The 1,153,433-nt window shown below is 44.8% G+C and overlaps 3 protein-coding genes and 1 pseudogene across 11 annotated transcripts in view; 3 read left to right on the top strand and 1 right to left on the bottom strand.

Moving 5' to 3' along the window:
* Positions 1–370,274, top strand: part of GPSM2 (G protein signaling modulator 2) — a 397,434-nt gene extending 27,160 nt beyond the window's left edge. Inside the window, exons 2-15 of one of the 2 annotated variants that reach the window (XM_069232396.1) lie at positions 156–449; positions 94,977–95,198; positions 121,724–121,859; positions 141,353–141,495; positions 158,883–159,006; positions 160,954–161,069; positions 180,612–180,767; positions 240,114–240,222; positions 266,804–266,933; positions 299,638–299,708; positions 311,189–311,371; positions 316,524–316,683; positions 339,585–339,802; positions 367,406–370,274. In XM_069232396.1, the coding sequence (XP_069088497.1) occupies positions 388–449; positions 94,977–95,198; positions 121,724–121,859; positions 141,353–141,495; positions 158,883–159,006; positions 160,954–161,069; positions 180,612–180,767; positions 240,114–240,222; positions 266,804–266,933; positions 299,638–299,708; positions 311,189–311,371; positions 316,524–316,683; positions 339,585–339,802; positions 367,406–367,573 (1,998 nt within the window). In that variant the 5' untranslated portion in view covers positions 156–387 and the 3' untranslated portion in view covers positions 367,574–370,274. The remainder of the gene's footprint in view (positions 1–155; positions 450–94,976; positions 95,199–121,723; positions 121,860–141,352; positions 141,496–158,882; positions 159,007–160,953; positions 161,070–180,611; positions 180,768–240,113; positions 240,223–266,803; positions 266,934–299,637; positions 299,709–311,188; positions 311,372–316,523; positions 316,684–339,584; positions 339,803–367,405) is intronic. The other variant, XM_069232397.1, reaches the window with a different exon arrangement.
* Positions 85,426–89,285, top strand: LOC138293798 (LIM and senescent cell antigen-like-containing domain protein 1; annotated as a pseudogene).
* A 60,662-nt stretch (positions 370,275–430,936) lies between the features above and the next one.
* On the bottom strand, positions 430,937–621,465 carry CLCC1 (chloride channel CLIC like 1). 7 transcript variants are annotated; one of them, XM_069232395.1, is made up of 12 exons: positions 600,025–600,177; positions 589,659–589,803; positions 579,080–579,190; positions 551,135–551,245; positions 541,161–541,382; positions 523,358–523,498; positions 507,914–508,007; positions 476,193–476,290; positions 475,955–476,101; positions 453,080–453,388; positions 436,480–436,548; positions 430,937–431,634 (listed from the first exon to the last, which is right to left on the bottom strand). In XM_069232395.1, exons 2-11 carry the CDS (start codon positions 589,797–589,799, stop codon positions 436,516–436,518), a joined length of 1,407 nt encoding a protein of 468 aa, XP_069088496.1. In that variant the 5' UTR covers positions 589,800–589,803; positions 600,025–600,177; the 3' UTR covers positions 430,937–431,634; positions 436,480–436,515. The 7 variants fall into 7 exon arrangements, with proteins under 7 accessions (XP_069088496.1, XP_069088491.1, XP_069088492.1 ...); XM_069232390.1 differs by lacking the exons at positions 436,480–436,548; positions 600,025–600,177 and adding an exon at positions 621,362–621,465; XM_069232391.1 differs by lacking the exons at positions 436,480–436,548; positions 600,025–600,177 and adding an exon at positions 621,358–621,443.
* On the top strand, positions 621,442–978,687 carry WDR47 (WD repeat domain 47). 2 transcript variants are annotated; one of them, XM_069232387.1, is made up of 16 exons: positions 621,442–621,691; positions 671,303–671,483; positions 716,695–716,861; positions 734,285–734,368; positions 746,044–746,128; positions 785,277–786,079; positions 788,598–788,727; positions 825,456–825,634; positions 838,358–838,624; positions 876,886–876,961; positions 923,991–924,148; positions 929,287–929,456; positions 941,858–942,028; positions 949,897–950,028; positions 972,562–972,780; positions 977,314–978,687. In XM_069232387.1, the coding sequence occupies exons 3-16, from the start codon at positions 716,704–716,706 to the stop codon at positions 977,454–977,456; spliced, it is 2,775 nt and encodes a 924-aa protein (XP_069088488.1). In that variant the 5' UTR covers positions 621,442–621,691; positions 671,303–671,483; positions 716,695–716,703; the 3' UTR covers positions 977,457–978,687. The 2 variants fall into 2 exon arrangements, with proteins under 2 accessions (XP_069088488.1, XP_069088489.1); XM_069232388.1 differs by lacking the exon at positions 671,303–671,483 and having other exon boundaries at positions 621,462–621,691.
* Positions 978,688–1,153,433: the final 174,746 nt, after the last annotated feature.

Below are 1,153,433 nucleotides of genomic sequence, written 5' to 3'. Positions count from 1 at the left end.
CACTCTGCCTCCTCTCTGTGTCCTCCCTCCCTCTCTTCCTGGTGAGGCGGCGCTATCAGCAGAACTGTCCCGGCTTGGCTTTCACAGCTTAAGTAAAGGTTGCTATGCACGTTGAAAACCAGACCTGAAGCCACGCATCTTGTGTTCCCTTACAGAACGGCCAGTGCAGGAGCTGCCGGGCGGCGCGCGGGACACTTCTGAGCCGTGCCTCACTGTGACCTTCTTTTCCTATTAAAGAAAGACGAGTGATGCCGCTGGGAGCTTAGGACGTATTAACTCGAGCTCACTAATAAACTAACTTGGACGATGTTGAGAACACAGTCCTCCGCGTTCGCTTCCATCTGATACGCACTTTTACTGTTTTTTGTGTGCTGATAATGCACTTCGATGGAGCAAAGTGATGTTTTAGTGAGCATGCGTGAAGACCATGGCTTTCACGTTCGCTACAGGTAAGATGCATTTTGCAGTTTGGCACTACTTTTTCTGCTGCTTGCATTACAATTGTGCTTAATGTGAGAACCAGCTTTTTTTTAAACATGCTGTTTGTGTGCATGGATGAGCAGATTGGGCTTGGAGTAGGGCATAGGGTCAGGATACGTCGTGTGTTTACAGGTATATATATACCAGTGCATTGTGTTAGGGATCCTGAAAATATTAATTATTTAGGTGGCAGAACAATGGCCCTTTTTTCCCCTTTCGTGTGGAGGTACAGGTGTGAAACGAAGGCTCCATATCGGATTTTGTTGCAGAGCCTTCTCGGTTTCTTATTAGTGACGTAAGTGAATGAATGGGTCCTGTTCTATAATTATCCTCTGCTTGCCATTGTGTGCGGCCCATGAGAGGCTGGCGCTCTAGGCTTTCGTTAAGTAGACCGCTCGAAGGTCATTCATTCGTTTGTTCCCTCTGTTATTTTAAGGGTCGAGTGTACATGAATTAACTTCTTGTTAAGCAGGGGTGCCTGGTTATATGTGCCTGGAATATTCAGTGCACAGAAGGCATCTTTGGTAGAAATGTTCGCATGGTATCCAGATCCAAAAAAACACTTCCTGCTCATTTGCAATGAACATCTCAAAAAACACGATCGGCCTATCTTTGTAGAGGCATACATGTTAATTGTTTTAAATACAGAACAGATAGTTGAGGTTTGTTAAATTGTAACTATATATATATATATATATATATATATATATATATATATATATATATATATATATATATATATAATATCTTTTTATTAGTCAATTACATTGTTGACTTCTGAATGGTAGTCTTGTGCGTCATATCTGATGGTGTACGTACTGACTGCAGAGTAGTAGACATTTTGAGGTTAGTTCATGTGCATGACCCCATCATGATCCACGTATGGGAATGATGAAACCAACTTGGCTGTTTAAAAAAAAAAAAAAACTTGCATGCCTTCGTGGGGAGGGAAGGGCATTTTTGCTTTCGTTTTGAAATTACTGCTGTGGAAGACCAGTGTACACAGGATATTGCTCTGGTATATTTTATTTTTTTCATTAAAGTCCAGTGGGCGAAAGATGGACTGCTACAGGGTAGAAAGTAGTGTGCTCTATAAACCAGAAAGCAATTCCTGGTTCTGCGAGGGGGGAGCGTGGGCTGTATCTCATAACTCGTTATCTGTTCATAGCGAGAGACACTTTAGGTCCATTGTTACTAAAGGATTGCAGTCAGTGCTCTGTTGCTGTTGAGCATCCATTGCTTGTTTGCCCCCCTTTTGCTAAGAAGGCGGAAGCCCTATGTATCGCTGATCTATGTATAGAGACTTAGATAGAGTACGGGTTCTGATTTGCACTGTACATAGTCTTTTTCTATATTATGTTTACAGCATTAGGGCTTCTTCCCCATTGGTAACAAATAATGTACATCTAAACCTGTAATTCTTTTTTTTTTTCCCCTTTCTTTTTTGACCTATTAGTAGTTTACCAAGATCTTAGAAGGAGCTTAAAGCCTGCCCTTTGCTTACCATTAATTGTCTTTAGGGGCACTGCGTTTCCTTGCTTCTTATTCAATGGCTTGCCTTGTCAAGCTTGTTTTTATTCCCCGTCCTAGAGCGTAGCTTGTTTACATTTGACCCTTTCACTGCCCAGTTTCAGGAGCCTACTTTTTTCCTTTTTGCTCCAGCACTCTAATAGAGTGCATGTGTTTTCCAGTTTTTTTTCCATTGATTGCTCCTCTCTCCCCCTCCCACTCCATGTTGTGCTCTTGCATCTGTCTTATTTCCTTCCCTTGCATTGTTCTCTCTCATCTGTGTGCTTCTTTTAATTCACTCCGCTTTCTGTGTTGCTCTCTGCCTGTGTGCTTCTGTGGTGTTCTGTCCCTCTTGTGCTTCTCCCCTGTTCTCCCACCTGCGTGTTCCCCTTCCTCCTCACAAGTGCTATCCCAACAGTTACTGTTCTTTTAAAAAAAAAATATTTTAAATTAGTTCTTCTGCACGAAAAAACTCTAGTTATTTTAATTTATCAATCCTAAAGACCTCCACCATGTTGGGTGAGTAAATTGAAAAACAAAAAATAATAATAATAAAGCAAATGGTGCCACATCATTCTGCTGGCACACGCATGCCGCCTGACTTGTGCATGTGTCAGTGGAATGATGCAACCTCCATTGTTCCCATTTGTAGGTCTCAGATAGACAATGCATGCGCTGTTACATGTCTCGAAGTGACATGTAATTTATACCTTGTGTGCTTCAACCCACTTAGGATTCCCGTTTGATGGCTCCATCGTCACTTTACTATTCCTTCTCCCCATTTGTCCCTGGCATGCATCTGTCATGTCTCTTCCTGTGTTTAGCCTTCCCTGAGAGCATGGACCAATTACTACTATCCATCCAGTGCTCCTATTTTAGGAACTACTTTTTTCTTTTTTTAAGAGCATTTTACATGAGCGCTTATGTTTGCTGTTGCCTCTTTCCATATTCTTCCCAGAGCCCCTTTTCTCTAAACAGGCCTAAAAATCTTATTCTCCTTCGCGTTCATGCTTATGGTGGCTGTGGGGCTTTGAGATGGCTTGCTTATGTCAACTGTTTTACTTTTCATTTTCAATTTCTATGGCATTAAAAGTCCAGTTAGGAATTTACAATGCTAATAGTCTAGCTCGAACAAACATGCAACCCATTGCATTGCAAATGCTTGTTTTCAACCCCCTTCCTGCCCCCCTTAAGAATCCTTCTAATTTCATTGTGCTCAGTCTTCTTTCTCATTTTCTCCTCTTAGTCGTGCAATTTTGTACCACCTTTTCAACCCTATGACTTGTAGTCTCCTTCCTGTCACCAAGTTTTTTTGTCAATCTTCCCTTTTCCATTATTTATCATTTTTCCTTTTTAACCTTCTCAGCAGTCTCCAGTTACTGGTCTCTTCTCTATCCTCTCCTGCTTCTGTTACAATCACCTTTTCGCTCTTCATACCCATTTGCGTATGGTGTCATTTTTAACACCTGCTTATTTTGCTAGTCTTTTTACCTCTGCTCCTTTTTTTTTTTTTTTTTTTTTTTTTTTTTTTCACACCTGCTTGTTTTATCTTTGTCTACTTTTCTTGGCTTCATCTATCAACTCTGTTGCCCTCATTGTCATTCATCACCACCCCCACTCACTGTCTCAGTCCCTTTTCATCTCCTACCATCACCCTGCTCCCTTTCCCTCCTTCACCTCCTTCCCTGTTCCCTTATTATTACCAGATCTTGCTCAAAAGGAAAGATGGGGATATATAAGTGCAATTTTCCTTACCCTCAAGTTCTTTGTTACAGAACAAAACCAAAGAGGTGTTTGGGACTGTTAAGAGCCCTGCAGGTGATTTCTGTCTGAACATAGGGAATTCATGCTGGAACATCTAGTTTTGGATTACATTATGAGCTCTTTGATCTCACATAATATGCTAGTGCTGTCCTAAGTGGGCTTTTTCTGATGATTATTTAGAAAGTTAAATTTGCAGATCACTGTACTGTGTAATAAATAAGGCGTAAGCTCTCTACCACCACCTTTGCCCAGCTAGGCTACCTTTCCAACAGTGTATTCAGTAGGATCTCCTCTTGTGTGTCTGTGCACTGGTCTCACAAGGTTTTCCAGTCCATCTCTCTGGTATTCGTCAGTGCTCTTTTGTTTTTGCACACTGTTCTTGTCCACCCTACCAGTCCTCTCAGCACTGTTGACTTTTGTCTAGCACTGTTGTTCACCTTATGTTGCCTTGCTGCCAGTATGGCTTGTTGATGCTTCTGTATATGTTGGATAATAATGTACAATCGCGTAAGTACATACACATCCCACCCTACGTTCTGTATTCCCACTCCTTTGCAGTTGTCTATGCATTCACACCAGTGCATTCACCAATCCCTATATATCCACCTCCCACGATTTCAGCCTTTTATCCATCCATCCTTTCACAGACACTTGTGCTTGTATTTATCCATTAACATAACATCCATGCATTCATACACCCAGTAATGAGTCTCTCCCATCCATCTGTCCAGCCAATCCATTCATCTTTGGTTGGCCTCTTGTCCATTCAGTCATCTAATCGCCTGGAATGCATCAACACCTGTGCACCCATCAACCTATACATACATACATATATATATGACTGTCTTTGTTTGACTCTGTGAATTATGTTTATGGTTTCCTCTGTTAAGGTAGTATCTTATACACTGCATATGACACAAAAGTGTAAAGCCATTACAACACAATTGCATGAACATAAATAAGATCTCCAAGTGTTTTTAACTCAACTGCATAGCAAGAGTTGCACGAGTTTTAATGCAGTCAAGGAAAATGGTCACCCTTATTTTGTTTATGTAGTAAAAAAAAAGCAAAATTGGGGTGCAGTAGACACTTATTACCTATAAACACCACTATCTCTGGTGCACTAAGGATAGCAATGGTCCTGTTTGCTTGCACTTGTTATATAATTTCCATTGACAAGTATTTATTGCTAAAGAGCTATTTATTTCACAGTACACTTTTTGGTCCATCAGAAGGCACTGCATAAAAGTAGTGTGCATAAAGCAGCCTTGAGTTTTAATATATGTTTAATTCTGCATGTGGAGCAAACAGGATTAGTCTGAAAGTTGGAGTAGGATCATCTTACCAGAAAGGGATTCATTTGATATCTTGTCTCATCATGAACTGAGAACTAGCACTGTTTATTTATAGGCGCCTTGCGTTTTAAGTCATACACCAGAATACAGCTCTCACCTAACCCTCTCCACCTCATTGCCATCATTCCAGAAAGAAAACCCAGTAGGTCACTAAGCCTGCTAGATGGAAGTCACTTGTCACATGTTGTAATCGTAATGGGTTGAGCAGAATGATATCTGCCATACTCGTTAAAAAGGAGTATTGCTCAGTTGAGTAAGCACATTTGTTTAGTTGCAACTAAGTGCAGAGCATTTAGGGTATGAACCATAATGCAGGTGTCACTCAGTGTCCTTGGTCCACGGCCATCGTGGTAGGTGAATCTACTTGTCGCACCTTAGAAACCCAGTAGGATGGGCAGCATTTTTTCCCGCCTTGGGTTGTTAAAGAGTAGGATCGAGTTGGGTAGTGGCAAAATCTGCTTAGATGCAGCCTTAGGAAGCAATCTTTTTTTCTATGTGAAAAACCCATTACAACTCATTGTCATTTGCATTAGTAAGTTAAGCGCTTGTTGATGAAGTCTGTGGGGAATTACACCTAACAGGTTAAAAATGTGGCTGGTCTGACACTTTGCCATCCTTCGGTGGATATAATTGATATGTGCTTAGTTGAGGCCTGTTATGCACAACACTATCAAATGGTAATATCGTGGTACCAAGAGCTGATTTAAAAAAAAAAAAAAAAAAGGCAATGGTAATAGGTTTAGCTTAAAAAATGAAAATGCTCCTTCAGTCATTGGTGAGTTTAGGGCCTCAACTCATACCTGTGCTCTTGCCACTCATCCTTGTCCTCAGACATCCATTTACTTTTCCATTGGCTCATTGCTGGATTCACTAACTCACCCATCGACAGTAAAACACACAAACTCAAAAACAAATGCAAGATCAGTTAAAAATAAAATGTAGAAAAAACGAAAATACTGCTACCTAAATGTGACTGGTACATGCATATATTAAAAAAAATAAGTAAAAAAAACTAAATCAAGGAGTGGACTGCTGTTGTGGAATATTATTGAGCAATAACCTCTCAGAGTTTCCCACATGGATGCCACCGTGTTTACCAGCAATGGCCCTGCCATTTTAGAATGGTTAAGCAAAGATATACTGTGCAACACGATTCCAAGATTGCTACTCCGATAAACATTGCACTTTGTGTCCCTCTTAAAATGGTATTGACCATGGTATTAAACACACAAAAGATATTGCAAAGAATGCTTAAATATTTTTCCAGGGTTGTTGGTCGGTTTAGAAGCATTGTCCGCGTTGGATGCACCTCACTGCAAGATTAAACGAGTGACAAGTGAGTGGCGTGTAGCACTGACTTGGGAAGTGATGGGCACTCTTCAGGAAGATAAAAATGATGAAAAAAAAACTAGGGAAGAATTTTAAGGGGGCCTTTTAAAAGGAGAACATTGAAAAGCGCACACATTAAAGCGAGGGCATCTTCAGGCAGATGTGCACTTATGAACAGTCAAAAAGACAAAACTTCTAGAGCAATAGAGCCAATGGCTGACTCATTTCCCCACACCCAATCTTCTACACCCAGGGTTTGTAAGAGGGAGTAACCAACGCTAAAACCCTTGTATTCTGTAGTAATCTGTGAGCTTCAAAGTAACAAAATATCTGTCTACCTGCTTCAACATAGTGTATTAACAATCTATCCTTAAAAGCCAAAGGCTTTAACAAATCCTTTCACATTAAATGAGTCAGTGCTACTACATTTGTTGTAACTCTCAGCATCTCACATAGCTTTTTATCAATGAACCAACCAGGCTTCTAGCCTTGGTTACTGATTGCTCACTATAACCAACTTGGGTCTACTCTAACTAGCATGAGCATTCCCAAATAGCAAAACAACCCGTGGAGGAGGCTTCATCTTTCCCAAACTAATGCCTGTAGTGAGGAAGATTTAAATGAGGACAGAGCCTAAGCTCCTTTCTCGGTACGGCTTCTTAAGTATTTATTTCTTTTATTACCCAATTTCTGGCAAGAGCTGCGCTATCAAACCAGACCTTACAAGTCATTAGTGTTATTGAAACGTTGGTTACTCCTAATGAAGTCAAAGTAATTGTAACATAACTTTAATGAAGTGCAGGGTCAAAAGTCTCTATTGCTCAGCAGATCACGACCTGTTCCACATTTCTTCATCCAGGCATAACTGGTAATTTTTCTTGTGCAGGATACCCATGTCGAAAGTTTCCAGGAAAGTGTTAAGCATTGTTGGGTGTTAAGGCTACACCCTAAAGTGAAAGTCCTTTTGACATGCGTGGCTAATGACTCCATTACCAGATCATGGCCCTGCTGACTGAGGCAGGTGATTATAGAAATGGAGTATGGGCCTTTTGACCGCAGACGCAGTGGAGCAATGTTAGAGTAAGAAAGAAGTGGTCAGATCAGAGGCTGAGAAACGGGGATTAAATAGTATGAGATTACCAGTAGAATGTAGTGGTAATTGTCACCGAGCTCTTCAGAGAGCAGTTTAGTCAATCTCATATCAGGGTATAAGGGGTATATCCGAAGGGGTATACCTGAAAGGGTGTGGGATGGATATAATGAGGGTACCCGTATTATGGGCAGATATTGCTGAATGGGCAGTGGATAATGGTGGGAGTGGTAGATCTGAAGCTTCGGAAGTCATTGAGGATTGGTTATAAATTGGTCCCAACAGTTCTATGGCGGACATAGTAGACATGAGTAATCGAAATGGGACAAATGGTCCGAATCTCGTTACTTGAGACGTTTGGGGGGAGGTATTGGATCTACACAAAAGTAATTGCACTTTTTAAAAATAGATGGCAAACACAGAACAGTCTCCAGTGCTGATACAGAAATTGCAGATGCCTAGATCTTGTTGGGAGTTAGTGTGAAGTAACAGGGAAAAAAAACTAAAAGAGAAATTCTAGAGGATAAAAGGCGCACCTGTATGCAAAGCACATGGTCATGTGGATAATTACGAACATATCATAATTACAGTTGTGAAGGTTGATAACCATGTGCACGGAGTTTAGCAAGGGTGTGGAATTTCTATAGACTGACGCCCAGGATATATTGTTTGGGGTCAGGGATAACCAATTTTCATGTTTATTTTGTCCTTTGGGCAAGTAGGCCCAACCCCTTGCAGCACAAACCCTATGCTGAAAGTTTGTAGTATCACATTATGAATCAAGGAAGGCTGTTGCCTACACTTGAGGCAATATTTGTGTCCATTTGTTTATGCTGTTTGAATTTGTATTTATGGTTCATTAATGCAAAGCCTTTATTGCTAGAGTGAGGTCTCTAAATACATGTAAGCTTGGACTGCAAAACACACAAAAACGTGTTCACACATTTCAAAGCTTAACAATGTGAGGCTGCATGTAATGCTCCTAACAGCTTTCTGATTAGATGAAAATATCTGCAGAAGCTTGAAAGCAAGAGTAATGATTCTTTGCTTTCAAAATAACATATTCACAAAAAAATGCAACAAGTAAAAATGTTTTGCTAAATTACTGTGTAATTTTAGGTACCATTTCTTTGAAGCATCATTCAGTAAGATGTTTTGATGCATTTTAGTATTTCCCCCAAAAATTGATAATGGAAAATCAGTGAAACCAGTTTCAACAAGATTATGGCAAACATGAAAATAAACCAGCATTGGCAAAGCCGGTAGGTCTGCATTGGTGGTCATACTTTTGGTTTTGTCAATGCATGTCTTATTTGACGTGGCTTTTGTAAAACGTTATTGTTGTGGGAGCTGCCGGGTTCTCAATATGGTAACAAGCTTTGGCAAAAAGCAAAAATATTTTTTGTTCTCAAAAAGCGCACATTGCCACAGAAGTTTCTGGCACTGAACAAAACTACTTTGTGTGCCGAACGTGTGAAAGTGCAAATTGCTATCGCTTGCAGTGAAGCCAGGCAATAGATGGATAGATAGAGTGAGAAAGAGAGAGAGAAGTTTTATAAAAACAAAAGGTCTTGTTTCACCCCAGACCTAGTTAGGTGCCCAATTGTTAAAGTCATGAAATGCACTCCTGGTATATGTCTTTGCATTATTGCAGATTTACATATTTTGTGAATTCACAAGAATTCACAGTAGACCAGGAAACCGTACTCTTAGAAAATAATTGTGAACTGTATTTTAGCACAAGCAAATATGCACAAGTAGATTTGCTCTTGTGAAAATATGTTGAGTGTTTACAAGTTCCCTATCCCTCCAACCACTTTTTTCCATACCCTGCAATAAGGTTTACTTCTGCCATTGACAGGAGTAAATATCCAAATTTTCCCAGTATGGGAAAAGATTAGAGAAGTTGGTGAAAATCCATAAAACATGCAAGTAAGTAGGTTAGCTCAGCCTCAAAAGGGCACTCCAGCCCTGGAACATTTGCTTACTGCTACCTCCAGCCCCAGTATGTAGATCTGCAGAAAGGTGGCAAAATAAGGAAATTGCTAGTATTCAAGCTCTTCTTTAGAATTAGCCCTGACATAATTAGCAGGGCTATTATCAAGGCTCTCATACATGCGATTGCTGCCATAATTTGTCACCGCTCTAAATGGCATTAAAAAGGACAAGTAGATTTTTTTACAGGACAAGTAGATTTAGAAGGAACATTTCGTATGCACAAGTTATTTGATTAAATTCCACACCTCCTGGTTTAGAGCAACTTCGTATGCTTTCAAAAATATTACTGTCATAGGACGTATTATAGTAATTGAGCATATTATTTTCATATAAAGAAATATCTTGTTCTTCAATGGATAGCACTGTTTGAACATTATTTTTAGTGTGAGTGATGCGTTTGCTTTTTCGGAACTTGAGGTTCTGCCCACAAGAGTACACTTTGACTGTCCTACCTTTTCATAGCACCTAAAAGTCCAAGCATAAAGAAAGAGGTATGTGGTAAATCTGTGAGTGGTGTTACGTTGACTCCACATGCACCATGACACCTTCAAGCATTGAATGATGCAGGTGCTATTTTGGATTGCTAAATAAAATAATTATGATTGTTTAGCGCGAAAGCAGGCAAAGGGATAAGCAGTGTATGAGGGAGAGAGCAACACTGGGATGGCTAAAGAAGCAGATGATGGAGTGTGGCAGTTGGGAAAGATCAAGGTACATGGTGGTCAAAGCACTTGAGCGAGCAGAACACAAGGGCAACAGCAATGTAAGGACAGGCAGTAGAAGCACATGAAGGACAGAACTACACAGGGCGCAAGGGAGGATTACACAAGAGAACATGGAGGACTTGGGTGCAGTTGGGTTGAGCACACAAGGCAGAGTGATGGAAAGTGCAAGCATGTTCGTGGAGTGCTTAATCAAAAAGGAAAATTAGTTCCCTAAAAGTTAGCACTGAAAGGATGCATTTCACCATATGAAGAGAATGGTAAAAAGGGTATGTTCGAGAGGAGGAACAAACGCAAGGTATACAAGCAAGCTACTGAGTAAGAAGCAAGCAAATTATAGTGACAATAAAGGCAACCATTGGTAAGCAGTAGGTGGGCTTTAAGCCCACTGAAAGATTATGGTACGTCCACAATAAGTAGGCTCGACCTAAAAAGGCTCGAAAAATGGCAAGGCTGCTCATGGTCGTAAAGCATGGGTGCTTATCTTCTGTCATAAGCCACAGCACAGTGTGAAAGGGAGGATAGTGACGAACAACAGGAGGTAAAAACAGCATTGTTTAGTGATGGTTCAAAAACCAAATTAAACCGGACAAAGAGCTTCAAATTTTGTCCTTTTCACCCCCTTACTCCTCAGCATTTACTATGGTTTTTCTTCCACTGTAGTAGATGTTCGTCTGTAGTTTGTGCTATTTTATTCTTTAAAACCTTGTTATAGCTAAGTCGTTGACCAATATAGGCAGATGCCATCTTCTCTGAGACAAGGCTCCCTAAAGTATTGAGATTTCAGCGCATATCCCAGCCTATATACAATTGTTGTCGCCCTACAACGTAATCTTATTTTTTCAATTAACATGTTCCGCACTATTCCCAGCCACAGCCCGGCAGACTGAATCGTAGAAGGGTGATGCCTTTGTCTAGTCTGTTACCAGGCCTATGTCACTCTGCTTCACTGGTTCCCCTGTGGTTCAGTAATCGTAACTGAAAACTGGGGACCGTAGCATCAGCTTTTTTTGTGATTTGAGCCACAAAACAATACACTCAAAAATAAAATGAGCATTATCCAAATAAATACATAAATGATGAAATATTTAATTTAATTCACAAACAAATATAATAAAATCCTCGTTTTTACATTTAATTGGAAGGTTGGAGCTTGTCTAAGTTCCATAAAGGCCACACATTGTTCATACTATATTCTGTTTGAGGCGCATACACTGCTCCCATGAACCAATCTGAGGATACTAACTTAATGTTTAGCCTCCAATTTCAAATTCTTTTCCATTTGGTGTATTCTTTAATTTTTAAAATTTTATATTCTACCTCTTGATGTATATACATTTTATTAATATGCTAATATTATTTAATTTTCTAAGCAGTCGTGATGACCCCCTGAGTATGCATTACGGTTCCGCAAGGTCCCCAGACTACAGGTTAAGAACCTGTGATCCACAGTAGTGTGGTTGTATATAAGGGTCCACCGTCGATGTCGTTGTTGTAACAAGGAGCAAAGAGACCAAAAAGGATAGGTGCCTGTAGCATCGGAATGTTCTTAAATCCTTTGATTTTTGGAATGCTGGTCGGGTTTACCATTGATAATAGGTGGCAAAAACATAATACACACAGTCATGTGAAGGAAATCAGGCTTTGGTAAACCTAAATAAATGATGAACTTTGCAACAATCCATAATTCATTTTTATAATTGACCCTTCATTTAAAAGCATCACTTGGCTTCAAAACTTTAAATCTACTGCTTGTTTACAGAAAATCTGCCCCCCCGCCCCCAGCAATTGTTTTATTGAGTAATACTGAAACCCTACTTCTTTTGAAAACTTTTATGTATGTCACATTTAAAAATAGTTTTTGAGTCTTCAGCATTTATTATCACAGAGCTTACTCGCAAGTAACCATGCTTCCCTGTTAGTATTACTTGTCAGCAAGCGCCCTCTCCTATTTCTTCCTTAAATAGAAGTGGTATCCTAGCATAAATCTCCCACTGTTGATATTAGCAGTTTAAGTATTGTGACTTCGATCAGTTTTGTAAAATTACATTTCATCTAACTGGTAATTGCATCCCACATCTCTAGCTTAATTGGTAAGTTTGCATTGTAGTCCTGTTTCAGAACTCTTGTCCATGTTACCTGGTCTACGAGGACACATAACTTCCTTTTTCAAATGGGGCAAGATTTATTACCTTTTCTCATATGATGTTGATGTTCTTGTTAACAAAACGCTAGCAAACGGCTTCATAGAGTTTTAGAACTCATCGTGCATTTTTTCTTCTCGACGTACTTGAGTCTGTGAATCTTGTCTTCTAAAGACCTGTATCTCTAGTTCAACAACTTTGTACTATCACATTTTTATTATGGAAATGTCTTCAATGCTGAGCTTTGATTTTGTGTAGAAGATGCAGGTTGTGCCAGAGAAAACTACTTGGCTGATACACAACAAATTTAGATATCTCCTGTTTTAAAGTGTTGTGAGTGAGATTCAGTGTCCTGTGTTGTCCAGTGTGGTATACAAGAGCTTTGCAACAAGTTGGACCTCATAGTTTGCACATTGTTTTATTTGTCATGTGAATGATCATTTCTAGATGCTTTTCCCTAATTTTGAGTTAATGTCCGTTAGTATGGCCCTTTTTCTTACTGTAGGTCATTGTCAGGACTACACTAAAGTTTGTTTTGTTGCTTGCACCCAAAAGGTCTCTTGTCCATCCTGTCTCATTTGCAAAACTTACATGCAGAAGACAAATGCCAGAGCAGTTTGCAACTCATTCTGTTTGAATGCAGACAGTGCGCCACCTGGAAGTACTCTTCAGAACTAAAAGTAGACGTTCCTTAAGACCTTTAGGTCCTCAGAGCAACCTCTGTTTTATCCGGTTTGGAGAAATGTTGAATGTTCATGTACGTCTCCTTGTTTTTGCCTTCAAGTAGGTCCTAGTTTAATATGCTATAGTTTAGTCTCCTGGGATGAGTTAGGGACAGGCTGGATAGTCTTCTTTCTGTCTCTTTAATGGAACAGAAATATGGATGCAGATGACACCGAGTTAATGTCCATAAGCTCAGGAATACCTTAATGTCGGATAACAGAACACAATCACTGATTTCTGTTACCTAAGTACTGTAATCATGAATGTTTCAGCAGCGCCATCTCTTTTGACTTTTTTTTAAAGGTTTTTCCTAGTTCTTTTGTCTGCGTCTTCTGTTTGTGGTATAAATGAACTTGTAGCCTAGTATCTAATATTATCTCCCTATATGGTGCAAAGGTGGCCCAGCTGAACCCATTATGTGGGTTACTTGTCCTGGCTGAATGCACGTTCCATGGGATTTCAATTAGTTTCAATAAAGATGAAGAGCTGAAGGATTGTCTCTCCCTACTTTGGAGCTCAAACGAGGGAGGGCTGGGGAGTGGGGTGGGAGCGAGCGAGTGAGAAAAGGAGGGGAAATACAGATGGAAGCAGTGTGTGTGTGTTTCTTCCTGCCCCCTGACTTTTCTCTGTTTTATTTCCACTCCCTCTAATAGGCCCACAAACTTGCATTTGCGCAAATAGACTGCAGAAATTTGGTTACTGCAAAACGAGAGGCTTTCTCTTCCTCTTCTGTTCATGGTATAAATTACGTTGCACCTTTAGCATTTCATTTTGGCTTTGCCTTCCTGGGGCTTGGGTTGGCTAGGTGGACCAACATTGAAGACAGCAAGTTTCGCCCTGGTCTATGGTTTCCTCACTCTTATGTTTGTTTTCTCTTTCTTGCTCTTCTTTGCTAAATGGAGTATTTGGTGTTGGCTCTTTCCTTTTTCTTTCCCTGGTCACTGTCTTCTGACTTTGTGTTGTAACTTTTTCTGTGTCAGCAGGTCCTCTTGTGCTCCTTGACTGTAAGTCTCTCCTTTTTTTTGTACCCCCTGTTTGTAATTAGGAGCTCCACTTTTTCTTAGATGGGCCAATCCTACTGCTGCCCCCTGTGCTTTTCTCTTCTGTACCTATCCTTTACTTCCCTTTCTTTCTGCTCTTTTTAATCTTTCTCTCTCATCTAGTTTATTTGCTCTCTCCTTTAAGAATTATTGTAGTTTTCTCCCACTTTTTACAAATCCAATCTTGACCTTTCAGGTCCTTTCAAATGTTGTCCTATATTCAGGACCACCAGAATTATATGGCAGGGGTGGGGCAAACTGTGCAGCAGGTTTGTATAAATTGTGCAGCAAAAAAGGCACATATTGCAGCACATTTTGTGATAGTATTACTTCATTATTTTGTGACATCTTTACGCTTGTTAACACTGTCCTGACATTGTTTGCACCTCATTAGTGCCAATCTAATACACAAATATAGCAATAAGCAACAAAAAAGTGACCAGTCAACCTTTTCAAAGGACTTTGCAGTGTGCGGCAGAACTTGTCACTGTGTTTTTAGTAACTTTTGAACTACAAACAATTTTGAGCTAGAAACCATTTTTTGTTATCATCTGCAGATTATGCATTGATGATGGAATATGTGGCAATCTGATATGATTTGTAAGTGGTTGTTCAGGAAAGCATCCATTTAGACTATATGTAATGAACGCCTAATATGTAAGCAGGATCCTTACCAAGATTGGTACATATGTAAACTGCAGGTCACCATCAATATGTACTATATTTCCACAGGAAACTAATGCAAATGAAATCACACCCCTCAAGGTAAGACGCTATTCTGACAGCTTTAATCGCCAAATGGCCATGCAGGTGGCAAACATTGCACTTTACAAATACCACCCAGCAACAGCAAATCAACTGTTCCTAGACATGGAACATGATTATGAATGTGAGAAAAATGTCTTGACTAAAAGCCTATAGCTCCTTGACAGCCCCACTTATTTTTCAAAAATTAACTTTAACAGATCTCTGTAAATCAACAAAGATGTTTGATGCAGGCCTAATTCGAATATATTTAAAATGTTTGAAAGTGTCCCACCATTGAAACAGTTCAACACTAGCAGTAATGTTAAATAAGCTGAATGATTTTTCTGGTGGCAATCTTTAAAGCATCCATGTATTCTTATGTATCAAACGCCATGATCGTAATTCATGATTGGGGCTCCAGTTTAGTGGTATTTATCTTTTTAACGTTTCCCTGGGTGATTATCCATATTTTTTGCTCTTTTTGTCTGTATTATATATTTATTTTATTTTATTGTGGAAAGAAATTAACCTGAAACCAAACTATTTCTTATGGGTTCTAGTGCACGGTGGTGGTACACCTGCAATTGTTGAAAGCTTCATAGGAAAACATGTATGTTTTTAAAACCTTCCTGTTCACCAGTCTATTCATCTTTTGACCTAATACTAACTCCATCAATGATCACTCAAAAGAAGGCCTATTTTCTGTGTTTTTCCCATATTAAAAAATAAATACAGATAAAGTGAGTGGCTTTCTGTCTTCATAAGTACACATGGAAAACCGGGAGTCTTGTTCCTAATGTACAGTATGACAGTAATGATTTAGAATCTACCCATGTGAAGTAAATGCATTTCTTCCTGCCGCGGTCCTGTATTGGAAGTGCAACAGTAATCCGTTCTAAGGAAAGTTACTAAATTGAGAATTTCCAAAGGAGTCACCTTTTGTATCACTCATCCCTCTGTTGTGCAATCATTGGCAAAGTCAAGAGGTCTGGCTGTTGCTAGCTAGTGATGACCTATTGGTCTGGCCAGTTTTTTGGTGTTTTGCCTCTGATGCCTCCATCCATGCATGAGTACGCACGAGCATCTTGTAACGGAGTTTGGGAAAAAAAAAAGGAGAAATAAAACTCCATTACACAATGCCTTTCATATGTGATTGTACACTCACTGTGGCCATTTTGGAAAAGTTTTTTTGCAGTGCTTGTGAAGCAAATCAACAAGCACTGGCCAAGCCAAAATACTACTGTATCGGTGCGAGGCATGGGGCAATTCCAGGAAGCAGTTGGGAGAGTCGGATTCTGCACTTAGGGAACGGGGGAAGCATAGAGTTTAAAAAAAAAAAAAGTGGTTACCATTTTAACTCCCTAAGTACAACTTTGCTAGCTGCTACAAAAAAAAACGCTGAATGGAATTACTCTACATTTGGCATGAAACTAAAACTTTACAAGGAGGTTTGCCTTTGCTTGCCTTTTTTTTCCCTTAAATCTGATCACAAGTTTTTGAGATATAAAAGTTACAAAAATGTGTTGCTGGGCTTCGAACTTTTTAATTCTAGAAATATATTAACAGTTGAAAAGCTGTTTTTAATTAAATACAACTTTTAGGCTCTTTGATAAATTTGCCTAACATTTCACAGATGCTTAGAATGTTTAGCTTCCTCTTGGTATTTTTAAATAGCTCTATCAAGTGAGGAGCACAACTAAAATGTGCATGGGAAAAAAAGTTAATTTGCTATTAACTGTTTGATCATTTGATGAATCCACATGAGAGTTGCCAGTCACAGTGAACGGGAATGGATTTGAATTTTAAAATTAACATTATGGGAAAAATCAGCGAAGAGCATGTAAGGCATGTCCGCAAAGAGGGGCCGCCTAGGGTTTTCCAGTTGTGGACAAGTTGAAAGGCGTGGATGAACTGGATCTTAAACTTGTTGACAACAGTGATGCTGTTTCACAGATCTATAGGAAACCTGTCCTGTTTAAATAGCTTCAGATTTGTTTTTTGTTTTTTTAGTTTTATGCAGATCCACCAAGGAGCATGGTTACATGGAAACAGGGAGTGTTCATTTGGAAATTACTGTGGCATACTGTGAGAAATCAATGCAAAGTTCATAAGGAATTTAAATATTTAGTTTGCAAATTTCATAAGGAATTTACATATTTAGTTTTCTTTTGGTATTCCCTGCAAGTTAAGTCCGGTGCAGGGAATCCACGTTTCATGTTCTTACATTTGGGATAGAGGTAAAAGGGTAAGACAGGTGCAAAAGCTTAGATTTGTTAATACCTTTGGCGCGATTTGATGTATTTGTATGACATTTGACATACCTGAATGTAGTTTTACTTGCAGACACCATGTGTTGCTGCTGGATTTGGCCACGTAAGAGGCTGGATGTGTAGAAATGTGGTTTGTCACATGTAACCAAAGAATGTATGCAGCTTTGGTTAGCTAGCAAGTGGGTTTGTGCGGAGACGGTCCAGTAGCCAGATAGGCAGTTATCCCCACTGTACACAATTCAAGAAACATGAAACGGAGACATTATCATTGACCACCATACTTACCACATATATCCCCACAACCATTGGTAAAACATTTTTACATTACCTAAAAGAAACAGTGAATACATGATTAACTTTATTTAAGGAAACTCGTGAAATTCACTACACTGTTAAAGTAAAAATATGGTTCTGAAATAAAATCGAGAAACTCTTATTGTCCCCAGCTGTGGTAGTTCTGCAAACCTTAGCTCGTGCAGCAGATGCAATATTTATGATGACAAGCTATTTAAAACCATAAATGAGATTGCTGCCCATCACATCTTTAAATGTCACACACACAAAGATCATACCATAGTTGTCATAATGTAAATGCTATGGTAACATATCATACCACTAGTGGGTTAAGTTATTTCATTTGTGAAGTCAAGAGTGAGGTCATGAGCATTGCATTTCGTTTGTGAATTATAGTTTGCAGGGTTAGGTGTAGGAGCTATGGTTTGCGATGCTAATCTTTACTGCTAAATTTCAGTGGTTTTAAAACATATCTATATATATATGTTCGATGGCATGTTTAGCTGCAGATACACATGCTGTGCACATCCCGCCATCTGGTGTTGGGCTCGGAGTGTTACAAGTTGTTTTTCTTCGAAGAAGTCTTTTCGAGTCACAAGACCGAGGGACTCCTCCCATTTCGACTCCATTGCGCATGGTCGTCGACTCCATCTTAGATTGGTTTTTTTTCCGGCATCGGGTTCGGACGTGTTCCTTTTCGCTCCGAGTTTCGGGTCGGAAAGTTAGTTAGAATCTCAGAAAAATCGTCAGTATTGTTTGCGTTCGGTATCGGGTTAGTTACAACAGATCGACACCGAATTAAGAAGAGCTCCGGTGGCCCTTTGTTTTTTTTTTCGATCCCCGTCGGGGCCTGGTCGGCCCGGCCACGTGTCTCTTCAAGGCTGATGGAACGGACCCCATTCCGCTTCTGTCCAAAATTCCATAACAAGTATCCATATACAGATCAACACCTGGTCTGTAACTTGTGTTTGTCACCAGAACACAAGGAGGATACTTGTGAGGCCTGTCGAGCGTTTCGGTCCAGGAAGACACTCCGGGACCGAAGAGCAAGAAGACTGCAAATGGCATCGGCGCCGACAGGACAAGGGCGTTTCGAGGAGGAGGAGGAAGAAACATTCTCCACCCAGGAATCGGATTCGGAGGAGATCGATCCCGAAGAAACGCCGAAAACCGTGAGTAAGACGTCGAAGCAGAGAACTCACGAGAAGACAACTAAAGCCCAGGGGACGCCACCGCCAACAGGCCGTGGCTTAACCCGAAAAATAGGTGACCGTCCATTGGCACCGAAAAAGGGCGAGCTGGTGTCGAAGTCATCCGACCCCGGTCGAGATACCGGCACACAGCAATCTCGGGCCCGAGATAGTGGCTCCGAGAAGATTCGGCATCGAGACAGCGGCACCGAAATGGGTCGGCATCGAGAGGGCATGACGCCGAAAGTAAAGAAGGTTTAGTCCGAGCCGAAAAAAGCATCCGAAAAGGTTTCGGTACCGAAACATCCGGCCTCGGAACCGAAAAGAAGTTCCTATTCAGAGGAACAAGGACTGTCCTCACAAATGAAGACACACAGATTTGAACAAGAATTAGAGACAATAGAGCCAGATCACACACAAAGGCGGCTCTTTATTCAAAAAGATACAGGGAAGATCAGCACTCTTCCTCCAATCAAAATGAAACGTAAACTTGCCTTCCAAGACAAGGACAAACAGCCACACGCAAAGGTGGCTAAACAAGTAACACCACCACCATCCCCACATCACTCTCCACAACCATCACCTGTAGCCACTCCACCAATGATGCAATCCCCAACTCATACGGGAATGAGTCAAGATGACCCTGACGCATGGGACCTTTATGACACACCAGTGTCAGATAATAGCCCTGAATGCTATCCAGCAAGACCATCGCCACCAGAGGATAGTACAGGCTACGCTCAAGTGGTATCGAGAGCTGCGGTATTTCACAATGTCCTAATATGATATGGTACACTGTTCCGAAATCAAGAGAAAAAGGAAAGAGAAAGAGTCCTGGTAATCAGGAGCAATAGTCCTCACACACCGTATTTGGTGTCATGCTTCATCATCGGACAGCTCCTCGTCAGACCGGCGCTGCAATGTCTGACGGGCACCCCCCGAGGGGGGGCTCTTTGCCGGAGATCTTTTTGAATATACTCGATGATGCCGCGGAGCCAAATATGGGTCCGAGAGAGGAGAAAATGTACATAGAAAGAATAATAAAATTGGCTCAGATCCCTCACTTAATAGTTTATTATTTGCTGTTGGGAAATGGTCAAGATTAAAAGGAAATCAAGGGAGTGAAACTAGAGACAATGCTCGGACACTCACACAGAAACAATCAAAATTCTTAGCAGGACGGAGAAGATCCAACACTCCTTAGTATGCGGTCGACATGTTTCGCGTCGTTATTGGTCCAACAGGATCCCGTGACGCTTCTTCAGGACCTACTAAATCATAGATTTTCTCCAAAAGAAAAAACCAAAACAAAATACCTACACTCCTGCTGACTAACGCTCACAGTCAGGGCGTCATCAGTCGCTTACTAGGACTAAACCGGACTGGTTTTCCTTTCCTATCAGTCGCCCATCTCCACTAAAGAATAGGCTCCCTGGGATCACGCTGGCCCATCGCCTGGTACACAATTTTTTTTCGTTGTTGCCGGCGTCTGCCGCATCACCTACCCGGGGGCCGCGTTCCCGAACATTCAGAACCCATTGAAGACGACTTGCTTTTTAATACACTGTCGTCTACACACAGTCAATATCAAAGTCTTCCGATGTTACCCGGAATGCTCAAACACTCCAAACAAGTGTTTGAGGAGCCTGTCAAAGGGAGAGCCATTACTCCAAGAGTAGATAAAAAATATAAACCGCCACCAACAGACCCAGTGTACTTCACACAACAGCTAACACCAGACTCTGTTGTAGTGGGAGCAGCGCGCAAAAGAGCCAACTCACATTCTTCAGGAGATGCACCACCTCCAGATAAAGAAAGTAGAAAATTCGATGCTGCAGGCAAAAGGGTGGCGGCACAGGCAGCAAACCAGTGGCGCTTTGCAAATTCGCAAGCTTTGTTAGCCAGATATGATAGGGCCCATTGGGATGAGATGCAACACTTTATTGAACATTTACCAAAAGATTTCCAAAAAAGAGCGCAGCAAGTGGTAGAAGAGGGACAGAGTATCTCTAATAATCAGATACGGTCAGCAATGGATGCTGCAGACACAGCTGCTAGAACTGTCAACACAGCAGTAACAATAAGGAGACATGCATGGCTGCGTACATCAGGATTTAAACCAGAGATACAGCAAGCTGTGCTGAATATGCCATTCAACGGACAGCAGTTGTTTGGGCCGGAGGTGGACACTGCGATAGAAAAACTTAAGAAAGACACTGAGACGGCCAAAGCCATGGGCGCACTCTACTCCCCGCAGAGCAGAGGCACATTTCGAAAGACACAATTTCGAGGGGGGTTTCGAGGGCAGACAACAGAAGCCACAACCTCACAAACAAAGCCCACTTACCAGAGCCAGTATCAGTGGGGAGGTTTTCAGGGACAATATAGAGGAGGACAGTTTCAAAAAAATAGAGGAAAGTTCCAAAGTCCCAAAACTCCTCCAAACAAACAGTGACTTCAAGGTCACAAATCCCCAACACATAACACCTGTGGGGAGGAGACTAACCAAGTTTTACACACATTGGGAGGCAATAACAACAGACACTTGGGTCTTAGCAATTATCCAGCATGGTTATTGCAAAGAATTTCTCAAATTTCCTCCAAACGTCCCACCGAAAACACACAGTATGTCAAAACAACATATAGATCTTCTAGGACTAGAAGTTCAGGCATTGCTACAGAAAGAAGCAATAGAATTAGTACCAAGACAACAATTAAACACAGGAGTTTACTCACTGTACTTTCTGATACCCAAAAAAGACAAGAGTCTCAGACCTATACTAGATCTCAGAACATTTAATACCTACATCAAATCAGACCACTTTCACATGGTTACTTTACAAGACGTAATCCCACTGCTCAAACAACAAGACTACATGACAACACTAGACTTAAAGGATGCATATTTCCATATACCAATACATCCTTCACACAGAAAGTACCTAAGGTTTGTATTCCAAGGGATACATTACCAATTCAAAGTGTTGCCATTCAGAATAACAACTGCGCCAAGAGTTTTTACAAAATGCCTGGCAGTAGTAGCTGCACATATCAGAAGGCAGCAAATACATGTGTTCCCGTACCTGGACGATTGGTTAATCAAAACCAACACGCTAAGACGGTGTTCACAACACACAAAATATGTCATAGAAATCCTACACAAACTAGGTTTCTCAATCAACTACGCAAAGTCACACCTTCTGCCGTGTCAAACACAGCAATACTTGGGAGCAACAATCAACACAGCAAAAGGGATTGCCACTCCAAGTCCACAAAGAGTTCAAACATTTCACAATTTAATACAGGCCATGTATCCAAAACAAAGGATACAAGTCAAAATAGTAATGAAACTACTAGGCATGATGTCTTCATGCATAGCCATTGTCCCAAATGCAAGGTTGCACATGCGGCCCTTACAACAGTGCCTAGCATCACAATGGTCACAAGCACAGGGTCAGCTTCTAGATCTGGTGTTGATAGACCGCCAAACATACATCTCGCTTCAATGGTGGAACAGTATAAATTTAAACCAAGGGCGGCCTTTCCAAGACCCAGTGCCACAATACGTGATAACGACAGATGCTTCCATGACAGGGTGGGGAGCACACCTCAATCAACACAGCGTCCAAGGACAATGGGACATACAGCAAAGACAGTTTCACATAAATCACTTAGAACTGTTAGCGGTATTTCTAGCGCTGAAAGCATTTCAACCCATAATAACCCACAAATACATTCTTGTCAAAACAGACAACATGACAACAATGTATTACCTAAACAAACAGGAAGGGACACACTCGACACAGTTGTGTCTCCTGACACAGAAAATATGGCATTGGGCGATTCACAACCACATTCGCCTAATAGCACATTTTATTCCAGGAATTCAGAATCAGTTAGCAGACAATCTCTCTCGGGATCACCAACAGATCCACAAATGGGAGATTCACCCCCAAATACTGAACACTTACTTCCAAATTTGGGGAACACCACAAATAGATCTATTTGCAACAAAGGAAAACTCAAAATGCCAAAACTTCGCATCCAGGTACCCACAACATCAGTCTCAGGGCAATGCGCTATGGATGAACTGGTCAGGGATATTTGCGTATGCTTTTCCCCCTCTCCCACTCCTTCCATATCTAGTAAACAAGTTGAATCAAAACAAACTCAAACTCATACTAATAGCACCAACATGGGCAAGACAACCTTGGTACACAACACTACTAGACCTTTCAGTAGTACCTCATGTCAAACTACCAAACAGACCAGATCTGTTAACACAACACAAACAACAAATCAGACATCCAAATCCAGCATCGCTAAATCTAGCAATTCGGCTCCTGAAATCCTAGAATTCGGACACTTAGACCTCACACAAGAATGTATGGAGGTCATAAGACAAGCTAGGAAGCCTACCACTAGACACTGCTATGCAAATAAGTGGAAAAGATTTGTTTATTACTGCCATAATAATCAAATTCAACCCTTACACGCATCTGCAAAAGATATAGTAGGATACTTACTACATTTGCAAAAGTCAAAACTAGCTTTCTCTTCCATAAAAATACATCTTACTGCAATTTCAGCTTACCTGCAAATTACGTACTCAACTTCATTATTTAGGATACCAGTCATAAAAGCATTTATGGAAGGCCTAAAGAGAATTATACCACCAAGAACACCACCAGTTCCTTCATGGAACCTTAACATTGTCTTAACACGATTCATGGGTCCGCCTTTCGAGCCCATGCACTCTTGTGAAATGCAATACTTAACGTGGAAAGTTGCATTTTTGATTGCCATCACATCTCTAAGAAGGGTGAGTGAAATTCAAGCATTTACCATACAAGAACCATTTATTCAAATACACAAGAATAAAATAGTTCTACGGACAAATCCAAAATTTTTACCAAAAGTTATCTCACCGTTCCACTTGAATCAAACAGTAGAATTACCAGTGTTCTTCCCACAGCCAGATTCTGTAGCTGAAAGAGCACTACATACATTAGACATTAAAAGAGCGCTAATGTACTACATTGACAGAACAAAACTAATTCGAAAAACAAAACAACTATTTATTGCCTTTCAAAAGCCTCATACAGGAAATCCAATTTCAAAACAAGGCATTGCTAGATGGATAGTTGTGTATTCAAACCTGCTATCTTAAAGCAAAGAGAGACCTGCCTATTACACCAAAGGCAAACTCAACCAGAAAGAAAGGTGCTACCATGGCCTTTCTAGGAAATATTCCAATGAACGAAATATGTAAGGCAGCAACATGATCTACGCCTCATACATTTACCAAACACTACTGTGTAGATGTGTTAACTTCACAACAAGCCACAGTAGGTCAAGCTGTACTACGAACATTGTTTCAAACAACTTCAACTTCTACAGGCTGAACCACCGCTTTTGGGGAGATAACTGCTTACTAGTCTATGGACAGCATGTGTATCTGCAGCTACACATGCCATCGAACGGAAAATGTCACTTACCCAGTGTACATCTGTTCGTGGCATTAGTCGCTGCAGATTCACATGCGCCCACCCGCCTCCCCGGGAGCCTGTAGCCGTTTAGAAGTTGATCTTGAACATTTGTAAATTTGTAAATATATTACTTTAAACTTAATTATGTACATACATATTCACTCCATTGCATGGGCACTATTACTACTCCTACCTCACCCTCTGCGGGGAAAACAATCTAAGATGGAGTCGACGCCCATGCGCAATGGAGTCGAAATGGGAGGAGTCCCTCGGTCTCGTGACTGGAAAAGACTTCTTCGAAGAAAAACAACTTGTAACACTCCGAGCCCAACACCAGATGGCGGGATGTGCACAGCATGTGAATCTGCAGCGACTAATGCCACGAACAGATGTACACTGGGTAAGTTACATTTTCCATATATATATATATACATATATTCCTTTTCTTGGAAGAGCAAAGACTGTAAAACCATTGGCATGTATTTGCACTCACATACCATGGCCTATTTTTCACATTTACTCATTCATCAGAATGGGTTTGTGCTTCTTGGCATTCGTGTACATCTAATAGCAGTGTGTATTTTTTCTGTCCAAAAAGGATGCTTAATTTCCAGAAAGCAACAGCCCTCCTTAGACGAACAAACGTCTAGATAATAGATCGTTCTGGAACTTGCTAAAAATGATCTGTTATTGGAAGCGTTTGGGGATTTCTGTTAATCACTAGATAGATTTTATTTTAACGTTTTTTTTTTTTTTTTTTTTTTTTAAATAATCTGTTGTGTTATTCCACATGTCAATTTCTGTAATCGCATCCTTCATTGTTGCTAGCTGTACAATTTTCAAAAGAAAATGGAAAGATTGTAATTTCCTGCCTGCGACTGTGCTATTAGAAAGATTTCTTACCTAGATTTTGAAAAAGGTGTTATGGAGCAAGAACATGGGAAAGGCAAAATTATCAGATTAGGCTAAACGTTTATGGTGAAAATAGGGAAAGAGTTTAAGAAATGCAGTCATTTTAAGAGAATTGTAGGATTTACAATTCCCGAAAAGAAAAACGAATTGCAGAACAATGTGAGCATGTTACTGCAGTACATTGCTATGGTGTCCCGCTCTGCCCCAGTTTAGTTTTGTAATTCTAGTTGCTTTGTGTTCTTTTGTGGCTGATGAATTAATTATTCAGTGGCTCAAGCTGGACTTGATACAACATCCTGTAGGATATTGTATGACTTTCCTGTAACTATTTAATGATTAGAAAAGATATCAAAAACAATCGACCTACTGGCCTGTAGTAAGATGTAATTGAGTAGTGTTTTTTTTCACAATTCTTTATAATTTAAAACCATGTCCACAGTATATTTTGTGTTATTGTTCAAAAAGTTTAATTTAGCATGGGGTTTATGGAAATATGTCCGAAGCCAAGCAAAATGTGCACTCTTCATATTGTATACAGTTTAGCAAGTACCTCATTTGGGAAGACTCCACTTTTAAAGAGATAAAATACACTTTTACCATTGGCATTGCTTGTTGCTGATACAGAAAGCATCGGCAAAAAGAAAACTTGCTGATGCTGAAAAATATTGCCAAACAAACCTATAAATGGCTTTCCTCAGGTGGAAAACCACTTCAGTTCATAATCTTTATTCGGCTATACCAAAAGTAAGCCATAAAAGTACATAATAGTATACAATAAACAGTGAGCTCATAAAAGTTGGAAATAAAAGAAATGTAAGCACTTAAAATACAACTGATACTTAAAACAAAATTTAGAGTACAATAAGTCTTTTCCTGACATGGCTAGCTTTTAGGGTAGTTTGCCACCCTGTAGCATACATTCGGGGAGTCTAAGGCTAACAGGAGTTTCAATGCTTCCTGATGAGTTCTTATATTAAGTGCACGGAAAAGTGGTTTAATATAGGTGACTCTAATGTGTTCATATAATTTACAGAATAGGACAAAGAGCAAGGTGCTTTGTTTGCTAACTGCATCACAGGAGCATCTGTCAGACTCTAAAGGGCAATGCGTGGTATCGGGAAATGCTACTAAGTGGTGAGCTATACTCAGTCGAAGTCTGGTTAACACGAACCTGTGCTGCATGTTAGTGACCACGGAAAGATAGCCAAATCTACTTACATCCAAAGAGAATGATAAGTAAAAACCAAAAATGGTTTTAATAGATTCAGTTAGCTTCCTTGGGTCCGCCTTAAATTTCATAAAAGTGTCCTTGATAGATTTGTTTGAAAATGACGGTACTTCCTCTGGATTAAGGTTTACAGATCTGTTAACAACAGATTTAAAGGAGGATTCAGTAAAAGCTATCCAAGGTATACACATGGCATTATCCAGTTTCATACAGTCTAGTATAGGATCTTTAATAAAACCAGTGGCTTCCTTAGACCATATACTATTCCAAAAAAGCAGGGGTCTCACCTGTAGAACATCGTCCAAATATTGTAAACCCATTTCTTGGTGCATAATCCAATTAGAGGCTGATGTGGGTAGACATAACATACGTTTTAGGTAGCAATTCGCCTCTAATTGTAGGGGAGCACTTTTGGTGTGGTCTCACAACCCGGCACCATACGCAGTCGTAGAGACGACTCTGGCCCTTTAATTATCCAACATGGTGCCTATGGGGCGACTCCCTAGTTTGCTAGCAAATCTGAATATAGCACCTGAGTTTCTTCTAACTTTGTTCCTACCCGAACAAACCATCTGGTCCCACTTACCGTTGCTAGAGAATAATATCCCAGATAGTTAAAGCAGTCAACTGCACTAATCTCCATATTCTGATGATACAACTACCTGTGGATTCCTCACCTTATGAATTCTCCCATGCGCCAGCAACAGACTCAAAATCTTCTTCCCACCTCTCCACATCGACGAGGACGTCACAGTTGCACGGCTCCACGCGACTCCGTCTGACGTCACCATGCCAATAAGAGGTCTTCACCGGCGTGCTGACATCAGTTCCCTTTTTTCCATGCCTTCGATGCTAACGGTTTTCTCCTGGTTCTCGCTACTGTTGGAGGTGTTCCATCATGTTACTAGTTGCAATCCGGTTTATAGTTAGTGTCTCCTCCTAGGAAGTCGGGATTTAAGCCATGTCGCGAGTGCGGGGGTCGCATGTCGGTTACTGACCCTCATTACGATTGTCTTTGGTGTCTAAGCTCTGAGCATGACGCCGAGGAGTGTTTCCTGCCAGAGCATGAATCCTAAGGCTCTGAAAGCCAAGGCAAAGAAGGGGCATAAGAGTCATCACAGGTCCTCTTCCCATACTTCGTCGAAGAGACACAAGAAACAACGTTGTCATGACTCTCAGCGTTGTTCGGCTCGGAGCCGTTCAAGATCAAGGTCTCAATCTCGGCGGCGCGACGTACGACGTGGGAGGTTAGTCCGACTGTGACTCCACAACCTCAGAGACCTCAGGCTTCTCTGGCGCTGTCGGTCTTCGAGGTAGTGGCACCTCCGGAGAGTCCTCGATTATCACCAGCTGCATCAGATGTCCAGCAAGCACAGGTGCAACATGGAGACGAGTGGTATCCTGCCTTCCCGGCTCTGGGAGTGGATCCGGCGGCATTTTTAAATGCCATGTTCTCGAAATTTAAGGCTATGGCCCCTGATGGTGAACCGGCTGGTCCCACGGGTCCATTAGCTTTTTCATTGGGCTCCCTGGCTCCCTTACAAGGTGGCACCGTTTATGCCCTTCTGTCCGGCTGAGGGTGCCGGTTCGGCACCGATGACGTCGCCTCAAGGTTCTGCGGTTCCGATGACATCACCTTCCAGGCCTATGGCGCCGATTTCATCGCCCCATCAGTCGACGCAGAAGATTGAGTCTCAAGTGTCCCTGGCGACATTGGGATCCGCTCCGGTGCCAGATTAGAATAATGGATTGAACCGAAGCCAACCTTCCTTTCCGATTCCGCGTCTTGCTGTTTTGAAGCTAGTGTCTTCGACGTCGGCCAATTCTATGTCGATGCCGAGGTTGGAGGCCAGACTGAGGTCGCATAGAAAGGCCTTGAGACTGTTAGAAGAGGAAGGGTACGACCGGCAGTTGCTTGAAGAGGGGGAGATTGTGGAGCCCTTGAGGGATTATCAAGGGCTGGATTCGGCCAGTGGGCTTGACACTTCCCCGGAATAGGACCTTTCTTCGCCAGTGGAGTTCACGGAGGAAGCAGCCTCCTTCCATACTATGATTAGGAACGTGGCAAATTTTTTGGATCTTCCGTTGCCTACTGCAGAGGTCAAAACAAACATTTTGATGGAGGTCCTTTACCCTTCTTCAACTTCGGCGGATCCATTGCTTCTGTTTAATGATGCTCTTACGGAGCCCATCTTAGAGCTTTGGAGGAAGCCTGTGTCCTCACCTGCTGTCAATAGGTCTGTGGCAAGGATGTACGGAGTGGCGCCTGGAGATCCGGGGTTCCTATCAAAACATCCGACCCAAGAGAGTCTTCTGTTGTTGCAGCAGGAGGTTCAGATCCTGTTGTCAAAAGGTGCGGTGGAGTTTGTTCCGGAGCAGGAAAGGGCTCAGTGTTGTTATTCAAGATACTTCCTGATCCCCAAGAAGGGACAGTCGTTTGAGGCCAATCTTAGAACTGAGGATTTTGAATTGGTTCCTCAAACAGGAAAAATTCAAGATGCTGACTCTGGCACAGGTACTTTTGGTGTTAAAGAAAGAAGACTGGATGGTGTCTGTCGACATGCAGGATACTTACTTTCATATCCCTATACTCAAGTCGCACAGGAAGTATCTCCGGTTTGTGGTGGAGTCGCAACTCTACCAGTTTGCGGTTCTTCCGTTTTGTCTTACTTCAGCACCTTGAGTCTTCACAAAGGTGATGGCAGTGGTGGCAGCAAGCCTCAGAAGGAAAGGGATATTGGTATTTCCTTACCTGGATGATTGGTTGATCAAAACCAAGTCTCCAGAGCTTGTGTTGAGTCACTTGCAGATGACAACTCCAGTTGTTGTTCAGTCTGGGTTTTACGATAAATGTACCCAAGTCTCACCTGGAGCCCTCTCAACGCCTCCTGTTCATAGGGGCAGAACTTGATACTACATTGAATCGGTCCTATCTTCCGCCTCCACGGATTCAGGTCATCCAGGCGTTGATTCCAGTGTTTCAAAACAGAGCGGTTGTTCCAGTCCTCAAAGTCTTAAGTCTGCTTGGTCTGTTCGCTTCTTGCATTCTGTTGGTCACTCATGCATGTTGGTACATGAGGCAGTGGTTTCAACACAAAGGGGATCTCCGCTGCAGTGGATCTACGATGGTGGTCTGTGGATGGCAACCTTTCCCAAGGAAGGCCGTTTTCACAGCCAACTCCGGTGGCCACGGTCATGACGGATGCTTCCACTCTAGGGTGGGGAGCTCATCTGGGGACCTGGAGATCAAGGGTCGTTGGTCTCCAGTGGACCAGACTTTTCATATCAATCTGTAGGAATTGTGGGCGACATGTCTGGCTCTCATGGTCTTCCTCCGTCCCTTCGGGGTCAGTCAGTTCAGGTCCTGACCGACAACACTACCGCGATGTGGTATATAAACAAGCAGGGAGGAGTAGGGTTGTATCATCTCTGCAGAGAAGCTCTGTGACTCTGGTCCTGGCTTTGGGATTTGCTTGGTAGCGAATCATCTGGCCGGGTGCTCAACGCACGTGCGGACACTCTGTCGTCATTTTTCGCCCGATCACGAGTGGCGTCTCCATCCGGATCTGGTTCTACACATCTCTCAGATGTGGGGTTTTCCAAGGATAGATCTGTTTGCCACTCGGGAAAACATGCACTGCCCGTCATTCTGCAGCTTCCAGCATCCAGTGCAAGGAGCTTTTGGGGATGCGTTTCAGATCTCTTGGAGCAACCAGTTGCTTTACGCATTTCCCCACCATACCCTTGATTCCTCAGGTTCTGAGGAAGATTTGCCAAGATCGGGCTCAGGTCATTTTAATAGCCCCGGATTGGCCAAGAAGGGTGTGCTACACGGACCTTCTCCAACTCTTGCTGTGCCCTCCGCTTCGTCTCCCTCTCAGAGGAGACCTCCTTTCGCAGTCGCAGGGGCAGGTTCGACACCCCCACCTCCAGAGCCTTCACCTTCATGCCTGGAGATTGAACAGGGCAACTTGAGTTCTTTTTCTCTCTCACCAGATGTAGTGGATGTTATTTTATCAGCCAGGTGACACTCTATTAGGACCGTTTATGCTGGCAGGCGGGCAAAATTCGTGGCTTAGTGTGGAGAAAAGCAAACTGATCCTTTGAGGGCCCGCCTCCGATATTTTATTATTTGCTTTAGATTTAGCAAAGAAGGGTTGTGCAGTGGCTACTGTTAAGGGTTATTTGGCTGCTCTGTCAGCCTTTCTTTGCCTCCCGGATCAGCCCTCCTTGTTTAAATCGCCTATTGTGATTAGGCTCTTGAAAGGTTTAGTTAATAGGTTTCCTCCCTCTCCTTTTCATGTGCCTCAGTGGGACCTGAATTTTGTTTTAACCTTTTTAATGGGGTCACCTTTCGAACCCTTACACTCTTGCCCGCTAAGGTTTCCGGTTCTTAAAACAGTTTTTCTCATTGCTATAAGCTCGGCTAGGCGGGTTGGTGAGCTTTAAGCTCTTTCAGTTAACCCCCCCCCCCTTTACCTTGTTCTTTCCGGATAAAGTGATGTTGAAAACCAGGGCGGCTTTCCTACCAAAAGTTGTCAATCCTTTTCATATAGGGCAGACCATTACCCTTCCATCTTTCTACCCTTCTCCTCACCCCTTGAAGGAGGAAGAGAGGCTTCACCGTTTGGACCCTAAAAGGGCTCTTAGTTATTATACTGAGAGGACGAAAGACTTTCACCTGGAGGACCAGCTGTTCGCTGGGTATATTGGACAGAGGAAGGGCAGAGCAGTCCATAAAAGAACAATCTCCATGTGGGTCATTCTTTGTATCAAGATTTGCTACTCGTTGGCAAAGAAAGTTCCCCGTGAGCGTATCAGGGCCCATTCCACCAGGGCTAAGTGCGCTATTTTTGCCCTGGCAAGAGGGGTCCCAGTGGTGGATATTTGCAAGACAGCAACTTGGGTGTCCCTCCACACCTTCACAAAACATTACTGCTTGTACTCGGAGGTTAGGAGGGATGGCCATTTTGCACGATCTGTATTGCAGGATTTCTTGGTGTAACCAGTCAGGCATCCACCTCCGAGGTCGGTACTGCTTTGGGACTCTATTCATAAGGTGAGGAATCCATAGGTAGTTGTATACATCAGAAGAACAAGTTACTTACCTTCGGTAACGCTTTTTCTGGTGGATGCAATAGCTACCTGTAGATTCCTCACAGTCCCACCCGCCGCCCCGTTGCCTGTCTGGTTACATTAAGATATGTGGTTTTATAGGTGTATATTCATTATTATGTTTTTCTGTGTTTATAAATGAAGGTTTTGATTATATTGCATCATGGTGGTTTTATGTATTTATTGGAGCTATGGTGAGGTCGGTTTTCACCTGTTCGCCTCAAAGGCATGTAAAAAATGGGTGAAAATGACGTCAGCCCGCCGGCGAAGGAGAATTCATAAGGTGAGTAATCCACAGGTAGCAATTGTATACACCAGAAAAAGCGTTACCGAAGGTAAGTAACTTGTTCTTCTGAATGTAAAAGCTTCTGCCTTTCTTTACCTTCTTGCCACAAGCCATAGTAAATGTTTTGGATTGATTGATGATCATATCCTTTAGATGATATTAACTGTTCAAATCCACACATTAACTTTTAGAACCCCATGGGTGTTCTGGAGATCAGGACAACATCGTCTGCATAAAGTAGGGCATGCACTAGGCGACCGGCCATGTACGGGGGATTGGCCTGTAAAACCCTGCAAATCTTTATCTGTACCCCACTAATGTATAGAGAAAACAGTAACAGGGCAAGAACACAATCTTGGCAGATACATCTAACTATCTTGAAAGGGTTGGTGCATTCTCTAAGTTGGCAGAATTGGACTTTCCATGTCAAATCGCTATACAGGTCAGCCAAGAAATTGATGATATACCTGGGGGTGCCTAGCTCAATTAGGGTGGACCATAAAAGAGCATGGTCAAAAGCACTACTGAGGTCTGCAAAGCATAAACATAGAGCACCTTTCTTTGCCTTCGTTTACTTTCCTATATTTAGGTCTAGGTTAACACATTCCTCTATGGTTCCTAGGCCTTTCCTAAAACCAAACTGAACCGGTGATAAGATGTTATTTTCTACGACCCAGTCATTTAATCTTTCCACTATTATTCTACTACATGTTTTCAAAGAGGATTCCAGCAGACAAATTGGTCTATAGTTTTTAGGGTTGGTCTTATCTCCCTTCTTATAAACTGGTATGATGATGGATGTGTGCCATTTCAGTGGGATATCGCTGGATAAGGCCAAGTTGAATATTCTAGTCAACATTGGTACCCAAAAAGAGATGTTATATTTAAAAACATCCAATGGAACACCATCTGGTCCTGGGGCCTTGCCTTCAGCTCCGGCTAGGATAGCAGAGTGAACCTCATCTGTAGTGATCTCTAAAAAGTTGGGTTGGCCCTGCTTGATCTGCCCGATTATATCTACCGACCCAGTCCCTTCCCTGAAGATCTGAGTAATGGGCCACCCATGTTGCGCAGTCTACACTGGATCCCAGATCTGATGGCATCCATTCTGCAAGAAAGGAGGCATTAATGGCTTCCCAAAACAGTTTGGTATTATTAGTCTCTGTCGCCAGGGCTAATTTGGACCATGCCTCTTCCCCTAGTTCCTGTTTCCTTCGTTCCTGTGTCATCTTATATTTTGTTCTAAGGGACTTAATTACTACCGGGTCTCTAGAGGATGATTGCAGGGCTAGTTTAAGATTTCCTCCTAGCTTTCGTGCAGGCCTGGTCGAACCACCCCATTTTATGCAGAGGTCGTCTGTTGTGGACTGTAGGTCAGCAGCACCTGTATATAGGCGGTAATAGTCCCAAAACATTTTAATAACATGGGGACCTCAATATCCTCCTGTAGACAATAACCAACTTCATGCTGGCAGCCATATATAACATCCCGCAGAATATCAGCAGGCACAATGTCCTCCCATTTCCGTCTCACCCATGTGGTTCTGTGTACTTCGATCTACTTCGGGGTAGTATAAAACACATCCCTTGACCCCCTGAAGGACGTAGGTAGAATAATCGGGTCATAATCAATAAGAAGTGTCAGCACAGTATAGGGTGTCACTGCTATTTAGTGCAAAGGATGACAGAATAATGTGGTCTATAACGGAGGTTGAGTTGGGGCCCCTCTGAGTTGGAATAATTTCGGCGGAAACACCGTGCTTGCGTCCCATAAGCGTTGGGTCATAAGTGGACAACATCAGATTAAGGGCTTCTCCATACTCATTGTGAGAAAAAAATCATCATATCCTGGCCCATAGGGGGTAGTAAATCCACAGGACCGAGGGGAGGTGCATGTGCATGGCTGGATATTAAAGTCCCCGGCTCAAATAATAATGGGATTGGAGCTGATGGTTTTTAGAAACGTGTTTAGGCTTTGGTTCAGGGCATGGACAACCCTGCATTGGGTGGTATCAAAGATGTTATTAGAGTAGTTAACTACAACCATATCTCCCTTATTCTTGTGTTTAAGCCACAAGAGTTGAAAGTGTGTGGTCTCCATAGAGATCGTTTTAACCACTACAGGGAGTTTATTAGAAATAAGCACCAGGAGCCCCCCTTGGGCCTCCCAGGTGGTGATGGTGTAGCTGGCAATGAGTGTAAGGTAAATCCATGCACATAGGTGGGGTACACCAGGTTTCTTGGATGCAAAGCAAATCTAGCTTACTGATTAATAATACCCACTTTTAGGTCACGGTTTTGTCACATAGGCCCTGCACATTCCATGTAGCAAGATAATGGCGCCCGATTGTGTTATTGACTCCATGATTCTTTCCTGCCGTAACTTACTGCAGTTGGAGCTACCTCAATTGGTTCCCCATCCCCATTGTATATTATATCCCTAATGTCCATCTCATCCTTGTCCTGCAGCACTAATGGTAGCCTATTAGGGATTGGATCCTTCTTATGGTTGGTTGTTTCCTTTACCCTTAGCCTCCTCCTCTCACAGACTACAGACCCCTCGTTTACGAGTCCGTCGTTATCTGACAATGAACTTAATATCTGATATTTATTGCTTAGTAGTAACGGGTGGTAGAGTGTGCATTATTTGTGAGATTGGGGCCTGGGTAAGTCAGTATAGACCGTGGCAGCATACCGGGCACGGATCTAAGTCCTGACTGGCCCGGTTGCAAATGGCTATAAAATACACCATGCGGGAACAGTTCCGGAGAGCTTCTATCTTGGGGGCGAAAAGAGGCCCTGCACAGGATATTCCTAACTATCCAGGGGTTTCTGAAATTAATAATTACACAATCACCCCCCCCCCTTTCATCTTTCCCTAGGGGGGGCCACCCATCCTACTCTCCGGGTTAGGATTATCTGGTGGCCATCATTCATTGAGAAAAGGTTGTTCTGCCCTAACCAATGCATAACCTTGTTCTTCAGGTCACCTTGTTGCTCAATCTCAGCCCTCAGAGGGGGGACTTTGGTCATGATAATTACATAGGGGCAGGACTCAGGGGGTAAATTAACAATAGGCAGTTCTTCTCTTGTATGTAGGTGGGCGGAGCTATTTTTCAGGGGGTTCGTGGAAAGGTAACCTGACGCTGCAGGTTTTGGTATCAATTGAGGGTCATCTGGAGCGGAACCCGGTGGTCTGTTCTTGGAGGCTATATTCCACGCACAAGGATGATCAGTGTTTTGGGTCACCCTTGGTTACCCAAGATGAGCTGTATTTCGGGCTTCCCTTACTTGCCCTTGTATAGAGGCCCCAAGGTTAGTGCTTGTTACAGTTCCGTGTAAATCTAATGTATCTGTGCCCTGTGAAGCATATGAGTGGCCTGGCACACTAGGAACAGTATTCTGTACCACAGGTTCTTATGGTTAGGGGACGGTGTTGGCAGAGGGAGGGAGGTTTCTAGCAGATCTCCAGAATTTTTCCCACCTCCTCCTCCAATTTATCCAGTTTACTAAGGATAAGTTTAAGCAGATTGTCAAGGAGTGTGAGATCTTTCCAGTCAGTAGGTACCATATTTTTGCCCATGATTGGGCCCAGGTGGCTATCAGTCCCCCTTCTGCATAGTTTCTTTTTTTTTTTTATAATGGGTGACTGACTTGGAGATGTGGGGTTATTACTTGTGGGGGTCATTGGCTGTATCAGGGAATCTCCATTCATCACAGCCACTGTGTCAGCTGAGGGGTGGATAACTGGTGCATATTCATGTGGTGCTAGAGTTCCCCTATCGCATCTTTCAATCCTGCTGTCCCCAGGGATAAGCCTCTTTCCGCGAGGTCAGTTTCTTTTGAGATGACCCCTACCGCTCTAACTAGGAAGGATTCAATTGTTGTGCTGCCAGGTTCTGTGTCTACCTTCTGCCCCTCCCCACCTTTCTCTTACCCATGATATGGTTATAGATTTACCACCTCGTTAAGTAGTCATATGCTATCTATGGCTTTGTTACCAAAATCATGAGATTGTGGTGTTAATTCTGGCCTAATTGCAGTTCAGTCCCTGTCACACTATATGCTAAATAATAGGAAAGTTTAAAATGTCAATGCGTATATATAAACATAAAACATAAGGAAAAACTTTAAAAAACCAAGAGAGTGGGCCGAGCCCAGCCTTTGTCGGCCACTGACTGGCCCGGGCACGCACCCAGGCGCGGTCTGCGCAGCAGAAGTGCGAGTCCCAATTATGGCGCCTTTGGCGCATCGCAGCGTTGTTGGCGGCCTCCTCACTCTGGTTGAGCTGGAAGGTGTGGTTCAGCCCAGCCTTTCTCCCCTGTGTCCAGGTGCAGAGTGATGAGACTCATAAGTCGCCGCACAGGTATGCACCAGGAAGCTAAGAACAGTAAATTAAAAAATAAAAAGTGCCCAGAACATTCCCGAGAAAGGAACAGCTCGGTAGCAAATTGCAGCTGTCAGGCTGTCTTAAAAGGCAAGCACTGGCAAAGCCAATGTGTCTCGGCATTACAAAAGCTATTGGCGTTGTTAATGTTTTTTTAGCCATATTGAATAGCAGTGGCATCGTAACATGTCTCTGATAATCCCTCCTCCACATGAAAGTATGAACTTGTTTACACTTTCTTTTATTTCAAATACTGTTTCCTTAAGTCGTAAAGGTAGCTCAGTGGGCTGACACAGTACTGCAAAGATGGGCCATAAACAACTCAGCGCTCTACAGGTTCCCAGATTCAGGTGTGTAGTACCTGAGTAACTACTTACAGCGCTAGATAAAATAATGTGCAATACCGCCCATTCAACAAAAGATGGCAAGCAATTTAGGAAAAATGTTAAAACCATTTATAACAATCGGAATACATACAGGGAGTGCAGAATTATTAGGCAAATGAGTATTTTGACCACATCATCCTCTTTATGCATGTTGTCTTACTCCAAGCTGTATAGGCTCGAAAGCCTACTACCAATTAAGCATATTAGGTGATGTGCATCTCTGTAATGAGAAGGGGTGTGGTCTAATGACATCAACACCCTATATCAGGTGTGCATAATTATTAGGCAACTTCCTTTCCTTTGGCAAAATGGGTCAAAAGAAGGACTTGACAGGCTCAGAAAAGTCAAAAATAGTAAGATATCTTGCAGAGGGATGCAGCACTCTTAAAATTGCAAAGCTTCTGAAGCGTGATCATCGAACAATCAAGCGTTTCATTCAAAATAGTCAACAGGGTCGCAAGAAGCGTGTGGAAAAACCAAGGCGCAAAATAACTGCCCATGAACTGAGAAAAGTCAAGCGTGCAGCTGCCACGATGCGACTTGCCACCAGTTTGGCCATATTTCAGAGCTGCAACATCACTGGAGTGCCCAAAAGCACAAGGTGTGCAATACTCAGAGACATGGCCAAGGTAAGAAAGGCTGAAAGACGACCACCACTGAACAAGACACACAAGCTGAAACGTCAAGACTGGGCCAAGAAATATCTCAAGACTGATTTTTCTAAGGTTTTATGGACTGATGAAATGAGAGTGAGTCTTGATGGGCCAGATGGATGGGCCCATGGCTGGATTGGTAAAGGGCAGAGAGCTCCAGTCCGACTCAGACGCCAGCAAGGTGGAGGTGGAGTACTGGTTTGGGCTGGTATCATCAAAGATGAGCTTGTGGGGCCTTTTCGGGTTGAGGATGGGGTCAAGCTCAACTCCCAGTCCTACTGCCAGTTCCTGGAAGACACCTTCTTCAAGCAGTGGTACAGGAAGAAGTCTGCATCCTTCAAGAAAAACATGATTTTCATGCAGGACAATGCTCCATCACACGCGTCCAAGTACTCCACAGCGTGGCTGGCAAGAAAGGGTATAAAAGAAGGAGATCTAATGACATGGCCTCCTTGTTCACCTGATCTGAACCCCATTGAGAACCTGTGGTCCATCATCAAATGTGAGATTTACAAGGAGGGAAAACAGTACACCTCTCTGAACAGTGTCTGGGAGGCTGTGGTTGCTGATGCACGCAATGTTGATGGTGAACAGATCAAAACACTGACAGAATCCATGGATGGCAGGCTTTTGAGTGTCCTTGCAAAGAAAGGTGGCTATATTGGTCACTGATTTGTTTTTGTTTTGTTTTTGAATGTCAGAAATGTATATTTGTGAATGTTGAGATGTTATATTGGTTTCACTGGTAATAATAAATAATTGAAATGGGTATATATTTGTTTTTTGTTAAGTTGCCTAATAATTACTGTATGCACAGTAATAGTCACCTGCACACACAGATATCCCCCTAACATAGCTAAAACTAAAAACAAACTAAAAACTACTTCCGAAAATATTCAGCTTTGATATTAATGAGTTTTTTGGGTTCATTGAGAACATGGTTGTTGTTCAATAATAAAATTAATCCTCAAAAATACAACTTGCCTAATAAATCTGCACTCCCTGTATACTGAGGAGGGAAAACCTGCGTTTAAGGGTTTGTTTTAGACATGTAAGTGGATAATTAAAATATTTAATTGAAACATAAAACGCAGAACACCCGTCTCAGAATGTAAAAGCTTTAACGTGTCAGAATTAAAGTGTGCGCCTTTTTATTCTAAAGCAGACTTGGTTTATACCAAAATCATGGGATTTCTGCAACGTATAAAAGACAAACTCAACCCAGGTGTTAATGTTTCTGCTGCTCTGAAACGAGTTTTGATGTTATTCTGCAGAACTCCAAAAGTGCGGTGCCAGTCGTCGCTGCCTCATGTTTCTAAAGAAGCAGACGGGGCTCCCTGTTCCAAATGATTAAAGGGGAACTTCCAGACCTGCTCCCTGTGATTTATGAGCAAGAAAACACGCACGTTTTTCCCCCACCATCACATGCACGGCCTGTAGTCTAGGCGATGGGAGGGCCACGCATAAAAACACCAATAGCAGCGTTTCCCACCCAACAGGACTGACAGGCCGCAAATACCAGAAATAAAAGATGAAAATATGTTTATACTGCCAGTTTCCATTGTGAATGAAAGAGACACGAAATTATCACGAGAGTACACGACGAATACGACTTGTAAGCCACAGTAGGGCTTATGGAGTTGAACGCTCGCCACGGAAATATGCAGCAACTCCTCCTCAGCCTCCCAAAGTCGTGAAATTGAGTGCAGGTCTATTGCCTAGTAGTAATACTAGTTATTTATAGAGCCGATAAACGGCAGAAGTGCAGTGTGAAGCACTATTGACAAAACATATTTATAAAAATAAGATTCCCTGGAGCACCGGGGCACAATTTGAAAAGTGAATTGCAAGAGTGAGTCTGAGGCAATCTTTCAGTTTCTCTTCTGCACTCTTTCAAACTTGTAAATGTTCTTCCACTGCAAACAGTAAAAGCTGAAATGTATAGCATCGGAGAATCCTTGGTTTGGGTATGAGAACGGGAACTTCTTCTGTATTAAGAATAAGCCCAGTGCCTCGCAACTTAATTGGAGGTGCATTTTTTATGCATTTTTAGGTAGCGTGGACGTTACCTGGAGGGGTCGGAGCGCTTTCCAATAGAGTGAACAACGGTGTCTGTAAAGATGCAACCTTTCCTTCCCGGTAAGCTGGAATGGGTGTCTTGTTGAAGAGGCGTGGCACGCACATTGTAAAGCAGCATGCTGGGCACTAGAAACAACAAAAGACTACCATGATGTCAGCAGGTTAGCCATCTGTGCAGGCCTGGCCACCTCCTCAAAAGGATCAGAGAAGATCCTGTACTCGGTTTGACAGAGCCATGTATTGTTTAACTGAGGGTTGAACTTAATAGCCACGGCCATCTGTTTACTCAAAGCATCAGTAAACATAATTAGCGGTGAAAAGTCTGCAAAGGAACAATGCATGAAAACCTGGTTTGATTGAAAATACCGTGTTCAATGCCCACAGATCATTGCTGATCATAGCACTCAAAGTGCATTAAAATAAGCATGGGTGATGCTGTGCTGAATGGGTGTGTGTGTGGGGGAGGAGAAGCAGGGGGAACCGGGGGGGGGGGGGGTCAACGATGTGGCTAAAATAAAACAAAAAAATAGTGTAAGCATTAAAAGAGCATTCTAGAGAGTGAAAGAAGGGAGAGGGGTTATGTGCAAAGAATATGAAATGTTAGAGGAGCAAAGAATTTCCGAGACAGGAGCCTGCAAACCCCGCGGCACCCAGTTGAGGCTACTCTCACGATATGCAGTACATGCATGAAGCTGTCCACCTCGTCCCGGGGTCTAGTGCGTGCGAGCAGCGGCACGGGCAGGATGCCGTACACCTTTGTTGCACACAAATATCTGCACTTTTACATGTTCCCATGCGAGGAAACCTGCTTTTAAGGGATTGTTTTAGACAAGTGTAAGTGAATAATTAAAATATCTGATTGGAACATAAGGCTCAGAATACCCCTCTCAGAATGTAAAAGACTTTAACGTGTCAGAATTAAAGGCACATGCCTTTTATTCTAAAGCTGACTTGGTTTACACCAAATCATGGGATTTCTGCAAAGTATAAAAGACAAACTCAGCCAGGGAGTAAATGTTTCTGCTGTTATCAAACGAGTTTTGTTGTTATTCTGCAGAACTCCTACTGTGAGAGAAGGGGTATGAGATCATCTCTTAAGGGAGAGTGACTGAATATGGGTTTCATTCACCTCCAGCTGTTAGTACACAATAAGCTTAACGGAGGTGGGGTGTCTGTGCTTCCTCATACGGCTGCGCAAGCAGGGTAGTGGGCAAAATCGATAGCACCTGAAAATCGCTCTTATGTCACTTTGAGGAGTGTAAGTGAAGCGAAAGCTGTCAACCAAGGCAGGGTGAGGGGGACAGCGATTCCTCTTATGGCAGCCCGGGCAGTAGTGAGTACAAACAGAAGCGCTCTTAACGGAAAAAAATAGTCCCAAAACTGCATTAAAATGGATGCTGCGTTGGTTTAAAAGTAGTTGGGCTGTGCGCTGGGGAACGCTAAACACTGGAAGAGGCTTGACCTATGCATTCCCTTCACAAATGGGGAAAACAAATAATGGAGTGGCGTGGTGCCTGTAAATGGGAAACCTATGGGCGGGCTGTAAGCTCAGATGTAGCTACAGCATGTCTCAGTTCGAGACAGCACATACGTGCCATCTAGAGCTGAGACCTAAAAAACAGTTAGGGGCTACAACTGAATGCTGTTGAGTGTGGAAGCAAAACAAGCAAGGACAGAAGTGCAGAGAGAAAGGGTGGTTGAAGCAAAGTAGGATGGGGAGGATGGAGGAACGAATGAGCCAGTGGGGTTTGGGTGGGGTTTTGGGGTCTACTTGGAGTCTTTTGGGGGTGGTGGGAGGGGGAGCACCACATGAAGTGAGGAGCAAGAAAACATATGTACTCCCATGACATGCTAAAAGAAAAAAGGGGTTCCCTGAGTGTAAGTGGTGGAACGATACACACCATTCAATTAAGAGGAAGCTGTTGAATAAGATGCAAACAAATCGGATTGACCAAAAAAGCCAACCACTGGTGAGCAGTGGGTTTACTCAGAGCCCACTAAGTATTGTTATTATACACTAGGTCTCTCATAACAGGCAGCTAAAAGCTACCAGCCCAGTCCAACTGGAACAAATAGAATATTGTGAATGGTGTCTAAAGTCTGTGCTTGGATGTTGAAAGTCCTTGTTCTGTCTTGGAGATGACAGTATTTTGTTTTGCTTGTGTAACTTTTCATTAACCTTATTCCAGGCGGTTGGTGTCTTGTGCAAGAGATTTTTTTTCCTGAAAGATTTAGAGAAAATAATTAATTGCAGGAGACTCAGGGTGTCGGCAAATTGGGCCTTTGTAATGTATGAGGAGTATTCTGAATAGCATCCTTTAGGATTAGAGAACATACCATTTATTAGTGAAGCAATTATTTGAAGCTATATATTTTTTTCATAACTATGTTTCAGGAGAGCAGGGCATACTGGTGTCATTTGTCACATTTGAAACATTGAAACTTTAATTTGTATGAGTATACTTCAGTAAGTACCCACATTCATTTTATTTTGCTTCTTTTCAATGATTTAAGTTTGTAATTTCAAATGTTAAATTTAAACAATAACATTAAGCAATGTTTTGGCTTTAGGTAGAGGGCTGTAACCATATTGTACTGAAATATTATATTTTGTATTTTGACTAAGGGTTGTCTTGATGTCTGTTAGAAGACGGAAACTGTTTCACTCATACTTAATAGATAGCTGGATGTCTCTGTAGAAAGTTTTGTGCTTTATGATGGGCATCTTGAAGATTGTTTATTCGTGGACTGGGATCCAGTGTGGGATCTTTTGAAGATTGTTTATTCGTGGACTGGGATCCAGTGTGGGAATCTTAGGACACAAGTGTCTTGGACTCTTCCCCTGGTTTTAGTGCTTGCTCTGGTTATGCTCACTTGAACATTTTATAGTCTGGCAATAGGATTATTTGTAAGTAGCACTTTTTTTGTAGATCTTTTTGCTCAGTTTATTTCACAGCTACTGTGTCAAGAAGCTCGGGCAAGAATGGTAGAATGTATTAAAATAGGCATGTTTAGTTGTGGTAGATTTTGTGGTGATCTCTTTGTCCTTATTATGCTGCTGTTTTTCTCACTTTGAGGAGTAATTGTTAATAGTTTCTAGTTATATTGGTGTTTGTGCCCATTAGTCATCCTCATGATTTTGGCCACCCAGAGATTGGTGGAGGGGAGGAAGGAACTATGGAGATCTGTGAACTGTGAGGTCTAGCTATAGAGAGTTGAATAATAAATGAATGCTCTCCCTGACTTGTTTCTTCTTAGGCCTTGCCTACTGACAACTTGTGTGGCTTTGGCTAACCCAATCAACGATAGCTTTTGTTGCAGCATAGTAACTCCCTGTGGTGTTGTAAGAAACTTTATTTCCTCAAGCGCAGTAGGCAGAGCCAAGGCATAGAGGTTCAGTCTAAGATAACTCTTCTTATGGTTGCCCCGCTCCTTCAGGGTAGCTTCTTTACCATCCTTTGAGTTGGATGGCTAGTATTCCTTCACTGCTCATATTAAGGAGGCTGCTTTTTTTTTAAGGTCGAAGCTTACCACACAGCCAAGCTGTCTGGTTTACAAAGACATTTTAGAGACATTCGGAACACTTCCTTAAGAATGCATACTGCCCTTTGCTTATCATTGGCTTTCTCTTTTTTTTTTCCACACAGTTGCTTGCTTTCTATTTGTTGGCTTTATTTTAGGATGTTCAGTAAGTCATTGTCCTTCCCATGGAGCATAGCCTGTTTACTGTGTTCTTCCACTAGTGCTTGCTTTTTGTAAACAGGCCTTTAAATTTGTTCTTGTCACTTTTGCTGTGCATTCAGAGACGGGGGTCAGATGTCTGGCTCTGTCTTCTGAAGGAAGTTAGTGGTTACTTTGTTTCTCTGACTTCAAAATGAATGGATTTGTGTGACAATCTTGCTAGGCATGTGCTGAATGAAGGCTATACTATCATGTTTTTTTCTAGCGCATAACACAGTTTAAATGTCTTTAAATGAACTGCGCAAATATTTCAGAATATATCAGATTTAGGAAAGCACTTTTTTAAATAATTCTGAAGTGTGGTGTATTTTAATACGAGCAAAACAAATCGGTACACTAGGTGATTACATTTCAGCACTTTGAGTGCTATATAATTTTATCAGTAAAGCTGTATGCTTGTGCAAATGTAATGATCAGTTTAATAGAAAATGAGTTGTCTGTAATGGCAAACCACACCCTATATTCCATGACATTTTACTTCCCTCTATGCTATTCCAGTCTGCTCCAGCAACACCACATCACTCTGCACCATTCCATTCTAAAATACTGTATTCCACGCCACTACGCCACTCTACACCCTTCCACATTACTTAACTCTGCTCCACTCTACGCTGATCTATTCCACTTAAAGCCCACCCTCATCTTTCCACTCTGCTCTGGTCCAGTCCACTTCGTGCCACTGTACTTCGCTCTGTGCCACTCTACTCAATGTGACTCCACTCTACAGCACACTACTCTACTCACCTCTGTGTTGCTCCACTCCACAACACTGTACTCTGCGCCACCGCATTCCACTCTACTCCATGCTACTCCACTCTATATTTCTCCACTCTACACCACTCTACTCTACTCCACCCCAAGCCACTCTACATCACTCTTCTCTACTCTACTCCACGCCTCTTCACGCCACTCTACACTCCACCTCACTCCACTTTGCTCTACTGTGCTCCTCTTTACACCACTCCACTCTACTCTGCCCTTCTCTATTCTGCTCCACTCTGCTGTACTCTGCTCCTCTTTACACCACTCTGTGCCACTCCAGTCTGCTCTACTCCACTGTACTTCACTCTCCTCTGTGCCACTAACGTTCACTAACGCTGAACAAAAGCCACTTAGCTGTACAACATGGCTAAAGCACATTTGCAAAGCCAAAAGCTCTTGCATAGGCGAGACCTATTGGCTTTGCCAATGCTTATTTCATTTGCTTTTAGCAGTTCATTGAATGCATTTGTTTTATTGCTCTCCTATCTTGTTATACCATCCCCTCAGATCCTGCACTGCATTATCAGTGTTGCTCATTTCTCCCCACAGCCAACCGGTCTGTTGCTTTCCCCCACCCATTCCATCTGTAAAAAAGCATTGGCAAAGCCAATAAGTCTGCATTAACAAGTCAAACCCTAAAAGCAAGACCTATTGCTTTGCTAGTGCTTGTCTTAACCCTGCCAGTGCCTTTCCCATCTCTGGTCTTGGAGGTCAGAAGCAAGAGAAAGAGAAAGAAGGTTAGCATGTACCTGTTTATTTTCCTTTGGTTCCATACCTTGGCCTTCCACTGAGTCCTACGCAACAAAGAAGTGTTGAGAAGTGTAGGGTGTGATAATGAGGTAGGCCTTTGATATGCCAGTTACAGGGTGTGTGACGTCACCCACTCGGTTATGTTGGTGAATTGCATTCACCGTAATCTCTACAGAGCAATGAAAGCTCAGGCCTGTTGCAGGACATTATTTCATATGAGTAGCGTTTGAGCAGTGCATACAGTATATATCAGTTAAGTACAGCATGCATTTTACAGAACCTTCTCCAGTCCGTACTCCGTCTCCAGTCATGCCTTCCTCCTTCACCGCCCCTTCTTCAACATCTCTCATCCCTTCGACCTTTCTTTTTTTATCATCCTACTTCACCTTTTTTAAGATTCTCGTATAAGTACATCCCTTTAGAACACCCCAGTTGTACTAAACATTCTGGGAAATTTGGTAAATGTTCATACTTCCACTAGGTACGCTACTACCATAGCCACCTCAGGACCATTTGTGTCCGATTTCATGCTTAATTCTTTTTGTCTTCAGTCTAAAAGAACCAACATCTTTTTGATGTACACTACAACGGCGATCTTTTTTTTTTTTTTTTTTATATTGTAGCCTCCTTTAGATCAATAATGTATGTAGGCTTGCTACCACACCTCTTGTACAGCTGGCAGATGTATCTAGAGTATTCAGTGGTTTCAGTCCTTGGATATAGACCACCTGTCTACTAAACCACCAAAACGGAAAGAGCATCTCAGCATCTGATTATAAACTTTATTGCACATCTACGTAGTACCTTTTTGTACAGAAATGTTGTGACTGTCAATCCTGCATCTTTAGTCAGAGATTGAGGATTTATGAAACTTTATGATCAAAAGTGAGGAAACAATGATGAAACGTTTAACAGTACTCCGGATTTACAACTATTTTGAATGTATTAGGGATGAGGCTTGTTGTGTTTTAGGTGGCAACCTGCAGAAGTAGGTTGAAGCACAGCCATGTACACTTGTGGGTAGTCGTGTGTATTTTGCAGGTAGTTTCCTGTGGTGTCCGGCCTATCAAGACACATAGTGATGGGGCAGTTTCCTGGCAGGCAGTTCACTACCGTTCAAATAGGATTGAACTGCAATTATCTTTCACATCTGGAATAAGTATTCCAATAAAGCTACGCATCTGCTCTCTCCACCCCCTCCCCAACCCCCCCACTGTCACACCTGGAAGAAGTATTCCAATAAAGCTACGCATCTGCTCTCTCCACCCCCCCTGCATTTTTCTTCAAAGGACTGCCATCGCCCCTCAAGAAATAAAAAAGGTTTCTTTTTAAATATTTAAATAAAGTTTTAGCGATGCTAACAAAGCCAATACCTCGCGCAGGCGTGACCTTTTGGGTTTGTCAATGCTGACTCCCCTTTTGTCTATAGTGCATATAGATTGCTTTTATTCTATGAAGAGGTTTCACTTCAGAACCTTCTGATGTTTTTTTTTTAAACAGCACAAATACATGTTGCTGGCGTTCTGCACATGTTTATTTTTATAGGATATAGTGTATGTTGACATGACTGTTTTATATTCCGCTGAAATGTCAAGTCTGTTACAAATTCAAGTTCCACAGAGTTTTAATGAAATTTACGTGTACATAATGCAGTTATAGAAAATGTATGTCCTTTTGTTTCGAACATTGTAAAGGGCGTCTGTCACAATAATTTTGAGATTAAAAAAAGAAGGATACCAGGGAGAATAGTGGTTGGTGTGGAGGGACATCACATCGATCTTCCCATTTTATGTTATCTTATTTTACATTGAAAGAATGTGAATGTGCCAAGCCAGTTTTGAACTAGAACATGCACTGAAGAGCATTCATACTGAAGATGGTATTTAGGTGACTTGAATTTAAAGTGTTGGAACTATTCTTGCTAAGGGTCCATGCATTGGACGCATCACATGCGCTTGGATTAGCTGTGGCGCGATCTGCCATAAAGATTTGGAGCCTACCGGTGGTTTTAGTTGTCGGATATAGTAGGTGTAAATATTAAGGGGGTGGGCTGTCTGGCTGGATGAAAGCCAGATTGTGATTTACCTAACAGGTTGGAGTGGCAGAAATGGATGGTTTTATTTTTTCGTTTTATTCTAAGTCCTTTTCCTATCTCGATTGGTCACTCCTTACACATATGCTACATTTAGATGTCAAGCTTCAGGCCTACTCTGAGAGCTCAATACCCCCTGCTGTCATCGGGCTGAAAATGAAACGACCACAAACTCACTGTAAGGGGTAAAAGGCCGCTTTAATAGAACAGGTCTGGCAATAAAAAACCTTGGCATTATAGCCTCACAAAACTACCCAAACCTCACTAATACAAAAACCATCAACTAACCCCTCCCCCTCCCTCTAAACTGACCCAACCGCCCCACCCTTTGTCCCATCCCCACCTTGCCCCAACCACCCCATTAAACATCTGTCCTGCAGTCACCTTGTCCAATTACCCTTGACCCTTGCAAAATCCCTACCCTCTCCTCTTTCTGAACTACCCCTTCCCCCCCCGAAAGGCCAAACAGCGCATTGCCAATAAATACACAATCCATGCCAAACCTGACTATCAGCGGCGATAACATGATAAAAAACGCCACCCACCCTCAAACTCTAACCCCACTAACTAATACTCTTAAACCATGAACCCTCATACCCCACAAAACCACCACATAGACCTGCCCTATCAAAACATAGCTACCATAAAACCAAACATGCCAAGAAAGAGGGAAAAAACCCCACCCAGTGGAAGATTCTTTACCAAAAAATGTTGGCCCAGCAAAAACTTAGGGAAATAGAATAAGCTAAAAAGGGGAGGGCGGGAGGGCACGAAGACCAAAACAGCCACTGGGTGTGACAATGGCCAAAGAGGCCGCCCACACCCAGCCCCTCTCCTTTATACCCCTCCCGACGTCACAACCCCAGTTCCCTCCCAAAACCAATCCCCAGTCGAGTCTGTGGAACGTTCCACCACAGCCCGATAAACCCGGGGGGAGACGGGCAAGCCCTGTGCTCCCCCCAAGTCCCCATCGGGCTGAAAATGAAACGACCACAAACTCACTGTAAGGGGTAAAAGGCCGCTTTAATAGAACAGGTCTGGCAATAAAAAACCTTGGCATTATAGCCTCACAAAACTACCCAAACCTCACTAATACAAAAACCATCAACTAACCCCTCCCCCTCCCTCTAAACTGACCCAACGCCCCACCCTTTGTCCCATCCCCACCTTGCCCCAACCACCCCATTAAACATCTGTCCTGCAGTCACCTTGTCCAATTACCCTTGACCCTTGCAAAATCCCTACCCTCTCCTATTTCTGAACTACCCCTTCCCCCCCCGAAAGGCCACACAGGGAAACCCGCAGGTGTTTTCCTGCCCCCCCCCCCCCCAAAAAAATATTATCTATCCCACAACCGTTCACCCAATAACTCAGCAATCGACAATCTCATGTCCAGTAAATAGTGCTCGTTACCCAAGAACGTTAAATGAACACCATCCTGGCGAAACATCTCTACGTCAGAAATTCCAATATCTTCGTGACACAAAACAGAAAACCCTTGAGCTTTACAAAAACCTTTCATCTCCCTGTTAATTTTACGCCGTTGCTTTTCTATACCCTTAAAAGAGTTAGCACCCCTCCAAACTCTTCTCGGCACCAAACACGTCCAAACTATATGCACACCCGCCCAACGTTCCTTAATCCGACAGAGATCCATCTTCATGGCCTTTATCAACCCGATACCTGACAAAGCTACTAAATCATTTTCCCCCAAGTGCAACACCAATAAATCCGGGCAAATACCCCTTTCCATTTTCTTGGCCAAAACATATAACAACTCTCCCCATCTCATTCCACTCTTACCTACCCAACTAACCCTTATTCTTGAACTATCTAAACCCAATTGCCTCCCAAAAGGTCTTGATGCTGCTTGCTTCTCCGCCCATCGTACAAATGAGTGTCCCACAATCCATACGACGCACACCTTGTCAGGACCCCCGACACAACCTACAAGAGAAAATATGTTCAGTGATGCATCTACCACCTGTAGACCAGAACTAAAAAAGAGACCAGAAAACATTGGACAGAAAAGCATAAAGTTAAGCAAAGCAAATAAGAGCATAGTCAGAAAAATAGAGAAATTCTAAATACTAGGCAAAGAACACTATTTAAAAGAACGCACGTACTTCTTAAAACAGCCCGATCTCCACCTACCCATTTGTTTTATCAAATGATCAGATTTACCTTGCTTCCGAGCTTCCGTGGCGGCCCCAATCCTAAATGAATGTGTCCCAAAATTAGAAGGATCCAACCCCAATCTCCTCAATGCCATCCTCAGCACCGCTAAAAGCTGAGAAGCTAATAAGCGAGTTCCGTCCTGATGAACGAATACATACCTGGAAAAATGAGACCCCGCTGCTGCAAAAGAAAACCAGCAGCGCACCGGACAATCATTAGAATAAACTGCCTTTAAAAACCCCTCCCCAGCTGGTCCATTTTTGAAAAAGGCAACCATATAGACACACCCCCATCACCTACCTGAACATTGCTATGAATAAGACCTTCTTTGCCCTTCACCCCTAGAAGCTCTGAGACACGAAAAGCCCCATGAAACAACCAAGACATACAAAGGGAAAATAAACCTACCTCCCAATCCGAAAAACATACTCTCCCCAAAACCCCCAACAAAGCCCTCAACATGCTAAGTGTGATCGGACGCCTACGATCGCACCTCACCCCCCCCTCCCTGGCCCATCCTGCTAAAATCCTCCTACACAACTCCCCGTCAACCGGGTCATAACCCCAAAAATACTTACCGTAAAAAGAAACACCCGATAACTTACCCGATATAGTAACTGCCGCCAACCCCTTCTCAATCTGCTGCATTACAAAATTCACTGCATCCTCCTGCCTATAAAAGAGATTGTCACTGCCTGTAGAACGCCTTACCGCACCTGAATCCAAAAATTCCAACCATGCTTGCCAATAAGCCCTCCTCGTTGACGGAGCTACAGACTGTTGGACCAGCTCTAAAATCCTCAATCTCCTAGGGCCCATAGCTCTGGAGGAATATCCGTCTTCAACTCATCCGCTCCCGGCGCCAGACCACGGAATCTCTGCCACTGAAATCGAGATAACGCATCCGCTATGTCATTTTTAACACCTGGCATATGACGAGCCTTGAATAAAATGTTGAACTTCAAACACTGCAGCAAAAACATCCTCAACAACTTAAGCACCTTCACATCCTTTGCATTTTGCTGATTCACCAAATGTACTACAGCCTGATTGTCAACATTAAAAACCACATTTTTGTTACACAGAAATCTGCCCCAAACTGCCAAAGCTACAACCAAAGGAAAAAACTCCAGAAATGCAATGCTGAACTTCGCCCGCTTCCAACTCGCAGGCCACGCCTCTGCCGACCAATGACCATCCCAAAAAAGTCCAAAACCATGCGCACCAGACGCATATGAAAATATCTGAATTTGCCAAAACCAATCGTCGTCATCAACTAGCATCGTCACACCATTGAAATCCTTCAAAAATTCAATCCACATTTTCAAATCCTCCTTTATACCTGCCCGCAGACGAATATGATGATGCGGCAAAAAGGCTCCCCTCATTGCGAAACCAAGCCTGCGGCAAAAGGCTCTGCCCACCCTTACCACTTTACAGGCAAAGTTTAAATGACCCAGCAACGATTGCGCCTGCCGCAATTCCAACTTGGGTCTTCGTATCGCATCCTCCAACAAAGCAATCAATTTTTCCACCTTATTCCGGGGCAACCTCACTTCCATTTTTTCCGAATCCAATTCGATGCCCAAAAAACTGAGACAAGTCGCAGGCCCCTCAGTTTTGTCTCTCGCCAAGGGTACACCCAACATTAACATCAAACTTTCAAAATCTTGAAGGGCTCTGCCGCAATCGCCAGAACCGGCGACACCCACAAATAAAAAATCATCCAAATAGTGGGTCACAAAGCCAGCACCTCTGAGAAACACAAAAACCCATTCTACAAATGAACTAAACATCTCGAACAGACTACATGACACCGAGCACCCCATAGGCAGCATCCTGTCAACGAAAATGGCATCATCAAATTGCATGCCTAACAATGAAAAATCATCCGGGTGCACCGGCAATAGCCTGAATGCTGACTCCACATCAGATTTCGCCATCTCCGCGCCCTTACCACACCTCCGAACCAATGCAATAGCATCATCTATGGAGGCATAGTGTACCACTGAATCTTCCCCTGCAATAAAATCATTAACCGAGGCCCCCGCAGGCCAGGACAAATGATGTATCAACCTAAACTCACCAGCCTGCTTCTTAGGGACCACCCCCAAAGGAGAAATCATCAGATTTGCCAAAGGCCAAGCTAAAAAGGGGCCCACAATCCTGCCCAATTCCACCTCCTTCTTCAATTTTGCTCTCACCACCTCAGGATGCTCCCTCGCTGACCTCAAATTATTGGCCCATCCTCTCAATCTCGGGCCCTGATAGCGCAACCTAAAACCTTCCAAAAAACCGCTAAACAAAACTTTGGCCTCTTCCTCAAGATTATAAAATTGTAGCCAATAAGCAACAGCTTCAAAATTAATAGGCGTAGGGCCCTTTTCCCGTAACTTGTTGTGAAGAACCTCTACCTCTGTCGACGCCTCTGGCCTGCGGCCCATGCCAGGTCCACTGCAAACCTCCCAGACACTGGAAAACTGGATGCTTTCCCCCACAATTGGAGCAAACATGCCTGAACTTGCACTGCTGTCTATTACAGGTGCCACTGTTGTAGGACCAGCATGCCCCATTCGCCTGAAACTGCCCTCGGTGCCCAAAACCCACCCCAAACTGGGTGGGACGCCCCTGAAAGGGCTTATACAGCACTGGTAAACCACTCGCCGTATGAGTTGTGGGCGCGTTCCTCGCCGACCTCAACCATTGCATCCACAATTCCTGATCAATTTCACCCCACATCTTAGAAGGGTCCATAGCCTTCCTTGCCCTAAACTCCTCATCATATCTAAACCAGCCAAAACCACCAAAGTCCATCTGAGCCCTACGAACAACATCCATATACTTCATCAAAGCTACGCAAGAATCCTGATGCTTCTCACAATATACGCTGGCATAAATCAGGAAAGCTGACGTCCAGTTCTCAATCGTGGTAGGAACTCTAGGTCTCCTAGCTAGTTCCCACTCCTCCTCTTTCGAACCTTCCTTTGCCTGAACCTCCCGATGAAGCAACTTAAAAACGTCAACGAATTCATCCTTCCAAATCTTTTCCTTCAAACTTGGAGTGAGATGCGCCCCCAAAGGCATCGACACTCCCATATATGGTAACCTTTTAGCCTTAATGCTGCCTCCAATGGCCTCCCCGCCCATGTGCTTAGACCCCGACTGTGCTCCCTCCCCCCCTTCCGCCTTATTTGATGACCCTTCAGACCCCCCACTTACCTCCAACTTACCGACCTCCATAACCACATTCGCTTGAACTGCAGCATCCACCTTATAACTTATGTCTTTCAAACCCTGCAAACACGATGCCCTTGAACCACCAGAAACCCCACGACCAAAACTCCCACCCTGCGTTACCCCAAAAACACCCAACCCATCCTCACCTCTGGGAAAACTGCTTGTCGACAATACATGAGACCGCTCTGGCACCTGGCCGCCCCGAACCGCACCAGGCGTCTCTCTCTGAATTCTATCAGACTGCTTATAAGGAACTTGAACGTCCAAATCTTCGTCATAATCAAGCAGATCGTCGCACCATTCATCCCAACCATCCCCAGCGCCCTGGCTAGTAGATGGCTGAGCGTCGCAAACTCTAGATGCATCCCTCGAAGTCGGGCGGACCGCTCCGGATCGCGCCCTCCCTTCTGCCCGGTGTGTTGAAGGCGCCCGGACCTTCACCGGTGTGCTCCGGTCACCAACCATCCGCCCAGATGGCCGATAAACCTCCTTCACCCCCTGCCCGCCCGAAGCAGGAGGCGTGTCACACCCAGAGGGTCCCTCACTCCAAACTGCCTGGGAAACATCTAGATGAACAATTGCCCTTTCCCCTGCACTAGACCCGGAGGTCTCACCAAAAACCTTTCCACTCAGTACATGCCCACTATCATCCACGAATTCTACCTGCTCTCCCAATCTAAAAACAGCCCTTTCAACCAAATGCCCTGACTGCACCTTACCTGTCCTTGGACTAAGCGACCTACTTAATACTCTGACTCATCCTGACTACCCCTTTCCTACCAGCACCAATGAACACATCCAAAACTTGACCCCCAGCACCTTCCGGACACCTCAATTCACCTTCTTCCTCATCCGATATAATAACAACCTCATCTTCCTCGATCACGACGGGTGCGGCCATCTTGTCGGCCGCTCCCCATTGCCTTTCCTCTAAATCAGGCTTATTCCTCCAATCAGAAACCGAGGGGGCGGCCATCTTGGGCGCGCCTCCCAAGGCTCTTTCCTCAAATGGAGTCCCTTTCCGTTCCCCGCCTGTTTCTAAAGGCGATAGAGCTCTCCGAGACCCCCGAGCCGATCGCACATGTGCGACAACAGCCCGCGCCCCCATGCGCCCAGCAACCCGCACCGCAACTACTGGAGCCGCCCCTGGGTCCCCAGCAGCCACGCGCCTCGACAGAGATGCACCTTGCCTACGGGGAAAGCGGCAACCGCCACGCCGCTTCCCCACAAAACCTTCAACCGGACCCTGAATTGGGGAAAACTGCACATCGTCGATCGGAGGTGAGCGCGCCACCTTCCTTCCCCTCTCACTTTTCGCCCTAAACTTTTTGAATGTTTTAACCGGCGAAGTGCACGCCGCAACAGCAGCTGACACACCCTCAGCCGATAGTCTTTTTGGCCTCTTAAGCCCAACCCATGCTTGCTCCAAAACTCCTTCCCTCAACAAATCTTCTCTACCCTCATCCCGTAAAACTTTAAGCGCCTGCACAACCTTATTAGGTTCCATGGTAACCAGACAACAATACCTAACACAAGCTCCTCCCAAAAACACCAAAAGCCCACCTCTAAATTCGACAAACTCACAAAATTAACTCCTGGCACGAAGACCAAAACGCCCACTGGGTGTGACAACGGCCAAAGAGGCCGCCCACACCCAGCCCCTCTCCTTTATACCCCTCCCGACGTCACAACCCCAGTTCCCTCCCAAAACCAATCCCCAGTCGAGTCTGTGTAACGTTCCACCACAGCCCGATAAACCCGGGGGGAGACGGGCAAGCCCTGTGCTCCCCCCAAGTCCCCATTCAGTTTAGGAAGGGGCTTAAGGCTCTTTGTTTTCAAGAAAACCCGCACCCAGGTTGTCCTACCACCACAAAGCTGGATGGCTGCTGACAAGACCACACATCACAGAAGTTTGTAGTTTTGCTCTGCTGTGCCTGTTTATGCCTGACATGGTTCCCCCATCTACTGCTGGTTAACCCATCTTCTACACTCATCCTGGAGACATTTATATATACCTTTCATCCACTTGTGATCTCATTTCTTCACATTACTTAAAGCTTGTATGGAATTCTAAAGGGCATGTAACGAGGGGAACCGTTCACAAGAATAATTTACATCCTGGAATGCAAGTAAATGCCCTTGTGACCTACAAACTCCAGATCAGGAAAAGGCCCACCTAAAGGGCGCTGCAGCTAATGAGGATATTTTATCTCTTTAGTGAAGGCGAATGCTTGTAACTATTGACCAGCCTAGCTTATGTGGTCAGTCTTTTGGAACCACTTTTGAAGGAAATACTGCATTATTTCCTAGATTTCCTAGTTTAGTTTCTTGACAGTGCGACTAGGAAATGTCATAAGAGAGGTTTGGATGTCCATCTGGATTTTAGTAGAACCACCAACACAATTTCCCATAGAAAATGTGTACAAATAGCTTTAAACGCTTACTTTCTTTGTGCACTAGATTGGCAGATTGATAAATGATGACATACTAAAGTAGTTTGTGCTATATGGTGCCTCAGTAATAAGTGCTTGTCTGTTGCTCTTTTACACACCCTTCACTGCAAGAGCTTGGATTTCCTTACAGTTCCTGTGTGTTTACCACACGGCTTCTTACTAACTAGAATCTTTCTCCCGCAGAAGGCCTTACTAAGTCATGAAAATCTAATTTTAGCATGCCCACATGATTACCAAAAGAATTGAATACCTTCGCATGCCCTGATGCGAAGGTTTACATATTTGAAATGGACTGTCAAAATATATCATCCAAGTTGAGGGGTGCCCCAGAAGTCCTAATCTCCGTCATAACGTATATAGTATATATAACACAATTGGTGCAAACGTACACTATATAATTTAGCCAAAGTTTTTGAAAAAGAAAATAAGTTGGATGCAGTCTACATGTTTTAAAAACCCAGGAGTAATGCTGGCAAAGCTCACTGTACAATGCATCTCAGAAAATGTCTAATGAAGGAAGGGAAATAAAACATAACATTATGTGGTATCCATTTATCCTGATCCCGTTATGAGGAAGAATTTGATTAATATTCAGCCAGTGGTTAATATCTTTATAATGTCTCTAACTTAATGAGCACTGCTGAGCAATGACGATCCTTCTTAAAATAAACCCTATAATGAAATCTAATAAAATCGTATAATGCAGGTGGCTCATGTAATTAATTATATTGCCAACATGTTCCTTCATTCTACTCAGCGTATATCTATTTAATAAGTGGGTCACCTAAAATTGTGTAGCTCAAAATTTTTAAGAGTTTGTACAATAACACTTTAACTGTGCTGAAACATGTAATTTGTTGACTGGGAACAGGACTTCATTTATGATGTACATCATAAAGTGTATAATGTAGATGCTCAGTTAATCATGCCCACGAGAGCTTCCAAGACAACAAGCATAAAATAGAAGCATTACTCTAACAACGCATTATGCTCATCATCCTTGCCCCTTTTATACCTGCTCATTCTGGCTCTTCTGTATGGCTAACAGGCGATGGCTGTACAGACACTGAGTGGTAGCAGAAGCCGCTGCAAGAAGGGTGCTCTCAGAGCCTGAAGATGTTCTTTTACACAGGACCATTATATGTAAGATGAGAGGACACCCTTAGAGAGGGTGTGACAAATTTGAGAGGACAAATTGTGTTGGGCGTTGATTGTATTATTTTGTCTTCTTACAAAGTGTTTAATAAATTGGAAAATAGCTCCTTTACCCCTGACTGGTGATGCAGTAGACTCAATTTTGAAACCCTAAAAGTAAGTGATCCATTCTGTAACAAGGATTTGTGTGTATAGTATTCCATATTATTGCTAAATAAAATCATTTTGATCTGGATCCTTATTTTCACAGAAGTCTGCTCACTAGAAAAATCAGTAACACAATAGTCTATAACATTTCCCAATATAAGCAATAAATCTGTTTCTATGCCCAGGGTGAGATTTCCCAATAGAGGATCAGAACAGTCCAGGTGAAGACCTCCAGAAAACAATATAATACATTTGACAGCTGTAGAAGTGGAAATGCGCTGATTGTGAACTGAAGAGTATGTTCCTTATTAAGTAGATTATCTTGATTGCTCCCTCAGCGTTGTAAAACCATAATTTTCAGTCTAAAAGGTCCTATGGTACACTCCGGAGCTCAGAAACTCCAAACGCAACTGCCACCAACTCGAGAAACAATGGTACGTGACTAAGGACCCTTGCAACAGAGCTGCCTACAAGGCAGCCCTCAACAACTACCACCACCACATCAAGGCAGCATAAAGAGTAGCGATCACTGCACTCATCAACACCCCAGCCAACCACACATAGTAACTTTTCAGAATCATCAAGGAATTCTCTAACCTTATAGTCACAGAGACAACCATCCACAGAACTCTGTTACACCCTGTCAGACTACTTCCACAGCAAAATCACCATCACATACAACAATTTCGACCCCCAACTCTCCACCTCCAGCCTAGACAATCTCTCTCAAGCAGCGTACACCCAGCCACATGTTAACATCGTGGACCCCAATTACCTCACAGACCAATGCGGCCATCATGTCATCCTTCCACTCCGGGGCACTTACCAGACCCTTATCCCCACCACCTTTTTAACCTTAGTGCCAATACTATTAGATCGGAACTAACCTGCTTCCTCAACTCCTCCATCTCCATGGCAACCTTCCCGGATGGATGGAAGCATGCAGAGGTCAGACCCCCCCCCCCCCCCCCCCGGAAACCCTCCGCTGACCCCAGTGACCGCAAAAGCTACAGACCGATCTACTTGCTCCTCTTCCCTGCCAAAGTGCACGAGAAAGCCAACAGCTCACCAACTACCTAGAACGAAACCACCTTGTCGACACCTCACAATTGGGATTCCGGGCCAACCACAGCACGGAGACTGCACTGATCCCTGCCACAGACATCATTGGGACTCTCCTCGACTGAGGAGAGTCGGCAGCTCTGGTCCTTCTGGACCTCTCTGCAGGGTTCGATACAGTCTCCCGCCACACTCTCAACAGACTCCACAACATAGGCATTCAACAAAATGCCCTTAAGTGTCTCGCCTCTTTCCTCTCAGGCCACACACAGAGCATCCGCCTTCCTCCCTACATCTAAGACCATCACCTACGGCGTACCCCAAGGATCCTCCCTCAGCCCAACTCTGTTCAATATCTGCATGACCCCCTCGCAGACATCATTAGATCCTATGGACTCAATATAGTCTCCTACACCGATGACACTCAACTAATCCTCTCACTCATGGAAGACCCCCACAAAGCCAACTTATGCAACGCCATGACCAACGTAGCAACATGGATGAAAAACAGCTGCCTCAAACTAAACACCGCCAAAACAAAGGTCCTGATTTTCAAGAAGAACACCTCTGATTGGGACCACAGTAGAACTTGGACCAACGCCCTCTCCATCAGACCACGCAAGAAACCTCGGCGTCACGCTCGACTGCCAGCCATCCATGAATTGACAAGTTAACTCACTTGCCTCCTTCTGCTTCTATAGCCTCCGTATGCTCCACCAAATCTTCAAATGGATCCCTACCAACACCAGAAACAGTCACGCACTAGCCTAATTACTAGCCGCCTCGACTATGGCAAAGTTCTCTCTCTATGCCGGAGTGTCTTCCCAGCTACTTAAAAGAATCCAGATTCTACAGAACACTGCAGCCAGACTCATCTTCAACCTCCCCAAGTGTGCAAGTATCGCCCCACACCTCAGGAACCTCCACTGGCTCCTCTTCCAGAAGAGATGCAAATTCAAAATCCTCACTCACATACAAGGCTCTCCACAACGGAAGTCCATCTGACATCAGCTGTTGACTGAGCTTCTACGTCCCAGCAAGACAACTTTAATCAGCCTTACTAAACCTCGCGCACACACCGCACATCCATCGCAGCCGCAGCGGACGCTGCTCCTTCTCCTACACAGCAACTAGGTCCTGGAACAGCCTCCACCTCAGAACAGCACACTCCCTGGTGGACTTCAGGAGGAGAATCAAGATGTGTTTTTTCAACTGATGCAAGGCACCCTCAGCGCCCAGATACTCTTACGGGTGATAGTGCTGTGCTTTACAATTGATGTGATTGTTTGATACAAATAAGGAAACATATATGTACTTTAACAGCGCCACAAAGAAGTTTACTTTAAAATTATTGTGCATTTGGGTCCAGTACTTTTTTTTTCTTTTTCAAAATTGTTTAAGATAATTGAACTTGGTGATGAGTTCAAAGCAACTTTGAAAATTTGATTGTTGATATACGAACTACGAATAATATTTACAATGTGATACATATTTGTGTGTGTGTGTATATATGTAGTGTGTGTGTGTGTGTATTTATATGTGTGTGTATATATATATATATATATATGTGTGTGTGTGTGTATATATATATATATATATATGTTGTATATATTGTGTTGTGTAAGTCATAAGAAATAACTGAAATAGTTTCTGCCCACCCAACCCCCTCTACTCACTGTCATGGAAGATTTGAAATTTTGTGACAATTTGGAGTGCAGGCTGACTCATATTTTATAGATTAGTTATCTTGGCAGTTATTGATGATTGAGTGAAGGGGTACACATGTACTAGACATTGGCGAACGACTCACACAGAATTAGATTCTCACTTTCACTAGAAATGCTTTCCTTAAACTAGACTGCAAAACCTTGTGTTTAAAATATATTTCTAAAGCTAATTATTGAAGATCGTAATCTTCAGTATTTGTCACATGCAGATGACCACATTTATTTACGTAAGTCACTGATAAAGTAGATCAGTGCCTTACCCTAACCTTCAGTCTTACGGCTGTGTGTTCTCAAGGTTCCTCAATGCCACTGGGCCAAAGACTGAAACACTTTTCTGCCTCAATCTCCTAGTTAAGTTGCAGTACACCCTACCTCCCTGATCTTCGAACACGAGTGTGCAGGTTATTTTTAGGTAGAGCGCAAGTGCTTTGACCTTTTGTAATCTATCTTTGGGCTTTTAACCACGCCCATCACTAACACTCGTGATACATCCTTTCTAATCATTGGTAAATGCTTTAATCTCTGTCCCTTGGTTTTGTTACTGCCTTGGAAACCGACCCTGTTACATGGATAATTGCATGATTGCAGAAATGTTTGACTGCAAGCAAACTTCTTTTTCCTTTTGTGTGTCTCATTTGCGCTTGTGCTCATTGCGCTTTGAATCTGCGCACTTATGTCAACTGTTTTACTTTTCATTTTCAATTCATGTCGCAAGAAAAGTCCATTTAGGAATTTACAACGCTAATCGCTCTAACTCAAGCAAACGCTAGACCCATTGCATTGCAAATGCTTGTTTTCTTCTCTAACTGAAACTTCCTTGACCTCTCTTGCAGTGGTGTAAGAGCAGAGACCTCTCTTGTTTAGGAATGTTCTGAGCCCTGTTACAAATATGTTGAGAGGATGAATTTTCCTAATCCAAAGATCCTTTAATTCCGATTTGAGGTTTCCATATGGAGTTTACCTCTCTTTCTTTAAGTACAGGCCCCTCCTGAAATTTTGGAGTAACACCCCACTGTTTACTTATGGCATTTCTAAGATTCCATGACTACGTCTATTATTTAAGTATATTTTTGTCAAGTAAACTTTTTGAAATGTTACTATACGGACGAATGCTGATGCACTGTTTTAAAACCTGATGGAAGTCGGTGTAACATTTTAAAACTAAATAGCAAGCCTGTATCTCCGTCAAACCTGTTAATATATCACCTGAAAGTGCTAGCTGATGTCTGTGGACTCCTCTGTGTATTAACCCTGATTCTAATTGGATGCGTCACATGACATGGGATCTACACGCCACAGTGTCAAGAATAAGATTAGCTAAGATTTTAAATATCACGTGTTTTAAATGTAAAACCTGCTGTTGGCAGTTGTACATTTTGAGAGCATGGGCTCTTTTGCCAAGGAATTTGATATATATTTATTTGTTTCTCGTTAAATACTAGGAAGTACATTTGCATTATTCCAAAGATTTCATCACTGAATTATCTAGACTTCGAGCCTGAGGACTTGTATTTTGTTAACAGTAAAGGCTTTATATGCCTCGTTTATATTCCACAACCGCTCTAGGAATGTGTAAATTGTTGACGGCGTCGAAGAATGCCTATCATGTCACTGTGCCTAAACTGTGAAATTTCTAAGACTTCTAGGTATGGAATACTTGAAATTTGTACACAGTCGTTTCCATATTTGAAACATTTTAAAACACGTCCCTTTAGGTTTCTCTAAATAGGACACTGCCTGCTTTGTGGAAGTGGAGTGTCTATGTGAACCAGTAGCCTTGCTGCGTGTTTCCTTCCTTTTTGTCTGTGGCAGATTTTGCACAAATAAACGGGAATAGTGTCTTAAGAAGGCATTTCAAGCTTTGCTTATTTTCTTCGATGTTGAATGCCTCAGTGGAGGTGTATTTGCACTAAATGTCCCTCCACTGCCATACCCTCTATTTGTTGTGAAAGGAATACGACTGATTGTTATCTTGGCAGAGTTGCTTTGTATTATTTCCCCCTTTTCTCTATGTTTTTTTTTTCATTGATTTAACCGTTAATGTGACACCATGGGTATTTCACAACAAAAAAACTACTCCTAGGTTTTGCAAAATTTTACTCTCTCATTGGAGGTCGTAAGCAATGTTTCATTGTTGCAGTCTTCTAATTACAGTCCAAAGCACTCTGTCTGTGATGTTATATCTCTACGGGCTTGTAACCCCACCCATCTCTTTGGTTGGTTTGTGATCTTGCCTTTTAAAATTAGCTTGATTTGATTAGTGAAAGGCTGGCATACGTCATGCCTTTTCCGGTGTTTAGCCCTCCTTGAGCACACCGGCCAACTACTGAAAACATACAAGGCTCCATGTTTTCACTATGGATCTGGTCTACTTTTTCTCTGTTTCATACGCAGCGTGATCTCGCTGGGCAGCAGTCGCGCGCTTTGCATGATATCGATCCTGTTACATAGATAGTTGCACTTTTTGCGGTTCACATGGATAATTGCACTTTTGCCGATATGTTTCACTGCAAGCGAACTTCTCTTCCCTTTTGTATGTTTCCTTTGTGCTGATGACTGCCGTCAGCTCGCTTATGTGAAACTGTTTATCTTTTCATTTTCAGTTTATCTGGCAAGAAAAGTCAGGTTAGGAGTTTACAACGCTAATAGCTCTAACTCAAGCAAATGCGAGAGCCATTGCATTGAAATGCTTGTTTCCTACTGAAGGGGCTTCACATATCAGTTATGAGAATTTCAGGTCAGATGTGGTGTGTAAGGATTGAATAGTAGTTTAGGTCCCGCCTAGACAGCACATGTGCTGTCTCTTCAAGGCATTACTATCATTGGTTCACTTCATTCTCACTTCCTTGCTATTTGTTGGTCAGAAGCACCAGGCTTCATGGACTCATTACTTGTGCCCCTCACTACATTTTCTTTTAGGAGCAACTTTTTTCTTTCTGTTTGAGCACTGCCTTATTTAGCTGACCCCTCTGTGTTGTGCACTTCTCCCCTCACCCCTATAGTGTCCCGCCTGCTCTCTTCTCTTGTTCTGGTGGTATCTCTGGTCCCTCTGCTGGATGTGATGCCATGAAGCCGTAAGACACCACCGTATGTGCTGAAGTCCGTTCCATTTTATTTGTCACATCCTTTAACTTGGAGCCGGGTTTCACATTGGTATTTTACTGATTTGATGGTGTTTCATGTAATTAATGTGGCAGTGTATTTTAGGATATGCGATCCCTTCTCCACCCTCTGAATTTTCAGACTTCCGGAGATTTTGCAGTTGCCTCAGGCAGATGTCAGTCTCTGATCCTTATGATGTCTTCATCCGGTGACTAGTGCGGCTCCCGTTACTTTAAGAAATGTCACTTGTGCACTCAAAGGGAGTTAAGGATAGGGAAGCCAAGCTCTTCATGCTCACTCCCGCAAACCATGGGATCATTCCCAATTCTGGTCCCCTTTATCAAGTAAGCAATCTAAAAGGGTATATTCTAAGCTCCCGTACTCTACTTAAAAATAAAAACCTCACAAGTAGCAACCATGCTGCCCTTGTGTTGCTGAGAAAGGTTCAAAAGCCGGGATAATGCTCCCTGATTTGTCTGTGTCTTTGCAGCGAATATATATTCTTGAAAGGTTTCACCTGCTTCAGATCTTTAATTCCGCTCTGTCTCCCTCAAGTGAACAGTTTTCTTCCATGCAGCATTCAGGAATTTCGACTGATCCTCTATCGGGAAGTCCTGCCTCTATGTCAGTATACCCCGTGTGAAGCAGTCCAAAGTCCACTTCATTACCATGGGAGACCTCAACCACTCTTTCAAAAACCTGGGAGGTTGTCCTGTGGACTTTGTCATTACCAGTGAAGTGTCCAATGCTTTTAGCACAGATTCTGGATTTGAAACCTTTTTTGCTTTTCAAAAGGCAAGTTTGCCACACGCAAGCAAGAAAGTTATAGCCACTTGGGAACAGCCCGCTTTACTAGCTCCTTTACTAGCTCCTTTGATACTTGACAAGTTACAGGTTATCTTCAGCCTAGATTCTGACACCATCCGGGATGTTTTGTACTGAGGATGAGGACAGTGAGGATGGCAATAATTTACCCCTTACCTACACTGTTGAAGGTCTTTACATAAATTTTTAGTTCGAGCCCAGACAGCACCTGCACTCTCTTTGAGACATTTTGTGTTTACTCTGTTTTCCATATGTTTGTTTTTTCAGTGTCCTTTAAAAGTCCTTGCTTCCAAGTGGTTAATCTTTCCTATTAGTACCTCCCTTTTTTTTTTTTGTATTGTTCACTTCTATGGAGCTGTCCTGCATTACTTGTACCCTTCCACTTGTGAACAGGAAGGGATCACACAAGGGTCAACGGTAGTCCTTGCATGAGGACTACTAATGACCGTGGGTTGATCCATTCCTGATGTGAGCAGTAGGCCCAGGCACAGAAGTGGGGGTAGTGTTTTTACTTTAAAACGCTGGGTGGTAGGAAGTTTGTGGATACCTGCACGTTAAAATTTATGTCACAGAAATGCAAGGGAAAAAAGTGTTTTTTATTCTTAGTTTCACCTTTCCAAGATATTTTGGGTAAGAAAACTTTGGGGAATCCATACCTCCCTGGACCTCCCCTGTGTGACAAGTTTTCTGAAATGTCTGTGCTTGGTAGGTTTCCTTAGATGGCCGCCGAGCCTGTGACCAAAAACGCAGGTGCAACCATACCCCCCCTTTACAAAACCAGGTTGTTGTGTGATTCTGCTCCATTGTCCTCACCCTCAGATGCTGTCTCAGTATCTGCTGTCTCAGTCTTTGATCCTGCCACAGAGCTGTTCTCCATAACCCGAATTAGGGCTTGAGCAGCAGTCATCGAAGGAGACTCCTTATCTGCTACTAGCAAATACCATCCTTCTAAAACACTATCCTATGTAGAAGGCAGGCATGTTATTCGAAAACTGTTTGGGGGTTGGGGTGTTGTGTGTGTGCAACAGTAAATAATGTTGGCCAACTTACCTAGTCTCCTTCCCTCGATCAACAGGTTCTCCAAAAACACTAAAAAAATAAATAAAAAAAAAGGTAGTCTTACTTCACCTTTCAACATACCCATTATCAGACCTTTAGTGCTAGTAGCTGGCTTCACTATTCCACTTGGCTATCCACACAAAATACAGATCTGTTCTTTGCCGCAGGCATAATAACCCTCTGCGCTACTTTGTTGTCAAAACTGCCATTTGACAAAAGTCTGATTTCTTTCCAGCAGGAACATAATCACAGAAGTTATCTTGACATTTTTATTGGTGCCTAAGTGTGTGTGTGTGTGTGTGTGTGTGTGTGTGTGTGTATATATATATATATATATATATATATATATATATATATATATATATATATATATATATATATACACAATATATATGCACATTCACAAATATATAGACATCTTGCTTTATATATTCAGGGAGATAGTCTCTCTCTCTCTCTCTCTCCCCCTCCCATATGCATATGTAAAGAGATATTGTTTGTGTGTGTTTTGTGGTTTCCCTCGGGGGGGCAGAGTTGGGGAAACGAGGTCTCCCTGAAACCTGGGGAGGCCATTTTGGGCCTGTTTTCCCCACCGGAGTTGAGAGCAGACTTACCTGCTTTCTCTGCTCCAGTGTGGAGAACAAATCTGACGTTGGCACGCCTTGCAGCACGATGATGTCACCGATTCAGTTGGAGACACAGAAGCTCTTCTGTGTGTCCCCAGGGCTTTTTGCTTTTTTAAGGCCCTCCCTGGTGACGTCCAGTGGTCGTGACCCACACCAGGGAGGGTGTGTGTGTGACGGCCATTGGCCGTCAAACTTGCTAAGAAGGTTAAAAGGGCATTCCAACTCTGGTGCTGTTAGTTACCGCTACTTCCAGCCCCAGTATGTAGACCTGGAAAAAGGTGGCAATATAAGGGAATTGCTAGTATTAAGTTACTACTATAATATGAGTCCTGGCATAATCAGAGAGGCTATAATTAGGGCTGCCAGTTTTCCATTTTTACAGATAAATACAGACAAATGTTCTTTCTTTTCCAGTCTGTATTTGTTTTTAAATACAGAAAATACTCTTCTTTGGATAATTTTCACTATTAACTGTTAGTCATGAGTGCCAGGTCTGTTGGTGTACAGATAAACAGGTAGGGAAGTTGAAAAAAGACAATAGATTTCCTAGCTAGGCTTAATTAAGGGCAGATGTACAGTTATTTATGATATTCTAGTATGCATGTATTTTCAGATAACGCTAGTGCATTGTATACCACTGAAACCTTTTAGACATTCAAACATGAGTATATGTTTATCAGTTAAAGGTGGAAAAATACCCATTGCAGCTTTATTTATACAGTAAACAAAAAAATAAAATGGATAAGTATAGGAAAAATGAGCAAAAAATAAATATTGATAATTCCAGAGGGAAAGTTTGAAAAAATGAATACCATAAAACCGGGAGCCCTAGGTATAATCGGAGCTCCTATATATAATGAAATTGCTGCAGTAATTTGTCGCCACACTATGTGGCACCAAAGGGACGGTGGATTTTTTTTTACAGAACAATTAGATTTATAAAGCAACATGGAAAAGTAGATATTTTATAAAATTCCACACCCTTGAAATGTAGTGCTGTATTGCTGTATGATCACACTAATGACATGTACTTTGAGGAAAACCAGATACTTATGTGTTAGGATATGTTTTATTAAAGCCAAGTCGGAACAGATATTGGATACCAGAAACCGTGACTGCTCTTAGACCTAAAAATAAGACTACAAGTTACTGTTTATTATAGTCCTGTTTTGTTGTCATTTGGAGGAGTTTTGCTTGTTTTGAGCTTCTTTTGGTAGGGCGCGTTGTTTGTTGCCTTCTTTTCCAGTGAAAGTATGGAATTGGATTTCAGACACAATTGATGCTTGCTTTGCTGTTTTAGCCAACAACCCTTTGGATTAAAAAAAGTTGGATGACCGCTTTTGTGCCAGGTTAGTAAACTTCCCGAGCTATCTGATAACAGAGACTCTGCCCAGCAAAGAAAGTCTGTGAAGTGTTCCACTGACTAGTGACTGACATACACCACAGTCTGCCCACAAATATGTGACTGCTTGGTTTGTATTTATTGGTTAAACTGCACATTTTCACACTTCTTTCAAAGGCGCGACACAACACTATATGCTAGCACTCTACTTCATACCACTCCATAACACTACATTACTCAACTTTTCAGTATGTAACTCAGTGCCCCTTTATACCAATAATTTTTAACCATAGTAAATGGCAACCACACTAATGTACAACATAGCTAAAACATATTGACAAAACCATCAGCGAGACCGATTGACTATGCCGATGCTTGTTAGAACACCAGCTCACTAAACACATTCACTGAATGTCTGCTGAATTGTCCTGCTTTAAGGAGATTGCATTTATTATCTTCATCTAAGACCAGATGTTTGCAAACCATTAGACCACCCACCCGGCCCCCACTTTATCCTTGTATTTATTTCCACTCTTTGATGAGGCTCTTCTGGGATGGTGCTCATGTCTTCGACAAACCATTATCTGCCACTGCGTGTAACAGTTTGGTTGTTGGATTCCATAGCCCACACCAGAGGACTTGATGTTCCTTCCTGATTGCCTTTTTGAGTGGGAGGTGGAAGACCTGCATGGGCCCTTGTATCATTTGTTCAGACAAAAGCGAGATGTGGCCAGACAGTTTGAGTGCCATTCTGGATATGGCCGACTTCATGGCTATGCCTATTTGCACCAGCATAGTCATCAGGTGGTATACTTGGATGGATTCAGCAGGGTTTTTCTAGTACATCCAAGCAAACTTTATTGTCTTTTTGGCGTGGCGGGTCTCTATGAAGGACCAATCTTTTCACCAGTGACAGTCTTGCAGCCAATAAGCAGTAGTTGTTTCCTTGGCTTGATGGTCTAGGACAGTGTCAAACAGGCATCGTCAGTAACTGCAACCCATATCTTCCTACTCCTCTTAATTAACAATAAGAGTCTTGTGAGGGAACTCATTTCTCATTGAGCAGCTGACCAATAAATTGTACCGCTAGGTCCTCCAGGTTGTGGGGAATCTATATGCCCTCCGGTTTCAAGACCTACCCAATCACATTTCTGTGGTTTGTTCATCAGTGCTACCCAATTTTGTCCAGTTCTTTTTGTGGTAATTTTTTACCCTCATGAGGAAAAGAATCCTTTAGCTGGTCCTCGAGGCACTACTCTTTGGTTCCTAAGAAGGACAGGTGACTTCATTGTATTATAGACCTACAGGCGCTGAAATGGTTCTTCTGCAAGCAGAAGTTAAAAATGTTCTTTCTTGCCCAGTTCTCCTGGCCTTAAAGGTCGAGGATTAGATGGTGGCCTTGTAATTGCAGGCTGCATATTTTATGTTCAAGCCATTCTGTTCCACTGATAGTATCTGTGATTTCCCTACATAGGAAGCTGATTCAGTATGTACTAGGTACTATGAATACTAGAACAGCTCTAACTGCAGTAATAGTCGAGGACAAGTTGCAGTACAGCCAACAAGTCCACAAACCGTAAATCCAGCTATGGTGAAAATGCCCCTTAAGCATGTCAGAATTGCCTTTTAGTTTGCTTGCAAGACCAACCATTTGGAAGCAGCCTATCCTCATACAACCCTCTCCTCACCCCCTCACTGACTGAATCTCCTGTTTCTCTGGGCTCTGGCTGAGGTGGTTACAATTTGAGGTACTGCTATAAGTTTAAAAAGCTGAAACTATATCAGCATTCTTATACCTTATACTTCTCTTTCCATTTTTTTCAGGACTCTGACAAAAGGACAGAGAGAAGGGGTCAACTGAGCTTCTTCGTGGTGCTACACTATGAGAGAGTAGAAATAACTTGCAACTAGATTTTCTTAGGTAGGATTATCGCAATACATTCCTTGTTTGCAGTCAAATGCTGTGATTATCTGGAGTCAAGGAGACTGTGTTCCCTGCGAAAGGCAAGAGCGTGTTCTACATCAAATATTCCAGGGCCCAGGTTCAATATCGGCTCTGAGTAGAAAGTGTGATACAGCAGTGTTAGAAATGGGGTCTCTAGTTGGCAGTCGGTTTGCACCCTGTCCAAGTAGGGACCCTCACTCAAGTCAGGATAAGGGAGAAACCCACTCAGATAACCCCTGCTCACCCCCTTGGTAGCTTGGCACGAGCAGTCAGGCTTATCTCAGAAGCAATGTGTAAAGCATTTGCACATAACACACAGTAATAAGTGAAAACACTACAAAAGGACACCACACCAGTTTAAAAAAAAATAGCCAATATTTTATCTATATAAATCAAGACCAAATATGATAAAAAATCCAACCTACAGGAATAAAAATATGAATGCTGCAAGATGTACTTAACAATACAGTTCCTTGAAGTCGATAACTCCACCTGGGGCTATCACGGCGTCGTGAACAACAAAACCAAAAGTTCAGGCTGGCCTCGGCGTCGCGGGCAAACTGCGGTGTCGGGAAGACCCACAAACAGTACCTTGGATTCGCAGGGCGTCGTGATCCTCGCGATGAGCTCCGGAGAGCGGCGTCGGTTCCGGAGTCGCTGCAGGAGTCGTCGGGCCCTTGAAGTCACGCACCTCGGGGATCGAACTCCGGGCTGATGAATTCAGGTGCGCTGGCGGGGATGGCGTCCGGGCTGCGGTGCGAAGTGGGAAGATGCGACGTGCGGTGCCCACAGGTCATGGTGCAGGCAGCGGCTGCATCGTTGCGGAAGCGCTGTCGTCTGTAGGCCCAAGCCAGCGGTGTCCACAGGCCATGGTGCAGGCAAGGATGCCTGGTGACGACACTGAAGCCGATGATGCTGGCGTCAGTGGACCTGGGGCTGCGACGGGACGGTGCTTCGTGCTCCTCACGAGCGGTGTCCACAGGCCACGGTGCAGGCAGCGGCACCGGTGTCAGCAGGAGCGGCGTCGTCTGGGATGCCCAGGCTGAGGTGTGAGCAGGTGACACCGGAGTGCAGGGCCCACAGGTCGCGGTGCGAGCAGCGGCTCGATGTAGTCATCCGATGACGGCGTTGGTGAGACCAGGGTCGCGGTGCGAAGCGGGGCAATGCGACTCTGTGCGGCGTCGGCAGGTCACGGTGCAGGCCAGCAGCGTTGTTGGCGGCGGCGCGGTGGTTTCTCCTCTTGGACAGCACAAAACACACCGTTCCCAGTGCTGCAGGTCGAGGAAACTGAAGTCTTTGGTGTCCCTGAGACTTCCAACAGGAGGCAAGCTCTACTCCAAGCCCTTGGAGAATTTTCTCAAGCAGGACACACAGCAAAGTTCACCCTTTGCACTCTTTTCAGGCAGAAGCAGCAACTGCAGGCAAGTCCAGCAAAGCAACACAGCAAAGGGACAGTACTCCTCCTTCAGCTCTTCTCCTGGGCAGAGGTTCCTCTTGATTCCTGAAAGATTCTAAAAGTCTGGGGTTTTGGGTCTGCTTCTTATACCCAGTTCTGCCTTTGAAGTTTGCAAACTTCAAAGCAAAGTCTCAAGTGTTTGCAAGATCCTTCCTTGTCCAGGCCAGGCCCCAGACACTCACCAGGGGGCGGAGATGGCATTGTGTGAGGGCAGACACAGTCCTTTCAGGTGAGAGTGACCACTCATCCCCTCCAGCACAGATGGCTATTCAAGATATGCAGGCTACACCCCAGCCCCCTTTGTGTCACTTTCTAGAGGAGAGGTGTGAACAGCCCAACTGTCAAACTGACCCAGACAGGGAATCCACAAACAGGCAGAGTCACAGAATGGATTAAGCAAGACAATGCCTACTTTCTAAAAGTGGCATTTTCAAACGCACAATCTTAAAATCAACTTTACTAAAAGATGTATTTTTAAATTGTGAGCTCAGAGACCCCAAATTCCACATGTCCATCCGCTCCCAAAGGGAATCCACACTTCAGATTTAAAGGTAGCCCCCATGTTAACCTATGAGAGGGACAGGCCTTGCAACAGTGAAAAATGAATTTAGCAATATTTCACTGTCAGGACATATAAAACACATTACTATATGTCCTACCTTAACCATACACTACACCCTGCCCTTGGGGCTACCTAAGGCCTACCTTAGGGGTATCTGACATGTAAAAAAAATGGAAGGTTTAGGCCTGGCAAGTGGGTACACTTGCCAAGTCGAAGTTACAGTCAAAACTGCACACACAGACACTGCAGTGCCAGGTCTGAGACATGATTACCTAGCTACTTGTGTGGGTGGCCCAACCAGTGTTGCAGGCCCACTAGTAGCATTTGATTTACAGGCCCTGGGCACCTCTAGTGCGCTTTACTAGGGACATACCAGTAAATCCAATATGCCAATTATGGATAAACCAATCCACAGTACAATTTATATGGGGAGCACTTGCACTTTAGCACTGATTAGCAGTGGTAAAGTGCGCTGAGACAATAAACCAGCAAAATCAGAGTCCAAAACCAGGAGGTCAGAAGGCAAAAAGACAGGGTAGACACGCCAAAAAGCTGCCAGGTCTAACAAGCAGCATCTCTGGTACGCTGAATCTTCTCTTGCAGAGTCTAGCTCAACAATCTGGTGGTCTGTCCTGAGAAGCTGTCAAGTGGCAGTCTGTATAAACTGCATCTTGTCAAGATGGAATTTGCAATATCACCTTAGGAATGTTTAATTTTATTCAATCAATAATTATCAAGACACTGATCTAAGAACCATTCCTTTAAACATATAGGGTAAAAGTATGACAATTCAGACTTCACTCTTTTGGCTATTATTCTTTGTTGACCTTGAAATTGGGCTAACAAGGCACCAGAATGATGTTGCCTCAGGTGTTTTGTTGATGTCTGTATCTAAATGAATCAGTATTTTCACAGTTACAGTTCGTGGAAGTTACACAGACATACGACATCTTTGTCAAAGGTAGACATGATGATTATACAAAAATACAGAAAAAGGATGCTTGGACTACCTAAAATGGAGTCAGGCCTTGTCTTTACGTCAATACAGCATGTAATTAAAGCAGTCTTTTGCCACATTTAGCTGAAAAATATAGCAAAATATTGGAAGATGATGCCTGGCCTCCAGTCTTTGTTAGGAAAGCACACTGGTGTGAGGAGATAAAAAGGGCAGCATTTTCTTCATTAGTACCTGAAGGTGTTGGGGAAATATGCACCAGTGAGTGGGAACTCAAGCAGGCCTAAGCATTATTATATATAAAACCAAGTGGGGTGGGATAAACATTCTGTTCCACGTGTTATTCCCTTACGCAGCAAACCACAAGCAGAAGCCAGAAGCAAATAGAAGTATAAGTTATTTTAGAACAGCTACAATATCCAGGTACCATAGCACCTTACCTTTCTCCTATGAACTCACCTCTGTTTTTCTCATCCAAACCGGATAAATTCACATACAAGAACGTATGTTGAACGTACGTTGTGCAGAATGCCCATTACACATATTTATGGCATAACTAGTTTTAAATGATACAAAGCAACCCTAGATATTTCCAATGCATTTTTCAGTTAAAATAGTGTGCCTAAAAGTAAGTATCTAACAGCTTTCAGTTTCAACAGAGAGCAATACTTGTTTAAATGTTTAGTTATGGGATGTAAAAATAGCCCTGGGTTTTTTTGAGCATGCATCATGGAGATTTTTCAACCAGATCCCAATATGAATCATTGTACCCCACCACTCCAAACGTTTTACCCATCGAGTCATATGATAGTGTTTTTTTTTTTTTTAACAGTCGGTTCTGCTGAATCTGCCGTAGGGACAAAATAAAAGTGCTCCACAGACAGGAATGGCAAATATCTTACAAGATCAGTTTCTGTTCAGCTGACTAAGCTGCTAAAGCTGCCTTACAAACTGTCAGAATAGTAGCTTTAAACACATTTTAAAGGAAGATCGACATGGATATACTAACAGCAATACAGGAAACCATAAAGGGGGAAACACCATCAGGTGGCTTTCCTCATAAGTACTCCTACACCCTTAGTTCATATCACACTCCAGTGGTACCTAGGGTGGGAGATAAAATAATTCCTAATAAATTGGCCAGATTAGATTCCATTAAAGAACCCCATGAGGGGTTGGTATCTGCCCATGCAGGGATAATGCCTTCGTAGCCATGCTAAAGCAACGCTATTGGTGGTTGTGTTTACATACAGAGACCAAACATGTTAGGCAGATTGCTCACCGTCTGCTCATCGCCTTGTTCAGAGTAGTTGTCTTTCTGGTTGTTGGTCTTGCTGATTAATATGGTCCCAAGTCAGGCCACAAGTCCTTTCCCAAGAGCTTGTACCTGAAATGGTGGGTGAAATGGCTCCATATCAGTGCCATTCTTCAAAAACGGATGATCTTTTAGCCCAGCGCAACTACCACTCTTTAGCCATGCTGAACCCTCGGGACAAGACTTGGCCTATAGTATTGTAGTCTCATGTTTGCAGTTGGCCAATAATAATGTAAGGTGGCTTCTTTGTTGAACATTCAACATGACACAGTTGATGACCTCTCGTACATAACGCCAGACATAGCATACCAGTTGGATCCCTCTCCACATTCAATTTTCTTTGTCGATTTTTGCATTGTCCTTTGAAACAGTTTATAATAGTATCTTATGATCAAAGTTGGTCAAATATAAGCTATGGACTCAATTGCTGAAATGTCAGCACAATTAATATATTCAAACAATTAGAATGTAGATTGAGTTTTTGCCGAGTTAATTAAAATCACTGGTCAGAGTGGGGTTAAGCAGCAATTCATACTAGTTTATTTTTCTACTTTTACTGCCCATGTAGACCCATTAGTGAGATTTAAAAATTACCATCCTCTCAGAATTGGCAAAACACCTATTCAAGTTCTCTTTTACACAGATGACCTGTTATTCATACCCAGCAGTATGTATGCAGAGAAACATCAACTCAGAAAATACTGTGCTAAAAATAAGTTAATTTTTAACTTCAGGCAAACTAAATGCATGTTTTTGGCAAATCATGAGCCCGTAATGGGATAATAAATAAAAGCCTGAAATTTTAAACAAATACACTAGGTATATAGATTTTTAAGGAGCTTCAATGGAAAATACGTAGCAGTTCTATTATCCAAGAAAAAAAGTTTATAACTCCGTAGACACTCCGCAGTACACTGGCCTTCAACCCCCGTAGCCTGTACCTTGACACCAGTACTATGGTCACTCTGCTTGGCTCTGATTCGGATGCAACTCCATATTTTTAAAACATTCCTCAAGACTATGAAGAGGTGATTAACTTACCACTTATTGTACGTAATCTGCATTGTACCCCGACCTGCTGAATACTGGTGGCTTAAGTAGCTCTCCAGAAACTGAGTTAGAATCCCAACCAGGGCCACTCACAAAAAAGGTGCTACTTGTGTAGTTGTGGGCTACAGTGCAACAGACAGCTCAGGGGTGTGGGATTCCTATAGCCCGATACCCAGGACATATTGTTTGGGGTCATTGACATCACTTTTATTTTGTCCTTGAGACAGGTATGCCTAATCCCCTGCAGCACAACCCCTTTGAATGCTATTTATAGTACCACATTACAGAGCAGGGAAAGGAATTGTCTGCAGTTGAAGTAATATTTGTGTCTTTGTGTTAAGGCTGTTTATACTTGTAGTTATGGTTCATTAATACGCAGCCTTTATTATTAGCGTGAGTGTTCTAAATAAATGTTGTAAGCTCCGACTGCAGTACTGACTGCGGTTTCAATGAAGAAGTAAAAAACATGCATGTTTGCAAAGGTTAAAACTATGAGGCTATGTATACTGCTCCTAAGAAGCTCTGTGATTAAATGCAGATATTTGCAGAAGCTTAAAAGCAAGATTGATGATTTTTCAATTTCAATATCAATTTCAATATAAAATGTTCACAAAAATGCAACTGGGAAAAAACGGTTTGCTAAACTACTGAGAAATGTTAGGTACCATTGGAAGCATCTTTTAGTAAAATGTGTTGATGCATGCTAGTATTTCCAAAAATATTCATAATCGAAAGTCAGTGTAACCAGTTTCAATAAGATTATGGGAAACATGTGGGAGCTGCTGGGCCCTCATCATTGCAACAAATGTTAGCAAAGACCAAAAATATTCTTTGGTCACAAAAAAGCACGCATAGCCACTGTAGTTCCTGGCACTGAACAAAACTACTTTGTTTACCCTGTGAAAGAGCAGATTGCATTCACTGTAATGTAATGTAATGTAACATGGATTTGTAGAGCGCAGGAGTTGTCACCCGTGAGGGTATCCAGGCGCGGAGTAGGAGAGGGTTCTGCAAGTAGGGTCAGTCACAGTGAAGCCTGTTGACAGATACATAGAGAGAGATAGAATGTTATATACAACTAAAGAGATTGCTACTATAATTTCTGTCTGCACTACATGGCACCATAGGAACAATTAGATTTTTATTTGAGGACAAGTACATTTATAAAGCAACCCGTCCCATGGACAAGTAGATATTTTATTGAACTCCACACCACTGCGTCTGTCTTGTGTAGAAACAAAATCAGAACTGTTTTCAGAAATTTTTAAAACAGGAGTGGTCTTATAAGAGTTATTGCTACCCTTCAGTAAGTCTCTTGCAAGCAGTTTAATAGCCAGTGGGCAAAACCATGTTTGAATCCCCAGTCATTTGACCTGTGGCAAAGCAATACAGACACGCCCCTGGTGACCCAGCCTTTTTGACCCTACTCTGGAAGTTTTGTAGTGCAAGCATCAACAAGTAAAGTGTTTCTGAATGCATCCCTTCCTCTCCACCAGATAGTGAACTATAGTATATTGATGCAATTGGTTACAGTGATGTTATGCAGTCTGGGTCTTAGTCTGTTACACATAATCACTTTAGAATGGCCAGCTGATGACAGTTTTCCAGAAGTCCTCAGGTCATCTTGTGACCAGAAAATTTAGGATGGACAGAATACTGCAAAATACCTTCTGAGAGCTGGCCATGACATTATGGATTATGTGGCCCGCATGTCGGTACCTATGTAGTGATGTGGAGTCAAACTTGGATGCGTGGAGCTGAATTTTCTGGGGGTGTCCAGTCGTTCTTGATGGACATGCCCTTGGATCTAGACTATTTGGGGAAAGGCCAACTCTACATTGGAAAGATTTAAGGATAGCAGTGTTACTGCCTGTGCCTTAGAATTGCTGCAGAGGCCTGCTGTTACCACCAACAATACAAGAAGTACCATATCGCCATCAAATCTTTCCCGGTTCCAGAAAATGTGGTAGTGTCCAAGGTTGTGCACACCATCTGGGTCAGCAGTCTACCACTACTTCTCCTGCTGCAGGGGTCCCAAGCCTCTATAATTTCCTCTTGCAGGATCATACTCAGTCAGTGAGTGGCAAGATTGGATTTTTCATACTCAGCTGGAAATCTGTCACCACTGATCAGTGGGTGCTGCAGATCATCCTAAGAGGTTATGCCCTGCTAGTTAATTTCACCGCCCTCCTCTGCCCTACCTGCCATGCACACTCAGACTTCGGCGAACCATACAGCCATCCTTTTACAGAAGGTCAAGGCATGCCTGCCAAAATTAGCCATTGAGACAGTACTGGAGTTTGAAAAGGGCTAGGGTGTAACTCATGCTACTTCCTGGTGCCCAAGAAGGATTGGGCAATTAGGCCTATTCTGGCTATCACGACACTGTATGACTGCCTACAAAAGGATAAATTGATATTGCTCACTCTGGCTCATGTTTTTTTTGCCTTAGATCCAGAGGCCTGAATGGTGTACTTGGATGCGCCCTTTCATGTGTCTGTCCTACTCTTTGGTCTCAATTCAGCCACTGATTGTTTATGAAGGGGATGACAGTGGCCGTTGCTGATTGGGAATACATGTATTTCTGTACCTCTATGGCTGCACTGTCAGTTAGAGACCACCTTCGGACAACGATAACCCTCTGTCATTCCTAGGGTTCCCTTTATAGAGGCCATCCTGGACTTGAGGGGTGTTCAAGGCCTTTCCACTTCACAGCTAGTCAGGACATTCAGGATATGATCTTGATGTTTCAGGCTCAATGCCGCGCCTTAGTGAGGATGATTCTGATGCTTCTTAAGTTTCCAGCCTTGTCTGCATCTGAGCGGTCTGTTGGACACCATCTCCGTCTTGGAGGAGATAACCCGGGACCTTCAGTGATGGCAGGTAGACCCAAGCCTATCTTGCAGCAGGCAGGTCTCCCTACTTTGAGAGCTTGCAGTAGTTACAGATGCACCGTCTCTGAGTTTGGGATGTCATTTGGCAGGAAGAGATCAGAGGCCTTTGAACTGGCCAGAGCTTCAGCTCCATATCAGCTTGCTGGAGCTTGTGACATCTGGCTGGGCCTGAAAGCCTTTCTATTCACCATCAGGGTGAAGCTAGTGTAAATCCTCACAGACAGCATGACCAAATGTAGTTTTGCAACTGGCAGGCCGGTGTGAGGTCCTGGATCCTATGCCAGGCAGTTTTGCTCCTGTTGAAGTGGTTAGATTAACAGTGGGTCTTTCCAGTGGCCAATGGTCTGGAAGGGATGTTGAATGCTAGAGCAAATGAGCTGAGCCAGCACTGGCTGGTGGACCACAAATGGCATGTTATCTGGGGGTAGCTCAAAACATCTTTGATCAGTGGCGCTTTTCCAGGCTGGATTCTTTCGCCACTGCAGGAAGCACACAGCTCGCCAAGAGGCTCCTGAGGGGATACATTTCAACTATAAGATAATTTATATTTGTAATTGCATATCTTCCTTCAAGGGTTTGAGTGTGGCACTTGATGTGAGAGTTATGATTTACATGTCGGGTTTATGAGTTCTGGATTGTGTTCCTAACCATAATTTGCCAAATTCTTTCTTTTCCTTTTTTTTATCTCAATTCTTTATTAATTTAAAAAAAGAAAAAGGTAACAAACAAACCGCATTTAGACATCATTACATATACTTGAGGTGTATAGATCATACAAAGGAGAAGAGAAAAAAGAAAATATACAACAATGATCGGAAATAAGTAAGAAAAATTAATGAAAAAATATTTCTACATATATAAAACATTGGGATAGTATCTGTCTTCCAGAATGTAAGATAATAATTTTTTTAGTGGTTTTTCGGTTTTAATTGTAACCCTAACTGAACATTTACAAAAAACTAAAATTTAATAAGAAACAGTTAACCTCACCATATGTTGGTCTAGCCTAAGGTAACCATGACTTCAATTTAACTTATATATATTTTCTTTTTTTAGTAAATATGTATATAAAACACATCCTGGCCAGTGCCCATACCTTTGTTCTAGAGGATTTTTTTTAATGAACAAGGGCATACCCTCACACCCACCACGAACCATTGTGAATGAGTATGTTTGCAGGTTAGTTGAGTGTGTTAAGAGTATGAGGGTTGACTGTTCTTTGTGTTCAACAGGTGGAAGATACTAAAGAACACTACCACAATTTGTGATTGCTGTTGCTACAAATTTACTTTACACTGTAAATGAAGAATTTAAATGAAAATGAGTGGATTTGACTTCTTATTGTTTGACGTAGCCAGTATCTGTAATTGGGTATAGGTGGATTTTCAACTTTCGTAAACATCCCGATTCATTTCAGTAAGAAGTAAGTTGTAGCAGTTGTAATCACAACTTTTGGTAGTGCTCTTTAATATCTTCTGAATCACTACAGAGGTGTGTGCTATTTATCACTATTACCCCATCAGATGCTAACCTTCATTTAGAGAGTATGCAAAAGTTTAAGGGCCCTTTTTTCTTTTCCGAGTGCGTGGACGGATGGCCTTTGTCCCCGTAAGGCTGTCCTAATGATAAATGGATGGACAGTAACTCTGGATGGTGATTTGATTTGTCCACACTGAAAACCTCGGAAATCTTTGGCAGGATTCACATGGTTTAGAATATTTACAACAATCTTGGGTGTCAACATTATTTTTAAGTAGCTCTGTATGTAATTATGCACTTCTTTGATAACAAGACTGTCTCCACTGTTCAGCCCTATTATTAGCTGATAATATTAATAGATTTCTACTTAGAATAAAGGAGAGGCTCAGTCAATATTTTGTGCGTTCAGCAAATTATTCTTGTTCTCAAGTCATTCGTGTTGATTGATTGCATTACCACGGAGGCCCCATGGGTCCTGTGTTTTATATGCTCTTTTTAGAAGATGCATAAGCAAATCAGTATAGCCTGTGCTTTCACCTGGCAAACACCAAGAACATTCAAGTTACCTGGAAACCTACCCGTTCGCGCTACTTATAGCTCTACTTCATATACGCAGTCAGACTCTGTCTGCCAAGGATACCTAGAAACCTTACACAAAGGCACCTGGAATACAAAAAGTTCTGCAATACTATGTATACCAGCTCCAGGTTTGTGGTATAGACATACAAGTTATGTAACATATTATAACAGTGTTTCCCAACCTGTGGTCCAGGAACCCCTGGAGGTCCACAAACCCTCCTCAGGGGTTCCGCGACTCCTTAGAAAATCAAATAATATTAACAGGTTATGTCCTCAGCTTTTAGTAATGACTCAGTGGGGGTCCCTGGATTCCAATATTGATTCACTGGGGGTCCCTGGGTTCCAGTAATATAAAGTAGGGATCCACAGAAGTCAGGAGGTTGGGAACCACTGTATTATAGCATTACTCAGACGGCCCAGAGTCAGCTATGCAGTTTTCAGGTACATTCAGCTTTTGTGAAACCACCTTAGAGTGGTTGTTTGGCCTCTTGAATATATAATTAGGAATAGTCTTAAGTTATTCCCTGAGCTTGCCAGCTTTGCTTTCAGACGTCATTGCAAGAAGTGAATTTTGAAAATAAGACATCAGGGAACTCGCATCTTAATGTATTCTGGGTATACAAAATCATGCATTAATGGGGTCGAGCATGTTCAAAATACCCAAAATGGGTTTAATTCAACTTTACTATGTTTACTGAAGAGAGCACAAGCACTTCAGCAATAGTTAGCAGTGGCACAGTACACACAGTCCCTTATTACAACCCTGGCGGTCGGTGATAAAGCGGCGGTAGTACCGCCAACAGGCCGGCGGTAAAATAAATGGAATTATGACCACGGCGGAAACCACCAACACAGACAGCCACTTTAACACACCGACCACCACGGCGGTAGCAACAAGCACCGCAGCGGTAACCGCCAACAGCCAGGCGGAAGACAGGGTTCCGTCCACTGTATTATGAGACACTAATCGTCACCTTTCTGGGGCGGTACCAACGCCATCAAAAGCACTGCGGAAACAGTACACAGAAGTGAAACAACTCACCTCTGGACAATCGGGGAACAACCATGACGCCATGGAGCCCGAACTACAGGTGTTAACCCATGCTGATCTACCTCCTCCTACACCAGGAATACCAAAGCCAGCAAAGACGACCACGGTGAGTACCGCCCCTAGCACACGGGAGGGGGGAGGAAAAAGAGAGTGCAACACCCCACCCCCAACGACATACACACAAACAGATGCAGTAACATTACATATACACCCTGTACCCCTCAGGAATAATGCAAGGACAAAAAAAAGTGAATGAAGTGATTGTAATAAGATAAAATAACAGTAATACGTCCTCAAAAATAAACACAGTATATACAAATTAGGGGACACTGCCCAGTCCATAATGTCCGTGGGCCACAGGGCCATATCACATAGGCCAAGGCCCCACTTGACTCCTGCCCTAATACGGAGAGAACACTATTGGGGCATCAGGCCGAAAAAACACAGGCACCTTAAGGGGAAGGGGGGCACCTCAGCCGGAAAATGGTACAACCCCACTGCTCCTGGAGGTGTCCTGGGGAATGCAAAGCCACAGTCTCTCATGTTTGGTGCTTTGCCCACTGCTTGGTCCTGGGGAGTGCAAGGCCACATTCTCTAGTGGGGGATTTGCCCACTGCTTGGTCCTGGGGAGTGCAAGGCCACAGTCTCTCACCTGGGTGGCTTCTTCCACTGGTTCTGGAGGGGACCTTGTGCCCAGTTTGCTTCATCCTGGCAAGGAGGGGGGTGAGTGGATGCCTTCTTCCGCTGGTTCTGGAGGGAGCTTTGTGCCCAGTATGCTTCATCGTGGCAAGGAGGGGGTGAGTGGATGCCTTCTTCCGCTGGTTCTGAAGTGAGCTTTGTGTCCAGTGTGCTTCATCCTGGCAAGGAGGGAGTGGGTGCCTTCTTCCACTGGTTCTGGAGGGGCTTTTGTGCCCAGTGTGCTTTATCCTGGCAAGGAGGGGGTGAGTGGATGGCTTGTTTCACTGGTTTTGGAGGGGGCTTTGTGCCCAGTGTGCTTTATCCTGGGAAGGAGGGGGTGAGTGGATGTCTTGTTCCACTGGTTCTGGAGGGAGCTTTGTGCCCAGTGATGCAGCACTTTGGGGGGGGGGAGGGAGAGGGAGAGAGGAGGAAGAGTGCAAGCTCACCTGGGGGTCAGACCCACGAGATTTGCAGTGGGCAGGATGCATGACACTCCAGGGAGGCAGGACTACAGTCCATCCGCTGTCGGCGACAGCTGCACACAGTGGTGGTAGTGCCGGTGCAGGTGGCGGTGCTGCCAGTGGTGGGTGGAGGCTCCAGCCCTTCCCCTGCAGCCTCGGACAGCTGAAGTGCCATGGTTGGTGTTGTGTGCTCAGATTCAGCTCCAGCACCAGGCCTCCTATCCTTCCTGCCTGCAGTGGCCGGCCCCTTGTCATTTCCCTTGCCAGCTGGTGGTCCCCTCTTGCACTTGCCAGCTGGTGGTGCCTCATCGCACTTGCCAGCTGGTGGTGCCTCATCGCACTTGCCAGCTGGTGGTGCCTCATCGCACTTGCCAGCTGGTGGTGCCTCATCGCACTTGCCAGCTGGTGGTGCCTCATCGCACTTGCCAGCTGGTGGTGCCTCCTCGCCCTTGGTAGCTGGTGGTGCCTCCTCACCCTTGGTAGCTGGTGGTGCCTCCTCGCCCTTGGTAGCTGGTGGTGCCTCCTTGCCCTTGGTAGCTGGGGGTGCCTTCTGGCCCTTGGTAGCTGGTGGTCCCTTCTTGCCCTTGGCAGCTGGTACAGGCACGCTTGCAGTGCTGACAGGTGTCTCCTTAAAGCCTCTCACACCTGCAGTAGTTGCCGAAACTACAGAGGCCGTGGACTTTGGGGGGACTTTTGGGGAGGCTGAGGTGCTGGCCTGGGTTCTGCCCACCCTGGCTCGAAGTGGAGGATGGGGGAGGGGGGGTGGGGGACAGGGAAGAGGTCAAGAGTGGAGAGGAAAAGCCTTTTAGGGACACTGGGGCGGGAAGAGGGTGAAGGTTTGGGAGTGGAGGAAGAGGGAGTGGTGGTTGGAGGTGCCTGCTGTGTTTGGATGCAGGTGCATGGACTGGATGCTGTTGTGAGGTGGGTGGCTGTTGGGTGTCTGAGTGCTTGTGTTTGTGTACTTTGGGAGGAGGGGGTACAGACACAGTGGGAGAGGACACAGGGGACGTGTGCATGGATGTGGGGGTGGTGACTGCCAGTGAGGGGTGTGTAGTGATAGGTGTGATGGTGATAGTGGATGAGGATGTAGTGCATGTAGGTGTGAGTGAACGGGCAACTGGGAGGAGGTGGACGAGGAGTAGGAGGGGGACACAGTGGAGGCAGCGGATGTTGGCATGTCTGATTCTGGATGGTGTTTGTGTGAGTGCCTGTGTGATGATGTGTGGTGCTTGTGTCTGAGCCACGTTTGTGTGTTGTCTTGGGTGCATGATGGTCTGAATGTGTGCTTGGGATAGGCTGGGGTTGAGGGTAATGGGACTGGGTAGAGGAAGTTGGAGGGGGGAGGCTAGAGACGGGGACAATGGCTGCCATCAGGGAGGAGGCCAGAGCCTGGGATGACCTCTGTTGGGCCGCCACGCCAGAGTGAATGCCCTCCAGGAATGCATTTGTTTGTTGCAAATGCCCTGCCAGCCCCTGGATGGCATTCACTATGGTTGACTGCCCAACATAGATGGATCGCAGGAGGTCAATAGACTCCTCACTCAGGGCAGCAGGGCTGACTGGGGCAGGGCCTGAGGTGCCTGGGGCGAAGGAGATGCCCACCCTCCTGGGTGAGCGGGCACGGGAAAAACGCTAAGGAGCTGCTGGGCGGGCGGTGCTGGTACAGGGGGTGGCAGCTGTTCCTGTAGTTGGTGTGGGCACAGACATGTCTGCCACCACCAGGGAGCTTCTACTGGAGGAGGTATCACTGTCAGAACTGTCCCCTCCAGACTCCGCCGTGGTGCTCCCCTCGCCCTCCGTCCCACTGGTGCCCTCACAGTCGGTGGATTCGGCCTCATGGGCCCTGTGGGATGCAGCTTCCTCCGTCGATGGTGCCACTGCTCCTCCGCCAGATAAGTGCGTTAGCATCAAGGACAGGCTGACAAAACAAAAAAGGGGGGGGGGGAGAGACAGAGAATGCACTTGGTCACTGCCAGCAACAACACCACTGTTGACGTACACAACACACAGGGAACTGCCCTATGCACTAGGCGACGCACTACCAGTCACAATGCTAGTCACCAGGCCATGGAGAATAACGCCAATAGCACCATACCTGAGACCCACAGAACCCTGCCTAGTAGTAGATGCCCACTAGCATGTTTGGGGGTGGAGTGCAACAGACCCTGCCCAGCATGGAACCTACCCTGCAATGTTCGACCTGGCCTAGGGGCACTCACAGGCCCACATCCCCTACACAGATAACACCCCAGCATGCGCAATTTGTAGAATTGGAAACTGTACTCACCCCCTTGTGACTGCTGTGATGCCCTCAAGCGCCCATACAACTCCGGATGGGCCACCACCAGTATGCGGCACATCGGGGGGGTCAGGGTTCTATGGGCACCCCTTCCTCGTTGGGAGGCCATCCCCAGCTGGGCCTCCTCTGTCTTCCTTGCCCAGCATCTCAGGTCCTCCCGCTGTTTGTGACAGTGGGTGCTCCGCCTGCCTTAGGCCCCCAGGGTCCGCACATCCTTGGCGATAGCACGCCATATACCCTTTTTCTCATGGGCGCTGACCTGCAGACAAATAAAATAGGAAAAAGGTATCAGTCATACCGTCCGGCCTATTACACCCATGGCCCACCATATCCCTCCCATCCCCTTACCCACATACTTTGACCACCATACATGCAGCACTCTGCCCAGGACCCCTCAACCAGCCCCCCCCCCCCCCCCTTACACGAGACCTTCACACACAGCACTCCATGCATTGTGCACACAGTGTACTCACCTGTTGGTCTGGAGGCCCATAAAGCAATCGGTACTGGGGTAGGACCCCATCCACCAGTCTCTCCACCTCCTCCGAAGTGAAGGCTCGGGCCCTTTCCCCAGAGACTCGAGCCATGGTCTCTTCCAGACACAGGTCACAGCAGCACTTGCAGTGTAGGTCCTCTCCTGTTGAAGGTCAGGTAGCAAGTGAGTGAACAGATAGAAAATGTACATCACCATTGGCTACTGGACCCTGTAGAGCCCAGTGATAACCAATGAGGAGTTGCACGGCGGTCCTCGACCGCCACACGCAAAGGCGCAGAACGTCAGCGAAATTACCTCATTTACACCTGGACAGGCGTCCGCCATCTCAGGGGTGCCATGGCAAATAACTGCGTCGCAGCAGACATAAAACACATTTAGGGACTACACGTAAGCATACTGTTTCTTTCACAACATGCAATGCATTTTACTCTGAGGATATGTTTGAAAATGACCAGCTGCTCACCGTTTTGCCCTCCGGATTACAACCGCTGAGGATGATTAGGAAATGGAGACATCCCCCTGTGTACAGGCCCCTGGTGGGCTTGGCAACAATGGAGGACAAGCACATTATCCTCACCTACGGGCTTGATAGGGCCACTATCCAAGAGATGTGTTCCCAATTGGAGCCAGACCTGATTTCAGCTATCCGTCAGCCCACTGGGATACCCCCTCTTTTGCAAGCCCTATAAGTGCTACATTTCTTCTCTAGTGGCTCCTTCCAAGTGACAGTGGCCATTGCAGCAGGGATGTCACAGCCAATGTTCTCAATAGTGCTGACCAGAGTGTTGTCTGCCCTGATGAAACACATGCGTAGCTACATCGTGTTCCCCCAGGTGGACGATCTGGCCACAGTGAAGGCTGACTTCTGTGCAATGGGACATATCCCCAACATCATTGGAGCAATTGATGGTACACATATTGACTTTGTACTCCCCCCCCCCCCCCCCCCACCCACCCAGATAAATGAACAGGTGTTCAGAAATCGAAAGAGCTTTCACTCCATGAATGTGCAGATAGTGCACAATGTGCATCTCCCATGTGAATGCAAAGTATCCTGGGTCTGTGCATGATGCTTTTATCCTGAGGAATAGCAGCATCCTATAGGTGATGGCTCAACTCCAGAGGCTCCGGGTGTGGCTAATAGGTGAGCCCATGGTTCACACCCAGTGTCTCTTGGTATATGGGTGTGGGATTGGCCCTAAGGGTGAGTTTGTGGCTAACAGGTATCCATCGATATTTGCAGGTGACTCTGGTTACCCCAACCTCTCATGGCTGCTAACCCCAGTGAACGTTACAATGAGGCACATGGGCGTACAAGAAGAATTATTGAGCGCACCTTTGGCCTCCTGAAGGCCAGGTTCAGGTGCCTCCATCTGACAGGTGGATCCCTGTGCTACTCACCAAAGAAGGTGTGCCAGATCATCGTGGCATGTTGCATGTTGCACAACCTTGCTTGAGATGCCAGGGGCCTTCTCTGCAGGAGGATGGGGCTGGAGATGGGCGTGTGGCAGCTGTAGAGCCTGTGGACAGTGACGAACAGGAGGCAGAGGATGAGGATGTGGATAGAACAACTATCATACAACAGTACTTCCAGTGACACACAGGTAAGACACTGTAACTTCACCTTCCATTGCAGTTTTGTGTAGTGATTTTTCTCTGGCAGGCTGCTGTTCCCACGACTATGGCCACTTACTCTACCCTTTGACATGTCTATTAACAGATCTTTTTGCCCTACTCTGGCTCCTGGTGTATCAACTGCAGCACATTACAGGTCATACCTATGTATACATAACTGTACAGTCTAATTGCAATGTCTACAGATTGTTAAACAAATACATCCTTAAATCATTTGACAAACTCCATACTTGTATTTTTCAAGAGGGTGTGTATTTCAGTGCTGAGAAGTAAATGGGGATGTGCAATGGACTGGGGGTGATGATGGAGGAAGGTCCAGGATAGAGTTCAGTCTATTTGTATCATAGGTGCATTGTCCAATGGGGCATAGGAAGGGGAGCAATGAAAGTTCAAGGTGGATAGGGTAACAGAGTGGGACACAAGGGTGACAATCAGGAGAGTCTTATTTCCTGGCGGGCGTCTTGGCAATGTTCTCTGGCTTCTGCCTGGATCGCAGGGACCGTTTGCGTGGTGGTTCTCCTTCTGCTGGGGGTGGGGTGCTGGTGGCCTGTTGTTCCTGTAGCGGGGCCTCCTGTCCACTAGCGTTGGCAGAGGTGGAAGGCTGTTCATCAGTGTGGCTAGTGTCAGGGGCCCGTTGGTGTACCACTGCGTTCCTCATGGTGTTGGCCATGTCAGCCAGCACCCCTGCAGTGGTGACCAGGGTGGTGTGGATGTCCTTCAGGTTCTCCCTTATCCCCAGTTATTGTTCCTCCATCAGCCGCTGGGTCTGCTGCAACTTGGCCAGTATCTGGCCCATCGTGTCCTGGGAATGGTGGTATGCTCCCAGAATGTTGGTGAGTGCCTTGTGGATGTTCCTGTTGTCCTGTGCCTCTGTCTCCTGAACCGTGTGCCCACTGCCACTGACCCTGTGCTGGTGTTTCCTGATGGGGGTGGGGGGGGGGAACTGTGGTGGTATGGGACTGTGGCTGGGTAACCGACTGTCCAGAGGTCCCTGATGGGCCAGGTTGGTCATCCTGATCCAGGCATGCAGAGCTGCTGTCATCACTGTGGGCCTCTTCTGTGGGGGGGGGGAGGGGGGCTGCATGTTGCTGGCACCTCCTCTCCGGTGACGTTGTGTGGGGGACCTGTGGGGATGTAAATGCAGTGTTATAGTTTCTGCGTGTGTCATCTTGTGCATGGGTATGTTGCCCTCTATGGTTGATATTGCCATGGCAGATTGGCCTTAGTGAGAGTTATTTGGTGGGCTAGGTGATTGTCTCTAGTGTGCATGCAGTGGTGATGGTTGTCCATTCAGGTCTGTGATGGGTGTCCATGTATTGATGGGGCATGCAGGGCTTGGCATTGGGATGAGTGGGTTGTGATGGTGGGGTGCATGTGAGGTGGTGGAGTTATGGTGGTGAGGGGTGGGGGTTTGTGATTGCATGCAAGTAGGGGGGTGAAAGTAGCAAAGAATTGACTTACCTGAGTCCAGTCCTCCTGCTACTCCTGCCAGGCCCTCAGGATGCAGCATTGTCAAGACTTGCTCCTCCCATGTTGTTAGTTGTGGAGTAGGAGGTGGGGGTCCACCACCAGTCCTCTGTACAGCTATCTGGTGTCTCTCAACCACAGAATGCACCTTTCCCCGTAGGTCGTTCTACCTTTTCCAGATGTCATCCCTTGTTCTTGGGTGTTGTCCCATGGCGTAGACCCTGTCCACGATTCTCCGCCATAGCTCCATCTTCCTAGCAGTAGATGTTTGCTGCACCTGTGATCCGAATAGCTATGGCTCTACCCGGATGATTTCCTCCACCATGACCCTTAGATCCTCCTCAGAGAACCTGGGGCTCGTTGTTGAGTGCCATGGGTGTGGTGTGTGTGGGGTAATGTTTTAGGATGTGTGCTGTGATGTGTGTCAATGGTGTATGGGTGATTGTGTTCTGTGGCTCTGGTTGTGTGGGTGCTCTTGGTGCCTCTCTCCCTCTCTCTCAGTTGTAAATTGGTGTGTGTGTGGTGTGTGTAGTTTGAATTGTGCAATGTTGTGTTGTTTTGTGTGTGTGCGTGTGTATTTTGAGCGAGGCGGTATGTACCGCCAATGGTTTACCGCGGTTGAATGTCCACCACGGCGATTCGTGGATGATAATGCTGTGGGCGTTGTTCTGTTGGTGTAAACTGTGTGGGTTTTGGTACCGCGATTTTATCACTGACCTTTGGGCTGGCGGACTTGTGTGTGTCTGTATAGTGACGTATTTCTATGTGTGTGTCATAATACAGGTAGCAGTATACCGCCGCGGTCGCTGTATGCTGGCGGCAGTAGCCATGGCAGTAAGCTTGATTTACCGCCAATTTCATAATGAAGGCCATAGTCCTAAAAGCCAACAGAAATGGTTTTAGAAAATAAAAGAATGAAGGCAAAAGGTTTGGGAATGACTGCAGAAAGGGTCAAGTCCAAAACCACCCAGTTGACATTTGAGAGAAGTTCTTCTCTTTCAGCAGTCCTCCAAATCACTCGGTAGTAGGGTTTGTTCATGTCGCTGCTGCACTAGTAGCCAGATGGGCCAATTTTATCAGAATGGCTTTCATAATTTATGCCTGAAAATCCTTGTTACATCCTGCATGACCTGACCTGCATCTGGTTCTGGTGGTCAGCATCCCTATTGTGCTTACCCTAAGACACTGGCTGGGAGGGTTGCTCCTCACTGACAGGTTTTTAAGATACTGCAACCAGCAAAATAGGCCCTCTGATTCCATCATCTGATAATCCTTCTTTCAGAGAATTCTTCACGTAAGTGTACTTTTTATGCAATAGAGGTCACTGTTATGATCAGCCAAAAGGCTGATAATTTGTTTTTATATTCAAAGTAGGTTGCAACTTACAAATGCAAAATTGAAGTCCTACTGAAATGCTTTTGTGAGTAAATATCAATACTGTGCTCCACTTAAATTAGAAATAATTGTCACCCCATTTCCGTTAGCTCAGCCTTCTGTAAGCTAGTCAAAATATTGCACAAGTGCTGCTTGACCGTTGCCATAATCCTCCATCTCATCAACTCTTTCCATCTTCACATAACACATGTATCTTGATTTTTCAACCTTCCATTGGGCTGTTTTTCTTTTTAGTGCCCCACCAGATTTGCCCTAGTTCTGAAATACAAGATTACAGATGTCCGCTCCACCTCATTCCCTGTGCTGCCTTCTGTGGAAGTCTTTACGTGTGGCGCAGGGATCCACCTGTGCCACAGTCACTATCACAAAAGAGGAAAAGGCATTGTGGTGGCGGCACATGGTAATATTGCACAAACCTACATGGTTCTACCATTGTGTATCTTTACCAAGGAACCATGCAGGACCAAGATCACCATTTTGTAGTTGCTGATGCTTTGCTTTGGCAGGATATGAAGGCCCAGTGTATGGTACCAGGGTAATTTGCCACAGTGTCTGTTATTATGTAGCTTACATCACAAATTATCTGAGCTTTCAGTGATTTGTTGCCCTCCTCCCCCTTACTCCCCCACAACCCTCCCCTCCCCCTTTTTTTTTAATAGGTCGAGCTTTCGAAACCTGTTGTATATACATACTTCTTTGTGGGCTTACAGCCTGCCCACTGCCTTCAATTTGTTGGTTTCAGTATCCTTTAAAAGTCCTTGGTTGCTAGTGGTCAGTCTTTGCTATTTGTCCCTCCTTTTTGTGGCTGTTCACTCCCAACGGAGAAGCACTTCATTACTGGTAGCTTTGCACTTGTCCTATTTTAGCATGTGGTCAGGGACTACTTTTATCTTTGTCTAAGAGCACTTGACAGGAGTGCTTATGTTTTTACTCTGTGTGTTTCTGCAAACAGGCTGTAATTCTTTTTCTTATAAGGCCGTATTTGCTATGGATTCAAAGACCAAAATCAAATGTCAGATGCTGTTTTCGAGTGCACGTCTTACATTTTCTTTTTTAAGTGAGAGGATTTCCCCTTCCCCAACCCTCCCACTTGTTTACATTTTCTGTGACAGTGCTAGGCTCCTTATTCTCTTGAATGTTCCTTTTATCAGTTCTGTTTGCATGGCTTTGATCGTAGTTTTAGGGCAACTCTTGTGTGCTTTCTCATACTTCTAAAGTATCCAGCTTTAAATTGTAGTCCTCTCTGTGTGTACAAATGGTGAAGACACAAGTTCCCTCAAAGGGTGAGTTGACTTCGTGGCCCGGTGAGGGATCTGCACTGGCTCTCAGAAGCAAGAAACTGAAGGCTGCAGTCTCATTTTTTCACCCACCTGTCTCAAGTGCTCCTAAGGTGGCAGCTTCAGTCCTGGCCCTAGCGGGGATGATGAATAGCAACATGGCAATGCTCTTGCCAGTTTATCTTTGGCCATGTCATTAAGTTAATGAACAACAGCTGTCATCCAGAATGTTTCTGCTGCAATCTCTGCAATCAGATGCTGTCTGACATAGGATTTGTGGAAAATACTGGCAGGCATCTTTGCCATTCTTGTCACAACCGAGAGAAAGCCAGGAGTTTGGGCAAATCTATTTGCCAGAAGTGCCATGTGATTATTGACAAGCAAGCTTGCATCTTTAAAAATTACCCACACCATGTGGATCACTTTATCTGTGCTACCTGTGAGAAATAACTTAAAGCAGATGCCCTAGAGCCGAAGGAAGGGTTGTACTATTTGCAGTGCCATGACAAGTGGAGCTTACAGACGGCCGATTGAAGGACATATGTTTAATGCAATAGGAAAACAGTGGCATGTGGAGAGCACTTTGTCTGCACCAGTTGGGAAAAGCTATTCCTGTGACACCGCCCTAATGAATGAAGAGGCTGCCTTGCAATGAAACCCATTAGCTTCACCTGTTTGGTAATGTTTGCTTTCACTGGAACTGTGACTGAAGGAAATGTGTCTGCATTGAACAGTAATTTTACGTTTGAACTGTTACTTGTGAACTGTTGCACTTGCTCCGCGTGCAGCATTGAGCCACCACGCCATAACATATCTGTGGAGTTTGATATGAAGCCAATATGCTAGAAGGGGTTGAGTGGGTGAGGGTGTGGCATATCGGCCAGAGCTGTTGACTTTGGAGCTGGGGAACCAAGTTAGAGTCTCAGCGTGGGCACAACATCCTGTGATTCTGGATAAATCACTTAATCTTCCTGTGCCTATCAAAAATTGTGTCCTGCTGTTATGTAACTTGTGCTCATGTAAAACGCTCCAGTACCTTTGGGTCAAGTTTGTGCTATATAAGACTGCAAAAAAACAAAGTGTTACAAGACGTTTCTGTTGGAGGTGAAGAAGCGGCTCAAGAAGCTGTCCGGCACATTGGGAAGGAAATAAATAGTGCTTCCGCCCTCGCCTCTGTGCTGGACGTTTGTTGTTTGATTGAAATGCGAACAGACCCTATTCGAAATGGTGCTATATGTGGTAAAGCGATAACCTCCACTTACGGTCCGAGCAGAAAATTGAGTTCTGTTGTATTGCATCGTTGCTACTACAAATTGCGTCATTTTGAAAACCTCTTTTCCTTTTGTACCTACACGGAAACGTGTACATACATATTTACTTTGTCATCCGTTATTCTATAAGCGGCAAGTTTAATATAATTGATTTAAGTAAATAGTATCACCCTTTGACTTTTCAATGGCTGGGGTGCCCTGTGTCATGTGACTCGGTCTGCTGGGATACCAATCTGTAAACACATCGAGCATAGGCAGCCAGCACTAATAGCAAAGACTGCCAAGAGGGAGAGAGGCCTCGGCTGCTGTACCCACCCAATTCAACTCCTCACATTTCTATTCCACAACACTTAATTCAACAACAAACCACATAACTCAACAACACAATTGCACAACACACCACACCATACCACATACATCCAATCAACACCACAGAATTCCACATCATGCCACAAAATTCAACAGCACACCACATGACTAAACACTACATACCACTTCACAGCACAAAATACCATTCCTCTCCATAACATACAGTCCCACTCCACATAATTCCAGCACACACAATACTACACACCGTGCTACACAAATATCCACCACACGATTCCAAAACAATTCCAATTCAACCCACATAATTCCATTCCTTATCACATACATATGCTCCACTCCATAATACAGGGGTAAAAGACATTGTCATTTACAATGCCAATAGCTCTAGCTCTTGTAAAAACGTGACCTATTGGCTTTGCCAATACTTGTTGTTTTAATGTATGTGCTGTGTGCCAGTTACCAGGCATGGCAAAACGTGTGTGCCTTTTAGGCCACCAATCACAATGGAGAAATGTGCAATATAATCACTGGCTTTCAGTTTTCCACTTTGATCCCATCTTGATGGCATTCAGATGTGCCACACTTTTGGCATAAATTCAGAATTTTAGCATTCCAGTTGCTCATTAGAGCACTGTAAGCTGCTGATCACCAGGGAGTTAAGTGGCAGTCTGCTGCTGGTGTTGAAAGTGCATAATTCAGTCAGCATGTCCCAATGTTTTAATGAAATAGAATAGAAAGATATTTGTTAACTCACAACATGTGCCAATTGTTCTTTCTACAGCACTAACCATAATGTCTATTACAAAATGAACTGCCTCGTTTTGTTCCCTTTTTAAGCTCAATGTTTTAAGTTTTACCAGTTTCATTCAATCAAGATGGCTTCAGGTGTGCCACACTTCTGTCATAAGTAAGACTGTTGTGCTCCAGTTGTTCTTTAGAACACTTGGGGAGTCTACAGTGGAGCACAGGAATCAACCGAAAGGCTGCCTCTGTTGGAAGTACATGTTTTACTGAGAATGTCTGACTTCATTGTCATATGGCTGAGAAAAATAGTGTGACTTTACAGAAAATATGCTCTCATTTTGGTTTCTGGAGCACCTTTCATAACCTCTATGTTAAAATCATGAAAAAACAAATTCTCTCAAACATGATTTATGAAATCTCAGCAGGGTAAAATCACCTTAGAACACATCACAATTCCTAAAATTAGTATGGTACCATCAGCAAATGATTTAAATTGTAACTAATATTTCTTGTTACCCTTTATACGTGCCCCTTTTTATGAACCTTGAAACCTGCTATTCACTACAATGCATTTCAGTGGGGTGCTCTCATGTATATTGGTCCCAAGATGGCTGCCATCCCTTTCTGGTGAAGTGCTGACAGCCAATCAGATCTCACCATGAGATATGCGCCTAGGTTCCGCCCAGATATACAAATTTGGTTTTCCTTTTAATATCTCAAAAACTACTGAATGGAATGACACCAGATATTAAAAAAATAAATTAAAAAAAGGGCGCTTTCTGGACGAAAAGCTACCTTTCTGCCAAATTTGGTGTAATTCCATCCAGTGATTTGGGCTGTAGTTGTGTCTAAAATCAATTTGAGGATTAACGTGGGAAACTCACTATTTTAAAACCACCCCCCACCCCTTTTTTTTTTTGTGTGTCTTGGCTCCCGCTTGATGGATCACCCAGAAACTTTCCATGCACAATAAGACCCTTGGCCACATCTTTTTTGTTGAAAATTTCGTGAAGATTTGTCAAGTGACTCCAAAAATATAGCCTAGTCAAAAAACTATTTTTCCTATGGAAGCTAGGTCCTAGCTATAACTTCCTACTTATGTATATGTATTTATATTTTTATATATATATATATATATATATATATATATATATATATATATATATATATATATATATATATACACACACACACACTTATACACACATACTTATTCACACATACACATACACATACACTTATACACATACACATACACTTATACACATATACATATACTTATACACATACTTATACGCACACACTTAATTAAAAGGCCTTTCAACCAGCTTTCTTCATTCATTGGTCTGTTGGTGTCATTCACATTCTGCCCACTACAGTATGTAGCATGGGCTGTGGGGGGAGGGGGGTTATTGGTCTGAATAACTTCACTTTGAGTGTCTGCATTTTGCTCTTTCACAAGGAGCACATCACTGCACAAGCTAGTTCCCTTTTGTGCTATTATTTTATGTATTACTTTGATGTTGCCTTTGTGTTTACCAAATGTATTGACTTTACCAAGTGTGAGCACAGGTCACATTCCACTCGTTATCATCTGCATTTTCCTGCCGTTGCCATTGTAAACGTCTTCTGAAGTGTCCTTTGTTTACAGTTTGACTGTGGGTATTTCACAGCATAACAGGCGACCTCCATTTGAAACTGTTCTGTTTTAAATTATGAAAGTTTCACTATTATACACGTGAATTTATACGTGGAGAGTTCCTCAGAACACGTTTATTCTGGACTCCGTTTCACAATGGTACTTTAATAACGTTTGCCCAGGAAAAAAAACAGCCTCTATCATATTTAATTTGCAGCATTTGTAACATTGTTTGTTATAACTTTTTTCCATTCTTCTTTCCTTCTTACATTTATCTTTGCTTTTTCCTTTCATTCCTTCTGTCCTTTGTTTTTCATTCCTTCTTTCCTGCTTACGTTCCATTTTTCTTTGTCTTTCTATCCTTCTCTTTTCTTTTATCCCTTCTTTCTTTTTACCATTCTTTCTTTTCTTCATTTTTGCCTGCCTTCTTTCTTTCCTTCCTTCCTTTTTCTTTTTTCCTTTGTTCTTTCTCAAAGGCAAGAGGCTGGCAGGCACTGGCACAACAATTGGCTTATTTATGTCTACGTTAGCCAAGACCTTTTGATTTTGCTAAAATTGTGTGTGGCATAGTTACTTGTAGGGGTTTTCAGCCACAATTTATCCATTTGCCTGTGGTTGTCTCATTCATATTGTTCTCCAACCCACTCGAGCATGCATCAAGGAGCAACACTTTACCCCTCTTCAGCATTGGCTGGCTTAACTAGGAGTAATGGCAAGATACCCTATCATAGGAAGCAGAACTACTCACAAAGTAGTTCACCTTGATGCCAGGCTGTACAGTGATAATGTGTGCTATGTTTTAGACCAAAAACCATTTTTGCCTTGGCTCAGTGTATTTTTTATAGATTGACAAACTCCTAGTAGCTTTTCAAAGAAGGTTTCGCATAAACCATGACAAAACGAAACGAGAATTGCCAAAGGGGAAGGAGGCAATGCCAGACCTGTTTATTTGGGTGTGTGATGTTGATGAACGTATGTGATATCCCACCAGTCTTTGCAACGGTGGATTGATATGACCAAGAGGATGATTAATATGAGGCCCTGCAGGTGTTCGGATTGCTGAACTTTCCTGAATCTTGTGTTCCATTAGTGGATGTAGCTCATGCATGAGGTCAAGTAATTCATCCTTCGAAAACTTTTGCCTGAAAACGATCTCCCTTTCTGCCCTCCCGTGCTCATTCTTAGCATCCTGCAGCTGTAGGCATCTTACCTCAGTGTATCAGTGTGGGGTATACCCATTGTGATTTAGCTGTCATGGGTTTTGGGATTTCTTCTACCCTTTTGTTTTCCAAGGCTCGGCTAGTGTTTTTTTTTTTTTTTTCCTTTACTTTCTACATGTTAAATTTATGAGTTTGGAAACCTTTCTTCGTTTTGTTCATAACCGTAGCAAATTGCATTGCAAATTCAGTTGTCGGTCACTATTGATTTTACAAATAGTTGGAGCACAGTCACTTACTATTAGTATTCGTCTGTTACGTTTCACACTTTCTGATGCTGTTGTGCATTGCTAATCCTTTCGCCTGGTTGCTGGTTGCTTTGCGACCAGTTGCAAAATTGCAGTACCGTTGTCAGTCAAGTCCAAAAAATGCGTTTGATTGTAAATTCGACAACAGAGGCCAAAAGCAGAAAAGTCTTATGGTTAAGTCTGTCATCACACCTTGGTCAATGTTTCAGTTACGACAAGATTAATTTGTCAAACGGATGTTTATTATTTTTTTGGGTGATCTTGTAACTTGTGCATCGTATATTTTATTTGTTGAAGTTTGGGGGCCTCCTTTTAGCGTTTATGGGGTTCATCTGTTCACTTATGAATGTTATAATTCTTAACTTGCTGGTTCATATTAAGTTTCTAGGCACAGATATTTTGAGTTGTTATTGCCTTTTATAAATATCTGACTTGTTTCTTAATTCGACGTTTGTTAAATTCATTTAGTAGAAATAAATGTTCTCTTGCTTCCTGACTTTCTCTCTTCCAGTGTTACCTTATTAAAGAACCCCAGTTAAATGACGTCTGAGCTAAGTGCGGTGTTATTGTATTATGTTTAATGAGAGATTCTTTTGACAGCCAAATCAAGAGGCAACGTTTTTCAGCTGTCAGATGACATTAGGGGCCTTTATCCTCAGATAGTTAATTGCATACGACCCTGGAGTCTATAAAGTATGAAGTTTTGTTTGTGTCCTTGTATGGCCTCCAAAATGTTCCCGTATTACTCTTCGAGTGTCCTCGGTTCCGTTTTATGTTGGAAAGTGGGCCCTCCCTTTTTCAGTTTAAACTCAGCCAACCTTTTGCTGTTTTGGATAACAATATAATATTTCAAAGCAAACCAAAACACATAATTTCACCTTCATAATTTTGCAGATTGACCAAAAAAGGCAACTCGTCGCCAGGTAGTCTACTCTTATTTGCTGTTCCCGCTGGCTTGTGATTGATGGGAGGGCGTGTATATAGCTCGGGTAAATGTTTGTTGTGGGCACTGGTATTTCACCTTCAGCAATCAATTTAATTGGCTATACCTAGTCAGCTTAAGTAATAGTTCTCTTCGTTTTCTTTCCTAGAATGGAAGCGTCATGCCTTGAGCTGGCGTTGGAAGGGGAAAGACTATGCAAGTCTGGTGACTGCCAAGCCGGAGTGTCTTTTTTTGAAGCTGCAGTTCAAGTTGGAACAGAAGACTTGAAAACTCTCAGTGCTATCTACAGCCAGCTGGGCAATGCCTATTTTTACTTACATGAGTATCAGAAAGCGCTGGAATACCATCACCATGACTTAACGCTGGCCAGGTAAGAATAGTTTTCCTTTCTTTACTTTTACAAATGCTAATAAAGACATTTCACTTGCATTTGCTGATCTTCTCTGGCATGTCGTACTATGATGACACAGATATTCTTCATGCTGTTGCGTTTCGGATCTTTCCAGCCCCATTGTGAGTAAATGTTAGTGCATGCCTCATACCTTGCACTAGAATTATGTATGGTCTGGTTTGTGCAGTGCCACTCAAGGTTGCTTCAATTTAGAGTTGGAAGGCTGGTGCCTAAAAGATCCTGAAAGAGTGCAAGACAGGATGAGCTTTAAATCTTGAACTCGGGATGTTCCTCTGTTTGCTCGGTTTGATAGGGAGCAAGTTCCAGAGTGCGGACCCTTGGGATGTGATTGACGATGCAAGGGATGAAAATCTTTCCTTTGATTTGTGATCTGAGGCTGCACATTGCCGTATTGCCGTGTATGTGTTGATGTGGGCAGATAGCTTTCTCGGTTGGCAAAGCAGAGTACTTTCAAGAGTATACTCTTTTTGATGCAAACCAATGTAGACTTTTGGTACAGATCAAGCAGTCACATCAGAGTATCCGTTAGCCTGCTTCCTTATGTAGTGTTTATAGATTTAGTGTATTTTAAGAGACGATTATGATGAGATTAACCTAAGTCCTGTTGCCAAAATGAATCCTTTTTATGGTACTAACCTTAATTTATGTATTCATGATGCGAGTAAAGAGGACTAGTGAGTTTATTAAACAAAAGGTGCTCATCGAGGGAAGGATTATTTATCCTTTAGTCCTCCACAGTCCTATCTGCCGTATGGCCTTTGTGTTTCTATCCACCTTACCAGCTTACATTGTGCTCCTCACAAATGCAAATTTGAAGGGTGTCAGATTGGTTGATCAGGACCTTTTAGACATTAACATTTATGCTGCTAGTGACACTTCATTTTATACAGTTCATACAAATCAAGTAGAACAGTGCATGTGGTAACCATAAACTTCAGATTATAGGGCATCAGTCCACGTATATCATCAAGAAATGTTGACATGGTTCCTAGCTAGCTCACAGTGCCCATCTGAATCCCTAAACACACCGGGATACCAGATGGGCTTTGCAACCTCAAACATGACTGCTCAGATGCCCAAGCATTTGTGGAAATAGATCTACCCTTTCATTGTCACTTATAGTACCTAAGATAAGACACAAGAAAGATGGGAAAATGTTGTTTAGAGCATTTATTGAAACAATCTTATTTTTGCATAAAAAAAACATAAGCAAGACAAAAAGCATGAATTGTTCAAATGGTGAAAAAGATACAGTTCAACCATGGTTATGTTATTGTGTTGGCACACTCCTATATGCTACTACCTATAGTGAAGAAGCCTAGTGGAAATACCCTCTGCCAGGTCTGTTGGGACAGCCCCCATCTCTCCCCCCTCCCATCACCCCTCCTCTCAAAATACCTTGGTAAAATATACCTGGAAGCCGGTCTGGAGTAGTGCAGGCGCGTTCCAGAATAATCCCAGCAGGCATGCTCTTCTGCTGAGTATGGCTTGGAGGCAGTTTTTATAATACAAGCTATGTTCATTCTACTCTGTCAGAAGGGCAGACTCAATGCCATGATATGTCTGGAATCGCAGAGCTGTCCCAGTGGACAATCCGAATACTTTTGGCATCGCGTTCTGTGGGCTCAGCCTTGGCCGGAGTGTACAAACAAGATGGCATCAACACTTACAAGAAACATGCAATATGTACAGTGATTTCTCAGTACATTATTGCATGAATGAAAAGCCGTGTAGAGGGTTACCCGCAAAAAGACAATGCTAAGGTAAAATGTGCATTTAAAATTGGAGGCTCTAAGCGGACCCTAACATGCTTTACCACATTCCTTTCCCTCACTGCATTTCTGACAGGCAGATATACGAGATTGAGGGTGGCATCTTTCACCAGGTTTGCAAAAGTAAATCCTATATGCTAAGTCTTCCATTTTCTGCTGAATTTAAATGCTTCATTTCAGAACCTGCTTGCTGACCACAATCGCAATAATTAACTGTATGTGCTGCTTTCTTCCAAAGAAACAAGTTAATTTCTTACCGTAATCTAACCTAGCCCAGCAAAATCTGCTGCTTCATGAAACATTTTCCAAAAGCCACTGTCCTTTGCAAAGATTATTTTACAAGGATTGCAAAGGATGACCACCCTGTAGATTTGCCAACTAAAATAACAACCGCTACAAGAAACAAGATCCAGATAAGACTTCACGGTTTTTACCTAGTTTGATGACATAACAATTCAGTTTGGTTGAAATCAAAGGATTGCTGGTAACCATAGTGCATGGCAAAAAGAATTATTAACACCCTTGACCCTCCCAGGATATTTACTTAATAAATTGATACGAGTTCAGAAATGAGCAAGCACAAATAATCTAGATAAATAGATAATGGTTTACTTAAAGAATACTGCTTGTGTGCAGATGAGCAATTAATGACAGCCCATATGGAACGTTAAAATAAAATGGATACAAAAGTATTTTAAAACATGATGCGAAACAGACAAAAGTGACTGCAAAACAGATAGAACAGTTTACAGTAACGCAAATAATAAAGCCCAAAAAACATTTTCAAATACGTGTCCAAGCCAACCAGGATTAGACAGTTTATTGCAGCCCAAAAATGCTGCAAGGACCTTTCTTCCAATCTTAAACAGAAGAAACCCCAACTCATCATGAGCGAACCACAGCTCTCCTTACTGCCTCCTGTGAAGCTCATTCATAAAAAGTAACATCTGATGAAAACCAGGTTAGGCACATTCGCTTCTGGATAGATCCTCATCAGTGGCAACTCAGTATGTCTACCTAGTCTTTACTCCCTTGTCTTGCAGTGCCCTGAAATGACTTAAATTATTACTGTAGCACAGTATAAATCTCTCCAAATAAATTATTTTAAGCAACGTTCACCTGAAACATAATGTTGCTTCATTTGTAAAGCTGCAGCACTTAGGACCCCCAAGTTTGTTGGACAGAATTAGCAAACTGATTGACAGTTGCTCCTACCCTGGTCTCACTTCCTCTCTCAGAGGATACTATTGCAATGATGTGCACAACTCCATTCAAACCTACTGCATCAAAGGGCATTAAAACACAGAGTCTCCACTGTTCATTATGCTGGCAACTTTTGGTGTATATATAATGTCAGTACTGCAGCATTGTTTTGTCTCCGGGTAATCTCTAAAGCTCTGAGTCAGCACAGCAGTGCTCCAAAACATGTTTTCTAATGAGAAGTAACAAACTGCTCGACTGGAGTCGTTTACCTTGTGCTCAATTGTTTCCAGGAAAAGCTGCAGACAATTAGTCATTAACCATGTTCTAAAATAGAATGCCATGCACCATTGTTTTTCCCTTCTGAAAAAAGCAGTAATCTGTTTGAGGCACCTGTGTGGTGCGTCATACACAGACCTGTTGCTGTTATAATCAGATGGATATATGACCATCAGTGAGTGTCAATATCGAGCTAAGCTGCACTTTGGCTGGCTGTATTTTATATGCATGCATTTTATAAATTGCTACAAGGTGCATTATTTTATATTGGTGTGAAAGTGGTACACTGCAGTTGACAGGTGTCCTCTAATACAAATTCAATCAGTCAGTCAATTTATAGAGTGCGCCTTGTCACCATGAGGGTGTCCAGGCATTGGCAGGGTGTAGTGTCTCAGCTGAAGAGCCAGGTTTTTGGTGTCCTATGGAACTCCTGTAGATTGGGGAGGTCCTCCAGTGCAGAAGGAAGCTGCTTAAGGCTTTGACTACGACGTAGCAGAAGGAGCACACCCCTGCTCTCCTGTGTTGTAGATGGGGGGGTATGAGCCAGCTCGAGGGATGAAAAGCAGAAGGGTCTGGAGGGTTTACAACATCTAAGGCAGTGGTTGATGTAGGCAGGTCCGGAGTTGTACAGGGCCTTGGAGGCGTGAATGAGGAGCTTGAACTGGCATCTCTTCCGAACTGAAAGCCAGTGGAGTTGAGGTGGGGATGATGTGGGTGCGACGCGGGAGATCCAAGATGAGTCTTGCTCCAGTGTTCTGGATGGCTTCTAGTCTTTGAACTAGGTGATCCTCGGTTCCCTTGTAGGGGGTGTTTCCGTAGTCCATGCACTGGTTTCTAGGTCTTGGGTGATAGTGTGTCTCAGGAGATGCCACTAGAAAATCTTACGTAACATGCACAGGGTGAAGAAGCAGGAGGATGATACTGTGTTAGCTTGAGACCTGATGGATAGTTTGCTGTCCAGGATGATACTGAGATTCCTGGAGTGCTCAGCTGGAGTTGGAGTGGGCCCCAGTTCTGTGTGCCACCAAGGGGTGTCCCAGTGGAAGTTGCAGTGGCCGAAGATCAAGTCTTCCGTCTTGTCTGTGTTGAACTTGAGCAAGTTATTCCTCATCCAGTTTACAACGCTGGTAATGCATTGATGAAAGTTGGTTCTGGCAGTGGAGTTTTCAGAGAGGGAGAGGATGAGTTGCGTGTTGTCTTCATTTCATATTTATAATGTTGAGTCCGTGAGATCTGACTAAGTTGGCAAGGTGAGACATGAAGATGTTGAAGAGGATGGGGCTGAGTTATGAGCCTTGAGTGACTCCATAGATGACAGGTTCGGGTTGGGAGGAGAAGGGTGGAAGGTGGACTTGCTGTGTCCTGGTAATCCATTAGAGGGTACCTCCTAAGAACCCTATGTCATGAAGTCTGGTGGTGAGCGTGTTGTCGTATTTGGACTTTTGCTCCCTAACAAGACTGCTGGTTTAGTGGAGAAAGCACTTTGATTTGTAGGCGACTGAGTAGCTATTGCTCCTTTGTCCAGGACCACACACCAACACTAAGGTTGTTTGTCCTCTTCCCTTTCTTTTCCCCTCTCCCCCTACTGCCTCATATCGGTGCTCTTTCTTCCCCAGTATGGCGGAAGGACTCTCCTTCAGTGATGAGGATCTGACAGCCATTCTGTCGGCCCCCTCACTTCTTGGTGATACCACCCTCTCCAAGAGTTTGTCCCAGTTGGGCGACTGGGATACACTAGTAGAACTAAAACGATCTCATGTCAAAACTATTCTCCACGGGGCCGTTCTGACTGAATACCTCCGGAGCAATACAGCACCAAACGGACTGTTGGTCACCAATGCCCCACGTATATTCCTTGAAGATCTAGAATTTAGAAAGGATTGGGCTCTGATAGCATGGAAGTGTACTAGAGATTGGCTCATCCTGATTATAAAAACAGCGACAAGGTTATCCGAGGCACTCCTAATTCAGATAAAAACGAGTGAGAATAACCTTAAATCAGGGATGAGCATTCTCTCCTTTAAAAAGAAACTAGAGGAGGTTAACAAAAATATGAACGAGCATAAGGAATATCTCACTCAGCGAAAGATTTCTAAATTCCAAAAAGATCTCGATCGGTTCTCCCACGAGAAGATATACCCTTATACCAAATCGGATTATGTAGCGAAAACTAACAACATATCCGACACCTCATCTGGTGGTAACACCAGTTCAGATAATGATAGTTCATCATCAGATAATTTGCGGCAACGTCGTGGACGACGTGGGCAACGCCGGGGAAGGTGGAATCACCCACCTATGTTACCCCCCTGCCCTCCATACCATAATCAACAATGGGGTTGGCCTTCCCAATATGGACTCCCACCTCAATACCAGGCGCCCTTTTTCCAACACCCTGCACAATGGTCTTTTCCTGAGCCACCGCAGCCTTTTTTAGACAGAGGCAACGGGAGGGGAAAAGGAAAAAGGAAAGAGGTACATTGGAGGCCAAGAGAGGACACCCCAGAGAATACTGCACAAAGGGAACCCCTCCCAGGGACAAGCAAAACACTGTAACGAGCCTGACGGATAATCAAACGGATAACATTATCAATCTGAGTAACCGGGTTCTGAGTGAAATTGAAACTAAGGCACTAAACAAGGGCTTAAACTTTGTGCCCACGCCCAAAATTGACTTATTTAAAACCCGAACAGAACTAGCGGGTTTGTTTCGAAAGATACGCTTGAAAACGTTCTTCTTGGAGAAACATTACGAGGCTTCAGACAAAAACACTGGCCTACGCCCAAAGTCCACCTTCTGCCCAACCACGGGACAGATGCCCCCCGAGGTCCTGGCTTTTGAGAAATCAGTATCCCTAAAAGTCAACGCACTTACTGGGACCACCAAAAAAAAAAAAAAAAAAAAAAAAAACATACCAGAATATGAGTACGGCCGAGCTTTCAGCTCTGAAAGGCCTGACATCTGACCCCATGATAATCATTAAACCAGCAGACAAAGGGGGAGCAACGGTAATTTCTCCACTTAAAATGTATAGAGATGAGTGCGAACGTCTGTTGGGTAACACCCACCATTATAAACGCTTATCTCGAGACCCCACACCTGATATTCAAGATGAAATTTCCTTTTTCGTGATGAAGGGCTTAGAGAACGACTGGATTACTCGACATGAGGCAGACTTCCTGATACAGGCTAACCCTAGGATTCCCTACTTTTATATTCTCCCTAAAATGCATAAAGGGAAAATTCCCCCACCAGGGAGACCTATTGTATCCGGGATCGGATCGGTTCTAGAACCCCTGTCTCAATTTGTGGATTTCTTCCTTCAGCCATTGGTCAGAAGAATTCCTACTTACCTAAAAGACACAACGGATGTGTTGGTCTTATTAGACTCTGTGGCTTTTGACACAACTAGAGAACTGTTGATCACCCTGGATGTAGAATCCCTATACACCAACATTCCCCAGGAGGCCACTCTGCAGGTCATTAGCGACCTTTTGGAAGCCAATAGAGGAGAGTCACGTACACCGCCTGACTTCATACTTGACTTGGCACATTTGGCTCTCACAAGGAACTACTTCAAGTTTGAGGATAACTTTTTCCTGCAAATACAGGGTACATCTATGGGTAGCACTTTCGCACCTAGCCTAGCATGTCTCTATGTTGATCACTTTGAGAGACAGGTAGTCAACCACGATGACAACCCGTTTTCCCAGCAGATTAAACTCTGGAAACGATATATAGATGACATTCTATTGGTCTGGACAGGAACTAGAGATGAGGCGATGAATTTTGTAAATTGGTTAAATACAGCTAACCCTTTCCTGAACTTCACCATGACCATAGGTGACAACCAACTAGCATTTCTTGACTTATCAATCTATGAAAGCAATGGGGCTCTAGCCACAGAGGTCTATTATAAACCCACAGATCGGAATAACCTGCTCCAATTCAAAAGCTTCCACCCAAGGTCCCTGAGGGAGAATCTCCCGGTTGGTCAATTCTTACGTCTACGACGGAATTGTTCCACCCTCACAAACTACCGCAAACACGCTGAGAAATTGGTTAGTAAGCTGCAAACCAAGGATTATCCCACACATCTGGTGAAGAGAGCATACAAAAGAGCGGGGAATAATAATAGGGACCAACTACTACAACCACGCACTAGGACGTCTGACACTGAACAAATTGTGTGTGTGACTACCTTCAATCCACTATCCAATAAGATTCAGAAAATCATCAATGATGAGTGGAAAATCCTTATATCTGGTGGTTTACCCTTTCAGCAGCCACTACATGCGTTTAAAAGAGCCACAAACATACGGGACATGGTTGTCCACACAAGACCCAAAGAAGAAAAAAACAATTCCCTGACGACACTAACCACACTATGGGGCCTCCCACCACCAAGAGGACACTACCCATGTGGCAACTGCAGTGTCTGCTGTTTCACCAAAAAGTCAACCACAATAGACCTAGACCTTAAGACTCCATGGGCTCAAAGATCCCTAACCAACTGTAACAGCAAAAACGTGATATATTTGATTAGATGCCCCTGTAACCTTAAATACGTGGGAATGACATCTAGAAAGGTCGCCACGAGAATCTGTGAACATAGGAGTACGATCCGTTGTAAACGAGAGGCTACTAAATTGACTAACCACTTCCTTCTGGAAAAACATTCGGCAGATGACTTACACTGGACGGTCATTGAGCAACTATCTCCATCGTCCTCCAATATGACACAGAGATTGCTCCAGACCGAACAACGTTGGGTCTGGAGATTACACACGGACACCAATGGTCTTAATGATGAGATCCCTTGGTTCACACTCAATAAATGATTTCTCTGACTAACTTATGAGTCCTCCCTTCCGTCTGCTTCTGCTCTATCTTTTTCTTCCCCTTCCCCCCCCCCCCCCCCCCCCCCCCCGGTTGCATTTCTTCTACAATATCCCTTCTCCCTCCTCCCTTTCTTTCGTTTCCCCCCCCTCTTTTTCTCCCCCCCCCTCTCCTTCCTTTTCTTTATCCTTTCCCTCGTTTTTCCTCGCTTTTTCTTTTTTCCCTTTTTTCCTTAGCCCTTTGGGCTACGGGACCGCTGGGAACTACATTTCCCAGCGTCCACTGTAAACGCGAGCCTTCCGCTGGTGGCGCTCGGGCCGGAATCTTCCGGCTCGGGCCCCACCCTTGCACTCGCCCGCATTCATGCCGGCGCCCCAGCACTGCTGGGGCGCCCGCGGGTGCGGCAAAGCACATCGCGCCATCAACCTAAAGAGGCCCGCCTTTGCAATCGATCACATTCATGCCGGCGCCCCGGCTTGGCCGGTGCGCCCGCCATTACGGCAATCATATCGAGGCTAGTAACGCAAGGAGGCCCGCGGCGGTGATTAACATTAATTGAACTCCAATTTACGCGCTAACAGGGCGCACCTGGAATTTCTTACAGCCATAAATAGACCGTTCTCCCTCAGCCACTTGTCACAAGCGGTCCAAGGAGAGGACGAAGTAGGCGCACGGCGAGCGTCCCTTTTGATGTAGTGAGTGGCATACCGGATCACAGGCAACACAGATAAGCCCTTATTGCTTTTAATCTTACTTTTTTTGTCTATAGTCACTTCGGTTTCTCTTAACCAGTATTTTTCTACCAGCAATAGTGGGTTCCTACTGGGAACTTGTTTTTCCCCCCTATTGCTCCCTCTGTATCTATTCTGCCTACTTCTGTTCTTCTCCTCACTTCGTCTTTATGTTCATCTCTATCCCTTAGTGTGTGACTATAAGGGGACACTCCCCCTCCTGGATACCAGAGGCTAGCTGCCTCTAAGAAAAGGGTAAGAACTATAATTCCCTGCAGTGATAGGACTGTCCACTTGTGTAGATATACCCACTCAGTCACTCCACGCATGTATTTTACCTTTTTTGAACATATGTGTTTCGTGCATGAATGCATCCCCTTGACACGTGTGTAGTTGGTTGGTTTTGCAGTGCTGTGTGCCACCAGAGTGCTAATTAATTGCTTTTCTCCCCATAGGCCGCCTCAAGGTAATTCCTTGGGTAATGTAGATCATTCTTTTTTCATTTTCTCACTCTTTGATTTCCCCATAGAGTATTTTCCTCCAACGTGAGACGTAGGGATCCTAGGCCCTGACGAATGCCCCGAGACCTTCATTGGCTCACTTTTGAGGGCAGAAACATGTTGGCTAGTAATTAGTTAGGTGACCCTGTGAGTCCTTGTCCTCACAGAGGTGTCCCAACCCCCCTTTTTAACTACACCAAACAGACACCACCATTAAATTTGTTGCTCTTCACAGGTGTCTGCTTAGGTGTTTTTAGTTTTTCAGTAGATTAGCTGGATCCCGATCTTTCCAGAAACAAGTTTATTTACGCACTCCCTCCTGTTCCTTTAACAGTGAGGTTGAGTCCGCCCAGGTGGCACTGTCCTACCTGGGTGGGTCTAGGTGGTCAAATGATGAAGCATGACACTATATAGTGTGTGAGACCACCTAGTCCGTAAAAGGAAATTCCCTTCTTCCCTCCCCTCGCTGTTCCACTCGGTAATTTCCAACTGACATTCCACTGACGTTACCCTTCCAAATAGGAATACATACAACCTAGGACTACGCTAATATCCGCGACGTCCGCTTCTAGAGAACCCCGTACTTTCGTGTGTACTTAGACTGAGTTATTCCTACAACAAGTCACAACTGTCAGCCCAACACTCAGAGCTCACAAGCAGTACGTCACCGAAACTCGGGCAGTAAAGGTGATTTCAGGCAGCCTTACACATGGACTCCAGATTGCGACTTCTCAGGGGAGTCGTGGTGGAACGAAAGTTACCCTTTTCTCTCGTTGGCAATAAGTCTCATACACACATAGATAATGAAGGAGATGCAGGAGAGTTTTCAATATATTTATTGAAAAGACTGCAATCTACGATAAAATGTATGTGCTTCAGTGATTAAGATAGTGAACAGTAATAAGAGCAGAATTATGAAAATGAGTTGTGAATATGAAAACCCCCACCGTTTTACAATAAACAGGAGATATGAAATTCCTAACCCAAAAAACCTAATCTCTACCCTAACGAGAGCTAGGTGTGATAAATCCTAATCTGCCAGTACCATGTCCATGAGAAGCACCCTCCAACCCTCGTTATCTTGAAATGAGGTCTCTATGTCAGACTATATGGAGACATATATTCTTGAGTTCTGCAGCAGGGTGACGTGCAGCATAGATGGCATCTGGAAGGAACCCCTCTGATGACCTTGTCTGTGTGAGGTGTATTTATACAGATCATGTAGGATCCCTGACCCAGTTATGCTCCTAAACAACTGATAGTGTGGTAGACTTGTGTTGGCAATGCATAAACAATTCCTAACAAGTGCGCATGATGTTCCTATCACACGTAAGTGAGAAAGGGACATGATGACAATACCTACGTATATCACCGATAGTGACGCTGATAATACTGAGTTCTCAGAATGGCACTGATAATGAAAATCAAAACATTTCTTATGAAATGTAAGCAGTGATAAAAGCCGAAAGAAATAATTAAATAGAACAGAGCATACTAAGTAGGTAAAAGCTCACTAGGTGACTGTGGCAACAGGCCTGCAAGCCAAAGGCTAAGCTGACTCCTGTGTCCCAGTGTGGAAATAAAATGGATTAAGTACTATGTGGTGGGAGACAGTGGCGAAGGCTGCAGAGAGATCGAGGAGGATGGGGGCAGCTGTCTCTTTTGTTGAGGAGGGCCTGGATGCCATCTGTTGCTGCGCTCAGGGCTGTCTTGGTGCTGTGGTTGCTGCAGAATTCAGATTGTGCATTGACAAGGGGTTGATTGTGTTCCAGATAGATGGTGAGTTCTCGGTTGATGGCTTTTTTTCAATGACTTTGGCTGGGAAAGGGAGCAAGGAGATGGATGTGTTTGTAGTTGCTGAGTTTGTTTGGGTCCTCTGACGGTTGGGTTGGGTCCTCTGATGGTTGCTTCAGCAGGGAGTTGATTTCTGTGTGTTTTCCGTCTTCTTGGAAGGTGGCAGTTTCCAGTGAGATGTTGAGTAGAGTGGAAAGTTTGAAGCTGGTCCTGGGTGCTCCTAGGTTGAAGATGTGGTGGGGGCATAGGTTGGATGGGGTTCCTGAATAGATGGATTTCATGATGGTGATGGTGTCCTGAATAGTGATGTGGGTCTAGGTAGTTAGCCTTGGGATTGTCATGTGTGTGGAGGTATCACCGTTAGAAAAGTCTTGAGTTGGGGGTTGAAGATTCTGTAGATTTTGGTGATTTTGTTGTGGAAGAAATCTGCATCGCTGTCGCATAGGTCCTCAGAGAGAGAGTCATGTTGCTTGCTGCTGTTGTGGGATTGGTGAAGCCCTTGACTATGCAGAAGAGTTCCTTACTGTTGTTGGAGTTAGCTTTGATGTGCGATGTCAAGGCTGTCTTTTTTTTTTTTTAGTTGAGTGCTGATTTGTGGGTGGTTCTGCCGGCTGGGTCTTGGTTGGTGTGCTACCTTCTCTTGCGGTGCTTGCAGTGGGGTTTGGCTGTCCTTAGATCCTCAGTGTACCAGCTAGCTTTCTCAGTGGACCTTTTGTGTTTCTTGTTCTTGATGCGGGTGATTGTCAGTGTAGTCTGTGATCCAGGTGTTGAAGCTTCTGACAACCTGGTTTACGTTGTTGTGGTGTTTGGTTGGGTTGAGGGTAAGCATGTTGGTTCATTTAGTGTCTGAGACCTTTCTCAAGCTGCGAAAAAAGAAAGGCATTGGGTTGCGTGGGGGGGGGGTGTTCATGGGAGTAGGGATGATGAAGTGGACTATTGAGTGGTCAGTCCATGTGAGTTTTGTGGTGTGGCTGTATTTGATGCAGTCGCTCAAGGTGACTATGGGGTTGACAGTGTGTTCTGCGATGTGTGTAGGGTGTGTATGGGTGTAGGGATGTGTGTATGAGTTGGGTGAAGCTGATGGTATTCAGGGTGCTGACAAGGTTGGTGGAGTTAGGGTCATTTATTTCATTGAGATAGAAGTTCAGGTCTCCCAGGAACATGTAGTCCTTCGAGACAATGGTGAGGGGGTGGCGGTGAAATTAGTGATGAGGTTGCAGAAGGTGATTTGAGGTCCCAGTGGACAGTATGCGAGGGTTCCCCTAATGGTGGATTTCTCGCCTGTTTGGATAGTGAAGTTGAGGTGTTCCATTGCTGAGGTGGTCTCGTCTGTGGCGGTGGTGCATTTGATGGAGTCACTGTGGATGACGGCGATTCCTCCGCTTGGCTTGTTGATGCTGTCACAGTGGGTGATTCTGTATCCTGCTGGCATGGCAGTGACAATGTCGGGGGCTGACACCGGGTTGAGCAAGATCTCTGTTAGGAAGACGATGTGTGGTGTGGTACTATCGATAAGGTCCCAGACCTCAGTGGCATGTTTCCTGAGTGGGCAAGTGTTGAGGAGGGTGCATGAGAGTTGGTGGTGGGTAGCTGTTGCACGTCAAGTGGACTGGGTATTGCTTTGAGGGTTGGGGACATGCGTGTTGTGGCAGCTGAAGTGGCAGTGGGTGCAGGTGAAATGTCCTACTATGGAGTGTGATGCAGCGCTGTGGCAGTGTTTGTGGCGACGCTCAGCGTTGAAGCCGCGTAGAGCGGTAGAAGTGTAGCTGTGGGTGTTGGTTGGACCAGAGTTTCTGGTGCTGGGCGGACAGGCACAGACTTTGCCTTAGGTAGGTCCTGGGCAGTCGGTGGGGCTGGTGGGACGGAGAGAGGGAGGAGGCTAGAGTGGAAGAAAGGTGCCGGAAAAGGGCAAAACGTGGCAGCAGCAAAAGTGGACTAAAAGGACCCAAAGAGGGCAGAAAAGAAGCAAAAATAGAGCTAAAACTGAGGGAATAAAGTGAGAACGAAGCAATATGGAAGAGACTGAAGGGGAGAGTTAGCGAAACAGACAGGGAACGGGTGTGGCAGAAGGAGTGGCAAAAAGGGTGGGAAAAAGAGCAGGAAGAGGCTTGAAGAGTGGCACAGAAGCAGGAAGAGGAATGTTTTAGAGGAGAGAGGGCCTGGAAGAATGCGGATCCTGGACCTAGTTGTGGGCCAACAGAGGTAGAGTCAGAGTTGGATCTGGGCACCTGCTCAGTGGGGCTGCCCTGGTCACAATGTAGCAGTATATGGATTATGCATCTAGAAGTTCTTTGGTGGATGCTTTGTTGACAGCCACTGAAGAACTTCGCTTCATTTTAGGCCAAAGTGGATCAGCAGCGATGATCATGCTTGACCTTAGTGCAGCTACAAGTACACTTGCCATTTTAATTCCGAGGCTGAAGGATGCTGGCATAATAGAGACTGCCATCAAATGGTTGGAATCCTTTTTGATAGATTGGAGTTTCAAGTGTGTGAGGACTCCTTTGCCTCTACTTCTCACACACTGTCATGTGTAGTCCCACAGGGTTTGTCACTCAGCCCCACATTGTTCAGTGTGTATGTACGCCCAATGGCATACATTGTTCACTCACATGAGTTGGCCTTAGTATCATATGCGGTTGACGCGCAGGTCATTTTGGCTATAACACCCAATACCACTCAAACTTTCTTCCAACTAAATACTTGTCTTTGGGAGGCTATAGATTGCATGCCCAATAACAGGTTAAAGCTCAATGGGGAGAAAACTGAGGTTCCAGTGCCATGCGGTAACAGTCCCAGGTGGCAGGAACTTTCATGGCTAGACTACCTGGACGATACCCCAAAGCCAGCCCAAGCAGTAAAAAGCCTGGGAGTCTGAATAGACAGCAAGCTTACACCGGAGACCTTGGTTAGCAAATTGGCAGGGGTATGCTTTGGCATGCTAAGATCTTTAAGAACATTCCTGCAGATGTTACCCTTCACCATAAGAAGAATAGTGGTACAGAGTCTTATAAACTCCTGCCTTGACTACAGAAACTCCCTTTATCTGGTAAGTCTGAAATACGTAATCAGGAGGCTTCAACTGATGCAAAATGCAGCTGCTAGAACTCTTCACAGAATTCCAAAATATCAGCCGGTCAGAGCAGGTCTTGCAGCTTTGCACTGGCTCCCTGTCCAAAAAAGAATTAATTTTAAAGTCCTCCGTATGGCACATCGGGCCATTCAAGGAAAGGTTCCCCTGGTCATCCGATCCCTGTTTGTACCCTTTGCTCTGGAAAGAGCCCTGCGCTGTAGTAACCAGAGACTGCTGGTGGTACCAAAGGTAAAAAAAGCAAAGAGTGGAGGTCACTCTCTTACTTTCCTCACCTCCAGGCTCTGGAATGCTCTTCCGATGTCCCTCAGAAAACAACCATCTGAAGTCAGCTTTAGGAAAATGTTAAAAAACATACCTTTTCTAATTGCATCACAGGGATTATTCTTTGTGGATTTCGGTAAGGGTCATATTGCATCTAGCGCTGGGAAGCCCAGTTTGGGTAGCCATGCACTATACAAGCACTTGAATTGAATTAGAAGTGCATAGCAGTTCATAAACCCCATCGTGACCTATTGCAAATTCCTGGACATTTTTTGTGAGCCCTCATGCTAAAAACCTACTGTAGCAATTATGGTCTGTTACAAAGCAGTTATTTCTGATGAAGCCATCTTCCCACAGATTTAACACCTGTGTGACCTCACTGGAGTAGTTTAGATCCTAGGTGGTGTCAGTTCTTGTGTTTCCATACCTTATCATTGCTGGTCTGGACAAATAGGCAGATAACATAGACCTGTCCAAGGTGTGCCACTTTTGTTCTTCAGACAGTGCATCGAAAAGCCTTGTGCTCTAAGTTTCTTCCTCAAGCTAAACCAAAATGTATTTCCCATGGTACTTCCAGGTAGTATCAAAAGAACTAGACTTAGTCATAAAATTCACTTCTGGCACCATCTCGCATTGGCTGGAAACGGTCACCTTCTTTCTATGCTGCTACTGGAGCACTCAATGGGAATTTGCAAAACGTAAGCAGTCAGCCTACTACACCACACGGAAAAGCTATTTTCCATTCTGATGAACAGTGGCTTGGGTGCCTCAGAACAGTTCCTGGATTCTACAGACACTGTGATTCGGTCCCTGGGCGCATGGCTATCACACTGAGCGTTGGAGGTTTTCTTCTGGTCTTTCAGATGTCTATGCAATCATCATGGAAATTCCCTTTGATGGCGAGTGGTTATTAGGAAAGGCTGATTCCATGTTACCCTTCAAAAAAGAGCAGCGCTTTGTTGAGCTCCTCTATTATGTGAGGTACATTTTTGCAGCTCACATCCACATATCAGCTAGTATCTCAGTTAGTTAAGTCATATATTTGGGTCTCACAGCACTCCGCCTTACGTTACTCATTGATCAGAAAACAGGTAAAAACTCATTTTTAATTCTTCCTACATCTCTATTTGAGGGATTATTTTACAATGCCCCTCTGTATTCCTTTCAAGGCCCGCCCACCCAAAGTATCTAATCCTTTCTAGTCCTAATTTTGGGGGCAAACAGAAATGGGGTGTAAGATAGGGGATTAATGGCGCTCGGGAAGCTAATTGGCCAAGTGTAGTCTCAGGGGTTACCTGCACAAGGGAAAACACCTATCCCTTACCGGTTCAAAAGAAACCCAACAAAGATTACCAAAATGTGAGGTCCCCCCCTTTTTTTTTCTTCTTTTTTTTTCCTTTTTATAATTTGTTATTTTTCAAAGTTATCTAGTTAACAGTCAACCAGGTCAACATTCAAGTGAGTAAAGTTCAAGTGAACGCAATCTTTAAATATTACGCCAGCCTTTACAAAGTCCAATCATATCAAAGATTTATTGGATCACATCTTCTGATTATCAACATCCTTCATGAAGATACACTGTCAGGTAGTCCTTCTCATCACGTTTTAATTTTCGGGCTTTTCTCTGTGTGATTTCTTCCTGATACTTAAGCAGTGTTTCTTCCAAGATCTTATAATTTTTATCAGTAGCTTCCTTAAGATTTAGGTTGGCAATTTCCTTTTCTAGAATCCCAATATCTCTTTGTAGCTGTGTCACTTTCCTCTCTGGGGGCAGCCCTCTCTTCTTAGACATAATTTTTTGGTTAACATGTTATTTTAGGGGTCTCTTGCACCCCTATTCCAAGCTGTCATTAAACCTAGAGACCGCAATATTTTGACATACTTACCTCTGTACACCCAGTGTACATAATTTCACAGTTTTCTCAGTAGAGACCCCTGAAGTCTGTGTAGGTGTTTACATTACTTTATTACAAAAAGTATTAAAATGCGAGCAAGATCAGAAAGTGTAGCTAAAAGTGCTGGTCTTGTTCCACTCACTAAGACACCCGTCATCTCTACTACTATCTATTCTTTCCGAGTATGTTCAAGTGAACCATGCCTTGTGTAGGATGTTTACTTTCCCCACTCAGATTCTTGCTGATCTCCCTTGGAACCTGAAGTTTCTTCCCATTTATCATCGTTCTGCTCATCTACGTCTGCTCTCCATCTCACGGTGTCTTGTCAGTTGCTTATTATTTTCTTATATAAACTGGAGCTATTATTTTTTCAAAGGAGGGGTTCAGGGATAATTATTTCCTCTATTAGGGAGTAACCATCGATGTCAGTGCATATGTGCCTCTAGTGCATGCCTAAGTTGCAAATATCTGTAGGGCACAGTCTCGGCCAAATTGTAGTTTCATGTTAGAGTATCAAAGGATATTGGTTCATTGTTATCCCATGTGTTTTCTAGTTTGCTGATTCCTCTTTAGTCCTATTTCTGAAATTCATGATGATTGCCACCCTTTCTTAGCTGGTCACTGTCCCTAAGCAGGGCTCTTTTTTTAAAACCTCCTCCAATCTCAGCCACCCACATTCTTTTTAGGACCACTTGCATGTGTGGAGGCGAAGATATGCTACTCCTACAAGGGGCTGCGGGATATCCCTGGTAACCCATTGGATGTCTGTTGATCCTTAAGAATGATTCATTTACTATATTAAAAACAAAGTGGCCTTATGCTTCTAAACTGTTTCTAAGAATTACTATTCACTGCTGTCACTGTTATTTTGCAGGGCTGTGTTACTTGAATTCCTTAGTTAATTGGCACAACTCAGTTCTATTTAACGGGGAGATACTGCTTTGGGACTTAGTCATAAATAAGGCGACGACTCTGCAACATGATATATCAATCCGAAGAAAAGTTAACTTTGTAATGATTTTTTGGGTGGATACATTATGCTCCCACACATTTCACAGTGCCCTTCCTTCCCTGACGAGGAATTGCCATGACAGATAAGATCCCAAGCTATATACACTTGTGTGCTGCTGCCGTTGTTGCTCTCCGTTCCTCTCATCATACCTTGATGATTCACAGGAAAAGGTACTTGGAACTGACACCACTGTTCCGGTTGGCATATTATATACTCTGATCTTGTGACATCTGCTGGACAGAGTTGTGACTGAACCTGCATTGTGCCACTGGCAGCGCTGAAGAGCTGTTACTGGGCAGAAGGTTCTTGTGAACCAGCACAGTATCACAAAGGAATTTAAGGAAACTGCCATAAGATATTATATCCACTGTAAATATTGTTACAGAAGGTGGGTTACTTTTTCTTTACAGTGGATAGTCATATAATAATTGGGAATCGTCTTTGACAGCCTGCCTTTTCTCTGTTTGGAGTCACAGAGCTAAGTTCTACATAGCCATTCTCCCTGGTTGCCCCATCTCTACGTTGCAAACTCTGCCTCCGTAAGAAAGTAGTTTCAATTGTGGCTCCTTTTTGCCAGAAAGACCATAAGTAGAGGGTATCACCATAAGGCTTTTGTCCTTGGGCTCATGTCCCAAGGCAGTGCCCTGGAAATAACCTGCCATCATATGCACTCTTATCTAAAACTCCTTCCCCAGCTTTGGCATTACACGTTCAGGGCCAGTGGAGGTCTAGCAATTCCATGAATGTACTAAACTTAAGCTTTTTGATGTGTAACACTTTTCAGATTTTTTAACCCTTTAGCAAAAGCAAATTATACTCATCTGTAATAGCATCTTTGCAGTTTCATGGCTGGTATAGCTTCACAGACAACTTACTTGACTGTCTTGGTCTACAAGCTTTAAACCAATCTTGTGCAAAAGTCATACAAATACTATCTTTCTTTTTGAGGTGGTTTTACGGAGCACTGTAATTGACAACCACCTTCCAACCTAGTAGCTCCCTTTGTATGCTTCCAGAAGGAGGACATAAAATGCAACATATTTCCCCAGGCCAGGGAAATTTTCTGCAGGTATTTTTGTTTCATTGACCTCTTTAAATTGAAGACAGTCTTCTAGTTTATTTGGTACAGGGTAAGAGAATGTTAGGTTTCAAGACAATACTACTGCCGTCCCTTGTCCTGATGCTTTCCTTGTTCCCAGGTTCATATGCAATGTCGCAGCAGGTCGAAGTCTTTCATTCGGCTGTACTGCACATATTTGGCACACTTCTAGCTCCCTCAGATGTGCCTTTGGCCCCCAAATACCCGCAGGGAACCTGTCTGGTTACAATTTGCATGTTCGCCCATGGCACAGTGTGGACCCTTGAACTCACTGAGTTTAGTGCGGACGTTGAGACCTGTAATGCTATCTGTATTTAACCACTGACTGCATCTTGAACACTGACTCCATTTTGTGCATAGCTTAGCTTCAGATGCCGTCACATCGGTGGCACACGTATTTTTTCCACAACGCTTATTTTCTACACTGAATGTGTTTGTGCTTCTTCTCACCAGCACTGACTTGCACTGTGCAGGAACATAACATAGGGGATATGGACAGTAGACGTGATAAGAGTCTCAGCTTGGGAATGTTTTCATTATGGAAAAGTACTGCTTCTCTGCTACTGGAATGCACATCGGAGCAGGGCTTGTTTCTTTGTGTGTTTTCGACACAGACTGAGTACAGCCAGCGCTTGAATTTCATAACCTATGCAAAGGGAAGGAAAGGTAACCAGAACCTTCCTGTTGGGTTTGTTTAAGGTATATAAGGTGGGGAGGTTTGGTGCTGAGGCAGAAGGAATTCATTTTGTGGGTGGACGCACTGCCCAGAAAAAAAGGCCCATTGGGGAAGCTGCTCCTATCTCAGCTGTCCAGGGTTCCACAGCTTAACCTTGGCTCCAGGATGATGATGATGTTGGATGATTCGATCCCCCATGGTGATGCATTTTTATTCTTAATTATGTAGCTTGGCTGTGCACACGTGTGTCTGTGTGTGTGTGTATTGTTATATGTGTGCGTGTGTTCACTGCATTCATCTCCAAAATAACCCTGCCTAAGCTCTTCCCTCCTCTACCACATCTAGCTCACCCCAAATCTCAGTCTTCTACCATGATCTCCCAAACAACCCTACTAAGTTCTCACTCATTTCTCACCTTTGACTCATCCAAAACCCCTCCTGCTACTATGATCTCCCTATCCCTTTCCACAGTCTCTTCCATCCTCTATCTCTGTTACTTATCCGAAGCCTCATCCTATTACTATAAACTCCCAATGAACACTTCTGGATTCTTCCCTCCTTTAGCCCTCCATTACTCTAGTTAATCCAATTAACAAATTCACAAATCCTCTGCTCAAATTAACCCATAATAATACTAATATTTCCCTATACTAATCCACTACTAATTCCTTTTGGAAAAACGCTTTGACGCCTCATCAGGGGTAGTAAGCGCTATATAAATACTATCACGATACAATACAGTTATTGATGCTTTGTACTTTTTTATGCCCATCATTGTTTAACTGCTGTAAGTATTCTAGCATTTACACATGATTTACTGCATTCAAGTTAAATGCTCATGTTTATATTTTTGTGTGCTTTCATTTGAAATCTGGGAAGTGCCTTCAAAAATTCATTAGTCAAACTAGGAGTGCCTCATTCCTTGGCATCGTTTTCCTCTTAGTTTGAAGCAAAGCAGAACAGGACCGTTGCAGAAATCTGCACCAGTTCCTTAAGTGTTGTTGGAGGATGTCCCTTAATTTATTTATGACAAATTTATTGACTTCAAACCGGCATCATCTTGCCCTCTACAGAGGCCACGTCCAGATGTTCCACAACCACTACTGAATACATCTAACTCGTACACAATTCCATTGCTGCACAGTCATGCACAAACATAACGTTCAACTTTTTGGCTTAGACCCTGACCAGAGCCAACCTTATGGAAATGACAAAAGTTGGGATGGGGAAGCGTAGTGCAGGCCCCTTCAGCTCTAACGGTGCAAGTGGGTCTCCAACAGTTCAGGGGGCCCTATGACCTTCGGGGGGAGGTGGTAGTCCCCATTAAGTCAAATGTGTATGAGATTTGTGTGACCCTCATCACATTCCGACAGACAGCTCATAATTTTTTTGTTACACCACTTACTATGAGGATAGCAATGGGTTCATGGACCTGCGGGATACCAGTGTGATGTATATTTCACCTGATACTGGGTTGCTTCCCCCACTGGGCCACCAACAGAGGAAAGCACTTTTTTACCACAATAGTCTGGAGGGTTGCTGAAGTTCTTCCCCCAGTGGAGGTAATAACAAACTTATTGACAAGAGTTCCTACTATCTGGCTAGGAACTAACTGAACCGCATTTGCCCTTTAACGAACCTCTAACTGACACACGTTTGGTAATTCGTGGTGAACCATATTCAGGATTCCCAGTCAACTGCCACTATACACCTGCTCTGGGAGTCCCAGTCTTTCCAACACCTGAAAGTCTGGTGGTACAGATGTACACCAGAGTGAGAGTGGAGCAAAACCTAATGCCTTTTCAACCAGACAGGGAATCATAATGAGTAGACCTGTTTGTAAAGTGTACGTACTCCTCAGCCAGGCTTGCCTTGAATTTGGTTAGCTTAAGCTTTTTGCTGGGTCGCTACACTCGCTCAGTTTGAGACATGGCGGACCCTAGCACCTTTCCGACCACTCCTCGACAAGGGTGTCAAAATGAGTAGGCTCATTTGGAAAGCATAGGTTCCTCTCATCTAGCCTCGCCTTGAGGTCGGTGAACATAAGATGTTTGCTAGGCCGCACACCCATATCCCTCTGGGACATGGTTGGTCAAATTTTACCTGAGGTCTCAAAGGACTTAGGTTTTTTTTTTCTTCCCTTTAGCCCACACCACTGAAGATGGGTGGGATTCAGCCAGATTTGTCATCCACTTGGGCCTGGATGCCACAGACTATGGGCGTAGATCTATGGGAACCAAGCCTAGATGTTGTCCACTTGTTTCTCAGTAAACATACATGCCTTGATGGACATGGGTTTTGATGGCTCCTAAATGTTCACGGGGATTGCAAGTGGTTTTGCGTTTCAATCATGTAGGCCCCACTGCCCACACAACATGTCGCCCAGTCATTTTGAGGTCTGGGCTGTTGGCCCAGTAGACAACCACTTGGGTACCAGAGGAAGTGCTCATCACTGTCTTCCGACCCTCCTGCTACAGCAGAAACTGCAGGCTCTTTTAACCAAAACAGCAATAGAGAGGATGCAGGCCTCTGAAGAAAGGACTGAGTGTTATTCCTGCTCTTTCCTTGTGCCAAAGAAGGGTGGAGGCCTTTGTTCTATACTAGATCTTTTCTGTGCAAGGACTGATTCAAAATGCTCACCCTGGCCCAGGTTTTTTTCTGGCCTGGATCCCGGGGGCTAGATAGTCTCATTGGACCTGCAGGATGCTGTACTTCACTTCTTTGCTCTGCAGGCTCACAGATGCTACCTGTGGGTGACAAGCACTTTCAATTTGCAGTGCTCCCTTTCGGGTTCACCAGTGCTCTTATGGTGTTCACAAAGGTGATAGCAGCGGTTGCGACCCATTTCAGAGGTTTGGGTACAGTCTTCCTCTACCTCAACTGCTGTCTGTAGATGTTGGGCTTGCCACAGTTTGATCATGGCCCATCTCCAGATAATGACAAATCTCTTGATGTCACTGGTGTTCTCAGCCAGGCTACCAAAGTGACACCTGTTTTTTTTTGTTGTTTTTTTTTGCAGGCGCTCTCCTCGATTGGAACCTTCATGAGTACTGTGCACTTTCGAGCCATTCCTTCGGATCATCAAGTCCAGGACATTCGGGCTATGATTCTGATGTTTCAGCCTATGTCTCATTGAGTATGTTCCTGAGGCTTCTTGACCTTCTGCCTTCCTGAATTCTGTTTGTCAGCCGTGCCAGATTGCACATGCAGCAGACACCTCTCCCTGCCCCACCCAAAGTTGACAGTGGTGACAGAAGCATCGCTCCTGATTTGGGGAGGTCATCTGGAAGAGTTGGAGATAAGATGCCTCTGATCTCCATTGGAGATCTGCCTTGACATCAGTTTGCTACAGTTGCAGACGATTCGCTTTGCTTTGAAGGCGTTCCGGCTGTCCTTTAAGTGGCAGCTGGTTCAGAATCCCAAAGGTAGTATTACTGCCATCTGATACTGCAACAAGCAGGTGGGTCCTCGTGAGAAGAGGCTAATCGACTCTGGAGCTGGCAGAATGTTTAAGGTATTTCCCTTGTCGTACATCATCTGGTGGATCGTTAAATGGTAGGGTGGAAGAACCCCTATGGTTCCACATCGCAGCTCATGAATGAAAACTGCATCTGGAGATCAAACAGGACATCTTGTGGCAATGGGGAGAACCCTGGCTTGATTTTATCAGCTCTGCCGACAGGTCCCAAGAAGACTCTTGGAGGTTCGTTTTGTCTAGAGTGGAATACTAGACTCCTGGATGCCTTCCTGCTTCTACTTTTCCTACTCGGAGTTCTGAAGAATATCGGGAATGACTGGGCCAAAATCATTCCAGTTTCTCTGAATTGGACCAGGAGTGTATGGTACCTAGAACTACCGGGCTTGAGCATCTGTCCTCCAATCAGGCTGTCACCCTGGGAGTACTTACTGTGGGAGCAGCAGGGCAGAGTCCTGCACCTGAGCCTACGCAACCTTCCCCTCCATGCAGTGATAGTTGATCCTATTTGATCTTCTTTCTGAGGTTGTTAGTCTTTTTGGCAGCCAGAGGTCCTTCAACAAAATTTGTGCATGCAGCATGCTTGGACAATTTTGTGGCTTGGTGCGGTACCCACCAGTTGGACCCATTGCAGGCAAAACAAATGGGTGTGATGGAGTTTGTTTTGTTTTTGGCCCAACAAGGTCTTTTGCACTGGTCACAGTAAACGTTTACCTGACGTCTGTTTTACGTTTTTCTGAACCAACCTTCCATATTCAAAACACCCTTTGTGGTGTGATTATTATCAAAGGTTTCAGTACGTGCTTTCACCTAAACCCTTGGTGATGCCACAATGGGACTTAAATCTGGTTCTCACATTTCTGATGTGTTCTTTTTTTGTACAAATGTCTAGTTATATATTGCGCCTACTCATTATAAACACAGTCTTCCTGCCTCCAGAAATCGCCTCAAGCCATGTGAGTGACTGTCAGACCCTTTCAGTCTATCTTTCTGTATCCTCTTTATTCAGACAATCCAGCTGCATTCCTGTCGAAGGTGGTGACACCTTTTCATGCTGGACTAGCCATCATACTGTTTTGCTTTGCTCTGCTTCATCCCTCGAAAGAGGAAGAGAGGCTCCATTGTTTAGACCCCAACAGATAACTCAGATTTTACATCGATTACACCGAAGAGCATTGGATTTGCAATCAACTGTTGGTGGGCAAAGCAGCACAGAAATGGGCAGTCTCTTGATGGATAGTCTTAGGATCTGCTATGCATTCGCTAAGAAGCAGCCTCCAGAAGGCCTCAGATTCCACTGCACCAGGGCCAAACCTGCTACGACTATGTTGGCACAAAGAGTGACTGGCCAGGATATTTGTTAGGTGACCTTGTGGGAATTCACAAAGGTTATGTGTCATTACTACATGGAAAAAAGCATGCATTCCTTTACCATGGATTTCTTTTTACCACTCATACGCCTTTACCATTCATTGAAAGTCTATTTAAGGTAAGTATTAATGTAAGTTTATTTTTATTATAACATGTTTTATATATATACATGTGTATATTTTATGTATATATATGTGTGTGTGTGTATGTATGTGTGTGTATATATATATATATATATATATATATATATTATAATTTTCGGGGGAGCCCCCCAAAAACCTCCTTTTTTTTAATTACTCTTACAGCCCAATGCCCCTACCCACTCCTAAAACACCCTTACCACCCAATACCTTTAACCACCCCTAAATTCTTAAAAATACCCTTACCACCAAATAGCGTTACCCACCCCTAAATCCTAAAAACACCCTTAGCACCCAATACCCCTACCCACCCCAAACCCTAAAAATACCCTTAGCCCCCAGTACCGCAACACACCCTGAACCCTAAAAATACCCTTACTACCCAATATACTTACCCACCCCTAAACCCTAAAAACACCTTTACCACCCAATACCGTTACCCACCCCTAAACCCTAAAACTACCCATACCACACTATACCCCTACCCATCCCAAAGCCCCTACCCAATTCTAGGCCTAAAACCCCTACCCAACGCTAAACCTAAACCTTTAACACACACACAAACATGTATACTTATCTTAAATGGGTGGTAAAGGCATTTGTGTTGTAAAACCCTGTGTGGTGTAGACATTGAGTGGTAAAATCCGCGTTGTATAGCCTGTTTCTCATTCACAAAGCACTACTGCCAGTCAGGTCCGTTGAGATGGGTAGCTTCTCACTCAGTCCTTCAGGACATTTTTGTCTGTGCCATTCCACATACCCACAACCTTTGGAGGTATTGCTTTTGTATCTTTTGGTGAGGAATATGCTGTTGGAAGTATCAATCAGAAGAACAAGTTACTTACATTTGGTAATGCTCTTTCTGGTGGATACTCTAGTCAGTGGTTCCCAACCTTTTGACTTCAGTGGACCCCTCCCCCCCACTGAGTCATTACTGGAGCCTGGGGACTCCCAATGAATCTTTATTGGAATCCGTGGACCTCCACCCCCACTGAGTCATTACTGAAAGGTGGGGACCTTATCTGTTAATATTATTTAATTTTCGAAGCAGTCGCGGACCCCCAGGGGTCCCCGGACCACAGGTTGGGAACCCCTGGTCTATATCACTGCAGGTTTCTCACCCCTCTCAGCTCTCATTTCTGTGGCAAGGTCTCTTCCATCTAAGAAGATCCCAAACTAGGAATCTGCGCACTGGTTCATTCAGTTTGCCAAAGGGCTCTGCATCTCAGGTCACCTGAAGAGTTTATTAATAAAATTGACTTCAGCGTGCATGGGTGGCAATAACATGCAGCTCTATTTGTCATTTCTGGAGCAGAATGCTGTTGTCATGGAGTTGCAAGGCACTGCTTGTGTGCAGAAGCACTGCTTTAAGGTTTTCCACATGCAGTCTGGCACCTTGTAAATTCTCAGGGTGTGGAATCTGGATTCGCTAGAGTATTCATCAGAAAGTTAAGTAGCTTTTTCTTTATAGTCCCACCTTTTGTTGTTTTCTTAATCTGTCTCATCTGTTTGAACTACAGCGAACATACTGTCCTTGTATGATAAATTATGTTTGAAATGCCCTGTTTCAATAAACAGGCGTTTTCTGTCAATCGTACCTTTACTTCTTGAACAACAGTCTGTGCTATATTGAGTACCTAAAATAAAAAAAATGCAGTAAACTGTATTTGCTTTTAGTTGTTCATTATTTGGTAAATCCATTGTAGGACACTGAGGCCCTCATTCTGATTCTGGCGGGCGGCGGAGGCCGCCCGCCAGAATTCAGCCCTCCATAATACCGCTCTGCGGTCAAAAGACCGCGGAGGGTATTATGAGTTTTTCCCTGGGCTGGCGGGTGGTCTCCAAAAGACCACCCGCCAGCCCAGGGAAAAACTCCCTTCCCACGAGGATGCCGGCTCGTAATCGAGCCGGCGGAGTGGGAAGGTGCGACGGGTGCTACTGCACCCGTCGCGTATTTCACTGTCTGCTGTGCAGACAGTGAAATACTAGCGGGGCCCTCTTACGGGGGGCCCTGCAGTGCCCATGCCATTGGCATGGGCACTGCAGGGGCCCCCAGGGGCCCCACGACAATCCTTACCGCCATCCTGTTCCTGGCGGGCGAGCCGCCAGGAACAGGATGGCGGTAAGGATTGTCAGAATCCCCTCTGCGGTGCAGCGAGCTGCGCCGCCTTGGAGGATTCTTAGGGGCAGTGGTCAGAATGCCCAAGGGAGCACCGCCGGCCCGCCAGTGTCATAATGAGGCCCTGAGAGTCTTAAGTCTTTTTCCTTTGTATTTAGAGTTCATTTTCTATTTTATGTTGAGAGACTCCTATAAAATTTAATTGTATGTTTGCTTATTTTACAGAACTATTGGAGACCGGCTAGGGGAAGCTAAGGCTAGTGGTAACTTGGGAAATACATTGAAGGTGCTTGGAAATTTTGATGAAGCAATTCTTTGTTGTCAAAAGCATCTTGAAATTTCCAGGGAGATCTCGGACAAGGTAAATTCAGTTATACTTACCCCATTTTTGGAGATAAACACATTTGTAAACAGTTAATAATCTAGGCAATAAATCTAAAAGCTTGTGGTACTCAAAAGAACATGAAAGTTTTCACGCTGCATGCAGTCTTGGAGAGGCTACGTAAACATATAAAAATATACAGCTTGCATACAACAACACATTGTTTTTCTAGTTTTTTTTTTTTCTTTTACACGATTGGAAAATTGTTACTCATCACTGCATAGAGACCAAATTCATACTGGAGGACAACACTATGTGCTGGATGAAGTATTGTTGCTGTGATGTTATGGTGCTATACTCTTCAGTGACAGACATTTCGTTGTGGTCATCATGCAAAATATGAGTATTTTTCGAAGGGAGCAAAACATTAAAGGTGTGAAAGGGCATCAGAAATTGTTGCCCCCTTAACTTGCTTATGTAACTCAATGCATTGTAATTATAGCAGCTGCTTTATGCATTTAATGCACCATATTTACACAGCAGTATCAGTGAGCTCCAGCTAAGGATTGTTTAATCAATTTTACATGATAAATGTATCCTAAAATGCATATCTTACAACCTTGCAACCAAGTCTATCTGCGTACACCACTGATCAAGGGCAGATCACGCTTCCTCTTTGTTCTTCACTTGAATGCCACATTCTAACCATGACGCTCTCTTTCCCTCCCTTGAAACAAGGATAAACTGTAAAGGCACATCTTTAAAACATGAAGACAACTTAACCTCCCACGCTGCTAGCACTGTTTGTAGCCCTTCATTGCTCAATCATCCCACTCCCCTCCCCCACATTCTCAACATTAAATCCCTTGGTGAACCGAAGTAAAACAGTGTATCACCTAATCTCAAAATGCTGATGATAACCAGATTGACTCTATTCAAGAGGTACCCCACCTTAAATAAATCAAAATGTGAATGACACAATTGCACATAAAATTGATCTGCAGAAAACTGATTCTAGCAAAGAAAGCTACTTTGTCTCTCTACTTTTAAGACCGTGCCAATGATCAGGAGCAAATTGTGCAACAAGATAAGGCAAATTGCGGGGATTGTCATTTTACACTTGTTAACACTGTCTAGGCATAGGTTGCACCACCTAATTAGTATCGGGTTTAGGGCCCAAATACAACAATGTGCAACAGTGTTGCTGTGTTGTTTTGTATATTTTCATTTGAGCTCAAAACAATTTTTTTTATTAAAAATCTGCAGATTATGCAGCAGATGATGGATTATGCGTCAATTTAGGCAAATCTATAATTATGTGACAAATGTCGTGGCTGCACAATCGCACAATTCTAGTGTCCCTGATCCCCAGGCAGCAGACTAGATATGGAGAACTTCAGTCACAGCAGAAGGTGTTGTACAGCTTTGAATTGGCTCCACATACCGACCCGAACATGACTGCATACTGCCTTCCCAAAATTTCCATTCTTTTATCTATTTACAAAACTATTATACAGTGTCATAGGGAATTATGCCCCTTCAAAAACTTCAGACTTCAAACCATGCCTAGACACAAGAAAGCAGATGCCAGCCATGGACCTGCGCACAATGCGGTTTTGGTGCTTGGGCTCTGGTCACAACTCTGTCGTACAACAAGTGTGTCCTTGTGTACCTTAAAGCAAAACTCTAGATCATCCGGTACAAGAAGAGGTCCCTTTCAAATAACAGGTTGCAGCCTAGGTTATGAGCTGTTCCTGAGAATGATCTACTTCCAGTTTGTAGTTTTTGGTTAAGTTGATGTCCAGTAGCAAACACGAAATGACAGACTAAACCTCATCCCCAGGCCACCACTCTATTTTGATTAAACTTGCACCTTTTCTTTTAAGCCAGACACTGAACTCCTTTGATACAGTTGTTTCAGAAAGCATGCCTCAGCTGGTCTCGTCACAACCCATCACAATCCGTCATGGATGTAGGAAGCTGGGCTGGTGTGTGGTTAGTACCTAAGGTACTTACACCTTATACCAGGTCCAGGTATTCCCTATTAATGTAGTGTAGTCAGTGTCTAGAAGCCAGGCTCTCTAGAGGTAGCTGTGGATGAGCAGCCAAGGCTCATCTAGGAGACATGCAAAGCTCATGCAATAGTCACACAGCATGTACACACATGAAAGAAAACAGTTAATGCTACAAAAATAAAGGTAATTTATTTTAGTCACACAATTACCAAAAACTACTAGATAGACAACACGCCAATAGGAGGTAAGTAACACACTAAATATGTACACTAGTGCAAGGAAATGCCTCCTTGGCATGGTTACCCCCTGACCTTTTGCCTTTGCTGATGCTATGTTTTGATTTGAAAGTGTGCTGAGGCCTGCTAACCAGGCCCCAGCACCAGTGTTCTTTCCCTAACCTGTACTTTTGTTTTCACAATTGGCACAACCTGGCATCCAGGTAAGTTCCTTGTAACTGGTACCCCTGGTACCAAGGGCCCTGATGCCAGGGTAGGTCTCTAAGGGCTGCAGCATATCTTATGCCACCCTGGGGGCCCCTCACTCAGCACAGACACACTGCTTGCCAGCTTGTGTGTGCTGGTGAGGACAAAACGAGTAAGTCGACATGGCACTCCCCTCAGGGTGCCATGCCAACCTAACACTGCCTATGCAGTATAGATAAGTCACCCCTCTAGCAGGCCTTACAGCCCTAAGGCAGGGTGCACTACACCAAACAAAGCCTGCACTGGGTGGAGATGCTCATCACCTCCCCCTTGCAGGAGCTGTAACACCTGGCGGTGAGCCTCAAAGGCTCACCCCCTTTGTTCCAGCACCACAGGGCATTCCAGCTAGTGGAGTTGCCCGCCCCCTCCGGCCACGGCCCCACTTTTGGCGGCAAGGCCGGAGGAGATAATGAGAAAAACAAGGAGGAGTCACTGACCAGTCAGAACAGCCCCTAAGGCAACCTGAGCTGAAGTGACTCTGACTTTTAGGAATCCTCCATCTTGCAGATGGAGGATCCCTCCAATAGGGATAGGAATGTGACCCCCTCCCCTTGGGAGGAGCCACAAAGAGGGTGTAGCCACCCTCAGGGCCAGTAGCCATTGGCTACTGCCCTCACTGACCTAAACACACCCCTAAATTCTGTATTTAGGGGCTCCCCTGAACCTAGGAACTCAGATTCCTGCAACCTAAGAAGAAGAGGACTGCTGAGCTGAAAAACCCTGCAGAGAAGACAGAGACACCAACTGCTTTGGCCCCAGCCCTACTGGCCTGTCTCCCCCCTTCGGAAGAAAACTGCTCCAGTGACGCTTTCTCCAGGACCAGCGACCTCTGAATCCTCAGAGGACTGCCCTGCTCTAAAAGGACCAAGAAACTCCCAAGAACAGCGGTCCTGTTCACCCGAGACTGCAACTTTGTTTCCAAAGAAGCAACTTAAAGACAACTGCATTTCCCGCCAGAAGCGTGAGACTTGCTACTCTGCACCCGACGCCCCCGGCTCGACTTGTGGAGGAACAACACTTCAGGGAGGACTCCCCGGCGACTCCGAGACTGTGGGTAACCAGATTTGTCCCCCATGAGTCCCCACAGCGACGCCTGCAGAGGGAATCCCGAGGCTCCCCCTGACTGTGACTGCCTGACTCCCAGATCCCGACACCTGGAAAAGACCCTGCACCCGCAGCCCCCAGGACCTGAAAGATCGGAACTCCAGTGCAGGAGTGACCCCCAGGAGGCCCTCTCCCTTGCCCAGGTGGTGGCTACCCCAAGTAGCCCTCCCCCCCCCTTGCCTGCCTGCATCGCTGAAGAGACCCCTTGGTCTCCCATTGATTATCATTGAAAACCCGACGTGTGTTTGCACACTGCACCTGGCCGCCCCAGTGCTGCTGAGGGTGTACTTTCTGTGCTGACTCTTGTCCCCCCCCCCCCCCGGTGCCCTACAAAACCCCCCTGGTCTGCCCTCCGAAGACGCGGGTACTTACCTGCTGGCAGACTGGAACCGGGGCACCCCCTTCTCCATTGAAGCCTAGGTGTTTTGGGCACCACTTTGAACTCTGCGCCTGACCGGCCCTGAGCTGCTGGTGTGGTAACTTTGGGGTTGCTCTGAACCCCCAACGGTGGGCTACCTTGGACCCAAACTTGAACCCCGTAGGTGGTTTACTTACCTGCAAGAACTAACAATTACTTCCCTCCCCTAGGAACTGTGAAAATTGCACTGTCTAGTTTTAAAATAGCTATATGTGTTTTATTTGAAAAGTATATATGCTATTGTGATTATTCAAAGTTCCTAAAGTACTTACCTGCAATACCTTTCATACAAAGTATTACATGTAGAATTTGAACCTGTGGTTCTTAAAATAAACTAAGAAAATATATTTTTCTATACAAAAACTTATTGGCCTGGAATTGTCTTTGTGTGTTCCTCATTTATTGCCTGTGTATATGTACAACAAATGCTTAACACTACTCCTTTGATAAGCCTACTGCTCGACCACACTACCACAAAATAGAGCATTAGTATTATCTCTTTTTGCCACTATCTTACCTCTAAGGGGAACCCTTGGACTCTGTGCATACTATTCCTTACTTTGAAATAGTGCATACAGAGCCAACTTCCTACATTGGTGGATCAGCGGTGGGGTACAAGAATTTGCATTTTCTGGACTACTTAGCCAATACCTGATCACACGACAAATTCCAAAAATTGTCATTAGAAATTGATTTTTGCAATTTGAACTATTTTTCTAAATTATTAAAAGTCCTGCTAGGGCCTTGTGTTAGTCCCTGTTAGCATTTATTTTAGAGTTTAAAAGTTTTGTGAAAGTTTGAATTAGATTCTAGAACTAGTTTTAGATTCTTAAAAAGTATTCCAACTTTTAGAAACATAATGTCTAGTGCAGAGATGAATGTGGAGGAACTCGACCTCACACCTTACCTCCATCTTAAGATGAGGGAGCTAAGGTCACTCTGCAACCTAAAGAAAATCACAATTGGCTCAAGACCCTACAAACAACAGCTCCAGGAGCTTTTGGCAGAGTTTGAAAAAGCCAACCCCTCTGGGGATGACAACCCAGAGGATGATGATAGTGAACTGGAGGAGAATTCCCCCCTTCCAGTCCTAATTAGGGAACCCAGGGACACTCAATCCCTGATTCCAAATGTGATAGTCAGAGATGCTGCTTCCCTCACAGGAGGGGCCAGCACCTCTGAAGTCACTGAGGATAGCCTCAGTGAAGAGGACCTCCTGCTAGCCAGGATGGCCAAAAGATTGGCTTTGGAAAGACAGATCCTAGCCACAGAAAGGGAAAGACAAGAGATGGGCCTAGGTCTCATCAATGGTGGCAGCAACATAAATAGGGTTAGAGATTCTCCTGACATGTTGAAAATCCCTAAAGGGATTGTAACTAAATATGAAAATGGTGATGACATCGCCAAATGGTTCACAGCTTTTGAGAGGGCTTGTGTAACCAGAAAAGTAAGCAAATCTTACTGGGGTGCTCTCCTTTGGGAAATGTTCACTGGAAAGTGTAGGGATAGACTCCTCACACTCTCTGGAAAAGATGCAGAATCTTATGACCTCATGAAGGGAACCCTGATTGAGGGCTTTGGATTCTCCACTGAGGAGTATAGGATTAGATTCAGGGGGGCTCAAAAATCCTCGAGCCAGACCTGGGTTGATTTTGTGGACTACTCAGTGAAAACACTGGATGGTTGGATTCAAGGCAGTGGTGTAAATGGTTATGATGGGCTGTACAATTTATTTGTGAAAGAACACCTGTTAAGTAATTGTTTCAATGATAAACTGCATCAGCGTCTGGTAGACCTAGGACCAATTTCTCCCCAAGAATTGGGAAAGAAGGCGGACCATTGGGTCAAGACTAGGGTGACCAAGACTTTCACAGGGGGTGACCAAAAGAAAGGGGTCACAAAACCTCCCCAGGGGAAAGGTATTGAGACGTCCAAAAACAAAAATAGTAAAGAGTCTTCTACAGGCCCCCAAAAACCTGCACAGGAGGGTTGTCCCAGAGCCTCTTCACAAAAGAAGTTTGGGTTCAAGGGTAAAAACTTGGATCCCAAAAAGGCCTGGTGTCGTAGCTGTAATCAACCTGGACACCAAACTGGAGACAAGGCCTGTCCCAAGAAAAGTACCACTTCTAACTCCACTCCAGCTAACACTGGAATGGCTAGTCTCCAAGTGGGATCAACAGTGTTCCCAGAGCAAATCAGGTGTCACACTGAAGCTACATTAGTCTCTGAGGGTGGGGTGGATTTAGCCACACTGGCTGCCTGGCCTCCTAACATGCAAAAATACAGGCAGCAGCTCTTAATCAATGGGACAAGTGTAGGAGGCCTGAGGGATACAGGTGCCAGTGTCACCATGGTGACAGAGAAACTGGTTTCCCCTGGTCAATACCTGGCTGGACAAACTTATCCAGTCACCAATGCTGACAATCAAACTAAAGTACATCCCATGGCTATGGTAACTTTAGAGTGGGGAGGGGGTCAATGGCCTGAAACAGGTGGTGGTCTCCTCAAATATCCTAGTAGACTGTTTGCTTGGAAATGACCTGGAGTCCTCAGCATGGGCTGAGGTAGAACTGAAAACCCATGCAGCCATGCTGGGTATCCCTGAAGTGGTGTGTGTCAAGACAAGGGCACAGTGCAAGGCTCAGGGTGAAAAAATAGAGCTGGAGTCTGGAAGAAGGGCCCAGCCTACCAAGAGGAAAGGAAAGACAACTGGGAAACCAGCTGCAACACAACAACAAAAAGAGAACCTCTCTTCTCAGGAAGAAGTTCTGCCCTCTGAGGGAACTGAGCCTATGGAGTTGGAACCTTATCAGGTTGAGCTCTTATGCCCAGGGGGACCCTCAGGGGAGCAGTTGTGTAAGGGGCAAAAAACCTGTCCCTCTCTTGAAGGCCTTAGGCAGCAAGCTGCTGAAGAGTCCAATGGCAAGAAAACTAGAATACATAGGGTCTATTGGGAAGATGGACTCCTGTAAACTGAGGCAAGAGATCCCAAACCTGGTGCCACTAGGAGAGTGGTAGTGCCTCAGGAGTTCAGAGAGTTCATACTGACCTTAGCCCATGATATTCCCCTTGCTGGGCATTTGGGACAAACCAAGACGTGGGAGAGACTAGTCAACCACTTCTACTGGCCCAACATGTCCCAGAAAGTCAAGGAGTTTTGTGTCTCCTGCACCACCTGTCAAGCCAGTGGTAAGACAGGTGGACATCCAAAGGCCCCCCTCATTCCACTTCCAGTGGTGGGGGTCCCCTATGAAAGAGTGGGTGTGGACATAGTGGGTCCACTTGAACCTCCCACAGCCTCAGGGAACATGTACATACTAGTAGTAGTGGATCATGCTACTAGATACCCTTAAGCTATTCCCCTTAGGTCGACTACTGCCCCTGCAGTAGCCAAGGCCCTCATTGGTATCTTTACCAGAGTGGGCTTCCCTAAGGAGGTGGTGTCTGACAGAGGTACCAATTTCATGTCAGCATACCTGAAACACATGTGGAATGAGTGTGGAGTGACTTATAAATTCACTACACCCTATCATCCACAAACTAATGGCCTTGTTGAGAGATTCAACAAGACATTAAAAGGCATGATCATGGGGCTCCCTGAAAAACTCAAAAGGAGATGGGATGTTCTCTTGCCATGTCTGCTTTTCGCTTACAGACAGGTGCCTCAGAAGGGAGTAGAGTTCTCACCCTTTGAACTTCTGTTTGGCCACCCTGTAAGGGGACCACTAGCTCTTGTGAAAGGAGGCTGGGAGAGACCTCTTCATGAGCCTAAACAAGACATAGTGGACTATGTACTTGGCCTACGTTCAAGGATGGCAGAGTACATGGAAAAGGCAAGTAAAAACCTCGGGGCCAGCCAACAGCTCCAGAAGTTTTGGTATGACCAAAAGGCTGAAATGGTTGAATTTCAACCAGGGCAGAAAGTCTGGGTTTTGGAGCCTGTGGCTCCCAGGGCACTTCAGGACAGATGGAGTGGCCCTTACCCAGTGCTAGAGAAGAAGAGTCAGGTCACCTCCTGGTGGACCTAGGCACTAGCAGGTGCCCCAAGAGGGTGATCCATGTGAACTGCCTAAAGCTCTTCCATGATAGGGCTGATGTGAATCTGTTTATGGTAACAGATGAGGACCAGGAAGCTGAGAGTGAACCTCTCCCTGATCTCCTCTCATCAAACCCTAAAGATGGCTCAGTAGATGGAGTGATCTACTCAGACACCCTCTCTAGCCAACAGCAATCTGACTGTAGGAAGGTCCTGCAACAGTTTGCTGAGCTCTTTTCCCTAACCCCTGGTCAGACACAGCTGTGTACCCATGATGTGGACACAGGAGACAGCATGCCTGTCAAAAACAAAATATTCAGACAGTCTGACCAAGTTAAGGAAAGCATCAAGGTGGAAGTCCACAAGATGCTGGAATTGGGAGTCATTGAGCACTCTGATAGCCCCTGGGCTAGCCCAGTGGTCTTAGTCCCCAAACCTCACACCAAAGATGGAAAGAGAGAGATGAGGTTTTGTGTGGACTACAGAGGACTTAATTCTGTTACCAAGACAGATGCCCATCCCATTCCAAGGGCTGCTGAACTGATTGACAAATTAGGTGCTGCCAAATTCTTAAGTACCTTTGACTTAACAGCAGGGTACTGGCAAATCAAAATGGCACCTGGAGCAAGAGAAAAGACCGCATTCTCCACACCTGATGGGCATTATCAGTTTACTGTTATTCCCTTTGGTTTAAAGAATGCCCCTGCCACCTTCCAAAGGTTGGTGAATCAAGTCCTTGCTGGCTTAGAGTCCTTTAGTGCAGCTTATCTTGACGATATTGCTGTCTTTAGCTCCAACTGGCAGGATCACCTGGTCCACCTGAAGAAGGTTTTGAAGGCTCTGCAATCAGCAGGCCTCTCTATCAAGGCATCCAAATGCCAGATAAGGCAGGGAACTGTGGTTTACTTGGGACACCTTGTAGGTGGAGGCCAAGTTCAGCCACTCCAGCCTAAGATCCAGACTATTCTGGACTGGGCAGCTCCAAAAACCCAGACTCAAGTCAGGGCATTCCTTTTCTTGACTGGGTATTACAGGAGGTTTGTGAAGGGATATGGATCCATAGTGACAGCCCTCACAGAACTTACCTCCAAGAAAATGCCCAAGAAGGTAAACTAGACTGTAGAATGCCAACAGGCCTTTGACACCCTGAAACAAGCAATGTGCACAGCACCAGTTCTAAAAGCTCCAGATTACTCCAAGCAGTTCATTGTGCAGACAGATGCCTCTGAACATGGGATAGGGGCAGTTTTGTCCCAAACAAATGATGATGGCCTTGACCAGCCTGTTGCTTTCATTAGCAGGAGTTTACTCCCCAGGGAGCAGCGTTGGAGTGCCATTGAGAGGGAGGCCTTTGCTGTGGTTTGGTCCCTGAAGAAGCTGAGACCATACCTCTTTGGTACTCACTTTGTAGTTCAAACTGACCACAGACCTCTCAGATGGCTGATGCAAATGAAAGGTGAAAATCCAAAACTGTTGAGGTGGTCCATCTCCCTACAGGGAATGGACTTTATAGTGGAACACAGACCTGGGACTGCCCATGCCAATGCAGATGGCCTTTCCAGGTTCTTCCACTTAGAAAATGAAGACTCTCTTGGGAAAGGTTAGTCTCATCCTCTTTCGTTTGTAGGGGGGTTGTGTAAGGAAATGCCTCCTTGGCATGGTTACCCCCTGACTTTTTGCCTTTGCTGATGCTATGTTTTGATTTGAAAGTGTGCTGAGGCCTGCTAACCAGGCCCCAGCACCAGTGTTCTTTCCCTAACCTGTACTTTTTTTTTCACAATTGGCACACCCTGGCATCCAGGTAAGTCCGTTGTAACTGGTACCCCTGCTACCAAGGGCCCTGATGCCAGGGTAGGTCTCTAAGGGCTGCAGCATATCTTATGCCACCCTGGGGACCCCTCACTCAGCACAGACACACTGCTTGCCAGCTTGTGTGTGCTGGTGAGGACAAAATGAGTAAGTCAACATGGCACTTCCCTCAGGGTGCCATGCCAACCTCACACTGCCTATGCAGTATAGATAAGTCACCCCTCTAGCAGGCCTTACAGCCCTAAGGCAGGGTGCACTATACCATAGGTGAGGGCACCAGTGCATGAGCACTGTGCCCCTACAGTGTCTAAGCAAAACCTTAGACACCGTAAGTGCAGGGTAGCCATAAGAGTACATGGTCTGGGAGTCTGTCAAACACGAACTCCACAGCACCATAATGGCTACACTGAAAACTGGGAAGTTTGGTATCAAACTTCTCAGCACAATAAATGGACACTGATGCCAGTGTACATTTTATTGTAACATACACCTCAGAGGGCACCTTAGAGGTGCCCCCTGAAACTTTAACCAACTACCCGTGTAGGCTGACTGGTTTTAGCAGCCTGCCACACTCGAGACATGTTGCTGGCCACATGGGGAGAGTGCCTTTGTCACTCTGTGGCTAGTAACAAAGCCTGCACTGGGTGGAGATGCTTATCACCTCCCCCTTGCAGGAGCTGTAACACCTGGCGGTGAGCCTCATAGGCTCACCCCCTTTGTTCCAGCACCACAGGGCATTCCAGCTAGTGGAGTTGCCCGCCCCCTCCGGCCACGGCCCCACTTTTGGCGGCAAGGCCGGAGGAGATAATGAGAAAAACAAGGAGGAGTCACTGACCAGTCAGGACAGCCCCTAAGGCAACCTGAGCTGAAGTGACTCTGACTTTTAGGAATCCCCCCAATAGGGATAGGAATGTGACCCCCTCCCCTTGGGATGAGGCACAAAGAGGGTGTAGCCACCCTCAGGGCTAGTAGCCGGTGGCTACTGCCCTCCCTGACCTAAACACACCCCTAAATTCTGTATTTAGGGGTTCCCCTGAACCTAGGAACTCAGATTCCTGCAATCTAAGAAGAAGAGGACTGCTGAGCTGAAAAACCCTGCAGAGAAGACGGAGACACCAACTGCTTTGGCCCCAGCCCTACCGGCCTGCCTCCCCCCTTCGGAAGAAAACTGCTCCAGCGACGCTTTCCCCAGGACCAGTGACCTCTGAATCCTCAGAGGACTGCCCTGCTCTAAAAGGACCAAGAATCTCCAGAGAACAGCGGCCCTGTTCACCCAACACTGCAACTTTGTTTCCAAAGAAGCAACTTAAAGACAACTGCATTTCCCGCCAGAAGCGTGAGACTTGCTACTCTGGACCCGACGCCCCCGGCTCGACTTGTGGAGAAACAACACTTCAGGGAGGACTCCCCGGTGACTCAGAGACTGTAAGTAACCAGATTTGTCCCCCCTGAGGCCCCACAGCGACGCCTGCAGAGGGAATCCCGAGGCTCCCCCTGACCGCGACTGCCTGACTCCCAGATCCCGACACCTGGAAAAGACCCTGCACCCGCATCCCCCAGGACCTGAAAGATCGGAACTCCAGTGCAGGATTGACCCCCAGGAGGCCCTCTCCCTTGCCCAGGTGGTGGCTACCCCGAGGAGCCCCCCCTTGCCTGCCTGCATCGCTGAAGAGACCCCTTGGTCTCCCATTGATTATCATTGAAAACCCGACGTGTGTTTGCACACTGCACCCAGCCGCCCCCGTGCTGCTGAGGGTGTACTTTCTGTGCTGACTCGTGTGTCTCTCTCACACACACCATCCCAAGTCCCAACCCCCCCCGGTGCCCTACAAAACCCCCCTGGTCTCCGAAGACGCGGGTACTTACCTGCTGGCAGACTGGAACCGGGGCACCCCCTTCTCCATTGAAGCCTAGGTGTTTTGGGCACCACTTTGAACTCTGCACCTGACCGGCCCTGAGCTGCTGGTGTGGTAACTTTGGGGTTGCTCTGAACCCCCAACGGTGGGCTACCTTGGACCCAAACTTGAACCCCGTAGGTGGTTTACTTACCTGCAAGAACTAACAATTACTTCCCTCCCCTAGGAACTGTGAAAATTGCACTGTCTAGTTTTAAAATAGCTATATGTGTTTTATTTGAAAAGTATATATGCTATTGTGATTATTCAAAGTTCCTAAAGTACTTACCTGCAGTACCTTTCATACAAAGTATTACATGTAGAATTTGAACCTGTGGTTCTTAAAATAAACTAAGAAAATATATTTTTCTATACAAAAACCTATTGACCTGGAATTGTCTCCGAGTGTGTGTTCCTCATTTATTGCCTGTGTGTATGTACAACAAATGCTTAACACTACTCCTTTGATAAGCCTACTGCTCGACCACACTACCACAAAATAGAGCATTAGTATTATCTCTTTTTGCCACTATCTTACCTCTAAGGGGATCCCTTGGACTCTGTGCATACTATTCCTTACTTTGAAATAGTGCATACAAAGCCAACGTCCTACAACTAGTAATCATAAACAGGCATAAATAGCAATAGAAAATGTGGTAATAGCAATAGACAATAGTGCCCCATGGGTAGCCCAAAACATATACTAAAAAAATTGAATGCTACTGCAGGACCCCAACTAGGTAAGTGGAATCTGTAGAAGGGAGGTAGGGGAACCCTAAATATAAGTACCTTAGTGCCCTCCAGCGACCAGGAAGAAAGGAGTAAGTCACACCACTTAAAGAACTAAAAAGAAGAATAATGCAACACCCAGACAAGACTGCAAGAAACCAGTGGTGGATTCCTGAAGAGGAAGAGCTGAAAAAGAAGGGGACCAACCCAGAATTCATAGGAGGGTTCCGCGGCTTGGCAGGAGCCACTACCCACACACCTGTGGTTGCAGGAGTTAGTCGACTGTAGGACAAAGACTGTCAGCAGTGCAGCCCTGGAGTCTGTGAAGAGTCATACTGCAAGAAACATACATCCCATACTAGGTCCAAGACGGATAGGATCTAAGACAAAATGATTCTAAATTTTCCCGCCTCCACAAAGATATTCAATGGGAAAAAGACCAGTGTAGGCCTGAAGCCCCAATTTTTATAAGGATAAGAAAGTGGCATGAATAGCGTTCTTCTACTTTCTTTCTTTCTACCTGTTTTATGTCACCCTTAAAGAGTAAAAGATTTACTCACCGAGTCAGGATGGTCAAGAACTCCTCCGATATTTGTACTAGAGTGGGAGGAAGATGGGGTGGAAATGAAATGAAAAGTCAGGCAAAGCCACTTTGAAAAATCTCTAACACCCAATTGTCAGGTGTAAGGAAACAAATGTTTAATTCTTTCTCCCACTGGTGGATCCAGTCGCAGTTCCAGTGGCCAGAAGTCAAAGTAGAGGTTGCAAAGGAGTTTTGCTGGAATATTCCAAGTCGAATCTGAGGACCCACCCAAGAGCGTGACCCTAAATAGCCATGGAAGGGCGATTGGGCACCTAGCCAGGTAACCACCTATCAGGAGGAGGCTCTGACATCCTCTCCGACCAGGCCACTCAGATGCTCCCAGAGGCCTTTCCCCACCTTGGATTCAAAATAGCAGAAACAAGGGACCCTCCGGAGGAGCTCCAGGCACCACCCCTGGGGTGGTGATGGACAGGAGAGTGATCACTCTCCTTTCCATTGTCCAGTTTCGCGCCAGAGAAGGCACTGGAGATCCCTGAACCGGTACAGACTGGTTTATGCAAGGAGGGCACCAAATGTGCCCTTCAAAGCATACCAGAGGCTACCCCTCCCAAGCCATGCAACACCTATTTCCAAAGGGAGAAGGTGTTACCGCCCCCTTCCAGAGGAAATCCTTTGTTCTGCCTTCCTGGGCTTGAGCTGGTCAAGCAGCAGGAGGGCAGAAATCTGTCTGAGTGGTCCTTTAAGGACCCCCTAGAGTGCATGGATTCATTCTTCCAATACTGGCAACATATTGGGGTATGATTCCGAGATGTTTGGTACCAAAGATGTATAGATTCGGAGTTACTTTATGTAGCTGGGCATAGGTAGTGACCTATGTCCAGTACAGACGTAAAATGGTATCCATGCACTCACGAAGTCCATGAAAATGGAGCTGGAGTTCGTGGGGGCACCTCTGCTCATGCAGGGGTGCCCTCACACACGGGTACTTGCACCCTGCCCTCTGGGCTGAGAGGGCCTACCATAGCGGTGACTTACAGTGACCTGGTGTGGTGCCCTGTAGTGAAAAGGGTGCATGCACACTTTCATGCAGGCTGCAATGGCAGGCCTGTAGACACTTTGCTTGGGCTCCCCATGGGTGGCATAATACATGCTGCAGCCCATGGGGGGGGACCCCTGGTACCCCAATGCCATGGGTACCATATACTAGGAACTTACAAGGGGCCACCAGTATGCCAAATGTTGGGTTTATGTGGTCCAAGCAACCATGTTCAAGGGGAGAGAGCATAGTCACTGGGATCCTGGTTAGCAAGATCCCATTGCACAGTCAAAACACACTGACAGGCAAATATGGGGGTAACCATGCCAGAAAGAGGGTACTTTCCTACAGTGCACGTCATTTCAGATAGCGGCTGCTGGGCCTCATGGTGTCTTGCATCCTGCTGGTAAAACATGCCAGATGGTATATGTGGGCTCTGCAGTAAGACCTGAAGTTCCATTGGGTGCAGAATCAGGGAAATCTCTCTGACATGATCCAGATCCCAGAGGCAACCGTGAAGGACCTGAAGTGGTGGTTAGCGAACTGCGAATGGGTCAAAGGCAGTCTTGTTTCCCTTCCCCAACCAGACCTCAAAGTAGTGACAGACGTGTCACTCCTGGGATGGGTTGGCCATCTGGGAGAGGTGAAGCTCAGAGGAGTCTGGTCTCCAGCGGAATCCAGACTCCACATAAGCATGTTGGAGCTCAGGGCAATCTGACTAGTGTTGAAAGCATTTCTTCTCTGTGACTAAGGTAACTTAGTGCAGGTGTTCACGGGCAACATCACTGCCATATGGTACTGCAACAAGCAGGGCGGAGTAGTCGTGGACCGTGCATCTCTGGACATGGCTGGAACAGCAGGACATAACTCTGGTGGTTCAACACCTGGCAGGTTTTCTGAATGCCAGGGTTGTCAAACTCTGTCGTCCATGCCTAGCGAGTGGCATCTCCATTCGGAGGTGGTGCAAGGTTTCTTTCAGCAGTTGGAAGAGCCTTGGTTAGATCTATTCGCCTCTGAAGAGAATGCGCAATGCCAGCAGTTTTGCACGTTGGAATTTCCAAGACGGCACTTGCTTGGCAATGCTTTTCATCGCAAGTGGCGCTCATGCCTACCGTACACCTTGCCGCCCTTGCCACTCCTGCCCAGAGTTTTCACGAAGATCTAGAACGACCGGGCCCAGGTAATCCTTGTGGCTCTGGACGTGGCATGGAGGATCTGGTATCCCAAGATTCTGGAAATGTGCCTTGATCCTCCGATCAAGCTGCCCCTTTGGGACAATCTTTTGTCACAGCAGCAGAGGAGGGTGCTCCACCTGAACCTGTCAACTCTGCTCTTTCATGCTTGGAGATTGCGCTGCAGCAGTTGACATTATCCGACCTTTCTCCCGAAGTCTGTAATGTTATCTTGGCAGTAAAGGCGTTCTCCACAAAAACAGTATATGCCTGCCGTTGGCAAAGATTTGTAAGATATTGTACAGAGAAGTCTATAGATCCTCTCTCTGCTTCTCTAGCTGATACTCTTCTCTTCATTCTTTCTCTTGCCCAGCAGGGTTCCTCTCGGAGGACACTGAATGGCTATCTCTCTGCTTTATCAGCCTTTCTGTGGCTGCCTGATCAACCCCTCTCTTGTCAAGTCCCCTATTGTAAATAGGTTTCTTAAAGGGCTTGCAAATATGTTTCCACCTACGCCCAATTCCATTCCTCAGTGGGATATCAGTATAGTTTCCACATACATCATGTACTTTCCTTTCAAGCCATTGCAGACTTGTCCTCCAGCTTCTCACCATCAAGACAGCCTTCTTAGTGGCAATAACATCTTCCCGGAGGGTGAGTGAGATACGGGCATTATCATCTCAGCTGACACATCTCACACTATTTCCAGAAAAGGTAGTGCTGCGAACCTGTGCCTCTTTTCTTTCTAAGGTGGTGACCCCATTCCACCTGGGTCAAACTGTCACCTTGCCCACCTTCTTTGCTCCCCCACATCCCTCTAAGGAAGAGGAGTGACTTCATTGGCTGGACTCAAAAAGAGTGTTGTCATTGTACTTTGACTGCACAAAAGAGTTCCGGGTGGACGACCAACTCTTTGTGGGGTATGTGGAAGCAAAGAAGGTACTGGCAGTACAGAAGAGTACCATTTCACGCTGGGTTGTTCTCTGTATTATCTGCTACGCCCTGGGTGGGAAGCAACCTCCCCAAGGCTTGCAGGCTCATTCCACCAGGGGAAAAGCTGTGACAATGACACTAGCAAGTGAAGTCCCAGTCCTGGACATCTGCCAGGCAGCAACGTGGGCATCCCTACACACACATTTGACAAACACCACTGCCTGGACAGTCTGGTCCAAAGGGACAGACATTTCACCTGTTAGGTCCTATAGGACTTTTTAGTCAGAAGCATTATCCGCAGCCCATTGCCAGGAGAATATGGCTTGGGTATCTAATCAGAGGTAAGGAATCTGCAGCTAGAAGTATCTATCAGATGAACAAGTTACTCACCTTCGGTAACACGTTATCTGGTAGAGACTCTAGATGGCTGCAGATTCCTTACGCCCACCCATGCCTCCCTGCTCTGCGGACTTATTACTAGGGTTATTGTGATCCCTTTTTCAGCGCCCTAGTTTTGCCATGCATTGCGCCAGTTCTTTTCATGGCTCTGCGCTTCTGGTGTGGAAAGTTATGATAAAAGTTACTTATGCCTTTATGTGGCGCTTATTTAGGTGGCCGCGACGTCGCTTCCAAAACCACGCGGAGCCGAATGGAGCCACCCAATAGTGCGCAAGAAGTATTGCTGAGCAAAAATTTCCAGATCCAGCCAGATGCCTGGGGAAATCAAAAGTATGGAATCTGCAGCTAGATAGTCTCTACCAGATAATGCATTACCAAGGTAAGTAACTTTGTCTTTCTTCCTAAAGCCTGACCCTTCAGTCCATAAATAAAGTTGGTTTACTGGACAAATGCACACATGTTCTGTCGGACACAGTTAGTGAGACCTTGCTGGTCATCCAGAAGATCTCCTTTTTCTGGCTCAGGCAATACATCATGGAAAACGATGCAGCAAAGTCCGTAATACTGTGTGGGCTCGGATGGTACTTATTGACTTGGCTGGGCTGTCATGCTTAGAAGGCACACACTGAAATGGTTGACCAGATTTTATGGCAATATGCAAGCATACATAACATGGGTGTCCTTCAATAAGTCTAAACTCTTTTGGGAAACTGCAGACTCAGTGAGAGGGAGATTTCAAGTCAGCCGAGCCACTGCATCCTCTTTGGGGTTACAGACATCAAAAAATCAATTTTCCCTTTAATTTAAGAAATGCAAAAGCTATTCCAGGGTGCTACCCCATCAGCATCGTCAGCCTTCCCAATCAGTGGTACAGTAGATAGTCAACCACAAGACAAGGCAGCTGGGTCTGCAGACCTCCAGTTCCTCTTCCCTTGCTGCCAAGCCAGTTCATTCTCTCCTCAGTGGCTCATGTCAGGCCAGTGGGAGAAAGGATTAAACATTTGGTTCCTTAGTCGCGATCCATTACACCTGGCAAATGGGTGTTAGAGATCATTCAAAGTGGCTTTGCCTGACTTTTCATTTAATTCCCACCCCATCTTCCTCCCACGCTAGTACGAATACGGTAGGAGCTCTTTAACATCCTGATTCAGTGAATAAATCGTTTACTCTTTAAGGGTGACATAAAACCGGTAGAACGAGAAAGCAGAAGAACGTTATTCATGCCACTTTCTTGTCCTGATAAAAACTGGGGCTTCAGGCCTACCCTGGTCCTTTTGCCATTGAATATCTTTGTGGAGGTGGGAAAATTTAGAATCATTCTGGCTTAAATCCTATCCGCCTTAGACCTAGGATGTGTGTTTCCTGCAGTACGGCTGGTGTTGCCTGCTGCTTAAGGTGGGTTAGGAATGTTTTAAATTTGTTGTGTTCCCTTTAGGCCATATCGGTATCCCAAAGATGTTCACTAAAGTGATGTCCATGATCACAGCCCTCCTTTGGAAGTTGGGAGAACACGTATTCCCATACCTCCTACGTCTGACTGGTGAGGGCGGGTTTAACACAGTCAATCATGGACCTCCTGTAGATGATAGACAAAGAAATCATTGGGTTTCACCATCACCGACCTGAAGTCCCACACAAGCCCAACACGGACAGTTCCATTCATTGGGCCAGTTCTGGACTTGTGGTGGTCAAAACCTTTTTGCCACATGCAGGGAGTCCAGACACTTAAGTTATGATCCTGATGTTTCAGGATCAGCCCTGAATCTTGGTGAGGATCGCTTTGAGGCCACTTGCCCTCATGCATCCCTCTCGTCCACACAGCCAGGTAGCACCTGCAACCCCTGCAATGGAACCTGAAATAAATCCCAGTGGGCTCAGCATTAGGCCTGACTTTCTTGACTCTATTGAGGCCTCAAGGGCATTGCTCTGGATCTGCAGTGCTGGCTATCACATGCAGCTCTTAACAGTGGGAGGCTGCTCTCCCATACTCACTCAGAGCTCACGTTAGGGACAGATTTGTTTTTGCTGGATGGTGGCTGGGGCACCAGGGTGAGATGGAGATCAGAGGACTCTGGTTTCTGGCAGAGAGCTGCCTTCGAATCTGCTGGAATTTCAGGTGATCTAGCTTTCCTGCTGTTCATCAAATGGAAACTAGTGCAGGTTCTCGCAGACAACCCTACTGCCAGGTAGTGCTGAGACAAGTAGGGTAGAGATTAGTCCTGGGTTATGTGCCTCTGGATGGAACAGAACATCTTGCGCTTGTAAATCACTTCTCATGGTTCTTAAATACTGGAATGGGGATGGTGGGGTGGAAGAGTGAGGGGAGGTTGGGTGTGCCTGTTCTTGATGACTGCCAAGCTGCAACATGGGACACTGGAAGGTCTGTGAGCCGGTTCCACCAAGGCCTGGGCTGCTACAACTGCATTGGCATAAGGATTACCCTTTCTTGATATCTGACAAAATGTAATATGGGTTTTGGTATATACATTCATGAAACACTTACTGCCTTGACAGCCAGGTCTGATGAGAAGACCCCTTTGCTCGCTCAGTACTGGAGAACATTTTGGTGCAAGTCCATTTCCCAGACCATCCACCCCTGGCGGTTACTGCTTTGGAATCCGTATTAAATCTTAGAACTTTGCAGTTAGATGTATCCATAAGAGCAACCAGTTATTTCCTTTCAGTAATGCACTTCCTAATCTCAGATTATTCACTGCCCTCCAGTCTCCCTGTTCCTTGAGTGGCCTCCGTAACATGTAAAAAGTTCCAAAGCTAGAGATTGGGACACTGTTGTCAATAGTTGTTCAGTGCTCTGCATCTAAGAATGGGAAAAAAGGAAAGAGACAAGAAACTGACGTTAATGTGCATGGGTGGTGGGTATATGCATCAGAAATCAATTTTGAGCTGAATAAATATTGAGTGGTTTAATAATGCTGCTTTGTTTGTTAATCTGTTTCCAGGTTGGAGAAGCACGAGCACTATATAATCTTGGAAATGTGTACCACTCTAAGGGAAAACATATTGGCTGTAATGGAAGTAATGACCCAGGGGAATTTCCAGAGGAAGTAAAGGATGCTTTGCAACAAGCTGCAGATTATTATGAGTAAGTTTAACTGTAAGGTGCACATAGAAGCCTTTATCTTATCCAAGGGCATGTTGCTTTTGGATACTTCCTCCCACCAGTCCATCATCTTGAAAATGCTCCGGACTCTGACTGGATCAGGAACCTCTTGTCTCACTTATAACTATCAGTGACTCTCTACATGGCGCTGACTAAGCTCTAACTGCGACTCTGCTTTTTCACCGGAAAAGAAGGCATTGAGCCACATAAGTTGTGTACAGATGTCAATTCACTTTTTTTCCAAACCCTTAATATGCCAATACAAAACTTTCTGTTCTTCCTGATCTAATGGTTTTCGTAACTTAGAGTTTACTGAATTTTTCCTGTCAATGATTTATTCCATGGCTTAAGGGGACCATGTTGCTACCAAAAACATCTGGCTTTTAGCCCTATCTAGTGTTGGAAACATACTTCTATTTTGGACCCTCACAGTAACTGTGCCTAGGACTAGAGCAAATGTCAGAAATGTGCCTTAATACCCCCCCAAAGCAATTAAAGAGGCTGATGTTTGCTTAGCAAAAGCTCACCAGGATGTTTCTGCCTGTTCCTTCTCGCCCCAATCAGTAAAGATGTCTCACAACCAGAAACATTATGAGGACAGATCTTCTTAATGCCAGCAGAAACCAAAAAACTAGAGGTCCTTATCCTCCGCCACGAAAATACCTCTTTCCAATGAGCATTCCTGAGGCTGGTGGCCCTTGTTCCCTGGCGTTAGAGTTGATTCTTCTGAGCTATTTACAGTTCTTGAAAAGTTGTAAGCAGAATTTTTTATCATTCTGCTTGAGTTGCAGAATTCAAGTAAGTGGTGCTTGACATTTCTAAGGCTGCTTCTCTGCTCTGTGGTTCTCTCCTGTAGCCAAGTTTTATTTGTGATATTTTACCTCTGCTCTATCTGGCAGCCCCTGTACCAGGTTCTGCACCCAAGAAGAAGCTTTTAAACAGTGACAATAGTTACAGCTGGAGACTCGTCTGCAGGATCCGTACTGAATTTGATGACAACGCTTTTGGGGCACTTCACAGACCCAACCTCCAATTGGGTGCCCCTGCAGGCCTGTTGAACTGAACAGAACTTAACCAGAGCTAGGTAAAAAGGGTTAGCATTCGATGCTCAACCATTTGCTTAACACCTCTCTTGATACAAAGGTTTGCCTGCATGGATGTCTTGTTCGGTTAAAATTATGATGCCCTTGATATGCCTGCCTTGGGTTTCCCACCAAGAAAAGATGAAAGCAGTGAGGCAGAGAACTTGCTGCCTACATGGTAAATGGTTACTCAATTGCTTGATAAACTCAAGTATGCAGGAAACTGATACTTTAAATGACATGACATGACATGGCATATCCTGCCGTCACTCCTCCTGATGGTATTATTTGTTTTTTCATTTGTTAACAAGAATTTGCAAAGTCAATAGGTCTCACCTATGCAAGAGCTATTGACTTTGACAATCTATTTTAGTCATTTAGTACAGCAGCACAGATGCTGTGCAGCATAGTTGAACGTTAGAAGAAAAAGCCTATGCTGGCCATGCCACAATTCTTTTTTTCTGGATGGAGAAGCTATGCAAGCAAGGCAGTGTGAGATGGGCGGAGCAAGCAACAACGCAAGAGTGACGGAGCGAGGAAAACAATGCAGTAGGCACAAGGCAATGAACAGAATGTGGGAGGGATGAGTCAACAAACACAGGGGAACAGGGAAGACAGCGTGAGATGGGAGGTGGTGGGGGAGGCTGAATATAAAAATGTAGGGGTGGAGCAAACAACACAGTGAGGAGAGGGCAGGGTCAACAGACAGCGAGAGGAGGGCAGGCTGGGCAAGCAGGACAAGAAACAGCAGAAGGAGGGAGGAAAAGGACAAGCACCACCAGGGATAGCGCAAGAAGGCCGAGAGGGGACAAGTAACATGCACACTTATAGAGTACTTCTACAATAAAAGTAACTCTGAAAGTGTGACCAGTTGAAAGACACTGAGCAAAAAAGCAGTATTGGGTCATGCTCCAGGTGAGGGTCAAAGCTGCATATGCTGACCAAAGACTAGCAAGCAAATGAGTGACAATAAAACCAACCAGTGGTAAGCAGTGGGCGGGCTCTAAGCCCCTTGTAAGTAAACGCAATGTCTCGCAAGCAACAGCGCAGGCACTGTATCAGGCAAGCCCTAAAAATCACTGGCAATAATATCTAAATAAGCTGAGCTGATTGCGACACATTGCCAGCTAGCTTGTTGAGATCAAAATCACCTGATAAACAAGATCTCCAATTTGCCTTTTGGTTATGCTGTACACGCTGACGATAGCTGACTTTTCTATTGGTTTGTTGCCATGCTGTGTAGCAGTGTGGCTGCTTTGCAGCACAGCTAAAAATAATAATAAAAAGGGCTATGATGCATCCAGCACTAATGCCCTTTAAAAAAATTGCACTGTCCCTCGTTTTGTCATAACACTTTTTTAAATTAGCTTTAGCTACAATTCAGATTGTTTGTGCTGCTCTACATCATGGCTACAAAATATTGCCGAAATGAATAGCTTTCGTAGGAGAGCCTTGTTGACTTTGCAAAACTGTCTAGGCAAAAGGTTCACCTCAATAGTACCAGTTTAACAACCAAATACTGAAATATACTCATCTGAAAGATGAACAGTCAACTTTTGAAGAGGGCGTTCTACCACACAGGAACACATGTTGCAGCATTTTTGTAACTTTTCATGAAAAAGTGCAGTACCTATCATTCTTCTACATGTGGTCCTGTACTCTCCAAAATACATGGGGTAGTGGAGCTGAGACCATGCACCGAAACAACATCATTGGGTTGACCTCTTTTCACACACTAAGTTTCCCTTTCTAAAGTCCTCAAGAAGAAAAGATGGCTCGGCGGCCATTTAAGGAAACCTACCAAATCCAGACATTTCTGATGGATACAACTACCTGTGGATTCCTCACCTCATGAATACTCCCATGGCGCCAGCATTCAACGGAAATCTTCTTACTAGTCTCTGCACGTCGACGAGGACGTCATTGTCTCGCACGCGACGCCGTCTGACGTCATACAGGCAATAAGAGGTCCTCGACGACGTGCGGACGTCAGTTCCCTTTTTTCCGTGCATTCGAAACGGTTATCTTCGAGGGAGCAACTGTTACTCTTGCGGTTACAGTGTATATCTTGCTGCGTACTCTTTCTCTGTGGAAATAATGTCGCAGAGAAAGTCTGGATTTAAGCCTTGTCGTGAGTGCGGAGGCAAGATGTCGGTGACGGATCCTCATTCCGATTGCCTTTGGTGTTTGAGCTCCGACCACGACGTCTCGACTTGTGATTCATGTCAGCACATGAATCCGAAGGCCCTTAAAGAACGTGAGGCGAAGCTGTTTATGGCCAAGTCAAAGGAGAAGCATCACAAGAAGTCTTCTCCAAGACATCGGCGTCATCGAGACTCCCGGCGCCGTAGAGAATCTCGGCGTCATTCAAGGGAGGCTCGTTCCAGGTCTCCGGATCGGCGCCGAAAGACATGGGAGGTCAGCCCCACGGTGACGCCGCATCCTTCGACGCCGTTGCCCTCTCCGGCGTCACCAACTTCGCCTGGACAGGCGTCGGTGATTGAGGTATTGGAGCCTCAAGTGTTTTCTCCGGCGCAGACGCCGAGGCCGGCGTCGGGGTCGCCTCCGAGACAGGCACCCCAGTATCCGGCTTTTCCCACCCCTGGAGCCGATAGTTCCGCATTCTTGAATGCGATGTATGCCATCTTCCAACAGATGGCTCCAGGGGGTGCTCCGGCTGGGCCTTTGGCCTTTTCTTGGGGTGATCCTGCGCCTCTTCGGCCGGCACCCTTTATGCCCTTTCTCCCGTTTGGGAACGTGGGCTCGGCGCCAGTGTCGGCGCCGGTGGCCGCTCCGGTGGCTTCGGAGGGATTGGCCCCAGGGATTTCCATCCCGTCGACGTCGAGATTTCGGCCTGTGACTCCGGTGGGTCCATCTGTTTCAGCTGCTCTTCAGTCGGCGCCGAAGTTACCCGTGGCGCCGGATGCGGCGTCGGTGGCTTCGGAAGATCGGCGCCGATCTCCGACTTCGGCGGAGGCATTGTCGACTCCGCGGATTGAGCAACGACTGCATTCAAGGAGGCGTGCTCTCCGGGTACTAGAAGAGCAGGAGTACCAACGAGCCCTAGAGGAAGGAGAGCTAGAGGACTCGGGTGATGGGCTGCGTGGACTGGAGTCGGCCAGTGGGCTGGACACTTCCCCTGAGTGGGACCTTTCGTCCCCGGGGGAATATACTGAGGAAGCTGCTTCCTTTCATACAGTGGTACGGAAGGCAGCTAGTTTTTTGGACCTGCCTTTGCCGGTGGTGGAGGCAAAACAAAACCTTTTGACGGAGGTGTTGCATCCGGCCTCAGCCGCGGCGGAGCCTCTGTTACCTTTTAATGACGCTCTGCTGGATCCGGTTTTAGAGGTGTGGAAGAGGCCGGCATCTTCCCCAGCAGTTCACAGAGCCGTGGCCAGGAGGTATCGGACGGCTCCAACTGATCCTGGTTTCCTATCTAGGCACCCTACGCCGGAGAGCTTGGTAGTGCAGGCCTCCTGTTCGTCCAAGTCAGCGCCTGGTTCTTTCCCGACGGTGCCTGGGGACAGAGACTCAAAAAAGCTAGAGGCACAGTCGAAGAAGATTTTTTCGTCCTGCAGTCTGGCGTTAAAAGCCACTAATGCGACCTGTATCCTGGGGAGGTATATTCATGCTCTGATGGATGACATCTCCTCTTCGTTTACAGAGCTTCCCCAGGGTCTTTTGGATCTTGTCTCTGATGCCCAGGCTGCTGCGACCCAAATTATCCAGACGGGACTGGATACCACCGACTCGGTAGCCAGAGCAATGGGCACAACTGTGGTGGAAAGGAGACAGGCCTGGCTCCGTAACTCGGGCTTTTCGGCAGATGTACAGTCCACATTGTTGGATCTCCCGTTTGATGGGGACAAACTGTTTGGGGCTAAGGCTGATTCGGCCTTGGAACGTTTTAAGGAGAGCAGGGCCACGGCTAAGTCGTTGGGACTCCAAGCTCCTTCTTCCACGGCCTCTTCCAGATTCTTCAGGAGGTTTTGTGGATTTGGGCGTGGCTCTTCCTCCTCTTCCTTTCGGGGAAGATATCAGCAACCTGCCTCTTCCCATCCCTATAGATCTTTTAGGGGGAGGGGTAGGGTCCGCACCAGGGGAGCCTCTCAGCAGCACTCTGCCTCTTCCTCATCCTCTGGCGGGGTGCAGCAGGGGAAGCAGCCTTAGGCTTCCACCATTTCCCACTCACTCCTCTCCTGTAGGGGGAAGATTACAGCATTTTCTCACCAAATGGGAGACTGTTACGTCGGACACTTGGGTTCTCAGTGTTGTGGGAAAAGGCTACACCCTTCCCTTTCGGGAGTTTCCGCCCCTCATCCCGCCCCGCCCTTCGTATTGTTCACAAGAACACCTCCTGTTGCTAGAACAGGAGGTAGAAGTCCTCCTTTTAAAGGGCGCGGTGGAGTTGGTCCCGGAGCAGGAAAGGGGTCAAGGAGTTTACTCAAGGTATTTCCTGATTCCCAAGAAGGATGGTCGTTTGAGACCAATTCTGGACCTGAGGATCTTGAATTGGTTCCTCAAGCAGGAAAAGTTCAAGATGCTGACCCTAGCACAGGTGCTTTTGGCGTTGAACATGGAAGACTGGATGGTGTCTGTCGACTTGCAGGATGCTTACTTTCATATCCCGATACTCAAGTCACACAGGAAGTATCTCCGGTTTGTGGTGGGATCGCAACACTACCAGTTTGCGGTCCTTCCGTTTGGTCTTACTTCAGCACCTCGAGTCTTCACGAAGGTGATGTCGGTGGTTGCGGCAGAGCTCAGAAGGAAGGGGATAGCAGTATTCCCTTACTTGGACGATTGGTTGATCAAAGCCAAGTCCCCGGAGCTTGTGTTGCGTCATCTGCAGTCAACAACCCAGTTGTTGTTCGACCTAGGCTTTTCGGTGAACGAGCCCAAATCTCACCTGGAGCCCTCTCAGCGCCTCCTGTTCATAGGGGCAGTACTGGATACAACATTGGGTCGGGCCTTTCCTCCGCCTCAGCGGATTCAAGATATTCAGGATTTGGTTCCAATGTTTCGAAATGGAGCGGTAGTTCCAGTCCTCAAGGTCCTTCGTCTGCTCGGTCTTTTTGCCTCCTGCATTCTGTTGGTCACGCATGCTCGCTGGCACATGAGGGCTCTTCAGTGGTGCCTCCGAAGGCAGTGGTCTCAACACAGAGGGGATCTAGAGGGTACTGTCAAGATCTCCAGAGATGCTGCTGTGGATTTGAAGTGGTGGATTGCAAGCAACAATCTTTCACAAGGAAAGCCGTTCCAGCAGTCGCCACCAGTGGCCACAGTCATAACGGATGCTTCCACTCTAGGGTGGGGAGCTCATCTGGGGGATCTGGAGATCAAAGGTCTTTGGTCTCCAGAGGAACAGATGTTTCACATCAATCTGTTAGAGTTACGGGCTGTACGTCTGGCTCTCAAGGCCTTCCTCCCTTCCCTTCGTGGTCAGTCGGTACAGGTCCTAACGGACAATACTACCACGATGTGGTACATAAACAAGCAGGGAGGAGTGGGGTCGTACCTTCTCTGCAGAGAAGCTCTTCGACTATGGTCCTGGGCAAAGGACCATCGGATTTGCTTGATAGCAAACCATCTGGCCGGAGTCTTGAACGTGCGTGCGGACAGTCTCAGTCGCCACTTCTCGGCAGACCACGAGTGGCGTCTCCATCCAGATCAAGTCCGTTTAATCTTCCAGAAGTGGGGGTTTCCTCGGGTAGATCTGTTCGCCACTCGAGAGAACGCGCATTGTCCGTTGTTCTGCAGCCTTCAGTATCCGATGCAGGAAGCGTTGGGGGACGCGTTTCAAATGACCTGGTGCGGCCAGTTGCTTTACGCGTTTCCTCCCATACCCTTGATTCCTCGAGTATTGAGGAAGATTCGCCAAGACCGGGCTCTAGTAATCTTAATAGCTCCGGATTGGCCAAGGAGGGTGTGGTACTCCGACCTTCTCCAACTCTCAACGTGCCCGCCGCTCCGTCTCCCTTTCAGGGCAGACCTCCTCTCACAGTCGCAGGGGCAGGTTCTACACCCCAACCTCCAGAGTCTGCACCTACATGCCTGGAGATTGAACGGGGCAACCTGAGTTCCTTCTCTCTCCCGCCTGAGGTAGTGGATGTTATATTAGCGGCCAGGCGACACTCCACTAAATCTATCTACGCTAATAGGTGGTCTAAATTTGTTGCGTGGTGTGGAGAGAGGCAGATTGATCCTTTACATGCTCATCTATCGGACGTTTTGTCTTTTGCTCTATCTCTGGCGCAGAAAGGTTGTGCAGTGGCTACCATTAAAGGTTATTTATCGGCCTTGTCAGCCTTCATATGTCTTCCAGACCAACCATCTTTATTTAAATCCCCTATTGTTATCAGATTCTTGAAAGGTCTTCTAAATCAATATCCTCCAAAGCCATTCGTTATGCCGCAATGGGATTTGTCCTTAGTCCTGACTTTCCTTATGGGGTCCCCTTTTGAACCTATGCATTCTTGCCCCTTGAGGTATTTGGTTTTAAAAACAGTCTTCCTGATAGCTATAACATCAGCAAGGAGAGTGAGTGAGTTGCAGGCCTTATCAGTAAAACCCCCTTATACAACTTTTTATGGGGATAAGGTGGTGTTGAGGACCAAGGCTGCTTTCCTCCCGAAGGTTGTTTCACCCTTCCATTTGGCTCAGGCAATTACTTTGTCCACGTTCTATCCTCCGCCTCATCCTTCCAAAGAGGAAGAAAGACTGCACCGTCTGGACCCAAAGAGAGCATTGAGCTTCTTTATCGATAGAACAAAGGATTTCAGGCTGGAGGATCAGCTGTTTATTGGATACGTGGGCAAGAGGAGAGGAAAGGCAGTCCACAAGAGAACACTATCCAGGTGGGTTGTTCTTTGCATTAAAATATGTTACTCTTTGGCAAAGAAGGATCCTCCTGAGGGCATTAGAGCTCATTCCACCAGAGCTAAGTCGGCCACTTCGGCCTTAGCCAGAGGTGTTCCTGTGGTCGACATCTGCAAGGCCGCAACTTGGTCGTCCCTTCACACTTTTGCAAAACATTACTGTTTAGATTCTGAGGTTAGAAGGGACGGCCATTTTGCACGGTCAGTGCTGCAGGATTTCTTGGTTTGACCATTTAGGCACCCACCGCCGGGCGTGGTACTGCTTTGGGACTCTATTCATGAGGTGAGGAATCCACAGGTAGTTGTATCCATCAGAAGAACGAGTTACTTACCTTCGGTAACGACTTTTCTGGTGGATACATTAGCTACCTGTGGATTCCTCACGGTCCCACCCGCCTCCCCGTTGCCTTTATGGTCTTGTCAAGTAATCCTTGAGTGCGCTCCTCTTGGTCTTTGAGGGTGCAATAGATGTATATATATAATATATATTTATATATATATAGGTATATGTGTATATATCTTTATGTATATACTTGGTGTGTGTATATATTTTAAAAGAGAGAGTTTTATATATATATATATATATATATATATATATGTACATAAAAAGATTTACAGTTATTCATACAATGTGGTGTATTTTTACAATATAATGGATGTTGCTTTGTTCTTTCATTGCATTGCCTGGTTGTTCTCATGCACGTAAAAAATGATTGGTACTGACGTCCGCACGTCGTCGAGGACCTCTTATTGCCTGTATGACGTCAGACGGCGTCGCGTGCGAGACAGTGACGTCCTCGTCGACGTGCAGAGACTAGTAAGAAGATTTCCGTTGAATGCTGGCGCCATGGGAGTATTCATGAGGTGAGGAATCCACAGGTAGCTAATGTATCCACCAGAAAAGTCGTTACCGAAGGTAAGTAACTCGTTCTTCTGGAAACTAGACATCCGGGCGAGTCCACAGAGGTATGACTTATGTGGATGCACCAAAGTTTTCTTACCCAGAATACACTGCAAAGCTGAAATGTTGAATAAAACCCTTTTTTTTCTTGTATTGCTGTCACACAAACTACAGGAATATGCTGGGATCCACGAAATTCCAACCACACAGGGTTTCCCCACCTGTCCTGATAAAAACACGCTACCCCACTTGAATGCCTGTACCTAGTGCCTGCGTCAGGAATGGATCAACCCAGGGTCAACCGTTGCCTTCATGTCGGGACCAACATTGACCATTGTGTGATCTATTCGTGACACAGGCACTAGGCCTACCCACACAAGTGAGTACCATTTTTATCGGGAGACTTGGGGGAATGCTGGGTAGAAGGACATTTGTGGCTCCTCTAAGAATCCAGAAATGTGAGGAAATGTAGTTTTTTTGCCAAATATTGAGGTTTGCAAAGGATTCTGGGTAACAGAACCTGGTGAGAGCGCCACAAGTTACCACATCCTGAGTTCTCCCTAGGTATCTAAATTAAAGAAATGCACAGGTTTGGTATGTTTCACTAGGTGCCGGCTGAGCTAGAGGCCAAAATCCACAGCTAGGCTAAAAAAAAAAATTAAATTCCCTGGTGCCTAGTGATTTCTGTCCCCCTTGGAGGCAGATCAGCCTAATTAAAATAGGTCGATCTGCCCCCAAGGTGGGCAGAAATGGCCAAAAATAAAATTGCCTCCCAGGGAACGACCCTTGCCCAAGGGGTCGCTCCCCATCTGTAAAAAAATAAATAAAAATAAAATAAATCCCTGGTGCCTAGTGGTTTCTTCCAGATTGGCCTAATTAAAACAGGCCGATCTGCCCTCAAAGGGGTCAGAAATGGCCTAAAATAAATTTCCCGGTGTCTAGTGGTACGCTCCCCACATGTTAAAAGAAAAAAAAAAGTACTCTGTGTCTAGTCAAGCATACCTCTTCCAATAAGCTATGGGGGTGGGGTCAGCGCCCTGATGTCATTAGACGTCACTTGGAGAAGGGGGAGTTCAGGGGAGGAAGGGGAAGCTATTCCCCTTCCATCCCTGGCCTGGGGGTTGAAGTGTGGTGGGGTGGTTGGAGGAGGCTTATGGGGGGAGCGCCTGGTGCAGGATGTAACGGTTACGTCCTCAACATCCGAGTGGTGCTGCCGAGGACGTAACCATTACGTCCAAGGCACCAAAGGCGTTAAGTAGCTTGGTGTAACTGTGAGAGAGGGCACATGTAGCGAGGGAAGAGTACAGTTAGAGAAATGATGATGGAGAGACTGACAAGGGGTCACCTGAAACTACACCAGGTCGAGGCAGCCCGGCACAAGGCTAGACCCGCAGTACTCATGCTCTTGGATTTCACCCCCACCGCACCCTGGAAGAAGCAGTGGCTTTTTGTCAAATATTTTTATATAATTGCACAGGGAGGCTGCTCGAGCTCTGGCTTTGCGCAAACAGATTTGTTGTGTCCCTAAAGATGACAAGGTGACGGAGTGAGATAACACTCGCTGCTAAAGTGCTGTGATCTCTGAGTGACAAGTTCGAAGAGGGCCAGGGCCAATTCAGCTTTCCATCCTTGCAAGGTCTCTAAATTGATTATCATTAACATCAGTAATATTAGCACCTGTGGTATAGAATGCTGAATTGCAATGTGAAGCGCTATAAAAAAGCTCATTATTAAGTTCTTTTGTCCGTTTTTGTTCTTTTATTGCACGTCGTGACATATTTTCTGTGAATACACTGGGTAGCAAAGGATGTTAGTAAACACATACAGAGCTTACTCTGCCTGAAAGAAACTGAGACGAAGTGACTGTGTACATCATTTGAACTGAGGAAGTAGGAGGCACTCCGACTTAAGCTAAAGTGCTGAAGAACTAAGAAGGATCGATTGTCAAAAAACTATCTTTAGGTTAGAAAATCACTGTGGTAGTCAACACCAATTTCTACCAAATGTTGGTACTAAAGGTCCTCCTTTTGCTGCAGTCACTGCATTACATTGAATTGACCTGCTCCTTGGTGGTGTTGAGATTGGATTACTTCCACAAAGTCCAAGTCAGTATCAGGGCTGACACACTGATGACTTGCAAAATGGTCAACTGGCTCCCAATGGCCTATCTGCACCATCTTTAAAGCAGGTGAATGCCATCGTCCAGACCGCTTACAGCACCTTCCTCCGTACCACGTACCCACATGAAAACCTTAGACCGAAAAGCAGAGATGGGGTCACCGCTGTAACACTGTGATTCTGGGCAAGTCACTCCTCTCTCAGGGTCTTTAAAAAAACATAAATAAATAAATCTGTCACCCGCGTGTTACATGATGTACAGCCTCGTAAATGGAGAATGGGCTCTGCATTCCTCTTTCTTATAAGTCACAAGCTCTCTGGAAGACGCAGCTTGATGTTTCACCTCTGTCTTTGAATGTACAGCAAATGTGACGAGATAACCAGATTTACAAGCCTGTTTACAGAAAGGGCACTCTGGGAAGGATACTGTAAATACAGCTTTGGCATGGGAGGGAGGAAGGGAACCTGGAGACATCTCAGCCAATAAATGAAAAGCAAGAAAATGTGAGTTAGAAAGCTAATGGCAAGCAGCGGACAGAGTGCACTCCCAGGTCAACATTCTGAAACTTCCCAATATGTATTTCGCATACCTAGAGAGCTGCGCTGTCTGGTAGGGTGCAATCTCATAAGATGTTTGAAATTGTAGAGCTTCCCTTGTCAGTAGCACAGGTCAAATCCAACTTGCTTACTTAAATTCTCCAGTTTGCAATGACTGTAAAAGAGATGCTGCTGCCCTTAACAAGGTCCTGATGGATAACCATTAGTTCAGCTTGGAACCAACACTTTTCAGTGCTGCTTACCTGCTGGTAAGGACTCATAAGCCTGCAACCCCCCCCCCCCCCCCCCCCCTCCTCCTCCCCCCCCCCCCCCCCCCCACTTTTATCTGGGTGTCAATATGTTTTGGACTGTAGTGCACTGGGATCCTTCTAGCCAGGACCCCAGTGCCAGGGCTAAACAACCCCCCCCCCCCCCTCCAAATTTTGTTTCTGGTAAACCTTTATATCCCACAATTGGCTAACTGGTTCACCTCAGATCTAAGGCTTGCCTTATATCCTGGTTACTGCACTTAGACACTGTAAGTCACCCCTCTGGTAGGCCCTTCAGCCCAAGGGCAGGGTGCATGTCCCTAAGTGTAAGGGTACCCTTGCATGAGCATACTACCCTCTACAAACCCCCAGACCCCTTTCCCTGAGCTTTGTAAGTGTGGGGAAACCATCTTAAGGTATCTAGTGGACACTGGTCAACACGAGTGGTCCAACAACATAATGGTTTCTCTGAACCTAGGTATGTTTGGTATCAAAGATGTTGGAATCATGCATTTACTCCGATTCCAGCACCAGTTGCATGATCCTCTGTACTCTTCGGGTTCTTTAGAGGATCTTCCAGTTCTGCCTGCGTAGCCTAATGGGGTCTGGCTGCCAGCCCACGCTGCTGTTAACCCAAGACACTGTTCTGCCCTCCTGCTGGTAAGCTTGGCTCAGGCAGAGGAAGGCAAAACAAAGGATTAGGTACAGATCTTACCACCTCCCGCTGTGTATTAGGTGTCCTCGGGATGGAGTGGCCTCTGAGTGCCACCAGACTACTTTGAAGGGCACCAGTTCAGGAACCCACAGTTTCCGCTCAGATGGGAAACTGCACGAAGGACAGGGGAGTGACCACCCTGTCAGGACAATGTAGGGATACTGTCTAATTTCGAAGATGATCGACTCCTCTTCCTCAACATTAACACTATGCTTTGACTTAGCCACAGGTCACTAGACCAGACCCCAGGGGAAAGGGGCAATAGGGATGAGAAAATGAAATGGGCAGTAGTTTTCTTCATGCAGGAACCAAGCTGGTTGGAGAAAGGATGACATCTTCCTTGGAATCGTCAAAGCATAAGTATACACTGAGGCAACTTTGCAGGTCTACGCAAAACAGTATTGCATATTAATGAATATTGTGAACTGAAATAACCAAAGCTGGCTTTTAATAATACCAATAATGTTTCTTAATAATGCTAACCAGTGGTGGATCAACACAGTGCAGCTAAAGATAGTAGTCCTAATTGTAGCCTGTATAATATTACCTCTGGGGAACTGATAGGCCAGAAACAACAAAAGTGAGCTGGTGTGTAGACTGATTAAACCGGGCAGAACCCTGCAATTCCAAAACGTTGCCAGGTGTCAAGCTATTCTGCTTAGTGTCCTAAACGTGAAGCTTCCCCTTTTGTTCCAGAATTTGTACCTCCTGATCTGATGTAGACCAATGTCGTACACAGCACTGCACCAGCGGCCACTGACTGGCAAACTGCTGTCAGAGAAAAACTTGCTGACCGACTCCCTGCACTCAGTTAGGGAATCCTGGCACCCATTAGGTGTCACAAGCAATATCAGGTCGCAGCCTTCCCCCAGGTTGGGATCTTGTTCAGCCAACATGAAGAGTCCATTGTTTTTGAATCATGCACTTCCCCCTTCTGGGGAAGCCTATCTGTTTTGGATTGAACTGAAGGAATTTCAGCTTTCTTTGGTGCTGGTAATGTTGAGAACTTCAGAAAAATAAGAGAGACATCCTCTTACTGTGCTAGATTGGTACTCAGAGTTGTTGGTACTCTGTATTTGTTTTCTGTTTTTTATTTTTCTGCATATCGGGAATAACCCCGTTTCACACAAGAAGAGAACCAAGTCATTGTAAACAAGGTGCTGGGGTGCTCTTGCCACTTGGTGCTTTTCTGAGAAAATGGGCCTGCTTTGGCCCAGCTTTTAGGCATGCTTAGGTTTTACCCTATCTTTGACCAAATTGTTTACATCTACATGCCTCTCCATTCACCATGTTCCTTCCTGACAAGTTTATTTTGAGGTTTATTATTTAGTCCTACCTCTAAAGAGCATGGAAAAGATTGGGGTACACATTTAGACGTAAGGCGGTCCCTGATATGGCTCTGTTATTGCATTTGGTGAAGAAGCTGGGTCATTGGCAGAGCTCCTCTGTAGGAAAGTGCCTCTTTTTGACATGGTTATCCCCCACTTTTTGCCTGGCACATGTGATTTTGACTGAAAGTGCACTGGATTCCTGCTAACCAGGTCCCCCGTGCCAGTGCTCCTTCCCAAAACTGCATAGTTTTTTCCTCAATTGGCAAAATCCTTTTGCACCCTCTAAGTCCCTAGTAAATGGTACCCCTATAACCTATGGCCTGGGGTACTAAGGAGGGTCCCTAAGGGCTGCAGCATGAATTGTGCCACGCTAAGGGACCCCTCACCAAGCATTTGACAGATTGCCATTGCAGGCTGCTTGTCTTGATCCAGAGAAAAGTGAAAACACGACATGGCACAGCCTGTGCGCCCTGTCCCCTAAAATTGCATGCGATATATGTAAGTCACCCCCTCTAGCGGGCCTTGCAGCCCTAAGCCGGGGTGCATTATATCACATGTGAGGGCATATTTGCATGAGCAATTATGCCCCTACTATGGCCTTCCCTATTCTCAGACACAGTAAGTGACCAGGGAAGCCATTTTAAATGCATGTGCTGGACACTGGTCAATACCAGTTCCCCAGCTACATGATAGCTTCACTGAAGATAGGGATGTCTGGTATCAAACATCTCGTATTGGTGAACCCGCACTGAAGCCAGTGTTTGATTTATCAATACATGCACCCATAGGGCACCTTAGAGGCGTCCTCTGAAACCCTACCAGCCTTTGTTCAGAATTGAACTCTGACTTGCAGCAGAAGGGGTGCATACTGTGTTATCAAGAGACCCGGTTTCTTACACTTTTGCCCAAGTAACCAAATTGTTCATATGCTCTCCTTGCCTGTTTACTAATGGTTGGAAAGGAGAAAGATGGAGACTCAGTACATAAGAAAGAAGGGGTGAATGGAAGTTGGACACCTTAAGAATCTTAAAATTCAGTATTGGAAAATTTATGTTCAAAGAACACTGTTCCCATCTGTGAGTCTGGAAGTGCTGTTCTTTAACCACATCCCTCTGACCCCGATTATGCTGCCCTAGTTCATTGCAGAGAATTGCTGTCCTGAAGCACCCTTAAAACTCCCAGGGCACTTTTTAGGAATTGGGTCTCTAGTTGGCAGAGGTATTATGCACCCTGTCCAAGTAGGAACCACAATCCTGGTCTGGGTAAGTCACAACAGAACCTAAATTATCCTGTGCTCACCCTCTGGCGGTTTGGCACAGAGCAGGCAGGCTTAACTTAGAAGGCAATGTGTAAAGTATTTGTGCAATAACTGGTACAGTAACACAGTGAAAAGATCCCAGAAAGTACTCCACACCAGTTTAGGAAAATAGACAATATTTATGTGAATACAATATGACCAAAATGACATAAATTCAATATGCATAAGTCATGATATCACTTTTTAAACGTTAAGATGAGTCTCAATTCTTAAGAACCAGTGGTTGTATCCTTCTAATACACAGACACTGGGATGCATAAGAAATAACGACTCCAAGGGCGGCAAAGGAGGAGATGTGTCGGAAAGTGAAGCGATGCGTTGCTTTTTTCAGGGCGGCGAAGGTGATGTGCGTTGTTTCTTTCCACGCAGCAAGGTGATGCGTCAATTCTTTCCATGCAGCAAGGTGATGCGTCAATTTCCTGGGGCACAGGCTTTGTTCCTCACTGCATTGCGGGGATATTTTTTCGAGCCCCGGGACAATGCGTGAAAAATCAAGAATGTGTTGTGAAGAGGCAACAGGCTCTGCATCGATCTGGCAGGCGATGCGGCAATTTTTCAGCCGCGAGGCAGGAGCTTTTTCGAATTTTGCAGACGTTGCATCGATTTTCCAGCACGCTGGAGTTTCTTCTCTTTGGTGATGTCTTTGATGGCCCTAAGACTTCAGAACAGGAGGCAAGCTGAGTCTAAGCCCTTGTAGAGCACTTTTGGGGGAAGGCAGAGTTTTTCCAGCAGGCTGCAGGGCAACAAGCAGTTCAACAGTCCTTCCTGCAAAACAGCAGTCCAGATGATTCCTTTGTGCAGCATGGCAGTCCCTCTGACAGAGTCCAGTTGTAGGTCCAGAAGTGTTTGATTATATGGGGGTCACATACCCAGTATATATACCCAAATGTGCCTTTGAAGTGGAGAAAAACTTCAACGAGTGGTTTTGAAGTGCACAGGTTCCTTTTCAAGCCAGCCCTGTCTACCAGAAGCCCTGTGGGAGATTATCAATCCTTTGTGTGAGGGCCGTCAACTGGCCTTTGAAGTGTGAGCCCCTGCATCCTTCCTGCCCAGGAAGACCCGTCAGTATGCAGACTGTCTGTAAGGCACAGACAGAAGTAAGTGCTGAGAAATGCCTACTTTCCAAAAGTGGCATTCCTAAAACATGAATGTAAAATCCAACTTCCATTCCAACCATACCAAACATGACAAGGCTACTCCTTTCAGATCAGAAATAACCACTTAAAACTATTTAAGGGACTTTTCAATGCTGGTCTATGAGAGGAGCAGGCGTTGACAATAGTGAAAAACGACTTTGAGAGTTTTTCACTACCAGGAAATGTAAAACTTACAAGTACATGCCCTGCCTTTTACTCACATAGCACCCTGCCCTGTGGGCCACCTAGAGCCAACCTTAGAGCTGACTTGTATGTAATAAAAGGGGAGTTTAATGCTTGGCAAGTAGTTTTAAATGCCAAGTCCAAGTGGCAGTGAAACTGCACACACAGGTCTTGCAATGGCAAGCCTAAGACATAGTTAAGGGGCTACTTATATGGATGGCACAATCAGTGATGCAGGCCCACCAGCTGCATTTAATTTACAGGCCCTCGGGACATGTAGTGCACTTTTCTAGGGACTTACAAGTAAATAAATATACCAGTTGGGTATGAGCCAATGTCTCCATGTTTTAGGGAGAGAGCACATGCACTTTAGCTCTGGTTAGCAGTGGGAAAGTGGCCAGAGTCCTAAGGCCAACAAAAATGAGGTCAGAAAAAGAGGAGGAGGAAGGCAAAACATTTGGGGTGACCCTTCAGAGAGGGCTATTTTCCAAAAGCTCTGTTGGCCCAGTGTAGCGGTTATGGTGCGTGTGACATGCTTGTACACTCCTCTAACTAGATTTTTATAGAAACTGGCCTTTATCTATAGTCCAGACTGCCTCTTCACTTCACTGGTACAGCATGAATGTTGGCTCTCCATTTGAAAGTAAGAAACAATGTTTTGGCTATCTTGTAATTTCAGATTACAAAATCTATAGATTAGTACTTTATTTCCTTAATGTTGCATATCGTACTGTAATTGTACTACATCATCAGATGTTCACAGATTGTCTTCAAGAGAAATTCTTAAGCTTCATGCTTGCTTACTACTAACTTTACTGGAAATATTGTGATGTTTGGTGTACAGTTTATAGTAAGCTTGATAGAATTGACACTGTCTAATTTGATTTTCTTTGTCATACAGGGAAAATTTGTCAATGGTAACAGATCTGGGTGATCGAGCAGCTCAGGGACGCGCTTATGGAAATTTGGGGAATACTCACTACCTTCTCGGAAACTTCAGAAAAGCAGTAATTTCCCATGAGCAGGTACATAATCGGGGAATAATGGCATTTCTTTGGAATAAAAGGACCTGGTCATTCTGTTTCCTTCCATTTCCATGAATTCAAGCATATTGATGTGTTTTTTGGCTAATTCAAAAATGTTGTAGAACTTTGTAGTAAAACGTGTTTTGTCATGTGGTAAATGTACTTGTCGTTCTATATTATATTTCACAAAGAAAATGAAGCTGTTCTTGTAAGCCTAAGTCCATCCAGTCACATATAGGAATAGTTACTACTTTGTAGAGGATACCAGAAAGTATCTAACAGGTAAAATAAATGCATTGGTTTCTAGCGAGTATATGCAACGCTCGGTCGCCCAGTTTTTCCAGTGTCTGCCCCACATCTTGATTACACTTTTTACTTACATCCCAAGTGAATCAGCAGTGCACCATTGCCCTTTTTTCAAGACTGTTAACATGTCACAATATGAACGTTATTGTAAATGGGAACTTTTCTTGAGCTACTGGTTGCCTCCAACTTTGCCATAATTGTACATCGAATACACGTTCCAGTGTAATAGCTTTGAAAAATGTGTAATTTATTTCTTTGACTTATAACTTAGATTTTCCAGTACTACGTTTGTTTCCTTTCTCTTTGAGGGTTGTTTTAGATGTTAGCCTTCTATTCAACACATGTTGTAACCAAGGGCGTTTTAACAAGCCTGAATCAATGAGATTCTGTGCAATTTGCCTATCACTGCGCAGTTAACAATTGCTTTGCCTCCAGTGAAGTTAAAAATACTACATACCCATATTTTCCCACAGACTGGAGCATCTTCACTCCCCAGCCTACCAGGATCACAAGAGTGCTCCTCTTCACAAGAATCTTGTTCTGAGGTGGTCTTCTGTGCATTGTTGGTTATTTGTATTGTTAATCCAAAGTCTCTAAGTAACTCAGTGGCTTGCCTATTTTCTAATACCTTTTACTTGAGTACCGCTGTGGCTGGTGAGCTCCTAAGCTTATCCTTCTATTATTGTATTGCTTCCAGTATGTCATAAAACCAGATAAGTAAATGGCAAGAGTCACGACTGGTTATCTAAAGAGTTATTTTTTTTTAATGAAACATGATAAAAGTTGCATTGTCTTCAGTTTTAGCAAAGCGTAAGGCAACAGACTTCCATCTAGGCATCCTGGATCTGAAACGACATCCCCGTGTACATCAGGACTGCCTTCAACCTACTCCAATGTAAGAAAGAGCTGAAGACATACCCCTCAATAAAGAGCATTAAATTACGAAGTAATAACATGCCACTTCTACTTTCAGAACAAGGCTTCCCTTGCAACCAGTCTTTGATAGTATCCTTATTTTTACCCTAACATCACTCCCCTCCATTTTGCATAGCTCCACACCTGTCAAAATAAACACATTTATTCTGACGAATAATAATGTTAAGCTTACTGAAGCTTTCTGGTATCCTAATGCTAGGGCTACTTCTGATGAGCCGGAAGGAAATGTCACATTTTTGTTATTTTAGTCAATGTTTTCAGACTTTGTATTTACTTCTTTTTTAATATAGAAGATACTTTTATTGTTTCAGTTGAAGAGCTGTTTGTTGAAAATTCTGACAACGAGCATATTAGGGAACTAAAATGAAGTACCTTTCATATTCTTAGAAATCTATTCAGAACTTTGGCGCTGTTCAAAGGGCCCACTAGTTGGTGGTTGTAAAGGAACAGCAGCATGATGAACATAGAGTCCATCTCAGGTGGTGACTATAGGGCTTGGGAACACAACACCTTACAGCACCTTGGGCCTCAATAATTTACTTGTTATGTATGGTTGGTGTGATTGAAAGGAGTTCAAGTTGTACTTTACTGTGCGGTTGAATAGTTTCTACCGTCATATAACCTTTAGACTAGATTTTATTTTTTTACTTGTATCAGTTTATGTTGTGTACAAGAAGATTGTTGTAATCATTTCTGTTGTTTCAGCGTCTCCTGATAGCCAAAGAATTTGGTGATCGAGCAGCTGAAAGAAGAGCGTACAGCAACCTTGGAAATGCCTTTATATTTCTTGGTGAATTTGAAATGGCTGCTGAGTACTACAAGTTAGTAATTTCTCTCTCTCATTATGATTTGGGTTACCTTTGTGAATATTATGTAACCTTTTAAAAAAACACTTTGACCACTTCTAGTAATGAACCGGAAACTGTTGTGAAAAAAATCTCTTCTCTTAGTCTCCCTAGATTTTTTTCTGTACATTTATGGGACTGCGTTTACTGGTATACCTTCACATTGGACATGGTCAAAACACCTTCCATCATCTGTGCCCTGAACATTAAATGTGGTAACTAATGGTTAATTGCAGATAACTTTTTTTCTAAAGCCAAAATTCAGTAGTGCAAAAAATTACACCACTGTCATGCACCTCCGATATGGACGGCAGTGCAGCATTCTAACCAGAGTGATTTTAAAACCAAAGATATAGGTCTGCCATTGTAGGCTTGGACAGCTGTTGCCATAAACTGCATACAGCTCATGTCAAGGTAAATAATTTTAACTTATTTAAAAACTTACTCAAATATTAATAAAGGTACCAATCAGTAGTGCCATGAGGCCACAGGGTCTGGGTACCTAGGGTGCCAAAGTGAACCATACCACCATGGAATTTATGCAGATATAGGATTAAAACGTGGTATGAACCGCAGAAAACAGAAACAGATTTTCCAGTATTTTACTTTATGATGGTGTGCTTCAAAATTAAAAGTGATTTTACCTTAAGTTGCCTTATGAAAGCAGTGGAAAGATCACCATTATAGTCTTAAAATATTTATCAAGAATATATTTTGTGACTGATCATATACTTCTGATAGAGAATTCTAATCACAGATCCCCTCACTTTGTGAATTTCCCCAGGCGCCAGAATGGTTCTGGAAATGTTTGTAGCAGTTCTCTCACACGTTGTAACGTTGTGCAGTTCCACGTCGGGCCTGTCCCACTCCTGATACGACGTTGGAGTCACTGTATCTGCGAGACAGTGACATCAGTTCCTTTCTTTCCAGGGATCTGGAGCTTATTGAATCCTATCAATCCTGACAGAGATTTTTCCCTAAAATGTTTGCTATTGGCTCCCGGTGATTGGTGAACGCTTCCTGCTTCTTCCCGAGTATAAAAATGGTAGATGAGGGATTTCTGGAGACCTTCTGCGTACAGCGTCACCCTACAGCAGAGGAGGACCCGCGCGGCCTCAGGGATCTGATTCCAAAATTGATTGAGGCCACTTGAACTTAACTTACTACAGTGAAGAAGAGGAAGGGGTTGCCCAGACACGGATTTATATGGGCATACGGACTGTAATATCATTAGACTGAGGTTGTCATGGTTATGTTCACTTTGACTCATGGTATGTGTAGTGTTCACAGTTCATTTTCTGTTTGAACTTTGAAAATGCTGTATAGTTCTCATGTGTGCAGAAAGTGTCACCACCTAAAATTATGAGGTTTAAACCTCATCATGTGTCAATGACGCCCACAGTGTCCGTTTATGGTTTCCTGGCCCCAAATAGGACTCTGTATGGTGTCCGTGCTGTGCAAAAATGAACAAGAAGTCCATCTGTGACTGGAAGGCTATTCACAGACGCCTAACACCTAATTTAACATAATTTTAGGGGACTTAGATTTATATGTAAAGGTTTCGAGTAATGATAATTTGATGTGGATAATGAGTCAACATTGCATGTGATAGCAGAAGTATTTAATTTTTAATTTTTAGTTCTTATTATAATTAAACTTAGGTCATAGTATGAAGGAAAAATATATATATATGTTCTTTTGCTGATTTCAGTTGGTAAATGTTTTGTAGTTGGGCACTGTTCGCTTTTCCTTTCCTCCTTTGCTTAGTTAACACTACGAGTCCCAGTTTGCATTGCTTGAGTACAAATGTATTTGGCTATAAATAGAATGGGAATGGAATCATGAACTGTTTGAACTTGACAAAGACCGTAATGGTCGAAACACGTTGTTCTCTTCTTTTTTCACAGTCAATAAATAATTGAATTACCATTCTGTGTGTGTGTGTGTGTGTGTGTGTGTGTGTGTGTGTATGTATATATATATATATATATATATATATATATATATATATATAGAACTTCATTAATTGGTCATCATCAGGACAAAAGTCATGCTTTTTAGGTAGCACCCTCAAAACACCAAATACTAAAGCTTTTTGTTTCCAATTCACAATCAATGATTCCCCATTGATTCCAAATATACTTATCTACAATAATCAATATTTTTGATATTTATCTGTTATTGGGAATTAACCTTGACACATCCGTCAACTGACAAGTTGGTGTCCGTCCTCTGTGCAGAAGCTGACAAAGGGATTGATTTTGTGATTCATACAACAATTCCTATGGATGTGTCAAGGTTAATTCCTACTTTTTTAAGTATATGGTTTGTCCCCCACCCATAGGGACCCATGGTATTTTATGCCTTTACTTAACTGTTTCTAAGTATTATTTTGTGTGTGTATATCTCCGTTAGAAGATATACCAAAGTTAATTTAGTACCTGTGTTTTAATAAATGATACATTATTTTTCTAACACTGGTGTGGTTCCTTCTGATGTATAAATCACTGACTGACCTATGTGGTTTTTGCCTGGGAGCTGTTGGTGGTTGCTTTACACCCTCCCCGATAAGTCTTAGGTGCTCCCCACAGCTACCCTTTGAGAGCTCTGGTTATCTTGAACCACTTACACTGTCACTAAGTGTTGCCTCGACTCAGTACAAAGTGCCTCACCTATAGGTGTACACATATACTGAGCCAGCCTCATACTTTGGCGGTTGGGATAACGACTTGCTTTACCACTTGATCATAAGTGAGTTTTCGCAGGAAGGCACTACTGACTTGGATGCATACTGTACTTTGTGAATTTTTAGACTGCGTTGTTAAGGGTCTAGCATAGCCCTTTTTGGAAAGTTTAGAACACTGGGGTAGTTGTAGATACACTTACACTACACTAGCACCATGTCTTCAGTTGATGAAGCTGAACAGACTCAGGAGTCTAGGTATAGTGGCCTTAAGTTCCAGGAACCTAGGACCCTAGTAAACCTCATCTCCTAGAGATGCTCATCCAGTATGACTTCCAGGATCCTGAAGGGCAGGTAGAGCAGGGGGGGTGGGGGGGAGACCCACCAGAGTTGGAGAATGGATTACCCAGTGCTTTAGGCTCTCACCCTGAACATGTCCAAGAGGACTCATAATAGATCCTTGAGGATACCTGTAGAGGGAGATTCTGATAATACGGGGGTCACACATGTAGGTCCACTTTTTCTCCCCGTGGGTTGATAAAAAGGGTTACCAAGAGGAATAGAGCCTCCTCATCTTCATCCTCACTTTCCTAAGCATCCTCCTTCTGAGTTCACCCATTCTAATAACTCAGGAGTTAGCTTTAGGGGGTACACCTTGCTCAGACTTGAGAAGGCAAAGCTCAAGCTGAAAAGGGGCAGCTGGCCCTAGAAAGGAAAGTCCTGGAGGTGGCTTGAGAAAGGAAGAATTCAGAGTTAGGACCCTTCCCTGTCGTGGCAGCACTAGGGACTCCAGTGTCAGGGAGGAACACTTTGACTCTAGGAATCTCAGCAGGATAAGTCCCCCTTTCAAATCTGGGGATGATATCCACAAGTGGGTAATTGCTCTGGGGAGGGTGTATAAAGTCCAAAAGGTCCGCCAGAGGCAGTGGACAGCTATCCTGTGGCTCTACTTTGCAGACAAAGGTAGAGGCAAACTTTTGGCAGTCAGGGAAGAGGGTGCAGACAACTATCAGGTTTTGAAAGAGGCACTAATTGATGGGTTTGGGCTTACTACTGGGGAATAAAGGATTACATTCAGAGAAACTCAGAAAGAGCCCTCTCAAGATTGGGTTGATTTTGTAGACTGTGTAGTTAAGGCTCTGGAAGGCTGGTTATTGGCAGTAATGTACATGACTATGAAGGGCTGTACAAGCTGATCATGAAATAGCACATCCTTAATAAATATGTCGCTGACAAACTGCACCAGTTCCTGGTGGACTCTGAGCTGACCTCTCCCCAAGAAGTGGGAAAGAAGGCAGACAAATGGGTCTGTACCAGGGTGAGTAAGAAAACTCATAGTGGGGATGACCAGAAGAAAGGATGGTGAGAAACCTAAAGATAAAAAGGAGTCTTCTTCAAGTCCACAAACTTCTTCTTCTGGGGGTGGGTCCTAATCCTCCCCTTCCTCTGGAACGAATCCTTTGTCCTTTGCATATAAAGCACAATGCCATAGGACATGTGATCCCAGTTGTCCTAAGAAAAGCACCAGCACTACTACTACTCCCCCTAGTGCCCCTAGCCATAGCACTAGTAGTAGTACCACAACCAAGGGTGTAACTGAGTGCACCTTGAGTACTGCAATGGACTCTGGCTTAGTCAGATAAACCACTGAGTGTCCTGGTATCAGAGGGTGCCACTTTGGCTGTCTTGCCTCCTAATATGAGCAAATACAGGCAGCACCCCCCTCATTAATGGTATTGTGGCTGAAGCCTAAAGTGGCACCAATGCAAGTGTCTCTATGGTGACTGAAAAACTGGTATCACCTGAAGAAATCCTCACCAGCGCAGACAACATAACTAAGTGCCACCCCATGGCAGTGGTTATTTTCAGGAGAGGGATTAACTGGCCCTAAAAAGTTGTAGTACCCTCATCCATTCCCGTAGAGAGTGTCTTATGAGCAATGATTTGGAAACTTCAGCATGGGCTGAAGTGGAGTTGCAAGCCCATGCAGCCATGCTTGGCATCGCTGAAAGTGTATTTGTGGCAATTAGAGCACCGTTCAAGATTCAGGAAGCAGGAGGAGCATTGGAGCCTGGAACAATGGCCCAGGCAGCTCCCAAGAAGAGAGGTAGTAAGGGTAAGAAGTTATCCTCCCCCAAGACTTCAAGTAAGGATCCGTCTCCTCAGGAACTGCCCTAGAGGAGCTCGGGCCTGACACAATAGAGTTTTTGGGAGCAGGGGAACTTTCCAGAGAGGGATTGAGTTTGGAGCAGAAATCCTGCTCCTCTCTTGAAAGCCTCGGGCAGCAGGTTGCTGCAGAAGAGGCAAGGGATGTCAGTGGATCCCATAGGATTTACTGACAAGATGGTCTCCTATATTCTGAGGGTAGAGACCCCAAGCCTGGTACTACCAGGAGATTGGTTGTTCCTCTGACATTTTGGCAGTTTCTATTGACTCTGGCACATGGCACACCCCTTCCAGGACATCATAGGCAAAGCAAGACTTGTGACAGACTTGTTCCACACTTTCACTGGCCTTACATGTCTGAAGACTCAAAGGGTTTTTGCCATTCCTGTGTCCCCTGCCAAGCCAGTGGCAAATCAGGTAGCACTAAAAAGGCACCCGCAATACCACTCCCAGTGGTAGGGGTTCCCTTTGAGAGAGTAGGGATTGACATTGTTGGTCCCTTAGACCCTCCTACAGCCTCTGGGAACATACTTATTCTGGTGGTGGTGGACCACACCACCAGGTACCCAGAAGCTATTCCCCTTAGGACCACTACTGCTCTTGCAGTCGCCAAGGTTCTCTTAGGAATCTTTTCTATGTTGGGTTTTCCTAAAGAGGTGGTGTCAGACAGAGGAGCAGACTCCCTGTCTGGCTACCTGAAAGCAATGTGGAAGGAGTGTACTATAACCTATAAATTCACCACCCCCTATCATCCACAAGGAAACAGGTTAGTTGAGAGATTCAGCAAAACCCTCAAAGGCATGATTGTGGAACTCTCTACTTACCTTTGATTTGCCTACAGAGAGGTTCCGGAGAATGGAGTGGGCTACGATCCATTTTATCTTCTGTTTGGGCATCCAGTTAGGGGTCCTCTTTGTCTTGTGAAGGAGGAATGGGAACACTCCAAGACAAGTGGAGTGGCCCCCATACAATTGTAGAGAAGAAAGGTGAGGTTACCTACTTGGTGGACCTGGGTACTCCAAGAAGCCACCATAGGGTGCTTCATGTGAACCACTTAAAGCCTTAATTTGACAGGGCTGACATGAGCTTGCTCATCGCCACTGATGCGGGACAGGATGAAGAGTGACTCTCTTCCTGATCTCCTCTCACACAACCCTGTTGATGGTTCAGTGGATGGAGTAGTCTTTGCTGACAGCCTCACTGGCCATCAACAAACTCATTGCAGACAGGTACTCTGTCAGTTCCCAGTACTCTTTTCTCTGACATCCAGTCAGACTATCTGGTGTGCCCATGATGTGGACACAGGTGACAGTCTACCTGTTAAGATTAAAATCTACAGGCGACCTGACCATGTTAGAGATTGCACCAGAGCAGAAGTCTCCAAGATGCTAGAGGTGGGGGTTATTAAGCCTTCAGACAGCCCTTGGGCAGTCCTATAGTCCTTGTACCCAAACTTCATTCCCAGGGTGGAAAGAAAGAAATGAGGTTCTGTGTAGGCTACAGAGGTCTCGGTGCAGTCACTAAGAGTGATGCCCATCCTTTTCCCAGGGCAGATGAACTTGTTGATACTGTAGCTTAAGCCAAGAATCTCCGCACATTTGACCAGATTATAGGTCCGGTTAACAGGTGCTGCTTAACCCAAAACTGCATTCTCATCACCCGGTGGGCACTTCGAGTTCACTGTGACGCCCTTTGGATTGATGAATGCACCTGCCACATTTTAGAGGTTGGTGAATCAAGTTCTGCAAGGCTAGGGAGACCTTAGTGCAATATATCTAGACGATATTTCTCTCTTTAGTTCCACCCCACAGGATCACCTGGTCCACCTCAAGAATGTACTTGAGGCCTTGAAAAAGGAAGGCCTCACTATCAAGGCCAGCAAGTGGCAGACAGGGCAGTGCAAAATTGTTTACTTGGGCTTCCTGGTAAGTGGAGGCCAGGTTCAACCTTTACATAGCAAAATCCAAACCTTTGTGGTTCGGGTTGCTCCTACTACTCAGACTCCAATTTACCTGCAAGAGATGTACTTTTCAGTGGAACATACACCTGGGAGTAACCATGCCAACTCAGATGGACTTTCCAGATATTTCCACTTAAACAGTGTAGACTCAACTGGGCAAGGTTATTCTTATCCTTTTTTGTTTGGGAGGGTGCTATGTAGGAAATAAGTGTACACATATACTGAGCCAGCCTCCTACACAGTTAGCAAAATCAAACTTGACAAAGGACATAAACTTAAATATTCTGCTGTCCTTGCTTGTTCACCCATTTCAAGACTGCTGCTTAGCATTGATCTCAAAATCTCTCTCTACTTGCTCTTGTGCCACCACATAAGGAAGGCAGTCGCCATAATACCGTGGGAGAATGATAGAGGCCCTTGTTTCTGTGCAGTCAAGATCTTGAATATTAGCGCTATTATAAATTGTTCAGAAGAGTAACTCCCAGCTTTTCATTTTATCCTACCTTTTACTTGACTCAGATGAAAGAGATTTTTGTTGCAAGAAGTCAGTCTCCTGCTGGCAAAGGTGCCTTTGAGGAGCTGCCATACTCTGAGAGAGGCGGTGAGTGCTATTTGTACTACTTCCTTGTTCTAAAGAAGAGCTGCATCAGGCCTATATTGGAACTCCAGCCGTTCAATGTCTTTCTGAAGAATGAAAATTGAAAATGCTTACTCTTGCCCACATCCTCTCTGCCCTGGATCTAAGGAACTGGTTGGTGTTCCTAGGGTTTCAGGATATGTTATCTGATAGAAACTTCTAGTTGCAGATTCCTTACCATCGAATTTTCCCCTAGACGTCTGACTGGATCCGGAGATTTTTTTCTTCGAGTAATACCCTTGCACGTCAGTAGGTGGTGTCAGTCGAATCCTCGGGGGTCGTTGGCGTCGTAGTCACCGTGATGATGTTGGGAGTAGTACATAGACGCCGCCTCAGCGCAGTGACGTCAGTTCTTTTCTTTCCGTGCCACACGCTGAGCCGGAGAGAGCTACCCTGGTCTCTTTTTTTTTTTTTTGTCCACGCTTCCTCTTCTGCGGGCGCATTCCCTTCGTACCCCCAGATAGGGAATCCAAAAGGCTGAAACAATTTGGGAAGAAGATGTTTTCTTCCTCAAGACTTGTGCCGCGGTCCATGAAACCTGCATGCCTTTTGGGCCGCCATACCCACTCTGTGGGATACGGTCAGGCAATTCTGCCGCAGATACCGGAGGAGGCCTATGCTATCGTCTCCCAAGCTGTCACTGATGGGGGATATGCGGCAAAGTTCACAATCAGATGTGGCGCCATGCCTGGTTGCATACATCTGTTTTTCTGGGGGATGTCCAACAGACTCTTATGCACATGCCCTTTGATGGCTCCCGTCTCTTTGGAGACAAGGTGGACTCGTCTTTGGAGAGGCTCAAGGACTCCCGAGGTCCCTCAGCCTTTCCACTGCCCTTTGCCATCAACAGGAAGGGGCTCCCTGCTGCGTCCTCATCCCAGCCACTATGCCACTCATGCTGTTCAGCCGCTGCATGGCTAGGGACACGGAATCCCACATGGGCGTGGGACAGGGAACCAGAGGTGTGCCCAGTCCACCCCTGCCCCCGCTGCAGCCTCCAAACCCTCCAGTTGTCCCCTCGCGCCAATCCAGTTGGCGGCAGGATTCACCATCACCTGTCCCACTGGGAATCCATCACTACGGACAGGTGGGTGTTGCAGATCGTTCGAAGGGGATACTTCCGCCCTTTCAAATCTGCCCCGCCAGCCAGGCCTCCATCAGTCAGTCCTTCAGGAGGACCATTTAACACTTCTCTGCCAGGAAGTTGGGGCTCTCTTGGCAAAGGGAGCCATGGGGAAGGTCCCTACGCCAGAAGTAGGTCGTGGTTGTTATTCGCGCTACTTTCTGGTGACCAAAAAGAACAAGGGCTTACGTCCTAACCTAGACCTTCGGGACCTCAATTACTTCCTCAAGAAGAAGAAATTCAAAATTCTGACCCTGGCTCAGGTCCTGTCTGCCTTGGGCCCAGGAGACTGGTTGGTAGCGTTGGACTTGCAGGACGCTCATTTCCACATTCCCATCCTGCCTGCCCACAGATGTTACCTACGATTCGTGCTAGATGACGAGCACTTTCAATTTACTGTGATCCCCTTCGGCCTTACCCGCGCCCCTTGAGTGTTCACGAAAGTGATGGCGGTGGTTGCAACCCATCTGCGCAGGGTAGGGCTTTGTCTTCCCCTACCTTGACGACTGGCTGTTGAAGACGGACTCGCCCTAGAAATTCTTCTTCCACCTTTAGATTACGGTGAACCTCTTGCACACGCTGGTGTACACACTTTACGTGCCAAAGTCACACCTGGCTCCCTTTCATCAGAGCTGTTCTGCACACAGTGGAGTTTCGGGCTTATCCTCCTGAAAAGTGAGTCCAAGCTATTCAGGCTATGATTCCGATCTTTCAGCCTCTCTCTTGGGTTTTGGTGAGACTGACTGAGGCTGCTGGGCATGATGGCCACCAGCATCCTGGTAGTGACACATGCCAGTTGGCAAATACGGGCTCTGCAGTGGGACTTGAAGTTCCAGTAGGCGCAGTATCGGGGAAATCTCTCTGACATGGTCCAGATCTCGGTGGGGATTGCAAAAGACCTGCAGTGGTGGCTTTCGAATCTGCATTGGGTCCAAGGCAGATCCCGCTCCCTTCCCCACCTAGATCTATCCATAGTGACAGATGCAGCACTTCTGGGATGGGGCAGCCACATGGGAGGGAAGGAGATCAGAGGCCTCTGGTCTCCAGCGGAGTCTCGGCTCCAAATCAGTTTTCTGGAGCTCTGGGCGATCAGGCTTGTGTTGAAAGCATTTCTTCCCTCTCTGAAAGGGAAAGTAGTGCAAGTGTTCACGGACAACACTACGGCCAAGTGGTACTGCAACACACAGGGCAAAGTAGAGTCCTGGACCCTTGTCAGGAGGCACTACGCCTCTGGACATGGCTGGAACATCAGGACATTACCCTGGTGGTTCAACATCTGACGGTCTCTCTGAACGCCAGAGCAGACGAACTCAGCCGTCGATGCATAGCCGATCACAAATGGCATCTCCATCCAGAGGTGGTGCAAGGTCTCGTTCAGCAATGGGGGGAGCCTTGGTTAGATCTGTTTGCCTCCTCGGAGAACTTGCAATGTCAGCTGTTTTGCGTGTGGGAGTTTTAAAGGTGCCACTTGCTCGGAGACTCTTTTCGTCTCGAGTGGAACTCTGGCCTCCTTTACGCCTTTCCGCCTATACCACTTCTGCCCTGAGTTCTCAAGAAGATCAGGAATGTCGAGGCCCAATTTATCTTGGTGGCTCTGGACTGGGCACGGAGAGTATGGTTTCCAGAGCTACTGAGCATGGCCACCGATCCTCCACTCAGACTGCCTCTTCAGGAGGATCTTCTGTCGCAGCAGCGGAGGACGGTTCTCCACCAAACCTGTCCACTCTCCGCCTTCATGCGTGGAGATTGAACGGCTGCAGTTGACAGCTTTTGACCTTCTACCCAAAGTCTGTGACGTTATGTTGGCAGCCAGGCATCCCTCTACCAAAACGGTATAAATTTGTGGCATGGTGTACCAACAAATCTGTTGACCCCCTCTCTGAGGTTCTTTTGTTCATCCTTTCTTTAGCCCAGCAGGGCTCTGCTTTGGGCACCCTTAAAGAGTATTTATCGGCTATTTCGGCCTTTCTTAGGTTACCTGATCAGCCCTCACTCTTTAAGTCTTCTATTGTCAATCGATTCCTTAAAGGTCTCGCCATTATTTCCTCCCACTCCATTTATCATGCCCCAGTGGGACCTCAATCTTGTCCTTACTTTCTTAATGTGTACTCCATTCTAGGTGATTTACAATTGACCTTTACGGATCCTCACTTTCAAGACTGTTTTTCTTATTGCCATCACTTCTGCTCGCAAAGTGAGTGAGCTTCAGACTCTTTCTTCAAATCCCCCATACTTGTCTGTGCAACCTGACAAAGTGGTTTTGCGCACCAAGGCTTCTTTCCTTTCCAAGGTTGTTACGCCTTTTCATGTAGGCCAGTCCATCACCTTGCCTACTTTTTACACACCACCACATCCTTCACGTGAAGAGAGACTCCACTTTCTGGATCCAAAAAGAGCACTGGCGTTCTGTCTAAATTGTACTAAAGATTTCCAGGTGGACGATCAACTCTTTGTTGGATATGTGGGTTTGAAGAAAGGGAAGACGGTGCAAAAACAAACCATCTCTCAACTTGTACTTCTTTGCATCAAGATGTGCAACCCTTTGGCCAAGAAGCAACCCCCTGAGGGATTGTGTGCTCATTCCACCAGAGCAAATGCTGCTTCCACTGCATTAATTCGCAGAGTTCCTGCCCTGGATATCTGCCAGGCAGCTACGTGGGCATCCCTGCACAAGTTTGCTAAACATTACTGCCTGGACAATCAGGACTGTCGGAACAGCTGCTTTGGTCGTTCGGTCCTACAGGACTTTCTAGTTTGAGCTTGGTTTGCAGCCCACCTCCTAGGATGACATTGCTTGGGTATCTATTCTAAGGTAGGGAATCTGCAACTAGAAGTCTCTTTCAGATGTACAAGTTACTTACCTTCGGTAACGATATATCTGGTAGAGATATTCTAGTTGCAGATTCCTTTCCGGCCCACCCATCGTCCCCGCTTGCGAACTGATTTCTAGGGACAGGGATGCCCCATTCATGACCTTTGATCTGGCGCACCAATCTCAGTGTTTTTCGTGGCTCTGCTCTTTGACGTGGAAAGTCGTTAAAAAAACTGACGTCACTGTGCTGAGGTGGCATCTATGTACTACTCCCGACGTCATCACGGCGACTACGACACCCGCGGAGTTGACTGACGTCACCTACAGACACGCAAGGGTATTGCTCAGAGAAAAAATCCTGAGGAAAATTCTAAGGTAAGGAATCTGCGACTAGAATAGGTCTCTACCAGATATTACTGATGGATACACCTACCTGTGGATTCCTCACCAAAAGAATTCTCCCCCTCACGCCAACCTCGACGGAAAATTCTTCTAGCTCTGCACGTCGACGATGATGTCACAATCGCCCGACTCCACGCGACGTCGTATGACGTCATCCAGGCAATAAGAAGCCCTCGTCGATGTGCAGACGTCAGTTCCCTTTTTTCTGTGCCCGAGTAACGGTTAATTCTTCGAGGCTCACAGGGAGCTACTGTTTCGGACGACGGTTACAATGTTGCAGCCAAGGAAATCCGGCTTTAAACCATGTAACCAGTGCGGGGGTCGGATGTCGGTTACCGATCCCCATGAGAATTGCCTCTGGTGCCTTAGCTCCGACCATGAGGTCGAGTCATGTGGCTCCTGCCAGCGCATGAACCCTAAGGCACTTAGAGAGGGAGGCAAAATTGTTCTTGGCTCGATCCAAGAAAAAGGAGAGACGTCATTGGAGGAAGTCTTCTTCGGGATCCTCGAGATCTCATCACCATCATGGTGACTCTCGACGCCGTCACGGATCTCGGTGCCGATCGAGCAAGGGACGGTATAGATCGAGATCGGCTTCTCCGTCAGCTCGGCGCAGTCCGACGTGGGAGGTTAGCCCGACCGTCACCCCTCCACCTCCTACGACCCCGACGTCACCCTGGTCGGTCTTTGAGGTTGAGCCTCCCCAGAGGCCAGAAGGTTCTCCTGGCCAGGAGTTACCTGGACCCTCTTCGGCGTCTATACCGGCGCCGGTGCAGCAACATTACCCGGCTTTCCCGGCTCCGGGAACGGATCCTGCAGCGTTCTTAAACACCATGTTTAAAATTTTTACTTCCATGGCGCCGGGTGGAAGTCCAGCAGGGCCGTCTGGCCCTTTGGCCTTTAATTTGGGTGTTCCGGCGTCTTATAAATCGACGCCCTTCACTCCGTTTTTATCTGCTGCACCTGAAACGGCACCGGCGCCGTTGGATACGCCTTGGATCCGATCCACAGTTAAGGTTCCTGTGGAGCCGGAGTGTCCGGTGTCGGACGGATCCGAGGTTCGGCGCCGACGAAGATCTTCGGCGTCGGCCGACACTTTATCGACGCCGGGTTTGGAGTCAAGGCTTCGATCCAGACGTCTGGCTCTGCGACTGTTGGAGGAGGAAGAGTATGCAAGGCAGCACCTGGAAGAGGGTGAAGTTTTGGAGCCCTCTGGTGACTTCCAGGGTCTGGATACAGCCAGTGGCTTAGAAACCTCCCCGGAGTGGGATCTAGCTTCCCCTGGAGAGATCACTGATGAAGCGGCATCATTCCACGCTGTTATTTGGAAGGCTGCAGACTTTTTAGACCTTCCCCTCCCTACTGCGGAAGTCAAGAGAAATCTGTTGACAGAGGTTTTGCACCCAGCTTCTGTGACTGCTGATCCTCTTTTGCCCTTTAATGAGGCGCTACTTGACCCCATTAAGGACATTTGGATGAAACCTGTGTCTACAACTGCTGTCAACAGGGCGGTGGCTCGTCGCTATCGGGCGGCACCAGGTGATCCGGTGTTTCTCTCCAGACAACCAACACCGGAGAGTTTGGTGGTACACGCCTCGTGTTCGTCTAGGTCCTCTCCTGGCTCGTTTCCCGGAACACCTGCGGACAGGGAATCAAAGAAGATGGACCATAGAGCTAAAAAGACCTTTTCATCTTGTAGTATGACCTTAAAGTCATCCAGTGCGACATGCATATTGGGACGTTACATCCATGCCCTTATGGAGGAAGCGAAGGACCACCCTAATTTGTCCCAGGAAATGTTGCAGCAACTAGCGGATGCTCAAGCGGCATCAACTCAGGTGATCCAGTCGGGATTGGACACTTCAGACTCTGTGGCTAGGGCTATGGGCTCGGCCATAGTTTCTAGGCGACAGTCTTGGCTACGTCATCTGGCTTCTCGTCTGACGTGCAGGCAACTCTTCTCGATCTACCCTTTGATGGCGAGAGGCTCTTTGGTACAAAGGCGGATGCTGCTCTGGAACGTTTTCAGGAGAGCAGAGCTACTGCGAGATCTTTGGGGCTTCAGTCTTCTGCCTCATCCTCCTTTAGAGGTTTTAGGAGGTTTTAAAGGATTTGGACGTGGCTCCTCCTTTCGTGGCAGATTTCAAGGACCACAACAGTCTGCTTCCACCCTGCCTTACAGATCTTTCAGGGGCAGAGTCCGTACAAGAGGAGCCACCTAGCAGCACTCTTCCTCTTCCTCGGGAGGGGTGCAGCAAGGAAAGCAGCCGTAATCCTCCTCCACTCCCTGTCCACTTGTCTCCGGTAGGGGGGAGACTTGCCCATTTTCTTCCGATGTGGGAGGTTATAACATCGGACTCCTGGGTCATCGATATTGTGAAGAAGGGGTACGCTCTTCCCTTTCGGGAATTCCCTCCTACCTTCCCTCCCCACCCATCCTTCTGTTCGGAAGACCATCTTCTCCTATTACAGCAGGCAGTATTGTCCCTATTAGCAAAAGGCGCAATAGAGTTGGTTCCCGAGCAGGAGAGGGGTCAGGGCTGTTATTCAAGATACTTCCTAATCCCCAAAAAGGATGGTCGGTTGAGACCGATTCTGGACTTGAGGGTTTTGAATTGGTTCCTCAAACAGGAAAAGTTCAAAATACTGACCCTTTCACAGGTTCTTTTGGCGATGAATGAAGGAGACTGGATGGTGTCGGTCGATTTGCAGGACACTTATTTTAATATTCTGATCCTCAAATCGCACAGGAAGTATCTCCGTTTTGTGGTAGGATCGCAGCATTATCAGTTTGCGGTCCTCCCGTTTGGTCTTACTTCAGCACCTCGAGTCTTCACAAAGGTGATGGCGGTGGTAGCGGCAGAGCTCAGAAGAAGGGGGATAGCTGTGTTTCCCTATCTGGACGATTGGTTGATCAAAGCCCAGACTCCAGAGCTCGTGCACTGTCATCTCCAGTCGACAACTCGGTTGTTGTACGACCTGGGTTTTTCAGTCAACGTACCCAAATCTCACCTGGAGCCCTCTCAACGCCTCCTGTTCATAGGGGCAGTATTGGACATGAAATTGAATCGGGCCTTTCCTCCGCCCCAGCGGGTCCAGGACATTCAGGCGTTGATTCCAATGTTTCAAAATGGAGCGGTAGTTCCAGTCCTCAAGGTCCTTCGTCTGCTCGGTCTGTTCGCTTCTTGTATACTGCTGGTCACTCGTGCACTCTGGCACATGAGGGCTCTCCAGTGGTGCGTCTGCAGGCAGTGGTTTCAACACAAAGGGGATCTCGACTAGTCGATCAAGATCTCCAGAGACACTGCAGTGGATCTTCAATGGTGGGCAGCGGTTGACAACCTGTTGCAAGGAAGGCCGTTCTCGTTGCCACCACCAGTGGCCACAGTAGTAACGGATGCCTCCACTCTAGGGTGGGGAGCTCATCTGGGGGACCTGGAGATCAAGGGCCTTTGGTCTCCGGTAGAACAGAGATTACACATCAATCTGTTAGAATTGCGGGCAGTACGTCTAGCTCTCAAGGCCCTCCTCCCTTCCATTCGCGGTCAGTCAATCCAGGTTCTAACGGACAACACTACTGCGATGTGGTATATAAACAAACAGGGAGGAGTGGGGTCGTATCTTCTCTGCAGAGAAGCTCTTCGACTCTGGTCCTGGCTTCAGGAACACAAGATCTATCTTGGTTGCATATTGTTTAGCCGGAGTCCTCAACGTGTGTGCGGATATTCTCAGTCGACGCAGCTCGGTCGACCACGAGTGGCGTCTTCATCCAGATCTGGTTCTGTATATCTTCCGGATGTGGGGATATCCACAAATAGATCTGTTTGCAACTCAAGAGAATGCGCAGTGCCCGCTATTTTGCAGCCTCCAGTATCCGGTGCAAGGAGCTTTGGGGGATGCGTTTCAGATGTCCTGGAAGGGTCGGTTGCTTTACGCGTTTCCCCCCCATACCCTTGATTCCTCGAGTTCTGAGGAAGATCCGCCAAGACCGAGCTCAGGTCATCTTAATAGCTCCGGATTGGCCAAGAAGGGTGTGGTATTCAGACCTTCTCCAACTCTCTTAGTGCCCACCGCTCCGTCTCCCTTGCAGGGTGGACCTCCTCTCGCAGTCGCAGGGGCAGATTCTACACCCCCACTTCCAGAGCCTGCACCTTCATGCCTGGAGATTGAACGGGGCAATCTGAGTTCCTTTTCTCTCCCACCAGAGGTGGTGGATGTTATTTTATCGGCCAGGCGACACTCCACCAAGTCAATCTATGCTAATCGTTGGGCTAGATTTGCATGCTGGTGTGGAGAGAACAGAATAGATCCCTTAAAGGCTTTTTTATCTGACATTTTGTCATTTGCACTTTACCTAGCACAGAAGGGTTGTGCGATTGCCACAGTCAAAGGTTATTTGTCTGCACTATCTGCTTTTCTGTGCCTTCCTGATCAGCCGTCCTTCTTTAAATCTCCTATTGTTTTAAGGTTCCTTAAGGGACTCACTAACAAATTTCCACCAACACCATTCGTTATGCCTTAGTGGGACCTTAACTTAGTCTTAGCGTTTCTAATGGGGTCCCCTTTTGAACCGATGCACTCTTGTTCTTTACGGTTCCTAGTATTCAAGACTGTTTTCCTGGTGGCCATAACATCTGCCAGAAGGGTTAGCGAGCTTCAGGCTCTCAGTGTAGAACCCCCATATCTTTCTTTCTTCAAGGACAAAGTGGTGTTAAGGACAAAGGCGGCTTTCCTACCGAAGGTTGTTACACCCTTTCACCTGGGGCAGTCGATTACTCTCTCTTCCTTTGACCCTCCACCTCACCCATCCAAGGAGGAAGTGAGGCTCCACCGACTGGATCCACGAAGAGCGCTGAGCTTCTACGTCGCCAGGACGAGAGAGTTCACACAAGATGATCAGCTCTTCGTTGGATACATGGGGAAGAGGAAAAGTAGAGCGGTCCACAAGAGAACGCTATCCAGGTGGGTCATTCTATGTATTAAGGTTTGCTATTCTTTGGCGAAGAAAGATCCACCTGTGGGGCTTCGTGCCCATTCCACCAGGGCCAAAGCAGCTTCATCGGCTTTGGCTAGAGGTGTTCCTGTGGCTGACATCTGCAGGGCAGCGACCTGGACGTCCCTCCATACTTTTGCCAAACATTACTGTTTGGATTCTGAGGTTAGGAGGGATGGCCAATTCGCTCGCTCGGTGCTGCAGGATTTCTTGGTTTGACCATTCGGGCACCCACCTCCGGAGGTAGTACTGCTTTGGGACTCTATTCTTTTGGTGAGGAATCCACAGGTAGGTGTATCCATCAGAAGAATAAGTTACTTACCTTCGGTAACGCTTTTTCTGGTGGATACAATAACTACCTGTGGATTCCTCACGGTCACACCTGCCTCCCCGTTGCCTGACTGGTCAAACCGAGAAGTCCTTGGGTGCGCATCCTTGGTCTTGTATATATGTATATAACTGATTCATGTATATAGTTGTTATAACTGTAGATACATTTCCTTTGCAAATTAAGATAGTTCAAAGAAGACATTTTTGGACTTGGTTTATATATACATTTATATTTCTCTCTTGTATTGAGCTTTCATTACTGTTATTTTTAATGTGTTTTATAATAAGTGTTCTATTTTCATTCATTCGAGATGAATATGTACTCTTTAGGTTTAACCTGTTCGCCTCTATGGCACGTAAAAAATGGTGATTACTGCCGTCTGCACGTCGACGAGGGCTTCTTATTGCCTGGATGACGTCATACGGCGTCGCATGGAGACGGGCAATTGTGACGTCATCGTCGACGTGCAGAGCTAGAAGACATTTCCGTCGAGGCTGGCACGAGGGGGAGAATTCTTTTGGTGAGGAATCCACAGGTAGTTATTGTATCCACCAGAAAAAGCGTTACCGAAGGTAAGTAACTTATTCATCGCTACCAAAGGTAAGTAACTTGTAATTTTCATATACTTGTTATGCATTCCCACAGATGTTACCTGTTGTCCGTGGTGAGGTCAGAATATTTCCAATTCACCATGCTGGCCTATGGCTTTAGCTCGGCCTTTCGGGTATTCTCAAGTGTGATGGTGGTGGTCGTAGCCCAACTTCAGAAGTTGGGGATACATGCATTTGTGAACCTCGACAATTGGCTACTCGAGGCTTGCTTGCCACAGTCTATTCCAGACCACTTCACAATAAAGGGGCTCTTGATCTATTTGGGGGTTTCCATCAGCAAGCCAACATGCCACCTGAGTCCCATGCAGAGATTTTCTTTCAAATAGGCTGTCCTCGACACAGTAGCGTTTAAGGCCTTTCCACCACCATGTGAATCTGGGACATTCAGGATATGATATTGACATTTTGGGCTCAGGCCTTGGTGTCTGCGAGGATGGTTCTGAGGATTCTTGGTTTACTGGTCTTGTGCTCCTCATCCTGTATGCCAGATGGCATGGTGCAACACAAGGTTTGCCTCCAACGCTTTCCACATCTCACAAGGAACTGTTTAAAATCCCATGTGTGGCAGACAAGTTCCAACTTGACCTGTGGCAGGCCACTCTTTTCCCACTCACACTTTATTGCTGTGACAGACTTGTCACTGCTGTGAATGTGTAGAGGAGGGCTCATCAGGGGGAGATTCAGATCAGTGGACTCCGATCTTTTTGGAGTGCCAGCTCTGCATCAGCCTTTTGAAGCTGTGTCATCTTTTTGGCCCTGAAAGCCTTACTACTGACCGTCCAGGGGAGTCTGGCACAGATGCTAACGGATAGCACAACTGCCATGTGATACTGCAACAAGAAGCGCAGTTGGGTACTTGATCCTGAGTCATGGATCTGTACTCCTCTGGAGGTGGCTGGGAGACCTTGCGGGGACCTTGAACCCTGGGTCAGATGAGCAGAGCAAATGTTGTCTGGTGGACCACAATTAACATCTCCATCCTATAGTGGCACAGGGTATCTTCAGTGTGTTTGGCGTGACCTGGCTAGAGCGGTTTGTCACTGTTGGACAGAAAGTGTTTAAAGTTTTTGAACACAGGATTCTGCATATCCATCAGACTGTGGCATCTCCGTCTGTGCACAAGTTCACGAAACACTGCTGCCTTAAAAGCCAGATCTCCGCAGTATGGTCATTTTGCCTACTCAGTCCTGCAAGATTTCCTCCAAGTCCACTTCTAGGACCCTCCAACTTTGTGAAATGCTAGTGTGGTATCTACTTCAGAAGAACAAGTTACTTTCTTTTGATAGCAGATTCCTTATAGCTCTCCTACCTCCCTGGTCGGAGGAGTGGACTCCAGTACATCAAGTGCTCCATGTCTGAGGGTGCAGAAGGAGATTAAGAAGTTGACTATAGCGTGCCTGGGTGGTGGTTATTTGTGGCACCATCCATTCTCTTCCTATAGGCAGTGTGAAGTCATTGCACAGCCCATATGGCTTCACCTACCAGCATGCTGTGACCATTGTTGGAAACATCTCCTGAACCATACTGGTGCCTCGGAATACTCTAAAGGTGACAGTCTGCGTTTGATAGCATATCCACCAGAAAGAGCTTTACAGAAGACTAGTAACTTACTCATTTTTCCATGTTGTAATAAAATATAATTTTGTGCGGTAGGTCATATTTCTGCTTCTGTGCCTCCAAATATATTAATTAGAATACCTTTCTAAACTCCAGAAAAATACAAATCGCATTTATGTAGATGTATAGGTCAACATACTTTGATACAAGCATAATTTGTTTTCTATTTTGTTATTCTCATAGGAAGACACTGCAGTTGGCTCGGCAACTTAAGGATCGAGCTGTTGAAGCTCAAAGTTGTTATAGCTTGGGGAACACTTACACACTGCTTCAAGACTATGAAAATGCTATTGAGTATCATTTAAAACATCTAATGATTGCACAGGAGCTCAAAGATAGGTAAGAGCAAATTCTGTTATATAAAATATTTTATTGCAGATACATTTTGGGGAAATTCTGTAAATAAACCTTTTCCGATAAGGTATCTAGTAGTTTGATGGCATGTGTGTTTGTAAATACACATGCTATGCATAGTCCAGCCATCTAGTGTTTTGTCTGGAGTGTTGCAAGTTGTTTTTTCTTCGAAGAAGTGTTTTGAGTCACAGGATCGAGTGACTCCCCCTCTCGGTGATGGTGCGCATGGGCGTTAACTGCTTTGTTAGATTGTTTTCTCTCGGCCATCGTGTTCGGACGTGTGTGTCTTCGCTCCGTCTTTCGTCCTGCTCCGGTCCCAGAATCTCCATTTCCATCTTCTGTTTTTTGACGGTATTGTATCTTCATCGCTCATTCCTATCTAAGCGCTAGTCTCGAATCGACTGTCTGAGCACCGCCCGTGCGCCCTCCAGGGCGTCCTCATCCATCTTGGACCTACCTCACCACACGGCACCGACCATTATGCTGAGCTGATGGAACGAACACCATTTCGATTCTGTCCACCATCTAGTGTGTAGCCTGTGCCTCTTCCCCGGTCACCAGGAATCTACCTTCGATGCCTTCAAATCTTTCCGGCCGAAGAATACACTTTAGGACACAGAGCTCATCGACTGGAGATGGAGCACAAGGCTCCAGATGACACCCTGGACATCTTTGGTGAAGAACACACCCAAGAGGGACCTGAAAAACAGGAAGAGGCCTTCTCGGTCCAGGACTCTGACTTGCAGTCTGACATCAAAAACCATGGGGTTAACACCTGCACAACCAGTGAGTACTGTGGCCCATCCTTCCCATCCCAAGACTATGAAAAAAAACCTTGTAGAGGTCGCTGAACCGCCACTGCCACCAGGCCCTGGCTGAATATGAAAATCAGTTTCAGCTGCCTTGCCCTCCGGCTCATCTCCAAAAACAGCCAAGACTAAGACATCTTTGATCTCCAGCACCTGGATCCGAGACATCGCTTACATCTTGGTCCAAACTTCAGCTGTTAGCCTACTGGCTACTGCCTCCCCCTTGGTACCCACGAAATTGCACCGACCGAAGACTTTGGTGCTGAAATCCACAGATCCGAAAATATTGGAGCAGAAAGACTCCAGTCAGTCTTTTGCTATTCCTTCTCCTGTGGGACCTATTCTGGAGACTATGGACATTTGTCAGCACTGCCTCCATATTCAGGAGGGTACAGGATGAATTATTGCTTCTCTACCTGTACTGTTTAAAGGGAAGCTGTCTTTACAAGAAGCATTGGACACTTCTGCACCTCGAAAGAAGACTAGCAGGGAAATGGCCACTAGCACACCTGATAATCCTTCTCCAGCTCTTCCTCCTCCTCATCCTCCTTCTCCACCCCCTTTTTCTCCTCCAGTTCTTCCCCTCCTTATTCAACTGCCCTGTCTACTGCTGGAGATAATACCCCTCAGGGATCCCCTTTATAAGTTGGGGAAGATTTTTGGTGGGACACAGCTGGACCGAGATCCATGGGATACTTGTGACCCTGGGCCCATCTTGTCCAATGATCCAGTCTTGTACCCCGCATGCCCCTCACCAGCAGAAGATAATACATCCTACCAGCAGGTAGTGGCAAGGGCAGCCCCTTTCCAAAATGGGGAGCTACACAGGGACCCTATCAAACAGGACTTCCTGTTCGATATACTTACATCTATCTACAGGAACATCCAGTTTCTCCCGATCCTCCCTGGCATGTTTCATCATGCTGACAACAATTTCAAGGAGCCTGTCCACTCTAAAGTTATCACCCATAGAGTAGACGAGATGTAAGCCTGCTACCTCAGATCCACTGTACATTAGATCACAGGTCCCTCCAGATTCCATAGTAGCCATCACTGCACAGAAACCTGCCAATAGCCAGGCCATAGGAGACTTTTCCCCTCCTGACAAGGAGAGTAAGAAAATAGATGCAGCTGGTAAAAGAGTGGCTGCACAGGCAGCTAACTGTTGCTGTATTGTCAATTCACAGGTGTTACTGGCTAGATATGACTGGGCTCATTGGGATGAAATGAAGGAGCTCCTCCAATTTCCCCCAGAGGAGCTCCGCAAGAGAGGGCAGCAAATTGTGGCAGAGGGGCAAACAATAACTAATAATGTAGATTTTCCTAGTCCCTTGATGGAAAGTCTTAATTTTATTAAAGACACGGAGGCGAGTATTATGCGTTTCTTTTTTTACTTTAATAAATAGCAGCAGTCAAGAAACGTACTACGATTCCCAGAAGGCACAAGAACAAGAGCCAATGGGAATAAAAACGTAGTCAGAATAGTATACACCAATCACAATGCACACAAGGGTATTATGACATCACTTGACTGCGAACAGCCCTCTTTTCTTGTGAGAGAAATCAGTTAGAATGAAACAATGCAAAAATAGCAAACACAGTAAGAATTGCCATGAGGAAAGATAACAATTCAGACTCCTAGGTAGCCAAGAAGGATCCTGTCGAGTAACTTCAGCGGGAAGACCAGCTTTGAACTGAGCCATAGAGGACTGAAGTGTGGAAATCCATGATGAAGACGAAATCTTAAGTGGAAGGTTGAGTGATGGCCAATGGCGCTAAAAAGGGTGGGAAAAGAAGAAATGAACAAGGTTAAGAAAAGTGGAGGGATAATACTCGCCTCCATGTCTTTAATAAAATTAAGACTTTCCGTCAAGGGACTAGGAAAATCTACATTTTATGAAAAGACCGGAGGCTCCTATTATGCAAGTTTAAAGCATATTAATCACATTCAATGAGACATTATGAACCGGTTTACAATAAAAAAACTTTGAAAACATTGTTGTTAGACCAATCTGCAGATTTAAGAATATCCTTTAATCGGGAGCCTGCCCAGAAATATTTGGAAGGCATAGCCCCTCTGGAAGAGTGAGCTCCAAACATAAAAGTGTCTATTCCCGCCAAAGACATAAGCCATTTAACCCACCGAGCCAGAGTAGCACCCGAAACATGATTATGGGGTTTTCTAAAAGAAATTAGAAGTTGGGAACTGGAAGGAGTTCTTAAATCTGCAGTCTTTAGTTCATACACTTTTAAACATTGTCCAACACATAGTTTTGGATGGTCAGGAAAGTATGGATAGAAAACTGAGGATAAATTAGTTTTGGTTAGACGAACCACAGTAAAAAAAAAACTCCAGAAGGTGTAAATTGACGATTGGAAACATCCAGTGCTTTAACATCTGAGATACGTTTGATAGAAACAAGGCACAATAACATTGTTAATTTTGCAGATAACATTTTTAGAGAAAGCATGATATTATTAGGCCATGACAAAAGAAATTTCAAGACAATGTTAACATCCCATAAATAAGTATACTTTGGCATTGGAGGATTAGAAAACTTTACTCCCTTTAGAAGCGGCAAATTAGAGGATTTTCACCAGCTGGTTTTCCATTAATGAAACAATGGTTTGAAGAAATAGCTGATCTGTATAAGTTGATGGTACAAAAAGACTTACCTTTGCTGGCTTCAGCCGCAAAAAAATTTACAATAAAAGTCACATCCGCTGAAAAGGAATCAATGTGTTTTGCCAAACACCAGCTGTGCCAAAAAGACCAGGCTGATTTATAAGCCTTCTTTGTGCCTGGGGCCCAAAACTGTGAGATGTATTGTGAAGCTTGTGCCGAAATGCTAGGGAAAGAATGGGATTGTCCGAGATTTTCCATGCAGAAAGAGTTAGTAAGTTGTCCAGAATGAGGGGATGGGGCCAGCCTAGAGGGTCTAGCAACAGTTTTGGGAAGGAAGGGATCAGAACAGGGAAATCTATTGACAGTTCTAATAGAGTTGGGAACCAAGTTTGTGATTGCCAAAAGGGGGTTATGAGTATTAAAGAGGCTTGTTGACGTCTGAGATGGGCCAGTACTCTGCTGATCATGAGTAAAGGGGGAAATGCGTAATTGAGGGAAAGCGACCAATCATGTAAGAAGGCATCGGATGCTAAGGCCAATGGATCTGGATGCCAACTGTAGAATTGGGGAAGCTGAGAATTGAGACGTGATGTAAAAAGGTCGATCACTAGAGGGCCCCAATTGCTCTGAATGTCTTGGAAGACTGAAGTGTGGAGTTTCCAATCACTTGAATCTCGAAGGTGGCGGGAATGCCAATCTGCCACCGAATTCAGAGATTCTGGAATATACTCTGCATGAACCGAAATGTGGTTTAAAAGGTAAAACTCCCAAAAGCCCTTGGCTAGTTCCGCCAGGGGTTTGGATTTTGTGCCCCCAAGATGATTGATATAGCGAACCGCAGAGATGTTGTCCATTCTGAGCAGGGTGGCACAGCAAACTCTGTTTTTTGCAAGGCTTCTGATTGCAAAGGATCTCTAAACAGTTGATATGCATTTTGGACTCCTGACGACCAGTACCTCCAGTCGAGATTGGTCCACATGGGGCCCCCAGCCGGACCGGCTTGCATCTGATTCTAATACTAGATCTGGGGCTGACGCAAAGATAGTCCTTCCGTTCCAAGCATCTAAATGGTCTATCCACCATTGAAGTTCTGTATGTGACTCGACGTCTAATGGGATGTTGTCTGAGTATGAGAGGCCTGTCCTTAAATGACACATTTTTAACCTCTGAAGCGCTCTGTAATGAAAGGGACCTGGGAATATCGCTTGAATAGAAGAGGAGAGGAGACTCACAATTCGTGCTAACGTTCTGAGAGAAATCTGAGCACTGCGTAAAATTTGCAGAATTTCTGACTTTATGGTCTTGATCTTTGCAGAAGGAAGCATAAGAGTGGCTGAAATTGAATTTATTTGGAACCCTAAGAATTCTATGGTTTGAGAAGGGATTAGAATGGCCCTTTCCCTGTTGATGAAACCTAGATTTGACAGAAGGGAACAAGTGAGGGATAGATGAGACAAGAGAGATTGTGGCGATTGGCTCATTATTAGAATGTCGTCGAGGTAAATGATGAGTCTGACACCTTGAGCCCTGAGAAGAGCTACTACCGGTTTCATGAGTTTGGTAAAACACCATGGAGCCGATGATAGACTGAAGGGTAGAGAGGTAAAATGAAAATACTGGTTTGACCACTGAAATTGGAGGAACTTTCTGAAATGAGGGTGGATTGGGACGGCTAGATATGCATCTTGAAGATCCAATCGAACCATCCAATCCTGTTGAAGGAGCATATCTCTGAGGTGGAGAATGGTTTCCATCTTGAAATGATGATAGACTACAAAGTGATTGAAACCCTTGAGGTTTATCAAAGGGCGCATCTTTTGGTTTTTCTTCTGAACTAAGAAAATGGAGCTGGTAAAACCTGATGGATCGGGAAGGGTAGGAGCAATGGCTTGTTTTTGCAAGAGGGATTGCACTTCTGAAGAAATAAGTAGTGCCATGTCTGAGGAAAAACATGGAAGAGGGGGTAGCTGTGTTTGAACAGGAATTGAATAGAGTTCTATGGAGTAACCTTGAACAGTGTTGAGAATCCAAGGGTCTGCCGTGATTTCCGACCATTCTGCTAGGAAAAAACTGAGACGCCCTCCTATGGGTATGGAAGGAAATATAAGACTTACTTGGTTGTGAAGAGGATCTTGAATTCCTGAAGCCTCGGGAGCAGAAACCTCTGCTTCTCTGAGGATAGAATTGCGGCCTATACTCCTAGAAGGACGCGTTGTGGTATCCTCTGGAACCTTGGTTGTGGTATGAACGGCCAGCAAAGCGGTCCCTTCCTCTGCCAGCCCTTGCAAAAACACGTTGGGAAAACATATTTTTCAGTGATTGCTGAGCTTTGTCCAATGATGTAAAAGTTGCCACGTATTTGCTTAAGTCTTTGATAAAAGACTCCCCAAACAGTGCACCATCAGTCTGAGTGTTAGGTTGTACAGTAGCCAAGTTGACCAACTTAGGATCAAGCTTCAAGAGCAAACCCTTTCATCTCTCATGAGTGAGCGTGGAATTTGCATTCCCCAGGAGGCAAAAGGTACGCTGGACCCATAGGGTAAGTTTTTCAGGGTCGATGAAGGAGCCGTCAATCCTGGCTGCCTCGGCGAGGTCGAAAATACAGGTGAGAGGACCCAGAACGTCAAGCAATTTGTCTTGACAAGAAGCCCACGCCTTATTCACTCCTTTGCGTGGATCCTTGCCCAATTTCGTAATTTTTTTTAACAGAGGTTGATCAATAGAGGGAGTAACAGAGAGATTACGGGAGAGAGAGGGGCGAGAACATTCTGATTTAAATTTAGCCCTGGTTTGTTTGTCGAAGGGGAAGTTAATTTTGGCAGAAACATATTGGGCAACATGGTCCGCAGGGACCCACTCAGTAGAGTTGGGATGAAGGATGTTAGAAGGGTCAAACATCGGGAAACCCTCAGGGTCTAGAAGGGGAATAGGATTGAAAACTTGGAGGGAGGATAACCTGGATTTCTTTGGTGGGGGTGGGGGAGTGGAGAATGTACTATTGTCTTCATTGTCCGAAACATTGGAATCTGAGTCCAAATCAGGAACATTGTCGTCCGTATCAGGGATGGACGAAATGATCAAGGGGGTAATAATATTTTTTTATTTAGTTTTGTGTTTTAAACTTGGTTTCCCAATGTCCAAGTTTTTATACTCCTTGGTGGGAGCCTTTTGAGGAACCGCGTCCTCTGCCACATGTGAGGAAACCTCACTTCTCTTTTGCGCCAATTTTATTTTTATTTTTGGGGATTTTTATTGGGGGAGAGGCGCGGACTGCATTCGCCCCGCAGCCTGGGCCGACATAGATCTAGAAATCATGTCCAAAAATGATAGTTCTAGGTTTTTGGAAACATTTTTACAGAGGAGGATACCGCCTGTTGAACAGAGGATTTAATGAAGGCAGTGAGCTCCTGCCTGATTTCCTCAACGTCATGCTGTGAAGGGGAATCATCTGTGTCCATAGTCAAAAAAGGAACAATAGTAGCTGGTTAATAAGGGGTTAAACAAAGTGGGAGCTGAGAAACAGCTGAAGCCCCGCCTATTGGCGTCGCCTGAAATATCAGGAAGTCGTATGGCACTCACTCGGAGGAGGAAGGGAGCAACGTGAAGAAACACAACAGGTAAAAAGGAGCGTTGTTTCAAAAGAAAAAGGCAAGCGCGATAAGCGGCAAGGTCGCAGAAGTTAAAACGAACCCATCGTTTCATCAGGCGCAGCGAAAGCAACTGCCACGTGAGGAAACGTTGGGCAGTTGAAAAACGAAGCGCGCGAGGCACCGCGCCCTGAGGGATATGCGGCAACCTGCTGACTGAGGAAAAAACCTGTGAGGAACTCGCAAAGGCAGCGCGCCTGCTATTATAAAGTGGAAATAACAAATAAGAAGTAAACATAATAAATTACAATATAAAATGTGTACACAAGTATAAAGGGTACTTAACTTGACTGCAAGAAGCAAGAAAAGAGGGCTGCTCGCAGACAAGTGAAGTCATAATACCCTTGTGTGCATTGTGATTGGTGTATACTGTTCTGACTATGTTTTTATTCCCATTGGCTCTTGTTCTCGTGCCTTCTGGGAATCGTGGTACGTTTCTTGACTGCTGCTATTTATTAAAGTAAGAAAAGAAACGCATAATAGGAGCCTCCGGTCTTGACATAAAATTCTATACCCTGTGCCCTAGACACCGCAGATTCAGCTGTACACACAGCATCAATACAAATGTTCTAATAAGACATGCATGGCTCCAATGCTCTGGTTTCAAACCAGAAGTACAGCAAGCCGTCCTTAACATGCCCTTTTATAAGGGGCATCTTTTGGGCCTCTCACCCCCCCCCCCCAAAAAAAAGTGGATACTGCCCTTGAGAAGCTGAAAAAACACACATTCACAGCTAATGCAATCAGTGCTCTACAGTCCCTCACAAAGGGGCACTTTTCGTCGTCCCACTTTCAGACGTGCTTACAAACTCACATCCTCCGAGGTGTCTACTTCCCAAACCAGACAGCCTCCACCCTCTATTCTAGGGGTTTATATAGGGGTCCTACAGAGGCAACAGCAAGGGCAGAGGTAAGAGCACCACCTCTGGAGGCTCTTCCTCCACTGCAAAGACTACGTTTGTCTTTTCCCCACTTGTAGGAAGCTGCCTCAGTTTATGGTGTACACCACCCTCTAATGAGTCCAAGCAACCCTTAATGATAGTGAATAGGTGCCCAGATAGCAAAAGCTCTCTAGGGGTAGCTGAGGCGAGCAGCTAAAGCTTATCCTGCAGGAATGTAAAGCAGTTGAAATATCATGGTGGTCGGTGACTCACTCACAATGAAGGACCACACAAGTGTTGCAAGAATAAAGGATTCTCTATTACAGCACTAACTTAGTTAAGCATTGGTATAGCTCCAGTGGAGATATTCACACACAATGTATACACAAGATAGCCAGCAGAAATAGCATAAAATATTAAAGGCTCTATTGGGGGGTGGAGAGGAGGGGTGGCAATCCATATACCGAGTAAGTGGAATGCAAAACAGTGAACCCAACCAAGGTAAGTGTGGTAATTAGCTAGGGGTAGATAAAAACACTGGAGTTAAGTGTGATAAATGTCCCCAGCGACCAGGCGCAGAGTGGTTACCTACCCAGTCGTCCCATAGACTAACACAGGGAAGTAGCATGGGGGAGAAGGAACTGTCAGTGAAGTCAGTGGAAGTCATGACCAGTCCAGCTTCAGTCACGACCCGTGGAACCCAGGGACGGATTCCAGACATGGAGGACATTAAAAGGAAGGGGATGGAATTCAGCACCCCTCTGAGGTGCATAGGTGATGCAGGTGGTGATGCCTCCCCTCCTAGAGATAAAGTTCCTGCAAGGCTGTGGAGGAAAAAGGCAAGCTGTGGTGTCCAGGAGCTGCATAAGATCCCAGGAGTCTCCTATGAGCTGTCCTTCGCCGGTCGCCGGATTGCAGGAGAGTCAGCGACCAGCCAGGTCACCAACAAGCACTGGAAAATGCAAGTAGGAGCTGAAGATATTTTGGCAAGGTTTTGGGGACCAGCAAGGTCCAGAACACTCTACCCTTGAGGGGGAGTCGGGCTGACCCTCAACACGCAGAAATGCCAGCAGAAGCTGTTTGAGTGGCCACGAGTGACCCACAGGTGATGGACACAGGGTGTCACAAGGAGGCCTCAGCAGCACATCAAAACAGAAGTCCCTCGTCGCAGGAGTTGCAGTACAGTGGTTGAGCTTCGAGGTAGAGTGCTGAAGGGGACTTCTTGGCACCTGAAGATCTCCTGGAGGAAGAGTCAACAAGCCTTAGCAAGAGCAACAGTTGCAGTGCACAGAGGTGGCAGGAGCAGGGGCCCAGTCTCCCAAGTTGGTCAGAAGACAAGCAGGACCTAGAGGAGGCCACAGAACCCACCACCTGTGATGCAGAGCCTTTCAATGTCAGTGGGACAACAGACCCCACCAGCCCGTCGACATTGTCTTGAGATGTTAGCGAATGCAGGGGAGTGATTCCTTCGTGCTTCCAGATGCAAACAGAATCCTTGTAATACTGGAGGATGCACAATTCATGGAGGATCCTGAGAAACAATGTTGCAATGGGAGCCTTCCCACCAGAAGCAGACTGGTTTCAGTTACAAAGCAGACCAGCAATGATTCCAGGTACCAGGAGCAGAAGATATCTTGCAGAGAGTTCCTTGTAGAGTCTTGCTTTATCAATCTGAGGACCCACCCTCAGGAAAGCCCTTAAGTAACCATAAAAGCGGGTTGGTCACTCTCTGGGGTGACCCACCTATCAGAGGGGGGGTCAGGGATGTCATCTGTCTGGCCTAACCAGTCAGATGCTCCCAGGGGCCTCTGCACATCTTATTTTCAAGATAGCAGAATCAAGTGGCCACCTGGCAGAGCCCGGTGCACCTCCCTAGGAGTAGTTTCGGCCAGATCTGGAATCGGGGTTGCCTGAACTGGTGCAAACCAGATTATGCAAGAAGGCCACCAAATGTTTCCTTCAAAGTAGTCTGGAGGTGCTAAGAGGCCACCCTTAAACTCCTAATACACAGGGGGAGGTGGTCACACCTCTCTCTTGCAGGAAATCCTTTGTTCTGCCTGCTGCCTGAACAGTGTCTGAGGTCTGCAGCAGCTTGGACTGACAGCCAGACCCCGTAAGGCTGCACAGGCAGAACTGGGGGATCCTCTGAGGAACCCCAGAGTACAGGGGATCATGCAGCTAGCACTGGAATTGGTGTAGTTGCATGATTCCAACATGTTTGATACCAAACATTCCTAGTTTCAGAGAAGCCATTATGTAGTGTGACCACTTCTGTTGACCAGTGTCCACTACATACCTTAAGATGGCTTCCCTGCACTTACAAAGCACAGGGAATGGAGTCTTGGGTTTGTAGTGGTACCAAGCTCATGCAAGGGTACCCTCACACTTAGGGACATGCACCCTGCCCTTGAGATGAAGGGCCTCCCAAAGTGGTGACTTATAGTGTCTAAGTGCAGTGACCACAAGCCTTATATCTGTGGTGAAAGGGTGCATGCACCATTTCACACAGGTCGTAATGGCAGGCCTACAGGCACAGTTTGCATGGGTTCCCATGGGTGGCACAATAGATGCTGCAGCCCAGGAGGACCCCCTGGTGTACCAATGCCCTGGGTACCTAAGTACCATATACTAGGGATTTACATGAGTGCACCAGTATGTCAATTGTGTGTGTAAAAAAGTTACCAAGCGACCAAATTTAGAGGAGCGGGCACATCCACTGGTGTCCTGGTTAGCAGAATCCCAGTGAATTACAGCCTAAACACACTGACATCAGGCAAAAAGTGGGGGTAACTATGCTTCCTACACCGCTCACTCACCTGTCGGGGGGTCAGCCTCAAGATTTTCTTTCTTAATAGAGCTAATCCTCACAAGTAACAGCAGCAGGTGACAGTCTGTTACATTTTAGTTATGTTAATTTTATCTTGCCCACACCAATATTTTACTTTCCATGCACTTGATTCTAGCGCGCACTGTATTTTAATCTCACAGATATTCTCTGTAATGCCGGTCTGTGTTTAGAAGGCGACATTTCTGAGATCTGCAAGTGACGTACTTTGGAGCGATTTGTACTCCTCTGCGGGTCTCAGTGGGTACCCCTCCATTCCTAAGCGGGATAACTGTGCCTTTTACGGCTGCCATTTCCTGTCCCCATTGGGGGCCTGTTTTCGGCCACCATTTTTTAGGTTGGCGGTCTAGCTGCTGACTCTCACAGCCATTTAAAGCTGGTATTGCGACAGACGCGCAGTGGGTGCGCCGAAGACGTGCACAAGGCAAGCCCGTCTGCGCCTGCCAGGACCCCTGCCTGTTCTAAACCAAACAGGATTGTGTGTGATGCAAAATTTCTTCAAGCCTGCAGGTCAACTGGACCAGTAAATAGAATGAATCCAGAGAATATTGTCTATGGTGCTTCACCACACAGAAATAGCCTGATATTCCCCCAAGCAGACTCACAAAGCAGCAGTGGATCAGCTCAGATCCATCAAACTTGTGTGGATACCTTGTGCCTGGCAAATTGCAGATCCCTAGTGGCACAACAGGAAGCACTTACCAATATAAACGTAGCAGGTGCCGCAGTCGAAGCTCAGCCTCTGGAAAGGACAAGCCACCCTAACTCTCGGGCTTGGCAAAGATAAAGCAAGGCTGTGCGCTCAGAGATCCCATAGCAAAAAAAGATCCAGAATCCTTCCTGGAGGTGAACTGATGATGTACTGGAGCGTAATCTGTATCTGACTGTGACGCGCGGTTTCTATCTTCCTCTCCTGGAGACACAGAGTAGAAGGTTCTCCCTTTATGAAGCACCTGTAAGCTCTGCCCGCTGAGCCACGCCCCGTCAACCCTCGAAGTAGGTAGGGGAATTCCCGCCTCTTGCCAGAATGATGGACAGCTTTCCAAGGCGACCCCACTGCGTTTGCCGCCGACTCGCGTGGTGCGTTGTTGATGCGCAGGGGCGCGAGGACATCTCCGCGGGGACGCACTAGTGGCAATGACATTGTCGGGGGCACACAAGGTTGCTGAAGATGTTTTGCCCCCGTGGCCCATCACGTACCCTAGTGTACAATGTGGACGCGGCAGATGCCGCGGTTGAAGCTCACCTTCTGGAAAGGACGGCCCACCCTGGCTCTTGGGCTTAGCAGGGATGGGGCGGGGCTGTGCGCTCAGAGATCCCATGGCAGAGGGGATCTGGAATCCTTCCTGGAGGTGAGCTGATGATGTGCTGGAGCGTGGTCTGTGTCTGACTGGGACGCGCGGTTTCTGTCTTCCTCTGCTGGAGACACAGAGTGGAGGGTTTCTCCCTTTGTGGAGCACCTGTGGGCTCCGCCCGCTGGGCCACGCCCCGTCCACCCTCGAGGTAGGTGGGGGAGTTCCCGCCCTTTTACCAGGATGATGGATGGACGACTAAGTATTTTTTACCCATGTTTCTAATTATGTATTGTATGTGCAGATGTGTGTGTATAGTCATGTGTGTGTGTGTGTATAAATATATATATATATGTGTATATGTTGTTTCTGTGCCTGGCATGTTTCTATGAATTTCTGCTCTCTTTTTATCACACTTATCTACTCATCGCTCTTATGTCATGTCTCTATCAAACTATCCTCCATTCTCACTCGGACTCATCCCAAATCCCTTCGACCACTTCCATCTCCTAAATATCTCTGCCTAAGCTCATCCCTCCACCCCCACATCTAACTCACCAAACCTCACTCTACCTCTGTGACCTTCCACACAACCCTACTAAATTCTCCTGCATTCATCTCACCCTGCTACTATGCTCTCCCTAACCCTTCCACATCCTCTTTCCCCTCCGCCCCCCTTTTATTCATCTCAAGCCTTTGGATTGAGCAAATGAAGGACAAACTCCCAATTAACACTTCTGGATTTCTTTCCTCCTCCACCCCTCCATTACTCCAGTCAATCTAACTAACAAACTCTCATATCCGCAACTCAAATTAACTCATAATAATACTAAAACTGTACTCCTTATTAAATTATACTAATCCATCACTAATTCTTGTTGGGTACCGGAGTAGCGTGCTACTCATCGAAAAGCGCTTCGACGCCTCGTCAGGGGTAGTAAGCGCTATATAAATACGATTACAATTACAAAATTACAATTACATGAACTAGATATCAATCTTCTTCTAAGTACCCAGAGACCGACTGTACTGTTTCTAAAAGAGACCAGGCTTCATGATGGCTTTGGCCAAGATGTGGCCATGGCTTTGCCTAGCAACTGTCTAATAACAAGACTGGATCGACCCTCTGGGAAAGGAGGGGGAATTGCCATCGTCGTCAGGGATACAATCAGGGTCTCCACCAGCCCCTTTCATCTCCCAGACTGTGAGAGTTTACTTTTTTTCATCTATCTTAACCCTCAGTGTACCTTCTCTGGAGTTTTAATATATTTCCCTCCTGTCCCAGTACAACAGTTTTTGGAAGCTGTTCCTGAGAGTCGCAGATTTAATCTGTACTAGACCCAATTTTACGATTCTTGGTGACTTTAACATTAATGCAGAAACTGCGAATACCGCCACGGCTAGAAGCCTAGTAGACGATATGAAAGCATTAGCGCTCACCCAACTGATCAGAGGCCCTAACCATTCTAAAGGACACACTATCGAAAAGGTTTTCAGTAATACACTCAATCTAACCGCTCTTCTCCCTGTCCCATTGGCTTGGACAGATCACATGATAATTTCATTAAAGCTTACCTCTAAAACATTTGTCAAGACCTCGCAAACTATACCTCTATCACATAGACGGTGGCAAATGTTAAATGTCAATGATTGGACTGGCATCCTAGATAAAACTAAACCACGTTTCACTGGCAATATAGCTGATACTTCAGAGGCTTTCAATAAATGGATTGTTAACAGCCTTGATGTCACGCTCCCATGTACATCAAGACAAGTCGGCTACTGCAAAAAAAAAAAGGGCTCCATGGTTTTCTACTCATCTGCAAGTATTAAAAAGAGACTGCAGATGTCTAGAAAGGAAATGGAGGAAATCTCACGATACCCTAATTAAAATAGAATATAGGGCAGCCATTAGAAGGTATCTTGGAGAAATTAAACTGCCACGTAGGGACTATTATGCAACAAAGTTAGAACAAACAACCAACTCTCCCCAAAAAATCTTCCGTATTTTTAAAAAAATTTATGTCCTCATGCTCAAACTGAAGACCTTGAAGCCTCTGTTAAACATAGTAACGAGATAGGCTCTTTCTTCTTAAAAAAAAAAAAAAGTATCGGATATTTACTCAGCCTTCCCCATACAATCAAATAGTTTCCAGGAGGAAAGTCATTCGGGTGTCCCAAACACGGCCTGTTTAGCACGGATCCCTCGCCTATCCATAGAAACAACTTTCAAATTATTGAGTACAATTAAATCCAGATCCCCTCTAGACCCTGCTCCTCCATCTATTTTAGTTCAAGGAGCAGCAAAGGTGGTTCCTATATTGACAGAACTCCTGAATCTGTCATTAACTTGCGATTCCCTCCCCCCACAGTGGAAGAACGCAATTATAAAGCCACTGCTTAAGAAACCAAATTTGGATCCTTCAGTGCTGAATAATTATAGACCAATTTCAATGCTGTCAACTATTGTCAAAATCCTGAAAAACATATCAACACCCATCTCTCGTCATACCTGGAGGACAACCTGATTCTCCATCCCTCTTGGATGGGTTTCAGATCCTCTCACAGTACAGAATCAGCCCTGGTAGGGGTGACAGAAGAGGTCAGGAAATGACTGGACCAAGGAGAGGCCTTGTCAGTCGTCCTCCTTTACCTAAGTGCAGCTTTCGACACCGTAGATCACAGTGTTCTACTCCTTAGATTGAGGAAAATTGGAATTACTGGACAGGCCCTCAAGTGGCTCACGGATTTCCTAGAAGCAAGATAATTTCAGTTTTTCGACTGATCCTGCTACGCAGGCAGTTGTAAAAGCCACTGGGGTGTGCCACGGGGCTCATCTCTTAGCCCTACGCTATTTAATATACACATGCTACCATTGGCAAAGATAGTGCAGTCCTTTGGCCTCTCGCTGGTCTCGTACGCAGATGACATCCAGCTGGTAGTCACATTCTCCACCTCACATGATGACATTGGCTCACATCTAGTCCCATGCTTGCAGGCAGTCTCCAGTTGGATGGCAGAGTGCAAGCCTAAACTGAATGGGGACAAAACAGAAGTCATGATTATGGGACACTACTCTCCTTTACCCCAAGTTACATCTATCCCGGACCAATCAGAAGATCTACCACCACCTAAGAGTTATATTAAGAACCTCGGTGTCTGGGTAGGCCCATGGCTTACTATGAACCATCAGGCAGTGAAAATATCTTCTACCTGTTTTGGGATATTCAGACTTCCAAGGAAAGTCTTTAAAGTTCTTCCTTTTATCTCCAAGAGGCTCATTGTGCAGGCATTAATTTCCTCACGCTTAGATTATGGAAATGCCCTGTTCTTAGGATCTCCTAACTATGTGAAAAAACATAAAAATACAGGTGATTCAGAACACGGCGGCTCGCCTTCTCTATAATGTGCCTAGACTGCAGTCAGCCATACCTGCCCTATCTGCTCTACATTGGCTCCTCATTGAACAACGAGTAAAGTTCAAGACCTTATGTTATATCCACAGAGCCCTTTACGCCAAAGGCCCTCCACTGTTGCGCACATTAGCTACTTTCTGTAAGCCTCCTAGACCTCTCAGGTCATTATACGCATTATTGGCAACAGTACCGCCAATAAAAAAAGCAAAATGGGGCGGAAGATCCTTGGCTTATCTAGGCGCCAAGCTGTGGAACCCCATTCAATTTTCTCTTCGTCAAGCTAGCCACGAACTGTCATTTTGTCAGCTATTAAAAACCTGGCTGTTCCAATATCTGCTTTATACGCCTAGTTGTGGGTGATTGCTGCTGCAAGAGCTGGGAGGCCTTAGGGTAGCCATGCGCGATAGAAATGCAATAACATAACCTAACACAATAGGTCAACATCACCATGGGCCAGTGCGTCCTCTCTATTATCCAATGTGATTGTTGTCTGGAGCTCATTACCACTCCTTCAAACATTCCCCTTTGCACTCACAGGCTATCCCACGAGCACTTCACCCTTCTCTAACAAGAGTTACAATCCCTTCTTCTTAAAGTGACCATCAAGTCTGTTCCCTTACAACACCAGGGATCAGGGGTGTACTCCCTATACTTCCTCATTCTCAAAAAAGACTGCTCGCTCAGGCCTATTCTGGACCTCAGACCATTAAACCAATACATTCTCTCAGGAAACTTTCACATGGTTGTTGTTCACGAGGTTATTTCACTTCTGCAACAAGCCGACTTTGACAGCTCTAAATCTAAAGGATGCCTTATTCATAGTCCCTTTCACCCTGCACACCGAAAGTACCTAAGGTTTGTGTTTGCAGGCAGGCTGTACCAGTTCAAAGTCTACCTTTTGGGGACAGGACAGCTCCCAGAGTCTTCACAAATTGCTTAGGGGTAGTTGCCACACACCTCAGACGACAGAACATACATGTGTTCCCTACCTAGACGACTGGCTCATCAAAGTTGGCACCCTACGACAGTACCAGCATTACAGTCAGTTGACAGTGGGCCTCCTTCACACTGAATTTCCCCAAATTCCAGCTCCAACCCCTTCAGATAGATACTCTGTCTGGGAGCTATTCTCAATGCAGATTTGGGGCTAGCATACCCCAACTGAGCTTGTATTCAGAGTTTTCAGTATCTTCTCTCCCAACGTCAGGAGAAACGCACAAACACAGTGCGGACAATTATGCGACTGTTAGGAATGAAAGCGTCCTTGTTCCCTATGCTAGAATCTACATGCGTCCCCTACAGCAGTATCTGTCTCGTCAGTGGTCTCACTCACAGGGTCACCTGGAAGATGCGGTGTTGTTAGACCGTCCTACTCACTGCTCTGCGATGGTGGAACACCACCAGCCTGTTAAAATGGCAGCCTTTTCTGGATTCTGTACTTCATGTCATTCTGACCATAGATGCATCACTGACTGGTTGGGGTGCTCACCTCCTAGACCTCAAAGTACAGGGCCGCTGGGATTTGTCATTAACCCTGCATATTAATTACCTCGAGCATCAAACAGTTTCTACCCCTGAAAGCATATCTTGATTACCTGTCTCACAATATTAGTCTGCATGGACAACAGGACAGCCATGTATTATCTACAGAATTGGGGTGGGGGTGATGGGTTGTCTCAATTGACAACAACTTTGCAGACCTGGTCAGCAGGATGCAGCAACAAGTCCACAAATGGGAACGTCATCCAGAAGACGTTCAAACATACTTCGCAAAATGGGGAACTCCTTAGATAGAGCCTTTTAGCACAGCAGAAAACGTAAAATGCCCAAGCTTCACTGTAGTATATATGTATATTCAATGTATTCTTATCTTTTCTGTATTTTATATTCTATGCAATATTTCTGTTGTATTTTATATTGTATTTGGTATGTTCTGTTATCCCCTCCTGCATTGGCTCTCTTGGGAGATCTGGAAAGGTTCTGTGGGACAGTTAGAGCCAGGGGAGCTGCATGCAGGTGTGGATGGAGTTTCTACTGCCCGCATCCTATCAAATAAAAGAAGATTTTCTTCAGCACAGAAACGTTTATTGTGTCTTACATGGTATGACGACACACTACATTCACCTTCAGGTATCTACACCACCTGTCCAATGGCAATACGCTATGGATGAATTGGTCAGGGATATTTGCTTATGGTTTTCCACCGCTCCCTATCATTCCAATTCTGTTCAGAGGATCAGGGAAACATGTTTTACCATGATCCTTGCAGCTCCCACTTGGGCATGTCAGCCATAGTTCACCATACTTCAGGACCTATCAGTACTGCCCAACAGGCCAGACCTTCTCATTCAAAATCAAGGACAAAGCAGACATCCAGACACCAGGTCACTCAACCTTTGCGATATGACTCCTGAAGTCAGAGTTTGTTTTGCAGCATGAATCCTTTTCTGGATTTCCACCTTTGGGTCTGGAATCATAAGTAGAAGCTCTGACGTTTTTACCAGCTATCCCAAAGAATCCAAAGTAATACAGGCATTGTTGAAGAAAATCGTCGAAAGAGAGACTGAGGAGACTGGGAGAGAAAGGGGGAACCTTTTATTGACACAATACCCTGGCGAGAGACCCCACCAGGTTTCTCCATGACGCCAGAGAATGAATATGGGTCATGGAGAACACCTCTTAAGTTTTGCCCGAACTGCCACCACAAATTAATACAGCGTGACCTGTACGGGGTCTGCAACCTTTGCCTGCCGAGGGACCACGAGGACTTTGAGGCCTGCGTCGCTTTTGTGATGAAGACTCTTAAGGCTCTCCAAAAACAGAGAGAAAAGCATCACACAGCAATGCTCAACAAAAAATCCTAACCATCCCAGAAGGACTTAGGCCTCTCCAGCAATGACTAGGAACAGGCCGGAGGCACGAAATCAATCCACGGGGATCAGGAATAGAAATCCTTGAGAGGGATTGTGAGAAAAAACATGCTGCGAAAAAAGGACCCCAAGAAAAAATCTGAGAAGGTAAGAAGACCGCCGAAACCCCCAGAGACCTGGTTCCCTGAAAAGAAGTCGCACAAGGAAGCCCGATGCCCAAGAAAATTATGACCGAGGGCCAGCCGTAAAACAAAGAAGCTCCTGGATACCAGCACAGGGAGATCAATGAAGGCAGAACGTCAAAACAGACAAAACCCACTCGAATTCTCGAAAGAGACCACAAGACATTTGGAGGAGGAACAGACTGCTCCGAAAAAGAGGGCATCCTCGATATAAGATGTTGAGAAGGCCTTGCAGGTGGAGAAGAAAAGATGAAGGCTGGAAGCTGAAATGGCGACACTTCTTCATCTCAAGAAGGAATTTGACGAAGCGCTGAAGGAATTCTGAATTTCAAGCAAGTCCTCCATGACTGCAGACATTGAAGAGGAAGAGACTGCCTTAGAAGCCCCTGCAACACCAGAACCACATGGGGAAGAGACTGAGGAAGATTTCTGTGACCTGGAGGAAAGGAAGCAATGGGTGTCTTTGAGGAAGAATGAAATTACATCAAAACAGAAAGGCCAGGGGAGGAGGTCCCTTCGTCCTCAGATGATGTCACTTTCGGCAATGGCCTCATCAAAAAAGCTGGTGAAACTTATGGCTTATCCTTGGTGGAGGAGAAAGGAGGCGCATACTTCCTCCTAGAAACACTTGGTAAGGGAAACCTGTATCTTCCTATGCTGCCTCGCATACTAGACCAGGGCAAGAAAGCTTTTAGTGAACCAGCCTCCAGTAAAGGTGTAACACCTAGAATAGAGAAGTAATACAAACCTTCTTCAAAGGATCCCAAATACATCCAAGGAACCACTGTGGCAGACTCCATCATTGTCACTATGGCCAGAAGGAGTACTCATGCCCATACCTTCAAATGACCACCTCCTGAGCAGTAAAGCAGAAGACTGGACATGGTGGGGAGAAAAATGGAAAGAGAAGCGGCAACACAATGGCGTATTGCCAATTCTAATGCCCTCCTCAACAGATATGGTCATCAACAATGGGAGGAGATAGAGAAGATAATGAAAAAACTCTCAGAAGAGACAAGGGGAAGAACTAAAGCAATTATTTAAAAGTGGAAAAATATTTCCAACACTTGTTTAAAATATGCATTGGACGCAGCTGATACTGCTAGCAGACAAATGTGTGTGGGCACAATCTTCAGAAGACATGCCTGGCTCAGGATCTGAGGCTTAAAACCTGAAGTCCAGGCCTCCGGTATTAATAAGCCTTTCACAGGAGAGGCCATATTCGGAAGTAGACAAGTCCTTGCAACAATCGAGAAGGACAACAAGATGGCAAATGCAGTGGGTGCTCTCCAATACAGGGGTAATTTCAGGAGCAGAAACGCACCCAGATGACCCTCAGGAAGAGGACCTTTCCCAAAAGGACAACAGCAACAAGGCCAAGGCACCAAACAGGCTGGCCAGCAATCTGGATACCAGCAATAGTAACACCTCACATAAGCTGCCTTTTCGTAGTAGAGGGCCAGAGGTCAAGCCCCCAGATGAGGAGGAGGAACCTCAAAGTGACTCAAACTCAGCCTCAGACGAACACACAAAAACAGTGGGAGGCAGAATAGCATATTACCCACAATAATGTACAAAGATAACAGCCGACAAGTGGTTTTTAAACATGATACACCACGGTTACTGCATCAAACTAACGAGTCCTCCAATACCAAGACACCAAAGGGGAAGAAGTATCAGGAAAAATAACTGGTAAAATTAAGAAAGGAGGTAAAAGAACTCCTACACAATCATGCAATAGAAAGAGTACCAAAAAAGGAGTTAAACTAGGGTCTATACTCCCCTTACTTTCTGGTGCCAAAACAGGACCTCACACGAAGACCAATCCTGGACCTCAGATTCACCAACAAATTCCTCTGCACACACAATTTCAAAATGACAACACTACAAGAGGTAACACCACTTGTACAAAAGGGGGACTACTTGGCAACCATTGGCTTAAAAGATGCTTACCTGCATATACCTTTAAACCAATCACACAAAAAGTACCTCAGTTATGCTCAAGAAGGTACACTAACAATTCATTCTCTTACCCTTCGGAATAAAGTCTGCACTAAAGGTCTTCCCAAAGTGTCTAGCTAAAGTCGCAGCCTTCCTAAGAAGAAAGGGAGTCCATGTCTACCCTTACCTCTACGATTGACTGTTGAAGGCCAAAACATAGGAAAAATGCTAAAAAGACATTCAAACTGTAATCCCAAACGTACAAGAACTGGGTTTTTCAATAAATCTCCACAAATTGTCACTGGAACCACAAATAGAAAAAACCTTCCTGGGAACAAGACTGGATCGAGGAAAGCAAGAGCACCCCTATCTCTGACAGTGAGGACAGTCCTGAAACTCATGGGCATGATGGCATCATGTATTCCTCTGATAAACCACCCGAGCCTTGAAACATGCACCCACTTCAATAATGGCAATGCAACAGACGGTCATGAGTCACTTGGAGTTGGGAAGAGCTAAGGGTTGTAACAGGAAAAATACGTGAGTAGGTACACTGGTGGGCATCGAAACCCATATCCATAGTTAGAACCTTCAAGGCCGCAACTCCATCTGTGACCATTACAATAGATGCTTTCCACAAGGGTAGGCCTGTAGTCAGTGGAACAGCACAGACACCGTAAAGCACATCAACATCTTGGAACTGAAGACAGTGCTGCTAGCCCTGAAAGCGTTCCAAACATAGATAATAGGGAAGACCGTACTATTCCAAACAGACAATACAACAACAGTGTTCTCTCTGAACATGCAAGGGGGCACAAAGTCATACACCCTTTGCAAGCTGGCCCAAGAGATAGGGAAATGGGCAATATAGCAAAGGATCAATGTATAGACAATCCATTTACCAGGGAAAGACAATACAGAGGCGGACAGACTGAGCAGACAGGAAAGCAGCTTGCACCAATGGAAACTAAAGCAAAAGAGCCTAGAAGGAATCTTCAGACTTTGGAGCACACCAAAAAATAGACATGTTTGTGACTGCAGAAAACAAAAAATGCCAACTCTTCACCTCCAGGTTTCAACACCACCAATCAGAAGAAAATGCCCTGTCACATTCATTCATCCGCCTCTCATCCATTGCACAATGTAGAGCCTTATGTTATGATCCACATGCTCCTCTGCCACCCCAACCCATCCACAGTAAACAGATGCAAAAACAAAATAAACAACATGCCACTCTTAACAACTACGCATCCCCTTCTCTATTACACAATAAGGTTACTTTACAAAAAGAACTACACTCATGTCACTCTCAGCCACCAAGTCCACACCAACATAGAGACCCAACAAAATGCCTCCTAAGCCTGCTGGACGACGAGCACTATGTAGAAAAACAGGACTATTGTGACCCTCAGACAGAAATCACAACTAACAACTTACTTGCTACAAGCTCAAAATATACTGCTTACCCTTCACCAAAACAAAATGACACTGCCACAAACACGCATTTTCTAAACTACCTGCTCACAAATGCTCAGTCGCCCCCAAAAAACAAGCACCACATCTTCGACCTGTTTACTGACACACAACCTGACTTACTATTCATAACTGAATTATGGTTGGGAGATGACATGGCCCCAGAGGAGGTGGACTAGCTTTTATATTCTAACAAGCAATAAATCTCATTAAAGCAGACAACATTTCTATTCAAGGTTGTGAGGCCCTCCTCAAAACATGCAACCCTACATAAACGTCCTCCTGTAACTATCTCCTCCTTTTCAGACCTCCATCTAACAATTCAACACTTTTCCATACACAGTCTCAAAACCTCATAATAATATACTCCCAACCTATGCATTCTTCCAAACCTAAACATTTGGTTTGACAAAATCCATATGACCCATCCAAAAGCTATCATCACTGGCCTAGTCACATTGTGAACCTACATCAGATTGTACACAATCCACACACATCGCTGGATACATCGTATATGTCATTATTGCAAACCCTGAACTAGTTACGCCCAGATGTCACAATTAATTGAAAACAGTTCCATTCTTTCAGACTACCAAACTGGATTCCTCCAAGAAAGAGGCACTGAATCGGCACTCATAGCAATCTGGAATGATCTTAAAAGCACAGTCGCCCACAGTGGAGTTGCTGCACTTCTTCTCTTGGACCTCTCCGCTGCCTTTGATACGGTTGACCATGACACCTTAATTTAAAGACTCCAGGAAGCCGGCATAAAAGGGACTGCTCTCGACTGGATTACATCCTACCTTCCAAACAGAACTAATAATATCTATTACCACCCCGCCCCTCTCATCCAAACTGTATCTCAAAAGAAGGGGTCCCCCAAGGATCAATCATCTCACCTTTGCTTTTCAACATCTACATGATATCATTACCAGAACTGATCAATGATCAATGATTTTCAATTCACATGCTCCAAATATGCAGATGACACCCAAATACTACTTAAATTGGAATTCTCCAAAGACATTGAAAGCTCACAAATCTATGTGGTGACTGGAAAAATTATGACCCACTGTGCGCCAGGCCTGACCATCTCAGACCACCTCCTCAATTATCAGAGGAAGAAATTAAAAACCTTAGAATTACCATGGACTCCAAGTTAACAATGGATGCCCAAGTGGACAAAATAACACCATCAAGCTTCATCACCTTGAAGACTGTGCAATGCGTCTTCCCCCACCTCGTATTTCCACACAAGGTGTGGGCTACTATCACTCTTGTACTACCCAAACTGGATTATGCCACTGGCCTCTACCATGGATCATCTCTATCTATTATGAAAAAACAACATATTCAGAACTCCGCTGCCAGGCGACTATTATATGTAAAGCCACAAGCCCACCTATCCCCTGCCTTGAGAGCACTACACTGGTTACCCGTTTCCAGAAGATCCTTACTTTCAAGCTGCTTTGTATCACCCACAGAGCTATACATGGAACAGGACCGCTTTTTATCAGAAACAAAATCACCAGATACATTCAACAAATAAACTTCCGCTCAAGATTGGCACCCCGCCTTAGAACCCTACCATACAAGAAACACTATAGGTGGTACATCCTTCTCCGTTCAAGCAGCCAAACTGTGGAATTCATTACTCACAAATATAAGATCCACAGATAACTATCTTGTCTTCTAAAGACTTACTCAAGAGTTGGCTCTTTCCATCATAACCGCCATATTCAAACAGCAATGGACTGCTTATGCCAGTGTTAATAAATATTTTTAATCTTATTATGTGTATATTCTAGATATGTATAGTTCTTTAGGAAATATGTATCGCTACTATGTCATAACAATAAATTACACACATACTCTTTAAACCTGTTTAACAAATGTATATTTACTCACGGTTAAATATGTATATGAGTGTGTATATATATGTATTCATGCATATGTGCGTGTGTGTATACATATATAGGTGTATGTCATTCTATGCTTAACGTGTTCATAGGTCATTGTACAGCTCCTAGATGACTTGTTATATTAGATACTTATGAATCCCTGCTTTCATTTTTATATCACACTGATCAAATGTTTTATTATTATCATAAGCATTTCACCATTCAAAAATTGAGGAAAGATAAATGTTAGAAAAGTACACTTATTAATTACCTTAAAATATTACAAATCTTGAAGTCTGTGTTTATACAATACTACTTTTCTTCTCATATTATACTCATTATGTTACTTGAACATATATTCCCTTACGTATCTATTACTGTAGTCCTTCTGTACTAGAGAAAAATAAAATAAAAATAAAATCTGTAAATAAAATTCAAATTATAAACCAGTAAGTTAAAGTTAAAAAAAATAATAATGAATAAATAAATTAAAAATATAAATGATTAAAAAATGTGTGTGTATATATATATATATATATATATATATATATTTATTTATATACATATAATTATAAATAAATAAAAATAATTTAAATGTAGTCTCTTGTAAACTTTAGTTTGTCTGCGCATCACCTATTACTATAAACTCCCAACTAACACTTCTGGATTCTTCCCTCCTCTATCCCTCCATTACTCTAATCAATCCAACGAACAAACTTGCATATCCTCTGCTCAAATTAACTCATACTATTACTAAGACTGTACTCCTATTTCCCTATTTCTCTATACTAATCTACCAATAATTCCTCTTGGGTTCCAGAGTGGCATGCTACTTGACGAAAAGCAATTCAACGCCTCGTCTCGGTTAGTAAGCGCTATATAAATACATTTGCAATTACAATTACATTCCCCACACACATTCACCAAGCATTATTGCGTGGATATACAAATGCACAAAGAAGCACAGGTGAGACAAAGTGTTACAGCACCTGTTTGCGAATTCGGCCTCATTCCACCCCATCCAACCCAAGGAAGGGGGTACCACTACATAATCAAATACATAGCATGTGAATCCAGAAAAGAATTCATGCTGCAAAACGAAATGGTTACTTACCAGTAGGAGTAGTTTTGCACTTGAAGAGTTTTCTGGATTCACATGCAACCCACCCACCTTCCCAGAAATGAGAACAATACAAACAAGTGGGAAGGAGATCATATTAAAAAAACGGAAAGAGAAAATCTTTATAACCGTTACAGGAGAAATAGCAATGTTTTGTATGCTACTACCAAACCAAACGTATTTACCCCATTTAAGCTACTGTTCAAGATATTGTTTATTTGCTCCATTGACAAAAAGCAAATTTCGATTACACTTCCATTCGCCTACATCTACAGAACAGGAAACATAGTTCCCTGTTCAGAATTCCACTCATTAAAGCTTTGATGGAAGACCTTGAAAGGATTATTCCTCCTAGGGTCACTCCTACACTACCAGGCTCATGGACACTCCTTTTAGGCCACTTCATTCATGCCCTCTTCAACACCTTTTTTGGATTTTGGCTTTCTTAGTTGCCATCACATCAGTCGGGCAGGTCACTGAGCTCTATGCCCTAGCCTTAGAAGAGCCTTTCTTCTAAATTCTTAGAGGCAAGATGGTCATTCGCACAAACCTGAAGTTCTTTCCTAAAATGGTTTCACAATTCCATATTAACTAATCCATTGAGCTACCAGTCTTCTTTCCGCAGACTGACTACTACCGAAGATTTTAGGAAATCTAAACAGCTATTTGTAGCTTTTTCACCACCTCACAAAGGCAGTCCAGTATCAGAAAATGGCACAGCTAGATGGATAGTTAAATGTATATGAACATCTGCTGTGCTAAAGCAAAGAAACATTTACCTGTTACCCCTAGAGCACAATTTACTGGGGGAAAAAGTGCCACTATGGCTTTTCTTGGAAACACCCCTAAAGCTGAAATTTGTAAGGCATTTACATGGCCTCCACCACATTCATTTACAAAGCATTACTGTGTGGATGTACTAGCACGTCAGCAAGCCAGCATAGGTCAAGCTGTGCTGCAAATACTTTTCCAGTGAACTGCAACTTGCACAAGATAGCCACCGCTTTTATGGAAGGACTGTTTTACAGTTTAGTGCAGAGCATGTGTATCTGCAGCCACACATGCCGTCAAACGGAAAATGTAACTGACCCAGTAAGCATCTTTTCGTGGCATGTAGTGCTGTAGATTCATATGTGCCCTTCCTCCTCCTCGGACGCCTGTGGCCATTCCAGTTCCATATAGTTGTACATATGAAGTTACATTTGCATGGACGTCTTTCTCTGCACTTCTCTGTTCTCCTTTTCTCACCCACCTGCGGGAAAACAATCTAACCAAGGAGTCAGTGCCCATGCACAGTATCACAGAGGAGTAGTCACTCAATAGCGTAACTCGAAACGCTTCATCGAAGAAAAACAACTTGCAGCACTCTGAACCCAATACTGAATGGCATGAGTATGCAGAGCATGTGAATCTACAGCACTTAATGCCACGAACAGATGCTTACTGGGTAAGTAGCATTTTTCTTACAAATCTTTTATCAAAGTTGCTTTATTTCAGATTTCAAAAATTCATATAACCAACTATATTACAATACAGTATGTTTAAAATACATTGATTTAATAATAAAAAATTAAAATATATATAATCTTCCCCAAGATTGCTTTGTACTCATTAGCTAACTACTAGATTTTGCAGAATTGTTTCCAACTGTCAAAATTGATAATTTACATCACAAAGAAGCTGTTCACTAAAATGCACTAATCCCATGAGGCCTTCTCACTTTAACTGTTCGTTAATATCGCTAAATAGTGGGAGTCCATCAGATCCTAATGACACCAGTGTCCTGTAGGACCCAAATAAATGAAGAGCAGATACCTGAAAGTGAAATGTGGCACAAGCCTATTCACATTTGTAGGAAAGTGCCCTCTTTCTCGGCATAGTTGCCCCCATTTTCTGCCGGTTGTCAGTGTGTTTGACTGTGTTAACTGGGATCCTGCTAACCAGGACCCCAGTGATTATGCTCTCTCCTCTAAATTTGGTTGCTACTAACCTTTTCTTCCCACAATTGGCATACTGGTGCCCCCCATGTAAGTGCCTAGTACATGGTGCCTAGGTACCCAGGGCATTGAGGATCCAGGGGATCCCTATGGGCTGCAGCAGTTATTCTGCCACCCATAGGGAGACCATGCAAAGTGTTCCGCAGGCCTGCCATTGAAGTTTGCGTGAACTGGGTGCACGCAACCGGTTCCCTACAGGTCACTCCACCATGTCACTGTAAGTCCCCCCCTATGGTAGGCCCTCTCAGGGCAGAGGGCAGTGTGCAGGTACCTGAGTGTGAGGGCACCCCTGCACTAGCAGCGGTGCCCCCATGAACTCCACCTCCATTTTACTGGACTTCGTGAGTGCGGGGATGCCATTTTAGGCTTTTACTGGACATAGGTCACTGGCTATGTACAGCTACATAAAGGTAACTCCGAACCTGGGAATATTTAGTATCAAACATGTTGGAATCATATCCCAGTACTGTTGCAAGCATTAGACTTAAGATCCCATGCACTCTGGGGTCTCCTTACAGGACTCCCAGCATTGCTACCACCAGTCTTTTCACAGGCAGTCCAAGCTTCTGCCACCCCTAAGACAGCTTTCTGCTCTCCTGCTGCTTGGTCTCATCAAGCCCAGGAAGGCAGAACAAAGGATTTCCTTTGGGAGAGGAGGTAACAACCTCTCCGTTTGGAAATAGGTGTGACTGACTTGGGAGCGGTAGCTTTGAAGGGCACATTTGGTGCCCTCCGTGCATAAACCAGTCCACACCGGTTGAGGGACCCCCAGTCCCTGCTCTGGTGCGAAACTGGGCAATGGAAAGGGGAGTGACCACTCCCCTGTCCAGCACCACCCCAGGGATGGTGCTCAGAGCTCCTCCAGAGGGTCCCTGGGTTCTGCCATCTTGATTCCAAGGTTGGCAGGGAACTCTGGGAGTATCTGGGTGGCCAGGCAGGGAACGTCAGAGGCAGCCTCTGATAGGTAAGTTACCTGGTTAGGTGACCAAGCCCCCTCTTTGGGCAACATAGGGTCTTCCTCTGGGGTGGGTCCTTAGATGTGGTTTGCAAGATTCCAGCAGGACTCCTCTGCAACCTCTGCTTCGACTTCTGTCCTCAAGCATCGCAACTGGACCCTCCAGGAACCTACAAGCTGCAGATCCACAAGGAAGGCTCTTTTGCAACATTGTATCCGAAACTCCTGCCAGCTTTGCAACATTTCCCCGGCTGTGCATCGTAAGAAGACTGCAACTATTCAGCCTGCACGAGAAGAAGGAATCTCCCTTGGGGTGAAGGCATCACTCCCCTGTAACTACAGGTGCCTGGCTGCATCAACTACTGGCTGCATGGCTCTCACCTCATCCTGAGGGGGTGGGTCCTGCATCACGGGTGGTGGTCCAGAGAGTCGCGCTTGGTCTTCTCTACCAACTGTCGCACTTTGGTGGTGGTAAGTACTTTCCACTCCACGCAAGACAGTACCCTCGTGCACTGCGTCCTTTGCAGCTGCCAAGACTTGTTGCTTCACTTCCAAGGGGAACTTCAGGCGATGTGTAGCTCCAGCCCCCAGCACTCCCTCCTGCAACTTCTGGACCTCTGCGTGGTCCTTCGGCGACGTGGGAGCAACGTCTGTGGTGCTGTGTGGGCTGCTTCAGCAACTTCTGTGTCCCTGTCCTGAGGGACACTTGTGGGTGCTGCCTCTGCTCCTGTCGGCCTTCTTCGACTTGGAGCGTCCCCTGTGACTCCCCCTCCTGGACCTTGCTGGTCCGCAGCACCCCTTTTCCTCCATCTGCGAGCTTGCCTTTGCCAAGGCTTGTTGGTGGAAAGCCTTCACCGACACCCATCTGCAATCCAGCTTCCATCGTGGGACACCTTTTGCACACAACAGGAACTCTTCTCCAGCTTCTGTGCTGCAGTGCTGACCAGTCTTCCTTCTTTGCTGACCAACTCCAAAAGGTACCTTTGGGTGGGTAGTATCACCTTCTCCCCTGGCCTCCACAGACATTTCTGGACTCGGTCCTCTCGCTCCACAGGTCTCCATCTTCAGTTTTGCACTGCTGGTTCCTTGCAGGCTGTTCTGGGTGTCTTCTTTTTCTTCTTTCAATCCTTTGGGGTGGTTTTTGAGAAACCCAGTGTTTTACTCCTGTATTCCTGGTCGCTGGGGTACTACATTACTGACCCGTGTGGTTTCATAGTACTCCCAGCTCCCCTCTACACAATTTACTTTCCTAGGTGGAGGCCCTGTGTTCGCATTTCGCATTCCACTTTCTTAGTATATGGTTTGGGCTCCCCCAGGGCTACTTTTGCATATTGCTATTTTACACAGTTTTCTAACCTTTTTATGCCTCTTACTGTTTTAGTGTGTGTATATGTCTATATCTATACATATATATATTCGATGGCATGTGTAGCTGCAGATACACATGTTGTGCATATACTTCTGCCATCTAGTGTTGGGCTTGGAGTGTTACAAGTTGTTTTTCTTCGAAGAAGTGTTTTCGAGTCACGGGATCGAGTGACTCCTTCTCTTCGGCTCCATTGCGCATGGGCATCGACTCCATGTTAGATTGTTTTCTTTCCGCCATTGGGTTCGGGCGTGTTTCCTTTTGCTCTGATAGTTTGATTCAGAAAACTTTGAAAAGGCTTCATCTTTCGTCAGTTTTGTATTGATCTCATTACATCTTCTATCGACACTTCGGTACCGTCGGAACAGACATCTCTACTCGCCGTTCGGGACGCGCGTGCCCAACTCGGGCCTGGTCAGGCTGACCACATGAAAGCCTCATGGATCGGACTCCATTCCGATTCTGTCCTCTGTGCCACACAAAATTCCTCTATACAGACCAACACCTCGTCTGTAATCTTTGCCTTTTCCCAGAGCATCGGGAAGAAAATTGCGAAACCTGCTGATCCTTCCGATCAAAAAAGACACTTCGAGACAGAAGAGCACGAAGGCTCGAGATGGCGTCAAAAAGCTCAGAACATCTTGATGTTGAAGAGGAAGAGATCATGCAGACCGCAGTCTCCTTTTGAGGATCCGACTCCGACCAGGAATCCGAGGAAGACAGACTGGTCACGGCAGGACAGCACATGAGTACACCTTCCCCTGTACCATCTAAAACCAAAATATAAATATAAGGCCTTGGGGACGCCACTGCCAGAAGGCCATGGTTCGACCCGAAAGAAGACACCCGGTGACCAAACCCCCAGTTCGGCACCGAAAAAGGCCACTCCTCCGAAGCCATCGGAGTCGACCAAAAGCTCCGTCTCAGACTCAATCAAACACCGCTCTTCCGAGTCGAAATTTCTGAAATCTCTTTCATAGCCGAGACCATCCACAACGCCATCTTTTTCGATACCGAAAAAGCAAGCTTCGGAGCCAAAAAGAGCAGGTTACACCAAGGACCATGGACTTTCTAAGACACTCAAATAAAGCTTTATGATCCAGATCCCATTCCCGATAATGACCCAGACTGCTATCCCTCTAAGCCTTTACCACCTGAGGATAGTACAGGGTACAATCAAGTACTAGCTAGGGCTGTAGCATACCATAGTGTCACCATGCACACTGAACCGTTGGAGGACGATGTTTTGTTTAATACACTATTCTCCACGCACACAACATACTAGTCACTCCCTATGCTCCCGGGCATGCTAAAACATGCTGATCAAATTTTTAACGAGCCTGTCAAAGCAAGAATAATAACTCCCAGGGTAGAGAAAAAATACAAGCCACCGGCCTCTGATCCTGTCCAGACTACCTCTAGACTCAGTAGTGGTAAGCGCTGCCAGGAAGAGGGCAAACTCACAGTCGTCAGGTGATGCACCCCCACCAGACAAAGAGAGTAGAAAGTTTTATGCTGCAGGGAAGAGAGTGGCATCACAGGCAGCCAACCAATGGAGAATAGCCAACTCACTTAGGCCTTGTTGTCTAGATACGACAGGGCCCATCGGGATGAGAAGAAAGATATAATTCAGCATCTCCCCAAGGAACACCAAAAGAGGGGCACAGCAGATAGTGGAGGAAGGGCAAGCTATCTCCAATAACCAAAGTAGGTCTGCCCTAGACTCAGCAGACACAGCTGGCAGGAGCGTCACCACTGCTGTAACAATCAGGAGGCATGCATGGCTCAGGTCCTCCGGGGTCAAACCGGAAATCCAACAAGCGGTGTTGAATATGCAGTTCAACAAAAAACACCTTTTCGGCCCAGAAGTGGACACTGCAATTGAAAAATTGCGTAAAGATTCAGAGACCGCAAAAGCGATGGGTGCACTATACACCACACAATACAGAGGATCCTTTCGGAAACCTCAGTTTAGAGGTGGATTTAGGGCACAAACTGCAGAGGCATCCACATCGCAGCCAAAACCAGCCTACCAACCTCAATAGCAATGAGGTGGTTTTTAAGAGCACATATAGAGGCCAGTACCCCAGAGGGAAAAATCAAACACCTAAACAAGCCTCAGAACACACTAAACAGTGACTTGTTTCATTCCCTTCCACTCCACACCTCCCCTGTGGGAGGAAGACTACAAAAGTTCTACACCAGTTGGCAAAACATTACCACAGACAATTGAGTATTATCAATTATCTGCAATGGTTATTACCTAGAATTGATACAAACTCCACCAAACATTCCACTAAAACCACACAAACTATCCACCGAACACATCAGTCTGTTATAGGAAGAAGTCAAATCTCTATTACTCAAACAAGCAATAGAACCAGTGCCACAAAATCAGGTAGGGACGGGAGTTTATTCCTTTTATTTCCTGATTCCCAAAAAGGATGGCACCCTAAGGCCAATATTAGATCTCAGGACCCTCAATCTTTACATCCTATCAGAACACTTTCACATGGTAACTCTTCAGGATGTTATCCCACTACTCCAAAAACACGATTTCATAGCAACATTTGATCTCAAGGATGCGTATTTTCATATACTCATCCATCCGGCGCACAGAAAATATCTCAAGTTTGTCATTCAAGGAAAGCACTATCAGTTTGAAGTGTTACCCTTCGGAATAACAACAGCTCCAAGGGTATTCACAAAGTGCCTAGCGGTAGTCGCAGCCTTTCTAAGAAGACAACAAATACCTGTCTTTCCATATCTAGACGATTGGCTAATAAAATCAAACAGTCATACGCAGTGTCAAAACCATGCGCATTACGTAATACAAACCCTGCACATGCTAGGGTTCTCAATAAATTACCAAAAGTCGCGACTACAACCTGCGCAGATACAACCGTATTTAGGGGCAATCCTAAATACTCAAGAAGTGCTAGCAAGTCCAAATACGCAGAGAATACAAACATTCCAAAATATAATTGCTCACATACAGACAGGTCAATGGTACACTGTCAGATTTGTCATGATAATGTTAGGGATGATGGCATCATGTATTGCCATTGTTCCACATGCAAGACTAAACATGCAGCCCTTACAACAGTGCCTTGCACAACGATGGTCACAGGCACAGGGTCAACTTCAAGATCTAGTGTTGATAGACTGCCAAACATACATGTCCCTTCAGTGGTGGAATTCCACAAATTTAAACAAAGGGTGGCCATTTCAAGATCCTGTGCCTCAGACCATAATTACAACAGATGCATCAATGATTGGCTGGGGTGCTCACCTCAACAATCACAACATCCAAGGACAATGGGATGCCCAACACAAACAGCTACATACTTACAGTTGCTAGCTGTCTTCCTAGCTCTCAAAGCTTTTCAGCCTCTTCTCACTCAGAAGAATGTCCTAATGGAAACAGACAACATGACCGCCATGTATTACCTAAACAAGCAGGGAGTGACACATTCGTCCCAACTCTCCCTCCTAGCTCAAAGATTTGGAAATGGGCAATACACAACTAATTGGCAGATGTTCTCAGCAGAAATCATCAACAAACACACGAGTGGGAGATTCACCCTCAAGTACTTCAAAAATACTTTCACCAATGAGGAACACCAAACATAGATCTGTTTGCCACAAGCGAAAATGCAAAATGCCAAAACATTGCACCCAGACACCCACATCCCCTATCCAAGGGCAATGCTCTATGGATCAATTGGTCAGGTATATTTGCTTACGCTTTTCCCCCTCTCCCACTCATTCCATTTGTAGTCAATAAATTGCGTCAAAACACACTCAATATGATACTCAAAGCACCAACGTGGGCACGTCAACTGTGGTACACAACATTGTTAGACCTGTGAGTAGTACCACACTCCAAGCTCCCAAACATACCAGGCCTGTTGACACAAAACAAAGGGCAGATCAGGCACCCAAATCCCAACACACTCAATCTGGTGATTTGGCTCCTGAGTTCATAGAATTTGGGTATTTACAGCTACCATCAGAATGTATTGAAGTGATTAAGCAAGCAAGAAAACCCACTACTAGGCAGTGCTATGCTAACAAATGGAAAAGATGTGTATATTACTGTGAATCTAAACAGGTTGCCCCTCTTACAGCATCAATACAAGATATTGTGTGCTACTTACTCAATTTACAAAAATCAAATTTAGCATTCTCTTCTATAAAAATACATCTTACTGCAATTTCTGCATATTTGCAAAATGTACAGCACAGCTCTTTATCTAGAGTTCCTGTTATCAAAGCCTTCATGGAAGGCTTAAAATGCATCATTCCACCCAGAACACCTCCAGTTCCTTCTTGGAATTGAAACATAGTGCATACAAGACTTATGTGCCCACCATTTGAACCTATGCACTCATGTCAAATGCAATTCTTAACATGGAAGGTTGCCTTCCTAGTCGCAATTACATCATTGCGAAGAGTCTGTGAAATTCAAGCTTTCACTATTGAAGAACCGTTCATACAAGTACACAAACATAAAGTTGTACTACAAACTAACCCTAAATTGCTACCAAAAGTGGTATCACCTTTTCATATAAATCAAACAGTAGAACTACCAGTCTTCTTCTCACCGCCAGATTCTGTGGCAGAAAGAGCTTTACATACATTAGTACATTAGTGCTCTTTTAATGTCTATATAGATAGAACAAACCATTTAGGAAAACTAAACAGCTGTCTGTAGCCTTTCAAAAACCTCATATTGGTAGCCCATTTCAAAACAAGGAATAGCAAGATGGATAGTAAGATGCATCCAAACACGTTACGTAAAAGCCAAAAGACAACTCTTAGTTACTCCTAAAGCACATTCCACAAGGAAAAAAGGTGCTACAATGGCCTTTTTGGGAAACCTACCAATGGCTGAAATATGTAAAGCAGCTACTTGGTCAACACCACTTACATTTACTAAACACTACTGTGTAGATGTTTTAGCAACACAGCAAGCCACAGTAGTTCAAGCTGTGCTCAGAATTTTTTTTGAAAGAACTTCAACTCCTACAGGCTAACCGCTGCTTTTTATGGGAGGACAAACTGCTTTGTAGTCTATGCACAGCATGTGTATCTGCAGCTACACATGCCATTGAACTAGCCCAGTGTACATCTGTTCGTGGCATGTTCCGGTGCAGATTCACACGCACCCTCCCACCTCCCCGGCAGCCTGTAGTCGTTTAAGTTAACAACATTTGTACATATATGTATGTGTGTATATAGATATATATATATATATATATCATTGTCACCTCCTGCTCTGTAAGGGGCCACAGACCCTGCAGGGCGGCCTGGGATACTGGGGCGAAGCATCCCACAGAAAATATCTCCCAAAAACGAAAAGCCCAGGCACCAGTCCATGTTAAAATCCAAGCATTTAATAGCAATTCTGAGCAGCAAGACAAAAAATCCTGACGCGTTTCGGCAACAGCATGCCTTGTTCACAGGTAAGTAAGAGCAGGTGTGAGTGAGCCAGTGCTTTTTAAATACAGTCATGTGACTTTAATAGCCAAACTCCAAGTCCCATAATGCACAATTCCATGAAATAACTTCCTGAACTGGAGTGCTTAATTTCCATATAGCTGCAATAGCGTCACAGGCACTTCAGTTCACCATACAAATGTTCTTGTGTGCATTAGGTATCCATTACTTGATAGTCCACTTGCTTTTACAGTTGCTGCCCAGCATGATAACAGCTATACAAGGAAAACATGAAAAGTAAGAGGAGAGGCACACTGTCTCCCTCCTATCCCTTGTTCACCTCCATCGCAATATATTTCTCGGATATATGCCTTGTTTGCATGAAGGTGAGCGGGTCGGGCCCCTTCCATAAAACTATCATTGTCACCTCCTGCTCCGTAAGGGGCCACAGACCCTGCAGGGCGGCCTGGGATACTGGGGCGAAGCATCCCACAGAAAATATCTCCCAAAAACTAAAAGCCCAGGCACCAGTCCATGTTAAAATCCAAGCATTTAATAGCAATTCTGAGCAGCAAGACAAAAAATCCTGACGCGTTTCGGCAACAGCATGCCTTGTTCACAGGTAAGTAAGAGCAGGTGTGAGTGAGCCAGTGCTTTTTAAATACACAGTCATGTGACTTCAATAGCCAAACTCCAACTCCCATAATGCACAATTCCATGAAATAACTTCCTGAACTGGAGCGCTTAATTTCCATATAGCTGCAATAGCGTCACAGGCACTTCAGTTCACCATACAAATGTTCTTGTGTGCATTAGGTATCCATTACTTGATAGTCCACTTGCTTTTACAGTTGCTGCCCAGCATGATAACAGCTATACAAGGAAAACATGAAAAGTAAGAGGAGAGGCACACTGTCTCCCTCCTATCCCTTGTTCACCTCCATCGCAATATATTTCTCGGATAAATGCCTTGTTTGCATGAAGGTGAGCGGGTCGGGCCCCTTCCATAAAACTATCATTGTCACCTCCTGCTCCGTAAGGGGCCACAGACCCTGCAGGGCGGCCTGGGATACTGGGGCGAAGCATCCCACAGAAAATATCTCCCAAAAACGAAAAGCCCAGGCACCAGTCCATGTTAAAATCCAAGCATTTAATAGCAATTCTGAGCAGCAAGACAAAAAATCCTGACGCGTTTCGGCAACAGCATGCCTTGTTCACAGGTAAGTAAGAGCAGGTGTGAGTGAGCCAGTGCTTTTTAAATACACAGTCATGTGACTTCAATAGCCAAACTCCAACTCCCATAATGCACAATTCCATGAAATAACTTCCTGAACTGGAGCGCTTAATTTCCATATAGCTGCAATAGCGTCACAGGCACTTCAGTTCACCATACAAATGTTCTTGTGTGCATTAGGTATCCATTACTTGATAGTCCACTTGCTTTTACAGTTGCTGCCCAGCATGATAACAGCTATACGGATAAATGCCTCAGTTCAGGAAGTTATTTCATGGAATTGTGCATTATGGGAATTGGAGTTTGGCTATTGAAGTCACATGACTGTATTTAAAAAGCACTGGCTCACTCACACCTGCTCTTACTTACCTGTGAACAAGGCATGCTGTTGCCAAAACGCGTCAGGATTTTTTGTCTTGCTGCTCAGAATTGCTATTAAATGCTTGGATTTTAACATGGACTGGTGCCTGGGCTTTTCGTTTTTGGGAGATATTTTCTGTGGGATGCTTCGCCCCAGTATCCCAGGCCGCCCTGCAGGGTCTGTGGCCCCTTACGGAGCAGGAGGTGACAATGATAGTTTTATGGAAGGGGCCCGACCCGCTCACCTTCATGCAAACAAGGCATTTATCCGAGAAATATATTGCGATGGAGGTGAACAAGGGATAGGAGGGAGACAGTGTGCCTCTCCTCTTACTTTTCATGTTTTCCTTGTATAGCTGTTATCATGCTGGGCAGCAACTGTAAAAGCAAGTGGACTATCAAGTAATGGATACCTAATGCACACAAGAACATTTGTATGGTGAACTGAAGTGCCTGTGACGCTATTGCAGCTATATGGAAATTAAGCGCTCCAGTTCAGGAAGTTATTTCATGGAATTGTGCATTATGGGAGTTGGAGTTTGGCTATTGAAGTCACATGACTGTGTATTTAAAAAGCACTGGCTCACTCACACCTGCTCTTACTTACCTGTGAACAAGGCATGCTGTTGCCAAAACGCGTCAGGATTTTTTGTCTTGCTGCTCAGAATTGCTATTAAATGCTTGGATTTTAACATGGACTGGTGCCTGGGCTTTTCGTTTTTGGGATATATATATATATATATATATATATATATATATATATATATATATATATATATATATATATATATATATATATATATATATATATATATATATATATGTATGTATGTATGTTCGATGGCATGTGTAGCTGCAGATACACATGCTGTACACATCCCGCCATCTGGTGTTGGGCTCGGAGTGTTACAAGTTGTTTTTCTTCGAAGAAGTCTTTTCGAGTCACGAGATCGAGGGACTCCTCCCATTTCGGCTCCATTGCGCATGGGCGTCGACTCCATCTTAGATTGTTTTTTTTCCGCCATCGGGTTCGGACGTGTTCCTTTTCGCTCCATGTTTCGGGTCGGAAAGTTAGTTAGAATCTCGGAAAAATCGTCTGTATTGTTTGCGTTCGGTATCGGGTTAGTTACAACAGATCGACACCGACTTTTGAAGAGCTCCGGTGGCCCTTCGGGGTTTTTTCGATTCTCCGTCGGGGCCTGGTCGGCCCGGCCACGTGTCTCTTCAAGGCTGATGGAACGGACCCCATTCCGCTTCTGCCCAAAATGTCATAACAAGTATCCGTATACAGATCAGCATCTGGCCTGTCGAGCGTTTCGGTCGAGGAAGACATTAAGAGACCAAAGAGCAAGAAGACTACAGATGGCGTCGGCGCCGACAGGACAAGGGCGTTTCAAGGAGGAAGAAGAAACCTTCTCCATCCAGGAATCAGACTCTGACGAGCTCGATGCCGAAGAAACGCCGAAAACCGTGAGTAAGACGTCGAAACATAAAACTCACGAGAAGACAACAAAAGCCCAGGGGACGCCACCGCCAACATGCAATGGCTTAACCCGAAAAATAGGTGACGATCATCGGCACCGAAAAAGGGCACGCTTGTGGCGAAGTCATCCGACTCCGGTCGAGATACCGCCACACAGCAATCTCGGGCCCGAGACAGCGGCTCCGAGCAGGTTCGGCACCGAGACACCACGACGCCGAAAACAAAGAAGGTTTCATCGGAGCCCAAAAAGGCGACCGAAAAGATTTCAATTCTGAAACATCCAGCCTCGGAACCGAAAACAGGTTCCTACACAGAGGAACAGGGATTGTCCTCCCAGATGCAAAAACATAAGTTCGGGGAAGAACTTGAATCAGTAGAGCCAGACTACACTCAAAAAAGGCTCCACATTCAAAAGGACACAGGGAAGATAAGCACTCTTCCCCCAATTAAGATGAAATGAAGACTTGCCTTTCAAGAAAAGGACAAGCAGCCACAGGCAAAGGTGGCAAGACAAACAACTCCACCACCATCAGTGCACACATCACCGGTAGCCACTCCACCACTGATGCAATCCCCGACTCATACTGCAATGAGTCAAGATGATCCTGACGCATGGGACCTGTATGATGCTCCTGTATCAGATAACAGCCCAGACTGTTATCCTGCGAGGCCGTCGCCACCTGAAGACAGTACATCCTACATGCAGGTGGTCTCAAGGGCAGCTGCTTTTCATAACGTCACCTTGCATGCAGAACCAATTGAGGATGACTTTTTTTTTAATACACTATCCTCCACTCATAGCCAATACCAAAGCTTACCTATGCTCCCTGGAATGCTAAAACATTCCAAACAAATATTTCAGGATCCTGTAAAAGGCAGAGCCATAACTCCAAGGGTGGAGAAGAAGTACAAGCCACCGCCAACAGACCCTGTTTATATTACGCAGCAATTAACACCAGACTCTGTGGTTGTCGGGGCAGCTCGCAAGAGAGCAAACTCTCATACCTCGGGAGACGCACCACCTCCAGACAAGGAGAGTCGCCATTTCGATGCTGCGGATAAAAGAGTTGCAGCACAAGCAGCAAACCAATGGCACATTGCCAACTCACAAGCACTTTTGGCAAGATACGATAGAGCTCATTGGGACGAAATGCAGCATTTCATAGAACACTTACCCAAAGAGTTCCAGAAAAGGGCTCAACAAGTGGTGGAAGAAGGACAAAGTATCTCCAATAATCAGATACGGTCAGCAATGGATGCAGCAGATACGGCTGCAAGGACAGTAAATACTGCAATAACGATAAGGAGACACGCATGGTTGCGTACGTCAGGATTCAAGCCGGAAATACAACAATCCGTGCTGAATATGCCCTTTAATGAACAGCAGTTGTTTGGGCCGGAAGTCGACACCGCTATTGAGAAACTCAAAAAAGATACTGATACGGCAAAAGCCATGGGCGCACTCTACTCCCCACAGAGCAGAGGCACATTTCGCAAAACACAATTTAGGGGAGGGTTTCGAGGTCAACCTCCAGAGGCCACAACCTCACAAGCAAGGCCCACTTATCAAAGCGAATATCAGCGGGGAAGTTTTCGGGGGCAATATAGAGGGGGACAATTCCAGAATAATAGAGGAAAGTTCCAAAGCCCCAAAACTCCACAAAACAAGCAGAGACTTCCAAGTCACACATCCCCAACACATAACACCTGTGGGGGGGAGACTAAGCAAATTTTACAAACATTGGGAGGAGATAACAACAGACACTTGGGTACTGGCAATTATCCAGCATGGTTATTGCATAGAACTTCTCAAATTCCCTCCAAACGTCCCACCGAAAACACACAATATGTCAAAACAACATATAGATCTTCTAGGACTAGAAGTTCAGGCATTGATACAGAAAGAAGCAATAGAATTAGTACCAAACCAACAGAAAGGAACAGGAGTTTACTCTCTGTACTTTCTCATACCCAAAAAAGACAAAACTCTAAGACCTATATTAGATCTCAGAACATTAAATACCTACATCAAATCAGATCACTTTCACATGGTGACATTACAGGACGTAATCCCACTGCTCAAACAAGACTACATGACAACACTAGACCTAAAGGATGCATATTTCCATATACCGATACATCCTTCACACAGAAAATACTTAAGGTTTGTATTCCAAGGGGTACATTACCAATTCAAGGTGTTACCATTCGAAATAACAACTGCGCCAAGAGTTTTTACAAAATGCCTGGCAGTCGTAGCTGCACATATCAGAAGGCAGCAAATACATGTGTTCCCGTACCTAACCGATTGGTTAATCAAAACCAACACGCTAGAACGGTGTTCACAACACACAAAATATGTCATAGAAACCCTCTACAAACTAGGTTTCACAATCAACTACACAAAGTCACACCTTCTGCCGTGTCAAACACAGCAATACTTAGGGGCGACAATCAACACAGCAAAAGGGATTGCCACTACAAGCCCACAAAGGGTTCAGGCATTTCACAATGTAATACAGGCCATGTATCCAAAACAAAAAATACAAGTCAAAATGGTGATGAAACTCCTAGACATGATGTCATCATGCATAGCCATTGTCCCAAACGCAAGGTTGCACATGCGGCCCTTATAACAGAGCCTAGCATGACAATGGTCACAGGCACAGGGTCAACTTCTAGATCTGATGTTGGTAGACCGCCAAACATACACCTCGCTTCAATGGTGGAACAGTATAAATTTAAATCAAGCGCGGCCTTTCCAAGACCCAGTGCCACAATATGTAATAACGACAGATGCCTCCATGATAGGGTGGGGAGCACACCTCAATCAACACAGCATCCAAGGACAATGGGACACTCAGCAAAAACAGTTTCACATAAATCACTTAGAACTATTGGCAGTATTTCTAGCGCTGAAAGCATTTCAACCCATAATAAGCCACAAACACATTCTTGTCAAAACAGACAACATGACAACGATGTATTACCTAAACAAACAGGGAGGGACACACTAAACACAGTTGTGTCTCCTGGCACAGAGAATATGGCATTGGGCGATTCACAACCACATTCGCCTAATAGCACAATTCATTCCAGGAATTCAGAATCAGTTAGCAGACAATCTCTCTCGGGATCACCAACAGATCCACGAATGGGAGATTCATCCCCAAATACTGAACACTTACTTCCAGAATTGGGGAACACCACAAATAGATCTATTTGCAACAAAGGAAAACGCAAAATGACGAAACTTCGCATCCAGGTACCCACAAGATCAGTCTCAGGGCAATGCGTTATGGATGAGTTGGTCAGGGATATTTGCTTACGCTTTTCCCCCTCTCCCACTCCTTCCATATCTGGTAAACAAGTTGAGTCAAAACAAACTCAGACTCATACTAATAGCGCCAACATGGGCAAGACAACCTTGGTACACAACACTACTAGACCTCTCAGTAGTGCCTCATGTCAAACTACCAAACAGACCAGATCTGTTAACGCAACACAAACAACAGATCAGACATCCAAATCCAGCATCGCTGAATCTAGCAATTTGGCTCCTGAAGTCCTAGAGTTCGGACACTTAGACCTTACACAGGAATGTATGGAGGTCATAAAACAAGCTAGGAAACCTACCACTAGACATTGCTATGCAAATAAGTGGAAAAGATTTGTTTATTACTGCCATAATAATCAAATTCAACCCTTACACGCATCTGCCAAAGACATCGTAAGATACTTACTACATTTGCAAAAGTCAAAGCTAGCTTTTTCTTCCATTAAGATACATCTTACCGCAATTTCAGCTTACCTGCAAATTACGCACTCAACTTCACTATTTAGGATACCAGTCATGAAAGCGTTTATGGAAGGCCTAAAGAGATTTATACCACCAAGAACACCACCATTTCCTTCATGGAACCTCAACATTGTCTTAACACGACTCATGGGTCCACCTTTTGAGCCCATGCACTCTTGTGAAATGCAATACTTAACATGGAGAGTTGCATTTTTAATTGCCATCACATCTCTAAGAAGAGTAAGTGAGATTCAAGCATTTACCATACAAGAACCATTTATTCAAATACACAAGCATAAAGTAGTTCTACGGACAAATCCTAAATGTTTACCAAAAGTCATATCACCGTTCCACTTGAATCAAACAGTAGAATTACCAGTGTTTTTCCCACAGCCAGATTCTGTAGCTGAAAGAGCACTACATACATTAGACATCAAAAGAGCGTTAATGTACTACATTGACAGAACAAACCTAATTCGAAAAACAAAACAATTATTTATTGCTTTCCAAAAACCTCATACAGGAAATCCAATTTCTAAACAAGGCATTGCTAGATGGATAGTTAAGTGCATTCAAACCTGTTATCTTAAAGCAAAAAGAGAACTGCCTATTACACCAAAGGCACACTCAACTAGAAAGAAAGGTGCTACCGTGGCCTTTCTAGGAAATATTCCAATGACCGAAATATGTAAGGCAGCTACATGGTCTACGCCTCATACATTTACCAAACACTACTGTGTAGATGTGTTAACGTCACAACAAGCCACAGTAGGTCAAGCAGTACTACGAACATTGTTTCAAACAACTTCAACTCCTACAGGCTGAACCACCGCTTTTGGGGAGATAACTGCTTACTAGTCTATGCACAGCATGTGTATCTGCAGCTACACATGCCATCGAACGGAAAATGTCACTTACCCAGTGTACATCTGTTTGTGGCATTAGTCGCTGCAGATTCACATGTGCCCACCCGCCTCCCCGGGAGCCTGTAGCCGTTTAGAAGTTGATCTTGAATATTTGTAAATATATTACTTTAAACTACATTATGTACATACGTATTCACTCCATTGCATGGGCACTATTACTAGCATACACAACTCCTACCTCACCCTCTGCGGGGAAAACAATCTAAGATGGAGTCGACGCCCATGCGCAATGGAGACGAAATGGGAGGAGTCCCTCGATCTCGTGACTCGAAAAGACTTCTTCGAAGAAAAACAACTTGTAACACTCCGAGCCCAACACCAGATGGCGGGATCTGCACAGCATGTGAATCTGCAGCGACTAATGCCATGAACAGATGTACACTGGGTAAGTGACATTTTCCATATATATACACACACACTTAACATTCCATTAGCATGGACATCTCTTTTCTTTATACTCTACCACTCCTACCTTACCCTCTGCGGGAAAACAATCTAACATGGAGTCGATGCCCAGGCGCAATGGAGCCGAAAAAGAGTCACTCGTTCCCGTGACTTGAAAACACTTCTTCGAAGAAAAACAAGTTGCAACACTCTGAGCCCAACACTATACGCACTCCCTCCTGTTCTTTTAACAGTGAGGTCGAGTCCGCCCAGGTGGCACTGTCCTACCTGGGTGGGGCTAGGTGGTCATATGATGAAGCATGACACTATATAGTGTGTGAGACCACCCAGTCCGTAAAGGAAATCCCCCTCACAGACCACACACCACTTTACAGCTCACCCACATTACACCTCTAGTCGAGGTACACGAGTGGTCTAGTGTCACAATTGATACACTACCGACCTACTTACGTTATAAGAACCCCGTACTCCCATTTGTGATTTAGTATTGTTTTCTGGGAGTCGAGTACGGCCTGTGTTCTTCTTCTTGCTCCCATTTACTCTCCCTTAGTGTAATGTGTTAGAAGTATATGCACAGCATGTGAATCTGCAGCGTCTCATGCCACGAACAGATGTACACTGGGCAAGTGACATTTTCCATATATATATATATATATATGTTCAATGGCATGTGTAGCTGCAGAAACACATGCTGTGGTGTGCTGTGCATATCCCGCCATCTAGTGTTGGGCTCGGAGTGTTACAAGTTGTTTTTCTTCGAAGAAGTCTTTTTTTCGAGTCGCGGGATTGAGTGACTCCTCCTCTCGGTGATATTGCACATGGGCATCGACTCCTTTGTTAGATTGTTTTCTTTCTGCCTTCGGGTTCGGACATGTTCCCTCTCGCTCCGGGACTTTCGATTCGGAAACCTTATATTCGCTTTATTATACCGTTGGTATTGTTTCAACCACATTTACATCTGCAATCGATCCAATAGTACCGTCGGGATCGAGAAACCACCCTTTCAGCACTTGTGCCCTTCTTAGGCCTGTTCAGGCTTACCACGCCATAGCCTGATGGATCGGACTCCATTCAGATTCTGTCCTCGATGCCATGCAAAAGTCCCTTATACTGACCAGCACGTGGTATGTAATCTTTGCCTTTCTCCTGAACATCAAGAAAAGGATTGTGAAGCTTGCCGTTCGTTTCGGTCGAACAAGACACTGCTTGACCGAAGAGCAAGAAGACTCAAGATGGCGTCGAAATAGACAGAGTCCACCAACACCTTAGAGGAGGAGCAGGCACAGACTGCTGTTTCGATTCAAGATTCCGACTCCAAACCAGGATCAGAAGACGACAGCCAACCGATCACAGTGGCTCAGCATGTGAGTACACCTGCTCCTTCACCCACTTCCAAAAAATCTAGCAAGGCCTTGGGTGTATCACTACTGGAAAGCCATGGTTCCACCCGAAAGAAAGTTGTCAGCGACCAGCTCTTGGGTTATGCGGCAAAAAAGGCTAAGTCACCCCATCATTTCAGTGCCAAAGTTGAGCAAAAGAATAAAAAGCTCCACCGCAGAGCCGACGCCTACAATCTTTGTATCCAAAATTACTGCGTCCAGGCTTCAGAGCCGAAACCTTGGCTACTATCTTTGGGACCGAAAAAGCTCAGAACCGCTTCGGAGCTGAAAATATCCTTCCGCGCAGAAGAGACAGGACTTTCAAGCCGTTTGAAACATATGCCCAAAACAGCCGGTGAACAATCCTCCTAGGGCATAAAAACATCAGAAAATCAAATAGAGGAATCTGATATCCAACAAATTTTGGAGGTTATGGACAGTAAGCAAAGAAGAATACATACCCACAAAGAGACTAGAAAGATTATTGCTTCTCCACCTTCACAGTCTGAAAGAAAGCTGGCATTCCAAGAGGCTCTTGATACTGCACCACCACCAGCCAAAACTTTTAAGCGAAAGGAGAAGCCATCACCTCTCCAGCTTTCTCCACCACACTCACCACAGCTTTATTTTTCTCCACCACTTACTACCCCACCACCACTACCGTCACCATCACACTCCCACACCTACTCACAGGAAGACACAGTGGACCCTTGGGACATTTATGACTCGGACCCTAAACCGTCAAATGATCCTGATCTTTATCCTACTAAACCATCACCACCAGAGGATAGTACAGGTTACTCCCCAGTCATATCTAGGGAAGCTGCATGCCATGCGGTCCAAATGCATGCAGAACCTTTGGAAGAGGATTTCCTTTTTAATGCATTATCCTTTACCCATAAAACACTACCAGTGCTTTCCAATGCTTCCTGGTATGCTGAGACAGGCAGACAACGTATTCAAAGAACCAGTCAAAGCTAGGGTTCTAACCCCAAGAATTGATAAAAAAAATAATATATAGGACTGCACCAACAGACCCAGTCCACATTACGCAACAACTGACACCGGATTCTGTTGTGGTCAGTACAGCCAGGAAACGAGCTATTAGTCAATTTTCGGGGGATACCCCACCTCCTGACAAGATAAGTAGGAAGTTTGATGCTGCAGGGATAAGGATAGCTCCACAAGCAGCCAACCAATGGCATAGTGCCAAGTCCCGATCCCTGTTGGCAAGATATGACAGGTCACATTGGGATGAAATGTAAGAATTCTTGCAGTACCTACCCATGGAACACCAAAAGAGCACGCAGCAAATTGTAGAAGAGGGACAGGCTATTCAAGTAACCATATTAGATCTGCCCTAGGTGCAGCTGACATTGCAGCTAGAAGTATTAATACTAGTGTTACAATCCGACGGCATGCATGGCTAAGGTCCTCAGGTTTTAAACCTGAAATACAGCAGACAGTGCTTAACTTGCCTTTTGATAAACAGCATCTCTTCGGACCAGAAGTAGATACTACTATTGAGTAACTCCGAAAGGATTCAGATACTGCAAAAGCCATGGGAGCCCTATATACCACACCTTTTTGGGGTTCCTTTTGGAAACAGCAGTTTAGGGGAAGTATTAAACCCCAAACTACAGAGACTTCCACCTCTCATCCAAAACAAACACCAGTATTATTCAAGAGGGTCATTTAGAGGCTCTTACAGAGGGCAAAACTTCAGAGCCAGAGGAAAGTTTACTGCCTCAAAGAGTGCAACCACATCCACAAAACAATGACTTCCCAAACATCCCACAATCCCACATGTCTCCAGTGGGAGGAAGACTGCAACAATTCCACTCTCACTGGCAAAACATCACCACTGATCCATGGGTACTCTCAATTATCTGCAATGTGTATTGCCTAGAACTCTCTCTACTCCACCAAATATTCCCCCTCGTTCTCACTGACTCTCTCCAGAACACACTGTTCTACTAAAACAAGAAGTACAATCTCTATTTCTAAAAGGGGCAATAGAAATTGTTCCCATCTCACAGCAAGGGACAGTAGTGTATTTGCTATACGTATAGCAAAAAAGGATGGCACTCTCAGACCCATTCTAGATCTCAGACCTCTAAATCTATATATCCTGTCAGAACATTTTCACATGGTCACTCTACAGGACGTAATTCCCCTACTACAAAAACACGATTGCATGACCGCGTTAGATCTCAAAGACGCCTACTTCCACATTCCCACACATCCAGCTCACCGCAAGTACTTAAGGTTCGTAATATCAGGCATCCATTACCAATTCAAAGTACTACCCTTCGGGACAACAGCTCCAAGGGTTTTCACAAAATGTCTAGCTGTAGTAGCAGCTCACCTCAGAAGACAACACATACATGTTTTACCTTATCTAGACGATTGGTTAATAAAAATCCAGCACTATTCTACACACATAGGGTTCACAATCAATTACGTGAAATCTCATCTTCAACCAGCACAGATTCATACTTATCTAGGTGCAATACTCAAACAGCATTAACCTACCCAAATCCACAGAGAATACAGGCTTTTCAATACCTCATATCACAAATACAGATCAATCAAACTTACACAGTAAGATTTATCATGCAACTATTGGGAATGATGGCATCATGTAAAGCAATAGTACTGCATACAAGACTAAACGTGAGACCACTGCAACAGTGTCTCTCACAACAATGGTCTCTAGTGTTGTTAGACCGCCAAACTTACAAATCTCTGCAATGGTGGAATCACAACAACTTAACAAAAGGGTGGTCCTTTCAAGACCCAGTGCCACAGACCATAATCACAACAGATGCATCAGTGACAGGTTGGGGAGCTCATCTCAACAACCTAACCATACAAGGGAAATGGGACTCAACACAATCAACTTACCACATAAACCACTTGGAATTATTAGCTGTGTTCTTGGCCATCAAGCATTTCAACCTCAGATCATACACAAGGCAGTCTTAATAAGAACAGACAATATGACAATGATGTATTATCTGAAAAAACAAGGGGGTACACATTCATCCCAATTGTCCCTTCGAGCTCAAACAATATGAAAATGGGCAGTTCACAATCAGATTCATTTACTAGCGGAATACATCCCAGGGTTACACAACCAACTAGCAGACCTTCTAAGCAGGACGCAGCAACAAATACACGAGTGGGAGATTCACCCACAGGTACTTCAGCATTCCTTTCAAATGTGGGGAACACCAGACATAGACCTTTTCGTAACAAGCAAAAACGCAAAATGCCAAAACTTTGTATCCAGACACCCACAAGCTCAGTCCAAGGGCAATGCTCTATGGATCAACTGCTCAGGGATATTTGCTTACGCTTTTCCCCCTCTCCCGTTAATTCCATTTCTTGTCAACAAAATGCGTCACACCTCTCTCACCATGATACTCATAGCTCCCACATGGGCACGCCAACACTGGTTCACAACACTCCTGGATCTGTCAGTAGTGCCCCATCACAAACTTCCAAACAGGCCAGATCAGTTAACTCAGAACAAAGGTCAAATCGGGCATCCCAATCTCAGTGTACTCAACTTAGCGATTTGGCTCCTGAAGTCATAGAGTTTGGATATTTACAGCTTCCATTAGAATGTATGGACGTTCTAAAACAAGCACGTAAACCAACAACCAGACAATGCTATGCAAATAAGTGGAAACTGTTTGTATACTACTGCCAACCAAAAAATATAGATCCACTTAAAGCATCAGTACAAGATATTGTGTGATTTTTGCCTTTTTTACAAAAGGCAAATCTAGCTTTTTCCTCTATTAAAATTAATCTAACAGCCATATCAGCATACCTACAAACCATACAACATACTTCTCTCTTTAGAGTTCCTGTCATAAAAGAATTTATGGAAGGACTTAAACGCATTATTCCACCCAGAACTTCACCAGTTCCTGCATGGAATCTTAATATTGTACTCACAGGACTAATGGGCCCACCATTAGAACCCATGCACTCCTGTGATATTCAATTTCTCACATGGAAGGTTGCTTTCTTAGTAGGAAATACTTCATTAAGAAGAGTAAGTGAAATTCAAGCATTTATTCTATAGGAACCGTTCTTCCAAGTAAGCAAACACAAAGTAGTACTTAGAACAAACCCAACATTTTTACCTAAAGTCGTTTCAGCTTTTCACATTAATCAGTCAGTAGTATTGGCAGTCTTCTTTCCACTGCCGGACTCTGCTGCTGAAAGAGCTCTACACACTCATGACCTTAAAAGAGCTCTAATGTACTATGTTGACAGAACAAAGGATTTTAGAAAAACTAATCAACTTTGTAGCTTTCCAACAACCACATAAAGGTAATCCCATTTCAAAAGAAAGATTAGCTGGATGGATTGTGAGATGTATTCAAACATGTTACCTTAAGGCAAAAAGGCAACTGTTAATAACTCCTTAAGCACATCCCACTAGGAAAAAGGGTGCCTCTATGGCATTCTTAGGGAATATACCAATGGCAGGCATATGCAAAGCTGTCACATGGTCCACACCATGTACATTCACAAAGCATAACTGTGTGGATGTTTTACCAAGGCAACAAGCCAGTGTTGGACAAGCAGTGCTAAAAACATTATTTCAGACCACTTTAACCCCTACAGGCTAACCACCGCTTAATTGGAAGGAGAACTGCTTTTTAGTCTATGCACAGCATGTGTATCTGCAGCTACACATGACATTGAACGAAAAATGTCACTTACCTAGTGTACATCTGTTCGTGGCATGTAGTGCTGCAGATTCACATGCGTCCTCCCTTCTCCCCGGGAGCCTGTAGTCATTGTAGTACTCATTTGTACATGCGCGTGTGTGTGTGTGTGTATATATATATATATATATAGAGAGAGATATAGATATATCTATCTATATCTATATATATATATATATATATATATATATATATATATATATATATATTTGCATGGACATCTTAATTACTTATTACATATCTATAGCTGTCCATACACAATCTTTCACTCCTTCCTACACCCTTCTGCAGGAAAACAATCTAACAAAGGAGTCAATGCCCATGCGCACTATCACTGAGAAAAGGAATCACTCGATCCTGTGACTCAAAAAAAGACTTCTTCAAAGAAAAACAACTTGTAATACTCCGAGCCCAACACTTACTATTAGACCAATCTTCCCTCGGGGGGGCTATCTCTAGACACCATACACCCACCCCAAATAAATGGGAACAAAGTTGGTCGGACCACTGCTGGGCAGTTGGGACAATTACCCCAGATCCACTTTTCCGGGGTGGGGGCAGCGCAGAAAGCCTGCTAGATGCCAGGGAATAAAAATAAATAGAGGGGTGGGAACTGCCAACTAGTATGGGCATGGTCATGCCCCTCCCACCCCAACTGAAGGTGGTAACAGTCTTTCAGCCTGCCCTGCAAACTAAAGGATCTTTTCCCAACAGCAAGCAAGAGGACATTTGATTATTTTGGTTTTTTATTTTACATTTGGGCCAAGGGAGCATAGCTAACTCTCAATACTGTCCCACTTGGAATGGTGAGTAGCTGCACTTTGCAACGCTGCCACCTACAAAAATCTACCAGACCTGCTACACACATCTGAAAACTAAACATCTGAGTGAGTCCAGGGTGGTGTGCTTCACATGCACCACACTCCATTTTTTTTTACCCACAATGCCCTGCAAACCTTCAACTTTGCTTGAGACATGTATTTTCCCTATTTTGTTTGTGATGAAACCTTCCAGAATCTGCAGGAAGCCACAAGATTCCTACCACCCAGCATAGTCCCATCTATACCAGTAAAAAATCACTTGTCAGCCTGTCACAGGCACTTGGCCCACCTACACAAACATTTTTATCGGGAGACTGAAGGAAACATTGGGTGGTAGGGACTTTGTGCCTATGCGGTGATCCCACACAGAAATGCAAGGAAAATGTGATTTTATTTATTTTTTGCTTATTTTGCTGAGGGGTCTGGGTACGAAAACACTGGGGGATCCACACCAGTCACACCTCCGTGAACTCCCTCAAGTGTCTAGTTTTCAGGAATGTCTGGGTTTGGTAGGTTTCCCTAGAGGGCTGCTGAGCCCTGGACCAAAAAACGCAGGTTGCCCCCCTTGCAAAAACAGGTAGTTTTGTAATAGATAATTCTCTTCATGTTGTGTTTTGGGGCATTTCCTGTTGCAGGCACTAGGCCTACCCACACAAGTGAGGTACCATTGTTATCGGGAGACTTTGGGGAATGCTGGGTGGAAGGAAATTTGTGGGTCCCTTCAGATTCAAGAACTTTGCAGCACCGAAATGTGAGGGAAAAGTGTTTTTTAGACAAATGTTGAGGTTTGCAAAGGGTTCTGGGTGCCATTCTGAATTCCCCTAGGTGTCTAGTTATAAAAATGCACAGGTTTGCTAGGTTTCCCTAGTTGCCGGCTGAGCTAAAGGCCAAAATCCACAGCTAGGAACTTTCCAAAACACACGTCAGATTTTTATGTAAAAATGTGATAGGTCCATGCTGCGTTTCCTGTTGTGGGCACTAGACTTATGCACACAAGTGAAGTACCATTTTTATCGGGAGACTTGGGGGAACACAGAATAGAAGAATTTTTTTTATTTCCCCTTGTCTTTCTCTATGTTGTGTTTCCTTCCAAATGTAAGACAGTGTGTTAAAAAAAAAAAAGGAAAGTAAAAAAGTCTATTTGAGTAATGCCTTGTAATTCACATGCTAATATGGGGAGCCCGGAATTTAGAGATGTGCAAATAACCACTGCTTCTCCACACCTTATCTTGTGCCCATTTTGGAAATATAAAGGTTTCCTTGATACCTATTTTCACTCTTTATATTTCACCAAATTAATTACTGTATAACTGGTATACTTTATTGACTCTGGGTACCTAGGGTTCTTTAGGAACCTACAAGCCCTATTTATCCTCTCAAGCAGAAGAGTCCAGCAGACGTAATGGTATATTGCTTTCAAACATCTGCCATAGCTGGAAATAGTTATAGAAGAAAACGTGGACAGAAATTGCCTTTTTTCACTTCAATTTCAATATATATATATTTTTTTATTTTAGCTCTTACTTTCTGTAGGAAAACCTTGAAGGATCTACACAAATGACCCCTTGCTGAATTCAGAATTGTCTACTTTTCAGAAATGTTTAGCTGTCCGGGATCCAGCTCTGGTTTCACACCTATTTATGTCACTAACTGGAAGGATGCTGAAAGCAAAAACAAAATAGTAAAAATGGGGTATGTCCCAGTAAAATGCCAAAATTGTGTTGAAAATGTGGTTTTCTTATTCAAGTCTGCCTGTTCTGAAAGCTGGGAAGGTGGTGATTCTAGCACCACAAACCCTTTGTTGATGCCATTTTCAGGAGAAAAAAACACATGCTTTCTTCTAAAGCACTTTTCCCCATATTTGTGAGAAAAAAATTAAATGTAGCTGTATTTTGGCTAATGTCTTGGTCCTCTCCATTGGAACCCACAAACTCTGGGTACCTTTGGAATCCCTAGGATGTTGGGGAAAAACAGTATTCAAATTTGGCATGGATAGCTCATGGGGACAAAAAGTAATGAGGGTCTAAGCGCGAACTACCCCAAATAGCCAAAAAAAGGCTTGGTACTTGAGGAAAAGGCCTGGCAGCGAAGCAGTTAAAACACACAATTGCCATGTAAACCTTTATTAGACATAAACTTGACATTAGACTGTAATGCTTAAAACACCAGAAAAATATTCTTTGTAAGAAACATGGTCATGTAACTATATTGTTAGCCCCGAAAGGGCACAACCCCATGAAAAAATCAGGTGCTAGTAATGCAGTGTAACTATATATTTAGCCAATAGAGGGTATAGTGCATTACACATTTTCAAGGCTAGCAGGTCTGTTGCAATGATCTTACAAACAAGGCCCTCAAAACGTAATTTCTCTCAGCTGTAAAACAAAAGCTCCAACCATGAGAGAGCTTAAAATGATAATGTATGGTGGTAGGACTTATTATTTGGTTTAACATATTGTGGGGGAACCAGAGATGATGTAGACAAAAAAGCAGGTTGTGCTGAACGTTTTGGTGGTGGTCTCATTGACCTGAGTTACAAGCAAAAATGTTTTGTCAAAGTAATGCCCTGCAAAGCATTATAGGGCAAGTTATTGTGTGCTATGAATATTTTAGTATGTTTATATGACTGTAATGCTTACAACAGCCCTTAGAGGACACCACATTGAAAATAGCATTTGTAAGAAACATGGTCATGTAACTATATAGTTAACCCCCTACAGGGCATAACCATACCAAAAGAAAATGACATTAAATATTGTAGTGTAACCATATATTTAGACGCTAGCGGTCATAGTGCATTATACATTTTAAGAGGTAGCAGGCCTTTAGCAATGATATTAAAAATAAGGCTCTTAAAACACAAATTACTCTCATCTGTAAAGCAAAAGTTCCAGCCATGAAAGCATTTAAAAAGACACTGAATGGTGGGAGGGGTTATTATTTTGGGGTCCCCACTTACTCAGTGTGGGGACCTGGAGATGATGTATACAGAAAGATCACGTTGTGCTGAACTTTTTTTGGGTCGTTCCATTGTCCTAGCACCACCACAGGCTGAGTTATAGGCAAACATGTTTTGTAGATTTAATGCCCTGTAAAACTTTATGGAGTGAGTTTCCGGAGTGCAGTGAATATTGTAGTATCAGCTTTCCCACTGTGCCTGGAGAGCCGCTTTCACTTTGAGGATTTCTGTTCTATGTAAAGCATTTAGGGGGTCATTATGAACACGGTGGGAAACCCCGCCGTGTTCATGCTGGCGGTCTTTTCATAGACCGCCAGCCCCCTTGAGATGTTTTGGAGATGCCGCTGTGCGGCAGGTGCAGCAACACCTGTTGCGCAGGTCACTGCCCGTAAATCAGGCAGTGACCTGCACAACGGGGCACTGCACGGGGGCCCCTGCACTGCCCATGCCAAGTGCATGGGCAGTGCAGGGACCCCCAGGGGGGCCCTGGAGCTCCCCTTCCGCCAGCCTTTCCCTGGCAGAGGAACCCAGCAGTGAAAAGCTGGAGGAACAAGGGTTCATTATCCGGAGGGCGGCCGGATATCCGCCATTGTCATGCTGCCTGTCGGCGGTAGCCTGGCAGTGGCAGAGGGACGTCTGTGGCAGCCCTCCTGTGTACATTATATGGCAGTTCAGACCGCCATGTTCATTATGAGGCCCTTAGACTCTGATTAGGTAACTGCGAATAATGTAACTATCGCTTCAGTAACACTGAAAATTCACTGTGTTGTACCTGTTCGCGCTGTGAGCGCCATAGCCGCCATGCAGCACGAAGGAGAGACAACAGAAAAAAAATTGTTTGCCCACGCTGATGTATATCGGTAATCGTGCAGTATTCCACATAACTGGGGTAGTCTGCAAGGCGTGATAAAAATAGCCTCAAGGCGGGTCAAAGGTAAAGCATTTACCAGTGACTTCAAGTGAGTTTTTAAAGGTAAGCCCACAATCGAGTGAAAGTGATGGGCGTGGTTAAAGACCCACAACACTTACAACAGGTCCAAGCACTTGCACATTCAACCTAAAAACGGGGAGGCCCAATGGGGAGAGTGTATCTAAATTTTACTTAACTAGGTTTGGAGTGATACATTTTGAGGCAGTCAGGTACCATGTTGCTTGGCAAGCAGAGTTTATGAAAGATAGTGCCCATATACATAGTTGGCTGCCTTAACAGTACCCGCTTAGTGCAAAGCATGCAGTGACCTTTTGGCCCTTAAAGCCTGGACCGAGAACCACATAACTGACAATTACCAACAATTTGCTTTCCAGAATATTGCTGTTTAATGACGTCTGTTTTGCATTTTGATACATCTTGAGATATCATTTACCAGTTGGCAACATTAAGTGGGTCATGAGTTGGCTATATTTGAAGTAGAGCTCTACAAAGAATTCTGTGTGGTGCTGTGAGGGCATCAACTTTTTAATCTGAATTCCAGTGGTGCAACACTGAACAGAGTGTTGTAAGTGGCAACAATCTCGTACAAATACTGATACCAGCCCAAAGTGATGGCAAGATCCATTAATACTTGGGTAATCACAAATATTCTTAAGAGCATAAGTAACTTTAATAATGCAAAAAGTAGAAACTATGAATATTAAAATACCCTGAAACCACATTTTTAGAAGGATTTCCAGCAAGGCTGCATCAAACTAACAGACTCTGGAGATCATCTTCATGCTTCAAATAAATGCTCAAAGACCTTGGGGAGGATGACAACCTATTGGTCTTGCCGTGCTCAAACAATGTTTACTAAGAGTAGCAAAATAATATTTCTGCGAGGCATAGGATTATTTAGAACCTGCTACAAACTCTAAGCAGCCATCTGCTATGGCTCTCCCTGACCCTAGCACTGCAATATCCTAATATGTAACGGGCTACAATAATATAACCACGGCTATCATCCTGGCAAAATCACTTACCTCAACGATGTTAGCTATTTTGTATGCAACACAACTGAAACAGTAATTTCATATAAGCATCTTAATGTATTTAATAAAATGAGAAAAAGTGAGCAGGGTGGAAATCTTCCACTTCTAATTGTATACACCTATGGTACACAAAACATTTACTTCCTATTTTCGTTGCTACCACTGTGTTTACATAAAACATTTGTCCTTTAAAACAGCCTCTGTGTTTCAATTACAGCCTGTGCTCTGTGCGGAATGTTTATTCTTGAGTGACCAGCTACGTGTCCATGCCTCTACACAAATTAAACAAAGCTATCTGTACAAATTGAACGTTATAACAGCACAAGGTTGTAACTTCAAACAAATTGAAAAGTTATATTTTTTTAAAAGTAAAAGCAATGGTTTGGCTAAGTTATAAGACATCAAGTTTCCTGCAAGTTGGGCCTTTCATTTATAGAAATTAACACAAAGAGCAAGTAAACGGTGCTTGTTTCGAATCGTGGTGCAAAGAGAGAAGGCAGCGTGCAGACTGTAGCAGTGAGAAGCGAGCATGTTTTCATTCATGCAAAGGGTTTGCTAGACGCTGATGTCAGCGCCTGCAGCAGCTCAGACCTGGGAGATGCAGCCGTAGTGAGTGGAAGAAGAATACAACTGGTGAATTAAAAGGAGGAATTCCCCTCCTCTCTCCCTGATAAAGATGATGAGAGAAATCTAAACCATATGCATGGTCACAAAACAGATCAGCCTTCTCGTAACAGGCACAAGCATCCGATGCTGTGCAGTTTTCTGCTAGGTGTCTCTGTTCTTCGAAGTATGACTGGGTTTCTCTACGTGAAGTAAATCGGCAGACCTTTCCTATTAATTGTATTTAACCTGCTAAATAACCACTCATGCGATTCATCATGTAAAGAACAATATCGACCCTGATTTGATTTTCCTGATCAATGCTGATAGACATTTACAAAAAAAATCTTCACACAATTAGTAAATATTGTGTTCAGAAACTCATTATAAGGGAGAGCACGTTTGTTTTTGTTCTTTCATAATTTACTGTAAAATGGCTTTGTCTGTAAAACATCAGTTACAAATAGACAGCTCAACCCCAACACCCTCCCCCGTATAACATTACAGCTTGGAAAAAAGCGTGTTCGCCTTGTGAGGAAGGCAGGGCTTTCTACAACTGCAGCAATATATAGTACTATGACTAGCCAAATGGGTCATAGCCCAGGAAACCTCAGACAAGAGAAACTAAACATTGGGCAAAGCACTCGCGTCAATACAGAAATCACGCTATCCAAGTAACGAAAAAGCACCTACATACCTAAAAACCAGGTAGAGCTATCGGTGTTGTAAATTCCTAACTGGACTTTTATGCCACATAAATTGAAAATGAAAAGTAAAATATTTGCGAGACGATGCAAAATGCCATGGCCGCCATGAGCGCGAAGGAGAGACACAAAAGGAAAAAGATGTTTGCTCGCATTCAAACTTATCAGCAGTCATGCAATTATCCCTGTAACAGGATCGGTGTCCAATGCGGTAACCAAACCGCTCCAAGGAAGGACAAACGGAAAGCATTTACCAATGATAAGGGATGTTTGAAAGGCAAGCCCATGAACAAGTGAAAGTAATGGGCATGTGGTATGCATGATTAAAAGCATACAACCCTTACAACAGTTCAAAGTGCTTGCACGCTCAACCTAAAAACACAGGCCCGAGTGACAGCGGGATCCACTTTTGCAAGTAAAGGCAGTACTATGTATTCATGGGTAATACTTGTCATTGACAATACCTGGAAAGGTAGCATATGGTGCTTAAAGTACTATATAAATCAATATAATTAACATTTGTTTAAATATTGTGCATTATATTTTGCACTGCATTCCACACTTTTTGAGAAATATTTAAACAGTAGCTCATATTGGTCTCCATGTAATGTTTAACTTTTTAATTCTGTAATTTACGTTAAAATTTGTCTCTGTTTTCAAAAACATTGGATTTATTTCATACTCGGTGTGTCAATCACCGCATGTCTTTACTGTATAGCTCATGCTCAACCTGGGTACAAGAATGGTCCTTGCCACAATAAAAACTTGAAAATTTGTTACAAGCTACTTTAATTAAGCTTTGACATCAACTTATATTTACTTTTTTTTTTTTTTCAACATTTTTAAACAGATGAAAAAAACCATGCTAAACAATTCAAATATTCAAGGCCAGACATATGGCTCTGCTGATGCTTGCATGTTTGTATATTTTTTTTAGTCATCTTTTTATGTTTAAGCTGCATTTATGTTTTTTTTTTTTTGCCTGGAAAATACCCTTATTGTTGTCATAAAATTATACAATTATATTTTTGTATTTTACAAATTTTTGGGAATCGTGTGGCTGCCAGGTTTAGCCAGAGACATAAGTGTGCAAAAAAAAAAATGCCCCAGCTTTCCAAAGCAAAACCTAATGGTTTCGACAATGCATGGCACCAGAAAATTGCAGTGACTGAGTTACAGTTTTGTGTACCAAATTATTTTTCAAGTCTTTAGTTCTTTGGATTGTCACAAATAGTGTGGTAACACTAGTACAATCCCTCACTTAAGGTCCATTTTCAGTTTTGCAGTACCTTTTGCATTGTTATATATATTGTACATATTGTATTTGTATAGCGCTTGCTACCCCTGACGAGGCGTTGAAGCGCAGTACAGTGAGTACCGCGCTACTCCGAGCCTTGTTAGTAGTCAGTCAATTGGTTATTGAGGTTAGTTTGCATGCTGTGTGGGGGCTTGTTTAATTTGATGTGATTATTAGAGCTGCTACATGAGTCACAATTACTAGCTGGAATTAATATTATTATAGTTTCAAAAGAGCTTTAAGGCAGATAGGCATAAGATTTTTAAAGTAACTTGTATACAGATGAGGGAGACAGAAGGTTGGTAGAAAGAAGCAAACGTCGTTTTAAAAAACATAAGTGATTGAAAGGTCAGTTTTTCATGCAGGAATTTAAAGGGTACAACAAGTTGAGAATGTTTGCATGCAATTTGTAGATGTAAACCTGTTGAAAGAAACAGTTTCATTTAAAGATACTTCTCACTGTAAAAAAATGGAAGCACAGTGTGACAAATAAAAGCATCTTTTTATTTACCTACTTCACCATATTAAGTACTATACTATAAAGTATTGGGAGTTGATGCAAATTATGTGCACCTTAAAAAATGTTATAAAGAATGTTTTTAAACATCCATCAACTTGAAAATATAACAAGGCAATTAATATAGACACATTGCAGTAACCATTAGTATATTCAGTGCCAGGTTGGTCATTCATTCAATGCATGGGTTGGAAGACGCCTGAAGAGCACCCCAAAAGAACAGATACCATATCCAGCTCAATTGATGTGTCTGTGGTCACCTGCTTCTTCCAGGATCCACCTTGCCTTGTAATGGAGCGCACCCGGCCCCTGTGAATTTCCTTTGCACGGTTGCAAAAGGATTTGTGACTTAGTGATTTTTCAGTGCCTTTGTGCTTCACGCCTTTTATATGCTACTTTCTTTCCTACAGTATCCTTCCATTTTCGGTCTTTTTCCCCAGCATGTGTTGTAAAATATTTTGATTGTGAAAAACAAATTCTAATAAATCATTGCAATCCAATAGTCCTTTTTTGTCATCCTTTCAATTCTAACTTGGTCATAGGTGGACTTTCCACTTCTACACATTGTAAGAAGCAATTGACGCTTCAGGGATATACCCTCTTTTATCTAGTTGACGATGCATTTAAGTATCCCATAATTTCCACTGTTCTTCATTTACATAGCGCCAGTGGACTTGATAATATTCCCAGAATTGGTGGGGAAGTGGATAGGCTGTAGAGGGTCACTCTGATCTTCTGAATTGTTTACATCTGTTATTTGCAAAATTCACTTGATAACCATTGTGTGAAGCATCATGTACAGCAACATGTCTCATTTTGATTTTTACTGTACTTCTTCCAAATCGTTGCAGTTTGAAAGAAGTGGTAAACTGTCCCAGATGCTTTGTCACAGACGACCTTTGGTGGCATACATTATGACGAATGTGATAATCTTTGTTTTTAGGATCGAATTTGCAAGTGTGTTAATACCATAGAGATGACACTGAAAGGAACTATCATATTAATGTTGAGTGATTCAAGCATGTTTTTAGGGTGAGTGTTTGTTTCTAACGTTGATTGTGGCTACTCTAAATACACAGGGATGAAAAGAATGTGCTCTTTCAAAGATTTTCTTTCTTCTAGATAATGTTCATAGGTCTAAAATAGATTGTCTTTGGGCCCGTCATCTTGAAAACGAACTTGCAAAATCTAACAAAAATGTATTAATTTATTTTATTTGTACCCCTGTCCTTTGTCTTCACAGTTCTCCCGAAGCGTAGTATTAGTCCTATTTATCAAATTACTTTTTATTGTGTTGTGCCAACGTCCACCATTTTGTTTTTTTAGAGCGAGTCTGATATTTTTTTTTTTTTTTTTTTTTAACAGGCTTGGTGAAGGCAGAGCATGTTGGAGTTTAGGAAATGCCTATACTGCGTTAGGAAACCACGATCAAGCAATGCACTTTGCAGAAAAGCACTTGGATATTTCAAGAGAGGTATGAGTTCAGTACCATAATTCAGTATGGCATTTTAAAGCACAATAAAGCTTTTATTGGTTATATGTTCTTACTGCATTTAGTTCTGGTGTGTAAAAGATAGGTTCTTTACATATTTTTTTTTCTTCTTTGACAGTTCATTTAAACTAGGGATATAACTATATTTAAACGCTCACAGAGACAAAACGTTTTCAGATAGTCACATTAGTAGCCTATGTTTATAAAATGTGACTTTTATGTAGATGTAACGATGCAGTTCCTACTGCCCTGTGGTGTTGATATTCACCTGAATGTTTCCAAGAGATTCTCACATCAGTAAGAACAAGAAAATTAAATTGATAGGGTTGATATCTGGGTGCACTGACGTCAGTTCCTTTCTTTCTGCAACTACATATGTGGATTCGGATCCCTGCTCTTTCTTTACTCCATGGTGAGCTTTTTATTAAACATTTTCCAGTGTGCCAAGTGACATGTCACCCTCTAAAACTACAGGGCATAAACTTGGTACGGACTGTCTGTGACTGATCCCCACCAGGTAGGCCTCTAGTACTTGGGTTCAACTCACAAATGTAAGGCCATTCACTACTGCGTCCAAATAAATCCAAAAGCCATTCAAGAATGTGAAGATCTATGTGGTAATGCATCACAACTCCTTTTCTAGGTCGAAATTGAGAGTTCAGACTAGCTCCTGTGTCTTTTTCTGAAGTCCTTCCTCCAGCAGAACCTCATCATAGTTGAAGTATTCTGGTAAGTCCAAGAAAAAACCTAAACGGTCTAGGGTGGACTCTAATTCTTCCTAACTTTCTCCTTCTCCATAGAAGGCAAAAGGGTGTCATCATGCCTCACAATTTCGCTCCCTTCCACTGAGGAGCCATTACCAACCTTAGTCTCAGCAGGCCGGACTCCATGCTGTGCACCTTAGGCATGCTTCCAGCTCTTTCTGGTGCTTTTTTTGGGCCCTAAAAGTCCGCGGAGGTCTCCAGTCTGGTCACCACTGGTAGATTCATACTCTGAGACGTCTGTGCCCCTTGAGCCTATATTGGGCTCTGCACCCGCAGTGCCAAAGTCTGCACAAGTCCCTTTGGCTTCATTATCAGTGCCAACAGAAGAAGACCCTATACTATTGGTCTTCAAAATTTTAAGTGCCCCCCTCCAAATGTTTTACGATTATTCTATTCAGTTGAAATTTTTTAAATATGTATACACCTGGTATCTTACTGTTTTAGAAATGCAATCAAATGCATAATGGCAAACATACTATTCTGGTCAGGCATGCCTTATTAACATGTAAAAGTATCCATAGTGTGATTTATTAGAAGTGAGGGTGAGAGTTTTGAAGAGTATTTGTGTTTTCTTCCCTTTTGACCCATACTCCCAGCTTGGATGTAAAGGACAAAACGTTAGTAACAACCCATTACAGAGCGGTTTACTGCTGCTCATGTTTTTTTTTAGCTTAAAGCAAAGCCCTGTTTTTAGACTAATGGTTCTTTTGTCCAGAGCCTGGTGCCCCCACCTGTGATCACTTGAGGCCCCCCTAGGGCCCTCCACACTTTGAAGACCCCTGCCCTATACTGATTAGTGTCTAAATCCGAGCCAAACTCATCTCGACTGAGGTCGCATCTGTTATCCACATTGATGTGCTCTGTCTCCATTCACTCTCATTCTTACAGAACAATACTCCAGCTACAAAGCTGTACTTGGTGCCCTACCAGCTTTTTGGTTCAGACTCTGATGAGAGTCTGCCACCATTTGCAGATGACAATGCTGATGATAGGAATGTGTTAACTCATAATACAATAGGGACTGTTTGTATATGGACTTGCTTCACTCCCTTCAGTGTCAGCACTGGAGGAGACAGTGAGTTAGACATCTAGCCCGATACTGGGTTGGTTCAACGTTTATCTCCACCACTTCATTACGGAGGTAAAAACTATTGTGCTGATGAAGGTCTTTCAGCCTGGCCTGGAACTGACTGAAAACTCTCCTGCCCGTCAGCAAGGCCCTGACTGACACACTATTGGGCACTTGGACGAAATCAAGCTCTGGTGTCATCTGACATGTCGCCCATCACCATAGACCAGCCTCAGACGAAACAAATTTCTCAACCCAGCATCCCAGTCCTGTGAGTTTGGTGGTGCCAGTGTTGTGAGGTTATTTTAGTGAGCTTTTATAGGCACGTTATTTTAGCCATAGGCCTGCAGCCTGTGCCCTTTAGTCTAGTAACAATTTATTTTATTTTCTGAGCAGAAGCTCTCCCTAGCAGTGATGTTTTATTTTCCTTTATCTCATACTCTTTTAGCACAGAAACTGTTTTCATTCCTTTTACTCAGACACTCTCGTTCTGTGTTTTGCTCAAGACTGTCTCCAGCATGTTGTCAGTACAAAGTGGAACACCGCAATCTTTGTCACTTCACGAGAAACATATGTGTCATTACGGCAGGCAGGTTTCTCAGAATACCATCTGTTTTATTATAAAACACCCCTCTGCCCCCTATACGTTAGCGGGAGAGTTCAGCCAGAAAAATAGACACTGCATGCTGTCGCTTCACTGCAGCTGTCTGCTGAGACTTGGTGTATTTCCATTTACATGAGAGAGTACTCTCAGTAGACTAACAGCCCTCTTCACTACTACCATATTCAGGTTTGGGAGAAGGCGTCTTCCTGGGCAACCTGAAGGGCAGATTCGGGCTAAAACCGCTGTGCTCTAGTAGTACCTTAGTGGCATAGGTAGGAATCCTAGAACTTAACACTCTGACTCTATGGTGGGACTTTTCTTGTGTTTCACTTTCCTTGTCAAACATTGGTATTATTATGTCTTATCATCCTAATCATTGCAGTACATGCTATTTTATGTAGAACGCAGTTGATTCAGTAAAACATACCGAACAAATTTCTACTTCAGTTTGTGTTTGCATGTGTGAGATGACTCTAACTCAGAGAAAAAGTGGATATCTGTTGCACCATAATTTCCATGAGAAATCAGAATGTCATGCACATGGCTGCCACAAATCACTGCCACTTTTCGGGTGCTGGTGAGGTACTATTAGCTGGCCAGAAGGGTTAGGCCGACAGATGTCACACGGTGTGGAATCATTCCTCGCAACATGGTGGTGCTGCCGCCCAAATCCAGCAGTCTCATTAGCATAATGAGAGCCAAACACCACACAGGCATCAACCAGTAGAGTAAACTCTAACCGTTTCCCACTATCCTTCCTGAAAGAGATTCCAAATATAGAAACGTTTAGCAAACAAACGTTTTCCTTGACAAGGCTTCCTTTTAGGTCAGTCTACAGCATTTGCTGCCTTGTACGCTACACCCCACGTACTATGTCACGTGGTCGGTGAGATCTTGATGTCATTCCCAGAAGATTTACAAGCTTTTTTGGACCAAGCCATTCAAGACTGCTGGTATGCGGCCAGGTTTTCTATCCACTTGGACCTTGACACCACAGAAGGGCTATGCAGATACCAATGGCTACTGTCTCTGAGAGTAGCTACACCCTTCCTGTGCCCTCTCCCTTTGGGGAAGGGGGGGGGACACATTCCTGACCCTATTGGCTAACATCCCTCAAAACAAGATGGAGGATCTGTCAGGAGGGATTCACCTCGGTGCTGGGCACTTTAGGCGAGATCCTTACTGGTGTTTGCTAATTTTCCTGCCGGACGTGCTGCCAAAATTGGGCCTAGTCCGGGGGGCGGGCATCTCTACTGGCTGGAGTACCCTGGGGCAGTGAAACCCGAGGTAGAAGCCTTTGAGGCTCACCGCCAAGTGTTGCAGTTCCTGCAGGAGGGAGGTGTGAAGTACCTTCACCCAGAGCAGGTTTTGTTCCTGACCCCTGGGAGCACAAAGGCTCTCACCCCCTGGGGTCAAAGACTTGTCTGTTAGTGGCAGGCTGGCACAGATCAGTCAGACCTACACTAGTGGGTTGGGTGAAATTCAAGGGACATCTCTAAGATGGCCTCTGTGTGCATTTTTCAGTAAATACAACACTGACATCAGTGTGGGTTTATTGTGCTGAGAAGTTTAATACCAAACTTCTCAGTGTGCAGTGAAGACATCATGGAGCTGTGGAGTTCGTAATGACAAACTCCCAGCCCAGGTACTCAATATGGCTACACTGCACTTACAATCTCTAAGAATGGACTTAGACACTGTAGGGGTATATTGCTCATGCAGTTATGTCCTCCCCTGTGGTATAGTGCACCCTGTCATAGGGCTTTAAGACCTGCTAAAGGGGTGACTTACCTATGCCACCGGCAGTGGTTTGTGGGCATGGCATCCTGAGAGGGATGCCATGTCGACTTTGACTTTTTCTCTTCACCATCACACACAATCTGCAATGGCAGTGTGCATGTGTTTGGCGAAGGGTCCCGTAGAGTGGCACAATACATGCTGCAGCCCTTCGGGACTCTCCCTGGCCACAAGGCCATTGGTGCCACTAGCACCTTTTACAAGGGGCTTAGCTGTATGCCGGGGTGTGCCAATTGTGGATACAATGGTACAGTTTAGGGAAATAATACATACAAGTGCTGGGGCCTGGTTAGTAGGATCCCAGCACACACTCAGTCAAGTTAGCATCAACATCCGGCAAAAAGTGTGTTCGTCAACCATGCCAAAAAGGGGCACTTCCCTATGCCACCTATCAGAGGGGGTCAGGGATGTCATCTACCTGGCCTAACCAGTCAGATGTTCCCAGGGGCCTCTGCACATCTTAATTTCAAGATGGCAGAATTAACCAGCCTTATGGGAGGGTCTGGACAGGGAGGTGGCCACCCCCTTTTCCTTCGTGTGGTTTTGTGCCAGAGTGGGAACTGGGGGTTCCTGAACTGGTGCAAACCGGATTACGCAAGAAGGGCACCAGATGTGACCTTCAAAGCAGTCTGGTGGCGTTTAGAGGCCACGCGACCCTAGCCCAGAGACATGGGACACATGTTGATTCCAACATGTTTGATACCAAACATGCCTAGAATCGGGGAAGCCATTTGTAGGTGGACCACTCGTGTTGACCAGTGTCCTCTACATACCTTAAGATGGCTTCCCCGTACTTACGAAGCCCAGAGAATGAAGTCTGGGGTTTGTAGTGGTACCCTGTTTATGCAGGAGTACCCTCACACTTGGGGACATGCACCCTGTTTTTAGGCTGAAGGGCCTACCAGATGGCTGTCTTACAGTGCCTAAGTGCAGTGACCACAATATAAGGCAAGCCTTATATCGGTGATGAAAGGGTGCTTGTACCATTCTACGCAGGTTGCAATGGCAGGCCTGCAGACACAGTTTTTATGGGCTCCCATGGGTGACAATATACATGCTGCAGCCCATGGGAGACCCCTGGTGTTCCAATGCCGTAGGTACCTAAGCACCATATATTAGGGACTTACATGGGTGCACCATTTTGCCAATTGTGGGGTGTAAAGTTTACCAGCAACCAAATTTAGAGGATAGAGCACAGGCCCTGGCTAGCAGAGTCCCAGTGGACTAAAGTGTAAACACACTGATACTGGGCAAAAATGGGGGTAACTATGTAAAAAAGATGCTACTTTCCTACACCACGGGTGGCCCTCATCAAGTACAGCAACTGCACCAAATCAAAGTAAAGTTGTGAGGTCCGACGTAAGTGCAGCCTGCCCAGTAGTATAAAGTCTGGAGAAAAAGGCATTAATTTACCACTGCACAGCCACTGTTCCCACATGTTCACTCTCCTGGTTATCTTCTAAATCAGCTATGTAGTCACTGGCCAAGGCTTGCACAGCAGATTGGATAAGGTCTTACTAGGTAGTGTGTGTCCCTCTGGGCCGCCTCCTCATATTTCCCCCATTGTGCTTTTAATCTCCACCAGTGTGCGAAGCAGCTATACATGTACCCTCTATTTTAGCAGTGTGTTGTGACCTCCACAGGCCAGTAAGGTGGTTGTCCGTCATTAGTAAGTGCAAACGTGCTGCCGCATTAGGGTGAGGGCTCCTAGACTCACTTGAGCGGTCAACCCGGGAATCTAGGACCACATTGAAGTCCCCTCCTACAGTATCGCTCTCGATTCCTATCTATACCTCTGCAAAGAAGCAGGTGTTATCCACATTTGGGTCATACACTGATATTAGTCTTAACGGCTGTTCATGCAGTGTTTCAGAGAGTAGCATATATCTGCCTAGATTGTCACCGAGGACCCGGGGCTCGCCCCGTGGTAGACCTTTGTGAATTAAGACCAATAAAAAAGGGCACACCAAATAGTTGAGGAAGAGCAACCTATTACCAATAACCAAATCAGATCATCCCTAGATTCTGCAGACACAGCATCTAGAACAATTAATACTGCTGTTACTGTACGGAGACTCGCATGGCTTAGGTCTTCAGGGTTTAAGTCAGAAATTCAACAGGCAGTCCTTAATATGCCGTTTAATCAAAAACAACTTTTTGGCCCTGAAGTAGACACGCCATTGAGAAAATGAAAAAAGACTCAGACACCGCCAAAGCCTTGGGTGCTTTGTATACGCCACAATATAGGGGATCCTTTCGGAAACCTCAATACAGAGGTGGATTTAGAACACCAAACACCTGAGGCATCCACCTCACAATCAAAGTCAACCTACCAACCTCAATACCCACAAGGTGGGTTTAAAGGTAATTACAGAGGCCAATACCTCAGAAGCAGGGGAAAATATCAATCAACAAAACAAGCCTCACAGTAAACAAAACAGTGACTTACTCCATCTCTTCCCAACTCACACCTCACCTGTGGGGGGAAGACTGCAAAGGTTCCACAACAATTGGCTACCCATTACAACAGACAACTGGGTATTACCTATTATCCGCAATGGTTATTGCATAGAATTGGCACAAATTCCCCCAAATATTCCACCAAAACCACACAATATCTCCACCCATCATATCTCAATGTTATAAGAAGAAGTAAAATCTCTGTTACGCAAACAAGCGATAGAGCTTGTGCCACAAGATCAAATAGGGACAGGGGTTTACTCACTGTACTTCCTTATTCCCAAAAAAGACGGAACCTTAAGACCAATATTAGATCTCAGAACTCTCAATCTTTACATCCTTTCAGAACACTTTCACATGGTAACACTACAGGATGTGGTCCCACTGCTACAGCAGCAATATTTCATGGCAACATTAGACCTCAGGATGCGTATTTTCACATACCCATCAATTCAGCGCACAGAAAATACCTCGGGTTTGTAATTCAGGGAAAACATTACCAGTTCAAAGTGTTACCCTTCGGGATAACAACAGCTCCCAGAGTATTTACAAAATGCCTGGCAGTAGTAGCTGCCTACCTAAGAAGACAACACATTCATGTCTTCCCATATCTCGACAATTGGCTAATAAAATCCAACAGTCCTACACAGTGTCAAAACCATACACATTATGTAATACAAACCCTACACACCCTAGGGTTCTCCATAAACTACCACAAATCCCACCTACAACCTGCACAAATTCAACAGTATTTAGGAGCCACACTAAATACACAAACAGCACTTGCAAGCCCAAGTCCACAAAGAGTACAAGCATTTCACAGTGTATTGGCACAAATTCAGCCAGGCCAACAGCACACTGTCAAATACATAATGAAACTTTTGGGCATGATGGCATCATGCATCGCCATTGTCCCACATGCAAGATTAAACATGCGGCCTTTACAACAGTGCCTTGCACAGCAATGGTCACAGGCACAGGGTCAACTTCACGATCTAGTGTTGATAGACCGCCAAACACGCATATCATTTCAGTGGTGGAATTCCACAAATCAAAGAGCTGCCTTTTCAAGACCCTGTGCCTCAGACCATACTTACAACAGATGCATCAATGATTGGATGGGGGGCACAACTCAACAATCACAACATTCAAGGACAATGGGACGCCAAACACAAACAATTTCCATAAATCAGCTAGAATTGCTAGCCGTATTCCTAGCACTCAGAGATTTTCAGCCTCTTCTCACTCACAAGAACATCCTTATCAAAACAGACAACATGACAACAATGTATTACCTATACAAACAAGGAGGGACCCATTCATCTCAACTGTCCCTCCTAGCCCCAAAGATTTGGCATTGGGCAATCCACAACAACATTCACCTGGTAGCACAATACATTCCAGGGATACACAACCAATTGGCAGATGTTCTCAGCCGAGATCATCAACAAACACACGAGTGGGAAATTAATCCCAAGTGCTTCAGACATACTTTCACCACTGGGGAACGCCAGATATAGACCTATTCGCCACCAGCGAAAATGCAAAATGCCGCAACTTCGCATCCAGGTACCCACATCCTCTATCCAAAGGCAATGCTCTATGGATGAATTGGTCAGGGATATTTGCTTACGCTTTCCCCCACCTCTCCCGCTCATTCCATTTCTAGTCAACAAACTGCGTCAAAACAAACTCAAACTCATACTTATAGCACCAACGTGGGCACGTCAACCCTGGTACACAACACTGTTAGATCTGTCAGTTGTACCACATATCGAACTCCCCAACAGACGAGATCTGTTAACACAAAACAAACAACTGATCAGGCATCCAGATCCCAAAATACTCAACCTAGCGATTTAGCTCCTAGAGTTTAGATATCTACAACTACCAACTGAATGTATGGAAGTAATTAAACAAGCAAGAAAGCCCACTACCAGGCAGTGTTATGCAAACAAATGGAAAAGGTTTGTCTATTACTGTCAATCTAAACAAATTACCCCTCTTTCAGCGTCAATACAAGACATTGTAAGTTTTTTGCTCCATTTACAAAAGGCAGATTTATCTTTTTCGTCCATTAAAATACATCTCACTGCAATTTCTGCATATTTGCAAAATATACAACACAGCTCTTTATTTAGAGTCCCTGTTATCAAAGCCTTCATGAAAGGATTAAAACATAGTGCTCACACGACTCATGGGTCCACCATTTGAACCTATGCACTCATGTCAGATTCAATACCTACATGGAAAGTTGCCTTCCTAGTTGCAATTACTTCATTAAGAAGAGTTAGTGAGATCCAAGCTTTCACTATTGAAGAACCGTTCATACAAGTACACAAACATAAAGTTGTACTTCAAACAAACCCAACATTTCTCCCAAAGGTTATATCACCGTTTCATATCAATCAAACAGTGGAACTACCAGTCTTCTTCCCACAGCCAGACTCTAGCAGAAAGAGCCCTGCATACATTAGATATTAAAAGAGCTCTAATGTATTACATAGATAGAACTAAATCATTTAGGAAAACCAAACAATTATTTGTGGCCTTGCAAAAAACACATTCTGGTAACCCTATTTCAAAGCAAGGGTTAGCTAGATGGATAGTAAAATGCATCCAGACATGTTACCTAAAAGCTAGAAGACAGCTATTAGTTACACCTAAAGCACATTCCACATGGAAAAAAAGGGGCTACAATGGCTTTCTTAGGAAACATACCAATGGCCGAAATTTGTAAAGCAGCCACTTGGTCAACACCGCATACATTTACCAAGCATTACTGTGTAGATGTGTTAGCAACACAGCAGGCCACAGTAGGACAGGCTGTACTAAGAACACTATTCCAAACACCTTCAACTCCTACAGGCTGACCACTGCTTATGGGAGATAAAACTGCTTTGTAATCTATGCATAGCATGTGTATCTTCAACTACACATGCCATCGAACGGAAAATATCACTTACCCAGTGTACATCTGTTCGTGGCATGTTCTGCTGCAGATTCACATGCACCCTCCCCGGGTGCCTGTAGCCGTTTAAGTTCAACATTCACTTGTACATATGTATGTATGTATGTATATATATATATATATATATATATGTTCGATGGCATGTGTAGCTGCAGATACACATGCTGTGCACATCCCGCCATCTGGTGTTGGGCTCGGAGTGTTACAAGTTGTTTTTCTTCGAAGAAGTCTTTTTTCGAGTCACGAGACCGAGGGACTCCTCCCATTTCAACTCCATTGCGCATGGGCGTCGACTCCATCTTAGATTGTTTTTTTTCCGCCATCGGGTTCGGACGTGTTCCTTTTCGCTCCGTGTTTCGGGTCGGAAAGTTAGTTAGAATCTCGGGAAAATCGTCGGTATTGTTTGCGTTCGGTATCGGGTTAGTTACAACAGATCGACACCGAATTAAGAAGAGCTCCGGTGGCCCTTCGGGGTTTTCTTCCATCCCCGTCGGGGCCTGGTCGGCCCGGCCACGTGTCTCTTAAAGGCTGATGGAACGGACCCCATTCCGCTTCTGTCCAAAATGCCATAACAAGTATCCATATACAGATCAACATCTGGTCTGTAACTTGTGTTCTGATGGATACAACTACCTGTGGATTCCTCACCTAATGAATACTCCCATGGCGCCAGCATTCGACGGAAATCTTCTTACTAGTCTCTGCACGTCGACGAGGACGTCACTCTAGCCCACGCGACGCCGTCTGACGTCATACAGGCAATAAGAGGTCCTCGACGACGTGCGGACGTCAGTTCCCTTTTTTCCGTGCATTCGAAACGGTTATCTTCGAGGGAGCAACTGTTACTTTTGCGGTTACAGTGTATATCTTGCTGCGTAGTCTTTCGCTGTGGTAATAATGTCGCAGAGAAAGTCTGGATTTAAGCCTTGTCGTGAGTGTGGAGGCAAGATGTCGGTGACGGATCCTCATTCCGATTGCCTTTGGTGTTTGAGCTCCGACCACGACGTCTCGACTTGTGATTCATGCCAGCACATGAATCCAAAGGCCCTCAAGGAACGTGAGGCGAAGCTGTTTATGGCAAAATCAAAGGAGAAACATCACAAGAAGTCTTCTTCCCCAAGACATCGGCGTCATCGAGACTCCCGGCGCCGTAGAGAATCTCGGCGTCATTCAAAGGAGACTCGTTCCAGGTCTTCGGATCGGCGCCGAAGGACATGGGAGATCAGTCCCACGGTTACGCCGCATCCTTCGACGCCGTTGCCCTCTCCGGCGTCTCCAACTTCACCTGGACAGGCGTCGGTGATTGAGGTATTGGAGCCTCAAGTGTTTTCTCCGGCGCAGATGCCGAGGCCGGCGTCGGGGTCGCCTCCGAGACAGGCACCTCAGTATCCGGCTTTTCCCACCCCTGGAGCCGATAGTTCCGCATTCTTGAATGCGATGTATGCCATCTTCCAACAGATGGCTCCAGGGGGTGCTCCGGCTGGGCCTTTGGCCTTTTCTTTGGGTGATCCTGCGCCTCTTCGGCCGGCACCCTTTATGCCCTTTCTCCCGTTTGGGAACGTGGGCTCGGCGCCAGTGTCGGCGCCGGTGGCCGCTCCGGTGGCTTCAGAAGGATTGGCCCCGGGGATTTCCATCCCGTCGACGTCGGGATTTCGGCCTGTGACTCCGGTGGGTCCATCTGCTTCAGCTGCTCTTTCGTCGGCGCCGAAGTTACCTGTGGCGCCGGATGCGGCGTCGGTGGCTTCTGAAGATCGGCGCCGATCTTCGACTTCGGCGGAGGCATTGTCGACTCCGCGTATTGAGCAACGACTTCATTCAAGGAGACGTGCTCTCCGTGTATTAGAAGAGCAGGAGTACCAACGAGCCCTAGAGGAAGGAGAGCTAGAGGACTCGGGTGATGGGCTGCGTGGACTGGAGTCGGCCAGTGGGCTGGACACTTCCCCTGAGTGGGACCTTTCGTCCCCGGGGGAATATACTGAGGAGGCTGCTTCCTTTCATGCAGTGGTACGGAAGGCAGCTAGTTTTTTGGACCTGCCTTTGCCGGTGGTGGAGGCAAAACAAAACCTTTTAACAGAGGTGCTACATCCGGCCTCAGCCGCGGCGGAGCCTCTGTTGCCATTTAATGACGCTCTGCTGGATCCGGTGTTAGAGGTGTGGAAGAGGCCGGCATCTTCCCCAGCAGTTCACAGAGCCGTGGCCAGGAGGTATCGGGCGGCTCCAACTGACCCTGGTTTCCTATCTAGGCACCCTACGCCGGAGAACTTGGTGGTGCAGGCCTCCTGTTCGCCCAAGTCAGCGCCTGGTTCTTTTCCGACGGTGCCTGGGGACAGAGATTCAAAGAAGCTAGAGGCGCAGTCGAAGAAGATTTTTTCGTCCTGCAGTCTGGCGTTAAAAGCCACCAATGCAACCTGTATCCTGGGGAGGTATATTCATGCTCTGGTGGATGACATTTCCTCTTCGTTTACAGAGCTTCCCCAGGGTCTTTTGGATCTTGTCTCAAATGCCCAGGCTGCTGCGACCCAAATTATCCAGACGGGACTGGATACCACCGACTCGGTAGCCAGGGCAATGGGCACAACTGTGGTGGCAAGGAGACAGGCCTGGCTCCGTAACTCGAGCTTTTCTGCAGATGTACAGTCCACATTGTTGGATCTCCCGTTTGATGGGGACAAACTGTTTGGAGCTAAGGCTGATTCGGCCTTGGAACGCTTTAAGGAAAGCAGGGCCACGGCTAAGTCGTTAGGGCTCCAAGCTCCTTCTTCCACGGCCTCTTCCAGATTCTTCAGGAGGTTTCGTGGATTTGGGCGTGGCTCTTCCTCCTCTTCCTTTCGGGGGAGATATCAGCAACCTGCTTCTTCCCATCCCTATAGATCTTTCAGGGGGAGAGGTAGGGTCCGCACCAGAGGAGCCTCTCAGCAGCACTCTGCCTCTTCCTCATCCTCTGGCGGGGTGCAGCAGGGGAAGCAGCCTTAGGCTTCCACCATTTCCCACTCACTCCTCTCCTGTAGGGGGAAGATTACAGCATTTTCTCACCAAATGGAAGACTGTTACATCGGACACTTGGGTTCTCAGTGTTGTGGGAAAAGGCTACACCCTTCCCTTTCGGGAGTTCCCGCCCCTCATCCCGCCCCGCCCTTCTTATTGTTCAGAAGAACACCTCCTGTTGCTAGAACAGGAGGTGCAAGTCCTCCTTTCAAAGGGCGCGGTGGAGTTGGTCCCGGAGCAGGAAAGGGGTCGAGGATGTTACTCAAGGTATTTCCTGATTCCCAAGAAGGATGGTCGTTTGAGACCAATTCTGGACCTGAGGATCTTGAATTGGTTCCTCAAGCAGGAAAAGTTCAAGATGCTGACCCTAGCACAGGTGCTTTTGGCGTTGAACATGGAAGACTGGATGGTGTCTGTCGACTTGCAGGATGCTTACTTTCATATCCCGATACTCAAGTCACACAGGAAGTATCTCCGGTTTGTGGTGGGATCGCAACACTATCAGTTTGCGGTCCTTCCGTTTGGTCTTACTTCAGCACCTCGAGTCTTCACGAAGGTGATGTCGGTGGTTGCGGCAGAACTCAGAAGGAAGGGGATAGCAGTATTCCCTTACTTGGACGACTGGTTGATCAAAGCCAAGTCCCCGGAGCATGTGTCGCATCATCTGCAGTCAACAACCCAGTTGTTGTTCGAACTGGGTTTTTCGGTGAACGAGCCCAAATCTCACCTAGAGCCCTCTCAGCGCCTCCTGTTCATAGGGGCAGTACTGGATACAACATTGGGTCGGGCCTTTCCTCCGCCTCAGCGGATTCAAGATATTCAGGATTTGGTTCCAATGTTTCAAAATGGAGCGGTAGTTCCAGTCCTCAAGGTCCTTCGTCTGCTCGGTCTTTTTGCCTCCTGCATTCTGTTGGTCACGCATGCTCGCTGGCACATGAGGGCTCTTCAGTGGTGCCTCCGAAGGCAGTGGTCTCAACACAAAGGGGATCTAGAGGGTACTGTCAAGATCTCCAGAGATGCTGCTGTGGATTTGAAGTGGTGGATTGCAAGCAACAATCTTTCACAAGGAAAGCCGTTCCAGCAGTCGCCACCAGTGGTCACAGTCATAACGGATGCTTCCACTCTAGGGTGGGGAGCTCATCTGGGGGATCTGGAGATCAAAGGTCTTTGGTCTCCAGAGGAACAGATGTTTCACATCAATCTGTTAGAGTTACGGGCTGTACGTCTGGCTCTCAAGGCCTTCCTCCCTTCCCTTCGTGGTCAGTCGGTACAGGTCCTAACGGACAATACTACCACGATGTGGTACATAAACAAGCAGGGAGAAGTGGGGTCGTACCTTCTCTGCAGAGAAGCTCTTCGACTATGGTCCTGGGCAAAGGACCATCAGATTTGCTTGATAGCAAACCATCTGGCCGGAGTTTTGAACGTGCGTGCGGACAGTCTCAGTCGCCACTTCTCGGCAGACCACGAGTGGCGTCTCCATCCAGATCAAGTCCGTTTAATCTTCCAGAGGTGGGGTGGGGGTTTCCTCGGGTAGATCTGTTCGCCACTCGAGAGAACTCGCATTGTCCGTTGTTCTGCAGCCTTCAGTATCCGATGCAGGGAGCGTTGGGGGACGCGTTTCAAATAACCTGGTGCGGCCAGTTGCTTTACGCGTTTCCTCCCATACCCTTGATTCCTCGAGTATTGAGGAAGATTCGCCAGGACCGGGCTCTAGTCATCCTAATAGCTCCGGATTGGCCAAGGAGGGTATGGTATTCCGACCTTCTCCAACTCTCAATGTGCCCGCCGCTCCGTCTCCCTTTCAGGGCAGACCTCCTCTCGCAGTCGCAGGGGCAGGTTCTACACCCCAACCTCCAGAGTCTGCACCTACATGCCTGGAGATTGAACGGGGCAACCTGAGTTCCTTCTCTCTCCCGCCTGAGGTAGTGGATGTTATATTAGCGGCCAGGCGACACTCCACTAAATCTATCTACGCTAATAGATGGTCTAAATTTGTTGCGTGGTGTGGAGAGAGGCAGATTGATCCTTTGCATGCTCATCTATCGGACGTTTTGTCTTTTGCTCTGTCTCTAGCGCAGAAAGGTTGTGCAGTGGCTACCATTAAGGGTTATTTATCGGCCTTGTCAGCCTTCATATGTCTTCCAGACCAACCATCTTTATTTAAATCCCCTATTGTTATCAGATTCTTGAAAGGTCTTCTAAATAAATATCCTCCAAAGCCATTCGTTATGCCGCAATGGGATTTGTCCTTGGTCCTGACTTTCCTTATGGGGTCCCCTTTTGAACCTATGCATTCTTGCCCCTTAAGGTATTTGGTTTTAAAAACAGTCTTCCTGATAGCTATAACATCAGCAAGGAGAGTGAGTGAGTTGCAGGCCTTATCAGTAAAGCCCCCTTATGCAACTTTTTATGGGGATAAGGTGGTGTTGAGGACCAAGGCTGCTTTCCTCCCGAAGGTTGTTTCACCCTTCCATTTGGCTCAGGCAATTACTTTGTCCACGTTCTATCCTCCGCCTCATCCTTCCAAAGAGGAAGAAAGACTGCACCGTCTGGACCCAAAGAGAGCGTTGAGCTTCTTTATTGATAGAACAAAGGATTTCAGGCTGGAGGATCAGCTGTTTATTGGATACGTGGGCAAGAGGAGAGGAAAGGCAGTCCACAAGAGAACACTATCCAGGTGGGTTGTTCTTTGCATTAAAATATGTTACTCCTTGGCAAAGAAGGATCCTCCTGAGGGCATTAGAGCTCATTCCACCAGAGCTAAGTCGGCCACTTCGGCCTTGGCCAGAGGTGTTCCTGTGGTCGACATCTGCAAGGCCGCAACTTGGTCGTCCCTTCACACTTTTGCAAAACATTACTGTTTGGATTCTGAGGTTAGAAGGGACGGCCATTTTGCACGGTCAGTGCTGCAGGATTTCTTGCTTTGACAATTTAGGCACCCACCGCCGGGCGTGGTACTGCTTTGGGACTCTATTCATTAGGTGAGGAATCCACAGGTAGTTGTATCCATCAGAAGAACGAGTTACTTACCTTCGGTAACGACTTTTCTGGTGGATACACTAGCTACCTGTGGATTCCTCACGGTCCCACCCGCCTCCCCGTTGCCTTTCTGGTCTTACCAAGTAATCCTTGAGTACGCTCCTCTTGGTCTTTGAGGGTGCAATAGATGTGTATATAATATATTTATATATATGTATATATGTATATATCTTTGTGTATATTCTTGATGTGTGTATATATTTTAAAAGAGAGAGTTATATATATATATATATATATATATATATATATATATATATATATATAAAAGATTTACAGTTATTCATGCAATGTTGTGTATTTTTACAATATAATGGGATGTTGCCTTGCTCTTTCATTGCATTGCCTGGTTGTTCTCATGCACGTAAAAAATGATTGGTACTGACGTCCGCACGTCGTCGAGGACCTCTTATTGCCTGTATGACGTCAGACGGCGTCGCGTGGGCTAGAGTGACGTCCTCGTCGACGTGCAGAGACTAGTAAGAAGATTTCCGTCGAATGCTGGCGCCATGGGAGTATTCATTAGGTGAGGAATCCACAGGTAGCTAGTGTATCCACCAGAAAAGTCGTTACCGAAGGTAAGTAACTCGTTCTTTGTCACCAGAACACAAGGAGGATACTTGTGAGGCCTGTCGAGCGTTTCGGTCCAGGAAGACACTCAGGGACCGAAGAGCAAGAACACTGCAAATGGCGTCGGCGCCGACAGGACAAGAGCGTTTCGAGGAGGAGGAAGAAACATTCTCCACCCAGGAGTCGGACTCTGAGGAGATCGTTCCCGAGAAAACACCGAAAACCGTGAGTAAGACGTCGAAACCAAGAACTCACGAGAAAAGCGCTAAAGCCCAGGGGACGCCACCGCCAACAGGCCATGGCTTAACCCGAAAAGTAGGTGATCGTTCATCGGCACCGCAAAAGGGCGAAGTCATCCGACTCCGGTCGAGATACTGGCACACAGTAATCTCGGACCCGAGATAGTGGCTCAGAGAAGATGCGGCACCGAGACAGCGGCACCGAAACGGGTCGGCACCGAGAGAGCACGACACCGAAAGTAAAAAAGGTTTTGTCGGAGCCGAAAAAAGCAGCCGAAAAGGTTTCGGTACCGAAATATCCGGCCTCGGAACCGAAAACAAGTTCCTACACTGAGGAACAAGGACTGTCCACACAAATGAAGACACATAGATTTGGACAGGAATTACAGGCAATAGAGCCAGATCACACACAAAGACGGCTCTTTATTAAAAAAGATACAGGGAAGATCAGCACTCTTCCTCCAGTTAAAATGAAACGCAAGCTTGCCTTCCAAGACAAAGACAAACAGCCACACGCAAAGGTGGCTAAACAAGTAACACCGCCACCATCCCCACATCACTCTCCGCAACCATCACCGGTAGCCACTCCACCAATGATGCAATCCCCAACTCATACAGGAATGAGTCAAGATGACCCTGACGCATGGGACCTTTATGACGCACCAGTGTCAGATAATAGTCCAGAATGCTATCCAGCTAAATCATCGCCACCAGAGGATAGTACAGGCTACGCACAGGTGGTGTCAAGAGCAGCTGCATTTCATAATGTCAGCCTTCATTCAGAGCCCATTGAAGACGACTTTCTTTTTAATACACTGTCGTCCACACACAGCCAATATCAGAGTCTTCCTATGCTACCCGGAATGCTAAAACACTCCAAACAAGTGTTTGAGGAGCCTGTTAAAGGGAGAGCCATTACTCCAAGAGTAGATAAAAAATATAAACCGCCACCAACAGACCCAGTGTACATTACACAACAGCTAACACCAGACTCTGTTGTAGTGGGAGCAGCGCGCAAAAGAGCCAACTCTCATACTTCAGGAGATGCACCACCTCCAGATAAAGAAAGTCGAAAATTCGATGCTGCAGGCAAAAGGGTGGCGACACAGGCAGCAAACCAGTGGCGTATTGCAAATTCGCAAGCTTTGCTAGCCAGATATGATAGGGCCCATTGGGATGAGATGCAACACTTTATTGAACATTTACCCAAGGAGTTCCAAAAAAGAGCGCAGCAAGTAGTAGAAGAAGGACAGGGTATCTCCAATAATCAGATACGGTCAGCAATGGATGCTGCAGACACAGCTGCTAGAACTGTCAACACAGCTGTAACAATAAGGAGACATGCATGGCTGCGTACATCAGGATTTAAGCCAGAGATACAGCAAGCTGTGCTGAATATGCCATTCAACGGACAGCAGTTGTTTGGGCCGGAGGTGGACACTGCAATCGAAAAACTTAAGAAAGACACTGACACGACCAAAGCCATGGGCGCACTCTACTCCCCACAGAGCAGAGGCACATTTCGAAAGACACAATTTCGAGGGGGGTTTCGAGGGCAAACCACAGAAGCCACAACCTCACAAACAAAGCCCACTTACCAGAGCCAGTATCAGCGGGGAGGATTTCGGGGACAATATAGAGGGGGACAATTTCAAAGGAATAGAGGAAAGTTCCAAAGTCCCAACACTCCTCCAAACAAGCAGTGACTTCAAGGTCACAAATCCCCAACACATAACACCTGTGGGGGGGAGACTAACCAAGTTTTACAAACATTGGGAGGAAATAACAACAGACACTTGGGTCTTAGCAATTATCCAGCATGGTTATTGCATGGAATTTCTCAAATTCCCTCCAAACATCCCACCGAAAACACACAATATGTCAAAACAACATATAGATCTTCTAGGACTAGAAGTTCAGGCATTGCTACAAAAAGAAGCAATAGAGTTAGTACCAAAACAACAAATAAACACAGGAGTTTACTCCCTGTACTTTCTGATACCCAAAAAAGACAAGAGTCTGAAACCTATACTAGATCTCAGAACATTAAATACCTACATCAAATCAGATCACTTTCACATGGTTACATTACAAGTCGTAATCCCACTGCTCAAACAACAAGACTACATGACAACACTAGACCTAAAGGATGCATATTTCCATATACCAATACATCCTTCACACAGAAAGTACCTAAGGTTTGTATTCCAAGGGATACATTACCAATTCAAAGTGTTGCCATTCGGAATAACAACTGCACTTTTACAAAATGCCTAGCAGTAGTAGCTGCACATATCAGAAGGCAGCAAATACATGTGTTCCCGTACCTAGACGATTGGTTAATCAAAACCAACACGCTAAGACGGTTTTCACAACACCCAAAATATGTCATAGAAATCCTCCACAAACTAGGTTTCTCAATCAATTACACAAAGTCACACCTTCTGCCGTGTCAAACACAGCAATACTTAGGAGCAACAATCAACACAGCAAAAGGGATTGCCACTCCAAGTCCACAAAGAGTTCACACATTTCACAATGTGATACAGACCATGTATCCAAATCAAAAGATACAAGTCAAACTGGTGATGAAACTACTAGGCATGATGTCTTCATGCATAGCCATTGTCCCAAACGCAAGGTTGCACATGCGGCCCTTACAACAGTGCCTAGCATCACAATGGTCACAAGCACAGGGTCAGCTTCTAGATCTGGTGTTGATAGACCGCCAAACATACATCTCGCTTCAATGGTGGAACAGTATACATTTAAACCAAGGGCGGCCTTTCCAAGACCCAGTGCCACAATACGTAATAACAACAGATGCTTCCATGATAGGGTGGGGAGCACACCTCAATCAACACAGCATCCAAGGACAATGGGACATACAGCAAAAACAGTTTCACATAAATCACTTAGAACTGTTAGTGGTATTTCTAGCGCTCAAAGCATTTCAACCCATAATAAGACACAAACACATTCTTGTCAAAACAGACAACATGACAACAATGTATTACCTAAACAAACAGGGAGGCACACACTCGACACAGTTGTGTCTCCTAACACAGAAAAAATGGCATTGGGCGATTCACAACCACATTCGCCTAATAGCACAATTTATTCCAGGAATTCAGAACCAGTTAGCAGACAATCTCTCTCGGGATCACCAACAGATCCACGAATGGGAGATTCACCCCCAAATACTAAACACTTACTTCCAAATGTGGGGAACACCACAAATAGATCTATTTGCAACAAAAGAAAACTCAAAATGCCAAAACTTCGCATCCAGGTACCCACAAGATCAGTCTCAGGGCAATGCGTTATGGATGAGCTGGTCAGGGATATTTGCTTACGCTTTTCCCCCTCTCCCACTCCTTCCATATCTAGTAAACAAATTGAGTCAAAACAAACTCAAACTCATACTAATAGCACCGACATGGGCAAGACAACCTTGGTACACAACACTACTAGACCTCTCAGTAGTACCTCATGTAAAACTACCAAACAGACCAGATCTGTTAACGCAACACAAACAACAGATCAGACATCCAAATCCAGCATCGCTGAATCTAGCAATTTGGCTCCTGAAATCCTAGAATTCGGACACTTAGACCTCACACAAGAATGTATGGACGTCATAAGACAAGCTAGGAAACCTACCACTAGACACTGCTATGCAAATAAGTGGAAAATATTTGTTTATTACTGCCATAATAATCAAATTCACCCCTTACACGCATCTGCCAAAGATATAGTAGGATACTTACTACAATTGCAAAAGTCAAAGCTAGCTTTCTCATCAATAAAGATACATCTGACCGCAATTTCAGCCTACCTGCAAATTACGCACTCAACTTCATTATTTAGGATACCAGTCATAAAAGCATTTATGGAAGGCCTAAAGAAAATTATACCACCACGAACACCACCAGTTCCTTCATGGAACCTCAACATTGTCTTAACACGACTCATGGGTCCACCTTTTGAGCCCATGCACTCTTGTGAAATGCAATATTTAACATGGAAAGTTGCATTTTTGATTGCCATCACATCTCTAAGAAGAGTGAGTGAAATTCAAGCATTTACCAAACAAGAACCATTTATTCAAATACACAAGCATAAAGTAGTTCTACGGACAAATCCAAACTTTTTACCAAAAGTGATCTCACCGTTCCACTTGAATCAAACAGTAGAATTACCAGTGTTCTTCCCACAGCCAGATTCTGTAGCTGAAAGAGCACTGCATACATTAGACATCAAAAGAGCACTAATGTACTACATTGACAGAACAAAACTAATTCGAAAAACAAAACAACTATTTATTGCTTTCCAAAAACCTCATACAAGGGAATCCAATTTCTAAACAAGGCATTGCTAGATTGATAGTTAAGTGTATTCAAACCTGCTATCTTAAAGCAAAGAGAGAGCTGCCTATTACACCAAAGGCACACTCATCCAGAAAAAAAGGTGCTACCATGGCCTTTCTAGGAAATATTCCAATGAACGAAATATGTAAGGCAGCAACATGGTCTACGCCTCATACATTTACCAAACACTACTGTGTAGATGTGTTAACGGCACAACAAGCCACAGTAGGTCAAGCTGTACTACGAACATTATTTCAAACAACTTCAACTCCTACAGGCTGAACCACCGCTTTTGGGGAGATAACTGCTTACTAGTCTATGCACAGCATGTGTATCTGCAGCTACCCATGCCATTGAACGGAAAATGTCACTTACCCAGTGTACATCTGTTCGTGGCATTAGTCGCTGCAGATTCACATGCGCCCACCCGCCTCCCCGGGAGCCTGTAGCCGTTTAGAAGTTGATCTTGAACATTTGTAAATTTGTAAATATATTACTTTAAACTTCATTATGTACATACGTATTCAGTCCATTGCATGGGCACTATTACTAGCATACACAACTCCTACCTCACCCTCTGCTGGGAAAACAATCTAAGATGGAGTCGACGCCCATGCGCAATGGAGTCGAAATGGGAGGAGTCCCTCGGTCTCGTGACTCGAAAAAAGACTTCTTCGAAGAAAAACAACTTGTAACACTCCGAGCCCAACACCAGATGGCGGGATGTGCACAGCATGTGAATCTGCAGAGACTAATGCCACGAACAGATGTACACTGGGTAAGTGACATTTTCCTTCCTTATATATATTCCATTTGAATGGACATCTCTTTTCTTTATACTCTATCACTCCTGCCTTACGCTCTGCGGGAAAACAATCTAACATGGAGTCGATGCCCATGTGCAATGGAGCCGAAGAGGAGGAGTCACTCGATCCCGTGACTCGAAAATACTTCTTCGAAGAAAAACAACTTGTAACACTCCGAGCCCAAAACTAGATGGCAGAATATGCATAGCATGTGAATCTGCAGCGGAACAGGCCACGAACAGATGTACACTGGTTAAGTGACATTTTCCATATATATATATATATATATATATATATATATATATATACAGCACCCTCTGACCCTATATTTATTAGGTCACAGATACATCATCCTGACTCTATAGTTGTTATCACAGAACGGATACGTTCTAATAGTCAATCAACAGGGGATGTTCCTCCTGTTGAGACGAGAGCAAAAAACTTGATGCAGGGGAAAAAGAGTTGCTGCACAAGCTCCTAATCATTAGCAGATTGCCAATTCACAGGCACCTCTAGCACAATATGATAGAGCTCAATGGGACACGATGGAAGGGCTTGCCAGTACCTTCCAGAAGAACATCGGAAAAGGGGACAGGAGATAGTTTCAGAAGGACAAGCCTCTCAAACAACACCATTAGGTGTGCTACTGACGCATCGGATACCGCAGCACGTGGTATTATAACCAGTGTTATTATAAGAAGGCATGCTTGGCTCAAATGCTCAGTCTTAAAGCCAGAAATACAGCATGCAGTTCTTAACATGCCTTTCAATTTAGAACTTTTGTTTGGCCCAGAGGTTAACACCACCATAGACAAGCTCAAAAAATATTGAGAAACAGCAAAAGCTAGGGGGGCCCTACTCACCACAAAGGGGTAATTTTCGCCTGCCACAATTTAGGAGGGGCTTCAAAACACCATCTAGTGAGCCTTCCACCTCCCAAACCAAACAAGAAACACACTTCTACAATAGAGGATAATAAATGCAGAGGTAAGCCATCCCTCTCTAGAGGTTCTGCCTCAAATACACAATAGTAACTGCTTCCACCAGCACACCCCTCTCCAGTAGGGGGTAGACTAACGCATTTGTATCCCCAATGGCCCAATATCACCACAGATCAGTGGGCTCTGTCAGTTATTCAACATGGTTACTGTCTAGAACTCCTGTACTCCAACTAATATTTCCCCTCGCACTCACAAACTTTCACACGACCATCTCATTCTTTTAAAAGTAGAGGTACAGTCCCTTCTTCTTAAAGAGGCTATAGAGCCAGTTACCCTGTCTCAGCAAGGGTTAAGAGTATATTCCCTATACTTCCTGGTACCAAAGAAAGATGGGTCGCTAAGACCAATTCTAGATCTCAGACCTCTCAACCTATACATGCTCTCAGAGCATTTCCATATAGTCTCTCTTCAAGGTGTTATTCCCCTATTACAGCGAGGCAACGTCATGACAGCTTTAGATCTCAAAGATGCCTACTTTCACATTCCCATTCATCCAGCACATCGCAGATACCTCAGATTTGTCATTGCTGTCAATTCAAGGTTTTTCCATTCGGTATAACAACCGCTCCCAGGGTGTTCACAAAAAAAATTCTAGCAGTAGTTGCAGCATTTCTCATAAGACAGCACATTCATGTCTTCCCCTGCTTGGATGACTGGCTCATCAAAGCCAATACCATCCAACAATGTCAGTCATACTCCGTACACAATAGACCTTCTACACACCCTGGGACTCACAATCAACTTTCTCAAATCCAATCTGCAACCTTCACAGATGCAGCCTTATCGGAGAGCATTTCTCAATGCTCACTCAGGTTTGGCATATCCAAGCCCAGGTCGGATTCAAGCTTTCCAAACTCTTCAGTCTCAATTACAGTAGAACCACACTTACACATTGAGAATAGTGATGCAGCTACTAGGGATGATGGCTTTCTGCATTGCCATTGTTCCTTATTACAGACTACACATGCGTCCCTTACAGCAGTGTCTATCTCGTTAGTAGTCTCAGTCACAGGGTCATCTCCAGGATCTAGTGTTGTTGGGCTGCCAGACTCACCACTCTCTGCAATGGTGGAATCCCACCAACCTTTCCAAGGGGAGCCTTGTCAATACCCTGTGCCTCAAATCACTCTCACTACTGATGCATCACAGATAGGTTGGGGAGCTCACCTCAAACCTCACAATACAAGGCAGATGGGATCCCATTCAACAAACTTCACATCAGCTACTTGGAGTTACAAGCAGTCTTTCTAGTCCTCAAAGCCTTTCTGCCACAACTCTCTCACAAAATGGTTTTAGTTCGTACAGACAACATGACTTCCAGGTATTATCTACAGAAAAGGGGGGGACACACTCACCTCAATTGCCCCTTCATGCTCGGACAATTTGGAAATGAGTAATTCACCATCATGTTCACTTATTGGCAGAATACCTTCCAAGAATGGACAACCAGTTTGCAGGCCACCTCAGCAGAATACAGCAAAAAGCCCACAAATGGGAACCTCACCCACAAGTACTTCACCAATACTTTTAAAGGTAGGGGACACCACAAATAGACCTATTCGCCACTGCAGAAAATTCAAAATGCCAAAACTTTGCATCCAGATATCCACACCCTCAATCCAAGGGCAATGCTCTGTGGATGAGTTGATCAGGGATATTTGCTTGCTCTTTTCCGCCTTTCCCACTCATTCCATCTCTAGTTCGTAAAATGAGACAAACATCACTCACTATGATCCTTGTAGCACTCTCATGGCCACGTCAATGTTGGTTGACAACTCTGTTGGATCGATCTATAGTTCCTCACGAGAAACTCCCCAAAAGAACAGACCAGACCTTCTCACTCAAAGGCAAGGTCAAATCGGATATCCAGAACCCAAAACACTCAATCTTGCAGTATGGCTCCTGAAGTCATAGAGTTTGGTTATTTGAATCTTCCCTCGATGTATAGACATTTTTAGAGAGGTATGTAAACCTACACCTAGACAGGGTTACGCTGCAAAAAGGAAACGTTTTGTCTGCTACTGTCAACCTAAACGCATTAACCTACTCAAAGCCTCAGTTCGAGACACTATTTGTTATCTCCTACTTTTGCAAAAAGCAAACCTGGCATATTCATCTATTAGACTTCATTTAGCGGCTGTAGCCACTTACCTCCAAAGTAGACAAAATACCTCTTTATTCAGGACTCTAGTTATCAAAGCCTTCATGGAAGGCCTCAAATGAGTCATTCCACCCGTGTATCCTCCAGTCTCATCATGGAACCTTAACGCTGTACTTACTAGACTCATGGGTCCACCTTCTGAGCATATGCACTCGTGTTCTTTGCACTTTCTTTAATGGAAGTAGCCTTTTTAGTAGCTATCATGTCCCTAAGACGTGAAAGTGAATTACAGGCTCTGAAGAACCATTCTTCCAGTTACACAAAGATAGGGTAGTTCTTAGGACAAAATAATTTCACATTAATCAAACAATTGAGTTACCTGTATTTTTCCCACAGCCAGACTCAGTTGCAGAGAGAGCTCTTCACACACTAGACCTTAAAAGGGATCTTATGTATTACATTGATAGGACTAAAAACTTTAGGAAATCTAAACGGCTTTTTGTAGCATTTTCCATGTCTCATGAAGGCAATCACATTTCAAAAAGTGGCAGATGGATAGTCAAGTATATTCAAACTTGCTATCTTAAAGTCAAAAGGCAGTTACCTAGTACTCCCAGAGCACATTTCACAAGAAACAAGCATTTGCAATGCAATGGGTCTCCCATTTGCTCGAATTAGAGCGGTTATCGTTGTAAATTCCTAACTGGACTTTTCTTGTCACATAATTGAAAATGAAAAGTAAAACAGTTGATATAAGCAAGCCAATTCAAATCGCCACGGCCGCCGTGAGCATGAACATGAAGGAGAGACAGTCAAACTTATTGGTAAAAGTGCAATTATCCATGTAACAGGGTCAATAGACAAGATGGTAACAAAACTGCCCTTAGGAGGGACAAACTTAAAGCATTTACCAATGATGACAAAGGATTTTTTACAGGCAAGCCGGTGAACGAGTGATAGTGATGGGCGTGTGTTAGATGTGGTTAAAAGCCCACAGATAGATTACAACAGGCCAGAGCACTTGCGCGCTTGACCTAGAAAGGGTTCTTCTATGGCTTTTTTAGGTAACATTCCAATATGAAACCTCTGTAAGGCTGCTACTTGGTCTACACTACATACACTTACTAAACACTATTGTGTAGATATTTTAGCACAGCAACAAGCTAATGTTGGCCAAGTAGTACTCAGGACACTTTTTCAAGCTACTCCAACTCCTACAAGCTAGCCACCGCTTACTTGGAGGGGACTCCTTTTCAGGCTATGCAAAGCATGTGTATCTACAGCCCCACATGCCATTGAATGGAAAATTTTACTTACCCAGTAGACATCTGTTCGCAGCATGTAGTTCTGTAGATTCACATGCGCACTCCCTCCTCCCCGGAAGCCTTTGGTCGTTGTAGTGGCATTATTATATAAATATTTTATCTAGGTATATGCACTGCATGGACATCTCTTTTCCTCACTTTCTATATATACTCCTTACCTCACCTGCCTGTGGGAAAACAATCTAACAAAAGATTCGATGTCCATGTGCAGTATCACCGAGAGGAGGAGTCACTCAATCTTGTGACTTGAAAAGATTCTTCAAACAAAATCAACTTGCAACACTCCGAGCAACACTAGATGGCGGACTTATGCAAAGCATGTGAATCTACAGCACTACATGCCACAAACAGATGTCTACTGGGTACGTATCATTTTCCTTACTTTTAACATTTCTATTTTACACGTTTACATGCATGTTTTAACTCAGATTACTGCTTGCTGAAATGTGTTCCCTTTCATAGGTTGGCGACCGGAGTGGAGAACTAACTGCACGACTTAATATTTCTGATCTTCACATGATGCTGGGTTTAAGTTACAGCACAAACAACTCTATGATATCAGAAAACCAAGATGTAGATTACAGTTTTAATGGTATGTACAGAATCAAGATGCATCCAACTACTATTAGTAGATTAACTAACTGTCAGTTAACCACTTAAGTGGTTTAATATTTACTTTGTTAAAACTGCCTTTTATTACACTTTGGTACCTTGAAACTTCTATCAATAACACATTACTGGAAATCCAGGAGCTTAATATGTCAAACTTTTTCCTCAGTGATGTATACGAAACCTGCAGTACCCTGTCAAAGTACTATAATCTCCAGACGTATCAAACAACCTTTTTTTTTTTTTTTAACATGCTCAGACCCAAACCCAAGAGGTTAAACATTTGTTTAAAAGCATACAGTTATCCTTTAATGTCTTTTAGTACTTAAATGGCATGTTATGCATTCACTCCACATACCCAATTCATAAATTAATGTTGAACATACAGAGTGGCCTATTACTGTTCTGCCATTAGATGCAGTTGAAAAACCCAGTAGCCAGAGGGCTGTGATGAGAATAGATGAGTTAATAGTTTTGCATAGAGGTGGGTCAAGATGAATCCGAGTGTGGGAGGGAAGGAATTTCAAAGGGTGCCAACTCTGACGGGGAAAAAAGCAGCCGCTCAGAAGTGATAAATAGAAATAAGAGATACTCAAGAGAACAAGGGAAGCCAATCTGAGAATGCGAGTGGGTACATCCTATACATGCGGCAAGAGTAAACTGTCAAAAAACAATGTGTTCTTGAATGAGTCATTTATTGAGTATGTTTGCTGGTATAAAAATTCAACAATAGTTTTCACATAGAAAACAAAAATAATATTAAGGCGTACCAACAATAATTTCTTTTACAAAGAAAACATTTTTACTTTTTGACAATAGTCATAGCTAAAAGCTAGATACATGATACATTACAAAAATTTGAAGTATTCAGTCAGAGTTCTTGGTACAGTTTATATCCAGAACAATACCGGCCCACACTGAGAAACCATTGACGTACTTATTCTGATCAGTGGGGGAACGGCAAATCTAACTAACCTTGCAATAAAAGTCTGCTTCCCATTCTCCGAAACGTACACATAGATGAGTGATATTCAGCTCATCGATGTTAGAGAGGATACACTGTTGACGTTTCGGTCTCTATCGGCAAATAAATCCATGAGACCATCATCAGGGCTCAGTCAAGTACACAGGCCAAACTGAACAGTCCCCTACCTCAGGGGACTAAATATCAAAACGTAAAATATAAATCAAGATACTAGGCAATATATTAATGGTACGCCAGGAAAAAGACAGGGACATGGCACACTTGCCCACAACGTGCCATAACGTGTATAACCAAAAACTCCACTACAAGTGACCCTGCATGCTACCCTAAGTGGGAAAAAAACAAAACCCTAATGGTACAACTGTACTGTAACTTTCTACACCAAGTATCCTAAAGGGTACCAAAATGTGTACACCAAGTGTAAATAAAAAGAAGTATCAGCTTACCAACAGCCTAACTCAAAACCTTTCTCTGAATCAAAATAAAATGAAAGTGAGAAAGGGGATCTGTATTACCGATTTGTCTTACATAGCTCAATTGCTAATTACTGCTTACTATGCTGTTTAAAGAAAATCACTTCCAAACCTCCAGAGGTGGGGTAATCTGAAAGGTACAGATAAACCTCAATGTCAAATTACTGCGAGCAGAAGCATAAAATAGCATCCAGTGTACGTCCCTAAAGGTTAAAGCTTACTTTGTTCAAGAATTAAACTTATTTCAAGAAGCAGTCACATCAAGTTGACCTGCCCGGTTCCTCATCCATGGTAGAAATGCTTGAGTCGCTGGGTGCATGAACGCTATATAAGAGTGCAACCACCGACAGACAACTCATGTCACATGACTAATCATGCAGTAGTGGACAACAATTTGACGGAGCAACTCGTAGCAGACATCCATATCATCTGATTGTTTTACAAAACCAAACCCCCTCATATGGAGAATATTTAGCATCATTGGTCAATACATTTTCTTTAACTTCATCAGCCTTTATTTGGAGAACAAAATAAACCAACAATATCAAATACGTCATATTTAGCCTCCATCTTGGAAAGGTTCTGTACACTACTCAAGGACCTATTATATAACTAATTCTCCATTGGGATTAATCACTTTATGACTAAAAGGCAGACTGACAATATACCACTTATTCTTCAATAAAATCGAACAAAACCTTGCAACATATGTAATACAAATATCAAACACAAAAGTAGGCCGTTCTTGTATAGCCTCTTCTCTAAGAAACAACCACTCACTATATCAGGTATGAATTATTATAAAACACCAAACATATATTGTCTCAATCTCGCCATACAAAGAGAAACAAACATTTGCCCAGTAATATTACAATGTCGATAAAGAATACCATTCATCCTGTTGGTTGAGTCCTTTCTTTACCACATTGGCATCCCAGATCTGTCTGTTTGATGCCATGTGTGGCTATGGATACACATGCCATGTGTGGCTATGGATACACGTGCTCTGCCTACTTTTTCATTGTGAGTAAGCGATCCACATCATGCTCTCTCCTAGAGCACTTAACCTCTAATACAAACCATCTGATCTCACTAGCTACATGTAACAGTGCTTTGTAATGCTCAAAAAGAGGGACATTAGTAACATTACATTGTATCCTAGATTAATGTTATTGAACGTTTCCGAACTTCCTGAGTGGTTTTGCCAATATATTGAAGCATATAGGTACATTCAATACAGTAAATACCTTTTTTGAGCCACAATTTGACAAATGTTTAAGTGCAAAGTCCTGCCATTTAACATGGATGATTTAATAACATTCATAGTAGGGTACGCTGTAAAATTGCCACATGGGAGGTGATCAGCCACAGGTTCTAGGCCCCACAACTGGATCAGTGTTGTGGGATTAGATTCTAAATAGGCTCTAACTAGTTTTTTTCTTAGATTTCACGCCCTCTAAAACAAAAACAATGTATTTTCTTTTTAAATGGCTCAAAGTCCAAGAGATGCAACTTCTTCAAAATGATCTCTTTTAATCCTGTTAGATTCTGTTCCAAAAGTAGTCACACCTTGTTAGACCCGACAGCCTTAGTCTGTGCTGGTCTTCCCCTGACTTTTTGCCTGCCTCCCTCAATCAATCAATCAATCGCATTTATAAAGCGCGCTACTCACCCATCAAGGGTCTCAAGGCGCTGGGGGGGGGGGGGGGATCAGTGCTCGAAGAGCCAGGTCTTGAGCTGCCTTCTGGAGAGGTGGTCAGGTATGGCGCGAAGGTGGCTGGGCAGAGTTCCAGGTCTTCGCTGCCAGGAAAGAGAAGGATCTTCCTCCAGCGGTGGCTTTGCGGATGCGGGGTACGGCTGCCAGGGCCTGTCCGGTGGAGCGCAGAGTGCGCGGAGGGGTGTAGAAGGAGACGCGGTTGTTGATGAGTTTGGGTCCAAGGTTGTGAAGGGCTTTGTGTGCGTGGGTGAGTAGTCGGAAGGTGATCCGCTTGTTGACGGGTAGCCAATGGAGTTTTTTCAGGTGTCCGGAGATGTGGTGGTGGTGAGGGATGTCCAGGATGAGTCTTGCGGCAGCGTTCTGGATCCGTTGGAGTTTCCTCTGCAGCTTGGTGGCGAAGCCGGCGTACAGGGTGTTCCCGTAGTCCAAGCGGCTGGTGACGAGGGCGTGGGTGACGGTTTTCCTGGTGTCGGTGGGGATCCAGCGGAAGATCTTGCGGAGCATGCGGAGGGTGTTGAAGCATGCCGAGATCACCGAGTTCACCTGTCTGGTCATGGTGAGGGAAGAGTCCAGGATGAAGCCAAGGTTGCGCGCGTGGTCGGTGGGTTGGGGAGTGCTGCCTAGGGCGGGGGGCCACCAGGAGTCGTCCCATGCGGTGGGAGTGGGGCCGAGGATGAGGACCTCCGTCTTGTCTGTGTTCAGTTTCAGACGGCTGTCTGTCATCCAGTTCGCCACTTCCTTCATTCCTTTATGTAGTTTGGTCCTGGCTGATGTGGGGTTGTTAGTGAGGGATAAGATGAGCTGGGTGTCGTCGGCGTATGATATAAGGTCGAGTCCGTGTTTGCGTGCGATGTTCGCCAGTGGGGTCATGTAGACGTTGAAGAGAGTGGGGCTGAGGGAGGATCCTTGAGGTACGCTGCAGATGATCTCCGTGGCTGTGGATCTGAAGGGGGGCAGGCGGACTCTCTGAGTCCTTCCGGAGAGGAAGGAGACGATCCATTCCAGGGCCTTGCCTCTGATGCCGGCGTTGCTGAGGCAGCGTATCAGGGTGCGGTGGCAGACAGTGTCGAAGGCTGCAGAGAGGTCCAGGAGTATGAGGGCCACGGTCCCTCCCTTGTCGGTCAGGGCTCTGATGTCGTCCGTGGCTGCGATGAGGGCGGTTTCGGTGCTGTGGTTGGCCCTGAAACCGAACTGTGTGGGGTCGAGGGAGTCGTTGGTTTCCAGGGCGTTGGTGAGTTGAGCGTTGACGATTTTCTCAATCACTTTGGCGGGGAACGGCAGGAGAGAGATGGGCCGGAAGTTCTTGAGTTCGGTGGGGTCTGCTGTAGGTTTCTTTAAGAGGGCGTTGAGCTCTGCGTGTTTCCAGCTTTCCGGGAAGGTGGCGGCGGTGAGGGAGGCGTTGACGTCTCGGAGGTGCGGTGCGATGATGTCGTCGGCCTTGTTGTAGATGTGGTGCGGGCAGGGGTCCGATGGGGATCCGGAGTGGATCGAGTTCATTACGCGGGTGGTCTCCTCAGTGGTGGTAGGGTTCCAGGTGAGGATGGTGGTGGTGTCGGTGGAGGGTTCCGGGGGGGGGGGGGCTCGTGTCGGCGGTCGGGAAGCTGTTGTATATGTCGGTGATCTTGTGGTGGAAGAAGGTTGCGAGGGAGTCGCAGAGGTCCTGTGAGGGAGGGATGGAGTTGTTTTCTGCTTCCGGGTTGGAGAGCTCTTTGACGATGCCAAATAGTTCCTTGCTGTTGTGGGCGTTGTTGTCAAGTCTGCTCCGGTAGGCTGTTTTTCGTGCGGCGCGGAGGTGTTGGTGGTGTTGGCGGGTGGCGTCCTTGAGAGCCGACATGTTCTCTTCGGTCTGGTTAAGGCGCCACGTCTTCTCGCGGGCGCGGCATTCTTTCTTGGAGTTCTTGAGGTCGGGGGTGAACCAGGAGTTTTTCTTGTGGTTGTTGGTGCTGGCTTGAGTCTTCAGGGGGGCCAGGAGGTTGGCGCAGTCGGAGATCCAGTTTGTGAGGTTGTTGGCGGCTACGTTGGGGTCGGTGGTGCTGGTGGGTTGGTTCTGGGAGAGGGTTGATGCGAGCTGTTCCGTGGTGATACGATTCCAGTGTCTTCTTGGTGGTTGCTGGGTGTGGTGGAGCACGGTGGTCTTCTTGAAGATGAAGTGGACGCAGCTGTGGTCCGACCAGGTGAGTTCGGTGGTGTGGCTGAGGGTGATGTGTTTGCTGGAGGAGAAGATGGAGTCGAGCGTGTGTCCGGCGTAGTGGGTGGGGGTGTTGACTAGCTGATTCAGTCCCAGGTTGGCGAGGTTATCCAGTAAGGCGGTGGTGTTGTTGTCGGTGAGGTTCTCCAGGTGAAAGTTGAGGTCTCCTAGGAGGATGTAGTCGGTGGATGAGAGTGCGTGAGGGTTGACGAAGTCTGCGATGTCTTCGCTGAACTTGGTGCGAGGTCCTGGTGGTCTGTACATGAGGGTGCCTCTGAGGGTGGTTTTGGGGTCGCTGTGGATCGTGAAGTGGAGGTGTTCGGCGTCGGGGAGTGAGTTGTCGGTGTCGGTCGAGATGCGGATGGAGTTTTTGTGTGCGATGGCGATGCCTCCTCCGATGCGGTTGGTGCGGTCTTTCCGGATGATTTTGTAGCCGTCGGGGATGGCTATGGCGATGTCGGGTGCCGAGGTGGGGTTCATCCAGGTCTAGGTGAGGAAGGCCATGTCCGGGTTCGTAGAGTTGATGAGGTTCCACAGTTCGATGGCGTGCCTGTGGATGGATCGGGTGTTGACCAGGATTTAGTGGAGGTTGTTTCCGGGGGAGTAGTTCTTGGCGGGAGCGGAGTGGGTCCGGAGGCAGGTGAGGCGGCAGTTGCTGCAGGTGAAGGGTCCGAGGGTACGTTTCGGGGTGGCGCGGTAGCAGCCCGGCGTGCGGCCGGGGTTGAGGTTGGCGAGGAAGGCGGAGTCGTAGGTCAGGCCGGGGGCCAGGGGTTCGGGCGCTGGGCACGGTCCAGGCGCAGACGGGCTTGCCTTAGGCGCGGCCTCGCAGCGGCCGCCATATAAGGGGTAGCCGGGGAGGCGGGGACAGCTGGGAGGCGGGAGGAGGGCGGGTAGGGGGGAAAAAGAGCGGGAAAAGCGGCGAAGGGCCTCGGGGAGGCGAGGAGGCCCAAAAAGCGGAAAAGTACCTAGAAGGGGTACAAAAAACCGGAAAAGCAAGAGAAGAATGACAAAAAGCGGTGGAAGGACGGAGGGGGACGGCGGGGGCACGCGGGGCAGCAGGCACTCAGGGATACAGAAGGCAAGGGGAGCGCGGTCACACGGGGAAAGCAGGCACTCTGGGATACAAAAAAGCAAAAGGGGACGCGATCACACACAGGGGAAAAGGCAGACACTCTGGGGGACAGTCAGCACAACAACAGAGCAGAGGGCAGGCACAGAGGATCTGGTGGCGCCGCGAGGGCAGGGGAGCGACCTACCCTGGGGTCAAGGGTCGCTACCACTGCCTCGCAGCGGCCGCCATATAAGGGGTAGCCGGGGAGGCGGGGACAGCTGGGAGGCGGGAGGAGGGCGGGTAGGGGGGAAAAAGAGCGGGAAAAGCGGCGAAGGGCCTCGGGGAGGCGAGGAGGCCCAAAAAAGCGGAAAAGTACCTAGAAGGGGTACAAAAAAACGGAAAAGCGAGAGAAGACCGACAAAAAGCGGCGGAAGGACGGAGGGGGACTGCGGGGGCACGAGGGGCAGCAGGCACTCAGGGATACAGAAGACAAGGGGAGTGCGGTCACACGGGGAAAGCAGGCACTCTGGGATACAAAAAAGCAAAAGGGGACGCGATCACACACAGGGGAAAAGGCAGACACTCTGGGGGACAGTCAGCACAACAACAGAGCAGAGGGCAGGCACAGAGGATCTGGTGGCGCCGCGAGGGCAGGGGAGCGACCTCCCTCCATTTTTCTGAACTCGTATTTGCTGGTTTGTAGGACTCTGTGCACTTTGCTATGCTGACCAGTGCTAAAATGCTTGTGCTTTCTCTTCTAAACATGGTAATATTGGATTCTACCCAATTGGCAGATTTAATTTACATATAAGTCCCTAGGCAAGTGCTCTATATGTGTCCAGGGCCTGTAAATTAAACACTACTATTGGGCCTGCAGCACTGGTTATGCCACCCACATAAGTAGTCCCTTAACCATATCGCAGGCCTGCCGTTACAAGGCCTGAGTGTACAGTTTACTGCAACATCGACTTGACATTTAAAACCCCTTTCCAAGCCTTAAACTCCCCTTTTCTTACATAGGTCACCCCTAAGGTAGGCCGTGGGTGACCCACAGGGCATGGTGCAGTCTATTGAAAAGACAGGACATGTACTTTTAAGTTTTACATGTCCTGGTACTGAAAAACTCCCAAAATCGTTTTTCTCTAATGCAAGGCCTACTACTCTCATATGCCAGCATTGGGAATTCCTTAGTATACATTTAAGCTATAATTCCTGAACAGAAATAGGTAACTACATAATGTTTCATTTCTTTGGAGTGGTAATGATAAATCATCCTTACTGTTAAAGTCAGATTTCACATTACTATTTTAGAAATATCACTTTTAGAAAGTGAATATTTCTCTGCTCTTTCTGGTCTGTGTGCCTTACAGACTGTCCCCAGTACACGTCTGGGCTAGGTGACAGTTATACTTTGTATAGTGTGCATTCCCTCCAGACAGCCACAAGCACAGGACACTCAACTGCATCTGCATTCATTTGCATACTCATGGGTCTTCCTGGGCAAGAAGGAAGGGGCGTGCTCACACACTTCAGAGGGTAGTGGCCTGACTCCACACAAAAGATTGATTACCAACACCCCCCACACCCTTCCTCACACACACACACACAACCCCCACTTCAAAGGCACTTTTGGGCATAAGTACTGCCTCTCTGACCCCTAAAATCAGACACTTTTGGATTTGGAACTAAACCTCTGTCAGAAGGACCTCTGTGCTGCTCAAAGGACTCAACTAGACTGCTTTTCTGAATGGACTGCTTTTCTGCCTTTTCCCTGCTGCTCCCTGACTCTGCTGGAAGGACTCTGCCTTCCCTCCAAAGTGATACCCAAAGGCCTGCTGGCTTGCTCCCTGTTCTCCTGTGGTCTCTGGGACATCAAAAACTGCCTGCAAATCTCCTGGTGCTGCTGGACTCTGCCTTCTGTGAGTATGGCCCTTTTGTGATGATCCAAGGTCTGGGCCACTAAAGTGGATTCTGTAGCGGATTTCTGCAAAAACCAACACATAGCCTCGAGTGCATGAGAAATTCTGCCTCATCGCTCCTTCAACGCAGAAGCTGTTCGACTACAGTAGATTCCCAGCCTGTGCAGTCTGACGACGACAACGCATCCCATTCACATCAGCAGAGTTTGATGCTGGCGCAGGGACCTGACTGCATGGAACATACTGACGCATCATGACGTCAGTGCTTTGCTCTATCCAAATTACTGCTTCAGCAGACGCTGCATGAGTTCTGTAGCTGGCGTACCCTCCATCGAGGTTGGCCTGAACTTTGGATTTGCACCGGTCCCTCTGGACCTCACATAACCTTTTGACTGCTTTAAAAATTCATGTCTTGATGTCTACTGGTTGGATATTTGTTGTTTTGGCCTTGTTTTAGTCAGTTAAATATTCTCTATTTCTCTAACCTGGTGTGGGGTCTTTGATGTGTTTTCACCTTGTTACTGTATGAGTTTTTCCACAAAATACCTTACACATTGCTGTCAAAGTTAAGCCTGCCCTGTGCCAGACTACCAGAGGGTGAGCATAGGATAATTTAGGTTGTTTTGTGACTTACCCAGACAAGCTTTGTAGTCCCTACTTGGACAGGGTGCATATCTTTGCAACTGGAGACCCAATTTTTAACACGTGCTAAATTGGACTCATTTTTTCTTTCTTTTTCTTTTAATAATAATTCTCTGTCATAGTACCATGCTCATTTCAACAATATCTTTACAAGACAATGTACGAAGCTGGCTATCTGTGTAGTGTACCAGTGTAGGGTTATACTATGCAGATTTTACAGATGTCCTTTATTGGTTGATAGAGGTTAACGTAATTAGCTTAAATGCTCCTTTTGGTGGTAGTGTGGGCGAGCAGTTTAGGCTTATCAGACGGTAGTGCTAAGCATTTGTTAAACACAGTCAGTATATGAGACACCCACTCAAGAAGGAAACTCAAGACCAGTTTTAGAAAAATATCAACACTTCTATATTATTTTTAGACTCCTTCAGAAATCTTCAGAATTTTGTAAGTACCATTCGAAATATTACGTTCAGTAAAGTAAGTTAATCACACAAATACTGTTTTACACTGTAATGCTTTTCAATGAAAAAAATAACATGTGCTGCATACAGGTACCTGCAGCAATATCGTGGGGGTCCAGTATAGGTCTTACGGTCATGGGCACGAGAAACACCAGGAATTCTGTTTTACTGCCCTGGGGTGTCCAGGTGCAGAGATGCTGGATGGGTCAGGTGCATTCCACACTACATGGTTGGCACGGAGGTGGAGCACCTACAAACAGGCTTCAGAGGGGGAATTGAGGACAAGTCCGTGAGCTTCTAACAGTAGGATCAGTTCATGGGGGCCCTGGGAGCACAGTGGATAGTTGTAGACCTGGGCCGGGGTACTGGGTGGAAAGGATTTTGATTGGCTGGTCCTGTGTGTCAAAAGTGCTCTTGGTGTTTGGTTAGACCTGCAGAGGGGGAAGAAAAACAGACAGTCGGGCCACTCTTGTAGCATCCTCATCGATTTAGACGTCCTGCGGTTGCAGGTCATCTTCTTGCTGTGGTGATGTCTGACCTTGACACAAACAAGCCTTGGTGCTTGCAACTGCTCAGGTACCCTGGCTATTGGTCAGGTGCCCTGGGTATTGGTGCAGGGCGACTCCGTATGGGCTTGGCGTCTCCAGACATCGTGGGGAGGCAGGTCTATTTTCCTGGTGCATGGTGACCTAGTGATGGCTGCTGCTGCTTAAGTGGACCCAGTGGTCAGCAGATCGGTGGACCGGACATTGCGGTTGGTGTCTTCAGGTTACAGGGAAGTGGCTCCCCCACTTCAATGAGAGGCTAGCTGGTTTACGAAGTCCTGACAGCCCCCAAGGCTTTTGGGTTATGAACAAATGTAGGATGAGTCTGGTCCGGATGATTGTCAGAACAGCAGCAGGTAGGCAGGGTTTGCCACCAAATGTCCAGGCTAGTCCTCAGTTCTCACGTTAGTTGGCTCTTCTTTGTCGTCCTCCTTTCTTCAATCAGATTAATCTGAGCTCCTGGCATCAGATGACCACCTAAATACTCAATTGAGTGGTGTTTAGGGGAGTGTAGTGTAGTAGCTAATGGGATAGTTACCCCTGGGGTGACTACACCCCCTATATGACTACTTCCCGTGGGGAGTGGGCATAACCCTTTCCCACAATTCCTAATTCTAACAAAAACAAGATTGTGGCACCCTTCCTTTGTGGAGCACATCAGGCAGCCCACCTTAGGGGATGTGACTATCCTAGTAGTGCAACACGCCTAATTGCATAGCTAATTTCCCTCCTGTCCTGGTGCCAAATGGGCCTCTGGTCAGTGGGTGGCATCTTCCAGGTCTAAGGTAAGCTTGGGGACACATATCAAAGGCGGCAGGAGTTTTGAATTCCCTGGCCTTGGTATGCAGATTCACGAGCCATCCTGCTGTAGGTGATAACCACTTCCTCTAGAGAAGGCATTGTTTATGGCCTCAGAATGTGTGCTCTCACCTCCAGGGGATCAGAAACATGTCTGTGCTGGCAGGCTGGTCGATACCAGTCAGCCAGCACAGTGGAGGACTAGTAGCGTATCAGGGGGCACCGCTAAGGTGCCCTCTGGGCAAATGTCATAATAAATCCACTACTAACATCAATATGGATTTAATAAGACAAGGTGTTTGATACCAGACACCATAGATTCGGTGAAGCCATTATGTAGCTCGGTAACTCATAATGACCAATGCCCAGTACATACCTTAAGATGGCTTCCTTGTTCACTTGCAATATCTAGTAATCAAACTAGACATCATAGGGGCGTATCCATTCATGCAACTATTCAAATAAAAAATGATGCATCCTGGCTTACAGCTCTAAGGCCTGCCGTAAGGCTGACTTACATATATTGTTTGCAGTGACTCCGGCATGGCACACAGTGAGTGTGCCATTTCGTGTTTTCCCTCATGGTTTGCACCATAACATACAGTCTGCAATGACAGGCTGCATGCAGTTTGTAAGAAGGGGCCCCTTAGGATAGCATAATACATGCCACAGCTATTGGGGGGGGGGTCCCTGTTTAAAACCCACGCCGTAGGTACCAGGGATACCATTTACTAGGGACTTACAGGTGTGCTAAAGTGTCTGCCACTTGTACACAATTAGACCTTTTAACTTGTTTTAGAGAAAAAACACTGACACTGGTGACCTGGTTAGCAAGAACCCAGAACACCTTCAGTCAAAAAACCTCAGTACCCATGGCAAAAAAGTGGGGTGACCATGTCAAAAGGGCACTTTTAAGAGACAATAGTGAGAGTAAACTGAGCATAGAGAATGAAATGTGTGATGAACTAAATTTAGGGCTTGGAATGAATGTTTTTTGGGGGGCATTTTTTGTCAATTGTTAGTTAGTGGAAGTTGGAGAGGGATAGAAATAGAGGAGTGGGAACTCTGACCATTGCAGTACATGTCCGTCAGTAGACTGTTATCATGGTCCAAATGTGAAGAAGTGACAGCTTGATGTATGACACACATGGCTTTGGATAGAATGTGTGATTAAAAAGGAAAAAACATGTTGAGGCCAATTCATATATTTTTTTAGGTTTGGACAAAAAGACAAGGACCTATGAAAAAGACTCTCCAAAATTTCAGATGGTAGAAGCAGGAGTGATGAGGTCCAAGAACTGGAAACTACCATGCTGATAACCAAATATTGAGGGAGCCACCTGTCACAAGCACCTTGGTCTTGTCAGGGTTCGGTTTCACAGTGTTTGAAATCATCCATACAATGACTTCGAACATGCAAGTTGAAAGTAAAATGACATCAGGCATACCTGAGGAATTAAGAGTTGGGTTATGTCTGCATACATGTAACACATGAAGATAAAGGTTTTAACTGAGGGTCGTTTATGCATTCAAAAGAGTGGGGCAGAGAGAGAAGTGCTGCAGAATACCAGATTTCAAAGCATACTGTTGTGAATTGTAGAGATAGAGAGATGTGAACTCGTTCAGACTGCAGCGATTTGATCCATTTTAGGACCAAATTTATAACACCCATTCTGCTGAGTCTGTGAATAAGCCTTGGCTGGTTGACACTTTCAAATTATGCAGAAATAGCAAGAAGGAAAAATTAAGTGGCATCATCATTACCTAACGCTTTTTGTAGTTCAGTTGCTACCACAATGCAGATTTTGGTACAGTAGGCTGGACGTAAGTCAGGTTGATCGGAATCAAGGATATGTACTGAGAGTTGATGTTTAGCTCACTTTTCAGTCATCTAGGTCTACAGTGGAAAATTATTCAAGAGCTGTTCACTTCTTCAAGATGAGAATGACAATAGAATGTTTGAGACGTGGGAGAACTGCTGGGGTAACTAAGTAGCAGTTACCATAATTGGAAACCAATGCAACAACTCTTAAAACTTTCCTATGGTGCACAGGTGGAGCAAAGGTCCAAAGAAGAGCCTTATTTGATGGAGCAAGGGTCTTGGTAACTTCTTGTATCAAAAGAGGCACAAGGTGAACAAGCGTGAGAGTGGTCTTGGCGATATTTTGATGAGGATTGAAAGAGAGCACAGGATGACAGTAAATGAAATCCTAATAAAATAGCGTGGTTGTAGGATTGAACAAATATATTGGATTTTTAGTCAGTCAGAACAATCTTTTTTTTGACTGTCATGCAGCCATAAAAGAGAAAATAAATAATTTGAATATATATAAAAACACTCAAGATATAATCATTATTATTCTAGTGAAATAATAAATTTTCGATGTACATAAGATGATTAAAACAGACATAAACTACGCAACCCTTCTTAACGTGCATGGTGCATCAGCTGGTGTCACTACAGTACACAATTGTGTAATAACTTAAGTATATTAAAAACAAAAACACAGATCGAGTGTATTGAGACTCTTGAGTGTACAGCTGCCCATAAAAAAAAAGCTCACATAGAAGCAAGTTTCAGCATCTTGAGCTGTAATGACTTTATGCAGTGTCAGTGCACAGGATTTGATAAAAGAGATTAAAAACATTTTTTTATATTTCTGATAAAAAAAAACAGAGAAGAAAATAAAAAAGAGCAGTGTCCGTTTAGAGAGCTTATTGCAGGGACAAACAAGTAAATCCAAGTTATTCTGGAAACCTAGTAGGAAACATAGTAAATATTTTATAGTATCAGCCCAAAAGAGAAACAATAAAGAACATCCTCACCTCCCCCTCTTGCCTTGCAGATAGTTACAGAGGGTGTTTCTAGGGTTCATGGACAAGTAGCTGGTGATAGATGACTTTAAAACCTCTGTGCTTAACCGTTTCTTTTGGGCACGAGTTAGCAGTCAATTTTGAACTTGATTCAACATTAGTAAATTCCTGTCGTACACAGTCGTTTCAAAATATATATATTTTTTTAATATGAATCCCCACCATGGGATACTTAGCCCTTTGTCACAAGCTAAGCAGTCTTTGATTAGGTTTCTTTTTTAGAGTGCCTCTTTATTTTCCCAGATGGAAAGCCATAATGGGGGCAAATTTGAATCCGATCACCCAAATAACTCAGCCATAGCTTGTTGTGACAGACAAAATGAGAGGTGGAAAGGGGGGACAGATATGAGTTCCAGACAGAAGCGATTTTCCTGAACCAGTATGGGTAAGGGATCACTAATGTCCCAAACTCCTGTGCCATATTTAGCAACCGAGGCTCATTGGGAAGAGTAAATTTGCATCATGAGAACAAATGCTCGGCCCCCTGGGGGAGATTGTAAACTGAAAATTGAACCAACAGCACTGGAAAGCTTTACCCTTTGATCAACTATATTTGGAGAGCATGAGTCAGTGGAACTAAAAATCATCCCTAGATATGAGAAGATAATAACGCTGAGTAAGCCGCTTGAACCTAACAGTATACTTGATAGGGATATGCTCTTTGGGCCAATGGCCATAGCAGATGATTGGGAGGAGTTGATTAGCAAATGGAGGGAGCTCATGTATTCCACAAACGAGGGAACCATTAATCGCAGGCGTCTAGGTGTGTAGGCCGTTTGTACTGCATCATCTGCATATAACAGAACTGGGAGTGGGGAGCCACAAATCGTAGGGAGGTCCAGAGTGCATGATGCTAGATGTGTGCCGAGTTTGTTGATATACAAGATGAACAACAGGCCCTAGTACACAACCCTGCACACCCTACGATCATTTTGAATTTCTTTGGAAAGTTCCCCATTTTGACCAAACCTCTCTCTGGCCTTGCTGTTAACATGCATAGAAGCCAGTAAGTGCACTCATGACTCCTCCACTCCCAATTCCAGTAGGATTTTCCAGAGCCTAGCCCGGTTCACACAGTTGAATGCCATGGAAAGAGCCATAAATGCGAAGCACGGAGAAGTGTGCTTCGCCACAGTGTATTTACCTAGTACCAGGTTGAGATTTAAGCATTGTTCCTGTGTTCCTAAGCATTTGTGGAAACCATATTAGCATGCATTCATCGTTTTGTTATCCTCAACCCACTCAATAATCCTATTATATAGGATCCTCCCAAGGATTTTAGCGGGGATATCAATGAGTGAGATTGGCCGGCAGCACTCAGAGGAAGGTCGGTCACCTTTTTTGAAGATCTGTAAAAAAGTGGATATTGCCTACGAATTTGGCAAGGATGTGTAACTTAAGCTGTTAAAGACATTGGTCAGTAGGGGCGCCCATATATCAATGTTAATTTTTATCAGGTTGATAGGGACACCATCTGGGCCTGGAGCCCTTCCCCCTGCACTCTGCTGTATAGCAGCAGAGACTTCATTTAAGGATACAATCCTGCTAAAGTATAAGCCAGTTACCATATTAATACTAGCAGCCTGGTTCCCTGTTGAATGTGCGCAAATGTACCTCCCATGCCTCACTACTTATGTGAGAACTAGTTGACGTCCCCTTGCCATTGGTCTCCCTCAAGGCCGAAACTGAGTTCCTGAACGACTTGCTATTGCTTGTGGTAGCTACATGCACCAGATTGTCCCACTGTCCAAGAATCATCTTCCCCCTTCTTCTTGTTGTTACTGTTTTGTACCTTTTCTGCAGACTGATCACCAGTGCTGGGTCCCATGGATGTGTAGTTAATGCCTTGCGCAAAGCTCGGTTGGCTACCAAACAGTCATGGTCAAACCATCCGGGGGATTGATAGGTGGGATATGATGGCTTTACTGGTTTGGAAAGGTACTTTTTAATGTTTAGGCAGAGATCTTCAAATAGGCTTACTATACTTCCTCTCCCATTTACGCCATCATCAGGTAAACATTCCAGAATTAGTACTAAATTACCCTGGAATATTTCAGCCACTGCTTGTGTGAAATTCGTGAGTTTCAGTATACTCTCAAAATACCTGTAAAGGCTTTCAAATTACTAAGTTCTGGTTGGATTTTAGGGGTAGCTCCGATGTCATTATCACACCAATTTCTATAGCATTATGATTGCCAAATTGCCTTGTTCGTCCTCTATGGCTTGGCTGCTGCTTCTGTCCGATTTTTAGTCAATTTTCCGAATACTTAAAGACATAGCTACATAAATGAATAGAAACACAGCGTTCAAGAGTGTTTGTGCACAGACAAATGAAAGCAATGACTAAGCAAGTTGAAATATATACAAGTGGTGAGGGCAATAATTATGCACTAGAGTCAGATACAATTATTGATAACAAAGTCCATATAATGCTTTTAGAGGCTTATTTCCTCTTCTCTGTTGTTCATGATGCTTCAACACTGGCTCTGTGGGTCAACATCAGGACGTGGTGAGAATTACTAAGCATCTTGAGAATATACTGAAATAAAACCTCATGGTACATATAGATAAAAGTCAAGCTGTATTGACAAGGGTGGCGCGGCCAGGTAAGGATTGAAATAGTAGCACCATAGGAACTATCCCATTCATGGGCAGTTATCAGCATTTCCCTAGATCCATATCAATGAAACAACCCTGTATTAGTCACAAGGAGACATGAACACACCTTCTTTGGGACTGCCAAAGCCCTTTCCTGCTCCACAGTGAGCGGTGACACTAGGTTATAATGTACTGACCTGAAGTAGATGCTCCACACACTGTGTCATGTGTAAATCGGCTGAGAGTTGCGACCTACCACAAGACGATAGATGCAACAAGCCTGTTCTGAAGAGGCTGCAATTCCAAACAGGTCCACGGCCTAGGCACCAGCCTTGTTTGAGCCAACATTCCAACTATGTGCTGGCACAATTGCACGTCCCAATAGTGTGACTAGAACAATGCTGAAACCCCAAAGGTCGATCCAGTTTTTTAAATGTACCTCATCCCTGGACAAGGAGGGTTCTGAGCTTTCGAGCACACGTAGCAGACAAAAGCAGAGCTAATGTAACAAGCAGAGTCAGAAGGGACTAAACCCCTCCCCAGTCCCTTCGCAACCCCAAATGAACTTTACAGTGAGTAATGAGATATCTAGCTGCAGATTCCTTACCTGTGAATTCTGCCCAGGCCTCAGACTGGATCCGGAAGGTTTTTCGTGAGCAGTGCCCTGTGCACTGGTAGGTGGCGTTGATTGTCTCCGCGTCTGTCGTGTGTGCTGTAAATGATGTTGTGGTTCTTATGTAGGCGCCATCCTGGCACTCCGGCACCATTGTTTTCTTTAGCTACACCTCATCATTTTTGTACTGTTTTTTTTTTTTTAGGCTTTTTTTTCAAATATTTTTTAGATTTACCTCTAGCTGTATTGAGGATGTGGTCATAGTGCAAAGTCATCGTCGTCCCACTCCAAGTTCTTTGGGCGATCAGGTAAGTCGAGGCACAAGGGAAAAAAAGTAAGAGGTCGAAGCAGTCTTCAACTTCTCATCTGTCGGCTGAAACAACAACAGACCATTAGAATTCTAGGCTTTAATCTTCAGAACCAGTGTCTGGGCCGACTCTGTGCCTCCCTGACTTTTTTCAGAAGCCAGAGTGACCCCTGCCCAAGTAAAAGAATTTTATGAGGCCATGCGCCTTGTTTTTGGGCAGTCTGACCCTGCCAGCATGCCTTCACACCCCACACGGCCTGAAGGGGGCCCCATCTGGTGCCGCACTGGCAAGTTCAGAACTGATGGGCCTTGAAGGATCCAGTCCTAGATCTGGCCTGGCTCCAGTAGTACCACCTCGACCTTCCCCAACGTTGGTCCTGCTGTTGACACTCCTGGCACTACCCCTTTTGTTATCCCTGACTTTGACACGGAGCCAGTTGGGCGTCACCCGACTCTGGCACCTATAGGAGCTTTGCCTGCTAGGTCAGATCCTGAGCCCTATTCCCTTGGGCTAGGCCTGGGAGGGGTCGCTGGACCCTTTCGAATACCAGCCTTCTGAGGGAGAAATGGACTGGTGTGAGGATCTGGGTGAAGTCAGTGAACTGGGCACTTATCCACATACTGGTATGCTTTCTCCCTCTACCATGGCTATGAAGGAGGGAGCTTCTTACGCTATGGTGGTGCCGAGGGCAGCTGAGGTTCCTTGACCTTCAGCTACCCTCAGCAGTCAGTACTAACATCTTGACAGACGTGCTAAAGCCGGGAGTCTCCACGTCCGAACCCCATACTCCTGTTTGATAATTTGGGTAGCAAGTTCAAACCCAGCACAGGGGCTCCTGTGAATAGGACCATTGCCTGCCGCCATCACCCTGCTCGCGGGGATCCAAGTTTGCTCACGAAACACCCTACCTGTGAAAGCTTGGCGGTCTAAGCCTCCATTTCCCAAGGCGCTTTCCCTACAGCTAGGGAATCCAAGAGGCTGGACTAATTTGGGAAGAAGAGGTTTTCTTATGCCAGCCTGGCATTGCGGTCCTTGAACATCGCATGCCTTTTGGACTGTTATTCCCACACTCTGTTGGACACAGTTGTGCAAGTGCTGCCCCAGGTCCCAGAGGAGGCCCAGACTGTACTCTCTCAGGCTGTTGCCAGTGAGAGAGGTGCAGCAAAGTTCACAATTTCTCTAGGGAGAAAGGTTTCCACAACAGTGGCCCTCAGGCACAATGCCTGGCTGAGAACGCCTGGCTTCTTGTCCAAGCTTCCCTTATGGACATGCCCTTCTTCGGCACCCGTCTCTTCGGAGACAAGGCATATTGGGCTCTCAAGCACTTTAAGGACTCTTGGGCTAAGGCCACCTGCCCCCTTCCCAAAATCTTCCTTTCAATCCTTTTATGGCTATTGAAGGGGCCTCCAGCAGCACCAGATTCTGCCCACCCACAGTGCTGCATATGTTGCCCAGCTTCTGAGTGGGCAAGTGTGTGATATCCACTGGCCTCATTTATTAGGTAGCCGGCAGTCTGGTCAGTCCAAAACACCCCTCCTTCCCGCCCTTCAGCAGCAGCCTCTAAACCCTCCTAGTCTGCCTCCGTACCACACTGACACCCAGTTTGTGGCAGGATTCACCATCACCTGCCCCTCTGGCAGTCCAGAACTTCTGACAGGTTAGTTTTGCAGATCGTCCGAAGGGACTACTCCCTCCCCTTCAAGACTACTACTCCCTCCATACCACCATCTCACGACCAAATGACAGAAAATCATCTGTCCCTTTCCCACTAGTGAGTCGCAACTCTCTTGGCCCAGCGAGCCACAGAGAGAAAGGGTTCCTGTACCAAAAGTAGACTGTGGTTGTTATTCCTGCTACTTTCTAGTCCCCAAAAATGACAAGAGTATTCACCCTATTTTAGACCTCCAAGCCCTCAATGTCTTCCTCATGAAGGAGAAGTTCAGAATGCTCTTATTGGCTCAGGTTTTGTCTTCCATGGATCCAGGAGACTTGATGTTAGAGTTGGACATGAAGGACGTTTACTGCCATATTCCCGTCCTGCCTGCATACAGACGTTGCCTGTGGTTGACAGTAGGCCACGAGCACTTTCAGTTCCCTGTACTGCACTTTGGCTTTCGCCCCTGTACTCCGCCTGGCTTTAGCCCCTTGGGTGTTCACCAAGGTGATGGCAGTTCATCTGCAGCGATCATGGGTGTCAGTTTTCCCCTATGTTGACGACTGGCTGTTGGAGGCGACCTCGCCCCAGGCTGTCTCCTCCCAAATCCAGGCTATGGCAAACCTCCTGCATCTGGGAGAGTTTGAGACCAGAGGACTTTAGTCTTTGGTGGAATCCAAACTCCACATCAGTCTGCTGGAGCCCTGGGCAGTCCGATAGGCATTGAAACCCTTTCTACCGTCCATCAAAGGAAGGCTCGTGTAGGAGTTCATGGACAACACCGCCACCATGTGGTATTGCAACAAGCAGGACGGGGTGGGCTTTGGACCCTTTGTCAAGAGGCTTTGCGCCTCTGGACATGGCTGGAACAACAGGGCATATCCCTGGTGGTTCAACACATGTCCTACTCTTTGGACACCAGATCAGACGAACTCCACCGCACATGCCTAGCGGATCACAAATGGCATCTCTATTTGGAGGTGGCATAAGGTCTCATTCAGCGGTGGGGAGAGCCTTGGTTAGATCTGTTCGCCTCTGTTGAGAACATGCATTATCAGCTGTTTTGTCGGCTGGAGGTTTCAAGGTGGCTCTCGCTCAGAGACGCTTCTCGTCTTGAGTGGAAACCTGAGCTTCCTGTACGCCTTTCCACCCATACCACTTGTGCCCAGAGTTCTCAGGAAGATTAGGAACGACTGGGCCCAAGTCAACCTTGTTACCCCGAACTGGGCAAGGATAGTCAGGCATCCTGAGTTACTGAGCATGTCCGCCAGTTGACAGCTTTTGACCTTCCTCCCAAAGTCTGTAACCTCATCTTGGCTGCCAGGCATCCCTCCACCAAGACGGTATATGCCTGCCGTTTGAAGAAATTTGTGGTATGTTGTGCAGAGAAATCTGTTGATCCCCCCCCCCCCCCCTTCTGCCCCCCCCCCCCCCCCCTTCTGCCCCCCCCCCCCCCCCCCCCCCCCTCTGAGATTTTACTCTTCATTCTTGGGCACTCTTAAGGGCTGTTTATCTGCCTTTTCTGCTTTCTTGGGGTTGCCTGATCTATCATCCTTGTTTAGGTCCCCTATTGTACAAATGTTCCTCAAGCGCCTTACTCACATGTTCCCACCCTCTCCATTCATCATGCCCCAGAGGGATCTTAATTTAGTCTGACTTTCTTGATGTGTGCTCACTACAGTGAGTGTCCAACCCCCTTCCTGGGTTACTCAAGGGCTCCCCTGAGGGTGGAACCCTAGATTAGTCTCTGGAACCATCTGAAGACTCTTTTGCAAGACACTACTGCACCCTAGAAACTGGACCCGCTGCTGGACTTCTCTGGGACCCAAGACAAGACTGCACCTAGTAGGAGAGCTCCTATTGCAACTTTGTCCCCATGCATTGCAAGCACTCTGCAACCTCCGTGGCCATGCATCTTCCAGAGTCACAAGGACTCTACCTATGCTTAGGAAAGCAAGAAGGAATATCCCTTGGAGTGAAGGAGTCACTCCCCTGCATCCACAGGCACTTCAGTGTTGACGACCGGATTGTGGATCCTGCTGTCTCACGGACTCTCCAAGGCTCTACAACAGAAGTGGTGGTTCTGTGGCCCTCCAAAGGTCTTCTTGGTATCTGAGAAGCCTGTGGTTCCTTGCTGGAGCTGCTGGCTGGAACCCCTGTCTGTTTGTCGTTGCCAAGGCTTGTTGACTCTTCAGTGCCAAGACATCCTAGTTCTAAGAAGCCCCAGCCTCCAGCACTACACAGGTCCAAGAACGATGTCCTCTCTGCAACTCCTGCGATGTGAGTGCCTCTTTGCTGTGCTGCTTAAGCCTCCCAGTGCCTGCTGCCAGAGAGTCCTGCTGGGGGCTGCAACGATTCCTGCTGGCTCTCCTGCTTGCTGAGGGCGTTCCCTGACTTACCTGCTTATCTAGGGTCTCCTGGACCTTGCTGGTCCCCAAACTTCTGCAGCACTCTGTACAGCGCTTTCTTACATTTGCCAAGGCTTATTGGTGGTTCTGCTGACCACTGACCCCTCTGCAATCTGACAAATGACGTGGGACAGCTCGAGGACGACTCCTGAGATCCTCCTGCATCGCCTAGACTCCACAGCTGCACTTCTTCGACCACTGTCCAACAAGAAAGCATCTCCAAGACGGGTGGGCATTGCCCTCTGACCACCTGTGCACCCCTTGGTGGTCCGGACTCTATTCCGTCTTTCCTTAGTTCCTCTTCTTCCGGAATCCATGCCTGGGTTCCACTGACCTGGTCCACGGGTCATGACAGCAGCTGGACAACCGAGGTCCCCCATTGGCTTCAACGGGTGGTTAGGACACAAAGTCACCCCTATGCACCTAGGCTCCCTTTGTAGGTATTCCGCTTCTCTGGGTATCCACAGGTGGGGGCACTCTTGAACCTCCCTTGTCCCAGTGGATTTCCTAAGGTCCCTCTGGGAAGGATCCTAAAACTTGAAAACTCCCACCGCGACTTCCCTACATTATCCTATGGACACTTACCCAGGGTTACAACTCTACACAACAGCTCTTTGCAATCCTAGCAAGTCACCTATGGTGGTTGAGTGATTCCCTAGTCCCAAGAGTCCTTGGGTGGTAGTTTGGGCTGGTAGTGATTTTCAAATTACATTTTTTAGTATATGGTTTGGCCCCCTACACCTCTCTTTAGGGGCCTATGTTATTTTTTGCTTTTACTTACCTGTTTCTGAGTATATTTTTGTATGTTCATATCTCTGTTTGGGAGCTATACCAAAGTTAGTTTAGTGTTTGTGTTATAATACCGCATGGCGTCGTCAGCGTCATTGGAGCTTTCTATGACGTCACGGTCTTCTATATAGGCACCACCCCAGCACGCGCACGTCAGTTCTTTTCTTTCCGTGCCGGTTAAGCGCAGATCCGGAAAGAGCAACCCTTTTTTTCCGACGGTTTTGTCGAAGCTTTTCAACTGTCTGAACGCTGTCTTTGAGGGAGACTGGATTCAAACAATGTGGTGCATGTCATCACACCATGTCAGTTACGGATCCACACCAGGTGTTTCTTTGGTGCCTGGAAAAGTACCACAATTCGAAGTAGTGTTCCGACTGTCAGGCCATGGGTCCGAAGGCCTTGAGAGAGAGATCTCTCAAACTTCTAGCGACCCGGCAGCCCGGTTAGCGAGACTCCGAGGAGGTCACGGTCCCGCTCTAGGAGGAGGCTGCGGCACCTCTCCAGGAGCCCCAAGTCCTCTTCCTCGCATTCGAGGTCTTCGGGGCATTCAGGTAAGAGGCACAAGAAGAAGAAGTCCACGGAAACTCGAGGTTCTGAGCGCAGTTCCGCGGAGCTGTCTTCAGGGCCAGCTCCGCGTCTTCCCCCTTTTCCGGGGACTGGAGCGACCCCCGCTCAAATTAAAGTATTTTATGAGGCTATGCTCCTTGTTTTTGAGTGGGCTGCATCCTCGGTGGGGCTTCGGACCCTGCAGGGTCAGCAGGGGCCCCATCGGATTTGACGTGGGCGGCTTTGGCGACGCCGATTCTGACTTCGACAGTGCCAATTAGACCCAGATCAGTGCCTGAGGCTTATTCAGAATAGCCAGGCACAGGAAAGGAATGGGAGGGGTCTGATGAACCTTTAGAGTATGGATTGGAGCACAAATAGGACTGGTATGAGGATCTAGGGGAAGCCAGTGGATGCTGGCATGCTCTCTCCTCCTGCCGTGGCTACGGAGGAGGGTGCATCTTATGCCATGGTGGTGTGTAAGGCAGCTGAGGTCTTGGACCTAGACTTACCTAATATAGGAAGTTGGCTCTGTATGTACTATTTCAAAGTAAGAAATAGCATGCACAGATTCCAAGGGTTCCCTTTCGAGGTAAGATAGTGGCAAAAAGAGATAATTCTAATACTCTATTTTGTGGTAGTGTGGTCGAGCAGTAGGCTTATCAGAGGGTAGTGTTAAGCATTTGTTGTACACACACAGGCAATAAATGGGGAACACACACTCAAAGACAATTCCAGGCCAATAGGTTTTTATACAGAAAAATATATTTTCTTAGTTTATTTTATTAACCACAGGTTCAAGATTTACAAACAATACTTTAAATGAAAGGTATTTCACTTAGGAACTTTAGGAACTTTGAATTAGCAAAATAGCATATACAGTTTTCACACAAATGACTAAGCTATTTTAAAACTGGACACAGTGCAATTTTCAACAGTTCCTGGGGGAGGTAAGTGTTTGTTAGTTTTGCATGTAAGTAAACCACCTACAGGGTTCAAAATTGGGTCCAAGGTACCCCCCATTGGGGGTTCAAGGCAACCCCAAAGTTACCACACCAGCAGCTCAGTGCCGGTCAGGGGCAGAGGTCAAAGTGGTGCCCAAAACACATAGGCTTCAATGGAGAAGGGGGTGCCCCGGTTCCAGTCTGCCAGCAGGTAGGTACCCGCGACTTCGGAGGACAGACCAGGGGGGTTTTGTAGGGCACCGGGGGGGACACAAGTCAGCACAAAGTATACCCTCAGCGGCACGGGGGTGGGCGGGTGCAGAGTGCAAATGGAGTTCAATGGGAGACCCGGGTGTCTCTTCAGCGAAGCAGGCAGGCAAGGGGGGGGGCTCCTCAGGGTAGCCACCACCTGGGCAAGGGAGAGGGCCACCTGGGGGTCGTTTCTGCACTGGAGGTCGGATCCTTCAGGTCCTGGGGGCTGCGGGTGCAGTGTCTTTACCAGGCGTCGGGTTCTTTGAAGCAGGCAGTCTCGGTCAGGGGAAGCCTCTGGATTCCCTCTGCAGGCGTCGCTGGGGGCTCAGGGGGGTCAACTCTGGCTACTCACGGGCTCGCAGTCGCCGGGGACTCCTCCCTGTAGTGTTGGTTCTCCACAAATCGAGCCGGGGGCGTCGGGTGCAGAGTACAAAGTCTCACGCTTCCGGCAGGAAACGTGTGTTCTTTAAAAGTTGCTTCTTTGTTGCAAATATGTTTTCTTCTTTGGAGCAGAGCCGCTGTCCTCTGGAGTTCTTGGTCCTTTTAGATGCAGGGTAGTCCTCTGAGGCTTCAGAGGTCGCTGGAACCTGTGGAACGCGTCGCTGTTGCAGTTTTTCTTGAAGTGGGGAGACAGGCCGGTAGAGCTGCGGCCAAAGCAGTTGGTGTCTCCGTCGTCTCTGCAGGGCTTTAAGGTCAGCAGTCCTTCTTCATCTTAGGTTGCAGGAATCTAGTTACCTAGGTTCTGGGAGCCCCTAAATGCTCGATTTAGGGGTGTGTTTAGGTCTGAGGGGTTAGTAGCCAATGGCTACTAGCCCTGAGGGTGGCTACACCCTCTTTGTGCCTCCTCCCTGAGTGGAGGGGGGCACATCCCTAATCCTATTGGGGGAATCCTCCATCTGCAAGATGGAGGATTTCTAAAAGTCAGAGTCACCTCAGCTCAGGACACCTTAAGGGCTGTCCTGACTGGCCAGTGACTCCTCCTTGTTTTTCTCATTATCTCCTCCGGCCTTGCCGCCAAAAGTGGGGCCGTGGCCGGAGGGGGCGGGCAACTCCACTAGCTGGAGTGCCCTGGGGTGCTGTAACAAAGGGGGTGAGCCTTTGAGGCTCACCGCCAGGTGTTACAGTGCCTGCAGGGGGAGGTGAGAAGCACCTCCACCCAGCACAGGCTTTGTTACTAGCCACAGAGTGACAAAGGCACTCTCCCCATGTGGCCAGCAACATGTCTGGTGTGTGGCAGGCTGCTAAAACTAGTCAGCCCACACTGGAAGTCGGGTATGGTTTAAGGGGGCATCTCTAAGATGTCCTCTGGGGTGTATTTTACAATAAAATGTACACTGGCATCAGTGTGCATTTATTGTGCTGAGAAGTTTGATACCAAACTTCCCAGTTTTCAGTGTAGCCATTATGGTGCTGTGGAGTTCGTGCATGACAGACTCCCAGACCATATACTCTTATGGCTACACTGCACTTACAATGTCTAAGGTTTTGCTTAAACACATTAGGGGCATAATGCTCATGCACCTATGCCCTCACCTATGGTATAGTGCACCCTGCCTTGGGGCTGTAAGGCCTTCTAGAGGGGTGACTTATCTATACCTATAGGCAGTGTGAGGTTGGCATGGCACCCTGAGGGGAGTGCCATGTCGACTTAGTCATTTTATCCCCACCAGCACACACAAGCTGGCAAGCAGTGTGTCTGTGCTGAGTGAGGGGTCTCCAGGGTGGCATAAGACATGCTGCAGCCCTTAGAGACCTTCCCTGGCATCAGGGCCCTTGGTACCAGGGGTACCAGTTACAAGGGACTTACCTGGATGCCAGGGTGTGCCAATTGTGGAAACAAAGGTACAGGTTAGGGAAAGAACACTGGTGCTGGTGCCTGGTTAGCAGGCCTCAGCACACTTTCAAATCATAACTTGGCATCAGCAAAGGCAAAAAGTCAGGGGGTAACCATCCCAAGGAGGCATTTCCTTACACCTACGGTGCCAGGACTGATCTCCTGACGGAGGTGCTTCAGCCGGGGGTTGCTACATCGGAGCAGATGTTACCCTTCAATGAGGCCCTCACAGATGTCCTTCTGGGAACACGGTCCAAACTCAGCACAGGGTCTCCTGTGAATATGACAATTGGCCGCTGCCATAGACCTGCTCCAAATTACCCTAGTTTTTTCACCCAACACCCCACCCCGGAGAGCTTGTTGGTCCAAGCCTCCACTTCCTGTGATGCCTTCTATTCCGCTCCTCCGGATGGGGAATCCAAGAGGCTGGACCAACTTGGAAAAAAAGGTGTTTTCTTCCTCGAGCCTGGCTTTGAGGTCAGTAAACACCTCTTGCCTATTGGGCCGTTTTTCCCATACTTTGTGGGGTACGGTGGCACAGGTGCTGCCCCAGGTCCCAGAGTGCGCACGGGACACTCCCACCCAGGCTGTCAAGGATGGTAGAGATGCAACCAAGTTTACTATTGGGTGTGGCTTGGACTCGCTGGGTAGGGCGATATCTTTGACAGTGGCCCTCCGTCGGCACGCCTGGCTCTGTTCTACTGGCTTTTGAGGGGATGCCTAGTCGAGTTTGGTGGATATGCCCTTTGATGGGTCTCGCCTTTTTGGTGAGAAGGCAGACTCTGTGCTTCAATCAATCAATTTATTTCTTAAGTGCACTACTCACCCTGTAGGGTCTCAAGGCGCTGAAGGGGTGGGGGTGTGGGGTAGTGGCCGGTTACTGCTCGAAAAGCCATTTTTTAGGTGCTTTCTGAAAGTTAGTAGGTCTTGGGTTTTACGTAGGTTGGTGGGGAGGGAGTTCCAGGTCTTGGCGGCGAGGTAGGAAAAGGATCAGCCGCCAGAGGTGGTGCGTTGGATGCGGGGGACTGTGGCGAGGGCGGCGGAGCGGAGCTGGCGAATGAGGTGTGTGGAAGTTTACTCATTTGTTGAGGTAGGCCGGTCCGGTGTCGTGGAGGGCCTTGTGAGCGTGGACGAGGACTTTGAAAATGATCCTTTTGTTGATGGGCAACCAGTGTAGGGATCTGAGGTGGGTGGATATGTGTTCGTGGCGAGGGAGGTTGAGGATGAGTCGTGTGGCTGCGTTCTGGATTCACTGGCATTTTCTTTGAAGTTTGGCTGTGGTCCCAGCGTAGAGGGCGTTGCCGTAGTCCAGTCTGCTGCTGATGAGGGCGTGGGTGACTGTTTTTCTTGTTTCTAGGGGTATCCATTTGAAAGTCTTGCATAGCATGCGAAGGGTGGTGAAGGAGGAGGATGATATGGCATTGATTTGCTGGGTCATGGAGAGGGATGAGTCCAGTATGATGCCAAGGTTGCGTGCGTGGGTGGTGGGTGCCGGGGGTGGCCCGAGGGTGGTTGGCCACCAGGAGTCGTTCCATGCTGTCTTGTTGGGGTCTGAAGATGATGATCTCTGTTTTGTTTGAGTTCAGTTTGAGGTGGCTTGTTGTCATCCATTTGGCGGTGTCGAGGAGTCCGGTGTGCAGGTTAGTCTTGGGTTCTTGGTGAGGTAGATGATGAGATGGGTGTCGTCAGCGTAAGAGATGATGGTGATGCCATGGGGGCAGAGGATATTGGCGAGAGGAGTCATGTAGATGTTGAAAAGGGTGGGGCTGAGGGAGGATCCTTGGGGGACCCCATAGATGATCTTGGTGGCTGTAGACCGGAAAGGAGGGAGGAAGGAGGTGAGCCAGGACAGGTTCTTGTGGCGGAATCCGGCATTGAACAGGCGTGCACGAAGGGTTTGGTGGCACACAGTATCAAAAGCTGCAGAGAGGTCTAGGAGGATGAGGGCGACGGTCTCGTCCTTGTCCACTCTGGTCCTGATGTCGTCTGTGCAGGCGATGAGGGCAGTCTCAGTACTGTGGTACTTGCGGAATCCAGTTTGGGAGGTGTTGAATATGTTGTTTTCTTCAAGGAAATGAGATAGTTGTGCGTTGACTATCTTCCCGGCGACCTTTGCAGGGAAGGGGAGAAGAGAAATGGGTCAGTAGTTTGTGAGGTCTTCTGGGTCTGCTTTGGGTTTTTTGAGGAGAGCGTTGACTTTGACGTGCTTCCAAATGTCTGGGGAAAAAATGAGAGGTTCAAGGATTCTGGAGCAATGGCCAGATCCTTTTTGTCGTTAGTCCCTTTCAAAGCTTTGGAAGGGGCGCAGGACCACGCAAGCCACAAGTTAGCCACCGGCTTCCCAGCATCCCATGCAAGGACGAGGTCGTGGTACCGTCAGACCCGGAGGGTCTAGCCAGAGGTCAGCCACCACACCACCCCACCTCCCTCTTCTGCAGTGCCCAGCCCTCCTAGTATGGTTCTGCAAGACCATGTTCGTCCAGTTGGAGGGAAGATTCAATTTCATCTCCCTCACTGGCAGTCCATCACATGGGACAAATAGGTCTTGCAGATCATACAGAATGGCTATTCCCTCCTCTTCCATTCTTTACCTCACTCTATTCCTCCGGTAAAAGAATGGCTGATGGGGGATCATTTGATTTTGCCCTGCGAGGAAGTTACGTCTCTCTTGGCAAAGGGAGCCATAGAAAGGGTCCTGATGTTAGAAGTAGGCAGTGGTTGTTATTCCCGCTACTTTCTGATTCCCAAAAATGACAAGGGCCATCACCCTATCCTGGATTTAAGAGACGTCAATCTCTTCCTCAGAAAGGAGAAATTCAAGATGCTTACTCTTGCTCAGGTCTTGTCTGCCCCCAGACCAAGACTGGATGGTAGCATTGGACTTGTTGGGTGCGTATTTTCACATCCCCATCCTGCCCGCCCACAGGCGTTACTTGCGGTTCAAGGTGGGCCACAAGTACTTTCAGTTTACCGTGCTCCCTTTCGGTCTCACCAGTGCCCCTCGGTGTTCACGAAGGTGATGGCGGTGGTGGCAGCTCATCTGTGCAGGTTAGGGATTTCAGTCTTCCCCTACCTGAACGATTGGCTGTTGGAGGCTCCGATGCCCCAGGCTCTCGTCACCCACCTTCAGACGATGGCAAACCTCTTGCACTGGCTGGGGTTCACCATAAATGTGCCAAAGTCACACCTGACTCCCTCTCAGAAGCTTACTTTCATCGGAGCTGTTCTGGACACAGTGCAGTATCGGGCCTATCCTGCCGAGCAGCGAGTCCAGGATATTCAGGTTATGATACAGATGTTTAAGCCTCTATCCTGGATTTCGGTGAGACCGACTCTGAGGCTGTTGGGACTCATGGCTTCCTGCATCCTATTGGTCAAGCATGCCAGATGGCATATGAGGGCTCTGCGGTGGGACCTGAAGTTCCAGTGTGCAAAGCATCAGGGAAATCTTACTGACGTGGTTCAGATCGCGGAGGGAACTGCAAAGGATCTGCAGTGGTGGTTAGTTAACTGCAATTGGGTCACGGGCAGACTCCTCTGCCTTCCCCATCCAGATCTCACACTAGTGATAGATGCATCACTTCTGTGATGCGAGTGGCCATTTGGGAGAGGTGGAGATCAGGGGTCTCTGGTCTCTGGCAGAATCCGGGCTCCATATCAACTTGTTGGAGCTTTGGGCGATCTGGCTAGCATTAAAGGCCTTTCTTCCTGTTGTGAAAGGAAAGGTAGTGCAGGTGTTCACAGACAACACTACCACAATGTGGTACTGCAACAAGCAGGGTGGTGTGGGCTCGTGGACCCTTTGTCAAGAGGCTCTACGTCTCTGGACATGGCTGGAACATCAGGGCATAACCCTGGTGGTTCAACACCTGGCAGGTTCTCTGAACACCAGAGCGGACTAACTCAGCTGGCGATGCTTGGCGGACCACGAATGGTGTCTCCATTCGGAGGTGGCGCAAGGACTCTTTCAGAAGTGGGGAGAGCCTTGGTTAGATCTGTTCGCCTCCGGAGAGAACGCGCAATGTCAGCAGTATTGCGTGCAGGAGTTTCCAAGGCAGCTATCGTTAGGCAACGCTTTTCGTCACCAGTGGAGATCACGCCATTCCGCCCATTCCACTTCTGCCCAGAGTTCTCAAGAAAAATCAAGAACGACCAGCCCAAGTAATCCTAGTGGCTCCAGTTGGGCACGAAGAGTCTGGTATCCAGAGCTTCTCAAAATAAGCAACAGTCCTCCAATCAGGTTCCCTCTTCGGAAGGATCTTCTGTCACAGCAGCAGGGGAAGGTTCTCCACCTGAACCTGTCAACTCTGCGGCTTCATGCGTGGAGATTGTACGGTGACAGTTGATGGTTTATGACCTCCCTCCAGGGGTCTGTGATGTCATTCTGGCACCCAGGCGTCCCTCTACTAAGTCGATTTACGCCTGTTGTTGGAAACGTTTTGTATCATATTGTACAGAGAGGTCTATTGATCCTTTCTTCTTCTCTTTCTAATATCCTTCTGTTCATTCTGTCACTAGCCCAACAGGGTTCCTCCTTAGGATCTCTTAAGGGCTATCTTTCTGCCTTATCAGCTTTCCTTCTTTTGCCTGATCAACAGTCTTTGTTTAAGTCTCCTATTGTACAGAGATTCTTAAAAGGGCTTGTACATACGTTTCCACTTACGCCTTTTGTTATGCCCCAGTGGGACCTTAATCTAGTACTTAGTTTTCTAATGTGTGCTCCTTCTGAGCCCTTACATTATTGTCCTCTCTGGCTGCTCACTATCAAAACAGCCTTCTTAGTGGCAATCACATCTGCCAGAAGAGTGACTGAGATGCAGGCTTTATCATCGAAACCGCCGTATCTCACAATATATCCTGATAAGGTAGTCCTCAGAACTTGTGCCTCTTTCCTCCCCAAGGTGGTGACCCCGTTCCATCTGGGTCAAAATATTACCCTGCCCACCCTCTTTGCTCCACCGCATCTCTCTAAAGAAGAGGAGCATCTCCATCGGCTGGACTCAAAAAGAGCGTTATTGTTCTACCTTGACCGCACAAAAGAGTTCCGGGTGGACGACCAGCTCTTTGTGGGGTACGTTAGTGCAAAAAAGGGGCCGGCAGTCCAGACACAAACCATTTCGCGCTGGGTCGTTCTCTGCATTAAAATGTGCTATGCTTTGGCTAAGAAGCAGCCTCCTGAGAGCTTGAGAGCTCACTCTACCAGAGGGAAAGCTGCTACCACTGAGTTAGCTTGAGACGTGCCGGTTCTGGACATCTGCCAGGAGGCAACGTGGGCTTCCTTTGCACATGTTTGTAAGACACTACTGCCTGGATAGCTAGGTTAGAAGAGAGGGGCATTTTGCTCACTCGGTCCTGCAGGACTTCTTTGTGTGAAGTATATCTTTGCAGCCCACCACTAGGAGTTATAGCTTGGATATCTATTCTAAGGTAAGGAGTCTGCAGCTAGAAGTCTCTATCAGATGAACAAGTTACATTCGGTAACAAATTATCTGGTAGAGACTCTATCTAGCTGCAGGTTCCTTACACCCACCCAAGCCTCCCCGCTCTGCGAATATATATTATTCAGATTTTTACCCTTTCTCCAGGGCATGACTTCTTGTTCAGACAATCAGAAAAGAAAAAAAAAGTGAAAAGTTGGTTCTTCCATGACTCTGCGCTTCTGGCGTGGGAAGTTGTGGAAAAGAACTGACGTCCACGCGCTGGGGTGGTGCCTATATAGAAGACTGTGATGTCACAGACGGCTTCAACAATGCCACGCAGATCCGAACGATGCCACCTGACTGCGCGCGCAGGGTACTGCTTAGCAGAAAAATTCCAGATTCAATGCTGACACCAGGGAATTCTTAGGTAAGGAATCTGGAGCTAGATAGAGTCTGTACCAGTTAATTAGTTACCAAAAGTAAGTAACTTGTTCTTTTGCACCTTGTGTTAGAAGTTTTTCTCAGTCAAGATACTGGCATCACAATTTCCAGGATTTGGCCAATGTGTTAATACTGTTGGATAACATGTCTCCACCTTCACGTGGTAAGCAAGTGTTTTCAAAAGCTGTAGAAACTTTAGGAGGCTAGAGGTGAAAAACAATGCAGCAGAGCATCTCTATTTACAAAATAAGATAATTGGCTTATGTTTCTCCCTCCAGTTTGCTCAGAAAAACGTAACCCCAGTTATAAGATCTTAGTGAGAGCAACAGAATAGGACAAATTGTTTTTGAAGCTGGCCTAATAAAAACATACATAGTGGGGTAAAGCATCTCTTCCACCTCCCACTTACAACGTCTGGCTCATGATGGAAGATATCAAAAACATAAAGATGTAGAAGGCAAAGGGTCAGTGCTAGAACATTTTGCGGTCTCTGAAAGTGCAAGGATTAAACTACTCCTACTTGTCATTCATCCATTGCTCAGGAGCGTAAATTGCATACCATCAGGAACAAATCATGTCACATGTTTAAACTGCAATGGGGTGTACAAGTGAACCTCAAACAGTTTCTTCAGAAGAAACACACTAGATAGAAATAAAACCAGCAAGACATTAAAATCCTTAAAAATTACTAAGAAAACTGCATGGCTAAGGGTCTTTTGACAAACTAAGAGAACCAGTCTGTGTACCCCTCCCTCTGAGCAGTGTTGTAAGCTCCCAACTTAAGGGGCAGTGACCACTGACCGGAGTGCATCACTTTAAAAAAAAAAAGAAACTTTGTAAAAATGTTTCACTAGCTCCCATATTGGTTCCTAGTAGAAACAAAAATGTAGATGTGTTGCAACAAGTTTAGGTGTATCACCTTTCCTAGTGACACACTTACAACTTTAATTCTATGAACACAGCAGTTCCTAGTAGAAACAAAAATGTAGATATGTTACAAGGTTAAGTGTTTCACTGTTTCCCAGTGATGCATTTGCAACTTAAATTCTATGAACACAGTGTGTGAATCATTGGCTTTTGGAAGCAGTAGCAAATGATCTACATTGGCATTCTAATTCTTTCTCTTTTGACACATTGTAAAGGGGCAATTGACTTGTTTTTTTAGTTTGCAGAAACTATTTTAGAGATGATGGGCATAATATATTTCCTGTATTTTTTCCCTTGAAGGTTCCAGGTCCAGGATAAGTCGGCGCCACAGCATGGAAAACTTGGAACTTGTGAAATTAACTCCAGAAAAGGTATGCCATTCCCTTCTTTATGTTTAAAAGTTCATGCTGTGATTATAGAAGGTGCTGGCATTTACATGTCTGGAATCTTTAACTGAAATACATTTTAGTAGGGTCACCAAGTTCTTTTGTTTTTTTATTTTTTAGGTCAAGCCTAGGCAGCGCTTACTCTGTCATTTAGCGACTTGTTGTAGATGGTTTGTGAGGTTCAGCTCCACCCAGTCATTGTGATTTGTGTATGCCAGTGTCCTTTAAATATCCTTGCTTGCTACTGGGTAATCTTACTCTTTGTCCCACCTTTTTTCTTTTATCTCCTCCCAGGAGATCAGATCAACTATTATCTACATACACTGCTCACCATTGTTCAGGGACTACTTTGATCTTTCATATGGAGCACTGGAGAGGAGTGCCTGTCGTTCAGATCTCTGCTGTAATCAGGGCTGTAAATCTTACCTGGTCACATTTGCTGTTCATTCAAATACTGAGATCGTATTGCTTGTAATTTCCTCCCTCCTCCCAGCGCTTAGATGTTTTTCAGACTCACTCAGTATTCACATAGATGCTTGCCATTTTAAAATTGCATGCTTATTCCAAAGGTAAAAACACAGATTTCGCTGTAAAAAGGTATTAACCCCTTAGCGGCCAGGCCTTTTCCCCCTTCTGTGCCAATCCTTTTTTTGGCTATTTGGGGTAGTTCACACTTAGGCCCTCATATCTTTTTGTCCACTTAGGCTATCTACGACAAATTTGCGTCCATTTTCCCAACATCTGCGGGATTCTAGAAGTACCCAGAGTTTGTGGGTTCCCCTGGAGGAGACCAAAAAATAAGCCAAAATACAGCTACATGTTGTTTTTTTAAAAAAAAATGGGGAGAAAGGGCTGCAGAAGAAAGCTTGTGTTTTTTCCCCTGAAAATGGCATCAACAAAGGGGTTGCAGTGTTACAATCTCCATCTTCCCAGCTTTCAGGAACAGGCAGACCTGAATCAGAAAACCACATTTTTCAACACAATTTTGGCATTTTACTAGGACATACCCCATTTTTACTATTATTTGTGCATTCAGTCTCCTTCCAGTTAGTGACAGAAATGGGTGTGAAACCAATGCTGGATCCCTGACAGCTAAACATTTCTGAAAAGTAGACACAATTTTGAATTCAGCTAGGGGTCATTTGTATTCCTTCAAGGTTTTCCTACAGAAAGTAATAGCTAAAATAAAAAAACACTGAAATTGAGGTGAAAAAAAGAGCCATTTCTTTCCACGTTTTCTTCTATAACTTTTTCCAGCTATGGCAGATTTTTTAAAGCAATATACTGTTACGTCTGCTGGACTCTTCCAGTTGCGGGGCTATATAGTGCTTGTAGGTTCATTAAGAACCCTAGGTACCCAGAGCCAATAAAGGAGCTGCATCTTACAATGGGTTTTCATTGTATACCTGGTATACAGCAATTCATTTGGTGAAATATAAAAAGTGAAAAATAGGTATCAAGGAAATCTTTGTATTTCCAAAATGGGCACAAGATAAGGTGTTGAGAAGCAGTGGTTATTTGCACATCGCTGAATTCGTGTTCCCCATACTAGCACATGAATTACAGGGCATTTCTCAAATCGACGTCTTTTTTACACACTGTCTTACATTTGGAGGAAAAAATGTAGAGAAACACAAGGGGCAATAATACTTGTTCTTTCATTCTGTTTCGTCCGCCCACCCCAAGTGTCCCGATAAAAATAGTACCTCACTTGTGTGGGTGGGCCTAATGCCCGCGACAGGAAACGCAACATGGACACATCACATTTAAACGTTCAAATCCGACTTGTTTTTTGGAAAGTGCCTAGCTGTGGATTTTGGCATCCAGATCCCAAACCTACCAAACCTGTGCACTTTTGAAAACCAGACAATTAGGGGAACCCAGGATGGTGTAACTTGTGGTGCTTTTACCAGGTTCTGTTACCCAGAATCCTTAGCAAACCTCAAAATTTGACAAAAAAATTAAGTTTTCCTGAGGGGAGCCACAAACTTCCTTCTACCCAGCATTCCCCCACATTTCCCGATAAGAAAATAATTATAGCTCACTTGTGTGAATAGGCCTAATGCCTGCGACAGAAAATGCCCCAAAACACTACGTGGACACATCAAAATGTTCAAATACAAAACTACCTGTTTTTGCGAATTTGGGGTCGGGGGTGTTTGATATGGGTGCACCTGCGTTTTTGGTCCTGGGCTCAGCAGCCATTGAGGGAAACCTACCAAACCCAGACATTTCTGAAAACTAGACACCTGAGGGAGTCTAGGAAGGTGTTACTTGCATGAATCCCCCAGTGTTTTCTTACCCAGAATTCTCAGCAAACCTCAAATTTAGCAACAAAAAGACATTTTCCCCACATTTTTGTGTGGGATCACCACACTGGCACAAATGTCCCACCACCCAAAGTTCCCCTCGGTTTCCTGATAAAAATGATACTTCACTTGTGTAGGTGGGCCAAGTGCCTGTGATCGAGAAGAGCCAAAAACATGTCGAAATTGAGGGGGAACCAAAGCGGGTCCAAAAGGGCAGTTTGAAAAAAACTTTTTAGGCTGACAAGTGGGGCAGAATTTTTATCGATATAGATGTGACAATGCTGGGTGGTAGGAATTTTGTGGATTCCTGCTGATTCCGGAAGGTTCCATCACAAAAGTGTGTGACAGTTAGAGGTTTGCAGGGCATTGTGGGTAAGAAAATGGTGCGGGTTGCATCTGAAGCACACCACCCTGGACTCGCCCAGATGTTTAATTTTCAGATGTGTCTAGGTCTCGTTGATTTTTCTACATGGCAGCGTCCCAAAGTCCAAAAAGTGCAGCCCTCACTATTCCAAGTGGGTCGATTTTGAGAGTTAGACAAGCTCTCATGGCCCAAATGTAAAATCAAAACTATCAAATGTCCTCTTGCTTGCCGTTGGGATAAGATATTTTAGTGTGCGGGGGAGAGCTGAAAGACTGTTGCCCCCTTCAGTTTGGGTGGGGGCATAACCATGCCCATAATGGTTGGTAGCCACCACCCCACTATTTTTTTTTAATTTTAATTCCCTTGCATCTAGTAGGCTTTCTTAAAAATAAATTCCCAGTGTCTAGTGGTTTCTGCTCCCCTGGGGGCAGATTGGCCTAATAAAAATAGGCCAATCTGCCCCCCTTGTCCTAAAAACAATTTGCCCCCCAGGTGAGAGACCCTTGCCTAAGGGGTCGCTCCCCACCCTGTCAAAAAAAGAAACTAAGTAAATAATCCCTGGCGTCTAGAGGTTTCTGACCTCCTTGGGGGCAGATGGGCCTAATTAAAATAGGCCAGGAGCCGGATGATCGGGTCTCGTCCTCAGCATCCGAGGGCGAGACCCGCTCATCCCAGGCACCCAAGGGGTTAATAAAGTATATATAAATAAAGAACCAAACTGAAAAATCTAAACATTTAATTGGTATTCTTAGCTTGATTCATTGGAGCAGCGCAAGTACAACAAACAGAAAATAACATAGACAATGGGTTACCTCAGTTAAAGTGCCAACGAAAAGAGAGCATACATTAGGAGCAAAGCAAGGATAAGTAGTATTCTAGATTGATATTTCTATATTTGATTGTGAATTAAATAAAACATTTCAATATTTGTGTGTTTGTTTGATGTATACTAGTTTCTATATATTTCTATATTGTTTTGAAGTTCAAATCGTGCAAACTGCTTAGGATGGTGGTCGCTGGTTTGCAATTATGACTCAATGGAGGAGTCCCAGAATTCCAGTCATGATTTTTTGGGCGTCCACAAAAGTCAAAATGTTAAGAATCCTTCAAACAGGGAGTTTTTAATTTCAAGTGATCAGAACCTACTGCAGGATACCAGGAAACCTAAACTGATCCCCTTGATGATTGGATAATGCCCAGGTCACGTCACCACCGGTGCACTAACAGGTGATAACGTACTAACAGGTGATAACATATTGCATATGAATGTGAATGGCACGTTGGACGCTGAGTGACCCCCACCCCCCCAGCACATCACAACACCAGATGTCTCTTATCTTTTAATGTGCAACTCCTCAACTTCCCAGTAAAGTGTAAGCCCCTTGTCACAGTGGCTCCACTTCAGGGAGGTGTTGGTCTCATTATTGCAGGAAACTCACCTGCAGAGGGCTGACCATTTGTGTTTAAAGGTATATTGTTTTCCAATGCAATTCCATTCCAGTGCTCATTTAAAAACTAAAGTGTAATTTTTCATTTGTCTGGTCTTACCTGCTACAGTGGAACCCTGGTGTTGTAATCCTGCAGGAAGAATAATGTGGATAAGAGACACTCTGGGGAACAATAATGTCAGACTAATTTCGATCTGATGCCCGAATTATAACAGAATGATTATTCTTAGAATTCTTCTTGATGGCCTAGTCATTGTCACATGGAGCTCTAAAAATGTTCAGTGACTTCAATTCCTCACTGGACCCCAAACAACTGCTCGCCTGGAGCTCACTATGACCTGCCTCCTGTGTTTGAAGGACTCAAGACCTCAACTTGGAAGGTGTTGAGAGGGACCAACACCAAGACCACTGCATCTACACCTATCTTTTATTACCCAAAAGTCCAATTCAAGGATTGATATTCTGATTAGCAGATCCCTCTTTCCCACAATTATATCAGCTGGCATGTGGACTGAGTCTATCAGATCACACCATCATCACAAGGAAGCTGAACTGGTGTAATCAGCCCACACACTCTACAGTGGTCGATCAATGAATTAGCATTTGTAGATACAACCCTAAGAAACTCGATCAAGGTAGCACTGAATAACCCGTTTCACAGAAAATGCCAATGGAGAGACTAAATTGGACATGGCCTGGGATGTAGCAAATGTGGTACTGAGAGGCAAGCTTATCTCCCACAAGGTCATTTTTGTTAGACTGGCCGAGGTAAGGGCGCAAGGTGTAGAGCAAAAGATAGCCACACCAGAAAAACAGCCTAAGAGTGATTGCTTTTAAAGGTCACAAGAAAAGCAAGAGGGGAAACTCAAAAGTGATCATCAGAAAATCAGACTGTTAGACCCTTTCCTGGCTTAGGTACGTTACTCCAATGTGACATCACACGTGACACAGCTGGCATGATGGACTCTTTCCTTATCCTCATACTGAAACCACAGACACACTGAATTCTGAATCTTACAGACCTAAAGCCATTCTTAGTAATAATGGAAAACGTTTTACAAAAACGCTAATGACCAGACTCAAGAGAGTTCCACCTGGCCTGATTTCTACGTTCCAGATGAGCTTCATCAAAAGTAGAACAACTTACAACAGTGTCAGTCTAGCAGTGACACTGATCAACGGTGGCAGAGTGCAGTAAATACAGATGGTCCTGTCCTGATTGGAGTTTCCTATTCAAGGTCCTAGGAAAAACAGACCTTTACCCACAAATGAAAATATATGTGCAAGTCTTTGAACTTTTGCCTCGCCCCCTCCCCCCCACCCCCCCTCCAAACCGATGGTAGATATCCTGCTCAACGATCTCTTTAGGTGGGGGAGAATAGAAAAACCTTAGTTTGGCTTGTATTAAACTGAACTTAATCCTGAGGCTTCTCCATGTGGGCCAGTACCCCCTCATACCTATTCTGTATTCAAAACCATTAAATAGAAGTTAAAAGCTTTCAAATGGAACACAAAATGCCCATGAGTAGCCTAAGAGGTTCCTTATGGCTTGTTAGGGAACAGAGCCTCGGCTTCCCAAATATTGAAAACAGTGTTATGGCTAGACCTTTATGGCCTGTCCTGAAATGGTCGAGCAATGGTCCAAGGATAATATGTGCAGAAGTAGGACAGAAATACTGTTCTGGAATATTCTTCAGTTACACTACCTTTTTCTGCCTTGGCTCCCACATAGGCACAGGTACATTATAACACCCACAATTAGAACCATTACCACATTAGTCTCCCACTGGAATCTGATGACCCATAGAGATGGGATAGCAACCCAGCTATCCCCTTTGCTATGAATTGCATCTCACCCAGGCTTTTCTCCTGGAGTGATAGATGCTTTCCCCAATGGAAGTGAGGCCATCTGCTAACACCCTTTATGTTTAGGGTACAGCCCATAGTTGTGAAACATGTTGCACCGCATTTGACTTGACCCCAAGAAACCACTTCAGATTAACTCAGTTACTCTTATCGGGCCAGCGAACCCACCATAAAAATCGGTGGCTCCGGAGTTTTCACAGAGATCAAAGACATTTTCAGCTGAGGTAAATTGACCTCATTATTACATAAGGCTCTGTTTGACCGTGTGACCCCGACACACGTCTAGATGAGAAGCAGAATAGGGCTTTCAAGCCTTGAAGATACATGGCAGTAATATGCACAAGGGCAATTGGGTTCTCTATCTGCTTCATTTATAAATGCATATAAGATCATGATTCTCTGGTAAAACACTCCAGTCTTGCTGAGTGCAATGCATGGTTAGGGAAATTGCTACTGGGGAAGGTTCTGACTGCTGAGTATGCTAGAACATATGTGGTGGACATGGCTGGTGGTGGCAGCATTTTGGAGGGAGACACATGAGATAACATGGAAATGGACTAAGCCGTAAGATAGTACAGAAATATTTGGGCAGCTGACCTGCTAGACCCAATGCCCTATCTCAGGGGCTTCACCAGTGGCAAGTGACAGTATCCCCTCTCATCTTCTAAGGTGAAATTGATCAGTCTTGTACTCCTAGCCTCAAGACTCACTGAAGCCTTGAAATGGAAAACCCAAGTAGCAGTTCCTACAGCAGGGGTGGAGTAAAATTTGGAACATTCACGTTCAGTTAATTAACCAATTAGCATTTGTAGAGCGCAGCACTTACACCCCTGGGGGTATCTGTGTGATGAGGTGCGGGGTCTCAGTCAAAAAGTCAGGTCTTTGCAGCTATGTAGGATAAGCAACACCCACAGCTGCAATGGATTGGGGGGGGGGTTGCGAAGGCAAGTGAGGCGCAGTGCAGGTGACGGGCGGGTTGGTGGAAGTTCAATAGGTGGTTGATGTAGGCCATGTAAAGCCTTGAAGGTGTATGTGAGGAACTTGAACTGGCATCTCTTCTAGATAGGGAGCAGTTGGAGGTTTCTGAGGTTGGGGATGATGTGGGCCTCTTTAGGGAGGTCCAAGATGAGTTTAGCTGCCGCATTCTGTGTGGTCTGGAGCCTATTAAGGAGTTGCGCAGAGATGCCGGCGTAGAGTGCGTTGCCGTAATCGAGGCAGTTGGTGACGAGGGCCTTGGGTGACTGTTTTCCTGGTGTTGACTGGGATCCATCTGAAGTCTGTGGAGCATGCGGACAGTGTGGAAGCAGGACTGTTGATTTGCTGCTTCATGGTCAGGTCGCTGTCATGGATAATTCTGCGGTTGTGTGTGTGATCTGGAGGCATGGGAGTGGGTCCGAATTCAGCTGGACACCGGCTGTGGGCACAGATGGATGCTTTACTCCTGAAATTCAGTACTTCTGTTTTGTCGGAGTTGAGTTTGGGGCGGTTTGCTTTAATCCAGTTGGCTACATTGGTAATGGTTTCGCAGAACATTGTTCTGGCCGTAGAGGAGTATCTGTGAGCGAGAGGATGAGCTGTGTATCGTCTGCGTAGGATATGATGTTTAGACCGTGGGATCTGATGATGTCAGCAAGGGCCGGGGTCATGTAGATGTTGAACAGTGTGGGGCTGAGGGATGATCCTTGGGGTACCATGCCTAATATGATGTTCTTGGGTTCAAAGGTGAAAGGAGGCAGCGGATGCTCTGAGAACGTACTGTCAGGAAGGAGGCGATCCATTTGGGGACGATTCCCTGTATTCCAATGTCATTGCATCTGTTGATGAGGGTGTGGTGGGAGGTGTTGTTGAATGCAGCTGAGAGGTCGAGAAAGATCATAGCGGTGGTCTTCCCACAATCGCAGAGTGTTCTGATGTCTGTGGCTTTGATGAGTGTGGTCTCAGAGCTGTGGTTGGCATGGAATCCTGATTCGGAGTTGTCAAGCGAGTTGTTTTGTTCCAAGTATTTGGTGAGCTGTTGGTTGATGGCCTTCTCAAGTACTTTGGCAGGGGAACAGAGAGATTCGTTAGTTTGCCGGTGTCGACGGATGGCTTCTGTAAGAGGAGCCTGATGTCTGCATCTTTCCATTTGTCCTGGAAGACTGCCTTGGTAATTGAGGTGTTGAGGATGCTGGTGAGTTCCGTGTTGATGTGCTTGGTTCCAAGTTTGAATAGGTGGTGGGGGCATGGGTCAGTGGGTGCTCCGGAGTGGACAGATGACATGATGGCTGAGGTGGATTGTGTGGTGAGCAGTGTTCATGTGGTGATCGTCCGGCTGGTGTGCACTGGTTGGGTCGTGGTCATGGGTTGGGGGTCGAAATTATTCAATATAGTGGCAATCTTGCTGTGAAAGTATTCTGAGAGAGTGTCGCAGAGTTCTTAGGAAGGGTAGATTGTGCATTGTGACTGCCGGGTTGGAGTAGTCTTTGACAATTTTGAATAGTTATTTCATGTGGTTGGCTACTGCGTTGATGCGGGTTGTGATGGCTGCTCTTTTGGCTTCTGTGATCTGCTGTTGGTAGTCGCTGAGTGTTGCTTTGTGGGCGGCTGTATCAGAAGGGTTCCTGGTGGATCACCATTGCTTTTGGAGTTGGTAGCAGCTGTGCTTGGTGGTTCTGAGCTCAGGGGTGTACCAGCTGGCTTTTTCTGAGGTTTTGTTGGTTCTGGCTGGCTTTGACGTGTCAACTCTGTCAGCGCCGTTGTTGATCCAGGTGGAAAAGTTCTGGACAGCTTGGTCTAGTTCTGATGAGGCCTTGGGTTGGGGGGTGCAGAGAGGCCTGAGTCCAGTGTGTCTGTTACCTTGCCCCACTTGTGGTGCTTGACGATGCCATGTTGTGCGCAGGTGATGGCAAAGTGAACGATGGTGTGGTTCGGAACACATTAATTCTGTGACCTGACTGAATTTGACTCTTTTACTGGAGGTGGTGGTTATGGAACATTTGTCAGCCCTGGTTATGGAGAGATTGAAAAAAATTGAAAAGGTGTTGGCCCCTGTTTATGCACATTTAGTTTGTGGAGCACACTACCAGTCGGTCTGGGAGCTTGTAACCTGGTACAGTCCTCAAAGCTGATTTATTTGCAACAGCAGGGGCATGAAACAGACACTTAATCAATGTTTGTGTATCCACATTGTTAATTCTTGAATTCAGCAAACGTGATGTTGCCCAGGCCCAATGTTACCTTATGATGGCCCCCTTCTTGGCAGTGACATGGCTTTCTTTTTCAAATGTTGTTGAGGAATTTTAAAAGCCTATTATTAGTACTGTGGATTGTGTTCGACTGTTACGTTGAACATGTTTCCTGCACTTCAAATAACCACATCCACAAAGTTGTTACTAAATGGTTTGTGGGTATATTCAAAACTAATTTCCAGTTTTGAGGAATTATTTTTTTAATAGCTTGGCTTGATGGCCATTGTTTCATTTTTTCTTCTCTCTTTTCCACTTTTATTGTGATTGCAACTACGAATTTGGCACAGACTTGCAAAATGTCCTAAAGGTAATGCTTTTATTTGCAGCTTCCCGTGATTGGCCCTCATGTAACACAGCTGTCTAAAGTGCATTACCAGGAGGTAGTCGACTTATCTCAACCTCTTTTAAAACAAAGCCTGTAGTTCTTGGGGCTATGCGAATATTCGTTTTGACCATCCACCTCTCACAGCAGGGACTACATAACGCCAAACTAGCAGTGGAGGGATGTGAGTAAATCTTGTTAGGATTAGTTTGTGTCACCATCAGCAGATTTTAAAAACAGGCTTGAGCTCCTGCCAGGAGAGAACCCATTTTGAGGCAAGATGAAAGGAGGAAGATGTTGCCTGTGAGCATAGTTGTTCCCTGTTCTGACTTGAACTTCTGCTTCCACCACTCCTCTCCATGACTGAACTATTCTTTGGCCCGCTGTTGCAAACAGAAGCACATACATTTTCTCAGAGGATAGCCTTGCCTATTATTATGCCAATATATTATTTACAGAAATTAGCTTAACTCTCTAGAGCTGGTTGTTTGTTACTTATGAGAGCTCAGAACAAATGTAGACTCTCCTCACCATAGCCTTGTATTCTTATTACCTAAAGTATTCAGAATGAGTGTTAGATTGTCAGTGAGACCCGTGGTGACTGTTTGCCTTAGGTCACCGGCATACAGCCCTGCATGTTAGAAAGGTGGTCTCAGTGTCATCTTTGCTTGACCACTGAATTTGTTGTTGTAGGCAGTTTAATTCTGGTGTGTCTGACAGCTCGCATCCTGTTGGAGCATTCTGATATCACCCATTTTCTCATCATACATAATAACTACCCAGAATGCATTTAAAACAGCCAAGGTTCTGCCAGATAACACTTGTTCAACACCTCACAGTCAGTCATGTTCACACTAGCATTAACAGCCACATTGGTGTTCACCTGCTACAAGTTATGATTGTCACACAGAGAGATTATATATGGTTCTGTATATCCACCAAAAATAATATAAAATATTTGGCACATGACAATCGCTAGATGAACTATATACTGAATAAACGTGTTTATCCCTGGTGACACTCTATTTTATTGTATTGCTAAATGTGTAAAATTATCCCTCAGAACAGATGTTTAGTTATTTATTATTTTATTTCATGGTATGCAATGAGACCCCGACTATGCCTTTTCTGTTGTGGGTCACTTCTTATTCTATTAATTTTATTGTAATTGTTTCAAAACATGTCATAGAATGTTGTACCCTCGCAAAAAATGTAAGTATGGATCTTAGGAGGTAATGCCTTGTGTGATTGCATCTAGTCACCTTTTTAAGAGAAGAACATTTTATGACACAAATTCCATATGTGTACATACTTGCATGTGGATGATGTTTGGTAAAGATCCGTTCATTTACTTGGAAAACAGCACTCTGTCTTATGAACTGACCTGGAGTGCACTGAGAAATAGTTGCAAAATGTTGTAATAAATAGATCTCACACTAGTTTGTTTTTGATAAGATAGGGTAGTACAATGCATTTTTACATAGCTGAACCAATTTCATATACTTAAACTTTTCAAATGGTTAATCGCGGAATACCAGTGGAAGACTGAGTCCTCAGATTTAATTCTTTCATTCATGCATACCTTTTTATAATTGTATAACTTTTATAATTATTTTAGTACATTACAAATTCTGATATGTAGAACTAAAATGCTCTACCATAAACTCCTCGTACACTCAACTGAGCTTATTCTAGTCAATAATTACTCTTCTATACTAAAGTGACCGCTGAGGATAATCATGGCATACCGTTTCCACTAATAGAATAAAAAAAACATTTTCTGTATTTTTTTAAATATATGTTCTATTTTTTTGTAACTGAGAAAGCATTTTTTTCAAGCTTTTTGCAAATGTATTGGTACTGTGTACTTTATCAAGAATATTCAAACAAGTTGATGTGTGATCCCACTATTTTTTTCTTTTTTATTAGGTTCACAATTGGAATAGTCAGATTCTAACTAAACAGAAAGCTCTGCTTGCCAAACCTTCGTCAAAGTTAATATTTGTAAATAGACTGAAGGGAAGAAAGTTCAAAAGTAGTTCTTCAACAAAAGTTTTGCAGGACACCAGTAATACTAATGACAATAGCAATAGAGCTCCAGGTTTACAAAAGGTGAGTATATAGTTTTATATTGTGTTGCATTTCATTATTGCTCTGTAGTTATGATTGAGACTGTGTTTCCAAAGAAAAGACATTTTTTGATTTGCCTATAATTTTGACCCCATGGATGGTTTTGCAAGAAACATAAAAATTAATCAACTCAGCTAAGTTTTGGTATAAAACGTTTATGAAGATCTGTCTGGCTGGGGGGGGCATGGCGATTGAATGAAAAGTGTATAATTTCCCATTTTAGTCCCGTAGGGCGTTTTGCTGAACGATAGAGCTAAACCACTGAATGGTTTTGCACCAAACTTGGTATGAATGTAGAACTTTAATCAGAAAGCGTGCTTTATTAGTTTGCTTTAAGCCTGTGTTGGGAAACAAAAAAAATGATTTTGCCAGCCTTGGTAAAACTTAAGGCTTGGAGCCAACTCACAAGTTTCACACTGATGAAAAATAAATAAAAGCTTGTTCAAGGGTTTTTATTGTCCTTTGGTGCCCCGCTGCCTTGTGGATGAAGGAAATATCCAGAATGAGTGTTGGTGAGCTTTTGAGCAGTGGTCTCCAGGACCCACATTTGCCAGGGAAGCCAATTTGACCACTTCATGCTCTAAATACGTAACGCTCCAGGGGGAGGGTTAGAGCCCCAGGATCCTTGCACTGCCCCCTATTCCTTGTGCCTGTCTTGGAGAGGAGGGAGGAGACAGCAATACAGTACCCGCTTGTAGTTGAATGCAGGTTGGCAGTAAAACAGCTCCTGGTTTCCGAGCCAGCCCCATTGAGGCTGAACGAGTCACGAGTGAGCCAGCAGTATTCCTCTGCAGCCCCCAACCAAGACTGCATTTGGGTGCCTTCTTAGAGCCGGGCACTTGTTATTTAAAAAGAAAAGGTGCCCAAGAGCGCAAAAAAAGAATAGCTGATGACCTCCTGGCACGTCTGTGACAATCGCGTGACTGGATCAGCTGCGGAGAGGCTCACCCCCAGAGGCATGGGGTGGGTTAAAAAAATGTGCAAACCCTGTTTAGTTGTGTCCCATTATCTGAAATACAGCTCCTGTGTGAGCTAAAACACTTCTGGCATTCTCAAAACACTAAGGTAACAACAGGTGTTTTGGGAATGCCAGAAGTGTAACTGTCACCACAGGAGCCGTATTTCAGAATTTCTTTGGCTACTTTAAGTCTCCTAGGAAATTATATTTATGATCTTTGGGGAACTTTTCTTCAGTTTCAAGTGTTTATAGAGCTTTGACTTTTATCCTTATGGTTCTAGAGTGGCAGGGTCCTTCTCGTTGAGGCCCAGGGGTTTTTGCAGTACGCGTAAGAGTAGAAAAAAAATACTTATGCACACATTTCAGATCCTCTGTTTTTTCCTCTGTAGAGGCTGCTGTCGTGGACACTTTTGTGAATCGTCAGGCATACAAAGTTGGCGTTTGGTTGGGCAGGAAGACCAGAAGCCCCTTCGATTCACATACGTCATACCATGGACACTCGCAGTCTGGTGCTGCTGACCCTCTCCTCTCTCCAGACTCAGCGGCTGGGCTTCTCCTTGGGAAGACAGCTCCTGCTGGTCAAGGTGCTCCCTTATCCGCTCGTGGCTGGCTGGCAGGCACACATCTAGGTCTTGAGCTAACCCACTGCTTCTCCAGCTAGGGTCCAGGCTTCCAGCAATGTGTAATCAATCACCTGTGGCAGACTGGCTATTGGTGATACCAGCCTTTGAGCAACTCTTCGAATAGTGTGCAGAGTACACCCACTTGGTCATTCAAGCAACTTGGAACTGGAACCAAGTGAGAAAGTTTGGTTCCCACTTCATACATGATTTCCAGATGGGGATGTAGATCCGCTCTCTACAATTGACAAACTAGTTTGGAATGCTTACTTTGTAAAACATTATCTACTTTCTGCTCTTAACTGATAGTGATGTTGCGGGCTCCAAATTGAAGTACCAATAACATGAGTGTAATAAGTGTGAAGCACTACACTGGTTGTCATCAGCCTTCCTGAATGGGCAAACCAAGGTGAGACAAAAGTCTAAGGCCCTGCCTAGAAACTTCGCTTATTCTTTTCAACTGAATCTTCTGGTTCAGCCCCACTGCCCACACAATTAGCCAGGTGACATTGTTCAGCAAGGACTAATCAGCAATCCTCTGCTAAATAGATCACATTGAAATTATAAAGGCAGTTCTGTCTCTGCCACTCCACACTTCACTGTCTAGTAAGGCTCCGGGTCAGGAATGCAGGCAGTACTTCTCCACTTTTCTGAGTAGGCTGTACAACAAACTCCACTTTGTTCCATGTCAGAAACAGACAACCCAGAATGCATCCTACTGGCTACAACATACTCACACTTGTAAACAACATGGAGTCCTGTTACCAGGCACAGAAACAACATGTACTTGACATACAAATGGGGATGCCAGTTATTGGCACCCACTGATTCTGTGTTGAATCGAGCATGCCAGTGCATGCTTTGCTGACAGTAAGTCAAGAGTTCCTCAGATCTATATAGTGGTGGAACTGCAAGTTTGGTGGGGCTGGACCACTGCTAGTTTACTGCATTCCTTCCGCTGTCCTAAACTCTTAATGGGGCTCTTAGTCTCTCCTGGATTCTCCCCTGGCCATCACCTGGAATGGTGGATTCTATAGAGAATAGAGAGATTAATCTGACCAGGCACTATAGCATCAGGAGATGTTAGACCCCACTCATATCTTGGACCGGACTGCAGACTTTGACTGTGTGTTGTCTTTCATCCGCAACTTGGGCAGTTCTTTGAAACATGAGTTTGAATCTCAAGGGTAGGCGTGGGGCTTTGCTCACTTAGCCTCCATTTGAAGTACAGCATTTGCCACCTTTGGTGAAACTGCTCACAGCCCCAATGGAGATCCTGCCGCCTTAGGTACAGATGTCTGGGCCCCAGGTCCAGACTCACATTCAAGTCCACCTGTCCATACATGCATCACCAGTTCAGTTTCAGCTGTCTGGCCAGGATCTGCTCCTGACCCAACTCGCCCATCAGGTGTGGGTTATACTACTGTGGATCGATCTTCTAAGGTAAGAGGTAATCCAGAGCCTTACACCACAAATACCATCCCTGAACAAGACATTGCCATTTAATATTGACCAAGCCTTTGGAAGTGCTGTGTGTTGAAACGGCAGTGAACCTTCTTAGGCCCCTAAAGTTGGCCATTTATGCTCTGATGGTTATAATAGCCCAGCTACTCAATCTTGTCTTGACCTTGGAGACCATGTTTTCAAACAGGCTTGGGATATATGAAAAAGCCATTCTTGAATGCAGCTTCAGAGTTTAAGGATGGTGCGATACTATGGTGGCACAAACAGTGACCCTTTATCTTCTACCTGTGCACCAATTGTGATTGTCTCTTTCTGAATTAGCATAAATACTCATTCTCACTAGGGGATGTGCTGATGGTGAACAAGATAAAAAGATTCTTGTATGACTTTCTTCGGACTTGAGGGAAGCCAAGGATGCTCATTCATTGTAATGGCCTCACCAAGTTCAGGTCCCAGAATTGATCCATGTACTTAAGACAGATCACATCTATCTCTACCAAAAGTGAGACTTGTCTATGGAGGGAAGGAGGGAGCTATACCTACCACTTCTACCATCGCTCAACTTTAGTACAAAGTTTCTGTGGAGCCAACCTTTACTAAATTAGATGTCTTTTCAGAAAATACAGACAACCTGATGAATGCTGTAAAGTCCAATGACAGGAAGAAATGGTGATTCTAATGGATTGAGTTTTATTGAAAGAAATCACTTCTGTACCTGCTCAGTGGAGGATGTTATGTCTTATTAATGTCATCTGGCTGAAGCAGTGGTGCATGTGGACACCTCATAGACTTAACTTGCAACAACTGGGACTCATTATTATAGATCTGGGGGAGCCGTTCTCTCATTGTGGCCACCTAAAGACATCTGACCAACCTAATGCACCTATTTGTTTCTTTGTACTTCAGTCTGATCCTGGGCAAACTTATTCATAAACCTTTTGAGCCACTGGCTTAGTATGACCTGATGCTTCTCGCATGAAAAAAATCTATCTTGGCAATAATAATATTGGTCAGGTATACAAGTGAGCTACAAGTGCAGTGCTCCTCACATCTATTCTAATCTAATTGGCAAGTATAAGGTAGCTAGATGACTCTGCTGTAGGGATTCCTTTTGACCCATTCTGCTGAGAATCACAATATACACTTGATGCTTTTACTCTTGATGATCCAGGGACTTGTGTTACACTGACAAAAAGTTTGTAACAGTTGGAGACATTAAGTCTATGTGGCTGCTAAGGCCACCGTTGCAAAGAAAGTATGTCCTATTTTCATCCATTGCTACACTCCGTATGGTGTCCAGTCTTCATCTGGTCTTTGGCTTAGGAGGTTTTGGTGGTGTGCTGTAGGCATTTACCTGACAGATATCTATGACTGCAGGCAGAAAGGGCTATCTCTTGTGTAGTGTGATGCTAAGCGTGTCCAGGATGTCGTAAATAATCTGGTTGCTGGGATCTAAGCTGCCCAGCGCTGCTTTCCCTGCTTCCCTATCTTATTATCATAGCTTTAGAATCTACCAACAAAGTTGCAAATTAGCAAAACTATTACTTTTAGTCTACTGTCTCTTTCCTATTATCCTCGACATCTGACGTCGACCAAACATTACCTGATTAGCTCCTGCTCTCACCTAGAGAGCTGACACACAAAGATCTGAATTAATATTTTGAAATAGTTTCTGTCCCCATTTCTAGGTCGCAGGATTCTGGTTAAGATGATAATGTGCAGGAGCCTGGAGGTAAAAGGCAAACAATCACCATTACTGTAACTTTGTTCATTGTGCCCATTGACCTTTCATAAAGAAAGAAGAGTGATATTAGCAAGTTGGAAAAGAGGTTAAAAATGTAAAAGGTCATAGCTTTTTTTTGAAGGACCAAGTCCAAACTAGAGAATTAAGGTAGCTGACGTAGCAGGGTAGAAATGTGAGCAGGCAAAAGTTCCCCTGACACAAATTGCTATTTTGTAATGTGAGCCTTTTCTTGTGTGCAGCTCCTTTGAAAGTTAGGGCGTAGGTTGTCTTATGTTGGAACAGAACGAATTCACAGCATTGATCGAGTATACGTAATGCAATTCAACCCTGTTTCTCATTTTCTTTCAGAAAGCAAGTGCTGATGCTATTGGTGATGAAGGGTTCTTTGACTTGCTTAGTCGTTTTCAGAGCAACAGAATGGATGATCAGAGATGCTGCTTTCAGAATAAGGACTCCCTAACAGAAGATGCCGCAATATCCTCCACACCAGCTAAAACAATGAGAAAATGTAATAATATAAACAAATGTAACTCATATTTGAACTATATCTTCTTAAATACTGTATCGGCAAGATTCAGGGTAAGGGAGAAAAGAGACCACTATGAGTGGAAGAGGAATTCTGAAAAGCAAGCTTCCTAGCTCCTATTTGACTTTCACTTGTGTTATTTTTGATTGCAGCTTTATTTCAACTTTGTTATTCTTGCTCTGACTTTCTACCAACTGATTTGGAATTTCCTGCACCACAGAAAAAAACAGACACGCCTCACCCTGCCCACAGCCCTAGATCATTCATGTGAGATTCCGCCCAATTTGTTTTTTTCCACCCATTGGCAGAACACAATGAAAAAGCTTTTCCTGAAATGTCAACTTTTTTGATCGCTCCTTTCTTGAATGGAATGGTTTTTTTTTATTCTGATTGAGAATGTCAGACCAAATGGTGATAATGAATCTTGCTTCTGTTCGTAAATGGTTAAAGACTGGTTACAAGCAGCAATTAAAGTGAATCCAGTTCCTTGAAGTAACCAAATCTTAAGAGGTCTGCAAGTTCTGCTTTTGGGGGTTTTCATCTGGTGGATTCTGTTATATTCTGAACCGGATACCAGTGTTGATCAGGGTGGGTGAGTTTGCAGTGGATGTCAGTGGATGGCCATTTTCTGAAGCAGATAGTCTGTGCTGATAAGGTTCCTTAAGTTTTAATCACGTTTTAATATAAAAAGGTTGTTTACCATATCCCTTCTATCAGCAAAGAAGAACAAGAGTGTTGTTTGGTAAGATGAAGCAGCCTACAGTAGATAATTGAATATTTTGCATTGGTTCACAATACTTCACAGAAAAAATAGGCCCTTCAAATAGAAGGGTCTACCTGTCCAATGAGGAGAATATACTTCATACCCTATACCTTCATGGTACCCACCTTACTCTAAGAGTACTGTTTTGTATGCCTGATGAGCGCATATATATATATGTTCGATGGCATGTGTAGCTGCAGATACACATGCTGTGCACATCCCGCCATCTGGTGTTGGGCTCGGAGTGTTACAAGTTGTTTTTCTTCGAAGAAGTCTTTTCGAGTCACGAGACCGAGGGACTCCTCCCATTTCGACTCCATTGCGCATGGGCGTCGACTCCATCTTAGATTGTTTTTTTTCCGTCATCGGGTTCGGACGTGTTCCTTTTCGCTCTGTGTTTCGGGTCAGAAAGTTAGTTAGAATCTCTGAAAAATCGTCGGTATTGTTTGCGTTCGGTATCGGGTTAGTCACAACAGATCGACACCGACTTTTGAAGCGCTCCGGTGGCCCTTCGGGGTTTTTTCGATCCCCCGTCGGGGCCTGGTCGGCCCGGCCACGTGTCTCTTCAAGACTGATGGAACGGACCCCATTCCGCTTCTGCCCAAAATGCCATAACAAGTATCCATATACAGATCAGAATCTGGTCTGTAACTTGTGTTTGTCGCCGGAACACAAGGAAGATACTTGTGAAGCCTGTCGAGCGTTTCGGTCCAGGAAGACTGCAAATGGTGTCGGCGCCGACAGGACAAGAGCGTTTCGAAGAGAAGGAAGAAACATTCTCCATCCAGGAATCGGACTCGGATGAGATCGATCCTGAGGAAATGCCGAAAACCGTGAGTAAGACATCGAAACACAAAGCTCACGAAAAAACCACTAAAGCCCAGGGGACGCCACCGCCAACAGGCCATGGCTTAACCCGAAAAAATAGGTGACCGATCATCGGCACCGAAAAAGGGCACGCTGGGGGCGAAGTCATCCGACTCCGGTCGAGATACCGCCACACAGCAATCTCGGGCTCGAGATAGTGGCTCCGAGCAAGTTCGGCACCGAGATAGCGGCACCGAAATGGGTCGACACCGAGAGACCACGACGCCGAAAGTAAAGAAGGTTTCGGCGGAACCGAAAAAACCAGCCAAAAAGGTTTCGATACCGAAACATCCGGCATCGGAACCGAAAACAAGTTCCTACACTGAGGAACAAGGACTGTCCACACAAATGAAGACACATAGATTTGGACAGGAATTAGAAACAATAGAGCCAGACTATACACAAAGAAGGCTCCATATCCAAAAAGAAACAGGGAAGATCAGTACTCTCCCTCCGATTAAAATAAAACGCAAGCTTGCCTTTCAAGAAAAAGACAAGCAGCCACAGGCAAAGGTGGCTAAACAAGTAACCCCGCCACCATCTCCACAATGCTCTCCGCAACCATCACCTGTAGCCACTCCACCAATGATGCAATCCCCAACGCATACAGGAATGAGTCAAGATGACCCTGACGCATGGGACCTTTATGACGCACCAGTGTCAGATAATAGTCCTGAATGTTATCCAGCTAGACCGTCGCCACCAGAGGATAGTACAGCCTACGCACAGGTGGTGTCGAGAGCAGCGGCATTTCATAATGTCAGCCTGCATGCTGAGCCCATTGAAGACGACTTTCTTTTTAACACACTGTCGTCCACACACAGCCACTATCAAACTCTTCCTATGCTACCCTGAATGCTAAAACACTCCAAACAAGTGTTTGAAGAGCCTGTAAAAGGAAGGGCCATTACTCCAAGAGTGGAGAAAAAATATAAACCGCCACCAACAGACCCCGTGTACATCACACAACAGCTAACACCGGACTCAGTTGTAGTAGGGGCAGCGCGCAAAAGAGCGAACTCACATACTTCAGGAGATGCACCACCTCCAGATAAAGAAAGTAGGAAATTCGACGCAGCAGGCAAAAGGGTGGCGGCACAGGCAGCAAACCAGTGGCGTATTGTCAATTCACAGGCTTTGTTGGCCAGACACGACAGGGCCCATTGGGACGAAATGCAACACTTTATAGAACATTTGCCCAAGGAGTTCCAAAAGAGAGCGCTGCAGGTCGTAGAAGAAGGACAGAGTATCTCCAACAATCAGATACGGTCAGCAATGGATGCTGCAGACACAGCTGCTAGAACTGTCAACACAGCAGTAACAATAAGGAGACATGCATGGCTGCGTACATCAGGATTTAAACCAGAAATACAGCAAGCTGTGCTGAATATGCCATTCAACGGACAGCAGTTGTTTGGGCCGGAGGTGGACACTGCGATCGAAAAACTTAAAAAAGACACTGACACGGCCAAAGCCATGGGCGCACTCTACTCCCCACAGGGCAGAGGCACATTTCGAAAAACACAGTTTAGAGGGGGGTTTCGAGGACAAAGCACAGAACCCACAACCTCACAAACAAGACCCTCTTACCAGAGCCAGTATCAGCGGGGAAGTTTTCGGGGACAATATAGAGGGGGACAATTCCAAAAGAATAGAGGAAAGTTCCAAAGTCCCAAAACTCTTCAAAACAAGCAGTGACTTCCAAGTCACACATCCCCAACACATAACATCTGTTGGGGGGAGACTGACCAAATTTTACAAACATTGGGAGGAAATAACAACAGACACTTGGGTCCTAGCAATTATCCAGCATGGTTATTGCATAGAATTTCTCAAATTCCCTCCAAACGTCCCACCGAAAACACACAATATGTCAAAACAACATATAGATCTCCTAGGAATAGAGGTTCAGGCATTGCTACTAAAAGAAGCAATAGAATTACTACCAAAACACCAGAAAGGAACAGGAATTTACTCTCTGTACTTTCTCATACCCAAAAAAGACAAAACTCTGAGACCTATATTAGATCTCCGAACATTAAATACCTACATCAAATCAGATCACTTTCACATGGTGACATTACAAGACGTAATCCCACTACTCAAACAACAAGACTACATGACAACACTAGACCTAAAGGATGCATATTTCCATATACCGATACATCCTTCACACAGAAAGTACTTAAGGTTTGTATTCCAAGGGATACATTACCAATTCAAAGTGTTGCCATTCGGAATAACAACTGCGCCAAGAGTTTTTACAAAGTGCCTCGCAGTCGTAGCTGCACATATCAGAAGGCAGCAAATACATGTGTTCCCGTACCTAGACGATTGGTTAATCAAAACCAACACGCTAGAAAAGTGTTCACAACACACAAAAAATGTCATAGAAACCCTCCACAAACTAGGTTTCTCAATCAACTACACAAAGTCACACCTTATACCGTGTCAAACACAGCAATACTTAGGGGCGACAATCAACACAGCAAAAGGGATTGCCACTCCAAGTCCACAAAGGGTTCAGGCATTTCACAATGTAATACAGGCCATGTATTCAAAACAAAAAATACAAGTCAAAATGGTGATGAAACTCCTAGGCATGATGTCCTCATGCATAGCCATTGTCCCAAATGCAAGGTTGCACATGCGACCCTTACAACAGTGCCTAGCATCACAGTGGTCACAGGCACAGGGTCAACTTCTAGATCTGGTGTTGGTAGACCGCCAAGCATACACCTCGCTTCAAAGGTGGAACAGTATAAATTTAAACAAAGTGCGGCCTTTCCAAGACCCAGTGCCACAATATGTAATAACGACAGACGCCTCCGTGATAGGGTGGGGAGCACACCTCAATCAATACAGCATCCAAGGACAATGGGACACTCACCAAAAACAGTTTCACATGAATCACTTAGAACTATTGGCAGTATTTCTAGCGCTCAAAGCATCTCAACCCATAATAAGCCACAAACACATTCTTGTCAAGACAGACAACATGACAACGATGTATTACCTAAACAAACAGGGAGGGACACACTCAACACAGTTGTGTCTCCTGGCACAGAGAATATGGCATTGGGCGATTCACAACCACATTCGTCTAATAGCTCAATTTATTCCAGGAATTCAGAATCAGTTAGCAGACAATCTCTCTCGGGATCACCAACAGATCCACGAATGGGAGATTCACCCCCAAATACTGAATACTTACTTCCAGAGTTGGGGAACACCACAAATAGATCTATTTGCAACAAAGGAAAACGCAAAATGCCAAAACTTCGCATCCAGGTACCCACAAGATCAGTCTCAGGGCAATGCGTTATGGATGAGCTGGTCAGGGATATTTGCTTACGCTTTTCCCCCTCTCCCATTCCTTCCATATCTAGTAAACAAGTTGAGTCAAAACAAACTCAAACTCATACTAATAGCGCCAACCTTGGTACACAACACTACTAGACCTCTCAGTAGTGCCTCATGTCAAACTACCAAACAGACCAGATCTGTTAACGCAACACAAACAACAGATCAGACACCCAAATCCAGCATCGCTGAATCTAGCAATCTGGCTCCTGAAGTCCTAGAGTTCGGACACTTATACCTTACACATGAATGTATGGAGGTCATAAAGCAAGCTAGGAAACCTACCACTAGACATTGCTATGCAAATAAGTGGAAAAGATTTGTTTATTACTGCCATAATAATCAAATTCAACCCTTACACGCATCTGCCAAAGACATCGTAGGATACTTACTACATTTGCAGAAGTCCAAGCTAGCTTTTTCTTCCATCAAGATACATCTTACAGCAATTTCAGCTTACCTGCAAATTACGCACTCACCTTCTCTATTTAGGATACCAGTCATAAAAGCATTTATGGAAGGTCTAAAGAGAATTATGCCACCAAGAACACCACCAGTTCCTTCATGGAACCTCAACATTGTCTTAACACGACTCATGGGTCCACCTTTTGAGCCCATGCACTCTTGTGAAATGCAATACTTAACATGGAAAGTTGCATTTTTAATTGCCACCACATCTTTAAGAAGAGTAAGTGAGATTCAAGCATTTACCATACAAGAACCATTTATTCAAATACACAAGCATAAAGTAGTTCTACGGACAAATCCTAAATTTTTACCAAAAGTCATATCACCGTTCCACTTAAATCAAACAGTAGAATTACCAGTGTTCTTCCCACAGCCAGGCTCTGTAGCTGAAAGAGCACTACATACATTAGACATCAAAAGAGCGTTAATGTACTACATTGACAGAACAAAACTAATTCGAAAAACAAAGCAACTATTTATTGCTTTCCAAAAACCTCATACAGGAAATCCAATTTCTAAACAAGGCATTGCTAGATGGATAGTGAAGTGCATTCAAACCTGTTATCTTAAAGCAAAAAGAGAACTGCCTATTACACCAATGGCACACTCAACTAGAAAGAAAGGTGCTACCATGGCCTTTCTAGGAAATATTCCAATGAACGAAATATGTAAGGCAGCTACATGGTCTACGCCTCATACATTTACCAAACACTACTGTGTAGATGTACTAACGGCACAACAAGCCACAGTAGGCCAAGCAGTACTACGAACATTGTTTCAAACAACTTCAACTCCTACAGGCTGAACCACCGCTTTTGGGGAGATAACGGCTTACTAGTCTATGCACAGCATGTGTATCTGCAGCTACCCATGCCATTGAACGGAAAATGTCACTTACCCAGTGTACATCTGTTCGTGGCATTAGTCGCTGCAGATTCACATGCGTCCACCCGCCTCCCCGGGAGCCTGTAGCCGTTTAGAAGTTGATCTTGAACATCTGTATATTTGTAAATATATTACTTTAAACTACATTATGTACATTACTCCATTGCATGGGCACTATTACTAGCATACACAACTCCTACCTCACCCTCTGCGGGAGAAAACAATCTAAGATGATGTCGACGCCCATGCGCAATGGAGTCGAAATGGGAGGAGTCCCTCGGTCTCGTGACTCGAAAAGACTTCTTCGAAGAAAAACAACTTGTAACACTCCGAGCCCAACACCAGATGGCGGGATGTGCACAGCATGTGAATCTGCAGCGACTAATGTCACGAACAGATGTACACTGGGTAAGTGACATTTTCCATATATATTATTTACTATTTACAGAGGATTTCCTAGCTTGTGGACTATTACACTTTCATTTGAGGGACAGAGTTGCTCCCTCTACAGATGGTGAGACCTTGTATTCATAAGATCGAGTATCCCTTACAGGGGACTTGTAATTAACAAATCCATAGGAGTGTCAGTATATTAATTAAGAAACAGGGTAGTTGTCAAGAATGTATTCTTCGTCTAATTGGTAATGCAAGCTTAGGGTACTTTATAAGGATTATACAGCACGAAAGGTGTGTTTCCTATGTCTTTCTTGAAATGTCAAACAAGGTAGCAGCTGTTCTACACTATTTGTTATGTACGTTCTACTCTCCCGATGATATGGTAGTATTAGTTTTCTATTTTTGGTAGATTTGATTAATTGGAAATCAGCTCACCTTGGGACCTTTAAGACTTCCTTTGGTTTGGTCTTAAAGGTTTTATATCATATAGCCATTATAGTTTGTTGGATTTTCTACAAGTTGATATAGACATTTGTATGTTCATGATGTTTGAACATTATTCTTCTTTTTTGTGGCTTAAGTCAGGCTATCATGTGTCTTCATTGAGAAGTGTCTCTGTACATTTTGCTCATTCTCTTGTGTAAAATAATACTTAAAGGGACTCTTAGGAGTTACTTTGTGCTTTTGTGTTTGCATTCAAAGATTTCTTTCTTTTAAAGGGTTTTACCTTCATGGGTATTGTCTCTTCGTTAAGAAGATATTTATATCTGTTGTGCATTTAGGTGTTAATGCCTCATCTGGGTACAATTTTTTTCGTCGTGACCTGACTTTACTTGTGGTAGGTTGGGTTCACAGTTCAATCAGTGTTGTCATAATACTGAATATACAGAATTATTTTTATTCAAGAATTGTGTAAATTGTTTACATTTCTTTGCCTAAGTAACAGCTTTTCTAGTTCATCTGTAGATGAGTCTCATTCAGTACAAGAAGTACAAGAGAAGAGTCACATGTTCACATTGGTTTCTGCGCTTAAAAAAAAAATATATATATATATTCATATGTTCGATGGCATGTGTAGCTGCAGATACACATGCTGTGCATTATCCTGGCATCTAGTGTTGGGCTCGGAGTGTTACAAGTTGTTTTTCTTCAAAGAAGTCTATTTCATTTGTTACTACATAGGTATTTGTGTATTATATGCCTATGTCAGGTATATATATGTGTGTGTGTGTGTGTATATATATATATATATATATATATAATGTCTTGAACATGTTTTATAATCTCTAGCTAATTTTCCTGGGGCAAAGTATATTTATATTCAAATGGTTGCTATTGTTGTCTTCATCTACTTGTTAAAGAGGGCAATGTATGTTTTTTTTTCTGCCAGAGATATTCTATCTGTGTCTCATAGTGTAGGTCGGGTATGATATACCTTTACATGGTAAGAGGTATTGGTCAATAGCATGCTTGCTGCTCTGTGTTCTAGCAGGGTAGTACATGCAATTTCGATATACATATAAGAAAATATATATTTAAATTCATTACCTCATTTGGTAATTCTGTCCTACTGTCTTGGATAGAGCTTTTTATTCATATTTTCTTAATTTTTAGGATATCATTGCTGTGGTTCTTTCCACAGTATCGATGAGGTATTTGTGTATGGGTTTGCATCCCTTTGGGGGAGCGAGTAGTTTAATATTCATCTGTTCGCGTTTAAAACTGATTGGTCATGTTAAGATGTTTTTTCCTTATTACATGTTTTTGAATGTTCATGACTATATGTACCTTCCACGGTAAGGCTCACCTACATTATTGTGCTGTTTGGTTTGCTCTAGGCCAGTTTTGTTCTCGAGAAAATATTTTAATGGTATTGATCATGAGTGGTACTATCTCCATGCTATTATCGCTTTTATGAACTTTTAGTACTGTGGTCCTTTCTTATAGGTGTTCTTATGAATGCATGGTCTATTCCTCTTGTGCAAGACAGACCAGTTTTCTTCTGGTTAGAAATTTTCAGTGTTGTTGGGTCACTTCTGACACACAATTGACATACTAACGGATGAGCTTATTCCCATGCTTTTTATTCCTTCTGGTTTTATTTACCTGTGGTTCATTCCACAGGTTTTGATGTCATAGAGTATATTGTTACTCCCCTAATTATTATGTTTGTCCAGTCTTTTTCCCTTGTTCTAGACCAGTTCTGTCTCAGTTCCCAGTCCCTCCGCCTGGTTACGATGCTGTGCATTGTCTCTATTAGATGAACAAGTTAATTAACTTCCATAACTCATTACCTGTTAGAAACAGGATCTAGCTGCAGATTCCTTAATGCCCTTCCAATCCTCCCCGCTTTGCAAACTGAGTCTTCTTTGGTCTCAGTGATTTCATTATGGAAATCAACACCTTGAATTAAGAATTTGGTGATTATTAGACACAAGGGTGTGTTTTATTCAAAGCACACTGTTTCGATAGGCAGTTTCTATGTGTGTCACCACGTTTTGAGTATGGAAAATATTAATGGAAGAAACTGTCGGTGCGTCAGCGAGGAGGTTGTATGGGAGAACGTTGACACAGAGTCGCATGATGCCCTCTACCAACCCGCAGACGTACTGTGGGGGGAAAGGTTTCCAGGTCCAGGCTTGCGCCTGAAGAAGATTATAAATTAAGGAATGTGCGGTTAGAACCTGTCCCTACCGGATAATGTGTAACTGAAGGTAAGTAGCTTTTTCTTCTGCACATGCAATGACAATCTGGAGCTCCACTACTAATTTTGGGAGATTTCCAACCACTTCCCAAACAATCTCACAGTGTGCTAAGGGGATAATGTCCCCACCAAATCCAACTGGTTTCAGCCATGCCAAAACTGCCACATGCCACAGGATGTAGTTGTTGGTCACGGATCTTCGCAAGATGTGTATTTAGTGTCTATGTTCATGACATGACTCTAAGTCCCTTGATAAGTGTGCCTTCATGCACTTGAAGGTGAGAAGAGGAGGTGAATGAGGAAAACAAGAAGTTGTGCGGCCTCTGCCTTGGTCCCTGCTCTCACTCCTAGCCACTGGCCCGAACTGTGTCCCAAGTCTGCTGTCATGACTATTCAGCATCACAGTCGAATTCCTCAGGTAAGTCAAAGTACAAATGCAGGAACAAGAAAGTGAAACTGTACTCAATCCCATCTCGCCTCTCTGACTCCTAAGACAAGGCACAAGGCTTCACAGTGTCAGACTGACTCACAGGTCTCCGACCACAGAACAGATTTCTCTGTTGGTCTCACTGCTCCCTTATTTTTCAGGGCTGTTGTCGACCTTGCAGCAAATTGATGCCTTCAAAGAGACCTTAAAGCACTTCTGGCTCCCTCCAGTGTGCCTTCTAGTACCATCGAGCCACAGGGTACTCTAGTCGGAATGCTGCTGGGGTTCTCTTTCAGGCTGGTTCCTTGTACTACTTACATGCGGTATACCAACGCCAGTACAGAATTCTACACCGGCCCTGAGATCCATGACAGTTCCTGCCACCCACACACCAATTCCAGAAGTTGATTCTGTGCCACTGCCATTATCGGACCCTGAACCGACATCAGCTCGAGGCCATCAATGTTGTGCCACAAAATTACAACAGTGAAACAAGTTGTCTTGCAGCTCAACTCTAACCCTGTGCCTCTGCCATTATGAAGCTACCAACAAGAGGCTCCATTATCCTTTTGGCTCGAACTCTGATCCTATGCCAGAGCACGGTGTACCCCAAAATTATGTTGATCATAATGGTGATGGCTTGCTTACCCCCTTGCTTTACTGATAATGCCTTATACTTTTATTTACAGAATGAAAGTGAGATTGATGCCTCTCCTGAGACAAGATCTCGATTTGCCACTTGGGCTACCAGTGGAAGAGAGTGCCTAATCTACAGTGATGTTTGGGAGGTCAGTGGACACTCTAGATTTATTGCTATCCTCCATTGAGACAGAATCAAATGCTGACAACAATTCTGCGTCCTGGGTCAGCAGCATCAGTGCCTTATTTCCTTTCAATGATGCCCTCAGAGATACTCTGATTGCTACTTGGTCGAAACCTTTTTCGTGCTCACCTGAATAGGCTGGTGGCCAGGTGTTATAGAACAGCCTGTGGTGACCCGTATTTTCACACCATGCACCCTACTCCAGAGAACCTTATTGTGCATGCCTAGACCCGTAATTTAAATATAAACTCTTTCTCAACCTCATCTCTGGATTAGGGAATCCTAGAGGACCAATGCTTTTTGCAAGTCATGTTTGCTTCCACCAGTGTAGTGCGACAGTCCATGAATTCAATTTGTCTTCTGGGCTGCTAAAGACATGCACTCTGGGAAATGGCCAGAGTGATTATGCCAATTGTCCCAGAATAACTTGGGGCTTCTTTGGCCCAGACGATACATAAAGGGCATGACACAGCCTATTATGTAATCTGCACAAACCTGGATATCAGAGATTGCTTAGGCAGGGCAGTCCGTACATGTATTGCCCTTCACAGCCAAGCGTAGATGAAACCCACTGGATTCTCTTGTGATGTTGTAGTAGTTTGGACTCTTGCTCTAGGCAAGAGTGCTGGTTTAAGTATGACAGTAATTATGTTTGTAGGCGACTATGCCTATCCTACAACAAGTCGCAGTGGTCGTCCTAACCCTTCCCGCTCACTAGCAGCACCTCACCAAAAACCCAGACAGTAAAAGGTGATTTGTGGCAGCCTTTACACGTGGACTCGAAAGTATGACATCTCAGGGAGTGTCGTCCTTAAACGGAGATTACCCCTTTCTCACAGATACATCATGTCTCATCCAAACACAGGCAATCACGAAGATGCAGTAGAGTTTCAGTGGTTTTTATTTAACACAACTGCAATCTGCAATAAGTTGCATGGGCTGCAATGATTAGGATAAGGAACAGTGCAAGAAACAGAATTGTAAAGACAAGAGTCATTATTACGAAGACCCCCCATCTTGCAATAACATGAAAAAACAAAGTGTTTAATATGTCCTAATACCCTATCATGATAGGCCTAACCTCCTACCTAAAGGAGAGATGGGTATGTTAAACCTAATCTGCCAATGCCATGTCCATGAGAGGAGCCCCCAACCCTCGTTACCTTGGAATGAGGTCGCTATCTCAGACTCCGCAGGGACATGAAGACTGAGTCAGCGTCAAGACGATGTGCAGCATCGATATCAGCGATGGTGGTGATGCCCTCTGGTCGGAATCCCTCTGATTATCTGTCTAAAGTGTGATGTGTTTATACAGATCTACTTGGACCCCTGACGTAGGTGTGTTCCCAAGCAATAGATAACAGGCATGTTTGGGGCTGCAATTAATATAAACAATTCCCTCGAAAGCATGGAGAGGGAAAGTCCCTAAGTGTGAACACCTACTGTTTGTTTGTCTTTGTCACTTGATCTTGACGCCTTAACGTGGTGGCCCTGATAATGCAAATCAGAACTAGTGGCCTAACTATAAACAAGGCAGCCATCTTAGAAGAAATAAATAATTAAATGGCTAAGACAGAGCCAGCTAAATAGGTTAAAAGTTACTAGGTGACGGGGGCACGAGTCTGCAAGCCAAAGGCTAAGCTAACTCCTGTTATCCCATTAAAACAAACTAGGATTCACTACAATGTACAGGCCCCTCTAAAGGACTTACCCTTTGATGGGTTCTGCCTCCTCAGAGAGAAGGCAGAGCTACAGTACGTCCGTTGGTGCTGTTCACCCTTCCCAAACTGTTTCTACGTCAGTTCTGGATGTGTTCATGTTATTAGAGACGACTGGCTTATAGACAGACACTGCCTTCCCAGGCAGTGATGCAGCAGTAGCCTCAGTCCTTTCACAGTCGTTGATGTGGGCATGGGTCTAGCAGGCAGTGTGCAGTCCATCAGGGGCACAATCATCTGGTTCCTCCTGCCCTGCTACAAAAGACAATTAACTGTTTTAGTGTGCCTTTAGTGGTGCACGCCAAATTGGTGTGGGGGTGGAGGATTCAACCTTTCCTCCCAGGTTGGTGATTTGTCTCATATGACAGATAAGTCTTACAAGTTCTTCAAAATGGCTATGTCCTACCTTTTCTCTCCTCCCTGCCCACTGTTCCTTCCATACCAGAATTAATTTCAGAATAGCATCTGTCGTCCTGTGCACCAGTTGCTCTCCTGGGGAACCATCAAGAAAAAGGACAGGGACCCAAGCCTGTCCTGAACCTTTGACCTCTAAATGCCTCTGTACAGAAAGGCAAATTCATAATGTCCATACTGGCTCAGAACCTGTCTGTTCTGCATCAAGGCAAGTGGATGAAGTCTTTGAATTCACAGAACACACACTTTCATACGCCCATTTTGCAGACCCACAGGCATTCTCTGCAGTTCTAGGTGGGCCAGGGGCATTTTTTGTTTCCTGTACTTCCCTTTAGCCACACCAGTTTCCCTTGGGTGTTATCAAAAAATTGTCGTGGTGGTCGCTGCCCACCTTAGGAGGCTGGGATTACCTTTATCCCCGTACCTTGACAACTGACTGCTGAAGGCCTGTTCCCTGCACTCTGATGTGAACAATTTCTGAACAACAAACAACTCATGACATTGTTGGAGTTCACTATAAACAACTTGAAGTCTCACCAGATTCTTTTGCAAAGGCTTCCATTAGCGCGATCCTGTACAAAGTGGAGTTCAGGGATTTTACTCCCCAGCAAGGACTCTGGGACGTTTGGGCTGTGATTCTGATATTTAAGGTTTAATCTTGGATCACTGTCAGACCAGCTTTGAGGCTTCTCATACATCCTCCTAGTCAACTTTTGCAGGTGGCACATGTATGCTGTGCAGCGGATATTGAAATTCCAGTGGACCCTTACCGACACCATCCAGGCCTCTGAGGAGACTGCTTGTGATTTGCAATTGGGACATTTTGAACAGTATTGGTTCAGTGGCAGGCCCCTTTGCCTTCCCCACCAAGTTGTGACAGTGGTGACGGATGTGTCACTTCTGGGTTTCATTGTTCATTTGGAAAGGTGGAGATCAGACGACTATGGTCTCTGGCGACTGGCCAGCTTCACATTAGTCTGCTGGAGCTGTGAGCCACTTGTCTGGCTCAGAAGGCTTTGCTGCTGTTTATCAAGGTTAGCTGGTGCAGGTCTTCACTGTCATACGGCATTGCAACAGCCAGGGCAGAATGAAGTCCTGGGTCCTATACGAGGAGGGTATTCATCTCTGGAGGTAGTTGGAGCACTAGACATTTGTTTGATTGCAAATAACCTAGCAGGGCACTGTCAGACATTTTGCACATTGTAGATATGCAACAACAATGTTTAGGAAACACATTCTGCATGGAATGAAACACAGGATTGCTATACATCTTCCCACCTCTTCATCTCCTCTCCCAAAATCTGAAGAATGTCTAGAACAACCAGGCCCAGGTTATCCTAGTTGCTCTTGATTGGACCAGGAGAAGTGGTACCTGGTGCATGAGCATTCACATCTGTCTTCTAATCGGGTGCCGCTTCAGCAAGAGGGCAGGGTCCTCCACTCAAATCTATAAACTATAAGTAGGGAGATTAAATGGCAGGCACTTTCATTGCAACCACCCTGTACCACCTTTATCTGATAGACTTCTAGTTGCAGATTCCTTACCTATGAATTTCCACAGGCGTCTGCTTGATCTGGAGAATTTTCTGAGCAGTACCCCTGCACACAGTTAGGTGGTGTTGATCAGCTCTGCGTTCGCCGTCACTGTTGTCTGCGCCGGAAATGTCCTTAAATAGGCACCACCCGACATGTGGTCAGTTCTTTTCTCTCCACACCAGATAGTGCTGATCCGAAGAGAGCTCCCCTTCAGTTACTTTTTGACTGCCTTTCTTTTCAAGACTTTTTGTCGAAGATTTTTTGAGTTTTCTGCTCCTTGTGCGTCAAGGATGTCATCAAGGAAGGCCGGGTTTAAGCCCTACGGGTCATGTCATCAGGCGATGTCTGACGGATCCCCACCTCATGTGTCTATGCCTGGAGTGTGACCACAACCTGAAGTTGTGCCCCAATTGTTGGACCATGCATCCAAAGGCTTTGAGGGAGCTGTCCTTGAAGCTGATGACGACCCGATGCACGACTCTGCGCAAGTGAAGAGGAAGGTTCTGGAAGAGGCCATGGAGTCCTCTATTGTGTTCATCCCACTCCAATGCCGTGGGTAAGTCGAAGCACAAGAAGAAGAGCAAGAAGTCAAAGCATTCTTTGACTTCTCATCCATCAGCTGACGAGAGTGCGTCAACGTTCTAATCCTCGTTCCGAGGAGCCTGTGCCAACTCCGCGCTCCCCGAGTTTCTGGGAGCCGGAGCAACCCCTTCCAAAGTGAGAGAGTTTTTTGAGGTAATAGGGCTCATTTTTGAGCAGCCTGACTCTGCTGGAGTGCTTTCGGGCCCTGCAGAGTCAGAAGGGGGCCCCTACATGTTCCGCACCTACGGATTTGGCCTCGGTGCCGGGTGGCAGCCATGGATTCCATCCTGGATTAGGACCCGGTGTATGTTGAACCACCCGAACTTCCCCGATGCCCCCGGCGCCATCCACGGGCGGCGCATTCCCCATCCTCATTGCAGACTCCGACAAGAGCTGGAGGAGTGTCGTATGACGATGACTCAGACGCCAGCAGGAGCCTTGCCCCCTGTGTTTGATCCTGAGCCCCTTATATATGGACTAGGTTGTGGCGAGGAATGAGAGAGGTCGCTGGACCCTTTTACAGTACAAGCTCGAAGACCCTGTGGACTGGCGTACAGACTTGGGTGAGGCCAGCAGACTGGATAGTCTCCAGATACTGGCATGCTTTCCCCTTCCACCATGGCTACGGAGGAGGGGACTTCCTACTCCTACTCAGTGATGGTGAGAAGTGCAGCGGAGGTCTTGGAGCCTCCACTTCACAAAGTGTGTTGCCTTCTGCACCCCTGGATAGTGAATCCAAAAGGTTGGATACACTTGACTAGCATTGTGGTCTGTGAACATCGCATGCCTTTTGGGCTGTTATTCCCACCTGAAAGTGCTGCCACAAGTCACAGAGTAGGCCTGGTCTGTATTCTGTATGGCAGCTGTAGATGGGAGAGATTCAGCAAAGTTCACTATCCGTTGTGAACTGGACATACCAACTCAGTGGGCAGAGCGGTTTCGTCGACAGTGGCCCCGAGGCCGCACACCTGGTTGATGACTTCTGGCTTTTCAGCTGATGTCCAGGCTTCTTTGATGGGCATGCCCCATAATGGCACCTATCTCTTTGGAGAAGAGGCAGACTCCGCACTTAAGCTCTTCAATGACTCTTGTGTTTCGGCCAGGACCTTGGGCCTCGCAACAGCCCCTCGTCCCCCCCAGTCTGCCCTTCGTGGCTATGGAAGGGGCCTCCAATCATATCCATTCCTGGCCAGCCACCGTGTCCAACCTCTGCGTGGGCCAAAGACGTGGGATACCTTGACCTTGTGGATCTGGAAGAAAGCCGTCTGGCCAGTCAACCCCCCTACTTCCCTCAGCAGCAGCCTCTAAGCCTTCCTAGTCTGACTGCCCACTGAGGATTAGACGGAGGCAGGATTCACCATCACCTGCTCCACTGGCAATCCATCACATCAGACAGGTGGGTTTTGCAGGTAGTCCGAAGGGGCTACTCCTTGCCTTTCGAGATTACCCCTCCATTCATGCCACCATCATACGATCAGATGACAAGGATGATGTTATCCCTTATCATCGAGGACGTTATGGCTCTCTTGGCCAAGGGAGTCATATAGAGGGTCCCTGCCAGAATTAGGTAGTGGTTGCTATTACTGCTACTTTCTGGTGCCCAAAAAGGACAAGGGTCTCCACCCTGTCCTAGACCTTTGATCCCTCAATCTCCTCCTCAAAATGCTCACTCTGCCTCAGGTTTTATCTGCCCTGGACCCAGGAGACTCTATGGTAGCATTGGACGTGCAGGATGCTTGTTTTCTTACTCCTGTCCTGCCTGCCCACAGATGTTACTTGTGGTTCAGGGTGGGGCATGAGCACTCTCAGTTCACTGTGCTCCTCTTTGACCTTACCAGCGCCCCTCAGGTTTTCACCAAGGTGATGGCAGTGGTGGCAGCTTATCTGCGTGGATCAGGGATTTCAGTCTTCCCCCATCTTGACGACTGGCTATCGAAGACAGACTCGCCCCAGGCTGTCGTCTCATATCTCAAGTCTACGGCGGACCTCCTGCATTTGCTGGGGTTCACTATAAATATGGCAAAGTCACACTTGATCCCTCTTAGACGCGTCCTTTTATCAGAGCTTCTGGGCACAGTGCAAATTCGGGCATATTCTCCTGAGTGCCAATTCAAGGATATTCAGGCTATGATACCGATGTTTCAGCCTCCATTCTGGATTTCTGTGAGAATGACTCTGAGACTGCTGGGACTCATAGGTTCCTGCATCCTGCTAGTGACACATGCCAGATGTCATAAACGGGCTCTGCAGAGGGACCTGAAGTTCCAGTGGGTGCAGCATCCGGGGTTAAGGAATCGCAGTTGGGTAATAGGCAGATCTCTCTCCCTTCCCCAACCAGATCAAACAATAGTGATAGATGAGTCACTCCTGGGATGGAACTTCCATCTGTGACAGGTGGAGACAGGTAGGCATCTGGTCTCCAGCAGAGTCCGGACTCCACATCAACCTGTTGCAGCTCTGTGCAAACAGGCTAGCATTGAAGGCATTTCTTCCCTCTGGCAAGGGGAACATGGTAAATGGACAACACCACTGCCATGTGGTACTGCAACAGCCTCTGGACGTGGTTGGAACAACAGGGCATATTCGTGGTGGTTCAGCATCTGGTGGGCTCACTGAACTCCAGAGCAGACAAACTCAGCCTAAAATGTCTAGCAGCTCATGAATGGCGTCTCCATCTGGAGGTGGTGCAAGGTCTCTCAGCAGTGGGTAGAGCCTCTGTTAGTTCTGTCCGCTTCTGCAGAGAACACGCAGTGTCAGCAGTTTTGCACGTTGGAGTTTCCAAGGCGGCAGTCGCTTGGAGGCGCTTTTTATCTCAAGTGGAACTCAGGCCTCCTTTGCCTTTCTGCCTGTATCACTTCTGCCCAGAGTTCTCAAGAAGAACAAGAGCGACCGGACCAAGTAATCCCTTGTGGCTCCAGACTGGGCACTGAGTCTAGTATCCCGACCTGCTGAGAATGTCCATTGATCCTCGGATTAGACTGCTCCTTCGGCGGGGATCTTCTGTTGCAGCAGGAGGGGAGGGTTCTACACCCGTACCTGTCCACTCTCCACCTTCTCGCATGGAGATTGAGCGGCAGCAGTTGACAGCTTTTTTCCACCCTAAGTCTGTAACGTTACCTTGCCAGCCAGGTGTCCCTCCACCAAAATGGTATATTTCTGTTGTTGGAAGAAATTTGTGGCATGGTGCACAGACAAGTCTGTTGACCCCATTTGTGTTCCTCTCTCTGAGGTTCTGTTGTTTATATTTTCTTTGGCCCATCAGGGCTCTGCTAATGGCACTCTTAAAGATGATTTCTCTGCACTTTTTGATTTTTTGAGGTTGCCTGATCAACCTTCTTTCTTTAAATCCCCTTATTTACTTAGGTTCATTAAAGGTCTTCCACATGTTTCCTCCATTACCATTCGTAATGCTCTAATGGGAGTTGAATTTGTTTGTTTTTTTACCTTTCTGATGTGCGCTCCTTTCAAGCCTTTCCACAATTGTCCTCTCCGGCTTCTCACACAAAAAAAGCCTTCCATGTGGCCATTACATCTGCTGCAGGTGCGGTCACCTAAGACGCCATACCTTTCCATCTACCCTGACAAAGTGGTGTTTCACACTGGGGTCTCTTTTTTTCTGCCAAAATTGGTTACACCGTTTCATGTAGGCCAATCCATAAATGTGCCTACTTTTTACACCACCACCCCATCCTCCTAGAGAGGAGGAGACACTCCACCACCTGGAAGCAAAAAGAGCATTTGCGTTCTACAATGATCATAAAAAAGAGTCCCGAGTGGATGATCAACTCTTATGGTGCGAAGAAAGGTCGGGCAGTGCAGAAGCAGACAATCTCCACATGGGTCATTCTATACATTAATATATGTTATGCACTGGCTTAAAAGCAACCCTCTGAGGGCTTGTGTGCTCATTCTACTCGAGCTACAGCTCTGACCACCGTGTTAGCATGCGGAGTTCCAGTCCTTGATATCTGTCAGGCGGCAGCGTGGGTATCTGTGCATACATTTACCAAACACTACTGCATGGACGGTCAGGTCCGTAAGGACGGGTACCTTGCCCTTTCGGTCCTGCAGGACTTTCTAGTGTGATCTTGGTTAGCAGACCCACCTCCAGGGATTGTATTGCTTGGTTATCTATTCAAAGGTAAGGGATCTGCAACTAGAAGTCTGTCAGATGAACAAGTTACTTACCTTTGGTATGCCTTATAATATATTCTAGTTGAAGATTCCTTACCAACCCACCCATTCTCCACGCCTTATGAACTGATTTCTAGGGAACAGAAACTCCTTTCAGGGCCTGAGTTTTGACGCACCAGTAGTCCGTCTTATTCATGGCTCTGCACTTCTGGTGTGGATAGTCATGAAAAGAAATTGACGTCAGTGCAGTGGGGTGGCACCTCTATAGGATCCACAATGCCCTTTCCGGCACTGAAGTCGCTCTTCTACAGAACTTTGCAGTTTAAACGTTCTAATTGTGCATTCTTTATAGTTCATTGTTCCCTTAAGAGCTTTCAGGCTTTAAAATTGACCCTGTTGTGGGCAAGCAATGCCAGTATCGGACCCCACCCCCTGAAATGAGAAGTCCGGATGCATGCATGCCAAATACATAAAGGAGCAGAAGGCCAATTGCTACATGGCTGAAGCCCAGGACTGGTGCCAGGAGAAGGTGTGTTACTCTGATTCTAGGTGTTATACTAGGTTATGCTCAGGGTGGCCTTCGACCAATAAGCCCTTCAGAAGGGTTGTCTTTAATGGAACAAAACTCCATGAAACCAAAGACTGATAAGCAGGAGAGTTCACTTGGTTAGAAAAATCCTATGCTCAGCCTTTAATAGGTGTGAAATGCCTCTTAGGAGCAAAAAATAGGGCCTAAATGAGCAGAGATGACTCCTCTGAATTCCAGACTATTCGGAGTGGGGACTATAGGCATCCGATAACACCATGCTTTCAAATACTGTTTGAAAGATCTGTTGAGCCACAGGCAACATTTGAAACACACTTGAAAGGGGAAGAACAGGATGTGGATCCCCTGTCTGGTTGTTGAAGGACCCTACTTTTGTCCTGCCAGACTTCTGTCTTGTGGTTTGTTGTGGCACAGTACCTGCTCCAAATTGGATTTTAGTGTCAGTTGTAGGAGGACACTGGGATTACCATAGCACAGTCCCCACTCATAACCCCAGCTTTCAGAGTCCGAGTTTAGTGTGGTTGAGTACTTTTGCAATCTTGAAAACGTCACAGCATTTCAACCTATTTGCAGTACAGAAAACAGGAACTACTGAAAAAGTAGGTTGCGTTGACAATGAGGTGGAGGCTGTGGCTCTTATGGATTTCCTGTAGCTGAGATAACATTTGTGTTCAAACAGGTATCCATGATGGAGAATTCAACTCAGAATTATGAAATTTGGTGTACTAAGGAAGTTGAGATTAGGAAACAAGTTCTCTGGTACCTAAGTCCACACTACAGCTTCAAGAAATGATCTCTAGCGTCAGAATGAATGCCCTCAAAGGCACTGTACCCTTTAAGGTTTATGCCCTACAAGTCCTGAAGTGATGTGTGGAAAAGTGATGGCAGCATATGCAGCTGCAAAGAGCGGCACCTGAAACTGCTAGCTGACCTACATATGACAAATAGGCAGAACAACAGCCCCGAAATGGAAAAGAATTAGGGGTGTTCCGATAATTTAGTGTCGATATGTAGATAGGCCAAACGGCTATGATCAAGTGGTATCATATACCATGAGTTTTGTGAAAGCCAATGCAACACATATTTAGCATAAAACTATCAAATGTAGCATGTAGATGTCACTTGGATGACGATATTCAATAAACATACAGATTGGATCTTTTACCCCATTGGCTAGGGAGTGTCCCTTGTTCCCACACCCACTAGGTGGTGACAGGCATAAATGTGGTACACCCAGGCACTCTCTTCAGAACACTTTCTTGGCCTGTTGCCTGCCACCTGAGTGGAGCCCCGGTGTGGCATGCCTTGGCTACATCTTTTGACTCTAGGTATGCTCAGTGCCTTGATTATTGCACACTAGTGTGTTGACCAAGAGGCCCCCTGCAAGATGTATTCTGCTGGCAGTGACACACCATTCTCCTGTACATCTTCCCACATATGCCTCTTCATCTTTGGTTTCCAACGAAGATCGAACTGCATCCTACTAGTTACACATTGGTCCTGCTGAGAATTTGCCCCCTGATTCAGTTACCTTTTTTGGAGGACCTCTGGTCTCGGAATTAGTGTAGGGTCCTGCACCCGAATAGCCACATTCTACCCCTCTATGCATACAGGGTGAACATATTGACTTAGCTGCTAAAGTAGCGTATGGTATTCTTGTGGCTAGACACTCATCTCCAAATCAACTTATTCTGGTCATGAAGCGAAGTTTCTAGCCTGATATCGAGACTGTCAAGTTCACCCTCTCCAAATCAAGCTATCAGATACTTTTTATTTGTTATATCTTTAACCCATTCAGGCTTTGTGGTAGGCAATTTCAAAGGTTATTCGTCAGCTCTTTCAGCCTGTCTGTATGTGCATGACCAAACTTCGTTGTTCAAGTCACTAGTTGTGATACCATTTTTAAGAGTGCACGTTTCCCTCATGCTTGTTTACCCCTGCATCCCTTATTATGCCTCAAATGAGCCATAATATGGTGCTCCCATTCTTAAAGTGGGTGACCTTTGAGCCGACACACAGTTGTTTTCTGAGATTGCTGACCGTTTGGACAGTATTTCTGTTTGTAGTTACTTTTTCATGCCATACCAGTGAGTTACGGGTGCTATCAGTGCAGCCTCCCTATCCCACCTTCTTGCCAGACAAATTAGTATTGCGAACTCCTGCTTCCTTTCTGTCAAAGATGGTGTTGCCCTTTCACTTTGTGCTCCCCTGTGAAGAGGAGATACTTCACTGTCTGGTCCCAAAAAACAGCTTAGCTTTTACAGCGCACACACAAATGAGCACCGGGTGGATGATCAACTTATTAGCTTTGCAGGTGGTAAGAAGGGGAAGGCTTCTAGAAGCGACCCCTGTTGAGATGGATATCCCTTTGTGTAAAAACATGCTATACCCTGGCCCAAATGTATCCTAGAGCCAAGGCTGTGAGGATGGCATTGGCAAAAAGTGTTCCTGTGGAACGTCTTCCAGGCTGCTGCACAAGGCGTACTTTACACATCTACGCTAGTCATTGCTGTCTCAGCAGTCAAGTCGTAGGCAGTGCCATTTCACCACTAGATCATACAGGGTTTTCTGGTGTAATTCCACACCTCAGCCCCTTCATCTTTTGGGATTTGTATGCTATGTTTAGGGAAGGTGGTAAATCTGGGCTTAAATGTACCCATCAGAAAAATAAGTAACTTACTGCGATAGCACACTTTGCTGTTGATACTGTGACTGCAGAGTCCTCAATGCTGCCACATTCTGCCGAGTTGACTTCTAGGGTTGTAAAAAGGTCACAAGTTATATTTGGCAGACTCATTTTTTTCAATCTGTCGCATCTTAATGTGTGTCTGAGGGTCTGGAGGAGTTCAAGGAAAAACTGAAGTCCGCTCGCAGGGGTGACTTCTATGTATAACCCTGTGCCATAGACTGTGCGAGTTCGCAATAGCTGTAGGATATTCAGAAGGTGGGGAATCTGGTTTAATGGTGTCTACTAGAAAGTCTTACTAAAGGTAAATAACGTGTTAATTATACTTGAGTAACTTTAACAATGATTGCTTGAGTTTTTAAAAACAATTGGAGATACCTGCAAGGAAATCCTTTCTTGATTTTTAACTCCTCTCTTTGGCACCTGATTCGTAATTTTTTCAAGTGTTGTTTAACCAACATTTTAATGTTTTCCTTCACTTTGTGAGTTATTTAATAAGAAAATATCTGAATATTACATTTAGTCATTGCATTCCATCTGAGTTGTTGCTTTTTTTCCTGCTACTTGCAGCTCATTCTGCATCTGTTGTTTCACCACACACGGATGAATTTTTGGATCTTCTTGCCAGCTCACAAAGCCGACGACTAGATGATCAGAGAGCCAGTTTTGGTAATTTACCAGGGCTACGCTTCAATCAGCCCAACAGCCAATCGGTGCTTGGTCATTTAATAGCGAGTGACAACAAGGAGCCAGATGATACTTTCTTTGATATGTTAATAAAATGTCAGGTATGTCTTATTTCTTGTTAAAAGCACTTTCCTTCAGTTTCACTGACGTTGTTAATGAATATCACATCTTGACAAGGAATTCAAAAATTAGGGAAATAATCATAACTACACACTTGCCGACCTGCCTGCCCTACTGTCAGCTACCTGTGTATATTTTTATGTGCAAATACATAGAAACATTAAAATATTGGAAACCTAGTACTAAGAAAAAGCTAATGATTGAAACCCATTTAAGTGTAAAAACAAATTAATAAAAAGACAGTTTGGTTGAAAATAATAGAAAACCCCTGATAAACAGTAAAAAGTGGTTTTATTTGTTTAAAAAATGTTCTAAAATGAAACAAATTTGTACTCTATAGCAAATTCCAGGTATATAACCTAGTTTTAGTAATAAAGTTGGGGAAAATGTGAAGGAGACTGAGTAGTGGCAAGCAAGGCATGGAAAAAAAGTAAGCGGAAGAATGAAGGTAACCAAACAGGACCCACAAATTAAAAGGTTATACAGGGGAGGCATAGACAAGGGGAAATATAAATTGATTGTAAAAAAAAAAAAAGTTGAAGGAGGGTGAGGCTGTGGATCAGCTGAAAAAAGGAGGAGCATGGAAGAGTGGGAAGATGAATGTAGGGGATAGAAAAAGCTTTTGTGAATGGGGATCTAGTCTTGCAATAGCAATTTAAAAAAACCTAAAATGTCACCAAGCGGCACGATGTAGGAGCGGTAGGAAGTGATGAGCACATGGATTTTTCGTTCCTTGAAGTTAAATCCAAACAAAAATCAATTTTTCTATATCAGTTGCATTTTTATATTGAAAAGCATGTAAGAGGAAATTATGGGGGGGGAAGCATTTTGTGAATTGGTTTTCACTAATTGGTAAAAGCCATTCTTCTGGAAAAAAATTATTAAACAGTTTAGGTTAAATAGTATCTCAGAACTGGTGTTCTGTGAAACATTTTCCCATGGAATCATGCATAACTTTTAAAGATACTTACATTGAATTTTCCAGCATTGTCACCAACACAAATCAAGACTTAAATTAAGTTCAGCATGCTGAGCACATTTCTCCCTCATCCAGTTTGCTAGAATCATGATTTATTGAGACACTTAGATGCTCCCTTGACACATCCTCGCAATCACACAAAGGTATAAACATATGTGCACAAAATATCTTTGGTGCCGGTTCTTCTATGCAGTGTGTACGTACTCGTAATGGCCCTGTCTGCTTTTGGTTTACCACTTCAGCCATTCTGTGTGTTTATAGAATAGCTTCATCTAAGTGACATTTACATGCTGCATTTGATAGTTTGATGATAAATGTGTTTCTTTGGCTTTCAAAAAACTCATGCTATATGATCCCACTTGATCATAACCAAAGATTCAAAGCTCTAATTAAAACGTATTTTGTTAGTTATTTACAGTTTGGCCTATCCATATATCAACGCTGAATCCTAAAGTATCGGAACACCCCTAATTGATTTCCATTTTGAGGCCGTTGTTATACCTGTTTGTGATATGCAGGTCAGCTAGCAGTTTCAGGTGCCGCTCTTTGCAGAGGCACATGCTGCCATCACTTTTCTACACATCCCTGCAGGACTTGTAGGACATAAACCATAAAGGATACAATACCTTTGAGGGTATTCATTCTTATGTCAGGGATCGTTTCTCGAAGCTGTGGTGTGGACTTAGGTATTGACCAAATTGTGTAATTCTGAGTTGAATTTCTCCATCATGGATGCCTGTTTGAATACAAATGTTATTTTAGCTACAGGAAAATCCAGAAGAGCCACAGCTTCAACCTCATTGTTTTCTAAAGCTACCTTTTAATTTTAACACCTCTCTTGCCTTCTAGGTATTTCTGCTATTAACACTAATCATAATATTAAGTTCGATGGCATCTGTCGCTGTAGATACACATGGTCTGCATAGCTCGCCATCTGGTGTTGGGTCGGAGTGTTACAAGTTGTTTTTCTTCGAAGAAGTGTTTTCGAGTCACTGGACCGAGTGGCTCCTCCTTCTGTGCTCATTGCGCATGGGCGTCGACTCCATCTTCGATTGTTTTCTTTCCGCCATCGGGTTCGGACGTGTTCCTGTCGCTCCGAGTTTCGGAACGGAGAGATAGCTGAAAACGGAAGATTTTCGACGGTATCGTTGCGATCCGGTTCGAGATAAACACAGACGACAACGCATTGAACATCGAAGCGCTTCGGTGCCCTTCGGGGTAGATTTCGGCACACCGTCGGGGCCTAGTCGGCCCGACCGCGTGGAGAACAACGCCGATGGAACGGACCCCGTTTCGAATCTGCCCTGAATGCCACAACAAATATCCCTATACGGACCAACACTCGGTCTGTAACCTGTGCCTGTCACCCGAGCACAGCGAAGAATCCTGTGAGGCCTGTCGGGCGTTCCGGTCCCGAAAAACTCTGCGCGACCGTCGAGCGAGAAGACTGCAGATGGTGTCCACACCAAAGGAGCATCGACAGTTCGAGACAGAAGAGGAACAGGAAGAATCCTTTTCCATCCAGGATTCAGACTCCGACGAACTCGACAATACAAAAACTGTGAGTAAGACGTCGAGATCAGAAATTAAAAAAGGCAAAAAGGCCCAGGGGACGCCACTGCCAACCGGCCATGGCTCCACCCAACTTCACGGTGACCAACAATCGGCACCGAAAAAGGCCCATTCAGTGTCGAGATCGTCCGACTCCGGTCGAGACACCGGCACGCAGCCTCCTCGGGACCGAGAGAGTGCTAAACAGAAGCATCGACACCGAGAGTTCGGTGTCGACACGGATCGACGCCGAGACAGTGGCGCCGAAGACCATAGAGGCCAAGATTTTTCGGAACAAAAGAAGAGGAAGGTTACCTCGGAGCCGAAAAAACAAACAACAGGGTTTTCGGAGCCGAAAAAAGCACCAACAGACCCAGTTTCAGGCTCCTATACTGAAGAACTTTCTATGTCTTCACAAATGAAAAGACACAGATTCGAACAGGAACTGCAATCCACTGAAGTGGATCACATGCAAAAGCGTATCTTTATGCAGCAGGGGACAGGGAAGATCAGTACCCTTCCACCTGTCAAAAGAAAGAGAACACTTCAGTTTGTAGCACGAGAGGCTCCTCAGCAACAAACAGCAAAGACTGTAACACCTCCTCCCTCGCCTCCACCTGTAACTCCGGCTTCGCCAACTTACACCCCGTCACATTCGCCAGCTCACACCGCCATGAGCCACGACGACCAAGATCATGACGCGTGGGACTTGTACGATGCACCAGTGTCTGATAACAGCCCAGACACATACCCAACTAGGCCATCACCACCTGAGGACAGCACAGCCTATTCACAAGTGGTGGCTAGAGCAGCTCAGTTCCATAATGTGGAACTACACTCTGAACAAGTAGAGGATGACTTTTTATTTAACACCCTCTCCTCCACCCACAGCTCCTACCAAAGCCTGCCTATGCTCCCAGGCATGCTACGCCATGCAAAAGAGATCTTCAAGGAGCCAGATAAAAGTAGGGCAGTAACGCCTAGAGTGGACAAAAAGTATAAGGCGCCTCCTACGGACCCTGTATTCATCACCTCTCAGCTGCCACCAGATTCTGTGGTGGTAGGGGCTGCCAGAAAACGGGCAAATTCACACACTTCTGGGGATGCACCTCCCCCAGATAAAGAAAGCAGAAAGTTCGATGCAGCCGGGAAGAGGGTCACTGTCCAGGCAGCAAACCAGTGGTGCATCGCAAACTCACAAGCGCTGCTAGCGCGATACGACAGAGCCCACTGGGATGAGATGCAGCATCTCATTGAACATCTCCCAAAAGATCTACAAAAAAGAGCAAAACAGGTTGTTGAAGAGGGTCAAAACATTTCCAACAATCAAATACGCTCCTCTATGGATGCAGCAGACACAGCCGCAAGGACCATTAATACGTCGGTTACCATCCGTAGGCACGCATGGCTCAGAACGTCTGGATTCAAGCCAGAAATTCAGCAGGCAGTACTTAACATGCCAGTAAACAAAAAACTTCTGTTCGGTCCTGAGGTCGACACAGCCATAGAAAAGCTCAAAAAGGACACTGACACTGCCAAGGCCATGGGCGCACTCTACTCCCCGCAGAGCAGAGGATCTTATACCACCTTCCGCAAAACACCTTTTAGAGGAGGGTTTCGGGGTCAGGCCACACAAGCCAGTACCTCACAGTCCGCACCGTCCACCTACCAGGGACAGTACAGGGGAGGTTTTCGGGGCCAGTATAGAGGAGGGCAATTCCCTAGGAATAGAGGAAGATTTCAAAGCCCCAAAACCACTACCAACAAGCAGTGAGTCACACGTCACTCACCCCCCCCCACACAACACCAGTGGGGGGAAGGATAGGTCAATATTACGAAGCATGGGAGGAAATAACTACAGACACATGGGTTCTAGCAATTATCCAACATGGTTATTGCATAGAATTCCTGCAATTCCCTCCAGACATACCACCAAAATCACAAAATTTATCAAAACACCATTCACAGCTTCTAGAGATAGAAGTTCAAGCACTACTGCAAAAAAATGCAATAGAATTAGTACCAAGTACACAAATAAACACAGGAGTTTATTCACTGTACTTCTTGATACCAAAAAAGGACAAAACACTGAGACCAATTCTAGACCTCAGAGTAGTAAACACATTCATCAAATCAGACCACTTTCACATGGTCACACTACAAGAAGTGTTACCATTGCTCAAAAAACACAACTACATGACAACCCTAGACCTCAAAGACGCATATTTCCATATACCAATACATCAATCACACAGAAAATATCTAAGGTTTGTATTCAAAGGAATACATTACCAATTCAAAGTATTGCCTTTCGGTTTAACAACCGCTCCAAGGGTATTCACAAAATGCCTAGCAGTAGTCGCTGCACACATCAGAAGGCAGCAAATACATGTATTCCCGTATCTAGACGACTGGCTAATCAAAACCAGTTCGCTCACACAATGCTCAAACCACACAAATCAAGTCATACAAACCCTCTACAAACTAGGGTTCACCGTCAACTTTGCAAAATCCAACGTTCAGCCAAGCAAAGTACAGCAATATCTAGGAGCCATAATAGACACAACAAAAGGAGTAGCAACGCCAACTCCACAAAGAATTCACAATTTCAACAGAGTCATTCAACACATGTCCCCAAATCAAACAATACAAGCAAGAACAATACTACAGCTCCTAGGCATGATGTCCTCATGCATAGCCATTGTCCCAAACGCAAGACTGCACATGAGGCCCTTACAACAGTGCCTAGCCTCACAGTGGTCTCAAGCACAGGGTCACCTTCTAGATCTGGTGTTAATAGACCGCCAAACTTACCTCTCGCTTCTATGGTGGAACAGTATAAATTTAAACAAAGGGCGGCCTTTCCAAGACCCAGTGCCACAGTACGTAATAACAACAGATGCTTCCATGACAGGGTGGGGAGCACATCTCAATCAACACACCATAAGAGGACAATGGAACATACATCAAACAAAACTGCATATAAATCATCTAGAATTATTAGCAGTTTTTCAAGCACTAAAAGCTTTCCAACCAATCATAACCCACAAATACATCCTTGTCAAAACAGACAACATGACAACGATGTATTATCTAAACAAACAAGGAGGAACACATTCAACGCAGTTAAGCTTATTAGCTCAAGACATATGGAAGTGGGCAATCCACCATCAAATTCGCCTCATAGCACAACTTATTCCAGGGATCCAGAATCAACTGGCAGACAATCTCTCTCGAGATCACCAGCAGGTCCACGAATGGGAAATCCACCCACAAATTCTGAACACCTACTTCACACTCTGGGGAACACCTCAAATAGACTTGTTTGCAGCAAAAGAGAACGCAAAATGCCAAAACTTCGCGTCCAGATACCCACACAAGCAATCCCAAGGCAATGCCCTATGGATGAACTGGTCAGGAATATTTGCTTACGCTTTTCCTCCTCTCCCTCTCCTCCCTTATCTAGTAAACAAATTGAGTCAAAACAAACTCAAACTCATTTTAATAGCACCAACGTGGGCAAGACAACCCTGGTACACAACACTGCTAGATCTTTCTGTAGTACCCCACATCAAACTGCCGAACAAACCAGATCTGTTAACGCAACACAACCAACAGATCAGACACCCAGATCCAGCATCGCTGAATCTATCAATCTGGCTCCTGAAATCCTAGAATTCGGACACTTACAACTTAGCCAAGAGTGTATGGAGGTCATAAAGCAGGCCAGAAGGCCATCCACTAGACACTGCTACGCAAGTAAGTGGAAAAGATTTGTTTGTTACTGCCATCATAATCAGATACAACCACTAGACGCAACTCCAAAACATATAGTAAATTACTTGCTCCATTTACAAAAAGCAAAGCTAGCCTTCTCTTCTATTAAAATACACCTTGCAGCAATATCTGCATACTTGCAGACTACCTATTCAACTTCCTTGTATAGGATACCAGTCATCAAAGCATTCATAGAAGGTCTTAAAAGAATTATACCACCAAGAACACCACTTGTTCCTTCATGGAACCTAAACGTGGTCCTAACAAGACTCATGGGCCCACCTTTCGAACCCATGCACTCTTGCGGAATACAATTCCTAACCTGGAAAGTTACCTTTCTCATCGCCATTACATCTCTGAGAAGAGTAAGTGAAATTCAAGCGTTCACAACACAGGAACCTTTTATACAAATACATAAAAATAAGGTCGTCCTACGACCTAATCCAAAATTTTTACCAAAAGTTATTTCACCGTTCCATCTAAATCAAACGGTAGAACTACCAGTTTTTTTCCCACAGCCAGATTCTGTGGCTGAAAGAGCACTACATACACTAGATGTCAAAAGAGCATTAATGTACTACATTGACAGAACAAAGAACATCAGAAAGACTAAACAGCTATTTATTGCATTCCAAAAACCTCATGCAGGTAACCCAATATCAAAACAAGGTATAGCCAGATGGATTGTTAAATGCATCCAAATCTGCTACCTTAAAGCAAAAAGACAACTGCCCATTACTCCCAGGGCACATTCAACAAGGAAAAAAGGTGCTTCAATGGCCTTTTTAGGAAACATCCCAATGCATGAAATATGTAAGGCAGCCACATGGTCTACGCCTCACACATTCACCAAACACTACTGTATAGATGTGCTATCCGCACAACAAGCTGCAGTAGGTCAAGCTGTATTAAGAACTCTATTTCAGACAACTTCTACTCCTACAGGCTAAACCACCGCTTATGGGGAAATAACTGCTTACTAGTCTGTGCAGACCATGTGTATCTACAGCGACAGATGCCATCGAACTGAAAATGTCACTTACCCAGTGTACATCTGTTCGTGGCATCAGTCGCTGAGATTCACATGGGCCCACCCACCTCCCCGGAAGCCTGTAGCAGTTCAGAAGTTACCTTCAATTTTGTACATTTGTATATATATTATTTAAACCTTTAATAGGTACATACTTACACATTTCATTGCGCGGGCACTATTACTATAGTACAACTCCTACCTCACCCTCTGCGGGGAAAACAATCGAAGATGGAGTCGACGCCCATGCGCAATGAGCACAGAAGGAGGAGCCACTCGGTCCAGTGACTCAAAAACACTTCTTCGAAGAAAAACAACTTGTAACACTCCGACCCAACACCAGATGGCGAGCTATGCAGACCATGTGAATCTCAGCGACTGATGCCACGAACAGATGTACACTTGGTAAGTGACATTTTCATTATTGAAGAATCCAAGACTCTCTGACTGTTAACCATTGGGGTATATAACATTAGCATATTTGCAGTATTTTTCATCAGATTGCTGGATATTGAGGAGAACAATGTTATATAGACACACAACTTCAAGAGATATGTCACTGAGGACTTCTGTGTATATTTGGACCTTAGCTTCTCTTAGAGGCCATTTGAGAAATGTCCTCTTATCTGCTGTCACTCAATAAGAAATAAACAAAATAAAGTTTTCTCCAAAGCCTGCAACACAGAAGACTTGCCCTAGAAGGAAAACTACTCTACTGTCTCTTAATCTTCAACAGCAAGAAAGTCGTGCCTTTCCCATTGATGCACCATTCATAAATTTCACTAGTGGGGGGCATTGCCACTTTTCAGACAGCAGAGGCAAATGATTTGTGAAACTTGAACATCCATTTTAAAATCCATCACTCCTGACCTTTGGTATTTGTTTTTAGAATTTATGTTCCTTTGGTGCATTTCAGCACAGGTTTGATTGAGCCCCCAATGCAAATTTCCTTAGATAAACCACAACAAAATAAGTAAGTCCCCTCCTTACAAAAAAGTTCTCCTGCAGGATTGGGCCTCTTGTTCATCAGGGCTGATTCTAAGTGGATTCTATCACGTTTCTAGTAAGGAAGCGATAACTAGCATCATTGCTTGTATTAAAGGGAGTCGAATTTAGACTCTGCTTGAGGGAGTAGCTGGTACAATTTTTATAGTTAAGAAGGCTGCATGTTACACTGTGCTCCTAAATAGATATGTTTCATCCCTGTATGGCACATGATGGGGATTTTGGTGTAACCTCCTCCAAATTTAAACTGACTTCATGTGGGTGCTGAATGAAGGCCTTACAGTATATAATCAGATCATAAGTGCAGTGGCAGACATCGCAAGTTTTGTTTGCATGCCACTATAGCCATATCATTTTAGTGTGCAAAAGATTATGGCAGTGGTCGAAAGCCTTTAAGCCTGATGTGATTTGGAAAATTATAAATCCTCATTTTTCAAGCAGCACTTTTTTTGAAACCCATGCATATGAAAGCCAAAGACTGGAAGAATAATCCTAAAAGCAGTGAGCCCATTGTAAAGGGGGTAGTCAGAATCTTATAAGTCATTTGCAAGGCTCTGCTGCTTCCATTTTGTTCAGTTGCCCTTTTTGTAGCGCTCTGCCCAGCACCATTACCACCATATATCTTTTCTTGGCCAGTTGAAGCCACTGAAAGGAAGAGGGACCAATCAGCCATTATCCTCTGAAGATTACATTCCTGCTGCAGTAGAAGAACCTGTTGCAAGAAAAAAAGGCATTGTCTTCCACCTGCATGATAAGTGTGAATTACAGTCTCATCAGAAAGCCTCTGAAAAACGCAAAATCTGGACATTGAATTTTCACGGTGAAGAGAGTCCCATTTTGGTGATGTGGGTACGTGCAGAATTTTGACCATGGGTTGCCACCACCCAGGGAAACCTTCCAATCCGAGACATTTAAGAAAACTGGACATATAGTGAACTCTAGGGTGGTGTGACGTGTATGAATCCCATAACATTTCCTTACCCAGAATATCCTGCAAACCTCAAACCTTGGCTAAAGGTCTTACTCTCATTTCTTTGAGGCAAAGTTCCGGGATCTGCTGGAATCCACAAAATTCCTACCACTCAGTGTTCGCACATGGTTCAAGATAAGAGTGGTGCCCTGTTAGTTTGTTTTAGCCTATCACCCACAGAAGGAAACTGTCAGAATTTTAAGCATGTGAAGTCTATATGGTGTCAATGAGGTCTTTACATTGTAACAGTTTTGGTCTGTCCCTGCGACGTGCTTTAAGCCCACTCACACATGAGATGCAGCATTTCCATTTTTATAATTGTGGGAATGCAGTGGTAAGACCTTGGCTGTTGGTGTAATTACTCAAGCTTTTTGCCCTATAAATATGGGAAAATAGTGTGTTCGATGGCATCTGTCGCTGTAGATACGCATGTTCTGCAATAGCTCGCCATCTGGTGTTGGGCCGGAGTGTTACAAGTTGTTTTTCTTCGAAGAAGTCTTTCGAGTCACGGGACCGAGTGACTCCTCCTTTTGTCTCCATTGCGCATGGGCGTCGACTCCATCTTCGATTGTTTTTTTTCCGCCATCGGGTTCGGACGTGTTCCTGTCGCTCCGAGTTTCGGAACGGAAAATTAGCTAATTTCGGAAGATTTTCGTCGGTATTGTTGCGTTCGGGATCGGCGTACTTAGATTCCACACCGCTTCGAAGATCGAAGAGCTCCGGTGCCCTTCGGGGTAGTTTTTCGATCCTCCGTCGGGGCCTGGTCGGCCCGACCTCGTGCTGAAGAACGCCGATGGAACGGACCCCGTTTCGTTTCTGCCCCAAATGCCACAATAAATACCCCTACACAGACCAACACTTGGTCTGCAACCTGTGCCTGTCACCTGAGCACAGCGAAGACACCTGCGAGGCCTGTCGTGCGTTCCGGTCCCGAAAAACACTCCGAGACCGTCGAGCCAGAAGACTTCAAATGGCGTCCGCACCGACAGCCCAACGGGAGTTCGAGGAACAGGAAGAAGAAGGTACCTTCTCGATCCAAGACTCAGACTCCGAAGGATTCGACGATACACAAACCGTGAGTAAGACGTCGAAAAACACACAGAGAAACATTTACAAGGCCCAGGGGACGCCACTGCCACCAGGCCATGGCTCGACCCATAAATTCGGTGACCGACCGTCGGCACCGAAAAAGGCCAAAACAGTGCCGAGATCGTCCGACTCCGGTCGAGACACCGGCACGCAGCCTTCTCGGGACCGAGAAAGTGCTGGAGACAAGCCTCGACACCGAGATACCGGTGTGGACACGGCTCGACGCCGAGACAGCGGCACCGAAACAGATCGACGCCGAGAGGTTTCGGCCCCGAAAAGGAAAAAAGTCACCTCGGAGCCGAAAAAACACGCAGACAAAGTTTCAACGCCGAAACAAACTGCAAGCGACCCAGCTTCACGCTCTTATACAGAAGAGCACTCGCTAACCTCCCAAATGCAAAAGCATAGGTTTGAGGAAGAGCTACAAGCAACTGATGTGGACCATACGCAAAAGCGTATCTTCATTCAGCAGGGGACAGGAAAAATAAGCACCCTTCCCCCCATTAGGAGAAAGAGAAGGTTGGAGTTCCAGACGGAACAAGCACCACAACCAAAAGTGGTTAAAAGAATTACACCACCACCCTCTCCTCCGCCCGTGATTAACGTTTCACCAGCACAAACTCCATCTCACTCCCCAGCTCACACCACCATGAGCCAGGGTGACCAAGATCAGGACGCATGGGACCTATACGACGCCCCAGTGTCAGATAACAGCCCGGAGGCCTACCCTACAAAGCCATCTCCACCAGAAGACAGCACCGCGTACTCTCAGGTGGTGGCTAGAGCAGCACAATTTCATAACGTAAGCCTCCACTCAGAACAGGTCGAGGATGATTTCTTGTTCAACACACTCTCCTCCACCCACAGCTCCTACCAAAGCCTGCCTATGCTCCCTGGTATGCTCCGGCACGCAAAAGACATATTTAAGGAGCCGGTCAAAAGTAGGGCAATCACACCACGGGTGGAAAAGAAGTATAAGCCGCCTCCTACGGACCCGGTTTTCATCACTACACAGCTGCCACCAGACTCTGTTGTTGTAGGAGCAGCTAGGAAAAGGGCCAACTCTCACACATCTGGAGATGCACCACCCCCAGATAAAGAAAGCCGCAAGTTCGATGCAGCTGGTAAAAGAGTCGCAGCACAAGCTGCAAACCAGTGGCGCATCGCGAACTCCCAGGCACTACTTGCGCGCTATGACAGAGCCCACTGGGACGAGATGCAACATCTCATTGAACATCTGCCCAAGGACTTCCAAAATAGGGCGAAACAAGTGGTTGAGGAGGGACAGACCATCTCCAACAACCAGATACGTTCCTCCATGGACGCTGCAGATACAGCTGCACGGACAATTAATACATCTGTAACTATCAGACGGCATGCATGGCTCCGAACGTCTGGATTTAAACCAGAGATTCAACAAGCAGTTCTCAATATGCCTTTTAATGAAAAAGAACTGTTCGGCCCAGAAGTGGACACAGCGATTGAGAAACTCAAAAAAGATACGGACACTGCCAAAGCCATGGGCGCACTCTACTCCCCGCAGAGCAGAGGGAATTACAACACATTCCGTAAAACGCCCTTTCGAGGGGGGTTTCGGGGTCAAAGCACACAAGCCAGCACCTCACAAGCAACACCGTCCACTTACCAGGGACAGTATAGAGGAGGTTTTCGGGGACAATATAGAGGAGGGCAATTCCCTAGAAATAGAGGGAGATTTCAAAGCCCCAAAACCCCTACTACTAAACAATGACTCACATGTCACTCACCCCCTCCACACAACACCAGTGGGGGGAAGAATAGGTCATTATTCCAAAGCATGGGAGGAAATCACTACAGACACTTGGGTTCTAGCAATTATCCAACATGGTTATTGCATAGAATTTCTACAATTCCCTCCAAACATACCACCAAAAGCACAAAATTTAACAACACACCATTCCAATCTCCTGGAGATAGAAGTGCAGGCACTATTGCAAAAGAATGCAATCGAATTAGTGCCAAACACACAAATAAACACAGGAGTTTACTCACTGTACTTTCTGATACCAAAGAAGGACAAAACGCTGAGACCAATCCTAGACCTCAGAGTAGTGAACACTTTCATCAAATCAGACCACTTCCACATGGTCACACTACAAGAAGTATTGCCATTGCTAAAACTACACGACTACATGGCAACTTTAGACCTCAAGGATGCTTATTTCCATATACCAATACACCCATCTCACAGGAAATACCTAAGGTTCGTATTCAAAGGAATACATTACCAATTCAAGGTACTTCCTTTCGGATTAACAACCGCACCAAGAGTCTTCACCAAATGTCTAGCGGTAGTCGCTGCACACATAAGAAGGCAGCAAATACATGTGTTCCCATATTTGGACGACTGGCTAATCAAGGCCCATTCGTTCATACAGTGCTCAAATCACACAAATCAGATCATACAAACCCTCTTCAAACTCGGGTTCACCGTCAATTTCACAAAATCCAAAATTCTGCCACGCAAGGTACAACAATACCTGGGAGCCATAATAGACACATCAAAGGGAGTAGCCACTCCAAGTCCACAAAGAATTCAAAATTTCAACACCATCATACAACGCATGTATCCAACACAAAAGATACAGGCAAAGATGGTATTACAACTCCTAGGCATGATGTCATCATGCATAGCCATTGTCCCAAACGCAAGACTGCACATGAGGCCCTTACAACAATGCCTAGCATCACAGTGGTCTCAAGCACAGGGTCACCTTCTAGATCTGGTGTTAATAGACCGCCAAACTTACCTCTCGCTTCTGTGGTGGAACAACATAAATTTAAACAAGGGGCGGCCTTTCCAAGACCCAGTGCCACAATACGTAATAACAACAGATGCTTCCATGACAGGGTGGGGAGCACACCTCAATCAACACAGCATACAAGGACAATGGAACGTACATCAAACAAAACTGCATATCAATCACCTAGAACTGCTAGCAGTTTTTCAAGCACTAAAAGCTTTCCAACCAATAATAGTTCACAAATACATTCTCGTCAAAACAGACAACATGACAACAATGTATTATCTAAACAAGCAGGGAGGGACGCACTCCACGCAGTTAAGCCTGCTAGCACAAAAAATTTGGCATTGGGCAATTCACAACCAAATTCGCCTAATTGCACAGTTTATACCAGGGATACAAAATCAACTCGCAGACAATCTCTCTCGAGATCACCAACAGGTCCACGAATGGGAAATTCACCCCCAAATTCTGAACACTTATTTCAAACTCTGGGGAACACCTCAGATAGACTTGTTTGCGACAAGGGAGAACGCAAAATGCCAAAACTTCGCATCCAGGTACCCACACAAACAATCCCAAGGCAATGCCCTATGGATGAACTGGTCAGGGATATTTGCTTACGCTTTTCCTCCTCTCCCTCTCCTTCCTTACCTGGTAAACAAACTCAGTCAAAGCAAACTCAAACTCATATTGATAGCACCAACTTGGGCAAGGCAACCCTGGTACACAACGCTGCTAGACCTATCAGTGGTACCCTGCATCAAATTGCCCAACAGGCCAGATCTGTTGACACAGCACAACCAAAAGATCAGACACCCAGATCCAGCATCGCTGAATCTAGCAATCTGGCTCCTGAAATCCTAGAATTCGGGCACTTACAACTTACCCAAGAATGTATGGAAGTCATAAAACAAGCAAGAAGGCCATCCACCAGGCACTACTATGCAAGTAAATGGAAGAGGTTTGTTTGCTACTGCCATATTAATCAAATACAACCATTACACACAACTCCAGAACATGTAGTGGGTTACTTGCTTCACTTACAAAAATCTAACCTAGCTTTCTCTTCCATTAAGATTCACCTTGCAGCAATATCTGCATACCTGCAGACTACCTATTCAACTTCCCTATATAGAATACCAGTCATTAAAGCATTCATGGAGGGCCTTAGGAGAATTATACCACCAAGAACACCACCTGTTCCTTCATGGAACCTAAATGTTGTCCTAACTAGACTTATGGGTCCACCTTTTGAACCCATGCACTCCTGCGACATACAGTTCCTAACCTGGAAGGTGGCATTTCTCATCGCCATTACTTCCCTGAGAAGAGTAAGCGAAATTCAGGCGTTTACAATACAGGAACCTTTTATACAACTACACAAAAATAAAGTCGTCCTAAGGACCAATCCTAAATTTTTGCCAAAGGTTATTTCACCGTTCCATCTAAATCAAACAGTGGAACTTCCAGTGTTCTTTCCACAGCCAGATACCGTAGCTGAAAGGGCACTACATACATTAGATGTCAAAAGAGCATTGATGTATTACATTGACAGAACAAAAAACATCAGAAAGACTAAACAACTCTTTATTGCATTTCAAAAACCTCACGCAGGAAACCCAATTTCAAAACAAGGTATAGCCAGATGGATAGTTAAATGCATCCAAATCTGCTACCTTAAAGCTAAACGACAGCTGCCCATTACACCAAGGGCACACTCAACCAGAAAGAAAGGTGCTACCATGGCCTTTCTAGGAAACATCCCAATGCAAGAAATATGTAAGGCAGCCACATGGTCTACGCCTCACACATTCACCAAGCACTACTGTGTAGACGTGTTATCCGCACAACAAGCCACAGTAGGTCAAGCCGTATTAAGGACATTATTTCAGACTACTTCCACTCCTACAGGCTGATCCACCGCTTTTGGGGAAATAACTGCTTACTAGTCTATGCAGAACATGCGTATCTACAGCGACAGATGCCATCGAACTGAAAATGTCACTTACCCAGTGTACATCTGTTCGTGGCATCAGTCGCAGTAGATTCGCATGTGCCCACCCGCCTCCCCGGGAGCCTGTAGCAGTTTGGAAGTTACCTTCAATTATTTCTATATGTATCATCTCAACCTTAAATAGGTGCATACTTAGTCACTCCATTGCATGGGCACTATTACTACAATTCAACTCCTACCTCACCCTCTGCGGGGAAAAACAATCGAAGATGGAGTCGACGCCCATGCGCAATGGAGACAAAAGGAGGAGTCACTCGGTCCCGTGACTCGAAAGACTTCTTCGAAGAAAAACAACTTGTAACACTCCGGCCCAACACCAGATGGCGAGCTATTGCAGAACATGCGAATCTACTGCGACTGATGCCACGAACAGATGTACACTGGGTAAGTGACATTTTCATTTTGACCAATACTTTAAGGTTTGCAGGGATGAGAAAAAAAGCATCTGGGGTTCATTCAAGCCACACTACCATGGATTCCCTAAAGTCTTTAGATTTTATTAATGCCCAAGGTTAGTATGGTTCAGTCTTGCCTGGAGCCCAAGTACTGCAGCCATTCTCTGGCAAGTCAGAGGAAATTGAGATTTCTTTGGGCGGAGTTTTGACATATAGACTAGCAGAGAGGAAGTAAACACCCCTATTGTAATTCCCAAATTTGCAGAAATAATGTTTTTTTAGCATGGGGTGAGTCTGCTGCCAAGATGGTCCAGTTTCCCACTTCATTACTTTTCCCTCATGGTTTTCAACCATCTGAGTGGTCAGATTGGGGTATTCTTGTTCTTTCTGCCCATTTCAATGGGGGCAGAAAGCCGCACCAGTTCTCAGTAGAAATGTGAGAAAAGGGTTGACGTGCTTGGTGTAACATCCTGGCACTGCAGTTCAGCACCTATCCTTGGGAGTAAGACAGTCGTTCTGCCTTGCGGAGAAGATAGTATCGTGGCAGTGGGATGTTGAAGTAGATTCTGCTGGTGTCTGGTTCTTGTTTTGGAGAGTACATTTGATTATCACCTATGGAGTCGGGAGGAACTGAATAGTTCGTGTTTTGGTGAGCATATCCGACTACCCATTTTGAAATCAGGACATTTAGTTCCTGGGTGGTAATTTGGTGATCAGTCGTTTTTTTGAGAATGTGTTTAGTGTAGTTATGAGGTTTGTAAATTTATGCTTTGTTCTTTAAGCTTTGTTATTGCCTGATTCTTGCTCAGATCAGTCTGGCCAGCTGGATTAGTCTGGTATTTAGAAATCTAATTGTCTTAAGATGGTATGTTTGTGTTCTTTGTTAGTTGGATGGGGGAGAGAGTTGTGTGTGATTGAAAGTTGTTGTGTTTGTTGTTGTTATATGTTCTTTGGTCATCAGTATAGTTAATCTTCGTTTTGAGTTTGTCTCATTGGTGTGGGGGTTTAGGATTTCTTTTTGCATGTTTTCATTTCTTTGTTTGCTTTCTTTAAACTAGGGATGGAACGTGGGGCCCTGCCACCCGGATCTAATATGAGGTCTTCGAACCTTAGGATCCTTATGGCTCTGTGGTGTTATCATTGGTCAAACCTGGGCTGAGGAACCATTGTGTAGGCTTCCACTAAGAATATCAACCCTAAATACTTCTTGAACAAACCGTCCTTGTTTAAGTCACCAGTTGTGATGCTTCTTAGTTGAGTTATGACACACATGTTTTGTACAAAACTATTTATGATGCTCCAGTGTGACCATAACATGGCCTTGACATTCCTTATGTGTATTCGTTTCAAGGCTACCCACAGCTGATCCTTAAGGTTGCTGATGCTGAAAACAGTGTTGCTTATCGCTATCATGTCAGCAGCTTGTTTAAGTGAGCTGCTTGTGCTGTTGGTACAACCGCCCTACTATATCTTCTTCCCTGACAAGTTGGTGTTGAGGACTCAGGAGTCTTTCCTCCCTAAGGTTATGATGCCCTTCGATGTACGCCAGTCTGTCACTTTGTCCTAATTATTCACTCCTCCTCAATAGAGGACAAAACTATATCGCCTTGAACTACAGAGGGCGTTGGGCTGTTACATCAACCAAATGAGAAATCATAGGCTAGATGATCAGTTCTTCATCGACTTCTCAGATGCTAAGAAGTATGGGGAAGTGCAAAAGAGGACCCTGTAAAGGTTTATAGTTCTCTGCATTACGATTTGGTACATGCTGAGCAACAAGTAGTCATAGAAGGACCTGAGAAGCCCATTCCACTAGAGCCAAGACCGCTACAATGGCATAGGCGCAAGGGATGCCTGTTTATGATATCTGCTCTAGGCTATGACATGGTCCTCTGTAAATATGTTCACCAAGCACTACTGCCTTGGCAACCAGGTTCAAAGAGCAGGTTGGTTTGGCAACTGTCCTGCAAGTCATTTTGGTCTGATTCCTCTCCTCTCACCTTCCACTTTTGGGAGGCACTGCTTTGATCTCTATTCTAAAGGTCAGGATTCTGCAGTTAGGTCTATCCATCAGAACAAGTTACTTTTAGTAACATCTTCCTGGTGCATACTCTATCTGATTGAATATTCCTTGCTGTTCTCCCATCTCCCCATTCTGTTGAGTGGCCTTTTTAATATGTAAAAAGGTCCGAAGCTAGAGGTCCACTCACTGCCTCCAGCAGTTCTGCTCTTCATGTCTGAAGGTGAAATGAGGGAAAGAGACAGGAAACTGTCATCATTATGCAGGGATGGCACTTATATGTTTCTTCAGTCCATTGATTTGTGGTGGTGCCAAGTCAGAATGGAGCTGCACAAAGCTACTTGCCAGCATGTGGGATCACTGCTTTTGAAGTTCTTCCGGTCCAATCTGACGCCAAGGGATATTCTAAAAGTGAGAAATCTTCAGTTAGACTACACCAGAAACAGCATTACAGAGGGTGAGCAAATTGTTCTTTAGTCACAGAAATGTGGGGGAGAGGGATGTGCATAACATATCTTTTTTTCTTCATTTATTTATTCATTTGGAAAAGCAATGCAAACATGCAGTCTGCACCAAACAGTAATATTCTAAGGAAACAAGAGTATACTAATAATCCAAACATGGTACAGAAAATGTCTCTTTGACCAGTAACCCAGTGCCAGGAGCCATGTTGTAAAGACCGATTGAAGGTAAGTGTAGAGGGGTGTTGCCAACGGATCTGGGGAGGGGGTGTCGAGGAGTGAGGGGGGCTCTCGGGATGGGCAGCAGGGAGGATGAGGGGTGACGGGGTCATAGGGATAGCCTCCCATTCAGAAGTTGGGGAGTGGCATATGGCACTATTTGGCGAGGTGGAGAGAGACGAGTAGGAATGGGGGAGGTGGAGGCTGTGTAGCTGGGACCACAGTTGTTCAGCAATCACTGATCGCCATGCAAGAAAGGCAGTCATATTAGAAGGAATGTGTCCGCCTTATCCTGCAGATTATAGATTTGTTTCTCATAGGAGGCACCTTTATGCATTTCTATGAGCAGTCCCTGTAGGTGGATGTTGCGAGGATAAGTGAGGTTGTCTGCTGTCAGTGCCGTATGGAGCAGCCTGCTTTCATGGTGAGAGGGGAAGTAGTCATTATGTCATGGAGCATAATCAGGGGGCGCAGCATCGGGGTTGGGGATCCTTATCGTCTCCCGGTGTGGACCTGTCTTCATCCCAGAAAGTGCCTCCAGTAGGGCAATCATGCAGGTTATGTCTCAGCTCAGTTGACCGCAACAACAGTAATTAGAGCCATGCGACATGCCTGTCGTTTCAAGTTTTGTCAGCGTCCAGTGCCATTCCTGTAACATTTTAAAAGGCATAATTTCATCCGTGCCTCTCTTGCCCCCCATTTCAAATTGTCCAGGAGGTCAGCTCAGTCCTCCACCTTATATTCCATCTGGAGTCTGTCCTGCAACATAGATTGCAATATTGCAACTCCTGGGAAGACTAGATGACCTGGGGTGGGTGCCTAGGCACCACGTACAAGACTGGTACTGTTGAATATATTTCCACTGCTGCTGGGGAAAGGGTGGAGGGGATAGTCTAAATTCTTCTCAGTGTCTCAAAGAATATGAGTGCCCCCTTTGCTATTACATGATACGGGGAGAAGGTTCCCACCTCGAACCAGGTGCCCCTCTTAAGCATTTTCCCTCCAGTGGGGATGCTGGAGTTGTGACAGATAAGTTCCTCAACGTGACGTATCTTCCCCCGTGTCGATCCACATATTGAGATCTGTGAATGGGTGCCATTTATGGAGGAGAATAGCGTCTCTGCATTAACGGGACACAGAGGTCCCCTTGTCTTGCAAGAGTGGGAGGCTGCTGTGGATAACCTTACCTACCCCCCTCATGTTGGATTTTCTCCAGCTTGGGATTCATGAGTTAGGTTTCCTGGAGCAAGGCTACGTGGGCATGTTTGGAGGTGAGGTATGTGAGCACTTTTTTGTGCTTTATAAAGTGTGTTGGTCTACTTACATTCCATGATAAGACATTCAGAGCCCCCATCGATGACGTCACAGTGCGTTGGGCCAAAAAGCAGTAGGGGTGAGTCTGTGTACTTTTGGCTGTCTGCCGCTAATCGGGCAGTCGGCGGGGGGAAGGAAGGGCAACCCCTCTGATAGAAGTGTATGTGTGCCCGAGGACACGTAGGCCTGGGCTCGTAAATGTTCCTGAGAGTCTTTGGTGGGGGCAGAGGTCGAAGGGGAGGGTGAGTGGGCAATTTGCCATGGGGTGATCAGGGTGGAGAAATTAATGAAGAAGAGCAAAGGCTGCCTAATTGGGTTGAACCCTGGAACCAAACAGAAACTTTAATCAGTGGGTCTGCAGAGCCCAGGTGGGTGGTGGGGCCCACAAAGGTGATGAGTAGGTTATTGTGTGGTCTGCGGTGGGAAGGGAGTCCATCCTGAGGGTCCCCCAAGCTAGAAGTAAAGAGATGGTGGAGGACTTTGGGGCTGATCCATAAGGGGTGGGACCAAGGTGGCAGATGGAGCAGGTCTAGATGAAAGCAGCGTGCACCCTAACCCCCTTAACAAGGAAGGATGAGATTGAGGTCTGGCAATGTAAAGGGGGTTCGGGCGCATGATCCCAATTAGGGGTGTGCTTAGTCAGCATATTTGTACAAGGAAAGCCCAAATAAATTTAAGAGAAGTGTCACAGCAATGTAGAATATTGTCTTGTCTAGGGGAGAGGGTAGAACCGTGAGGCACTCTTTGGGAAGAGTCACATGATGCCTTCAAGAAGGGTGTGGATGGCATACTCCTGATACTGACGGAATGATTCTACTCAAAGATGGGCTGTAAAGTGTTATACTATATGTGAAAGTTGATAGAAAATTTCACAGTTTCAAAGGCCACTGGAAGGTCTTGTAGCAACATTTTGGATGGCTTTGTCTGGGAAAGCGTCCCCAAAAGATTTCAGGACAGATTTTGTTCTATGCCCATTTTTAAAGTCACTTTTGTGGGTGTCTAACATCTATGCACTTGAGTTTGACTACTGTTTAGAGCATTGTCCAGGAAAAGGTAGATTCATATCTGTAGTTAGTTGGGCAATTTGGGTCTAACGAAGGCAAGTAAATGTTTTTTTGAAATTATAAAGTACATAGAAAGTTGTTAAGGATAAATTGAGAAGATCTTTTGAGTGTTTTCATATTGGAGGTATGCTTGTGACTGTTTTATGACATCCAGTCTTCTAGCCTAATTATTTATTTGAATAGACATGAGCACTAAAGTGGCAAATGAAAGAGGGTTATACAGAGGTCATAATACAGAAGAAAAAGCAGCTTTCTTATCTCAGTGTACCTTCTGGGGCAGGCGTCTGGAGGTCTCATCACTGGTTTGTGAAACTCTACTAAAATTCTGAATCTCTTTTTCTCTGGGATTGAGTATGCCAGAATTCAACTAGTATATAATGCATTTTATTCTAAAATTGACTTTGTGCCTCTGCCATGACCTCTGCAGTTAGTTGCATTGGGAAATGTAGCAAGAGTAGCACCATGTTCAATGGCATGTGTGACTTGATACACATGATTTGCATAAGTCCGCCATGTACTGTTGGGCTCGCAGTGTTGCAAGTTGTTTTTGTTCGAAGAATGTTTTCAAGTCATGAGATTGAGTGACTCCTCTTCTCGATGATACTGCGCATGGGCATTGAGTCCTTTGTTAGACTGTTTACTCTGCTGTCGGTTTCGGATGTATTTCCTTTCACTCCGGTATTCCTCGGCTCGGTCCAGCCCAGACTCTTCCCTTCAGTCCTTCAAAGACGGTATAGCATTTCGATCGCGTATTCAAAACCTAACTTACTCAAACCGATTTTTCTGTGTCGGGAGTCAGTTCACCACTCTTCAGGGCATCGACATCCTTATCGGGCCTACTCCTCCATGTGGCACCAGAATATGCAGGGCAGATGGAACGGACTCCATTTAGGTTCTGTCCTCAATGACATTCCAAATTCTCACACATCGATCAACACATGGTGTGTAACCTGTGCTTGTCCCCGGAGTATAAAGAAGACCACTGCGATGCGTGTCGGTCTTTTCACTCTAAAAAGACCTTCTGGGACCGAAGAACATGTCAGTTGGAGATGGCATCAAAAACACCGGATGACACTCCTGATATTTTCAGAGGGTAGTATGCACAGGAGAAGATCGGACATCAGGCAGCCCTCTTTGTTCAAGATTTCGAGTCAGACACCAAATTTAACAGCCGCTCACCTCAGCACAACATGTGAGTACACTAGCCCGACCTCCATACAAAGACTCTGGAAAAAACATCCAAACTGGTTTTCGGTCCACCACTGCCTTCAGGCCATGGTCAGATCCAAAAATGATATTCAAATGCCTGCCCTTCTGCTCGGCACTGAAAATTGCCAAGACCAAGATGTCTTCGGCATTGACGTCCGGCTCCACAGGATCCCACACAGTCTTGGGATGGAGTTGACTCTTCGATTCAAGGATTTCGTCTCAGAGAAAGAAGCCTTCTACATCAGCTTTGGAGCCGACATCTTCTGCTTGAGACAAGGCTTCCACTCTGAAAACTTCGGGACCGAGAATGCTGTCTTCAAAAGACTCCACTGTTACCTCTGAGGCAGCTTCACCAGTAGAGCCAATTCTGGAAGTAATGGATGTATGTCAGCGCCAGCTTCACATACAAAAGCGAACAGGGAAAATAATTGCTTCTCCCCCGTCCCAATCAAGAGGAGACTTACTTTTCAAGAGGCATTGGACACTGCTCCTCCTCCTAAAAAGGTCTCCAAGGACAAAGACAAGGCCCCAGTTCATCCTCAAACTTCTCCACCTCACTCTCCTATACTTCCTCTTACTCCTCTACCACTTCCACAATCTCCTACATCTATTATAGAGCCAAAGTTTTCTCCTGCAGGTTCACCCCGACCTCGCAGAGATTATTTGGGTAAACGTCCACAAGATTTAGACCAATGGGATTCACATGATTCAGATCCCATACTCCCTAATGATCCTGATTTTTACCCAGCACGCCCTTCACCTCCTGAAGATGCAACATCATACCAACAGGCTATTGTACGAGTAGCTGCACACCATAACATAAACATGCACACTGACCATATTGAAGAGGATTTCCTCTTTGATACACTGACTGCCACCCACAATGAAAGTCAGTTCCTGCCCATGTTGCCAAGTGTGCTTAGACACTGTTGCCAAATAGACATCTTTAAAGAACCTGTTAGGTCAAGAATTATTGCCCCAGGGGTCGATTTAAAAAAAAAAAAAAAAACAATACAAGCCAGCATACTCAGACCCAATATTTCTAAGATCACAGATACCTCGTGACTCTATAGTTGCTGATGCTGCACGGAAACGTGCTAATAGTTAATCGACAGGTGATGCTCCTTCTCCTGATAAGGAGAGCAAAAAACGTGATGCAGTGGGGAAAAGAGTGGCTGCACAAGCTGCTAATCATTAGAAGATTGGCAATTCGCAGGCACTTTTAGGAGCATATGATAGAGCCCACTGGGACGAGATGGATGATCTTCTCCAGTACCTCCCTGAGGAGCATTGGAAAAGAGGACAGGAGATAGCTTCAGGAGGGCAAGCCATCGCAAACAACTCCATTAGGTGTGCGCTAATGCAACGGATGTTGAGCACGTGGTATAAATACCAGTGTTACTGTAAGAAGGCATGCTTGGCTCAGATGCCCAAGCTTCAAGCCAGAAATACAGCAGGCAGTTCTTAACATGCCTTTCGATAGACAACACTTGTTTGACCCAGAGGTTGACACCACCATAGACAAGTTCAAAAAAGATTCTGAACCAGCAAAAGCTATGGGGGCCCTACTCACCACACCATATAGAGGTCAGTTTTGCAGGCCACAATTTAGGGGAGGCTTCAAAACATCATCTAGGGAGCCTTCCACCTCCCAAACCAAACAAGGAACACACTTCTACAATAGAGGTTCCTGCAGAAGTAAGGCTCTAGAGGTTCTGCTTCAAATACACGCCAGTGACTGCTTATTCCTTCCACCAGCACACACCTCTCCAGTAGGGGGAAGACTAAAGTAGTGCTACCCCCAGTGGTCCACTATCACCACAGATCAATGGGTTCTATCAATTATCCAATATGTCAAGAACTCATCTCCACTCCTCTAAATATTCCCCCCTTGCGCTTACAAACTTCCATCTTATTCTTGTAAAAAAGAGGTATAATCCCTTTTTCTCAAAGGGGCTATAGAGCCAGTTCCCCTATCTCAGCAGGGGTTAGGGGTATATTCCCTATACTTCCTTATATCAAAGAAAGGTGAGTCGCCAAGACCACTTCTAAATCTCAAACCTCTCAACCAATACATTCTCTCAGAGATGGTCGCTCTTCAAGATGTTATTCCCCTATGACACCAATGCGACTTCATGACAGCTTTAGATCTCAAAGATGCTTAGTTTTACATTCCCATTCATCCAGCACATTGCAAATACCTCATATTTGTCATTGCAGGAAATCACTATCATTATAAGGTTTTACCATTCGGGTTAACAACCACTCCCATGTTATTTACAAAATGTCTAGCAGTATTTGCCGCATTTCTCAGAAGATAGCACATTCCTGTCTTTCCCTAGTGGACGACTGGCTCATCAAAGCCAACACCATCCAACAATGTCAAATTCATACTCAGTACAAAATAGACCTTCTACACACCCTGGGATTCACAATCCACTTTCTCAAATCCCATCTGCAATCTTCACAGATGCAGCCTTATCTAGGAGCAGTTCTCAATGCTCACTTAGGGTTGGCATATCCAAGCCCAGCTCAGATTCAAGCTTTCCGAACTCTTCTGTCTCAATTACAGGCAAACCACACTTACACAGTGAGAATAAAGATGCAGCTACTAGGGATGATGGCTTCCTGCATTGCCATTGTTCCTCATGCCAGACTACACATGCGCCCCTTACAGCAGTGTCTGTCTTGTCAGTGGTCTCAGTCACAGGGTCATCTCCTGGATCTAGTGTTGTTGGACCGTCAGACTCGCCTCTCTCTGCAGTGGTGTAATCCCACCAACTTTTCCAAAGGGCGGCCCTTTCAGAACCCTGTGCCTCAAATCACTCTCACTACTGATGCATCACAAATAGGTTGGGGAGCTCACCTCAACAACCTCGCAATACAGGGCAGATGGGGTCTCATTCAACAAACTTCTCATATCAACTACTTGGAGTTTCAAGCAGTGTTTCTAGCATACAAAGCCTGCCACAACTCTCTCACAAAGTGGTCCTAGTTCGTACAGACAACATGACAGCCATGTATTATATGCAGAAACAGGGGGAGAGGGGGCATACTCATCTCAATTGTCCCTTCTTGCTCAGACAATTTGGAAATGGGTAATTCACTATCACATTCTCTTACTGGCAGAACACCTTCCAGGAATGGCCACGCAGTTTGCAGACCTCCTCAGCAGGATGCAGCAACAAGTCCACAAATGGGAACTTCACCAATAAGTACTTCAACACTTTCAAAGGTGGGGATCACCACACATAGACCTCTTCGTCACCTCAGAAAATTCAAAATGCCAAACCTTTGCATCCAGATACCCACACCCTCAGTCCAAGGGCAATGCACTATGGATGAATTGGTCAGGGATATTTGCTTATACTTTTCTGCCTCTACCACACATTCCATCTCTAGTTCGCAAAATGAGCACCCATCTTTGTAGCACCCACATGGGCACCTCAACCTTTGTTCACAACTCTGTTGGATCTGTCTGTAGTTCCTCACAAGAAACTCCTCCACGGGCTGGACCTTCTCACTCAAAGGCAAGGTCAAGTCAGACATCCAGACCCCAAAACACTCAATCTTGTGATATGGCTCCTGAAGTCATAGAGTTTGGTTATTTGAATCTCCCCTCAGAATGTATGGAAATTCTTAGAGAGGCACGTAAACCTACAAATAGACAGTGTTATGCTGCAAAATAGAAACTTTTTGTCTGCTACTGTCAACCTAAGCACAATAACCTATTTAGTCTCAGTTCAGAACATTGTTTATCTCTTACATTTACAATGCAAACGTGGCATACTAATCTATTAGACTTCATTTACCGGTTATAGCCGCTTAACTCCAGAATAGACAAAATATCTCTTTATTCAGGATTCCAGTCATCAAAGCCTTCATGGAAGGCCTCAAAAGAGTCATTCCACCAATCCCATCATGGAACCTTAATGTTGTACTTACTAGAATCATGAGTTTACCTTTTGAACCTGCGCACTCCTGTTCTTTGCAATTTCTTTCATGGAAAGTAGCCTTTTTAGTAGCTTTCACTTCTCTAAGACGTGTAAAGTGAAATAATGGCTTAAACGTTAGAAGAACCATTCTTCCAGTTAGACAAAGATAGGGTAGTTCTTAGGGCAAACCCTAAATTCCTTCCCAAAGTAGTTTCACCATTTCACATTAATCAAACAATTGAGTTACCTGCATTTTTCCCACAGCCAGACTCCGTTGCAGAGAGAGCTTTTCACACACTAGATGTTAAAATGGCTCTTACCTATTTTATTGCTAGGACTACAAATGCTAGGAAAATAGCCTTTTGTAGTATTTTCCATGCCTTATAAAAGCAATGCAATTAAAAAAAAAACAAAAAAAACAAAAACTGGCATAGGTAGATGGATAGATGTATTCAGACTTGCTATCTTAAAGCCAAAAGGCAGTTACCTAGTACTCCAGAGCACATTCCACAAGAAAAAAGGGTGCTTCTATGGCTTTTCTTTAGGTAACATTCTAATAGCAGACCTTTGTAAGGCTCCTACTTGGTCTACACCACATACATTTAGTAAAAACTATTGTGTAGACGTTTTAGCACGGCAACAAGCTAATGTTGGGCAAGTTGTGCCCAGGATTTTTTTTCTTCAAGCTATTCCAACTCCCACAGTCTATCCACCGCTTATTTAGAGGGGACTGCTTTACAGCCTATGCAAAGCATGTGTATCTACAGCCACACATGCCATTGAACGAAAAACTTTACTCAGTAGACATAGGTTTGTGGCATGTCGTGCTGTAGATTCACATGCGCCCTCCGCAGAAGCCTGTGGTCGTTGAAGTGGCATTATTATATAAATAGTGTACATACACTACATGGACATCTCTTTTCCTTACTGTCTTTTTATACTCCTTACCTCACCCGCCTCTAACAAAAGACTCAGTGCCAATGCACACTATCACCGAGAAGAGGAGTCACTCGATCGTGTGACTCAAAGATTCTTCTAACAAAAACAGCTTGCAACATTCCGAGCCCAACACTAAATGTGAATCAACAGCACTACACTCCACAAACTGGAGTCTACTGGGCAAGTAACATTTTCCTTCTCTGTAATTGTTTTCAGTGTGGCTATTCTATGTTTCGTTCTGTTGCATTTAGCATTCTCTTTTTGAAATGTACACATCTGCCTCTTGATCTTCTGCTTGTCGTCACAATAGTACTAAAACTACATTTCACAAGACACTGCTGTATACATTTTTTTTATTACTTACACTTCCCGTGTGTGTTGCTACATGTGAAGATTATCAAGGAGATCGAATGAGTTTCGCTTGAATTGAGAGCTCTCTAAGTTCTGTTCTTCATATGCGGTGCCACTTCAGCTTCTGTAAGTGTCAAAATCAAAAAATTTCCTATGGTTTAAGGAGAACCTGTTCATTGGTGATAGTGAACGTGTGCAAAAGGGAAATACACATTGTATATTGGTAGCTTTAAAAGCATTTATCTCGACCTGGATTTTGTCAATGATGGAAATAGTTGTTTTCATGAAATTTAAAATCAAAACTATATCCATAACATGGTAGGTATTTTCAGGAAACGTAGATTCTACATTATACCCAAAACATGGGAGGTATACATTTGTCTTTCTCCAGTTCTATGGTGAATATATTGTTTATTCTTGAGTTTAATATTATGCTTTAGCTCACAACCTTTACCATTTCTTTATTAAATCTTCAGGGTTCCAGATTAGATGATCAAAGATGTGCTCCTCCGTTACCAGCGACAAAAGGACCTACAGTACCAGATGAGGATTTTTTTAGCCTTATTTTACGGTCTCAAGCAAAGAGAATGGATGAACAGCGGGTCACTTTACCATCAAATATGAAGAGACCTAATTCAAGCTAGAAGTCTAAAAAAAAGACTGAAAAATATTGCCTTTTAGGACGTTGATCAAAGAAGAATCAGGGATACTTTTGTACTGTGTTTCCATTCATACTGATGTAGGAACCTGTTGTTTTGGTTTACTACAGAAAGAACTTCCAGTGCGACTTCTTATTGTGACAGAACTGCAGCACTATTAAGGCAGCTACATATACAGTGTAATTCGTTATTGTAAATATCAGGTTCATATTTGTAAAGTGTTGATAAATTAACATGATCATTCATTGAATTTGTGCAGGTACCATAAAAATAATATACTGTAGAGTGATTTGACTGCTGGTACGTGTTGATAGAACAAAACTAATCATATCACAAAAACATTTGTTTTTACGAAAAAGTGCAAATTAACAAACTACTCTTGCTGTGTTAATTCCTGCAACTGAAGTTAGTGTAAACTATCCTTGATTGTCATTTTTCTTAAATGTTGTCTCACTACTTGATTTTTTTTTAGATTTTTTTTTTTATACAGTCTACTGCAGGAACAGAGCAAATTCAGATTACACAGGCTACAATTTGTGGGAATCATGGTATACCATATTGGCCTCTGCAGGGCGGGCTGCAGGATGCTTCTTGATCAGGTTGCCTTTGTGTTCATGCTTCAGTTGCATGGTGTGCACATAATGGTAAAACAAAGTTGTACACAATTGTGACTCCGTTTTAATAGCACTCTAATTGCTAGTTTCCTAATAAGTGTGTTAAGATTTTAGAAGACATCCAAAAAAGAAACCTTAACATGATACCTACTCCTATGAGGTGCTAAAGATGCCACCTTCAGAATCACTCAACTTGTCCCGGGAATCACAGGGAAATTAAAAACTAAACGGTAGGGCCTTTTACAAGTTGTACCATAGCAGTCAATTCAACTACACTGACTTATAAACACAATGCATATTTATTTTGAACCATGCCTTCCTTGTGCAAGGTTACCAGTTTTTTTTATCCTAGGATCCCCTGGTAACTTTATTCAGTCAAAAATGTTGGTATTTATTGCACCTTTACTCCAAAAGGTTAATCAAATGAGTGCACCCTAGGGTGTTAAAGGCAACTTTCAAGAAGGGAGATGTCGCCTAATTTTTTCTTTAACATCCATTTTGGTCTACCATGGATTAGTCATGCCTTTATTCTTATTTTTACAGGCAACGTACTCATAATTTATCATAGAATACACCATTTTCTATTGGATATTGACAAACAGCAAGCCAGCATTAACAAAGAGGTGGTTTTTCATTTTCAGGGCCCTCAAATAATTTGCTTTTATCACAACCACCGGATCTGGAAGCACTTTCTTATAGCTCAATAAATCAGAAACCGGAAAGGAACCCTACATCACTTCATTTCTTCCTATAGCTTCCTCCTTCTGCTCCCTGCACACAAAGAAAATTCCAACCACAGGATTCTTGTTGAGTTCTGCCATCTTTGCTGCCCTTCAGAGCCAGGGCATGACCATGCCTTTTTCTTCAATCCTGTCTTCCCATCCTAATGTTTGGGGGGCAGGGTTCTCAAGAATAACCATATTTGCACATTGTTTTAGCTGAGCTTCCATGACCTGCCTGGTGGCAGTGTCGCTTCTAGTACAGTTTAGTAGATAGTTGGGTCAATCTTAAAGAAGTCTCTAAATCCAGTAGATGTGTATGTGGAGGATGATTTAACTATTATGTATCTACTACATCTAAGTGTACCTCTGCAAGACTCTGCTACTGTGTGGTATCTTATGACACTGGTTCAGAGTTTGCGCTGATGAGATTTGATGCCCTAATTTTTTTTGTTTCGAGTTCTCTCTTGTGCCTGATAGTTGATAGGTGGAGCACTCTTCCTTTCATTATTTTACAAAGAGACATGATATGTTCTTCCTTATGGTGATTCTCTAGTTCCATTGTTTTTGCCACGTATTTCTTTTCCCACCTTTGGAAAAGAGCAGAGGAACTCTTGCACACTCTGTGAAGAGCCACCAGGCAGGAAAATGCTTGTTGTCAATCTTCTAATTTGTCTCCTCTTTGGAAACTGTAAGCTTGTAAGGGCAGGAGGATGGTCTGAAACAGCAATAAATGCTCGGATCTCTAGGGACAGTCACCAGAAAGAATCCACACTCCGTCCACTAGTTCTGAAGACTTCCACAAAGCTGTTGCTACATCTTAAGTAGGCATGAGGGCTACCTGTGCATCTCCTCACACCATCTGCAAGTTCTTGTCCTAAAGTGTTTCACTTGGACAATATGCAAGATTTAGCCAACACAAACTCCGTGCTCTCTCTTCCTCTTTGGGCACTTTATAGTGTGTAGAACTGGGGACAATCACTATTCCCGATTTAACGGTTAGGAATGGAACGGAACATTTATCTTGTGACCCCGGACATATGATGTTACTTCAGTGGTAGCTCAAAAGCCATACAGTCTCAAATGGCTAGCATATATTCTTTTCATTGGAAACTAACTAGCATTTGTAAATGGCTAACAAATATCCCTTTCATTGTAAGCTACCTTGCATTTGTAAACCTTCTTTTTTTTCAATTGGTTTCTTATTATTAAACTATTATGGGACCGTACATATAAAATAGATTTACACTAGTTGCCTCTCATTCAGTGAATGAATAAAACTACAACCCTGTATTGTTTACCTTATCAAGCATGCCTACATCAAATCATTATTCCATTAAAAAAAGAAAAGTGCCTACTGTATTGTGATTCCTAGATTGAGATTTCTTTTTTTTTTTTTTTTTTTTTTTTGCTTTTTATTTTTCTGGCCATAGAATGTCCAGACAAATCGGCGGATTCATCAGTATAATAATAAGTTAGTGTAATGCCAGTGCCATGCCGTACATATTGTTGTTAATTTAGATTTTAAACATTTTATATGCATGTGCCCATGCATGAAAAGTCTTGTCTAATATACCACTGTGTAACAAACAAATTGTTGTTCAGCTTCATGAACATTTGGAACAGTTCAGTTGCAGTACGCCACTGGTGTGTAACTCTCCCAAACCTTCAGATAAAACTTGTCATGCAAGAGCAGTTTTAAACTGTCACCACTTTACAGGGAGTGCAGAATTATTAGGCAAATGAGTATTTTGACCACATCATCCTCTTTATGCATGTTGTCTTACTCCAAGCTGTATAGGCTCGAAAGCCTACTACCATTTAAGCATATTAGGTGATGTGCATCTCTGTAATGAGAAGGGGTGTGGTCTAATGACATCAACACCCTATATCAGGTGTGCATAATTATTAGGCAACTTCCTTTCCTTTGGCAAAATGGGTCAAAAGAAGGACTTGACAGGCTCAGAAAAGTCAAAAATAGTGAGATATCTTGCAGAGGGATGCAGCACTCTTAAAATTGCAAAGCTTCTGAAGCGTGATCATCGAACAATCAAGCGTTACATTCAAAATAGTCAACAGGGTCGCAAGAAGCGTGTGGAAAAACTAAGGCGCAAAATAACTGCCCATGAACTGAGAAAAGTCAAGCGTGCAGCTGCCACGATGCCACTTGCCACCAGTTTGGCCATATTTCAGAGCTGCAACATCACTGGAGTGCCCAAAAGCACAAGGTGTGCAATACTCAGAGACATGGCCAAGGTAAGAAAGGCTGAAAGACGACCACCACTGAACAAGACACACAAGCTGAAACGTCAAGACTGGGCCAAGAAATATCTCAAGACTGATTTTTCTAAGGTTTTACAGACTGATGAAATGAGAGTGAGTCTTGATGGGCTAGATGGATGGGCCCGTGGCTGGATTGGTAAAGGGCAGAGAGCTCCAGTCCGACTCAGACGCCAGCAAGGTGGAGGTGGAGTACTGGTTTGGGCTGGTATCATCAAAGATGAGCTTGTGGGGCCTTCTCGGGTTGAGGATGGAGTCAAGCTCAACTCCCAGTCCTACTGCCAGTTCCTGGAAGACACCTTCTTCAAGCAGTGGTACAGGAAGAAGTCTGCATCCTTCAAGAAAAACATGATTTTCATGCAGGACAATGCTCCATCACATGCGTCCAAGTACTCCACAGCGTGGCTGGCAAGAGAGGGTATAAAAGAAGGAAATCTAATGACATGGCCTCCTTGTTCACCTGATCTGAACCCCATTGAGAACCTGTGGTCCATCAACAAATGTGAGATTTACAAGGAGGGAAAACAGTACACCTCTCTGAACAGTGTCTGGGAGGCTGTGGTTGCTGCTGCACGCAATGTTGATGGTGAACAGATCAAAACACTGACAGAATCCATGGATGGCAGGCTTTTGAGTGTCCTTGCAAAGAAAGGTGGCTATATTGGTCACTGATTTGTTTTTGTTTTGTTTTTGAATGTCAGAAATGTATATTTGTGAATGTTGAGATGTTATATTGGTTTCACTGGTAATAATAAATAATTGAAATGGGTATATATTTTTTTTTTGTTAAGTTGCCTAATAATTATGCACAGTAATAGTCACCTGCACACACAGATCTCCCCCTAACATAGCTAAAACTAAAAACAAACTAAAAACTACTTCCAAAAATAATTCAGCTTTGATATTAATGAGTTTTTTGGGTTCATTGAGAACATGGTTGTTGTTCAATAATAAAATTAATCCTCAAAAATACAACTTGCCTAATAATTCTGCACTCCCTGTATATAGAAGTAGGTTATTGTTTAAAGTATTCAGTCATCACTCCATATTCTCCATAGTTAGAATCTTTTCTAATCTTATTAACATAAAAGCACTCTTATTAACATAAAAGCATTCTATGAAGAGCCAAAAATGCCTAAATGTTTACGTCTTAATTCAATAGTCAACATATTGTTGCTAATAGCATTGGTATCTCTCTCTGCTGCCAGATGGAACATCGAGAGCAGTAGAATATGGCTTATTGTGATTATCCTGAATTATAGAATCCTAGTTTTGTGAACATTGCTCTAGCTGTTAGCTGATGTATCTTTTTCAAGATTCCAGTATGTCACAAATGCCTCAGCCGTGTGTCTGGCTGTTGCATGCATAAAGGTGCTGGTTTAAGAACTTGGAAATGATCACGTAGTGTGATCAACTGCAATTTTTTTTTAAAACGTCAGCTTATAAATAAAACCAGAAAAGCTGTCAATCCATCCTCTTGCACAGTTAAGTTGAAAGTATTTTCACATACTTCCTTCAATAAGTCTGTTGTGGACTTACAACATTATGAAGAATGTGGATGTCTATTCTGCATATGGAATGGTGAGGGGAACCAACCTGGTCTGTCAGTGTGACAAAACCTTTTATGAAATAACTGTTGTGTTTGTTTCCTCTCATCATATTGGCTTCAGCCTCTGTCTAAAATCTGAAACTGGTGTTGATGGTACAAACAAAACCTTCCTGGAACCCATTGACAAATGCTTGTTGAAGCTGTTTGCCCAGAGTGTCTTTTTGAAATGCTTAAATTTGCTTTAAGCATTTGTAAAATACAGCACATGATTACTGATTGTCCCTTTATTATCTTCTGCGAAGATTAAATTATACTATGGCCAGTTCTGATTTTTCCCAAGACGGTCCCTGTGTTGGATATTAGTAAAGGTCAACCTGCTAGTTTACTACTCTGTGCCTCACATAATGCTTGGGAGTCAATGTCCTTCACAGTCTTGACACTGGGCAATTTTGGGTAAAGAGTATTGAACTACACATAATTTATAGACAATCTGTATTGCTTTTAGTAACGTTGTCATTTATGAATATATGTTTAGAAGGGTTGGCTTATGCATTCACATGGTCTTTAAAAGGCAAACATTTACCTGAGGGGAGCTGAAAGGCAATTATATTTTTCTGAAAACATTCACATTTTTCAAGGTTTCTTTGTGGGTTGCAGTGCCTATGTTTTGAAATAATGCTTCTCAATACATATTGAATCTACAGCTTGTTCCTTAGTTAGCAGGTCAGTTTTGCAAGGAGCTTTACTCGCAAGACTCTCTGCAGCCACTCATCCACTCTATCATTATGTTGAATTACTGTCAAGAGTAAGAACCTACATGCATCATTCCTCCATCAACTTCAAGAGTTTTATCTATTGCTATTGTGAGCTGTTCTTTATAAAATAAAGAACATCATCTAGAGAAGCATTTAGAGGGTTTACATTGTCCATCAAGGCTCCATGGCAACCCTGCACCTATTGATTATTGTAAAGGCCTTTGAAAGTGCACACATTATATGATGAGTTTATTTTCTTTAGATACACTGAAAGTGTCAGACTGTCCAGTTTAGAAGTAGTAGGTCCTGCTAGAGTAGATGTTCGGATGCCTGAGAAATGTTTGGTGAGGCTACAAGCTACACATGTGAATCAATTTGAAGAAGATGAACTAGTCTTATAAATAAAGGGAAAGTGGTGGAATGTGCAGAGACGTTGCCCCTACTGGTCAGGAGCAGAGCATCTCCCAAGGAAGTTTGTATTACCAAATGTCATTCTACTTAGTAGGTTGGACTCTAAAATCAACAAGTGAAGGGAGTGCAGCACGTTGCTAGGAGTTGCTGAGTGAGGCTTTACAAGCTTAAACCAACTTTTTTGCCAGATGGTGCTTCAAAAACCTCATCCATATTTCCACCAAGGTTGGTAGATGGATGAGTACCTACTCCAGTAGACCAAGGAATGTCTGAAACCACTATACTGAAGCATTTAGGGTGAAGAAAGGAATGTCAAGCTTCATGTAATTCTAAAAATTAAACTAAATCAATTTAAACATAAGTGGCATCTCTCGTTTAAGAAATATGTTTTTCATTGGTGCCTGTATCTCGAGCTGTTGACTTTCCAGGTCATTAGATAATCCTTTTTGTTATCATTAAAGCCCTCAGAACAATTGTCTGTGGGACTCTTCAAGACTCCACATGCCTCTAGCCACTGCGCCATTCTCAAAAATGGGACATTCAGAATGTGTTAATCTGTATACACCAGAAGGTGTATGCGAGTTAACAAAGGAAGTCATTAGCTTGCAAGTTTTTTCAGAATTTGACAAAGAAGAACAAAGAACATAGTACGTTTTACCTGCGTATTAAGGTGACCTTTTTGAAGAATGATGGTTCTCTTTTAGCACTATACATAATGAAAATATATTTTCAATAAGTCAGAATTGGCAGGAAGCTAAGTAAAATAGGTTAATTCTGGAATAATGACTAATTTGCAGTGTTTGAATGGTACTGTACTATTAATATAGTTAGGTGGCTATTTTTTAAACCAGTTTATGTAAATGCAGTGAAATTATTGTGCAAGACCTATGTATGTCATTTGTAAAGCTTGAATTTTCATATCCTTTTAAAGTATGACTTTATACAATGGGTGTTCATGGCTATTCGTTTAAACGAGCTTCTGCAGGAAAAAGCTGAGGATTAAACTTTGACTGAACACTACATTTTAGATGTGTTGTGTGTTCCTTTAAGTTATTTACCATAAACCCTTTCATTTTCATCCTTTCTTTTTCTTGAATGAAGCTACCTCCACTTTACAAACTTTTACCGTACTTGCTTATCCTGCAAGTATATTATTTGCATATATATTAGTGCTGTTTGCTGACAAAAGTATGCAGAATATAATAATACAGATGGTTTATCTAAACTGACTTGAAAATCGTAGTACGAGGACTAATTTAAATATCAGAAAAAGTTGCATGTATGCATGGTTCTTAGAAGCCTACTTTTCATAGCGTGTATGACTATAGATACATATCCTATGCATACTCCTGCCATTTAGTGTTGGGCTCTAACATTACAACCTATTTTTCTTTGAAGAAATTTTTAGTCACGTGGTGTGCTGTGACTCCTTCCTTAGTGTACAGTGCACAATTTTTTTTCTGAAAGCTGATTTGGATGTGTCAAGCCACGGATCAATCGATAATCAGTTTTTGTAAAGGGAAACTACTCACCCATGAGGGTTTCAAGGCACTAGTGGTGGACCTGTGCCTCATTCAAAGAGCCATGTTTTGAGGTTCTTCCTGAAGATGGTGAGAGATGGGCTTTGTCTGAGGTAAGTGGGCAGGTTGTTCCAGCTCTTGCAAGGTATGCGAAAGATCTTCCTCCGGTGGTGGTTTTCCGGATGGATGGGTGTAGGAAAGTACCATTTTGCCTGGCATGTTACCCCCATTTTTACTGTATATATGTTTGTTTTTGCCTGTGTCACTGGGATCCTGCTAGCCAGGACCCCAGTGCTCATAAAGTATGCCCTGTATGTGTTCCCTGTGTGGTGCCTAACTTTATCACTGTGGCTCTGCTAACCAGAACCTCAGTGTTTATGCTCTCTCTGCTTTTAAAATTGTCACTGCAGGCTAGTGACTAATTTTAACAATTGTGATTGGCACACTGGAACACCCTTATAATTCCCTAGTATATGGTACCTAGGTACCCAGGGTATTGGGGTTCCAGGAGATCCCTATGGGCTGCAGCATTTCTTTTGCCACCCATAGGGAGCTCAGACAATTCTTACACAGGACTGCCACTGCAACCTGAGTGAAGTAACGTCCACGTTATTTCACAGCCTTTTTACATTGCACTTAAGTAACTTAAAAGTCACCTATATGTCTAACCCTCACTCAGTGAAGGTTAGGTGCAAAGTTACTTAGTGTGAGGGCACCCTGGCACTAGCCAAGGTACCCCCACATTATTCAGGGCAATTCCCCCGGACTTTGTGAGTGAGGGGGACCATTGCACACATGCACTACATACTGTATAGGTCAATACCTAGGTGTAGCGTCACCATGGTAACTCCAAACATGGCCATGTAACATGTCTAGGATCATGGAATTGTCACCCCAATACCATTCTGGTATTGTGGGGACATTCCATGCATCCCCGGGTCTCCAGCATAGAGCCCGGGTACTGCCAAGCTAACTTTCCGGGGTTTTCTCTGCAGCTACCGCTGCTGCCAACCCTCAGACAGGTTTCTACCCCCCTGGGGCCTGGGCAGCCCAGTCTCAGGAAGGCAGAACAAAGGATTTCCTCTGAGAGAGGGTGTTACACCCTCTCCCTTTGGAAATAGATGTGAAGGGCCTGAGGGGAGTAGCCTCCCCTGGCCTCTGGAAATGCTTTGAAGGGCACAGATGGCACCCTCCTTGCATAACCCAGTCTACACTGGTTCAGGGATCCCCCAGCCCTGCTCTGGCACGAAACTGGACAAAGAAAGGGAAGTGACCCCTCCCCTGACCAGCACCTCCCAGGGGAGGTGCCCAGTGCTCCTCCAGTGTGTCCCAGACCTCTGCCATCTTGGATGCAGAGGTGTGAGGGCACAATGGACAACTCTGAGTGGCCAGTGCCAGCAGGTGACATCAGAGACCCCTCCTGATAGGTGCATACCTTTCTCTGTAGCCGATCCTCCTCTGTGGGCCATTTAGGGTCTCTCCTGTGGGTATCTCATCAGATAACGAATGCAATGCTCACCAGAGTTCCTCTGCACTTCCATCTTCGACTTCTGCCAAGGATCGACCGCTGACTTCTCCAGGACGCCTGCAAAACCGCAACAAAGTAGCAAGAAGACTACCAGCAACATTGTAGCGCCTCATCCTGCCGGCTTTCTTAACTGTTTCCTGGTGGTGCATGCTCTGAGGGCTGTCTGCCTTCACCCTGCACTGGAAGCCAAGAAGAAATCTCCTGTGGGTTGACGGAATCTTCCCCCTGCCAACGCAGGCACCAAACTTCTGCATCACCATTCCTCTGGGTCACCTCTCATCTTGACGAGCGTGGTCCCTGGAACATAGGAGCTGGATCCAAGTGTCCCCGACAGTCCAGTGGCCCTCCTGTCCAAATTTGGTGGAGGTAAGTCCTTTCCTCCCCACACCAGACAGTAATCCTGTGTACTGCGTGAACTGCCGCTGCTAGGGCTTCTGTGCACTTTTGCAAGGAATCCTTCTTGCACAGCCTAACCCCGGTCCCCAGCACTCTGTCCTGCATTGCTCAGCTCGCTGAGTTGACCTCCGGCTTTGTGGGACCCTCTTTTGTAGTGTTGAGACGACCGCTGTGCTCAGTTTTCTTGAGCCCGTGTTCAAGTACTTCTGCTGGTGCTGCCTTCTTGTGCGTGTGCTCTCTGTGTTGCTGAGGGCCCCCTCTGTCTCCTCTCCCAAGTGGCGACATCCTTGGTCCTTCCTGGGCCCGGGCAGCACCCTTTTTCTTCAACCGCGACCTTTGCAGCTAGCAAGGCTTGTTTGTGGTCTTTCTCCAAAGAAACAACTCTGCATCCTCCAGCACTCCGTGGGCCAGCTTCTGCACAAAGGGGAAGGTCCTAGCGCCTTTCGTTGTTGCAGAATCTTCAGCTTCTTCCATCCGGAGGCAGCCATTTTGCACCTTCATCCGGGGTTTAGTGGGTTCCTTCCCACTCTTGGACTTGGTCCCCTTCCTTTGCAGGTCCTGAGGTCCAGGAATCCGTCTTCAGTGCTTTGCAGTCTGTTGTGGTCTTTGCAGAATCCTCTATCACAAGCTTAGTGTTTGTCTGGGGAAGTAGTATCACTTTACTCCTACGTTTCAGGGTCTTGGGGTGGGGTATCTTGGACACCCAGCGACCCTCTACACACTACACTAGCCGAGGGGGGTCCATTTGTGGTTCACATTCCACTTTCAGAGTATATGGTTTGTGTTGCCTCTAGGCCTATTGCATCCTATTGTATTCTACAGTGTTTGCACTACTTTCTGACTGTTTTACTTACCTGATTTTGGTTTGTGTGTATATTTTGTGTATTTTACTTACCTCCTAAGGGAGTATATCCTCTGAGATACTTTTGGCACATTGTCACTAAAATAAAGTACCTTTATTTTTAGTAACCCTGAGTATTGTGTTTCTTGTGATATAGTACCTATGATATAAGTGGTATAGTAGGAGCTTTGCATGTTTCCTAGTTCAGCCTAAGCTGCTCTGCTATAGCTACCTCTATCTGCCTAAGCTGCTAGAACACTACTAATGAGGGATAACTGGACCTGCAGAAGGTGTAAGTACCATCCGGTGCCCACTATAAACCAGGCCAGCCTCCTACTTTGGTGGTGCAGCGGTCGGATAAGTACTTGTAACTGCTTTACCACTTTGTCATTGGTGCTTTTCAGAAGAAAAAACATATTCCAAATACTTAAAAATATACACAGTTAACCTAAACAGTCTAACTCTCTTTCTAAAAGCTTTCTACACAGTTTCTTAACATTTTTGAAAAGGTTTTTCTCTTTTCTTTAAAAGTTTCCAAACTTTTTTCTATCTATCCTAAACTCTTTCTTGCAACTATGTCTGTAGTAGAGGCCATCCCCAGGTTGTCCAGGCAACTTCTGGCAGTTTAAACTTTAAAAGTTTGAGGGGTCTCTGCACAGAAAGAAGTTTAAGTATTTGTAAGAACCCTACCAAAGATCTTCTCCTTAGCCTTCTCCTAGAAAGTGACCAGAACCAGTCTGGCCCATCCCAGGAACAGAAGGTAGAGGAGGAAGGTACCCAGGTAGAATCAGGGGAGGGCCCTGAGGACTCTTGGGAGGGTTCCTCCAAAGACCTGTCAGCCAACAGGCCACCTAGTGAAACTGGTAGTGGGAGGGGGTCACACATCAGTAGGGCACCTTTCACTACAAAAGGCCAGGTAACTAGGGTTCAGCCAATTCCCACATCACCTCTGTGTCAGAGCATTCCCAAGCCTCCCACCCTGAGGATCACACCCTAGACAGGGAACTCAGAAAGCTGAGGTTGGAAGAGGCCAAACTGAAGCTGAGACAGCAGCAGTTGGCCTTAGGCAGGGAGTTTCTAGATGTAGATAGGGAAAGACAGAATTTGGGGTTAGTTCCCCATGGTGGCAGCAGCAGTGTTCTTGATAGTCATCCTGTAACAGATTCAAGAAACCGGCACAAAATTGTCCCCCCTTACAAGGAGAGGGATGGCATAAACAAGTGGCTTGCTGCACTTGAGAGGGCCTGTATGGTACAGTTGGTCCCTCAGAGGCAGTGGGCTGCTATCTTGTGGTTATCTTTCATTGGCAAGGGTAGGGATAGGCTCCTTACTTTCGGAGAGAGTGATGCCAACAACTACAAAGTTTTGAAAGATGCACTCTTAGATGGATTCGGGTTAACCACTGAACAATACAGGATAAAGATCAGAGATACCAGAAAAGAGTCCTCTCAAGACTGGACAGAATTTGGAGACTGTTCAGTGAAAGCCTTGGTGGGATGGTTACATAGCAGTAAGGTGACTGACTATGAAAGCCTATATAATCTTATTTTGAGAGAGATTATTTTGAATAATTGTGTGTCTGACTTGTTACATCAGTACTTGGTATACTCAGATCTGACCTCTCCCCAAGAATTGGGAAAGAAGGCAGACAAATGGGTCAAAACAAGAGTGAGCAGAAAGGCTCATACAGGTGGTGACAAGGATGGCAAGAAGGATGGTAAGTCTTCTGACAAGGGTGGGGACAAAGATAAAAAGCTTTCTGAGTCTTCATCAGGCCCACAAAAATCCTCTGGGGGAGGTGGGTCCAAATCCTCTTCTAACAATCAAAAGAAGCCATAGTGTTATTTTTTTTAAAGTAAAGGCCATTGGGCAAGTGACTCCACTTGTCCAAAGAAAAACACCAAGGCTCCCACCGCCACAACTCCAACTGCGACCTCTAGTGCCCCCAGTAATGGTGGTGGTGGGAAGACTACTACAAATAGCCAATCAAAGGGTGTAGCTGGGCTCACCATTGGTAATGTAGTTGGGGGTGGTCTTGTTAGGGAGACCACAGAGGCTGTTTTAGTCTCTGATGGTGGTATTGACTTTGCCACCTTGCTTGCTTGTCCCCTTAATATGGGTAAATATAAGCAACTTCCCCTAATAAATGGTATTGAGGCTGAGGCCTACAGGGATACAGGAGCCGGTGTCACTATGGAGATTGAGAAACTGGTTCACCCTGATCAACACCTACTTGGTCAGCAGTACCAAGTGACTGATGCTCATAACAACACTCTTAGCCACCCAATGGCTGTTGTGAATCTCATATAACAGTTCAAAGGGGCTAAAGCCAATATCCTTCTGCGGTACTTCCTGGAAGGCAAAGAGAAGGCATCGTAAGAGGACGTCCCACTTACACCTCCTGGAGTCTGACAGACCCCCCAATCATACCTTTCAGGGTTCAGTTGAATCTCTCAACTAACCCGTTACTTTGGGGGTGGTAAGGAGTGGTGAATTTGTAGTTCACTCCACATGGCCTTTATGTATGCAGACATAAAGTTAGTACCCCAGTCAGATACCTCCTTGGGGAAACATATGCAGGTAAAGATCCCCATTAGTGCTTGGGCCACAATGGATGAAGTCACTGTCCTCAGAGGGATAGCTTCAAGGTACCAGGTGGCATGGTCCACCAAGACCAGGATGAAACTGTTGCCTAGGGCTGTCTTGGGGTCCAGAGGCCCCACTATGTCAATGCCCACCTGCTCAAAAGGGGTGCTCACAACAGAAAAGGGTTGGAGGGGGGCTTTACATTTCCCTCCACTTTTGCCACTCGCTTGGCAAGTCTGACAGGATCTGCAGAATGCATCTGAATGCTTTCTCACTTGAGGCTAATAGAAGTGGGTGACAAGCCTCTCAAAGGCCTTGCCCTGCCCCAAATGTCCTGCCAGAGGAAGCGCTGGGGTACCACCAGCACGCAGGCTGCCCCAGGCTCAGCAACCGTAGGCTCGCTATACAGGAGGTCATTCTCCCAGTAGATCAGGTGATCCTTGGGCTCAGTGCCAGCTGCCTGGTCTTTGGCTTTCTGGCTAAGACCCACGAGAATAGGGCACACCTTCTGCTCTGCACAGAACTCCTCCCTGGTTGGACCCCCTTCTTGCTACCTACGGGTCGGCTCACGCAGTTCTTCCAGTTCGGCCATTTGTTCCCCTGTAGGTGCAGGGGCATCCTCCTCGAGGTCAGCCTCCTCCCAGACCGTGGGAACCTCTGGAGTGGGTTTCCCGCGCCCCTTGTCCTTTCTGTTGGCAGTCACCTGGGCCACTGTTTCAGGCTCCAGGTCTGTCTGATCTGCCATGGACCGTGTGTTCACGCATGCCCACTCTGGCAACCCCAACATCCCCAAGTGCGACCTGAGCTCCACCTCCTCCCAGGCAGAAGTCTCCAGGTCGTTGCCTAGCCGATAGTCAACTGGCATGTTGTCCACTGCAACTACTTGGCGAAATACACCAGGGACTCTTCAGACTCTTCAGACACCAGGTGACACCGGACTGTGGTCACACTGGCTCCAGTATCTCAGAGATCCTCTACCCTTTGCCCATTGATGATCTCTCACTGCCTGTATTTCTTAGTGTTATCAGGCATTAGGTTTCTCTGGACCATCTCACCGTCCCCCAGTGAGACAAGGGTCATCTCTGTGGGATCCCCACACCCACCTGGGACCACCTCCTCCCCAAGCGCTACACTGGCCAACCCGTTTGGTCTGCCCACCACTGGGTGGCGGTGTCCACTTGGGACATTTGGGATCTCCCTTCATGTTACCCTCCTGGTCACTTGCAAAGTATTTATGGGTCCTTGCCTCTGAAGGCTTTCCTGAAGAGGCCAATGGTTTCTTCTCTCTTGGGGAATGGGATTTCTTACCGGGTTACTAGATTGGGGCCTTTTGGAAGACTCCTTTTGTTTACCCTTGCCGCCCCCACTCTGCTGCTGGGAACCCTGCCCACCCTTGGCAGAATCTCACCCATATACCTTTTTGTGGACTCTGGTACTCACCCAGCGGTCTGCCTCCATAGCAAGCTTCCTGGAGTCAGTCAGCTTACTATCAGTCACTGGTGCAGCTCTGCAAAAGACTAGACAAGTGCTCCCATGCAATTAAGTTGTACAGACCCTGAAAATCTGTCATATTACTGCCCTTCACCCAACTATCCAGTGCTCTGCAGAAGGAATCTACACATTCTAACCATGTCTGGGAATCAGTTTTCTTAGTCTGCCTAAACTGATCCCTGTACTTGTCAGGAGTAAGACCATACTGAGTGAGAAGGGTCTCCTTCATGTCAGCATAGGTGAGGTTGTACTCCCTACCCAAAGCTAGCAAAGTGTCTCCCCCCTCCTCTGTGAAGTCATTGCACAATCCTGCCTCCCCTCCCCCCAGTTCTTCTCAGGGACCCCGTTCATGTGGATGGATGCCTCATATCCCTGAAACCACCTCCTTATGTTGTCTCCCTTCTTGTATTCCCTCCTTACATTCTTAGGAATGTGCACAATTCTGTCTGACTGCACTGAGGTATTTTTACCATCATCCTGGCTGGACCTGCTCCTCACATCCAGCTCCTTTACTTAAAGCTCATGCTCCAAGAGCATTTTCTTCTCCATTTTTAACCCCTCCAACTCAATCTAGTGCCTCTTGGCTTCTCTCCTGTCCTCCAGCTCCTCTGGAGTTAGGCTCTTAGAACCACCACTGCTGCCTGACCCAGGGGGTTCCTCCTTCTTTAGCCGCTCCTGCACCCTCAGTACATCTTCTCCATGATTTGTGTCCTTGGACTCTCCATTTGGATCCTCAGAGTGCCCACTGGCAGTTCTGGCTGCTACCCAGCTCCTCCTTTTTGGTGAGACCTCTGACTTGGACTTTGAGGTTTTTACACACTGCCTTCAGTTCCTTCATGGTATAGGTTTCCAACCTATCCTCCTCAAAAAACAAATCCTGGGTTGCAACTGGAGATGCTCTTGAGTGAGACATGTTGTTGGAGTTCACTTGAACTCAAGATAAAAAATAGGTCAAAAAGAAAAAACATCAAAAATCTATATGTGGCACGTAGTGGTCTGCGATATGATAGTAGTGTACACCAATCACTGTAGGTGAAGTGCAAACGCAAGTCCTTTCCTCACCGCTGACACCCAGTGTTAGAAATGGGGTCTTTAGTTGGCAGTGGGTTTGCACCCTGTCCAAGTAGGGACCCTCATTCTAATCAAGATAAGGGAGATACCTGCTCAGATAACCCCTACTTACCCCCTTGGTAGCTTGGCATCAGAAGTCAGGCTTATCTCAGAAGCAATGTGTAAAGCATTTGCACATAACACAGTAATAAATGAAAACACTACAAAAGGACACCACACCAGTTTTAGAAAAATAGCCAATATTTATCCATATAAAACAAGACGAAATACGATACAAATCCAACATACAGTAATAAAAGTATGAATTCTGCAAGATTTACTAAAAAAATACAGTTCATTGAAGTCAATAGCTCCACCTGGGGCTATCTAGGCATAGTGATCAACAAAACCAACAGTTCAGGCCAGCCGCTGCATCGCGGGCCAGCTACGGTGTTGGGAAGACCCGCAAACAGTACCTTTGGAATTGCAGGGCTTTGAATTCTCGCAGTGAGCTCCGGAGAGCGGCATCGAGATGTCGGTTCCAGACTTGTCGGGCCCTTGAAGCCACACACAGTGCAGATCGAACTCCGGGCTGATGAAGTCAGGAGCGCTGGCATGGATGGCATTGAGGGCTGCCGTGTGAAGCGGGGCAATGCAGGGTGCAGTGCCCACAGCTCTTGGTGCAGGCCGAGGCTCGGTGACAGCATCCAGCGGTGACGGTGAGACCAGAGCTGCGGTGTGAAGTGGGCGGTGTCAACAGGTCCCGGTGCAGACACCAGTGTTGTCATTGCGGCAGCAATGTCGTCGGCAGGCCCAGGGCAGCGCGATGGGACGGTGCTTCGTGACCCTCATAGGTGGTGTCCACAGGCCAAGGTGCAGACAGATGCCTGGTGACGACACTGAAGTCTATGATGCTGGCGTCGGTGGACCGGGGCTGCGATGTGGGACATGACGTTGCTTTGTGTACCTCACGAGAGGTGTCCACAGGCCACGGTGCAGGCAGCAGCAGCATCTGGGATGCCCAGCCTGCGTTATGCAGTGCCGGAGTGTGGGGCGCACAGGTTGCGGTGAGAGCAGCGGCTCGGTGTAGTCATCTGATGATGGCATCTGTGAGACCAGGGTCGTGGTGTGAAGTGGGGCAGTGCGGCTCCGTGTGGCGTCAGCAGATCACAGTGCATGCCTGCAGTGTCTTTGGCGGCATCGCAGTGGTTTCTCCTCTCGAACAGCACAACACACACAGCTGCATGTCGAGGAACTGAAGTCTTTGGAGTCCCTGAGACTTCCAACAGGAGACAAGCTCTACCCCAAGCCCTTGGAGAACTCTCTCAAGCAGGGGACACAGCAAGTTCACCTTTGCACTCTTTTCAGGCAGAAGCAGTAACTGCAGGCCAGTCCAAAAAAGCAACACAGCAAAGGGACAGTACTCCTCTTCCAGTTCTTCAGCTCTTCTCCTGGGCATAGGTTCCTCTTGATTCCAGAAATATTCTAAAAGTCTGGCGTTTTGTGTCCTCTTCTTGTACCCCTTTCTGCCTATGAAGTTGGCAAACTTCAAATCAAAGTCTCAAGTGTTTGTAAGATCCTTCCTTGTCCAGGCCAGGCCCCAGTCACAAACCAGGGGGTTGGAGATTGCATTGTGTGAGGACAGGCACAGTCCTTTCGGGTGTGAGTGACCACTCCTCCCTCCACTCTCGCTCATGTGGCACGTCAGGATATGCAGGCTACATCCCAGCTCCCTTTGTGTCACTGTCTAGAGGAGAGGTGTGAACAGCCCAAATGTCAAGCTGACCTAGACGGGGAATCCACAAACCGGCAGAGTCACAGAATGGTTTAAGCAAGAAAATGTCTAATTTCTAAACGCAGCATTTTCAAAATCAATCCAAACACTAACTGCACTAAAAGATATATTTTTTAATTGTGAGTTCAGAGACCCTAAACTCCACATTTATATCTGTTCTCAAAGGGAAATATGCGCTTTAAAGTGATTTAAAGGCAGCCCCATGTTAACCTATGAGAGAGAGGCCTTGCAACAGTGAAACCCGAATTTGGCAGTGTTTCAAGGTTAGGAAATGTAAAACACACCATTACATGTCCTACCTTTTAAATACACTGCACCCTGCCCATGGTGCTACCAAGGGCCTACCATAGGGGTGCCTTACTTGGACAAAAAGGAAAGGTTTGGGCCTGGCAAGTGGCTAACCTTGCCAGGTCGAACTGGCAGTCTAAAACTGCACACACGGACACCGCAGTGGCAGGTCTGAGCCATGTTTACACGGCTACCTATGTGGGTGGCACAATCAATGCTGCATGCACACTAGTAGCATTTGATTTACAGGCCCTGGGCACCTCTGGTACACTTTACTAGGGATTTACCAGTAAATGAAATATACCAATCATTGTTAAACCAACCAATAGTACAATTTACCTAGGGAGCACTTGCACTTCAGCACTGATCAGAAGTGGTAAAGTGCTCAGAGACAATAAACCAGCAAAAACAGAATCCAGTAAACCATAAACACAGGAGGTCAGAAGGTAAAAAGACAGTGGAGACACACAAAAAGCTGCCAGGTCTAACAGCTATGAGTTTACTTGCTTTTGGTATTGCAATTCATTTTATGTTAATAGTGATTATACAATGCAGTGCTAGGAATACTTTATATGTGAGTTTTCTTGCTTTTGGTATTGCAACTCGTTTTATGTTGTAGTTTTACCATAGAAAACCTAATGTGAAAGTGCAGATCCATGAAAGAGACTTGCTGAACTTCCTAATTTATTTAGAGACATTCAGATTTCGTCACCTTTTGCACATATTAATCCGTGAGAAGAGAGAGCGGGCCAATTGCTGATATATCCGGTGAATGTGCTGTGATAACCAAATTAGACAAAATTAATGAGATCAGTGAATGCCTTTTTGAATGCTGCTCAATGAGACCAGTGCATATGTAGGAAAGTGCCACTGTTGGCATGGTTACTCCCCCACACACACTTTTTGCCTAGTGTTGATGCCAACTTTGAAAGTGTGCTGGGACCCTGATAACCAGGCCCCAGCACCAGTGTTCTTTCCCTAAAGCTGTACCTTTGTTTCCAAAGCCCTGGCACACAGTGAAGTCCCTTGTAAAAGGTACCCATGGTACCAAGGGCCCTGTGGCATGTATTATGCCACCCTAGGGGATCCCCTCACTCAGCCCATGCACAAAGTCGACATGGCACCCCTCTCAGGGTGCCATTCCCACAACCCACTACCTGTGGCATAGGTAAGTCACCCCTCTAGCAGGACTTACAACCTTAAGGCAGGGGGCCCTATACCACAGGTGAAGGCATAACTGCAAGAGCAATATGCCCCTACAGTGTCTAAGTCCATTCTTAGACATTGTAAGTGCAGTGTAGCCATATTGAGTATATGGTCTGGGAGCTTGTCATTACGAACTCCACAGCACCATAATGGCTTCACTGAATGCTGGGATGTTTGGTATCAAACTTCTCAGCACAATAAACCCACACTGATGCCAGTGTGGGGTTTATTAAAAAATACGCACAGAGGGCATCTTAGAGATGCCCCTTGTATATTAGCCCAACTGCTAGCGTAGGACTGACCGGTCTGTGCCAGCCTGCCACTTTCAGACAAGTTTCTGACCAGATGGAGTGAGTGCCTTTGTGCACTCTGTGATCAGAAACAAAGCCTGCCCTGGGTGGAGGTACTTCACCCCCCCCCTCCCCCCCCGCAGGACGAGGAGGTGTAACTCCACCATCTACACCACACTTGACTTGAGGGGGTGGGGGTGCCTATAATTTGATTTGTGTTTTAGAGGGTGATGAATGTAAGACAGCATTCCAGACCAAGTTTGGGCTCTTTGAATATACAGTGATGCCCTTTGGCCTGTGTAATGCCCCTGCTGCCTTCCATTTAAAAAAAAAAAAAAAAGAATTAGGTGTTACAAGAGTTCCTGGATGTCTGTGTAATAGTTTACATAGATGTCATTCTGATCTATTCATCTACCCCAGAGGAACATACAGGACATTTACAGGCAGTTCTTCAGAAAATACACGAACACCACTTATTTGCCAAATTAGAGAAATGTGTGTTTCAAGCCACAACAATAGAGTTTTTGGCATATGTCATATCTCCTGATGGGATTGCTCTGGTAAAAATAAGATGTAGGCCATTCTGAACTAGGAAGCTCCACAATCAAGTAAGGAAATTCTGCGCTTTTTTGGCTTTATGCACTTTATCCCACAATTTTCCACGGTAGTTTCACCAATCACATGCTTGCTGAAGAAAGGTGTTCCTTTTCTTTGGGATTCTTAACCTCTTCTGTGCCTTGGACGAGATGATCTCGTCCAAGGCTACAGTTCCCCTGTGCCTTGGACGAGATCATCTCGTCCATGGCACAAGGAAACTTGGGGGCGCGCTAGCGCGCCCCCCGTGCACCCCCCTCCCCTCCCCAAGTCGGGGATGGAAGGGGAAGACCTTCCCCCCCCGACCCCCACCACCCCCCCTGTGACGTCAGCGCGCGCGGTGATTAGTCACAGGGGCCTCCCTCGTTGAAAAAGAAATGCAAAAGCATTTCTCTTTCAATCACTTGGGAGGCCCGGAGGGGCTTCAAAGGGAAGGAAAAGTATTTCCTTCCCTTTGAAGTCTCTCCGAGGGTTTCAAAAGCCGGATTGCTTGCAATCCGGCTTTTGAAACCCCACTAGACACCAGGGATTTTTTTTTTGTTTACTAATCTTCACATAAGGGAGCGACCCCTTGGGCAAGGGTCGCTCCCATGGGGGGCATTTTTTTCAGGAAGGCCTTTGGGGGCAGAAACCTCTAGGCACCAGGGACCATTTTGTATTTTTTTTTATTTTTTTTTGTTTCATTTTTTTTTTTTTAGGTGGGGAGCGACCCCTTAGGCAAGGGTCGCTCCCCTTGGGGGAAAATTATATTTAGGCCATTTCTGCCCCCCTTGGGGGCAGATTGGCCTATTTTGATGAGGCCAATCTGCCCCCAAGGGGGACAGAAACCACTAGACACCAGGGAGCTTTTTCTTTGCGTGAATTTCACGCAAGGGGAGCGACCCCTTAGGCAAGGGTCGCTCCCTGGGGGGGCAAATTTATTTTAGGCCATTTCTGCCCCCCCTGGGGGCAGATGCCCCCAGGGGGGGGCAGAAACCTCTAGGCGCCAGGGCAATATTTTTTTTCTTTTTTTTTTTTTTTGTTTGTTTCTTTTTTTAGGGATGGGGAGCGACCCATCAGGCAAGGGTCGCTCCCGGTGGGGGGGGGAGGGGTGTTGGGGGGCAGAAACCTATAGGTGCCAGGGGAAATTTTTTGGTTTTTTTTTTTTTTTTTCTTTGTTTGTTTTTTTAGAGATGGGGAGCGACCCATCAGGCAAGAGTCGCTCCCCTGGGGGACAAATTGTATTTAGGCCATTTCTGCCCCCCTTGGGGGCAGATTGGCTGATTTTAGGTCAATCTGCCCCCAAGGGGGCAGAAACCACTAGGCACCGGGGATTTGTTTTTTGGCGCCAATGTCACGCAGGGGGAGCGACCCCGTAGGCAAGGTTCGCTCCCGGGGGGGGGGGGGGGGGGTTTGGGGGGCAAATTTATTTTAGGCCATTTCTGCCCCCCCTGGGGGCAGATCGGCCTGTTATTAGGCTGATCTGCCCCCAGGGGGGCAGAAACCTCTAGGCGCCAGGGGATTTTTTTTTTTTTTGTTTTGTTTTTTTAGAGATGGGGAGCGACCGATCAGGCAAGGGTCGCTCCCCTGGGGGGCAAATTGTATTTAGGCCATTTCCGCCCCCCTTGGGGGCAGATTGGCCGATTTTAGGTCAATCTGCCCCCAAGGGGGCAGAAACCGCTAGGCACCGGGGATTTGTTTTTTGGCGCCAATGTCACGCAGGGGGAGCGACCCCGTAGACAAGGGTCGCTCCCGGGGGGGGGTGGGGGTTGGGGGGGAGAAATTTATTTTAGGCCATTTCTGCCCCCCCCCCCGGGGGCAGATCGGCCTCTTATTAGGCCGATCTGCCCCCGGGGGGCGGGGCAGAAACCTCTAGGCGCCAGGGCAAATTTTGTTTTGTGTTTTTTGTTTGTTTGTTTTTTTAGAGATGGGGAGTGACCCATCAGGCAAGGGTCGCTCCCCAGGGGGGCAAATTTTATTTAGACCATTTCTGCCCCCCTGGGGGCAGATTGGCAGAGTTTAGGTCAATCTGCCCCCAAGGGGGCAGAAAACACTAGGCACCGGGGATTTGTTTTTAGGCGCCAATGTCACGCAGGGGGAGCGACCCCGTAGGCAAGGGTCGCTCCCGGCGGGGGAGGGTGGGGGTTGGGGGGGCAAATTTATTTTAGGGCATTTCTGCCCCCCCCCTGGGGCCGGCTGAGCTACAGGCCAAACACCACAGGTAGGCACCTTGCAAAAAACACCTCTGTTTTCTGTGAAAAAATATGTTGTGTCCACGTTGTGTTTTGGGCCATTTCCTTTTGTGGGCGCTAGGCCTACCCACAGAAGTGAGGTACCATTTTTATCGAGAGACTTAGGGGAACGCTGGGTGGAAGGAAATTTGTGGCTCCTCTCAGATTCCAGAACTTTCTGTCACCGAAATGAGAGGAAAAAGTATTTTTTGGGCCAAATTTTGATGTTTGCAAAGGATTCTGGGTAACATAACCTGGTCAGAGCCCCGCAAGTCACCCCATCTTGGATTCCCCTGGGTTTCTAGTTTTCAAAAATGCACTGGTTTGCTAGGTTTCCTCAGGTGCCGGCTGAACTACAGGCCAAAATCCACAGGTAGGCACTGCTTTTTATAAAAAAATGTGATGTGTCCACGTTGTGTTTTGGGCCCTTTCCTTTCGTGGGCGCTAGTCCTACCCACACAAGTGAGGTATCATTTTTATCGGGAGACTTGGGGAAACGCTGGGTGGAAGGAAATTTGTGGCTCCTCTCAGATTCCAGAACTTTTTGCCACAGAAATGTGAGTAACGTGTTTTTTTAGCCACATTTTGAGGTTTTCAAAGGATTCTGGGTAACAGAACCTGGTCCGAGCCCCGCAAGTCACCCCATCTTGGATTCCCCTAGGTCTCTAGTTTTCAGAAATGCACAGGTTTGGTAGGTTTCCCTAGGTGCCGGCTGAGCTAGAGGCCAAAATCTACAGGTAGGCACTTCGCAAAAAACACCTCTGTTTTCTTCCAAAAATGTGGATGTGTCCACGTTGCGCTTTGGGGCGTTTCCTGTCGCGGGCGGTAGGCCTACCCACACAAGTGAGGTATCATTTTTATCGGGAGACTTGGGGGAACGCTGGGTGGAAGGAAATTTGTGGCTCCTCTCAGATTCCAGAACTTTTTGCCACAGAAATGTGAGTAACATTTTAGCCAAATTTTGAGGTTTGCAAAGGATTCTGGGTAACAGAACCTGGTCCGAGCCCCGCAAGTCACCCCATCTTGGATTCCCCTAGGTCTCTAGTTTTCAGAAATGCACAGGTTTGGTAGGTTTCCCTAGGTGCCGGCTGAGCTAGAGGCCAAAATCTACAGGTAGGCACTTCACAAAAAACACCTCTGTTTTCTTCCAAAAATTTGGATGTGTCCACGTTGCGCTTTGGGGCGTTTCCTGTCGCGGGCGCTAGGCCTACCCACACAAGTGAGGTATCATTTTTATCGGGAGACTTGGGGGAACGCTGGGTGGAAGGAAATTTGTGGCTCCTCTCAGATTCCAGAACTTTCTGCCACAGAAATGTGAGGAACATGTGTATTTTTAGCCAAATTTTGAGGTTTGCAAAGGATTCTGGGTAACAGAACCTGGTCCGAGCCCCGCAAGTCACCCCATCTTGGATTCCCCTAGGTCTCTAGTTTTCAGAAATGCACAGGTTTGGTAGGTTTCCCTAGGTGGCGGCTGAGCTACAGGCCAAAATCTACAGGTAGTCACTTCGCAAAAAACACCTCTGTTTTCTTCCAAAAATTTGGATGTGTCCACGTTGCCTTTGGGGCGTTTCCTGTTGCGGGCACTTTGCCTACCCACACAAGTGAGGTATCATTTTTATCGGGAGACTTGGGGGAACGCTGGGTGGATGGAAATTTGTGGCTCCTCTCAGATTCCAGAACTTTCTGCCACAGAAATGTGAGGAACATATGTTTTTTTAGCCAAATTTTGAGGTTTGCAAAGGATTCTGGGTAACAGAACCTGGTCCGAGCCCCGCAAGTCACCCCATCTTGGATTCCCCTAGGTCTCTAGTTTTCAGAAATGCACAGGTTTGGTAGGCTTCCCTAGGTGCCGGCTGAGCTAGAGGCCAAAATCTACAGGTAGGCACTTCACAAAAAACACCTCTGTTTTCTTCCAAAAATTTGGATGTGTCCACGTTGCGCTTTGGGGCGTTTCCTGTCGCGGGCGCTAGGCCTACCCACACAAGTGAGGTATCTTTTTTATCGGGAGACTTGGGGGAACATAGATGAGCAAAACAAGTGTTATTGCCCCTTGTCTTTCTCTACATTTTTTCCTTCCAAATATAGGAGAGTCTGTAAAAAAGACATCTATTTGAGAAATGCCCTGTAATTCACATGCTAGTTTGGTCACCCCGGAATTCAGATATGTGCAAATAACCACTGCTCCTCAACACCTTATTTTGTGCCCTTTTTGGAAATACAAAGGTTTTCTTGATAGCAATTTTTTACTCTATATTTCAGCAAATGAATTGCTGTATACCCGGTATAGAATGAAAACGCACGTCAGGGTGCAGCTCATTTATTGGCTCTAGGTTCCTTGGGTTCTTGATGAACCTACAAGCCCTATATATCCCCGCAACCAGAGGAGTCCAGCAGACGTAACGGTATATTGCTTTCGATAATCTGACATTGCAGGGAAAAGTTACAGAGTAAAACGTAGACTAACATTTATGTTTTTTTCACCTCAATTTCAATATTTTTCTTTTTCAGTTGTTATTTTGTGTAGGAAACCCTTGTAGGATCTACACAAATGACCCCTTGCTGAATTCAGAATTTTGTCTACTTTTCAGAAATGTTTAGGTTTCTGGGATCCAGCATTGGTTTCATGCCCATTTCTGTCACTGACTGGAAGGAGGCTGAAAGCGCAAAAAATTGCAAAAATGGGGTATGTCCCAGTAAAATGCCAAAATTGTGTTGAAAAATTGGGTTTTCTGATTCAAGTCTGCCTGTTCCTGAAAGCTGAGAAGCTGCTGAGTTTAGCACCGCAAACCCTTTGTTGATGCCATTTTCAGGGGAAAAACCACAAGCCTTCTTCTGCAGCCACTTTTTCCAATTTTTTTGAAAAAAACGAAATTTTCACTGTATTTTGGCCAATTTCTTGGCCTCCTTCAAGGGAACCCACAAAGTCTGGGTACCTCTAGAATCCATAGGATGTTGGAAAAAAAGGACGCAAATTTGGCTTGGTTAGCTTATGTGGACAAAAAGTTATGAGGGCCTAAGCGCGAACTGCCCCAAATAGGCAAAAAAAGGCCTGGCACAGGAGGGGGAAAAGGCCTGGCAGCGAAGGGGTTAAGCTGCGAAAGCCTTTCACTCCTAAAAAAGGCCTTTACTGATGCCCCCATTCTCTATCACCCTGATCTGTCCCAGCCTTTTTTTATACAAGCTGACGCATCCCAGGTAGCGGTGGGTGGTGTTCTCTCCGAACGAGCTGCTGAGTCTGGGTATTTTCATTCGGTGGCATACTTCTATAAGAAGCTCCTACCAGCTGAACAAAATTACGCTGTGGCAGAGCGGGAGCTCTTAGCAATCAAGCTAGCTTTTCAAGAATGGCGCCATCACCTCTTGGGAGCCAGACACACTGTTACCATTTACACAGATCACCGCAACCTCCAATTTTTTCAAGCCTCAAAGGCTTTAACTCCACGACATCTCTGCTGGTTACTGTTTTTTTTTTTTTTAACAAATTTGATTTTGTTATCACATATAGACCAGGGAGTGCCCAACAAAAAGCAGACGCCCTTTCGAGATGGGGGTTCTCTTCAACTGACCAAAACAGCGAACACGCTAAACCTATCATTTCTCCTGACAAAATTGTAGCACTATGTTCTTCCCATGAGATTCTTACTCAAATACGCGCTGACACAAGTCTTACCATCCTGGAATCACTGAATACGAGGGAGTACCTTACCACTTAGACCAACTTTTTATTCCCACACAAGAACTACGTGATACTGTTTTACATTGGGGACATGATTCTGTTCTAGCTGGCCGTCTCGGGGAGAACAAGACCTTAAGCGTGTGCCAACTACATTTTGGGTGGCCTACCTTGCCACAAGATGTCAAAGATTACATCCAGAATTGCCCTACCTCCATTCAAGCTAAAACTCCACATACCCCTCAACAGGTCTTTTGCAACCTATGCCAAACCCACTAGCCCTATGGCATGCTATTAGCATGGATTTCATTATGGATCTCTCACTTTCAAATGGGCCCTCAGTCATCTGGGTAGTAGTAGACTACCTGACCAAAATGGGCCATTTCATACCCCTGAAAATTCTTCCTTCAGCCCGAGTACTCTGATGTGTTTATGCAACATATCATTCGATTACATGGTCTACCTTCCTCAATAGTATCTGACCGTTTCCCCAATTTGTTTCTCGTTTCTGGCACAGTTTCTGCTCCTCGTTAGGAATAGACATCTGTTTGTCTTCTGCCTATCACCCACAGGCAGACAGTCAGTCTATGCGTACCAACCAGTCACTAGAACAGATCCTGAGGTTTTTAATCTCCACTTGGTCCACAGAATGGGAAAAGGCCTTGCCTCTCGTGGAATTTGTGTATAATATTAGCATTCATGCTGCCACCGGCATATCACCCTTCTACTGCCTATTTGGTTTCCACCCACAAATGCTTCCAATAATAGACACGCGGGTAACAGTAAAAGTCCCCTCAGTACAGGAACATCATACTAAGATTTACAACATCCAGCTCATGTGAAACATCATCTAGAAAGTTACCAGGCACAAGTCAAAAAGCAAGCAAATAAACATAGAACCCCAGCTCCTACTTACGAACTAGGGGATCAGGTCTGGTTATCCACTAAGAACCTCCATTTGGCAGGATCTGTAAAACTCAATCCATGCTTTCTTGGTCCTGTCACCACTTCCAGGGTAATAAACCCTGTGGCTGTGCAACTTACACTACCTGATGACTTGAAAATACATCCAGTTTTCCTTCTCCACCCTTCTGCCTCTACCACAAGCCCACTACCATACCTGCCCCAAGTCAAGGTTCATGGCCACTGAGAGTTTGAAGTTGCAAAAGTCCTGGATTCTAAACGCATTCAGGGGGTTTTACATTATCTACTTGCCTGGAAAGGTTATGGGCCCGAGGACAATTAATGGGAACCTGCTTCTGCCATCTATGCTCCACGCCTGGTTCGCTTGTACTATCTCCATTATCCAAACAAATCTCGTCCCCTTTGGAGAGCTTTGGTGAGGGGGACTGTCAGGACCCAACAACTCTGCCTAATTTGTCAACATCCTCAGGGGTGTTGTTTTAATCATGTGCGTGTAGCACCACTGGGTTGCTTGTGACATAATTGTACTGACCGCATTTCAGGATAGATATTGCCAATGTTTGATAGGTACTTCATGTTACCAATGATTGTTTCACTATATAGTTGTTTTCACCAATGCTTGCTGAACACATGTGACTGTGTCAAGTCCTCGTGCTTCTAAATGTGTCAGATTCACTTGTTTATTGGTTGCCAGGCAACCGCCACACCCAAAGGTCTCCAGGGAGCAGCTGACTTCTGTTTTCAAAAGCATGAGTCATGCTGACTATAAATACTCTTGCTGAGCACATGACTCTGCTTGGCTTTTTTCCTATCTGGCAAGGAAAGCCCTCTGCATTCTGGAATTCCCTCCAGGTCCCATCCGCTGCCCTTTTGACTCTGCTGGCAGCAAGGAGCCTCAGCAGAGATCTTCTGGAAAGAACACATTTCTGTCAGTTAAGTGGAGCATGCTGTCTGGAATCTGCTTGTGTATAATTTTATTAAGGTTGCTTTGTTTTTTGGAGAAAGCTGAAAACAGACTGATTGCACTTTAGCCTTCTTGAGTCTTTGAAAGGCCTCTTCCAAGGACACAGACTTGATTTATGAGTGGGGCCCTGATGAGGGTTGAATAACAGATTTAGGCCCATATTTCGACTTTTTTTTAGCGCCGCATTTGCGCCGCTTTTTGACGCAAAATCAGCGCAATCTTAGAAAATACAATTGTATTTTGTAAGTCTGTGCCGATTTTGCGCCAAAAAGCGGTGCAAATGCGGCACTAAAAAAGTATAAATATGGGTCTTAGTGCGGGGGCCTTGACAACTTTTGTTTTGTAACTAAGAACTGTGACAGAACTTCACTATCCTCCACTTGTTTATTTTTTGAAAACCTAATGTGATAGTGCAGATCCATGAAAGAGACTTGCAGAACTTCCTAATTTGTTTAGAGACATTCAGATTTTGTCACCCTTTGCATATATTAATCTGTGAGACGAGAGACAGGGCCACATTGCTGATATTACCAGGTGAATGTGCTGTGTTAACCAAATTAGACGAATTAATGAGATCAGTGCATGCCTTTTTGAATTATGTTTAATGAGACCAGTGCATGCTTTATTGATTGTTGTGAAACAGTATCTTAATAGCACATAGCTTCACCAATAATTCATCACAGAAAGGCAGCTTCCAGGAGCTCCACTGACAGTCCTCCATAACCTGAAGAAGCACGCCCGGCTGGACCTGGTGAAATGGAGTGCAGTGTTTCTTTTTTTTTTTTTTTTTTTACAAATTCCTTTCCCTATTGGGGCACCTGCCGGGGATCCTGGTGCAATCAGCAGCACCAAGAGGTTCCTCAGGAGGTCGGTAGAACAGTCATCGCCCGTGCACTCTCCCCTATGACACATTTTCCACATTCTTATTAGTAGAAAGGGCATGTAGGGCCCTTAGCGCAAAACCTCCATGCGGCCTTTGACCAGCCCCACTATCGCAAAATTTCTTAATTTTCTGGACAGAGACATGATCCTTGGCTAGGCCCACATTGAGGGGGGCTTACGCCATGAAAACTCCAAAATGATAGTGTTTCCTGATTACAATTGGGAGATTCAAGGTCAGCATCAATGCCACATGTTTGACTCAGTAAAAAACGAACTGCATGCCCTGCAACTGAAATACAACTACCCGCCAAACTGAAGGTCCTGTAGGGCTGCCTTCTTTCAGACATCGGAAGAGGCATGGGCCTAGCTAGAGGAGCAGCGCAGGTTCCCACCGAGGACGGATGGGAGACCTAGTCAGCAGCTGCCTAGAGAACCAGGGCCTAACCAGAAGACCAGCCAGTAACAAAAATAGAGGAACAGCTGTAGACCTATGCCATCAAGAGGGTACACTCCCACACAGCAGAGAGTGACAAGAGATGAAGGGGGGACTGTCCTCAGACACGGAAGAGGGTAATAGACTTGCCCCAAAGAAGGCCAGTGGGCACACGCTGTCCAAAACTCCGTCAGGATCAGGTGCAGGTGAATCACCCTCGGATGTGGAAAGTCTACATTTTCTTTCTGTTGAAATTACGACACTAGAGACAGATAGGGCAGACCAGGGACAATAGTCTCAGTTCCATGGTCTGGATCCAGAACACTCAAACTCCTGAAGTGGCATTCATGTTAACAGAGGTCTAGACAGCAGTGGCACACGTTAATCCCCTGTTGTGTGAGAGCAAAGCTGAACTCTGCTTGTAGTCCCTTGTTTACATATATATAGCCCAGCTCTCGTTTCCTTTTCTTCTTTTGCCTCTTCTTTCTCCCTTTGCTTCTTCTCCTGGTTCTTTATGTGATTTAGTGCTCCATAATCTTGTATGTTCTTGGTGGTCGGACAACAGATTTCTCCTTATCAAACAAGTTACTTACCTTCGGTAACGATTTATCTGGTAGGGACATTCTAGTTGCAGATTCCTTACCTTAGAATTTCCCTAGGCGTCAGACTGGATCAGGGGATTTTTTTCTTCTAGCAGTACCCTTGCATGCTGTCAGGTGGCGCTGGTCGACTCCGCGTCAGTCATTGGTGTGGTGGTCGCCGTGATGACGTCGGGAACGAATATAGGCACTGCCTCGGCGCTCTGATGTCAGTTTCTTTTGACTACTTTCCACGTCAAAGTGCAGAACCATGAAGAACACTGAAATGGTGCGCCAGAGCTAAGGCCCTTAAAGTGGAATCCCTGTCCTTAGAAATCAGATCTCAAGCGGGGAGGATGGATGGGTCGGTAAGGAATCTGCAACTAGTATGTCTCTACCAGATCAATCATTACCAAAGGTAAGTAACTTGTTCATCTGATAGTCTTCTAGTTGCAGATTCCTTACCTTAGAATAGATACCGAAGCAATGCCATCCTCGGAGGTGGACTGCGAACCAAAATCATACTAAAACGTCCTAAAACCAAAATCATACTAAAACGTCTTGCAGGACTGAATGACCAAAGGCCTCTGCGGGCATGACTATCCAGGCAGTAATGTTTAGTAAACATGTGCAACGATGACCAAGTTGCTGCCAGGCAGATGTCCAGGACAGGAACTCTGCGTGCTAATGCTGTTGTAGCAGCAGTTGCTCTGGTTGAATGAGCACACAAACCCTCTGGAGGTTGCTTCTATCCCAAAGCGTAGCACATTTTGATGCAGAGAAGCACCCATTGTGAGATGGTACACTTCAGCAGTATTGTGTAGCCATTTTAGCTATAGTTTTATACTCGTTACTTTAGCAAACTAGGCCTGCTGCTGTGCACTTTACCCTAGATATGTTTTTATTCAGCTTTGTTGTATTATTTTAACATTAGCCACATTTGGGGTCTTGTTTTATTTTCTCTATCTAGCTGTTCTTCGCCTAGGTCATCACTACTTTCTTAAACAAGACATTTCTTACACTCTGTGCTTTTCTCAAGGCTGCAGTAAGATAGGTTGCCGGCGAAAGTGGTACGCTTTGTCTCCAATGTTCACAGAAACATGCACACTCTTACGTGGGGATCCTTTCTTGGAACATCAGCTGTTTTATTACAAAAACACTACTTTTGACCCCTGTACGTTAGCGGGAGATTCCAGCCAGATGACCACGACTGTATGCTGATTGCTTCGCTACAGCTGCTTACAGGCCTCTTGCTCAGGTATGAGGGATGATGTCTTCCCAGGGGGAACCTGAAGGGCAGAATTAGAGCCTAACAAGCTGTACTCTAACAAAGCCTAGGTAGGAACTATCTCTACAAACTCTAGTTGACAATATGGTAGCATTATTCTTGTGTTTTACTCTCCTTGTCACAATCTTAATCTTATTGTGTTTCATTGTCCTAGTTATTGAAATTCATGCTTTATTATCTAAGATGCAGTTACTTCAATAAAACCCTATTGAACTATACTCTGCCTCTGATCGTCCTTGCATATGTGAAACTAATGTAACTGAGAGAAACGGATGAGATCTGAGTGACCACAATTCCCCTGAGGAGTCATTTATGTTTTGTGCCCGGTTGCCCTTGTCATCTCTACTCTTGGGTAGAGATGAGGCACTGCTAGTTAGCCCAGATTAGGCCGGCTGGTGTCACATGGTGTGGGATCAGACTCAGTTCCCCGCAGTACAAGTGATTCTCTTTAGGATAGTGAGAACCTACGTGAAAGCACCGCCTTCCCTTTCTTTACAGCCACTTACCCAACAAAGAGTTGATCGTTCACCTGGAAAATCTTTAGTGCGATTCAGGCATAACGCCAACGCTCTGTTTGGATACAGACGGTGGAGTCTCTCCTCCTCATGAGAAGGATGTGGGGGTGCATAAAAAGTAGGCAGAGTGATGGACTGGCCTACAGGAAAAGGCCTGGCAACCTTGGGAAGGGCCTGCTTGTGCGTAGCACTAACTTGTCAAGATGAACATACAAGAATGGAAGAAAGAGCCTAAAGCTCACTCACTCTGCGAGCAAAAGTGATAGCCACCAGGAAGACAGTCTTAAGGGTAAGGAGCAGCAAGGGAAAATTACGTAACAGCTCAAAGGGAACACACATCAAATAAGTGAGGACAAGATTGAGATCCCACTGAGGCATGTTAAATGGAGTGGGAAGACACAAGTGGGTTAGACCTTTAAGAAATCTACCTACTATAGGGGATTTGAAAAGAGAAGGTTGATCTGGCAATCTAACAAAAGCCGAGATAGCTGATAAGTAGCCTTTGAGAGTGCCCAAGCAGAACCTTGACGGGCTAGTAAAAGAATGAATAAGAGAACCTCCGAAAGAGGGGCAGAGAGAGGATCAACTGACTTGTCCGTGCACCATGCCTCAAATTTGTGGCAACGACAGGCGTATACCGTTTTGGTGGAGGGACGCTTGGCTGCCAAGATAACATCGCAGACTTCGGTCAGAAGGTCAAAAGCCGTCAACTGCTGCTGTTCAATCTCCACGCCAGAAGGCAGAGACTGGACAGGTTTGGGTGAAGAACCATCCCCTGCTGCTGCGACAGAAGGTCCTCCCGAAGAGGCAGTCTGATTGGAGGATCAGTAGCCATGCTCAGTAGCTCTGGGTACCAAACTATTTGTGCCCAGTCAAGAGCCACAAGAATGACTTGGGCCCGGTCATTCTTGATCTTCGTGAGAACTCTGGGCAGAAGTGGGATGGCGTACAGGAGGCCTGAGCTCCACTTGAGATGAAAGGCGTTACCGAGCGAGAACTGCCTTGGAAACTCCAACGTGCAAAACTGCAGACATTGTGCATTCCTTGGGGAGCCAAACAGATCTAACCTATGCTCTCACCACTGTTGAAAGAGACCCTGCGCTACCTCCGGATGGAGGGGCTATTTGTGAACGATATGCATAGATGATTGAGTTTGTCTGCTCTGGCATTCAGAGAGCCCGCCAGATGTTGAACCAACAGGGAAATGCCCTGATGTTCCAGCCATGTCCAAAGGCGAAGAGCCTCTTGACAAACTGTCCACGGCCCTACTCCGCCCTGTTTGTTGCAGTACCACATGGCGGTGGTGTTGGTGAAAACCTGCACCACTTTCCCTTTGAGAGAGGGAAGGAATGCTTTCAATGAAAGTCGAATCGCTCGGAGTTCCAAGAGATTGATATGGAGCTCGGACTCCGTCAGACACCAGAGGCCTCTGATCTCCGCCTCTCCCATATGGCCACCTCGTCCAGAAGTGACGCATCTGTCATGACTGTGAGATCTGGTTGGGGAAGGGAGAGGGATCTGCAGTTGAACCAATCCTGATTCGAAAGCCACTGCTGATCTTTCACAGTCCCCTCTGAGGTCTGGACCATGTCAATGAGATTCCCCTGGTGCTGCGCCCACTGGAACTTCAGGTCCCACTACAGAACCCATATATGCCATCTTGCATTTGGTACTAATAGGATGCAGGAGTCCATGAGGCCCAGCAGCCTCAGAGTCATTCTCACTGAAACCCCGGATAGAGGATGAAACATCTGAATCATAGTCCGAATATTTCAGACTCGCTGATCGGGAGGATAGGCCAGAAACTGCGCTGTGTCCAGAACAGCTGAGATGAAAGGGAGCGTCTGAGAGGGAGGCAGGTGTGACTTCGGCATGTTTATAGTGAACCCCAGTAAATGCAGAAGTGTTGCCGTAGTCTGAAGGTGGGAGACAACTTTCAGGGGCGTGTCTGTCTTCAACAGCCAGTCGTTAAGGTAGGAAAAGACTGACGTTCCCGACCTGCGCAGATGAGCTGCGACCACCGCCATCACTTTTGTGAACACCCGAGGGACGTTGGTAAGGCCGAAGGGGAGCACGGTAAACTGAAAGTCCTCGTGACCTATCACGAATCGTAGTTAACACCTGCAGGGAGGCAAGACGGGGATATGAAAATAAGCATCTTGCAAGTCCAACGCCACCATCCAGTATCCTGGGTCCAAGGCAGAAAAGACCTGAGCCAAGTTGAGCATTTTGAACTTCTCCCTCCTGAGGAAGAGATTGAGGGTTCTGAGGTCGATGATAGGACGCAGGCCATTGTCCTTCTTGGGCACCAGAAAGTAGCAGGAATAGCAACTACAGCCTAATTCTGGCGCACAATGCAGTCGGGCACCCAGCAACCATGCTGCTCCCTCAAAGCCTACTTCTGGCGCAGGAACCCTCTCTATGGCCCCTTGTCCAAAAGAGCCATAACTTCCTTGCGGAGAAGCGCCAAATGATCCTCCGTTACCGGGCCAAATGATGGAGGCATGGCCAGAAGGGAAGTCTTGAAGTGGAGGGAGTAGCCCCTTCAGATGATCTGCAAAACCCACCTGTCCGTTGTGATGGATTCCCAGTAGGGCAGGTGATGGCTTATCCTGCCACCAACCAGTCTGAGGTGGGGGGGAATGGACTAGGAAGGTTTAGAGGCTGCAGCCAGGGTGGGGGTGGACTGCTGTGGGATTCCGCGTCCCCGGCCGCACAGGGGCTGTTCAGCATGCGTGGCCCAGTGGCTAGAGAGGCAACGCAGCAGGGAGACCCTTCCATGGCCATGAAAGGGGCGAAAGATGGACTGGTGGGGTTGAGGGGCAGTGGAAAGTCCAAGGGACTGGGCCGTAGCCCGGGCATCCTTGAATCTCTCCAGTGCTGAGTTTGCCTTATCTCCGAAGAGGTGAGCGCCATCAAAGGGCATGTCCACGAGGGTCTGTTGGACATCCCCCGAAAAACCAGAAGTTCTTAACCAGTCGTAATTCCACTGTCGATGCAACCGATCTGCCCAGAGAGTTAGTCGTGTCCAACCCACATTTTATGGTGAACTTGGCTGCATCTCTCCCATCTGCAACAGCCTGGGAGATGATCGCACGACCTTCCTCCAGGATCTGCGGCAGAACGTGTGTGACGTGTTCCACAAGGAGTTGGTATAACAGCCCAAAAGGCATGTGGTGTTCACCGACCGCAATGCCAAACTGGAGGAAGAAAACATCTGCTTCCCAAGATTATCCAGCCTTTTTGATTTCCTATCCAGGGGAGCGGAAGGGAATGTGCCAGATGATGAGATGGCTGGAATGACCAAGCTCTCATCAGGCGTGGGGTGTTGGGTCAGGAATGTAGGGTCATTCATGGTGGGCCGATGGCAGCAAGTGATTGTCCTATTCTCCGGAGTCCCTGTGCTGGGTCTAGACTAGGTGCCACATAGGACATCATTGAGGGCTTTGTTAAATGGAAGGAGAGATTCCGAAGCAGAGGCTCTGGGCTGAAGCACCTCTGTCAGGAGATTAGTCCTGACCGCAGCAGTATTGAGCTCAAGGACGAGGACCTCAGCCGCTCTACTGACCACCATGGAATAAGAAGCTCCCTCTAACGTAGCCACGGTAGGAGGAGACAGCATGCCAGTGTCTGGGGAGGTATCAAGACCGCTGGCGTTGCCCAATTCCTGAACCAAGTCCATAGTCTCATCTTGTTGGTATTCATAACAGTCCAGCCACACCTCCAATCCTTCCTCACATTTATGCCCAAAAACAAAAGGGTCTGAATACAACCTGGGGTGGCTAAGCCCCGTCGGAATCGTCATAGACATGCTCCATTCTATGTCGCCACGGATTAGGATCGGGTTGACGTCGGGAGCGTCAACAACTTCGCAGGGAAGGTCTCAGTGGTACGACTGGCACTGACGCGGATCCAGAGAAGCCTTCGGTGGCCAGAGCCGAAGCTGCTGGTGCAGAACCCGAAGGGCCCCCTTCCAAGCCCCCAGGCCCTGAAGATGCCGCAGAGGGGTCGGACTGCCCAAATATGAGGCCATGGGCTTATAAAATTCTTTTACTTGGCAGGGGTCGCTCCGGCTCCTGGAAATTCAGTGAGATGCTCTGCGGACCCGGAAACAGGGTCTGCGGATGGAGGCCTAGCACATCGACCCTCTTCCCGCGTTGTCATCTGAGCGATGGGGTGAAGTTGAAGAATGCCTAGCCTTCTTCGACTTCTTCTTACCCAAATGTCCGATGATTTGGAGAACGACAAGTGGTGATGACTCTGCAGCTGGTCTTGAGACCTTCCCCTCCAGCAAGACCAAGAACGATGCAGGGTCGGGTGCCGGGCCACCATGAACTTTAGGGGACCGCTCCCTCAAAGCCTTCGGGTGCATGGCCCGGCACTTAGAGCACGACTTCGGGTTGTGGTCACACTCCAGACACTACAAACAGATCCGATGAGGATCCATCACCAACATCATTTGGTGACAATCCTCACAAGGTTTAAACTCGGTCCTCGGAGACATCCTAGACGCACCAAAAGTCACCAAAAATGTTTACAAAAGTGTCAAGTCCGGTCAAAAAGTGACCAGAGTAGCTGCTCTCTGGATCAGCACATGGTGCGGAAAGAAAAGAACTGATGTCACCGTGCCGAGGCGGTGCCTATATTCGACCCCGACATCATCACGGCCACCACTATGCCAACAACGGACGCCGAGTCGACCGATACCGCTTGACGGCGCACAAGGGTACTGCTAGAAGAAAAAATCTGTGGATCTAGTCTGATGCCTGGGGAAATTCTAAGGTAAGGAATCTGCAACTAGAAGTCTCTATCAGATTTCTTGTGCACAGTCGTTATATATTGTTGTTGTTTGATGCACCAGGGAGATCGGAGGGGGTTGGCTATAGGGAGATGAGCTACACTGTTTTTACTTTTTTTTTGGACTTACAGTGGTGGTTTGTAGAGAGCATGTGCAGAAAGTGACACATAGGCTGAAGGAGGCAGTTGACAGCAGGCAGGACACTAATACAACTATACAATGGCTGAACATCCACTGACACCATCCATGGACTCACTGTATTGACATGGTACGTGAACGGGTTGGGAAATAAAATCAAACTTTGGTTGGTAATAACCCTTATGAAATGCTTATACCCTGACACTCATGTTGTTGGAGACACTGTAGGGTGCTGGGTTCTGGTTGCAGTACCCTCCCACTTTTTTTTTTTAGATGAAACTTCGACTGAAGTGCACTGGGATCCTGCTAATCAGGTCCCCAGTGCCAGTGTTCCTTCCCTAAAACAAAGACACCAGGTCACTTGATCCCCAAGTGACCAGGCCCTTCAGCCCCCTATAAGCCCCTAGTAAATGGTACACCTGGTACCTAGGTCATGGGTACTGAAAAGGGCCCCTCAGAGACTAAGCATAACTTGTGACACTTTGAGGGACCCAGCAACAACCTAATGGATACTGCCATAGCAGGCTGCGTGACAAGGTGCCCCCAAAATTGAAAACACGACATGGCACACAGCTTGTGTGCCATGTCTCCTAACACTGCATGCAATATATGTAAGTCGCCCTTCTAGCAGACCTTACAGCTTTAAGGCAGGGTGCATTATATTACATGTGAGGGCAAATATGCATGAGCAGATATGTCCCTGTTATGCCTCTGTCGCTTCTCATACATAGTAAGTGCACATGGAAGCCATTTTTAATGGATGTGCTGTTCCCTAGCTACATGATGGCTTCACTGAACTCTAGGATGTTTGGTATCAAACATCTCAGAATAATAAACCTTAACTTATTACAGTGATGGATTTATTAAGAAATGCACACAGAGGGCACCTTCAATGTGCCCCCTGAAAACCTACCAGCTAGTGTGTTGACTGACTGGTCCTGACCAGTTTAGCCACCACAGATGTGTTTCTGGCCCTCCAAGGTGAGACCTAGTACTTTTGAGGGCCTGAGACAAAAGCCTCTACTGGACGTAGGTGTTATTACCTTACCAAGGCAGGAAGGACATTCCAGAGCAGGGAGCTTCAAAGACCTAGGTGCCTTTGTAATGCAACCCAGTTCTCTCTAGATGGTAGAGATGACCGACCCCACTTTTGGTGGCAACAAAGGTGGGAAAATTAGGCAGATTCGGAGGTATACCTACTTCATGCCAGCCCCACACCTAATTTGGAGGAGTTGAAGTGGACAAGTACTTTTTAAATTCCTCCAACTAGGAATTAGGTTAGGGTTATGCCCACTTTCCAGTGAAGTTTTCATAGAAAGGGTGTAGTCACCCTAACGTTGAGTAGCCCGTTGGCTACCACAGGGCACACCCTGTAACCCCCCTAAATTGAGTATTTAGGTGGTACCCCTGAACCCTAGAACTCAGATCCTGACTACTTATGAAGCAAAGGACAAAGAAGAGTTGCCCCTTCAGAAGAGAAAAAGAAGAAGCAGCTGACTTGGAACCAGCCCCTCCATTCTGCCTGTTGACCTCAATGACTTTGCCTAAAAGACGACTCGTCCTGCAGCTGAGCCTCCAAGAAACACATAAGGACTTTAAAAAAGCACTCTGCAGCCACTGGAACAGCAAGGACCCGACACCCCCAAGTGACTTCTGCACCCGACGACCACAACCAGAGGTGAAGCCAACCAACTGTGCCAGCCCAGAGTCTAGAGTCCGAGTCCACTCAGGTTTCATCTCTACTGGACGCCCCCAAGTTGCCTGAAGCCTCTGCATGCTGGCACCCTCCTCTTCTGCAGCTTTGTGGTGAGAGGAAACCCGACACCAATCACAACCACTGCACCTGTCACCCCGGCCCCATCTGAGGTTGGTCACTCATGCCAACAACATCCCTCGGCTCCCTTGAACTTGAGTTTACACTGGGCCCACCCCTGCCGCACTCCCTGGCGACGCCTGCAGCCACAACACGCAGGTTCCTCTGAGCTTGAGTGCTCCCGAATGAGAGAACTCAATGCATAAAGAAACCCCTGCATCTGTCACCTCTGGGCACTGGAGCAGAGGACCAAAGATGCACCTAATTGCCGAGCACCCCAAGTCTACTACCTATCTGCTTGTTGTCCCTGAACGGCTTCCTAGCCAGGACCTCCAGCCTGTTTGTCACAATGTCCAACTCATAGAGAACCAGTGGGCACCCGATGCCTTACTGCACACCTCTGCACCCGGCCACCCCAGTGCTGCCCAGTATAACCGGTTGGGGTGGTTCTGAACAGTGCTCAGTACTTATGTTTTCTTCCTGAGCTCAATCTCGTAAGTCTTTGTTAACCCTGCTGAACATTGTTTTCCTCCATAGGATAACTCTGAAAGAACTCTGAAAAGTGTTGGTTTCTGAAACTGCAAAATATTTATGCTTAAAGTTCTACTTACCCGATTGCGAAGTTCTTGGCTTTGAAACATATATAAAAAGAATTGTTATTTTTCTAAATTGGTCTCAGATTTATTCTTTGAGTGTGTATCTCATTTATGGCCTCTGTGAGTACAACAAATGCTTAACACTACCCTCTGATAAGCTTAACTGCTCACCCACACTACCACAAAATAGAGCATTAGTCTTATCTACTGTTGCCTTAGCAAACCAATTGGGGATCCACTGGACTCCTTGCATGGTGTACTTCTTTTAGTGCACCATATAGAGATCCAGCTTCCTACCTAAGGGATAAGAGCAGCCTGGGAATTGGTATGATCAGGAGGTGTCTCCTGAGTGATCAAGGAGGGCTAGCTCCACACCGTTTCACAATTTATTGTTTAGCAGCCCATTTGCTGAATCATGCCAGGTATGTTGATTTGGCCAAATGTGCTATGGGCAAACGAAATGTATTTTGTTTAGATCCCAATATTCCACTGGACAAAATGCAAACAAAGATAAGGTATTGTATGCTTTTGGTCTATAGAACTATAAGCAGAAGCAACTCTTTCACTGGTCACAAATTCCTAATATTCAGAGAGTTTTGCACAAGTGCTGGGGTATCTTCCACAGTGGAGAAATGCAACTTGGGCAAAGTAGAGTACTGTATGGGTAATGGGGCATTGCTGCTCTGCTGGGAAGCATTTTTTCCTGACATTCTTGGGGCATAATGAGCTGGTATAATATCGGATGTGTCCATTTTAAAGAAATTTCAACCATTGCAAATTTAAACAGCTCGGGATGTAGTTGGGGCTCTTTCATTTTTATGTTTGAATCTGTTTTTTTTTCTTAGCATAGAAGAAATACATGAATTACGCAAGTGTATATTTAGGAAAAAAATCAGTTATTAAGCATGTTTTCGACCAATCTCAGTGGGAATTTGAAACTTATCACTTTATAGGTTCGACCTTCACTGATTTTAGCTTTGTCGATTGCTCTCAGTAAAATATAAAATAGTTATAATTTGTTAGGATGTGATGCATCAGTGTACCTGGAAAGTGGCAATTACTCTGATGGTGTCTTCAGGATTAGGTCCCACTATAGTCAGTGCTTGATTATTCCATGCAAGCTGATACGATTAATACAATGAAGAGAAGGCAACTGGAGCAATAAACAGCATCATTTTACACGGATTTCCACAAAAGGGAGCACATTTAAACTGTGATAATAGCTAACTATGATAACTTTTTGAGGATTCCAGCAGGGTTAGACCCTCAGTGGACTCCCATATTACAGTTACCTTTGGCAATGTAGTCCCCATCGTACATGAATGACGTTAGCGTATCATGATTGCCGGCAGAGGGGTGATCTTCCCATATAGAATACAGAAATTGTTGTAGATAGCATGGAGTGGTACTAATGGTTAAGTGATATTTTCATGTTCTAGGTGGTGTCCCAATATGAGGCTATAGGGTACTTGCAGAGGCCAAGAGTGCCTTCTCTGTTTAATGCTACACTTTCTGCCTGGGCCCACACAAGGAGGGGGTTAGTCCATGCAGATATTGTTGGGCACAGGGTCGGATGACTTTCATCTTTTAGTGATTAACCATTTTGCCGTTATGAAGCCCAAGCCCAAGTCCAGAAAGCAGGCAGTAGCGGTATTTTTTTGAATGTCTGTGGTACACCCCCAGTCGACATATTTTCCATTTGTACAGTCCCTGATGGTCAGTACAGTCAGTCAGGTGATGCGTGACCTCCTGCCAATAACCCTGTAGCAGTGGGCAGGTCCAGGACATGTGAAGCATATCCACATCCTACTGGAGGCAGAGAGGGCAGGCTGTGTCCGTTCTGTGGTAAAATAGATTTATTTTGGCAGGGAGAAGGCATGTGTGATATAGAATTTTGGTAATTTGAAACAAACATTTCATGGGATATACACTGGACTTTCTAATATGTGGTCCACTGTTTGTCCGTGGAAGTGCGGGTTGTCATATCCCCATTGGTGCCTGAGGGTCGTAAGTGGGAAGTCGGTGTGGCGCCAGACTGGACCTGAAAAAACATTTCAGCAGTTCCTCTGTGCATCAGCATAGGGCTGTGTGATTCCGTATCGATGTCGTCCACCAGATCTGACGTCGACTGAGTCCATATAATCACTACTATGATGCACTGATTTCAGTTTCTTCTTTTCCAGCGCTGCACTGTGGATCCGGAGAAGCGGTTCCTCTGGCCATTTTGGGCACCTTTTTCTGCAGTTTTCCGTTGGATAGAACTGTGTGTATCTCTTCTGGTTTCAAGCCTTGTGGGCCCTGTGCTCAACAGATGTCTATTTGTGGACTTTCTGTATGTGGTCCTTAGGCGCCCACCACGACACTGAAGATTGCAACACTTGTCAACATTTGAGGCCAAACGCATTGAGGGAGCAGTGCATGAAGCTCCTGGCGGTGCAGTTGTTGCACTCTTCCCAGGACTTCCAAAGGTGTCGGAGCCTTCTCCATCCAAGAACCGTCCGTGCCGAGTACTTCAGGAAGTCGTTCCAATGTGGCTCCATCAACATCTCAAGGTAAGCATCATTTGCGGTCGAAGTCGCGACATCCTCTGACTTTACTGCCTCCATGTGGCTCATCTCATTGTTCTGAGGACGAGTCCGTGCAGGAGTCTGCCCTGTGTCTCCTGGTTTTTCCTGGCGCCAGAGCGACTCTGGCTCACATGCTATACTATTGCACATCCCTGCATGCCATTTTTGGGCCTACCACTTCCCCTGGAGCGCCTTCGGTCCCCAAGGAAGTTGAGGGTGCCCTGACGGGATCTTCACCGGCAGGTTCGCCCTTGGTGCCTGTTGGGCCCAGACTATGTCTCCGGAGTCGATTCAGCGCTGGTGCACGGCCTCCGACTGGTTCCACCTCCCACGCCTGACTCTTATCTACCAGCTCCATTGTTGGTGTCATGTTCTGCCTTGCCGACTCCGGTGTTGGTGGTGCTGTTGACTTCGCTTGACGCTCCAACTGTCGTCTCTCTGAGGTTACCGACGCACCTTCTGATGTCAAGGTCTCGCCCTCATGACGTTGGTTGACCCCGATGCCGAGAGCAGTGCCAATAGAGTTGGTTATCTCCGATTCTTGTCGGATTTTTTCTGAAGCCCACCATCCAGTTCCACAATCGGAGGAGCATGTTTTGGATTATTGGCCTCCCCTTTCCGACACCGTTCCACATACACAATTGAATTGGTTATTTGACTTGGACAATGCTGGTGGCCTGGACTTCTCCCCGGCCTTTAGCCTCCTATCGTCCCCTGGATTGGCTACAGAGGCAAGTTCTGCTCTAGCAGATAAGTTACAGCATGTTATAGAGGTGTTGCACTTACACCTTCCTACTGTTCAATTGTCAACGGACCCTTTAATTGATGTCCTACATCCTGACCAGTTTTCTGTAGAGCCGGTCCTTTCTCACTGTGAGACTCTTTATGATATCCTCTTGGGAGTTTGGGCCCAGGCGGAGTCTGGCCCTCTGTAGAACACTCTATTTCACACAGGCCAGCCCATGATGTACTTGCTCACTTCTCCTATGTCTTGTGGGACTTGGTGGAGTGCAGTTTGCCTTCTCTCCCTGAGGAGGCTAGGAATATTCTGGGTCCCTTAGCATGGGATGGTCAGCAAGCTGCCAAGCTTAGTATCCGATGTGGTTTGGATACCACTGATTCTATTGAAATGGTTATAGCCTCTTCAGTGTCTTTGTGTCGGCAAGGGTGGTTGCACCCCTCCAATTTTTCAGAGCCTTTGCAGGCATCTTTATGTGACATGCCTTTTGATAGCACCTCACTTTTTGGAACGCATGCCGATTCAACTTTGTCGCTTTAGAGACGTTCATGGTGGCACACAGTCTTAATGCCTCCTGGTGGCACAGGGTCTCACTCTGTATTGGTTTCCTTCCTTTGCTCAGGGGCAGATTTTATTCCCCTGTTGCTTTTTTCTCCACCTCTAGGGGCAGAGTGCTTCCATGCTCCCAGTATGACACCCGGTGTGGTGTTCCTGCTCATTGCAGGTGCTTTTATCTATTTTGTTCAAGATGCCTAGCACCAAAGGTGGTGTTCCTGCGTCTGCAGGTGTCGTGTTCTTTTTCCAATTGTCGTGGACAGGTTCCATTATTTCTTGATTACCCTGTTTGGGTCTGACACCTCTTGAGGGGTTTTATGTTGTCTTACTATGGTCGTTTCACCTCAGAGATTTGCTCTTCACGGGATTCTTCCTCGTGTGATAGTCGTTTTCAGTTATCTGCTCTTCAGAGTAATTGGTGTAGGCTTTTAGACATCTTTTCATGTTTAGCTGTTCACTACAGGGAGCTTATTAGATGCTTCTTTTGGGAGGATTTATTATATAGTTCCTTATATATGTAAGGACTCTGCTAATCAGTTCAGTCTTCCCCCAATTTTTCGAGGGGCCCTTCCTATGTTTTTGGGATGTCCTTTCCCACTGGGTAGAAGGCTGTGATTCTGCTTTTAAATAGATGTTCTAGAGCCCGGAGTTTCTGGTACATCTTCGATTGTTTTCTAACATACAGAGGGCACTTTCTGTCACTCTTATAGGGCACTGGTTTCATTCCCTATTCTAATTTTCTCATAAACTGCCATAGCCTCTTTGTGCACTGCCCATGTTTTTTATCTGCCCATGTGACACAGTCTTTGTCTTCTTTATGGTCGTAGTAGTCCTTCTGACCTTTCTGTCTGATCCTGGATGCAGTTCATGTATCCCTTCTACATACATGCATATATATGTGTAGGGAGCTGTCTTTGTATATACTATATCAAAGTGAGATATAGTGTGCACAGAGTCCAGGGTTCCCCAGAGGCTAAAACAGATAATACTAAATCTCTCTTTTGTGGTAGTGTGGTCAAGCAGTTAGGCTTATCAGATGGTAGTGCAAAGTATTTGTTGTACACACACAAACAACAGAAGAAGCACACACTAAAATGATTAAACTCTAGAACATTGGTTTTCGTATGGCAAAAATATATTTTCTTAATTTATTTTTAGAACAAAAAGATTGAAGTTGCAGGCAAGTATTTCAATAGATTCATATTTCACACATGTATCAACAGTACTTTATTTGAAATTGATAAGTTATACAGTTTTTGAAATATTGGCAAAAATCTGTTTAAATACTTGACAGTGCAATTTTCAGAAACAGTTCCTGGGGAAAGAAAAGTTAGATAGTTTTACAAGTAAGTACAACACTTAAAGTTCCAGTCTCCGGGGGTTAGGAATTCCACAGGTTGGGTTTCAAGTTAACCCCAAACACCCACCACCAGCAACACGGGGCCGGACGCATGCAGAGGTCAAAGTGTAGGTAAAATTAACATAAGCTCCTATGGAGACTGGGGGCAATTGGTTTCAGATCTGCAGACAGGTAAATACCAGTGACTTTGGAGGGCAGACCTCGGGGTTTGGTGGGGCACAAGTAAGCACCAAACACACACCCTCAGCGGCACTGGGGCGGGCTGGGTGCAGGGTGCAAAAAATATGTTTCCAATGATTCTCTACGAGTGGACCCTGGGGGGGGGGCTGCAGGCAAGGTCCAGAGGGTCGTCTCGGGCAAACCACATTCTGGACAGGGAGGAGGATCGCCTGCTGAACGTTGCTGCACCAGAGGTTGATTTTTCTAAGGCCTGGGGGCTGCGGGTGCAGTGGGTCTTAAGGCGTCAGATATCTTTGTCCAGAGCTTTTGTGGTCAGGGGGTCCCTGGGATTCCCTCTGCAGGCGTCATTGTGGAGGGGTGGACAGGTCAACCCACGGTGGGCACTTTCTCGGAATGGCCTGGGGATCCTCTTTAGCTGGTTAGGCCACCTGGACACGGGCCGTGGGTGTCGGAAGCAGAGTGGTCAGGACTCACGCATTCGGAGTGAGGTTGGAGTCGATAGTTGTTGGTTTGTTCTTGGGCAGGGTCGCTGTCTGTAGGAAAGTACCATCTTGCCTGGCATGTTACCCCCATATTTCACTGTATATATATTGTTTTAGTCTATGTGTCTCTGGGACCCTGCCAGGCAGGGCCCCAATGCTCATAAGTATGTGCCCTGTAAGTGTTCTCTGTGTGATGCCTAACTGTCTCACTGAGGCTCTGCTAACCAGAACCTCAGTGGTTATGCTATCTCTGCTTTCCAAATTTGTCACTAACAGGCTAGTGACTAAATTTACCAATTCACATTGGCATACTGGTATACCCATATAATTCCCTAGTATATGGTACTGAGGTACCCAGGGTATTGGGGTTCCAGGAGATCCATATGGGCTGCAGCATTTCTTTTGCCACCCATAGGGAGCTCTGACAATTCATACACAGACCTGCCACTGCAGCCTGCGTGAAATAACGTCCACGTTATTTCACAGCCATTTACCACTGCACTTAAGTAACTTATAAGTCACCTATATGTCTAACCTTCACCTGATGAAGGTTGGGTGCAAAGTTACTTAGTGTGTGGGCACCCTGGCACTAGCCAAGGTGCCCCCACATCGTTCAGGTCAAATTCCACGGACTATGTGAGTGCGGGGACACCATTACACACGTGCACTGTACATAGTTCACTACCTATGTACAGCGTCACAATGGTAACTCCGAACATGGCCATGTAACATGTCTAAGATCATGGAATTGTCACCCCAATGCCATTCTGGCATTGGGGTGACAATTCCATGATCCCCCGGGTCTCTAGCACAGAACCCAGGTACTGCCAAACTGCCTTTCCGGGGTCTCCACTGCAGCTGCTGCTGCTGCTGCTGCTGCCGCCAACCCCTCAGATAGGTTTCTGCCCTTCTGGGGTCTAGGCAGCCCTGGCCCAGGAAGGCAGTACAAAGGACTTCCTCTGAGAGAGGGTTTAACACCCTCTCCCTTTGGAAATAAGTGTGAAGGCTGGGGAGGAATAGCCTCCCCCAGCCTCTGGAAATGCTTTGATGGGCACAGATGGTGACCAACTCTGCATAAGCCAGTCTACACCGGTTCAGGGATCCCCCAGCCCTGCTCTGGCGCGAAACTGGACAAAGGAAAGGGGAGTGACCACTCCCCTGACCTGCACCTCCCAGGGGAGGTGTCCAGAGCTCCTCCAGTTTGTCCCAGACCTGCCATCTTGGAAACAGAGGTGTCTGTGGCACACTGGACTGCTCTCAGTGGCCAGTGCCAGCAGGTGACGTCAGAGGCTCCTTCTGATAGGCTCTTACCTCTCTTGGTAGCGAAACCTCCTCCCTAGGTAGCCAAACCTCCTTTTCTGGCTATTTAGGGTCTCTGCTTTGGGGATCTCACCAGATAACGAATGCAAGAGCTCATCAGAGGTCCTCTGCATCTCCCTCTTCACCTTCTGCCGAAGGATCGACCGCTGACTGCTCAGGACGCCTGCAAAACCGCAACAAAGTAGCAAGACGACTACTAGCAACCTTGTATCGCTTCATCCTGCCGCCTTTCTCGACTCTTTCCAGGTGGTGCATGCTCTGGGGGTAGCCTGCCTCCTCTCTGCACCAGCAGCTCTGAAGAAATCTCCTGTGGGTCGACGGAATCTTCCCCCTGCAACTGCAGGCACCAAAAGACTTCATCACTGGTCCTCTGGGTCCCCTCTCAGCACGACGAGCGTGGTCCCTGGAACACAGGAGCTGGGTTCAAGTGTCTCCCACAGTCCAGTGGCCCTTCTGTCCAAATTTGGTGGAGGTAAGTCCTTGCCTCCCCACGCCAGACAGTAATCCTGTGTACTGCATGATCTGCAGCTGCTTGGGCTTCTGTGCACTTTTCCAAGACTTCCTTTGTGCACAGCCTAGCCTGGGTCCCCAGCACCCCGTCCTGCATTGCCCAACTCGCTGAGTTGGACTCAGACGTCATAGGACCACAGTCCAAGTTTGGTGGAGGTAAGTCCTTGCCTCCCCACACTAGACTGCATTGCTGGGTACCACGCGATTTGCAGCTGCTCCGGCTCCTGTGCACTCTTCCAGGATTTCCTTTGTGCACAGCCAAGCCTGGGTTCCCGACACTCTAACCTGCAGTGCACAACCTTCTGAGTTGTCCTCCGGCGTCGTGGGACTCCCTTTTGTGACTTCGCGTGGACTCCGGTTTACTCTTCTCCCAAGTGCCTGTTCAGGTACTTCTGCGGGTGCTGTCTGCTTCTATGAGGGCTCCCTGAGTTGGTGGGTGCCCCCTCTGTCTCCTCCTCCAAGTGGCGACATCCTGGTCCCTCCTGGGCCACAGCAGCACCCAAAAACCTCTACTGTGACCCTCGCAGCTAGCAAGGCTTGTTTGCGGTCTTTCTGCCTGAGAACACCTCTGCAAGCTTCATCGTGACGTGGGACATCCGTCTTCCAAAGGAGAAGACCCTAGCTCTCTTCTTTCTTGCAGAACTCCAAGCTTCTTCCATCCGGTGGCAGCTTCCTTGCACCCTCAGCTGGCATTTCCTTGGCTCCTGCCCACTATCCCTCCCTCTACAGATGATTCTCCTTCTGAGGAAGAAGAATTTCCTCCCTGTGCAGAACCTTCACCAGATGAGCTGGCAGCAGACACTGCTGAGCTTTTGGGTGGATGGGGGCCTGCCAGGGAGGAGCTGAGTGTGGCACAGCAAACCTGTCCCACATAAGAGGGTCTCAGACAGCAAGCTGTCAAGCAGCAAAATGGGGATGTCAGTGACTCACATAGAGTTTACTGGGAGGACAACCTCTTGTACACTGAGGAAAGGGACCCAAAACCTGGAACAGCCAGGAGATTGGTCATTCCCCTGCAGTACAGAGAGTTCCTCCTAACTCTTGCACATGACATTCCTTTGGCTGGGCATTTGGGCCAGATCAAAACATGGGAAAGGCTTGTCCCCCTGTTTCACTGACCTAGGATGTCAGAGGACACTAAAGATTTTTGTAAGTCTTGTATGACCTGCCAAGCCAGTGGCAAGACTGGTGGCACACCAAAGGCTCCCCTCATTCCACTACCTGTGGTTGGGGTCCCCTTTGAAAGGGTAGGGGTTGACATAGTTGGCCCCCTTGACCCTCTTACTGCTTCAGGCAATAGGTTTATCTTTGTGGTTGTGGACCATGCCACCAGATATCCTGAAGCTATTCCTCTAAGGACCACTACAGCTCCTGCAGTGGCAAAGGCCCTCCTGGGAATCTTTTCCAGGGTGGGTTCCCCTAAAGAGGTTGTATCAGACAGGGGTAGCAACTTTATGTCTGCCTACTTAAAAGCAATGTGGAAGGAATGTGGTGTAACCTACAAATTCACCACTCCTTATCATCCACAGACTAATGGACTGGTAGAGAGGTTTAATAAAACTCTCAAAGGTATGATAATGGGACTCCCTGAAAAACTCAGGAGGAGATGGGATGTCCTGTTACCTTGCCTCCTTTTTGCTTACAGGGAGGTACCCCAGAAAGGAGTGGGCTTCAGCCCCTTTGAACTCCTCTTTGGACACCCTGTAAGAGGTCCACTAACACTTGTGAAGGAGGGTTGGGAACAACCTTTAAAAGCTCCCAAACAGGACATAGTGGACTATGTACTTGGCCTAAGATCCAGAATGGCCGAGTACACGAAAAAGGCCAGTAAAAACCTTCAGGCCAGCCAAGAGCTCCAGAAGCAATGGCATGACAAGAAGGCTGTTCTGATCCAGTACAGAAGGTGTGGGTATTGGAGCCTGTGGCCCCAAGAGCACTCCAGGACAAATAGAGTGGACCCCATCTAATTGTTGAGAAAAAGGGTGAGGTTACCTATCTGGTAGACCTGGGCACTGCCAGGAGTCCCCTTAGGGTGATATATGTCAACCGCCTAAAACCCTACGATGACAGGGCTGATCTCACCCTGCTCATGGCAACAGATGCACCCTGCTCAGCAGGACGAGCGTGGTCCCTGGAACTCAGCAACTCTGTCCAAGTGACTCCCACAGTCCAGTGACTCTTCAGTCCAAGTTTGGTGGAGGTAAGTCCTTTCTTCCCCACGCTAGACTGCATTGCTGGGTACCGTGTGATTTGCAGCTGCTCCGGCTCCTGTGCACTCTTCCAGGATTTCCTTTGTGCACAGCCAAGCCTGGGTCCCCGACACTCTAACCTGCAGTGCACAACCTTCTGAGTTGTCCTCCGGCATCGTGGGACTCCCTTTTGTGACTTCGCGTGGACTCTGGTTCACTCTTCTCCCAAGTGCCTGTTCAGGTACTTCTGTGGGTGCTGCCTGCTTCTGTGAGGGATCCCTTAATTGCTGGGCGCCCCCTCTGTCTCCTCCTCCAAGTGGCGACATCCTGGTCCCTCCTGGGCCACAGCAGCGCCCAAAAACCTCCACTGCGACCCTTGCAGCTAGCAAGGCTTGTTTGCGGTCTTTCTGCGTGAGAACACCTCTGCAAGCTTCATTGCGACGTGGGACATCCGTCTTCCAAAGGAGAAGACCCTAGCTCTCTTCTTTCTTGCAGAACTCCAAGCTTCTTCCATCCGGTGGCAGCTTCCTTGCACTCTCAGGTGGCATTTCCTGGGCTCCTGCCCACTCTCGACACTGTCGCAACTATTGGACTTGGTCCCCTTGTCTTACAGGTACTCAGGTCCGGAAATCCACTGTTGTTGCACTGCTGGTGTTTGTTCTTCCTGCAGAATCCCCCTATCACGACTTATGTGCTCTCTGGGGGTAGTTGCACTTTACACCTACCTTTCAGGGTCTTGGGGTGGGCTATTTTTCTAACCCTCACTGTTTTCTTACAGTCCCAGCGACCCTCTACAAGCTCACATAGGTTTGGGGTCCATTCGTGGTTCGCATTGCACTTTTGGAGTATATGGTTTGTGTTGCCCCTATACCTATGTGCTCCTATTGCAATCTACTGTAATTTTACACTGCTTGCATTACTTTTCTTGCTATTACCTGCATAATTTTGGTTTGTGTACATATAGCTTGTGTATATATCTTATCCTCATACTGAGGGTACTCACTGAGATACTTTTGGCATATTGTCATAAAAATAAAGTACCTTTATTTTGAGTACTTCTGTGTATTGTGTTTTCTGATGATATTGTGCATATGACACCAGTGGTATAGTAGGAGCTTTACATGTCTCCTAGTTCAGCCTAAGCTGCTTTGCCATAGCTACCTTCTATCAGCCTAAGCTGCTAGAAACACCTCTTCTATACTAATAAGGGATAACTGGACCTGGCACAAGGTGTAAGTACCTCTCGTACCCACTACAAGCCAGGCCAGCCTCCTACACTGTCCACAGGACTTCTTGGTCCTTTTGGGTGCAGGGCAGCCCTCTGGACCTTGGCAGAGGCCACTGGTCCAACTGGATGCTTCGCTGTTCTTTTGCAGGTTCTTTGAAGAAGGAGACAGGCCTTTAGGGCTGGGGCCAAATCAATTGTAGTCTTCCTTCTTCTCTGCTGGGGGTTTCAGCTAAGCAGTCCTCCTCCTTCTTGTCAGGTCACCAGGAATCTGGTGTGCTGGGTTCAGGGTGGCCTTAAATCCTAGATTTAGGGGCGTATTAGGGGTCAGAGGACAGTCGGCACTGTCCTCTGACCCCTAATGGCTACTGTCCTTGAGGGTGGCTACACCCTCCTTGCGTGCACTCCTTTTGGGGGGGGGGGGGGGGGGACAAACCTAATCCTACTGGTCCCTGTCCTCCAAACCAAGATGGCGGATTCCGCAGGGAGGGGGTCACCTCAACTCTGGACACCCTAGGGGTGGTCCTGGCTGGGGTGGTCACTAATCCCTGTTTTCCCTAATTTTTCCTCCGGACTTGCTGCCAAAAGTGGGGCTTTGTCCAGGGGGCGGACAACTACACTAGCTGTAGGGCCCTGGGGCACTGTAATTCGAGGCTTGAGCCTTTGAGGCTCACTGCCAGGTGTTACAGTTCCTGTAGGGGGCAGGTGTGAAGCACCTCCACCCAGGACAGGCTTTGTTTTTGACCACAGATTGTACAAAGGCTCTCACCCCATGTGGTCGGAAACTTGTCTGAAAATGTCAGGCTGGGCCAGACTCGTCAGTCCTACACTAGCAGTTTGGCTAACATACAGGGGGCATCTCTAAGGTGCCCTCTGTGTGCATTTATAAATAAAAGTGGGGGTTTATTGTGCTAAGAAGTTTGATATCAAACTTCCTAGTATTCAGTGAAGTCATTATGGAGCTGTGGATTTCGTAATGACAAACTCGCAGACCATATACTCATTATGGCTACACTGCACTTACAATGTCTAAGAATGGACTTAGGCACTGTAGGGGCATATTGCTTATGCAGCTATGCCTTTGCCTGTGGTATAATGTATCCTGACTTAGGGCTGTAAGGCCTGCTAGAGGGATGTCAAACCTATGCCACAGGCAGTGGTCTGTGGGCATAGCTTCCTGAGAGGGGTGCCATGTCGACCTTGCCTTTTTCTCCCCACCAGCACACACAAGCTGTAAAGACAGTGTACATGTGCTAGGTGATGGGTCCCCTAGGGTGGCATAACACATGCTGCAGCCCTTGTGGAGCTTCCCTGGCCACAGAACCCTTGGTACCTTGGGTACCTTTTACAAGGGACTTAACTGTGTGCCAGGGTTGTGCCGATTGTGGAAACAAAAGTACTGATTTGGGGAAAGAACACTGGTGCTGGAGCCTGGTTAGCAGGGTCCCAGCACACTTTCAATCAAATTTGGCATCAACGCTATGCAAAAAGTGGGGTGTAACCATGCTAACAGTGGCACTTTCCTAATATATATACATACACATATACATACATACATACATATATATATATATACACACATATACATACATGCATAAATATATATATATATACACATATTGTGATATTGGTGAATTCCTTTACACCAACAACAGCCGCACCATAGCATCCAAGGGTCACATCATTCAATCCATGAATTGTACACCACCAACGGCTGCACCGTAACGTCCAAGGGTCACAACATTTAATCCATGAATTGAATATGCAGTGTTTCCCCAGAAAAAACATCAATGCGTTTCGCTGACCACCTTCCACCGGGATATATATATATTCACTTAAAAAATAAAATAAAATAAAAAAGGTTACAGGGGCATTATAGTTAGGCTCACATTTTAAATGTCCAAAACAATAGAAATTCACCAGTTATAGTTACAATTATCTAAAGTAATTATAACTTGTGCCCTAGGGTAACTAACTTGCGCCCCGCCATAGTTTTTTTTGTCAAGCTGTTTACTACACATATTACATTGATATTAACATCAAAGCTGTGATGAGTGTCATAATGTTTGGCGTAATTAGCAGTGCATGGCGAGGGTGCAAGTTCTAGTTATCTCAGGGCATGAGTTAAAGTTACTTGAGATAACTAACTATAATTGGTGAATTTCTATTGTTCCGTGCTTTTAAAAAGTGAGCCTAACTATAACGTCCCTGTAACCTTAGTTTTTTTTTTTTAAGTGAATTTCTATGGTTTCTTTTTAATTCTTCTTCTGGACTATAACGTCCCAATAACTTGTTTTTTCAGTGAATTTCTGTGGTTTTTTTTCATTTTTATTTTTATGTATAGTAATTTTCATTACTATACGTTAATCCAACTGCTGCTATGCATGGCCTTCAGCTGTGTGCGGCGATGGTTAGATACAGAGCTTGGCCAGGCACTGACATCAACCCCCTATAGGCACCCAACACTGCACACGCACCGCCTTCGCCTGCGTGTGGCAGATGGTGCCTGCAGCCAGACCCTGCGGCTAACCTCCTCACACCACCTAACGACACACTGCGCACAGCCCTTTGGCCTGTCTCTCTGGGTGTGAGAATAGGTGTAAGGGGGTGTATCTGGGGATGAATGTGGCTCTGACAGTCTCTGGGTATGAGTGTGCGTGCATCAGCAGTGTCTAGAAGCCAGGCTCTCTAGAGGTAGCTGTGGATGAGGCTTATCTAGGAGACATGCAAAGCTCATGCAATACCACTGTAGTCACACAGCACTTACACATATGAATGATAACACTCAGTTGTACAAAAATAAAGGTACTTTATTTCTAGCACAAATCAACACAAAATACTAGGCAGGTGACCCACACTTAAAAGGTAAGTAATACACTAAATATATACACTAGCAATCAGAAGCAGGCACAGAAAAGGGTTAGAAAACAGTAATAACCAATAATGACCCCCAGGGGGAGCACAAATCATATTTAAAAAAAATGGAATGTAAACAAAGTACCCCCACCTAGATAAGTAAGATGTGTAGAGGGGATCTGGTGGTACTAGAAAACCACAGAGGTAAATAACACAGTACCCCCCCCCCCCAGCCACCAGGAAAGCAGGAGTAAAACACTGGATTTTCCCCAAACCATCCAAAAGGAGAAAAAGAAGACACCCAGAGAAGACTGCAAAAAAAAAAAACAGCGGTGGATTCCTGAAGAAAGAAGACCTGTGGAGAGATGGGACCAAACCCAAGAGTCACAGTGGAGTCCAGGAGGAGTAGGAGGTACTACCCACCCAGCTGTGGATGCAGGAGTTGGTTGACGGTACTGAAGAACAGGTCCACACTGCAGTCCAGGAGCCAGCGAAGAGTTCCAGATGGATGCAGAAGATGTCCCACGCCAGAAGGAAGATTGCAGATGGATGTCGGTGCATGATTTCCACTAACAAGCCTTGGCAAGGGCATACTTGCCGTTAGTGGAAAGAGGTGCTGCTGGGGACCAGTAAGGCACAGGAGGACTCAACACAGGAGAGGGAGTCACTGGGGACCTTCAGCATCGCAGAGTCCACAGGAGCAGAGAAGCAAAGGCAGCACTCACAGGAGTCCCACAGGATGGGGACACAGGAGTCGATGAAAGACCCCAAGCAGCACTACAAAAGAGAATTCCCACGTGCAAAAAAAAAAGCACGCACGAGGCTGTCCTTTGCAGGATGGAGTGGTGGGGGCTGGAGAACACGTCGCCTGAAGAACCCTTGGAGGAGATGCAAACAAGCCGTTGCAGCTGCAAGAGATGCGGTGCACGGGGTGCTGTCCTGCGTGGGAAGGCAAAAGCTTACCTCCACCAAAATTGGACAGCTGGCAGAAAGAACTGAGAGGACTAATCCGGACCACCATCCATGATGCAGGATCCAAGCAGCTCAGAAGGAGAAGGGGATCCGCGCAGCCATCACTTGTTGTAGGTGCCTGTGGTTTCAGGAGAGTGACTCCTTCACTCCAAGGGAGATTCCTCCTTCTTCTTGTGCAGGCTGAAGAGTTGCAGTTTTCTGAGGATGCACAGTGAGGAAAGTGTTGCAAAGCTAGCAGGAGCCCTCGAAACAATGTTGCTGAAGAGTCCTTCCTTCTTGGAAGCAGCTTGTCGGGTCCTGGAGGTTCTAGTCGCAGTTCTGGAGGCGAGAAGTCAAAGTGCAGGTAGCAGAGGTGTCCTGCTGGAATCTTGCAAGATACATCTGAGGACTCACCCAAGAGAGAGACCCTAAATGGCTTTGAAAGAGGGATTGGACACCTAACCAGGTACGCACCTATCTGGAGGGCGCTCTGACATCACCTGCCTGGCCTGGCCACTCAGATGCTCCCAGAGTTCCCTGGCAACCTTGGAATCAAGATGGCAGAACCCATGGACCCTCTGGAGGAGCTCTGAGCACCACCCCAGGGGTGGTGATGGACAGGGGAGTGGTCACTCCAGTTTACATTGTCCAGTTTGGCGCCAGAGCAGGGACTGGGCGTCCCTGAACTGGTGTAGACTAGTTTGTGCATGGAGAGCACCAAATGTGCCCTTCAAAGCAAACCAGTGGCTGGGCTGGCTACCCCTCCCAAGCCAGTCACACCTATTTCCAAAGGGAGTGTGTGTTAAGTTTGTCTCCCAAAGGAAATCCTTTGTTCTGCCTTCCTGGCCTGATTAAATCAAGCAGCAAGAGGGCAGAAACCTGTCTAAGGGGTGGCAGCAGCTGGGCTGCCTGGAAAACCCTGTAAGCCTGGTGGTAGCAATGCTGCTGGTCCTCTAAGGAGTATTGTGGTATGATTCCGAAATGTTTGATACCAACATGCCCAGGTTCGGAGTTACCATTATGTAACTAGACATAGGTAGTGACCTATGTCCAGTACACACGTAGAATGGCGTCCCCGCACTCACAGAGTCCAGTAAAATGGATCTGGAGTTTGTGGGGGCACCTCGGTTAGTGCAGGGATACCCCTCACACACAGGTACCTGCACCCTGCCCTCTGGGCTGAGAGGGCCTACCTTAGGGTTGACATAGTGACCTGGTGTAGTGACCTGTAGTGAGAACGGGTGAACGCACCAGTTTCACACAGGCTGCAATGGCAGGCCTGCAGAACCCTTTGCCTGGGCTCTCTATGGGTGGCAGAATAACTGCTGCAGCCCATAGGGGTCCCCTGAAACCCCAATGCCCTGTGTACCTAGGTACCATATACTAGGGACTTACATGGCGGCCTAGTATGCAAACTGTGGGAAGAGAAAGTTACCAGCTACCAAATTTAGAGGGGAGAGCACAGTCACCGAGGTCCTGGTTAGCAGGATCCTAGTGAACACAGTCAAACACACTGACAAACCAATAAAAAGTGGGGGTAATCAAGCTAGAAAGAGGCTACCTTCCTTTATAAATCCACCCCCTCACCAACCAAACGGACAGTACAGCTAACCTTGGCCAGTTGAGACTTTATTGTCTAAGTGGTGATAAGTGGAGAGTAGCTCTGCAGTAGAGTGTTTACTCCCTTTATCAACCACTATGTGGTTTGTTTCCTATGGGGAAGTGAACCACCCTGTTTGGTTACTTATGCCTGAAGAACATTTAAACTGTGGGCCCTGTGATTCCCTATTTTTAAGGTGTGGTAAAAGTGATAGAGCAGGGCAGGATAACTATCTCTGGTGCTCTATGTTAGGACAGGGTTGCTGTCCTAAGGGTTGTAAAGCTAGACAGAGGTGCTGTCTTACGGCTAGAGCAGGACAAAATAGGAGCCCTAAAGGGGGACAGGTATGCTGTACTACCTGTGGTGCAGCAGGACAGGGTTGCTATCCTAAAGGCTCTACAGAAGGACAGGTTTGCTTTCCTGGGGTGTCAGGGGTGGGGCAGGGTTGCTGCACCATAGTTTCTCTGGGAGGGCAGGATAGATGCTCCAAGGTTTCTAAGACAGGGCAGATTTGCTTTTCTGTCTTAGGTTCCTGCAGGTTTCACTGCGATCTGGACCATGTAAGAGAGATTCCCCTGATGCTGCACCCACTGTAAATTCAAGTCCCAGTGCAGTGCCTGCCTATGCCATCTGGCATGTGTCATTAGCACGATGCAGGAGGCCATGATGCCCAGCAGCCTCAGTCATTCTCACCGAAATCCATGATCAAGGCTGAAACTTCAGTATCATAGCCTGAATACCTTGGACACGCTGGTCAGGAGGATAAGCCTGAAACTGCACTGTGTCCACAACAGCTCAGATTAAAGGAAGCATCTGAAAGGGAGTGAGGTGTGACTTTGGCACATTTATAGTGAACCCCAGCGAATGCAGGAAGTCTATAGTCTGAAGGTGGGAGATGACTGTTGAAGGTGAGCTCGCCCCAGACTGTCAGTTGTCGAGCTATGGGAAAACTGACACCACTAATCTCCGCAGATGAGCTGCAACCACCGCCATCACCTTACTGAACACCCAAGGGGCACTGGCAAGGCCACAGGGGAGCACAGTGAACTGAAAGCGCTCGTGGCTGATCATGAACCGCAAGTAACGTCTGTGGGTGAGCAGGCAGGATGGGACTATGAAAATACGCATCCTGCATGTTCAGCGCCACCATCCCGTCTCCTTGGTCTAGGGCAGACAAGACCTGAGCCAAAGTGAGCAGTCTGAATTTCTCCTTTTGAGAAAGAGAATGAGGGTTTGGAGGTCAAGGATACGATGAAGAACCTTGTTCTTTTTGGGTATCAAAAAGTAGCTGGAATAGCAACCACTGCCTACTTCTGATAGCAGAACCCTGTGTATGGCTCCCTTGGCCAAGAGAGCTGTAACTCTCGGAGCAAGAGTAGATGATCCTCTGCTAGTCGATCGGGTGTTGGAGGTACAGGGGTAGCGAGGATTCGAAGGGAAGGGAGTACCCCCTCCAAATGATCTGCAGGACACACCTGTCCGATGTTATGGACCCCAGTGATAGAGATGATGGCAGATTATTCCACCAACAGGATGCCCATGATCTTGTAGGGCCAGATTAGGAGGGCTTGGAGGCTGCAGCTGCCGGGAAAGTTGGTGTTGTGGCAGACTTCTGGCTACCTGACCCAGGGGGGGCAGTTTGCACTATGCTCTAACACATGCGTTCCTTGGGGAACCTGCGCAGGACGGTGGCTGGCATGGTGGAACACCACTACTGTAGCCATGAAAGGGGCAAAACGCAGACTGGGGGCGTGGAGACACTCAGAGACTGAAGGAATTGGCCATAGCCAGCAAGTCGTTATAGCACAGCGTTGAGTCTGCCTTTTCTCCGAAGAGACTCATACCATCAAAGGGCATGTCCATGAGGTTGACCTTGACATCCCCCCCTGAAAGGCCAGATGTTCTCAGCCAGGTGTAGAAGCACCACCATTGAGGAAACTGCTCTGCCCAGCCAGTCTGCAGTATCCAAACCACACTTAATGGTGAACATTGATGTGTCTCTCCCGTACTTGACTGCTTGGTAGAGGATGGCCTGGGCCGCCTCTGGGACCTGTGGCAGCACCCGTGCAACTATATTCCACAGAGCGTGGGAATAGCAGACCAATAAGCATGCAGTGCTCACTAACTGCAATGCCAGGCTGGTGGAAGAAAACATCTTGCCTAAAGTATCCAGCCTCTTGGATTCCCTGTCCGGAGTAGCGGCAAGGAATATGTGATGGAAGGTTACTGCTTGGACAACAAAGCTCTCAGGTGTGGGGTGTTGGGTAAGGAAAGATCGGTCCTTAGGTGCAGGGTGATGCCAGTGGGCAATTGTTGTGTTCACAAGAGCCCCTGTGCAGAGGTTGGACTAGCTTCCCATCAGGACATCAGTCAGTGCTTCATTAAATAAAAAGGAGCAGGGGTTTGGAGGAGTTAGCCCCTGGTTAAAGTACTTCAGTCAAGATATTCGTCTTGACTGCCACCGAGGGTAGTTCATGGTCCAGGACTCAGCCACCCTCTTCACCACCTCCGTAGCCATGGTAGGGGCAGAAAGCAAATTAGTAGCTGGAGAAGTATCCTTTCCATTGGCATCATCCAGTTCCTTACACCAGTCCATGGATTCCTGGCCTTCTAGCTGGTAATCTAAATGGTCCAGTGACCCCTCCAATTCTTCCCCAAGGTCTAGCTCTTCAGAATATATCTCAGGCGCCGACCTACGGCACGTGTGTCCCGTCGGCACTGGAACTGACATCGTTTAACTCCGTTCTGGCTCCATGTCGGCATTAGGAACCCAGAAAGTGTTGATGCCGCAGGCACCTGGAGCATTGGCGTCGGGACCAGCACCTGGGAAGGTTGCAGTGACACGACCGGATCTGTGATTGGATTCATTGAGGCCCATCAGAGCCAAGGGTGAACCCATTGCAGCTTGAGCTGCAAATAAAGAGGTCAGTGACTGATATGACTGTTTGTGGTTACCTTCCTGTTGTTGCTTGGAAATTCTTATGTACTTTATGTATTTTAAGCTTTTGTATGTACTTGTAAGATTGTGTATTTCTATCTGCAGTACATTTGCAGAAGATAAAATCACAAACCTTGCCTCTGGAACAGAAACACAATTTCCTCAGGCAAAAGGGTCTAATTTATAAACACATTGCTGAGACAAAATAACATCAAAGAGTCAACATAGGGAACAAAGGTCTATTAATAGTCCAGAAGGCTGGCACAGGTTTTTCAATGTAAAAAACACAGACAAGTGTGATAGAGAAAGCAAGGGAGATTCAAAATCTCTTCCAAATCTGTCTGTAGAAACCCCCAGTTTTCACATCCAAATAAAATATGCATCTAGCTTTGGGCCAGTGTCTTTCCAACCGAAGTAAGAATTTTCAACTAGACCAAGAATAACAGTTTCAGTGTACCCTGTGCTAGACTACGGTCTGTTACTGCCTCTGAAAGTGTGATAGGACTTGCATTTTATATATATATATATATATATATATATCACAGCAAAACACCGAATCTCATCATTACATATATAAAATAAGACATTGGATGCAGATTAAAAGAAGCATAAGCACTTAGCATTGCTTTATGTTTAAAGTACTTAAACCCAGTTTCTTGTCACTTAAACGGTCATCTGATGGAATTATCATTATTGTCAATCAAGTTCAACAGGATTTATACAAGAATGAAAATCAGACAAGGCCTAGCTGGATATTTCCAGCTAGGCAGAGAATAAAAAAAACAGTATACAAAGAAACGTTCCTATATCAGAAGAACAAAGCCATACCTGCCCATTTCTTGAGCGAATGATTACTCAAAGACGTCTTGGCCCTAGGGACCTTCAACAACTGACCAGAAGCATGTAAAAACTTCTAGTGGGAGAGAAAGCAGCCACGATTTCAGGTGTTTAAGGAAGCTAAGCAAGTCAGGCTTTTGATGTGTAATGGCATGGGATTCCATAGCTGACAGGTGAAAAAAACACACAGCTACAGCCGCCCCAGGAATCCTCCTTTATCCTGGGAACAAAGGCAAAATATGAGAAGGTCGATCTCAGTCTTCTCTCAGGGTGGTACCACTTGATTTTTTTCCTAAGGTAGTCAAGACCTACTCCATTCAAAGATTTAAGTGCCAGACAAAGGCCCATATTTATACTTTTTTAGCGCTGCATTTGTGCCACTTTTTGATGCAAAAACAGCGCAAACATACAAAATGCAATTGTATTTTGCAAGTTTGCACCGCTTTTACATCAAAAAATTACGCAAATGCGGCGCTAAAAAAGTATAGATATGGGCCAAAGTGCCTTAAAGGCAAAACTCTTCCTTACAGGAAGCCAATGAAGCTCCACCAAGGCGTTTGTCAACCACTTGACGACTTGTGTTTAGGAGGTTTAAGAAGGCAGGCAGCTGCATTCTGCAGCGTTTGGAGCTTTTTCAGCACACTGTGTGTAACGCCCATATAAAGGGTGTTGCAGTAATTGAGTCTTGATAAAAACCAGGGTGATGACTACTGTTTTTTTGCAGCTAGAAGGGAATGAATGGCAACAACTTCATCAAGGATCTTAACATAAAAAAACAGGATGAGGCCAATTTAATTATCTGCTCCTTAAAAGACAAATCAGAGTAAAAGACCACTCTGCGATTCCGTACCTTGGAAATAGGCTCAGGGAGAGAACAAGGAGTCCTGGGCCACCATCAGTTATACCAAAAACTGGTCTCTTTCCCAAAAATAAGAACCTCTCCTTTGTCTGAGTTTAACTTCAGACAATTAGCTGACATCCAGTTGACAATTGTACTCATACACTTGTTAACTATGTCAGCAACTTAATCCAGGTTGCTTGAAACAGAGACCCCAATCTGTGCATCATCAGTGTACGCAACTGTGGTGAACCCAAATGAGTGAATCAGCTTAGCCAAAGAGGCCACGTATATGTTAAAAATTGTAGGGCTGAGCAAAGCCCCCCGCAGTACGCCACAGGGAAGGGAAAAAGATCTAGAACTAAATTCACCCAGTGCTACCATCTGCTCCCTGTCCCTCAGAAGAGAGGAGATCATGCACAAAACCAGATATACCAATATCAGACAAACGATCTAACAGAACGACATGGCTTACTGTATCGAAAACTGAGGAAAGGTCCAAAAGAACCACCGCAGCTCTCCCTCTGCCATCTTTAATAGATCTGAACTCTTCTGAGATAGTTATCAATGCTATCTCCATAGCCTTCTTTAAAGCCATACTGTGCGTTGTGTAGGAGAGAGTTCACTTCTAAATTGTCTGATAGGCAGGTATTGAGAGGCTTTTCAAGTAACTTGGCTTCATATGGGAGCAGTGATATTGGGCAGAAATTCTTCTCCTCCATTGGGTCCAATGAAGGTTGCTTTTAGTAAAGGCAGCATGGAAGCTTTCTTCGATTCCAACCAACTGATAAATACATATTTTATAATAATAAACATGACATCTGTCTGGGGCACAAGCTTCAGGAAAATCCATTGTCAGCAGAAAAGTAAATAGTCATCCCTGCTGTATGCTGAGAGTCCGAGCGAACTATCTTTGTGTACAACAATAGCATTAAAATTCCAGTGAATATCTCTCTTCTCCAAGAAAGCACTCCTCATCAATACCAAATATGAAATAATCTAGAAATGGAGGAACGGGAACCACTAGCGTATCAGAAATCTTTAATAAAAATCCTAGATTGATAGTAAAATCAACCGTGGCCTCCCGTAGTGCTAGAGGGAGGGGTAACCAACTAGCACTGCAAGGACCTCAGTCGTAGCAAAAGATCCAGCAAGTTCCGCAGAAGCACCTCTCATCCAAATGCCAGAAAAGGGCACTGTCAAGTAGTTGGGAGGCGTGTGGGGAGGAAGGAGGAGGAGGATGTTAGGTGGCTGAGCCTACACAGCAGGTCAAGGCTACCATTTTGTTTAAAACAGCGTCCTGCAATCAGCAAGGAGCAATGCTCCTACATAAGTTGCACCCCTTTCACACTGACCCAAATTTCTAAATACTGTACCTGAAGGAGATCGGTGGAAAGGGGAGCAAATGTATGGGCACCCTGCATAGGAGGACTTTTGTCAACCATAGTACAGACCCAAAAAGATGGTTCTCGCAGAGGACATGGAAGTGGTACATAACCCAAATCATCACAGCACACCAAGAGGAGACCGAGGTCCAGGGTGTTACAGTAAGAACTCCAAGATTATGGCAGGCCTCACATATCAGCTTGATAACAAATAAGGAAATTGAACTAGTTTTTACATGTGAACAAAAGAGGTCTACAGAAGTATAACTTCTTCACAAATTAAGCAATTTATACACCAAAAAAAAAAAAAAGGAAACATCCAGTGCAGCCTGCCCAGGGGCAACAGAGAGGACTTCTGGGTGAAGGGCTGTGTATTTATGCCGCACAGCAAGAAAGGGGGGGGCAATTCGTTTATTAACTTTTAAGGATTAGCCTGGTCGCCTGTGTCTGGAAACCAATGACCCTTATACTGTAAGGACTATGACAAGAATACAAAGACGTGATAATGTGATAGAATTATAATAAACAACACTGATGACTGTAATAGACGTTTTAGTTGCAATGTGTAACAAACAGTTTGGGGACTAATTTTGCAGTCGAAGTCTAGAAACACATTTGCCTGAATATTTTAAAGGACATGCCACTGCATATTAATAAACACATGTTATTGGAATTTAATCTGAACTCTTTTATTAGCTTCAAATCTCCTTATCTGTTGCATGATTAAAAATACAAAGTTCAAGCAATGATTGTACAACGCCTTATGTTATGTGAACAGTGCAGTGTGCTAACCCTCTTCCAGGAACGGGATAGTGATTCATCCCACTAGGAATGCCATTTCCTGTAGTCTGACTAGGTAAATATTTCTACAATTTAAAATTAAACCTTATCAGGGAAAGTGAGTTGTTAGCAACTAAGCACAATTGTCTAGAAACAAAAAAATATACATTTATATTTTAAAAAAAGTAGTTTAGACATACAGGACAGAAACGTAATAGGGCACTAGCTCCAAAAGGTCAACCATGAGACCTTTTGGAATAATTGGGAGTAATAATTTGTGGTATTAAATTTTCCACAGATTACTACTATGTAAATTACCATGACCCAGTCCTTCTGAAAATTACAAAAATAAATGAAACAATACTGCACAAATTCACATCCTCAACGGACAACTACTCCTTTATATCTGGATTCTGCAGTCAGACATGGAGCTAAATGAATGAACTATGTGCAGAGGTGAACACAGTAAATGTAGTTTACAAATCTGTGACATACCCTTTCCCAAACATCTTATAACATACAAGCAGTGGCCCTCAACAGAAGGCAAAGGGTTAAAGGCATGCTGTAAGACAGTCTGACTAACCTGTTCCATACAGCAATGTGTACACTCCATGTGACGAACTGATGAGACTTGCAGATTGCTACACTAGTTATGCGTTATACCTCTTGAGGGGGCACTGAAGGAGTGGTTCCGAAATAGAATCTCAAGTGAGTATTAATTGCTTTTAGCAGGGGTGCCTTGGCAGCGCAAATCTATGGTTTAAAGCGTAACACAATGGTGTACAATAATCAGAACGAGTGTGCCACTTTTCAAAGACATTACTGTATAACAAGAGGTGCTGTGTTATTTATAGAAGATCCTTCAAATCAACCAAACTACCAATGTCATACAACTCTTTTATGGACATGGCATCTGTCAGTGCTAAAAGGAGGCTATAGGTTCAACAAAAGGGTGAAGCCTGATCGCTTAAGAATGTATTTATGAGGTGACCAATATTTTCTGTGCCCCAATACAGCCAAGCAATGAGCCACCAGGATTTTCACCTTTCTTTTCAAATACCTAAAAGCATTCCTGCTCAACATACACAATCCGAAGACCAGGAGAATGGACCCACTCAGCTCCATGATTGCCCAGAATATCTCCAAAAACATGGAAAAAATGCCAATAAAATAGGTCATCTGATTTTGGGAGTAAAAACTCAGAGTGAAATCAGAAGTTGATAATCATCTTTGTAAAACAACAGGATGTGTGGAAAGTACTAATGGCATGGCATAGTTTCCCTGGGTATGATGGGCATGGGCCACACGAGCTTCTGTTCTTAGTAGACTTTATTTTACATGTGATTGATGATATTCGACATGGAAGGAGTTGGTTCACGTCGGCAAACCTGTAGAGACTATCATAGTGCAACACATTTGAAAAATGCAGGACAAATGGTAATATGCCGCTTTATGCAAAGGCACTGTTCACGTTCTTTATTACAGACTTCAAAAACAGTAAAGTAGCACATGGACAAATGGTCATTTTCCACCATTCCTAGGCACCGTACACAAGACCAAGAAGAGAACTCCTGGAGCTCGCTATTCTGTGTGAAGCGTACAGTCCTGCATATCGGCAATCCAGTTGGATGTCTCCATTTCGTAAAAGGCACATCAGGCAGCAGTCTGAGTTCAGCATTACAACATACAAAAATGTCTTATGTGAGATGTTTTGGCTCCGAGCTGGCAGCACTGCTTATGGTTTCCACTGTAACCTTCCCTAAGATTTCTTTTTGGATATTGTGACAATTTTCTCCACTTTTTTTCGTCCCTTCTGAATCAATGTCTTTTTTTCTGCAATCATCAGATCTACAATTTGTCTCTTCTTTGATGGCATCACCTGATCCTGGCAATGCTGAGGGCGCACCTTTCGGTTCAGGTGTGTGTTTTTCTGCCACAGTATGCTCTCTGCCCTTCCCAGAGGCCTCGCCATCCTTATCTCCCTCTTTATGGGCATCACCTGGTGTGCACTGAAAAATGCAAAATATTAGATTTAATGTTAGACTTTATATGTAATGTCCCAAGTTATAAGCCACTGTTGAACGTTGGCACAAAAGTATCTCCAAAACGATGGTCAACTAAGCAAATATGTTAATTCTCACTTTTATCCTTTAAGTCAAAATATACTAGTGGTTTTACAAAAACAGTAAATAATACCTGGTTAGTTAGGAATTTGTGGGTAAAAGGCAAAGCTACAAAAGCTAGTTAATGTGAAAGCTCGGGTGCCTTCTTGCAAAATTGAAGCCTGCGATTACAAGATGGAAAATCACAAATGAATAAATTATTTAAACAGTTTATTTAATCTAATACACTTCTTTTGTTTGTTTACATTTTGTATTGAGTTTAACACTGGCTTTTTAGAAGTGGATGCGAGTTAATGAGTCTAATAGCTATACCCTATCATCCACACCATCTACTACTCAACGGTTTCCAGAGATGAGCTTAAGGTTCCCTGCGGTAACTCTGATTCTCCTTCAGGTATTACGGCAGCTGAAAGAAGTGATAGGGTTGCAAGAACCAACAGACAAATATGCCAACAGTTAAGGAGATAATTCAAGCATAAGAATGTACTAACCAGAAAGTAACTACTTTTGAAAATAAGCACTAATACCACAGCCAGGATAATAAATAGTTATAACCATCCACAAGCATTTGGGTATAGGATTTTACAACGATGGGCTCTGGGCCAGCTGACGTCTATACACATTTTGACAAAAATGAATTGTCTAAATGAGGAGCTTTAGGTGTATAGGACAAACCCTCATTAGACAGTGACTGGGAGAGCTGAGCAAAATTAGCTTTCCACCTGGGCATACTTGCCCACAAAAGTTTACCTGAGTGTGAGATGTTCATAGACGGTACTGACCAAATGGCAGTGTTCTGTACTGGTAGTGTAGGGTTCCAACCTTAAAACAGAGGTACTGCGTGTGTTCCTGGAGTACACCAACGTAAGGGTCTAGCAGATCCACTAAACTACGCCAGTGAATCTGCTGCCAGTACCCGAGCAAAACTGAACTTCTGAAGTGGTAGTAACTCTAGATATCTAAGGTATATATATGGATACTAGGATATGGGGAGCTGCCTGACCATCTGCAGAACTTCGTGGGTGGTCAACTGAGTCAGCGGTGTGGCCTAGCTTGTGCACACCCTTTTTTTCTGATCGCAGAGAGTAACCTGCAACAGTGGGAATATGAATTTGGTGACGGTAGTGGAACTAAAGCCTCCTCCCTCAGGAGTCGAGTGAGCCCTCCGGAGATGGAGCACAAGGATGACAGCTGTTATTTAGAGACATCAGTTTAGACGCTGCTTAGATCGACAGAGGATAGCTGTTTTCAATGAAGCATCTTCCCCATAACTGCTGACTGTTTTGTCAGAGGGCAATGCTCCTGTCACTGATGTGGAAAAAACTAATCAATTAACCATGAAAGACTAAAAGAACTGTATTAGATTGAAGAGGGACGATGGGAACAACAGGACCTATTTGATAACACTAATTTAACCATGACTGTATCCGTCTTGTACTTGCAAAGAACCTCATCCATCAAGATATTGAACAACTGACTAGCTACGGACTAACTTAATGATGAACGAGTGGAAGGGTCTTAGGTAAAGGACAAATCTGGCAGCCTTGACAGTATCATTCATTCATTCACTAGACACTTAGATGAAGTAGGTATCAAAATAAATACATGCAAAGCCTGGGTCCACAAAGACAGACCTATTCATATTTCCCATCGTACTGTGACATTTAATTGATTGTTCTATAAGCTGCTTCGACCTCAACTTGTTTTTGTCTCGTCACTCGTATGAACTGGGGCCCTGAAACACTTTTTAGGAGCTGACAAACCGACTGCAGAATCTGGACACAAGATAGGCTTGGACATTCTTCACTGGGATACACTATTCAAATGTCTCTTACTTGCTTTTTGTCACTCATGGCAGAACAAATACAGATGAAGTCGCACCAAAATATGCTATGGTATTTTAAGTTGAACAGTTTCCAGCGTTATCTTTTGCTTTCAAATGTCACAATTCTATCTCTTACTTGGCCAATGTGCACAACTGACCAGAGGTATTAGCAAATCAGTAAGGTTTCATCAATATCAACCTATAAGGGAAATCACTGGGGCAGCTGCCCATGCTACTTTGTGTAATTCTCAGGAACTATCCTTTGGAAGCTTTTTTCTTCTTTTTTTTATAGAAGTGGTGCTTATTTGGCTGGAGGTTCTTAGTTGTGTGTTTGCTTGAATTTTTTTTTTTTTACTGCTTGATAATTTGATCCAAGGAGTTGGAAACTAAAGAGGATCACGTCAAACATTAAGATGAATTTCACTTTTTGGTGACCATGGTTCTTTCAATCCCCTGCTCACTTATATGACCAATAGAAATACTCTTTCCTCACTCATCATTTGCGAGTGGGAGTGGGGGGGCATGATCACTAACCCACGTGCATGCATGTGGCATTGATTGTGCACACATTTCTATTTCAATAGTATAAGACAGCGACTTCTGGATTTCACCGGGAAATGAGGGATATGAGTCTGCATAGATACATGTATTGTTTTGCTGTAGCCAATTGAAAATGATAATACTATGGCTTGCTCAACACCCAGGATCATTTTGTACAGTATGCTACAATGTTCTAAGTCTTCAAACTTAAGAGGAAAAAAACGGTCATTATCATAGGCCACACTTTCTAATTTGTCAAAACCATGCCTTAATGAGAAAAACAACAAAGTGATGGATGGAATTAATCCCAACCACATGTAACTACTCGGTCGCATTTTATTCTACTATTCTTTAGCCCACCATGCTACCAGCTAAAGGCAAATCAGGCTTGTTCCTGCTCCAATAGAAGCAGTCCATCCGACCCATGAGGCCAGCCCCCTGCAAGTAGGAACACAAGCCTACTCTGGTCTAATCAGTATAGTGCAGCTGGATTCCTGTGGAACAGTGAGCAAGGGACCCACATCTGGGACACCCAACGGACTTTGGGAGCCTTACTGACAAAAAAAAAAGTAATGCATGCAATGCTTAAATTAATCTCAGTCACTAGTAATTAATCATTTTGCATCTGAGTTCATTGTTTTTTTTAACCACCATGTCACCTCAGACAGTAACCAGCCTTTTGTAAATCAGCCTTGGTCCTAACTACAACAGGAAGAGTGCAGCCTGAACTGCCACATCCTGAGCATGACTATCATCATGTGCAATAACACATGAAGGTACGGACTCTCATGGTAACAGCTTGCCAAATAGTTAACTAAAGTCACAATAAGGCAATAAACTGTGGTAAAATACTCACCTAAAGCTGCCTGCTTTGGTTTGGAGGATGTCAATGGTAATGACAAATATATTGAAATATACTCATGAAACATCTTGTAAAAGTGCTTCTGTATGACAGAGCAATACTAGATGGGTAGAAGCGCACTGAGAATAAGGTGAGAATAAGGTGATCAGATATATATTGTGCAAGTACAGAAGTGCTAGGAAGGAAGAAGTATCTGTATGGAGCAATCCAGAATTAGCATTGCAAAGAAACTCAAATCTGCTTCACCCATGTGGTAAAAGAAGAGCAAAAAGGTTGATGAATTACAGCAAATCTCAGTAGGAGACTGCTAGAAAGGTGTGCTTTGCAAAAGCAAACACATGCAGCAAAGAGTAAACAAGTCAGCCAAACAAGGAGACAGCAAAACTGTGATTCACTAGTGATGAAAACATAGTGATTTGTGAGATTTTAAGAGTGAAAAGGGAGAAATGGTATGACCAAGAAAAAGATGAATAGTATGCCTACAGCAAGGCTTTAATGTATCTCAGCAGCTGAATTATAGAAAAATATGAAAGTGGTGGTTAAATACCCATTTAATACAAAAAGATTGAGACTGGAACTACAAATAATTAAGGTGCATATGAAACGAGGCCAGAAGAGATAGCTGGGGACACTGGGTGAGCATAGGGAGAAATGAGCTGCTTCACTAAGACTAATGCATTACTATGTTGTGGCCAGCTGTGGCACCTGCTTCACAGACACTGAAGCAGAAAGGAGTCCAATAAATAAAGCCCTGAAAAACTCACCTTGTGGTGGACCTGTTCAGTGAAAAACTTATTAAAGCAAGGTTTGTGGAACATCTTGGAGCTTCAAGATTACATGATCAAATGCATGGTTCCAAAACAGGTACTTTACGGCAGACAAATCCAATAGATTTCTTTGACTATGTGGTTCAGAAAACAGATCAAGAAATAGATACAGCTCTTCTTTACCTGGATTTCAGGGTCATTTAATGCCGCCCAGCACAAGCGTCCAAAGAACCCTAAGTGGTCTCAATGTTGGTCCTTAAGTGGTGAATTGTAGATAACATGTGTTGGCAGACTCATTTCACCCCAAGGCCAATGGTTACCAGTGACGTTTTGGAATAAAGGCTCATCCTAACCAGTGTTTTTATATGTGGCATTGCAGAAGATAGGACGAATGACACAAAAATATGTAATGGTCTTGATATCACAAAGTTAGCAGAACAAAATCTGTATGGATTCAACAAAGTCTGAAAAGTGGTAAAAAAAAAAAAAAGTAACAAGGTTCAATTGCAAAGTCATGCTTGGGAGCTGGCAAAGTCCCTTGGTCCTAGAAGAGATGAGGAGACTGTTGGTGGACACTGAAAATTAGGACATTCAAATTATTTTAAGCAGAGACCTCAAAGTTACAAAACTGTGCCACAAGGTAGTTGCAAGAGTAAGGAGAATGCATATAGAACGGTCTGCCCAAGAGGGAAAAAAAAGGAAGTTGTGTTGTCAGGTTATAAAGCATTACGCCTTACCTAAAGGAAATAGATTTGAGATAGTCCAGAGAGGAGCTAGATAGATGGTGTATGGTCTGCATCTGAAACCTGTATAGCCAGACAAAGAGGGAAGATATAGTAGATATATATATTTTTTTTAAACTCAAGCTTATAAATCAAGTATATAATTGCTGAATGCCCGTCACCAATAGTATTAATGCACAAAAGATGGAACAGACTCCCAATTAAGGCTTTATATAGGTCATGCATTACAGCTAGATTCTTTGGAATGCTTCCTTCATTGATATTATTTTCCCCAGCTTGGAATGGGAGGACTCTCTGACTGCATCACCTAAGAATGAGATTCAAATACCTCAAAATTATTTTGCAAACATCTAAAAACAATTGTGTGCTAGAATTAAGAAACATCATAATAGATAAAACAAATTCAATAATAACTGAATTGCATTTAGATCGGTGAATTATGTAAATAAATGTTTGATTTTCGCATTTAAACTGCATTTGTTAGCATGGATTTAAAATGGCATTTCATGCATAGTTTAGATTTACATAATATGATCAGTTTTCATAGTTTATTCAATTTCTAGACCAAGGTTGCTGGGGCCGTTATACTTATGGAGCAAGGTTTAACAACATTAGAGTCAGGAATTTTCCCTAACAAATTTAATGAGTCAATTCAACCCATTCAGAAATAACTTGTCATTTTAACACAGCTATGTTTTGATACAAAACAGATCCTTGTGCTTTGGAAAATAGACAAGTACGTTAAGAAAGAGAGGACTATATATTTCACTGATTTAACATAAAACACTTAAAAACGAATTTATATTCCTAGTATAAAAACAGAATAAACAATATTTTCAATACTGTCCATGGCAAATCCTCTATATCCTCCAAGGTTGATTTACTTGTGGAAAAGACTTGTTATATGTAGCAGACCACCATTTTTTAGTTGCACAGTTCTTACAATAGGAGACACTCTTTAATCTGTCCACGCCAGCTATGTCTTACAACCTGTCCCTGGAACCACTCTGGATTATTCTGCATTACCACTGTGGTATTGCTTGAGGCAATCTCAGTTCTTCCAAAGAAACAGCCCTTTTGCACACTTATTTCAATGAAAGAATTAGCTGAGCTTCTCAGCAGGAGGCCATTTACGATCAATCATAAATTAAGATGATATTATACCATAAAACATAACTGTAATAGTGTTTCTCCAGCATGGGTATTCTTTCCAAATTGTAAAGTGTTTGAATCCTTCCTACCACTGGGGAGGACACCAAACTCTTAAGCAACACAGTCATATCAATGTGCTATGTAATACAGCATTTGATTATCCTCAGTCATTTCATTTGTTACTACTTATAATGCATCTCCTCACCAGGAGAAGCAAGGTGCCATCTAAGAAGCTGAAAAAGATATCCATGCTAGAGAACCGTGTAATATTTTAATTTCCAGCATGGCATCCTTTCAATGTGTCTGACTGGGAATTATCCAACCACTGTGACTAACCAATATGTTTACCCCCTATCATACACTGCCATAAGCATGGATTACTTCAACTACCACAAACTTCAAGACATACATTAATTAGATCTAGGAAGATACTTCTAACTTAATTTGCCATTCCTCTACTAAGAGCCCTAATGTAAATATCTAACAATTCCACCTCTAAGTGAAATTTATCCTTAATAACCTTATCCCATATAGCTCTCTGTAGCCTCTCCAGACCGCCGAAAAGCCAGTTTGTTGATAATGGAATTAAAAATCACTAAAAACAAGAGACAAAATCCAGAAAAGATAATGGAACAAAACAATCACAATGACAAGCTAGTACTCAAAAGTCTCTCTGTTCCATATAAAGCTGCTTTCAAAAATGCAAAAAAAAAAAAAAAAAAAAAAAAAAAACATTGCTCTGAGAAGCCACCTGAATATCAAAGGAACATCACAAATTCATTACATAATCTCAGATACCCAAAAGCAGCAACTCTTGCATCACCCACTCTTAATAATTATGTGATTCTTCATCACACCATTTTATTAAACAAATACAAAGATTCAGAAGACCACCCTGATTTGAAAAACCAAAGTGGAAAACCTAATCAAACTCGCCTCATCTAGCACTTCTCTACCCAGTCAAGAACTCAGGTTACTTTCCTTCAATCACCTTACTTTTATTAATTACTTAATCAACCTCAACACAACTTGTGGCACAACCTCTTTGCTAGCACACCCAAACCATATGCATAGTCTAAACAGCTATCCCAGCCAGACCAATCATCCACTACTCATTGGTGTTCTGAAGAGTATTTCAATGCAACCTGATGATGTCACATGTAAAATCTATAGTAAAAAGAAAAATAAAGTGGGGATAAGAGATGCTCAAAATTTTCAACCGATTTCCAATAGCCCAATCTTAACCAGAAGCACTAAAATATCTTTCTTCACTTAAATATCATCAATCGAAGGAAGCCATATTCCTATGGATTACTAAACTGCGTTCTGTCATTGTAATCACAAAGAAGCCACTTTGACTGTTTCTCAGGTGACATCAAAACTGCCATTAGTTCAAATGGAGTTGTTGAACGTCTCCTTTTAGATCTCTCCACTGTCTTTGATACTTTGCATTAGTCTACATTGCTAAACATACCTAACATCATAGTAATGTAGGGTACACTCCTTCAGTGGATAGCGTACTACCTTACACAAAAGATTCCTCATCACTTCACTTCTGGCCTTCTTTTCAGTGCAGTTTCCCTCTGTTGCCAATTCCCCCTAAGTTGAAACAATAGGCAACTCCTCTTTAACATGTACCTTAGCCTTCCTTCTCCCTAGTCTCATCGCATCCATCAATATTAATTGCTACAATTACACTGATGACGCACACATCACCCAAAAGCTTGCATTTGCAGCAGATCTCGATTCTTGTCGCATTGGCCATTGCCTCCAAGCTGTCAACCACTGAAGACTAACTAATCGCCTCAAGTTAAACTGAGATACTTTGATGCAGAAAGGGGACCAAGTAATACTTCATCATCTGGCTATGTGAAGTAGACCCACCCACAGACTACACAACGCAACAATCTGAGAATGATTTTGGTCACCAAACTCACTGTAGGAAATGAAAATGTTACTTATCCAGTAGACATCGGTTTGTGGCATGTAGTGCTGTAGATGCACATGCTTTGCATAAGTAAGCCAACTAGTATTGGGCTCGGAGTCTCACAAGATATATATATATTTTTTTAAAAGGTTTGAGTCATAGGATCAAGTGACTCCTCCTCCCGGTAATAGTGTTTTCCCGCAGGAGGTTGAAGTAAAGAGTGTATAAATGTATATGTAGTTATATATCAAATAAAATGAGATGTCAATACAATGTATATACATATTTACAATATATTTTACTACACCGGCCATAAGCTCCTGGGGAGGAGGGAGAGCGCATGTGAATCTACAGCACTACATGCCACAAACAGATGTCTACTAGGTAAGTAAACATTTTCCATTCAATGGTATGTGTAGCTGTAGATACACATGCTTTGCATATACTGTAAAGCAGTCCCCTCCCAAAATAAGCTGTGGTCAGCCTGGAGTAGTTTGAAATAGTGTTTTAAGTACTGCTTTTCCAACATTTGCTTGTTGGCGAGATAACACATTTACACAGTAGTGTTTAGTAAATGTGTGTGGTGTAGACCATGTGGCCGCTTTACGTAAGTCCGCTATTAGTATATTTCCTAGGAATGCCATTGAAGCTCGCTTTTTCCTAGTGGAATGTGCTTTAGGAGTTATTGATAACTGTCTTTTAGCTTTAAGATAGCAAGTTTAAATACACTTAACTATCCATCTGGCCAATCCATTTTTTTGAAATAGGATTACCTTTGTAAGGTTTTGAAAATGCCACAAAGAGTTGTTTGGATTTTCTGAAATCTTGTGTTCTGTCTATATAGTACATGATAGCTATTTTAACATCAGGGGTGTGAAGAGCTCTTTCAGCAACTGAATCTGGCTGTGGAAAGAAGACTGGCAATTCCATTGACTGATTGATATGAAAAGGTAGCATCACCTTTGGTAGGAACTTTGGATTTGTTCTATGAACTACTTTGTCTTAATGAATTTGAAAGAAAGGTTCTTGTAAAGTGAACAACTGATTTTCGCTAACTCTTCTTAAAGAAGTTATTGCTACTAAGAAAGTCACTTTCCATGATAGAAACTGTAGAGTACAAGAATGCATGGGTTCAAATGGTGGCCCCATAAGTCTTGTAAGTACAGTATTAAGATTCCATACAGGGGCTGGAGGAACTGTTGGTGGAATAACCCTTTTAAGACCTTCCATACAGGCTTTTATAACAGGAATCCTGAACAGGGAAATATGTTGTCTGTTTTGAAGGTAAGCAGCTATAGCTGCTAAATGTATCATAATAGATTCATATGCCAGGTTTGCTTTTTGTAAGTGTAGCAAATATCAAACAATATCTTGCACTGAAGCTTTAAGTGGATCAATATTTTTGGGTTGACAACAGTAGATAAAACATTACCATTTAGCTACGTAACATTGTCTAGTTGTTAGTTTGCGTGCTTCTTTAAGACTATCCATACATTCAGGTGGAAGGTGTAAGTAGCCAAACTCTCTGACTTCATAAGCCAAATCGCCAGGTTTAGTGTGCTGGGATTTAGATGTCTCATTTGTCCTTTCCTTTGAGTTAACAAATCTGGTCTGTTTGGCAGCGCGTGATGCGGTACTACAGACAGGTCCAATAGTGTTGTGTATCAATGTTGACATGCCCATGTGGGAGCTATGAGTATCACAGTGTGTGAGGTTTGCTTCATCCTTTTTTTTTTTTTTTAAATCAGAGATGGAATTAGTGGGAGAGGTGGAAAAGAGTAAGCAAATATCCCTGAGCAGTTCATCCATAGAGCATTGCCCTTGGATTGAGGGTGTGGATACTTGGATGCAAAGCTTAGGCATTTTGCATTTTCTTTTGTGACAAAAAGATCTATGTCTGGGGTCTCACACATTTGGAAGTATTGTTGGTCACTTGTGGGTGAATTTTCCATTTGTGGACTTGTTGCTGCATCCTGCCTAAGAGGTCCGCTAGCTGAATGTGTATCCCTGGAAGATACTCTGCCAGTAATTGAATGTGATTGTGAATTGCCCAGTTCCAAATTGTCTGTGCTAAAAGGGACAATTAAGATGAGTGCCCCCCGAGTTTGCAGATAATACACTGTGGTCATATTGTCTGTCCGTATAAACACTACTTTGTGTGTGATTTGTGTCAGAAAGGCTTTGAGTGCTAGGAATACAGCTAGTAATTCCAAGTAGTTTATGTGATAAGTCTGTTGAATTAAGTCCCATTCCCCCTGTATAGTGAGGTTGTTGTGATGAGCTCCCCAACATATCAGTGATGCACCTGTTGTAATTGTGGTCTGAGGGACTAGGTCCTGAAAGGGCCGCCCTTCTGATAGGTTGGTGTAATTCCACCACTGCAGAGAGCAGTGAGTCTATCGGTCCAACAACACTAGATCCTGAATTTGACCCTGTGTCCGAGACCATTTTTGGTAAAGACACTGCTGCAGTGGTCTCATGTGGAGTCTTGCACTGGGGACTGTGGCTATGCATGAAGCCATCATTCCTAATAGTTTTATCACTAGTTTTACTGTATAAGTGTGGTTGTATTGTAGTGAGATATAAGATTGTGGAATGTTTGGCTCCTTACTGGTTTTGGATATGCTAATTCTGATTGAGTGCTCGGAATTGCTACCAGATATGGTTGTATCTGTGATGGTTGCAGGTGAGATTTGTGGTAATTGATTGAGAATCCTAGATTATGAAGGATGTCTATGGCATATTGAGTATGTTGTTGACAAATTTGAATTGTACTGGCTTTTATGAGCCAGTTGTCTAGATATGGGAAGACATGTATGTGTTGTCTTCTGAGGAATGCTGCAACGACTGCAAAGTATTTGGTGAACACCCTTGATGCTGTTGTTACCACGTTTGGTAGCACTTTGAATTGGTAGTGCTTTCCTGCTATGACATATCTTAGATATTTTCGATGTGCTGGATGTATTAGAATGTGAACATAAGCATCCTTGAGGTCTAATGCGGTCATGTAATCTTGTGGTAGGGGAATGATGCCTTGTAGAGTGACCATATGAAAGTGTTCTGAAAGGATGTATAGATTGAAGGGTCTGAAATCTAAAATTGGTCTTAGAGTACCATCTTTCTTTGGTATGAGGAAGTATTGTGAATATACTCTGGATCCCTGTTGGGCTATAGGCACTATCTCAATGGCTCCTTTGAGTAGTAGTGATTTTACCTCCTGTTTTAATAAAGTGAGATGTTCCTGAGTAAGTCTGTGTGAACAAGGGGGAATGTTTGGTGGAATAGAGAGGAGTGCTAGGCAATAGCCCTGTTGGATAATTTATCAAACCCATAAATCTGTGGTGATGTTGTACCATTGTGAGTAAAGAATTGTCAGTTTTCCTCCCACAGGAGATCTATGCTGTGTGGGGATTTGTAAGAAGTCACTGTTTTACTGAGGTGGCGAAACCTCTGGGAGCGGTTGATTTATCTCTTCCGCTATAACCAGATCCTTTATAAGAGCTTCTGAATGAACCTCTGTTACAGAAGTGTGGCCCTTGTTTTTGTTGCAAGGTGGATGGTTCTGTGGTTGATGGTTTGAAACCACCCCTAAATTGTGGCCTACGGAAAGTGCTTCTAGGTGGTGTGGTATATAATGCACCTGTAGCTTTAGCTGTCTCACAGTCCTTTTTAAGCTTTATCTATTGGGGTATCAACCTCCTGCCCACATAGATGTTTATCGAAGGGTATGTTTAATACTTCTTGCTGTATCTCTGGCCTAAATCCTGAAGCTCTTAGCCACGCATCCCTCCTAATGATTATGGTGGTGTTCACTCCCCTTGCAGCTGTATCAGCTGCATCAGCAGCACATCTAATTGCATTATTAGAAATAGCCTGTCCTTCTGCCACTATTTGTTGCCCCTTTTTTGATGTTCTGGTGGAAGGTATTGTAACAAGTTTTCGATCTGGTCCCAAAGGGCCCTATCATACCTTACAAGGAGTGCTTGTGTATTTGCAATCCTCCAGTGGTTGGCAGCTTGAGTAGCAACTCTTTTACCTGCTGCATCAAATGTTCGACTTTCTTTGTCTAGAGCAGGAGCATTTTCTGTAGACCAGCTATTGGCTTGTTTTACTGCTGCACTTACCACTATAGAATCAGGTGGTAATTGTGCTTTAATAAAAAACTAGATCGAAGGGTGCAGGTTGATTTTTTTTTTTTTTTTTTTTTTTTAAATCAACCCTGGGTGTAATGATACTTGCTTTTACAGGCTCTTTAAAAATGTCTTCAGCATGTCTAAGCATGCCTGGAAGCATAGGGAGACATTGGTACTCTCTGTGAGTAGATATTAAAGTGTTAAACAAAAAATAATCCTCATAGGATGTGTATGTAACTGTACGTTATGATACGCAGCTGCCCTGGCTATAACTTGATTACAAGCAGTGGTATCTTCAGTGGGAGATGGCCTCGCTGGGTATAAGTCTGGGTCATTGGGGAGAATGGGATCTGTGTCATAAATATCCCATGGGTCTACATCTTCTTGAGGATCAGTTAAGTCATCCCTATGTGGTGATGTAGATTAGGTCTGTGGAGGTGGAGGCGTAGGTGAAGGTGGTGGTGGAAGAATGAGAATGTGGTGGTGAATATTGAGGTTGTTGCGTTGCCTTTTGTTTCTCCTTCTGTTTAAGGACTTTGAAAGGTGGAGGCCCAGCGTCTAAAGTCTCTTGAAAAGTCAGTTTTCTTTTTATTGTTGAGGAGAGGCTATGATCCTTCCTGTTTCATTGTGTACATTAATTTTTCACTGTTTAGCGTCCATAACCTCTAAAATAGGTTGTATCTCCAATGACTCCTCAATAGCTGGAGAATGATCACTACTGACATCTTTCGATTCTGAAGGTTTGGATACATAAGGCTCAGACTGAAAATTTCAGTTCCGGAAGTCCTGTTAATTTTTTGGGCTACGATGTGTGAAAGTCGGATTTTGAGCTTGGTACTGAAACAGAAGTGGCAGTCTGTGTAGCAAATGTAAAATGCACTTTGGTCTTTTGTTTCGGTGTTGAACCCGAGGGTTGGTCAACCAAAAGGTATTTTTCGGGTCTGACCATGGCCCGAAGGCAGTGGAGGACCGAAGACTGATGCAAGAGTCTTTTTAAATGTCTTTGTTTGATGTGACGGGGCTGGTTTACTTACGTACTGCGCGGGTAACGGCTACACGCTGTCTTACTTCTTCTTGCACATGTTCTTCTCCAAAGATGTTGGGTATGTGTTTTGATAACTTAACAAGCTCTTTGGTCCCAAAGAGTCTTTTTGGATCGAAACGATCTACAAGTGTTGCAGGTCCCTTCTCTGTGTTCTGGAGACAGGCACAGATTGCACACCAAATGCTGATCGGTGTAGGGAAATTTTGAGTGACATTGAGTACAGAAACGAAACTGAGTACGTTCCATCAGCCAAACACTGTTAGACTACAATGTGTCGAAGTAGGCCCAAAAAGGGCGAGGTCTCCCCTAAAACGACCCTGACGATTACAATCGGATTGAGTATAACAGTGGGAAATTGTAATCAAAACTATACCAATGTTTATAGAAAGTAGAAGTTCAGAAGATACCGAACTGCGATGTCCCGGAGAGAGATGAAACACATCCGAACCCGACGGTGGAAAGAAAACAAAGGTCTCGATGCCCATTAGCAGTATTACCGAGAGGAGGAGTCGCTCGATCCTGTGACTCAAAAACCTTCTTCAAAGAAAAACAACTGTTAACACTCCGAGCCCAACACTAGACGTGGAATTATGCAATGCATGTGTATCTACAGCTACACATACCCTTGAATATCAAGTTATCAAAGAAACATTCTATATCATACGGTAAGGTCACTTCACTGAATCTTCCCTTTAATAGTTTAGCCTCAGAGTATGGGCCACTACTGACTTAATGCTTTCCCTATCCTAACTATGCTAACAGACGTTTACTTCAGAATACCTGCTCAGAAGGTGAGAGAGAATCCAAAGCACAGCTCCAGACAACTGCTTAAGTTTCATATCCGTAACATTTTACCAGCCCACCAATGTCTTTCAGTGGCTGCCTACAGTTACACTAATCATCTTTAATGCGGTCTGCCATCCACTGTACTGGACACTTCCGCCTTCAAGATAAATGGCTTTTTTTATTCTACCAACCTAGGTTCCTACATTCTAGACTGACCCGCTACTTGACCTTCTCTTCCTTCAGAAAGTATTGCACTGGTGGAGGGTCTTTCTCAGTCCAGGTTGCCGAGCAATGTACCTCAAAACCTGCTTGAATTTGAATAACTGACAGCCTCCTTGAATCTTCGAAAGTCTTATAACCTATTTAAAATTCCAAACACATGAGAAACTATTAGTAACACAGTGGGTCATACTCAATTTCAAAACCATTGCTATACTTATATCTTCCAGAACCACCTCATGCATAATAACACCTACAAGTTCAATGCATGTTTTTGATACTCACAATCTACGCCCAAAGATTCATAATAAGAGGTTCCCACACTTCCAATCATGTTCAATCATGCTCACCAAAAGGGTGGCCTTGATGGCTGATAAGTGTGCAAAACGCTCCAGTAATTATCAGTGGTATGAAGCAACATACAAACTCTGCATATCAATACAACACAGTAAGCTCTTCTTTATCTGCCAATGGACAGGGAGTTGGAGGTGAAAGAGAGCCATTGCATCTGAAAAAGTTCAATCTAAAATCCCTTTTAACTTTTTTTTCCCCAGAAAGAAGCAGTACCTACAAAATGTATGCACATGTGCCCATTATGCAACAGTACAAAGGTTAGCAAAGGGACTCGCCTCTCAAAAAAGATTAGCTAGTATTCTTCTGAATCTTCAGCCTATTCTGGAGTGTATTACTACCTGGTCTGCAGGGGGTGCTTACTTTCCTTTGCCTCCCCACCTCTTCCTTCTTGTCTCCAGAGTCCTCTGGCATAAATAAAGTCAACACACAACCATACATCTATTCCAAAGCCAGGACTCATGACAATATAAACAATGCAAACACATCTTGTTTGCCTCTCCCCAACAGGTATGGGTGTCAGTGTAATTTACGCAAGGTCCTGTCTGAGGTCAAAAAACAGAAGTCTAAAGGTTTCACTTCTGTGGGCTACAACTGTGTTACAGAATCCCTTCTCAAACAGGAACTGGCAGTAGTTAGACAAAACACTGCTAGAGCTTAAAGAATTTAGATCCTTCCCAACACTCCTGACTAAGGCGGGGGCCTTTACACCACAGTACTGAACTTGCATTTGGCTGCTTACATAGTTTTGAAGCATCTGTGTTGTTTAATTAAGTGGACTAGTGCGCATGCTGCATCAATGCTTTTAATAAGACCACTTCAGAGGAAGCAAATGTTTCCATTTCTCCCAGAAATGCCTCTTTTGCAACTGCATGATTTTTCTTGTGCCACAAGTTGCACTTTTTTAAGACAGCGTGTCACATGCATATTCCAACACACCTGATTTCCTGGCATATCAAAGTCCTCCCTTTTCTACTGAAATGTTTGAAAGCCTCCCTTTTGTCCCAGTTGTCAATTGTTCAATTCCTTTTTATAATGCTTTTATTTCTTTTTTTCTTTTTTTTTTTTACAATCCAAAGACCTTTAACACAGTTAAAGTTAGCTTCCAGCCCTTTCCTCATTTGCCTTCTAATGACTTTTTTAAGGAATTTCACACGTTTCTCCCTGCTTTCTCCAATATGCCAGAGTGGGACCTCTGTTTGGTCTTAATGTTTGCTACCATCAAACCTTTACACCCCTGTACTTTGATGCTCCTAACCATCAAAAAAATGTATTTCTTATTGTCTTCACATTCTGTGTGTCGCTTCAACAAGCTTCCGGCTGGCTAGTCCAGCCTCTGTAAACATAAACCTTTCTTCCTGACGAGTTCTTAGGATTTGAGCTTCCTTTGGATGGAGAAGTGTGGCACAATGGTTAAAGCAGTAGACCCTGATGCAGAGATCTGGCCCGGGACCAGGGTTCAATTCCCACCTCGGCGGGTCTTGGGCTCAATTCCCTTGGACCAGATAATTCTCGCCTCAGCGCCTAATCTAATTAATGAGTCCCACTCTGTAACTCTGGGCAATAGCTTGCTTAATCTCCACAATGGCCCTGACAGTGCTTGGATGCCTGGCTTCACCCTGGGGGTTGCCCAGGAGTGGGTGCCTCACAGGGAAAAGCCAGGAAGGGTTCCACAGCGGTATGCGTACAGCGCCTTGAGACCCTAACGGGTGAGTAGTGCGCTATACAAGTGCAAAATTTACAAATTTTTATTTATTTCTTGCGAACATAGTGTCACTTTTCCACACTGGCTAGTCCACCCATGCCACATTATTTTGCCCTCTGCAGTGATCCAAAAAGGAGGAGTTAATGCACCAGATGAACGAATGGCATTTCCCTTATAGTTTATTTGATAGGATCTAAGCACACAGAACATTTAATCAACTCTTTGTTAGGCTCGCTGATGGGAAGAAAGCAAAGGCAGCCTAAAACACTTTTGCCTGCTTGGCCAATAAGGACCTCCTAGCGTAATTCCCTTCCTTAGACCCAGCTCCTTGGAGAGGGCATTGCTTTGCTACAGATTCAAAGGGGAAGGAGACTTTGGTTAAAAATATCTATCAGAAGAATAAGTTACTTACTTTGGTAACACTGTTTCTGATGGATACTCAGTAACTCTAACCATTGATTTCTCACTGCCTACACGTCTTCCCATTCAGAAAAAGTGGACTCTCAGTAATTTTAATAATAAGGTCCTAAGCTATTTTTTGCATTCTGCTGGTACGATCTTAATCTAATCAACCACGCTCCTTGTTTGAGGGCTTGAAAAGGAGCAAGAGACAACTGATGTCAGCATGCAGGAGTGGCAACTATATGGGATCCATGCTGTCATATCCGACGGTAGAAGTTATAATGGAGACTGATGGTGCCATCTACCAGAATGCAAGAGCAATTGAAAGAATTTCTGTAAAAAAAGAGTTACTGAATGTAATTTCTTCATCGAGCTTTCCTCCAACGTATGTGGAAACCATTCTTTCTCATAAAAGTTAAACAAGAAGAATTTAGTTCCAGTTTGGTGATCTCTAGTCTGGTGCACTTGACATATGCGGAGAGTAACAATTTGTTATTATTAGCAGAATAATGCCCATATCTCTGCACTCCCTAAATATATTTAGCTTCAAACTACTTAGGAGATGCTTGTTAATTTGCATTCATGATTTACTGTGTTTAGCTTTACATTTAAGATCCTTGTTCTGCAAGCTTTTTTTTGTTCACCTGAAATCCTTGGACGACAATTCTTTGGAAGATGCAGATGTCACAAAAGAAAAAGATTTAGAAAAACATACCCATATCAAATAACGTAAAGGACTGAAATTTCTGTAGTGGCCCAGTACTTCTGCAATACCAATTATACAAATCCAGTTCTTGAAAAAATTAAGATTACCACTGTGCACTGCAATTGAAGACAAAGCCCGTTTTACAATGTGCACGTTACTTTGTATAGGTCACCATTTTGAATCTTCACTGAGACAAAGGGCCTGATTTATAAAGGGCCTTTCTGCCAAATTGGCGATGGAGTGCCATTTCTGCCAGCCTGAAGGTTTGCCCGTCTGGTTTGAGTAAGGTGAACCTTTACTGTACACACGGCAGAGATTACTCCTTCTCCACCGCCTACACACACTCCCAATGGCCGGACGAAGTAAGGGCTGTCGGGGTTTAGCCATGTGTCTGCCCGCTGTATTTAGATCAGACAGACACATGGCCCTTTTTAACTGCCAGGCACCATCATGAAAAACATGGCCGTAAAGGGCAATACAAACTTTTAAATTACCCCAACGCCATGGGAGAATGCAGCCATGGTGAGGAGGTCACTGTTCTATTTACTTTTAAAAATAAAATCCTGCTTTGGGATTTAAAAAAAAATAAAATTAAATAGAAAAAACGTTTTAAGTTTGATGTACATCTCCATCATGTAGACGGGGCTGTCCATCAAACTTACAATGCAGATTTGTTGTTTAATCTGGGAACTTGAGGAGGATCCCTGAAAGGGATTTAGACACAGCGACTAATAATTATTTTCTCACTTGCACTTTGGAACAAGTTTTAACATAATAAGCCAATCATGCATCTGTAGTGTGAAGTAGTAAACCACCATCAACACCAACACAACCCAAACATTCTCTTGATGCATATGACAAATAACCAAAATGAATGCCAAACAGTCAAGAAAAGTCACATTTAGGGAACACCTATACCTGCACGGAGCTCAACACAATTCCCAATCACTGAATGTGCAACGGCCGGCATGGCCTGTCAGGTGCAACAACTACCTAGCCAGGTTACAAAGGTCTAAACAAATCCCTCAAAATATACTAATTCCTACAATATGAAACCTGTAGCTCGCCACGCTCAACATCCAGTGAGCATCAGGTATTCTCAAAAATATACTGATGTTAGACTTTAGTCAAATAATGTCCCTACACACTCATTTGGTCCCACATGCGGGTCTTACCGCAGTTACTATTTTGCATTCAGACAGCCAATTCACCTGTATTGGTACAGGACACCTCTGCCACAACAGCAGAGGATTATCCACCTCATATAGCCATCATCAATTGTTGCAGAGCTATCCAAACCCCTAGCACCACCATGCAGTCACCAGGAGCAAGACCAAAGCCACCTCAATGTGGAAAAATATCAACGGCTCCAATTCTACTGTATCTGTCCATTAATATGGAATTGGTGTCACAAACATTAGTTCTGCAATCACATTTCCAGTGCGTAAGAAATGTGAGTTTCAACCATCATGTCAGTAATATTTGAAGGGCTTAATATGCAAGAATGTTATGGTTTACTTGGTGTTCTTACTCAGAGGTGACACTGCAGGAAGTGGGATGGACCAGCCACCCCTAACTGGAGGCCAGAACGATGCCAGCTGCGGTGGGATCATGACTGCCTGACGTGTTCTAGATGGTCAAGTTAACGGTAGTCATTCAGAACATTCCTTAAAATCATTCTGATTCACTAACAGGATTGATTAAAATTAAAAAACAATAGCAGATTAAGCTTCCAAGACACAGACAAAGCAGCTGGGGAAAATCTGAGGTCTTCATCAAACCTGGAAGATCTATCCTAGAAAACCTAACTACTAACTATCCAACTCACTGGCCACCCGACCCTATTCAGCAAACCAAAGTTGTCAACTATACCAGCTAACAACTGTGGCTCAACAATGAACTGGCTAAACTTAAAAGTGTGACTTGTCAACCAGAAGAACAGTGGCTAAAAGCACTATTTGAAGAAAATAAAGCCCAGTGCAAGAAGCAATGGTGAGCTATCACAAAGTCATAAAGAAGCCATTGACCTACTTTATATAGTACCAACCTAAATAGCATTAATTATCACCATATTCAGGATTTCCCAAACTTGGATGACATGACAAATATATAACTTGAGCGAATCCACAAAAGGATACCATAACAAGAAAGAGAAAAAACACAAATCACAGAAGCCTAGAGACCATCACATTCAACAATGTTCCGTCTCCACATTTTGCTAGTACCACACCATATCTGCAGGCCCCCATCCAAACAGGTGCAAGGGAACAATCAATTTATACAAAGGTAATTTGGGTATCGAACACAAATGCACCTATCAGACCATGGGTATTGTTACAATAATACTGTACTCTTGAGGTGCAAGGATTAACAGGAGTCCATCACGACAACCCTGAATAGGAACCATTACAGACCATTCTCCTGAACAATTGTAGAGTAACTGATCAACACTATCAGAAACATATATTTCAAATATTATTAACAGTGTATCAATTCCATAAGAGAATACGTGAGCCCATGACACGATTTAGAATCTTCCTCTTTATTTTCTCAGCAGGAACTTCATCAACATTCTTTCTTTGCAGCGTTTTATCAAAGCATTTCGTTCATTATGACCCTCAGGCCTTTGATTATCATGCTTCAATTACTTTTCAGTTTTTTTGTTTTTTTTAAACAGTCCCTATATTAAAGAATCATAAATGTTCCTGCATTTCCCAGAGTGAATGATAACAATATCGCTGTCCAAACAAACTTTTCCAGTTGGATCAATCACGATAAATTCAGATTTTGTAATCATCCATGCCATGCACGCAATCAGCATTCAAGAGAAGAGGATATCAACACTAGCACTTAGGATCAAACCATAAACTTGACTGTTATTGCTACCTGGATGCCAACCTGAAAAGTACAAGCTTGATAACTATCAAGGTTCAGGGCCTTGAGAGAAACTAAAACTACATTATGTGAGATCCGAGAGGTGTTTCTCACCACACTAGACAAAGATCAGAAAATCATTCTAAATTCTACAACTTCCCTGAGGCATAAGGCACATTTGACAATACAATACTAAGGAAAAAGCTCCAGGAGTGGATAAGGATAACAGGTAAGGCTCTTAAAAGGATATAGACCTCCCCCCCCCAAAAAAAAAATCCCATTATCCAGGAGTGTCAGTGGAGTGCTACAACGGCTGTCTTTCTCACTCTTCATGTTCAACATATACAGGAGCCCCACAGACATTGAGCTTATAACACATTGAAGCACACGTCCAAGTGCACATCACTAATGCCCAACTCTAAGCAGATTTGGAGAAGAAGGATGTGAAAAAGTCTATAAATACCTCAAGCAAGCATATGCTGGATCCACAAAGGCTTTCTGTTCCTGAATTGAACCAAGACTAATATCCTATGCCTCAAACGGCAAGACAATATAAAATACAGTTAGAGAAAATACAGAACAGCAGTGCAACAGAAGGAATGCAAGTCAGAGAAAACACTGCTTGACTACATGCTGTGTCATACAATCCCTATAATCTCAATCGGAGAATGGTAACTGGAAAAACAGACATGCTTCCAAAGTCTAACTTTATCTGTAACAAACACAGACATAATGCACGTGTTGAGCAGAGACTGCTCACTTACACTACAGCCTAAACCTCACTTTTTAAGAAATGGGCCTTTGGTCTTGAGATACACAGTCAGTAATATAATGAGGACTGATTTAGATAAATAGGAACATTTTGTAAATAATGCACAGCCCGCTATGCACAAAAGGATTCCACAAAAGATCATGTCCATACTGTAGTTTTAGCTATATTTTTGCACAAATTGTTTTGTCCTTTAGCCTGTCTCATTCCACCTAAGGAATTAGCAATCTACGTAGGCAGTGGGTGGTATTACGTTATCAAAGATCAGCAAATTAGTTGGTTATTTTTTTAATGATTCCTCTCCGCCACGCAACCTGTGGTCACCTCTCCTCCAACAGTCTGTGGTACAATAAGTGGCCTTTCCTTTAAGGTAAAGGAACAGCACCTCACTTAAGTATCCCAACCTTCCTGGACTGTGTGTATTCACCCTGGATTCTTCCACAGCAAGCACAAATACTACCATCAAGGTAAGGGGCTGGTTGCTTGATGAAACAAAGGAGTTTCTTGCTTGCTTTTTCCACTTACCCAACTATTTTCGGCTGCTGTGATACGAGCTGGTTGCAGTACTTCAGGATTAATATTACTTGGTCTGTTTTGCAGATGACGGACTCTTGCTCTGAGAGCAGCTCCATCTTCCTCATCATATCTGTGATTGTATTGTCTCAGAAAACGATCTGCATCGCCGCGACCTCCATCCTGTATCTGGTTTTCTCGGGCATCTATTCTTGGTTCCCTTCTTCTTTCCTCTAACAGGAGTGGCTCTCTCTCCTGACCTTGTAAGCGTCGTATATGAGCAATCTGGATAACGGTTTTACCTGCACCATAGCAGAAACTCTGAAAACATACACATTTTCATTGAATATACATTATAAAGTGTTACAATTGTTAGATACTGCTGACATAATAAAAGATTTAGACATTCTGATAAATGAACGCACTGAATGGCAATGACACTCTTGCAACAGCCCATGCACCTTTGTCATATTTCCATCTGCCGTACTCATATTTACTGATGACATTTTAGCAAGCGTTATATAGAAATATGTGTGTAACAACAAGGATCATTGGAAAGAAAACAGGGTAATTAGCAATTGTAGAAAGGGAGCATGGTCAAAGTCAGCTATAAATAAAGTAAAACTGTATAAATTGAGGTCTCTCTCTGTTTTTCTCTCTAGCATAAAGAGAGATGAGATCAAGAGTGTACATGATGAATTCAAGAGGACCTATTAAAAATATGGAAGGCATAATAAAAAGCAAACTAACATGCTCATTACCTTAATCAAAATCAACAATCTACTCCACAGAAATAGTTTTACCCAAAGGGCTCTTACAATGAATCCAGGCTATGAGAAACATTGGCAGATGGAATGGCAAAGATTGCTTATATATTTGTGTTGTTAACCCTAGTTCAAATACTGAAAGCTGGTTTTCCCTAAAGAATGTTTCATAGCTTCTCCACCTCATAACCATAAATCAAGGAACACGCACAGGAGTGCACAGTAGTGCCCAATTCGTCCCCACAGTCAAAGACTCATGGTTCAGAAAGAATGGCGAGGTTATGTTTAGCACAAAAATAGCCATTAGTCATTGAGGGATATATGAAAGAAAATGTCCCACATTGACTCCTACAACTACCACAAGGAATACAGACCATCAAAGACAAGCCATGGGGCAGTAGCATTTTGAACAGACAACTCAATTGCTCCCAATTTAACCATCAGGTTCCTGCCTGTTGAATCATCATGGAAAGTATCTCACTTTAAGCCAAAAAAGTACCAACCATTCAGACATTCAAGTAATGACAACCAAAGTCTTAAACAGTGAAGCTGAGAGGTGCCAAAGAGACAAATTGTACTTCTTTTTTCTCGTATCAAAGTATTAGGGCTGTCCCATAGAATGCATCTGCTCCATAAGTAGTCCAAAAACAAAAGCATTGAGTAACAAAAATTGTCTTTGAATCTTGAAAATGTGATCTATTCTCTTCGAGGAACAACGAGTTGTGTGCGACATTATTTATATAGATGAAAAAGTTACTTACCTTTGGTAATGATCTTTCTGGTGGGTACTTATCTATCTGCATATTCCTTAGCTGTTGAATATCCCCAGACTTTCAATAGCTCTCAGTTACTAGTAGAGGATAGGTTCATGGGTCCATTATGGTGCCTGAAGAGATGTCCTGATGTCAGTGGAGCCGTATAGCGCCTACCTCAGTGCTCTGACTTTCAAGGCAGAGGTACGGTAGTGCAACAATCCAAATTGGAACCTTTCTGGATGTAGTCTATGATCATCCTTCAGAATATGGAGGCAGGTGGGATCGGTGAGAATTCTGTAAGTAGACAGAGTATCAGTAGAAAGATTGTTACTCAAGTTAAGCAACTTTTTCTTATGATGGTGACTTCTACCTGCAGATTCCTCACATACTGAACAGATTTCAAGGCGGTAATGTCCCCCAAATGGTGAGTCTGGGGAAAAGGTTAAATAAGGAAGTCCTGGAGGACTACACATGTTAAATGGCCATGCCTTCTCACCTGGGAACCCAACTAATTATGCTTAGCGAAAGTGTGAAAGAAAGCCCATGTTGCCAAATGGGGAATGTCAGGGATGGGAACCGGATGTTGAACATGTTGGTCTGGTGATATGAGCAGAATTACCTCCAGGACTTCCGTTTTGCGAAAGCCTAACACATCTTTATGTAGAGTTTATTAGCCAGCTGGACTTAGTCATCTTCTTAACTTTCTTGCTACTCTCATACCCCGCAAAGAGCTGGTCATCAGACCTGATCTTTTTAGTGCAGTCAATGTAAAAACTGACCGCTCTCCTGCGGTCCAGCCTTTGAGGTCTCTCCTCCTCCTTCCTGCATGAGGGGGAGAGCAGAAGGCATGAAGGGTAACAGACTGCCATGTATACAAAGGTTTTAAAGCATCAATTTGTCCTGGAAGAAGCAAGAAAAAGGAGGGCAACCGCTCAGTGCTTGCAACTCACCAACATGCCTTGCTGAGGTAATGGCCGGAAGAAAAGCGGTCTGACAGCTGTGAAGGGGCTCAAAGTGGTACACATCAAAAAGGTTAGAACAAGCTTTAAATCTCATTGGGGCATCACAGAAGGATTTGGAGGAAACATGAATAAGTCCCTTCAGAAATCTGATCATAATGAGAGACAAACAAGGATAGTTGTCTGGAAAGCAAAAAAAAGCTGACATGGTGGCAGTTTATCCATTGATGGTGCACATAGCACAGCCTTGCTAAGCCAGCGATCGAGCAAAACGAGGAACCTCAAACAACTGGTGCATCAAAGAATCAACACTGTGATGTGCACACCAGGCAACCAATCTGCTCCACATTCCAGAGGAAGATCACCTGGAGCCAGTCCAAGAAAATCTTCCTCTGAACTTGCGTAATCGAAGATGTGGGAGGAAACTAGCAGTGAATTGGAAAATTGCACTTCAACTGCGTCCCATTAGGCCCCCACAAAGGATACTGAAGAGCACAGAACCTTGGCAAATTCACCCCTCCTGGCTTGCCCTTCGTAGTCAGCTTGCTGCTCCTGCCATCCTCCCACCTGAATTAAGTTATTGTGGGCATCCCCCTGCCCTCTTCCTCCTGCCCGCCATGGTCTGTTGTGCCCCTGCCCCATGCCATCCTGTCTCCTGTGTTATATACCAAAAGTGATGGGTGGGATGTTTGAGTTAACCTCAGCCACTGGTAATTAACAGGTCTACATCCCAGTCCATCATTTTTTGCCCCCAAAGCTACCCTCCGATTAGACCGAGCCATATGCAAATCAGCCTTGATCCTGCTGTAACAAACAGTCCAGACCCAACTGCCAAGCCAGGTCCTTAGACCCAGTCATAAGCAAGTTAGCATTAATTATGCTGCAACAGAAAGAGTGCTGCCCAAACTCCCAAACCAGGTCCTCCCTGAACCGGAACACAAGCAATCCAAGGCTGGTTTTGCTTTAGTTTGGACTCATCAATTGGGTGCAGCTTTGTTCTAGGGGCACATTGGTCACACTTACAGCGTTGCACAGAAGTATACAAAAAATGACAGGTGGGAGGCCTGAATGAATCTGACACTGGTAATTACTTGGGACAGAGTCCCAGTTCATTGTCCTTTTGCCCACAATACCGCCTCAGATTAGACAAAGTTGTAAGCAAATCAGCCTTGAGCGAATAAAAAAGTTCCCAGAAGAGGTCATCTGAATTCATCTTGTAGCTCTAGGAATGATTTATTATACTCTCCTTGAAGGAGATCTCAAATATACACATTCACAATTTCACTCCCTTGCTAGACATTAATTACTTCTGTCGATTGGATGGCGTTGCCTGGTTAGCTTACAATGATGTTAAAACATGGCAGCAAACATTTTCTCACTATCCCACTGGTTTTGACCATATTTATGAGCACCAAGGTGGACGTCTGTTCTTTAATTATTTTGCTATCCATATTTTTAGACCACTATAAGTTAAGCAGCCTATGTGAAACTTGAAATTGGTAAATGCTTTACTAAAACTGAAATCCTAAAAGCAAAGGCGGCTCTCTCCGGCACAGCAGGAGATCCGATACCACAATATTCACTACACTGAGGAAATTTGGCCCATAATGCTTTGAGAGCATTCTTTTACAAAACATTATTGCTCATAACTCAGCCTGTGGTGGTTCTAGGACAATGGGACCACCACCAAACCGTTCACAACGTGCTCTTTCTCTCCACACCATATTTGGGTATCAGCACTAGGTTAGTGGGAACCTGTTAGACCTGGCAGCTCTTAGTGAGGTTTCCCTCTTAACTGTTTTGCTTCTGATCTCCTGTTTTTGGATCCTGTGTTGCAATTTGTTTTTGCTGGTTGTGATACTCTGGCACTTTACCACTGCTAACCAGTGCTAAAGTGCAAGTGCTTTCTGTCTAAATGATATTGGTAATTAGTTTTCCAAGATTGCCACATATGATTTCTGGTAAGTCTGTAGTAAAGCGCACTATGGGTGCAACGGCCTGTAAATCAAATGCTACTACTGGGCCTGCAACATGGATTGTGCCATCCACATGAGTAGCCATGAAACATGTCTCACGTCAGTCATTGAGGTGTCTGTGTGTTTAGTTTTGCACTGCAAATTCGATCAGGCAATTATACCCACTTGCCAGGCCCAAACCTTCCCTTTTACTACATGTAAGACACCCCTAAGGTAGGCCCTTAGGCAGGGTGCACTGTATGTTAAAGATAGGACATGTACTCTGGTGTTTTACATGTCCTGATAGTGAAATACTGCCAAATTTGTTTTTCACTATTGCAAGGCCTATATCTCCCATAGGTTAAAATGTGGATTGCCTTTAAATATCTTTTAAGTGCAGTTTCCCATTGGGAGCAGATTGAGATCTGGAGTTGGGGGTTTCTGTACTCACAATTTAAAAATACATCTTTTGGTGAAGTTGGTTTTAGATTGTCTGTTTGAAAATGGCACTTTTAGAAAGTGGGCATTTTCTTGCATAACCATTCTGTGCCTCTGTCTGGCTGCTGAACACATGTCTGGGTCAGACTGACAGTTGGGCTGTTTGTGAATTCACTCTAGACAGTGACACATAGGGAGCTGAGGTGTGTCCTGTATATACTGATGAGTTTTCCTGAACTGGAGTGGGAGGGAGAAGCAGACACCTGCACTTGAAAGGCCTGTGTCTGCTCTCACATAATACAGTCTCCAACCCCTTGGTGTGTGTCTGGGGCAGGGTAAGAAAGAAGCAGGGTCTTGTGCACTACAAATACTTTCCTTTGAAGTTTGCCTACTTCAAAGGCAGAAATTAGTATATGTAGTGGACCCAAAACTCCAGAATTTCAGATTACTTCTGGATCAAGAGGAACCTCTGCCAAGGAGAAAAGCTTGATAATTGAGCAGGACTTGTCACTCTGCCTGTTGCTTTGCTGTGTTGGCCTGCTGCTTCTGCTTGAAGAGGGAAAGGACTGGACTTTGCTTTCTGAAGTCCTGCTTGTAAATTTTCTCCAAGGGCTTAGACTGAGCTTGCCTCCTGTCCTGAAGTCTCAGGGACATCAAAGACTTCATTTGTCAGTGCCTGGGTCCTTCCGCTGAGAGTCCTGACCTGCTAAGTGGTGCCAAATCCAGTCCCTGGGCTTTTAGAAAATCCACACACTGCTGTGTGCGCATCAGAAAAATCAATGTTGCGCCTGTCCCACGGCTCTAAATTCAGTGCAGCACCTACCTCGCGGCTGGAGAATCGACGCAGCACCTGTTATCAACGCGGGTCCTTCGCACAGCGCATCAGAATTCTCCATGCAGCAACCCTGGGCATCATACTCTTCCACATCACCACACAGACCTGAGGTTGCTTGTCTGGAAATCAACGCATCCCTTCCCTGCGAGTTAACAATCGATGCACAGCCTCATTTGAGAGTAAGGAATCGACGCATTGCTTGCTTTTCTAATGCACACTCGCCCACGCAGCTTTAATTTTGATGCATTCCAGGTACTTTGTGCCAAAACAGCACATCCATTGATTTCTGTGGATTAAGACTTTTTTACTTTAAAAATTCATATCTTTGCTTGTGTATGTTGAATTTTTGTCGTTTTGGTCTTAGAGAAATATTGGCTATTTTTTTTTTTAACCCGGTGTGGAGTTCTTTTGTGGTGTTTTCACTGTGTTACTGTGTGTGTTTGTACAAATACTTTACACATTGACTCTGAGATAAGCCTGACTGCTTGTGCCAAGCTACCACAGAGGTGATCAGGGGTTATTTGAGTTGTGTATCTCCCTTACCCGGAGTAGAGTGAGGGTCCCTACTTGAACAGGGTGTAAACTGACTGCCAACTAGAGACCCCATTTCTAACAGGGCCCCAAAATAATAACCCTTCCCATCATTCAGTGTCTAGCATTTCTCAGGGATAGAACTTTTGTTTTACAGCTGAGAGTAGGTTATGTTTTAAGGGCCTTTGTCATAGTTTGGACTCTTGCTCTGGGCAAGACTGCTGCTTCAAGGATGACAGCACTTTGTTTGTAGGCGAATATGCCTATCCTACAACAAGTTGCAACCGTAGTCCCAACCCTTCGGGCTCACTAGCAGTACCTCACCAATAACCCGAACAGTTGAAGGAGATTTGTGGCTGCCTTTACGCATGGATTCAGAAGTATGACATCTCAGGGAGTGTCGTGGTTAAACAGAGATAACCCCTTTCTCACAGATACATCATGTCTCAACCAAACACAGGCAATAACAAAGATGCAGTAAATCGCATGATCACATGGGCTGCAATGATTAGGATAATGAACAGTGCAAGAGATAACACTGTAAAGACTAGAGTCATGATTATGCAATAGCATGGAAAGACAAAGGGTAAAATATGTCCTAGTACCCTAGCATAATAGGCCTAACCTTCTACCTAGAGGAGAGCTGGGTATGTTAAGTCTAATCTGCCAATGCCATGTCCCAGGAAGGTGCCCCCAACCCTCGTTATCTTGGAATGAGATCTCGAGCTCAGACTCCATAGGAACACGAAGTCCGGGTCAGCGTCAAGGCGACGTGCAGCATCGATAGCAGCAATAGTATCTGGTCGGAATCCCTCTGATTATCTGTCTAAAGTGTGATGTATTTATACAGATGTACTTGGACCCCTGATTTAGGTTGTTCCCAAACAATAGATAACACAGCATGCTTTGGACAGTAATTCCTAATGTGAACACCTACAGTTTGTTTGTCTTTGTTGCATGAGTTGACGCCTTAGCGCAGTGGCACAGATAACAAAAAGCTAAACAAAATGGCCTAACTATAAACAAGGCATAGTTGGAAGAATTAAATAAATACATGGGCTAAAACAGAGCAAGCTAAGTAGGTTAAAAGTCACTAGGTGACATGGGTACGAGTCTGCAAGCCAAAGGCTAAGCTAACTCCCGTTATCCTATTAAAACAAACTAGGATTCACTACACCTGCTTTGTAACTTCACTGCTATAGTCCTATTAATATGTGTAATAAATGTATTATGACCTCTAGGGGCTCAATATATGGTTGTACTGCATTACTTTCTGCCATTTATTTTGTGTGGTTATGTCCTCTGGGGGCTAATTATACAGTTACATGACCATGTTTCTTACACATGCTATTTTCATTGTGGGGTCTTCTAAGGGCTGTTCTAAGCATTAGTCATATCAACATATTAAAATATTTGTGGCACGAAAACTTGTCCCATAATGCTTTGCAGGGCATTACTTTTACAAAACATTTTTGCTCATAACTCACTCTGTGGTGATCCTAGGACAATGGGACCCCCTTCAAAACATTGACCACAATGTGCTCTTTCTGTCTACGCCATCTCTGAGTCCCCACACTATGTTAGTGGGAACTACAAAATAATAACCCTTACCACCATTCATTACCTTTTTAAGCTTTCTCATGGCTGGAACTTTTGTTTTGCAGCTGGAAGAAGTTATGTTTTATGGGCCTTGTGTGTTATATCATTGTACTAGTTATGCTAGCCTTGAAAATATGTAATGCACTATGCCCTCTAGGGGCTAAATACATAGTTATACTGCATTACTTTCTCCCATTCTTTTTTATGTGGTTGTGCTCTCTAAAGGAAGACTGCATGGTTGCATAACCATGTTTCTTCCAAATGCTATTTTTATTCTGGTGTTCTCTAGGGGCTGTTCTGAGCATTGCAGTCAACATACTAAAATATTTGTGGCACAAAAACTCACCCCATAATGCTTTGCAGGGCATCACTTTGACAAAACATTTTGCTCATAATTCAGCCTGTGGTTGTCCTAGGGCAATGGGACCACCTTCAAAACGTTCTGTCTACATCATCTCTGGGTCCCCGCACTTGGTTAGTGGGGACCCCAGAATAAATAACCCCTCCTCTCATTCACTGTTTTTAAAGCTTTCTCATGGATACAACTTTTGTTTTATAGCTGGGAAAAGTTTTGTTTTAAAGGGCTTGTTTGTAATATTGCAGTAGGCATGCTAGCCTTACAAATGCCCTCTAGGGGCTAAGTATATGGTTACACTGTTATCCCCTCTTGGGGCTAACAATATGGTTACATAACCATGTTTCTTATAAATGGTATATTTGTTATGCTGCTCTCTAGGGGCTGATTTGAGCATTACAGTCTTATTTCTAATAAAGGTTTATATGTTTTAATAATCTCTCTTTATTACAATTATGACCATAATTCAGGCAAACTTAACATCCTTATTACACTATGACTGTTTGAACACTCTTGATATGTTGGGTGACCCTTCTGGTTTATTTCTGTCATTACTCCTCAGTGGCTGTCTTGTGTCTTTGTTTGCGGACTTGTGTTAGCCAGCCAGCCATCAACTATGATGGTGGGGTGGTGAAAGTGGTATTCTATTAGAATTGGTATGGCAGATTTAAATTAAAATGCTAAATGGCAACATTTTCACTTTTTTTGCTGCAGATAGAGGAAGAAGGTAAATAGAAGTGCTTTGGTTATGTGCCGGGCCACTGGAATTATATGGCAGGAAAAGACGAAATTATGAAGCAGGGTTGTCCAAGTTATGTGGCAAGAGAAGTCCAGTTATGAATTTACAAAGCCAATAGCTCTAACTCAAGAAAATGCGGGACCTATTGCATTGCAAATGCTTGTTTGTGTGTGGAGTGAGCTTGTGGAGTTACAGGTAGCAATCGCTTCGCTTTTTGGTAGCAAGTATGAATATATTTTAAGGTCCATCTAGCAATTCCAGTGTTAGAGATAGGGAAACCCTTTTGTGGTTTTGAAAAAACATGAAAAAAGTAGCAATTTAAAATATGGTTTTGTTGTCTCTATGTAGTACATTAATGCTCCTTTAACAGAGGGTGTGTAGAGTTGTTTCTGCTACTATATCTGGTTTAGGAAAGAATATTTATAGATCAACTGTTTGATTTGCATGGAACACGAAAAACTACTCTAGGGTGGAATGTAGGGTCTTTTCTAAGTACTGATTTATCTGGATAGACTTGAAAGAAAGGTCCCCCTAGGGTGAGAGACTGAAGCTTCCTTGTTCTCCTAAGAGATGTGATAGCTACTAAGAATGCTACTTTCCATGTGAAGAACTATAAATCATAAGAATGTAGTAGTTTAAAAGGTAGACCCATGAGTCTGGTGAGAATAATACTGAGGTTCCAGACTGATGCTAGTGGGATGGAGCGTGGAATTACTCTTTTTAGTCTTTTCATAAATGCTTTGATTGCTGGAATTTTGAAAAGCAACATATGTTGTCTGTTTTGCATGTAGTATGCAGCACATGCTGCTAAGTGTACTCTTATGGAAGTATGTGCCAGGCCTACTTTGTGTAAATTAAATAGATAATGTATAAGGTCTTGCACTGTTGGAGAAAGTGGTTGGATTTGTTTGGCTAGGTAGTAATGGACAAACCTCTACCATTTGGCTGTGTAGCAGGTTCATGTGGTTGGCCTGCAAGCTTGTTTTAGAATGGTCATGGGCTCCTATGGTAGACTGAGGTATTCAAATTCTAAGACTTTAGGAGTGAGATCACTAGATCCAGCTGCTTGGGATTTGGATGTATGACATTTCCCTGCTCCTGAGTCAGAAGACATGGCCAACGTGGCAGTTTCCCGTGTGGCACAAACAATAGTTGTAGTAGGGTTGTGAACCATGCATGTCACGTTCATGTTGAGGATATTATGATTAGAGTGAGGGATGTCTGTGTAAGATTCTAAACCATGTAAGGAATGAGTGAGAGAGGGAGATTAGTATAAGCAGATATTCCTGACCAGCTGATCAACAGGGCATTGCCTTTGGATTGTGGGTGAGGAAACCTGGAGGTGAAGCTTTGGCATTTTGTGTTCTGTTGTGTTGCGAAGAGGTCTATCTCTGGGGTTGCACACTGCTGGAAATATGAGCAGTATTGTGTCACTCTTCCACTCGTGTACTTGCTGATGTATTCTGCTGAGCATATCTGCAAAGTCGTTGTCCATCCCGGAAGGTATTCTGCTAGGAGGTAGATTCAGTGATGTATGGCCCAGTGCCATATCTGCTCCGCTATGTGTCAGAGCTGTATGGAGTGTGTGCCTCCTTGTTTTTTAATGTAATACATTGCAGTAATGTTGTTGGTAAGGACTAGAACTACTTTGTGGTGAAGATGTGAGCTAACTGTATCACAAGAAGCTCTAGATGATTGGTGTGTAAGTGTTTCGGAGTTGGAGGCCACATACTGTGAGGTCCTTCATATGGGCCCCTAACCCAGTAGCGATGCATCTGTTGTAATGGTTATTTGCTGGACTGGGGGTTTGAAAGGCAGGCACTGGAATAGATTGTTGCTTTTCCACCACTGCAGAGAGCGATGGGTCACTGGCCCTACCAACACTAGATGTTGTAGATGCCCCTTCACTTGAGACAGCATTGAAGAGTGTGTATGTGCAGCCTTGCGAGTGGCATTAGGAAAAACAGGATGCTATCATTCCAAGAAAAATGATCACTGTTTTGACTGTAACTTGACAATGTTGGTGAGAAAGAGGCAACACTAAATGAAACATTTGAAACTCATGCAGGACTGGGATAAGCTTTTGCTGCAATAGAATCTAGAGTTGCACCGAAGAACGGCTGCATTTGTAACGGATGAAGGTGACATTTTGTTGTACTGAGTGTGAAACCTATTTGTGTAGAAGGTTGATTACATTTTGAGTGTCCTGCAGATGTTGTTTGCATGCACTCTTGATCAGCCAGTCATCTAGATATGGGAACACAAGTGTGCTCTCCCCCACCCATTCTGAAATGAGCTGCTACTACAGCAAGCCATTTTGTGAACACTCTTGGTACAGTAGTTACTCAGAATGGCAAAACCTTGAACTGGTAATGTTGGTCGCTTACTTGAACTTGGAGGTAGCAGCAATGGACTGGATGTATTGGAATGTGGAAGTAGGCGTCTTTAAGGTCAATGGCTGTCGTGAAATCTCCTTGCTGTAGCAATGGTATTACTACTTGGAATGCTACGATATGAAAATGATCTGACAGGGTGTAGTTGAGTGGCCAGAGGTCTAGTATAGGCCTAAAAGTTACATTCTGTTTTTGGAATGAGGAAGTATAGAGAGTACAGCCCAAGCCCTTGATGTTGTTTTGGGACCTGGTCTATGGCCCCTTTATGAAACAGAGCTTGGATCTCCTCTTGTAGAAGTGATGGGTGTTCAGTTGACATAGTTTGTGTATGTGGTGGAATAGTGGGTGGGGTAGCTGTGAATTCTAGACAGTACCCATCTTTTATGTTGAAACGGACCCACTGATAAGTGGTAATTTCTCCACAGTCTTTGTGGTAGTGCTCCAGCCGTCCCCCTACAGGTGTTAACCCGTTAAATGCGGGCGTCGGCCACTGGCCGACGCCCACACACCCTCCCTGGTGCGGGTCACGACCAGTGGCCGACACCAGGAAGGGCATTAATAAATCCTCGGGTGCGTCGCACCCGAGGATTTATTTTTTATTTTTTCCCCCCCCCGGGAGACACGGAAGCTACCGTGTCTCCCCCCGCCCCCCACCCGCCCCTTTGTGACGTCAGCGCGCCGCGAGGCGCGCTGACGTTGCAAAGGTGTTTTCCCCATGAAAGCAGGAAGCAGCCTTGCGGCCGCTTCCTGCTTTCATGGGGAAAACGGCCTTTTTCACGTTCGGGAAGGCCTCGTAAGAAAGGGGAGAGTCTCCCCTTTCTTACGAGGCCTTCCTGAAAGTGTTTCCTGGCCCCCGATCGCAGCACAGCTGCGATCGGGGGCCAGGAAACACTTTCAGGAAGGCCTCGTAAGAAAGGGGAGACACTCCCCTTTCTTACGAGGCCTTCCTGAAAGTGTTTCCTGGCCCCCGGTCGCAGCTGTGCTGCGATCGGGGGCCAGGAAACACTTTCAGGTTTCCTGGCTCCCCCGATCGCAGCACAGCTGCGATCGGGGGGGTCAGGAAACATTTTGAAAAGGCCTCGTAAGAAAGGGGAGACTCTCCCCTTTCTTACGAGGCCTTCTGAAACTGTTTCTGGCCCCCGATCGCAGCTGTGCTGCGATCGGGGGCCAGAAACAGTTTCAGAAGGCCTCGTAAGAAAGGGGAGAGTCTCCCCTTTCTTATGAGGCCTTCTGAAACGGTTTCCTGGCCCCCGATCGCAGCATAGCTGCGATCGGGGGCCAGGAAACCCCACTAGACACCAGGGATTTCACTTTTGGGGGGCAGCCCCCCCCCCGGAAAACGGGCCGCCCCCACCCGGATAATTTTCCTAAAAAAATAAAAAGGTAGGTGCCCCCTGGGGAGGGGGGGCGGCGCGATCGCGCCCCCCCCCCCCCCCCCCCCCCAGGGGATTTAAAAAAAAAAAAAAAAATGAAATGACAGGGGGTCGCCCGTGGGCAGGGTGACCCCCTGTGGGGGCAATTTTTTTTTTAGATGTTGTAGGGTTTCCCTGGGGGCCATTTTGGCGGGTCACGACCAGTGGCCGACACCAGGAAGGGCATTAATAAATCCTCGGGTGCGTCGCACCCGAGGATTTATTTTTTATTTTTTCCCCCCCCCCGGGAGACACGGAAGCTACCGTGTCTCCCCCCGCCCCCCACCCGCCCCTTTGTGACGTCAGCGCGCCGCGAGGCGCGCTGACGTTGCAAAGGTGTTTTCCCCATGAAAGCAGGAAGCAGCCTTGCGGCCGCTTCCTGCTTTCATGGGGAAAACGGCCTTTTTCACGTTCGGGAAGGCCTCGTAAGAAAGGGGAGAGTCTCCCCTTTCTTACGAGGCCTTCCTGAAAGTGTTTCCTGGCCCCCGATCGCAGCACAGCTGCGATCGGGGGGGTCAGGAAACATTTTGAAAAGGCCTCGTAAGAAAGGGGAGACTCTCCCCTTTCTTACGAGGCCTTCTGAAACTGTTTCTGGCCCCCGATCGCAGCTGTGCTGCGATCGGGGGCCAGAAACAGTTTCAGAAGGCCTCGTAAGAAAGGGGAGAGTCTCCCCTTTCTTATGAGGCCTTCTGAAACGGTTTCCTGGCCCCCGATCGCAGCATAGCTGCGATCGGGGGCCAGGAAACCCCACTAGACACCAGGGATTTCACTTTTGGGGGGCAGCCCCCCCCCGGAAAACGGGCCGCCCCCACCCGGATAATTTTCCTAAAAAAATAAAAAGGTAGGTGCCCCCTGGGGAGGGGGGGCGGCGCGATCGCGCCCCCCCCCCCCCCCCCAGGGGATTTTTTTTTTTTTTTTAAAAAAAATAAAATAAAAAATAAAATGAAATGACAGGGGGTCGCCCGTGGGCAGGGTGACCCCCTGTGGGGGCAATTTTTTTTTTAGATGTTGTAGGGTTTCCCTGGGGGCCATTTTGGCCCCCAAGGAAACCATACAACAACTAAAAAAAAATATATGTATATATCTATATATATATATCTATGTAGATAGATATATCTAGGTACATGGATATATCTATAGATATATCTATGTAGATATATATTTATATATATATATATATAGGTAGATCTGTATCAAAGAGATTTATAAAGCGCGCTACTCACCTGTGAGGGTCTCAAGGCGCTGGGGGGGGGACGGGGGGAGGGAAAGGGGCTAGGAGGTTCACTGTTCAAAAAGCCAGGTTTTGAGGCCCTTCCTGAAAAGAAGTAGGTTTTGGGTCTTGCGAATGTGGGTTGTGAGTGCGTTCCATGTTTTGGGTGCAATGTAGGAGAAGGATCTGCCCCGGTGGTGGTGTGTTTGATGCGGGGGTCAGAGGCGAGAGAGAGGTCAGCTGAACGGACGTTTCGTGTGGGGGTGTGGAAGGTGACTCTCGTTGAGGTAGGCAGGGCCTGTGTTGTGGAGTGATTTGTGTGTGAGGATGAGGATCTTGAAGGTGATCCTTTTGTCAATGGGGAGCCAGTGGAGGGATTTGAGGTGTGGAGAGATGTGTTCGTGTCGGTGGAGGTCGAGGATGAGTCGTGCTGCTGAGTTCTGGATGCGTATAGTTTGCACTTGAGTTTTAGAGTGGTGCCGGCGTAGAGGGCGTTTCTGTAATCAAGCCTGCTGCTGATGAGTGCGTGAGTGACAGTTTTTCTGGTCTCTGTGGAGATCCATTTGAATGTTTTTCAGTATACGGAGTTTGTTGAAGCATGAGGAGGTAAGAGCGTTGATTTGATGGGTCATAGAGAGGGAGGAGTCTAGGATGATGCTGAGGTTGCGTGCGTAGTTGGCGGGGGTGGGTGCAGGGCCTAGCGTGGTGGGCCACCATGGGGGGTCCCAGGTTTTTTTGGTGAGGGCCAAAGAGGATTATTTCGGTTTTGCTTGAGTTGAGTTTCAGGTGGTTGGCTGTCATATATACATCACTTTTGTCAATATGTGTGTGGTTTCCCTGGGGGGAAAAGGGTCCGACTTGTCTAGTGGCAGTTTTAGTGCCATAAAGAAGCGCAGAAGGTTTATATGCCTACTGCAAAGAGCACATCTGTATTTTATGTAAATAGCTGAGTACATTAGTAAAGTCTATGGAGAGATGAAGGGCACTTTTGCTGGGTGGTAATGAGGGAATCCGAGGAGAAGGGAGTGGGAGCACCAATAATGATTGTTGGACTGGGCGCAGGAGGTGCTAAAGACTGTGACGAATGGTATGTGACAAGGTGTTTTTTGAGTGTCTTGAAAGTACGTGCTGATTGAGGGAAGAAGCGCAGGTAAGGTGGCCTCTACTGTTGCACGTATCTCACACACACCATCGATTTTGTGACTGTCTACGTAGGCTAGTGTTTTAGAGCAACAGTTTAGCCAATAGCAGAAATGGCATCTTGATGGATGACTGCTGCCTGCACTCGGGTTATAGAGGACCGCTCTGACATAGGATCAGAGACTGAGACATCAGATACTGAGGCAGCATCTGAGGGATAGGACAATGGCGCAGACTCTGGGAGTGATTTTTCAGTCAGAGGAGTCCCATTCGAAAACTCCTCTTCCAGTACATTATGAGGGAGGTGATGAGGACAGTCCTGCTGTCCCTTCGCAAGCTGTTCGTGCAACTGGGTAATAGTGGGTTAGGCCAACCCAGAGAGCAGGTGAATGTGGCGGCAAGCAGAGAGAGAGTGCTCTCTTGGGAGCTCACCAATTTAGTTCAGCCCCAAATTCCACCACCCAAATCATATTGTGGAGACATCAAAATTGTCTATGGCAAAACAAACTGGTTTTGTAAGGCAGGCACCTGTGTTTTTGGTCCTGGATTCGGCGGCCATATAGAGAAACACTAAACCCAAACATTTCTGGAAACTAGACATTCGGGGGAGTCCACAGAGGTGTGACTTGTGTGGATTCCCCAAAGTTTTCTTACCCAGAATACCCTGCAAAGCTGAAATGTTGAGAAAAAACTCTATTTTTCTCGCATTTCTGTCACACAAACTACAGGAATATGCTGGGATCCACAACATTCCTACCACCCAGTGACTCCTCACCTGTCCTGATAAAAACACTACCCCACTTGAGTGCCTACACCTAGTGCCTGTGTCAGGAATGGATCACCCCAGGGTCAACAGCTGCCTCACGTAAGGACCAACATTGACCGTTGTGTGATCTATTCCTATCGCAGGCACCAGGCCTAACCACACAAGTGAGGTATCATATTTATCGGGAGACTTGGGGGAACGCTGGGTGGAAGGAAATTTGTGGCTCCCCTCAGATTCCAGAACTTTCTGTCACCGAAATGTGTGGAAAACGTGGTATTTTAGCCACATTTTGAGGTTTGCAAAGGATTCTGGGTAACAGAACCTGGTCCGAGCCCCACAAGTCACCTCATCTTGGATTCCCCTGGGTTTCTAGTTTACAAAAATGTGCTGGTTTGCTAGGTTTCCCCAGGTGCCGGCTGAGCTAGAGGCCAAAATCCACAGGTAGGCACTGTTTTCTATGAAAAAATGTGATGTGTCCACGTTCTGTTTTGGGGCATTTCCTGTCGCGGGCGCTAGGCCTACCCACACAAGTGAGGTATCATTTTTATCGGGAGACTTGGGGGAACGCCGGGTGGAAGGAAATTTGTGGCTCCTCTCAGATTCCAGAACTTTCTGTCACCGAAATGTGAGGAAAACTTGTTTTTTTAGCCACTTTTTGAGGTTTGCAAAGGATTGTGGGTAACAGAACCTGGTCCGAGCCCCGCGAGTCACCCCTCCTTGTATTGCCCTAGGTCTCTAGTTTTCAGAAATGCACAGGTTTGGTAGGTTTCCCTAGGTGCCGGCTGAGCTAGAGGCCAAAATCTACAGGTAGGCACTTCTCAAAAAACACCTCTGTTTTCTTCCAAAAATTTTGATGTGTCCACGTTGCGCTTTGGGGCGTTTCCTGTCGCGGGCGCTAGGCCTACCCACACAAGTGAGGTATCATTTTTATCGGGAGACTTGGGGGAACGCCGGGTGGAAGGAAATTTGTGGCTCCTCTCAGATTCCAGAACTTTCTGTCACCGAAATCTGAGGAAAACTTGTTTTTTTAGCCACTTTTTGAGGTTTGCAAAGGATTCTGGGTAACAGAACCTGGTCCGAGCCCCGCGAGTCACCCCTCCTTGTATTGCCCTAGGTCTCTAGTTTTCAGAAATGCACAGGTTTGGTAGGTTTCCCTAGGTGCCGGCTGAGCTAGAGGCCAAAATCTACAGGTAGGCACTTCTCAAAAAACACCTCTGTTTTCTTCCAAAAATTTTTATGTGTCCACGTTGCGCTTTGGGGCGTTTCCTGTCGCGGGCGCTAGGCCTACCCACACAAGTGAGGTATCATTTTTATCGGGAGACTTGGGGGAACGCCGGGTGGAAGGAAATTTGTGGCTCCTCTCAGATTCCAGAACTTTCTGTCACCGAAATGTGAGGAAAACTTGTTTTTTTAGCCACTTTTTGAGGTTTGCAAGGGATTCTGGGTAACAGAACCTGGTCCGAGCCCCGCAAGTCACCCCTCCTTGGATTCCCCTAGGTCTCTAGTTTTCAGAAATGCACAGGTTTGGTAGGTTTCCCTATGTGCCGGCTGAGCTAGAGGCCAAAATCTACAGGTAGGCACTTTGGAAAAAACAGCTGTGTTTTCTATAAAAAAAATAGGATGTGTCCATGTTGTGTTTTGGGGCATTTCCTGTCGCGGGCACTAGGCCTACCCACACAAGTGAGGTATCATTTTTATCGGGAGACTTGGGGGAACACAGAATAGCAAAACAAGTGTTATTGCCCCTTATCTTTCTCTACATTTTTTCCTTCCAAATATAAGAGAGTGTGTAAAAAAGACGTCTATTTGAGAAATGCCCTGCAATTCACATGCTAGTATGGGCACCTCGGAATTCAGCGATGTGCAAATAACCACTGCTCCTCAAAACCTTATCTTGATCCCATTTTGGAAATGCAAAGGTTTTCTTGATACCTCTTTTTCACTCTTCATATTTCAGCAAATGAATTGCTGTATACCCAGTATAGAATGAAAACCAACTGCAGGGTGCAGCTTATTTATTGGCTCTGGGTACCTAGGGTTCTTGATGAACCTACAAGCCCTTTATATCCCTGCAACCAGAAGAGTCCAGCAGACAAAACGGTATATTGCTTTCAGAAATCTGACATCGCAGGAAAAAGTTAGAGTAAAACATAAAGAAAAATGGCTGTTGTTTTCAGCTCAATTTCAATATTTTTTTATTTCAGCTGTTATTTTCTGTAGGAAAACCTTGTAGGATCTACACAAATGACCCCTTGCTGAATTCAGAATTTTGTCTAGTTTTCAGAAATGTTTAGCATTCCGGGATCCAGCATTGGTTTCACACCCATTCCTGTCACTAACTGGAAGGAGGCTGAAAGCACCAAATATAGTAGAAATGGGGTATGTCCCAGTAAAATGCCAAATTTGTGTTGAAAAATTCGGTTTTCTGATTCAAGTCTGCCCGTTCCTGAAAGGTGGGAAGATAGTGATTTCAGCACCAGAAACCCTTGGTTGGTGGCATTTTCAGGTAAAAAACCACAAGCCTTCTTCGGCAGCCCTTTTTTCCCATTTTTTTGGAAAAAACAAAATTTTCACTGTATTTTGGCTATTTTCTTGGTCTCCTCCAGGGGAAACCACCAACTCTGGGTACCATTAGAATCCCTAGGATGTTGGAAAAAAAGGACGCAAATTTGGCGTGGTTAGCTTATGTGGACAAAAAGTTATGAAGCCCTAAGCGCGAACTACCCCAAATAGCCAAAAAAGGGCTCAGCACTGGGGGGGAAAAGGCCCAGCAGCTAAGAGGTTAAGTGTCACTGCTTAGTGGGAGTTGTCCCTTTGGAGGTGGATCCACAACCCAGTCCTGCGTTGTTCTTCTATTGTGGCCTATAGTATGTCCCTCTGGTGTAGTGGGACTGATAGGAACCTTGCTGCTTCTGGGCAGTGTCTGTCTGTGGAGGTGCTTGTTTTTTTATGACCCTGTAGTATTCTCCATCAAAGGAACCCCTATGTTGGTAGGTTTGTAGTGCACCCATGGCCCTGGCGGTATCAGTGGCTTTCTTTATTTTTTCCAGCATCTCATCTACTTGTGGTCTGAACAAATGTTTAGCATTGAAAGGTAAGTTGAGTAGATGGACATCAGGTTAAAACCAGAGACTCTAAGCCACCATGTAGGGCGCCTGATGACGACACTGGTATTAACCTCCCTTGTAGTTATATCTGCTGTGTCTAGTGCACATTGGATGGTGGCATTAGAAACAAGCTTGCCCTCTTCCACTAGATCTGCCTCTCTTCGCTGGTAATGGTCTGGGAGATGCTGGAGTAGCTCCTGTATCTCATCCCATTGGGCTCTGTTGTATCTTGAGAGAAGGCCTACAGAATTTGCTATTCTGAGATGGTTGGCTGCTTGTGAGGTCACATGTTTTCTGTCGCATCATACTTTTTCTCTCCGTATCGGTGAGGGGAGCATCTCCAGTCCCTTACGAATTGGCTGTCTTCTGGCAGTACGTACCACCAAAGAATCCGGTCGAACATGGCCTTTGATGTATGGTGGATCAGAAGGGGAGGGCTTATATTTCTTGTTTACCCTTGGGGTTAGGACTCTGAATTTTACCAGCTGCTTGATTTCTACTGTGGGCTTAAGCATACCTATTATCATGTGCAACAACTGTACTTTTCGTTGAGACTTGCTTAATGTTTCCACTAAAAAAACATCCTCATCCGCCAGTGTATGCATATCTACTTTATGGTAGTGTGTAGCACTACTCATGACCCACGGTAGGTTGCTGTGTCATCTGGGGGTGAGGGTTTAGAAGGGTTTAAGGGATCAATGTCATTGAGGGAGTCTATGTTGTAATGTTCCCAGGCTTCATTGACATTCTCTGGATAGCGCTGTGGTTTAGGAAAGTACCGTATCTCATAGGGGTCAATGTAATCCCCTATAGATGATGGTGTGGGAGATGTCCGCAGTTGGTCATGAGAGGAGTGTTCAGGCAGGTGATGGTGGATAAACTAATGGTGTAGCTGGTGCTGGCAGCATGGGAATGATAGGTGGTGGAGGAGAAGGTAGAGGTATTGGTGTAGTAGCAGTCGAAGGAGGTGGAGACAGAGGAAACAGTATTGGGTGGTGCCTCTGTCTTTACGTTTCTTCTGAGGGGCTTTGGGTATTTCTGGCCCTATGATCTCCTCTTCAAAAGTCTTCCTCCCATTAGGGAGTGTGTCTGTTTGTAGGAGAGGTGTTTTTGCAACTACCCTTCCAGTGTCCGGATTGATGAACAAGGTTTTTGTTTGGCGTTGAGTTTTTCCTGCAACTTTGCAAGTATTGGCTCAACAGGTCAATGCTTCGGCTCAGATTGTGTTTTTGCTGTTTTCAGCGCTGAGGGTACTTTCGGTGTAGATGGTTTGGGTGTGGAGGGCATTTTCGGTGCTGATAGTTTCTAGAGCTGGAGAGTAGCCTTTGGCACCAAAGTTGCTTTCGGTTCAGAAGGTGTTATTTTCAGGTCGGATGCCTTGTGATGCTTTTCTGACGTCGAAGCTTGCAGTTTTGATGCTAGCAACGACGCTGGCTTTGACTTTGGTGTGGTAAGTCTCTTTGGCTTTTCAACACTTTTTGAGGCCTGCTTAGGCAGAGGGACGTGTGTCTGCTCCTTTGCCTGTTTTTGGATACCTCCATGGGCTGAGGGCAGGGGGATTCTGTGAGCCATTGTTGATGGTTTAGTGGACTCTGTACGGCTTTCGCCAGAGTACTCACGTGCTCTTGGGATCTTGATGGATTATGGTCGGAGTTTTCCCTGCAGCTGACATGTATTACAGGGAAGTCCCTAGGCACATCTTGTGCATTGGCGTCCTCGAAGTCCTCTTCTGGTTGCAGCTCGAGTGTCTGCTTGTCAAAGATATCAGGCACATCTTCTGCTTGGTGCACTTGCATGTCGGAAAGGGCCCAGTGGTGTTCCCTTCGCTGCTGAAGAGTGCTGGAAGGACAGGCAAACTTCACATCATGCCTCGTCATGTTCTGGGGACAAGCGGAGGTTACAGACAGTGTGTTGATCCTGCCAGCAGTACTTGGCATGGCACTTGGGGCAGAAACTGGAGGGAGTCTTTCCCATCACTCTGTCATTGAGGGAAAGAAGATGGCAGCAGAGTTAGAAGGCTAGGTTGAACTGGGTCTGGGCAGGTGGATCGAAGTATGTAAAGAAAACCAGTGGTTGGTTGTATCTTCTTTTAAAGGTTTATGAATTGGGCGCTTGTAAGGCCTCATGGCGGAAAATGAAGCATTGGTCCCAGAGCTCTGAGGTCGACGGCTGAACTCGATGGCGGAGAAAAACAATCTAATAAAGGAGCCAATGAACATGCGCAACACAGACTATAGGAGGAGTCACAATACCTCGTGACTGAAGAGACTTATTTGAAGAAAAACAAGTTGCAAACATCTGAGCTCAACACTAGATGGCAGGAGCATGCTAAGCACATGTATCTATGGTCAACATATGCTACGAATATGTAGTATCCTTGACTGAAAAATATTGGCCTCTGGGGAGTGCCGGTATGTTCAAGTTGTAAAAATAATTCATTTACATAAACGTGTTTTCTGCACGCATCAAGAATATCCCATGAAACACAAACCCCAAGTAGCACCACTTTAAAGAAATACCACGTTATATATGAGCTTTCACTTCCATGGTTAGCCTCAAAGTACAACTCCATACTGGAAGTAATCCGTCTTTTAGGTTCAAATATGTTTTTATTCAGGTAAGTTTACCAACCAAGCCAACTCCAACTTGTTCAAATCCACCACTACCCCTCCACAATCACCCTGATCTTTATTTTCTCCAAAGGCCTTAGTTCTTTCCAGTTAGTTTATTTGGGGATTTGTTGTTTTCTTGCTAGACTTTTATTTGTGTACTCAGTTAAGATGAGGTACGCTACATGTTTTGACATTACTGGTTAAGTTTTGAGTCCCTTAATATACGTAGTACTCTCAATCTTCTGGGGCAGTGCCATTCCATCTTGTGAAAAACCCTACTAACATTCCCCATTGTTTCCAAAACTCCTTTTCCCTACTGTCAGCTGTTCCTACCATTTTTTGCATCCCCAAAAGCCACCAACCCTTCCTCACCCACATGGTCTCAGATGGGATAGTTACTCTTCCTCGGTCTATTAGTATGACCTGCTTTGCCGCTAGTAGCATGCATGACCTAATTTTTCCTTTTCTATTATGTAGGGCGTGTGTTTCCCCAGAAAGGCTACTTAACAGAATAAACTCTGGGTAAGCTGCTATAAACGATCCTGAGACTTCCTCAATTGTTTGCATCACCTTCTGCCACACACTTCTTAGCTATGGGCAAGACCAAAGTACGTGTGTTTAACAGCCAATCCCACAACATCCCATCCAGCAATGTATTCCTCCTGAGTGTCCCAAAACTCCTAACCTTGCTAGGGTATAGTGTCATTGGTATAATATCTTCAACAATGTTTCCTTTCCCCGCACATAACCTTCAACATTGTTAGCTTTTGTCAGTATGGCCTTCCATTGGTCTACATCCAATGTTGTTTCGAGTTATTTTTCCAAAGTCTTCTGGACCTTACTGAACAGTCGATCGTCATCATATAGTCATTACTAATGAGGTGTTTTTCCTATAGGATCACATCCTTGTTGCTTCCATTTTATGAATGACTGCGGAACCCAATATTTATCCTGACAACATCAGAATCGTTCTGTTTCTTGTATGCCAAATTATACTTCTCTACTAAATACAGTGTCTCTATCTACCCATAATTAAAGGGCAGTTTATTCCATTTCAAAAAGGTTCTTTAATGTTTTTAAATAATAATGTATTAATGAACAGCAATGTATTCAATCCACATCTCTCTATATATAGACCTATATATGTAAAGACATACATATATACACACACACATATATTGAGACATATTTATAAAGGCATGTATTCATATATACACATTTATGCACACATACAGAGAAAGCGATTGTTCGATCGATCCCTTGAAGCAGATTTTCATTTACAAATCAGAGTAAATTCTCATAACAGTGTCTACTTACCAGCGCAATGAAAGCCATAACGATAAGTACAGGAACATGATAAATTAATGGTAGCTCCCGCAGAAGTTCTTTAATAAATTCACCAATACCTTGTCCCACATGCTTCAATGGCTCAGTCACAAAGTGCGTAAAGGTCAGAGCTAATGCCTACAAAATAAAAACATGATGCAGATTTAGTTAAAAGAAAAAGAAAAAAAGACAAAGGAACATGAAGGGTTGATGTATGCAAAGCACATGCCTTAGTTGGCGGAACCATCAAAGCAGGATTGACTAGGAGAGCTTTATAGTAGTCGTCACAGGGATCATTCTGGAAACTCCAAAGTCGTGTCATCCAACCTATAGATGAAGAAAGATAATACAAGAATTGGCCTTTTTATTAAAATATTTTCTGTATTATTCAGCAGAACAAAATAACGTAATAACAGTGAAACCCCACGGATGAAGCTTAAAAACAACTTGTTTCTTTACCCTTAAATAAAATTCTCAAGGAGCGAGTGGGCTTGATTCCCCCTGTAACTTCTCTGTTTGGACTGTGAGAACAGAGAGAAACAAGTAAACAGCCCTGTCCTTGAAAGACTCGAAATCCTTAGCCAGTGTAGGGATACTGGGGGCTGAATGTTATCCAGCCTTTGGCTGTAGCCATGCCAGTCTAGTTCTGTGCAAGTGCCACAAACATTGAGCATGTGAAGATGTTCTTCCCACTGAAGGCCAAAATAATACCTTTATCCTGAGCTTCCAGCTTTAAGTTCAAATACTTTAACCACACTTGGTGCAAGGAAAAACTACCTTTCATGATTCTGAACAGCAATGCCAATGCAATCCCTAGACATCATCATGTTCGGCAATATAGTCCCTCTGCCTAGAATGATCTTAAACATACAGTCACCTTGAACACTGCTAGGCTAAATGTGTCTCACACCTTTGCTTGTGATCCTCCTCCGTGTGCTGAGCATTCCAGAGCGCAATTGTGTGATGATGATGATGATGATGATGTGTGGTGTGTAAAGCCAATGGTAAAGAGTTGCAATGCAGGACTCCTCCTACCAGAAGGATAGAATGTCCCAGTAATTTATGATAAATGCTAAGTGTGGATTTTCTTGGACCTTTCCAGTTACTGCCATTGCATCAAAGATATGCCACTCTTATGGAAGACTTTCCTCTGGAAATTGTCTTGGACAACGAAGTGCAATTTACTTTTGCAAGAGATGAATGTGTTTTTGGGTGATGCTGGTATCAAGCACAATAGGAGACATTTTTATCATCCTCAAAGCAATGGCCATGTGGAGAGGATGAGTAGATTGGTCTATCAGTTCATCAGGGGTGGTGGGTTATGTGTGGAAGATGCTGCAAGAGCAGTGTTGTGGGCATATCACAACAAGCAGCACAGTGTCACTGGTGTTACACCTTTTATAGCTTTGAGGCATGTTCCCCAGGTGGTTAACCACGGTTAGGAATGCAGTGAGTGTGTTGCCGAAAGAAGAGTGTGCAAAGAACAAGTTAATTACCTTCGGTAACGATTTATCTGGTAGAGACATATTATAGTTGCAGATTACTTACCTATGAATTTCCCCCAGGCGTCAGACTGGATCCAGAGACTTTTCTTTGAGCAGTACCCTTGCACGCCATTAGGTGGCGTAGGTCGACTTTGCGTTTGTCGTTGGTGTTGTGATGATGTAGGGGGTCGAATATAGGCGCCGCCTCGGCACGGTGACGTCAGTTTCTTTTCACGACTTTCCACGCTAAAGCATGGAGCCATGAAGAACACTGAAGTGATGCGCCAGAACTAAGGCCCTAAGAGGGTAATCCCTGTCCCTAGAAATCAGTTTACAAGCAGAGAGGATGGGTGGGTCGTTAAGGAATCTGCAACTAGAATATGTCTCCACCAGATAAATAGTTACCAAAGGAGCCCACATTAGGTAAGTGGGGGCAAGTTTGAGGTCCCAATGAGGCATAATAAATGGAGTGGGAGGATACAGGTGAGTAAGACCTTTGAGGAATCTCACCCACAATAGGGGATTTAAAAAGAGAAGGTTGATCTGGCAATCTAAGAAAAGCTGGGATAGCCAATAAGTAGCCTTTAAGAGTGCCCAAGACAGAACCCAGATGGCCTAAGGAAACAATGAACAAAAGGACCTCAGAAAGAGGGGCAGAGAGAGGACCAACGGACTTGTCCGTGCACCATGCCATAAATATATGCCAACATATCATTTTGATGGAGGGACGCCTGGCTGCCAAGATAACATCGCAGACTTCGAGTGGAAGATCAAAAGCAGTCAACTGCTGCCGCTCAATCTCCCACTGCTCAATTTCCACGCAAGAAGGTGGACAGGTTCGGGAACTGTCCCCTGTTGCTGCAACAGAAGATCCTCACAAACAGGCTGTCTGATCAGAGGATCTGTGGTCATGCTCAATAGTTCTGAATACGATACTCTTCATGCCCAGTCCGGAGCGACAAGAATGACTTGGGCCCAGTCGTTCCTGATCTTCTTTAGCACTCTGGGAAGAAGTGGTATTGGCAGAAAGGCGTACAGGAGGCCTGGGCTCCACTTGAGACAAAAAGTGGCGCTGAGCAAGAACCGCCTCAGAAACTCCAATGGGCAAAACTGCTGACATTGCCCTTTCTATGTGGAGGCGAACAGATCTAACCAATGCTCTCCACACTGCTGAAAGAGGCTTTGCGCCACCTCCAAAAGGGGATGCTATTTGTGATCGACTACGCATCGACAGCTGAGTTAATCTGCTCTGGCATTCAGAGAGCCTGCCAGATGTTGAACTACCAGAGAAATGCCCTGATGTGCCAGCCATGTCTAGAGCCGCTGCGCCTCTTGACAAACTGCCAAGGACCCCAAACCGCCCTGTTTGTTGCAGTGCCACATGGCGGTGGTGTTGTTCATAAACACCTGCAACACTTTCCCTTTGATAGAGGGAAGGAATGCTTTCAACGCAAGTCTGATCGCCCGGAGCTCCAGCAGAGTGATGTGAAGTTCGGACTCAGCTGGAGACCAGAGACCTCTGATCTCTGCCTCTCCCATGTGGCCGCCCCATCCCAGAAGTGATGCATCTTTCACTATTGTAAGTTCTGGTTGAGGAAGGGAGAGGGATCTGCCTTTGACCCAATCCTGATTTGAAAGCCACAACCGCAGATCTTTTGCAGTCCTTGCTAAGATCTGGACCATGTCAGAGAGATTCCCCTAATGCTGCGCCCACTGGAACTTCAGATCCCACTGCAGAGCCTGCATATGCCATCTGGCATGTGTCACTAGCAGGAACGAGGAGACCATGAGGCCCAGCAGCATCAGAGTCATTCTCACCGAAACCCAGGATAGAGGCTGAAACATCGAATCATAGCCTGAATATCCTGGACTTGCTGATCGGGAGGATAGGCCCGAAACTGTGCTGTGTCCAGAACAGCTCTGATGAAAGGGAGTGTCTGAGAGGGGGTCAGGTGTGACTTCGGTATGTTTATAGTGAACCCCAGCATGTGCAGGAGGTTCGCCGTAGTCTGAAGGTGGGAGATGACTTTTGGAGCGTATCCGCCTTCAATAGCCAATCATCGAGGTAGGGGAAGACTGAAATCCCCAACTTGCACGGATCAGCTGCAATCACTGCCATCACTTTCGTGAACACCCAAGGGGTGCTGGTAAGGCTCCTGGTAAGAGGAACACAGTAAACTGAAAGTGCTCGTGACTTACCATGAATCGTAGCTAACACCTGTGGGCGGGCAAGACAGAAATATGAAAATAAGCATCTTGCAAATCCAACGCCACCATCCAGTCGCCTGGGTCCAAGGCAGAAAGAACCTGAGCCAAGGTGAGCATTTTGAACTTCTCCTTCCTGAGGAAGAGATTGAGGGTCCTGATGTCGAGGATAGGACATAAGCCCCTGTCCTTTTTGGGGACGAGAACATAGCAGGAATAACAATCACAGCCTACTTCTGGTGCAGGATCCCTCTCTAGGGCCCCGTTGGCCAAGAGAGCCACAACTTCCTCACGGAGAAGTGCCAAGTGATCCTCCGTCATTTGCCCAAAAGATGGAGACATGGCCGGAGGGTAAGTCTTGAAGGGGAGGGAGTAGCCTCTTCCGACGATCTGCAAAACCCACCTGTCCATCATGATGGATTCCCAGTGGGGCAGGTGATGGCATATCCTGCCGACAACTGGACGGAGGTGGGGGGATGGATCAGGAAGGTTTGGAGGCAGGAGTGAGGGTGGACTGGGCAGACCTCTGGTTCCCTGTCCCACAAGCCAGTGGGATTCCGCGTCCCCAGCCACGCAGTGGCTGAACGGCATGCATGGCACGGTGGCTGGGGAGGGACGTGGCAGGGAGCCACCCCGTGCCCACGAAATGGGCGAAAGGCAGACTGTTGTGGACGAGGGGCAATGGAAAGTCCAAGGGACCGAGCCGTAGCCCGGGAGTCCTTAAATCTCTCCAGCGCCAAGTCTGCCTTATATCCGAAGAGATGAGTGCCATCAAAAGGCATGTCCATGAGGGTCTGCTGGACATTCCCCGGAAAAACAGAAGTTCTCAACCTGGCGTGTCGTCGTAATCCCACGGTCCACGCAACCGATCTACCTAGAGAGTCGTGTCCAGCACACATCGAATGGTGAACTTGGACGCATCTCTCCCGTCGGCGAAAGCCTGGGAGACAATCGCATGGCCCGACTCCAGGATCAGCGGCAGAACTTGTGCAACCATGTCTGTCAGAAAGTGCCTTTTCTCTTGGCATGGTTACCCCATTTTCTGCCCGTTGTCAGTATGTTTGACTGTGTTCACTGGGTTCCTGCTAACCAGGACCCCATTAACTTTGCTTTTTCCTCCAAATAGTTTTTCTCCCCACATGTGGCATACTGGTACTCCCATGTAAGTCCCCAGTATATGGTACCTAGGTACCCAGGGCATTGGGGTCCCTATGGGCTACAGAAGTTATTCTGCCACCCATGCAAGGGGTTCTGCAAGCCTGCCATTGCAGTCTGTGTGAACTGGGTGTGCGCACCCGGTTTTACTACCGGTAACTCATCCCAGAGAGCAGGGTGCAGTACTTGTGTGTGAGGGCACCCCTGCACTAGCAGAGGTGCCCCCCCACCATGAACTCCCACCCAATTTTACTGGACTTCATGAATGCGGGACACCATTTTATATATGTACTGGACATAGGTCACTATCAATGTCTAGCTACACAATGGTAACTCCGAACCTGTGCATGTTTGGTATCAAACATGTTGGAATCATACCCCAATACTGTTGCAAGTATTGGAAGTATGATTCCATGCACTCTGGGGGCTCCTTAGAGGACCCCCAGCATTGCTTCCACCATTCTTATAGGGTTTTCTTGGGCAGCCCCAGCTGCTGCCACCCCTCAGTCAGGTTTCTGCCCTCCTGCTGCTTGAGAAACTCAAGCCCTGGAAAGCAGAACAAAGGATTTCCTTTGGGAGGGGGGTGTTACACCCTCTCCCTTTGGAAACAGCTTTTATATATATATATAGTGTATTTACGTGCCTTTATTTTTGAAGAACCAAGTGCTTCCTTTCTTGGGTGTAAGTACTGTGTGACTATAGTGGTATTGTGGTATTGTGGTATTGTGGTATTGAATGGGCTTCGCATGTCTCCTAGATAAGCCTTGGCTGCTCATCCACAGCTACCTCCAGAGAGCCTTGCTTCTAGACACTGCCTACACTTCACTGAGAGGGACTACCTGGACCTGGTATAAGGTGTAAGTACCATAGGTACCCACCACACACCAGGCCAGCTTCTTACAGTGTCCCACAAGGAGCGGGTATAGCGGCCCAAAAGGCATGCGGTGTTCACAGACTGCAATGCCAGACGCGAGGAAGAAAACATATTCTTCCCAAGATAGTCCAGTCTTTTTGATTCCCTATTCGGGGGAGTGGCTGGGAATGTGCCAGATGACGAATGACCAAGCTCTCAGGCTTGGGGTGTTCGGTCAGGATTTTAGGGTTGTTCGGAGCGGGTCGGTGGCGGCGAGTGATTGCCCTATTCACAGTAGCCCCTGTTGTGGGTTAGGACCAGAGTAGGCAGCTCAAGGACAAGGACCTCGGCTACCCTACTGACCACCATGGAGTAAGAAGCTCCCTCTGCTGCAGCCACGGTAGTAGAAGATAGCATGACAGTGTCTGGGGAAGTATCAAGACCACTGGCCTCGCCCAATTCCTGAGCCCAGTCCATGTTTGGGTCTTCTGGCTGGTATTCATAAGGGTCCAGCTACCGCTCCGACCCTTCCTCCCATTCGTACCCATAGAAAAAGGGTCTGAATCCAACCTAGGGCGGCTAGGCCTCATCGAAGTCGAGATGGGCATCGGTCAACGCCCTTCCAGCTCATCGAGGATCAGGGTCGGGTTGGCATCTATTGTGGGCCCAACCAAAATCGGGAGTGTTGACATCTTTGCGGGCGCTGGGGAAGGTCTCAGTGGTGCGACCGGCGCGGATCCGGACGCTGACTCGGAGGGACTCTGGGTAGCCAGAGCTGCCGGTGTGGAACCCAAAGGGCCCCCCCCTCCAAAGGTGCCGCAAGTGGGTTGGACTGCCCAAAAATGAGGCGCATGGCCTCATAAAATTCTTTTAGTTAGGCAGGGGTCACGCCGGCTCCCGGAAAGTCAGGTAGGTGCGAGCAGACTCAGAAGTAGGCTCCGCAGACAGAGACCTAGAGTGACATACTTCACACCCGCCGGTATTCTGAAATGGAACCCGAAGCAGAACCGGCAATGTTGGAACACAGGCACATTCTTGCACTTCCTCTGGGAGTGTCCAAGGTTGGTCCTGCACTTTGGAAAAGTACTAAGCGAGATTGATAGAGCCTTTGATACACAAATCCCACGCTTTGCTGCGTACACCCTTCTGGGCCTACCTAATCCCTTGACATACAACCTCTAATCCTTATGAGGCCGAAAAATGGCTCTAGCCTTAGGAATAGCACACCAAGCCATACTCTTCCTTTGGGGCACTGATAAATCTCTGGAATATACAACATGGTTACACAAATTATGGTTAATATTAGGCATGAGGAAGTTGACACTTGAACACCTACTGTGAATTATGGGCTCCATTTATAAGCATCCTCTCGGCTGAAATCAATGAGCTGACCTGTCCCAAATATCTTACATTGCTGCATCTAATTTTGGATCCTCTAAAAGTCACTGAGGCCAAGGGCTTACAACAGGGGTACAGGACATAAGGTTCATCGGGGGTATGAGAGTTACTATACCAGAACCACTGTGGTAACTACCACATATATCAACTACACAAAAGGGATGGGGGGTGGCACAGTTGCTGGGATTATGCTTTTCTGTCACACCATATTAACATGCTGCTGACCTACAGGTTGTAGGCGACTGAGCTGTGGAAAATGAATGTGACTTCCTGTTTATTCAAAACTAATACAAAGAACTGAATATGGTCATGGCAATGCTAGATCAGTACTGCTTAAAATGGTGCAGATAGGGGCATTCCAAACATATAGCCATACCCTGACACTCAAGATGTTGAAAATAAGGAATCTGTGACCAAGAGGCATGATACTAAGGCGATTGTAGGAAGCTGGCCATCTATGCAGTGTGTCAAATGTAGGAGTACGCTATGCAGCTAGTACAGGAAATGATTATTGGTTTACAGAGATTAAATTAATATCCCTTAATGCTCTCTTTTGTGGTAGTGTGGGCGAGCAGTTTAGGCTTACCAGAAGGTAGTGCTAAGCATTTGTTTATCACAGAGTTGATAAATGAGACACATACTGAAGAAGAAACACGAGACCAATTTAGAACAAAATGAAAATGTCACTTACCCAGTGTACATCTGTTCGTGGCATCAGTCGCTGAGATTCACATGGTATGCATTAGCTCGCCATCTGGTGTTGGGTCGGAGTGTTACAAGTTGTTTTTCTTCGAAGAAGTGTTTTCGAGTCACTGGACCGAGTGGCTCCTCCTTCTGTGCTCATTGCGCATGGGCGTCGACTCCATCTTCGATTGTTTTCCCCGCAGAGGGTGAGGTAGGAGTTGTACTATAGTAATAGTGCCCGCGCAATGAAGTGTGTAAGTATGTACCTATTAAAGGTTTAAATAATATATATACAAATGTACAAAATTGAAGGTAACTTCTGAACTGCTACAGGCTTCCGGGGAGGTGGGTGGGCCCATGTGAATCTCAGCGACTGATGCCACGAACAGATGTACACTGGGTAAGTGACATTTTCAGTTCGATGGCATCTGTCGCTGTAGATACACATGGTATGCATAGACTAGTAAGCAGTTATTTCCCCATAAGCGGTGGATTAGCCTGTAGGAGTAGAAGTTGTCTGAAATAGAGTTCTTAATACAGCTTGACCTACTGCGGCTTGTTGTGCGGATAGCACATCTATACAGTAGTGTTTGGTGAATGTGTGAGGCGTAGACCATGTGGCTGCCTTACATATTTCATGCATTGGGATGTTTCCTAAAAAGGCCATTGAAGCACCTTTTTTCCTGGTTGAATGTGCCCTGGGAGTAATGGGCAGTTGTCTTTTTGCTTTAAGGTAGCAGATTTGGATGCATTTAACAATCCATCTGGCTATACCTTGTTTTGATATTGGGTTACCTGCATGAGGTTTTTGGAATGCAATAAATAGCTGTTTAGTCTTTCTGATGATCTTTGTTCTGTCAATGTAGTACATTAATGCTCTTTTGACATCTAATGTATGTAGTGCTCTTTCAGCCACAGAATCTGGCTGTGGGAAAAAAACAGGTAGTTCTACCGTTTGATTTAGATGGAACGGTGAAATAACTTTTGGTAAAAATTTTGGATTAGGTCGTAGGACGACCTTATTTTTATGTATTTGTATAAAAGGTTCCTGTGTTGTGAACGCTTGAATTTCACTTACTCTTCTCAGAGATGTAATGGCGATGAGAAAGGCAACTTTCCAGGTTAGGAATTGTATTCCGCAAGAGTGCATGGGTTCGAAAGGTGGGCCCATGAGTCTTGTTAGGACCACGTTTAGGTTCCATGAAGGAACAGGTGGTGTTCTTGGTGGTATAATTCTTTTAAGACCTTCTATGAATGCTTTGATGACTGGTATCCTATACAAGGAAGTTGAATAGGTAGTCTGCAGGTATGCAGATATTGCTGCAAGGTGTATTTTAATAGAAGAGAAGGCTAGCCTTGCTTTTTGTAAATGGAGCAAGTAATTTATTATATGTTTTGGAGTTGCGTCTAGTGGTTGTATCTGATTATGATGGCAGTAACAAACAAATCTTTTCCACTTACTTGCGTAGCAGTGTCTAGTGGATGGCCTTCTGGCCTGCTTTATGACCTCCATACACTCTTGGCTAAGTTGTAAGTGTCCGAATTCTAGGATTTCAGGAGCCAGATTGCTAGATTCAGCGATGCTGGATCTGGGTGTCTGATCTGTTGGTTGTGTTGCGTTAACAGATCTGGTTTGTTGGGCAGTTTGATGTGGGGTACTACAGAAAGATCTAGCAGTGTTGTGTACCAGGGGGGTTGTCTTGCCCACGTTGGTGCTATTAAAATGAGTTTGAGTTTGTTTTGACTCAATTTGTTCACTAGATAAGGGAGGAGAGGGAGAGGAGGAAAAGCGTAAGCAAATATTCCTGACCAGTTCATCCATAGGGCATTGCCTTGGGCTTGCTTGTGTGGGTATCTGGACGCGAAGTTTTGGCATTTTGCGTTCTCTTTTGTTGCAAATAAGTCTATCTGAGGTGTTCCCCAGAGTGTGAAGTAGGTGTTCAGAATTTGTGGGTGGATTTCCCATTCGTGGACTTGTTGGTGATCTCGAGAGAGATTGTCTGCCAGTTGATTCTGGATCCCTGGAATAAACTGTGCTATGAGGCGAATTTGATGGTGGATTGCCCACTTCCATATGTTTTGAGCTAATAAGCTTAACTGCGTTGAATGTGTTCCTCCTTGTTTGTTTAGATAATACATCGTTGTCATGTTGTCTGTTTTGACAAGGATGTATTTGTGGGTTATGATTGGTTGGAAAGCTTTTAGTGCTTGAAAAACTGCTAATAATTCTAGATGATTTATATGCAGTTTTGTTTGATGTATGTTCCATTGTCCTCTTATGGTGTGTTGATTGAGATGTGCTCCCCACCCTGTCATGGAAGCATCTGTTGTTATTACGTACTGTGGCACTGGGTCTTGGAAAGGCCGCCCTTTGTTTAAATTTATACTGTTCCACCATAGAAGCGAGAGGTAAGTTTGGCGGTCTATTAACACCAGATCTAGAAGGTGACCCTGTGCTTGAGACCACTGTGAGGCTAGGCATTGTTGTAAGGGCCTCTTGTGCAGTCTTGCGTTTGGGACAATGGCTATGCATGAGGACATCATGCCTAGGAGCTGTAGTATTGTTCTTGCTTGTATTGTTTGATTTGGAGACATGTGTTGAATGACTCTGTTGAAATTGTGAATTCTTTGTGGAGTTGGCGTTGCTACTCCTTTTGTCGTGTCTATTCTGGCCCCTAGATATTGCTGTACTTTGCTTGGCTGAATGTTGGATTTTGCAAAGTTGACGGTGAACCCTAGTTTGTAGAGGGTTTGTATAACTTGATTTGTGTGGTTTGAGCATTGTGTGAGCGAACTGGTTTTGATTAGCCGGTCGTCTAGATACGGGAATACATGTATTTGCTGCCTTCTGATGTGTGCAGCGACTACTGCTAGGCATTTTGTGAATACCCTTGGAGCGGTTGTTAAACCGAAAGGCAATACTTTGAATTGGTAATGTATTCCTTTGAATACAAACCTTAGATATTTTCTGTGTGATTGATGTATTGGTATATGGAAATATGCGTCTTTGAGGTCTAGGGTTGTCATGTAGTTGTGTTTTTTGAGCAATGGTAACACTTCTTGTAGTGTGACCATGTGAAAGTGGTCTGATTTGATGAATGTGTTTACTACTCTGAGGTCCAGAATTGGTCTCAGTGTTTTGTCCTTTTTTGGTATCAAGAAGTACAGTGAATAAACTCCTGTGTTTATTTGTGTGCTTGGTACTAATTCTATTGCATTTTTTTGCAGTAATGCTTGAACTTCTATCTCTAGAAGCTGTGAATGGTGTTTTGATAAATTTTGTGATTTTGGTGGTATGTCTGGAGGGAATTGCAGGAATTCTATGCAATAACCATGTTGGATAATTGCTAGAACCCATGTGTCTGTAGTTATTTCCTCCCATGCTTCGTAATATTGACCTATCCTTCCCCCCACTGGTGTTGTGTGGGGGGGGTGAGTGACGTGTGAGTCACTGCTTGTTGGTAGTGGTTTTGGGGCTTTGAAATCTTCCTCTATTCCTAGGGAATTGCCCTCCTCTATACTGGCCCCGAAAGCCTCCCCTGTACTGTCCCTGGTAGGTGGACGGTGCGGACTGTGAGGTACTGGCTTGTGTGGCCTGACCCCGAAACCCTCCTCTAAAAGGTGTTTTGCGGAAGGTGGTATAAGATCCTCTGCTCTGCGGGGAGTAGAGTGCGCCCATGGCCTTGGCAGTGTCAGTGTCCTTTTTGAGCTTTTCTATGGCTGTGTCGACCTCCGGACCGAACAGCATTTTTTCGTTTACTGGCATGTTAAGTACTGCCTGCTGAATTTCTGGCTTGAATCCAGACGTTCTGAGCCATGCGTGCCTACGGATGGTAACCGACGTATTAATGGTCCTTGCGGCTGTGTCTGCTGCATCCATAGAGGAGCGTATTTGATTGTTGGAATTGTTTTGACCTTCTTCAACAACCTGTTTTGCTCTTTTTTGTAGATCTTTTGGGAGATGTTCAATGAGATGCTGCATCTCATCCCAGTGGGCTCTGTCGTATCGCGCTAGCAGCGCTTGTGAGTTTGCGATGCGCCACTGGTTTGCTGCCTGGACAGCGACCCTCTTCCCGGCTGCATCAAACTTTCTGCTTTCTTTATCTGGGGGAGGTGCATCCCCAGAAGTGTGTGAATTTGCCCGTTTTCTGGCAGCCCCTACCACCACAGAATCTGGTGGCAGCTGAGAGGTGATGAATACAGGGTCCGTAGGAGGCGCCTTATATTTTTTGTCCACTCTAGGCGTTACTGCCCTGCTTTTGACTGGCTCTTTGAAGATCTCCTTTGCATGGCGAAGCATGCCTGGGAGCATAGGCAGGCTCTGGTAGGAGCTGTGGGTGGAGGAGAGGGTGTTAAATAAAAAGTCATCCTCTACTTGTTCAGAGTGTAGTTCCACATTATGGAACTGAGCTGCTCTAGCCACCACTTGTGAATAGGCTGTGCTGTCCTCAGGTGGTGATGGCCTAGTTGGGTATGTGTCTGGGCTGTTATCAGACACTGGTGCATCGTACAAGTCCCACGCGTCTTGATCTTGGTCATCGTGGCTCATGGCGGTGTGAGCTGGCGAATGTGACGGGGTGTAAGTTGGTGAAGTCGGAGTTACAGGTGGAGGCGAGGGAGGAGGTGTTACCGTCTTTGCTGTTTGTTGCTGAGGAGCCTCTCGTGCTACAAACTGAAGTGTTCTCTTTCTTTTGACAGGTGGAAGGGTACTGATCTTCCCTGTCCCCTGCTGAATAAAGATACGCTTCTGCGTGTGATCCACTTCAGTGGATTGCAGTTCCTGTACGAATCTGTGTCTTTTCATTTGTGAAGACATAGAAAGTTCTTCAGTATAGGAGCCTGAAACTGAGTCTGTTGGTGCTTTTTTCGGCTCCGAAAACCCTGTTGTTTGTTTTTTCGGCTCCGAGGTAACCTTCCTCTTCTTTTGTGCCGAAAAATCTTGGCCTCTATGATCTTCGGCGCCACTGTCTCGGCGTCGATCCGTGTCGACACCGAACTCTCGGTGTCGATGCTTCTCTTTAGCACTCTCTCGGTCCCGAGGAGGCTGCGTGCCGGTGTCTCGACCGGAGTCGGACGATCTCGACACTGAATGGGCCTTTTTCGGTGCCGATTGTTGGTCACCGTGAATTTGGGTTGAGCCATGGCCGGTTGGCAGTGGCGTCCCCTGGGCCTTTTTGCCTTTTTTAATTTCTGATCTCGACGTCTTACTCACTGTTTTTGGATGGTCGAGTTCGTCGGAGTCTGAATCCTGGATGGAAAAGGATTCCTCCTGTTCCTCTTCTGTCTCGAACTGTCGATGCTCTTTTGGCGTGGACGCCATCTGCAGTCTTCTCGCTCGACGGTCGCGCAGAGTTTTTCGGGACCGGAACGCCCGACAGGCCTCACAGGATTCTTCGCTGTGCTCGGGTGACAGGCACAGGTTACAGACCGAGTGTTGGTCCGTATAAGGATATTTGTTGTGGCATTCAGGGCAGAATCGAAACGGGGTCCGTTCCATCGGCGTTGTTCTCCACGCGGTCGGGCCGACTAGGCCCCGACGGTGTGCCGAAATCTACCCCGAAGGGCACCGAAGCGCTTCGATGTTCAATGCGTTGTCGTATGTGTTTATCTCGAACCGGATCGCAACGATACCGTCGAAAATCTTCCGTTTTCAGCTATCTTTCCGTTCCGAAACTCGGAGCGACAGGAACACGTCCGAACCCGATGGCGGAAAGAAAACAATCGAAGATGGAGTCGACGCCCATGCGCAATGAGCACAGAAGGAGGAGCCACTCGGTCCAGTGACTCGAAAACACTTCTTCGAAGAAAAACAACTTGTAACACTCCGACCCAACACCAGATGGCGAGCTAATGCATACCATGTGTATCTACAGCGACAGATGCCATCGAACACATTGATTTTTATATTAATAATTAATACACCAAGATCAGGTAGGTACTTTTCGAATTAGAGAAATTTAAAAACGTAGAAAATACAGCTGTCAGATTTGTGGCATGAGCCTCGAACGTAGTAATGTTATCCAACGGGGAAAACACTGCACAGTCACTTGTAAACAACTTGCAGGATTGTTCTTCTGCAACTAGAGTAAGTAGGGACCAAGGTCCTTAGAATCCCCAGAAGATTCGGGTTACCTGTCCTGGGGTGTCCAGGTGCACCTAGCTGAGGTAGCCTCGGATGCTACGCGTTGAAGTCAATAGGAGCAGTACCTGTAAGAAAAGGATTGCAAGTGGGGACAGGGTACCAGTCCAGCAGAACCCACGGGGGGCTTGGTTCTTGAGGGTCTCAGCCCAACAGAGGCACCGTTGTTTCTCTTGAGCCTGGGCTGGGGAGCTCGGGTGCAGAGGTGTTAGAGGTTTTCAATTCTTGGGGTTGACCTGGTGAGGAGGGGGGGGAAGGGATGTGGATGAGTGGGGGGGAGAGAAACAAGACAGCAGGGCCACTCTTGTTGCTGGCCTTGGTGCTGCTGATGTTCCTCGTCTGTACTTTGTTCTTGGCGGTGGACACTAAACAAGACTAGATGCTTGCAACTGGTTAGGGTACGCCCAGTATTGATGCATGAAGGCTCCGATAGTCTCAGCGTCTCAAAGACAGGTTAGGTCGACGGGGGAACACTGAGATGCTCCCTCGGTGGACCCAATGGCCAGCAAAACAGAGAACTGGACAGTTGTGGTTGCCGCCTGCTGGTGCAGGGTAGCGGCTTCTCCCCATCAAGGAGGATACTGACAGGTTTGGGGGGTGGGGGGAAATAAGTGCTGGCAGTCCTCCAAGGCTCTAGGCAGATGCACAGCTGCAGGACGAGTCGGGTATTGTTAGGACAGAAGCAGGCAGGATGGGTTTTGCTCCAAGTCCACAGCTAGTCCACAGTTCTTGCATCTTCGATTGTTCTTTGTCCTGCTTCTTTTTGTAGTCAGGTGAATCAGAGTTCCTGGTGTCAGGGCCACCTAAATGCTCAATTTAGGGGCATTTAGGGGAGTGTAGGGTAGTAGTCAATGGGCTACTTACATTTGGGGTGACTACACCCACTATATGACCACTTCCGGTGTGGAGTGGGCATAACCTTGTACCAGAGTTCCTTGTTCCACCAAAAACAAGATGGTGGAACTCTTCCTCCCTGGAGCACTTCAGGCAGTCCACATTAGGGGGTGTTCAGCCTGTCAGTGCAACACGCCTACTTGCATGGCTAATTTCTCACCTGTCCTGGTGCCAAACAGGCCTCAGGGCAGGGGGTGACTTCTTCCAAGTCTTGGGGAAGCCGGGTCATATATCAAAAGCAGCAGGGACTTTGAAGTCCCAGACCTCTGTATGCAGGTTTACTAGCCATGTTGTTGGAGAAGGTGATAACACCTTCCTCTGGAGCAGACTGTTTCTGTCGCCAGAGAGCATGGGTTCCCACCTCCAAGGGGCCAAAAACTTGTCTGTGGTGGCAGGCTAACCGATACCAGTCAATCAGCACAATAGAGGACTAGTATGTTTTCGAGGAGTACATCTAAGGTGCCCTTTGGGTGCATGTTATAATAAATCCAATCCTGGCATCAGTATGGATTTATTAAGATTAGGTGTTTGATACCAAACAACTTAGGCTTCAGTGAAGCCATTATGTAGCTGGGTAGCTTGTAAGGAACTCTGCCCAGTACATACCTTAAGATGGCTTCACTGTTCACTTGTAATATCTAGTAATAGAATTAGACATCACAGGGGCATATCTGCTCATGAAGGTATGTCCTCACATAAATCTAATGCACCCTGCCTTAGGGCTTCAAGACCTGCTGTAGGGGTGACTTACATATATTAGAAGCAGTGACTTTGACATGGCACACAGTGAGTGTGCCATGCTATGTTTTCACTCATGGTTTGTACCACGACAAGCAGTCTGCAGTGGCAGTCTGCATGTAATTCGTATGGGGGTCCCTAAGGGTTGCATAATACATGCTGTAGCCCTTACGGACCCACTTTAGTACCCATGCCCTGGATACCAGGGCATGGATACCAGGAGTACCATTAACAACTCGGAGCCCCTTTTAGGATGACTGGAAGGGGCCATCTTCTTAAAGGCATTCAAAGTTTCAAGCACAATTCTACGTATCTTGTCTTCCTGCTCCTACTTCTTATGCTTTATCCTATGTTTGAAAGAAGGAGAATGACCAAAAGAGGTAAATGAAATGGATGACCTTTGGGAAACATGCCTCCTCATGGCTGAATGCTTGACCATCATGCACAGAACAGCAGTCCCCAAGGAAAATGCTCCAATAATAAAGAAACCGCTTACCTTGAAGCAGAAAATAAGAGAGAAGGGTGCTTCCCCGCGTGACGGAAATGAAAGGATGCACATGCGCAGACAGTCTTCCTCCCATGCGCATACGCAAAATCCTGCACATAACGCATGCGTCATGGAAGAGATATTCCCTCCATTCACACCGCCTAAGGGAGGGAGCAAATAAAACAGACGAATGGCCATGTCCCTGAACTCCTAGAAAGCAAGGAAGGATGCATCCTAAGGCCAAAACAGAAAGACGAACCACCAATCCTCCTTCCTCCTGTGAGATGCTCCATTGATGGAGGCTGCCACTTTTCAGGCCCAGGAAGGAGGTGAACAAATCATGTAGAAGCCCCAGCAGGGACCCCCCTGTACTTGTTTCAGTCACAGGAAACAAAAAACAGGAGGAGTCAGGAGTGCTAGCCCCCTTTATGGCACCCAGGTGGTGTAGGTGTGGCTAGCCTTCAAGGCTCCTCCTGTTCTTTGTTTCTATCATGAGGTGACATCACCTTATAGTGTAGGGACTGTGATGAGGACGAGATGGACTGAGAGTAATGAAGATTAGCAGTAGGTAACCATGGCAATAGTCCAAGTAACTGTAGATATGAAGTGGAAAGAAGTTTTAAATCATTTTAAATGCTGCAACTCAGGGGTCTCCAACCTTTTCTGTTGTAAGAGCTACTTATGTTCAATGAAAATGATATTGCACTACTAATATTATTAATGTGGTAATAGTAACCACGTGTGACCACCTTATGCAAAATTACCAGCAGTGATTAGCGCATCAGGTAAGATTGCCTTCAGTAATGTGAGTATGCCTTTATTAATTTGTAATGCATGAACAGGGTTAATGTAATAGCCATACATGCGGTGTTCATGGCACCAAGGTAATAATAGTTTAGAGTCCTAAACCGTTTTGATTTTTCACTGAGGTTGAAATATATTTTGGAAATCCATTCATTTTGCTTCAAACATCAGCTAAGCTTATTGTTTCTGAAAATACACACATTTTCGTCTTGAATGCTTTAACATTTTAGGATACAAATATTAACTCAACCAAGCCAAGCCAAAAGCCTCCAATTTAGTTTACTGGGCTGCTCACAGGAGAGCTACTTGAAGATGCCTGTTGTAACCATTTACAAAATTCAGCCTCCAAAAAGATAGTGGAGCCAATCTGCAGTGTCTTGCTTAGACACAACAAAATGTACCAACAGTATATCTGGAATAGTGGGCCACAACCCAGTGGAACCAGGTACTCTCTAATGCAGAGGTCTTCAAACTGGGGGGTGGGTCCCCTTAGGGGGGCCCCAAGTGATCCCAGGGGGGGCGCCAGACACTGGCCAAAAGAAGCATTATACAGATAACAGGCCTTTGTTATATTCAGAAGTGGGCTACTGCATTTTATAAAAGGTAACAATACTTAACTACAATGTTCAAATATGTCTAGACATATTTAAGCATTGTCATCTTTATAAAATAATTGTGAAACATTCTGAGGGGTGCCCCAATGATTTTTATTTTTCAACTGGGGGTGCGCGGCATTGAAAAGTTTGGAGACCACTGCTCTAATGTGAGAACCTGTGCACAACACTAACTTTGGAGTGCACCCAGCTCATCAAATTGACCAATAGTATTAGACTGTGAAATCTGAGAAGAAGAGATTAAAATCGACACTACTTAAAAGACATTTTAATTATTAGAAGAGGATTTCGATAGAATAAGATGTTGCCTTGAAAAAGTTCTCAGGAATAAAACAAGTTAACTGTTAGAATTTTATCCTTTGGATAGTTGAAATAATAAAGATGTATTCAATAAGAACAAAACATAAGTACTTCCCTTATGTCTTAATTTTGACCTCCACTTGTGAGAAAAAAAAAAACTTAGTGGTAGACTTCAAAAATTACTGAGGATATCTGAACATTAATACAATTACAATATCAGAGTACTTCTCTCACCTACTTCACGTTTTATCACTGCACTGAGAGGTACTTATTGAGAGTGATAGACTGTAAGCACGAACTCTGAAACATTTCCACCCCGGCCGCCCTGGCGACTTATTTTTACCTAAAATGTTGATGTTGTGTTTGTAACTCTTAGTGTTGAGGGTCGAGCGTGGGAGGCAGACAGTTGCTGCATGAAAGCTGTGCTTTTTGTAGGCTCTGGTTCCCATGTGCACCTCAAACTGTGCCAGAGCCATCTGGTTTGTGATTTTAGCGACTTGCCCACCTCGAGGAACATATATGCATAGAGTTCTTTTACAAACAGAGGTAAACTCTTTTCAAAAGCTACTGCTACCTACCACATAGGACTGGGTATTGAAAAATATTGGCTGGAGAAAGTTGATAGTCAGAGATGATCAACTTTTCACTCCTTGATGAGATACACTTGCAGAGTTCTTGTGCGACTATCAAACCAGGTACTGAAGTAACACCAACAAACATAATGAAAATGTCACTTACCCAGTGTACATCTGTTCGTGGCATCAGTCGCAGTAGATTTGCATGTTCTGCAATAGCTCGCCATCTGGTGTTGGGCCGGAGTGTTACAAGTTGTTTTTCTTCGAAGAAGTCTTTCGAGTCACGGGACCAAGTGACTCCTCCTTTTGTCTCCATTGCGCATGGGCGTCGACTCCATCTTCGATTGTTTTTCCCCGCAGAGGGTGAGGTAGGAGTTGAATTGTAGTAATAGTGCCCATGCAATGGAGTGACTAAGTATGCACCTATTTAAGGTTGAGATGATACATATATAAATAATTGAAGGTAACTTCCAAACTGCTACAGGCTCCCGGGGAGGCGGGTGGGCACATGCGAATCTACTGCGACTGATGCCACGAACAGATGTACACTGGGTAAGTGACATTTTCAGTTCGATGGCATCTGTCGCTGTAGATACGCATGTTCTGCATAGACTAGTAAGCAGTTATTTCCCCAAAAGCGGTGGATCAGCCTGTAGGAGTGGAAGTAGTCTGAAATAATGTTCTTAATACGGCTTGACCTACTGTGGCTTGTTGTGCGGATAACACGTCTACACAGTAGTGCTTGGTGAATGTGTGAGGCGTAGACCATGTGGCTGCCTTACATATTTCTTGCATTGGGATGTTTCCTAGAAAGGCCATGGTAGCACCTTTCTTTCTGGTTGAGTGTGCCCTTGGTGTAATGGGCAGCTGTCGTTTAGCTTTAAGGTAGCAGATTTGGATGCATTTAACTATCCATCTGGCTATACCTTGTTTTGAAATTGGGTTTCCTGCATGAGGTTTTTGAAATGCAATAAAGAGTTGTTTAGTCTTTCTGATGTTTTTTGTTCTGTCAATGTAATACATCAATGCTCTTTTGACATCTAATGTATGTAGTGCCCTTTCAGCTACGGTATCTGGCTGTGGAAAGAACACTGGAAGTTCCACTGTTTGATTTAGATGGAACGGTGAAATAACCTTTGGCAAAAATGTAGGATTGGTCCTTAGGACGACTATTTTTGTGTAGTTGTATAAAAGGTTCCTGTATTGTAAACGCCTGAATCTCGCTTACTCTTCTTAGGGAAGTAATGGCGATGAGAAATGCCACCTTCCAGGTTAGGAACTGTATGTCGCAGGAGTGCATGGGTTCAAAAGGTGGACCCATAAGTCTAGTTAGGACAACATTTAGGTTCCATGAAGGAACAGGTAGTGTTCTTGGTGGTATAATTCTCCTAAGGCCCTCCATGAATGCTTTAATGACTGGTATCTTATATAGGGAAGTTGAATAGGTAGTCTGCAGGTATGCAGATATTGCTGCAAGGTGTATTTTAATGGAAGAGAAAGCTAGGTTAGATTTTTGTAAGTGAAGCAAGTAACCCACTACATGTTCTGGAGTTGTGTGTAATGGTTGTATTTGATTAATATGGCAGTAGCAAACAAACCTCTTCCATTTACTTGCATAGCAGTGCCTGGTGGATGGCCTTCTGGCTTGTTTTATGACTTCCATACATTCTTGGGTAAGTTGTAAGTGCCCGAATTCTAGGATTTCAGGAGCCAGATTGCTAGATTCAGCTATGCTGGATCTGGGTGTCTGATCTTTTGGTTGTGCTGTGTCAACAGATCTGGCCTGTTGGGCAATTTGATGCAGGGTACCACTGATAGGTCTAGCAGCGTTGTGTACCAGGGTTGCCTTGCCCAAGTTGGTGCTATTAATATGAGTTTGAGTTTGCTTTGACTGAGTTTGTTTACCAGGTAAGGAAGGAGAGGGAGAGGAGGAAAAGCGTAAGCAAATATCCCTGACCAGTTCATCCATAGGGCATTGCCTTGGGATTGTTTGTGTGGGTATCTGGATGCGAAGTTTTGGCATTTTACGTTCTCCCTTGTCGCAAACAAGTCTATCTGAGGTGTTCCCCAGAGTTTGAAATAAGTGTTCAGAATTTGGGGGTGAATTTCCCATTCGTGGACCTGTTGGTGATCTCGAGAGAGATTGTCTGCGAGTTGATTTTGGATCCCTGGTATAAACTGTGCTATTCGGCGAATTTGGTTGTGAATTGCCCAATGCCAAATCTTTTGTGCTAGCAGGCTTAACTGCGTGGAGTGCGTCCCCCCCTGCTTGTTTAGATAATACATTGTTGTCATTTTTGACGAGAATGTATTTGTGAACTATTATTGGTTGGAAAGCTTTTAGTGCTTGAAAAACTGCTAGAAGTTCTAGGTGATTGATATGCAGTCTTGTTTGATGTACGTTCCATTGTCCTTGTATGCTGTGTTGATCGAGGTGTGCTCCCCACCCTGTCATGGAAGCATCTGTTGTTATTACGTATTGTGGCACTGGGTCTTGGAAAGGCCGCCCCTTGTTTAAATTTATGTTGTTCCACCACAGAAGCGAGAGGTAAGTTTGGCGGTCTATTAACACCAGATCTAGAAGGTGACCCTGTGCTTGAGACCACTGTGATGCTAGGCATTGTTGTAAGGGCCTCATGTGCAGTCTTGCGTTTGGGACAATGGCTATGCATGAAGACATCATGCCTAGGAGTTGTAATACCATCTTTGCTTGTATCTTTTGTGTTGGATACATGCGTTGTATGATGGTGTTGAAATTTAGAATTCTTTGTGGACTTGGAGTGGCTACTCCTTTTGATGTGTCTATTATGGCTCCTAGGTATTGTTGTACCTTGCGCGGCAGAATGTTGGATTTTGTAAAGTTGACGGTGAACCCGAGTTTGAAGAGGGTTTGTATGATCTGATTTGTGTGATTTGAGCACTGTATGAACGAATGGGCCTTGATAAGCCAGTCGTCCAAATATGGGAACACATGTATTTGCTGCCTTCTTATGTGTGCAGCGACTACCGCTAGACATTTGGTAAAGACTCTTGGTGCGGTTGTTAATCCGAAAGGCAGTACCTTGAATTGGTAATGTATTCCTTTGAATACAAACCTTAGGTATTTCCTGTGCGATGGGTGTATTGGTATATGGAAATAAGCATCCTTGAGGTCTAAAGTTGCCATGTAGTCGTGTAGTTTTAGCAATGGCAATACTTCTTGTAGTGTGACCATGTGGAAGTGGTCTGATTTGATGAAAGTGTTCACTACTCTGAGGTCTAGGATTGGTCTCAGTGTTTTGTCCTTCTTTGGTATCAGAAAGTACAGTGAGTAAACTCCTGTGTTTATTTGTGTGTTTGGCACTAATTCGATTGCATTCTTTTGCAATAGTGCCTGCACTTCTATCTCCAGGAGATTGGAATGGTGTGTTGTTAAATTTTGTGCTCTTGGTGGTATGTTTGGAGGGAATTGTAGAAATTCTATGCAATAACCATGTTGGATAATTGCTAGAACCCAAGTGTCTGTAGTGATTTCCTCCCATGCTTTGTAATAATGACCTATTCTTCCCCCCACTGGTGTTGTGTGGAGGGGGTGAGTGACATGTGAGTCACTGTTTAGTAGTAGTGGTTTTGGGGCTTTGAAATCTTCCTCTATTTCTAGGGAATTGCCCTCCTCTATATTGTCCCCGAAAACCTCCTCTATACTGTCCCTGGTAACTGGACGGTGTGGCTTGTGAGGTGCTGGCTTGTGTGCTTTGACCCCGAAACCCCCCTCGAAAGGGCGTTTTACGGAATGTGCTGTAATTCCCTCTGCTCTGCGGGGAGTAGAGTGCGCCCATGGCTTTGGCAGTGTCCGTATCTTTTTTGAGTTTCTCAATCGCTGTGTCCACTTCTTGACCGAACGGTTCTTTTTCATTAAAAGGCATATTGAGAACTGCTTGTTGAATCTCTGGTTTAAATCCAGACGTTCGGAGCCATGCATGCCTTCTGATAGTTACAGATGTATTAATTGTCCGTGCAGCTGTATCTGCAGCGTCCATGGAGGAGCGTATCTGGTTGTTGGAGATGGTCTGTCCCTCCTCAACCACTTGTTTTGCCCTATTTTGTAAGTCCTTGGGCAGATGTTCAATGAGATGTTGCATCTCGTCCCAGTGGGCTCTGTCATAGCGCGCAAGTAGTGCCTGGGAGTTCGCGATGCGCCACTGGTTTGCAGCTTGTGCTGCGACTCTTTTACCAGCTGCATCGAACTTGCGGCTTTCTTTATCTGGGGGTGGTGCATCTCCAGATGTGTGAGAGTTGGCCCTTTTCCTAGCTGCTCCTACAACGACAGAGTCTGGTGGCAGCTGTGTAGTGATGAAAGCCGGGTCTGTAGGAGGCGCCTTATACTTTTTTTCCACCCTTGGTGTGATTGCCCTACTTTTGACCGGCTCCTTAAAGATGTCTTTTGCGTGCCGGAGCATACCAGGGAGCATAGGCAGGCTTTGGTATGAGCTGTGGGTGGAGGAGAGTGTGTTGAATAAGAAATCATCCTCGACCTGTTCTGAGTGGAGGCTTACGTTGTGAAATTGTGCTGCTCAAGCCACCACTTGAGAATACGCGGTGCTGTCTTCTGGTGGAGATGGCTTTGTAGGGTATGCCTCCGGACTGTTATCTGACACTGGGGCGTCGTATAGGTCCCATGCGTCCTGATCTTGGTCCCCCTGGCTCATGGTGGTGTGAGCTGGGGAGTGTGATGGAGTTTGTGCTGGTGAGACGTTAATCACGGGCGGAGGAGAGGGTGGTGGGGTAACTCTTTTCACCACTTTTGGTTGTGGTGTCTGTTCCGTCTGGAACTCCAACCTTCTCTTTCTCCTAATGGGGGGAAGGGTGCTTATTTTTCCCGTCCCCTGCTGTATGAATATACGCTTTTGCGTATGGTCCACATCAGTTGCTTGTAGCTCTTCCTCAAACCTATGCTTTTGCATTTGGGAGGTTAGCGAGTGCTCTTCTGTATAAGAGCCTGAAGCTGGGTCGCTTGCAGTTTGTTTCGACATCGAAACCCTGTCTGCGTGTTTTTTCGGCTCCGAGGTGACTTTTTTCTTTTTCGGGGCCGAAACCTCTCGGCGTCGATCTGTTTCGGTGCCGCTGTCTCGGCGTCGAGACGTGTCCAAACCGGCATCTCGGTGTCGAGGCTTGTCTCCAGCACTTTCTCGGTCCCGAGAAGGCTGCGTGCCGGTGTCTCGACCGGAGTCGGACGATCTCGGCACTGTTTGGGCCTTTTTCGGTGCCGACGGTCGGTCACCGAATTTATGGGTCGAGCCATGGCCTGGTGGCAGTGGCGTCCCCTGGGCCTTGTAAATGTTCCTCTGAGTGGATTTCGACGTCTTACTCACGGTTTGTGTATCGTCGAATCCTTCGGAGTCTGAGTCTTGGATCGAGAAGGTACCTTCCTCTTCCTGTTCCTCGAACTCCCGTTGGGCTGTCGGTGCGGACGCCATCTGCAGTCTTCTGGCTCGACGGTCTCGGAGTGTTTTTCGGGACCGGAACGCACGACAGGCCTCGCAGGTGTCTTCGCTGTGCTCAGGTGACAGGCACAGGTTGCAGACCAAGTGTTGGTCTGTGTAGGGGTATTTATTGTGGCATTTGGGGCAGAAACGGAACGGGGTCCGTTCCATCGGCGTTCTTCAGCACGCGGTCGGGCCGACCAGGCCCCGACGGAGGATCGAAAAACTACCCCGAAGGGCACCGGAGCTCTTCGATCTTCGATGCGGTGTGGAATCTAAGTACGCCGATCCCGAACGCAACAATACCGACGAAAATCTTCCGAAATTAGCTAATCTTCCGTTCCGAAACTCGGAGCGACAGGAACACGTCCGAACCCGATGGCGGAAAAAAAACAATCGAAGATGGAGTCGACGCTCATGCGCAATGGAGACAAAAGGAGGAGTCACTCGGTCCCGTGACTCGAAAGACTTCTTCGAAGAAAAACAACTTGTAACACTCCGGCCCAACACCAGATGGCGAGCTATTGCAGAACATGCGTATCTACAGCGACAGATGCCATCGAACATAAGGTTACAAACCATGGTTACAAATCAAACAACTGGCCACACTTAAAAGCAGAGACTGCTGGGATATTCCAAACTAAATGAGTGGGAAGTACAATCAATTATATTTCAATATCTGGCATCCTCTCCTCTTCGCTCATCTTCCACTGATTTGGGGCCGATAGAAGGGGCCTCGCTCCACAGTGCAGCAGGATTGCACTTTGGCCATAATCAGGGTACATCTAAGGTCTTAGGTCTCTAAGGGCTGCAGCATGCCTTATGCCACCATGGGGACCCCTCACTCAGCACATGCACATGCACACTGCCCCACAGCTTGTATGTGCTGGTGGGGAGAAAATGACTAAGTCGACATGGCACTCCCCTCAGCGTGCCATGCTGTGATGCTATTAATTGTGTTTCACCAATGACTTTGTGTTTCACCACTGCGCATATTAGTTGCTCAATATTCACCAGTAGCACATTACATGTTGTGTTCAGTTTAGCTGCCTATTGTGTTTTTCCAAGCTGTGTTTTTCCACAAGATGGACCAAGCTGTTTTCTTCACACCAGACCTTAGCTGATAAGAGCACGTAGATTTTGTGTTTACCTCGCAATCTAGTCTGAGAGCGAGGGAAGTTGGGAGAATTGGCCACTCTCCGAGGTTCTTCGGTTCTCACACTGAGTTTGCTTTTAAGGATGACTCTGGGCTACAGCAGGGGTAGACTGAATCTGCTTGACTTCAGACAGGAAAGTAGACGTCAGTTGCCGGTCTCCCGTTTGGGTAGAAAATCTCTTTCTCGCAGTTGACCAGAGTCATCAACTTGCAGACCCCAGAAAGATGAAGCTGAGCTATAGACCCACGGTGATGAATTTTGACTTTTATGCTTTACTTTGAAGTTATGCTATAATATAATCACATATATTTGCTGTGTACATTGCAACTGAGAAGTACTTTGATATATTTTGCTTTCATTGCTGTGACTACTTTTGAACGTGTGCTTCCAATTTACTAATTTTGTCTCTCAAGAACCTTGCGGTGAAGAAATAATAACAATAAATGTCTTCTTTAAACTCAGAAGTGCATTCCAGAGAGGTTCTGTAAGCTCGGTTTTGAGATAAGAGCAGGAAAGCAGAACACATGCCCACCTCACACTGCCTGTGGCATAGGTAAGTAACCCCTCTAGCAGGCCTTACAGCCCTAAGGCAGGGTGCACTATCCCACAGGTGAGGGCATATGTGCATGAGCACTATGCCCATTCAGTGTCTAAGCAAAACCTTAGACATTGTAAGTGCAGGGTAGCCATAAAGAGTATATGGTCTGGGAATTTGTCTAAAATGAACTCAACAGTTCCATAATGGCTACACTGAAATCTGGGAAGTTTGATATCAAACTTCTCAGCACAATAAATGCGCACTTATGCCAGTGTGGAATTTATTGTAAAATGCACCCAGAGGGCATCTTAGAGATGCCCCCTGAACACCAGTCCAACTCCTAGTCCTAGGCTGACCAGTTTCTGCCAGCCTGCCACAACCAGACGAGTTTCTGGCCACATGGGGAAGAGTACCTTTGTCACTCTGTGGCCAGGAACAAAGCCTGTACTGGGTGGAGGTGCTTCTCACCTCCCCCTGCAGGAACTGCAACACCTGGCAGTGAGCCTCAAAGGCTCATGCCTTTTGTTACAGCACCCCAGCTAGTGGAGATGCCCTCCCCTCCGGCCACTGACCCCACTTTTGGCAGCAAGGCTGGAGAGGATAGTGAGAAAAACAAGGAGGAGTCACCCACCAGTCAGGACAGCCCCTAAGGTGTCCTGAGCTGAGGTGACCCCTGCCTTAAGAAATCCTCCATCGTGAGTTTGGAGGATCCCCCCAATAGGATTAGGGTCGTGCCCCCTTCCCCTCAGGGAGGAGGCACAAAGAGGGTGTAGCCACCCTCCAGGACATTAGCCATTGGCTATTGCCCTCCTGACCTAAACACACCCCTAAATCTAGTATTTAGGGGCGACCCAGAACCCAGGAAATCAGATTCCTGCAACCTACAACAAGAAGAAGGACTGCTGACCTGGAAGCCCTGCAGAGACGACAACTGACTTGGCCCCAGCCCTACCGGCCTGTCTCCAGACTCAAAGAACCTGCACAGCGACGCATCCAACAGGGACCAGCGACCTCGGAGGCCTCAGAGGACTGCCCTGAACCGAAGGACCAAGAAACTCCAGAGAACAGCGGCACTGTTCACAAACAGCAACAACTTTGCAACTTTTTAGCAACTTTTAAAGAACTCACTCTTCCCGCTGGAAGCGTGAGACTTCACCCTCTGCACCCGACGACGCCGGCTCGAGCTGCAGAGAACTAACACAGCAGAGAGTACTCCCAGGCGACTGCGACTATGTGAGTAACCTGAGACGACCCCCCTGCACCCCTACAGCGACGCATGCAGAGAGGATCCAGAGGTTCTCCCTGACCGCGACTGCCTGGAACAAAGAACCCGACGCCTGGACCAAGCACTGCACCCGCAGCCCCAGGACCAAAAGGAACCGAACTCCAGTGCAGGAGTGACCATCAGGCAACCCTCTATCTAGCCCAGTTGCCGGCTGTCCCGAGAAGACCCCTGTACCCTGCCTGCACTACACCGGCCCTGTGTTGCTGGTGCGGTGACTTAACCTATACTGTGTATGTTATTGCTCTAATTCAAAGTTCTTTACTTACCTGTGTTTAGTACCTTGCATTTTATGTATTTACTTCAAATCTTGAATCTTGTGGTTCTAAAATAAATTAAGAAAATATATTTTTCTATATAAAAACTATTGGCCTGGAGTTAAGTCTTTGAGTGTGTGGTTCTCATTTATTGCCTGTGTGTGTACAACAAATGTTTAACACTACCCTTTGATAAGCCTACTGCTCGACCACACTACCACAAAATAGAGCATTCGTATTATCTAATTTTGCCACTATCTAACCTCTATGGGGAACCCTTGGACTCTGTGCACACTATCTCTCACTTTGACATAGTATATACAGAGCCAACTTCCTACAACCCGGAAGACCAAGAGGCAAAACTCTAAAATTAAAGAATACTAGGTGCCTGGAGAAAGCTGTTTTAGGTCTATCTGATGTTCTCAAGGGTACTTTGTCAGATCCAGTGAAATGGTGTACGTAGCCCTTCTGGCTCTTTCTCCATAAGTTCATCAATGTAGGGCATCAGATATGCATCAAAACTGGATTCTTAGTTTAGTTGCCAGAAATCTGACAGGCCATCAGTTTTATGTAGCAGAACAATGAGTGAAGACCAATTGCTGTATGATACATATACAGTTTTACCATTATTTCCACTTTCTGTTTAATGTGGAGCCTCCACTATTTAGTAAGGTCTGTCTTGCACAGTTGTGCCTTCCTTTGTTTCTATATTGTGCTCAATCAAATAGACTTCCCCTGGTTATGTATAACACACCTGTCCAAACCTTATCAGATGTTGTAAAGTATTTTTTTGTTTGTTTGCGGATCAAGGGAATCATGCTTACTAATACTTCCCATGTGCCAGGAGTTTGTACTGGTGACATATCCTCATTGTCTTTTACTTCTGATGTTACAATATCAATTAAGCAGGGGGTTTTGGGTTCCTTCCATTTCTTTAACATGTGGACATGATATATTTCAATATCTGGCTTCTTGTCAGCTTGGGATATTTTGTTGGTAACTTTTCCCACCAGTTCTATGTCTTTAAAGGGTCCAGACCATAGTGGCAATAACTTGTTTTCTGAGTTTGGGACGAACGCCAATATTTTGTTATTCACTTGAAACCTTATTAACCATGTTACCTGGTTACATCGTTTTTTTTAGTGGCTTTGGGCTTTTTTAAGTTCTCAGCAGCTAACTGAAAAAGAGCAGGGAGGCAAACTCTCTAATAGATGGACAGTATAAGTACATTTGACTACGGATGTAGTATTCTCCAGCATTTTATCCCAGTCTTCTAGAAACTTATCCAAAAAGGATCTGGACTGTTAAGCCCAGTAACGCAAACTAAATAGAGCATAGAGAACCGAGGGTAACACCTTGTCCCAATTTTTCAGATCTGGACAGGCAGCTTTCTTAAGCATTTGTTTAAGAATCTGGTTGAACCACTCTATGAGGCCACTGGTCTGTATATGGTGTACACATATCTAACTGTTTGACTCCTAAAAGGCGGAACATCGTTTTAATCAATTGATCCTGGCTGCTATGATGCCACGTAAAAAGGCCCCAGAGTAGGCTCTGGCATAGACAACAACTACCAGTGTATATCTGAGTACTCTTCACAATGGTTCGACTAGCCTTACTGCATCCACATCTAGCAGCTGAAATGGGAGTCTGTATTATGGGTAGTGGTTTAGGGGAGCTCTTGGCACATGGCAAGGATTTTTCACTTGCCACTTTAGGCACATACTGCAGTATTTGACAATCTCTGCAAACACGCCAGGCCAAAAAACACACACACCGAAGGATTAACTGCTGGGTTTTCTCTGCACCTTGATGGATTACAGTCATACAGGTATAGCTAGCACCAGCACCACTGCCCAAAATGGCCAAAAAAACAAGAGTTGATTTTCATTGGGCTGATCTTTTTTCGCAATGATACTATATACTAAACCTTTTTGCCATTGAAAATAGGGCCCATTAGGTGGTGAAGTTAGATTATCTTCCTGCCTGACTCACGACATTGCATACTGAATGCTAGGATCAAAAATCTGCTCTCTCCAGAATTATAAAAGATTCTAAAGGTTCCAAGTTTTATTCCCTGGCTGCACGCCAGGGTTACTAAAACATGCCTCCCTTCTTTTCAAAGCAAGCACCTGTCTACAGCTTCTTGGGTAAGGATTTTCTAACCTTTCAGTTACTACAGAAGCTTCCAACCAGCATTTGTGCAAGGTATTAATGAAGAACATCTTTCTAAAGTTGTGAATGTCTGTTCCCAGTATTAGATGGGTGGGCAATTTAGGCACTATCTGTACTTATATTGGTATATCCTGTCATTGCTTAGTACAGATAACTAATATGGTGGGATGTGTGTAGCATAGGGCCACACTGTCCTCCTCTGGAGTGTTTGAACAGTATTCTGGAAGTAGTACAGTTTGCAAACACCCACCGTCCACTGGGCCGCCGAACATTGCCTCGAAAACGCTCACTTCACAGGTATAAGGGTTAGGACTTCTATCTGCACAATGAACCCCCACTATCACGGTCATTGTGGGTTCTGGTTGTTTTTATTCAGACACAATTGAGTGTTGTGTCCCCATTACCTGTTTTCATAACACTGGTGCCCTTGGGTGGAACTGCCCCCTTTGCTGTGACTCTTCTGAGGTCTTTTAGCTAGCTATTTAGAAAAGTTACCTTTTAACCCTTTTAGGCTGGATATTTTGTTCCATGTTGCTCCACCTCATAGATGTTGAGGGGTTCACTCTGTTTCAACTATACTCACTTTTTGATTTGATGAAGAAAGGACTACTACTTCAGTAATGGAGGGATTCAGATGCTTTGCTTCAGGGTTGGTAGTGACTGCATGTATTTTGTAGCAAATGTTCACATTGGTAGTTATGTTATGCAGATTTGTAGAGCGCACTTTCACCCAGGAGGGAAGCCATATGCTGAGCAAGTGTGAGTCAGGGCTTAGTAGGTCTAGCGGGCCTAGTCAGACTACTCAAAAAGCCAGGTCTTCTGCTTCTTGTGGAATTCAAGAGGTGAGGAGGAGGCTCTTGGTGTAACTGTAGGTCGTTCCATGCTTTAGGAGCGATGTAGGAAAAGGCTCGACCACCAGATTGAAAGGATTTATGAAAGTAGGAGTCTGGATGAGCAGAGGTCTTCAACCACGCATTGGCTTGGTCTTTAGTGTGCTTCACAGGGCTCCAGTTTGATGCTGCAAAATTGAGCTTGGTATGACATTTCATTGAATCCCAACTTCTCCAGGATCACATTTTTATGTATGCATATGGAGCATTACCATCTAGATTGGCTGCCTGATTTGTGGCCTGTATTTCACCAGTCAACAGAGGGGCAATATACTGTCCCCAGCATTCTGAAAACCAGGTCACATTTCAAGCAACTCTCTGAAACCATAAAACAATTGCTTCAATTCTTCAACCAGACAATGTTTCTATAGTACAAAACATGGAACATCTGGTTGTACACAAGATGATGAAATCACATCAGGGAGCCTCCTGAAGTCTCTCTTGAGCGGCTAACTGATGAGCATCTTGGAGCTGCATGGACTGCTGGAATTTCTTCCTCTCAATTTATGCTTGTGATGTACCATTCCAAACAAGAACCATACTTAAGAAAATCAGGCTTAGCCCTGATCCAGTAAGAGCAGTCAAAGTCTGCTTTGCCTGAAGACGAGCCTAAGCAACCCGAACTTGCAAGCCAGATTCCCTCTAAATTAAAAACGAGCAATCCCGGACTAGTTTCAGCCTTTTAGGCCTCACCTGTGAGGTGCAGCTTGATTACTGCAGTACACATGCAGTGGACCCACTTATGTCATAACCATTACACTAAGAGCATAGCACTGAGGAAAACAAGGTTATGGGTGGGGTGCTTGAATTAATCTAATAGTTACTCTGAGCTGCATTCTAGTTAATTGCTTTGTTTCCCACTGTGCTACTCCCGAGAAGAACCACTCTTTTGCAAATTATACTGGGTCCTGCTGAAATAGAACCAGTCCTGTCCAGTCCAAACTACTAGGTCAGGTCCCCTCTGAATGGGAAACAAGCACCCCTAAACCAGATTGTGCCTGCTGGACCATCACTAGGATACAGTTGATTCATGTGCACAGTGACCATGGGAATATGTACGGACAAAACTATTGCAATGATTAAGTTACTAGGAAAGAGTCCCAATTAATTACCAGCGGCTGAGATCAAATGCAGAATTCTCTCTATTGTTTTGTGTTTCAAAGTAGCAACTTTAGCATAATTTCACAAAGTAACACCCCTACAACACAAGCGTCACAACTTAGACTTAGTAATTTAGCGCAATCCATTTATTTGAGTTGAGACTAAAGTAAAGCAATTTACAGAGGATATACAGATTAAGTCAGTGCTACACAGAAGGTGTGTGCACACGGGTTGCCTACATTAACTTTCAGATTTGTAAAAGAATCTCTTACAATCCTTTTGCCAAGCAAATATCTAATTTAGAGGGCGGAGGTATTGCTAACTTTGACTGCTACTCAGGTTATAACACATTTTACTGTACCAGAGGTTTAATCAGTAAGGTCAATTTAGATTTTTTAGTGCAGCATAAATAGGGTACTTTTAAGGCATATAGTTATTTCAGAGCTTTGATATCTCGTTCACAGGTTTCCCATCACTGAGTGACCAAAAATAGTTGCTGATATTGAATGAGGATTTTGCAGAACAAATCTACTGTAATCTTGTTACTATGGGTTGTTACACACCTGAAACTAATATCCAATGGTAATGCAATGCAGTAACAAATGCTGCTGCAGAGCATCACAACTGGATTTAGCAACAATGACCAAATAAGGACAAACGCTGACAATGTAAAAGAGACCAATTATAACAAAAGTCAGTTTGTTAATATAACATTTCACTTTTAATTTAATGGGAAGAAATAAACTTAAACAGCTCACCTGTTAGACTATTAGCCCAGTCCACTTTCTCACTGCATTTGGTGTCAAACTTTTCCATTTTAGCAACGTCAGCTTGACGCTGAGCAAATTCTACCTACAAAACAATAGAAGAAAAAGCTCAAAAGTAGCTCTCAAATATTGGGCTATTAAAGTTATCAGTAACAGTGAATTTGAAAATCTCACAAAAAATGCTGCATTAGAAAAAGTTGCATAATTCACCAACATCTATAAATGAATCATTGGTATGGAATCTTTGAGCTGAACCAACACTGTTTCAAAAAGCAGCATCAGTTTCATTAATGAAATGCCAAAGGTACAACTGTGCCTGACACATGGATCTGCCAATCAGACAGTTTAAAGCCAAGGTGATATAACTTGGTAGCCTCTTTTTCCATCAAAACTAAGCTAGGGTACACTCCACTTCTTCTCAGCCGGTATGAAGCAGAACTTGAATTCACACACGGTAACATGAGATTTTGTCTTGCAACACCGAGCACTGCGATGAAATGCTCGCAGGTATCCGATTGTTAGGTAATGACTTGGAACACTACATTACAAAGAACAACCTAACCTCAACCCCCAAGATACTTGATATTTGATAGGAGAAGGAATGCAATTAACTATTTCAGGGTGACTTGAACTAGCTATTACGAAGGCATATTATTATTTGGGAGTTTCAATGTCTTCTTTGTTGACATGGAACTTACAATTAGAAATGCTAAGGTTGACAGAAGCACAGCACCTCATGCCTTACTGAAGCTACACAAACGAGTTTATGGACCTATGGTGAGTTTACTATTGAAACTGCTATCAGCGAAGGTGGCATCAATGCTCTTACATGGAATTAACGTTTCATGGAAAGGGGATTTTTAAAAAAAATGCAATGCTTTGTAATGGTTACCACTCTATTTTGGGACCAATAATGTGGGCACTGCACATATACAGGTTAGGCTTTGGTCTTATGCAGATATCTCTGCTTACAAATGGAACCTACTATACCTTGTTCTTTAGGACCAGAAGTACTAGAAATGAACATTTTAGATGTCCGATTTTTACTGCTCCAAAAATGGGAATTTACCTGAGCATGGGGTTAAAATAAGGATAGCTTTAGGTGAAGTCTGACACTGTTTTTTTTAGTGTAAGTGGAGTGATGTGGCTTATCGCTTGTGTACGTGTCATGGCTTGCTCTTCTCTCAGAGGATATTTAATACCTCTTTATAGATAGTGCATTGCTCACGCACACACCTAAATGGTGGTGAGGCTGTGTTTAGAGGTGGAATCTTGCAAGATCTCTGCTACGAGAAGCCAAGCTCATTCAGAAAGAGCTACCACGTTTAAAAAAATTGTGACTGAATCCAACATGGGCATTCCATTTACTGCTAGTGTTTTACATCTGTTTTTTTTAGGAACAGTGCTTTTAATGATAATAAATGGTCTTTGCTGGAGGAAACACACCAGCTCGATCTTTGTTAGAGGATATGAACATATTTGGTATTTATTTAAGAAGTAACATCCAATCAAAAAGGCATTTTCGGACATATTTAAACAACAACAGACAACTATTGGAAGGTTTTCATATAAAAGAACACTTGGTGGTGTAGTAAATCTGAACAGGATAAAAACTGCTTGATGCATAGATGTAGTCAAATGGTTTAGTACAAAGGTAACCAGAATAACTCTAGCAAAACATCCTAGTTTTAGTTTCATATTCTAGAGTTTGAACCCTGTATCAAGATCCTTTTTTAAAATTCCGTTTTTTTTTTTTTTAACAAATATCTATTCAGTCTACAATAATCAGGTTAGTTCATCTTCTACATTGCTCTATTCATGAGATTTTTGCCATTGGACATTTTTGTATAGCATCATTAAATAAAACGTAGTTATACAAAAACTACAATAATGGACGATTTCTGCTTCCAGTTTCTCTTCTGGATTCTGGAACTTTGTCTTCCTGAGTCATTGCATGTTTTATTTAATGTTATTATTTCACCAGGAAGCATGTAAGACAAAGAATAACATATGGTGCTCAGAAACCTTCGCACCCACGAGGTGCCACATAATCCCAAACCATAAGTAAGCTATGATCTCTATGTCGATATCCACGTAGCACAGTAGTTTCAGAAATTCTCCCCTCCCACAACCATCATACACCAATGGGATTCGCATCTTCCGGTAGAGATAGTAAATATGTCATTAAGGGAGCCCATGTGTCTTTAGGTCTTGATCACTGTGGCAGCTCCTCAGAATATAGTTCCAGTTCTGACCTGCAATACATCAAGTCTTTTAGCCAGTTTTGTTGGGAAGGTTTAATCCTGCTTCCACAGTGTAGCACCACCCTCTTTTCCACCAACAGTAATGCCACAGAGACAAACTTGCGATTAATAGGTTGTAGCTCACACTCTAGATCCCATAAACAGACAGCAGGGTCCAGCAGTGCAGGACATGTGAGCAGAGTCAGGCCAGGTGTATGAAGTCTGCCTCCCTCTCCCAACATTTTGCACATGTGGCATCATCGCGTATCTCAATTTTGTACAATTTAAGAGGGATGTGGTATGTTTGATGTAAGAATTTAAAGTGAAGGATGTGTAAATTACAATTGAAGGTGAGGGTGTTCAATTGCGCACAGCAGAAAATCCAGTTAGCCTCGGCCAGGGGACGGGGCATTCCAGCAGGCCATGGCCTTGTTCGTGGTCAATGGTTTGTCTCCCTGCGCTGCGGTATAAAGCCTAATAGTTAAATGACGATGTGTGGCGCTCTGAAGTAACACCTGTAGCGCATTAAGAGCTGGTGGCGCCTATGGAAATTCAGTATAGAGAGCTCTTATGGCCACCGGCAACCTGTAATATGTAAACATCACTATTGATGAGTGAGCTTGTGTGAGCGGGAGCTTGTCTAGGCATACAAAGCTATCATTTGGGTAGAGAGTCTCCATAGTCGTTAGACCTACTTGTGTAAGCAATCTAAGAGCCTTCTCCTCTCGTGTCACCAATATATCAGGGTGATGCGTACAGTGGGAACCTCCCTGCCAGCGTGCCCAAGCGCCTCCAAGCCACCGATGTAGCATGTATAGTATTAATCTCAGTGTGGGAGACGTGGCTACGTTGGGGATTAATAATAGCCGACAGTGGCACTGTGTATGCGTTGTCAGGTTCTATTGCTACGTGAGGAATGTACTCATGTGGCCTATACCAGTAGTGTGCAAAGTGCGCCTGCCTGCATAAGTAACATAAATAAAAATTCGGTGCATTAAAACCTCCCCGTCATACGGTAAAGTCAGTATGTCCCACTCAATATGGGGTTGTTTATCAACCCAGACCAGCAACAGCAGGAATGTGCACACTTTCTGAAACAAATATGCAGGGAGTACAATAGGTATATTAACAAACAAGGTTAGGCAGCACTAACATTATTAGTATTGTTAGCCTATCTGCTAGAGAGAGCAGTAATGTCTTCCATCTGTCGATCTGTTACTCTAATTTAGCTATAGCGTCACTGTAATTCAAATAAATTATGTGATTAGGGTTCCTATGGAGCCATATCTCGAGGTACTTGACAGGGTCAGTGACCCACTGCAATGGGAATGCAAGAGCACGCAACGTGGTATCAGTACTATGAACATTTACTCGTACCTGAACCAGCTGAGCATCTGATCCAGTGGAGGAAATGCTCAGGCACACCCATACGGCTATGATGGCGAACATTGAGTCTCAGTCGATCAAAATGAAGGCTTTAGCGGCATCCAATAAGACTGCAGCCGCCAGAATAGCTGGATCCAGGTAGTCCAGAGGTGCAAACAGAGTACACAAATTGTGGGCGGTGGACCTACTAGGCCCAAGCCCAGACTGGTTTGGTAAGACCAATCTAAGAAGCAAGGGCTGAAGCCATGGGGCCAATATTTTGCCAGACTTGTTGTATCTATGTTTAATAAGGCTAGTGGTCTAAAGGACTCGCACATTTCCGATTCCTTATCTGGTTTTAGCAGGGTCTCTATTAGTGCCAACATAAGGCGGGAAGCAAGATTAAATTGTGATAGGCCTCTTCGTACACAACATGCATATGCGGTGCCAGAATATTGCAGTATTTTTTTATAAAACTCCCATTAGTCCATTCAACTCAGGGGCCTTATTATTAGGGAGCGCATGTATAGCTTCCTTTACTTCGTCAATTGTGATGGGTTAAGTTAAATATTTTCTTTGCCCATGAGACAACCATGCGAATGCAACATCTTCCAGGTAAGCATGACTTTCAGCTGTAGAAGCGGCCTTGCGGCTACCATATAATTCTGCATAAAAATTCTTAAACGCAGCTGATATGGCAGGCGTGTCGTAAAGCACCTTTACATATGCAGTAGTAATTTTAATGATGTGCTCAGTTCCCATGGAAGACCGCAGTATACCAGCAAGGTGATGACCTGGGCACCCTCCCTACCCACATGCACATGTGACATGTCTCAGACAGGAACTGTGCCTCTTGTGAAGCAAGGTATTGATATTTCGACAAGTTGTCCCTGATAGCTGATTTTCGTATTCCCGCTCAAGTGAGTATAGTGTGGATTCAGTGATGTTTGATTTATTGCGTATGTCTCTCAGTACACTCACCTGGGCCCCCAAGCAAGCACCCGTTATCGTGACCTTGAAGGCCTCCCATAGTGTACCCTTTCCCTCAATAGTTCCAATATTGATTGCAAAGTATTCAGTGATCACCAACCTTATACTGTCTTTGAACACAGCATCCAGTAATGCGGGGGCCTGGAATGCCTTGAGAAAGGCAGGGAAGCACAGGCCGGCAGCGGAACCCCAGCAGAACTGGCGAATGATCCAAAATGGTCCTGGGAATGTGTTCAACCCTGTCCACCCACGGACAGCTATTCTCTCTGATCGGCCACTAGTCCAATCTGGACCATGTACTGAGGATATAGATGGGCCTTCCCTGTGCAGTCTGTTCCAGATGTGTGTTCAGATCTCCTCCCTTCCCCAAAATTAAAGTGAATGGGGATAAGACGTGTATTTGTCTCCATGTGCATGTAAAAAAAAAGTGAGGGTTGTCTATATTTGGGGCATATGTTTTCACTAATGTGATATGCGTACCATAGAGCATCCCTTGAGCAATTGCCAGCCTCCCTTGGTCACCTGTTACTGGGTGGGTAACTGTGAAGGGAATCCCTTGTTTCACTAGTATAAAAAACCCTCTAGCATATGTAGAGTAGGATGATGCTAGTCTCTAACCTGTCATCGAGATCCTATAATCGCCACCATCGCCCGTGCCAGATGAGTCTCCTATAAAAAGTGCGATCTGTATTTTATGGCGGTCTAAGAAGTTAAGGACTAGTCTGATTTTCGCAAGGATTGTTTATAACTGGAACATTCCAGGTCGCTAGGTTCACTCTACCTCCTCTTCTGGCCATCCCGAGATGTGAACTGTATTGTACCTTTGCATCATGTATAAGAATCTAATGTGTCGGTGTAACCATTTGGGATATCGTACATGCTTATCCATTGTGTTAACAAGCCAACAAACTATGCCACCTCCCCCCCACCACTTTAGCATACCTGCTAAAAACAATCCCTGTTTTCCCCACCAACAAACAACATGCTTCACACACAAAGACATTTTTTACTTACTCCGTAAGCAACTGTTCGTGGCATGTAGTGCTGTAGATTTACATACTCTGCATGCTCCTGCCATCCAGTGTTCGGTTCCGAGTGTTGCAAGTTGTTTTTCATCAAAGAAGCATTTTCGAGTCACAGGATCGAGTGACTCCTTGTTGGTGATACTGTGCATGGGCATCATCTCCTCTGTTAGACTGTTTTCCCGCAGGCGGGTGAGAAAAGGAGTGTAGAGGAAGTATAGAGAAAGATGTCCATGTAAATGTATCTATATATATATATATATATATATATATATATATATACACAACTATATACAAATATAAAGCAACTGAAATAGCCACAGGCGCTCGGGGAGGCTGCATGTGAATCTACAGCACTACATGCCACTAAACAGATGCTTACTGGGTAAGTAATATTTTTGTTCGATGGCATATGTGGCTGTAGATACACATGCTCTGTGTAGACTGTAAAGCAGTTCTTCCACAAAAGCGGTGGCTAGCCTGTGGGAGTTGCAGTTGATTCGAAAAGTGTGGATAAGTGTTCTCAGTACCGCTTGGTCTACACTGGCTTGCTGATGTGCAAATACATCTACACAATAATGTTTTGTAAATGTATGTGGTGTAGACTACGTAGCTGCTTTACAAAGGTCCGCTAAGGAAAGACATAGTGGCTCCCTTCTTCCTGGAAGAGTGTAGTTTACCCTAACAAGTCTGAAAACATTTAACTATCCACCTAGCTATGCTGCTTTTTGAAATAGGATTGCCTTTATGAGGTAATGAGAAAGCTATAAAAAGCTGTTTAGTCTTTCTAAACTCTTTTGTTGTATCACTGTAGAACATTAATGCACTTTTAACATTGATTAAGGAATTGAGAGATCGCCTTAAGAAGGAACTTCGTATGGTGAGGAGAGCCATCTTGTCTTTATGAACCTAAAAGAATGGTTCTTCTAAGGTTAGTGCCTGCAGCTCACTAACCTGCCTGAGAGATGTGATGGCAACTAAAAAGGTAACTCTGCATGACAGGTACTGAAAAGGGCATGACTGAAGTGGCACGGAAGGAGGACCCATAAACCAAGTAAGGACAATATTGAGGTTCCATGATGGTGCAGGGGACATTCTTGGTGAAATTACATTACATGAATGCTTTAATTACTGGAATCCTAAAGAGGGATTTGTATTGTCTGTTTTGCAAGTAAACAGCTATAGCTGTGAGATGTAATATAAATGGAAGTGTAAGCTAAAATGAGCTTTTTGTAAATGAAGCAGGTAACAGACAATGCCTAGGACAGTAGCTTTGATAGGATTAATATGTTTAGTTTGACAGTAGCAAACAAAGTGTTTCCACAACATGCTCTGGTAGTGGGTTTACAAGCTTCTCTAAGGATGTACGTGCACTCTGCAGGCAGATCTAGATAACAAAACTCTATGACCTCAGGAGCCATATCGAAAGGTTGAGAGATTTGGGGTCTGGGTGTCTGACCTGACCTTGGTTTTGAGTGAGAAGGTCTGGGCTGTTTGGAAAGCTTCTTGGGGGGGGGAGGGGGTGAAGGGGGGGGGGGGGTAAGCGAGGGGAGGGGGAGGCAGGGAGATCCAGTAGTTTGGTGAACCAAGGCTGGCGTGCCCATTTTGGAGCTAAAAGGATTATTTTGAGAGATGTTTGCCTGATCTGTCGAACTAGAAATGGAATGACATGGAAAGGGGGAAAAGCGTAGGCAAATATCCCTGACCAGTTCATCCATAGAGCATTGCCCTTAGATTGAGGTTGTGGGTACTGGGGCGAAGTTTATGTATTTTGTGTTTTCTGCTGTGGTCAAAAGATCTATCTGAGGTGTTCCCTACTTTGGGAAGTAGCTTTAAAGGACTTGTGGGTGGAGTTCCCATTAATGGACTTATTGCTGCATCCTGCTGAGCAGGTCTGCAAAGTCGTTGTCCATTCCTAGGAGATACTCTGCCACTATGTGAATGTGATGGTGGAGAGCCCATTTCCATATGGTCTGAGAGAGTTGTGACAAATGGAGTGACCTTGCCCCCCCCTCCCTGTTTCTGAAGGTAATACATTGCTGTCATATTGTCTGTGCGGACTAGGACAACCTTGTGAGAGATAAATAAATGCTTTCAGGGCTAGAAATACTGCCTGAAGCTCTAGGAAGTTTATGTGTAGTGATTGACGATCAGAACCCCAGTGGCCCTGCACTGAGATGTCCTGAAGGTGCGAGTGCCCCAGCCTGTGAGTGAGGCATCTGTTGTGAGAGTGATCTGAGGCACAGGGTCCAGAAAAGGCCACTCTTTAAAAGATTGATGGTGTTCCACCATTGCAGAAAGTGGTGATTATGGTGGTCTAACAACACTAGAGGACGCATGTGGAGTCTGACATGGGGAACGATGGAAATGCAGAAGGCCATCATCCCTAAGATGCGCATTAGGGTCCTGACCGTGTGTGAACAATTCTCTCGAAACTAGGGGAGGAGAGACAAAGATGTGAACACGTTCCTGAATTGATCGTGTTTTCCTGCAATCACGAATCTGAGGTATTTGTGGTGTGCAGGTCCATTGGAGCACACGATCTCAGGTAGTGGTATCACGTAGGTGTTGAACAGGGTTGAGCTGAGGGAGGAGCCCTGGGGGACTCCGCATATGCTGTTCTTAGGTTCTGAAGTAAAAAGGTGGGAGGCGGTCTCTCTGGGTGCATGCTGTGATGAAGGTATGGATCCATTTGAGGGCGTTGCTTCTTATCCCGATGTGGTGGTGTCTGGAAGTGAAGGTGTAGTGGGAGATGGTGTCAAATGCGGCAGAGATAAGGGCAGTCTTGGTGCTGTAGTTGGTGCGGAAGCCGCCATGGGAGGTGTCCAATTGGTTGTATTCTTCCAGGTGTCTGGTGAGCTGTTTCTTGATGTCTTTTTCCAGGATTTTGGCCGGCAATGGGAGCAGCAAGCTAGGTCGATAATTTTCGAGTTTGCTGAGGTCTGCATTTGTTTTTTTGTGGAGCAACTGGACTTCAGCTTGTTTCCAGGCTTCGGGAATGGTGGCTGTTCTAATGGATGTGTTGATGATGGGAGTGAGGATGTGGCTGATTTTTTTTTCTGGAACAGGTTGAAAATGTGATGGGGGCAAGGGTCTTTGGGTGAGCTGGATTGAGTTGATCTCATGAGGCCCACTGTTTCCTGAGTCGATAGAGGCTTCCAGTCCTTGATCAGGTGGCTAAGAGATCCTCCTTCCAGGGTGAGTAGATGATCAACGTTGGTGGGTTGGGGAGAAACAATTACTGTAGATTGTTGTGATTTTGTTGTCAAAGTTGCAGAGTTTCTGTGTCGGTTGGGCAGGAGAACTCTCGGACTATCTTAAGAAGTTTCTTAGGGCAGTTGGCACTTTCTTCGATGTGGTTGAGAAGGGTGATCTTCTTTGCTTCTTTGATGCGGAGATGGTATTTGTTCAGCGCTTCTTTGTAGGCTACACGGTCCGTTTGGTCTCTGCTGGTGCGCCACAGTCCTTTTAGTTGCTTGCAGTCTCTTTTGAATGTGAAGAGTTCAGGGGTGAACGATTTTGCTGGTTTTCTGGATCTTCTAGAGGTGGAGCTAGTGATGAGGGCCATTTTGTTGCTGCAGTTGAGGATCCACTCGGATAGACTGTTGGCGTCTTGTTCTATGTTGTCTGAAAGTGTGGGTGTGTTGGCGGGGAGGGTGCTGCTCCACTGAGTTTCTGTGATTTTCTTCCATCTGTTTGGGGGTTAGGGGTGGGGGTGGGGGGTTAGCGGTGAAGGAGCGAGTGCTCCGCTCTGTAGGCTATGGAAAAATGGTGGTTGTCGGTCTGAGGTGTGGGAGAACATGACTTTGTTGCTGATCGAGAAGATTGGGTCAAGGATGTGACCTGCTGTGTGGGTGGGACTGGTGACCAGTCCGAGTCCTATGTTGCTGAGGTTGTCCAGGAGGTTAGCTGAGTTGTGGTTGAGGTGATTGACCCGGTGGAAACTGAGATCGTCTAGAAATATGTAGTCCACTGAGTCGATGGCCAGTGGGGCAATGAAATCGGGGATGTCTTTGCGAAAGCCAGGATGGGGTACTGTGGGTGTGTATGTGAGGGTCCCCTGATGGTGGTTCTGGCGTTGATTCTGATGAGAAAGTTGATCAGTTCCATGAGGTGAGATGACTTTTAAAGTGGTGCATGAGAGGTTGTCCTGGTGCATGATGGTGATGCCTCCTCCATGCATGTTTTAGCGGTCTTTGTGAATCAGTTCGTAGCCTTCTGGGATGCACATGCGATGTCCGGGGCCGATAAGGGTGTAAGCCAGGTCTTGGTGATTAACATTAGATCCTGATTAAGAATGGTTAAGGTGTCCCATATTTCCATGGAGTGTTTGCAGAGGGATCGTGCACTGATTAGTAGACAGAGTAGTAGTTTCTCAGGATTGGTGGGCGCCGGTGATTTGCTGGTGTGGGTCCCTGTGAGCAAAGGGTCATTTCGTGTTCCTGGGGTAGGTTGTGCCGCAGTTCCTAGAAGAGCAGTTGGTGGTGGTCTTACCTCTACCTCTTGCGCTGTTACCTCTATAGGTGCCTCTATAAAATCCTTGTGAGCAGGACCTGGAAGGCTGTCTGGCCTGAGATGTGGAGGCCTCTGAGGTCGCTGGTTTGCAAACACCTCAAAACATGGGTGACAAAAAAAAGTCCCTCTTTGTGAGGGAGATAGTAAAACGCCCATAGCCTTTGCAGGATCTGAGTCTTTCTTCAGCTTCTCAAGGGTGGAGTCTCCTTGAGGGCCAAAAAGATGACTTCTTGACTTTTGATGTCTGACTAGATGTTGGAGTTGGAGTCCTGGGTGGAGAAGGCCTCCTCCTGGGCGTGCTCCTCCCAGAAGATGTCTAGGGTGTCTTCCGGAGTCTTGTACACCATCTCCAGTAGTCGAGCCCTCCAGTCCTGAAGCATCTTTTTCGACCGGAAGATCTGAAGGCGTGACAGGTGGTTTCTTGATGGTCTGGGTAGAGGCACAAGTTACACACCAGATGTTGATCGGTGTGGGGGAATTTGGAGTGGCACTGAGGGCAGAATCAAAACAGCGTTTGTTCCATCAGCACGGCATGCTAGTTAGTGCCATGCTGTGAGGTAGGCCCGAAAGGGCGAACACGCACTGGAGGGCGTTTGGTCGATTCCCAAATCGACGGAGTGAGACAATCGCAATAATAGAGGAGCGCAATTGGAGACAATACCATCAATTTAAGAAAAGACGGAAAAAAGATTTTGGAACTGGAACGAAGGGAGAACGGAGCGAAGAGACACGTCCAAATCCAAGGGCAGAGAGAAAAACAATCAAACAAAGGAGTCGAAGCCCATGCGCAGTATCACCAGGAAGGAGGAGTCACTCAATCCTGTGACTCGAAAATGTTTCTTCAAAGAAAACAACTCTGAACCCAACACTAGATGGCAAGAGCATGTGTATCTACAGCCACACGTGCCATCGCACACAGTATTCCTAATTGACACAGTTTGATAACAAACCCTTGGGGGGAGCTCCCTCGGTGTGCAGCGCCAGGAGTCCAGCTTCCTCCACATGGATGGAGGTGGCCAGACAGTTCTGATATGCAAACCATCGCACTAACCCCAGTCATGAGGGTAGTTGGATCGTGTCCCAATGCTGAGCTACGACGAAGCATCACCCCCACTGCTTAACTCTGAACACTGAAGAGAAATGAGCCGTCATGATTTATCTTCATCGGAGGAGCTGTACAGTCACTGTTTGCGTTTCAGTGGAGAAAGCGGCTTGAGACAGTCTTTGGCTGCCTTGGACATCAAATAAATTTTTCTATTTTTCCTTGTAGTCGATGCGATACAGCACTGCATACTTTGACAGATGCCTTTTGGAGCTTTTTTTATTTTATTTTTATATATAATCGGAAGGAATTCCCTCCTCGCCACTTGCACCAACTCCGTGAAGTCAGGGTAGGATGCGATCTGATTCCCTTGATAGTTGATGTCCTGCTTCTCCCCTGCCATACGGAGGACTGTGTCCCCATCTCTATAGCTGAATAGTTTTGCTATGATGGGGTGTGGTGGTGCCCTGTGTAGGGTGGGAGGTAGGGGGTGGGGAGAGGGTGCCATCAATGAGCTGTGCGCCCCTTCCATGATCAACATTGCAGACAGATTTTCCCAGCACAGCTTCTACCATAGTGCTTGAGCTTCCCAGTGTTGGTGAACCCTGGCACCCCTGTTAGGCGCAAGTTGTTTCTGTGCGAGCACGCTTCAAGATCTTCATTTTTGGCCTGGATAACCGCCATCACCTTTTCCATGCTTAGACATTTCGTATTAATGGTCTGCAGGTCATCCTCTAAATGTGAAATTCTCTGCTCGGCTGCTGTGATTCGATACTTGCTTATCTAATTTAGTGGACATATGATCCATGTGCCTATTCAACCAGTCTATTTTGCGGTCAATGGATTGCAGGCTCATCTGCATCTCCTGCAATGCAGCTTCCAATGATGATGATTCTCGAAAAGCAGCACCACACTCCTGCTCCATGGCGACATCTCGCCTCTGCTTATTAGAGTGGCAAGACTCGAAGTTGAAGGGTGATTGGGTTCTGTCAGCCTTCCCCATCTTTGAGCCAGTTCAGTGGACCCAGGATCAGGGCCTTCGACATGCTACATTGCCAGTCACGAACCAGTCCAGCACAGGTTCAATCCTGCACTAATAATTGTCTTCTCTCTCAGCCCTGACCCAGCAGCCACTCCACTATCTCTCACGTCAGACAGCAAGGGTAGGCCTGGATTGGATGCTATGCAAATGGTGTAGTAGCAAGACACTTGGGGCCATATGTACGAACACTTTTTCCCATAGACACAGAATGGGTAAAAACATTTGCTACATCTGGCCCTTGGTATCTCACTGCACGGCCACAACCAGTGCTGTGCTCTCATACCCCTGAAAATGTTCCCAAGATGTGTGTGCTGAGGGTGGCTGTGTTGCAACTTATCACTCAGTTGCTGCCAAACAGTGAACAGTGAGATCTCCCTCCGCTTCCACTCCCACACTCCTCTCAGAAGCCTACACTTCCCCAATGATCATATGAAGACTTCCTCTAGTTGTCAGCTCAAGTGACAATATGTCTCTCAGTGTGCCTGCACAGTGCTAGAAGGGAATATTGTGCCTACTGTTACTCCTACAAGCCAATGTCCATGCTCAGGGGTTCACACATCACCCCCCAACTCACAAAGTCTACATTAGCAACGCTATTACAGGTTCAGAAGGAGGCCCGCGGTGTATGTCTCACCATCTCAACTGCCAGTGTCACTCAGATTGTCAAGGCTGCACTCTTCCTGCATTATGTGTAGAATTTAGCTCTGCCACCTTCCTCCACGCAGGCCTCCATGCTGACCCAGCGGCCCGCGTGTATCTCCTACTCACTGCAGGCCCACGCGGACTGACCGGCTGCAGCTCCTTGCACTCCGACGATTTCCTCATTCAAGCCACCCTTCTGCGGCATCAGGGAAGATGGCATGCCCACCAGCTCCACCGCACGGGCTCACACTGCAGGCGGTGGGTTGTAAGTGGCAGAAGTGGGCGCAGGCCTTAACAGGCTGTAGAAGCAGTCGCCGCCACACTGCAGGCAGGCCCTTTCCTCCTCTCTCCCGCTGTCGCAGCAGACCACATTCCAGCAGGGCCTGATCGCACCACAGAGCAAGTCTATCTGCCGGGCCTCTGATGTGACCCGGCAGCAGCCGTCCCCACAAACTCAGGGTGCAGGGGTGCACTCAACACACTGATGGTCCCGAGCACCGGTCCCAGGGTCAAGCAGTAGCACCTCTTCCCGATCGGCTTTAGCCACGTTTCTCGCGGTCTGCGCGTTCAACAGCTGCGGGCCGCTTTCTCTTCCAGACGTGCTTGTAGGGAATCAATATCACGGTGCAAGGATCCTCCCACCCATCATCAGACATGATCCCATATGATTTTTACCCTATTTTATGAATAGGATAATGGGATAATAGGATAATTGCTCGAGTGTTATGTCCGGCTGGCAGAGCTGCATTTAGAGGCGCCCATCTTACCTTGGACTCTCTGGCAGAACCCCCTGTCCATTGGCATGTTTTTTTTTTAATAGTATAAAGATAAGCAGCTTGATGCTGCCCTGATCTGAGAATAAACCCAACAGTGTAGACAGAAACTCACAAAGAGTATTGTTTAACAGCTCGTACACAACTACAACAGTAGACGCCTAATGTTCATAAGGATTGCAATGCGATACAAGTATGTGGTTATAGAATCTTTGGCCACAGTATTGAGATTATTGTATTGTGGGCTCATCACTTAATATTTACAGCACTGATGACGAAATCTCTCAAAACATATGTTGACTGTTCTTCTACTTCCATTTAAGCTTTGGTATCCGTTAAGTTCATTAAACAAATTCAAGGATCCCAAACAAAATTGCATACAAGTGTAATTCGGAGACATTAATGAAATGTTAACAGTCTAATATATAAATGGAACTTTGAGCCCCCCTGCTCTCCGTGCAAATGTATTTCCCAACTTTCTACATATTACTACTAACATGAAAGGATGAGGAGATGGATGGATGAATGAATGTTGCAAAGAAAGGTAAATAAAAACCTAGAATATCAGAATAGTTTTTCCTTACTTGGTCTTCAGACTCTCTGGGAATATTCTCAGCCAGTCTAGAAGCAAAGAAGCCTCCTAAAACATCTTTGCAGCCAGACTTATGTCTGCACGTCTAGAGAGAATGCTTGCTAGAAGCATACACACCAGCCCATGTTGCTGACCTGCAAATGTGTGTGATGGAAATAATGTTGCCTCTTGTGATTTTTCAACATTCTGAAATGCAGGAACTACACACCTTACAATAGATGCAAAACATTCTAAATACCTAAGGAAATAAAACCATAAATTAAAAGAGATGTTCAGCAACTCTGAACGGTGTAGATATTTCCATTAAGAAAGTGAGAAATCTAGAAATATCAAGAGCCTAGGATAGAAGGCAAGAAGAGCAATTTCCCTGACATAGCTGAAACTGCTGTAAGACATTCAAAACAGGAGTAAGCCGTCCATAGGACAACTTTGTCTTTCTTGAAGGTCATGTGTGATTCTTTAGTCAAAGGAGCTTGAAGTTTAGAAAGAATAATTATCAGGTTCGTCTAGTTTTCTAAATTCTTAAGAGTATACAGTAATGTTGAGTGAACTGTATTTACGAATAATACACACACATTTGTCTTCATAAAAAAACACAAGCTCTGATATGACTTTCCCAAGGTATTTTTCATCTCTTCACTAACTATGGTTGATCTCACAAAAAAAGAGCCTAGAGATATATTTTGGTAAACATATCTCTTTAAAAGAGCTTATCTGGATGCAGTTTGAGAAAATAACCAATATAAGCAAAATAGCCAATATAAGCTTTATGCACAAATGAAGGCAACATTATGCAGAAAATGTTTTAAATCAGACCCCATTTTTCTTAACCGAATCAGAACACATGGGTTGGCAGTGATGTAGAAAATGAATATGCATTATCTGTCACTGTTTTTATCCAGCAGTGGACTTCAGTGACAGAAACAGGTGTAATATGAGAGGGAGTGGATTATTATAGAGATAACAAACGAATAATTGGTGGGTGATGCTGATGTGCTACCATAAAAGGTGTAGTGTAGCTCAAGAGCAACAGCATTATAATCACATATCAGTCATGTTCCTTCTTACTCAGACAGTGCCTACATTTCCATTTATCAACTGTAATTAGTGGGGACTGAAAAAAAAAGTCACATCACTATTGACTTCTGGAAATAACTCGAATTCACAGATTAAATCAGACATGTGGTGGTTGTCAAACATCTGATTTACCTTATATAAATACATCCAATTCCATCCGACACTGATGATGATGCTGATGATAAAAAGCCGCTTTAACTGAGTAAACCAGCTAATACGAGTAAACAGCTCCGTAGCAACAATAGACACAAGGCAAAGCAAGCAAAGGAGGATCTAAAAGTAAAAAAAACAAACGAGAAGCATCACACCTTAGTAAGGGACTGCAGCGTAGACTATGTTTTTAAAAAACAAGGATAACATAAGTGGATGTTTCACAAGTCAAAACATTAAACTATGTAACCAGAAGATCTCATTTGTAAGAAACAACGTAGCAAAAGGATTATAAATGACAGAAATGTAGTCACTTATTGTTTACCAATATGCCTGCAAATTTACGGTGCTCCAATTACCACCCAAGGCAATGGTGTAAGGCTGAACGAGCAAGGTATGTACATGTAATATAATAACATAATCAAGTAGTACACTTAAACACAGCATGTGATCACACCCAATGGGGATGGAGGCAAAGGGGTGAACAAAGAGCAGGCAATGCAGTCAAAAGTTGGCATCTGTGTAGTGAAGGGACTGTACGCTGTTATCTCGCCAATGTAAAGACACGGTATTGACGGCTAGGGAGCTTCAAGACATTAGAGAATGGCTAACATAGCATAGGTGAAATTAGTTCAATGAGGCAACTGGTCCAGAAAGCACAATAGGCTTTTGGAATGGGTTTAACAGTCCATCATGTCTTGCGATTTGCTGTCTCTACAGATTATTTTTACGTTTGTCTCCGCCACAGTCGACCATTCATCTAGGTCTTTCAGTTGTCCATCTACATTAGGGCCGTCTAGGCTCAACCACTTAAGGGCTATCCTTCATTTGGTCAATGGCAGCTTTAGTAACACTGCTCTTTTTCTCATTTTACTTTTTGTTTTTATTGTAGTTGTTCTCAGTACACATTATTTCAGGGACAATTGGAGTCTATAGTGATTATCAGTTTGAGACTGACTGCGAGCGTGAGGCGAGTAGGGGGCATGCTTAGGTCAGATGTAAAAATGTCATGTTTTACAGCCAAATTCAGGACACATGTTTCCCCCAGTCAGCTCTATTTATTGTCATGTCATGTAGGTTATGTTTGTGTGATGCAGTATATTGAACTGAAATAAATCGGAATCTAACATTATGAGTGGATCTGATTTTTTAAAGTGCATAGAAGCTTTGTCCCAAGCCTTGGGGATGAAGGCTATACCAAAGAATGTTTCCCAAATCTTTTTTGTTATTTTAATCACTGGGTGTTTCTTCTGTCAGTCACTTCCTGAGGACTCTGAATATTGCTGTAATGGCCTTTCAGTCTGCTGTTAGGTCTAATAAAGCACAGAGTGTGTTGTATGTTGTGTGTGTGTGTGTGTGTGTGTGTTGGGGGTGGGTGGAAAGGTAGACCATGCAGTCCTGTAGCTTTGAGAAATTGCACCTGGCTTACACTAAAGGACACATGGTGGGCTACCTCAAATGTAATCTTATCATGAGAAACAAGTAGCTCATTTAATTGCAGCCACCCACCATTCAAAGAAAAAGACCAACTGAGGCCTTACTGAAGTGAAGAAGTCCTCATTATGAAGCAAGTGGGAAATACACAGCTTTGCCAATGGGTAGCTTACATTGTTGCTTGCCAGTGTGAAATAAAGAGTACCGCAGTGTACTGTCCAACGAAGGCGAACAAAGAGTTGTCAAGCTCCTGTTCCCAGACTAGGACTACCTCCTAGTCAATGCAGGGGTTATTTAGGAACGAGCAGACTACTTTATTACAGTTGGGCAGCTAAGTAGTAAGACTCCACGTGTGATAGCAGCAGATCACCCCTTTGTGAGCTTTTGTTTCAGGTTCTAAGCAGTTCCTCTTAACCCTCCTCTAAATGAAGCAGCTCAATGCTGTCTAGGTCCTTGAATGTCGATCTGGGGAACAACAGGAGACAGTCCTAAAATAGGTAGAGAAAGCAAAGTAGGGTCACTGTTTTCACTGACGTCACTCGACCATATACTAAGGAAGTCAGCTATCTAGATTCCTGTAGGCTGTCCAGGTACAGGTCTTTATTTTATTTTCAAAGTGTGTAAAGTAGATTCTCAGAAATCGATGGTCTCTCACTGCAACTGCAACATTGGCAAGGTTCTTTGTGTTTTTGATTTGAGAGCACTCATAGGGAAAAGTATAAATTTGTCCCAATTAGCCTTCAGCCAAACTGGCTTAGTAACAACAGAAACAAGCGTGTTGTTGCTGCTGAGTCTTGCCTATACACAACTAGATCACCTGTATACAGAAAGACTATATGCACTGGATATATCTGGATGACCCCACCTGACAGCTCTTTTGTCGGTCAGCATGCTATTGGCTCAAAAGCTTGTGAAACAGAAGAAGGGATGGCAGGGATCCCTGAGAGGGGTCTTACTCAATGTTCAGCACTGAGCTACGGCTGTGTTAGTCCGTTGCTTTCTTGTAAAGCAAACAGATCCGGATTTAAAAAAAATACATCCCACCTCATCATGTTGACCATCTTCTGAGTGGCTGGAGAGACCATGGAGAACTTCTCCTCACCAGCCAATGTTTCTTCAATAAAATCAGCTGGGCATCTCAGATCAAAACCAGCCCTTCTATGCTCCATATACTAGCACCGGTCCATATGCACAAAGTTCAGCATTTCAGGCTATAACATGTTAACCAGGATTTGTCATAGATCCTTGTGTCCATGTCCAGAACCAACAAGGGGCTGCAGGTCTAAAGTTGCGGAGATATTCATATGGCTTAAGCACCATCACAATTTCTACCTACCGCAGGGCTGTGGCAATTTATCATTGCTTCCTCCGATACCTGCCAGTAGGGTGTCCCTATCCATTGATTAGAACTCGGCCACAATACTATAATCCCAGGTGATTTCCCTTATCTGGAGCAGCTGACGGCAGTCTCCTTGTGCTTCACAGGGCCATCACTCACCTCCAAAAACCTCAGAGATATATCCTTCCATTCTGGGATGCCACCTGATGAGCTGAAGCTCAGCTCCTTACATTAGACTAGCAAATTTAATTCCAGGGTAATTTGTCACAGAGACACCCACTCAAGTCCAAACTCTTCCAGGGTGGGGAAGAATGGTTTCACTGCTGGATCTTGGCTGCCTTGGCAACCCTGCTCTGGTCAGAAATGGATAACAGCCATGAACATACCTGGCCAATGAGGCAAGACTTTTATAATTCCCTGATTGACAGGCTAAGTCAATAAGAGGGTCTGCTACTTTTGAATTCTGGGACCCCCTCCAATCCTGAAGCATATTTCCTGCATATTCATTGCATAATCAGATCAGTGCATGAGTAGGGCCTGCTGCCCTCCCAGTGTTCTGGTACCTGTCTGACCTATCCCTCAAAGAGGAATTGTAATTAACTATAGATCATGAGGACTTGTGCATCACCCAGTGGAATGGGAAGGAGTGGTACTAGTAAAGGGAGTCCGAGCTAAACACAGATAAGAGCTAGAGCCTTTTCCAACCCATCAAGCTTGTACAAGGAGTAGGGATGGGCACAAGGAGAGCTGGAATCTCCAGCAGAACATACTAGCTCAGCTCACCCTAAACGCAATGTTACATAACAACGGGTAACCCAATAACCCCTGGGACCTGGGTACAATATATTACAAAAACTCTTGGTCCCACCAGGTGACTTCTCTATGTAAGACAAATAGACATGGCCTACCTCTCCTATATCTCAAAGTAAAATAAAGGGCTAGTAGACCCCTAAACTGTATAAGGCCCAGATCAAGGGGAGCCTGGTAGCAGTGGACTGTCAATATAGCACTCTGAGCTCAGAGCAAGTTATCAGAAACTGATAACAGAAAAGCAACAACATTCTGGCTTCAATTTCTGCTGATGGTCAAGCAGAGAATATCATATAGCAGATTAATCTTTGAGCACATCAAAGGCTATTTTAAAACCTTGTTATGGATACTCTGTCAGGGTGGCATAAGCATTACAATTGTAAACATAACACAGCCTGCAGGGACATGAGGGACATCAGCAACTGAATATAATAAAAAGGAATCACAAGTGTTCAGAGCACTTGGACCTCACTTGCAGCTCAGGGCTTTCGAAGCACTTGTTACAATGCTGTCTTTTGCAAGCCTTGAATTGGTTCAGGAAGCCTGGTGACCAACTCCATGACTCCAATGGGGGTCGGGTTCTTCAACCCACTCACTCTCTCACTCTGGCAATCAGTCATCTGAAGCTGAGCATGCCAGAGTGCCTTCCTTTATCATGGTTTTTCTCTAGTCAGGTCCATACTTGTTCTAGGAATGTGAACAACAATGTGTGTGACTGCCACTAATGATTTTCTTTGGTTTCACTGGAAACAAAAACATGCACAACAGTTAATTTACTGTTTCCTTGGTCATAGTTGTTATCATTGTTAGATGGTCCAACAACCTCCATAGATCTGCTTGTACCAGACTGAGGTCCATTGCCACAGTTTCAATTTGTATTTCAAAGGTAATGCTAGGACATATGGATACCAAGGGGGTTTCTAGGAAAGGAGAATGGAGCCATTGTTCCTGCTGTTCATGGAGTGTCTAGGTATGATTGTGAGAAGGGCTTAGTTTTTCACTCATATTATATGTACTTATTCACCTTATTTGACAGGGATGGTTTGTTTGTTTTGCCTTTTACTATTGTTGATGATAACTATTACAAAGGAGTCCCAAATACTGTTTGGGCCTCTGTATCTAAACAGTCTATCACCGAGATGCTGAAGGTGGTTCATCAATAGGAGCTACTGTCACAAGGGAAGTGGTAAGCTTTCTGTGACCTGAGCAACAGCTTGTCTAGGATGTGTACTATGAGATTTTGGATTGAGGTGGTACTCGATCAACTTAATAATACAATAACTTGCCAGGTCACAACACAGTTTCAATGAGGAAAACCTGTTCAGCTTTTGGAAATTACTGCAAAAGCAGTTGACTTTCCTCCAGAGAAATGGGTTAGGTAATTAAGCAGCACCAAAACAATAATAAGAAACATATCAACGAACCAATATTAACCAGTTTAGTAAAAAAAAAAAAAAAAGGGAAATATAATAAAAATTACAACATGACATAATGGTAAAAAACAGAGCAGGTCAAGGAGTTGGAGAAATAATGTTTTACATTCTTTAGTTTAAAAAAAAAAAAAAAAAAAGAAAATGCAAGGCAGTGATGTAAGATAACATGAACTGAGGCATGATTTTCAGGGAATGCGAGAAAAAGCAAGAGATCGGGAAAACCATATTGGTTTCATCCCTGCCAATTTTTTGTATTACTTTCACACAAATAACTATTTTGGTTCTCAAACTTTTGAAGCAGGTCAAGACAGGATAATGTAGCTGATGAGTGATCCACGAGAAACATAGTACAATGATGAAAGTGGGAGTAGCTTTGATAACAATGTCAAAAGCTTTCCCACCTTGTTGCTGTCTCTGTATAACAACTGTACTTCAGTAGCCTTGAACTTTGCTTAAAAAAAGCTCTATGTGGAACAACCTGGCAAGCCCTGGCCATCAAGCATGCATCTTTTCAGGGAATACTGGCACATTAGGCCAGTTCTCCAGCAGTCAAAAAATGCTTAAGCCCAAAGTTTTCTGAGGTACTGCGAAACGTCTTAGTCACTCCCAAGCCTCCCCAATAGCTGGTGGATTCACCTAGGATCCAGGCATCAATTAACCAGTAGAAAACAAATATCAGATTGCACTCAGTTAAAGAGTCCAGCAAATACTAAATCAGTTGAGTCCAAAATATAAAAAGGGAAGTCGTCTGGATAATAGAAAATAATCTTCTTCATTGAATTCCAGCCGTAAGAGCAATACAGCCAATGCGTTTAATTCCAATGAACTTCTTCAGGGTGTTAATCTTGTCTCTTTTTCTAGTTGATTAAGTCCATTCAAATATTAATTTGGGCAGTCACAATCCTACAATTTCATCCACACTATTCAAGTCACAGTAATCAAAGCAGATGTCAACACCCAGGTCTGTGTCAACATGCTGTGTGTCGGTATTCGCATCCTACAAGTTGTAGGTGACGTGTATACTACCCAGACAACATTCCTTTTTTATATATCTTGGACTAAATGGCTGGTGTCAAAATTGGACTCCTTAACTGAGTGGTATCTTTTTTTACATGTATTGATTCTCTATGTTTGGGCAGCAGTTTGTTGAGCAACTGGCACTGTTCAAGTTTGCACCAATATAAACGTGGTGTATTTTTCTGCCCATCTTCTTTTGCAAATTGTTTGGCAGATAACCAGTGGGAGTCTAGCTCACTCAATCTTTCCAGGCATAGCCCCTACAAAAGTCCAGTGCAGCTCACTCCTAACTCGTCAGCTGGCTCTTCTTCACAGAATCCCTTCTTCTATTAGCTTTCCTGATGCTCAAGGGTATCCCTCCAGCCTTGAATACAGGGAGAAGCAGATCAAGGGCTCGGTCCTCCTTCAACACAGAGTAGACATGCAATTGTCTCCTCCTAGGTCTTAAAGACTCTGCCAGTATCCAGCTGGGTTCTGAGGAACTGGTGGTGAGTTGATTTTTTATTTTAATCATACACAATGGCTATTGCTTGGTGATGACACCAGATGAACAAGTTACTTACCTTTGGTAACGTCTTAACCGGTAGAGACTATCCAGCCACAGATTCCTTGCCTTTGAGTATCCTGAGGCGTCAGACTGGATCCGGAAGTTTTGTAAGCAGTGCCTGTGTGCCGCAGGCGGTGGTACTTGGTTTCATGACATCTGCGCCGGAAGTGAAATGCGTGGCAACTACACAGGCGCCACCTCAGTGCACTGACATCAGTTATTTCGGTACTTTCCACGTCAGGAGCGTGGAGCCACAATGGAAAATGACCACTGGTGTGGAAAAGACTAAGGCCCTAAAAGGGGTTTCCCTCATACCTGAACCGGTAACAGAGTGGGGAGAATGGAAGGGCCAGTAAGGAATCTGCGGCTCCATAGAGTCTCTATCAGATAAAGCCTTACCAAAGGTAAGTAACTTGTTCATTTGATAGAAAATTCTAACTGCATATTCCTTACCTTTGAATAGTTAGCCAAGCAATACCTCCCTGGAGGTGGGTCTGCGAATCCGAAACCAAAAAATCCTGTAGGACCGAATAGGCGAAGTGTCCATCATGACAGATCAGACAGTCCAGGAAGTAATGTTTTGTGAACATGTGCAAGGATGCCCACGTTGCTGCCTGACAGATGTCCAGGAGAGAAATGCTGTATGCTAATGTAGTGGCTGCAGCCTTGGCTTTGGTGAAGTGAGCCTGCAAGCCTCAGATGGCTGTTTCTTGGGCAATGCATAGCTGATCTTAATGCACAAGACAATCCATCAGCATTCCCTTTCTTTGCTCCCACATAACCCACATAGAGTTGATTGTCCGCACGGAACTCCTTTGTGCCGTCAAAGTAGAACAAAAAAGCTATTTGTGGGTCCAGGAAGTGAAGTCTCTCCTCTTCTTTGGGGGAAAGAGGAGGAGCAAAGAAGGTAAGCAGGGTGATTTTCTCGCCTACATGTAAAGGAGTGAAAACCGTTGGCAGGAAGTCTGCAGGACCAGCTTGTTTGGGTAAAAGTTGGTATAAGGAGGGTGTGCCGAGACCACTTGGAGTTCACGGACCCTCCTGGCCCATGTAATGGCCGCTACAAAGGCAGATGGTCAACAGTCTAAGGCAACTTGTGTTGGGGCTCAAAGGGGCACACATGAGAATGGTAAGAAAAGGTAAGGAGCAGATTAAGGTCCCACTGAAGCATGATAAAGGGCTTAGGTAGAAACATATGTCAGAGGCCATTAAGGAGCCTAGCCACAACCAGTGGCTTAAAAAGAGAAGGTTGGTCAGGCAACCACAAAAACGTCAAGATGGCAGACAGGTAACCCTTAACTGTGCCCAAAGCAGTGCCCTGCTGGGCCAAATACACTGCAAAAAGAACTCCTGAGAGAGGTGCAGACAAGGGGTTGACATTGTGAGAGGCACACCATGATACAAACTTTTCCCAACAGCAAGAGTATATATACAGTCTTGGTGGAGGGGCGCCTGGCTGACAGAATTACATCACAGTCTTTGGGTGGAAGGTCTAAAGCTGTCAACTGTCAACTGTCAACACTTAATCTCCATGCATTTTAGGTGGAGGGCGCACAAGTTCCGTTGCAGGACCTTGCCCTGTTGCTGCGACGAAAGATCTTCCCGAAGAGGCAGAATGACTGCAGAACCGATGGTCATGCTCAACATCTCGGGATACCAGAATCTCTGTGCCCAATCCAAAGACACAAGAATGACTTGGAACCGGTCATGGAACTCTAGGAAGAAGTGATATTGGTGGAAAGGCGTAACGGAGGCTGGAGCTCCACTAGAGACGAAAAGTGTTTCTGTGCAAGAGTTGCCTTGGAAACTCCAATGCGCAGAACTGCAGAAACTGTGCATTCTCTGCAGTGGCGAACAGATCTAACCAAGGCTCTCCCCACTGCTGAAAGAGATCATGGACCACCTCTAGGTGGAGACATTACTCTGATCTGCTAGGCATCTTCAGCCAGGGGTTCAGCAGCCCTGGCGCTCAGAAAGCAAGCCAGGGGCTGAACCCCGAGGGAAATGCCCTGATGTACCAGCCATGTCCAGAGGCACACAGCCCTCTTGACACAGAGTCCACGACCCCGCCCTGTTTGCTGCAGTACCACATCATGGTGGCATTGTCCATGAACACCCGTATCAGCCTTCCCTTGACTGTTGGAAGAAAGGCTTTTAATGCCAATAAGATTGCCTGAAGTTTCAACAGGATTATGTGAAGCATGGAGTCCATCAGAGGCTAGAGTCCTCTGATCTTCACCTCTTCTAGGAGGCAACCCCAACACAGAAGTGACGCATCTGTCCTATAGTCATCTCTGGTTGGAGAAGGGAGAAAGGTCTGCCATTAATTCAATCGCAGTTCGTTAGCCACCACTGCAAGTCCTTTGCAGTCCCTCTGAGATCTGAACCATGTTGGATAGATTCCCCTGCTGCTATGCCCACTGAGCTGTAAGGTCCCACTGCAGAGCCTGCATATGCCAGCAGGCATGTGTCACCAGTAGGATGCAGGAGGCCATGAGGCCCAACAGCCTCAGGGTCAGTCTCACCGAAGTTTAGGATAGAGGCTGAAATATCAGTATCATAGCCTAAATATCCTGGGCTCGATGGTCTGGAGGCTAAGCCTGAAACTGCACTGTATGCAGAACAGCTCAGATGAAAGGGAGCATCTGAAAGGGAGTCAGATATGACTTCAGGATGTTGATAGTGAACCCCAGTGACTGCAGGAGGTTGGCCGCAGTCTGAAGTTGGGAGACTACTGCCTGGGGTGAGCTCGCCTTCAAAAAACGGCTGTTGAGATAGGGGAAGATTGAAATCCCTGACCTCAACAGATGAGCTGCATTCATAACCATCACCTTAGTGAACACCCGAAGGGTGCTGGGTAGGCCAAAGGAGAGCACAGTGAACTGAAAGTGCTTGTGGCCCACCATGAACCACAGATAGTGTCTATGCACCGGCAGAATAGGGATGTGGAAGTAAGTGTTCTACAAGTTCAAAGCTACCGTCCAGTTTCTTGGATATAAGGCAGACAAAACTTGGGCAAGTGTGAGCATTTGGAATTTCTCCTTCTTCAAGAAGAGGTTGAGAAGGCACAGATCTATGATAGGATGAAGCCCTCTGTCCTTCTTTGGCAACAGAAAGTAGCAGGAATAGAAACCAAGACCTATTTCTGCTGCTGGCACCCTTTCTATTGCTCCCTTGGCCAAGAAGGCCTGCACTTCTTGAAGAAGCAAAGAGAGATGGTCCTCTAATAGCAGAAGTAAGTGGCTGGAATTGGTGGAGGGGTGTCACAAAGGGAAGGGAGCATCCCCTTTGGACTATCTGTAGTACCCAATGGTCTGATGTTACTGACCGCCAGTGGGGGAGGTGATGGAATATCCTGCCTTCCACTAGGTGCCCATGATTGTCTGAGGGCAGACTAAAGAGGCTTGGAGGCAGTGGCTGTCGAGGGCTCGGTCGCTAGACCCAGACAGCTGTCTGCCTATACCACGTGGTCGCTAGGACCTGCACCCTTGGCCACGTTGACTGGGTGGGTATGGGCAAGGCTGGTGACCCCTTCCGAAGCCACAAAAGTGGCGGAAGGCAGATTGGGGTGGATAAGGGGCCATATATAAGCCCAAGGACCTGGCCATAGCTCTGCTATAGTTGAAGCGTACCAGCGTTGAATCCGAATCCAGACAGGCAAGAGCTGCTAAAGAGCATTGCCATGACAAAAGCCTGACTATCCCCTAAAAAAACAGATGTTCTCACTCAGGTGTGGCGCCACAAGACCACAGTAGATTTAATCGCAAGTCGGTCATGTCAAATTCACATCTGATGAAGAATTTTGCTGCATCTCTCCCATCGGCAACCACCTGAGAGATGAGGAGGCTTGGACCAGAAAGCTCTCCGGTGTAGGGTGCTGGGTAAGGAAACTGGGATCCCCAGGAGCTGCGCGATGAGAGAATGTAATCATCCTAGTCACCAGAGCCCCTGTGAAAGGTTTGGACCAGGCCACATGTAGGATGTCCATAAGAGCTTCATTAAATGGAACTAAGGGTTCGGAGTGGAAAACTCCAGGTTGAAGCACCTCTGTCAAAATGTTAGTTTTGAATGCCACTGACAGCAAGTTAAGGTCCAGGACCTCAGTGTCCTGCACACCACCATAGCAAAAGAGGCTCCCTCCTCCATTGCCACAATAGTAGGGGAAAACAGGCCGATGTCAGGTGAGGTGTCTAACCCACTAGCCTCACCCAGTTCCTTATATTAGTTGTCCTCCTCAACTGGTTCCTCTCCATAAGGGTCCATAGACCCCTCCCAAACATCTCCCTATCCAGGCCTATCCATTAAAGAAGTCACTGGCTCTGCTCTGGGGTGAATGTCCTTGGTCAGCGCCGGATGTGGCATCGCACAACGCCTTTCCAGCTCCATGTCGGAGTGGGGTAAGATGATGGGGATGGCACCGCCTAGAGGCATCAGCAGCACCAGGGGTGTCAGCACTGGAGTGGGCACATAGGTAGGTCTCTGTCTCACCAGTGGCTCAACGACATATTCACAGAGAAATCTTTGGGGCCTGTGTGGTACTGAGAACCAACCCGGTAGCATGGTTCCAGTAGGGACGCCTCCCGCGCCTGGCTGCCGAAAATGAGGCATACAGCCTCATAAAATTCCTTTAACTGGGTAAAGGGCGCTCCAGCGAAATAGGGGAAGTGGGGAGCGGACAAAGGTTCAGACTCCATCGACTCACGGCCTAGAGTGCTGACGCTCCATCGTTTCATCAGGTAACTTTGATGGACGTGGGAAAGACGAAGAATGACTGGACTTCTTTGACTTCTTATTTTTGTAGGACTTACCCGGACTGTCCCAATGACTTTAAGTGCAATGAGGAACGCCGAGACTGGGTCCACAAACATTTCAGGGACCTCCCACGTGAATGGGACCTCGAGTGTCAGAAAGTCAACCGACATCAGGCAGCAAGGGGGATCGAGGGTTCGCTCCCTCAGTACTTATAGATCCATGGAACGGCAGTCCTCACACGCCTTGGAGATGTGTCCACCACAAACACACTAAGAGGAGGGGGCTGTAACCAACATTTGCCTGTGATAGGCCCCACATGCATTGAAGCCAGTCGATTTCTTAGGTGACATCCTCACGGCAAGAGAAAAATTTCAGAAAACGAAAGGTCGACAAAAAGTCGAAAAAGGGCAGTCAAAAAGTGACTGAGGGGTAGCTCAATCCAGATCAGTGCTATCTGTTGAGGAAAGGAAAGTACTGGCGTTAGTGTGCTGAGGTGAAGCCTATATAGGTACCTCATGTCAATTTTGACACAGATGATGCAGCACAGAATGATGCCACCTACTGGCACAGACGGGTACTGCTCCAAAATCTTCCCGATCCAGTCACAGGTAATAAACCTGCAGCTAGAAGTCTCTATCAGATACAATACAACAGAATTCCCAGATGCCAGCCAGCCCACTTTTGTAGCCGTTTTTATTTGCATGCCTGCAAGCTACCATAGAAGTCTTTATTCAAAAGGTAAGGACAATTTTGAACAAAGTCTCCTAAGTTCCACTCAAAGCCAGCCCGATGCAGCTCCAACAATGCTAAACTCTCTTTGACTCTTCTGGAAACAGGTCCTTCCCTCCCAACTGAAAGCAGAAACATGAAGGTAGCCTACTTCAAAGGTCTTCCTCACACCAATCCATTTTTAGCGTAAACATGTGAGAAGGGCCTGCTTGGCCCTCTGTGATGCCATCTGAATTCCTGTACACCTCCAATTCTCACACTTTAGGCTCAGTTGCCAGTGATTATTGCTTCAATCACACAAAAGATGTTGGGGTGACTGTTTGCAAATAGACTAAGCACTGGCAATCACATTTCTAGATTGAGCAACTGTTCTTCCACATTGCACTCTCCCTGCATTGATTTGTAGCAGTGCACATTACATTCTTAATTGCTATTAACCCCTTCTGTGCCCATGACGTAATGGTTACGTCCTGAGGCACAGTGCTCGTGTGCCCAGGACGTAACCATTACGTCCTGGGCACAGAGCCCAGAGGGAGCGCTAGCGCTCCCTCTGTGGGGTTCCCCCTCCCTCCACCCCCCCAAGGCAGGGATGGAAGGGGAAGACCGACCCCCTCCACCCCCGTGACATCAGCGCACGATTGCGCGCTGATTGTCACAAGGCCTCCTCCCAGCGCGATCGGAAGAGAAATGCTTTGCATTAGGCCAATCTGCCCCCGGGGGGGGCAGAAACCTCTAGGCGCCAGGGCTAATATATTTTTTTTTGTTCGTTTTTTTAGAGATGGGGAGCGACCCATTAGGCAAGGGTCGCTCCCCTGGGGGGCAAATTGTATTTAGACCATTTCTGCCCCCCTTTGGAGCAAATCAGCCGATTTTAGGTCAATCTGCCCCCAAGGGGGGCAGAAACAACTAGGCACTGGGGATCTTTTTTTTTGCGCCAATGTCCTGCAGTGGGAGCGACCCCGTAGGCAAAGGTAGCTCCCCGGGGAGGTGGGGGGGGGGGGGGAAATGTATTTTAGGCCATTTCTGCCCCCCTTGGTGCCGGCTGAGCTAGAGGCCAAAATCCACAGGTAGGCACTTTGCAAAAAACAACTCTGTTTTCTGTGAAAAAATGTGATGTGTCCACTTTGTGTTTTGGGCCATACAAGTGAGGTACCATTTTTATCGGGAGACTTGGGGGAACGCTGGGTGGAAGGAAATTTGTGCCTCCTCTCAGATTCCAGAACTTTCTGTCACCGAAATGAGAGGAAAAAGTGTTTTTTTGGTCAAATTTTGAGGTTTGCAAAGGATTCTGGGTAACAGAACCTGGTCAGAGCCCCACAAGTCACCCCATCTTGGATTCCCCTAGGTGTCTAGTTTTCAAAAATGCGCTGGTGTGCTAGGTTTCCCCATGTGCCGGCTGAGCTAAAGGCCAAAAACCAGTGGTAGGCACTTTGCAAAAAACACCTCTGTTTTCTGTGAAAAAATGTGATGTGTCCACGTTGTGTTTTTAGCCATTTCCTTTCGTGGACGCTAGGCCTACCCACACAAGTGAGGTACCATTTTTATCAGGAGACTTGGGGGAACACAGAATAGCAAAACAAGTGTTATTGCCCCTTGTCTTTCTCTACATTTTTTCCATCCAAATGTAAGTCAGTGTGTAAAAAAGACGTCTATTTGAGAAATGCCCTGTAATTCACATGCTAGTATGGGCACCCCGGAATTCAGAGATGTGCAAATAACCACTGCTTCTCAACACCTTATCTTGTGGCCATTTTGGAAATACAAAGGTTTTCTTGATACCTATTTTTCACTTTTAATATTTCAGCAAATGAATTGCTGTATACCCGGTATAGAATAAAAACCCATTGCAAGGTGCAGCTCATTTATTGGCTCTGGGTACCTAGAGTTCTTGATGAACCTACAAGCCCTATATATCCCCGCAATCAGAAGAGTCCAGCTGAAGTAACGGTATATTGCTTTAAAAAATCTGACATCACAGGAAAAAGTTACAGAGTAAAACGTGGAGAAAAATGGCTGTTTTTTTACCTCAATTTCAATATTATTTTATTTCAGCTGTTATTTTCTGTAGGAAACACTTGTAGGATGTACACAAATGACCCCTTGCTGAATTAAGAATTTGGTCTACTTTCCAGAAACGTTTAGCATTCTGGGATCCAGCATTGGTTTCTCACACATTTTGGTCACTAACTGGAAGGAGGCTGAAAGCACAAAAAAATAGTAAAAATGGGGTATGTCCCAGTAAAATGTCAAAATTGTATTGAAAAATTGGGTTATCCAATTCAAGTCTGCCTGTTCCTGAAAGCTGGGAAGATGGTGATCTTGCCACCGCAAACCCTTTGTTGATGCCATTTTCAGGGAAAAAACCACGAGCTGCCTTCTGCAGCCCTTTTTCCCCATTTTTTTTTTTTTAAAAACAACGTTTTCACTGTATTTTGGCTAATTTCTTGGTCTCCTTCAGGGGAACCCACAAAGTCTGGGTACCTCTAGAATCCATAGGATGTTGGAAAAAAGGGACGCAAATTTGGCGAGGGTAGATATGTGAACAAAAAGTTATGAGGGCCTAAGCGCGAACTGCCCCAAACAGCCAAAAAAAGGCTCAGCACAGCAGGGGGAAAAGGCCTGGCAGCGAAGGGGTTAACCCAAGCAGAATTGCTTGAGCACAAAATACATGGAATTCTAAACAAGGCAAGGGCCCTGCATGGTGAACGTCAAAGTTCGGCTGTTCTGAAGCACTGTTGCCCTCCATGTCGCTCTGTTGCCTTTATGTCTAATGTTTGGTGGCTTACACTCTGTAAACTATAGATATCAACTAATCGGCGTGACCAGGAGATCAAACTCCTGAAGTTTTTCCTTAAACCTGCTATGAAAACCGGGAAGTGCTATTTTTCTAGAAACCCGCAGGCAGGAGAAATGGTTTGGGGGTTGCTTCTGTTTTCAATTGCCTCTTCACCCTGGTCTGCATAAATGGTCTTTGTGTGAGGTGATGCTCCACACAGCAAGGTATTCTCCAGCCTGGAGTAAACATAACAGCGACACAAACAGGTGTGAACTATCTGCACCTGGCTATGAGCAGCCACAATGACAGTGACCAGGAAGGAGAAAAGGGTGGTTTTATCTAAAAGGCCTTTCTCACTCTAAACAGACTTTAGCCCCCTTTACTCCCACCATTCACCAAGTGTCAGTGCTACAGAAAGACTATTTGACAATCCCTCCCAAGAAAAGAGCTTAATTTAATTTCTAAAGTATCCTTGTCTCCTTTGTCCTCACTTCACTGTCTATGTCTGACACCTCCAGCATCTTTCCTGATACACTTCCACCGTCTATGTAAAGCACATCACCCCCATATTGAGCACAGGAACAGGCCAGGGGCTTTCAAAATGGGTTGTGTCCTAGATCCACCTTCATTCTTTTCTAATGAATTATTATGTCAAAAATCATTTCATTCCATTTTTAAGTTCTGATTTATTGAATCGATGAGACTGGAGTATACAGTGGAACATTAATTATATCAGTTGGAAAGATTAATTTAGAGTCTACAATGAGAAACATTCATGGTAAAGTGCTACACTACAGCTCAACTCTCTAATATCCAGGACAATCAAGTGTTATGTGGCAGCTTGTGTGTTCTTCATAACTCACAAGCAATGAAGCCATGATGTGACAGTGTAACACCAGTCAAAATGTTTTAAAATGTAATTGCTCCAGTTTGGATGTATATTCAGTGCTGCTTCCACATAAAAACAGATAAAATATTAAAGGGGCTTGCACAAACGACTCCCTGCAAAACTAATGCTTTTTCAGAGATTGATCAAATTAAGAAATGTTCATCTTGTAAATGATAATACCCTAGAGGAATATAAGCTATTGGTCTACTTGACTGTGAAATGATACTTGTCAACCACTGTGAAAAATCAAGTAGAAATATGCAGACTCTTCTTGATGCATAGTACAGAAAGAGCTACAAAATGCACAAATGAAGAAAATACTATCCTAGATCCTCTTGGAATGTTCTGATCGGAATCATTAGCTGCTAAGTTGCATGGGGCAGCATTGTGATGGGTCTGTTGAGTAAATAGCATCTGTGACAAAATAAAATAGATTGTAGAAAATCTTTGAGGAACAAACGTTTCATCAGCACTACTATTTCTCTAGTAGTAGAACTAGCAGTGAAATAAAATATAGATAAAACACAAATAAAACAGTACTAAGTTAAATTTAACTCTGGGAAACTCCATGAAATGTTATAGTGACCTTTCCCTGATATGCTGGGAGCACGTATTTCTGAATGGGCGACTGTGGATGAGGTATGGAGATGATGAACTTGAGGATGATTTACATGCTTGGTCGGCTATGCTGTCTAAACTGAATGAGCAGCAGGGATTGGCAGTCTCTGGAGACATGTTGATTATGACATATTTGATTATGCCCTAATGCTGTTGAGGTGGGAGCAGAGCAAACTCTGCATCCACGGAGGCTCCTACACAGGCGTACATGGTTTATCTGTCATGCTCCTACTTTCCACTAAATGCAGAGACTTCGCATGAAAACGATGGGGGAGGGGTTTAGTTTGTTACATACTGGATTCAGGGACCTAAAAGGACTGTTAATTGATTTTTGCAACACTGTCTATCAGAAACAACTGTGTATGGTTCGTTTTATCCTAAAAAAAATGGTTTATGCTTACCTTAAATTCTGTGGGGAAGTTGTTCCCTTCATTTAATCAACCCTAAATTCACAGGGACTCTGAAAAATATGTATGTACTAACGATTCATAACTGGAAATATACATGTACCTATGCTCACAGAAACTGAGACATGTAAAGTGACATGATGCTATTGCAAGCTGTTCTATGCCGCGTACGGCTTATGTGATAACCTTGAAAACCAATAAAGTTTATTTGAATTTTTTTTTAAGAAAAATGCTGGGAGCCTGGATTAGCTGAACATGCCCAGCCCACAATACAAACCAGTGGTCAGTGCTAATCTGGACTAGATGCGATTCCTATGAACTTCCACCGAGAAAAAGATAAAAACTGCATTATGAGGATCAGCCGATCAGTTACGCATATGGACTTCAAGGACAGCTGACGTGCTGCCAATCTACAGCTCTTCTTCCAAACTTCAGAATTACATACAACAATTTACAGGTAGATACTGTAGCTAGCTACAGCTGAAAGTCAGTAGAAGTGATTGTCTTACACAAACAGAAGCTATTCCTTTTTCAAACAATGTGATGGCTTCATAGGTTTCAACACTGTATTTCATAAAACTACTTCTAAAAGATTACGAGACAAACACCCAAATGTGCCCTTCAACTCTGCAATTAGTTCTGTGTGGTGCTTGTCGTTATTTGTGGAGGCCAGGTAGGTACCAGAGGGAAAGCTTAAAAGATTTCAAACAATTGACTAAACAGACTCAAACTAAAGTACAAACAATATTTCATTTGAATGCAGCCTGCAGAAAATTCGCTGGTTTTGCCGGTGACTTTAAATGCAAAGACGTGTATGTGGGAAGTTATGAGATTTTAATATAATCTTGAAATGGTTGTTTCTGTAATAGTATGATTACACTTGGGTTAAATGTACTTCAAGGTAATTGCTATATATGCTGGTTGTGACAACTGTTACAGATGACAGTGATCAACACTCTTTAGTGAAAAAAACACCAAGACAGTTAAGCACTAGAGATGCTATCTGTTGGACAAATATTATATTATGGCCTTACCAAAAATAGACTGTATGGATCAATCCCAAAATAGTCCTCAAATCTCCACTTCCATGCGTCAATATCATGATGCTTAAAGTTAATGAGAACATCAGTAAGGGAGTCATCAAGGGCACCAGACTTCCATTCCTCTCCAGTGAGAAACTTGTGGATGTCAGACAATGTTTGCCGTGTTAGAATTATCTCAGCATCATAATGGACAGCATCGTTGGTCTCATCAGGCTAAATTAAAGCATTTAGTTAGCTGAAAATTGCAGACAGAGTTTTATCATTTGGTGACATGCAAAATATAACACTATTCTGTGTCCTTTTCTAACTCTATATTACTTTTAGATAAATTAGCACAATTTCTGGACTTATAACCTAGTGTTGACAAGGTAAATAATAAATACTAAACAAACAGTTCAAGAGATTAAACAGAACAATGACCCACTATAAAAAAAAACATACAAAAACATAAGCTTACTTACCTGTATCACTGGTTCTGTCTTCTAAGGAACGACATCTACCTCAAATAATTCATCCATTTCAGACAGGAATCCAAGAACAATTTTAAAACACCCCCTTTGAAACCAATCTGGTTTGCTCAAACACACCTGTGTTTTAGTATGCCTGCATTCCCCCAAAATGTGTTGGTTATGTCGGTCATCTTAGGTGTTTTCAATCTGGATAACCTTAAAGAAGTAGGAATTTAGCAAAGATATCCAGAATACATACCAAGAAAGCAACTTCCTTTTTTGATGCACTGATGTAACATAGATATGTGCTTTCAGAACAGTGTTGAAAGCAGTCCTGAAAACTGAAGGAATAACAAATAGACACTTATCAGGAAAGGTTTCTTATTGGTGATCATCCAACTGGAATTTCAGCCCTGGCCCTAGAGATCAGCAGTAATGCTAGATGAAAAGATGGACTTAACAGATACCTGTTTGAGACACCTTTTCAAGTAATTTAACTCTGAACATTTCGATACAGAGCAGTACTCCCATCCAAGCAGAAAAGGCATGAAATAACCGTGATGGGTGGTTGGCGAACAGAAAACAGGGCTCAACACCAAAAATGCTCAAGATTTATGGTTCGGGAACTACCCTTTCAAAAAGGTGACTTACAGTTCTCAAGATATGTGCCCTGCTGATGTATAATCTAAGGTCCATTTAGAATACTAAGAACACAAGGAACTCTTTTTAAGAGGGGAAGACAGCCACATAGACAACCTGCACAACAACTCTGAAGACAATCATAGGCAATGAGTGTAAGAGAGTATTTCCGTTGAATACAAACATGATGATGAAACTTCAAATCTTCCACCTAACACAATAACACCAATAAAGCTACCTTGCAGCAGAGACATGGTCATGTCTTTGACTGAGTCGGCAGAGTCACATATAACTATTAAACCGGTGCTGCCTCTACCAAACTGCAGACAGTTGGTAATTAAGGATGAGCTAGTATTCCTGTCTCAGATTGTCCCTACTCAGCAGGTAGGGATTTGGTGTGTATATGCGGACACTAAAATATATCCTATGGCCCAACTCACTGTGAAAAATCAGGGAGGTCAAGAAGGCATAGTAGTAGTTGGGGTACTCCACACTCTTCGCAAGGACCTCATACTGGGGACAGACAATCCATATTTCATGGACTTATTACGGACCAACTTCCAAGCCCCTGAGACGGGGAGCTATAAGGAGAAGCCAGACCATTCCGTCATGGAAAGGGGAACACTGCGTCCTCCCGCTAGAAAGTCTAAGAACGCTCTTCTTACCTCAAAACCAGGGGTACTCAACCGCAGCTTAAAGGTGGCTCAGATGAACAATGCTTCTCTACAAAATACTTGGCAAAATGCCAAACTCAGTGAGGGTAAAACCAATCGTCCCTATCCTCGGTTTATGTAATCAAGGGTCTTTTGCTAGTTCACAGAGAGTTAGGGATCAGGTCTTGTATTACACCCGCTCCCACCTTCTAGAAAGGCATAGTGGGCAAGAGAAAAGCAGTCAGACCACATTACAGTGCTTCTGTTGGCCTGGCATAATAGCCAAGACTAAACACTATTGTCAGGAATGAGAGCTCTGCCGGAGAAAGAACCCCTATCAGCCACCTAAGGTTCCCCTTAAACCAATGCCGATCACAGAGAAATCATTCAAGAGAGTAGACCTTATAGGTATGCACTGGTTCTAATAGACTACTCCACCAGGTATCCTACGGCTATTCCCTTATGAACAACCACCATAAAGGTAGTAGCTCAACATTTAACTGAAGTCTTCTCCGCATGGGGGTCTCCAGGGAGAACCTTACGGACAAAGGGACACCATTTTTTCTGGATTAATGAAACAGGTCTGTAAACAACGAGACATTAAACACCTTGCAACACCCGTTTACCATTCCCAAACCAACGGGCTTGTAGAGAGGTAGAAGGGTACCATTAAGCTGACCCTTAAGAAAATGGTAGGAACTTGGAACAATTATTGCCCCTCGTATTGTTTGCTCTTCGGGCCCAGGTCCAAAACAGTTTGGGGTTTTCTCCTTTTGAAATGCTCTTTGATGGGAAATCCTGCACACTCCTTGAGATAACAAAAGGGGCCTGGATGAAGGATACTGGGTAAGAGGCCGGGGACTTCTTAGAATATCCACCCAATTTAAGTCCGGCATTGGCAAATTGTGAGAATTGGCCTATATGAATCTGGAAAAAAGACAGAACTCTTCTACCATAGGGTTTAGAAATGGTTGGAATATTCCGTAGGGGACTGGGTGTTAATACTGTTACGCTCCTCTTCTTGAAAAAAAAAAAATCCCAAACTAATGACATGGCCCGTATAAAATAGTCCAGAAGAGTGGGAGGATGTCTTACGGAATCCAGACACTGATAGCAGGTTTATTATATAAACCTTCTATAAAAAAAAATAATGTCTAGGACCACCGACCCATGGAGTCCAACTCTGTGTTCCTACCGAGCCGCCCTGTAGTATGCTAAGGGACACATTTATCAGCTACTCCCTTTCAGGCAAAGAGAGGTCTCAATTATTACACACCCTGGAACTATTTTCCCATACATTTTCAGGCACATCAGGGAGCACTACACTTGCTGTACATTCCATACCCACTAGTGGTCATAAAGCGTCAGCCATAATGTGTCCCCCAAGCCCAAGGACAAGCATTCCAAGCCATGGTGGAGCAAATGTTGAGAATGGGAGTCACAGACCCGTACTATAGCAATTGGTGCTCCCCAATAGTGTTAGTGCGAAAACGAGACAAGAGTATTCGATTTTCCATTGACTTCAGGGTTGTCAACAAGGTGTCCGAATTGGATCCTGCTTAGGGTCCATGAACTCGTGGAGAAATATGGGGAGGCCCATTTCATCACAACCATAGACCTTACAAAAGGCTATTGGCAAGTTCCCCTAAACCCCAAAGACCAAGAAAAGACAGCATTTGCCACACCAGAAGGTCTATACCAATTGCATGTGCTGCCCTTTGGTCTCCACAAAGCCCCTTCCGTGTTTCAGAGGTTAATGAAGACTGTATTTAAAAAACCCACCAGGGGTATTCATCCACTTATTTAGAAAATACAGTGGTATACAATAAGGGAAGACCATCTACTCCATCTCCAGGCGATCTTCTCTGAACTACAAAAGGCTGGCTTGCATATCAATGCTAAGCAGTCCAAGTTTGCATGTGGCAAAGTGAAATACCTGGGGTTATCTACTATGGAAAGGTCTGTTTGAGCCACAGGCAGAGAAAGTCAGAGCTAATGCAGAAAACCCCTCCCCTAAAAACAAACAAGATGCCAGAGTCTGTAAGGGGTTACTGAGGTATTACAGAAGGTACATCCCACAGTACTCACACCTAGCTGCACCTCTGACAGATCTCCTCAGGAAACACTTCTCAGAACCGATTCAATGCCTCTAATGCCCTGAGTGCCTTCCAGCGTTTGAAAACTGATCTCACTACTAACCATGTTTTACAAACACCCAACTTTCAGAAGCCATTCATACTGCAGACCAATGCATCTGATGTCATTATCGGAACAGTGCTCTCTCAGAAGGATGAGCAGGGGGATGAGAGACCCATAGTGTACATCAGTAGAAGGTTCTTCCTCAGGGAGAAGGTGTACATGGTCACTGAAAAGGAGTGCGTGACAATCAATAGGGCCGTTGAGAAGCTCCACTATTACTTAATTACTCAGATGGCAGGGCCTTCATCCTCTATACTGACCATGCTCCTCTCATGTGGCTTAAGGGTAACAATCCCATGGTCCTGAGGCGGATCCTGTCCTTACAGCCATTTCCAGAAAAGGAAGGAGCTGGGCAATGCTGACTTCCTCTCCAGATATCCCCTTTTCACTGATTGGGAAGTTGTTAGGGAGGGGATGAGTCACAGGAATGAGGACATGCCTGGCATCTTGCTGTGATTCCCCCTGAAGCCTGAGAATCAAGGGCTCGACTTGTGGCAACAAACTACGTTGTAAACAGTCGTAAAACAAAGTGGGTGGCATCCGCACGTTCTTGCACAATTGCTTTTCCACTTCCCTCACGGACATATCAGTCCTCTGCAAAGGGTGACATGCTGGTGTTACAAAGACCTGAAAGAGATCATGAGTGACAAACTGACTGAAGGCTTCAAGCACTGGGACATTGGAGGTATTAGGTGTTGTTCACTAACTATCCTCACACAAATAGCTAGGTATTGGCAAGTATAGAGGCTGTCTCCAACTAAATGCAGGAGAACATAATATTTAACTGTCTTTTTTCCTCTTATACTGAAGAAACCAGCAGGTGCCATTTTTCAGGTGAAGAAGCAGGCAGAGGATCAGCCATTACCATAGTGTAGCTGACATATATGAAGACCTCTCATTGCCCGTACCTTAAATAAATCACCTCTGTAAAGAAGTGAAGAGCCTCCGGTGCCTCACTGCTCTAATACCTAGGGGCAATATAGCTATAAAGCTTACAGGCAGGTACTAGATCAAAATGACTGACAGTCACCCTGAACGAAGAAACGAAAATAAAAGATACTGCAAACTTATGCTGTCCAAATGCATTAGAAAAGTAGAAAGTTTGTCATCCTGTAATCTGAGGTATGTACTGATGTATGTGAATTAATGAAATACTAAAACCACATTAAAGGAAACCAAATAACGGAAAAACAATTTTAAGAAAAGACCAATCTTAAAAGGAATGCTAATAAAATGAAAATTAAAGAAACATTTTAAAATAAAGATACTTTTAAGGACAAAATACAAATTCTTTTAAACTTAGATGGCGTTTAAAGGTAGTGAGAGTTTGTGGGTTCAAGGACCAGTGATGTTTAGGGGTGATAAATGGTTTTTAGGGGTCAGGGATGGGTCAAATTCAGCATAGAAAGGGGTTTTTAGGGCTCAGCGGAGTGGAAGAGTGGTGAGGGTTTTTAGGGATCCTGAATGGGTGTTTAGTGGTGGCAAGGGCCCTCTAAAATTCATGGATGAGTGACATTAAGGGGTGGTGAGGGTCTTTTAGGATTCACGGACTGGCAGACTTTAGGGCTGATGAGGGTTTTTAAGGTTCATTAATGAGTAGAGGTTAGGGGTGGTGAAAGGTTTTTCAAGGTACTGGAATGTGTGGGAGTGGTAAGGGGTTTAAGGGAGGTGGAGTTTACGAGCAGAAAGTTTTAAGTGTTCAGGAATGAGCAGAATTTAGCTGTAGAAAATGTCTTCTAGACTTCAGGGTTCAGTGGAGTTCAGTTGTGGGGAGGAGTTTTTAGGGATCAGGGAAAGGTAGAGTTTAGGGGTGGTAAGGAGTTTTAAGGGTTTAGGGATGGGAGGAGTTTAAGGTGTAGAAAGATTTTTTTTTTAGGGTTCAGGAATGGATGGAGTTTGGGAGTAGAGAGGGGTTTGAAGGTTGTGGGATAGGTGTAGTAAAGGGGTCAGGGATAGGAGTAGTTAGTGGCTTAGGTTTTAGGAATAGGTGGCGTTTAGGGGTAAAAAAGGCCTTTTAGGAGGATTGGGGGTCAGGTGGAGGTAGGGGTCAGGGTTGGATGTAGTTTAGGTGTAATGAGTGTTTTTTATGGTTCAGAGATTGGTAGAGCTTTGCAGTTAGAAAGGGTTTTTATGGTTCAGGGATGGGTAGATTTTAGGAGTCAGGGATGGTGAGAGTTTTTTAGGGGGCAGGAATGGAAGGAATTCATGGGTTCTGAGGTTGGGGGGGGGGGGGGGGTGTCAGCAAATTAAAAGCATCTGAGGTAAATGTTCGACAATGTAAAAGATGAAAATCTGAAATAATGTCCCCCGAAGTAAAGCACTGAAATAAATATCTGCAACAAAAATATTTCTGTAAGGCCCGCAACCATTGCATCTACATCTTAAAAAATAAGCATGCTAAAGCCAATTTGACAAAAAAAAGATATTCCATGAATTGGTTTCTATGAAATGGTAAATGCATTCATCCTGCAAACGTTCATTAAATAGGTTATGTGAAATAATTTTTCAGTAATGGTATTCTATCAAATTGTTATTCTATAAAAAAAAAAAAAAAAAAAAAAAAAAAAAAACATACAATCCCCGTAAACCTCTCCTAGGTGTTGTAATGCTAAATAAAACGACTCTCATGAGCACCTTAGGTGATTTTTACTCTTTGTAAGTACTAATTCTAACCCTATCCTTGATTGAGCGCGTGTCAAATAGTGAAGACTAAAGAACTCATGAACGTGTCACAGTTTCCCCTCAAATGATCAGCAGCTATTTAATAATTACCAGGGGCACCAAACTCTCTGGCTGCACCACAGAGTAAAGCAGGATTTTTTAAGACCCAGGCTGGTATGGTTATAATGGTTATCCCTAAGGTGTACTAATTAAAACCTACCAATAGAGGATGCTAGATGCTTCAGAACAGAGGATCCTTTTGATGTTGACAATTATCACTAGAGATGATTTGGTGGCATCCAACGTTTTTTTATATGCACTGCTGCACAATGTCTGGATTTTTCATATTGTTTAACGAGTGCCTGGAGAACCTGAAACTTTCACAATCAAATTATTTGGAAACAGACCTCTAAAACTAATCATTTTGCCACATTTGTTTTCAACATTTCTACTGTTGGAGAACCCACCCCTCAACCCAATGAAGAAATGTTTGACTTGGTGCACTGCATGGCACACTCTAGCTCTGCATATCAGTTGGGGTATCCCCAGCCAATCTAAAGTAACTCCTATCCAGTGTAAATACCTGGTCTAATTTCAATGGAAAAAAGAAAATTATTTATTTTTATATATAACCCTCACCCACTCTAGTAGTGGCATGCTTCATCAATGGATCCAGACAAGATTGGCTTAACCATGTTCCAGGGAGCACTTCTGATATTGTTACTACTGGGGAGACTATAAAACAGAAATACCCCACACAGGCCAGGGTATTACTTTATTAGAGGTCTGTGTGGGTATGGGTTAAAATCAACTTGATGGTGGTCCACAGAATATAATGGTCCTATGACCCAACGCTATGCTGTCAACATAATAACTATAATGATGTGAACCTGCTCACGTCACTTGAAGTATTTGTGGAGGACAACACAAAATAGTAAGAAAAAGGCTTTTGGAACCTAAATCAAACATCAAGTGAGCCAAACTAACAATGAAACTTGCTGAAATATTTTTTTAAAGATGACATATAGGCAATGATATACAATAGACAGTAATTGAGAAAGGGGTAACAGTGTTGACGATGCCAATGATCTACAGTGGACAGTAATTGAGAAAGTGGACAAGGAAATCTGAAGTGATGTCCACTGTATAAAGAACAGGGTTTGATGTTCAAATTGACAACAGGTACCTATACATTAAATGATGAAGTGCCATGGAATGATCTATTTTATCAGATTGATCTAGACCTGGTATAGACTATGTGTGGATTTCCCCATAGATAAGATGCCCCTTGTACAAGATATCAGGGTGATTGTCATAATTGTAATCCATGTGAATAATGGGTAAAATTACTATGATAAATGCTCTTCTGGTGTATAAATATTACTCATGAGGAGCAAACACTGATATTACAATCCAGTCAGTATAAGATAGATGCGATGCAATAAAGACTTGAACTACATTTCCCCCAAAGACGTGCAAACACACACAGACCCCTCACTTCATTGATAACTTCTATGCTTAAATAATATACTACACTCTGACACATTACTCATAGCTAACCTATAACAATAAAAAATGGGCTATTGTGCTTCTCCGACACGTAGGATACCTGGGGGCTGGTGGCAGCTGAATCAACTATCGGATCCTATAAGATAAGATGGCTATCAAAGGCATAACTACAGACAAGGATCAGACAATACTCAACTTGGATTTCCTATCTCCCTTTGCCTCACACTGATCACATGCTGGATTCCCAGCGAGTTAAGCAGCCACCCATCCCTACCCCTTCCTATAGAGGCTAAACAGAGCGTAGGTGAAACAGAGAGAGCACAAGGGGTGTACAAGCTCGTGCAGACACACCTCATCTCCTTCGCGAAGTCCTGCTGGGTAGTAAGCACTCTTATCCCTAACAGATGGGTTTGCTAGTTATTATCAGAAATAGGCACTGATGCTTCCTAATTTGGTACTTACTCAATTCGCATACCAACGGCCTCCTTCAGTGGTTATATCCTAGACAACATTTTGAAAGAAATGATTTGGTTCAAAGGATCCACTTTCTGGACCTTCCACCTCAGATTAATTAAGCAGCAAATACTGTGCTTGCTAGGCTATGAACATACCCTATAATGACGCCTCCTAGTCCTAGATTTTCCAAGATTGTGACAAGGAAATCTAAATCCCTTTAAAAACAGGGACGTGTGAGGCCATGACGCCATTTGCTACTGCCACCACACTACCACCCCCTTTTTCCTATCTGTTTCCCTTTGTGGGGTTCTACAATTTGCTAGTTGTCACTTAATGTGTGTTATGTTATAACTGAGTGTGCCTCACCCTCACGTCTCACCATTCCATATTATTGATTGATGGCAATCCAGGAGATCTTTGCACTGCATCAAATCTTTTAAAGCTGTATCTGGGATGCTTTTTGTTTGCATACAATAGCTCTTAAAATTACTATACCATGACAGACCGCAACATGACACACTGATGTTGAATTTAACCGCCATCATGGCTGCCCGGAGCAATGTTCATCTCTGTGACTGTACTTACTACCTTCATCACCACCCCCCTAAACATCATTATTGATGGTATGCTACCTGGTATTATATGTATAACTATGTTTTGCTATGCCATGGTATTTCACACTGTCTGGCGTCCATTTTCACAATAGATAAGAACACCTTGGTACCCTCCTGCTTTCTGTTAAGGGTATACAGTACTTTCCCTTAATGTAAAGTACACAAAGTGGATTCTGCTCAATGTATTTTCTTTATCGTGGGACTTCTGCAGCCCCTTTCTTATTTTTTTTCCCATCTTTCTTTCCCACCTGAAGACTGTTGGTTTGATTTATCAGATCCAGGATTATTGGTTTCCTGGCTATTTCTTAAAGTTCTCCTGTATGTTACCCAAGTACGAATACCTTTCTCATTGAATGTCTACGTTCTGGAAATTCTCATTTGTTTTTGAGCTACGTACAATGAAAGAGGAAAAGAAGAGAATGGCTCTTTATCAGTGAGGTGCAGGCAGTGACACAACTGTCAGTCTTCTAGTATTTTAACCAATCATGTTTTAGTTATCGGTATTAAGCAGTACTGATGCAAGAGAATGCCAGCGTAAAGGCAGAAATTTGGCATATAATGAAAGAGTAAAATTGTTTGCACTTCTGTGGAAATTAAGAACCATGTTTACTTCTTCCAATATGTAGCAAGTTCTCAGTCTCAAAATTTCATTTAACAGGAAGCAGGAATGAAGCAAAACTGAAATGAACAGTGACAAGTGTAGCATTTCATGAATACTGTTCTATTGCAAGCCTTATTATGTCTGGTTTATTAACATTTCTCAGTATCAGTACTCTTGTACTTACAAGTCCAAGTCTCCCTGTTTCAATTAAAATCTTGTTCAAATACCGCTTAAAAATAGGGATACTGCTACTTTCATGTGATCTAGACTTCTCCTTTTTCTGAAAATAATCAACCTGGAACAGTAAAGCAAACATTTTACTGGTAATGAAAACACAAAAGCATACTTTCCCAACTACACAACAGTATCTGTACTCATACCCCACTTAAGCCCTAACATACCGTAACAGTACACTGAAGCCCCAAAATTACTAATAATAAATCAGTAGCAATCTGACTTTAACAAAAAGGGTGAAAGAGTTATGATCATCTTTGTTACCTAGTTAAAGGAATATAGGCATTGACATATTCTTTAAAGCACATGTATATTTATTTATGAGACAAATACTTGGTTGGTATAAAGAGATTTGCGGGCTGTTATGTATGTATGTACTGGGATGTCCATACCACTATCCCAGCAAGCAACAGTGCTTGAGAAGGCAGCAATATAAAGGATTAGGAACAATTCAGAATACAGTGTTGAAAAGACGGAGTGGAGGGCAAATAGGGTGAGGAGCCCAAAGTGTGCTTTTTCACTCGTTCATGGTGTATTCCTAGAAGAGGTGGGTTTTAGCTTAGGTGTAATGGCCGGAGATGCAGTCTCTTTTAGGCTTTTTATTTTTGCACTGCATTGATTTTTAGCCTTCCACTACTGTGTCTTGTTCTGATACAATGGCCTCCGACAGGGGTTTCAGCAGTGTTTAAGGCATTGTCACATGCAACAGAAGATGTGACAAAACCTGATCCAGAGCAAAGACTGGAGTTGGAGTCCGAGTAACTAAGCTGTAAAATGCCAGATCATAGATTATATATCACATCTGATGTCATGAAGATGTGATCCATGTTAAAAAGCACCGTCTTACTCAATGATAAGCGCATCCTAAATTTGTAAGATGGACGTTGATGACATTTTACTCGGGCAGTAAATCACTGTGCAGAAGATAAGGGGCCCAATTAAAAAAAAAAAAAACACAGGAAAGCCACGTATGACTTTGTTCCCTCGGAAAAAAATTTAAGCAAATTTCTAACTGCAGGATAAAACCCAGTCAATTGTGATCTGTGGTGAATTGGGCTGCATGGAGAAAGGGATACCTGAAAACTGGAATGGTGCTATTGTAGGTGAATACATGGCTTGAAACCTGAAATTAATATAAAATAGCTGAAGGCTGTGACAACTGCAGACACAACTTAAGGTGTGGGTAAACTATACCCAAAATGTTGACAGAAGTCCAATTACTCTTGAGAAAGAGGCACAGATCTGTCCAAAATGTGCTTAATAGAGGAAAAGGGAAAGAGAGGAATGGGGGGAGGGAAGAGGAGAGCAGGAAAGAGAAGAGGATGGTGCGGTTAAGACAGGAAGAAGAGAAGGGAAGCAGGGAGTGACAGGAGAAAGGCTGGATGGGAAGAAGGTAAGAGGAGAAGAAACAGAAGGAGAGGAAAGGGACAAAAGTAGGAGCAAGAGAGGTTAAGAGGAAGGAACTAGATATGAAATATGGCAGCTGAAGGAGAGGAATCGGGTAATGAGAGGTGAAAGAGTGCAGGTCAAAGGAGAAAGGTAGAAGAGTTAAGAATGGAGGAAATGGCTTGATGCAAGGAAGTAAAGATAAGAGGACACAAAGATGGGAGAAGAGGAAAATGGAGGGAGAAAAGATGTAAGAGCGGAAGGAAGAGGTGAGGAAACTGGAGAAAAACTGGAAAGAGGGACAAGAAAGGAAAGAGGGAATAAAAGGGTGTGCAGAGGTTCCCCAGTGCAAACAATAAGACTCAAACCACTCAGGTTCTCAGAACAAGAGTGAGCGCTTATGGACATGGAAGTGGCAAAGATAGAACAGAAAGGAGCCATCTGCAGGTTAGTAATACACACCAAGGGTATTGCAAGCAACAAGAAGGACAAAGGTTACAGAACAGTCAGACATTTGAGAGTTTAATGAGTGGCTGGTCAGTCTACCGCAGCTTCAAGATAGAGGGGCTCAATCTTTTAAGAGGTGTTCTTTTTCCAGGGGATTGGATAGTCAGGTAGAACCTTAAAGATGCCTCCCTGTCACTTCCTATTAGTCCTTCTCATGGGAGATTTGGTGTTACCATTGGCACTTCGGTGCGTCATCAAATTACTGCAACCAATGGTGGAGCATCAGAGTGAGAGACATCAGATTATTTATCTAGACAACGGTCTACCGATGGATCCAGGCCCTTCGCAACGACAGTGCAATATGAAAACAATTACTGCACTGCTCCAGGATCTGAGGTTTGTGACCAATCAGGAGACGTTAGCACTCGTCAAGTCAGTTCATGGCCTTTGTGGGTGTCGTGATGGACTCAGAGGCAGCCAATCTGACCCACACATCAAGAAAAGACAACTGACAGGCAGAATCTCTCAGACAACTGTCCAGGGACTTCTGCTGTTCTACACTTAGGCCATTTTTCTGTGTCCCCTCCATTACAGGGTACTACAGAGGCTGAAAACCATAGTAACTTGAAAGGAAGGTAACATTGTTAGATTTGGTCACATTCTCACTGGAGGCCAGGATGGAAATCCAGTGGTGGTTAGATCACATGGAAGCATGAAATGGCAGAGCAATTTCCAGATCTGCCCTGGATCTGGTTATCGAGTCAAGCTCTAGTTGCTGGGGTTGGGAGAAGGGAAGGAAGGCCAGGTGTGGACAAATTTTCAGAGGTGGAAGATGGACAGGAAAGAACTGATCTACACATCAACTGTCTGGAAATGCTAACAGGATCGTTTGTGACAAGAGAGATAGTATTTTTTGTGGAAAAAGCCATCACAGTACAGACTGACATAAAACTGTAGCACATCATTTTTCTTTTTGTTAAAGGACTACAGTAGGGATGTATGCAGGCTGTGTGGGGAGGCGGTAGCCTTATAAATATAAATATTTATCTGAATTATCAGTTGTCTAGATAGCCTTCGATTATTGAGTGCATCACGGTCCACATCAGAGTTGTTTTTTTTGTTTTTGTTTCCAGAAACATTTTCATTGATTTTAACAAACAGGTCCCAGGGGTGGTACACAGTATGCAACATATGGGTACAACAGACATCATCATTTACGACATGACAGTTGAAAAGTACAGCAATAATGCAGGAAACCATGGCATGACCACACTTGGCTACATACCAAGCTCGGGAGCACTCACCCTTGTGTGAGCTGTGTATTTCAGGGTTGCGTGAGCGTGTATCTCCATAAAAGGTCCATGGTCTAGCTGGGCAGGGTTGTAACTGTATACCTCCGACACCCAGCTCAATCCTTCTAAATGTTGTGTTTTTTCTGGAGGCACCCCTTTCCAGGTAAATTGGGCATTCCATTCCCATGCTATAATCCATAACATTAGTCCACATCTCTATTGGGGGGGGGGTTTAGCACTGTATCCTTCCAGGCATGCGCAATACCCCATTTAGCGATGATCAGACCCAGCCAGAGCAGCGCGCTTTGATATCCATTACCCTCTAAATCGTCTGTGACGTGCAAGAGGATAAGCTTGCAATCCCTGGGAATGTTACAGCCCAGCACTTCCTCCAAACGTCAGAGGACCCCATTCCAGAAGTGAGACAGTGTGGGTGAGAGATTTGTCAGCCTTAGGGTGGTCTTCCCCGAAGCTTTTTGCCTGTTTGCATCCCTCACATTTTTGTAGTAGCTTTTTGTTGCCATTTGGACTCTGAGCACTTTACCACTGCTGGCCAATGCTAAAGAGCATGTGCTTCTCCATTAAACATGGTAACACTGATGTATCCTCAACTGGCATATTTAATTGGCATACCAGATACCCAGGGCCTTTAAATTAAATGTTACTAGTGGGCCTGCAGCACTGGATGTGCCGCCCACTTAAGTAGCCCTTTAACTATGTCTCAGGCCTGCCCCTGCAGAGCTAGTGTATGCAGTTTCACTGCCACTTCCACTTGGCATTTAAAAATGCTTGCCAAGCCTTAAACTCCCCTTTTTACATATAAGTCACCCACAAGGTAGGCCTAGGTAGTCCATAGGGCAGGGTGATATGTAAGTAAAAGGCAGGACATGCACTTTTAGGTTTTACATGTCGAGTTAGTGAAAAACTCCCAAAGTCGTTTTCACTACTGTAAGGCCTACTCCTCTCATAGGCCAGTATTATGAATTCCTTAACATACTTTAGGTTGTAATTCCTGATCAGAAAGAAGTTGCTACATCATGTTTCATATCACTGGAATGTTAATGATAAATTCTCTTCACTGGTAAAGTTGGATTAAACATTACTATTTGAGAAATGCTACTTTTAGAAAGTGGACATTTCCCGGCCTCTTTCTGCTCTGTATGCCTTACAGCCTGTCTCCAATACACATCTGGGGTGGATGACAGCTACACTTTGTGCATTCAGTCTAGACAGCCACAAACACAGGAAGGTTAGGTGTCTGAGGACTCATCTACATTTATCTGCATTTTGATGGCTCTTCCTGGGCAGGAAGGGTGGAGGGGAGAGGACACAGCTGAATAAGGAATGCTTGTCCCTATACAAAGAGCTGTTTACCCCCTACTAATAGTCTGGATCCTGGGCTGAAAAGAAAGGACCTCTGTGCACTTCAAAGACCCTTCTTGGAGTCACCCCGACTTCAAAGGCACATTTGGATACAAGAATTGGGCCTCTGACCCTACCAAATCAGTATGCTTCTGGACCCGTAAAGAACTCTGCCAGGAGTAAGGACTGCTGTGCTACAAGGAGTGTCACGCTGCTGGACTGCTTTTCCAGAAGGACTGCACTCGGACTTGATGAGGTACCCTTTTGCCTGCTGATCTTTGCCGTGCTGAGGAAGGACTGGACCCCCCTCATCTGACCCAGAGTGACTCCAAATGCTTGTTTGCTTGCCTGCTGTTCTCGTGCAATCTCAGGGACATCAAACACTGGATCCAACTCTGCTGCAGCTGAACTCTGCCACCTGTGAGTCCTAGCCTTGCCTGAGCTGCCAATCAAGTCCTGGGCCTGAGAAATGGTTTTTGCAGCTGTGTCTGTGGAAGAATCGACGCATCCAGTCCGTTGTTGCGATCAATGCCCATCAACGCTGATGCAGTGCCGATTCAGTGACGGCGTAGGACCCGACTGAGATTTGACGATGGTGCACACTGTTCCAAGGACATCGCTCTGCAGCTTGACGATGATGCATCACCTGCATCAAGAAGAGCTCGACACCGAAGCAGGGCCCAACTGCGAGGCTCAATGCATCTACCCGACTGAGTGGATCGGAACCAACGCATCAAGGCTTCTCACTGACGCTTGCTCCATTCAAGGTACTTTTTCAGCGTGCTCTGCATGAGTTCTGTAGCCGGCCTGCCATCCATCCATTGCAGTCAGCCTGAACTTTGGATTGACCCCGGTCTAGCATGACCTCAAGTAACGGTTCAGTGCTTTTGACCTCAAACCACTATTTTTGGTTTATTCTTTAAAAAGTCATATCTTGAATTCTACTGATTGGATTTTTGTTGTTCTTTTCTTGTTTTACTCAGAAAAATATTCCCCGTTTCTGTAAACCTGTGTGGGGGCTTTTTGTGGTGTTTTCATGGTGTTACTGTGTTTGTGTGTTGCAGAAATACTTTGTATATTGCCTCTTTAGATAAGCCGGACTGCTCTGTGCCAAGCTAATAGACGGTAAGCACAGGTTGTCTTTAAGTGTGTAGCTTACCCTGACTAGAAGTAGTAGTTCCTGCATGAAAAGAGTGCGGGCTCTGACAACCAGAAAGCCCAGCTGTAACAGTGGGGCAGTGCCAAAATGTATGGGGTATGTCCCCTTGTGGATCGTCATACCGGAGACACTTACATGTGGCAATTAGTGAAATGGGGTGCAACATTGCTCTAATGAGATGTACGCGGTGAAGTAGCTTGAGCTGCAGCAGGCAAAATTAGGATGCGGTTACCGCCTCTCCTGGGGCTTCTACTGCTTCCCTCAGATCTTTGTCATCCATCAGTCCTAGTTCCCTTTCCCACACCTCCCCCACCCCCCTTTTGTAAATCTCAGTTTATGATCCTTGATATTTGTAAGGAGAATTATCGCTTTAAGATGGGAGTATTCAAGACATAACCTCGAATTGTTTAATCGACAGGAGAGCATGGCCGAGCTGGAGGTATTGTAAAAACTGTGCACGATGCACAACATATTCTACTTGTAGATTATGGAAAGATTTTAACAACCTGTTGTGCATCACATCCCCTAAGGTGGGTATGCCTATGGTGTCCCAGGCAGAGAAATCATGAAGGGCTGCAACTTGTGGGAGTCTAGTACCACACCACAGTGGAGTCCAAGTGTCTTTGTTCCCGCCCAACCCATGGATTTCATAGCCACACTCCATACCCCTAGGGCCACTCTTGTGGTAGAGGGCAGGGCCAGTAGAATGACTCCACCATAGGGCAGATGTGGAGGATTGCAGCAACCCACTGCCCATCCCTCTAACGCATATGCTGTATTGTCGAAGCCCTCAAACCATCACTCATTTACTATAAGTGTGCCAACCTCTACTACAGGAGATTATCAGGAGTAGCTATAATCCCTACCTCGAAGACCAGCTAAGAGCCTTTCCCGAAGCAATTCGAAGTGGACACCCATCCCAAAATAACGTTCTAATCAATGCATTTACCTTGATGAAAAGGCCAGCTCCACTAGGAAAGGGTGATTTGGTAGTTGTTACAAAAGACGCGGAAGGGAGACCATTTTAAAAATGGCAGAGCGCCACAGGAGGGATAAGGGAAAGTGGACCCGAATTTTACATCTTTTGCATGGCCTTCCAACCAGGACAAAATATTACGTTCATAGGACCATGGAATGTTATCTGTAATGTAGACTCCCAAGTATTTAAACCCCATGAGGAACAACTGTTACCCCTCTGCCCACGGCATGTGTAATCGACAGGGGGTAATGGGGTAAATCCATGTGTAATCGACAGGTGGTAATGGGGTAAATCGAGGACTTAGTGTTCATGTGTGGGCCAGAATATGAACTGAAGGATTTGGAGAGTCCGTGGTCCTGACATCTCTGGATCATCCAAGAACATCAGGATGTCATACAGCAAAATTCTATAGCTCGGCTTGAGGGACAATTGGTAGTGCGTCTACCTGCAACCATGCCGCCAGGGGGTCAATTGCTAGAGCAAACAGCAAGGGACACAGTGGGCAACCCTGGCGGGTACCACTTTCTGCAGAGTCAAAGGCCTTGCTAAAGTCAATCGACAGCAGGACCCCAAGTCCAGGGCAGCTCTTGCTCAGTTCAATGATATTGTGAACTCTTTTTAGATTATGCCGAATAGTGCGATGGGACATAAACCCAGACTGGCCTGCGTGGACCAGGTAGGTCATGACCCCGCGAGCCAGGTGGCCAACATCTTGGTCCAGATTTTTGCCTCTGGATTCAATAATGAATGCAGTGCTCGCAATGGGTGCCCTTCATACTCGGCTTCAGTATCACAACAATTTCAGCCGTTCTAAGATAGGTTGGCAGCTTGACTCCAGTTACATTCTTCCTGAAGGCCTCCAGCATCTAAGTACCCATCTGGGGCTGCACGGGAGCCAGCAAAACTCCGCCGAGAAGCAGTTAGGCCCTGACGCCTTGCCTGCCCTTAGCTTCGCTAGGGCCGCTTGCAGCTTGTTGCAGGGGACATCACTCTCCAGGGATTCAAGCTCTACGGGGGTAAACGAGGCATCAGCAGATCCAGCATGAATTGATGTAGGTCTGCTTGGGGACTCAAGGGGTCTGAGCTATACAGCTCTTGGTAATAAGATACGAAAGCCTGTGCTATGGGCTCACTACTAGTCGCCCACAAGCCATCCTTGGCTGTTAAGTAGGCCATCGGGGCACCAGTCTCCCTTGGAGTACACAGCCGGTGTAGAGTCTTACTGGCCATGATGCTACATTGGTAGATTCTGCTACGGGTGGCCATCCTGGCCTCCCTCGCCCCGTGTGAGTTCCTGCCGAAGCAATGTTTTCATGTGCAGCGAATCCCACAAGAGGGACTGCTCCATCGATGCAACTTAGCAGCCCTTGAAGTCGAGTACTCACTCCTAGAGGTCTTTAATCTTCCGCTGAGCTCGGTCTCTTTGGATTTTAGAGTAACTGATAATGTCTCCTTAGATGGTGGCCTTCTGGGCCCCCACCTTGTACTCTGGGATTTCACAGAACATTTTATTTCGGTGAAGAAGTGTTGGCACGCATGCCGACACCTCTCCCTAACTTCCTAATTTTGGAGGCTCCAATGATTCAGGCGCCAACCAGCTGATGCCTGAGGCGTGGCGCATGCCAAGTCTACCTCCACCGGTCAGTGATGAGAGGCTCAGCGCCAGCAGTTGTATGTCCAAGTCCCGATGACCCTCACAGTTTGACATGAGAAAATGGTCTAGCTGGGAGAAAGACCGGTGGGCTCCAGAGCAGAAGGTGTACCCCCTCTCCCCTGGGTGATGTGTTCTCCACAAAGCAATCAAAGTCAGGTTATGCAGAAAAGCGGAGAGAAGTGTTGAACTGTACCCAGTGCTTGAAGGGGTAAAGGAGAGGTCAACACTTGGGTCGCACATCCCATTACGATCTCTGCCTAGGAGCCATAGATCCTCTGGGAGCACCCAGTTTTCCCAAAAAGTCATTCACCTCATGTGCTCTTGGGAAATCCCAAGTGGTATACCTGGGCATAACCACTTTGAGCCAGAAAGGGACATCGATTGCCAAGGAGATGAGTCTTCTGCAGCATCAAGATATCAGCCTCCGTCTTTGCGGCCACCTTGAGTACCGCCCCGCTTGATTATGTCAAGCATGCTGTTAACACTCAACAAGAGGATTGAAAGTTTACTTTGGATTATGTGTTGCCTTGCCATGTTCTCAGGGGTATCACCCACTCTCTAACTGTATTAATGAACTGTGTTTAAGTGTCTCATGTGCCTGCCATGCATCCATGTGCACCACCATCAATTGGAAGAATCCAAAACAACACCCCCACCCCACCCAACCACAACTCCATCCCATACTTTGTGAACTGGAAGTACCTGTTGTGGCGCATCTAAGGATGTATCTCCCAGGTGTGCATACCCCCACCCAAACTAAAGCCGGCCCCAAGCTTGCCACTGAAAGAGGAAGGGAAAGAAGAAAAAAAGCATTGGCATAACCAATTATTTCCGTACTTGTTTTGGAACATAACCAGCTCCATGCCTGGACACAAGAGAGTGAGAGCACGAGAGACAGAGAGAAAGAGAGACTGTGTTGTGGGTCGGCTTGTGGAGAAACATGTGCATTTAGAGATATGTTCAAATACAGTACTCACACCCCAACCGGGCAAGTATCAATGGCTTCACTTAGATCATAACCCATAATCGACAAGCATCACTTAGGAAAAAGAGCAAAAAAGAACATTGTAAAAAAGGTTTCAGTGGTGAATTATCACTGGAATGAAGTACAAATCCATGTGAATGTAATGCCCACACCACACTGCCCATTCTCCAAAGCATGAGCTGTGCAATCTGATAAGATAGCTTAACAGGTTAATGTGCCGACATCAAACATGTGATATTACTTTGGCAATGATTTTTTCTGGTCATTGAAGCGTAATACGAAGGCGCAGAAATGACGAGGTGGCCTGCCCATGTGAAAAACCAATTCACACCAACAAACGTCTGAAATGGCGCCAAAGTTGTTAGAGAGTCAGTCTGCTACTTTCAAGGCCCAGTCTATGAGAAAAATCACACAATTTCGGATTTATACCCCATTAGCGATAAATGTATATCAAGTCGAGCCATGAGGTGCTTACAGAGACTGGCTTAATTAGTATGACGCTGCTGGTCAAGCTCCTGGTCGCATGTTTTGCCAACGTCATTATGCAAAGTAACTGCAATGAGCCCATTAAACAGATTTATAGAAGTATTATGCCATTGTTGTGAACACACTGATGATTTGTTTGTAATAAATGATTTGTACGGAGTACTGTTCCCACAGTGGATGTTTTTAAAAAGAAAATAATGCCTACGTGTAGCAAGCAGAAACAAGTGGACGGCCGCAGAAGACAGTAATCACAAAGAGCAACATGCACAAACAACATACTTCCAAAAAGCAAATAAGGCGCTCCCATACCTTCAAGTGAATGGCCGCAGACCCCAAAGAAAAACAATGACAACAAAAAGCGACAAGCCCAAACAACATACCACCACGGAGCAAAAAAAAAAAAAAAAAAAGTGTGTGCCAGAGAGGAAGGACACTGGCTAGTGTCCAATGAGAAGTGACCGGAAGGAGTACTTGGTTAACAGACAACCCGACGGCAAGTACGGCGAAGAAGACAACAGGAAGTGAAGCAGGACACCGTGCAGAAGGCATGCCGGCCAATCTGAAGCACGTAAATCAGAGTGATGTTAGACTAAGCTAACGGTAACTTCAGGTAAGTAAGGGGCAGGTCCTAAGCCCCTTTCTAGTTTTATTTCTTAATAGATTCTGCAAGCGTGCATGTACGTAAAACCTAAAAAAGGGGGAGGGGTCAAGGACAGTATGGGGGTGGTGATAGATGTGTGAGGGGGCGAGAAGGAGAGTGACAGGCTTGTCTGAGTTTTGCGAGCCTCCACGCAGCTGCATTAAATACTACAAAGGCCCTGCAACCTGCATCCACGTATCACAGAATGTCTGGCAGGGCCTGCGAGGGGTCATGAGTGACAATTTGTGCTGACGGTTCCTCCACCACTGTGGTAGAATAATCTCGTTGAGTGGGGCGCTCAGGACCCAGGGACCGGGGACCGGCCCTCCGCTCCCAGCTGCAAGGCAGCTTCCTCAATGCTGTGTACCATTCTCTAGGAGGTCCTCCACTGCCCCCGCCCATTCCTCTACTGTGGAGGACCTCCAGTGTGCAGCGCGGGGCGCTTCTCTATCCAGTCCCAGACTGCCTCAGGAGTGTGGAAAAAGAAAGTCATGCTGTGGAAGAGGACCTTCAGACAAGCTGGGAACAGAAGCATAGTTTTTGTTTTGCTTCTTGGAAGGATGTTCTTTGCTGCTGAACCTTCAGAGTATAGTTCAGGAAGATCATGCAGGGGAGGACTGATAGGTCAACGGACCTGCCTAGCGTGCCACCCGGACCTCAGTGTCTCTATCAGCATGATTAAGCACCTAACAGGCGAGGGTGTGTGCAACCGGGAGCTTATCGATCAGTGCTCTGTGCACCCACTCTACAATGAAGCAATTCGATGCATCTCTTGTGGGAACCCAGCTTAGCAATCAGTTGTGCATGAACATGGTGGGAGCGATCCCTTCAGCACCCTCCATTATGCCTATGATATGCAGACATTTACGCCTTGATCTTCCTTCCATGTCTTTGGTGCTGGTCTCCAGCTGTCTCACTAGGCGTTATGGAGGCAGTAGGTAATCTTCATGTGAATTGAGAGCATCTTCAGTTTTAGACAGCCTGCCCTCTACCTCAGCGAGCATATGAGTAGTATTCCATAGGTGTTGTCTGATCAGCCCCAGGTCAACCTTTAACTCCTGCATCTTGCCCTCAGGGGAGACTCCGATCTTGAAATGCATGCAATATGGATGATGTTTCTGGGCTTTTGTCTGTCAGGGGGCTGCCCCCAGCTGCTCTAGCCTCACTTCTGGAAGTGCTGTGCTTAGTGAATTTGTCAATCCTCTGTTGGTAGGTGGCGGCTGCTGACTTGTCCCTTGCATGGTACCGTCAAGGTGGGATCAGTCAAAGATTAGGTGCAGGAACCAGGGAGGCTCGTCATATGTGTCTCACTCCCCATGGCACAGAGGGGCGGCCACCACGCCAGTCCAGGGCTACATGGGTTACCTCTGATCAGCAAGGCTCTTGTTACCCTAATCTATTCACTTCCTAACACAAGAGGGGGAGGGTCAGTGTGCACTCTCAGGAGGTCCAAGCGAAGCAGCTGCCAGGGATCACGGTCTCTCCACCATCAGCACCAACTGTGGTAAAATAAAGGGGACCTCTGCAGCACTCTCACGTGAACGGGGTGAAGAATATAGTGAGGTCCTGACCGAGCAAGGTAGTGTCAGCGGGAAAGAGGCTCTTCTCCCACTCCGGTAGCAGCACCCCTTGGCGGCCCTCGGACTCGATCACTGCTGTCAATATAGGCTGCCAGGCGCGCAACACACTATGGATGATCTCCCTCTGACACATGGGGAGTGTAGGAAGCTGGCTCTGTAGCTACTATATCAAAAGGAGCTATAGTGTGCACAGAGTCCAGGGAGTCCCCAGAAGATTGGCAAAGGTAAAAACAGATAATATTAATGCTCTATTTGTAGTAGTGTGATCAAGCAGTTAGACTTATCAGAGCGTAGTGTTAAGCATTTGTTGTACACACACAAGCAATAGAACACACACACACACACTCAATGACCTAACTCCAGACCAATAATATTTTATATAGAAAAATATGTTTTGTTAATTTATCTATAGAACCACAAGATTCAGTTTGCAGGTAAGTACATAAAATGAAAGGTATTTTGCATGGATATAATCAGGACTTTGAATGGAATCATCAATGTATACAGTTTTCTTTAAAATGGCAAAAAAGCTATTTTAAAAGTAAAATTTTCAACAGTTCCTGGGGGAAGAAAAGATTGTACAGTTTTACAGGTAAGTATTCAACTTACAGTTCCTATCTCCGGGTTTTAGGTAATATGTCATTGGGGGTTCAAGTTAACCCCAAACACCCACCACCAGCAACTCGGGGCCGGTCGGGTGCAGAGGTCAAAGAGGAACCAAAGTAATGGGGGCTCCTTTGGAAACAGGGGGGTACTCGGAATGCGGTTAGCCAGCAGGTAAGTACCCGCAACTCAGAGGGCAGACCAGGGGGGGTTCAAGAGAGCACTGGACGGGCCTCAAGTAGGCACCAACACACACCCTTATCGGCACTAGGGCAGCCAGGTGCAGGGTGCAAATAGGGCGTTGGGTTTTCAATGCAACTCTATGAGGAGATCCCGGGGGTCACTCTGAGGCTGCAGACGAGGTCCAAGTGGGCTTCTTAGGCAAACCACCAGCTGGACAGGGAAGAGGGCCACCTGCTGGTCGATGCTGCACCGGAGGTCAGGTTCTGAGGGCTGCAGGTGCAGGGTGCCTTTTAGGCGTTGGATATCTTTGTCCGGAGCTCGCAGTCAGGGGGGGTTCTCTGGATACCTTCAGCAGGCGTTGTCGTGGAGGTTTGGAGGGGTCAACCCAGGGTGGGCTCTTGCTCCCAATCGCCTGGGGACCCTTTCTTGCTGGGTGGACTACCTGGACACGGGCCGTGGAGGTCGGGTGCACAGGGGTCAGCACTCTTTTAGACAGAGCCGCTGTCCTTGGGAGCTCTTGGTCCTTTTGGGTGCAGGGCAGTCCTCTGGACTTGGCACAGGTCGCTGGGCCCGCTGGACGCGTTGCTGGTCTTTTTGCAGGTTCTCTGAAGCAGGAGTCAAGCAGGTAGGACTGGGGCCGAAGCAGTGGTTGTCTTCCTTCTTCTCTGCTGGGGTTTTCAGCTTAGCAGTCCTTCTTCTTCTTGTAGGTCGCCAGGATTCTGGTGAGCTGGGTTCAGGGGGGCCCTTAAATCCTAGATTTAGGAGCGTGTTAGGGGTCAGATGGCAGTAACCAATGGCTACTGTCCCTGAGGGTGGCTACACCCTCCTTGTGCCCACTCCCTTTGGGGAGGGGGGGCACACTCCTATCCCTATTGGTCCCTGTCCTCCAAACCAAGATGGTGGATTCTGCAGGGAGGGGGGTCACTTCAGCTATGGACACCTTAGGGGTGGTCCTGGCTGGGGTGGTCACTCCTCCGTCTTTTCCCTAATTTTCCCACCAGACTTGCTGCCAAAAGTGGGACATTGTCTGGGGGGGGGAGGGCATCTCCAATAGCTGGAGTGCCCTGGGGCACTGTAATCCGAGGCTTGAGCCTTTGAGGCTCACTGCTAGGTGTTTCAGTTCCTGCAAGGGGAGGTGTGAAGCACCTCCACCCAGGACAGGCTTTGTTTCGGACCACAGAGTGCACAAAGGCACTCACTCCATGTGGTCAGAAATTCGTCTGAAGGTGGCAGGTTGGCACAGACTGGTCAGTCCTACACTAGCAGTTGGGCTAACATACAGAGGGCATCTCTATGATGCCCTCTGTGTGCATTTTTCAATAAATTCCAGACTGGCATCAGTGTGGGTTTATTGTGCTGAGAAGTTTGATACCAAACTTCCCAGTATTCAGTGAAGCCATTATGGTGCTGTGTAGTTCGTAATGAGAAACTCCAAGACCATATACTCAATATGGCTACACTGCACTTACAATGTCTAAGAATGGGTTTAGACACTGTAGGGGCATATTGCTCCTGCAGCTATGCCCTCACCTGTGGTATAGTGCACACTGCCTTAGGGCTGTAAGGTCTGCTAAAGAGGTGACTTACCTATACCACAGGCAGTGGTTTGTGGGGATGGGCCCCATGAGAGGGGTGTCATGTCGACCTTGTCTTTTCCTCCCCACCAGCACACACAAGCTGCCAGGCAGTATGCATGGACTGAGTGAGGGGTCCCCCAGGGTGGCATAATACACGCTGCAGCCCTTAGGGAGCTTTCCTGGTCACAGGACCCTTGGTCCCATGGGTACCTTTTATAAGGGACTGAACTGGGTGCCAGGGCTGTGCCAATTGTAGAAACAAAGGTACAGTTTTAGGGAAAGAACACTGGTGCGGGGGGGCTGGTTAGCATGGTCCCAGCACACTTGCAATCAAAGTTGGCATCAAAACTAGGCAAAAAGTGGGGGGTAACCATGCCAACAGTGGCAATTTCCTACAGGGAGCCCAAAAGAAAAGGGGGAGAAGATAAGGAAGAGGAAAAGAACGTATTTCACCTAGGATCATGACGTATCCTCAGCCGAGTCCAAGACTCAGGCGGGTCACTATCCCCCAGGGCTCACCCCCATAGCGGGGCCACTCGCTGGCATGCCGTGAACCTCTAAGTTTCTTGCTGTTTCTGGAGCCCCAGAGGAGGTAGACCCTCAATTCAAATGCAGGCGTTAAAGTACCCCTCTCTGTTGACTGGCAGTTAGGCCCAGTGATGTCTGACCTCGGCTGATCCAACTATTGGTCCTTCCCACGGTCCCCTCCCACTCGCCATAATGCCTCCTGTGGGTCGACAACAGCAGCATAGCAACAGGGGGAGGGAGGGTATATGAGCCAAAGGAGGGAGGCAGCGATCTCAATGCCACCTAATAGGGCCGAGTCCAGCACAGCTGCGGCCCCTTCCATTCTAGGCCAGCAGCCCAGAGCCCCCTGGCAGTCCTCAAAGTCCCCCGCAGAGCCCCTGGAACACACCAGTATCTTGGCCTGCCACGTCCGCAGGGCTCAGCAGTGACCGCAGATGGGGCTCAGCCCAGCATTGTAGGGCCCCAAAGGTTGTGACCAAGACCGTTGGCGCCCACCAAATATTAGCTTGGGGGGGCCGCAGACATAGGACCCGCTGAGCACACGCATGCAGCAAAGTTGCAGCTACATCACCATGTGGTCTTATAAGCTTTTCAGTGCTGCTGCTTCATTGGCGAGTCTCCCACACCCCTGTTAGTGACCTAGCATGGCTGGCCTTCTCCAGGTCATTCTCCGAGCACCACCTTGTGTATCTGTCTGGCCACACCAGGCCTCCTTAGACACTCATCTGCTGGACTCGTCTTCCTTCACACCCGGCATCAGTCCCTTGCAGCTTAGACTCATGCCGCGGGTGACATGCCCAGCTCCCGCAGGGCCAGTTGATCTTCTGTACAGGTGTTGCCGTGAGAGGGGGTCTGGTGCAGTCTCACCGGTTCAGTCCAGCGATCAGTTTGACTTATCAAGTCAATGTGGCAGTAAACTGCACACGTAGGCACTGCAGTGGCAGGCCTGAGACAAGTTTGAAAGGCTACTTCTGTGGGTGGGGCAACCTGTGCTGCAGGCCAACTAGTAGCATTTAATTTACAGACCCTGGGTATAGGGCATACAATTTTACATAGGACGTAGAGTGAAATTAAATAAGCCAAACAGGTGCAAACCAATTATACCAAGTTTTAGGAGAGAGCAAATGCACTTTGGCACAGATTAGAAGTAGTAAAGTGTCCAGAGCCTTTAAGCCAACAAAAAGAGGGTAGAAAACAAAAAACCACAGGAGGAGAAAAGCAAACCGTTTGTGGATAACCCTGCAGAAAGGGCAAATTCCAACACCAGACACAGGGCCTGATTTCAACTTTTGAGGAGGTGTTAATCCGTCCCAAAAGTGACGGTAAAGTGACGGATAGCCGTATTACAAGTCCATTATATCCTATGGAACTCGTAATACGGCTGGTGGTATATCCGTCACATTTGGGACGGATTAACACCTCCTCCAAAGTTGTAATCAGGCCCACACTTCTGATGCAAATCAAGAAAAGTACACTGTTCCAGTGAGGGAGAAAGTCAGTTACAATGGGAGGGTCCTATTTAGGAGCAAAAACCTCACACACCCAAACAGGTGTCATGCTTCATCATCGGAGTTGCTCCTCGTCAGACTGGCGCTGCAATGTCTGACGGGCTCCACCCCAGATGGGGGGGCTCTTTGCCGGAGTTCTTATCTGAGATGATGCCCAGACCCTTATTGTGTGTATAAAGAAAGGAGATCAAGAAAGAGGAATCTAAAATTGGCTCACTGAACCATAAAGGCAAATCTATTTAATCAGAATATATAGGTCAGAGGCCAAGGTTAAAACCAATCATAAGAGTGAAACCGAGTTAATGGTCAATCACTCTGGAGAGGGGTGGGGCATTTCCACGCCATCCCCTATTAAGGTCGACATGTTTCACGTCTAAAAGAGGCCCAAAAGGGTCCAGTGACGCTTCTTCAGGACCAAAAAATGAAAAAATTGACTAGATGGATCTCCTATTTACGTCAAGTACTAGCAAACTTATACCTGAAATTGTCAGGACAAACTGTATCCAGTCACTCACACTAATATGAAATTGCTCATCCTGTCTGTCGCCCTCTGAAATGAGATAAACATGATAAACATGATTAAGCAATAGTATGTAGTATTGACATAACTACCCATAATGACACATTCTTCAACATGGGTAAGGAAAGTGGTGATGTCAAACAGTGTGAGTGTAAAACAAGTGACCCCCACGAAAACGTGTATAAACATATTTAGAAAGGGCTTGCCGTCCCCATTGTGGAGCGGGCTACCTGGGACAGAGCGGACCAATGGTCAGGTCTGTATAACTCCTCTGGAGTGGGAGAGTAATGGTACAGAGAAATGTAATAAATAAGGATGTGTTAATATCGTGCGAGGAGAGTTAGAAAAAACACTCTGGGAGGCACAATGTTACAACATTATCTCAATGAAGTAAGAAAACATCCCTAACAAAACACATCACAGCAGTATCACCTCGTTAGTAGTAAAACGAAAATTATTAATATTCAAATCGTCGTTATAAATGCAATGATTTTCATATGGTTTATCCAATTAATAGAAGCCAATGGATAGTCATAATCGGTAAGGCTATGTCCAGAAAAATGAAATTTACAGAGACATGAAATCTGCGGCAAATGAGATGTTATCTCGTAACTTGATTTATCGTCAGTGAAAGGAAAAGAAAAGAGAAGGAAGATAGATCGCCGTATTGGTGATCAATGAAAAACTTAGTAGGTCGTACTTGACCCTCCTGCGATATTAAGCGCATACTCCACACACTGAGTGAGGGTACTGTTAAAGTCATGAAAGTGATGCTGCTATTCTTGAGGTGTCTGTGGAACCCCGTCGGGTCCCGGGCCGATGCTTCATTTGAAGCAAAATACCGCGTAAAAGGAGAAAGTAACAGTAACTTACTGATATTAGTACAGCCTGTCGGCGGGTCACCTACCCGGGTCCGCGTCTCCCGTACGAATGGAGGGACACGAAGGGACCCGGTAAAAGAGTGGTTCCATGCGGAAGTTGACCCCTTTCCTGAACCGGAACTACTCTCGTTACGACATTCGATCATGGACGTCATGAAAAGAAAAGAAGGACTACCAGATTGCGGGTCCAACATAGAAGGCATTGAAAAAGGGAGGACTCGTAATGGTGAAGTAGCCTTGAAAAATGAAAATAATGATGAAAAAGCAAAAAACAAAATAGAGGTAGTGTGGTTGTAATCTATGAATAGTCAAATTGGAAAGTTGCTAGCTATTGCTATGCCAGATGTCTCGAATTTCCGTCTAAAGAACATCGTGTCAAAAACATATTAGAAGTGCCTCAAGAGTATTATGTTGGGCAAGGGTGTTACGAAAAAATAGTCAGTCATGTACTGTGATATATAAAAACGGGGGGGCAAAAGGATATATAAGAGGATCATGATTCCAGTAAGTTCTACCGAACTAGACTTGACCAAGGTATATCATCGTTGAGTCCAGTTAGATGAGTGCGGAGTCTATACACCCATCGTTGTTCTAATTCAAAAAGGGCATTAGTATTGTTAGATGTGCTTGTCTGTAGTACGACCCACCACATGTCGTCTAGGCTATGTTTAGCCTCACAAAAGTGAATACTCAATTTCGTAGTGGCCCTCCCGCATCTAATGTTGCTGCGGTGCTCATTGATACGGAGTTTGACAATACGTGTGGTCATACCCACGTATTGTAACCCACAAGGGCAAGTAATCAAATATACGCAATTGCGTGTATTACAATTAGTGTGTTTTAGGAGATGCCAAGTGCCTATTGGTTCCAAGGTAAGGCACTTTAGTCGTTTTGTCAGAATGCACACGTTGCAATTACCGCATGGGTAGTGTCCAGCTACTGGAGGAATATCCCACAGAGATGTCGGTCTCTGAAGGCGAGGGGCAGGGGGTGGTCTGGTGTGGACAAGTATGTCTTTGATATTTGAAGTACGTTTGAATGCAAAACGAGGTCTGGGAAACTGCAAACCTCCGCTGCATAGAATAGACCACCTCTTGTTAACCACTTTCTTGATGGAATTGGAAAGGGAGGTAAAGGTGGACACACAAGTCAGTGTAGTGTCTGAGGCACGTGGAGTGTGAGTCAGTAGAGAGTCCCTGTTATAAAATTTGGCCCGCTTGAAGGCTGTCTTGACTACCTGAGTGGGATAATGACGGTTGTCAAGCTTCTCAGACAGGTCTCTGGCCTGTGCGACAAACGTCTCTAGATTGCTGCAATTACGTCGCAACCGAAGAAACTGGCCGTATGGTAAGTTGTCTCTTAGTGCTTGAGGATGAAAACTGTCATATAGTAAGAGGCTATTACGGTCAGTGGTTTTGCGGTAAGTGCTAGTGTGTAGCCTGCCATCCACTATTGTAATCAGAAGGTCCAGAAAAGGTATCTCGGTAACAGAGACCGAGGATGTGAAGTTCAAAAAAGGGTCCAGTGTATTGACCCAGGATGTAAATAAATCGACCTCTTCTAAGGTCCCTTGCCAGACTATCAAGATATCATCGATATATCTACGCCATAATTTGATGTCGTCAGAAAATGGATTACTGTCTGGTAATATGTATCGTGACTCAAAATCAAACATGTAAAGGCAAACCGTTTTTATAAGGTCACGTTTAAGTGTGGAGAGCCTGTCCCACTCTTCCTTTGATGGACCCTCCCATTGTAACGGACTTTCTCCCTCACTGGAACAGTGTACTTTTCTTGACTTGCATACCTTTAGGGAGGTTGTACACTGGACCAATATTCCTCCCAATCCCTCTGTTTATTAGTATACTAGCGCAACTGTTTAGTTGTGGGATCTTACAATTCACTAAACCCTTATGATGGATAATTTCCAGGGGCTTAGTTTTGACGACGACATAGTATCTGCAATTTTGCAGACCCCGTCAATTTTGGGGAATGATGGTGCTGGACCTTCTGGTCCATCAAAGGAAGAGTGGGACAGGCTCTCCACACTTAAACGTGACCTTATAAAAACGGTCCTACATGGGACTATAATGACCGAATATTTGAGAGCAAACAGCTCCTAATGGCCTTCTGGTATCAAACATACCCAGGATTTTCCTTCATGATCTTGCCTTTAGGAAAGACTGGGCCCAGGTCGCCTGGAAATGTACCAGGGACTGGTTGGTACTAATCATTAACACATCCAAACGATTAGCAGAATCTATCTTGATACAGATCAACCTTCTTGAGGGCACCTTAAAAACCTCTGTCTCTGTGACTGCTTTCAAATGTCGTTTATCTGAAATAAACGCTGAACTCAACGAGACGAAGGAATTTCTAACCCAACAGAAGATCACCAAATTACAAAAGGATATTTCTAAATTCAGTAGAGAAAAGGTATATCCTTATATCTCAGACGACTTTTCCGTCGAGACTCACTCTGTCTCCTCGGATGAATCTTCCTCCTCGGTGAAGAAACCCTGGAAATACAGCAATAGCTCCTCCTCCGACGGATGGAATACGGATGATGACGGAGCACATCCTTTCTATCACTATCCCCAATATCCTCCAGGACAACCACTAGGGTGGCAGCAACCCTTCCCCTTTTACCAACCTCACCCAATACCACCTTATTTGCCTTTTTTAGGCCGGGGCAGGGGAAGAGGCAGAAGGAGAGGAAGAGGCAGAAGGGTCCATTGGGCCCAGGAAGAACCACAAATGGTGACCCGCAGCCAAGGGAAGAATCCACCGAGCCGGACTTAGTGGTCAACCTCTCCTCTAGAGAACTTTCCTCTGTGGAGACACGGGTTTTGAATAGAGGGCTAGGCTTTGTACCCACCCCTATTGAAGACCCCTTCCGCCTACACTGTGAGATGGCTCAGTTCTTCAGAAAAATCAGATTACGGTGTTTCTTTGAAGGGGCACCTAAGACAGAGGAGCCGCAGGACTCTGGCTTAAAGAGACCTTCTAAATTCATGCCCCCTACTTCGGCCATCCCCTGTGAAGTACTCGCTTTTGAAAAAGCTGTACTTAGCGACATTTCTTCTCTACAACCAAAACAGAAGTTTGTTAACACTTCTAACATTAAAAATGTGCTCTTAAGACTCTGGCATCCGACATGAGCATTGTCATAAAACCTGCAGACAAAGGGGGAGCCATAGTCGTAATGAACTCCACTGACTATCGACAGGAGTGCCTCAGACTTCTCGGTGATTCCTCTCACTACGTACAGATTACTAACGATCCCACTGTGAGACTTCAAACTGAAATACGAGGAATGATAGAGGAAGCCCTTGGTAATACATGGATCACACGCAGAGAAGCGGAGTTCCTGGATACCGTGAATCCACGTATCCCGTATTTCTATTGTCTCCCTAAAGTCCATAAAGGCAAGACACCTCCTCCTGGCCGGCCCATTGTCTCCGGTATTGGCTCAATCCTAGAACCACTCTCTACTTTTTGCGATCATTTTTTGCAACCTATTGTACGATCATCTTCGACGTACTTACAAGACACGAAGGATGTTCTCAACTTGATTGAAAACATCAACTCCACTGTATATGTCCAAGCCTTAATTACAATGGACGTTGAGGCTCTATATACGAATATTCCACAAGATGCCACATTGCGGGTTGTTGAAACAGCTCTTTCTTTCAGTGAACACCCTCTCACAACTCCGGCCCATTTCATTATACACTGTGCATCCCTGGCTATGAAAGAGAATTTCTTTCAATTTGAGGATCTCCTATTCCATCAGATCCACGGGACTTCTATGGGTAGTACTTTCGCCCCCAGTCTCGCTTGCCTTTACATGTTTGATTTTGAGTCACGATACATATTACCAGACAGTAATCCATTTTCTGACAACATCAAATTATGGCGTAGATATATCGATGATATCTTGATAGTCTGGCAAGGGACCTTAGAAGAGGTCGATTTATTTACATCCTGGATCAATACACTGGACCCTTTTTTGAACTTCACATCCTCGGTCTCTGTTACCGATATACCTTTTCTGGACCTTCTGATTACAATAGTGGATGGCAGGCTACACACTAGCACTTACCGCAAAACCACTGACCGTAATAGCCTCTTACTATATGACAGTTTTCATCCTCAAGCACTAAGAGACAACTTACCATACGGCCAGTTTCTTCGGTTGCGACGTAATTGCAGCAATCTAGAGACGTTTGTCGCACAGGCCAGAGACCTGTCTGAGAAGCTTGACAACCGTCATTATCCCACTCAGGTAGTCAAGACAGCCTTCAAGCGGGCCAAATTTTATAACAGGGACTCTCTACTGACTCACACTCCACGTGCCTCAGACACTACACTGACTTGTGTGTCCACCTTTACCTCCCTTTCCAATTCCATCAAGAAAGTGGTTAACAAGAGGTGGTCTATTCTATGCAGCGGAGGTTTGCAGTTTCCCAGACCTCGTTTTGCATTCAAACGTACTTCAAATATCAAAGACATACTTGTCCACACCAGACCACCCCCTGCCCCTCGCCTTCAGAGACAGACATCTCTGTGGGATATTCCTCCAGTAGCTGGACACTACCCATGCGGTAATTGCAACGTGTGCATTCTGACAAAACGACTAAAGTGCCTTACCTTGGAACCAATAGGCACTTGGCATCTCCTAAAACACACTAATTGTAATACACGCAATTGCGTATATTTGATTACTTGCCCTTGTGGGTTACAATACGTGGGTATGACCACACGTATTGTCAAACTCCGTATCAATGAGCACCGCAGCAACATTAGATGCGGGAGAGCCACTACGAAATTGAGTATTCACTTTTGTGAGGCTAAACATAGCCCAGACGACATGTGGTGGGTCGTACTACAGACAAGCACATCTAACAATACTAATGCCCTTTTTGAATTAGAACAACGATGGGTGTATAGACTCCGCACTCATCTAACTGGACTCAACGATGATATACCTTGGTCAAGTCTAGTTCGGTAGAACTTACTGGAATCATGATCCTCTTATATATACTTTTGCCCCCCCGTTTTTATATATCACAGTACATGACTGACTATTTTTTCGTAACACCCTTGCCCAACATAATACTCTTGAGGCACTTCTAATATGTTTTTGACACGATGTTCTTTAGATGGAAATTCGAGACATCTGACATAGCAATAGCTAGCAACTTTCCAATTTGACTATTCATAGATTACAACCACACTACCTCTATTTTGTTTTTTGCTTTTTCATCATTATTTTCATTTTTCAAGGCTACATCACCATTACGAGTCCTCCCTTTTTCAATTCCTTCTATGTTGGACCCGCAATCTGGTAGTCCTTCTTTTCATGACGTCCATGATCGAACGTCGTAACGAGAGTAGTTCCGGTTCAGGAAAGGGGTCAACTTCCGCATGGAACCATTCTTTTACCGGGTCCCTTCGTGTCCCTCCATTCGTACGGGAGACGCGGACCCGGGTAGGTGACCCGCCAACAGGCTGTACTAATATCAGTAAGTTACTGTTACTTTCTCCTTTTACGCGGTATTTTGCTTCAAATGAAGCATCGGCCCGGGACCCGACGGGGTTCCACAGACACCTCAAGAATAGCAGCATCACTTTCATGACATTAACAGTACCCTCACTCAGTGTGTGGAGTATGCGCTTAATATCGCAGGAGGGTCAAGTACGACCTACTAAGTTTTTCATTGATCACCAATACGGCGATCTATCTTCCTTCTCTTTTCTTTTCCTTTCACTGACGATAAATCAAGTTACGAGATAACATCTCATTTGCCGCAGATTTCATGTCTCTGTAAATTTCATTTTTCTGGACATAGCCTTACCGATTATGACTATCCATTGGCTTCTATTAATTGGATAAACCATATGAAAATCATTGCATTTATAACGACGATTTGAATATTAATAATTTTCGTTTTACTACTAACGAGGTGATACTGCTGTGATGTGTTTTCTTAGGGATGTTTTCTTACTTCATTGAGATAATGTTGTAACATTGTGCCTCCCAGAGTGTTTTTTCTAACTCTCCTCGCACAATATTAACACATCCTTATTTATTACATTTCTCTGTACCATTACTCTCCCACTCCAGAGGAGATATACAGACCTGACCATTGGTCCGCTCTGTCCCAGGTAGCCCGCTCCACAATGGGGACGGCAAGCCCTTTCTAAATATGTTTATACACGTTTTCGTGGGGGTCACTTGTTTTACACTCACACTGTTTGACATCACCACTTTCCTTACCCATGTTGAAGAATGTGTCATTATGGGTAGTTATGTCAATACTACATACTATTGCTTAATCATGTTTATCATGTTTATCTCATTTCAGAGGGCGACAGACAGGATGAGCAATTTCATATTAGTGTGAGTGACTGGATACAGTTTGTCCTGACAATTTCAGGTATAAGTTTGCTAGTACTTGACGTAAATAGGAGATACATCTAGTCAATTTTTTCATTTTTTGGTCCTGAAGAAGCGTCACTGGACCCTTTTGGGCCTCTTTTAGACGCGAAACATGTCGACCTTAATAGGGGATGGCGTGGAAATTCCCCACCCCTCTCCAGAGTGATTGACCATTAACTCCGTTTCACTCTTATGATTAGTTTTAACCTTGGCCTCTGACCTATATATTCTGATTAAATAGATTTGCCTTTATGGTTCAGTGAGCCAATTTTAGATTCCTCTTTCTTGATCTCCTTTCTTTATACACACAATAAGGGTCTGGGCATCATCTCAGATAAGAACTCCGGCAAAGAGCCCCCCCATCTGGGGTGGAGCCCGTCAGACATTGCAGCGCCAGTCTGACGAGGAGCAACTCCGATGATGAAGCATGACACCTGTTTGGGTGTGTGAGGTTTTTGCTCCTAAATAGGACCCTCCCATTGTAACTGACTTTCTCCCTCACTGGAACAGTGTACTTTTCTTGACTTGCATACCTTTAGGGAGGTTGTACACTGGACCAATATTCCTCCCAATCCCTCTGTTTATTAGTTTACCACACTTCTGATGGCCTTGATACTTCAGCCTTCCATTCCCTCCTACTTCCTGTGTCATTCTTTTTCGGTGGAACTGGTTGCCCATAAAAAAAAAGAAAAAAAAAAGAGTGTTATCCTAAAGACTCTGTGCTTGACATTTATGGATATCCATGTCAACACACTTATTCACTAAGAGAGCAGATGTCACCTTATAACCCTTACAATTCATAGAATTCAAGTGAAAGGTGCATTCAGGCCAGTCATTTGTGCCTCTGGTGGAGGGACTTTGGTAGATTCTCTGTTCATGCACACTCTCCATGAAATACCGGCTGCTATTCCGTTAGGATGATTCCAGAATCTGTGACAAATTACTGTTCTGTATCAGTGTTTTGACTCGCTGGTGTGTTGCAGGTTCTGTTTTTAACAATTTCCTTAATGCCAAGAAGACCAAATCTGCAGTTGGTGCCACAAACATAAAAAACAATTAGTCAACAATCTAGGTGAGAGTGTCCCAGGGCAGACAGGGGTAGTGGACTCCCAACTGTAACTCCTGGAATCTTTTCCTACTGGTGTCGTGGGGACCTTATATTGCAAAAGGAACCAAGTACCCCACTTCAGCATTTGGGCTTTTATAGGTGGTCACCGAATCACACCTCTCATCACAGAGTGTCCATGCCACAAGTTCCTTTTGTTCCGGTTAAGGAAGTACCTGGCCTGGGCTGCTCCCACTGAAGTAGGGTCAAGGCTGATTTGCATAAGGATGGGTCCAAACTGAGGTGGCATGGTGGGCGAGAAACAATGGATTGGGATGCATCCCTGAGCAAGCAATAGTGGCTGAGATTAATTCAACCTTTCCATCCATCGCTTTGCTTTTTGATGCCCTAAGTGTGACGGGTATGCCCAGATGTGAGTCCCTTGCTCTCTGTACCAATGGAATCAGGCTATACCTGGCGAATGAGCCCATAACAAAGGCAAAGTTGGTCCTGGGTTGCTTGGATTCTGATTCAGGGAGGGCCTGGCCTCACAGTTCAGGCTGGGCTGTTCCCACTGGAGCGGGCCCAAGACTGATCTGCGTATGGCTGCATCCAATCTGAGGGAGCACAGTGGGTGAAAAACAATGGATTGGGATGCGGCCCGGGCAATCACCAGTGGCTGAGATTAATTCAACCAGTGATGATTTTTAAAATTTTATTGTTATATATTAGATCTAACTGTTTGCTTAATTTTTAAGAGAGATTAAATACATTTTATAGAAATTGTTCTGGTCACTATACCAACTGCTGTTTTTCCAATTTATTCATTGCTAATAAAGGCTGGCTTTTTGTACAAAACAATCTGTAAATAGATTAAATAAGGATTTTATTTACAATGCAAGGAACATTTTGAACAAGGTATAGTGTTGGCTGATAGAGGGCAATACTATTGTGAAATGAGCGTGCCATCTCCCTTCCTTAATGTTAGTTGTTGCTCATTTTGATTTTGCTTTGATTTTTAAATTCTTTTTGCAATTTAATTCCTCCATTTTAATAATGTTTTTTTTTATATTGGCTTATTGTTTTTTTTAATGTTTACATCTATGGCGTCCGATGTCTTATAATACTCAATTTTTCTGTTTTGTATTTTATCTCTAGTTTATGTTCTTCAAACTGTTTATTTTTTATTGTGGCACACAGAGATACAGTCCATAAAATAGTTATATGTAGATTCTCACAGATGAACGGACATGTCCATCCTAAATTTTTTCTAGTGATCCAACAAGATCAAAATACTATATAGAGCAGAGATAAAGGCTCTGACACACCCAGATACAACTGATTGCAATATGTTCCTTCCTCAGAGCCTCAGATTCTTACCTTTTCTGGACTTTAGGCCTTATTTAGAGTTTGGCGTATGGGATTCTCTGTCACAAATGGGACTGACTTTCTGTCTACTATATTACTCTATTGCTAGTGCAACAGGATATAATGCACTTGAAATACGGCAGAAGGGATATCCGTCATGCTTGTGATGCAGTATCCCAACCATCAAACTCTAAAGGTGTTTCAAATGGAGTAGAGGGCAAATTCTTTGTCAAATGTTTGAACACATGAATGATCTCTATGCATCTTAGCTAGTGATCCTCCACAGCTCTTGTTATGGCCAACTTTAGTTTATTTGACTGTATGCTATATGTCTGGTATTAAAATAGTATTTAAATGTGTGTGACTGAAAGACTGTGGGTGTGCGTATGGAAATAGGAGTGTGTGTGTGTGTATGTGTATGCTAATGGTCTTTGTGCCTGCGTGACTATCAGTGTGATTTACAATGTTTGATATGCTTATTTCATTTCTCTGTTTTGTTTCATGACTGTTTCTAAATATGATTTTTAGAATGGTTGTGTCTAAGTTATATTTTCCCTCACTGTGTATCTGTCTTGGTGTTTGTGGGTTTTTTGTATCTCTGTATGTGTGTGTCCATTGAACACATTGTGTCTCCATGCACATGTTACTCTAAGACTGAGCTACAGGCGTTGTGCCAATAGAGTACCGGGAGAGCATCTAACTTTGTCACTATAGTTTTGAGTTTGAGTGTGTAGGCGAGAGGTGTTGCAGACATAGCTATCACTATACGAGGCTCAGTGGGTCTCTGCACCTGGGTCATAAAGGGTCTGAGATAGTAATGATGTGCGAATGGTGTTTGTAACTGTGGCTCTGAATATAATGTAATTGTGCCTAAGCGCATGTGTATTTATTTAACTAGTGTACTCTGAATTTGTGTTTCTTTGTATGTCTCAGAGTCTACGTTTAAGCTCACACAAGTCTGAGACCACAGCACATACTTTATTTTGTCAGGGAAAATGCTAATTTGCCTTATCCTAAGGTTGCCTATAAACATGGATATATATGGACACCTGACTTTAAATATAGATAGAAGGGGCTTACAGTAAAAAAAAAAACAAAAAAAAACTAACAAAGAAAACAGGCCAATAATTGACTCTAAAGCATGTGGGAAGGGGTGTGTGTATGCATGTGTAACACCAGTATACCCGAGGTATACACATTTTTGTCCATTCCCAAAGGCAATTCTGCATCAGTTCAGTGGTAACAAAATAACAAAACCAAGACTTACCTCTTGAAGTAAAGCTGCATACTTCTTTTCACACTCCTTTTTTTCAATTTCACAAGCAATCTGTCTATCAATTTCAGATAACCTCTTCTTGGCCAATTCTCGATCATCTACCTTTTGCAAGAAGAATAACATTTTCCACATTTAAGCAGTGTAGTTTGGATTGATTCTTTAAGATCTAACAGGAGGACATACACTATGAAAAGTCTAAGCAGACTACATCGCCTGTGAAAATGTTAATAGCATTTGTTCATATATCATGTGAGGTTTCTTAAATGATAAGTTTAAGAAAGTACTTGGTGAATTATTATTTTAATCAAAGTAAAAGCCTGCCACATCAGTGAGCTTTGTTGTCCCTTCTAAAACTCAGAAGCCATTTATTTAATTGGGTTTTAGCAAAGAAAAGTGACCAGGAAACTCGCTATTCCTTAGATAGAAAATGGGTGGATGCAAGAAAAATTTGATATAAGTAGTCAAGAGATCCAAGAATACATCACACTATATAGAACAAATATGGATCCTAATCTGGTTATAAAATACATGAAAATAATTGGGTCTACGCTAGAGGTGGTTTAAGGGGGATCAGTTTAATTGGAACTTTACATGTGCACAATATTCAATTAAATCTCTGAAGTTAGGGATTTGGTTAAGAATGGTGTGTGACGGCGTGACTAACATCAGAAGCTCTTGTAAGGAGCTCCTGGCCAACTTGGCTTGATCCTGCTTAATCATGTGTGGTAGACCACCAAGAGGTTCGTTTATCAGCCCTGCTGACTGATCTGGAGCTGTGTCAATGCCACTGGCCCAGGTGGGATCTGTGACTACCTCTCCCGGCCAGATTTCCTGCCTGACAAGCAGTGCCCCTGGTGGTGTGGGCACATGGAAGGTCTGTGCAGCACAGGTGGCCTTGAGCTCGAGCATCAGGGAGAAGCCTGGTGCCACACATACATGACAAGACTGCTGGCTGCAGATCCTGTGGTGGGCAGTCGGAGTCCTGGCCCAACGGCCACCTGCAGAGGAGTTGGACCCATCAGCATTGCTGATACTGTCCACCTTATCGACCTGTTGACGATTTTCCGAGGTACCAGGTACGGAGGTGTGGGTGCGCAGGCTGAAACATGCCAGATACAAGAAAGAGGAGCGGGTCCTGCAGGTGGAGCAGTGAGGCTGCAGAGTGTGGTGGGCCCCCTGCAGGTCTGCGGGTGATGGGACTGGCAGGAGTGGAATGATCCCGATCTGCAGACGAGAGGTGAGTGGGATGTGGGAGGAGTCCCAGACCTGTAGGCCATGGCCTACCTGGGTCCTGGTTGTGGGCCTGATGTGCAGGGCATAGCGGACTCCGTGACTATTGGGTCTGGGAACTGTTTTGTGAGGAAGCAAAGCTATATCCCATGGGCACTAGCCCAAAGGTACTGAATTGGTGGAGTCCCGGCCTGGCTTCCTTGGGTGGAAATGGCAGGCAATATAAAGCAATTACCTAGGCACTGGATTAGCCGCTAAATTGAGACAGGCAGACCATGGTCCTGAGTGGGAGTTCTGAATTGTGAATGTTGTGGTCACTGGGTCCCTGCTAGTCACTGGATATACACCAGAGAAGTATAACATTGAGGCCCAACTACCTGTAGCGGACAGGCTCGCCTAGTTGATTTGCACCTGTAGGTGTGTGAGCTAGAGGCTCTGGCATCAGTGTGCCACAATGCTTTCATACTGTTCGAGGGAGGCCTGTAGCCAGAAGAAATGCTGGACTCTAGATTATTGTCTGGGTGTGAGGAGTCTGTTTGCAAGAAAAAGCACCTTAAAACCCACTAGGCAACACTATAATGAGTTATATGAGGATGTGGATGAACCCAACAAAATAATCCAGGGTTTCTCTGATTTCCAAAGAGAGCGCAGGGCACAGCTACAGAACAATTTCCAGAGCAGTAGGTCTGATGCGAGCTGTGCTGCAAGAACTCTGAACTGTTTGACCTCATAGCACAAATTCCTAATCACAGGTATTGAGACTGTATAATGTGTGGCTAGAGAGAGTGCACCTGCATTTGAGAATCATATCATTGCTATTTACCCAGATTAAGTCTGCAGGGTTTGAGTCTGATAAGAAATCATATATAGCAGTTAAGCAAAAGGTCCAGGCAATGAACCTGAAGTATATGCTCCTGTTCCCAGCTCAGCTACGACTGATGGCTCAGGGAAAGACATTTCTTTGATACCCCAGAAGATGTCTGGTCTTGGCTGGTGTTTGGGGACAAAGCTGGTCCCAGGTGGACTCACCATCTTCGAGATGGCTTTGGTGAGTGAATTATTGACAGAGTGGAGCTAGAGGCTGGAATCAATCCAGAAGCCAGTGCAACAGTGGTGACTGGACTCCCCACATGGAGGTGCAGGATGAAGGGACTTTGAGGCCAACAGATAGGTCCTCTTCAGGGAAAGCAGACACCCAGTGGGGGGTCATCACAGAGACTCCCTGGAGTTGCTCCGGAAATGAAGATCAAGGAAGAAGCAGCGGGTGCCACCCTAAATTGTAGTGTGGAGCCTGAACTGATCAGTTATAGGTGTTTTCAGGGAATGCAGATGCCTGCATATATGTGAAATGTTAGCCATTGGGGATAAGATTCATAAAATAAGAATTACATTCCAGAATGTTGTACAATATGATTTATGTCAATTATGGCCAGATGGGCAGGGGGAGATGAAAATACGGATAGACACTATATTGTGTATTGGATGGTAGACACACTGGTGGATTAGGATTCGCTGGGGAGCTCATTCTGGCTGACAGAATGCTACCCGCAATGCGCACAAAGTTGTTCAGAGTCCTACAGTTCTTTTTGGAATAGGATGGGATTTCATGTCAGGCCCATCAACAGCAAGAAGATGTTCAGGGCACACTGGGGCGAACATTGAGTTGAGGGATGCCCACAATGAGAGGTGTTGTGTTGTTGGGAAGTTAGATGTTTTCTATCACAAACAGAGGTCAGCTAGGGAAGTTCCCATATCACATGAGGAAAGACTAAGATACACAGATAGGCCGACAATGATTGTAAGAAGCACTACTTTGACCCGCTTAGAGGATGGCAGCTAGAAATAGTAAATGTATTTCCTGGTATTGTGGGGACTTAAAGCATTTCCTAAGAGATACAGGGTCACCCTTTCATGAAAAGACATGTTGTTCAAAAAGCCATGCTCCTGGAAACTAATTTGCTGAGGGAGGAGGTGTATTGTCTTGGTAAAAAAAAAAAAAAAACACAGGTGTGCCACATCTATGTCATGAGTTACTCCAACTTTGCATGGGTGGGGGTTGGGGTGGGGGTGGAGAAGTCCTGGCCTGGGGTCCCATTTAAATTGCAGGACCTTCCTTGCTCATGTCTGGGGCATTACTGGGCGCTACTTCCTGGATAAACAGGGGTACTTAAATAGCAGGGCTACAGAGTGAAAGGCCTATAAGGTGACTCTCAGAGAAGAAGGCATTTCACAAATACTTGGAGCGCAAAGGCACTTGGAGAGGAACTTGGTGGACACAGAAAGGGTACTGGCTAGCTTAGTTGTGAGGGCAGAAACAGATTCGGACTGCAAACAGCAGCTGTTAGAAACAAAAACACAGACGGGAGGTATCAGGATCCAGCCTGATAGATACACCTACTCACGACGCAGACACGGATCATTTAGGGAGAGGACAGACAGGTTGTCTTTTAGTATGGCTGTTAAAATGTGAAAAACCCCATGAGCATATACTTTCAATACAACAGAGTGAAGAGAGAAGGGTTATTTTAAGGGAGCAGATAAACAATATTTGTAAGGAATTCCTGGAAAGGGGAGGGGGACAGGGAGAGAAATCTGGCACTTCTCTGACAGATGAACAAGAGGTAAGTGCATTCATGGGTGGGATGAGGCAGGCAATCCTAATAGCAGCACAGCGAGAGGGGTAGGATGCCCCGATTGGAGTGCCTAAATTGAAAGAAGCTCTGGAGAAAATGGTATCTCAATGGACACATCTCAAGAAATGTTCATGCTTCTCCTAGATAAAATGTTGGGAGTTTTCAAAGAAGCCAAGGAGGTGGGTTGCTTATCACCCACAATGCAGGAAACAGTGCCCAAATAGTCCCGGTGCCCAAAAAGAGCAAAGATCACACTCCAGTACTGTCATACCGTCTGATGTCGCTAATAATTAGAGACACCAAGTTGCTGAGTAAGAACCTAGCCAATATGTTATTCAGCATCATTAGGTCCCTTACAAATGAAGACCAAACAAGGTTTATCCCAGGTAGAAGTACAATGCTTAATATCAGAAGACTGATGCATATTATGCAGGAGCCTGCGGACTCTGAGCAGGACTATGTGCTTGTTGCCCTGGACCTGGAACATGCGTTTGACTCAGTGAGCTGGACATATTTATGGGTAGTGTTAGAATGCATGGTGTTTGGTCCTAATTTCATTGGTTGGGGATCTTAGGAATCCAAGTAGTAATCCAGTTACATACTGTATCTCTCTATACCAAGGATGCATTATTATATGTAAGGGACTCAACCAATCAGAACCCCACACACACATACAGAACTGGAATTGTTTGGAAGGATATTAGGATAACAGACTAATCTATCCAAGTCAAGCCTCTTTACCCTAGGCCGGTTGGGGATCTCCCCGCCCCCCCCCCCCCCAAAGGTCCAACTGCCAGACTAGGTCTAAAGTGGAGAACAGAAGGATTCAGATATTTAGGAATCTAGGTCTCACAGGACCTAGGAGAACAAGAAGCTTGAAACATGAGCAGAGTGATGGTGGGGCTACAAAGTTCGGTTTTTGGTCCATTATGGGCAGGGCACTCTATACAATGTTCTGCTAGCCCTGGCTCCAGTTAACATTTGAAACATGAAAATATGCATATGGGTCCCAATTTCAGAAGAGCTGACTTGCAAAAAAGTACTAAGTTAAATGTTAAAATATATGTCTCATGCTAAGGAATGCCAGGGTAACATGGTACCTAATGAGCAAGTAAGTTAGTAATGACGATTTGGTTAATTAATTCAAAGGTTTGGATATGTAACGATCTTCTCATTTTAAACAGTAAACTATATGGAAAAACTAAACAGATATGCAATATGGGGGGTGTTTTTGTCTGAGCAATCAATATACAACAATGAGCTTCCTGACACAGAAATGGTACAATATAAGTGGCTCAAACATTCCATTAAGAAAGCATACAAGGATTATTTTCAATTGTTTAAAACATACAAGTAACTATATGCTGAACGAGCTACAATTGTGACTGTGATCAAACAAACTGTTCTCATTGTTTAGTGATGATCCAATAGGAGTGGAAAGCTGAGCTAGAGACTGGAAAAATTAAATCTGTCTCTAGATGTCCAAATCCTTCATAAAATATTTGAGATTGATTACAATCACTTTATGAAGGTGGTATTAGAGGTGCTAAATATTCAAGTTGGCCTAGGGGATAATAACTTGTGTTTGTATTGTTAAGTCAAGCATCACTTGTGAAGCATTTCAAGTGGAGTTGCATGCTTAACACAGATGCTTTTTGCAGATCGGGCATCATTTCTGGGCAGCAAATTAGTATTGCAATAACTAGGGATTTAACAACAGTCTCTCATTTGCATTCCGGTGTCAAAGCTTTTGAGCGGAGGTGTATTTTTATTGGCAAGAGTGAAATCCTTAACAACTGAAAATGTGTCACCAGATTATTTATTATTATTTATTAATTAAAGTGCATAATAGTTAATTATAACCTTTGCACCACCTATAATAAGGTTTAATTCACAGTACAGATGTCATAAGAAGCCATAAAATCACGTTAAACAAAACAAAAACAATACAATACCTAACACTAGATGAAATCCATAAAAACACAATCTTTTTACAGTGCAACATCCTTTCTGGGCATAGGTGTAAGACAGCCGAGCTTACCTATAACTATACAACCTTACCTCTAATATTGATTTGTGTAAAATATACTTGACCAATAACTTTGATTTAAAACCATATGCTATAAAGGGCAGCTACAACCTTATTGCCTTTAGCCCATGTGATTTTGTACATAACAGGTTAACATACTGCAAGGCCTCAGCCTCATACCGTACCCTCAATTGAGTTCGCCTTACTTTGGGCATCCAGTTTTATGAGACCTGACTTAAAAGTTGTATTAATCTAGCATTCAAAATAATGTCGGATGACTGCTTGCCTACACGTACATATCTTCCTCAGGTTAAAAGCATCCTTAAGATATTTTCTGCGATCTTGCTTTAAGCCTTGGCATATGCAGATCCAGTGTATAAGGTTCCCAACGCCACACCCACATAGAATACAAGGGGAACTTAAACCAGAGCGTTCCCAGGGGGCAGTAGCAGAACCTCCTGGGAGAACGCCAAATCAATATTTAATTAATAGATCTTTTTTTTTCTTTGACCATCCCGACTCCTGATACTGCTGGTATTTCATGGTTTTATACTTATTTATTATTACCTAGGAGTGAGATCTGCCAGCCAAAAGACCCTTATCCATAGCCAAAGACATTTTCTTCATAATACGATTAATATATTTTTTTAAAGTATCGAGAACTAGATTCTCATCCCACAGAGAATGGGGCCCCAAATCGTCTAAGGCTTGTTCTAGATAGACCTGGGATGGGGTGCTTGAATTCAAACTCATCCCCTGCCAGAGTACTTGACTTAGCCCATTTCCCTTTGCTTGTTGACCAGGTTTCCAGATTTTAATATAGGCACCCTGTCTTGCAATTAATTGATTCATACACCCAAATTCCTGCCTAATTTGATCCTGAGATGCATTAACTGGGGGATGAAAAATAACTCAAAAAAACTTTACCAATTATCCCATTCAGGGTAACTGCATCTCTCCCCCTCAAAGCTTCACTACCATAAGTGATACTAGGAACTAGTTTGGCAGTGGACAATAGCTAGGACGGTCTAGCGATCTTTGCAGGGTACGGTAAGCAAGAAACACCGCGTTCCCTTTTCACGTTAAATCGGTTTTCTGGGGAGTAACAGGCCTCATCTCACTGAATATTACCCCCAGGTATCTATAGAGTTTTACTTGTTTAGGTTCATGACCTTGAAGGTACCACTTATACGTTTTGTGTATTCTTTTACTTATTTGCATAGTTTTCGTTTTCTTCTAGTTTATTACCATTCCATTTTGTTTGGCAAATTCTGCTATTTTCACTATCAATCGCTGGTATGACTTAGAAGTATTACATCATCTGCCTAGAGCAAGTTTGAGATACATAGGTTCCCAATCTTTGGAGGGTGCGCATTTACCTCATTTAGCATAGTGGTCAGACTAGATACAAAAAGATTACAAAGATAGGGCACATGCACACACTTCTGTTTAAGACCGTGTTCGGTCATAATGTTTCTTGATAGTAATGAACCGTCCCCTACTTTCACCCTAATCCATGTGTCAGTATAGAACATCTGAATACCTTCTAATAGCTGAGCCATGCTACCCCACTGGGTTAATTTAGCCCAGAACTGGCTACACTGTCCTGAATCAAATTAAAATCCACAAAACATATGTACAGGGGTTGTTTTTTTTTTTTTATTGCATTAATCTATAATGGTGGTGAGAGATGAAATGTTTACCGCTGTTCCAGGCCCTTTAATAAAGACCGTCTGATTGACCAGAACAATGTTTTCATTTGCCCAGCTCTGGAGGTCCTCCAAAAGGGAACCAGCGGAGTATTTTGGATTCAGAGTCAGTTAAAGCGATAAGGCGGTAGCTCTCGGAGTTGGCACGATTTCCACCTTTAAAAATCAGGTGAATAAAACCACCCTTCCAGCATCTTGAAATAGCTTCAAGTTCCAGTGAATTATTAAAAACCGCAGCCAACTTCTCTGCCCAGAAGCCTGGGTTAGTTTTGTATAAGGCATTAGGGATCCCGTTTGGGCCCGGAGCCGCGGCCTGCCTACTCTTATTAATAAGTCTAGTACCCTGAGCAGCCGTAAACGTTAAATCATTTTCTTCTTTGAGCTTGGGGCAGGTGAAAGTGTCAACGGTTCCCTGGTCGTGAACCCCTATCGAACCCCCCTTGGCTAGACATCACTTCTTTACATTCTTTTGCTTGGTTGAAATATTGAGTTAAAACGTCATACCAAGAAGATTTGGAACTATCCGAGCTAGTCAGGATTGTAGGGGCTTTGTTTAAATCATTTACCATTTTCCAAAATGCCTGCAATTTGTTTTTTTGCTTAGAAATAAGGCCTTTGCCCAGAAGTCCTGCCTATTCCTTGCCTTGTCTTCCCACACCAGTTTCCTATGTGAGCTATCTGTATCTTTTAATTCTCTTTGGATACAAAGGTAAGTTGGGTTCTTCTTTGCAAGTCTTAGTAGCCTATTCCACTTTTTCCTCATAGCTGTTATTTTATCTCTATTACTTACTTTTCCCAATGCGTAATTCTGATGGGATTTATGAAGATTTTCAGAGAGAAAACCGATTGCAAATTCATCCAGGAAAGCTGACCATTGAAATATTAGGTCACCAACTGGAGCACCAACCGGTTCACAAATAAGTTGGTTTAGTAACGACGCTGAGTTATACCAATAACTTCAATTGAATCACCCCGCCATTGAAGTTTCTTATAATTAGTTGTGGTAATATTCCTGGGATGCGTAGCAGCGGGTTGAGGCTTTGGGTAACTATAATTAATTTCCATACTTTGCAGACCATGATCACTTAATTCTGTCCTAACAATGTGGTAACTAGGGTTAGGAGTGGCAAGGTGACCACTATATAGTCAAATGCGTAGCAAGTAGCTGCGGGGGGAATATCCTGTTGTTACCTCTCGTTCAGGAGTCTAACGCCTCCAGGTTCTTAACAAACAAAACCCCCTTATAGTCCTGGTGCACAATCTGTTCCTCTCTTTCGAAGGGTTGCAATAGTTTCATGTTAAAGTCCCCTGCAATGAAGAGCTCCGGAGCATCAGATTCTTGCAAACTTGTTAGAATTTCTTCAACCAGTTTGGAGGTCACTCCTGGAGTGGGAGTCAGGATGAATATAAACATTAATTATCAGGAGAGGTCTCCTTATCTTTTTATGCCAATTTAGCAATTTTATTATTAAAAGGTCTGCATTTTCCTCTTAATTGCATACAAGAGGCATTTAGCCCTACTGCAATAAAAGTTGCTAGGCCACCCTTCGTACGACCGAACTTTTTCACCTTATATGTTGGGGGAAACAAAACCTATATAGCCATCAATAGAAAATGGTTTAGTCTCCCAGGTATCCTGTAGTAACACAATCTAAAAGTCTTTTAATAAAGTTAGATCTTTTAATTGCTTATTAGCACTAATCCTGTTTATGTTCCAGGAACATATTTTAAGTGAGTTTTGACTATGTTTAGCCTTAGTAGATCTTAATGATGTGGGATATGGATGTCAGGGTCTCCTACTTTTGTGAAGAGCGGCTGAAAGCCTTCCTAAACTTAATTGCCCAGACTCCTGTCTGATATCCAGAGAATAACTTATTGGATGATAAATTGCTGGTGTAGAATTCCCAATTGCAGTTCTAAGAACTAAAAAGGGTTTTTAAGAGCCACTATTTCGTGTTAGTTTTGATGTCCTATTGTCAATTTCTAAGGGTTCTGGATAACCAATCTGCTGGGGGATTCTGAGCTCAAATCCCCATTTTAGAAAAGCACTTTTCTCATTGAAAACCCTATTGACAAACTGGGATGCAGCCCAGGTCACCACATTAAATTTGGACAACTGGTGCGAAAAAATGAACAAACATGCAGCAAAGTAGTAAACAGCATTTAAAATAAAATAAGGGTCACTTCTCAATTTTTCAAACGTGATTACCTTGTACATCCTGATGTTGGTCATGTTTTCTGGGGTGGTATTTTACTCTTTTTTTTATTTTATTTTTTACACTTACTGTCCAGTTATGTGTCCTAACCTTTCATGTTGTAAGTGTATTTTGTTCACATAGTCACTGGATGAAAAGTCAATAGTTATTACAGAATGTATTGTCTTGGTGCTATTTATGCATTAACAAAATATAAACATTCACTAAAAGGAAGATGCCCACACATTGTGACTCATTGTTGGAGTTGTGGAACTGCTTTTCACTCGAGTCTAAACACCACAAGTCCTGAAGAGCAGTGCATAGTAACTGCCATGCTCAACTATTTTAGATGCATCTCTCCCCCTCCCATTGACTTTCAGTTGCCACCCCTTTCTTTGGTGCTAAAATACAAATTAGGCACATATGTGTCTCATTGGAGGTACTTTCCAAGAATAAACCTGAAATGTGTTTATTTCTTCTGTGTAGAACATAAACAGGAAAGAACATCTTGCAGCATTTTAAGCCTCTAGTTCAGTGCCCAGGCGAAGGCCTGATTGAGAACCTTGACCTACTAGAGATATCCGAAAGGCATTTATGCCCCAGAAAAAACTACAACTAATATTTTTTTAGAAAGGTGGGCATCTAAATGGAAGCAAACACAGGTTTTAACAAAAAAAGGCCAATGTAGCCTTATTGAACTATTACAAACTACTGCAATGCTAGAAAACAATATTGAGAAACACAGAAAATAAAAAATTTGCAATACAAACATACCACTGTAGGCTTCATTTTTCCTGAGGCTGCATCATAATTAAGCATATCAGTAGGATCAATCCACTCATCATCCTGAGCCCTTGAATCTGTCAGCAGTAGCAGTACATTCAGCATCAAATTAATCCATATTGTACAATGCATATTTCTAAAAAAACAAACAGAAAAGCTCCTGTTAGTTGACAAAAGCTGCCTGACGTCTGAGACAGATCTAGACTACAGCAGGGTATTTTATACAATGGTTCTATTCCAGTTGACCACATTCAAATAGTTTTGGTTGATTGCATAGGACTGTTTTGATGACTTTAGTTCCCCCTGAAACTGGACCACTGTGTTGATGTGCTTTTTCTGCAAATGTGCTCCTATTGTTGAGTAGGTGTTTCATTTTAACAAGTGTATCTTTCTTTCTTTTTTTCAGCTTGATTGGTATTTGCTTATCCCAAAACTCCATACTCTGCTTTAGAACAATTGTTTGACAAGAATTTACAAAAGGGTACGCTATACACACATTAGTTGAAAAAAGGGATCTTTATTCCCAATTTACTCTAAAGGGAGTGAGGAATGTTCTAAACTGGTTGGAGAGTGGTGAGAGCATTAAAAGAACCAGGGCTTAGAATACCTTTCAGAGTAACCCATGAATACGTGTTTCCCGTGTGAAATTTCTGTATCTTTGCTGCTTTTCTGCACTATGGAAGAACTTGTAAAAAGAGAAATGAACACACAATCCTGCCATAAAGGACAACTGTCTTCTAAATTACTTTGCACTTAGGGGTTTCTCTCTTTTGCAGAAGAAAATGACAGGGGGACAACAGTGAATCAAATAAAACAATGTTTTGAAGCACAGTCTTAAATATGTTAGATGTGGAGCACTGTTGTAGATTTAACAAGGACTCAACTAACATACTCTACACTCCCAGGCAAGCCACAGCCCTATCTTGGTATGATTCACAAGCACAAATTTAGCTAATTCACCATTCATAATGGAATTGATGGTTCATTGAGAGTTCTTTCTGGGGCACGGGAGGGTTTACTCTAGACTGTGTTTTTCCATTATGCATTCTAGCCACCCAAGTACTAAAACCTGCTCTTTACATTTGCCCAGCCCTTTCAGTGCCCAGTTTAAAACTATTGCAAATTATTGTGAAGTTTGAATGAACACCAAATACCAAAAATAGGTGTGTTAGAAATCAGATCTCTGTGTGGCAGTGGTTTGCTTCCTTTGCGAGTAGGGACCCTCACTCTAGTCAAGGCAAGGGAGACACACAGCTAAGATAACCCCCGATCACCCTTTTGGTAGCCTGGCAATAGCAGTCAGGCTTATCTCAGAAGCAATGAGTAAAGTATTTGTGTGTGTGTGTGTGTGTGCGCACACACAGAAAACACCACAAAAGTACTACACCAATTTAGAAAAAAAGGCAATATTTAGCGGAGTAAAACAAGACCAAATTGACAAAAATCCAATATACACAAGCAAAGATACAATTTTTTAAAGAGTAAATCTCAGTAAAGCGCTTAGAAACACAATAGCTTAAACTGGGGCTATCACAATGCCCTGATGCAGTCCAACGCCACTCTCGAGGAAGTGCAAAGTGGTCATGAATTCAAATGGACCTGAGGTACAATACCTGTGGAAAACGATGAAACAAAGACGTTACACAGAGTCGGGAAGGTGAGGCGTTGCTGGAGTCGGTGCAGCATCGGTTCCTTACTGCTACTGGGGAGGTGAGGCATTGGTGCCTTACTGCCAGGCAGTGGAGGTGAGGCGTTGGTTCCTTACCGTTGCAGGGTAGGTGATACAGCGTCAGTGGCAAGGCGTCGGTTCCTTACGATCCGGCAGGGTCGATTGATCAGGTCAATACGTGAGGCGTCGACTTCACAGTGCCGTGGTCACACCACGGAGTCACAGGTGCTTCGCCAGAGTCAGGTGCCATGGAAGTCAGTGACACGGCATTCGGGACTCACGCTGTGGCTGGACTTCGAAGGAGCTGCAGCGGCATCAGATGTAGTCGTTGCACTCAGCTGGGACCACAGCTTTGGTGCAGGCAGCGGCACAGAGTCAGACAGCGGCGCTGGTTCCAAAGTAGCTCTGGTGTCGATGTACTTGGTTACACCAGAACTCACTCCCAAAGGCCAAGGAACTGGATTTGGCAACACCTGGTGGGTGAGGACTCTCAGCAAGAGAGTCCAGGTGCTGGCAGATGAAGTCTCTGATGTCCCTAAGACTTCTTAACTGGAGGCAAGCTCAGTCCAAGCCCTTAGAGTACTTTTGGAAGCAGGATGTAGAAAGCAAAGTCCAGTCCTTTCACTCCCAGGACAGAAGCAGCAGTTCAGCGCAGCAAAGCAACAAGCAGAGTGCCAGTCCCTCCTACAGCAGCCAGCTCTTCATCCTGGCCGAATGCCCTCAGTCCAGAGGGATTCTTAAGTTGTGGTCTCAGAGGTTCAATACTTATACTAATTTCTGCCTTAGAAGTAGGCAAACTTCAAAGGATAGTCTTTGTAGTGCACAAGACTCTACCTTGGCCCCAGACAGCTTTGCGTAAGGACAAACACAGTCCTATTCAGGTGTGCAAATGTCAACTCCTCTAACCACTCTAGCCCAAAAAGACTCATCAGGATATGCAGGTCACACACTTCAGCTCTCTTTGTGTGAATGTCTAGAGTGAATTCACAAACAGCCCAACTGTCTTCCTGACCCAGACGTGTATTCCAAAGCCAGGGAGAGGTACAGAATGTTTAAGCAAGAAAATGCCAAGTTTCTAAAAGTGGCATTTTCAAACTTACAATATAAAATACAACTTCACCAAAGGAGACCCCAAACTCCATAGCTCCATCTGCTCTTAATGGGAAATTACACTTGAAATAACTTTCAAGGCAATCCCCATGTTAACCTATGAGAGAGATAGGCCTTGTAACAGTGAAATGCTGCTAAATTCGGTTTTCACTATCAGGACATGTAAAACACACCAGTACATGCCCTACCTTTTAAATACACTACACCCTGCCCTTGGGGAATCCCTACCTTAGGGGTGACTTACAAGTAGTAAAAGGGAAGTTTTGGGCCTGGCAAGTGGGTGCACTTGACAGGTCAAAATGGCAGTTTAACACTGCACACACAGAGGCTGCAGTAGGAGGTCTGAGACATGTTTACTTGGCTACTCATGTGGGTGGCACAATCATCGCCGCAGGCCCACTAGCAGCATTTGATTTACAGGCCCTGCGCACACACAGTGCACTTTACTAGGAACTTTTTAGTAAATCAAAATAGGCCAATCATGGATAAACCTATCACCATTATACTTTAGACAGAGAGCATATGCACTTTAGCACTGGTCAGTAGTGGTAAAGTGCCCAGAGTCCTAAAGCCAACAAAAACCGGTCAGAACAAATAGGCAGAAGTTTGGGGCTAAGCCTGCAAATAGGGCGATATCTAACACAGCCCCCTTCCAGCCTAAAGCCAGGGTAGACCAATCAATATTTTGATGGACTTCCCTGCTTAGGGCGATAGAACATGGACCATGGCCCGCAGCAGCAGGGGCGTGCTCCAGTTCTACGCCTTCCTGAACCCAGTTGGATCGCTCTGCCATAATCTCAGGGGCCAGTAAGCTAACCATGGGCATCCTTCTCCTCACCTCTGGACTCTATCTGTGTAGCACCTAACCTTACTGCAGATGTATTGCAGTAGGCAGACAGTACCACAATGGCCAACATAGTAGTGTGGCTCATTCCAACCTCAAGGAGTGACTCCTGTCCCCAACTCAAAGGCAACTCTGTCCACAAGGACAACAACCTATACTGACAGCTGTCAGGGACAACAGCCAAGCCTCACGTCTTTCAGGGCTCTCTAGCCTCTGTGGTTCCCCACACTTTGTTCACTTTCCCTCCCATCATTTCAGGGGCAGTATCTTGAGACTGGCCCTCCAGACCAGGGTCTGTACCTTTAGGCGGAGCATTTACCTGGCAAGCCAGGACTTCCAGGGGAGTACAACCACCCCCTAAGCTCCAGGGAAACACATTCCTGATGTGCTATGTGAGAGTCTGACTGGTGAAGGTCTCCAGACCCCTGTCCATCTGACAGAGCATCAAGCCCTCTCATGCCAAAAGTGTCATCACAAGGGTCATTCCTGGGGTGCTGTGAACTCAGAGTGGGCAACCCCTGACCCACTGGGGACTGCCTCCCCCTTCTCACCCTCCATCTGGACTTCTGCACCATCCTCTCAGGAATGGTGCTATCAGGCACCAGAACTGGTGGGATGCTTGTGGCAGCCACCCCCCTCTCCCCAGAGTTCTCCTGACACTACGGGACTCCCGTGAGTGGATGGACTCCTGTACAGACCAGGTCCCCCAGCCTGTGACCTCTCTGAGAGCAGTCCAAGCAGCGGGGCTGAAGGTAGGGCACCTGGGGCTCTGCACACTCCCACCCCTTTTCCTACTCCTGGAAAAGACATGGGACCCCCACACTTTTTACACTGGGACCTGTCTGGGTCACTGCAACCCTACAACTCACTCTGAGGGAAAACCTGAGCCATTCTCCTTGGGATCACTCCCCAGTGCCATCTCAGACACTCACCCAGAGGTCTACCGCCAGTGCAAGCTCCCTCCGGTCAGAGAACTCCCACTCCACAAAGTGTTGACGTAGCTCTGGAAAACTGTGACTGGACATATGCTCTCCAGCAATCAAATTGCACAGCCCCTCATGTGCTAACTATACTACCCTTCACACAACCATCCAGTGCTTTGAAAAAGTACCGCACATCATCCCCTATCTGGTGAGACAGTATCTGACTGCCATTCAAACTCAACCTACCTGCCTCTGGGGTGGCTCCATACTCCCTAGCCAGGGCTTCCTCCATGGGAGTATATCTCTCCCTGTCACTCCCTTCTGCAGCAATAGTGTGTCCCTACCACCACCAGGAATATGACTCCCCATGCCAGTTCCCCCAATCCACCTCAGGGACCCCGCGCACCTCTGGAGCTACCTCATATGCCTGAGCCCACTGGTGCAACTCACCCCCCTCATTAGAAACCAAGTCTCTGGGTATGTGGAGCTTGTCTTCAGTACTGGACATGGTATGTTCGCTGCCCTCTCAGCTTCCAAGTCCAGCTCTCTCATTTTCAGCTCATGAGCTGAAGTAATTTCCTTTTCCTAGGCTAAGGCTATCTCCGCCTCAACCTTCCTCTCCTCTGCTACGGCTTTGTCAGCCTCAGCTCCTTTTTCCTCGGCATCTGGCTGAGCCAGATGCAGCTCCCTCTAAGCCTGTCTGTCCTTGAACTCTTCAGGAGACAGGGTGTAGGAAGAGACCTTATATCTTTTACACTTCCAGAGGGGTCTTCCCTTCAGAGTCCTCCCCAGAGTCATCCAATAGTGTTGCTACCCAGCATGCTTCCTCATAACTATACAGGGATGTCTCAAGATCCCACCTTGTGGATCTCCTCTTCACAGCCAGCCACCTCTTCTTGCAGAAAACTCATCTCTTTCATAGTATAGATTGTTTAGGTGCCAGGAGGTAAATGTTCATTCTGTCAAGGCTTTACAGGTGCAACAACCACACAGGATTCCAAGTTGATCAAGATGAAACAAGAGTTATTTTACAAAAATGACAATTTGAGAGAAAAAAGGAGAAACAGTATATTGGTACCTAATGGTCTGCGATATGGAAGTAGTGTACTTCTATAGTAGCGTGGAAGTTGGAATCATTCAAACTCCATCAAGCTGCTGTGTTCGTAGAGGTCTCTGATCCTTTTGTAGTTGGCTTTTTGCCAGGCAAGGAAGCCATTGAAAGCAGGGGGGGGGAGATCAGGCGGGGGAATGTAGCCTGCCAATGATGGGTGTATGTGGGGAGGGGTAGGTAGATAATCCTCTAGATTTAACTGTTCTGCATTAGTAGATCTGGTGACCAGAGAGGAAGGAGCACACAACCATTGTCAGTTATGTGTATGCCTTCTGTGGTTTGTTCCATGAAATAGTGTTTCTCTGATGCAGGTTGTTTCCATTCCACCATATATTGCAGTTGGGCTGGCAGATATTAATTAGATAAATTCAGAAGGCCAAGGCCTCCACCCGTGACCAAAACGTACGCTCGAGCCCGTGCTATGCGCGGTATCTTCCACAAAAGGCTACATCTGCTGTTGCAGTTTCTTGAGGAGATGCTGCAGGTGCCCCAGTCCGGCCCACCCAAGACAGTTCACCCATTTGCCAGCTGCGAAGGTCCCTCTGCAACCACCAGACCTAGCTGCAGGCATGTGTGTTGCTTTCACTAATGACCGAGCTGACAAAAATCTATGGAGTGCACTTCTTAGTTTAAAGAAGACATTTATTATTACTTCACCACGTGGTTCATGAGAGGGGAGATTAGTAGGTTGGAGGCACACGTTTAAAAATAGTCATAGCAATGAAAGGAAAATATATAAAAGTGATTCTCAACTGCAATGTACACAGAAAATACATGTGATTATATTATAGCATAACTGCCAAGCAAAGAATAAAGTCAAAATTCATCACCGTAGGGCCTACCTGGGAGGTCAGGCAGTTGATGTCCACTCCTGAGTGAAGTCTCAGAAAATTCCCCTAGCTCCTGCCCAGGGACACCTTTTATAAATTAAATAACCATGGGAAAAATCCTTCTAAAAGGCCTTCCCTCACAGATGTGAATATTCAAAAAATGCTGGCTAGTTCAGGTAAACCTTGACAGGAATGTGTTGAAAGCTGGCCACCATTTCGAGACACGCCTTTCAAGGTCAATCTGTTTTCTGCACTAAAAAAACCCACAAAATATGCGCTTCCTTATCATGCTATTGTGCTCGGCAAGCTTAGTTTACCATGTGGAAAAACACAGCTCATCTGCAATGTCTAATGCCATGACAAAGCCAATAGGCAGCTAAACTGAATACAGAATGTAATGTGGTACCAGTAAACATTGAACAACTAATATGCACAGTGGTGAAACACAAAGTCAGTGGTCAAACATACTTATTTTCACAACAGCATGGGACAGAACAGCTAAATCTAGAGGCTCTATCTACCCCTCCTTTCCCAGTGCCTCTTTGAGATCTTTATAGTAAGACTCTGCTGTTTTTCCTGGGGATGGGAGGATTTTAAAGCACAGGTTGTGTATCCAGAGGGGTGGCCAAATCAACGGGTAACAGGCCTCTAGTGCTGCTTTTGTTGCTGCCAGTATTGTGAGGTTCAGGATCTGAGATTTTTGCAGATTAATCTTGAATCCTGATATCCTCCTGAACGTCCTGGTCAACATGGCTGGGGGGGGGACCAGTACAGGTCCGAGAAGGGAGGAAATCGTCAGAATAGAGGGCAATCCTGTGCTTTTGGTTACCAAAAGTGATCCCCGATATCTCCCCACTCCACCAAACGTGCTCGGCCCAGAGCTCCATATATAGCTCAAACAGGAGAGGGGACACAGGACAGCCGTGTCTGGCGCCTCTGCTGATGCAAAAAGTGTGTGAGAGTATGCCAGTCAAGCAGACCAGGGCGGATTCGTGCGCATAACTGCTGTTGATCCACCGGTACAGGCAAGGGCCAAAGCACATACCTGATATGGCCACCAGCAGAAACCTCCAATGGACTCAGCCAAAGGCCTTCTTTCCATCAACAGAGAGGCAGAGGGCCAGGATTGTGAGCACATGAAGCCTTGTCTACGAGGTGCAGTATCTGCTTTGTGCGGTCGCTACAGTCCCTTTGGGGATAAGCTCTGTTTGATCTGAGTCCTCCAGCACCTGCAAGTATCTCTTAAGGCAACCCACCAGTAAAGTGAAGATTTTTGCATCTACATTAAGTATGTAGATGAGGTGATAAAAAGGCACAAAAGCTGGGTTCTTTATCCTGTTTCGTGAGGATTGTTATGATCACCTTGGACATGGTGGACGTTAGAGCTCCTAGGGCCAGAATCGGACAAAAGATTTTATAGAAAGCACGGGTGAAGCCATCATTCCCAGGGGCCTTCTGCGTATGTAGTTTGGCTACAGCTGAGGTGACCTCCTCAATCCAGCTGTCTGTCTCTAGGGCCTCCACCTCTCCCAGAGGGAGGAGAAGCAGTCCTGAGCCAGACACCAACTCCAGCTCATCCTGATCCACCTCATTGGCTCTGTACAACCTGGCATTAAATGTCCCAAAGGCGTGGGATATATCTTCGTCAGTCAGGTCCTCTGCTGCGTCGGGCATGACGATATGCAAGACCCTGTCTCATTTTCGCTTGACCCGCAGCTACATGCCAGAAAGCACTTTATTTTATTGCCGCCAGCACAGCCTTTTTGCTTGATTCCGAGTAGGGCATACTCCATCCTATTGTAGTCCAGCACTTTTAGCTGTTTCCAGGCTCCTGTCAGTTGTCGTCATAACAGGTGCACCCCTGAATCTTTTGGGCCTCTTCCAAAGCCTTTACTGGTGTCTCTAGGGTGAGGTGCTCATCGCTTCACTCTTTGTTGCAGCTAGCCACTATCACTATAAAGGGGCCCCGAACCACCACCTTGAGAGCGTCACATAGCAGAGGTAAGGGGGCATCCTCCATGTCATTGTGTTGGAGGCAGTGTTGTATTGTCTTCCAAATCACTGTCTGGGGCTCCTTCAAGTGCAGGAGATGGTTGCTGAGTCTTCAGGTATGGCTACTGCTCAGCTGATTGAGGGACTGCGAAAGTCAAGCGTACTGGCGAGTGGTCAGACACCGCAGAAACCCCAATCTCCGCCTTTGTCCTGGCCTGCAGGACTGCAGAAAGAAGTCAAACTGGGCACAGGTCTATCTGGATGCCGGGAAAGAGGAGTAATCTCTGGTCTGTGGGTGAATAGGACTACAGATGTCCAATTGCCGCAGATTTGCCAACCACTGATCTCCTATAGAGGAAAGGGTGCCAGATGGGTTTGTCCTCTGGTCCGATCTATCCATTTTGTCGTCAGATGCTATGTTAAAGTCCTCCCTCCCCCACCCCCCCCCCCCCTCAATAAAAGAAAATGCCCACTGGGAGAAGAGACCACCATGGATATGGTGGGAAGGAGGGTCCAGAAAGTGCAACTTAGCATCAGAATCTGAAGCAAGGGGTGCTACAAACAGTGGAATGGAGGTTTCAAGAACACCGCTCTCCCCGTGAGAGCAAACTGAATGAGTCTGAAATGGAGGGCAGAATCGAGCAATGTGCAGGTTTGAGGTGTGGTAGTCCCATTGCCCCAGCCCTCACAAGTGAGTTGTTGCCTAGAAGGGCCTTCCCTTCTTGTGTCGACTGTAGTTCACGGAGGTTTAGCCATCTTCTGTACCATTGCTGCATTGGGGACTAGTTCTCTTCTGAATTTGTCAAGGTGGGGTCTTGGGTCTGTAAATCTTACAGCAGGGACGTTCTCTAAGGGCAGTTTTCCTCCGATGTTGCCTTGTGGAAAGACTTTTTAGAAATACTTTTGGTTCAGCAACACTGGTGACACCCGGGGGCTGGATACTGGAGGGTGATCAGCTGACACCAGCTGTAGGCTGAGGAGGGTCTGGGTTCTATGACAAGGAGCGAAGAGAGTCTGTTTCCTGATTTCACTATAAAGTGAGCCAGAAGGGATGCCCCCATTTGTAACGAATGCCTTTGTTGTGAAGGTAGGATGTGACGGGGCGCAGCATGCATCGTTTGTTCAGGGTAGCCAGTGATAGGTCTTGGTACAGTCAGACCTTCACTCTATTGAATACAATATGTCCTGCCCCCCCACCCCCCTTGCCACCACCATGATAACTTATTTTTGTTGAAAATGGTGGCTGCAGGTTAGGATGCCTAAGGCGGGGCCTCCCTAGCCCACCATCCTTACATCATGATGGGTTCTGTTGAGTTTTACATCAACCTCTGCAAGGCTTGGGAGGAACTGTTGGAATAGTCGCTCCATATATCCCTTGATGTCAGCTCTCTCACCTCCTGGCGGCAACCCCGTGGATGCAAATATTGGAGCAGTGCATTCTGTTCTCTAGGTCCTCCAGGTGCAGCTGCAGGTCTGAGTTGCGTTTCCTGCGTTCCATCAGTTCCCAGCAGTGACCATCTAGCACATGCTCTCTGGCATCTCCTGCGTCCTCTAATGTGGACCCTAGCTGACCTAGCACTGCCATATCGTGCTCGATATGCGTGAGGTCCAATATCCCCCCTCCTGTTGCAGCATGCTGTGGTCTTTTCTGATTTGGGTGAAGAGACCCAACATGAATGTCCTAGTAGGGACAGGTATATGTGTGTGTGTATAGACACAGACACACACACACACACACCTACCTCCCCCCCCCCCCCCGCCCCCTCAGTGGGAGTGTAATCCTGATTTAAGAACGGAAACTTGTAGAATGGAAAGTTAAAATTTTAACTGTCTCATCTGCTCAACTCCACCGAAATAGTTCACGCGCGCGGTCCTTACCTGCCACTTGTCAACTGAGGATCTACAAAAACCCGATTATAGTTCCTTTCATTTTTGATCCAAAACGAATATCAAAGTGAAAGCACTGGCAGATGTCAGACAGCTAGTTGTAGTGAACGACAGGCCAAGTTACTCTCCAAGGGAGGGCGGGCTATACTACCCCAGGAGCTCTGCGATTGGCTAGAGAGAACTAAAATACCCGGACCCCTGAAACAGAACTGCTCCGCCCCTCTGCTGCGCCGGAAGCTCACTCGCCCCGGAACTGATCGATGAGCTAAAGTTAATGTTGTTGAGCTTTCAGTGTGCGCATGGAATCTTTGCAAACTACGGTCCGTTATTATCACTGTGCTAGAGACACTGACAGCGGCACACTGAGCGCCACCTTCAGGACACTGGTTATACGATAGATGCACCACAGGCGGCTTTGTGTAACATTTGTTACCTTGTGGGTATAAAATTATGCGCATGGTCTAAACGATTGCTTCTCCTCTTCACATAAAAAATGCTTCATAACGGATAACAGTGTCTGAGCCCAGCTTTAGCAAAAACAAACCAATGCATCAGCCTGCCTCAAGAAAGCGAGGACTTTTCAGCGTGTACCTGCCGCTTATGGAAAGTGAGTCGTTTATTTAAAACTCGGGTTTTCCCCATCAGGGCTGGAAAGTAGGGGGAACCCGACTTTGCCGGGTTCAAGCAGCTGTTTCTGGGCCGGATCCCAAGTGAAACATACTGTAATTGACCGGGTGTCATCTTCAGACACCAGGACATAATTATAACCTATGCACACACACAGGACCGGAAGAATAAACAAGTGGGTCCTCATCTGTAAATGCAGATGTCCACCCCTTAATTAAGACATCAGCCTGCTTCAAGCCTCAACAATTTGTTGCAGCTATGCAGCGCTGCGGGTGCACACATGCCCAATTTATGAATGCAGTGGCGGATGTATTGATCTCAACCCTCTGTTCTCTTGTAGAATAATAGCCCATTATACTGATTCTCCCATCCTCTTCTCAGTTATGTTTCTGTATTATAGAATGAGAAGGCGATGAGGAGATAATAATCGAGAACTATTTAGCACACATATCTGACAAGGTTTCAGACCGCGTAGGCGTGAAACCCTGCATTGTATGCGTTGGCATAATATGCTGCCAGAACAGTCTTCTCTGTGGTTGGGTACAGCCTCGGCTCAGGTGACCGGTCTCCTGGGATTCCGGAAATGGGATCTCATTGGCATCTCTACCTTGGGGTACCTGATAAAGGGACTGATCCTTGAATCGTACCAAAAACTACAGTACAATTTCAAAGGACATCATGGCAACTTCTATCGCAGCCCTCGCAAATTTTACTCGCTAAGACAAGTCATATTTTAATCAGTTCGATCTATTTTTAGGACTTACTCGCCCCTTCTGGCGAGCTGATGTAAAACAAGGGTTTTGCACAGCCAGAAAGTGAAGGAGGCCTTTAAATTTTGTTATTGTCAAATCTGCACCGAGTTCAGTCACAGAGGTCAAAAGTCAGCTTCCCCTAGAATTAATTTTCTTTCTCACTGCAGGCTTCCAGGATTTTGTCAGTTTTTTCCTAGCAAACAACATTTAAATAGCTGTCATTTGTACAAACATTTCAAAATATATTTCAGTAGTTGTGAAAGCCCATTGATTGTACTCCTGTGTGATGAAAAAAATATTTAAATAGGATGAAAACAGATCAGAACACTTTAATCGGTGATGTGCAAAGAATAAATATGGTTTCTGAAACCAGATTTGGTAATACATTATATAATTTTATCAGTAAAGATGCAAGTTAGTTGGAAGGATTTTAGACATTTCTTAGAACATTTTCTGTCTGTAAATGACAGTGTGACCACATCATGCTTTAGTAATATATTTATTAAAAGTGTGTGTTTAAACATAAACCCTCCTGCCCTGGTGGCAATGCTATTAGTAAACTAAGAGGCAAGTAGTGGATCATGTGTCACCTATATGTCAGCTAGATTCTTTTTATACATGGTGCAAACGTTTAGTCCATTTATTGAAACATAGAAGTTTTTTTGAACAGCAAAAATGCTGCACTCACATATTTGAAGGTACACTCGTGAGAATGAAGAAAAAAGTGAATCTGCAAACTAAAATATTTGCCTAGGAACACACAATTTGAGACCAGTTTACGGGTCAAGTACATTACAGTAATGGTTCCCAAAATACGCAGTATAACCTGACAGGAAGACTCACATATGGTCACTTGGCGTATCATGGCTCTTGAATCATTACTTTGGATGCACTATTTCCTATGTTGGTAAACTGTTTTGGACTCGCTTTTGAGAAATAATTGCTTCTACACATATATTGATGTACAGGGGAGCTACATAATGGATGTGAACATATGATAATGATCTTTTGACAATTTGCTGCCTTGAAAAATAAATCACCTGGTGTCGAAACATGTGTTGGCTGTTGAGTGTGAATAATTGAAACAAAGAATTGTATTGGGATATGAATGGGATTGACAATTCACAATAAAAGAAGATTTGAGTACAAGAAGCTCTGGTCTAAGACTCATATGAACTTATGATTGTCAGTTGTCTTGTTAAACTGAGTGCTGTGGTTGTATTGTTTATATTAAAGTTATGGTTGATAAGATTATTTAAGTTACTCTACCTGGAGGTTTAGTAACATTTTTATGATTTTGAGAGGCCTGTATCACTACCTACAACATAGGCACGCTTTAACTCCTCTTCATCTCAAGATTAATTGAAGTCCTAGAATTCAACCCCTTTGAGGCAAAGCTGCTTATGGGCACTCTGGCAGACCATGGAGAGACAAGTCTACCTCATGCCGATACAACATACGCCAGACTCAAACGACATTCTGCCGTTTGGGTTTAGCATTTGGGCCCTATCACAGATGACGAGCAGGCAGAAGCTACATTTACCCTGTGACATACAGCAATATCCTCCATACTCTGATTAGTGCAACTGAAATATCTCCCTTAGGTCTATTTTACTAGACATAGGCTGTGGAAAATGGGAGCGACTGACTCTCCCAGCTGCCTCAATTGCTCAGCAACTGGGGGTGATCAGTTAAATAAGGTCTGGAACTGCCGTAAAACAGTTTCATTCTGGAAATGGGTAACGTCTTGCATGAGATCAGTGCTGGGTTGGCCCATACCGTTTAGATGCAATCTAATTATCCTAAACGTAAACATGACAATCAATAAGACTAGAAGTAAATTGACATTGCTTTGGTTGGGGTTTATCATGGCAAAATAAAATATTTCTCAACAGTGGAAAAATGTTGGTGCCCCCCCCACCACCCCTTATGTAGAAAAGTGGGGAAGGGTAATTAGACTTTACCCAGGGAACGAACATACATTCATACAGGGGGAAACTGAATGGAGACTGTTGGGGGTGGACGGTAAGGGGGGGGGGTCAAATGTTGTGTGCCTTTGTGTTTCCTGTATTCATTTTGCTTTTTAATGAATGCAGTCTGTAATCTGTAAGAGAAACAGAATAAAAGTTGTAATTAAAAAATCATGCACTGTTTTAAATACGTTTGATCAGGAATTCCTTGAAGGGAGAAGTTGCCCAGGGCCCAATGGTGCATTTTGTGTACCACATTGCAGGGCAAACTTTTGATGAGCCTCCTTTTACATTGCATATTAAATCTCCTGCAAAGTGATATTGGATAAGCTGACATCTCTGGCACTTGAATAACATTAGTCCTGGCTGCCAACAGATGAAATCCACCATAGCCATGCTGAACCTTCGTGTGCGATGGGATGTTGGATTTGGCCGGACACTTGGGCTGCACAATAGTGGCTTATTTTCACTAGTACCTGCTGATGGCTCCCATGACGTTTGAAGGCATTGTCTTTTTTTCTTGATTTAGTGTTCAAATCACATTTTACATACATTGTTGGTAGACATGTCTTATGAGTGCCAAATGTTGTCGATCTGGACTTGCCAATTTTCTTCTGTGTAAACTGATGAATGAGAACATGAATGCTAACTCTAGCATACTGGAGGGCGCAAAGTCCTGTTTTTGTCTGTTGGTGATCTCATAATGCAAGTACTGTTTACTCGATCATTCATGCATTTGTTTTCCATCCTACGACAAAGTTACTCATTTTTCAGCCATATGTGCAATCAGTCATTTGTCTATCAAGCTCTGCATTCACTGGTACATACACACAGACTCACCAGTTAGTGAAAGAACACAAGACATTATAATAAAAAAAAACCAGACCTTTTGGCTTTACCAATGCTTTTTTGGGTCTGGCGTTAGCAAAGATCTTTTGATTTTGCTAATGTTATGTGAAATATGAAAATACGGCACAACAGCATAAAGCATCACACCACTACATGTGGTGAATGAGCAGTGCAGGCCACAAATCCGTGCTAAAGAGAGAGAGGTGAAGAGTTCACTTGAAAGTAGAAGGCATGGCTTACAAGGTTGTAATTAAAGGAAAACCCATGTGTGGTTAGCTTGAAAGAATTTATGACCTTAGCACACAGGCATGTATTCTGTTTGTCCTAGGTAAACAAGGTAGTGAATTATGTTAATGTTTAGAGTCATAGGGTCACAGGTGGCATGATGTTTTTCCATAACTAATGCATAACCATGTAGTGATTCATTATTTGGCATTTTGTAATTAAGTATTGTCTGACTGTATAAAAGAAGCTGCGTGTGAAGCAGCAAACTGAGACCGACTGTTTACCTGTATGGCCTTGCCCCTCTCCATGTTGCAATGATAAAGAGCCATTTTTTACATTGCACAGAGGAGTCTGTGTTTTTCTTAATTTATAAGTTACCCTGCAGTAATTGGTGAGCCAGCCCTGGAGTCCCTTTTGCCCTCATCTGACTGCTGACACTGGAATACCACCTATCCCTGCTGCATAGATCACTGCACATCTTTTGATGAGGTAAGCAGACACTGTGTTGTCTAAAGTTCTGCCTATTCAGGGAGGATGGGAAGGATCCAGGGATTGTCCTCTTTTAAAAGGTGAGGCCAAGGCAGACTAAGTTAAATGTTTTTTTAAAATATATTGTATGACATATCTCTGACAGTGGTAAACACAGATGTAGATAAGAGGTATAAAGATGCAAGAGACATAAGGGTATCACATGCAAGATTGTGTACATGTTGCACAATATCTGGAAAGGTGCTGCATAACCGGTTAATTTGTTATTCCCAATAGAAGGTTGGAAGTAGTCAATGTGGGTAAGTACAAATTTAGGGGTGCCAATATGTGTTCCAATGTTTGACACAGAGGGACAACTGAAAGGCTGAAGTCGTTAAACTTTACCTCCAAGTACAATCTGAACACTCAAATTACTATCCTGGACCTAATGTTCAGAAGTCATTCCATGGTCTGAAAGACGCGTGGTTTGAAAAGGTTATCCTCTCCAAGCGCGGATTGAAGTGACGGGTTGCCAGTTGTATTTACCATTTACAGTTAGAAAAAAAATGGGAATTCACTTTTAGAAATAGTTGAAGTGTTTTTAAAATGTTGGTGGTGAATGTGTATGTGGCTACAAAGTGATGTTGATGTGTAATGTTGTTACATAATTTTGCATGATGTTATTGTAAAGTATAATATATGCTTGACAAGACACAATTGAACTCTCTTCTTTATGAGGACTAGTATAAAGTTTTAAAGGAGGAGTAATATTTGAGCAGACAGATAGAAGTCAAATGCTGGAAGTGTTACAAGTATGGGATATTATAGAGACTCCCTTAGAGCACACGCAAAAAAGCCTTTCCAAACGATCAGAGAAAATTACAAAAATATAGTCAGGAGTGGTTTAAAACCAATTAGGAATATGCGTACCACTGGCCAAAAGTAGGGATATTTGATGATAAAATATTAGAGAACATTGTTAAGCATCTTAGAAGTATATATACAGGAACCAAAACTGCAGAAGCAAAAAACCACCTTAGCCTTACAACAAGTCTTTTGTGAGAAATCTAAGGACTACCCAAAACTTGATACCCCTAGTACTCCACCTGCTCCCCCACCCACATATGATCATATGAGTACTTTACCCAAGATGCCTGGCATTTATCCACTGACGCAGCTACAGGAATCCGCAGTGGGATTTGAGAAACCTGAAGTGTAGACCCCTTCACAATCCTCAATTGTAATTCCTAATGTCGCCCCATAGACTTCCAGACAAAAGCACATAAGCACTCCCAGATAGCAAGTTAGGGTGAGTGGCTCCCAGTTGTTAGGCCAACTAGAAGCACAGTTTACACTGCATTTAGATTCAGCCTCTCCTTAGGAGAATACAGATGAGGAGCAAGGTCCAAGAGACAGTGATGACCAGTCCCATGTTTCAGCAGCAACATCTTATTTGTTGCAGACAAGAGACACAACAGGAAAGGTAGTTAGAGAGCAAATGTCTACCCCACAGTGAAGAGATGCAGATGATGTTAGATGGAGTGACTATGTGGGCAGGGCTGATAGTATGTTGCGATAGCCAACGTCCCAAGAAAGAGCCCTCCGCTCAGTTTCTAAGTAGAATGAAGGAAAAATTGACCCAAGGCGTTGGTCAGGGGTGGTAAATGACAGGTAGGAATGCTGTGTCAATTTAAAACATAGTAAATAAAGGGTTACCCTCTGATGCACAGGCTAATCTTGATAACATTGGCATTGGAAGCTAAGCCCTGAACAGAGATACAGGCAGACATAATCCATTTTTGTGAGAAAAAGCAGGAAAAACAAAAACAAACAGGAAGTGACAATGCAGCATCCAAGTCAGTGCAGCAGAAGCTGGCAAAAAAGCAGTGGAAGGAGCTGTAGTAGCAGCCTTCACTCAGAAGACTGCTATGCCTGTGGGATCGGACCCAGGGACCACTCAACAACAGTACCCACAGTGACATGATAATGTAAGGGCACAGGGAAGTAATAGAGGACGACAAGGAGGAATAGGAAAAGGTAGGATAGGTCCTCAAAGGATGGATCTTGGACCTGCTTCTTCCCAACTTGTTTTTATATGTTACTGCAGTAATGTTGTCCATTTTAATAAAACTGAATTCCCCTTCAATTCTTTCCCGAAACTTTAGAGAGCAAACAAACCTGCTTGCATCTCCAAAAAATGTATATGCTCCTCTTTTTCTAATGCATTCCAAACTTCACCTGTCTCCTGGCCTGACCATGTGGTTACACATCCTGAATTGCTTGCATCTGTCTCCAGAACAAAATCTGGTTTTGTTCCAAAAATAGCCCATCCGCTCCAGGCTTCCAAATCTTCCTTCCACCATAACAACTCCTATCTCGCATTTTTGCTCAGCGACATGTCCCTGTACCACAAACCCTTCACCAGACCTAAAGTCTCTAAACGCGTAAGGGCACTGTAATGTAGTGGTCCCATAAATGCAGCTTGTATTGAAGAGGACAGAAGACCGATTACTGGAGCCAACTCTCTCAACTTCACTCCCTCCTTCTTTGACAGTAATTTTACCTCCTTTCTTATCTTTTTCACTTCCTTCTCCGGTAACTGTAATTGACTTACCACTGTGTCTAGCACAAACCCTAGAAACTCCAGCTTCAGCATTGGATTCAATATAGATTTGTCGGAATTTATCACAAAACCCAGATTATGTAACAACGGTTTCACCAAATTCAACTGTTCCTTCAAAACTCCTGCATCTTGATTCATTACCAATATATTGTTTCTGTAAACTATCATCCTGACTTCTCTCCCTCTTAGAAAATCTCCAGCTGGTCTAAGCACCTTTGTAAAACACCATATTGCTGCCAACAGTCTGAACGGGAAACAATGGAATTGATACAACTGCCCCTTCCATCTGAACTGCAAATATCTTTGGCTTTCCTTTGCTATAGGAATTGTGAAATAAGCATCCTTGAGATCCATCTTCATCATTCAATCCAAATCCTGAAGCATATCTCTCAGTAAATGTATCCCTTCCACTTTGAGGGATTTTTATCAGTTTGTAACATATCAACATTTCAAATGTATCATCGGTCTCCATCCTTTGTCTTTTCCTCCACTAGAAACAATGTACTTACAAACCTCTTCTCTTTGCTTCATTTTTTCTATAATTTGTAATATCTCCTCCTCACAAACTATTCTAGATCTTTTTGAAACACTAACTTGTTTCATTCTTTCAACTGGAATGGTTCTGTGCCAAACTTTATCTGATAACCTTCTATTGCCTATAACACCCCAAATGTTTTGTTATTTCATTTTACTGCTCTGAAAATGTTCAACTTTCCTCCCACTCTTGTTGGGATAGAAGCAGAACCAGTCCTCTACTCACCTTGATTTTGATTGGTATTCTGTTCTCTTCCTCTTTTAAAGAAACCTCTTCATCCTCCCCCTCTGGGGATAAAACTGGGACCCTCTTGGTTTCCTCTGTAAATTGCATACCCCTAGTATCCTGCATTCTGATATTGTAACCTATAGTTATTCTGGCTGGAAGGGTGCCCTTTTCTAACAGCCCTGCCATAAAAACTATTGCATGTAAACACTCTGGATAGGGTGCAATGTTCTATGCACAAACTTGTGAACGTTTGTACACTTTTATTGAAGGATTTCGCCATCCCATCTTTGAAAAGCATTCGCTTTGCCCCATCACTTGATTCCTTCTTAGCTAACTCATTTAATTTTGGATTTATGGGCATAAGCACAGTCCTGCGTCTTTCCATCAGAAGACCTACATTAACATTGCCCAAAAAACAAATGGCACTCTGACCACGTCCTCTTTATAAGTTAATTTCGGGATCCATACTCTTTAAAAAGGCATCATCTACGTAATTTAAAAACTTTACCAAAGGACCCTGGCATTGTTTAAGGGATTTCTCCAACCCCTACCTTGGGTCACTCCCTATCTTAAAGCTAAGTGATTACTTCAGGGTCTAGCTTTGGTGGCATTGTCACCTTCTCATCAAAGGCCAAGAGCATTCTGTCCTCATAATATTTCTTTCTTCCTTCCCCAAGGGTATTTGTAGTCTGGGCTTAATATAGTTAGAGACACGGTCTAAATGCCAGCAGTCCTTACCTCTGGGGTGTCTAATATGTTTAGGGTCAAATAACTTTTCCCCAAAGGGATCTACTACTGTAGAAAGCTCCTTATTTATATGAGTGTTCTTATATATTTCTCTCTAGGCCATCCTTATAATCCTCATGTAAGACTTCTGAAACTCCCATCTCACTTAAGGGATCAAAACCACGTTCCGTCTAAAACGGACCTTTCTGTGTGTCGTTTCGGAAACCAACTCTTACTAAGCCACTTTGAGCTCCTTTACTACTGAATGATTCTGCCACATGTTTCCTTTTCTTAATACATTTTCATCCCGGACCTCTATTTTGGTCCTCCTCAAATATTTTGGTCCTCCTCAAATAGAGAAGTATTCCTCCTTATCTACATTCTTAACTTCCCTCTATTTACTCAAAACTCTCAAAACTTGTTTCACCATCTCCTGGACAGCAAACTATACCTCCTTACATTTTTCTAATTGAGTCTTCTGGACTGGACTCACCAACAATTTTTTTTTTTTCAGTCAAACTGACTTGTATCCTGGATTTATGTAATTATTTTTTAAATCCCCTATTTTCTCTGGTAGTATATTATTTTTTCACTAGTAATTAAGCTCTTTCTTTCTCATGTGTTGCAGCAAACCATTCTCAGCAACGCGTACTGTTCCACCGTATCACGTTGCCAAGAACATAGTCGCCCAAGCCAATTTCCCATAAAAATAAGTCAACGTGATACAATGTGCCCAACAACTCTCAAAAATAAGTACACCCATTGACCCGCGGGTCTTACACGTACGTACTGCCTTGCAACAAGGCCAATCGCTTTGTAAAACAATATTCAGACGTAACTGATGTTCCAAGCCTCTGCAAACTTCCAAGATTATGGCTGCCTCTTCATCGACTGCATACAAGCCAACTTCTGGTCACGTGCAGACTCAACCACCCGAACCAACTCATGCCGATCACGCATGTTTGAAAGCACAATGTGGCCAAAGCACACTGCATGCTTATCGGTCATCTTTTGAATTTACACCCCAATATACGGCAAATCAGCCAGTATGTCTACATTACTTATTTATAACAAATAGAAAGTTTAACTCAACATTTGTTCTTATAAATACAACCTTATGATTTAAAGCAATTTTAGGTTTTACTGCAAGCTCTTGGAAGTATTTTGCAAAACAAAACATGTACAAATAAAAACTCATACCCATAAATTGGGTATAATATATAAACCAACCTTACTCCTAAACCATCTTATACAAAATTACAAGCAAATCTTTTAAATTAATCATAATACAAAAATAATAATACTTATCTGCTTAGAAGCAGCAAATAAAAGAGGAAAATATGGAGGATAAGGAATATTTGTGGGACAGAGTTTAAAGTTCATTGTGATGTTTTAAGTTTGTACTTTGGATGGTTTTAAGGTTGCCGCTTAGAGGAGCGAATAAAAGTTCATGCATGATGCAAGACTCCTGTCTTGCCATAAAATCCAGAGAGGTGTCAGTTTGAGTGTAGGAAAGTACCCTCTTTTTGACAGGGTTACCCCCACTTTTTGCCTACAGTCAGTGTGTTTTAATTTGTTCACTAGGATCCTGCTAACCAGGAACCCAGTGACTGTGCTCTCTCCTGCTACATTTGGTTGTTCCTCACTTACTACACCCCACAATTGGCATAATGGTGCCCCCATGTAAGTAATGCATATATGTACCTAGGTACCCAGGGTATTGGGGCCCCAGGGGTTCCCCATGGACCTCAGCATGTATTATGCCACCTATGGGAATTCATGCAAAATGTGTCTGCGGGCCTGCCAGGTCACTGTAAGTCACCCCTATGGCAGGCCCTACTAACCTAGAGGGCAGGATGCAAGTACCTGTGTGTGAGAGCACCCCTGCATGAGCAAAGGTGCTCCACGAACCCCAGCTCCACTTTCCTGGACTTCGTAAGTGCGGGGAAGCAAATTTACCCAAGTACTGGACATAAGTCACAGGTTTCTGCCCTCCTGCAGTTTGACCAGCTCAAAGCAAGGAAGGCAGAACAAAGGATTTCTTTGGGGAGTGGGAGACAACACCCTCTCCCTTTGGAAATAGAAGGTACATGGCCTGGTAGGGGTAGCCGGTATGCTTCGAAGGGCACATTTGGTGCCCTCCTTGCATAAACTGGTTTGCACCAGTCCAGGGACCCCGGTCTCTGGTCTGGCTTGAAACTGGACAATGGAAAGGGAAGTGACCGCTCCCTTGACCATCACCACCCCAGGGGTGGTGCCCAGAGCTTCTCCAGGTGGCCACTTGATTCTGCCATCTTGAATCCAGGATGGGCAGAGGCCATCTGTGTGGCCAGGTCAGGAAGGTAATGTCCCAGCCCCCTCCTGATAGGTGGTCACCCTGCTAGGTGCCCAATCCCCCTTCCTGGGCTATTTAGGGTCTCCCTCTTCAGTGGGTCCTCAGATTCGACTTGCAAGATTTCAGCAGAACTCCTAGGCATCTTTTACTTCATCTTCTGGCCACCAGTACTGCAACTGGACCCTCCAGGAACAGACAATCTGCAACTCCAGCGATGACTCTGCTTTGCAACATTGTTACTCCAGCTCCTTCCAGCAACTACAACATTTCCCTGGCTGTGCATCTTCTGAGGGCAATAAGTCTTCAGCCTGCACAAGAAGGAATCTCCCTTGGAGTGAAGGAGTCACTCCCCTGCATCCGCAGGCACCAACTCCAACGACAACCAACTGCGTGGATCTTCTCTCCTGCAAAACTGCATGGATCCTGCAACACTGGTGGTGGTCTGGAGTGGTCCCTTGGATCCTCTCTACCAGCTTTCCAATTTGGGAGACGGTAAGCCCTTGCCTCTCTTTGCAGAGCAGTACCCTGTGCACCTCAAATCTTGCAGCTACCAAGGCTTGTTGGCTCTGCTTCCAAGGGACTTCAGGCTCCGTGTAGCCCCGGCCTCCAGCACTCTTCCCTGCAAAGCACTGTCTCCTGCCTGCTGCTCCAGCAACGTGGGACTCTTGAGGAGTGTTGAGTGGGCCTCACTGCGGCTCAAGTGCCTGCGAGTTTCCTGTGGGGCTGCATCCGTATCTTCTGACTCTCCTTGCTGCCGAGGGTCACCTGGGACTCCCCTCCTTGGGTTGAGTCCCCCCAGACCTTCCTGATCCCCAGCAGCTCTGCAACATTTTTTTTTGCAACTCTTGTCTGAGACAAGGCTTGTTAGTGGTTCTTCCACACCACTGATTGCAACTCTTTTTCAGACGGGGGACATCGACTGCATTACTCCTGGAACTCTCCTTCTGAGCTGCATAGCAGACTCCTGGTCTCAATTGTCAACCTGGTCCTGCATCTCCAGAAGGGTGGGTAGTGGCTCCTGCCCCAGCTAGACACTCCAAGTGGATCTGGACCTAGTCCCCTTCATTTGCAGGTCCTCTTCTGTCAGGATCCATCTTCTGTTTCTTCCAGTCTTGCACAGTCCTTTTACAAAGTTTACCTGTGAGTTTGGGGGAAAAAAACAGGTACTTAACTCTTCTCTCCTGGTAGCTGGGGGCACTCTGGTACTTACCTTTTGGGGCTTCTGGTTCCTCCAGTTCCCCTTTACATATTCCACTTCCTTGGGTGGATGACTGACTCTCACATTCCACTTACTTAGTATATGGTTTGGTCTCCCCCTAGTGTCGCCATTTTTTTCTATTTCACGGACTTCTATTGCTTTCTATGCCACTTCCTGACTTCTAATGTGTATATAATAGTGTTTACTCACCTGCTAGTGGAGTATTGCCTATTCAGTATTTGTGTTACCATAATAAAGTACCTTTATTTTTGTAACAGTGTGGTTCTTTCATGTGTGTAAGTGTTGTGTGACTGTAGCGTCCCAGATAAGTCTTGGCTGCTCATCCACAGCTACCTCTAGAGAGCCCTGGCTTCCTAGAGACGGTCTACACCTCACTAATAGGGGATACCTGGACTTGGGATAAGGTGATAACACCATAGGTGCTTACCACACACCAGGCCAGCTTCCTACATTCGGGAGAATGCCGAAGAAGAAGATGAAGAAGACTGCTTGGAGGAGACCGACAATGAGAGGTCTGCTAACCAGTCACCATACCTCCCAAGACTGTGGGACACCGGACAGGCACTTGGCTCCTGCTGCGCTCGCCGGGGAACGTGGCTTAGTCAGGTGGGCACCTGTATATGAGAATGGAGATCTGCTAACAAGGGGGGAGCAGGGAGAAGTCTGTTTAAGGGTCGAGTTCTCTTATTCTTTTGAGTTTCTTTGTGCTTTTCTGTTTTTATTAGGCTTTCAGGGGTGAAAGAAACTCTCCGAGATGCGTTTTAGACAACATAGCCATATATTTGGGTTTTCTGAAGAGAGTAAAACGGGGAGAACAGACTTGTAAATGAGTAGAGCAAGACTTCTCCTGAAAGTAATCATTTGGCTTCCCTTGCTTTACTTATTGTGAGAATCGGTTTCAGTCGTGAATTAGGAACAGAGCGAGAAAAGATACCCTGACAGTTTTCCTTTTCCAAAGATCTCCAGTTAACCCCAAGAGGGAGAACAATGTGTTACGAAAGAAGAAGCAGAATTACTGAATGAGAACCACAAATTAAGAGAAGAAACATCTCAGATGGTATCTAGCACATTAATATATTCAGTGGCTCTCACTAAAGAAAAAGAACACAAGACAAACTAATTGGCATAACAAGTTATTTCCACAACCCAAGCTATCACATTCTCCTCTTCGATGTGCCTCATATAGGCCCATCTTCTTGATTAATGCAAAAGTAAAGATATTTGTGAAGCTCCCCACCAACAAGCTCTGCCCAATACTGTCCAAGGTGATCCATCTGGATGAATGTGGCTTTATGCCGGTACCGGGGTATATGTCATTGTAAACGCTGGAGTATATGTAGCTGTTGCTCGAAAGGGAGACCTTAAAAGACCCCCTTGCTCTCTTTCTGCTTGTCTTTGAACAAAACCATTGACTTGGTGGATTGGTCTTTCCTGTCCAGAGTATTGGAGAAAATGGTAATGGATCCTAGGCTACACAGATATGTTGAGCTATTATACCACAAACCCCAGGCACAAATGCTGATTAACAGAGTACTTTCAGACTCCTTTCATATCAGTAGGGGAACCAGACAATGGTGCCCACTTTCACTAATCCTTTTCAGCCTCGCAATCAAAACCATTGCCCTTCTGTTGCAATGAGATCTGGGTCGTGCTGGTCACATTGGCACAGAGAACCACATTGCCTTATATGCAAATTATATTATTTTCCCTCTTGCACCTACGGACCTCGGGATGTGGATTTATATGAAGAGGATTCAGGCCTCTGGGTCAACCACAGTAAGTCATTGTTGGTACCTCTCCATGGAGGAGACTGCCGCGCCATGGCACACTCCTTTCCCCATTCAACATAGAAGTTTCAAATACCTAGGGATCTAAATCTCCTGAGATCTGGGACTTAGTGGGTCCCTTAACCTAACTCCATTCATGAAGACTGCAAAAGCAGACCACCAATGGTGGTAGTCATTGCTCACGGTCGATTCTGCCCTGCTACATGTATGCTTTCCGAAACTTCCTTCTCGCTACTCCAAACAGTTAGTTTCTGGATGTGTTGTCAGTGATCAGCTCCTTCTTGTGGCCCAGTTTCCCTCCCTGCATAGCAAAGAAGAAATGTAGGAAGTCGGTTTATTTTGGTGGTATGGGCCTGGCAGATCCCCCAACTCTATTAGAAAGCAATACACCTACTAGTCATTAACGACTGGCTGACGGGAGAATGGGACAACCCAGCCGATCTCACTCCTGGGGACTGGATCAGCTGATAGGACACGTATATGCCAACCCACTCTCACACAGTCTCCCTGATATCACTAAGATGGTGTTCAAGTGTTGGCAAGCAACTCTACGAAGAACGGGCTAGGGGAAAACCCTGACACAGCAGTCCTTTTTGTGGCACAATCAGCCACTTGCACACACAGCACTACCCACTTGCTTCCTAGTGGCAGTAAAGTATGAACACTCTAACACGAGTGCTGGGATCTACCATTAACCTCTTGGCGAAACAGGCGCACTTGGAGTTCTCAATGAAGTTGAGGACAGCCGTGGGGTTTGATGGGTCTACCCAGATAAATGAAACAGTTAGAACGCATTACTGCACTGATGGTCGACGTGAATGGTTCCTACTGTCTTATTTTGTTAGTTGTGTGCGAAACCAATAAAATCACTTATATTAAAATAAAAAAAAATAATCAATGAAGAAGATTAATTCAGTTGGGTAGTTGGAGAGTACCTAAGCAGAAGTGCTCATGACTGACAAGAGTATGGTCAATCAGAATTGGTGGGAGAAAGGATTCAGAGGTTTTTCACCAACTGGGAGATAAACGTTTCAGATGATGGGTGCTGAGCATCATGAAAGACTATCGAATAGACTTCACCTCTTTTTTTCTCCAGATACGAGAATTATCCCTACTCCCATTCCAAGAAACATTTCAAAGCTTCACACGCTGCGTGAGGGGGATATTTCAATGTTAGGGAAAGGTGCCATCATTCAAGTACCTCCAACAGAACAAGGAAAAGAACATATTTGTAGTCTATTCCGGGTTGAAAAGACTTCAGGTGAGTTTTAGACAATGTTGGATTTAAATATAGTGAATAGTTGAGTTTCTACAATACCCTTCAAGGTGGAGACTTTGCAGAAGATCGTCATGGTGGCTATGCAACAGGTGTATCTAGTAATGTTGGATCTGCAAGACACCTATCTGCATATTCCAATTCATCAACACCACCAACAGTATTAGAGGGTTTCAGTGGGTCATCTCTTTCAGCTCAAAGTGCTTCTTTTTGTGTAACATCGGCTCCAGAGTATTCACCAAGGTCCTTGCTCCCCTAGTGGGATTACTCCACAAGGAAGAGATTCTTTTTCATCCATATCTTGTTGACTGGCTACTTCATTCTTCTTCGTACCAATGCCCTACACTTAACACCATCAGTCTCAGGCCCAAAGGGCAGCTCACATGTCACAGTAGAATGACCCACTACAATGCTATGTCAGCCCTAAGTCTGACACGTTCCCACCACAACACTGCTACTCACAGCTCCTGGATAGCGGTGGTCCCTGATGCATGACCCTTCTCTCTTTTTTAATGAGCAGAGTGTAGAAAACATACATTTCAGGCCGAATTCCTATTTGAATTCTATACATGAACAACAACATGATAAAGTGGAAGAAGCCTTACCAACAAAGTGCCTAGTGCAAACCAATACTAGACAACTGGAACTCATTCGGAACCTAGTCCATTTAAAAGTAGCAACAAGGCCTTAAAGTGCATAAGTAGATAGCTGCCGACCAGTTTGTGCAAAACAATTTCCCCTAAGTACCACATGATTCAAAAAAATCCATATAAAATAGCAGCAAAGGCTTAAAGTGCATAAGGAGCTAACAACCAAACAGATTGTGCAAAACAGTGTCCCTGACTACTGCATGATTCCAAAGATCAGTATACAGTTGAAAATATTGCTCCCAGCATGCTGTGAATCACATTAATTAAGAAACCTAAGGGAATCAAGAGGAAGAACTTCTCACCAATATCAACTAAGTTCTGTTAATATTTTAACTAAATTGGGAAACTGAATGTTAAAGTGCTTAAAAAAAAAAAGAGCAACACTGAACCTTGTGCTTAAACCCCTGTCCCCCAGCCCCCAGCACAGAAAAATTTAGCACATCCAGGAACTAGTCTGACTGCGTAACAATAGATGTTTAAAGTGCATACGTATGTAGCAGCAGAATTAATTGACCAAGGAAATTTCCCTGGATACAACCAAGATCCCAAAATCACTATGAGATTCATCATATCCCCCACAGAATAATATAAACCCAACTAACATAATAAATCGAGAGAAACAATTCCTCACATATCAACCATCCTTAATTCATAAAACTAATGTTAAAGAATAATTAATTCCGAATCATTCCTAAAATAAAATAAATAAATAAAAAATAAAAAACAAAAACACAACACACGTTGCATTAAATCTCCGAAGGGCCCCTACCTGTTTGGCATATGCCTCTTCCAAAGATCGAGTCCTAACCATTTTATTATGCCAGTGAAAATATAAGGGTGACCACATCAGTTTTCCAATTTTTGAGAATCAATGAACGTGCAACCGCAACTTCTATTGAAATAAAATATTGCTGACATTTACGTGGATGAGAGATCTCATGATGACTCAAATAGCGCCAGCATCAACGATGGAGAAACTGTTGTGGATAAAAATTGAGTGATTGCACGAAACACCCAAAATTGTTGAAGCATTGGGCACTCGTAAAAAAATATGGGCCCAGAACCCCTTCTCAGCTGCCTTGAATCCAAAGCATTGGTCCGGATTTGAGGGGTACATTCTATGCAATTGTTTGGGTGTATAATATGCTGTCCGTCTAGACAAAAATGACATTCTCTTAAAATTGGTGGTTTGAAGTGATCTACAACCTACCTCAAAAAGGCGCTGCCACTCTAATATTATATCTACAGTTAGTTGACTGATAGACTTTAGTCAAGAGATCAGGGAGTGCAGCCTCATTAGTCTGTTGAAGCAGTCATTGATACCAATTGCCCACTCCTCCCAGCTGTGTTTAATTGATATGGGATACCAAATAACAGATCTCTTCCTTTATTATTACATAATTATTTTCTAAGAAGCTGGAAATCTTGGTAAAACTAAACCATAGTGATATACTCTGATCAACAAATTGTTGAAGTAGTAATTCCAAAGAAATCAAATGCGGCCCATTATAAGAGTCCCCAAGTTTCACAAAACCTAGCCCTTGCCAAGCCTGAGCCACCTTTTTAGGATCGAGCCTGCGTCACATGCGCTTGCGCATGCGTTTCGCTAAGCGAGACGCTTTAGTAATTAAAAAGGGCTCGGAGCCCTGTCCATGTCACGTCAGTGTCTGTCATTGGCTTGTGGGCTTGCTTGATTTCATTAGTGGAAGGCATGCACATGTCATGCCTTTTCCGGTGGATAGCCCTCCTCAAGCGCATAGACAAAGTACAGAAAACATGCAAGGCTCGCTGTTTTCTGTCCGGCTCGTGTACTACTTTTTCTCTATTTTCCCAGCACGATCTCGCTTGGCAGAAGTCAAGCGCTTTACACAGTTAATTGCACTTTTTCGGGTTACGTACATAAATGCACTTTTGCCGATAGGTGAAAAGTCGGGTTAGGAGTTTACAACGCTATCAGCTCTAACACGAGCAAACGCGAGACCCGTTGCATTGCAAATGCTTGTTTAATACTACCAGCCCCCGGACTTCATAATCCAGCAACAGAGAGAGTATAAGAATGGCATTGCGGGATTTCCCAAGATTTGAAAAAGGACTGTAAATGTAAGGCAAGGGTCGACAAGGTCTTGTACCTCGTTTTCTTGGAGAGTTTGGCGGTTTGAAAAAACAGACAGGCAAGCGTACTTGACTTTCCACAGTCATACGATCTAATGAGAAATTGTCACTGACTGTGGTATCTGCTGTCAACCAAACTAAAAGATCTATTAAGGCAGTCTAGTAATATGTTCTAAAATGCAGCAAAGCCAGACCTTCCTACATTATATCTAGCTGCAAAGTAGACATTTTGACCCAAGGTTGTATTTTAGCCCAGATAAACATTCTAATAATGGTGTTGAGTTCTTTAAAATAGGTACTCAGGATTTTTAAGGGCAGATTAATGAAAAAGAACAAAAACAAGGAAAGAATAAACATTTTGATCAATGTTACTCTACCAACCAGGGAGAGAGGCAACAATGCCCAACTTTCCAGCAGCTCTCTCACTTTGGCAAGGGTTGCACCATAATGGAGTCAAAATAATTGCGTATAATCATTTGTAAAAAAATATATATATATCAAGATACCTGACGGGATGCTGTGGCACCACCCGCAAAATAGGTAAGAGCTCAGTGCGAGGTGAATTGAACCGTAAGAGTTCAGTCTTGGTCGGATTACCTTTATACCCACACACTCATAAAATTATCAATTTCCATCATGACATTCAAGATGTTGAAACTGTCGGCCCTCAAATATAAAATCATATGATCTGCAAATAACTTAACTTTTAGCATCCGCTGAATAGGTGGTGAAATGGCTTTATTATTCCGAATACTCGAGGCTATGGGTTCTATTTATAAAAAAAAAAAAGGTAAAAACAACTGGAGAAAGGGGGCAACTCTGACATGTGCCCGGTTAATCTTTTTTATCCACACCTCATAAGAATTAATAATAATCTTAGCCTCAGCCACCTGCTATAAAACTTCTAACCATGCCTATAATTAAAGGGGGGGGAAGCCGAATCTGTCCAACCTAAAAATGGGCTGACCAATTAACAAGGTGAAATGCCTTTTCTGCATCCATCATGAGAATAACTGCTTTTTCTTTGCTAGTTGAGAAATAGTCAATGGCTTGAATTAATAGATAAGTGTTAGCTGCCACTGTCCTTCCGGGCAAAAAGCCGTTCAGATCTGGGTGGATCACAAATCACGCACACAAAGCCAGCCTATCTTCCTAGATCTTCATAAGTAACTTGTAGTCTATGTTCAGTAGACTTGTGGAGCAATATGAATTACATCTTGTGGGGTCTTTACCTCGCTTGATAAAACTAACCAAAACGGATTATTTAAAACAGTGTTCCCAACCTTTTGATTTCTGTGGACCCCCACTTTATCACCATGGGAATCCATGGGAATCCGGGGGACCCCCCCCCCTCGAGTCATTACTGGAAGCTGGGGACCTAATTTGTCAATATTTTTTTTATTTTCTAGGCTCTTGCGGCCCCCCTTGAAAAGGCTTAGCGGCACCCAGGGGTCCCCGGACCACAGGTTGGGAACCACTGCTTTAAAATGTTTAGGAATTTTAGCTCCCTCTTTAATACTAATAAACAGAGCCAGGAGAAAAGAGGGGAGTTCAAATAAAAAGGTTTTACATACCTCTGTAGGGATCCCATCACTTTCACTCGCCTTGTCATTGGCCATACTCTTTAGGGCAGTAATAATATCTGGAGATGCTATTTTACTGCTTGGAATATCTTTTTGCATATCTGAATCTTGCGGAAGTTGCAGCATGGTAAAATATTTCTCTAAATCATCATACTCCTTAACCCGCTCTGCTTTTTCATAGATTGACTTATAATGATTAAAAAAGACCCTGGCTATTTTTGCACTTTCGGTACTCTTAATGCTCCTGTTATGGGATCTCTACTTCTATTAACCGTTTGTTTGTTTGTTTCTCTGAGGCTTAGTTGACCGAGCCAGAAATGTCCCTACCTGTTGGCTCTCCTCAGGGTTTCAGTGGATATGCTCTACCACCCGCGATCTCCTCTAAAAGAAAGACATCCCTAAGTTCTTGTTCTGCTCTTACTATCTCATCTTGGCGAGTCTGGCAATGTTTTAAAGGAGGGGAAATCCCAAACGATCCCAGTAAGTGGTTGCAGGCTACCTCTAACGCCGCCTAAAGCTCATGGATCCTCTCTGTCGTGATACGACCCATGATATTCACGTGTTTGCTTTACAGTGTATCTTAACGGGGTAAAAAAAAAAAAAAAAAAAAAAAAAAAAAAAAAAAAAAAGGCAGGTGTACCCGGTATCTCTAACTCAAGCATCTCATTCAAACTAGTAATTAACTAGGCATCAGCATTTTAAATAAGCTCAAGTGGTTTCCTATCAGAAGATGACCTGCATTCTCAGACCTCAATCAACGTGCCCACCATAGGGTCTTCTGCACACTCAGAACACTGCTCACTTGGTGGCATCACAGCCTGCTCTAAGGCCGGAACAACCCATTTCTGCATCTTGCTTTAATGCATAGAAGTTGCAGAGCTACAGACAATGCTTCTTACCCTTAGATGGTGTATTATGACTGCCAAACTGTCCCAGGTTCACTGTTGTGCTCACTGTCCTAAGCCAAATAGTGTTCCACACCACACCCCATCATCTGCTGGGCCCCAACGCAGCACGCCTCTGGAAACTCCTTGACTGCTGCTGGGTCCTCGCCCTACCAATGTCCTAAACTTAACACCACCATAGTCTCAGGGCCAAAGTCCAGCTGACAATGCCACAGCAGAGTGAACCACTGCAATGCGCTACCAGCCCTAAGCCTGGCACGTTCACACCACGACACTGCCACCCACGGCTCCTGGAGAGATGTTGGTCCTGATGCGTGACCCTTCTCAAGTGAACGGACACTGACCCGCTCAAGCGAAGGCCCCTTCGGTGCACCCACGCCAGTCTGTCCACACACCGCACTCTTTAAAGGCGGCTAAGCAAACTGCTCCGAAACTCAAGCTAAAACAGAAATACCTGCCCTTGTGAGGCTGGACCACTACTTCCGCAGCAGCAGAGAAATATTTTCCGGTACAACTTCAGGGCTTTCACTTCCGGTGCACCACGGCTTCGTCGTGGGTGTGTAGACGGGCCTTTTCTGGGCGGATTATGTGTTGTAACCAATCAGAGGGCTTACTGGGAAGTACAGCCACAAAGGTCCTCCTCATACCTCCCGTTGGACTGTCAATCTGTTTAAAACCTGCTTTCTGAGAGCCAGCTCTCACCTTCGCACAGCAACGCTGGTTAATAAAAGATCAGGCGCAGGGTAGAGGCGATCGGATGTTTAATATTCTCTGTTGGGAGACAGGAGGTAAGGTTCCCACTCTGGTCTCAAACGCGTCTTCACGAGGGTTGTGTGTCTGATAGGGTTAAAGGAGAAATCGGGAGATTGAAGAAGAGTGAGATGGGCCAGAATGATCCACCAGCGAGTGAGGGTGAAGAGACGTAGTGAAGGATCAAGAAAGAGATCCATAGGTTAACAGTCATCTGCCTAACTTGGAAATCACTTACACAGATTTGTGGGTGTGGTATTGGAGAGAGTGAGCTGAAACCTTTCGTGGAGGGTGAGTTATTTAGGGGCGAGGTGGTTACAAGATTCTGCGTTAACAGAGGGGTCAAATGCTGCGTTTTGTAGTACTCTCTTGCAGGTTAATATGCAAACAAGGTATATGTTTTGCGTAACTCATAATATATTCTAGTACTTGAGACCAAGCCAAAACGTGTGCATCCAGTTGAAACGTTAAATGACTTTACTGGGCATATCACCCTTTTGAAAAAACATTGTGCAACACTGTATTGTCGGTTTTTTCTTTTATTATAAGTTAGGAGGGTCGTCTACGTGCCGAATGATTGGTGGAATGTGTTTGCATGTTCAATATGATTAAGTGTTCCCCGTGCCAGCCTGCCCCCATGTAAAGGATAACTTGAGTACTGACTAAATATGTAAGAACATTGTTTTTTTCCCAATCCTTAAAACCCAAATTGAAGAGAGGGGTGTTTAGTCTCCGAAAATCCACACGATGGCAATCAGTAGAATATTAACCCGTATAAATATTATCATCTTATTATAACTTAACATTATTGAACCAATACTTTATTATCATTATTTTACACATGACGATTGGCAGCGGAAACTCCGTGTTGAACTGCTTTCATGAGGTCCCTAGATGCAGTCACAGCACAACACTATTGTGTACTCTAGAACACTGACAGTGAGCAAGAGGCAAATCTAAATCGGTGTCAAATTGCATTTCTAGAGTAAGGTAGGCAATATTGTTTCGTCTTTTATGGGCATTAATAGGCTTCCCCTGAGCCTGTATTCAATGCAACAGCCTTCCAATGTGTCCCAAATGTGGGATTTCAGGACTTTGTTGCAAACTAACAAGTTGTTTCTTATTCCACAACTGTAAATCTCATACATAAATGACCACTCCTCAGCTCATATATTTTTATTCTTAAAGTCAAATTCAGTTAAAAAATAAAAATCTGGTGATTGGACCTAAGACGAAACATTTCGTATTGGTGTCCCAAGGTACCAACATTAAGAACCTGTAATCAAGATTTTCCAAACACAGCTCTAAAAATATAGCGGTCGAGGTTGCTTAATCGAAAGCTGTGATACAAATCGCAGTAACGAGAATGCTGTCCCTGTGTCAGAGAGTGAAGATGTTTGCCTCTGAGTTTTTTAGGATTGGGAAACCAGTGTCCTGCAAAAGAGCTATGATTTTTGGCTACTGGGAAGAATAAGGTTATCAAAATCTAGTACTTATGAACGTACATTAATTTCAAAGCTTATTACTGATTTTTGCAATACATTTGTCATTGTTATCACATAATGGACTTTAGTATTATCAAGTTCAGTCTATTTCAAAGGATGTAGGGCGTTCAGAATTCTGTGTGGAGGTCAACTCCACTGCCGGTGTTATGTACATATGTGGCAAAGGTATCTAGTGCGTAGTATGTTTATTAAAAATGTTTATTTCTAGTGGATAACAATGAAGGGTCATTTTGTATTTGACTAGTTTTAGGACGTTTGCATTTATTTGTAAACTATTGTTTGCAATTTATACATCTTATAAGAACTTTATGAACTCAATGCTTTTCACTGTCTGTGGTAAACTAAACCTTTAGCATGAAGATGAATAAAATATAATGTGCTTGTAGGTTGTAAGTAGTTGAAACGTTACATGTGCTATTGACCTCCTTAAATACGTGGATGTAGGCATACATAGTAGTTGAAAATGTGTATTTGAAAGTTTAAAAATTGTAAAAGTAATGCGTGTAATTTATTGAATGAGAATGCTGTAATTGCTGGGTCTTAAGGAAAGTTGTCTCTGGGCCAATTAACATGTTTGCCAACAACAACTGACAAGAACCTCTGTAGACAGCGGAACAAAGCAACCTTGCTTCACTAGGCTCTCACCTAGCTTCCTCATTTCCACCACACAGCATAATAGAAGTGAAGGATTTCTATTATTGACTAGCTGAAGTCCTAGATAGACTGATGCTCCTCAAGTCGTCAGTTGACCCTGCCCATAGCCATTTGGATAAAAAAATGTATAGACTGAAAATAAAATTGTGGAACGTTGATGGAAGTCAAGACAAAACTGCTTCCAGAGTCGCAGCAGGATGTAGAAAAAGCCCACCAAGAAAGCAAAAATATTCTACTACCATTGGATCACCAAAGCAAAAATGGTTGTTGAAGTAACTGCATAGGATATTTTCAGAATTATGTAGCCTGGAATTCGCAGTTAAAATGATCCCTTGCATTCTGTGATGGTCTCACAGATGATTACATCAGAAAAGCTGAGTCTATGGAACACAACCCCAGAAGAAAAACATTTAACAGTTTTGCTAACCCGTACCATGAAGAGCAGACAAGAGGTCCAAATTATCCTAAAACAATTCTCCATTATACAGTTCAAGAAACTGCTCAAGTCAGGCAGCCAGACTGCCTTTTGCATTTGACCTTGCCCATCTCAAGCTTTCAAGGGCATGAATTCTGCCATCCCAGCATGTAACGTAAATCAACCCCTTAATATCAGACATCTTCCTGAATTTCACGAGACCTCACACAAGAACCCACTCGTAAAGAATAACCAGATTGATTTAGCCATCTGACAACTGATTTCCAATGTTCTTAAGACACTGATTGAACGATTTGCTCTTACTTAGATCTTCAGCTTCTTTTAAGATAACAACATCATTTCTGACCACCACTTGGCTTCACTGTGGCAGATGAACTGAATCCTGCCTAAACACCCCCTGAAAAGATCTGAAAACTACAGTGGACAGACACTGAATTGTTGTCTCACTATTAGAATGTTTCTCGTCCCTGCTTTTATGACAAATCAAGCATCATCTTACATCCTTCACACTCATCAGCTTCTTTCATCGTTAACTATCCTATCAGTACCATAATTTCTCCAGTTCTTATTAAGACGTAGCTAAGCCCACTACTGATCTTCTTTAAGAACTTCAACTTAACCTGCTACTACTGTGCAGTAACATTTCAGATTATCCTCAAGCTGGGATACAACTGACTTTGTTGCCTCTGGAATATTCGGTTGCTTTCAAGCCATGGACTGTTGGTTGCTAATCAATTTAAGCTTAACTCAGCTGAAGCGAAGAGTCTCACCTGAGAAAAATAAGAGTTCTACCAGCCCACAGCCATCCGACACAAGGAGCATGATAACCCTCTTTGGCAACATTAACTGAAGTTAGATACTAGAGCTGATCATGGACTTGTTGCTTATCTCTCAAGTGATAACTAGCCCCAGATGAAAAAAAGTCTATTGGCTTCTGGAACGCATTCCCGTTTTCAGTGATGGACAGAGTCTCACTAGCCAAGTTCGTGCGCCTGCCTAGCTGCCTGCAAATCCTACAGGGATATATATTTTCCATACCAAACCAATTTTGTTAAGAGTTCGACCATTTGTTACTGTCACTTTCACTAGTGTGGGCCCGGAAATGTAGTAGGGTTAGACTGACTATGCTGAAGTTGCCATTGAAGAAAGGGGTGCTGGAACTCCTGTATGTGGAGCTAAAGTATGTAGCTGGGAGAAACAGTTACTGCCAGGGTCACGTGAAAATATGCAGATCCCAAAACTCTTGATGATAGGAAGGTGTGTCCCGGAGTAATGAAGAATATACAAATGCACCCACCATTTGCGGCAGAGATACAGCTGGAGAGTATCCGCCCTTTCAGACAGGTGAGGTGGTGGATAACCTCGTATAATACATTTGTGGAAGCAGAAGAATATTTTGGTATAAGTTCAGGACTATTTTTGGATTATGTTTAAACATCAAAGGTGTGGGAGAAATTTGACGTGTTCCCTGGTGCCTTGGACTACCCAAGCTCTGGTGGCAATGTTAACATTGCCACAAGGGGAACGATTGCTGACTAAACTTTATAGGGCACTCTACCAACATAAGGGTGGTGATTCAGCTGAGGAAAAGGAAAGATGGATTAGAGACAGAAAGCAAACTTTACAAGAGAAAGAATCCGCAAAAGCGTGTTCATACATTATTAAGAGTATAGCTAGAAGTGCAAGATTTAAATTAATAAGCTTAACTAATGTGAGATGACCTACCTTACCACACTCAAGTAAGACCTATCCAGAAATGAGCTTCGAGTGCCCATGATGCAGTAAACTAGAACAGGCTTTAACCAGTTGAGGTGGAGCTGTTCACAGATACAGATCTACAGGACAGAGATGAAGATAAGCAGCCACTGGAAGTTTTCTTAAATTGGCACTTAAAGAATGCCTGCTAGGGCTAATACCAATTAAAGTAAAAAGGGCAAAATTGTAGGAAGCTGGTTCTTTATATGATATATTAAAAGTAGATGCATCATGGAAAGAGTCTAGGGGATACCTTACTAGTGGACAGGGGCTTGCTCTAGCAATCCCAAGGTGCTGTCTTAGGGGGTAGTGTGGTCGAGCAGCCTTAGGCTTGTTAGAGGGGAGTGTTAGACATCTGCAAATACACACAGTAAATAAATGAGACACACTACTCAAGAAGGAGATACACACCAATTTACAAAAATAACGTGTATCTTTATATATATTTTGGCACCCGAATCAATTTGTTCAGGTAAGTAGGTTTTGCAAGAAAAATCTGCAATGTTATCCTATGAAGGAAAAACGAAAATGGCAAAACAGGTACAGTACAGCGACTTACGAGGTCAGTCTCCTTGACTTTAGGTAAATATTGGGCAATGGTCATGACCACAGAAACAGGTCACACCAGGTGGCACTGGGGCGGCTGGGTGCAGTATGGAGTCAGGTGGCCAATGTTACGCATTAGGTATTGGTCTGGTTGAAAAGATGCTGCAGGTGAGGACTGGTGATCCAGTCGGGGGGGAACCAACAAGTGGGCTCCAATCTTTGGGATGTCCAGGATGAAGGGACACCTTGGGTCATCTTCTATACAGGCCAGCAGCGACAGGTGCAGAGGTGTCTTGAGGCGTCAGGTTTTCTGCACCGGAGCACTCATGGTTGAGGGGCCCTGCATGCAGGGGCTGCAGGTGACGTTAGAGGGTCCACAGTGGGCAAGTCCAAGGTGGGCTTAGTGTCTGCAGGGCTGGGAAACCACGTTGGCACTGTTGGTCTACTTCAACTCGGGCTGTGTGGCAAGGGTGCAGTGGTGCTTATGGTGTTGGGGTTTTGGCGGTCCAGAGTCCTCGCAGTTTGTCTTGAGTTGCCTGTTGATGCAGCGAAGCAGCTGAGCTGCTCCATGGGAGTTCCTGGGTCTTTGTTGAAGGCAGGCAGTCCTCCCAGGCTTTGGAGGCACAAGAGCTGCAAGATGAGACGACTTTGGTGCAATTCAGTGGGAGCAGCAGACAGGCCAGCAGAGCTTGGTCCAGGTCAGGTTCTTCATCCTTTGCTTTTGCAGCTCCTCAGGATCTTTCTTGATAGGTCAGTAGGAATCTGCTGTTCTTGTGTCAGGTGATCCCCCTAAATACTGCATTTAGGGGTGTTTCGAGGAATGTAGGGCAGTAGCCATTGGGCTACTTACCCCTGAGGTCACTACACCCACTATATGACCACTTCCTGTGGCAAGTGAGCATTACCCTGTACCAGAGTTCCTAAATCTGCCAACACCAAGTTTGCAGATTTCTAAAAGTTATGTCCATATCAGGCAGTGCACCTTATGGGAGGGTTTGATCTGAGGGGTAGACACACCTCCTTGTATACTAAATTTCCCACCTGTCCAGGTGCCAAATGGGCCCTGGGGCAGGGGGGTCGCTTAACTCTCCTTTGAGTGAAGCCAGATCTACATACCAAGGGTGGTGGGCTTTTTTGAAGCCCCCTTGCCTTGAATGCAGATCTGCAGGTCATACTGTTGTATGAGATGTGCAAGCACCTCTCTCAGAGCAGGCTTTTTCTGACTGCCCGAGAGCAAAGGCTCTCAATCTTGGGGGTAAGAATCGTGTCTGGTGGTGGCAAGCTGGCTAAAACTAGTCAGTCCACACATTGGCAGATGGTAGGTTTTCAAAGGGAACCTCTAATGTGCCCTCTGGATGTATGTATTAATAAATCAATCACTGACATCAGTGAGAGTTTATTAATACAAGATGCTTGATACCAGACATCTCTATTTTCAGAGAAGCCATCATGTAGCTGGGGAATTCGTAGTGACCAGTGTTCAGCACGTGTACTTAAAATGGCTTCCCTGTTCACTCACTGTGTCTAAGGATTGACATAGACATAGCAGGGGCATATCTGCTCATGCAGATATGTCCTCACAGGTCATATAATGCACCCTGCCTTGGGGCTGTAAGGCTTGCTGTAGGGGTGACTTACATATATTGTATAAAGTGTTAGAGGACATGGCACGCAGGCTGTGTGCCATGTCATGTTTTCACTTTTAGTTGCATCAAGACACGGAGCCTGCCGTGGCAGTCTTAATGTGCTAGGTGAGGGGACCCTGAGGGTGAAACAATACATGCCGCAGCCCTTAGGGACCCTCTTTGGTACCCATGCACTAGGTACCAGGGGTACCATTTACTAGGGACTTACAGGGGAGCCAAAGGTATGCTCAATTGGGGAACAGATGTACAGCTTTAGGGAAAGAGATCTGGCACTGACGACCTGGTTAGCAGGAACCCAGTGCACTTTCAGTCAAAATTGCATCAAATACCAGGCGGAAAATGGGGGGTGACAATGTCAAAAAGGGTTACTTTCCTACAAAAATGAGAAGCAGATTTGCAGCACTGGGTATAGTTTTGGCTGGGTGCAAAATAGCTATTCACTCCCTTTGCCAGAGAGTGCCGAGAATGCACACTTGGATTAGAGATGTGACTGAATGGGCAGTTGCTGAACATGCATTGACAAATATAAGAAAAAGAAGAGAAACTCTCTGAGAATCTGGCTGAGTGGACTGAAATGCTATGTGATCACATTAGTACCTTATTTTGTCATTTTTACACTGTCTGGGTATTGGTTGCACATTACTAGTATAAGTTTAACACCCAAATACAGCAATAAGCAACAGAAAAGTGACCAGTCAACCTTTGAAATTAGTTTTCCACTCCGTGGAAACACGTATTGCTTTATTTTTAGTAACTTTTGAACTGTTGGAACTAGAAACAATTCGTTTTTATTAAAATCTGCAGCTTATGCAGCAGATGATGGATTATGAGGCAAATCTATAATTATTTGAAAAGGGAAGCAACCGCACAATCGCATAATTCCATTAGCCCTGAGCATAGAGCAAAACAGCACAAATCGAAATGCAAGCTACCAAAGGGAAAGTGAGCTGGTTAGAGCTTCAAACAAAGCACGCATGAATGAAATAATTGGCACCTCGTGCTATATCTAGCAAACTCAATGGGAAAGATCAAATAATATGCTAAGCTTAAAATACTGTGTAAATGGAAGTAAAAGATACTCAGTTTAATGTCTGAGAAGGAACTGAAATATCCCCATGTGAGCAATGAGTATACTTTCTGGGATGCATGCTCCAGTGTTTCAATTGGCAAAGCCAACCGGTCTCACCTTTGTTAGTTTGTCTTTTGGCATTGTCAGTTCCTGTTGCTGATTCTGAACAACAATGCGAAACACAAAGATAAATGGCAAAGCCGGTAGGTCTGGGAATAATGTGATAATGTAAGGATACAGATTTGTGCATGTTTGTGACTGCATACTTAACAAAATTAAAGCGAAACCCTTTAGATATGGGGCGTACACACGTGCAGAAACAAGCAGCACATAGCCGGACCTGTAAATTAAGATCTACAGATGTATATATATATATGCACACAAAGACAACACAAAAATGGACACACGCAACAGAGGCACATACATGCACTACATATATTGTGCAGCCACAATGGGGGCAAAACAGTAATTAAAAGGGGAGAGAGGAAATAAGGAGAGAGCGGGTGGAGATGGAGGTGTATCAAGGAGAATATGTCTGATGAAAGCAGATGAAATATGGAAAAGAAACAAAAGGAAATAAGGCTTAAGGGAGGAAAAAATAAAGGGAGGGAAAAAGTAAGAGGAAAGGGAAAGACTGAAAAAATATCATATAGTTCAGATATAGTAAACCATGAAAAAACATGCATTTTCCTCCAGAGTATGAATACAGCTTTAGCTGAGTAAGCATAGATAAAGCCGAGACGGAATAAAAAACATAGTGCATTGCATTAATATTGCACTTCACACCACTAGCGAGGTGCTGAAGCAGACCAGAAGTTAGACTGAATGGGGACTGAGCAAAGTGCTCTGCAAAGAGACAGTTCGAAAAAAAGAGATAGAAAGAAAGCATACAGTGTTGTGTGGGTTGAACAATTTAGAGAACAGTGGGTTGTTGCACTTTCCTTGCCATTTAAAATATATTTACTAGCAAAAGAGTAAAGTGCCTCATATTAAATGTGTAGTTGTGCTTTTTTTATAGGTATTGTTCTGTTCCGGATTTTCTAACAGGGTGCACTATGCATTCCTTTTTTGAGAGCTTAATGTAATGCTGAAGGATAAAAGTCAGCGCAGATTTTGGCAGGCACGCGGATGGCTTTGAAGTGCAGGTACGTCTGCTTGCAGGCAGATGGTCTAGGGGGAGCACAAGGCGCTGACTGTGTCCAACAGCTGTTGCAACCAGTGCTTTAAATGGGCTGTTACTCTCAGGCGGAGAGTACTGCACTTCTTTAATTTGAGAGGGAGTACCCTTACTTCTAAGCAGAGATGTAGTACTTTTAATTTTGGGTATTCTGGTAGAAGGGACATGCACTTTTATATTTCCATTTCAAGCATTTGTTGCAGCATCTTAGAATGCCAGAATGTTTTCTCACTTCGTTCCAAAAATAAAAGGGCGAGTAGAATGTAACTAATGGAGACTGGATAGAACATTGGGGGAAAAAATATCCTGATTGTAATAACAAATAAATATGGACAAGAATGTCTTGAGTGTAAGAGCGCTCTGAAGAATACTGCACTTTGCTAGCAGTATACGCACTGCCGGGATAGAAGCCAAGATCCAGCCAAATGGGATGCTGAAGAGAGTTGAGTAATGACTGGGAAGCAAATAGGATCTAGTGAGACGTTCTGTCTGCAATGTAAATAATTATAGGAACAGCATTTCATACTGCACAGAACAGTAGTTATCACCCAGTCATATGCCATTCACTGTATTAACACTAGAAGGATGAACGGCTGAGTTGGCCCACATCCCTCTCTCCCCGAGGTAACCTCTCCAGAAACCACCTGTATATTAATTTTAGATGCCCAACTAGGAGAACTGCCTAATTCCTGTGACAAACCACAGCAGTTCTCAAACCGAGATTTGATTCAGTCTCCATCTGTCCCCAAAACCCCTTTTGACAGAAGGACCCCCTGATATTCACTCACAAGCCTCATCTGCCCTCCATTGAGTCTTATCCGGGAAAAGCTATTTTGACGCTGCTGTGGAAACAAGCAACAACATTTTATTTAAGTGTGTGCATGCCTCTTCGAGATAAACTCTATTTGCCCCCTGATTGTTTAAATGATCCTATGACCCGGAACAGGTATAGTCACTCACTGATGTGTGTTGCAGGCGTTTCATAATTACAACGGTCACACATTTGTTAAAACAAATAATTAAATTAGAACTGTTGGCACTTGTGTACAGAGCAAATGGTCTTTGCTGCAGCCATAGAGTTTTGAAAATTAAATAAAAGTCTCTGGTACCGGAGACAGTAGGGGCACATGGTAATGCCAAAGGGAAGGCACCCTGGCAGAGCTGCAGTGTCCGTGACACCCCTGCTCCACTGCGAGAGCAATCTGCATTGTGCCTGTAAACGCTCTCACTTTGAAGTCAGCCAAAAGCAAATTAAACACCACGCTCCATCGAAGACACTGCGTGACAGTTGACCTCTAGAATGCACAGTAAATGTGATGAGATAAGAACAATATTTACAGGCATGTTTACAGATAGAGAACATTTGGAAGAATGTATGTCAGAACAACGCATGCTGGAACCACGCATGCCTGAACTACACGGTCGGAACAACGACCGCGTTGTTACCATGAATGCATTAACAACGATTTTTCGGCATGCGACGCCCCCACCCCCCGCACCTCCCCCCTCGGCCTCCTACCCCCGCCCCTAAAATTACCGCGACCCCCCCCACCCCTGCCCCTAAAACCACCCCAACCCGCCCCTAAATTACCGCAACTCCCCACCGCCCCTAAAACCAACCCAACCCCCACACCTAAATTACCGCAACTCTCCACCCCAGCCCCTAAAACCACCCCAACCCGCCCCTAAAATTACCACGACCCCCCACTCGCCCCTAAAACCACCCCAACTCCCCTCCCCTAAAATTACCGCAACCCCACCACCCTCTAAATCCACCCCACCCCCCCACTCCTGTGCCTAAAGTACCATGACTCCCCACCCCGCCCCTAAAACCACCCCGCCCCTAAAACTTAAACTACATCCTACCCTAAAACCTAAACTACCCCCACCCCTAAAACCACTCCAACCCCTGCCCCTGCAACCACCCCAACCCCGCCCCTAAAACCTAAACTACCCCCCACTCCCACCCCCAAAAAGTAAAAATACCCCACCCCTAAAACTAAAAATACACCGACCCCCCCCCCCCGCCCCTAAAACAAAAAATGCCGACCCACCCCTAAACCTAAACCACCCTGGCCCCCCAAACCAAAAAACTAAAAATACCCAACCTCCCCACCCCGCCCCTAAAACGAAAAATGCCCGACCTCCCCTCCCCTAAACCTAAACCACCCCAACTCCCCACCCCCAAAAACTAAAAATACATCGATTTTCCCCAGCCCCAAAATCTAAAAAGCCCGTCCCTAAAACAGCCCCAGTCCCAGCCCCATTTACCTGATCACGTTATCCTCCGAAGCCGACTCACTTCTTCTGTGCCTTAACCATGCATGTGTGTGGTTCAGCACATGCGTGGTTGAAGCACTGAACAAGGAAGTCGTAGTTAACGAAGCGTTGTTCCGCTTTCGTTGTCCATGACTTCGTTGTTCAGGAGTTGTGGTTCAGGCTGCTCCTCCATTCGGAAGGATACTGTAAATAAGGTTTTAGCATGGGAGGGTGAAAGTGAGCCTGGAGACCCTAAGCCAGTAAAAGCAAGAAAACGTGAGTTACAAACCACGAAGCCAATGACAAACAATAGACAAAATGCATTCCCAGGTCACCTTCTGAAAATCCACGAGATATCTTTCCCATACTACACAGCTGTGCTATATGGTTGGCGGCGACCTGAAACGTATTTAAAAATAAAATAAATAAAGCCCCAACTCTGGAGGCCTAATGATTGCAGGCCTTCCTCCTCGCCAAACTCTTGTTATGCAGATGGTGTAGTTATGAAGAAAAGGGCTAAAGAACTTCCTCCATCATACATTTGCATACCTTGATATTATAATACACCTGAAATAAATACAGCCAAAACCAAAATAATGACTTTAGTAAAGGTAAGTTTTAAGTGAAGCATAGATACAGGTATCCCTGGGGCATATTGGGTCCTTGAGGTGTTAAGGATCGGTTTTACACAACCTGGTGAATGTCTTCTCCTAGACGCTTGGTTTCCTGAACTTAGATTTTTCAAGATTTAACAACAAAACTTCGGATCTGAAATCTTGATGGATACCACTGCTTGCGAAGTCGAATGATGGAGGCCTTTATAATCCAAAGATAGTACAGCGTTTTTAAAGTATGGCTTTGAATGTATGATTATGTTGGTTAGGGAAGCTTTAAATAGCTTTGTGAGACAGAAATTTGACCTGATGTTCATCAGCAGTCCCACTGAGCAAGCACTTCTTTGATATGAAATTGCATTTCATCACATAAATCCGAATGTTCTTTCATTAGAAATAACGAAGGGTCTTCTACTGCTTGGAGAATTCTGCAGTTGTCTTTGACTGTTAGGAACAAAGCAGATCTCCAGTAAGATACATAGGGTGTTGTAATATATAGCCTATGCTTGAAATAAAACAGCTGTGCTGTGAATAATGAAGGAAGCAAAGGAAATGTGTAAGGAGGACCTTGATTGCGAGCTGATATATTTATGTTGTATGAATTTTATCACAGTTTTGACAGTTAGCCAAGGCATTCTGAGATACCCAGGAGCACTGCCACGGGTAACGTATTGCAGAGAAATTGATGAAATAGCGCTCAAAAATATAGTTCTCTCATTTTTGTGGAAGCTTTACTAATTCTGTGCTTGGGGATAAACTACTTTCCTCATGAAAGTAATGGATGTTATGTAAGATTGAAGGCACAGTCTTTCTATTTTACTCATTTTGGATATAACTAGTGGTGCTCAGGGACATGGTAACATGTATAGATCTAAAATAATAGCAAGTCATGCTTTATTCCGCCAGTAGTAATAAGATTTGTTTTACAGGCTGAAAATAAATCCTAGTGTCTTGCGAAAATATTTGTGGGCATTTATCTTTATGATAGCTGATCTTAAGGCAGCAGCAGAGGGTTTGGAACAAGAAGGTTTTTTAAATACACAGCAGTTTATGGAAGGCTTTCCACTTGTGGCTCCTGGTTTCGACATTTCTTTGAGTTGTACTTGTCTTAACGTTGAAAAACGGATTAACTGAAGCATTGCATCAAATAATGTAGGTGCATTCACCTTTTTAACATTTTCACTTGAGCTGTTTTCATTGTGATTGACGTTAGAAGGCACTTCGGAGTGATGCTCTTACTGCCGAGTACATGTGTACAGGTGCTGAGGAAAAGGTAGAGACCCTCAAGCATGTTTGGCTGCCCATTTACTGCGTAGAATTTGGCCAATTGCCTTCTACAAGGGATGGGGTGAACTGCCCAAAGAGAAACTGTTCTAGCTCTATTAATGACTACCAGTCACCCAAAGTTGCCACATTCATTTCCTTTTCCTACAGCTGCAGGGGCATCTTTAAGTTGACTTTATGCAAGGAAGAATGCTTGGATGGGAAATTCGGAATGGTCACCGCCTATTAACGTATTGACCACTATGGAGCTTTCTGTTGTCTTTTTTTTGTTCTTGGTTTTCTAGATTGATGTCTTCTGTTTAAACAGGGGCTCTTCCCTCAGTCTCAGTGTGCACACCATTGCTCCACCTACCCTATCTTGATGGGCTTGAACTATATTTTTGGCGAATTTTAGATCTTTTAAATACCGAATTGATGCAAGGTCTGTTCAAACCACAGCTTGCTTGTACAATTCAAGGAGGGTCAATATAGCTCAGTCATCTTTGTACAGTGCTTTGTTGCTCTGTAGCTGTTTGTGCTATGTAAAGCCCTATTTGTGTGCCTTTATTACTGTGGGTTCGCTGCAAGCTATGTCTGTGTAGCTATTGGTCTGTACATTCAAACTTGTTATCCTGCTTTTCATTTATAGGACTAAAATCAGCAAATTTAAAGTGGTTAATAGTGTCTATCCTTTATTAAAATACAAGGATCTCCATGGTGATCCAATTGCTGCAGCCAGGTAAAACTCAGCCCCAAGAGCTGCAGAGCTGAAAATTGTACTGGTTATGGAGATCACCTATTGGACAGCTCTACTTGTTGTGTAAAACATAAATATATTTTGTCCCCACTGAGGAAAGAGCTGCATACTCTTTTTTTACATGGGAAGTAAAACAGGCTGAACTTTAAAACATTCTCCCTAAGATTACAAAGTAAGCATCAGTTTCCATAGCCTCAGGTATGACTCCTTTTCCAAACTCCTACCACATGTTTGTTTAGCATGATGAGGTTAGAACACCAGTCGAGTTTTCATAACAAACAAATGATTTTGCATGCCACCACATCCCTCTGTGCATGGACTACAGCGAGCACGAAATTAAAATGATGCGGAATAATATTTGAAATAAATTCAATCATAAAGCAGCCTTTCAGATTGGTTTATTTCCAAGTATAGCTGTCTGGAATTACATTCCTTTCAAACGGGTATTCTGTTGAAGAAGAAAAGTTAGTTTAATTTCATTTTTGTGTTGTTAAGTTCAAGTTGAGGCTTGAACAGTGTGCAGTGCGTTGCGTCAGACAGCAATTGAACGTCTGTGATGACAGTAAAAATAGGTCATTTGGCACAGGTTCTAAAATATGTGAAAAGCAAGGTCTGCAATCTGTAAACGAAGCTGCGAGTCTCTTTTTGAGTACAATGAAAAAAGCCCAAATGCTGCCAAAAGGTTGGGGTTTTTCCTGACTGCTCAAAAACATTGCTCGTGATCAGCTGGAACGAGGGGACAGTGCAGCCAGTCTGCAAACTTGTTTTGTTTCCCTAAATCTCTTCAGTGTTTTTCTTGTTACAATGCAGATTAGTTTGTGTAAACTTGGTGATAGATATAGGCTGGATATCGGATTAAATTCTTTAATCGCATGAAAAGGTTGAATTTACCAACAAGCGATCGCCACTACCCCCCCTACACACACACACACACACTCTGTATACACACACACTCTCTCTCTCTCTATATATATACATACACACTCTCTCTCTATCTCTCTCTATATACACACACTCTCTCTCTATCTCTCTCTATATACACACACACTCTCTCTCTATATACACACACACTCTCTCTCTATCTCTCTCTATATACACACACACACACACTGTTTCTATCTCTCTCTATATACACACACACCCACACTCTCTCTCTCTCTATATACACACACACACACTCTCTCTCTCTCTCTATATACACACACACACTCTCTCTCTCTCTCTATCTCTCTTTTTCTCTCTCTCTCTCTCTCTCTCCTCTGCACTCTTTACCACCTCATCGTTATGCTTGGTGCAGCAGCAACATGATGTAGTAGTGCAACAAGATTCACATTTAAACCGTGTTGTCCCTGTAATTAGCTCTACTTGTTTTTACAGTCTCTGATGTTGTTCCAAAGACAAAAGGTTCTGCTTAGTTTCTATGTTCTCTCTTTTCCTAAATGCAATCTCTGTCCTTAATAACCAGCCACAAAATGTGATTAAAGATAATTACTGCATTTTCTGCAGTTATGCCGTGGAAGTCCTGGATGTTTTATTGGGAGGTGTGGACAGGGTTGTCTGCTCCTCTGTTTTGGCTTGTAAACTGTATAGTTGATTGCCCAAGGCATCATTGGGACATACACATCCCATACTGATCTTAAATAATCCATGCACCCAATGGTAAGGGCATTAATACAGTTGTGAAGACAGTTTTCCATTCTTTATACAATTATACCAAAAACATACTTGGCGAACCAAGTCTCCTACATATTTTCTGCTTTATTTTCCTTGTTAACAGATAAGCTGGAAACAGCTTTCCTTGGTGACTGTGCTTTCCTAGGGGCCGTTGACAAAAGTTACAAATGCTTAGAAGTTGGTGCTATCACTGTTCAATTACCCTTTGGATAACATGGTGGGGGGATGCTAAATGGCGCTAACAGAGATGGCTGCTCAATACTGCTGCTCCTTAGACCAGAGCCACTATCCGTTTAAAGTATCCAATCATATGCTCCTTCGCACACTGAAACTATTATAAAGAGACCTGCTGTACAATGAGGAGTCCCGTGTGCCACATGGGAGCACAGTAGATGTGCTGTGTCAGTAAGCCGAGCTGGAGGAAGTAGTGCTGCTGGCAGCTCTTGGGTAACACATGGGCTATTTGAATGCATGGCCCATCCCTAACTCTTTTGAGGCCTGTTGAGCGGCTAGGGAATGCACCCACGCTACTGAAGCAATGAATCCCCTGTTGGCCTAAGACTGTTACTACTGGTGGATGCAGGGCCTGACATATCAGCAGAGGCATGCTAGGTTAACCGCACAGCAAGGTCCTTTTTTTCCTGGACGGCCACAGGCGCTCAAGTGGTGCTTTCTCTCGACAGTGACCGTTAGCTGCCTGGCAAGATAGTAATCTCAGATTGCTCATCGCGAGATCACACAGCGATTCGGTCCCATGATGAAGCACTGAATCTCTCTCAGTGGCTCCAAAACCGGCGATATGTTGATAAAGTGGACAAAAACGAATTTTTCAAAAATACATTTCATATTCACTACTGCACCTACTTTGACCACATCCAGGGTGTTGGATGGGGTTGTATTGATGAATTGCCACAAAGATCTAACTCTCCTTCTACTGGGAGTAAACAGAGGGGCTGCTTTATGGCAACACGCAGTGTGAGTGAGCCTTCATAGCATTATCATTTTTATAATAAATGCTGTGAAGCCATTTCTCTCACTATTAGGATCTGCCCTAGTGATTGATTATGCTTACTGCTGGCTGCTTGGCCTATTTGCACTAGCCATGCCCTGCTCGTGCCTTCTTGAAATATGTGTGTTGGGCTGATCCAGGCTGTGACTACTGAGAAGGATTAAACTTTGTCTGGTACAGCTGAAGCCATGCTGAGTTGCTATTGTTAATCCACTACATGGTAATCCCTAAATAAATCTATTGATGTGCCTGGTTTGGGTTTTTTTTCATATTGTGCAACAATATCTGTACCGGCTGACACCTCCCCACCCCCTTCCAACCCCTTTTTAGGTTTGAGCGCTCTGGTCCCTGTTGTAACCTCTCTGTGGGCTTTTAACCACGCCCATGTCACGCTCTTCAGTTTGGTTGGTTCGTGGGCTTGCCTTTTAACATTTGCTTGATTCCATTAGTGAAAGTCATGCATACGCCATGCCTTTTTCGGTGTTTAGCCCTCCTCAAGAGCACTGGTAAACTACTGAAAACATATAAAGCTACTTTTTAGGGTCAAGCCTGCGTTGCATGCGCTCGCGCATGCTTTTCGCAGCGAGACTCTTTTGTATTTAGAAAAGGGCTCGGAGCCCTGTCAACTTCACGTCAGTGTTTTTTATTGGTTCGTGGACTTCCCTAATAAAACTTGCTTGCTTTCATTTAGTCGAAGGCACGCATATGTCATGCCTTTGCCGGTGGCTAGCCCTCCTCGAGCGCAGCGACCAAGTACAGAAAACATGCGAGGCTCGCTGTTTTCCATCGGGCTCGTGGACTTTTTTCTCTAATTTACAAGCGCGATCTCGCTTGGCAGAAGTCGAGCGCTTTACATACTTAATTTCACTTTTTCGGGTTATGTACATAAATGCACTTTTGCCCGATAGGTGAAAAGTCTGGTTAAGAGTTTACAACGCGATCAGCTATAACATGAGCAAACGCGAGACCCGTTGCATTGTAAATGCTTGTTCTTTTTGTTTCCTTCGCAGCATGATCTTACTGGGCACTAATCGAGCACTTTGCATTTCATCGACCCTGTTACATGGATAATTGCACTTTTGGCGTTTACATGGATAATTGCACTTTTGCCGATACGTTTGACTGCAGTCGAACTTCTGTTTCCTTTTGTGTGTCTCCTTCATGCTCATGGCGGCCGTTGGCTCGCTTATGTGAAACTGTTTTACTTTTCATTTTCAGTTTATGTGGCAAGAAAAGTCTGGTTAGGAGTTTACAACACTAATAGCTCTAAGTTGAGCAGATGCGAGACCCATTGCATTGAAAATGCTTTTTACTTTTGTTCCCTTTGTGGGGTTTACCTCAGCATGGTCAGGCCAGGTTTTAAAAAGGCTAAGCTCGCCTTTGCCAGACCCAAATAAAGCACACGTTCACAAGAGAAAGATACAAAACTGAACTGAGTGGCTGAGGACGCTCTGAGAATAGAAACAAAAGACACAGTAGACACCAAGATTCTCCTTTTGGAAATGAGAGGCAGTTTGGTGACTACTGACTCCCTAACTAGGAGACTAGACCACATTGAGGACTGATCGATAAACGGCACACACAAGTTGACATGGCTGACAGGCACATCTCTGATATCAAAGACGACTTGGCAAAATCTAAGATCAAACAAATTTAATGAGATCTGACCAGTAAAAATAAAGCTCTGATTTTGATGAATAATGTAGACACAATAACTTACATATTTTTGTGATTCCCAAATCTATGAATGTGCTCCAAGTTGAAGTCTATGTAGAGAAACTGCTGGTAGACAGAGAGAACCTATCACAGGTCTTCGTAATTGAATGTCCTGTTAGGTCACTTGCCCAGAGGCCATCCCGGATGTGCCTCCCTGTCCGATTATTGCCTAATTGTTTAATTACAGAGCTTGTGATGAAAGATTGCATGTGACAAGAGGAAGATCATACAGCATGAGGGCAAATTAGGTACATTCTTTCCTGACTTCACACAGTCCAAAATGATAGGAGAAGATAAATGCATCCATGCTAAACAGAAGATGAGAAATCTGAACATACAAAGTGCTATGCTATACCTTCCTTAATTACACTTCATATGTAATGGCAAGATACATGTTTTCACAACACCAAAGGAAGCTAATGACTTAATTAACAAACTGAGTAGATCTAGTAACAAAAATGGGCAAACTCCCTCTGGGCAAACTCCCTCTGGGCTCCCTACAGCCCACCTTAATGATGTGAAATGGCTTTGCAATACTACTGAAGTTGTTGACTACAATTTTACTGTGCTGGTTACAGGTTAATAAGATGTGGCACTGACTGGTTTAGATGTCTTGCTAATGTTTTTTTGAAATGGTTACTGTCTATCTGATCATTCAGTCAGCTACCTATATATCTCTTCTAACCTAAAATATATTGTACACTGGTTACCTGCCCACCTTTTTAGGTGTGGCCTGCACTGCGCTCTGGGAAAATCTATTGTATAAAAAAAAAAAAAAAAAAAATCTTAAAGGGGCTCAGAACTCACTTATTACTTGCCTGTACTTAACATTGGCTATCTCCCACGTCACTTTGCGTACCATTGGCTGGTTCCCACATGGGTCTAGTTTCCTTGCTTCTGATTTCTGAGCGCTCCTCCAGGCTTCCTCCTCTGCTTCCACCTCATGGACTCGGAGTCTTCAGCCATGGCGTGGAGTTTCCGGTGGCCAGTGTTCTTCCACTGATCCTATTCTTCCCAAGGTACTTTTTGAAAACTTTAATAAATGTACTCTCTTTGAATGCATGTGTCTGTAGTCTGTCCGCCGAAGCCTGCTGTCTTTGCTTTCCCAACTTCCTTCTACGTCTGTGTAAAGAATGGAGGCCTAACACTAATATGCTTGGATCCCGCCAAAGCACATAGAACTTTTATTCAGGCAACCTGCTAAATGTTTTATTTTCTAGTTAATGTCACCAGGGCTGTGGTATTCCTTCAGCCATACGCCCAGGACATATTGTTTGGGGTCAAGGACAGCACATTTTCATGGTTCTTTTGCCCTTGGGACAGCTATGCCCAACCCCCTGCAGCACATAACCTTTGGCTGGTAGTTTACAGGGAAGGGAAGTGTCTGCAGGTGAGGTAATACTTGTGTATATATGTTCATGCTGCTCAAATATGTATTTATGGTTCATTAATGTAAAGCCTTTATTACTAGGGTGAACGCTGTAAATAAATGTTGTAAGCTCGAACTACACTAAGGACGGTGGTTCCAGTAAATAAATGTGTACACACGTTTGAAAAGATTGAGGCTCCAAGAATACCCTCTGATTAGATGCAAATGTTTGCAGGAGCCTGTAAGCAAGACCAATGATTGTAGGAAAGTACCATCTTGCCTGGCATGTTACCCCCATATTTCACTGTATATATGTTGTTTTAGTTGTATGTGTCACTGGGACCCTGCCAGCCAGGGCCCCAGTGCTCATAAGTGTGCCCTGTATGTGTTACCTGTGTTATGACTAACTGTCTCACTGAGGCTCTGCTATCCAGAACCTCAGTGGTTATGCTCTCTCATTTCTTTCCAAATTGTCACTAACAGGCTAGTGACCAATTTCACCAATTTACATTGGCATACTGGAACACCCTTATAATTCCCTAGTATATGGTACTGAGGTACCCAGGGTATTGGGGTTCCAGGAGACCCCTATGGGCTGCAGCACTTCTTGTGCCACCCATAGGGAGATCTGACAATTCTTACACAGGCCTTCCAGTGCAGCCTGAGTGAAATAACGTCCACGTTATTTCACAGCCATTTACCACTGCATTTAAGTAACTTATAAGTCACATATATGTCTAACCTTTACCTGGTAAAGGTTGGGTGCTATGTTACTTAGTGTGTGGGCACCCTGGCACTAGCCAAGGTGCTCCCACATTGTTCAGGGCAAATTCCCCGGACTTTGTGAGTGCGGGGACACCATTACACACGTGCACTATACATATGTCACGACATATGTATAGCGTCACAATGGTAACTCCGAACATGGCCATGTAAGATGTCTAGGATCATGGAATTGTCACCCCAATGCCATTCTGGCATTGGGGAGACAATTCCATGATCCCCCGAGTCTCTAGCTCAGACCCGGGTACTGCCAAAATACCTTTCCCGGGGTTTCACTGCAGCTGCTGCTGCTGCCAACCCCTCAGACAGGTTTCTGCCCTCCTGGGGTCCAGCCAGGTCTGGCCCAGGAAGGCAGAACAAAGGACTTCCTCAGAGAGAGGGTGTTACACCCTCTCCCTTTGGAAAAAGGTGTCAGGGCTGGGGAGGAGTAGCCTCCCCCAGCCTCTGGAAATGCTTTGATGGGCACAGATGGTGCCCATCTCTGCATAAGCCAGTCTGCACCGGTTCAGGGATCCCTCATCCCTGCTCTGGCGCGAAACTGGACAAAGGAAAGGGGAGTGACCACTCCCCTGACCTGCACCTCCCCTGGGAGGTGCCCAGATCTCCTCCAGTGTGCTCCAGACCTCTGTCATCTTGGAAACAGAGGTGCTGCTGGCACACTGGACTGCTCTGAGTGGCCAGTGCCAGCAGGTGACGTCAGAGACTCCTTCTGATAGGCTTCTTCAGGTGTTGCTAGCCTATCCTCTCTCCTAAGTAGCCAAACCTCCTTTTCTGGCTATTTAGGGTCTCTGCTTTGGGGAATTCCTTAGATAACGAATGCAAGAGCTCATCAGAGTTCCTCTGCATCTCTCTCTTCACCTTCTGCCAAGGAATCGACTGCTGACCGCACTGGAAGCCTGCAAAACTGCAACAAAGTAGCAAAGACGACTACTGCGACCTTGTAATGCTGATCCTGCCGCCTTCTCGACTGTTTTCCTGGTGGTGCATGCTGTGGGGGTAGTCTGCCTCCTCTCTGCACTAGGAGCTCCGAAGAAATCTCCCGTGGGTCGACGGAATCTTCCCCCTGCAACCGCAGGCACCAAAGAACTGCATCACCGGTCCTCTGGGTCTCCTCTCAGCACGACGAGCGAGGTCCCTTGAACTCAGCAACTCTGTCCAAGTGACTCCCCCAGTCCAGTGACTCTTCAGTCCAAGTTTGGTGGAGGTAAGTCCTTGCCTCCCCACGCTAGACTGCATTGCTGGGAACCGCGTGTTTTGCAGCTACTCCGGCTCCTGTGCACTCTTCCAGGATTTCCTTTGTGCACAGCCAAGCCTGGGTCCCCGGCACTCTAACCTGCATTGCACAACCTCCTGAGTTGTCCTCCGGCTTCGTGGGACCCTCTTGTGCAACTTCGGGTGAGCTCCGGTTCACTCCACTTCGTAGTGCCTGTTCCGGCACTTCTGCGGGTGCTGCTTGCTTCTGAGTGGGCTCTTGGTCTTGCTGGACGCCCCCTCTGTCTCCTCACGCAATTGGCGACATCCTGGTCCCTCCTGGGCCACAGCAGCATCCAAAAACCCTAACCGCGACCCTTGCAGCTAACAAGGCTTGTTTGCGGTCTTTCTGCATGGAAACACCTCTGCACGACTCTTCACGACGTGGGGCATCCATCCTCCAAAGGGGAAGTTTCTAGCCCTTGTCGTTCTTGCAGAATCCACAGCTTCTACCATCCGATGGCAGCTTCTTTGCACCCACAGCTGGCATTTCCTGGGCATCTGCCCACTCCCGACTTGATCGTGACCTTTGGACTTGGTCCCCTTGTTCCACAGGTACTCTCGTCTGGAAATCCATGGTTGTTGCATTGCTGGTGTTGGTTTTCCTGCAGAATTCCCCTATCACGACTTCTGTGCTCTTTGGGGAACTTAGGTGCACTTTGCACCCACTTTTCAGGGTCTTGGGGTGGGCTATTTTTCTAACCCTCACTGTTTTCTTACAGTCCCAGCGACCCACTACGAGGTCACATAGGTTTGGGGTCCATTCGTGGTTCGCATTCCACTTCTAGAGTATATGGTTTGTGTTGCCCCTATCCCTATGTGCCCTCATTGCATTCTATTGTGACTATACATTGTTTGCACTGTTTTCTATTGCTATTACTGCATATTTTGGTATTGTGTACATATATCTTGTGTATATTTGCTATCCTCATACTGAGGGTACTCACTGAGATACTTTTGGCATATTGTCATAAAAATAAAGTACCTTTATTTTTAGTATATCTGTGTATTGTGTTTTCTTATGATATTGTGCATATGACACTAGTGGTACTGTAGGAGCTTCACTCGTCTCCTAGTTCAGCCTAAGCTGCTCTGCTAAGCTACCTTTTCTATCAGCCTAAGCTGCTAGACACCCCTCTACACTAATAAGGGATACCTGGGCCTGGTGCAAGGTGTAAGTACCCCTTGGTACCCACTACAAGCCAGTCCAGCCTCCTACAATGATTCTTTGCTTTCAAAATAAAATGTTCAGAAAAATGCAACTAGGAAAAAAAAAAAGCGTTTTGCTTAATTACTGTGAAATTTCATGTACCATTTCTTTAAAGAATCATTTAGTAAAATGTGTTGTTCCATGCTAGTATTTTCCAAAAATATTCATAATGGAAGATCAGTGTAACCAGTTTCAACAAGATTATGGGAAACATGCAGCGGCCAAGCCAACTGATCTGACATTGGTGGTCAGTCTTTTGGTTTTGTCAATATATGTCTTGTTTTGAAATTACTTTTGGAAAATTTTATTGTGGGAGCTGCCTGGCCCTCACCATTGTAACAAACGTTGGCAAAAAGCTAAAATATTTTAGGTCTCAAAAAGCACACATTGCCTGGCACTGAATAAAACTATTTTGTGTGCCAATATACTCCTTGTGAAAGAGCAGATTGTTAGCACTCACAGTAAAGCCATCTGATAGGTGGATGAAGAGATATAAATCATTTTAATAAAAACAAAGGAGCATAGTTACAAGCCTCTTGCGCTGCCCTAGCATCATTTGTTTACACTCAGGTGGCCCCACCATGCGCCATAGTTACAAAATGACGCAATGCAATGATTGTGCCACTTTGTAACCCCTTGCACCACATTATGCTTGTACCAGGTATAATGTAAGCGGGGGGGGGGGTTCCCACGCAGGAAGGCCCAAAAAATGGCACAGTGAAATTTACAAGATTTCACTGTGCCATTTGTTCTGTCATTTTTAACTCCTGCTCAGGGCCGGTGTTAAACTGATGCCCTCGTAATAACCTGTGGGCCTCCATGCACTTTGCTGGACTAGTGCCATTATTTATGGCGCTAATCCAGCAAAGCACCACAATCGCATCATAAATTATGGCACTATTGTGCTAATGTGCACCATGGTGTGCTGCATAGTAAATACATTGCTACCATGTCAGCACTAGGGGGGCGCAGGACAACGCAAGAAAAATGGCGCATCAGAGCTGATGCGCCACTTTCTTGTAAATATGCTCCAAAAGGTCTTGATTAACACCATACCTAATTAAGGGCCCAATTCTTGAAGAAAATCACAAGAAAGCACCCATGGTATATGTCTTTGCATTAGTGCAGAATTCTGGCTTCGTGAATTCACAAGGATTTACAAAAGCAGACCAGGAAATCGTACTCCTAGAAAATATTTGTGAACTATATTTTAGCACGAGCGCATATGCATGTGTAGATTTGCTCATGCGAATATCTATTGAGCGTTTACAAGATCACTTTCTCTCCAACCACTTTTTTCCCAGCACTGAAAGAACTTCTACTTCGCCCTTGTCAGGAGTAAATTGCCAACCTTTCTCAGTATGGGAAAATAATAGAGATGAGCTGGTGAGAATCCTTAAAACTTGCAAGTTAGTAGGTTTGCACAGACTCAAAGGCATTCCAACACTGGAACTATTCCGTGATGTTTCCTCCACCCCACTCTATGTAGATCAGCAAAAAGGTGGCAAAATAAGGAAATTGCTAGTGTTCAAGCCCTACTATAGTATTAGCCCTAGCATAATCACAGAGGCAATTATCAGAGCTCTTATACAATGAGATTGCTGACATAATTTGCTGCCACACTAAGTGGCACCAAAGGGACAAATAGATATATATATTTTTTTTTACAGGAGAAGTAGATTTTTGAAGCATCCTGTCCCAGGGACAAGTAGATATTTTATTAAATTCCACATCCCCGTGTCACTAATTTAAAGATTGCACTACTGTAAATAGAAAAACGAGGTTATATCAACTATTGCTTATTTCCCATTAGATGACCTACGGAAAGTTCATAGGTCAAATATTGAGGAAATTCACCGCACACCTCTGTTCTTTTGGCAGTCCACCATGTTATTATGCACAAGAAACTGAACACGTAGGGCTTCAGCAGCAGTGCCAAGTTCCCTGAGGTGCTGAAACGCAGCAGAAGTGTTGCCAAGACTGTATTTCTTTACCAGGATACTGATAGACAGATAATTAGAAAAGTGGGAGCAGACGTGTAAAATGGTGTCTATCACATAGACGAGGGACTGACCGTGCGCAGCTCCCAGATGGCCCCTGGCCTGGCCTGGTTCTACATTTAGCATCATTAATACAAAGGCTTGTTCTTTCAGAATTTCTGTTATCAGTTTGTTTCCCTTAACGTAAATGGGCCTCAGATCTTAAAGTGGTTATTTCCTAACCATAAGGCTCTTGTGACATACAGTCTGAGAGGGCTTCTTACACTAGGACTGAAACCTGTTGTGGATTTTCCCGACTTTTTTTCCACCCGTGTGTGTGTGCGCCCAAACTCCCTTCTCCACCCCTGTCGTATTGCTTCCCTTTCTGCCCTACTCCCCTCCCCCCCTCCCCCTTCACTGTACATCACCCACCACGCCCCTGCTGGCCCTCCTGTCTGCTAAACATACATTTAAACCTGCCCTCCCCTTGTTTTAACCCACCACCCGTCCTCCCTGTCCCAGGAACGCATGAGCAAGATCGTAAAGCCAGAACCAGGGGAATCCAAGGCTGCTGTCTTCAACCAGCATAATTTATTCTAAGTTTTATCTAAGCCTAACTGTGCCTTAAAATGGATGGCACTGTAGTCCATCCTTTCATAAACATCTATTTCACCATGAACGCATGTCTTGTTAATGGTAAAAACCGTCAATGTGCACAAGTAAAGTTCTATCAAACAAGAAGCAACATTATTCATGAAGAAGTTCTAATTAGTAGCATGAATAGTAACAATATATTTTGAAGTTATGTAATATGAATGGCAAGCATTCATAAATTGGCAATTTCCCTAACATTGAAAGTGTGTACTATTCACAAATGCATACTCGATGCTCATCTTGGGTGAGGGAACATGTAGACTACAACATGCATAATTGAAAAACAGGTTGATTTCCGTATAAAAACATTGGTAAATTAAGCACTGGTGTAGGCATAACTGATGCATGTCATAATTTAGGATTATTTTTAAATTCAAGCATTTAGAGAGTATGGTCCTGATTATGACCTTGGCGGATGGGATACTCCGTCACAAACGTGACAAATATCCCACCCGCTGTTTTACAAGTTCTATAGGATATAATGGGACTTGTAATGTGGCGGACAGGATATCCGTCACACTTGTGACGGAGTATCCCATCCACAATGTCCTAACCAGGCCCTTAGTTCTTGCCTGTTACACTTGTGATGTTCATTTATAATTCTAGCAATTTAAATTCTTCAAGGACATTTAGGCCCCTGATTCTGAGGTGCAAAATAGTGACAGGACGGTAACCGTTATCATGCAGTAAATCTGCACCAGTGCAGTATAATTACAAGGAATTGGGCAATTACCACGTTGTCCGGATTTTTCAGTCATAAAATTACATGGAATTCGCTATTCTGTGAGGTTTTATGCATGTACTTACCACTTGCTCCGTGCAGGTAGTGAGTATATGTTTCTGCATAAGGCTGGGGTTGAGAGTGTTGGGAGTAAAGGAGGGACATAAAAAATGTAAGTTCTTTCACAAAAAAAAACAGGGAATTAGGCTTGGCTCCTGTGGCGGTCAACCAGGTTTGGGCTTTCCAGTCCATTCTGAATCAAGTGAAGCGGAATTCCACACAATACCTTGGATCCCCCTTTCTCAGAATCGGGGCCATAATTTCTGCTGACACTGATTTATGATGGTTCCATGTGTTATGGGTCCTTTGAATATAATAATTTTCAACCTTTAGTGCTTTGGATTACCCTCCCCTTTTCGGTTATTGGATGAATCGTGCATTTTAAGATGGTGGTGCTTCTGTGTTTACTTTATTATTTTGTGAACCTCTCAGTCATTATCCCTATTAAGAAGTGTAGGGAATTTGACACCTTATTGACTTAGTTGATATGGGAAGGGAGGGGCAGGACACCATCAAATTGTCTTGGCTAAACTGAGACATCCCACTGATCAGGATGGCCTTCGGGCACCAGACTTTCGAGCCTACAGTTATGCGGTTCAACTGCCATGGCTGCGTACTGGTTGGTTGTCCATCACCTTGGTGAGACGGGCTTCGCACCTACACAAATCAAATCTGGCACTGGGAATAGGACCATTTACTCTCCCTGAAGAGGGTCTGCGCGTCACTCACTGCTGCTCGAGTTTGGCAGTTACCTGTCTGCAACTGCCTGGGGTATACCAGCTCCACGTCTGCCCAGGCACCCGTAGTTCCAATGTTAGGCCTATCTGTGCGTGGGAATATCATCTCTACATTGGAGTTAAATTCGTAGGGGGCACTTTATGCCGACTACAGTGGGAGATTTGTCTGACGAGGGAACTTCAATGGACTTCCAGACCGTGTCATCGCAATCTGGCTTTCTGGGAGGTGAATGTCTTGCAAATGGACAGATCTGCAATGTAGTACAATGAGCTAAGCAGTCCCTGTGCACTTGGTCCCCTATAATGTTGCACTGCAAACACTCCACACGAAAGTACATGAGAAGAGGCTGATTACTTGGTTATATAGGGAGCTGCAGGAACATTTTGGTGTAACGCTACTGCCCTTTAAGCATGCTTGGAAAACAGAGGTACAATTAGCTTTTAATGATAGAGTGGCAAGCTGTGTTGACTTATCCTTCCAAGATCACACGTAATGCTGCTTCAAACGTATACAAGACAACATGGGCCCTATGGCCTATCTTACACCGTTGAAGCTACAGACGTTCTTCCTGTCTGCCCCTCAGATGCCACACTACACCAACACACCTGATGCATTTCTTTGGGGCTGCGTGAGGATGCTCCCCTTCTGCTCTGGGGGTTGAACTACACTGACTGAGATTACTGAAAGTTTGGTCACAGACAGCCCTGAGCTCTGTACTCCTGGGAATGTAACTCCAGCCTGAGATGGCTAAATTTAACACTAAAACTTTGGACCTAGCCCTTCTCCTCGCTAGGAGGGCTATCATCAGATGCTGGAGGTCTTTGGCGCATCACCTGCTAATGTCCTGCAAAACTGATTTACAGCACTGCACAGGTAGGAAACACTTTTCTGCGATGTGAAGAGAAGCATGGCCTCCATTGTACCCCGATTGTGGCCCTGCAGGACCTACTAGTGTAGGAGTACAAGGTCCTCTTCTCTAACAATTCCCCCTCCTTCCTTGAACTGCTACCCTTTTCAGTCACTGTCCCCTCTCAAGATAGTCTTTGCTGGTCCCACCACCAACACCTCCACCTCCTTTTCATGCTCTCCTGCATTAACCTACTCTCACAGTGTCGGCTGGTGTGAACTCATCATAGTTAGCCACTCACAAATGTTCCTGTACTTTTCTCTTATTCGGATCTACCTCCGATAAAGTTACTCTCATTCATTTTCAGACTCCCCACCCCCTTTCCACACCAATACTGTTGTTTTTGGTAGGAATGTACTGTATACATGCTGTTCTGGACACTTTCTAAAATGATTAACTGCTCATTTATGCCTAATTTCGGTTGAGAATGGTTTGTAATTTGGCAATCAACAAATCTATGTACCTGCACTGTGATAAAAATGTGTCAGCAGGGTTGAATTAAAGGAATACAAGTTGGTTAAAATGCATGCTACATGTCTAGCAACCCAGTACCATTTTTGATAGTGCATTAGTATTTCAGTTGAGGGGTACTTCCAGTAAAGAACATTTTTCAGTTTTTCGTATCTCCTAGTAATGATGAGCACTGATTTTGACTTGGAATTGTTTGCCATTGATACATCGCTGTCCAGTATTATCAAATGCCGCCTTCATTTTAGGATTTTTTTAAAATTATTTTAATCTCCTTCATTAAGAGAGAAGAAATCCAATGATGGCAAATGTAGGTTACCCCCAATCCAATAGTCTTAATGGGATACTTCTAAAGTAGGTTGGCTAGAAAGATACGGCACTCTTGTTAGATGCTCAGGTGACTGCCCAGAATTAAGTTCCTTGTGTTTTTATTTTCCAAATATGTAATTGGGTGGAAATGGTTATTGTAGGAAACAAGTAGGACAGTTCTGAATTACTAGTGATCATGAAATCTTGCTATTCTGCTTGTGATGTGAGAGTAGGTTTCTGAAGCTATTTACTTCTATTAGGAAATCCTCAGACTTTTATTGTTCTAGCCTTCAAAGATTAGCACATCTGCAATGACCTGAAGTAGAAAAGTACAACTACATTGTTGCACAAGGATGCCATCATAGGGGTTATGGGTAGTCCAAGACTTATGTTTGATGTTTCCCTGAGTTATGTGGGCCTTTTCCCTTCATGTAAAATATACATTATGTGTGTGGCGTGCTCTGGATGAATAGCTAAAATGACCAATTCTTATCTCCTCGTTCTAAAGTCCTTGGGTAGAAAGATCGTGTTATGATTATAGATCTAAGATAACCCTGCTGCCTTTGTTCCATTGTTCCTCATTTCTAAAATAATGTTCATGCGGCACAGCAGATCAGCCGTTCTCCCAGTTGGTTGCAAACGTTTCCCAAACTTAGTCCCATTAGCTAACCCAGGTGGCATGGACTGAGTTTACTAGGCAGTCTTTAGGGCAGTAGAGTGGATGCATGAGAATATGTTCAAAGCACTATATTTGATAAGTGCACAAACAATACCGTTTAGGTGAAGTAAAATAGGATCATAATACCACAAACACGCACTGTCCTTGCAAATCTGCTGCCTTTTGTAGGAACTGACAGTATATCCAGAACAATGGGAGAAAGAGACCGCTTCAGGAAAGGTCTTCTAGAAGTGATCACCTTCCTGCCAGCTTACGTTGCCATTAAAGCACCAGGTTACAAAAAATAAAGAAAAGAGTTGCTTGTAGTTTCTTTGCAGGTACAGATTTGTCCGAGTTAAAATCTTGTGAGATAAGTTGGGAGATCACACAGACTGCTGAGGCATTCTGAAGACAGGGCGCACAACTTCCTCAGGTGCTGGGGCTCTTTAACAGTCTCAGAGGGCACCAGAAGCCGGAGTATAGTTATTGAGTGTTGAGAAAAGTGGTGACTTGAGATTCTGTCTTTTCTTAGTTGCTCGATATGAGAATCGCAGAAAACTTCAAAAACAGAACATTGGTTTCTTTGTCTTCTCAGATGATGCCAAGCAACATGAGAAACGGGCATTTTTGCAACTATTCTCAGAGTCTCTGTTAGGCCTTCGCACACACGCATGTGAAATGGTTCAACCTGAGCAGACCGTGATACCTTCGTGCATGTGCTATTGAACCTGCCAGGGTAGGCTCCGTGCTACACACATGAATTCTCCCTGCAGAAGTAATGTGAGATTTATGCCGGGTCCTTAGCATAATCTGTGTCCAACCTACACTTTCTTAATAAATATGCAACATGTTTTGTTTTTTACTTCTGTCAGCCCAAACCACATCATGCTTGCTCCGAGAATCCTGCATTTGTCTCAGTCAGGGAAAGATCACAGTACACGGAACACAGTTCATTGTTCAGAAATCTTCCAGAGATGTTGTACTTCTTGAAGAGATCTCTCATAGATGTTTAGCCACCCACGCTTTTAAATGGACACGTTTTTGGAGGATCCTTCCAAATGCAAGCCTCTTCCACCTGGAAGTCACTTCCTTGCAGCGCCGATCCGATAATGCATGGTGCATCCTCGCTACTCTCACTGACTCCGGAGTTTGACAATTATTTTGATCATTCTTCAGTCCATATAGCTGAATGAAAGTTGATTTTATAAATTCAAATTGAGTTGCAGGATGGCTGCCTCTAAACAGTATTACAATTATGAATGTGATTGCATTGCTCCAGAAACGTAGGCCTATTTATATCTAAACCAGTTCTTAAATCTAGAGTAAAAAAAGTTGCCCTTTAAAGAAATGAGAGACTAAGATTTTCCTACGGTTTGATTTGTTTTTTCCTTCTTCTGCATGTGTGCATCAAGCCTCTGTCATGCTGGGATCAGAGATCATGAATACATTTCCAGCTTTGCTGTTACTCTGTGGTTTGTGACCATGATCGTTGAAGACTGTTTTTTTCCAGCTGAGAGAAGCGAAACAGACTCTGCCTTTTCTGGGGCGGTGTTGCTGTTGCCATGACTCGGCTCCAAGGACACAAACTTGGTTGTAACACTGCACCGCAGAGCCTCAGAGAATTGGACGAGATGTTTCAGTGCAGAGGCTAACAATACTAACCACAGAATCCTCACTACCTTGTCTGCAGTCTCTATTCTGTGAAATACTGAAGGAGCCCGCAGTTTTAGAAAGCGTTTGTAACCTAATAAACCGTTCGACTCCAGTCTCCTATTTTTGCCTTTAGTTCTGAAACTACCTTTGTCTCCTTTCTATTTTTCCGAGAGTGCTGCCCTTCCAAGGGGTTAAAGCAGCTTCCCAGGTCCAAGACCTGACACAGCAGTGCAGGGAACGGATTGCAGCAGAGTTCAGCATATAGCATTCTTCAAGTTGTATAATTGCTTTCTTTTTAGTTTGAGGAAACAACTTTTGAATTTCCATTACTTTATCTCACCGGCCTAAAGTTCCCTCGTTTGCTATAATTCTGAGCACATACCAAGTGCTACATTTAGTGATTGGACATTTGTATTTTATAACTAGATGAGCTCAGCAAAATCTCCTTAAAGACAAAATGTTTGCCCGTCTACATCATTAAGTTCAGCTTACATGACCTAACATCGAGTTTGCACTTTTAAATGGATTCACCCGCATGAAACGTTTGGTGTGAGCAAATTAACTGACCGAGGCAGGAAGTGGGTCAAAAGTTGTTCCAGGGCTGGAATGTCCTGTGAGTTTATGCATATCTACAAGTTACATATTTAAGAGTATTCACACGCTCCCCTTCAAGTGTTTCCGACTCTGTAAAAGGACTGAAACTTACTGCTGCGAAGGTCAGGAGTAAAATGTTTTTCAGGGCTCCTAGAGACTCAGCCTCCTCGCGCCCCAAAAATAATTGGGGTGTAGGAACAAGATTTTCTTCCATGGTGAAATATTTTTCCTCTGTAGAAAAAAAGAAATAAAAATCAGGTACGTTGCATTTGGAAATCTGGAACTGTTGTAGGATTCACGGCCTACTTCTGTAAATTAGGAATTGTTAAAAGCTGTAACTTTGCAACCATGCATGTCATAGACCTGCGGGGCAGGTTTCTGGCTTGCTTTATGACTGAGGCCCCTAGTTTATTTATATGTGGAGTCTAATTGTTTACATTGATTATCCTTTATTATTTTAAATATTCCACGCATCAAATATGTTTTATGGAATTATGCCTTGGAAACATGTTTTAATTTTGTTGTTAAACATTACATACTAAGCAAAATGTAGCATTCTTCCTTTGTTTCAAGTTTCAAGATTTGGGGTACATTGTGTGCGTCCAAAATAAAATGATCAATCTGTAGTCCATACTTTTGCTTGTATTTGTCTATGATAAAGGAGGATTCTGGGAGTATTACACACAGCCACAAACTGTCACCTTTGGTAATACTATGTACTAGTTTTCAAATGCAACCACAGCCAGAAAAACAAGCTGAGCTTACTGTATCCCCTTATAGCACACATCGTAACTGTGAAAACGTTACATTAATGAACCATATAGGCTTTGTTACTTACCTTAGAACAAACAGTCCTCTTTACGAGAACCCTACTTTGTCACTGTAAACTGGCAGACAAAGGATTTCCTCTGCAGCCAAAGGCCTGTGTGGGAGCGGTTGAACCTACTTGCCTAGTAGACAAATATGAAAACCAGGCTTCAGACGATGGGAGTGGCTGCTAAATAGCAGATAAAATACAAAATAGCAGATAAAACCATGTCATCTACTTATATTTTTCTTATTTTTTCCCCATTTGTTTTTATTTTAATATCTAGTTTCTTTGGGGAAACCATGAGCTAGCTAAACAAAAAAATCACCCCTTGCTGAATTCAGAATTGTGCCTAGTTTTCAGAAATGTAATGCCTGCCAGGTGCACAGATGGGGCGTCACAGATGTTTCCATCACCAACTATACGTAGGTTGAAACCACAACGCTTAGGAAAAATTAACTATCACATAGAAGAATACAAAAACTGGTTAATTTTTTTTTTTTTTGTTAATTTTTTTTAACAAGCTGAGACGTTTAGTTACCTTAGCATTTCAAACCTTACTTTTTCTTTCACAGCACTTATTTCCCTTTTTTAAAAAAAAAAGACCAAATGTTCTAGCAATATTCAGAGCCACTGGAAGTATGCAATTGTGGGGCCACATGTTTTTTTGCTTAGATGTGGTTTTGACACATCTGCCACATAATCCATCACCTACTACATAACTTGCAGATTTTAACAAAAAAGAAATGTTTCTAGTTTAAACGGTTCAAAACTCACTAAAAACGCAGCAACACCTGTTACTGCACAGTAAAAGACCCTTTACAAAGGTTGACTGGTCACCTTTCTGTTGCTTATGTCTATATTTGGGTGCTAAACTGATACTAATGATGTGCACCCTTTGCCCAGACAGTATTAACAAGTGTAACAAGCATTTGCAATGCAATTGGTCTCTTATTTGTTTGAGTTAGAGCTATTGGTGTTGTAAGTGAGTAACTGGAATTGTCTTGCCACATAAAGTGGTCAACCCTGCCACATAACTTGTTCCTCTCTGGCACATAACTCCAGTGGCCCTGGATATAACTAAAGCGCTTCCATTTACTGCAAAGAGTCTTGCCCGATGACCTTGAACATTTCTTAGTTTTTAGTACAGTTACTTTATTTGTAATGTGGGTGATGTGTGAGGGACTGTTACTGACATTTTCAGAGACATTTTGTTTGCTTCATGCAGCATCCTTAAAAAATGTTCTTTAAGACCAAAACATGACCTCACATAAGAGAAATCTGAAGATGTCACAGAGATTATTTGCAGTAATCTTAATGAGCTGCTGCTGTGTTACAAGTATTGAAAACACACATCCCTATCTCTGAATATTAGATGTAAACACAGTAAGAATTTGGTTGGATGTGCCTGTGCATTGTCAGCAACCTGGCCAAAGAGGGTCAGAAAGAGCTGGAACTAGATCATAAATTCAAATCTGTTACAAACAGGGGCCCCCAAACTACTTTTGATACGGGACCCCCAAAATCCTTAAAATGCCCCAGATAAGAACTAGGGCAAAAGTATGATACTTCTGGTTGCACAAGTAGGGAAGTGGATTGGGCTGCAGTTGTCACTAGCTGGGAGAGTATATTTTATGAAGAGGATTCTTCTCCTAAAAAGCTTTAGCTAAAGAGTTTACGACAGACGTGGAGCTTTACGTGGGGCAAAATTGAGCATGATGGCCGACATCTACTCGCTGCTGTTACTTAGAAGAAGTTGGAACTAGAGGGGCCGCTTTTAATCAAAGTGACAATCGCTAATCTGTGCAAACACACATTTTAATCCCATGCTTTCAGTGGCTGAAACATACTATTATATGGTAAACCGAGCGCACAAGAAGGGGCTTAAGGTATCCCTCTTGCTCTCCTTTTCCAGAAGCCCCCAGCACTATGGCGGACATGGGCTTTTCTCTCCGTCCTTCATTCCCTCCTCCTGCTCAACCTTAGCAGATAATATAAGGATTATTATGCTTTGTACAATTTATATACTAGAAGTTTTGAGGTGAGAAGGTATATTATTCCTTTGTTGTACTGCGCTGTATTACATGTGTTAAAAATTCTAATAAAGAGATTCAATATAACAAAAATGGAGAGCTTCAGGGACAGTGGGAAGAGAGGTATGTGGATTTGTAGGTGTAATAAGTGGGATAAAGCACATTACTTTGTGAAATGACCAACATTTTTGAAGTCTTCCCAAACAGAGAGAGGGAGAGCGTGTAGGCACATTTTTGCCTGTGTGTAAAACTTTGTGGTTAAATCCGACAGACACCGCACCATACCCGACTGAAAGCAGCTTTCAATGCCACAAAGCATGACAGGGTATACATTTTAAAGCAACTTCAGACTCTGCATCTATGTTAATTCTTGGTGCTGGATGATTTATGGCTTAAAACCTTCTCCAATATCACCATGGTTATTTTGCAGGAGCACCAATTATATTACACAAGTGCAGATTCATTTTTTAGGGGGACACAGAGAGATTACGTGAATTGCCTAGAATCACAGAATGGTGAACTGATGCCGATACTCGAACCTTGTTCTCCAGTTACAAAGGTAGCAGCTTTGGCACTGCACCATATTTGAGACATCTGTTGACAGAAAGCGTTATTTGCAGTGGGAACGCTTGGATAGCGGGGACCAAAAAAAGCAAGATTAAGTAAAAATGTAATCAGGAAAAACATAGTTACGTTAACACTTTTACACTTATAATATGCTGGCTGAAAAAAATCTGCAACAGTTGCTGGTCTGATGTGCATGAAGTAGGGAAAGGGTGAAGTACCACAGGCTGTCTCTAGGTGTCCCATGGGACCTCTTTTGGCCACATAAGGTACTGTACCCTTCAATCTAGAATTCCACACCCCCCCAATTACTTTCAAGCGCCGTGCGGAAAAATGAAGCGCAGCGGGCATTTTGTGGAAAGTTCTATGCTGTGCATTCAGTTTGTGAGGGAGAGGAGACGAGTAATATGCTGGCTGAAAATAACAATAAGTATGAGGTCGTGCTATATGTAACTTCACGTAGTGATGTAAAGAGTTCTTCCGATCGAGTTTGCACTTAATGCGTAGTCTGGTATTCTCACGTAAAGCGCTCAGACACTACAAAGAAACAGCGGCATGCCCAAAACAAGGAAGTGGCAGCAACAACATATGGCCACGCAGCGAGAAGCGGCAAGGCAAAAGAAAAAATAGTGCGCCACACTAAACTATATGGCCATCATGCAGTCATTCATGTAACAGGGTCAGTATGCAAGGCGGTAGCAAAGCAGCCTTAAGGCGGGACTAACGTCAAGCATTTACCTTCGAAATTAAGGGAATTTTGAAAGGCAGGCCAAGGAACAAATGAAAATGATGGGCGTGAGATAGGCATGGTTAAAGCCCACAGATGTAGATTAAAACATGTCTAGAGACAACACTTGTGCGCTGCCTAGGCTCAACATAAAATGATTTAGTGATTCTATCAGAAAATGTGCTGCATGACGCCACATCATTTGACTTTTGTTGCTGCATAATTTAGTCATCCCTGTCACATAATTTGGCCTTTTCCTGCTGCATAATTCCAGTGGCCCTGGTTATTTTTTAGTTTATTTGCCTTTTCCTTCTAGGGAAATCCACACATCCTGGGCACTTTTAGAATCATATGATTGTCATGGGAAAAAGAAGGCAAATTTGGCTTTGACAGCTTCTGCTGGAAAAAAAAAATATGAAGCCTTAATGTCGAAATACCCATAACATCAAAAAAGGGCCTAGTACTTGGGGTGAGAAAACCTCAGCAGGTTATGGTTTAAGGTGCCAAAACTGAATGTTTTTGTAGACAAATAAATGGGCACAAAATTGTACAGAAATGAATGGCTGGCAACCCAGAGAAGACTAGTTAAAATTTACTTTGAGGGTGCATGAAAAGGGCGCTCAGTATTTGTATTCTTACAAAGCTCTGCTGGTTGGAGGAGTATTGCTGGAAGACTGTTTGTTGCCAAGGTGGGGTTTCAGTCAACACAGATCTGGTAACTCACAGCCTTTTTGAAACAGTTGATGTCTCCTACGGCAACAGTAAATTAAAAGACAGTGAATGCAGAGCAATGTCTAGCAGGTACTACTGTCAATATTGAACTTAATGTGCACAATTGTTTTGTTTTGGTAAACATTCTATAATCTTTGGGTTCAGAAGCCAGTGCACTTTATCAGTTTTGATTTTAATATTCGTCTAATCTCAGTAACATCTTAAAAGCTTTTAAAAGGATCCTCTGTTGTTGATTAGGTTGTTTGCTACTTTCCAAAGCGGACTTCTTTTAGTTTCTTTTCTTTGCTTTACCTGATGTTTAACCCTTTTAGTGTGGGTGTCTGCCAATGGCTGACACACGCACTGCCTACCCAGTGCGTCTGTCTGCATTGGCCAACACTGGGGTGGCACAAAACGGCCTATCTGATGCGGAGCGCCAAAGGAATCACTATTATTTTTAAAACTCTTGCTGGTTCCCAAGCAGGGATCTACTAGATGAAAGTGATTTGGGGGAGGGAAGGATGGGCCCGTTGGGCAAGGGCTTGTGGTCCCCCTCCAACCCTTTACTATAGGGGTCTTCATGACCACTGTGGGGTAGAAAGACCACTAAACACCAGGGACATTTGAAAATAAAAAATGTTATTAGTAGGTGGTGGGGGCTGCCCATTACGGGCATGACCATGGCCCCACCCTTTAAAAACTATTATGACAGTCTTTCTGCCCCTCCCCTAGATGGCAGATGGAGGTGATTACCCAGGGGAGGGGGCAGAAAGCCCACTAGACCAGGATTTATTTTCTTCTTTTAAAAAAAAAATAGGGGTGAGGGCTGCCAACCATGCTCCACCCAAACAAGAGAGATATCCTTTCTGCCACCACATGGGGGGGCGATGGGGTAATTAACCCCAATCTTTTCCCCAAGGGGTAGGAGGGCACGTAACATAGATTCTAGGGCCTATGCTAGAAATTGGGTTTCTGGTTGGCTAGGCTAGGGTTTGCACCTAAGCCAGGCAGAACGCACCTCTCTAGTCAGGGCAAGTAAGTTACACACCAAAGGTAACTTGTGCTCACTCCCTTGCAGCTTGGAGCAGAGCAGTCAGGCTTATCCCCAGAGGCAATGTGTAAAGCATTTGGCCAACACACTCACGCCAGTGACAAAATAAATACACTACAAAAGAGACTCCACACAGGTTTTAAATTTTTTTTAATGAAGTATATTATGCATGAACAAGACCAACATGACATGGGTTATAACTGCTGCACATACAGGGCGAATACTGGGATAGTACTCTTTAGCCAAACTAGGTCAGATGAGAACGACATACATTAGACATCATCAGGGCATGAGATGCAGCAGTTAGGTTAGAGACATGTCACATACATCACCAAATATTACCAGTAATACAGAAATCACAAAATTTCACCATAAACATCAGCAACAGCAAGGCCCCCCTAGGAACAGAAACTCCTGCACCCCTTTTAGTGGGGTTATGGTAGTCTTTGGGAGCCTTGGTGGAATGGTTATATGTCCGCATAAAACGTGGACCGCAGGAACACCTGCGTGCCTACTACCAGTGATACAGTAATTTTAGGAGGTGGCTCTTCTCAAAGGCAACCTATCCCTACTTAGGGGCCTCTATTGAGGTATCTCCCATTCATGTCCCCTGAAGAAGAGAAGATGCCCACAGAGTGCGTCCTCTGAGGTAAGGGGGAGCAAAAAGGTGTTAATCACCCACGTGTTGGGGGGGGGGGAGTTCAGCTGCCTGCCAGATGTGCAGTGCAGCTGCCCAAAATCACAGTGTGGCCTCCTCTGGAAATGTGGGGTGTTCCTGAACCTGCAGCATGTTGGGGTCCTCTCTGGGGCCCCGTGGACTGCTACGGTGGGATGTAGTTGCACCTGGGTCTGCCTGCGGCGAGAAGGCCTTGCCGGGTCTCACAGTGTTAGGAGAATACTGAGATACAGCCACCAACAGATGTGTGCGCCGCTGATTTTGCTCCACTCCCCACCCAGCCATGTTACCTTGGCTGCGGCCGTGGGGATGGGGAGTCTCAGTCAGACTGAGCAACAGACATCAGCGGCTGCTGAGCTGTGAAGGAGGACTGATGACTCGAAGGCATGCTCCTCGTGCTGGGAGCAATACTTTTCCACTGGAACTTGTCCGAACAGCAGAGTGGCCCTAATGAACTCAAATGAAACGCTCTCCCTGCTCTGATGCGGCGCTCACCATGCGCTACAGTAATAAAGATGAAAGCGCTCCTCATGCACTAGGGAAGAACTTCTTCTGGGGGGGGGGGGGTGCCCACACGAACAAGGAGAAGGGGAGGCACCACCAGTCACTGGGGAGCACTGAGAGGGGAGGCACTAGGGATGCAATAAGCAGGCCAGCACAATAGACTTACTTGCAGGGTGGAAGTCTCTCTACGCAAGAGAGGGTACTGTCTTACTCTAGGTAATTGCACATTTTTAGTTTTATTTTAAACAGTTCTGCACTTAGTATCAGTCCTTCATTATTCAAATCCAAGGACCTTAGCTGGGATGGCATGCCAGCAAGACAAGCATTCACATCCTCTACTGTGGTCCTTGACAATTTGGGGGGCTGTGTCTCCATCTGTATTTGTGTGTCTCCTCTTCTTCTAACACAGTCTCTCTGGATCTCAAATCGTCAACAAACATTATGTCATCTGTTATGTCTCATACTCTCGTCCCTGCAGTGGTGAATATTACAGCTGACCATCTTCTCTGACACTGGTCTACTGCTTCTAATACACTAAATTAGCTTGTCACCCTTATGCACATCAATGAGAATACTAATACCTCTCCTACTTTAGCTTTGGGGTATTCTAATCTGAACAGAAATTTAGGGGGTATCTTTAAGCACTTGCCTGTCAATATTAGGTCAGTCATTATAAAATGTTCTATCCCTGCTTGAATAAGGGACTTTTTCAATGGGACCCCTCTTATTTGCATGTCCTGTTTCTTTGGTGCTGATCTGAGGCTCGTGCATTTTAATGGTACCCCGGGAGTACAACAAAGCATTGATCCATCTGGACAAAATGTTCTTGCCCAATAAATTTCCAGGGGCATATAACAATGATTCAGAAATTATTGTATCCCCAATTTGGACTGTAACATCACAGGTGTATGGTACTGTCTTTAGTTCACATGCGAACCCCTGTGCCGACATAGATTTATTTGAAAGTAGCAATCCTGGGTCTCTGATGCATGATTTTGTGGCCCCTGTGTCAATCAAAAACATATATTTTTACCCCAGTATGCATAGCTGTGCTGTTGGCTCCTTTTGGTAATTGGAGGTCCTAGATATAACTGGGCACATCAGGGTCTCAGGTCCCTACCCTCATTGTGTATCTAAACATGGATTGTCTTCTTTTAGGGTTGTTCCTCCCATCATTTGTCGGGGCATCACCTGGGGAAGGAGGAGGCAAGGTCTTCTGGGAAATTTGCTGGTAGCACATTGGTGTTTGCAGCTGTAATTGTGCTGGCACTTGCTGCACAAGTGGTTGCTGTTGACCTAAAGGAGCCTGAGGACCATAATAATAGGTGCCTTGTTGTGGTTGATATTGTTACTGCTTAATACTGTCTTGCTGGTACTTCCTAAAGTGACATTATTCTGTAAGGTGTCCTTATCTTCCCACAATAAAAACCTGTCATTTTTTTATCTCCTCTCATTTGGCCCCTACCTCTACCCATACCTTGTTGTTGTAACTGGGGACGCTGTGAGTACCACAGAGGCTGCATATAATGGTTGTGGTGTCACCATTGTAGTGACCGCAGCTTACATTATTTGAGTTACAATATTTGCTTCCTCTCCCCCCCTTTTTTTTTTCTATCTGCTTTTCTAACTTCTGAGCTGCCAGCTTAGCAACAATGTGTTCATACGTTTCTTTCTCCTTCTTCTCTTTCTTCTTTCTTTTTTACATAGTTCCCTCCATATATCAACGAAGTGCAGGCTACTCGTGACCTTGCAACGTTTGGCTGTCATATGTGGCTTAGTGCCCTGTTTTGGTGGGGTTCTATCTAAGGTGCCATAAAGGACACAATTAAAGTCCCCTGCACAGATGACAGGCATTCCCATGTAGGGTACTAATTCTTGTTGCAGTGTTTTAAAGAACTCTGCACCATATGAGTTGGAGGCATATACATTCAGGAGTCCGAGTTTGCGTCCATCAAATTCTCTGTATAAGACTATATAGCAGCCTTGTACGTCTGCTGTTAGGCTTTTTGATTGGAGAGGGACCCGGAGGCAACCCAGACAGAAACCCCCCCTAGCATAGGAGAAATAGGTCACCGAATACAACTGTCCTTGTCACTTTTTCTGTAGTTTTTGTGCTTCAGTATCCATCAAGTGTGTGTCCTGTAGGAGGGCAATGTGGGTACCTATTCGTCTAAGGTAGGTGTGCCCTCTATAATGCTTTACAAAGGAATTTAGCCCCCTTACATTCCATGTAACAATTCGCATTGGGTACCCATCCCCCATCCCTCCCCGGGTAAACACCCCCACAACTAGTATCTGCCCAATCTGTGTGTGCGCCCCGCTATCCACTCTAGAATCCAGAGGAGAGGAAGAGTGAATCACTGCGCCCACTGGATAGCAAGGAACTGTTCAAGATGGTGTGGTCAAAGCGCATGTAATTCTCAAAGGCCCCTTGCACAACCATCCAAACCACACACGCACTACACTGAAATATAGTAACTTACTACTGCAAAAGATCATAAACAGCAACAAGATACGGGGCGAGGCCAGCCGCGGCCAAAACAAGGGAGTGTGTGTGTTAGATCGCCCCTACCCCACGCATCGCGGCCATCCCAAGTCCCCGCCTCCCCCAGCACCAGTAGGCAGCGCAGTAAGAAAGAAGAGGGGAAGAATAGGAGGATGGAGAGCAGGAAGAAGGGGGTCAATATTCCCAAGCCTGGTAGGAGTCCAGTTCTAGTAGTCCATCTCAGTGTCTCTGTAATGGCTCTCAGGTATCTGCAATGTCCGAGTCTGGGGTCAGGCCGCCTTCACTGCGCTGCCATCCAGAGCGCGACGATGTCTCCGAAGTGATGGATTTCACTAAAAGTCTGGCCTCCTCACGTTCCTGTCTCTTCCGTTCTAGACTTAGGATGCCATCCGGGCGCTCCTTGATCCTGTCTCCTTGACTGGTGCTGTGGCGCCTGTTATTCCTGCGCGCTGTGGCCTGCGAGTTGCCTGCCCTCCAGTCGTCCCCACGGGTCCCTCTGGGTGGGGTTTCCAGGGGCCCCTCATCACTTCTCAGTTCCAACCAGTCCCAGACTGCTTCGGCTTCTGGTAAAAATGTGAGCGGCCCGCATGGAGGACCTTCAATTTGGCAGGGTATAGCAGCATATAAGTGTAGCCCAATTCCTTCAGTTTTTGTTTGACACCTATGTATGATTGCCTTTGGAGCTGTATCACTCTAGTGAAGTCAGGAAAGAATCATATAGTGCGATTAACTGTAATGTACTTGACCCGGAAACGGGTCTCAAATTGTGTGATCCTATGCAAATATTGTATTTTACAGTCAACTTTTTCTTCATTCTCACATATGAGTGCACCTTCAAATATTTAAGTTCAGCATTTCTGCTGTAAAATAAAGTCCTCTTTTGTTTGATTAAATACACTAAATATTTGCTCCATGTATAATACATCTAGCCTAGGGTACACATGATCCATGCATGACTTGCCCCTTAGTTTACTAATAGCTTTGCCATCAGGGCAGGAGTGTTTCTCAGTTTATGTTTAGGCATTCACTTTTAATAAATATATTACTAAAGCATGATGTGGTAGCGCAAATTTACAGACAGTAAATTTCCAAGAAATGTCCAAAAACCTTCCCACTAACTTGCAGCGCTACTGATAAAACTATATAGTGTATTAACAATATCTGTGGAAATTAGGTTTCAGAAAAAAATATTTATCATTTTCAACTCACCAAGTAAAGTGTTCAGATTATTTTTTTCATCCTACTAAATATTTTTTTTGTCACACAAGTAGAAAATATGGTCTTTCACAGCTACTGAAATATATTTTGAAATGATTGTTAAGTTCACTTAGTTATATAAATGTTGTGTTTTAATAAAGATCTGATACCCGCAGCCTTTCATTTCACACAGGTCAGAGAGTTCACCTTTCAAAATCCTGGAACTCTGCATTCACAAGGAAAAACATTTGCATTGCAAGAAGATAAACTGACTTTTGATCTCTGTCTCTAAACACAGAGCAAATGTGACAAGAATAAGATTTAAAGGCATCCTAATTGCTAATTCTCTTTCTGTCTGAACAGAACACCTGTTCTTTGTCCACTCCACAGAAAGGGCCAGTAGGTTCTAAAACTAGCTTGATCTCATAAAAAAAATGACTTGCCATAGCAAGTGGTGGAGTAGATTTTTCGAGCTCTGTATAATCTGGAGATGTGGCTAAATCTCTTGGGGGCAAAGGACCCCTCCTGGGGCCATGGAGTAAATCTTTCAGGGTGGTCTTCAGTATAATCTGCTAAATCATTAGTAGAGGTAAATACGTTAAATGAGGTCTGTCCCCCCAATATCACTATAATATCAGGTGTATAGAGTCCTGTTATAAATACAATATTATTAGGACCAAACTACTTTCTTCACCCTCCTCATAATCCTCACTGTCTTCTTCTTGGAAGGTAACATTTTCTTTCATCCTTATGCTACCTTTTAGGTGGGTGAGATCCCCACGAGTACCTTCCAACTTCAACTTATCCAATTCACTCTCTCCTTTTCTTTGGCAGTGTCCCTTTAATTACTCCACTCATTGTCCTGTGGCCCTCCCCGTTCTTCTATTTCTCTGTCTTCCAGTGACTCCACTACCTTATCAGATAAGGAACACACTTCATCTAGATGACTAACTGCTTAACTGCTCGTTCTATCTTCTTTACTTACCCTGCCTGTCTCTGGTCGATCTGCAAGCACTCTTTTGTCAGCCTCTAGATTGTGCCATTCCCTTCCAGTGAGTTTTCTTACGTGGGTGTTCTCCCACCCTTTTTAGGTGAGTTGTTCAACTCCTTTGTCAAAAGTTATAAGGGAGGTATTAAATACGGTCCTATCGAACTGACAATTCTCTCCATATCACTGTATATGGAGCTGGGAATCAAAGATCTTGCTAGAAGCTCCCATACATGGGTCCTAACTGTGTAGGTAGCGAGAGACCTTGTACCGAGGAATGCCTCGAGGTCCCACCTGTCTCATATATTTGTATGTTTGTGCGTTCCAACATCTGTGGTTGCGATTGAACATCTCCATTATCCAGCTCCAATGTAAATGTGGCAGTGACTTGACCAGTATATTTGTTAGGGCTTTCATCCTCTGTCTCGGTGTCTGACCCTTTTGTGTTGCAACCTACTGGTTCTTTAAACACCTTATCTGAACTATCAGGTTCATTTGTGTCTAATGCGGTATTTCATGTAGGTGGTGGGAAAGGTAGGGCTTCTCCCAGAGTGTGTAGGCCTGTCTTGGTTCTCTCTAACAAACATCTCATTCCTCTAAAGAGGTTCTTAATTTCCTTTGAATTTTCATATGGAGGCCGGGGGTACCGTGGGTGGCGGAGGCCAAGGAGTCCCAGGGGATTTTCCTTCCTGATCTGGTTTAAATCCCTGTCACATGTTCATTGAACCTATGCATTTCTTTAATCGTTTTCCCCTATATGCCCCATGAATATACGTCTGTAAGTGGCTGAGTACCACTGGGTCAAACGCTCCCTCCTATGGCCATGGGTGCAGATTGTTCTGGGTACCCTGATGCAATTCTTCAGTGTTTAATAATCCTGTCTGAAACTGAATGTTGCAAAGGTGAAGACATTTCTGATATTCACTTTGGAACTGTGCACATTAAACACAAAAAATATGTATTTGTACGTTAGTCAATTTAATAAACAGACGCAATATAACAATTTCTCATCAAAGTGTTTACAATATTGTCACCATCTTAGTGACACTTTGTTTCCACCTCACCAAAAATGGTGTGAATGTGAATTACTTCTTATCATTCAATTTGTGTAGACACTTGGACGTTCTTAATCAAAAGTAAACATGACCAGATTCAAAGTCCGCCTCACAACCTGTACCTTATTTACCTTCCAAGACTTCAAGAGTGAAGTGAAAACAAGGGCAACTGTAAGACTTCAGAGTCCGCCCTGGGCTCACTTATCTGTCTGAGCAGCGATTTCCCCCAACCCCTGCCAAGCCATGAAAGATTTTGCATAAATGCTGGTATCTGCTAAACCTGTATGCACGTTGGTCACCGGAGGTGGGTAATGGGGGTAGTCCACAGGGGTCTAGCAGGTCCATCCCCAAGCGGTCTCCTGGCTGACTCCGCCAGTGTAAACTCTGGACAATTTTCCTTCCTCTGCCCTTAGAAATGATCACAGCCTTCAGTCTTGTTCTCAGGATAGACTTTGTCACCTCTGGTAGACCCAGTGTGGTGCTGCATGCAAAGTCACGTAAAAGAGAGAGTCTCAGAGACCATCTGACTGCGTCCAATATTTCTACACTTCAACAACCCTTGGATACAATAGCTGATGCACACGTTTAAAGCCACAAGCACATCTGTTAGCCATGTGATTTCTTTTTCAGCCTCTGTCTTTCACACACATAAGTGATGCCCTTTGGATGTACGTCACCCACCCTACATTCCCTGCGACTGGGGGGTGTTTTGCTGACTCAAGATAACCCCATGTTTCTTAGAACTGTTGTGTTCTTTCTCTGCCTATCTATGTACTGCAACTCGGGCCATAGCACATTCTTTATGAGTTTGTTTTCTGCATGCGCTTTTAGTTGAATGACACAAAATGGAGTCTCTTCACAAGATGGAGTTAAGGTTCAGTTTCCTATCCACACAGGTGGAGGCAGAAACCCATTAGACACCAGAAATGTTTTTGTTTGTTTTAACAAATAGGGGTGGGCACTGTCCACCATGATCATGGCCATTCCCCCACCCCTACAAGAAGTCAGGCAGTCTTTCTGCCCCTATCTGGGTGTATTGGAGCAATTACCTCAATTTGACCCCTCTGCTTGAGGGGCAGAAAGCCTTCTGGAAATCAGTGACTACATTTATGTGTGGTGGGGAGCGTCCCCCCTGGGTGTGGGTGAATGCTCTCCCCCTCCTCGTGGCCTAATAGAATTTGTGCCCCCTATGAGGTGGCTAGGGGTATTCATCCCCAATCTGCAGAAAGCCCACTAAAAACCCGCCATTTAAAAAAGGGCCAAATCAAAAAGGAGGGTGCGGCTTACCCTGGCAACGAGCCATGCCCCCTCTCCAGAAGGGGCAATAGTGTTTTTCTGCCCCCTGGAGGCAGGAAGGAAGTTTATCCCAGTCTTGGAGATTGCATTCCCCCTGGGGAAAGGGTAGAAAGTCCCTTCACACCAGGGATTTTGCCTTGTGGCAACAGAAAGTGGTGCTGGCCACACCCCCCAAAAAAAGAAAAAAAACAAGCTTTTCGGGGAAGACAGGAGATTTGCCCCTGTGAGCCAGAAAGCTTTTATGACAGGAATATATTTTTTATTAACATAAAGAGGTGGTTCTGGCCCATCCTAACATGCGCAGTGCACTCACCCATAAAGCTTTAACAGTCCTTCTGCTCCCCTGCAGACTTTGAAATTCCATCCCAGGGGCAAACAAGAGGACATTTGATTCTTTATTTAAAAAAAAAAAAAATTAACATATGGGCAAGGAGAGAGTGTGGCTAACTCCCAGAATCGTTCCACTTTTAATAGTGAATGACTTCACTTGTTGGGCGTGGGTATGCTGCCACCTGGCAAAACGAATCGGATCCAGGCAGTTCTGGAAACTAGACATCCGAGGGAGTCCAGGGCGTTGTGTTTCGCATAGATCCCACAGCATTGTCTTACCCACAATGCCCTGCAACTGCAAACTTTGACTAAAAACGTACATTTTCCTCACATGTCTGTGAGGAAGATGTCTGGAATCTGCAGGCAGCCACAAATTTGTGTGGGTGGGCACAAGAGACCTTGACGCTAAAGACCCTAAAGCGCTATGTGTAAAGATAAATGATAGGAGTAGTTGGGGGATTTGAGGGCTGTGCTCGGCCGCCAACCCATGCAAATCTACGAACCATAGAAAGTTTTGAAAACTAGACAAACGGGATTCCAGGGTGGTGTGCTTTGCATTGATCCCACGAGGTTTTGTTACCGAAAATGCCCTGCAAACCTCAACCTGGCAGATATCCCATGCACCAAAATCTAAATCCCATGATTTCCTGTGAGGTTTAGGGCCTAATTACAAATCTGGCAGTCACTAAACTGCTAGACTCGTGGTGGTGGTCCGGATTGCCGCAGCTTTGGCGGTCCGGCCATCAAATTAAGAGTTTGGCACTCGGACCGCCAATAGACCGTCGTCTCCACCAGGATCAGTGATCACGATGGAATGACGGCGTTCATGGTTGTAATGAGCCGCAGCGGCCCTGAAGTCAGTGCTGCCGTGCTGATTACAACCTTGTTCTATGCAAGCTTTTTCATGGCCGTCCGACCACCATGAAAAGATAGCGGAGAACAAGTGCAGGGGGGCCACAGGGGTGGTCCCTGCACTTCCCATGTGCCTAGCACCCTTGAAATGCACACTGTCCGCTGTACAGACAGTGTGCATTTCAAGGGTGCTGGTGCGCCCTGCGAACAACAGCATTGCCACCGGCTCAGTTATGAACTGGGAACAATGCTGCTGCACCTTTCCCACTCGGCTGACAGTCAGCCCAGTGGGAAAGTTGTGATGGGGCTGGTGGGGAGGTCTCTTTTTGGGGAGTTTTGCAGACCAATGTTTCTGTCCGCCAAACTCCTAATGACTCCTCTCAGATTTTGGCAGATGTGATATCTGTCACTGTTGTGACAGAGTAAACCATCCACCAGTATCTAAATCAGGCCCTTCGTTTCTTTGGGAAAACCGTGAAGGATCTACACATATGACCCCTTGCTGACAGTAATATATATTTTTTGCTTGCTTTTCAGAAATCAGTAGCTTTTCTGAATCACCCCATGGGTTTCACAGTGGTTTCCACCACAAACTGGAAGTAGATTGAGAGCACAGAAAATAGGAAAATGGACGGTCTCTTTGAAAAATGCCAAAACTGTAGGAAAAAAAATAGTTATTTTATTCAGCTCTGCATTGTCCCTGAAGATGGTGGCTTTAGCGCAGCAAAACATTTGTTGGTGCCTTTTTGGGGGGGAAAAACAGAAATTTTTATCCAGAACACTTTTTTCCTATTTTTCCCAGAAAATCAAAATGTAGCTTTATTTTGCCTATTTTCTCTGTCCCCTCCGGGAAATGCTCAACTCTGGAATCCCAAGTTTTTGGGAACAAAAGGACCCAGATTTGGCATAGATACCTTATGTGGAAAAATAGGTATGAAGCCCTTAGCTCAAACTGACCCAAATAGCTTTAAAAAAAAGGCTTGGCACTGGGAGGGAGGGTGGAAGGGGTGGGGGAGAGGGCAACAATTATGGGGTTAAGTGCACATAGTGTACACAGTAAACCATTTCACAGGTAAATAAGGTAAGTGATCTCAGGTGAGGCCTATGGGTTGTCACAGTTTGCCATCACCCTTGGGACATTCCAACTCATGCGTTTTACTATGCAATCAGCAATTTAAACAAGAAGAGATAGGAAACTGATTTGGAAAATGAAGAAGATTGGAAATGGGAAGGGACAATGAAGGAGAGTCAAAAAGGATAGCAAACTGGGAAATGGAAATGTAAGTCAGTGTTGCAAGACATAGAGCAACTTTGGGAGATCTAGGTTCTTAAAAGTGAATTGTTTCGGCAGGACATGCCTCTGTTAGGGTCTTATGCACCTGCAATGCTCATACTGTTTTAGATTATCCATGGACTCCAAGCTTGTACTTGTCTGTGATTGTCTTCAGACTGGAACTGTGTGCTGCATTTCCGTCTTTTGTTAGCCATAGACAATGTGAGTGATTTCTGTTTCCAGTCCCATAGTGTTGCAATTTTCTCCAGCTACAATTCTTTTGTTATGAATATTTGGCCTCATTTCTTCAGCACGGTTCCCAATGTATTTTGGTGCCACTGTGCGTTTTCCAGGAGGTTCCCTTTTGTTTTTGTTTTTAAACCCTTTATTTCCAGGACAAAATAACACATGCATTCAGGTACATCAGCTGTGGTTTTTTTTTTTTTTTTTTTTTTGCATAATGGCTTCATCTTTCTGACAGTGGTGAGGATCATTACAACAAATAATTACGATGGTTAAACACTGTGGTGGGCCTGGTATTTTCGCAATTACTTAGTCACAGTTCGTAGCTTGCTCACAGCATTCAAAAGTGAGGGTCTAGTCTAGTCGCTACATTGTTCTGTTGTCCATAGTCTTTTGAGAATTTTCGAAGTTCATGAGATATTGCACATTTACTGTACTTTATTTTGTTCTCTGTGAATTACAAAATGTGTTCTCATGTAAATTGTTAGTATCCCATGTCTTGAGTGTAGCAGTCTACTTTGTCCTCCTTCTATATTTGTATTGTATTTATTCCTGACAGCAATCTCTCATTTTTTTAAAATACAGTGGCGAGGCTACATTCGTGGCCCTTTTTTGGATGGGGTTCACTTGCATCCTTAATACTGCACTTGTCTCCAAATGCATTATCACTGCACTCTGGATCTTTCACTGATGTTTTGTATGAGGTGTGATATGTAATTTCTGTGGTAATTAAGAGAATGTTCCAGATTTTACTGTTTCAGCTTAAGGCTTGAAGAGAATTTCCCCTTTCAACTTTTGTTGACATTTTTGCAGACCTCTTTAAGAGCCATTTGCCCTTTCCCAAACTCTAATGATTGTGTCCAGAGTCTAAAGGGACCTGTGTGTCGGGCAGATAAGTTTGTCCTGGCCTAAATCCACCATCCACTGGGCAGTTAATACTTGCTAAAGCAATCTGTCTTTCTTTTTGCGCTTCAGTCTCTTAGTTCTTGTCGATGACCTCTGGACCTGATTGGACCTTGTTGCTACTATTTCCTCTGCTTTGGTTTGAATCCACACCTCGTATTTCCCCAAGTATCCCATAGATTTCGAAGATGATCAAATACAAAGAAAATTCAGTGGATTACTGGATTTTTTCCACTTTGACTTCTTCCGATGAGTGCCACACGCTAATCATTGTGCAGTGTTGTCTGAGTATTTGTTCTAGTGCTGTATATATTAAATCCCAGAAGGTCGAATTTTGTGGAAATCCAAATCATTTGTTTCCATGTCTCCTTGGATTTTAGGCATCTAGCACAAATGTTTCTGATTGTAATGGTAATTTTATGTAATCTCTCAGGTGAGTAATATAATCGGTATAAAGGAATAAATCTCCTCACACCATGTCCTTTATGTTTTTTTCAGCTCTTGGCTACAGTTGTTAAACCTCAAAAAATGTCCTCACTCTTTTTCGGGGAGCCCAACTCTTTACCAAGGAACTGAGCTTCCATGTTCTGATGCCTTATGTCACGACCTGTGTGGTGATCACTGTTTTAACTGCAATCAACTTTAGGTGCCTACCCCCAGCGCCTTGAGACCTTCACAGGTGAGTAGCCACGCTCTACAAAAACTGATTGATTGAATTGTTAAACCAATTGTTAAACCACTATCAAACTATTAAACCGCATGCACTAGTTTTAGAGTTCTAGTAATAAGTAGGATAGAGGCTTCATTTCAGATGTTGCATCAGGTTCTCTTCTGCAGTAAGTATCGCACATATAATGATAGCCAGTTTATGCAAATCTGCATTCCCCTCAATTTTACAAGAAATGCTCATAGCTGCCAAAATGTAAAGGACTTTAAATAACAAAAGTTACAACGACCAACATTAAATTATTTGGGAAGGTATAAATAATCTTACAAACTAGTTTTTCGTTGCTAGTTCCAATAATCAGTATAGGTGCTGTATATTTTATAGTATCATCTAATTCTTCACTCTCTTCTCTCATTTTGTTTTCTTCCTTCTTGTTTCCTTCCATTAATACACTAAAATTAAGTGTATTACCTGCTTTTCTTTTTTTACTTTCTTTTCGTATCTTTTAATAGGTTTTAATTACTCTTAATTAATATTTCCCTTTAACTCATTCGTAACTAACCTGTAAGAGTGCCTCCGTGATCAAACCTAGTTTGATCCTGTCTTTATATGTATACTATTCATTTGAGATAGTAACTGCAATGAATATGTTAGCCAGAAAAAAGAGAAAATCCCAAAGCCAACACTGGAAGTTATTTAAACCCTCGAAGACTGAGAGCAAGAAATTGGACTTGTCATTTTTTTGCAGAAGAACTCTTTTTTTTTTATTTTTTTTTTACTCTGAACATTGTCTTCTGGGAGCTAATTAATTAGTTTAAATGTTTACTGTAATAAAATTCGAATCGTGTCGACTGCTTACCATTGTGGCTTTAAAGTTTGAGCTTCTTTGTGCTGGAGCATTTCTCATAGAGCTACAAAAAAGGTTCCCTGTTAACTTACATCAGTAAAATTTGCCACACCTAATTTTTGTTGTGGGCTAGTTTTGTGGCATCAGAACATTGCTCTGTCTATGCCATGTGGATGGTGAATTAAGACAAATGCTACCCCGTTGCCCCCACCTGAGTGGCTCATTTTGCATTCCTTTTGAATACAGGGCAGGTAAACGATGTGTAATTTCTCCAGATGGATCCAATAGTGAGGAATTGCATTTTAGATGATTTCTGTGAAATAGCCACATTACCTACCAGTCACGAGCAGGTGCCTTCATAGCTGTGTGGAACATATGGCTAACTTTGCCATGTAGAAGACCAACTTAGCGGGTTGGAAGGAGTCCTTTATGAACACAGCATAGTTTGTTACTCACCATAATAACATAAGTTATACCTTGTGAGCTACAGAACTTACTTTGTTGCACCACATTCCTAAATGCAAACGCACACCTTGTGAACTGTACCAGACGGTATTAGACCAGCTCAGTTTAATAACAGCTGAAGGCTGTGATCATGTAATTGTATTATCCGGTGACACTCAATTTAACCCGCTAAGAATCTTTGAGTTGGGATTAACTCGCTGTGAAGGGTGGGTGACCTAGGTGAAGAAACATTTCTGCAGCATTGCAGGTCTAATTTTTCATTTTTTATTTTTTTTATTTTTATTTTTTTATAAATCTGGCGACCTTATCCCGTCCAGTGCTGTCTTGAAGGTATTTATTAAGCCTAGGGGAGTAACATAACTTGCACATTCTCTGAACCTCCTGGAAAGTTGCCCGCGGTCTACCAAAACGTTCTGTATTTGCATTCTACTGTCAGATTGTGCATTATGTAAATACCATATAACAACTGTTCTGACCATTATTACTAGAACCGTCTAGTGTGATAAATGGAGGAAAAATAGGTTTGTATTAATATGTAATTTAAAAAAAGGGACTCTCTGGTAATGTGTGGCAAATAAGACTTTACACCAGAGGTGCAAACAAATATTCTCCTAATCAGAGTTTCACTAAGAGATGCATGATGTATGTTACGGAGTGAAATAACTGCAAAGACAGAACAGTATAGAAATGACACGCCTATATGATTAGTAAAAGGCATTTTTTGCCTATCCTCTACCTAAAAGTACCTTCTCCTGCTCTCCCCAAGTGACTCTGAGTTCCACCTTCAGTTTCTTGGGGGTGAAGGGCGGGGGGAGTTAACTTTTAGCACAAGTCCAAATTCATTGCTACCCACCATGTACCCTGTGGGGCATTTAGCATGCTATTAATCCTTCAACCACATTTGGTACGTTAACAACAGAAGTGTCATTTTTTGTTCGTTTTTTTTGGGTTATTAAACCATAATTACCCAGTAGTAATGGTCCCCCCTTCATGTGTTTGTGTGTTGTCATCTACTCGAAATAACAATTAGTAGCCAGTAAGGTTTGAATGTAATTAGATTTTATAGACCGCTTTTAATTAAGATGTGTTGAGGTGTCACTGTGAACGTTTTAAAATAAAATGGTGGCTGGTGGTGAATTGTTTACATGCATTTGATCCTATTATAGTCATTAGAGTTCCGTAGGTTCAAGGGCTTAGGACTCCTTCACCAGCAAGCATTTTACTGCACATTTAACCAGTCATATGCCTCAACCCTGTGTTGGTTGTAGGAATGGTTATCACTCATATGGGATAGACAGGGTAGCTATGTGCGGGTGATGTGAAGCAGTTGCATTTTTAACCTTTAAAGAAGGAAACATTTGGTACCGTTCTATTTTGCAAATGAAGAGGTTGGTGTTATGTTCAATTGCTTTAGATCATGCCCATTTCACTGAATTAGCGCAATCAGTTTATCCTGCTCAGACCTCATTCTGCCTCAACCATTATGACTAGGGCAGGATTGTTTGCTGAAGGAATGATGACTGAAACCATGAGGACACCAGGCACAGAGAGGGTTCAAAGCAACAGAAAGAACTTAATAGCGGTTCAGTATTCCAACTGTAGGATTCTAGTAGTCCAAACAAATTGTTTTTCAACAACTAAACGTGCATTCACACCAACAACTCATGAAGAGAGAAAGCGTATCTGCTTCAACTTTGTGGAAAAGTATTGCGTACACATGGAAGTAAACCTGTAATCGAGCCCATGTGGTTTAGGATGGCACCCCACACACAGGCATTGTAGAAGAAGGCAACAGTGGAAAATGACAAGGCATTGAAACTCTTTGAATAGTGGGAGACTGTTCGCTGTGAAAGGGTTTGAAGAGTGATCCATGATAGAACGGAGTAGATGTGATTCTGCGCAAAGAGTGAGAAAGGTAAGAGCTTGTAGGTGACCTAAATGATGCAGCCACACTGACCTGTCAGAAAATGATAGCATACTAGCAGGGCAATTGTTAAAGCACATCATATTAGTTGGTGCACTAAATGTTAAATGGATACCCACAATTTTCAGTGAACCACCAAAGAATCGCATAGCAGACATGAAGTGGGCAACAAGAAAAAGCAATTGCTCAGATTTACAAGGCACTTTTTCTAGATCTGTCATGTACAATCAGCTCCTAGGGAGTAATGCATGTTGGGTAAAGGCCAAATGCTGCTGGATCTGCATGGGGTGTTTGCTGGATTTCATTCCATGCCGTAGGAAGAGTACGCTGGGAATAGATTTCTAAAGTTTGCACTGCTCCTGGCTAAGTGTTGCATTAAACTTGTATGCAAATCTTCTCCAGGTCCTAGAATAAATAAATCCCGGATTTGTAAAGCACGACAAATCACCCATGAGAGTCTCAAGTTGCTGAATTGTAAGCATGGAGAGATGAGGTGATTTGCCCAGAATCACAGGATGTTGAGCCGAGACTCTAACCTGGCTCCCCTCAGCTTCGAAGTGGGCAGCACAGGCCGTTACGTGACATCCTCTCCATCAATGGATCCGTATGCTGCAGTACTGGATTGACATAGAAGATAAGGCACTGCAAATTATTTGCTATGGGGTCATTATAAGAGGAAGTTTACTCAGGGATGGAATGAAGTAGCATTGTCAGTCAACTGTGCAGCTGAACCAGGTGACACCCCAGTGGGTCAGTGGAAAAAGGCATGGACTGGCAACGAGGTAGAACTAGGAGAGAATGTAATAAGAGGGATTGGATCTATCCCAGAGTAAATAGACAAAGATACTGAGGGCATTTGCTGCTTTTTGCCTCTTCCCTCACCCCCTTCCTTTTCATCTCAGCTGATGGACAAGCCTCCCCCCACCTCAGCATCTAAAATGCTGAATTTTATTAGCACTTACATTATCGAATTTGTATTAGTATGCTCTACCTTTACTCTTAATAAATACACAAGTACCAGAAATGGTGCTAATAAAATGCCCATGTTAACAATGTTGTTTTATTAAGGGGTAACGAATTTTAGTGGCATCACAAGGTTGAGCTAGTAATGTCTCAAAACCAGTTAAATAGGCATAATTATGCCTTTGGTGTGTAAATACACCAATGTTTACCTTAAAATAAAGATGTAAAAGAAAGAGGTGAGCTGGTGATTGGAACGAGAGAATGTAGTCGACAGGTAACTGTATGTGCAAATTAGTAGAAAATTAAAAAAATAATGCCAAAAAGTGGAGAAAAGACAGAAGGGTGGTGGCAAAAGGTGGAGTAGTATTAGAATTTATTCAAACTGGAGAGAAGAAGATGACCGCACATAGTAGAGTGGATGGATTAGTCCACGCAGTGAATGACGACTGAAGTGACTGCATGAGAATGGGGCGGATGTGGCTAAATACAGGAGAAATAAACTGGATCTGGGCAATTAGTGATGGAAGCAGCAAGGTGAATGGAAGCGGTAGGTGGAATTAATCAGACTGTGCTCATTAGATCTCAGTCTGCTCAATATCCTGTGATTCTGGGCAAGTCACCTAATCTCCCAGTGCCTAAAAAACAGAAATGAATGTGTCCTTCCATGATGTAACTGGTGCTCATGTAAAGTGCTTCAATACCTTGGGGTCGACTTTGTGCTATATAAAATCACAAAAAAAAATAGATGAGAACACAAAGTGATTGCATGTCAGGTTAGGCAAAGATAATCTTTAATTCATCTTTTGATGATCAAAGAGGTCCTACACTGAGAACTTTTTTTCCCCTAACCAGCGCTCTCTGAATATTTACTTAGATAAGCAGCATATCTGAGTAGTTGATACTCTGCTTCCAACTAGAGGAGCTCACATTGCAAGTGCTGGTGCCTTGTATTACTCAGCGAATGCAGTAGCAGTAGCAGCAACAGCAGAAACAACGAAAAGAGATGTGACTAAGGCATAGGCAGCATGTTTCTTACAGACTGTATTTGAGTGCAACTGCAAGACAGAAATAGGGTGAAGAGAGGGACAGCTTTGTGGGGACGTTATAGAACAAGTATTTGCAATGCAGTAGGTCTCGCATTTGCGAGAGTTAGAGCTATTGGCAATGTAAATGCATACTTGGACTTTCCTTGTGACATAAACTGGTCAATCCTGTCATAATTTGGTCTTTTCCTGCCACATAATTCCACTGGCCCTGCATATAACTAAAGCACTTCCATTTACCTTCTTCCTCTATCTGCAGCAAAAATGCAAATGTTGCCATTTAGCATCCTAATTTAAACCTGCCATGCTAATTCCAATAGAATACCACTTTCACCACCCTACCATCAGAGGTGCTGGCTGGCTAACAAAGCCCCCCCTCCCCCAAAAAAGGCACAAGACAGCCACGGAGGAGTAACGAGAAAAATAAGAGAGAAATAAACTAGGAGGGTCACACAAACATATCAAGAGTGTTCAAACAGTCATAGTGTAATAAGGATGTTTGCTACAGTGGCCTGAATCATGGTCATAATTGCAATAAGGAGAGATTAATAAAACATATACAATCATCATGTAAACTCAACAAAATATCAGAAATAAACTTTTGGCATTAGACTGTTAGCTCAAAATAGCCCCTATAGGGCACCACAAAAAATAGCATTTGGAAGAAACATCGTCATGTCACCATACAGTCAACCCTTAGAGGGCATAACCACATGAAAACAGAATGGGAGAAAGTAATGCAATGTAACAATTTATGTAGCCCCTAGAGGGAATAGTGCCTTACACATTTTCAGGCCTACTAGAATATTACTGCAAACAAAGCCCTTAAAACACAAACTACACCCATCTGTAAAACAAAAGTTCCAACTATGAGAAAACTTAAAAGGACACTGAACGGTGGGAGGGTTTGTTATTTTGCCCCCATCCCCAACCTAGTGTGGGGACCCAGAGATGACCTAGACATACAGAGTGTGTCGTGCTGAACATTTTGATGGTGGTCCCATTGTGCTAAGATCACCAGGTCCCATTGTGCTAAGATCACCAGACGGCGAGTTAAGGGGAAAAATATTTAGTTAAAGGAATGCCCTGCAAAGCCTTATGGGACCAGTTTCCAAGTACAGTGAATATTGTAGTATCTTGACTGTAATGCTCAGAGCATTCCCTAGAGGGCGTAGTGCATTACACATTTTCAGGCCTACTAGAATAATATTACAAACAAGGCCATTAAAACGCAAACTACTCCCAGCTGTAAAACAGAAGTTCCAGCTGTGAGAGAGCTAAAAAAGACACTGAACAGTGGGAGGGATTATTATTTTGAGGTCCCCGCTAACCTAGTGTGGGGACCCAGAGATGACCTAGACCGAAAGGGTGCCTCTTGCCGAACGATTTGGTGGTAGTCCCATTGTCCTAGGACCACCACAGGCTAAGTTATGAGCAAAAATGTTTTGTAAAAGGAATGTCCTGCAAAGCATTATGGGGCCAGTTTCCCAACTGCAGTGAATATTGTGGTGTCCGCTTTCCCACTCTGCCAGGAAGCCCCTTTGAGGATTTCTGTGTGTTTTTCTACTATATTGGGGAGAGGAGGGAAGTGATATTGAAACGGCTGCAGTTTGTATATTTTTCAACTGCTAAACCTGGAAAGAATTTAGGAATGGAGCTGCAAATTCGGCAACAATGTGACGTAACTGGTGCTTATGCAGAGCGCTCCAATACCTCTGATCAAATTTGCACTTCAAACTGTCATGGCCGCCATGGAGCACAAATGGGAGAGACAAAAGAAACCTTTAAATGACTCTGATTTGGTAACAGTGTGACGTAACGGATACTCATGCAAAGCGCTGCAATACCTCTGATCTAGTTCGAGCTAAATGAAACTTCAAAGCACCATGGCCGCCCTGGAGTGCGAAGGAGAGAGACAAAAGAAACAAGCATTTACAATGCATCGGGTCTCACGTTTGCTCATGTTAGAGCTGATCGCGTTGTAAACTCCTAACCCGACTTTTCACCTATCGGGCAAAAGTGCATTTATGTACATAACCCGAAAAAGTGAAATCAAGTACGTAAAGCGCTCGACTTCTGCCAAGCGAGATCGGTCTCGTAAATTAGAGAAAAAAAAGTCCACGAGCCCGATGGAAAACGGCAAACCTCGCATGTTTTCTGTACTTGGTCGCTGCGCTGGAGGAGGGCTAGCTACCGGAAAAGGCATGCCATATGCGTGCCTTCGACTAATGAAAGCAAGCAGATTTTATTAGGGAAGCCCACCAGCCAATAAAAAACACTGACGTGAAGTTGACAGGGCTCCGGGCCCTTTTATAAATACAAAAGAGTCTCGCTGCGAAACGCATGCGCGAGCGCATGCAACGCAGGCTTGACCCTAAAAAGTAGTGCGCACACACTAAAGTATATAGCTGATTGTGCAGTAATTCATGTAACACGGTTAGTCTGCAAGGCGTAACAAAGCAGCCTCAAGATGCAACAAACATATATTTTTTTAAATCTGTTTATTAAGCATAACATTCACATACCGGTACATTGGCTGTTAATAATTTATCGAATTATTTGCTTACATATGTAACCTTGCACAGCCTCGTTGCATATTAACTGGTATGAAGGGGAGAGAACAGAAATCAAATTATAGACAAACATAAGATATTGCTAACAGAGCAGAAAAAAAAGAAACATACAGCTTAAATACTGTGCGACAACTACTTGCCGAATAACAATGCAGCTAAGCACGACTAATGTCATGATAATATTTGCTGCTTCAGACAGAGGTAAGGAGTGGTTAGAGGAAGGAATGCAGCTTATATATGTAAGTATGTGTAGAACGGGGGACAGAAGTGGGGCAAGGATTTATGTTTTGCAGTGTTCAACGGGATGCTGAGCAGAATTGGCATTGAACGAGCTGGGTTTGACCTGCGTAAAGTCTTGTACGCAGTGAAAACAGCCTGGTATGTTAGGTTAATACTTTGAGGATAATAATGAGAATGTCAGCATTGTCAATAAATGAGATTGAGGCAGTACAAGTATCCTGCTGACCGTATCCACCTGGCTGTAAGAGTTGTGTATGGTGCGCTATTCACGGGGGTGTAAGTCATCGCGTGCTTCTATTGCCACCACAAAGGTGTTCCAGACTTCGGGGCCCACCTCAATGAGACCTTTGTGTTGCAATAGGTTGAGTGTCTGCGCCTCAGCCTGTGAGCGACTATGTAAGTCACGTAGCCAAACCAAGTGGGATGGAACATGTGGAGCCTTCCAATGTGTTGCGATCAGACGTTTAAAGACCGCAAACGCTAAGTCTATGAATCTGTGTGTCTGTTTATCTCCCTTAGTACGGTGACGTATGCCTAATAAGCAGGATTCTGGTGTGGGGGATAATGCGAGGGATGAGATGTCTGCTGTGACGTCTGTGATTCGGTACCAGGCTGAGTTTATTGAGTGACAACTCCAAACCATGTGGTAAAAGTCGGCTGCCGGGATAGCACATCTTGGGCATGACGGAGTTGTGTTCGGGTAAATTCTTAGAATGCGGGCTGGGGATAAATAAGACTGGTGAATATAATTGAATTGGGTGTAGCGTAGGCGAGGATTTCGGGATATTGATTTGATCGTTGCAAGAGCTGCGGTCCAGGTTTTTTGTGGTAATGGTGTAGGAAGGACCATGTCCCAACGTGCCTTAGCATGCGGCAGGGTGGTACAGACTGCTGCTAATAGTATATTGTATATTTTGGTTATGGTTCCTTTTGCGCTACCTATTGTAAGGATAGTAGTGAGCAATGGGGACTCAGGAGGTTCGTCATTGCAGAGGCCCCAAATCTTGTTTAGTAGCCGTTTAATGGCGCTGTATGTCAAAAAGGCCCCCTTGTGCATCACCCCGGCAGACACCAGTTCCGTAAAGGGGTACAACGCGGAATTGGAGTATAGATCACCCACCTTCAGTGTATTTATGTCACGTGTATTATGATGTGTTGAAATAATTTGGGTGCCCGGTAATTGAAACAGCGGTAGCAAGGGTGAGTAAGGGGGGAAGGGGGTCCTGTCATGGACATATCTATGCCAACAAAAGCGAGCTGCCTCCATCAGTATGTGTTTCGAGGGTAGGGAATGAGGGGTAGATAACAATGTGAGCAGCAGCCCCTTTGGGGCCATACATGACTGCAGCATTACGCCCTCGGTGGAAGGGGCATCACGCAGCCATGCAGTCAGCCACGACAATTGAGCGGCCGCGTAGTATCTTTCGAGGTTAGGCATGCCCAGCCCACCCATTTCCTGCGGATGTTGTGTTATGGTCAACGCTACTCTGCGTCTATCTTTGCCCCAGAGTAGGTCGGTCAATATTGAATGTAATTTACTAAAGAAGGAGCGTGGCAGGCATATTGGAAGGGAAGAGAAATAATATAGGAACCTCGGGAGGATAAGCATCTTGGCAATTGCTACCCGGCCCATCGGGGATAAGGGGAGTGAGCTCCAGAATGGTATCGAGCTGCGAGTGGATCTCACTACTCTGTCAATGTTGCCCTCTTTTAGATCTATAACAGAGTGGTAAATCTGCACCCCGAGGTATTTAATGGTTGTATGTGACCACAGTGGTTTATACTGCGGTAGTGTTGTATGTGTGTCAGCCGGGATGGGGACAAGAGGGAAGATACTGGACTTGGACCAGTTGACGTGTAGACCAGAGGCGAGGGCAAAGGAGTCCAGCAATTTCAGCACCTCTGACATGGAGGTAGAATGATTACTCAGATAAATCAGGGAATCATCTGCATATAGAGATATGATATGATAGGTGTTAGATTCCGGGATGCCCCACATATGCGCGCAGCTATGTAGTTTGATCGCCAGTGGCTCCATGGCAATAGCAAACAGCAAGGGGGACAATGGGCAGCCTTGTCTGGTGCCTCTGCTTATGGAAAATGTTTCGGAGATAATGCGACCATTTTTTACCCGTGCTGTGGGCCTAGAGTACAGCGTTTTGATCCAGTTTATGAAGCCAGGTCCAAAACCGAACGCCCTGAGTGTGCAAAGAAGATAATTCCAGCTTAGTGTGTCAAACGCTTTTTCAATATCTAAGGAGAGAGCGACCGCTTCGGTGTTTGTGTTGTTGTGCATTATATGGAGCAGCCTCCTAATATTTAGGAAGGTGCTCCTACCAGGAATAAAGCCGGACTGGTCTTGATGTATCAGACTCGGTAGGTAGGGGAGGAGCCTATTCGCTAATATTTTCCCTAATAATTTGCAGTCTGTATTTAGGAGGGAGAGCGGTCTGTATGATTTAACATCCAGGGGGTCCCGACCAGCTTTTGGAAGGACCACTATTAAAGCTTTGCGCATAGAGTCTGGCAGTTGTAAATTATGGTACGCCTCATTAAACACTTCTACGAGCGGGGGCAGGAGATGACTCGCATGAGAGTTGAAGTATTCTACCGGGAGTCCATCCGATCCGGGGGTTTTACTGCGCGCCATTTGTGCCAGTGCTGAGCGCAGTTCTTCAATGGTAATGGGGCCATCCAGAATAGGGGTGTTATCGAGGATAAGTTGGTTTTGAGAGACAAGTTGTAATATATCAGTTAGGTGTGATTCCGGCGGAGGAGGAGGAGACGTGTAAAGTGTGCGGTAATATATGAAAAAGGCTTCATTGATGCCTGATTGAGTGTTAACGATATCGTCGGGGTTTAGGCGTATCGCGCCGATAGGCGTTGGCTGTGAGGGCTGTCGAGTCAGCCAGGCTAATAGTCTGCCGGATCTATCTCCTTCAGCGTGCTGTCTTGTCATATAATGTCTGTAGTCATGTTTGCCTAGCCTAGTATCTGCTTCGTTATGGGCAGCCCTGAGCGAGTTCAGTGTTGTTAGTATGGACTCGTCTCTGACAGCCACATTCTCTGCATTGCGGATTTTTACCTCTAGTGTTTGTAGCTCTTTAGTAAGTGCTTTTCTCACCCCCACCGTGGCTGCAAGGCAGTGTCCCCGTATCACCACTTTATGGGCATCCCACTCTATAGAGCGGGATGATGACGAGTTTTTATTTAGCAGGAAATAATCAGCTAATTTTTTAGCTATATCTGTTTGAAAGGGGGGGTCTAAAAGAGCTTCCGGCTGTAAACGCCACGTTGGTATGCGAGTGTGCATGTGACCCCAGGCTATTGTTACACATAAAGGATTATGATCTGATATAGTGCGAGCTAAGTATTCAGATCCGCACACTTTCTGAATTACTGCTGCGGATACAAAAACCATATCTATTCTGGTTTATAACTTGTGTACAGGGGAGTAATAAGAGTATTCCCGTTGGGTGGGATGGGCCGTCCTCCATACCTCCCTCAGGCCGTTATTTAAAGCCCAACTTGCTAGTGCTTGAGAGGCGCGATTGGAAGGGGCTGAGGTAAGCGGGGGGAACGAGCGATCTATTTGAGTGTCTAAGACACTGTTGAAGTCTCCTCCCCAAACGCATTCCAACGTAGGGTCGTTAAGGTTGCCGGTAGAAAGTGTAGGTAGGAAATCGCGCTGGTCTGCGTTTGGGGAGTACAGTGCAACTAGGGCTAAAGGGGACCCATCCAGTACGCCCTCAACTATCACGTGTCAACCATTTGAGTCACATTGTGTGCGAGATACGGTGAATGGGACCCCGGGGCGATCCAAATCGCTACCCCACGGGCAAATGATGAAGAAGTTGTGCCATGCAATTGCCCCTTCCATTTCGAGCGTGTGTTTTCTAGCGTAGTTTTAGAGAGATGTGTCTTTTGCAATAGAGCTATATGTATCTGATGTCTCTTGAGGAAGGCATAAACCCTTTGTCGCTTCCGTAGAGTTGCCATACCTCTAATATTCCATGTGAGCACCTTGTATTTTACTATGCTCTTATGAGTTTGAGTGGCCATGATATTTTTGTGGTTTTCGTGTATTCCAGGGAATGGGTGTCTGCTGACCGTGACACAAAGACATTGTGATATGCGCACGCTAAGATTGGGTAACTTGTACCTGCGATATTACGAGCTGTAATCCTGTTACTATGATAATTATGACATGTACGTTTGCGGCTGCATTTGAAATTAACTAGCATGTGACAGAACCAACGACTAAATAGAAAGGTGCACTCTAAAACAACACACAATAACAACTGAATTAAAAGGTAAAAATCAATTCCAGCAATTGCTGGCACGAGAGAATGGTCCATATGGAGTAGGGGGGTGTCAGGGAGCATTGGTGCAAAGTCTAGGGTTTACCCTGCCCTATTCGCTTGTGATGCAGAGTGTGCCGCCCAGGGGCACAACCGAGTCACGCGGCACAGCAGGGAGATGTCGACGGCGCCCAGAAGGAGGTGTAGTAGAATTGTGATGCTATCCTCACTTTGTAAGAACCAGTAGAACCCAACTGCTTAGCAAATATCGTCTGCTGTGCGTGGTGTGAGGGTAGGGCCACGTGTGGATTCCGCTGAGTCAGAGTTTGCATCTTGTTCCTGCTCAACGTCCGCTTGTGTAGAGGAGGCAGTTGGTGAAGCGTTAACAAATCTGGATGTGGCCCGCAGGAGTCGGGAGCGTTCAGTTTGCGCTTGTTCAGGCGAGGGCTTCGCGCCTTGTTTTTTGCGCTGTCTATGACCCGACGTGGAGGAGGGTCTATTGACTCCCAAAGCAGTTGTGCCTAACGGATCAGCTAGACCCTTGGCATGTAGCCAGGTCCAGGCGTCCTCCGGAGAAGTAAAGAAGAGTGTAGGGGTGTCATCTTGTACCCGGAGTCTGGCAGGGAACAACAACGCATACTTAATGTTGTGTTTACGGAGACACGCCTTAACATGGTAGAAAGAGTTGCGTTTCTTCTGTACTTCTGCTGTAAAATCTGGATAGGCTGTAATCACACCATCTTCGAAGCTTACCGGACCAGATTTGCGGAATAGCCGTAGGATAAGGTCTCTGTCACGGTAATTGAGGAGTCTTACTATAAGCGGACGTGGTTGTGAGCCAGGAGGGGGAGGCCTGGCGGGAATCCTGTGTGCCCTTTCGACAGAAAAAAACTTCGGGATGTTATCCTTCAGAATAATATCGGTAAGCCATTTCTCTATAAATAATTCAGCACTGAGGCCCTCGGCCCGCTCGGGAAATCCCACCATACGGATATTGTTGCGGCGGGATCTGCCTTCTGCATCTTCAGCTCTGCGTTTTAAAGAATCCACCTCTGTTGATAAGTGAGCTAGCTGCGATTGGAGATCTTTCACAGAGCGGGGGAGGGCCACAGCGTCTTTTTCAAGTTCCGATACCCTATCAGCTAGTGCGTGTTGGTCAGTGCGAAGTATGTTAAGATCTTCTGTTACCGAACCTATTTTGGCTTCTAGAGTAGTTTTAGTGTCTAGAATGGCTTGTAATATCTTTTCAAATTGTGATGTGTGTGATTGTAGGGTCAGTTCTAGCTTCTGAAGTGCCACTTGCGTGGTGGCGTAGGGTTCTGAGGAGGATGAGGTGGCGTGTTCCATCTTGCCCAGCGGTGCACGTGGGGTTTTTGGTTTGACCATTTGGCAAGTGCGAGAGCTCTTAGACGTTAGCGTGCTGAGAAAACGCGAAGCAGTGTGTACGACCAAGTCAAGTGTCTTGTCAGTTCAACCTGGACGTTGAGGAGGAGTAAGGCGAGGATCAAGCGAAACTGTAAATAGATAATAGCCTGGCACTTTTGCTATCGCTTGTGGATCTTAATAATTACAGTGCTGGTGTGAATTTGTAAGACTAGTGGGATAGGGAGCAGCCCGCTGTGCGGTATGATGGAAGTTGCAGCCGCACATGGTATCTTGTGTCTCAAGGGGGATGACTCATGCGTATACACCCTACAGCTCAATAACTGTCACCAATAAGCACTCCATTTATAAACGTCCAGGACCATTTTACGTTTTCCCCCCCGCCCAGATAGCTGACTTCTTGACACCTCGATCTCCTAGAGGTGGGGCACGGGCCAATACAGGACAAGGATCCGTACAGCAGGGGCTGTGATTGTGGCCCCCTGTGCTGGTGCAGCAATCCACATTAAACCAGTACGCTTAATTGGCCGCGATTAATGATCCAGCGCAGCCTGCGACGTTGGAGCCGGTTGATTTGGTTGATTTGTGAGATTATTCCCGCAGGCGACTCCATGCAGGGGGCAGGAATACCACAGGTCGATGCCACCACTCAACAACGCCCCAGAGTAAGTTTTCGGGGTGTGCGCCCTGATGTATTGCACTGCTGCGCGACGCTTCCTGCGCACCAATGGGCCTTTTATGGCAGAGTTAGGCGCTATTGTTTACAAAGGATGCAGTGGTAAAGATTATTGGCCGTCACTTGTTGGGCCTGTTGGTGCGCGGTTTACGTGGTCTAACCACTAGCCGGAGCGCGGGGCGCAATGTAGCTTTAGGCAAACGGGGGGGGCCAGGTCATAGACACCCACATCGGCCGCATACCTCGATGATTATGGTACGGAAAGGGCCCACCACGACAGGTCACGACCCGCGAGGGGCCACGTTGCAGTGAAGAGATTTCAGCCGGCGCCGCCCTTACAGGATGTCACTCACGGGCCGGCGTGCCATATCAGCGCACAGTTCTGGGTAGGGTTCTCAATGGTGTCCTCCATCCGTACGGCGCGACTCCCGGGCCTCACCGATAGGTGTGTCACTTGCGGCACGATCTCCGGGTCGGCCGCGGAGCGGCATATTGCCACAGATTAGCGGGGGAGCCACGGCACGGAGAGCCCCTTACACTGGGCGAGAAGCGGGTAAGCCTACCACGGCAAGGCTTATCCCGATAAAAATGGCGCTGTGTCGGAGGTGGCCTGGACGGCACCGCCCCTCCAGCGTGCTCGCGACTGGACGGCGCGCCTCACCGCCTCTCACCTGCGGGTAGAATCGATGTTGTTGCGCCACATCGGCGGTGCACAAACCCGTGTTCCAGGTACGGGTCCCGGGTGGCACTGTGCCTCGTCCGCCGCGAGCGTATTGTCCGTGCCACGAACTCGGCCTCAATCCAGCCGATTGTCAGCTATTCGTCGGCAGTGCAACTCCGGCTGCGGTCACCGATGCAGCCCCCGGGCAGCCCTCTTAACGGCGGTCGGACCCGCTCCAGGGGGGGCCCGGGCGCCTCTAACAGGATGTTTTTCCAGGCCAGGGATCAGAGCTGCAGTTTATGCTGCTGCTCCGGTCGCCATCTTGGCCACGCCCCCAAGATGCAACAAACATAAAGCATTTATCTAGGAAATCAAGAGATTTTGAAAGGCAGGCCCAGGAACGAATGAAAGTAATGGGCGTGAGATGGGTGTGATTAAAGCCCAGAGTAGATTGCAACATGTCGAGTAGAGCAGCGCTTGCATGCTGCTAGGCTTGACCTGAAAACATATGGGCAGCTAAGAGGTGTTGTAAATTACTTAATCTGCTCTAGGTTAATGTCCAGATTCTGCTTCGTAGCAAGGGCATAAACATTGAGATTTATGCCTATATTGAGAGTCCTCTTGACATCAATACCTTACGCAACACTTCTCTATGTGAGCAGTCTAAGAAAAGTCTTCACAACATTAGAAGACCTAGACGAGACCCAGGAACTCTCCAAACCCATCTCTATCCTGCAGACTCTCCCTTAAAGGGAGGAACCCGGTTCCTCGTGGACCAACAGGAAAGCAATCAAAGGGCCTTCTGAAGCAACTCTTCAGAAACTGCTGAGAAGGGAGTTTCAGTGTAGATGAGAGAGCAGAACACCAGAGTACCACCATCAGATAGATAGCACCCATATGACATCATAGGCTCCACTCCGGCTATGAGAAGAAAGTCCAGAAAATGTCCAAATATCTGCCCCAAATCAGATTGGGGCAGGTGTTCCCTTGATGTTGTTGTTTGCCTGTAATTGTATTCTCATGTGTGCAAGGCTGCCTGTACAGTGTGTGTTTCATGTGCCCCAAATGGTAATGGAATAATAAATGTGTATTTAGACCATACTTGGCCACATTCCATCCAGCCTTCACCTCAGTGGTCCTGTTGGCTTCATTAAGGTTCATCATGGATTTGACTGGGTTTTTCAATCCACATAATACTAGTGACACAACTAATGTAGCTGTTGCACTAATTCTTGAAAGGTGAGTTTCTAATGCTGTGAGAAAAGCACAGAAATTACACTGCATCTTACAAAATAATAGGGGAGAGAAGATTCATGTTGCAATCTGACTGAAACTGAACCCAGTGCTGGGACATTAATCTCCTTTATGTTTGAAAACGTCCCTCATCCTTTGACTCATGCCCTTCATTTGTGCCCAGTTCCATCCATCAGAAAATTCCTTTTATTTGGCATAAACCTTAAAAGTATAAAAACAATAAAAATTTACAATTACATATTACATTAACACGTGGCGTTCTTAGATAATTCTAATTCGTATTAACCAACTCTAGTTGCATAATTCATTTGATTAAAAATCAAGTTCTTACAGTTCCTGAAAGTGCAGCATGCCAACTTAAATTATCCCACATACAGTTCTAATTAGACTCTGGTCCTTGCGATCTTCTAAGTGCAGTTTCCCATTTTTTTATGCTCCACGTTTTATTTCTTGCCTTGTTATGCGTAGCGAGGTTATCTAGAATATCATCAACTAATTTCATTTTAGAATAAACAAGCTCTTCTTTTCTTTTACTTCCTCCATAATTCAAGTTCTTATAGGATCATCGAGTGCAACATGCCGGCCAATTAACCCCTATACAGCTCTAAAAGAGCTCCATCCTTACTTTATCATAAAGTGCTTTTTTTTTTTTTCTTCAATAAAAAGTGCTCCCCATATTATTTCTTAACTTCTCCTAGCGTAGAAAATTTCCTAAAAGCATCAACCAATATAATAGTAATCAATATAACATTTAAAACTCTACATTCTGCATTATAGTCTACCTTCTCTCAACTCCTATAAATCTGAATATTAAGTAATCTAAAAATAGGCCCACTGCACAAGTTACATTTAAAAATCTCATATCAATAAGTAGCCTAAGCGCTTGATCCCGATTTAGTAATATTATATTCCTTAAAAATGGGTTTTAAAAACTTCTTGCGCACTCCTAAAAACCATTGACAATCCACAAGTAAGTGTTGCATAGTATACCTCTGTTGTAAGCCACATTTACACAGACCCTGGCTATCCTTAAGGAATGTTTTTGCTTTGAGATCCATATATCCAGGGTTTAGCCCAATTCGGAACTGTCTTAATCTTGAATTAGGAAGAGCCTCTATATACGGGAAGTTTTCCAGATTCCTCCATCCAGCTATCATAGCCTGGGTTGATATTTTACTTTCTAAATACTTCAGGTCTAATTCTCTTGCTCTTTCCTTCACTATTATTCTTAAATTATACTTCGAGATTTGCGCACCATTGGTTATCAGATAAACCTAGGAGGGCGCAGATCTTCTTTAACCGTCCTCTCACTTGCGATGCCCAATGTAACTCACTTATTATAATTTCTTACTTACACAATCTTGCGATCTTACAGAACCCTTCATCTGTTATACTTAACCAAAACTTCAATGCGGCTCATAGGCCCAAATAAGTCCACGCCGTTATTCGATATTCTGCTCTTATAGCTTGTAACATACTAGAGGGGGCAATGAAAGCATGCGCTTTATGCAAATGCTTTCTTCTATTTCCCAATTTAGCTTCCCTGAGAAAGTTAAAACTTCCACCCAATATTGGAATTGAGGGCGAACCATAGCATTAAAAGCCGAGATAACCGGCTGAAGAGAAGGACCACCATATTTACTATTGAATTGTTTTCATCCTCAGACTGAAGATAAGGTTTTATTTTTTAAAGTTTCAGTATGTACTTTCCATCTTAAGTGTGAATCGAACCATATGCCTAAATATTTATACTCTTTTACCTTCTCTATTTTTTCCCCCCCAGAGTGTAATTAAATGCACTTTTCTCTTTCCCTATAGACATTATTTTCGTTTTCTCCATATTTACTATCAATTTGTTCCTTTGACAGTAGGTATGAAACATCTCTAACTTCCTTTGTAGCCCTAACTCTGTCATAACCATCAGGGGTGTGGAATTTATTAAAATATCTACTTGTCCAGGGGACAGGTTGCTTCTCAAATCTACTTGTCCTGTAAAAAGATCTACTTGTCCCTTTGGTGCCATGTAGTGTGGCGACAAATTATGGCAGCAATCTCATTATGTAAGAGCTCTGATAATAGCCTCTCTGATTATGCCAGGGCTACTACCATAGTAGGACTTGAATACTTGCAGTTTCAATCCCTACTGTAGCAATTTCCTTATTTTGCCACCTTTCTGCAGATCTACATACTGGGACTGGAGGAAGCAGTAAGCAATAGTTCCAGGGCTGGAATGCCTTTGAGTCTGCAAACCTACTAACCTGCATGTTATAAAGATTTTCACCAGCTTCTCTCTAATATTTTCCCATAATAAGAAAGGTTGGACATTTACTCCTGAAAATGGCAGAATTAGAACTTCTTCCAGGGTTGGGAAGAAAGTGGCTAGAGGGAAAATGAACTTGCAAATGATCAATAGATTTTCACATGAGCAAATCTACACATCGTATTTACCCATGCTAAAATACAGTTCACAAATATTTTATAGGGGTACGACATATACCATGGGTGCACTTTTGTGACTTTCTTTAAGAATTTGGGGCCACATGTAGGTAGGTTCAGATTTGCGACCCGCAAATTGTGAGTCGCAAATCTGAATGTAGGATGGTGTCCCTGACACCATCTGTGATTCGCAAGGGCTTCGCAAATGCCCACCTCATGAATAATCATGAGGTGGGTCACAATTTGTGACCCCCTTGCGAATGGCGGCCCTCACAGGGATGGTGGCCTGCTGGAGACAGCAGACCACCATGTCTGTGACTGCTTTTCAATAAAGCAGTTTTTTGTTTTATTTTTGTAATGCAGCCCGTTTTCCTTAAAAGAAAACGAGATGCATTACAAAAACGAAAGCAGAGCAGGCAGTGGTCCGCAGGAAAAAATCCTGGTCCTGCTCTGAAAAAATGTTTACAGTGACATTCACATGGGACCCCTTCCCTTTTGCGAAAGTGTTAGCACCCATTTGAAATGGGTGCAAACTGCGATTGGTTTGCGCCCGCGTTTGCGGTCTCAAAACAATCCTACATTGCTCTGCGAATCGCAATTAGGAAGGGAACACCCCTTCCTAATTGCGAGTCGCAAATCTGTTTTGCGATTCGGTAACCAGGTTACCGAATCGCAAAACTGGGTTTGTGCATTGCAATGTGCTTTTTGCACATCGCAAACAGCGAAAGTCTCTGTTTGAGACATGCAAAAAGCTACCTACATGTGGGTCTTGGTCCCTAATTAGGTCTGGTGTTAACAAAGACATTTTGTGTTTATTAAACTTCTATTTCTCTCTCTTTCGGCTGGCTTTACTGTGAGTGATCGCATTCTGCTCTTCCACAAGGAGCATATTGGCACACAAAGCAGTTTTGTTCAGTGTCAGTGACATAACGAAACTGGAGGGTGCCGCTTTGCAAAGAACATGGAGGAGCCCCCTCTCCAGACTCACTCAGGGCAGGTGCTGTGCTGAAGGGGCCCCCTGGAGGGCGGCTGCGGTGCCTTTGTTATGCCACTGGTGGCAGCGTGTGCTTTTAGAGTTCAAAAACTTTTTGGTTTTTGTTTTGCCAGTGTTTGTTACAATGTTGAGGGCCTGGTAGCTCCCACAACAATAAAGTGTTACAAATGCCATGTCAAAACAAGACACGCATTGATGAAACTAAAAGACTTATAAAAATATGTCAGATCAGTTGGCTTTGTCAGTGTTTGTTTATTTTCATGCTTCCCATAATCGTGTTGAAAATGGTTACACTGATTTTCCATTAGAAATATTTTTGAGAAAAACTAGCATGCATCAACACATTTTACTAAATGACACTTCATTTGCATCTAATCAGAGAGCATTCTGGGAGCATTATAATTAGCATTATAATTAGCCTCATAGCCTAAACTTTTCAAACATGTGTATACACGTTTTTTTTTTTTGTACTGGAACCAACGTCAGTAGTGAAGTGTGACCTTAAAACATTTATTTACAGCACTCACCCTAATAATGAAGTCTTTCAAATAATGAACCATAAATACAAGTTCGAACAGCACTATCTTTGGAAACACATTACCTCAACTGTAGAGAGTTCCACTCTCTATAAACAGGCAGCCAAAGGGTTTGTGCTGCAGAGGGTTGGGCCTACTTGTCCCAAGGACAAAGTAAACATAAAAACTTGTTGCCCTTGACCCCAAATAAGATGTGTCGGGCGATAGGAATTCCACATCCCTGTCCATTATCACTAAATCATCAGCGTATAGTAGGCAGGAAACATGCACACCATCCATTTTTGGGCTTAGCCCATTAACCTTCTGTAACAACCCTTGCAGATCTGACAAGAATAGTGAGAATAAAACTGGGGCTAACACACAACCTTGACGGAGACCATTCATTATAGGGATCCTTTCTAAAAGTTAGCCACTCATATCTAAAATTACTCGGGCCCAGTTTTGTGAATGCGGGCCCTGGAGAAGAAAAAGTATATCCAAATCAATTCCTAGCTGTTTCAACATATCCCATAGCAATTTCCTGTCTACCAAATCAAATTCAGCACGAAAATCGACAAAACTGAAAAATAGGCTTCTTCGCAATTCAACTGATTTTTTTGCTAAGGCCCACAGACTAAAGCAGTGGTCAATTGTCAAATGCCCTTCCTTGAAACCACCTTGCTCTGCTGGTATCAAACTTTTATCATCTGCCCATTTTTTGATTAACCACACCAATAGCTTTGTGAAAACCTTTTCCCCTACGTCTAATACACTTATCAGCCGATAGTTTTTTGGCTGAGTTGGGTCCTCCTTTTTATAAATCGGTCTTATCATGGCACCCTTCCAACTCTCTGGAAAACGGCCATAATCAAGAATTTTACAAAACATAACATAGAAGAATTTAGTCCACCAATCAATATTTTTTTTTTAGATTATTATTGCTGGGAGGTTGTCTGGGCCTGCTGCTTTAGTTAATTTCAAAGCTGCAATTGTATCTTTTGTTTTCTGCGGGACAAATGTTAATCTTATCTTCTCACCAAGCTTCCTAGCAATACCATAGCCCTCCTCATCCTCGTTACCTTTACATACAGATGACAGATATTTATACCAATCTTCTTCTCTGACCAAACACCGCATTGCTCCTACCCTTTTCCCCTCTCTTACCAACTGCCAAAAACCCCTATTATTCTGTGTTTTTATCACCTCCATCATTACATCCCAATTTTTATTAATGTTTTCTCGTTTCCTCTGTCTTATCAGCATCTTATAATCCTGTTTTGCTTGTCGAAGCTTCTCTTCTTTAGCAACAGAGGGTCTTTTCTTATAATCCCTTAGTAATCTTCGAATCATTTGCTTTCTACACCTACATTCCTGATTAAACCATACTTTACTATTATTCATCATATATGGTTCTCCCTTCCTCTTTCCCTCTCGAGATATTTTTAATTTGCTCTTAAGGCAATTGACCATTAACACAATACCCTTATTATAGCCTTTGAATATGTCATTTGGTTCTTCTTCCATATTAAGGATAGGATAGTTTACAAGCAACTTATTAAGTGCTTCTAGACTGCTATCTGTTAGTCGGGTCGTTACCCTACGGGGATACTCAACCAACGCTATCAGTGCCTTTTCTCTTTCTTTTTGAATTTTATCGGCTGAGCGTATTATTATTTGGAGCGGCCAATGATCACTGCCCTCTATATGCCCAACCTCAAAGTTTTGCACTTCTCCAAAGAACCAGGTGTTTACAAAAGCATAATCAATAGGGCATTCCTGATTACCTGTTCGAAAGGTCTTTTTGGCCGGGCAATTGTTCTTAATACGCCCATTTAGGCAAAACATGCCCAAGGATCCTAATGTTCTTGCTAAGGACAAATCATGAGCGGAGCATTCTACGTTTGGAAAGATACTTCTAGGGATTTGTGCTGCTACCAGTAGCTCCTTATATAAATTGTCACTGCCACTAGGATCAAGTTTATGATTAAAATCTCCCAACACTAAAATCAGAGGGTCAGCGTTACCAGTGCATAATAGTTCCAGATCTTCCTCGAACAGTCCACGCTGTGTATTATAATCAAACACATTCCACTGTTGTATATAAACGTTGAGTTTCAGAAGCTGTTTAGCGCCACCTATTACATTGTAGAGATCTACCTGGCCTGCCAATAACCATCGACATTTCGTTTTTATTTCTGTGAACGTATCCGCTATTCTGGTAGAGGCAAAGGTTATTAGTCCCCCTGATGCGCATCCTGACCCTTGCCGAGTAGCTCCCCTAAACAGCCCCTTGAAACCATCCACTGGTTCCGGATCATCGCACAGCCAGGTTTCTTGGAAACACATTACATCGTACTCTTCAAGCTCTCCTTTAAACCGCTCTTGTTTTAAATGTTTATTGTAACCTCCCAAATTCCAATATAAAACCAAATGGCTGTGCGCGGGGCTTAATTCCTAGTCCACATCACTCAACTCACCCCTACTATACTCATCCCGGGGATTTACAAAGGGTTTAAAACAATTCCTCTATTGTGTGTCGTTACATTCTGAGACTACAGTCACACTTAAAATACCATTGTTTCCATCCACACGCCTACTGCAATTTTTATTATAAAACAGGTGCCACGCAGGTATGCTCCCAAATCAAGTCCAATGTAATCTAAGGTCGCGCCTATCGTGTATCACGTCCTTTATTGCGTTTCCCTGCACTACTCTTATACCTTCCTTTATCAGCTCCGCCTCCGCTTGTAATACCAATCGCCTAATGTAGTCAGAGTAAAAGAGTGCTTTAGTCACCTCTTCCCTTTCCGGGCTTAATATAAATCCTATTTGTTTTATATCATCTGACTCGATCTTACATAGGCTTTGTGCCCAGTTGTTTGTAGAACTCTTTAGTGTAACAAACCAGTAACGGCTTCTGGCAACCGGAAGGGATGGGGCAGCGCGTGGGGGAGGTGGGGTTGGTGGAGGATAAATATCAATTAAATAAAAAAATAATAAAAAAAACACTTACCTCCTCCGTTGCTGCCGCTCCATCCTCTCTGCTCTCCTCCATTGCAGGCACAGGCTCCCAGCCGCCCAGCCAGGGCACTAACGGACAGACTGGGAGCCTGTTCAGGCTCTCTCCAGCCCGGCAACTGTGTTGCTGGGCTGGAGAGAGCCTACTGCGCATTTGTGTTTGGCCGACCTGAGACCGCCAGCCAAACACACATGAGCTCAGGGGGTTTACGCTTTTTCCCCCTAATGGAAGAGCTGCCCCTGTAACAGACCCTTTAAAATTTAAACAGCGAGCTTCAGATACCACTTCTTTGGAAGGTGTGGAAGTTAGAATAGGTATTACAAAATGAAATTTTTCCCGCTTATAGGGTTTATTGAAAAAAGATCAGGAAACGGTTCTTTTACCGTTCCGCAGAGCCAGACTTGTTTGCATTTAGCAGTACAAGGCAGAACACTCGCACTTTCTTGACAAAAAAATAAGCATGAACAACAATTGGCAAATCCAATAGGTTTGATGTTGACTGTAAGGCTTTTGGCATTGGCTGCATTTGTTTTGTTTTCCACTTTTGCCTTGTATTTAATCGGCATCTCTTATATTTGTTGAGTGCATTGTTTTCTGTGGCCAGTAGATATTTTTGTAGTGGCAGACGTACAATTTCTTGTTTAACATGCATTTTCCTCATTTGTCTTATTGTATCATTGATATTACTCACATTGCTGACTCATATTTTGAACGGCGAGCAACTTAAGTTAGATGATAGTGGATCTCACCTTGTAAAGGGTGCAGCTACACAGGTTTAATTATGGACAAAGGCAACAGGAAGGCTGCTGCTCAGGGATCGACTTTGTGATTAATTCTCATTGCATCCTTTTTAGGTCGAGCCTGCAGATAGTGCCCATGCACTGCCGCTTGACCACGATCTGCTGTATAAAAATAAGCGCCTCTCTCAAAACAAGCTTTTACTCATCCATTCTTTACCATTTGTTGGCATCATTATCACTCTTCTTTGAGGCCTTCTAATTCGGCAGCAAATGTGATGACACATCCTCCTCACTTTCTTGTCTTTGTGTGGAGCATGGGCCCTGTACGGATTGATTTAACTGAAGTAGTATCCGTCCGCTGCTCCCTCTGTGATTGAGGTGCTATTTTTTCTTTTTTTTGCGTTTTTCAAGTAGTGCGACCTCGACCCAACTAGAAGGAATTGGAGCGCTTTAAACAAGCACTAGTTACATTACACAAGTTCACATTCATATATTTTTAAGAGTGGGGAGATGAAGTGACTTCCTCAGAATCACAGGATGTTGAGGTGGCACTGAGACTCGAGCCTCGTTCCGAAGCTAGCATCTCTGCCTGTAGCGCCAAGTTCAGTTTGTGCGCTGGTTTTTGAGTGTGCACCTACTCTGCACAATTTGTATGTCTGCCCGGCTTTGTTGGCTTTTGTGTGCTAACTAAAATATCCACTTGTGTATGTCTCTTAATCCAGGGTAATTTGCTTATTATTGTGTTTACTTTTGTCATATTAAGCAGGAGAGCCACCACTGGAATGTAGACGTAATTTGATGAGATCCTGGCAGCATTATTGATGGGGTTGTTTAGGTCTTTTTTTTTTTTATGGCTTCCCGTATTAATGCTAGCAGCAGTCATGGCAAATTGGCTGTACTTCGTAGGTTGCAAGAAAATGAGGGAGCTTAAACATTGCACCATTACTACTCTTTTTGCCCTTGTTTTCTGTGTATGATTTGAAAACAATACTGTTACTGAGAAGCTAATGAAGGTGTCCAGCTGAAGTTCATTGTGATTGTTGCAGAGCATGGTAGGGCGAAAGAGTGGCATGCCTTCACTTTTCAAAGCTCGTTTTTCTCACATCAGTATTTTTTTTAGAGTCGAGCCTGCGTAGCATGCGCTTGCGCATGTGTATCGCTTGCGAGACTCTGTAGTAGTTAGAAAAGGGCTCGGAGCCCTGCCCATGTCACGTCAGTGTCTTTCATTGGTTCATGGGCTTGCCTTTTAAAATCTGCTTGCTTTCATTAGTGGAAGGCATGCATACGTCATGCCTTTTCCGGTGGTTAGCCCTCCTCGAGCGCAGCGACCAAGCACTGAAAACATACGAGGCTCACTGTTTTCCATCCGGTTTGTGGACTACTTTTTCTCTTTTTTCGCAGAGCAATCTCGCTTGTTTGGCAGCGCGCTCGCGCTCCTTTTTTTCCATTTAATGAGGCAAGAAAAGTCCGGTTGGGAGTTTACAACTGCTAATAGACCTAACTCGGAGAAATGCGAGACTTGTTGCATTGCAATGCTTATTTCATTCAGTCGTTCTTCTCTTGTTCTCTGATCTATGACGAGCCCTGCACCACCATTTGATATAGATTTGGTGATAAAGATGTACTTGGTTTTTCTGGAGCATCTGGCATGCTGTGAACATAAGATCTGCGTCAGGGGGTGTCAGAGTGACCATTTACATCAGTTGCAAAAGTGCATGAAACAAAATTATTCTAAGAGCCACATGGACGTTGTTCATGCTTTGGAACTTTGTGTATGTGGAAACATGGGAAAGTGGCCCATGGCAGTCCCTTAGTGCACTCTTTTCTTTCTCATCCATTTCAGGGTGTATTGTAAACAGCAGTGGATTTCAGAAAGTACTGTAAGTGCTGTTCCATACTGTTTAGCCTAACTTGTAAATATTAATGTTCAGTCATATCTGAGATGACCCAAGTACTGTAACCTCTGGTGATTGATCCTTTTGGGTTAGGCCCAAAGCGCTGATCCTGGATGGCCCTTTCTGCTTGTTTAATACAGTTTGGTTACACCTCATTTGGTGCTTTAAAATATTTGTCTAGAATACACATTTATTTTCTCCTATAATGGCCCGAAGCAGAAGTATAACATGTTAACCCAGGATCATTCGATTTTGTTACAAAAGGTACTTCAGGTCCTCCACTTGGAAAATTGTGTATATTGTTTACTCATGTTCTTAGGTCTTGCCTGCGACAGCGCATGTACTGTATGCACTCTCAAGAGATATTGTATTTAGAAATGGGTTTGCAGCCCCTCATCTCTTAACATTTGTTGGCTTCGTTGTCACTCTTATTTGCTGCCTTCTAATAGGCCAATGCGTACTGGCTTCACTTCCTATTCTTTCGGGTTGGAGCATGCAGCAAGTACTGATTGCTTCAACTTGTTTCTTATCCTTAAGTTGATCACACTGTGATTGATGTACTACTTTTACTTTTTTCCTTTCCTGTCCTTGTTGAACCTATTGCTATTTATAGTTATGTTTTACTGTGCCACACGCACTTTTAGGAAGCCCTTTTCTCCTTTGGAATGGATGGTTATTGTGATGTTATCTGCTTCCAAATGTATTTTCACTAAGACGTGGCATGACCACAATTGTCTTCTTTCTGTGATGGGATTTTTTGCCAAATGTCTTATTTTTTTCTTTATTCACGTATAGGAAGATTAACTGGTAGCCCAGACTCACAGGACTGTTGTGTCAAGACCTGAGAAGCATTGGCAAAGCCAAATGGTCTTGCCTTTGAGACTATTGGCTCTGCCATATCTTTTTGTTTGTGCCGACTTTGGCAATGGCTGGTAGCCATGCTGTATAGCAGTTTGACATCGCTCAGAGTAATAATAAGAAAGTCTATATGCATCCAGCACATAAAAACACATTAGCCCTAGCTGCGGCATAGCCCTTTCTTAAAGGAACTTTAGCCGCACTGCAAAGCATCGGCGCTGCTGTACATCATGGCTACAGAACATTGGCAGTACCATTAGACAGACTTGTTGGCGTTGGCAATGCTTTTTTAAATCTGATTTTAGAATGCTTTAGTTCTCAGCAGAGCTTTTTGATAGACATTGAAAGCAGGTTTCATGATGTGACAGGTGGCAAAATCACCCATCATTCTTATGGTGATGTCATTGGCTAATGCATCGATTTATTTATTTATTATTTTGTTTTTCTGTTGGCTTTTGTCCTTCCCATTTTTACATTGGTGGTTGAATGCGTCCCCTGTAAGCGAATGCAGGGGTTGTCTACGGTTCACTTCCTACTTCTCTGGTTTGCCTCCTCTCACACTCTGTTTTCACACTCCTTTGGCATCACTGCAGAGGTGTTCACAGCTGCTGCACTGCTGTGAAATTGTGGATCAGGCTGGAAACAGTTTGATCTAATATGTGATGTTTTGGTGGACTGCTTCGTGTTCATACATTGGAACAGAGGTTTCAGACGGCAGAGCTCCCAGCCTTTGTGGGCCAGCTTCCAAGACTGCTTCTTAATATGAGCACGGGAGAAGTGAACTGTTCAGTGCCCAAGGGTTAGGGGCAAGGGTCACTTCCTTGTTCTACTTGCTAATGCCCCCAGCATACCTCCCTGGCTCAACGACCATACAGGGAGTGCAGAATTATTAGGCAAGTAGTATTTTTGAGGATTAATTTTATTATTGAACAACAACCATGTTCTCAATGAACCCAAAAAACTCATTAATATCAAAGCTGAATATTTTTGGAAGTAGTTTGTAGTTTGTTTTTAGTTTTAGCTATGTTAGGGGGATATCTGTGTGTGCAGGTGACTATTACTGTGCATAATTATTAGGCAACTTAACAAAAAAAAATATATACCCATTTAAATTATTTATTATTACCAGTGAAACCAATATAACATCTCAACATTCACAAATATACATTTATGACATTCAAAAACAAAACAAAAACAAATCAGTGACCAATATAGCCACCTTTCTTTGCAAGGACACTCAAAAGCCTGCCATCCATGGATTCTGTCAGTGTTTTGATCTGTTCACCATCAACATTGCGTGCAGCAGCAACCACAGCCTCCCAGACACTGTTCAGAGAGGTGTACTGTTTTCCGTCCTTGTAAATCTCACATTTGATGATGGACCACAGGTTCTCAATGGGGTTCAGATCAGGTGAACAAGGAGGCCATGTCATTAGATTTCCTTCTTTTATACCCTTTCTTGCCAGCCACGCTGTGGAGTACTTGGACGCGTGTGATGGAGCATTGTCCTGCATGAAAATCATGTTTTTCTTGAAGGATGCAGACTTCTTCCTGTACCACTGCTTGAAGAAGGTGTCTTCCAGGAACTGGCAGTAGGACTGGGAGTTGAGCTTGACTCCATCCTCAACCCGAAAAGGCCCCACAAGCTCATCTTTGATGATACCAGCCCAAACCAGTACTCCACCTCCACCTTGCTGGCGTCTGAGTCGGACTGGAGCTCTCTGCCCTTTACCAATCCAGCCACGGGCCCATCCATCTGGCCCATCAAGACTCACTCTCATTTCATCAGTCCATAAAACCTTAGAAAAATCAGTCTTGAGATATTTCTTGGCCCAGTCTTGACGTTTCAGCTTGTGTGTCTTGTTCAGTGGTGGTCGTCTTTCAGCCTTTCTTACCTTGGCCGTGTCTCTGAGTATTGCACACCTTGTGCTTTTGGGCACTCCAGTGATGTTGCAGCTCTGAAATATGGCCAAACTGGTGGCAAGTGGCATCGTGGCAGCTGCACGCTTGACTTTTCTCAGTTCATGGGCAGTTATTTTGCGCCTTGGTTTTTCCACACGCTTCTTGCGACCCTGTTGACTATTTTGAATGAAACGCTTGATTGTTCGATGATCACGCTTCAGAAGCTTTGCAATTTTAAGAGTGCTGCATCCCTCTGCAAGATATCTCACTATTTTTTACTTTTCTGAGCCTGTCAAGTCCTTCTTTTGACCCATTTTGCCAAATGAAAGGAAGTTGCCTAATAATTATGCACACCTGATATAGGGTGTTGATGTCATTAGACCACACCCCTTCTCATTACAGAGATGCACATCACCTAATATGCTTAATTGGTAGTAGGCTTTCGAGCCTATACAGCTTGGAGTAAGACAACATGCATAAAGAGGATGATGTGGTCAAAATACTAATTTGCCTAATAATTCTGCACTCCCTGTATAGGAGGGAGAAAAGGGGAAGGGGGAGAGGGAGAGCTGTTACTTCGGTTTCTGTTTCGGTTTCTTCGCTTTCTGAACCTGGCCTTTTACCTGTTTAATGGTGGAGTCCCAGACAAACTTCAGCCCCCATTTTGAAGTACTCTCAATAGAGTGTCTCTGTAGTAATTACTTCGGAAGACAGTAACCGTGATTCTCAGTACACATCGTAGGTTAGGTATCCATGTAGCTAAAGTAAATTAATCTGTGTCCAAGGTCTGTGCACAAAAAACAACCTACAATTAGTTTTGAAAACTAAACTGACAGCACAGAGTGTAAAGAGTTCGAAGTTGGGGTTTCGTTGTGTTCTTTTAAAAATACCCATAGAAAAAGGACATCTTTTTTACCCCCTCCCCATTTCATTGCAAATCTTTTGTTCTGTGTTATTGTCTCTTTAAGAGGTGCAATAACTAGGTACCCCAAACTCCGTTTTTATGTACTTCCAGCTGAGGCATACTCTTTGCTATATGAACAGAATGCACCTTTCATCTACAATGTTTCATAGGAGATGCCGAGCTTTCTGATTTGTCCTTGGCTGTTGCTCCCGATACGTGGTGATGCAGTCAGTCTAAAACTTTCAAACAAGAAACACTTTCTTACATAATTTCAAAGAGCAGTGCTGTGGGTCAGTAAGTATTCCTTGAAACAAACACAGCTGAAAGTGAAATCGGCAAGAAGCAAAACATAGGAAAGTTTGAGTTTATGTTAAGTTGGACTAACAAGAGATGAGTTACATCATCAGAAACTTGAGGCTTGACCTTAAAGGTCATGGTCCCTCCACGCCACTCGGAGCTAGTAATAAGTAGCATATGACTCTCTGCAGTGTATTCACTGGAAAAGAAACAAAGGTTACAAGGACATTATAGTTAGGAAATAGCATTGAAAAACCTTCAAATTTCACTAAATAAACCAAAGTTACAGGAACGTTATAGTTAGATTCAGATTTTATACACACAAAACCATAGAAATTTTTCTTATCTCCAGAAACTATAACTCGTAAGCTAAGTTAACTATAACTCGAGCCCCCACCATGCACATTTTTCTCCTCATAATGTTATTGTAAATGTTGCAGTGGTATTATCAATGATATCATAAAGATATCATAAAGATGTAGTGCATGGCGAGGGCGCACGTTTTGTAAACTCTGCTTTCTTAGTATAACGTCCCTGTAACCTTTTTTTTTTTTTTTTTTTTTTTTTTTTTTTTTTATAGTAAATTTCTTGTTTTATAAAAAAAATGTAAGTATTACTTAATTACACTACGTTAATCCAGCTGTTGCTGCGCATGACCAAAGGCTGTGTGTGTAGAGGGGTTGGTCACAGGCCAGGCCCTGCAGCAAACTCTGGATCTGTGACTGGATGTGGTAGTGGTTTTGTGGGCCTGTGGGTGGGGGAGTAATTGTTTTAATTGGGATCATCTTGATCGGCGGATCATTCGGGTATTTAAACAGGGGTGGGGGGTAGCGGTTGGGGGTCTCACTGAGCATCAAGGAGCATCTACAGATCCTTGCACCCCTTAAAAACACGTTTTTGTGAAATTTATTGCCCGTGAGGGGTCACTCACAGACCTCTTCATCAGTCCCATGGATCAGGGTACTGCTTCCCTGAGCCTTTCTGTCAGTTTTAAGTTTTATCCCACCGGACCCCTCAAAGGGACCAAGTCCTTATACACAAAATGGCAGCTGCAGCATTTCTCTTGGGTTGCGGCCAGCCAATTACGGCATTGTTGATGGTATGCAGATCCGTAGATCTGCGTCTCTAGATATATATAAATCTTTTTTCTTTAATAACTCCCAAATTACTGAACAGATTGAGACTAAGATCTTTCTAGTTCTAGCTTTCTGACAAATTTGACAAATCTTGTGTAATTCTATCCATCTGTTTGGGCTGTAGTCATATATAAAATCCCTTTTGGAAATTGCAAAGGGGGTAAATACGTTTTGGGACCTCCCCTCCTCCCTTTTTGTTTCTTGACGAATCACCCCAAAACTTTCCAGGCAGCAGCTGAAGTGAAATGCTAACTGATTTTTAAAGTTCGTGAAGATTTGTCAAACGGCATTCAAGTTATAAGCAAAACAAGAAATTATTTTTCTATGAAACTACGGCTTAACAGTAACTACCTACGAGAGAGAGAGAGAGAAAGAAAGCAACGTATACGGACACTTTAAATGCTGGTGGCTGGATCTCAGTTTGAAAAATGTTCCTGAGATAGATAGGCAATAATTGTCTGCATTTAAAACCTTGCTTGAATTCCATTAGGCCAAGGTGGTTGTAGGGCTTACCCAACCTTTATTCCCAATGTAGACAGATTTCCTTCCAAATTAAGACATTTTACTTCCAATCATTTTTCTTCTCCCTTACTCTTGCTCAACTTGATGTTGTTTCTGTCTAAGCAGAACCCTAGTTCAGTGTTTGTATTTCAGTTGTCTGTAATTTCTAGTGGTAATTCTGCCAACTCAGCTATGGTGACGGCCCCCGTTGTCTGATGAACTGCATGCTATATGAGTCTCTGCTGTACTGCTCATGAAAGAAATGTTCAAGTCTGTGTCTGAACACACTGCACAAGATCTACAACAACTTTGCTGGCTTACTCAAGGTGAGTGTCTGTCTCAGACATATGCAAGGCAGCAATGAGGTCTGCTCCACATTCATTCTAAAGGTCTTAAACTCTGAGTGTTCCACCCAAAGTTGAGGCACAGTTCTAAGGAATGTAATTAAGTAGGCCTAAGCTGACAAATGCAGCTTTCTCCCTTTCTATCTTCTTTTCTGTGCAACCACCCGACAATGAGAAAGGGCAAGAGCGAATGTGTAAGACTGGGGTGATGAAGAAACTTTAATGGTGATTCTCTTACTACTAATCAGCTAAATGGGAAGGCAAAGCAGTATCTGTTTTTAGTTTGCACCATAAAGGTGTATCCAAACATTAACATGCTAGGTTTACCTGAAGTAATGAATGCCAATTCAAAGTGAAGTTCCCTTTGAAGCTGTTCATAATATTTGTCTTTTTCTAGCTTAGTGAATCATTCAGTACTCTGCTGCAAATCTTACTGAAGGATGGCAGTATTTATTCATCAGATATATAGCAGGGTTGATGGAAGACACTCTGAGAGGGCACATGAATGTAGGATGCATGGCTTGTTTTATGGGGCAAATCATGTGGAAAGTCTAGGTGCTCTCTCTTCTGAGTAGGCCAGACTAGGAATCTGGCAGGTGGAGGTCTACTTCTAAAGGCAAATAGTGTTTTTGTTTTAATTTTTTTGATTTTAACATTAAGGGTTAATGGATTGAGGGGCAAAAATACACATTACTTTTGCTGCAAGCAAGTAGAGCAAGGAATAGTTCTATGTGGGATGTTTAGCAGGGCTGCTTCTTCCTTCAGCACATTCTTCCTTCCGCACAAATCAAATTGAGGGTAAAATGTGTATTTTACAGTGCACTGTTCTTGAGAAATTTGAAGACAAGCCAAGGCTTTTCACTGCTGTTCAAGTAATAGCTTATGGAATTGAATAATGACCTGGTCTCCTGTCATTTTTCAAGTGTATGAAGCATCTGCGGTCACTTGCATGGCGAAGACGCAAGTGATAGTTACCTTAGGGCGCGAGTTATAGTTACTTGAAATAAGTCTAACTGCTGAATTTCTATGGTTTTGTACGAGTAATCTTGGAACCTAACTATAACGTACCTGTAACCTTTGTTTTTATTCAGTGACTTTCTATGTTTTTTTTATGTAAAGTAGTTTAAATTTCTATACGTTAATCCAACCACCACGTGCATGGCATTTGGCCATGCGCTGCACGGGTTGCCTGCAGGGCCTGGCCTGTGCCCAGGGCCTGCAGCTTATTACCACCCAAGTCAGTGGGGGTTGACCACAGGGCCTGTCTCTGGTTCTCTGAGTGGGTGCATGAGTGTCTGAGTGGGTGCATAAGTCTCTGAGTGCATGTATAAGTGAATAAAGTAGTGTATGAAAGTCTGTGAATGTTTTTTTTTTTTTTTTTTTTTTTTGCTCATTCGTGATTAATCAAGAATAATCTTGATTACATGTGAATATTGCGCATGGTGAAGAAAACACATTTTAAACCAATAATTTGACCCTCAAACACCTCTATATCACAGCCCTGTGGATGGGTACCTCCATCCTGTCCCCTTATGCTGCTTTTCATTTTGTTTTTCAGGCCTGGGGATAGTCTCCTGGGACCTTAAAATGGCAGCTGCAACTTTCTGTTCAGGTTGTGGCCAGCAAATTACAGTGCTTCTATTCTGATGCGCATTTGCAAATATTCGCGATTAATCGTGAATTATTCACAACCTCAGATACAGGGAGTGCAGAATTATTAGGCAAATGAGTATTTTGACCACATCATCCTCTTTATGCATGTTGTCTTACTCCAAGCTGTATAGGCTCGAAAGCCTACTACCAATTAAGCATATTAGGTGATGTGCATCTCTGTAATGAGAAGGGGTGTGGTCTAATGACATCAACACCCTATATCAGGTGTGCATAATTATTAGGCAACTTCCTTTCCTTTGGCAAAATGGGTCAAAAGAAGGACTTGACAGGCTCAGAAAAGTAAAAAATAGTGAGATATCTTGCAGAGGGATGCAGCACTCTTAAAATTGCAAAGCTTCTGAAGCGTGATCATCGAACAATCAAGCGTTTCATTCAAAATAGTCAACAGGGTCGCAAGAAGCGTGTGGAAAAACCAAGGCGCAAAATAACTGCCCATGAACTGAGAAAAGTCAAGCGTGCAGCTGCCACGATGCCACTTGCCACCAGTTTGGCCATATTTCAGAGCTGCAACATCACTGGAGTGCCCAAAAGCACAAGGTGTGCAATACTCAGAGACATGGCCAAGGTAAGAAAGGCTGAAAGACGACCACCACTGAACAAGACACACAAGCTGAAACGTCAAGACTGGGCCAAGAAATATCTCAAGACTGATTTTTCTAAGGTTTTATGGACTGATGAAATGAGAGTGAGTCTTGATGGGCCAGATGGATGGGCCCGTGGCTGGATTGGTAAAGGGCAGAGAGCTCCAGTCCGACTCAGACGCCAGCAAGGTGGAGGTGGAGTACTGGTTTGGGCTGGTATCATCAAAGATGAGCTTGTGGGGCCTTTCGGGTTGAGGATGGAGTCAAGCTCAACTCCCAGTCCTACTGCCAGTTCCTGGAAGACACCTTCTTCAAGCAGTGGTACAGGAAGAAGTCTGCATCCTTCAAGAAAAACATGATTTTCATGCAGGACAATGCTCCATCACACGCGTCCAAGTACTCCAGCGTGGCTGGCAAGAAAGGGTATAAAAGAAGGAAATCTAATGACATGGCCTCCTTGTTCACCTGATCTGAACCCCATTGAGAACCTGTGGTCCATCATCAAATGTGAGATTTACAAGGAGGGAAAACAGTACACCTCTCTGAACAGTGTCTGGGAGGCTGTGGTTGCTGCTGCACGCAATGTTGATGGTGAACAGATCAAAACACTGACAGAATCCATGGATGGCAGGCTTTTGAGTGTCCTTGCAAAGAAAGGTGGCTATATGGGTCACTGATTTGTTTTTGTTTTGTTTTTGAATGTCAGAAATGTATATTTGTGAATGTTGAGATGCTATATTGGTTTCACTGGTAATGATAAATAATTGAAATGGGTATATATATTTTTTTGTTAAGTTGCCTAATAATTATGCACAGTGATAGTCACCTGCACACACAGATATCCCCCTATCATAGCTAAAACTAAAAACAAACTACAAACTACTTCCAAAAATATTCAGTTTTGATATTAATGAGTTTTTTGGGTTCATTGAGAACATGGTTGTTGTTCAATAATAAAATTAATCCTCAAAAATACAACTTGCCTAATAATTCTGCACTCCCTGTATACAGATTTGGATTTTCTTTAATTTCTCGTAAACTTCTGAACAGATTTACACCAAAAAGCCAAAAGCACAATCTGCGGAACAAAATCTAACTTTCTGCCAATTTGATGCAATTCCGTCCAGCGGTTCGGGCTGTAGTTGTGGTGAAAACTTCTATGGGAATTAACAAGGGAAACACTTGTTTTTTTTTACTCACCCCCCCTCTGTTTTCTCTGCCCCTGCCTGATGGATCACCCCGAAACTTCCTATGCGCAACAAGAATCACCAGCACACTTTTCAAGAAGATACATCAAACGACACCAAAGATGTAAGCAAGTCAAAAAATGCTTTTTGTTAGAAAACATCATCCTAACTATAAGTATCTACTAGTGAAATATACATAAATATATATATATATATATATATGTGTGTGTGTCATTAAAGCTATCTTTGTAGATTTTGAGGTGTCTTAGTATGAGAGACAAATTAAGTGCCATGGCAAAGAAGAAGTGCATTCTTGAAGTAATGAAAAGTCCACAACATCAACAACATGTGGCCTCCAGTAACCTAATTAATCACAGAAATGTATGTTAAAAATGATTTGGAAATTTACCTTTTAAGCCATAAGTATGCTTTTCAGTAAAGGCTCTAAATATGTCTCAAAATAGCAATTTTAATTTTTAATAAATTAACTTATTTTAATATCAGCTTTTCGTTTTCTTTAAAAAAAACTCCAGAATAATACATGTTGTGTGCTGTGAAATCAGCCTCCTGACAGACGAGGTACCCATGTGGCATCATAGTTTCAGACTTCTGAATTGTTCTTTCCCCATGATGCCCCAGTTACACTCTCAAAGTTCCATAATTCTCCAGTTGGCACAGTTATATCACTTCCATAGGTTAATTTCCCAAATGTCTCCCTTAACAAGTTAGCAAAGTTACCTGTTTGTGTACATCTTTGCTGGCAGAGGAGCGCAAAACTACCCACTGACTGAACCTGTTATGAATTGCTGCTTACGGGTTGAGATCCTAGCATGGGTTAAGGAGTAGATAACTCTTTTTAGGGTCACAGCCAAATGTGTGCCTTGTCCACTGGTCATAAGAAACAAACAGTTGGTGGCTGGGATTATAGTGCACACACTCTGTGTTGTCCTTGAACTACAACAAACATTTCTCAGTTCCAAATAATATTGGGTGCCCAAAATCCAGGAGAGCTACCTCTTCTTCTGAAGCTGGAAAGTCCGCCAAAATACAGTAGTAGATTTCAAGCACTCCACAGTATTATCACGGTGTAGTACCAAAATGATTCCTCCATCAAAGAGTCTTCATTATACACACCTTGGCATACAGTTTCCCAGAAATCTTCAGAATAGGTTTTAACATTGAGGAGCATCCAGAAACAGAGCCAACGTGTTTCGTCTGCACAGACCGAGTAATTGCAAACTTCATCAGGGCTTTCAACAGAGTAACTAATATCCTGCCTTTCCCAGAAATTGAGTACAGAATAAATCATCACCTAAATTTACATAAGATGTGGTTAAGTATTTCATCTGTCATATTATCCTTTGTGTAAGTTCACCTGGGAGAGTGCTCCCAAAAATACATGAAGTACCACGTGTTAAGTGACGGCTTGTAGCCACTGGTCATTTTTCTAGTATGGAATGGGGGAGTGCTGAACAGTGATTGTGCAGGAAGACTACCCCATTCTTTATTTACAAGTTACCCAGGCACCACTCCACAAAAGGCTGGAAGGGTTCTGAAGGCTGCATGCAACAAAGTAGGCAGGAGAGGTCAGAGTCATGCACTAGGGCCAAAACCCAGGAGCCTTACAAGCCCATTCACCAATGAGAATCATCGTCCTTTAGGCTCACTGTACAATGGTAGGTGAGAATGTGCAGTTATGGGATATGAGGAGACCTGAGAAGCCTGGTCAGTGTAGTGAATCTTGACCAGACCAGTATTGTTTTAATGTTGTCTAGTTTATACAGCTTTTGCAGGTTTAAACCTATGAATTGCTTCGCATCCAAGCCCATGGAATGTTAATTTGATGCTCACAGACCCTGATTCTTTAATATTTTCTTGTGACTAACTGTTGTGGTACTCTTTGCTTATTCCTGAATTCTACTAGTAACTAAGGAGTAAGTGAGTCACACTTGAAATGTACTCCTGAAATTCAGCAGTAAGCCAGAAAACACCGCCAGAAGAAACGCACCCTTTCATAGCAAATCTGTGAAAAGGGCCAAGAATGTCCTTGTGTTTATGCTGTAGAGAGACCATTTGGCCTTCAGTAGTTAAGCCAGTGATAAGTGTTGTAAGGTCCCTTATGTTAGTGACATATTCTTGTCAATGCTTCTGCTATGAGGGTTGATCCGTGGGAGACAAAGTGGATTCAGAAACTTTGTCACAAAGAATTCCAGCAAAGGCACTCATTTGGTGGGGGGCGTGGCTTGGCCAATCAGCAAGATGTCCGCCACACTGTGAGGTTCTGCGCGGCAGGGGACCTACCTGCTGCATTTCTCCTGTTTTTGCAGCGCCTCGCCCTTCTTCCTCGTCTGTGCCGGTGGCAGGGACCTGCGGAGACTGTTGGCTCCGAGTCAGAGCTGGATTAGCGATGTGCGCTGTGCTTGCTGCCATAGCCCTGCTTGGAGGCGGGGCTTGTGTGCTTGAGTGAGGCTTCGCCTGCCTCACGGCTTGGTCTGCTGGGGCGGACGCCGCAGGGAGCGGCTTCTTTGGCTGTGCCTACTCCTTTCTGCCCCCGCGATTGGAGTCCTGGTCTGGGGGCTGCCCTCGCGTCTTGCGAGGTGAGTGCTGTGCTTTTTGCCCCTGCAGTGCCCTCTGGGCAGCCATATCCGGCCGCGGGCCACTGTGGGTGCACCGGCGGTCGCTGGGGGAGAGGGACCTCCTCTGCTGCTGGCGGCCCAATGCGCCACCGATTAGATTGTTTTTTGTGCCGGCAGGCCTGGGTTCTTAGTGGGGGCTTGCGGCGGGCCGGTCCAGCGTGCCGCCCTATATCTAGGAGGGGCCCTGTCAGCGGCTGGGACGGGCCGCGGGCCCCTGTGGATGTGTGGGCCTGCCTGGCCCCTTGAATAGGGGCCCTTTTTGGTACAATGGATTGCCAGCTTGGATTACTGATGCCCTTGGTAGAGAAGACCCTTACAAGCCTCCTTTGGTGCTGTCTGCATGGTGCGCAGTCTCCCTGTCGAAGATCCGCCTTCTCTTGTTTCTATTGAGACTCTATTCTTGACGGGCCTCGTAGATTATCGGCGGCGACTCCTTTTTTTGCGTGGCCCTGTGCTTGGTGGCCCTGCTGGGTTTGGGCCCCTCTGGCTGGTTTCTAAGTCAGCAATTGCCTGCGTGGCACTTTCTGCGGGCTTGGCTTTGACACTTGCCCCCCCCCCCGTCTTGTTACATGAGAGCTGCCGGGCGGTGGTCCCCTTGCGGGGCCTTTGTCTTCGGGGGGCCCGCTGCTGGCCAGATGTCTGCTGCTGCGATACGTGGGTGGGCGTGCGCCACCGGCCTGCCTGTCTGGGGGGAGCATGGGGAAGGCTGATTAGCAGCAAACTAAGTTAACTTTTGAGAGTGGGAGGATGAAAAGTGGCTCATCTAGCCAGATGGCTGACGATTTCCCGCATGTGGAGGAGCCACCTATGGCATCCATGAAGGCTATGTTTGTTGATCTTAAGCATAGTCTGGCTAGTGTTGATGCCAGGCTAGACCATCTTGTGGTCATGACACACGCTTTGAGCAGTTGGAGTCCCGCACCTCGAATCTGGAGGATGAACGTCGCGGAGATGATGAGAAGCTGTTGCACATGGAGCGTGTGTTGGAAATCATCAGGAGTAACAATTAGGACCTGGAAGCTTGATCTCACCGAAATAATGTCCGCATTCTAGGCCTCCCAGAGTTGACAGACGTGGGGCGTGTGGAAGACTTTGTTGAGACTGTGTTCTCTACATTGTTTCCTGGGGAGCTTTCCCGGATGTTGGTGGTGGAGAGGGCCCACAGATCTCTGGGGCCGCGGCCTCCGCGGGGGGCTCCGGCCCACCCCATTATTGTAAGGTTACTAAATTACAGAGACAGAGATACTGTATTACGCCTAGCTAGGATGCGCCGGCTGGTAGTATACAACAACGCGGAGTTGAATTTTTCCTGTGATTACACTCCTGGGGTGCAGGCTGCTCGCAAGGCCTTCTTGCCGGTTAAACGCGTCTTAAGCCAGACCAATGCAAAATATTCCCTCATTTACCCGGCTAAGCTGCGTGTCCGAAATAAGGGCACTTTGCATTTTCTTACGGACCCGAAACTGGCTGCGAAGTATGCTAAATCTGTCCCCAGAAGGAAGCAGTCGGACGCAGTCGGATGGCCTGCGTTCAGCTAAGGCCCATGTGACGCTGCCTGGAAACACGTAGCCTACACCTCAGTGGCTGATTTGCATGTGGGACGGGCTGCTTGCAATACTCCCCTTTATTGTTGACCCCCCTGCCCCCTTTGGACGGCCTCGTTGACCGGATGAGTCCACCTCGAATGTTCACCATCATGTTGTGGGACTTGTATTTGGGGATAGGTGTTTTTTTTAGCATGGACCCGGTTGGGGGGGTCTGCGTGGGTGGGGAGTTGGAATGTTCTGTGTTTGGTTTGTACCCTCTCTTTTCTTTCCTTTGCGCCTGTTCTCTTCCTTGAATGCCTTGGACGCTTTTTCTGTGACGTCAGGGGGAGCTACATAGTTGGTAGGACGACGTTATGGCGCAAGATAGTGTGACCCATGTGCGCTGCCTCATTTGGAATGTCCACGGGTTGAATGATGGGCGCAAGATGCGGTTGATATCTGCGTATGCTCAGCGACATGCAATAGATGTTTGCATGTTACAGGCGACCCATCTGGTAGATGCCACCAAGCATCGACTAAAGGCTGGTTGGATTGGTGAATGGCATGCTGTGATGTACTCGCGTTACGCGCATGGTGTGGCGATTTTGATTCGGAAGGGGCTGTAGTGGCACACTGAGAAGGTGCTTGTAGATCCTAATGGTCGTTATGTGATGCTGCGGGGAACATTGTTGGACAGGCCGTGCAGACTGGTATCGCTATATGGCCAAATTCTGATGACCCTGAATTCTTTGGAGAAGTGGGGAGATTAATTGATTCGCTGGGTCCTTGCTGTGGGGGGGCGATTTCAACGTGGTGCTGTATTATGAGGCGGATCGCGAGAGTCGGGCCAGACCGCAGCATGTGGCGGCTGCCCTGGTGCTGTCCCGGGTCATGGAGGATGGGGCCATGGTGGATTTATGGAGAGAAAAACATGGTACTGATAGGGAAGGCACTTGCGTTAATTATGTGCACGGCAGTTGGTCGTGTCTAGACCGCTGGCTTGGCACTAGAGATGTGACACTTTGGGTGCGCTTCATTGAGCATATTGCCCACACTCTGTCAGATCACTCTCCAGTCGTGATGGGATTGGCTGTACTGGGTGGCCCGGGTCGCTCCTTTATGTGGAAGCTGCCTCCTGGGGCGCTGAAAGATCAGGTATTTAGAGATGAGGTCCGTAACACTATTGTTCACTACTTTGCAGAGAACCGGGGGTCGGTGGCCTCTGCCGGTACAATGTGGGAGGCCTTTAAGGTGGTGATCCGGGGGGTTTGCCTTTCTAAACAGCATGGTCTGCTGAGGGCACTGCGTCGGGAGCTAGCAGAGTTGGAGGCCCAGATTTCTGATCTCGAAAGGCGCTTGATTTTGAACTGGTCGGCGGACCTGCTGGCAGCCTTGTGGGGGGAAGATGACAGTTTCAGGAGGCTACTCTTCGTCAGGTCTGTCTTTTGGGGAAAACTGAGACGGCAAGGAGATATGGCGAAGGGGATAGAGCTGGCTGTACCCTAGCTGCAATGCTTCGCAAGCCGTGGGCGAGTAACTATATTGTTGAGCTGACTGACTCGTATGGTGCGTGTCGTACTGGTACTGACGTGATCAAGAATATCCTATCTGTTTTCTACTCGTCCCTCTATGCTGAGCCCCCTGGGATGAACATGGCATCCATTGCTAACTATTTTGAAGATCTTAGTCTACTGTGGTTTGAGAGGGCGCACAGTCAATATTTAGATACCCCCTTTACGGTAGAGGATGTCGTTCAGGCAATCCGCAGTTTGCCTGGGGATAAAGCCCCTGGATTGGGCGGTCTGCCACCGGCCTTTTATAAGGAGTATGCTGATTGGCTTCCTTGAGGTGTACGCACAGGCTCTTGAGACTAGGATCCTTCCACCCTCACTGCGCGGAGCTCTTATTGTCCCTATTTTAAAACTTGGCAAGGACACGTGCTCTTGTGATCCCTGTAGGCCTCTTTTTGTTAATAAATATTGATAATAAGATCCTGGCTAAACTTATTGCGGCACATTTGCAGCCTTTGCTTCCCACTCTAGTACTGCCGGACCAGTCGGGTTTTGTACTGGGGCGATCTACCTTATATAACCTCTGGATGTATTTTGCAATCTCCCGTATGATTGACCCTGAAGAGTGTGCGGCGGTGGTGTTGCTGGATGCCGCTAAGGCCTTTGACTCTTTGGCATGGCAGTTTATGTTTGCATTGCTGGCTCGGGTGGGACTGAGCTCAAAATTCATACAGCTGATTCGCCTGCTATACACGCAGCCATCCGCGTGGCTGAGAGTTAATGGCACCATACCTAATCCTTTTTCGATAGCTAAAGGCACTCACTAGGGATGCCCACTCTCTCCGCTGCTCTTTGCTGTAGCGATAGAGCCGCTTGGGGCCTGCTTGCGCCAACATCATAATCACAGTGGCTTGGCCTTGCTTGACGAGATAATTGAATTCGGACGGATATCTGGGATCAATATTAATTGGTCCAAATCGGTAGTGATACCTTTATCTGTGGCTACAGTGCAGTTCACCTCTCGATACCCCCTCTGTTGGACGGAGGGGCCTGTGAGATACCTGGGTATATGGCTGAGCAGGGACACTGATATGCTCTGGTCAGCTAACTATGGTCGTGCTATTATGTGGTTGGAGGAGAAGATTGAGAGGTGGCGCTCTCTGCCGCTTTCGCTGGCCGGTCACATTGCTATAGCGAAGATGGTTGTCTTGCCCAGGTTCTTGTATCTCTTTATCAACATACCTCTGATTCTTACCTCTAGTTTTTTGAAACAGCTTCGATTTGCTCTTGTAACTTTGGCCTGGGCTGGTCGACACCCCAGAATATCCTGGGAAAAACTGACGCTTCCGTTTGAGCAGGGTCGGTTGACGGCCCCGGACCTGGCACTATACTACCATTGTGCTCAGCCTTACTTTGCACATTTTTGGATTCACCCTATCAGATATTTACCCCACTTGGCGCCTGAAAGTCATGCTGTGTGGCCGGATAGATTGCTATGGCTACGGAGGGCTAGGCCCAGAACGTGGAGGTTGACACAGTGGCGTGCACGGCCGGCGCATGGAGGGCGCTACTGTGACGCGCGGCTGTGGGAGAGGCCTTTGCCTCCCTTAATATCGGTTCTGGATGTGGGCGATCAACGGCTGTCAAAGGATGTTCGTATTTGTGAGTTCCTTCTTGAGGCTGGTTTGTCCACCTCAGGATCTTGGTTTCCGGAGGGGAGATTTATCTCCTTGGAGACCACGCTTGGCAGAGTACCCGATACTGCGCTGCACCGACTATATTTCCTTAGGCTTTGCGCTATGCTACATGCTCGCTATCCCTGCTTCCCTGCAGTGCCTGTGGAATGTGGGGCGCTGGAGCTCCTGTATCAGGCGCAATCCCCACATAAGCTTATCACTAGGTTATATGTCTGTATGAAGCGTGAGATGGAGGGACCAGAGGCTACAGCTAAAGCCCTATGGGAGATGGATATGGGGGAAATCATTTCTGATGAAGAGTGGCGATGCTGCTGTGTGCATATGCGAGCGCTGTCCCCTAACTACAGATTGTGCTTTATACTTTTCAATTTTTTCATCGCCTGTATTATACTCCTCGTAGGCTGAAGGATATGGGCCTTCGGGCTGAAGCGCATTGTGTGAGATGCCGGGCCCCTGATGCGGACTTCTTGCATCTGGAGTGGAGCTGCACGATGCTGAGCGTGTATTGGGCGGAGGTGTTGCGAGCGATTGAGGAGATGCCTGGGACCCGGCTGTCGCGCTCCCCTAAGCTTGCCCTTCTGGGATACGTCGAGGACCTCCCGGTTGCACATAGACACATGATAGAACTGCTACTGCTATTGGCTAAGCACAGAGTTGCGAGGTGTTGGGGGAGACGTCGATTCCCCACTGTGCTGAGTGGTTACGTGATGCCTCGTATTGCCAGGACCAGCTACAGATATACTGGGACCTCATGCCAGAGGGATCCCGACCGCAGGCAATTTGGGGCCCCCCTGTGCTCCTTTTTGGAGACCTGCTTATTGACCAACGTCCTGTCATTTGCACCCCAAGTGTTTGCGGTATCTTCATGCTCCCCTGATATTTCACTATATGTTGTTGTATTCATGTATGCGTCCGGGCGGCTGCGCTGTTCCTTTCCTCTCTTTGTTCCGTACTACTCTTTCCTCTCTGTTCCCTGTCAATTATATGTGCAGGTCGTTTTAGCTCACATGTAGTGCCTGCTCGGAGGTCCCATTGATGTGAATTGGATACTTCTGTGGTTAATAGAGACTATTTGCCTCTGTGCTGAATTCCACGTCTTTTGGGTACTGGACCTTACTGCTTCTTATGTTTGTATTGTACTTGTAGAGCACATCGATGACCTTATGGATTTGTATGTTTGTTGTTGTTCTCAATAAAGTTTAAAAAAAAAAAGCACTCATTTGGTCTCTTCATAGTATTAGATTTGTTCTGTAAATATAAGTCTCATTACCGTAGGAATGTGACCAGCAAAAAGTAAAATAGTATGCTCATGGCGCATATCAAGAAAACACTATGCAAGTCAAATTAATAGAGCATAATAAATAAAAAAATCATTAGATTGAGCAACAGCATTCTGTGCATGACAAGACCAAAGTTCTTTAAAATATGCTTCCATTAAAACTGTGCCCATAAATTAAGCGTTCTAAAAAGAGCTCAATTGTGCTGTGCTAAGGTATTCTCCTACAACACGAACTTTCTTAAAATTAGCTCATAGAGAGTGAGATTATGCTCTAAAATGTGCCCATGTCGTGTGCCTGTAAAGAAAATAAGTTAATTGCCAACAACTTTGTCTTCTCACATGGTTTTGAACAATACCAACAATTATCATATTTAAACAAACTGTGAGACATTTAATACATAACATTCTGTCAACATCAGAAATGGGAACCGAGATATTACATGAAAATGAAAACATTTAATTTTGCTTTCCCTCTGGGCACTTGTATCTAAAATACAAATACACTATGATTTTCTGTGTGAACATTCATTACATTCATGAAAGCTATCCACCAGAAATACAATTACAACTTCCTGTGCTTAATTTGTAAAAGAATGAGTGCTGGTGCATACGGCTCTGCTCAGAGATCTGTGGTCAGTGCAATTAAATGTGCCCAGTACAAAGTCTGCGTAGTTTTGAATCCACCTCAAACCTCTTTAACCAAATACCATACACTCTCTTCCCTCTTACCTCACTCTTACAGAATCCTGCTTTCTAAATTTTTTGACATTTTCTGTTTTTTCTAATCCTCTGTCTTCCTGCTTTTTTTGTTTTTCCTTATCTTATGTTCAGTAAATGTCTAATTCAGAAAAATACTTGCTGGTCCTCCAAAACCATTGTGGGTGCCCCCAAAAGGTTGCCATCTGCTCAAATTAAGCACTGACAATCTCAAAATATTTTGCATTCTTTGCACAATATTTTTCTGAACATGCTTCATGCTGAAGGAAAACATTACATAAATATAACAATATGAGCACATTTGCACTTCTGGCAAAATATGCTGCAGACTTTGTCCTGCTTGTTAGCTGTAGAAAGATAGACCAGCAAGCCAGGCATCTTTAAACAAATCCACAATATTTTCTATTTTAACAGAGAAAGAAACTCATGCACATTTTTTGTCATACCATTTTAATGTGTATGTTGTTAGCAGCTACAAAATGATGTCTTACATTTCTAATGTGTTAATTAGCTTTATCATTCTCTTTTTTTAATTTTTTTTAAGGCTTTCAACATGACGGCAGAAGAAACAATAAATGTTAAAGAGGTGGAGATAACTAAACTGATATTGGATTTCTTGAATTCAAAGAAACTTCACATCAGCATGCTGTCCCTGGAGAAGGAAAGTGGTGTGATAAATGGTCTCTTCTCAGATGATATGCTTTTCTTGAGGTATGACTTACTCATCTCTGAGTCAAAGTACTAAAGAGCTTCTCTTTTGTAAAAGAGGAGCATCAACTGACCAAAAACATAATCAACTATGTTTGCATAATCAGATGCTCCACCGTGTACTTTTGTGGGTACAGTAGTGACACGCTAGGCCTTTTCTGGAGGCCAACGAGACCAGTCAGGCTGAATAGAGCCCTGTTTTTTTCCCTATTAGTGCAATGTTGTGTTTTGATGTCAGCAAGTTAGCTGTATCCTCAAAAAGTATTCTGGATGTCTTTAAACTCTGAAATATCCACCACAGCATTGGCATATCACTTAAAGTGTGCTTTTGTTTTTGAAATATTTATAGACTATATTGGCAAATATTCAGGGAATATGAGATAGACTGGATTTTACATCTGTAGGCCTTCTTGTGAACTTTTTGAAGCCTGTTGGTGACTTTTTTGGGAAAACCCTTTAGGCTGTTTTATAGTAGGTATGCAATGACTATTGGTTTGGTGGGCCGAGCAGTGCAGCACGTTTGTAGGAAACGAAGAATGTTTGAATCATTGACAGTTAAAAGTGGCATGGTGACCACTGTCTGTGGGCACAAAAAGAAAAGTGTTAGCCAAGTAACCTTTAATTTTTGTAGTGTAGAAATTACTGAATGTTGCATTAGCTCTTGAAAAAATGTGAAATATCTAATTAGAGAAATATGCCATTTTTGTGTAAGTAAATCAGCTATTGGTCTGTGTTACTGGATACCTACTTGCTTGATTTAGTCTTTGTTTTTGAGACCATGCATTTTTCCTTACTTTTGTTTAACAGCACATTTTCTTCTGTTAAATAAGGTTCACTATGCCAATTAATGAGATCAGTGTTACACGAGGGGCGACATGAGAGCTGTAGAACGCTCTTTGAAAACACTTTCATCCTGACGGCTCCCAGTGTGAAGTCTAGCTCTGATCAAAGTAGTTTTCAAGCTTTTCTAAAGTGGAGATGGTTTGTTTTTTCATTTCTTTTGTCTTGAGTGTGTTCTAGAGAAATAAGCACTGCCCTTCTGTAAGTCACATTTGATCCAAACTATGATTGGTAGATTCTCAAAGTGTAAACACACTAATACTACTTTTTTCGTAAAGTGCTTAATGCCACAGTTTATGCCATTTCTAATGCTGCTGTCAAATAATTTTACTCATTTTATTTCTGCTCAGTTAATTAACCACAAAATAATAGAGACTGGGTTCACCCTACTTGAATTCACACTTGCAGCCTGTAGGCCGTTAATGATGACCGTAGCAACCCACCAAGATTCCTAGTAGGGGCCTAAGGGGTGTGTGGCATTTTCTGTACAGATCCCCAATTCCTGTTCCAAAATGTCCTTTGCATTGTCTTTTGGATTGTAATCAGACCTTTACAGGTAGCCAGTGGGGTGATTTTAGGGTTGTTTGTTATGTTTTTTTGTTTCTACAAATTTAGGCTCAGTCTAGTTGCCTAGTTTTGTAACATTTGATACCTGGACTTCCTTTCTGAGAAGCATCACAAATGGCTCTGCAGGTACTCATGAATGTTTTGAAGAATTTACATTTGGACATTTGTTTGAAACTGGCTCTTTATATGATATATCAAAATGTGATGTATCGGGCAAAGTGTTCAGGGGTTCCCTTACCAGTTGAGAGGGGCTTGCTCTAGCAATCCCAAGGTGCTCTTTTAGGGGGTAGTGTGGTTGAACAGCCTTAGGCTTATCAGAGAGGAGTGTTAGATATCTACTAGAGGCAAACAGTCCTTAAATGAGACACAAAACTTTGTAAGGAGATCTACACCAATTTACATAAACAATAAATATAGGAAGTTTGCTCTGTATATACTATTTCAAAGTAAGAAATAGTGTGCACAGAGTCCAAGGGTTTCCCTTAGAGGTAAGATAGTGGCAAAATTAGATAATACTAATGCTCTATTTGTGTAGTGTGGGGGAGCAGTAGGCTTATCAGAGGGTAGTGGTAAGCATTTGTTGTACACACAAAGGCAATAAATGAGGAACACACACTCAAAGACTTACTCCAGGCCAATAGGTTTTTATATTGAAAAATATATTTTCTTAGTTTATTTTAAGAACCACAGGTTCAAGATTTACAGTTAATACTTTAAATGTACGGTACTTCACTTAGATACTTTAGGAACTTTGAATGAAAGCAATATCACATACAGTCTTTGTAAAAATGGCAATAAGCTATTTTCAAAGTGGACACTGTGCAAAAATCAACAGTTCCTGGGGGAGGTAAGTAAAGGCTAGTTTTGAAGGTAAGTAAAACACTTACAAGTCTCAAGTTTGGGGCATAGGCAGCCCACCGTTGGGGGTTCAAGGCAACCCCAAATTTACCACACCAGCAGCTCAGGGCCGGTCAGGTGCAGAGGTCAATGAGGTGCCCAAAACACATAGGCACCTATGGGGAACAGGGGTGCTCCGGTTCCAGTCTGCCAGCAGGTAAGTACTTGCGTCCTCGGGGGGCAGACCAGGGGGGTTTCGTAGAGCACCAGGGGGGACACGAGAAGGCACACAAAGTACACCCTCCGCGGCACAGGGGCGGCCGGGTGCAGTGAGCAAAGCAGGCGTCTAGTTTTAGATTGAAAACAATGGAGGGACCCGGGGGTCACTCTAGCGTTGCAGGCAGGCACGGGGGGCTTCTCGGGACAGCCACCACCTGGGCTAAGCAGAGGGTCGCCTGGGGGACGCTCTTGCACTGAAGTTCGGTTCCTTCAGGTCCTGGGGGCTGCGGGTGCAGTGTTGGTTCCAGGCGTTGGGTCCCTTGTTACAGGCAGTCGCGGTCAGGGGGAGCCTCTGGATTCTCTTTACAGGCGTCGCTGTGGGGGCCCAGGGGGGTCGTATCTGGTTACTCACGGGCTCGCAGTCGCCGGGGAGTCCTCCCTGAGGTGTTGGTTTTCTGCAGGTCGAGCCGAGGACGTCGGGTGCAGAGTGTGAAGTCTCACGCTTCCGGTGGAAAACATAAGGGGGGTCATTCCGACCCTGGCGGTAAAACCCGCCAGGGCCGTGAACGACGGAAAGCACCGCCAACAGGCTGGCGGTGCTTTCCTGCCCATTCTGACCGCGGCGGTAAAGCCGCGGTCAGAAAAGGGGATCCGGAGGTTTCCCACCGGATTTCCCCTGGCTGGGCTGAACCTCCATGTAACAAAAGGGGTGAGACTTTGAGGCTCACCGCCAGGTGTTACAGTTCCTGCAGGGGAGGTGAGAAGCACCTCCACCCAGTACAGGCTTTGTTCCTGGCCACAGAGTGACAAAGGCACTCTCCCCATGTGGCAAGCAACATGTCTGGTGTGTGGCAGGCTGGCAGTAACTGGTCAGCCTACACTAGAAGTCGGGTATGTTCTCTTAGATGCCCTCTGGGTGTATTTTACAATAAATTGCACCCTGGCATCAGTGTGCATTTATTGTGCTGAGAAGTTTGATACCAAACTTCCCAGTTTTCAGTGTAGCCATTATGGAACTGTGGAGTTTGTGTTTGACAAACTCCCAGACCATATACTCTTTATGGCTACCCTGCACTTACAATGTCTAAGGTCTTGCTTAGACACTGTAGGGGCATAGTGCTCATGCACATATGCCCTCACCTGTGGTATAGTGCACCCTGCCTTAGGGCTGTAAGGCCTGCTAGAGGGGTGACTTACCTATGCCACAGACAGTGTGAGGTTGGCATGGCACTCTGATGGGAGTGCCATGTCGACTTAATCATTTTCTCCCCACCAGCACACACAAGCTGTGAGGCAGTGTGCCTGTGCTGAGTTAGGGGTCCCTAGGGTGGCATAAGACATGCTTCAGCCCTTAGAGACCTTCCCTGGCATCAGGGCCCTTGGTACCAGGGGTACCAATTACATGGGACTTACCCGAGTGCCAGGGTTGTGCCAGTTGTGGAGACAAAAGTACAGTTTAGGGAAAGAACACTGGTGTTGGGGCCTGGTTAGCAGGGTCCCAGCACACTTTCATATATATATATATATATATATATATATATATATATGTTCGATGGCATGTGTAGCTGCAGATACACATGCTGTGCACATCCCGCCATCTGGTGTTGGGCTCGGAGTGTTACAAGTTGTTTTTCTTCAAAGAAGTATTTTTTCGAGTCACGAGACCGAGGGACTCCTCCCATTTCGACTCCATTGCGCATGGGCGTCGACTCCATCTTAGATTGGTTTTTTTCCGCCATCGGGTTCGGACGTGTTCCTTTTCGCTCCGTGTTTCGGGTCGGAAAGTTAGTTAGAATCTCGAGAACAACAGACACTTGGGTCTTAGCAATTATCCAGCATGGTTATTGCATAGAATTTCTCAAATTCCCTCCAAACATCCCACCGAAAACACACAATATGTCAAAACAACATATAGATCTTCTAGGACTAGAAGTTCAGGCATTGCTACAAAAAGAAGCAATAGAGTTATTACCAAAACAACAAATAAACACAGGAGTTTACTCCCTGTACTTTCTGATACCCAAAAAAGACAAACGTCTGAGACCTATACTAGATCTCAGAACATTAAATACCTACATCAAATCAGATCACTTTCACATGGTTACATTACAAGACGTAATCCCACTGCTCAAACAACAAGACTACATGACAACACTAGACCTAAAGGATGCATATTTCCATATACCAATACATCCTTCACACAGAAAGTACCTAAGGTTTGTATTCCAAGGGATACATTACCAATTCAAAGTGTTGCCATTCGGAATAACAACTGCACCAAGAGTTTTTACAAAATGCCTAGCAGTAGTAGCTGCACATATCAGAAGGCAGCAAATACATGTGTTCCCGTACCTAGACGATTGGTTAATCAAAACCAACACGCTAAGACGGTGTTCACAACACACAAAATATGTCATAGAAATCCTCCACAAACTAGGTTTCTCAATCAACTACACAAAGTCACACCTTCTGCCGTGTCAAACACAGCAATACTTAGGAGCAACAATCAACACAGCAAAAGGGATTGCCACTCCAAGTCCACAAAGAGTTCACACATTTCACAATATGATACAGACCATGTATCCAAATCAAAGGATACAAGTCAAACTGGTGATGAAATTACTAGGCATGATGTCTTCATGCATAGCCATTGTCCCAAACGCAAGGTTGCACATGCGGCCCTTACAACAGTGCGTAGCATCACAATGGTCACAAGCACAGGGTCAGCTTCTAGATCTGGTGTTGATAGACCGCCAAACATACATCTCGCTTCAATGGTGGAACAGTATAAATTTAAACCAAGGGCGGCCTTTCCAAGACCCAGTGCCACAATACGTAATAACAACAGATGCTTCCATGATAGGGTGGGGAGCACACCTCAATCAACACAGTATCCAAGGACAATGGGACATACAGCAAAAACAGTTTTACATAAATCACTTAGAACTGTTAGCGGTATTTCTAGCGCTCAAAGCATTTCAACCCATAATAAGTCACAAACACATTCTTGTCAAAACAGACAACATGACAACAATGTATTACCTAAACAAACAGGGAGGCACACACTCGACACAGTTGTGTCTCCTAACACAGAAAATATGGCATTGGGCGATTCACAACCACATTCGCCTCATAGCACAATTTATTCCAGGAATTCAGAACCAGTTAGCAGACAATCTCTCTCGGGATCACCAACAGATCCACGAATGGGAGATTCACCCCCAAATACTAAACACTTACTTCCAAATGTGGGGAACACCACAAATAGATCTATTTGCAACAAAGGAAAACTCAAAATGCCAAAACTTTGCATCCAGGTACCCACAAGATCAGTCTCAGGGCAATGCGTTATGGATGAGCTGGTCAGGGATATTTGCTTACGCTTTTCCCCCTCTCCCACTCCTTCCATATCTAGTAAACAAATTGAGTCAAAACAAACTCAAACTCATACTAATAGCACCGACATGGGCAAGACAACCTTGGTACACAACACTACTAGACCTCTCAGTAGTACCTCATGTCTAACTACCAAACAGACCAGATCTGTTAACACAACACAACACAAATAACAGATCAGACATCCAAATCCAGCATCGCTGAATCTAGCAATTTGGCTCCTGAAATCCTAAAATTCGGACACTTAGACCTCACACAAGAATGTATGGAGGTCATAAGACAAGCTAGGAAACCTACCACTAGACACTGCTATGCAAATAAGTGGAAAAGATTTGTTTATTACTGCCATAATAATCAAATTCAACCCTTACACGCATCTGCCAAAGATATAGTAGGATACTTACTACAATTGCAAAAGTCAAAGCTAGCTTTCTCTTCAATAAAGATACATCTGACCGCAATTTCAGCCTACCTGCAAATTACGCACTCAACTTCATTATTTAGGATACCAGTCATAAAAGCATTTATGGAAGGTCTAAAGAGAATTATACCACCACGAACACCACCAGTTCCTTCATGGAACCTCAACATTGTCTTAACACGACTCATGGGTCCACCTTTTGAGCCCATGCACTCTTGTGAAATGCAATACTTAACATGGAAAGTTGCATTTTTGATTGCCATCACATCTCTAAGAAGAGTGAGTGAAATTCAAGCATTTACCATACAAGAACCATTTATTCAAATACACAAGCATAAAGTAGTTCTACGGACAAATCCAAAATTTTTACCAAAAGTGATCTCACCGTTCCACTTGAATCAAACGGTAGAATTACCAGTGTTCTTCCCACAGCCAGATTCTGTAGCTGAAAGAGCACTGCATACATTAGACATCAAAAGTGCGCTAATGTACTACATTGACAGAACAAAACTAATTCGAAAAACAAAACAACTATTTATTGCTTTCCAAAAACCTCATACAGGGAATCCAATTTCTAAACAAGGCATTGCTAGATGGATAGTTAAGTGTACTCAAACCTGCTATCTTAAAGCAAAGAGAGAGCTGCCTATTATACCAAAGGCACACTCAACCAGAAAAAAAGGGGCTACCATGGCCTTTCTAGGAAATATTCCAATGAACGAAATATGTAAGGCAGCAACATGGTCTACGCCTCATACATTTACCAAACACTACTGTGTAGATGTGTTAACTGCACAACAGGCCACAGTAGGTCAAGCTGTACTACGAACATTATTTCAAACAACTTCAACTCCTACAGGCTGAACCACCGCTTTTGGGGAGATAACTGCTTACTAGTCTATGCACAGCATGTGTATCTGCAGCTACACATGCCATCGAACGGAAAATGTCACTTACCCAGTGTACATCTGTTCGTGGCATTAGTCGCTGCAGATTCACATGCGCCCACCCGCCTCCCTGGGAGCCTGTAGCCGTTTGGAAGTTGATCTTGAACATTTGTAAATTTGTAAATATATTACTTTAAACTTCATTATGTACATACGTATTCACTCCATTGCATGGGCACTATCACTAGCATACACAACTCCTACCTCACCCTCTGCGGGGAAAACAATCTAAGATGGAGTCGACGCCCATGCGCAATGGAGTCGAAATGGGAGGAGTCCCTCGGTCTCGTGACTCGAAAAAAGACTTCTTCGAAGAAAAACAACTTGTAACACTCCGAGCCCAACACCAGATGGCGGGATGTACACAGCATGTGAATCTGCAGCGACTAATGCCACGAACAGATGTACACTGGGTAAGTGACATTTTCCATATATATATATATATATATATATATATATATATATATATATATATATATATATATATATTTAGGCACCAGAATCAATATGATCAGGTAAGTATGTTTTGCAGGAGACATACTTTCAGGTTTAAAAAGTCGACACCGAGCATTTTTCGGAACTTGCAATGTTATCCTATGGAGGAAAAACAAATATGTCACAAAAAGCAAGGATGGGGAGAGTTATACAGTCCAGTGCACCAACTCCCAAGACAATCCAAATCTACAAACCGAGGTGCAGTGTTCCGAAATTCAAGACTCTGCCTTAACAAAGCTATTGTTCCTTAAAAGCTAGTGCGTGTGGGGACTGAAGACTCCCACTTTAATCAGTAGAGCAGAGCCTTAAATTTCAGAACAGTGCACCTCAGTTTGTAGATCAGGAAAAACAAATACAGCATACAGGTGTGGTGTAGCCACTTATGGGACCAATCCCCTGGACTTAAGGTAAGTATGGGGCGTGGTACAAGGCCACACCAACAGGTCACTCCGGATGGCACTGGAGCAGCCGGATGTAGTACAGTGTCGGGTGCCCATTGTTAGTCTATTGGGTTTGGTCCGGTTACAAAGAGGCTGCTTGGTTGGACTGGGAGGCCAGTCGGGCTGAACCAACAAGTGCTCTCAGCTTTCACTATACTTGGGGATGAGGGAACATATTAGATCCCCTTATTCATGGGCCAGGGTTAACAAGTGCAGAGGTGTCTTGAAGTTCTGTGTTTTCACCTTTGAGAGCACTCATGGTTGAGGCAGCCTGCGAACAGAGGCTGCAGACGACATTCAGGAGTCCACAGTGGACAAGTCCAAGGTGGGCTTTGTCTGTGGAGGGATGGGGGGGGGGACACGCTGGCACTGTAGGCCCACTTCAGCTTGGGCAAGGCAGCACAGGTGCATTGATGCTTTCCGGTGTGGGGTTTTCGGTGGTCCGGAGTCCTCACGGTTCTCTTAGAGTGCCTGTAAGATGCAGGGAAGCAGTTCCAGTCTAAATCGACAGCTTGCAGGATGAGACAACTTTGGTGCAATTCGATGGAAGTAGTAGACATTCTGGCAGGCCTGGTTCCAAGTCAGGTGCTTCTTCCTCAGTCTTTGCTTTTGCTGCTCTTGAGTGTCCTTCTTCTTCGTAGGTCAGCAAGAACCTGATTTTTCTGGTGCCAGGGGCTCTGCTAAATACTGAATTTAGTTGTGTTAGGGGAGTGTAGGGTAGTAACCAATGGGCTACTTACCCATGGGGTCACTACTCCCCTATCTGAACACTTCCTGTGTGAAGTGGGTATAACCCTGTCCCAGAGTTCTAGTTCTGCCATCTCCACAGTGGCATACTTTTAAATGTTATGTCCACATCAGGCAGCTCACCTTAGGGGTGGAACTGACCTGAGGATGGACACGCTTCGGACTACTAATTTTCCCACCTGTCCAGGCGCAAAATGGGCCCTGGGGCAGGGGGGTGTCAGCATCTCCCATTTGAGGGAAGCCAGATCTGCATACCATAGGCCTCTTTGAAGAACCCTGCCTTGGAATGCAGTTTTGCAGGCCCTCCTGTTGGGAGGGTGTGTTAACACCCCTGCCAGAGCAGGCTTTGTTCCTGACTGCCTGAGAGCATAGGCTCTTACCCTTGGGGTCAGAAACCTGTCTGTTGGTGGCATGCTAGTTACAACTAGTGAGCCAGCACATGGGTAGATGGTAGGTTTTAAAGGGGGAGACCTCTAAAGTGCCCTTTGGGTGCATGTATTACTAAATCCATCACTGGAATCAGTGAGGGGTTGTTGTAGTTGGACTGTTGCTCTAGGCAAGACCGCTGATTTAAGGATGACCGCACTTTTGTTTGTAGGCGACTAGGCCAATCCTACAACAAGTTGCAAGTGTCAGCCCACCCCTCCTGGCTCACAAGCAGTAGTGCACCAAAAACTCAAATATTAATAGGTAATTTGTGGCAGCCTTTACGCATGGACTCAAGAGTGTGACATCTCAGAAGGGATTCATGGTTAAATGGAGAATACCCCTTTCTTACATGAGCAACAAGTCTCATTCACACACAGGCAATAAAGGAGAGATGCAGTAAAGTTTTCAATAGGTTTTATAACAAGACTGCAATCTACTGTAAAATGTATGAGCTGCAATGTTAAGGATAATGAACAATGCAAGAAGCAGAACTGTAAAAACAACCGTAATGAATATAAAGACCCCCGCTGTCTTGTAACAACATGAAATGTGAAATAAATGTGGAATAGGCCCTAATACCCTAGTATGATGGACTGAATCTCTAACCTAAAGAGAGCTAGGTGTGTTAAACCTAATCTGCCAGTACGATGTCCATGAGAAGAACACTGACACTGGGGACCTGGATAGCAGGAACCCAGTACACTTCAGTCAAATTTGTATCAAATACCAGGCAAACAGTGGGGGGGGGGCTACTGCAATAAAACCTAGTTTCCTACAACATTGGTTCCCTTACCCACTGTGCTTTTCTTTTAGAGAAGAAAATGGTTGAGGAGATCATTAACCTCATACTCTTTACATCTTTACATTTTTGAATTAGCTTCAAGTCCACTCCTTGTGGTCCAGACCAGGCAAGCAGCCTAGTTCGATTCCCTCACCAGTCAGAACTGATGTTCTTGTACTGAATTCATTATCACAAAAGTGTCTTCAAGGATTAAAAAGGGGGGGTCACATCATGTTGCAATAGGAGAATGTCCTCTTGATCTCACCCTGCTGTTGGATAGGTTGATAGGGGTTTTGCTAACTAATGTATGGAATTATAGTGTATTTTAAGGGAGTGTGCACGGCAGGATCTCTGGAGTAGCCTTCAGAAACACCTTTTACAAAGAGCATTGAGCATAACTTTTTTCCATTTGTTATGTGGGGCATTGGAGGACAGACTGGATGTACCCAAGTTAGTCCCTACATTTCTCATCTATTCTTACAGATGCTGAAAAATGATTACAAGTTCTAGTGTTCTTACATTACAGGGAGGTTGAGGAGTATCTGTGTTGCCAGCTGTTAATCATCCACTGATATATGGAGGGAGGGTAACAGTTGTTCTAGGCCAGTCTGTATGTTTTAGCGGCTAATTCCAGACTGATGATGGGTGTGTTTTTCCTTATTCTTAGAGCTGTTTGGCTACTTTGCTTTTCTTGAGTTGTTTTTGCATTAACCCCTTCTGTGCCCAGGACGTAATGGTTACGTCCTGAGGCACAGTGCTGCTGTGCCCAGGACATAACCATTACGTCCTGTGCACAGAGCCCAGAGGGAGCGCTAGCGCTGCCTCTGTGGGGTTCCCCCCCCCCCCCACCCCCCAAAGTCAGGGATGGAAGGGGAAGCCCTTCCCCTCCCACCCCGACCCCCCCCAACCCCCCCCCCCCCCTGTGACGTCAGCGCGCGCTGATTAGTCACAGGGTCACCCCCATCGCGCGGGAAGCATGTCTTTCCAGCGCGATTGAAAGAGAAATGCTTTTGCATTTCTCTTTCAATCCCATGGGGGAGGCCCGAGAGGCTTCAAAGGGAAGGAAATGTATTTCCTTCCCTTTGAAGTCTCTCAAAGGGTTTCAAAAGCCGGATTGCTTGCAATCCGGCTTTTGAAACCCCACTAGACACCAGGGATTTTTTTTTTTCTTTTCTGAAACTGTCAAAAGGGAGCGACCCCTTGGGCAAGGGTCGCTCCCAGGGGGGGCATTGTTTTGGGAAGGCCTTTTCTGCCCCCCCTGGGGGCAGAAACCTCTAGGCACCAGGGATTATTATTATTATTTTTTCTTTTTGTGATGTTTGCTTTTTTTTTTAGGTGGGGAGCCACCCCTTAGGCAAGGGTCGCTCCCCTAGGGGGCAATATATATTTAGGCCATTTCTGCCCCCCTTGGGGGCAGATTGGCCCCCAAGGGGGGCAGAAACCATTAGACACCAGGGAGTTTTTTTTTTGCGCGCAAATTTCAAGCAACAGGAGCGACCCCTTGGGCAAGGGTCGCTCCCAGGGGGGGCATTTTTTTGGGAAGGCCTTTTCTGCCCCCCCTTTTGAAACTGTCAAAAGGGAGCGACCCCTTAGGCAGGGGTCGCTCCCTGGGGGGGGAGGGGGAATTATTTTAGGCCATTTCTGCCCCCCTGGGGGGTAGATCAGCCTATTTTGATTAGGGGGGCAGAAGCCACTAGGCACCAGGGATTTTTTTGTTTTTTTGTTTTACAGATGGGGAGCGACCCCTTGGACAAGGGTCGCTCCCCTGGAGGGGCAAATTGTATTTAGGCCATTTCTGCCCGCTTTGGGGGCAGATCGGCCGATTTTAGGTCAATCTGCCCCCAAGGGGGGCAGAAACCACTAGGCACCAGGGATCTTTTTTTTGTGCCGTCACGCAAGGGGAGCGACCTTGTAGGCAAGGGTTGCTCCCCAGGGTGGGGGTGGGGTTGGGGGGGAATTTATTTTATGCCATCTCTGCCCCCTTGGGGGCAGATCGGCCTATTGGTATTAGGCCAATCTGCCCCCAGGGGGGGCAGAAACCTCTAAGCGCCAGGGCAAAAAAAGTTTGTGTTTTTTTGTTTGTTTGTTTTTTTAGAGATGGGGAGCGACCCATCAGGCAAGGGTCGCTCCCCTGGGGGGCAAATTGTATTTAGACCATTTCTGCCCCCCTTGGGGGCAGATTGGCCGATTTTAGGTCAATCTTCCCCCAAGGGGGCAGAAACCACTAGGCACCGGGGATTTGTTTTTTGGCGCCAATGTCACGCAGGGGGAGCGACCCCGTAGGCAAGGGTCGCTCCTGGGGGGGGGGCGTTGGGGATGCAAATTTATTTTAGGCCATTTCTGCCCCCTTGGGGGCAGATCGGCCTATTGGTATTAGGCCAATCTGCCCCCAGGGGGGGCAGAAACCTCTAGGCGCCAAGGCAAATTTTTTTTTTTGTGTTTTTTTTTTGTTTGTTTGTTTTTTTAGAGATGGGGAGCGACCATCGGCAAAGGGTCGCTCCCCTGGGGGGCAAATTGTATTTAGACTATTTCTGCCCCCCTTGGGGGCAGATTGGTTGATTTTAGGTCAATCTGCCCCCAAAGGGGCAGAAACCACTAGGTACCGGGGATTTGTTTTTTGGCGCCAATGTCACGCAGGGGGAGCGACCCCGTAGGCAAGGGTCGCTCCCGGGGGGGGGGGGGGGCAAGTTTATTTTAGGCCATTTCTGCCCCCCCCCTGAGCCTAATATTAGGCTAATCTGCCCCCGGGGGGGCAGAAACCTCTAGGCGCCAGGGCAATTTTTTTTGTGTGTTTTTTTTGTTGTTTGTTTGTTTTTTTAGCGATGGGGAGCGACCCATCAGGCAAGGGTCGCTCCCCTGGGGGGCAAATTGTATTTAGACCTTTTTCTGCCCCCCTTGGGGGCAGATTGGTCGATTTTAGGTCAATCTGCCCCCAAGGGGGCAGAAACCACTAGGCACCGGGGATTTGTTTTTTGGCGCCAATGTCACGCAGGGGGAGCGACCCCGTAGGCAAGGGTCGCTCCTGGGCAGGGGGGGTTGGGGGGTCAAATTTATTTTAGGGCATTTCTGCCCCCCCCCCCCCCCCGGGCCGGCTGAGCTAGAGGCCAAAATCCACAGTTAGGCACTTTGCAAAAAACATGTTGTGTCCATGTTGTGTTTTGGGCCATTTCCTTTCGTGGGCGCTAGGCCTACCCACACAAGTTATGTACCATTTTTATCGAGAGACTTATGGGAACGCTGGGTGGAAGGAAATTTGTGGCTCCTCTCAGATTCCAGAACTTTCTGTCACCGAAATGAGAGGAAAAAGTGTTTTTTGGCCACATTTTGATGTTTGCAAAGGATTCTGGGTAACAGAACCTGGTCAGAGCCCCGCAAGTCACCCCATCTTGGATTCCCCTAGGTCTCTAGTTTTCAAAAATGCGCTGGTTTGCTAGGTTTCCCCAGGTGCCGGCTGAGCTAGAGGCCAAAATCTACAGGTAGGCACTTTGCAAAAAACACCTCAGTTTTCTTTCAAAAATTTGGATGTGTCCACGTTGCGCTTTGGGGCGTTTCCTGTCGCGGGCGCTAGGCCTACCCACACAAGTGAGGTATCATTTTTATCGGGAGACTTGGGGGAACGCTGGGTAGAAGGAAATTTGTGGCTCCTCTCAGATTCCAGAACTTTCTGCCACAGAAATGTGAGGAACATGTGTTTTTTTTTTTAGCCAAATTTTGAGGTTTGCAAAGGATTCTGGGTAACAGAACCTGGTCCGAGCCACACAAGTCACCCCATCTTGGATTCCCCTAGGTCTCTAGTTTCCAGAAATGCACAGGTTTGGTAGGTTTCCCTAGGTGGCGGCTGAGCTACAGGCCAAAATCTACAGGTCGGCACTTTGCAAAAAACACCTCTGTTTTCTTTCAAAAAATTGGATGTGTCCACGTTGCGCTTTGGGGCGTTTCCTGTCGCGGGCGCTAGGCCTACCCACACAAGTGAGGTATCATTTTTATCGGGAGACTTGGGGGAACGCTGGGTGGAAGGAAATTTGTGGCTCCTCTCAGATTCCAGAACATTCTGCCACAGAAATGTGAGGAACGTGTTTTTTTAGCCAAATTTTGAGGTTTGCAAAGGATTCTGGGTAACAGAAACTGGTCCGAGCCACACAAGTCACCCCATCTTGGATTCCCCTAGGTCTCTAGTTTTCAGAAATGCACAGGTTTGGTAGGTTTCCCTAGGTGGCGGCTGAGCTACAGGCCAAAATCTACAGGTAGACACTTTGCAAAAAACACCTCTGTTTTCTTTCAAAAATTTGGATGTGTCCACGTTGCGCTTTGGGGCGTTTCCTGTCACGGGCGCTAAGCCTACCCACACAAGTGAGGTATCATTTGTATCGGGAGACGTGGGGGAACGCTGGGTGGAAGGAAAATTTGTGGCTCCTCTCAGATTCCAGAACTTTCTGCCACAGAAATGTGAGGAACATGTGTTTTTTTGTTAGCCAAATTTTGATGTTTGCAAAGGATTCTGGGTAACAGAACCTGGTCCGAGCCACACAAGTCACCCCATCTTGGATTCCCCTAGGTCTCTAGTTTTCAGAAATACACAGGTTTGGTAGGTTTCCCTAGGTGGCGGCTGAGCTACAGGCCAAAATCTACAGGTCGGCACTTTGCAAAAAACACCTCTGTTTTCTTTCAAAAAATTGGATGTGTCCACGTTGCGCTTTGGGGCGTTTCCTGTCGCGGGCGCTAGGCCTACCCACACAAGTGAGGTATCATTTTTATCGGGAGACTTGGGGGAACGCTGGGTGGAAAGAAATTTGTGGCTCCTCTCAGATTCCAGAACATTCTGCCACAGAAATGTGAGGAATGTGTGTTTTTTTAGCCAAATTTTGAGGTTTGCAAAGGATTCTGGGTAACAGAACCTGGTCCGAGCCACACAAGTCACCCTATCTTCGATCCCCCTAGGTCTCTAGTTTTCAGAAATGCACAGGTTTGGTAGGTTTCCCTAGGTGGCGGCTGAGCTACAGGCCAAAATGTACAGGTAGGAACTTTGCTAAAAACAGCTCTGTTTTCTGTGATGTGTCCACGTTGTGTTTTGGTGCATATCCTGTCGCGGGCGCTAGGCCTACCCACACAAGTGAGGTATCATTTTTATCAGGAGACTTGGGGGAACATAGAATAGCAAAACAAGTGTTATTGCCCCTTGTCTTTCTCTACATTTTTCCCTTCCAAATGTAAGACAGTGTGTAAAAAAGACGTCTATTTGAGAAATGCCCTGTAATTCACATGCTAGTATGGGCACCCCGGAATTCAGAGATGTGCAAATAACCACTGCTTCTCAACACCTTATCTTGTGCCCATTTTGGAAATACAAAGGTTTTCTTGATAGCTATTTTTTACTCTTTATATTTCAGCAAATTAATTGCTGTATACCCGGCATAGAATGAAAACCCACTGCAGGGTGCAGGTCATTTATTGGCTCTGGGTACCTAGAGTTCTTGATGAACCTACAAGCCCTATATATCCCCGCAACCAGAAGAGTCCAGCAGACGTAACGGTATATTGCTTTCGAAAATCTGACATTGCAGAAAAAAGTTACAGAGTAAAACGTAGAGAAAAATTGAGGTTTTTTTCACCTCAATTTCAATATTTTTCTTGTTCAGTTGTTATTTTCTGTAGGAAACCCTTGTAGGATCTACACAAATTACCCCTTGCTGAATTCAGAATTTTGTCTACTTTTCAGAAATGTTGCGGTTTCAGGGATCCAGCGTTGGTTTCATGCCCATTTCTGTCACTGACTGGAAGGAGGCTGAAAGCACAAAAAATCATAAAAATGGGGTATGTCCCAGTAAAATGCCAAAATTGTGTTGAAAAATTGGGTTTTCTGATTCAAGTCTGCCTGTTCCTTAAAGCTGGGAAGCTGGTGATTTTAGCACCGCAAACCCTTTGTTGATGCCCTTTTCAGAGAAAAAACCACAAGCCTTCTTCTGCAGCCCATTTTTTTGAAAAAAACGAAATTTTCACTGTTTTTTGGCTAATTTCTTGGCCTCCTTCTGGGGAACCCACAAAGTCTGGGTACCTCTAGAATCCCTAGGATGTTGGAAAAAAAGGACGCAAATTTGGCGTGGGTAGCTTATGTGAACAAAAAGTTATGAGGGCCTAAGCGCGAAGTGCTCCAAATAGCCAAAAAAAGGCTCGGCACAGGAGGGGGAAAAGGCCTGGCAGCGAAGGGGTTAAAGTATGCTCAGCACTGCACAGTAGTGATCGAGGATCATCAGCGTGTTAAACTCACTCAGGAACTCTTGGGAAAATGTGTTGGAGCTTTGTGGCTGCACTGTGAAAGCTGATGTGTAGAGATTTTAGGTAGTGCTGGAGCTTTATTCTGACCATATTTGTGTTGCACTGTGCTGGTCCTGGTTCTTCTGATCAGTTAGAGACTTTGATCTAATTTGCTAGCTTAATTAAATTGTTCAAATCCAGGTATCAGAAAAGTTAAAGAGGAATATATCGTGGCCAGCATGCATGTAATGAGATAGCTTGAAGCTGTTCTTTATGGCTGTACAGATTTTCTACGTGTATGTTTACTAATGACAGTAAGCTTTTGCTCTGCCATTGTGCAACAACCAGAGTGCATTTTAGGACTTCTAGGCCCGTTAATGCACAGTTCCTAATGGTTTATTTTGATTAGTTTGATGACTCGTATATTAGTAGACTGGTATGGCTTATTATGCTTTCCATTAATTTGTGGTGTCATCTCAGCAGTCCTTTGACAATTTTCTTGCGATGTGTAGCACAGTGCTTTTGTCCATCTCCTTATGTTTGATTCAAATTGTGTTAGTTCTTTTGTTTTACAATTGTGCAGTATATCAGAACAATATCTTTAATCCAATTTTACAGTACTTATTTTGTTTCATGAAAATTTTATACTGTATGTTTATTGGAGACCGATATAATCAAATAGATACCTGGCCAGAGGTAGTTTTCTTTCTTTGTCTTATTGCTATGTGCTTTGATCTCGCATGCATTAGTTCCCGAACACTGTGTTGCTTGAAGTAGTTAAACCTACCTTTGGAGACAGAGGCCTCTGTGCGCATTACTTACTGTGTAACTACCCCATTATTCTTAAGTATACTAAAGTATGTTGGAGAAGGACTTGACTACAGCTTGTCTGAGAACAACTCCCAGATCTTACAAAAGTAGCATCCCTCTCACAGGGTGTTAGCTTTTTCAGGGCGGGCTAATTAACTGACGAAACTACTGTTGAAAATTGTGACGCAAAAAAGGTTTTGTCAAATGTTATTAAAGATGAAAGTAATTCACTCTGTTACATTTAGGCAGCTTATCCTAGATGGACAGTGGGATGAAGTTCTTCAGTTTATTCAACCTCTGGAATGTATGGAAAAATTTGACAAGAAAAGGTAATCTTGAAACTTCAAATTGAAGAAGTGTATTTTTGGAGAATATATGTTATGCATTTGTCATGTAACTAATGCTTCTTAAGAGGCTACATGTAAGTGAAAACATTTTCATTTGTTGCTTGTTAGGGTATGTTTTGCCTTTTGAGCTATTGAGAACCTATGTAGCTAGTACAGCTGACTAAACTGTGTAACTCTTTTTTATATATTATAATTTACAAGAGTCCTGTGCCCCAGACATTTGTATTCCGCCCCTCTCATCCCTCCTGCTCTTAGACCTTTTTCTTTTTTTCAGTGCACTGTCTAGTCCCCTTTTCTAAATGCTCTTTAGTTATTACTTTTTTGAATTGTATACAAAGGTCAAGCTAACCAACCGAGAATAAAAATAAAAAATGAATTGACTGACCATGCACCGAAGGAAACTGGTAACTGACTTGAAAACCCCCTACAAATAACAGGGTTAAATTTATTTTTGTTTCTGATGATATATGAATGAAGGGATGCAACATGGCTGGTTTTTGCTTACTTTTTGGTGACACTTAGGCTATTACCCATTATCAAACTGCTGCAGAACTTCGCGTGCCTGTACCGCATGCATTCATGCTTGTGTGGCACGACCCTAGCCCTTCATGTTTACATGCCCTCTCCGGTTCCTTAATGTTTAAAAAAAGATGCAGTTTCTGACTGACAGGTGAGGGGGGTCAGTAACCGGAACGAGGCTGCAGACTAGGAGTGACAGAATTTCCCTAAAGGTACCTTGGTTGTACTGACACATCCTTGTTCTTTCCCATTCAGAATCTATGGGACACAAAGCTGCCCGGTTTATCTCTCTAACAGGAACTTGCCTGCAGAATGCCTCTAATTCCACAATTGCCTTGCTGGAGTATTCCCTGAAATGGACGGATGTTGTGCACTATGCAGAGTGTAGCAATTGGTGATGTATAATATATCCATATATGAATGGTGGACTGAACATCTGCTTGCCTACGATCAACAGCCCCAACAAATACTTGGTATATAGAATTCATTGAGCTCCATAAAAGCGCAATACATACTTCTTGTTTAGATTAAATTCTGACAGCACATTTGAGAATATGTAGGGTGAGCTGGGAGAACCCACAAAACCCTATTGAAAATTATAAAGTCCCATTAGTCCGAGGAATCTATGCCTTTCACAAGTCTCTTACCTTACAACCGTGGGCGACCTTCCAAGTGGTACACTTACAGCCATCGAGGGATTGATGGACAAGTTCACCCTACACAGATGCCACCTTTTGCTATATAAGTACATCCAACACACCATGCACAGACTATGGTCAGTTTCACACACTCCCCCAGAGGTGCACCCATTTATCCAAGCTTTATATACTGTGGAGCACAGGTGCAGACATATCTCTTGATTTTATAGAGCCCTTCTTCCCCTAGCCTCCCCTATGCAAACTCAGCTGAAGGACGAAAGAGAAGCAGAAGCGGGAAGTGCCTTCTACCATAAAGCGTGGGCCCTAGCACTTGAGATACCCCCCACATTTTCCCATAGGGGAAAGATAAGCTATAGAGACCTTATCTTTCCCCTGTGACCATTAAGAACTGCTTCTCACTAACTGCACATTCTTGCCGTCGATTCTCAGCCCAGTCTGCTGACTTCATGCTTTGGTCCTGCTCCCTCCTTAGACTATATTCAGCCTACATAATTAATAGTCCCTCGACCATCATGACCAAATCTACCCCACAGGACTGGCCCTCACCAGCACTTAGTATCTGTAAGTGGTCCAGCAAAGATTGTGCAGCTATTAAACTGCCTAATCTGACCCTCATTCTAGCAAAGCATGAGATCACCCCCCATTGGAAGTCGAAATACCTAACCTCCCTGGGGTTCTGGTACTAGGCCCTTCTCAAGTGGAATAGTGCGAAAAGCTCAGTGCAGAGAAGAGGCCAGGGGTCTCCACAAGCATCCCCTCGCAGTGAGATGGGACACGCTCTTAGATCACCTGTCAGCAGCGTTGGCTGAAAGCACTCATCCCCTCCCCCACAAGAGAGAAATGTCAGTATTCACATCATTTAATTGGATATTTTCTTTCATAGGTGTCCCCTTAATAGACTACTTATAGGCACTTACCAGCTCAGCAGCATTGTACCCTACTTATGCTAGTAACTCGCCTTCCCTTGTCATTTCCTTACACTTTATCTACGCCACTGGGAATCTTGTTTTCTGCTCTATACAGGCTTTTAGCCCACATTTCCCCTCGTACCGAATTTTTTCCTTCCTTTCTCCCCAAGCTTACTTTTACATTGTGAACTTTTAGTACAACAGAACAAATCACATCCTGTTCGTGTTCTAACAGGTGCTTAAGCCACAGTGTGGGACCACCTGTTACTTGTTACCTTAAAAATTGCTGTAACCATTGCGCACACCAGCATTGTGCTACCACATGTTCCCATTGCATTTAACGTTTACACTGCTCAATGCAAAATGTAATGTCTTAGAATTATAAAATTCAAATAAAGTTGTGTTAAATAAAATGGAACATTCAGAGGGCTCTGAAGTGCAAAGGGCTTTATGGTTGCATATGTGCCGACCAGTCTTATTTTCACTTTGAAGGCCATTTACCACAAAAGAAGTTTCAAGTTGCAGGGTGCCAATTTCTTCCTAGCCTAATATATCAGAATATTGAGAATCTGAGTGAGTCGGAGAGCATGTTGGAATGAGACACATGGGAGAACATATAGAATTATAAATGGCTAAGTGAATAATGGGAATGTTTTTATCCACTGTGTTCTGAGTGACAAAATAGACAACAAGAGTGAAGCTCAGTTTGTCTATGCTGTTACTCAGAACCCGCGGGGGCAAAACATCCCCGTAATTCACTGTTTAGCCAGCTACAGCTTTAGGTTATGTATATCTCCTAGTCATCTGCCTCTGCTTCAGCTGCTATGCAGGGAACAATAGGGGTAATATGTGAACAGTACATTCCTTGGTCTCCCCTACCCAGATGTAAAAATACCACCTAGCCTCCTACACCTATCACATTCTCTATTTACCCTCTTTCCCCAGCTCTCCTGCATGTACAATCCTATGCTGGTGTCCTTCCACTCACACATACCACCCTCTTTTCAACTTTCACTACCCCTGTTCAAAATATAATTCAAAATATACCTAGCTTCCTCCCGCCACCCTACCACACTCTGTGCCTTCCCTTCCCCTCCCTGCCACAGTTGACCTGTCCACTCACACAAGCTGAGAGCCCCTGCAGTTCTGACAGCTGCTGGTTAACGTGGCTTGGTTTTTCCAGTCAGCGTGGATCTGCAGAGACCTGTACTGTCAGTGGAACTAGGCAGAGTGCTGCCCACATTCTCAAACAGCCCCCTGGTCTGTGAAGACTAGAGAGGCAAAAGAAAGCTTGTTTCCGAAAACCCTGAGTAGAAGCAGGGACAGAGGGCAAGCAAGTGCTTCGTGTGACGCAACAGCAGTGGAAAATAAATGTTGTTGCCCAGTGCTGTTATATCATAGCAGTGACTAACTGGATTTTGATCCATTTATTCATATTAAACGGTGTCGGATAGTCAAAGATATGAAGTGCATTAAGTATGTCTCTTGATACATGGTCTGCCCCGGGGAAAGATTTTCCAAGCCTGTTGCTGTAGGTCTCAGTAGCTGCAAGGTAGATCTAGCAGGTATCTACCTGCACCCCTTTCTCAGGCAGGTGGCAGGTAGTCCAAAAAAGATATTACATTCCTCACATTGTATACTGAGAGTGTTCATATCTGATTTGCCACACATGGCACTGTTGGAGAGTTCCAGGGATATTCTTCCCACTCATACTCTGAAATGTCATTGGTTACTGCAAGCTGTAGATGGGGTAGGGAAAGAGAGATTCTTACCAGGAGGTTGGGAGTATGCCCTAGCATACCTAGGATAAAACAACAGGCGAATAGGTCAGGATGCTCTGTAACTGTTATTCTTGCAACTGGTTCCGGCGTTCCATCAGGGAGAGTTCAGTCACCCCGATGCAGGACGTTTGGAGGTCTAGAATCCTCTCAAACCCCTAGCCAGTTGGGGTCTTATTTGTCAAGAATTTACCAGGCATTAGCCAAGCTGGAATTGAGAATCGTCCCAACAACTGAATCCTTTGCAAGAAGCCAAAAAGGACTTGTTATTCCTGAGAACCCATAGGGCAAAGTGGACGCAACCATCTACTCGAACTTGAAATAGACCATTGTCTGGATATGAGTAATATTGGACCATCTACTGGTGCAAGGATATCGTCCTACCAATCACATCTCTGGAAAGACCTGATGCAACATTGAGATAAAATACCTTCCCCTGCAAAGTAGTTACCCCTTCGATCTGCCACCGGTTGCAAAGGAGAGAGAGTTTCAGCTTTTTCTCCTCATAGTGCAATATAACAAGAGATAACTGGGTACTTGATATTGTAAAGAATGAATGCAGATTCAGATTTTCTTCTTCTCTTCCCAGCATACTACCAATAGCGTTGACGCCTGCTCTCCTGGATCAGTTGGTGCAGTGGTTCTGAACCCCCATAAAAAAGAAAGTTTTAGAAGCTATTACAAGGCATTAGGGACCATGGGCCAGATGTAGCAAACACTTTGCGACTCGCAAACGGCAAAAATTGCCGTTTGCGAGTCGCAAATGCGTGTTTGCTATGTAGAAATGCATTTTGCAAGTAGGAACCGACTCGCAAAATGCATTTCCGAGTCGCAAATAGGAAGGGGTGTTCCCTTCCTATTTTGCGAGTCGCGGTGGTATGCAATTCGTACGCGGTCGCAAATGCAGTCGCAGTTACCATCCACTTGAAGTGGATGGTAACCCACTCGCAAACGGGAAGGGGTCCCTATGGGACCCCTTCCCCTTTGTGACTGGACCCAAAAATATTTTTTCAGGGCAGGCAGTGGTCCAAGGGACCACTACCTGACCTGAAAAAATCCGAAACTAAAGGTTTCGTTTTTTTTTTCTAAGTGCAGCTCGTTTTCCTTTAAGGAAAACGGGCTACACTTGGGAAAAAAAAACTGCTTTATTTAAAAGCAGTCACGGACATGGAGGTCTGCTGTTCCCAGCAGGCCTCCATCCCCGTGAGTGCCCAGAGTCACTGTGGGGGCGCAAATTGCGACCCACTTCATGAATATTAATGAGGTGGGTCTTTGCGACCCCATAGAGACTCGCAGAAGGTGTCTGAGACACCTTTCTGCATACCAAATTGCGACTTGCAATTTGCGAGTCGCAGGGACTCGCAAATTGCAAGTCGCAATTTGGTATATTGCTACATCTGGCCCCATATGTACAAAAATTAGGGATTGCGAATTCCTAATGTACAAAATGTTACAATAATTAAATAGTGTTAACTAGTGGGACGCAAATTGACCTACCTCATGAATTTTAATGAGGTAAGTTGCAGTTTGCTATCCATTAAGAATTTCAGCCGTCACTGAAATGGTGGTCTGCTAGGGTCAGTAGGCCACCATGTCTGTGATTTGCTTTTGTTAAAGCATTTCTTTTTATTTTAAATGCAGTACCTTTTCATCAAAGGAAAATGGAATGTGTTTCAAAAAAGAAAATTAAACATTCAAGTTTAATTTTGTAAGTGCAGGCTTACCACCTCCTAAGGGGGCGTGGGTAAAATGTGAATGTTTTGCAAACCTAATTCCGTGTCAGGACCCGGAGGCAAGGATTAGACTTTACTTTCTTCACTTTATTAAGCTAGCAGCCATAAACTTTAATAAACATTCCAAACTACATTCTCCATGGTACATTGGGAAAAACATAACAAACAGTTCATCCAGTCGGGACCGCAAATTCCCGTGCAGTGTTCCTTGGAGGCGCTCTACCCTCCTCTTTCTTCACTGCTCCAGCAGCCTGAGATAAGTGTTTTCATACTCTCTCTGTTTTTCATCTAAATCTGCTTGTTTAGGAATCAGTATCTTGCTTTTGACCTTAACGCACGGTGCTCAGTTGATTTGCTTAAGTTATTGTTGTGGATTGTGACTTTTCGTTTCAGCACACCCGCAGGAACGTTCCCACTCCTTCATGGCTGCTTTATATTGTTCAAAGCTCTGGGTGTGGCGTGATCTTCCGACCCCTAGGGGACCACGCATCGCTATAAATGTCCTCTGTTCATCCCACCCGCCATTCAGCCGGTGCGTCATTTCACCCGTTCTCCCTTGGCAGGTGAAGCTCATCGAGCCGCGTCTCCTTACTCGGGGGCTTTTTACTGATTTTAAAGAGCTGCCACCTGGAGAAAGACAGTTGCGTTGCGGGTAATATCAGCCTCGTGTGAGTCTTTACTCTGAGGCACATCCCAGGCAGTTGGTACGGTTCCCCATTAAAGGCAGTACTGCCCCTCAGCCTCTGTTGGCCCTGGAATCTCTGCGGAATTAATCATATTTACAGGGTTTTTCCCAAACAAGCAAATTCACCTAACCTCTTCACCGTATTTTGCTATATTTTTACTATACTTTACCAGTTATTTCTCATAGACCGCACCCTCCTGGCACCTACTATAGAGTATTTGGGGGGAGGTACATGGAGGAAGAGAATGTTACTTACCCACCTATTGATAATTTGTGCGACATTATGGATGTCTCCATTTTTAAGCCTGTGTCCCCTGTCGTGGCGCCCCTGGAGAAGAAAAAACTCCATCTTCAGGCTCAATGCAAGAAACCCCCTGAAGAGAGGGAAGATACTTCTGGGCTTCTGACCCACTTACCTCGGTGGCAGCCCTCGATGTCTGGTCGGGAGAATAAGTGTAAATGCGCAGTGGACTAGGGAGTTGACCTGGATGCCTTTGAGCACCTTAAAAAGGTGTTTATGGACTCTCATCAATTCCCAGTCAACCCCCAGATTCCTGGCACTTTGGGAGGGTCCCCGATTGCTTCTCCTACCCCAGACCTGAGGGACGGGGATGATTCCTCTAATGCCTCCGATGGGGACGGGGAGTCAGACAAACCCTGGCGTCCTTCCCCTGATCCTATGCCCGTTAACAGTGACTCATGTGCACAACTGAATCCTCTATATCTGACCTCTGACATGTTTGACTCAGAGGACCTACTACACCCACACTCCTCAGAATGGTCACTGGCACCTAAGGTGGCTGCATATATAGCTATTCGCTTACAGAAGCCTTTAGACGAGGTGGTCAGGAGTTGTTTAAGAGCGGAATGCCCTAGGCCTGCTCTGGAAGGCAAAGTAGCCCTTGTGCCTGAAATTGACCCTAAGATGACCACTTTTTTGGCAAGATTAGTACGCGATCCCAAAAAGGAACTAGATCGCTTATGCCAAGGCAAGCTTCTTGATGTGGCGGGCCCCTTGTCCAGGATATTGGGCATGGCAACCAGTTGTCTGATCGCACCTGATTCCTTATCCAGCTGAGTCCAAAGAGCTGTAATTTTTTGGGGAAAAGCAAGTTGTGCGATTTCCATAGAGTGACGCAGATCACTATTAATTAAAATAGACCCCAAGTTGGAGGGGACTCTAAACATCAGAGGCAGGGCCCGTGGCACAGGGCAGTCTCTTTGGAGATCCTTTCATTCGGGAACTGGGCAAGTTCATGAATATATTTAATTTGCTGGACAAAGCCTATTCTTCCATCTAGCGCATTTTCACCCTCTGTTTTTGCCGGACGTGGTACAGGATACTCGGACAGCTGCTCTTTTCACCGAGCCTCTGCCAAGGGCTCAGACTCTCACCGAGAACAGTGGCAGGACCCATCCAAAATTGGCAGTTTCTGTCCCATCAGATCCTACCCCAGAGGGAGGAGTGCATAGGGAAGAGGCAACAATTCCTAAAATAACCCCCCAGGTGAGTGTTTAGATCTCAGAGGGTCTCTGAATTGGGGGCAGGTTGGGGAGTTCTTTCACAATTGGCAACTGCTCACCTCAGATGCTTGGGTCCTTCAGACAATCACAGGCTTCCAAATAGAGTTTCACAGTTCTCCAACCCAGAATCTTTGCCTGAAACCCAGAAACCCATGTATTTTTCTTCTGTCATGCAAAGGTAATAGATGTCGACATTGGACAGCTTTTGGAGAAGGTTCTGACCTCTCTGCATCCTCAAGGTTTTCTCAGCATTGTGTTCCTAGTGGAGAAGGATGGGGGTCAGCGCCCGCTTATCAACCTCAGAGAGTTCAATGAGTGGTTGATTTACCGCAACTTCAAGGTGTAAGGTATTCACCTTCTCAGGGACTTGTTGCTGGTAAACAATTGGATGGCCCGTCTGCACCTCCCTCAAGGACGCCTATCTTACGGTGTCCATCTTCCCTTCTCACAGGCGGTTCCTACTATTTCAATGGAGATTAACAGATATTTGAGTTTGCCTCCCTTACTTTCGGTCTATTCTCCGCTCCATAGTGTTTTACTAAGGTGATGAACCCAGTAGTCGAACACTTGACAGCTCGGGCATCAGACTGATGTGATGGCCCATAGATCCATCACCACCTTTAGATCGGCCATTGTATTGGGTCCTATGCCAGTAGATGGACACCCAGTGGGATAACATCCTCTGGTTTGTAAGCTTCTGAGGGGAATTAGATAGCCAACTCCATTTCAGCCCTGTTATTTAAAGTTGTGGTATGTTAATATGGTCCTTTGCCTGTTCAAGTCATGGCCAATAACTTTCTGTCTAGGAAGCAGTTGTCTGTGAAGCTAGCAACTTTTTTAGGTTTGATATTCTGCAGCAGAGTTTCTGATGTGACAGCCCTGGTTTTAACAGGTAGATAATTCACCCTCGGAAGCAGTAACCTTCAACATTTCTAGAAGAACAAAATGTAATTCAAGGATAGTGTCATATCCTGCTTTTCTGGATGTTCCAAAATTTGGTGCAGATCGGACTCTTCAGGCAAATAAGTCTATGATGGAGGAAGTGTGCCCTCCAGGGGAAGGTCAATTGCTCATTGCTCTCACTAAACCTCATAAACCGGTATCTTCATATACCATTGCTAGGTGGATCCAATGGGCCATGCAGGAAGCAGAAATTGACACCTCCCAGTTTGGAGCTCATGCTGTCAGAGGGGCCAAGGCCTTTTCTTTAGGAGACCGATTAGTCCTCGGATTCCACCTTCAAAAGGTTTTATTTCAAGCCAGTTACATATCTGGCAGCTCTGGTGGTGGAAAAGGTTTAAACTAGTCTAGTCCCCGCCTCCGGATCCTGGCATAGAATGAACAATTTCCTAGCTATCGTAACAGAAAGTTTCAATTCTATTAAGAACTCTGAGGCGAGGACTAGTCCCACCCTTTTATGCCTGCGTACTAAACCCACTTGGTGTAATGCATCGTAGAATAAGGAAGTCATTTCTTGATGAATCTGCAGATTGACAGGATTAAAATGTTTAAACTCTGTTGTTTTAGATGTTCTTATACTCACTGTCTAATGTAGTAGTTACATTATGACTTAGTAAAGGTATTTTAGGAAATACCTCACACTACTCTGTTTTATCAGGGACGGATTCCACTAAACAGGAGTGACTTGGCGATAGATCAACTGTGTTCACAGGAAGAAAGAGAAGGGTAAAGCCTCTCCAAGGAACATTGTGCAGGCATTCGCGGTCCTTATTGGATGAACTGTTTGCTTTTCTCAATGTACCATGGAAAGTGTGGTTTGGAATGTTTATTAAAGTTTATGGCTGCTGGCTTAATAAAGTGAAGAAAGTAAAGCCTAATCGTCACCTCTTAGTTCTTAACAGAATTGAAACTTTCTGTTATGATAGCTAGGAAACGTTTCACTCTGTCACTAAACATTCATATATACTACTGCTCGGTATTTAGAAAGGACATCCGAAGCACGCTCCTACCAAGTACTGAATTGCTACCATATTACTGAATCACAATTTTCGCTTTTTATATGTTTACAAAATGTTTACAAAATCATTTTTGCATTGGGAAATTGTCGAATTCTGTGAATTGGGCCGTTTCCGACACCAAAAAATGCTTTGTACATATGGCCCCAAATGCTCAAATTCTTCTTCCTAGTTGACAACAAGCATTTGCAATGCAATAGGTCTCACATTTTCTTGAGTTAGAGATGACCTAGACAGAAAGAGCAGGTCATGCTGTGAGTCCTGGGCAAAAATGTTTTGTAAAAAGAATGCCCTGCAAACTGAATGCAGCAAATATTGTAGTATCTTGATTGTAATGCTCAGAACAGCCCCTAGAGAACAGTATATTAAAAATAGCATTTGTAAGAAACATGGTCATGTAACCATATAGTCGGTCTGTAGAGGGCAGAACAACATGAAAACAGAATGGCAAAAAGGAAAGCAGTCTAACCATACATGTAGCCCCTGGAGTGCTTAGTGCCTCAACATTTACAGGCCTACTACAATACTATTACAAACAAGGCCCATAAAACACACACTACTCCTGTAAAACAAAACTTCCAACCAGGAGACAGCTTAAAAAGACACTGAATGCTGGGAGAGGTTACTTTTTTGCCCCTCCCCCCCCCCCCCCCCCCCCCTCCCCCAACCTAGGATGGGGACCCAGAGATGACCTGGACAGAAAGAGTGTGTTGTTCTGAACATTTTTATTGCGGTCCCATGTCCTAGGACCACTACACAGTGAGTTATGGAATCAAATGTTTTGTAAAAGGAGTGCCCCGCAAAGCATTATGGGGTGATTTTCTGAGTGCAGGGAATATTGTAGTATCTTGATTGTAATGCTCAGAACTGCCCCTAGAGGACTCTGTAATAAAAGTAGCATTTCTAAGAAATATATGTAAGCATATAGTTACTCCTTAGAGGTCTTAGTGCATGACACATTTTCAGGCCGACTGCAGTACTATTACAAACAAGGCTCTTAAAATACAAACTGCTCTGAGCTGTAAAAGAAAAGTTCCAGCCATGAGAGAGCTTAAAAAGACACTGAATGGTGGGAGGGATTCTATTGTGCCCCCCCAACCTATGGTGGGGACCCAGAGATGTCCTAGTTGGAAAGAGTGTGTCGTGCCGAACAGTTTGAAGGTGGTCTCATTGTCGTAGGACCACCACAAGCTGAGTTATGGGAAAAAATGATTTGAAAAACATATGCCCCGCAAATCATTATGGGACAAGTTTTCTGACTGCAGTGAATATTGTAGTATCTGCTCTCCTGGGTAGATCCAAGGTCCTATCAAGAGAGGTTCAGTCGATGAGGGACTGGTCTCCGGCAAACAAACAGCACCACAGCGTCTAGGCCTGAAGAATTTTATTTTCTTTTTCCAAGGACGAGCTCCAGTGGGAAAGCTCTTTTGATAGAGTGGTCATTGGCATTAGTTAATTCCTATTTTCTTCTGATCACCTTAATTCCCAAATTGATTTCAAGTGGAGCCAGGCCAAGATGACAGTGATTCTGGTTACTTCATATTGTCCTTGGAGTAGGCCGGCTTCACCTGTCACTACACACAGGAAAAGAGTCTTCTTTGTGGGCCGGGTCTTCTCTCTGAGAGTACCTGGAATAAATCAATCTGCACCTACCCCATGACTGCATAAACATTGTAAGAAAGATTCAAAATACCTATGACTGAGGTCCAGGATTTCTGGTAAGTTACTTTTCCCTTTATCTGTTAGCATGCTTCGTATTTAGGAATTGGTTTTAGATTTCTGCTTGCAACATACTATCTAAAATGTAAGTTTGTATTGCATTTCTTCTGTAATTTGTGGCTTTTTTTAACATTCGTTTTACATTATTTCCATTAGGTTTCGATACATAATACTGAAACAGAAGTTTTTAGAAGCCTTATGTGTAAACAATGTAATGTCCTCAGTTGATGAGCCACAACACGTAAGATTATACATTTATATATTTTGCTAAATAGTTTTTCAATCTTGTGGCTGTTATATAACACAAACAGTTTGTGTGCAACATGTTTCGGGTAATCAAGAGTGTACAGGTGATTCAAATTTTTATGGTTACGCTTATCAGAGAGAAGTGTGAGACATCTGCAAATACACACACAGTCAATAAATGAGACACACAACTCAAGAAGGAGATCCACACCAATTTACAAAAATAAGTATTTTATTTTATATACGTTTAGGAACCAGAATCATTACAATCAGGTAAGTACATTCAGCAAGAAAAATACTTTCAGGTTTCAAAAGTCAGCAGTGCTTTTTTCAATAGCTGCATTGTTATCCTATGGAGAGAAAAACAAGTACTGCATTCAGGTATAGTACAGCGACTTACAAGACCAAGCTCCTGGACTTAAGGTGAGTATTGGGCAAGAGGTGTAGTACGGCATCAGTTCCCAAATGTTAGTCCATGGGGACCGGTCCATTTGAAAAGATGCTGCAGTTTAGAACTAGGGATCCAGTCGGGGGAACCAACAGGTGGGTTCAAACTTTCAGATGCTTGGGGACACCTCAGATCCTCTTCGCCACATGCCATTGGTGATGGATGCAGAGGTGTCTTTAGGCATCTGGATTTCTCCACCGGAGCCCTCGTGGTTGAGAGGGCCCACGGCCAGAGGCTGCAGGCAGCATCGGTGAGTCCATAGTGGGCAAGTCCAAGATGGACTTTGTCTCTTGAGGGCTGGGGGGGACCACTCTGGCACTGTTGGTCCACTTTAACTCAGGCTGTGCGCACAGGTGCAGTGGTGCTTTTAGGTGTCAGGTTTTTGGCAGTCCGGAGTCCTCACAGTTCTCTTGGCGTGCCTGCAAGATGCAGGGAAGCAGCTCTGCTGCTCCACAGGTGTTCCTGGGTCTTTGTTGAAGGTGGATTGTCCTTCTAGGCTTTTGAAGGCACAACAGCAGCAGGGCAAGACAACTTTGGCACAATTTGACAGGAACAGCAGGCAGGCTGGTAGGGATGGGTCCAGGTCAGGTGCTTCTTCCTCAGTCTTTGCTTTTGCAGCTCTTGTGTGCTCTTCTTCGCAGAACAGCAGGAATCAGATTTCCTAGTTCAAGGGAGTCCCCTAAAAAGTAAATTTAGGGGTGGTTCTGGGAACCATAGGCTGGTAGCCAATGGATTGCTTACCCCTGAGGAAACTATATACCCTATATGATTGCTTCCTGTGGGAAGTGGACATAACCCTGTCCCAGAATTCCTAAATCTGCCAACACCAAGATGGCAGATTTCTAAATGGTGTGTCCACATCAAGCAGCGCACCTTAGGGGCGGAATTAACCTGAGGGGTGGATACACCTCTCTGAATACTAAGTTTCTCGTCTGTCTAGGTGCCAAATGGGTCCCGGGGGCAGGGGGCTGGCATCTCTTCTTTAATTAAAACCAGATCTGCATACCAAGGGTGATTGGCTTCTTTGAAACCCCCTGCCTTGGAATGCAGACCCGCAGGTCATCCTGTTGGTTGGGATATGTAAACACCTCCCCCAGAGTAGGCTTTGGGTCATGTTTGGTGGTGGCAGGCTGGCTAACACTAGTCAGTCTGCACGTTGGCAGTTGGTAGGTGTTCAGGGGGCATCTCTAAGGTGCCCTCTGAGGGCATGTATTAATAAATCCATTGCTGGCATCCTTATTTTCTAAAAAGCCATCATGTAGCTGGAGAACTCATAGTGACCAGTGTCTAGTACATGTACTTAAAATGGCTTCCCTGTTCACTCACTGTCTCTAAGAATCGACAAAGACATAGCAGGGTCATATCTGCTCGTGCTGGTATGTCCTCAAATGTAATATAATGCACCCTGCCTTAGGGCTGTAAGGCCTGCTTTTAAAAGACGACTTACATATATCGCAGCCAGTGTTCGGAGACATGGCACACAGGCTGTGTGCCATGTCGTGTTTTCACTTTTAGCCGCACCAAGACATGCAGCCTGTAATGGCAGTCTGCATGTGCTAGGTGAGGTGTCCCTGAGGGTGGCAGAATACATGCTGCAGCCCTTGAGGACCCTCTTCAGTGCCCATGCGCTAGGTACCCGGGGAACCATTTACTAGGGACTTACCAGGGGGCCATTGGTATTGCAAATTAGGGAACAATTGCACAGTTTTAGGGAAAGAGATCTGGCACTGGGGACCTCGTTAGCAGCAACCCAGTGCACTTTCAGTCAAAATTGCATCAAATACAAGGCAAAACGTTGAGGTGACCGTGTTAAAAAGGGGCACTTTTCCACACCCAACAACTGATTCAATTTGTTAACATGAAGTGTGCCTTAAGTTTACTTCAGATCATAAACCAGTCTTACTAACAGTGCATCTACCTGGCATTATCAAAGAAGGGTGCCGCTATACCTTCCTGTGCTGACTCCTCTTCTACATTACCTATAGAACATGTATGACTGGTCAGTTGAGGGATTTTATAGTGGTTAATCAGGACTGTGCACCGCACCATGTTGTATGGGACACAATGAAGGCTTATGTCCGGGGGTGACTCTCTAGCTTCTCCTGGAAGCATTCAAGCATGAGAGAGATATAGCCTCTAAGCTTCGCTGCTGATTGTTGGAGGTAGAATTTCAGCATGCCCAAGCTGTCAGGAATAAAAATCTGGGTGAGCATTTAATCTATCTTGAGCTGGTGGATCTTCGATGCACACTGGACAGACACCTGTGGAAGAAGGTGGCAGTAAAGTACCACAATAATAAGGCTGCTCAATATAAATATGAGGAAAATATTGGGTGAGTATCAGCAACTGGATTGCCGAAACAAGGTACAGGAATGGTATTGAATGTGTTAAGGATAACAATGGCACATTGCGCTTTGGCACACAAGCTATTGGTAGGTAGTTAAGCAACTTTTATAAATATATCTATGGTCATACAGCACCAACTACACTGCCTTTGAATCATGAATATATACCCAGGGCCAGCCTGCCTCGTCTTGAGCAGCATCAGCTGTTACACTTGGAGGGAGATATTACTGTCCAAGAACTTGAGCTTGTGATCAAATCCCTACCCTCGGAAAGTTATCAGGGGAGGAGATTATTTCACTGGAGTCCTATAAAAATTAAGTGAAACACTACTCCTATTTATGAGTCTGTTGTAACACATTGATGGTGAGGGGGTGAAGCTCCAGATTCCTTGAATTCCTGCGTTGAGGGCATCATACCAGCCTACCTCCTTGAATAATTCAGATGCCAAAAGTTTTGCTAAAGTTCTTGCTGTCAGATTGACTCCTCTAGTCCAGTACATTGTCTCGCTGCAACAGCACAGCTTTGTGCCTGGTAGAGATACCACCAGTCATATGAATGCTGCTATTGCTGTGTTTGCTGTGGCTAGTACAACCGGCGGTAGGGTGGGTATGAAATTACTGGATGCAGAGAAGGCCTTTGATCGGGTCTCATGAGCTTTCTATTAGTAAGTTATGCCAGCAGTTGGCATCGGTCGTCAGTTTCATTGCCGGGTTAGTTCATTATACTAGAATCCTATAACTAGATTAATCCTCATTATAGCTCACCACCATTTTGTAATTATAGGGGCACACGCCAGGTTGTCCGTTATCTTCGTTATTGTTTGCCCTTTTTATTGAACCCTACCTGTTGCAGTATACTCATCTGGCTCCCTTGAAGCTATTGGTCAAATCTCAGCAGAGTCACGTAGGTTTGAGGCTGTTTCTGGTTACAAATTTAATTTCTTAAAAATTCTTGGAACCACTCCAGTAGCCACCTACCTTGGAGTTAAAATCTCTGTTAAAGAGGATCATGTTGATTTGAATCATGAGTCCTTTTTACTGCGAGTTAGCACCAAAATGAGGTCATGGAATCATCTTCCAATTAGTTTGATAGGTTGGTGTAACATTGTTAAGATGAACATCCTCCCCAAATGTCTTTATCTTTTCTGGTTGATTCCGCTGCAATTCCCAGGTTCATTTTTTTTAAGCTTCTTGAGGGGGCTGTCAGCAGCTTTATCTGGAGCTACAAGAGAGCTTGACGGCTTTCAACTTCCTGATTTTTAGATGTATTTCTGGGCTGCTTTCGGTCTACATATCCAGAACTTGCTCACGGCTCAGGACACTGATTCTCTCATACTATTAAATGGCTTTGGGATCTGATTTGAGGCTTTTTCTCAGCAGATTGTCCAATCTGAATTACTTCAAACACGTCCGTTACCATATTTGGGGGTAAATCTGTGTTAAGTATGCTGTGCCATCTATACATTCATTTATGTCATTGTGGGATAATCCTACCATTCCGCCCATATTTCACGACGCAGTAGTTAAGCACTGGTTCAAACTAGGCTTAAAAACTGTGGGTCAGCTCTGACACACACTTTTTCTGGTCTTCATACTTATAGTCTTCCACAACAATCCTTTTTTAAATATTTACAGATTCAGGACTATTTCTTTCGTAATCCGCTTTATTTAGCTGGTGGGTAGGGCTCAGAAGTCTTGAAGTGTTTTTACTACCGCTGGCAATTAGAACATTTTATAACATTATGTATACCTATAGGAAGGATGACCGCCCATGTGGCAAAGTGGAGCGGGAGGCTTGAAGAGACTATCTGATAGAACCATCTAGTCGCAGATTTCTTACCTTAGGATTTCCCCAGGTGTCAGTCTGGATCCGGAGACTTTTCTCAAGCACTACTCCTGTGTCGTTCGGTTCCACATCCGTCGTAGTCTGTGCCGAAAATGACATCGCCGGTCCTAGATAGGTGCCCCCTGATGCTCTGACGTCCATTCTTTTCTTTCCGCGCCAGCCAGCACTGATCTGAAGAAAGAGCTACCTCTCAGTCACTTTTTGACTGGTCTTTTTTTTACTTTTTGATGAAGAGTTTTGAGCGTAATACACTCCTGGTGCTTCAAGGATATCTTCACGCAAGACCGGATTCAAGCTGTGCAAGTCATGTCATCGGGCAATGTCCATGGTGGATTCGCGCCTTGTCTGCCTTTGGTGTTTAGAGTATGACCATGACTCGGAGATGTGCTCTGAGTGCTAGGCCACACATCCAAAGGCTTTGAGGAAGTGGTCCCTAAAGCTAATGGCAGCCAGGCGATCAACTCCGTGTAAGTCCCGATCTCGGTTGAGAGGAAGGTCTTGGGATCGGTCGTGGAGCCCCCCTTCATTGTCGTCGCACTTTAAGCCCTTGGGATGGTCAGGTAAGTTGAGGCACAAGAAAAAGTCAAAGAAGACCAAACATTCTTCGACTTCACCCCATCCGTCGGCCGATGAGACGAGGGAACGGGAGCGTTGTCGATGTAGGCCTCAGTCTGTGGAGCCTGTGTCTGGGCTGACTCAGCGCCTTCCTGAGTTTCCAGGAGCCGGAGTGACCCCTGCCCAACTCTGAGAGTTTTAGGAGGCCATGCACCTCATTTTTGGGCAGCCCTATTCTGCTGGAGCGCTAAGGGTCACACAGAGTCAGAAGGGGCCCCTTCAGTTCTGCGCCAACAGCGGTTTTGACCTTGGCTTTGAGGTACACCCAAGGATCCATTTCTGGACCCGGACCGGCATTGGTCGTTCCACCTCGACCTTCCTTGGTGCCAGTCTTGACACTGATGCTCCCGGCTTCACCCTTGTCCTCTGGTGGTGTTGAATCCATCCTCATTGCTGACACGGAGCCAGATGTGCATCGTACGATGCCAACTCCAGTGCGGACAGGGACCTTGCCCCTTATGTCTGATCCTGAGCCCTATTTCTATAGGCCAGGTTATGGTGAGTAGTGGGAGGGTTTGCTGCACCCTTTGGAGTACCAGCTCCAATACACCATGGACTGGCATACTGAGCTGAGTGAAGCCAGTGGTCTAGATACCTCACCAGATACTGGCATGCTTTCTCCCCCTACCATGGCTACGGAGGCGGAAGCTTGATATTCAATGGTGGTGCAGAGAGCAGCTGAGTTCCTGGACTTCAAGCTGCCTTCAGTGGCAGTCAGGACTAAGGGCCAAGTGTAGCACGCCGTTTGCATGGCGCAAACTGTGAAAAACGCAGTTTGCGCCATGCAAACGGTCTCCCGCGATGCTCATTCCCAAATTGGAATGCGACTCGCAAAGAAGGGGTGTTCCCTTCCTATTTGCGACTCGCATCGCAATTCAGAGTTGCTTTGTGACCGCGAATGCGGTCGCAAACCAACTCGCAGTTACCACCAGTGTCACACTGGTGGTAACTCATTCGCAAAAGGGAAGGGGTCCCCTTTGTGAATGTCGACAAAAATATTTTTGGACCACTGCCTACTCTGGAAAAAAAGGAAACCAAATGGTTTCATTTTTTTTTTTTTCATTTTGCAACTCGTTTTCCTTTAAGGAAAACGGGCTGCAAAATGAAAAAAAAAAACTGCTTTATTTAAAAAGCAGTCACAGACATGGAGGTCTGCTGACTACAGCAGGCCACCAACCCTGTGAGTGCAGGGACTTGCTATGGGGTCGCAAAATGCGACCCACCTCATGAATATTGAAGAGGTGGGTCTTTGCAACCCCATAGCGAGTCGCAGAAGATGTCTGAGACACCATTCTGCATCCGATTTTGCGACTTGCAAATTGCGAGTCGCTCAGACTCGCAATTTGCAAGTCGCAAAATCGGATTTTGCTACATCTGGCCCTAACCTCCTGACAGGTGCTCCAGCCTGGGGCTTCATCCTCTGAACCCCTGCTTCCCTTTAATGAAGCCTGTACAAATGTCCTGCTGGGTACCTGGTCCAAACCCAGCACGGGGGCTCCTGTGAACAGCACAATTGCCCACTGCCATTGCCCTGACCCGGGTGATCCAGGTTTCCTGATGAAACACCCCACCCCTGAGAGCTTGGGTATCCAAGCCTCTATTTCCTAGGGCACGTTTCCTTCCGCACCCCTGGATGGGGAATCCAAGAGGCTGGATACACGGGCAGAAGATGTTTCTGGCAATGTGGTCTGTGAACAATGCATGGCTTTTGGTGCGTTATTCCCACACGCTGTGGGATATAGTCACGCAAGTGCTGCCAAAGGTCCCGGAGGAGGCCCAGGCTGTACTTCCCCAAGCAATTGCTGATGGGAGAGACGCAGCAAAGTTCACGATCCCTTGTGGACTGGTCTGGCCAGTGCAAACCTCCCCACCTCCAAACCTTCCTAGTCTGAATCTTCCACACAAGGGGCCAGCCGGAGGGAAGCTCCACTTTCAATCCATCACATGAGACAGGTGTGTTTTGCAGATAGTCCAAAGGGGCTACTCCCTCCCCTTTGAGGCTACCCCTCCTTCCATGCCACCATCCTACGATCGAACGACAAAGGATCACTTGGCACTTCTCTGTGAGGAGGTTATGGATCTCTTGGCCAAGGGATCCATAGAGAGAGTCCCTGTGCCCAAAGTAGGTTGGGGTTGTTATTCCAACTACTTTCTGGTGCTCAAAAAGGATAAGGGCCTGCACCCTATCCTAGACCTTTGATCCCTCAATCTCTTCCTCAAAAAGGAGAAGTTCAAAATGCTCTCTCTGGCTCAGGTTCTATCTGCCCTGGACAGGAGACTGGAAGGGAGCGTTGGACTTGCAGAACACTTACTTCAACATTCCAGTCCTGCCTGCCCACAGATGTTACTTGCGGTTCACGGTAGGCCACAAGCACTTCTAGTTCACCATACTCCCCTTTGGCCTTACCAGTACCCCATGGGTGTTTACCAAGGTGATTACAGCGGTCGCAGCCCATCCAGCGCAGATCAGGGGTTTTAGTCTTTTCCCTATCTCAAAGACTGGCTGTTGAAGGCGGGCTCATCCAAGGCTATCTTCTCCCCCCTCCAGACGATGGCGGACGTCCTGCATTCGCTGGGGTTCACTATCAATGTGCAGAAGTCACATGTGACTCCCTCTCAGACGCTTCCATTCATCGGAGCTGTTTTGGACACAGTGCAGTTTTGGGCTTATCCTCCTGAGCAGAGAGTCCAGGATATTTGGGCTATGCTAACGATGTTTTAGCCTCTTTACTGAATTTCGTGAGCATGACTCTGAGGCTGCTTGGCCTCATGACCTCCTCCATCATGTTGGTGACGCATGCCAGATGGCATATGCAGGCTCTGCAGTGTGACCTGAAGTTCCAGTGGGCGCAGCATCAGGGTAATCTCTCCAATATGGTCTAGATCTCTGAAGGAACTACACAAGAAAATGAACTGCGATTGGGCCAGAGGCAGATCCCTCTCCCTTCCCCAACCAGATCTGACAGTCATGACAGATGCGTCACTCCAGGGATGGGTTAGCCGTCTTGGAGAGGCGGAGATCAGAGGCATCTGGTCTTCCGCAGAGTCCTGACTCCACATCAGCCAATTGGAGCTCCGGACGATCAGGCTAGCGTTTAAAGCATTTATTCACTCTATCAAGGGGAAGGTAGTGCAGGTGTTCACAGACAACACCACCGCTGTGTAGTACTGAAACAAGCAGGGCATCGTGGGGTCGTAGACCCTTTCTCAGGAGGCTCTGCTGCTCTGGATGTGGCTGGTACCACATCTGGTAGCTCTTTGAACATCAGACCGGACAAACTCAGCCATCAATGCTTAGTTGATCATGAATGGCGTCTCCGTCCTGAGGTGGCGCATGGTCTCTTTCAGCAGATGGGAGAGCCTTGATTAGATCTGTTCACATCTGCAAAGGACGCGCTATATCGGCAGTATTGCACATTGGAGTTTCCAAGGCAGCAATTGCTTGGCAACGCTTTTCGGCTCAAGTCGAACTCAGACCTGCTGTATGCCTTTCCACCCATACCACTTCTGCCCAGAGTTCTCAAGAAGATCAAGAACGACTGGGCCGGTGTAATCCTTGTGGCTCTGGACTGGGCACAAAGGATCTGGTATCCAGAGCTACTGAACATGGCTTTCGATCTTCTGATCAGTCTGCCCCTTCGGGAGGATCTTCTGTTTCAGTAGCACAGGAGGATTCTCCACCCTAACCTGTCCACTCTCGGCCTTCTTGTGTGGAGATTAAGCAGCCACAGTTGACAGCTTTTGACCTTCTGCCCAAAGTCTGTAATGTAATCTTGGCAGCCAGGCATCCCTCCACCAAAATGGTATACGCCTGTTGTAGGAAGAAAGTTGTGGCATGGTGCACAGACAAGTCTGTTGACCCTGTTTCTGCCCCTCGCTCTGAGGTTCTATTGTTTATACTTTCTTTGGCCCAGTAGGGCTCTGCTACGGGCATTCTCAAAATTTATTTGTCTGCAGCCTCTGCGTTTTTACGGTTGCCTAATCAACCTTCTTTATTTAAATCTACTTTAAATAGGTTCCTTAAAGGCTTTACTCGTACGTTTCTTCCGTCTCCATGCCTTCTGCCCCAATGGGACTTGAATTTGGTTTTGACGTTTCTGATGTGCACTCCTCTCGAGCCTCTCCACAATTTTCCTCTTACGTTTCTCACTTTTAAAAACAGCCTTCCATGTGGCCATCACATCTGCCTGCAGGGTGAATGAGCTGCAGGCATTGTCATCTAAGCTGCCCTACCTTTCCACCTATCCTGACAAAGTGATGTTTTGCACTCTGGCCTCCTTTTTGCCGAAAGTGATCACGCCCTTCCATCTAGGGCAATCCATCACCTTGCCTACTTCTTATGCACCCGTGCATCCTTCTAAGGAAGAGAAGAGAGTCCACCACCAGGACCCAAAAAGAGCATTGGCATTCTACCTTGATCGTACCAAAGAGTTCAGAGTAGGTGATCAAATTTTTGTTGGTGATGTGGGTGCTAAGAAAGGTCGGGCAGTGCAGAAGAGAACCATCTCCAGATGGGTCATAATCTGCATTAAAATGTGCTACACACTCCTAAGAAGCAACCCCCTGAGTGTTTGCGTACTCATTCTACCAGAGCTGAAGCTGCATCCACTGCATTAGCACACGGAGTTCCAGTCCTGGACATCTGTCAGACGGCAACGTGGGCATCTATGCAAACGTTTACCAAACACTACTGCCTGGACAGTCCGGTTCGAAGGGATGGTCACTTTGCCTGTTCGGTCCTGCAGGACTTTCTGCTGTGATCCTAGTTTGCGGACTCATCTCTGGGGATGGTATTGCATGAGTTTCTATTCAAAGAAAAGGAATCGACAACTAGATGTCTTTATCAGATGGACAAGTTACTTACCTTTGGTAACTCCTTGTCTGGTAGAGACAGTATCTGGATGCAGATTCCTTACTGACCCACCCATCCTTCCCTTTCTGCAAACTGATTTCTAGGGTCAGGGACTCCCAGTGTTGATGCACCAGTGGTCATTATTCTTCATGGCTCTGCGCTTCTGGTGTGGAAAGTCGTGAAAAGAATGGCATGTCAGAGTGCCAGAGTGGCACCTAAACAGGACCTGTGATGTCATTTTCGGCGCCGACAATGAAGGTCAACTAACGACACGCAGAGGTACTACTCGAGAAGAATCTCCAGCTCCAGACTGACACCTGGGGAATTTCTAAGATAAGAAATCTGCAAATAAACATTGTCTCTACCAGGTAAGGCGTTACCGAAGATACGTAACTTGCCCATCTCAGCAGATGAGATTGCTAATGCCTTTGACATGATCAACCACTTGTTTTTTTTAAGCTGGCCTCAAATCTCAGCCGTTCAAAAGCATATATGTTTTATTATGCACTGGAAAAAATCTGTAAATGGTCTGGGAATCATTCTAATAATAAGACCAGCTGTCCTAAGTGCAGCACGTTTAAAAAAAAATAATAATTTTACTAGAGTTTTGCATTGTAAAACATAGCCTTACTGTGAGTCCAATAAGCAAGTAAGCACAAAAACAGAGTATATAAAGAGATGCTTGGGCATAATGTACACATCTAGTGATACAAACAGTTGATTCCGCTGATATTGTTCATATGTTCGTTGGCTGCCACCGTTTAAAAGCTTTCTGAGCTGGAATTGCATCTTTCTTTTCATTTGGGGTAAGATATACACCTGTCTGCTAAAGATATTATATTGGCTCATAAACATGTTATAAACCCCAGAAATGTATCAACGATTGTCACTGTGCAGCTATCCATCAACAAAGCTTCTATTGATCCTAGATGTCCTTCCGTTTCTGACTGGTGGTTTATGTTCTGTCAGATTTTTGAACTTGAGCAGCTGTACTCAGACCTAAAGCTATTAAGGGCTATCTGCACCTTAAACATATTTGGGCCAGCTTTCTTGCTGATGTATGATTTTCTGTTTTCTTGCTCTTGATTGAAATGTTTCTGCTATGTTGCTCTACACTTTGTTTAGTATTACTGCATAGTATTATCTCATACTGACTTACTGCGAGCATGTGTAACTCAACTACGAAAAAAAAAAAAAATAAGAAGTAGTTTTTCATTTAGGTTAAGAAAATATAGATAGCTGGGCATAGCCAAGCGATTTGATTGACAGGCAGCAACTTGTTCTGCTCATAACTTTGGCACCATTTGACAAATCTTGAGTAAACTTTAAAAAAAAAAGTTGATCCAGCTCAGCCCCTTCCTGGAAAGTTTAGGGGATAATCTGTCATACAGGGGCCAAGAAAAAGAGCGGGTTCCAAAACGCAGTTTACTCATGCAATTTCCTTAGGGAATTTAAGATGGCACTACAGCCAAACTGGCTGAACGGAATTGAACCACATTTGTCAGAGAGTTAGATCTTTACCCAGAAAGCTTGCTATTTGTGATTTGGTGTAAACCTGTTCAGTAGCTTTTGAGGAATTAAGGTTTAAAATGTATAAATATCTGAATGGTTGGGTACACAAGGGTGTTGTGAGATTCCAGCGGGTGTGCAACTTAAAATAATGAAGCAATCTGACTGGTCACAAGAGCCTTTTTTTCCGTTGGGCATCTCACAGGACTAAGAGGCTCTCTTGAGTCCCGCAAAAGCACTCCCTCTGATTGGCTGGCTACAACACAAACAGAAATGTTGCTGCCGCCGTTACAGGACCCAGATACTCAGTCCCCGTGTCCTGAAATTTAAAAAATCATTTAGGTGTAAGGGGGCCAAGCAGGGATAGTCCTTGCAAAAGAGGTACATGAGGGCGGAGGGTCAAATCTGGAAAAAAAGTTTTTTAGAGCGCTGCCATCACTCGGGCATCTCTTGGTAGCCAGTGCAGCCCTCTGTGCTACAGAAAGAATCTCACAGGAGCTTAGGCGGATCTGGTGTCTCCTAAGAGACTCTTGCGAGAGTCACACAGGATCAAGAAAATATTTAAAAAGAAAAAAAGGACCATGCGCAGCAGGAGTTTAGCTTGTGGGGGTTGGGTGCAGGAGCTGGCCGCATGCCAGGCCTTATGACGAGCTCAATGCCATGCACTGCCAAAGGCATTGTGCGGCAGGGGTTGGCATAGTTACATGTAGTAATAAAATCTTTCATGTTGAAAGAAAAAAAAAAACTTGGACAAAAAACAAAGGTTAAAGTGATGTAATATTTATGTATGGTATAATATCTTTCTTTATATTCCCCAAAAAATTATTCGAGATACACTGAGAAAACCAGAGGTTAATGTGATATTAAAGTTAGGGAAAAATGTCAGTTAAATCATAACATTTTGAACTAAAACACTAATTGCACCAGCTATATTTAAATTAAGGAATATTAACTCTCACCGTCGACATGCACTGTTTATAACCTTACATATTACATCACTCATGAAATGTTCTATGATATAATTGATAATATCACTGATGACATTGAAATTACATCACTAATGACAACACTTCGCATGGCAGGGTTGCAAGTTATAGTTTCTTCAATTATCTGTAACGTGAATTTCAGTGGCTTTTTTGTTTAAAATATTACATTTTAACTAACATTTTCACTTACTACAATGTAAATTTATTTAACTTGTTTTTTTTCAGTGAATTGCTAAGATTTTTTTTTTATACCAATTAATGCTAACTATAACGTCACTTATATCATAGCCATATATCATCTTGGGTGACATAAGTTGCTGGCATTTTCTTGATTGTGTTTTCAAGTATTTTAGTAACTTTGTGACATTGAAAGTATACGTTATTCTTATGTTGTGAAGAATTTCAATGCAATTATAGCCTGCTCATTGGGGCTGCATTTGTGATAATGAGGATCATACAAATCAATGTGTGCATGTAATGGAGCAATGGAGCATACTTCTAGCCACACTAGTTGTTCTACTTTAACTAGCACCAACACTACCAATGTACTAACTTCTGGTGAAGGGGGGATCTGATATAGAGTGCTGTGATAGAGGAGAAAAGAAGGCCTTAACTTGAAAACTGAAGAAGCCGGACCTGGATGCAAAACCTAAGCGGCCATGTACATCCATTTGTTGGCTCCTACTCACTTTGGCAGACAGGAACTGATCTGCAAGCTGCAGGCATAATAAAAAAAAACACATAAAATAAATATGCCTCTGAGTGAGGACCTAAAAACATTTCTGATGGAACAGTTTGAATTTATTTCTGTACGCCTGGGGAAAATTGAGGCCAAATTCCAGCTGTGTTTCCGCCAGTGGGAGGGAATATCATAGGCAAGGCCGCTCCACCTAGGAATATTTTGAGGCATTCAGATAATACTGCTAAGCCAATTACTGACTCTATACAGGGTGGCACAGCTGCCAAGACAGCATGTGATCCAATGGTCCTGGGAGGTTTGAGGCAAATGAAAGTTTGCCACCTAATAAGGGGATTAGGTTGACACCCTTTCTTCAACTACAACCTGAGTGCACACCATATATTTGCAACTCGAGAATACCTTACACCCTACAGTTCCCACTTTTAATTCATTAGAGCCCTTGCCACCTTGGACGATTTGGATTGACGCCAACACAGTCGGATATTTATTAATGGGGTAAATGATAGGGAAATAGCACAACATCAGGATGAACGTGTGATTGGGGTGGAGTGTATTCAGTTTAGTAAAGCCAATTCTTCAATCAATAATAGGGCTAGTGAAAGTGGTATGTTAGGATCAGGAAATGATTTGAGGGACTATCAGAGTCGTATTGTTCAACCCTTTTTGCCTCTAGCTTCTAAGAAACTAAAAATTATCTCTTGGAACTTGGCAGGCATTAAGCCCATGTTAGATTGTGAGAGCCAGGTAAGCCTCATAGATGGTTTTGATGTTTGTATTTTTCAAGAGACATGGTTGACGGATCTGGTTTATTATAGTTTGTTGCTAGTAATGGTATTGAAGCAACCCCCTCTCCAAAGAGAAACAGCCTGCTGGAGGCCTTATTATATGGGTTAACAACTTACAGGGCACATTAAAAAGATTGGATGCTAACTCTAGACATACTGGAAGTTGAACTATATGAAGTGTGGAAGGTAAAGTCAGCGCTGGTGGTTAATGTCTATAATAGATTTGTTTCACAGCATCAGGAATCACCACCAATAACAGCTTTGGATGATCTACTGGATAGAACTAAGGCCCATAATCTTCTCTTGGTGGTAGGAGATTTTAATACTACCTAATAGCCATTCAGAGTTCATGGCTATGGCCAAAGAGGAAGATGATCAGGTGTGGGGCATCCCTGGATTGGGGGTTGCCAGTCCGGCTAGACAATCTAAGTTGCCTTGCAGGTCTCCCTGGTAACACTTAAGCATGGCATGCATGCTTGTAATGGACGTTCTAATTCAGATAGGCAGCTCAAGCACACATTTAAGAGGATGAATTGTTGCTAACAAATTGATTATATTTTATTAGACCCCCCTTCTTGGAAGTATGAGTGATATGGTCATTATTGATAAAACAGACAGTGACCATAACGTCTTGGTTGTAGAACTTGACTTGGATTATTTGCAGGCCATTTCTGGAGCTTCTTTGATGATAGCAACAGCCCACCCCATTGTCACCACCAACAATAGGAGTAGGGTTGAATGGCCCGCAATTGAGAGTAGTGTAGAGGTCATGGCTCGTATCTATGGGAAAGTGGTAATTGCTCTCACTGAGTTAAGGAATTGCGGAGTAGATATACACCATAATGTATCTACTTTTTGTTAACTGCTGGGAAACACCAAGCATTCTTTTTTTATCAAATACCAGAAGGTAAGGGGAAGGGCATTTATTTGGATAAAAATAAAAATGAATGGTATAATGACTGCTGCAAGGACACCAGAAAGGAAAAATGATGACAACATTGAAATCTGTGTGCAGAATATTGGTTCCCTATAAAAGAACATTTTATGCAAAAGCTAAAAGGATGGTCAGGAGGGATTGGGAAAATCCCCAGTGGAGGGAATTATTGCAAGTGGCTAATAAGAAGGAAGGCAAATTGTTTTGGCATTTTGTGACCAAAGGTACCTGGAGGCAGGTTATTGAAGACAACCGCTGGTATGGGAAAGGCACTTTACTTCCTTATATGCTGATCAAAATCAAGTGAGCAAGGGTATGATTGGGACTTTAGGCCAAGGTGCCTTCTGGACCCTGGGGATATCTGACTTAGAATAGGTTGCCTTCAGTCTTGAGGACACTCCTGGGCCCTTCTAACTCTACAGAGTGGTAAGACTCCAGTCCTAGATAAAATTCCAAGTGATTTGTACCTCTCTGAAAGAGTGTGTTAGTCTGAATAAATGCTTTAACACCATTCTGGAAGGCTCACAAATCCCAGATACATGGCTTGGAGCAGAAGTGGTTCCAGTACACAAAATGGGTGATAAATTCGATCCCGCCAATTACAGGCCTATAAGCCTTATGGATGTCACTCAAAAATAGTTCTGTAGACATGTGCTAGATAGGTTATCAGTCCAGATAGAAAAGAATAACATTCTTTTACCCCTTCAGGCAGGATTTAGAGAACATTCTGTCACTATAGATCAGTTGTTCAGATTCCTGTTTATAATATGGACATATGTTTTGATTAAAAGAGAGCATGTGTATGTGGTCTTTGTGGATCTACGGGCTGCCTTCGATCTTATCCCGGGATGGATATCGTGGGAGACATTGGATCAGTTGGGCGTCCCAAATTACCTTATGCAAGTTATCATAAGTCTGCACCATATGAATTATGCGCAAATCATATGAGGACAGAAACGGGGAGCTCACTGAACGTATCAAAGTGGACAGGGGAGTTAGGCAAGGGTGTGTATTGGCCCAACTCTTTTCACTGTGTATATTAATGGGCTAATAGAGTCCTTGGTTGGTTGTAATACAAGATAACTGGTAACCCAGTAGCATAGTTTCTGTTCGCTGATGATACCTTATTGGTATCAAGGACACCGGAGGGACTCCAGAATCTTTTAAATAGATTTTCTGATACATGCACTGACTTGGGATTAGTGATAAATATTAACAAAACAAGGTTTATGGTATTCAATCCCCATAGATCATTTAATGGTGAGGTAAGCTGGATGGTACGTAGCTAGAGCAAGTCAAAGAGTTTGATTATTTAGGGGTAAGGTTTGCTAATTTTTAGCATGGACTCCGCAGCTTGCCACAAATTAGCATTCTCTTCAACAAACTACTTTTTGCTTTATAAAGAAGATGGAAAACATGCAGTTTTAGATCAGTTAGTACCATTGTTGAAATGTACTGGGCAAAAGTGGTTAGCAGCGCTAACTGTGCTGAGCTTTGGAAGTGTTGGAAAGAGCTGAGAATAGCTTTATGAGGTCGGTTGTGGGTTTACCCCAGATTACACCCTTTACTCCCTTATGGCTGTATCTTGATTTGCCTTATATTGCCCATGTTGTAGCTTTGAGACCTTTGGCGTACTGAATGCGAGTCTGGGCTAACAAAACGCCACTCCTGCTGCAAGAGTCACTGACTGAAATCCTGGAGTTCAATCATAGTGATAGTATCCCTTGGTTGAGATATTTGAAATCGTTATTAAATACACTGGGTATGGGTAATTTGTGGACTAGTCCACTTAGCATCAGCAAAAAGTCTATGTTGTTTTTGAAAGAAAAGATATTGGCCCTAAGTATGTAATTCATGGTTGCCCAAGGCCAGCATGGGGAGTTTGACTGATAGATTTTTGGAAATTAAAGTTTTAATGCACTATGAGGATTTCATGAGTATGATTGATCTCTCCCACCCCCCAAGCGAAATCCTTGTATCTTAAATTTAGGTACAGTATCCTGCCACTTAACAGGTTCTGTATTGGCCGGAATAGGTCAAGTATTTACCCAGTGTGTCCACTTTGTCTTGTCACCGAAGAGCATTTTATATATTTTTCTGTCCCTATTCCACAGACATCAGGAGGGCTTAGTTGCTACTAATCTGCCGAGCCATTGATACTAAGTAGTTGAGGTTCACTATGCGGATCCTCAAAAGTGATACCAGAAGTTGGCTAGTTTTTGCCTTGTCTGGATACTTTATGAATGCTTGGAGAGTTAGATGCAGATTATGTCGGTCTGTTTGAAATGTGACTAAGCTCCACCAGGTGTATCTACTGATTGGTGTGTATTAACTGTGGATGCAATGTTTAAATGTAATCTTAATATCTGATTGTATTTGCTCTATATCTATTGATGATGAGTGTGATTCTATGTTTAGTGAATTACTATTTACATTTATATGTATATTGCTTTTATTTTGTTTGGGTTTTTATGGTTTTTTTTCTGAATCCGAATAAAGATTAAACACTCATTGCATTAGTAGTAGTAAACAATTCTGGTGACGCAATTGACAACATATGCAGAACTAGAATTTTAAAGTGTTTTGTTTGTTTATTTCATTTGTATCACGTGGAGAGGATAAATATATTTACAAAATGGCACCTTTTCAGCTTGACAAAAGCTGCTTGACAGACGAAACACATTCTGTCCGGAGGTGCCTAATACAATAAGTAGTTGACTCTTTTGGGCCTTGGAGTACTGTCTTTCTCTCTAAATAGGGGAGGTTTGGGTGGCATTTAAAAGGCGCTGGTGTCTTAACGTGCACCATCAGCATGCAGGGAGATATATATATATATATATATATATATATATATATATATATAGATAGATATATATATATATATATATATGAAAGAAAAGATGTCCTGATCTGCGTGTTACGGCGCACTTAATTCTCCGGTGGTGCTGGTTTGAGGCAGGACAACCATATTTTCAAAAAACAAGATTCTCTTTCTGTTTTAGCAAGAGAAAACCGCACTCTGTCGTTGTGCCAAAAATACCTTAACTTTTAATACATTAGTGAGATCATAAACAAACAAACAGGAATCCCCTGACGCGTTTCGGTCTCACCAGACCTTGTTCACAGGTGTTTCCTGTGTGCTAATTTCGGCGCTTAAAATAAAGTACTCCAAAGTAACAGAAAAAATACTCAAGTTACACCACTTATCAAGAGTTACTCCATAACATCACTAAATATATATACTTTAACAAAGAAAAATTAAACGTTTTTCTATATACATATTTACCAAATTGTAACAGTGTTTTGACTACAATCCAAGGTGTTTTTCACTGAGTTCCACATTGCATTCTGGTATATGTAGTTTATAGCATTTCATTAAATCAAATTATTTTTAAATATATGTCATAAAATCTTGTTTCAGCGACTAATGGAGACTTCAAAACAATTTCTGAGGTGTGTTAACAAAATATAGGGGCCCTCATTAGTTTTTAATTTATATTCACATTGGATTCATATTCATGTATTGCATGTTACCTACAATAGCACAATCCCCAAAGTTTCTTTTAAACAAGGCCCTCGCTAAATCCTGCACCTCTGATGGAAGAAAATTAATGTTTGGGTATTATTCCTTCAGTCAATTTATATTGATAGCACCAAAATTGTATGTCTATCTGACAAATGACAACGGGAAAGAAAGCATCTTATCAATTGGTGGAAATGACATAAAATAAATGAATGGCAACATCTTATGAGCTATGACAACTCTTATAGGTGTACAAATAACTCCTCATCCTGGTTTAAACCTAGCGGGGTGAGAGATCGGATATCAAGTATATGTCTGGATTCTAGTTGACGCAATTTCTTTTCTCTGTCACCACCGCGTTCTGAACAACAACAGCTGAGGTTCATAACAACATACTCACAGAGTGCTACACAAGTTCGTAAAATCTTGGAAAACCATTGGGCAATTTTACAAATGGACCCAATAGTGGGGGAAATCATGGGACAATACCCATTAATGACTTTCAGAAGAACAGCAAACTTAAGGGATAAATTAACACACAGCCATTTCCAAACTACAAAAGCAAACTGGTTACAGAAAACTGGCTTTTGGAAGTGCAGCAGCTGTAAGGCATGTAAAATTGGGGTGAATAAGAAAGAGTACTCAACAAATACTGGCATGGAGAGAGTGATACGTAAGCACTTGAACTGTAAAAGTCGATTCACAGTATATGTGATTGAATGTCCTTGTGGGTTGAAATATGTTGGCAGTACCATATGTGAGACTAAAAAGCGAATTTTAGAACATATTCGAGCAACTATCAATATAGATAGGAGCTATGCAACAGCGAGACATATGGAACAGAAATATGATAGCAAGTGGGAACTCATGACATTCTATGTAATTGATCAGGTACTAAAATCAGAACGTGGTGGTGACAGAGAAAATAAATTGCGTCAACTAGAATCCAGACATATACTTGATAACCGATCTCTCACCCCGCTAGGTTTAAACCAGGATGAGGAGTTATTTGTACATCTATAAGAGTTGTCATAGCTCATAAGATGTTGCCATTCATTTATTTTATGTCATTTCCACCAATTGATAAGATGCTTTCTTTCCCGTTGTCATTTGTCAGATAGACATACAATTTTGGTGCTATCAATATCAATTGACTGAAGGAATAATACCCAAACATTAATTTTCTTCCATCAGAGGTGCAGGATTTAGCGAGGGCCTTGTTTAAAAGAAACTTTGGGGATTGTGCTATTGTAGGTAACATGCAATACATGAATATGAATCCAATGTGAATATAAATTAAAAACTAATGAGGACCCCTATATTTTGTTAACACACCTCAGAAATTGTTTTGAAGTCTCCATTAGTCGCTGAAACAAGATTTTATGACATATATTTAAAAATAATTTGATTTAATGAAATGCTATAAACTACATATACCAGAATGCAATGTGGAACTCAGTGAAAAACACCTTGGATTGTAGTCAAAACACTGTTACAATTTGGTAAATATGTATATAGAAAAACGTTTAATTTTTCTTTGTTAAAGTATATATATTTAGTGATGTTATGGAGTAACTCTTGATAAGTGGTGTAACTTGAGTATTTTTTCAGTTACTTTGGAGTACTTTATTTTAAGCGCCGAAATTAGCACACAGGAAACACCCGTGAACAAGGTCTGGTGAGACCGAAACGCGTCAGGGGATTCCTGTTTGTTTGTTTATGATCTCACTAATGTATTAAAAGTTAAGGTATTTTTGGCACAACGACAGAGTGCGGTTTTCTCTTGCTAAAACAGAAAGAGAATCTTGTTTTTTGAAAAAAAAAAAATATATATATATATATATATATATATATATATATACACACATGTTCGATGGCATGTGTAGCTGCAGATACACATGCTGTGCATTATCCTGCCATCTAGTGTTGGGCTCGGAGTGTTACAAGTTGGTTTTCTTCAAAGAAGTCTTTTCGAGTCACAAGACCGAGGGACTCCTCCCTTCGGCTCCATTGCGCATGGGCGTCGACTCCATCTTAGATTGTTTTCTTTCCGCCATCGGGTTCGGATGTGTTCCTCTTCGAAAAAGACTGTACAAAGAGCTTCGGTGCCGAAACATGCAGCCTCGGAGCCGAAACCAGGCTCCTATACAGAAGAGCAAGGCCTTTCAAGTCAGTTGCAAGGGCACAGATTTGAACAAGAACTGGGTATGGGAGAGCCAGACCATACGCAGAAGAGGCTGCACATACAGAAGGACACGGGGAAAATCCATACTCTTCCTCCAATAAAAATCAAGCGAAAGTTAGCACTCCAAGAAACGGAAATGCAGCCAAAAGCGAAAGTGGCTAAAGACAAAACACCACCAAGGTTCTCGCCACAGCGATCTCCATTGCATTCGCCACACCTGTCCCCGGTAGCAACACCCCCAATGATGCAGTCGCCGACACACACAGGGATGACACAAGATGACCCGGATGCATGGGACTTGTATGATGCACCATGCGGCCCTTACAACAGTGCCTAGCAACACAATGGACACAAGCACAGGGTCAACTTCAAGATCTAGTGTTGCTAGACCGCCAGACACACTTCTCGCTTCAATGGTGGAATCCTATAAATTTAAACCAAGGGCGGCCATTCCAAGACCCAGTGCCTCAATACGTGATCACAACAGATGCTTCCATGATGGGGTGGGGAGTACACCTCAACCAGCACAGTATACAGGGACAATGGGATGTTCAGCAAAAACAACTGCACATAAATCATTTAGAACTGTTAGCAGTGTTTCTAGCATTGAAAGCATTTCAACCACTTATAGCCCACAAACACATTCTTGTCAAAACAGACAACATGTCAACAATGTATTACCTAAACAAACAAGGAGGGACACACTCATCACAACTGTGTCTCTGAGCACAAAAGATTTGGCATTGGGCTATTCACAATCACATTCGCCTAATAGCACAATACATCCCAGGGATTCAAAACCAGTTGGCCGACAATCTCAGTCGAGCTCACCAACAAACACACGAATGGGAAATTCATCCCCAGATACTACAAACTTACTTACTACGCTGGGGAACACCAGAAATAGACCTATTCGCAACAAAAGAAAACGCAAAATGCCAAGACTTCGCGTCCAGGTATCCACACCCTCAGTCCAAGGGCAATGCGTTATGGATGAGTTGGTCAGGGATATTTGCTTACGCTTTTCCCCCCTCCCCTTATCTGGTAAACAAATTGAGTCAAACCAGACTCAAACTAATACTAATAGCACCAACCTGAGCTCGCCAACCGTGGTACACAACACTACTGGACCTGTCAGTAGTCCCTCATATCAAACTACCAAATAGACCAGATCTGTTAACTCAACACAAACAACAGATCAGACACCCGAACCTAGCATCGCTCAATCTAGCAATCTGGCTCCTGAAGTCTTAGAATTTGGACATTTAGACCTTACAGAAGAATGTATGGAGGTCATTAAACAAGCTAGAAAACCTACTACAAGACATTGTTACGCAAACAAATGGGAAAGATTTGTTTATTACTGCCATAATAATCAAATTCAACCACTACATGCTTCCGCAAAAAACATTGTAAGCTACTTATTACACTTACAAAAAGCTAAACTAGCATTTTCTTCTATTAAAATACATCTCACAGCAATATCTGCCTATCTGCAGATTACACATTCAACATCACTTTTTAGAATCCCAGTCATCAAAGCATTTATGGAGGGTTTAAAAAGAATCATACCCCTGAGAACACCACCAGTCCCCTCGTGGAACCTCAATATTGTATTAACACGACTCATGGGACCACCATTTGAACCCATGCACTCTTGTGAGATGCAATACTTAACTTGGAAAGTAGCCTTCCTAATAGCTATCACATCTCTTAGAAGAGTAAGCGAAATACAAGCATTTACTATACAAGAACCCTTTATACAAATACATAAACATAAAGTGGTTCTCCGTACAAATCCCAAATTCTTACCAAAAGTTATATCACCGTTCCACCTAAACCAAACAGTGGAACTCCCAGTCTTTGTTTCACAACCAGACTCAATAGCCGAAAGAGCCTTACATACGTTAGACATTAAAAGAGCACTAATGTATTACATTGATAGAACAAAACAGTTTCGCAAAACAAAACAATTGTTTGTAGCTTTCCAAAAACCTCATGCAGGAAATCCAATATCCAAACAAGTCATTGCCAGATGGATAGTGAAATGTATTCAAACCTGCTATATCAAAGCAAAAAGAGATCTACCCATTACGCCAAAGGCGCACTCCACTAGGAAGAAAGGCGCCACAATGGCTTTTCTAGGAAATATACCTATGACAGAAATCTGTAAGGCAGCCACATGGTCTACGCCTCATACATTCACAAAACATTACTGTGTAGATGTGTTAACAACACAACAAGCCACAGTATGACAGGCTGTATTACGAACATTATTTCAGACAACTTCAACTCCTACAGGCTAAGCCACCACTTTTGGGGAGATTACTGCTTACTGGTCTATGCACAGCATGTGTATCTGCAGCTACACATGCCATCGAACTGAAAATGTCACTTACCCAGTGTACATCTATTCGTGGCATGAGACGCTGCAGATTCACATGCGCGCTCCCGCCTCCCCGGGAGCCTGTAGCCGTTATAAGTTTAATAAAACCTGTAAATTTGTAAATTTTTTAAATACTTACTAGTTTTATACATATTATGTACATACATACTTACTCCATTGCATGGGCACCTTTACTATGTACACAACTCCTACCTCACCCTCTGTGGGGAAAACAATCTAAGATGGAGTCGACGCCCATGCGCAATGGAGCCGAAAGGGAGGAGTCCCTCGGTCTTGTGACTCGAAAAGACTTCTTCGAAGAAAAACAACTTGTAACACTCCGAGCCCAACACTAGATGGCAGGATAATGCACAGCATGTGAATCTGCAGCGTCTCATGCCACGAACAGATGTACACTGGGTAAGTGACATTTTCCATATGTGTGTGTGTGTGTGTGTGTGTGTGCTATATATGCATGTGTGTGTGTGTATATATATATATATATATATATATATATATATATATATATATATATATATATATATATATATATATTTGTATGTATAAAAACTCCACTGCTCTTCAGTTTTGCCGTAACACATGCCGATGGCGGTGCACTTCCGGGGTAGGCCCCCGGAAATATCATGAACCACTCCGACTGCCAGAGCAGGTGCACTCCAAATAATGTATCCATCTCCTTTATTGGTGAATTGCAAACCCACTACACCCAACTCGTTTTGGTGTCACGTTACTTTGATCAAAGGTGATTTCTGAAATATCCTCAACGGCTTAAAATGAAACCTTCTTCGACATTGAAAACAGACAAGGTTTACCACCAGCATCAAAAAAAGACAACACAAATGCTACATATCAACAGAAGGGGCTTTTGTGGAGACCATTGTGGAAGTATAATTTATATGTAATGTGATTACTACACTGTTCATTCTATAAATTGAGTCAATTAAAATGCAATACTTTGTTGACTTATTGCATTTTTCCTCACCATAAAAAACAAATGTTATCAGTAAAATGTTACATATTTTCCACACTTTCCATTTTTAAATATTCTAAATGAAGGACCAATTGTATCCCTCCTAATCAGATTATTCTCCAATTTCTTGTATGAATTTTACTGATTTCTAACACCTTAATATACATATAGAAAAGGAGGGAAAATGAAATCTTAGCTCTTTTGCTCGGCGGTATTTTTGCTCATTTGTATAGGTAATATAAGGTTCCGTAATGATGGTCCAGTATAATTTCCACCATGACCCATTTTTTTATAATAAAACAACAAACACAACAATAATATAAAAAAAAGAAAACATTAAAATCTTGCCATACCGATGGAGGCGTCAAGATGGTAGTCACACTCTAAGAGTGCTACAGACCCCTCTGTCATCCGCCCTAAAAAACCCCTAGTATCCTGATCGGGAAACCCCGGTCATATCACAGGGGCAATCATGGGTCCCCCGTGATATGGCCGGGGGATTGTGACAAGTGCAGAGATCTAAGGGCTCAGTGATCGCAACAAAAAACCCCGGACGCGTGGTCGTGCCGACTAGGGGCTCCGGACGAGGCCAGAGAGTGGAGTGGGTCGCCTCGCACCTGCGGGCCCGGTTGTGAGCAGAGCTGCAGAGGTCCTGGGAAACCCTGTTAGAGGCAGCGGGCCAGAAGATCGAGCTTAAAACTGAGCCAACGGCAGTGGAGAGAAGAATCAGCGAAGCAACGGACCAAGCGGCGAGCCGCCTGAGCTGCAGCGAGTTGAGGGGTGGCTGAGGCCCTGGAGGACCGGAGAAACAGCTGGCAGGGCGGTTTGGGTGCATGAGGGTGTCCGGACAAAGCCCAACACTGCTGTAGGGACCCTCGCGTGGGGGACTCCAGTCGTGCGCGGGGCCTCCTGGACGACAGATGGGCCTGGTGGACGCTCCGGACCAGGCAGTGGGTCGGCCCGTGGTGGGTCTCTGCACAGAAGGTGGCTAGCGATGGGGGGACCTGAAACTTTGGCTCCTTCTGGCCCGCAATAGCTGGGGGCACAGCACGGGCCCGGGCAAAGCAGCCACTCCGTAGTGCACTTCAGATCCAGGCATTTTTCCCGAGGTAGTGGCGCAGGGGGCCCGAGCCCTGCTACAGCTGAATCCTCTGTGCCAGTGCATAGGGCCCGGACGAGGAGGACCGAGCCTCATCGAGCAGAGAGACTGCTGGGGCCTGGCGGCGGATCCCTGAGGACACTAAGGGGACTGGACCCGCGAGACCTACCCTTTAGACCTGACGAGCCAGGCTGGACTGAAGACTTGAGATCAGGGACAAACTGGGGTGGATGCCTGAGAAGAACTGCTCGAATGGAATAACCATGCCGCGCCGCTAAGGAAGCAAGAGCATGGGTCAGGTGCGGCCCGGGGTGCAGTTGCAAGTCATGCCCTCCACTCTGGGGCAGTGGGCAGGAAGCGCCTGCCGAGGCCCAACCACATTCTTGGCACAACCCGGAACCAGCGGAACGCATAAGCAGTGGGGACACCAGTATCCAAGGAGCCCTCAGCGAGGCAACGGACCAGGATAAGAGCAGTGAGTACATAACATGCCTCGCCTAGAGGGCCACCGGACGTTCCTCCACCCTCCCCGTGTCCACCAAGTATCACAGAGAGGCCCCTCGGGCTGGGCCGCTCCAGTGCCGGAGGCCCTGCACAGACAGCGCTGACACGCGGCTCTAGTCCTCTGGACATTAGTTGCTCTCTCCCACACCATGGGGATTGGATCGAGGGGACGTCATTAGCATGAGACCCCCTCACGTCTCACCATGGGGAAGGACAAACCCAAAAACCAGCCATCGGCCTCACAGCAACGTTTTGACCAATACGCCAATCAATTGACCCACCAGGGAAATGATGCCCAGACGCCGGGGACCCTTGCGGAGGAGGGGCTGGACCCCATCCTCCAAGCGATTCAGTCATCACAACAAGAGGTTGAGAGTACGATCGGAGAAGTGCGTGAGGATGTGGGCCTGCTCTGGCAAGACCTAAGGACAGCAGTACGCCGCATAAAAGAAGCAGAGGATCGCGTCTCAACCATTGACGACTTAAGTCCAAAGTGGCCCAACTGTTGACGTGCACCGGCAAACTCCACCACAGAGCCGAAGACGCAGAAAATTGCTCTTGACGCAATAATTTACGCTTTGTAGGATTCCCTGAGGATACGGAAAAGAACCAGACTGCCGAATTCCTGGAGTAGTGGAGTCGTACATGGATGCCGGAGCAAACGCTGTCCCCATGGTTCGCGATAGAACAGGTCCACTGATCGCTGGCACCCAGCCCCCCACCAGGAAGGCAAGGGAGGCCAATAATCACCAAATTTCTGCACTTCAAAGACCGCAACACCATCCTTAAAGGTGACCTCCGATGGGGAAAACCACAAAGTCCTAATATTTCCGGATTACACACAAGAGGTACAGACCAAATGGCGTTCATATGAAGTGTTCAAACAAAAAGATTTGTATATGCTGTTGTTCCCTGCATACCTCAAAGTCCTCTTAAGTGGAAAAACCTTTTTCTTTGACACACCAGAAGCCGCCTGGTATTGGCTTACTGAAGGACATCAGGTTGTTAGACGAGGTGCCAGTATTAATCTGCGGGGCTCCCTGACATCCAGACGCGATGAATCGCTGGGTCTGAGACGCAAGCGAGGGCGCACCCGTTCCTGCCGCAGGAAGCAGCGTGAGGAGACCCTGGTGTCTGAGTCTGACTCAGTGGGTCCTTTGGCTCCCCCTGAGCCGGCTATGACACCCATTCGGAGGAGGGGTGAAAAATAGCGACCCAAGCAACTGACTGCCTTAGTCAATCTCTCCCTCATATGAAGTATAAAGGTGACACTGCACCCCAGTGAGCCCTGGGAGAAAGAAAGAGAGACCTCACGATAAATAATGGGCCCGGGAAGGGGGCTTTATTGCAGAACTCTGACTATATGGAGGGGTTCACCACTCCACACCAACTACAGACACTCTGGTTATGGGGTTTCAGTTGTGTTTTTGGGCGACAGATGCTTCTGGGATGGAAGTATGGGGTGGGGGGGCTGTAGGGGGGGTTGGATGAAGTTTTAGTGGAAGAACTGCAGTTATGTTTCAGGCATGTTAACAACAATGTTTTTAATTTCAGGTGGTCACGTCATTCCCTGATTTACTCTCTGCCCATGGCTCCCCCTAATTTGGCTTTTTGCTTGTGAGCCCCCTCCTCTGAGGACCGAAATCCATACATAGATCTAAATGCCTTTCAACGCTACTCCCACATGCGCATGGGGACCCCTTAGGGCAGTCATATCCTTAAACGTAATGGACTCCTAGATAAGATCAAATGGTCGGCAGTGTTTGGCACTATCTGCTGCTTTGCCCCCTCTGTATTACTAATCCAAGAAACACATCTGCTGGGTTCACAATGCCCTATGCTACTGCGGGCGGATAAGACAGAGTATACCCTGCAGGCTTTACCAAAGGCTCTAGAGCATTAGCAATACTGCTACATCGCTCAACACCCATAGTGACTTCCATGATTAAACTAGACCCACAAGGTCAATAATATGTTGCGGTGGCAGGGATGCTAAATGGCCAACCCATTTATTTTCGGAGTGTGTATGCACCCCCTGGTACACTGGAATGTTTCCTAGAGACCCCCCAGGAGATTCTAGCTCAACTTCCCCCTGGACTGACCATCTTGGGGGGTAGGGTGGGGGGGCGACTTTAATGTTGTAATGTGCCCGGATACGGATGCCATTGGTGCACTGGAACGCCCAAGCCAAGCGGCTGTGTCTCTGGGCGGATGGTCTGAGCTTCTATGATGTGTAGTGGATCTGGCACCCCAGAGTGAGGCAATACACGCACACATCAGCGGCACATCGTGCACACTGAATAATAGACCTCCTTCTCATGCCAGCATCAGACGTTGGCCGAGTTGCAGGCGGGCAGATACTCCCTCATGGGATCTCTGATCACGCACCACTTCTGATGAAGATAGGCGAGCCAGCTGAGTCCCAGTGCCCCATGTGGTGGTTAAATGCTTGGTACCTGCAGGATGACGAATATGTCCAGGCATTGAAAAAAGAGCTTGACCACTACTTCCAGAATAATGTCAGCTCTGTACAATCGGCAGGTATGGTATGGGCCACATGCAAGCCTACCATCCGAGGTTACGCTCTGCATCCCCTCCGGGTGCGAGAGCGGGTGAAGCACCAGCGGGTGACGAGCCTTGAGGCCCAGGCACTATGCCTAGAGAGGTACATTTCCCCCGCTAACCATGCCACTACCACTAGACAACTAGGACTACTTAGGGAGGAAATCCGCCATCTCACCCTTGAATCGGCAAAATACATGTGGCGTGCCTTTACTGCCCGAATTTATGGATGGGGAGACAAGAACGGGAAACTGCTGCTCTGGGTGGCAACCCGGCCTCTGGCTGGTAGAATTGTCCCAGAAATTATAGACAACTCGCACACCTCCTGTACGACAGCCCAAGCGATCACCCGGAGTTTTGCGACCTATTACACACTGGCCGTATGCAGAGTGTCCACGGCCTCAATCAGAGTGAGAAACGCTGCTTCTGCGCGGTTTCCCTCCCTTGCCTTTCTGCCAGGGAAAAAGAGGACCTAGATGAACCCCTCACAGTACAGAAATTATTTCCTGTACTGTGAGGGGTTCATCTAGGTCCTCTTTTTCCCTAGCAGAAAGGCAAGGGAGGTAAACATTTCAACGCTGGCTCCCGGTAAGACTCCGAGACCAGACGGGTTCCCGGCAGAGCTTTACAGAAAGTGTGGAGACCACTTAGCTCCGCACCTATTGACCATGTATACTGAAGCTGAGCGAGCCGGAAAATTTCCCTTGGACCTCGACCAAGCTGCGATCGTCATAATCCCGAAGTTCCACCTGCCCTCCACGAAGTGCTCTGCCTACCATCCCATTTCCCTTTTAAACACTGAAATTAAAATACTCTGTATCATACTTGCTACCAGATTGAAAAGAGTACTACCCTCCCATGTCCACCCAGATCAATGTGGGTTCATGCCAACCAGAAGCACTCGCCACTGCCTTCGGCGGCTTCACACAGCGTTTGCTTGCCGTCACTCTCTACCCCCACAGTTGATGCTAGTACTCCTAGATTTCGAAAAAGCTTTCGATACTGTTGATTGGTCGTTTCTCTTTCAAGTGCTTGCAAAAACAGGGATTGGCCCTAGATATCAAAAGATGGTGCAGCTCCTCTCCTCCAACCCAACTGTCCGAGTACAGGTGAATGGAGTGATCTCAGATCCTTTCCCTATTTGCCGAGGAACCCTCCAGGGATGCCCCTTATCCTCACTCCTCTTCACACTAGTGATTGAACCGCTGGTGAAAATCATTTGAGAAGACCATTTACTTAACAGATAGGCTTGGCCCACCGGGCGAGAGGACCACATTGCCATGTACGCTGATGACATACATGACTATCTACCAGACCTAGCCAAGAGCGGGCCCAGGTGTCTGCAATTACTGACAATGTTCTCTGAAGCCTCTGGCCTAATGCTGAACCCTAATAAATCTGTACTGGTTCCGTTGCACCCGGCAAGAAATTGCTACGATTGGCAGGACAATACACCTACCGACGAAATAGCTTCCGGTCTCTGGGTATTACTGTTGCTTTATTGCCTGAGCTGGTATGGTCTCTTAACATCTCGCCGCTCACCCAGAAGGTGAAGGAAGACCTCCGGAGGTGGCAAACCCTACCCCTAAGTGTTCAAGGCAGAATTGCCCTATACAAAATGATGATACTGGCCTGCATCATTTACCTTCTGCAGAACTTTCCCTATCAGCTCCCCAAGCAGTGATTTGAGGATATGGAGGCCGTAGCGTGGCAATTTTCTGTAGTATAATTCTCGCTCACGACGGGCAGTACACAAATGCCAGCGGGGAGTTCACAAAGGAGGGCTCAGAATGTCTAACCTGTACCTTTGCTACTTAGCCACGCATCTGTTGGTAATTAATGATTGGTTGGGGGTGGGTGGTCAGACCCAGCATATCAACTCGAACTACTGACCACGGGCTTCCCGAAACTCATTGGATTACTGTATGGAGCCCCCGTCTAAAGAGATTCCCGAGGTGATGAAGATAGTACTTGTGGGGTGGTGGGAAGTACAACGAGAAACAGGGTGGTGGACACGCCTTACCCAGAAAACTCCACTGTGGCAGGGGCATGGCTTCGAGAGGTCTCCTCTCTGGAGGGGTTCCGCAACTGGGATACAATAGGTATCTCACTCCTGGGAGATATCTGGGCAGCACTAACATGCTCTCCTTTTAGGAAATGCAACAACGTTACCCATTCTCTAAGACCCAGTTCCATAAATATCTACAGCTCTGGCATGCTTGCACACTCCTATCCAAGCTGGCACGGTCCTCGCTGAGTTTAGTCCAGCAGAGGCAAAGATTTTGATGAGTGGCCTGGGTAGAGACGGAGTCTACCAAATATATCAAACTCTAGTCAAGAATACCATGAAGCCGTTCACAAGCCTTTGAGAGTGATGGGAGGGCTGGCTGGGGCAGATGGAGGAGGAGGAGGACTGGTGGGACGCCTTGATGGCCTGAGGAGTTTGGCCATTGCCTCCCGCCTTCGCTTAGTAGAGACGTACTACCTGCATGCTGCTTACCTACCCCCGATAAAATGCAAAGGCAGGTCTTCAGCCCCACTCTGCTTGGCCCCGTTGCTCACAGACTAATGCTGACTTATCACCTGGTGTGGACTTGCCCACGTATAAAGACCTACTGGCAGGCAGTGAACACCGAAATATCCGGAGTGTTGGGGAGTGAGTGGGAGACAGCCCTGTTGCCAATCCTACTGGGTTTTCTCGAGGGAGTGGGGAGCAGCCGGGCGGATCGTTTTTTCTGGGGTAGCATATCTGGTGGCCAAGCAAATTATAGCTGCCAGATAGAGATCGGAGACAGTGCCCACAATTGCCCAGTGGAGACGAGGATAGATTGGTGTGCCCAGCAGGAAAAGCTAGTCTATGAAATGAGGGGATGCCCAGCTAAATACCATAAAGTGTGGGGTAAATGGAGGGGAGTCCTGTGATATTCAATGACAATGTATAACCTCAAGTATGGCATTGACTGCTCAGTGTGAAGGTGTAGGAAGCTGGTTCTGTATATACTAAAACACAATGAGATATAGCGTGCACAGAGTCCAGGGGTTCCCCAGAGGCAATAATAGATAATACTGATGCTCTATTTGTGGTAGTGTGGTCGAGCAGTTAGGCTTATCAGAGGGCAGTGTTAAGCGTTTGTTGTACACACACAAGCAATAGAAAAAACAAACTCAAAGACTTAACTCCAGACCAATAGGTTTTTATATAGAAAAATATATTTTAGTTTATTTCTAGAACCACAAGGTTCAGTTTGCAGGTTAGTACATAAAATGTAGGGTACTTTGCATAGTAATACTTAGAACTTTGAATGAAATCAACAATGTATACAGTTTTTTGAATGGCAAAAAGCTATTTCAAAAGTAGACACAGTGCAATTTTCAACAGTTCCTGGGGGAAGAAAACATTGAACAGTGTAACAGGTAAGTACACAACTTACAGTTGTTATCTCTGGGTTTTAGGTAGTCTTTAGTTGGGGGTTCAATTTAACCCCAAACATCAACTACCAGCAACACAGGGCCGGTCGGGTGCAGAGGTCAAAGAGGAACCAAATTTAACTAATTAACCCTGGCTCTTATGGAGAAAGGGGGGCACTCTGATCTTTGTCAGCCAGCAGGTAAGTACCTGCGACTCGGAGGGCAGACCAGGGGCGTTTAGAAGAGCACTGGAGGGACTCCCAAGTAAGCACCAAACACACACCCTCAGCGGCACAGGGGTGGCCGGGTGCGTGGTGCAAACAGGACGTCGGGTTTTCAGTAAAGATCAGTGGGAGACCCCAAGGGTCACTCAGATGCTGCACAAGGTCTGGGGGAGGGGGGGTCTCTGGCACACCACTGGTCAGATAGGGCAGAGGACCGCCTGCTGGTTGATGCTGCACCGAGGGTCTCCAAGCCCTGGGGCTGTGGGTGCAGTGTGTCCTGTAGGCGTCTGAGATCTCTGTCCGGAGCTCCCAGTCATGGGGGGCCCTCTGGATTGTCTCTGCATGCGTCATCGTGGTGGCTTGGAGGGGTCAACCCAGGGTGGGCTGTTGCTCTCAATCGCCTGGGGCCCTTTCTTGCTGGGTGGACCACCTGGACGTGGGCCGTGGTGGTCGGGTGCACAGGGGAAGGACCCATGCATCCGGAGTGAGGTGGGAGTCCTTAGTAGGAGGTTTCTTTGGGACAGAGCCACTGTTCTCTGGAGTTCTTGGTCCTTTTAGGGGTGCAGGGCAGTCCTCTGAAGTTGGCAGAGGTCGCTGGGCCTGCTGGATGTGTCGCTGTTCTTTTTGCAGGTTCTCTGAAGCAGGAGACAGGCAGGTAGGGCTAGGGCCAAAGCAGTTGTTGTCTTCCTTCTTCTCTGCGGGGGTTTCAGCTCAGCAGTCCTTCTTCTTTGTAGGTCACCAGGAATCTGGTGAGCTGGGTTCAGGGAGGCCCTTAAATTCTACATTTAGGGGCGTGTTAGGGTCAGTTGGCAGTAGCCAATGGCTACTGTCCCTGAGGGTGGCTACACCCTCCTTGTGCCCACTCCTTTGGGGAGGCCTTTGAGGTTCACCGCCAGGTGTTACAGTTCCTGCAAGGGGAGGTGTGAAGCACCTCCACCCAGGACAGGCTTTGTTTCTGACGACAGAGTACACAAATGCACTCTCGCCCCATGTGGTCAGAAACTTGTCTGAAAGTGGCGTGCTGGCACAAACTGGTCAGTCTTACACTAGCAGTTGGGTTAACATACAGGGGGCATCTCTCAGATGTCCTCTGTGTGCATTTTTCAATAAATCCCACACTGGCATCAGGGTGGGCTTATTGTGCTGAGAAGTTTGATACCAAACTTCCCAGTATTAAGTGAAGCCATTATGTTGCTGTGGAGTTCGTAATGACAAACTCCCAGACCATATACTCAGTATGGCTACCCTGCACTTACAATGTCTAAGAATGGACTTAGACACTGTAGGGGCATATTGCTCATGCAGCTATGCCCTCACCTGTGGTATAGTGCACACTTTCTTAGGGCTATAAGGCCTGCTAGAGGGGTGACCAACCTATGCCACAGGCAGTGGTTTGTGGGCATGGCACCCTGAGAGGGGTTCCATGATGACTTAGCATTTTTCTCCCCACCAGCACACACAAGCTGCAAGGCAGTGTGCATGTGCTGAGTGAGGGGTCCCCAGGGTGGCGTAATACATGCTGCAGCCCTTAGAGACCTTCCCTGGCCACAGGGCCCTTGGTACCATGGGTACCTTTTACAAGGGACTTAACTGTGTGCCAGGGCTGTGCCAATTGTGGGAACAAAGGTACAGTTTTAGGGAAAGAACACTGGTGCTGGGGCCTGGTTAGTAGGGTCCTAGCACTCTTTCAATCAAAGTTGGCATCAACACTAGGCAAAAAGTGGGGGGGGGGGGGGGTAACCATGCCAACAGTGGCATTTTCCTACAGAAGGTCCATGGGGATACAATGTGTGAAGAGAATGTTATATCCATACGATGTCTGGTGTGACAACAGTAAGTACATGCCGAGATGTAAACGTGACCTGTTATCAGGTTGGTCTCCTAAAAATCAATAAAGATGTTTATAAAAAAAAATCTTGCCATACCAAACACCGTACAAAATGGCTAATAGAACCAGGATAACCGAGAAATAAATATCCTATAAAGGACTATGTATAAATATTTCCTAAATGAGTAAACATTTCCTCTTCCATATTCAGACCATTCAGAGCCTTACTGTCTAATTCTAATATATACCTTGAGTCCAACTGTCGGAGCCTGTGTACCCGGTTACCTCCTCTCCTTGACACCGGCAGTCTGTCCAAAGTAAAATAACACAATAAATTACTGTTATGCATCAACTCAAAATGATGTGCCACAGGGTACTGCTTGTTATTCTTACATATGGCACGCATATGTTCTAATATGTGTTTTTTCACAGGGAAAACTACTTCCCACGTAGTATTTTCCACATGGACAGACCAGGGCATATACATACAATAGTCAGACTGACAAATCAAATGTTTCTTAATAAATCTGAGAGTGTTATTTAAAGGAGAATTGTATTGTTTCACATTAAGGCTACATTTGCAAGCTACAAAGTTTCCACATATATAGAAACCTTTTATTCTTTTTCCTGTCTTGTTACATTTAGATGCAATATCATTTTTGCATAATTTATCTCTCAAGGATTTCCCTTTTCTAAAAGTAATATTGGGGTGATCCCCAACCACATCCAATAAAGTCTCCTCAATGCCAAGTATCTTCCAATGCTTTCTGAACACTTTTCGTACAGAATTTGCTCCATTGCTAAAAATTGTTATAAATCTTACAACTCCAAAATATTGTCTTTTTCTTGTAGATCCCAGAGCCAGCAGAACATGTCTGCTCATCTTTTGGACTCTTGTAAAGCATGCTTGAGAACCCTTTCTTTGTAGCCTCTCTCTCTAAACCTAGATAACATGGTTTTACTTTCCAATTCAAAGCCTCTTCTGAGTTACAATTCCTCCAGGCTCTCAAAAATTCTCCAAAAGGAATGCTATTGATTACTTTTCGAGAATGGCTACTTGTAGCATGCAGCAAGGTGTTCCCAGAAGTGGCCTTTCTATATAGTGTTAAAGTCAATTTACCTTCTTCAACCAACACTCTTATATCCAACAATTCCACACTAGTCTTACTCATTTTCCCTTCAAATCTCAGATTGTAACTATCCTTCAATTTCGATATAATGGAGAGTGCCTGTGCATCATCACACTTCTATATCACAAAAAGGCCATGGATATAACGTAACCAGAGTATAACATTCGTATTGAATCCATCGACACCTGCTGCTACCACTACCCCAAGATTAAAGATTGGCGTAGCTAGGAGCAAAACTGGTGCCCATTGCCATTCCTTGAATCTTTTTGTCCATCTAGTCATCAAAGGAGAAATAGTTATTTAGACAGACCTCAATCATAGACAATAATATTTCAGTATGAAAAAATAAAGAGAGCACGCGCTCTCAAATTGGCCACAGGCCTGCAAGCCGTCTGCATGATGAATGCTGGTATATAAGCTACACACATTCAGTGTAATCAACCAGTAGTCCTCTTCCCAGGAAATATCATATATTCTTTGTAGGAAATGCTTACTATCTTGTACATACGAGGGAAGTGTGGACACAAAGGGACATAAGGAGTAATCTTTTCTACTTCAAAGTATTCTCCAAAAGAGATCCATATTGAAGATACAATAAGCCTCCCAGGAGGAGAAGACTCATTTTTGTAATTTCAGCAACGTATACATGATAGGTAATCTCGGGTACTTGTTCAAGAGGAAAGTATATTACTTCCCATTCAAGAAGACAATTATCTCTCCAGTCACATAACATATCATAGTACTCTTGCTTAGAGGCATCTACATCCTCCTTAGACACTTTTACATAGCTATCTTTGTCACATAATTGCCTCATACCTTCTTTAAAATAGGCTTCTTTAGAGAGAATGACAAGATTACCCCCTTTATCTGATTGGTGGATGACAATATTGTCACTCTCCACCAAAGTTCTCATATGTGATCTTTCCTCCTTTGTGAGATTATCTATTTTCAAACTATTTTGTCTGTCCATTTTTCTAAAATTCCTTAATCACCACATTTTCAAATGTATTGATAGCAAAGGGGAGTGGGGATTAAATATTGAGTTTGGTCTGAAATGGTTGGGGCAGTTTCTCTCTAAATCAATACCACAAAAGTCTAAAATCAAATACTTTTCAATCACCCCTTTACATAATAAATTGTGTTATAAATTATATTAGTATAGATAGCGCTCACTACCTCTGACGAGGCTTCGAATCGCTTTGCAGCAAGGATCACGCTACTGGGGGAGCCAAATTAGTGGTCAGTCAACGGGTTATTGGGGTTAGGGTTAGTTTTGCATGCACATTCCAGGCATTCGGTGGTAATTGTCACCATAGGTATGTGATTGTTAGAGGGGGACTAGGTGAGACATAATTCTTAGCTGGAATTATTAGATATTGTTGTGGTTTCCAAAGAGTTTTAAGGCAGATAGGCATGAGATTTTTAGAGTGACTTGTACACAGAAGAGGGCGACAGAAAGAAGGTAGAAAAAAGCAGTTGGCGATTTAAAAAAACATAAGTGATGGAAGGGCGATTGTGGATGTAAACCTATTGAAAGAAACAGTTTCAAAGATGCTACTCATAGTAAAAAAACATTTGCAATGCAATGGGTCTCGCATTTGCTCGAGTTAGAGCTATTAGCATTGTAAACTCCTAACCAGACTTTTCATGCCACATAAATTGAAAATGAAAAGTAATACAGTTTCACATAAGCAAGCCGATTCAAACCGCCATGGCATCAGCATGAAGCAACACACAAAAGGAAAAAGAAGTTTGCTCGCAGTCAAACGTATCAGCAAAAGTGCAATTAGCTATGTAACAGGGGCGATGTCCAAGAAGGTAACTAAACTGCCCCAAAGAGAGACAAACGTAAGCATTTACCAACAAAAATAAAGGATTTTTGAAGGGCAAGCCCATGAACGAGTGAAAGTGGTGGGCGTGCAGTGGACGTGGTTAAAAGCCCATTTACATACCAACACTTCGAAAATGAAGCGCTTGCGCGCTGCTATGCTTGACCTACAAAGGAAACACAAGAGACCATATTTAATACTATGCTATATAAGGAATTGTTAGTTTATGCAAATTGTATGCATCATAAAAAGTATATTATGAAAAATGTTACACCCCACTAACTTAAAAATATTACAAGGCAATTAATATAGATACATTGCAGTAACCATTAGCATATTCGGTGCCATGTTTGTCACCCCTCTAATGTCTGGTTTGGAGGTACTGTCCCCTTCATCTGTCCCAAGAGCACCCCCATATCTAGCAGAATGGATGTGTCTGTGGTTACCTTCGCCTTCCAGCATCCACCTTGCCACCTTTACCATCAGCATCCAGTTCAGACAGGATAAATAATATATCAAAAGCCTTAATAGTCAGAATAGTCATTGGAATATCCAGCTGCAACTTTGATTTGTCCTCCCCTTTCAACTTAAACCATTTGTGAATTTTTAATTTCCTTACAAAAATGGAAAAGGTCAATCCTGCTCTGTACGTAATCAAAACTATTTACAGGACAGAAAGAGAATCAACGTTCTAACACGCTTATTTCCAGGGTGTGTAAGGGGACGTTCAGCTAAATTTACCACATTCTTCGCTCTTTTCATTGTCGTCCAGATTTCTGTGCCTTGTCTGCATTTCCATGGAGGATTCAGTGGCCTTTTCTCCTGCCACCTAATCTTGTTGTCTTCCATTTTCTCCTATGCCACAATTTCCTCCTCTTCCTCTTTCTCCCCGCCCCCTGTCCTTAATCCAAATCAACTGATTTCTCCATAGATTCAGTAGGTTCAGCTCCTCCCCAAAAAATCCCGGTTTGCTACTATTGTTATTACTGGCACCCTGGGCAATTGAGCCCAAGTCCGGCTCACTTTCACTCCTATCCTTTCCCAAACTCCTTCTTTCTGTAATGATGCCAGATTTTGCGAGGTTTTTAACTCTCTTTGTTAATACTCTGCCTGCTTGATAGTCCCTTTAATCTCGGGTGATTTTTATGTTTTGTTTTTTGTAATAATCTCTTCCTCATGTTTATTCACCTTTCTCATTATTTCTTCTGTTTTCTTCTCAAATTCCTCTTCATTGGTAACATTCATTATCTGTTTCTTTTAAAGATCTATCTCTGTAATTAGGCTATCACATTCCTGAATGAGTCTGTGAATATATTTAAAAAATTTTTTACCGATATTCGCAAATTCGGCACAACTTTACACAGGGGAGCTGATGATCGTATCAAATTCACGAAAATCGCCCATGAACAAAAAAAACTGTTTTTCAAAATATTATACACTTCAGGGGGCTGTCAAAGACCCCTATATTTCAGCCATGGGGGCAGGATACCTCTACCCGACCCCTTATTTTACTTATGATTTTAATTTTCAGCCCCGGGGACCGTTTCCCATTACCTAAAATGGCGGCCGCAACCTTCTGTGCAGTTTGCAGCCACCCAGTCACAGCATTCCTGTTGTCGTGCGCATTCACAAATTTGCAGTGTTAATTGCAAAAATGTTGTGAAGGAACCACGGCCCTAGATGTACACATTTCTTTTCCTTTAATATCTCAAAAACTACTGAACGGATTCACACGAAATAACAAACTCAATCTACGGAACAAAATCCAGTGGTTTGGGCTGAGTCGTGTTTAAAACTCCTATGGCAATTAACATGGGAAACACACTTTTTTTATTTCCCCCAACCCCGTCTCCTTTTTTGGGAAAATGTTGTTACGATTTGTCAAACGATGCTAAAGATACAGGCAAGTCATAAAACGTGTGTGTGACCAGAGCAGGTGCATTTTCACAGATGTGGAGTGACAAAAAAGAATTTCACTTAAAGCATTCAGAGATGAATCCCGGACGCTGAGGTATTCGAACAGAAACTGAAATTTATAGACAAAATCAACCCTGAATAACTATTTTTACTAGTATTTTATTCCATATCATGCTATATTGTGACCACCCAAAGACTGTTCATGAATTAAAATCTTGTTTTACAGTGCTACCTCTTATTTCAGAAATCATTATTATTTTTAAGCAGTAGCAAACCAGCTAACTGAATTAACCATTTCAATGATTCAGGTGTGAACCTTAATAATAGTACTCTTACATCTACCACAGCCTTTTACTTTATTGTGCATTAACATATTTGTCAGTTTTTCAGAGAGAATGGCAAGGGTAACTAGCATATACTGGTCTTGGTCTAGCACATAATTTTTATAGTCACCTAGGTTTTGAATTTTATAGCCAACTAACTGAATTAACTATCCATGTCGTATTTATTTCTTGTTTTTGTTTTTTTCAATTGCAGCTAGAAGTTACAATGCAAGAAACTGTGAAGTGCCTGCATGCTTTAGAAGAATATTGTCCCTCAAAAGAAGATTACAGTAAGCTGTGCTTACTCCTCACATTGCCTCGTCTAACCAGCCATGCAGAGTTCAAGGACTGGAACCCAAGTACTGCACGAGTAACTTGCTTTGAAGAATCATGTGTCATGGTCGCAGAGTTTATCCCTGCTGACAGGAAACTGAGCGAAGCCGGGTTTAAAGCAAGCAACAACCGTTTGTTCCAACTTGTAATGAAAGGGCTTCTCTACGAGTGTTGTGTGGAATTCTGTCAGAGCAAAGCAACTGGGGAGGAAATTACAGAGAGTGAAGTCCTTCTTGGCATAGATTTACTGTGTGGTAATGGTTGTGATGATTTGGACCTCAGTTTGTTATCGTGGCTTCAGAATCTACCATCCAGTGTGTTTGCTTGTGCTTTTGAGCAAAAGGTACTTAACATTCATGTTGATAAGCTAATGAAACCTACAAAACCAGCTTATGCAGATCTTTTGACTCCACTCATAAACAAGCTTTCTCCTTACCCCTCGTCCCCCATGAGACGGCCTCAGTCGGCTGATGCGTACATGTCCCGTTCGTTAAACCCTGCTCTAGATGGACTTTCATGTGGATTAAGTAGTCATGATAAAAGAAGCTCAGATATTGGAAGCAAGACTTCGCCAATGTCACACTCATTTGCTAATTTTCATTACCCTGGAGTACAAAGCCTTAGTCGGAGCTTCATGCTCGAAGCTTCAGACTGCCACAGTATTTATGAAGAGACCTCAGAACGGTAAGTGATATTTTTCTAATGTCAAAATATACATTCTTATGAAAATACCTAAGGTATCTTAATTACCTGCACACAAATTCAAATGATGTACTACTCCTCAAATCCACTCCACGTTAATCTGTTCTTGTTCTGACATCCTGTTGACCTAGGGTGGGGTTGAAGCAGGAACATGTTTCCCTTCATCATATTGATTTTAAAGGTGACCACCAATTAAATCTCTGCTTAGTGTAGGAGTGACCCCCAAGAGAAGATGCTGTATGTTATTGTTCTGTACTTCTTACATACTTACTCCTTACCTCTTACTCTATCCCCTACATTCAAGATTTTTTCACCTAGGCTTTCTTCTTTCTGTCTCTCTGAACCTCTCTGTGTCAGTCTCTCTCTCGTTGTCTGTCTCTGCATTTACCTTTATGTTGTGTGTACGTTTAATGGCTTGTCCAGAGCAACCTCTCAGAGGGCTTGAAGTGAGTTAGATTTAAGATTTTCCCACAGAAATACTCTTGATGTCCACTTACAGCTGTTGAGGACCGAAAGTCCTTTGTGGGAGTCTATGTTGGTGTTGAGTGTGGATATTTAGGAGCTATTTGGCAAGTTTTCTGAATGGATAGTCTGACCCGTTGACTCTCTTCTAAGGTGAAAATTAAGATCTGGTGTTAAATGCATGTAAGGGATTTCATAATCTCATAGAGTAATAGTCCTTCCTGGTTATTGTTTATCTCCATCAATTGATTTTTTTAACAATTGGGAGTCACTGATTACAATACTATTACAAACTGGGAACTGGAAGAACATTGACCAGATCGCTGATCTCATCCTGGAAAGACAGGTTTTGCCATAGTTTGCAGTAGATAAGCGTGAGGATGAAGGAGTTTTGGTTGTTACACTGTGATTAATTGTGTTTACGTGTAGTGTTAAAGGAGAAATCTACAGTGTCATTGATTTCCCCCACTCTGGACCGTGTGTTTTCAGTTTCTTGGGTAAAATATAATTTTGCCAGCTGCTACAATGAAAACATAAAATTATATTTTAGTTCTACTGTAGTAATTTGACATCACTAGTGTCTCCTTTTCTAACACTCTTTCCTTCTTTATTGAATACTTTGGGATCATTGGTATAGTCTGTAAAAATGATAGTTGTGGGCACTTTTCTTCGTTTAAGACATGGTGCGAGTCAAGGATGAATGGAATGTGTTTAGATTAAAATATGTAGATTAATTATTGGAAAATAACTCAACTTCAGGAACAGGCCCAAAAATCCCCTGGATATACCTTTCTGTGGGATGGTTATTAAAAAAGATGAAAACGCTTTCAGGTGTAAATTGAAAGAATATTTATGACAAACAAGTTAAGTCTCACAGGTAAGTTTACCTCCTCGTTCTTTCGTTTTCATTCTTCAAATCACTCATCTTCTTTAATTGCTGTCATTTTCTGGTGATTGGCCTAATTAGCACACCCTGTTTATTTGGTGCTCTTGTGGTTTGTATTTGTATAGTTACCGGGCAAGCTAAAGCAGTCCGTGTTGGCTTTGTGACTATAATCCTTATTCATTCTTCATTTATCACTTTAGGAAAGCAGATCCTGAAATTCTACTCGTACGTCTGTCCATTGTTTTGGAAATTTAAATCCTCTACAGGGAGTTAATGATTTCCATGACAAAATAATTCAAGGTGTGCAATACAGCAGAATCCTAGTGTCTTCCATTTTCAGACAGCCTTGTGTAAGGCTGAGCAGCCAATTGGATTTGTAAGTTGAAAGTGAAGGGGAGTGATTTATTGACATTGTTAAGCTGAAACACTTGCCAATCGGACATCGGGATCCCCATAACTGTAGTGTTATTTAAATATTACAATTAATTAACTCTTTGGATTCTTGTTTTCTTCTCAAATGACTGTTTTGCTTTTCTGACTTAGAGAAACTTCCAGGCAGGGATTCACTGGAGCATTGTTTGTTGGTGTGTGGTACTATGCTGCTTTACAAAATAGGCCTAGCCTGCAATGCCTAATGTGTCTTGAATTTCATTTGTGTTAGTCAAGGAGCAAACAAGTACGATTGTTGTTGCATTCAGCAGCCTAAAGGTCTAAAAATATATGTATTTATTTCCAGACATGTATTTTAGTGAAATTAAGTATGTGGAGATCACATTTAGACCACTTTTGCTGTTCTCGGTGTAGAGATGTGCCAGCGATTTTGAACATTAATTTAGTGTGTTTTAATCTCTGCAAATTAAGACAAAGGGGACAAGATGTTAGTTAGCAGTTGCTTCAAGCACTATACAACCTATCCTATTTGGATCTGATAATTCTGCCAATTAATTGGGATTAACAAAGTTCTAAATCACATATAATTGTCAATTTATATAATTAAGTGCTCAAATTGCCTAGCTTCATAAATGCTTTTGTACACCACAATACATATCAGTGCTTATTTTACTGTTTAAAAAAGTTGAATATTTAACTTGTTTTTAAATGTGGTAATAGACGTTTTACACAAATGTTGTTTTCTTTCTCTGGTACTGGAAGGAGTGATACACCAGTGGACAAAGAACACCCTGGCAGCAGTGAAACCCTGTGTCCGACCATAAGCCCTGAAAGTGGACCTGCATATGCTTCACAAAATCATCCTGAACAAGTCAAGCAAGAACGCAATGAGGTACCATTTGGCCTCATTTCTGCCAAAACATGCATAACAGTGGTCTGCTTTTATAATTCTTTAAGACAGTGCATGCACAGCAACTTTTGTGGGTTTTTAAATGTTCATCTTTTTTGCAAAACAGCAATATATGTGATCCTTGGATTAAAGAGCTCCATGTACCTTTAAAATTGGAGTCTCTCTGTTTAAGTCTACACACCTTCTGGAACATTTGCATATTTTCCCCTCTACCATGCCTTCATTTACCACGTATACTTTTCTTTTTTCAACTCTTCTGTCCATTACAGCTTTGTAAGCAATGTAGAAAGAAAGTATATAATTGTACAAAGGACTGATGAACTTGTCAGACATCGATCGAATCGTTTTAAAGGTGCTACTCCTCGAACCCTCCACCTTATTATCTTTTTTGCCTTCTGTTTTATGGCAGGTCATACAGATGATTGGTGAATCTGACACATTTCTTCAACACCAATGACCAATTCAGTATTCTCTCTCAAGCAGTGAGAAGCATGTATACATTGAATTGTGTTCTGCACTTTTTTGTTTTAGGAGAACTCGTTACACGTAGCAGACCCGCAGAATCAGGCTACTTCAAGACAATCCTGTGAAGTTTAAACTTGTATCCTACAAACTCAACTGAAAGTAGTACGAGTAGACAAACGTGGCATACAATTAAATCCATCTTTTTGTGAGGCAGGTTCTGCTCGCCCATGTTTTGGAGAGGGCTACAACACTGTGCTAAACGTCCCCCTGCTCCTAAGCAGGCACATATCCCTAGCTGGTAGCACGTGGCTTCATTGGTCAAATCGCTAATTTGTGCTTTTACCAGAATTTGCTCCCATTTAGGAGCTGGCTACATCAGCCGCTTGGCCTGACTCGCCTAACTACCTCCATGAGACCTTCCTTGCTCCATAGATTTGCTATTTTGTTCCAAACTGAATGAAAGGCAAGATTTGTTTAGAAGGTAATGCTCTCTTAAAAATCGTACTTTATGCCTAGTACAGCCTTTGCTCCTAGCACTGTCTGTTAAAGATTCATACTGCTCTCCCTTTCCAATGCCTTGCCTAGGCTCCTTTGACATTTGCAGTTTTTTTACCCAATTCGGACACTTCTTGCTGTTAGTTGTACCTCAGATCCACAGGTACAGATTGAACAAAGGTAGGGAAATAACCAGTTGTGAGCTCTATCACAGGCTGTGTAAGTTTGACCAAGATGACCAAAGATTCAATTTACATACCTTGTACTGCCAGAGAGAGTAGGTGCCTTTCCTTATTCTGTTTAGTCACATTGGACACCTGCTTGTTTAATCGGTATCTGGCTAGTGTTTCATTATATTATAATTTGATAATTGTGATTGTTAGGCTACTGGGGCCCATTTTATGCAGTACTTTCGGATGAAGTCTCATTCATTGAAACTGAAGGCTATATTTGTGTCCAAGATCGGAAGCTTGTAACCAACATATACATTCAAAGAACACTTGTGGATTAAACTGGGGTATCCTGGGAATTTCTTGGCCTTTTGCAAGCACTCTTTACTTATTTGATTTATAAAGCAACACGAGCTACAAAACTACTTAAAGAAAATGGAAATGTAAACCGCGCGCAATTGGGGTCAATGTCATATCACCCATAAATAGTCCACTACAGTAGGCTTTACAAGAATCTTCACTTGGTTGGCATGTAACATGTGTAGGAGTGGTAGGAGGAATTCCAGATAAATACCTAATCAGTTGGTTTAACACAAGGGCTGCTTCTGAATGGTTTCACCCAACTGGCACATGTCTGGAATCATTTGGTCCATTCTTTTACTTTTTCCCAGTTTTAGTTGTTATTGGTCAGACAGTTCTAGAATTAAATGGTAGCCTTTCCACGAGGCGGTGGTAGAAGCTTATTTAGTCCTTTCTGGCCGAGTGGTTCATAGCTCTTGCTGCAACTGGTTGAACCTATTGTCCCTCCCTCTGAAAGTGTGTATCTACATGAATGTGTGAATGAGAGTGTGTTTGCCTCTGATGCCTATACAAGAGAGGTGTTGTTTTTATGTTTGTAGTGAAGTCAGTGATTATTTATTTTAAACCTGAATGCTCAAGTCCATCAATCTGTTTTTCATATTTGTATTCTTTGCCACGGACCAAGTGAGGGCAGATCATATGTTTCCACTGGTCACTAGAGTCAGAAGCTTATTATGGATTTCTTATCTATGGGGGGAGCCTGCTCCACAGTTTTGAAATTGTACCCACGAATGTTGATTCCTAACTCATCACTGCCATGTATGACATCTACATGACTCTGAACAGAGGAGACACAGCAGCCTTCATCCTCCTGGACCTCTCTGCAGCATTTGACACAGTCTCCTACCCCATCCTCATCCAATGCATACACAACATTGGAATCCAAGGAAACACATTTGAATAGCTCTGCTTCTTCCTGACTGGAAGGACCCAGTCATCCAGCCTGGCACCGTAAACCTCGTTTGCCCACAGTCACAGCTGCTGAGTTCTGCAAGGATGCTCGCTGGGCCCCACCATTTTGAAAACATATGTGATACTTCTGGTTAGCATCATCCACTCTCACAACATCAACATCCTCTCCATTGCTGACAATAGGTAACTCATTTTCTCCCTCATGGACAAGACACCCAGTACCTTGATCAAGTTCAGCGCCTGCATGACTGAAATGGCCCACTGGATGAAGAGAGCCGTTTAAAGGTGAATATTGACAAGACCAAATTGAGATTTTTGAAAAGAGCACACCATAGTGGGACTCCACCTGGTGGCCAAGGGAGCAAGGACTAACACCCACCACCGACTCCAAGGACTTCAGGATAATCATTGATAGCAAACTCGACATGGCTGCCCAAGTCAATGCTGTCCCCACATCATGCTTCCATACCCTAAAGATGCTGAGGAAGATTTTCAAATGGCTCCGAATAAGTACCTGTAAAACCATCTCGCATGCCCTGGTCACAAGCAAGCTGGTCTATGAGAACACCCTCTATGCTGAAATCTACAAAAACTCACCAGAAGGCTGCAGACCATTTAGAACTCCGGGCCAGAATCTCTCTCAACATGAGAGCATTTTCCTCACGTATTGAATTCTGCAAGAAATTGAAGACTTGGCTTTTTCGAGTAGTCCCAGTAGGTCCTAGTTGAGGCTAGTCTCAAATCTGCTTAACATAACATAAGAACATGATTTATTGTATGCTGGGATTTCATACTGAGGTGAAGATTTTGTTGAGGCGGTCTGTGTTGATTTTTCTCAGAAGGAAAAGTGGTCCTATTCCATTTCATGAACAATGGGCAAAGCACAGAAGCCCTTGAAGGAAATTCTTCTTACAGCGTGGAGCTAAGTGGAAGAGCATGTAGCGTTGAGCGGATGGGATCCCTTGTTATCATGTGTTATTTTAAATTTGTTACACCTTCTGAAGCCAATAGTGTGAGCACAAAAGTATAGATTATTTAAATAGTTCAATAATGAGAGCCCTCCGGTGAAGGGTGATTTTTTTTTCTTTTTCTTTTCTTCTTCAGGGTTCTAGTGAGGGATATATGTCTTGGCTCTCATATGAATATGGGGCTTGGGGCACAGTTCTCTGTCCAAGTTTACTCCAAACATTTTTATTTTGGGTGCTGGAGAAGATGGGTTACCACATTCTGTGAATCACCAGTGATTTCTATCTTTTCAGTATCATCAGGAGGAATTTGTAGAGGAAAAGTAATAGATATGAGTTGGGCTTTGGATACAATTAGAGGGGCCAATGAGCCTGGGATAAGCCACTTTTAGATTTTTTGTTTGTTATTTTGATAATTTAAACCATGCACAACAAATCACAAAATAACCAGTCTTACGTGCATAATTTACATTTCTGACGGAGTTCTCCCCTTTAGAATATTCCCAGGCCGAGACTGGATCTAGAAGATCACAACCACATTGCTCCCCCATGCCGGTAGATGGTGCAGTGTGGTTCTGCACTGACTTCATTCCATCCAAGAAGTGACAATAGAGCCTCATACAAGCACCACCCAGTGCATCTATGTCTGCTCTTATCTTTCTGTACCTTTGTACTAGCATCCAGCGCTGGCTCCCAGATTTTTCCTCATTATTTGACAATTTTTTTCCTTACAAAATGTTTTTTCCCGGTGTGCAACAGAAATAAAAACTCCTAAAGATACAGGGTTTGTGCCTCTTAGGGACTGTTGTAAACAGATGTCTGACACAGATCCCCATGAGATGTGCCTCTGATGTTTGGGTGTGGTGCATGACTCAAGCCGTGCGAGGAGAGCTCGCTCGTCAATCTGAACGTGATTCAGGAACATGAAGTAAAGCTTCAAGTATGTTACTGAACGCTTAGCGAACTCTGGAAAACGCCCCACTCCTATTTGAAGTCGAGGGTGCGGACCCTTTACCACTACCGAAGTATTCCATTAACAGGCCCTCATCGTGAGCCAAGACTATTTGTAAGCCAAAGTAGAAGCACAAGAAGGGCAAGAGGGTTTTGTCCCAGTCCCACTACTCTAAGCTGGAAAGTTGTGAGGACGTTGGGGTGCCTAATGGTCTTCTTCCTGGTCCCACAACTCATTCTGATGCACCCCAAGTTTTCAGGTCCATTAGCGACATCTCAGCAGATTGAGACCTTTGAAGGCATGTTGCAATTTGATGGCACTTTTCAGGCTCCATCTGGCATGCATTCAGGTTCCAAGGATTAAAAGTGCCTTCAATTGGGTTATTGCCAGTGGGTCAGCCCTCACTGCCATCTGTGTCTCCTCAACTTGTGGTGAAGACGAATTCCAATCCAGCACAGGAATCCTAGCCGGTTGCTTTGATATGGATGCCAGCTCCGACGCCACAGGAAGACCCTGTTCCTCTAGTCCTGTTCAACTCTGAGCCAAACTCATCCCAGGCCTGACCAAGGTTGCGTCCCAAAGCTGTACTGACATTCCTGAACCCAGACCAATCCGACTCTGATAGAAGCATGCATTTGCCTCGGAGTTGCACTCCAACAGCTTTTTGGCTCACACTCTGCGCAAAACTAACCGACCTTTGAAGATGACGATGAAGGGGGTTATTTTCCCCAACACAATGATAATAACAATTTATACATGGACTTGGAGGCAAGTTGGTTGGACACTTCCATGCATACTGGATTGTGTTCTCCTCTGGACCATCAACAAAAGAGTGTCTGCTTTGCATGGTAATGAGGTGTACAACTCAGGTATTTCATTTACAATTGGCAACTGTGGAAGTCAAAACTAACATAGTGACAGAAGTATTATAACCTGGACAGCTTCATCCAAACCGTTACTTTCATTTAATGGAGCACCCCTTAGGGGAGTCTACTCTAACCCTTGTTCTTGCCCTCTAGTGAATGAGCAAGTCGGTAAATGGTGTGGGTCATTGCCAAATGACCTGAGTTCTTGGCATAGCACCCTACACCACATAGTTTGATGGTTAAGGCTTCCATCACTAGGATGAACTCCAGTTCCTTCCGCACAAGTCCCCAGACAGAGAGTAAAAACGAATCAAAGCATTTTGGAAGCCAACGCTTTCCTTGGCCCATTTAGCCCTCTAGTCCGCCAACGCCAGCTGGTTGCTGGGTCTGTATACCCAAACTTTATGGGAAATGGTTGGTGAGATCGTGCATGCTTGGTGAGATCTTGCCTGCAGTACATGGTTTTTGTGGTTCCATAAGAGTCCACCTCCCTGAGATTCACCTCATCATAAGAGAAATGAGGGGTTCAGCTTACCAACAGATCAGCAACGTGGAGGGACGGAAATGGAGGCAGTGTCCCACTAACCTTCCCGCTTCCACAGGGTTGGGGGCTGGGGAGCTACCCTTACTGGACTGGCTGAACTAACTTGATATTCGAGATCTCACCAGCAGCAGACCCCTACTTGTTCATGCATTTAGACCCAGTTCACACCATAAGTACCCTTTTTTAAATGTGTACAAGGACAAGTTATGCTTACAAAATTGGCTTTGATTTACTTAGAGCCTCCTTGAGGCTCTACTGGTGCACATGCCCACTAGTGATTGGCAAATTCCATAGTTTAAATACTGTCCTTGAAGCCCTCAGCGGTAAGCCAGGTGGATGCCCTGATGCAGAGTTGGGGATCACCTGGTGCCTTTTGTGGTACTATAGACAGAGGTCTGTTATGGGTAAACTCATCGAGCCTGACGTGGGTGGGTGGGGGGGAGGTAGGGATGTTTATGGGAGCATAGTTAAGATGGAACTTTAAGTCAGTTGACATAAATGCACAAGAATGCATTAATCAATGGTATGATGACATCTTGCGAATGCAGGTTATGGCTTTGAGCGAAGGGCCAGCTACAGATTGCAGATTCATGTAAATTGAGTAAGGTGATTACATGGAGCGTATAGGGCCTGAACAATCTCTGTGAGATTATGAAGGTTATAGCCAACCTTAATCGGTATAAGATAGATAATGCACTCATACAGGTGACTCAGTAAACAAATCACTCTTGTAGCTTTGCTATTGGTTGGGATTCACACAGGTTTTTTTTCATCTTTTTCTACTTTCTCTAGTGGGTGGGTTGGGATTTGCCATCTTGATAAAAAGAAGTGTACAGTTTAGACATCCCAACTCTGTAATAGATGCTGAGGTCTGATATTTAGCAGTGTAGGGAGCCCTAGGTGTCTCTCATGTTACTCTTATAGATACATATGGCCCGAACATTGACAACCCCACTTCTCTTCCAGGGGATCCTCATCAGTAGTCATAAGCACTGAATATTCCTGCCCATGCACAGGTACTCCAGAGCATATATCAAATATATTCGATGGCATGTGTAGCTGCAGATACACATGCTATGCATATTCTGCCATCTAGTGTTGGGCTCGGAGTGATACAAGTTGTTTTTCTTCGAAGAAGTATTTTCGAGTCACGGATCGAGTGACTCCTCCTCTTCAGCTCCATTGCGCATGGGTGTCGACTCCATCTTAGATTGTTTTTTTTCCGCCATCGGGTTCGGACGTGTTCCTTTTCGCTCCGTGTTTCGGGTCGGAAAGTTAGTTAGAATCTCGGAAAAATCGTCGGTATTGTTTGCGTTCGGTATCGGGTTAGTTACAACAGATCGACACCGAATTAAGAAGAGCTCCGGTGGCCCTTCGGGGTTTTTTCAATCCCCGTCGGGCCACGTGTCTCTTCAAGGCTGATGGAACGGACCCCATTCCGCTTCTGTCCAAAATGCCATAACAAGTATCCATATACAGATCAACACCTGGTCTGTAACTTGTGTTTGTCACCAGAACACAAGGAGGATACTTGTGAGGCCTGTCGAGCGTTTCGGTCCAGAAAGACACTCAGGGACCGAAGAGCAAGAAGACAGCAAATGGCATCGGCGCCGACAGGACCAGGGAGTTTCGAGGAGGAGGAAGAAACATTCTCCATCCAGGATTCGGACTCGGAGGAGATCGATCCCGAAGAAACGCCGAAAACCGTGAGTAAGACGTCGAAACAAAGAACTCACAAAAAGACTGCTAAAGCCCAGGGTACGCCACCACTAACAGGCCATGGCTTAACCCGAAAAATAGGTGACCGTCCATCGGCACCGAAAAAGGGCGAGCTGGTGTCGAAGTCATCCGACTCCGGTCGAGATACCGGCACACAGCAATCTCGGGCCTAAGAGAGTGGCTCCAAAAAGATTCGGCATCGAGACAGCGGCACCGAAATGGGTTGGCACCGGGAGGGCACTATGCCGAAAATAAAAAAGATTTAGTCGGAGCCGAAAAAAGCAGCCGAAAAGGTTTCGGTACCGAAACATCCGGCCTCCGAACCGAAAATAAGTTCCTATTCAGAGGAACAAGGACTGTCCTCACAAATGAAGACACACAGAATCCAACAGGAATTAGAGACAATAGAGCCAGATCACACGCAAAGGCGGCTCTTTATTCAAAAAGATACAGGGAAGATCAGCACTCTTCCTCCAATCAGAATGAAACGAAAACTTGCCTTCCAAGACAAGGACAAACAGCCACAAGCAAAAGTGGCTAAACAAGTAACACCACCACCATCCCCACATCACTCTCCACAACCATCACCGGTAGCCACTCCACCAATGATGCAATCCCCAACTCATACGGGGATGAGTCAAGATGACCCTGACGCATGGGACCTTTACGACGCACCAGTGTCAGATAATAGTCCTCAATGCTATCCAGTGAGACCGTCGCCACCAGAGGATAGTACAGGCTACGTTCAAGTGATATCAAGAGCAGCAGCATTTCACAATGTCAGCCTTCACTCAGAACCCATTGAAGACGACTTCCTTTTTAATACACTGTCGTCTACGCACAGTCAATATCAAAGTCTGCCGATGTTGCCCGGAATGCTAAAACACTCCAAACAAGTGTTTGAGGAGCCTGTCAAAGGGAGAGCCATTACTCCAAGAGTAGGTAAAAAATATTAACCGCCACCAACAGACCCAGTGTACATCACACAACAGCTATCACCAGACTCTTGTAGTTGGAGCAGCGCACAAAAGAGCCAACTCTCATACTTCAGGAGACGCGCCACCTCCAGATAAAGAGAGTAGAAAATTCGATGCGGCAGGCAAAAGGGTGGCGGCACAGGCAGCAAACCAGTGGCGTATTGCAAATTCGCAAGCTTTGTTAGCCAGATATGATAGGGCTTATTGGGATGAGATGCAACACCTTATTGAACATTTACCAAAGGAGTTCCAAAAAAGAGCGCAGCAAGTGTTAGAAGAGGGACAAAATATCTCCAATAATCAAATTCGATCAGCATTGGATGCTGCAGACACAGCTGCTAGAACTGTCAACACAGCAGTAACAATAAGGAGACATGTATGGCTGCGTACATCAGGATTTAAACCAGAGATACAGTAAGCTGTGCTGAATATGCCATTCAACGGACAGCAGTTGTTTGGGCCGGAGGTGGACACTGCAATAGAAAAACTTAAAAAAGACACTGACACGGCCAAAGCCATGAGCGCACTCTACTCCCCGCAGAGCAGAGGCACATTTCGAAAGACACAATTTCGAGGGGGGTTTCGAGGGCAGACCACAGAAGCCACAACCTCACAAACAAAGCCCACTTACCAAAGCCAGTATCAGCGGGGAGGTTTTCGGGGACAATATAGAGGAGGACAGTTTCAAAGAAACAGAGGAAAGTTCCAAAGTCCCAAAACTCCTCAAAACAAACAGTGACTTCAAGGTCACAAATCCCCAGCACATAACACCTGTGGGGGGGAGACTAACCAAGTTTTACACACATTGGGAGGAAATAACAACAGACACTTGGGTCTTAGCAATTATCCAGCATGGTTATTGCATAGAATTTCTCAAATTCCCTCCAAACGTCCCACCGAAAACACACAGTATGTCAAAACAACATATAGATCTTCTAGGACTAGAAGTTCAGGCATTGCTACAGAAAGAAGCAATAGAATTAGTACCAAAAGAACAATTAAACACAGGAGTTTACTCACTGTACTTTCTGATACCCAAAAAAGACAAGAGCCTGAGACCTATACTAGATCTCAGAACATTAAATACCTTCATCAAATCAGACCACTTTCACATGGTTACTCTACAAGATGTAATCCCACTGCTCAAACAACAAGACTACATGACAACACTAGACCTAAAGGATGCATATTTCCATATACCAATACATCCTTCACACAGAAAGTACCTAAGGTTTGTATTCCAAGGGATACATTACCAATTCAAAGTGTTGCCATTCGGAATAACAACTGCGCCAAGAGTTTTTACAAAATGCCTAGCAGTAGTAGCTGCACATATCAGAAGGCAGCAAATACATGTGTTCCCATACCTAGACGATTGGTTAATCAAAACCAATACGCTAAAACAGTGTTCAAAACACACAAAATATGTCATAGAAATCCTACACAAACTAGGTTTCTCAATCAACTACGCAAAGTCACACCTGCAGCCGTGTCAAACACAGCAATACTTAGGAGCAACAATCAACACAGCAAAAGGGATTGCTACTCCAAGTCCACAAAGAGTACAAACATTTTACAATGTAATACATGCCTTGTATCCAAAACAAAGAATACAAGTCAAAATGATAATGAAACTACTAGGCATGATGTCCTCATGCATAGCCATTGTCCCAAATGCAAGGTTACACATGCGGCCCTTACAACAGTGCCTAGCATCACAATGGTCACAAGCACAGGGTCAGCTTCTAGATCTGGTGTAGATAGACCGCCAAACATACATCTCGCTTCAATGGTGGAACAGTATAAATTTAAACCAAGGGCGGCCTTTCCAAGACCCAGTGCCACAATACGTGATAACAACAGATGCTTCCATGACAGGGTGGGGAGCACACCTCAATCATCACAGCATCCAAGGACAATGGGACAGACAGCAAAAACAGTTTCACATAAATCACCTAGAACTGTTAGCGGTATTTCTAGCGCTGAAAGCATTTCAACCCATCATAACCCACAAATACATTCTTGTCAAAACCGGCAACATGACAAAAATGTATTACCTAAACAAACAAGGAGGGACACACTCAACACAGTTGTGTCTCCTAACACAAAAAATATGGCATTGGGCGATTCACAACCACATTCGCCTAATAGCACAATTTATTCCAGGAATTCAGAATCAGTTAGCAGACAATCTCTCTCGGGATCACCAACAGATCCACGAATGGGAGATTCACCCCCAAATACTGAACACTTACTTCCAAATTTGGGGAACACCACAAATAGATCTATTTGCAACAAAGGAAAACTCGAAATGCCAAAACTTCGCATCCAGGTACCCACAACATCAGTCTCCGGGCAATGCGCTATGGATGAACTGGTCAGGGATATTTGCGTACGCTTTTCCCCCTCTCCCACTCCTTCCATATCTAGTAAACAAGTTGAGTCAAAACAAACTCATACTCATACTAATAGCACCAACATGGGCAAGGCAACCTTGGTACACAACACTACTAGACCTGTCAATAGTACCTCATGTCAAACTACCAAACAGACTAGATCTGTTAACACAACACAAACAACAGATCAGACATCCAAATCCAGCATCACTGAATCTAGCAATTTGGCTCCTGAAATCCTAGAATTCGGACACTTAGACCTCACACAAGAATGTATGGAGGTCATAAGACAGGCTAGGAAGCCTACCACTAGACACTGCTATGCAAATAAGTGGAAAAGATTTGTTTATTACTGCCATAATAATCAAATTCAACCCTTACACGCATCTACAAAAGATATAGTAGGATACTTACTACATTTGCAAAAATCAAAACTAGCTTTCCCTTCCATAAAAATACATCTTACTGCAATTTCAGCTTACCTGCAAATTACGCACTCAACTTCATTATTTAGGATACCAGTCATAAAAGCGTTTATGGAAGGCCTAAAGAGAATTATACCACCAAGAACACCACCAGTTCCTTCATGGAACCTCAACATTGTCTTAACACGACTCATGGGTCCACCTTTTGAGCCCATGCACTCTTGTGAAATGCAATACTTAACGTGGAAAGTTGCATTTTTAATTGCCATCACATCTCTTAGAAGAGTGAGTGAAATTCAAGCATTTACCATTCAAGAACCCTTTATTCAAATACACAAAAATAAAGTTGTTCTACGGACAAATCCTAAATTTTTACCAAAAGTAATCTCACCGTTCCACTTGAATCAAACGGTAGAATTATCAGTGTTCTTCCCACAGCCAGATTCGGTAGCTGAAAGAGCACTACATACATTAGACATCAAAAGAGCACTAATGTACTACATTGACAGAACAAAACTAATTCGAAAGACAAAACAACTATTTATTGCCTTTCAAAAACCTCATACAGGAAATCCAATTTCAAAACAAGGCATTGCTAGATGGATAGTTAAGTGCATTCAAACCTGCTATCTTAAAGCTAAAAGAGAACTGCCTATTACGCCAAAGGCACACTCAACCAGAAAGAAAGGTGCTACCATGGCCTTTCTAGGAAATATTCCAATGAACGAAATATGTAAAGCAGCAACATGGTCTACGCCTCATACATTTACCAAGCACTACTGTGTAGATGTGTTAACTGCTCAACAAGCAACAGTAGGTCAAGCTGTACTAAAAACATTATTTCAAACTACTTCAACTCCTACAGGCTGAACCACCGCTTTTGGGGAGATAACTGCTTACTAGTCTATGCACAGCATGTGTATCTGCAGCTACACATGCCATCGAACGGAAAATGTCACTTACCCAGTGTACATCTGTTCGTGGCATTAGTCGCTGCAGATTCACATGCGCCCACCCGCCTCCCCGGGAGCCTGTAGCCGTTTAGAAGTAGATCTTAAACATTTGTACATTTGTAAATATATTACTTTAAACTTCATTATGTACATACGCATTCACTCCATTGCATGGGCACTATTACTAGCATACACAACTCCTACCTCACCCTCTGCGGGGAAAACAATCTAAGATGGAGTCGACGCCCATGCGCAATGGAGTCGAAATGGGAGGAGTCCCTCGGTCTCGTGACTCGAAAAGACTTCTTCGAAGAAAAACAACTTGTAACACTCCGAGCCCAACACCAGATGGCGGGATGTGCACAGCATGTGAATCTGCAGCGACTAATGCCACGAACAGATGTACACTGGGTAAGTGACATTTTCCATATATTCCATTTGCATGGATATCTCTTTTCTTTATACTCGATCACTCCTACCTTACCCTCTGCGGGAAAACAATCTAACATGGAGTCGATGCCCATGCGCAATGGAGCTGAAGAGGAGGGGTCACTCGATCTTGTGACTCGAAAATACTTCTTCGAAGAAAAACAACTTGTAACACTCCAAGTCCAACACTAGATGGCAGAATATGCATTGCATGTGAATCTGCAGCAGAACATGCCACGAACAGATGTACACTGGGTAAGTGACATTTTCCATATATGTGTGTAAAGGATATCTTTATATAAATCTAAGCAGCCTGTAGTAAAGGCTAAAAATGCCTAAATTACATTAGATTTTCCTTTAATAAACCTTTTGCTAGACTCAAACATTTCTGTAAAACAGAAGAACAAGAGTGTAGGTTGCAAAACCACAGCTTTTATTAAAGCGAAAACTGCAAAGGATTCAAAAGGCATTATTAGCCATTAGGCTGCATTAAAAGCCTAAAAAGGAAATACTGGCACAATGCCTTTAAGACCTCCAGGACCTCCTGTATCCCATCATGCCCCAGAGGTGACTGTTGGGTGACCGTTAGGTCAGTTCTTTTTTCCGGCTCCTTGTGTGAGGATTCCAGAGCGTTAGCTCTTCAGTATTTTGACTTAATTAGTAAACAATACTACAAAGACCAGCAAAATTATCTTAATTTGACGTTTTTAAGTACCTAGTGTGCTTTAAACTACTTTTCTGACCAAGAAATATTTTTTCTCAAAATGTTGTCCTTTTTTTAACAAGTGCCCCTTGTGTGTTAGAAAGATGGCACAGTCTGACCCACACTCTTTCTGCATTGTCTGTTTACCTTCCTCACACCATCATAAAATGTGCTACCATTGAAACAAAATCTCTAAAATAACTTTCAAAGACAAAGAAAAGAGCAGACTTAACGCATTTCAGGAGAGAGGAAAGGTAGGACCTTAAAATTACCTTGGGGGGGTGGCGTGGGGTCAGGCGCTTCCTTTGAAGAGCCCTCCTCTCAGGAACACAGAGGAAAAAAAAAAAAAAAAACCTTGAGATAAGCCCTGTTCTACATCGCTGTCAACGGGTAGGGTATCAACAGCAAAGGACATCCCTATCTGGTTGGCGTCAGGATTGTTGTTGAGGGTGCCGGTGCATCCTCCGTCACCGTCAAATAGACCAGCGGTGGAGAAATCGCCGTCGATACATTCAACAAAAGCCCTGCCAACGCACAGACAGTCGACATTGAAGCACTATACATCAGTTTCAAGGAAGGTTCCATCGAGCCAGATGACATTGCACAAAAAGGCAACGTTGCAGCAAGTGTCACAACCACAAGGCTTAACATCGAGGCATCCGCCGATGCACCGGCAGTCAGTGTTGCCACAGGCTACAATAAACCCTGTTTCAACATCAAAAGACATTCAACATCAGGCACCGTCAACACACTCATCGACGTCAAGCGCTGTACGACGCCTCACAGAGAGATCTAGGGCGACGTCGCACTCAAGAATATCGATATCGAGGAGCTGACCTTTCTTCAGGTGTCAGAATTTTCCCTACAGTGAGCACAACATCACCAGGGTCAGAAAGATCTCTGGCTCGTTTATCATATCATCAACAAACCCTAGGATCTGGTTACTCTCAGACCTATTTGCCATCCAGGCGTATACCTACTTCGAGACATACTCCACTGTGTATGTTTTATCCTGAACCTGCAATTTCTCAGGTGCATAATTTACTGTGGTGAAGATCTAGAAGTCGGCAGAAACATAAGTCACTAACTAGGACACAACAAACGCAGAGAACAAGATCTAGGACACCACATACGAGTACACCATCAAGGACTCGCCGCTCTTATTGCTCCACATCTCACTGAGATAGACACAGATCTCCCTCCTGGTCCACCACTTCTCACTTATTAATGAGAGGTTACTCGCCAACATTATCTGACTCACCCCCAGTGAGGGTAGTGGACAACCTCTTTACTTTCAAAGATGTACTCCTCAGAGGGGCAGCCAAGCTGAATATTGACATTGCAACACCTGCCACTTCATCATCTGTAATTTTTTAAACGCTAATTTTTTAAACGCTCCACCACTGATCAGCTTCAGACCACATCTACCACTGGTTCCCGGTCTTTTGGTGCCTGCTTCTTATGTTTTCCTAACTCCAGCTTCTTTACAGGCTGCACCTTCATGTATTTTTAAAAAATTCAAAGCTCCTGACCAAGACCCTCTCTTCCTCCGGTCTGAACCTCCTCCAAACTCGGTGATATTAGCAGCTGCAAAAGGGACACATGCTGCGGCATCATCATTGACTGTAGGAAAAAATGGTGTGTAATACCTCTGCATCCTTTATGAAAGTTGCCAGTGCCTCTGCATTACTAAGGACGAGTGACAGATCATTGTGAGACTCCCTGTCCACATTTATGGAAAGGTTACCAAGGGAGGACAAAGAAGACTTTCAAGACGTTCTTGAAGAAGGCTATCTAGTTGCAAACCAGGTAATCGGTGCTGCTGCTGATGCCTCTGACCTCAAAGCTCATGGCTATTCTCATGGAATATGTGCAATATGCTTCTCTTGTCTCCAACTTACAGACCTGAAACCTGAGGCCCAACAAAGAATACTAAACCTACCTTTCACAGGAATGTCTCTTTTCGGCATACATGCTGATAAGGAAATGGCTAAGATGAAAGAGTTGGATACTCTCAGAGCGGTGGGCCTCGAGAAGTGTAAAGAATTCCAGCGCAAATTCAGACCTTATGATTGGTAATCTTACCAGCAGAGGGTTCAAACCCCTCACTGGGTACCGCATCAACATCACGCCCGATCACACTACCATCCCTGACCTCCAGGATGAGGAAAGGGAACTCCCCATCCTTCAGCATCTTCCTCCAAAGCGCAAACAAAGCAATGAGCTATTGCTTCCCTGTTCTCCGTTTCACGCTCCAGTACGGGGAAGTATTGTCAAATACCTAGATGAGTGACGCAAGATACCAAACGACAAATGGGCCTTTAACATTGTTCAAAATAGTTACTCACTCAGGTTCAAGTCCCTTCCTCCAGTTCTCCCACCAAAAGCAACATCCTGTCATCTACAAGTCTTATTGTAAAGCGAAGTAGACACACTGCTCCAAAAAGAAGTGATAGAAGAAGTTCCATTTCACAAAGGGGAACAGGAATATACTCACACTACTTTCTGATCCAGAAAAAAGGCCTGAATCCAGAGTTCAGACCAATTCTAGACTTACGGCTTCTGAACAAGGTCATCCGCAAGGAAAAATTCGAAATGCTTGCCCTCCAACAGATCTACCCCCAATTCCATCAGGGGGACTGGATGTGCTCCATGATCTTCAGGATGCCAACCTCCACATACCAGTCGCAAGAAAACATTGGAAGTTTCTGTTCTTCAGAATGGCATCCAAGCAGTACCAGTACAAAGTGTTGCCCTTTGGGCTCAAATCAGCACATCAAGCATTCTCGTCTAGCAAAACTTAAACGACTGGTTGATCAAGAGCGCCTCCCAAGCACTTATGCAAAAGCACTATCAGATCTGCCTCGAAACTCTACAAGATCTGCGTTTACAAGTCAACTTCAAAAAATCTTCACAAGTTCTGACTCAAAGACTACACTACCTGGGAGTGACTGGATACAAACCACTCAAAAGTGTATCCTTCAGAGGAGAGATTAATCTCAATCAACTTGAAATGTCGCTCTCTCCGCAGCACCCCTTGTCCATCGGCCAGACAAGTAGCGTCGCTGTTGAGGTTGATGGGCTCTTTCGTCCTTATTGTCCCCATTGCCAGATTGCAGATGAGACCGCTACAACAAGCTCTGAAAGATCAGTGGTCTCAGTATTCAAACCTATGGGACGACAGAGTGGTCATCACACCAGACAGTCACTCAAGTGGTGGATGCAGAGTCAGCACCTTCTAATATGGGTGCCTTTTCACCAGGAACTTCCCCCACAGACTCTTGTTATGGATGCTTCCATCCAGGGTTGGTGAACTTACATGGGTTCTCTGCAAGTTCAAGTCTTGTAGTCTGACAAGGAGCAGCTGTGTCACATAAACATGTTGGTGCTCAGGCAATCCATGTCACACTAAAGTCTTTTTCTCCATCCATTAACACAAACTCTCTTCTCATACAAACAGAAAACACGACCACAATGCATTATTTGAACAAACAGCGAGGAACTCGCTCACGTCCCCTGTCGCCTGAAGCACAAGCCATCTGTAAGTGGCTACCGGCCAGGGGCCTAACAATTTCTAACATTCACCTACCAGGGACACTAAACATCGAAGCAAACTGTCTTAAGTTCCACCTTCACAGAGGCTCGCGACTGGATTCTAAACAACTACGTCACTCAGAACATTTTTCAAGAATGGGATCAGCCTCAAATCGACCTGTTTGCAGACGAACCAAACAAAAAGTGGCCAGACTTCGTATCCAGGTTCTACCAACCGGGAACAAAGGGGAATGCCCTTTTGATAAGCTGTTCAGGGACTTTTCTGTGTGCGTTTCCTCTGATACTGACAGTCATGAGCAGACTATACAGAGCCAGGACCAGAATGATCCTGATAGCCCCGGATTGGCCCTGCCAGTGGTGGTACCTGGATCTTCTCCAACTAGCGGAAAGACCACACAGGAGTCTGCTGTTCAGACCAGATCTCCTCCACAAGTGCTTAGGAAAGATATTCCACCCCATCCTTCCATCGCGGAGCTTGACAGCATGGCTCCTGAATTCCTGAAGTATGGTCACTTAGGTCTCTCTCAGGCTTGAATGAACATTCTCAAGGAGTGGTAAAGACCATCGACTAGATGTTCTTATTAAATGGAAGAAGTTTTACATGTGGTGTATTCAGAATCATTACCATCTAGCAAAATCAGGTTTAAAGTTTTCTTCTATTAAGGTGCATCTTGCAGCAAATGATGCTTATGGAAAATTGCCTTCTCAGATGTCATTCTTTAAAATGCCTGTTAAAGAATTCCTAGAAGGTTTAAAGAAGGTGTTTTCTACCTGTAGGTTACCCCTCCTTGGAGTTGAATGTGGTACTTTCAAAACTCATGGGTCCACCTTTCGAACCCATACATAAGGCTTCCTTATAGCACTTCAACTGGAAGACTGCTTTTCTAGTGGCAATTACTTCGGCACACAGAGTCAGCAAAATGTAGTTTCTCTGTGCTGAACAGCCTTACACAGTTTTTCAGGTCAACAAGGTAGTGATGAGAACTCATCCCAGTTTTCTCCCCAAGGTAGTGTCTGATTTCCACATTAACCAGGCAATTTCAGTCCCTATGTTCTTTCCTAATCCGCCCACACCAGCAAAAATTGCATTACACTTTTTAGAACTCAAGAGAGTTCTAAAATTTTACCTGGACAAAACCAAACACATCGCCTGTTTGTAAACTGTGGCCCTATGAGGAAGAGCAGCGCCTCCTCTAAACAAGTTTCTTGCATTATGTTAACTTACAGTTAGCCAACAAACAATTGCCTTCTAGGCCAAAGGCCCACTCTACAAGGGGTAAGGCGGCAACAGCAGCTCTACTGAAGAATGTTCCCATCTCTGAAAGCTGCTACTTGGAGATCAGTACATATTTTCACAAGACGTTACTGTCTAGATTTAGATTCGAAGGCAGGCACCTACGTAGGGCAGGCCTCCTTAAGAAATATTTTTCGATAATAATGATATTTATTGATACTGCTTCTTCTTTCGCCCACAGGAGTATGGGATGGGCTTGCTATTCTCTTCAGTGTTTGACTATTGTTAAAGATCCCCTGGCAGAGAAGGATACATTACTTACCTGTAATCTTGGTTCTCTTCCTGGGGAATTCTCATCAAAGGCATAAGTAACGTGCCCTCTTCCCCAGATGAATCTTGTATGCAGCACTATATACATGTTTCTAGTTTGTTCTTCATGTCACCGTAAAAAAGTACTGACCTAACTTTCACCCAACAGTCACCTCTGGGCATGATGACAGGAGGTCCTGGAGGTCTTAAAGGCGTGGTGCCAGTATTTTCTTGTTATGATTTTAATTCTGCCTATTGGCTAATAATGCCTTTTGATTCCTTTGCAGTTTTCGTCTTTAATACAAGCTATGGTTTTGCACCCTTTACTCACTCTCTTCTGTTTTAATGTTTGAGTCTGGCAAGAGGTTTATTAAAGGAAAATCTAATCTAAGTTAGGCATTCTTAGACTTTTTTATAGGCTGCATAGATGTTTATAAATGTGTGCTTTACATATACATGTGTATATTATATGTATATATTTAATATATGCTTTGGGGTCCCCACCCATGGATGGAATATTTAGTGCTTATTACTTTAATAAGGATTCCCCTTGGAAGAGAACCAGGATTACAGGTAAATAACTTATCCTTTTTCACTGTAATGATGAGATGTGCGGAGCTCCCACTACACGCTATGGTTTGAGGCGGGGAATTCCACTTCACACTGTATCCCAATATGAATAGCGTGGAATCCGGAGGCAGACAAAGCCAGGCATGTGGATCTGTGATAACTATAATGCACCAATATGATTTAGTAGACGTATTACACATTAGGTATCCTACATCTAAGAAGTTTCACATTTCACGTACAGTGTATGGATTCATATCTAAAACAGACTACTGGCTGGGCACCAGGGACGTTTTGGGGTGGACTTCTCCCTTCACAAATCCCCCAGGACCCTCGCTGGTCACTCCCCCCTTAGCCCTAACATTACGCCTCCTCAAGGATATGCACTTTCATAAGTTATGTCAACTGCAGCCGACAACCTTAAGGGAGAACAGGGTAGGATTCAGGAAGGAAATACGGTCATATTTTTAAGGAAAACAGTTGTCAGTAGGTACAAAACACTACATTGTGCGAGGCATTCAACATATTTATGCAAAGGGAATGTATTGCCAAAGGACATGAAATCCTTAAGTCAATTTGTAGCAAGCTTAAATCAGCTAAAAAACTGACATGAGATCATTGGATCTTGAGCAGGGCCAGACATATGACAACAAATTCTTGCCAAATTAAACTTAATGAGCTCGGGGAGATAGCTCAAAGGTCAATCATATTTATGGGCAAATATACGAATACACAGGGGAGCCAATATGGGGAGAGCGAGTGGCTCAGCCAAACGGTGGTGTCTCCGATCTGCCCCGCATCAGCTGCAGCAAATGTTTTAGAAGTGGAGGCCAGTAAAGGCGAGTTCTACGTCAGCAAAGGTTTTCTGAAATTCTTTGCTGACCTATATGCAGCACAGACAGTTAAATGCCCCTGAATACCTAAATGGAGCTACTCCTACATAGCTGGGAGCCACTGTCCTCCCCCACCACCCTTGAGAATATAAAAGCTTTGAACAGGAACATGAGAAACGGCAGCGTCCCAGGTAGGGATGGATTAACCATTGAATTTTTTAGAGGATATGTAGGAGAGGTAGCCCCATTCCTGCAGGGGATGGGGGTGATGGGAGTGGGCGTAGGGGGAAGTGTGGTATGAAGAGGCGTTTGTGTGAGGTGTATTCGTCACTGTGTGAGACTATAGTCATAAATCCTGTTTATGCCTGCCAAATCCCCATGTGTCTGTGACTCTTACTGCCCATTATGCCTAATGTAGATAACAAGATTCTGGCAAAATGGTAGGAAACAGAAACCTCTAATTTCTGCTGTTTGCTAAGATTGGATCAGTCAGGATTTATTCCTGTTAGGATACTGCTAAGGCTTATGAGTCAATCAAGTGGCCATATTTACACTTGTTGATTGAGAGAATGGCATAGGGAGGGTCATGTCACAGTGTACTAAATTGCTTTATGCAGACCTGATGGTCAGAACTAAAGTTAACAATCAACTATCTCCTTACACTCCCTCCCCTCCACCCCCGCCCACCCAAACCCCATGGTAAATACTGGATGGAAGCTGGATGCAGCAGGACTGTGCTTTCTTGCAAGTTTAGTTTGCCCCTGGCAAACGTACTATGGGAATTTCACTACTCCCGTGAGATGAAATTTGGGACTCAGAATAATATTATTAATGTAAGTGGGTGATATTCTGCTACTGGCCAAAGTCCTGCAGCCCAACCTGAACCCCATAATTCGGCTAATATTTCACCTTACTTTTGGTAGGTGGTTGGGGCTACTAATAAATTGGTTTGAGTCAGTCATACTGCCCTTATCAAAAAAGATACCCCTCCACCCGTCCTAGAATTTCCAATAAAACGGCAAATAGTCCCAGTATGCTATTTAGAAATCCAGTACCACTGGGACATGGGCATTATTATTAGGAAAAACTACAGTAAATGCATCACAACTATTTTGTTTTCCCAATTTTATTTATGCAAAGTAAAACAACTTATACATGTTTGCGCAGTACAATAGTCTCACTTCATGAACCAAACATCTCGCCTGACCCTTCCATATATGAAACTAGTCTGTGTCAACTCTACCATTCGCGGACGTTTTTAGAATGCTACAATAGAGAACATATGGTCGCGCAATATAGTACTGATTGTACAATGGTCCATCGCAAGATGTGTAATATTTGAATGCAGTAGTAATGAGCAAGTCTATCCATATCAAGTACAGTGCATAGTATATTAAATTTTAACAATTCAACTGTGATACTGCAATGCATGTTACCGGATTCAAACATGGAGAGAGAACAGCTGTTGCATTCCAGTGGACCAGTCAACAATATTCAGACGGCTTAGGCTCTTAAATGGGCCAGCCGAACATAACCTTCGGCTATATAGGCAAATTGAACGAGGAGGAGAGGGAGAAGATCAGGCAAAAAAGGTCAGAGCCGACAAGAGAGGGGCATATTGTCTTCCAGTCCCACTGAGCCACACTTCAGCAACCGTCGTCTACCGCCCAAGCGGGCATGTTGATACTCGCACTTCGCTATTGGGGTTCATCTGCTGAGTTGTCCCACTGTTCCCCAACAGTCTCCCCATGCAGTCCTTCGATCATACCACACCAGACTTCCAGATCTCGCTTAGTGTGTTCATCCATATGTATCTTACTTAGGCGACTTTCCTCTGCAGTCGCCCACTCAATGAGGTCAGACAGCCAAGCATCATGTGTCCGAAGGGCCGTGTTTGCCCATCAGATTACAGTGCGCTTCTTAGCCAAAACAAGCCCCTGCTGTGTTAATCTGTATGGCATTTTGCGCCCTTATTTAGGAATGGGAAGGAGGCCCAGCAATCAATGGCTCATTGTTACCTTCAAGTTCACAGCCGTCACATCCCTCAGTGTCCGCACTATCTGGCACCAAAAAGGTAGAATGGAGTTACATGTCCACGTGACATATTCAAAATTGTCTGGGGTCGCGCCACAACAAGCACATCCATCAGGTTGTGACGGAAATAGTCTGTGAAGGCACTGCAGTGTCAGATATGCTCTGTGCAAATAGTAAAAGTGTGTCAGTTTAAATCTTGCATTGCTAGTCCCATCCCGTACTAATGAGGAGACCCTATTCCATTCTCCATCAGTAAGCGAAGGTTCGATGGCATATGTTGCTGCAGATACACATGTTTGGCACAGTCCGCTGCCTGGTGTTGGGCTCGGAGTATTACAAGTTGTTTTTCTTCGAAGAAGTCTTTTTGGTCACGGGACCGAAGGACTCCTCCCTCCTCGGCTCCATTGCGCATGGGCGTCGACTCCATCTTAGATTGTTTTTTTCCGCTGTCGGGTTCGGACGTATTCCTTTTCGCTCCGTGTTTCGGTTCGGAAAGTTAGTCAGAATCTCGGAAGAAAGCGTCGGTATTGTTCCGTTCGGTATCGGAATAGTTAGGTACATCGACACCGATCATCGGAAGACTTTGGGGTAGTTTCGATCCCCCATCGGGGCCTGGTCGGCCCGACCGCGTGCGACATCGAAGCCGATGGAACGGACCCCGTTTCGTTTCTGCCCAAAATGTCACAGTAAGTATCCTTATACAGATCAGCACTTGGTCTGTAACTTGTGCTTGTCCCCCGAGCACAAGGAGGATACCTGTGAAGCCTGTCGAGCCTTCCGGTCCAGAAAAACACTCCAGGACCGAAGAGCCAGGCGTCAACAAATGGCGTCCACGTCGACAAAACAACGTTTCGACGAGGAAGAGGAAACATTCTCGGTTCCGGAATCAGAATCCGGAGACTCCGACGTCGAACAACAGCAACAAACTGTGAGTAAGACGTCGAAAAGTAAATCCATCGACAAACCGAAAGCCCAGGGGACGCCACTGCCAACAGGCCATGGCTCGACCCATAAAACAGGCGACCCGTCGAAGGCGCCGAAAAAGGGCACGCCCATAGCGAAGACACCCGACTCCGGTCGAGGGACCGCCATGGAGCAACCTCGGAGCCGAGAAAGCGGCTCCGAGAGACAAAAACAAGATACCGGCACCGAAAAACATCGGCACCGAGAATCCATGCCGAAAGGAACAAAAATTCTGTCGGTGCCGAAACCGAAAAAAGATTCTCTCTCGGCGCCGAAAAATACCACACCTTCATCCTACTCAGAGGAACAAGGAATAAGTGGCCAAATGCACAGATTTGGACAAGAGCTCCAAAGTGTAGAATCGGACTACACACAAAAGAGACTGTACATCCAGCAAGACACAGGGAAGATATCAACCCTTCCCCCAATCATGAGGAAAAGAAGGATCGGACTTCCAAAGGATGACGCACAACCACAAGCCAAAGTGGTTAAAAAAGTCACGCCTCCGCCCTCTCCACCACAGGCATCGCCGGCACAAACACCGCCACAAATGCACTCACCAGCGCAAACTACCATAAGTCATGACGATCAGGATCAAGACGCTTGGGACATGTATGACACCCCAGTGCCGGACAATGATCCCGAGTCATACCCCACAAAGCCGTCACCGCTAGAGGACAGTACCTCATACTCGCAACTGGTGGCTAGGGCAGCAGAATTCCACAATGTCCAACTGCATTCCGATCCTATAGAGGATGATTTTTTATTTAACACCCTCTCGGCTACACACAGCCAATATCAATGTCTCCCAATGCTACCAGGGATGTTACGGCACGCAAAACAAATTTTTGAAGAGCCCGTAAAATCAAGAGCCATCACCCCAAGGGTGGATAAGAAATACAAACCACCACCCACAGACCCAGTGTTTATTACTTCGCAGTTACCACCTGACTCCGTGGTAGTAGGGGCAGCTCGCAAGAGAGCAAATTCACATACATCTGGCGACGCCCCACCTCCGGACAAAGAAAGCCGAAAATTTGATGCGGCAGGGAAAAGAGTAGCATCACAGGCAGCCAACCAGTGGCGCATCGCAAATTCACAAGCGCTGCTGGCCAGATATGACCGCGCACACTAGGACGAGATGCAACTTCTCGTAGACCATCTTCCCCAGGAATACCAAAAAAGGGCGCAGCAAATAGTGGAAGAGGGACAAACGATCTCAAACAATCAAATCCGCTCTTCACTAGACGCAGCCGATACTGCAGCAAGAACAGTCAACACTGCTGTCACCATAAGGAGACACGCTTGGCTACGCACTTCAGGCTTCAAACCTGAAATCCAGCAGGCTGTCCTTAATATGCCCTTCAACGAGAAACAACTTTTTGGCTCTGAAGTGGATACAGCCATTGAAAAACTTAAAAAGGACACAGACACGGCCAAGGCCATGGGCGCACTCTACTCCCCGCAGAGCAGAGGCTCTTTCAGAAAAACTCCATTTAGAGGGGGGTTTCGTGGCCAACCCACAGACACCACCAGCCAACAAACAAGAACCACACCATATCAGGGTTCCTTCCAAAGGGGAGGTTTCAGGGGATATCGGGGGGGTCAATTCCCAAGGAGTAGGGGAAGATTCCAGACTCCAAAAACACCTCCACCTAAACAGTGACTTTCAAGTCACGCAACCCCTTCACTCAACACCAGTGGGGGGAAGACTAAGCCAATTCTACCAATCTTGGCAACAGATTACAACAGACAATTGGGTATTAGCAATAATCCAACATGGCTATTGCATAGAATTCCACAACTTCCCACCAAACATCCCCCCCAAAACACGCAAAATGTCACCACAACATTTAGAACTTTTAGGACTAGAAGTTCAAGCACTACTGCAAAAGGATGCAATAGAGTTAGTACCAGTACAACAAAAAAACACAGGAGTTTACTCCCTGTACTTTCTAATTCCAAAAAAAGACAAAACATTAAGACCAATATTAGATCTCAGGACACTAAATACCTACATCATATCGGACCATTTTCACATGGTCACACTACAAGACATCATTCCACTGCTCAAACAGCAAGATTACATGACCACATTAGACCTAAAGGATGCGTACTTTCATATACCAATACACCCTTCTCACAGAAAGTACCTACGGTTCGTATTCAAAGGAATACATTACCAATTCAAGGTGTTGCCATTCGGAATAACAACTGCACCAAGAGTGTTCACAAAATGTCTAGCAGTAGTAGCAGCACACATCAGGAGACAACAGATACATGTGTTCCCTTACCTAGACGATTGGCTAATCAAGACCAACACAGTAAAAAAATGCGCAAACGACACCACATTTGTCATACAAACCCTTCACAAACTGGGGTTTTCCATCAACTATACAAAATCACACCTAGAACCGTGTCAAACACAACAATATCTAGGAGCAACCATCAACACATCAAAAGGAATTGCCACTCCAAGTCCACAAAGAGTGCAGGCATTCCACAAGGTAATAAGTGCTATGTTTCCAAACCAAAAGATACAAGCAAAATTTGTGCTAAAACTTCTAGGCATGATGTCATCATGCATAGCCATTGTCCCAAACGCAAGACTACACATGAGACCCTTACAACAGTGTCTAGCATCACAATGGTCACAGGCACAGGGTCAACTTCAAAATCTGGTGTTGGTAGACCGCCAAACATACCTCTCGCTTCTATGGTGGAACAGCAAAAATTTAAACAAAGGGCGGACATTTCAGGACCCAGTGCCTCAATACGTTATAACAACAGATGCTTCCATGACAGGGTGGGGAGCACACCTCAATCACCACAGCATTCAAGGACAATGGGATATACACGAAACAAAATTTCATATCAATTACCTAGAACTGTTAGCAGTATTTCTAGCGTTAAGAGCCTTCCAACCCATAATAACACACAAATACATTCTTGTCAAAACAGACAACATGACAACAATGTATTATTTAAACAAACAAGGAGGAACACACTCAACACAATTGTGCCTCCCAACACAAAAAATTTGGCAGTGGGCGATTCACAACAACATTCGCCTAATAGCACAATTTATTCCAGGAATACAAAACCAACTAGCAGACAACCTTTCGCGAGACCACCAACAAGTCCACGAATGGGAAATTCACCCCCAAGTTCTGAACAAGTACTTTCAAATTTGGGGAACACCCCAGATAGATTTGTTCGCAACAAAAGAAAACTCAAAATGCCAAAACTTCGCATCCAGGTACCCACACCGCGAATCACAAGGCAATGCTCTATGGATGAGTTGGTCAGGGATATTTGCGTACGCTTTTCCCCCTCTCCCTCTCCTTCCATATCTAGTAAACAAGTTGAGTCAAAACCAACTCAAACTCATACTGATAGCACCCACATGGGCAAGACAACCTTGGTATACAACTCTACTAGACCTTTCACTAGTACCGCATGTCAAACTACCCAACAGGCCAGATCTGTTAACACAACACAAACAACAGATCAGGCATCCAAACCCAGCATCATTGAATCTGGCAATTTGGCTCCTGAAATCCTAGAATTCGGACACTTAGACCTCACACAAGAATGCATGGAGGTCATAAAACAAGCTAGAAAACCTTCCACTAGACACTGCTATGCATCTAAGTGGAAAAGATTTGTTTACTACTGCCATTCCAATCAAATACAACCATTACATGCCTCTACTAAAGACATAGTAGGATACTTACTACATTTGCAAAAAGCAAATCTCGCTTTTTCATCTATAAAAATACACCTCGCAGCAATATCTGCTTACCTACAAACTACTCATTCATCGTCTCTATTTAGAATACCAGTTATTAAAGCATTCATGGAAGGGCTAAAAAGAATTATACCACCAAGAACACCACCAGTTCCTTCATGGAATCTTAACATCGTCTTAACAAGACTCAGGGGTCCACCTTTCGAACCCATGCATTCCTGTGAAATGCAATATCTAACCTGGAAGGTCGCATTTCTCATTGCAATCACATCCCTCAGAAGAGTAAGTGAAATACAGGCATTTACCATACAAGAACCATTTATTCAAATACACAACAATAAAATAGTTCTAAGAACAAATCCAAAATTTCTGCCAAAAGTAATCTCACCATTCCATTTAAATCAAACAGTAGAATTGCCAGTGTTCTTCCCACAACCAAATTCTGTGGCCGAAAGGGCACTACATACATTAGACATCAAAAGAGCACTAATGTATTACATTGACAGAACAAAGCTAATCAGGAAAACAAAACAACTGTTCATAGCTTTTCAAAAACCACACATAGGAAATCCAATCTCTAAACAAGGCATTGCTAGATGGATAGTCAGATGCATTCAAACATGCTATCTTAAAGCCAAAAGAGAATTGCCTATTACACCAAAGGCACACTCAACCAGAAAGAAAGGTGCTACAATGGCCTTTCTAGGAAACATTCCTATGAGCGAAATATGTAAGGCTGCAACCTGGTCTACGCCTCATACGTTTACTAAACACTACTGTGTAGACGTACTAAATGCACAACAAGCTACAGTGGGCCAAGCTGTACTAAGAACATTATTCCAAACTACTTCAACTCCTACAGGCTAAACCACTGCTTTTAGGGGAGGTAACTGCTTTATAGTCTATGCCAAACATGTGTATCTGCAGCAACATATGCCATCGAACTGAAAATGTCACTTACCCAGTGTACATCTGTTCGTGGCATTAGTCGCTGCAGATTCACATGTACCCTCCCACCTCCCCGGGAAGCCTGTAGCCGTTTAGAAGTAGATCATAAATCTTAAACATCTGAACATTTGTAAATAATTATTAGAAACTCTTAAAGTACATACATATTCACTCCATTGCATGGGCACTATTTATACCAAACAACTCCATCCTCACCCTCTGCGGGGAAAACAATCTAAGATGGAGTCGACGCCCATGCGCAATGGAGCCGAGGAGGGAGGAGTCCTTCGGTCCCGTGACCAAAAAGACTTCTTCGAAGAAAAACAACTTGTAATACTCCGAGCCCAACACCAGGCAGCGGACTGTGCCAAACATGTGAATCTGCAGCGACTAATGCCACGAACAGATGTACACTGGGTAAGTGACATTTTCATTCCCAGGTCCACCTCCCCCATAGCTCTTGTCCTGTTTATATTGATCTGTCTATCCCTTTTTAGGGCCTTGTAGGTGCTGGAGAGTAGACCCTGATTGCATCCTGAGTCTATAACAGACATCACAAGGTGGGATTCAGTGGGTTCCACAGGAAAGGAAGTCAAAATCTCCGGAGCGGCTAGCATACTGCAGGAATTATCCCTGGTCAATTCCGAAGAGAGACTCAGCCTCCCTCTGCGTGACAAATGTGCCATTTTGGGATAAATCTCCAGCATTATTACTTCCACCTGCTCGCCGTTTCAAGAAGTTTAGTCCATCAGTGACTAGCAAAAGGGCAAATCCACCAGAGGGAAGTAGATGCGCCTATGGTGCCCTCTGCAGCACCCGCATGACAGCCCGCCCCCACAACAACCGACACCTGCGATACTAGGAAGGGGGTATCCCGCGGAAGCCTAGAACTGCACATGAGCAGGCCTGGTAATCAAGATATAGATATAGAACCTTTTAGCAATTCTTTTCCCCGGTTGGGGGCATCACTGCACCACATGGCTGCATACTGCAGCGAGCCCGCCATGTAGTATAGGTGGAGGTCGGCTAGCCCCAATCCCCGTCAGCCAAATCTAACGTCAATACCTCGAGGCGAACTCTGCATCTCTTACCTGCCCAGACTAAGGACAGCAGCAGTTTATCTATCTGTCGAAGTAGAGAAGGGGTCAGCTCACAGAACAAGTTTTCCATAACATGCAGGCAACGCAGGAGTAAAACAATTTTACTGAGTGCAATTCTGCCCATTACCCACAGTGGGAGGGTAGTCCAAAATTGAACAGAGGCTCGTAGGCCATCCATTACTCTACCCATATTCAATTCATATTGGAGTTGAGGGGAGTGGGCTATCTGCATGCCCAAGTAATAAAAGGTCTCGGTCTCCCATGCCAAATCCACCTGGGGTAGCACCGCCGCCTCAACCTTCGTCAGCCATGAAGTGGGGTACAACACCATCTTCCAACGGTTTACATGGAGACCGGATATCCCTCCAAAGTCGTCCATCATTTGTAACAGAAGTGGAATCGATCATTCCGGGTTTGTAACATACACCAGGGCATCACTCGACGTGTGTTCTGGTCCCCACCCTTATGCCCCACCTTTGCAATCCTGCTCTCACATGTATGGCCAGGGGCTCCATAGCCAACGTGAACAGCAGCGGCGACAGTGGGCAGCCCTACCGTGTGCCCTGTTCAATATCTAAGGATTCTGACACGATCATCCCAGTTTGCACCCGTGGCGCTGTATACAGCAGACGCACACATGACAGGAATTTTAATCCAATGTCCATTCTACAAAGGACCTGCCACAGATAGTCCCAGGACAAGGTATCAAACGCCTTTTCTATGACGAGGGCCACCAGTGCGGCATGGGATGTAGAGTTGCGCATCTCTGGTATTATATGTGATAACCTCCTCAGATTCATATGGGTTCCCCTCCCCAGAATGAATCCACATTGATCATCCCGCACTAGATGGGTTACAACTCGCCATAGACAAGTTACCAGTACTTTTGCAAGTATTTTCACATCGACATTGAGCAATGACAATGGCCTATAGGAGCCAGGGTCCACCGGATCCTTCCTCGATTTCAGTATCATAACTGTCAATGATTCCCTCATGTGTGTTGGCAGCGAGCCTTCTGTGCGGGCCTCTCAGAATGTTTCCAATAAACGGGGAAGAACCGTTGCAGAATATGTACGGTAAAACTCAACTGGTATACCATCAGGGCCGTGCGTCTTACCATGCGTCATGGCCCCCAAGGCTTTCTGTAACTCCTCTAGCGGTACATCCCCCTCTAGCTCCTCAGTCTATGCCTCACAAGCTGAGGAATTTGGAGCCTGTCTAGATACCGGTGTATTTGCTGAAGCGTGAGGATGGCTGTCAAAGTGTATATGTGTTTCGTGTGATCCCTCAAGAGTAGATTCACACGTGCTTGCTCTAAATACCTTTCCCTGGACGTTCCATGGAGGGACAGGATTATTGGTAGAGGCCGTTCACGCTTAAGTAGCCAAGCTAGCATGCACCCGGAGCGGTCTCCCTCACAGTACAGCTGCTGTCTGAAGTCCCTACAGACATAACTATTCAGCCCATTCCAAATGGCCCCTATTCTTTTGTGCGCCTCATGACAGTTTGGCTCAGATACGTCTCCGCTGGCTACTCTGCACTGTAGAGCAGCCAGAACACCCTCCTGCTGCGCATGCTCCTGCTCCAGTTTTTTCCTAATACCATAGGATTTACCAAGGCTTTCACCTCTCATGATGACCTTTAGGGCCTCCCGTTCTATGCCACGGATCCGGGTCATAGACCAGTTCACGCTAAAATATCCATTTAGCACTGCCTGTATGTCTCCCTCATATTCAGGGTCCCCAAGTAGCTCAGGCCGCATTCGCCACAGGGGGTGCGTGTGTCTCGCATTCTAATAAAAAAGGGGCATGATCTGATAGGAATCTCTCCTGATAGGCAGCACGACGAACATCCAGCGTGCCGTCGTTTGCTAACAGAAATCTATCCAATTTGCTATACCCCCCATGTGTGGGGTGTAACAGGAATATACTTTGGAGGTGGGGTGTAGTTCCCTCCATATATCCACAAATTGCAGGCTATTCATGACTTCGCAAAGTTTGGCTGTCATATGAGGCTTAGTGCCCAGTTTCGGTGGGCTCCTATCTAAAGCGCCATCCAGGACACAATTAAAGTCCCCTGCCCAGATGACGTGCATTCCCATCTAGGGTACTAATTCTTGTTGCAATGTTTTAAAGAACTCCGCATCATCTGAGTTCGGGCGTATATATTCAGGATGCAGAGTTCGCGCCCATCAAATTCTCTGTGTAAGGATATATATAGTGGCCTTGTACGTCCTCTGTAAGGCTTTTTAATTGGAAGGAGACCCCAGGGGCAACCCAAACTAAAAAAAAAAAAAACTAGCATAGGAGGAATATGTTGCCGAAAACAACTGTCCCGCCACTTTTTCTGTAGTTTTTGTGCTTCACTATCCATCAAGTGTATCTCCTGCAGGAGGCGCAATGTGGGCACCTATTTGTCTAAGGTAGGTGTGCACTCTATAGCGCTTCACAAAATAATTCAGCCCCCTTACATTCCATGTAACAATTAGCATTAAGGTACTCATCCTGAGCTATGCCATCCAACAGTCACAGCTCCACCCCCCGACCACTCCACCCCACCTCGTCCGTGTCCGCCCCAACTGCTACTCCAATCCAGCGCACACTTGACAGTGTAACTCCATGTCCTCTCTTTCTCACAATGCATACAGTACACCAAGTGTATAAAACAGAATTCCAACCCCAACTCTGAACCACATTCAACACCCCCATCCTTCCCCAGGTAAACACCTCCCTCAACTTGTGCCTGACCAATCTGTGTGTTTGCCCCGCTAGCCACTCTAGAAACCAGAGGAGAGGGAGAGCGAATCACTGCTCCCACTTGATATGCAGAAACTGTTTAAGATGGTGGGGTCAACGCGCAAGTAGTTCTTCAAGCCCCTCAGGCAACCATCCAAAGCACGCGCACACTGTACCCAAATATAGTAACTTATCACTGCAAAAGATCATAAACAACAACAAGATATGTGCCACTTAGAAAAAGACAAGATAGAAAGGCGAGGCTTGCCGTGGTCAAAACAAGGATGCCTGTTTGTTAGATCACACCCACCCGAGCATTGTAGCCATCCTGAGTCTCCGTTTCCCCAGCACCGGTAGGCAGTACAGTAGGAAAGAGGGGGGGAGAGTAAGAGGGAGGAGAGAAGGAAGGAGTCAATATGTCAAAGCCTGGTATGAGTCCAGTTTCATTATTCCATCTCAGTGTCTTTGTGACGGCTTTCAGATATCTGCATTGACAGAGTCTGGGGTCAGGCCATCCTTACCGTGCGGCGATCTGAAGTGTGATGATGCCTCAAAGTGACGGATTTCACTAATAGTCTGGCCTCCTCACGCTCCTCTCTCTTCCGTTCCAGACTAAGGGTGCCATCCGGGCACACCGTTACCCTGTCTCCTTGGCTGGTGCGGCGGCGCCTGTTATTCCTGCGCGCAGTGGTCTGCGAGTCGCCTGCCCTCTGGTCCCCCCTGCGGCTCCCTGTGTGGGGTTTCCTGGGGGCCTTTCACCGCCTCTCAGTTCCAACCAGTCCCAGACTGCTTCAAGCGCCTGGAAAAAATGCGAGCGGCCCGCATGTAGGACCTTCAACTTGGCTGGGTATAGCAGCATATAGGTGTAGCCCAATTTCTTTCAATTTTTGTTTGACACCTATGTACGATTGTCTTTGGAGCTGTACCACTCTAGTGTAGTCAGGAAAGAAGCGTATATTGTGATTCTCGTAGGTAGGATCGCCATTTTTGCGCACTTCCTATAAGATAGTGTCTTGGTCCTTATAGTTGAGAATCTTGCCAATAATCATTCTAGGGGAAGCTCCCAGCGGCAGAGTGGGGGGGTAGGGCTCTCTGTGCCACGAACACCGGCAATAGGGGAGCAGCGGGCATCGTCTTTTTGATACAATCCTCTAGGAAGGCTCCGCGAAGCCCACTACTCGTAAGTTGCATCTTCTCGCCCTCACCTCTGCATCTTCAGCCCGCGCCTCCAGTTTGCACATTTTAGCTTCAAGGGTGGACACTGTGGCCTTAAGCATATCTATGTCCGTCTGCATGCAAGTCACTTGCTGCTCAGTGGCTACTGAACGTTCTGCCACTACCCTCAAATACGCTTTCAATAAGTTAACGTCTACCGCCATAGCAGCAATTTGCGCTTGCACAGCCTGACCGGATGCCTCGATGGCGGCCAGGATCTGTGCTCCAGTGGACTGACACTCTTCCCCCGCCCCCCCGTCCATGGGTCCAGATGAGTCTTCCTGCAGGCTCCGTCCTGCACTCTGACCTGTATATTGGTCCATCCTGGTTTGCTGTGCGCCTTTATTTGATCTGTCTTTGCCCATATTGCACAAGGTCCCCAGCACCGGCCTCTGCTGATCCCACTGGGCACTGATAGTTGCGATTCACTGTGTCGCAGCAGTTGAGGATGCAAATCCGCCTTAGCAGCACCAGACAGCGTGTCCTACGCAGCCAACTCCGGTGGTCCGGCCTCTGTCACCTCCCCAGGTGCTTTCCTGTTCAGTCAGCCAGCTTGACACTCAAATGGCCACCCACCAGTGCTTAGGCAGTGGAGGGGTGGGCGTGCTGGGGGGAATGAGATGGAAAGTGACCGTGTCCAATGCAATTGGCCCAATTATAGGGCCTCAGTCACCTCTCAGAGCCTCCAGCCTCTCCTCCTAGCTCAGCGGGATGCCTCACCAGACCATGGTAAGCGCCTCAGGGGCCAAAGTCTACAGAGGGCGCCCTACGCTTCTACAGATGTGCCACTCTCCGCACCTCTCTCTCCGCTGGGCCTCCTCTGCCCGCACGCTCAGTCGTCCACTAGGCCTCACCAGGTGGTCTTCCAGGCCAAGGCATCCACAGCCTGCGCAGTTACCCCGCGTTTGGGAAGGAAAGCAAAAAAACAAAGTGGGTCGTTCCCCCTTGCATCAGACTTCCCCCGCCAGGCTCCTCCAAACTAGGGTACTCAGGCCGGCTCCGGGGCCCTAAACAATGTCGATCCAGCCTGCAGCCACAGTCGCGGGCGCCATGTTGGAGTCAGGCACTCACCACGAGTGCGGCTCCGCTGCTTGTTTTCAGCATTTTTGCCGTCACATCACCTCAATCCCCTAATCCCCATCCACCGGACCAATAGGTCTGTGGGGCCTAGGGACTGCAGGATGGTGTAGGATGGATTTAGAAGTAAGGGCCGGTAGCACTTGCCTAGTGCGTCCGGTCGGCCATCTTGTTGGCCACGCCCCCATTAAATACATCACAACTATAACTTCCCTTATAGAGAGATAGATGAGACTGACAATAGTTGTGACAGTCAAGGTGGCATTAATGTGGATGGTGGTCCTGCCTAACCTTTTGTATTTTGCAGAATATCCAGATTCCACTAGCGAGGGCTAGATTAGATCCCTTGTGGTCAAGCTGGCATGGGCAGGTTGACAACCAAGAATAATGTGGTTTAAAATGCAGCTACCGTATGAGAAGTGGAAGGGGGGGGGGGGAGGTTGCTGCCTCCAAATTTTTATATTTATTATTTAATAGCCCAAGCACAATCGTGTATCAGTGGTTCCATAACACCAGGCAGCCCCTACATTTGTGATCTGGAGTTGGGTCTGGATGCTCCAGTCGCTACCAACCCAGCTCTGATGCTAAAAAAACAATTTAGCCCAGCAAAGAGGACACACAGTAAAATGCGCCATTTGGACATGGTCAAGACTGGTGACACTAAGATGAGGGAGGTGAATTCCTCAGTTCCCCTTGAAAAACAACTTACATCTGGATATCACTATGGAATGTGGGGGAGACCGGACAAACCAGACAAAGACACCCTAATACAGTAGGGAGACCTCCTTCCTAATGCAAAGTTCAACACCATGACAGAATACATGGATGGGGCAGAGTGCACATCCAAAGATATGCTCACATACCATAGACTAAAGCGCACAATGAAGAAGTTGTGAGATATTTTCCCCACTGAGCCAGCTGAATGGAAACTGCTCACTTTGCTCATTTCAGTCCCCCACTATGACAGGTTAATCTCTGCAGTGTGCACCACTATAATGAGGGAATTAGGGGTTGAACAACTTCAATCTAGAGTCACATGTACTTGGGAACTGGGCCACATTCTCACAGATACTCAATTGGCGTACTGCTTCCAAGAGTCAAAACAAATATCCGCCAATGGGAAGCATTGACTAATTCATTTCAAATTCACCCATAAAGTGTATTGTACACCAGTCAGTGTGGTGTCCACAAGCTTGAACTGCTGGCATTGTGATGGATCGAGTGTGGATTTTCCGCACCTGGCATGGAGTTGTTAAGTGGTTCAGTTTCTGGCTGAAAGTTATTGGGGCGATAGGAACAATTATCGAAGCGTGCCCAATGCCTAGACCTTTGTAGCTCTTCTGGATTATGTGAAATACTTTTCTAAAACATTTAGAAAAGTTGGAGCAATCATCCTGCTGATGGGCTAGTGTAGAGACGCCATGTCCTAGAGGAGAGGCAGGACTTTGCGATATGAGAAATGGTTTAAAGACTTAGCCATGTGCATTGAACATTCAGAACTGCATACATCAATGATTCAAATAGCATCTCGACCAAAAGATATTTGGAGCCCATTCCAGACATATCTGGCAGGGCAAATTGAACAATGATTTGCTCATCTTGTTGGGCTCAGCACACTGTAGAAGCTAGGGCCGGTGTTGTTTGCGTGGTCATATTGATGCCTCATGTATACATCACTGTAACACTAGATGTATATAGTTTATTACTGCAACTGGTATTACACAAGCCTAATTGTACTAATAACAAAGCACTGAACACAGCTCTGTAATGTTAATGTTGCCTTGTTCAACTCTGGAAATAAAAAGGAAAAAAATAGAATGCAGGAGGCAGTAGTCTTGAAAGTGTTGTTTACAATATGGGAGAGCACAAGATTCAAACACCATCTCGGTCTAGACGAAAGAGAAGAAATATGGAAAGTCATCCAATAACTCTCAATTCACCTTATTTGAGGGAGAATTAACTACTTCTGGCCTGTCCCTATTTGTGTGAAATAATTCTTGCCTATGCCAAATTGTCTTATACCAGCCATCAAAATATCCATATTGTCTGAAGAAAGGCCTAGAAGAGGAACTATTAGCTCCTAAGAAACTGTGTTTTTAAGTTGAGTCGTAAGTCAGGAGATATTGCCTTACCTTCTTCCGGAAGGCATTCCCCCTGCTGATGGTGCAGTTTCAAGAAACGTCGCTGGTGCATTCTGGCCTGAGTCCTGAGCATGATTGAGTTTTCTGTCCTTGAATTTCTTCAGTACTCTTGAAATGTGGGTATGTGGAATAATATAAAGCTAAAATGGAAAGGCACTCGCGGTTGTGCCCCAGCTGAATTCGGCAACATTCATCATTACAGGCTTTGTGAGGGCTACGAGCAGGTTAGAAGTGTTAGCTTACCAGCTCAGAACTTACATGCAAGATTTATGCCCCAGTGTGTGTTTGGACTGCTCGTCTGACACCTGACTTTTATGCTTCTCCATGTAAAGGTGAGTAAAGCACTTTTTGCACCTCAGCATATGGAAGTACCTTAGTAATGATAGTACGGAGACTGTAATTGCACTATTAGGGGCCGTATATCCCTTTAGCATTATCATTTTAATTTGGGGATTCTGTAGCCCTTATGTAACATAGACTTTCCTCTGCATAAAGGTGCATTTCCAGTCATCTGACATTGAACACTGAGGCAAATATAGATTATTTTGGCATGTTACTCTGCGTAATACTAGCTGTTCAATTTTTTTTATTCTAGTTTGATTCCGTATGGAAATTATTCTTGAGGTTTATTGTTTATTGAGGCCTCTTCTGATGATTAAAAGATGGCTACCGGTCTTTCATGTTATGTGTTGTAGTGTACCTGCCACCATTCTACTCTAAAAACTCCAAAGAAGCATGGATGCCAGCACAAGTGTGATTTATCCAGCGGATAGAATGTATTTAATGATGCATGCAATAATTTTCTTTCTTTTATTTAAGATAAAAACATGGTGCCTTTCAGTGTCTACTTATGATATTTATATGTTTGCTCAGGATTTTGTGTGAGCATTTAAGGTTCTTATTGCACTGTTTTCTAGCTTCGGGACTCAACTGAGCAGTTTGAAGAATACTTTAGACAAAAGATGCGGTACCAGCAGCACTTAGAGCAGAAAGAACAACAACGGCAACTGTACCAGCAAATGTTACTTGAAGGTGGTGTAAACCAAGAAGAAGGGCCAGAGCAACAACAGAATCTCACAGAAAAATTCCTCAACAGGTTTGCCCCTTTGGTTATTAAGCTGTTAAAAAAACAAAAACAAAAAAAACTGCATCTATTCAAACGGTGGCACATTGCAAAATCTCTAACAGTGACTACTAGTATTTATGTGCACTTTCAATTCCATCAGGTTATTCAAATGTTGAGGTTCACCACAACAGCCTTGAAGCAACGCATACTATTTCTGAGTTTTGTAGAAAGCAAAAGTGTGATACCTATGTCCATGAGTTTGCTGTTATCCAGTTGTTTTGAACAAAATATTTACATTTTCCAAAGAGGTACAATATATCCTCCAAAATACTAATTGCGAAATATGGAATCCATTAAGGTTAAGAGGGATTTTTGGGGAGATACATAACATATAATAAATTACAGTTCTCCTCCAGCAAATCTTCATTATTATGCATAAGCATAGAATAGTCTACCCCATTCCCCTGCCCAACAGACAGGATCCAGGAGCACTTTTAAAAATGCATCTTACTTTTTACCAGTTATTTAAATTGAAGCCAAATTGTAAAAAATAGAATATAACATGATAGATCTTCTACAGGCTGTATTGTTCAATTGTTTCATTCAAACAGCCAAATTCAAACAAAGTAGGCATTCTTATTGAAATAATGGCCCAAAAACTAAACTGTCCCACAAACCTTTTTTAAAGGAGAAATTAAAGAAGACAGGGATAATAGACAGGTAGGCTACAGCCCCAAAAGGCAGAAATATGAACATGTCTCTTTCAAAAAAGCCTATTTTTCTCGTAGGGGATTATCGTTATATTCATAAATACTGAAATAGTCCGGCTCATGTACGGGGAACCTGGAGCACCTTTTCACAATATATCTTCGTAAGAGCAGATGTTCGCCTTTCTTCGGGAAACCCTGCAGAGTCACTTGAGAGAAACTGATTATGCAGCCTATAGGAACAGGCTACAATGGCCCAGTTCTTAATCTTGAATTTAAAAAAGGGGCCAGGAGATTATATATGTATATAATTTGATGGTATTTCGGTAAAACAGCATAAATGTCTTTCGCAAAACCCTTTTAGGGTCGAGCCTGCAAAAGCATGCGCTAGCACGTGCATCTCGTTGCAAGGCACTGTTGTATAAAGTAAAGGGCTAGGATCCCGCCCATGCTTACCATTTGTGCGCTTCAGCGTCACTCTTCTTCACGGGCTCCTTAATTGGACAATGCAGGCAAAACGTCATATCCGGTCATTGCTGTGGCGCAGAGACCAAGCACAGACTGATTAAAGTTAATCTGTGCCCTTCCGCTGCTCCTGACCTGATTGTGGTGCTATCTACCTCCACCTGCTTTTCCCTGACTGCTGCTCTCTTCATAGCTATTTTTTTTATTTATTTTTTAGGCACGAGGAGATTTATTGATTTGTCCAGAATCACAGAATGTTGAAGCAATGCTGAGACTGGAACCCGATTTCTCAGTTTGGACATCGGCATCTTTGCCCTTAGTGCCACATCCTTTCCCACTCCCATCCACTCCTCCATTCAGGTTTTGTATAGTAACGGACAGGTCCATATTCTGTACCATTAATAAATAGCTATTGTTAAAGCATGCTCTGTTATAGTGAGGCACACTGTGCGCTTTGTATTTGTCTGGCTTCAGACTCCATGTTTACATTGATATCGCGGCCCACTTGGAACCAGAGTATCCTCGGTGTCCTGGAGTGCTTTTACAAAACCTACTCCCTTTCTGCCTTTATTGTGGGAACAGCCACATATTATAAACTGGATGTGCTTCAAAAACGGAATGTATTATTGTGTGTTGTTTGTGAAGAAGAGCCCCCTCCTTGCGCGCATCAGTGATGCCTCTTTCCCCTCCAGGAGTGAATCTAAACCCCCCCGTCCCTCTTAGATTCTTGTGCTGGATAGCAAGCCGTAATCAGCCCCTCGGTAGGGCTCAAATATCCTGTTAATGCAGCAAGATACCCAAGTCAAGACAGGGGACTGGGGTGCTTATCTGGCAGCTCTGGGTCCTATTCATTGCATTAAACAGAGCATCTGGCGGTGGGAGGAGGCTTGAAAAATGCAGCGCTCAATAATGTATCTAGCTCAGGTCTCTCACAGTGGCACAATGTGATCATGTCTTCATGAAATATTACATTTTGATGTATTATTTTTCATATGGTGCCTTTTTCTACAACACTAATGACCTATTTTGGGGCACTTGCCACTTTGGTGCACTATTAATGACACACTGTTGCTGTGAGGCCAACACTTCAGAAGGATGACAGGCTCCATCAACCTGTTGAGATGGGCAACAAACTTCTGCTTCCGGTGCACAAGTCCATCAAGCTATCTAATACACTGCTAGAACGGGGGACTGTTGGCTTTTGAGATATGAAAGGCATAATGTAGGAGCTTTTTTTTTTTAAAGGGGGCAGGGGCATTATGTAAGTGACCCTCTCATTGCAAAGACGTGGGATGTCACCTATGTAAATGACTGAGCCCTGGGTCAGAGAATGCAGTGCGAATCTCTTCGGAGCTCGCAACCAGGGCCTATGTGTTAGAGCAGGGCCGCTCACGCATGGACATGAGGTAACAGTTCCAGTACTGTCATCCTGCAGGCACTGACAACCTGCACCCTGAAATGTGTAAAGCGCAGTACATCTTATAGGAGAATATTTACTTATCTGAAAATGTAGTTTCTAGCTCTCTATATACTAGTTTTCAAGTATTGACAAAGCCAATAGGTCTCACCTATGTGAGATCTTTTGGCTTTGTCAATTATGTTTTAGCGATGTTCTCTAGCAGCCACATACTGCTATGAAGCTGTCGGCGCTTGCTGCGTCACAGCACTTTATTATCATTATTTTTTTAACTTTTAATCAGGCTGCACAGCAGCCACGCAGCTGTACAACATGGCTTAAAAACACTGAAAAGCCCACTAGTATACCTATTTGACTTTTCCGTGTTTTCTTTGCCATGTTGTACAGCTGTGTGGCTGCTGCGAAGCATATTTGAAAGTAACAAAAAAAGAAAAAAAGCACAACATTAACTTCAGTAATATTTGAGACCCTGCAACACAGATCAACATTGAAGCCTTTGCTATCATTAGTGCCAGGCCTATTAGAACCCGCTGTGGATCTGTTTTTAACACAAGCCAGCTCCATCCAGGCTTCAGAAAAAGTACTGCCCTCCGGAGCAGGAGCCTGCATTTCTACGGATGGGCCCATCACCGGACTCTATCATTGTAGTGACATCCAAAAAAACATCATGCCACTACTCCCACTTCCATAGTTCCTCCTCATAAGGAAGGTTGAAGGATTGACTCCCTGGGTTGCAAAGTTTGCAGCACCGCAGCAACCACAATAAAAGCAGCGAGTGCTACAGCCCTTTTAGGTAGGACTCCATGCAACAATTTATTGACCATCTCCCACTGGACAAACGAGAAGATTTCCAAGAAATCCCCAATGAGGGTTTACTGATCTCCATTGAAATCATTAGTGCTACAGCTGATTCCTCACTCTGTGCAGGACATGAATATAGCCATGGGCTTGCTCTCTGGAGGCATTATCTGCTCTGCCTTACCTCACTCAAACCAGAGGCTCAACAGGGAATTTTAAATCTCCCATTCTCTCTTACCACTCTATTCTGAAGTCACACCATTGACGAGATGGCAAGGATGAAGTCGGAAATGGAGACATTGAAAGCTGTTGGCCTAGAAAGATCCAGAGATCAACTAAAATCTTTCCATCCCTACCATAGATGGTACTATACCTGGAGGGTTAAAGCCCCTCAGCGTGGTTGCCAACAAAGTGGCACTCAACAGCAGCAGCAGTAATGCACCAAAGAAAACAGACCGGTGGTATATCCACCCAGCAGACTGCTCAAGGTGGGAAGGAACTATCCACATCCAAACCCTGAGTCGTTACTTCCCCCTCTACTGTTACCCACTCCTTGGAGGAAGCATATCATCTCATTTGGCAAAAAATAACAAAAGACACCTGGGTTCTGAATATTGTCTCAGGTTCACCAGTCCCTCCACCGTCCATCCCTTCGAAATTCTCCAGTTTTTAATTCCCACTGTCGTGGTTGGAAGTCACCGTCCTCTTCCAGAAACAAGCGGTGGAACCTGTTCCTTACCAGCAACGAGGGACAAGCATTTATTCCAGGTACTTTCTGGTGCAAAAAAAAAACAAGAACGACCCATTCTCGATCTCAGATCAGCCAACAAGTGGATTTGGCAAGAAAAGTTCTAGATGCTATCATTATACCAAATTTATCCCCAGTTACTCCAGGGTGATTGGCTTTGTTCCATTGACCTTCAAGACGCATGCTTTCATATTCCATTTGGCAGAAAGCATCGCAAGTCCTTGAGGTTTTTAGTGAGACACGACCACTACCAGTACAAAGTCCTTCCATTTGGTCTCAAGTCAGCACCCAGAACATTCTCAAAGTGCATGGCAGTAGTGGCTGTCCATCTGAGGAAGCTCAAACTATTTGTCTAGCTCACCCTAGACAACTGGCTGATCACGGTGTCAGTGTCTCAGGAAGCTCAGCTTCACTGCAATTGGACTTGCAGTCTCCTCCAAAGATTAGGCCTCCAGGTCAACCTCAGCAAGTCAACTTCTGCCTGAGTTCAAACCTCACACTACCTGGGAGCTTCCCCTGATACAGTTTATCGATCCTTCGGAAATGTTGCTCTCTCATGACAGCTTGTCATCCAACAGTGAGAACAATCTCCTCTCTCCTCTCTCCTGGGCTTGATGGCACCCTGAATCTTCCTCACACTGAATGCTCGCCTCCACATACGACCCCTCCAAGAATGTCTCGAGGACCAGTGGGACCAACTGACGGGCAATCGGGAGGACAGGATACTCCTGTCTCGTCATGCAAAGCTCTCCTTAAAATGGTGGTACTCCCTAAAGAACTTGCTTCGAGGGATGCCTTTTCATCAGGAGGTTCCTCCTCAAACAATAGTTACGGACACCTCACTGCTAGGATGTGGAGCTCACTGGACCATCTCCAGATCTAGGGCAAATGGTCAGAGAAAGTCAACATACCATATCAACCTCCTGGAGTTCGCGCAGTCCATCTGGTGCTAAAAGCGTTTCACCCGTTGTTCAGATCCAGCTCCCTGCTTGTCCAGACCGACAGTACATGGTGGTCGTATTATCTCAACAAGCATGGAATGGGCGAGGCCCAGGCCTTTATCTCACGAAGTCCAAGCAATATGCGAATGGTGCAGAGCGAGGAACCTAACAATCACCACAGATCACCTTCCATGTGTTCAAATTGCGCAGGCAGACTCTCTCAGCAGGATTTTGCAAGAAAACCATGAGTAGATCTTGCACAATGAAGTCGTGCACAACATATTTCATCTGTTGGGCACACCTGCCATCAACCTGTTTGCCACTGCAGAAAAAAAAATTGCCGAAGCTTCGTCTTAAGATGCTACCAACCAGGGAAGCGGGGGAAAGCTTTAGGGATCGACTGGTCCAACAAATTTCTTTACTCTTTTTTGCTGATTCCACCTGGTTCCATCAGTCCTCATCAAGCTGTCCACTTGATGATCCTAATAGCGCCGGAGTGGTCAATGGTGGTTCACTGGCCTCCTTCACTGGTCCGTCTGTCCATATCTCAAGCTGCCATGAAAACCAGACCTGCTAATGAAGTTTAGAGGCCAGATGGTACACCCTAATCTCTCCTTGAATTAAACGGCATGGCTCCTGAACTAGTGCAGTACGGACACTTGATTCTGCCGCAGGACTGCATGGACATCCTCAAAGTCTCAGAGGCCTTCCACGCATTCCACATATGCCTTCAAGGGGAAGAGATTCTGCATTTGGTGTTCCTCTAGAAACATAGCCCCCCCACATCTTGCCAGGATGATGTCATTTTTCCATACTTACTCCATCTGGCAAACTCTGGCTTGCAATTCTCTTCTGTAAAGGTTCACCTGGCAGCCCTTACTGCCTACAGAAAATGTCCTTCACAAACCTTTTTTTTTTTTAAATCCCCGTCATCAAGGATTTTCTAGAAGGTTTGAAAAAGGTTTTTCCTCCCATTAGGCGTCCTTTACCTCCCTGGGAGCTTAGCATTGTACTCTTTCATTTTATGCAGGATCCTTTTGAGCCTATTCACAAAGCCTCCCTGAAACACCCCTGTTAGAAGAAAGCTTTTCTTGTAGCAGTAACATCAGCTTGCAGGGTTAGCGAAATCCAAGTGCTTTGTTCTCATGAACCATACACAGTCTTCTATTGTAGCAAAGTCGTTATGAGAACTCACCTGAAATTCCTCTGTAAATTTATTTTGTACTTTTGTGTTAACCAAACCGTATGATCTCTTCATTCCCTGAAAGTGAGGAGAGTTTTGAAATTCTACCTAGACCGAACACGTGACATCCATAATTCGAACCACCTGTTTATTAACTATGGTCCGGTCCGTACGGGCTTGGCCTCTTCTAAACAGTCCATTTCCCGATGGATAGTTTCCTGCATCCTGTTATGTTATCAAAAGGCTACCAAGACACTAACAGCTAAACCTCAAGCACACTCCATTAGTGGTAAAGCGGCCTCAGCTGTGTTATGGAGAAATATCCCTATCCCAGATAATTGCAAAGCAGCCACTTGGAAATTTGTCCATACATTTACCAAGCATTACTGCCTGGATTCTGATGCCAGAGCAGACGCTCAAGTAGGACAGGCCTCCCTTAGGAATCTGTTTGCTGGAAATTACCTTCTCTGTCCTATCCACTGCATGGAGTAGCGAGGGGCTTGCTATTTTATTCAGTGCTTATGACCATAAATGGAAATCCCCGTACGAGAGAAGGAATGGTTTCTTACCTGTACCTACTTCATTATAGTCATAAGCAACCCTCCCTCCTCTTCGGTGGATCAGACAGAGTTCACCAGTACACTGATGTGTCAACACACACACATCGCCTCAAAAAGAACTGAGGCAACTGCCACCTGCTCAGCATGATGGGATACTGGTAGTCTCTGGCTTCTTAAAGGCACAATCTCTAGTTTCCCTCTTCTAATGGTCGCCTATGGGGCTACACTGCCCTAGAATACTTCATCTTTTTGTTGTATCAAAATGGGTTTGTGAAAGACATTGAAGCTGTTTTTACCAAAACACCATCGAATTATATACATATATAATCTCCTGGTCCCTTTTATAAATTCAAGATGAATAACTGGGCCTTTGTAGCCTGTTCTTATAGACTGCATAATAAATTTCTCTCTTAAGTGACTCCGCAGGCCTTCCCGAAGAAAGACGAATATCTGCACTAAGAAGATGTATTGTGAAAAAGTGCTCAAGAGTCCCGGCACATGAGCAGCACTATTCAGTGCTTAGGACTATCTATAATGGAAATTCCCCTATGAGAGAACTGGAGTTACAGGTAAGAAACCATTCCTTCGCCAGTATCTCATCAGGAACTGTCAGCGACAAGTAGCTCTGTTCTGGTTTTATGTTCAATAACAGGGATTTTGTATCACTGAGGTTGGCCTTTTAGACAGTTTTTGACTGCTAAAAACCTTTAAAAAAACAAAATATTTGCCATCATTCAAACATCCATTATGTTTTTCAATTAGCTAAAACTGTGTTCTAACTGAAAACCTGTTTCTTTGGCCACACAAATGCCTTAACTTGTTGTAAAGTGCCCTTTCTGTGGTAAAAGGCTTCCACTGACGCACATGACCTCTGCATCATGTGCCAGCCAGGTTTTCATCACACTGAAAAGTACAAGCATTCCCTGACATTTTTGAGGAGGACCATAATGGTAAGAAAAATAATTTAAATTCATGGGCAGGAAAAAAGAAAAATAGCCAAAAGAGACCTCTTCATAGTCTTCATATAGTGTTCTTGGTCAAGGATAGGTATGATGGCAAACTATTAATTGTTGAAACACAGTTCGATGTCATATAGATCCAGGAAGTTGAAATGAAAGATCGGATTAAACTTGATGCACAGTTGAAACTTCATTTTGAAGTCAGACACAACTCCTTTTGCATCTTTCTTTCCATTGGTTGAAGATTGAGTCTGGATTTATTTACATCCAGTTAGGCCAGTCATCCTGTGGTTGAACTCTCTAATTCACTGTCATTGTTTATTCTACCAACCACGCAAGCTGAGCAGTTTCTGGTTATACCAGCACTGCCTCTGCATACAACTCCTGCCTTCCACCGAACAGCCACCCAGGATGTTCATACAGTTACTCCTGGCATGTGCTGTATCCACAAAATATGTGTGCAGTTGGCAAATGGCTGGTTGCCTCATTTAACCAACTTATAAGTCCTTAGTATATGGTACAAGAAGTACCCAGGGCTAATAAGTTAAATGTCCCTACTGGACTGCAACACAAAATTGTGCCACCACTGCAGCCCAGTCAGGCAGCTTTGAACCTGCCAAATCAACATGGCAAAGTAAACCAGCTCTATACTTTCCTTTTAAATGTTAATAATCACCTCCAAGGAAGGCCTTGGTTGCCCACCAGACAGGTGCTTAGTGTTAAAAAGAAGGGCATATTCCTTTTGACTTTAACGTGCCCTGACAGTGAAAACCGAAATTTGCAGTTTTTACTGATAAAAGTCTGGTGGTCCCATTGTCTAACATGGCATTTCACTAGCTATTGTGCTAAGTGCCATGCTCCATTTAGGACCACCAAAGATATTACTCCAAGGTACCAAATTAAGTGTTACATTAAACCAGACACATTGCTGAGATTGTGTTTAAAGTAACGTTTTACTGAAAGGTGACTTTAGAAAGTCATCACTGTGTTGCCCAAACATCTGGTAGCCTCTCCTGTCTTTCTGCAGCAGTTGTCAACAAAGATAACTTGCTGCCCCCCTGCTAGGAAGTGTAAAGCGCTCTCAGGAACAGGGAACAAAGAGAAGTGCTGGATGACTGCCGGGCAGTGACCACAGATGGCTTGACTTTAAAGAGGCTGCCACCTCAGTGAAGCAAATGGCGACTACATCCTCTCCTACTCCTTCAGGTAGGCAGACTGACCTGCATCTCCACGAGAGGAGGAAGACCCACTACAGAACCAGTTTTACAGAAGGTATAGCTCATTATCCTGAGTACACCCAAGGGTTGCTCCCAGGGCTCCTCACAGGGAAAGAAGGCTTGCACCATCTTAGAATTGGGTAGAGAAGTGTATCCTTTTATTGTTTGCTGGCTAAACCCCCAGGAAGTGATGTAAAGTGGGAAAGGTTGCCTTATGAGAACTAATGTCCCCTTGGCTATTGAGTCCTCTCCTTCCACAAATGTGAAGATGCATAAAAGTGGCACCCCAGACCTCCAGTCTTCAGAACACTACTGCACTGCAAAAAAGACAGAAGATAAACTGCCCAGGTGCTCCCTGACCCACCAAAGAGAGGCTGCTCTAAAGACTGCACTACACCTGCTGGACCCGAGGGACTTGCGAAGAGGACTGTGCCTGTTGTACTCCCTTGTTGAAAAGAGCTCCACTTGTGTCAGGATGGAAGCCGAGACTGCAAAGGGCTGGGTGGCAAGCCTCCTGTTAAGCTTCAGGAGAACAAAAGCAAAAAAGACCTGCACTCCTCCAGAACCCAGATACACAGAATACCTGCCCTCTGCTGGACACCAAAGTGTCTATTGGTAGACGGAACATACCCCCTCATGCAGTGGCTCCAACTCTGTTGGACCTGTGACTGACTTCTCCAAAGAGAAAGACTTACTCACCTCTAAGGAACTAAGAAAGTTGTAACCGAGAGCAGAGTTGATCGGTGGCAACTGGATGTGCCTTGGACTCCCTAAGTGCATCATGGGAGGTTGAGTCCTGAGCCTGGAGACCACCCCACAAGTTTGTGGATTCCAGGGTTACTCCAGGAAAATTTACCGGCTCTCTTCTGTGTGTTCAGCATATCAGCATCCTCAGCATCTCTGGTAAATGGAAGCAACTCCAATCCTTTTTTAAAGTGTCAGAAATCACAAAAGACAGATGCCTGTTGCCTGTAGTGATAAACGGCAATTCCTCTAGGGTTAAGTTACCTTCACTGGCGATTCCTCCAAATAACATGTGCCGAGATGGACAGGCTACTACAGGAAGTCAATATCATCCTGCCCAAGCAAAGAGTTGAACACATCCCAAAAATAAGTGGAAATTATTCCACTTACACTGGTCCAGATAAAATGACCCTAGCAACAATTCATAATTATTCTGGTCTTGAAGAAAAGAAACAAATGGAAAGTAATATCTACAATGTGGGCGCCTCATCAGGTCTCCCCTCCCCTCAATTGATGGGACTGGATGTGCCGCATAGTCCTTCATGATGCTTATTTTGGCATCCTAGTATCTCAAACATTGGAAGTTTCTGAAGTTCTTGTAGTACAAAGTAATCCCTTTTGGTTTAAAGCCAACACTCAGGACCTTCTTGAAATGCTAATTAGTGGTGGGTGGCCTGTCTTAGGAGAATTAGAATATTTGTTTGTCTCCATGACCGGTTCATCAAAGCCATCACCTCTAAACCATTACCAGATACCAGTTGGCATTCTCCATCAATTGTGAGTTCATGTCACTCAAGTAAAATCCACATCCACCCCAGTAAAATCCATGTATTACCTGGGAGATGTATTAGAAGGCAAGGTTTTTTTTGTTTGAAGCAGAGACTTACACTTGTCCATCTAAAGTGTTAAGCACTTCTGAAGATGTCTCTGCTATCAACAAACTAAATCCCATTCCTCCAAGGTTCCATTGTTTCTTCATTTCCATAAACCTTGTGTGTGTCTACCTGTGAAACCTCTGCAGCAGTGTTTAGAAGACCAACAGTGTCAGTCTTTTGATGGTTGGGAAGCTGTTTTAAAGCAACTCTCCAATCATTTCCTTGGTGATGCCAAATAGAGAACCTGTTGAAGGACTTTGCCTTTCACCAGGATATTCCAACACACACCTGTCATGGGTGCCTGCTAATTGGGCTATGGAATTTGTATATTGGTTGCCTTCAAGTGAAAGGAACATGGTTTCAGAAGGAATCAACATACCACATAAATCTTCTACAATTGAGAGCTGTTCACCTTGCTATTAATCTTTTGTCTCAGAGTTGAAACCAAATTCCCTTTTGGTTCAAACAGACAACAACAACAATGTATTATCAAGCAAGGCGGTCCAGACTTATGTCTCAGAGGTAGGTGGAGCAGAAACTGCTATGGAGAAAGGTGGTATCACACATCGCTCCTCCGTTTACTGAATAAACTTGCTCGTTGAAGTATTGCATGCAAGTATTTATACATAACACCCTCCTCACCTCTATTCCATCCATCAGCTCCCTGTCTGCTTCTGATTTATTAGGATCTTCTCTTTTTCGTCTTATGTACATTTCATGATTAAATAATTACTTTTTTCTGGCATGCTAATTTGGTGGCATTGTTCTCCTGCCTGCCCTCTCTTTCAGATCTGCTAAGGTTTTAGCCCTATTCTTTAGGCCAGCCCCAATGCACGTTCCCTAGGTGCTTTCATTGAACTATCATTCACTTCATCTCACCAGAAATAGGGCCATTCCCAACAGCGTGCAGGTTTTTGCTACTATAGTTGCCAGGTTTGACAGCCGCATGGAAAATCTGCCTCAAGGTATGTAGTTTTTTGATGTTCTCGTCACTCTTCTAGTCAGAATAGCCTACTGCAATGGTTTCTCACTGCTGGTTATGGCTATACTGTGAGCTTTTGATTCCTCTCACTGCTTTGTCACTATTTTGGTTTCACATACAATGGTTTCATGATAGACTGACTAACATTAGGAGATGCCACAGTGTCTGTTTAAGAAAAATAAACTCTCTTCATTTTTTTCCATTGCTCTAACACTTTGTTGTTCCATGTCAGCTCCTAATTTTGTTTGATTGCCAGTGAAGCACTGTGCGCTTTTCAGGGTACCCTGGGTTTGAGGAAGAAAGTAGTGTTAAACCTCTGTTGATTACTTCATTAACACAAACTACTTACAAACTGCAGTTGTACACCGGGCTTTTTGCACTACCAGAAAGAAAAAGCAATTTACTTGTAGCCATGTTCTCTATACTGAGTACATCCTCATATACATAATGCACATCAGATTTCCCCATAGAGCTTTATATAAAAACACCACATTGAAGGAAGAACTGTATCTCTGCAGCCCGAACCTTTGCTCTGTACTCTATTATGCCTCTGCTCCCTTCTTTTCAACCACTAAGACTAACTCACTATTTTGGGAACTCTGCTCGTGTGAAAAGGAGTGAGTGGGCTTTCATGAGAATCTTCGCCACTGATTGTTATGCTCCAGAAAGGAAGATCTATCACTTCCATTGTTCACCTCACTCATTAGGGTTCTGTCGCGCCTAAGAGCTTATCCGCAGTCCTTTAAATAGAAATAACAAGTAGCCCACTTGCACTATCCCAGTTTTTTTTTCTAATCAGAAGAGATTGTTAAAGTATGGGCCACAGGAATGTTCTCTCAGTACCCTCCTCATCTAAATTAATAAGAGAAGGTAAGATGCAACCAGACTATGAAAGCCATGGTGATACTAATGTTTCAGAAATATATAGGCTATGCTCTATTGCTGTGCCTGAATATGTACCTTAATCTGGGGGTCAGGAGTAAACTTGGAAAAAAATCGCCCTCCCTAACATGTATGTCAATGATGTGATTCATATGTGAATATTTGCAATATTTTCAGTGTGTATTTTGTTGTATTTATTTAGACTTTGTATTATTATTGTATAATATGTCCAGCTAGTAAGACTTTACCTTTGATCTATATCTATTGTTTTGCAGATCTATTCAAAAGCTTGGTGAATTAAATGTAGGAATGGAGACTCTTGGAAACGAAGCTCAAGCTTTGGGCCCCCAGTGTAATGGAAGCCTGGTGAACTCTGTAAATGCTACCCCTGAAAACAGTGGCAGATCACCTCCTGATGCTGCCATTAAGCAGAAGCCTGCTGTTGGGGATGGTCAAGGCATTAACACAAGTACTCCTCGTAAACGCGAACCTGGCAACCAAATACCCTTTCCTGAAGAATCACCAGTCTATGTGCTTCCAGAGTAAGATCCCATTAACAATTATATTATTAACCTTCATCTAATAATCAATTGAGATCAATAGTTTTGTTATGCATGACATTACACCTTGAAAGCTAACAGACAGTCAGTACTTTTAGACTGTTGGAAATTATATCATTAAGCCATTCCTGCTGCCATTATGTGTTTACTGTGTGCTTACTTCCAACCAACAGGATTGCAGCTTAATTTAACGTGTTACAGGAAAGCAGTATCATTCTTCTTTAGAGAATAATTGTTATCACGGTATCGAACTATTGTAAAATTCACAAACCATATCTAGAAGCAGGACTAGAAGGCAAGTTCCATTTCAGTGTAGGATGAAATAAGTCATCCATTAATATCTAGCAGAGAAATATCAGTTTTTATTAAATCCTTTGCAGTACTTCACTGTAAAATAAATGGTTCATTGTCTTCTAAAACACATGGAGCGCCAGAGCAGGAGGGGAATAAAGTGTAGTAGAAAGGTGGTTCAAATCAGAATTGTCTACCAATTGCTGACTGTGCACCCTCTCTGAACACTATTCGCTTTCAGATCTTCCCGTACACCCTGTTCCTCGCCATAAGATTCAGCACTGTCTGCCAAAGTTTCCTCTCCACTAATGAACCAGGCTTTGGCCTCAAGGAAAACTGCTTGTGACTACTGCCCTCCATCTCTCTCACCGACACAGGTCACCCCCTCAAAAAACCCACACATATTTGTAAAATCTTCTAAATGTATAAAGTGTATACAAAATCTAACAGAATGTCATTGAGAAAGTCTGTGACTCGTTTAACCTTCTGTCAGTCTATCCTCTCTGAGGCCTTACTTATGGATGTTTCAGGTGCTTTAGGTGAGATGAGGTGCTGGGCTCAAAAGGCAGTGTTGCACTAAGAATCACAATTAAGAGTTCTTCCTGTTATCTACCTTCACCCTTTCTAACATAAAAATGGCTCTGTCCGCGGTGAGCAATATGGAAGATTAAACGTTACTGAATAGCAGGGGTACTGCCAAATGGAAGCATTTGAGGGTCACCCTTTGCTGTACAGAGGAGACCTGTCTACAGGGTGCAACACTATTGTCACCATTTGCAATATTGAGTTGGTCCTGCCTCTGGGGAGAAGTGTAGGGGTCAGCCCTTTTGATATAGAGATAGTCCTGCCTGAGAGTAGCACTGAATGATTCAGTACAGAAGGGGATCCTATTTGCAGAGAGTAATATAAAGGTTATCCATTGTGATAAATAAGCGGTGTCCCATGTGTGGCTGTGCAGACGTCACCCTTTATAGTATAGTTATGACCCTCCCTGTGCGAAGACATGTAGAGGTCACCCCTTCCAATGCAGAGATGATCCTGCCTGCAAGGAGGTCACCCCTTGATGTATAGAAGGGATCATGTCTGCAGAGAGAAGTGAAGCTATCGACCAGCATGTTTGTTACTCCAATTAGCTGAATATTGTTGCTATTTTACATCTATTTCAGGTACTTAGTGTCTGGCTATAAAAGACACATATTTATTTTGAAGTAACAAATGGTGTCTTTTTCTTGCCAGTTATTGCAGGCGAGTTGCACAAAGACAGAATGTGCGGTTGACCCTAGGCATTTATGTATAGAGTCATGGATGCAACATGCTTTGATGTGGTGTGCAAGTGTGTGAACATATGCATTTATTTAGATGTTAGTAAAACCACACTGGAGCAGATAAATAATTTACCTTGCAATTAGTGTATATCTGGGCAATCTTAGAGCCCTGTTGTGCCTTATTCCTTCCTAAACTGAGACATATTGTGCCTCAGAATGCACTGATGCACCTATATCTACTGATTTGCATCTTGATGCTCGACAAGAGGTACTAGTTTCCCCAATCTCACTGACCAGGAGTATGCGGCTTATCAGCCCTGCCAAGACAGGTGTGTCAGAATTTGACATGCGCGTACCAACCCGTTCAGTGGGGTGGGGCATTCCTGTTGGTTTGGTCATTTTGGCAGGTACAGCCTGACACATCCCAGCCCGAAGTTGAAACAACAAAGTTATTTTCCCATGATCGTTGTGGACCCTCCTAAGCAATGACCTCAAAGTTGATGGTGTGCCACCTAGAGAGCTAGCAGCAGTGTCATGGGGGAGACTGTCATCCCTGTCGCAAAGGAATGGTTGCAACAAATCTTAAAAACATAACTGTTATCTGAGTATGCCCACGCCAGGGTCCAAAGAGTCCCCTTCTTGGAAGAAATTTGTGGGCCAAATTTAGATGATATGGCCATGGAAGATAAGGACTCCTGGTGGATGACGACTCAGAGGCTGATCAGACCCTGTCTCCTTATAACATGTATTCTAGTCTTTACTTATATTTACAAAATGTCCGTGGCCTAGATATTTCTTCAGAAATTGCCATTTCTTACATCTGGCCTTTCACAACATTTGTTAGGAAGTGGCAAGTGTCTTCCAACTGATTCTGCATCCCCAGAAGTGAATTCTAACATTCTGACAATTCTAGCGATCCTCTACATGTTCTTCAGAGCCTTTGCTCCTGTTCAAGTGAGGCTCTGCTGCATACAATAGTGATTGCATTGGAAAACCCTCTTTAAGACAGGAGTCAACTGACATATCACCAGAAGTCATAGGTCTGTTTAGGGTAATTTGCATTTTTGTCCTCCCATTCAGCAGTAGAGACTCTGGCTTTTCAAACTTCTTCTAAGCAGAACGCTAATGCCTTCCTGACTGTTTCACAGATAAGAAGTTCAAGTAGGATCTGGAAATAGCAGCAACAGCTGATGCAGTCCCACCACCCTGTGAGGGCTCTACTTCCACTAAACCCTGCCAACTCCCCCCATGCTCTTAGGTGGCTGATAGGGTCTCCTATTTTGTCATTTAGTAGGAAGTGGTCAAGATGGACCGCTGGGTGCTTCGGCTGACCTGCTAGGGTTGTGCCCTTGATTTCCTGTCCTCCTCACCAGACCACACCAATCTCTTCTTTCAGGGTATACTCACCATCTGGCACCTTGAGGTGGATGTTCTTACCCTGTTAGGAAAGAGTCCATAGACGTGGTGCTACAGAAGAGAAGTGCAAGATGTTGGTCCCAGAGTAGGACAGAGGGCTGAAGCTTGTCCTGGATCTCTGCCTTGTGAACTTGTTCATCCAGCAGGTCAAGATTAAGCTTCTGTCCTTGATGCCCTGTTGGCCTTGAGCTTGGGAAATTGGTTGGTGTATCTGGACCTTCAGCATACTTATTTTGATCTTCCAATTCTCCCACCCACTGACGCTCCTCATGGGTAGCAGTGGGGTTCCAAGATTATACATGTGCAATTCTCTACAATCAAACTGACAACTGCATCAGCCGTTTTTAGGAAGATCTTGGCAGCCCTGGCATTTTCACTGGGAAGTTCTTGAGCTCATTCATTTCCATACTTGGATGCTTAACTGGTGAAGGCACAATAGTCATGATAGTCTTTCCTCCTCAGGGGATTTCGGATATTTAGGAAAGGTTTTAGAGGTGTTTGACTCAAGCTTGATCCAGGGCCTGTGGGTTTTGTGTCTGCTAGTCCTCATGGCCTTTTACATCCTGTAGTGTTTACCAAGGTAGCAGATGAGTCCTTCCTCAGTGTCAGAAAAGGCAGTGGCTACAACATCAAGGAAGTTTCTCAGATCAGGTGCAGATTTTCTAGTTGCTGCATCAGGATTTGCACTGGTGGATGGACTTCTGAGGGGTTGGCCTTTCAGCCTTCTACAGCTTCAGGTATTTGTGGTCATGGAAGCTTCCTCATTGGGGCACTCATTTAGACATCATTGTGCGGGGACCTGTGGTCAGAGTCTGAGCAGTGCCTGCTCATAAATGTGTTGAAAATCTGAGAGATTCACCCCACCTTGAATGTATTTGTTCCTCAATATCAGAGAAGCTGTTAAGATTATATCACAAAACAGCAACATCATCCATTATATCAACTATTAGGGTGGTGTGAGGTTGCAAACTGTGTTAGGAAGCAATTTGCTTATGGAAATGGTCGTAGCTATGGCGCATCTTCCCAGTAGTGGCTTATGTAACAGGCTCCCTCAATGTGAGTGTGGCTGCTCTATAATCTGTCTTTGACTAGAGTGTAGGAAAGTGCCTCTTTTTGATATGGTTACCCCCACTTTTTGCCTGATATCTGATGTAATTTTGACTGAGGGTGCACTGGGTTCCTGGGTATCTGATGTCATTTTGACTGAAGGTGCATTGGGTTCCTGCTAACAAGGTCCCCCGTGCCAGCGCTCTTTCCCAAAACTGTACAGTTGTTTCCCCAATTGGCAAATCCTTTAGCACCGTCTGTAAGTCTCTAGTAAATGGCACCCCTGGTACCGAGGGCTTGAGGCACTAACAAGGGTCCCTAATGTAGGAGGCTGGACTGGCTTGTAGTGAGTACCAAGGGGTACTTGCACCTTGCACCAGGCCCAGTTATCCCTTATTAGTGTATAGGGTGTCTAGCAGCTTAGGCTGATAGATAATGGTAGCTTAGCAGAGCAGCTTAGGCTGAACTAGGAGACGTGTGAAGCTACTACAGTACCACTTAGTGTCATATGCACAATATCATAAGAAAACACAATACACAGTTATACTAAAAATAAAGGTACTTTATTTTTATGACAATATGCCAAAGTATCTTAGAGTGTACCCTCAGTGAGAGGATAGGAAATATACACAAGATATATATACACAATAGCAAAAATATGCAGTATAGTCTTAGAAAACAGTGCAAACAATGTATAGTTACAATAGGATGCAATGGGGAAACATAGGGATAGGGGCAACACAAACCATATACTCCAAAAGTGGAATGCGAACCACGAATGGACCCCAAACCTATGTGACCTTGTAGAGGGTCGCTGGGACTATTAGAAAATAGTGAGAGTTAGAAAAATAACCCTCCCCAAGACCCTGAAAAGTGAGTGCCAAGTGCACTAAAGTTCCCCTAAGGACAAAGTAGTCGTGTTAGAGGAATAATGCAGGAAAGACACAAACCAGCAATGCAACAACTGTGGATTTCCAATCTAGGGTACCTGTGGAACAAGGGGACCAAGTCCAAAAGTCACAAGCAAGTCGGAGATGGGCAGATGCCCAGGAAATGCCAGCTGCGGGTGCAAAGAAGCTTCGACTGGACAGAAGAAGCTGAGGTTTCTGCAGGAACGAAAAGGGCTAGAGACTTCCCCTTTGGTGGACGGATCCCTCTCGCCTTGGAGAGTCGTGCAGAAGTGTTTTCCCGCCGGAAGGACGCCAACAAGCCTTGCTAGCTGCAAATCGTGCGTTTGGCGTTTTTGGACGCTGCTGGGGCCCAGGAGGGACCAGGAGGTCGCAAATTGGACATGAAGAGAGAGGGGACGTCGAGCAAGACAAAGAGCCCTCACTGAAGCAGGTAGCACCCGGAGAAGTGCCAGAAACAGACACTACGAGGATGCGTGAAACTGTGCTCGCCAAAGTTGCACAAAGGAGTCCCACGTCGCCGGAGACCAACTTAGAAAGTCGTGCAATGCAGGTTAGAGTGCCGTGGACCCAGGCTTGGCTGTGCACAAAGGATTTCCGCCGGAAGTGCACAGGGGCCGGAGTAGCTGCAAAGTCGCGGTTCCCAGCAATGCAGCCCAGCGAGGTGAGGCAAGGACTTACCTCCACCAAACTTGGGCTGAAGAGTCACTGGACTGTGGGGGTCACTTGGACAGAGTCGCTGGATTCGAGGGACCTCGCTCGTCGTGCTGAGAGGAGACCCAAGGGACCGGTAATGCAGCTTTTTGGTGCCTGCGGTTGCAGGGGGAAGATTCCGTCGACCCACGGGAGATTTCTTCGGAGCTTCTGGTGCAGAGAGGAGGCAGGCTACCCCCACAGCATGCACAAGCAGGAAAACAGTCGAGAAGGCGGCAGGATCAGCGTTACCGAGTTGCAGTAGTCGTCTTTGCTACTATGTTGCAGGTTTGCAGGCTTCCAGCGCGGTCAGCAGTCGTTTCCTTATCAGAAGGTGAAGAGAGAGATGCAGAGGAACTCGGATGAGCTCTTGCATTCGTTATCTGAAGTTTCCCCAGAGACAGAGACCCTAAATAGCCAGAAAAGAGGGTTTGGCTACTTAGGAGAGAGGATAGGCTACTAACACCTGAAGGAGCCTATCAGCAGGAGTCTCTGACGTCACCTGGTGGCACTGGCCACTCAGAGCAGTCCAGTGTGCCAGCAGCACCTCTGTTTCCAAGATGGCAGAGGTCTGGAGCACACTGGAGGAGCTCTGGACACCTCCCAGGGGAGGTGCAGGTCAGGGGAGTGGTCACTCCCCTTTCCATTGTCCAGTTTCGCGCCAGAGCAGGGGATAAGGAGTCCCTGAACCGGTGTAGACTGGCTTATGCAGAATTGGGCACATCTGTGCCCAAGAAAGCATTTCCAGAGGCTGGGGGAGGCTACTCCTCCCCTGCCTTCACACCATTTTCCAAAGGGAGAGGGTGTCACACCCTCTCTCAGAGGAAGTTCTTTGTTCTGCCATCCTGGGCCAGGCCTGGCTGGACCCCAGGAGGGCAGATGCCTGTCTGAGGGGTTGGCAGCAGCAGCAGCTGCAGTGAAACCCCAGGAAGGGCAGTTTGGCAGTACCAGGGTCTGTGCTACAGACCACTGGGATCATGGGATTGTGCCAACTATGCCAGGATGGCATAGAGGGGGCAATTCCATGATCATAGACATGTTACATGGCCATATTCGGAGTTACCATGGTGAAGCTACATATAGGTAGTGACCTATAGGTAGTGCACACGTGTAATGGTGTCCCCGCACTCACAAAGTTCAGGGAATTGGCTCTGAACAATGTGGGGGCACCTTGGCTAGTGCCAGGGTGCCCTCACTCTAAGTAACTTTGCACCTAACCTTTACCAGGTAAAGGTTAGACATATAGGTGACTTATAAGTTACTTAAGTGCAGTGTAAAATGGCTGTGAAATAACGTGGACGTTATTTCACTCAGGCTGCAGTGGCAGGCCTGTGTAAGAATGGTCAGAGCTCCCCATGGGTGGCAAAAGAATTGCTGCAGCCCATAGGGATCTCCTGGAACCCCAATACCCTGGGTACCTCAGTACCATATACTAGGGAATTATAAGGGTGTTCCAGTAAGCCAATGTAAATTGGTAAAATTGGTCACTAGCCTGTTAGTGACAATTTGAAAGTAATGAGAGAGCATAACCACTGAGGTTCTGGTTAGCAGAGCCTCAGTGAGACAGTTAGGCACCACACAGGGAACATATACATGCACACCTATGAGCACTGGGGCCCTGTGTGACAGGGTCCCAGTGACACATACATATAGGCCACAAACCTATGAGCACTGGGGTCCTGACCAGCAGGATCCCAGTGACACATAACAAACATACTGAAAACATAGTGTTTTCACTATGAGCACTGAGGCCTGGCTATCAGGATCCCAGTGAGACAGTGAAAACAGTGACAAACACCCGGACATACACTCACAAACAGGCCAAAAGTGGGGGTAACAAGGCTAGAAAGAGGCTACCTTCTCACACAACCCCCCCTCCCCCAAACGAAGGACAATAAGGCTAACCTTGGCCAGTTGAGACTTTATTGTCTAAGTGGTGATAAGTAGAGAGTAGCTCTGCAATAGACTGGTTACTCCCTTTATCATCCACTATATGGTTACTTCCCTGTGGGGATGTAAACCACCCTGTTTGAAGTTTTTTAGCTAAGCAACAATGTGAAGATGTATTTTCAGAGTTTCTATCAGTAAGTTTTAGTTTAGAGCAGTGGGAATTGTCCACTGAACCTATTTGTAGTGATGGAAATGCCAGACAGGGATGCTGTCTCAGAAAAGCCATAGCTGGGCAAAAACTTTGTCCATCTGGCTGGAAGAGAGAACAGGGATGCTGTTTCTCTTGAGTTGGAGCAGGGCAGGGATGCTGTCCTATGAGCTCCACACTAGGGCAGGGATGCTGTCCTAAGTGTTGTGAGGTAGTGCAGGGTTTCTGCACTAAAGTTTCTCTGGGAGGGTTGGAGGGATGCTCCATGTTAACTAAAATGGTGCGTTTTTTCTCACCAATGTTAGTTATCCCACAGAGAGGTACTTCCACCTCAGGGAGTCCAGCTTTGCCAGCTGGTGATTCCCTTGGAACAGGTGCCACCCCAGGAGAGGTTTCTCCCACCACAGGAATAGTATCCTGAATGGTAGGGTGGTTAGGGGATACTGTGATACCCTTTTTACCTGTTGATGGAGAGGGATCCTGAGTTTTCAGGCCTTCTCTCCTTTGCTTTTTCATTTCACTTGAAACGAGAGGGAACAATTCCTCAGGGATGCCCAGCATGGCTGCATGGGCATAAAACTCTACATCAGCCCAACCTGAGGCCTCTAGGTCATTACTGTAGGAAGTTGGCTCTGTATGTGCTATTTCAAAGTAAGGAATAGCATGCACAGAGTCCAAGGGTTCCCCTTAGAGGTAAAATAGTGGTAAAAAGAGATAATACTAATGCTCTATTTTGTGGTAGTGTGGTCGAGCAGTAGGCTTATCCAAGGAGTAGTGTTAAGCATTTGTTGTACATACACATAGACAATAAATGAGGTACACACACTCAGAGACAAATCCAGCCAATAGGTTTTTGTATAGAAAAATATCTTTTCTTAGTTTATTTTAAGAACCACAGGTTCAAATTCTACATGTAATATCTCATTCGAAAGGTATTGCAGGTAAGTACTTTAGTAACTTTAAATCATAAAAATTGCATGTATACTTTACAAGTTATTGACAAATAGCTGTTTTAAAAGTGGACACTTAGTGCAATTTTCACAGTTCCTGGGGGAGGTAAGTTTTTGGTTAGTTTTACCAGGTAAGTAAGACGCTTACAGGGTTCAGTTCTTGGTCCAAGGTAGCCCACCGTTGGGGGTTCAGAGCAACCCCAAAGTCACCACACCAGCAGCTCAGGGCCGGTCAGGTGCAGAGTTCAAAGTGGTGCCCAAAACACATAGGCTAGAATGGAGAGAAGGGGGTGCCCCGGTTCCGGTCTGCTTGCAGGTAAGTACCCGCGTCTTCGGAGGGCAGACCAGGGGGGTTTTGTAGGGCACCGGGGGGGACACAAGCCCACACAGAAATTTCACCCTCAGCAGCGCAGGGGCGGCCGGGTGCAGTGTAGGAACAAGCGTCGGGTTCGCAATGTTAGTCTATGAGAGATCTCGGGATCTCTTCAGCGCTGCAGGCAGGCAAGGGGGGGGTTCCTCGGGGAAACCTCCACTTGGGCAAGGGAGAGGGACTCCTGGGGGTCACTTCTCCAGTGAAAGTCCGGTCCTTCAGGTCCTGGGGGCTGCGGGTGCAGGGTCTCTCCCAGGCGTCAGGACTTAGGATTCAAAGAGTCGCGGTCAGGAGAAGCCTTGGGATTCCCTCTGCAGGCGGCGCTGTGGGGGCTCAGGGGGGACAGGTTTTGGTACTCACAGTATCAGAGTAGTCCTGGGGTCCCTCCTGAGGTGTTGGATCTCCACCAGCCGAGTCGGGGTCGCCGGGTGCAGTGTTGCAAGTCTCACGCTTCTTGCGGGGAGCTTGCAGGGTTCTTTCAAGGCTGCTGGAAACAAATTTGCAGCCTTTCTTGGAGCAGGTCCGCTGTCCTCGGGAGTTTCTTGTCTTTTCGAAGCAGGGGCAGTCCTCAGAGGATGTCGAGGTCGCTGGTCCCTTTGGAAGGCGTCGCTGGAGCAGGATCTTTGGAAGGCAGGAGACAGGCCGGTGAGTTTCTGGAGCCAAGGCAGTTGTCGTCTTCTGGTCTTCCTCTGCAGGGGTTTTCAGCTAGGCAGTCCTTCTTCTTGTAGTTGCAGGAATCTAATTTTCTAGGGTTCAGGGTAGCCCTTAAATACTAAATTTAAGGGCGTGTTTAGGTCTGGGGGGTTAGTAGCCAATGGCTACTAGCCCTGAGGGTGGGTACACCCTCTTTGTGCCTCCTCCCAAGGGGAGGGGGTCACAATCCTAACCCTATTGGGGGCATCCTCCATCTGCAAGATGGAGGATTTCTAAAAGTTAGAGTCACTTCAGCTCAGGACACCTTAGGGGCTGTCCTGACTGGCCAGTGACTCCTCCTTGTTGCTTTCTTTGTTCCCTCCAGCCTTGCCGCCAAAAGTGGGGGCCGTGGCCGGAGGGGGCGGGCAACTCCACTAAGCTGGAGTGCCCTGCTGGGCTGTGACAAAGGGGTGAGCCTTTGAGGCTCACCGCCAGGTGTCACAGCTCCTGCCTGGGGGAGGTGTTAGCATCTCCACCCAGTGCAGGCTTTGTTACTGGCCTCAGAGTGACAAAGGCACTCTCCCATGGGGCCAGCAACATGTCTCTGGTGTGGCAGGCTGCTGGAACTAGTCAGCCTACACAGACAGTGGGTTAAGTTTCAGGGGGCACCTCTAAGGTGCCCTCTGGGGTGTATTTTGCAATAAAATGTACACTGGCATCAGTGTGCATTTATTGTGCTGAGAAGTTTGATACCAAACTTCCCAGTTTTCAGTGTAGCCATTATGGTGCTGTGGAGTTCGTGTTTGACAGACTCCCAGACCATATACTCTTATGGCTACCCTGCACTTACAATGTCTAAGGTTTTGTTTAGACACTGTAGGGGTACCATGCTCATGCACTGGTACCCTCACCTATGGTATAGTGCACCCTGCCTTAGGGCTGTAAGGCCTGCTAGAGGGGTGTCTTACCTATACTGCATAGGCAGTGAGAGGCTGGCATGGCACCCTGAGGGGAGTGCCATGTCGACTTACTCGTTTTGTCCTCACTAGCACACACAAGCTGGCAAGCAGTGTGTCTGTGCTGAGTGAGAGGTCTCCAGGGTGGCATAAGACATGCTGCAGCCCTTAGAGACCTTCCTTGGCATCAGGGCCCTTGGTACTAGAAGTACCAGTTACAAGGGACTTATCTGGATGCCAGGGTCTGCCAATTGTGGATACAAAAGTACAGGTTAGGGAAAGAACACTGGTGCTGGGGCCTGGTTAGCAGGCCTCAGCACACTTTCAATTGTAAACATAGCATCAGCAAAGGCAAAAAGTCAGGGGGCAACCATGCCAAGGAGGCATTTCCTTACACAACCCCCCCCCAAACGAAAGAGGATGAGACTAACCTTTCCCAAGAGAGTCTTCATTTTCTAAGTGGAAGAACCTGGAAAGGCCATCTGCATTGGCATGGGCAGTCCCAGGTCTGTGTTCCACTATAAAGTCCATTCCCTGTAGGGAGATGGACCACCTCAACAGTTTAGGATTTTCACCTTTCATTTGCATCAGCCATTTGAGAGGTCTGTGGTCAGTTTGAACTAGGAAGTGAGTCCCAAAGAGGTATGGTCTCAGCTTCTTCAGGGACCAAACCACAGCAAAGGCCTCCCTCTCAATGGCACTCCAACGCTGCTCCCTGGGGAGTAACCTCCTGCTAATGAAAGCAACAGGCTGGTCAAGGCCATCATCATTTGTTTGGGACAAAACTGCCCCTATCCCATGTTCAGAGGCATCAGTCTGCACAATGAACTGCTTAGAATAATCTGGAGCTTTTAGAACTGGTGCTGAGCACATTGCTTGTTTCAGGGTGTCAAAGGCCTGTTGGCATTCCACAGTCCAGTTCACTTTCTTGGGCATTTTCTTGGAGGTGAGTTCAGTGAGGGCTGTCACAATGGATCCATATCCCTTCACAAACCTCCTGTAATACCCAGTCAAGCCAAGGAATGCCCTGACTTGAGTCTGGGTTTTTGGAGCTACCCAGTCCAGAATAGTCTGGATCTTGGGTTGGAGTGGCTGAACTTGGCCTCCACCTACAAGGTGGCCCAAGTAAACCACAGTTCCCTGCCCTATCTGGCATTTGGATGCCTTGATAGAGAGGCCTGCAGATTGCAGAGCCTTCAAAACCTTCTTCAGGTGGACCAGGTGATCCTGCCAGGTGGAGCTAAAGACAGCAATATCATCAAGATAAGCTGTGCTAAAGGACTCCAAGCCAGCAAGGACTTGATTCACCAACCTTTGGAAGGTGGCAGGGGCATTCTTTAAACCAAAGGGCATAACAGTAAACTGATAATGCCCATCAGGTGTGGAGAATGCTGTTTTCTCTTTTGCTCCAGGTGCCATTTTTATTTGCCAGTACCCTGCTGTCAAGTCAAAGGTACTTAAGAATTTGGCAGCACCTAATTTATCTATGAGCTCATCAGCTCTAGGAATTGGATGAGCATCTGTCTTGGTGACAGAATTGAGCCCTCTGTAGTCCACACAAAACCTCATCTCTTTCTTTCCATCTTTGGTGTGAGGTTTGGGGACTAAGACCACTGGGCTAGCCCAGGGGCTGTCAGAGCGCTCAATTACTCCCAATTCCAGCATCTTGTGGACTTCCACCTTGATGCTTTCCTTAACATGGTCAGACTGTCTAAAAATTTTGTTTTTGACAGGCATGCTGTCTCCTGTGTCCACATCATGGGTACACAGGTGTGTCTGACCAGGGGTTAAGGAGAAGAGTTCAGGAAACTGTTGTAGGACTCTCCTACAATCAGCTTGCTGTTGGCCAGAGAGGGTGTCTGAGTAGATCACTCCATCTACTGAGCCATCTTTTGGGTCTGATGACAGAAGATCAGGGAGAGGCTCACTCTCTGCCTCCTGATCCTCATCTGTTACCATCAACAGATTCACATCAGCCCTGTCATGGAAGAGCTTAAGGCGGTTCACATGGATCACCCTCTTGGGGCTCCTGCTTGTGCCCAGGTCCACCAGGTAGGTGACCTGACTCTTCCTTTCTAGCACTGGGTAAGGGCCACTCCATTTGTCCTGGAGTGCCCTGGGAGCCACAGGCTCCAGAACCCAGACTTTCTGCCCTGGTTGGAACTCAACCAGTGCAGCCTTTTGGTCATACCAAAACTTCTGGAGCTGTTGGCTGGCCTCAAGGTTTTTGGTTGCCTTTTCCATGTACTCTGCCATTCTAGAGCGAAGGCCAAGTACATAGTCCACTATGTCTTGTTTAGGCTCATGAAGAGGTCTCTCCCAGCCTTCTTTAACAAGAGAAAGTGGTCCCCTTACAGGATGACCAAACAGAAGTTCAAAGGGTGAGAATCCTACTCCCTTCTGTGGCACCTCTCTGTAAGCGAAAAGCAGACATGGCAAGAGGACATCCCATCTCCTTTTGAGTTTTTCTGGGAGCCCCATGATCATGCCTTTTAATGTCTTGTTGAATCTCTCAACCAAGCCATTAGTTTGTGGATGGTATGGTGTAGTGAATTTGTAAGTCACTCCACACTCATTCCACATGTGTTTTAGGTATGCTGACATGAAGTTGGTACCTCTGTCAGACACCACCTCCTTAGGGAAACCCACTCTGGTAAAGATACCAATGAGGGCCTTGGCTACTGCAGGGGCAGTAGTCGACCTAAGGGGAATAGCTTCAGGATACCTAGTAGCATGATCCACTACTACTAGGATGTACATATTTCCTGAGGCTGTGGGAGGTTCCAGTGGACCAACTATGTCCACACCCACTCTTTCAAAGGGGACCCCCACCACTGGAAGTGGAATGAGGGGGGCCTTTGGGTGCCCACCTGTCTTACCACTGGCTTGACAGGTGGGGCAGGAGAGGCAAAACTCCTTAACCATGTTGGACATATTGGGCCAGTAGAAGTGGTTGACTAGCCTCTCCCACGTCTTGGTTTGTCCCAAATGTCCAGCAAGGGGAATGTCATGGGCCAATGTTAGGATGAACTCTCTGAACAGCTGAGGCACTACCACTCTCCTAGTGGCACCAGGTTTGGGGTCTCTGGCCTCAGTGTACAGGAGTCCATCTTCCCAATAGACCCTATGTGTTCCATTTTTCTTGCCCTTGGACTCTTCAGCAGCTTGCTGCCTAAGGCCTTCAAGAGAGGGACAGGTTTCTTGTCCCTTACACAGCTCCTCCCTTGAGGGTCCCCCTGGGCCTAAGAGCTCAACCTGATAAGGTTCAAGCTCCAAAGGCTCAGTTCCCTCAGAGGGCAGAACTTCTTCCTGAGAAGAGAGGTTCCCTTTCTTTTGCTGTGTTGCAGTTGGTTTCCCAACTGACTTTCCTGTTCTCTTGGTAGGCTAGGCCATTTTTCCAGACTCCAGCTCTACTTTTTCACCCTGTGCCTTGCATTGTGCTCTTGTTTTTACACACACCAGTTCAGGGATACCCAGCATGGCTGCATGGGTTTTTAGTTCTACCTCAGCCCATGCTGAGGACTCCAGGTCATTTCCAAGCAGACAGTCTACTGGGATGTTTGAGGAGACCACCACCTGTTTCAGGCCATTGACCCCTCCCCATTTTAAAGTAACCATTGCCATGGGATGTACTTTTCTCTGATTGTCAGCGTTGGTGACTGTAAGTTTTTCCAGTCAGGTATTGGCCAGGGGAAACCAGTTTCTCTGTCACCATGGTGACACTGGCACCTGTATCCCTCAGGCCCTCTATTCTAGTCCCATTAATTAAGAGTTGCTGTCTGTATTTTTGCATGTTAGGCGGCCAGACAGCTAGTGTGGCTAAATCCACCCCACCCTCAGAAACTAGAGTAGCTTCAGTGTGGACCCTGATTTGCTCTGGGCACACTGTTGATCCCACTTGGAGACTAGCCATACCAGTGTTACCTGGATGGGAGTTTGGAGTGGAACCTTTCTTGGGACAGGCCTTGTCTCCAGTTTGGTGTCCATGCTGTTTACAGCTATGACACCAGGCCTTTTTGGGATCAAAGTTTTTACCCTTGTACCCATTGTTTTGTGAAGAGGCTCTGGGCCCACCCTCCTGTGCAGGTTTTTGGGGGCCTGTAGAAGACTCTTTACTATTTTTAGTTTTGGTTGTCTCATCACCCTTCCCCTGGGGAGTCTTTGTGACCCCTTTCTTTTGGTCACCCCCTGTTGAAGTCTTGGACACCCTTGTCTTGACCCAATGGTCCGCCTTCTTTCCCAATTCTTGGGGAGAAATTGGTCCTAGGTCTACCAGATGCTGATGCAGTTTATCATTGAAACAATTACTCAATAGGTGTTCTTTCACAAATAAATTGTACAGCCCATCATAATTACTTACACCACTGCCTTGAATCCAACCATCTAGTGTTTTCACTGAGTAGTCTACAAAGTCAACCCAGGTCTGGCTCGAGGATTTTTGAGCCCCCCTGAATCTAATCCTATACTCCTCAGTGGAGAATCCAAAGCCCTCAATCAGGGTACCCTTCATGAGGTCATAAGATTCTGCATCTTGTCCAGAGAGTGTGAGGAGTCTATCCCTACACTTTCCTGTGAACATTTCCCAAAGGAGAGCACCCCAGTGAGATTTGTTCACTTTTCTGGTTACACAAGCCCTCTCAAAAGCTGTGAACCATTTGGTGATGTCATCACCATCTTCATATTTAGTTACAATCCCTTTGGGGATTTTCAACATGTCAGGAGAATCTCTGACCCTATTTATGTTGCTGCCACCATTGATGGGTCCTAGGCCCATCTCTTGTCTTTCCCTCTCTATGGCTAGGATCTGTCTTTCCAAAGCCAATCTTTTGGCCATCCTGGCTAACTGGATGTCCTCTTCACTGGGGTTATCCTCAGTGATTTCAGAGGTGTTGGTCTCTCCTGTGAGGGAACCAGCATCTCTGACTATTATTTTTGGAGTCAGGGTTTGAGGGACCCTGTTCTCCCTAGATAGGACTGGTAGGGGGGAATTTTCCTCCAAGTCACTATCCTCTTCCTCTGAGTTGCCACCCTCAGAGGGGTTGGCCTTTTCAAACTCTGCCAAAAGCTCCTGGAGCTGTATTTTGGTAGGTTTGGGGCCCATTGTTATTTTCTTTATTTTACAGAGTGACCTTAGCTCCCTCATCTTAAGATGGAGGTAAGGTGTGGTGTCGAGTTCCACCACAGTCACATCTGTGCTAGACATTTTGCTTCTAAAAGTTGGAATACTTTTTAAGAATCTACAACTGGTTCTAGAATCTAATTCAAACTTTTACAAACTTTTAAACTCTAAAAGAAATGCTAAACAGGATCTAACACAAGGCCCTAGCAGGTCTTTTAAGAATTTAGAAAACTTTTCAAATTGCAAAAATCTATTTCTAATGACAATTTTGGAATTTGTTGTGTGATCAGGTATTGGCTGAGTAGTCCAGCAAATGCAAAGTCTTGTACCCCACCGCTGATCCACCAATGTAGGAAGTTGGCTCTGTATGTGCTATTTCAAAGTAAGGAATAGCATGCACAGAGTCCAAGGGTTCCCCTTAGAGGTAAAATAGTGGTAAAAAGAGATAATACTAATGCTCTATTTTGTGGTAGTGTGGTCGAGCAGTAGGCTTATCCAAGGAGTAGTGTTAAGCATTTGTTGTACATACACATAGACAATAAATGAGGTACACACACTCAGAGACAAATCCAGCCAATAGGTTTTTGTATAGAAAAATATCTTTTCTTAGTTTATTTTAAGAACCACAGGTTCAAATTCTACATGTAATATCTCATTCGAAAGGTATTGCAGGTAAGTACTTTAGTAACTTTAAATCATAAAAATTGCATGTATACTTTACAAGTTATTGACAAATAGCTGTTTTAAAAGTGGACACTTAGTGCAATTTTCACAGTTCCTGGGGGAGGTAAGTTTTTGGTTAGTTTTACCAGGTAAGTAAGACGCTTACAGGGTTCAGTTCTTGGTCCAAGGTAGCCCACCGTTGGGGGTTCAGAGCAACCCCAAAGTCACCACACCAGCAGCTCAGGGCCGGTCAGGTGCAGAGTTCAAAGTGGTGCCCAAAACACATAGGCTAGAATGGAGAGAAGGGGGTGCCCCGGTTCCGGTCTGCTTGCAGGTAAGTACCCGCGTCTTCGGAGGGCAGACCAGGGGGGTTTTGTAGGGCACCGGGGGGGACACAAGCCCACACAGAAATTTCACCCTCAGCAGCGCAGGGGCGGCCGGGTGCAGTGTAGGAACAAGCGTCGGGTTCGCAATGTTAGTCTATGAGAGATCTCGGGATCTCTTCAGCGCTGCAGGCAGGCAAGGGGGGGGTTCCTCGGGGAAACCTCCACTTGGGCAAGGGAGAGGGACTCCTGGGGGTCACTTCTCCAGTGAAAGTCCGGTCCTTCAGGTCCTGGGGGCTGCGGGTGCAGGGTCTCTCCCAGGCGTCAGGACTTAGGATTCAAAGAGTCGCGGTCAGGAGAAGCCTTGGGATTCCCTCTGCAGGCGGCGCTGTGGGGGCTCAGGGGGGACAGGTTTTGGTACTCACAGTATCAGAGTAGTCCTGGGGTCCCTCCTGAGGTGTTGGATCTCCACCAGCCGAGTCGGGGTCGCCGGGTGCAGTGTTGCAAGTCTCACGCTTCTTGCGGGGAGCTTGCAGGGTTCTTTCAAGGCTGCTGGAAACAAATTTGCAGCCTTTCTTGGAGCAGGTCCGCTGTCCTCGGGAGTTTCTTGTCTTTTCGAAGCAGGGGCAGTCCTCAGAGGATGTCGAGGTCGCTGGTCCCTTTGGAAGGCGTCGCTGGAGCAGGATCTTTGGAAGGCAGGAGACAGGCCGGTGAGTTTCTGGAGCCAAGGCAGTTGTCGTCTTCTGGTCTTCCTCTGCAGGGGTTTTCAGCTAGGCAGTCCTTCTTCTTGTAGTTGCAGGAATCTAATTTTCTAGGGTTCAGGGTAGCCCTTAAATACTAAATTTAAGGGCGTGTTTAGGTCTGGGGGGTTAGTAGCCAATGGCTACTAGCCCTGAGGGTGGGTACACCCTCTTTGTGCCTCCTCCCAAGGGGAGGGGGTCACAATCCTAACCCTATTGGGGGCATCCTCCATCTGCAAGATGGAGGATTTCTAAAAGTTAGAGTCACTTCAGCTCAGGACACCTTAGGGGCTGTCCTGACTGGCCAGTGACTCCTCCTTGTTGCTTTCTTTGTTCCCTCCAGCCTTGCCGCCAAAAGTGGGGGCCGTGGCCGGAGGGGGCGGGCAACTCCACTAAGCTGGAGTGCCCTGCTGGGCTGTGACAAAGGGGTGAGCCTTTGAGGCTCACCGCCAGGTGTCACAGCTCCTGCCTGGGGGAGGTGTTAGCATCTCCACCCAGTGCAGGCTTTGTTACTGGCCTCAGAGTGACAAAGGCACTCTCCCCATGGGGCCAGCAACATGTCTCTGGTGTGGCAGGCTGCTGGAACTAGTCAGCCTACACAGACAGTCGGTTAAGTTTCAGGGGGCACCTCTAAGGTGCCCTCTGGGGTGTATTTTGCAATAAAATGTACACTGGCATCAGTGTGCATTTATTGTGCTGAGAAGTTGGATACCAAACTTCCCAGTTTTCAGTGTAGCCATTATGGTGCTGTGGAGTTCGTGTTTGACAGACTCCCAGACCATATACTCTTATGGCTACCCTGCACTTACAATGTCTAAGGTTTTGTTTAGACACTGTAGGGGTACCATGCTCATGCACTGGTACCCTCACCTATGGTATAGTGCACCCTGCCTTAGGGCTGTAAGGCCTGCTAGAGGGGTGTCTTACCTATACTGCATAGGCAGTGAGAGGCTGGCATGGCACCCTGAGGGGAGTGCCATGTCGACTTACTCGTTTTGTCCTCACTAGCACACACAAGCTGGCAAGCAGTGTGTCTGTGCTGAGTGAGAGGTCTCCAGGGTGGCATAAGACATGCTGCAGCCCTTAGAGACCTTCCTTGGCATCAGGGCCCTTGGTACTAGAAGTACCAGTTACAAGGGACTTATCTGGATGCCAGGGTCTGCCAATTGTGGATACAAAAGTACAGGTTAGGGAAAGAACACTGGTGCTGGGGCCTGGTTAGCAGGCCTCAGCACACTTTCAATTGTAAACATAGCATCAGCAAAGGCAAAAAGTCAGGGGGCAACCATGCCAAGGAGGCATTTCCTTACAATTACCTAAGAGACAGTCTACAGGTAAGCTAGGTGATACCACCACCTGCTTAGGGCCAGTAACTCCACCCCAACTAAACTGAATTATAGCTAAGGGAAGAAACTTAGTGGAGTTATGGACATCAATAATCTTATACTGTTGTCCAATGATGTGTTGTTCAGGAGGCACTAGGTTTTCAGTCATCAAAGTGAAACTGGCACCTGTGTCCCTGTAGGCCAAGGCCTCAACACCATTTATTGAAACTGTCTGCCTGTACTTATCCATTGTAAGGGGACAAGCAGCCAGTGTGGCAAGGCCAGTGCCACTAGGTGCGACAGAAACTGTCTTGGGACTGACTACCCCAGTTTCTACTATGGACCCATAAGTGAACCCAACTACACCCTTTGCTTGACTGTTGCCAGCAGTCCCACCACTAGTACCACTACTGTAAGGGCACTAGAGCTTGATGTATTAGTGGTGGTAGGCTCAGGGGGTTTACCTGGACAGGACTTATCCCCTGGCCTATGGCCTCTATTTTTACACACAAAGCACCAAGGCTTTTTAATGTGTGCAGGTTGGGAAGAAGAGGAAGAATTTGTTTTATCCCCACCCTCTGCAGAGTGTTTAAGATTTGAAGTGGGATCTTTGGTTTTACCCTTATCCCCATGATTATCTTGAGATTTTTCACCATCTTTCTTCCTATTGCCATCTTCGTCACCCCCTGTATGAACTTTTCTGTTCACCCTTGTTCTGACCCATTTGTCTGCCTTCTTTCCCAATTCTTGGGGAGAGGTCAGATCAGAGTCTACCAGGTACTGGTGCAACAAATCAGACACACAATTATTAAGTATATGCTCTCTCAGGATTGTGTTATACAGGCTTTCATAATCAGTAACTTTACTGCCATGTAACCACCCCTCCAAGGCCTTCACTGAATGGTCAATTAAATCAACCCAGTCTTGTGAAGACTCCTTTTTGGTCTCTCTGAACTTTATCCTGTACTGTTCAGTGGTTAAGCCATAACCATCCAGGAGTGCATTCTTAAGAACTGTAAAATTATTGGCATCACTTTCTTTCACAGTAAGGAGTCTATCCCTACCCTTTCCACTAAATGATAGCCATAGGATAGCAGCCCACTGCCTTTGAGGGACATCCTGTACAACACAGTCCCTCTCAAGTGCAGCAAACCACTTGTTAATGTCATCCCCCACCTTATAAGGGGGAACTATCTTGTGCAGATTCCTGGAATCATGCTCTTTTGCAGGATGACTATGGGGAATACTGCTGCTGCCACCATGGGTATCTAAACCCAACTTCTGTCTTTCCTTCTCTAATTCAAAAGACTGTCTATCCAAATCCAGCTGTTGCTTTTTAAGCTTCAGTCTGGTTTGTTCCACCCTCAACTTATTGAGTTCCCTCTCTAACATTCTGTCATCAGGGTTGGTGGGAGGGACATTCCTAGAAACAGAGCTATGATGGGAATGAACAGAAGGAGACCTGTCCCTTACAGAAGCCACCCTAACAGCTTGGTTAACAGAAACATTACTACCAGTATGGTGAGAATAAATGCTTTTGCTATGATGTGAGACAACACTATTTATATGGTGTGGCTCATCATCATTACCATCTATGCTAGATTGTCTAGTAATGGGCAGGCTAGGAAGTTTCTTTCCTGAATCTTTTCCTGGGGGAGTCCCTGAATCAGATTGAGAACTATTAGGTACTTTTTCAACAGATGAGGCACCTATTGCCTTATCCTGTTCTCTAAGCATGTTAAGTAACAGTTCCAAGGAAGGATTCTTCCCTACACTCAAACCTCTCTCTATACAGAGACTCCTTGCTCTTTTCCAGCTAAGGTTGTCATATGCAAGTTTGGACAGATCACCATTTTGGCCTGTGCCAGACATTTTTAGAGAGAGTTAAAGTGATAGAAAAAGAGAAAAAAGTTTTCAGAACTTTTTGGAAAGACAGAAAAAAACTTTTTTAACTTTTAAGAACTTTTTGAAAGTTTAGAGGTACTTTTCAGCACTTAGAAAAGAGTGAAAAGAGGAAATGCAAAACTTTTTGGCTATGTGTATATACACTGACCTTGTTTTGTATATTTTTCTCTTATGAAAAGTACAATGACAAGAGTGGTAAGTAGTCTCAAGCACTTATCCCACCACTGCACAACCAATGTAGGAGGCTGGACTGGCTTGTAGTGAGTACCAAGGGGTACTTGCACCTTGCACCAGGCCCAGTTATCCCTTATTAGTGTATAGGGTGTCTAGCAGCTTAGGCTGATAGATAATGGTAGCTTAGCAGAGGAGCTTAGGCTGAACTAGGAGACGTGTGAAGCTACTACAGTACCCCTTAGTGTCATATGCACAATATCATAAGAAAACACAATACACAGTTATACTAAAAATAAAGGTACTTTATTTTTATGACAATATGCCAAAGTATCTTAGAGTGTACCCTCAGTGAGAGGATAGGAAATATACACAAGATATATATACACAATAGCAAAAATATGCAGTATAGTCTTAGAAAACAGTGCAAACAATGTATAGTTACAATAGGATGCAATGGGGAAACATAGGGATAGGGGCAACACAAACCATATACTCCAAAAGTGGAATGCGAACCATGAATGGACCCCAAACCTATGTGACCTTGTAGAGGGTCGCTGGGACTATTAGAAAATAGTGAGAGTTAGAAAAATAACCCTCCCCAAGACCCTGAAAAGTGAGTGCCAAGTGCACTAAAGTTCCCCTAAGGACAAAGTAGTCGTGTTAGAGGAATAATGCAGGAAAGACACAAACCAGCAATGCAACAACTGTGGATTTCCAATCTAGGGTACCTGTGGAACAAGGGGACCAAGTCCAAAAGTCACAAGCAAGTCGGAGATGGGCAGATGCCCAGGAAATGCCAGCTGCGGGTGCAAAGAAGCTTCAACTGGACAGAAGAAGCTGAGGTTTCTGCAGGAACGAAAAGGGCTAGAGACTTCCCCTTTGGTGGACGGATCCCTCTCGCCTTGGAGAGTCGTGCAGAAGTGTTTTCCCGCCGGAAGGACGCCAACAAGCCTTGCTAGCTGCAAATCGTGCGTTTGGTGTTTTTGGACGCTGCTGGGGCCCAGGAGGGACCAGGAGGTCGCAAATTGGACCTGAAGAGAGAGGGGACGTCGAGCAAGACAAAGAGCCCTCACTGAAGCAGGTAGCACCCGGAGAAGTGCCAGAAACAGACACTACAAAGATGCGTGAAACGGTGCTCGCCGAAGTTGCACAAAGGAGTCCCACGTCGCCGGAGACCAACTTAGAAAGTCGTGCAATGCAGGTTAGAGTGCCGTGGACCCAGGCTTGGCTGTGCACAAAGGATTTCCGCCGGAAGTGCACAGGGGCCGGAGTAGCTGCAAAGTCGCGGTTCCCAGCAATGCAGCCCAGCGAGGTGAGGCAAGGACTTACCTCCACCAAACTTGGGCTGAAGAGTCACTGGACTGTGGGGGTCACTTGGACAGAGTCGCTGGATTCGAGGGACCTCGCTCGTCGTGCTGAGAGGAGACCCAAGGGACCCGTAATGCAGCTTTTTGGTGCCTGCGGTTGCAGGGGGAAGATTCCGTCGACCCACAGGAGATTTCTTCGGAGCTTCTGGTGCAGAGAGGAGGCAGGCTACCCCCACAGCATGCACAAGCAGGAAAACAGTCGAGAAGGCGGCAGGATCAGCGTTACCGAGTTGCAGTAGTCGTCTTTGCTACTATGTTGCAGGTTTGCAGGCTTCCAGCGCGGTCAGCAGTCGTTTCCTTATCAGAAGGTGAAGAGAGAGATGCAGAGGAACTCGGATGAGCTCTTGCATTCGTTATCTGAAGTTTCCCCAGAGACAGAGACCCTAAATAGCCAGAAAAGAGGGTTTGGCTACTTAGGAGAGAGGATAGGCTACTAACACCTGAAGGAGCCTATCAGCAGGAGTCTCTGACGTCACCTGGTGGCACTGGCCACTCAGAGCAGTCCAGTGTGCCAGCAGCACCTCTGTTTCCAAGATGGCAGAGGTCTGGAGCACACTGGAGGAGCTCTGGACACCTCCCAGGGGAGGTGCAGGTCAGGGGAGTGGTCACTCCCCTTTCCTTTGTCCAGTTTCGCGCCAGAGCAGGGGCTAAGGGGTCCCTGAACCGGTGTAGACTGGCTTATGCAGAATTGGGCACATCTGTGCCCAAGAAAGCATTTCCAGAGGCTGGGGGAGGCTACTCCTCCCCTGCCTTCACACCATTTTCCAAAGGGAGAGAGTGTCACACCCTCTCTCAGAGGAAGTTCTTTGTTCTGCCATCCTGGGCCAGGCCTGGCTGGACCCCAGGAGGGCAGATGCCTGTCTGAGGGGTTGGCAGCAGCAGCAGCTGCAGTGAAACCCCAGGAAGGGCAGTTTGGCAGTACCAGGGTCTGTGCTACAGACCACTGGGATCATGGGATTGTGCCAACTATGCCAGGATGGCATAGAGGGGGCAATTCCATGATCATAGACATGTTACATGGCCATATTCGGAGTTACCATGGTGAAGCTACATATAGGTAGTGACCTATAGGTAGTGCACGCGTGTAATGGTGTCCCCGCACTCACAAAGTTCAGGGAATTGGCTCTGAACAATGTGGGGGCACCTTGGCTAGTGCCAGGGTGCCCTCACACTAAGTAACTTTGCACCTAACCTTTACCAGGTAAAGGTTAGACATATAGGTGACTTATAAGTTACTTAAGTGCAGTGTAAAATGGCTGTGAAATAACGTGGACGTTATTTCACTCAGGCTGCAGTGGCAGGCCTGTGTAAGAATGGTCCGAGCTCCCCATGGGTGGCAAAAGAATTGCTGCAGCCCATAGGGATCTCCTGGAACCCCAATACCCTGGGTACCTCAGTACCATATACTAGGGAATTATAAGGGTGTTCCAGTAAGCCAATGTAAATTGGTAAAATTGGTCACTAGCCTGTTAGTGACAATTTGAAAGTAATGAGAGAGCATAACCACTGAGGTTCTGGTTAGCAGAGCCTCAGTGAGACAGTTAGGCACCACACAGGGAACATATACATGCACACCTATGAGCACTGGGGCCCTGTGTGACAGGGTCCCAGTGACACATACATATAGGCCACAAACCTATGAGCACTGGGGTCCTGACCAGCAGGATCCCAGTGACACATAACAAACATACTGAAAACAGTGTTTTCACTATGAGCACTGAGGCCTGGCTATCAGGATCCCAGTGAGACAGTGAAAACAGTGACAAACACCCGGACATACACTCACAAACAGGCCAAAAGTGGGGGTAACAAGGCTAGAAAGAGGCTACCTTCTCACACCTAAGGGCTGCAGCACAAATTGTGCCACGCTAAGGGACCCCTCACCAAGCACGACAGGTTGTCATTGCAGGCTGCTCCCCTGCAAACTTGCAGGCACCCAATAACCACTGAAGAGGACGCCGGGCTGTCAAAACTGCCATCGAACTGCACCACTGCATCCGAGCCCTTGTTAAAGTGAGGCAACCGTACCAATATGGTCCCCAACCTCTCCATAGATAGTCTGTTGTGCGTTTTCCCACTGAGACCTTCATTCTGATGCCCGTAGTCTCTTTGTGCAGGTTCCCCCTCAACTGCGACCGCCTCCGGTGACAGCAACCCCAACGGTCCTCTGCACCTGGACGCCCCAGAGAATAAGAGGACCCCTGGTGTTCCTGCGTCCCCAGGCTCATGATACTTAAGCCCACTTGTTGGTGCACCTTGACTGGTTCCCCAGTCCAAGCCTGCAGCTCGTTCTGTGAGCCTCCCTCCACGGTAAGGGACACCCAGCGGTCCAAGAGTCCTTTCCATCCGGACGCCCCAGACCGAGGAGAAGATGACCCCTGGTGTGTTTACGTCCCTGAGCATCACAGGACCTGAGCCCATTCGGTGGCTCACCCAAACTGGACACCTAGTCCATAGCCTTCAGCCTCTTTCCGCAGTGACCGATTTCCACAGGAACGCATTGGGCACCCAACACTGTTTTGCACTCTGCACCCTAACGCCCTGTTTTGCTTTCACTAATGACCGAGCTGACAAAAATCTCTGGAATGCACTTCTTAGTTTAAAGAAGACATTTATCATTACTTCACCACGAGGCTCCTAAAAAAGGAGATTAGTAGGTCGGAGGCACACATTTAAAAATAGTCAAAGCAATGAAAGGAAAGTATATCAAAGTGATTCTCAACTGCCATGTACACAGCAAATATATGTGGTTATATTATAGCATAAATGCAAAACAAAAGATAAAGTAAAAATTCATCACCGTAGGGCCTGTCAGTGCTCTTCATCTTTCTCATGCCAGCAAGTTGATGAACCCTGTTCAACTGCGAGAAAGATATTTCCACCCTCATGGGAAGATGTCAGGCATTTGACGTCCAATCCTGACTGAGGTCTCGGAAATTCCCTCTCGCTACTGACTAGGGCCACCTTTTATAGCTTAAACAATCATGGAAAAAAGCCTTCTGAAAGGCCCTTCCCTCTCAGATACAAATATTCAAAACATGCTGGCTTCTGTAGGTCAGAGTTGGAAGAAACAATGTTGAAAATTGGCCAAGATTTCAAGGCTCCCTCTTCCAAGGCCAACCTGTTCCCTGCTCTGAAGAAAAACAAAAAATATGTGCTTGCTTATCATGCTATCGTGTTCGGTAAGAGAAAATACGAAGAACACAAGCTTAGTTTACCATGTGGAAAAACACAGCTCATCTGCAATGTCTCAACTGCAATGTCTAATGCCACGATAAAGCCAATAGGCAGCTAAACTGAATACAAAATGTAATCTGCAACTGGTGAACATTGAACAACTAATATGCACAGTGGTGAAACCCAAAGTCAGTGGCCAAACCTACCTATTTTCACTACATCCCCACCCTCTGACCAATTACTTTTATTTACTTTTCTCTTATTTCAGAGAAAAAAACAAAAACATTATAAGCAAATCAGGCTTGCATTGTATACAGCAACATAATGTAATGATAAAAGCAATCACTGTAAAGCAATGGAAGTGGATTAACGTATTGATCTTATAAACTTTCAAATCGGACACACCTACAATGAAAAGACTGAAGCTTATATATTCTGATTGGGATAATAACTGATTGAATAGTGTCTCTAAGATAGCAAGTTGGTGTAGAATTAGATGAAAACATCATGTAAAGGTACACGGTTCAGCTGAAAGGCTTGCTAGAATGTAAGTGAAAGTCAGGTTTCCACACGAAAAACAGCCAGCCAACTGGCAATTTTGCTTAATGAGACTGGCAGCAGTCATCAGGTGATGACAAGCCATGGGTTAGTTCTAGTGGAAGAATGTAATAAAACAAGTTGACAGAACATCCATGGTACTCTTTATTGTTCCTATGTAAAACCTGAACCGGAGACGCAAGTTGACAAAATGGATCCATAGGTTTTTGTACTTTAAAAGCAGCAGGAACTTTGCACAAAAGTTATCAGTCAGGTTCAGATTGGTGGTGCGGTCCCTCCCCCGACCCCACACACAAACGCCCGAAGGGAGGCCGCACAGCACACTCATGGTCAATGGTAAGTCGTAGTAGGATCTGCAAAAGAAACAAGTATGACTTTTCTTGCAAATAACATTTGTCATCTGAAATGTGCTCTCCTTTTTCCTTTCTGTGTTTGATACTCACCAGGACGTTATTGAGGCCCTTTGCTATAATATCTGCAGGTTCTGGAGGGCCATTTGGGGATTCAACCCACACCTTAGCACTGAGGTTTTTATCTGCTGCACCACAGCTTCCCTTTCCTTGCACTGTCAGAAAGGCTGATGCAGACTCCTCCCTTACCAACCCTCCATTCACTGAACTTATGACAAGTTGAGCAATTCTGTCTCCAATCTGTATGAATGAATCAAATTCTCCCCTATTTATCGGAATAACTTTGCTTTCTCCTTGGTAATCTGAATCAATCACTCCCCCTAAAACCTGAATACCTTTAAGGGCCAACACAGATCTGGAAGCAATCAATCCAAAATGCTCTGGGGGAATCTGTATCCCAACACATGTTTCACACAACGCTATGTCTAGGGTTTTATTCTGTAAGCTTGTAAAGCATGTAAGTCAAGACCTGCAGATTCGGGTGTGGCTTTGTATGGAGCTAACGCTCCAGGTTTTATTTCCCAGTATGTAATGGTATTGTTGGCCACATGTGGTTGTATTTGCAAAGCTGGATTTAACATTAACATCAGAGGTGTTTCAGCATTTGTTAACGGTATACTGTTCAGAATCTGGAGTGCTTCATTTAAGTGCTCTTTCCAGTTTTTCAAAGTTTCATCAGATCATTTTTGCAGTCGAGCTTTCAGTAAACCATTCATTCTGTCAGTCAGTCCTGAGGCCTGTGGATAGTAAGGAATATGATATATCCACTCAATATTGTGTTGAGAACAGTAGTCCTGTACTAAATTGCCTTTGAAGTGTGACCTATTGTCACTCTGGATCTGGAGTGGTACTCCATAGTAGAACATCAGAGTTCTGATAGTATTGTGCTGAGTAGCACATTTGCAAGGGACAGCAATCAAGTATCCAGAATAAGTGTCCACTTCGGTGCAGGCGTATTGACACCCGCAACTAATCAGTAGTGGTCCAATGTAATTAATTTGCCATATCTGTCCTGGTAACTTTCCTCTCCCCAATTGATCTTTGACTGTTTGTGGGACAGATCTCTGTTGTGGGTGCTGACAAAAAAGACATTGCAAAATCACAGTTTTTATCAAATCTAGGGGAATATGCATCTCTCTAACCTCTGCCCACCTGTAAGTGGCTTTCTCTCCCAGGTGTCCACATTTCTGGTGCGCCCACTTAGTCATCCCCATCAAGTCATCATTCTGGGTTGACACTTCTGCCTTTGAACTTTTGTCTTTAACATCTGCAAGGGAATTGAACCAACGTTTTAATGAGTCAATGGGACAATGAGGATCTGTGACTTCACTCTGTTTCAACATTTCCCAAATTTCCTGCAATAACTCTTTGCTCCTCACCTCCTTTGAATGAATGAACCAGTTATGTGCAAGCCATGTGGAACACCAAACGGCTAATCAATCAGTGTAAAAATGACACGTCTCCGGCAGCTCTTGCTTTAAAGTCTGACACACATTGTACAACTCTGTATATTGGCTACTTTTTCCTTCTCCTGTGGTAAACAACTTCTCAGTAACTGTACTGTATAACACTGCTTTCCATTGTCTTTTAGTACCCACGTATTTCAATGAATCATTAGTAAAACAAACATGTTTTCTAGCCTCAGGGGACAAGAATTCAAATTGTGCACTCAATTTCACTGGTGACTTTTTTTACCTGTGGTACTCCCTGCACCCTCTCCCCATCCTGTACTTGTGACACCTGTTCATGTAGGGTTGCAGTGCCTGTTGGTCCTACTTGAGCCCTGTTTTGTATATACCAGATCGAATGTATGATACTAGCCTCTTGTGCATGTCCTAAACGGTGAGATTTAGGTGAACTCATCACCCACTGCATGATTGATATTTCAGGGTTCAGAATTACATTATAACTTTCACTAGAAAGTTATATCACTAGAGCCCAATAGCAAGTCAAAAACGTTTTTTCAAAAGGAGTATAGCACTCCACAAAGTCAAGTAGTTTTCTAGTCCAAAGCCCCATGGGCACCCTTGTCATCCCCTGTTTCTGCCACGTACTCCAGTTTGCTAATTGTCCTTGAACATTTACATGTAACTCAATGTTTCCCTCTTGCACTGCGCACAAATCTGAAGTCTGTTGAATTATTTCATTTGCACACAGCTGCTCTTCCCTCCATTCAAACTCATGTTTTTTCCTAGTTACTTTGTACCAAAGCGTTAAAATTTTACTCACATGAGGGCTATACTGTTTCCAAAAATCAAACAATCTCATAAAACTCGGTGTCTCTTGCTTAGCGCAAATAGTAGCCATCTCCAAAATATTTTGTTTTACCTGTAACAACATCTGTCTATGTTCTGGATTCCTCTGAATTCCCAGAACCTACACATTTTGCGACAGTACCTCTGTCTTGTCTGAATTAATTATACACATCGTGCTCTGCAGAAGTGGTCTGAATATACCGGTAACATCATCAACTTCTTGCTCAGTGTAATCTTTTAAAGAATGCATTTCAACTCCTGCCAAAAACTGTGGGCTGCTCTCCGCACGGAGATCTACGCTCTTCTCATGAGGCTCACACTGGCCCCCACCTTTTTTAACCTCCTCATTACTGGAATGTGAAAAGCCAGATTCTCCTGTAACAGCTTGGTAGATTTCAGCTTTATCTTGCAATAATTAGTTCTGGCTAATTTGCTCACGTAAATTCTTATTCTCATGTTCGAACTGTTTACATCTCTCCTGTATTTTTCTGCAAGCAGACAAAAGTATCCAAACCCTCCTGTCAAGAACAAAAGGGACATCACTCCGTTCAAAAAGCACCTTTTCTAAATATGAAAACTTTAGTTTTACCCAAGCACTCATCCCAAAACTTAGAAAGTCCTGATAAACAAGAAAACATGTTTGTCACAACACCATAAGGCAGTTTAACTTCACATGCATTTTCAAACATGGTTTGCAGCGCTTCCTTTAATTCTCTAAACAAAAACAAAAAAAACACTTTTAAATCGTGCACTTCCTATCCCAAAGTGCTCTATATAGGGAGGTGTGGTCGAGCAGCCTTAGGTTTAACACAGAGGATTAAAAGACATCTAGAAATACACACAATAGTCAATAAATGAGACATATGACTCAAAAAGGAGATCCTCTGGTGTGTGCCATACACTTCCCTCTAACTGGTTCCTAATCTGGTTTAGCACTTGCTATGTGCATTTCTGCCAATCCCATTCTTTCCAGAGTTCTGCAGAAGGGTGGCACACAGTTTATTAGGACCACCCCACACTGGGTGAGGACGATCTGTTATACCGATCTGTTGTTACTCAGCATTTGGCTGCCTCTTCCTGTTCAATGCAGAGGGAACCTGCTCTCAGTCAGGTCCTCCACCCAAACAGTGCAGCTGCATGCATAGAGAATGAACACTGTCAGTTAAAATCCTTTTGTCTTAGTGATGAGGTTGCAGATGCCATATTGGGGGCCAGGAAGCCAGCTAAAAAATCCATCTACGTAGGAAGCTGGATTAGGTTTATTTAGTGGTTCACATCGGAAGGCATTAATCTTACGTTTTGCCTTTCTGATGTCTTGTGATTTGCATGGTCTCTTGCTCTAAGGGGCCAGACAGTAGCTACAGTTAAGGGTAGCAGCTCTGTTTATCCTATAAGCTGCCCTATAAAGCTTACCTCATTTTGTAGATAATGACATGTTTTCTAAAAGGTTTGCTTTACTTATTCCCTCCCACTGCATTTATTGTTCCCCAGTGGGATTTAAGCCTGGTTTTCACTTGACTTTTTTGATGGTATCTCTAGTTGAGCTGATTCACAACTGGTAGGTTCAATTCCTTACTTTGAAAAAGTTCTGTTGGTTGTCGTTTCTTCTGCTTGCGGGATTGGAGAACTGCAAGCCCTATTGGTGTGTGCGCACTTAACAGTTTTCTACCCAAATAAGCCAGTTCTTTACACCTGTCCAGCCTCCTTACCCAGAGTGGTTTCCGATCTGTTAAACCAGATGGTTACTCTTCCATCTTTCTTCCTTCTTGGTTATTCAGTTGATGAGAATCATCAGCATAGGCTCAACACCAGGCATGCAGTGTTGTATTAAATCAATGGCATTCGATAGAACAGAGTTGTTGACAGGATTTTTCTGTGATTTGGTGGAGGTAAGAAGGTCAAGGTTTTGAATACACTTACTTGTATCCGTTAATCCAGCCTTTGTAACAAGATCTGTTATGCTTGACCCAAGAAAGATCATTGAGAAGGCATTTGTGCTCATTCCAGCATGGCTCTTTCCACAGCTCTTTCCAGAGGTGTCCCTGTTACTGACATCTACCTTGCAGCTGCTTGGTCATCTTTGCACACAATAGCCAAGTATTACTTCCTCATGTTTCAGGCATGCAGTGATAGGTATTTTGAGCGAGCTATATTGCGTGACTTCTTTGGTTATCCTTTGCTACCTGTTGCCACCTCCCAGGAGGATGCTACTTTGGGACTCATTGATAAGGTGAGGAATCTGTGCTAAGATGCATCCATCAGAAGTAAAAGTTACCTTCAACAGTTCTGGTGGATACATAATGTTACAGCAGGCTTGGCAGTTCAGACTGGACTGTTCCTAATGGAGCAGTGTCAAGGCTGATTTGCATATGCTCAGTCTAACCTGAGGTGGAAATTTGGACAAAAACAACAATGGGCTGACAGGTGGCCCGAGCAATTACCAGTAGCTGAGACTAATTCAAGCATCCCATAATTCACTTTTTTGCTAATCTAGGGACTTAATTAGGTCCTCTCAATGTCTTTTCATGTTTTCTGTCCATCTTGGACTCACATTGGGTGCGCTTAGTGTTGAGCTCCACTTGCAGGTCTTTAAGATTGTGGTTAAAGAAGCCCAAGAGGAAAGCCCCTAAGTCCAAGCCTTCTGCTCTCTCTGCTAAGTGCCTAATGCAGATATTTTCATATTGCCGCTATTTTCCAAATCTTTGTATTTTAATGTTGATGCATGTACTTGCTTTGTCAGTTTAAACATTTCTCTTTCCAGAGCCACTCCTCTTCCCTCTAGTTTTTCCACTTTGAACTCCATCTCCAGTAGGTGAGAGTGCAATAAATCCGTTCTCAATAGGTCAACTATAGAGGATAAATCTGTCCTCTAACTCTGTTGGCTAGATGTAATGTCTGCTTTCAGTCCGCCTGTTAGTTCTGTCTAGTAATTGTGCTTTTGTGAGTGCTGTGGTGTTAGGAGTTCCCAGTTGTTACCCAGGTACCTTCACGGGTAGCAGGACCTTTACTAGGCATTTGAGTGCAGAAAAAAAGTAGTGGTGCTTTACTGTGTATGCTTTTTGGGCAGTATGAACAGTCACTTCAAACCCTCTTTTGTTGAATTCTTGTGCTTTCCGGTACCATAAAAATAGTTGGTGGTGCTGGAAACAATGCCATTGTTTTACAGTGGAAGGAGCAAAGCCTCATGTAATGCTACCATAGAAAAATGTAAAGACTGTGTCTGTAATCTTTGTGCCATGTCCTACTCAATTTCATTTGGATTCCAATTGACTGGGGTGTAAAGAGTCTCCTCTCTGTCCCTCCATGATACGGTGCAGATGGCTTAAGGGCCTTCTAAAATGATACAGAGACTGTAAGTGGGGCAGGGTATGGCGCAATATACTTTGTACTGTTCTTTCCTTGTTAGCGTCTCTCCATGTTATTTGTGTCAGCCCATTTCTTTCTTCTGTTTTCTGCCTTCTCCTGTTTGTCCTGACTGCTCTGCCCGGGAAGCTCACTGACCCTCTGTAGAAAGCTGGCTATCTATGCAGTGTACCCATGTAGGGGTACACTACACAGATAGTACAGGTGAAGCCTAAGTGCTCTCTTTTGTGGTAGTGTTGGTGAGCAGTTTAGGCTTATCAGAGGATAGTGCTAAGCATTTGTTGAAGACACAGAATCAATAAATGAGACACACATTCAAGAAGAAACTTGAGGCCAGTTGTAGAAAACTCCAGCACTTTTTATATTATTTTTAGATACCAAAAAGCATCAGCGTAAGGAAAGTTCTGTTCGCAATGTTACTTTGCACAGTGTGGTAAGTATTTCACACAAAGGTGCTTTTACATGGTAATGCCTTTAGTGGAGAAGAAACATGTACTGCATACATGTATTGGCAATTGACTCTCGGGGGTCCCTTTTAGGTCGTGGAGTGCTAGGGGGTCATGGTCACAAGAACCACCAGCATTTCTGTCGTGGGACTCTTACCATGGGGTTAAGACTGCTTGGTTTTGGGCAGCAGCACCACCGCGAGTGGGTAACTGAGTCAGTCCCACACAGACTGGAAGCTGTTGGCCTGACCTTCTCAGCTAGCTAGCAGCACCTCACCCAAACCTAGGAAGTAAAGGTGATTTTTGGCAGCCTGACGCATGACACTGACTCCTGAGGGAAGTTGCAGTCGACAGATCATACCCTTTTCTCTCATTTACACAACGTCTCACGCAGTCAAAGGCATTACAATGAGATAAAAGTTCAATGCATTTATTAAAATTACTGCATTCTACGATAAAAAAAACATCAGCTGTGATTATTAGGAGGATGAAACATGACATAGTGATCAAGCAATCAATCAGTGCTTGTAAAGCGCAACTACTCACCTGTTAGGATCTGAAGGCGCTTTGAGGGAGGAGGGGGGAGTGTAGCGTTTACCGGTGAGGTGGTTCCTAAAAAAGCCATGTCTTCAGTTCCTTCGTGAAGCTGAGGAGGGAGGTGGTTTGTCTGATGTGGAGAGAAAGGGTGTTCCAGGCGGTGGCTACGAGGTAGGAGAAGGAGCGTCCTACTATTCTGGTTTTCCTGATGCAGGGTACTTCTGCGAGAGAGAGCTGGGCTGAGTGAAGGGCCCTGTGGGGTACACGGAAGTTGAGTCGCTGGTTCAGGTAGGCTGGTCCGGTGTTGTGGAGGGCTTTGTGTGCATGGGTGAGGATCTTGAAAATGATTCTTTTCTCTATGGGGAGCCAGTGCAGTGTGCACAGGTGTTGCGAGATGTGGCAGTGTTGAGATAGATCAAGGACCAGTCTGGCGGCGGCGTTCTGGATGTTTTGTAGTTTGCAGGTGAGTTTTTTTGTATATTCGGGCATAGATTGCATTGCCGTAGTCCAGTCTGCTGGTGGTGAGGGCATGGGTGACAGTCTTTCTATGTTCGAGGGGGATCTACTTGAAGTACTTGCGTAGGAGGCGGAGGGTACAGAAGCTGGTGGAGGTGACTGAGTTAATTTGATGGTTCATGCTGAGGTCGGAGTCCAGGATGATTCCTAGGTTGCAGTCTTGGCTGGAGGGGGCGGGCAGGTTTCCGAGAGTGGGTGGCCCCCAGGAGTCGTTCCACGCGTTGGGATGAGGGCCCATGATGAGTACTTCTGTTGTGTTTGCATTGAGTTGAAGGCAGCTGTTTCTCATCCAGTTGGCGACTGCTTCCATGCCTTTGTGGAAGTTGTGCCTGGCTTTGTCTGGTTAGTTGGAGAGGGAGAAGATCAATTGGGTGTCATCGGCATAGGAGACGATGTTTATTCCGTAGCTTCTGCAGAGGGTGGCTAGCGGGGCCATGTAGACATTAAGCAATGTGGGGCTGAGGGAGGATCCCTGGGACACTCCGCAGGTGGTGGGTGTGGGATCTGCAAGGAAGGGGGCGAGTCTCACTCATTAAGTTCTGCCAGAGAGGAAGGATTTGATCCAGTCGAGGGCCTGGTCTCTGATGCCAGCTTTATGGAGTCTTCTTATCAGGGTTTGATGGGAGACTGTGTTGAAAGCCGCCGAGAGGTCTGGTAGGATGTGTGCTGCCATCTCTCCCTTGCCCACCAGGGAGCGGATGTCGTCTGTTGCGGCCAGGAGGGCTATTTCGGTGCTATGGTTTTTCCAGAATCCGGATGGGGAGATGTCGAGGATGTTGGGGTCTTCAATAAATGTGGCGAGTTGGCTGTTGACTGTTTTTTCGATTACTTTCGCAGGCAATGGAAGTAGGGAGATGGGCCTGAAGTTGATAGTGACCAGTAGAGAAAAACAGATAAACAGTCCCAACGTCATGGAATACACATATAAGAATTCCTACCTTCACCATATTCTTTAGCATGAGAGCATAGCAGTGTTAGCCTTTTCTGCGCATCCCTGTCTTATGGAAGACGCCCCGACCCAATACCTGAGAGATAGGCCAGGTTCTTGCCTGTTGGTCTGCTTGGCAATCCTCCCGGTTGGCAGGAAAGACAAGGCCGCTATCAGCAAAGCTGTGATGAAGTGGGACACAGTAAAGGATGGCTTCTCTGGCTGTAATATCCTCTCTACCCATGGTAGGCCTATGTGGTGTTTATATAACAAAACATGTTGTGCTCTGAGAAGAGGCCTGATATGATTATGTGTCCCCTATTAGCTTCTGATTTCGTACTCTTTTAGCAGCAGTACGTATTAATCTATGGTGTAAAAATATAACAGCCTTGAGCAAAGCACAGAATGGAATGCACACAAACGGCATATAAATGTACAGCACAAATAAAATGTGTTTTCTAAGAACAGCAGCTTATAAAACATAAAAGCCACAAGCTGAAAAGCTAGCTTCTGTAACATATAATAAAATTAATAAAAGTGAATAAAATATGTTTGTGCCTTAATGGCACAGGCTATGGGCCTAAAGGCTAAAATATGGTTGGCCAATCTAGGCTCTAAAAGGTGAACCCACAACAGTTTGGTTTTACCTGTCCAGGGGTGTCCGGGTGCAGAGGTGCTGAAAAGGTTGGGTGCCCTGCGCACTGCACGGTTGGCGAAGAGGGGTGCCACCTAGAAACAGGCTGCAGATAGGGGTTTGGGTTAAAGTCCGGGAGCTCCCAACAGGGGCCTCAGTTTGTGAGGGTCCTTGGAGCAAGGGAGCACAGTTGATAGTAGTGGACCCAGGCCAGGGCACTCGGGTGCAAAGGGTTTTAGTCCTGTACTTCAAAGGCACTCAGGGTATTTGATTAGACCTACAGAGGGGGAAGAAAGAGACAGTCGGGCCACTGTCATGGCAGCCTCGTCGATTTTGTAGTCCCTCAGGTGCAGGTCGTCTTTGTACGGTGGTGGTGTCTGGCTCAGACACAAACAAGCCTTGGTGCTTGCAACTGAGGCCTAGCCCTGTTAACAGTAGAGCCAGGGCAGAATAGCATTGGTGCAGGTGGCTGAATCTAAATTCTCTCCAAATGCGGAGTATGTGGCACATTCTCCCTTACGCACAGTGTAGACATCCCTTTACTTTTACCAATCTTTGATTGTCGGGCAATGTCATGTCCTTGTGTTTTAAACTCTGTTCTTCTATAAGAATATATATTTGTTATTATATTTCACAGCTTTGAAAAAGTAACTTCGTGATGAAACACGTGTAGGCTATTATCTAATGAATTGACCAAGAAGGATTATTGCTGACGGCTGTATATGAATGAATGAAATACAAAGGACTTTCACTGATGTGAATAAACCACGAGTTTGCAACTAAGAAGATCTTTGCTTTCTTTAAGGACTGGTCCAAAATTAGTATATATTTGAAAACTATTATCTGTGTTCTATGTACTCATACCAGAGTGCTGTGGTCTTAATTGGATGAAATATAATGCACCCTGTCTTAAGGCGCTAAAGCCTACTGTAAGGGTGACTTACATATATTGTATGCGGTGTCTCCGGCATGGCACACAATGAGTGTGCCATGTCACCTTTTCACTCATGGTTTGCACTATGACACACAGTCTGCAATGGCAAGCTGCATGCACTTTGTAGGGGGTCCCCCTTAGGGAGCATAATGCATACTGCAGCCCTCAGGGGCCCTCTTCAGTACCCAGGCTCTAGGTACCATCTACTAGAGGACTTATAGAGGTGCTAAAGTGTGTACCAATTGTACACAATTTGATCTTTTACCTTGTTTTTGGGAGTGGGCACTGGCACTAGGGTCCTGGTTAGCAGGAACCCAGTGCACCTTAAGTCAAACTGACACTTTGCGTAAAAGCAGTATTCGTCCTTCATCTTGCACGAGGCTAATCCAAGGGCTAGCCAAAGTGGATTCTAGTGTCACATCAGTGGGTATTGCGTTTCAGTGGTACTTTACATGAGTAGGGCTACCACCACCTTTTCAACAACCCAGGACATGGACAATAGCCTAATGTTATGAAAAGGGCATGCTTGGTCCACCCCTCGTCACACAGAATAGGTTCTCAACCATGGCTGTACTGTTCACAGGACTAGGCCTCAGTGCACACACACCATTAGCATGCTAGGTGGGCCGGAAAAAAGTCAGGATACCAGTATGGTGTGCAGTCTGGTCACTCTGGGCAGGAATACATGCCTGTATTGTCTGAATGGGACATTCCTGCCTCAACACATACTGAACATGAGAAATAATAATATGAATACCATTTTGAGGTCCAAAACAAAATTGCTTTTCCTGAAAGAGAACCCAAAAAGATTGAAGACTACTACTCTAGAATTAAGGTCTGAGTCTCAGCTCATATGGCCACTTTAATTACACTGGTAAAAAGTGCCATTGCTTTTGTATAGTAAGAAAGCACCATGCTTCCACACAGGGAGATGGAGAATTGGCATATATTGAAATCAAAGCTCTAAACAACTTGGAATACCTACTTAAACTTCAAAAATATACCCGCAATACAGTAAAAGAATTATCTAAAGTACCACTAATACAGTGTCTATACCGCATGGAACCTAGAAGAAAATAACTGACACATTTTCACATTTGTCTATTATCAATCGTCACAGATGCAGAATAGGGCCTCTCTAGACCAGTGATTTAGATGCCTCACAAATTATTTTTATTGATTTTGAATGTGATCACATTGATCTATCCAGGCTCAGTTTCTCAGCAATGCAAGTATGAAGACAGCTCATAAGAAACTGAGAAGATGGAAATTGGGGAACGACAGTGTGTAGAGGAATTGGCTCAACACAGTGTTTTGAGACAATGCAGTAAAGAGCAGTTTGTAGCAAAACAGTGTCTTTCATTAGGGTCATTCCACAGCTGTTTTAATGCTTAAAGAGGAGGCCAAAGACAGTTCCTTTAATTCTGCTGAAATATTAGTTTGATATAATAATGTCTGCCTTGTAGTTGTTTTTAATCCGATTAATCATTTACCATAAGCTTTCTCGTCAAAATGCTTTGTCAGTTGGGATCAATTGAAAGTATCTAAGGACATGTTTTAATGTCCCCTGGGTTTAATTTTCAAATTCTTTATAAATTAGCACTTCTCACAAAGATTTGTATTTGGCGCATGTACAACATAATGACATGCAGCCTTCTGTGGTTACATTCATAGTGAATGCTGGTCCTAATGCCAGCAACAATTAAAATCATTTGTATTGAGCTCCTATGCCATACTAGGAAAATGGCAGTCTGGGAGGTAGTTTTTCGTTAATGAGCATCTGTAACCTTTAAATATTTACGAAAATAACATTTATGTCATTTGGCTTCTAGACATGATGATTGCTGAATTCTGATTCAGGCACACATAGGAGTTTGTTCCTTAATTGATAATCCAAATTGGTCGCTAATAGCACAAGCAGGTGTTTTGCCTGCATGATATTTTTCAAGATGACACCTGACAAATTTGTGCAAAATGTACCAAGTCCAAGTTTGCACACTTTGGAAAAACGTCACATACAGCATGCTATCACCTATTCCGTTATCTTCATTTGGCAAAGTGTCCAAATTGCACACCGTTAACTATCGTACCTTGCAACATTGGTATTTGCTGGCTGCAGTTTGCACAGAGTCTACCTGCTGTCTTAAAACAGGGTTAATGTTATTCGGATGTGACATTGCACACTGTTTAGTTTTAAGGGTGTCCTCAAAACTAAAACTATGTTTCATCTGTTTTATATCAGCAGCGGAAAAGAACGCACTAATCAACCCCGTTTGGAGGATTCTTCTGGAATTGGAACTAGAAATAATGTTGGAGAGGTACCAATTTAAATGCTTTCATGTTTTATAATAACAAATACATTGCTTTTCCAGTCATCTTGTTGTGCATTTCCCTAGTCTCAGTACATATTTGCCATCAAGATAGCTGATAAACTGTGAACATTTCAAGTGAGCATTTCTCTGGTTTTACTCATCCTGGCTAAATTCACAATGTTGACTTGGGTCAGGTAGCGTAGTTTCAAACCGGAATTATGTACACTGCAGGATGGAGATAAGCGCTCTGATACCATATTGCGAACACAGAATTCTGATCATCTTTTTGCACTTGGATTTTTTTTAAATTATCATCATTGATTTTGTATCATCAATCATTTTATTATTCACCATAGGGCCTTGCGGTTTTTAACAATGCGCATGTCAAAACAGAACTATGGCATAAATTAACCAGCATTTGAAATATGAATGGTAACAGAACTATATCAAATCTGTTAAGTAATAGATGGTCTTAGTTTGTGGTTGAGTCTGGGTGGCCTTGGCAGATGATTATAGTGCATGGCTGAGGGGGTTGTGGGGCAGATATCCTTTGCACAGAGCATATTGTGATTGTTGGAATATATGTTGGAAGATTCAGATTGATATTGCCAATATGATGGATTTTCATGTACTATCAGAAAGTGTTTTTGTGCTATTAGTATTCCGATTTGGGCTATTTTTCGGTGTGGCCTACATACCACTTTAGCTATTTTATTTTGTCAGCCTCGCATTTTTCAAAAGAAAACATATTAAAAATACATACGAATATAAACACTTAGGGTTATTGGTAGTGTTGGAACAATGGTGAGATGTAACCTTGTTCTAAGGTTTAGGCTCACAAGAACGGAAGAATCCCCCCTCCCGCCCCCTCCCGTCTAGTGAGTGTTATGCATGGAGTAAACTCCAAATGGAGAGCAGAGAATCTGAGTGGTCTAAAAAGGCAGTGAGACCGCAGGAGAGGTGTGAGAAAGAGCTCCATTGTTGTTCAAGGCTTGATGAGTGATGTGCAGTACTTTAAACTGTATACGTTTCTTGGTAGGAATCCAGTGCAGGCTTTTTAACTGACTAGACACTGAATTAAATGTAGGTAGATGCCCAAACAGCCTAGCTGCAGCATTTTGCATGTTTTGAAGTCTCTTCATGGAGCCCTTGGTAAACTAAGGTACAAAATATTATTCTAATCCAGGTGAGAAATAATAAGCGCCTGATATCATCCTCTGGATAGAAGGGGAAAAGCTCCAAAGGTGTGCATACTCTAATTTGTTTATCCCTCACTAACCATTACAGTGACAAATGTGGATACGGTGGAGGGCGAGACAGAGACTATTATTCTGACCCTGCTCTGATTGGATGACAGGATGGATGCAGTATGCCACTGTGTATGTATGAATGTATTTCCTTGACAACGCTAGTGGCCTCTTTACTGTGAATGGCCACTTTGCTGCTAGAGGTTTGGGCAGGGCTGAATGCACAAAGGATGCCCATTATCCTTCTCCTTGTATTCCAACATTTGTTTTCCCAATTCCACTGAGGAAACCAACAACACCCTCTGTGTTCATGAAGGCTCTCTCAACACCAAATGGGATTTCTGGACATTGAGATTGTTCTCTTGGTGTTGAAGTTGTTTATGGGGGATGCTTCCCTTAATACCACAAGGTTGTCTTGGTTCTTGATTTTCTCCAAATGTTGATGCTGGTCATTATCTCATCATCAAGGATACCCGCATCATCAAGCAGTAATAAAAGAAGTGCAGGTGACTGGAAGGAAGCCTGAAAGCAGATTACTGGTCTGATAATGCACATCAGTTCAGAAAGTCTCATACATGGTAGTAGTGGCAGCGTGAGAACACGACTAACAACATGGTGTCAGATAGAGGTAATAGTTTGTCATAGTGTTGCCTAGTTTATTGGGAACTTTTTACATGAGACATGAGAAGCAGATGCATTTCATTTTAGAATTTCTGGGGAAAGAAGGACCTCACAGGAAACTGCATTCTACTTTAAACCTCTTAAGATGCTAAGGGACTTCTAGCTTCCACAATTAAGTATTCCAGCATCCTCTTTGTTTTCTAGCTGAACCTTTTTATCTTGCCAATACCACTTTGTGGCAACTGTTGTGGTGCTATCTATCATGCTCACAATACACCTTAGTCCTTCACTTCTGAGGAATAAACAGAAACTGCCTTAAGAGGCCATTTTCATTTACTGAGGGTAATCCAACCAATCTTTCTATACTTTTCATCCATCAGACAAAGATGTCTCTGCAGGATCTGTAGTTAGACACATAGGGCCTGATTCTAACTTTGGAGGACGGTGTTAAACCGTCCCAAAAGTGGCGGATATACCACCTACCGTATTATGAGTTCCATAGGATATAATGGACTCGTAATACGGTAGGTGGTATATCCGCCACTTTTGGGACGGTTTAACACCGTCCTCCAAAGTTAGAATCAGGCCCATAGTCCTAAAAGCTAGGACTTGCACAGCACCAGATTTCTCCAGTATTTCATTTATTAATTTACATTTTTTGGATGATGCAAACATAGGGGCCACAGTTAGAGTTTGGTGGAGAGGATACCCTGTTCAAAAGTAACATATATCCTGTCCGCTGTATTCCAAGTACTTCAAGCTATAATGCACTTTTGTGTTGTGTTCAGGTGTTTGTGATGGGGGTATCCTGTCCTCTTGTCTCTTAAATATGGCCCATAATCTGCTTGTCAGGACTTCACACAGGGAGAAACGTATATACAAAATGCTGAAGTACTGAGTGATTATAATAAGAGGGTTAGGCAGATGTTGTACTCCTAGCACCAACCAAGGCACAGACTAGATTGGGTTATCATATAGCCTCTTTGGGGTTCATAGGGTTAATGGATCCCATGGGGAAAGCAATGTGTAGTTCTTAGTGATCAGTCATGATCATATTTGGGGCAAGAGGACTGTGGGGTACAAAGGGAGCAAAAGATAATGTGTAAGAGATAAAAGAGAGCACCAATAGAGAGGTCTGAGGTCAGCAGATATTAGTACTGAAGTAGTAGGGAAGTGGCAGCATATTTACAGTTAATTGTGAATTGATCACATTTGGAAGGGCTTCCTAAGCAGGTCTTCAGTCTGTTTTTGATGGAGGAAAAATATGGGTCTTGTGTGATCTGTTTTGGAATATTATTCCAGATTTTAGGCACATATATTAAAAAGGAGCTGCCTGAGGTAGATGCTTTTACGTATCTCAGAATCAAATGAAGGTGCTTTCTGTTGAACTAGTACTGTGGAATAGCATAGCTAGGGCTGGATTTTAATTTGTTTCTCTTCTTGTCCTAATATCTCTTTTTCTTATTAGGCTTTTCAGAGAATGTGTGGATTGATTTAGCAGTTTGTCTTTTATTGCCACCTTTCAAATGATATATGGGACCCATCCCCCTTAGGATCCTGTCTGCTGTGTGATGTACCTGTATGGCAAGAAGCTTATATTAGTGGTACCTGCTGTTGGAAATCTCCCATCTTTTGTTTGACAAACCCCAGGTTTTTGCCTTCTTTTACTGAACTTTTGTGTTTGTTGGCCATAGGACTCTGCACTCTACTCCTGCCGATCAGTGGTAAAGTGAGTGTGTTCTCCTTTTAGACATAGTAAAATTGGCACATTCCCAATTGGCACTTTTGATTTACTAAATGTTCCAGTCCTGTAAATTAAATGCTACTAGTGGGCTGCAGCACTCATCGTACCACCCACAAAGGGTAGCACTATAAAGCATGTCTCCATGCCTGCCCCTGCACCATAGGAATACAGTTTTAAACTGCCATTTTGACCCAGTAAAATAAACCTTTTACCAGGCCTACTCCTTCCTTTCAGTACTAATAAGCCAGTCTAAGGTAGGCCCTAAATGCCCAAGTGACAGCATGCATGGTCTTTAGAAAGTGCAACATGTATATTTCATGTTTTACATGTTCTGGCATGGCAACATCATTTTTCACTGTAGCAAGTCTTATTCTCCCATAGCCCAACACAAAATAAAATAGGTCAATTTCAGTTTGGGAGCAGCTAAAGAAATGATTCAGGGAATCAGTCAACATTCTTTATTTAAGCAAGCCAATTGACCATAAAAGATACAATGAAATGCATTCAGCAGTCCATCAGGAAAATCAAGAAATTACAGACATAAGTGATCATGTTAAAGATAAATTTCCAGGAATAAAATTGTTAAATGATTAACGCATCTACAAGGAAAATGCATGCTAGTTCAACTTCTGACCTCTGTTGTCTGGCACGTTGTATAAAACATGCAACTAAGAAACACAGACTGGGTGATTAAAGCAATTGTAAAAAGACCATAGCAGCCCTGCATAGTCTAAAATTTGCTTATCTTAAAAGAGGCAAATTAAGTAGTTTCTCAAGGCAGAAATAAAACTTACTAAATAACATGAAGGGGTATGTACTTTGTGCAGAAGAGCAATCACATGGACACACCAGCAATTTTTTCAGACGAGTACTATGCACTGGATAGTTCTCCAAGAAATGTACAGTGTTCAACCTCAGTCTGGTCAACAGAAACCTGCGGTTCTTATTTGAGACCCAGATAAAGTAAGGTTTGATATCAGGAGTAGTGCAAAATATACCGTAGGATAAAGCTGTAATTTCTTCAGAAGCACTGTACAATCTTGCATTGTTACAGTTGGTCATTAAAGTTTCCTTAATGGATCTAGAAAAACTGGAGGAAAAAGCATCCGGTTTATCAAAAAGTTCTGATAGATTGAGGATGCAACAAGTGTTATTAATTTATGATAGCCACAGGATCTTTAGGCCTCAGTTTGCGATAGCTGACCTAGTGAAAGAAGTTTCATACTTAGTCCATAATTTTAGACACAGTCAGAGTGGTTGTAATTTAATCTGGTCGTTGATGTAGTTTAACCCCACTTCTAAGTGTCTGATATGGGTGCAAGTAGTTTTTGGTTTGGCCATCAGTCTTTTAATAAAGCCATTCTCTACCCTTGGGAGCCCTCGGTAGTTCCTAATGTCCCGTAGTCTTGCCCCATAGATAACATTAGAATGACATTTTGCCTTGTAAGTTCTCATGACTTCTCTTATGGATCTATTGCCAAGCCTGGAGGCAAAACTAAAATCAACCTCTACATATCACAAGGGCTGCAGTCTTGCTTGTATTCAGCTAAGTTTATCATCAAATTTAACCCCCAGATAGGGATATGAGGGGAGTGTGCTAATTTTCTTGTTGTTGACTCGGAAAGAACTAACTTTCTTTTACTGAGAACCATAAATTATAATGTACAGTTTACCTGAATCGTAAGATCGAGGTTGGCCATGAAAGTACAAAAAAGATCCAACAGTCGCTGGAGGCCAACAGCAGTCTTGGCCAAAAGAACTGTCGCCGGCATAAATTTGTTCCGGGACAAACCGTTCACCTACCCATGGAAGTCAATGTTATAATTCAGCAGATATTTGTCGAGACTATGAATATATAAAGAAACAAGCATTTCCAGTGCAGTAGGTCTTGTATTTACTTGAGTTGGAGATATTGGGATTGTAAACTTATAACTAGCCTTTTTTTGCTACATTAATTGGTCATCCCTGTGGTATATTTTGGTCCTTTCTGCCACATAATACCAGTGGCCATGCATATAACTAAAAGGCTAGAAGGCCTACTAGAATATTTTTTTAAACAAGACCCTTAAACTACAAACTGAATGCCATGGGTCACAACAGAGAAAAATATATATTTTACTCATACTGTAATCAATCTTCACATAATGGGATGTTCTCAGATGGAGACAGTCTGCAAAATATAAAAATTAAACACTGTAGCAATCAATTCGAGACCGTACACTTTTGAATGGAGGGGCCTATTGCTTCCTGAAGAAGCAGAACTATAACAATAATAAACCATGACAGGGTAATCACATAAAACACTTCACAAGAAATGACACAGATTATTTTAACTCATGGTTCTAACGGCCGGAAACCAAGAGCGATTTAAATAAGTTACAAATGCAGGAAGGCCACATACTCCAGCTAATTCAATTACAGCCCTGCCTGTAATAAAAATGAATAAATACTAATCGTAAGTACGACGAGCCCACGGCCAGCCATGTCCACAAAAGCAGTAGTGTAAAAAGGAAGAAGGGCCACCCACCTATGTGCTGGTCCAGTCAGTGTTATCCCTCACGTAACGATACTTCAATCCAGAAGGGCTTTCAGCTTCCTACTGCAGCAGCTGGGTCAACACCGTAAGCGGCATGCATAGGATCTTATATGGGTGAGAGCGTTTACGTCCTTAGCACAAAGAAAGGGCAGCAGGCATTCAAGGGATACAGAAGTCAGGCCGAACCGGACTAAAATGTTGGCAAGGCAAACAAAGTGAACATACTGAATGTGAACAGAAAGGGAATTTGACCCTTCGGGCTCAGGACAGTGTTTGTATGTTAACAGAATGAAAAGTCTTGCAAGCATTTTTGCCTCACATTTCAACAAAGCTCTAATGAAGTTCGCAGAGCAGCCTGAGAAGATTCATGGCCCCAATAAAGGAGCTAAGCAATACCCTGTGTGTGATGTCTTGAGTGCTGTCAGAGGAGGGGCCCTGGAGAGAGAGACTCGAAATGCAATGCGAGGCTAAGCAAGTTTCACATCATTGCTTCTAGGTTTAGCTACCTTTAACCAGAAAGGGCATATTGTGGCTTTTGTGAGCAGTGAGCCAAATGACTGGGTGTTTCTTTAGTAAAATAAGTTTATTGTAGGAGCCTGAGGTGAGGACAACACTGGAATAAAGCCAAAACAAATGTCAGGGAGGAGGTGGGAGGGACGAAATGCTGCAATAAAATGCAGGCAGCTACCAGCCTAAAACATCCACAGTGAAAGTGGAGCACCAAAGAAATGTCAAAAATAGTCAGTCACAGCAACAGATAAAAAAACTAAAATGGAACAATACAGTAGTTGGTCACTGCTCTGAAACAGGAAAAGGTGGGAGAAAAGCCAGAACTGATCACTAGCAAGCAAGAATTGTTTAAGGACTTTTCAACCAACAAATGAAATTGCTTTAAGCCCACAGGATAAGTATACTTATGTATACACGAGGTCGAACACGTATGCTCGACCTAAAAAGGAAAGGGGCCAAGACAAAGCCCTGGTATATGCCTCTAGCTAAGCTAAACGCTTTGGCCATCTCCCATCCAGGACCAAACCTCACACTGGCAGTTACTACAGAATGTAATTACCTCTGAAGGTTTACAATATTGGTCTCAACCCCAAGTTCGGTCATAATGGTCTAAATTTGGGATCTATTAAGAGTCAAACACCAAACTAAGGTTCTTGAAAGCTAAATACATCTTCCCTTCCTTGACCACTGTATATTTATTTATCAGAAGATAAAGTCTGAGACATTACTCAATTGTCCAAAGGCCAGTATGGAAGCCAAGTTATAGCTCAGAGAGAATATTGTTTTCATTGGCCTAGGCTTGGAGTTGTTGTAGTTTAACCCCACTTCCGAGTGTCAGGTATTGGTGCAAGTAGTTTTTGGTTTGGCCATCAATCTTTTAATAAAGCCATTCCCATGGGTAGTTCCTAATGTCCCATAGTCCTACCTATTATTTTTGCGGTACAGTTAATTAGTGAAATAGAGTAGGAGCATTGGGGATTCCCTTTGCATCTCTTCTTAATGTTGGACACAATAATCGTGTGTGGCCAGGTGTGTGACCAGGTTTTAGGGGGGGCCAGTTCAAGGGCTCATTTTAATATTAGTTTAAAATCAAACTTAATGGTCAAGTTTGATTTTACATTACTATTTTAGAAATTACACTTTTAGAAAATTGTCATTTCTCTGTCAATGCCAATAGGGCCTTTCTGCCAGTGTCTATTATAACATGATTGCTGAATGACTCCCCTGTGGTGAGACGTAGCTTGCCCCCTAGCAATACCCTTCTCCGAACACTTCTGGGCCTGTGAAGAATCAGAAAGATGACCCTGCAGCGCTGTCTGCAGAACCTGAAGGAAGACCGGACTGTCTTGTCTTGAACCCAGGACTCCGAGTGGCTCCAAGGGTCAGTTAGCTGACCTCTTGTTTGGGATACAGAGATGCAACAAGCTTCCAGAGGCCTCTCTCCCTGCAACTGCCCAGCTGATCAGTTACAACCAGACTTGGTGGTGCCTCCCAGATCTTCCCCTTGACTGGTGTTAGAGTGTACTCCTTCTAACCAAATTGCAAAATCTACCATTTACAAACTATTTGCCAACTTGTCCTCCAAAGAACTGGTGGATGGCCAGAACTGCTGACAAACCAAAAACCGAAAGTAGAGGGCTTCACCCGGACAGATGCCAAGCAGGAACTCATTGGCATCAAGACCTTCCTAGCCTCAGAGTTAACCAGCGTAAAGCTCTCCCTCCTTTGTCGACGACCGCACTGGGACCCCACTTTTCAGCACCCAACGTCATCAAGCCCTGCTTTGGATCCAGCGTGGAGCTTGCCCTCACCCCAACAACTTGTCGACAACCACTTTTTCTTTCTCCCAGCATGAACCTGGTCCCTTTGACCCACACTCTATTGCAGTCAGCCTTAACATTGGATTTTGACCTGTTCTAGTGTGACAAGATAATCGTGGCTGCCTCTGTATGCTTTTTGGTGCTATTTTTAGTTTAGACTTCAAAAATTCACATCTTCAGTTCTTCTTGTTGTATTTTTGGCATTTTATTTATTGAAGTGTTCTCTGTCTTTGTAAATTGATTTAGAATTCTTCTTGTGTTGTGTTTTCACTTTATTACTGTTTGAGTACTGCACAGAAACTTTACCTATTGCCTCCAAATTAGGCCCGACTACTTTGGCAGGCTACTACATGGTTAAGCACAGGTTTATAAAGTAACTTTTGTGATTCACCCTGACAAGGATTTTGATTAATATTTGAGGTGGATTCTCACCCCTCAACTAATACTCCAGTTTTGCAGTGTGAATCTTTTCTGGATTTGCATGATTTGCATGCTGTGCTTCTATCTTGTAGTCCTTCTTCTCTTTTTGATTTTTGTTTGTTGGTAACGATCGACTGAACCTCCATTTGGTGTCCCCTGTGGTGTAGTCCTTCTTCCGGTGGAAGCTCCCACCTTTGGTCACCATCTTCAGATTAATTTTTTCCGCTGTTGGTTCTGGATGCTTGCAGAAGGATCTCCAATCCAAGGAAAAGTTCTGAAATATTTCTGAGGAACTTTGTTGTGAAGATCACAGAAATTGAGGACCATCACCACCAAGGAGTTATGGGAGGAGAAATCAGAGGGGGAGGTTAATTTTTTTTTCTTTACAGTTTTTGAGAATGCCTGTTCAGGGGGCTCCATTTGCAGTCTAATGTTCCGGCTCTGCAAGAATTGTCACCACAAGTTCTAACAAAAGGACAAACACACAGTCTGCAACCTCTGTCTTCACATCAAGCACCAAAGTGAAGACTGTAATGCCTGCTCAGTCTTTACATTGAAGACTTTGAGGGTGAGAGTGAGACAGAGTGGCCCATCACACCATGCAGGGCCAGCTGACATCCCAATTCCTGAGGAAATTAGGTCTCTCCAATGAAGGGGAGGAAGCAGAAGGGAAAACATCCATTGGAGATCTGTGGATCGTTGACGTCAAAGAACAGGTGACAAATCAGAGCAAAAGATCTGAGGTAAGAGATCCATCAGCCTAAAAAAAAATAGTCTGTGTCATGAAGATCTGACTTGAGGACATTGAAGGGAACTTTGGCGTTGAAGCATTCGCAGACTGTAGGCATGTACTTAGATGAGGAGACCTATGGATCCCTCGAAGAGTACTCCAGCGGAGGAAAAACCTCAGGAGAAATCCAAACTGTTGAAGGAAAAAGATGCTTCTGAGTCAAAGCCAGACATGTCAAGAGCTGAACAACAAAGCTCCACGACCGATACGTCATCAAAAGAATCTTTGACGCCAAAAAGAAAGATTCCAAGCTTTGGCCCCCAACGAATGGGTCGCCAAAATTGAGAAAAAGAAGAGGTACCTCGGGCCGAAATGTCAGCCCTTCTCCAGAAGAAGGACTTTGACAAGAGTCTGAAGGGGTTCAGGATCCTGCCGAAAACGTCAATGCCGAAGGAGACAACAGAGAAGGAGGTTGAAGAATTCCAACCTCCGCTCACACCTGAGCCTCAAGAAGAGGAGGAAGAGCGCTTTGTAAAGAAGATGATGTCAGGATGTATCAGGGTTTGGAGTAATCTGAATACAACTAGCCTCAATGGCAAGACCTAGAAACAGACACCTGAGGAAGGAGTTGAACGCTATCCGTTGATGCCTTTGCCTCTGGATGACATTGGAATGTACAACAAAGTGATCAAGCATGCAGCTGCAAGATATGATGTGCAGCTGGAAGAAGACAAGCCACAATCATGTTTTCTGCTGGAGACACTGATGTCTAATCAGACAAGTCAATTCCTACCCATGCTTCCTAGTGCCCTCAGCCAGGGAAAGGAGGCATTGAAGGAACCAGCCACTTATATAGCAGTGACTCCAAGGGCTGGGAAAAAAATATGATTATTCTTGCAAGGATCCGTATTACATTAAGGGTACTGTCCCTGCAGGTTCCATAATCACGTCCACAGTTAGGAAGAGGCCCAACATCCCCTTAACCTCCGGACTGCTTCCTGATAAGGAAAGTAAGAAAATTGACCTGATTGGCCACAGGTTTGAACGTAGTGCAGCCAGTTAGTGGTGCACTGCAAATTCTAATGCACTGCTGACTAGACACGCCCATCAGCGCTGGGAGGAGATGGTGGAACTCATGAAGCACCTCCCTGAGCAATATCGTAAAAGGTCAGCACATCTGGCATAAAGGGGCAAGAACATCGCCAATACCTTCCTAAAAGCTGCATTGGACACAGCAAATACATCAAGCCTCCAAATGATGATGGGCATCACAGTCTAGCACCATTTCTGGTTGAGGATCTCAGTTCAAGCAAGAAGTCCAAGCTAACATCTTGAACACTCCATTAAACGGGGAGCAGTTGTTTGGAAGCTCAATGGATGAAAGCTTCAACCAGTTAAAAAAAAAAGGACAACAAGATTGAGTGAAATTCAAAGGGGCACATTCCCTTTACAAAGACCTTTGTCCAGATTAATCTTCCTGGCTGGCAGTTCACAACAGGGTTTCCAGAGTGGCAACCAGTCTACCACAACACAACAAAACTGGCAGTATCAATAGCAAGGATGCCAGCCCTTTCGAGGAAAAGCCACAGGAAGGGGACAGCCACACAGAGGAGGCTTAACCCCCACAAATAAGTGACTGGACGAAAACAAATACCTTTCACAAACACCATCAGTGAAAGTCAGAGAACAATCAAGACTTCCACATAGAACACCAGTAGGAGGTAGATTAAATAAACTTTCACCAGGGGTGGATAAAGATAACTTTAGACAAATGGACACTAAACGTAGTACAATTGGGATATTGCAAGAACTAATAAAATCACCACCAGCAAGTGGAGCAAGAAGAAAACAATTTGTCTCCTTAACCCTTGGGTGCCGAAGACGTAACGGTTAGGTCCTCGGCTGCACTGCTCAGGTACTGAGGACGTAACTGTAAACGTAAATGTCCTGGACCCGGCCCACCCCAGTGACATCTGATGACACTGTGCGATCACGCAGTGATTTCATCACAGGTGGCCCCCATCACGATGGAAGCTCATCGGGGTGGGGAGATCAGAAAGGCATCAAAGGAAAGGCTTTTCTTTTCCTATGATGTCTTTCTGAGCATTTCTGCAGCATGATCGTAAAGCGAATTCCCACCAGACACCAGGCAGTTTGTTTACATATAGTAATCACATGTGGGGAGTGGCCCTTTGGGCAAGGGCCGCTCCCTAAAGGGACATTTTTTAATGGGCCATTTCTGCCAAGGGAGTGTAGAAACCACTAGGCATCAGGGATCTTTTTTTTTTTTTTTTTTTTTTAATAGTAGGGGAGCGGCCCCTTAGGCAAGGGTCGCTCCTCTGGTGGGCAAATTTATTTTAGGCCATTTCTGTCCCCCTTGGGGGCAGATTGGCCTATTTTAATTAGGTCGATCTGCCCCCAAGGGGGGCACAAACCACTAGGTATGAGGGATTTTTTTTTTTTATAGATGGGGACCGACCTCTTAGGCAAGGGTCGCTCCCCTGGGGGGCTGGCTATTTTATTTTAGGCCATTTCTGCCCACCTTGGGGGCAGATCAGCCCATTTTTATTAGGCCAATCTGCCCCCAAGGGGTGCAGAAACCACTAACGCACCAGGGATTGTGGTGGGGGGGGGCGGGGCATGGTGTGTGTGTTTTTTGTTTTGTTTGGGGGAGAGCCCCTATTGGGGCACATTACTGTTGGCCATTTCTGCCCCCCCTTGGCCTATTTTTGTAAAGCCACAAGCCCACTAGACACCAGGGCAGAATTTTTTTTTTAAAAAGAGGGTAGAGGTATGGCCATACCCCCACCCCAAATAAATGGGGACAAAGTTGTTCTGCCCACCAGTGGGCGGATGAGGCATTACGCCCAATCCGCTCCCTGGGGGGGAGGAGGGGCAGAAAGCCTACTAGATGCCAGGAAAAAAACAAAATTGTGGGGTGGTGGCTACCAACCAGTATAAGCATGGTTATGCCCCCACCCCAACTGAAGGGGGTAACAGTCTTTCAGCTCTCCCCCCGCACACTAAAAGATCTTATCCCAATGGCAAACAAGAGGACATTTGATTATTTCGGGTTTTGGTTTTACCTTTTGGCCATGAGAGCTTGGCTAACTCTCAAAATCGTCCCACTTGAAATGGTGAGGGCAGCACTTTTTGGACTTTGGGACGCTGCCATTTCGAAAAATCTATGAGACCTAGACACATTTTAAACATCTGGGTGAGTCCACGGTGGTGTGCTTCACAGGCACCCCACACCATTTTCTTACCCACAATGTCCTGAAAACCTGCAACTTTGCTTGAAATCACACATTTTCTCCATATTTTTGTGATGGAACCTTCCAGAATCTGCATGAATCCACAAAATTCCTACCACCCAGCTTTGTCGCATCTATACTGATAAACATTCTGCCCCATTTGTCAGCCTAAAAACGTTTTTTTCCAAACTGCCCTTTTGGACCCGCTTTGGTTCCCCCTCAGTTTCAACATGTTTTTGGCTCTTCCCTGTCACAGGCACTTGGCACACCTACACAAGTAAGATATCATTTTTTATCAGGAGCCTGAGAGGAACGTTAGTTTGTAGCAAATTTATGCCGTTGACGTGATCCCACACAGAAATGTGGGGAAAATTAGATTATTTTTTTTTAGCTACATTTGAGGTTTGCTGAGGATTCTGGGTAAGAAAACACTGAGGGATCCACGCAAGTCACACCTCACTGGATTCCCTCAGGTGTCTAGTTTTCAGAAATATCTGGGTTTGGTAGGTTTCCCTAGATGGCTGCTGAGCCCAGGACCAAAAACACAGGTGCCTATCCCCCCGTAAAAACAGGTAGTTTTGTAATCGATAATTTTGATGTGTCCATGTAGTGTTTTGGGGCATTTCCTGTTGCGGGCACTAGGCCTCGCACACTGTGAGATACCATTTTTATTGGGAGATGTGGGGGAATGCTGGGTGGCTCCCCTCAGATTCCAGAACTTTGCAGCACAGAAATATGAGGTAAAAGTGTATTTTTTGCCTTTTTTTGAGGTTTGCAAAGGGTTGTGGGTGCCAGAACCTGGTGAGAGCCCCACAAGCCACCCCATTCTGAATTTTCCTAGGTGTCTTGTTTTAAAAAATGCACAGGTTTGCTAGGTTTCCCTAGTTGCCGACTGAGCTAGAGACCAAAATTCACAGCTAGGCACTTTCCAAAAAACACAACCGATTTCAATGTAAAAATGTGATTTGTCCTTGTTGCGTTTCCTGTCACGGGCACTAGACCTACCCACACAAGTGAGGTACCATTTTTATCAGGAGACGTGGGGGAACACAGAATAGAAGAACAAGTTTTATTGCCCCTTGTCTTTCTCTACATTTTTTTCCTTCCAAATGTAAGACAGTGTGTAAAAAACGAAGTCTATTTGAGTAATGCCCTCTAATTCACATGCTAGTATGCGGATCCCGGAATTCAGAGATGTGCAAATAACCACCGCTTCTCAACACCTTATCTTTAACCCATTTTGGAAATACAAAGGTTTCCTTGATACCTGTTTTTCACTCTTTATATTTCACCAAATGAATTGCTGTATACAATGAAAACCCATTGCAAGGTGCAGCTCATTAATTGGCTCTGGGTACCTAGGGTTCTTGATGAACCTACAAGCCCTATATCCCTGCAACCAGAAGAGTCCAGCAGACGTAACAGAATATTGCTTTCATAAATCTGCCATAGCTGGAAAAAGTTATAGAAGAAAACCTCTATTTCAATATTATTTTTATTTTAGCTGTTACTTTCTGTAACCTTGAAGGATCTTCACAAATGACCCCTTGCTGAATTCAGAATTTTGTCTACTTTTCATAAGTGTTTAGCTGTCCGGGATCCTGCGTTGGTTTCACACCCATTTCTGTCATTACCTGGAAGGAAGCTGAAAGAACAAAAAATAGCAAAAAATGGGGTATGCCCCAGTAAAATGCTAAAATTGTGTTGAAAAATGTGGTTTTCTGATTCAAGTCTGCTTGTTCCTGAAAGCTGGGAAGATGGTGATTTTAGCACCGCAAACGTTTTGTTGATGCCATTTTCAGGGGGAAAAAACACATGCTTTCTTCTGCATCCCTGTGTTCCCATTTTTTTGAAAAATATTTTTTAGCTGTATTTGTGCTGATTTCTTGGTCTCCTCCAGGGAACCCACAAACTCTGGGTACCTTTAGAATCCCTATGATGTTGGGGGGGGGGGGAGGGGAAGGACACAAATTTGGCTTGGATAGCTTACATGGACAAAACGTTATGATGGCCTAAGCGCAAACTACTCCAAATAGCCAAAAAAGAAGGCTTAGCACCTGAGGGGGAAAAGGCCTGGCAGCAGAAGGGGTTAAGGAGGTAGAGGAATTACTGAACAATCAAGCAATAGAACATGCCCCAAAACAAGAAATAAACAAAGGAAATTACTCATAGTATTTCCTGATCTTAAAGGTAGGCGGATCGCTATGTCCAATTCTAGATCTCAAGTTTATAAACAAATGTATAAAAACTCAAAACTTCAAGATGACAGCTTTACAAGAGGTCATACCACAGATGCAAAAAAGGGATTCCATGGCAACAGTAGACTTAATAGATGCTTAGTTGGACATTCCAATGAATTCAAAGCACAAAAAACCCCTAAGATTTGTGGTGAACAGGAGACACTATCAGTTCATAGTACTGGCATTGGGAATAAGTCATCACCAAGAGTGTTAATAAAGTGTCTGGCGGTGGCGGCAGCAGCAGCACTCCTGTGAAGAATGGGAATTCATGGCTATCCATATCCATGGCTATCCATACCTCGACGGTCACAGAGGTCCCGCTATGGGATGGGGATCTCACATGGGCTCACTCAAGGTACGAGTCTGGAAGGAACAGGAATACAGTACAACACATCACCATCCTGGAATTGAAGACAATCTTTCAAGGGTTAAAAGCTTTCCAGAAAGAACTCTAAAGAAAAACAATATTGATTCAAACAGGCAAGACAATGTTTTACATCCACAATCAAGAGAGGACACAATTACCACCCTTTATCAAAACTAGCTCAAGAACTAAGGACATGGGCAATGCAGAAAAAGATGGAAATCCCCGCAATACCTCTGACAGGAAAGGACAATGTCAAAGCATACCAGCCTCCCATGAATGGGAACTGAACCAGAAAGTAGTGGAAGAGATCTTTCAGAAATGGGGAATGCCAACAATAGATCTGATTGCAACAGCGCAGAATGCAAAATGCCAAAGCTTCACCTCCAGTCAGCCACACCACCTGGCTGTGGGGAATGCACTGTGGATAAACTGGTCAGGGACATTTGTGTATGCTTTTCTCTCGATTCTTCTGTTGCACAGAGTAATCAGCAAATGCAAAATGAGCCAGGTGTTGCTAATTGTGAATGCCCCACAGTGGGCAAGACAAGCATTGTTCTCAGACTTAATAAAACTGGCATAAGGAAGCTATCAAAGATTACCAAAAGAACAGGATTTGTTGTCACTGGAAAAGAAGGGTAATAGGGCCAGAACCAGAACCTTAGAGCCTAACACCACAGCGCCTGAAGACTTAAAATTTGGACATTTAAAGCTGACGGAAAGAACAATGGCAGTTATAAAGGTAGCAAGAAAGCGGACAAGAAAATGTTACACAGCAAAATGGAGATACTCACTATGTTTTATTAAAAAGGGAATCGTGGGCAAATATACAAAGGACAAGAGAGTGTTAAGATATTTAACTTATCGTCTAGAGGAAGGACTTACTTATGCATCCTTAAAAGTTCACCTATCAGTAATAGTGACTCGTACAAGAGGACTTATTCAAATAAGTCTTTTCACACCACCTATAGTAAAGCGATGCCTGGATGGAGCAAAGAGAACAGCACCACCAAGAAAGGTGCCACCACCCTCATGGAATCTAAATGTGGTACTCACTCAGCTAATGGAAAAAAACTTTTCACAAGGCTACATTACAAATGCTAACCTTAAAGAATGAGTTCCTAAAACCTGTTTTTTCACTGTGCAGAGTAAGTGACCTGCAAGTACACATACAATACAAGAACTCTATTTTCAAATTCATAAAGACAGGATGATCATGAGAACAGACCTAGAGTTCTTGCCAAAAATCATTTCACAGTTTCACATGAATCAAAGTATACAAATCCCAAGCTTCTTCCAAAAACCAAAGACGCATGCTGAAAGAACTTTGCATATATTAGACACCAGATGCTCCATAATGTACTTCATAGAAAAGACAAAGTGAAACAGAAAGACTCAACAACTGTTCTGATCATTTGCAAATAGTTTCTTTGGAAGGCTGGTAACTAAATACACAGTTACAAGATGGATTTCCCAAGCATGGCAGCAACGTGGTCATCAGTTCACATTTATACATACAAATGAACAAGAAAGCACAATTAGGAGAAAGGGTTCTGCGACATCTGTTTACAAATCAATGCCCATCTTCAACCCAGCCACCAGAAGGTTAGAAACTGCTACAAAATCATGTGAATCAAGAAAAGATTCATGCTGCAAAATGTATAGTTTCTTACCTGTAGGTGTAGTTTTGCAGCATGAAGAATTTTCTAGATTTACAAGCGAACCACCCACTTCCGCCAAGTAGTTGGAACGAGGAAGCATTAAAAAAAAAAAGAATCTGAAGATGGGGACCAGAGATGGGAGCTTCCAGAGAAAGCAGGACAATGACACAGGGGACACCAAATGGAGGTTCTGTCGATGCCCACCAACAAACAAAAACCAAACAGAGAAGAAGGACTACACAATAGTGGTGGAATAATGCACAGCAAAACTACACCTATGGGTTAGAAACTACGTTCGATGGTATGTGTGGCTGTAGATACGCATGCTTTGCATAAGTCTGCCATCTAGTGTTGGTCTTGGTGTGTTGCAAGTTGTTTTTGTTAAAAAATCTTTTCAAATCACGAGATGGAGTAACTCCTCCTCTTTGTGATAGTGCGCATGGACATCGAGTCCTTTGTTAGCTGGTTTTCTCTCCGCTGTCTGGTTCGGACGTGTTTCCTCTCGCTCAGGTAGATCTTGATTCCGACTCTTTTGAACTTTCCTTTCCGTCTTTCTTCCTACAACTGTATAGTATTTCAATTGCATATTTCCAGTCTTAAACTAATCAATATGATTCTCAGCGTTTGGGTCAGTTCAGTGCCTTTATGGGCGTCCATACCCTTTCTTGGGCCTAGCAACGTCGTGTGCTTTTGAAAAATGCAGGGCTAATGGAACAAACTCCGTTTAGGTTCTGTCCTCGATGCCACTCCAAGTTCCATGCACAGATCAACCCTTGGTGTGTAACTTGTCCTTGTCCCCAGCACATAAAGAGGAAAACTGCAGAGCTTGTAGATCTTTTTGCTCTAAAAAGACTCTCCGGGACTGAAGAGCGTGTTGGTTAGATATGGCGTATGAAGACACTAGAAGACACTCCTGACATCTTTGGAGAGGAACATGCACAAGAGGAAATTGGACATCAGGCAGCCCTCTCGATCCGAGACTCCGAGTCGGACATCGATTCTGACATCGAGAGCCAGTCGATTCCAGCAGCACAATCTGAGAGTACACGAGCCCCATCTTCGGACATAAAGACTTTGAAAAAGACTTTCAAGCTGGGCATTGGTCCACCACTGCCTTCGGGCCATGGTATGATCCGAAAATTACATTCGGGTGCCCTGCCCTCCGGTTCGGCACTGAACTTTGCCAAGACCAAGATGTCTTTGGCAGCGACCAAGGACTCGGCAGCATCCCACACAATCTTGGGATTGAGTTGAGCTTTCAATTTGATTGCTTTGGCTCTGAAAAAGCAGCCTTCAACATCCGCTTTGGAGCCGGCACCTCCGGTTCGAAAAAAGACTTCAATTCGGAAAATTTGGGAACCGAGTATTATGGTTTCCAAAGACTCTACATCTGAAGGGACTTCACCAGCGGAGCCCATTTTAGAAGTAATGGACGCTCATCAGCGCAAGATCCATATACAAAAGGGAACGGGGAAAATAAATACCTCTCTTGTTCAATTTAAAAGGAGACTTACCTTTCAAGAAACATTGGACACTGCTCTCCTCCTCCTAAAAAATAAATAAAAAAAAAGTCTCCAAGGATAAAGACAAAGCCCCGGAACAACCTCAGCCTTCTCCACCTCACTCTCCTGTACTTCTTCCTACTCCTCCACCACCACCACAATCTCCTACATCTTTCATAGAGGCAGAAACCCACAAGGGTCATCATCACCTCATGGAGATGATTTAGGTGATGTTCCACAGGATGTAGATCCTATATTATACAATTATATGATCCAGATCCCATACTCCCTAATGACCTGACCCTGATTTATATCCAGCAAGGACTTCACCCCCTGAGGATGCAACAACATACTATCAGGTTATTGCAAGGGTAGCGGCATACCATAATGTACATATGCACACCAACCCTATTGAAGAGGATGTCCTCTTTGATACATTAAACGACACTCCTAAAGAGAGTCTGTTCCTACCCATGCTGACAGGTATGCTTAGACATGCCATAGAGATCTTCAAAGAACCTGTTGGGGCAAGAGATATTACACCAAGGGTCGATCAGAAGTACAAAGCATCACCCTCAGATCCAATATTTATGAAATCCTGGCTACCTTCTGATTGTATAGTAGTAAGTGTTGCACAAAAGCGTACTAATAGTCCACAAGAGATGCTCCTTCTCCTGATAAGGAGAGCAAAAAACTGGATGCAGCTGCGCAAGTCACAGATTATTGGAGAATTGCAGATTCTCAGGCACTCCTGGCAAGGTATGATAGGGCCCACTGGGATAAAATGGCAGAACTGCTCCAGTATCTTCCACAGGAACATCAAAAAAGGGGTCAGAAGGGCAGGCCATCTCAAACAATTCAATTAGACGTGCCATTGATGCAGTGGATACAGCAGCACATGGTGTAAACACCAGTGTTATTTTAAGAAGGTGTGCTTGGCTGAGATGCTCAGGCTTCAAGCCAGAAATACAACAGGTAGTTCTCAACATGCCTTTCGATAAAGAAAATTTATTTGACTCAGACGTTGATACCACTATTGACCAGATGAAAAAAGATTCAGAAACAGCTAAAGCTATAAGGGCCTTACTAACTATACCAAGTAGGGGTCATTTTTCGTAGGCCACTATTTAGGGGAGGTTTCAAGACATCATCTACTGAGCCTTCCACCTCCCAAACCAAACAAGGAACACTTTCTTTTTTTTTACAACAGAGGTTCCTTCAGAGGTTCTTACAGGGGAGCAGATAATACAGGCAGAGGTAAGGCGTCCACCTCTAGAGGTTCTGCCTCAAATACGAGACAGTGACTTCTTACAAATGCCCACAGCGCACACCTCTCCAGTGGAGGGAAGACTAGCACATTTCTATCCCCAGTGGTCCAATATCACCACAGAGCAATGGGTTCTATCAATTATTATTGTCTAGAACTCATTTCCACTCCTCCACATATATCCCCTCTTGTTTATGTTCACAAATTCTCACACAATCATCTCATTCTCTTAAAAGAAGAGGTACAATCCCTTCTTTTCAGAGCGGCTATAGAACCAGTTCCCCTGTCTCAACAAGGGTTAGGAGTATATTCCCTATACTTCCTTATACCAAAGAAGGACGGGTCATTAAGACCAATTCTGGATCTCAGACCTCTCAACCTGTACATACTTTCAGAGATGCTTATTTCCACATTCCCATACATCCAGCACATTTACAGATACCTCTGATTTGTCATTGTGGGAAAACATTATCAATTCAAGGTTCTACCATTAGGGGTAACAACCGCTCCTAAGGTATTCACAAAATGCTTAGCGATAGTGGCTGCATTCTTCAGAAGACAACATATTCACGTTTTCCCATACTTGGACGATTGGCTCATCAAAGCCAATACCGTCCAACAGTGTCAGAAGCATACTCAGTACACCGTAAACCTTCTACACAGTATGGGATGTACAATCAACTTTCTCAAATCCTATCTTCAACCCTCACAGATACAGCCTTATCTGGGAGCAATACTCAATACTCACTCAGGTTTGGCATATCCAAACCCAGCACGGATTCAAGCTTTACAAACTCTTCTGTCTCAACTACACACTTACACAGTGAGACTAGTGATGCAGCTATTAGGGGTGAAGCTTCCTGCATTGCCATTGTTCCTCATACCAGACTAAACATGGGTCCATTACAGTAGTGTCTGTCTCATCAGTGGTCTCATCACAGGGTCATCTTCAGGATCTAATGTTGTTGGACCCCCAGACTCACTTCTCTTTGCAATGGTGGAATCCCACCAACCTTTCAAAGGGGCGGCCCTTTCAAGACTGTGCCTCAGATCACTTTCACTAAAGATACATCACAGATAGACTTGGGAGCTCACTGAACAACCTTACAAAACAAGGCAGATGAAATCCCATTCAACAAACATATCACATCAACTACTTGGAGTTACTAGCAGTCTTTCTAGCGCTCAAAGCATTTCTGGCACAGCTCTTCCACAAAGCGGTTGTACTCCATACAGACAACAGGACAACCATTATTATCCACAGAAATGGGGGAGGAGGGAGAACACACTCCTCTCAGTTGACCCCTCTAGCTCACACAATTTGGAAGTGGTTAATTCACAATCCCATTGAGTAACTGGCAGAATATCTCCCAGGAATGGACAATCAGTTTGCAGACCTCCTAAGCAGGATGCAGCAACAAGTCCACAAATGGGAACTTCGTCCACATGTACTTCACCAATACTTTCACCTGTAGGGAACACCAGAAATAGATCTCTTTGCCACCGTAGAAAATTCAAAATGCCAAAACTTTGCGTCCAGATACCTACACCCTTTGTCCAAGGGCAATGCACTATGGATGAATTTGTCAGGGATATTTGCTTATGCTTTTCCGCCTCTCCCACTCATTCCATTTCTGGTTCGCAAACTGGTACAAACATCACTTGCCAGGATCCTTGTAGCCCGCACATGGGCACGTCAGCCTTGGTAGACAACACTGTTTGATCTGTCTGAGGTCAAATGAGACATCCAGACCCCAAAACACTCAATCTTGCGATATGGCTCCTGAAGTCATAGAGTTTTTATATTTACAACTTCCCTCTGAATGTATGGACATTCTTAGAGAGACACATAAACCTACAACTAGACAGTGTTATTCTGCAAAATGGAAATGTTTTTTATGCTACTGCCAACCTAAACACATTGATCCACTCAAAGCATCAGTGCAAGACATTATTTGTTATCTGCTACATTTGTAAAAGGCACATTTAGCATATTTACCTATTAGACTTCATTTAGCAACTATAGCTGCTTACCTCCAACACAGACAACATATTTGTTGTTCAGAATTCCTGTAATTAAAGCATTTATGGAAGTACTTAAGAGGGTTATTCCACCTGGGGTCCTCCAGCACCAGTATGGAACCTTCATGTTGTCCTTACTAGACTTATGGGTCCACTGCTGGAACCCATGCACTCCTGATCTTTGCACTTTCTTTCATGGAAAGTTGCCTTTTTAGTGTCTATCACTTCCCTATAACGAGTAAGTGAATTACAAGCTTTCACTTTAGAAGAACTCTTTTTCCAAGTACATAGAGAGAGAGTAGTCCTTAGGACAAACCCTAAATTTCTCCCAAAAGTAGTTTCACCATTTCACATTAACCAATCAGTTGAGTTACCTGTTTTTTTCCAACAGCCAGACTCAGTCGCTGAAAGGGCTCTGCACACACTAGATGTTAAAAAAGCTCTTATGCATTACATTGATAGGTCTAAAAGTTTTCAAACATCTTAACAGCTTTTTGTAGTATTTTCAATGCCTCACAAAGGCAATCCAATTTCAGAAAATGAGATAGCTAGATGGATAGTCAAGTGTATTCAAACGTGTTATCTGAAAGCTAAAAGACAATTACCTACAGCTCCTAGAGCACACTCTACCAGAATAAAAGGTGCTTTTATTGCCTTTTTAGGAAACGTTCAATAGCAGATTTTTGTAAAGCTGCTACTTGGTCTACACCACACACATTCACTAAGCACTATTGTGTAGATGTTTTAACTCTTCAACAAGCAAATGTTGGCCAGGCAGTGTTCAAGAAATTTTTTCAGGCTACTCCAACCCCGGCTACCCACTGCTTACTTGGAGGGGGCTACTTTACAGTCTGTGGAAAGCATGTGTATCTACAGCCACACATGCCATTGAATGGAAAATTATACTTACCCAGTAGACATCTGTTTGCAGCATGTAGTGTTGTAGATTCATATGCGCCCTCCCTCCTCCCAGGAAACCTGTGGTCATTGTAGTTGAATTATTCTACAAATATTGTATGTGTGTGTGTTTGTGTGTGTATACACACACACACCCTTTCCCCCCCATGCCCCCACCCACCCTTACCTCACCTGCCTGCGGGATGCAATCTAACAAAGAACTAGATGCCCAGGTGCACTATCATGAGAGGAGGAGTCACTCGATCTTGTGACTCAAAAATATTCTTCGAACAAAAACAGCTTGCAACACTCCAAGCCCAAAAGTTGATGGCAGACTTATGCAAAGCATGTGACTCTACAGCACTACATGCCAGGAACAGATATCTACTGGGTAAGTAACATTTTCCATTTTTTATATCTGCACTATACCTCTTCTGGGTATGCATAAAGATCTTGCACTGCTCCTGTCTGTGCAGTATGTATTCTGCATATCTGAAGAAAGCTTACACTGCTACTCTTGGTTATTTATTCGACCTTTTTTGATAGTATGTGTGCTGTATTACATTTATGAATGCAGTACAATACCATTATGGAAGTTTGCACCACTGGTGCCCATGCTGTACCTGCTAGGCATGTTTTCTTGAAATTTTAACTTTTCTCACTAGTCAAAAATAACTATTAGCTGTGCCAATGCTTGTTTAGCAGAGTTCCCAGCAACTCTGTAACCCTATTACAAAATTAATGTAAATATCAATGTTTTACATAATGGTTCGGGGGAATTGCTTTCTAGTACAAAACACCAGATCCTTTTGAGTCTGCCTCCTGCAGCAGGCGTTTTCTTGCTAGCTACCTCTCACAGACCATTTGTTGTAAATGCTGCTCAGCAACTAGGTCTAAAAGGCTGCTCCCCTCTCAGAAATATTGTGATTGTTATCTATTTCACAAAAGTTATATATGAAGGCTCCTCAGAGGCTTGCTACACTACATATCCTATACACTTTTTGAAATGGGGCTTTCTCTATTTACTATTTCAGAAAAAATGGATGGAGTGATGATTAAGGGTGTCTGCTGGCTGTCATAGATTATCACGTGATTGCATTGCAGTTCTGTCAGGAATCTCTGTCTAAGGCAGACTCACTGAGACATTCACTGCCCAGCTACAAGAAATTCCAAAGCAAGGTCTTTTTTCATAGCTCTAATGGTTAGCCATATGAGACACCAGGTTTTAAAACACTGTGAATAACTCCACAGAGCACCCTTAGATCTTGAGCTCTATCTCCTAGTTTTTCTCTTTTCAAGAAACCTGTAAAAAATGTGGGTAGTGAGCGTCCCGCCCACCTAAATGTTTTAAGATGGCAATGACTAAACTACAGCACCTGTCAAAATGATTCCACCTGAAAGTCACACTACTCTAGCATTGGATCTTTCAAAGCCTCACGTCCTTGAATCTTCCCTGTTGTCATAGTGAGAACCACTGGTATATACTGAGCAGGTTATAAAACAATTCCCATAGGAAGAAATACAAAAAGGAGCACGGTTAGTAGCCATTCCACCTCACTTGAACATACTTAAACTTTGGCCAATGAGGTCTAAGGGTCATAACCTCTACACCCCCCAGGGCTCATAATTTTTCAGGTGTTCAATGTATGTCATATGTCATACGTGTATCGAGTCTCCATTGAACTGCACTGAATTTCTACTAGAACAGCGTTTTTTTCTTAATTTCTGGATTAATCCAGCTCCTTTGGCACGTCTTCTATCTGAGGTTTTCTCTCTGTTGGTTTTAGACGAGGATTTGCCCTCATCTTCCAACATGTCAGGCTCTTCACGAAGACCCTTTTTTAGGCTTTGTGGAGCTTTTGTAAAAAATGTCTCCACACGGAGGACCTTCATGAAAAGTGTGGCACGGATACACCATTGATGGGGGGTTATTGTTGATGACACCAATGTCTGCATCCCGCTGTCAGCAGTCCATCGTCAATGGCCGCACCTTCGCTGCAACACCACGTTCAGTGGTACCTCCAAGGAGACCGAAGTCAGGGGCTGTAGAGATTCCTTTTCAACCGGCTTGACCATTCATAGCATCTGCAAATGAGCCATCTCTAATCCAACCTTACCAGATGTTTCCCACTAAAATGTCTCCTTCTCCACCTGCAAAACTATTTGATTTGGAAGGGGAAGAGTACTATAAAGTCTCTGTCAGTGGTGGTTCTTTTGCATGCATAAAGTCCTGGTGATACAAGAGTCAAGTGCCCAGGTAATGATGATCAGGAACATTATCCCTTCATCTGCACCTCATCCTTTTGAAGGACGGGCATTCCCATTATAATAGAGACTTTGATCCTTGTTACGAAGTACTTTAATAAGAGCCTTCTATGATGCACATACCTCTGGACCTAATTAAGGATCTTTGGGCCATGATGGCTGATCATAATTCCAGATTTACAAAGACACAACTGGAATCTGAAATATACACAAAGGAGGTTAGACTCAACTCTCTTTAATCCCCTTTTTTTTTATTGTTTGTTACATGCGTGACCTTCCAAATATATCAAGTCAGAGTGAGAGTAGCACCTAGGTAAATGAGTGCTCTATCACCACATTGATTGGATATATTTCTTAGGTCGTCACCCACAGGTGCCACCTGTGGCCTGCTTCATCATTGGACCCACATCACCTAATGTGGGTGGGTGGGCTCTACATGTTTGTAAGCGGAGCACTCATGAAGTGAAAGGCAAGGGATTTGTATAGGTGAGTTAAAATTGCCTCATATATCTTACAGTTATTTATTGAGCAAGGTCTTGAGCAACAGTGAGATGTCATAAGGACATGAATGTCCTTGACATCAAGAGGGTGATATGTTTCAGCCATGTAGCTGCTCCAAAAGGTCAGTCTGCTTTCTTCAGGGCCAAAATGTGTTCTATATACCTGCATGAACAGAGAGAACATGGGTGACATTAGACATTGCAGATCAAATAGAAAAACAAACTGCAGCAGCCCTTGGCAGAGATCCAGTAGGGCAGTCACATTACAATAGTAGACCATTCCAGTATCAAACCCCAACTCAGCGGTTGAATCAACAATAGCTCAATTACAAGACATCATCAACAGTGTTATCCAGGGGTACACAGATGTTTCCTTTGTACACATTACATATACCCCATATTTTATTCCATTTATTTGGGCACCCCATTACCCCTGCATGGTGTGGTTGAGCTTTTCAACCTATTCTGACGCTCTAATAATCGTTTTAAGGAAGCATACACACAATATACAGACCATATTTAGGACACTCTCCTCAATATATCACTAAGGCACAAAAACCCTATTAGAGTGTGGTAAAAACATAAAAACACTCGTGAGTCACACCTCAAAGCATCAATTACTGTCTCTTGAAGTCACAAGAATATACTATTAAAAGGCACGATAGCCAAATGCTAAATTAAACTTAAAGGTCAAACTTAGAAAAAAATAGTATATAGCATGCACACAAATAGTGACAGTTGTAGCAGTCTAATTACATAGCCTATATATTAAAGCGGCACAATAGGGACATGCAAGGGGGATGGTCTCTGTAGTCCCCAAGCATTTGTAATCCAATGGGTCTCACATTTGCTCGAGTTAGAGCTATTAGCATTGTAAACTCCTAACCGGACTTTTCTTGCCACACAAATTACAAGGAAAAAAACACGATCGTGCTGCGTGGAAAATAAAAAGATCAAGTAGTCCGGAAACCATGCTAAAAACATCGACCCTCGAATAGTTTCAGAAGTTAACCGGTGCTGTTTAGGTGGGCTAAACACCGGAAAAGGCATGACGTATGCATGCCTTTCACAAAAGAAAGCAAGTGGCTTGAAAGTGACTGAAGTGACATGGGCCTGGTTAGAAGCCCAAAGAGAGATTACAGCATGGGACGGAGCGCTTTGCGCTCGCCCATAAAAACAGAGAGAGATAGTCTGTTTTGTAGTATGGCTTCTCAAAAGATCCCACTGAGTGCAGGGATAAAAGTTTAAAGGCACCTACTTGGTCGAGGGATCGATTCTGCAATGTGACCTACATCTCTCCCTGCATCTTGGCTTACCTCGTGCTCAATGACGTTTTTAAGTGTACAGCCACGGAAGTCACGTGACCAGCGTAGCACGTGATCAGATGGTAGTACTTGTGCCCGATAAAGATCTAGATTACCAATAGGTCTCCCCTAGCTGAGGCAACAATGTTAGTAGGTAGAGGGGGCTCCTGCGGGGTATTTTAGGGCAATCAGGACAATATCACAGGGGCTAGCTCACGATCCTGAATGCCAGCGATGCTCAATTACATGTTAGTCGCGCGTCCGCGTGGAGATGATGAAAGTTGTAGTCTCCGTACTCGCTCCCGAAATTAATATGCAGTATTAACCTTGTATGAATATTTAACAAAGTATTTAGCCCAAAATGCAACGTCTTTAATGATGCCACTAATCATGTGCTACCAGTGGAGGGAGTTTTAGTCCCCATACTCGCTCCTGAAATGTAGTGTATCCTACAGATAAATGTTTATCAAAGACTGTAGGAAGGTAGCCTCTTTCTAGCCTTGTTACCCCCGCTTTTGGCCTGTTTGTGAGTATATGTCAGGGTGTTTTTACTGTCTCACTGGGATCCTGCTAGACAGGGCCCAGTGCTCATAGTGAAAACCCTATGTTGTCAGTGTGTTTGATATGTGTCACTGGGATCCTGCTAGTCAGGACCCCAGTGCTCATAAGTTTGTGGCCTGTATGTGTTCCCTGTGTGGTGCCTAACTTTATCACTGAGGCTCTGCTAACCAGAACCTTAGTGTTTATGCTCTCTCTCTGCTTTAAAATTGTCACTGCAGGCTAGTGACTAATTTTACCAATTCTCATTGGCACACTGGAACACCCTTATAATTCCCTTGTATATGGTACCTAGGTACCCAGGGTATTGGGGTTCCAGGATACCCCTTTGGGCTGCAGCATTTCTTTTGCCGCCCATAGGGAGCTCAGACAATTCTTACACAGGACTGCCACTGCAGCCTGAGTGAAATAACGTCACGTTATTTCACTGCCATTTTCACTGCACATACGTAACCTATAAGTCACCCATATGTCTAACTCTCACCTGGTGAAGGTTAGGTGCCAAGTTACTTAGTGTGTGGACTCCCTGGCACTAGCCAAGGTGCCCCCACATTGTTCAGGGCAAATTCCACGGACTTTGTGAGTGTGGGGACACCATTAAACGCGTGCACTACATATAGATCACTACCTATATGTAGCGTCACAATGGTAACTCAGCCCCCATGGGGCCTGGGCAGCCTGGTCCCAGGAAGGCAGAACAAAGGATTTCCTCTGAGAGAGGGTGTTACACCCTCTCCCTTTGGAAATAGGTGTGAAGGGCTGGGGAGGAGTAGCCTCCCCCAGCCTCTGGAAATGCTTTGATGGGCACAGATGGTGCCCATCTATGCATAAGCCAGTCTACACTGGTTCAGGGATCCCCCAGCCCTGCTCTGGCATGAAACTGGATAAAGGAAAGGGGAGTGACCACTACCCTGACCAGCACCTCCCAGGGGAGGTGCCCAGAGCTCCTCCAGTGTGTCCCAGACCTCTGCTATCTTGGATTCAGAAGTGTTGGGGCACATTGGACAGCTCTGAGTGGCCAGTGCCAGCAGGTGACGTCAATGACCCCTCCTGATAGGTTTGGCTACCAAGAGAGGTAAGCACCTTTCTCAGTAGCCAAACCTCCTTTTTGGGCTATTTAGGGTCTCTCCTCTGGGCTTTTCCTCAGATAACGAATGCAAGAGATCACCAGAGTTCCTCTGCACTTCCCTCTTCGACTTCTGCCAAGGATCGACCGCTGACTGCTCCAGGACGCCTGCAAAACCGCAACAAAGTAGCAAGACGACTACCAGCAACATTGTAGCGCCTCATCCTGACGGCTTTCTCAACTGTTTCCTGGTGGTGCATACTCTGAGGGCTGTCTGCCTTCACCCTGCACTGGAAGCCAAGAAGAAATCTCTTGTGGGTCGACGGAATCTTCCCCCTGCCAACGCAGGCACCAAACTTCTGCATCACCGGTCCTCTGGGTCCCCTCTCAACCTGAAGAGCGTGGTCCTTGGAACACAGGAGCTGGGTCCAAGTGTCTCCCACAGTCCAGTGGCCCTTCTGTCCAAATTTGGTGGAATTAAGTCCTTGCCTCCCCACGCCAGACAGCAGACCTGTGTACTAAGTGATTTGCTGCTGCCCCGGCTTCTATGCACTTTTCCAGGACTTCCTTTTTGCACAGCCTAGCCTGGGTCCCCGGCACTCTATCCTGCCTTGCCCAACTCGCTGAATTGGACTCCGACGTCATGGGACCCTCCTTTGTGACTCTGAGTCGACCGCTGTCCTCAGGTCTTCTAAGTGCCTGTTCCGGTACTTCTCCGGGTGCTGCCGGCTTCTGTGGGGGCTCTCTGAGTTGCTGAGCTCCCCCTCTGTCTCCTCCTCCAAGGGGCGACATCCTGGTCCTTCCTGGGCCCCAGCATCACCCAAAATCCTCAACCGCGACTCTTGCAGCTAACAAGGCTTGTTTGCGGTATTTCTGCCTGGAAACACTTCTGCATTCTCCAGCACGTCGTGGGACATCTTCTCACCAAAGGGGAAGTTCCTAGAACCTTCTGTTGTTGCAGAATCTTCAGCTTCTTCCACCTGGAGGCAGTCCTTTTGCACCTTCATCCGGGGTTTAGTGGTCTCCTGCCCCACCGGACATTTGCATGACTCTTAGACTTGGTCCCCTTCTTTTACAGGTCCTCAGGTCCAGGAATCCATCTTCAGTGCTTTGGTAGCAGTTGTGGTTCTTGCAGAATCCCCTATCACGAGTATACTGTCTTTCCGGGGTAGTACGGTAACTTTACACCTACTTTTCAGGGTCTTGGGGTGGGGTGTTTTGGACACCCTTACTGTTTTCTTACAGTCCCAGCGACCCTCTACAACCTCCCATAGGCCTGTGGTCCATTTGTGATTCGCATTCCACTTTTGGAGTATATGGTTTGTGTTGCCCCTAGGCCTATGTCTACCTATTGCATCGTATTGTGATTCTACATTGTTTGCACTACTTTTCTAACTGTTACTTACCTGTTTTGGGTTTGTGTACATATAATTTGTGTGTATTACTTACCTCCAAAGTGAGGGTATCCTCTGAGATACTTTTGGCATATTGTCACTAAAATAAAGTACCTTTATTTTTAGTAACTCTGAGTATTGTGTTTTCTTATGATATTGTGCTATATGATATAAGTGGTATAGTAGGAGCTTTGCATGTCTCCTAGTTCAGCCTAAGCTGCTTTGCCATAGCTACCTCTAACAGCCTAAGCTGCTAGAAACACCTCTATTCTACTAATAAGGGATAACTGGACCTGGCACAAGGTGTAAGTACCACAAGGTACCCACTATAAGCCAGGCCACCCTCCTACAAAGACTATGGCCAATTATGCACCAGCCACACTCCTGCCACTGCTCATATGCCACCAGTGGTCATTTAATGGAGTAAAGGACCAGTGGGAGGGGAGTTTGTTAATGACACCAGTGTGTTGTGTGGTCACAATATCAGGTCAATTGTTTAAACAATATGCACCCTCTGTAATAATGTGCTACCGGTGAAAGGAGTGGCAGGCAGTCCGCGTACTCGCATAACAAATTATTTTGGGGTTGTATGTGTCCAATCTTCCCTTTCCAGAATTTCCCTTATTACTTCTAGTGTATCATTTTGGAGAAAGCTTGTATATAAGCGCTCAACATCCAAGACTCATAACTAAGTTGTCCAAGAACTTTTATTTGTAGCAATATATAATTTGGGTCTTCAAAGGATCTTTGTGTCTTTTGCAGTATTGGCATGAGAAACTAGTCACAAAATTGAGATTAAGGATCCAATAGAGAGCCAATCCCAGATACTATGGGTCGTCCGGACGGAGGATCCCGGTTTTTGTGGATTTTTGGGAGGGTGTAAAAGTATGTAGTTCTTGGATTAGTGTTTCTCAAAATTCCCCCTCATATTTGTTAATCCAACCCTCACATTCTGCCTCCTCAATCATAGGGGCTACTTCAACCGTCAGTGCTGGGGTCGGGTCACGTTCTAGAATCTTGTAATTCTGTCCATCAGCTAATAAGATTCACATAAAGTTCAGTTCTGTATGCAGTGGTTGTTTGTAGAACAATGCCCCCGACTTTGTTGGCAGGTTTTATTGTAATCTATGTGTCAGTTTGCAATTCATTGAGGGCAGCATGCTCAGTGTGGCTTGGAATTTTCTTACTGTCATGGGGTCAGGTTTTTCTATTTCTAAATATATACTGATTGCCTTTTCAAAAGTCATTAGATATACTGGTGTGATATGAGTTGGAGGGTAGTATGTGTATTTCTTCCGTAGGCCCGTTGACCTCTTCTGCATAATCTTGGTCTCCAAAGTGGGCTTTTAATCGCAACTTGCAAAAAAAAAAAAAAACACTGCTAATTTGCAAAGCAAGCAAAGATTTTCAAGTGCTGATGTTGGCACAAACCCCAGACCTTTGTTGAGTACCTTAATCTGAGTTTGTGTGAGAGTTTTGTTAGTAAGGTTGATTACTAGGTTGTCAATGTGCTCAGCCCCTGTTGTGCTTGTGACATGCTCCTTGTGTGCTTCTCCGTGCCCTCTAAGTCTCAGTGGACTATTTTGTCTTTTCTTCTCCTTTTTTTCTGACCCAGGTCTCCGGCTAAAAAAAAAAGGTAGGTGTTGGTTGTTCTGGAAATGCGGGGGAACCATTGGGTTAAAAGGAGGACCCCATGGTAGCATGTGTTGGCCTTGTTGGGGAAAAATGCCATTGAAAAAAAAAAAAAGAGTTGGTGCATAGTTATACCCTTGCCAGGGATGTGCCCATGGGCTCTTCCTGTTCCTTGTTTTGTTGCCCCATTTCTGTTCATCATCACTCCCCCACAGCTCGGAATATGTAGACCTGTCTTCTGACGAGTTTGTGCCAGATATATTTGAGTTAAAATCTGTCGGTACTTTGTATTCAGGGGGTTGAATGGGGGTCTGTTTTGCTAAAGGAAAACTGAGTGACTTCTTTCTGGAGTTTCTTTATGTTGGACTGTGTAAAGTATTCCTTATATTCATTCATTTAATCTAACCTTTTCTTGAAAACTGTCACTTTGGCTCTCATTTCCCCTTTGCTGGCTTGTATATCTACTAGTATGGTTTCTGATCATCTTTGTGCTGTTTTGATTAGTAGAATTAACCAATCTCTGCTGCAGTGCCAGGCTATTTGGCCCATTCTTTTCAGAAGGTCGCATCTTCCAGAAATATTCTAGGTGTGTTTGTCACTATTACGCCTCTCGGTGCCACGTTGGCCTGCAAATATTCAGTCATTATTACACTGTGTAGTATAACCCTTATCCTGTGTCTTTTTCGTTAATGTGTCCTAATCATGAGTTCGTGGTATGGTTTGTGCAACACTGATGTCAGATACAAGGGACTGTCCTGCCAAGATTTGGTTCATATCATCATCATCTGTGAATGTCAATCCTCTGTTCTTTGCCATGATTGGATCCTGTTATTGTGATGTGCTTTATAGAATCTGTTGATTTTGAATTCCTGTGGGCAAATAATGTCCCTTTCTCCAACAGCTGTATGCTGCTCAATATACAACAATTCTTAGGAAGGAGTGAGGAGTTGCTATGGGGTGGACCCTTTGCTTATCAAACTGGAATCTGTTCACCCAGTCCTACTGCAGCAGCTGCTATGACTCCAACAGCCATAAGTTACCACCACACCATACCATTCTGCAACCACTGCCGCTCCTACCTTTACACCCTTTATCACCACCATGGGTAGTAGAAGCAGATACTACAGAGGAGGGTGACATTGAAGAAGATGATAAAGTTCTTAATGAGGAGGCTAGCCAGGAGTGGGATAACTGCATCGAGCACCCAGCAGGTGCAAACGGTCCATAACTTGAGGATTCCTCCTAGACGTTATCTCTAGTTTTTAGTCTTTCATAGAACAAGCATTTATGAGATGTTCCCTACTGTTTGAAGTTCAGCAGACTGTTTGCTTCCTTCATGATTTTAAAGTAGTGCCGAAGAGGACTTTGAGTGCTATACCTAAAATGTTTATTTCTGAAGTGAGTGAAAAAGGTTAAAGCAGAAACTAGCTAATGGCTTGAGAACTGTTTGAGGGCTGAAAATAATATACTGCATCTGTACACTGGTGCCACTCTCTCATCTCTATGTAATGCACCCCCCAAAAGAGAAAGATGACATGTTGTGTCCCTTGCCAAGCAGGTCTAGACAGTAGCGTCTAAATCGATCCAGGCTGCTAGTGCAGTGGCAATGTTAGGTTGGCTTGACTGGCAAAGGTAGATTGATACAACGGAAGAGAGGTGGCTATTGCACACTTGGAGAAGGAGAGAGAGTGTTTCCGCAGCTATCATTGATGCATCAGTGGATGCACCAACACTGAATTTCGTCAGCTAGATTTAGGGACAGGACTACCCTGTCAAGGTTGACTGCATTTCACCCAGAGGTGCAAAACCATATTCTAGACATACCATTTGAAGGTGTATTGTTAGGCTGCTTCATGGATGACGCCCTTAAGAATTTGAAAGTCAAGAGCCCCACAGCCAGGTTATTGGGCTCTCTTCTAGCACTTAGACACAAATCCTTTCGGGGCTCAAGAACCTGAGACTGTCAACCATTTGGTAGTTCCTAGCAGGCATATCAGTCATATCAACCACAGCAGCAACAACATTACGTCTGCTACAGGAATACTTCTTATCAGACCAGTGGAGTGTAAAGATGACATCTTTTTGGCTTGTCCATTACTGAGAAAAATGAGGCCACTTAAAAAGTCAGCAATACAGATGATAATGACTTCAACCACACCCCTGTAGTATTGGGGAAACAAAATGCTACCTTTCTTTAATGACCATGGACAAGAGGATTCTGCATATAGTACACTATGGTTGGACTTTGGAGTTTACCCAAAACACACTGGTATCCCACCTACGTCCCTATGAAGCAAAGGGTTCTATTTGAGGTTCTCCTCCTTAGAAAAAGTCAGATGAATGGAGGCCCACATTGTGTCAAAGGCATCTGAACTCAATTTCTCACTAACCCAGTGTTTCAAATGATTACTTTTCAAGACATGTGCCAGCTGCTTCAGGAGGGAGACTAATTGACATTGTTTGATCTTCAAAGCACATATTTTCACATTCTGATCATTCCTATCAATAGAAACTCTCTACTGTTTCAACTAGCTGGTTTCCACCACTAATGTTCTATCCTTCTCTCTAGCCTGAAATATGCACCCTATATTTTTATGAAGTGCCCAGCACCAGTACCAAAACAGCTCAGAAGATGGGATCACCATGTTTATCCATAGCTAACCGATTGCCTTATAAGAGACAACAACAAAAAAGACACAACAGTATTTGTCTTTCCTTGCGTAGACCTTACAACCTCCTTGATCTTAAAATCAGTGCAGCAAAATCCTCTATTATGCCTGCAAGCCAGATTCAGTTCTTAGGAGCCCCTTTGGATACACATGTGGGTGAAGCATACCCTGTGGAAGAATGTGCCCCACCTTCTGTCTACTAATGACTGCAAAGCAATTTCAGCAGCTTCACACAACAATCTAAAAGTTCTTGCTTGAAATGGTGTTCGCCTACTTTCCTATAATCTTAATTATCATCTACTATGAGAAATTGGACCCATAGTGAATACAGTCCCAAGTTGCAATCGAGGATATTAAGCTCATTTAACAAAATTGCCCATCCATTAGTGGCCAACATAAGGAATATTAGGCTTTAGGCCTTTACTATCCTACCATTCCTTTCGCCATTGTGATGACCACAGATGGGTCCATGAAAAGCACTGGGCGCACATATGCAGGAATTGTCATCATGTGGCCTCAGGAGCCCTGAAGACACATCACTCCACATCAACGTCATTGAGCACAGAGACTTTACAAAAAGCTACCTTCATTCATTCCAGGAATTGATCTTTCAGTAATGTTAATAAGAATGGACAACACCATGTTCATGTATTACATCAAAAGATAGAAAAGGTGGGGCCGAGTCACTAGCGTTCTCACAGGAGTCCCAGCATCTATGGGCATTGACAAATTTCAATTATATCTCTTTAATGGCAGAGTCATAAACGAGTGTCCAATCATTTAGCGGGCTAGGAGAAGTGTACCACATGCATAGGCTCAACCAGATGGTTCAGGAGTCAGTATTTCAGAAGTGGGACTGTCTGAATATCCACCTGTTCATTACAAGAGCAAACAAATATGCTTCCACTTTGCCAGCACACAAAGGATGATGGGAAATGCATGTTTAATGACATGGGACAGAAGGTTTACATAAATCGTTCCATTCTTTCTCCTCATTTTATGGATAGTACCAGAGTCAATTGATAATGCTATAATATTGTTGAAGTTCTATAGCGTTGTTGTAGTAGCTCCAGCCTGATCCAGACAGTATGGGTACTTGGGGCTTCTGAGTGGCACCTTCAGTTTACCTACGCAGAATCTGATCGCACCAGTACTTAATCTGGACCTAGATTCATTGACTTTGACAGAATGGCTCCTGAACACCATGAATTTGGGGATTAGACATTCTTGAGAACTGTAGAAGGATCCTCATTGAGGCCAGAGCACTATCATAAGTAAAACATATCAAATTAAATTAATGCCGTTTTATACTGGCGTGCCTCTTTTTTTTTTTTTCTCCATCCACTGCAATCTTAACCAGATCAAGTGCTTCCAGAGTCCTACCCTTGCCATAGTTCCATTAAAGTTCATAGGTATCAGCCTTCAGATTCAAGTGATCCAGGACCAACCGGAGCAGCAGAGCAAGACCCCTTGCTACAAACCAAGCTCCTTTGAGTCCTAACCTGGCTCCCACTCTACCAAGGCCGAGAAACTGTCCAGGGATGTCAGAGAGTCCCACTTACAGAGTAGCCCAGCTGTCATTATTTTGCACCTTCAACCAGTGAGACCGACAATCACGAGAGCCTTTGAAGTACTGATCCCAGCCGACCTATCTAATATGCACCCGAGAGTCCCAGCCTGGGTACCCGAGAATGGACTGTGCTTTCTTGCTTCCCGGACCCTTGTGACCCAACACCCCCATTGAGAGCTCCCAGAGTTGTCCCCAAGCCCTCCTCTGCAGCCAGTTTCCAGATGGCCACCCTTCTTTCCACCTGCGTAGCATGCACAGCTACCAATCCGACCAGCACCTCTGCACCCAGATGCCCAAGGGCAGGTAACAAGCAACTGCTGGTCATTGGACCGTGGCCCCCTACCGACGCTAAGGCCCAAAGAGGACCCCCAGAAACCAACCAAAAATAATTGTATGCAACCCATTTTTACCCATAGGAAAATATTGCTGCGTAAAGATGCATTTAACTAACCATTTTACTTATCTGTAAAAAATAAATATTTAAGAACGTACTTGATAACAGGGCTGTTGATATCAAAATTTACATAAAAGCGGGTTATTTTTCTGAATTGTATTTATTCTTGAGTGTGTGTCTCATTTATTGCCTCTGTGAGTACAATAAATGCTTAGCACTACCCGGGAATAAGGCTAAACTGCTCATCCACACTAACACAAAAGAGAGCATTTAGTGTTGTCATTTGTGCCTCTGTTAACCAATAAGGGGTGCATGGACTCTTTACCCAGTGTACATCATTTGGGTCCACTGTATACAAAGCCACCTTCCTACAGTAAGCTTTACAGGTTAATTTAAGTTATTTTAAATCCATGGATACCTTTGCCACGAAGGATGGATTTGTACATAAAATTACTTTTTTTTTTTACAAACTTGAAATACGATTCTTTGATAGTTGCTGACTGCAGATCGCCTATTGCCATAGCAGACAGAAAAACTGCAAATAATGTTTTCAAAGAAATTGCCTTATGGATGGGTTCAAAGGGGTTCGCATTAATTGAGAGAGCCCAAAGTTCAACTTCCTGGGACCTGGTGACTTTCTAACTGGATAATATGCCATTATTACACCTCTCAGAAATTCCCTAACAACTCTACTGGAGAGAAAAGATAAGGAAAGTTTGTTCCAGCATATCAGTGGAGGGTTTCTTCATACCTTTCAGTCTTCATCAGAAACTAGTGTCGCGTGGGCTCTCATTATCCTAAATGAGACTACTGGATTTCTAGGCAGCAGGATCATTCACGGTGTGGGGGACTGAGTCTGACCCACTTGGAAGGACCTCTGTCACCCTAAATCCGGGTTTGCTCCGGCTAACTAACAGTGCCTCATTTCTCCCTTAGGAAAGAGATGATTGGGCAGCCGAGCGCATGACATGTTTGGAACTTCAGGGAAGTCGTGGTCACTCAGATCCAAACCAACTCTCTCATTTACAGTATGATCTCATATACAAATGACAAAGGCAGTATAAGTTTTATATAATGTTTTAATAAAACGACTGCATTTTAGATAATAAGGCGTGAGCCGCAATAACCAGAACTATACAACACAGTAGGATTGAAATAGTCACCAGGAGAGTAAAACATAAGAACAACGCTATCATGGTGTATCCTTGACTGAAGCACAGAGTGAACAAGAATGTGTTATGGAGAACTCCAGTGCTGAAGTAGGCTAAACAGTGTGATATGAATATAAAACAAGACCGTAGAACTGGCTATTTGAAAAATAACAGTACGAAGCCGAATAAAAAGCATTTAGAGCAAAGTGCACAGAGGCTCTAAGCTGCGAGCAAATGAATAAAATACATCCAGGGCGAAGTGCACAAAGGCCTAAAGCCTGAAGCTAATGCGCAAAGGATACGTAAAACTAACCACACTACACCCTCCCCTTGTCGGTAGCAAGTGGTTCCAATAATATAAAAGTATGCCCCAGATATAAACAATACATAAAAATATATATTTCGACAAGGTCAGAGGACAACAAAGTCATAAATTTGGGAAGCATGTGACGATAAAGCCAAATTCAATATAATGTCAATTTTTAGAAAAAAATCCAATTGTCAGACAGAAGCAATAGAAAGCAGGTGCTCCTCCACTTCGATATATGTCAATATCGGAAGATCCACGCCAAAAAGTACCATGGAGCAGGTGTGTTCCAAAGCCCCAAAACCATCCAGGGCGGCACCCCGTGCAGGGCCTATGAATGAGACAATACCATCTTCCTCCAGGAAGGGAATCTCATAAACTGCCTCACGAAGCAAACGCAACGTAGTACACAAGTCTGGGAATGAGCCCTAATCGGGAACATCAACAGATCAGGATCGACCACTGGAGGGCGCTGCAGCGAGAGACAGAGAGCCAGTGCATGTTCAAACGAGCACCAGAGGCACCGAAACACGGGTTGCACACAATCCAAAACCGGCCGGAATGTCAGAGACCAGTCACACTCCAAATGTCCCAGGAGTGTTGCTCCAAAATGCTGCAACATGCGTTCACAACACAGCTGCTCTGACGGGAGCATCAATATAGGATCTCGTCGTGGCGGGACAGCCATTACGGAAGAACAGCAGCAATAGCAAGACTCCAGCCAATAAAGCCAAAGTAATTGGGAAACCCCCAAAAATGCTTCCGAAAATAGAGTGTATAGCCGAAGGTGTTAAACCGAATACAGAAGAGAAGGTGTGAGCAAAACCAACACCAACGGCTTTGAAAAAATGTGCAATTCCAGCAGTGCTGGACGCATTAAATATACGTCCCACAAGTTCACCAAAGTGGCTCGGAAATTTAGTATTCAAAAGGGACTGTATTTCCGCCGATGACCTTGCCACCTGAAGTGCGTAGGTCTCGCTAGCAGATGTAAGGGCCACATGCTTTTGAAACAATAAAGCCTTTAGTCGACTCAACTTGTCGAAATTCACCTCAGAAGTAGCAATATGAGGCCAGATGTCTGCTACCTCCCTAATTTGAGTGGGGGGAAACAACACATTCCCGCAGCACGTAACGGCCTTGGTGACCACGACTACGTAAACTATTCCGGCACGCATGCCACAGCAGTGTTCGCTGTTAAGAACAATGTAACTGCCGTTAGAAAGCACCTGGAAAGTGTTTTTAATAACCGGGACTGGAACTCCCTTCAGATAACAAGCTAAGTTAGCAATCGAAGCGTTACACGCCCCGTGCAAGGACAGCTGTTTACAAACCATGGAATGGCTGACAGAAGTTTTGCATTCACTACTGCTAAGAAAAACCTCCCTCAAACCATTAATACATCTGTATAGAAAGGGAAGCTCCCACACCTCGTGTATGCAACTGTCTCCCAACCGTTCGTATCTACCCACTGGAATGTGCTTCAAACAAGAAGTAAATTGCAGAGTGGAGATAGGCAAATTAATAACCCCATGAATCAACCACTCAGCTGACGGAATCTCAGCAACCGTAAAAGGCAGTTTCTCCAATTTCTCAATATTTAACATGACATACGTTGCTTCCTTTTTATCCATCAGCTGTTGTTGACGAGTCAAATTAAAGGAAACAAAGATCTCCCTGGCACGAATGTGCTGCCACGGGACACGACCTGCCTTCAAGGTCTGTAGAGTCTAACCCAGCTGCATGATGGACCGCGTCTGACTCTGCCCATGATATAAAGAAGACATATCTGATTTAATAATGTCTATAGCAGAGGAAACGATGTTGTCAATTGTGTAAGCACGTTCTGAAAGGGTATGTATCCCATTATCCACAACAGACAAAGCCTGTATCAGATTTTCCTGATCAATTTGTCTCAACCTGGCCGCTGCCTCCTGTTGTGAAAGCTTCCAAATCTCATTATATACTTCATATAAAAAACGTTTCTTCCGTGGCATCTTTGGTCCTGACAAAAACTCGTGCAAGTCAGTATTATTAGACAGCAACGTGAGATGTAATTTAACTGCATCCAGCGTGGATGATTTTAACCATTGCTGACAAAGCTTTCCCACGCTGTATATAGTTATGATATCATTATGTTCAGGTGATATGTAGCGAGGGTCTGCCCTACTAGTCCTGAACACCCCTGAAGAGGTGACAAAACGTTGATGACACTTATTAGTGTCTATGGGCCATAATAACCACCCGCCTGGATGTATCAATGAAGTGTTAAGCGTACCATTCTGGACCCAGTGTGTAAACTCACTAAACGTGGCATTTACGTATCGCTGCCAATTGTTCAATTTTTAGAAGGGACAGGTATACCAGGCAAATTTAACTCTCTAATCGTTGCTAAGCCCAAACAGCTAGTCTGTTGTACTGTGTCATTGAGGAAAATCATCTGCACAGGGATAATACATGCCCTAAACAATGTGTCCCTGCCTTGCATTTGCCAATTTTTCGTTCCCCAGACACTTTTTAAGTCAACAGTCTTAAGCCAATATTCATACCCCTCAACCGAAAGTTTAGATACAAACAAATTTGAATACAGTAATTTAGTATCGGTCAATAACATTTGCTTATTAGCATACGGAGTAACTTTAAAATAATAAGACTTAGCATTTTGTTGATTATGCCCAGAAAAATATGCAAATTTATCATAATACGTTTTAGAACTCCCCTGTGGAGGAGTTGGGCAATGTTCCCATTGCACATAATCAAATATGGACTTAGGGCTACTTGCTTTATGAATAAAGTGGTGTCCATAATAGTTGTAGCAAAACATGTCACCATGATTATCTCTAAATAGGTAAGCATCTTCATCGTCGTAGACAGTATAATATTGCAATTCTGTCAGCATAGAATCTACTGTCTTCACATCCCAATCATCAGAAACAATGCCTGGTATAACGATTTCATTCATTGATAATTTGAGAACATACGGTATTTGAATCAATTCAGTGGGACCATATATATCAAACATTACTTTGTCCCACACAATCCCATCCGGAATCGGTATTGCAGAAATGTTTACATTGGACAAGTCTCTTCGAACCATATGAGACGAAAAATGTGGTTTTAACACCATCTCCACGTGCTCAATGTCAGATCGTTCAGGAAGAAAATGACTTTGTATTACTAGAAAAAAAGTAACCACAAATCCCAACCACAAAAAAATAGTCATTACAGCCATAAAAAGCCACAAATAGTTCCAAGGAAAAACAAAATATGTGCGTTTAAGCCAACACAGCAGCTTACGTGGACCTCGGATTGAAGATAGTGAGGACGAGGACTCTGACACGGCATCATCAGTGTCGTTGAAGCAGCCAGAGGCAGTTCTTGCAAAAGGTGCAACTGTGAACAAAGAAGCAGATGGAGGCTCTCGCCTTGGCACACTGTAAACCACATGTTCAGAAATATCAGTAGAACATACAGCGACTTGATCAAAAGATTCCAAATTAATCGTCGTCTGTGGAACAATCGCAAGATCAGCTTCCACCCTCCCCAAGATCGGAAAGGAAACAGCATCGGTGCAAACCACCTGCAGTGGGACTTCTTCCCCAGTAGTGAGAGGGATTCCGGAACTACTGGGTGTCCCTCTTGGTCTGCTGTGCAGAATCGGCCACATGTTGTAACTTGACATTATCAATAGAAACAAAGCGATTTCGTTTGGCCCCGTGCAGCGGCGGAAAAATTACAGTTCTCGTGCCGCTAACCCCTAATACAGGGACTGGTGCTCGATAAGAAGGACCAAATTCTTTCTTTACTGTGACCTTTTCACGCACAAGATCCCCAATCCTGGGTATCCAACCAGTAGGCGTTACTGGCTCATCCTTAATTCCTGTGGAGGCAGCACTCGCAGAAGAGTTATCTTCACGGAATTGTTGTAAATCCTGTAAAACAGCGACACGATCATTTATGTCAAAGGGCGTATCTGCCGTCTCCACACCAGGACCATCTAGATCAGGAACATACATATGTGTTCCAAACAGGCACTCATGTGAAGTACAACCCCCCAGGGACCTTCTAGGCAAGTTATTAAGTGCTCTCTGTACTCCATACAGGTGGGCTAGCCAACTACGACCCGTACCTATAACTCTGGCCGTTAAGGATTGCTTTAAATCACGATTTAAACGCTCCACGACAGAATTTCCCTCGGGATGAAATGGAGACGAGAATTGGAGTTGGACCCCCAACGAAGCCATGGTGTCCCTGAATGCCTTAGAGGCAAAAGCAGGGCCCTGGTCCGAATGAAAAGCCGCAACTGCAAATGTATCGACAAAGATGCGCAAATCTTTAATAACAGTCCGAGCATCAGCCGAGCGCTGTGGCTAGACCCACACAAATCTGGAGCACGAATCTACAGCAACCAAAATATATTTGTATGCACTATCTGGCGTTAGCGGACCACAATGATCCAAGTACACACACTGTAAAGGTTTATTTGAAATCAGAAGGGGTGTCTGCTGCGGGCGTCGAATGGTGTTGCCTTTAGAATCTCTGTACCCATTGAACCTCCAGTAGTCTATGCAGGCACCACCACCGAAGTCATGCAAAGACTCCAGATGATGCAGAACGCAGCTGCCGCCAGACTGATCCTCCACCTGCCCAAGATAACCCACATCACCCAGCACCTGAAGGACCTCCGTTTGCTCCCGATCCAGGAAAGATGCCACTTCAAGCTCCTGACCCTTGGCTTCAAAGCAATCCATAACCAATGACCTTTCTACATGAACCACCACCTTTTACCTCCTCCAACCTACCTGGAACCTCTACTCGACACACATCGCCCTCACAGAGATACCATGCATACGTGGCTGCCGCTCAAGAGGACACTCCTTCTTCGTTCCTCGCGGCCAAAGCCTGGAATATCGTCCCCCTCCACACTGCACCCTCGCTGACCCACTTCAGAAAGGGACTAAAACCTGGCTTTTCAAATAAGAATCTGCAGCAAGGTCCTTAATACCCACTCAGGTGACAAGCTGTGCTATACAAATAACACCTAATTGATTGATTGGATGCTTTTTCAACTTTAGAGGGTGAACCTAGATATCAACTTTGCAAGCTAGAAGATATTCACTTTTAGCTTTCATCAAAAATGATGATTGAAACTGTTATAGGCTTGTTTGAGAAGAGCTTAATTTTCAGTACATACACCTCACCCTTGAATTCAGCACCCAGAATATATGGCATTCTATTCCTATGTAGCTGCACATCTTCTCCAGAGTTCATTTATACCCCAACGTAGGCAATTGCTGCTGGTTGCACCTCTGAAAGTCAAGTCTCTAGTTTAATTTGCACCACTCTTCAATTTGGAGTTTTTGATCAACCTGGCTAATTTCCCCCCCCCCCCGCTGCCTTGTCAACGGATACAAGGTGCTAGCAATGTCTTTTTGAGAAGTGGATAGCTTTAAAAAGGACCATGACATCAGTTTTCTTTTCAATTCAGGTTGCCTTTTTATGACTCAAAACGAGTGGAGCACAAACTTAAGTACCCTATTCACTAGCCCTAAATTAAAAAGCTTGACGAACAGCATTTGTCATAAACCAACAGCTTAAGACTGCCTAGGATAAATGGTTGTGAGATCACAGACTTGTCAAATGAATTTAGTTCAGCAGCCACATTCTGAGAACTCTGTCACAGCAGACTGTCACAAGCATGAGTGAGAACGAAATTCACCTCTGTAATCATTTCCAGACCCCTATACGCTGGTAACAAAAGGATGTGGGTCTATACATCACCCTCTTTTTGATGACTGCAGATTTGTTTCTCTAAATACATTTCGTTCAACAGGGAATTTGTACAGATGTATGCTGACAATACTGCAACCACATAGTACCTAAACAATCAAAGAAACATGGTCCCACCTTTTGCTCAGATAATGGTGGTTTAAAACTGGGCCTCATTTAACAGCATTCCCCCAAGTGCAACTTGGCTTTAGGAGATTGTTATTGTAAAAGCATAAATGCAAGGCAGATCATCTCTCGCAAGTGGCAACTGAATCTTCAGGTCTTGCAAAAGAAGTTGGAAAATTAGGTAACTTGTCAAATCAATCTGTCTACTTTTATAATCAATGGCAAATTCCCTCATGTATGCCTTCTAAATTGTGAAAGGCCGCAGTTTGTTAGTCATCCATTTTGAATAGGGTTGCCTAGGAAAATTCCTCTGTGTTTCCCCTGTTTGCAGTGATGCACAATACCTTGCAGGCACTAAGGACCTACATAAGGGCTACATTGATTTCAAAATGTCCAGCTTGGCTTACTTTCGTTTTCACACCATTCACTTTTATGAGAGAATGTTGTCTTCCCTCTAGCTCCCTTTCATTGTTCACCTATAACAGAACCCTGAAGGATTTGCTTATACCCACATAAATATATTAAAGATCAGATCCTCCACATCAACATTCATCACTATAAAACTCCATAGGTCCAAATGGCTCAGATAAAGTTACTATGCATTGGTCTTAGATAGAATTATTGTTTTGTTAGCTTTTACTGAAAATGTGATGTATTTTAATTCTCAGTTTGTGTCTTCTGCAATGGAAAAAAATATGTCTGCTAGGCATTACCTAGAGACTATGATACCTTTTCTCTACGGAGCACGGCAGGTAATTGTATTTTCAGTTGTTTATGCCACACTTAAACCCACTAGGACTACCACAACCATGTTCCAATGTAGGAAAGAGCCAAAGACACACCTCTTTAATGAACTGTGCATTACCACAGATTAACAGTCCACCTCCACTCTTAGACCTCGGCTATTCTTTCAGTAATTCATTGTCTGCACACTTTGGCTATGTTCAGCACTTTTCTGCCTTGTGGCTAGATTAGCGTTCTGCTGATACCACATATATAATGCATGCATGAGTACTTGAAAAATCCTTTGCAAAGGGAGCTTACATGGATATTATTTTCATGTTAGGTTTACAGCTTAACATGTGAGATTGCTTTATCTCAGATATTATGTGGACAACACTAGGTTATTCTTGGTTGGTAAGACAACTCCTCAGTAAGAGAAATTTGTTATTTTGTCTTCAAGAAAAATGTAACTCAAGTATGTTTTTTCTGACGGCTACTTCTAACACAAATGGTTTCATAGAAAAGAGCGGACCAGTGTTCTAGAGAAATACTTGTAAGATTCAGCAAAGGCAAAACCTCATGGCCACGACCCAGAGGATTGTGGCTCTAGCATTTGGAAAGACAGATGGCATTCAGCGAGCACATTTTACTTACAACCTGAAGAAAAATGTTCTTGCTCATTTCATCAGTTTTTTTGATTCCCGGGAAAGCGGAGGCCTGCACCACGAAGCTCACCAGAGTATGGTGTTGTGTTAGAAACATAGTTTCACCAGCAGTGGTCTATGGCACATAGCATTTGGGTGATCCACTGCTAGAAGGGACTGCAGGCAAAGTATGACTGTGGTCCCCAGTGGGTCTGTGCAGGGAGAAGGCAGGCCAGAGGCAGCTGGAATGAATCTGAAGATTTGCAGCATGGACATCCTTGAAAGCTGCAACTTGATGCAGAGTCGACAGTAGGCTGGAGATCTCGTGGCATATCTGCTCCAAAATTAGTGTTTGGTCCAAGAAGAAAGGAGAAACCGGAGTCGTGAGGTCTTGAACATCCACTGGGTGACTTCTGTGTAGAGTGGGACCATTTGAACATTGTAGGGTCTCATTTGCTCTTCCTGTAATTCTTCTTTGACTTGTCTCTTGACTTTGATTTACCTGACACATACAATCTGGACTGGCACTGACCTTGCGATCTGAGTTTTAAGCGACCCTGCTTCTTGTATTCTGTGATGCAGGGTTTTGCTTCTCACTCCTTGATGGCTTTCGGGTGCATCCATTTGTCACAGGGCTTAGTCATGTTTCTTGCAGAGGCACCGCACAGAGATATGGGAGTCCATAATTGACATTTGTGTTTCAAGCACGTTTGACAAAGATTAAAGCCTCTTGCCTTAGTGAAATAATGGAAAACAGCACTTTTATAAATTATCTTATTTATTTTGAAGTTATTAAGCTTTCGTTCCATGCTTATTTCTAATAATATTCAATATTTACGATGTCTATGTATTGAAAGTATTTACTGGACGTTTTAAGTCTGTTTTGGCTGAGATTCCTTTGTGTTTTTTTATTGCATAGTATAACAGTGCCTTTATGTTTGTGTCACTTTAAAATGGCATTAAAAACATAACGGTTCAGTCACTGATGTGCAGAAATGAGCACTGCCCTATGAGGATGATGAATGATAGAGCAAGAGGAAAAGTTGATGAAAGGTATTAGCAAAGTGTCCGGGTCCTGCCGCAGGTAACTGTTTTTCACAAAATCTGAACTGGTATTGGCTCAGTTGATTGTAGTAGAAGTGGACTCTGCTGTAAACAAATTCTAGAACCACTTTAAAGTGTACCACAACTTTTCTTAGCATTCGTGTGATGACGAAAGAGATGAGCAGTCAACATGACAAAAGAGGTTTCGGACACATTTCCTTAACGTGCACAGCATGTCTTCAATTTTACAAGCACTTGCTCAGAGGTGGGTGACAGTACGCAGATCACAGCTTTGTGCTGAAATAACTTAATTTAGTTGCAGTTGTGCACACTTTGTCCTTTTTATTAATTTTCGTGGTGGACACTCAAAGGATATTAGGTCAGGAGATCCTAACTTGTGCCATTGGAAGCATTTTATATAGCTAATGAGCTACTGATTTCAGTTAGCAAGTTGGATCCACCCCTCTGAATTAGAGTGTGAATTAGTGCTCATTAAGGTTAAAATGGAGGATAGCTGAAAAGCAGTGCTCGATGAAAAGTGGCATGCAGCATTTTCAAGGAGTGAAGTTATTCATTACTTATGAATTTACAACTCAAGCAACCACCTTTTGTTTAATTGCCCATAATTTCTTGTGCTACTACCAAGAACTGAAACTGATCATCCTCTCATGCCATATATGTTTGGGGTGTTGCACCAGAACAAGCTGTATTTTAAAGGGCTGCCTTTGAAGGGGGACATAAAATGCATGGCCACGTATTGGGCCTCAAGAGGTTAGTTGTTCTCATATGTGTTCAATATACTGCAAAGTTAATACTTACAGTAAGTTACAAAAATATTGCTTTTAATTGATGCCTACAAGAGCAATAGTACAGGTTCTGTCAAACGTATTAAAAAGGAAGACAACAAAGGTAAAATAAATTAATGTTTAGAATTCTTAGTAAGGAGCAGGGCAGATGGTTTATTCAAAATTTACCTCCTAACCCTCCTCTTGACATTGGTCATGATTTTTGTTGTTTGAGTAACTTTCCTATCTGAGAAAACTTTTTTAATTATAAGACTATTTTTCTTCTTTGTATGTTACAGGAGGACACATCAAAGCACCAGTTCACTTGTCTTACGACCCTTGAAGATACTCAAGCAGTCAGAGCAGTTGCTTTCCATCCAAGTGGTTCCCTCTACGCTGTTGGTTCAAATTCTAAAACTCTAAGAGTATGTGCTTACCCAGACGTGATTGATCCAAGGTAGGAATAGCTATCTGTGACCAACAAGCAGTTCAGATGATCAGCAGTGTGTGCATCAGTTCTATGTAATTGTTTATAGATTGTTATGATCACTTCAGGTGTTTTCATAGCCAGTCGATTGTTTTAAAATAATTACTGCAAATACGCACAACTGCTGCACCTCGTTCAATGCACACGTAATAGTTCTTTGTTTCATTCCTGAAATGTGAATCCTGTTAGCATATAATCCTAAATTAATCGATACGTATACACTTCCTGTGCCCTCTTGGTAACATAAAAATCTCTTTGGATGCTCCATAGTATGGCACCTTGATGTTCATCCTAATTGGAGGGCTTGATTTTGAAGCCGATCTGTACCAACTACAGAGACCACCACTACAGATATTGCCACATTAATGATATTTATTCAAATTCAACTAACAGAAATGTAGTGCTAGGGATGCAAGTTAATGGGTAACAGTATTAACAATAATTAACTAAAATCATTTTATATTAAAAAAAGGTTGGTAGTAGTGAACATAGCAGCCTTGCCTTGGGAATGTAGTGGTCATCCATGTCATAATTATCCATGAGGTGCTGGACTTCATAAAAACATTATTGCACTCCTCTTGGTTTTTTAACTTGGGAATAGAACATCACAACCCTTTGGTGCTGAATTTGGACTGTCCGTCAATGGCATTTCTACTTAAAATCATTAACTGTCATTGCCATGTTCGATATCACTGTTGCTTTTCTTTTACACAAGCAGTTTGCTTTCTTGTTTTTTTGCAGTGTCTAGTTAATGATTTCAAAACTGAGCACCTGAAATGCACAACAAAACAAATAAGGAATGCAGACTAGGGCAGTAACTGAAGACCAGACACACGTATAACCAAAGATTTATTTGCTACAGAGTTTAGGCAGTTTGCCTTCATTTTAGTAAGTTTTATTTTTTCCTGCTTTTATTTCATACCAGTTACATTTTCCTCTGTTTATAACTTCCATTAAAATGTGTAATTGAGCTTGAATACACATTCCACGGTTAGAATCAGAGTCTGTTGTTTATATGGAGGGGTGAATCACCACTCTGCATTTTACGTCTTCCTCCGGAAAAGAACCACTAGTTCTTTGCAGTAGAATGTTTCAAAGATAGCCATTTTACAGCCCGCTCCTTAGGGTTGCCAGCCCCCGCCTCTCGGTTCCAACAAGCATGGCGAAAATTCATCCATCAACAATCCCTAGGATACGTTTGGGGTCCTGCCTATTTTTAAAGACAGCCCTCGCAGCCATTGCAAGAACCCTTCAGCCGTTTCATGGCAGCAAAGGATGTGGGAGCTGAGGCCGTGGTCACTTACTGCATCTCTTACCATGCCTGCAGCCAAGCTGCTTTGATTCCCTCTGATGGTCATGCTTCCCCTCCTCTCTGTTTTGTTTTTGTTTAAAGTTAGACTGATCAGCCCTCCATCTTTGCCTATGAGTCACTGCAGACCAAAGGGGCCAGAGAAGAGAATTCTCGAGGCGAAGTGGGGCAAGGGGTGTTAATCCCTCTTCATGTTGGTGCCCAAAAGAGGCTGCAGATTCAGACTAGTATTAGACTTTTGGTATCTGAATAGCCTGATGTAGAAGGATACTTTCAGGATACTGACCTTGGCAGAGTGCCTTGGTGCCTTGGATCTAGGGGACTCGATGGAGCCCTTGGACCTACAGGATGTGTAATTTCATGTGCCTGTCCTACAGTTCTACAGACGTTTTCATAGGTTCATGATGGCTCAGAACACTTTCACTCACTGGCCTAGCATTTGGCCCCACCTCAACGGCTTGGAGAAAACACTTGCTGGTTATAAAGTGTTTCCTGTTGATATAAAGTATAGCAATTCCACAAATCAAACGTTGATGTGCTCCATTGGTAATGAGTGAAAAAGTGCTTGTGCAATACATCAAGAAAAAAGTGCTTAAACACTTATACATAAACACTCCCAATCATCAAATAAGCTTGTCCAACGTGTATATATCTGTGGTCACTCATTGGTGGACTACTTTCAAAAGACCTTAATTTGCTCACAACCAAGAATGTAATAGAAGCTGAGTGTAAAACTGTTAATGTTTCAACCCTCTTAGGAAGTGTGTATTTTCTTTACATAATGTTGGGTTTTCATCAGGACAGACGATGGAACATCGTAGAGTTGAAGGGCTGCATAAAGCCTCGTTTCCCTTGAAAATAGGTTTTTCCGTATGTCTAGGAGGACAATTCCTCACAAAATCCAAAATGACAGTATGAAATGCTCATCAAGCGTATCCTCTCCAACCCACGTCCAAAGAGAGTGTGTGCGGATTTCCTATATCACATCTCAGTTACGTGTTCCGAAAAGGCTCAAATTCAGTGGGAGCAGTTTTTTAAGAACAAGTAACACAAATTTGTATTTGTTGTTGGTTTTACATCTGTTTACCAAAATGTATACTTGTTCAATAGAGCTAGATGGGTGGATTACTCTGCCATAGTTTCCTTTCTTCATTTCAACTGTTTGAGAATTGCCATGCACCACAGAGCTGAAAAAGACGCCTGTAGTCCCCCATGTGCCAGTTTTCCCGGGCACACGAGCTGCACACCTGCTACTGTGTCAACAGTCATTACACTTAGTATATGTTTTGAGGCCTACTGGTTAGTATGCTGAATTTGGCTTCTCTGGCACTTTCTGATTTTGAGCAGCGCACCTGTTCTATCTTCTTGTGCTACTATCTCCCCTTGTGTCTGTGTCCACATTTGTTGTTGCTATTGCTTGCATTTACCTAAAAAACATAAATTGCTGCCTTCTTTCTTCTGTCACGCATACTGGTCACAATTGGTCTAAAGCAGTGCATAGGATGCAGCAAGCAGTACCCCAGGTTGGTCCACTCAAAGCTTGTTTAATTGTTGGGGAATCTGCATCTACTGAGGCCTGTGCCTCCTACACTGTAATTAATCACCTGTTATTTAAAACTCATCTCCTCCTTTTCAGGAAGGAGCTGGACCTAAGCAAAATCTTGACTTCTTAGCAGGACACATTTAGATGCAAGGGATTCTGTACTCAGCATGATCAAAGATGGCAACACCTTCTGGTACCAGTGAGAGTATCGCCTCTCCTGTTTTCAGGTCCTCTACTGCAGTGTGGATGGGCATGTACGTTTGTGAGTACCTGTCAGACGGAAAGCAGCAATTGAAAAAACACGAAATTCCAAAATACCAGACAACCTTTTCTAATCAGACCTGTTTTGAAAGATGTTGTCTTGTCTCAGATTTCTATCACAAAGTTTCTGAACACCTTGGTGTAGCTCAAGCTATCAGAGTCAGATACTAGGCTTTTGCTTCATATTCTTCTCTTTGGAGATTGAGATTTCCAGCCTCCAGTGGATGGGTAACAGGTTATCAGCACTATGGCTAACTGAGAACAGGGTTTCTGCACTGACATTCTGTTTCTGGTTCACTCAAAGTGCACTTTAACAGTGCGGAGAGGAAGGTTTTGAAACTAAAATCTGTGTTGATTTCAGTAAGTGAAACTGCTTTGGGAAATTTAACTCTGCTAAAAGAATACTCAAAACATAAGCAGAATAGGATAGAGAGGAGGTAAAGAGGATTAAATTGCTACTGATTTAGAATCAGGAATTACGCTCTTCCCGTCTCTATAATATTCTTTCCATTCCATCAGTGCAATAGGTCGCTTCTCAACTTTAAGTGGGAAACTAATCTGTGGCTGGAGTTTTGCATTCTGTCTAGGCGTAGAGAAAAAGTCCCCTTCTAGAAGTTTCTTTTTGAGTTTTCCCCTATTACCCATCTTACCTTTGCTTCTGCGGCTGAGAAAACTTCACTATCTAGATGCTTCTAGGGACTCCAAACTTTTACTCCGAAAGAACAGGGCACTGGTTGTGGATGGATGGATTGGTAATTATTGTCAGATTCACCCAACTATTCCCCATTTCTCCCCATAGTTTTGGTTATTCAAAATCTTTGGGGGAAAATAAGAAGTCTGTTATGTTTCAGCCAGCCTCAAATTCTGAAGGTCCACGTAATTCCTATGAGATACTGTTTTGGTCCTTGCTCTGCCCTCTTCATAACATCCACCCAGTCACCCCTCAGCTAATCTGCAGTGTGCTGCAGCCTTACACTTTCGTACAGCAAATGTGTGTAGGGGTTGTTGGTGCATGGGGTGGGGTAGCGGGCTCTTAAATGTGAAGGTACATTCGGACTTAGAGGGCTTGAAAAGTTATGTGATAGTATTCTTTTGAAAGGAGCATGGGCTAGATGTATGAAGATCTGGTTGCAAGAAACAGGTTGCAATTTGTGACCATTATTTTTATTTTATTTTATGAATCCGCATTTGCTGCACTAATAGTCTTCTTTTTAAGATTGCGAATTTAAATGGTCACAGTTTGACCTACGTCATTAACATTAATGAGGGAGGTCTAAAAATTGCAGCTTGCTCTGATTAGTGGCCATCACAGGGATGGTGACTTGGTGGAGTCAGCAGACTGACATGTCTACACTTGATTTTCAATAAAGTATTTGTTAATGCAACCTGTTTTTCTTAAAGGGAACAGGGCTGTTTTAAAAAACATTTTTTGTCTTTTTCTTGAGGTTTTAGGGTTGGCAGTGATCCTCTGGACTACTTCCTATTCCCCAGCAAAGGTGTTTTTTGCCATTCACAAAGGAGAAGGGCTCTAAGGCTGATCCCCCTGGCTTTTGGAATTGGTTTCCCACCCATCTTGGGAGTCACTAACTTTTCAGTAGTTTACAACTGGTATTTTGGTCTAAAACCATTGATGCATAGCATACCCAATTGCATACAATCCACCTCTTCCAAGTAGCGATTCTGTATCGGATAGAAATCAAATTTTACGAGTCAGTATGAGCTTTCAACTCTTAAAATGCAATTTGTACACAGAAAAAAAGCTGTTTTATGATCGTAAATTGAAATCGGAATAGGTTACTACATCTGGCCCCATGTTCTGCACAGTCTGTGGCGCAGCCTATTAAAAAGCAATTGTGAATTAGCAAGACGTAATCAATCATACTGAAATCATTATGATTCTTTTCTATTTATTAAATGAACATGTAGGAAACTTTATTTGATACTGAAGAAAGTAGTATCCTAATCTTTTGTAACCTTTGTCTTTTTTTCATACAGTGCTTATAGTTCTCCAAAACAGCCCGTTGTACGCTTTAAGAGGAACAAACATCACAAAGGATCTATTTATTGTGTGGCTTGGAGTCACTGTGGGCAGCTCCTGGCTACTGGTTCAAATGATAAATTTGTGAAAGTACTTCCTTTCAATGCTGAAACGTGCAACGCCACAGGTGAGGTCCTTTATATTGTTAAGGAATAATGCACTACTTTTAGTAGCCTGCAACAAGAAGATTCAATTAAGATTTAGCTTAAAGCAAATATAACATTATATGCTTCCTAAAGGATAAATTATGTGTTCACTCCTTTTTACGAGTGTTAATTGACGACTGTGTTACTCATGGACACAATCTAGACCATTTCTTATCCTTGCTTTCTCTTCAAGTGTCGAGTAGGAATTAGAAGTGTGTGGAATTTGTATTACGCAAGCAAAGGTTTGGGTTTATCTAGGTTATTTACTTACCTGTCTTCTCTGGTGTTATCTACTTTTCCTACAAATATGGATGTGCCATGGTGCTAAAACTAGAATTATTAAATTGGACATCAATAGCATTTGTTATTCAAAACTCTAGGAAACAGCAAAGATTTCCCAGCAAATGCCATATGCAAATTTAGTTACATAAGTATTATAATTTTGAATGTTCCTTTTTTATTACTTAACTTATGCTTTTCAGGAGTGCTTTGAAATGAAATGGTCTACATATAGCCTCTCATATCCAGCTTCCTCCCTTCCCAGTGTTTGTGAGAAGCAGTGACCAATATAAGCAATAGTGTGAAACTTCTGTAATGAGCCTTAAGAGCAGATGAATGGCATTTCTCAACACTATATATGTATCCAATGCATGTCCAACCCAGCTACCGTTGAGGGCTAGATTTATCACTGGATCTCTTTATGTAGACCTTTTTTGCTTTGTGTTTTCTAAGATTCTAAGGATAGGAGAACTCTTGGTAGGTGTATGCTTTTTACTACTTTACCTTGCCTTTAGTGTCCCAGAGGCATGACTTTCAAGACTGAGGTCCTGGAGATGTCCGATCACGTTGTCTAATCAACACTTGACATGTACCCTTTTTCTGTGGTATCGTAGAGCCACTTCACACTGATCTTTGTGTTCACAGATCACTAAATACTCATGAAGAATCAGATTGAATGCCTAGTGGAATCTGTACTAAGACAATTCATCACAATTGGTAGACTTTAAGTTTGTAAAGGTGATAGTGATGGTTTTCAATCTGACAAAACAAATTGGAATGATAGAGTGATGCCATCTCCGCTTACCTTTCTCTTAGCCCTCGGAGCTGTGTAGCTACTCGGTGAATCGAGAGCAGAGAAAGCAGACAGGGTCTCACCAACCCCCATGTGGGCGTACTTAATCAGAATGGGCTCAATAAATTAAATTATCAGTCTGAATTGTTTTATTAAGAATAAAGGGTGATACAAAATATATAGAAGAATACTTTCAAAGCATTGTTTTTTTTTTTTTTTTTGCAACAAGTGATTCCACAAAAGATATATAAACTTATACAATCTTACAAATATTCTGACTAGTTGGTTGAAGGATTGTGAGTAAACTTTTAAGAGAGAGTATGTAAAAGAGCGGGGGGCAGAGAGAAAGAAAGATTAATCATGGGGTGGGATAGAGGTGAAGGTGTCTTATGAATTAAGAGAGGGGGGAGAAGGTTGGAGAGAGAATTGATGAATGCATAAGGGGGACCAAGGGCTTCGGAGCCAGACTGACAAGGATAGTACATGAGTTGTTTGATTATTCCCTATCTAATGTGAGTTGTCGCGTGGGAGTGTACGGTGTGGCAAATGTACCTGGTTTGTTATGATATGAGGTAAAGGTTTCAGCACATGAGAGAAGGTAGCACCAGAGGAGGCACAAACAAGGGATTGTCCACGGGACATGCAAGTTGGAATGGGTTTGTTTAAAGAATGGGTTCTTCTTATATGCATTAGATTATCAGCCTCTGATCGGATAAGAGAGCAAGGAGGGGTGTCTGATTACTGAGTCTGAGGACTAAAACATTTGTCAAGGCGGAAGATCTGGGGGGGTAGAAGAAAAAGATATGAGAGGGAAAGGGAGAGAGAATAGAAATGAGGGAAGGGGGAGGGCAGGAGGGAAGGAGAATGAAGAGTTCTGAGGGGACAATTGACGCTCGTTGACCGTCCACCAGCTGCCTCAAGGCCTTGTCAGGAAGGGGCTCCAAACTTCTGCGAATAGCGCCGCTTGATCCTGCAGGTTATAAATTACTCGCTCGTGGGTGGCAGTTTGGAACATGGCTGTCATCCATTCTATTGGTGAAGGTGCAACACTGGACCTCCAGTGCCGGAGTATGCATATTTTGGCTGTGGCAATTGCCGTATGAAGTAACTGTTTATGGGCTTGTGATAGGGAAGGGTACGGGTGCATATCGTGTAAAAGAATGAGTGATGGCGGAGTCGAGCTTGGTATCTGTATAAAGTCTATCAAGGCGTGGCGTAGCGCTTCCCATAAGGGCTGTATCGTCGGGCAATGACATAGGATGTGGAGTAAATCACAATGGGATTCACTGCATCGCCAACATTTCGCGTGTAGCATCAAGCCTGCCCTGAGAAGTTTAATAGGGGTCCAGTACCATTCTTGGAGAACTTTAAATAGGCAAAATTTCAGGCGGGCTTCGCGTACTCCCCTGTCAAGGGCTTCTATTATAGCCGACCATTCTTCTTCCGTATAGGCGACCTCGAGTCTGTCCTGCCATTTTAAGCTTAGTCGTTCAAGAAGAGGCTGTGAGTAGAGATGATTTGTTAGCTCTACATATAGGCCCGCCATAACGCCTCTGTGTCGGCCCCATTTCTGGAGATAAGTGACAATGGGTGAGGTTTTGAGCATCCACGGGGGAGTCCCTCGGACTGTACGCATACAGTGTTTAAGCTGCATGTACCGCCACTCTTGGTTACTGTGGATGCCGAATTCTTCCTGAAGGGAAGCAAAAGTTCGGAAGCTATTTCCATCTATGACTTGAGATATGTTATGGATACCTGCCTCAAACCATTGGGGCCATCTGAGAAGGTTTCCCCCTATTTTTATGCTTTTATTGCCTGCAATAGGGGCCTGGGCGTGTATGAAAGGGTGTATACCAAGTAACATATATGAAATTATATTTTACAGTTTGTTGTTTAGAAACAATCTACACCAATCTCGATGCAAAACAATTATAGTGAATATTAAAAACACACTTGCACAAGCAAGTAATGAATGTGTAAATAAATAGAAGATTGCTGACATTTTAACAAAACCTAACAATAGCCTGCATTTAGATATCTGACTCCAGCTAATCCCCTCATACCTTCCGTTAGGTCAGTGATTACAGGCACACCCATTGTTTACCCTGTGTCCAGAGTTCATGGACTTGGAACTCAGCCGACGAGCATACAGTCACAAATAAGCAGAAATCTCCTCCTTCAATAACCAAAACCAATTGACTTTATACACTGCATCACTGAGGCGAACGGTTTTTGTGACCTTCCTTATTGGACATCATGCCCATGGCCTGAGAAGCTATCCTTACATACGGTAATGAGGTGTTCAATAGCATGTGCAGCTGTAGATACACATGCTCTGCATACTCCTGCCATCTAGTGTTTGGAAGTTGGTTTCCTTCGAAGGAGCTTCTGGAATCACGAGGTGAAGTGACTCCTATGCTTGGTGATTCTGCGCATGGGGATCGACTTTATATTCCACTATTGAGGTCGGACGTGTTCATCGGTGCTATGGTTCAAGACCGTTTTCGGAATCCTTTCGGACCATTGTTAACCTCTATACTCATCTGTATTGTTTTCATTTGCGTTTTACTTTCGACCATCGAAAGCATAAGAAAATCGCCGTTCGTCAATTCGACGGTCTCCACTCGCAACCTTCGAGCCTTGCCTATTAGGGCCTTTCCTTCTTATCTCATCCGATTCTATTGACAATGCGCTGCTAATGGAATTCATCAGCCATTTCGGTTCTGTCCCAGCTGCCATGCAAAATACCCGCCCGCTGACCTCCATCAGGTTTGTGACCTGTGGCTGTCTCCCAACCATGATGAGGAGACGTGTGAGGCCTGTCGATCTTTTTGGTCGAAACAAATTGAGGTATCGTTGGGCATATTGAAAAAAAATACAGCGCATAGACCTGGAGGTAAAACCCGACATCTTCGGTCACCATGATGTTGAACAGGAGGAAGAACTGCACGAGACCTTGGCAGCAGGGGAAGAGGCTTTTTCCATAACAGACTGAATCAGACTCAGAAACCAAGCTTAGCATGCAAATACAAGATCTTCCTTCAGGACAGCGTGCAGTGAGTACACTTGCCCCTGTCCAGCCCACCAAAAGGCATTCGGTACCAATTGAAAATACAATTCCTGGGCCACCACTGGTAGGCACCAGCAGTTTGGTAAGGATGCCCCACCCTCGGGCTCAGCACCAAAAGCGAAGCCGAAACCTCTTGCTGCCATACAGCGCTGACCACCTACCTCCTCGGTTCCCAGCACCTTAGCTCTGACCACTTTGCCGCCAAACCAAAAACCTACTTTGCCACCTGAACCTTCCACTTTGCCATCAGAACCGATCCTAGAGACTATGATGGAGAGACTTCATCCGAAGCAAAAGAAAATTCACATTCAGTCCTCTACCGGTCGAATTCTGGCAAAGTCAGTGAAGATGACGCCTACTTCATTGAAGCGCCTTCTTTCATTCGAGGAGGTCATTGATTTACCTGCATCTTCTAAAAATATGAAGAAGGAAATTATCACCAATGCTATACAGCCACCTTTGTCTGCTTCTCCTCCACCACCACCACCTCCCTCATCACCACCACCTCTTTCACTACATCACTCACTCAGTGATTTAACTGATGTTACTCCAGAAGGCTCCCTACAATCTTATACAGGGGATCAAGGAGGGGGGGGGTAACCTAGATCAGCCACCTACGGATCCTTGAGACACAACATTGACCCCCCAGGAGATACCGAACCCGACCTCTACACATAACTGTCGCCCCCCCAGATGATGCCACCTCATTCCAGGAACTCATAGCAAGGGCAGCTGCAGATCATCAGGTCCCCTTACACAAAGACCCTCTAGAGGGAGGATTTCCTCTTTGAGGCACTTTCTTCCACCACTAGGGCATGCCAATCAATACCTGCTCATGTTCAAAGGGATGACCCGTCACACAGATGAGATCTTTAAAGATCCGGTATGAAGCAGTATTATAACACCAAGAGCGGATCAAAATTACATATCAGCACCTCCAGATCCTCCTTATATTAGGGGTCACCTCCCTACAGGCTCCCTAGTAGTATCTAATGCTTACAAGAGGGCTAATTCCCAAACAACAGTAGATGTCTCCCCACCCAATAAGGAGTCTAAACTTATTGATACATCAGGTAAAAGGGTAGCCATACAAGCAGCCAACCATTGGCGAATTGACAACACTCAAGGGCTTTTGGAAAAATATGACCAAGCCCACTGGGATGAAATGGAGGAGCACCTCCAACATCTCTCTCAGGAGTACAAGAAAAAAGGTCACCAAATCTTTCAAGTGGGCAAACTGATCTCCAACAACTCGATCAGATGTGCTCTTGATGCAGCAGACACAGCTGCCAGGAGCACAGGCACAAGTATGCTATTTCGTAGCCATGCCTGGCTGCGCAAATCTGGTTTTAACCCAGAAGTACAGCAGATACTTTTAAATGCCCCCTTTGACCAACAACCTCCCCTAGGTCCCCAGTTGGATCAAACTTTAGAGAAAATGAAAAAAGACACAGTTGCCAAATCCATGGGGGCACTTCAAACTCCCACTCCTCATGGCTCCTTTTGATGACCCACATACAGACTGAGCACCAAAACAACATCATCAGATGCCCCTACCTCCTATAGGCAACAACATCAAACCTCCTCTTCAAGGGGATATTACCAAGGTTCATATAGGGGAGACAACTCCAAGGGTCGTGAAAAAGGGTGCCTCTGCTCATGCCACCCCTTCCACCTTCAAACAGTGACTCTCTTCTCGTTCCCCCTGACAGTCTAACAGCTGTGGGGGCATTTGCAGCATTTCTTCCCCACTTGGAAAACCATAACAACAGACCACTGGGTGTTGGACATTATCGAATATGGTTATCGTCTGGAGCTCATCAGAACACCTCCAAATAATCCCACCTCGCAAACTGAAACTTTCCAGAGAACATTTACATTTGCTGATTCAAGAAGTACAGGCTCTCCTTCACAAAGGGGCCATAGAGCCAGTCCCACATCGTCAGAAAGGTACAGTAGTATACTCCCTATACTTTCTATTTCCCAAAACAGACGGATCACTTCAGCCAATTTTACTCCGCAGCCCACTGAATCGTTACATCTTATCGGAGCACTATCATATGGTAATTCTCCAGGATGTGATCGCTTTGCTACAGCAAGGTGAACTTTATGTCTGCACTAGACTTAAAGGATGCTTACTTTCACATCTCAATCCATCCAGCTCATCACAAATACCTCAGGGTCGTTATACAGGGAAAACATTACCAGTTCAAAGTGCTCCCATTCAGGGTCACCACCGCACCTCATCTCTGGGGGTAGTCACAGCACATATGCGCAGAGAGTATTCATGTGTTCCCAAATCTGGACAACTGGATCATCAAATCCAGTCTGCTTCCACTGTGCCTGCAGCACAACCAGACCATGCTTCGCCTTTTTCATCAGTTGGGGTTTACCACAAAAATACAGAAATCACACCTCCAACCTTCACAGATCCAGCCGTATCTAGGGGCTATCCTCAACACACAGCTAGGGTTAGCCTACCCAAATGCAATCACGATTCAGAACATCACAAGCCTGTTTAAACAGGTTCTCCCAGTCAGAACAGTTCAATGCATCTTTGGCATGATGGCTTCTTGCATTGCAACAGTACCATATGTGAGACTACACATACTCCTGCCGGAGGAATGTCTAGTGAGTCAGTGGTCTCAGTCACAGGGTCAGTTACAAGATCTAGTGTTGGTAGACAGCTGCACTCATCACTGTCTGCAATGGTGGAACACACACAACCTGTCAAGAGGGTGGCCGTTTCTCGACCCTGTTCCCTAGACCATTCTCACAGCAGATGCGTCCCTCACAGGATTGGGTGCTCATCTACAGCATCTCACAATCCAGGGACTCTAGGATTCCAGACACCAAGTCCTACACATCCTCTACCTAGAACTTCAAGCCATTCATCTGGTGCTAAAAGCCTTCTTAGTTCACCTGACAGGCAAAGTTGTCTTAGTCCGGACAGACAACACAACAGCTGTGTTTTATCTACAGAAAGAGGGGGACACACACTCTCTACAGTTATCACGCATATCCCTGGTGATTTGGCCCTGGGCAATACAACACCATATTCACCTGTTAGTGGAACACCTTCCAGGGATGGACAACGATTTTCCTGACCTCCTCAGCAGGATACAGCAACATGTCCATGAATGGGAACTCCACCCCAAGTCCTCCTCCCAGATTTTCAGAGGTAGGGTTTTCCACACAAAGATCTGTTTGCAGACGCAAAATGCCCAAACTTCCCCTCCAGGCTGCCACACCCACTATGCAGAGGCAATGCTCTATGGATGAACTGCTTAGTGATATTTCCCTACACTTTTCCGCCTCTCCCGCTTCTTCCGTTTGTGGTTTGGAAGCTCAGGCAGCATCTCTCACCCTCATTCCAGTAGCTCTCACTTGGGCATGACAACAGTGGTTCGGCACACTGCTCGAGCTCTCGGTAGTGCCACACGAGAAGCTTCCCCTCCTCCTGGTTCTTCTCACCCAGAACTATAGAGAAGTCAGGCATCCAAATCCAAAGGAACTCAGCTTTGCTATTTGGTACCTGAAGTCATAGAATTTGGATACTTGAATCTCCCCCCAGAATGCATGACCATTCTCCTGGAGTTACATAAACCCACAACCAGAGTGTGTTATGCCGCTAAGTGGAAAAAAGTTGTTTTCTACTGCTGTGACATACATATTGATCCTTTTAATGCAACTGTTCACAATATTATCTGCTATCTACTTCATTTGCAGACTTGTGACTAGCGTACACCTCAATACTTCTGCATCTTGCTGCAGTATCTGCCTATCTGCAAAACAGACAGCACTTATCATTGTTTAAAGTACCAGTTGTTAAAGCATTCATGGAAGGCCTTTAAAGAATAATTCCACCCAAAAAGCCCCCTGCATTTGCTTGGAATCTCAATATTGTACTTACCAGACATATGGGACCACCATTCGAACCATTGCATATCTGTCCTCCTCAATTCCTATCATGGAAATTAGCCTTTTTAATAGCAATCACTTCACTAAGACGTGTCAGTGAGCTCCAGGCACTAACCTTTGAAGAACCTTTTTCCAAATACACAGAGAAAGGGTAGTCCTTCGCACTAACACAAAGTTATTTCCAAAGGTAGTTTCTGCTTTACACCTAAACCAGTCAGTTGAATTACCGGTTTCCTTTCTGCACCTGATACAGTTGCAGAAAGAGCTCTGCACACACTAGATATATAAGGAGCTTCAATGTACTATATTGACAGAACTAAAGAGTTCCATAAAACCAAGCAACTCTTTATTGCTTTCCCCCCTCACACAGGGAAGGCCATATCTAAATAGGGCATTTCAAGATGTATAATCAAATGCATTCAGACTTGTTACGCCAAAGCTAAAAGAACTTTGACCACACCTCTTAGAGTACTCGTAACATAGGAGCATCCATGGCTTTCCTGACCAATATACTAGTAACTGAAGTTTGTAAAGCACCCACATGGTCAACTCCACACAGTTTCACTAAACATTACTGTGTGGATGTATGTGCACGCCAACAAGCAAATGTACCCTTTTTCAAACAACTGCAACACCCACAAGTTGGCCACCACTTTCTGGAGGGCATTGCTTTGCAGTCTATGCAGAGCATGTGTATCTACAGCCACACATGCTATTGAATAGATTATGTTACTTACCCTGTAAGCATCTGTTTGTGGCATGTAGTGCTGTAGATTCACATGCACCCGCCCTCCCACCCCCGTACACCTGTGACCGTTACAGTAGCCTCATACTTTCATATGCATGGACATCTCTTTCTAACACGTCACTCACACTTCATTCTCACCCAACTGCGGGAAAACAATATAACAGTGGAATTGATGCCCATGTGCAGTATCACCGAGAGGAGGGGTCAGTTTACCTTGTGACTCCAGAAGCTTCTTTGAAGAAAAACAACTTGCACACATCCAGACCCAACACTAGAAGGCAGGAGTATGCATGTGAATCTGCATTACTACATGCCACAAACAGATGCTTACAGGGTAAGTAACATAATCCTTGTGGTGCACTGGCTGTAGATGTAAATAGACACAATATCAGGGTTTCGCCTTATCTGCTGAATGTGAGCATTGATAAACTCTGTCAACTGTAAGTTATACCTTGAATGCAATACAATAAAAATCCTCATCAACCAACAGAAAACTTTAGTGTATTGATTCAATATTATGTAACCATTTCATGTTCTCCCATTAGTGAACAGGGATCATAGATCACAGGTCCTAAATAGTGATTCTGATAACACCACTAAATTATTTTTGGTTCTCACCACAGACTGTTTCTCCCCAATTCAACCACAGATTTGGTCTATGAATTTTTTGCGCTTAGATCCTTGTGTAGATTGCGAGCGACAAACATCTGCATTTTTTCCACACGTATCAAGCATGTTTTTGTGCTGAGTCTTGAACATGATACTGAGGTCCTTGTGCAAACATGCTCTCTAATGCTGCCTGGGATTGAGAGGCTCCTTGAGCAGTATGATTTGAGCCTCCCAGTGTATGATGATGACTATTCCAATTTCCAGCATGAAAATAGGTGAGTGGGCCAGACTAATATCACTACCTGCTTGATTACATTTTTAAGTAATGAACGAGGGAGCTTGCTATTCTTGAAATAGTGGTACTGAATCCAGCTTTGCACCCTTCAAATTGCCTTCCTGCTCATGTGTGCCGCCATGCACTATACTAAAATCTTGGAACCGTGTATATATTTAAAAAATGTGTTAATTCCCAAAGTTGTGACAGTGATGAAAGGCTTACATTTACAACTCTTCTTTCTCCTGAGATCTTCTACACCCTCCATACTGACCAGTAGTTGATGGCACATTTGCATCTTCCAAAGAAGCTCGTTAACAGTCTGCAGAAACTTAAATACTAGGTGACCAGAATATAATGAAACTACAAACAAGCAAAACCAATTCTTAAAATGCTACCGAGTGGATATGAAAATCAAACTACTCAGCAGTGTCTACAAGCCCTACTGCACTGAAGGATCAGCATAAATTATTTCAGAGCATGTTTTGGCGGGGGAGGGCATAGGGGCAGCCAGGGTCTACTGGGCCTCAACCATGGCGGTTGAAGCAGTAAGCTGCTAGTGTCCTGGGGTCTATCCTGCTGGGCCAAGAACACTCCTTCTCCAGTTTACTCTTACGGTAGCGAGGGTGAGCAGTAAGAGGCTTCTCAGGAAGGAAGTGAGGTCCCAAACCAACGGAAGTGTTTTAAGCCAGGCTCTACAGTGCACGCCGTCATTATGGGGATCTATGAAAAGGGGTCACAGGCAAGAACCAGGAAAAGGAGCGAAATCATGTTCAGGCTATGCAGGCAGTTACCAAGATCGATAACTCTGTATTTCAGTTAATTGTCTCAGGAGCAAAAGTGTTCACAATGACAATTGTTACTCTCTTTAACATGCATGTTTATCTTTATGGAGTTGAAGGCACAGCTTTCAGGCTTTTATTTCAGGTGACTTTGGCAGGATATGGCTCAGCACAGAGTTTGGTGGTGCACACTTCACGGTTGCACAGTCAACCCTCCGTCAGTGGGTGAGGGATTGCAGGCTGTGGCTTCACTTCTCAGAGCTCACTAGTGAAGGTAGTGAGCACAACAGGCCTCAGCAGCAGTCACTCGTCTTCTGCATTACTACCTCCTGGCCAATGGGATGCCAGGCTACATTGTGTTGTTAGCTTTCCCATTACTTTCAGGCGGTTTGGGCTCGCTGCTCTCTGAAGGGGCGGGTGTGGTGCACAGGTGGATCAGGAGGTGGGGGGGATTTAAAAAATTTGTTTAAACTTACCGCCTCCGTTGCCGCCGCGCAGCTCCTCTTTCCCTCATCACTCCAGGCTGCAGGCACAGGCTCCCAGCCTGCCCTGCGGCCAATCCTGACGCTGCTCAAAGCAAGGTTAGAATTGGCTGGGAGCACCTAGCTAGGGCGCTCCCAGGCTCTCTCTAGCCCGGCAACTGTGGGGTGCGACGCTCCTCTGCCCTTATAGAGGAGCCGCCCCTACTGTCAGGATACTGGGGGCAACGGCTGTAACAGTTCCTTCTGGTCACTTCGCTATGATGCGGACTATCACACTGTTGCTTGGTAGTTGTTAATTTTTCATGCTATTCTCCACATGAACCACATAGGAAGGCCATTGACCCCTTGCAGCTCGGGTTGCTGCTGGTTACACTCCCAGGGCTTTTCTTCCTGGACAGTCTCACCTCCTGCAGGGCCAGACATACTAGTTCCATCTCTGAGGCAGGTTCTAGGGGCAAGACAGGCCCACTGCACTCTACTAAATTGCTCAGACTTCAACTGGTACCGCCTCATCACTGGGAGACTGTTTACCAGACATACACCAGTCCTGGATCAACTAGCTTTTTGAATATTCTGTGGATCACTCCCTTCTCTGGTCAAGAAAAACTTGTAACTGGAGCAAAGTGAGGTGGTTTGGGTCCATCCTTGTATTTTGATTTTCCAGACAAGAGACCCTGATTTTCTGCCATGAGTTTCAGGAACCAGCATGGGGTAATTTCATTTTTTTGGCTTTCTGTGTAGCCACATCATATGTGTAAGGTGATTGCTTTTAGCAGGTAGTGTGATGAAGGCTCCTAGCAAAAGCTTCCAACCACAATGAAGTGTGAAGATGCTGTCCTGGCTAACGTAACCCTTCTTCAAGTAAAACTCATAGCAAGGCAAAGGGACAGACCTTGTCTAGAAACTTCCTCAACTTTAGTTTTTTTGTAAATCTTTTTATTAGAATTTACCACTAGACAGCATGCCAAACAGATCGAATAATGCCTGCATTTGTGTCTAAAGAATCAATTTTATCTGCAAAACAAAGGCGTGAAATAGTAGCAAAAAGCACAAGCAAGTACCTTTCTCATCACTAAAAATAGATTCTGCTCAGTTACCCCCTTCTCTCCCTTTATCAACGCCCATAAACTATCCTTGTATTGCATGGCAATTAGCTTCTACAGCCTGGCTAATAAATTCAGGGCTTCGAAATGCAGCGCAAAGAAGTCCCTGCCGGTGAGTCAATTATGCACACAATGTAAGTGTTATGTGTTTATTCTCACACATTTTTAAGCTTCTCATGTATAGTTTCTGGGCCTACCTGGTGCAGGACAATTTGATTTGTTTTGAGTATTTTTTTTCTTGAGAATGTGATTTCTGAAGCCCATCATAATAAGAACATTTCATATACATTAGACCATTAATTTCTCTTGTCCGTCTTTCAGGTCCAGATTTAGAGTTTGGCATGCACGACGGCACAATTCGAGATCTTGCTTTTATGGAAGGGCCAGAAAGTGGAGGAGCTATTTTAATAAGCGCTGGAGCAGGAGACTGCAATATTTATACAACGGATTGTCAGCGAGGTCAAGGCTTGCATGCTTTAAGTGGCCACACTGGTAAGTAACTACAATGCACGCTTTTCTTACGTTTACATGAAAGACATCCACGTTATGAAGAAATTCTTTTGAGATATCATTTGGCCTCTCCCATGTTCATGCAGTAGTGTGTTTTTGTTTTTGACACCAAAATCTGACATCTGAGATGTAAATGATAAGCTGTTGTAAGCTGGTTAGTTATTTTAGCCATTTAAGTGGTTGTTTTTTAGGACTGTGTACATCCTGTGAGTCACATGTTTGAATCTCAGCAGAGTCCTGTCAGTTTTTCTTCCATTTCGGAGGCTGATACTTCGTACAGAACATTTGGGTATTAGTATTACATATTACTTTGAATGCTGTGTATGATAAAAACTAGTCAGTTACATGTATTATAATGCATCCGCTTGCGTTTTCAAATCTCTTATTGAAGGTAACATAGAAAAAGACATGGTATTCTAAGAAATCCGGAGTATTAAAATACATTTTCATGCTGATGCACGGCATGTACTCAGATAATCCTTGGAACAATGAAATCCAGATGTATGATCAAACACTGTTCACTTAGTAAGCTGCAGCCGTACGCCTGTGAGGAGGGTGAGAAGAAATAGTTGCAGGTCATCATTTTAAACCAAAGGCACTGGTGCACAAACTCTGCAGGCTCCTCAAAGTCCCACCCCTTAACAATCCCCCCAAGAAGAGCCGCCAGTCGCACAGGAGTAGACCCTACAGTCACCAACACATGCACCTACCACATCATGGTAGTAGCACATGCACCACATTGAATTCTTTATTGTCTGTCAAAATCACATTTGCTGTATTGTCAGTTCCCTCCAAAGAGACATGAGCCAATTCCAGCTGTGAAACATTTTATCCTGGCACTATACCATAATTCTGCGGAATGGCACAATGTAGTCATTGTGCCTGTTGAGCCCAAACTCTACTCTCGAGACTCCTAACCAATGTTCCTCCACTGAAATGAGGCGATTGCCCCCCAGAACACTTTCTTTCTCCTGGTATTCCTTCCACGTTGCAAAGATACTTAGTTATGCAGCACAGCTCCCCCCACCATCAGTGAATCCCCCGCAACAGGTCCGAGCTCCATGATGGTGCAGCACACCATGGTATGGAAGCCAACGCAGAGTCCTGGCGATACCATCTTGAATGCCAAGTAGGTGGATCCTATTTTTTCCCTTTTAGCGCCCACTTAATCTTTTTAAGGATATGTTTACATTTCTGAAATGCAACCAAGACTGTCTCTTTCTTCTGAGTCTAATCAAAATGAGCTATATAAAAACCTAATTCACCCTCAATTGTTTCTTTTGTAAGGGCAGACAAACCATAATTTATTAAAGGACGGTACAAGCTTTAACTTGCATGTATTCTCTGTCTTTTGTGCCGCACCTCTTTTGCGTCTCTGTGTGCCTCAGGCCCTCCGGCTTCTTTCTAAGATAGATACCCTCGAGAGGTCAAGAGAAACTTGTTGAATTCCCACTCTTTGGTAGAATAGAATGATGGTAAGCAAATCACACTAACTGAGTGTGGATAATTTGCTGATGTCTTCCTTCGCCAGGAGTGACACTTGACAAATGGAGAAGGCATGATTTTTCCTGGAGCCAAAGAATATACCTAAAAATATTTTAAAACAATTGGAAAAGCTTTGCAGGTGCAAAAGACGTTGAACAAAGCCATAAATATTCGATATTTGAGAGCAAATTATCTTAAAGCAAGGTAATAACAGCATTCGTAGATCTTCTCACACAACCGGGAAAAAAGAACCGGCTCTGCGAGCCATGCTGAGGTAAGGAAGCTGCCGGCTCCGTACGGAACCAGGGTGCATATTTCACTTTAATTTACACGGTCGCTTGTCTGCCCGCCTTTTCCTTCAGCTTCTTCACACGGTCTATAATTTCCATAAGCTGCAAAGTTGAGATTTATGCTGCATTGCTGCTTTGTGTAATAGTTTTGTTTAATTTGAGACCAAATTTATAAATAATATTTAAAAAATGTAGCCTTCTTAAGCTATGCGGTCGTCATCTGCATTTTATAATAAAAAATGTACATTTAGAAGTTGTCAATGTGTGAAACTAAAGTATTCCGGCAGGCCCACACTCAGTCAGCAAAATTCTGATATCTGTGACTTCAGTGACGATGCTTGCGATGAAGAGCCTGAATGCTAGTTAGACCCTTTTTTATCATCAATGCAGAGTTTATACCTTAACTGATTCAGTTACCTCGGATGTGGGATCCATCCTGAAGACTGCCTGGCAGAGAATAGTAACAATAGTTGTGGAGTGACCTTTCACCTGATGGAGAGCCATCTTCTTGTGACTCTCCATTCAGTGGACTCCAAATGTTGAATTATCTGTTCTCTCTCACACAGTGATAACATGACGATTATGGCAGTATATGCCCCTAGAAATGTTCCAATATTTTTCAATTGGGACTGGGCCTACATGTCTTTCTTGACCTCCTCTGACTCAGAGCTTTGTGTACTTTCCTGGTTATTTAGGCTTTCTGTAGGGTGAGAGCTTTGCCAAGGAGTTTGAGGCACCCTTGGGATGAATTGGGAGGTGACATGTAGGATGTCATGTGTGTCTCATAGGAATGTACAGTGGTGCTTTGTGCAGTATGACCTCTTGGAGGAGCCATGCAAGTAGTTGGCCCTCCAGCGTATTGTATTTATCATATGCCTCCCCTCCTGGGCTGGAGAGACCACTTTTGAGACCTATTGGAAACAATATGAGAGGGAGCGTGGCATGAATCTTCTGAAATAATCGCTCCCTTGTCTGGCCTTGGTCCAGCACTATCAAAAGAGAATAGTGGTAGTCTCCTAAGACAGCACCAGATCCATGAATTCCAGCAGTAAGGGCAGGGGAAAGAGAGGAAGAGGGTTGTGTGTTATTTGTCTGTGGCAAGAGAATCTGGCTCTATGGTCCTGGGAAGTGACAGTTTGACCACACACTAGGCAGGGATAGACAATGCTTGAACAGACATACAGAGCGTACTGATAGTGGCCTTCCACGAGAGAGGCTGTTTCCCTCTTGGGCCTTGGGACCCTATCAATGGCCCATTGTCTCTTATATGAACAGAAAATGTTCCCCTTTTTGCTGCAGGAAAGAAAAGCCCTCCTGAGACTCACTCTTGGGTGCTTTCTTGATAGAATGAAGCTTTCAGCTACACCGCACATTTTTCTTATGCTTATTCTAAAGGAGCTGAGGTTTTACCTATCTGCTCTTTGCAGATTGTTGTAGCCAGGAGTCCCTACATCAAATCATTTATGCATTACATTGGAAGAGGTAGTCCTTGTTTGTTGCGTGGAACAAGACACTTTTTCTTCCGGGGTTTCTCTGATTTTGGACTTTGTGGCTGATTTAGCTGAGAAGAGATGTAAGTTGGTGAACACGGTGTTTACTCCTATATCACATTTTCAGCCCTCCCTGGAGCAACGTTCTTCTCTTAATTTCATTTGATGTTACACTTCCTGAACGTTCTCCAAAGTTTTTCAAGGCCTGACGTACTTTCCCTTTTTTTTTGGTTCTCCTATTTTATTTAGGGCCATAATTTCAAGCCACGTTCTTTTTCTATAAACTCAATTTTGAAAAACGTATTTCTTCAATTAAGAGATCAGAGTTGCAGTTATTTTGCAACCAATCTCTTTTACCTTCTGTTGGTCGGCTCAGTAGTGTCACTTATAGATACAAAATTTTTACTGGAATTTACCTCTGAGTTTGATTTTTATCAATCAGTTAACCTCCTTGCATTATTTTCTCCACCACACCATTTGATGCAGGAGTGATTTTTTTTTGGTGGTGTGATTTAATAAGGGGCATTAGTATCTTTGACGCCAGAACAAAGGAGAGCCGCTACTAGGACAAAGGAGCTTCAGAAGAGACCATGCCATCTGCATCCAGCTGCTACCAGTTAGGAAACGTGGTGTTGTACTATGAAACACACAGGGATTAACGGTAGAATTGTAAGTGAATTCTAGCGAGAGGTAATGTTGGTGTAACTGTGCCCTAGCTAAAGTGTACAGCACCATTGCACATGTATCATTTTTTGCAACATAAATATGTCCACAATACTGATGTATTAGAACACACAAGAAGGAAGAATTAAAGCCCTTTTCCCTCTATCACCTGATTCAGCGGGGACCATATTCCCCTATATTCTTTACAAGTGGTATACTAATGGAGTTTATATTCTGTTGCTAAAGTATGTTGACCACAGTGTAATGAATAGGTTTTGATGAATGTGTGATCCTAGGTGAGAACAGTAATTTGCACTGAACTATGTTGACTAGTTGCACAAATGTTAATATGTGTAGGAGAAACACCAACACATTTTGTCCACATTTTGAGTAATTTTAAGTTACGAATTTGAGTTTTATTTGTTGGGATTTTTAATAGGAATCTAGTAACAACAGAAGTGTACAGATTAGTTACAAGATGTACAAAGGAACATGGCCTAAATATGGAACAATATATGCAACTACAGTGTTGTTACTCAGTGATACATGGAAGGGAAGCAGGGTATACTAGGTCATTTGTCATATGTTTGTAATGAGTGTGTTTTGTTGAAAGTGGTTAAGACAGGGTGTTATATATTGTGTGACTATTAATGGACGTGGTAGGCAGGGAATATGTTGGAATAGGTAAAATCATTTCACTCCCTCCATCCTTGTCTAAGTTTAGCTAACAAGTACTCTCCAGAAGGGATCTGGGCACTTCCTCCTAGAGTAGGGCAGCCACTTCAGCTGTACCTAGCATGTTAGCTTTATTGAACATCTCTCAGGCTTTGACTTTGGCTTCCATTCATTCGTTATCGAACCACTGTCTGCTTGATTCCATTGCGCAACATGCTTCAGAAAATGTCCGTGCAGCATCTTACATTGATTTGTCATATCAAATACTTACTAAACCCCCATACTTGGGGGTCTTCATCTTTCAGGAGAGGAGGAACCTGTAGGAAAGGAACCGTCTAACACTTTTTTATTCACATTGACTCTAACTTCCTGCAGATTCTTCATCATTATGCCTCTTCCACTCTCTTTATTGGTTGTGGATATTTTTGTAAGTGTTCTTGTAAGTGTATTCATCAAGTGCCTCTATAGCAAGAAGAATAGGTTTAGCCGATGTCATAGGCAAAAAGGGTGACTTTATTAGGCTGCACCATCGCATCTCATTCCTCTGTGGTCAATTCCACAACTACTCATTCCGGTGCCATGGGGCACTCATTTGTGAGAGTTCAGTATTTCAGGTTTAGGGCTTTGTTTACAGTTTCGCAGAAGGGGTACTCTCTCACAAATGTGGTGGATATCCATCTGCATTTTAGGCTATAAGTGCATTATAGGCTATTGTAATATGGAGGAGCAAATAATGTAAGTTCGTGATGGAATATCCTGTCTGCCAAACTCTAAATAATGACCTTAGACTGACATCTTTTGATAGTTTAAGATATGATGAATCTGCAAGAAGATAAAGCATCCATCAGAAAAAAATATAGACAAGGTAAGTAAATTATTTTTCCATAACTCTGAGATGGGGGTAGTGTGAGAAACAGGTTTTGCCCCATTTAATCTCCCTGGATTTTTTGCTTTTTGAAGCTACCTGGTTTATGGACTTCTTTTGTGAGTAAGTCTCACTACCTATAAGCCGTGAAATGGATTGAAAATGCTAACCACCAGTGACCCCCTTTTGAGATAATGTCCGCTGTTGTACAGCTAGTGTCAAGACTCTGCGCTGGTGGCATGTGATCATGTACACGCACAAGTATACCGTCCAGTGCAGCTGCGGGGGGGTGAAGGGGGGGGGGCAGGGGGGGGTTAGTTCACTTTATTGTTCTCTATGGGCCAAACCAGCACCAAGGTATAATTTTGCCATAGTTTGCCGGCGAGACTAGCATGACGATCCAGTCCTTTGGTAAATCAGGATACTGAAAGAAGATCTGGTATCGGTTTCCACATATTTGCACTCCTTGTGGCACTGCAATATTCATGGTTTTCTCTGACTCATCTCCTTTCTAGATATGAGCCTTAAATTTGCCCTGCTGGGCCAAGTAAATTACTCTTCTGTAATGCTGGAGCATCAAACGTAGCCCCACACAATAGGGCCATTTGCCAGTAATTAGGTCTGCTCCTGATAGAGGAAAGGGTGGGGATTGAATCTCCATATGTCAGTTAGTTTCCATACTGCATCTAGCCTGGGAAGGCTCAATCCCACAGAAACAAAGGAGGGTAGTCAGACCTCTGGAGCTGATCAGAGGAGGGACTGCTCTTTGAAGTTTTGGAGGGAAGGGACCAGGCAGCTATGGCAGTTAGGGGCAGGGCTAAGGCTCTCAGAGAAGGTGTTTAAGCCAACCACCATCTTGGTGGAGTGATAAGCATTGGGCTTGAGCGGCTACCCAGGGGGGGCAGATATGCCCAACAGTAATGTGCCCCCATGGGGAGCGACCCTTGCCCAAGGGGCTGCCCCCCCAAACAAAACACTCACATACACACCAATCCCTGGTGCCTAAGTGGTTTCTGCTCCCCTTGGGGGCAGATCGGCCTAATAGAAATAGGCCGATCTGCCCCCAAGGGGAGCAGAAATGGCCTAAAATAAATGTGACCCCCCCATCCTCCTACCCCCCAGGGGAGTGACCCTTGTCTAAGGGGTGGCTCCCCTTGCGTGAAATTGGCGCAAAAACAAATCCCTGGTGCCTAGTGGTTTCTGCCCCCCTTGGGGGCAGCTCGGTCTGATAGAAATAGGCTGATCTTCCCCCAAAGGGGGCAGAAATGGCCTAAAATAGGTTTGCCCCCCCCAGGAGAACGACCCTTGCCTAAGGGGTTGCTCCCCTTGCGTGAAATTGATGATAAAAAATAAAAATCCCTGGTGTCTAGTGGTTTCTGCCCCCCTTGGGGCCAGATTGGCCTAACAAAAATAGGCAGATCTGCCCACCCGGGGGACAGAAATGGCCTAAATACAATTTGCCCGCCCCAGGGGAGCGACCCATGCCGAAGGGGTCGCTCCCCATATATAAAAAACGAAAGTAAACATAAACAAAAATATATCCCTGGTGTCTAGGGGTTTCTGTCTCCCCTGGGGGCAGATCGGTCTAATTATAATAGGGGGGGGCAGAAAAGGCCTAAAAATATTTTGCCCCCCTGGGGAGCGGCCCTTGCCGTTGTGTGTAAGTATTAAAAAAAAATCCCTGGTGTCTAGTGGGCATTTCTGCTGCCCGATCGCATCGCGATCGGGCAGCAGAAATGGTTGCAGAGACATGAAAGGAAAGGCCTTTCCTTTCCTTTCATTCCTTTGCCTGTCCCCTCCTTCCGAGCGGAAGAGAAATGCTAAGCGGAAGGGGAAGCGATTTCTCTTCCAGCCCTGCCCTGCGGGGGGTGGGGGGAGGCCCTCTGGGGGGAGCGCTTCCTCCAAGGGCCTACACCAGGATGTAGTGGTTACGTCCGTAGTGCCTCAGCGCCACACCACCGAACGTAACCACTACATCCTTGACGGGGATAGGGTTAACTCAACCTCCTCTGTAGCATTCTTGGGTAAAGTGTGAATGGTTGCATAGTTGATGGCATGTGACCAGATCTTGATGCTGAAGACAGCAGATAGAAAATGAAAATCTGCACATGTAATTTGATATTTTGTCTTTGACACAATGGTGGATCCTTTGGGATAGAAATATAAGAAAATAAGTTCCCTGCATGGATGTGCCATACTAGTTCCAAAGGCATAATTGGGCAGAGAGTGTAGAGAAATCTTAAAGTGCATTCACATCTTTTTTGTACCATAACCGTACAGAAAAAAAAGCATGAATATAAATAACCTGAAAAAATATGAGAAATTATATTTTAATAATGAACTGCCTAATGGTGCAATGGTTCAATTTCTTTGGTTGTTTAGGTCACATATTATCACTTTATACTTGGAGTGGATGGCTGATTGCGTCAGGCTCTCAAGACAAGACTGTTCGATTTTGGGATCTGCGAGTGCCCAGTTGTGTTCGTGTTGTTGGAACAACTTTTCATGGGACAGGTACAATTATTTTGTAACAACTTCAAACTTGTATTAAGTGTGCATACAACACCCTGAAAAGCTCTGTAAATAATGTTTTGTTTTTTCTCATATTCAAATGTGTTGGGACCAAGATTTCATAATACTAAACATTGTGTGAATGTAGGGGCATCTCCCTTGTAGTGTACGCCACAGTAGGAGGCCGAAAGGAAATTAGTCCACGCCAAGTACCGATCTAGAGCTTTCCTTAGGCTTTCAAAAATAGGTTATGATAGGACTAATGTTCAACATCACTTCTGACATTTCTCTTGCAAAATTCAATTCTTTGCTGTTTAAATTTTTTATTTTAAGTTCTAGTGGATGTTTGAGGTACTTTTACAATAAGGTAGAGCCAGTTTAGTAAGACTGTATGATCATCCTTGTTATAAAAGAACATATCCAAGAAAGCCACTATTCTTAGGTGATGAGAGACAGATCTTTGTTACAAGACCCATACTAAGGCTTGGCTCTTCTACATAAGGTCAATTGGAGTTGGTAAAATAGAAGTTATTTATAGCAGATCTAGAGCTATGAGGTGAGCATCCTCAAACAGATTTCTACACATTATCATATTCATACCAGATACATGGCACTGTTCATCTGCATACACCTTTGAAAAGGTGTTTTCAATTTGCCCAGGTCGGCAGGTTTGCATGGAACTTGGCAGTTTACTAACTCAGCTAGGCAAGGTTCAGCATGCCAAGTTTTGTGTACATCTGTTCATGGGGAGATGTGGGAAAAAGGGGGTGCATACAAAAGCAAGTGTTTTGCCATTTTAGCTCCCATAGGAAATTTTTTGGCTCTATATCCTGAGCAGTTGAACATTTTTACACCAACTTTAACAATAAAGTAGAGCTCATAAAGTGTGCTTTTTTTGGTTCAGTGTAAATCCATTCAGCAGTTTTATTAATATAAAACTTTGTATTGAGTTTCTATACTGAAATTAGACACTTGACCGTTCAGTAGTTTTTGAATTATTGTGTTAAAATACATATTCCAGTTGGACTTGAAAGGTTTAATACTTTTGTATGTCTCTGAGGTTTTGAGCTTCTTTCACTTTAATTTTGAGTTTTCCTCAAAAGTTGTTGGCTGGACAAAAGAGCAGGCATTTTATGTAGAAGTAAAAACCTCTACTTTAGAAAGCGTCTTGATTCAGACATGCCTGGTGATTTCACTCTCGGCCCTACACAGGTGCGAGTCTGCACACTCCACCACCCACTTGGACACACACTGATAGCTACACTCACAGATAGGAACACTCCGATGGAGGCAGTGTAACTCATCCAACACAGGTACAAGTTTACGCACACCTCTCCCACTCAGATATGCAGTCATTGATATTCTTGTGGATATGAACTTCCAGTGGAGGCAAAGATACAGTTAAGTGGTGGGTGTCTATCTGAATTCCAGGGCTTACCAAAAGAAGTAACATCAAATAATTGTAAAAGAGGTAAGAAATTAACGATTCTACTATATATTATTTGACAAGTCACGCAATTTTGGTAAAGTAAGTATTTTAAGACACACCGGTTTTCAAAAAATAGAGATCGCTGAAAAAATACAGTTATAAACTGAATTATGGTTCTGGTGCAAATGTAGAAAACTATTGAAATTCGCCAGTTATGGGGTGCAGTTCAAACCATAACTTAATCCCTCCCCATGAATTGCGAATGACATCGCGGATGAAACCAATAATGGCATCTTAAGGGACAATATTCATGACATCACCTTTGACATTGCTGCTTGTTTCATAACTGCTGCCGCACCTTTTGTTGCATATGACATTGTGTTTTTTCAGTGAAAATGTATATAGTAAATAAAGTACGAAAAGGTGATGTTGGACATTTAATGAAAATTAATCTCAAAAGTCTTGCACAACTTGTACAAGCACATGATATTCACTGCACTGCAAAGCTTAACGCAGGGGGCCCTAAACGGACAGATTCCGACTTTCACGAAGGTCTAAGGCATATACATTCAGCAAATATCTGTGATTAGACAAAATAAACTTACTGTAGACATTGAAGCACATGATTATCGTCAGGACCAGCCAGATCTGTAGTTACTTGACCCTTGTTAATGCATTAGTTTATAATCTGAATGGCCTTTGTTATGTTAAAACCAGAAATATGCCAATTGACAGGCTGAGAGGGTGTGATTTATTTAACATGCTAAGAAAAACAAGCATGTGATGGTTAGAATGCTTGAATTAGCCTCAACCGCTCCCTAAGTTGTGGGTATTCATACATTCACATACTTGACTGGCCAAAGCCTAGAGGAAGCTCTGAGTGAAGGACATTTTTGTAGTTTAATTGTGGTGAGAAGAAAATATGAACTAATGGCTTTTGGTAAAGTCACCCTACATGTAGGTGTAACTCATAAAGTGTAAATGTTCTAAAAGCTATCTGTAAAAACCTGAAGGTTGCAGCCGTGGACCATCTTGTGGTTATGAAACCTGGACGTAGAACAGTGAGAAGTCCCACCTAGTGGTGGGTGGAAGGGGACTGCATCTTCTTATTCAGACCTACGTTCCATACCTAAATATAATGTAAGTGTAACTAATACCAGTTCCGTTTCATTTAGAGGAGTTTTTGATCAGACACTGCAAAAGGCCTGTGATGTTCCACACAGGTCAATGAAAACAACTTAAGGATCTGTCCCCAGCCTACACATGGTATTGCAGATCATGACTAATAAGAGCCAGGACCAGTGCTTGGTCACATGCCTTGTAAAGCTGAGACCTGTGGACTTCTTGGCTACTCCATGTAACCCATGCCCTTAAAGAGATATCTTACAGTCTGCTCCCACCTGCTCACAGTAATATCACCCGTGATGCATTATTTCTGCACAAGACATTCCTTTGGAGTCCTCAGCACCCCATCACATTCAGTAACGAGGATTTCCCCTTTTATGCTAATTGCCTTGTAGGAGACTGATGTTAAAATATGTTGCAAAAATTAGAAAGATAGTAATTAACTTGTGTGTAACTGTTAAAAGGCACCGTTGTCTAAATATTAACATTGTGGTGCTGAAGCAGACGCTATACCTTTCTCTGAATCTAAGTAGTTTGTAACATTGTGGAGAGAGTGACGTGTGCAAAGTCTGCAGGCATCACTTCTGGAGAAGAACAGTGTTTACATTCATACTCTCTTCAGTGCCAAGGACTGGTGGGCTCAGTGCGTCTGTTTTTTGTTTTTGTTTAAGCAGCACTTATTTAATCTATTTACCATTTTTGTGCGGTCCAGCAGCACCTCACTACTGGTATTGGGCCCTGACTGCTGCTTGCAGTGAGCTGCATCCCGTGCTGGCATTGTTAGCGGCATCCTTTTTGGAATGGTTTTTCAAATGCATGTGGACACACAGGTGGATTTTGTGATAATTTTATGAATAATTCCAAGATAGCCGCCTCAGCATGCACATGCATGGTAGCCATCTTTGGATGTTTTATGCAAGCTATGAGCCCCGCTTTCTGCATACCGGCCGGGCTGGCCATTTTATTACAGGGGCGCTGATGGGGTCGAGTGGCACCCTTTCATCCTATAGAACACCGCCATACAAAGACTGCACCAGGGACAGACCAGCCCACAGGTGAACATAGAGGGTGGGCCCTAGGGACATGAAATCCGAACATTAATGGTGGTCTGTTCTCCTTCCCATGGACCCCTGGACCTGCTACTGCAGGCGCAGTGGGCTGTGCCCTGCTCATGGAGGCCTGAGAGCTGTCATGCCGCGGACGGCTCTACTCTGCCATCAGCTATGATGTGAATACTGTTATGATCTCTGCCTGCTTGTAACTGTAGAAAGCCCCAAAGATCTGGCATATACTTTACAGCCCGCCAACTGAAACTCCAAAACACCTTCAGAGGAGCTTGACTCGTTGAGAACTCTCTGATATCTGAAATTAAGACACCCTTGGTAACACAAAGTAACGATCAACTATATCTGTTGTCAAGAACTGGGAACTCTGTGGGGAGGTGGACCTAGGAAAACCGACAGGCCTCAAGATTGACACAGACAGTCCCCTGGCAGGCGGCAGAGAGTACTTGGTTGGTTTGCCCCAGATTCCTGGCCGGATTAGTCCTTGCTGCCACTCCCCTACTCCACCCATCAATGACGATGACAAGGGGGTCCACGCCACCCACCAAACAAAGCTAGGAAAATATACTCTGGCCAAAAGTTCCGCAGAGACGCCAGGGGCCCTCGTGCCGCAGCCCTAAGCAAAACAATTACCTGATGAGCCAGGACCGCCAACACTTCAGGACATCCTGGCCACCATTCAGGGGGTTCACACCTCTCTGGAGGGTGAAATAGACTCAATCTCAACAGAGCTCACGCTGCTATGAACAGTCCTCAGAAATATAGGGGCTAGAGTGACAGCAGCCAAAGGCACAATCGGCACTCTTACAGAGGACAAAGCAGACCTGAAAACCCAGGTCAAAGGCCTACAAGCCACCATGGCTACTTTGAAAGCAGATCTAGGCAAAATAACATCTGAATTATTGGGGTCCCAGAACGCTCCGATGGTCCTGCAGTGGACCTCTTTGCGGAAGCACTGATACTTAAACTGCTTCAGCCCAGAGGCCTTTCCAACTACAGGCCCACTGGACACCGGGCACTCCACCCAAACCAGGAGCCCCACCTCACCCTATAATTGTATGTATCTTCAATGATTGAGACCGACATGTCATATTACAAACAGTTTGGAGTGCACCCCTGCTCAATTATGAAAATGCTAGGATAACCCTTTGTTCGATGGCATCTGTCGCTGTAGATACGCATGTTCTGCAATAGCTCGCCATCTGGTGTTGGGCCGGAGTGTTACAAGTTGTTTTTCTTCGAAGAAGTCTTTCGAGTCACGGGACCGAGTGACTCCTCCTTTTGTCTCCATTGCGCATGGGCGTCGACTCCATCTTCGATTGTTTTTTTTCCGCCATCGGGTTCGGACGTGTTCCTGTCGCTCCGAGTTTCGGAACGGAAAATTAGCTAATTTTGGAAGATTTTCGTCGGTATTGTTGCGTTCGGGATCGGCGTACTTAGATTCCACACCGCATCAAAGATCGAAGAGCTCCGGTGCCCTTCGGGGTAGTTTTTCGATCCTCCGTCGGGGGCCTGGTCGGCCCGACCGCGTGCTGAAGAACGCCGATGGAACGGACCCCGTTCCGTTTCTGCCCCAAATGCCACAATAAATACCCCTACACAGACCAACACTTGGTCTGCAACCTGTGCCTGTCACCTGAGCACAGCGAAGACACCTGCGAGGCCTGTCGTGCGTTCCGGTCCCGAAAAACACTCCGAGACCGTCGAGCCAGAAGACTTCAAATGGCGTCCGCACCGACAGCCCAACGGGAGTTCGAGGAACAGGAAGAAGAAGGTACCTTCTCGATCCAAGACTCAGACTCCGAAGGATTCGACGATACGCAAACCGTGAGTAAGACGTCGAACACCACACAAAGAAACATTTACAAGGCCCAGGGGACGCCACTGCCACCAGGCCATGGCTCGACCCATAAATTCGGTGACCGACCGTCGGCACCGAAAAAGGCCCAAACAGTGCCGAGATCGTCCGACTCCGGTCGAGACACCGGCACGCAGCCTTCTCGGGACCGAGAAAGTGCTGGAGACAAGCCTCGACACCGAGATGCCGGTGTGGACACGGCTCGACGCCGAGACAGCGGCACCGAAACAGATCGACGCCGAGAGGTTTCGGCCCCGAAAAGGAAAAAAGTCACCTCGGAGCCGAAAAAACACGCAGACAAAGTTTCGATGCCGAAACAAACTGCAAGCGACCCAGCTTCAGGCTCTTATACAGAAGAGCACTCGCTAACCTCCCAAATGCAAAAGCATAGGTTTGAGGAAGAGCTACAAGCAACTGATGTGGACCATACGCAAAAGCGTATCTTCATTCAGCAGGGGACAGGAAAAATAAGCACCCTTCCCCCCATTAGGAGAAAGAGAAGGTTGGAGTTCCAGACGGAACAAGCACCACAACCAAAAGTGGTGAAAAGAGTTACACCACCACCCTCTCCTCCGCCCGTGATTAACGTTTCACCAGCACAAACTCCATCACACTCCCCAGCTCACACCACCATGAGCCAGGGTGACCAAGATCAGGACGCATGGGACCTATACGACGCCCCAGTGTCAGATAACAGCCCGGAGGCATACCCTACAAAGCCATCTCCACCAGAAGACAGCACCGCGTACTCTCAGGTGGTGGCTAGAGCAGCACAATTTCACAACGTAAGCCTCCACTCAGAACAGGTCGAGGATGATTTCTTGTTCAACACACTCTCCTCCACCCACAGCTCCTACCAAAGCCTGCCTATGCTCCCTGGTATCCTCCGGCACGCAAAAGACATATTTAAGGAGCCGGTCAAAAGTAGGGCAATCACACCAAGGGTGGAAAAAAAGTATAAGCCGCCTCCTACGGACCCGGTTTTCATCACTACACAGCTGCCACCAGACTCTGTTGTTGTAGGAGCAGCTAGGAAAAGGGCCAACTCTCACACATCTGGAGATGCACCACCCCCAGATAAAGAAAGCCGCAAGTTCGATGCAGCTGGTAAAAGAGTCGCAGCACAAGCTGCAAACCAGTGGCGCATCGCGAACTCCCAGGCACTACTTGCGCGCTATGACAGAGCCCACTGGGACGAGATGCAACATCTCATCGAACATCTGCCCAAGGACTTCCAAAATAGGGCAAAACAAGTGGTTGAGGAGGGACAGACCATCTCCAACAACCAGATACGTTCCTCCATGGACACTGCAGATACAGCTGCACGGACAATTAATACATCTGTAACTATCAGAAGGCATGCATGGCTCCGAACGTCTGGATTTAAACCAGAGATTCAACAAGCAGTTCTCAATATGCCTTTTAATGAAAAAGAACTGTTCGGTCCAGAAGTGGACACAGCGATTGAGAAACTAAAAAAAGATACGGACACTGCCAAAGCCATGGGCGCACTCTACTCCCCGCAGAGCAGAGGGAATTACAGCACATTCCGTAAAACGCCCTTTCGAGGGGGGTTTCGGGGTCAAAGCACACAAGCCAGCACCTCACAAGCAACACCGTCCACTTACCAGGGACAGTATAGAGGAGGTTTTCGGGGACAATATAGAGGAGGGCAATTCCCTAGAAATAGAGGGAGATTTCAAAGCCCCAAAACCCCTACTACTAAACAATGACTCACATGTCACTCACCCCCTCCACACAACACCAGTGGGGGGAAGAATAGGTCATTATTACAAAGCATGGGAGGAAATCACTACAGACACTTGGGTTCTAGCAATTATCCAACATGGTTATTGCATAGAATTTCTACAATTCCCTCCAAACATACCACCAAAAGCACAAAATTTAACAACACACCATTCCAATCTCCTGGAGATAGAAGTGCAGGCACTATTGCAAAAGAATGCAATCGAATTAGTGCCAAACACACAAATAAACACAGGAGTTTACTCACTGTACTTTCTGATACCAAAGAAGGACAAAACGCTGAGACCAATCCTAGACCTCAGAGTAGTGAACACTTTCATCAAATCAGACCACTTCCACATGGTCACACTACAAGAAGTATTGCCATTGCTAAAACTGCACGACTACATGGCAACTTTAGACCTCAAGGATGCTTATTTCCATATACCAATACACCCATCGCACAGGAAATACCTAAGGTTTGTATTCAAAGGAATACATTACCAATTCAAGGTACTGCCTTTCGGATTAACAACCGCACCAAGAGTCTTTACCAAATGTCTAGCAGTAGTCGCAGCACACATAAGAAGGCAGAAAATACATGTGTTCCCATATCTAGACGACTGGCTAATCAAGGCCCATTCGTTAATAGAGTGCTCAAATCACACAAATCATATCATACAAACCCTCTTCAAACTAGGGTTCACCGTCAATTTCACAAAATCCAAAATTCTGCCACGCAAGGTACAACAATACCTGGGAGCCATAATAAACACATCAAAAGGAGTAGCCACTCCAAGTCCACAAAGAATTCAAAATTTCAACACCATCATACAACGCATGTATCCAACACAAAAGATACAGGCAAAGATGGTATTACAACTCCTAGGCATGATGTCATCATGCATAGCCATTGTCCCAAACGCAAGACTGCACATGAGGCCCTTACAACAATGCCTATCATCACAGTGGTCTCAAGCACAGGGTCACCTTCTAGATCTGGTGTTAATAGACCGCCAAACTTACCTCTCGCTTCTGTGGTGGAACAACATAAATTTAAACAAGGGGCGGCCTTTCCAAGACCCAGTGCCACAATACGTAATAACAACAGATGCTTCCATGACAGGGTGGGGAGCACACCTCGATCAACACAGCATACAAGGACAATGGAACGTACATCAAACAAAACTGCATATCAATCACCTAGAACTTCTAGCAGTTTTTCAAGCACTAAAGGCTTTCCAACCAATAATAGTTCACAAATACATTCTCGTCAAAACAGACAACATGACAACAATGTATTATCTAAACAAGCAGGGAGGGACGCACTCCACGCAGTTAAGCCTGCTAGCACAAAAAATTTGGCATTGGGCAATTCACAACCAAATTCGCCTAATTGCACAGTTTATACCAGGGATACAAAATCAACTCGCAGACAATCTCTCTCGAGATCACCAACAGGTCCACGAATGGGAAATTCACCCCCAAATTCTGAACACTTATTTCAAACTCTGGGGAACACCTCAGATAGACTTGTTTGCGACAAGGGAGAACGCAAAATGCCAAAACTTCGCATCCAGATACCCACACAAACAATCCCAAGGCAATGCCCTATGGATGAACTGGTCAGGGATATTTGCTTACGCTTTTCCTCCTCTCCCTCTCCTTCCTTACCTGGTAAACAAACTCAGTCAAAGCAAACTCAAACTCATATTGATAGCACCAACTTGGGCAAGGCAACCCTGGTACACAACGCTGCTAGACCTATCAGTGGTACCCTGCATCAAATTGCCCAACAGGCCAGATCTGTTGACACAGCACAACCAAAAGATCAGACACCCAGATCCAGCATCGCTGAATCTAGCAATCTGGCTCCTGAAATCCTAGAATTCGGGCACTTACAACTTACCCAAGAATGTATGGAAGTCATAAAACAAGCAAGAAGGCCATCCACCAGGCACTGCTATGCAAGTAAATGGAAGAGGTTTGTTTGCTACTGCCATATTAATCAAATACAACCATTACACACAACTCCAGAACATGTAGTGGGTTACTTGCTTCACTTACAAAAATCTAACCTAGCTTTCTCTTCCATTAAGATTCACCTTGCAGCAATATCTGCATACCTGCAGACTACCTATTCAACTTCCCTATATAAAATACCAGTCATTAAAGCATTCATGGAGGGCCTTAGGAGAATTATACCACCAAGAACACTACCTGTTCCTTCATGGAACCTAAATGTTGTCCTAACTAGACTTATGGGTCCACCTTTTGAACCCATGCACTCCTGCGACATACAGTTCCTAACCTGGAAGGTGGCATTTCTCATCGCCATTACTTCCCTGAGAAGAGTAAGCGAGATTCAGGCGTTTACTATACAGGAACCTTTTATACAACTACACAAAAATAAAGTCGTCCTAAGGACCAATCCTAAATTTTTGCCAAAGGTTATTTCACCGTTCCATCTAAATCAAACAGTGGAACTTCCAGTGTTCTTTCCACAGCCAGATACCGTAGCTGAAAGGGCACTACATACATTAGATGTCAAAAGAGCATTGATGTATTACATTGACAGAACAAAGAACATCAGAAAGACTAAACAACTCTTTATTGCATTTCAAAAACCTCATGCAGGAAACCCAATTTCAAAACAAGGTATAGCCAGATGGATAGTTAAATGCATCCAAATCTGCTACCTTAAAGCTAAACGACAGCTGCCCATTACACCAAGGGCACACTCAACCAGAAAGAAAGGTGCTACCATGGCCTTTCTAGGAAACATCCCAATGCAAGAAATATGTAAGGCAGCCACATGGTCTACGCCTCACACATTCACCAAGCACTACTGTGTAGACGTGTTATCCGCACAACAAGCCACAGTAGGTCAAGCTGTATTAAGGACATTATTTCAGACTACTTCCACTCCTACAGGCTGATCCACCGCTTTTGGGGAAATAACTGCTTACTAGTCTATGCAGAACATGCGTATCTACAGCGACAGATGCCATCGAACTGAAAATGTCACTTACCCAGTGTACATCTGTTCGTGGCATCAGTCGCAGTAGATTCGCATGTGCCCACCCGCCTCCCCGGGAGCCTGTAGCAGTTTGGAAGTTACCTTCAATTATTTATATATGTATCATCTCACCCTTAAATAGGTGTATACTTAGTCACTCCATTGCATGGGCACTATTACTACAATTCAACTCCTACCTCACCCTCTGCGGGGAAAAACAATCGAAGATGGAGTCGACGCCCATGCGCAATGGAGACAAAAGGAGGAGTCACTCGGTCCCGTGACTCGAAAGACTTCTTCGAAGAAAAACAACTTGTAACACTCCGGCCCCACACCAGATGGCGAGCTATTGCAGAACATGCGAATCTACTGCGACTGATGCCACGAACAGATGTACACTGGGTAAGTGACATTTTCATTTCTGAATACACACTTAAAGCCAAAGACTAAGACATAGCTTCCTGGAAGTCAAAAGGGCTCTCCGAGACTGAGAAATCAAATGTCAATGATGTTCCTGGCAAAATTGCGGATAATGGCTGAAGGCAAAACCAGTTATTTTGAAACTTCTGCTGAGGTGTGGGACTAGCTGGAGGGCTGGAGATGAGTGTCAACTAAACCATGAACTAGACCAGATCAGAAGGGAGGAGACACAGGCGCAACTGAATTGCAAAGAGGTAGTGGAGACCTGCAGCGACGCCTTAATGGCTCTCCAGATCATTGATCCTGACCCACATTGGAGCAGCACCCGCCGAACAGGCATCTTCCAGGGTCGCATGATACAGAGTTGAATCACCTTGACACTGGAGCGATCAAGGTCCGCAACTTAAGGCGCACTGCCCCAGCCCCATTACGAACATCAGAGGGTGGTGCAGCAGTAGTAGACACTCAAAACCTTGCTTTGGTAATGACTTTCCTTTTACTGGGTGGAGGAGGGAGGGTGCATCTTTAGCGCTGGGTCTAATCTCCTATGCATAATTGTAACTATGTTATGGGGTGACAGGCGCTCTGCAAAGTTGGGAGGGCAGCCAGTTCAAGGTTTGCCATGAAGGGAGGCAAGGAGAGGGATTTGTACTGGGATTTTGGTTGATGTTTGTGTTCTTTGTAGCTTAGGTTACTGTTTCTGTTACTCATTGCATGCAACACCGAATCCACTTTCAAAAGATGCTTGTTTTCTCCAACAACTGCCAATATTTAATATGACCCACCCGCCTGCATATGATAAAATTACATAGCACACACGATCACCTCGATGACACAATCATCACGACTGAAGTTGATCTCTTGGAATGTTAATGGGTTGGGGAACAAAATTAAGCGTAGAGTAGTCTTAAAATACATATAGAAACAATCCCCGCTATGGTCCTTCTACAGGAGACTCATCTTAAGGGTAACTCATGCCAAGTCATGCATCACTGGGGTTACAAACTGGTTAGCCACGCGGGGTAGTCATCTGGCTCTAGAGGGGTGAGTATCCTGCTGTGGAAAGCACTGCCCCTCACTGTTCACCAAACCTTCATGGACACGCAGGGCTGACATCTGGCGATATCTGGGATGTGGGAGGACAAGCCAGATAACATAGTATTGATTTTATATCCCTCCTTGACTACATACACTCACGTTCCCTGAGCTGAGTAAGCTACTCTTGCATTTCCCAGAGGGTATCTTATCGATGGAAGGAGATTTTAGCATGACCCTCAACGTTGTAACTGATAGATTCCCACCAGGACAGACAGGATCCTCATGCTGACCAATGGCAGACAATTTGTCTGCCCTGGGACTCGTGGATCTTTGGCGCTCTCACAATCCCCTATCACAGCACTATATTTTTCACTCAGGGGCCCACAACAGCTATTCCCGCATTGATTACATCCTAACATTAGCACACTAGACTACCCTCTTCCACAAGACCCAACGTTTAGGCCAGGGGTATTTCTGATCACTCCCTGGTATGGGCAGTGTATGGTCACTCAGAGAGGTGGCAAGCTAGAGGTATAACACTTTGGTCCTTGCATTTTAAGATAGCGCAGATGCGAAAGGGTTTTTGTAAGACTACTGACTAATATTTTGCAGAAAACAACCAATTGGTGGCCTCAGCTCAGACTCTCTGGGAAGCATTTAAAATTAAAATAAAGGACAGGGCCTATCACTGATTGTAGGACAGGTAAGGGACAAGAGGGCACAAATGGAGACACGAGAGCAGGAAATGGCTGGGCTACAGTCCGAGCTTGTGGCCCAGGCAGACCAGAGCATCCAGCACACACTTAGCCTGAAACAGAGGGAGTACAGAGATGTAGCAAACAAGGCGGCTAAAAATGATTACTGCACAACTCAGCATCATCTCTGTAAGGCCGGCGATAGAGAGGGGAAACTCCTGGCGTGGCTGGATAGATGTTAAAAAGCAAATCATTGGGTCTTGGATATCCAGACTAATATTGGCGAGCTCTTGAGGGGAAAGTAAACGGTAGAAGTAGTTTTCAATACTTAGTACACCCAATTGTACTCATCGGTAGCGATCGCTACAGCAGAAAAATACAGGAATATCTAGCTGCTCTTTGACTTCCTGGCCTGTCGGAGGAGGACAAAGAATTGTTAAAGGGGGACCTTACGGAGGTAGAAATAGTTAAAGCCATTCATGAGCTGCACTCAGGCAAATAGTGGGCCCTAACGGGAACTCTACAACCTCAGAGCAACAAATATTACCCCCGCCTGCTCAAAATGTTCCATGAAAACTGCGCAGCTGGATCTCTTCCCAGAGATGAATGGATAGTAAATGTAGTGCTCATCCACAAGGAAGGTGTTTTCCCCTTGAATTAATTTCTTCATTATATAGAAGATGTGAATTGCACCCACCCAGGAGACTATAACATTACATGCAGTAAAGTTGGAGAGAATAAAGAGACTGATTTTAATTAACCTACATGACTGCAAAACGAAAACACATTTCTCACGCAGTCTACAGAGGTTGTCTGCTAAAGGGATGCATCAAGTAACAGATAGGCAGAAATTCCTTCATGGACCTCCTGACTGCTGAGTGCCCATCGACTTTGATCGACTTTGCTGCGAGATGACTACTAAGGGATGCATAGGAGGGTGGTGGACACCTCCTGCTATGCTGGTGAGGTTGTCAGAGTGTTTCTCTGCATGGATTACCCCTCAGCCTGTAGACAATGGAGACCATGCATCTCGCCTACCATAACATGCCACCATGATGATGTAGGCAGGGGCGGCTCCTTCGCAATGGCAAAGGAGTGTCCCCCCCAGTCGCCCCCAGCTAAGCCAGGAGCTGAAAGACAAAACAATATGTTCGATGGCATCTGTCGCTGTAGATACGCATGTTTTGCATAGCTCGCCATCTGGTGTTGGGCCGGAGTGTTACAAGTTGTTTTTCTTCGAAGAAGTCTTTCGAGTCACGGGACCGAGTGACTCCTCCTTTTGTCTCCATTGCGCATGGGCGTCGACTCCATCTTCAATTGTTTTTTTTCCGCCATCGGGTTCGGACGTGTTCCTGTCGCTCCGAGTTTCGGAACGGAAAGATAGCTAATTTCGGAAGATTTTCGTCGGTATTGTTGCGTTCGGGATCGGCGTAGTTAGATTCAACACCGCGTCTAAGATCGAAGAGCTCCGGTGCCCTTCGGGGTAATTTTTTCGATCCCCCGTCGGGGCCTGGTCGGCCCGACCGCGTGCAGAAGAACGCCGATGGAACGGACCCCGTTCCGTTTCTGTCCCAAATGCCACAATAAATACCCCTATACAGACCAACACTTGGTCTGCAACCTGTGCCTGTCACCTGAGCACAGTGAAGACACCTCCGAGGCCTGTCGTGCGTTCCGGTCCCGAAAAACACTCCGAGACCGTCGAGCCAGAAGACTTCAGATGGCGTCCGCGCCGACAGCCCACCGGGAGTTCGAGGAACAAGAAGAGGAGGGAACCTTTTCGATCCAAGAATCGGACTCCGAAGGATTCGACGATACACAAACCGTGAGTAAGACGTCGAAAACCACTCAGAAGAAGATTTACAAGGCCCAGGGGACGCCACTGCCATCAGGCCATGGCTCGACCCATAAATTCGGTGACCGACCGTCGGCACCGAAAAAGGCCCAAACAGTGCCGAGATCGTCCGACTCTGGTCGAGACACCGGCACGCAGCCTTCTCGGGACCGAGAAAGTGCTGGAGACAAGCATCGACACCGAGATACCGGTGTAGACACGGCTCGACGCCGAGACAGCGGCACCGACGAAGATCGACGCCGAGAGGTTTCGGCCCCGAAAAAGAAAAAAGTCACCTCGGAGCCGAAAAAAGATGCAGACAGGGTTTCGGTGCCAAAACAAACTGCAACCGACCCAGTTTCAGGCTCTTATACAGAAGAGCAATCGCTAACCTCCCAAATGCAAAAGCATAGGTTTGAGGAAGAGCTACAATCAACTGATGTAGACCATACGCAAAAGCGTATTTTCATACAGCAGGGGACAGGAAAAATAAGCACCCTTCCCCCTATTAGAAGAAAGAGAAGATTGGAGTTCCAAACTGAACAAACACCACAAACAAAAGTGGTGAAAAAAGTTACCCCACCACCCTCTCCTCCACCTGTAATTAACGTCTCACCAGCACAAACTCCATCACATTCCCCAGCTCACACCACCATGAGCCAGGGTGACCAAGATCAAGACGCATGGGACTTATACGACGCCCCAGTGTCAGATAACAGTCCGGAGGCATACTCTACGAAGCCATCTCCACCAGAGGACAGCACTGCGTATTCTCAAGTGGTGGCTAGAGCAGCACAATTTCACAATGTAAGCCTCCACTCAGAACAGGTCGAGGATGACTTTTTATTCAACACCCTCTCCTCCACCCACAGCTCCTACCAAAGCCTGCCTATGCTCCCTGGTATGCTCCGGCACGCAAAAGAAATCTTTAAGGAGCCGGTCAAAAGTAGGGCAATCACACCAAGAGTGGAAAAAAAGTATAAGGCGCCTCCTACAGACCCGGTTTTCATCACTACACAGCTGCCACCAGACTCTGTCGTTGTAGGAGCAGCTAGGAAAAGGGCCAACTCCCACACATCTGGAGATGCACCACCCCCAGATAAAGAAAGCCGCAAGTTCGATGCAGCTGGTAAGAGAGTCACAGCACAAGCTGCAAACCAGTGGCGCATCGCTAACTCCCAGGCACTACTTGCGCGCTATGACAGAGCCCATTGGGATGAGATGCAACATCTCATTGACCATCTGCCCAAGGACCTACAAAAGAGGGCAAAACAAGTGGTTGAGGAGGGACAGACCATTTCCAACAACCAAATCCGCTCCTCCATGGACGCTGCAGATACAGCTGCACGGACAATTAATACATCTGTAACTATCAGAAGGCATGCATGGCTCCGAACGTCTGGATTTAAACCAGAGATTCAGCAAGCAGTTCTCAATATGCCTTTTAACGAAAAAGAACTGTTCGGTCCAGAAGTGGACACAGCGATTGAGAAACTCAAAAAAGACACGGACACTGCTAAAGCCATGGGCACACTCTACTCCCCGCAGAGCAGAGGGAATTACAGCACATTCCGTAAAACACCCTTTAAAGGGGGGTTTTGGGGTCCGAGCACACAAGCCAGCACCTCACAGGCAACACCGTCCAGTTACCAGGGACAGTACAGAGGAGGTTTTCGGGGACAATATAGAGGAGGGCAATTCCCTAGGAACAGGGGAAAATTTCAAAGCCCCAAAACCCCTACTACTAAGCAGTGACTCACATGTCACTCACCCCCTCCACACAACACCAGTGGGGGGAAGAATAAGTCATTATTACAAAGCATGGGAGGAAATCACTACAGACACTTGGGTTCTAGCAATTATCCAACATGGTTATTGCATAGAATTTCTACAATTCCCTCCAAACATACCACCAAAAGCACAAAATTTGACAAAACATCATTCCAATCTCCTGGAGATAGAAGTGCAGGCACTATTGCAGAAGAATGCAATCGAATTAGTGCCAAACACACAAATAAACACAGGAGTTTACTCACTGTACTTTCTGATACCAAAGAAGGACAAAACGCTGAGACCAATCCTAGACCTCAGAATAGTGAACACATTCATCAAATCAGACCACTTTCACATGGTCACACTACAAGAAGTATTACCATTGCTAAAACTACATGACAACTTTAGACCTCAAGGACGAGTATTTCCATATACCAATACACCCATCGCACAGGAAATACCTAAGGTTCGTATTCAAAGGAATACATTACCAATTCAAGGTACTGCCTTTCGGATTAACAACCGCACCAAGAGTCTTTACCAAATGTCTAGCAGTAGTCGCTGCACACATCAGAAGGCAGCAAATACATGTGTTCCCATATCTAGACGACTGGCTAATCAAGGCCCATTCGTTAATAGAGTGCTCAAATCACACAAATCAGATCATACAAACCATCTTCAAACTAGGGTTCACCGTCAACTTCACGAAATCCAACATTCTGCCATGCAAGGTACAACAATACCTAGGAGCCATAATAGACACAACAAAAGGAGTAGCCACTCCAAGTCCCCAAAGAATTCAAAATTTCAACACCATCATACGACGCATGTATCCAACACAAAAGATACAAGCAAAGATGATATTACAACTCCTAGGCATGATGTCTTCATGCATAGCCATTGTCCCAAACGCAAGACTGCACATGAGGCCCTTACAACAGTGCCTAGCATCACAGTGGTCTCAAGCACAGGGTCATCTTCTAGATCTGGTGTTAATAGACCGCCAAACTTACCTCTCGCTTCTGTGGTGGAACAACATAAATTTAAACAAAGGGCGGCCTTTCCAAGACCCAGTGCCACAATACGTAATAACAACAGATGCTTCCATGACAGGGTGGGGAGCACACCTCGATCAACACAGCATACAAGGACAATGGAACGTACATCAAACAAAACTGCATATAAATCACCTAGAACTGCTAGCAGTTTTTCAAGCACTAAAAGCTTTCCAACCAATAATAGTTCACAAATACATTCTCGTCAAAACAGACAACATGACAACAATGTATTATCTAAACAAGCAAGGGGGGACGCACTCCACGCAGTTAAGCCTGCTAGCACAAAAAATTTGGCGTTGGGCAATTCACAACAAATTCGCCTAATAGCACAATTTATACCAGGGATCCAGAATCAACTCGCAGACAATCTCTCTCGAGATCACCAACAGGTCCACGAATGGGAAATTCACCCCCAAATTCTGAACATCTATTTCAAACTCTGGGGAACACCTCAAATAGACTTGTTTGCGACGAAGGAGAACGCAAAATGCCAAAACTTCGCATCCAGATACCCACACAAACAGTCCCAAGGCAATGCCCTATGGATGAACTGGTCAGGGATATTTGCTTACGCTTTTCCTCCTCTCCCTCTCCTTCCTTACCTGGTAAACAAACTCAGTCAAAACAAACTCAAACTCATATTAATAGCACCAACTTGGGCAAGGCAACCCTGGTACACAACGCTGCTAGACCTATCAGTAGTACCCCACATCAAATTGCCTAACAGGCCAGATCTATTGACACAACACAACCAAAAGATCAGACACCCAGATCCACCATCGTTGAATCTAGCAATCTGGCTCCTGAAATCCTAGAATTCGGGCACTTACAACTTACCCAAGAATGTATGGAAGTCATAAAGCAAGCCAGAAGGCCATCCACCAGGCACTGCTATGCAAGTAAATGGAAGAGGTTTGTTTGCTACTGCCATATTAATCAAATCCAACCATTACACACAACTCCAGAACATGTAGTGGGTTACTTGCTTCACTTACAAAAATCTAACCTGGCTTTCTCTTCCATTAAAATACACCTTGCAGCAATATCTGCATACCTGCAGACTACCTATTCAACTTCCCTATATAAGCTACCAGTCAATAAAGCATTCATGGAGGGCCTTAGGAGAATTATACCACCAAGAACACCACCTGTTCCTTCATGGAACCTAAATGTTGTCCTAACTAGACTTATGGGTCCACCTTTTGAACCCATGCACTCCTGCGAAATACAGTTCCTAACCTGGAAGGTTGCATTTCTCATCGCCATTACTTCCCTAAGAAGAGTAAGCGAGATTCAGGCGTTTACAATACAAGAACCTTTTATACAACTACACAAGAATAAGGTCGTCCTAAGGACTAATCCTAAATTTTTGCCAAAGGTTATTTCACCGTTCCATCTAAATCAAACAGTGGAACTTCCAGTGTTCTTTCCACAGCCAGATACCGTAGCTGAAAGGGCACTACATACATTAGATGTCAAAAGAGCATTAATGTATTACATTGACAGAACAAAGAACATCAGAAAGACTAAACAACTATTTATTGCATTTCAAAACCTCATGCAGGAAACCCAATATCAAAACAAGGTATAGCCAGATGGATAGTTAAATGCATCCAAATCTGCTACCTTAAAGCTAAACGACAGCTGCCCATTACACCAAGGGCACACTCAACCAGAAAGAAAGGTGCTACCATGGCCTTTCTAGGAAACATCCCAATGCAAGAAATATGTAAGGCAGCCACATGGTCTACGCCTCACACATTCACCAAGCACTACTGTGTAGACGTGTTATCCGCACAACAAGCCACAGTAGGTCAAGCCGTATTAAGAACATTATTTCAAACTACTTCCACTCCTACAGGCTGAGCCACCGCTTTTGGGGAGATAACTGCTTACTAGTCTATGCAAAACATGCGTATCTACAGCGACAGATGCCATCAAACTGAAAATGTCACTTACCCAGTGTACATCTGTTCGTGGCATCAGTCGCTGTAGATTCGCATGTGCCCACCCGCCTCCCCGGGAGCCTGTAGCAGTTCGGAAGTTACCTTCAACTATTTGTATATATATCATCTCAACCTTAAATAGGTACATACTTAGTCACTCCATTGCATGGGCACTATTACTACAATTCAACTCCTACCTCACCCTCTGCGGGGAAAAACAATCGAAGATGGAGTCGACGCCCATGCGCAATGGAGACAAAAGGAGGAGTCACTCGGTCCCGTGACTCGAAAGACTTCTTCGAAGAAAAACAACTTGTAACACTCCGGCCCAACACCAGATGGCGAGCTATGCAAAACATGCGAATCTACAGCGACTGATGCCACGAACAGATGTACACTGGGTAAGTGACATTTTCATTCATTATCGTTTTATCTTTCAGCTGCTGGCTCAGCCAGTAGCATGTGAAGGGAGGGATGGGCTGGGCCACGGGAGGTGGGAGGTGGGAGTAAGGAGGAGGAGAGAATGCACTTAAGTGCTCATGAGTGTTTGGCTGGCCATCTTGGACCAGCCAAACACACATGCGCATTTACGTATCTCCAGCCCTGCTGTGTAAAACAGTCAGGCTGGAGAAACTGCACAGACCCCAGGGTTGTGTCTGAGTGGCAGTTCAAGCCGGTCAGACCAATCCTGATGCTGCTTTCATGCTATGTTTAGCATGAAAGCAGCACCAGGATTGCTGGGGAACCTGTACTGGTGTCCCAGTGAATGCTGGGACACCACATCAGGGGAAGAGGAGCAAAGCGGCAGGAGGCGGCGGTGACGGCAAAAGGTACGTTTAAAAAAAAATAGAAAAATAAAAATATATCCCACCCTTCACCCCTGTGTCCCTGTCCCTCCCCCACCCGCCCTTCCCCTTGAGATTTGCGGCGGCCGCTGCTGGATGTAGCCCAAGTCCCTCTGACAGACTGCTGGCTTCCAAGTCAAGAAACCGAGGCTTCTTGGTAACGCAAATCCAACAGACTTCAGCCAGCGTTGCTACCCTCTGGAATGAAGTTTGTATGCAAAAGACAGCTCCACCTCTCAGAAGACAGTGGCCTGCCCCAGAAGGAACATTGCAAAGTCTGTCAGCAAAATTAGGGGAGTAGCCACATACCTTTTGTTTTCAAGGAAGCCAAGAGCACATATGACAGGAATGTTGAAGGATGCATTTTCACTTCGACAATCTAACTCAAACTGCAATTCATAATCAAGACGTTTCCCCCAGTATTAAGATGTCCATTGAGTCGCTGCGGGCTCATATGCAAGTTTTGAAAACTTGAGTGTCACAAGGATCTGCTCGCCTTTTGTTTTCAAGATAGCCGTGTAAAAATAATCCGCAACGCCTCAAGACCTTCGAAAATATGTTTTCATTCTGACAATCTGACTTCGACTGCAACTCTTTATCCAGACAATATTTCTGTATTTGTATTCCTGTTACAGGGTTGTCTATATTTTTATACTTTCTTTTGCAAACTGCAATGTTTCAGCAGAAAACTGCTGTAGTGTAAAGCGCTCCAGTACTTGAGTGGGAATTGTTCACACTGTACAAAACTGCAAACTGAAATAAATTATACATGAGAAATTAACAAATCATTATCATAATCACATTTAATAAATAAAGAAGCCTGAATTCTGGAGAATCACACTTTAAAACGTAATCTGGGGATATCCGAGTTATTTATGACAGAACATGCCACTCCAGGGTACTCACATTGACTCTTTTGGTTTGGATAGATGTTCTACCTACATTTCTTTTTGCACTTTTTGCAGAGCATTTCGATGTTTTCCTATAACTGGGTCTACTTGACCTTAATGTAATGTAAGTAGGAGGATTTTTGCTGTAATGTCGCCATGACAGCTAGTGGAGGGAGAAGAGGAATCTGACACTGTTTTGACTCATGTTCAGGTATTTAAAAAAAATATGGTTTTATTGTTCAGGAATTAGCTGTTCTTTGAGTTTGTGTGGACAGAAGTGACATTAGGTTTTGTGTTAAAAAAATAAAAAAATAAAAAGTCTGGTCAGTGCGGGTAAGCATTCACTTTAGGGGAAATGAGGGCGAATAAATTCCAGTCCAGCATTGTTTACTGCAGAGAATGGTTTATGTTACTGCTTCCAGAAATACTGAATATATCCAGACCTGAGAGTAGCAGGGCAGAACGGAAAATCATTCTAAGAGAATGTCTGCAAAATAGTTTTCCTTGAAATCTGCTGAGAGTGTGTGGTAACAGAAAGTAGTTCAGCCAAGCCCTGCTTTTGAGTGGCCATGGAGCACACAAAGGGCGAGAGCACAAGCGCGTTTGGTAGGAGCTCAACAATGTTTGGATACATTAGGAAGCCGTAAGCATAGCTAGAGTGTGGATTCTTTGTCAGAAAATAAACTCAATATGCCAAGAGATTTTAAGTCAGATTCGTGTGACAAGTGTGTACGAATAAAATCCATGTAAAGGTAAAAGGCAAGCAAGAAATACTTATCTGCAAAGCTGCAGAACACTAAGGACCGTAATAAATGGGGACAAACCGGCATCTAAAGTCACTGAAATGTTTCAATCAACAAAGAGACCGCACAACTGTGGTCTTTTTGTCTGCCCTTTCTTTCGGTGAAGTATTACTTTGTGGTTAAAGGATAAAGATAGGTAGTAGTCCTCTCTGAGTTTTGACCTAGATTACTGCAAGCTCTGCAACGCCATTAATGGCTAATTGTGTGTTAAGAAATTATGCACTAAAGAGACAAAAGTCCTTGTAATGCAGGCCATAGATCCAAAATGGTGAGAATCGTTGTTATGAATAGTACCTTAAGCAGTGCTTAATTTGTGGTTGTTGTTTCCGGTGCTGAGCACCGGCCCTTATTTTTGAGTGCCGGGGCTTATTCTTCTGCCTCAAACATTTTCTGCCAGCAAAAGACATATGGGAAAGACGGAGGAAGGAAAAAAAGAAAAAGCTTCACAATCGGCGAAAGTAGAAAGCTGCAAGAGTGAGCTGAAGGGGCAGGGAGTGGCTTTATATGGATTGAAGATGCCCGAGATGGCTTCAGTATTACACCGCCTCAGTATTCTGTGTTCACACATTTAATTGCAGCAGCCGCGTGTGTAAGAGGAGGGCCTTGGCCACTGGCACCTCTTTATTCACATATTAAGCACTGCCCTTAATACTTCTGTCCTGTAACCATATCCAGCCAGGAATCTCAGAGAGCCAATGTGATTTATTTTAAAGCTCCAATTGTTTAGTTGAATTGAGAACAATTATATTGCCCTTGTTATCAGGTTACGATATAAAAAAGTGTGAACATTGTAACGTACCAGGCACAGAGCAGTGAATGCCCAGTCCCTTGTGTGTACCTTATCGTGATTCATATATTCTTCTATATGTGGGTGTACACACAGTGTTTCAGTTCACTTTAGTATCTGGGTAAATGGAAGACCCCGCGTGCTTTTAAGAAGAGTGCAAGCGCGGAGCGTGCATTGACATGATCGATATTGGTGTTGCCTTGCAGGTAGTGCGGTGGCTTCGGTTGCCGTCGATCCGAGTGGTCGCCTTCTAGCTACAGGACAAGAAGATTCGAGCTGTATGCTGTATGACATCAGAGGCGGCCGGATGGTACAAAGTTACCACCCTCATTCCAGTGACGTTCGTTCTGTCCGCTTCTCCCCGGGGGCTCATTACTTACTCACAGGATCCTATGACATGAAAATAAAGGTGACAGATTTACAAGGTAATTGATCTAAATATTCTTTTCTATTAAATTCGCTCTCTTATTTTCAGGAAAAAAACATTGTTAAAGTAACATTGTTTTCCACAAGGTCTCAAACCCATGGGCGGCGATTCTACTTGGGGTGGACAGATGCGTGGAGTAGTGTTGCCTGGTGGGATTTAGTAATGTTGAACAGAGTGGTAGGAGGGTCATGTAACTTTCAGACTTTTTCACTAAAGGAATATTTTCACACCAATAGAAGAAAAAAAAAGAGAAACCCTGTAAGAGCCATTTTACAACTTAGTACATGAAAATGTTGAAAGCTCGGTACACTGTAATTAAAGCCTGAACACACAAAACTTTAAAATGTGCCTCAGAGCCAACCTTTAGTGCACTTGGGGAACATTGAGAATTTGAAAGGGTTCAAAATCCCACAATGGGCACCCCCGACACATACTACATTAATAGTTTTTTCTCTTATGTTTGTTTGTAAAACTTTACTTTTTCTCAGATACATTCAGGTGCAGTTTTTATTCTGACTGTGTCATTAGCATTTGGATACTAACATTTTCAAGAGGAAGATTCTTAGACCCATTTCACAAAAAGTTGTTAATGCATTTTCTTTATTTGGCAAATCAGGTCCTGAAATGCTATCCCTGACTCACATGGTTTCTAAGTCTGTGCAATGAATAGGTCTTTCCAGTGCTAAGAGATGCGAATTATACATGTATGTGAATCTTAACTTCAAATATTTTTAATCGCTCTATTTTAAACATAATGTAGGACATCAGTACAAGAGCCCCGGTGATTTACCTGACAGCTTCACATAACCACAGAGGGGTTTCCCCTCACAGTTACAGCACCAGAACCTCCATAGGGGCTTCAGGTCACAACACGTTCCTCGCACATGTTGTTCACAGAACCAGGGGTCCACATAGAAGAACCATGAAGAGTGTAGGGACAACCAGTTGTTTCAGCTTATTTGTGTAGGGGGGATTTTCCAGAAGGCCTGGTTATGGAGCAGTCGCTTCTGACAAGTGTGTAGAGTCGATCACCTGTCTGCAGTACTGAGGCTGGATGTTGTCATTGGACTTTGAGGCCACCTACTTCAGTATCCCTATCCACTGAAAGCATTGCAGGTACATCTGGTTTAGATTGGTCTACTTGCAGTTCATGAGTTTGCCCTTGGAGTCCTGCAGTGAGTGTGTTCACTGGGAGCTTGACACCCATGGAAGCTTTTGTTCACATTCAGAAGGAACAAATCTTCCCTAACCTGAATATCTGTGTGGTGATGGTGCCATCAAAAGTGCAGGTTGGTGCAGCTTTGTGAACCTGCATCAACCTGTTTGAAAATCTGAATGTCATATTCAGCTTCAAGATATGTTTCTGGTAAGTACCTCTGGAAATCATATACCTTGGAACACACATGGATCCCAGTTGCTGTGGAAGAAAACATTCACAGCATGGTGCAGGTCCTGTAAAAAGGAAACAGTGAGACGAGTAGACTGATTTGACAAGGAGGCTCTTCCATTACCTGCTGGCTCTCATGCCTTCAGGTCCGATCTCTCTCCCTCGTCTCATCTCTGGAGATCACAGTGTTCACTGATGCTTCCCAGTAGGGCTGGGGAGGACACCGAGGATGGCCAGACAACTATGATCTTTGCCCAAAAATTTGTTGAACATAAAATTGCTGCAGCATCAGGTTGTCGAAATTCCATGGGAGCGGTTCCGGTGTATATCACAAGAAGAACCTTGCTGAGTATGACAGGAAGTACAATTTCTACGCGTAACAACATCCTGAAGCAGGCTGACACCTGCTTGCTGACCCTGTCTAACAAGCACAGGTCACCTTGACTTGGACTGCCACTAAACATTTTCATGATAGCATGACTCTCGCCATGGAATAAAGACCTCCAGAGTAAACAGCTTTAGCAGGACACAGTTCAAATCCCATAAGTAGGTGCTGGAGAGGGTAGTAGTGATCATTGTGGTTGATAACAATAGTATCCCAATAATAGACCTATGTAATATCAGGGGCAGCTGGACATAGTCTCCCTTCACCTCCAGGTTTCAGGAGCCAGGGTCATTGGAGAATATCTTTTGAATAGAGAAGACTGGTAAAGAGAGTTGCTAAGTGCATTCCTGTCAGTTCCTTTGCTGCACTGGGTACTACGAACTTCGATGAATCAAGTTGTACAATGTTCTTGGTGGCTTTGCACTGTGCACAGATAACATGGCTCACAGAGTAACTCTGTGTGCCAAGGCACTTTTGCTTTCTGCTACCAGCAGCCAGTTTGCTGCTGCACAGTGAGGCTGGTAGTATTTTGCATCATGATCTAGAGTTTCTCAGTCTCTTCGCCTGGCTTGAATACTACTGATTGGGCTTCACAAGGTGAATAATGCCTTTCTGAAGAGTTTGTTGTGGATTATTCCACCGGTGTGGAGATCAGTGCTAAAGTGGAAACTCCACATATTGCTCTCGATCAAAGTCCTCTAAATCGTGTGTGACTCTGATCTCAAACTCCTTATTTGGAAGAAGGGCTGTAGGTTGATTCCCGCATTGGTCATGATAGTAGGAGAGATTCAAGCATTCATCCTTGTTGATACCAACAAGGCCATATTGCAGACGAGTGTACTGCTTTCGGAGTACCGTTGCATTACCCAGGTAACAGATTAAGGGATGGGGAGAAAGTTGGCTTGGGTCAGTGTGAAAATCAGAGTGGAGAGGGGGGCGAATAAGACAAGTTGAAACGAACATCACCTTGGCAGCAACTTTCACTCATTGGACCTGAAATACATGGCCTCGAGGTAATAGGGAAACTAACATTGGGCCATGGTGAGGACTTCCAGAGCACAGCGAGACCTTTGATCTCTAAGGACACAAATGAGGCAGATGCTCACACTGGCAGAGGAAGACTAAGGCAATGAGGTAGGGGATCTTGCATGAGGACAGAGAGATGCAAGGGCCCAACACTTCTGGATGAGAGAAAGACACCCGGGCATACTGACACTGCAGCACGAAGACGTTGAGCCAACAGAGGTAATTAAGTCAAAGAGACAGTGACAGTGGGTCTGCGACACTCACTACGACAGCATATAATTACAATGCGACTGGTAAGAGTCACTGGAACAGGGGATACTAACTACTGGAACCAGAAAATTCATTTGAGTAAAACTATAAAGTCGCCAGATATAAGGAAACACTGAGTCTTACAAGAAGTCAGCAGTATAGGACAAAAAAACAAAATCATGCGCATCACAGTCGCTAAAGCAGGATGATGCTTGCATCAGAAATACTGGAACAACATCTTTGAATCCAGAGACACACTAGAACAGACTAGAGTCACTGCTACCAAAACAGAAGAGCCAATAATCACTCTCACGTGGGTTCCATGGAATTTTGCAAGATGAGATCTCCCCATTCCCCTCTGCCATGCTCCCACTGAGCTCAGCCATAGGAAACTCAGCACCAGCAGTGAATGTTGGCTTCCAAGTGATTGAAAGAAACCTACCCTACACCTCAGGTGACTCCCACAATGAAGCAAGTTCAGTAGGGGTGACCAACAAGGGCCTCCGTGGACACCGGCCCCTCAGTAGGAGGAACGACCTGCAGAAGAGAAGCCGTACACGAGACTTAAAACTGTGGTAAATGGCTAAGACATCAGCACAGACGCATAGGGTAATCAAAGGGCAGACTACTCACGCGCACAAAAGGTTAGGTCAAAGGTTGCAATATTTTTTACCCCTGACTTGCCTGTCCTCTGTGTAGGCGCTTTTCTGGGGAAACGCAACAGTCCAGCAGACTTAATATGCATGGCTGGTTTGGCAGAACATGAACAGACCGGATCAGTCCTCAGTGGAGCTCTCCGTCCCTCCATTGGGAAACCCACATGCTGCAGACAACAGTCTGTGCACCAAGGCGACATACATTGGCAGGATGCAAGGTCATTGTACCCACTCAGCTTGTGTACTTTGAGTCTGACCTGTATGAGTCATGAAATTACTGATTGCAATCTATTTAATTGCACCGGGATGAGCCACGAAATGTTTACTCGTCTTCCCACGGAGAGCTCTACTAGAAAGATATGCTGCAGTGGTTCGTATGATCTTCTTGTGGACAGTGCTGACCGTGATACGTCAGTCACATAGACATTTCCTGTATATCTATAAACAAGAAACACTTGCTTGTGCTTTGCGACAACCTGAAATGAAAGTTAGTTTTCACAACTTTTGAGAAACAGTGAACACTAAAGTGTGGCAACTTGAATATGAATGTATTCACTGGAATCTAACTCTAGTAAAAGCAGGGCTAATATCCGTATGGCAGTCAGGTATGCAAGCGTACTCGGTCCAGCGCTGCCCTTGAGCTTCTGAAATAGTTACTCCTTAAATGTTTTTCTTGACTTCGAGTGAATTTGGCCAAAACATGTGTCTTTTATATTGAACCTCCGTGCATGCGTTCGCCTGTCTCCTGAGTTCTAACTCTTACGTCATCCTGTATCCTTCTGAATGCTTCCGGCTTGCGAGCTCACTAATGTGTCCCATCTCTCCTAGGGGACCTGACAAAGCAGCTTCCGGTGATGGATGTCGGGGAACACAAAGACAAGGTGATCCAGTGCAGGTGGCACACGCAGGATCTCTCCTTCTTGTCGTCTTCTGCAGACAGAACTGTCACCCTCTGGACTTACAACCCATAGACTGGAAAGAGCCACGGGCACTAGGTGTGGAGAATGAAAACCTACAACTTTTGTAAGCGTGGACGTGCCAGCTGCTGCTTTCGGCCAGGAGGGGAGCGCCGGGCAACGGGAGCCCCCTGGTCGCTAGGACGTTGTCGTGTAGTATTCCTTACAGTGCTACCCGTCTTCCATGTGCCCTGCTCTGTGACATTCTGTCATTGTGTTGCCAACAGCGCCTGGAAGGCTCCTGTTTTACGTATCTGTGCACTCCAAGCCAGCTGGATGACGTGTTTACATTTTAGTATTAATGCATTCCTTGATCTCGACCTTCCCTGTGTTACAGCTTCTCTTTTTTTTATTAACATAAAACCGAAATAGACGTCACAGGCTATCGGTGTACAATCCACTAACACGAGAATAGGGCAGAATTAACTGTGTGCTGTCCTGTGTTCACATTTCTTTCAGATGCATCAATTTTCAAACGGGCCAACAAGAATCAGTTCCTTTTCCACTGTTCTATCCCAAAGGAATACAACTCATAATTCAGTAAAATAAACGAATGACTGACGTAAAGTAAACCATTTAAGCACTTTTGTTTATACCGTCATATTACAGTGTTATTATTTTCTGGACCTTTTGCACTGGGGACAAAGGTTAATGGAATTGCTTCCTAATGCATGGTTTTCTTCAGACACTAAAAAGCTGAAATGGTAAGCTTTTTGCATTGCAATCTGGCATCGCTTTGTAAATATAAAAGTGTAGACCGTCGTAAGTGGCAAGTTGCTAAACAATCTTAGGAAAGAGCAGGAGAGTAAGAAAATGTTTCTGCTAAATAACACGAAAGGATGTGGGTGCCGCTTTAATTGGGCTACAGCATGGCTTCTAATATTATGTCTGCATGATAACTGTACAATATGCAAACAGCTTGCGTCCCCCTGTGCAAAGGTTTATTTGGATTTTTATTCTTGCACTTTAGTTTCCGTGCAAGCCAGAATTATCGTTCTGTTTTCAGACTAGTACATTCTGGTCATGTTTTGTTATATTTTCTTACTGTACAGATACTTTAGTTTTAATTTAAAACCACAAATAAAGTCTAGGTAATATTATTTATTTGCCATATGCAAGACCTGTGTTTCTAGTGATTATTTTGTATGTCCACAACACAATGCATTTTAACTATTATTAAAAAAGATGGAAAAGGTCATGATGAAATTGTAACTGTGCTCTCAATAAAAACCTGACACTTTATAAATTATTGACTTTATTTTCTGAAACTTGCTGTTTTGTAATGATGGAAGTAGTGCATTTTGTAAATGTTTTGTTAGATTTGTTGTGATCTCGCTTTCTAGGATCCTGTTTTTCTAGTAAAATGTAATTAATGATTACACATGCCATATTATTTAAATAGAGACCCCGTATTATGTAATATCAGTTACTTTTCAGATACATGGCAGGATTAATTCAGTTAGCAAATGGCTTCTCATCCTCCATCTTTACCCTATGCTTGACATAACCATCAAGTCGTAACCAATGGACAAAGTGCCGTTAGTGTAGAGAAAACTAATCTGGTGAATTGTATGGCTTAAAAATGAACATCTTCACCGCTCTCTGAAGCATGATGGTTATATATCTGCCTCAGGCTTGAAGGGAACTGATTCTACAGGTCTTGATTGAACTCTGACCAAGATATTGACCATAAAAGTGGCAGATGACAACGTCAAAGAAAAGCCTGCCCTCTGGGATGTCACTTTCTCAGAAGAAGTTTATCCGGCTCAGGTGTATCAACCTCATGGTCTTACTCAAGCCACAATATTGTGCAGAACCAGCTCCATAGCCCTTAAACACACCACGTGTTATTGACCACTGGGCCAGTCACAGCTCCCCACGCCCTACTGCCTGCCGCTGACAGCTCCGCCCGCATTCCTAAGCCTGATTGCGACAGCTCTGCCTGCATTCCTGAGCCTAACTGCAACAGCTCCACCTGCATTCCTGAGTCTGATTGCGACAGCTCTGCCCGCATTCCTGAGCCCGATTGCATCTGCTCACACCCCTGCCGACGTCTCTTTTGCGCCACTGCTGCTCCTGCCATACCGCCTCCCACCCCAGCCCTTCCCACCTCCCATGACATATCATGGAGGCCGTAGCACGGCTCTGCGTCAAAGGCAAGCCTGTCTCCGCCCGTTCACCTGGACCCAACCCACCACCAGGACCCCTGGTCCTCCCACCCCCTACCACTACACCACGAAGGAGCTTGAACATCAGACACCCCATCAACAGCTGCTTCACGGCCTCCCCACACTCAACCAAAGAGCCCTTCACCTGCCTACACTGATGTTTCTCCTGCAACATGGGCCCACCTACTTACACTAATGCCCACACTGCACTCACACAGAAGAATACGAACAATCAAGCACCACTACAGTGCATCCTGCTAAATGCCCGATCCTTATGCAAACACGCCATGGAAATCTGGGACACCATCACCACCCATGACCCGGACGTCACCTTCATCACCAAAACATGGCTAACACCCTCCTCAAACCCCGAAATCACCATGGCCATCCCTAATGGCTACAAGTTGATACACTGAGACCGCACCAACAAACATGGCAGGTACATTGTCATCATATTCAGGGAAACCATCCAATGCTCCCATCACTGATGATGACCCAATGCCCCTCACAGAACATTGCAACGTCCGACTCCAGATCGATGCCAACATCCCCATGCACCCTCGCATACAGACCCCAAGGACTACATCCAGCCTTTTGTGATGCCATTGCAAACCTCATCGCCCCCCTCACCATCGACTCCCTTCACTGCATCCTACTCTGCAGTATCAATTTCCACCTTACCAACACCAACTCCACTTCCCTCATATAGAACCTCAGCAACATCAGCCTCAACCAATTGGTCACCAAACCCATGCACAAAGACAGACATACCCTGTAAGCCATCTTCACTTCTAGCGACTCAATCAATTTCACCCATGTGACTGGACTCACCTGAACCAACCACGTCATTGTTCACTTTACCATCTCCAATTTCCAGCAGACCACTTCCAAGCAGCTCAGCACTCCCTGCCAAGGCTGGGGCAAGGTAACTGAGACCCTATGGGCATAGGCTCTAAGCACTGTCCCCAAACCCGAGCCCACGGCAGACCCCGACCTCAACCAGGCTGCCAAAACTTCACCACCTGGTTTACCAAATCTGCAGACAGAGTTGCTGAAACCAGCTAAAACCAACACCACCTCCAAGCCAGCGAGATGGTACACTCCTGAGCGCAAAAACTCCAAACGCGACTGCCACCAACTCAGAGAACAATGGCGCGTGATCAAGACCCTTCCAACAGAGGCGTCTACAAGGCAAGCCTCAACAACTACCACCACCACATCAAGGCAGCAAAAGGAGCAGCAATCACTGCCCGCAATGACACCACAGCCAACCACACGAAGGAACTCTTCTGAATCATCAAGGAATTTTCTAACCCTGTAGCCACAGAGACCACCATCCACCCATTTTAGGAACTCTGCAACACCCTCTGACTACTTCCACAGCAAGATCACCACCATATACAACAATTTCGACCCCCAACCTTCCAACTCCAGCCTAGACAACATCTCTCAAGCAGCAAACACCAGCCATACAGTAACCACCTGGTCCTGATTGCCACACAGACCACTGCAGACATCATGTCATCCATCCACTCTGGGGTACCAACCAACCCCTGTCCCTGCTGGCTTTTCTAACCTCGGAACCAATACTATTAGCACAGAATAGCCTGCATCCTTAACACCTCTGTCTCCCCAGCAACCTTCCTGGATGAATGGAAGCACGCAGAGGTCAGACCCCTCCTAAAGACACTCTCCGAAGATCCCACCAACCTAAAAACTACAGACCTATCTTCCTGCTTTCCTTCCCGGCCAAAGTGCTTGAGAAAGCCATCAACCAACAGCTCACCAACTACCTCAAACAAAACCACCTCTCGATACCTCACAGTCAGGATTCCAGGCCAACCACAGCACAGAGACTGCACTTATCAGTTCCACCGATTTTATCAGAACCCTCCTCGACTGAAGAGAGTCAGCAGTTTTGATCCTTCTGGACGTCTCCACAGCGTTTGATACAGTCTCCCCCCACCCTCTACAACATAGGCATTCAACAAAATGCCCTTAAGTGGGTCACCTCTTTCCTCTCAGGCTGCATGCAGAGCATCTGCCTTCCCCCCTTCACTTCTACACCCAAGAACATCACAGTACTCCAAGGATCCTCCCTCAGCCCAACCCTGTTCAATATCTACATTACCCCCCTCGCAAATATCGTCAGATCCTATGAACTCAATATAGTCTTCTATGCTGACGACACTCAACTAATCCTATCACTCACCGAAGATCCATACAACGCCAAAGTCAACTTCCGCATCGCCATGACCAACGTAGCAACATGGGTGAAAAACAGCTGCCTCAAACTAAACACAGACAAAACGTAAGTCTTGATCTTCGGGAACACCTTTGTATGGGACCACAGCTGGTGGCCAGTAGAACTCGGACCAACGCCATCTCCATCAGACCACGCACAAAACCTATATGTCATCATCGACTGGCAAGTATCTGTGAATCGACAAGCAAACTCAGTTGCCTCCTCCTGCTTCTACATCCTCTGTATGCTCTGCGGAATCTTCAAATGGATCCCTACACACACCAGAAAGACAGACATGCACGCCCTGGTCACCAGCCATCTCGACTATTGCAATGCTCCCTAGGTGGGGTGTCCTCCCAGCTACTTAGGACACCAGACTCTTCAGAACACCACAGCCAGACTCATCCTCCACCTCCCCAAGCACCCAACCATCACCACATTCCTAAGGAATCTATATTGGCTCCCTGTCCAGATGAGATGCCAATTTAGAAACCTCAGACTCACATACAAGGTTCTCCACAATGTAAAGCCGTCCTACATCAACCATCAACAGAGCTTCTGCGTCCCAGTAAGAGAGCTACACTCTGCATCGCTAAACCTCGGACACCCTCCTGCCTCAGTCCACCTCTCCCCCACATATCCATCGCAGCCGCAGAAGGTCTTCAAAAAGAGACTCAACACGTGGCTTTTCGACGAAGACAGTGCACCCTCAGCACCCACATACCCTTGGAGGTGATAGTGCTGCCCTTTACAAATGCTATGATTGATTTATTAAACAAAATACTACAAAACTCAGTGCCCGTAGTCCAAACACACTGTAAGATTACCAGATCAGTTGTCCAACTGTCCTCAAATTCACAACAATATCCAATGAGAAATGAAGAGTTTCCAAATAACTGTTTTGGAGGTCAATTGTTAAAATCCCAGTATTTACCAAGTGGCCTGTTATAGTTTTAAAGTCTTCATCCGTCTTAGCGCCAAGTGACGTATATGTATAAATGCTTCAACATTGATTATAAAAAAAAAAAAAAAGGGAAGTGGGGCAGCAACCAGCATAAAATTAAAATAATACATTTTTAGATTGTGAAAATGTATTAATACTCAAACTCAGTAACAAGTCCAGTATTTTAGATTGTGAGCAAGTCGAAATGTGCTTTCTGGTTCGGGAATAGCCAATTAGGGGTTCTGTAAGGTAAATCTGGCAGCTTAATGGTCTGCAAAGTGGGCTCAATAATCAGATTCTCACTGCTTCATAACAAAATCTGATAAAATGCCCCCTCTGGGGAGGCACTATAAAAATATATAAATACACCAGGATGAAGAGATGGAAGAGCTGGTTGAAGTGAATGGATGGTGGTGGTCTTGGTGGGCAACTAGAGTAATAAAATGGTGATACCCAGTCCAGGAGCTTCTCAACCTTGAATGTAAAATAGATACCAACAATTCTGTTAATGTCCCTTTTTGCAGAAATGAGTGGAAATGTACTAATGCCCTTTTTTGAATGTATCCAGAAATTCTGACAAATTCCCCAATTTGAATCTCTGAGTTCATGGTTCTTTTTAGGGTCGAGCATACAAGAGCTCCGTCCTTCTTGTAATCGCTCTTTGGGCTTTTAACCACGCCGATGTCACACCTGTCACTTTCATTGGTTTGTGGGCTTGCCTTTTAAAATCTGCTTGATTTCATTAGTGAAAGGCATGCCTTTTCCGGTGTTTAGCCCTCCTCGCGTGTACCGGCCAACTACTGAAAACATACGAGGCTCCATGTTTTCAGCTTTGTTTCTGCACTACTTTATCTTTTTATTTTCCACGCAGCGCGGGGGCTCTGGGTTTTACATAGCGCAATCATGCTAGTTTTTTGGGTTTTCAATTTATGTGGCAAGAAAAGTCAGGTTAGGAGTTTACAACACTAATACCTCTAACTCGAGTAGATGCCAGACCAGTTGCATTGCAAATACTTGTTGCTTTTGTATTCATCTTCGAACTTTCCCTGTTTCTCTTGAGTTTTATTCCTCAAGACACCATAGTTGACTTTTGATTCAACTGGCAGTCGATTCTCCAACCGCCAAGGACAAACTTCAGACACTGTATCCCTACACTTCAACAGAAGAAAATTACCCCCATTACAGCATATGGATATGTGACATATAGTAGGTATTTCCTATGTAGAAGTTGTCCAATGGTGCACAGTCTCCTGTATTGCTTGTCGTAAGTCAAACCAATAATTATCCACAAACATTCAATGTTTTTTGTCATTATTTATTCACACACAATCCCTTATGTAGTTTTGATGATTATTTTAACCCTTTATCAAGGTCACTTGAATCTTCAATGATTTTTTAATGTTGTTCACCGAGTAAACTTTTGTTTTCAATTAATGTATTAATCATAGACTTTTAACAAGCCCAGTGCATTTCGGCCCTATGGGTCCTTCGTCGGTAGACATTCACTGTGAATGAAATTAGTAATAAATTATTGTCAAATTCATAGAAATATTATATGAAAGAAGGTCATTGCGATTAAGATGAACTGCACTAAAATCAGAACTCAGAAAATAACCTGCAACATTGCTCCACTCAAGATAATTCTTGTACTGAACTATCAAGCTCAAAGTGTAGCGTCACTCATATTGTGCCTTAAGGACCAAATCTCTAAATAGGTACCAGAGAGTCGAGTATGTTCATTGGCAAGCTATCGGACCAAACAACTATTCCCACTCCCCTCTGAATATCATATCTGAATGAGTTGCAATCCAGTGGAATGTTAATTCCCTCTCACCTCGAAATGCTTCACATGCGGAATACGAGGTCATCCTTGCACCATGCAAACCTAGTTTGGATACGTCACGGCCAACCTGGCTGACGTACATCTTAATCACGTGGGTGGTCACGTGTTGTACGCGATAATAACCACCATGTTGGAACATGCAGGAAAGCCTAGCATCTATCTGTTAATTGTAAGTATCCAAATTAATCTCCCTGCCTCCTAAAGTGAACACAATTATATAATTGAACAATGTTCTAGGGTGGAAGATTACCAATATAAGGGGCAAGTCTAAAATGGGTATTTTTTAGACGGACGTCAAGTAGCGAGTCACTGTGAATGCTCTTACCTACAAGTTATCAAGTCTGCAATAGTTACCAAATGTAACCTTCCTGAGGGGGAATGCTTGGATTGCTTTCTGTTAACCTTGCTGTAACGTGACCGGAAATGTCAGACTCACACTGAAAGATGGGAAATGGCGGCATTTTGAGGGGCGTGCATACAAATGCTCTACAGACACTAATGATAGTATTAAAATGCATGTGTCTGCCTACATCTGTAGAAATCGTCAAAATGTGTATGATGAACATGCTGGATTCGCCCAACTTTCCAAATTGTTTTCTATAGCTAGCATATTAAATAATAATTCCTATACATGTCTTATCGAACACTGCAATTGTAACTGTACTGATAATGGCCTCTTCAAACAGTACCTCGTAATGAATCTATCCAATGTAGAAACATTGTTTTCAGTGCAACATACTGATTACATAAGCTGTGTTGAACAATAAAGAGACAATTATCATGTAGTTTTATGCAGTGAAAGAAAAGTTCCTTCATGTTTCGAGTCTTTTCATGTGAAAAACTGCTAGCATGTTTATATCTGCTGTTGTCTTCACAGGAACATTGACTTTTGGTTGTAGCGTGTACAACATATGTATCCACTCAATCTTTCTTTGCAGGAGTTGTTTGTTTTTATTCAATCCTGCTTCTTGTTCAAAATTTCCAACACCTGAAAACAAAGTTGACTTATCTGATTACTACTCTACTGACCCGTGAAGGACTAGAGGTACTGCACCACCAATACATCTCATACACTGTTCACGTAATTACCCACCTCTGAGGGTTGGTTGTTCATCAGACCAACATATAGGAAATTAGCAGCAAAAGAGAGGTAATCATAGCAATGGTTTAAATCACACAACAGACTTTTTTTAAACAAAAAAAACATTGAAGAAATTCCCAAACTTTGTAGTAAAAGACAAAGGTTTTCTTGATTCAACTTGTTCCAAAAAGAAATCAGCCAACGCGTTTCGCTCTCAGAGAAGATTCGTCAGGCGTCTTCAATTCATTCACTCCCACACATGGTAGTATCTGTTCATCGACTTGGAAACACATCCTGTCCAAATACCTTGATATTTGAAGCACAATAAGTCTGGGAGTGTCCCAATAATCAAGATTTGAGATCCTCCATTTAGTGGTCCCTGCCATTTACAGCATTCATCAGAACTCACATTTTTAAACTGCCATGCTCATGTAAAGCGCTCCAATATCTTCTTATCTCTTTTTCTCTATATAAATCTGGAACAAAAAAAAAAACTAGACTGAATCGACTGGGAGGCAACATAGGTGCACCCACAGGAAGTTGATACTAAGACCAGACTGAGTCAATTGAAAATACCCCATATAGTGTACTATAATAGGAGCAAATTATATAAAATGGGAAGGGCACATTCTCTACTATGCACAAGACGTGATACAGCTGAAGGAATATCCTACACTATAGTGACTTCTGAGAGTCATCCATGACCGCTGTATTTGACCATTGTGAGCCCGTCATGTCAGCTGGAAATGCAGAATGTGCCTCTTCGTGGCCTCTAAACTTGAAAGTTTTGGGAAATCAAACTTATGGCTCGGAGAGCCTGCTTCTCTCCTTAGTTTAGGGGGCACCTATAAGGGGCAACTGGTCTTCCGGTTGTAATAATTTCGCCTATAAGGCTTAATAACTAGATCTGAGCTATATAGTGTGTTTTTTAAAGAGATCATGGGCCATATGTACTAAAGCATTTTCCCAACTGTTGGTTGGTCTTTACTTCACATGTTTGCAAAGTGTTATTACCTTGACTATGGTGGCAGGGTTATAGATTTATTTGTAGGATCAGAGAGTCCCCATATTTTCAGGCATGTTTAACCGGTATTAGCTTATCTGAGTCCCTCTTCCAAAGTTTGTAGGTATTGTTCGGTAGTAATCTTTGAAAGATAAAGAATCTGCAAAGGCAGCAGTGCCCATTAAAAGAAAAAAAGTACAAACGTTTGGTAACCTTGGGGCAGGTGAGTATTGTGTTCACTCTGATACTGTGCCCCCCTGCATCCTCTAAACTGTTTCAGATCCAATGTAGTTTTAAAAAATGGGTCTGCCCATTATGTCCACCTGGGTTTTTTTGTTTTTTGGACTACTTGGCTTACAGGCTTCTGCCGTTAGACTCACTACCTGAGTCTCACTCACATACATTCTTTGATAACAAATTTGGAGTGCTGACTGTCAGTATTCACTTTTTAAGGTAGAGTCTTTTGCTGCACAGTTGGGTAAGAGTCTCTGTGTGCTATTTTCATGTGAACATGTGCACACACGCATATGCATACATATGCAGGTTGTGCATGTAAGATTACTGTCTAGCCCAGGATGATATCTGGGAACAGGCAGCCTGTTGCAGAAGGAACCCTTCAGGGATTGGCGCTGACCTTTGCAGGACTTATAATATGAATGGCCATTGTTAATGTGAGTGTGTATGAAATCTGCATCAGACTACAATTTGTCCTAGTTAGGTCTAGAGACTCGGTTGAATACAGAATGAAGATCTGATATTAATTTCCACATAGGTGCACTCTTTGTGGCACTTCAATATTTATAATATTTTTCTCAGCCTCTACTGCTAATTAGATTTGTGCCTTTAAATCATCCTGCTTGGCCAGGTTAATTCATCTCCTGGCCAGCGGGAGGATTAAAGGCCTCACCAAACAGCAGGACATTTAGCCAATAAGTAAACCTCCTAGGAGAGGATAGAGTTGGGACAAAATCATCATGAGCTAAATACTTTCCACACTGCCCCGGGCCTACGAAGGCTCAACAGCATAGAAAAAAAGGAGGACGGCAAGACCTCTGGAGCCACTCACAGGAGGTGCTGCCCTTTGAAGTTATGGAGGGAAAGTGACAAGCAGTTGTGGGAGTTAAGAGCAAGGCTCAGAGAAGGTCTTTTAAGAGACCTTTTGATGGCATTCTACTGGAAATTCTCAAAATGCTGCACAGTGAAGTTGGGGCAGGGTTGGAGTGATGATGTATCTTTCAAGGATTAGGCACAGGTGCCTACCTTCTGGAACTTTTATGCCCTACGCAAGAAAGAGACTTTTAAGAACAGTAGAGATCTGGTGGAAGTGACACACAAGAATGCCCAGGTGAAGGAGGGAGGGCACCTGACACCACTGCAAAGATGGACTCAGGAACTTCTGATTTAATTTGGCACCCAGAGACTGGGATTTGTTTCTCCAGGTGCAGTGATTCTGGCTCCCCACACCCTCTCTGGGACAATAGACGGATGGACCTGCTGGAGGATTCTCCTGGATCTACTGTGAACTGGTCCTTCTGGAGTGCGACCTGCAGAAAGAGTGGGCCATTGACTTGCACTAACCCAGGTGCTGTGCCAGTAGCCAAGTGGCCAAAGAGGACCTGGAGGATGCAGGGAGGGTACTTTGCCTTGAGATCCTGGGCCCAGATAAGTGCAGAAGCGCCAGATGCCCATACAGGAGACAGGGCCTCTGTGGGAGGGAGAGCAGTAAAGTGCAGTCTCCTCACAGACTGAAAGAATTCTAGAGGCCAGGGGGCAGAAGTACAGGCTCCCAGTGGCTAGAGCATGTCTCCAGGAGAAAAATGCCACTTTCCTCATGAAGTGGATTAATACAGGTAACAATGAATGTCATTGTAAAATGTTATCATCCTTAGTGATTTTATTGGTTTTGCATTGGTTGTTTATGACATATTTCTGTTTGGCTAATGCAATTACATTTTTGCAAAGCCAGCAGGCATGCCTTTTGAGAATTACACCCCAAAGTATTGTGTGTTTGGGGGTGTTGTGGTTATTGGGTTCAGGGCTCACTTGAGGTGTATCACCATAGATATTTCCACCTGCTTTCATGTATATATTTGCTAATTAATACACAGTATTGAGTAGTGTATGCGTAGTAAAGTACTTTTCCTTTTCATAAGTAAAAGCATTGGCTTGACAATATGGCTGATGTGCCTACAGACCGAGGACCATATTTTTCAAAGACTTGTGTCGTGATGCAAGAGCGATGCAAATCTTTAGTTAGATTTATCAAGCCAGCATGGATGTGCCTGGCTTGATAAATCTAGAGTAATGCAATGCAGTGTTGTAGGAAGTTGGCTCTGTATATACTATTTCAAAGTAAGAAATAGTGTGCACAGAGTCCAAGGGTTCCCCTTAGAGGTAAGATAGTGGCAAAAAGAGATAATTCTAATGCTCTATTTTGTGGTAGTGTGGTTGAGCAGCAGGCTTATCAGAGGGTAATGTTAAGCATTTGTTGTACACACACAGGCAATAAAGGAGGAACACACACTCAAAGACTTACTCCAGGCCAATAGGTTTTTATATAGAAAAATATATTTTCTTAGTTTATTTTAAGAACCACAGGTTCAAGATTTACAAGTAATATTTCAAATGAAAGGTATTTCACTCAGGTATTCTAGGAGCTTTGAATAATCACAATAGCATGTACAGTTTTGGCAAAAATGGCAATAAGCTATTTAAAAAGTGTACACAGTGCAGAAATCAACAGTTCCTGGGAGAGGTAAGTAATTGTTATGTTCACAGGTAAGTAAAACAATTACAGTGTTCAAAGTTGGGTCCAAGTTAGCCCACGGTTGGGGGTTCAAGGCAACCCCAAAGTTACCACACCAGCAGCTCAGGGCCGGTCAGGTGCAGAGGTCAAAGAGGTGCCCAAAACACATAGGCTTCAATGGAGAACAGGGGTGCCCCGGTTCCAGTCTGCCAGCAGGTTAGTACCCACGTCCTCGGGGGGCAGACGAAGGGGGGTTTTGTAGGGCACCGGGGGGGACACAAGCAGACACAGAAAGTACACACTAAGCGGCACAGGGGCGGCCGGGTGCAGAGTGCAAACAGGCGTCGGGTTTTGTATTGAAAGGAATGGGGAGACCCGGGGGTCTCTTCAACGATGCAGGCAGGCACATCGGGGGTTCCTCGGGGTAGCCACCACCTGGGCTAGGCAGAGGGTCGCCTGGGGGTCGCTCCTGCACTGGAGTTCGGTTCCTTCAGGTCCTGGGGGCTGCGGGTGCAGTGTTGGTTCTAGGCGTCGGGTCCCTTGTTACAGGCAGTCCTGGTCAGGGGGAGCCTCTGGATTTCCTCTGCAGGCGTCGCTGTGGAGGTTCAGGGGGGGGGTCATCTCTGGCTACTCACGGGTTCGCAGTCGCCGGGGAGACCTCCCTGTAGTGTTGGTTTTCCGCAGGTTGAGCCGGGGGCGTCGGGTGCAGAGTGGAAAGTCTCACGCTTCCGGCGGGAAACGTGAAGTCTTTAAAGTTGTTTCTTTGTTGCAAGAAAGTTGCAGATTGTTGAACAGGGCCGCTGTTCTCAGGAGTTTCTTGGTCCTTGGGTGCAGGGCAGTCCTCTGAGGCTTCAGAGGTCGCTGGTCCTTGTTGGATGCATCGCTGTTGCAGTTTTCTTCGAAGTTGGGAGACAGGCAGGTAGGGCTGGGGCCAAAGCAGTTGTCGTCTCCGTCTTCACTGCAGGACTTCAGGTCAGCAGTCCTTCTTCTTGTTAAGGTTGCAGGAATCTAGTTTCCTAGGTTCTGGGGGCCCCTAAATACTGAATTCAGAGGGGTGTTTAGGTCTGGGAGGGCAGTAGCCAATGGCTACTGTCCTTGAGGGTGGCTACACCGTCTTTTTGCCTCCTCCCTGTGGGGAGGGGGGCACATCCCTAATCCTATTGGGGGAATCCTCCTTCTACAAGATGGAGGATTTCTAAAAGTAAGGGTCACCTCAGCTCAGGCCACCTTAGGGGCTGTCCTGACTGGTGGGTGACTCCTCCTTGTTTTTCTCATTATCTCCTCCAGCCTTGCTGCCAAAAGTGGGGGCAGTGGCCGGAGGGGCGGGCATCTCCACTAGCTGGGATGCCCTGGGGCGCTGTAACAAAAGGGGTGAGCCTTTGAGGCTCACCGCCAGGTGTTACAGTTCCTGCAGGGGGAGGTGAGAAGCACCTCCACCCAGTACAGGCTTTGTTCCTGGCCACAGAGTGACAAAGACACTCTCCCCATGTGGCCAGCAACATGTCTGGTGTGTGACAAGCTGGCAGAAACTAGTCAGCCTACACTGGAAGTTGGGTATGTTTTCAGAGGGCATCTCTAAGATGCCCTCTGGGTGAATTTTACAATAAATTGTACACTGGCATCAGTGTGCATTTCTTGTGCTGAGAAGTTTGATACCAAACTTCCCAGTTTTCAGTGTAGCCATTATGGAACTGTGGAGTTCGTGTTTGACAAACTCCCAGACCATATACTCTTATGGCTACCCTGCACTTACAATGTCTAAGGTTTTGCTTAGACACTGAAGGGGCATAGGGCTCATGCACATATGCCCTCACCTGTGATATAGTGCACCCTGCCTTAGGGCTGTAAGGCCTGCTAGAGGGGCGACTTACCTATGCCACAGGCAGTGTGAGGTTGGCATGGCATTCTGAGGGGAGTGCCATGTCGACTTAATCATTTTCTCCCCACCAGCACACGCAAGCTGTGAAGCAGTGTGCATGTGCTGAGTAAGGGGTCCCCAGGGTGGCATAAGACATGCTGCAGCCCTTAGAGACCTTCCCTGGCATCAGGGCCCTTGGTACCAGGGGTACCAGTTACAATGGACTTACCTGAGTGCCAGGGTTGTGCCAATTGTGGAGACAAAGGTACAGTTTAGGGAAAGAACACTGGTGCTGGGGCCTGGTTAGCAGGGTCCCAGCACACTTTCAAATCGTAACTTAGCATTAGCAAAGGCAAAAAGTCAGGGGGTAACCATGCCAAGGAGGCATTTCCTTACAAGTGTAAATTGCTGTGCTGCATTGATCTGTGTTGAGAAGGCATTCCATGGATGGAGCGTGGGTGTTCCTATGCATCAACCTATGGATTTTGGCATATTCCCAGAGTTACCATTACTGGTAGACCTGTGAATGTGTTCAAAACCTCCGCCTTCCCAGGTGAGGCGTCACAAGGAGAAATATCTTTTTTCTCCCTGTTATTTTCTCTTACTATGTGAGCTGCATTCTGAAGCCTCCTAGAAAGAGGAAAATGCCTCTCATGATTGATTTTGTGCAGGAAGATGTTCCTTTTGCACAAAAACAATCCTGTTTACAATGCAGGCACCCACGCACCATGGTGCAAGGGTGCCTGTGTTGGTGCTAGGCATCGCATTGTGTGCGAAACTGGGAAAAGCCTGGAACGAACAGCTGTGCAGTGTTAAATAGGGCAGATTCATACCTCTTCCCTATTGCGCAGTGCAGCAAGGTGACTTGCTGTGCTACATGATTTAGTGATAAATATGCCCCAGATGTACTAGTCCACACTATCTCCCCTAAATAGGCCTTGGACTACTCAGCCCTGATACACTGAGAGTCAAGTGCAACAACGGGGCATTCTGTTCCCAGTAGGTGTAAGGTTGCAGACTTATTACATGTGAAGGATCCACATGCTGCACAGCTCATTACCTACTTTCTTACAGTAGCCTCAAGATAGAGTTGGGAAAATGCCCTCATTTGTTTTCTTAGTGTCATCACTGCTCCCTGGCGCAGCATTCGTCAACAATATTACATCCCTGACATAAGTGGTAATACTGAGTGCTGTGTAGAAAAGATTTTCGAAGGTTCTAAGTTGATTTAATATAAGAGATGCTTTAGAGGGATCATAGTATTCATATGAACCAATGTTAGCAAAGGTAAATAGTTTTCCTTTGTAGAATCAAGACCCTTCTCACTGGTCTGAATTAATTGAGTGGGATATCTGTATCACACATTATATGGCTGTCACAATTTGAATCACAGTGGATACCTCTAAACATATTAAGCTAACCAGGATGTGCAAGAAATATAAAAAAACATTGTCTTTTTTTAATTTCTATATAGGTTCGTGGGTTGAATTTTCCCCTCATAGTTATCTATATAAATTATGTGTAAGTGCTCTTCAGCGTTTTTGTAAAACAACTTTGTTTATTTTGATTGCATTCACTAATTAGACCGTTTAACTACGTTTAGTGATTTTTCACTGCCTCTTCAGGATCCTCAATAGTCAAATATCGTTGATGCTTCAGTTGAAGTTTCATAAATAAGTGTATTTTGTTATGTCTATCTGATAGAGACTTCTAGTTGCAGATTCCTTACCATAGAATTTTCCCCCAGGCGTCAGACTGGATCTGGAGATTTTTTCTTCGAACAATACCCTTGCGCGTCGGTAGGCGGTGTTGGTCGACTCCGCAGGCATCGTAGGTGTCGTGGTTGCCGTGATGACGTTGGGAGTAGTACATAGACGCGGCCCTCGCGCAGTGACGTCAGTTCTTTTCTTTCCGCACCACTCGCTGATCGAAGAGAGAGCTACCCTCAGCAATTTTTTGGCCGAATTTGAAAGTTTTGTCGATTATTTTTTGGTGCGACATTTGGAGCGTCGAGGATGTCCCCGAAGACTGGGTTCAAGCCGTGCGAGGACTGCCACCGCATGATTTCGGTGACGGACCCTCATCGTGTCTGCCTGTGGTGCCTCGAGCGCGACCACAACCGGAAGTCGTGCTCCGAGTGCCGGGCGATGCATCCGAAGGCTAATGAGGGAGCGGTCCCTAAAGCTGATGACGGCCCGGCACTCGACTCCGCGTAGATCCCGATCTCACTCGAGAGGAAGGTCTCAAGATCGGTCGCGGAGCCACCACCACTCGTCTTCTTCGAAATCTTCGGGTCAAGGTAAGAAGAAGAAGTTGAAGTCCCATCGCTCTCTGACTTCACCCCGTCGCTCGGTCGACGCGACGAGGGACGAACGTCCTCGGAGCCCACGTCTGGGTCGACTCCGCGCTTCCCTGAGTTTTCTGGAGCCGGAGCGACCCCCACCCAACTCACGGAGTTCTACGAGGCCATGCGCCTCATCTTTGGGCGTGCCAACCCCAATACGGCGCCTTCGGGCCAGAGGGGCTTGGCTGAGGGGGTTTCGGGTTCCACGCTGGCGGCTTCGGCCCCGGCCACCAAGGTCGCCTCCGGATCCGTGCGCGGATCCGCACCGACGCCGGTCGCACAGTCGAGACCTTCCCTGGCACTGGGTCGTTTAGCAACGCTCCCGACGTCGGTAGTGCCCACTATCGACGTCGACCCGATTCTCATTCCCGACAACTCTGAGTCGGAGCGGCGTCGGCCGACGCCGATATCGGCTTCGGTGGGCCCCATTCGCCCGAGGTCGGATTCTGACCTATTTTCCTATGTGTACGAATACGGGGAGGAATTTGGAGGGGTCCCTGGACCCTTATGAATACCAGGAAGACCCTAGTATGGACTGGGCACAGGACTTGGGCAAAGCCAGTGGTCTTGATACGTCTCCTGACTCTGGCATGCTGTCTCCTCCTACAGTGGCTACGGCAGAGGGAGCTACCTATGGTATGGTGGTTAGTAGGGCGGCTGAGGTCCTTGGCCTTGAGCTACCTGCTGTCAAAGTCAGGTCTAACCTCCTGACGGAGGTGCTTCAGCCTGGGGCTTCTACATCTGAACCCCTTCTCCCATTTAATGAAGCCCTCACTGACGTCCTTTTGGGTACATGGTCCAAACCCAACACAGGGGCTCCTGTGAACAGGACGATCGATCGCTGCCATCGGCCTGTGCCGAACGACCCAAGTTCCTGTCCCAACATCGTACGCCTGAGAGTCTTGTTATCCAGGCGTCCTCTTCTTCTGTCACGTTCCCTTCCGCATCCCCAGATAGGGAATCTAAAAGGCTGGAACAATTTGGTAAGAAGTTATTTTATTCCTCCAGCCTCGCGCTGCGGTCCGTGAACACTGCATGCCTTTTGGGCCGTTATTCCCACTCCCTGTGGGATACGGTTGCGCAAGTCCTGCCTCAGATACCGGAGGAGGCCTGTGCTATCGTCTCCCAAGCTGTCAAAGTTGAGAGAGACGCGGCGAAGTTCACAATCCGTTGTGGGCTGGATACAACCGACTCTGGGCAGATCGGTTGCTACGACAGTGGCCTTATGGTGCCATGCCTGGCTACGTACTTTGGTTTCTCGGGAGATGTCCAACAGTCACTCATGGACATGCCCTTTGATGGCACCCGTCTCTTTGGAGACAAAGAGGACTCGCCCTTGGAGAGGTTCAAGGAGTCCAGGGCTATGGCTCGGTCCCTTGGCCTTTCTGCCGCCACAAGCCCCCCACAGTCCGCTTTTCGCCCCTTTCTTGGCCCCGGAAGGGGCGACCCTGTCGCGTCCTCAACTCAGCCACCGGGCCTTGCACGCTGGACAGCCTATGCGTGGCCGGGGGAGCGGAATCCCACGTGGTCGTGGGACAGGGAACCAAAGGTCCCCTCACTACCGACCAGTAGGTGGCAGAATCCACCATCACCTGCCCCACTGGGCACATATCACCACAGACAGGTGGGTTTTGCTAATAATTCGGAAGGGCTACTCCCTCCCTTTCAAATCTGCACCAGCACACATGCCATCATCCTTCCATCCCCTTTCGGAGGATCATTTGGTGCTTCTCCGCCAGGAAGTCGCAGCTCTCTTGGCCAAGGGAGCTATAGAAAGGGTCCCTATGCCATAAGTAGGTCGTGGTTGTTATTCCCACTACTTTCTGATACCAAAGAAGGACAAAGGCTTGCGCCCTATCCTAAATCTTCGGGACCTGAACTTCTTCCTCAAGAAGGAGAAGTTCAAAATGCTCACCCTCGCTCAGGTTCTGTCTGCCTTAGACCCGGAAGACTGGATGGTAGCGTTGGACTTGCAGGATGCTAATTTCCACATCCCCATCCTGCCTGCCCACAGACGTTACCTACGATTCATGGTAGATCACGAGCACTTTCTACCGTGCTCCCTTTCGGCCTTACCAGTGCCCCTCAGATGTTCACGAAAGTGATGGCGGTGGTTGCAGCTCATCTGCGCAGGTTAGGGGTCTCAGTCTTCCCCTACCTAGACGACTGGCTGTTGAAGAAGCCTTCGCCCCAGACAGTGGTCTCACACCTCCAGACTACGGCGAACCTCCTGCACCAGCTGAGGTTCACTATCAACGTGCCGAAATCACACCTGACTCCCTCTCAGACGCTCCCTTTCATTGGGGCAGTTCTGGACACAGTGCGTTTTCGGGCTTATCCTCCCCAAAAGCGAGTCCAAGACATTCAGGCTATTATTCTGATCTTTCAGCCTTGGTCTTGGGTTTCAGTGAGACAGACTCTGAGGCTGCTGGGCCTCTTGGCCTCCTGCTAGTAACACATGCCAGGTGGCATATGCGGGCTCTGCAGTGGGACTTGAAGTTCCAGTGGGCGCAGCATCAGGGGAATCTCTCAGAGATGGTCCAGATCTCAGAGGGGACTGCGAAAGACCTGCAGTGGTGGCTCCAACAAACAAGGCGAAGAGTGTGGTATCCAGAGCTACTGAGCATGTCCATCGATCCTCCACTCAGACTGCCTCTTCGGGCGGATCTTCTGTCGCAGCAGCTGGGGACGGTCCTCCACCCGAACCTGTCCAACCTGCGCCTTCATGCGTGGAGATAGAGCGGCAACAGTTGACGGCATTTGCCCTTCCACCTGAAGTCTGCAATGTTATCTTGGCAGCCAGGCGTCCCTCGACTAAAACTGTATACGCCTGTTGTTGGAATACATTTGTGGCATGGTGCACCAACAAATCTGTTGACCCCCTATCTGCCCCTCTTTCAGAGGTTCTTCTATTCATTCTTTCCTTAGCCCAGCAGGGCTCTGCATTGGGCACCCTTACGGGGGGTATCTGTCTGTCATTTCCGCCTTTCTTAAGCTTCCTGACCAGCCCTCACTCTTTAAATCTCTTCTTGTGAGTAGGTTCTTAAAGGGGCTCACCCACTTATTTCCTCCCACTCCCTTCATCATACCTCAGTGGGATCTTAATCTTGTGCTTACTTTCTTGATGTGTACTCCCTTTGAGCCTATGCATAATTGTCCCTTACGGCTCCTCACATTCAAAACTGTCTTTCTTATCGCCATCACCTCTGCTCACAGGGTGAGTGAGCTTCAGGCCCTTTCTTCAAAGCCTCCGTACTTGTCCGTACACCCCGACAAAGTCGTGTTACGACTAGAGCTTCCTTCCTTCCTAAGGTGGTTACACCGTTTCATGTAGGCCAGTCCATCACTTTGCCTACCTCTACGCACCCCCACATCCTTCTCATGAGGAGGAGAGACTCTACCGTCTAGACCCAAAAAGAGGATTGGCATTCTATCTCAATCGTACTAAAGACTTCCGGGTGGACGATCAACTCTTTGTTGGCTATGTGGGTGCGAAGAAAGGGAAGGCGGTGCAGAAACGTACCATCTCTCGATGGGTGCTTCTTTGCATCAAAATGTGCTACGCTTTGGTGAAAAAGCAACTTCCTGGCGGCTTGCGGGCTCATTCTACCAGGGCCACTGCTGCATCCACTGCGTTAGTTCCTGTCCTGGATATCTGTCAGGCAGCTACGTGGGCATCTCTGCACACGTTTGCTAAGCATTACTGCCTGGACAGTCAGGTCCATTGGGATGACTACTTTGGTCGTTCGGTCCTGCTGGACTTTCTAGTATGATCTTAGTTCACAGCCCACCACCGAGGATGGCATTGCTTGGGTATCTATTCTAAGGTAAGGAATCTGCAACTAGAAGTCTCTATCAGATGTACAAGTTACTTACCTTCGGTAACGAAATATCTGGTAGAGACATATTCTAGTTGCAGATTCCTTACCGCCCACCCATCCTCCCCACTTGCAAACTGATTTCTAGGAACAGGGATTCCCCCCATTCATGTTTTTAGCTCTAGCGCACCAATATCAGTGTTCTTAGCGGCTCTGCGCTCTGGTGTGGAAAGTCGTTAAAAGAAACTGACGTCACTGCGCGAGGGCGGCGTCTATGTACTACTCCCACCGTCATCACGGCGACCATGATGCCTGCGACGCCTGCAGAGTCGACCGATGCCACGTACCGACGCGCAAGGGTATTTCTCGAAGAAAAAATCTCCGGATCCAGTCTGACGCCTGGGGGAAAATTCACAGGTAAGGAATCTGCAACTAGAATATGACTCTACCAGATATTTCGTTGCCGAAGGTAAGTAACTTGTACTTTAATTGCAGACCATTCAGTCTTTTTTCCTTTTTACAATGTTTTCAAATAACAATGAGTATATTTTTTCTTTTTCTAAGACAAAATATCTAGCACTTTTCACAAATGAAACAACAAAGGTTCAAGCAAGTATAGTGTTGTATACACACAGGGCAGTACTAGTTTCTGTAAGCCAAATGGGGAACAGAAATCTGCATTTTTGGCTTAAACTCTACCAGATTTAAAGCTGTGCAGAATCCCACATCTAGTGGGCGGACTGGGAATATTAACTTTACTACAAATTAAATGGCTTGGGCAATAAATATCAAAATAGTCACAGTGACGCCCTTCCCCGTTCTAACCTGTGGATGCAAGTGCCTGTTATTGGTAGGACTGCAAATTTCTTCTAAATCTGTTAACTCAGTGAGGTGTGCTTTTCCCAAGCAAACCCCTGTGTCGTACCCTGTGCACACCTTTTTTTTTTGTGCACGTGCTACCGCACCACTTCTTTTTTCCTTCTGATCAGTGTGGATCAGAATGTGTAACATTTTCATAGGTGTATTCTCCCGTTACTTTATGGGATCATCTGTTCCTTTTTAGGGTCGAGCACCCAAGCGTTCTGTCCCTGTTGTAATCTCTCTTTGGGCTTTTAACCACGCCCATGTCAAGCCAGTCACTTTCATTGGTTTGTGGGCTTGCCTTTTAAAATCTGCTTGATTTCATTATGCATATGTCATGCCTTTTCTGGTGTTTAGCCCTCCTCGAGCACACCAGCCAACTAGTGAAAACATACGAGGCTCCATGTTTTCAGCCTGGTTTCTGCACTACTTTATCTTTTTATTTTCCACGCAGTGCGGTGGCGCTGGGTTTTAAATAGCGCAATTGCGCTCAGTTTTTTGGTTTTCAATTTATGTGGCAAGAAAAGTCAGGTTAGGAGTTTACAACGCTATTACCTCTAACTCGAGCAAATGGAAGACCCTTTGCATTGCAAATGCTTGTTGCTTTTGTATTCGTATCGAACTTTCCCTGTTTCTCTTGAGTTTTATTCCTCAAGACACCATAGTTGACTTCTGATTCAACTGGCAGTCGATTCTCCAACCGCCAAGGACAAACTTCAGATACTGTATTCCTACCCTTCAACAGAAGAAAATGGACTGATCCCCATTACAGCATATGGCTATGTGACATATAGTAGGTATTTCGTATGCAGAAGTTGTCCAATGGTGCACAGTCTCCTGTATTGCTTGTCGTAAGTCAAACCAATAATTATCCACAAACATTCAATGTTTTGTGTCAGTATTTATTCACACACAATTTCTTATGTAGTTTTGGTGATTATTTTAACCCTTTATCATGCATAAATAGATGTTTACGCTGTTCCAAAAAGGTCACTTGAATCCTCAGTGATTTTTGATTGTTGTTCACCGAGTAAACTTTTGTTTTCAATTAATGTATTAATCATAGACTTTTAACAACCCCAATGCATTTCGGCCCTATGGGTCCCTCGTCGGTGGATATTCACTGTGAATGAAATTAGTAGTGAATTATTGTCAAATGCATTGAAATGCTGTATGAAAGAAGGTCATTGCAATTAAGATCATCTTGAACTGCACTAAAATCAGAACTTAGAAAATAACCTGCAACATTGCTTCACTCAAGATCATTTTTATACTTAACTATCAAGCTCAAAGTGTAGAGTCACCCATATTGTGCCTTATGGAACAAAACTCTAAATAGGTACCAGAGTCGAGTGTGTTCTTTGTCAAGCTATCGGACCAAACAACTATTCCCACTCCCCTCTGAATATCATATCGCACTGGGTTTTACATAACACAATCGTTTTTTTCGGTTTTCAATTTCAGTGCGATCACTCTGGGTTTTACATAGCGAGATCGTGGGCAGTTTTTTTTCTTTCCATTTATGTGGCAAGAAAAGTCCAGTTAGGAGTTTACAATGCCAACCGCTCTAACTCAAGCAAATGCGCGACCCGTTGCATTGCAAATGCTTGTTTATCTGTTGCATCTGCTTGGTTTTTACCTTATTTGTTCTCCAGCTTGAAAGCTTATGCTGCTGTCATGTCACCGGCCATTTGCGCCTGCTAACCTCCATTACTTCTTTCAATCGTATTTGATACATGGTTACATGGTGTGCTCTTTGTGGTTCTATCTGTATATTTCCCAGAACTGCCTGGTTTGCATGCAAGGTAAAGGTAACATGATAGGCGCGTGTCATGTTTTAAAGGGAAATAAAGGACTTTCCATTGCCATGAGATGAATACTGCCCAACATACCATGAGGAACAATCTGCAAGTCCAGACACTATATAAAAGAGAGAGTCTTATACTGTTGTGTAGCCATTTTAGCCATAGCTCCAAGCACGTTATTTTAACACACTAGGCCAAGCCACTGTGCACCTTAACCTAGATATATTTTTATTCGACTTCATTTTATCTTTGTTACAATAGCCACTTTTACGGTCTTGTTTTATTTTCTGTTAATCTAACTGTTTTTGCCTAGGCCAGCACTCTGTTCTCAAACAAGACATTCTTGATGATTCTGTGCTTCTTCCAAGGCTACAGCAAGGTACATTGCCGGTGAACATGGTAGAAGTTTAGTCTCCAACATTCGTAGAAAACACACATCTTACGTAGGGACATTTCCCCAGAACATCAGCTGTGTTGTTATAAAAACACTTCCTTGTCCCTTGCACATTGGAGGGAGATTCCAGCCATAGAACCACGACTGTAAGCTGATTGCCAAATGCTTTGCTACAGATGCTAACGTAGACCGCAGGCCTTTGCTCAGGTATGGGGGAGGATGTCTTCCCAGGGAAACCTGAAGGGCAGAATTAGAGCTTAACATGCTGTGCTCTATCGTAGTCTAGGTAGGAGTTAGTATATTGACAACAGTGACAATATGATAGCATTATTTTTATGCTTCACTCTTCTCGTTACAATTTTAATACTGTCATGTTGTGTCGTCCTAGTTATTGCAGCTCACGCTTTGCTATCTTAGAGGCAGTCATTTTATTAAACTCATTATTGAAACATATACTGCCTCTGTTTGTCATTTATCTATGAGACTAAGTGTAACTGAGAGAAACGGATGAGAACTGAGTGATAACGGCTTCCCTGAGAAACCAAGTATGTCATGCGCTCGGCTGCCCAGTCATCCCTATCCTTGGGTAGAGATGAGGCACTGCTAGTTAGCCGGAGCAAAACCCGGATTGGAGCGACAGGTGTCACCCGCAGTGGGTTAGACTTAGTCTCCCACACTGTGGGCAATCCTGCTGCTCAAAATCCAGTAGTCTCATTAGAATAATGAGTGCCTAGACGACAATACAACCCTTGCATATATCCTCGATGCTATGCAGCATGGCTAAATAAGAAAAAAAAAGCTTATTGTGTCATTTTGCACACCACACATGTGCATGCGTATAAACTGATGTGGCTACTTTTTTCATTTTGTTTGCCAATCCAACTGAGATCAGCAAATAAAAAAAATAAAAAAACGCATGAAGGCTCATTAAAAAAAAAAAAAAAACGCTTGGTTGGAAGCAACACAGGTGGAAGGGTGTGGAAGCAATGATGGCTTATCCGCAAACACAGCAAACATGGATGGATGACCTATAGAGGGTTGAGGGAGAGGCCACAAAGCAATTGGACTATGCATTGAGTTCTTGGCAAGCACTGAGAATAACCACTTGGGCTTGACTGCAATTCTGCATCTGCCAAATCAGCTATAACAGTCACAGTTCACCGAAGTATAGCATGACTCAGGATCATGGGATGCATTAGGAAGTATAGCTGGTTTTCAGTTTTCTCAAACAGAGGGTAGCCATGTCCCGAAGCAAAATGGTGACAAAGTTATCAAATACTCTACCACAAAATGTAAAAAATTTAACAAATGTTATGGCTGGAGACCAGGCCCTGTGTCTAAAGTGGCCTGCACATGGCTAAAGGCCTTGCACAGTGGGTGTTGGCTGCCTGCCAGGTTCAAAGACACAGGGCCTGGCCAGAGACCAGGCTCCACAACAAACCCTTTGGCTATGTGCATTGGGGGTTGGCTGCTCACAGAGGGTTGGGCACATGGCCTAGCCTGAGGCCAGACCCTGTGGCTAACCCGTCAGCATTGTACAGAAGGGGTTGGCCTCCCACAGAGGGTGCAGTGTAAGGACTGGTCAGAGCTTCATGGACTATGTTGGTCTTTTTCACTGGTTCCATAAACGCCCCAAAAAGGGCTGCCGACCCTCAGGAGGATCAATGGAAGCCCATGAAGCTTGCCTTGAAATCATTCTATGGCTGCAAAGCTTGCTGCGGGTTATCAAAACCTGGAATGCGGTCTGCAAGCACAAAATTACACGAAAAAAAGACAGCCTGGCCAAAGGAGTTTGCCTGCATGCCCTATTAATAGGGTTTAACCAATCCTAACCATCACTTCACTGCAACTGAATCCTAACCATAACTTCAGTAAGGGCCATATTTATGACCAGGTTTGCATCGCTCTTGCACCACGCTTCGTGGTGCAAGAGCAAAGCAAACCTCAAGTGAGATATATGAAGCCACGCAAGGCTACCTTGAGTGGCCCTGCATGGCGTAAGAAATCTTGAGTAATATAGTGCAGCGCAAATCGTTGCTTTGCGTTACTCTTCACCAGGGGGCACATCCATGGATTCTGACATTCCCAGATTCACAGGAACTTGTAAACCTGGGAATGCACCAAAAAGATAGGCTTCTCCAGGAGAGGCGTAACAAGGAGAAATATTTGTATTTCTCCTTGTTTTGCCCTCTTTCTATATGTGCTGCATCCTGCAGCACACATAGAGGAAAACACCTCTCACGATTGTTTTTGTGCAGGAAAATATCCCTTCCTGCACAAAAGCAATCCTTCATGCAATGCATGCACCATGGAGTAAGGGTGCCTGCGTTGGTGCTCGGCTTCCAAAAGGGCGCCAGCGCAGGGGGAAAGGACAGGAATGCACCGTGCTGGATAAATACAGCGCATTCCTACCCTTTCCCTGTGACGCAGGGCAGCGCAGCAAGGTGGCTTGCTGTGCTGTCCTGTGCCACAAAGCCCATAAGTACACGCCTTGGTTTTTAGTGAATATTTATAAAGAAAGACAATACTCAATTAAAGCCAAACAAGAAGATCACATGAATTTCAATAGTGGGTGGTTTTCTGCATGTTGACACACTTTCATTGAGGCATTCTGCTTGCTTTATTTGTTGGACTTCATGTTCAAAGACTTTTAGAGCATGACACACCTCCGTATCTGCTCCATCGACTATTACTCCTGATTAGCTCAACTGTTTTCTCTCATTTTTGATCTCTTTGCAGCAAAATCGATCTGCTCTTTTCCAGGCAGAAAGAACAGTGCGGCTGTCATTTGTACATCGAGCGGAGTTACACTGGGCCACTGCCAACCGGCTCATTCAGAGCTACCAAAGGGCCCCACATACAGCTGTCTTCTGGTACCCAATTCCAAAGGAGGAGGGCCACCTTGATAAGGAGGTGAGAAGACGTCGTGCCTTTGAAACAAACGCCCTCACCCACCCGTGCTTGTAGCTTAAACTGTGCGCTATCACGTTTAGCACTGAGCATGAGCGTGAAAGGTGAAATTACATCAGGGACAAGTTTCCAGAAATATCCTGTCTTCGAAGATTTTCCAAGAAAATTGCGATGGAAACTCAGCTGCGCATTATCTCCCAAATTGTAGAGACTCAAGCAAGGCATTTTGACGTGACACCAGTCGCACGTATGAACCAATGCTTAAGACATTTAAAATGAATTTGGACAGCCGCGCCGCTACTGTATTAGTCTGTAAAATGTGGCAGAATGTTAACGACCTGTTGTCTTTGTAGATGTCATATTTGTAATTGGGTATTGTCAGTTGTCCCTGTGGTATGAATTAACGAAGATAAACTATTGTTGAATATATGATACAATTATGTGTAAACAATAGCCGTCATACATAAAAGCAGCATTGTAACTTACCCACGGGGAAAGGTTCTCTTATTTGTAAACGTTAGTCGGTACCTCTCTATCGTCTTCTGTGTGGTGGTTGGTATTGCAGCTCTCAGAACAGGCAGTCTTCTGCCTAAACACTGCAAAATAACTTATTCACACACACACACACACACACACACACGTGTACAGGTGAGAGGTCAGTAGTAAGTGTCCGAAAAGCAAAGGGGGGGGGGCGGCAGCTGAACATTCGTGTATGAAAGGACTAAAAATTGATAGTCAGTTGTAATCAATTAAGCAATTGAAATCCATCCTTGTGTGTACATATTTAGCCACCAAATGAATAAATACCAACATTCTCCACTAGATGGCAAACCAAGGTAACTTTCGAGATATTCCGTTCTGTGGCTGCCTGGGGCTATCAATTCTACTGTAACTGTAACTGAAGAGGTGATGGTGTTTCACTCTCTTTGAGTCCAGTATAGTTGTGTGGGCTCACTGCTTATGAGACCCCAGTTCCGAGAAGCACAGGTCAGACCCGTTGCCATTTATGTGCGAGTATTAACCCGGCAGAATCGGACTGGATCTCAGCGCGACAAACGAAAAGGCAAGGCAGGAGAACCGCCAACAAAACCCCACCTCTCCGCCTCAAGTAACCAGGTACGCGTGTGAGTAGCTCATCAAGTCCAAGTTACTTTATTGCATGCTGGGATTTGTAGTCGCGCTTGATTCATTATGAGACCAGAACTAATCCTCCCATTATTCAAAGAAAATTCCTTGGCTGGCTGAGCTACTCATGTATAGAACTGAGGAGTGTTGCTTTGAAACGCCAGCCTGAATACCAGACTGATTTAGGAAAGAAACTCCCGATTCATGCCAACTACCAAAAGAGTTAAAAAGATTCAGAAAGGAGACGCAGAGAAGCTATTCTTTTAAAATAGCCTAGGGTTACCAGATGATTCCTTGAAACCAAGGACGCCGGTCTCCACTCCTGGACCTGACCTAGTGCGTTCATTCACGGAGTGCTAGATCTATCCCACTTCACTTGCTCAACTTGATCTGAAAGACTTCAAAATAGTGTATAGACGTGGAGCGAGCTGGGAACCCTAAATTTACTGATAATCTGTAAGGAATGTGGGAACATTTGCGGGTGTCCCAGGGCGGACAGGAGTTACTGGGCTTGGATTGTAAAAACCGGGGCCTTTACCACTTGTGCCCTGGTGCCCAGCTATTGAGCCAAAAACTGAGCACCAAGCGCAGAATTTTATAACTTGTCCAGCAGTCCCAGGCTTACTCAGGGAGGTGGTGCAGGGTTAGAGCGGTGGTGTAGAGCTAGGGAGGTGGTGTAGAGCTAGGGAGGTGGTGTACGGCTCGGGAGGTGGTGTAGGGCTAGGGAGGTGGTGCAGGGCTAGGGAGGTGGTGCAGGGCTAGGGAGGTGGTGCAGGGCTAGGGAAGTGGTACAGGGCTAGGGAAGTGGTACAGGGCTAGGGAAGTGGTGCTGGGCTAGGGAAGTGATGCAGGGCGAGGGGGTGGTGCAGGGCTAGGGAAGCGGTGTAGGGCTTGGGAGGTGGAGTCGGGCTAAGGAGGTGGTGCAGGGCTAGGGAGGTGGTGTAGGGCTACCTGGGTGGTGCAGGGCTAGGGAGGTGGTGTAGGGCTAGGGAAGTGGTGGAGTGCTAGGGGAGTGATCTAGGGCTAGGGAGGTGTTGTAGGGCTAGGGAGGTGGTGTAGGGCTAGGGAGGTGGTGTAGGGCTAGGGAAGTGGTGGAGTGCTAGGGGAGTGATCTAGGGCTAGGGAGGTGGTGTAGGGCTAGGGAGGTGGGGTAGGGCTTGGGAAGTGGCGCAGGGCTAGAGAGGTGGTGTAGGGATAGTGAACTGGTGTAGAGCTAGGGAGGCGATGCAGGGCTAGGGAGGTGGTGTAGGGCTAGGGAAGTGGTGTAGGGCTAGGGAGGTGGTGTAGGGCTGGGGAAGTGGTCTAGGGCTAGAGAAGTGGTGTAGGGCTAGAGAAGTGGTGTAGGGCTAGGGAGGTGGTGTAGGGCTAGGGAAGTGGTGTAGGGCTAGGGAAGTGGTGTAGGGCTAGGGAGGTGGTGTAGGGCTGGGGAAGTGGTCTAGGGCTAGAGAAGTGGTGTAGGGCTAGGGAGGTGGTGTAGGGCTGGGGAAGTGGTCTAGGGCTAGAGAAGTGGTGTAGGGCTGGATACTCTGAAATCAACAGAACATCAGATATCAATCAATAGGTCAATGTCCTGACTGTGCCTTTACAAGGACAAGTACTTCAGTTTAACACACCACACAATACTGTACACACTTCTCAGAGCGCACACGAAGTGGTAAACAAATGTTTCCAATAGTACCCACCGTGATTTGGACAGATGTGCAGTGGTAACGCACATCAGACCTTGGCCTCTGAGGGAATCTCGAAAAGAATGCTTGTGGAGAACTCCTGAGGCTCGGTCCACCGCTTTGCCCAACACGTGTATCTGTTTTGACCCAAAACGTGGTGCTGCCATGCTCCCCACGGGATCACAGTTGCACAGTACATTTCCTGTCCTTTCAGTATCTCAGTGTTGAGGGACACAGGGGCCTCCGGAGCAGGCGTGCAGCGCTGCTCTGGGCGGTGTGAGTCCTGCGCGGTCTGGAGTGGGTATCGCCTTGTCTCTGCCGTAGCTCTGCCAACATGGCTGCAGGCTGCCTTGAGTGCGCGAGCACACACCCGGTCAGATGGACATTGGCAGGGGAGCAGCTGTGCATAGTTGCACTGCTCATGTTCTGGTAAATCTTGCCATGTTAGATCGTCAATTCCAGTCCCAAGGCCCCCATCCTAGCAAAAAAGAGACCCACCCCGAGCTGCAGTGGTGATATTAAGGCAGCAGCCGATGTCTTCTCCGACTATGGGCATGCTTTTCCTTAGCACTGTCTGAGCAGTAGCGGTTCTAGGTAAAGGATGACTGTTACACAGTCAATAAATGTGAACGATATCACAAAAATACCGATAATAAAGTGCCCACACAAAAAATAAAAAATAGGGTAAATTGTTATTATGAGCAGAATTAGACATAACATAAACAAGACATACTGGATGAATACATAAATACTTGATGCCCAATTTTATTACACAAAAAGCACTTTAGACAATTAATAACGTTACAGGTAAACAAACAATGGCAATGAGCTTTTTGGGTAGTTCGTAAATGAAAATGGAAAAATTGCAGGTTAATCCCTTCCCAAGTGCCAGAAGCGTTGACAGAGTTTCGACCCCCAAAATTCAAAGGGTCATCATCGGGACAAAAAAAATAATATTTCAGCAAACCATAGAATATCAAAACCCTCTATGAATGGGCTTGTTAAATTAGGCTCAAACAATTATGCCAGAGAAAAGCCAGAAGGGAAAACAAGTCCACACGGCTTCACGAGAAGGCCCTGCTGGACAAATTCATGGCCTCAAACAGAAGAGCGTATCTCCTAGTAGCTCCGAGGTGTACTACCCGCTTGGTCCACTTCTAACTGAAAATTGATGCAGAGAGCATGGCTCACCTCCTCCAGCACCAGGTTTGCTGTTTGGGACTGTCGAATCCAGCCACAGGTCTTCCGTGTCCTGCATCTGCGCTCTGGTTATCTTGGCGGGGCTGGCTACATTGCACAGTCAGCTTTCTTGAGAGTCCAGTCATCATGGGTGCTCTAACTTCAGCTATGGAGATACTCCGGTCTCTTCACATCACACCCTTTGGCTGGGCAAAGCAGGTGCTTACACAAGGTGCAGCAGACAGCTTAACTTCATTCTGCCCAGCCCCTTCTCAGTCTCCCTCTTCTAGGTCGTGGTTTCCACGTGCAAAGCACTTCCATTGCCCCTCTAGAGTAGACAATGAGTTTCTTTTTGTTAAGCAGCCCAGGGGCAGCTTCATCTAGCAGGTCTGTGGAACTCCTCAGGTTTCAAATCTGACCAGCGATTCTGGCGGTCAGTATCTCAACCCTTGCTCATAAAAGGTTTTCTCAGTTGCTACCAGTGTGGGGCCCTAGATTCTAGTAGCACATGTTTGGCACACTGGCTGGAAGTTTCATGCCCCTCTTTATTAAGAGGTTGCAGACATTTTGTGTATTACAACATTCCAGCTCTGGGAATGGCTTCAGGCAGCCCCTCCCTCTCGTTTCTTTCTCCCCGACTAGTCCAGCCACAATGTCTTCAGGTGGCATCAGGAAGGTGGGCTGAAGTCAGGAGTCTTCTATCAGGGAAGACCCAAAACAAAGGCAATAAAGAGAGAGGGTCTGTGCACGTAACTACCAGTTAACATTTTGGGCAAGCCCTTTCAGGGAACAATGGAGCAGAAAAAACAGGAGAATTTCCCTGTACTTTGAAAGGAACACCCTGGTTCCTCTCCTGCACACCCTAGTGTCAGATCATTACAAAGGACCACATGACTGGCCTGCAGAAACAACATGAGAAAAAGTGACCTTCAACCATCTAAATGCGCTGGGACCACACTAAGGCCCAGATATGAAAGTGACTGTGCAAGGCTCCTTAATTAGTGCTTGGTACCGCGCCCTTCTAAAGTTTCTGTTTATTTGTGTTTTTGGAGATGAGGGTGAGCACCATCTTCTTGTGTAATAATAATAATAACAGCAACAACAACTATTATAATTATTACTTGCTTTTAATATAGAGCTCTTTACCACATTTCGGCCATTTCTAACACGAGGTTAATAGGTGTTATTATCACCCTATTTCATGATAATCAGTTGACCATCCTGAAACGAAGTGTGAGTCAGCCATGCTGGGAATCAAACGTATGAATTGCCGATGTCCCATATTTCAAGGTTAAGCGACCTGCTACTTAGGTATTCATCCTGCCACCTAGTTACCACGTGTATGTACCAAGTAGCATAAGAGGCACAGGCCGATAAAAAGAGAAACTCTTTGGTTGAGCAAGAACTACTGTGGAATACTTGTGTTAAGATACTTCTCAAGATCGAATGAACATCTGTAAATTAAAAGAAACTAAATATATATTGTGAATGCACTAAGCCTACTTTAAACTCCAGAAGCAAATTCCCACCCACACAATGGAGAAAGCTGCTTATCATCACAGTGGGAACAATACCACATGCAGTGGGGAACCCACATTACACTGTGGCAGCAATTGGAAGGCAGCTCTAAGTTTCAGAGTGAGAACACAGGCCCACTCTGGAGATGAGACCATCAAGAAGAACAAAATCTTTTACCCTCTGGCTACACCATCTGTAACAGACATGCCTAGCTTGAAACCCAAAAGGGTGCTAGCATGACTGTTAACCTTGGAATCTGGAAACTTAAGGGCATATTTATGGAAAGGTGGTGCATAATTTGTGATGCACCACTTTTCTAGCACCCCATTGCGTCCCCCTAATGACACCGCGTGTGTGCTGTGTTTACCATACGGCGCCCCATGGCAGTTGTGTCCACATGTGGTGCTCTGCTAGATTGGCGCCATAATGATGGCAGCAAAGCAGAGGGAGGCCCATTGTTTTCAATTGGAGTGTCATCTTAACGCCTGCCGTAGGCCGGCGTTAATAGTGATGCTAAAAATGGTGCAGTGAAATCTAGTAAATTCCACTTCGCCATTTTTCTGGGCCTCCCTACGTGGGAACGCCCCCCTTGCATACATTATGTCTGGCGCAGGCATAATGTGGCACAAGCATATACAAAGTGGCGCAATGCTTGCATTGGCTACTTTGTACATATGGTGCGTGGGAAATGCCACCATTAAAAAAAATGACACAAATGTGCTGCAGGTGGCACTAGGGGCATCATAAATATGCCCCCCGGTTTTTGCTTGGTTGAAAAAGATTCACCTTAAGGAGCGTATTCAAGTCATGGCTAAATCTGCAAGATTTCAACTCCAGAAGTAAAAACATATTCTGTGTACAAGATATAATTATGGGTCGAGGCTCTGACAATTGCTTGTGTTGATACAGCTCGGCCCTCCTCACAGCCTCTCTAGAAGCGGATCCTCTGAGAGCTGTGCCCCAGGCTGCCCTGAGATTTCTGAAGAACACAAAAAGGGGAGCACAGCAACCCTGATTTTACTTCTTGAAATGACTATTGAAGCTAGACGCATGGTGAGACTCACTGCCAAACAGGGGAACCAAAAGAAGCCCTGGCAAAAATACTGCAACCAGACTTTGGGGGTTATTACAACTTTGGAGGGGTGTTAATCCGTCCCAAAAGTGACGGTAAAGTGATGGATATACCACCAGCCGTATTACAAGTCCATTATATCCTATGGAACTCGTAATACGGCTGGTGGTATATCCGTCACTTTGCCGGACGGATTAACACCTCCTCCAAAGTTGTAATAACCCCCAATGTCTCCTTGTGCAATCTCTTTCCATCCATCATTTTGTTTCTCCTTCCTTCCTACGTCTCTCTCTGATCGCTTTCTCTCTACTTCCCTTTCCCCCCTCTTTTTCTCTCTGTCTTGAAACATCTTCCATCTTCATCTTTTGCAATTAAGCTCGAGAGCAGAGAAAAGTGACAGAGGCAATAGCAGCAGCCGCCCCCAACCCGGCCTCCGAGGCTGCGGCCCACCGGGGAAATGCCCAGTAGAAAGGCAGGCCGGTCCGGCCTTGTGAGACTGCTTCCCTACCTTTCATAGCCTTACAGGTCAGTTCTTATTCAATGGTTACTCAGTTCTGGAGGCTCCTGAAAGCCATGATCTAAAACAGAATACATCTTCTTTCCATGCTTGAAGAATAAATGCGCCGTATGCAGATTTTAGTTGTGTATACGCCCACTATTAGGAACCATTTTTGAGTACGTATTCACAACACACCCTCTTTCTCTCTATTGACATACTTACAAAAAATATGCTAATTGATAAATAGGTTTATATGACTGAATAACCCTCCTCTTTGGTATAGGACCGGGTATTTTGCCGCCACTCACCATGTCCCACCGATCCCCCTACTCAACAGTATTATCAGCCCTAACCCATAATTCAGGCTTAATTGAGCTCCTTGTGTTACCCCTCGGGCGCAACCCGTGGCTTGCTGACCCTCTTTCTGGGCCGCCTCGTATCATGCCTAGGAGGGGAGGTGGCCGAGGCCCGAACTGTGGAATCCGGTTCAATCCTCAACACCCCGTCATTCTGGGCAAATCACGTAATCTCCCTGGGCATAACAAAGTGTAAAGTATTCCGATGCTCAGGTAAAACGCTGTAATGCCCTTTCGTCAGTTTTGCGCAATAAAAAACTGTAAAAATCAAAAATTAAATATTAATGTTAGCAGCTGCTCTCAGATGCATCCAGCGCGCCTGCTCTCACATATACGTGTTATATTAAGGAATGCAATCTGCCATCAAAACACGTACCATCAGGTTTCGCCGACTTTCTGCGCATCCCCGATTACTTATTGCTAGGCTACTGTTACTCTTCGAGTAGTTTCAACGACATTCCTCTTCTACAGATACTAGTAGTGTTCCAGAAGTGTCACACTCAATTCTGCTAGCCCTCTTGTTTTTGCAATTTGCCTTTCCACAATGCTCTGAAATTGTTCAACCTAGTAATCCTAATGTTACAAACACTTTCTATAGTGCCCTGGACGTGTTTTCGCCACATTCCTTCTCTGATCCTGTCACTACTATGCCCTGTTAAGACCTCCACAACCGACAGGGCGAGTCCACGTCATAGACAATAAACAATAGACCGGTAGCCTTACCTACTTAAATCTCAAGTGACTGAATTAAAAACCACTGAATAATCCTGTGAAAAAGGGCTCTGAAGTTTAGATACCAATATATTAACTCAGTGAGACAAATGACAAAAACGTCACCCTACATTTTTATATATTTGTTATTTACCATATGTAGTTTATTATTTTTATAAGATCATAAATAATAAACTACACCCATCCCCTCCTTATATTTAGAATTTTCTGACCACCCTTTGTGAACCCATCCCGGCCCTATATATATATATATATATAGATAGATATATATATATATACATATATGCATATATATATATATATATATATATCTATATATATATATATATACACACCCACACATACACACACACACGCCCACACCACCTTGTAGTTATTGGAATGAGCAGGAAATCAGCAGGTGAGGTTCATTTATTGTTCACTGCTCCAGTAAGAAGTGCCCCATATTTCTCTAGGGCTTTTTAATATATATATTTTTTTTTAACATCCTGGTGGTGCCTCCAAAAGATGCAGGGGGCTCTAGCCTGTTGTAATCTATCTGTGGGCTTTTAACCACGCCCACCACATGCCCATCTCTATCACTAGTTCATGGGCTTGCCTTTCAAAAATCTTTTGTTGTCATTGGTAAATGCTTTATGTTTGTCCCTTCTTGGGGCAGTTGTGTTACCGCCCTGGCCATCGACCTTGTTACATGGATAATTGCATGTTTGTTGATATGTTTAACTGAGAGCAAACTTCTTTTTCCTTTTGTGACTCTCCTTCACGCTCATGCTCATGGTGGCTGTGGCACTTTGAATCACCTTGCTTATGCCAACTGTTTTACTTTTCATTTTCAATTTATGTGGCAAGAAAAGTCCAGTTAGGAATTTACAACGCTAATAGCTCTAACTCGAGCCAAGGAGAGACTCATTGCTAATGCTTGTTTAATGTTGTGAAGGCTGCAGCAAGTGTATTGACCCCCACAGCAACATTAAAACAAGCAGTGGCAAAGCCAATAGGTCTCGCCTATGCTAACGTGTCCCTTTATGATAAATTATTACACATTGGGACTCGTTTTAGGCCAATGAATCTTTTGAGCTTGTTGAAAGACACCTTAGGACGAGATAGCTAATCAACATGTCAATCAATACATCAATAATGTCAACAATATTTATCACAACAATGCATTTCACTTTAGTCAAAAGACATTAATCAAACTCAAGACACCACCATGACCTTGCAGTCATGAATAACCACACCAGTTTAGTATGAATTTAGTGATATTTATTCCCTATTGGTTACAATACTACAAGTAAGTTTATTATTCTCAAAACCATACTCATAATATGGCATAGTCATAATATGCATAGTCATAATATCAATAGCATAGTCATAATATGGCAACTCTGGTAAGATTTCATCAAAGCAAGAATCACAAACATCAGAACATAGCAAGGCGTGAACATAAACTATTTTTAGCAGAGTATCGTCAACAAAACTAGATTCAGTCATTTGTCTATTTGCGTCAGTCCAGTGAGCCCCTCACCTAACCTCAAATTAGCATTGGCATGTTGGGCTTCATGCAAAACAATTTAGTAACACCAATTTAGAAAACGTCTAACTATGGCTCCTGTCAAAAGAAAAGCAGTTGGTACCTAGAAAGGAAAAGCAAACAGACAATCACAATTTCATTGTCATATAGTTACCCTCCAAGTTTGGGTCAGCACTCAGGTTCGGTCTTCGTCTTCAGGACATCAGTTGATTCGCCATCAGTCAGGAACTCAGCTCAGGTAAAAAGGGGCACTTCCCTCATAAGGAGGTAAAGTGTAAATGGCCAATCTAAGGGCAAGGATGGTTCTAAATAAATCAGCAAGTCACTAATCAAAGTGACAAAGTCTCTGGATAATAAATCGCATCAGCATCTCCCCCTCTCCTAGTCTCCTACTCCCTAGTTCTACTTTACTTCCTGGTGACAGGGGTTTTTATCCCCTTTTCGTTGTACATTCCCCTAAAATCTGGTTGGACAAGGGGTTGCACCCCACTATCTTTAACCAATTAAATTTACATTATGTCATTGAATCTTTCACCCCACATCAGTTCTCAGGCATTTTATTGGTCCATATGATTGACGTCTTTAGAGGTAGAATGTCTGGTATGATTTCATCCTTTTGTAATTCTTTGCGCATCTTCGGTCAGTAGCTCCATTGTCTGTACCGGTTTGGGCGACCTTGTGCTTAATATTAATCTACACTGTTGCATTCAGTTAATACATTTCTACAAGCTCGATGAACTTCATGAAAACGGATCTACTATAGTTACATTCAGCTTCTAGTTTGAAGGAAAAAAACAAGAGTTCATGTCCTTTAGCAAGTCAGCACACTGCACGTTTAGAAAAACGCATTTAATATGAGAGCCAGGCAGCTAGGCCTCGACTCATGCTAACTAAAGCCTAAAATATTTATTAGCAAAACTCTTACATATGCCTATTATTATTAGTGTAAAATCATATCATTATATATCATTTCAACATTATTAGTCAGTTTTAGTAGTCCCCGTATATATTGGTGGCCACTCCCCGTGGGCACATTTCAACGCACGTTTTCAGCAAAACATATTAATACAGTTTCTATGCAGCATTATTGTTCATTAGTTCATAAACATTTCATGTTAATATAAATTATATAAGCTACGCTCTCTCACCTATACAAGAGCTATTGGCTTTGCAAATGTGTTTTGCCATGCTCTACACCAGTGTGGCTGCTGTCCAAAGTTAGTGGTGTGGAGTGTCAGAGAGGCGTGGGGGAGTAGAGTGTTGTAAAATGAATTTGTTGGAGTGTCCTAGAGTCGAGTGTGGGGAATAGAGAGTTGTAGAGTTGAGTAGAGGGGAGTAGAGTTCAGTAGTTCAATGACAGAGAGTTTCATAGAGTGGAGTGGGGTGGAATAACGTGGAGGGGGTTGGAGTGGATCGAGGCAATAGGGTGGATTTGATTGGAGTGGGGTGGATTGGATTGGGTGAGGTGGATTGGATTGGGGTGGTTCAGAGTGGGGTGGATTAGACTAGATTGGGGTGGGTGTTTTGGACTGATGTGATAGAGTGAAATGGGGTGGATTGGCGTGGGGTGGATGAAGTGGGGAGAATTGAAATGGGGTGTGCTGGATTGGATTGGGATGGTTTAGAGTGGGGTGTATTAGACTGGATTGGGGTGGGTGGTTTGGAATGATGTGATAGGGGTGGGTGGATTGGATTGGATGTGTGGATTAGACTGGACTGGAGTGGGGTGGATTGGATTGGATTGGAGTGGGGTAGGGTGGATTGGATTCACTTGATTGGAGTGGGGTGGATTGGAGTGGAGTGGGGTAGGATGGATTGGAGCGGGGTAGGATGGATTGGAGCGAGGTAGGATGGATTGGAGTGGGTGGAGTGGATTCACAGGATTGGAGTGGGGTGGATAGGAGTGGAGTGGGGTGGATTGGAGTGTGGTAGATTAGATTGGAGTGGGGTGAATTCGAGTAGGGTGGATTGGATTGGAGTGGGGTAGTTTGGAATGTGGGCTGAGTTTGGAGTGGGGTGGTCTGGATGGATTGGATTGGTGTGGGTGGACTGAACTGGGATGGCGTGGGGCAGATTGGATTGGGATAGAGTGGGGTAGATTGGAGTAGAGTGGGGTGGATTTGATTGGGGTGTTGTGGGCTACAGTGGGATGGATTGGACTGCAGTAGGGAGGGGTGGATTGGGGTGGGGTGTGTTGGATTGGATTGGGGTAGTTTGGAGCAGGTAGTTTGGAGCAGGTGGATTGGAGTGGGGTGGAGTGGATTCACTGGATTGGAGTGGGGTGGATAGGAGTGGAGTGGGGTGGATTGGATTGGAGTTGGGCGGACTGGAATCAAGTGATTTGGATTGGATTGATTGGATTCAAGTGAGTGGACTGAACTGGGATGGGGTTGGGCAGATTGGATTGGGATAGAGTAGGGTGGATTGGAGTGGGGTGAGTTGGAGTGGGTTGGATTAAAGTGGGGTGGGGTGGATTGGATTGGGGTGTTGTGGGCTGCAGTGGGATGGATTGGATTGCAGTGAGGAGGAGTGGATTAAATTGAAGTGGGGTGTGGTGTGCTGGATTAGACTGGGGTGGATTGGAGCGGGTGGGTTGGAGTGGTGTGGACTGGATTGGGGTGGAGTGAATTGGAGTGGGGTGGATTGGTGTGGAGTGGGGTGGATTGGATTGGAGTGGGCTGAAATAGAGTGGGGTAGATTGGATTGTAGTGGGGGATTGGATTGTAGTGGGGTGGATTGGATGGGTGTGGGGTGAATTAATTGGAGAGGGGTGGACTGGATTGAAGTGGGTAGATTAAGATGGTTTGGAGTGGGGTGGATTAATGTGGACTGGATTGGACTGGAGTGGCTTGGCTCAACTGGGATGGTTTGCGGTTGGGCGGATTGGAGTGGAGTGAGTGTGGTGGAGTGGAGTGGGGTGGGTTGGAATTGGGTGGATTGAGGTGGGGTGGATTGGAGTGCAGTGGATTGGAGCTGGGTGTGGTCTGCCTTGTGTAACCCATTAAACATTTTAGAAAGTTTCAAAGTATACTTTGACATGAGCTTTACATGACAGGACAAACCAAGTATTTCCCTGTGCAAGACAAAGAAATATCTTAAAGCCCTTCTTGTCAGATAGTTCACAATGTGAATCCTCTTCCTATTTTGTTTGTGATATAGTTACAACTGTAAAGCCTCTTCCTGTAGTGTTTGTCATGGAGTCCATAATGTTTAGTCTCCTTCCTGTTGTATTTGTATTCATCAGAGAGCTCACATTGTAATACCCCTCCTCACTGCATGTGTCCAAGTAGACAACCCTTTCTTGCATTTGTCAGGCAGTTCACAATCTAAATCCCTCGCCTATTGTATGTATCACAGAGTTTAGAATATAATGTTCCTTTGTATGATCTTTGGTAAGGAGTTGACAGTGTAAAACCCCTTCTTATGTATTTATCAGATAGTGCACAAAGCAAACCCCCTTCCTATTGTTGCTGAAAAATCCAGTTTGGGATGTACCAGGAAATTCAGTAGTTGCTGGTTACGAATTGTGCCAATAGGGCTATTTCTCCTTTGTTGTCCTTGAGCATAACTACCTCGGTCCCTCATACTGGGGACAGGTACCCCTTTTATCAGTTGAATTTCTATGTAATAAGATAAAAAATAGGTTGATTCAGGAAGGTGATGTGAGGTAGAAAATTTAAACCCAGCAACACACAAAAATACAATAAATCGGTGTACAGCTAATGCTTCTGTGAAAAGGATAAGTACTGTAATAAGCACACAGCTAAATACGATGCACACTGTTACAGATATTTTCAAGGCTTCACGTGGAATTGCAAATTAAAATCCCCCCTAAAGGAGGTGTCACAGAATCAGAAAGTGTAAATCACATACCCCAAATAAATATCATAGGGACCAATACAACGGATACATTTGGTCTGTTCCCCTTATCTATGTGGTACTAGGTGACAACACCAACAGTCTCTAGCCCTGAAAAACAGTGATGCCCATATATGGGCCTAGTGCAACACATAACGTTTTTCACCATCAGAAGTGATTCACAATGTAAAATGAGAAGCCCACTGCCCTTTTCACCACATTCATAAATCAATAAAATAGCCTATTGGTATTAACGTGAATATAAACATTTCCATGTGGTCTAGTCATGATCATTGGTGGTTGGCAATACATAGCCAGAGATGGATTGACATCTTGCAATAAGATTAAATGACAAGGTCACACCAGAAAGATCCTTATCACACTTCAATTGCAGGAATCAGATTCAAGCAGCATCCCTGCAAAGATGGTTGTCGCGACTGGTGATGACGCAGCAAAATTAAAGTAACAAGGAACTCCCGCAGGATCAGGAAACCGCATTCCATGAGAGTTTAGTGAGGCAGCCAACTTGCATATTCAGTAAATCGGAAGCAGGATGTTGGAACTTGCCTCCCAAATTTACCTTTCTGAGTCCTGGAGCCAGAGTGTTGAGTCTACAGTACGTTGTTCTCTTCAGCCCTTGATACCTTCATACTTGTAGAGTATTGGTATACCATATTGGTAGTAGGAGGGTGTTGTTATCTCATTGTATATTATGAATGTTTTGGTACCTTGTTCTTGGCCACCAAGGAAAAGTATGTACTTTTGTATATTTATAATAATTAAGAATGTCCCTGTCAGGTGGCAATTCAGGGGCTAGAAAATTCGACTCCGTTCTGGAATACCCTGGAATATCCTCTTAGTCTTGGTGATGGGAAGGGCAGCATTGGCAAATATGGTCTTCCATCCACGTTATTTATACACCTTAGAAAGCCCCTTTTGTCCAATTTCTAGAGCCACCTTTCAAGAATTGGAGAGATTATTTAACTTATTGGTGGAGTAGGGTTCAGTTGACTGTTTTACAAAGAGACAGACACGAAGGGCGTGTGGGACTGCATGATATGGGCCTATGCTATATTGTGGCACAACTTTGTGGAACTTGGTGGAATGATGCAGACAGCTGGGAAAAACTGTCTCCTCCAAGAAGTAGTTGACGATTCATTATTACTGGTGGGCCTAAAGAGGGTGCATACTCTACTGGGAAACACTCCACAGATTCTGAAAGTATAGGCAGTGTGGGGGACAGCGGTCAAGAGGGTACTGAAAAGAGCACCCTTCTCGAGGGCTGTGCCCTTGTAGTGGTTGCAGCCATTTCGTAAAATAAATCAGAGCATGCTCATGGCACTCTGTAAAGAGGGTGGATGCAACACATTGGGAGACATGCACCCTGATGAATAATTCATCACTTTTGAAGCAGCTTGTGCTGCATTTAGCGTGGGGAGAGGACAGTTTCTGTAATTTGAAAAGTTTGCTAATACGATTATGGAATTAATATGGGTGGGCTTTCCTGACTCTCCACAGCCAAGTAACACAAATGGGGGCATATTTATACTCTGTTTGTGCCATTTGTGCGTCTTTTTTTAACACTAAAATGGTGCAAACTTAACTCCATATTTATATTTTGACGCCAGACACGTCTAGCGTCAAATTATTGGAGTTAGCGAAATTTTTTGTATGCGTGAACCCACCTTGTGTCAATGAGATGCAAGGTAGGCATTCCCGTCCCAAAAATGACTCTAAGCCCGTAGCGCCTTATTTATCCCCGTGCAAAAATGATGGGCCCCTGGGCATGGCCACTGGAGGGGTGGGAATGACTCCTTGACAGGAGTCATTTTTGTGTGCTATTGTGTCAAGATATGGCGCTAGGCTGGCTAACGCCAAATATATTGGCGTTAACCAGTCTAGCGTAATTTCTGGTGCCCTAACGTAATATTCCCCTACTGCTGCCCCCCCGGCTAGCATCTTTTCTTTTGATGTTAGTTGATCCTTAATGCCGGCTTGCGCCATTCCATAAATATGGTGCCCAGCTGTCGCTCAGGAATGACGCACACCGGCGGTAAACTTTTTGACACAAAACTGCATTTGCAAGTAACACAAGGTTTAAGTTGATCTATTTCAATTTCCTTCATTGCAAGTACCTCACCCCAAGTAACTTTATAACATATGCGCAGCTATATCTGTTTGTGCACAATGAAATCAAAATAATTCAACCTTTAATCATATTACATGGGAATGTCGTTCTGTATTGAATTATTGGGTCGAAGAATTGGCAAGACAGACATTTCTCCTTAAACTTGAGGTCACAATAAAGCATTGTGTATTAGGTCTTATCCAAAAGCTAAAAAAGAAAACCGCAATACACAATTGCCTTCCTGGATCTACAGTTAGGAAAACGTAGAACTGCCATACATTCGAGGTCACGTAGGGCCCCACTTACTTGCTGTGGCTACAGAACATGAAGGAATAAGCGTTAGCATAGCAGAGACCCATGAAAGAGGTGTGCACTGGTGGCAGAGTGGTAGAGGAGCTGGCACTGTGGTGCGAAATGCGTAATGAGGACCCCTCAAGAATAAATGGATGTGCCTGCGGCTCACAGTAGGAGGCACGTGCAGGATCATGTCCTTCATGTTTTATGGGACTGGTGCGGTCCCAAACGTGCAACAATGACGACAGACGCTCGTACCCACTCACAGTGTAAAGAAAATGTAATCGCCATCTTAGTTTCAGGTATAGAGTGAAATAAATAACCCTCCCGTTATTCTTAAACATGCAACTAATGATAATTGAGCCAATAAATAAATACCAGTGAGGTATTCATTTATTGGTAGTTCCCGTGTTTTGTTTTGTTGCATGGTGCAAAATGTAACTGTTTTAGATATAGGGTTATAATATATGTGACTTGTACACCTTTATTCTGTTCTTATGGCATTTATTATGCTGTTGTGTCTTTGTGTTACAGGAAGAAAGGAAGGGTGTTTGATTTGCTCTCTCTCTCTGTTTGGTGGGGGAAGAACCCCTACCCTTTTCTTCATCCACATTCTTCAAATCACTGATGTGGTGTTATGTGAGATAAGAATTGGATGGTTTATCACTTTTCAATTACATATACACAAAGTTTTGGTACAGCACCCTTGGTTTCATAGCGATAATATTATAGCCCCTTGAAGTATTTGATATTCTATGTGATATGGGACATGTGCACCATAGCAGACAGTTATACACATGTAATTGTTTTCTATAAGTCTTGTAGTATCGTAATTTCTGTTCTATGAAAAGAAACAAATATTATATTTAGGCCCATATTTATGGATTTTGCCACAAAGCTGTGCTAATGCAGGTTTGCGGCAAAATCCATAGCGCCAGTCGTGCTCCATATTTATGGAATGGCACACAGTGGCACATAGGACTGGCTAGCGTCCAAAGAAAAGATGCTAGCTGGGGGGGAGGGGAAAAGACGTTAGTGGGTCAGAAATGACACTAGGCTAGTTCATGGGAATAAATATGCTGCTAACCAGCCTAGCGTCATTTTCTGACACACTACCACCCAAAAATGACTTCTGTCTTAATAAAGACAGCAGTCATGCCCACCACTACAATGGCCAGCCCAGGGGACCAGTGTCCCCTGGGAAAGGCCATAACACCCAGTGCCAGGCAGGGGGGACCATGTGAGGGGCCCCCAATGGCACATGAAAAAAAAGAAAAATACTTACCAATACTTACTCAGGATGGGGTCCCCCATCCTATGGTGTCCCTCTGGTGTTGGTGGGGGTGTTCCTGGGGCTTTGGGTGGGCATCTGTGGGCCCATTCAATGGTGTTTGGCCATGGAAATGGGTCCACAGGTACCCTAACGCCTGGTCTGACCCAGGCATTAAATAGTGACGTTAAGCACACTTAGCGTCATTATTTGGGTCCACCTCCCACCCGTGCATTATTTTTGCACGTGCGGATAAATATGGAGCTAAGGGCTTAGCGTCATGTTTTGGACTGGAACACCTACCTTGCATCTCATTGACGCAAAGTGGGTTCATGCATCCAGAAAATGACGCAAACTTCAATATTGTGACGCTAGATGGGTCTAGCGTCAAAATATAAATATGGAGTTCAGTTTGTGCCATTTTAGCATCAAAATAACTGATGCTAAAACTGCGCAAACCAATTATAAATATACCCATTAGAGTTTTAAACAAAGGTGGGATTGATTTACTAGCATTATGTTGGGCCCGAGGTATTCTGATTGGCCTTAGGTCTCATGTTTACTTATGCCGATTTTGGTGCAAGTATTCTGAAGTTATCATGGGAATATACATGAAGTGAATATATACATTCTTTATATATTATTGGCCAGATTTGTGGGGCTTCTTTGAATATGGAGTGATGTTATCAGGGGTGTGGAATTTAATAAAATATCTACTTGTCCATGGGACAGGTTGCTTCTTAGATCTACTTGTCCCTTTGGTGCTACGTAGTGTGGCAACAAATTATGGCAGCAATCTCATTATGCAAGAGGTCTGATAATAGCCTCTCTGATTATGCTAGGGCTACTACTATAGTAGGGCTTGAATATTTGAGATTTCAATTACTAGTATATAAATTTCCTTATTTTGCCACCTTTCCGCAGATCTACATAATGGAGCTAGAGGAAGCGGTAAGCAATAGTTCCAAGGCCGGAATGGCTTTGAGTCTGCAAACCTACTAACTTGCATGTTTTAAGGATTTTCACCAGCTTTTCTCTAATCTTTTCCAATAATGAGAAAGGTTGAAAATTTACACCTGACAATGGCAGAAGTAGAAGTTCTTCCAGGGTTTGGAAAAAAGTGGTTGGAGGGAAAGTGAACTTTTAAACGTTCAACAGATTTTCATATGAGCAAATCTTCATATGCATGTTTGCTCGTGTTGAAATACATTTCACAAATATTTTCTAGGAATATGATTTCCGGGTCAACTTCTGTAAGTTCTTGTGAATTCATGAAAGCCACTAATTCAAAGACATTTACTATGGGTGAACTTTTGTGACTTTCTTTAAGAATTGGGTCCATAATTAGGTCTGGCGTTAACAAAGACATTTAGTTTTTATTAAAATTCTATTTCTCTCTTTATCGTCTGGCTTTACTGTGAGTGATCGCATTCTGCTCTTCCACAAGAAGCATATTGGCACACAAAGTAGTTTTGTTCAGAGTGAGGAACTACTGTGGCAATCAGTGGTGTAACAAAATGGGAAGAGACCCACCTGCAAAGAACGTGGAGCCCCCCCCCCCCAGTCCAGACTCACTCAGGGCAGGTGCTGTGCTGAGGGGGGCCACGGGGCCTTTGTTACGCCACTGGTGGCCGTGTGTGCTTTTTTAGACCAATTTTTTTTTCTTTTTGCCAGTGTTTGTTACAATGGTGAAGGCCAGGTAACAACAATAAAGTGTTACAAAAGCCATGTCAAAACAAGACACGCCTTGACGAAACCAAAAGACTCACAAAAAATGTCAGATCTGTTGGTTTTGCCAGTGCTTGTTTATTTTCATGCTTCCCATAATCTGGTTGAAAATGGTTACACTGATTTTCCATTAGGAATATTTTTTGGAAACACTAGCATGCATCAACACATTTCACTAAATGACGCTTCAAAGAAATAGCACCTAAAATGTCAAAGTGGCAAAACGTGTTTTTCTTACTTACATTTTCGTATGAACATTTTATTTTGAAAGCAAAGAATAATCATTCTTGTTTACAAGCTTCCGCAAATATTTGCATCTAATCAAAGAGCATTCTGGGAGCATTATACTTAGCTTTTCAAACGTGTGTACACTTTTTTTCTACTGGAACCACTGTCAGTAATGTAGTGTGACCCTAAAACGTTTATTTACAGCGCCCACCCCAACAATGAAGGCTTTCCATTAATGAACTGTAAATGCAAGTTCGAACAGCATTAACATATGGACACACACATTACCTCATCTGCAGACAATTTCCTTCCCTGTACACTATCACCTGTACACTGTTCTGCAGGGGGTTGGGCCTACTTGTCCCAAGGACAAAATAAATATGAAAACCTGTTGCCCTTGACCCCAAACAATATGTCTTGAGCATTGGGCGATAGGCATTCCACAACCTTGTGCTATTATTTCTCATGTATTTCATGGTTATATTTCAAATGAATATTTGATCATAGAGCGTGGTATACTGTTTTGTTCTCCCACAACGGAATAATGTGCTCTATGGTAAGTAGATACGAGGGATGGATATCTCACATGGACGAACAATATAAAGTAGATGCCACCATTATGTTGCCAGCAGAAATGGATGTTTGATAGATAGGATGCAAGTATTATATTTTGAATAATTATGTACATATACTTTCCATCATTATTTATTATTATTGGCTCAATGATCATTATTTGCATGTAATTATTTGTTTGAGAATAGCGGAGGAATTGTTTATTTCACTCTATACATGAAACCAAGATGGCAATGACATTTCTTTACACTGTGAATGAGCACAGGAGTTTGTCGTCATTGGCAGTTACAGAATGTTTTTTATACGTCTTGATTGTGCACGCTGGGTATGTGAGCAACACTGTCTGTAGGGCCGAAACGGGTTATGGATGGTGAGTAAACTTACAGTAACTGTTGCCTGAGTGAGTGCTATCATTATTTTGTGTATTATTATTATTATTATTATTATTATTATCATTTGCGTATTTTATGTAACCGGTCGGCTCGACCTGTTCTGCGTTCCACTCCTCTCTAGTGCATGAGCTACTCTGCAAGCAGTATTTATGATATATAGGATTTAGGGTGGGTATGGGTTTTCGGGTGATAAGGGAAATGTAGGTTTTAGGGTGGGTATTGGTTTTTAAGTGGTAAGGGATTTTTTAGGGTTTACGGTGGGTATAGGTTTTTGGGTGGTAGGGAATTTTTTGGTTTTTGGGTGGTAAAGGAACTTCTAGGGTTTAGGGTGGGTATGAGTTTTTGGGTGGTAAGGGAATTTTTAGGGTTTGAAGTGGATATGGGTTTTTGGGTGGTGAGGGAACTTTTAGGGTGTAGGGTGGTTATGGGTTTTGTGAGTGGCAAGGGAATTTTGGGATGGGAAAGGATTTTCTTTACGGTTCATGGGTTATTGGTGAAAATATGTGTATGGAGAGATATGTATATATATATAAATATATTTGTATATTTCAATAAATATGTATTGATATTGTGTAATGTGTGAATATATATATATATATATATATATATATATATATATATATATATATATTAAAATAAATATGTATTGATATTGTGTATATTGTCTTTCCACAAAAAATTTAAGTATTTTACAAGTAAAAATAAACCCATTTTATATATATATATAATATTTATATAACGTATATTATATATGTATAAATATAATATATATATATATATATATCCTTACTTGTTAAATAGTTACATTTTGTGTTAAAGGGTTTCGTTCTAAAGGCTTATTCGTTGTAAAAAATCTCGCTGTAAAAGCCTTTTGTTTTAAAGGCATTTTCATTGCAGTGTTTGCGTTATAAAGCCATTCGTTCTAATGGCATTCGGTATTCTGTCATACATGCGTCCAACATCAACAGGACCACTGATCCTCCTTAACATTTTACACAAAAGTAATTTTGTACAATTTAATCTTAATGTCTATCTTTATATCAGGGTTCTTCATTATTGACTCTGACTATAAGAGCAAGGCTGCCTGCACGGCCGAAACGCATCATGGATGGTGAATAAACTTACGGTAACTGTTGCCCGAGTCAGCAGCATTATTATTTTGTGTATTGTGCCGCTGGATAATAATACTGGCAGGCTTGACCGGGATAAGAACAAGTAAAGCCAGGAAGAAGAGACAGAAAGGAGCAAACTTGAGAACGGATGGAGGATGAATTTTGTCTCAGAACCGGAGGCTCCGATCATGCTTCTCTTTCTTTACTGTAATTTTCACAGCAGCCAATCACAATAACATGAGAAAAAAACTACATCCCCCATGAACCCAATGTCACATGTCACCTGGTCTAATCAGTAACAACACACCTCTTTAAGCACACCTGCCGCCATCTTGACCTCCTCTTCTTTGCTGCTCCACAGCCAGTTAAGTGCACATTTATTTTTATTAATACTTAGGCTCGCGATGGTGTTGATGAGCATTGCCAGTGATAGCTGTATATTGTATACTTAGGTACGAGATAGCGCCGGTTACTTGCGATCTCTATATTCTCAGCAAGCCCCGGGCCTCTGGGGCCTTGTGTCTTGGTTATCGCATTGCATATGCTTGTGCCAGTTTTTGTCAGGTGCTAGCCGGCGCCTACAGGGCCGATCGGGAGATTGTAGTCATTAGGGACTACACCTCCCATGAAGCCCAGCGCGGTAGAGATCGCGTAAGAGTCAGCGCACCCTGGAAAGGGTGTGCATTATTCTGTGCTAATGAGGCAGGTCGGAGCCTCAACGAAGTCGGAGCGGACGGCGTTCCCCAGGGGGGAAATCATCGGCGGCCGGAAAAGAGGAATGAGATTCATCAGGGCCCCCTCCTGGAAACTGACCTTTTACCGGCAGAAGCAGTTCCTAGCTGCTCCTCCGTTCGAGATCCAAGTACTAAGGAGGTGGTAAGCGGCAAGCTGTGCTACTTGCCGGAGGCTATCACCTTTCTTTATTTCTGCATTCCTTACAGCCAGGTTGTGAGTGACTGCCATATATTGGAGCACTTTACTTTTTGAGGTACCATAATCAAGGAACGGCGATCTTATGAGACATAATCTTTTGGCTTTTTGTTGGCGGCAATTCAGAATGAGATTTACTGTTTGCAGGATTCCAAACAGCCGGGACAAATGATTCTTGTCAACATTCACTGAGATATGAACGAGTACTTCTTCAAATATACGTGACATTAACAAAAGGCTCAGTGGGTTAACTGAATCATAGGAAGAAGTGCAAAATAGATTTTCTTCACCTTATTCTTTCTCCTCATGTTTGTTTCTTTATACGTACTGTAGTATTGTTTAGGAGGAGGGGCGGTGAGACCCTTAAGTGATTATTAGTGGCCGTAGTTGGCTTGGGGCATCCATTGGTGATACTGATGGAACATAGTCAGGCTTTGGACTAGTTCTGCCTTTATGAGTTATGGGCAGGCCAGGTCGTTTTGGTTTTAGTGAGACCTTATGAGAATAGACAGACAATGTGATAATTAACACTGTGTATTTTTCTTTACAGTTATCCCGTCCCTGCTGATCCTTCCCCTTCCTTCCCTCGCTTGATTACTCCAATGCACTGTGTTTTTTTATCGGTGACTTGGTGGTGTCAGGAGGTGGACCTTGTTTGCATCACACCGAGTCTGAGGAGTACCTACACCGTGACAGAATAACGCACCCACGAATAATACTCCTCCTGCTCGGTGTAATGCAAAGATGGCATCTATGGATAATGTATTACAGGCGTTAGTGGTAGTGCAGCAAGAGTTGGCAAATTCTAGGGTGGAGGCAGCGGCCCTAAAGGACAAGGTAGAAAGGCTTACTAGGAATCCCTTCGATGCCTCAGCATCTACACCGCAGGTAACCGTGAACGTCTCCCCTCCAATCCCTTTGGCCAGTCCGGAACGGTTTTCAGGGGACCCCAGGAAAGTTCAGGCTTTTTTAACGCAGTTGTCTCTTCAATTCTCATGTAGACCGGCGTCTTTTCCCTCTAACCTTTCCAGGGTAATGTTCGCTATTTCTTATCTCTCGGGAGATGCAGCTAACTGGGCAGTGCCGTTAGTTAGAAACGATGACCCCTTATTATCGGATTGGAATGCCTTTCGGTCGGCCTTTGAGAAGGTGTTTGATCACAGAACAACCACCTTTAGTGCTGATAGAGAATTGCTGGAACTGAGACAGGGGAGGTCTGACCTGGTTACTTATCTTACGACCTTCAATAGACTGGTGGCGGAATCAGAGTGGCCAGAGGAGAAGAGAATGTCTCTCTATTATCAAGGATTAAGAGACGACATGAAGGATATCCTAGCCCAAATAGATCCACAGCCTTCCACGTGTACTGAACTTGTGAATCTTACCTTGAGATTGAATCATCGGCTAGCAGAGAGAAGGGGAGAGCGTAGAGCGGGTGATAGGCGGCCGGTCATTCCAGAAAGGGAGGGGCGACCAGTTCCTAATTCCCATGATTTATGCGGGGAACCTATGGAAGTGGGAGCCGTTAGGGCACCTCTGTCAAGGGCCGAAAAAGAGAGTAGGAGGGTACAGGGGTTGTGCATGTATTGCGGCAGGAGGGGTCATTATGTGAGAGAGTGTCCTCAAAAACCAAGAAAAAGGTTCTCCTACTCCCCCACTCAAAAGGCCGCGGTGACGTCAGGGAAGATATCAGAGAAAGAGGATTTGCCCTTTATAGAACCCCTATCGGGGTTCCGGTTGACTTCTTTAACCCTCTTGCCACAAGAAGAAAAGGCGTCACACCTTTTGTTATCCGTAGAGCTGGTGTCCCAAGATCGAACCCATCCTGTGTGGGCAATGATAGACTCAGGAGCCACGGGAAATTTCATAGATGAAGGTGTGGTTAAGAGACTGGGACTTCTGAGAATTCCAAGAAAGAACCCCGAAATAGTGTTGGCAGTTGACGGTACACCACTGAAGTCTGGACCCCTTACTGAACAAACTGAGGATGTGGGGTTGGTTTTCAGTGGAGTATCTCCGGCACGCAGAGAAATAATCAGGCTAGATATAATAGAGGCTCCTCAGTATGAAATAATTTTGGGAATGCCCTGGCTAAGAAAAAGCAATCCTGTTATCGATTGGCAAACCAAGACGGTTAGTTTTCAGTCCTTGAGGAGTGAGAAAGTCTGTTCCTTATATGATAACCCCCCCCGCGTTAGCGTTGGCTCAAGGGTTACAGTTGGCCACAGTGGTGGAGAAAGCGGTGATATTGCCCTCTGTTTACGCCAAGTTCAAGGATTTGTTCGACGAAGGTCAGGCGGAGACATTGCCACCCCATCGTATATACGATTGCAAGATAGATCTGATTCCGGGAGCACTCCTTCCTTCTTGTAGGGTATATGCTCTATCAGACCCAGAAACCAAACATTTGCGAAGATATCTGGACCGCTTCCTGGAAATCGGGTTCATTAGACCATCTTGTTCTCCGGCAGCTTCTCCACTCTTTTTCATAGCTAAAGCGAATAAAGAGTTGAGAACCTGCATCGATTATCGAATGCTGAACAAGAACACGATAAGGAATAGATACCCTCTTCCCCTCATTCCTGTGTTATTGGAACAGGTGAAAGAGGCAACTATCTATACAAGGTTAGATCTGAAGGGGGCTTACCATCTGGTCAGAATCCGTGAAGGGGATGAGTGGAAGACGGCGTTCAAGACCCGTTATGGCCTGTTTGAATACTTGGTAATGCCGTTCGGGTTGTGTAACGCCCCGGCGGCTTTCCAATACTTTCTGAACGATGTTCTCAAAGAATACGTAGACCACTTTGTGATCGTTTATATAGATGACATATTGGTGTATTCTACCTCCCTAGAGCGGCACATGGAACATGTTTCCCTAGTACTCCAAGCATTGCAACAGCACCATCTTTATTGCAAACTGAGCAAATGCGAGTTCCATGTACAGAAGGTTGAGTTCTTGGGGGTGGATTTAAGCCCGGAAGGGTTCTGCATGTCGACAAGAAAAATACAGGCGGTTCAAGAGTGGCCAGTGCCCACTAGTGTGAGAGACGTGCAATGCTTCCTGGGGTTTTCCAATTACTATAGAAGATTCATCTGTCATTTTTCCCACATTGTGTCACCTATAACAAGGTTGCTAAGAAAGGGTGTGTCTTTTGTTTGGTCAGAGGAGGCAGAGGAGGCCTTCTGCTTCTTAAAACAGGCCTTCTGCTCAGCGCCTATACTTCAGCATCCACAGCCAGAAGTACCTTTTATAGTCGAAGCAGATGCCTCGGATATAGCCATTGGGGCTGTGTTATCCCAAAGAAACAAGACCTCGGGACAGCTTCATCCGGTTGCGTTTTTATCTAAGAAGCTATCTGCTGCGGAACTCAACTATACAGTGGCAGAAAAAGAACTACTAGCCATCAAGAAGGCATTTCAGGAATGGAGACACTATCTCTGGGGGGCCCAACACCCGGTCACGGTATATACTGATCACCGAAACCTGCAGTATATGAAGGAGGCTAGACAGCTTACCCAGCGGCAAATGAGGTGGATGCTGTTCTTTTCAGAATATGAGTTTGTAGTAACCTTCCGTCCTGGGGTCGACAATCGCAAGGCAGATTCACTGTCTAGACAAAGGGACGCGAGGAACATCACTTCAAGACCTGATGAAGCAATCATCCAACCGGAAAAAGTGCTTTGTGCCCTTCATATCTCTCACTTCCTAGAAAAGGTCTCTAAGCATAAGTCTGCTGCTCAGTGGAAGGAGTGGGCCGAAGTAAGTCAGGACCGTACCCTTAAGCATGGAATACCGTTGCAAGGTAATCGTTTGTATTTACCAACACCTGAACTTCGAATGCAAGCCTTCAATTGGTGTCATGATGCGGTAACAGCTGGTCATCCGGGGTACACCAAGACTGCGCAAATAGTTCAACGACATTTCAGGTGGAAAGGTTGGGCTAAGGACGTTGCGACATGGGTAGCTCGGTGTGAGATATGTGCTCGATCCAAGGGAGAAAACGCGAAGAGCCAGGGCAAGCTGATGCCTTTGCCCACTCCGGAAAAACCATGGCAAACCATCAGCGTGGATTTTGTGGTAGGATTGCCAATGGATCAGGGGTACAATGCTATCATGGTGGTAATCGATAGTCTTACCAAGATGGGTCACTTTCTCCCTTGCAGAAACCTACCTACAGCAAGTCAGACCGCCCATCTAATTCTGTCTCAAGTGGTGCGGTTACATGGTTTACCAAGAACCATTATTTCAGACAGAGGCCCCCAGTTCGTTGCTAGGTTTTGGCGCATGTGGTGCAAGGTTCTGCGCATTGAATCCGCCCTATCCACCAGTTTCCACCCACAAACCGATGGCCAGACGGAGCGCCTCAACCAAACCCTGAAGAAATATCTGAGGTGCTATGCAAAGGACGCCCAGGAATCGTGGGTGTCATTGCTATGGCTGGCCGAACTATCGTACAACAATGCTTGGCATAGCTCGATAAGGGAGTCTCCTTTTCGTGCTAACACAGGGTTCCACGCGGAGATGTTGCCCATAATCATACCTCAGGATGTCACGGATCAACCTACTGTCCATGCTATGGTTAAGAACCTACAATCCATGCAAAAAAAAATACGACTTAATTTGGATAAAGCCAAGGAACAGTATAAGAAATGGGGTGATGTACATCGGCGTGAGGGGCCGGTGTATCAGCCAGGGGATCGAGTGTGGCTTTCCACCAAGTATATACGCTTTAAGATGCGTAGCATCTTTCATCCTCGTTACATTGGTCCTTATGAGGTGGTACGCAAGATAAACCCTGTGGCTTACCGTCTCAACTTACCTGCTTCCTTAAGAATCCATCCGGTGTTTCATTGCAGCCTTTTGAAGCCAGCTCTGTCAGCGACCCGGCGGGCGGTGCCTCCGGTGGTTAGAGACGGGCAGCTGGAGTATGAGGTGCGCAAGGTGTTGGATTCCAAACTACGGGGGGGTAAGTTATGGTACTTGGTTTCGTGGAAGGGGTATGAGGCCGAGGAGGATTCATGGGAGCCGGAAGGCAATGTCCATGCCCCTAGGGCGGTGCAACGGTTTCATGCTTGTCATCCCACTAAACCTGGCCCTAGGAGGCGATTTGGAGGTGGGCGTACTGTCAGGTGCTAGCCGGCGCCTACAGGGCCGATCGGGAGATTGTAGTCATTAGGGACTACACCTCCCATGAAGCCCAGCGCGGTAGAGATCGCGTAAGAGTCAGCGCACCCTGGAAAGGGTGTGCGTTATTCTGTGCTAATGAGGCAGGTCGGAGCCTCAACGAAGTCGGAGCGGACGGCGTTCCCCAGGGGGGAAATCATCGGCGGCCGGAAAAGAGGAATGAGATTCATCAGGGCCCCCTCCTGGAAACTGACCTTTTACCGGCAGAAGGAGTTCCTAGCTGCTCCTCCGTTCGAGATCCAAGTACTAAGGAGGTGGTAAGCGGCAAGCTGTGCTACTTGCCGGAGGCTATCACCTTTCTTTATTTCTGCATTCCTTACAGCCAGGTTGTGAGTGACTGCCATATATTGGAGCACTTTACTTTTTGAGGTACCATAATCAAGGAACGGCGATCTTATGAGACATAATCTTTTGGCTTTTTGTTGGCGGCAATTCAGAATGAGATTTACTGTTTGCAGGATTCCAAACAGCCGGGACAAATGATTCTTGTCAACATTCACTGAGATATGAATGAGTACTTCTTCAAATATACGTGACATTAACAAAAGGCTCAGTGGGTTAACTGAATCATAGGAAGAAGTGCAAAATAGATTTTCTTCACCTTATTCTTTCTCCTCATGTTTGTTTCTTTATACGTACTGTAGTATTGTTTAGGAGGAGGGGCGGTGAGACCCTTAAGTGATTATTAGTGGCCGTAGTTGGCTTGGGGCATCCATTGGTGATACTGATGGAACATAGTCAGGCTTTGGACTAGTTCTGCCTTTATGAGTTATGGGCAGGCCAGGTCATTTTGGTTTTAGTGAGACCTTATGAGAATAGACAGACAATGTGATAATTAACACTGTGTATTTTTCTTTACAGTTATCCCGTCCCTGCTGATCCTTCCCCTTCCTTCCCTCGCTTGATTACTCCAATGCACTGTGGTTTTTTATCGGTGACTTGGTGGTGTCAGGAGGTGGACCTTGTTTGCATCACACTGAGTCTGAGGAGTACCTACACCGTGACAGTTTTACTTGCTTTGCAGCGTTTATGTGTATTTTTATCTTTGGGTGGGTGCGCGAGAGCACTTGCGGACCTCCATCTGTGGAGCGGGAGCAGGACATGGCTGCCAACTTGGATCGACCACGACAAAAAGCTCATGTGCACATGCACACTACCGCCGCACGTCTTTCGAACGCGGTGACAGAGGTTCAGACAGCGGCAGGCAATGTGTTTCATCGTTCTGAGCAGAGCGTGAGCCAGTTCTGCTAATAGACTTCCCATTTTAAGTACAATTGTCCTCCTGCGTGCTGATACACTGCTCCCCACACCCTGAGGCATCAGAGAGTGCCCAGGGTTGTAATAATTGACATAGGCGCTGCCTAGAGTGTGATTGTAGGCGCCTCCCTCCACACTTTAACAACTGATCTGCACCTGCTGGAGTTGCACTTCCCCTTGCATTGTAGCTAGTTGGCTACTGCAGTGTGACTTGTGTGTACCTGCACATAGTTCATTCACCATGGCTCAGTATGACCCCTATGAGGAGGATAAAGGGGAGTATCAGGAGTTTTCTCCCTCCTTTAAGAAGATCCTTGTGAAAGCGTTGGACAACAACGTTCAATAAGGCTTTGGCTAAAGCCCTTGGCCCCCTGACCTCCCACCTCAAGGGATTTTCTCACCACCAAGGCTGGCTTCCGCCTGTCATTTCCTCCGCAGAGCCGGCATCCCAGCCTCCTAAGCATCCAAAGGAAAAATCAAAAGGAAAATCAAAGACAAAAAGGTGGCATTCCAATGCATTTGAGCAACTGTTTGCAGCAGTTTTTGGAGGAGCATGGACATAGTCACTCCCAATCCCAACACCCAACTCCGACGAGTCATTTAGCTTCTCTCAGCCGACGGGCTCTAATTCTTCCCACGTTTCCTCTGACAGTGACCAGGAGGCAGTCACTGGGCCAAGAGAGAAGAGATGTCCTGAACACGGATCAAATCCCGGTCCAAGTCCGCCAAAGGACCTTTGATCCAGAGGAGATTGTACACCCACGCTCTACCAGTTTGACCCCCTCCCCAAGGTGGCCAGCTATATCTAATCCCATCTCGGACAAGGCTATGATAAGGAGGTCATGGTGAGGTTTAGATGCGAGTGCCGCAGACCAGATCTGGCTGGTAAGGTCTCAGATATGCCCGAGGTGGACCCCACCCTGGTCAACTTTATGAAAAAATGGGCAATGGACCCCAAGAAAGGGCTAGATATAGCTTTGCGATCCTCTCAAGAGAAGTTACTAGTCCTCGAAAGGCCCCTTAACAAAAATTCTGGAATTGGGCTTCCAGTCCAAAGATTCTGGTGTAGCGGTTGATCCGGACATTCTGATTGGAGGAGCCAACATGCTGTCTGCCAGTTGAGTACTGCCATCGTGGCGATGTCTAGAGAAAGGCGGCGGTCGATTTTGATGCGCATCAACCCCAAAATCAAACAATCTTGCTTCCTTTGAGTCAGGAACGGTGGCGCAGGGTCCCCTCTTCAGAGGACCCTTTGTCAAGGATCTAGCCAAGTTCGCTGCAAGTTATAATACGCTGGACAAAGTGCATCTATCATTAAAGAAGGTATTCAGAAACACCCTTTTTGGAAAGGCCGGACGATATAGGACCCATTTGTCAGGCCAAGGCACTTACCAGGGCTCCCAATGTGAAACCTTCAACTGTTTCCACGGAAACTGGCACAAGCAGTCTTCAGACCAGACCTTCTGCCCCACCTGAGCTCGGGGAGGTTGTCAACTCTTCCGTAGAGGCTACAGCAGAGGACAACAGAGAGGCTCCCATGAGTCAGGATACTCAGATGAGAATTTTACCATCATCAGAAGTGATTTTGGGGGGAAGGATTCAGTTTTTTGCGTGCCATTGGGTGCTTTTGACTCAGGACTCGTGGATCCTCGATTCCGTTGTGGGGTACAAACTGGAATTCTACAGTTCCCCAGTTCAGACTTCTCTACCCCAGGAGCTGTATGTTACCCTACAAGATCAAGAGCTCATGTCAAGGGAGGTTCTTTCTCTGCTCCAGAAAGATGCCATATGTTTTTCCTCACCTCACCCGGGGGACTCATCAGCATTTTCTTGGTCAGCAAAAGAGGCGGAGGCTCTCGCCTGGTATTCAATCTGAAGAATTTCAATTAATAGATTGTGTACAGGCATTTTAAGATGGAGGGTATTCACATCCTTTGAGATCTGCTACAAGAGAACAACTGGATGGTCCAGCTGGACCTAAAGGACGCGTACCTCTCGGTTCCTAATTTTCCCCCCACAGGCGCTTTCTTCAATTCTTCTAGCTTGGTCAATGCTGCGAGTACAAAGTTCTTCCCTTTGGTCTCTCCTCAGACCCATGGTGCTTGATCAAGCTGATGAGACCGGTGGTAGAGGCCCTTCGCTCCAAAAGCGTCAGGCTAATCATTTATCTCGATGATTTGATTCTTATGGCTCAGAATACTCATAGAGTATCTCTCCACCTGTGTTGGACAATCCAACTATTGCAAGAACTGGGGTTTGTCATCAATCAGGCGAAATCTTGTCTGATCCCCTCCCAATGGATGAAATTTTTGGGATTCCAGATAGTTGTTGCATGGTGTTGTCTCAGTTGATTCTCCCTTCCCAAAAGATTCAGAATATCAAGAGGGAGTTGAGGTTGGTAGTGCGAGACCAGACAAACTCATTGAGGTCAATAGCTCCGATTGTGGGTCTCTTGGCCTCGTCCATTCAGGCTATATTCCCGGTCCCCCTCCACTACAGGGCCCTTCAACGTCTCAAGATACAACACCTTCAGAAGGGTTAATGTACTCAGATCAGATTCAGCTCTTGCCGGATGCCGGGATGGAAATAAATTGATGGTTGACCCACATGGAGGCCTGGAACGGCAGGGCTATTTTTGGCAGCATCCCGGATATTATCCTGGAATTGGATGCCAGCAGGTGAGGCTGGGGGTCCAGATGCGACTCCCTCTCCGTGGGAGGTCGCTGGTCGGAGGCCAAACTTCAGTTTCATATAAACTGCCTGGAACTTTTAGCGGGCTCCTTTGTGGTCAGGAGCCTTTCTCCTTCTAGGATGAACTGTTGCATTCTGCTTAGAATGGACAACATTTCAGAGGTTCTGTGTCATTAATAGAATTGAAAATTCTTCTTGCGACAGCTAAAAATGTTTACATTGCCGATGTGAGGAAATAATGACATATATTATAGTCAGGGAATGTACTGTGAGCATACCCAATCATACAATGAAACGTGGCAGCAAGATTTTATCAGGAAACAGCTGTTCAACGAAGACAGCTCATACCAACACCTTTCATTACAAAAAGGCTAAGAAATGATAAGGCACATGAAAATACCTCTGATAGGCCAGGAAACATAAGCACAGAGACTGGAAAAAATAAATTGATGAATTAGTCATAATGCTCCGTGCTAAGCGCTTATTACTGCTCAAGTTAAGAAATACTCCTCATTCAGAGATCACCAAAGATATAACGAGCAAAAAAGAAAATAGCCAAAATATAATTGAAGGAAGTTATTAATGAGACCGCTGCTCTGCGTTTATGTTTATCCAAAATGGCGGGCTCGTTGGCGGCACATGGATTTCTGGATGTAGCTACGAAGAAAGTGAAGCTATCAGAGGCGCAGGAGGGAAGAAAGAATGCTAAGCTGAAGCATCAGGCCATCGTACCATCTAATAAACCGAGAGTGTTTGGTAAAACTGCTCCTGGGACCACCGCTTATTATGTGAAAAGCCCGGAGGCACCACTGAGCTCCAGTGAACCGCCGCCATCTTCTGTCGGCATCACGCCCGCCTCTTCCATGAATCTGTTCAATTGGAGTTTCCAGATCTTCTTTCAAACATCAGGCAATCCCTAACTGTAATTGTCCCGAATAGTAACATCACTGGGACATATAAGTGTACTCCATAAAATACCACTGTTGTGCCCTCTCCTCTAGTATTGTGTTGTCCTTTAGCCACGCGGGCCCTTCGATGCACCGATCAGCATAAGGTTTTCATTAACATGTGGTGTTGTTATGCTGTCATTCAGATGTGGCGCTATCAGTTTCTTTGCTTGGATCACGGTGCACACCTGTTTTATAAAGCTGGTTGTGACGCCGTCCTTCATCTTGTCTTTACTTGATTGTGGACTAGTGTGACTGTGAATTGTGTAGCTCTTTCATCTGCTAATTTAATAAACCATTTGCTTCCTCTAGGCCAATTATCCATTCCATATTGTATCTCATGTCACCAATTTAGGGACCATGGGAAACCACCACTAGACAACAATCCGAACCTGAAATTTTATTCTTGTACAATGAAGACAGCAATCAACTTGTACTTTCCTAGTCTTTAACATATTTTTATGAAGGATCAGATGCATGGGTGGGTTGAAATATAAATGTACCCCTCTGTAAATGAATAAATGAATGAATGAATGGTAGTGCAAAGCTACAGCTAAATTAAGAGCATACAGCTCGAGTTGTAGGGATCTGAGGGTGTGAACAGCAAGGACTTCAGTTGTTTGTGAAAAGTATACAAGTTTAGAAGACAGCCACGAGTGCAGGAAGTGAGTGAATACCATTCCAGATTCTAACAATACAATGGGAAAGGTTCTATCACCGCAACAAAGTTTTACCTGTACAAACAATTGACAGAGGCCTGCTCAAGAAGTGGCGTGGGAGGGTATTTCGAAAGCCGGGACTGAAGAACCCGTGACATTAAGCGAGTGAGGGCGAGACAAGTATCAAGGTGGTACATCGGAAAGGACTGCCTCCAAACAAGGTCCACAGGAGTCAGACTTTTAAAACAAATGCCCCCCGTGCCGAGATGTCAGATAGGTCTCAACACTTAAAAGATAAAAAGATCAAATGATAAACCCAAGGGTTTGAGGTATGGGCTTAACGTTCCTCAATCACCCAGACAAAGGGGAGGTTAAGGATCTTTCTTCCTGGGTGCAATTATTTAGAGTCATCATAGAAGTGTTAGAACTTTATATTAAGGTTCTTATCTCTATATTTCTTCGTGGGCGATAGATCCGTCCAGTACCCTAGTGCTAAGCTCATGCTCTAGTAAAGCAAAAAAAATTTACCTGAATAACTGAAAATGTTTCCCTAAAGTAATGCCTCGGAGCGTTGTTAGCTAATCAGCTGTGGAAGTATATTCGAGCTGCTTTAACCTAAGGTGAAGTTTACTTTAGCAAAGTGTAAGTGTATCTGTCATTTGAATTCAATAATGCGGTCTGCAGGTTGTAGGCTTAGTATAGTCAGTTTTCTAGCACTTGCCGCTGTCTAGGTCGACGTCTAATAGAACACCACTGAAGTGGCTTCTTCCCGGAAGAGTGACGGATGCTTCTATATCTTTACTTGGTGGCCACCACACTCCGTTTATGTGGCTACCAATGATGTTTATTGCCACCTCCTCTTACTGATCACCGAGGATTAATCCCCTGCCTTTGCCAGAGGTGTCAATGCTCTCCACTGTTTGACATATTGTTGAACCTACTGAGTTCCCTCTCTTGCTCACCTTCTGCCAAATCCCTCCAGAGAGGCTAAAAACATCTCTGTCCCCCTACCATACAGTCTGATAAATGTAGGAACTCCTGCAAAGTTTACTGAGGATTGGAAGCTGCTGAAACCGTGCATGCCCCTGCATCAATGCTGACTAAATTATATAGTAAGAAAGCGCTACGCATGAGGCATAATGTAGCACATTCTATGGTGAATTATTTTACCATGATGACGTAATACTGTATGAGCAAATACTATGTGGCTAATACAATAAATCCATAATCATGCTGCTGCATATGCTGCAGTCACAAAATCACATCATTCCAGTGGCTCTAGTTATGTTCTGTCTGGCTCTTACCTGTTAGTACATCCAGTGTGCTGCGCCCTTTACATTGTTATTGTTCATTTCTATGGTAATGACGTTATGTCAAGCTCCCCAGTGCCCTTCCTGTTGGAATTGCCCAATAACAATATATTTGTACATAAAATCAGAAGTAAAGCCTGGGAGTGAAAGCTGGAGATGGCATTTTGAATGCAGGCCACATCCGATGCTGCACATTGGAATCCTACAGAGCCACACAGCGGCTTATTTTACATGTCTCGGATTCTTGAGACAAACAGCTGCATGCTTGTGGGGGGAGAGAATCTGTGGTGGCCGGAACTTCTCTTTAAGAGAGCTTGTCTCCCTGTTGCGCCTTGTGGTTTGCTCAAATTGAAAGGCATGCATACAGCTTCCATCTTTTCACAAACATCGGTAGTGTGTTGTTTCCTGGAGTGTCAATCCTTCTATTCTACTGGAAGCACCAAGAGTAAGGGGCCATCTTAAAGCATCCAAGGTCGCTGGTGCAGCTCCCTTGGGGACTGTGGGTACTGAGGGTGATCTTAACAGGGTTTGTGACCTCCTTCTGGATAGATCCACAACTTCAGCCACACCCGACTCGGCCGACACGACTGGCCACTTACCTATATTACATGCACTCGACAGACATGTGGTGTCCCCATCGCCCAGGTACAGTGGGCTACACATATTATTTTGGGGCTCACAAAGTGTTCTCTCGCCTTGACTACTTTATAATCCCCACCTCTGAATCCTCACGGATTATAGTGGTGAACATTTTTGCCAGGGATCTTTCTGATCACTCTCTGGTTGAACTCATTATGCATCTTGGCCCACGAAGGACTGCATAAGGGTGGTGCCTTACCACTGGGTTACTTAAAGATCCACATGCTTGGGACCACCTTTGGGTGAAAATACAACACTATACAACACACAGCAAAGGCTCCGTTTCCGCGCTAGGGAAAGTGTGCAAAGCAGTTAAGGCCACGCTCAGTGGGAACATTATCAGTTATCAAACTGTGGCAAAACAACACAATAGTAAGGAGGTCGGAGAACAGGAAGCTGAGCTATTGGGGTTGGAAAAGCTCTTTGTGGATGTACCAGATGTGGCCCTCCTCAGAAACATAACATACATCCAATCGTTTCTATGCCACACACTCCTTGACAAATCGAGATTGGCATGGCTCACAATGCAGAGTGGCACCTACCAATGGGGCGATAAGACTGGCAACACTCTTTACTGTTTCTGCTCGGCTACTACCTGGCATATACCAGTAAGCAGTCTAATAGATGGCACTGGAAATCACACTACTGAGTAACCCCTGATAGCAGCCACATTTACTGATTATTACGCTAAGCTCTTTTGCTCCCCCCAGGGACACCTTCTTCCAGACATAGTATTCTTTGTGGCAGATCTGCCGCAAAGAGTACTGTACCTGGAAGAAGGACTCCACTCTCCACCAAGGAGAAGACCTTCTTAGAAGAGGCGATCACCCTGGAGGAACTGGAAGATGCCGAATCCCTACTTCAACTGGGTAAAACTCCACCCCGAATGGGTTCCTGGTGGAGTTTTTTAAGGCATCTGGACACAACTCAGCCCAGTGATGGTAGAGATGTTCCCTGAGGCACCTAAAATTGGTCGGCTCCCATCTGATCTATGCATGGCCAACATTACAGTGATTTTTAAACCGGAACTGTCCCCAACGACTCTTCTTCCTACAGCCTTATCTCACTCCTCCGGGTGGAAGCAAAGCTCTGGGCAAAATTACTGGCCCACCGACTGCTGACAGTGCTGGGATCCCTGGTTCATCTGGACCAATACGGATTAATGCCTGGCTGGGCTACATGACACAACATTCACATAGTACAAAACTCCCTGGCCTTGGTGGACCACATACCGAGGGAGAAAGCATTGCTTTTAGTTGACTTCTGAAAGGTCTTTGAATCTGTGAAGTGACATTAACTTTTTGCTCTCCTCATCAAAATGAATTTTGGACCAAAATGTATCAGCCTAGTCAAAATACTTTATACCAACCTTGTGGCTTGGGTCAGGATGGGTGCTTCAATGTATCCAGCCTTCCCCATACAGTAGGGAGCACAGCAGGGATGCCCCCTCTCTCTCCTGCTCTTTGTATTGGCTATTGAGCCCCCAGTGGAGGGGGATCCATGTGGATGCACAGATGTGGGGCCTCAAGTGGGGTCCAAGCATTTTAGATGACATTTCCCTATATGGAGATTAAGGGCCTGATTACAACTTTGGAGGAGGTGTAAATCCGTCCCAAAAGTGACGGTAAAGTGACGGATATACCACCAGCCGTATTACGAGTCCATTATATCCTATGGAACTCGTAATACGGCTCGTGGTATATCCGTCACATTTGGGACGGATTAACACCTCCTCCAAAGTTGTAATCAGGCCCTAAATGCTCATTTACCTGTCTCACTCACCACTGTCAGGCCCACATGCTCTCCAGATTCTGCAGATTTTCAGAGAATACTCTAGCCTGCAAATCAACAAGGCCATATCCTCTTTCTACCTGATGGAGGGTTCACATCAGCCGCTAATCTGGGGCACAGACCTGAAAATACAAGTGGAAGACTTCTGTTACTTGGGAGTGTACATCACGGAGGATAGTGGGGGAAGCCTGGAAGGAAAACCTAAAACCCCTCTTCATAAATTATATAAAGACTTCTACTTCTGGTTTACACTTCCGCTCTAGGTTGGACTCCCCTGCCTATTGTACCAGCTACAAAACTCCACCTATCCTGTCCCCAAGACTTTCTTTATGAGTTTAAATATGGTGCTAAAGTGTTTTCTTTGGGACCAGTGACCACCTTAAATTGGATTCACTAAATGCTACAAGTCGTCCTTTGATGGTGGCTTGGCCTGACCGGATAGTCTTTCGTACTATAGAACAGCACATCTGGTGGTGCTGAATGAATGTTGGTTGGGTGACAGAGACACCTCAGCCTTTGCCTTAATTCCATCACTTTCATGGCGTTATCTGGTAATCACTTGAAGGTTTCCTTCAGCATCCCTAGTGTGTTGAAGCAGGCTGAGAGCATTACATCGACTTGTTTAATCATGTCCAGTTTGTTGTCTATGATGACAATGAGATTTCTCGCTTACAAGCAGGGCATGGGTCCAAGGTCTGTGGGATACCAGGTCAAATTCCATGGCAAGGCATTCTTTCCAAAAGCTACCACCTTGGTCTTGTCTGAGTTCTATCTGATGCAATTGGATGATTTCGAGGTGGCCACTTGGGTCATGCATGTGGTGAACTTTTTCCTGGTGTTGGGTTTTTTGTCAGAGAGGGGCAGTATCAGGCATGTGTCTTCAGCTTAAGTGAGGATGTTTATGTTGTAAGCTCATAGGACGTCACCAGTAGAATCATTGTAAAGTCTACCGTTTGACGCAGACGTTGTCTGACCTTATCTTTCTAAGAACTATGAAAGTGTCATATTATTCTATTAATGACATAGATAGAACAACTAATGCAATATCCATCTGGGTCCAGTGACTACTTTTAACCATGTGAAGGATAAACAAGAACAAATACAGACATATAGTTGAAATAGTGTAGTCTGAATTGACGCCCTTTTAATTTATCTTTTCATAAGGAAATGTCTGAGACGCACATTTTGATTCACCTAATCTATGTCAGACATCCTTAAACCTATGTGAGAAATTCCAATTTCTCATAAGATTTGTTTTATAAGGACTGCCACTTAACCACTTGTCAGGAGAGGACCATTGCCAAAATGATCATGGAGGATTCTGCCAGAGTTGGTCTCACCTACTGCCAGCACACTTCGCACTTCACAGATGCTACATCTCATGTGAAGCCTGAAGCCGATAAAGCTGTGTCCCTGTGGAATACGGCTCCCGCAGCATCTGTTTGTCCTTCACAGGGAACACTGTCTTCACACCTCCACAGATTAAGACAGCCTTTGCTATCAACAAGCTATGCAGAATGTCCCTTCTCCGTAAGAAACTCCAGACTACAAGTTACTCTGCCTTCCATGCCATAATGTTGGCAAAAGATGTGAAGACTGGGTCTAGGATGTGTCCAGCAGCATGGTGAAGCTCTGGTATATGCTGTGTTAGTCCCAGGTTCCCAATGTTGTGAAGAAGGGCAGCTGGGGTGGCGTCATTTGGGTCTTCAAGATGGAAACTGAGGTTTCCTAGGAAGATGAAAGTGTTGTATTGTGGACTAAGGAGGTGATGAAGTCCATAAAGTTGTTTGTGAAGTTGGCTTGGGGCTTTGGGGGGCGGTAGACTAGGGTCCCACCCAGGGTGAAACTTTCTGTGACATGTAATTTAAAGTCGATGTGCTACATGTAGCTTGTTCTGGCTTCGGTGGAGTGGGTGCAAATGAAGGTGTCTTTGTAGACTATTGTGATTCCTCCTCCAGGATTGTTTTAGCTGTCTTGCCTGGAGATCTTGTATCTGGCAGGGATGACAGTGGTGATGTCTGGTGTAGAAGCCATGGCCAACCAAGTTTCATTGAGGAAGAGGAGGTCAGGGATGGCACCTTCCAACAGATCTCAGATCTCTGTGGCATGCTTCTTGGGTGAGCGAGTGTTGAGGGACATGCATGCTATTGGTGTGTGGGGGGTGCAGTGTGTTTGTTGGTAGGTGTTTGGGTGTGTGCGGGGTGGGTATAGTGGATATGTTCTCGGTTTGTTTTGCAACCACGGTGGTACAAGTGAAGTGGCAGAGGTGGCAGGTGAAGGCTCTTTTCTGAGTTTTGTGGTGTGGTGCACCAGCAGAGGGTGGATGGGCATTTGGGCATCTGGGTTTCAAGGTGTGAAGGAGAGAGGTGGGGTAATGGTTGTTCAGGTGGGACCAGTGTTTCCTGCACTGAGTGTTGTCTAGGTGTGGATGGGTGCTCATGGGTTTGCCTTCAAATCACATTTGGAGGAGCATGATGGCGGTGAAGGAGAGAGGCATGAAGGAGCAGGTACGGAAATGTGGGAGGAGGGCACATAGTGAATGGGAAGGGTGTGCAGAGAAGCTAGAGGAAGGCAGAGGTCAGAAAATAGTGCAAGAAATGGCAAAAAGGGGCAAAAAGAGTGAGAGAAATGGCACAGAAAAGTCACAGAGAGAGTGAGAAAAGAGTGAGAGAAATGGCAAAAAGATGTAAAAAGAGCAAGAGAAGTGGCAAAGAAAAGTCACAGGGGGAGTGACAGAAGAGTGACAGAAACGGCACAGAGAGGCAAAAAGGACAAGAGCAACAACACAAAAATGCCACCGAAATAGCACAAAGTAGCAGAAAGAGCAAGAGAAACAGCACAGAAAATTCACACAGAGAGCAAGAAAACAGTGAGAGAAATGGCAGAAAGAGGCAAGAAGAGTGAGAGAAACAGCCCAGAAAAGTCAGAGAAATGGCACAAAGAGTGGAAAAAGAGCAAGAGACTAGAGCAGAGAAAAGTCACAGAGAGAGTGGGAAAAGAGTCAGATAAATGGGACAAAGGCAAAAAGAGTGAGGGAAATGGCACAGAAAAGTCATTGTAAGTGCAAGAGGAAAAGGCACAAAGAGTGAGAGAGAAGGCACAAAGAGCGAGTAAAAAAGGCACAAAATGTTGCAATAAGAGTGTGCAGAAAGAGTGTGAGAAGTGGCAAAAGAGTCACTGAAAGAGAGACTGAAGTGAGACCAAAAGGGAGAGAGATGAGGTAGGTCCCTCGAGGTGCTGGGGTCAGGTCTGCAAGGACATATACTAGTTGAAAGACTGATTGCAGGTAAGGGGGACTGGGCCTACGCACCTGCTTAATGGCCGGTCTGTGCTGCAGCCTTCATGTCGTACGTCCTTGAGGGGGTGGGATGAAATGGAGCATTGGGTGCGGCTAAGGAGGAGTACAACAGCAGTAAAGGAGAGAGGTGCGATGGAGCAGGTAAGGAGAAGGGGGAGGATGGGACAGGGGAACAGAGAAGCTGAAGAGATGGAAAAAGTCTGAAAAGGAATGTGAGATATGACATAGAGAGGCAAACAAAGCAGGAACAACAGCACAGAAAAGTCACAGATCAGAAAAAAAGTAAGACAAAAGAGAGAGAAATGGCACATAGTGGCAAAAACAGCAAAAGGAACGGCACAGAAAGCTTGCAGTAAGAGTGAGAGAAAAAGCCACAAACAAATAATGAGGACTAAAAAAATGTTAGAGCTTGCGTATTGGTATGGGTAAGTACACACCTACTACCAGCAATACACCCCCAACGAAGGGTTGTGCCCAGTCAAGGTCCCACAGAGTAGCCCCTGGCTCAATCCCTAGTAGCTTGGCAATGAGCAGTCAAGCTTAACTCAGGAGACAGATATGTAAAGCATTTAAATACACCAATACAGCAAATAAGTAAGATACAAACACACAATAAAAAAAAAAACACCAGTATATGAAAATAGGAAACATTTTTAGCTTTACAATTACACCAAAACAACAAAAATCCAATATAGGGAACCAGAGATATGATTTTGTTAAAGATTAAAAGTAACTAGCGCTTAGAGGCAAATAGCGCTTAAAGGGAAGGTTGCACTGGACCGGGACACAGTCAAGAGGTGCAGCCACCTACAATGTAACACCTTACACTTACTTCCAGAAGTGTTTCTTGATGCACGAAAGTGGTCCACAATCCCAATCCAAGGTTCCAGAATCTCTAAGGTGCTCCTCAGGACGTTGGGACTACAATTCCCACAATGCACCTGGCAAAATCCTTGCAAGTCCACTTGACGTACTCCTGGCTGGTGACTTTTGTGGAAGTTTGATGCAGGAATGTGATCCACAACGACAATTCAAGGTTCCAGAATAACTAAGTTGCCCCGTGGGACGGTGGGACTACAATTCCCACAATGCACCTGGCTAAATCCTTTCAAGTCTACTGGACACACTCCAGGCTGGAGACTTTTGTGGAAGTTGGTGCGGGGAAGCTCTTTTCACCTGTTGCTTTCAGGGAGACCACTTCTGATTCCTTCTTGAAGTAAGGCAGAGTCCTTTGGCTGTTGTTCCAGTGTGCAACAGGAGAAGCAATTCAATGTATAGATCTCTGGGTTGCAGACCAGAGTTCCAGCAGGGCAGCCTTCTTCTGCTTTTGGTTTCAGGCTGCAGATTTGAATTCCAATGCAGATCAGCCACTTTCATTGAATCATCTTTGGGGACAGTCAGTGGGCATCCTGTCCGATGAGCACCCAGAGGTATGACAATATCCTCCAAAGTGTGGCATCTTCTTGTCCCATAAAGCACTTCACTTTAACATTCTAAGATGGATATTTTTCCTACAGAGGAGCAAAATATGGCTAAGCCAACACACTGGTTCAGCTCATTTCCATTAACTCCCCCTCTGTACATCTGCAAATTCCTTCCCTAAGCCTACTACCTATCTGTGGGGAAGAGGAGTGAAGGGGCAGGCCTGGCTGCATTCCTTACTGACTGGCTTTCCTTAGAAGCCTCATCTTCCTTTAACCAGCCCCACTCCTGACCTGGCTTTAGCATCTGCTAACCTCCCCCGCCAGATACCCTTTGCCCAGTGCAGGCCACTTATCAGCTCATTAAAGCAGCCTGGCCAAATCTGTCAGGGCTGACCAATCAGGAGAGATCCCTAGCAAGCTTGAATTTGGCTTAACGAAAAGAAAGTCTTATAACTTCTTTTCTTTATAAGTTATGATAAATGCAACAATGGCAAATTGTTGCATTTATCATTACCATTCATTTGCACCCACAAATTACATTTTAATGTTTTTCCTAGCCATACTTAGGCTTATGAAATATATTCCCATTATAGCCTATGGAGCTAACTTTCCACAATGGGAGGAAATGAAAAGGTGCAGTTTTTCCCTAACCAGGACTTATAAAACATATTTCATAATGCCCCTGCTTATAATTACATGGCACCCCACCCCAGGGACATTTAGGGGAGACCTTGGAAGTGACCTGTATGTAAAAACAAGGTAGATTAATACATCGGAAGAACCCTTTAATTCCAAAGTCGAATTTGTATACATTTGACTTTTTAAAGACAGACTGCAAAGCAGTGCTGTTTTTAAAAAGGACATCAGGCACACAGCAGTGCACACTCCAGTGCAGGAAATCTAAAGGGCTTCTAAACTTCCAGGCCCTATTATATACTAGTGACTTATAGGTAATTTGCATCCCCTTTACTCTATTATCTACTACGGACTTACAGTATCTGTCATTGCCAATCGGAATTATAACATTATCATTTGACTATTTATATACCTTTTATTCAGAGCACTGGCCCTGGACCTGTTAAGCAGAGCCCAGGGCACAGTCCGTTACCATCAGTTTCAGTCAGAAATATTTGGGGGAACATGCTAAAAGGGTGACTTCCTCACAAAAAGACACAAAAAATTTCTGTATGAGTGAGAAGAAAGGCAGAAAGATTGTGATAAATGGCACAAAAGTCACAGGAAGAGAGCGAGAGAGACTGAGGTGAGAGAGAAAGAGGAAGAGAGGTGACGGCTGCCTTCAGGCGCTAGACAGGGTCCACAAGGGCCTTGTCCTGTCAGAAGACTGATTGCAGGTATGTCTGGGGACTGGACCTATGCACCTGCACCTGTTTGAGGGTAGTGTGAGTGCAGTTCAGAGTTCTTACCTCCTGCATAAAAGGCCGGTGGAGTTCCAAACCCACATCAAGCCCTTTCTTCTGTTACCTATTTGTACTGCTGTATTTGCATCAACAATGTATTAATTACTAGATGTAGGTACCTGCTCCTTTTGGCTCATTATATGCAGGCTACAGCACCTGTGGTTCACTATGGCACTTTCAAGTGCAGTGTCACCATGTTGTTCACATGTGCATGCCCTGCATGAGACTCTGCATAGTCTGTGGTGCTAGTATGCGTATATTCTCACCAGCTCTGATGCACAGGCCTCCCACCATCATTAAGATTGTTGTGGGAGAGCCCTTATCATAAAGAGGTATGTGAACGCAAGCGAGTGCAGTCAAGGCAATGTTGGAGTAACAGTAATTAGTAAGTCTGCATGTCAATAATTAAAGAAATAACTTTATAAAAAAATATACTGGGATGCTACCCAAGTGATTACCAGTGGCTGAAATTGATTCAAGCGTTTCATCCATCACTTTTTTGTATACTTTACCTGCTTGCCTTTGGCACGCAACCAGCACACCACTGTGCCATCCACCAGGGGAGTGTTGCTATCAGGACACTAAGGGACATATTTGCAGGGAGCTTGTGCCTCTACTGCATCATTAGGGGCAAGTACAAAGTGCTCTGTCCCCTGTTGTAATCTCTCTTTGGGCTTCTAACCACATCCATGTCACGTCAGTCACTTTCATTGGTTTGTGGGCTTGCCTATTAAAATCTGCTTACTTTCATTTGTGAAAGGCATGCCCACAACATGACTTTTCCGGTCTTTAGCCCTCCTCAAGTGCACCGGCCAACTACTGCAAACATACGAGGCTTGGTGTTTTCAGCATGGTTTCCAGACTACTTTTATCTATTTACTTTCCACGCATTCCTGATCGCGCTAGGGTTTACATAGCATGATTGCGCTCTTTTTTCCGGTTTTCAATTTCAGCGTGACCGCACTGCATTTTACATAGCGCAATTGCGCTGCATTTTTTCTTTTAATTTGTTTAGCAAGAAAAGTCCAGTTAGGAGTTTACAATGCTAATAGCTCTAACTCGAGCAAATGCGAGACCCGTTGCATTGCAAATGCTTGTTTTTTTTTAATGCAGCGGCAGCAAATTCAGTGGAGAAGGGTGCACCAGGTCTGCAGGGCCTCGCAATCCATGCTTACTGCCTTGCACAGTGCTTCTGCTTTGTCCTTAAGATGTAGAAGGTTATGGGGTGGGGCATAGGCAAGTTCAGGAGCAGAATCCTGGGCAAATAATAAACAAAGATTTCCCCTAGTGGCAAATGAGAAGGGACATGGGCAGGGTTTAACTGAAGAATGCCAGCAAAGGAATTGTTCACAGGTTAATAAATCGCTGAACTGTAATGTTTTCAATTTGCGTTGTGACTTCTTGTAATGATCTTTCTGGTGAAGAATGCTCCTACTTGGATGACAGTTCCGGTGCTACCTATGAGCAGGAATAGAGGAATGGTGTGGTAGATTGCAAAGCAAAAACAACAAGTGATGGACGGAATGCTGAACATTGTCAAACACTCACCCCCAGTCACAGATCTGGGTTTAATCCATCGTTCTTTTGCTCACCATGCCACCCCAGTTTGGACCCAGCCATATGCAAATCAGTCTTGACCCTGTTCCTCATGGGAACAGTCCAGCCCGAACTGCCAAGCCAGGTCCTCACTGGACCGGAAACAAGCATCCTGGGACCGGTTTCGGGGTTTCACCCCTCATCAGCCAGGCTAGCTTGAATCCAGTGGCATGGGAAGCACGGGACCCACGTCTGGGCATACCCTTCCCACTTAGGGCGACAAAGCAAAAACAACAAGTGATGGACGGAATGCTGAACATTGTCAAACACTCACCCCCAGTCACAGATCTGGGTTTAATCCATCGTTCTTTTGCTCACCATGCCACCCCAGTTTGGACCCAGCCATATGCAAATCAGTCTTGACCCTGTTCCTCATGGGAACAGTCCAGCCCGAACTGCCAAGCCAGGTCCTCACTGGACCGGAAACAAGCATCCTGGGACCGGTTTCGGGGTTTCATCCCTCATCAGCCAGGCTAGCTTGAATCCAGTGGCATGGGAAGCACTGGACCCACATCTGGACATACCCTTCCCACTTAGGGCGACAAAGCAAAAACAACAAGTGATGGACGGAATGCTGAACATTGTCAAACACTCACCCCCAGTCACAGATCTGGGTTTAATCCATCGTTCTTTTGCTCACCATGCCACCCCAGTTTGGACCCAGCCATATGCAAATCAGTCTTGACCCTGTTCCTCATGGGAACAGTCCAGCCCGAACTGCCAAGCCAGGTCCTCACTGGACCGGAAACAAGCATCCTGGGACCGGATGGGAAGCACGGGACCCACGTCTGGGCATACCCTTCCCACTTAGGGCGACAAAGCAAAAACAACAAGTGATGGACGGAATGCTGAACATTGTCAAACACTCACCCCCAGTCACAGATCTGGGTTTAATCCATCGTTCTTTTGCTCACCATGCCACCCCAGTTTGGACCCAGCCATATGCAAATCAGTCTTGACCCTGTTCCTCATGGGAACAGTCCAGCCCGAACTGCCAAGCCAGGTCCTCACTGGACCGGAAACAAGCATCCTGGGACCGGTTTCGGGGTTTCACCCCTCATCAGCCAGGCTAGCTTGAATCCAGTGGCATGGGAAGCACAGGACCCACGTCTGGGCATACCCTTCCCACTTAGGGCGACAAAGCAAAAACAACAAGTGATGGACGGAATGCTGAACATTGTCAAACACTCACCCCCAGTCACAGATCTGGGTTTAATCCATCGTTCTTTTGCTCACCATGCCACCCCAGTTTGGACCCAGCCATATGCAAATCAGTCTTGACCCTGTTCCTCATGGGAACAGTCCAGCCCGAACTGCCAAGCGGAAACAAGCAGTCTGGGCATACCCTTCCCACTTAGGGCGACAAAGCAAAAACAACAAGTGATGGAAGGAATGCTGAACATTGTCAAACACTCACCCCCAGTCACAGATCTGGGTTTAATCCATCGTTCTTTTGCTCACCATGCCACCCCAGTTTGGACCCAGCCATATGCAAATCAGTCTTGACCCTGTTCCTCATGGGAACAGTCCAGCCCGAACTGCCAAGCCAGGTCCTCACTGGACCGGAAACAAGCAACCTGGGACCGGTTTCGGGGTTTCACCCCTCATCAGCCAGGCTAGCTTGAATCCAGTGGCATGGGAAGCACGGGACCCACGTCTGGGCATACCCTTCCCACTTAGGGCGACAAAGCAAAAACAACAAGTGATGGACAGAATGCTGAACATTGTCAAACACTCACCCCCAGTCACAGATCTGGGTTTAATCCATCGTTCTTTTGCTCACCATGCCACCCCAGTTTGGACCCAGCCATATGCAAATCAGTCTTGACCCTGTTCCTCATGGGAACAGGCCAGCCCGAACTGCCAAGCCAGGTCCTCACTGGACCGGAAACAAGCATCCTGGGACCGGTTTCGGGGTTTCACCCCTCATCAGCCAGGCTAGCTTGAATCCAGTGGCATGGGAAGCACGGGACCCACGTCTGGGCATACCCTTCCCACTTAGGGCGACAAAGCAAAAACAACAAGTGATGGACGGAATGCTGAACATTGTCAAACACTCACCCCCAGTCACAGATCTGGGTTTAATCCATCGTTCTTTTGCTCACCATGCCACCCCAGTTTGGACCCAGCCATATGCAAATCAGTCTTGACCCTGTTCCTCATGGGAACAGTCCAGCCCGAACTGCCAAGCCAGGTCCTCACTGGACCGGAAACAAGCATCCTGGGACCGGTTTCGGGGTTTCACCCCTCATCAGCCAGGCTAGCTTGAATCCAGTGGCATGGGAAGCACGGGACCCACGTCTGGGCATACCCTTCCCACTTAGGGCGACAAAGCAAAAACAACAAGTGATGGACGGAATGCTGAACATTGTCAAACACTCACCCCCAGTCACAGATCTGGGTTTAATCAATCGTTCTTTTGCTCACCATGCCACCCCAGTTTGGACCCAGCCATATGCAAATCAGTCTTGACCCTGTTCCTCATGGGAACAGTCCAGCCCGAACTGCCAAGCCAGGTCCTCACTGGACCGGAAACAAGCATCCTGGGACCGGTTTCGGGGTTTCACCCCTCATCAGCCAGGCTAGCTTGAATCCAGTGGCATGGGAAGCACGGGACCCACGTCTGGGCATACCCTTCCCACTTAGGGCGACAAAGCAAAAACAACAAGTGATGGACGGAATGCTGAACATTGTCAAACACTCACCCCCAGTCACAGATCTGGGTTTAATCCATCGTTCTTTTGCTCACCATGCCACCCCAGTTTGGACCCAGCCATATGCAAATCAGTCTTGACCCTGTTCCTCATGGGAACAGTCCAGCCCGAACTGCCAAGCCAGGTCCTCACTGGACCGGAAACAAGCATCCTGGGACCGGTTTCGGGGTTTCACCCCTCATCAGCCAGGCTAGCTTGAATCCAGTGGCATGGGAAGCACGGGACCCACGTCTGGGCATACCCTTCCCACTTAGGGCGACAAAGCAAAAACAACAAGTGATGGACGGAATGCTGAACATTGTCAAACACTCACCCCCAGTCACAGATCTGGGTTTAATCCATCGTTCTTTTGCTCACCATGCCACCCCAGTTTGGACCCAGCCATATGCAAATCAGTCTTGACCCTGTTCCTCATGGGAACAGTCCAGCCCGAACTGCCAAGCCAGGTCCTCACTGGACCGGAAACAAGCATCCTGGGACCGGTTTCGGGGTTTCACCCCTCATCAGCCAGGCTAGCTTGAATCCAGTGGCATGGGAAGCACGGGACCCACGTCTGGGCATACCCTTCCCACTTAGGGCGACAAAGCAAAAACAACAAGTGATGGACGGAATGCTGAACATTGTCAAACACTCACCCCCAGTCACAGATCTGGGTTTAATCCATCGTTCTTTTGCTCACCATGCCACCCCAGTTTGGACCCAGCCATATGCAAATCAGTCTTGACCCTGTTCCTCATGGGAACAGTCCAGCCCGAACTGCCAAGCCAGGTCCTCTCTGGACCGGAAACAAGCATCCTGGGACCAGTTTCGGGGTTTCACCCCTCATCAGCCAGGCTAGCTTGAATCCAGTGGCATGGGAAGCACGGGACCCACGTCTGGGCATACCCTTCCCACTTAGGGCGACAAAGCAAAAACAACAAGTGATGGACGGAATGCTGAACATTGTCAAACACTCACCCCCAGTCACAGATCTGGGTTTAATCCATCGTTCTTTTGCTCACCATGCCACCCCAGTTTGGACCCAGCCATATGCAAATCAGTCTTGACCCTGTTCCTCATGGGAACAGTCCAGCCCGAACTGCCAAGCCAGGTCCTCACTGGACCGGAAATAAGCATCCTGGGTCCGGTTTCGGGGTTTCACCCCTCATCAGCCAGGCTAGCACGGGACCCACGTCTGGGCATACCCTTCCCACTTAGGGCGACAAACACTCACCCCCAGTCACAGATCTGGGTTTAATCCATCGTTCTTTTGCTCACCATGCCACCCCAGTTTGGACCCAGCCATATGCAAATCAGTCTTGACCCTGTTCCTCATGGGAACAGTCCAGCCCGAACTGCCAAGCCAGGTCCTCACTGGACCGGAAACAAGCATCCTGGGACCGGTTTCGGGGTTTCACCCCTCATCAGCCAGGCTAGCTTGAATCCAGTGGCATGGGAAGCACGGGACCCACGTCTGGGCATACCCAACATTGTCAAACACTCACCCCCAGTCACAGATCTGGGTTTAATCCATCGTTCTTTTGCTCACCATGCCACCCCAGTTTGGACCCAGCCATATGCAAATCAGTCTTGACCCTGTTCCTCATGGGAACAGTCCAGCCCGAACTGCCAAGCCAGGTCCTCACTGGACCGGAAACAAGCATCCTGGGACCGGTTTCGGGGTTTCACCCCTCATCAGCCAGGCTAGCTTGAATCCAGTGGCATGGGAAGCACGGGACCCACGTCTGGGCATACCCTTCCCACTTAGGGCGACAAAGCAAAAACAACAAGTGATGGACGGAATGCTGAACATTGTCAAACACTCACCCCCAGTCACAGATCTGGGTTTAATCCATCGTTCTTTTGCTCACCATGCCACCCCAGTTTGGACCCAGCCATATGCAAATCAGTCTTGACCCTGTTCCTCATGGGAACAGTCCAGCCCGAACTGCCAAGCCAGGTCCTCACTGGACCGGAAACAAGCATCCTGGGACCGGTTTCGGGGTTTCACCCCTCATCAGCCAGGCTAGCTTGAATCCAGTGGCATGGGAAGCACGGGTGCTCTGATAAAGCTACACACTGGTGAAGGTTACAATTTCCGGCAGGTAGGACACAGCATGTCTGTCACCCATTGTCCCACAGAGGCTGTGGTGAGAACCAAAAGCAGTGGAGCATTTCACAGCCAGCACTTCCAACAGCAGATGAAGGGAACAGGTGAGAGGTCACCTGACAGTAAGATGAATTGGGCTTTTACAGTATTTTGGCCAACTTCCAAACACAAATCCTAATGTGCATTTGAAAGTAAATACACTGCAATGCTTAGTTCAAGGTTTGCGTTACAAAAGTAATGCAAACCCAGCGCAAAGTGTAAGTAAATCCGAGCCTGCATTTGCACTGGATAAGAGTAATTTGGAGCAAACATTCATGCTAAATTGTCAGATGAATATGGAAAGATTACAAGCATCCAAATCAACTCACCAACTTGATGATCACAATTAGGAGAAGTTGGAACTCGCTGAGTTTATTTCCACGGAATCATGCGGAATTACATTAAAATTCTGTCAGATTCTGTGGAATCTTGTGACAGGGCGGAGTGGACATTTGGGGCTATTTTTCAACCTAAAATGCATCCTGGTGTCCAAAAATGGATGCGAGGATGCATTTTGCTTAAGAAAGTAGCCTGGCCAAATACTGTTCAGCGCACGTCCCTTACACACTCTGCAGTGTTTAAAAGTTTTACTCACAGCAGAATATGCAATGGCGCCAAGTGGTATGCAGTGGTTTCTAAACTTTAGAAACCTCTGCATAATTTATCATTCCGCCTGCAGAGTGGTATTTTAATTTATCAGCAATTACTAGAATGTATCCGATTCCGCAGTCAGAATTGAAAATTCTCCCACGCCTAATTATAGTGGCAAAATCTATGGGCCTTATTTTTAGTTTGACATGCGAGATATTCTATCACAATTATGGCAGATGTCCCACCCACCGTATAAAAAGTGCATTATAGTCAGTGCCACTGAAATTATGCGGCAGCAGAGGGCTAAATTATGCAGCAAGAAAAGGCAAATTATTCCGCATAATGCACCACCTTTTTTGATACTTAACTTCATTATTTTCTCCTGGGTATGGGTTGCACCTCATTAGTACCGGTTTAATATTCAAATACAGCAATAAGCAAAAGAAAGTTGATCAGTCAACCATTGTAATAGGCGTTCACTCTTCAGCAACACGTGTCACTGCATTTGTAGTAAACTTTGAACCGTTTGAGCTAAAAACATTTTTTTTGTGGTAAAATGTGCAGATTATTCAGCAGATGATGGATTATGTGGCAAATGCAGCAAATCTATAATTATGCGGAAAAACACAGCTGACGCACAATTGCACAATTCCAGTGCCCCTGATTACAACCCCTGGAACTTGTAACAATGCAAACTGGATATCCCTCACGTGTCCAATCTGCCAAACCATAGAAGGACCTATATATTTTTTTAATTCTTGTAAAATGTGCAAACACTTTGTTATACTTTCGAGGTTATCTTGCTACACAGTACGACATTGTTAGACATCATTTTTTTCTTACAGAAACATTATTAGCACAAAGAGGGGATAATTCTATTCACATAGTCCCACAAGTTTACGGGTAGATTTCAGTGAGAAACTGAGTATTACCTCAATCCATGATTTTCTAATAAATACCACATCAGATGCCAGGCAATGTCACCCTCCTAGAAATGTGATGAGATAGCCAATGACTCAAAGTACGATACAAGTCAGGGGGCCGTCCAAAAGATGGACTTGGATCCGTGTTGCCTTACTTCCAAATATTTTTTTTTTTAAAGACCTGTCAGTGTACCTCTCCCTCCTGTATTGGTAGCGATAAGACTAGAACCACACAGAGATGCTACATGAGGGAGTTTATCATTCAGCGATACGGAATACGTCGCTTTGTAAATTATAATCTGAATATGGCACAGAGCCATCTGGTGAGTGTGTTTCATTTGGGCGGTGCATGAAAGAGGTGACTGGCACATTAACCAGTTGATAGTTCACAGCGTTCTTGCAAGAGAACCAAGCACAGCCACCACATTGATCCTTTCAGATGTAATTGAATTGCATACGCAGTACAAACCTTGCGTTGATGCCAATGTTGTTGCACTGGACTATGGCAATAATTAAAATAAATAAATAAATATGAGGAGTCTGTAAGCAATAAAAAGCACGCTGCACGAGCAAAAACACTGCATTGGAACAAGTTTAAAGACCCACTTTATTTTCAGTTTCAGTGGTGAAGTACCGTTGCAAAGTCACTCATCCTTCGTGACCCGGCAGGAATCCCGGCTGCCAGGTCAAAGGTTTCAACTCCACCGCCCGCGTCGCATGTATGCAGCATGCCAAGACCCGTGCACAGGCAACTATGAGTCGCTAAAGGAATTTTGAGTTTTCACATAACTTCTGATTGACAGCTCTAGGCCAGGGCAACATGAACACGAGGCATAAATCAAAGGGGCACAGCCAGTGCCGACAGCAGCACAGTAATTGCCAGCCACTACCTACCCTCACAGGTCACGTGCACGCGTGCTGGGGACTCTGCCAGTGGTGGAGGCATGCTGACCCTGAATACTGACACATTTCGGTCCTACCTGATGTTCCAAAGGATTTTACCCATTCTGTGTCCATGGGAAAATGTGTTAGTACCCAAGGGCCTTAATGTCTTCCAGTCTGGAAAGAGCTCCACTGCAGGCTTTACTTCTGAACCTGCATGTGAAGTCACACTTTGGTCTGTGTCCTGGCTGCTGAAGTTACCCGTCTTACCCAGCGCAGAGGCATGCTGGTATGTTCATCTCCCTCTTTCCTGACACTGTGGCAAGTCACCGGAAAATACACTTTCGCACAAAAAATAAAGGACTTCATCTAGAATAGTGAATTATCATGTGCTCGAATATTTGGGCCCGTTTCCTTGGCTCCCCTCCGATTTTCTGAGCAAACACGAGGGAGCTTCCACTGTAACATGGTCTTTGATACCAGGAGGGGGTGTTCGGGACTAGGCCAGCCTGTGTCCTTCAGCCCTGCACATGGCAAACAGAGTAACACTTTTTGTTCACTGATTATAAAATATTATCTGCCCTCAATGTATCCATGTCGCTTGTTTCTCAGACTTGAAACCAAAAAAGATAGTGCTGTTTAGAACGCTTTAAAAAAAATCTAAAGTTTATACAGTTTTTTTTATATTTTATAATTTAACACAATACTGCAAAGAAAATTACCTCTGGCTTTTTATGGGTATAGTAGTATCGGGACTAAAAATGAAGTTTTTTTTTTTTTAACTAGAGGTCGCTGGTGCCTGTAACATGGCTAGTAAACTGCGGATATGATGTGTGTCACTCAAGCACCGACGCAAAACGCTACGAATTAAATGCTGTCATCTTTTACAACGGAAAATGTACCCCCTTAAAACAACACCCAGATTTCTCAAGGATTATTTGTGGAGAATAAAAATAAACCCTGACAATTATCTTTGGAAATAGCCCCACTCGCTACTGGGCGGACACTCTTCCAAACCACTGAAGCGACTCCCACGTGTATATTTACTCCTCCAACCTCAGCAGCCACCGCACTTGCATTCCACTGCGGCAACTCCCACCTATATATCTGCTGGTTTTGTCCATGGGCGCCGCCTCACGAGATACAGCGGACTGGCAGTGTCCGGGGATAATTTTTCAGCTTGCCTGAGGGGAAGGCAGGGCCTGCCTGTAAAGCACGGAGCTGCATTCCCCCAGCACCCCAAGCACAGCCTTCTCCACACTAACACCCCCAGCTTGGCCGTCACATAGGACAGTCCTAGCTATTTATATGCGGAGACAACACAGTCATAAATATACTACCAGTAAAATACCTTTGTGACTAGCAAATCGTAAATTTACCCAAATTGTAAGTCTACATTTGTAACTCAGGCCCTAATTGAGGAGAGATATGTGGTGAAGGGGGACCATATATTTATTGGGTGGGAGCACAGGGGCATTAGCTCCTAGTGAGGTGTTCTTGTCAGTAGGTGGAGGGGGCGGCGGCCCCGGTGTATTGAGATCTTTAATTTGGCCATAAGTAGTAGAATAGCAGTGAGGCGACAGATTCTTCTGGAACTGTCCCGTACATAGACCGATAAATTTCATGATAGTTTGCATGACCACTTACTTGAAAGCTTGCATGGCGGATTGCATGCCCATGTGCATGACAGCTCCTTTACCTCTTTCACTTCAAGATCATGTACAGGGGAACCAAAAATAAAGGTAAGAGCACCACTGTGGTCCTTACACAAGGCACCTTCGCCACCCACATATACCATATTCCTTCCACAATGCCCCCACAAAGCAGTGTGCTGCCTGTCACACACACTCGTCAAATGCCTAGTTAGTGGTAAGACGTGTTATATAAACACAATTAGAACATTGGAATGTTGGAAGCTCCACTGGAGACAATGGAGTGCTCCAGGCTTCTAATGGCAGGTAAAGGCCCGGAGCCTCAACATTCCAATTTTCTTTGTTCACAGCAACATCTGTTAACAAAGTCCTCACGGAGCGAGCCTGAGGGGATTTCAATCCCCTTGGACTTCGTGAGGCCTTTGTTTTATTTATTTGAACATTCTGACCTCTAGTGGCGGAATACTCTAACAGCTGTACAGCCCTTCATGCTGGGCTATACCGGCCATTAAATTCATGCTCCTTTGTTAAAGGCCCTCACCTTTGGCTCGGGTCTTTAATGCTGGAACTGGCCTTTAATGGCTGGCATAGCCCGCTACGTTGGGCTCTAAGGCTATATTGCAATACACTACAATACAAATTTAATATGGACCTTAGAGCGTGATTTTCTTTTTTTAGGGTCGAGCACGCAAGCGCTCTGGCCCCTGTTGTAATCTCTCTGTGGGCTTTTAACCACTCCCATGTCACGCCCATCAGTTTCGTTGGTTAGTGGGCTTGCCTTTTAAAATTTGCTTGATTTCTTTTGTGAAAGGCATGCATACGCCATGCCTTTTCCAGTGCTCAGCCCTCCCCAACACTACTGGTAAACTACTGAAAACAAACGAGGCTCCATGTTTTCCACATGGCTTCTGGACTACTTTCTCTTTTTATTTCCTATGCAGCACAATCTCACTGGGCAGTAGTTGGGCGCTTTGCATGACATCGGCCCTGTTACATAGATAATTGCATAACTGCAGATACGTTTGACTGCGAGCGAACTTCTGTTTCCTTTTGTGTGCTCCTTCACGCTCATGCTCATGGCATGACGCTTTAAATCAGCTTGCTTGTGTAAAACTGTATTACTTTTCATTTTCAGTTTATGTGGCAAGAGAAGTCCGGTTAAGACTTTACAACACTAATAGCTCTAAGTCGAACAAATGCAAGACCCATTGCATTGCAAATGCTTGTTTTCTATTGCTGCTGCCTTAACCCTGGAGATCAGAGGTTGCAAGGGCAGTACTATGGGGATTACAGGTGATGACATGGGTAGCAGCTGCTCTCCTTGGCTACTCTTATTGACATCCATGCACACCTGATTCCTGATTTGTGACAGACATCTGTGCCTGTGTGATTCCTGATTTGTGATGAGTTGATGTTAAGGTTGTGTGAGACATTTTCTCTGGGTCCTGTGGCATTACGTGGTTACTGTGCAGTATCCATAGAATGTATTGTTATTTAGTACTGATGACCCAGGGCCACAGCTAATATTGCACTCCGTATGGGCTACCAAGTCACTCCTGTATACTTTCTTCTCCAGTGGTCGCAAGTTGAGCTGACAAGGTTTACTCTGGTGGCAATAGAAGGTTCAGACCTCACATGCTACATGACAAAAGTAAAAATACTCAATTAGCTCAATAGCCAGTCTGAAATATGTATCAGTAAAACAATAGATTTTTTGTTGAAAATAGGAAAATGAGGGCAATTAAAATAAGGATGCTCACCACAATCCAAATGGTTCTATTGCCTGCTCGGGTTGAGCTATAACCTTAAATCACTATTGTAGTGCTGTGTGATCCAAATGAAATAGAATGGGGCTCTATGGTCTATGTTAGTCCGTGGGGAACGGTTGGAGCGTTCTTAGCAGACTTTCTGAACTCCTGAGTATAATATAATTTTTTGCTTAATTTATCTAGCGCTCAGGATAGGTGCCAGACAGAATGCTGTAGCGTATAAGGTTATTTCTAATGTTCCTGCCCTCTGCAGTAGTTTCTCAGCTTCAACAAAGGAACAATGTTAGACAGCATAGGACCAGACATACAAAAACATTTTGCATCTGCTAACTCTGTGATTTACAAAATCATAGAGTTTGCGACTACAAAATTACATTTTGCTATCTGCCAAAACCATTTTGAGAGTCAAAAAAGCATTTCTGAATTTCAAAATGGTTTTACAGAGGCATTCTGATCTGGACATAGGAGGGGGTGAAAGGAGCATCGCTTCTTAATTATGATTCAGAATGGTATGTATCAACAGTTTGAAACTTCAGTTGAGGTTGCAAACCATTGAACAGTTACAGACTTGCAAAGTGCAAATTGTCCCCTTTTGGGGGTGGGGATGGGGATGGGTTAAGAGGCAGTGGTCCACAGGACCAATGCCTGCTGCTCCACCTGATGTGTTTGCAAATGGGATTTGTTTTAATGCAGACCAGGTTCTGTTAAGGAACTTAGGCTGTTTTAGGAACGCTAACATTTTTCATTTGAGAATTCAAATGCAGGGGTGTGGTCTGCTGTTCCTTGCGGGCCACCATCCCTGTGATCAGTGGTGGCTGGTGACCATTAAAAGTGGTGGGGCGTAATCCTTGGCTTGAATTTCAGTGAATGAGACTGACTCACTTACTTGGAGGATTCGAGGGGGTTGCTCACCCTTGCTGGAGTCAGTCTTAATCTCTCACTTATTCTCACTAGGACTTAGTCATCAGTCACTTTTACTTACTATCACTCGGTTTCATTGATTCATGCAGTCTCGCCCATTCTCACTCGGACCCACTCAATCCCACTCTTTCTAAGTGATTCTGATTGAGTCAATCTCACTCTGACTTAGTCTCACTTATTTTCACTTAGTTTTCCTCAGTCTCACTCTGACTCACACATTCTCACCTAGTTTCCCTGAGCCTCCCCATGACTTGCTTATTCTCCCTGATTCACTTAGTCCCTCTCACTCCGATTCACTCAATTTCACTGTGACTCACTCATACTCACTCAGTTCCACTCATTCTTAATCAGTCCCACTCATTATGACTCACACAATGTCAATCTGACTCACTCAGTTTCAGTGAGACTCACTCAGTTTTACTCTGTCTCACTCTGACTCACTCATCCCCATTCATTCTCACTCATATTCACCTAATTTCCATGATTCACATCATAACTTACTTGCCCTCCCTTATTCACTCAGTTCTATTAATTATGATTCAATCTCACTGTGACTCATTCATACTCTCACTGAATCCCTCAGTCATACTCATTCAGATTCACTCATACTCACTGATTCACACTCATTCTGACTCAAACTCACTCAGACACAATCATTTTTACTCAGTCTGACATAGTCTGCCTCACTCTTACACTGACTCACTCTGTCCCATTCATTCTCTGACTCACCAAGAATCACTCAGACTTGACTCACTCAGTCTCACACACAGTGACATTCAGTTACACTCCCTGTCATTCTCCCTCACTCAATCATTCTCTCTTGTACTCACTCTTTATATTACTCATTGCCCTCATTTTGACTCGACTCGATCCTTCACTGACACTCTCACTTTTACTCACACATATGCACATAGACACACAGACATGCTCACATATACACACTCTCACAGACACAGACTCTCACACATACATACAGAGTATTTCAAAGCATTTCTAACCTACCTTGCTGTCTGTGTAAGTCACGTTTAGGCCCTGCAGCTTCCGTCACTTGAAACTTAAACCTCAAACCTGTGCAGTCGCAGAATCGAGTTTTCAGTCTCTGCTCATTCACCCGACCATTTCCCAACTCTGTGACGAGTTGGGAAATGGTGGGGTGACTGGCTGAGTGACATGCAGCCAGGAGCTCTGTAGGGCTTAAGCCTGCAACGCCCCGTGGTAAACTTTATCTGTTATGCTTCAACACATCACACATTGGAAGGAACTGAGGCAGGCAAGGGGTCTGAGGCCAGGCTGGGGGTTTCACCAACCCTGGTTAATCTCTGATGGATGGTTTGCGGCGACTTTGTGCGCCTGCGCCAGACATCAGACATTCTCACTAGCAGGGCTGCCGAGGGCTGCTGCAGGAAGGCGTTTTAGCAGCAGAGTGAAGAAAAGATTATTATTCATTCTTGGTATAACAAAACAGGGGGGCGTAGCCCTGGGGCCCTAGTGGGAAATCCGCCTGTGCCTCTGATTGCAGCCAATCACAGGGAGTTGCAAATAGCAACCCGCCACCCTATTAGTATCCATTTGGCAGGTCAATCTGTGAACCCCCTATTACTGGAGATTTTGAGATGCGACTAATTTGGATGTATGGCACATTGCAAAATTAAGGACTGGTCACAAAAGTTGGTGTACAACTTGCAACTACTCTTTGTAACCAGTGTCTTTGGATATCCTAGTGAGTTTGCTCACCAGGGAGTGAGATTCCACCACAACAGTCCCATAAAGAAGTGAGTTCACAACCCACCACGTTGGTTCAGGATGATATTTCAGAGTGCCAATGGCCCAGTTAATGAGGATACTAGGGGCCAAGTAGTTGGTGTCCCCATTGGGCTACACGAAGATCAGTGAGAAGGTCAGTAAGACATAAGTCAATGCAGAATGAATACTGGTGCATAAATGGATTAACACCAAAATGTAGACTACACTCAAACCTTGACCACTGTGGTGAAGATTTTTGATTGGTCAGGGCAATCATTAGAATTGGAACAAAGAATTTAAAGTAAAGGTCCAGGCATGTCTTCTAACAACAATAACACGATAGAGACATCGATTACAGGGATCATTTTCTTTAACAAAAACTTTATTTTATACAGTTTTGTAAATGAAGAAACAAAACCCTACTGTGCAAACATGAAACAATGCAGGTTCCCGAGTACAATACAAAGAAGAGAGCACGATCAAAGAATGCAGCATTATGTACAATAATGACTAGGGGGCACAGTATAACTCCAAGCCCCGCCTAGCTACAGTACAGCATAGACTCCAGCGCAAGGAGAATGGACGTCTCGTGAGGAAGTCCCTCTGGATACACTGAAACAACATAATGATCACATATTTAAGACAGATACCACCCTGCTCATCCCTCATCACTTAAGTCCCCTTCAGAGCTGGAAGGGTGCGCAACATTGAAGTTGTCAAGAAGTAGCCCCCATGTAGCGATCACATCCTTAGCATGCTCATCCGTGCAAGACAAAGTGCATGTGTTCCTCCTCGGCCACTCCCCATTCGAGAAGATGTCGCATCCAGGCAGATGGTACTGGTTATCTCACGCTCGTCCAATTGATGGCTACCCTCCGTTTGACCAATAAGAGAGCAAGTTAGGCAAATCTGTATGAAAGTTTCCGCCCTTTAGGTTGTTTTATCACTCCCAACAGACAACCCAGGCAAGTCAGTTGTATCAGTACACTGGTGGCCCATGTTATCTTGGGTACCCCACCCTCCCAAAAGGCCTGAATCCCCATACTAGCCCAGGCTAAGTGCAGGAAAGTAGACCCCTGGTCCCTGCATCGTGTACATCTGGCTTCCCTAGAAGGGTCAATCCCGTTCAAGTGGCTGGGGGGGCACATAAGTACGATGCAAGAAATTACAATGAAGTACTTTAAAACGTTGATTGCAGGATACAGTCCGTACCAACTCATAGGCCTGTGCCCAATCTGCATCCGTAATGGATACTGCCAGTTCCCTTTCTCAATTCCTACGTGCCACATAGAGAACATATGCCACTTCCTCACGTAGTGCCCTGTAGAATAGGGTGATCAAGTGCGAATCAGACCCCCTAGAACTCCAGAGGGATGTGGTGCTGCAGGGAATCTGACCCATATCTCTATAGCAACTCGCTCCAGTCCAGCATAATGAAGGAACTGACCCGATCCCACCCTGTAGGTTTCCTGTGCCTCTTGAAAGGTGATAAAGGTTTCTCGGGGGCATAAGTAGCCTGCCACCTGATACACCTCTACCCTCAATGATCCATAGACATACCTCCTTCCAGTGATTTGAACAGAGCGAGATCACAGAGCTGAAACTCTCTGTCAAATGAAGCTCTGTGAACCACCCTCCCGAGCACTTCCTCCCAGAGTACTGTCGTCTTCCGAACCAGATAAGGGATGGGACGATCCAATCTACCACCGTGGATCAGTGAACACAACAGTATCATCCCCCAGCATATCTATGCACAACCGCTTCTCCCAGGTATCATGATCAGTTAACTAGCATGCGGCATGCTGTAGATTTGCTGCATAATAGTAAAATCGCAATCCTGGGATGGACAGGCCCCCACGCTCCATGTCCCTCTTAAGTGTGGATAGGATTACCCTGCCCCATTTTCCGGCCCATAATAACGATATCAGTAGACTGTCGTGTTTACAGAAAAACGGGGACCCAACTGGAACTTCATATTTTAGAGGAGATAAAGGCAGCGAGGAAGAAAAACCATTTTGGCCACCACGGCCCGACCTATAACAGAGAGAGGGAGTGTGATCCAGAAGTGGATGGAGCCCTCCAATCTCTTCACCACCCTATCCACATTTAGGGGGTGATTCTTACTTCGGCGGGTGGCGGAGGCCGCCCGCCAAAGTTCCCCGACCAAAATACCGCTCCGCGGTCGAAAGACCGCTGAGGGTATTTTGGGATTTGCCCTGGGCTGGCGGGCGGCCGCCAAAAGGCCGCCCGCCAGCCCAGGGCAAATCAACCTTCCCACGAGGGCGCCGGCTCAGAATTGAGCCGGCGGAGTGGGAAGGTGCGACGGGTGCTGTTGCACCCGTCGCGTATTTCAGTGTCTGCATAGCAGACACTGAAATACTTTGTGGGGCCCTCTTACGGGGGCCCCTGCAGTGCCCATGCCATTGGCATGGGCACTGCAGGGGCCCCCAGGGGCCCCGCGGCACCCCCTACCGCCATCCTGTTCCTGGCGGGAGACCCGCCAGGAACAGGATGGCGGTAGGGGGTGTCAGAATCCCCATGGCGGCGGAGTGCGCTCCGCCGCCATGGAGGATTCTGCAGGGCAGCGGGAAACCGGCGGGAGACCGCCGGTTTCCCGCATCTGACCGCGGCCGAACCGCCGCGGTCAGAATGCCCTGCGGGGCACCGCCGGTCTGTCGGCGGTGCTCCCGCCGACCCTGGCCCCGGCGGATGACCCCCTTAGTCATTTGCATGATGCTTCAGTGTGTGTGATCTGCGTGTCCAAATATCTAAACTCCTCCTGGATGCCCACTGCAGGCGGTAGACCCGTGGGCCTCCCAGCCAAGCACCCAAGTGGAAACAGAAGGGTCTTCCGGAGATTGACTTTAAGCCTGGAGACCTTGTCAAAGTTGTGAAGTAAATCCATCTATATCAGTACGGACCTAGTGGGGGCAAGTACATAGACCAGGTCGTCATCTGCATTTAAAGAAATAATGTGACTGCAACCTCCCACCCTGATTCCCCAATGCTCTAGCTCTCTGCGTAACATCAGAGCTAATGGCTCTCTCGCCAGGGCAAAAAAGAGCGGAGAGAGGGTTACCCGTCCCACCGACCATGCCTCCGACATGTCTCCACCCAGTTTTAAGCGGTCTGTGGGATTGGTATACAATAGGCGTACCCAGCTGCAAAAAGTGGGTCTGAATCCCATCCCTTCCAGTACTGCCATCAAATAAGCCCACTCCAACATATCAAAAGCTTTCTCTAGATCAAGAGAGGCCAAGGCCAATTCACGTGCATTATCCTGGATCTTGTGTATCACATGAGTGAGCCGTCGTAGGGTGAGCGTTGTACTTCTGGCCGGCATGAAATCACACTGGTCTTCATGGACCAAGTCCCGAAGATCCCTCCTAGTCTGGTCGCCAAGAGTTTGCATAGTATTTTTATATCAGAATTTAGCATATTCAGAGGATGGTACAAGGAGGAGATGGCTGCATCGCCCCTGGGTCTCAACATAAGACATTTACTTCCTTCTTGCATGGTGAGTGGGAGTGTACCCCATGCCCGAGCCTCGCAAATCTAGTAATTTTTCCCTAAGCGCGGCTGAATATGTCTGAAAAAATTCCACTGGAAACCCATCCACTCCAGGAGTCTTGAATTTATGGAGGGCCTGTAGCGCCTCGCCCAGCTCTTTGCTACTGATTTCACCCTCCAAATCTCGTGCTGTGTCAGACGATAGAGCAGGTAACCAGACCCCGTCAAAAATTCCTCTAGGATATGTGATGGACTCTCCTCCTCTGTACCCCTTGAAAGTGTTCTGTGAAGGTATGCAAAATTTCCTGATGACTAGTTACCAGTGTACCGTTAAATGTGCAAATATGTAGTATAGGGGCAATTTCCCCTCCTGTTGAAGAATCCACGCAAGGAGCCTGCCTGCCTTATCTCCCTCCCTATGTAGGTGCTGTCTGTATGTTCAAAGAGTGCATTTGTCTAGTGAATCCCAAATCCCTTGTCTCGCCAGATGAGTCCGAAGGGCCCCTGCCTGTGCCTCTGCCACAGAAGCCTCCGAGCCCTGTAGGGAAGCCAGCTGACATTCTTGCTCCAGTAATTCCAGTTCCAGTTGGCGGCGGAGCCCATACATGGTTCCTATGCATGACTCCCTCATGACTGCCTTCCATGGCTCTAGAGGTCGTAGTTCCCCAGTTAGTATCTAAGTAGCTGGTGAGGTTCATTGCCAAGGTTTCCTGGCACATTGTGTCTCACAAGAGGTCAGGGGGCATATGCCAAGTACATTCCCTGCTTCTAACAGTGCAACTCATTTGCAAAAGGACTGGTGCATGGTCAGATAGGAATCGCCCCAGATGGACTACCCCCCTCAAATTCTGCATGCCAATCCCAGCCACCAGTATGCAATCCAGGCGACTATTATTGCCATGGGTTAATGAGCAGCAGGTATATTCCCTGGTTCTCGGATGAAGTGTGCGCCAGCTGCCCCTAAATCCCAGATTGTTCATCACCAATTCAAGAAAGGAAGTCAACATGGGTTTAGTACATTGTTGAGGTGGGTAATGATCCCAGTCCCCATGAAAGGCACAATTATAACCTCCCACCCAAATCATTAGAGCATCCACACTGTCCTCCAGCAGGCCCAGCATGCATTGGAGGCATTCAGAAACGTGATTTGTTTACCATCCAATACCCCTTGAAGTAGGAGATAATGCCCCCCCATGTCTGCCTGGCTGTAAGTGTGTTTAAATGGGACTCTAGTTGCAATCCATATAACCACCCCACCGGCATAGGAGGAGAATGTGGCTGAGAACAACTGGCCTCTCCATTTTTTCCGCAACTTCTGTGCCTACCCCTGTCAACTGGGTCTCTTGCAGGCATGCGATTTGTACTTTGTGTCATCTAAGAAAGGAGTGGACAATGTATCACTTAGCATAACTTCTCAAGCCCCTAATGTTCCATGTGAAAAGAGACGTACAACCAGCCATACTATATTATCAGTCCTACCCAGGTGGGTCGTTTGCATACCTCCCACCAATGGTGACCTCTGTATCTGCTACTATTCAATGATTGTAGGTACTCAGTCCGACGCCTGCTCTGCAAACCACAACAGGGACCCTACAACTGATAGAGATATGAAACAGCATAACTTCCCCGAACTCCACCACCCCGGACTTACAGTGAAACATTGTAAACACAAACCGTAAATTCAATAATATCCATGCTGCCAGGAGTGACAGCCTAATCCCCAATCCCACAATCATGGCCTCTGGCACTGCATGGGGGGAGTATCCTAACCCCACACACAAATTATGCATCCATATCAAGTATCAGGAAAAGCAATAATAATTAAGTCATTATGGCCCTCATTCTGACCTTGGCGGTCTTTTCGCAAGACCGCCGAGTTACCGCCGCGGTGAAGACCGCCGACCGCGGCGGTATGCTGCTGTGCGTATTCCGACCGCTGGGAGCGTTCCGCCGGGAAACCGCCAGCAGCCACACTGGCGGTCGGCGGGAAAGTGGAGACTGGTCAACCTCCACCGCCACGCCAGCAGAACACCGCCCACAGAATTACGACCCACATATCTGTGTGGTGGTCTTCTGTTGGCGGTGTTCTGTTGGCGGTCACCTCCCCATGGCTCCCGTCGCCTCCCGGAGGTCCAACGCACAAGGTAAGTTGATCGTCCGTTAGGGGAGGGGGTGGGGGGGTGTTGTGTGATGTGTGCGTGCATGGGGGTGTGCGTGTGAGTGTGTAGAGGGGGTGTGTGAGTGCGTGTATGCGGGCGGGGGGTGCTGCTGTGTCTATGGGTAATGTGTGCAGTTCGGCGGGTGCGCATGTCTGCATGTATGTGTGCGGGTATGTGTCCCCGTTATGTATGTGTGTGTGTAGGGGGTGTGTGCATGTCGGGGTGCATGTATGTGCATGTCGGGGGTGGGGAGGGGGTTCGTACCACCTCTGGGTGGTGGCAGGGGGGTGGAGGGTGTGGGGGGAGGACTCGTGGGGAGTAGTGGGGGGTGGGGGAGACCCCTATCAGTGCCAGGGAAGGAATTCCTTGGCCCCGATAGTGCCTACCGCCATGGTTCGCATGGCGGTTCCCGACCGCCAGAAACCGCGGCGGTAAGCAGGGTCATGATACCGTTGGCGGTCTTGGGACGACCGCCGGGCCGGAGTGCACAAACTCCAGCCCGGCGGTCATGACCGCCGTGGCGGTCGGAGTGGGGAAGTGGCAGTCGATCGCGGCGGTGACCGCCGCGGTCAGAATGCCATTTTTTTGACCGCTGGTCTGTTCGCGGTCCGACCGCCGCCTCTCCGCCGACCGCCAAGGTCAGAATGAGGGCCTATATGTTATGTCTAGATTGGGACATTAAGATAGCAACATTATGGTATCCCCCCTGAGCCAAATGACAGGATTGTCATGCTAGTGGACGTCTCCGGTGTCCGCTTGTCTCCCTCAACAGAAGAAGCAGTATCTTGAGGTATTCTAGCCATGGTACCATCACTCTGAAATATCACTCTTGTTGGACTGTCCCCTCCAGGTGCCAAGCACCGCTCCGTCCCATCTGCGTCCCTTGCTCTTCAGTCCAGGCCATGAGCCCCCTGGACAGATCGGGACCGTGACCGCCTGGAGCCCATGCCCCTCCTGGGGCACTTTATCTGAGACCTCTAGCCATCTCCAGGCAGCTTCTGGTGTGCCGAAGAAGGGGGACTTGCCTCCTGAAAGCACCTTCAACTTGACCGCATATAATATGTAGCAAAGGCCCATTGCTCGTAGTTTCACCGTAACTTCCAGAAACTGATTGCATGTCAGTAAATCACTGCAGAAATATTATCTGATGTATGTATGCTGTGCTAAAAAATGCAAAACTATTGTCTCATTGCATGTATATTTTATATTATTAACAACAATGAGGCAATATTTTTGTAGATGATCTTTAGGATACGAAACTTATATCAGATGATATTCGAAGATTGATATTCTAGTACCTCTCCTCCTAGTCACAAGCAAGAGGGCACAACTTCAAGTATTCGGATTAAAAAGAAAATCCTCTGGCCCAGATTTATTAATGCTTTGTGCAGGATTTGCATCACAAAAGTGACTCAAACCACACTCAAAGACTTGGTACGGGATTTACTACATAATGCAAACCAGGATTTTCATTGGAAAATTCCTCAAAGTGACGCAAATCCCCCTATCTACAAACATTCAGAAACAGGAATTCAAACGGAAACCTTACGCCTACTTGAGCAGGCATAACAAGGAGAAATGTTTCAATTTCTCTTTATTTTCCCAAACTTGCATGTGTGCTGCATTGTTAAGCACCCATACAAAGTTTTTGTAGTGGAAGAGTCCCTTTCAGTACCAAACCTATAATTGAGAGAATGCCTACACCCTTGCACTATGGTGCACGGATGTGTGCATTGGAGCATCATAGCCAAAAGTGGGCCAGTGCCTGGGAAAAGAAAAAATGCGCCATATCTTAGTAGACTGTTTTATTCTTACCCTCTCCCTTCATGCAAGGCTGCACAGCATCTTTGGTTGCCGCACTGCCTTGCATTAAATATTGATTAATCCGAGCCTCTGTGTCGATCCGGGACTGGGAACGGACAATTACAGGCTGTTTTACAGTCATTTGACCTGACCAGTTGGCCAGCAAGGTTTTCATGTTTCCATGAGAAACACATGGGCAAGAAACATGGAGCAGAAAGGCCAAATGCTTGAAAAGTGAACTCGTGATGTAGGCAGGCAGGACGTATAATCACTCAAGGTGTCCCTTAGAGGGTAAAACGAATGAGCGGGTCATCCCCACTTTAAACAGAAACAAGCCTTTGCAAAGCAAATAGGGGTGATTTTGCTGCCAGGCCTTTGGCTTTATCAGTGCTTGTTTTTTTTTTTATTGCTTTGTAAAACTTCATGATTTGGGAAAGAACTAGGCCTTGACCAGTACTTAAACAAAGTTTCGTTCAAAGCAAAAATATGTTTTTTCATTTCAGAAAGCACACATTGCCATGGTAATCCCAGGCACTGAAAGGAACTACTTTGTGTGCAGAAGTGCTCCTTGTGAAAGAGCAGAATGCGTCACACACTCAGTGAAGTTAGCCAGTGACTGATCCATTGGCTCATGCTGTGTGCTGCAGCCGGCTAAAGAAAAATGTGAATAACAAACCAATGGATGAAGAGATATGGCTGTATATATATGTATATATATTTTTAGTAAAATCAGAAAGTCTAGGCCAACGCCAGACTTAAAAACAGACACTGTGCATACAGTTGGGAAATCCATGCAAGTAAATCACGAACATAGCTGTGTAGTCTGTGAACTTTGCTCTCTGAGTTGTTCTGTTGAAATGTGAGTTGTTTACTGGACTGAATGCCCCTCCCATCAAGGCCGCTCATGTGGCATGACCAATTCCTGAGTTACTGAAACCACTCAATAAATAGAAAAATAAGTAAACATTAGTTTACCAGCCAGGGAGGTTAATTTATGTTTACAGTGTTGGTTAGATTTTTAAATTTTCGCTTTTAAGTCTTACTGTTCCAAACTGTATATTGTGGGATCAAATGCCAAATCACAGAAATGCCCCATCTCTGGCCTTTGTATCTGATTATCTTTGGCTCCGAGAAAACAGCGAATTCCACAGGAGGAAAAGGGCAAGGCATAGAACGATTATTATAGAGGAGAGTCATGTAATTAAGTTGTTTTCAAGAATGTTGGCGGTACTTTTGGTTCCGTTGTTAAGAACGGCTAAGGGAGGTTACTGCATCTGTCCTGTTCTTGCATCCAGCATCTCTTTCGGGCACTGGTCCTTGTCCTCTAGGCTGCATCGCAACAGTGAGGACTTTAGGGAAATAGCAGAGAAGTTATTCTTATTTGTTTTTTTTTTTAATCTTTCAGCTGTTCTTTCAGAGCTCCCTTATTAGGTATTTCTTTGCATGTAAAGCATTTTATACACAATCAGCTAATCTGTGTGCAGACCATGCAAACCCTTCCATGTTACATTGATTACAATGAAGGGAACATCTTTGGAAAGCTTGTGGATTGCAAGTACTGATTGATGGTATTAAGTTGTTCATTGCTTGATTTTCTGTAATACGGGCGTCAGGCAGCAATGACTTTTAGATGAAATTGTCTAGTCTGTCTAGTTGTATTTAAGTATTTAAGTATGTTTTTATAAATTGACTGGGGAAGCAAGAGAGAGCTGAACTCAGTTGGCAGTCCATGGAGGGATATAATTGTTCTTATAGAATTAAGCAGCAGGTAGGCTCAATACCTTTGGTGGGTAGGATGTCTCTACAGCTTCTTCTTGAACTGTACCATGATCAGAGCTGTTGTGAAACAATAGGGATGCTGTTTCTGATCCCCAGTACATAAACGAAGAAGAGCTATCCTCTGTTTTTAACTTTCCAGCACATTTTGTTTGCCAGTTTGGTTATGTCCTGGACCTGTTGTGATCCTCTATACCAGAAGTGCCTAGTTTAGCCATGTAGGTTGGGGTATTATTCTTCATAGCATTAGAAGTGATAAAACTGGTCTTGAAGATGATGCAGGACTGAACAGGAAACAAACAAGTGCAGATCTTCAATGTTCGGGTTATATAGTTGAATTTCTTCAGACCCTTGATTTGCTATCGCAAACACCTTCCAGAACAAAGGGCTTCAATTTATTAAGGAGAGTTGGAACCAGTCTTGGCATTCCAAGCCACATATTATTTGATGTGAGTTTGTGTCAAGGATGAATCCAAGGAATTTTCCATTGTCTGCCACCTGAAGAAGAGTGATGGGAGGTAGATTCAAACTGGAGAACCATTATGTATATCTGTTTTGCTGGTGTTGTCGGTGAACAAGGTGAATCTATCCTTCATTGTGTTGAGCTTCAGGCAACACTTTGATATCTGTGTCTGGCTGACATCAATGCAGAATTTGGGTCGATGTAGGTCATTGTTTGAGGAGATGTTGAAGTAAATGTGGATGTTGTTGGTATAATGGTGTTTTTTTTTGTTGCTGTTGGAGATCATGGAAAGGAGGGGTTCCATGTAGAGATTTAAGCTACCCACACAGTTTACATTGGATGAGGCATATAGCAGGTGCATTGTTACTTTTTTCGGAAGATCAAGCAATTAGCAAACCACTTTACATCAACCACAGATATGGCAGAAGAAGGTAATTTTCCCAACTGCGCTACAGGTCTCAGATGGCTGACTGCCGTCACACATGCACCAACCTCTTGCATCCCCATATCTCGGTGTTTGTTAGAATGCCTGTCCAGGTTGTAATAGAATGAACGTCTTCTCACACAAACGTCTTGTAGTGTTCCTTACGCACACATACAATCTCCCTCTCTGTGGACAAACAGACACACCATCACCATATACCAGTCTTGGCAAAGAATACTTGCTACATTCCAATTATGTGTCATTCTCAAACACTACTACTTTGACACTTTTTCATTCTTGCACATTGTCTCATAACTTATCTTTTTCTTTCTTGCTAAACTTCTCATCAACAGAAGCAGAGTTAATATTTGTGCTGCAGCCAAAGAAAAAGATACATTGAGAAAACATCAGCTCTTTCTTTTAAACAGAGGACTGTCCAACCACCACCGCAAAGGTGGGCAATAGCATATATATATATACATATATATATGTATATATCAGGTGGAAAATGGCATGACAAATTACAATCTTGTGCTGTTATATTATCACCCTTTCTGTATGATGACACACATTGTCCTTCTGGTGTTTGGACAAACCAAAGGAAAAAAAACGTGTTTTCTCACTATTTTATTCCGTTACTATTCAAATTGCTGCACACAAGATGGTCGGATACCCATGTCAATTTAGACCCCTAATGCTCGCAAACGTAGTGGCCTCCAGGTCACACTCTGAAACCTTGTAGGAAATTCCTCCTATTGGGCCTTCTAGGGGAAACCGGGTGGTGAAGAAGGCCTTATTATTCTCATGCACAGATCATTTGAATATACGCTACCTGGACATCTTTGTTTCTTTGCTTGTGAGACATATCCAGAATGTCCCCAGACAACAACTACACCACCATAGCCTTAAGTGCACCAGTCCTGCCCTTTGCAGTCGGTACTGCTTCACTGTGGCATATTTCCTTCATGGCACTCTTTAGTGCCCATCTGTGGTACAGGCGTAATATCCGCCCAACACAAACTCCTTTGCAGTACGTACAAGCAAGTTCTGGAGCTCTTTCTAAGTAAGAATCAGAAACCTTTTTATACACCCGGAGTTGTGTAAACACCTTGTATTTTCCAGTAGGGAGACTCTACCACTCATTCCAGTACACACAACAACATTCATAGAGCTTCATAATAGACCTTCGCTGTTTCTAAACATTGTCAATAAGATATTTATCCATGGTTGCAATTTACCCACCACTGAAGGAAAGAAGGATGTTTAAGATTCATTACACTGTGCTTGCCAGTGTTCAATGTTATGTGCACTAAGCCAATCTCCTGGCTAAGAGCACATTGTGTATGACATTCTCTAAGCCACATGGTTAACCCCACTCCGATGCACTGCCAACCATTCAGACATCTCTCTGACAGTGTTGCTGACAAGTGTATCTTACTGTCCCAAGTGAACCACACAGGATGGTACCATCAGACCTCATATATCAATATTCTGTAGCTTCCATGGGCAAGGTCAGGCCCAAGGGCGTATAGGTCAAACCCAACCAAAAATCCGGGTTGCAAAACTATCAGGAATGATTAGAAATGTTACCCAACAGGCAAGTTTAGCAAAATGACTTCTATGCAGGCTTAGGAAGAGTGACGTTAGACTAAATTAGTAAATTATCAGTAGTAGAACTACTGCCCACCAGACTCAATTATCAGTAATGATTGTGGTCAAGGCTGATATTAACTGGCATTTCAGGCAGATGTATCAACAATAACCATATGAGTCTGGATTACCCCCTCTGATGATGAGGCAACCACTAAAGATCCTATCAGGATGAGCTAGCATCCATCTCTTGTCTCAGTTCATAAGAGCACAAAGATACTGACACGCCTGAGGCTATACCAGTGGCTGTCATACCCTGAGTGACAGGAAAGAATATATGCCCTACTTCAAGAAATACCACAATCCAGACACATGCAGGCAGCCTTCTACCTCCGAAGGCGATGAAATGAAAACACCGACAAGACATGGAAAGAAGTAATGAAAGTGAAAGCTCTGGCTCAGACATGTCACTTGACAGTGACCTACCCTGCTGCAGGTGGTCCGGGACAGGAAGCGAACCCCCCTCGACGGGGTGTCACATCGCGAGCGACAGGGGTGAAGGCAGGATGTTTCTTTCAGAAGAAGGCGAGGAGAAAGGGGGAAGAGAATGGGGCTCTTTAGTTACTGGTTAAAATTTTACCCCAACAGAGAGGATGCTGTGAAGTTGGAATGGGGATTTAGAGAAGGTTTCAGGTTGGGTTACCAAGGTCCAAGAGCACTGAGGTTTGCTGATAATTTGAAATCAGCAAAACAGCATCACTATCTCATAAAGGAGAAACTGGGCAAGGAAGTGGCAGAAGGTAGAATGGCAGGCCCCTTTGATTATTGGCCTTTGCCTGACTTAATGATCTCTCCTTTAGGGGTGGTACCAAAAAAGAACAAGGGTGAGTTTCGGAAGATACATCACCTTTCTTGCCCAGAAGGTTTATCTGTTAATGATTACATAGCGCAAGAGGATGCCGCAGTTTAATTTGCCTCAGGAGACATAGCAATGACGCTTGTGTGGACAGTGGGTCCAGGAGCTGAGCTAGCAAAATGTGATATTAAGTCAGCTTTTAGACTATTACCCCTGCATCCTTTGGACTTTTCATTGTTGGGAATCCAGTTTGAGAATCAGTTATACGTTGCAAGGTTTTACCAATGTGTTGTGCCATTTCTTGTAGTTTGTTTGAATCTTTTAGTACCTTCTTACAGTGGTGTTTCACTGATACAACAGGAAAGGAATTCATTACACACTACCTAGATGATTTTTTGCTGGTAGGTTTAAGTGGGAATGGGGAATGTACAGATGCATTGAGGCCATTTCAGGCCATGGCAGGAGTATTTGGTGTATCTCTAGCTCAGGGAAAAACGGAGGGCCGGAGTACTTGTTTGGTTTTCCTTGGAATCGAGTTGGATACTGTGAAAATGGATGCAAGGCTCCCACAGGAGAAAGCCACTGAGATTATTGAGACATTAGATGAAGCAATACAAGCACCCAAGTTGCAATTGCATCAAATCCAACGCTTGTTAGGTCTCCTTAATTTCGCTTGGAAGGTGGCAAGAGCTGGAAAGTCTTTTTGCAGGAGGCTTGGTTTTGCGATGTCAGGTGTCAGTTTGTCACACCATAGAACCAGGATTACAGCAGCCATGAGGGCAGATTTCTGAGAGATTTCAATGGGATAACCAAGTGAAAGCCTGATTCAGATTTCGTTTGGATGGTTCAGATTTTTTCAGATGCAGCTGCTAATGGCTATGGTGTGTTTTGGGATGGAAGATGGTGTACAGAAGAATGGCCAGAGAGATAGATAAAAGAACAAAAAAGCATTGCATTCTTTCAGTTTTTTCCTTTGTTGGTTGCTTTGGGAGACTGGGGGAAGAAGTTAGAGAACCAAACAGTCACCTTCAATGTAGACAACAAAACAGTAGTGGATTTGGTTAATGGTCCTAGGGTCAAAGATGAGCACTGTTTAAGATTACGGCAAAGATTTATGCTTGGTTGTGTGATGTTCAATATCGTCTTCAGAGCCAAGAATGTGCCAAGAGTGAACAATAATATAGCGTATGCATTATCTCATTCACAGTGGTGGAGATTCTGTGGTTTGGCGCCCGGAGCAGAGTTACAGAAAACAAGGGTCCCACAGGAGGTATGGGATCTTGCAGATTGAAAATGTTGAAACTGAGAAGTCGCTAGACGAGAGCACTGGAAAGGCTTACAGAAGAGCTTGGGAGGAATTATTGAGCATAGGTGCGGCTTGCAGGGCCCGAGATGAACAGGGGTGTTTGCAAAAGAGGGATGATGTGCTGACCTTCATAATGAACAATATTGATACAAAGATTTCGGCCACAACTATTGCTGGTGAATTAGTTGGTTTGAGTTTTTATGGAAAATTCTTCTGGGGTTAAGAGCCTTCAGCTGGGGAAATGGGTAGGGGACTACTGCAAGGATGGGCAAAAGCGAAACAAACAGCCCGGCCAGCTAGAGATCCTATCTCCATGAAGGTATTGGTAAGTTTGTTAAAAGGTTTAGGCATGTATGTTTTTCGCATTATGAACAAACATTGTTCAAGTTATGTATGTCATGGTTGTTTTTTGGTGCATTTAGAATCTCTGAGCTATTGGGTAAAAATCAGGATGTGGGGGCTGAGGGAAGAACATGTCAAGGACACTGGTGAGTATGTGCAAATATTCCTGGATCACTCTAAAACAGATTAAAATAAAAAAGGGGCAACTCTGTCCCTGAAGAGGATTGGAGGACTAGTGTTCCCAGTAGATAATTGGCTGAGTTTCAAAGCAATTAAAAGAGGTGAGTTGAGTTTTGTATTTATTCATCGGGACGGCAGAAGACTGACAGCCGCGCAAGTTTTGGGTGTCATGAGGAAGGCGCTTTCTCACTTAGGCTTAGATTCATTTCGTTTTGGCACATATTCTTTCTGTATATGTGCAGCATCTAAAGCAGCAAGACTAGGGTTTTCAATCAAAGAGGTGAAGGAACTGGGTTGTTGGTCATCCGATTGCTGCTTTTGATATATTAGAGATATTGAGGATGCTTAAATTGTATGGCGTAGCTAACATTGTTCTCGTATTTCAGGTTGTGTAGCTGGCCCAGCTGTGGCTTTCATGTAAATTTGGATAGTTGGGCACTCGCTCGTTAAGTGGGCTTCAAAGCAAGCTGACCGCAGACCCTTTGGAAGGAAATTGGGTGTAGGAGCGATGAAGTGAAAATTGAGTGGTGGGGCAAGGGGGGCATGAGATGGGTGCAGTTGCTTTCTTGTTTATCAAATTTGGTCTCTGTTAGAGCTTTTGCATTTAGGCGAAAATGATTTGGTACTACTGTCAGGTTTGGGCTTGATGAAAAAGATGAAGAAGGATCTGGACATCACTGAGGGGTCTTGGACTGGAACAAAAATGGTGGTCACAGCGTTAGTGCCTAGAAGAATTTGGAGGAGGGCTGTGAAATACACAACGGTGGAGATGGCCAGACCCAAGGTTAACAGGGAAATGTCACGCTTCTGTAAGAACAGAGGACTGGCTTAGTTGGAGCATCATCATATTAAGAAGGAAGAGTTTCAGTTCTTTAGGCAAGATGGGGTCCATCTTTCATTCATGGGGACAGAGCTATATCTGCTTGAAATAACAGAAAAATTGGCGTCAACTTTAGCTACACAAAGGTGGTGCTGGTAAAATAAATACAAGGGGAGAAATGTCACTTTTCTTGGACCAACTACAACGCATTTTGCGATGCTAGCAGCTTTTGGTGGCAGCTTTTGTTTGAAACAAGATTGCTGGTAAAAGTTGAGTTAAAGAACTTGCGAGCTTAAACAATCTTTGTGGGGGAGGGTCAGGAAATAACTCCTTATCAGGGGTTTTCCTGGTGGCACAGTAAGCAGGAAGGATTGGGGGCATTACAGAGTAGGGGTTGGCAGAGGGGACACCGGGAAGTGATAGGGGAGTCACAGGGAAGGCCAGTAGTTGAAAGAAAAGGAATGTGGAAGATTGAAGCCTAGAAGACTGCTTTGGGGATTGGTGTTATTTGGGGGGAGGTTTATGGGTGGGGTGTTAGTTTTGGTTTTGTATTAGTGAGGCCATGTGTTATACATTGTAAAATGTTTAAAAGGTTTCGGAACTGCTTATCTGTCCAATAAAGCGGCCTTTTACTCTCTTGACCGTGGCCTGGTTATTTTGCCCTCTCGCCTGAAGAGCAAAGGAAAGGGCTGCAGACTGTGAACTGAGGGTGAAGAGGGAAGACATGTTTTGGTTGGGTGGGGTATCACAGGGCTTTAAGTGGGGTGGGTCCTGCTGGGGATAACACCTGGCAGTACTGAAACAGCGTCTTTGTAATGGGTCCTTATTGGCTCTATATTCATGACCTTAACATTACTGTCAAAAACATTGATCAATTTCCCAACAATTACTGTAAAAAGCCTTAAGGCCTTCCATGTCAGCGATGCCATCCCTGTTTACATTTCACATTTTAATTAATTTTGTATTCCCTGAGAGTACTGGCCTTTTTGAGAAGATGCTGTAGTTTTTTTATCTCCACATATGACTCTCCCATAGTATGTTCTTTGGACTGATTCACCTCCAGGTGTCTGAGCGACTTCAGGTTGTGGGTTGGTGTTTATGACGTCGCACAATTCAGACCTCTGAAGTTGAGGCACTAGGCAATGCAAGTTTCTCACAAGGGCACCTACTCCATTATAGTGGAGGAGCGTCGCCCCAATAAAATACCCCCAGAAAATCCCAGAGACGGTGATAAAGTTAAGTCCTGAACCAAGTGTCAGGACAGGGCCTACTCAGTGGCAGCAATAGTGGGCTGGGCTGCCTGTGCACTAGTTTAGAGTGCGCATGCCACTTTGCTGGCGATCTTGCGCCGGCCTACTTGATGTACGCCCTATAAACCTCTCAACCCAACTGTCTTAGACGGGAGGGATGAGAGAATGCACATGCCTCCAGTGTGCTAGGGAGCACTGAGAGAAGCCACTCCACCCAATCCTGGCGCTTCTCACATACAGGGTAACAGCATGACAGCAGTGCTATGATTGGTTAAGGGAGTTAGCTGGGGGCCTGGATGTTATGTAACAGAAAAAGAGGACCGGAGCTGAGGATGTGTCTGCAGGAAAGATGTTAAGTACATGTTTCTTTATTTTATGTTTTTATTTTATCATCCACCCACCACCCATTTGCCCGCCCCTCCAATCTTTGTAGTTGCCAGCCTCCACTGGTTTCTCACAGTGCCAGTCAATGGTTAAAAAAATATGCAAAATTTTGGGCATATTGACAAGCCCAGTGGCGCAGAGCAGCACAGCAAGTAACCTTGCTGAAGAAGGGTGATACCCTGAAACCGGTCCCAGGATGCTTATTTCCGGTCCAGGGAGGACCTGGCCTGGTAGTTCGGGCTGGACTGTTCCCATGAGGAACAGGGGTAAGACTGATTTGCATATGGCTGGGTCCAAACTGGGGTGGCATAGTGAGCAAAAGAACAATGGATTAAACCCAGATCTGTGACTGAGGGTGAGTGTTTGCATTGTCAGCACTTCGTCCATCATCCTTTTGTGTTGCTATAAGTTTGCCAAAAGCATGGTGAAAGTACAGAATGTGGCTTAATTTCAGGACTTTCATGTAACAAGCGTAACATAAAATTCCCCAAAGTAAGGAAATTATGCTACTTCATTGAAATCTCACCCAGATGTAGTGTTTTGGCTTCTCGGGGAAATACTTGTGGAATTGTTTGACTATTTGAGGAGAATGTTCAGTTGCAGCTGATTTCCATGACCTATCAGAAATTTTATATCCCATCCATGACAAAAGATGTTGGAAGTCCCAATGACAGATTCTTGAGCCTATGATAGTTTCTCCCTCATATTTTGTTTTATCATCAACAACTGTAGCTGTCACTGATGTAGCAGGTTTTACTCAAGAAACATGTACAACAAGGTGTATCTGCCATCTCAATGGTAATTATATCCTGTTTGCTGCCTTCTCAATCCTTGCTACTAACTTAAAAATGTCTATGAACCTAGGTGTGAAATTTGGGTGGGATCCTGGGATACAGAGGAACTTGGACCCTGATTTATACTTTTTGGGGCGAATATGCACTAAGGCAGTTTTGCACCAAAAAGTTTAGCACCGCCTTGCACCATTTCTGTGCACCAACCGAGCACCATATTTATGGAATGGTGCAAGCCGGAGCAAAGGGTAGGCTAGTGTAAAAAACAAATGACGTTAGTCGGGTGGGGTGGCGGTATGGAAGAAGGGGGTTTTGCACCAAAAAATTACATTAGGCAGGTTAGTGTAAAAAAATGACTCTAACTTGCCTAAAGTCATTTTCTGACGCAAAACCATCCATACCACATGACTCCTGTCTTAGAAAAGACAGGAGTCATGCCCACCACCCCAATGGCCAGCACAGGGGACCAGGGTCCCATGGGCATGGCCATTGCACCGTGCCATGTATGGGGGCCCATTTCAGGGCCCCCTATGGCACTTTAAAAAATAAAATACTTACCTGTACTTACCTGGGATGAAGTCCCTAATCCTCCGCAGTCCTTCTGGTGTGGGGCTGTCCTGGAGCCTGAGGAGGGCATCTGTGGGCTTATTCCATGGTGTTCTGCCATGGAAATAGGCCCACAGGTCCCTTAATGCCTGCCCTGACCCAGGCATTAAAAAATGGGGCAAAGCAAGCTTTGCCCCATTTTTTGACCCCGCCTCCCTCCCGTGCACCATTTTTGCACGGGAGTATAAATATGGCGTTAAGGCCATAGAGTCATTTTTTGCACTGGAACGCCTACATGGTAAGGTAGGTTTCCACGTCCAAAAAATGACTTTAACTCCATAAATTTGGCGCTAGATAGGTCTAGCGCCAAAGTATAAATGTGGAATTACTTTTGAACCGAATTAGAGTTTTAAAAAATGACGCTAATTCAGTGCAAACAGAGTATAAATACAGTATGTCCCTTGGTCTATTACAATGCTATATCTCCACTGCTGTAAGAAGGTGCAGGCCTCAAGGGGCTGCTCCTCCATTAGAGCTGAGGAGCACCGCCCTGCCAACTAAAATGCCCCCAAAATCCCTAGAGGTGAAATATAAAATGGTAATAAAGTTAATTTATTACCATGCTATTTTTCATTCACCTGTCCCGAATTGAGTGTTAGGACGGGCGGGCCTGGCAAAAGCAGGGAGGAGGGTGTGCTGCCTGGCCACTTCAGTTCAAAGCGTGCATGTCCCTTTGGCCTGCCATCTTGCATTGACCAGCCAGACATGCACACTTTGAAACCTCTCTAACCCAGCTGTCGTAACACAGCTGGGTTAGAGCAAGCACAGGCCTCCAGTGCCCTCTGGAGTGTGGAGAGGGGCTGCTCCCTCCAATCCTGGCTCTTCTCTCAATCTGGTTAAAAGTATGACAGCAGCACCAAGATTGGTTAAGGGAATTCGCTGGGGCCTGAATGGAACACAGGATTGCAGTGAGGAGGGAGACTTGCAGTGAGGAGGAGGGCATGTAATGCATGTAAGGTAAGTGTAATTTATTTTATTCATGCCATGATAGTGCAGCAATCACCCACCACCCGTATGCCTGCTTCATCACTCTCCGTAGATGCCAGCCACCATTACAGTTTGCTGATGTAGGTCAGCCTGTCATTTATAATCAACTTTTGCTTTTATTAAGTGCAGTTGTCTGGTTTATGAATACTTTTGATGTGGTGTAGCAAATATGAAACAAAAGGAACTTTAGAGACTGTCAGCGTGGAGGGGATCACTCTGGGATGAAACCCATATAAACAGGAACACTGTGGAAATTCCAATGACCAATACAAAGAGTTATTAAATGCGAATTATATAAGAGAGATCCATCCACCTAATGAGACTGGTGATCCATTAACAATCTTCTTAAGTACTGTTCTATTGTCAAATTCACTCTTTCAGTTTATCCATCAGACTGAGGGTGGTAACAAGTAAGTTTGAAATTAATTATTTCTGGCCTTTTTATTAGTTTGGACTAAACGTTGTGCAGTTAATTGGGAATGCATATCCATCACTATCCTGTCTGGGAGTCCACGAAGACTAAATATATGGCCAATTAAATCTGTGCTAACTCTACTGCTGAAAGGATCCTATGTAAAAGAATAAATTGTCAGATCTTAGAAAAGTATGACAACTAGCAGAGTGGTGAACCTTTGAGAGTTAGATAGATCCATGATAAAGTTGGTTGATATGTTTGAATGGGGTCACTGTAGTGTGGAAAGAGGTTGAAGTAATTCAGCCAGTCGATTATGGGATGCCACACCTGTGCACACATAGCAAAATTATGTACATATCTTTCTACTCTCTAATGAAGTCTAGTCAATCAGAAATACATTCCCACAAAATCTTGTGTTTTTTGTTGCCTTAAAAACCTTCTGCTGGACAGTCGTAACACCACATGAAGCCTTTTTCGTGTAATTTCTTCTTATGCACATACAAAGATTCTCTTCTAACAATTTAACCCCCTTTCTGCTGCATGGGAGAGTCTTGTAACCAGTGATCAGAAATCACAGATTGATGGCCATAATCTATTCTAACTAAGAACTTAATCCAGGCTTTATTGGATGCTGAAGTAAGAGTTAATAGGAGGTTGATAACGCTATTCTCTTCTCCAGTTTGACTTGACAGGGCATCAGCTTATCCTTGTCGAAGTCCTTATTGGCAAGTGATCTCGTAGTGGAAACTATCAAAGAAAAGAGACCAGCAAGAGGACTGAGCACCGGCACTGGCACATTTCATTTATTTGAGTTATAGCAAGTTCTTATGGTCTGTTCATTCTGTGATCTTATTCATGACCTCTTCCAAACAATGCTGCCAATGAGAAAAAGTATCCTTCATAGCTACCACCTCTCTGTCACATATTGTATAATTGCGTACACTGCTGCTTAAAGCATGTGATATAATAAGCCACCAGGTACAAAGCTTCAGATTGAGAATCTCACTGAGACAACCCAACACCTATTACAAAAGAGGAAGTATCATCTGCTATGATGAAAGGTAGTAGCGGATCAGGATGGTGAAAAATGGGTGTTGTTTTAAATACTGCACTTAACCCAGTAAAGGATACCTCCTCTTCTTCTCCCCATTTAAATATTAGAGATCAACAACAAGTTAAATTATGTGTGAGAAATATTGGATGAAATGTTTATAAAAGTTGGCAAAGCCCACAAATGTTTGAATCTGTGGATGTTATTAGGAAGGGGCCAGTCTAAAACTGTGTGCACTTTGGTTTCATCTATGCCATTCCTTTTGCTGAGATTTGGAACCCCAGAAAAGTTAGATTTGTGATCCCAAAGACATATTTTTCTAACAAAGCATAGAGGAAATGTTTCCTGAGCCTGGAAAGCACCTGCTTGACATGTTCTTGTTGTTACTTTAGATCTTCCAAGTGGATGAGAATATAATCTAAGCAATCGTAACTGTAACCACTATGGGGGTCATTCTGACCCTGGCGGTCGGTGATAAAGCGGCGGCCAACCCGCCAACAGGCTGGCGGTCCAAAAAATGGAATTCTGACCCTGGTGGGAACCGCCAACACGGGCCGCCACTTTAACACTCCGACCGCCACGGCGGGACAGACAAACAGCGCGGCGGTCACCGCCAACAGGCAGGCGGCAGACAATGTACCGCCCACAGTATCACAACTCACCAATCCGCCACCTTTTCCGGGACGGGAGCCCCGCCGATAAAAACACGGCGGAAACAGACTACGAACGGGAAAACGCTCACCTCTATACACTCCACGAGGACGGAGGACAGCATGGAACCCGAATTAAACATCCTACCAGCTCTTGTCTACCTGCTCATCTACCACGAGTACGAACTCCGGCGCAGAAGACGACGGTGAGTACTGCACCTACGACACAGGGGAGGGGGGAGGACGAAAGGTTACGGGCACACACATACGCCCCCCCCCCAACTATCAACATACCAATGCAGAGCAACAACTGAGTGACTCCCTCCACCCCCCCCCTAAAAAATGCAAAGACATAATAAAATTTTAAAGTAAATTTATGTAAAATTAGGTTCATTGAAGTCATGGAAAATTATCGTAATGAAATATCAAAGCAAAAATCATGAACAGTGCGAAAGCTATGTACAAAGTCAATAAGTCCGGCTCAGTGTGTCAAATTTCCACAGTCCGTGGGCCAATGTGTACCAAACACATGGGCAAAGCCCACACAGGAGACCTGAGTCCGTTGGAGAGAACACTGCTGGGGCATCAGATGACAAAACTTCCTGGCACCTCAGGGGGAAGGGAAGGGGGGGGCACCTCAGCCACATGGGTCCACGACGCCAGAACCACGAAGGGGCCACCATGCCCACTGTCCCATCCTGGGGAGTGCAAAGCCACAGTCCATCAGGTGGATTACAGACTCCACTGGTCATGGAGGAGGCAGGGTGCCCCGAGTGCAGCGTGAACACTAGCTCGACACAGAACCGGCACTGTCAATGGGCCAGCGGTGCATGACAGGAAGGGCCCAGCGGAGTGGTGCTTGAGACGGCGGGGCCCAGCGGAGCGGTGCTTGACAGGAAGGGCCCAGCGGAGCGGTGCTTGACAGGAAGGGTCCAGCGGAGCGGTGATTGACAGGAAGGGCCCAGCGGAGCGGTACTTGAGACGGCGGGGCCCAGCGGAGCGGTGCTTGACAGGAAGGGCCCAGCGGAGCGGTGCTTGACAGGAAGGGCCCAGCGGAGCGGTACTTGAGACGGCGGGGCCCAGCGGAGCGGTGCTTGACAGGAAGGGTCCAGCGGAGCGGTGCTTGAGACGGCGGGGCCCAGCGGAGCGGTGCTTGACAGGAAGGGCCCAGCGGAGCGGTGCTTGAGACGGCGGGGCCCTGTTCAGCGGTGCCTGTCTTCACGGCGGGGCCCTCTTCAGCGGTGCCTTTCTTCACGGCGGGGCCCTCTTCAGCGGTGCCTTTCTTCACGGCGGGGCCCTCTTCAGCGGTGCCTTTCTTCACGGCGGGGCCCTCTTCAGCGGTGCCTTTCTTCACGGCGGGGCCCTCTTCAGCGGTGCCTTTCTTCTCGGCGGGGTCCTCTTCAGCGGTGCCTTTCTTCACGGCGGGGCCCTCTTCAGCGGTGCCTTTCTTCACGGCGGGGCCCTGTTCAGCGGTGCCTTTCTTCTCGGCGGGGCCCTGTTCAGCGGTACCTTTCTTCTCGGCGGGGCCCTCTTCAGCGGTGCCTTTCTTCACGGTGGGTCCCTGTTCAGCGGTGCATTTCTTCACGGCGGGGCACTCTTCAGCGGTGCCTTTCTTCACGGCGGGGCCCTCTTCAGCGGTGCTTGTCCAGTCATTCAAGGGAGCCAGACCTGGCCAGGACTCCCTGCTTAGTCGCCCTCCGACCGTGCATCTGCTGGACCCTTCGCTGACGGAGTCCTGGGCCCGTGGGTGTCCTCCCTCACACCCGGGATGGGGCTTGTGGGGCCCTCCTTGTCCGCGCCCCTGCTGGCTGACTTCTCCGCCCTGCTGCCCTTGCCCTCCTTCGATGAGGCTCTCTGGCCCTTGCCTCCCCTGGATGTTGTGGCAGGTGACGGCCCAGGACTTTGCTCCTTGGGGGCAGCCGTGTCAGTCTTCTCGCGGCGGCCCTTGATTTTACGGGTCCTCTTTCCAGGGTGGGGGGGCTGGCTGTCCCCTTGCTGCTGGCCGATGTATCAGTGCTGGGAAAGGGTGGACTCCAAAACCCGTGCACAATGGTGACACTTGAAGCAGGGCTGGTGGTGGCTGAGGTGCTCTTGGGACTCTTAGCAGATGGAGGGGGTGGGTCAGGTGGGGCAAAGAGGTTAAGTTTGGAGAGGTAAAGTTTTTTAGGACCAATGTAAAGGGTAGGTGTAGTGGGTATGGGAGTGGAGGAAGAGGATGTGGTTGTAGGAGAGTCAGGTGTGCTGTCTTTGGGTGCAGGTGCTTGTGACGTAGGCTGTCGTGAGGTGGTTGGCTGTTGGGTGGGTGACTGCCTGCGTTTGTGTGTCTTGGAAGAGGGGGTGACAGACACAGTGGGAGAGGACACAGGGGACGTGTAAATGGCAGTGGGGGTGGTGGTTGCACGTGTGCTGACTGTAATGGAGGGTGTGCTGGTGATGGAAGTACTGGCTGATGGTGGTGTGCATGCAGGTGTGAGTGGAGACGTCACAGGGAGGGAGGAGGGAGACGAGGAGGAGGGGGACACAGAGGTGGTAGTGACTGTTGCCATGTCTGCATCTGGGTGTTGCTTGGGTGAATGCTTGTGTGATCTGTGGTGCTAATGTCTGGATGAGCTGCCCTTGGGTGACAGGGTGGAGGCAGTTAGAAGAGGGAGGCTGGAAACAGGGACAATGGCTGCCGTCAGTGCTTAGGCCAGAGCATTGAACGATCGTTGATGGGCAGCCTGACCCGAATGAATGCCATCCAGGTATGCATTGCTCCGATGCACCTCCCTCTCTACCCCCTGGATGGCATTCAGAAGGGTAGACTGCCCAACAATGATGGTCTGTAGGAGGTCAATGACCTCCTCACTGAGGGCAGCAGGGGTAACAGGGGCAGGGCCTGAGGTGCCTGGGGCGAAGGAGATGCCCGCCTTCTTGGGCGAGCAGGCACGGAGCGAAGGCTGAGGGGCTGCTGGGAGGGCGGAGCTGGTGCGCTGGGTGGCGGCTGTACCTGTAGAGGCGGGGGGCCCGGATGTTGCCGCCACCGCTAGGGAGCTCCCTTCCGAGGACGTGTCGGTGTCGCTGGTGTCACCACGGGTCCCCGTTGTGGTGCTCCCTTCGCCCTCCGTATCACTGGTGACCTCGGTGTCTGTAGCATGGCCCACCGGGGCCTTGTGAGTTGCAGCTCCCTCGTGCTCCGATGCCAATTCTCCTCCGCCTGATGATGCTAATGCACACATGCACAAGAAGATAAAGAAAAAGGGTGGGGGGAGAAATAAAAACAGGTTGAGTGCATGCATTGTCAACACCGTTGGCGGAGAGGACAGACACAGGAGCCTCATGCACTACGCCGCGCAATCGGGGTACACTACTCAGTACTTGTGACTAGGCCAACAGGTCTATGGACAACAAATGCGCACATGGGTGATGCTGGACCATGGATTGCTGTACTTGGCACCCTACAGAGGTGGGGGGCAGGGGCACAGGGCCATGCCTAAAGGAGGGGACTACACTACAGAAAGCGCCCTGGCCTAATGTCACCCACAGCCCTCCTCCCCCACCCAGACGCCTCCACTGCGTGTAAAGATAGCAGAATGTGCTGGTACTTACCCCCTTGTGTCTGCTGTGATGTCCTCACGCGCCCATCCAAATCGGGGTAGGCCACCGCCAGGATCCGGGACATCAGGGGGGTCAAGGTACGACTGGCACCCCTCCTACGTTGGGAGGCCATCCCCAGCAGTGACTCGGCGGTCTTCCTGGTCCCGCGGCGGATGTCCTCCCACCTCTTTCGGCAGTGGGTGCCCCGTCTGTTGTGGACCCCCAGGGCCCGGACTTCCTTGGCGATGGCACGCCAAATGTCGACTTTCTGATGGGCGCTGACCTATTTGACATGTACAGGGTGGGAAAGGAATATTCATCATTTTTCTGCATGTTAGATGTGATTGCCCCCCCCCTCCCCAACCCTGCCATGTGGCACATGCTCTCATCTGTCGTGCCTTGCACTCCTCATTCGCTCCCCACCCCACCATCTTACATCCACCATACACAACCCAGGCATAGCCCATTCAACGTGCACCCAATGTACTTACCTGTTGGTCTGGAGGACCGTAGAGTAGCGCATACTGGGGCAGGACCCCATCCACAAGTTTCTCCAACTCTTCTGAAGTGAAGGCAGGGGCCCTTTCCCCAGTCGCAGCAGCCATTGTCTCTTCCAGACCGAGGTCACAGCAGCACTTGCAGTATAGGTCCTCTCCTGTGGATGATCAGGTCTCGAGTGGTTAAGCAGATAGAAAATGGCGGTCACGGCCACTCCGGTGCGTACCGCGACCGCCGGCGCACCTCGTCATTGGCTCCTGAGACCCATAGGGTTCAATGTTAACCAATGCGCCTTCGCACTGCGGTCTTCGACCGCCTACCGCCACGGTCTGCCACGCCAGCGCGTTGACCTCATATCCCACTGTCACACTTCTCAGGTCAGGCAGCCGGCCATTACAAGGGCCCACATGGCTTAATTGCTACTACGTCACACAGGCCTAGGCCTTGCATTGCCACTCATACAAGCCTTTCAATGCATAGCAATTCGTGTACTGTGCAAGCTGGGTGAACGTACCTGTGGGTTGCTTGACTCTGTGCTCCATGTTGTCCTTCCTAGGCACCGTCCGCTGGGACTTGCGAGGAGAAGGATGAATCCTCCCGTGTACCGACCGCTGGTGGACCTGTCGACAATGGAAGAACGACATATTATACTTCGATACCGACTTGACCGAGCCACTATACATGAACTGTGTGCCTAGCTGGAGCCTGACCTGATGTCCCCCATCCGCCAACCCACAGGGATTCCCCCTCTGGTGCAGGTTCTGTCAGTACTCCATTTTTTGGCAAGTGGGTCTTTTCAGACAACAGTGGCCATGTCATCAGGGATGTCTCAGCCTATGTTTTCTAAGGTTTTGTCCAGAGTGTTGTCTGCCCTGATGAAATACATGCGGAGATACATTGTTTTCCCTGAGGAGGGTGATTTGGCCACGGTGAAGGGTGATTTCTATGCCCTTGGACATATCCCCAACATCATTGGTGCCATTGATGGGACCCATGTGGCTTTAGTACCCCCAAAAGACGATGAGCAGGTGTACAGAAATAGAAAAAATTACCATTCGATGAATGTCCAGGTGGTCTGTTTGGCTGACCAGTACATCTTCCATCTAAATGCCAAGTTCCCTGGATCAGTTCATGACGCGTATGTCATGCGAAATAGCAGCATCCCTTATGTGATGGAACAGCTACAGAGACACCGTGTGTGGCTAATAGGTGACTCTGGTTACCCCAACCTGCCTTGGCTGTTGACCCCAGTGAGGAATCCCCGGACCAGGGCAGAGGAACGGTACAATGAGGCACATGGGCGAACTAGGAGGATTATAGAACGGACCTTCGGGGTCCTGAAGGCCAGGTTTAGGTGCCTGCATATGACAGGTGGATCCCTAATGTACTCACCAAAGAAGGTGTGTCATATCATTGTGGCCTGCTGTATGCTTCACAATCTTGCATTGCGACGCCAGGTGCCTTTCCTGCAGGAGGATGGTCCAGATGGTGGTGTTGTAGCAGCTGTGGAGCCTGTGGAGAGTGAAGAGGAGGAAGACGACGGGGACGACACGGACAACAGGGACACAGTTATACAACAGTATTTTCAGTAGCACACAGGTAAGAATCACCCACGCCTTTTTACATTTACTTCTGCCCTCCTGCATCTCTACTTTCTGTGTTTCCCCCCAGTTCCTTTTAACTGATTTTTGACTTTCCCTTCCCTTTTCAGAGCTGTATGACCCACAGCGTGACTGCTGCTTTGTTTGACCATGGACTAATGCTTATAGACATTGGTATGTTGTCATCACAATGTGACTGAACATTATTGCACCGTTATGTGTAATACATTTGTAAAGAATACAAGCAGACTCCTGATTTTTGAAGTGCAATTGTGATTTATTTTAAGTGCTGCATATGGGTCCATGATAGTAAAACGGTGATGGGTGGGGGTGGAGTAATGTCCATGGCAGAGTCCAGTTCTCAGTCGCACAGGTGCATTGTCCATTTGCCTGTGGAAGGATGGAGCAGGGGCAGTTCAAGGTTGGACAGGGTGACAATGTGGGACAGTGGGATGACATCAGGGGGGATGTTGTGCTGGCGGGGGTCTTGGCATCCTACTCTGTCTTCTTGTGTGATCTCAGGTTCCGCTTGCGGGGTGGTTGATCTTCAGCAGGAGGTGGGGTTCTGGTGGCCTGTCGTTGTGTGGGGGCCTCCTGTCCACTAGCGCCGGCGGAGGTGGTAGGCTGTTCGTGGTCCGGGCTAGTGACAGGGGCCCTTTGGGGTGCCACATGGTCCCGCAATGTGGTGACTATCTGGGTGAGGGCCAGGACGATGGTCCCCATTGCGGAACCGATGTTCCTGAGTTCGTCTCGGAACCCCATGTACCGTTCCTCCTGCTGTGCCTGGATCTCCTGGAACCTGGCCAGTACCGTCGCCATCGTCTCCTGGGAGTGGTGGTATGCTCCCATGATGGTGGTGAGGGCCTCTTGGAGAGTGGGTTCCCTGGGCCGGTCAACCCCCTCTCGCACAGCAGCCCTCCCAGTTCCCCTGTTTCCCCGGGCCTCTGTCCCCTGGACGGTGTGCCCACTACCACTGCCCCCAGGTCCCTGTTGTTGTTGGGGTGGTGGGTCAGCCTGGGTGCCCTGTAGTGGCGGACACACCGCTGATTGACGCGTCCTGGAGACAGAGGCATGGGCCCGCTGGGTGGGAGCTGTGCTGGTATTCCCAGAGGGGGTTGGGTCTGCTGTGGCCTGTGTCTGTGTGTGGGGAACCGACTGTCCAGAGGTCCCCCGATGGTCCGGGCTGGTCATCAGGTTCTAGGTCGACAGAGCTGCTGTCATCACTGGGGGCCTGTTCTGGGGGCAGGATGGACAAATCTGGACCCTCCTGGCCGGTGTGTTGGCGTTCGGGCCCTGCAGGGGTAAAAGAGTATGGTTATTGCTTCTGTGTGTGCCATGGCGTGCGATTTGTGGGTGCCCTTGTCCCCCAGTGCTGGCATTCCCTTGTGGGAGGAGTTGTGAGGGTGGTTTGTGGGGGGGATGGGTATGTGCAGTGGTCATGCTTAGGTGATGGGTGCCCATGGTTTGTGTTGGCATTCAGGGATTGGTGTTGTGTTGGGTGGGTTGTGCTGGTGAGACATTGGCAGGGAGGATGTGTGCTGGGGGGTTGAGGGTGAGGGTGGGGTTGTGGGTTGGCATGCTGGTGGTTGGGGGGGGTAAGGTAGTTGAGATTAGACTTACCAAAGTCCATTCCTCCGCCTACTCCAGCGAGGCCCTCAGGATGCAGGATGTTCAAGACCTCTTGCTCCCATGCTGTGAATTCGGGTGGAGTGGGTGGGGGTCCGCCGCCAGTCTTCTGCACAGCGATGTTGTGTCTTGACACCATCGACCGCACCTTCCCCCGTAGGTCGTTCCAGCGCTTTCGGATGTCTTCCCGGTTCCTGGGATGCTGTCCCACAGCGTTGACCCTGTCAACGATCCTTTGCCATAGCTCCGCCTTCCTGGCAATGGTGGTGTGCTGCACCTGTGTGCCGAATAGCTGGGGCTCTACCCTAATTATTTCCTCCACCATGACCCTGAGTTCTTGGTCCGAGAACCTGGGGTGTCTTTGGGGTGCCATGGGGTGGTGTGGGGTGGTGTTTGTGGTGATGAGTGTGGTGTGTGTGGTGGTGTGTGGTGTTTTGTGCGTGGATGTGGTGTGGGTGATGATGTTGTGTTCCTGTGTGTTTTGGGCTTTTCGATAGCTGTGCTCTCTCTCTCTCTCTCTCTCGCCTTCTCTCCGAATTTCTAGTAGTGGGGGTTTGTGGGTGATGTGGGTGTGTGTTTTATAGTTGATTGGATGTGTGGGAGTGGTGTGTGTATGTGTATCAGGTGTGTGTATTTCAAATTGCCCAATGTGGCTGTGTTTTGGAGCTCGGTGAGTATTTTGACCGCGGCGGTGTGTACCGCCAATGGAATACCGCGGTTGAAAGACCGCCGCGTGGATTCGTGGGTCGTAATGGCATGGGCGTGTTTGTGTTGGCGTGACGGTGGAGGTTTGGTCATCTCCAGTTTATCGCTGACCGCTGATGAGGCGGCCTTCCGTGGATGTCGGGTTTTTGGCGGTTTGGCTGTTGTGGGTCAGAATGACCGTGGCGGTTTACCGCGGCAGCGGCGGTAGAATGGCGGTCTTCTGACCGGCGGTAAGAGCCTTTTACCGCCGAGGTCAGAATGACCGCCTATGTCTCTAAAGGTGCCATTCACAAAGTGTTGAAACACAGCATAGGCACTGCATAGTCCAAACATCACTAGCAGATATTCATAAAGTCCACACAATGTACTGAAAGTTTTCTTCCATTCATCTCGCTCTTTAATCCTGGCATGATTGTACGCCCCACTTAGATACAGTTTAGATAAAACCTTGGATGATATTATTGGGCTCAACAAAATAAACATAAGAGGGAGAAGTTAATGATTCTGGATTTTATGGAATTGCCTTCATGGTAATCAGTACACAGCAAGTATTCCCCATTTGCCTTAGGAATTAAGAAAATATAAGAGACTGCCTGTGATGTCGGATTTCTGATAAAACCTTGTACTAAGTTTCCTTTTATATACTGTTTTGGACTTCATCTTAATTCACCTCAAAGGGGTAAATTTGTCCATGTGGAATGAATGTTCCTTGAACCAAATCAATTGCACAACCATGCTGCTGATAGGATGGAGGTGTACCCTCTCCTTTCTTTCTGAACACATCAGAGAAGTTGCTGTATGCTGCTGGAAGATGTTCTGCTATAGCTCTATCTTTTCCTGATGTTCTACTGATGCCTTGTGGGTGGTGAAACATTTTACCTCCTGAACAGGTGACTTCAGGTTGGTCTTTCATAATGCTGGAAATGCCCTGTTGAACTTGGAAGGTGCAGTCCTCAAAGGCCAGAAGCACTTGAATCTACCAGGTCATCAACAATCTGCACAGAAAGTGATACCATTGCATTCCCCATCATCCATATGCACAGGAAATGGCATCACTGGACTTCCCATCATCCATCTGCACAGGAAGTGACCCTACCTCATTTACCATCTTCTATCTCCACTGGAAGTGATAGCACTAGATTTCTCATCATCCGTCTGAATAGGAGTGGCAGCATTTTGTATGTTCCCTACTTCAATCAACTGTTCACGGCTTCCCATTACCCCGGTGACCCCTAAAAAAGGCGGACAAAGATGAGGGCATAGCTTGTTTAGGCCTACTAGAACAACATAAATCCTTGGACCAAAACACCTATTCCATCTAAACTTCTGAGGTAAGGTGAAATGATGTGTATATTCCAGCATCACATACTGCAAATTCCCACACTCACACCCAGATACTTGTGACCAAGACACTAACACAGCAATCAGACAACACATGGACACAACATTGTACACATCCCACCAACAACCACACACACTCAAACTACAGAGTGCACATTCCAACTTAAGCTCATCAATGTTCAATCTGCAGTACTCCATGCAGCAGACATTGCCAACCTCATTACTTTTCACAAGCTTGATGCCCTCATCATCACAGAAACATTGTTCATGCCCACATTCTCACACATCCTAGACGTCTTTCTTCCCACAAGCAACAGAATCCATTGTGTGGACTGCACACGTAAGAAGGGAGAATGTCCCGCTGTCATCCATAAGTCCACCCAATCATACACCCTGGGCAAGCAAGAATTACTCAACTACCTGGAGCTGCTGACATGCCATTTCCTATTCTCTGCAACTCAGACCTCCACTTTCCATCTCACCTGCAAGCCTCCCGGACAGAACGAGGGCTTCGTTGATGATTTCTGAGGCCTCCTCACTACCTCATGTATCCAAAATGTTCATACTACTCTCTTGGGTGAATTCAGAATGGCCTCAACGCTGCTCCAATTTAGAAAATAGTTGAAGACTTGCATCTTTTAAGCATACTACATCACATTATTTAAATATCTAAAAGCCAGCTTCCTTTCCTGTTATTCGTCAACTTTATTCTGGTCTCTGACAATGTTTAGCACTCTGCTATCTTTTGGCTATGTATACACACATACATACATACATACATACATATAAGATCCATATAAGATCAAACAGATCAAACAGACCCCAAGTGTAGCCAATAGTAGTTGTAGGAAAAAATTTGATTTGGAGGTGACAGAATATTCAGTATCAGACCTGCTCACTGTAGGTCTGGTTTCTAGGCACGAACAACTAATTTCCCAAGAAGTTATGGCACTGACCCATAAAATTGCTGGGACTGGCACAATATAGACAAAAGATCGATTTCCTGTGGTGCTCCTTTTTCTCTGGAGGGACAGTTTTTCTGACTTCTCCTACTTTGATTTATTTATCACCTTTGTCACATTCACTTCCTTTTCTAGATCAGTGAGCATACCATTCTCAATGATCCCTCTTTTTTCGATGCTGAGATTGTGCATTGATTTATAACATAAAATTGATTAATGCAGTAGTTGTAGTGGGGCGGTTTACTCCTTGGGAAGGGGCAAACTTAAATTGTTCCCTTACGCCTCCGTCCAAGCAGTCTCAGCCACTAGCTATTAAAAATGAAATATGTAATGACCAGGGTCTTGATCGCCTTGTTTCGAGGTTACGGGGCTTTCATGGGCATATTCCACAGCATGTAGCTTTTCAAAGATTTCTTTAAACCAAGATCATATTTGGGGAGCGTCGGACTAAAGTTAATAATTAAAGACATTGCCCAAGTCAAAGTTATTTTCTAAAATAGATAGGATGAAAGTAACTTTGGTGGTATCTGTAGCAAAGTATTGAGGACTAAAACAAAATAGTGTAAATGACACTAAGCAATGAAGGACTGAAACTGTGAAGCGTTGCCTGAATATTTCTCGGTAGGTGCTAATGGGGAAGATAGTCCTTCATGTATGGGCAGTGAAGGAGGCGCCTTGGTTTGATTCCCCCTAGGCTAATCCCAAAATTCATTGTGAAGTGTGTGGCTGTGATGGGGCTCGTGAAATTGGTGATGGTGCTAAGATTTGAATGATATGATTTAAAGGAATGTTTGCTCTTGACTACGAGTGATAAGATCTGCTTGATCTTGGAAATGGCTTGAGCCATTATCTGGAGCAGATTCGCTGCAGAATCCATTAGTCACATTTTAAATTGGAACCTGGATTTGTTGCAAATCCTGGGATTTTCTGAATCTCTCTCTAGTACTCTGAGCACTCACCCACCTCAACAGAGAAAGAAAAAGAGAAAGCCATATGCAGATTGTCAAAGGAGAAAAAGAGTTATAATAAGCGTGCTAGGGTAGAATAGCCATAGGAAATATGTCAATCAATCAATCATTCCATTTCTAGAGCGCTGCTTGTTACCCATGAGGTTATCCATGTGCTGGCATGGACCAGAGGTTCAGTCGAAGAGCCACGTCTTCAATGATTTAAGGAACTCTGGAAGTGAGCGGTAGGTCCGGAGGTGTAGAGGGAAGTGGTCAGAGGAAAGAAAATGCCATAAGCATCATGTCAGAGGAAATATCATAAGCATCATGTTGTGTGTAAGATGATAATATCCATAGGCATTAATGTCAGAGAAGACAGAAGAGGACAACCAAAAACCGTGTTTGAAAAGATATATAGACCCATATTTATACTTTTTAACGCAAACCAGCGCCGGCGCTGGTTTGCGTCAAACAATTTACCGCCGGTTAACGCCATTCCAACGCGCCAGGCGGGTGTCTTATTTATGGATTGACGTTAGCCAGAGCTGCGGACTGGTTAGAGTAAAAAAATTACTCTAACCGGGCAGCGCAGGCGTAGGGAAGAATGCGGGTTGTGCGTCAAAAAATGGTGCAAGTCAGGTTAGAGTAAAAAATCATGGTTCTAACTGGACTTGTGCCATTTTTTGCCGCACAATCCCGATTGAAATGAAAGACAGGAGTAATGCCCCTCTGCCCAATGGCCATGCCCAGAAGACTCCGGTCCCCTGGGCATGGCCATTGGGCACAGTGGCATGTAGGGGGGCCCAAGTTAGGCCCCCCATGCCACTTCAAAAAATGATTACAAATTACTTACCTCTAATTGCCTGTACTTACCTGGGATGGGTCCCCCCATCCATGGGTGTCCTCCAAGGGGGGGCGAGGGTGGCAGGGGGTGTCCCTGGGGGCAGGGAAGGGCCTCTGTGGACTCCTTCCATGGTCAGAGGCCATGGAAATGAGCCCACAGGTCCCTTAACGCCTGCCCTCACCAAGGCGTTAAAAAACAGCGCACATCAGGCTGTGCACCATTTTTTAAGGGCCGCCCCCTCCTGGCGTCAAAATGACGCGGGAGTCTAAATAAGGCGCACAGGCCTTAAAGTCAATTTTTGGACGGGAACGCCTACCTTGCATGTCATTAACGCAAGGTGGTTTCCCGCATCCAGAAAATGACGCACACAGAGGAATTTTGACGTTCGTGGGCTCAGGCGTCAAAGTATAAATATGGTGTTGGGTTTGCGCCGAATTTGCGTCAAATTCAGCGCAACCAGAGTATAAATATGCCCCTTAGACTGTCAGAGATTAGAAGTCATCTGCACTTTGTCAAAGAGGACAGCTACAGGCAGTGCATCAAAAGAGACAAAGGGGGTTATTACAACTTTGGAGGAGGTGTTAATCCGTCCCAAATGTGACGGATATACCACCAGCCGCCGTATTACGAGTTCCATAGGATATAATGGACTCGTAATACGGCTGGTGGTATATCCGTCAATTTACCGTCACTTTTGGGACGGATTAACACCTCCTCCAAAGTTGTAATAACCCCCAAAATGCCACATGCAATGTCATAAAGAAACAAAAAGCCATAGGGAAGGTTTTAGAGGAGAGGAATGACCAAGGGTGGTGTTCCAGAGGAGAGAAACAGCCAAAAGCATTGTGCCAGGGGTGAATAATTTACTGGATGCTTTTATGATCTGCGCAGCGCAGAGCATTGCTGCAGTGCCCTGGCAGGGCGGATCAGGTCTCTGCCAGACCCAGTTTTCCTGCTGCTTCCAATGCTTTGTACATCCTCGCATTGAAATGCAGGAGCCTGTAGCCAGGGAGCTCTTCATGGAACCATGAGGTCATTGGAAGGATTTGCATTTGAAAGCGCTGAATAGACAATGAGTGGAAGTGCCTCAGTGATGCCAGACAGTAATGATTTTACCCTTTGCTTCCAAGCGGTCAGCGTGCGTGCACTTCATCACTCGGGCTTTCCAGGGGAAGCCTGTGGCTCCCAGTACACAGAGGGGAACGATACATCACTGACACTGTGAACAATGGAATCCGTGCAGCTCACCGTCTCCTATAACTTTGTGTGAAATAAAATGAAGCCTTTGTTGCGTCTTATGATGAAGTAGATTTGAATCGTCCCCTGGCGTAAAAATTGAACTCGCGTTTTACCTCTCGCATGTTCCATTATTGTTCAGTACCGCTCATATATTAGTTACGCCATTCTTCAGTCCTGCGTTTTAGGACTATGCTCATTGGTTCCAATACCGCAGGAATGTCAACATGGCCTTTTATGGTAGGTTATCTTGGTGATTCCAGTAACAGCAGAACTGACCTTCCTTGTGACACCCCCGGAATCCAAGAAGCGGCTGTAAAGGGAGAGAAGCGGAACCCTTCACAGCTCCTCTCTCTCGCGAGACTGGGGTTCTGGAGGACGCATTACCCTACACGTTACAGTATTTACAGTAGTCTCTTCGAATGCCATAGAAGGTTTTCCGTCATAACTAGAATGAAAGTGAGCACCTATGTTGCAGAGATCCAGACTGCAAACGTTGGCCCTTATTTACTAAACATTATCAGCAATGCATTGCCAAATGGACAAAACTGTGCAGCGCTGTGTTTATTGGGGGCCACCCGCCAATGATGTCGTTGATCACGTCTATTTGAAAAAAAAAATACATAACAAGCGTTTGCAATGCAATGGGTCTTGTGTTTGCTCAATTTGGACCTATAAGCGTTGGAAATTCCTAACTGGAATTTTCTTGCCACATACATTGAAAATGAAAAGTTAAACAGCTGACATAAGCGAGCCGATTCAAAGCGCCACGGCCGCCGAGAGCGCGAAGTAGAGACACAAAAGTAAAAAGAAGTTTGCTCGCAGTAAAACATATCGGCAAAAGTGCAGTTATCCACGTAACAGGGCCAGTCCCCAAGGCGGTAACAAAACCAACCCAATGAGGGACAAACGTAAAGCATTTACCAATGATAACAAAGGATTTTTGAAAGGCAAGCCCATGAGCGAGTGCTAGTGATGGGTGTGAGGTAGGCGTGGTTAAAAACCCACATAGATACCACCACCACAGAAAAGCAGCTCTTGCGCGCTGCTAAGCTCAACCTAAAAGGAAGCACGGCTTCAAGCATTGTGCCATGGTGCAAAGAAGACTAAACACTGCCTTATGTAAGCTATAGTAATAAACATACCTTGCAGCAGAACTGTCCCAAGGTATTTCGCTTGCCCCTTGTTTGCACTTAATTTTATTTGCCAAAATGATTTCACACAAGCCAAGTAATTTTGTTTTATAGTAGATCTGGCTGTGCGTGAAAACCTATTGGTGTTTGAATTGTTCCAGCCGTGACGCAAAGCCATCTCACGTGTACATTTCAGCATCAAATATATTACAGAAAGTTGATTGATTCTGCTGTTTGTGCTGCTTTACATCGTGAAGTGCCACTTAGTGTCACATGAGTGCCTGCCATAAATACTAGTACATTTCGGCCTTTGTTGCTTCTGCATTTGGAGCCAAATTTACCAAGTTTTCATGTGACACAGCAATCAAAGCTGCTGTGCTGTATTGTGAGAGGAAGAGAGCAGAACACTGTCATAGCTACTAAGAAATGGCACTCCATGTGCGCTGGGACACTTTTGGCTGCCTTACGCCAACTCACACACCCTAACACTTCAGTGCAGCACACTTGCAAAGTTGGAAAAGTTTTGAGAAAATATTTCCTTTTTCAAGCTCTACGTCTGCCTTGAGGAGGTGTAAATATTTGGTGCAAATTCCTTTCTACCAATGGTAGCAGATAGGGATTTGCATCAACACCTCTGGCTGGTTGCATGGGGACTATTGTACCATTCATGGAGGTGTGTTACTTTTGGTTACTTTCCAACGCAAATCAGGATTTGCTTTTAAAAGTAACTCCCAATCAAACACTTTCTGCCATGTTTGCACCACTTTTGTAATGCAAAGTCAGTGCAAAGTGTTAGTAAATCTGCCCCTTGGTTTTTGCAGCAACCTTTTCCATATCTACCACTGCAGTCCTGTATTTACAAAAAGAAGATATTGTGTGGCCAAATGTAATACTGCAAATCAGCAACTCTAAATAAGTTCTGTTCTAAAATACATGATGTTTTGGACCCTGTTTGAATAGTTTGAATAGCTTGAGGCCTCTTGTGTACTTTTCATGTGCAAAAGCCTGAGTAGTTTAGACATTTGCTGTGGATCTAGCATGAGCATCCATCCAACTTGGAACCCCTGATTTCACAATAGTCCTGGCAGGCCTCCAAAAATCTTCAAGTCTGTAAGTTGTATTCTTTCTCTGTTTCTTTTTAGGAGAGATATGTGTAACATCTTTAAAAGTAAGTAGCTAGATATGTATGTGTATCACTTAGTGTGTCTTCACAAAATTAGTTGTGACTATTGCAGGAGAACCTCTCTGGAGCTAAGCCTTATTTGTAGGGGGTCAGACCTTACCAAGGAGATAGATGTTGCAAGTACTATGGGATTCATGTGTGGCACATGAGTCCATTGACCATGGAGCTGGGATTAGCATGGTGTGATGTGGATCATGGTACAGTGTAGTGGAAATAAGTGCTGTCATGAGTGGGCAATAAATATAGTGCACATGGTGGCGGCATGGAATGTGAAGGCCAGGAAATACTATTCCCTCTAACTACAATGATATCTAAGATCTATCTGGGTGTCCCACTTTCAGTTCACTAAGCCTTGTCGCTAAGTGATGAAAATATTGGTTTTAAAAGGATGTCAACCCATCACCGGTATGTAGTGGCATGCTTCATGTTAGGCTTCGCTCCTGAGTAAAAAAATCTAATTTTAACGGCAGGTAATGGTGTGTGATAGAATGTCTGTCAAAAGGTGTAGAAGTTAGAGAGGGATGTTTTGTGTTGTTCCTGTATGTTACCTGAATCTCTGCTGCTCAAATCTATATACAATATCGATATGTTTGTGTAAAGTGTTACACAAGTGACTAGTTACACCTATCCTGTGTCTCCTTTAGGAACCCCAAATTAATATTGTAAGAGGGTGGATTTATACGTTTTATTGAGAACCTTACCATAATCTAAAACCAAAAGAGCATTGATTATGAACCCCTGAGTGTCAGTATATGTCAACACGTTTCTGTGCTTTGTACTGCTTCTAAGCATTCACCAGGACAGGAACAAAGAGATTAGAACTGAAAATATCAATATAACGTGAATAAAAAAGATCAAGTAATATACTACCAAAAGGACATGATTTTTCCAGAGTAATTTACCTTTCACCAAGACCTAGTCATCAGGTGCCTCATCTCAGATAGTTCAAAACTGGACTGGAATTTGGTTGCACAAAGGTGTATGTGCTTTTACCTAGAGTAGAGCACACATTTTTTATTTGATTGATTTGTCCTTTTATTTTTAAGACTGGTATGTCCACTCCGATCTAAGAATAGTCTGTCCTGACATATCAAATAAATGTCCGTAAGTACTTAGAAATCTGCTCCTGGGCTCTTCCTAGACTTTCTCCAGTTTTTTGATTTTTCATTGGTTGAAGACGGAGAACTAAAGCATTGGTCCTATTCCTAAAAGCTGATAATAAATACTTTTTTGACATTTCTCTGTTTAACTTCTTTTTAACTTCATATCCTTAAAGGGCTCAGCTTCATGGATACCATTATTTTCTGAATATGCACCCTTACTTTATTTTCAATAGTACCTGGAATTTGTCCTAATACTCTCACACTTTCCCTTGCTCCTGTCAGAAAATATATGATGGGTTTCACTTAAGCATGGAGTCCATGAAGCCAAAAATTTGCAGTCACAAGACTTTGGGCCTGATTACGACCTTGGCGGATGGGATACTCCGTCACAAACATGATGGCTATCTCGCCCCCAGTTTACAAGTTCCATAGGCTATAGTGGATCTTGTAATACGGCAGATGGGATATCCGTTACGTTTGTGACGGAGTACCTCATCTGCCAGAGTCATAATCAGGACCTTTGTCTCAAGACCAATGTGGCATCCTTAACTATCCCGGAAGTGAGAGGTGGGGAGTTATTAACCTATAACTCATCTCCTCTTTAGTTTTTTCATATATTCTCCTTGTGTATCCCTTCTTTCAACCAAACTCCCAGGACACAGTACTGTTCCTGTATTCCCACAATCAGCCCACTGCCTGATATTGGGAATCCAACACTAATACATACTGCACACAGTCCCTGCAGTTAAAAAGAAATCAATCTGAACTCCCTAACTATGCCTGGGAAAACATTACTAGGGAGTAATAGGTGTACATACTAACACAATTATGACCCTTTGTGCTAGTGTCATTCTTTATGAACAATGGATCATTTTAGTCTAGCTGTTTATTTCCCCTTTGGCTACCATTCCCCAAAGGAAGAAAGAACTGTGCAGTTTAGGGAAGTTTTACATTTAAGATTTCCTAATTAAGTTTTTGCACATTCAGTTTGAATTTTATGTACTATTATTTTGAATCAGGGGGACTGAACTTTTCATATCTGGTGCTGCCCGCTTCAGTGAATCAGTTCACACTCGTCATGCATGTGTATACAATATGTTTACCATTGCTGCCTCTTTGGTCTGGTGTTAGCCAAGACTTTTAGATTTCACCAAAACGATATACATATAATGTACTTACATATGGGGGCTTTTAGACAGCTTTTTACATCCATTGGTGTGTTGTAGTGTCACATTATTCATCAGCCCTCCTCAACACACAGGAGGAGCAATGGGTTAGCCACTTTCAGCCACTGGCTAACTTCATTGTGAGTGATGGCGTTCTGCAGTATCACAAGGAGCACATTCACACACAGAGTAGATCATGGCCGTGCACTGGATTACTATGGCAAAATGTGCTTTTTGAGACTAAAAGATATTTTGCTTTTAGACTTTTTTTATATTGCCAAGGGCCACTAGCTCCACCAACTATAAACGTATGTATAACACGAGTAAACAAAACCTGACAAAGTGAAAATGTTGGCAGACAACAACAGACCTAATGGCTTTGTTAGGTTTTTTTTTACTGTCAGCAGTATCCCACTGTAAAACAATGTTCAAGTTGAAACATGCATACACGGGGACACCAAGGAATAACCATTTTTTTTGTTTTCTCATTTATAGAATCAAAATAGGCTTCCCACCTCTTGTGTTGTGGTACTCTCCACCGAAACTATCTTGTACCACTGTTTCCACTCAGCTTCCTGGTCTTTCCTCTCTCTCCGTGCCTGCTGTTGATTTGTTTCTGAAAGACCCTTGGCTTGACTTTCATTTTCTTGTTTGTGCTGACTCCCTCACTCTGCCCTTCCCTCTCTTGTGTCAGCACACGACCCTGCATCATCCCTGCTGCAGCATTCTCCTCATGGGGCAACATGCCTGCCAGTGATAGACATTGGGGGGCATTGAAGTACTGGTAGCGGTTCTCATTGTATCTGGTGAGTGATAGTCAATCCCGCCACACTGAAAGAGCACAGCCCTTACTTAGCAGTAATGTGTATTGAACAACAGGACAATTCATCAGGCAGCATATTATTTTTCAGGAGAGGACTGCAGCTATGCCTGTTTTGTTTATGGAACAAGTATGAAAGGGCTCATGGCCTGAGCATGTTCTGCACTTTCACTTGTGTCACAGGATAATCTGGAGTCTGTTTAACTTGGCTAGCTTCTCTGGCCAGTGATTTTCTTCTGAACATATAAAATGGCCTCAAACGTTGTTCTCATATTTTCCATCATTTATTATTCTTTCTCTGTTTGGGACTTCTGCTGAAGTCCCAAAGCTAATCTTATAGCTCTCCTTCCATTTTGAATGTGGTTCATCTAAGACGTGATCAACTCCTTTGCCTGAAATGAGATTTTCCTATTCTAGATAGTTCTCAACATGTCAAATTTACCTCATGATAATTAGGATGATTTGGGGTTTTTAGCACCTTGGTTTGCCTCTTTTTTTAGTCATTTTTGTCCACCAACCTCGCTCTTCCATTGCACCCCACTGCTCCCGCAACAGCCGCTTGTCTCCCCTCACCTAACCCTCACCTAACACCCTATCAGCAACACCATTTTTCCTCCCTTCCAGCTCGTTATTGTTTTTCATAGTTTTGATTTGGAGGTCAATCAGCTGCAATGTGCTACTGTTCTTTGTAAAATGAAAATGTACTTTGCGCTTCTTATTTTTAGGGGCGAGCGCAAAGTGCTCCGTCCCTCTTCTAATCTCTCTTCACGGGGATTTTAAGCATGCCCATGTTACGTCAGTCACTTTCATTGCTTCTTGGGCTTGCCTTTTAAAATCCGCTTGTTTTCATTCGTGAAAGGGATGCATACGGCATGCCTTTTCCGGTGTTTAGCCCTCCTCGAGAGCACCGGTAATCTACTGGAAACATACGAGGCTCCATGATTTCCGTATGGTTTCTGGACTACTTTTTCTCTTTATTTCGCGGCGCGATCCCAATGTGTTTTACACAGCGCGACTGTGCTCATTTTTTTTTTTTCATTTAATGTGGCAAGAAAAGTCCAGTTAGGAGTTTACAACGTTAATAGCACTAGCTCGACGTAATGCGAGGCCCACTGCATTGCAAATGCTTGTTTTCTTTTACAGCTTCATGTTGGAATGGTAAAACAAAATGGTTGTTGAATCATCCTAAATGTCTGGTGACACCTGTACTCAGATGTGGTGATGCTGGGACTGTTGCTGCTGTAGTAGCATGATGCATAGGTATGCATGCACTTATAGAAGCTGCAAAGGATTTTTAATTTCTTATTGCTATTTATAAATAGCATTGGCAAACAGCACCAGCAAAGTCAGTAGGTCTACATTGGCAAGGCCGAAAGATGAGCCCTATTGGCTTTGCCAATGCTTGCCTTTTAAAGTAATGAACATAATAGCTAACTATTTTTCCCATGTTTTGCCCACAACGACTGATCATGGCATGTGATTTCTAAGATGTAGAGTTGGATTATGGGCTAGCGGTTAAAAGAAAACACTCCGTCAGAGAGATTTTCAACATTTCTTCTCTCATGACCCAAAACATTGATTTTAATACACCTGTAAAACTACCAGCTTCAAGACTCTTCTTTGTACATGTCCTGAGCATCGCTCTGGTCGCAAAATACTAGTCACAATTTACGACCATTATTTTTGCAACTTCTGTGGCATTTTGTTAACCAACCTATGTAATAACATGTTGGTCTGAAAATACCATATCATAGTGGGTTGCAGTTTAACCTACCTCATCGATATCAAAGTGGTATGTTGCATATTCTGATCCACTACGATTCGCTGCCATCACTGTGATGGTGGCCTTGTGCAGGCAGCCAACCACTATGTCCGTGATTGCTTTTAAATAAAGCAGAGTTTGTTTTTTTAATGCAGCCCATTTTTCCTAAAGAAAAATAGGATGACTTTTAAAAACATGAAAAGTTTTACAAACATTTTTTTAAGAGTAAGCACTCATACCAATGCTACTCTTGAAAAAAAAAAGTCAATTTTCATGTAGAGGAAGGAGTCCCTTGTCAATAGGTTTCCACTGCTTTTGTCTTCTCAGTAAAATATTAATGTTTTGCAAAGTAATTTAAACGGCAACGCAGTAACACGTCCCTTTCCGACCTTAGTATACCAGGTCCGATGTTCTTCGAAGAACTCAACTATCCAGTGATATGGTTCAGTGAAGTGGTGCAGCACTTTGCAGTCCCTGTGAAGACACCTCCAATGACACTCTCCAACCACACATTGAAACATCACAAGTCGTTCGGCAAGGGCCTTTATTGTCTCAAAATAGAGCCTCACACTCCACTCATCCAACACCAGGCGGGTGCGTCATCAGTGGGCAGCAGGAACCCGCACCCTCACTATAATTAGACTTCCTTCAAAGCCTGTTTTTTCATCTCTTGAGCAGCTCTCCTGCAACTTCCTACAAAACTTCCGGTTCCATAAATGTCCCAAAACGTAGATCAAAGCAGATGTGCGACAGACGTAATGCTTGGAAGGGTCGGGTTCACGTTACAGTTAAGTCATTCAAGCTGTGCCCTGCCGCAGCCCCTTTTTTTCCTTCATAGAAACATGGGCAACTCCAGTTGAAGCTTTTCTGCCACTTCCACGGGCTTGAAAATAAGATAGCAGATAATGACTAATTTCTAGCGTCCCATAAAACATACATGGGTTCTATAACAGACCTATACTACCTGCCACCAAAAGAGGCAAGAATCAATGAATCAAAGAAGAAACGAGGAACTGTCTATATAGTAAGCGAAAATCAACAGTCAATATTTTTTATCTTTAAAAAACGATTTCCAGGCTATTGGGTTTGACAATGCTTGTTTCCTTAGTCATTTTTTAATAACAAAATCTAAAATGGCCATGTATTACAAAACATGTGCACACGTAGGTCGTGATGCACCCGCGGCCCTCGTGGAATGCTTTTTGTCATCATGAGGAAAAAGCATTCCAAGGTGACCGAAGGTGTGCATCCTGACATGTATCAAAAGGCAGGACATTTTAATTTACCGTTCCAAGATGGCTGACGGGCATTTTCAAATGTTAAATGAAAAACAAATAAAACACATCAACACAAGAGGAACGAAGCGACCCCATCCCACATTGTGTATCTGTCAGTCCCATTAAAAAATAATAATAATTTAAAAAAACAAAAAAAAAGTCGTGGGAAGAGAAGGTGGGATCAATGGACAGGGATGCAGGCACCTCGCCAGCAGTGTGCGGCTGCCCGACCTTCCCACAACCAAGTGCAAAAAGAAGGTAAAAAGAAAAAAAATGATATGAAGCTGAGCATATGAAGAAGGAGTTGGGTAAAAATGGATGAACAGGGGACGGGTCAAGCAATTGAGCAGATGGGAGAGACTGTGAGGAAAGTGATGCTGAAAGACCGTTAAAATGAATCCCCTCACGTTAGAACAGCGGAAGCATACAATTTATCAAATTGGAAATGTAAAGACGAAATGCACTAGAGGTGGGAAAAATCACACGAATGGGGAGGACTCAGAGGAATGCCATTGAATAAAGAGCAGGGAACTGAGGTAGAGAAGAAAGTAATCTAATCACGAGCAAGGAGCTGGACTAGCTATGAAGTATCCTTGACAATAGGCCTTCACAAATACACGCCTAAAGCTGTCTCTAGAGGAGACCTAAAAAGGAACTCTGAGCACCACCTACAGCTGTGGACCAGCATACTACCCCCTGCAATTCCAAATCAAAGCATATCAATTTTCTAATTACTGTACTCACCTCTCCTTAGTCACTACTATCCCTCCATAACACACTGAGTAGGACTATTATGCTATTCTGTAGCCGCTGTGGTTTATGCATACTTGTGCATTTGCCAAATTTGCCACATAATTTCATCTGCTGCATGATTTGCAGATTTTAACAAAGAAAACGTAGGTCAATTGGGTCAAATTTGTTTAAAAAATGGAGTGTCTGTTCACCTATCAGTTGCCTTTTATTATATTTGGGTGTATATCACCATTACTAATGATTTACCCAAACAGTGTTAATAGGTGTACAGATGTCAATGAAGAAATACTATCACAAAATGTGCTTCATTGTGCTGCATAATTTGCATTTTCTTGCTTAATAATTTATACAACCCTTCCTCATAATTTGATCTTCCCGTCATGCATTATTCCAGTAGTCTTGACTGGATCCTTCTTTTATTATATGACCCCACTCATGTACTCAATACTCAGATTAATATTATCCCCTCACCTACCTCTGGTCTCACCCGCAGCCCCGCTCTGACGCTTCTTCTGGCTTAGTGATTACTGTTCCACGCTGTAACACGTTTTTGTAAATTAATAAAATTATTGAAATTAAGTTGAGTGTGGACACATTAGGCCATCTCGTCCAGCTTTTGTGCAAATAAGGGGTAAAACCACCTATGGTACACTTGTCGCGTATATACCCCGGGAGGACTCGTTTGAGACATGCACAAATTTCAAAATATTTTCCTTTTTTCTACGCCTTGAAAGATTTTGTAGTAAAAACAGAAAGTTTGGTGTGGTGTTGCCACATCAGTGATCACGGTAAGTGTTCATCACAGGAAAACTGCTCCATGTAAAAAATGTTCAAAAGCGTGTAGTGAGTAACTGTTACCATGCGTTATACAACTTTGGGGACCAGATTTACAAGGCCCTAGCGTCTCCTTGCGCCACATTAGTGTAATTTTATTTGACACTAATGTGGCTCAAGAAGGCAATTTTCACCACGCCATATTTACAAAGGGGCGCAATGCATGCATTTTGCCACTTTAAGCTCACTTGCGTCACATTATGCCTGCCTCAGGCATAATGTATGCAAGTGGGGGCATTCCGGTGTTAGGAAGCCCACAAATATGGTGCTGTGAAATCTACAAGTTTTCAATGCACCATTTTTGGCGTCATTTTTAACGCCTACTCAGAGCAGCAGTTAAAATGACGCACCCATTGAAATCAATGGGCATCCTTGCACTCCGCTACACTAGGGTCACAATTTTTAACACTAGTGCAGCAAAGCGCCACTCTAGCGTCAAACATTTTGACGCCATTGTTCTAACGACCGCATTGGTGCACCGTATCATAAATACGGCACACACATGGTTTCGTTAGGTGGGGCAAGGGCGATGCAAGAATAGTGTCGAATCAGCACTGATGCGCCACCTTCCTGTAAATCTGGCCCTCTGTTTGGTGGGTAACTGTGTCACCATGCGTTATACACCTCTGTTTGGTAGATAACTATGTTACTATGCCTTATATCCCTCTGGTAGGTAACAGTGTTACCATGCGTGAACCCCCTTTGTTTGGTAGGTATCTTTATTACCTTGCATGATACCCCTTTGTTTGGAAAGTTACTGTAATGACATGCCTGGGCATCCTTGCACTCTGCTACACTAGGGTCAAAAATTTTAACGCTAGTGCAGAACAGCGCCACTCTAGCGTCAAACATTTTGACGCCATTGTTCTAACGACCACATTGGTGCGCCGTATCATACATATGGCACACACATGGTGTCATTAGGTAGGGCAATGGCGACGCAAGAATAGTGGCGCATCAGTACTGATGCGCCACTTTCTTGTAAATCTGGCCCTCTGTTTGGAAACTAACTGTGTTACCATGAATTATACCGCTCTGTTTGGCAGGTAACTGTGTTACCCTGCATTATACCCCTCTGTTTAGTAGGTAATTGTGTTACCATGTGTTATACCCTCTTTTTTGGGGACGGAAATTATTTCTCATCAGACCTTGACCCAGAACAAGAAAGGAAAAAAAACAGCAAAGGGGAAAAAAGCAGGAAGAGAAAGATTGAAAACAGTTGCAAAGGGAGAAAGCAGGGATTAAAAGGAGCCTACGAGAGAAAGTGGAATATAGGGACAGGAAGAGTTTACTGGTGGGTGAAAGAGGCATGGGGTGAACTAAAGACAAGACAACCTTGGTATTTAGCAACCTTGAAGTTGGGCAGCGGTACCGGCAGGGTTCTTAATAAAATGTGCCCCCTGCACTTTCACAAATTAAGTACTGCAGAACACTCCTGAACAGAACAAAGGGCCTGGAAGCACTGTTGCATGCCACAAATGGGGAAACTGTGCCTTTATATGCTTCATGAAAATTGTTTGCACTTGTGTCCCCTATACACCAGTGTTGTGGATTAAACTAATCCGATTTAAACACTAATGTCCAACTTAGTCTTGGAATGTATTTTATTTGATTTTTTAAAATCTTCTATCCACATATGACATTTAACTAATGAACCAATTAAACATTCACAAAACGAATTAATTAATTATTACATTGTTATGTTATTTGATAACTTTTTATCACTCGAATACCCTCAGAAAACCTTTATCCAATAAACACTAATGACCCAGATCAGCAAGCCCCATTTGAACTCCAAAATATCAAATAGGGGACCTATCAAAGACCCTGTACTCTTACCACACTTTTGTTGTTCAGTCCTGTAAAAAATATATAATTGTAATCTTGTCCCTGACTCGGTTGCACGTCGATATATTCTTTTGACACTGGGATACAGCTTCCTTTCCACCCAAGCTCCAATATTAGCGCAAAGACTTCATTTGCACAGCTTAGGTTACTTTAATATATTGCCAAGTCCATGCTATATGTTAAACTAGTGAGCGGGGTGTGCTACAGACAGCACAAAGCTCCCATTCAGCATCAATATCACATCACCATGTAAAAATATACCTCTGTGGAAGTTGGCTAATTTTCCTGGATGAATATAGCTCAGCCAGAGGTGTGGCTTGCAAGAGGGAAAAGGGGCAGGGCAGCGTGACGCATGGCGGGGGAGGAAACCCCCAAAATATTAATGATAATTAAAAAAAAAAACCTTTTTCTGCGCCGTTCCCATCCACTCTGCTCCATCTTGTATTGCAGGCACAGGCTGCCAGTCAGCCCTGCGTCCAATCCTAAAGCTGCTTTCATGCTCCCAGTAGCATGAAAGCAGCAATAGGATTGGATGGAGCACCCAGCCAGCGCTCTCCAAGGCGGAGTGATAGCCTCTGCCTGCTCTCTCCAACCCAGCAACGCTGTGCCGGGTTGCAGAGAGCCTAGTGCGCATGTGTGTTTGGCTGGCCCGAGACAGCTGGCCAAGCATACAGGAGCACTGAGGGGGGGTGCTGTGCACTCCCCTGTCCCTGTCACGCCCGTGGCCCTGCCCCTTTTATAGTAAAAACATAATAACTGGCGTTCATTATGTTTTTACTATAGAAGTTTAGCAGTTGCTGCTGCTGGCGGCGGGGTGGGGGCGTGTCAGTGAGGGCGGGGGGGGGGTGATGCTCCTCCACCGTAGCGGAGGAGCTGTCCCTGTTCAACCATGACAACGCCCATCATCAGTGGAAAGATTGCATCATTCACCTCTATTGGCCTGAGACTATTTCATTGAGCCATGGTGAGGCATAACATTAATCCCTGAGGCAGTTTGTGAGGTTATCGGCTGTTAGAAATTGGGTTAATAGTTTGCTTGGGTGTGATCCATGGTTAAACAGCAACCATAGTCCTAGTCAAGATAAGGCACAAGCAAACCTCAAATTAACTTGTGCTCACACATCTGGTAGCTTGGCAAGGATCAGTAAGGCTTAACATAGAGGCAGCGTGTAAAGTATTTATGCAACACTTCAAGCAGTAAAACAGTGGAAACACCACACAAAAAGATCACACACCAGGTTAGAGCTTAATTTAATAACTACAACCAGGCAAGAAAAATAAAATCCAATCAGTAGAACAGGAGTTATGAATTTTTAGAGAATAAACTGTAAAATAGTGCCTAAAGGCAGAAAGCGCCAACCCACACTATCTGGTCATACAAGACCCGTCAAAGTAAAAAATTCATGCCAACCGCAATGGGAGCAAGTCAGATACAGTCAAATACAGTCCCAGAATGGTCCAGCTGAAGTTTTACCTTCTTAAGTTTTGTGGCAAGGGTGCCATTCACACTGGAGATGATCACAGAGATCAAGGAGAACATCGTGGATGGTGGTCAGCATGGGAATAAGAGCAGGTCAGGCATCACTGATGGGCTGGAGCTTCCTATTGGCAGTCCTCTGCAGGCAATCAATACTTGCTGAGTGAAGAGACAAGCTGCTGGCAGCTTGCAGGGAATTTCAATGCGATTGGCACAGTTCTGGTGTGACCGTGCCTTTTTGCTTCATTTAAAGAGCCTGTGAGCCACAACAAGGGTCCAGGACCAGAAAGGCACCACTTGGGGGTCAGAAACTCACTGAAGCTGCGTCCAGGAGCTGTTGGGGACCCTTTTACATCCCAGAAGCTCAGACCAGGAGGCTAGCAGGCTAGACCTTTGAGTCACTCTGGGGACCTGGGTTCAACATGAGTTTGCTAGTCCAGTTATTCTTCCGCAGCAAGAAGGCAGCAGGTCAGCACAGCAGGGCAGCAGTTCTTGTAGAGCTGCAGTCCAACAGAGTGGCAGTTCTTGTAGCAGCACAGCAGTCCGTATTCCTGGCAGAGTATCCACAGGTCTAGGAGTGTACTGAAGAGTTGGGAGTCTGAGGTCCTTTTTTTATACCCTGGTGCCCTGGTTCTGGAAGGTGGGAGAAGCTATTAGACAGTGGCTTTGAAGTACAAGGAATTCTCTGCCTCCCTTAACCTGGCTTCAAGCTGGCTGAAGTGAGAATGCAGCGTTGTTAGACCCTTTGTATGAAGGCAGAGAACAGGCTATTAAGTTGTAAATGGGGATGTGCTGAGATCTGCTCCCCTCACCCCCTAACCCCCAGCGATTCTGCCAGCAGATGGCCCATCCAGGTACATCTAATCCCTCTATTTTGTGACTGTCTGGTAAGAATTCACAAAGTCTAACTGTCATGTGACCCTAACTCAGTCATGTGACCCAGGCCAGTCTTTAGGCACATAGGTGCTAAGGGCAGAAAAATGTCAACTTTCTAAAAGTGTAATTTTTATCATTGTGATCAATAACCTGACTTTACAATTAAATAGGGCTCTTCATCACAATTCCAAAGACACTAAACATGACATAGCCACCAGCTCTGAAATAAAAATTACAGCATATTAAATGTAATAAGGAATCCCTAATATTAACCTATGGGAGGGGTAGGCCCCATAGTAGTGAAAAATGAATTTAAGTGTTTTTCACTACCAGGTCATGTACAAATTAGAGCTACATGTCGAACATTTTGTTTACACAGCACCCTGCCCTATCAGCTGCCTAGAGCCTATCTTAGGGGTGGCTCATATGTAATTTAAGGGGAGTTTAAGGCTTGGCAAGGGGGTTTGAATGCCAAGTTGACATGGTAGTTTAACCCTGCATTCCGGCTGCAGTGGCAGGCGTGGGCATTTTTTAAAGGGCTGCAGGCCCACTAGTATCATTTAGTTTACAGGCCCTGGGTATATGGTATACCACACTGCGAGGGACCTACAAGTAAATTAAATATGCCAATCAGGTGTGAACCAATCAAACCACGTTTTAGGGAGAGAGCACAAGCAACTTAGCACTTGGTAGCTCTGATAAAGTGCACAGAGTCCTAAGATCAACAAAAACGAGTTCAGCAAAAATTGAAGTTTAAAATGCAAAACGTTTGGGGATGGGGACCCTGTAGAGTAGGCCTGGTCCAACATCAGCAGTTTTTCCTAGCTGTTCGTATGGAGGGCTTCATCGGATATGGTGTTTTAGAGAACCCCAACATTCTGACTAATTTTTATATCATCTTAACAGCAACTAAAATACCATGAGGGAGATTTACTAATGTTTCATTCAATGCAGCGAAAAAAAGCACAGATTTACTGTGCTGCATTGTGCAAGTGGAAACATTTCTCAGATCCATATTTTGTAAGATTGGCTTGCTGCTGCTGTCATCCCTGTGCTGACATTCTTATTATGCTCCTTTGCGTGATGCACAGCCTCGCGTGTTTGTTTTTGCACTGGAAGTATACACTTTCAGCACTGCGAACTTCAGAACAAATGCAATGAGTGGGGTTTTAAGAGGAATTAACACATTTTTCCTTGTTAATGTCTACTTCAAAAAGGTGTTAGTATTTGAATCGAAGCTTGTCCTGTCTACCTTAGTAGATCATGTTCAGAATCAAAACCGATCGCTGTTTGCAATGATCTGCCCAAGTAATGCCACAGTAATGCACCTTTGATGCAAACAGCACAAAGTGCTTTTTGTGTAGAGAAAACAGCATCTTTCCAATGCAAAATGCCATACACGCTGGAAAATAAATACAAATGTGTTACATTGCCATACTTCTGCCAAATTTGCAATGGTGCAAACACCTTAGTAAATCTGAGTTTATATGAATATTTGGGGGTCAGATATTTGTGGCTAATTCCAAATTAGTGGTATTTGAGTATAGTGTGTGGGGTCAGAAGGACAAATAGTTGTGTAACATTTTCCAATTCCTATGTGAATCACTGTGAGTGGGATGCAACTGATCTTCAAGAGGAATAAGATGACTAAATGTTGAAGCTAAAAACACATGCAGACTTTTAGGAAAAGGAGAAGTAGTTTTTTTCAAATGCACAGATCACTAGTGAGTGTAGAGAACAATATATAGCATTGTTACACATGTTGGCTGCTATCTGAAAATTTTGAAACTTACAGGAAAAAATATTCAAGAATAAAATAATCTGTGGAACGTGTAATTTGAATATACCGGAGATGTTGTTGACTGTCAAATACTTGACTTGGTCAAAACCACTAGTTTTCCAACATGTAAAGATTAGACTTTAAATTGCTTGAAAAAACTGAATGCCTGTGTGTAGGAAAGTGCCTCTTTTGACATGGTTACCCACCACACTTTTTGCCTGGTTTCTGGTGCAATTTTGACTAAAAGTGCACTGGGTTCCTGCTAACCAGGACCTTCGTGGACAGATCGCTTTCCGCGAAAGCTGCACAGTCATTTTTCCCAATTAGCAAAAGCTTTAGCACCCACTGTAAGTCAGTAGTAAATGGTACCACTGGTACCTAGGGCCCTGGGTACTAATGAGGGTCCCTAAGGGCTGCAGCATAAATTGTGCCACCCTAAGGGTGCCCATCAAGCACATGATAGGCCGCCATTGTGGGGTGCGCGTCTTGGTGCAGACAAAAAGTGAAAAGACAACATGGCACACAGCCTGTGTGCCATGTCCCCTAAAGACTGCATGCAATTTATGTAAGTCACCCCGCTAGAAGGCCTTACAGCCCTAAGGCAGGGTGCTTCATATTACATGTAAGGGCATGTGTGCATGAGCAGATTTGCCCCTGCTATGTCTTTGTCAATTCTCAGACATAGTTAGTGATCAGGGAAGCCATTTTTAATGCATGTGATGGACACTGGTCACTAGGAGTTTCCCAGCTACATGATGGCTTCTCTGAATATAGGGATGTTTGGTATTAAACATCTGAGATTAATAAACCCTCACTGATGCCAGTGAGGGATTTATTAATAACTGCACCCAGAAGGCACCTTAGAGATGCCCCCTGAAAACCTACCAGTTACTAGTGTGCGGACTGATGGGTCCTGACCAGTTCAGCCACCTTAGACACATTCCTGGCCCCCCCAAAGTGACAGCCAGGATTCTCGAGGGCCAGAGACAAAAGCCTGCACTGGGCGAAGGTGTCAGCACCTCACCCAGGCAGGATGGACATTCCAGGGCAGAGAGCTTCAAATGCTTAGCCGCCTTTGTAATGGGACCCAGGTCTCTCCAGATGGCGAAGATGATCAACACCCCCTCCATCCTGACCCCACATTTGGCAGCAGAACAGGTGAGAAAATTAGTGAGATTAGGAGATGTGTCCACTCCATGCCAGTCCTGCCCCTAAGATGGATGAGCTGAAGTGGACACTTATTTTTAAATTCCTCTATCTTGTTTGTAAGGAATTAGACCACTATGGTTAGAGTTATGTCCACTTCCCAGCGGAAGTGGTCATAAGAAGGGTGTAGTCACCCGGAAGGTGGTCAGCCCTTTGGCTACCACCTGGCACTCCCTGTAACACCCCTAAATTGAGCATTTAGGTGGCACCCCTGAACCCCCAGAACTCAGATCCTGACAACCTAAGAAGAAAAGGATACAGAGGAGTCGCACCTGCAGAAGAGGAAAAGAAGAAGCAGCTGACTTGGTACCAGCTCCATTGGCCTGCCTGCTGACCTCAACATACTCTGACCAAAAAGACAACTTGTCCTGCAGCTGAGCCTCCAAGAAACACAGGAGGACTGCCTGCCTTCCACAAACACTCAGACTCCCGTGAGCAGCGGATCTGCTCTGCAACAAATTCCAAAGAAAGGACTCTGCATCCCCCCGGAACAGCAAAGACAAGACACCTGAAGTGACCTCTCCACCCGACATCCACAATCTGACGTGCCATTGCAGGCTGCGTCTCTTGGTGCAGACAAAGGTAAAAAAACATCATGGCACACAGCCTGTGTGCCATGTCCCCTAAACACTATGCAATATATGTAAGTCAACCCTGTAGCAGGCCTTACAAGCCTTAAACAGGGTGCATTATATTGCATGTTAGGGCATATCTGCATAAGCAGATATGCCCCTGCTATTTCTTTCTCAGACATAGTAAGTGACCAGGGAAACCATTTTAAATGCATGTGCTGGACACAGGTCTCTATGGGTTTCCCAGCTACATGATGGCTTCCGTGAATACAAGGATGTCTGGTATCAAACATCTCAGATTAACAAACTCTCACTAATGCCAGAGAGGGATTCATTAATAACTGTGCTCAGAGGGCACCTTAGAGGTGACCCCTGAAAACCTACCAGCTACTAGTGTGTTGACTGATTGGTCCCAACCAGTTCAACCACCTTAGACATGGGTCTGCCCCCCCCCCCCCCCCCAAGGTGAGAGCCAGTGCTCTTGAGGACCAGAGACAAAAGCCCAGGTACCTCCATAAAGCAGAGATAACCAAGTCCCCTGCCCTGACCCCATTTTTGGCAGCAGAGCAGGCGGGAAAATTAGTCAGATTAGGAGGTGTACCTACTTCATGCCAGTCCCACCCCTTAGGTAGACAAGCTTAAGTGGACACTACTTTTTAAATTGCTCCATCTTGTTTGGAAGGAATTAGGCCACTAGGGCTAGGGTCATGCCCACTTCCCAGCAGAAGTGGTCATAACAAGGGTGTAGTCGCCCTAGAGGAGGTCAGCCTATTGGCTACCACTTGGCACTCCCTGTAACACCCATAAATTGAGAATTTATGTGGCACCACTGAACCCTAGAACCCAGATCCTGGCCACCTAAGAAGAAAAGAACATAGAGGAGTCACACCTGCAGAAGAGGAAAAGAAGCAGCTGACTTGGTTCCCGCCCCACTGGCCTGCCTGCTGACCTCGAAAGACTCTGTCCAAAAAGACGACTTGTCCTGCAGCTGAGCTTCCAAGAAACCCAGGGGGACTGCCTGCCTTCCACAAAGACTCAAACGCCAATGAGCAGTGAATCTTCTCTGCAACAAAGTCTCAAGAAAGACCTCTGCAGCCTCTGGAACAGCAAAGACCCAACACCCGAACTGACCTCTGCATCTGGCGTCCACGACCCAAGGTGAAGCCAACCAACAGTGCCAGAAACCTTCCCCAGCTGTCCAGAGTCTTAGTCCACCCAGGTTTCACCCCTATTGGACTCCCCCAAGTTGCCTGCAGCCTCTGCACACTGGTCCCCTCTCCCGCGGCCTTGTGGCAAGAGAAAACCCAACACCTCCAGCAACCACTGCACCCGTCGCCCACAACACAACCTGAGGTGGGTCACTGGTGCCAACGACGTCTGCCGGCTCCCTGAGCTCCCTGAGTTCACTGTGGTTTCACCCCTGCTGGACTCCCTGACGATGCCCACAGCCTCAACACACAGGACCCCTGACCGCAAGTGGTCCCAGACGGAGAAACCAGACGCCTAAGGAAACCCCTGCATCTATCACCCAAGGGTCCTGGAGAAAAGGACCAAAGGTACACCTAGGTCCCCTAGCACCCCAAGTCTACAACCTACCTGTTTGTTGCCCCCGACTGGCTTCCTAGCCAGAGCCTGTAGCCTGTCTTCACGAGGACCAATTCCCATAGAATACCATTGAGCACATGATCCCTTGATGCACCCCTGCACCTGGCCACCGCAGTGCTGCCTGGAGTGACCAGCTGGTGTGGTTCAGATCAATGCCCAGTACTTACCTTTACTCTCTGAGATTGACCTTGTAAGTCGTTGTTAACTGTCTGTTTGCTGAACATTGTTTTCCTCCATAGGTTAACATTGAAGAACTCCAGAATTGCACTATGTCGATTTTTTAAACTAAAAAGTATGTATGCTTGAAAATTTACTTACATTATGACGAAGTTCTTGATTTTAAAGTATATATAGGCAAAAGTATTATTTTTCTAAATTGGTCACAGATTTATTCTTTGAATGTGTGTCTCATTTATTGCCTCTCTGAGTAGACAAAATGCTTAGCACTACCCTCTGATAACCCTAATTGCTCACCCACACTACTACAAAATAGAGCATTAGTCCTATCTACTTTTGCCTCTGCAAACCAATTATGGATCCACTGGACTCTCTGCACACATAGAGAGCCAGCTTCCTACACTGTGTGAAAAAACAAAAGAAGGCTATAATAAATTGTATATGTGTAATTTCAATGTACAAGCAAAAAAGAAACCAAGTGCAGAAGAATGTGGTGGAAGGAGGGCCCCAAATTACAGTATATGATGTTACCAGTGTGGAAGTGGTGGCCATGTGGCGGTGATGGAATAGGGGGATGAATAATTGTCCAGAAAGCAAATCTGAATGAAGGTGTGTAAGAGTGTGACCAATGAGGCTAGTAAGAGCATGAATACGATGAGGACAGAGAGTCAGTGGAGAGTTATGCGGCTGAAGTGTTAGTAGTGAATGTTTATAGAATAAGAGGGGAAGTATTGGGATCCTAAGCTGCTGTGAGATGGAGACAGTAAGGGGGTTTGCCCATATATACCTTTACATCATGAAAGAAGCATTCAAGGGGTTGTGGTACACATGTTAGCAGATTGTAGTTTGTGTTATCCATTAATTGACCAAACTTCTCCTGAGAAGTGTGAAAGTTTGACATTGGCAGAGCACGATTTCAACCCTAATCGATCTATGAAGTACTGTTTTGAGATTCTTAGTAGTAATAGAGCTGCATGCTTCAAACTAGGAGTCTCCTGACAGGGCTTGAGGAAGAAGTTCCAGTTGTTATTGTGATAAACTAGGATATTTGATGGATTTACCATGCCTATAAGCTTAAACTATAAAGACTGACCTAAGGTCCAAAGTGTGAGGATTGTATCTGTCATGTTAAAACATTCATTCAAGGGCAAGCTAAAAACGTTTTGAGCAAAATGTGTAATACAGCTGCTGGCACTCAAATCTAATGTCAAGGTCAGAATGTTTGTGGATGTAATGGAGTTGAATGATTACATTTGGGTTGACAGTCACGCACAGCCAAATCTAAATGGAATATTGGTGTGGATAGCTGAGGCAAAGATATCCAGTACTTTGGGTTTGTTGAGCACACACCACCTTGTGTTGCATCATTAGTTGTGCACCTGTCATTCTTTGCTTACTAGTTCCTCCTGATAAAATTTGATTTGGCACAAACATCTAGGGCCATATTTATACTTTTCGACGCACAACTGCGCCAACGCAGTTGTGCGTCAAAAAATTTAACGCCGGCTAACGCCATTCTGAAGAGCCATGCGGGCGCCGTATTTATTCAATGACGTTAGCCGGCGTTAGCCAGTGCCTCGGAGGGGTGTGCGTAAAAAAAAATGACACACACCAGGCAGCGCCGGCGTAGGGGAAAATGGAGCTTGGGCGTCAAAAAATGGGGCAAGTCAGGCTGAGGCAAAATTATCGCCTCAAACCGATTTGCGCCATTTTTTTTTTACGCCCAGACGCAATTAACATGACTCCTGTCTTAGCAAAGACAGGAGTCATGCCCCCTTGCCCCCTTGCCCAATGGCCAATGGCCATGCCCAGGGGACTTTTGTCCCCTTGGAATGTTCATTGGGCATAGTGGCATGTAGGGGGGCACAAATCAGGCCCCTCTATGCCGCAAAAAAAAAAAAAAAAAAAATACTTACCAGCACTTACCTTAATGTCCCAGGGGTGGGTCCCTCCATCCTTGGGCGTCCTCCTGGGGTGGGCAAGGGTGGCAGGGGGTGTCCCTGGGGGCATGGGAGGGCACCTCTGGGCTCCTTCCGAGCCCACAGGTCCCTTAACGCCTGCCCTGAGCAGGCATTAAAAAATGACGCTAACGCAGCTAGACGTAATTTTGTTTGACCCGCCCACTCCCGTGCGTCATTTTTGCACTGGAGTGTAAATAAGGCGCACAGGCCTGGGAGTCATTTTTTAGACGGGAACGCCTACCTTGCATATCATTAACGCAAGGTAGGTGTCCACGCTAAAAAATGACGCAAACTCCATGAACTTTGGCGCTAGATGCGTCTAACGCCAAAGTATAAATATGGAGTTCGTTTTGCGTCGAATTTGCGTTAAAAAAACGACGCAAATCCGGCGCAAATAAATAAATAAGGCAAAGAGGAGAGGGAGAGTGCGTGTATGTGTGTGTTTTTTTTTGTGTCCATGTAAAAATCCAGGGTGAAATCTGACCGACACCTCATCATACCTCACTGAAAACGCCTGTACCCGGCTACTTACAACTCTACACCCCCCTCCCGGAAGCTAGATCCCTATTTGAGCTGTAGAGATGGGTTGCTGGAAAGGCCGCATTTGTCATAGTAATGGTTGATTACTTTTCAAAGTGGCCATAATTGAAATTTGTTAGGCAAAGGCGGAAGGTGTGTGTGGTAACCTATCTTAAAGGGGTGTTTATGGGAGAGGGTGTTGGTGACAGAGGGTGGCCCACAATTTGTGGCTGCAAAAATAAGTATGTCTCAAAGGAATTATGGGACAAGCCATTAATGTATGTTAGATAGTATCCCATTGCAAATGGTTCAGATGAATGGTTGAATGGTATTGTAGGATTATATTCAGACGGCGTCTAGAAGCCATTTGAACTGGAAAGGGAAAGTAAAACACATGGTATGAATTATAGGACAACACCCCTTTTCTGCCTGATATTGTGATAATGTGATATCACATAGACTGGTGTTGTGTTCCCTGGTGTGCCCGCCATTGGTGGAGTAATTAATAGCAATAGAATGTGACTGGAATGGAAATGCAACCAAGGAAGAGGTGTGACATGTGCAGTGTAAGAAATGACATGATGGAAAACCAGGTGAGATGGTTAGTGGCTTTAAAGCGGGTGACTGTGTGAGGAAATCCATAATGGGAAACTGAGATTCTTAAAACCCAAGCTCATACATGTATTACTTTGATTTTGAATGAGGTAAGTATGTTGAATGTGAGAAAACTATCAGATTGCATGGCAGATTGTAGGCAGTGGGCGGTAACATTAGGGCCAAATAGAGTTTGTGGTAAACAACAAACATGTTTGGAGGAGTCTTTGTAACTAAATTAATTTATGAATGTGTATTTTAGTGAATAACGGTAATTTTTTATATACATGGAAATCAGTTATTAATGTGATTATTGTGTCGAAAAGGAAATATGTAAGGCATTAACCTCGTGTTGTATCTGTACGATAAACTTCCTATATAAACTAGAATGTTGAATCAGGAGCATGTCAGCTTGGACAGTGGAAAGAGTGCGGGAAGGTTACGTCATTGCAATCCAAGTGCCATTTTAAAGATTCTTGGGGCCCAGGGCAAAATAAATTGTGGGCCCACCTCCTCGAGAAACTTTAAATACATAACCCATTTTTGTATGATTTACGCACTTATGATATGAAAAGGTATTTTATTTAGATTAAACTGTCAAAAAGAAGGGCATGGGAAGCATCCAGAAGTTTAAGATGCCCGGCATCTCCTAGCCAAATATTACCTAAAGATATTGATAACAAGCACTATAAAGCCATATCTTATTGCGTTTGGAACTAGATTTAGAGGTTAATGAAATAGAGCGAGATAAGGTGGTATAAAATGGAGTGATAGAGAAATTAAGTAGCAAGAGGTGAGGGTGAAAAAGAGGGAAGAGCTAGAGAGTCAAGATGGACAGAAGAAGGAAAGAGTAAGTTAGAGGAGGGGAAGACGAAGAAGCAGAGAGAAGCAAAGACTTGAGGAAGGCAGGGCCAGAGAGAGGATGGAGCAGGAGATGGTAGTGATGACAGAGGGGATGATAGAAAGGTAGGACTGAAGTATGGATGATCGTACAAGGCAGAGACGGAGGTCGGGAGAGGATGTGTAGGAAAGTGAAATCTATCAATCCCTTGTGACCAGTTCACCCACAGCAGAGATCCAGATGAGCCAAAGCAGCGATTTATGCTTCTACATGTGACAGCATAAATATTGAGGTAATCAATGCTCAGATATGTGGTTTGCAGTCCTTCACATGCAGATGATACATCATTTTACATTTTCTAATTTTTACAGCCATTGGATTGTGCGTTCCAAACACTCGTACCAACTCAGTAGCCATTAGTGGGCTATAAAGTCCAGCGACTGTCGAGAATAGTTTGGATACGACGGTCCATTTATTTTTCGGTCTGTATGTGTTGCATATATGATAGTTTGCTACGAAAAAAGGTCACGTGGAAATCTTCCTACAAAATTTTTTGGTTTATTTGGTAAAAACTGGAGAGAAATAGTTTCATTTATATTACAGAAATGGATTTACCAATAGAAAGCCACACACTTTCCGCCCTTTAAGAGGCAGTAGCCTGTCAGTAGGTCTCCCCATTTCTTTATGTGCCTGTCTACCTGTATGCCAAATACACTGTTTAGGCCTTGCCTAGAGACAGCAGTAGCTGTTTGCCAAAGACCTTGTCTCATGTTAGGAATACATTGGTAGCACAAGCACTGGTAATACTAATAGGTCTGACTTTAAAGGGACATTGTATGGTTACATGCTGCATTACAAGTAAATTACATGCGGATAGATGTGTATTTGTGTGGAAGTACAGAACTGTTGAATAATATTGGTATACGTTTGAAGGTTAGGTGACACTTCCACTGTCAAGCCAGACCTAAAAATCCATGTAGGTTAATGCCTGCCCACCTCCCATCTCTGACAGCCAGAAAAAAGAAAAGAAAATCTGGTTAACTAAGACACTTTAATAGTTCTAGACACCTTAAAGTTCAAGCCCTGGCAGCTAGATAAACAAAATGATCACAGCTGCATGGATGGAAAGCACTATTTTTGTGGAGGCACACAAACTTCTGTCCAATCAAACATGTATTCCTGGCTCCAAATGTGTGGGTCGAGGACGGAGCCAAAGGCCCGCTCTAGTGTTGCTCACAGAATTGTCTGGTGACAGCTGAAAGGTGCCAGGCCATAAACATACAAAGAGAGTGGCCTTTTGATTAGTCCTTTCAGCTATTGGCTGTTTCCATTTTTTAGGAGCTGTTATTGGTTGGGAGACCTGTCCTTAAAGTCATGTTATTTCAAACTATTTATTTCAGAGAACCGTCCCAATAAAACACATTTAGAACAATAAAAACATTATCCATGCACATCAAACATTACATAAAAATATTTTCAAAATAGAAATAGTAATAATTTCATATGTAATACAACAGGAAAACAAATATGCATTCCTCCCAGACATTATTTGCAGCCCAATTCCTCTTTCTTAGTAACCATGCTCTATTGAGGAATTTACTCAAGCCGTACACAATAAAATCATGTGTGTTCGATTTTAATATCCTTTGTGCAAGCTGGTAGTTCGTAAACCCAGATTCAGGCAAATTGAGCTAATCAATGTATTCCTCATCTGTGTATAAGTTGAGCAAGAGAGTAAGAAATGCTCTTCGGATCCTATCACATTCTCACAATATGGACAATTATCAGAATTTCGGTTCCCAGAGGATCAATTAAAAGGTAACGCTGTTAATAGTGCCAAATCTGAATTGTATATATTTGTTTTTTGCAAGAGAAGGAAATACATTATCCACGTAAGGTTCCAGATTCCTAAAGCTCTTGCAATTCAAACTCTTTTCAGTCAATCTACCTTCCGCTGCCCCCACAAACTATTGCTAAGATACGTGTGACCAAAATCTCGTTGTCAGCAGCTTTATAAAACTACAAGTTATAACGCCAGGGTTATCAAAAGATATTTTATAAAACTTGTATAAAATCAATGTATACTTTAATCATAAACGTTTATTTAAATTGGCCATCTCCATCAACTTGATTAATTTGGTTCTGTAGAGGGGTAATTCTGCAGTAAGCCAGCTTCTCAACCAAAACATAAACAGTCTCAATATCACTTTATCTGTGATTCTCTTTAGTCCTAAATCTAAAAGGAGCAGAAATATGGGAGATTAAGACAGGACCTAATACATTTATTCTCTTTAACAGTTAAACCATTAACTCCCTTCATTCACCAGATCTCCATTCCATAAAATGGAGCATCTTGAACCTGATGCCCTGTGCTGCATCACCATTTCGCTGTTAAGTATGGGGATGGGGGGTCCATAAAAATGTGTGAGATATTCTAACACCTGAATATTCAAATTCATTGACCCCTAAGCACAGACATTCCTTGTACATCCTATAAGGAGTTAAGGTCATATATTTGGGTTTAGAAGTGTTTATTTCCATGCCTACTGTTTGCAGAATTCAAAACACTTGTCTGAAATAATTTGAAGACTCATATGCATGCTGATATCAGCAATGTATCTTCTCAAACAGCAGAGCCTGAATCTTGCAGCCATTCAATTTAAAGGAGTCGTTTACGCAGTGTCGAGATGTTTGATCACACCATTATTATAGCGTAAATATAGTGTGGGTGAATACGCAACCATGCCTGACCCCTTTTTTGATAGGGGTGCCATCTGTCAGTTCATCATTCCCACCCCAGAGAACTGGGGCATAATTGTCAGTATGGGTTCTTGTGCATATTTCCAGCAGATTTCACGGGACCCCTGTAGCTTGTAACAATGACCACAATTTATCCCTGGGGACCAAAATATAATTATCCCTTAGGCCAAGAAACACCACGTAGAGATGTTGTTTTGATAGAATAAAATTATTCCGGTATAACACACAGAAACAAAAAACGGTATGTTCTGCTTTCTTTATTCCTTCAGCCAGCCTGCAGGGCAGATAGGCACAGATAATCTAAAATTCAACCTCTCCAATAGCTGCTTGCAGAATACGTTTGGACAATATAAGCCAGCTAGGGGTTCTGTAGTTGCAGGATCATTTTTCCTGCACTTTTTACGGATTGGTTTGATCTTAGCTTCTCTTCAAGAGGGAGGGATCTCTCTTCCAGCCAAAACACCATTGGTGACTAAGTTGACATAAGGTGCCCACACCGTAGGCTCTGAGAGGAAAAGATCCCACAAGATCTTATCATGTCCCGGAGCTTTCCTTCTCCTCAAGCTTTCTATAACTATTAATGTGTTTGCGACAGAAAATGAAATCCTACATATATCCTCATTGCCAATAGCAATAGAGCCTTAAGATATGCGCAAGTCAAGTGTGACATCTGACAAAGGGGCACTATAAAGGCTGGAGAAATGATTAGTTCTCCCCCTGCTGCTTCTGCGCCCTCCCACTCCCATTTCCTCTCCCAGCAGCTTGAGCTGCACCAACTACTTGCCATTAAAGCAGGAAGAGCATTCCTTCCCCTTTGCAATTTCCAGACTGGGAGCTGCCCCAGTCATAAAGTAACAGAAGAGGCATGTTTTTTATTTGCTCTATAATCCCGCATAAAAAGCATATTCTGCGGTGGAGGCTGCTTAAAGTGTTGTTGAGGTGCAGTCATAATTCGGTTGTAGAACCAGTGGGTGTAAATTGTAGTTCCGCCTGCCCTGTTGGCCAGGATGTGTGATCCTGGTTCATCACCTTATTTTTCAGTACCTCTGCTCATTTTGCTAAAATTGAAAAGTGTGTGGGGAAGGCAAACACTTGTACTAACAAAAAGTTTTATTAAAAAAAGGGCCATATAATTTGCAGTCTGGATTTTCTGGATTTTCTCACTGGATTGCCCCCTTGTGTACGAAGGCTGCCTGTGACATGAATTCCAATTTCAGTTACAGAACATGTCGAATTGTGTCTATGAGCATATGCCGTGTTCAGTGTCGTGATCGGTTTAAGGAAACTGCCAACTCCATTGTCTCCATTGTCTTAGCATGAGTGTGACGATTCAAATGTTTCAACAAAGGAACTTCAGTGAGTACCACATATAATTTGAAAAATAATACTGAAAATGTCCTGTTTCATAAAACAGACTCAACAGAAGACTACACGTAACACCATATATAAGAGGAATATAGTGATAGGTAATATCGTCTGAAGCTGACACGGGAAACTACGTCCAGACGTTTCAGTTCTTTGCATCCATAGTGTCTATAAATTCATAAAGCAGGTTAAAATAGGTATTTGATTAATAATCTCCTTTATATGCATCTGCATGCAAAGCCATACAACCTTGTGCATGCAGACTATTGTCTATAGGACTCAGGGTCAATGCGGTAACACTAGGCCCGAGTTCAGCTAATGCATGAGAGGTGGGTGAAGACAATCCTATGAAAAGAATGATTAATACTACAATAGTGACAAGCAACAATCCCCCCTATACACATCTACATTTATATGTTAATAGTTTCCATAACTTCTCTAGAATCAGACCATTAAGTAGAAATTAGCTGCAAACGGATCCTTCTCTGAATGTATCTACAGGGAGTGCAGAATTATTAGGCAAATTAGTATTTTGACCACATCATCCTCTTTATGCATGTTGTCTTACTCCAAGCTGTATAGGCTCGAAAGCCTACTACCAATTAAGCATATTAGGTGATGTGCATCTCTGTAATGAGAAGGGGTGTGGTCTAATGACATCAACACCCTATATCAGGTGTGCATAATTATTAGGCAACTTCCTTTCCTTTGGCAAAATGGGTCAAAAGAAGGACTTGACAGGCTCAGAAAAGTCAAAAATAGTGAGATATCTTGCAGAGGGATGCAGCACTCTTAAAATTGCAAAGCTTCTGAAGCGTGATCATCGAACAATCAAGCGTTTCATTCAAAATAGTCAACAGGGTCGCAAGAAGCGTGTGGAAAAACCAAGGCGCAAAATAACTGCCCATGAACTGAGAAAAGTCAAGCGTGCAGCTGCCACGATGCCACTTGCCACCAGTTTGGCCATATTTCAGAGCTGCAACATCACTGGAGTGCCCAAAAGCACAAGGTGTGCAATACTCAGAGACATGACCAAGGTAAGAAAGGCTGAAAGACGACCACCACTGAACAAGACACACAAGCTGAAACGTCAAGACTGGGCCAATAAATATCTCAAGACTGATTTTTCTAAGGTTTTATGGACTGATGAAATGAGAGTGAGTCTTGATGGGCCAGATGGATGGGCCCGTGGCTGGATTGGTAAAGGGCAGAGAGCTCCAGTCCGACTCAGACGCCAGCAAGGTGGAGGTGGAGTACTGGTTTGGGCTGGTATCATCAAAGATGAGCTTGTGGGGCCTTTTCGGGTTGAGGATGGAGTCAAGCTCAACTCCCAGTCCTACTGCCAGTTCCTGGAAGACACCTTCTTCAAGCAGTGGTACAGGAAGAAGTCTGCATCCTTCAAGAAAAACATGATTTTCATGAAGGACAATGCTCCATCACACGCGTCCAAGTACTCCACAGCGTGGCTGGCAAGAAAGGGTATAAAAGAAGGAAATCTAATGACATGGCCTCCTTGTTCACCTGATCTGAACCCCATTGAGAACCTGTGGTCCATCATCAAATGTGAGATTTACAAGGAGGGAAAACAGTACACCTCTCTGAACAGTGTCTGGGAGGCTGTGGTTGCTGCTGCACGCAATGTTGATGGTGAACAGATCAAAACACTGACAGAATCCATGGATGGCAGGCTTTTGAGTGTCCTTGCAAAGGAAGGTGGCTATATTGGTCACTGATGTGTTTTTGTTTTGTTTTTGAATGTCAGAAATGTATATTTGTGAATGTTGAGATGTTATATTGGTTTCACTGGTAATAATAAATAATTGAAATGGGTATATATTTTTTTTTTGTTAAGTTGCCTAATAATTATGCACAGTAATAGTCACCTGCACACACAGATATCCCCCTAACATAGCTAAAACTAAAAACAAACTAAAAACTACTTCCAAAAATATTCAGCTTTGATATTAATGAGTTTTTTGGGTTCATTGAGAACATGGTTGTTGTTCAATAATAAAATTAATCCTCAAAAATACAACTTGCCTAATAATTCTGCACTCCCTGTAGCTATGCAAATACAAAAACAAAGTTCAATTGTTATGCAATGAAATTATGTACAACATCTTCGTGAGACTTCCTTAGCCCAAATCCGTCTTCTTCTAAATTACACCCTTATGCTCCACCTGCTGTCTCGAGCCTGGGGACTCTTTCTAATTCTTTAAACAATGTCCTTTTTATTATTTATAAATCAAAGGTCAATTCAAATGACCAGTGATTTTTCAACTCAGTTTGTGAAATGAGAGTGCAGTTTAAACTCAGTTCAGGTTGCAGTTCAATTTTATGAAGGCTAAAATGGAATTTCAATTTTGTCCTTTAAATCACAGGTTTCCCCTTCATCATCATCGTCAGCAAAGTATGTCAGTTCAGGGGATGAGTACCTCCGACATGGCACTCTAGCTCTTTTTGATCTCGTGAGTGCTGGTTGCTCACTTTTGCTGTTACTCAGGTCTGTCTCCTAGGGAGAGTGCTCAGTCCTAGTTCCAGAGGCAATCAAATCTTTCTCATTCTTGCCTCTTCGACTAACTGTCCTCAGGTTCTACTTGGCGTGAGACAGCACTAGGCCCTTCGTCACTTTCTGAGTCTGGCTCAGTTAGGAGTTCAGGCCAAGACTTCTCAAATGCCAGTTCATTAAGACTCCCTCTCAGCTAAAGATGTGCTGTCACCGGCTCTTGCCAAGTCTCAGTACTTTGTGCGTCCTCATCTTGCTGTCTCTCAGTTGCGGGTTGCACTTCTAGAAATTATATTGTCACATCATCAAGCGGACACTCCACTATCCAGGTGTGGGCTGCATGAATCCAGTTGGGAAGACTCCCACACTTGACAGCTATGTTTGTCACTAGGACAACCTGGTATGGTCTAGACATGATTTGTGAACATTCTTCTTCACCAGAACCCAGGACTGAGAACATACTAATCCACCTGCAGTATATCAGAGAAATGTGCCAGAAAGAAATATCTAGGAAGAAACAGCAAGAAAAAAATCAATTGATAGCATATTGTTGTAAATGGAAGCAAATTAATTTTTATGTACAAAATATAAATAGTTGTTAATTCACAGTCTATTAGGCAGATAACCAGCATAGACAGCATATGCAGCAGTATATAAGAATATAGCACTGGCACTCCCCCACTAACAATCCATATATGTACAATCCAGGGATCAGGGGAAGTGCACAGTCCTCCTAGCCATAAAGGATAATACTCCTCTGTCGAAAATGTTTTTCATCCTTATCTTCAAGATGTCCAACAATGGACTGAAGCACCATATGCTGAAGTAACTGTAGTTAGGGAGGACCCACAGTTGATGTTCAGGTCTCACTTGGCCACAGGATCCACAAGACCATCATCAGGACTCAGGAAGCAACCTAAAAATGCTGGTACAAACCATAAACAATATATAAGCCACAAACAAAAAAAAAAACGTTTTTGTATACTACACCAATTACAATACAGCAGAAACATGTGTGCATAGTGAAAAAACAAAAACAAAGTAACACCACAATACAAAATTCAAAACTAATGTAAGGAGAACACCCCAAAACACCTAAAACAATAGGGTGCCATACTAGTAGAAAAGGTATATACAATGTCCGAAAAGCATGCACATGCAAAAACGACGTTCCACTAGTGCCACACATCTTCCCAATTGATAAGCTAGTGTGAGGCTCTTAGATGGCAAAAACCTCTATCTGTTCTTCTAGAAAAAGGAAAAACAATACCTATTATAGATGCTAAAACATACACCTGCCAAGCGTTAAACCAACTCCCTAAGGACAACAGCAGAAACACTTCCCCAGTAGTGGATTGTTTTGAACTGGGCAATAGACCTGGTAAAATAACATTACAATTAGTCAGACAATAACAATACAAATCAAATACTTAATCCATCAAATCCATCCAGTTTACTGGTACAACCTACAACAGAAAACTTACTTTGCACATTGTACTCTAACAGCGGAATTCAATTAGCGCAACTTGGTTCTGAACTCACAAAGTGGTTTAAATTCAATGCGTGGGAGACGTTAGGAATGCTCTGAAAATGTCACACGTGTTCCCGAAAAGCGTGAGCCACCTTGGAATGGAATTATATACAGGAAAAATGAAACATAAAGAAGAAAACACTTTCTTGTACTAGAACCATGCTAGAAATATTTTTGAATAACAGGAGATCAGCACCAGAATCACCATTATAGCATTTAGTACATGGGGGACCATCCTCAGATGTAAAAAGCCCATATGTAAAAATAGCAAACCCATCTTGTGCAATAAACAACAAATACCTACATATAGCCTGAAATGGCCAAACAAACAGCAACTGCTGAGCTTTCAAACACCATGCCATTACCAGTCTGGTCAATCATACGATCTTCCCAAAAATGGGGCTATTCTTAAGATGACTATACCTAAAGACAGAAATAGCAACACAGTAATGCCCACACCCACACAGTCCATCTATATGCATACTAAAACTATGAAATTACCAAATAGACAGGCAACAATAGCTGAGCTTCCCGACTGCTTGCTGACACATATTCAGCTCATCATGTGGCCTCTATGGACACCCTGATACCTGGATTGTACATATAAGGTTTGTTAGTGGGGAGGTGCCAGTGCTATATTCTTATATACTGCTGTATATGCAGGCTATTTGTATAGTAGACTGTGAAGTACCAACTATTTATCTTGTGAACATAAAAAGAAATGTGTTTCCATTTACAACAATATACTATCAATTTAGTTTTTCTTGCTGATTTCTTCCAGCATATTTGTTTCTGGCACATTTTTCTGATATACTTTCGTTGGATGAGTATGTTGACCAATATTGAATATTGTGGATTGTTATATGAATAATTCCTCCTGGAACATTTGTTGTTTTACATATCAGATTACCTGGTTTCATGGGGAAAATTGGGTTGCCCTGTTATTTGTAATAGGACTGAGATCATGGAACTGCTCCAGATGTGGAGATGCGGTAACAGCTTTAACCTGGCAGGATACAGAATGGACCATATCAGCTAGCCCCTTGCAATAGTCAAGAACCATGTCATCGATAATGTTCACAAGCACATTGCAGGCACTGCAGACAGCCTCATGGCTCTCCCCAAGTGACAATCCAGTTTTTCTGTCAGGGACACTGCAAAGGCTCATTAACACTACAGGCAAAGCACCTGGCCATTTCAGAAATGTTGATGCAGGCACCTTGGCCAATCTGGCTTTCAGTGTCCCATTCACCTGCTCCACAATGCCAGAAGATGATGGCTGATAACTACAATGTAGTCTTTGCTCCACCTGTATTGCTGCATACAACATTCTTAGGACCTCATTACTGAAATGAGTACCCCGGACTGACTCCAGCGTAGTCGGGAAACCAAACCTAAGTATCAACTCCCTCAACAATAGTTTGGCCACTGTAAAACTGTCCTGGTCGGGTAGGCCTCCAACCTGCATGAGAAGATGCACACAATCACCAGGACATGTCTCGGCCTGTTGCACACAGACATTTTGATGAAGTCCATCTGCATTCTGTTGAATGGCCCTCCTGATCTTCCAATGTGGCTCAGTGTCAATGGAGTTCTTTTCCCTACGTTAATCTGAAGACACACAACACATTTGTGGCACAATTCTTCAGTCACCAATCTGAATCATGGTTGAACCAGTGTTTTCTCAACAACCCAACCATGGCATCTCTCCCAATATGAACAGGTCAATGTAAATGTTTTGCCATTGGGGATGGCTCGCTTTCAGGCAACATCCGTCTGCCATCTACAGAAACCCATATATCATCATCTCTCTTCAAACATCTTGCTCTGATCCAACCCTGCTGCTCTTCTTCTGACACTTCTTTCTGCAATCCTGCAAGCTCTTCACTTCCTCCCAGGTATCAGTTGTTGACAACAAAAGGATATAGGTGGCCTCACCTTTGGATTTATTCACAAACTCACCATTGAAGGTTTGTGACCCATATGCACAATATCGAGCAACCTCATCAGCATATTGGTTGCCCAATGTCACATAATCATCACCATTTTGGTGAGCAGACTACTTCACAACAGAAATGTGTGCAGGAAACTGTAGAACTTCCAATAGTGTTATAACATAATCCTCATTATGAATGGGAGAGCCAGATGACGTCATGAACTCTCTTTGTGACCATAACTGCCTGAAATCATGAACAACACCAAAGACATACTGACTATCTGTAAATGTAGTCCTTCTCTACTGGCCAAAGCCACAGCAAGGTCTAGTAAGAGCTACCAGTTTAGCCACTTGTGCAGAAAACACCCCTCAAATCCAGCTTCAACTACTCCTGAGACTGTACAACTGCATGAGCAGTTCTCATATTCCCCTCGTTGTCTCTTAGACAAGATCAGTCCACAAACAGTATATAATCAGAATCTACCAGTTGCTCATCCTATAAATCTGGTTTCGGCATGGTGCACAATTCAGTCACATCAAGGCAATCATGCTCAACCTCTTCAACATCATTTTCACTCTCTGTGAGAGGCATGATGGTAGCAGGTTTCAAAGTAGCACATCTCTTAAGGGTAATATTTTCAGCTGCAAGTATAATCTGTTCATATTTTGTCATGTGGCTCTTTGTAAGGTGCAGAGTGTGAGTATGTTTCAATAATATCTCAATTGAATGTGGCACAAGAACAGTCAGGGGATCTCCCATCACAATACTCACCATTTGATGCTAACACCTATGACTGCCACAGCTTTAAAATAGCTGGGCAGTCTTGCGGCCACAGGTCAAGAGTAGCACAGAACTAGGCCACAGAGGCGGTCATTACAACACTGGCGGTAAAAGCCGCTTACCGCCGTGCAGAAGACCGCCAACACACCGCCGCGGCCGCAGAAAACCGCCACAGCTATTATGACCCACATTTCAGAATCCGCCAAAATTCAGACACCCACACAAGTCCGCCACACCAAAGGTCAGTGATAAACTGGCAAAAACAAAACCGACATCGTCACACCAACAGAAATACGCCCACACTATCACGACACACGAATCCACGTGGCGGTCTTTCAACCGCGGTATTCCATTGGCGGTACACACCGCCGCGCTCAAAATACACACACATTTACAAAACACATCCACATTGGACAATTCGAAATACACACACCTGATACACATACACACACCACTCCCACACACCCATTACAATATAAAACACACACCCACATCACCCACAAACCCCTACGACCAAAAAATTCAGAAAGAAGGCCAGAGAGAGACATCACCAGCAAGAACAACAGCATCCACAGGCACACAATACCATCACCTGCACAACTTCCACGCACCTCACACAACACACCACTACATATCAGCACACTGAACACCACACAATCCACCCCACACATCACCTACACCACCCGATGGCACGGCAAAGACAGCCCAGGTTCTCGGAGGAGGAGCTCAGGGTCATGGTGCTCACCCCCAGCACCCCAACTCCTCACATATGTCCCAACATCACAAAACACCCATCCCAACACCAAGCCCTGCATGCAACAACAGAGCATGGACACCCATCACTAAAGCATGCCCACTGCACATACCCATACAACCCCCTAAACCACCATCACACAAGCTCCCACACAGGAATGCAAGCACTGGGGTACACGCTCACCCACCCTTTGCACACCATGACACACACAGATGTAATAACCATCCTTTTATGCCCCTGCAGGATCCCTACCCAACGTTACCGGACAGGAGGGTCCACACATGTCCACACCACCAACAGAAGAGGCCCACAGTGATGACAGCACCTCTGTCCAACTGGATCTAGATGACCAGCCCGGCCCATTGGGGACCTCGGGACAGTCGGTTCCCCTCACACTGGCACAGGCCATCACAGACCTTCCCCCCTCTGGAAACACCAGCACCGCACCCACCCAGTGGGCCCATACCTCCGTCCCCAGGTCACGTCAATCAGCTGTGTGTCCACCACTACAGGGAACCCAGGATAACCCACCACCCCAACAACAACAGGGACCTGGGGGCAGTGGCAGTGGGCACACGGTCCAGGCGACGGAGGCCCAGGAACACAGGGGAACTGGGAGGGCTGCTGTGTGCCAGGGGGCGGACAGGCCAAGGGAACCCACTCTCCACGAGGCCTCTCCTCCATCATGGGAGCCTAACACCACTCCCAGGAGACGATGGCAACGGTACTGGCCAAGTTTCAGGAGACCCAGCGCCTGCAGGAGGAACAGTATATGGGCTTCAGGGAGGAACTCAGAACCATCAGCTCCACCCTGGGCACTATTGTAGGGGTGCTGAAGGAAGTACTCAACACCAGGAGGAACACTGTGGCAATACAAGGGCCCCCTGACACTAGCATGGACGATGAACTGCCCACCACCTCTGCCGGCGCTGGTGGACAGGACGCTCCGCCACCAGACCACTACACCAGCACCCCACCCCCTGCAGAGGGAGAACCACCCCGCAAATGGTCCCTGAGATCAAGTACAAAGACAGAGCACGATGCCAAGACCCCCGCCAAGAAATGAGACCACCCTGATTGTCATCCTACTGTCGCACTTTGTCACCCTGTCCATACTGAAACTGCCCCAACTCCACTTCCTATGCCCATTTGGGCAATGCACCTGTGAGACTAATAGACTGGACTCTGCCATGGACATTCCCCGCCATCACTCCTCACCATTTCACCACCCCCTCCAATATTGCGCACTTAAATAAATACACTTAAAACACAAAACAATCTGCAGTCAGTCTGTGATTTCGAAATAGTGTATTAGCAATTACAGTGACAAAATGCTCTTTCAATAGTAATGTCAACATACCTATGTCACACAGCTCAAGTCCATGAGGAATCAAAGCAGATGTCACACAGTGGGACACACATCTGTGAAATCGTAAGGGAAAGTGACAACTCAGTGACCATACACTGGGTGAAAAGGACAGACAGTAGAGAGGTAGCAGTGTTTAAGTACATGTAGTAGGCAGGTCTGTACTCTTACCTGTGTCTCACTGGAAATATTGCTGGATCACTGAGTCCCTCTTGTTCATGTCTTCTTCCTCTGCTTCCTCGTCTTCACTATCCACAGGCTCCATAGCTGCAACAACACCGCCATCTGGACCATCCTCCTGCAGAAAAGGCACCTGTCGTCGCAATGCCAAGTTATGAAGCATACAGCAGGCCACGATGATCTGGCACACCTTCTTTGGTGAGTAGAATAGGGATCCACCTGTCATATGGAGGCACCGGAACCTGGCCTTCAGGGGGCCGAAGGTCCGCTCGATCACCCTCCTAGTTCACCCATGGGCCTCATTGTAGCGTTCCTCTGCCCTTGTCCTGGGATTCCTCACTTGGGTCAGTAGCCATGACAGGTTGGGGTAACCAGAGTCACCTGCAAATGGCGAGGGACAAGTATTAGACATACACTAACCTGTAGGGTAACCCCAGACCCAGACAACCATTCCCACTGTCTTGCTTCCAGGTGCTCCCCTAATAGCCACACACAGTGCCTCTGGAGTTGAACCATCACATAAGGGATGCTGCTATTCCGCAGGATGTAGGCGTCATGCACTGAGCCAGGGAACTTAGCATTCACATGGGAGATGTACTGGTCTGTCAAACATACCATCTGTACATTCATCGAATGATAACTCTTCCGGTTTCTGTATACCTGTTCACTCCTGTGGGGGGGACCAAAGCCACATGGGTCCCATCAATGGCACCAATGATGTTGGAGATATGTCCCAGGGCATAGAAATCACCTTTCACTGTAGGCAAATCCTCCACCTGAGGGAAAACGATGTAGCTCCGCATGTGTTTCAGAAGGGCAGACAACACTCTGGACAATACGTTGGAAAACATAGGCTGGGACATCCCTGATGCTATGGCCACTGTTGTTTGAAATGACCCATTTGCAAGGAAATGGAGCACAGACAGCACCTGCACTTGAAGGGGCATTCCTGTGGGATGGCGGATTGCTGACATCAGGTCTGGCTCCAACTGGGTACACAGTTCCTGGATTGTGGCACGGTCAAGCCTGTATGTGATTATGTCGCTCCTCCATTGTCGACAGGTCCACCAAGGGTCGGTACACCGGAGGATGCCACCATCTCCTCACATGTCCCAGCGGACGGTGCCTATGAAGGACAACAGCAAGCACAGAGACAAACAATTCAGAGGTACGTACCCACAGTTTACACAGAACACCAATCATACACAAAAGGTGGCCTGTATGTGTGTTGAGTGTAGGCCTAGGTATGTGTGACGCAGTTGGAAATGAAGCTATGTGGGCCCCTGAAATGGTGGCTGCCTGACCTCTAAAGTGGGACAATGGGATGTGAGGTAACTGCGCTGGCGTTGTACACCGTCGCGGTAGGCGGTCGAAGACCGCGGCACAATGGTGCATTGGTTAACATTGGACCCTATGGGTCCCAGGAGCCAATGACGATGTGCGCCGGCGGTGACGGTACGCACCGCCGCGGACGTGACCGCCATTTTCTATCTGTTGAATCACTCGATACCTGATCTTCGACAGGAGAGGACCTACACTGCAAGTGCTGCTGTGACCTCAGTCTGGAAGAGACAATGACTCGAGTGTCTGGGGAAAGGGCCCCTGCCATCACATCGGAGGAGTTGGAGAAGCTCGTGGATGGGGTCCACTCCCAGTACACGCTACTCTACGGTCCTCCGAACAGGTATGTACACAGGGAGCATGTTGTACGGGCTATGCTGGTGTGGAGAGGGCTGGATGTAAGAAGGAAGGGGGGAGAGTGCTGCGTGCATGAAAGACGGTGAATGCATGTGCCACATGGCAAGGGTAGGGATGGGGGCCAATCACTTTGACAGTGCAGTTGGTAATAACTTCTCTTTTTCCCCTGTACATTTCATGTAGGTCAGCGCCCACCAGAAAAAAGATATTTGGCGTGCCATCGCCAAGGACGTCCGGACCCTGGGGGTCTACCACAGATGGAGCACCCACTGCCGGAAAAGATGGGAGGACATTCGCCGCTGGAGCAAGAAGACGGCGGAGGCTCAGCTGGGGATGGCCTCCCAACGTGGGAGGGGTGCCCATCGCACCATGACCCCCCTGATGTTCCGGATCCTGGCGGTGGCCTACCCAGAGTTGGATGGGCGCTTGAGGGCATCACAGCAGACACAAGGGGGTGAGTACACTCTCATTCTGCTGACTTTGCGCGCAGTGGAGGTGTCTGGGTGGGGGAGGTGGGCTGTGGGTTTCCCTAGGCCAAGGCGAGTTCCGTAGGCAAGGCCCCTCCGTAAGGCAGGCCATGTGGTACCCCAGCCCACCTCTGTAGAGTGCCAAGTACACATAGTCATGCCCCTGTGTCATCTATGTGTGCAGATGTCGTCCATAGCCTTGTAGGGCAATTCCCAGGAATTGAACAGTGGAGCCCAAGAGCGCGGCGTAGTGCAGGGGGCTTCTGTGTCTGTCATGTCCGCCAACGGTAGCGGTAATGCATGCACTCAACATGTCTCTCTCCTGTCTTCCCCCCCTTTTTGTGGTATCCCTGTTCTTGTGTGCATTAGCATCATCAGGTGGAGGAGCAGTGGCACCGTAGCACGAGGGAGCTGCATCCCACATGACCCTGGAGGGCGACACTATGGAGTCTGAATTCACCAGTGGGACGGAGGGCGACGGGAGCTCCACGGCGGGGACAGCAGCTGAGACCAGCGACACGGACTCGTCCTCTGATGGGAGCTCCCTTGTGGTGACGGCAACATCTGTGCCCCCGCATCTACAGGTACAGCCACCACCCCTCCTACCAGCACCGCCCTCCCAGCAGCCCGTCAGCCTTTTCCCCGTGCCCGCTCACCCAGGAGGGTGGGCATCACCTTCGCCCCAGGCACCTCAGGCCCTGCCCCAGTCACCCCTGCTGCCCTCAGTGAGGAGGCCATTGACCTCCTCAGGTCCCTCACTGTTGGGCAGTCTACCATTTTGAATGCCATCCAGGGTGTAGAGAGGCAGTTGCAACAAACAAATGCATTCCTGGAGGGCATTCATTCTGGTCAAGCGGCCCTTCAGCGAGCTTTTCAGACTCTGGCCTCAGCACTGATGGCAGCCATTGTCCCCGTCTCTAGCCTCTCCCCTCCAACTTCCTCCACCCGACCCAATCCCCTGTACCTCAGCCTATCCCAAGCACACCTATAGACCAACATGCACACACCTCAACACCCAAGGGTAGCTCAGGCAAACATAAGCACCACACATCCCACAGGCATTCACGCAAGCATCACACACATGCAGACACACCAACATCCACTGCCTCCACTGTGTCCCCCTCCTCCTCGTCTCCCTCCTCCCTCCCAGTGACGTCTACACTTACACCTGCATGCACTACATCTACAGCCACTACGTCCCTCTCCAACACACCCACCACCACACCCCGCTCAGGTGCAGTCACCACTACCATTCACACGTCCCCTGTGTCCTCTCCCAGTGTGTCTGTGACGCCCCCTCCCAAGATACACAAACACAGGCACACACCCACCCAACAGCCATCCACCTCACGACAGCCTCCAGCGCATGCACCTTCACCCAAAGTCACCAAACGTACACCTCCTACAACCACCACCTCTTCCTCCACTCCCAAACCCCCTCCAGCTACCCGTCCCAGTGTTCCTAAGAAACTTTTCCTGGCCAGCCTTGGCCTCTTTCCCTCACCTCCCACACCCCGTCCGTCTCATAGGTCCCGAACTAGCACCTCAGCCACAACCTCTCCGGGTCCAGTGGTGCCTGTAGTCACCGGAATCTGGAGTGCACCGGCCACGGAGCCACAGCACAGACAGTCCCCCACCTGTGAAGCATCAGAAGTTAGCCAGTGCCCGGCGGGAGAGGGGGAAGACTCCAGCCACCAAAGCTGCTCCCAGGGGTCCCGGTGGGAATGTGGAGTCAGCTGTGACACCTTCCAAGGTGGGGAAGGGCCACAAGAAACCCGGCAAGTCTGGGAAGAGCAGGAGGCCACCGCCAGCACCAGCCCAGCTGCCCAGGAGGCCCCCGCCAGCAGCTGCCCAGGAGGCCACCGCCAGCACCAGCCCAGCTGCCCAGGACAAGACCGCCAGAACAAGCCCAGCTACCCAGGACAAGACCGCCAGAACAAGCCCAGCTGCCCAGGACAAGACCGCCAGCACAAGCCCAGCTGCCCAGGACAAGACCACCAGCACAAGCCCCGTTGGGCCATGAAGGACCGCCAGCAAAAGCCCCGTTGGGCCATGAAGGACCGCCAACAAAAGCCCCGTTGGGCCATGAAGGACCGCCAGCAAAGGCCCCGTTGGGCCATGAAGGACCGCCAGCAAAGGCCACGTTGGGCCATGAAGAACCGCCAGAAGCTGAGACCCTGCAATGGAGACCGCCATCTCAAGCACCGCTGCACAGGGCACCGCCATCTCAAGCACCGCTGGCCCATGAGCGGCAAGGGCACTGACGCAACTGAGTCCGTCACTGGGTGAATGAAGCACTCTGGGCACAAAGCCCCCTCCAGAACCAGTGGAGAGATACATCCACTCCCTCTGTCCTTAGCAGGATGAAGCACTCTGGGCAAAAAGCCCCCTCCAGAACCAGTGGAGAAGGCATCCACTTGAGAGACTGTGGCTTTGCACTCCCCAGGATTGAACAGTGGGCATGTGGCCCCCTCGTGGATTTGGCGTTGTGCACTCATCCGGCTGAGGTGCCCCCCCTTTCCCTCCCCCTGAGGTGCCTGTGTAGTTGCTGTCTGATGCCCCTGCAGTGTTCTCTCTGTCATGGTCAGGGATCTTGTGTGGCCTCGCCCATACCGTGTGGTCCCAGTGTTCCACGGACTTTCTTAGAACACTACCTGGACTACTATGCTTGGTATATATTATGTACATGGTGTATATATATATTTCTGCCTACTTGCTTTTAATATATTACAATGGTTACACTCATTTTCTATTGTCTTTGCATTCTTCCAGTGGGTTTGGGGGGTGTAACTGTGATGTATTGATATGCATTGTTTGTGTGTTGTTGTGGGTGAGGGTGGGGGTGTTTCGTGTGTGTCTCCCTGTTTTTTGCCTCCCCCCTCCCCTGTGTCGTAGATGCAGTACTCACCGTGGTCTTCGCCGCCGGCGTTCGTGCTCCTGGTAGAGGAGCAAGATGATAAAGGCTGGGAAAATGTGGAGCTCTGGTTCCATGGCGTCCTCGATCCTCGTGGAGTGTGTAGAGGTGAGCGTTTTCCCTTCGGGATTCCTGTTTCCGCCTTGTTTTTATCCGCGGTGAATCCGCCCCGGAAAAGGTGGCGGATTGGCCTGTCATAATAGTGTGGGAGGTACATTGTCTTCCGCCTGTCTGTTGGCGGTGACCGCCGCGCTGTTTGTTTGTACCGCCGTGGCGGTCGGAGTGTTAAAGTGGCTGTCTTTGTTGGCGATTTCTGCCACGGTCGTAATTCCAATTTGTTTTCCGCCGACCTGTTGGCGGTCTTACCGCCGCTTTAACACCTACCGCCAGGGTTGTAATGACCACCAGAGTATCTTGTATTTCCATGCATTTGTGTAAGCACTGAGAGAGCACAGTCCTCCTCTCACTGCAGAAAAGAATACAAGCTTTATTGTAATCAGGCATTCCTATTACTGGGACACAACAGAGACTTTCTCTCATCTCTAGGACAGCAGGCAGTTGTCATCCCTTGGTATCGGATCAGGCACATCCTTGTGGGTCAGGCTCTGTAAAGGCTTTCCCAAAAATATCCAGACTTCTCTCTGGGTGGTTAGTGGGTTCATTTTAAGAATTGCTGTGATTATTTCCTTGACACCTTCCTCGCTCACTTCTCAATGTGATGTCCGACACACGAAACTTCTTTCTGGCAATACTGCAGCTTACTCTGGGACACTTTATGCCCATTCTCAGCTACGCGTTTCAGTAATGCAATGGTGTCTCATTTGCTTGCTTCTTGAGTATCAGACACCGACAGCTCATCGTTATACTGAATAGTGATAGAATTACATGGCATGATCAGGGCCTCAAAATTCTTTTTTTTGAGGATCTGGTTAAAAATTGAAGGGCTCTCTATAAACCCTTGTAGGACTCGGCACCATGCCACAACACGGTTCTGGAACTGGAAGGCGAAAAGTATTGACTCTCCTCATGCAATGGAACAGAAAAGAATGCCTGATACACATCGATGACAGTGAACCACTCAGCCTCACATGGAATCTGAAATAAAATCACAGCTGAATTTGGTACGACAGAACAACAGGGAATAACAATATTGATGACTCTTCTCAGCTCCTACACTATGCAGTACTTACCGCTAGGCTTCTGTTAGCCCATGATGGTTGAATTACATGGATTTCCCATTATCTCCTTCAAAATGCATTTCTGCATCATTGACTCAATCACAAGAGTAATTTCAGCTCTTGTTTTGGGGGTCGGATTGTGCTGTGGGGTTCTTGGATACTCAACATTGGGCTTTACTTTTATGTGACTAGGCTCATCTCCTTTTATGGGACCAAAGTCATTTCCTGGGAAGTCCCTGAGAGCAGGCTCCACTGTATCTCTAAGATCCAGTGGTAAATCCTCAGATGTCATTACAGGATACAACTCAATCTCCAGCCTTGTTTCATCAGTTTAAAGCCACATCCTCATCATGGGCCTGGAACATGACACCCTTCAGTGTGCAATTTAACTTGCACAACAAATTGCGTCCTAGTAGACTCACAGAACTCCAATCACACACCACAAACTGGTGATGCCCCTCAAGGGACCCTATTTTAACAGGTACTTCTTCTGTTAAGGGTTTTGTCATTTGCTGCTTTTCAACTCCTACAACTTGGATCCTTTTTCCCAAGAGGTTTTGAACCTGCACTGTTCTATCAAGAATGATACGGGTGGCCATTCACCCCACTTTCGATGAATGGACCATTCTGATCTACCTGTGGGACTGCGCTATGAATGCATTCTTCCTCCTCCCTCAAGCACAGTCATCGTGACTGATCAGAAGTGCAGCCTTCAAATGCACTAAACACAGGAAACTGTTGAAATGGATTCTGATTTTGAAAGGAATTTTGGTTTAAATTTGGGACTGGATTTGATTTAAATCGGAGTGATTTGCATTTTGTTGCAGCATTGGGGCTTGTTGAACATGCATCACTGGAGCTTGGGGCACATTACAACTTTCATTCTTGTTCTTGGTACATTCTGTGGCTGTTCGAGGTTGTTACTTTGGGGCTGTGTAAACCCTGAATTCTGTACCTAGTTCTCATTCATCATTCTGTTGGGATTAAGATGACATTCCCACTTCCAATGGCCTAACTTGTTGCATTAGTGACAAGGATTTGATCTCTTCAAAGGCACCATATCAATTCCAGTACTTGGGTCAATTGGACACCGCGACCTCTACCTTGCTGATGGAACCTGTTTAACCTGTTTCTGCCTTGCATTACAGCAACTCCCTGCTAATAAACTCCTTGCATAGAACCAAAATTCCCTTCAAGGGTTGACTCTGACTTCCTCCCTGTGCTGCTTTCATCTGTGCCACCATCAGCTTCTCCTTCAACCACTTTTGCTTCATTTCCAATTCATCACTACAGTATTTAGCATATCTCAGAATCTCATTGACTGACTTATTCTGCCAACAGATCAAGGGGGTCATTATGACCCCGGCGGTCGGCGGTAATATGGAAGAAAGTACTGCCAACAGGCTGGCGGTACTTTCCTCCATATTATGACATTGGCGGTTTGGCTGAAGCCAAACCGCCAATGTACCACACCGACCGCCACAGCGGTAACGGCTGCCGGGCTGGAGACATCAATCTCCATCCCGGCGGCAGGTACTTGACTTGACGAAAACCATGGCGGTAGGCACTATCAGTGACAGGGAATTCTTTCCCTGTTACTGATAGGGGTCTTCCTCACCCCGCCCCCTCCACAGGTTCTCCCCACCCCCTCTTCCTCTCGAGACTCCCCTTCATACATGCCCCTCCCTTCACACACGCATACACACACCCATTCCTGCATTCATCCACACATGCATACATTCATTTGCACACATCCGCACACACTTACATACATACACGCAACTTAACATACACGCACTCACACCCCAAACATGCACACACATACAACACGCAGCACACACCCGCACACATGCATGCAGACATACACACACACACACCCACATACACACAACAAACCCCTCTCCCCTGTCGGAGCACCCACTTACCTGTGTGTAGAGGGTCTTCCAGCAGGAGACGGGACGGGGTGATGCTGCCAACTGCAGCATCCGCCAGCAGAACACTGCCAGGCCTCATTAATTCTCATAATACGGCTGGCGGGGGTCTACTCGCGTGGCGCTGCTGCTGGCAGCAGCGCCACCTTACCACCGTCTGCCGGCGTGGCCACAGCGGGATTTCCGCTATCATTCTGGCGGAAATTCAGCTGTGGTCATATTATGGCAGATGGCTGGTAGGCACGGTGACGGTCTTTTGGTGGCCGTCCCCGTGGCGGTAGGTGGTTTTTACCCCCAATATCATAATGAGGGCCCAAGTGTTACTGAATCATCAAACTAATCTCAGGTCTCAATCCCATCACAAACCGGCACACAAAATTTTCCAGGTCGCATGTCTTTAACTTCAAGAGTCTTCATTCCACTATGCTGCTTAAACACTTGCAACAATCTCTCATAAAAGGCATGCACTGGCTCTTTGGGCTCTTGAATCATCCTGTCAATTTTAACCCAATCACTATCTTTGGCTGGTGTTTTCTCATTTTTAAAAGGTTATCACCTGCTGATACTTTTTCATCACCAACGGCAAAGGAGCATTTGTTTTTGGATTTTTCTGATGCTCTGTTTCTGGCCATTCCACAGCCACTTTACATTCTGCCCACAAGTCAATCAGGACCACAGTGTCAAAGAAGATATTCAAATCAACCCACAAAACTTGTGAAATCTTCACAAACCGTTCAACCTGTTTGTACCATTCCAATGGTTTCTCTCTTAATTTTGGAAAATCATTAGTGAATGACAAAGATTACTCCTACTGCAAGGCACATTGACATATCCTCTACTAGGCACTACCCTCGATGGGAAATTTGAAGCACCCTCTTTATCCTGTAAAGGCAGAGGCAGCCCTTTCTTCAGCTTCTTTTGTTCTTTCTTTTTCTTCCATTTGCTTTCCCACTTACTAATCTCACTCCATTTTCGTATACAACTAATTAACTCTTTAATTTGCATTTTCATTCCTGATATTCTCATGCTGCAAATGTCACTCTCATAAAAAAAAACGCAGTAACTTTTCTGCAATTACTTTGTTTAGTTTAAATTTTTCTCATATGTTTGGGCTAATTCAGACAATTTATTGTGAGCTTGTCTTGCACTATTGGTAACATCCATACAAATAAACACAAGCTCATTCTCTTGTTAAGTGTAGAATTGAGAAATATCTAGATTTCCAAGTATCATCTCATCCAATTCTAATTTTACTTTGACCACATCCATCGCACTTTCTCTCACCAGGCTCTGAATTATTTCTCTGTCTGATCCTGAACCTTCACTTTCTCTTGAGTACTCATTGAAAATTCTAATCAGATCATCTAGTGCTTAAGAATTTATATTATTCTGTATTCCTTCTCTGGGACTACTGTTGATCACAGAGGTGAATTGACATGTTAGGATTTTGTTATCCTGGAGTAGGCTCTCCTACAAGAGTAAGTCCTGTTTGATCAATGATTGACGCTGAAGAGACAACACAAGGAATATTCACCTGAGCCGGAACTAAAGGAGTTCCTCCCATTCCTGGGCCACTGAAGTATTAGCTGACATACCTCCTCAGAAGGAACTGTCAAGGTATGTGTTATGGTTCCTGCTGTATTGACTTTCAAGGGAACTGTGGGACCAATAGTGACTGGAACAGCAATCGAATCCGGGTTAATGGGAACTGTGAAGTTAACAGGGACACTCAACCCTGAACTCTCTCTTGTCTGGTTCTGACTCGTATTTAATGGAGCTGAACCATTCCAGAGCTTACACTATGATCGGTATGACTACGCACTGCCTTTCAAACTGTTCCCTAAACCTTTTTCCTTTCTTTAACATGTGTGTGTGCCCAAGCATTAAGGGGGTCATTACGACCCTGGCGGCCGGCGGTAAGGTGGCGGTAACACCGCCAACAGGCTGGCGGTGTTCCGCCAGCAATTATGACCGTAGCGCAATAGCCACGGCCATACCGTTTTATATGTTTAGATGTTTTTGCATAGGCTTGTGTAACAGAGCAGGGTTTTAAGTAGTCCCCCTGTGGTAACCTCTCTTCTGTTCTCCATGCCCCATCGTTGCTGTTTCAGCCTCTCCTGCCCCCACCTCATAATATGGCCTCACTGCTGCTTGTTGCTGCCTGTCACTGCTCATTGCTGCTGTGCTTTAAACTTTGCCAATGTATTGATTTAAATCACAATCATTGCGAACTCCAATAGCATCTTTGTGCTATCTTAAGTAAAATTAAATCATTGAAAGATAGCCACTGAGCATACATGCGCCTGGCAGCCATCTTTCTTTTTACATACATTTTCATTGGATTTTAACAAATGTCAATTGTACAGTACACAAGGTTTCACAACAGTTGTATATGATCCCTTGACCTCACTGAGTGGTGAAGATCAAAAAGTTAAGATAGCATGTAAGAGTACAAGAGTTAGTTCCAGTTCAGTGTCTCAATATCGCTGTAGTGCTCATGCTAGCGCCTGGGGCGATTGTCCCATTACTCATAACCAGTTGATCATATCCATACCTGTTTAAGCTAGAAACGGGAGGATGTTTTTGATTGCATGGCAGACATACTACAAAGGATTTTCTTATAACTAATCCAAAACAATTACAGGATAGCCAACATGCACTCACACGTCCATGGCAGTGGCGCTGGGTGTAGAAGCACTGGTATAGGTCAGCTTCCAGTATTAAGAGTGAGCCCCATTGGTTTTGCCAATAAATGTTTTAAAATGTATAAATAACTCCATCTTACAAGTGGAGAGTGGTGGGAAATGTGCTTATATTGGAGTGGACATCCACATTCAAAATCTGCATAGTGTTGTTTCTATACAATACGAGTGTGTTAAACTGTTTGGGGAAACTAAACATCTTGCCTGTGTTCTGTTGGTGCTGTGCTCGCATTTCCCTTCATGTGTGTGACTGCTGTTTTACATGTCCCTACAGCTTGATTTATTTGGACTACCCCAACTTGAAGGTTGAGGGAGACAAGAAGTGTGATCTCACTGGACACCAAGCATTCAAAATCAGCAGAGTTCCTGTGACATTGCAAGACTGTTTTGAACTGCTTGGAGGAATCTATTTTACATATCTGTCTCTGCAGTTCTCCCCAGACTATTTCAAGGAGATTCTGGCTATCCCAACTTGCGTTGGCTCCTGACACCAGTGAGGAATCCTGGGACAGATGCAGAGAGGAATTACAATGAGGCCCATGGACGTACTAGGAGGGTGATAGAGCGCAAAATAGGTCTCCTGAAGGCTAGATTTTGTTGTCTACATATCTCTGGAGGTTCCCTGGCCTAGGGGCCTGAAAAGGTGTGTAGAATAGTGGTGGCCTGCTGCATGCTGCGCAACGTGGCAGTGAGAAATTCTATCCCCCTCTTGGATGTGGATGGTGATGTAAATCCTGACCAGCTTCCTCAGAGAGGGGAGGAGAGTGATGGTGATGATGATGAGGAAGGGGAATATGTCAATTCCAGGACCCAACTGATACAACTCTACTTTCAGTAATTATGTGGGGCTAAGGGCTGACATTGGTGTTTGTGACACATAATGTCAGTGTGCTTTGTCATCTAGGAGGGTTTGAATGTAATGTTTGCAACTAGGTCCAGGTCTGCATGGTTCTAAATACAATTTAGTGCATTTTTTTCACAACATTTAGGCACACAGGTGTACTTTCATGCTACGCTTTACCAATAAAGTAGTTATCAGCCAGTTGCATCCATACTTCACTTTGTTCACACATTATGATAGGGGACAGTGTTACAGGTGTGATATATGTTTTATTTGTAGCAGCGATTGAATAGTGCAATTTACAGTGATGGCAGTTGATCATGGGTGGTTGTCCTCAATGCCAACATGGTGGCAGCCTCGTTGTTAGTATTGATGGGTCCATCAATGCTTACATGAGTTCTTATTGATTGTTAGCACAGTTTGGTGATTGATTTGTGGGATGGTTGGTGGGCAGATTGTTGCAGAGTTACTTTTTGGAGGGGACCTTGTTTTTGGCAGGGGATCCAGTCCCATATCTTGGCCTGAGGGTCCATTTGGGCGCCTGCTTTTGACCTAGAGGGGATGACATGGTTGTTCCTTGTGTTTCTCAGCTGCTCTGTCTGCTTAGACCAATCTATCTTAAAGGGGAGGAGAGCAAGAAATATTTGATGATTTTCCCAAAAGAAATGTTCCAAACTAGAAGAAAAATATATATGAATTTGGTTGCCTCCTGATTTGCAGCAGTCCCTGCAAAGACAGATGTAGTCCTTGTTTTTCTTAACAAATTAATTATTTTCTTGCACCACAGAAATCTCCTGCAAGGGTCTCAACAGCGTTAGAGTGGCAATGGAAAAATTGATTCTGTAGCTATTTCTTCTGATGCTTTTTCAACATGCCAGCGGAAACATGAGGAGAATTGGCAGAGCTTTAAAAGTTACCATTTGGTGAAAATATCTAAAAAGGGCATATTACTGAGGAGGGTGAATAGTTAATTAAACAGCTGTAATAGCATAACCGAAGATGAGGAGAGGAATCATTTAGTGAGTAATTATAAATACATTATATAAAAACATTTTATCAATTAAAAAAATGTGAACGCTTCACACCTTATTACTCCAAAGTTCCAAAACCCACAAAACCAAATTAAAATCACAGTAGGAAAAAAAACTAAAACACATTATTTTTCCTAAAAATACTATGACATTATTATATGGCAACAAAACATAAACTATAACATATAACACCCAAATGATTACAAATACAATATAACTCACAAAACGAATTATCTAAGCAATCAACAATACAAAAGCTACTATGTTTAAAATTATCTATAAAATAATGTACAAATAATGTATATAATTAATAATGTAATTAATAAATATTTATAACATAATATAGTTATAGTAAATTACAAACAAAAGCATAAATTAAAAAAAAAATTAAAAAAAAAAATCCCACCCTATTCTCTTACAAACCCAACAACACACCAATAAAAATACATTTAACTAACATTTAAAAAAAAACTTTAAATAGAAATAGAAAACAGAAAAACTATACTAAAACATCCTATGCTGAATATTAGAATAATAACATTATAACTCAAAAATAATGACAGTCGAGAAAATCATTACATTTTTTATATCTAAGATCTATATATTATATTATATAACAATATCTGTAAGTACTTAAAAACAATATTCTTATGTTCCGTATTTTATACCATGAATTCTTGACATCATGATACTCTTGACATGATATTTGTGTCAAATTGATATTTTTGAAACAATATATGGTGGAATATCATTATCAATGTGGATAGTTGTTGTTCTTATCTCATTAATGCACTATTTTACTTAGCAGGAACTGTGGCTAGGTTGCCATGCAATTAGATTTTTTCTGTTGAGTTATATTGTGTACTAGGACTTGGTATGAAGGACAGATATAATCTCTCTCACATGGATGGGATGCTCTGTGCACTGGTGGTGATGGTTAAGGAGAATAGCTCCTACTTCTGCCTTTAGTTCTTTTGGTGTTCCCTCTTAAGGAGAACTCCTTTTTTTCCTGTTATACCCCTTCCCAATATGACTAGTTAATTACCCCTGTCAGTTTTTCCTCCCACTCCAGGTTAACTACCATTTCTCTTTTCCCAGTTTCCCATCTTCTGTGGTAGCATTTCCCTTGTTCCTCTACTGCTCATTTTCATCAATTTACGGGGACCTGCACCACTGTTGCCAGCATTTATAGGATTCCTCTCTTCTCAATGCTTGCAATCAATCCGCCTATTTCTGAATATCAGTGGTGCCAGGAGTTGTGTTCCCTGAATCACCCTCACCTACAGCTGACACAAGACCCTAGCCCCTCAAAAGGCACTCTAATCTTAACCACTTCATCTCAGCACAATTCCTGAGGTCACTAACTCACTCTTGACATGTCGGCCAGCCCATATCAATTTTAGGAAAAGACCATGAAGTGTGGCGAAAATACATTGTGTCAAGTGAAGGGCAATGTAAAGGAGTCTAGGGAGAATGACTATTTTTAAAATGGCTATCCGACCAGCCTTAGAGAGCAGAAGCTTGATCCACATGTTTACCAGGGTGGAGATTTTGTCAATCATAGGGCCGTAGTTAAGTCTTATAATCTAGTCTTTGTCTCTATGAATGTGAATACCCAGATATCTAACCGAGTCAGTACTCCAGGTGAGCGAGTAGGCCATGGGTGCTGGGACAGTACCTTCAGTTAAAGGAAAGATTTCTGGCTTGGCCCAGTTTATTTGAAGCCCGTAAAACTTGATGTATCACATAACTTCACTAATCAGTTTGGGAAGGTTTTCAGCAGGCCGGCGGACAAAAAGCAACACATCTTCATCATACATGGAAAGCAAAATGGAACTGTGGGAGAGCTGTAAGGCAAGGATAAAAAGTAAAGAGGCGAAAGGACCGCCCTGTCTGGTCCCCGTAGTAACCAAGAAGGGTTCCGATATGGAGCCGTTTACCTGCAGCCAGGCCACAGGGTCCAAGTAGAGGAGCGTGATCAGAGATGTAAAATTGCAGGGAAGACCAATTTTTATCAGTACTGCCCTCAAAAACGGCATCTCTGGGGAGTTAAACACCTTTTCTCCATCTAATAACACCACTGCCATGGGGGTATTTTATTTAGGACTGCAAAAATAGTCCCGAAATTAAGGGAGGTAGATCTACGGGGAACAAATCCAGATTGGACAGGCGAAATAAATTGTTCCATTAGCAAGGACAGACAGGTAGCAATAACTTTAGCTAATATTTTGTCAAAAATGAGTAAGGAGATGGAGCAATAGGAGGGGTCTTTGCCTGGTTTAGAAAGGAGTGTGATCCCTGCTTTGCAAAAACTAGGTGGCAAGTGGCCCTTTTCAAGGGATTCAGTGTATGCAGTAAGGAGATGGGGCACCAAGAGTTGTTTATGGGCCTTATAAAAGGCACCCGTGAGGCCATCTAAACTGGGAGCTTTACTTCCAGCAAGGGAATTGATAGCCTGAACGATTTTGTCATATGAAATGGATTTGTTAAGGAACTGTTGTTGCCCAGGGGTGAGCCAGACCATGGCTACTTCTTCTAGGTAATTCGCAAGTGCCTCTGGACCCTCAGAGGTGTGAAAGGAGTTGAGATGTGTGTAGTAGTGAGAGAGTTCTGTGAATATATCATTGTTTTTGGAGATAACTTCTCCGTAGGGGATCGCAACTGTGGAATGTGCCCACTAGAGCAGCTTGGGCAGAGAAGCCATGCTAGGGTACGGCTGGGACGCTCACTTTCGCCATAGCGTCTAGCCATGGTGTGTCTACCTCACCTCTCTCTCTATGATGGAAGCTGGACATGAGGGAGGTACGATTATAAAGTTGTGGGGGTGTTGTAAACAGGTTGCTGTATAAATAAATCCAAATGGAACGAAATTGTGATCCAAAGAACAACTTTATTCTTCTTACAAGGTGAAATGAGCCCGCAACCCGTGCAACCGTAGTCCTCCAGGGGAAAGCATAAACTGCTCTACCTGAAGATAACGTCCACATGAATCCGCACTCATACACATCTTAAATATAAACAAATCACAAGACCAAATTTGAACATAAACCAAATGACACAGTAAGAAGTTATATTAGAATACAGCCTCAAGCACACTCAGCACCCGAGTGCGCTTGAGCAAAGAACTAATTCAAAGAACAAAAGCACACACTACAACAGGGGGCTTTTATGTTTCACTTCCACACGGTCAAGGTCTCCCAAGTCTGACTCAAGTTGTGTTAAGTGTGATCTAATGTCACGCAAGATACCAGCATGTCTGGAGGTACATACTCCTCAGATATATACTTTGAAGGCTTCCCAGAAGGTGGCCTGTGCATCAACTGTCCCAACATTAAGGGAAAAATACTCTTCTACAGCGGCATGGAGTTCAGAGCATAAAACTTGGTCATGCAGCACCTCCTTCGGGAATCGCAATGTTCGTTCCAGGCCTCCCCATATGGAAACCACATCATCTAACAGAAATAAAAGTGGCCTGCCAATGTATGAGGTAAGTGTGTGCTATCCAAGGCACACTCTTAGCAGAGAGGAGCCAGTAATCAAGTCTTGTCCAAATGTCATGTGGTGAGGTATGAAACGTATAGTCAGCTGTTTTCAGATGTTATGCACGCCAAATGTTGTGTAGCATGTAAGTGTCAATGATATCTAGGAGAGCAGTGGGGGCCTGGGGTTTACTGGACATATGGGAAGAATAGCACATCTAACCTCTTCAATGTCCTATTGTTGCTTACATTGGAGTGGGAATAGTAAATTTGATTCCTCCAATGTACAAAATATTCCCTACTGTTCCTTAGGTGGAAGTGGGATATATATATATATATATATATATATATATATACATATATTTATATATATATATATAAAGCACATATGCATATAGCTATACATATATATTATTTTCATTTTAAAAGTTAGTTTACTCTAATTTGTGTTTCATTATTTATTTTTCTGCAATATGTTTTCATTTTTCAATTATGCTGTTGCATACATATTTTGTAAATATCTAGTGTTTTTATTATAATTAATTTTCATTAGTATTTTTATTACTTATGTTTAACCCCTTCGCTGCCAGGTCTTTTCCCCCTCAGGTGCCAGGTCTTTTTCTGGCTATTTGCGGCAGTTTGAGCTTAGGCCCTTTTTGTCCACATAAGCTACCCATGCCAAATTTGCAACCTTTTTTCCAATATCTAGGGATTCTAGAGGTACCCAGAGTTTGTGGGTTCCCCTGGAGGACAGCAAGAAATTAGCCAACATACAGCAAAAAATTCGTTTTTTAAAAACATAAATGGGAAAAAAGGGCTGCAGAAGAAGTCTTGTGTTTTTTTGCCTGAAAATGGCATCAACAAAGAGTTTGCGCTGCTAAAATCACAATTTTCCCAGCTTTCAGGAACAGGCAGACGTGAATCAGAAAACCAAATTTTTCAACACAATTTTGGCATTTTACTGGGACATACCCCATTCTTATTATTTTTTGTGCTTTTAGCCTCCTTCCAGTTAGTGACAGAAAGGGGTATGAAACCAATGCTGGATCCCAGGACACTAAACATTTCTGAAAAGTAGACAAAAATGTAAAATCAGCAAGGGGTCATTTGTGTAGCTCCTACAAGGTTTTCCTACAGAAAATAACAGCTAAAATAAAAAAATATAAAAATTGAGGTGAAAGAAACAGCCATTTCTCTCCACGTTTTACTCTGTAACTTTTTCCTGCCATGCCAGATTTTCAAAGCAAAAAGGATATATAGGGCTTGTAGTTTCATCAAGATCCCTAGGTACCCAGAGCCAATAAAGGAGCTGCACCTTCCAATGTGTTTTCATTCTATACCAGGTATGCAGTAATTCATTTGGTGAAAAATAGGTATCAAGGGAACCTTTGTATTTCCAAAATGGGCACAAGATAAGGTGTTGAGAAGCAGTGGTTCTTTGCACATCTCTGAATTACGGGTTCCCCATATTAGCATGGGAATTACAGGACATTTCTCAAATAGATGTCTTTTTTACACACTGTCTTACATTTGAAAGGACAAAATGTAGAGAAAGACAAGGGGCAATACCACTTGTTCTTCTATTCTGTATTCCCCCAAGTCTCCCGATGAAAATGGTACCTCACTTGCGTGGGTGGTCCTAATGCCTGCGACAGGAAACGCAACATGGACACATCACATTTTTACATTGAAATCTGACGTGTTTTTTGGAAAGTGCCTAGCTGTGGATTTTGGCCTCTAGCTCAGCCAGCACCTAGGGAAACCTACCAAACCTGTGCATTTGTTAAAACTAGACACCTAGGGAAATCGAAGATGGGGTGACTTGTGGGGCTCTCATCAGGTTCTGTTACCCAGAATCCTTTCCAAACCTCAAAATTTGGCCAAAAAACACTGATTCCTCACATTTCGGTGACAGAGAGCTCTGGAATCTGAGAGTAGCCACAAATGTCCTTCCACCCACCGTTCCCCCAAGTCTCCTGATACGAATGGTACCTCACTTGTGTGGGTAGGCCTAGTGCCCGTGACAGGAAATGCCCCAAAGCACAACGTGGACACATCACATTTTCCCAAAGAACACAGAGCTGTTTTTTGCAAAGTGCCTACCTGTGGATTTTGACCTCTAGCTCAGCCAGCACCTAGGGAAACCTACCAAACCTGTGCATTTCTTAAACCGAGACACCTAGGGCAATCCATGATGGGGTGACTTGTGGGGCTCTCACCAGGTTCTGTTACCCAGAATCCTTTGCAAACCTCAAAATTTGGCAAACAAAAACACCTTTTCCTCACATTTTGGTGACAGAAAGTTCTTGAATCTGAGAGAAGCCACAAATGTCCTCCTACCCAGCGTTCCCCCAAGTCTCCCTATAAAAATGGTACCTCACTTGTGTGGGTAGACCTAGTGCCCGCAACAGGAAATGCCCCAAAACACAAAGTGGACAAATCACATTTTCCCAAAGAAAACAGAGCTGTTTTTTGCAAAGTGCCTAGCTGTTGATTTTGGCCTCTAGTTCAGCCAGTACCTAGGGAAATCTACCAAATCTGTGCATTTTTTAAATCTAGACACCGAGGGGAATCCTAGATGGGGTGACTTGTAGGGCTCTCACCAGGTTCTGTTACCCAGAATCCTTTGCAAACCTCAAAATTTGGCCAAAAAGACACTTTTTCCCCACATTTCAGTGATATAAAGTTCTGGAATCTGAGAGGAGCCACAAATTTCCTCCTACACAGTGTTCCCCCAAGTCTCCCGATAAAAACGGTACCTAACTTGTGTGGGTAGGCCTAGTGCCCGTGACAGGAAATGTCCCAAAACACAACGTGGACACATCACATTTTCCCGAAGAAAACAGAGCTGTTTTTTGCAAAGTGCCTAGCTGTGGATTTTGGCCTCTATCTCAGCCACCACCTAGGGAAACCTCCCAAATCTGTGCATTTTTAAAAACTAGACACCTAGGGGAATCCAAAATGCGGTGACTCGTGGGGCTCTCGGTAGGTTCTGTTGCCCAGAATCCTTTGCAAACCTCAAAATTTGGCCAAAAAACACTTTTTCCTCACATTTTGGTGACAGAAAGTTCTTGAATCTGAGAGGAGCCACAAATGTCCTCCTACCCAGTATTCCCCTAAGTCTCCCAATAAAAATGATACTTCACTTGTGTGGGTGGCCCTGGGCCTGCAACAGAAAAAGGCCAAACACCTGTAGAGATTGAGGGTATAGCACAGTGAGTTGATAAACTCATATTTTTCTTTTATAGATCTTTAGGTTTACTCTGCTTTGGAGACCCACACAAGTGAGATATTGTTTTATTTGAGAGACTCAGTGGAACGCTGGGTGGTTGGAAATTTGTGCCGGAGCTGTGATCCTAGAAAGAGAAGTGAGGAAAATATGCTTTTTTAAGCAAATTTTGAGGTTTGCAGAGGATTCTGGCCAAGAAAATGTTGGGGGATCCATGCAAGCCACACCTCCCTGGATTCCTTGGGGTGTCTAGTTTTAAAAAATGTCTGGGTTTGGTAGGTTTCCCTAGATGAAGGCCGCACCCAGGACCAAAAACATAGCACCCCCAAACACAGGTAGTTTTGTAATACATCATTTTGATGATCCAAACACTAAAATGTAGATTTTCCTAGTTTTAATGACGGAAAGTCTTAATTTTATTAAAGACACGGAGGCGAGTATTATGCATTCTTTTCTTGCTTTAATTGAAACAGCAGCAAAAGAAGAAAAACAACAATACCCATGAGCATGGCAGAAACCAGCCAATGGGAAACAAAAGGTAGTCCAATACCAATAACCAATGAATAACCACATAAGCCCTTATGACGTAACTGGACTGTGAACAGCCCTCTTTTCTTGCGCTAAAATCAGCTGTTACGAAACAAAGGAATTATAGCTGCCAAAATTAACAGAGCCATGATGAATGACAACAACTCGGTGCAGAAGTTCATGAGGCCAGGAAACTGCCGATGAAGGGAGGCACACTGATGATCCGCCAAGCAGAGAAGAGGATATGGAGAATGCGTTGACGATGATGATCCCTCCGTACCATAAGAAAATGGCTTAAGTAGAAGGTTGAACCGCTGGTGCCACTAAAGGGAGGGAAGATAAATAAACAACAGTAGTTATCAGGAAAACAACGGGTGGGATAATACTCGCCTCCGTGTCTTTAATAAAATTAAGACTTTCCGTCATTAAAACTAGGAAAGTCTACATGTTATGACAAGACCGGAGGCTCCTATTATGCATGTTTAAAGCGAATTAATAACATTCATAATCGTATTATCAACTGGTTTACAATAAAAAGCTTTAAACACATTGTCATTAGACCAATCTGCAGATCTAAGAATGTCCTCCAGACGTGATCCCGCCCAAAAAGCCTTAGATGCCATGGCACCCCTGGAAGAATGGGCTCCAAATATGGAAGTGTCGATGCCAGCCAATGACATAATCCACTTGACCCAACGAGCCAAAGTAGCTGCGGATACGGGCTTGTGAGGCTTTTGAAAGGAAATAAGAAGTTGGGAGGTTGAGGACGTTCTTAGATGTGCAGTCATATGCTCATATACTTTCAAACATTTTGCTACACATAATTTGGGATGATCAGGGAAATAAGGGTAAAAAACAGAATGCAAATTTGTTTTCGTTC

This window comes from Pleurodeles waltl, chromosome 4_2 (genome assembly GCF_031143425.1).
Source record: "Pleurodeles waltl isolate 20211129_DDA chromosome 4_2, aPleWal1.hap1.20221129, whole genome shotgun sequence".
Lineage (NCBI taxonomy): Eukaryota > Metazoa > Chordata > Amphibia > Caudata > Salamandridae > Pleurodeles > Pleurodeles waltl.
This window is presented reverse-complemented; position numbering and strand designations above follow the sequence as displayed.

What these genes read in the sequence shown, in the direction of transcription:
- CLCC1 (XM_069232390.1), bottom strand. Translation starts at nt 589,799, where the DNA reads ATGCATTGTACAATATGGATTAATTTGATGCTGAATGTACTGCTACTG. An exon ending in GAAAAATGAAGCCTACAGTG is followed by an intron (nt 579,191 to 589,658) that starts GTATGTTTGTAT and finishes TTCTTGCAAAAG; the next exon opens with GTAGATGATCGAGAATTGGC. An exon ending in AAACAGGGAGACTTGGACTT is followed by an intron (nt 541,383 to 551,134) that starts GTAAGTACAAGA and finishes GCTTTAATTTAG; the next exon opens with CCTGATGAGACCAACGATGC.
- WDR47 (XM_069232387.1), top strand. Translation starts at nt 716,704, where the DNA reads ATGACGGCAGAAGAAACAATAAATGTTAAAGAGGTGGAGATAACTAAA. An exon ending in ACAGAAAAATTCCTCAACAG is followed by an intron (nt 825,635 to 838,357) that starts GTTTGCCCCTTT and finishes ATTGTTTTGCAG; the next exon opens with ATCTATTCAAAAGCTTGGTG. An exon ending in CCAGTCTATGTGCTTCCAGA is followed by an intron (nt 838,625 to 876,885) that starts GTAAGATCCCAT and finishes GTTTTATATCAG; the next exon opens with CAGCGGAAAAGAACGCACTA.